Source organism: Lepidochelys kempii, chromosome 2 (assembly GCF_965140285.1).
Source record: "Lepidochelys kempii isolate rLepKem1 chromosome 2, rLepKem1.hap1, whole genome shotgun sequence".
In the NCBI taxonomy this organism is placed as follows: Eukaryota; Metazoa; Chordata; order Testudines; family Cheloniidae; genus Lepidochelys; species Lepidochelys kempii.
In genome coordinates, this window is record NC_136381.1 from 107,980,328 (window position 1) to 109,133,760 (window position 1,153,433).

General features: G+C 41.2%; 6 protein-coding genes and 1 long non-coding RNA gene across 10 annotated transcripts; 3 read left to right on the top strand and 4 right to left on the bottom strand.

Annotated features, from left to right (window-relative positions):
• Positions 1–6,397: 6,397 nt before the first annotated feature.
• CDKAL1 (CDKAL1 threonylcarbamoyladenosine tRNA methylthiotransferase) lies at positions 6,398–671,960 on the bottom strand. Of its 4 annotated transcripts, none has more exons than XM_073331895.2 (16): positions 671,836–671,959; positions 669,796–669,838; positions 652,785–652,951; positions 648,521–648,633; positions 540,308–540,392; positions 443,711–443,807; positions 433,364–433,412; positions 407,109–407,229; positions 377,029–377,132; positions 266,109–266,275; positions 212,225–212,370; positions 172,234–172,414; positions 145,095–145,157; positions 45,327–45,410; positions 40,778–40,942; positions 6,398–7,040 (listed from the first exon to the last, which is right to left on the bottom strand). In XM_073331895.2, exons 3-16 carry the CDS (start codon positions 652,949–652,951, stop codon positions 6,846–6,848), a joined length of 1,737 nt encoding a protein of 578 aa, XP_073187996.1. In that variant the 5' UTR covers positions 669,796–669,838; positions 671,836–671,959; the 3' UTR covers positions 6,398–6,845. The 4 variants fall into 4 exon arrangements, with proteins under 4 accessions (XP_073187996.1, XP_078707727.1, XP_078707728.1 ...); XM_078851601.1 differs by lacking the exon at positions 671,836–671,959 and adding an exon at positions 670,885–670,907; XM_078851602.1 differs by lacking the exon at positions 669,796–669,838 and having other exon boundaries at positions 671,836–671,960.
• On the bottom strand, positions 73,972–126,002 carry LOC144930213 (uncharacterized). Its single transcript, XM_078851604.1, has 2 exons — positions 125,441–126,002; positions 73,972–76,065 (listed from the first exon to the last, which is right to left on the bottom strand). Exon 2 carries the CDS (start codon positions 75,924–75,926, stop codon positions 74,667–74,669), a length of 1,260 nt encoding a protein of 419 aa, XP_078707730.1. The 5' UTR covers positions 75,927–76,065; positions 125,441–126,002; the 3' UTR covers positions 73,972–74,666.
• Positions 671,961–681,308: 9,348 nt separating the features above from the next.
• Positions 681,309–737,011, bottom strand: E2F3 (E2F transcription factor 3). The gene is made up of 7 exons (XM_073329450.2): positions 736,527–737,011; positions 696,405–696,516; positions 689,542–689,761; positions 688,980–689,138; positions 686,149–686,263; positions 684,367–684,502; positions 681,309–683,539 (listed from the first exon to the last, which is right to left on the bottom strand). The coding sequence occupies exons 1-7, from the start codon at positions 736,824–736,826 to the stop codon at positions 683,274–683,276; spliced, it is 1,308 nt and encodes a 435-aa protein (XP_073185551.1). The 5' UTR covers positions 736,827–737,011; the 3' UTR covers positions 681,309–683,273.
• Positions 737,012–781,425: 44,414 nt separating this feature from the next.
• Positions 781,426–873,135, top strand: MBOAT1 (membrane bound glycerophospholipid O-acyltransferase 1). Its single transcript, XM_073331898.2, has 13 exons — positions 781,426–781,942; positions 820,952–821,097; positions 821,818–821,895; positions 826,016–826,111; positions 843,967–844,022; positions 847,712–847,766; positions 849,011–849,194; positions 850,864–851,056; positions 858,596–858,699; positions 863,883–863,947; positions 865,446–865,578; positions 867,059–867,210; positions 870,977–873,135. Exons 1-13 carry the CDS (start codon positions 781,853–781,855, stop codon positions 871,110–871,112), a joined length of 1,488 nt encoding a protein of 495 aa, XP_073187999.1. The 5' UTR covers positions 781,426–781,852; the 3' UTR covers positions 871,113–873,135.
• LOC144930214 (uncharacterized) lies at positions 788,087–790,119 on the top strand. Its single transcript, XM_078851605.1, has 2 exons — positions 788,087–788,988; positions 789,578–790,119. Exons 1-2 carry the CDS (start codon positions 788,403–788,405, stop codon positions 789,730–789,732), a joined length of 741 nt encoding a protein of 246 aa, XP_078707731.1. The 5' UTR covers positions 788,087–788,402; the 3' UTR covers positions 789,733–790,119.
• A 159,368-nt stretch (positions 873,136–1,032,503) lies between the features above and the next one.
• Positions 1,032,504–1,036,372, bottom strand: ID4 (inhibitor of DNA binding 4). The gene is made up of 3 exons (XM_073331897.1): positions 1,035,633–1,036,372; positions 1,034,487–1,034,545; positions 1,032,504–1,033,926 (listed from the first exon to the last, which is right to left on the bottom strand). Exons 1-2 carry the CDS (start codon positions 1,036,059–1,036,061, stop codon positions 1,034,501–1,034,503), a joined length of 474 nt encoding a protein of 157 aa, XP_073187998.1. The 5' UTR covers positions 1,036,062–1,036,372; the 3' UTR covers positions 1,032,504–1,033,926; positions 1,034,487–1,034,500.
• On the top strand, positions 1,035,528–1,115,884 carry LOC140906939 (uncharacterized). Its single transcript, XR_012157298.2, has 4 exons — positions 1,035,528–1,036,404; positions 1,076,256–1,076,329; positions 1,111,492–1,111,659; positions 1,115,323–1,115,884. It is a non-coding gene; the product is annotated as an uncharacterized LOC140906939 (long non-coding RNA).
• Positions 1,115,885–1,153,433: the final 37,549 nt, after the last annotated feature.

Consider the following 1,153,433-nt stretch of genomic DNA (forward strand, 5'->3'; position numbering starts at 1 on the left):
CACAAGACTGACAGTAACAATATCATTTTTAGATACTTGTATGACTCTCATCATACTACTACTTGGGCACCTTATACTCTTTGATGTCACAAGTACGGTTGTGAGGTAGGGAAGTACCTATGATTCTGATTTTTCAGATAGGGAACTGAGGCACAGAGAAGCTCAGGCTCTGATCCACAAAGTCACTGGGTGAGAGAAAGTGAGAGAATGCATCACAACACCCAAGTCCCTTGGGGAATTCAGGCCTAAGACCACTCAAGGTCATATAGGACGTCTGTACCAGTGGAGGAAATTCAACCCAGATTTTCCACCTGAACCACAGGACCATCCTTCCTGTCTTATCCTTCCTCTCAAAATAAAATCATCTGGGTACTGAGTTATGGGAAGCATATATCCTAATGGCTCAGTTAAAGGAACTTTTTATGGTGGCTAATTCTCTGTGAGAGACACAGAAGTAGTGAGATTTTAGGAGGATTTGAATGAGGATTGGGGTTGTGGCTTAGTGACTGGGTATTGGGAGGGGATTCTGCATATAGGTGGAAAAAGGCACGGAAATGGGTGTTGGATAGGAAAAGAAGGGTGTGTGAGAGTTGTTTTTGGCACAAGTTTGAGTAGGTCTTTAGCTGAAGCTCAGGCATTTTCATGATTTTTCCAATGGTAAATCATTCACAGCAGTAGTACACTGCAACGTGTCCAGAACAAAAGGCCCAAAGACACTGCACAGCTTTGCCAGGAGGAGCAGTACATTACAGGCAGAAGTCAGGGACACAGCACTTTCTTTGCGGTTATGTTGCTTCAGTATTGTATGGATACCTTTAAAATTAACATGTAGTAGGTTACAATTTCCCCACTCACCAACCAGAGAGTGAGGCTGGTCCACTTACCCTAAGAAAAAAGGTTTGTTTCACTTGAATGATAAAACACTGGGGCCTGGTCTACACTACAGACATGTATCAGTATAACTATGCCACTGAGATGTGTGAAAAATCCACTCTCTAGAGCGATGTAGTTATACCGCTGCTAACCGCCCCCATGTAGATGCCCAGGAAGGTGGATTAACTACGCCAATTTGAGTCATGATTAACTACACCAATCAGCGTAGGAGCGTCTTCACTTAAGCGCTACACTGGCGCAGCTGCACCAATGCAGCATTTTAACCTGCCCTAAATCAGAAAGAATGAAATACAACGCTAAAGAAAGACAACAGTTAGCTGGTGTTTAACTAGCCCAGTTTTGCAGCGATCACTGTTGTTTTAACTATCTAACCCAAGGGCTTTTCCTGCCACTATTGAAGTCAATGGAGGCTTTGCAAGTGGGCACTAACTCCCATGAGTCTATTCCTCAGCCCAGACCTGCACTGCAGTTTTATAGGTATTCCCTAGCTTTCCCATAGACTTCTTCTGTCCTGCTCACATCAATGCCACAGCTTTACAAAAGTTTCCTCACTTTTTCCTATTCTTGAGCATGAAGTATAATTTTAATTTTTAAATTAAAAAGTTAAGTGTTTATTAATGTTTATAAATATAACAAATGCAGTTAAAATAAAACTGTTTAGAACACTTGCAAACTATCCCCTTGTCCCCTGAAATATATCACGTATTCAGAAAAAAAATTGTTTTTATATATTATATATATGTAGCAAAACAATACCCATCCTTCCAGGTCCCCAGAACTCTTCCATGTTACTACTTTATCTTTGTCTTAGTCAGTCCCTGAAATAACACTTATCATGACAAGCTATTTTAAAATATAAGCTTAGTATTAACACACATTTTCACAGACATATTTATAGACATCCTGTGTGTGGGCAGAGCAAGCCACCCTCCGTATGTATTCCAATGAACTGGAAGATTGGAGCTTTTAAACTGTCAGACCTGTGTATGGGTAAGAGAGACTCTATTTTCACTCATATCACAGTGAAAGATTAGCAGCTTGAAATCAGTTTGACAGTTTCAGTTACTCTATTGCATACCACAGGGAATTTTAATTCCAACCTGTGAAATTGTAATTGCTTCTCAAGAAGAACAGAGGGATTCTGGGTAATGGCCATAGCCAAGATCAGTGTCAGAGTTGCCAGTTGCTGCCACTTCAGATATTACTGGCTGTTATTCAAAAATCATTCCAGCTTTCCATACGGGAAGTTGAACTAGGGAGTGAAACTAAATTAACAGAAGCTGTCAGATGTTCAGAAATATGCAGGCAGCGATGTGACAGAGGTGTAGGAACTCTCCTCAAAAGGTACCTTTTCTCTTTCTCGCTTTCTTAAAAATAAGGCTTATGCAAAAAGACAATTTGTGTTTTATGCTCATTGTTAAATGAGGATGTCATCAGTAAAAGAATGCCGTTTAATGGAAGGATTAAATGTCAATCCTGCCCAAACAGCAGGAAAAAAACGTTATCAGGTTGGTGTTTAGAGCAGATTTAACATGCCCTTGCCATTCAAGTTTTGTAGTGTGATAGATTCCTCACTGAAAAGAGTTTGAAGTAGAGAGCACAAAGCTAACACAGTCATCCAAAAACAAGCACAGTTGAGGCTCCTTTTTGTTTGGGGAAAAAAGTAGGGTTGTCAATTAATCGCAGTTAACTCATAATTAATTATGATTAAAAAATTAATCGCAGTTTTAATCACACTGTTAAACAATAGAATACCAATTGAAATTTATTAAATATTTTGGATGTTTTTCTACATTTTCATATATACTGTATTCTGTGTTGTAACTGAAATCAAAGACATTATTTTTTATTACAAATATTTGCACTGTAAAAATGATGAACAAAATAAATAGTATTTTAAATGAACCTCATACAAGTACTGTCGTGAAAGTGAAACTTACAAATGTAGATTTTTTTTGTTAAACATAACTGCACTCAAAAAAAATTGTAAAACTTCAGAGCCTAAAAGTCCACTCAGTCCTACTTTTGTTCAGCCAATCACTAAGACATACAAGTTTGTTTACATTTCCAGGAGATAATGCTGCCCTCTTCTTATTTACAAGTCACTGGAAAGTGAGAATAGGCATTTGCATGGCACTTTTGTAGCCAGCATTGCAAGGTATTTACAGCCCAGCTGTGTTAAACATTTGTATGCCCCTTCATGCTTCAGCCACCATGTCATAGGACATGCTTCCGTGCTGATGATGCTCTTTAAAAAAATAATGTGTTAATTAAATTTGTGACTGAACACCTTGGGGGGAGAACTGTATGTCCCCTGCTCTGTTTTACCCACATTCTGCCATATATTTCATTATATCAGTCTTGGATGATGACCCAGCATATGTAATTCATTTCACTATAGATTTCACAACGCAAAGAAGGTACCAATGTGAAATTTCTAAAGATAGCTACAGCACTTGCCCCAGGGTTAAGAATCTGAAGTGCCTTCCAAACTCTGAGAGGGATGAGGTGTGGAGCATGCTTTCAGAAGTCTTGAAAGAGCAACACAATAATGCGGAAACTACAGAACCTGAACCACCAAAAAAGAAAATCAACTTTCTGCCAGTGGAATCTGACTCAGATAAAGAAAATGCATCAGCCCACACTGCTTTGGATTGTTATCAAGCAGAATCCGTCATCAGCATGGACGCATATCCCCTGGAATGGTGGTTGAAGCATGAAGGGACATATGAATCTCTAGTGCATCTGGCATGTAAATATCTTGGGACACCAGCTACAACAGTGTCATGAGAACACCTGTTTTTCACCTTCAGGTGACATTGTAAACAAGAAGCAGGCATTATCTCCCACAAAAGTAAACAAACTTGTTTGTCTGAGCGATTGGCTGAACAAGAAGTAGGACTGAGTGGACTTGCAGGCTCTAAAATTTTACATTGTTTTATTTTGAATGCAGGGTTTTTTGTACATAATTCTATATTTGTAAGTTCAACTTTCATGATAGAGATTGCACTACAGTACTTGTATTAGGTGAATTGTAAAATACTATTTCTTTTGGTTTTTTTTACAGACCAAATACTTGTAATCAAAAGTAAATATAAAGTAAGCATTGTACATTTTGAATTCTGTGTTGTAATTGAAATCAATATATTTCAAAATGTAGAAAACATCCAAAATATATAAATGGTATTCTATTATTAACAGTGAGATTAATCGCACGATTAATTTTTCTAATTGCACAATTAATCGAGATAATTTTTTAATCTCTTGACAGCCCTAAAAAAGAAAAGGGGTTGATTACTAACTAGCCAAAGACATACTTAAATGGTTACTGTGAATGAATATATGTGTGAGAGAGTGAGGATGCATAGGCTTTAGGGATATCTATCTATATAGATAGATATATATATTTTTGCAGTGTGCTTCATGGGGCAAAGGCTACCTTTTATTTCTGTGTTTCTACAACATCTAGGACAGCAAAAGAGGATCCTGATCTATGACTGGGGTTCCTAGATACTATGGTGATACAAATTCAGAGTAGACTCAATGTATCAGATTTCTCAAGCACTGTGATGGTGCATAGAGGGATGCTCTTTTGTTTAACTAGGTCTCAAACCATAATGATGCTGTACAATTTAAAAATTAACACCTTGAATGGCACTCAGAAGCAGCTGGGAAGCCACTGGGAGCACATAACAGATATAACGTACTCACACTGACCTGCTCCATAAAATAGAGTTGCACTAGTTGAAGTTTATCATTAATCTACAATGGTAGCCTCAAGTAGCAAACAGTTGGGATTCAGTTTGTGTTTTGCCTGAAAGCCCAGTTGAGTTCTTATTTGATTAGAATTGGTTTATCTATCCTTGATCTATACCCAAAGTTTACCAGCCACAAATCAGGCAAATAAAGAATGTTCTATAATAGAATGTGTAAGAGAAACCCCTCAAAGTCAAAAGGAAGATGGAAACATACTGATTATTTAAGGACTTCCAAATAACTTTGGAAGACTTGATTTGAGAACCACAGTATATGCAGCCATTTTCTCCTACCTTCTGCTGAGATGCATTTCTTTTTGCAAAAATTCTGAGATTATAAAAAGTTGTTGATGAAATTCTGGCTGCAACTAAGTCAATGGGGCCAGGAATCCACCCTGTTAATTTATCCACAAGCATATTAAGGATAAACAGCATGAACTATGGGTATGCATTTTTGGAAATCTGTACAAAGATAACAATTTATTTACAAGGTACTCTGGTGGAGAGCTGGAGAGAAGATATGGATACAATGGACTCTTAAAAGTGGGTAGAGGGTAGAATTTATTTGTATATCTTATTTCTACAAGATGACATTTTTCCTGATTTATTGATGATAGCAATACTCTTGCAATTTTATTGTGATTCTCATAATATCTGGTGTTTTTCTGCATGCCTCAGCTCCTGGAATCAAGTGTTTCAGTGAGAATTTCAGCTTTCATTTTTTTAAAGTAAGTTTCTAGCCCTCATAGTTGTGGAGAAAAGCCTCAAAAGGTGAACAGAGCTCGTTTCACTGAAACAAAATCTCAAAATCTGCTCAAAATTTCAAGAGGCTCAAGTCTGCAAAACAAATAACAATCCAACTTATAAAAAAACCTCTCACAATTTTAAAGCCCTTGAAATTGGCAATCTTGGATCTTGTTTGTAGTCATTACAAATTCATATTTTCTGAAGATAAGCATGTTTCTTACTGAAAGACTAATGATGGATCTTCCTGTTTAATTATCTGTAACTATTATGAATCCTCGCTTTAATTATGTTTCTTTGAAAGGTACACAACATTTTTACTCAAGTTATTATTTATTTGTACTACATTAGTATCTAGGAACTCAACCAGGACTGAGGCCCGTGTGCTAGGCACTGTACAAATACATAATCAGAGACTGTCCCTGACCCAAGGAGCTTAACCAAGATAGACAGCTTGGGTGAGGCCACAGAGAAGGGAACTGACTTGAACTAGGTCATGCAGCAGGTTCACTGGCAGAGCTGGGAATGGAGCGGAGACTTCCTGAAAACATCCAGTGCTCTATCCACTAGATAATGCTACCTCCTTGAAAAGAATAGAGTTAAAAAGAACAAACAACAATTTGTGGTGTATGTGAAATGTTATTTCCCCAATAACAAAGTATTCTCACATTACTTATATAAGGCCTGATCTAATGCCCACTGAAGAGAACGGGAAGATTCACATTGATTTAAATGGGCGTTGGGTCAGGCCTATGCTGATCCCACTAAATTTGCCTTTTACAGAAATTCATGAATTTCCCACTCAACAATAACAAACAAAAGTGTTCAAATTATTTCTGTGTAACAGTTCTTTTTTCATATATTTAGAACAAAGTGAGTATGTTCTTTAATGTTCCTAGTTAGGAGGCTGAGCTACTGATGTTTCTTTGTTGTAGGCCAAAAATTACTTTAGACATGGCTGACACACCAGCGGTGACAGATGACAAACTGCAATGGTCGAACAGTTCTACTACTGAATATTTGATTTTAATATACAAAGACAAGCATCAAGAAAAAGGTTTAAGGCAGCTTCAAATGCTCAGCATCCCAAGATCAATACTTCTTCAGAGAAAACATTCCTTAACAATTTAATGGGTTTCCTACATATGCATTTACCTGAAGCTACGTAAAAGACAAAATAAGCAAACACCTGCTTTTTCTTTAAAAAGAAAAAAAAATCTACAAGAGAAAAAGTCTGATGTGACAACCCATTTTCCTGCTCTTGATAAAATAACCACAGCATGCAAATAGGGGCAGGATGCATCTCACTTAAACTGTGGATGAAAGGAAAGGCTTAGGGTGAGTACAAATTATTGCTCAGTTTACATCTGTTTTTTAAATAGATTTCCTCTGAAGATTTTAATCAGCACTTTATTTTTGTTCACAAAAGCTTCATTCAGTTCAGTGTTCTATTTAAACACCTCCATAATAAAAAGTAACAAGAATTGCCAGTAAAGCCAGGCTGACAGACAGCATCTTCAGTCCACCTCCTTCTTGCTGCCAAGGAAGTTGCATCACCTTCCTGGAACTCAATGATGCTTTTTCTCGGATTCCAGCAGAAGGGCATGCTTTCAAATTCAAGCCATTTTCCAGCACATATCTGAACTCCTGTGGAGAAATGCAGGAATTAGATTAAGCTTGCATGCTAATTACATTTGATGATGTATATCAAGTACAAAGGAAATCTCCCCTTAGTAATAATGTCCCTTTTAAAGTCAAACAATACTTCAGTCTGTACTGCATCTTGAATTCTTCTTGTTTATCTCGTTCATTTCTCAGATATGGTGAAGAACTTGTGCTGATGCCATACCGAGTCAGTCTCTTCAGTGAAATTAATTTCCAAATCAATAAAACTGTTAACAGCACAGACAAATTGCTTGGCAACAATGTCAAAGAGAAGTTGTTTGGGAGGGTGTCTTTTTTTGTTTTGCTACCCTCCCACTCTTTGGTTCCTTCAAATGGGACTGTATAGCTAGCAATACAGGGAAACAACAACATTGCCATTTTTTCCACAGCAGGGCCCTGCAAATGTCAATCATTGTGTCTATCCCTGGTGTGCTATCTCAGTGATGTTCTGAAGTCCTCCCCCAGCACTTTCCCCCTGACCCTCACGAGGCAGCTGTGCTAAAACACTCACCTTCTTGTTCATATTGAGTCTCAAGGTCCCCTGCTAGGGCTGCTATTACCACTGTCAACGTGATTAAAAGCACCAACAGTTCTCACTAGCGGCAGGATCTATACTGTAGCATGGTTAGGCACGCTGAGTCGCCATTTCAGACTTAATTTTACCATTCAGACGTAAAGCTAACGGAAGTGTTCCTACTGCAATACATATCTAGTTCAACAGAGTTTTATGGTTAAAAATCAGTGTCTGTTTAAATGCCATCAGAATACATCAGCAAGAAGGTGTAAATGATGGAAAACAGTATAAAACAAAAAAGGTTTACTAATATGTTGTCATAACATTTAATTTTTTCATTCTGTTTATTTTGGCTTATGCTTGGTTTATGTTACATTTTTTCCTAGACTCATTTTCTTTCTTTCAAGAATTTCTTTAATAAATTGGAATGAACCACTTGGATTTTAACTTCCTGAAATCTCCCATTTTAAAATATTTTTGGAGAGTCACCTTTTGCCCCTCACTTTTTCTACCTGGGCATCATTACCTTTGCTTTCCACTTGTACTACCAAGTGCCTGTCTGAACAATCATACAGTACATTCCTAAGCAGCTGTAACAAGGTTGTGTGCATGTTTGTCCATGGCTAATGTAGCTCCTGACTCAATACAACAAATATTACCAACTGAAGGTGCCTGCCCACATCTAAGTGGGACAGCACAACCTAAATAGTTGACTTGCAGCCTGCTTCCTTTATCCACTCCAGGATTAAATACTGTTATAGTATTTGTGGAATGAAAATTATTATAACTGCTTAGATAAACAAATATCAAAGGGGCAAAATGACAGCCTCAGGTAAGTGCTTTAACATCTGAGGTGTTGTTAATTCAGAGTGCACGCAATGCTAGTTGGAGGATTACTGACCATGTAACCTGTGAAACGAAGATGACTTGCTACATGTACAGTAGGTAAAAGATTGTCAGGAAGGAAGCAGAAATAAGTCGACAAGTATATTGGGACATAGTGCTTTCCAGTTAAAGCATGAAAACTAAAGGATTCCAGGTCTGCATCACTACATTGTGAAGAATGTGTTCACTTTTCACCACAAAATATTTTATGTGTTGACGGATATTGCTCTGTACTGATAGGTAGAATAATTAAAATCTATTCCTAAGGAATCTAAAAAACTAATAATTGGCTACAGCTATTTTATTTCAAGAGTCAAAGCTACTTAACCTTTACATGCAAAATAAACTGGAAACCACAGAAAACCTATTATTAAGGTTTTTATTTATCTGAAACAAGCTACCCAGTAATATACTCGTTTTTAAGATTGGTCAAAGTTGGAGGAAAACCTCTCTTCGCCTCAGACTGCATGTGTTCAAAATTCTACCCATCTGAGGCAAATCATTTCTTTTCATGGCCACATAAAATATTAGGTGTTTTTCATACTGTCGGTTAGGTAGATTGTGAAAACAATCAAAACAATTTATGATCTGCATTGCTGTGTATGATGGCCGGCCGCAGACACATCCCTCCTATTCCCAGCCCCAACCCCCACACACTCCCAACACCACGACTTGCGAGGGGAAATCTCCCCCAATCAAAACCCAGGTTATTAGGGTCCTTTTAGGCCTGCCACTCTGGCCCTTTTATCTCGCATGGATGGATTGGAAGGGGATAAGAATCTCACTTGTATTTGACAGAACGATTCCAATAAGTCTGATTACTGAGCTCACTTACAATCCTGCATTGCACTAAGTTTATATGGTGGGATATACCATAGTGTCTTGTTTGTGAGAATCTTGATCAAACATGGATTTACTTCCAAGAAAATCTTCAAGGCACATATGTAAGATTCTGAGTTGGTCTAACTTTCACCGTACATAATCTGCATCCAGTGGAAGTATAACATTTCCTTAAATCTAGTTTGAATGGATTTTCATAAACTGCAGGAATTGCAAAAAAGTACTGTATAATGCAATCAAGTGAAACTCAATAGGAATAAAGCTAGACAAGAGCCTGTTTTTCATCTGAAAAACATTTGGATCAAATACACAGGCAACTTTATTATGCTTTTATAATCACGTAGCATATGTATAAAAAGTTGTGTGCCATAACTGAGTCTTGATATTATTTTCCAGACACAAGCAGTTCAGAATTAAAACTGTTGGTAAGCTCATAATTAATAGAAATATTGCTCCCACTAATGAGAGAGAGAAGGGGAAAAAAGTGGGAAGAAATGATCAAACACAAATGCAAAAACAGCCACTGTGAGTCCAGCATCTTGTATTTCCACTGAATTAAGTCTTTCATCTTATTTTGGCAACAGCAAAGTAAACACAAGACTTTGCTAATAAGGTATAATATAAATTATTAAACCATCTAGCATATGATCAAATGCATTTCAGATTATTTTCTGAATAATTCTGCCCTGACAACTGCCAGGAGTAATATATTTTGCATGCTCTTGTACAGCCACATTGATTGCTGTCTTTCTGATGCTCTAGTCCCTGACTGAAATACATACATCAAAACCGAAGGTTTGGCATCTGTCAGTCACAGCCTAGCTTTTTTTTGGGGGGCGGGGGGGGGGTAAGATCTCACTTCATGTTTGTCAACAAAGACCTGATAGCTACTCTTCAGCTGTGAGCTGAGGTTTTAACGGATTCCAAACATTTCTTATATGCAAATTTCTTTTATGGTTCAGGGTATTGTTAGAACTTGAAGTGTTAGCTAACTACAGTAAAAAATTATTTGACTGAATATATCTCAAGATAAATTAGACTGCTGATTTTTTTATTCCAACCATGCAGTACTATAGGGTTTCTCAAACTTTATTGCACCGCGACCCTCTTCTGACAGCCAAAATTACTACACGACCCCGGGAAGGGGGACTGAAGCCTGAGCCCAGGACCCCAGGCAAGGGGGCCAAAGCCCAAGTCCCGCTTCCCTGCGGGGCACCTAAGCTTGAGGGCTTCACCCCTGGGAAGTGGGGCTCAGACTTTGGCTTCAGCCCTGACTCCCATCAAGTCTAATGCCAGGAGTTCGCGACTCACTTTGGGGACCCAACCCACAGTTTGAGAACCACTGCTGTACTAATACACACTTGTACTACTTTGTCAAAAAATAGAGATCTTATATAATCAAGCACAACAAGCATATGTGAAAAATTAAAAGAAAAAATGTTAAAATATGCATTATGCATCATATGCTATTTGAACCACAAACACTTGTTTGTGGCGCTTATATTTTGGAAGCATTTTCATTATTTTCAAAGCAAACAATTACAAAAAGGTCCTACAGAATATATTAGAAAATCATAGCCCTGCTATCAAATTCTACTGGATAGTTATAAAAATGATAAAAAGGGTAACATTTCTTACTTGATTCTATAGATTTATAGAAGTAATTTCTATACAACCCCATTACACATTTTTATAGAGCCCCACATGTTTAATCTCTACCAAATTCTATAGGCTTTTTCCCTAAGGCCAGGTTATGATCTTAAGAGTTGAAAATAATCTGCATATAAATAAATTATCTTTTTCCAAATGTCATTACATAATCCTCACAATGCTAACAACATGTGGCATCCTTGCCATTGTGCATCTCAAGTAACATGCAGTACTATCTAGTTGGAAACAGAAAAAAAATGAATGCAAAAAAAGTAGTTTCTGTTGCAACTTTTCAGTTCCCTAACTTAAGTGTGTTTGGGGCAGCTGATGTGCCATATGTTTCCATCTGTAAAATCTCACCATCCTCTAACCTAAGAACTGACTGATTCCAGATGCCCATTCAAAGCTAGGTAAAAGTTTGCCTATTCATTACAAGAAATGGGAAGTCTTGAAAAATAACCAAAACAGCAAGGCCCTTTTGAAAGAGGAATTTCACTTTGTTTATTCTTTTCATTACGTACGTAGGAAGGGCAGGGGGAGAGAATTGGACACAGGGTAAAATATATAATTAATATATATTTGTTCTCAGTAGAAGGAACAGAGGGAGCCTCACCACGTTTTGGTAATATGCTTTGATTCTTACTCAATTCCAGAAGGAAAATAAATTAATGAAAGCATCGTACAAATAGACTGCAATCTGTAAACCTGTCTTATTATCCATAGATAACATCCAAATCACTGAATCTGACCCGGTCAACTCAGGTCATGACTACCACTAGAAGCTTGCCTGTGGACAAACACAAACAAAATGTTTATTTGATAATGAGGGGTCATGCATAGACTGATTTTAAGCTACAGTGTGTCAGTTTCTCTCAGATCTAACAGTTTCTCTGAGATTCATTGTCCATTATGAAGATCAATTTTTGTTCTGCCCTGCCCTAGCCCCACACGTCAAGACTGCAGCCACATCTTGATGCTTCTTCTTCCATAACATTTCCAAGATCTGGCCTTTTCTTTCTTTCAATATAGCTGCCACACTCCTAAGCCCTCAACTCCCATCAACCTACTCCTCTCTGAAATTGTCCATGCTGTGTGTCTGCCTCAGGCTGAATTTTTATGAATAAATGAAAAGATCTGATAAGGAGCTAAGAGAGAACTGGGACATGCTGGGTAAAGAGAGTGGGAAACTGAATAAGGAGCCCAGTAGGTAGATTGGGACTAGCAGCTGGTGGAAACAGGAATGTGGATGGGGGGGAGGGGAGTGGGTCGGAATTGGGATTGGCTGGACAAGGAGACTGGAATGGGGAGTCTGGAGGAGTAAGACTGGGCAGAGAGACTGGGACTGGAATGAGAAGCCAGAGCGGTGAACACTGGGACTGGCAAGGTAAGCAGAATGGGACTGGGATGTGGAATATGTTGGTGGGGAGCTTTGCTAGTTAGGAAATGCCAGAATTAATTTTGGACTCCTTGTATGTATGTATGCATGATATGATACAGTTTTTAATTATATGATCACATAATTTTTTTCCACATGAACTCTAACTCATTCAGTGCACAGAACGTATGGTGCTCAATTAATGAGGAGCTGTTCAATTTTTCTGTTTTGATAATGTACACACACAAGGGGGCTGAAATGAGTTTGCCCAGGCAGCCTTAACTCTGGCACTTTTATTCCTGTGCTGACCTTTATGTGATCCCCCATATTCACTTTTTCACTCAGATATTCTTTTATAGTACATATAGTTAGGATTTTAAATTCTTAGATTTTTATTTTTTCTTTACACATACCAGAGTTCACAAGGTAGGACAGACCTTAAATCTTTTCATCTCAATCCTGAACTTCCTGTGAATATAGACACTGAAACTGCAAAATCTAAAATACTAAAGCTACCTTTCTGATATCCTACTCTTCTTTGTATTATGAGAGTGCCTAGAGGCTGCAGTTTCACTTTACAAATGTAACAAAGGGTCTGTCTTCACTTCTAGATGGAGGTATAAATTCCAGCTTGAGGAGACATACCTGTCACAATTCTGATCAAGCTACTGTTAAAAATAGAGTGTAGCCATAGTGGCAAGAGTAGCAGGAGGGACTACCTGCCCCAAGTATGTACGTAGCGTCTTGGATGGGTATTTGCTTAGGGCAGCTAACCCCACTCACAGCACCATGGCTACACTATTTTTAGTGCACTGGCTCAATCACAGCTAGCATGGGTAAATCTCCTTATGCTGGAATTTGCCCCTCCAGGGTGATGTTCAGACACACCCAAAGATATGGTTCCTGCACTATAGAGTTTACTATCTAAGTGTAAGACTATAAACTAGAGATGGATAAAGCACAATCGGGAGAAGCGTAAGAAAACAGTGTGATGATATTGGTTGCCACAGAAACCAGTGCTCCCAACAAACAAACTGCCATTGTGAAAAAGCTATGTCCCATTCCTCCCAGCCTCCTGTACTGCAGAAGAATCTGCTCACAGTGGCACAGTCTATCATTATGTAGCAGTCAGTGATTAGACTTAATAAGCTCATCAAAAATGCTTTTTAGTATCAATATGTTGCTAAGACTGACACAGGTAATTCTTCCACTCTGTTGGTTGGCCACATTAGACCTTTTAAAAAATGTTCATGTGCAAACATAATCAGTTCCTGTCAAACACATATAATCTCACTGGTTCTAGGCAACATAATTCCTTGTAAAATCAGAGAAGCTGGATCAATGCGAGTCTCTTCTGTTGTTTTACAATTTAGCAGGGATTCTGGGGCTTACTCATTCAACTCATTTCTCCCACCTTTTTGAAACCCTTTGAAGAAATATTACTGAAATTAGTTAATACTGAAGCTTCTCATCAGGAGTAGAAAAGAAGAAAGTAAGAGAAAAACACAGGAGAGATACTGAAAATGATAAACATATGAGGTGTTTTTAGGGAAAAGGAATATTACAACCTCGTGACCTTGGCTGATTTAATCTTTCAGAAATTGCTATGTTTGGATTAAATATCCCTTCGTGTTATTTCATTTAAATTAAAAAGGCATCACAGTAGCCACTTCTCTTTTCACTCCACAAGGCACTTTCTGAGAAGAAGTGGTATAATCTGTTCCTTTTAGGCTATTGAGAATTATACATCTGGCCCTTCCCCCCTGTCGTCCTATGACAGAACCTCTGATTGTGTTACAGCATCCTCAGTGCCCCTTCCTGTGAGAAACATGAGGTAAATGTCTTGTTGACTGGTTCAGAAGGTTAAAGAATTCCTGACAATCAAGGCATCACTTTTACCACCTTTCCAAGGAACAGATTACAGACTTTGAAAGAATTATCAGTTTGATAGATATACATTCATAAAGATCCTTTTTGTAAAATGATCTTGCTACATGATACTACTACTACTTTGCACCTATCTGGCAATTTATATTTGAGGATTTCAAAGCATTTTACAAACAGGAATAAATTAAGTCTCACAACACCCTTGTTATCTTAAATCTAAGTAAATCAATGCACAGAAAGGTTAAGTGACTTGCCCATGATCACACAGCAAGTCAGTGTCAGAACCAGGAAGAAGACCCAGATTACCTAATTCCTAGTCCTGCGGTTTAACCACTAGACAAAGCTCCTTTCCTGGTGACCAATAATCTATACAGTAGGTGTCATACACAGGTACCCAGTTTTCCTGTATTGTGCTATGTTTTGATTTAGCATTTATGCTTCAGTAGTATCTATTTACCGTGAGTATTGTGAATGTGTCGTTAAGAGAAGATTAAGTACAAATGAATATACTTCATTTGGAAAAGGAAGCAGAAAGAGCATTGTACCGTACGGGGTGGGGAACTCTGCCAGGTCTGGTATGAAATATGGAATGACAGGGTTTAAGGCCAGAAGGGATCACCAGATCATCTAGTCTGTCCTCCTGTATATCATAGGCCACCAACGCCATCCAAAACCCAACAACTGGAATTAGACCAAAGTATTAAAGTCCTCAGGAGACTAAAGTATTGTGCGTCACAGGGACAGAACAGGAGGGACCGAGGTGCACCTCTGGAAATGGCTCATCTGCATGCTTTACCCCAGATGCTGTAAAAGTGTGTTTACAATTTTATCAGGTTCTCCATGTTTTGATTCTTGTACAATCCAATGGCTTGTCTACATGAACATTTAGTTTGCAGTAAGCTGGGATATGAATCTACCCTGCATTAACCTGCCACACTGTTCCTTACGCACCCTAACAGTTCCTTGGTGCACTTTGATCTATCCCACTTTGAAACAGAAGCAGATCAAAGCCCGTGAAGGAACTTGGTGAGCATGGTCCACAGGGACACTTAGTGTTCCACAGGTTAGTGCAGGGTAGAGTCAGACTCCAGCTGGCTGCAAAGGAGAGCAATAACCTTGTGCAATAACTGGAGTTGTCTGAGATGTGTCCCTCTATGGGTGCTCCACTTCAGATGAGCTCATGCCCCTTGCGCCTTTAATTGGAATTTTTTGGTAGTAATACCCTTTTGGCTCACACATTCTCTCTATGGTTCTTTGTGCCCTGCGCCAAGGATACATAGGGATGCACGGGTAAACCACCCTCAGTTCCTTCTCTACCATGAAGTCCTTAGAGGAAACTCTGGGCAGATGGGAAGGAGGGCAAGTAGTGGAGCACTCATAGGGGGACACATCTCGAAGAACTCAAGTTACTGAAGAAGGTGAATAATCTCTCCTTCTTCTTCTAGTACTGTCCCTATAGGTGCTCCACTTCCAGTGGCTACTAGCAGTATCCCTCACCTGGAGACGGGGGCTTCGGAGCCAAGTCCAAGACTGAAGACAATGGTGCATTTCCAATGGCAGCACCTGAACTACAAGTCTGGACTGCTACATTGTGCTTGGAAAGGTATGTATGGAAGTCTGAGTGAGAGCCTTACAAATTTCTACAATAGGAACACTCTTGAGTAATGCCACTGATGTAGATCCTGTGGAATGGGCCAACATCCTAGGAGGAGGCTGTATGTCTGCAGTGTCATACACAATATAACATAATCAGAAATCTACCTGGAAAGTCTCTGGGTGGAAATCACTGAACCTTTACACCTATCTGCAACAGTCACAAACCAGCTGGGTGATTTCCTAAGCCTTAGTTCTGTCCAAATAAAAGGCTAACATCTGCAGTCTGTAAAATGGGTTCCTCTATGGACTTATGTGGCTTTGAGGAAAAATCCAAAGATGGATAACTTGGTTGATGTGAAACTTGGACATCTTCGACAAAAATTTAGGGTATGAGCATAATGAGACATTGTCCTTTAAAAATACTGTAAATGGAGGGTCTGCCATTAGAATCCCTATTTCCCCACCCTGTGAGCAGAGGTGCTAGTTACCAAAACAATTGTCTTCTGAGATAAATTTATGAGGAAAAAGGTGGCCATTGACTCAAAAGGGGGGTGGGTGGGGACGGGACACACCATAAGGCATCTAAATAGTAAATACAAATCCTAGATAGGAGTGGGTTCCTTAACTTGGGGGAATAGGTTCCCCAATCCTCTGAGAACCCTTACAGTTGTAAGATGAAGACTTGAGAATGAAAGGCTGTTAAAACCATCAGTGAACACTGATTGAGCTTATAGACAATCCTGTTTTTTTTTAGCTCCAGGAGGTAATCAAGGACAAACAAGAGGGAAGAGTGAGCAGGTGAACATTTCTCTGGACACACCAAAGGCTTAACCTTTTCCACTTGTGAAGGAAAGTGCATCTCATGGACTCTTTCCTATTGTTCAATAATCCTGTTGTAGCTCCTTAGAACGAATAGTTGCTAGTCCTGTGAACCATCAAGGAGCCAAGTTTGAGACAAAGAATCTTCGGGTTGGAGTGAAGAGTTCAAATGGTATCTTGGCAAAGAAAATGAGGAATGAATGGAAAGCTGAATGCCTGACAAACAGCTATGTGAAACAGGTAAGGATACTATATTTGTCTGGACCACGTTGGGACTATGAATATTGTCCTGGGCTTTGTGGTGCTTGATCTTGTTTATCACTTTCAGAATCTGGGCATTGGGGGAAACACATATAAAAGGCCTCTTGTCCATGGAACAAGGAAAATGTCTTTTCAAAAGGGAAAACTCAATTCCCCCTTGAGCAAAAATGTTTGCATTTCCTGCTGGTCACAGTGGCAAAGAGGTCTACTTTTGGAATTCCCCAAATCACAAAGATTAAACTGAGAGACTGAGAATCTGATAATCCAACTTCCATTTGCTGTCCTGGGAGAAGTACCTGCTGAGTTTGCCTGCTAACCTGTTTTATATCCCTGGAAGGTAAGCTGTTGAAATATGGATGCAAGGGGCTATTCATCAGTTCCAGAGCTTTAATACTTCAGCACAAAGGGAAGGAGATGAGGCCCCTCCTTATTCGTTGATATAGAACGTGAAAGCTATGTTGTCTGTCAGGATCTTTATGCACCTGCTTCTGATTATAGGCAAAAAGAGGATACAGACATTCCTGACTGCCCTCAGCTCGAGAAAGCTGATGTGCAGGTGTGTCACCTGGGCAGACCATTTACCCTGAGAGGTGTGGGTCCTCAAATGCCCTCTCCACCCTATCAGGAATGCATCTGTAATTACAAGTGATAGAGGGAGGAGGCTGAACAAACAGAATACCCTCACATAAAATGTCTGGGTCCTTTCACTGATTGAGTGTGTCTCATACCTGATCTGGGACCGACACCAACTTGCTCAGGCAGTGGTTGTTTCGTGTATAAACAGTCCTGAGTCAGCCTTGGAAACATCCAAGGCAGAGCCTGGCATATAGTTCCACAAAGGTGCAGGTTGCCATGAGTCTAAGTAAATGAAGACAACTTACTGATGTTTGTGGGCTGATTTAAATCTCTGAGGCGAGATTTGCTAACACTGAGAATCTGTTGTAGGGAAGATAAGCCCTGTCTGATATAGCATTAATATTAACTCTATTCTTCATACCATGCTCAAAGTGGATTTCTTTAATGTTGAGCTGCAAACAGCTCGCAGAACAGAGATCTCATCATCTTTATGGCATCAAAAGCTACATTGTAAGACTGGTTGTTGAGAAGACAGTCGCTGAGTTATGAAAAAATGATTATCACCAGATGTCGAAGGTAAGCTGCTCCAGCACTTCTGAGAACACTCTTGGGGCAGGCAAAAGGCCGAACTGGAGCACTCAATACTGAAAGTGATCCTGACCTACTTAAAAAAGAAGGGACTGTTTATGAGATGAATTAATTGCAATATGAAAACAGTCATCCTGAAGGTCAAGACCCAAAAACTAATCCTCTGCTTCTAATGATGGAATTATAGCTGCAAGAGACACCATCCTGAATTTTTGTGACTTCACAAAACAGTTACGGAGTCTCAGATCTAAATCAGTCTTCACCATTCCATTGTTCTTCAGGACAAAAAAACAGCTGGAATAAAAACCCCGCCCTCTATGCTGACATGGATGTGGTTCTACAGCACCTATTGACACAAGGGAGTCAATTTCTTGCATTAAGAGGTACTCATGAGAGGGGTCCCTGAAAAGGGACAGGAAAAGGGGTGGGTGGGTATATGGGAGAGAGGTAAAATGGATAGTGTACCCCAATCTCATAACCTCCAACATCCATTTATTTGATGTGATTCTCTCCCAAGCAGATAGAAAGTGGGAGAGATGGTCTCCAAAAGGTGGAAGGTGGATAGAATGGTGTAGATGCAGTTTGTTCTTGTGGAGTTGTTCCATGCCCTCAGCCAGCCCATCTAAACTGATACTTAGATGATAAGGGCTCAGTAGTAGATGTAGAGGAAGCAGGTGGTCTCTTCTTCCGGAACCTTGACTTCTTCCCGGATGGTTAATAAGGTCTCTGGAATCCTGACAATTAAGTGGTGTGGGATTTTTGAGCCGTTTCGGATCTACTAAACTTCCATTTGTTTATAGGTGTGTAAATCCCCAGGGATCTCAACGTGGCTCTGGATCCTTAAGGGTAGGCAAGGATTCAGCAAATAGCCTGAGGCCATCAAACGGAAGGTCCTCAACCGTGTTTTGGAAACCTCCCTTAGGAATCCAGACAGCTGGGGCCAGGATGCCCTCTGCATGACCACTACTGTAGAGACAGATCAAGTGACAGTGACAGCTGCATCTAACGAGTCCTGCAGAGATGTTCTAACAGTTGACCTTTGTTAATAATAGCCTGAAACTGGTCACACTGATCAGTCAGCCGATGCTCAATAAAGGTGGTAAATTTGGCATAATTTGAGTGATTGTACGTTGCCACGACAGCTCAATAGTTCACAATCCTAAATTAAAGAGTCAAGGATTAATAGGTTTTTCTGCCGAACAGATCAAGGCATATTTGGTTCTTAACATATGGTGTGGCCTTCATATGGTGTTGTCTGCCACACTCATTCACTGCTTTCATAAACAGGGCATTCAGTGCTGGATGAGTATTGAACAAAAATTTAGGGTTCTTAGCCAGGACCTTTTACACGGTGGTGGTATTATCACAGGGGTCTGCCAGATGGATTTGGCAGGATCCAACAGGAGCTTATTAATAAGCAGGGCAACTCAGGTAGAGGGAGTGCACTGAGGATATTGAGCAACTTATGTTGCAACTCCCTGACATCTTCCAAGGGAATCTGCAATGTGTTTAATTAATTCCTGGAAATAGCTGAGGTCATCTGCCATAGTTGGTGTGGGAGACATAACTGATCCATCTGGGGAAGACGAAGAAGTATTTGTTTCAAGAGTAGCCTCTTTATCTTCCCTGGCCTTTTGCTTCTCAAAGGATTCTCGTGCCTGAGGTAGAGGAGGAGGGATAGTTTGAGTATGGGAGCATCTTTCCTGGTAGTCCCCAGAAGAAAGATTAGGAGTATGGAAAAGTTACTGCTGATATGCAGGCAAAGGATCCCAGTATAGCTACTGTGGGGGGAGGGTGGTCCAAAAGTAATCGGGGGTGCATCCACTGGTGCTCAAACCAGTTCGGTGGAACACAGGTTCATTATTGGTGTAACGCTCCCCTCTTTTCAAAAGTCTCAGGTGGGAAATCCCTTGTCTGAAGAGCAGGTGAATCTTAGATTGAGACATGTGAATTGGAAGAGAGGGAGCCCTAGAACTCTCTGAAGGTGTTGGAGAATCAAGCAGTACCAGGGAAATATCCCATCTCTGAAACTGTGCCTGTCTTGATACTGATAACCTTTTGGTAACCACTAAAATGGGAGTTTTTGATTCCTCCAAACAAGCAAGTTCTGGGAGAATCTGAACTTCTGTGTACTGGGGGGAGGTTTGAAGGACAGGGCACCATTCCATTTTTGGTATTGAGGATATAAGTCATTCTGAAAAGTCCCTTCTTGCTAAAGTAGTTGGTACTGATGTGGATGCCTGGAGAGGCATCAAGACCATATGAGAAGTGTGTCTTCCTAGTACCGAGGCCTTCTTAGTGGTTGATTTTGATGCAGATAGAACTGAAGGAGCTGTGGGTACTGTTCTCTTAGAGACGGAATGCTTCATTGATGCAGTGTCCTGCTTCTGCAGTACCAAAGGTCTTGGTACCAACGCATGCTTGTTGCTCTTTTTCTCAGATGAGCCCAGAGCTCTAGACATAGGATCGGTACCAAGAGTGTCTGGAGCCTCAACTGTATCCAGAGTGGATCGAGAGGTCTCTGCAGTGGTCTTGCTTTGTGGGGACTGAGGTCTTTTTGAGGTAGTCTCCTGCAGAGAATGGCTCCACTTTCTATGGGTCTTCTCTGGATTTGCCTTAGGTAGACCCACATGAACGTGCTAAAGTTGATGGAGGTCTGTATTTTGTTCACTCAGGTTTCAGAGTAGCAGCCATGTTAGCCTGTATTCGCAAAAAGAAAAGGAGTACTAGTGGCACCTCAGAGACTAATAAATAAATTGGTTAGTCTCTAAGGTGCCACTAGTACTCCTTTTCTTTTTGTGTTCACTCAGAGATTGATGTGCAGGGATGGGTCTTCTGGCTCGGATCTGAGGTCTGCTGGAGAGTCTCAGTTTTAATAAAGCAGGCTAATGCACATCTTGAAGCCAAGGCAGAAGAAACTGAGGGTGGTTTGCCCATGTAACCATATTTAGGCTTGGGGCATGGCACAAGGAAGTGCAGGGCTCATGTGTGGGCCAAAACTACTAAACTACTAAAAAATAAAGGGAAAGCAGCATTTTTCTTCTGCATAGTAAAGTTACAAAGCTGTATTAAGTCAGTGTTCAGCTGTAAACTTTTGAAAGAACAACCATAACGTTTTATTCAGAGTTACATTTCAGAATTACAAATAACCTCCATTTCCGAGGTGTTCATAACTCTCAGGTTCTACTTTACCAAAAATCTCCAATTAAAGGCACAAAGGGTGTGAGCCTGAAGTGGGGCACTCATCAGAACCTTACTCAAAGAAGAACTAAATGTCTATGTAGACAAGCCCTTAAAGTGCTTTTAGCATTTAAAGCCTGTTCTATATTCTCACTCAGCATCTTTATATCTTAAGATAGTTGTGAACTGGGTGGCCTTTATTCTGCCTTTGCATTAATGTATTTAATTAAAAAATGACTTACTACTGGCCACTTGTGACCTCAGTAATAATAAAAAGTTGAAGAACGTACTGAGTGCACATTCAGTAATGTTAGCTAAGGAACAGGATAGATTAAAGCTGTCATATAACCTAGTAGCATTAGAAAAAGTTGTGACAATTTCAGCTTGTTCTTAATAAAACAAATACAGTAATTGGTGAAATTCACATACTTTATTAATTTTGGGAAGAAGTACCTATGTGCACAGACTGTTGTTTTATTTACATCCTTTATACTCTCTCAGAATAACAAGATTTAGCTGGGAGGTTTATAGCTCTCACCTCTGTAATTGCAAAAACTCAGGTTTTTAATTATGCTTGGGAGAGTAGCGAGGGACTTAGTCAGTTTTCTGGTACATAGTGGGCTGACATAACTCCACTAGCAGGGATGACACACATCAATACAAATACTAAATAGCATTAATATTGCTGTTCCTGTAACCTGAACATCGGAGGCATTAGACAAAAAAAGTACATGGATTTTTCATGTTACAAAATTTCATTTTTAAGTACAGACACTTTTAGATTTGTTTACACTTCCAACTATTTTTACCAGGGCTGTTGATTAATCGCAGTTAACTCACGTGATTAACTTAAAAAAATTAATCACGATTCATCACCGTTTTAATCGTACTGTCAAAGAACAGAATACCAATTGAAATTTATTAAATATTTTGGATGTTTTTCTACATTTTCCTATATATACTGTATTCTGTTTTAATTGAAATCAAAACGGACTTTTTTATTACAAATATTTGCACTTTAAAAATGGTAAACAAGAGAAATAGTATTTTTCAATTCACCTCATACAAGTACTGTAGTGCGATCTCTTTGTCGTGAAAGTGAAACTTACAAATGTAGACTTTTTTTGTTACATAACTGCAATCAAAAACAAAACAATATAAAACTTCAGAACCTACAAGTCCACTTGGTCCTACTTCTTGTTCAGCCAATCGCTCAGACAAACAAGTTTGTTTACATTTCCAGGAGATAATGCTGCCCTCTTCTTATTTACAATGTCACCACAAAGTGAAAAGAGACATTTGCATGGCACTTTTGTAGCCAGCATTGCATGGTATTTACATGCCAGATATGCAAACATCCGTATGCTTCTTCAAGCTTTGGCCACCATTCCAGAGGACATGCTACCATGCAGATGATGCTTGTTAAAAAAATGTGTTAATTAAATTTGTGACTGAATTCCTTGGGGGAGAATTGAATGTCCCCTGCTCTGTTTTACTCGCATTCCGCCATATATTTCATCTTATAGCAGTCTCGGATGATGACCCAGCACATGTAATTCATTTTAAAAACACTTTCACCGCAGATTTGACAAAACACAAAGAAGGTACCAATGTGAGAATAGTTACAGCACTCAGCCCAAGGTTTAAGAAGCTAAAGTGCCTTCCAAAATCTGAGAGGGACGAGGTGTGGAACATGCTTTCAGAAATCTTAAAAGAGCAACACTCCAATGCAGAAACTACAGAACCCGAACCACCAAAAAGAAAGAAAGAAAATTAACCTCTGGCTGGTGGCATCTGACTCAAATAATGAAAATGAACGTGTGCCGGTCCACACTACTTTGGATTGTTATCGAGCACAGTCCATCATCAGCCTGGACGCATGTCCTCTGGAATGGTGGCTGAAGCATGAAGGGACATATGAAACTTTAGCACATCTGGCACATAAATATCTTGCAATGCCGGCTACAACAGTGCCATGAGAACGCCTGTTGTCAATTTCAGGTGACACTGTAAACAAGAAGTGGGCAGCATTATCTCCTGCAAAAGTAAACAAACTTATCTGTCTGAGCGACTGGCTGAACAAGAAGTAGGACTGAGTGGACTTGCAGATTCTAAAATTTTACATTGTTTTATTTCTGAATGCAGGTTTTTTGTATATAATTCTATATTTGTAAGTTCAACTTTCATGATAGAGATTGCACTACAGTACTTGTATTAGGTGAATTGTAAAATACTATTTCTTTTGTTTTTTTACAGTGCAAATACTTGTAATAAAAATAAATATAAAGCGAGCACTATACACTTTGTATTCTGTGTTGTAATTGAAATCAATATATTTCAAAATATAGAAAACACCCAAAAATATTTAAATAAATGGTATTCTATTATCGTTTAACAGTGCGATTAATCGCACAATTAATGTTTTTAATTGCTTGACAGCCCTAATTTTTACTAATATATATTGTATTGTAATGCAGTATAGAGCATTTGGGTAACTCCAAAAGTACTCACTACTTCAGTTTGAGGTTGACATGTGTTTACTTAAAAGCACTGATTTCTTAGAACATTTTTTGACTACAAAGTACTCAGCAAAGCTTTTTTACTCTATCTGTGAACTGTTCAAGACGATGGTTCAAGGAGGAGTTAGAGTCCGAGCTGAGTTTGTTTACACTGAGCTCATAAAGAAAGTCAAATGATATAACCTTTTATACTCCTGTTGTCTGCTGTTCACCATGTTGTCGGGTGGGTCAGTCTGATATAAGCCATTTTCACTTGGTTTCTCAGACAGAGGAGCTGCATTTTAGTTGAGCTCTCTCATGATCTAGCAAAAACACACACACAAAATCCTTTTCTCTTAGCCCGAGTGTCTATCGGACTCTGGCAGGCTACAGCCTAATAAAATAATACCCTCTGTAATTCCCTGTTACTGGAAATTGTCTGATTTTGTATTTTGACTCACAATTTATATTTACTTTTATATGGAAAAATATATTTTCCCAAGGTCATAGTTTTGTTGTTCATCAAAACTGAGGCTTAGTCCCATTTCCAGTGAACCAAAGCAAAGATGCATGAACCCACTGAACTTGGAGCTTGTCTGTTGACTTAGAATAGAATGGAATCTTAGAGAAGTCCAATATTCAAACACAGGAAAATCATGTTAATTTTGAGCCAACCCCTTCTGAAGATCAGGGCCTACAAACTCACACATCGGTTATGACATAAAAACCTGAGAACCTGTTTTGAACTGATCCCAGAAGGTATCGCAAGCTCTAACTGTGATCATTTATAAAGTGCTTTGAGATCCTTTGTGATGAAAGATCAACCATGGTACAATTATCTAAAAGACCCAGTAAGCAGATGGAGTTCCCACCCTGCTCCAGTGTATCTGCACACTTGATATGATCCAAATACACCCCCTTATTGTTAACAACCACCACCAAGAAAGTTTCAGCCTAAGTTTTCTCTGAAGCTTGACTGTTCCTAGAGTTTTCCTTCTCCAGTTCCTTCTGCTCACAGGTCACTTCAACTCCAGTTATACTCTTGGATTGGAGCTAATAGGAGCCACCTGGTCTGGCATCAGTGTGTGTCAGCAAAAATATTTCTGCATCTCTATGCAGTGTTTTAGCACCTGAAGGAGTGAATCAGGGGGAAAGAAATCCTGCCACGTGATGCATTACAGACAATTAATGAGGAAAAGTTAGGAGTAAGAGATCAAGATTGGTGTACTGCGCATTAATCTCTCTTTTCTTTTACAGTTCTCCGAAAAAAACCTCACAGGAACAGTTTGTGTTGGAAACAAAAGTAGAGAAGAGAACTGAATATGAAGTCAAATAAATCCAAATGTCAGGCCTCAGGAACACCCTTAGGTTCTCAGAGATAAAACACAAGTTTTAAAAGTAATTCTCTCGTTCTGTAATTTGAGAGAAATACTTTCAAGAGATCTCAGATTTAGGGAGAGATTGTTTGGTTTTAAGAAGGGAAACAAGTCTTTCTATAATTCTGATTCACCTGAAACAGCAATGGTTTGATCTGTTTGAATACATGATAGAGGATGCTGCATGAAAGCCTAATATTACATTATATACTTCAAGTATACATGGTTACTATATGTAAAAAAACCTCTTGATGTGAGTCCTGGTTCAGTAAGTTTGCTTCATTACTTTGGAAATGTCTAATATTAATAGATAACCAATATGTTCAATTAGGCCATATCTAATTTTTTGAATGTTCCTACTGCATTTAGGAGTATATGTCTCAGACAACAGAATTAAGTCTCTAGTTTTCAGAGAGCCACCCAAAGGATGGCATTTTGATGACATGGAAATATAAGGTACTTAATCACTCAAATTAAAGCAAATACTACTGTTGTTTAGAAATCCATCTCTATCTTCTACTGAAAAGGTTCTTTCTTTTCATCCAGCCTCCTTCTCATCCCTGGCACAACAAAAGATTTCCTGTCTAAAGCTGCTGGTAACAAAATTCAAAACCCAGACTCAGACCACCCAAACCAAAAAACTTGAAGAGGAACTTTATGCTTCTGAAATTGCATTGGTCAGGGCTGAATTCTCTGTCACTGTTCTCAATTAGGGCTAACCTTTTGGGTTAACCTGCTTTTCCATCTTGACTTACAAGGATACAATGATGTGACCGTTTGATTACTCATTATGGGATAAGGCGACCATTCAATGAATTAGTTATGAAGATACAATATAATGATAGAGAGAATGTGAAAGAAGGGATGCTGTTCTGAAAATGTCATTGTCACCGTGAAGCCCTTTGGGCTATGTAAATTAATACACCATCTGAAATAATTAGGATATGAAAGTCATTGTAAAATTAATGATGCCGTTAAAACAAAAACTAATATCCAACAATCAGATCACACTAATTATACTTTAGTTTGTACTTGGATAAGTCACCATCAAAGGGCCACAGACACAGTAAAGTATTATGGGAACATCATTCAGCATGTAAGAGCTAAATTGTTTCATCACTGTAACAAGAAAAATTATGAAGCCTAAAGTATAAAGAATCCCTATAAAACGAAGGTAATTATAATCTTAGATCTTAGAACTACTTCAATAGATTTGTCCTAGCAAAATTATATCGGATTTACAAGAATAATATACATATTAAATAAAAAGTATAAATGCAGTGTTGCATTTATAATTCTCATTGTTACCTTTCAAAAACAGGCAGCAAGAGTCCACAATGTTATAAAAATAGAGTATCAGGATCAGTTAGCAGTCTATTGATCATTTCATCAAATGACTTCAGGGTGTAATAGAATTGAGGAACACCCTAATTTGCTCCTAACATGGTTTCCTGACCTGTCTGAAATTAGACCTACTTTCAACAGTTTTAAATTAAGCTGTTTCTTAACCTCATGAACGCAATTTTCACTTGCTTTCAAAACTGGCTGCCATAGTAATAAACCCTTTCACTTCAATGGTTTTTGAAATTAATAATAAATGGAGAGGAAAAATTCTTAAAGTACTTTTTAAGGGGCAGAACTTCAACTGACCAGCAGTGTGTATAAAATACCCAGAACACCTGAATCTCCTGCTGACATTTTGTCTGTTAAGAGAGAAAGTTATGTAACCCTTTTAAAACTCTGTTTCCTTTCAAAAGGTCAATATGCTTTTTTTGTGCTGCAGTGCTTAAGTATACATGTGAAGCCATTACTAGGATCAAAGCCCTGGATGGACGAGGACAAGGTGGAAACACGATTCACATTTGTAGTTCTCATTACATATGCAGTCAACATATAGAAGTATTTTAAAAAGCGCAATACTAGTTATAAGATCTTATTTTGGAGCACCAACCAGTAGAGAGAAAGGAGAGGATATGAATGTACACTATGAGCAGCACTGTAATATAAACATCTGCTGAATGTCCTTGGTCAATCTTTGTCTTTTCCGAGAACCAATTCCCATTCTTAGGAGAGGTATACATGTCAAACCCATACTGCCTTTCTCTGGCACAGCTGGTTGGAAATAACCGACCTCCAAAAGGAGCAGTCAGAGTGAGAAAATTAGCGGCGGTTGCCTTTTTATTTTTAATGCTAAAAGCTAATTAACACTCGATGAATGTATAAAATGGAATATTTAGTGGAAAATTAGGAAAAAAAGACCTTTTACATTCTATCTAAAGAGTCTTCCAGTTAAAATTCATACTGGACAAAAAACCTAAACATCATCCTTGCATGTCAGTAGGAGAGCTGAAGAGTGTTTTGTGAAACTGATAATACACTGCTAGGTAATGTTTGATTTTGTACGTGTGAAGAAAAGGACAGGCCCCACCCTCTGGCCCCCAGTGCTGTGCTCCAGCAGGCACCAGGCAGCTATGAAATGTGAAAATACAATTGGCACTGAATTTGTGTAGGCTACAAAGCTAAAAATGAGACATACACTCAGGCAACAGAAATAAAATGCAAAATTAGAAGTGACATTTAGCCCTAACGTCTTCCCTTGAGGTGGGAAGAAAAAATGACTGGTGTGTTCATATCCTTCCATAGTCTGTAAATTGATCCACAGCTGAATCATCACCTCAAACTCATATTCTATTCCTATTAACTACACGGGCATCATAGGATTAAAATAATTACGTAATCTGAATGGATTACATGCTGACATCCAGCCAAATAACATTATCCTTCTGGAAATAAAGAGGAAACCAACCAAAATATACCCACTTTCATCTGAAACTGACTTTCCTTCAGTAAAGTTACAATCTCAGATCCTGAGGCTGCAGGGCTTCCTCTAGTGAAGCCACTAGGACAGAGGTCCCCAAACTGTGGGGCATGCCACCCCAGGGGGACACAGAGGAGGGTGCAGCTGTGGCCTGGGCTGCTGGCCCCAGCCTCGGTCCCCTTGCCCTGGTCCGTGTCCCCACCCCCCAAGCCACATCCCTGCTCCCAGCCCAGGGGAGGTGTGCAGACAGGGATTAGGTGGGGACGGGACACTGAAAAGTTTGGGGACCACTGCACTAGGAGTTCTGAATAAATAAAACATGTAGGCTCAGGGCACTACACGAGAAAGAAAAGTTCTTGCCTCGTACTTCAAAGCACAGTTCTACTCTGAAAATGATTATATAAAAATGGCCCCTTAACTATATGAACCTGCTACTACCTTTTAGTCCTATTAGCAATAGCAGGACCTGTCCAGTTCTGAGGCAGTGAGACATATTCTATTCCATCTTGTGCATGATCAAGAGAATTGTTAGCTAAATTCTGATGGCAAAAACTATTCTGCTGGTGATAAATTAGCCAGAAAGAATCCATCTTGACTTTCAGAGCCCAGATTGAGCTTTGCTGCACTTCCAATTCCAAAAAAAAAAAAAAAAACAAATAAGAAAAAGCAAAATCCAAAACACACCAACCTCATCCTCCTTTCCTCCTACCCAAGAGCAGGTAATCTATAGGTCACTGAAAATCGATATATAGAGAGCACCATGATGCCATTTTTACAAAGTCACTTTTCAGAGTAGACCCACACTTTGACATTCTGAGGCAACATATTTTTTCTAAATACCCACAGATGGCTTTGTTCCAGTATTTGGAAGACAAGAAGAAAAAAAGATTAATTAATAGGGATTTAACACTATAGAACATGACCTCTATTTATAATCAGCAGGGTGTTCAAGAGTAACACATTAAATAAAGCGGATGAATACATACAAAAGCAGTAACCAGCTGGACGCCTTGCACTGCACTAGATTGTAGTACAGAAAGAGGGAGATAGCACAAGAGCAGAAGAATGATATGTTCGACACCACTCAATGCAAACATTTTTGAATACTGTACCAATTTTTATTAAATATAATGCAACTCACTGAATAAGCATTTTATACAGCAAGAAAACAAATTTCTCTTTTATTTTTTTTTTTTAAGTTGTGCTGAAAACCATCCATTCTTGGGTAGTGAGACATGTTAAGATATTTTGCCAAATTTAAGTCTAATGCAGTAACAGTGATATATTTTTCTTGGAGTCCAAACCAGCAGTTTGTAACCTATCCAAGCTGATAAAATTAACGGATTTGAGTGCTAGTCGCAGCCAAAGAACATCAGACTTGGAGAGAAAAGGGAATGGAGAAAAGAAGTTCAGAGTCAGTAGAGATGAGTGGGAAATGAAGCTCTTCATTCATTACAGGTGAGCAGCTTTGCTCAGCTCTATAGCAATGGGATCTATCAAACTCCTCATCAGCTTTTTGGACAACCTATTCGACCATAGTCACAAGCAAACATCATTAATGTGGAGTTAAGTTTCCAATAATCTATTAAGAGAAGGTGATATTTTCTCATAAAACAAACTTTTGAAAGCCTGCATATTCCAAACAAATGTTGCGCTTTATAAAAAAAATTCTCACAACATAATGAAATATAAGCACACAGTTGGGTGACCCACAACCTTTAATGCTACATTTGTAGTACTAGCTTGTGCACAACCAGAAATTTAAAGATAATATTATGTATCCATTATAGATCCTGTGAACAGATAATTATTTGGTTTCCAGGACTACATGCCTGGCTGCTTGTCCAATTTAAAATGTTACCAATTACTGGGAACAATCAGACCAAATTAATAGACCTCAGTTTGCATCCATAAAGGACAGAAAATGAAGAACAGAAAGTTAAAAAAAACAAAACCCTCACAGGGATAAATTACCCACCCATCTTCTCTGCAAGATTATAACCCATGTTAGACTACAATCTTAAAAATCTATTTATGGTTGGTAAGATTTATACCTTTTCAACGATTTTTAAAACTAAGCTGTTTTTCCTTTCTACATATTGTTTTCCTCCACTTAGGGCTAAGGAGTATTGTGTAAAGAGAAAAGGAGTACTTGTGGCACCTTAGAGACTAACCAATTTATTTGAGCATAAACTTTCATGAGCTCATGCTCAAATAAATTGGTTAGTCTCTAAGGTGCCACAAGTACTCCTTTTCTTTTTGCGAATACAGACTAACACGGCTGTTACTCTGAAACCGGAGTATTGTGTCTGATTTGTCTTTTCTGTTTTCCTTTTATCCATCTCCCTCACCTTCCTATCCCTCTCTCCAGCTATTAGCTGAGGGGTCCTCTCCTGCCACAAAAAAAGGAAAGCAACTTAATCTACTTTATTTATTATTTTATTTATTTACTCATAAATAAACAAATCAAAGACAATATAGAAATGGATCTCCCTACCCCCTACACCACACTTTTCTGATTTATAATTTGACTGTGATGGGGTGGACTAGGCTCAAAGGCCCCCTGCTGAAGGCCTCAGGGTTCTGCCACACCCATTACAGGGAAGAAGCAGTGGAGAGATCCTGCAAGTAGGCTAGAGTGGCTGTTGGCAAAACAGCCAGTCGGGGCCCAAGAGGGCCATATAAAAGGCTGCTGAGCACTAGTTAATTGCTGCTTGGAGCAGAAAGGACTGCAGGCCTGGCTGCCTGGAAGAGCAGCAGGGCCACAGACAGTTTCCTAGCAAGGACTGTGGTAGCACTGAGGGAGCTCCTGGCTGGTTGCTGGGACGGAATAGGGACTGAGTCTGGGGAGGGCTGTAGGAAGATAGTGTCTCCAGGGAGGAAGCTCTGGGGATACAACCCCATACCAGAGCTGGACTACTTAAAGGCCAAAGCCGGGGAAGGGGCTAGAGAGAGACAGGCCCGGTGGACTATATACCCCGGAATGGGGTTGTGCTGGTTAACATACAGAGTGATTCGGCTGGAATGCTGTGTCTGACAAACCTGCCTGAGAACTACCAAAAGGGGACACCAGAACTAAAGACTGCAGACACGCCCAACCAGAAGGGGGCACTCGCGAGACGTGGGTGCCAACCCTGTTACACTGACACATATAATAGAAAGTTCTTTGCTGTAGGATTTCTTTTGGATGCACTCTCTATTTATTCAGGTAAGCTTCAGTTTTACCAGGTTCTATGTGCTCTTAGGCTTCCATCTCTCACCATGGCTATTTTCTTCCAAATCTTCCTGATCAAATTCTATCCTCAGGTCCTTCAGAGATCTATGTCTCCTACATAAGAAAATGCTGTGGTTTTTTTTTTTTTTAAATATAGCATAAAGGGGAAGCCCCTCTGCCCCCCCAATGATTTTCTACAGTAGCCCTACAGTCCTAACTTAGTTCCTTCCTTTTCTTCAAGAGAGGTCCTTATAAAATTTTATATGTTTGCCCCAGGACAGTGAAATAGGTCCACTCTGTTTCTGATAATCTTCAGTGGAGGTAGAGTTTTGTGAGCTCTATTGATTAATATAAGAGAATTCTCATCCTTTCTAAGTAAGTCTCTAAATAGGGTTTCTACAGATAATTTTAGGTTCTCCATCTCATTGTTCTCTGGGACTCCTTTGATCCTTAATTTGTTTTCTTGTTCTTTTTTCACTTTAATTCATCAATATTTAGTTCTAGGTACTGTTTCCCATTTTTAATTGTTTCAAAACTTTTCTCTGTTACAAAAATGGTATCTGACCAGATTCTATTTCAGTTTCCTGGTCAGACAGATCTTGCATGTCTCTTTCCAAGGCCTTGTGTACATTTAAAAAGGTTTGTCAGTATAGACATACTCACAGAATTATACACCCTCAATAGAGGTGCAGCTCATGGTATCAAAACAGTTCTTTTTCAAGAATAGCTCATATCAGTTCCTTAAGTGAAATATGTTATTCCAGCAAAAGGACTTTTTTGCTGGTATAACTGCATCTACACTAGGGCTTTTGCCGGCATAGCAATGTCAGTGTGATTCCCACCCGCCCCCCCAACCTACATAGCTATGCCAGTAGAACTTTTAGTATAGACCAACCCTAAGTCCTTGAAGAAAGTCTCCTCTTCAGATTTTAGAGATCTATTTATTTCATTCCTGCTTTAGTAGAGAGTGTATTTTTTCCCATCTCCATATTATTTTGCCTGTGAGGGAGCACTTTCTCCCTAAAATCAGAGACTCCCCTTTAAGCCATACTTTGTTGACTGTTCTTTTTGGCAGCCTATAAACAAGGCTTTTCTGTTTGCTGACAGCAGAGATCAGATTTGGTTAAGTTTAAGGGTCACCTTTTGCTAAGTGACTAGAAAAAACATCTCTGCTGACTGTGAGAGTGAAGCTCTTCTAGAGTTTAGAGAGACATCCTGAGGTGAAATGTCACCAGATCCCATGAAATAAACAGACAAAGACAGATTGACTGACCAACCACTGGGGAGGCTCATTCCCCCGGTTTCTCTTCTGGCTGCTGCTCACTTCTCCCAAAGATCCTTTTTTATTTTTAAAAGTCTTAACCTAGGGAACAAGCTAAGAATTATGAAATGAGAAACATTATAAATATGGAACTCTGGCAGAACTAGTTCACACAAAGGGTAATAAAACATGTGGAACAAGTTACCATGGACAGCAATTGAAACAGTGTATAAATCAGCTGACTGAAGAGATATCTAAATTTGTATCAAGAGGAAGGGGAACTGAGGCATATTAAGAAAACCAGAGTTATGATAAACCCAAAATCAGCATGCCTATACATTCAGATAGTCTTTTTCTGTAAAGAATATTTTTTCCTTTCTACCATTTTGTCATATGGTGAAAATTTCCCACCAAAGGGATCTCAGACTCAGCGGATCTGTATATGGTGATATATTCAATTATGACTGACAGCCTTGCCCCTAGCTTCTCCCCGAGACCATTAACACTGTTCTTTACTATTATAAATTCCTCAGCTTGCAGCTTAACTGTTTCACTTGTCCTCCTCGTGACACAGAGCTTGTGTAAACAAGTGGAATCATTTTTGTAGTGCATAAGTTTTAACTCCTCCTGTTTGAATTTCTAACAACAGAGCAGTTCTCTTGCAGGTTTTTGCTTTCTTACGGGTGCTCTAATTTAGTTTAATCGTTAAGTAGGAAACTTGTGCTTTCCTTTGTTTTTTTTATGCTGAAAAGCCCTCAGAGAGTTTAAGCAAGCCCACAGATCTATGACAAGATTTAACCCATACGTAATGCAATTTAATGAAGCACATGAAATGCTACTTAAAAGGTAAATAACATTCGGACCATTGTCATACAGTTATGATGCTTATTCCTGATAGTTATTTTATTTATTAAAAAGAAAAGGAGGACTTGTGGCACCTTAGAGACTAACCAATAAATTGTTACTCTGAAACCTGCCATTTTATTTATTAAGCATTGACAGTAAACTCAGTATGCACAGCAATAACATGAACAACAATTCAGCAAAGCATTTAAGGACATGGTTAAGTCAATCTCTATTTGTCACATCATTTAAGCACATGGTTATGCTTGCTTAAGTGCTCTTTTGAATAGGGATGCACATTAAGTGTTTTGCTGAATCAGGTCCTATGTACATACATGTAGGGATATCATGTCTATAGCTTTACTTCATATTTTTATCTTTTATGAAACTCAACAGGCCTAATTATTAATTGTAGAATTAAGATACACATTTGCATTATCTGCTTAAAAAAAAAAAGATTGCAAGCAATAATTCATGACAAGTTTGCTTGGAACTAGAAAATAATCAACAATTTTTTTCAAATGCCCAAAGCGTGTAGACATTTTGCTAGATTCATTAGGACAGTGATTCAGCAAAGCCCTTAAGCATATGCTTAAGTCCCATTGATTTTAACTGGATTTAGGCACTTGCTTATGGCCTTTGCTGAAATGGCACGTAATCTGGCACAATGGGATGTAAATTCCCACCATGGCTATATCCCCCACTGGCCAACTTTCTACTGCTGGAGCAGAGTTTACACCAGTCTAAACCAGGAGGAAGAATCTGGGAAGAATGGTTTCAGAGTAGCAGCCGTGTTAGTCTGTGTCGGTAAAAAGAAAAGGAGTACTTGTGGCACCTTAGAGACTAACAAATTTATTAGAGCATAAGCTTTAGTGAGAATCATAGAATCATAGAATGTCAGGGTTGGAATGTCAGGGTCATCTAGTCCAACCCCCTGCTCAAAGCAGGACCAATCCCCGACTAAATCGTCCCAGCCAGGGATTTGTCAAGCCTGACCTTAAAAACTTCTAAGGAAGGAGATTCCACCACCTCCCTAGGTAACGCATTCCAGTGTTTCACCACCCTCCTAGTGAAAAAGTTTTTCCTAATATCCAACCTAAACCTCCCCCACTGCAACTTGAGACCATTACTCCTGGTTCTGTCATCTGCTACCACTGAGAACAGGCTAGAGCCATCCTCTTTAGAACCCCCTTTCAGGTAGTTGAAAGCAGCTATCAAATCCCCCCATATTCTTCTCTTCCGCAGACTAAACAATCCCAGTTCCCTCAGCCCCTCCTCATAAGTCATGTGTTCCAGTCCCCTAATAATTTTTGTTGCCCTCCGCTGGACGTTTTCCAATTTTTCCACATCCTTCCTGTAGTGTGGGACCCAAAACTGGACACAGTACTCCAGATGAGGCCTCACCAATGTCGAATAGAGGGGAATGATCACGTCCCTCGGTCTGTTGGTAATGCAGTAAAAACAATGTGGGCTTGATTTAGCCTTCTGCAAGAAGGAGCACTTCCCAGACTTCCTTCTCACCTTGAAGAAAAGGAAGGAACTAACTTACGACCCTTGGGGCACTCCACTTGATACCGGCTGCCAAATAGACATGGAGCCATTGATTGCTACCCGTTGAGCCTGACAATCTAGCCAACTTTCTGTCCACCTTATAGCTTATGCTCTAATAAATTTGTTAGTCTATAAGGTGCCACAAGTACTCCTTTTCTTTTTTCTGGGAAGAATGTAATCATAGTTTACTTGTTTGAAACTAATCTTCCTATGAATCAATATAACTGTACACTTGTCAGTGGCTCTTACTGAAAATTCTACTTTTAAGGCAAAATTTTGGTCCAGATAAACAACAGCTGTGCAGTGCTTTAGAATATAACACATCTACTACAGTCCCTAGATCTGTTCACCTGAAGGTTGGGTTTTCTTAAGTTCAGAGCTCTTGATTCTGAGGCTCGCTTCCTCCCTTTTTCCAACAGAGCCAGAGGTGGTTGAACTTCAGGGCATTTTGCCAGGCCCATCTATTTACTCAGGCTTTTTCTAAGAGGGTGGGGTTTGATGGGGAAGGTAGCTGTGAGAAGAAGCTTTTATTATCCTTAACCAACATGTATTCAACTTATGTATACATGAGATGTACTTTTAAACGTTTTTTAAAAAAGCAACAAAAACAGCTGCGTGAAATATTCCTTCAAACTTTGTCTGCTTATGAGTTGGCAAAAATATTTACTAAATTAGGAAGATTTTATGATATCAGTAAAATCTTTATGAAAGATTGTGTGAAATTTTTGCACTACCTCTTTGAAGTTCAAGTATGGTCAACGGTGACTGGTCACAACTTACATGACACTGACTCTGGTTCCCTGATTGCCTGAGTCTCACCCATGTTTGTCAAGTGGAGCAGCAGAAGCCATTTTGGCTAATTTTGAATTGTAATTTGAGTGCTCTCTGTGAGCTAAACATGGAGAACTGCTGGAGGTTATGCAGCAGGCAGGGAATGGGCTTCTATTTCTTTTTCCAATGAGAGTAGTCCAGCTCCACTCCACACAGTTTCACAGTCATCTACACTCTGCACCATTTGAGGTTTCTCCCATCATGCAATTTATATGCAGTTTTTCTGTGTTCATGCTGGTTTGCAGCTTGCTTTACATGTAACTGTGCATTCTGAGGTTTTCAATTGTAAAAAAATTATTCTTTATCATATTGTTTGCTCTTAATGTGTACAATTTTGAAATATTCTTCTGTTTCTAGCAGAAAGAGGGAGTATTGCTTAAAACAGTAAACTCTTTCAAAACAGTACATATTTTTGGTGAGTCCACTGAAACATACACTAACACTAAATAATGCTTATGGTACACTATGGAGAACATATTTACTTTGCTGCTGTACTGTAATATCTGTAGCCATCAATCACCACTGTCATGGCCCTAAGTCAACACTCCATCCTATTCAGCAAAGCACTATGCATGTACCTAACTTTAAGGCATGTACTGAAGTCTCACTGACTTAATTGGGAGTTAAGCACATGCTTAAGTGCTTTGCTGAATAGGAATGGACATAAGCATATGCTTAAGTGCTTCACTGAGATGGGACCTATATCCTTCTTATTCACTCCTCTTGCTCCAGACTGCCTATATTTAAATTTAAATTCAGATACCTCTTCAAATGGCTGCCATTTTGAAAACCTGTTCCATCCCAACAGACAGCGAAAGGATGAGAACAGAAATTTGCAATGAGAGGACCACTGACAGAAGCAGAAGAGGGACCAGTACTGGTGACTCTGTATGTAAATCTATCTCAAATCCCCTAGGTATCTCAGCTGCTTGCATTGCCAGCTGCAAGATACAGGCTTCTAAGTACAAGAGCTTCTAGCTGTCTAAGGGACAGTTATGCTGAGTGACAGACATCTGATGGCTCATAAAAGAACCATCTGGCAGCTGGTTACCATCTTACAGCTGCCAACTCCTTGGAACCTCAAAACTGGCTCAGCCTGTTTGTATGTGGAAGGGGTTGGGCAGGCAGGAGGGAAGAGGGCTGTACGTTTGAATTTTTGTACAAGCATCATTTAAAATTTCTCCTCCATCCCACATACTGTTTATTTGTTAAAAGAAAAGGAGTACTTGTGGCACCTTAGAGACTAACCAATTTATTTGAGCATAAGCTTTCGTGAGCTACAGCTCACTTCATCGGATGCATACTGTGGAAAATACAGAAGATGTTTTTATACACACAGACCATGAAAAAATGGGTGTTCATCACTACAAAAGGTTTTCTCTCCCCCCCACCCCAGCAGTAGTTTTGTACTTTTTGTAGTGATAAACCTTTTGTACTGATAAACACCCATTTTTTCATGGTCTGTGTGTATAAAAACATCTTCTGTATTTTCCACAGTATGCATCCGATGAAGTGAGCTGTAGCTCACGAAAGCTTATGCTCAAATAAATTGGTTAGTCTCTAAGGTGCCACAAGTACTCCTTTTCATTTTGCAAATACAGACTAACACGGCTGTTACTCTGAAACCTGTTTAGCTTTTCCATAGTTACAACAAATAATCAAAATTGCATGAGTTTTGCATTTCCTCTTTCAAAAACTGGTACAGTCTAGTATTGCCAACTCACATAATTTTATTGCAACTGTAGAGACTCTGAGGTGTTTTTTAATGTGTCTGATGAACACATGATGAAAAGCTGTCCACTCATGAATTTTCTCTTATTCAATATAACGATTATCTCCTATTACTGTCAATGTGGCTAAAGCCAGCAAGATGGCTGCCAGGTCCCTACAGTGTTGCTGCATGTGAAAGTGAGGCTGTCCTTAATAAAGTGAGCTTCTACCTCCCACTCTTTTGATTGAGACTGAAGCCAGGCCACAGGCAAAATGACTGCCACTGTATGGTTCAGGAGGCAACACAGGGAATTGTGAGGAGCAGAAGAGATACTGAAAGGATGGAGAGGATGAGGGGGAGGAAGGGCAGTGGGGAGGCAGATTTGGGGGAATAGGGTAAAGTGGGACGTGGGGAGGCATGAAGAAAGGGTTGTGGCAGGGGGGTCTGGAGCAGAGGGAAGCAGAGGCAGCATGGGTGGGGTGCGAGGCCCAGTCTCAGGGGCAGAAAAGTTTGGGTGGGAAGTCTGGGAAGTACTGCTTATTGCAGAAGGCTAAACCAAGCCCACATTGTTTTTACTGTGACATTATCGCTTATATGAATATGTCTTTGCATTGAAACACTGTCAATTTTGGAATATTATAAGTACTTACAACACTTACTTTTAAAAAATATTTAATGAAGAGACATTACATAACACTGTGCTCCCCAAGAAGGCTGGTTACTGGTCAACTGCCCGTTAGCTAACACTGATTAGTTATTTCATACTTACTTGTGAATGTCATTTGTTCTTTTATTGAAGTACTACATAAACATAAGCAGAAGCATATTTCTCTTCTGCTGTTGCATACAATGTACATTTTTTCTAAGACCCCTTCCTGACATACTCATCCACACACTGTTCAGCTAAATTCAGAAAGAAGGAATTAATGTAAAGTTTTTTAATATATATATCTGTAACTCATCAACCCTAAAAAGTATTATAAGTTTCTATATGTGAGCGAGAGTCGTGATTCATTAAGTAGGTCAGTGGTTCTCAAGCTATTTGCCATCCAATCTTTCTTTTATCAAAGAAAATAAACTAGAAGGGGAGAGAATCAAAACAATAATAAGAAATGAATGGCTGTTCCTCTATCTTAGGGTCGAGGAAAGGGTAAGTGGAGTCTCTATGTCAGCAGCCAGAGAGAGGTGTCCATATCTGTGTGCATTAAAGGCTGACTTTTCAACCAGAAATTATCACAGATTTTGGCAGAAAAGTAGAGGAGAGTTGAGACAAAAGATGCACTAAAAACATGACCTGATTTAAAAAACAAAACAAAAAACCCTCATGATTTTGCGGGCCAATCTCATGATTTTGCGGGCCAATCTCATGATTTTTGATCTCTTGAGGTTGGCAATATTGCAGAGCCCTGTTTCACTTCTAGAGGCAAAATAGAACATATATTTTCCAAGATGTCTCCATTCCCCCAATCTGTTGTGTTCATACATATGAATATAACATATTATAAATGTAAAGAGCAACATACAGTCACACATACATCTCCCTGTTTTCTTTCCATAAGCCAAAGACATCAAAGATGGCTGTCATGCATTTTTTGCACAAAAATTCTGAGCTAGAATTGGTTTTCTCAAGCAGATCCGCGGGGGACAAAAAACTGTCCCTCAAAATTTTGCCAAACGCCCAACCCTAATAATAAATATTAAGAGTATCTTTTCTTCCAAGTAAAAGCAATAAAGAAAAAAACCCATCAGAGTGCTATCCTATGTATCCTAGCAGGGTATGTACCAGAATCATCTCCTGAGTATTAGAGAAACATCTGTTAGTGGGAAATGCTGAAACTAACTGCAGGAAGTATAAAATGACTGAAGCATGGTTCAAAACCGTCAGATTTAGCTTCCCACTATTGAAGATGACACAGGTAGCTACAGCTCTAGGTCATGCAGTCTTTTTTTAACATGTCCAATAAAGAAAATATAAGTAATACAACTCCTTGAACAAACTCAATCAGCCAGAAAAGTTTTGAAAGCCATTTAGTGTTTCATATCCCTGTTGTTGCCTTGCATCTGGACAGTACAGGAGCTGGTCAAATGGCAGTAGCACATCACCTGAGAACTGTGCACCTTGCCTCTGTCTCTACAGTTGTTTTGAAACCACTTGAATCATGTTGGTTCTAATAATTTTTTCTCTCTCTTTTAATATATAAACTATCAGTCAGCATTCAGTCTGCTCATTCCCATGCTACAAGCTTTTGGCAGCACATACTCAGCTTAATGACAGCTCTGGTTCTGTTCCAGTGGATTATTTTAAAAAAACATGATGAAAAAACCAGCCGTGTTTAAGTAGTTATAAAGTCCAATCAGACACTTTGAGATTTTGGCTGCTTACTCCCTTAACAGTCCTATGCCAGGCCAAAAACCAAAAACCCAACACACACACACACAATGAAGTTATTACTTATGTTTTATGATGTGTCAAACACATTACTGCATGTACAGATTTATTACACTGTTGTACTGTTTTTCCACAGCCAAACCCCTTCAAGATACCACCATTCTAACTTATGAGTATTAGTCCATAAGTGTCCATTTTAAAACAACCATCTCAAACTGTAACAATGACTGAAATGTTTTTTCTTGTTCATATTTGTCTACAATTTACTGTAAAAAGGAAAAAGCAGCAAGATGACTAAATAAATTGTCAGGTATCTTTCTTCCATACACTAAACTACTGCTACATATATTTTTGGAGCTCCGAACAATTCTGCTAGAGAAAGGACATCAAATGATGCCTAGAAATGTGATACACATTTTCATTTCACACTCCATCAGCTTTTACAACAGGAGCTCCATGACATGTAAGAGAACACTTGGCAAACTGCCATATTTGCCAAGGTATAAAATACAGGATAAAGTTACCTTTAAAAAAAGAAAAAAAGTTTTATGTTCTCTGCATGACTAAATCAGCTGTCTAGCTTTGACCATATATGTTAGAAGTATAGAATACTTCTCTCTACTGGTAAAATCTGAACCTCTGGAATGATGTACATTGAGGTATTTTAATACAGGTCTAAAATTCATGTATCCTATATTACAAATATTTTGATAAAGAAAAATACACAATTCTTTCCTAAAGTTTACTAGGTTAGAGATATACTAGACTATATAAATCACCAGTGTTGCATCTTTTCCCTGCTAATAATTTCTTTCTCCATGTTACATCCTGGAACAAGAAACAAGTTTATTATGGTCTTTACGAGCAAAAAAATAAAGCTATGGGCATTAGCAAAAACATCTTTTAAATTCAGATTTCAAGCTGTCAGAAGATTAAAACTTCATGCATACATAAAAAGGGAACTATAAATGAAAACAGAAACATAGCCTGGAATCCTTATTCTTGAACAGCTGTTGTTTTACTAGTGTAGTAAAGGAGAAAATGTCTTTTACTCACCTCTGTTATACCGGAAACCTGTCCTTTTGCTAGCGGTCTGGTGATGGATGGAGTGAACACATTGGCATCTGACACTGGCCGCCCCTTCATAAAATGTTTCCCTGCTTCATAAATGTCCACTTCTACCATTTTACCCATGAATTCAGGGTTCTTTGGCACGAGAACCTTTAAAAGAAATTGTTCAGATGGTACAGACATTTCCTGTGTTGAATGTCTTAGGACTCAAATCACCACAGATTTCATTCAGAAACCAGAGTTTTGGTGAGAGGTCAGTGTGAAACCTGAAAAACTCAAATCTCATTCACCTGCATGCTCTACCTCCTCCTAAAAGTCTCTGTTGGGTAATATCTCCCATTTGTACTCCCAAAGAGCTATTCAGCATTAAGTCTGCTCTTTTTAACTATGCTTAATTGCCTGAGTAATGCCTTTGGCACACAAAAGAGGTGGGTGTGAGGTGCAAAATTTACATCAGGAATCAGATCCAAACACCTCTGAAGGTTACTTGCTCAAGATAACTCTACTAGATGTCTCTAAATCTTTCTGTTTTCATCTCTTTATTACATGATAACCTGTTGGTTCTTCAGCTGTAAGATTTTCATGGCATAAACAATGTCCATAGGTGTTTATAGAGAGCCTCACCCTTATCTTTATTGTGGCCTCTTGGGGTACGTCTACATTTCAACATAAGCCCAGGGGTTGCACTCAGGCTCAGGCTTAACCCCCCTTCCATCTACACACAAATTGCACTAACTCAGGGCTCAGACCCAGGGTCCCAGGACCCCATGGAGATGGAGGGTCTGAGCTTGAGTCAAGCCAGGACACAGCAGTCAAGCCCTGTTGCTTTGCAGTGTAGGTGTAGCCCCACTGGACTCATGCTCTCCAAGTCTGCCAAAATAATTCCACAATCTCATGGGTCAACCTTCTTTGTCCTCTGGACAATCAAGTTTTCCCACACTGCACCATGAACAAACGGCTAGAGCAGCCACATTTTGGGAGGGTGCTAGAAAGTTTGGGCTATGGGTGGTTGGATTTGGGCCCACATAATTCAGTGTAGACTCTGGAGCCCCAGGCTGGGATCCGGGGTTCAACAACTCCTAACCTGGGTTACAAATGTGTGTAGACACTCAAGTCCTAGGTTAAGAAACCCTATGTTAAGAAACCCAGGGCCTGCTAATTTGAGTTCTACTAACCTTGGGCTTACACTGCAGTGTAGACATACCATTGGTATTATGATAGAATAAATATTAAAACCATAACAACATCCTCACTCTCTTTGTAAAGCAGATTCTTTCAATATAACCAATTATCATAAAAATATACTGAGAACACAAAAAATAATCATAAAGGCCTTTGCAGCTGAGGTGCCTGATACATAGCAAGCACATTTGAGAAGAGATGGGCATGCCCCGAGGACAGAGGCCAAAGCCACACTTTCCTGATCTTACAAAACTGCAGGATCTTATAATTTCCTGAGAATGTCACAGAACATGGACCACATACTATAAACTCTTCCAACTCTTCTGCTCAATTTATACTATTGCTGGTAAAGCAAGAGAAATGAGATCTTTCTAAATACATTGGAACAGTTTTTCTTGCTTCAAGAACAAATGATACAGCAAAGACTTTAACAACAGGGAACCTATAATTGAGCTAAAGTGTATCAGGAACAACCAGGAAGAAAAGTATATTTACTTAAGCACTTAAATCCAAATTGCTAAACACATGGCCCTAATTTCCCAAAGTGTTTTTGACAGAGAGGCCTATTTGTGATTTACTACTCTGTGTCAGCAACTCTTCTAAGGCCTGACATACTCACTACTCCAACACATTTTTGTATAATCTGTATCTAAATGGTGTCACGTAATGTGTCATTGAAAAACCAGTAACTCACTGATCATTAATATTCTTGCATAAAAGTTAGAACAGAACAATGGCCACACTGGGTCCATCTAGCCCAGTATCCTGTCTTCCAACAGGACTGTGCCAGATGCTTCAGAGGGAGTGAACAGAACAGGGCAATTTATCGAATGATCTACTCCATTGTCAAGTCCCAGCTTCTAGCATGGATTGCGTCCCTGACTATCTTGGCTAATAGCCATTGATGGATCTATCCTCCATGAACTTACCTAATTCTTTTGTGAACCCAGTTATACTTTTGGCCTTTCTACCATCCTTTGACAATGAGTTTCACAGGTTGGCTGTGTGTTGTGTGAAGAAGTACTTCCCTTTGTTAGTTTTAAACCTGCTGCCTATTAATTACATTGGGTGATCCCTGGTTCACCCAACATAATTAATGAAGGGAAAAATAATACTTATTATTCACATTCTCCACATCATTCATGATTTTATAGCCCTCTGTCATATCTCCCCTCAGTCATCTCTTCTCCAAGATGAAAAGTCCCAATCTTTTTAATCTCTCCTCATATGAAAGCTGTTCCATACCCCTAATTATTTTTGTTGTCCTTCTCTGTACTTTTCCCATTCTAATATACCTTTTTTTGAGATTGGGTGACCAGAACTGCATGCAGTATTCAAAGGGTGGGCGTACCATGGATTTATATAGTGGCATTATGATAGTTTCTGTCTTATCTGTCCTTTTCCTAATGGTGCCTAACATTGTTAGCTTTTTTTTTGACTGCCTCTGCATATTGCCCAGATGTTTTCAGACAACTATCCATGATGACTCCAAGATCTCTTTCACAAGTAGTAACAGCTAATTCAGATCCCATCATTTTGTATGCATAGTTTGGATTATGTCTTGCAATCTGCATTACCTTTGCATTTATCAACACTGAATTTCATTTCTCATTGTGTGAGCCAGTTACCCAGTTTTGAGAGATCCCTTTGTAACTCTTCGCAATCTGCTTTTGGACTTAATTATTTTGAGTAATTTAGTATTGTCTGCAAGCTTTGCCAACTCACTGTTTACCCCTTTTTCCAGATCATTTCTGGTTCCAGTACAGATTCTTGGGGAACACTGCTACTTAGCTCTCTCTACTCTGAAAACTGACCATTTATTCCTACCCTTTAACCAGTTACTTATCCACGAGAACCTTGCCTCTTATCCCATGATTCTTTTCTTTACTTAAGAGTCTTTGGTGAGACAGGGCTATCTAGCACACAGACACTCAGGGTGTGAACTGCTTGCTTGTAGGCTTGCTGTGAGCATCCCAGGCTGGGAGCTACAGCAGCAAAGCACTGTAAGGCACCCAAGGTTGCAGGTCAAGTGGTGACACAATGCTGAAAGAGATCTACCATACACTATGCAGAAAATCAGACGGGTGCTTGCAATGTTATATGGCAGTAAAAGAAAGTGCATTAAATTATGTGCAGCATACACAGTCATCACCAATAGTTTCTCTCTCATGGCAGTTGAGATACCATACTCAGGAATACTGCTTAACATTTTTTTTTTTCAAAAACTAAGTGAAACACAGACAATTGCAAGAAAACTAATTTAACCCTTATTGTCTGGGGGCAAATTATCTGCATTTAAGTAACGCTGATAATTTTGTGAGGCAGATATTGTAGTTCAGAAGGGTTGTGTTCTACGTGGAAGGATTTCATTTGCAAGCAAATACTTAAAAACAAATTGCATAAACAAACTGCATACATTTAAGATTGAAGTGCTATGAGTCTAAACATGAGAGGCAAAAGCTCCTTCTGAATCAAGATCTTTCTTGCCTTTTTTCTATTCTTTTTTAACAAAGACTCTGCCAAATTGCATTGTCCAGAAGTGCTATCTGAAAGATTACTGGAAATCATCAGTTTTTGTGTGTATCCATGTACACAAATATCCATTAGATATTTTTAAATTCATTTATGGTATTTTGACAGCTACAACACACCACAATGCAGAATCCCCATTAATGAATCTAGATTGGGGTCTCAAACTCAAACGACCACAAGGGCCACATGAGGACTAGTACATTGGCCCGAGGGCCGCACCACTGACCACCCCCCTGCCGCTGCCCCGGCCCTGCCCCCACTCCATCCCTTCCGTGAGACCCTGCCACTGCCCCGCCTCTTCCCACCCCTTTCCTGAAATCCCCACCCCAACTCTGCCCCCTCCCTGCCCCCAGGGGCTGCAGGAGAGGTGCAGGGTGCAGCACGGAACTCAGGGCAGGGGGTTGGGGTGCAGGAAGGGGCAGGGGATCAGGATGTAGCAGGGGGCTCAGGGTAGGGGTTTGGGGTGCAGCAGGGGGCTCAGAGGAGGGGGTTCGGCTGCAGGAGGGGTTTGGGGGGGCGGGTCCCTCCCTGCCCTCCCCCTGTGCCGTTCCGGGAAGCGGCCAGGACCGGGGGTGTGGAGAGGTGCACGGGCCTCTGAGTGTTGCCCTAGCCGCTCCTCCAGGTACCTCCCCTGAAGCTCCCATTGGCCTTGTGTTTGAGACCCCAATCTAGATAGTTGTACTCCTCTTGGCAGGCAGCATTTTTTCCTTTGCCTGTCTTTTGAACTGTAGCACTTTTACTGTTGGACTGGTTCAGGGATATTACCAGAAAGTAAAGAGAAAATTATTGAGATTTTAATTTTGTTTATTATTTACAGTACCTGCTCGTAGAACTGATTGTGAGCAACATAAAACTGGGAATCAAAAGATTCTTCTGTTACTAGAACTCTCTGTCTCTCGCCAACCTGGAAAATAGAAAGGTAAAGAAGTGAGTCTGAGAGTAAAACCCATAAAATACTCCTTGAAGGAGGATGCTCCAGAAACTTCCTCTTGAATTTAACAGAGTGCCTTTGGCTAATTTAGCAGCTAAAACAAGAAAATTAAATGTATTAAACTGCCTGTAAGATAATATTGACCATTTGATTACATGAAATTAACATAGTTTGAAATTGCATGGTGTAATATACGTGTTGTTCAAATGTGAATCTTCAATGCAAAAAGTCAATCCGATTTTTTCCACTCATTATGAATAGGGTTGTCAGAAATTAAAATATTTTAGACATACACCTTTGTCCATAACCCCACAAAGTCAAACAAAGCCCCAGCATCTTTCTGTATTATTTGCAATAATTTTTAAAAATGAGCTAGACACAGGCTGCTGTCAGATCCAAATTTGTAGAAATTTCATAATGACACAATGAAATAGTAATAACCATCTGTGAGTGATGAGGAACTGTGATACTGTGGAAAACCTCCAGATACAGAAGGATAAAACAAGTCCATTCACCTTTCACATTTTTCAGAATTCTTTAACCACATTTTCTACACAAGACAGTGTGTAAACAAAAATGGTTTATTCCTTTACAGCCCATCTTCCTCCTCAGCGATATCACAATGCTGTATTTGTGACATCACATTCGTTCCCATGGCAATAGGTGTAGTCATCACAGATTTTCACTCCTGGATTAAGAAGACTGACTGTGAGGAGGAAATCTTTTAACAACACAGATTCAATAACGTTCAAGGGAGTATGAACATGGGACAAAAAAGCTATAACATATTTATTATCTCCAAACATGGCCCAATATGAAGAATATCTTTTAAAAGGCACCTATCATATTTTATGACATTGCCAAAAAGTTGAGCATGGAGAGTCAAGTGTATTTAGAGATAGGCCTGAGTTATCAAGTATAGATCAAGACCTGAATTTTCTAAAAGTTCAGAGATGTTTGAATGAGTGGTTTTGGTTTGATACAGTCGTATGCTACGTTAAGAAGTTTAGATCTGGACTTTTCCCTAGCTCAGGGATATTCACATCCATGTTTTTAGCTTGGGCCAATTGTAGCTGAACATTTTATCTGAACGTAGACTGGATTTTTTCTGACTTGTTTGACAAATGCATTCTTCAAATTACAGCTTCTCAGCAAACTGAATTTGTTTATTGCTTTTATTCTTATCCCCCATTTAGAGACTCGTCAACATGTCCTAGCTTTTAAGCATTTAGTATACGTAAACAAAACTCCATTAAAGACCACCTGTCACTTAAAGAAAGAAAAATCACTTCCACCACATCTGAGACATGGCTGTTACACAGAAACTGTGAGGTCTTATGAAACAATCACTCTGAGAAAGCTAGGAAGACCCAGATGAACTGATTGCATTTACACAGTTCAAGTAGTAAGTAGTGAAGAAAAAACACACTAACCATAATGTTTGGATCTTCTTTAAAAATTAGTAGAAATAACTATGGATTAAGAGCTGGTAGAGACTAGGATAGAGAGACTCCTACAGGGAGAAAACTGTGCTTGTTTGCACACATTTTAATGTTGGAGAGTTATTTATAACACAGTTTAAGTATCTATCAATGGTTCTCAGGGAATTCTGTAATTACAAATAATGATAGAATTAAAGTTTTAGTAAAACAGATCTAATGTAACAATACTATGTCCCCAAATTTTCCATGCTATTTTTCTCTCAGTATAACAATCATCCAATTCAAATCCCCAGAGGGGTTTTGCAAGTGCATGTCTAAAGGCCACTAGAAACAACTGTCAGTATAATAAGATTATAGGGAACACTTCCCTTGAACAGAGAGCTTTCTACTTACATAAGAACTTAAGAATGGCCATACTGGATCAGATCAAAGGTCCATCTAGCCCAGTATCCTGTCTTCCGACGGCGAGCAATGCCAGGCGCCCCAGAGGGAATGAACAGAACCAGGCAATCATCAAGTGATCCATCCTGTTGCCCGTTCCCAGCTTCTGGCAAACAGAGGCTAGGGACAACATCCCTGCCCATCCTGGCTAATAGCCATTGATGGACCTATCCTCCATGAATGTATCTAGTTCTTTTTTGAACCCTGTTATAGTCTTGGCCTTCACAACATCCTCTGGCAAAGAGTTCCACAGGATGACTCTGCATTGTATGAAGAAACAGGGCTTTGGAATGGAACCCGGAGCAGCCCCGGAGCAGTGGAGCTCCAGGTTTTTGCCTGGAGCTGGAGCGGAGTTGGAGCACAGCTCCAAAGCTCTGTGAAGAAATACTTCCTTTTGTTTGTTTTAAACCTGCTGCCTATTAATTTCATTGGGTGACCCCTAATTCTTGTGTTATGAGAAGGAGTAAATAACACTTCCTTATTTACTTTCTCCACACCAGTCATGATTTTATAGACCTCTATCAAATCCCCCCTTAGTCATCTCTGAAAAGTCCCAATCTTATTAATCTCTCCTCATACAGAAACTGCTCCATACCCCGAATAATTTTTCTTGCCCTTTTCTGTACTTTTTCCAATTTGAATATATCTTTTTTTGAGATAGGGAGACCACATCTGCACACAGTATTTAAGATGTGGACGTACCATGGGTTTATATAGAGGCAATACAATATTTGCTGTCTTATTTATCTATCCCTTTCTTAATGATTCCCACATTCTGTTCGCTTTTTTGACTGCTGCTGCACATTGAGTGGATGTTTTCAGAGAACTATCCACAATGACTCCAAGATCTCTTGGTAACCACTAATTTAGATCCCATCATTTTATGTGTGTAGTTCGGATTATGGTTTCTAGTGTGTTTTACTTTGCCATTATCAACGCTGAATTTCATCTGCCATTTTGTTGCCCACTCACCCAGTTTTTGAGATCCCTTCGTAGCTCTTCGCAGTCTACTTTGCACTCAACTACCTTGAGTAGTTTCGTATCATCTGCAAATTTTGCCACCTCACTGTTTACCCCTTTCTCCAGATCATTATGAATATGTTGAATAGTACGAACAGACCCCGTGGCGGACACTACTATTTACCTCTCTCCATTCTGAAAACTGATCATTTATTCCTACCCTTTGTTTCCTATCTTTTAACCAGTTGCTGATCCATCAGAGGACCTTCCCTCTTATCCCACGACAGCTTACTTTGCTTCAGAGCCTTTGGTGAGGGACCTTGTCAAAGGCTTTCTGAAAATCTAAGTACACTATATCCACTGTATTCCCCTTGTCCACATGCTTGTTGACCCCCTCAAAGAATTCTAGTAGATTGGTGAGACATGATTTCCCTTTACAAAAACCATGTTGACTCTTCCCCAACAAATAATATTCATCTATGTGTCTGACAATTCTGTTCTTTACTATTATTTCAACCAATTTGCCCAGTACTGAAGTTAGGCTTACTGGCCTGTAATTGCCGGGATCACCTCTGGCATCCTTTTTAAAAATTGGCGTCACATTAGCTATCCTCCAGTCATTTGGTACATAAGCTGTTGTTTCCATGAAATTTCTGGCAATGAATTTTAAGATCCCAGGGGAATTCAGAATGAGTTTGCAGTACTACAGCAGGAAGTGGGCCCATGGTACATCTTTTTGCAAAGAGTGGGAGGAAGCTTCAGACCAGCACTGCTCATTTTTTGGGGGCAACACTTTGCCATTGTATGGCTCTGAAGAAGGTCAAAAATGACCAATCACTCATGTCCTGACATTGTACTGCAATGTTTACCAACATTGTAATTTACTGTCAAAATATACTGATACATCACCACAGCAACATCAACCTACTCCAACTTCAGCTGGATATTGGGAGTTCTAGTCCAATCGCTTAACGTTCTCTGTACTGTCTCACGTATGTCAGGTGGTTTAGTAAGTATTCTGCTTCCTTAGGTCCAAGACAAGACTGAGCTGGAGGAGTTCCAGCTGGAGCCATATGAATGCTGCTTCTGGGACCCTCTTATCCTACCTCGAGACAGTGGGGTGGACAGGTGCAGTGTAAAAAGGACAGCAGCAGAAGAGAAATTGGACAAGAGACTGCTGTCAAAAGATAACATATGTGAATAACATCAGCCCAAAAAAAAGCCAAAGCCTTCAGGATGGCAGCTGTTGTTTGAGTGGGCGATTTCTTGGGAATAAATGCAGAGGAATGGAGGAACTGAAAGTCATCTTTGTTGCTGTAATTAAAAATGATAAATCAACTTAAACATTAGACATTGTTAGTTGGAGGGGACAAAAGCATCACCATTCATATGTGAAAAATAATTGTAGAGAACACAAAATTTTTTCATTTAAGTAGAGAACACAATGGTTTTGGTAATTTGAAATAAGCCGTGGCTTTTTCATACATGCATTGGAGAAATATAAGTAGGCAGAGTGTAGCTAGCAAAACTGAAACTTGTCCATCATACTGCGAATACTCAGTTTTACCCCTCCTTTGAAAGAGTTAAATATGTTAAAGAGTTAAATATGTGGATAACAAGTCAGAAGTCATAATAGTCATCTTTGCTGTCTTTTCACATATGTACCCATAAATGAAAACCAGTATTTTTATTATTGTTTTTCTCCTCTTGTCTATTTTCAAAAGTATATGTGAAAGCTGACTTCTGAAGTCTAGAAAATGACTCTGCAACTTACTCAGGAACAATTCTTACCCAGTGTTTGGAACTAAATGGAAGTTTGCCCTGGAGTTTTGGCTTAGAAAGACTCCAGGAATCTTACTGGAGCAGGATTTCACTGTTTCCTGTAGACAGTTTGAAAAATAGCAAGAGCAGCAGCAGCAGACTTGCCACACATCTTGTGTGAGACAAATGCTAATTTCTCAGTTACACTGTATGCAATGAGAGTTCAACAAGCACAACTGCTCCAAGCCCTTCCTACACACAACAATTGCCAGGCAGTTTATAAATCTCGTAACAGGTAACCAAACTATTTCAATAAACTTATGTATCATTTTTGTTCATCCTACAATAAATTATGACACAATAATTTTGTAACTAAGCTTTTCCTTTTTGGAATATTATAAAATGCAATTTTTTCAGCTGACAGATTTTCTAAAACGAATAAATGGTGGGAAATGTCAAACAACTTTTCTGGCTTTAGTCAGATTAGTTTTTATCAAAGCTGCTCAGATATGTTAAATACAAGGTTCCGACCTTAAACGATGAAAACATATTTCTAGTGTCACTGCAAAAGACTGACCCCATATACCCCTTTAGACTAATTACTGCAGTGTAATGTCACCAATGAACCATTGTAATTACCCTTGGGAAAAAAAGTATGGTCCTATTCTTATTTAGTTAATGAAAATTATAACCTTTCTATTTTGATTAATCACTCACAACAGCCAGAGCATGTGATCTACGCTCTTCAGGGAATACAGTAATTTTCCTGACTGTTTATGCATTCTTCTTTTCTCAGGCTCACGGAAATCTGCACTTCTTTGGGGGTGGGGATGTTTAAACAGCCTCTCTGGGCTAAAAATAGTTTTTAGAAAGGTTTTAAGAACACCTGCATTTCTGTATGTTTTACAATGCTGTCATAAAACAAGGCCTTATAATATACTGCGAAGTACGTTATCGATAGCTGTCTCCAGTGACTTACACTGACAAAATCTTGGTAGGATTCAATCCAATTTCCGCTGAAGTCAGTGAATGTCTCTCTGTTGACTTCAGTGGAGGCTGGATCAGGCCCTTTGATCCCAAAAATTACAGAGCAATGGTTTTGACAGAGTTTAGACCCGACAGAAAAAAAGTTTCCTTTCTATATGGTATTTTGAAATACTAACAGTCAACAGAAATTCTACCGCAAGCTTTTGTTGCGCTAACCAAGTATTCTGATAAATAGATGCATGAATATTTTTAGCCCTCTTTACCAGAAAGCCTAAACTAAGGCTCCGTATACATGGGGGGCAAGGATGTATCTAAGTTACGTAACTTCAGCTATGTGAATAACGTAGCTGAAGTTGACGTACTTAGATCTACTTACCACGGTATCTTCACTGCAGTAGGTCGACTGCTGACGCTGTCCCGTCAACTCTGCCTATGCTTCTCGCTCCGGTGGAGTACCAGAGTAGACGGGAGAGTGCTTGGCGGTCGATTTATTGCATCTTCACTAGACGAGATAAATCGACCCCCGCTGGATCGATCACTCTGTAGGTGAGTGTAGACATGCTCTAATTTAAGCAACTGATAGTTTAGAATGCCCCTTCTTTTCAGTGTAAATTGTTCTAACGTCTCAATATTTAAATAATTAATAAACATTTTAATAACGATGTGCATGAAAAAGAGCATTCTTACGTCCCATCCCCTAAATCGTTTTTCAAATTACTATATCTACTTCTTAGGGGCCAAAATTATCTTTAGCCATCAGAGACCAAATTTCTCAGGAACTATAATTAAGCATTTTGTGGCAATCATTTAAGCAACTTAAATGCTCACTCTTCGCATTACAGCAGGTGGAGGGCAGTGTGACAAGAGAGAGTGCAAGTGTGTACACAAAGCTGAGGAATGAAGGCAACATGTCAAAGATTTCTTAACAATTTCTCTCCATAGAAATATGTGACCAAACATATTAAGTTCCTTTTTCCTTCAGTCCATGTTTCCCACACACTCTCTCTACTGCCGTCCTCTGTTTTCTGCAATCCAATGCTGCTTCTCCAGTTTGTACGATAGCAACATCTCCATTTATAAAGCTGGTACCAGAACCTCCAACAGAGACCATCAGTGTTTTTCCTAGGGCTTGTCAACACACAATTTTTGTACTGCTTTAACTATCCCAGTTTGAAAGTGGAATAGGTCAAGTGGTGCAATCCTCTAGCGTGGATGCACTTATATTAGTATAAAGATTATATCAGTATAAAGATGCTTTATAGCAGTATAACTAATACCATATGGGAAGGGAAATAAACTACACAAGTATAAGGCACCTTTTTATCAATATAACTGTGGGGGCTGTACAAATGTGACTATTTTGAGAAAATCACACCCCTCACCAACATAGTTACATTAGTACAAAAACTGTGTATAAATCTGACATGAACAACAAGTGTCTACTTCCTCCCTTTCAGAACTCTTATAAGATGACCTCCATCTTGCTGGAATGAGGGTGTGGGGGAGGTGTTATCAATGCTGGCCACTTCCAGATGGCAGAATGGATGGATTTCCCCGTTGCTGTTTTCTACATTATATTTATATGATAAATTACATTTGCATAACACCAAAATATTAACCCCACATAGGGCTTTGCATCTTCAGAATCATGCAAACATTAACCTGTTAATTCTAGCAACACCTCTATGATCCATTTTATAATTGAAGAAACAGACAGAGATTAAGTGAAACTTCCAAGGCTTCACAGTGAATAAGTGTTAGAATCAAGACCAGAACTCAGGAGTTTCCTAGTCCCATACATCAGGAGTGGCCAACCTGTGGCTCCGGAGCCACATGCGGCTCTTCAGAAGTTAATATGCGGCTCCTTGTATAGGCACCAATTCCGGGGCTGGAGCTACAGGCGCCAACTTTCCAATGGGCCAGGGAGTGCTCACTGCTCAACCCCTGACTCTGCAATGGGCCCTGCCCCCACTCCACTCCACCCCTTCCCGCCCCCTCCCCTGAGCCTGCTATGCCCTTGCTCCTCCCCCTCTGAGCCTCCTGCACGCCACCAAACAGCTGATCGGGAGATACAGGGAGGGAGGGGAAGGGGTTGCCAGTGGACGGGAGGTGCTGGGAGCGGGTGCACGGAGCTGATGTGGGGCTGCTGATGTATTACTGTGGCTCTTTGGCAATGTACACTGGTAAATTCTGGCTCCTTCTCAGGCTCAGGTTGGCCACCCCTGCCATACATACTCCTCCAGACCATGCTGCCTTATGTACTAAACCAACAATTTAATTATTGAGGAAAACAGACTACCAATCTTTTACACAGAGAATGAAAGCTGTATTTTGAAGCAAATTTCAAATACAGCTATTACGTGCATTTAAAGAACAAAACAGAGACACTGGACACTACTGAGCTCACCAAACTAATTAGATCATTTTGGCAGGTTAGCCCCAGCAGTGCTAAATACTGCCATTTTATGCTTTACATCAGTCAGTGATTTTTCCTTACTTACATTTTTCAGGTTGTTTGCTATTTTGATAAGAGCTTTGGGCATAGTCAAGGTACCAGCTCTCATTAGGACAAGCTAGAATCCCAAGCACAAAGCAGTCAAACTTTACCAAGCTTTCACATTTTATTTCATTGTAAATTCAAATGAACAAAACTGACATGCTTAGGATCGAAAAATAAGGCACTTTTAGACTAGCTTTATTAGACTGATCAGCCTCTAAATGTTAAATTGCAATGATTTTATTTTCTGTGATGTGTATATACACTTTACACACATGCTACACATACTATGCCTCTTACCACTACACTATTTAAGAGTTTAAAACAGGTCTATGCAACAGATGCACACAGTATAAACCTCCATCTTTCGAACCTTTGCCAGCCTGGCTTGAGGATGAGCAAGCAGGAAGGATTAGGTATAAGTTAAAGACAGACAGCTCTAATAGTATCTAATTAGCACAACAAAAGAAAGTGCCTCAGTTGGTTCAGCAGTGGGCAATGCATCTCATTAAACACAACTCAACAAGAATTATTTGGTCCCCTTATGAATACTTTTGGCACAGCTACCAGAGAGAGAGAGAGAGAGAGATGGAGCTACAGTGCGTCTGCTTTCTTGGCCCAGTACTCCAGCTTCAGGGTAAATAGCCTGCTTCTATTACTGTGCACCTGCATCTGACTGCTTCATTCTGATTTGGTCTCCTGCTGTGAAAATGTAGATTCTTCAAGCACATACAAGCCCTGCCATGCACTTCACATGAAAATTATATTCAGAGATGTCAGCAGTGACCTAAAAACGACAACCGGTCCTCAAAGTAACTGCTTCCTTTTAAATTCTGTAAATTTATGTTTTGCTCTCTTTCCTTTTCATTGCTCCTCTGTTCTAAAAGGGAATCAGAATTTTAGTTTATTTTTTTATCATTTCTGCCAAATTACATTTTCAAGTCTGATTAACCTTATAAGAAATTATCATATGAAAAAAAGTCCTCAGAGATGTGGAATTTACTCTGGTCTGTCTTGTTCCGCTCACTCTGTTGTAAGCCCGACCTGTGTGGTTAAAGGTCAGGACAGGGAGGCAGGAGATCTGGGTTCTGTTCCTAGCTCTGCCACTGACTTGCTATGGACTTTGGGTAGATTAGATATCCTCTCCACACCTCAGTTTCCACATGTGTAAAGGTGGATCATAATATTTCTACAGCTCAGAGAGTATAGTGAATACTAACTCATGAAAGTTGTTACAGAAATACGAAGTATTATGTTTAGAACATCTACTCTCTGACTCCTCAGCCATTACTTTAATGTAATTCTGATTAAAACCACTACCTAATTTCTTCATGTCATCTGACAAAAGACACCAAACTATGTACAAATCTCTGCAGAGGAAGTATACATGAAAGAAAAGGGAAGGAACTTAAGTAGGTGTTATGTGGTCCTGCATTTCTTCCCCACCTCTCTTCATGCTTGAAATTTGGATGCAAGGTTCACAAACCGAAACATCAGACATGAAAAAGGTGTGCATTGGTAAATGGGTTGCCTTTGGGGAAATGTCAGTTTTGCGATCAAAAATAAGTATAGGAAACCTTCCATTTCTGGTGATTTCCACGGACATAATATGGAGTTTTAAACAAATCCTTGTAAACTATTAGCAAATTACACCCATACTCCAACTTCACATGCATTCCAGCTGTATGGTGAACACAGATTTTATTTTGTGGGTTCTTTCAATCTTTTTTTAAAAAACCTCCGACCTCTGGTGAAATGAGCCTATCAAGCTTAGAGATATTTCAGTCTTAAAAACACTATATCCCTTTAACTTTCCCTTATTAAAATATTTTAAACTATTCACATTCATGGCTAGTATTAGTGAATGCAGTTCTTTAAGATGTGCTACATATTCTAGAGGTGATGTAAGTCCTATATGATGTGGCAGTTCCTAAAGCAACTATACTCAGTCTTCTTTTATTGAATTCTTTTGTTAACAGCTTCACAACACATAAAAAAGTTGGTAGACAAGACATTGTAGACATTTTAGCAAATTCCATGTTTTGCATCAGGAGCAAGGTTCTCCTACTGAAGCCTTGTTTATACTATGTAAATAAACCAATGTCTACAGTGAAGCCCTACAGCTGTGCCGTTGTCACGTTTCAAGTATAGACATAGCCAGCCTTAATGTAGACACAGCTTCAGTGCATCAGAGACAGGAAAACAAGCTCATTAACTTTCAGATGATGGAAAGCAGGGAAAGTGCAAAGGTCGGGGAGGCTAGATAGAATGCACAGACCACAATAATGGAGCACCTTCATTTCTATTGACTTAAGTAAAGAGGCACCAGGAACTGGTAAACAATAGTTTGATGTGATGAAAGGGTAGAAAAATTATATCTCCATTTTAGGTGAAAATTCCTACCTGCCCATGGAAAAGAGAGGAACAGAGCAAAATGGATAACATGGAAAGAAAAACTTTTTTTTAAAGGCAAAATTTGCCAAGAATCCACTTATTCAGCATATTAGAAGCTGGAAAAATACCACTAAAAATTAACATCAACTAATTTCTCCAATAAATATTTTAATGGCTTTAAAAATAGAAAATTGCAACACTGCCTGAAAGAGTTAAAATGTATAAATATTTATCAGCCCTCTTTTCAAAAGGATAAGTAGAACTGCCTTTGAATACATGAATCCAAGACTGCTAATACAAACATCAGAACATGGTCAGAGGGTGATAATGTTATTGAAGATATGGTAATATGATTTTATTTTATTTTAAAGGCAGCTTATAGATGATCAAAAATTAGACACTGGAGGGTTTGGTTTTTCCCCCCCATTTCCTCAGGTATGTTAAAACCTTAGAACAATTGATGCTTTTGGAGGCATATGGTTGAATGACAGGAATATCATCAAGGGTTTACAGGGGGACCAAAGCGAAAGATTCATAAAAGTGATAAATGTGATACGACTGCTGAATGTTTTTTTGCAATAGCACATTCAATATACCAGACCAGTGGCTATGCATTTTAACATCTTTTTTAAAACAAGCTGCCAGATTGTAGTTGTTGACTAAATAGTTATTTGCAAGTGAGCACTTCTTCATTAACATAACAGAATTATAATTCTGAACAATTCTGTTTTACCAAACAAAATATGTTAATCGTGGATTGGCTAAAGTTGAAAAAAAATGATAAATAGTATGTCACTATTTTAAAAAGAAAAACAATGCACCGTAGTACATATTTACCTAATAATTAATTGTTGGTGCTTATAAAACTCTATTTTAAGATAAAGCTGAGATACCAGCAGACCAAAACTCATACAATGTGTGCATAGTTATCATACAAATCTCATTTATGGACCGTCATCAGTCCTTAAGTATATTAAGCATTTTGCATATGTTAAACAGAATTAATTAGAACTTTGCTCACATTGTTAAACTCTCAGTATTGAATATATCAAAATGATTACTATGTACAACATTTACCCACAGTGCCTGCTTCATCGTATACCATCTTCATAGTACTCATTCCCTACCAGAAAAAAATTGTCAGTAGTTCAATAAGATCTATAAATAATTAACACAGGAAGATAATATCTGATATTAGAAGTCTTTGTAATCTAGTGGACAAAGACATAAGATCCAATGGCTGAAGGCTGAAATTATATGAATAAAAAAGAAATATTTAACAGTGAGTATAATTATCTGCTGGAACATCCCTTCAAAGGATACGGGAGATTCTTCATCATATGGAGTCTTTCAAACAAAACTAGATGTCTTTGTAAAAGATGTGCTACTTCAACCACAAGTCATTGGACTTGATTCAGGAATTAGTGAGTGAAAATTCTCTGGCCTGTGTTATGTAGGAAATCAGTCTAGCTGATCCTAGTGGTCTCATATGACCTTAATGTTTATGAAAGGTTTCAAATCCAGTATTTAAAACGTTGGATAAATAATCAACTAAACATTCTATTTGCCAGCAATATTTCAATGTTATAAATATAGATTAAAATCACAGTATCTAAACAGGTCTTTGTTTTAGCAGGGAAGAAAGTCCCAAATATTAGAAAATACATAGTAGAAGAAAAATGTCTCTTCATCTAATTATGGAATGGGGCTAATCCATTTGTAGTGTTCTGCAAGGCCATGTTGGGAGGAGCTGATTAGATTCTAGATTCGAGTGTCTCAGTTTGGTGGGCGGAAGTGGACATTTGCTGAGGGCCTTGTGTTGCTCAACATGCTCCTTTTAGCCAATAAAGGAGCAGTCCTATCTTTACGTCTCACCCAGTCACCCTCAGTCGGAAGGACGTTTGCTGTGAAACGGGGACTCATGAGTGGGCGTGGTTTATTTTTATGTCTGTGAGAGAAATACCACATACACACACCCAGAAGAAAGAAATATCATAGAAAACATTATGTCATTACATGTAACATCCATTCCATTCATGCAATGTCTTTTTGTCATTCATTTTAATTCATGTGTACTAAGAAAAAGTGCAAGATAGAATAATTAAAACACAAATGAAAACACCTCACACTCTTAAGAAATTAATTGATGTGGTATGCCTGGGAGATGATGCTGATATATTTCCAAATCTACTTTCAATATTTTTATCCTACTATATCATGTGTCAGATGCTCAAAGTCAGATATGCACACATACCAGAAGTGCATGCAAATACCTGATTTGTGCATATATATCTGGTGTTTGTATTAATTCAACCTTGAAGATTTTGCCCAATATCAGTAGTTCAGCGCTAAATAGTATTTTACTACTTGTTTAATCTTTTTCCTTTTTTCTCTCACTTTTCCTTTCTTCAGAGCCTTATTTTTCTTTTAGTTTTTGGTAAAAAATTGAGAAAAGGAAAACTTGATCAATAATAAACTGACTTTTTCCAAAGGGCAAACTCCTGAGACAGGACTATGGATCTGCTTTGTGAGCCTTCTGTGCATGGGGGAGAAGCCAATTGCTCCCATTGCTGAGTAATCAGTTCAGTACAAATCTGAAGTGTCAGTTTTACCTTATTCAGATGTTTTGATTATTAAGAAAAAAAGCTAAATTCATATTTAAGAAATGAGGTTTTTTTGGTTTCCGCTTTGACATTCAAACACTATAGCACTCTTTTGCACTGATCTCATGTACAACCAGCAAAGCTGAGTGAGAGAAATCACTTCAAAAAAAAAAAAGCTATGCTGGTGGCTAAGTAATTGTTAACAGGAATCTAATCGTTGACCTTTTTAAACCATTTGTTGTGAGGCACAAAATGGGCCACTCCAAAGTTTCCTTTGGTCATCTTATAGTTTAGCAACACAATATTAATATTCCAAAGCAATACAATTCTGGATCAGATTACCACATAATCAGGCATTTGCCAAACCCCACAAAATATATTTCTTATTTTTATATGAGTAACACAAAGTACACAATGTAATTTTTTTGGAAGAGGTGTTCTCTACTTCACTCCAAAACAATTACAGCATTGCAAGCAGGAGACAGGAAAGAAATAATAAATATGTAGCCTTTACACAGCATTTCCTGTCTGCAAATACTGTATAGTCATTAATTCCCACCATATCCCTATGAAATGGGTAAATAAAGCAAAATTGTTGTCAAAATAATTGTAAGTGTGTGAGAGAGGAGTTTCAGTTGCTCTAAAAGTCCATTTTAATTTATACTGATGTTTGTGGTGCAGGTCTGTGCTGCTGTGAGCCTACTTAGAACATTACAGTGTTTCACAAAAGGCAGCAGCAGCAGAGATCAGTAAGCCACCCCAGAAAAGCAGCATGGGGCACGCGAACAGAGGCTCTATCAAAGCTCTACTAAGAAGAGATGAGAATGAAGCCCAAAGCAGCAGGCCCTCAAGCTCCTGAGCCCTGAGGAAACTCCTGCAGATTAGATCATCTTCTGCTCTAGAGGAGGGTTCATCCATTGGATTCACTGGGATTATCAACTCCCAAATCGCGGTTCAATTGTTTTAAGGCTCTTCACCAGAACTGACTCTCTTCACTAAGGCTGAAGTGTAAGTGGCGTCTCAGCTAGTGGCATGTGATAATTCATATGAAGATGTCACCTATTTTTTGTTTACTGATTACCTTGATCAGTTTCAACTATGTAAAATCTTCAGTTGCTGCTATGTCCAGTGATAATCAGTATTTTTCACATGCAATTTTATCAGGGTTGGGCCTCCAGACAATGGTATTGAAGCTTTCTAGGCAGAGAGATTGAAAAGGATACATATGAAGGACACTAGAGTTTCACAAAATTCAAAAGCCTGTTTGGTGGCACAAAAAGACATGGTAGAAGGTGGAATTTAAGATGGAATTATGCAAATTGCCTCGGAATGACTAGACAGTTGAAAGTACCTCCCTTAACCACAGCACTAGCTTTTGAAATTAACAGCATTACACCAATCTGATAGCATTAGACCAATCTTTTACTATTTCTCTAGATTTCTAGAAATTCTAGAAATTTTCTCTAGTTCCACAAATCAGCAGAAAAAGTTAAAAAGCATCTTTTATTGTTTGTTCTTTCTAGATGAAAGCCACTAACCATAATCCAAAGGTCCTCAGATCTGAATTCCAAGCTTTTGGGATACAACTTGATAGCAAAGACATTACGTCCAGTTCCCATCACCAACAAGGGAGTGAGAGAGTGCATACAAGATTGCTAACAGAATTATACAACAAAAAGTCCTCATATTAGCTTTGTGGAGTTTTAGGGCAAATCCTAATATCAGTCACCACAGTAAAGTCAGCCGAGGTGCTTAAGGATTGGCAAACCAAAACAATGCCAGCCATAGAGATAAATCTTAAGCCTAAGTGGCCCTGATTAAAGGATGCAGTGTATTTAAAGAAACAATAATATGTGCCAAGCAAAAGTTGTTAGCCATGTGATAAATCCATTCTTTTGAATACCAAAGTTCAGTCCTTAATTTCAATTCCATCAGAAGTAATGTCACCAACTATGTGAAATTTACTGCATTTCAACAAGATGATCCAGATATGATGGTAACAAGAAAGGAGGCAGCACTGCTCCCAGAAGTTAGGCAGATTGACAGAGTAGTGCTGGGTGAATAACAGATTTTTTGACTCACCAGTAATTCTGGAGGAAAAAAATTGGTTCGACCCAAAGTGAATTGAAAAAGTCAACACAAATTTTATTTCATTCAACTTGAAACTAAACATTTCATTTCCAGGCATTTTAAATCTTAAAAAAAAACAAAAAACCAAAAACAAACAAACAAACAAAAAATGGCTAGAAGGAGAAGGTGGTCGTGGTGCTCGTGCCGGCAATGCTGCCACCCCTTCCTTCACACCTTATACCCAGTAGTCCCGCAGTTAGAAAGCTTACCGGGATGTGGGAGACTCAGGTTCAGATTCCTGCTCTGGAGCAGGGACTTCTAGCCAGGGCTCCCTCCTCCTGTGTGAGTGCCCTAATCACCAAACTGTCGGGGTAGACCTCTCTCAATCTCTCCTGTAGAAGCTCTGCCACTTTGTATGGATAATTAATTCACTGGAGCAGGAACCTGAACTTGGGTGTTCCACATGACATGTGAGTTCCCTAATTACCAGGCTATAGAGTTATTCTCTCTCACTCACTCACTCTCCATGGCCCAATGATTATTCAACTATTTTATACAAAGTGGAATAGCTTCAACAGGAAAGAATGAGACACACCCATCCCAGAATACCCTATGGCCCAGTGGTTATGGCATTCATCTATGACATGGGAGTCTCATTCCTGCTCTAATCAATATTTAATTATTCATACAAAGTAAAACAGCTTCAGAGGCCCACCCAACAAGCTAGTGGTAAGGCAAATGGAATATCCATAAAAGGCAGTGATAGGTAGAAACATGTCTCTTCTTGTTCTGCCCTCCATATCACTGCAATTTGAAGTGACTGCTGTTGCTATGTTAATATGCAATTTATTATTCAGTCACAGGATAGCATCTGTGATGGTTGGTCCTGGCAAGATGGGCTACATTCCCCTTCGTTAACTGTTACAAAATAGGCATGGCTCAGCTTCACTAGAGAAAGAGACTGAATTTGCAGAGAAGCCAGGACACAAAGCCATGTGAAAAAAACCCACTGAGTTTTAAACAAATGATGAACTTGGAGGGGAAAGTGTGCTGTTTCTTTCATACAAGGAAAGCAGCCCATTTTCAGCTGTGTCCCCCCCCCTTTTTTTTTTTTTGAGGAAGAGGATTGAGTGAGGAAGAAAAGCCAATTTAAAAGAAAAGAAAATCTACTGTGACATTCTGTACCTCAGAGTAGCACCCTGGAATCCCCATATTCACCACTGACATATAATTATGATATGTTTTGTACAAAGTATGCCCTCTGAGGTATCATTCTAAAAGTCTTGATCTGTTGAACATTAATATCCTGTTGGATTGTATGTGCTATCATTGTATGTGAAGTTATGATGTTTTGCTGTGTGTGCGTTACTGAAATATGTTGTGAGATTGGGAACACCCACAACCAGCCTTTTCAGGTACAATAATGGAGTAGCCAGACATGCTGATGGCCAATTAAAGGGGATCCACTCTCCCAGCAGCCATCCCAGAAGACATCTCAGAGAGAACATGTAGACCAGGGGTCTCAAACTCAATTTACCTTAGGGCCAGTGCCAGTTGTCAAATCCTCCCAGAGGGCCAATAATGTCACTTATGCCGCCCATAACCCACTCCCCAAAACTCCGCCCCGCACCTGCCTAAGGGTCTGGGAGGGAGTTTGGGTGGGGGAGGAGGTCTGGGGTAGGGGATTGGAGTGCGGGCTTTGGGAGGGAGTTTGGGGGCTGGGGTGTGTGTGGGGAGGGAGGGGGAGGGGGTGCAGGCTCTGAGAGGGAGTTTGAGGCAGGAGGGGGTATGTGGGGAGGGGGTGATGGTGCAGGCTCTGGGATGGGGTTAGGGGGTGCGGCACTTACCTGGGCTCCAAGGCAGGGCTCCTCTGCGCGCTGCTGCCCCCAGGCACCGGTCCCGCAGATTTTTATTGGCTGCCAGGGCACTCGGGGCGGGGCAATGTGCGGAGGCACAGCCCCGGCCCGCCCTGGGGCCACAGGGAGGGGCCAGCAGCCACTGGAGCTGCGCTGCCGGGGCCCCTGCAGGGAGTGCCCAGGGGGCGGCAGGTGGGGCCAAGGGAGACGCCCGGCCCCAAAACTGCTGGAGCCCCATGGGACACATTGGGGAGATTCACGGGCTGCAGATGGCCCACGGGCCGGGAGTTTGAGACCCCTGACGTAGACAATGGACACTGCTTGACCAATGGCGATGGACCCCCACATCACAGGCATAGATCTTTCCAGCAAGCTGGAAGAAACTATAAAAGAGGGGAAGTGACATAATCACTTGATCTCTCCCCATCCCAATGCAACACCTGGAAGAAATGTCTGGAGGACAAAGACTGAACTGGGGAGGATAGTCACAGGCTGGAAATGAGTCCCAACCTGTGTGTTGAGGATCTGTAACCTGCTTGTATCATCTGCTTGATTCAAATCCTGTTTAGTTTGTAGAACTCAGACTGCAAATTTATTTTTGTTTCTTAAGTAAGCAATTTTGATCTCTACACGTACTACTTAGAATCACTTAAAATCTCTCTTTCTGTAGTTAATACATTTGTTTTATATTTTACCTAAAGAGTGTATTTTGGTTGAAGTGCTTGAGAAATCTCAGCTCAGTTTACAAAGGCTAGCATGTGTCCTCTCCAGATTGAGGGCGAACTGGGTAATGAATTTACATTGTTCAAGCTTCTAACCAGTGTAAAACAGTATAGTTCTGGGGTTCAAGGCTGGGGGGAATTGGCTGGAGCATCTCTATTGTTGGTTCATGAGTGGCTGGCAAAGCATTCATGTAACTCAGTTGGATGTGTCCCTGCCTATGGATGTCTGTAAGTGGAGTACCTGTCAGAGCTTTGTGGCTTAGCAACAGCATCACAGTGTGAGAGCAATATGCCGGGTTGGTGGGACAGAGAGCTCAGCAGTCCCACTGTCCAGGTTGCACCCCGGGAACTCCATCACAGTAGTGCAGCAAACAGGGTCAAATGCACAGCTTGTTGTTCTGAGAGAGATTTGCACTTCACCCACTGGTGTAGATTTTAAGGGAGACTTTAAGTGTGGTGGCTGACAACAGTTAAAGAGAAGGTTACAAGTCTGTTATTTTCTATTTGCTTATTTAAGGAAAGGGAAGTAGGGACAGAAAAAGCAGAAAGATGAGTGAGAGTAATGCAGTTGCAAAGCTGGAACTGTACAGACTGCAGGTGGCAGAAAAATAGAAAGAACATCAGAGAATCTTGGAACTAAAGCATCTAGAGATAAGAGAGAAAGAGAGAGAAGCTGAAGCCCAGAAGTTAGCACATCAGCAGGCCCTATAGCTAAAAGTCCAGGAAGCTGAGGAAAAAGAGAGAGAATGAAAGCACCAGTTGGACTTGCTAGAGAAGCAGAACCAAACCCCGCCCACACCATTGATTCCCACCTCTCCAAAAATCCACAAATGGGAACAATTGTGCCGTGCATACAAAGATAGATGACGTTGCAGAATATTTCACTACTTTTGCTAGGCTGTGTGTGATTCATCAGATTCCTGATGGCAAGAGAATCCCCACTTTGGTTGCAAAGTTAACTCGTAAAGCTCTGAATATATTAAATGAAATGCCAATTCAGGATGCTTTAGATTATTGTAAATTCAAAAAAATAGTTTTGAAATAATTTCAGATTACTCCTGAAACATATTGAGTGAAATTTAGAGATCTTAAGAGGGGTGCTGGTATGAGTAATGGAGATATGTAAACAAGATGAAAGATTTGATGGGAAAGTGGGTGAGGGTTTTACCCCTGAGGAAAAAAGAGAGAGTGACTGGGAGGCTGGGGATTCACCTCCCCAAAACCATTCCTCTAATCCTCATCCCAAATCTCCTGTGAAAACAGAAGAACCCAAAAGGTGTTATCACTGTAATTCTACTGATCACCTGAGCAATAAATGTCCTGTGCTGGGAGGAAGCAGGCAGCAAATAGCCAATATTAATGCTGTTGCTGAGCACAGAAGGTCCTTGGGTGCTTGTCACTTATCATATTGATTTTGTGAGATTAGCTCTACAGAACCAGATATGGAACACAGTAGGTTTGTCAGGATTAATGGCAGGGAATACTTAGGACGGAAGGATACAGGGGCTCCTATTTCTCTGGTTAAGCAGAGCATGACCCCAGCTGCCAGCATATCACCTGGTCAAATGGCTGAAACTGTAGATGTGGACAGAACCAGATACCCTGTACCACTAGCTAGAACTCAGGTAGTGTGGGAAGATTTGGAAAGTGTTTTGACTGTGGGGAAGATTGAACACCTCCTGGCTGATATGCTTCTTGGAAATTATTTTTTCCATGTAGCTGAGGTTTTTAAGACATTTGCCCACAGCAAGAAGGAGTATTATGCTGGGACCCCTGAGGAAAAGAGTAAAGTCCTAAGAATGTGAGAGAGTCTCTTTAATTCCCCTCATGAGCGACGCTAGGGAGGGGCAGAAATGGTCATGTGCCCCTCCCCAGGCGCCTGGGTGGGCGCATTCCAGAGTGGGCGAGGAGTTACAGCTGTGCTCTGGTACATGCCTCAGGTCAGGAGGAGTACCACCTTGACTGTGCTCTGCATTTGCTTGCCCTGCCCTGGTAAGCTTCTTTCTTGCAGTGACAGGGCAAAATGGGAGGACTCAGGGGACGGAGGGAGTAGGGAGGAAGGAGGGGCTGCCGGGGACACTGGGAATGATGTGGGGGATCATGGAGGGATGTGAGGGGGCAGCATAGGCCAGCGCTGGGAGTCTGGTGGCCACAGCAAGGAAACAGCCATGTGGCTGGCTGGCTGGGCGTCTGTTTGTCTCACTCCATTGCCCTCCCACCCAGAATCCCAGGTCAGAATTAAAATACCCTGGCTTTCCTCCCTCACATGATGAATCCCTTAGGATTAATTATGGTAGGACCACAATTCCCAGGGATTTTCTGTTCATGCCTTCATGTCTGCAGACAAGTGAACTTCACCTTGCTAAGGCTCCTACTATTGGGGTTGACAAGAGCAGTTCAAGGCCAGCTGAGTTCTCTAGGCTGAGGTGTATCTGCTTGAGCTCTCTGGTTGGATGTTCAAGTGATTTGAACTGGGACTTTCCAACATGCCCAATGCCCCTTCCTTGTTTCCTTGCCCCTCTTCTGAATGGGCAAGTCTAAACTGGGAAAATAGGCAGTGTTTAAAAACATGTTTGCTAATATGCTTGAACTATCACGTTTTTCAATACAACCTATTTCCTAGTCTAGACAGGGTGGGTCAATGTCATATCCCCACATTCCATTCTTCCCTCAGGTATAGGCTTTAAAGAGGGAAATTGCTCTATTGTACAGTAAGCAGAGCTGTGGGTGTATTTTCCAGCAACGTGTCTTTTGGCTTTCATTATTCACCCTCTCTCATAGCCTTGAGAGCCTAGGCTCCTCAGAGAGCCACAAACCCCTCTCCTGTTTTTGCTGGGAGTGTGATTTGTATCTAATGCTGGAAGAGCTGTACAGCATGTTTAGCTGATGGCCTCCTTTCACGCTATGCCCTTAGCAGCACATTCGGAGGTGGCGCCTCATTTCATATGTAAAGTCTTTTGATTGAAGAAGTTTGGACAGGTCAGGTGGTTTGTTTGCATTAGCACTCTGGTTTCTGTAGGTCTACAGCATAAGCGCCCTATTCCCAGAGTAGCATTTTGGTGGTCTTGCTATGTAACGAGAGAGCCACTTCCAGCTCACATTGGAAATTCAGAAAATAGCACTGATGGCAATGTTTTCACTGCAAAGAGTTTGCCAAGAAAGGATAAGGACAAAGTGTTATTAGCTGCTCTCTCCCACCAGGTGCAAAGTACACAACAGGTGTGCAGTAATCCTGAGTGTCACCTTACTGCACCCATCCCTGCAGTGGTTGAGTGTTACATGGATACATACTTCAATATTATTTCTATAACAATACATGGATACCTAATAGGGGCTTATAAATTACAAGCTCTGAAAATACTGTATACAGAGTGGGATATTAGAAGGTGTGCTGTATTGTATAGAGTGTTGGGTTGGAAAGTATGGCATATTTTTGTGCAGTGGGGTATTGGAAGGTATGCCATATTGTTGCATGTTGAAAGCTAGGGGTATAATTAATCTGTTGTAATTCCACTGACTGCAGTGAAATTACACCAGGGGTAAAATTGGCCTAGTAGATGTAATTCTTTTTTTGTACTGCTACAAAAATATCTTATGGCTTACGTTATTCCAGAAATCCTCAGCAAACATACAGTTAGTTACTGTTTGTTCCCTGCACTTTAGTGTAACAAAAACTAAAATGAAAAGAGAAATTTAAGGCTTCAGCCATAAAGCAAGCAGGTCAAATGTATAACTGAAGTGACTGAGCAATGCAATAGGTTTCCAAAAGATGAGCTGCTAAGGTGTCTGGTGGAGAGATGCAATAGATCTGCTCTGCTCCCAAAGCCAAACAGAATGTAGCAGGTCAGTGATGACAGAGGAGGTAAACCTGGTCTAAGATGATCACACCATTATCCGTCCCTGGTATTACAGACAGAAGGGACAGCTGTCTGCTTATGCGGCAGAGAGTGAACTTGAAACAGACAAAGGAATCTCCCCAGTGGCAATGATGTTTCTGCTGCCTTCTGCATCTGCCATCTACTGCACTGGAACCCACTGCGTGGCATAAGGGAAAGCAAAGGCTTACTGGAGGCAAGGAGGAGACACAGCATGTGAGGGAAGGGGAGGAGGCAGAGCTAGGCTCTCATATACCCAGTTCTCAGCTGGCTTAAAGTCTTTGGGGGATCCTTCCACTTGGGCACAGTGGAGAATTAAGCCCAAATCTCTGAAATAGACTAGAGTAATGGATTACTGAAATAAGCATCTTGGCCTGGTATCCCCATTTATATAGCTGTTACAGGAAAACGGTCTCTTACATTTTAGCCCATGACTGGTCTTTTTAAATAGGTAATACAGAAGTAAAGATAGATCAGCTGTCTCATATAGCAGTTCAAGGGCATAAAATTCTCATTTACTTTAGTAGGGTTCAAAGCCAGCTAGATTGCAAATCAATGACACATTTTTGTGCACCATCTGAGCAAGACCTTGCTAATTTGCTTCTAAGTCCCCATTCTATTGTCCAATTTGCCCCACCATAACCTTTACATTGTGCCCCCTTACTATCAGCAGTTACTAATCACCTATTTTCCTCTGCAGCAGGGGGAAGCAGCATTGTTCCAGGTGTGGGGGGTGGTTGAGACCAGCTCCTGCTCTGCAGCTGGATGCAACTGGGAGGGAGGGAAGGAGGTGTAGTGCCTGTCAGTGAGAAAACTGTCCAGGTTGTTAGCTACCAGCATGTTGCAGCTGAACAAGGGGCAGTTCCCACTCTAGAGAGCATAGAGAAACATGTTTTAGAGGGGGCCCAGAGAAAGAAGCTGGGGAAAGAATAGTGGGAGTACATGAATGTCTCCTCACTGGTCACTTGGGAGCAGATGCCCACAACAAAGTGGCTGATTCAGCATCTGTACACACAGGCACTCAGCCTGAAACACAGGTCCAGAGAGGGAACTGTGTAACTGACCTCCTGGAGGGGAGCAGTCACACAGCTGACCTCTCGGGGATAGAGAGAGGGGTGACAGAGGGTACCCCAATCCAGGTCCCAGTTTTTCAAGACACCAGTATGGATATGCTTGTGGAAATTAACTGTCTCTCTTTAAGACAGGATGCATTCCACACTGAGGAAATGGTTGTCTGTGAAAATGCAAATGACCCAACTGGCAGAGCAGAGGGGGTCTTCCCCCAGGCTGGCAAGACACAGAAAACAGGTAAGGGAGAGCTGCTGGGAAAAGGTGCAACTGGCTGCAAATGCAATCTTAGCCCAGAGAGAACAGATCAAAACCCTGTAGGAAAAGGGGGTGGGGATGGTCCCAGTTCAGGGAGTGGGAATGGACTATCTGGATGATTCTTGCATAAAGTACAATACAAAGTACAATCAATAATATTATGCATCAGCATTTACTTTAGATTCCTCAATGGAGCCTACATTATAGTTGATGTAAATTATTACATAAAAGAGAACACATTTGAAGAGTGCCAAGGAGAACATTTAGGAGCACAGCCCTGTTAGAAGGGATAGGACACTAAACTGAGAATCAGGAGTGTTTCCCAGTTTTAGGTCTTGCCAACTCAATGATTTACTGTGACACGTTGGTAAAGCTAATTAGTATCTCAGTGCCTCAGTTTCCCCATTTGTAAAATAGGGATAATATGATACTCAAAGCTGCTAAATTCTTACCCATTTCAAAACTTTCTTTTGTTTTCATATTAAATATTTTACAGCCACGCCATGTAGTTTTTTTAATGATAGCATGAAAGAGTCACCTAAGAGTCCACAATTCAGTTTTATTTGCTTTGTATATATTAACTCTAGACTCACTTTGTGAAAAAAAGGTCGATTTTGGTGGCAAAGTGAGGCACATATATATTTCCTTTCCATTTAATTTTAATTGCATCAGTTTTATGAGACTTCATAAATATCATGACTATTTTTTACCTTGCAAAGCTGCAAGTATGATATATATGGAGATAATATATATTTTCCTGGGACATAAAAGCACTGAAAAAGCTGCACCTATATAGGAAATGCTTAGATGTCTGAATTACAGAGTTGTGAAAAGTGGCAAGTTATTTTCAGTTACAATTGTTATGTGGCATTTCAGCAGCTGATAAATATTTGTGAAGATCAACTAAGCTTCTCGAAAAAAATTAATATGGCATTACACAAACTAATCCCTTTGGACACCCAGAAACCACAGCTGTACTTCATCTATTTATTGCATAGACTTTTTGTTTCTCTGTTAGTATTCCCAGAGCAAAAAATGTACAGGTCTGTAGGAGTGTGTAAATGAATACCTTATTGGGATTTCATTATGGAAGAGGAGAGTATTGTCCTGGGACAATGGTGTGCCTCTCCTCTGCTCATATGGGCAGACTCAAAATGGATATAGCCTCTTGAGTGCAAGGAACAAAAATAATTTTTTTAAAAAAAGATTGTAGATCTTTTATTAGTGACTACAGATGTGATTGCTCAAATCTTGCTACTACAATAATTAGTTATTAGCCTCTCTGTTTTAATAATACACTCTGTTTATAAATGGTGTAATGTGTTAAAAAATAGCAGGACATCTAAGGATGTTTGTAAGAGAGTTTCTGTTTATTCAATGTCTGACACCTTAGTATCAGAAATAAATGTACTAGGCTGGTATCATATGAAAGACTATAATGTGTGAAAATATAAAGGTTAGGTGATATGACACACTTAGCAAAGCAAATTCAACAGCATAGCACAGCCATATATGGTCTTTAAACCATTTGGCATTCGTGAATATGGAGTATTTCATTTTATTTATGCTGTGGCCTAACACTTTTAAAGGAAAAATAATAGTCCCTTGAGCATTGCAGATCTTAATTAAATTGATTCAATCTGTTTAGCTCCATTGCTCCTTTCTTCCGCAGACTGAAAACCTGCCGTTCCCCCTTTTGACTCAAAAAAAAGTTCACAAAAAAACGAGAGCTTAAATAGTGTTGTGGGGATAGGTCTTTATCTAGACCACTGGACATTGTAGAGTCTAATATATATGACCACATTTCTGTACTTTGACACTGATGTGTATAAAGGAACCTTTTTACATTTTCTTAAAAAAACATTGACACCAATAATCAGTGTATTAATTATACTTAGCACATGTATAGCACTTTTCATCTCAAAGTCCTTTGCAAAGATGGGTAAAACATCATTACTGCATACCTGAAACATTTCAAATTACTGCCTTTTCTCATCTCTAAAGTTAACCTATATTTTTAGATATTACATAAGCTAAAAAAAACTTTGTTCCAAATTTACATCAAAAATGTGAATATCTATTTATCTATCTATATCAAACCACTAGAATGTTCCACAGATTTTAAGATCAGAAGGGAACATTATGATTATCTTGTCTGACCTCCTGCATAACACAGGCCATAACATTTCACCTAGGAATTCCTGCATCAGGCCCAAGCCATCATATGTCTCTTACAAAAGGCATGTCTACATGTACTTCGCTGCTGCAGTGCATCTGGTGAAGATGTTCTATGCTGACAGGAGAGAGCTCCCTGCCAACATAGTGCTGTCCACACCAGCACTTATGTCGGTGTAACTTATGTCACTTAGGGGGGTTGTTTATTCACTTCCCCTGAGCAATACAAGTCCTGCTGACATAAGCTGTAGGTAGACATAGGAATCTATGGAATCTCATCTTTATTTAAAAGGAATCTCATCTTTATTTAAAAACTTAGAGTGATGGAGAATCTGCCACATCCCTCAGTAAATTGTTTCAATGTTAATTACTCTCACTGTTAAACATTTGAATCTTCTTTCCGGTCTAAATTTGTCTAGCTTTCACTTCCAGTATTATTATCCCCATTTTATGCTGAGGCATGGGGTGGTGCAGGAGGAGGGAGAGAGGCACTGACATGCCCAAAGTTATACAATAAAGTTTATATCAGAACCAGGAATGGAACTTCTGTCTCCTGAATCCCAGACCAATCTCTTAACTACAAGACCACACTGCCTCTATCTTTTTTCCTTTAATCTGAAGCTGACAGAGAAAGATTAAACTGGATGCTCAAAGAATCCCAGAGATTCAACCAAACAGTGGCAAAGATTAGGGGAATCTATTCCCCATCCCAGTTCTTTACTTTCCTAATGCTGCTCCTCCTCTCCCCACCCAGAACGTAAGGGTCTCAGACACAATAGTGAGTGGTGTAGTATAAAAATCCACACAGACAGACAGAGATCTACACTTGCCTCATCCTGCACACTTTTTTAACATGTGAACATGCCCAGAAAGACTAATATACTAAAAGCCCATTTTGCCTCTGAAACAGCACATTTACTGAATCGCAATAAAACCAGTCCTCCTAAATGTGAGAACAGTGAACACAGATTACACATAACATTCAAAAATTAACAAATGTTGTATTAGATAAATAATAATAAAACTGCATTTCTTATTATCATCTATATTCCCATAGCACTCAGAGGCCTTAAGCGGACCAGACCCTCACTGTGCAAACATATTGTAAACAAAATTAAAGGGCACCTGCTGGGCCAGATTCTTATTTCACTACAACCTACATAAAAACCAAGTAACTCTTTGACCTCAGTGGAGTTACTGTAGTATTAAACAGGAACAATCTTGTTCATTCTTGCTAGCACTATATGTGTACAGAGGTTTGTGGAAACACTCGATTTTAATTAGAGGGACTGACCTATTTCCTTGGTTTTGCAAATTTTAGCCTTGTATTTGACCTGTGAACTCTGCTTTTACTGGATATCTGATTTCAAATTCTGGTTGCTGAGAGACAAACAAACAAGGCTGCTGAAATAACTTAGGCCTGAAAGATGCTTGAGTGAAAAAGTTATGGATAAAAGTTATCAGCTAGTAAGGAAGTTCACAAAATGTTTGGGAGATGGCACAGCTCATGTGCAAGTAGCAAGCCTAATGGAAATACCCACATTTAGAGCTGGGACTCCTCAATTCTAGCCATAGTGGGCACTGACTCACTATGTAATCTTAGGTTAGTCACTTAACATTTCTCTGCCTCTTTACTTGTCTCATAAGAGTATTGTGAAAATTAATGTTTATAAATTACTTTTAGAACCATGGAGAGAAAGAGCTTATTACCATGAGTGACCTTTCAATCCTGTAAGAAACAAAATTATTGTTTTAAACAAAAAAGCTACTTACAGTTGGAATGTAGTAAGAAATGTTTATTTTGTACTGACACTTATATTTCCATAAACAAATTCAGTAATAAATGCCTTCTTAGCATCATTTTAACTCCTCCTATTGAACAATTCCTAACCAAAACCAACTTAGCCCTGGTCTACCGGCAGGGGCGAGGGGGGTCGATGTAAGACGAGAATAGCGTAGCTGAAGTCGACGTACCTAGATCGACTTACTACGGCATCTTCAAGGCGGTGAGTCGACTGCCGCCGCTCCCCCGTCGACTCCGCTTGCGCCTCTCATGGCATTGGAGTTCCGGAGTCGATGGGAGAGCACCTGGGGATTGATTTATCGTGTCTAGACTAGACACAATAAATCGACCCCCGATATATCGATCGCTACCCGCCGATCCAGCGGGTAGTGTAGACCTACCCTTAGAGTCCAGATTTGTTAGTGAAGGACACACACTAGAAGTCAGAAATTAATTTTGCATCTATCAGCACCAAAAAGTAAATCAGCATTTTTGTCCACTGCACCGTAACACACATACTAGTATGCGAAAATAATCAACTATGATTTCTTTCCCCATTTAAATAAACAAGTAAATCGAATTTTAAAAACTATTGTTAATGCAATGTTAAGACTGAACTGAACTATCAAGCAGTTAAAATCGGAAATTTCAAAGTCAAAGTTATTCTTGCAACATTCACTCAGACAAGTTTTACTCATATAGAATTTTCTATTCCTGTTTTTCCTGTTAACTAATGGAAACCTCAATGCACGATACAATGTTCATGTATACACTAAAATAACAGACTGTACAACATGACTCAGTTAACACTGGTTGTGGGAGCTGCCTTAGATATTGGAGTTTTCTGATTTAGGGTTTCCTATTTCAACTTTAATATTGCATTAACAATATTTTTTAAAATTTCTGTATGTATATTACTTATATACAGTGTAATTGCATAAGTAATTTTACTGTCTTTTATGGGACTGATATCTCAACTATTCCACTATTTCCATAAAACCAGCTTAAACAAAGATCAAAGCGTTTCTTTATATGTACTTGTTTTCACTACCTGTAATGGTTTGAAACTGATTTCCATTCCTCATGCATTAGTTTCAGGTGGTTGAAAATAAATGATTAATTTCATTAAACCCTTTGGGAAGAAAATTAAATTAACTACAAATTCAGAACTTCATTCTTTTTCTAATGGCTAAAAAAAGGGGTATATTATAAATTTTCAGGAAGCTGACAAAAAGGAAAAAAAAAGCTTCCTGAATAAATTCTTGAGAGTTCTTTTCCTTCAAGATGATGTATTTTACACAGTAGGCATGCTGCACAAAGGAAGATGGATAACATACTCTGAAACCTAAGATTTTTGTGTAACAGCCGTGTTAGTCTGTATTTGCAAAAAGAAAAGGAGTACTTGTGGCACCTTAGAGACTAACCAATTTATTTGAGCATAAGCTTTTGTGAGCTACAGCTCACTTCATCGGATGCATACTGTGGAAAATACAGAAGACGTTTTTATACACACAAACCATGAAAAAACGGGTGATTATCACTACAAAAGGTTTTCTCTCCCCCCACCCCACTCTCCTGCTGGTAATAGCTTATGTAAAGTGATCACTCTCCTTACCATGTGTTTGATAATCAAGGTGGGCCATTTCCAGCACAAATCCAGGTTTTCTCCCCCCCCCAACAAACCCACCCTCCTGTTGGTAATAGCTTATCTAAAGTGATCACTCTCCTTACAATGTGTATGATAATCAAGGTGGGCCATTTCCAGCACAAATCCAGGGTTTAACAAGAACATCTGAGGAAAGGGGGAGGGGGGAGGAAAAAACAAGGGGAAATAGGTTACCTTGCATAATGACTTAGCCACTCCCAGTCTCTATTCAAGCCTAAGTTAATTGTATCCAATTTGCAAATGAATTCCAATTCAGCAGTCTCTCGCTGGAGTCTGGATTTGAAGTTTTTCTGTTCTAATATCGCAACTTTCATGTCTGTAATCACGTGACCAGAGAGACTGAAGTGTTCTCCGACTGGTTTATGAATGTTATAATTCTTGACATCTGATTTGTGTCCATTTATTCTTTTACGTAAAGACTGTCCAGTTTGACCAATGTACATGGCAGAGGGGCATTGCTGGCACATGATGGCATATATCACATTGGTGGATGTGCAGGTGAATGAGCCTCTGATAGTGTGGCTGATGTTATTAGGCCCTGTGATGGTGTCCCCTGAATAGATATGTGGGCACAGTTGGCAACGGGCTTTGTTGCAAGGATAGGTTCCTGGGTTAGTGGTTCTGTTGTGTGGTATGTGGTTGCTGGTGAGTATTCGCTTCAGGTTGGGGGGCTATCTGTAGGCAAGGACTGGCCTGTCTCCCAAGATTTGTGAGAGTGTTGGGTCATCCTTCAGGATAGGTTGTAGATCCTTGATAATGCGTTGGAGGGATTTTAGTTGGGGGCTGAAGGTGACGGCTAGTGGCGTTCTGTTATTTTCTTTGTTAGGCCTGTCCTGTAGTAGGTGACTTCTGGGAACTCTTCTGGCTCTGTCAATCTGTTTCTTCACTTCTGCAGGTGGGTATTGCAGTTGTAAGAATGCTTGATAGAGATCTTGTAGGTGTTTGTCTCTGTCTGAGAGGTTGGAGCAAATGCGGTTGTATAGCAGAGCTTGGCTGTAGACAATGGATCGTGTGGTGTGGTCAGGGTGAAAGCTGGAGGCATGTAGGTAGGAATAGCGGTCAGTAGGTTTCTGGTATAGGGTGGCATTTATGTGACCATCGTTTATTAGCACTGTAGTGTCCAGGAAGTGGATCTCTTGTGTGGACTGGACCAGACTGAGGTTGATGGTGGGATGGAAATTGTTGAAATCATGGTAGAATTCCTCAAGAGCTTCTTTTCCATGGGTCCAGATGATGAAGATGTCATCAATATAGCGCAAGTAGAGTAGGGGCATTAGGGGACGAGAGCTGAGGAAGCGTTGTTCTAAGTCAGCCATAAAAATGTTGGCATATTGTGGGGCCATGCGGGTACCCATAGCAGTGCCGCTGATTTGAAGGTATACATTGTCCCCAAATGTAAAATAGTTATGGGTAAGGACAAAGTCACAAAGTTCAGCTACCAGGTTAGCCGTGCCATTATCGGGGATAGTGTTCTTGACGGCTTGTAGTCCATCTTTGTGTGGAATGTTGGTGTAGAGGACTTCTACATTTATAGTGGCCAGGATGGTGTTATAAGGAAGATCACCGATGGATTGTCGTTTCCTCAGGAAGTCAGTGGTGTCTCGAAGGTAGCTGGGAGTGCTGGTAGCGTAGGGCCTGAGGAGGGAGTCTACATAGCCAGACAATCCTGCTGTCAGGGTGCCAATGCCTGAGATGATGGGGCGCCCATGATTTCCAGGTTTATGGATCTTGAGTAGTAGATAGAATATCCCAGGTCGGGATTCCAGGGGTGTGTCTGTGCGGATTTGATCTTGTGCTTTTTCAGGGAGTTTCTTGAGCAAATGCTGTAGTTTCTTTTGGTAACTCTCAGTGGGATCAGAGGGTAATGGCTTGTAGAAAGTGGTGTTGGAGAGCTGCCGAGCAGCCTCTTGTTCATATTCCGACCTATTCATGATGACAACAGCACCTCCTTTGTCAGCCTTTTTGATTATGATATCAGAGTTGTTTCTGAGGCTGTGGATGGCATTGTGTTCTGCATGGCTGAGGTTGTGGGGCAAGTGATGCTGCTTTTCCACAATTTCAGCCTGTGCACTTTACAAGAAGAGATGGAAAACACTTGTATTAAGGTCAGAAAACCCTGTCATTCATTAATTTTATACTTGACGGACCTAACATTCATGATTTTAATTTAGATTTTCTTAAGTTATCTCAAAAGAGCAGTATTATAACGAAAGGTTAATGAGCTTTATACCTAAAATAGGAAATTCTGCAGGGTGCATTGATTTGAGGAACTCTACGTCTGTAAATGCAACTGCTTTGGAATCCCACAAGAGCTCCACACATTAATGTAATGGTAATAAATCAGACATAAAAATGTGACATTTTAAAGTGATAGATTATCTCTGTATAAAAAACACCACCACATATTTCCCTGCTTTCTTGGAATTTCACTGACCACTTAAAGCTTTTAAAATGATGGTTTTCACACGCTGAGGACATTCTGCAGAAGGCAGAATGGACAATGTACACAGTTTATGATATGGACTGGAAACCTAAACATTTGGCTGTATCTCATGAAAGAAACACATGTTCAGCAGATTCATCTGATATATTCCCATAACTCTCAAATGATGGTTCTCTCAACTTACTCATGATTTCAGTCTACATTTAGTTCACTATTATGTCCTGCAAATGGAGAACTAAAATTAATCAGGATCTCATTTACCTTCTGAAGAGCACTCAAAAATCTATGATTTTAAACTAATTTATGCAAAGAGAAAAGCTCTTGTCTTTCATAAGTATACTTGCAAGCCATATAAATCTAAATGAAAGCTTTAAACCCTTAATGACCCCTCTTCCATCCAGTCTTAAATGGAATAATTAAGCAATACCTTCATGCAGCAATGATGTGTCCCCTGCTTGGTGAATAAACCTCAAAGCGTTTAATTGACCAGTAGAGCCGATTATTGCAAGAACAGTCATATGGAATAGAAGCCATCCGTATTTTGCTAGAAGTTATTTTTCCAGGTAATTAACAGTTTTTGGTAATTTAAAAAGAACTACTCACTATGAAGTGACAGACCATGGTGGGTTATAAAATCTGTAGGAGGATTCATTTGAGATGTTAATTTGGCTCTGGGAGTAATTGGACAGAAATGAGTTACCAGCTCAATTAAGATCTCAAACACAGTTCTTGCATTTTCATACAATTTGCCCAGAAATGGGGTCTCTCTCGTTGAGATGTCACTAATCTGGTATTCTCTTTTTATTTATAATTTGGTGCTAATATGGAGAAATTTGCCAGGTAAATTGGGTAGACAACATGATATCCATACAGTGGAAAACACAACAGACTATTTCAGATGCTCTTCCTGACTGAATAATATTGGTCTTAATTTACTTGAGATAGCTCTGGTAGTGTTGAGTGGTGGAATATGCTCTGATCCTATGTGAAAAGGCATCCTTTCACAGACATGTTTAAAACAACTAATGTGATAACTGCTATCGATTTGATTAAGCTTTCTCCAAATATCAAATTACACGTATTTGATGCTCGAAAAGCCTCCTTTTTACTTAAAGGGGATACCAGGTTCGCACTGCACAATGTGAAGCATACAACCACACTGGAAAAATTGCAAAAATCTTTCATATTGAGGAATGGCAGCTAATGTGGAGAAAGAATGAGGTGGTTGCTTATGAGTCCCTTATTTGTTTAAATGACAAATCGAAAACATTTATGGCACTTCATCACCATTTCTATGTCTTCTTCAGCCACAAGCATAAGCAGCAACACTCTCTAGTAACGATCTCTGGAATTTGAGTGGAATGAAGGAATCAACAGCAGCAGCATAGTTTTCCTCAATACTGTTGCATTTTCTCCAGTCTTCCTTCTCTTTTCCTTTTCTTAATTTTCCCTTTCTAGTCTCAGTATTTGGCATTTTCAGGACAACTGATTTTGTGACTTGTAGTCTTTTTCTTCATTTCAAGCTCTCCAAGGATTGGCCTGACCAGCCCTTTGGATTATATATGTCATGTGGTCATTACATATATCACAAGACAGAATACATGGTTCATGATGTATTTGCAAACCTTGGGTGAGCAGCAAAAAACACAAATGAAGGTGGAAAATGTCTTCAGCACTCAAACTATGCCAGCATCCCAGCATGCACACAACCTGTTACGCAGTTCAAAATAGTTAATTTTAAAAAATAAAGAAAAGAAGATTGGGCAATTAGGAAATGAAGAAATGAAGGCTTTGCAAAAACAGCTATAGATACATAGTCCATAACGAAATACCTGAAACATTTCAACTTGGAAAATTCAAAAGTGTAAAACAGCTAGTCGCAATGACACACTCCCTAGGATACTAAAGCACTAGCTTTCTACCTAATGATTCAATTTTTAAAACAAGTGTGATACAGCATGGCCAGTGGGCAGCAGGAGAGTGTTAGAAGGGAGCCTTATTCCTTGAAGAGGGAAGAAAGTTTGCTATAGATTAATTAAAGCACCTGAAGCCAATTAAAGCACCAGAAGCCAGTCACCTGATAAACACCCCCCCCCCCCGCTTCAAACAGACAAGTGGAGGAGTTGAAGCAGAGTAGATCGATGCTGGAACAGAGAGCAGTTTGGAGGAGTTGAAGCAGAGTGGATTGGTGTTGGAGCAGAGAACAGTTGGAGGGAAGCAGAGGAGAGTTTGGAGAAGTGCTGCAGTGGGCTAAGAAGACCAAGACCCTAGGTAAAGGGACACCTGGTTTGTGCAGAGGGAGGGCAGGAAGCCCCACAAGCTGAAGGGCAGGAGAGGGAAGTAGCTCAGGGGAAGGAACCGCTAGTTCAAGTGGTTTACCGCTATCCCTAGGGCCCCTGGGCTGGGACCCGGAGTAGAGGGTGGGCCCGGGTCCCTCCCTCTCCACTAGGACACAAGTGGGGCAGTTAATACTCCAATTCAGAAATGGTGCCCTGAACCCCCTCCAAGAAGAGAAAGCGCAAGACCCATCATGGTAGTGCTAGCAATTTGCCACACAAAATTCTAAAGAACTGTGATCCTCTCAATTATTTTCTTGGAAGTCAAACTTCAATCTGAAATAAAATAACTGAAAATTTATTGAGAGATAATTGCGAAGATTATAATATTATGGAGGCATGAGCAATAAGCAGCATACATTTAGATGAATACACCTTGCAAGGCAAATCTGATCCTTTTTTTCTCCTTTTTTTTTTTTTTTTGGACAACTTTACAATATGAAGGGAAGGCGACAGATGTAATAACTATATTTTGGAAAAGCATTTGATGGATTGTCCCTGCTCAGTCTCAGACTTCTTGTGTGACTTTGGAGAAGTCACTTAGCCTCTCTGTGTCTCAATTCCGCATCTGTAAAATGGGCCTAGATTTGGGAGTCCAGATACTTACTTAAACCAAGAAACCAACAGAAATTGGCTTCACTCAATCTTGGCATTGGAAAAAGGAGAAAATGATGATGATTTGCAATAGTATACCACAAAATCTTATTCCATGATACTTTAAGTAGACTTGGACAAGAACACTTGCTTAAACTGAAAACTGGCTGAAGGGCTGTTAAGAAAGAAAAACGATGAACTACAATATTTTGAGCTGTATGGAGGTGTCAGTTGGGAAACTGCAGGTATCAGTGTTAAAACCAGTTTTATTCAACATTTTCACACACAATCTGAAAAAGGGTGTAAACAATATGTCAAAGAAATCTCCAGATTAATTAGGAGGAGATGCAAATACTAATGAGTAAATCAGTGTAACCTTTAAAGATTAGAAATATGAACAGAAAGTAATAAAAATATGATTCACTTCCTCAAAATGCCAGGCTGATCTATATAGAAAAAAAGAATCTGAAACACAGATGCTCCCTGGGAAATCTGTAAAGCAGCAATGCTGAAGAAACCTGGTGGGTGGACAGCAGATTAGCTGCGAATTTGCAAAGTGATATAGAAAAAAGACTAACCTGATTTGGGGCTGAATTTGCAGTGGCATCACATAAAAGAATGCCACACAGCCCTGGAACCTAAACATTCCTTCTGATGTTGAGGTGTGTGGCTAATAACAATATCTTACACTTAAACAGCACGCTCAGCTCGAAGGAGTATCCCAAAGCAAATTTCACTCTCTTAAAGATGGAAAAGAATTAATTAGAACGGAACAGGGAAGTACATCTAGGAGTAATTAAATAAGTGAAAATGTAGGCTGATATTAGGAGTAGCTCCTATAGAACGAGATATTTAGCTGTAGAATTGTCTCAAAGAAAATGAAGGGAGTCCCATTATTTGGGAGGTTTAAAACTAGGCTGGGCAAAACACTAGAAAACTTATTGCACGGAACAATCCTGCATTGTCAGTGAGATGCACTGGTCTCTTCCATCAATCTAAGATTTTTCTTTTTAATTTGGAATAGAATTATACCTTTAAAGTAAAAGAGGCCCGTTAGCTGTATATTTAAAAAAATAAATAACTTTTTAATGTACAATTAATTATGAATTAAAAAGCTCTGGAGGCTTCTGGAACCTGTAGGTCTGCAAGTGCCTGGTGCCATGTGATGCTGGCAGTCATGGTTCCCAGCTTTGGCTCACTGCAGCCCCTCTTTGCCCTTAGATTCTGTGTGGGAGCTACTTCCAGCAAAGAAAAAACGGATGTTTTTATAGAGCACCTTTGATTTCAGCCCGAAGGTTACAAATTGACTTAAAAGTCCCTTTAAAAAACAAAAGAAAAAACCCCCCAGTAATTCCACAAGCTTCTCTTCTCTCTCTGTAACCTTCAACTTTAGCCACAACCAGGGTAACTGAAAGGCAGAAATCTATCTACCTGTTTTATTTATAATCCACCTATCACACTGGTATCTAGATATTTATTATTTGTTTTGTTTTCAATATGTGTTTTTCAAGGCAAAGTAACTTTTTTTTCCTGGTGCTTGAGTCCTCAAAAGAGAAGTACCGGAATCCTACAATTAGCTGGGGTGGAAGATTTTTCAAAAAGGGATTTAATGAAAATTCCCATATTTTTAGATTTCCAATGATCAGAAATACCAGAAAGGCATCCCTGCTCCCCCCAAAATATGTTGGAACAGTGTTCCACAGAGTTCTGACATGACTCAAGTGATGATTCTTTCCCACTTTTAAGATTAGATTTGGGTAAAATATTCTTCAACCAACTTTCAATCTGTTGTTACATTTTAGTGTATATTGATCAGTGTGTGCCAGAGTGCCATTGGATATGTGTGGTATCTGGCATATTTATGTGAGTGCAAGAGATCAGGACTACAGCCTGGAACTCTCTGTCAAAGAGAGAGCTTGCCAAAGAACATTTACAAATATTCACACAAGACTAATTTTGAAGGTTTATTTTGTCTTCAAAAATCTACATCAAAAACAACAAAATGCACTGGGCAAATTTCTAACATGTGCTAACTATTATGTGAGCCACTGGTGTTCAGCACTTCTTAGGACTTGACCCATCTTGTTCATCATCACAATTTTTGTTGAGCAAAACAACCTAAAAATATATTAGGTCATTATGTTAAAATAATAAGCAATAAACTTTTGGGCTTCAATAAAAAGCTGAAGATATATGAGCACATGACAGCAAGTGAGAAGGAAGGTCTTTATCTTAGTATTTCTCCTATTCTCATTTAATCAGTGCTTTGACATAAATAGGCTAGGCAGGTCCTAAGTTTGCCCTCTCCATGCAGCTCCATAGTCAGAGCTGCTTTGTATTCTATGCTATATTACGAATATACTACTGGGGCCCAGAACTATTTAAGATGTAGATTAACCAAACTGTTCCCACTTTTAAACCATATATGCATTCACTTTGTTATCCTACACAAATACTGGGATGTAGGAAAATAAATATTAAAAAGTGGAAAGAAAAAAATTGCTCTGACGGGGCCCTCTGCTGAAGGCTGTGGGGTCCTACCACACTCCACCCCAAGAAAGGAGCAGTGAAGGTGGGTCCCTCCAGGCCTGCATAGAAAGGCTGCATGGAATCAGCCAATCAGAGCACAGCAGGCTCAGTTAAAAGGAGCTGGTGGGTCTCAGCAGGTCAGTTGCTGGCTGAGACCAGAAGGGTGAGGAAGACTGTGAAACTCTCAAGGCAAGGAACCCTGGGAGAGACCCTGCTCAAGTAGGGAAGAGAGAAAACTTCAGCCGTAAGGTTACGGTGAAGCAAAGGGGGCTTCCTGGAAGTGGCCCAGGGAACAGCACTAGTAATTACTAAAGGAAACAGCACATGACTGCTATTTGTAGGGTCACCATGGGTGGGCCCGGATCCCACTACTGGAAGAGTGGTCAAAGCCCCAAGAACAAGTGTTGTTTAGAAACCCAAGAAAGGGGCTAGAATTTAAAGGGCTCAAGGACAGGGCTGAAGACCCAAGAGATGGCCAACCATTTATTCAACTTTGTTAGATGGCCCCCCCAGAAGGGGACTGAATGTGTGAGGTGACCTGGCTGGAGTGCTGGGACAGTGAGAACCGCTGAGGACAAAGTCTCTCCAGGGAGGACACCCTGGAGGCACTGCTCTATAACAGGGTAGGGATGGACTTAAAGCTAGCCCAGAAGAGGCTGAGAATTGAGCCAAGAGACACGGCTGCAGACTCCAACAAAGGCAGAGCGGTAGTCCTTGTAGGACCTGTGTTAACTCGGAAGGGGTTCATCCATTTTAGAATCTGTGTGACTTAGCCAGAGGGCTGAGCCACTGAAGACCCACCTGACGACGTTAACAGCCAACAGGGGGTATCGGGAGCAGAAAGTGAGTGGTCACACTTGAAAATACAGGTCACACTTGAAAATACAATGAAAAATGTCATGAGCCACCTCCAGTAAGAAGTCGCCTGTCTTAAGTCACAGACTTAAAGTGCTCCACAATGTACAATTTTGGTTCTACTTTAGGGGTCCCTTGAGCAGTCACTAAAGACACATTTGGCTATGTTTGTGCTTCCCATCTTAACATTCAGGAGTTGATTACTGGCCCAGATTATAAATAAATACTGTCCCTTCCATATACTGCATTTTCCATTCAGAAGATCCCAAAGCACCTAGCAAATATTGAGACTCTCAACACCTCTGTGAGGAAATTGCTATTATTCCCATTTTATTGGTGGAAAAACTGAGGTATGCCTAAAATTACAGAGGAAGTTTGCAGAAGATCCATGAATACAACCCAAATCAGCTGGCTCCCACTCATGTGCCTTAATCACAGGGACTCCTTCCACCACTTTATCAGAGGAGATATGTCACATACTGAACATATGGAACTGTAATGGCAATTTGCCATCCTTAAATAATGGCTTACTGCTGGGCCATAAGACTCAAATCAGTGTCACATGGAAACTCCTGAAAAATAAAGAAAATCTTTCCTGAGCATCTTGTAACACCAATCCTTTTAGTCTATCCAATCCCACACAAATCCAGCCCCTGTACTACAACAGTGAAAACTACCCCAGTACCTAATTGAAGCTGTAGTAAATGTTCTACCTTTAACAACAGCCTTTTGTGAGTAAATCCTGGATTGTACAAACCATAATTTAGAAAACTGGGAGTGGTAGGTGACAGAAAAAGACATCACCCAATGTTGCACATCTCTCTCTCTATTTTGTTTTTGAGTGACCAGGCCTGCAGCCAACATATAACTTTAAAGGTCAATTATAAAGGTTAATTTGAATGCCAACTGCAGCATCCTTTTCTCCAGCCTTGACAAACGCAATCATGCCCACTTCATAACCCCTCAGAATGCTGCTGCAAAGATAATTTTCTAGCTTAACTTTTCCACCATATCATCACTCTCTTTGCATCCTTCCACATAAGATACTTGTCTTCACTTTCCAGGCCCTTCATGCCCTATCTCCAGCTTACATATAATCTCTCATCAGTATTGAGAAGTTAACTCCAGTCTCTGATCGGCCCAGGATACCAGCTTCCATCACCCACTTGTAAAATTCTCAAACACGCATCTTCATGCCTCTCCCATGCTGCTCCTCACATTTGGGAAAAGCTCCCCCTAAACATCTTCCAAGTCACTTCATTGTTCTCCTTCAAATCCCTCCTTAAAACTCTCCTGTGCAGTGTTGCATCAAAAAACCATGACAACAGCTAGGCTGCTGGTGTGCTGAGATCACGGCGTATCATGATGACCTATGCTGTCTTATTTCCTTGTACACTCCATCTGTCTGTATCTGCCTGTTGTCTCTTGTCTTATACTTAGAAGGTCTTTAGTGCAGGGACCATTTTTTTGTTCTATGTTTGAACTGTGACTAACACAACAGGCTCCCGGTTCATGATTGGGGCTTCTAGGTGCTATGATAATACAAATATTAACAACAACTAAGGTTCCTCCAACTTGTGGCTGACACAGAGGGATCAATGTTATCTTCAATCTTTCCAAAATATGCCTCACCTCTAACCCCCAAAATCTGACTAGATTTGAATAGCCAGGGCTTTCTCTTTTCCATGTAATAGCTTTTTGGTGGCTTGTCTGATCCCTTTTTCCTCACTAGAATCCAACAGCAGATGGTATCAAAATTCTGCAATCCCTGAGGCTCAGAGATGGACAGACCCCACCCCCCACATCATCCTCCAAAAGTGTTAAAACATTTGAAGGCTATAATCCCCTTAAACTCAATCCCTGAAAACATCTGAAACCAACAGAAATTTGGTTCTCAGTAAACAGTGTCAAATTTTTTTTGATGTTTAGAATGGTAGAGTAAGCGTTTTCAATGTGCGTGTGTGTGGGGGGGGAGAGAGTGTGAGTGTGTTCCCCAGCAGGCAAAGATGTACAGTCATCCTGACAACAACTTGATTTGTCAGGGTCTGCAAGATTATTGGATTTGTCCCAGGTTAGATTGCTGGAAATTAATTACTACTAATGGTTTACATATAGGGCATGTGGCTCTCCAGGATAATGCGATATCCTGGATTATTATGTTCAGGCTGTATGTACATACATTCATTGTTCTTTGTTGTTCTAAATCATCTTTTAGTTGACAAGAAACTGACATGTTGGCATCAGCCATGTATTATGATTTGACAAGGTTTCTCTCCTCTACCCTCAAACTTTCTTCTATGCAATCTTAAATGCAATCTTAAAATCAGTCTGAGCCAGATGCTATTTATCATGCAACCTTTCGGCAAAGTGTTTAGTTATAACTAACACACTGCAAGGCTTTCTCTAATCACCAGGTCACAATTCAATAAAAAACACTTAATATCTGTTTTGATCGCAATGTAACAAGCCAAAAGCATGACTGCAGGGACTTGAAGTAGTCTATTAAATTAGAGCCATTTAGAGTATGAAGCAAAAAATATACAATTAACAGTACTTCAAGAAAACATCATCATAAATTAATCTATGCAAGCAGTGCTTGTCTGACTTATTAAAAGCTTCACGTTAGGCAGGATAGACACTTGCATTCATGTGCTTGATTAGTCAAAAAGGCATTTCAGGAATTGCTTTCAATTCAAAGGCCTTTTTTTTCTTAGCCCTACATTTAGTGTTTTTTCTCTAAAAGTTGCTTTTACTATAGAATGACAATAGTTATGAGCCATTTGAGATTTAAAATGTGAAAATCAAATCATCAAGCCTTAATAAAAGTCTAAAATGCTTTTGTGTGTTACATTATGTCTGCTTAATTACTGTAGGCACATAAAGAAAGCAATGTAAGATTAGCATTTTTAAGCTAGATATACACAAGTTTGTTTGTTTGTTTGTTTGTTTGAAGATCGTCTTCTCTCCAGCGTAAATATAAGATATTCATAATATCTATGTATATACACACACACACACAGATACACACAGGCTTAATTTAAAATTCTATCCAAACATATCCAGTCAGCATCTCGTTAGGCTTTTCTTTGTCTTCCAAAAGTGTCATACGCAGAATGATGAAGATTTTTCCACTGCAGATTGCTGAAGAAAACATATTTAAATTTAAAATGTGAGTTTGTTCATGCACAGACATGTAACATGGCTTTCCATTCTTGTGGAAAGGTCATGATTGTTGGTGAAAACACAACTTCTGTGTTTCCATTTCTATTTAGAAAAAGACCAGTATTGATGAGTAAAGGTAGCAATGCTGCATCTTGCTCCTCACACAAGGACTATACATTACTTAAATCTCATACTGGCACTTTATATAGGGTTGCCAACTTTTTAATCGCACAAAACCGAACACCCTAGCCCTGCCCCTTCCCTGAGGCCCTGCCCCCTGCTCACTACAAGGAGGGGATGAGGGCTCTGGGTTGGGGCCAGGGATGAGGGGTTTGGGGTGGAGGAGGGGACTCCAGGCTGAGGGGTGGGGCAGAGAGGTTCAGGGTGTGGGAGGGACTCAGGCCTGGGGCAGCGGGTTGGGGCGTGGACTTACCTCCAGCAGTTCCCGGTTAGCAGAGCAGCGGGGGGGCTAAGGCAGGCTTCCTGCCTGTCCTGACTCCATGCTGCAGTCCAGAAGTGGCCAGCAGGTCTGGCTCCTAGGTGGAGGTGCAGCAGGCAGCTCTGTGCACTGTCTGCCTCTCATCTGCAGGCACCGCCCCCGCAGGTCCCATTGGCCGCAGTCCCCAGCCAATGAGAGTGCAGAGTCGGTGCTCAGGGCAGGGGCAGCGCATGGAACCCCGTGGCTCCGCAAGGGGCTAGCCTGCCGTAGCTCCACCGACTGGACTTTTAACGGCCTGGTCGGCGGTACTGACTGGAGACTCCAGGATCCCTTTTCGACCGGGTGTTCCAATCGAAAACCGGACACCTGGTCACCCTACCTTTACATAACGTGAATTTCACCCATTGCTCTTATATGGCTCTATGCTTGCATGTCTTCGTCCTTTCAATGTGCCTTGCTTTGGCTCTCAATTACAAAATAGGCTTCCTTGCCATTTCTTCACCAGCAGCAGGCAAGACAATCTTACTGCCTGTTAATCCAGAAATATTATGTGTTCATTTGAAATACTGAAGTTCCCAAAAGCTAATTACTTAATTGATGGAGAATGGCTAGAGTAATCTTGCTTTTAAAATTGAGCAGAGAAGGTAAATCTAGCCAAAGGCTCTGTGTTGCATTAGAGACAGACACCAGAATCTTGTACATTAATCAGAACATTGATTTTTAGATATTAATAATTGAAATTCACAGGATAATCGGTGCTATAATAGGTATTTACTCTATGTAGCAATATTTGATAACCAACAAATGTTGTTAAGAGAGGAAGATAAGATACCCCCTAATGACTGTAGAAATTAAAAGCAAAAATGAATGAGTCATATTTAATTTTGGAGCCAAAATATTCATTATTATGAAATGCAATCTCATTCTATGATCTCATATCCAAGCCTTGAACTTTTTGGAGCACAAAATTAATACACCCCAGCTGTATAAAATGTGAAATATTTATTGCAAATATTGCCCATACTACCTGCCACACTGTAGTTCCACTCTGTTTCATAAATGAAAGGACTGTCACATTGCAGTAAAGGGCATAGAGACAGAACTGTTTAGAGATACCACTCTACCTCTCAGAAATAGTCCATTTAACAACCTTAATGAGCACTGCATGCCTTTTCATGACTAAACCAAGACTGACCAGGAAACTAAACATGGTTATATGACAAAACCCATCCAAATATCTATGGATATTTAGGGACAAATTTAATGAGGCTCTGAAGGTCTTCAGTTTTATTTTTACCCCAAAGCAATGTCTCTTGGTGCATGTATTATCAAACACACATATAGTTCCTTCAAAATGTAGTTCTCTCTTATTCATCTACAACTAAGTCCATATCAGTCTGACAAAGATGGCAACATATCCGAAAAACTTCTGAGTTTGGTAATTCTGCCTATATCTGTAGAACCAAGGCAATTTGATACTCTGAAGAGCTACAGACTATTGAAAAGAGGAATTTAAATAGGACCTCAGTTAAGTGAGGACAATCAGAAATTCATCAGCTTAAAGTATCTTCACAACCCAAACCAGATGCACGTGGTGTGAAAATGATATTAGAATGAATATGAAGGGGTTATAATTTTTATGTCTTGACACCTTACTATAACACAGGGCTATTTAATGAGAGAGAGATGCATATAGGTAGAGACTTGGTTTATAACTACAAGGCATGTGTACACAAAATATTTTTATTTAGGTTAGAAACTTTACAAAAAGAGATGTCAGGGTAAGCTGTGACTTAAATAAAAATATGTTTTTATTTACAGGATAAAATAAAAATGCACCAGCTCATAAACAGAGAAAAGGAAGTTACTCACCTGTGATGATTATTCTGCTGGGTCTCAGCTTCAAGCAAAAGACAAGGCAACTGGAAAGAGTGCCTAGGATTGTCCTAAAGCTGAGACCCAGCAGTGAGAATCCTATGCAGGTGGTATCTTGAGAGAAATACATTTGATTTATCTTTCAATTCCTTTTCAGTTTTAAAGATTTGTCCCTTAAAAAATACAAAAAGGAGGAACAGGAGAATAAAATAAAATTCATGCCCAAATACGTATTTTGTTCCTTAATTTTACATTCAATTTTTTCCAAAAGGTTCTCTACAGCAGTGGTTCTCAAAGTCAGTCCGCCACTTGTGCAGGGAAAGCCGCTGGTGGGCTGGACCCGTTTGTTTACCTGCCACGTCCGCAGGTTCGACCGATTGCGGCTCCCACTGGCTGCAGTTCGCCGCTCCAGGCCAATGGGGGCTGCAGGAAGGGCGGCCAGCACGTCCCGTGGCCCGTGCTGCTTCCCGCAGCCCCCATTGGCCTAGAGTGGCGAACCGCGGCCAGTGGGAGCCGCGATCGGCTAAACCTGCAGACGCGGCAGGTAAACAAACCGGCTCGACCCGTCAGGGGCTTTCCCTGAACAAGCGGTGGACCGGCTTTGAGAACCACTGCTCTACAGCATTCCTAACAGTTGAGGAAAGTTTATATTATCTAAATAAAATCACTGTGCACAAACATATGTATTGCACTGTTACCGATAGGCACATTTTAATATTTTTAGGATAATCTTAATTTTGTTCACATGCAACTGAACTTATTTTGGAACATTTTAGTAAAACGGGAAAAACATGCATTAAAACTAATTCATTCCAATGGGAAATCAAATGGTTTAAGATCCAAAAGAAGTGAACAAAAGAATGGGGAGCAAAATCCTGTTTCTAACAGAGCATCTCTGCAGTGCAGTAGCAGAAGTTACCAATGCCTGCAAGTTGTCTGGTTTGCTGCCTTAATCGCGACTGTTTGACGTTTCTCCTCTGTGTAATGCAGAGGTAGCATATCAGATCCCTGCAGATGCTGCAAGCTGAAGGCAACGGAAAGCAAAGCTTTGACATTCTGTCATGGAGATGACAGGACAAAATGGCCTGCAATAAACAACAGTTTGAGCAGGGTAATTTGATGCATTGAGTTCTTAAGCTTCTCCAGATGCTGAACTCAGCTTGGAATTTGAGATAAGGGGAGAGCATTTATTTCACTGATCAGAGTGTGGTCCTGTGAAACCAAAAAAAACGAACCTCTCTGTGCACACAGAAAAAATAATCCACCTGCTCCATAAAATGTGCTTTTCTACACCTTCCTAATCAGCAGCTCTAATGGCAATTCATGTAATAGTAAGATATCCTGAAGATTGAAATCAATGGTTCTAATCAGTTTCTACTCATGTATTGTTATGTGACTGGCCTGATAATGAAAAAATAAAATGATCTACAAATGTACTAAATGTACTTGTAACCATGTTTCTTCCTTTTACTTTCCTCTGAAGGTGAGATTATCAAAAGTGGCCTCTTAGACTGTGTGCATTTTTGAACTTTTGCAAAACCTTACATTAGTGTGTGTCAATGTGGTAGTCAGGCATCTGTCTACACAGTCATAATATCATAAACATAATTTTAAAGGGCTAATTGAGGCTGCTTTGAAAATTTGCTCCTTTAAGTAAAAAGAGAAGTACAATATACAGTTTATTGGCGTGAAGAGAGAACTCAAGGATTATCCAAGAGCTTTTCCAGTTTGCTTTCCAGAGGTAAATAACATGCTTACATTGTGTGTAAAGTATTTCCTTTCTAAAAGGCTATTTTATGATACTACAATATACTACTCCCTGTGATGGAAGCCACTGATCCCAGTGCCATGAGCACATTTTCTGGGTCCAATGAGAGGGTGAGTTGGAAGTCTCTGACTTATCCCTTGTGCTCTCCAGTGTACACTGTGTTGGCTGCTTTCAGGGATGAACCCTGGTAGCCTGGGATTTCTGTAGCCCTGGAAGCTTTTCCTAAGCTCTTGCTGTTACCCGTGTGGACTGGTCAGGACTCTCTGGTCTTGTGCATGGATGGAACAGCCCTGACTTACTCCCTACACTTTGCTAGCTGGTGTTGACTGTATCTTTCCCTGGTGATTGGTATCATAAAAGATGTTCTTTCCCTTTGTCAGTAATCTAGCACCAACAGTACCATATTCATCTTCTACAGCAACTTACATTCTAAAGAATCTCTAAGCACATTACAAGAAACTGAAATACAAACTGTGCACAAAGACAATTTTATTCTTCTCTTAAATACAGCTGCCTCTGGAATGAAATGTGTCAGATGTTCAACGTACATAGCCACGCTACAGAGAAGTTTAGGAGAGGAAGTGGAGCATACCACATCCAGTTTAAATTGACTTTAAGTAGGAAAAATGTAATTACCTAAATTTCAGTTTGGCCAGAATACCATAGCTAAGATCATTCATTCTCTTCGAGAGTATAACGCAGTCATGAACAATCACAAGCGGTCAGGACCGCTATTTTAGTTTTCACCCAAAACACAGCGCCACAATGATCTCTAACACCATGCTCTTGTTAGGTACTAGCTCAGGATTGACACAAAAGAAATAGTGTCGCCCGTGGTAGTAACACCCTGGTACTCATGAGAGACCCACCATCCAAATCCATCCAAGCCCAACCCGATGTACACTGTGAGAACTGGTGGAATCAAAACACAAACTGGTATGTGGCTGCAGGCTGGACAGAATCCATATTTTTCATGCTGTGCAGCATGATGGCAATAAAGCAAATATTAAACTATATAACTGACATTAGGGCAGTGTCATCAGAAATCCATCCACAATCTGTATTTCCAGATGTGTTAACAGTGAGTTAACATTGACAGGGAGATAGCACGCCGAGCAGTGTACTATTTGACAATACATTTTACACCTCATTTGTCAGAAAAATCTTGAGATTTCATCTACACAGGAGGAATAATTTTCTGGATACATTTCTTTCATCACCTCAGTGTAAAATTCCATGGCTGGAAAAACTACTCATAGGAAGAACATTCTAGCCAAGGCAATGTCCCATTAATACAAATTATCCAATGAGAGAGCAGATTACCTTACACTATCAGACATCTTTCCCCATTGACTTCTAGTAGATAGGAGATCTTAGTGTCCTTTTGCAGAACTATCACAGTTTTTATAGGTCTGCCCTGCTGTCTTTTGAAACATTAAAAATACCTCTCAAAGTTACTTCCAGCCAAATACACTGATGAAGTTGCCATGTTATGACTGAAACAATACAATAAGATTTTGTCTCAAGAGGTGATATTCCACTTTCATGGTCCAATGGAAATCTGCAAGATTTAGGTTAGTGCTGTCAGCCTCTGTCTGACAAACACTAAAAAAAGATTTTTGAAGATGCACAGACCATTCCCAGGTGCCAAATGCTTGCTGAATGCCGTATTTTTGTATGAAAAATTAGAAGGATGTACATCAGAGTAAGGAAATATCTCTATCTTCCACCCCTCCTTACAAAATAGCAACATAAAAACAACATATCTAAGAGTAAAGTGAGAGAGAGAGAGAGAGAGAAAGAGATGGAAAAGCCCAGTTAGACCATCTACCATGTCTCCCTACTGTGGTCCAAAGGATCACTCAGGGAGTTAGCTGACAGTTGCACAAAAAATAATTTATTTTTGCCTAAACTAGGAAATTAGACCAAAAAGTCTCCCAGCCAACCAATAAAAAAAATGTTATTACGGTTGCAAAGTCAAACACTCAAAAGTGAGGAAATGGCAAAATTGTTGTGCACAGTGACTCACTGTACATTTGCCTTTAAATCTCCGTTGCATTTGTAAAGTGGGGACAATACTACCCATCTCCTGGAGCGGTTGTGAGGCTTGGTAATGTCTATACAGTATCTCTGAACATATAAAGTGCTAAAAAATCCTATAAAAAATCAGGCCCTAGACGTCTCAGTGGAGTACCCATTCACTAGGGTATGCGTACATTTCAATCTGGGGATGTGATTCATATTCGTGTTTGCGTTAACTCACTAGAAACAGAATGTAGCTGCAGAAGAGCTAGCTGTTGGAGATAGAAGCCGCCCCAAATATTTACCCATCTGAGTCCCTACTTGGGACAGTTAGCCCATCTAGCTGCTTGCACCACTGTGGCTACATTCTATTTTTAGCACACTAGCTTGATCAAAGCTAGTGCGAGTATGTCTCCTCAGGCTCGAAATCACACCACCCAGCTTAAAGCGTAGACATACCCTGAGCCAACCAAAATCAATCAACACATACAAATTTTGGCCTTAATCTCTCAGTGCCTCAGAACCCTATATCTAAAATCAGAATATTACTACTTTCCTATCTCACAGGGGAATAGTGAAGATAAATTCCTGTTTGTAAGGTACTCAAATATTATGGAGCTAAGCAATATGGAAAAACCTATCATGAAATTAGTAATTCTGTACTCAGTACAGGATTTGGATGGTGTTTAATAAAATTAGGTATGGGGCCATATATTGAATGATGAGGACAAAAAGAAACATAGAACAGCTGCCTCATTCAGTGCTCATCCTGTACACTGAAGGCATAGTATGAGATGATGTACTTAAACACTGTATCAAATGCATATGTACAAGTAAGCAGAATTAAACTTATACAGGGAACCATAAATCTGGCATTTTCTAATTTTGGAGTGCTTGACTTTGCAACCCTAAAAACACTCTTTCAATCTAAGTTTACTCTCAGTAATAACATACATACAGCAGGGGGTCGCACACTTTTTTTCTTGCATAGGCTGGGCTCATTGTCAACCAAGTGCTCCTTGCATCCCTCCATTCCCTCTCTACAAGATCCCTGTGTGCCACCCTCCCATTCCTCTATTTCAGGGACTTGCTGAAACCCCCAACCCTCCCTAATGCCAGGGCCTCTATGCATGCCCACTAACCCCTCCCCTTCGCATAGGAGGGTCCCCCCTCTCTCCTCCCATGCCAGGGGCTCTGTGGGCTCCCCACTCCAACCGTCCCCCCACATGCCAAGGGCCCTTGGTGACCCCATTCCCCACTTTTTCCCCATGTCACCTTTCCCCTGTCTGTTGCACATGAAGGTCTCTACTCTCCCTGCTGCCATGGTTTCTGTATGCCACCATATTTTCCCCTGCCAGCGGCTTTGCGCCCCCCATGCCAAGATCTCATATCCCCCCCCATGGTTTCCATGTGCCCCTAATGCTCTCTTTCCCCCCATGCCAAGGGCTCTGTGTGCTGCCCATTCCAGGGGCTCTTTATGCACCCCCATTTCTCGCCCTGCCAGGAATTCTGTATGCGCACCCCCTCCCCCCAATTCTTCTTCCTTCAGGGTGTCATCATTTTTAACCATAGTGGGAGGATGGGCAGAACTAAAGTGAGGGATGTTGTTATGTTGGAACGTGCTAATGGCTTCCAATCAACACGTTCTTTCATCTAGAGACAGTTACAGAGTGGGTTGAAACTGCTTACTCGGCTAACAAGGTACAAGGCGCTCTGTGTGTCCCCACTGCCAATTTTCATCAACATCAATAGGGGTCTGTCCATTGGTGCCTAGAACATTCCTTGAAATTTTGGAAGCGATCAGATGCAGCATTTCAAAGTTATCACATTACTACCAAACAGAGAAATGCCATCAAGTTGAGTATAAAGCCTCACAAACTCAGCCAATTATAAAGCCTCACAAACTCAGCCAATCAACATACTACATCAATCCTGTGTGAACCTCACTTTAGCTACTTTTTTGTCTTTCACTAGATTTGTAACTACTGCCATTGTAATTACTTGTTGCTCTCCTTGGATTAATCTGTCAGTTTTACATAAATCTATCCTCCAAAGATTATGAAGCTTTTTCCACACCCAAGGAGATATTAGCCATGCTGGTCCCTGATGTGCCTCACTACTGACCTAGATAAGAATGAAAAAAAAAACCTTGCTAAGAGGTTTACACTGTTGTTTGATCTCTCTGAATAGATCTGGAGTGTCTGTGTCTCCATGGCAAATATGGATTGTGAGGAATTGCATTTCATATTGCACTAGGAAGGAGTTTTCTCCCCATTTTGTACAATGCCTAGCTAGTACAGCCACATGATAAGAAGGGGAGAGTTAATTTACCAGTACAAAGTTTAAAATATCCTCCAACAGCTCCCTGGGAGATCTGCTGTTAGCCATCATAATACAAACAATTTTTGTCTGTCTTTGCCAGGCAGCAACAAATCTCTTAATCACCTGCTGGATCTTGTATCTTTTACCTGAAATATCATATTCAACAATGTTATAAAAAAGCAGAGGAGAAAACTGTTAAGCAGTAATGGTGATTTGGGAAGCTAGGTGATACATTAACAGTAACTGATAAAAAGATAAAAGTAGTTATATTGTAAGCTATTTTAGGATTACATATTGAGACTGATTTATCGTGGGAATTTCATATTAGCACTTCTCTCTGTTGCTAGCATGAACCTCTGCACTTCTGTATTATCAACTCCTGCCCCCATGCCACAGAGCTTTTGGAAAGGAAAAGGGTTTCCAGCAAGCCTTGTCATGTTGATGCTTAAAAGGCTACTATGGGCCAGCGTGTATGGAGGGCAGGGTTCAATTCCTACTTTAGACTTTTGGTCTTTTGGCCAAGGACTAAGTAATATCCAACCACCCCACATTTGTCTTCCCTGTGGTATACAGGAAGCAGCAAAGGGAATTTCACACTGTGCCTTGCCTCTGTGACTCTTCCCAGGTGTATTAAGGGTTGTGAAGCACCTCGCCACAACCTGGCCTTACCATGAGGAAGTCTCGTCTGTGCCTGCTGCGGATCAGCTCCCTAAATGCACCAGCCTCTGGCAACAGAAGCACTACCTTCCAAAGCTCTGCAGGCCCCGCTCTCTCTGTACAGGGTAACAATAGGCATACACCAAATGCTGAGTCCTCCAAGCGTTCTCCTGGAGCGCGCAACCCCTGTTCCACTGAACCCTCACTAAACCCTCAGATCCACTATTCCCACAGGAATAATATGCCCCAGCTTGTAAGATTCCACTCAGGATCACCACTCTACGTAACACGCAGCACATATATTTGTAGTGAAAACGCGAACAAGTTTATTATCAGAGAACAGAGATTCAAGGGACAGAGTGAGAATATTGGAAACAAATGTTTACATATAAACCAAAATCATAACATGCTTTCTAGAGCTTAAACAGAGCTAACAAGGCATTTCCCTATCTCCTAGAAGACTGTTTACCCTAAAGTCAGTTTCCCAGCGTTTTCAACCAGTTTGGCTCAGATCCCTTCTCATAAGATCAAGCCTGCTGGTGGCTTGTCCTCACAGAGTGAATGAGTAATAGGGGTTCATTTGCACCCCAGATATTATTTCAAAAGTTCATTGTGTTACTCCTAAACACTGCTGTTCTGTTTTTCTGTGCAATCTCCGCAATCTATTCATTAGCATTTTGCTCAGACTGTGAACCATGCAATATTTAATTTTCACATGACCAGAGTGAAAGAAGCCTTCCCCCCAACTGCCTGAGAGACGTGAATCACCTTTCAATGACCTGCCTTAACTCATAGACCTCAAGAACGTAATTTTTGGTATATACATAACTCTTCACATATTTTCCATCCATACATCTCACAATGACTATGATGACCAGTGTGACACAAGCTCTCATTAGAGACCTGACATGACATCCTTTGGCAGACTAGAAGATAGATGTCAGACCCGGGGGATTACTGTAAACCATATATATCTTTGTGCCCTCTGCCAATTTGCATCAAGAGGTCCTTGGGGCACAGCCTTCCTGCTTCCCATGTTAAAAAAGATGGTACAAAGAAGGGGAAACACTGGCATTCCCCAGATGTTACAAGCAAGGGATGTTTGGTCCTTTTCTATCACAGAACACTGTGCTTTCTTCCTTTATCCTGAAATTAGGACAGCTCACTCTGTTATAAAATATTTAATCTATACAGCACTGTATCTTGCTAAAACCTGTTTATTTGTGCATAATATTAACATGGATTCCTTACAGCTTTGGATACAGGACTGATAATGGCAGGCGGAGGTTCACAAACCACTGTGTATCAAAATTAGCATATTATAAAGTGATGTTATCAGGTTAAAAATCATGGGTCAAATTTGATATCTAAATGGAGATGCAAAGTTTGTTGTAATTCGTTAAGCAGTGCAACTTGCGCTCATTTGACTGAACGGGTTGGGAACCAGAGTATAGATTTCCTCTCGTACTTCAAGTTTTCCCTATTGAAGTAGTAGCTTTTCCTGCCACGTCTTCATGTCTCCTCTGTGTCTAATTTACTCCCTGAAAGCCAAACCAATGCAAGTTACATTATTTACCACTTCATCACCAATTTACACCCCAAGTTTAACTGGCATTTCCATTTACCTCACTGCAGAATTTGTCCAAGAGCCTTTCAGAGGAGTTGCATTCTCTTACTGAACCCTGAATTTTAACCTTATGTTACTAAATGCCTCAACGCACATGCAGTGTACAGAGTTAAGCATGTGTGTAAATCTTTGTAGGACCAAGGTGGGATGGAATTTTCAAAAGTGCTCAGATTCATTCTACCTGCTCCCATTGAAGTCAATGGAGTTTTATCATTGATATCAATGGGAGAGCAGTTAAGCCAATGCTGAATGCTTCTGAAGATCTCAGCCTCTAGGGGAATTTCCTTATCGGATTATAATACTTTACAGTAAGAATTCTGGAAGTTTATCATTTCATATTTTTAACCTCACAAGTAATGAAAACTGCAGAATGGCTGAATTTTGCACTACTGCAGACTTTGTCAGCATGACAAAGGATCCCAGTTTTTGAATGCCTAGCATTCGAACCCTTGAATTTTTAACATAGAAGTCTCACTTAAAGATCAGGGAAGAGGAACCAAAATCAGGAATGGCTGAAAGGCATGCAAAACACTGAAAGGACAAGTCAAGTTTTTAACAGTAATATGAAACACTGGAAGCAATAGAAACAATGTACTAGTGTTCAGCTGTAAATGAACCATAGCACTCTTCATAATTAGAAACACAACTATCTGCTTCCAAATGCTTCCCTTCCAGAGATAAAAAACTGGATTTCCCATGAAACCTGCTGCTGGGGATGCACAGTTGGCAAGCAAATGCAGAAATCCTACCTCCCACTGCTGCTATAAATAAAATAGCATTAATTATGAAGTAGTGTAGATAACCGTAATGGGTATCTTAATTACAAGACTCCTGAAAGTTTGCTCCAGTCTTTCCTGAACATCTCAGATTAACCTAATTTTTCTCCCTGCAGAACCACTATACTTGAAACAAACTGACCTTCCTATTAGACTTTGTATGTAAAAGGTATGTGGGAGGGTAATTGTCACTATATCTTACTACACACAATGGCACAATTTCAAGGTTGTCCTATCAACTTTATCCTGACAGCTTTCCTATTTCCCACTACTGCCTTGCTCACTTATTCTTCACCACACAGAAATCAAAGTATAAATCCAAGTAATGAAAACAGTCAAACTGCTCATAAAATGTCACATTACTATCAGACTGCACATCATTTCCCAGATAGTATACAGTCAGTCAGAGGATTGCTGTTGAAATGATAGCAACACCAGGCAAACACGCTTCTGAAAATGAAATGCCTTATTGTTAGACTGCTTCTGTACTAAAATTTACTGATTTGTCCCTTTAATCTTATTTTGCTAGAGATGCCAATGTTACTTGGGGATAAATAAAACTTTTCAGAAAAAGGGGGGAGAAAAGGTGACTATGTGGGTGTCATTTACCAATCAACAGTTTTATTTGAGGTGGTGGTTTGGAGACATAGCAGTTTTAGACTATGCGGGAGAAATGTTCTAACAAATGTCACCGTATTTCTTCAACAGAAATCCATTCTGTCAACTTCATGGTTTGAAACAGTTTTAGGAATGTTTCAGAAAAGCAAAGGCTGAGGTAACTAACATGAACTGAATTCAAACTCCCATCTCCTTGACCCACATTGAGTTCAGAACTACAGTGATTGTTTTGTCGGATCTATAGCTTGGTGATTAACTTTTTCAGTTCAATATCCAGGAGGTTTCTAAAGAGATTTAATTGTACCAAACCTGCTCCAGAATTGTGGTTTTATATCTAACCAAAGTTTTCCAAAACTGACTTAAAAAGCTGAACCGGTGTCTCCACAAAATCACAAATGAATCAGGTGGCTAGGAAATGCACTTCAAAATCTTCCAGGATTTATTATTCCACTGTGAGCTAACTGGCAAGTATAACCTATTTTGTCTTTTTATTAGCCTAGAGAAGCAGACATCCATTTCAACAGTTCTTTAGCAGCACAGATACATGACATTGCATTCAGTGGCACTGGGGTGTGTCAACTCAAAGGTAGCAAGCTGAAAGACCACAGAGTCACATCCATTTATGCAGAACAGGATCTTTTCTTTCTCCATTAGCACATGTACAGTATATGTAAGGAACACAGTGATAGTACCACTGTGTATATACATTGTTTGCCTGCTTTATTCTATAGTTGAACATGTAAGAAAAAGTGAAACGTATGCTCATCTGAAAAAATTAAAAAGTCCAATTTTCCAGCCAACCTAAGCATTTGTGCATATGATTTGGAGATTTGCACATTAATATTTTTCAGCCATAATTTAAAGTATAGATGAAAGGAAAAACAGAAAGACTGGAGGTTCAACATACAGTTGAGTCATGAGAAAGAACAGGGGGGTGGTTGGGGCTATGGTCCCCCTATTCCCTCAGGCTTGTGAAGGTGCAAAACTGCATCTCAGTGATCACTGCTTTCACAGAATCAAAGTAGTATACGGCTGTAAGGGTCCTCTAGAGGTCATCTAGTCCTTCCCCCTATGCTGAGGCAGGATTAAATATACCTACACAGTTCAGGAGAGGTGTTTGTCTAACCTGTTCCTAAAAACCTCCAATGACAAGAATTCCAAAACCTTTGGTATCTTGCCCAGTGCTTTCTATGTAGTTTGACTGGATGCCCAACATATGCGTGCATTCCAGGAACATGGGTCTATCAGAGGGATACTTATCCATTGTTGTTTTCCTCCTTAATTGCAAATCTTAAAATATTCCTGTTTGTTACTTTATACCATAAAAAACATAGGCTATTCAATGTGACCTAGTTTACATGGCAGCAGAATCTGACTTCTGAAATTTCCTGTCTTTTGTGGGCTTTATTTCTCATCTTTAGCATTGCATTAACATTTGTCTTTTCATTTATATAAATAAAACATATGGTATTAAATAATCTTATACTGATGTACAATAACTAAACTGAACGTTACAAAAAGACACTAGCAAACATACGAATACCAACTCAGCATTCAGAGATGACACTATTACGCTATTAAGGGGTGGTAAGTTGTCCATGATTGCATGCTTTGCGGTAAGGAAAGCTAGTTAACCATAAAGAGAAAGCAACTTTAAATGCAAAATCCATTTCTGGAGGTGCATTAACCATGATTTTTATAGTAACAACAAGAATCAGATTACAGACGCATCCATGAAAGAGAAGATATATTTCCAGAATCAACTGATTTGCCAACCAAAGTTAAGGAGAACAACCCAGTATACTTCTTTATATGTAGAATACAAGAAAATAGGAGATATTTGTATTGTGTCCAGAAAGTAAGAACACAAGAATGGCCATGCTAGGTCAGACCAAAGGTCCGTCTAGTCTAGTATCTTGTCTTCCAACAGTGGCCAATGCCAGGTGCCCCAGAGGGAATTAACAGAACAGATAATCATCAAGTGATCCATCCCGTCGCCCATTCCAAGATTCTGGCAAACAGAGGCTAGGGACACCATCCCTATCCAACTTGGCTAATAGCCATTGATGGACCTATCCTCCATGAACTTACCTAGTTCTTTTTTGAACCCTATTATAATCTTGGCCTTCACAACATCCTCTGGCAAGGAGTTCCACAGGTTGACTGCGTTATATGAAAAAATACTTCTTTTTATTTGTTTTAAACCTGCTGCCTATTAATTTAATTTGGTGACCCCTAGTTCTTCTCTTATTAGAAGGAGTAAATAACACTTCCTTATTTACTTTCTCCACACCAGACATGATTTTATAGACCTCTATCATATCCCGCCGTAGTTGTCTGTTTTCTGAGCTGAAAAGTCCCAGTCTTATTAATTGCTCCTCGTATGGCAGCCGTTCCATACACCTAATAATTTTTGTTGCCCTTTTTGTTGAACCTTTTCCAAGTCCAATATATCTTTTTTGAGATGAGGCAACCACATCTGCATGCAGTATATAGAGGCAATATGATATTTTCTGTCTTATTATTTATCCCTGTCTTAATGATTCCCAACATTCTGTTAGTTTTTTTTTTCTGCCGCTGCACACTGAGTGGATGTTTTCAGAGAACTATCCGTAATGACCCCAAGATCTTTCTCTTGAGTGGTAACAGTTAATTTAGAGCCCATCATTTTATATGTATAGTTAAGATTATGATTTCCAATGTGCATTACTTTGCATTTATCAACACTGAATTTCAACTGCCATTTTGTTGCTTAGTCAAAATAAAAAGGTGCTCTATAAAAGAGATATAAATATGCGCTGTTATATTTCAGTTATTCTGTGTCCTTAATTAGAAACCCCTAAGTGCCATTGACTAATGTGGATCACTTTGGCCAGGGCACCGGGACGTCAACTCACACTGTTAATCTTCTATCCATCTTCTAAGCCAGTGGTTCTCTGAGTGTTGTCCAGAGGCCATCAATGATCTGCAAAGCCTTTCTGGTAGTCCCCAGAACAAAATCTTTTGGGAACCAAGAGTGTGTGCTTGTGGCATTGAAAGGGGAGATGGACATTAAAGGATGCTTTTCACTAAAGGCCTGATCCAAAGCCTCTGAAATCATCACAAATCCTTGCATTGACTTTAATGGGATCAGCACCTAAATGCCCTGTAGTATAAAAAATTTCAGAGCCACTGTTCTAATCAATAGAAATGGTTAAAAATTGCAATTGTGAAACACTCATCAAAATTATTTCTTCTGATTTAATTGCACTGTTGTATAATTTGACTTATTTAATGGCAACCATCCAATTTTATTTCTGAAGGTACGTTCCTTAGATAAATCTATACAACATGGACTTTAATGCTTCTTTGGCTGCTGTTTCTTCCTTCTTTTCTTTCTTTAAAAAAGCCCTTATTAATTCTGGTCTTTTCTTCTAATGAAGAGTACGTCCCATCTAGGTCACTCAAATGAGAATAAAATATATTTAAATAATTCAAGTCATAGATGATCTTCATAATCATCAATACGAAAAAGACAGAAGAGCTCTGTACAGATGTGCAGATATAGTTATATTTTACAATAGTAAATTACTTCTTTTTAGGCTTACTTTTTTCTCTCTCTCCTTCTCGTCTGCAGTGTTGACCAGCTGCTATCAAGTGCATTAGCAGAGGCTGACAAACTAATCCTATTTCTCTTTCAATCTCATTAGCATTTTAAAATCAGTAGATTTGCCCCTCTATCAGATAGCAAGAGAGGGTTTGGCTATTATGTCATGATAAATTGCAAATATACGCAAATTCTCTAGCTGACCTATTGCTGAATTCTTTACATAATAGCTGTCCAAAACACACACACACACACACACACCTCAGCGAAAGCGTGAACTTGAGACTAAGAAAATACTTGTGCTACATCTATTACAGGGATAGAAACAAGGGATTTTAAACAAAGGAAAGATTTGAATTCCACATGAAAACTGTATGACAATAGAAAAGGACTTAGCCACTCACTGAATTCTATAGAAAATAAAAGTAATAAATGCATACATGAAAATAAACGATGTGCGCATATACTGGTGACGAATATATGAAAAGTGTAAGTTAATTAACAGCCATGAGATAGTATCTTGTCAGAGGACTCAAACAAATTAAAATAGGTCTAAATCATTTAAACAGATTATAATAGAATAAAATATTAAAGCACTGATCTTAACTTAATGTTGTCAACCTGCTGAGGACCCACATTTTTTATTTCTATTACGGAAAATAAGTTTGTCCTACGTAGCATCCCTGAGATGTCTTTTACATGAAAAAACAAAAAAAAACCCTATACAATCATCTACCCCTATACTGTATTGTTTGTAACATATACAGTGTACATACTATAGCATATATATACACTCTCTCTATAGATCTGTGGTGATATTTTTATTTGAATACATGCATATATTTTATTTGACGTGTATTTCCCATATGGAAGTGATTTGTGCAGTTTGTTTGGCAGAGGGTTAATAGTGTGCTGTAATGCAGCTATCTGCAACATTTTCATTCCTCATCCTAACATGAACTGCGAACACACAATGCACATGCAATATCCAGTCTTACACATTGATCCTTAACACACCTGTACCCAATGCTATTATGCTAATTTATTATTTGAATCTGCCTTCCAATAAATGGTCTGCATTGCATTGCTGTGTATCTTATAAAATCAGCTAAAAAGCATGGGTGCACGGTTGCTGATTTTTGCATGCATGCAGTTATTTAGACTGAATATCAGAGGACAGGATCAAATCCTTCATTTTAAAGAAGATTGAAAAGAAAGAATTGAGCGAGGGTTAGGAAAAGAGGGGATGGGGAGAGAAGTAAACCAGTCCCTGCTGCACTATGCCTCAAGATGCTGTAAATTAGCCCAATTAGTTTAAGAATATTTCTCCCCCCCCCAACCAAAATAGAAAACATTTATTAACTAGTGCTTCCAACTGAGACAGAAATTGGTGTCATTTCTGTTGTACAGATGGTGTAAAACTGCAATCTGAAAATATGATTAAAAATTCAAAAGCTGAGTAACCCAAGTTCACCTTGGAAATGGCTAGTTGGATGACTCTAAGGAAGCACATTTTGGGTTAATTAGTTTGCTTTTTATCTTTCAATTAAAAAGAACCCCTCACTCCCTCTTACTGACGAAAGAGTCATTAAATTTAACAGACCTTTCTGGACGACTTATGATGAAGAATAAATTAGTTAAACATTAATATTAACAAAACTAGTATGATTTTATTAAAATAATCAGACCAGGATGCAACTGTCTTTCTAATCCTTGTAGATTTTGGAGTGTATTGAGACTATTCCGCACATGTCATTTTTCAAATACTACATATAATGTAGTTCCATTTGCTCAAAAAAGAGCATTTTGTAATGGCATGAGCCCATTGTACTGAATAATCAGATTCACTTCCACAGAATACAAGGGGCTTACTTTTCAATTCATTCTCCTCACCCTCCAGAAAAATAAGAAAACCAGCAAGGGAGAGAGTAAGGAATCTATGAAGCTAAGTATTTAACTAAAAATTGAGTAGCAAATAAGTAACATAGTAGGATTAGGACAAACTCTAGAAGACACGGGCATGGTTATACAACAAGACACACAGGAAAAATTCCTCAAGGTGGCTCCACTGAAGCTTCTGGGAGAGGATATCCTCCATAATCCCTGTGCTTCCCCAAAGATCCCATGTATCACAGCTATCTTCCTTCCAGTGAGGAGGGTTGAACGTGGCCCCCTCCAGAGTCCATCCATGGTTTTTTTTTTCAGTCATCCCATGATGTTACAAGGGATGAGTTTTTACTTCTCCTCACCTTGCCAGAACTGAAAGCACAAATTCAGCAAGACAAGTTACCCCCTACCAGCTTGGGACTCATACTCTAATCACGGCATAGCAGACTGGACATTTAAATGTGTGTATGTGCATGAGTGTGATGTCTATTGGGAGTCAGGACACCTGGGTTCTATTCCTTTGCCATAAACGCACCGTGTGACTTTGGTAAGTCATTTCAAGTCTCTGTGCTTCAGTTTCTCCAGCTGCAAACAATGGGGATACTGATGCCTGCCTATCTTTTCAAAGCACTGTGAGGTCTACAAATCAATCATATTAGAGTTAAGTATATATGTGTTGCACATGCTGAAATGTAAAATGGCATTTAAAGGTATGCCACTCCTCTTTCTTAGGTACAGTTTGTATATTTGAATGCTTTTCCTCTGTGAAAGAATGGTTAAGTTGTGACAGAAGAACTAGGGAACCATCTGAATACACTACAGAATTGAGAAGCTCGGTTAGCAAATTGAAACACTGTGACTAATGTTTTAATCTTCAAATGTAAAAAGTGTCATCAATGTTCAGTAATGAAGTTAAAAAGGAAAGATAATTAGTTGAGAACCAGGCCTTGCAAAATGTCATCTTTGTCCTATTCTGTACATAATTTTAATTCATATTTTGTTACTTTACAAAAACGTTTGTGTTAATCCTTTATTAGATCCTTGCTAAAGTATCAAAAACGGTACTAGCATAGGCACAACTTCTCACACACACGCTCTTATTGCGAGAGTAATAATGAAAAAATACATTGACATTTTACCTTATTTGTTAAAACAACAACAACAAAATACTTGCCCCAGGCAAGTGGGTGATTAGAAGCTTTATTATGGGGGCTCCAAAGGCACACTGGTTGGCACTCAGAAGAAATACGTGATATCCCTGCCTGTGTCACACCTGCAAAGGACTTCAGTCTCCAGTAGCCTCAAGTTGCCACCATCTTCTAACACCATGAATTACACTTTGAAATTTGTTCCAGAATGGTAATTTTGCCCACAGTGCGTAAGTAAAATGGCTGCTGACAATGGTTTAATACAGCTACAGTTTCAGCCTTCACCGACACATTGTAATAAAAAGATGCTTCATTCCCAAAAGGAATAAGGTCTTTTGGGGGTCTAGACTTTACAATAAACCAGGTCTTAAAACCAATCTGATCGTGTCTTTTAGTAAGACTATCTCGACATGTTCTTATAAAGAAACAAGGGAATAAATACAGGTGAAACATGAACTACTCTTTTACAACTGAGGTGAAATGACAGAAAAGTGTGTCGAGTTTCTTCCCCTGGATGCCTGAGCTCAAGGTTAATTGAGAGTTCCAGTTTCCTGTGCTGTCAACCCTATAATTTCAGAGAAACAAAGAAGTAACAATAAAAAGACAACAAAAAATCCCTATTTTTACAGAGCTATGAATTTCCCATCTTAAAGAAGTGTCCCTGCTGATGTTGCAAATAAAGAAAGCCATATTAAAGAAACCTTTACATCATACAAATGCAAACAATTATGCTAGGCATCACAGTATTACAGTGTACTTGCCTTCAGTTCAGAGAGTCTGATTCTGCTTTCTCTCACATTAGTTTCACGCTAATGGAATAAAATTGATTTTAAAAGAATTATGCTCCTGATTTACACCAAAGAAAAGATTAGATTTCCCAGAACTGTTAAGATCCCTTCCTTTGGGAACATTTTTTGAACCTGGCCTCAATGTGGCAAGCCTGACTTTGCCTGCTGCAGCATCACAGATTATTTATGAGTTTAACACAGGGGGCCCTTTGTGGTTCGAAGAAAAACAATTATTGTACAGCAGTCTCTCTCGCACCCTGACACTCACTTTTCAAAGCAAATTCTTTATGCTGTAAATCATGATTTTGCTTGTTGCCACAAAGGTCTTCTCTCAACTAGAAACATGGCTGAGTTAGTGCATTAGCAGGAAGTGCCAATTGACTTGGACTGATTAACCAATTGGTTGGTAGAGAATTTTAGCTGCCCAGACCCGCCCCTGCCCCCATTTTACACAAGGGTCAGGTTAGTTCTACATCACCAGAGTGCCAAGGAAGCATCTTTTTTAGAAGGTGTGGAATATCTGTCATGAATTTTAAAATATGATTGTATAATAATAATAAATAGCTCTACTCCTAATAGCCCAATGGTAAACAAATTGGAAAGTGCAATAACATATAGGAATGCACCAAATTTGGTGGCTCACATCATCTTTGACAGAGAAACTCGGTGGAAAACCAATGCTGGGCTCAATTGTGAGTCAACATATACATCCATACAAAGGCGTAAAGGAGTGTCAGGCACCCCTAACTCACCTGCCTGGGTTACCAAAATTATGGGACACAACATGATAGAACAGTAGCTGTCGCAGGATTGCTACTCCCCCTCCTTTGCAGGTGGGCAGGAAGTGGACAAAAGGCGGCAGGCATAGGTGGACTCTTCTATCTATCCAATATGCTAGGCAGTCCAGCTGATTCAGTACGCTAACTTGGAAAAGGGCCAGTGAACCTTGCTTCTTCCATGAAGCAGGAGAGAAGCAGGGATCAGATTCTGAGACTCTGTCCTTGTACTGCTCCTGAAGCAGTGTCCCATGCTCAGAGCAGATTGCAAGGTGCCAACATAGCCCAGTGGGATCACTGTTATTTCTTTTCTTCCTATTTTCTTTTCTCTGTCTGACAAATCCTCCATTCCTGACTTGTCACCCTTTCCCTCTTTCAGTTGTAGTATGGAAGTGATAGTGTCATACTAAGCACTTTCTATGTAGAGCTGGGTACAGTCAGCTTCATTCTACAGCATACTCTGTATAAAATGCTTCTGTGCACACCACAATGCTTCCTATTCCTTCTCTGCAGCTGGTGCCAACCTAATTAGGGTACTCCTCTCAGGGTATGTCTACACTACGGAATAAGGTCGAATTTATAGAAGTCGGGTTTTTAGAAATTGGTTTTATATATTCGAGTGTGTGTGTCCCCACAGAAAATGCTCTAAGTGCATTAACTCGGCGGAGCGCTTCCACAGTACCGAGGCTAGAGTCGACTTCCGGAGTGTTGCACTGTGGGTAGCTATCCCACAGTTCCCACAGTCTCCGCTGCCCATTGGAATTCTGGGTTGAGATCCCAATGCCTGATGGGGCTAAAACATTGTCGCGGGTGGTTCTGGGTACATATCATCAGCCCCCCGTTCCCTCCCTCCCTCCGTGAAAGCAAGGGCAGACAATTGTTTCACGCCTTTTTTCCTGAGTTACCTGTGCAGACGCCATACCACGGCAAGCATGGAGCCCGCTCAGGTAACCGTCACCGTATGTCTCCTGGGTGCTCGCAGACACGGTACTGCATTGCTACACAGTAGCAGCAACCCATTGCCTTGTGGCAGCAGACGGTACAGTACGACTGGTAGCCGTCATCGTCATGTCCGAGGTGCTCCTGGCCACGTCGGCCACGAGCGCCTGGGCAGACATGGGCACAGGGACTAAATCTGGAGTGACTTGACCAGGTCATTCTCTTAAGTCCTGCAGTCAGTCCTATTGAACCGTCTTATGGTGAGCAGGCAGGCGATACGGATTGCTAGCAGTCGTACTGTACCATCTTCTGCCGGGCAGGCAAGAGATGAGGATGGCTAGCAGTCGTACTGTACCATCTTCTGCTGAGCAGCCATGAGATGTGGATGGCATGCAGTCCTTCTGCACCGTCTGCTGCCAGCCAAAGATGTAAAAGATAGATGGAGTGGATCAAAACAAGAAATAGACCAGATTTGTTTTGTACTCATTTGCCTCCTCCCCCGTCTAGGGGACTCATTCCTCTAGGTCACACTGCAGTCACTCACAGGGAAGGTGCAGCGAGGTAAATCTAGCCATGTATCAATCAGAGGCCAGACTAACCTCCTTGTTCCAATAAGAACAATAACTTAGGTGCACCATTTCTTATTGGAACCCTCCGTGAAGTCCTGCCTGAAATACTCCTTGATGTAAAGCCACCCTCTTTATTGATTTTAGCTCCCTGAAGCCAACCCTGTAAGCCATGTCGTCAGTCGCCCCTCCCTCCGTCAGAGCAACGGCAGACAACCGTTCCGCGCCTTTTTTCTGTGTGGACGCCATACCGACGCAAGCATGGAGGCCGCTCAGCTCACTTTGGCAATTAGGAGCACATTAAACACCACACGCATTATCCAGAAGTATATGCAGCACCAGAACCTGGCAAAGCGATACCGGGCGAGGAGGCGACGTCAGCGCGGTCACATGAGTGATCAGGACATGGACACAGATTTCTCTGAAAGCATGGGCCCTGCCAATGCATGCATCATGGTGCTAATGGGGCAGGTTCATGCTGTGGAACGCCGATTCTGGGCTCGGGAAACAAGCACAGACTGGTGGGACCGCATAGTGTTGCAGGTCTGGGATGATTCCCAGTGGCTGCGAAACTTTCGCATGTGTAAGGGCACTTTCATGGAACTTTGTGACTTGCTTTCCCCTGCCCTGAAGAGCATGAATACCAAGATGAGAGCAGCCCTCACAGTTGAGAAGCGAGTGGCGATAGCCCTGTGGAAGCTTGCAATGCCAGACAGCTACCGGTCAGTTGGGAATCAATTTGGAGTGGGCAAATCTACTGTGGGGGCTGCTGTGATGCAAGTAGCTCACGCAATCAAAGATCTGCTGATATCAAGGGTAGTGGCCCTGGGAAATGTGCAGGTCATAGTGGATGGCTTTGCTGCAATGGGATTCCCTAACTGTGGTGGGGCCATAGACGGAACCCATATCCCTATCTTGGCACCGGAGCACCAAGCCGCCGAGTACATAAACCGCAAGGGGTACTTTTCAATAGTGCTGCAAGCTCTGGTGGATCACAAGGGATGTTTCACCAACATCAACGTGGGATGGCCGGGAAAGGTACATGACGCTCGCATCTTCAGGAACTCTGGTCTGTTTCAAAAGCTGCAGGAAGGGACTTTATTCCCAGACCAGAAAATAACTGTTGGGGATGTTGAAATGCCTATATGTATCCTTGGGAACCCAGCCTACCCCTTAATGCCATGGCTCATGAAGCCGTGCACAGGTAGCGTGGACAGTAGTCAGGAGCTGTTCAACTACAGGCTGAGCAAGTGCAGAATGGTGGTAGAATGTGCATTTGGATGTTTAAAGGCGCACTGGCGCAGTTTATTAACTCGCTTAGACCTCAGCAAAACCAATATTCCCACTGTTATTACTGCTTGCTGTGTGCTCCACAATATCTGTGAGAGTAAGGGGGAGATGTTTATGGTGGGGTGGGAGGATGAGGCAAATCGCCTGGCTGCTGGTTACACGCAGCCAGACACCAGGGCGGTTAGAAGAGCACAGGAGGGCGCGGTACGCATCAGAGAAGCTTTGAAAACCAGTTTCATGACTGGCCAGGCTACGGTGTGAAAGTTCTGTTTGTTTCTCCTTGATGAAACCCCCCGCCCCTTGGTTCACTCTACTTCCCTGTAAGCTAACCACCCTCCCCTCCTCCCTTCGATCACCACTTGCAGAGGCAATAAAGTCATTGTTGCTTCACATTCATGAATTCTTTATTCATTCATCACACAAATAGGGGGATGACTACCAAGGTAGCCCAGGAGGGGTGGTGGAGGAGGGAAGGAAAATGCCACACAGCACTTTAAAAGTTTACAATTTTAAAATTTATTGAATGCCAGCCTTCTTTTTTTTGGGCAATCCTCTGTGGAGGAGTGGCTGGTTGGCCGGCCGGTGGCCCCCCCACCGTGTTCTTGGGCATCTGGGTGTGGAGGCTATGGAACTTGGGGAGGAGGGCGGTTGGTTACACAGGGGCTGTAGTGGCAGTCTGTGCTCCAGCTGCCTTTGCTGCAGCTCAACCATACACTGGAGCATACTGGTTTGGTCCTCCAGCAGCCTCAGCATTGAATCCTGCCTCCTCTCATCACGCTGCCACCACATTTGAGCTTCAGCCCTGTCTTCAGCCCGCCACTTACTCTCTTCAGCCCGCCACCTCTCCTCCCGGTCATTTTGTGATTTCCTGCACTCTGACATTATTTGCCTCCACGCATTCGTCTGTGCTCTGTCAGTGTGGGAGGACAGCATGAGCTCGGAGAACATTTCATCTCGAGTGCATTTTTTTTTCTTTCTAATCTTCACTAGCCTCTGGGAAGGAGAAGATCCTGTGATCATTGAAACACATGCAGCTGGTGGAGAAAAAAAAGGGACCGCGGTATTTAAAAAGACACATTTTATAAAACAGTGGCTACACTCTTTCAGGGTAAACCTTGCTGTTAACATTACATACATAGCACATGTGCTTTCGTTACAAGGTCGCATTTTGCCTCCCCCCACCGCGTGGCTACCCCCTCAACCCTCTCCCCTCCCCGTGGCTAACAGCGGGGAACATTTCTGTTTAGCCACAGGCAAACAGCCCAGCAGGAACGGGCTCCTCTGAGTGTCCCCGGAAGAAAAGCACTCTATTTCAACCAAGTGACCATGAATTATATCTCACTCTCCTGAGGATAACACAGAGAGATAAAGAACGGATGTTGTTTGAACGCCAGGAAACATACACTGCAATGCTTTGTTGTACAATGATTCCCGAGTACGTGTTACTGGCCTGGAGTGGTAAAGTGTCCTACCATGAAGGACGCAATAAGGCTGCCCTCCCCAGAAACCTTTTGCAAAGGCTTTGGGAGTACATCCAGGAGAGCCGCGAATGCCAGGGCAAAGTAATCCTTTCACATGCTTGCTTTTAAACCATGTATAGTATTTTAAAAGGTACGCTCACCGGAGGTCCCTTCTCCGCCTGCCGGGTCCAGGAAGCAGCCTTGGGTGGGTTCAGGGGGTACTGGCTCCAGGTCCAGGGTGAGAAACAGTTCCTGGCTGTCAGGAAAACCGGTTTCTCCGCTTGCTTGCTGTGAGCTATCTACAACCTCATCATCATCATCATTTTCTTCGCCTCCAAAACCTGCTTCCGTGTTGCCTCCATCTCCATTTAAGGAGTCAAACAACACGGCTGGGGTAGTGGTGGCTGAACCCCCTAAAATGGCATGCAGCTCATCATAGAAGTGGCATGTTTGGGGCTCTGACCCGGAGCGGCCCTTCGCCTCTCTGGTTTTCTGGTAGGCTTGCCTCAGCTCCTTAAGTTTCATGTGGCACTGCTTCGGGTCCCTGTTATGGCCTCTGTCCTTCATGACCTGGAAGATTTTGACAAAGGTTTTGGCATTTCGAAAACTGGAACGGAGTTCCGATAGCACGGATTCCTTTCCCCAAACAGCGATCAGATCCCATACCTCCCGTTCGGTGCATGCTGGAGCTCTTTTGCAATTCTGGGACTCCATCATGGTCACCTCTGCTGATGAGCTCTGCATGATCACGTGAAGCTTGCCACGCTGGCCAAACAGGAAATGAGATTCAAAAGTTCGCGGTTCTTTTCCTGTCTACCTGGCCAGTGCATCTGAGTTGAGAGTTCTGTCCAGAGCGGTCACAATGGAGCACTCTGGGATAGCTCCCGGAGGCCAATACCGTCGAATTGTGTCCACAGTACCCCAAATTTGAGCCGGCAAGGCCGATTTAAGCGCTAATCCACTTGTCAGGGGTGGAGTAAGGAAATCGATTTTAAGAGCCCTTTAAATCGAAATAAAGGGCTTCATCGTGTGGATGGGTGCAGTTTTACATCGATTTAACGTTGCTAAATTCGACCTAAAGTCCTAGTGTAGACCAGGGCTCAAACTCCCAGTACTGCAGTCTGGAACTTCACTTTTGCTTTCTGCTTATTCACATTCCTGTTATCCTCCTCCCTCTCATTTCTTCCCCTTCCTAGAACTCTCCCCCATGAAGGACACTCCTTATTAGCTCTTCTCCATCTCTTTCACTGCTGCTATTTATCATACCACGGTAATGAGGGTAAGATGAAGAGAGCCTAAGGCTAAAGCTAGCAACAAGGTAAAATGTATATCAGACAGCCACAATGTAGGGTTTAGTTTCAGTATAGAGGAATATGGTCACAAACAATATGTAGCTAGTGTAGTGAGAAAAGTTCTGACAAAATATGGAATCAGACATCTCATTTGCAGGGTGGTGATATTAGCCTACAAGAGGCCATTCTGTGGCTTCTGAACTTCTGAGGGAACATAGTCGGAAGCTTACCAGGCTTGGTGAGATCACCACAGAAGTACTCTAGGCATTTGGAATCTGATTTTACTTAACATTTTTGTATACTTTTAGATACTGCTAATGTAGTGAGATTCAGAAATAATTGAAAGCTCAGCAATACTTTCACTGAAGCAGTTTTACAGATACTGAATTTTGGCTAGGGTACCACAGTTATCCCCTTTTCTCCCACACAAAAGGCACCATGGGATCGTTTAACTTTCTCTTCGTAGGTTTGTTAGGTGATAAAGACAGGCAGAAAGGATCATATCAATGGTGTCATCTCACAGCCCAAGGCATGGGTGGAACTCTACCCCTATAATTCTTTCTGGATTAAAAGGTAAGGGACTACAAGCAGAGCCATAACAACAGAACACTTTGGAGAAACATGCTCACAATGTTCTGAAACAAAAGGATGGGGACTATAGGGTTACATGCAAACTGTATAAACATAAGAACAGCGTTTCTTCTGTTTTTTTCCCACACATGTGCGGAATGAATTTTGTGATGTGCACCAAAATGGAGGTGATGTGTGACATTTCACCTCCATTTTGGTGCACAAAACAAAATTCATGTGGCGGGGTGGGGCTGAGGGGTTTGGAGTGTGGGAGGAGACTCACGGCTGGGGCAGAGGGTTGGTGTGTGTGAGGGCCCTGGCTGGGTCTGCAGCTTCTCTGGTGGGGCCAGGGATGAGGAGTTTGGGGTGCAGGCTGCCCCGGGGCTATAGCAGGGAGAGAGGACTCCCCCCAGCTCTCTCTTCCCACAGCAGCACCTGGGCTTACTCCGGGGCTGGGGCTGCAGGGTAAGTGCCTCTCCCCCAGCCACGGCAGGTCCGGGGCTGGAGAAGAGGCGTCTCTCCCTGAGCGCTGCTTAATAGGCTGCTGCGCAACCGCGCAGCTTAGAGGGAAGTTAGGAACAGTCCCTTTTTATTAAGCATTTCTCTTCTAGTCCACCAAAATCTCTCACAATCCAATATGTTTCTAGGGGGATAATGGGTGATTAGTTCTTGTTTTCCCTTAGTTAAAATTAACAACTTAGTTAAAGATGGGCCAAAGAGATCTAGAAAATATATCCTTCCTTTGTGTGGATGGTGAGAATTTGATTTTCATGAAAGTAAAGGACAGACTGAATAGGTGAGAGCCAAGGTCAAAAAGGGCTAATGCTTCAATCTACTTGGACAATACACTTCTATCCTAATGTGCTAGTCACCAATTTATTCCAGTTCAGAAACTCACAGGGGCAGTGACTGCCATTGGGTATTGAACTGTGAGGTGGTTTTGTGAGACTGATAAGTATCAGCCAGGCAGAAGGCAAAGACCACCAAATTCAACTGCATGGTGATATAGACTCAGATCCTTTAAGTGTGGAAGGAACAATATGTAGTGGAAGCTGACTTTTAAGTGGGCAAAAGGATGAATCAGATCTCCACAGAAAGTGGACTCTGTGGGATCCATACCATCACAGTTGCAGAGGAGACAGGAACTGGGGGATAGCTACTGTCCACAGTGTTATTGCCCTACAATGTGTGAGAATTTCCTCACAGGAGACAATGCTGCCTCCAAAGATAGCATAAGCTCCAATGGGTTTTCCCTCTGCACAGTGAAACCCACTGCAAGGGGCAGGAAGGCATTTCATGGGAGGTACTGATGGGAGACCATAACACCAAAGCAATTTCCTTGGGATTTCCCAATAGATCTCAGAATATTAGTGGGTTTGGTAAGTCTCTCCCTATGTGTGCTTTGCAGGGCCACTGCCCCATCCACTCCACAAATGGGACGACAGAGAGGAAAATACCACAAGTTGAAAGCTGGGAAAGTTCCTGATCCATATATAGGTCTTTCTCATGTTGGAGAGCATCTGGTCTAATATATGGACTTTAATTAAATGCAATCAATTGTACTTCTGAAAATGTATATGAATGGCCATATTGAATCAAGGTAAGTGCTCTCAGTGACATCTATATTACACAATAAAAACTGAACAATAGTACAGGTTTAAAATTAAGAAGGGGAAAAATGCATTTTAATGAGTTAAGATGTGTGGTTCTCATTTTAATTTAAAACATTCATATATCCTTTGATCTTTGCTATAAAGAACTAATAATACTAGTGCAGCAGTAAACAGAAAACCTGGATTTTAATTGAATGAAGCCTGCATTCATCCATTTCAAAAGGAAAATGTGATTGCACAGAAACACAGGCTGTGAATCATGCCGCTAAGTTAGCACCATGCCACCCAGCTGCCAGGAACCCTACGGACAGGGTTGCCAACTTTCTAATCCCACAAAACCAAACACCCTACCTCTGCACCAAGCCAACTGGAGCCACCAGAGTCCCTTTTCAACCGGGTGTTCTGGTCAAAAACCAGACACCTGGTCACCCTACCTAAGGACATATTAACATACTCATCAATCTAGCATGGCTCAGGAAATATGGTCACATAGTACACTGGCCTAGCAAAACAGAGAATTTATTTGTATACTTAAATAAGCTTAAACAAATTTGCAGCACACAGTAATGAGAATATTTTAATTTTACTTATTACTTGTAGGGCTCAGAGCTAAGTTTGCTTTTATTTAAATTGAACAGGAACAGCTTTTTGTCCCCTAAGTCTGCAAAACAAAACATCTAATAAAACTATCAAATAACCATTTCTCCCTTTTTTATGTATGGTGTTGCTGCCTAAATTTATTTCCCAAATATTTTCTTCTGGTTGTTTCATCCTGCCCTACCCTCCATTTCTTAAGCATCTGGACCACTATACCAGCTCTGGTGTACCCAAAGCTTTAAACCTTCCAATGCTTCTTTCTAGTCAGCCACAAATGCATTGGTTCATCCGTCCACTAGTAGAATGGGCAAACGAAACATTCTGAAGTTTAAAATACCGATGGTAGTATAGTATTCCATGAGCAGGATGTTAGGAAAGGACACATATATTGTCGTCCTCCTCCTCCTCAGCTACAACTGTATCTTCCTCAGAGACAACCTGGCTCATGAGGCTCAAGATTTCCTGGAATGCTGTGTCCAGTAATATGATTAAATTTCATATTGTCTTTAAAATTGTTTTGCACTTGGAAAAGCCATTTTTCAGCACTGTATAAAGTACACAGGATCACCACAATGGTCTCAGATCATTGACTTCAGTGGCATTAATCCTTCTTTACACTGGTGTTACTAAGAGTAAAATCAGGACCACTCTGTTCATACTGCACACTTTGTATAATACCAGAAAAGCAAAAGTGACTCTATTGAAGTCAATAAATCATCCCTTAGCATTTTTGATGCTATAAAGTTCTGTGTATTCATTTATTTTTAATGATAAAAAATGAATTTTTGTAGAAATGTTCTAGAATGAGAAAAAATTAAGACATTTTCAAAATTCTTCTCTGCACAAGAACCTTTCCTTTTTTTCAACAAAAGCGTATAGGATATTAGTGCTTAATGCAATTCCTGTCTGTCTGTCTGTCTCTCTCACACACACACACACACACACACACACACACACACACACACACACGTTGAGTAACTCTGTTTTAAAAGATAGTTACTGTGTATCCACAAAATGGCTTTTTAATTACAAGGTCTCACCTTGCTTATGTGACAGCCATATAATTTTACCCTGAACGCTAGTTTACTTTGGTTGCATTTTATTTCACAGGATACAAATTACTTTAGAACAACTTCCAACTTAAACACAAAAGAAAAACAAAATTAACAAGGAAGCTCGTCCATAAAAAACCTGCATTAAGAGAAAGTTAAAGGGTGTGACAAAAACCTATAAAAGTTCGGAAACTCACTGTTACAGCTCATATATTCTTTATGCTAGCCAAATCCAAGCACAATAGGAATCTCCCTTTATCTATCTTAATGCAGCATGTTGCGCTAATGTAACTGTTTTCTGTCTTTGAATGTAGCTTTGGTTGTATGTGAACATGCAAGTAGATAGTTGAGAACAAATGAAATATGTCTATGTAAGTATCTGAACTAAACAACTGGTAGAAACTATATTCATCATTAAGGCTGTCATAAAATCAAAAGCCACAATTTTGTTGTGAGAACTGCAACTTTTAATACATAGAACTTTTTACAGTTGCGGCAAATTTGAGTGGTTTTGCGATGCTGTACACATCACAATGCCACTCATTCAAATTTGGCCTGGCCACCCAATATGAGCAAGTGGCATTGCAGCCTGGTGCACAGGGTCATAATGCCACACAAATACAGCCTGGACTCCTCTCCATCATGCTTGCCTTCAAGAGCCAAGCAGGAAACATGGCACATCATCTGTGCTGCTGCCCTGCTTCGGAAAGCAGATTGTATACCTTAGACAAAAGTGCTGGAGCTTATGTGTGGCTGCACTAGACTGGTACTCCTTGTAGGGGAACCCAAAAGAGATTTTCATTCCTCATGAGGAAACAAGGTGAGGGGAAGCCTGACACTAGAACCTCTGGGGAGAGTCTGCTGAGTGCCATGCTTATGAACCACAACTTTAACACATTGTGGCCTCAATTTTTGAACCAAAAATATCAAGACTTTCTTGAAGCCTTATTCATAAAAGTATTTAATCTTTTTAGATTTAGGATTAGGCAGAAGTTACACTTTCTATTTGTTTTAGAGGGAGAAACAATGAGAAATGTTTTACAGTTGTTACATACATCACACATTCTTCTGTGTTATGTGGCAAATTGAATATTTATGTCTCTCCTCCAAATGAAGCAGACATGATGTCTGGCAGGATTTTTTTCACCCCTCACACACTGGTTTTCTTCTAAATACATCTCTTGAGTTATATCTGGTGGCACCTCCACCCTGGTATACATAAACGATGTTCACAGGGGTCACCAAACTTCTTGTTTTGAAAGGGCAATATAAACTCACTATCACTCCCCACTTGCACCCATTTTCTGGGAGAAGGGTCAGACATTAAAATAAATAAATGTTTATTGTGTGCTACTGCGACTATTCTTAAAAGCTTCCTTTTAGCCTTTAATGTAGAACCCTCTCCATTACCCCCATTGCTATTTTTCAGGTTCCATTACCCTGCACAGATAGCATTTTTCATAAATGAGCACAACTTGTAGAATATTTTCAGGGAAAAGCAATAGTACCGGTCTTTAATTGTCTTTAAGTGGGATCTAGTAGGTTTTAGAGAAGCTTCATCTCTAAAACCCTTAATGCTGTCACCAATATACTGTAGCAATAATCAAAATGAGCATTCAAGCAAATAAATTCAAAAGACTTGCTCCCTTTACTTTTCAAACCCTCTCTCCCTATGCAATTCAGGTACATAACTCTTGGTGTAGGAACTCTCTTTTTGTTCTGTCTATACAATAATAATAATTTTATGTTTCATCATTTATTGTGCAAACCAGAAAGAAACCCTTCTTCTGGCAAATCCTCAAAACAATTAACAAGAGATTTAATTCATTTAATTTTTAGATACATTTTGGCAAAATATTTGGTTAACTGGACTAAGTACTGGACATTTTAAAGATGAAACACTATCTGCAAAATGACGACAAAGAAAATATTCTGAATGGTTGACAAGGCAAAAAATGCTGTATCTTGGAAATGTGTGACATTACGAAAGCTGCCTTTGCCATGGTTACATAGGGTATCTAATTTCATGTGATCGTTTGTGTTAAGTTTTTAGTTACAGTTTGCTCTTATTCTGTGCATAAAGCCAAGCACCATATAATTGGGATTCATGATTTCACACTCTGTGCTTTCATTATGCATGCTCACTGCAAACAGCTTCAGTGTGGATATCACTTAAAGTGTTTAAAAATAATTAAATCTTTCACGTGGGGTCACTTTTTGTCAGGATACAACACAACCTAAAATTAATACTGTATGTGTTATGTTTCTGGGCTGGATAATGACTATGAATATATGAGGTTTAAAAAATGCTAAAATTGTTTAAAATGCGGGTGCATCAAGCTTTCACTGTGACATGGGCCTTTGAGTTACAATTTTTACATGCCTATTCATTAGACTCTTCAAAAACCAAAGCACTGCACAGAGCCAGCTGCTGTGCAGCTAACTTTTGTTGTAGTCCAATGTTTTATTGTGAAAGAGATGGAGTACAAGACTAATTCAGGGGCTGAGTCTACAAATAATTATATCTAAGAATAAGGAAACTGAAGATGGGAAAAGCGCATGAAGGATGGGTGGCAGCACTAGGGGAGTCCATGTTAGAGTCAGAAAAGCAAGTACTTAACTGAAACTTTATGGAAACAGAAAAATCTATTTTGTATGAATTCTTATGCACTGAGAAAAATGTAACTTAGCAGTACATTTAAGAAATTACTTTGCGGCTTCAAATCTTTCCAGACATTTTAATTTGAAATCAAAACCATAAGCTACCTGTATATACAGAACATGTCACAAAATCAGGGAGGAACAATTCAAAATAATAAATATAATAACAAATACAAGTTCATAATTATCCAATAAATAACAGATTTCATTATTTTTTCCTCAATTTTATATATATGAAGTGAAAATAACTTTAATTTTGGATACAAATAATTTCTATTGCTGAGAAAGCTATTTGTAATATTCAGATAGATCAGTACATACATATGCTGTATTTGTATCTACATAGCATGCATAGCTATAAATGTGTAATATTTATATACATACATTTAGCTGTTAGCATGTATTCATTTCCTCAGAGATCAGTAACACTAAGAGCCTGCAAAGATGCTAGTTTGACTTGGATTTCTACCAGCCTTGGCATTGCACATTAAATACTATTTTTAGTTAAAACGGAAAAAAGGGGAGAAATTATTAATTTCAAAAGAGAAGCAGCATGGCAGAGTTCAGGAGACAGATGGTGCACGTGTGTGCCACAGCAGTTGTCACTTAGTTGTTCACTGCTGAGGAAATACAGCAGAACAATGATTTTTGACTGATATATATATTTGACTTAGACACACAAATCTATGTCAGCTAATTCTTATCCACATGTCTGTACACAGTCACATAAGTCTGACATTTTTCTTTTGGAATGAGCTCCCCACTTTTTAGAAATGATTTGCCCATCATTTTTCTCTTCCAATAATTTGAAAACTTTCATTTACATCCCAATAAACATCCCACTTTTGGAAAAGAAAACTAATTGACATTTTCTTTAAAATGCTTTCTTAGAAGTAGGATTTTTGCAAGGTCACAAGAGGAGAGACTGTTCCACAAGATAAACACCCTGTACATTTATTATGAGTTTCATTCCCTTCATTGTTCCTGGGTTTCTTCATGTAACAATTTTCAGAACTACATTAGGTTCTGAGAAAGGAAAACAAATTAAAAACAGCAGATCTTTTTCTTTCTAAAGATAATTTTGCCTCAGGCAATGAATGAGAGTGGAGAGTACTCTCAATAGAAATAACTCATAAGTGTAGTAATATACTGGTGCGTCAGCTACTAGTAAAGATAAAATAGTTTTGCAGCAATAACAATGTCCTGTATTCAAATCTGAATAATTATGTTGCTTTAACAATGAAATGAAGAATTATAAAGGTTCCACAATGAAAGCCCTCCCACCCCCCATGTGATATTTTGATCATCTTCTGGATAATTTCTTTTATATCACTGGGTATATAGACCCTGTAAAATATATAGATTGTTGTAAACCAATAAAATAGCAATATATATGTTTTGCCCTCAGAGAATACACTCAATGGAGGTCCACATACAGGATAATACTTCACATTTTGTAAAGGTTTTTTTTTTTTTTTTAATGCACTTGACAAGAGAACTGACTAGCAAGCAATATTCACAATGTAGTTATTACAAAAACCTGTCTACGATGCGCATGAAATACAATGCAGGTTTTTTGTTGTTGTTGGTTTTTTATATACTTTTATAATTTGAATATTTTTAATAATTTTTATAAGTTCTTCTCTATCTCAGCTAACAACAGACCATAATCACCTTTGGAGTACGAATTAGACAAATTATGTGGATTTTTAAAAATGAATTTAAAAGAATTTGCAAAATATCTTCAGCTATCCTTCAAACAAACCGACAACAAATCAGTATCATCTTCAATTGCAATGCTAATATTAACTGCCATTTAATAAAGATGCCAGTTATTGAAATTGTGCTGAAAAGCAAGAGTCCATTAAATGATTACTCAGTCCAAGAGGAGCTCCTCTATAGGGTCCAGGTTTGTTATAGGGTAAACAAAGGCCTGGCAGAGAACAAAATAGGCATGCAGAAACAAGCAGTCCTTCAAGAATTTAGAGAGACTGGCTTCTTACAACTCCCTTAAGACAGAGGGTGATAATGAAATGTAAAAAGGATGAACCAAAAAGAGTGCTGATGTGAGGAGGAACCATACGCTATGTAGGCTACATTGCTGTAAAGTTCTGCAGAATGAATGAGGAAAGATTGGGGAAGAAAAGATAAGGGAAGAAAAAAAGATAATCGAAGACAGGATCTACCAAGATATTAAACTACTTAGTTAGACCACTTTAGTTAAAATGCAGGTACACTACTGGAACTTCTGAGTATGTAGGTCTTTTCCACTAGTGAAAATACAGATGTGAATATATTTTAACAAGGCCCACAGAAAACTTGTTGGTCTAAAACTTTTTTTTTAATGCCAAATTAGAACAAGTGAATCTACAGAATGAAGATGAGACTTGGTTGCAGCTTATTCTTCTGAACAGGAGAAGTAATGCTGTTGTAGGTAGAGAAAGTAAAAGGATTCAACCACTCCACCTATTGGTTAAAAAGCACTTTGTGTGTTTCATGGTGTATGGAAGTTCGCTATTTTATGTACCGGAAAAAAGAGGTGAATAGGGAACTGTGATACAAATACGTTTTGTATCCTGCAGGTATTAGGTTGTTTCTACTGCTATTGTCTGTTCTATGCACACCTAGTTAAACCTCTTAACAGTACAGCCTAAGTGCTGGAAATGTAATAATTACTTAATTCCTAGGAAAATGTCTTCAACATTTATATTTCTTTCTGTTATTTGTTTTAAGAGAAAATTTGTGATTGAATATTTTGGGATCCCATTATAAATTTAATTTTATTGTGCCTTTTGGAATACACAACTTTTATTCCTGTGCTATTTATTCTCAATGGTTAAAAATAAATATTGTATTATTTCTGGACACACCTAGGAGCTTGTTGACACATGAACAAAATCAAGTCTTGCTCTGTTTCATTACATTCATTATCCCTCACCTCTCCCCGCAACATCACGAGTTCAGTAAAGTCCACAAAAAACCCAGAATAAATGGAGCACAGTATTCTCTGAATAGAGGCCAACAGTATATGCTAGGTTGTATATGTACATATGTTATGGTCTCCTCTGGTTCCTATTCAGCACATACAGACTCCTAACTCTTCACACCACGCCCTCTTCCCGCATAAATAAAAGTATGGTGAAAGAGGGCGTGGTGTGAAAAGGTGGGAGTCTGTATGTACTAAAAAGGAATCAAAGGATTCCATAACATTGATTTAAGGAATATTTAGTTAAAATGGGCCAAGCCAATTGATTTAAGGAGTATTATAGTTAAAATGCTAATCAACTGCAAAGAAGTCTGAATCCAGATCCCAATCTGTGACTAATGCTTAGCACTGTAATAGAATGAGCCAAAACTGAACTTTTGAACTTTTTCAATTAGTATCCAAATTCTGTAGCTCAGACTCATCTCTAGTTATTGTGCAATGTTCTATGTTAAATTACAGAAAGGTAAAGGCTACACCATGCTTGGGTTTTTTTTCAATCAAAGGTAAAACAGAAGATCATGTGCTCATAGTTTCTTTTAAGTGTAATAAGGTATTTTCTATATATACCTTTACAAAAGATAGGAGAATCTTCTTCATCCAGTCATTATAATTGATAGTCTTCTACTTTCACGACAGACATTCAGAATAGTAGATGAACTTGATTGTCCAGGTTTTCAAAGCTCCTTCAAGTATCCCCCTTTGCAACATGAATTTAGTGCTAATGTAAGGGGACTGTTGCCCCCTTACTAACATTCAGTGGGGGTGTTTTGGTTGGCTAGCTCCCAGTACTAAAAGGGGAAGGGTCTATGGAAATCAGGACCCTGAGACTGATAGTCCCCAGGAACAATGGGGAGAGGCCAATGCTCCAGGTCAGCCTGAATGACAGGGTGGGCAGGCTAATCAGGGAGTCAGGAGGCCAGGGAGGTCCCGTCCTCCCTGTGAGCTGGAATTGCCTGGGTCAGACAGAGAGGGGCCGAGCTAAGGAGAAAGCAGGGGCCCAAGCTGAGCTGGGGAGCAGAGCTGTGTCAGATCCAGAGAGAGCAGACCCTGTCCTGGCAGCAGAGCTGCAGCTCCAAAGCCAGAGGCACAGCCCAGAGAGAGCAGACTTACCCTGGGAGGAGAGCTGCAGCAACCAGAGCCAGAGGGGCCAGAAAAGCAGCCCAGGAAGTAGGTCAGTGCTGGGAGCGGAGTCACAGAAGCGGCCTGCAGAGCAGACCTGTCCTGAGAGCAGAGCTGTAGCAGGCAGAGGTGCCAAAGAAGCAGCCCAGGGAGCTGGAGGCAGAGCAGCAGCAGCCGTGCTGAGACCAAGTGGTGGAGCTGGGGCTGGAGCAGTCTGGAGCTGGGTGCGGTGAACAGCTGGGAAGAGTGAGGGGGACCCTGGGCAGCAGGCCCAGCACAGGGAGACGCCTCAGCCAAGAGGCTCTGCAGGCCAGGCTTGGATCATAACCCTGACAGGGCGGGGACAATGCTGGGAAGAAGGGTCCTACCACTTAGAGCCTGAGAGCGTGTGGCCACCACCAGAGCAAGTGTCCAACCCACAGCATCCCTGCAGCACAGCCAGGGCCTGAGAAGAAGATGGAAGGATGAAAGCATTCAGGATCAGTCAGAGCTGGTTCACTAACCAGAACACTCAAACTGGGCATGACTTTCTGAGTGGATAGTGTTGTGGCCAAGAAGTTGTTTTTTGGCACCTACCATGGCTATTGCATACATCTGCATACAGGGGTGGGAGCAGCTATTTGCACTGAATTAAGTGAGTTTTGCTCCACAGGCATTCTAAAGTTCAACTCATACACTTAATTTAACATAGACTGTCAATGAATCATGCTCCCCTCACCCACAAACAGTATTATGACACTGAACAAAGCATGTCTTCAAAATAAGAAAATAAGGAGACCTTCAATATGTTAAATGAAGATATCATTAGAAAGTGCTTGAGGTAAACAATTAAAACAGACAAATGCAAGATTGGGGGAAGTCTTTTAACATCAATGCAGTGCTAGAAGTGGTGTTGCCGTGTGGGTTTGGTTTTTGTTGTTGTTTTGTTGTTGTGTTAATGATTAAAGCATCTGAGTTGCGTTTTGCTCCCTCAGGAACTGGTTCTTGCAATTTAATGCCAGACAACTTCCTAGTACAGCATTAATTTTGTCCCCAACTACAGTATTTAATTATAAGGAACCCATGCCAAATGTCTCAAAATAAACCTCATAAATATTTACTCTAAAGAGACACTGTCAAGGCTGGTAGAACTAAAATTAGAACAGGCGGTTTTGTTTTGGTTGGCGGGGACACGTGCATTTTGCCCCTCCTTTGTATCTACTTGTTTGTTTCCAGTCTACTTGTCTGCTATGTTCCAAAGAGGATTCTTACATACTTCAACATTTTGTCTTTTCAAAAGAAGGCAGAGTAGAAGGACAATGCAAAGATCCTCAAAATATCTACAATTCTACATAAGGGAGTGTAGTTTGAGGAAATGTATAAGAAACCGGGGCAAAAAAAATGCCTATATATACTTCCCTAGAAAAACAACAAAGAAAACTACAGAGAAATGATTGCAAATGAAGACTGCTCTGATCACTGCTGCTATCCACATCTTGGAGTGGCAACATTTAAAAGCTACAGTGAATGTCTAAACTTACAGTAGTCATTTACAAATAGTATGGGTATGCTACCTTCATTTTAGTTTACAGGGGACTCAGAAAAGCTTTCTGCTTATTTCCCTGGTCCATGTCTAGCGCTCTTGGGTGCTACAGGAATACAAAACAACAACAACAGGGAGATGGTAGGTCTTTTATGAGGGACAAAAATTTTCTCTCAAGATTGTTGGGTCAGGAGTACCACTCCTTTTTGGAAATGTTGATGTAACCTCATCCTGATATGATAAAATGGTCTCTAACACTTGGGACATGATAAACGTGCCAGGTGGCGGACAGAGACAGACTTTTTTGGACGAGCAAGGGGAGGTTGTATCTGGGATGATCAGGGATACAGATCACAGGTAACTGATATCTATTCAGATAATCTATTCTCTGTAACCAAACAAAGGAAAGCCTATCTCACTAGGCTTGGAAAAGTATTCAGATGAGGTATATCATGCAGATATTTTCTTTTGTCCTTTCTCTATTTATATAAATTTTGTTTTAAAAAGACATGAATGCAAAACTACATGCAGGTGGCCTCAGAGAGGGGAGACTCCCTCAGCCTCTAAGGAATTATTCTGGAGTAAGGAGTTTCTGAAGTCTAACCCCCAACTCATGGTCTCCAGTAGCCAGGGCATGGAAAGGGATGTCGTCTCTCATTAAGGTGTATTGAAAAGGGCTGCAGCAGGCAAGCACTGTAAAGAAGCCAAAGACCAGAGATAATGACAGGTTTCAGAGTAGCAGCCGTGTTAGTCTGTATCCGCAAAAAGAAAAGGAGTACTTGTGGCACCTTAGAGACTAATAAATTTGTTAGTCTCTAAGGTGACACAAGTACTCCTTTTCTTTTTGCAAAGACCAGAGAGGAGACCAAGTTGGAAGGGATGCAGGAGACAGCTTATTAGTATATTACAAATCCTGAACATAAATTATTTGCACTGTGTAACTTCATATGTGATGGGGCACAAACTTCCAACAATGGCTTTATGGCTACCTGCTTCATACCTCTATCCTGAAGACACATGTCTTTTAGCCCTGTAGCTATTTATAGATTGTAATGTCAAAACCACATATTTGTAAAGTTAATTTTGAGCATTACATCAGTTATTATTAGCTTTAACAAAAGCAGAGGGTTTTTTGCTTGTCTAATAATTATAATATGTGAACTGTGCTATTGTCAGACACAAACCAGAAATCCTGAACACGATGTATTGCTCACTTTTGTACATCCCTGTATATAAATCAGACTTCCATGCTTCCCAAAATGTGAGTTTACATGTAATAATTTCAAACACATTCTAGAATGCAACACAAATTGAAAATATTGTAACATCCACCGAGTGAACACTATTTCAGAAACTATTGTCTCTTAAACCATAATATTTGGCAACGAAGTGAACAGATTTACCAAGAGCAGAGGCAAGTACTTTGCTTTACAGTGCCTTCAGCAAGTTACTAAAGCAGCAGAAATAGAGATTCTAAGGCATATAAAATGTCCTGAGATTTTATTTTAAAGTTTAGTTTAGTCCAGAGTTCCTAATAGACATTTGTGACTACAAATGGAAAATTTCTTACCCATAATTTCCTTTCTGCTAGCAGTGTCTCCCACAATTCTGGACATCTGGGCTGCTTTCCTCTCTCTGCAGCTCACAGAGACGGATTAGTGTTTTGGAGCCACATGGTCTGCCATGCCCACTCTGCTCCTTCTTGCTGCCAGATGAGTTACTCCCAGGCTGTAACATTTACATAACATTATTATTAACAAATATTCCAGAGATAACAAAATAATTATGAACATTAGACCAAGGAAGACAGTCAAATGGCAATAATTCCACTTAATATCTGATCCTTGGCTCATGAGCCATCCAGGGTGGGTAGAATTGTGGGAGACGCTGACAGCAGAAAGGAAATTATTGATAAGAAATTTTCCATTCTGCAGCGAAGCGTCTCCTACAATTCTGGATGTTTGGAAAGTATCGAACAGTGAACAGATGTTGGGAGGGTTATGAAACAGAAGTTCGGTAGGAAAATAGTACCCCCTTTTTGTCAAGTGTGTATATTATTTCTGTGCCACCACCTCCAGCATCTTCCTGCCAAAGGAAGCCTCTGCAGAAGATAGAAGGCCCAATTTGCAGTGCTTAATTAAGGTGTTTGCTGTAGACCAAGTGGCCACTTTGCAAATTTCCAAAGTGGATGTACTTGCTTATTCCTCCAATGAGGCTGATAAAGATCTCATGGAGTGCACCTTGATCCTTTCTAAGACAGGAAGCTCTGATGATTTGTAGGCTTCCACGATACATCGCCTAGCAATAGAGAACTAGGAAGTTTTAAGTCCCTGGCATTTTGGGTAGAAGCACACAAATTAAGGAGCCTGATATTCTCATGAATTCTATATGCTTGATATAGATTTTCAATGTTTTTCTGACATCTAAAGTGTGCCACACCTTTTCAGATGGATGTTGTGGTTTTGGACAGAATGAAGGAAGCACAACCTCTCTTGGGAAGAATGGAAGGAAGAATTTACCTTTGGAAGAAAGGATTTTGGTGTCCTGAGCACCACCTTGCTCTTCTTGAACATGCATTAAGACTGTGGTAGAGATAAGGTTGCAAGCTTCAACATTGGCCTGGTAGATGTGACTACCACTCAGAAACAAATCTCAGTGGATAAATGAAAGGCTGACACTGAAGTCAGAGGCCCGACGGGATGGCTTGTCAAGGTCCTCAAAACTAGTAGAAGGTCCCATTTTGATCTGGCTAATTGAACTGCTCAAAGGAATCCACTACTACCTGTGGATTGTCTGCCTGGGAGCCAGAGGATCCTGCAAATCACATGCTACTAAGAACAGACACCTGACGCACAGTTATACTGGGCTGAAGGCCTCTGTCTACGTCTTCTTAGAGACAGTCCAGAATGGTTGGAATTCCAGGATTTCTGGGAATTGCATTGAGTTCTTAGCATCAGTTGCTGGACCAGATGGGGATATAAAGATGTGCATCCCTTAGATCGACTGAAGTCAAGGTGTCTCCCCAGGATAGCGGGGGATGACACCACAGAGGATAGGGTCTCCATCCAAAACTTCATTTTCTTTATCCACTTGTTGAGCCTTTTGAGGTTAAGATTGACTTGATACTCTCTGTGCCCTTCTATACAATGAAGAAGATGGAGTAGAACTCAGATAACCTTTCTTCTGAGGGAAAGTTTTCCATCACTCCTATATCCAGAAGATGAATTATTTCATTCTGGATCAGATTGTCTTTTATGGGGTCATTGGAGCTGGGTGACAGGATGAAGAATAGATGGAGTAGAGCATGCAGCTCAAGAGTATCCCTGGCTCACTATTTCCCAGACCCACTTGTCTGAGGTGAAAACCATTCCTCTAGGAAATAAGAAGCCCTTCCCCCTAGTTTCAGATCTGGGTGGAGACCTATGCAATCTTTGTCATAAAGTGGGTTAGGGGTAAGAGGAGCTGAGGTCCCTCGGGGCCCTCTCCCTGGATCTCAATTATACTCTTTTCCCTTCAGAAATCTCTTATCCCTTTGCTGGTACTGCTGGGAGAACAAGAAGTGAAAGGCGCACCTCTCTCTGAAGGCCAGTCTATATTCCCTTGAGGGCCTTTATTGGGGAAAGGAGATTTGCTGCATTGTCAGGTACCACCTTATCCAGCTTTTCTCCAAAAAGGAGGGAGTCTGTAAATTTGGGCACACATCGGACCTTCTTAGATTGAGTATCCACCTTCCAGGGTTGGAGTCGTAGGTGACACCTGGCTATAGAGCTGGAAGCCATGGCTCGGGCTCAGTGCTTCCATTGAGGCGTCAACTACAAATGCTATTGCTAGGGAGACTTTCTTCAAAAAGGGGGAGCCAAAGTCAGGGTGATCTCTGTCGTTAAGGGCGTTGAGATCTTCCAGACAGGAAAGAGTCGCTTCTGGAAAGCAGGTAGCTGTCAAGCATGCTTGAAGGGTGGCAAAGGAGGCTGTAAAAGCCCTTTTTGAGAGTGGCTTTCGTCTTTCTATCTGTGGGTTCCTTAAGGTAGACCACCCTTTCTCAGAGGATAACCATATCTCTGGTGAAGGATGCCACAACAGCATCAACCTTCAGTGTCTCAGTAATAGAGCCCTTTGGTTCTGAAAGTTATAGAGCTAAAGGTCACTCTTGTTAATATGCTTGTCCTTATCAGGCTTCTTCCATTCATCCCTAAGCACTTCCTCCAAAGAGGAGTGCAGGGGTATTGCAGCCGGAGGGGAGGATTTTGAGGGGGAAAATTTACTCAGCTTGCTTGCTTGCACCAATGCACCACCACTGTCTCCTGCTGCAGAGAATCTAGCAGCAAGCAGGGTGTGCCCAGACCATGTAGTGCCAAAACACTGATCCACCTCTGTGAGCTACAGAGAGAGGAGAGCAGCCCAGATGTCTAAAATTGTGGCGATGTTGGGCTGCAGAAAGGCAACTACTATAAAAATCTATTAGAAAGCAAAAGAAAATTAAAACAATGGGATTTAAGAATAATAAATACTGAAATACACACACATGTATACAGAAAAAATCACATATGGATCACTGTTCTCTATTGCAGGACGTGTGAATAACGGTTGTTACAATACATACACACTAAACAATTATGCCCACCCTTTCTTAGTTCAGGATATGATTAATGCAGCCTATCAGAAGCCAGATGGTGCAAAACCAGAACCATCAATCAAAATGAAAAGACCGCTGAGTGCTATCTACAATGATGTGCTCACAAATGGAAATTCTGTTCACAGATCCTAGCCCATAATATGTAAAGGAAGCCATAAACATAGCTGTACTGTCCCCAAGGAACTGGAAGACATGGTTCATGCTTTGTTAGACAAAAAGCTGGAGAAATAATATTCATTGCCGTGGGCTCTGATTGGGGAAGACTGTGCAGGGCAAACCTTATGTATGTTCAATAAAAAAAAATTAAACTGGGCTCTTTAATGATTTTAATAACGTTTTCTCTGATGACAGTATCTGTCAAACTGTCCATTTCCCATTTGATTTAATATGGAATACTGCAGTACATTTACAAAGCAGCTGCCACTGTCTCTCTGACACCTGAATTCACCTTAACAGGTTTTATGAATAACCCCAAATCTTTGATTTTATAATAACCACTTTCTGTAAGCATTCCAAGGAAAACAAGTTTGGGGTCTGCTACATACAATAATGATGGCTTATATCTGATGAGTTTTTGTAGTAAGCAAGCTTTATAATAAAAAGTAATCCTGTAAAAATAAAAGGCACTTAAATAGAATAATTTAACATACGTGAGCTTCTTAAATGATGCAGTTTGTGTGAAAATGTACAACAGCCCTTGACACATACATACACACACACTTTCGCAAAAATGCATGATGGTATGAAATAAAGGTTTTAAGGTTTTGTCAGCAGGAGTTTAGCATGGCTGAGTTATTCATGCGTGCTGACTAAAATTTCACATCACACCACAACTATTTTGCATTTTGCATATATCATATTTTATAGAAAAACTGTTTTAGAAAAATGCTTCCAAGAGTTTTAAAAACATCGTACTAATCTATTTTCCTAGCTTTCTTCCCCTGTAAAACCGGAGTAAGAGGGGGAGAAAAATTAAAACTAATACATTTAAAATATTTGAAAAGGTGACCTGAAATAGCACTTCTCTACATTAAAATGACATCTTTAAAGATCAATATCTCAGGGCCTTCACGAGATATTAGAAAATGCATGTCTGCCACTGAGAAGCTGGTAACCTCCCTTTCTCTTCTTTAAAATGATACAGTGCTTCCATTTCTAGTCCTGATGGGTCACAGAAAATATTGGATTTAAACCTGCCACAAGTCCAGAACTCCCATTGTGCACCTCACTACAGTGTAATTTTGGGAGACACAATCTACATTTAGATTGAAGAAGAATACATTTTTGGCAGACTAATATTTTAAAACTGTAAACTGTTCAGACATTTGAAATGTTAGAATAAGTCCAGGAGAGGACAGATTAGCGGGCAGAGTGCAGGCGAGGCCAACAATTGGAATACATAATATATGCTCTACATTATGTGTAGTGCGCATCACCTACACAGACACTTTATACAAACAACCACATACCTCACATGTCTTATGCATACACTATAGTAATCGTGCAGGATTAGCTGCAATCCAAAACTAGAGAAGAGATATGTAAACAAAAAATAAACATACGTAAACAAGCACTACATTTAAAAAGCAAGAGCAAATGCTTTTCAGATCTGCATTGGAAAGCAAATACACACAAACTTGTTCCCCACATTAACAGAGATTATTCTAAATTCACTTTCAGATGATAAAAATCAAGCTCCTCAAATTGCTGGTAACAGTATGATATTCATATTTTACTTTAAGGTTGTATATACTTTTAGCTACAGGGTGATACTCTCCACAGCTGGTACCTAAGGGAGTTCCCAGATTTGAGAATGAATGTCTGGCTATCAATACCACAAGCACACAATTAAGCAATAGGATACCCCAGAATGTACTACAACATGATATTACACCTGCAGTGTGTAGTGAGACACAAGACCAGAGGTTGAAGACCAAGCACCTTCAACTAATCTAAATGTGTCTATCTCTCTGAGCACATGGTGGAGCAATGCAGTATTTCTATAAATGGTCTAAAAATCCTTACAAAAACAACAACAACAAAGAAAATAATTGTAATACATTAGTCCCGTCATGCCCTGACAGTTCATGAAATAACTATAATCCTCCTCTAATAGGTGAAATCTTCTCCCCAGGCCCAGCAGAAGTAACTGGGAAGGACAGGTCCTGAAGAAAGAGAAAAGCTTGTCCTAAAGGCTATACTTCATAGACAGTTAGCCGTGGGGTGGGCTGGAGAAAAACAGAATCAGAGAAATCATGTAGCAATAAATTCTCTGGCCCTGACCAGAGCTGGGCTTCCTGTGTTGCCTCCCCCAATCCTATTCCTCAACTTCCTCTGGTAGCAAAACAGAAATTTGCTGCCCTTATGACTGATGTAAGATTTAAAATAGAAATTAATAAATTAACAAGCAGAGCAGATAATTTTGGTCTCTAAGACACAGGTTTAAACCCAGGCTAGGGTAAGACATACATAAGATATTTGAATATACAGTATTAAAATGGTGACAAATATAGTTCTGACTTCTAATGAAAGCAAGATGGAAAGACAGATTACTAATTTAGTTTCTGTAGCACATTATACCTGTCCTTTAATAGACTCTGGAATTGCTAATGTTTCATTCAAAACAGAACTGAAGTACTTTGGAACTGTTATCAGATTTATTGTTTGCAGTGTTGTTGTAGCTGTGCTGGCCCCAGGATATTAGAGAGACAAGGCGGGTGATATAATATCTTTTATTGGACCAACTTCTGTTGGTGAAACAGTTATGCTTTTGAACTTGGACCTAAAGAAGAGCTCTGTGTTAGCTCGAAAGCTTGTCTCTTTCACTACCAGAATTTGGTTCAACAAAAGATATTACCTCAACCACCTCATCTATTTTATCAGATTAAAAAACAAAGCACGGCCAGGCTTGGTCATTGCTTGAACAGAAGACTTCCCAGGAATAACAAGCCTGCTGCAGGAAGTGGTTTCAATGAGTAACATGCTTCCTTCTGAAGCAACACTGGATTAGTCATGCTGAGGCACATGAAGGGACTGTGTGGAGTTTTCATGTTTTGAATGACACGCTGACCAGTCACGATCGTTAAAGATCCCATGTTATTTTTCAGAGGCATAGGGGCATTAGCCCTGGTCAAGCTGGGTAATTGCACTCTATATATCTGAAATCCCCGTGCAGTTTTAAATCGATATAGTATTCCTAAATTCCTCTCCTGAATAGCTGCTGTGTGCTCTTGTTCAGCTGTTACCTTCCATTCCAGAGGATGCATTTCAGTGGTGGTTGAAATTAAATTAAAAAATAATGGATGGCATATGCATCTGAAAAACTGGGTTTCATCAGCTTATGTTTAAATTAAAACACATATCGGTTTTGTATCTCTTAGCAAGTGTCAATAAAATCTGTTCATCCTAGTCACAATCTGAGGCCCCAGTTCAGCAAAGAATTTAATCATGTGTTCAACTATTTTATTTATGACTTGGATGATGGAGTGTAGAGAATGTCTATACAATGTGTAGAAGACACCAAACTGGAAGGGGTTGCTAGCACTTTGGAGAATTCAATGATCCTGATAAATTGGAGAATTGGTCTGAAATCAATAAGATGAAATTTAATAAAGATAAGTTTAAAGTACAACAATTAGGTAAAATCAAATGCACAAATACAAAATAGGGAATAATTGGCTAGGCATCAGTACTGTAGAAAAGGAACTGGGGATTATAGTGGATCACAAATTGAACGAGTTAATGGTGTGATGCTGTTGAGAAAAAGACAAATGTCATTCTAGGATGTATTAACAGGGAGTGTCTGTTAACTAGTGAAGTCTCAGCTAGAGTACTGTGTCCAATTCTGAGCACCACACTTTAAGACAGATGTGAACAAATTTGAAATAGTCCAAAGGAGAGCAACAAAAATGATAAGAGGTTTAGAATACATGACCCAGAAAGAAAGGTTGAAAGAACTGAACATGTTTAGTCTAGAGAAAAGAAGGCTGAGGGAGGACATAGCATTCGACATTGGTGAGGCCTCATCTGGAGTACTGTGTCCAGTTTTGGGCCCCACACTACAAGAAGGATGTGGATAAATTGGAGAGGGTCCAGCGAAGGGCAACAAAAATGATTAGGGGTCTAGAACACATGACTTATGAGGAGAGGCTGAGGGAGCTGGGATTGTTTAGCTTGCAGAAGAGAAGAATGAGGGGGGATTTGATAGCTGCTTTCAACTACCTGAAAGGGGGTTCCAAAGAGGATGGCTCTAGACTGTTCTCAATGGCAGCAGATGACAGAACGAGGAGTAATGGTCTCAAGTTGCAGTGGGGGAGGTTTAGATTGGATATTAGGAAAAACTTTTTCACTGAGAGGGTGGTGAAACACTGGAATGCGTTACCTAGGGAGGTGGTAGAATCTCCTTCCTTAGAGGTTTTTAAGGTCAGGCTTGACAAAGCCCTGGCTGGGATGATTTAACTGGGAATTGGTCCTGCTTCGAGCAGGGGGTTGGACTAGATGACCTTCTGGGGTCCCTTCCAACCCTGATATTCTATGATTCTATGATAGCAGTCTTCAAATACGTAAAAGGTTGTTACAAAGAGGAGGGTGGTCAATTGCTCTCCATGTTCACCAAGGATAGGACAAAAATAATCAGTTTAGTTTGCAGTAAGGGAGATTTAGACTGGACAGTAGGGAAAACTTTCTAACTACAAGGACAGATAAACAATGGAACAAGTTACCACGGAAGGCTGTGGAATCCTCATCACTAGAGCTTTTAAGAAGAGGTTAGATAAACACCTGTCAGGGACAATCTAGGTGTGCATAATCCTGCTTCAGCACAGGGAGATGGACTAGATGAGGTCTCTTCCTGGCTGGACTATTCAGACTCTACATCCTCTGATTGTTTTAAAGTCTAGCATTTAAAGTCTAGCATTTGAGCTCATATTAAGATAGTGGACTAAGGGAAGCGTAGAAAAGGGTGTAATACAACTTTATTTACTGTGTAGAACAGTTTTATCTGCATTCCTTTCACAGACTAACTGAAAAAGACTAAACCAATAGTTTCTCATAATCATTATGGCTTGTTGTTGTTTTACTATATGATAATGAACACTTTCTTCTACCCTCTCCTCATGTCCGTAATGGAATATATCACATAGTGGAAGTTAAGACAAAAATGAAAATGATAAAAATGCAAACTATAAAAGTGGAAGATGTAATTAAACCCAATTTTGATTTTTTTGAAACTTGGGAAAATCTGATCAGGGCCTTCAACTAAAATATGTTTGACCCTTTTTTTTTGGATGAAGTCCTATAGCAACAGCAGCACACTGAAGAAAATTGTCAATACAGTATAAAGGTTTTTGATTTCATATGGAAAGACTTTAAATGTTTAAACAAGCCCCACAAGGTTTAATCATTTGTTAAACTATGACATCTGGTTCTCCACAGGGTTTATAATATGCTTCTGGAGCTTGAGCTAACCTACGTGGCACAAAAATTTGTCTTATTTTGCAAATACCACAGGGCCCCGCAAGACATCTTCTGTGCTGCTACTTGATATCAGCCAGGGTTTATTGAAAAAGGCCTGGTTTGCTGAAGAGCTTTGAGAGAGGTGAGGAGATCACCATTCTAGCACTCCTATTACTGAGACACAAAGTCAGAGGAAAAACACCTGTTTTTTGACGCGCACGTAAGAAAATGATAAAATGTTAAAAACAAGGAGTAAACAGGACAACTAGAAAGTTAATGGAGTATGTGGCTTCGGTGTAAGATGTAAAATGACTATGCAAAATGATTTGGCAATAAAGGAATACAAAACCCGGCTAATGTCAGTGAACTTGACATGTTATTTAACCTGCCACAAGAACACTGGGAGATTTATAGTGATTTTGTGAACAAAGTCAGCTTGCAGTCTCCAGTGAAATGGGTGGGATGGATAAAACATTAGCCTATCACATCCCACAGCTGGCTTTTAGGGTGGGTGATCTACATAAAAAGCCAGTATAAAAAAACCTTAGTGCTTGATCACACACTCACTGAAGTCAATGGCAAAGTTCCTATTGACTTTAATGTTGCAAGATCAGGGCCATTACAACCACTATTATCCCCTTGTCTTTCTGCTAGTCAATGACACGTGGCATAGAAGTTACATTTGCGCTGTTCTCTTGAGAGAGCAAGTTATTTTGTGTTGATTCCCTATACTGTGCTTCCTTTCCTCCCTTAGGTGGTGCCGTGGCCAACAGCCATGGTACTGCCACGTCAAGGCACATCAGAGCAATAATGGTCACAAAACTCAAATGGGATCAAATGTTTCTGATGGTAACAACTGAAAGGCAAGAAGATGGATGTCCCATTTGTCAACATCTTTCTGGTAACAGGCTGTCCAAATTTGAAGACAATATTTTGGAAGCAACTGCACCAAGACCTTGCTGAGGAACACTATTACTTCTGTGCTATATAAAATTATACTTGGGAATATGCAAGCAAAAGTTGCATAGGATAATTTTGCTACAGTATCACACTGCAAATTCATGTCTAATAATTTGCTTTCCACTATCACCACAAAGATCTCTTTTAGCCTTACTACATTTCAGGTTTTCCCACCCCATAAGAATGTGTGTTCTGGGTTATTTTTCCACATATTTTTCTGTATTGAACTCTTTAATGAATATTTTGCCCATTATTATTATCGTTTTTAGATTTCGCTATATTATTTCTCATGCTGTAGGGGTTGGTTTGGGGTAAGTCCCAATTTAGTAAAATCTGTGAATTATCTCTTCAAAATCATTAAGATATTTAAATAAGACATAATTAACTGTGTGGCTCACTAGACACCTTCAAAGTCAATATTTCTCTGTTACTTTATTACCTTTGGTTACCGTCTTGCCTGTTTTTAATGCATGTCTGGTGACAAGACAGTTTTTAGTAAGGTTTCATTTTTTCTGTAATGAAAATCTGTCATACTTGAACAAAATGCAACCACTTTTCACTCTGAAAACTGAGGCAGTAATCCCAGACAACTCAGTTATCAGGAGGTAGTGAAGTCTTTTTTTTTTTTCATGTTTTCTGATTAAGTGCTAACAATTGTTACAGCAAAGTCTTAAACCAAAACTTTAAACAGCAATATACTGCATATTTTAATATATTTGTATTCATCAGTGTTGCAAAACAAAAGCAACAGCAAACCAAATTTTTTCCGCATTAACTTAGGATGCAAGACATATCTGTGAGTGGATTATGTAAGTGTTCATTTATTGAAATTTCAATTACTGAATTAAGGACATTACGTGTCCTCTTCTTTCTAAGCAAGCCTTTCAATAAACAAGCAAGTCTCTCCATTGTAATATTCTGTTACCTTTTTTACTGCCTCCAAACTCTGTATGTTCCTAGAAACTGAACAGCTCTTTCTAAAACCCCAAATATTTGCCTGCTGTTTTTGGTTTCAGATGGTAAGAGAGAATGAACTTGGATACAGCTGATAGTTAAGTGAAGAAAAAGTAGCAGCTTTTCAGACCTTAAGATTTTCTTTTCCATCAAGCAGTGTTCAAGTGTGCCATTAGCACAAGACCATTCAAGTGTTTCTCTTTCAGTCTTCTTTCAAGCCTCACCACATACCACAAGTGCACAAACAGACTTATGTAACCTGCTTCAGGGCGGAGCATGAAAAACAAACAAATAAAATGAATCAATCCAGTGCCTTGTTTCTGAGGTTACAATAAGCATGTTTTCCACAAATATTTGGTCATATTTGACATATGATAAATTAAATCAAATCTGAAATGTCTTTTCAGGCATCAGTACACAGCTCTGTGCAAGCCAGTCGACAATAACCCACGTGTCTCATTTTCCAGAACACTTCAAAGCACCTGCTTTCCTGCATTAGGAAACTTGAGCTACGGCCTGACAAATTGTGGTAGCCTTCTGATATAGTACAGTGCTTGTTCTCGGAATTAATGGAAGCCAGGGACAGTGATTTTTGTTTTCAAAAGTCATCAATCCAAATCATTATCTGAGAAATCTGAAGCAAGAGAAAGTCTCTCAAAAGAAACTGCCTTTTTAAAATTCTGCCTAGAAATGCAATCTGCACATCCACATGGAAGTGGTGCTGTATATGCATACTCACAGACAAACAAACAATTAACATTGAAAAATCAATTCTCTCGTCAGAAAAAAATATTAAATGTGACAGGATCATTGCCTACTGTTTTACAGCGATTCTGAAAGGGGGCTTTTCTAACATTTAAAAAAATGTCAGGGCTAGTCTACACTGGTAATGCTAAAGTGCTGCCGCGGCTGCGCTTTAACATGCCTTGTGTGGTCGCTGCGCAGCCCTGAGAGAGAGCTCTCCCAGTGCTCTAAAAAAACCACCTCAATGAGGGACGTAGCTCCCAGCGCTAGGGCACTGTCTACACTGGCACTTTACAGCTCTGCAACTTGCTGCACTCAGGGGGGTGTTTTTTGACCCCCCCCCCGCGAGCAAGAAAGTTGTAGTCAGTGTCAGTGTAGATAAGCCCTAAGCATCTGATTTGGGGTACTCAAACTATGACTATCATTTCTTTTACAAGACAGCTCCTAGCATTCATATGTAAAACAGAGGACTCTTTAAGACTAGTAAGCTGTGAAACTCCTAACATTGTCTGTAATTAACAATGAGGGAGAAGACACAGAACCTTGGGGAATCAGGGAATGCTAGAACTGTAGCACTGCATGGATTATTGAAAGATGCAAGCCTCACTTGTTAGCTATATATAATGCTGCAACTCTATGTTCCTATTTTTCACAAGCTTCTTTCAAAAATGAAGTCTGGTGTTAATATTTTTAATTATGCCAGATGTAACATCCCCCCCCCCCAAATAAAAAGATAGATCATAGAAACAATCTTGGTACTTTGGGTCAGTTTGTAAGGAAACTATATGGAGGTTACTTTCTCAGTAAGATGCTTGTGAAAATGTTTTCTTAGATTAAGTTATTCTTTTAGTATTTAGGCATTTTCTCATGCAATCAAAGTTATACGAAAGAGTAGACAAATCAAAATTACAGGTTTCTGAACCACACATTTTAAAAAGTAGTACGATAGTATGTAGTATCATAGTATGATAGTGTGGCTCCTTTCAGGCTCAGTGGTGAGCCAGTATTGGGGCCTTGCTGGGTTGTTTCTGTTAGGAGGAGAAACTGATGATGGAGTTAGGTGTTTCTTTGGTGCAACCCTGTTTATGTATAAAGTAGTACACAAATCCTGTTTCCCTGAACACAGTAGAACCAAACAACAGGAGGCAGTTTACTTGGCTTCCTCTTAGGGCCATACTCAGTACAACTTCTCTCACTGTCTGCTGGCTTTCTGCTTCTCACTGATGCACAGACACATATCATTACCACCAATCAATGCCCCAGCCCCTGTGTGCGCAATCAGTCCCAGGGGAAACCCACATGGCCACACGGCTTAGCTTCTATTCATGCGTTGCCATGATGGGCCCTGCTTTGGGTGGTCGCTTCTATTGTTTCAACTATTACAACACAAAAAGGGTCTTAACTGGTCCCTCCATTTAGTCCAAATAAAGGGTGCTTAGTACATCCATGGAATTCTACTAGGTCTGTGTTGATAATAGCCATTTACACCTTCCGGCATAGCAATACACATCATTTTATTATAATTATTGTCATCACTATTACATGAGGCATTAAGTGTTTGCAGGATCCCAGCCATAGGAACTGATCCAGAGTCCACTGACATCAAGGGAAGTTTTCTCATTGATTTCAAGAGGTTCCGTATCAGACCCACAGATAACTAAATGAACTAATGAGAAAGGATCATGTGAGTTAAAATGGCTTAGTTATATGCCTAGCTAACTGGTCAACCATTTGGGGTATTATTAGAGACATGATTAGGTGAGATAGATTAGACAGATATCCTGTGCTACAGCATGTGTGTGTGTAAGAGGAGGTTACTTACGCATAACAGGAGGTTCTTAAAGATATGTGGCTCCATCTGTATTCCACTGAGGGGTTTATGCATGTACTCCATGTGCCTGGAGACAAGAGAATTTGAAAGTAGTGTCCTTTGATCCACGCATCATGGTTTTGTCCATGGTGATAAAGGGTGGGCAGACTGATCACCCCTCCAGTTCCTTCTCCACTGCAAATCCAATAGATCTGCAGCAGAGGGGGAAGGAGGATGAGAAGTAGAATACCAATGGAGATCACACATCTCAAAGAACCTTCAGTTAGAGGTAAGTAACTTCCTCTTTTTCTTCTTCTTCGAGTGATGGTCCCTATTATATTCCACTGAGGGTGACTAACAAGCTTTACCTAAGTTGGAGGAGAGTGCGAGGATGCAGATGGGAGAGATTAGCGGTGGAGAGCCATGCCCAAAGAGGCATCCATTGCCGAGTCATGCATTAAAGTGCAATGTGTAGCAAAGGTGTGTACTTAACTCCACATGGCCACTCTACAAATATCCTGAAGTGGTATGTCACAGAGTGAGGCCATGGTCAAAGGCTGGGCTCTCGTTGAATGTATAGCACCCCTGTGGCCTACGGAGGCTGGATAATGCACCCAGAAATCAACTTAAGAGATATGTTGTGTGGCGACTGCCTGTCCTTTAAACCGTTCAGCTATTGCGACAAACAGTCTGGGGGAATCTCCTGATCAATTTGTCCTCTGCAGGCAGAAGGCCAAGGCCCGATGGCCATAGAGAGAATGTTGCACCTTAGAGACTAACCAATTTATTTGAACATAAGCTTTCGTGAGCTACAGCTCACTTCACAGTATGCATCCGATGAAGTGAGCTGTAGCTCACGAAAGCTTATACTCAAATAAATTGGTTAGTCTCTAAGGTGCCACAAGTACTCCTTTTCTTTTTGCGAATACAGACTAACACGACTGATACTCTGAAACCTATAGAGAGAATGGAGTCGTTGCTCCTCTTCCGAGGCATGTGGCTTCGGGAAGAAAGCAGGTAAGTGAACAGATTGATTAACGTGAAACTGGGAGATGACCTTTGGCAAAAATTTGGGACGCAGGCTCATGAATACTTTATCTTTATAGAAAGTCATGGAAGGAAGGTCTGACGTCATGGCCCTGAGTTCACCAACCCTTCTCGCCAATGTGAGAGAAACAAGGAAAGCAACCTTCATGGAAAGGAGTGACATAGCATATGATACCAGCGGTTTGAAGGAAGGTTTGATTAGTACAGATAGAATCAGGTTGAGATCCCATTGGGGAGCAATGGGTTGTACAGGTGGGAAGGTTCTGATGAGGCTCTTCCAAAACCTAGCAGCCAACGAATAGGTAAAGATGGAGTATCCTTCCATCAGGGGGCGAAAGGCACTAATTGCCAGTAGGTGGGCCTTGAGAGAGCTGAGGCAAGATCCGATGCCTTTAAAGACAGGAGATAATCCAGGAGGAGGGGAATCCCCACTGCTTCTAGGGAAAGTCCATTGTGTTTTGCCCAAGCATTTCCACTTGGCTCGGAAATAGTGCCTAATGGAGTCCTTTCTGCTGCTGGAGAGGATGTTCTGCATGTCTGATGACTATGCCCATCCAAATACAAGGTTCTGAGGTGAAGCACCTGTGGATTGGGATGGATGATGTTGCTGTTGTGTTGTGTGAGGAGATCGAGGAGAGTAGGAATAGGGATTGGGGGACAGAGACATACAAAGGAGGTTGGAAAACCAAAACTGTCTGGGCTAATAGGGGGTGATCAGGATGACTGTCGTTTTGTCTCATCTGATCTTGTGATGCACTCATGGTAGGAGCAGGAGAGGAGGAAAGGTGTAATAGAGTTGGTCCGACCAGGGGAGGATAAGAGAGTCGCCCTGAGAGTGGTGTCCCAGGTGCTGCATTTTCTGTTGAATGGGGAGGCAAAGACATCTCTGGTCAGAGTTCCCCATTTGCTGAAGGTGTCCTGTAGCATGGTGTCATGGAGTTCCCACTTGTTGTCTATCACGAACTATCTGCTGACCGAATCTGCAATAACATTGTGTGTCTCTGGAAGATAAGCGCCAAATACGGTAATCTGGTAGGGGATGCACCAGTTCCAAAACTTTTGAGCACAGTCTCGTCACGCCTGTTGATGTAGCACACCAGTCATGGTATTGTCTGACATGATGAGAATATGATGGGAACAGATGAGTGGGAGAAAAGCTAGGCATGCCTTCCTTACTGCTTGGAGCTCCAAAATGTTAATTGTATTCTGGACTCCCAAGGAGTCCATGTTCCCTCTGGCATGTGTTTGGCCATGTGCGCTCCCCATCGTAGGAGGGAGGTGTTGGTGATAATAGTCTTGTTCGGGGAGGAGGGTAGGAAGGGAATCTCTATGCAGATCTGACCTGGGTCCCTCCACCAGTGGAGGGATGAGATTACCTTGGGGGGAACTGTTAGCTTGAGGTCCATGGTGTGATGATTGGGCAAGTAAACTGTCTGGAGCCACATTTCGAAGAAGCCAGGGTGAAGTCGAGCAAAGGTAGTGATGTATGTGTGCACAAGGCCATGTGGCCCCGGAGGGATAGGCAAGTCCTGGCCATGACCAAAGGATTGTTGACTACGGGAGTTATGAGTTTTGCAGACTCTGGAACCTGTCTCGTGGTAGGTAGGCTCATGCCATGATGGAGCTGATAGTGGCCCCTATAAAGTCTAGGCATTGTGTGGGGTTTAAAGATGATTTTTTTGGCATTGATACTGACTCTGAAGGAAGAAAGGAGGCTGAGCAACATGGAGGTTGAAACTTGGACCTCATGTCTGGACTGTGCCACCAGGAGCTAGTCGTCAAGATATGGGAACACAAGCACGCCATAATGCCTGATGTGGGCTGCCAAAATGGAGAAAACCTTGGTGAAAACTCTGGTGGCAACTCCAAAGGGAAGAACTCTGTATCGGAAATGTTGCGAGCCAACTGTGAACCTCAAGAAATGTCTGTGGGCTGGATGAATGTCGATGTGAAAATAGGCGTCCTGCATATCAAGAGCTGTAAACCACATGCCTTTTTCTAATGAGGGGATAATCACTCATTTCATAGGTGTGACCTATGAAACTTGGGCTTACCCTGCAACAACAAAAAAGGACACTGACTGTACCAGGTTCTGTTGTGCTGAACCTGGACACACTGTGTGTACTGGGCTCTGAAGAACATGTAAAGCTCGCCAAATTTTAGTAGTTTGACCCATCAAACTATTATCACAGCTGCATTAACATCTTTTAACAACAAGATTACTGGCTTTAAAGGACAAGTATGATTTGGGAGAAAAACATTAGAAAAGCTAAGCATTCTCTACAGATAGGAAAGACAAAGATTTCTCTCAGTACAACACTGAATCACTAAAATGCAGAGTGCAAAGGCTTCAATGGCATTTTTTTGTGTCAATACATGATTTTAAATTCAATAAAAAATGATAAGTGAGAATGGTGTAGCTGAAGAACAAAGAAAAATCCCTAATATTTAAGTTTAATTTATTTAAAGCTTTGCTTACTGTGATAGCCTTCTGAGAAACACATATCATGTTTATGAAGGTCTCAGGAGAATCTCTATCTATATCTATTTATTTCCATATATCTTATTGCAGAAATAGTAGTGCTGTAACAAGATAATGCACATAAAACAAAAAGATGACATAACAGTCAGTGTTCAGATTTAAAATCTGTAAGACCCATGCCCTATATAAACACAGGCACAAAGGCAAGTATTTCAGAAATAGGAATAAATTGCCCAGAAATGGACCTCTGTATTTCTCCACAGAGGACTATAAAAACACTTTAAAAAGTGTCTAAATGGGCCATCTTGATTATCACTACACAAGTTTTTTTTTTTCCTCCTGCTGATAATAGCTCATCTTAACTAATTAGCCTCTCACAGTTTGTATGGTAACTTCCAACTTATCTGTGTGTATACATCTTACTATATGTTCCATTCTATGCATCCGATGAAGCGGGCTGTAGCCCATGAAAGCTTATGCTCTAATAAATTTGTTAGTCTCTAAGGTGCCACAAGTACTCCTGTTCTTTTTGCAGATACAGACTAACACGGCTGCTACTCTGAAGCTTTAAAAAGAGTTTGATTAAATCTGTTTCTAGAAAAGCTATGTAAAATTGTAAATTCTGGAAGAAGGTTAAGCACATGTAAATAATAGGATCATTCACAGTGGCCTTTTAATAAACAAAGTATTTGGGGAGTCCTCCACATAAAATTATTTGATTTTTTTTACAAAATGATGCATTTTAGAAATTAATTTTTTCACTTGAAAGCTGGGAACACTTCACAAGCATCTGATTTCAGGTTTTTGATAGATTTCTCACGTCTTCAGGACGGCTGCTACAACCTGGCTCTTGGTGGTACAGTAGTTACAAGAGTCACAGGGCTGCAGGCACTGTAAGCATGAAAGTGCCACTGAATAATAATAAAGTGCCTCCTCTCCTTCTCCCTGGCATGGGGGAATCTCCTGTCTCTCTACATTCCACCTTGTTATCTGAGGAGAATGAGAGCAGAGATGGCAATTGTTTGGGAAAGATGACATGTCCCAACTGCGAATTCTCTTATTATTTTTTCTAAATGAGAACTGACTCCTCTCATCTGCAAAAGACAAGCACCCCAATTCCACTGCCTCTCCCTCTAGGGAGAAAGATAGTTAATATACAAACAGACTTTGAAATGCCTGTAAATCTTTTACAGTGCAGGAAATTGCATGAATATGTACACATTTTGAGAGGGAAAATCTCCTGGAACAGCTGTTTTAACTTTTTTCTTTATTATTGATACAGGTTCTCCATAGTGATCAAGCCTAAAAAACGGCACACATAAGACTAGGCATGCAGGATCAGAAGGAGGGACCACTTACTGCACACAGACATCTCTTGTTATATGGCTGGCTAAGGACCTGCTTGCGGACATGAACTTTTTTCAGATAAATTTCCATACAAAATCCATACAATTTGGATTAATGTGATTAAAATTAAAAACTAGGAATTTTATCAGTTGTAAATATTAGAATGAAGGGTTAAATTGGAAACGAAGTGCATGCAGCCAGAACACTTGCAGCTGGTTCTCTAGGCTCACTGCCAATGGGGAGAGAATTGCACTGGGGAAAACCTTCATAGGCAGAATTTTTAAAAAATGGGGAAGGAGGAGTTCCCCCTTACACTTACATTTCTTCTCTTGTTCCTTTTACTCTTTCAGACACACACATGCATACATGTAGCAAGAATGAAAGTGCCAAAAGAGTAAAACTTGTTAGCTTTAAAAATCACTCATCAAGCAATTCTATTACTTTTAATAATTTATTAAAGGTCCTAAAACAAAGATCAAAAGGAAATATATCTAAGCATTTATATTCAGTTCCACATCGCTTCATGACTAATTTGTAAAGGAGTGTATAAGTCTTCACAACTGAAGCCAAAATCATTTGAGGATACTTTGATATAATGCCACAAAGGATATGAACAGGAAGGCAGCAGGAATTACAAATGGCCAAGCTCCATTAAGAGTGCTAATAAAAGAATAATGGAATTTCCTTGTGTGATGAATTAAAAAAAGTGTTTAGTACAGGAGAATTTAGACAAGAAGAAGAGTATCAAAGCTTTTGGCTCTTCAGTTGCTTCTCTTTATTAGATCTTAACTGATCTATTACATTTATCTTACACTGCTCCAGCTTCAAAATGCAATATTCCCATCAGAAATCCTGTCACTAATTTCTTTTACTCATAACATTTGTCAATTGCCACCAGCCCTTAACATCTGCACTATCAGACTATCCAAGTCTCTCTACAAAAAAGACATTTTAAAGTGAAGGATGTAACTTGAAAATAATTTTAACAATTATATATCTACTGTTAATGCTTTTGAAAATTTGTCAATGCTCGAGATAATTGGTTGGTATGGAAATATCATAGTAACAAACTGCATGAAGTTATTCAGGAAAGAGTTCTCTATTTCCAACACACATTTATTTCCACACAGGGGCATAACTTACTAGTAAGAATGACAAGACAGATAGATGACTCACTAGTACTTTTTAAAAATTCCAATATTTTCCAAATTGCACAAATACTTAGCCCTTCTCAAAACAGCAACACCACAAAAGTAGATCACATATTGCTGACAAATAGTTACAAATCAGCTGTGCATGCTTAAACTCATGAATGATTGGGTGTATTTTCTTCCTTAGAATGCCCAGCAGGATTTCTGTTAACAAAGCAACCCCTCCAATCATACCTCCAGAATCAACAGGTAATCCATTAGGGTCACATATTTCAAGGCTTAATGGGCATAACAAACTAACCAATGTATTCAAGAGTAACAAGCTTTAAAAATGTATCAAATACCATGTGTTGATTTTATAAGATTCATTGTCAATCCATAAATTATATTTCTGGAAGGTCAGTCAGAGCTGTATGTTTCACAAATATCAAATCCAGAAATACAGTTTCAGGCTTAGGCATGAACAAATGTATCACTTATACATTTAACATATTACAATTAAAAGAAAGTTAAGATGCCTTAGAGACACTTCAAGAGCTTCATCATTCTCTTTCACCTTTATATTTATCACACAAGATAGTTATCTTAAATGTTTTAAATTGTTCTAAACAAAACATACTGCTAGTGTATTTTTTTTCTTACCTTAGGATCATAAGGATTGTATGAATGAAAAAGTTGGGATAGATCCTTAGTTCTTTGCTTTTTCTGCAGAATAATAATAAAAATAAATAAATGTATTAGAGAAATTAAAGAGCAAAAGAAAGGAACAGCAGATTTTAAAATGCTTTATACAAGTATACACATGTACGATCTGCAGACTTGTTAGTGGAACTGCACGTGCGAAGTATAGATTATGCATGGTAAGGATATTTAATATCACAAGGAAGAGCTAACATATTATTAAATAATCATTTTAAAGGCATTACCTTAATAAAAATAAGGCACGTGTATATACATCTGTAATATCATAGGAATCTGTGAATATCTGAGATGCATTTTAAGTTATTTAGAAGAAATCATCTATGTTTTGGAACATACCGTACTGAAAATTTGGAAAGATTTACCTATAATTCAAGCATTTTTCATAGTCTAGTCTTACAGTAGAATAGGTTTAATGGCAGTTTAAAGTTGCCTCATTTATTATTTGTATTATTCTTTTGGTGTTAACGCTGCTGTAACCCTGATTCTGGACAATTAATAAATGCTATGATATTTAATGCCCCTAACAAATTCTTCTGTAACTGAAGATATGGTGCAGAGAGAGATGGGAAGAAAACAGTCACTGTGGGCTGAATCCAACTTAGACTGAAATCAATGAAAGACTTTCCACTAAGTTTAATGGAAGTTAATCAGACCATCTGTAGGGAAAATTAAATACAACCTTTCAGCTGCATCTAACTTGACAAAATAGTGCTGACTGCAGCTGCCTTTATATTTAATATAAAAATGTGCCTCACAGAGGCTACAAATCCCATACAAGTTCCATTTTGACTACAGGAGAAAACTTGCTGCTTAGAAAAAGATGGATCGTTGTGTGCTCTAAACTTAAGTAAACCAGGGGCATCTACATGCTATGTTCTTCAACTCTTAGGTTGTATTTTGGCCTGTAGGCTGCACTTAAGTCAGACAAGTTCACCATCTAATTAGATGGATCTATTGATGTTTATAGCACTTTGGACTCTAAACAGGTGGCTGCATGACTGCAATGTTTATTTTAAGCAGCCGGAATGTAGTAGGCAATTTAGGTTATCTTTGATGATGCAACAGGAAAATCCCTAATTATTTCCCATCTTGGCACCACTTTTATTTTCTTTTAAAAGTGGAAATACAATGGCTTCATATTGCATGTGGTAATTCTAGTTTCCAGGCCAATACAATCTTATGAAGGTACCTGCAGCTAGGATAATTAGGGACACTAAAGTTATCAGACGAATAACTATTTTTCTGTGAGGTCAGTACTTCTGTTTTAGTTACCAGCACTAAAGAGTCAAGAATAATAATCTCTCCCTCTTTAAACAAGCAGGGTAAATGATGGTTTTCAGTATAAAAAAGGAGCATATGTGTAGCTGATACTGATTAGCATAAGTAATACCTAATAAGAAGAGTTGTTCTTCTGAGACTGCGAATGAGCTAATTGGTTTCTCTATCACTAAGATTAGTGATCTCTAAGATAAATTTTTCTAGTTGTAGTTTCTTCTTCCAGCTGCACAGCAATACAGTATGTCTTCACCAAAGAACAGATCTCCTTAGCATGGGATCTTTAGCATCAGGTATGCCAAAGTGTTTTTTTTCCAAATTATTAAATAAAAACATTGGCTATCTCAGGTATTTCAACTCATCAGCTCCACCAGTCTGGATTACCAGGCATTCTAAATGTCTTCCCTGTCAGTTATTCAGAGAAATATGATGATAAATTGGAAAACTATAGGTACATTATAATTTACTAAGCTCCTTAGTAAAATATTAATACATAAGTATGCAAAAAGTAAACAAACAAAAAAAAGATTAGTCAAACTTGGAAACTTCTATCAGATTTCATAGAAATATCTGGAGAAGATATAATTCTTATTTGTCCATATTCGTGACAGCTCGTCCCTCCTCTCTTCTTAGCCCGTTTTTTCTAATGCTCATGATGTTCTTTTTATTATATTATTGTAATTGCTTTAAGAAAACCAATAACATTATATGACAGAGAAGCCAGCTGCAGCCCCTTGACTCCTGGCAAACTGCCATGTGTCCCTCAGTCAGGCAAAGCATGGATGCCCTCTCTTATACCCTGTACACATTCCATCTAGCACTCTTTCATTAAAGGATATATAAGTTTCTTTCCTCACTCTCAAAACACGGACATTTTTTTTTCCTCTACGTAAAACAAAATGGTTATTACAAAGATGGTGGAGGGAGCTGTACAGTCACTAAAAGAGAGAGGCAAGGGAGGATGGCACACAGAGGTTTGGGGGTTAGAAGATGGAGGAATGAAACAAGATCCTGGTGTGTGAAAAGTGCTTGGCCTACAGAAGTATGGTGTGTGCTACCCTGTAGTGATAGCTCTTGGTTCACTGACAAAAAATTTAATTCATGCAGTTACGGTTGCTCAATGGTATCTCATGCCCTTCCAGAACATCAAGTTCAGCAAAACTCAAACGTCTGAAAAACAAGGAATAAAGAGTTAAGGTATGCCTCCCAAACTATGTCCCTGGACCACCGTCCCCTCCACTCCAGACGGGGTAATAAATAACTTAATTCTGCATTTTTGGTTTTTCAGAGGTTTACATTTGTGTCACCATAACTCTTTGTTTCCTGATTTTCAAAGTTTACGTTTAGCCATTCTTCACATTCTAGAAAGCCATTGGGCAACCTTAACTCTGCATTATCAAAGTTTTGGGGTATTTAATTTCCTTGTTTTTTTTTAAAAATGATTTCTTCACAGGCCTATTTATTAGAGCTCAGCTGTCCCACTCCACTACCTCTGACACCTGGGCAATGATTACCCTGGCCACAGAATGAACTGGCTGCATGTTAGTCCCTTTGTTGACTCTGCATCATCTCCTTGTCTCCAGTCTCTTTGCCTGTCCAGCACAGCCTGGTTCTCCCTTCCCACCTGTCCTTTCCATGGAGAGGCAGGCATCAGAATGAGATCCACAGGCTGAGGATCTGGGGAGAGAATGTAGGAACAATGCAGGGATGAGCACTGAGTCAGTGAGGGCATTTTCTGAAGGGAGGTCACAGATATAGGGGGGACATAAAAGGACAAATGGTCCAGTGGTTTGGGACTGGAACTTGAGATACTTGGTGTGACAGGTTTCAATTGGTCCACCGAGCCGCTGGGTGGCTCCTCTGCGTTCCCGCCCAGGGCCCTGACAGTGGCGGGAGGAGAGGGTCCTGCCACTGGGTCAGCGGGGAACCATCCGCGCCCCGCTGACCAAATAGACCCACCGCACTGTGGAGTTCTGCCCCTGGGCTACTTCCTAATCGGTCTCTCGAGCGGGTCCCTCTGGTCCCTCCAGCTCGTCAAGGTATTCAGCTGCTGGCAGCTCCAGCTCCCCCTCTGCATCAGGCTCACGCTGGCCTGGGTTACTGCCTGGCTCCTCCAGTTCCTCTGGGTACTCGGCAGCTGGCAGTCCTGGTAGCCCCAGTCCTTCCTTCAGGTCAGGTTTCTCCTGGTCCAGGTCCTCCCCTGGCTCGACAGCAGGGTCAAGAGGGAACAGCCAGCAGCCTGTGTCTCCCTCCCTCCCTGGTGCTGCCCTCACTGGACTAAGGGCCCTCCCTTTCTGAGGGTTGGAGTAAGCTTGGTCTGGCACTGCCCATGCAGGCTGAGAGAGTGGCTCTTTACCCTCTGGTTCGGAGGGAAGCCCCCCTGGCTCCCTACACTTGGGTTCAATCCCCTGCTCTGCAACAGATTTTCTGTGTGACCTTAAGCACAGACTGTGTGACCTTGTGCAAGACTGCCTCTCTGTGTCTCAGTTTTCCCATCTGTAAAAATGGGAATAATTGTTACTTCCCTACCCACAGAGGTGCTTTGAGAATAAATAAATTAAAGACTGTGAGGCACTCAGCTACGACAGTGATAGGGACCATATAAGTACCCGTCATTGACTGATTGATGTGGGGATTTTAGGGGGCAAAGCTGAAGCCACCCTAACATTGTCCACTGCATAGCTCTTCCTTGCACTATTCCAACACTTCCCCTCAATGCTCTGATCCTCATATTCCAACCCCCAACTGCTCAGACTCCCTTACCACTGCTCCAGCTCTTCCAATGCTCCTGCCATCACACTTGTTCTGAGTCGCCTTTCACACAGCCCTGCTGCTCCAAGCCCTCTACACATACATCCCTGCTGCTTTGGGTGTCCTTGTCCTGGATCCACCCTCTTCTGTGTCACTCTATGCCCCTGGGAAGGCCAAGAAGAGCTACCTTCGTGGGGCTGTGCAGCATGCATGTACCAGCTGGAGGCAACAAGGGACAGGAGAGTGGAGATGCTACCCAGATCTGGGTTTAGTGTACAGGAAAGGGGTTCTACACACCCAACTGCAGTATAGGAGGTTCAGAGAGGTGTGAAGTGGCCCATGCATCTCAATGAAATATTCTCAGCAGAATAAGAACACGCCAAGGAGAGGAATACAGCCTAAAACAATAGCTCTGAGAGGTGTATACTGCTCCATAGTGGTTATTCCCCCCCCCCCCCCACCGCCCCGTGTCAGTGCTTATGAGCCTGTGCTAGGCATCTAGAATTCCTGTTCTCAACTCCTCCCCACAGTCTCAGTAGCATGGCCCAGATGCACAGTGATTTAGGTACTCAGCTCCCATCTTTGGCACCTAAACCGAAAATTTATGTCCCACTGAGATTCTTAAAACTCCTGCTCAGCAGCTATTACAGGGTAAATCCAGCTTTACTCCTGTGGCTCCATCACTCTGTGGGGATGGCACATGCGCTGTTTGGTCAGGACTAGGAACTGCCAGGGGCTTGAGCATGCTCAGTGAGGACAGAATCTTCAGAGATTTTTAGCTGCTAAAATCTAAGAAGTCTCTACTGAGCATGTGCAGACAGTAATATTTTAAAGCCTCATAATTTGGCCAAATTTCGGCAGATTTCCACAGGGACAGCAAAAGGCACAATTCTAACAAAAATGCCATCCCCTTGCTACATTTTAAGACCCTGCTCCAAAGTCTGGGGGCATTAGAGCAATTCAAAAAAAAGGTTGCCAGAGTTTTGTAATATGGACAAAACAACATATTTTTTCCCTAGCCTCGTTCTTGAAAACAGCTGAACTGTTTTAGTTGAAATTCTCGCCTCCATGACTCCCACAAAATATCTGCATGACTGAGAAACCCACAATGTACATTTTTGGCCCAAACGGTGAAAGATTGGCAAAGTTATAAGCCACCAAACACAGGGTCTTATAATGAAAAGTGTTGGGCAACCATACTGATAGGCAGCTCTATCAAGCCCACCTATATATTTAAATAACCACAATTTCTCCTTGGGGAAAAGGAGAGAGAGAGAGAGAACAAACCACACATGGCAGATGCTATTCACATTGCTCAATGCACTTCTGGAAAGTGCTCAGATACTTTGGTGATGAATACAGTGTAAAAACCAGAACAAAAAAGAATATTCACAGAATACTTAATGGTCAAAATCATATTTCATCAGTGCTCAGTGGGCCTTATACACTTAAGCAGAAACATTTTCAGACAACCACAAATTCCTATAACATATATTTTTAAATGAAAGAATTAATTATATATTGCAGCTTTTAAATATTTCCCAAACATGCACTCAAGTGACTACACATTCTCTGAGATACTCAATGGCTGTTTGAATATTTTTCCTAATATATATAGCTGATGTCAGGCAGAGCTAACGCAGACTGTATTATTCAAACTAAAACTCTGGTTGTTTTTTGCTTCCCCCAAAACCAAATGAAAAACACAGCAGGCAGCTCTCAGAGATATTTCTGCAGCTTCTGAAAGTATCCATTTATTACAGAAATTAGATATGAAACTTCATTTTAATGTGGGCTTTTTTATAATTCAAAATGCAATTAGAACATATTTAACTAATATCCTCTCCCCCCTCCCTTCAAGGCATCACTGATGCTCTAGATGAAACCATATTTTTGGTTTAATCCCACTAATGCATATTTATTCAGGTTACCCCAGCAGTGTAACAGCTGTGGTAGATGAATCAGCACAGTAGGGAATAATAATACATCTCCTATGACCTGATATTATGAGGATTAAACAATACCATTGCCCAAATGCTGTTAAACAGTATAGTTTACAGCTCTCTTCAATATGTGAGTTTAAGGTAGAATTGCAATTGTTTGAGATCAAGGAGCACATTTACAACATTAATATGAAGAAATCTGTACTCTCTTTATATATCTTCTGTCATTGGATGCTATGTTATTAAAACATCTAGACACTAATTATACTATATTAAACACTGCCCTGCCTCATAAAAATCCATATTTTGAGCAGTCTTCTTCCTTCCATAAGTTCTCAAAATCTATTTTCATCAAATAAAAATACATACTAAATACAGACCTAATGCTATCTTCTATCAGAAAGACACACAAACAGTGGTGGAACAGGATATATGGCCCCCCTGGGGAACACAGAGGAAATATGTCTCCTTCTCTATGGAAGCAACAGCTCACCCTATGGAGCTTTCTGCCTCAGTGCCGTACGAAACGGTTAGCATTTTGGAGGCTCATGAGACTGCCGAGACAATCAAGCATGATGAAAGGCGGTACTCTCCACTGGGGAAGGAGTGGTTTTGGTATGCTGTGAAATTCTGATGAATCCTGGACAAATTTAATTTTAATCCTATAGTCCTTAGTCTACAGTACTCAAAGGACCAAGTTTTATGGAAATGATGAGGTAAACTCAATATGCCTTTTCAAAGTACAGATACAGCGGCATTCAGATACAATAGTGATGAGGGCCATTTTAAATCTAGGTGGAGGGGGAGTAATTCTTCACTTCTTTCTTTTACTACCAACTATAAACATCATGTTATTTGGCAGCGGCAACTGAGGTATTTTCCATTGCCCTCTTTAGCTGGGAAAAACATGCAAGCATCTGCTGTGAAATGGATTAAAACGTTGCTGCACCCTGATGTATGTACTGTAAAACTGTGTGTGCATGTGTGTGGTAGCGAAGGAGGGGTTGTTCCACACGAAGACCAAGTAGTGCAATTACCACTGCAACCTTCTCACTAAAATATCCCATGCTAGTTGAAGGAATTAGTAGCTTCCAGAAAGAATAGCAGTTTTCAACAATGATCCTACAGAACTGACATGAACTACAAAGCAACTTGAACTGTGTAATATTTTTGCAATGATGACTACAGACAGCATCGGTAGCCAGCACACAGTATGTTTAATATTAAAGGAAAGATCCTTGTGATTCCATCCAGAAATCCAAAACAATAGTGCCAAGATACAAGGAACTATTTCATCCTAATTTGTTTTACTTTTCCCCACATATTCATTTTTGAGCAGTAGTGAAACACTTTGTAATGCTTAGATCAGAAGGGATTGAAACCTGTATACTCTATCTCTTATTTACAGAAACACCACATTATTATAGAACAAAATAGATAGAGTAATAAGAAATGTACTGAAGATACTGGATAATTCTTTGAAAGCATGCCTTTATTTTTAAAGCAGTAAAATAATAATATCAGTGCTATACTATGGATGCTGGCTATATGAGTAAAATATTTGCAAAACAGATTATTAAAATTTTGAGAGAGAAATACCTATACAAATCTAAACCAACATATAGATTGTTTTAGGCCCAATTCACTGTGGATTGAAATAATATGTACACAACCACAGCAATGCTGCATTATAATAATATAAAATAATAATAATAAAATAATCAACTAATCATCCACAGGTATGTCTAATAACTCCAAAAACCCACCCTGGCTGGGTGAGAGGGAAGCCTTGCCTCACCTACTTTACAAGGCTCCTGGTTTCAGGGCCTCGGAGGAACAGTTGTCTGGGTTTTTCCGTACCTCCCCTCTCCCAGACATTAACTGTTCCCTGCTCCAACTTACTTTCGCCCAATGACATTTCATTTGGTTTTCTGGACACATGGAACTGGGTAGCTGACCTCTCAACTACTGCCTCTGGCCGTAAAGGGCCAGTACCCCATCACAGATGCCTTAGCAATGCATTTCCATACCAAAACATGTTTGGATTTCTTTACACTATAACTTTTATTCAATTTCCTGTTTATAGGGTTTATAATGCTTGTTTGGGGATAACTGCAACATTCTTTGGATGTTTTCACCCACAGTTCCTTTTAAGTACTCTCAACCTTAATTTCATTTTACATAGTTTTTTGTCTAGGAATAAATAATAATGATAAGAGTAGGTCACTCCCCATTTTGAATCCCATTACAGGTTCCCATTTGGATCACTGTATTAAAAAAATCAGTTATGGTTCAAAACAAAATTATTATTCTCTCAGCTCTACTCATAATTGGTATACTCTTACCTTAATAAGTAGTCTGTGTTCGGACGTGATGCAGTATTGCTGCTCCACCTCCTATTTTACCCTGTGTGCTCAGACCTGCAAGGGACCTTCTACAGTTCCAAACTCCAGCCTAACAACTGAGAGAGGGGAGTTTGGAGCAGCCTGAGATACACTGCAAGTTAAATTGCTCACAGGTGCTGACATTCCAAGCAAAATCACAGTATGGTAAATTGACAAAGTAACTCAGAAAGGCTTTGGAACCACTATAGCCAGGACTAGAGTTGCCAGTGTCCGGTTTTCAACCGGAACACCCAGTCAAAAAGGGACCCTAACGACTCCTCTCAGCACCGCCGACTGGGCCGTTAAAAGTCCAGTTGGTGGTGTTGCAGGGCTAAGGCAGGCTAGTCCCTACCTCTCCTTGCTCCGAGCTGCGCCCTGGAAGCGGCCAGCAAGTCCGACTCCTAGGCTCCATGCGCTGCCCCACCCCGAGCACCGGTTCCGCACTCCCATTGTTCGGAAACTGTGACCAATGGGAATGGGGGGTGAGGGGTGGGGAAGAAGGGGAATGCTGCTTGCGGGCGAGAGCAGCATGCGGAGCCTCCTAGCACCCCCTGCCTAGGAGCCGGATCTGCTGGCTGCTTCCAGGGCACAGCACGGAGCCAGGACAGGTAGGGATAACCTGCCTTAGCCCTGCTGTGCTGCTGACCAGGAGCCACCCGAGGTAAGCCCATGCCCCAACTCCCAACGCCAGCCCTAAGCCCTCCCCAAACCCAGAGCCCCCTCCTGCACCCCAAACCTCTCATCCCCGACCCCAGGCCAGAGCCCGCACCCCAAGGCCAGAGCCCTCAGCCCCCCTGCAGCCCAGAACCCCCTCCCACACCCTGAACCACTCATCCTTGGCCCCACCCTAGACCCTGCACACCCCCAGCCCAGAGCCCATACCTACTCCTGCATCCCAGTCCCTTGCCTCAACCCGCAGCCCCCTCCTGCACTCCGAATCCCTCAGCCCCATCCCCCAGCCTGGAGCCCCCTCCTGCACTCCAAACCCCTCATCCCTGGCCCCACCCCAGAGTCCGCACCCCCTCCTGCACTCCAACCCCCTGCTTCAACCCACAGCCCCCTCCTGAACTCCGAATCCCTCATCCCCACCCCCCCATCCTGGAGCACCTTCCTGCACCGCAAAACCGCCTCCCAGGTCCCACCCCAGAGCCTGCACCCCCAGCTGGAGTCCTCACCCCCTCCCGCACCGCAACTCCCTGCCCCTGCCTGGAGTCCCCTCCCACATCCTGAACCCATTTCTGGCCCCACCCTGGAGCCCACACCCACAGTTAGAGCCCTCACCCCCCCCCCCCGACACTCCAACCTTCCGCCCCAGTACAGTGAAAGTGCGTGAGGGTGGAGGAGAGCGAGCCACCGAGGGAGGGGGAATGTAGTGAGTGGTGGGCGGGACCTTAGGGAAGGGGTGGGGCATGGGGCGAGCCTACAGTATTTTTTTTTGTGATTAGGAAGTTGGCAACTCTCGCCAGGACATATTTTTAATAATTTGTACTCAGAGTCGAATGTTTATTTCTTCAAATTCTGTACTTATATTTTGCCATAAATATGCACCAAATCACCGAAACAACCAAATTACTATGGCCAGCAGATAATCTGTTGTTGTGAAGAACAGAACAAGAAATTTGATCAAAACCAATGAACTACCCTTTTTGACCCTGAATTATTCTATATGTCATCCTAGTAGAAAAGAGGTTAGAAAACTGTTCCGCCCCAGTCAGATTACAGAAGTTTTTGATAAGCTTGTAATTTATTTTTACCATGATCCTATGACTGTTCCCTGCAAGGTCTGAAAGGGCAGAAGTGATAATGCAACTAACTTTCTACACCCAATTCTGACACCACTGCAATAAATCATTTTTATCAGCATTGCTACCACCAGTGGTATTATTCCTGCCTTGCCGATCACACCTATAACGAAACAGACTAAAATTCATTTCAGCGGGTGGCTATGGTTTTTGACCTAACCTATCTACTTCTGAATTACTATGTCAAAAACAGACTTACTGTTCTGGTTTATTTATTGATATACATACATTTCATTATTCATCTTTGCTTTTCTGAGAACACGGTTTTAAAGTTTTTGTCTGATAACAAGACAGACAAACAACAATGTATAATTCGATATTTTCAGCATTACTTATTCATATATCAGACTGCATTTTTTTCAACTCACAACATAAGTATAAAGCTACATAGCTGCATGTTATGCTTCCTGTGTTCTTTCAGTGCCATACTTTTACAAACACTAATTTTTTTCTCAATAAGTTTAAGTTTACTGTTTAAACAAGGACCCATATAATGTAGTGACACCATGGGAAGGGGGTAGAGGGGGAGATAAAAAAACTCCAATGTGTCTTTAAAAAAATCACATTGATCTAATTTGAGATCACAAATACTAAAATGTATTCATGATTATGGTAACATTGGTGACTCCATAGTTAAGGTTGAGATTTGAACTTAAAACAGGGATTTAACCTCTTTATTTAAAATTACAGCATTTACTCCCCAAAATTACAGTACTTACTCTTTGAGTACAGAATTAATTTTCTGAAAATCTACAAATAAATTCATTAGTTCATGAAGCAGAATTAATTAAAAATGGGTCTGTTAAGAAATTTAGCACCCAGTATCAGATTTCCTCCCCCACACAATAATCTCAGGAACAGAACATGCTCTTCAAACCTCTCATAGGCCAGGCGTCTGATTTTCGACTGGAACACCCAGTCGAAAAGTGATCATGGCGGCTCTGATCAACACCGCTGACCAGGCTGTTAAAAGTCCGGTTGGTGGCGCAGTGGGGCTAAGGTAGGCTCCCTGCCTGCTCTGGCTCTGCGCAGCTCCCGGAAGTGACCGGCATGACCCTGTGGCCCCGAAGCACAGGGGTGATCAGGGAAGCTCTGCGCACTGCTCTTGCCCCCAGTGCTGGCTCCGCAGCTCCCATTGGCCGGGAACCACAACCAATGGGAGCTGCGGGGGTGGCACTTGCAGGCTTGGGCAGAGTCCCCTGACTCCTCCGCCTAGGGGCTGCAGGGACATGACAGCTGCTTCCGGGAGCTGTGTGGAGCCAGCGCAGGCAGGGAGCCTGCCTTAGTACTGCTGCACCGCCACCCAGGAGCCACCTGAGGTAAGTGCCACTCGGATGGAGCCCGTGCCCTGAACTGTCTGCCCCAGCCCTGCCCGCCCTCCTGCACCCTAACTCCCTCCCAGACCCTGCCCCCCTACCCCAGCCCTGAGCCCCCTCCTGAAGCTTGCACGCCACTCCTCTTCCTGCACCCCAACCTCCTATCCCAGCCCTGAGCCCCCTCCTGAACCCCAAACCCCTCATCCCTGGCCCCACCCCAGAATCCACACCCCCAGCCGGAGCCCACACCCCCTCCCACACCTCAATCTCCTACCCCAGCCCTGCACCACCTCCTGCACCATAAGTCCCTCCCACAGCCTGCACCCTTGTCCCAGCCCTAAGCCCCCTCCTGGACCCTGCACCCCACACCCCCTCCCGCACTCCAACCCTCTGCCCCAGCCCTGAGTCCCCTAACACACTCCAAACCCCTTGGCCCCAGCCTGGAGCCCCCTCCTGCACCCCAAATCCCTGGCTCCACCGCAAAGCCTGCACCCACACCCCTTCTAGGGTGACCAGACAACAAGTGTGAAAAATCGGGATGGGGGTAGGAGATAATAGGCTCCTATGTAAGACAAAGCCCCAAATATCAGGACATCTGATCATTCTACCCTCTCCAATCCCCCTGCCCCAGCCCAGTGAAAGTGAGTGAGAGTGGGGAAGAGCGAGCGACAGCGGGAAGGGGGATGGAGTGAGGGGCGGGGTCTCAGAGAAGGGGTCTTGGGGAAGGGGCAGGAAAGGGGTGTTTGGTTTTGTGCGATTATAAAGTTGGCCTAAACTCTCATAGTTAAAAACTCACTGAAGTCGGTTTTTTAATTTAAGATTAATGGTCATTTTTCCTGAAAATGTGTAATGACTCCGGGGGTTGCGGGGACAGTGGGATGAGAGGATAACCAGAGTGAGGAGCAAGAGGCAGGGGGAATTTGGAGCATTTGTGGATGGGAAAATTTAGGGAGGGAAAAGAGGCAGAGGGAATTTGAAGGACAGGAGAGAGGGGGATACTGTGGTGTACATTCCAGCTGCTCTATCATGTTCTGGCAAAACAAAGCAGTAGTAAACTCAATTTAACTGGCCCATATACTCTGGCTGTTTTGTGCTGCTCCAGAGTGGGAGCAAGTAACCAGAGTGTACTGGTGAATCTGACCATGACAGTTACAATTAAAAAAAAATGATTTAAGGTTGATACTTTATATTTTCAAATAATTAGAAATACGGTAGCACTCCCTTTAAGTTTCTTGTTTAGTTTAGTTCATGTATTAAACTTTTATTTAAAACAAAACCAAGGACTTTCTCAGACAAAAAGTATGTTAAAATGAAGTTAAGGTTGAGAATACGTATCAGTAATTTGAGTAAACTAATCAAGGATGTTGCAATTATCCCAAAACCAAGCATTACAAACACAGGAAATTCAATATTAAGGTAACATTTAAAAGAAAATCCAAATGTGTTAGGTGTAAAAATGCAGTTACAGCAGCCAAACACCCTTAACTCTGGTCTGTCACAGCCTCTTCTAACTTCCCATTTAGTCAAGACTCACCAAAATCCTGAGCACAGGCTATATTTTCACATATGTACTTTAGGATTAATAGTCTGTCTATCCATTATTCTTCATAATTTTAAGTTTCTCCTTCAACAGAAACCTTAACTCTGCCCTGTAGTGACACCATGAGAGGAAGGGAGGGGATGAAAAAAATCTAATGTCTTTAAAAATCCATTTACTCTACTCTGAATCCACAAATGCTAGCATGCTTTAAACATAATTCTGCGGATTTTGGATTAATAACTGGTAACTCATGGGTTTGATCTAGTGCAGGGATCGGCAATCTTTGACCCGCAGCACACCAGGGTAAGCCCCCTGGTGGGCCATGCCGGTTTGTTTACCTGTCTCGTCCGCAGGTTCTTCCGATCGCAGCTCTCACTGGCCGCAGTTCGCCGCTCCAGGCCAATGGGGGCTGCGGGAAGCGACGGCCAGCACGTCCCTCGGACGCTGCTTCCCGCAGTCCCCATTGGCCTGGATCGGCGAACCATGGCCAGTGGGAGCTGAGATCGGCCAAAGCTGTGGATGTGGCAGGTAAACAAACCGGCCCGGCCCGCTAGGGGGCTTACTCTCGTGGGCCGCGGGCCAAAGGTTGCTGATCCCTGATCTACTGTGACATTCCACCCCATAATGCTTTATAGAAATATGTTTATGAATGTAAATATGACATAACTAGAATATGTTTTATGCTATATATGTCATTTAACATATCTTTGCAAAGGTTATGTTCTATTGAATGTATTCATCCTGTTCGTATGCATGCATCATTTTAATATCTGAAGTTATGAGCTTGTATTTAAAGTGTTTGCTCTGTAGGAAGCACACAAAACAGATTTGGTCAACATGGTGTGAAGGGGTTATTCAAGTGATTGGGAGTACTTAGCTAATAATGAACATTGGAAGACGCCAATCCACATCTGAGCCTTCCTGGGAATGTTCAAACTAACATGTGGGCAATGGCATCGGCCTGTAGAGAACGGAGTCATGCATGGACATGTAACTTGCCCATGTGACTCCAAAACTCCATCTTGTAGCTATGATTCTACACAGGGGGAGAGAGGGGTTTCCACCCACAAGAGAGAGACTATATAAGCTCCTCCATTTTGTCTTCAGCTGGCTCAAGAGATAGCTTCTCGACCCCAAAGAGATGCCTGAAAGAAACTGGAACAAAGGAGAGTAACTACAGGGGTGTGAGTGATTGCTGGACCCAGACTAGGAGGAAGTCTAGCCTGTAAAAGAAGCTTATTGGAACACCTCTGAGGGTGAGATTTACCTGCATTTAGTTTCTTCATGTAGTAGGCTTAGACTTGTGTGTTTTTGTTTTATTTTGCTTGGTAATTTACTTTGTTCTGTCTGTCATTACTTGGAACCACTTAAATCCTACTTTTTATATTTAATAAAATAACTTTTTACTTATTAATTAACCCAGAGCAAGTATTAATTCCTGGGGGAGCAAACAGCTGTGAATATCTCTCTATCAGTTTTATAGAGGGTGAACAATTTATGAGTTTACCCTGTATAAGCTTTATACAGAGTAAAACGGATTTATTTGTGGTTTGGATCCCATTGGGAACTGGGTATCTGGGAGTTGGAGACAGGAGCACTTCTTAAGCTGTTTTCAGTTAAGCCTGCAGCTTTTGGGGAATGTGGTTCAGACCTGGGTCTGTGTTTGGAGCAAGCTAGCGTGTCTAGCACCACCAGGCAAGGTAATGAAGTCCCAAGCTGCCAGGAAAAACTGTCATAAATATAAAGGGAAGGGTAAACCCCTTTAAAATCCCTCCTGGCCAGAGGAAAAATCCTCTCACCCGTAAAGGGTTAAGAAGCTAAACGTAACCTCACTGGCACCTGACCAAAATGATCAATGAGGAGACAAGATACTTTCAAAAGCTGGGAGGAGGGAGAAAAACAAAGGGTCTGTGTCTGTCTGTATGATGCTTTTGCCGGGGACAGAACAGGAATGGAGTCTTAGAACTTAGTAAGTAATCTAGCTAGATATACGTTAGATTATGATTTCTTTAAGTGGCTGAGAAAATAGCTGTGCTGAATAGAATGAATATTCCTGTCTGTGTGTGTCTTTTTTGTGTCTTAAGGTTTTGCCTAGAGGGATTCTCTATGTTTTGAATCTAATTACCCTGTAAGGTATTCACCATCCTGATTTTACAGAGGTGATTCTTTTTTTACTCTATTAAAAGTCTTCTTGTAAGGAAAAAAGAAAAGGAGTACTTGTGGCACCTTAGAGACTAACCAATTTATTTGAGCATAAGCTTTCGTGAGCTACAGCTCACTTCATCGGATGCATACTGTGGAAAATACAGAAGATGTTTTTATACACACAAAGCATGAAAAAAAAATGGGTGTTTACCACAACAAAAGGTTTTCTCTCCCCCCACCCCACTCTCCTGCTGGTAATAGCTTATGTAAAGTGATCACTCTCCTTACAATGTGTATGATAATCAAGGTGGGCCATTTCTAGCACAAATCCAGGTTTTCTCCCCCCCCCCCCCCCCCCCGGATTTGTGCTGGAAATGGCCCACCTTGATTATCATACACATTGTAAGGAGAGTGATCACTTTACATAAGCTATTACCAGCAGGAGAGTGGAGTGGGGGGAGAGAAAACCTTTTGTAGTGATAAACACCCATTTTTTCATGGTTTGTGTGTATAAAAACATCTTCTGTATTTTCCACAGTATGCATCCGATGAAGTGAGCTGTAGCTCACGAAAGCTTATGCTCATATAAATTGGTTAGTCTCTAAGGTGCCACAAGTACTCCTTTTCTTTTTGCGAATACAGACTCACACGGCTGTTACTATAAAACTTGTAAGCAAACTGAATGCTTTTTCATTGTTCTAAGATCCAAGGGTTTGGGTCTGTGATCACCTATGCAAATTGGTGAGGATTTTTACCAAACCTTCCCCAGGAAGTGGGGTGCAAGGGTTGGGAGGTTTTTGGGGGGAAAGACGTTTCCAAACTACGTTTTTTCAGGAACCCAGATAAAGTTTGGTGGTGGCAGTGGAAGTCCAGGGGCAAAAGGGTAAAATAGTTTGTACCTTGGGGAAGTTTTAACCTAAGCTGGTAAAGATAAGCTTAGGAGGTTTTTCATGCAGGTCCCCACATCTGTACCCTAGAGTTCAGAGTGGCGAAGAAACCTTGACACGGGCTTAGAGGTAGTCCCAGCACAGCAGGTGGCAGTTCCCAAGGGGGTTTCTGTGACCCAATCCGCCACATCTAGCATGGCAATTTTTGCACTTCTTTTTGTGTAATATGCCTGGTGTACATGGGATTTTTTTTCCAAATGAATTCAATACAAAAAGCAGCTAGAATACCTCAGGCTGCTGGAAGAGGGCATTTTCTAAGCATGATGCTGTAACTGAACAGAAAACTTGTCTCATTTAGTGTTTCATTGAGTGAAAAGTATTTGACTAGTATGAGGGGTTTTTTTTGTGTGTGTCAGGAATATCGCAGATTAGCCTGACATCTGGGTAACAGATAAAGCAACTGCTCTTCAGACTACCAATCTACCATACTGGGATATATATCTGTATGGGACTATAACGAATAGTAAACTAAATATTGTTGTGTTAATTAAGCACTTATCTGCTATACAGAGTATCAAAGCCCAGGATCAATTTGGCTACAATACTCTCTTTTGCTCTCTTCATGGTGTGCTCCCAAACTGATCTGTTCAGCTGTCTGACAGTGGGCTTGGATGCTTTCTATCATCCTGAAAAGATGAAGGATTGGCACAACAGTGGTCACCATGAAGGAGAAAGAGGGTTCAAGGGGGCATAATATCACCAAATGAAGGAGGAAGGCAATAGCTAATGTCCATGTTTGCCAGGTTTCAGAGAGCCACGGAAAAATAAAAAAAGTCTTGTGCCTAAGGGATTGCCTAGTCTTGCTGCTTTATCGCAAATGATCTGCTCTATTATTCCGTCCTCTCTCTCCTCCCAGTTTTTCATCAATTCCAAATTCCACATGGATTTTTAGCATGTTGACTTGACGTGCATGTTCAGCAACCAAAACAGTGGAAGATATGAGTTCCAAAGCACCTAGTGACCCGATCAACTGTGATGGCTCTGAAGGGGGTGCACTTGGAGCTCTAAAGACAGTTCAAGTGCAGGTGGTGTCATTCAGAGCCCACATCAGGCTGTGTTAGTGTCATCTTTGTCTTCCAAAAGGAGCCCTTGAGGACGATCAGACCAGTAACATGATACGCAAATAGTATACCTTCGCTCTCTTCCATGAGACATAAAAAATAAATAAAACCAAATCCAAAAGCAAATACTGCACTTTAAAATGGATCTGTTAAGCAAAAATTAAACCTGAGTTAAATCCAAAGTTCTGCAGTGTTTAAAAAAGTACATTGCAGGAGCTATAAGAAGACTTCTGGCACTGGCAATTTCACTGTCTGGAAATAATCATCAGTTAAAATACAGGGAATATCCATTTTTACAGATACTAATCAATTATTCTTGGGATTTTTCTGCCTAAAATTTATCAAGGTTTTAACTTTTTAGAAATATATTCAAGCATCAGTGGATTTTATCCATATTATATCTAAAGGAATGACTATCAGTAACAGCATACATAGACACAGAACCAACATACTCAACCTGAATTAAAAACTCCAAATCTCTAGGCAGCCAGGTATTAAATTAGTACACCTTTACCAATTTGAGCAACATTTTTAATATTAGACCTGAGTGGAGACTTGTTTCACGGACTGTTTTGAGTTGACAGCGTATTTCAGGTTTATCATGGGAATTCCAGGAGTGCCAAATCCTCAACAAACAGGTTTTACTGTTCTGATGCACACATCTGATTTCAGAAATTACATTAAGGACAATACTTCTAAATCTTCTGTAGTTTATAACCAGTCTTCAATGTGGTGCTGAGCCTTATCAATGAACCAGTTCTAATCAGACTAATGCCTTACATCAAACATAAGACCAAGAATAATAATAATAAAAAAAAACTAATAGAGAAGATATTTATTTGCTTCATTAATTTTAGCAGTCTGAAACAGTGTCCTGTTTACTATGGCAGTTTGTTATCTGTAATTAAAATGAGTAAAAGACAGAGATGGGCCCAAATGAAACCGGTGTCTTTCTTGTGTAAGAGTGGGAGGTTTCATAATCTCAATCGAGATCTAAGTTTAACACCTGGACTCAAATCTTATTATGGTGTGAACTGAAACCCCCATATCTGAACACATTGACATACACAAGGCCATAAGTACAACCACAGTGGGATGAGAGGAACACACAACCCTCAACTTTATACTGTCTTGTTGATGTCTCCCTTAAAGCCTCAATCCAGCAAGGAGCTCATTGCATTTACTTGAAAGGGACTCCATGCAGGCACTGTGATATGTATTTGTGTATGCAGCTCATAACAAGTACAGGGCCTACTCCCTCCCCCACCCCCCATTTTATTTAAATCAGAGGGATAGAAGGTACCACAAGTATCATCTAGTCTAACCCCCGCCCAAGATGCAGGATTTGTCGTGTCTAAACCATCCGAGACAGATGGCAATCTACCCTCCTTTTAAAAACCTTCAGTGAAGGAGCTTCCACAACTCCCTTAGGCAGTCTGTTCCATTGTCCTACTCGTTTTTTCAGTTAGGTTTCCTGAGATTTAATCTAAATTTGCTGTGCTGTAGTTTGAACCCATTGCCTCTTGTCCTGCCCTCCGTAGCAAGAGAGAACAATTTTTCTCCATCTTTTTTATGGCGCCTGTTCAAGTATTTGAAGACTGCTAACTTGTCCCCCTTCAGTTTCCTCTTTTCCAAACTAAACATACCCAGTTCCTTCAGCCTTTGCTCATATGGCTTGCACTCCGTCCCTTTGATCATCTTTGTCGCTCACCTCTGGACCTTTCCAGTTTACATCCTTTCTATACACTGGTGACCAAAATTAGATACAGTCCTGCAAGCAGAGGCCTAACCCAAGCTGAGTAGAGTGGCCCCAAGCTGAGTAGAGTAGAGCATGACTGGCATGCTATGCCTGTTAATGCAATCTAATACTGCATTTGATTTTTTTGCAATAGATCGCATTGCTGACTCATGTTGAGGCTGTGATTCACCACAACTCCCAGAACCTTTTCAAAACTGCTGCTGCCAAGCCAGTTATCCCCCATTCTGTATTTGTGCATTTGGTTTTTCCTTCCTAAGTGTAGCACCTTACATTTGACTTTGTTGAATTTCAAGTTGTTGTCTCTAGCCCAGTTCTCCAATTTATTAAAATCCCTCTGAATTTTAGCTCTATCCTCCAAAGTGTAGGCAACCTCCCCCCTTCCCACAGCCTTGTGTCATCTGAAACTCTCATCAGTATGCTCTCTGGATTTCTACAACCAGGTCATTAATAAAGATGTTAAAGAACACTGGACCCAGGACAGATCCCTGTGGAACCCCACTTGAGACCTCTCTCAACTCTGACATCATTCCATTATTTACTCTTTATTTGTGGTTGTTTCACCAATTATGTATCTACTTAATAGTAGTTCCACCAAGTCTACATTTCTCCAGTTCACCTATCAGAATGTCATGTGGGACTGCGTCAAAAGTCTTGCTGAAGTCCAGGTATATTATGTCCACCGTATTCCTCCTATCCACCAAACCAGTTACCCTGTCAAAGAAGGAAATCAAGCTGGTTTGGCATGATTTGTTCTTAATAAATCCATGTTGGCTGCTAATGATTACCCCATCCTCCAGGTACTTGCAAATTGAATTCTTTATATGTTGTTCCAGTAGATTCCCAGGTATCAAAGTCAGGCTGATTGGTCTATAGTTCCCTGGCTCCTCCTTCTTCCCCTTTTTAAAAAGACGGGCCATACGTTAGCCCTTCTCCAGTCTCCTGGAGCCTATCCTGTTACCTATGAGTTTGTAAATATTATTGCCAGTAGTTTCGAGATTTATTCAGCTAATTCCTTCAGTACCCTGGGATGAACAGCATCTGGCCCCACTGATATGAATTAATTCTGATGTGTTCTTTACTTATCCCTATCTGCATCCTTTCCGTTTTATTGTCTGTAGTAACTTTGCTAGTCATCTGGTCACATGTAATTTTTTTGAGAAGACCAAAACAAAGCAGGCGTTTAACAGCTCTGCCTTCCTATCATCTTCCGTTAGCAGCTCACCTTCTCCATTGAGCAGTGGACTCACACCCTCCTCGATCTTCCTTTTTTATCTGATGTATTGGAAAAACTCCTTCTTGTTGTCTCTAACATTCCTTGCCAGCGGTAAATCATTCTCTGCCTTGGATTTCCTGATTTTGTCCCTACACGCTCGCGCTATTCCCATGTATACTTCCTTGGTGACATGCCCCTCCTTCAATTTCCTGTATGTATCACTTTTGGATCTTAGATAGCTAAAAAGCTCTTTGTGCAGCTACATTGGCCGCTTGTGGCTCTTCTTATCTTTCCTCTGCGTCAGAATAGCTTGATGTTGAGCCTCCAGTATTACATCTTTTAGGAACTGCCTGCCCCCTTCAATTCCTTTTCTAGTTGTACATCTGTCTCAGGCATAACTTTAGTTTGAAAAATATCACTATAATCTTGCAAACTGAAATGAATGAAGTTAGATAATATATATGGAATAGTAATGTAGGCCTCTTCTTATAAACTCCTGTTTGGATAACTCCTCCTTTGATCCATTTCAGTAATTTGTATACCTATCACAAAGGGGAGGGAGGTGTGGCAGAAGAGTACAACAGACCTGTAGTGGCATGTACAAAAGAATTGTCAAAGGATAAAGTTAAGTTCCTGGTTTTGTTTCTTTTTCATTCTTAAGGGACAATAATTGTGCAGCTAAAACCAATGGTTGCATCAGCAATTACGTCAGTAATGTTACATGTAGTACAGACGAGTGTTTTTGGCACTACAGGGAAGTTTAAAAATCAGCAAGAAACGAAGTTGTGTATTTTCCACAACTGTTTTATTTTGCTGTGTACTATTACTGACAGTACAGCTCACTCTAAATCTGCAACTGTACATTTTCTTTGGGAAGCTAAAACCTTTAAACCACATTTTGTGTAAAAGTAATATGAAGCCAGTAATTTTCATTCTAGTCAGTGCTCTGAAGATTGCTGCTGTAAGAACAAAGTTGAATTCAAAGGAGTACAGCGCCAGCCGGGGTTTCCCAGGTGAATTTCTACTCCGGCTTTGAACTCTGACTTGCTTTTTCAGCAGGACAGTCACAACCCACACTCTTTAGAATTCAGAGACTCACATTCTGCCTGTTGCTCTGAACTACACCACTGCAAGAATTTCACAAGATATGGCTCCAAGCCAGAGTCAAAATATTCTTCTCCCTTCCTATGCGTCTGACTCTGCGAAGTCCAGCTGCGACTGTGGAATTTAACTCATTCCACAGATTCAGCCTGAACTGAGCTCTCAGAAACTTTCAGAGCCAGACCATTCATTGCTTTCAGATAGAATAAAACTGGCTTTACAACACACCAGCTTAACTGTCTCCACAACAAACACAAGTTTTTCACTTCAGCACCTGGTCAAACAAACAAAAGTGATACGACCTGAAGCTGGTACTGGCTTTAAAATAACTACCTTTTGAAAGCTTGGGTAGAGTTCAATAACAACATTTTAACTGCAGACTGAGGTTACCCACAGGTAACTAACTTCTTTGATTTTATCACACGAGTCAGTATCTTTGGTTGCATGCTGAGCTGTGAGTACCCTGGAGTTGTTTTAATAGATTTAAAAATTAACCATAAACACTGCATAAGTAGCTTTTTGCACTGAGACAGAAGCCTTCTGCAACTCCAGTTCAGTTCTAAATGGGAATAATAGGAATGAATGCATACTTATATATGGGATTTGAGCAAAAGAACTTTAGTTATCAGCAAGTAAAATTTACTTTATCCTTTCTAAGATTTGGAGCTGGCAAATTTTACCATTAGAGAGAATATAGGTGTACAGAGCTGTATATTACAGGAATACCCCTCTATGTATTACAACAAATTCTGTTTATTTTAGTCACAAGAGGCTAGATCCACAAAGGGGACTTAAGCTCAGTACTGTAATGCTTAACTTTAGGCACCCTACCACCCAGTGGGATTCACCCCCCCAAGTTAGGTGTCCAGGCTTCCTTATACAATGCATGGGGAGAGTTAAGGGATCCATGAAAGCCAGCACACAGAAGAGGGTAGCTACCTAGGCTAATCAATAGGAAACACTGAGGAGGGAGTGGGTCACAAGCCCCACCCTTCAAAGGGATATAGGCATCTAATCCAGGCCAAAGGGAGGCGCGTATCACCACCTGGAATTCACAACCATGAATCCTTTCCTGGAGTTAGATGCCTAGTCAGGCCAGCCCTTTCCCACAAAAAAGAGAGAAGGTGGTGGTGGTTGTGAAATAGGCGGAGAGTGGGGTGTTGTTAATTTGAGATTTCCAACAATGTTTAGGCTCCACGCAGCTCAGCAGTGTCAGGACTTATGTGACTTTGAGCATGCTCACTGGCACATGCCCCACACATGAGTTTCCTGATCCAGCATCCCTTTGAGTAGAACTGCTACCTATGTTTTGAAAACATACTTTTAGGCTTACTAGTCATTTTTTTTTTGTACTGTTCTTCATAACTGAAAATTTCTTCTTCAACAGAGGATGATGAGTGATGTTTTTCTACAGAGAATTACATGAAAACCTGACATCTCAAAATGGCTGCCATCTCCTATGATTCTTAATGGAAGTGAGGCTAATAGAGCCTGAGCAAAGATGGCCATTCCCTCACCTTGTTCCCAGTGGGAATACAGATAAGATGCCCCTAAGAAGATGGTGATTACTTATGTTGTCAGCGACAAGCCCAAATTTCAGTCAGAGACCAATTTCAACGATTTATTAAAAAATTATATAGAGAATCCAAAGAAAACCTACATAGAAAATACAAGGTGCATGTGTAAAATTTCACATTGATAGACCACTAGCTTTTAGGAAAAACAGGAATTTATGCCATATTTTAAAGCCACTTTAAAATGTACCTGTAAGTATGAATTTCTACCAGGTACGTCCTCAGTATATCAACATAATGGTTTTCTTTGCCGGTTTCCAATCACAGTACATACCTGGTCAGCATAGCCAGAGACTCTTTCAGGTAAATCAGAGAGATTGCCAAAAAGGACTGAAAGTCACAGTATCAATAGGGATTTTTGTGCCATATTTTGACTAAACCTCTGGGAATAAAAGGATCATAGAATCACAGAATATCAGGGTTGGAAGGACCTCAGAAGGTCATCTAGTCCAACCCCCTGCTCAAAGCAGGACCAATCCCCGACTAAATCATCCCAGCCAGGGCGTTGTTAAGCCTGACCTTAAAAACTTCTAGGGAAGGAGATTCCACCACCTCCCTAGGTAACGCATTCCAATGTTTCACCACCCTCATAGTGAAAAAGTTTTTCCTAATATCCAACCTAAATCTCCCCCACTGCAACTTGAGACCATTACTCCTTGTTCTGTCATCTGCTACCACTGAGAACAGTCTAGAGCCATCCTCTTCGGAACCCCCTTTCAGGTAATTGAAAGCAGCTATCAAATCACTTATTCTTCTCTTCTGAAGACTAAACATCCCCAGTTCCCTCAGCCCCTCCTCATAAGTCATGTGTTCCAGTCCCCTAATCATTTTTGTTGCCCTCCGCTGGACTCTTTCCAATTTTTCCACATCCTTCTTCTAGTGTGGGGCCCAAAACTGGACACAGAGTACTCCAGATGAGGCCTCACCAATGTGGATGTGTGAAGATATACAAAAAATAATTGCCTCAGTGTTTATATGGTGCCTCGTTCTGCCTAGATCTCAGTTGGTGCTTTTTCAATAAAAATAATAAAATAAAATAACAAATAACTATTTAGCTTTTTGTTAGGGGATGTGGGAGGAGGGATCCTCTTATGGTTAAGGCACTGGACTGGGACTCGGGAGCACTGGATTCAATTTGTGGCTCTGCCTTGTGTGACACTGAGCAACTCAATCTTACAATGCTTCAGTTCTGTAAACTGGGAATAACAACACTTTCCTGCCTCACAAGTGTTTTGTGAAGAAAAATTAATGGTTGTAAGGCGATGGAGTCATTTAGATATATTTGACTTTCCAAGGATGGTAGATTTCCAACAGAATAAGGAAAAACTACAGCCTCTCTGCCTGATCAGCCTGCTCTGATCATAAAAAGTAGTGGATTAGCGTCACCTTCCCTTCTGGACACAGATCAGTGCCAGTATGGATTTCAACAATAACATATCATTTTATGTGGAAGAAAGATTCCAAGTAGAATTTATTGAATACTCTATTATGTCAAGTCCAAATGAGATTTTCCCAAGTGAGATTTTCCTCCAAAAATAACTTAGTGTTAACATTACTATGCCTACTTCATGGACTGTGCCTGGAGGAAAGGTGGTCCCCTGGAAAAGAGTGAACTTAAAGGATTTGACAGGGCAAATATGTTGCCACCATAAATACCACTTGATTAGGACCAATGAGGTTGTCTTGAAACACAATGTACAGGCTGGGAGCAGATTACAAACAGCAATTTGTCTTTCCCACTGCAGATATCTGCAATGCTAAAACTAACAGCCAACATAGTCAATATTGCGCAATAAGAGAAGGTTGGCAACTGTAACGTAATATCATAATTAGTCACTGGTTTGGTGCCCCTAGTTAAATAATGTGTCCAAAAATTCTTTATAAGAAGAAATACTGCTGAAAGAAACCTATACGCCTCATAACTAATAGCATATGAGCTTCCTGTCAAGGAATTAGCTTATGAGATTAGATCAGAGATATGATGTACCATATACAATATCTTCTTTTACTGTAATAGGTTCGTGTGTTGCTTGTTTCTATGTGAACAGACTGAAGTCAGTTCATTAACAATAAGATGACGTGCACTGTAAAAAATGGGAAAGGGGTAGGAGTACATGGTTAGATAATAGTCTCTTCTCTCAACTGAGAAAGATATGTAATTATAAGGTGCTCTGGACAAGGAATGAAAAACGAAATGCCTGTGAATTCTTGACACTGCAAGGAGGGCCATTAGCTACTATCCAGAAGCACTGTGAATATAAAAGGCAAGACATTACTATAAACTATTCCTGCTCCAGTTGATAGTTTATCCTGTATTTCCGGAACGAGATGAAAGAATATATAACTCAGAGTTGCTGAAGATTACAAAAAAGAAACAAGGTGGGAGAGAAAAAGAATACCCGTTAATTACAGTTTTTCATCAGCAATAGAACATAAACAGAAATGGCTTTTTTGAAGGTTCTAATTCCCCAAAAGAAGCAAATTATACAAAAAAGAACAAAGTGAAAATGTCACGCTTCCCTAAAATTATGTCAGCGCCCCCTAAGTTTAAATCTAGCTTTTAAAAAAATGAGTTAGTTCATATGTGATTAATATTTAGTGTCAGTATAATTGTATTTAACTACACTTCTGCAGGAAAAAAACAAGAAGCCAAATTCCTCTACTGCAGTGCAATCCACAGAGGATAATGGGGTTGTATCTGTGTGACCAAAACCAGAAATTATCCGAAATGTTGACATTTTTAACCTGCCTGGACTGTCAAAATTGCTCTGCTGTATTTTAAATATAGGCATCCACAATGACAATGTGATGGGCATTTTAGAAAGAAAAAATTCAGTCAACTGAGTGAGCTTGCTTACTTAAACTATCATACCACACCACAATAACATCTTTTGTGCCCAAATCCTCTACACTTTCCTATATAAGTTGCTCTTAAAAAAAAAAAAAGGATTAATAATGAATGACTCAAAGCTTACTTCTTTGAACAATAAAATAAAAGGAATCAAATTTAACCCAATTCTCCATTTTCATTAAAGGTATGGTATATATTGACAGTAAGTAGAGACTATATTTGCATAGGTTTTGACATTATTGAGGAAGAGATACAACAATAAATATACTGATTTCTCTTCAAAGAGTGGTGAGTCATGATGACCTCACAAAATGAAGTGTGATATATTCTTATCTGCCTACAACATTAGCTGGCTGTGATTTTATCCTGATTGGAAATGCAGTGCATACAAATGTTATTTACACTAGTACAAACACCAATAAAAAGTTTAAATGGTTTTATAAGCATCAGAATGGTATATTCTCTTGTTCAGAGATTCAGGTTAGGCAAGTATGCACATTTACACGGTTGCATATTCAAAACAGATTATTTATCAAACTAAACCTTTAAACATAATTGTCATTATTATCACTTATGACAAAAAGGGAATATAAAGTATCTATATCAATTAGAATACAGTTGATAGCCAACTACCTCATATTAAAACGTGGCTTTTATTCTCTTGGGGATTTTGAGATGAGATGGTTTGATAATTGGAAAGAGTTATATAACCACAATGGCCAAATATAGAAGATCCTGAAACCTAGAAGATTAACTATAATTACATACACAAATTTCACCAGTGACATTTACCATATAGGCTAAAGGCAGAAACTAGATTTTAAAACTGTGCAGAATCATGGAAGATATTTATGAAGTAGTAGTTAACGGAATGGAAGTAGTCACATGCAAATCTGACCTTAAAGTATATAATTCAAAGATAACTATCATTCAGTTCATACTATTTTGCATAGACTCACTTGCAATGTGTATATCACATCACTGGATTCACACAAGTCTTCAAAAATTGGAAGAAAATATGAAACGTAACTTTGTCTTTGTCTTGGTAACAAGAGACTCACCCAGAAAACACGTTAGGAAGAATATATGACTATAAAGTCAAAGTGAAAAGAACCACCTGAACCTGTTATTGATGCTATTTTACCCAATTAATAATTTGAGCAGTAATTTAAACTTCAAATCTGGCAAGGCATCCCATGTTCTAGCTAAGGTCTTAAAGGCTATCAGTTTATTGTATAGAAATATATAAAACTGCATTTTAATTATGGCATAATTCTGCTGCAAAACCATATTCTCCAATAAGCATTTCTTATGTTTTAATTCAGTACACTGCATACTGTACATTCACATTTGGCGCAACATGAAAGCCACATAAAATGAGCTATCCAGTACAATGGTTCAAGAAAATAGATCTTACCACTAGGGCTGGAACCTGACGCATTTTTGCAGCAGGAGTCCTTGGACGTGGGTAAAACTGATTAATAAAGAGGCTTGGAAACCTGTACTCTTCTACAAGTTTCATGGTGTCTTGAAAATCTTCATCTGTCTCCCCTGGAAAACCACAGATGATGTCTGTAGCAATTGTTATTCCAGGCACTCTGCAATGGAAGTGGAAAAAAATGTTAAACAGCGAACTGGTACATGAAGTCTCACCCTACATAAAAATCTCATTCCCTTGAAAATGAAAGGAATAATTACTCAGCTTGCCTTTGGCTAGAGAACTAAGATCTAACACCAGTTCTAGAAAAAGTACAGTGGGATTTTTAATGGCCATTTCTTTGACAATAAAAAACGTGGTACAGAGGTGAGAACCCAAAGAATGGAAAACAAGAGAGAAGTTGCAGTAAATATTTGACCCATAACTGAAAAAGAACAAGAATGAAAACCTCCTGGATTAATTCCTCAGGCACTTGAAACCACAGGTTACCAGCTGAGCTTGTAAATTCATTAATTGTAGTTACTCAGTCTGCAAAGTTTATAAGCTCCAGGGCTTTATTACTAGAATTAGTTAATCGCTTGCACTGCTGTAACACTGCAGAAAGGGTAGGGCAAAGATGTGGACCTGACATTCTGAAGAGTTTAGGAATTCCAGTCCAATTTGGCTTTTGTAGTTAACAAAAGCTTCCTTTAGTCAGAACCAACCCTCTAACTCATTCCTCCCTAAAATAAGTCTAATCATCCACTCTCCCCATAAAAAAGACAAAAACAAATAAATTGTTGTTTGTGGTGCTGTAGTAGCTGTGTTGGTCCTAGCATATTAGAGAGACAAGGTGTGTGAGGTAATATCTTTTATTACACAGACTTCTGTTGGTGACTGAGACAAGCTTATGAGAAATGAAGCTTTTGAGAAGAACTCTGTGCAAGCTTGAAAGTTTGTCTCTGTCACCAACAGAAGTTGGTCCAAAAAAGGTTTTATCGCACCCACTCTGTCTCACTACAAAAATTCACTATTCTAAGGCACTAGCACAAAACTACCCTTTTATTTAGCAACAGCAACTTTTCTTAACTTTTTACCTCAGCTAGATACATCTCATAATTAAGAGAAATGAATGTCCCTTCTCAAGCAGTGTTGCTAGTGGATAGAGAACTTGACCTAGGACTAGAAGATTTAGATTCTATTCCCAGCTCTGCCACTGGCCTGCTGGATGACCTTGGGCAAGTCACTTCACCTTTCTGCGCCTGGGTTTCCCCATCTGTAAAATGGAGATAAGAATGCTGATCTCCATTTGAGATCTACTCATGAAAAGTGCTATATAAGCATCAATATGGTACTTACAATACTAAGTTGTTTCTTGGCACCCCAGTACGAAACATATCGACAAACTGGAAGGAATATGACTTTTAAGGAAATGTCAGAGCTAAATAAGTATATAATAGGTTGATTTCTTTATACCAAAGCAAGGGTTGGGATGTAAAAAAACCCCAAACTCTACGTGTGTGAATGCTGTAGTGTAGAGACTGGTCCTATCTGATTCCCTCAGGCCAAGAAGAAGAAAGGATATCTGGTCCTGAGTTGAACAGTTGGTCCCTAAGCCACTCTGCAGCTCTATGGTGGCCCCCAAGCATGCAGATGCAGATCTGCTCCCTGCCCCACACTCATCTTCCTCCTTTCTGACCGCTTCCTCCCAAAATCTGGGATGGATTCCCCAGACAGGACACTGGTGGTGCTGGGTTCTCTCATTTTCCCTATCCAGGTATCTAGTAACATAGATGAACAAACAAATACCTATCATCTGAATACCATCTGTGTAATATTTAGATGTCCAAAGAGAACTATTATTTGTTCTAGGGCAATAAAAAGGGATATGCGTTTAATGAAACCACTAATGGGACTATTCTGTGTTGTCTTTCACAAGACCTTGGTTTGATTCCCTGTCTGTTCCACCATGGCATTTGCTGGTAGTAATTCAGAGACAGTGACCCTTTGACAAAAAATGTCACACACTGAATCAAGAGGCATCTCTCCAGCAAATTAAATAGCTGCACTAATGTGCCACAGAAGTAAGGGTCAGTTCAAGACAGGAAGGTCAGTTTGATCTTGTAGTTAGAACACAGAACTGGGAGTCAGGAAATCTGATTTCTAATGCCAGCTCTTCTACAGACTTCCTGTGTTACCTTTGAAAAGTCACGTAGTCTTTCTGGGTCTTCATCCACCATCTATAAAATGGGGACAACTACTTTCTGACAAGTTTGTCTGAAAGACTAAATTAATTAATGCTTGAGAGGTGACAGTATGATAATTACAGAAAAGCCAATGAATAAGAAAAAGAAAGAAAATTAATTTATATTTCTCAGACTGCTGCAAGACTTGCAGAGTGGGAGGTATAAAATGGGAAAACACGTGGTTGTTTCCCTTTCACTTAGGATGACAGGATTTTTGTTTAAATCTTGCATATGTGAGCCATGCTGCTTGCTCTCTCTTTTTCAAATGCCATTATCTTTTAGTGTAGTTAGCTGCATGGAAGTCATCTAGATACTAATGTCACAATATTCCTCCTCCTTAGGTTTAAATAAAAACATAAAAATATTTTCCTCCATTCTTTATTACATTTATGAGTTCAGAACCTAAGATTTAAGACTTAAGACATGACAAGATTTAAGACATGGCAGATTAAAAAAACCCCAACATTTATTTGACCTAACACATAAAATAGGTATTTTTTGAGAGATTTGTCCCAATAGATGGGAAGGACTTTTCTCTTGCTAAATAAAGTTAAGTGGGAACCAATAGCTGAAATGTAAGTATAATGTGAAACAATCTGCTGCTGTGGGCCAAAGAGCCTGGAGTGGCTCCCACTGGTTAACTAAGCCTGACATAAGCAGCAGGATATACAGTTCTACTTGAAATGAAGTAATGTAAACATCCACGGTAGCTAAGAACTGAATAAACATAGAGGAATTTTGCATTCTATGACACTTCCCCTGCTCATACAGCACATATTTTGAGTTATAATGGTAGGCTTACATGAGACAAAATATATTACTTCAAAATTAATATCAAATAACACCAGCTGACATTTCTCGTAACATTAATAAAAACACTCATTAAGTTTGACAAGACCACTATATGTTAGTTATTTTAGCCATTTTAATGATATTGTTGGCAGCAGTGTAAGCATTTATTGACTAAAGTACTGGTGATACCATCCTTTATCTCAGCTGGGCTGTTTCTAAGGCAACATGAATTATAAGGTTCAATCAAGCTAGATTCAGTAAAATGTGTTCTCCCCCCCCCCCGAGTGAAAAGGAAATTAAACATTTTTTAAATTCATAAACTGCACAAATGTCTGAATTCTGTTTGGTGATAAGGTGTTAATTATCTTAGTAATTAGATTTCTGCCTGGATGGGATTATGCTACACACAATGGAAAAACTAGGTTTGGGAAATGGAGTAAAGACCAGAGAGTCTATTCAGCAACAGCAATTAATTATAGCCCAATCCAATATGCCTGTCTAAAATACAACATTGCTGTGTGCTGTTTTTATATCACTTTTGACTACAAACTAAAATGTTAAGGAAAAATGTTTTTCAAAAGGGAGACAAGGTACAGTGTGTGTAAACTCCATTCAAGAGAAAATCCAATCCTGAAACAATCAAACTACCTGTGCTTCTCAAACACACACAAATACAAATAAATGGAGTTTATTCCACATACACAGAATCATTTTCATAATGACAGAGCAGAAGGGAAGAACAACAATGAGGGTATGGTTAAAAACATTTAAATTTGAAAACTAAGGTATCTTGGTGTCAGAGACTGAAACAAAGCAACGAAAGGTTCTTTACTCGGAAGTAAAGATCCGACTATGAAATAAAATATAAAATTAAGCAACAAAGATCAGTTTTTCTTCACAAATGTATCAGCCAAATAAATAAGCTGCTTTTAAAGATGAACTGTAAAGATATGGTGTTTTAAGTTACACAGAATTAAGTGCTGAATGTTACTACTAATCATTCTGTGGTAACAGGTATTTAATACATACATGAGTTTTTAGTAACGTTCTAAAAATTCTTTATAGTCTGATATCTGCTGGGTCTTTCTAGAGTCAGTAGAGATGCTCCAGAATGCATCATTGGTGAATCCAGAATACACAGTGGACTTTATGAAGGATAAAAATAATTTTTAACATATATAAGACCACTTGCAAATGTATTTATGCCCTGAATGCGACCAGCAGATTGGTTATTGGGGGTACTTGGCATATACCATTACTTCTCTGCTGTTCTCAAACCGACGAAAGACTTTCCAGTTCATTTAAAGGAAGTTTTAATCCTGACAAATTCCTCAAAAGACACAATGCAACAGTTACATCTTGCAATTATAAACCTTTAAAGCACTGCAATATTTACTCCTAAGGGAATTCTGCACCAAAAAATTTAAAATTCTGCTCATAAATATTTTAAAATTCTGCAAAATTCTACATATTTTATTTGTCAAAATAACACAATATAATCACACCAGTTTCAATGATTTTTGGTCATTTATTTCAAAATACCCTATCAGCAAGTATGTCTGTAACAATAAAGAAAACAAAAAAGATTCAGGAAATGTTTTTTGACAAATGGATTCCTTACTAGGCATATTAATACAGAACTCTGAGTAATATTTCATTTAAACTACAATACAGAACCGTTTTTCCTACACTTCTCAGAAGCAGTGAAAAGGCTTGCGGGAGTTGGGGCAATGGAGTTGCTGAGGGAGAGGGAAATAAATTGCTGGGAAGAAGCCTGGGTTGTTGGGTATGGGTGGGAAAAGTATGGAACAGGTTTTCTGGGAGGGTGGAGCGGAATTGTTAGAGAGCACCCCCCATGCAGACCCTGGCTGACCCCTAGCCTCCCCCATTCAGCCAGGTACATTTGCCCCCTGTCCCCATGTGTTCCTAACCCCCATGTGCCCTTGTACCCTCTGTCCACGTGTCCCTCCACCCAGACACCCACTTCCCCCATCCCCATATGTGTCCCTGTCCCCCTCCCCCTGTGTCTCTGTAGCCCCACTCAGCCACCCTCTCTCCCTATGTAGCTCTGCACACCCTTCCCCATCACCATGTGGCCCTGAACGTCCCTCCCCCCATTCCTCTGTGCTCCACTCCCATTCAGCCCCTGCCCTAGGCTGTCCTCCCCCATTAGCCCTTTTGAGCTCCTATCTGATCCCCCCAGCACCCCACGCTGTCTGTATCCCCATGGCTACTGACCTAGCCTGACAGGTGCTGTGAAGAAGGTAGGTTCTTTCTCTTCCCTAGCTGGCCAGGAGCTGCTGCTTTGTTCTATCACCACAATGCCTTCCAGTTGGCAAAGGGAAGAACTGCAGCAACATTTCAGCAGAAGCTTTTTTCTGTGCAAAAAATTAAAAATGTGTGGCTCATTAATTATGCACACACGCAGTACTGCAGAATTTCCCCAGGAGTAAATATTTTGGCTGTGAAGAGGGTGTACTATTATCTCTACCCACTCAGCTATGACTCAAGAAACAAAGGAAGAATAGTTATTTACAAAAGGTTTCAGAGTAGCGGCCGTGTTAGTCTGTATCTGCAAAAAGAAAAGGAGTACTTGTGGCACGTCTCCAAGGTGCTACAAGTACTCCTTTTCTTTTTATTTACAAAAGAATCTCTGCTGGATTTTTACATCGAAAATGTACTTTTACTTTTACATCGAAAATATACTTTTTATAGAAATCAGGGGAAGTTGAAGAATGGCACACTTTATCTACAGAAAAATATATTTGTGTCTATGGGAATTTGCTAATTTGGGGTTTCTGAACTAAGGGCTTGTCAACCTAAGTTACGCTACTCCAGCTATGTGAATAACGTGAATAACGTAGCTGGAGTCGATGTACCTTAGGTCAACTTACCCCGGTGTCTTCACTGCACTGCGTCAAAGGGAGATACTCTCCGGTTGACTTACCTTACTGTTCTCAGAGAGGTGGAGCGGGGTCAATCAGAGAGCATTCTGCCATCAATTTAATCTTCTCTAGACCCACTAAATCAACCCCTGCTACATCTATTGCAGCAGCGTCTATCTCCTAGTGGAGACAAGCCCTAACTATCTCCTTTCTTCCCTATAGCTAAACCTCTTCCACCTGCTCATGTAGGTTTGAAGAGGAGTTGGGGCCAGCAACATAAGCACCACCTGGGACATCCGTGTCTGCCCAAAGGGTAGAAGTTACTGTTGCTGCTTTAATGAGCCGGAGTCCAAAGACCATTATATTGATGTGGTAGCACCTCCGGTTACTGAAGAATCTGGAAGCAGTCACGATGGAGCCAAGGAGAACATCCATCTAAAGACGGGAGAGAGAAGGAGGTGGAGGGATGTTTGGGAGAGCGAGGGCAGGGAAGAAATACAAGTGTCTTATCCTTCATCTGGAAAGAAACCCTTTCAGACTGCAGGGACAGAAACAGAAATGCCTTCCACCTCCCAAAGGTGGAGGAAAGAGCTTGGGGGGAGGAGAAGGGGGGGAATAGGAACAGGGCGTGGGTAAATCCTGCAACAGGCCAATTACAATGAAATGGACTCCAAGCTCTGAGCTCCCCACTCCTGTTTGCCTGAGAGATCCAGACAACTGCTTCTGTTTGCCTTGTTGCAAGTTGCAGCCAGGATGGAGAAAAACAAAAAAGAAACTGTCTCCTAACCCCAAGTGGTGTGAAGGAAGGGCCTAATCACAAATAACTTGGGAGATAAGAACACAGGATGCGTTGCTTTCTTCTCCTTCCCATCAGCAGGTCAAAAGACTGCTGAAAGAGTAGGAGAGATGGGCTGCTTGGGCTCTCAAGCAGCAGCAGCAGAGAGAGCTCTACACTACCTACCAGTCACTGTAACAAGCCCACTGAGCATCTCTGTGGCACATTCCTTAGACCCATACTCATCCCCCCAAACCCTACTAATTCTCTTCTTTGCCTTTGTAAGGATGGGGTGTTTCCTCTATCCTTGCCAAAGATTTTGGGGGGGGGTTACTCCTTCTCCTTCTATTTTTAGGCAACAGTTTTGTTTTAGCATCCAGCAAGACTGCTCAAAGATTCTTTGGGGGTACAGAAGCTTTCCTTCCTTTTCCTTGAGGTGTTTTCTTAAGGCAGGAGCTGCTGTTAATTCTGATCAGATTCCTATTGGTGCTAAGATTCTACATGAGCACAGGATGGGTGAGTTTACCTATGAAAAGGAGGATTGAAGAAAGGACCTTTGGGGGATCTCTAAATATCACAGATTAACTTCTTTTGGCCATTTATTTTAACACTTACTGTTATCGAAGGCAAGGATTCACTTAACAAATGAATGCATCTGCACTTGAAAATCTGTAATAATTCTACATTGTTAACATTATAGTCTAAGATAAAAGCATCACAAAAAGTGGATTGGGCCTTTTGTGCTCATAACTATTGGGGTATATTTCTAACACCTCAGACAATGTGGTGAAACTGATTTCAGGGGCTGATTAGACCCTTTATTGGGAAGTTGGGTTTCCTGATGCCTGTCCAGTTCTGACACCTGTATGGTCAGCTCTGTCTTTTTCATAATTGACTGCTTAGAGAGAGGTGAATGCTTTACCTTTCTGGGAGACAACAACCAAAAAACATAGTAGGCATTTAGATGCTACAGTGAGGGGCACTATAAAAAAAATACCTAGAAAGAGATATCCAGAAGGAAGAAAGGCCCATGAGTGATTTGACTGGGAAGAAGACGGACCACATGTAACTTTAGGTTCCTGAAAAACAAACCAATTTTCACAAAAGCACAATATCTATGGTAAATCATCAGCAAATGTGTGAAATTTGTCCAGGTTCAGATTCCACACAAATCATTTCATGCAGCTTTAATTACAGCAAACATTGCCTTCAGTAAACAGTTTTCACAAAATCCACATCCAATCAAGAAATTAAATGAAGAGAAATTAGGAGATAAAATGCAATTTATTAACAGCTTCATCACCATTTCCTGTGATTCCCTGAAACTACTTTGCACAACAAAGTTGCTTCTCCATGTCCTATTCAGCACCTCATATTTAATGTGCTAAATCTACCAATGATTTAACATTCTCCAAGAGTTTTTAAACAAGATTTTTTCCAATAACAGGAAAATACTGTTTTTTTAAATCAACCCTAGAAGCAACAATATGAACAGTAACACACCTGTTCCTAACGTCAGACTATAAAGATGGTCTGGGAGTACAGATCAGTGCTCCCAATGAGGATGGGTTATAGGACTTTTTTCTGAGATGTATCGTATCAAAGTTAAATGAAAAAAGGAGAATTGCACAATGTAAAAATTCACACAGATACTTGTTGCCAGGACATAAAAATATTAAGCTTATGAAAAATAATCTTCTGAGAGTATCAGAGGGGTAGCCGTGTTAGTCTGCTTCTGTAAAAGCGGCAAAGAGTCCTGTGGCACCTTATAGACTAACAGACGTATTGGAGCATGAGCTTTCGTGGGTGAATACCCACTTCGTCGGATGCATGTAGTGGAAATTTCCAGAGGCAGGTATAAATATGCAAGCAAGAATCAGGCTAGGGATAACGAGGTTAGTTCAATCAGGGAGGATGAGGCCCTCTTCTAGCAGTTGAGGTGTGAACACCAAGGGAGGAGAAACTGCTTTTGTAGTTGGCTAGCCATTCATAGTCTTTGTTTAATCTTGAGCTGATGGTGTCAAATTTGCAAATGAACTGAAGCTCAACAGTTTCTCCTTGAAGTCTGGTCCTGAAGTTTTTTTTGTTGCAGGATGGCTACCTTTCAATCTGTTAGTATGTGTCCAGGGAGGTTGAAGTGTTCTCCTACAGGTTATTGTATATTGCCATTCCTAATGTCTGATTTGTGTCCATTTATCCTTTTACATAGGGACTGTCCAGTTTGGCCGATGTACATAGCAGAGGGGCATTGCTGGCACATGATGGTGTAGATTACATTGGTGGAGGTGCAACACTTCTTCTGAGAAATATTTTTAACCGTCAAGATTTCAATCCCATTTATGTCTTTGCGTTCTGAAATCTTCACTCTAGTAGTCTGGTAACCAGTGTGACCAGCAAACCTCCAAATGAGATTGGTATCATAGATGAAATCATTTGAAGGCATCTGCATGGCAGTTTTTGTCTTAAAGGATAATTGAGAGAAATACCATGAGTAGACGGTAGCTCTCCTTTAAAATTCTCAGTGTGTCATCAGGGTCCTCAAAGGGAAAGGTCTTGAACTTTTTCTTGGAACTTGGGGGCCTATCAGAAATCCTGGGAGCCACAAGTACCTTCTCAATATTATTACTTTTGAGAGCAAAGCGCCTGGATGTATATCCTATGACACACAAAAAGCTGCCCCAGAGGGTCTTTAGTCACTCCCACTCATTCCCAAGTGATGGCTTCAGATCAGTAATCTTGGTCTCTTGCACACTGAAGTACATTGAACCAATTCTGCAAGTCATAATCTGCCAAAATAATCCATTCATTGGCAATTGTCAGATACAGGCATTAACATTGCACACAATTTTCCAGCACTTTGGTCCAGATTTCTGGACCTCTGGTTCAGATGAGGGGATCTGAAGAACTTCCCTCCTTTGGCTACTGTGACCAAAAACCTGGTTAAAGAAAGGAATCAAACAAACAAAAAGCACCCTAAACTCCTTTTGTGTAATCTGCTATATGCTCTCAGGCTTTAATAATACAAGTTATCTCGTGCAAGTTATCAAAACTCCTTTGCAAAACTTCATAGGGGAGTGGTGCTACCTATCCTTCCTCTTCAAATTGTATGATGTCAAATAACTTGTGGTTTTTTACATAAAGAGCTGACAGCGGTATGTCCAAGACTTCAGACAGGCACTAGACCATGTTCTGAAATGCTACAGTATTATTCAAAACGTAGATATCCTCAGGGGAAGGGAAGTGGGTCTCCTCAATTATGGGTTCCTCTCCTCTTTCATCTCCAAATGTTATCTCAAGAGAAATTATTATTGGAGATTTCTTTGGTGGTGAACACAGTAGGGAGATCACTGCATTTTAAGGACTGATTCAGACTTCCTTGGTTTTGAGTACAAGCAAGTCTCATCACCAAACATGCATAAACCTGAAGACTGACTCAGTCACTCAGGCCACACAAGGAAACACCAAGCAGGTAGAGCTGTTGCACCAACATTTTTCCTACAAGTTGATGAAGCACAAACATAACCCACTTGTAGCCTGTGAACCAGATAAGTATATTTGAGTATTCTCCAGAGGAAAAAGATCTTTTAGACTGACAGGATCAGCTATGCAACTAGTTTATAAAATGAATGGAACTGACAAACACTTGGCTCAGAGAACAACAAAGATTTCTTTGGCAACCCCGACCTAAATTCTGCAGCCATTTGAGCAGCACACAGGAAAGCCAGAGGCAGCTATGTGAAAATAAGAACAGAAGGTTGAAGGAATAAATGTAAGAAAATTAATAATACAACCACAATAGCAGTCCTTTGATTATTTATTTCTATACTGAATTGCATCTAGGATCAATTCCTAGCTCTGCCACTGGACTGTGAGGTGACCTTGGGAGTCACTGTGTCTCAGTTTCCACATCTATAAAATGGGGATAATAATACTTACCTTTATGTAAGGTACTTTGAAATGTACAGATGAAAAGAGTTATACAAGGCTAAGTATTATTATTGTTGCCCTACCCCTTCAGTGTGTTTTTTGCATTGACAACATAACTAGAGGTTGACAGGAGAGACAACAGGAAGATTTTACAGCCAGGTAGGTGGTGGCTGGGGCTTTTGGTAACCAGGAAGCATGGGAGGCAAGTGGAGATAATCAGCACCTATACTCCAGAGGAAAAGGTATTAAAAAAATTAAAATTATTAAATTATTGAAAAATAAATAAGAAAAAAGAGAAAACCCCCCACAAACTTGTAAATAAATGTGACAAGAAGAGACAGAAGTTCTGTAGCTTGCAATACAGAGAGAAAAACAAGAACTGAGGGACAGCTGGTGCATGGGGTTCTTTTGTACCTTCTGTCCTAGAATATTTGAACATGTTCCAGCAAGCCCCCAAGTAGCTAAACACCTAGGAATGGATGTGGCAGTGCATGATCCACATTCAAGATTTTCTAAGGCAACACAAAATGAGACTAAATAATTGCAACACAACATTCCAAGGGCCAGTCGTGAAAATAAACAAAACTGAAGAGTAGCATCCAAATAAGGTATCTTAATTACGAAAATGATCTATATTATAAGCAATTAAACTGTTTGAAATTTAATATATTTGGCCCAAGGAATCATTCATCATACCAATCTCAATGAGGAATGCTATGTGTACCTCTTATCAAACTGTCCATCAGAACAGGCAAGTAAGAGATACACTGTCTTTAACTGAATTTTTATTAAATCTGTAACTAAAAACTAAATCTGACAAAATAAAGTGAGCACTATATCCAGTTGCAAAGTAGCTTCAGACAGTGTGACAAATTAAAGGTAACTCGGAGAGAAAAAAACAAACTATTAACTAACATTCAATAGCAAGCTAAATTAGAAATTCAATTTATGGAAACTATAATTCTTAGACCTCATTGTTTTAAACTGTGTTACATAGCCATTATTCAAATCTTCTATTTTGATTACTTTTAGCAAATTTAAATCTGCTGATGGTGTGCATATTTCCAATAAATACACCCGCATGAGATTGTAAAAGTCTACGATGGTTTCATTTACAAGTAGGCTCACCAGTGTTAACCTTCACTTGACTACTGAAACACTGAACACTAGAAGACTTTTTAATAGGTCATTTTTAAAAAAAATCTAAATAAAATATGTTTTTATATGCAGATTTTTCCTTCTTTTCACTAGCCTGACTCTTCAGAACTGATTCTCAAAACCCCACATAAGGAAGAGGGGAAGATAGTAATGACATACTATCCTATGCATTTTACAGAGGTGACTGCATTGCAATTCTCACAATATTCAGATATACACTCTTCTGTGTTTCCCTGAGTTATCGCCAGGAGTGGTGTGTTTATACGGATGGGAGAATAACTTGCAAAACCTTAAATCCTACTGTTTAATTTGGTAGTGGTTCACTGTCAAACACTTCAGACTTGAAGGGCAGCAGAAACTACGTTAATTCTACGTCTCAGAACTACAGAATCACTATATGAGTTGTATAGCGAATTATACACTTCAGTTGGTGCAGAATTCTGCCAGCTACATGTTTGATAGTGAGTCTCATAGGAAACACATTATATCTGTGCTCTGCACTAGCTTCCATCTGATTTCTGACTGCAGTTTCAAGTGCTGGTTTTGACCTTTAGAGTCATAAATAGTTTTGAAACAAGTTACCTTAGAAAGGTGACATTGAAGAAGTCTCAGAGTAGCAGCTGTGTTAGTCTGTATCCACAAAAAGAAAAGGAGGACTTGTGGCACCTTAGAGACTAACAAATTTATTTGAGCATATGCTAAGGTGCCACAAGTCCTCCTTTTCTTATTGCAGAAGTTGTGATTAGCTGAGGTGCTTGCTCTAACAGCCCTCTAAGTTTAAATGAGAAGGGTAGGCAGCTGAATATTTTCCATGAAGGGTCCGCAACTTGTTCCCAATTTGAATTTTCAGAACCTGGATTGGCTGATATTCAGATGGAGCTACAAGGCCTGATTTCCAAACCTATCTACGAAGACAAACTGATGGTGCAGACTGAGATTGGGTTGAGTAGAATTTTATTTTAATGGGGACTGGGATTGGCCATTTTGATTTGGAATCTCCTTTTTAGATATTGATCTCTAAAACAGGTGCACTTTATAATTAATGTAATTCTCTACCTGAAATTGCCATAGATAAAAGAATAACGGTATTATGTTTTAACAATTACAGCATAGGTTGTTTGATGCACATTTCCCTCCTATCAGCTGTAGTCTGAATGTTTCCTGGTCTAATTTTCATCATCAATTACCTAGAAGGAACCGTTTAGGCTTGGACTCCCACTAAACTTATTCATCTTTAAGGTACCATGCACTTCCCATACAAGTGAAACATTTTACAGAACTTCATTAGAGATTTATAACTTCAAATCATTATTGTTTTATGACTTAAAAATGAGTGACTTAAGACAAAAAGCTCAACATCCTTACACTTCATTTCTATTCAGTCTCTAATAAATACCATCTGGTGTGTACTTTAGGGATATAATACCCGTCAAAAACTCAGCCAGATTATGAGAACCAGCACCAAGTTGATCTGAAACGCGTATTTGAACAGATGTGTTTAAATTACATCTCTGTCTATCCACATGCATAAATTCAGAGCAAGTGCGTATTGATTTAAAATGCATAAAAAAGGGATTTGGAAATGCATCAAAAGTGAACAGCATCTCAACGGATCAAGGCTCACATTATTAAAGGTCATCACTAAAAATAAAGTTTGCATTTATTAAGGGTTGCACCAGGGAACAGTTCATGAGAACTGACTTAATGATTGTAGCACTAAAACAGCCATTGAAACTACACTAATTTTCTATAACCCCTCAGTATTTAACATTAAAACTGTCAAGTATGATCAGAAATAATAGGATCTCAGTTAGCAGCAGCTGTGAACAATATATGGTTTTTATGCTGATCCCAAAGACTAAGTGTCTTGGCTCTAATGTCCAACCCCTGACTCTTGCTTCAATAACAGTCATTTACTTCTTCACATTGACATCAAAGTCAGGGGAATCACATAAAAAAGGAATAATTAATACGTGTGTTTTCTATGGTGATGAAGTTCATTGATGAACTTCAAGAAGTTCTCTTGTTAATAGAATAAATATCTATTTTAACATTTAGCATTTAGTCAGGTTCAGTAGGTAACATTTAGCGGTTTGTCAGTGTTCAGTAAGACAGAAATAGAATTTTTTTTTAACCATTTGATGTGTTTGCTTTTGTTTTTGCTATGACTTATTCATTGTTAATATTTCGGGGGGACTTTCAACCAGCGAGAAAGACAAGTCTGTAATTATCTCAGTAATTATCTCTATAACTAATGCCACTGCTGTGGCCTTACTAGCAAGCAAGGGAACCCAGTGTTTTCAGAATGAATTTCTCAAGCAAATGTAAGGGACAATAGAGAAGTGTCACTGAAAGTTGAGAGTCTGTAGAAGCAATGCAAAGAATGGTCTGAAAAATATACCACAACTACACAAATTCAACAGCCATAGGGTCGTTAAAATATGCTACTTTTAAATTGCTATGCTTTGAAATTGTTTCAAATACATTTACAACAGAGAACACAGACTCACAATTACGCAAAATATGTTGACCTGTAAAAATTGCTAATCAATTTGATCAATATTAGATATCAGTAAAAACACTTGTATTACTGTTGGACATTACAGAAAAAACATGAATTACTAAATAGAAGTCTTGAGAGTCTACATTTTCTGCTCTATTGTGACACGTCAATGTGCTGAGCATCCATTTTAGTTACTCTGACTGTATTTATGCTACATTCAGGAACAGAATACTAACTGGGTCAGAACCTGTACTGAAAACTTCATAGTGTTCTGGTCAGCATCTATGAACTATGAACTCTCTAGTTAAAAGGTGATATATAAATGACATACAGCAACTGGAATTATAACTATGTCTATACATTTTCTTCAAACTGATATCAGCACTGCACTTTATCAATACAAATTGAGAAAGCTATAGTTTCCATTGAAAGTGAATGTGTAACCACAAAAAAATAAAATGAGTTAGTGCTCTGGGTGAAAAAATTGTACAAGTCCTACAGCTGACATCAACAGATGAGTAAAAACAGAAGACTCATGATCCTCTTTCCCTCCCGCACCTCCTCCACTCCATGGTTGCACCTATTAAGACAAAGTTACTGTTGTGAAAACAAAGGAAGGAGAATGTAGAACCTGAGGAAAGCCACAAATTACAGTGATAAAAACCGGATCATACTACCTTTCAACTCTTCAACATTCTTCTTAAAGCTCTACATTTAATGAAACCACAATGTTAAAAACATTATTCCGTACATAGATTCAACTGAAGTATGTGATGAGAAAGTAAGTCAAGAGGTTTATCTTCACTTTTAAACTTCTTTTTATACTAGCATAATGCAGTTTTCGCAGCTTGAATTAGGGAAGCCAGAAGGGAAACAAAACTGTATGAAAAAAAACAAGATGTGTTTTAAATAATCCTCAAGAGACAAACCTCAAGGATTTTTAAACATGCCAGATCATTATACAAGGCCACTTACTGAAATAAACTTTTTTAGTTACATGGTATGTACTCATGGTATGTACATAAAATAAAATTCATATGCATAGGTACTTTTAACTTTATCTGTAAGTGGCCAGCGTACATGAATAACCTTGGCAAACAGGTCAGGATTGAAGCACACTGACTGGGCGAAGAAGCAGTTTAATAAAATAAATAATAGTAATTATTATTATTATAGATGATGATGAAAACATGGTCAAGAGTATTTCAAAGACACTAACTTTGTAGACTTGTTTATTTGCCAAAGAGACATCATCTCAAGATGACAATGTTCAGCTAAGGCAAAAATCATAATAGAAGTCTGGCCAGTCAGATGGGAAATAATGTGTTCTGAGTGAACCACATAACTGCCTCTCCTGCCCCGTATTCCACGACTGAGGTGCTTAGCTCCCCTCTAGGCTACATAAGGGAAAAGGAGAATATGGCCCTACATCTTTAGGACAAAATGTCGCACAAGAGCATGGTGATATGCCTGAAGCACAGTTTTATGTTTTAGGGATTAAATTTTCAAACAGATCATTTCAGATTCAGTAACAAGGCTATTTCCGCATTAAGCCAAAGCCCATGAGTTTAACTTCAGTGAAACCCAATGTGTGTTTTTATTAATGATCGTGTGAACAGTAAAATGATATAAATTATGTCCCCAAAGAAAACAACGGAATAAAACTCAGATCACAGAGAGACTGAGAACTCACCTTGATAACATTCATTTAAGAAACTAAGGGGTAAATTGTCAGGAGTGAGCGTGTGCAAGGAATCTGCAATTCTGCCCGTGTGAACAATGAATGGAGTGCTTTGCTGAGTTTTCAAAGCACCTCGTTTTTAAATTCATTCATACCATTGGAGCTCTATTTATCATCAGGCCAATTTAGAAACATTACACAATAAAAATCAACCCTCAACTCCTCTGCCTTACCTTCTGCATGAATGTGTTTTTATCATAACCTAGTATTATCATAGGAATTTTTCTTGATTTTAAATTCAATTTTAAGAAGTTACAGGCACAGTAGTAATGTTTAATAGCAAGAAAATTTCATTCTTAAAATAGTGGAAGGATAAAATAGGTCATGCATACAAGCAAGAGGTAACTCAGATTAATGCATTAGGGAAGCGATGAGATTTTCAAAAGGACTCAGTGTTGGCTTAACTCTGCTCCCATTTAAATATTCAGGCCAACCCTGAGCATTTTTTGAATAATGCACCCAATTTGAGCACACAACACACTACTGACTTTGTGTTCATTGCTGCTCTTTGGTGCATTACTTACTTACAGATTAATTAAGAGTACTAAGCAGAAAAAGAAGGGAAAAGAAAGAGAAGAAAATGGCTAAGTAAAGAGTTGGAAAAAAGAACTGATCCACTTTATTTTTCTTTAGAGAGTTGTCTTCTTGATAAATACTGAGGAGATGTATATCTTATTATTTCAAATTAAAGTTCATTTTAATTATTTTTTTTATTCTCCTTATTCACATATACTGGCAGCAATATTCCACAGCCAAACTCAAACTATTTAAAGTACTGTATTCTGTGAGCTTCATTTAACCCCTCCATCTGCTTTTTGACAAATGTAATCCCTCAAAAACACTAGAAAGTTGATACTTTCATTTTTACAAACCATAAGCCTAACAATATGAGTAAAATCAGCTATCAGTAAACCCCATTTTATAGACATGCCATAAATAACTATTGCAAAAATGAAACAACTGAACAAGACACCTTTTTGTTAAAAAATAGCTATATCTAACTGAGATTTAGACCACTGTTCTGGATCGAGATTGTTAAAATTAATTGCAGAAATGAGTGCATTTTAAAAAATAGTTAATTAGTCATACTTGTTTTCAATACATATTGACATATTTACACCTAAAGAAGAGGTCAAAGTATTTTCCATGCATGCCTCCAATAGAAAACAGCACAAGGTTTGTTCTCAAGTAATTTTAAACTACAGATAGCTAAGTAGGATCACCAAACTCCCAAGATTGACTAGAGTCTACAGTTCTGGAGGCACTGGTAATGAATCATATATAAACCACTTTTTGCATACCCTTTTGGAACTTGATATAGTTTTAATAAATTAATAATAATTTATACGTAAACACTGTTTTTCATCCATTAAACTCTTAAAGTGCATCATAAAAGTGTGCAAGTATCATTAGGTTCCTGAATGTCTAAATTTAGACCCAGTTTATGCAAAAGGAACTTTCTGTTAAAATCCCAATTTCAAAAGTGGCTTAGGCCCACATCCTCAAATGTATATAAGTACTTAGCTCCCACTGATTTCAGTGGGAATTAGGCACCTAAATACTTTTGAGTCTGTCTAAGGGGACAGCGCGGGTTTGTCTATCCAAGCTGGAGATTACATCTCCTGCTTCAGTGTAGAAATACACTAAATCACTTTGGGGGGGGGGGGGGGGGGGAAACTTTGGGCTCCTAAGTCACATAGGTTTAGGTGCTTTTGAAAATTTTAATCTTAGGTCTTTAAAACTTAAAATCAATTTTGGCTAAAAGCAGAGACTGGATTTTAATAATAAAATGAACAGAATAAGAGAAATTATTTTATAACACATTTTGAATATTACAGTAATGCTTAGAGGTCCCAATCAGAGATTAGCCACCTTTGTGCTAGATGCTGTACAAACATATAGTACCAAAAGTTTGCAGTCTTGATTAATACCATGAGACAACAAATAAACAAAGATGAAGGGCAAAGTAACAGTATTCCCAGCATGTTTTCAGATCAGTTGTGTTCAGTTTAGCATGTTGGGATTGTTTCAAAATAAAAATGAATGGTTAACAAAGATCTTCTTAAGGTCAAGATGCCTGGATCATACCTTTATATATCTCATTTCATCCTGACAGATTTCAAAGCACCCTGTGAACTTAAACGTAATATAAACAAAGGAAGCATTTCCTTCATCTCTTATATGATACACCTTTGGTGAAATAAACCAACAATCATTTGAAGTAATATGAAAAAGACCCCTGCATCAAATACAATAACTGTTTCAATAATTTGCAAAATGCTTCTATTGAGGAAGGAAATAGTGAAATCAGTTACTGCAGGCACATAATATATATGCTGAAGCTACCAAGAACATAGCCAAATTCTAAAAAAACCCCACCTACTATAGACCTCCTCATTCTGCAGCAGAAAACAGTGTATTCTTAATTCTTCCCCTTCCCCACCACTAAATATGGTCACAGTATATCAGGGGGAGGGGGAAAAGAGTGTTTTGTTAGATTTCAAACTTTTCTCTCGTACCATTGTCAATACTGCTGCGAAGAATTTCAGCTCACCTCAGAGATGTGGCAATTAAAGCACGTAACCCCATTAAATATACTTACCAGTATTTGCTTTCACAGATACTGTAAGTTTCTTAAGGATATTGATCTGGAGGCCTGGCTATATTGATATGAATCCTTTCCACGAGCTACATATATACACTTTGCTGTGTGCCACCTCTTCCTCCTCGTTCTGTAATTAGTGTAATACAGCTTTTGCCACAGAAGACTTGAGGGAAATGTATAATTGCTTTAGATCCCATTAAGTCATTTTATATATACACATACAAAATGGGAAATGACTGCCTAGGAAGGAGTACTGTGGAAAGGGATCTGGAGGTCATAGCGGACCACAAGCTAAATATGAGTCAAGAGTGTAATGCTGCTGCAAAAAAAGCGAACATCTTTTTGGCATGTATTAGCAGGACTGATGTAAGCAAGATATGGTAAGTAATTCTTCTGCTCTACTACGTGCTGATTAAGCCTCAACTGGACTATTGTGTCCAGTTCTGGGCGTCACATTTCAGGAAGGATGTGGACAAATTGGAGAGAACCCATAAAAGAGTGACAAAAGTGATTAAAGGTCTAGAAAACATGACCTATGAGGGAAGATTGAAAAAACTGGGTTTGTTTAGTCTGGAAAAGAGAAGACTGAAAGGGGACATGAGAACAGTTTTCAAGTACGTAAAAGGTTGTTACAAGGAGGAGGGAGAAAAATTGTTTTTCTTAACCTAAAAATTGTTTTTCTTAATCTCTGAGGATAGAACAAGAAGCAATGGGCTTAAATTGCAGCAAGGGAGGTTTAGGTTGGACATTAGGAAAAAGTTCCTTACTATCAGGGTGGTTAAGCACTGGAATAAATTGCCTAGGGAGGTTGTAAAATCTCCATCATTGGAGATTTTTAAGAGCAGGTTAGACAAACACCTGTCAGGGATGGTCTAGATAGTACTTAGTCCTGCCATGAGTGCAGGAGACTGGAATAGATGACCTCTCAAGGTCCCTTCCAGTTCTATGATTCTATTAAATCTATGAATATATCTATCTATATATCAACCTATATATATATAAAACATGTTTTTATAAGTACTTCAATTTAGTTTAAAAAAAGCAAAAAAACCTAATGCCTCAATCCTGAAAACATTTAAGCACAAGCTCAACTTCAAAGGGATCATTCACATATATAAGTATGGGTGTAAGTGTTTGCAAAATTCTAAGTTTGTAAGCATTTTCTATTTTTATGAATTTCATTAAATATCAGGTATTGTATTATGTTATAAAATACAAACAAAAAAGTTTATATATATATAAAATGGAGAAAGCGAAGAACAGAAGAGTGATCTCAGCAAATAGAAATCGATGTAACACACATTTAAAAAAATGATTATTTCTGTAATTTGTTTTAAAATCAATGCATACTGAAGAAATCAATAATTCAGATATTGTTATAAACAATAGACCATCTACCAGAGAGGTAATAGTATAATTTTAAAAAAATTTCTTTTTCAAACTTTTAACAAAATTTAAAAATCCATCAAATCCATTCTTCAGTATTAAGTGAAGGGGGCTTTGTATGCTGATGTTCTTCAATCTTTTTTTATAGTGACATTTGGACTTTGTTATAAACATAGGACAAATGTCTGATGTAACTGTAAACTCTGCTTTTTTAAAGTATTTTGTTAGACTCTAAACATATTTAGAATTCAAATACTGGAGTAACATTTAACTATATGTTCTTGTGACTGCCTAGAATTATTATTGATAAAAAGGCCGAAATTCATAGAATTTCCCCCAACAGGGGCACTTCCATTTACTAGAAAGAAGGGTGATTCTGTGTAATAGGTCTCTTTTCTCCTGTCCCACCAGGCAATAGCCCTTATAATGTTATGGCTCAATCACTTGGTAAGTTTCTGAAACTTTAGGCACCAGTCCCAGGGGAAAGGTGAAGCAGTGCCCCTAAACAATAACGACAAATCTAAATCCAAGCCAGTGGTGAGTAAACATGGCATTCATTTCTTCCACCCTGGGATCTGTCTTATCAGTGGTCCTGAATATTGTACTGAATGTCTTGGTTTAGAAGTACAAACTGTACAATAATGCAACCTTGGTTTAGTTTTATTACTGTCTTGAAGCAAAAGGATAGTAGCATTCTCCAGCATTTTTCACCTTGTTGGGTACTATCTGAGGACTAATCTCAGTTTTTGTTGCAAGTGTGCAGTATGTAAAAAAGTATTACACTTCCTCAGGCTAGTTCATTTCCAAAAGGATTTCTATGGCATGTAGAAACTGTGTACCGTAGCTAGGACACCACAACCCCCCAACAGAGGAGCAATATTGCTATAGCTTTCAAGTTATTAAAATTGCCTCAATGTTGCTTTTCACGGGGACTCCGTAATGGAAATTGACATTTTGTTTGATAAAGACTGGATGACAATGGCCAGTGTCAGATTGAAAGTTCTGTAAAATAAATTATATTCAGTAATGCGTGGCTAGATTAAATGTCTGCCATATATTTGTTAGGAGACAGAGGCAAGCTACTTTCACAGACTTTTGAGCTTTCCTTGGCTTACACTTGTGTGTAAAATTTCAGCAGTCCTGTGAATAAAATACATCTGTGTAAAAGTTTAGTGCTATTCTTCCTAAGCAAGTGAGAGGCTGGCCCTGAAAGGAAAGAGAAAAGGAGACAGAGATAGGATGGGAGGGGTTCTGGTGCAGTGGGAGGGAGAGAGGAAGAAAGAGAAACAAAAGAAATAGTACTAGAAGTCCAGTCCTTGTAAATATGGGTAACCCATTGCAAATTACTGAATTTTGGAAATTACTGAGTAAGGGAAACAAACATAAAAAAGAATAATGTATCACTACATATCCCTTGTTCATTTTTCTAATAACTGTCATTTAGTTTAAGATATTACTCCATAATATAAAAATAAATATACTGTAACATATATTATTGTTTTGAAAGGAAATCATTACATTCATCCTTATGCTAATGTTGTCTCATATACTTCTTTTAATTTTAACATTAAGACGGCTTCCAGTGATTTCAGTCATGATGTCAAACATATTTCTGATAGGCCTAAATTATTCACTTTATTATAATGTGAATAATAACTGTGAGGGGGAAATGCCAGAGTTTTATAGGAATAAAAAGAAAATGTCTACAGATACTCTTGTAAAATGTCAAATATCAATAAATTATTTTGTAAATAGATTGATCTGTGGTGTTTTTGTGTACCAAATATGAAAAAAAGTTAGAGGAGAAGAAATGAAAAACGAGCACCTGTGATATGGAAGCTCAATTAGCAGAGTCACTAAGGAAAACATCTGTTTTATCATCAGACCAACACAAGCAGCTTATGAGTTCAGCATATAAAAGGCTTGTTTAAATGGACAAGATTAGTTCACCCTTTTGTTCAAGCAGAGAGCTGCTCATCTTATCTTAGCCAACATAATTGATTTATGGGCACACATCTATTGAGGGCTGGAATTAATTAATAAAAAGCAAATCAAGGTAGAATAATCTGATGTCAGAGTCAAAATAGAGGGATGTTAGTGCACTTGATTTAGTAACCAGCTGAGGATGTTGGTTGTAGAAAACAAAATTATCAGAAAAAAATAGTTTTAACTGAAACCTAATTATATGCTACTCGGTAATTGATCTTACATAGAACATTTTGGCTCTATCAATCAGGAAGCACAAGGCAAAAAATTGTAAATCACAGATAGCATGTAAGCCCTAAGTCTGCCTACTTCCTATCAGTTCTTTGTCTTCTGCACCAGTTGCCTTACCTGCTCTCTATTCCTTTCAATCCTATCTTCTTTCTTCTTCTTTCTAGTATCATAGAAAATGATGATAAAGCACAGATGCCAGGAAGGGTATTTGCCAGGAAGCATACGAGCTGCTTAGGTCTCCAATAGTCAATTGGTTCACTTCTAAAAAGACGGCCTAGCTAACCAGGTTCTGGCAGGCACTTCAGACTCATACCTCTGGGGACTGATGCATTTGGCTTGGGATATAGGCAGGAAACTGGGATATGGTTTCCTCACCTCTGTTTGGTAGAGTTCTGAGAAAAATTAAGCAGTATGTAAATGAGTCTTCTGGCTCTTGGATAGCCTCATCATCTCTGGTTCTCCGATTTTAGGCTGGGACTTATATCCCAAGTCCTGTAAGCTTCTTCAGCCTTGATGGTCAGAGAGAAGGGGTTTGAGAAGAGATGGTATTGAATCGTGTATTTCACAAGGGATGTTGCTGAATGCCCTTCCCGAAGTAAAATAAAAAAAACACCCCCCTCCCCCACACACATCTAAAAATGGCCACAACCACAGATACTCAAACTGGAACATCTTTATCTTGCATATACTGGAGAAAAAAGTGGCAGTGCAGTCAGTCATTCTCCCTACAACATATCCAGAACTTCCTATATACAGGCTTCAAAAAGAGCTGCAAGGTGAATTTCCTGAACTCTGCAGTATGCAGGAAAGGGACAGTCTCCTCCTTCCTTAAATTACTAAAGCAATGAGCCTTTAATTGTTTGACTGAAGAGAAAGACCTCCTAGGAGGTCTCATTATGATCTGAGATTCTCTGAGGTCCATTTGGACTCTAGCATGACTTTGTCCTTAGATCAGTGGTGCTTTTTAAAGCACACACACTGTAGCTCATATTTGTCTAGAGTAGTCAGTATGAAAATAAAATAATCTATGACAGATGAGTAAATCATGTAGTGATGGTTGGACTGTTTTAATTTTTAAAGAGTAATATAGAGAATAAGCTGCAAAATGTATCAATGAAACTGCTTATACAAATAGTTTTGGGTAAGAGTTAGACAAGTATTTGGAGGAAAAAAATTATGTGAGAGAGAGGAAGCAACCACTGAAATATTATGTGCCAAAATGATCCCTAAGGCAAGCAATTGCTATCCATTAACCTCTGAGATTACTGCAAGATTTCCTGAAGATCACTACAGACTTGTACTGATGAGAAGTGAAAGGTTAAAGTTACCCTCTGACATGTGACATACATGTCTTATCTGATGTGTATAGTCCTGCAGCTTTTTATTCTGTCCTACAAACACACACAACTCACTTAGATATACAGATCAAAGGCAGAGCAAAATGAAATCAATATCAATTAGTGCACACTAATATTCAGTTAAAGAGCAAATAAATAAAACAACAAATATTTGAATATTTAAAATTTTGTTTTTCTCTTATGCTGTAGAGTACATGAATAAAGCTGCTTTGGAGGAAGGAACAGATATGCAAGTACAGTGCTGCCAACTCTCATGATTTTATTATGAATTTCACAATATTTAATGTTTTATGTAAAGCCCAGTTGTGAGAACAAGTGATTGCATGAGAATCTCAGCTTTCTTTCATTCTTGTTAAAGTTAGTTTCTAGCCTGCATGGTTCTGGCAAAAAGTTTGACCCAAGTGTACCCTGAAGGCTCAAAGAACTTCAATTTTTTTTAATCTCTTGATTTTTAAGCCAAATTGTGATATTTTGGGGCCTGACTCATTATTTTTGTACAGTTGGGGTTGGCAATACTGTAACTGAAATCATGCAATGGGTGACAAAGCATATTTGCTCATTAGAGAATAGGGCTGCCAACTTTCTAATTGCAGAAAACTGAACACCCTTGCCCCGCCCCCTTCCCTGAGGCCCCGCCCAGGCTGTGCCCTTCTCTGAGGCCCTGACCCTGCTCCACCCCTGCTCACTCCATACCCACTCCCTCTGTCGCTTGCTCTCTCCCACCCTCGTTCATTTTCACCGGGCTGTGGCAGGTGGTTGGAGTGTGGGAGGGGGTATGGGCTCTGAGCTGGGAGTGTGAGCTCCAGGATGGGGCCAGAAACGAGGGGTTCATGGTGCAGGAGAGAGCTCCGGTCAGGGGCAGGGGGTTGGGGTGCAGGGTGTGAGAGCTCCAGCTGGGAATTCAGGCTCTGAGGTGGGGCTGGGGATGAGGGATATGGGGTGCAGGACGGGGCTCCGGGATTTGGAGTACAGGAGGGGGCTCCAGAATGGGACAGGGGGCTGGCGTGTGGGAGGGGGTACGGGTTCCAGGTTGGGGCCAGAAATGAAGGTTTCAGGGTGTAGGAGGGGCCTCCAGGCTGGGGCCAAGGGGTTCGGAGTGCAGAAGAGGTAAGGGCTCCGGGAGGTTCCCGATCAATGGGAGCTGCAAGGGCAGCACCTGTGGGCAGGGGCAGTGTGCGGAGTGCCCTGGCCATCCCTCCGCCTAAGAGCAGAGGGATATGCCAGCCACTTCCCAGGAGCTGTGTGGAGCCAGGCACAGAGCCTGCCTGCCCACCCCACTGGTGCTGCGGCCAAACAGATTTTTAGCAGCCTGGTCCGCTGTGCTGACCAGAGCCGCCAGGGTCCCTTTTCGACTGGGTGTTCCATTCAAAAACCGGACGCCTGGCAACCCTATTAGAGAACTACAACAAATCACTTTAGGTACTGGATCTACTTCATTGATTTAATATCACTCTGAAATTTGACACAATTCAATGTAGTTTATCAAGTTTTGCTGTTTGTTATGAAACAGGCCATAAATTAAACATATTGGACCAGATTTATACAAGTTGTCCTCCCTCTACTAGCTTGCAAAAAAATGCAGGCACACTTAAGATTATTTGGATGTTTAAGTTCTCAATTTGTGACCACAGGAAAGTATTTAGATCAGTGGTGGGCAACCTGCGGCCCATCAGCGTAATCCGCTGGACAGCGTAATCCGCTGGCCGCAAGACAGTTTGTTTACATTGACCGTCCACAGGCACGGCTGCCCGCATCTCCCAGTGGCCGCGGTTCACCATTCCCGGCCAATGGGAGCTGCAGAAAGTGGCGGCCAGCCCATGCTGCTTCCCGCAGCTCCCATTGGCTGGGAATGGTGAACCGCGGCCACTGGCAGCTGCGGGCAGCCATGCCTGCGGATGGTCAATGTAAACAAACGGTCTTGATGCTCGCCAGCAGATTACCCTGATGGGCCGCAGTTTGCCCACCACTGATTTATATGTTTAAACTACCTTAACTGAACCCACAAAATTGCAGGCACTGAAGGCCAGATTCAAACCACTCTCAAAATCATGTCCATAACTTAAGTTTTTTTTCCTTAAAGCATTACCCCAGAATGCCATATTTAAAAATTAAAACATCTTTCTGGTGACATTTATAACATGCAAAAACAGCAATATTTAAACTACAGTTTAATGCTGCACTTAATCTATGTGTAATTCATTTCATTATGTGTACTTTGTATTAAATAATTGTGAATAATATATTTATTTTGCCTGCTAAATTGCAGTTGGATAGACATTCCATCATCTTCACTTTGCCTTTATACATTTTATTTAGATTCCAGTTTTACTTTGCCTATATTCTGTCAGCTGGTCTAACCATCAGCAGATGATCTTAATAAATGCCATGTGAAAATAAGCCTCACAGACTCTCCCTACTCTGCAGTCATGGTTAAAGCAAGGTTGTGGCAAAACTCCCAAGCCAGAATTCTTAATGAAATATAAGTAGGTAACAGCAGAATACTGAGGTTATACTCTATTACTGAAGGAAATAGTTCAAGGAAGAAATTAAATAGGTAAGAAACTATGAGGAAGTACAGATTAATCATCTCTCTTAAAAGTGATTTTGGGGGTGCACTTATTTGCCCAGGTTTTCAATAATGAACAGTTTTAAAAATTATACCATAAAAAAGAGCAGTTTCTTCCAGTGTTATTTATTTATCTATTTGCTAGATGTCTGGTATAAGGGAAGTAGTTTCACAAATAAATAATATTGGACAGTACAATAGAAAGAGAAACAAGAATCTCAAGTAGGTACATTTCTTCACAAACAATGCCAACTGAGATGAGCAACTATGTGCTTGAAATTAACAGTAAAACTCAGATTGTATTTTCCATGGAGTCACTAACAGTTCCACCCAAACAGGTGGCTAGATAATAAATGACAGGCATGAATGGAATGAAGTAGAAGAAGTCTAATGGCTTTCAAAATAATACATGGAGTCATAGCCCAGTGTTTCTGGGTATAGGGACCAATGAAAATGGGAGAGGTATTTTAGGAGAATAGGCTAAGTGGACATAATAGTTTGCGGGCCACAGTTTATGGCTGAACTGTCTGGCCCCAGCAGTTGTGAGTATTAGGTACATGAGTCAATTTCTCTTGACAGCTTAAATCAACAAAGTGGGTGCAGTCATCCCGCCACTGCACAGAATTCCCGCCACAATCTATTGTTCAAAACAAATGAAACTGATTGCATCTGTCAAGACTCTCTTGGAAAACAGACAATCACTGAAAGTCTTTAAAGACAACAGACCCACAGCAACTAATGCTAACAAATAACTAAGATTGGGCACACACACAAGTGGCCCTGCAACACAGTTACAACCAACCAAACAGTTCATTTTTTCCCCTAAACAAGACAGCTTTGTTTATAAGCTGAAGTAGTTGTGCTGAAATTATAGTTGACAAAAATCATACAGGGGGGAGAATAAGTGGCTTACAGCATTGATATTGTGGTACACAATCTTTTACTACTAGGCCACTAATTCAAATCTGCCACAGTCCTTAGAGATTCTCCCTCCTGAATAGAGAGAAGGCTCACTAAAGGGGCAATGTCAGGATGCTTCTGACACAGACAACCCAGAAGAAAATTAACATCTCTGATTTCTGGGGTTTACTGATGAATATTTTCTCCAGATTTTCGAAGAATGGGAGGAGCTCTGGCTCCACATCCTCATGTATGTAACCAGCAAGGTATTTGGACTTTACCTTGAGATTGCACCTGAATTGCAATTTTCAGCTAAGTGAATCAAGAACAGAGTTTATATTACTCCCTCCTTCTTTATAGTATTGCTGTCTTCATTTTTAAATCAGTACAGAGATGCTGTAAATGAGGGTCATATAGTAATAGCATTTAGCCATTTTCTCCCCAACCAATGTGAGAGCTCTAAGCCTCTGATCATTAAGGCAAACAAAATATAAAGACAACAAAAAGGTTGAAAGAATTTACAACAAAGAATGTTTTAAAATACAAGAGAAAAGCAGTACAGGCATGGGGAAACATATTATTGAATCTTCTCAGACCCTGTGCAGTCACTCAAACCCTGTGCAGAAACCTTTTAAAATTGTATTCTTCTTAATATCATAAAATGTAATAAATGAAACATTCATCATTGTAAATTTAATTTCTATTACAAGATGGAGAGAACATCAACTAAAGAATAGCACACACTATTTACAACCAATATAAAATATATGTGGGTTACAAAACGAACCTCAAGGCCCTCACCCCACCGCAGGTAACCTATATTACAGTCCCCAAGTGAATATATACAGAAAATTTCCACACTAGTGATATAACTATTATGTGTCTTGTGAGTAATGATGTTTTAATTGTATGGATAATGTGAATGAGGTTTAACAACCTCTACATACTCTCCTATTATTAGTTTTTCTCTTATGTTAAATAGTTTGATTCAAGACGTTCTCTTTAAAAATGATTAGCTATAGAAATATTACATTTCTAATTTTTAAAATTATTCATTCCAATTTATTTTCCGAGGACTCTACTAATGTAAATGTGTCTTCAACTACTATTTATGCTATTTGCAAGACAACTGTTATTTTTTATTGAAAACATTATGTGAGAGAAACTATTGGTTCATACTCTGAAAAATAACATGGTTTATCTAGCTGATTTATCACCTACACAATGAAACAAATATGTTAAAAAACACGTGCGCATACATACATACAGTGGTGATCTGGAGCCGGTTCGCATCACTTCGCGCGAACCAGTTGTTAAATTTTGAAGCTGGTTTAGAACCTGTTGTTAAAGAATTCAAGGAACCAGACAGTGAGCTGTGAGGCAACTGGAAAGCTTTTGAATGCTGTAACAAGAAAACACTTAAGCACATGGTTAACTGTAGGCAATTTTTACTCACCCAGCGGCGCTCTGGGTCTTTGACGGCACTTTAGCGGCGGGTCCTCCAGAGCCGCTGAAGGAACTGGTTCTTCAGCTTTTGGCAGCTGATCACTCCGTTACATATAATCAACATATTTCCTTTTTATTAAAAATTGCTATATTCACGAGAATATTTATGTATAAACAGTGTAAGGGATATGTGACATGCCTACTGTTACTGTAAATTAATGGACGTACAAATGCAGTTAAATATTTAAATATATCAACATATATTTGGATGCACATAATAAACTTGAGAACTAAGAACTAAATGTAATCATAGCAACTATCACTTAAACAACTGTCAATATTTTAAAATCAATCTAGGATAGGAAAACTAACATCTCATTCTAACATGGATCTAAAGCTCTGCCCTGGTCAGCGGAGAAGAATGCCAACAAAACAAGTGGAAACTTACTTATAAAGAGTAGGAGGGCAATTGTTATAATTATTACTGCGTTTTAAAATACTGTATAAAATATTATTATAATGATTACTTTAAAATAACATTAAAAAGCTGAACTGCAGAAATATATAACCACTGGTATTAAATAGATATTGAAACAGCAAATATTACATGATGTTTACAACGTCTACCTCAGCCAAAAACAGCTGAAAAACACAACCCGGGGGGAGGGAGAGAACAATTTTTCTGTATTTAAGAAATTGGGAACTGGACACATCAAAATCATATAACTTATTCCCATTCTACTATCAAAACAATAGCTTTATTTGGATACGGAAGAAGGAAATTGAAGATAAGACTATCTAGTGCAGGGGTGGGCAAACGTTTTGGCCTCAGGGCCAAAACTGTATGGAGGGCCCGGTAGGGAAGGCTGTGCCTCTCCAAACAGCCTGGCGGCCCCCCCCAGCTGCCCCCTCCCACATCCTGCTCCGTGACTGCCCCCCTCAGAACCTCTGCCCCATCCAACCTCCCCGACTGCCCCTTCCTGGGACCCCCCCCCGCCCTAACCGCCCCCCAGGGGCCCCACCCGCTATCAAAATCCCCCTGCTCCTTGTCCCCTGACTGCCCCGACCCCTATCCACACCCCCGCCCCCTGAGACTTCCACGCCTATCCAACCGCCCCAGTCCCCGTCCCCTGACTGCCCCCCCCGAACCTCCTCCCCATCCAATCGCCCCTGTCCCCTGACTGCCCCCCAGGACTCCCTGCCCCTTATCCAACCCCCCTGCTCCCCCCCCCCTTACCATGCTACCCAGAGCAGCAGGACTGGCAGCCGTGCCACTAGGCCAGAGCCATCCACGCAGCCTGACAGGAGCTTACAGCCGCGCTGCCTAGAGCGCTAGTGGCATGGTAAGCTGAGGCTGCGGGGACAGCAGGGGAAGGGCCAGGGGCTAGCCTCCCGAGCTGGAAGCTCAAGGGCCGAGCAGGACGGTCCCGTGGGCCGGATGTTACCCACGGGCTGTAGTTTGCCCACCTTTGATCTAATGGAAGCTTTAAGTATAGAATTTCCAGAAACAGAAGGCACCACTCCAAACAACTTTATTAATTATGGTTGGTAAAAAGTAATCAGGTTCCATACCATGTTTAAACTAAAAGAAAGGGAAATGAGAAATACTTTTGTTCCTGAAAACACAGCACTGAAAACATGCTTTTCATTTTAGGAACCACTGAAAAAAATCTCTTGACCAAGGCCCTGTTTATAATAGGCCCTGTTTACATTGCCAACAACAGCTATCCTTTTTTGAGTTCTCCAATGTACTGTGTCCACATACAGCAGTTTGCAAAGACTGCTAGGCCTGTGGATTGTTCTATCCCTCTTACAATTCCAGGCATAACTTCCTAGAAGTGTGTGGCATGAGTGTTGCTTATTATTTGTATTACTGTAACACACAGACACTCTAGTCATGGACTTGTGGCACCTTAGAGACTAACCAATTTATTTGAGCATAAGCTTTCGTGAGCTACAGCTCACTTCATCTGATGCTGTAGCTCATGAAAGCTTATGCTCAAATAAATTGGTTAGTCTCTAAGGTGCCACAAGTACTCCTTTTCTTTTTGCGAATACAGACTAACACGGCTGCTACTCTGAAACTAGTCATGGACTGTGCAAAGCGCTGCATGAACACAGAACAAAAAGACTGTCCTGCTCCAAAGAGCTAGCTTTCATTTCTCATTTTACAGTTTCAACTGATACTCTCTGACTTTCAGGAAAATGTAATGTGGGTAGAAGAAAGTTCCCTAAAATCACAGGAATGCACAACTCTTGCATAACTGGATGGCTGTTACGCACTGCCATAGACCTGAGCTATTACACAGGCTGAAGTAGTTTTTATTCCTAAAAATCAGGAGGCTAAAGTCATCTATAGGTGGTGTGGAAATGTAGGTGGTGTGGAAAGTTAATGTGACAATTTTCTACTGTACCATTTAACCTTCAAAAGCAGTCTCAGATTGAAGGATTGTTTTAAATTAACATGACAGCATATGCCCCCACATACCATGTGATAGGCACATGAAAATAACTGGCTGGCAGGTGTGACAGTAACACTCTGGGACATAAAGAGATGGGGATAACAGCCAATACTCTTAGTGTGAAGTTGGATGTCATAACACAGCTGTAGTATGCGTACAGGGAAGAGAAAGGTAATTTTATTGGCGAGTGGACTGTTACGAAGTCATACATGAAAGCCCCTTTTCACCTGCTCAAACAGTACATGATCTGGTTTTAGAAAGATGACTCCTCAAAAAGAGAACACCATGACAGCTCCTGAGACTATCTAGATGAAGCTCACATGGGCATTCATTACACTCTTACCACATCAAGAAGCATTTCTGCCCTCACTATAATTCTTCACACTAATTATTGTTTACACTACAGTAGCACTAAGAGGCCCCAAAGTCAGATTACAGTACCTTTTCCTGAGCACTCTACAAAGAGATAGTCCCTGTTCCAAAGATGTTACAATCTAATTCAAGACAAAACTCATTAAGTGGATATAACAAACAAACAGAAGGAAAGGGAAACAAAGCATAAGGATAATAGTGATAGCATGATATGGTTACAAAGACCAGCTTTTAGAAAGAATAATTATTGAAGAACAAATACTTGTTCTATTATATTTTAATTTGCTAAACAGAATTAAAGGTGGCAGAATCTACCCCTTAAAATACCACTGTTCATAAGCTTTAGCCCCAAAGAATAATAAAGTGATGCCTCTTCTGGGCACTCTTATTTGTGAGGGGCGATATTGAAGGGTGGGGATGACAGGGTATAAATGTAAACAGTGGTGTTTTTTAAATTATTTAATTGTATTCAACATCCCTCCTTTGGTTGTAAAGAACCCCCAGTTTAGTAAGCCACTGCAACCTAACAATCTAATGAAGAGTTAGCTTTTAAGGTAATATGTTTTCTGTTATTCTTTAAGAATTTAGAGAGCAAAAACATGTCCTTCATGTTAAATCACTGCTTTAACATTAGAAGATTGTCTGCATCATACTTATTTTCACAAAGCTCATCATGTACACCTGCAGTTACTGTAGATGAGGTTGAACCAGTTACTCACTCATACTGTCATAGACAGTAATTATTTCTTCATCTACTTACATACCTAAATAGAAACAGATGGACATGATACAGATATGATGAATATCATTTAATACAGACAAGCTATAGCTAAACATTTTGGTAACAATTATATTTTGAAACACTAAAAAAGTCTGCCTTGTTAAATTTGTTAACTCCATAAAATAATGACTAAAGCAACAAATCCAGTGTAGCTTCCGCACTCAACCCAACTCCTCTCACAGCAACACATGACTCGGACCTAACAAAGGTGGGGTTTCTACCATTAATTTGTGTTTTTCTGAATCTACTCCCTATGCAGAGTCACACCACAGGGAGGCCAGAATCACACCTAACAAGCCATGCAACTATTTAGAGCAGCAGTACAAAAGTAAATTACAGTGTACATTTGTGACAGTTCCATCTTGGATTACAGAACAGGGAATGATCCATGGTCCTGCAGAGCTAAAACCCATGTCCCTACAGCTTGAGCAAAGAGAGCTCTCAAGCTGAGAGATGGACAATACCCAGTTCCCATTTCCCTTGTGCATCTCTCACACACAAGGGGACACAACCAAACTGACAAATTGACAAAGTATTCAAATGCTCATACCCTGGTTTACAAAAGGCCTTGTCCACAAAACTATTTTCAGTTCTTTTCCAAAACCTGACTGAAGTCTGTTTAAACTATCTGAAGAGAAAGAGAGAGGAAAGGATCAGTGTGGCTCTACAGAGGTAATACATTTGAAAAAACTGCAGCTACCTGTAAATATCCTCTTTTTAACTCATGAAATTTCCTCTGCAGATGTCAATTAAAGGAGCTTAGCAAGCACCAGCAATCTCCAAAAGGAGGGCAATTATTAAAAATTATTTAAAAATTGTTAAAAATTAAAAATCTACTTAAAAATAAAATCTGTAATAGCTGTTACAGTCTACGGATCAGTGATCTTTAAACTTAGCAGGACCTACAAGATACAATGTAATGAATCTTAAGAAGTCTCTTCTGTGTTTCAAAAACATTTTTTAGAAAGATATCTAAAAGACACATTTATGTGATAGGGTGTAAGGGTTGTGAGGGAGCTGTTACAATGTATTGAGTAAATACTGTAATAGGCAAAAATCCCAAAAAATAGTCCCAAAAAATCATGTTTATTTAAACTGAAAAATGTGTGTTTAGAAAAGCTCTCTGACGATTCTTTATTTAAACCTTAGCTCAGTAGTAGTATGGGAAAGTTTGTATTAACATTGCCAAGCTGGAGAAGCCTCATGTTTGTAATACCAGACTTCCTGGACGCATAAGTACAAATTGTAGCGGGATTGACTCCGACCTTCATCTTTTCAGTGAAGACTAATTGAATACCTGGCAGTTTGCTATGTGGAAATCTTTTAGATGAAACTGTTCTTTACACAATGATTAACCTGTGGAACTTATTACCATGAGATGATACTGACACCAAGAATTTAGTGAATGCCACGGAGTGCACAGGCTTGGTGCTCTGGAACTGAATGAAGTTCAAACATGACCCTGGTGCAGTGTGACAACTCCTCAGGGCACATTCTCACTAGGGCAAGCCTCATTGGCTTCAGCGCCTGCCTGGGTCTGACCTCAGAGTGTTCAGCAGCCCTGTTCACACGGTGAGCTCTGAATGGGACACCTGGGGAAGCCTTACATGCCCCCAAAGGGACCATGCACACCAACTTCGCAGTCAGCAGTGACTCTCAGCCAGCAAAGTAAAACAGAAGGGTTTATTAGTCCTTGGGATCACAGTGTAGAGCAGATCTTGTTAGCACCGAAATTAGGGGCGTTCCGCAATGTCCATCTTGGGGGGATCCAGAACCGAGAGCCTTGGGCTCTCTCCCCTCAGTCCCCAACCATGAGACTGACTCACTTCCAGCAGCCCACCCTCACTCATGCTCAGATGTCCCTCCTCCATCCTTTGTCTCTTTACTGGGCAAACATCAAACTGGTCTCCATCTTCTGCTTTGTTCTCCAACACCTCCAGCTGGCTTTTGCAGGAGATGGGCCCTGGCCATCAGTTGCTAGGATACAGGGTGTCAGGCATTGGCTGTGTCCAGGCAGCCAGATGGCAGTCACACCTGCCCTTTAGGGGTCTTTGCAACGAACACACACCATTGTCCCACCACCTAGATACTTGATAACACATAGGGAAACTGAGGCGCGCACACACTATTCAGACAAAACATTAACATTCCCACTTTGTCACAGTAGAGTTCAAGAACACTTATATGGATAATAAAAACTTACATCCCTGACAGATGTTACTCTAACTTGTTCTTTAAAATCTCCAGTGATGGGGATTCTACAATCTCCGTTGGTAATCTGTTCCAGTATGTAACTATGCCTATATATATATGTATGTACAGAAATTTATATATCTAATCATTGAAGATTAGGGTTGGAAGAGACCTCAGGAGGTCATCTAGTCCAATCCCCTGCTCAAAGCAGGAACAACACCAACTAAATCATCCCAGCCAGGGCTTTCTCAAGATGGGCCTTAGAAACCTCTAAGGATGGAGATTTCACCACCTCCCTAGGCAACCCATTCCAGTGCTTCACCACCCTCCTAGTGAAATAGTGTTTCCTAATATCCAACCTAGACCTCCCCCACTGCAACTTGAGACCATTGCTCCTTATTCTGTCATCTACCAGCATAAGAACAGCCAAGCTCCATCCTCACTGGAACCCCCCTTCAGGTAGTTGAAGGCTGCTATCAAATTCCCCCTCACTCTTCTCCTCTGCAGACTAAACAAGCCCCGTTCCCTCAATGTAACATCCACACACACACAACTAATCATGCCTCCCACTCTGCCAAAGTGCAAATGTGGAGTGTAATGTATGACTCATGCAGATAATGATGGACCCAAGTCTTTTATACAGGAAAATTAAAATGATGTGAGATCCATTAATTGAGAGTAAATAACTGTCTATAAATTCAGTTTTACATTCTTTCTGATGTAAATCATTTTCAACAATAAGATTGACAATGAATTTACATGGAACAATTAACTCAGAGGCTAAAATAAATGATGTCCCTTGACTGAGGGACAATTGAGAGGTTTGACAACAGGAGATATAAACTCTCATGCTTCAGGGCATAAGTCAATCACTAACAGATGGGGCTAAGATGATACTTCCCTTATGGCCAGGTTATTCTATTATTGTTGACTACAGCAGCAGTTCTCAACTGTGGGTCCCTGGGGCTGAAACCCCAAGCCCTGGCGCCCCTTGCCACGGGGCCCTGGAGTTTTTATAGCATGTTGAGGGGGCCTCAGAAAGAAAAAGGTTGAGAATCCCTGGACTACAGGATTTCTTACACCTTCCCCTGAGACATCTGGTACTGGCCGCTGTCAGAGGAAGTGGCTGGAGATTAAATGAATCACTGATCTAGTCAAGTTTGGCAATTTCAACTGTAAAAACCAAAACCTTGTCTGACCTCAGCAGACTTTAAAGGTATCTCTGCACCTTTTTATAAATGTAGCTAGTTTTCTTTCATATCATTGTCCCGAAGACTCTAATCACTGGGCAACTAAGATCCTCGTTTATTCTTCATAAAGTATTAGTCACCCTCTAACATTTTAATTCATTTTCCGTTATATTAATATTAATTCACTTAATTGCTTTTCACTCTGCTGCTAAAAGATATATAAGTTTTGGCTACCTTTCATAAGCAACGGAGATCGGTTCAGGTGCTCCAGCTAAGTCTCCAGATATTAATGGGGAAGTGAGGGTAGGGAGAAATAGGGCAGAAGAGGGCTGATGACAAGGTATTTTTAATGAGAGATCTTTGACTTTGAAAGTTGCTTCCTCTTGGTCTGACAGTACAAATTTGTTGTTCTTCAGAGTATATTGCAAAAGTTATCTATATTTCTAAGTTTTGAGGGCTGGGGAAGAATCAGGAGTGGATGGGAGCAGGCAATCACATTAAAATAGTGACACAATCTCACGAGAACAAAAAAAGTTAATGAGAAATATTAAATCCATCTCTGAAAAGGTTGTTCCTTTGCTCCTTCTCAAGATTTAAGGCTGGAAGTTGTCAGCTTTAACTCTGAATTTTCCTTCTTTTATCAGTCAAGTTTTTGGTTTGAAATTCTCTTAGCTTGCATAGAGAAAGTGAGAAAGAAAGAGTCATTTATCTTTTCATTAACAACATAATCTCATCACACAGGAGAAACGTATTAGGGTGTAGCACAATTAAGCTCAGTCAACAAACAAGAATTTTAAAAGAGAATCACCATTTTAAAGGTTCTTTCATGAATATATGATCATGTTGCTCGTTATTGAGTAATTGCAAAATGTGACATTCAGATCTCGAATATTCTTTAACTAAAATATATTCCAATTATTTGCTTTTATTGCTAAAAGTAAATTTCAAGGGATTAAACTGAAAGTTTTTGACATAATTAAAGCAGACTTCCTCTTTTTTTTAGAACTACAAACAATTATCCTTCAAAAGTTTAATCCTAAAGGAATCAACATATTCTCATCTTCTTTATGCTGATGTTCAATTCTGTGAAATTGAAGCCACTTACAAATAAATTCTGTTTAAAGAGTAAGTCTGATAATTCTGTATTGACAGATGATCACTTCATAGCAGATACAGTAACAGTATGTCCTCCACAGCACTCATTTTCTGGATACTGTATTAAAGAAAATGTCTGTATGCGAAGAGTTAAAGGAATGCATCTGAAAGGTATCAAGGTCGTATAAGACAGACATTTTTACAGTGCATAAACTAGGAAATATGAGTTCTTTAATCCAGTTTCTCGAGTCCATAGTATTTGTTTGTGGTTTCTTTTTATTGCAAACACTGCTGCAAAGCCTCATCCCAGGCTAACAGCAGTGTCATTCAGTTGAGTAGTTACAGACAGGACCAGATTTAGACAGATGCACGGAAGGCCTATGCCTGGTAGACCAACTTCTGGAATCACGTGATGGCACCAGAATATCAGCTTTCATTTTTGAAAAGAGTTTCTAGCATGTGAAGAAAACCTTGAAAACAAACTGTGAATAAACAATGCATGTCTGCCTGAGTCCCCAAATAGTCTGAAACAATAGCTCTGAGGGATGTGAACAGCTCCATTCATCTCAATGGAGTTTTAACACCAAAACCACTGCACTCTGGAGGACTACACCAACACCACCTCAGTAGAAGACTGTAGGTTTGGAAGGAGAAAAGTACTTCTGCATGCACCCAAGCAAATACTCCAACAGTACAGGGAGTTCCCCCTGCTGCCACTCCTGCCTCTCCAAAGGGAAGAGATGACTCATGGTGCTTCTCTTGGGTTGTGAAGAAGGTGGCCCCATGTTCCTTTCCCCTGGCTCTCTGAGAATGGAGGGTTTCCTTGGTCATTATGTGCCTAGTGCCCCAGCATGAACAGATCAGGTACCACGTGGTTCACTTTCTCTCATTCCACTCCTATCGATTTCAGAATTTCTTTCTTTCTATTTGTCTGGGTTTTTTTCATCAAGGTATCTGAGTGCTTAATGGAATATCTCAAGTATTGGAGTATCTCCTTCACTGAGTCAACCTATGGTGTTATGGGTCCAATGTCATTCTAAGAGTAAATGCTTACTTGGCAGATGCCTGATTTTATGGAGTATGTGCCATTCTGAATCTACTGGCTGGGCCCTGTGCTAGTGTTTGCAGTAAGTGGGTTCAAACTTTACAGCTGTGGTTGATCTGTTTTGTGACATGGAAGAGGGCCATCACTCCTTATACTGCTAAAATACTTCAGCACACACATAGTTAATACCAGCTATTCGAGGTATAGACTCTGGAGAAGTCTGTGGCAATGTTATGTCTCAGCAATTCTTGCTTTGAGAAATCTGTATGGGAATGTCTACATGGCAACGTCATAGCTGGCTGCTATCAGGAGAGAAAAGACTACAAATAAAGACCACATGCTCTTGAGCACAAAAGAAAAACCAAATGAGTTTAACAGATGTGCACATGTTCAAATATCCAAAATATCTGTGTCTTGCATAGCTACCTCACTCTGCTGCCAGGTGTTGCAAAGAATTTTCCACCATGCTAAATGGAGACTGTTCCCTAATAGGAACCACTAGATAATCTGTTAGATTTCTAATAAAATATTATTTTTACTGTTTTTTTTAAAGTAAGACATCAAATCAATTACTTTTTTTAAACTAAATTTACTACACAAGTAATAATAGTTTGTGGAAAATGACTTATGTCATAGACATGAGCAGCTGCTATGAATTTGGATATTAAGTAATTCACTCTCTTTTTTGTGTGCAAGGGCTGCATGATTTTAAAAAATTTTCATATGCCCCAATATGTGCCAGCTCTACTAGGTTATCTGAAATCCAGCTGCTGTTATGATAATAGCTGCCAAGTTTCAAACTACTGAAGAGAATAATGCATCAGCTTCACATCAGTTCAGATATAAATTGACATAGTTCCTAGCTAAGATATGTGCTAACATAACCTCTTAATTAAAAAAACAACAACAACGAAGGCATTACCATCGTTTGAAAAAAATCAAACTTCTCAGAACGAGTAAACATGAAGATGATGATAATAAAAAATAATGGATGCAACCTTTGCTCTTGCAAGTAACCCCATTGCAATCAATTTCCCTGAGTGCATCAGAGTATCCACTCACCTCAGTAAAGTTTGCAGGAGAAGGTCCTTCCATTTTTCAATAGTTACTCTTTGTTATGCCTCCCACCTGCCATGCAGTTTTTCGCATTTCATGCTTTATGTAGTTAAACCACGGTATTTTATAGTGATTTGGATAAGAAAAATTGACACTCTAAATTAAGTGTGTACAAAGGAGTGAAATCCCAGACCCAGGGTGTAAAGTGAAGAACCTTTACTCATTCAAAAACAAAACAACGACAAACTACACCCAAGCTAAGTCAAACACAAACTAACACACAAATACCCAGAAAGCCAAAGAAAGAAAGTGAGAAATAATTCTTTCAGATTTTTATGAGTTTTCTCAAAAAGAACAGGAGTACTTGTGGCACCTTAGAGACTAACACACTTATCAGAGCATAAGCGTTCGTGGGCTAATAAATTTGTTAGTCTCTAAGGTGCCACAAGTACTCCTGTTCTTTTTGCAGATACAGACTAACACAGATGCTTCTCTGAAACCTATGAGTTTTCTGTCATTCCACCTGGGAATATTAATTCAAAATAGGCCAAGAAGTTACAAAGTAATTGTAAGTAAGATATTTAGTGCCATATTTTGCACTTCAATCTTAGTACTTGATGTCATAAATAAAAAAACCCAACAACTAAAAAACCCCAACTTAGTTAATCAAATGCTAAACGTACTATTACTGGCTGTTAAAAATGTTTTCCTGCTTAACATAACATCATTTGTCTTTTACTTATGTAAAAAGTATGTATGACATATATGTATGACATATATTCTGTCCTTATAGGAAAAAAGTCTTTCCATAAGTCGTCCCAATTCTTTAAAGCCAACTCAGGGGACTAACATACAAAAGTAAATTTATTCCAGTTAGAGAACATAAAATACTACTTAGTAAAAAAAATGTCAATTTATGTTATCATGAGTTGGACCATCTCCAGTATGCAGATTATACGATGCCGAAAAGCCACATTAAAGTTAAAGACTTCAGCAAAGTGAACTTCAAGCAACCTATATATAGTAGTTTAGGCATAAAAATTATCTAAAATTCTATTATTTGAAAAAGATTAGGAATCTATTGACAATTTAAAAGCATGTCATGCAGAGATGGACAGTATTTATGAAACTCAGGCAAATGAGCAAACGACATCAAGAGTTTTATAGAAAACTCAGACTTTGAAAGCTTTTTCATACCTTATTTATGAGGTTGCAAGCTGCATTTTCAGCCACATGTTCTTAACATTGCAAAAAAAGAACAGTGGTATTTTCTTGAGTATTAACAGACTTACTTTTCTTTAAGGAAATCCACTACCCGTTTGAAGTCTTCCACACAGTATTCTCTTTTCATGTCCATGAGTATGCTGTCAGAAGCAGATTGGACTGGTATGTGAAGAAAAGCATATACTCTTGGATGATTGAGAATCTTTGCCATTTCCTAAAAAGTAGTCAGAAGAAAATATGTTTAGCCAATCGTTAAAACAATGTACAGAAATCCCATAAAAATCACACATGCTAATGAGGGTCAGTAATGGGGCTTCTGATGCCCAAACAAAACTCAATTTTATTGCCTATTCATGAGTCAGCAAGGACAGGAGGAGAGGTTAGCAAGGATTTTTCAGCAATAAGATGAAAAATTTAGGATTATACTTCACTTCAAATAGAATGTATCAAGAAAGTTTTGTCCTCTAACTAGTATAGTTTGGTAGAGACATGAATATAATTTAAAAGCAAACACTGGAAGCACAGAATTCTAGAACTCTGACTTAGTCTGATTAAAATCTTTAGCAGTGCTCTCAGAGAGCGCCTGTTTTGATTTTCATGAGGGAGCAATGAATAGTCTTTTTCTGTGGGAGACAAACCAGCCCACACACATTTGCATCTAAGTGCATCCTCTTTAGTTTCTATTTTGAGCATCTTTAAGATTGGCCATTTGCTAATTAAGGAAGAGCCAATGAATTGCAGACTTGCTCCTCTACTATGTAGCAGATTTCAGCCTGTAATTCAAGAGCAAGAAGAAACTGGAAATTAAAAGGTGACAGTTTTAAAAGGAAATACATTTATTGAGTACTTTGAAACACAAGGGTGGGCTTGAAGAGTGATGGAAGATGTAATGGGATGAGCAGAGGACGTGACTGTGGGGAAACAGGATGGGGGCCTGTTAGCCTCTAAGGTGCCACAAGTACTCCTCGTTCTTTTTTTAGGATGGGGGCCATGCAGGGTCATGGTTGGAATGTAATGGAGAGCATATGGGAAGATGAATGACTTAACTGCTTATTTCCTTGCTTTTTACAGCCTGCATTGGCAGAATATGCAATCTAAGTTAAAGTTTTTGGCTGCCCAAGATGATGTGCCTTAAAGGGGTCTGATTTTTAGAAAGTGCTAAGCTAACCCCCCTCACCATCCTCCAAAAACAGACATATTTAATGTGTCACAAATTGGGCACTCAAGAACTGAAATACCCCAAAACTCACTAGTTACTTTTGAGAGTAACAGCCGTGTTAGTCTGTATTTGCAAAAAGAAAAGGAGTACTTGTGGCACCTTAGAGACTAACCAATTTATTTGAGCATAAGCTTTCGTGAGCTACAGCTCACTTCATCGGATGCATACTGTGGAAACTGCAGAAGACATTATATACACAGAGACCATGAAACAATACCTCTTCCCATCCCACTCTCCTGCTGGTAATAGATTATCTAAAGTGATCACTCTCCTTACAATGTGTATGATAATCAAGTTGGGCCATTTCCAGCACAAATCCAGGTTTTCTCACCCTCTGCCCGCCCCCCCCCAACTCACTCTCCTGCTGGTAGTAGCCCATCCAAAGTGACCACTCTCTTTACAACATGTATGATAATCAAGGTGGGCCATTTCCAGCACAAATCCAGGTTCTCTCACCCCCCACCCCCCCCCTCCAAAAACCACACACACAAACTCACTCTCCTGCTGGTAAAAGCTTATCCAAAGTGACCACTCTCCTTACAATGTGTATGAAAATCAAGGTTTTTGTGGATTTGTGCTGGAAATGGCCCACCTTGATTTTCATACACATTGTAAGGAGAGTGGTCACTTTGGATGTGCTATTACCAGCAGGAAGTGAGTTTGTGGGGGGGGGGGCGGAGGGTGAGAAAACCTGGATTTGTGCTGGAAATGGCCCAACTTGATTATCATACACATTGTAAGGAGAGTGATCACTTTAGATAAGCTATTACCAGCAGGAGAGTGGGGTGGGAGGAGGTATCATGTTCTCTGTGTATATAATGTCTTCTGCAGTTTCCACAGTATGCATCCGATGAAGTGAGCTGTAGCTCACGAAAGCTTATGGTCAAATAAATTGGTTAGTCTCTAAGGCGCCACAAGTACTCCTTTTCTAGTTACTTTTGGAAATCTTGGCCTAAAAAACAGTGTATAAATGAAGGAGAGAAGTAGTTACATTCTTTGGTGAAAACATCTTGACTACCGTAACCAGACAAACCAAATTTAAAATATTACATTAGTACAAATATTAATAAATACAGAAATAATGCAATTAATGCACAACAAGGTATATACAGCTAAACCAAGCTAACAGATTAACTCAAGGTACATCAAGCGCATTCACTGATGGCAGAAAAGTGCCACATTGGACCTGTATTTTTTTGAAACATTTCTGAAAAAAAAATATAGAATCTTTTATCTAAACTTTAGATATTCAAATAACATAAAACTTGCATCCAACCCTCCCACCCCAACACACAAAGTTTTGCCAAATAAAATGACTCCCAGTTTTGCCAATCTCTCTTTACCTCTTCCCCACAAACTTTGGGGATTTCCATAAAAACATTTGCTATGAACCACCCCAGTTTTCAAAACCAAATACCTTATTTTGTCCATCACTAATAAAATTATTAGTTTTCCTTTATCAAATAAGGGAAACCAGGCAAGAGCTCCAGTATGAGTGATTAACTGAATACTGTTCCAGTATAGAATTCGTTTGCACAGCAGACTCTTCCTCTTTCGCCAGCTCTACTCCTAATTCAAAACAGTTTACTCTGAATTATCCTTCAAAACTATACTGCATTTATGATACAAGTAAGTAAGGAATAAGGAGTAAGGCAGAAATCACTAATTTGCCTCAGCATTTTTTGAAACTTTCTTAAAATGTGTCCCTGTCCAGTTTTTAAATCAACCAATCAATCCCCTCACACACAGCTAGTGACATTCGTTAGCTTTGTTTTGCTATTCTCCTATTCAGCTTCGTTTGTACAATACTTCCTTAGAAGTTTTCAAGGTCAGGCTTGACAAAGCTCTGTCTGGGATGATTTAGTTGGGGATTGGTCCTGCTTTGAGCAGGGGGTTGGACTAGATGACCTCCTGAGGTCCCTTCCAACCCTGATATTCTATGATTCTATGAATACTTGCATCTTTTTGTGCTGACCACTGAATAAAAAAAATAAATAAAAAAAAATAAGGATTTAAGCTCCCACTTATATTCTCTAGCTCTCACATATAAAAGAAACATCATTTTTCATCTAGTTGTTCTAAGGCTCAGTGTAAGGCTCTTATATTTGACTCGATTCTTCTTTGTAAATTATTTAATTGTTATTTTATATTTCCAGTGTGATACCACCCATCGACCCCAATCAAAATTCGGGCCTTACTGTGTTAAGCAATATATAGTGGTAGACTTGGTCCTTTGTGTTCCCTCTTTAATTCATCCATTTCTGAAGTTACCTTTTCTTTGCTCCCCTTCCCCTTTTTTTGGCATAGTGCTTGCTTCTCTTTGAGACACAGAGCCCAGCTTTACATCAAATGCTGTTTTTAACTTTTGAATAGCTTGAGAGGTTCTATAAAAATAAATAAATGAATAAATATTAAAAGAATAGGAGGTGTAACTTCATTTGGTAAGGTTATACTGAATACTGGACAGTATTGGAGACTACACTGCAGTGTTGCCAACTCTCATGATTTTATCACGAGTTGCTCAATATTTATTGTGTTTCTTACTGCTCCTGGAGTCCTGTGATTACATGAGAAACTCAGCTTGCTTGCTTTTTTAAAGAAAGATTCCAGCTGTCATGATTGCAGAGAAAAGTGTGAAAATGTGAGCTTCAAAGGCTCCAAAACTAGAAGACATTTTTTCTGCAATGACTACTCCAAACAAGAATAACCTAATAACTATTAACTCACAGTAACTTGCAGCAAATCAATGCAATTTGCATTTGACCTACTGCAGCGTAGTGTACCAACAGGAAACTTAACTCTGTTCATTGTAAGAGAGGAAGACTTAACATGAAATACATTCAGCAGCTATATTAAAAAAGTCCCTGGTCAAAACTGCTTGTTTCAATTAGCTTTCATGGAAACCACACAGGGGCTTCTATGATCCTTGCAATCAGAGTTGCAGATTTGTATCAGGAACACGAACATGACGTTGTTCAGTTAATAAACTCATTTTGCTCAGTTCTGTGCCAATATGTCAAAGGATTCCCAGCTTTAATTAACTGAACTGCTCCTCAACTGTCATTATGGGCCCCTGAATTTTCACAGAAAGAATCACAAGTGTAAGATCAAGAAGGCAAAAAATCCTGAGGGAATGCATGAGATGGTCACCTATGTGTTGATAAATGTCACTGACATTTTCACAGTACTGTTTTATATTTGGAAAAGACACAGGGGGGGGGTCTCAATATCAAACCAAATGTATCTTTCAAAAAGCTAATTGTGTGTGTGTGTGTGTGTGTGTGTGTCTGAGAGAGAGAGAGAGAGAGAGAGAGAGAGAGAGAGAAATGTGTGTGAGAGACAGATGTACATATTATATACACAAAGAAGGCCAGGTTCAGAGCAGGCATACAAATTGCATGTCATATGGATTCGCTATGAGGAGAGCAGACAGTGATACTATGGTGTCAGATACTGCAATCCCATGAAGTATCCTTAGTGTCCATTGTTTTAAATGAATGGTTTATGTGTAATTGTTCTACTCCATGAGAGAGGGCTACCACAGCTCCTCCAGGAACTAAAAACAGTGGATGGTGATTAAGAAAACCAGCCAGGCTGTAACCCTCTTCCTCTCCCTGCACCCCTCCTCCCACAAGAGGTACCAGTGGATTCTCTGTTCAAACTGGATTCTTCAGAGACCAACAGACAAAGAATGGACTTTTGAATAAATAGCACAAGCTTACACTGATTCGGGGTTTTCATTTTGCATCTAAGACAGATAAATTACAACCGGTGGAAAACCCAGCTGTGGGTTCTGAAAAACTAAAACCTACCAGAGCCATAGGCGGAAGCTGGGAGTGATCTCCGGTAACCTTTTAAGTGTGCGTTTAAGTTCTCTGATTGTTTTAATGTATTCTCTGTAATGCTTTTACCTTAATAAATGAATGAATGAATGAGCTGGTTTAGAAAGAGCTGTGTGGTAACTTGTAACTGCATCCATACACTGGTCATAGTGTATTGATGCAGTTACCTCTGGGGCCATCCACCACAGGGTTAACTTTCAATGTTGAAATGTTTTAAGGAGTCCTGTGCAAATTGTTTGAAATATGTTTCTTGAAAGGGTTTATTAATTCTCATAAAAATCAAAGACTTCCAGCTTTAATATCCAAAGCTCCATGGTACCTAACTAGTAAAGACAGACATGATTTCCTCAAGGTTTTGACTCCAGGTATGGAAAGTAATCTGATTTAAAAGTATTATTCCCCATGCTATTCTGTTTCACTAGCTATCAAGAAAAATGAGCTATCAGAAATGGTGATAAGATAAAAGGACTTGACTTTGATTTTGGAGTGAGTGTTGTCCCATCAAACAGCATATAGGTAAAATATTATTTGTGTCTTGCAAACAGGCATACGAGCTACATTTTTTACTGATAAGACAAACTAATGATGAGTTTTAGGTAGTGGTACCAATCTGCGTACGTGATTATCTTTCTAAAAGCTGTGCAAGTATAATGCGTTTGTATCCACTTTAAACAGAATAACGATTGCAGCCTGCAATATTAAATCACTGAATAGCCTATAGCTGAGCCAGCGAAGTCAAAATGCTAAATTCCAATTTAGGCTTTCAAACTGCTCATTAACCACTGTATATATAAGGTGAATGTCTGATTTCCTGGATCTGTTTGTCTTCTTACTGCACTACTAAATGTTTACACAGTCTCCAGAGACAGTTAGACTGTGCCCTTCCCTGTTTTTCAGTGATCTGCACAAAACTCAGTGAGACAAAAAAGAAAGCAAGAGAAGAAAAGAGATCATATCCAAAGAAAATACCAACAACACTGTTGGGCTTGCTTATACATCAGTTTCAGATGTCAAATCTTTCCTGATATTGTGACTTCCCATAACAGAAGTCATAACTCTCAACTTCAATGCATTTAAAAAACAATCGTGGACTTAACAGGTAAAAGAGAAATACTGGCCAGTCAGGCATTTCTCTGGGTATGCCTACACAGCAACTGAGAGCGTGCTTCTCAGTGCAGGTAGGCAGATATGCGCTAGCTCTGCTCATGCGGGTGTGCTAAAAATAGCAGTGTGGCTATGGATGGAGGGACTAGCTATCTGAGTACAAACCTGCCCAACCCCCTGAGTACGTACTCAAGTGTCTAGTCTGAGCCACTGCCCATGCTGGCATGGCCATACTGCTATTTTTAGAGTGCTAGCCCAAACAGAGCAAGTGCGCGTCTATCTGCACTGGGAAGCATCCTCTCAGAAGTTATGTTTACACAGCAGCTATGTCACTTGTCTTATAAGTGCCACTAGTGCTACTTCCTTAATTTGTCCATTAAGATAGGAAACCGGGAGTCTGCAGTTGTCCATAAGGAGCTGGAACAGATGCACAAAAAGAATGTTTTGTTTGATTACTTAAAAAACCTGGATGTCAGGTTTCACAGCCTATATGAGCTCACCTGTTACTTGAAATTGCTGCCTCAAAACTTCAAGATAAACAAGATTTCCCAGTCTTATCAAGTCTCATCTTTCATGTACTTAAAACTCAACCAGGTACTTTACAATACAGGCTTTATTCAAATACAGCTTTGCATTGAACAGTCATACTTAGCTAATCCTTACAGATATTCCCACAGCACACACTGAATACAAAATATTAGATTTCATCACTTATTAAAACTATTAGCTAGTAGCCCAGAGAGGATGTAAAAGGACACCATGGACTAACAGAGTTCTACTTCACAGCATCTCTACATCTGTTTCCTGTTTATATTTTCACACAGCATTTTGCATTACTAGATTTAGTTGTATATTTCTGCCAGTAGGAAAAAAAAAATATACAACTTATTTGATTCCTATCCGGACGTAGTAAAGGAACCACATTTGGAAACTTCTGTCTTTAATTATAACAGAAACAGCTGACTGCCAATTTTCCCTCTAGTGTGGCATCTACTAATAACTACTGTGACAGGGCTGGGCCAGATGGGTACAGGAGAGTGATCCTATTGGGATCCGGGCTTTGCCCGCCCACTGCTAAAGGATCCCCCCGCAGCCTAAGAGGGGGATCCACAGGACCTGGACACCAAATAAATACGGGGGACAACTAATGAAATAACAGGGACAGGAGTGTGGTCAAAGGGTCAAACGAAGGGAACCAGATGGGGACACCGAACAGAGAACCCCGGACAGCGCCCACGGCTCTTCAAAGGCGTCAAGGGAGTCAGTGGACGCCGCCCAGAAGAACTCTGCCCGGATTCATGAACGGACCGAGGATTGTAAATAGGCCCCACAGTCACAGGAGACTCCATCAGCCAACCTCCTCACTCTGGTTTTATAGACGGCCATTTTAGCTAGGGCCAGGAGGAGGCTGACCAGAAGATCCTGTAACTTTGTGGGGACGCGGATAGGGAAGGCATAAATAAGAAGGTGAGAGGAAAAGTGCAACCAAAAACGTAATAAAATATTGGTGAGGAGCCGGAATAGGGGCTGCAGCCTGGCACACTCCAAATATATGTGTGCCAGGGTTTCCCTCATGCCACAAAAGGGGCAGGTATCCGGGATAGGGTGAACCGTGCCAAGTACACGCCCGTGCTCACGGCTACGTGAAGGATCCGCCAACTGATATCCCCAGTGGGCCTCGGGACCAAAGTGGAATATAGGCTGGCCCACTGGGGCTCCTCACCCTCCAAAGGTGGTAGGAGGTCCTGCCATTTTGTATCGGGGCGGGACACGAGGGTGAGGGTGTGAAGGGTGGGGAGCATGAGCATGTATAGATATCTGGAAGCAGACCGGCTGCAGCTCGTGCAGCCGGCTCACGGTGAAGGGGTGGGGGGTCGGTTGGCTCCACGGGGCAGGAGCCCAATGAAAAGGTCCGGCAGGCCTGGGTGAAGGGTGGGTGGGGCGCGCCCTCGTCTAGGACCCGGTCGAGGTAAACCTGAGCAGCGGGCAGCAAAGCAGCCTTCACCTCCTGAAGTACGTGCTGGGGAGTATGAGGTCTGGAGAGCCCCATGCGCTGAGCGAGCGTCAGGGGATCCACCAGTCTCCCCAGTCGTAGTCCAGAAGGTCTCTGACTCTTGTGACGTCTGCCAGGACCAACCTCTGGTGCACCGAGGGGGACTCCGCCACCTGCACGCGAAGCTGGGGGTTGTGTAGCAGGGGCTCCGCGAGGAGATCTGCCCCCTTGGTGGCCGCCATGGACCTGGTCGTTGAAAGCAGTTTCCAGATCTGGAGGAGGTCCTGGTAGAAGACCGGCAGCCCGGAGAGGTCTCATGGAAGACCTCTTGGATGGAGATAAAGGAGCTGCCGGTCGTATCGGAGCCCTCGGAAGCGGCGCAGGAAGGCGTGCGCCAGTATGCTCCACACAGGACTACCTGCACCATAAAGGAGCCTCTGCAGGGCCTGTACAGACACTTCAGGCCCTGCCCTCCCTCCTCCAGGGGTAGATGGAGAACCCCCTGCAGGGACCCAGTGCAGTTCTGACCAAAAGAACTCCAGAATCGATGTCCGGAGGTTGGCCAGGAAACCCGGGGCCAGGACCAGGGTGTTGAGCCGGTACCAGAGCATGGACAGGACTAGTTGATTAAGCAACAGCGCTCTCCCTCGAAGAGAGAGACACCGGAGTAGTCCTGTCCATTTCCGGAGCTGCTCTATCACCACCCCTCTAAATTGTGCCAGTTCTCCGGCAGAGAGGGATGCGTGGCAGAAAGGTAAACGCCGAGATAGAGCAGCGGACCCACGCTGCACCGGATGGCCTGAAGCGCGGGTGGGAGGGAGCTCGCCTGCCAGCCGTCCCCGACCACCAGGCCAGAGCTCTTGACCCAGCTGACCCGGGTGGAGGAGGCTGCCAAATAGATGGCCCGGCAGGCCTCCACCCATGCCAAGTCACCCGGGTCCTGGACCACGAGGAGCACGTCATCGGCGTACGCCGACAGGACCAGCCATAGTTCAGGCTCCCGCAGCACCAACCCCGACAACCTCCTGCAGAGGAGACAGAGGAAGGGATCGATCGCCAGAGCAGACAGCTGGCCTGAGAGGAGGCACCCCTGCCGTACTCCTCGCCCGAAGCTGACCGATTCGGTCAGGATCCAGTTGAGCCTGGCCAGACACTCTGCGGAGGCGTACAGCACCTGGAGAAAACAGACAAACTGGGGTCTGAAGCCAAACACTTGCAGAGTGCTTAGGAGATACCTGTGGGTCCATCCTGTCGAACGTCTTCTCCTGATCCAAGGACAGGAGGGCAAACGACAGACCATCCCTACACCCGAGTTCCAAAAGGTCCCAGACCAGATATAGGTTGTCAAAGATGCTGCAGCCCGGGACGGTGTAGGTCTGGTCTGAGTGGACCACGTCCGCCAGCACGGACCCTAGCCACAGCGAGATTGCCTTTGCCACGACTTTGTAGTCCGTGCCGAGGAGATGGGATGCTAATTTCGTAAATCGCGGAGGTCCCTTCTTCGGCAATAAGGTGAGCACAGCTCACCTGCACGAAAGAGGGAGGACCCCGCTCTGCAAAGACTCGGCCCAGACGGCGACTAGGTCTGGGCCGAGGATGTCCCAGAACACGCAGTAGAACTCCATGGTCAGCCTGTCCATGCCCGGAGATTTATTGGTGGGCATGCGACGGAGGGCTTCCGAGAACTCGGCCAGAGTGAGAGGCAGCTCTAGCCGGTCTCGGTCGCCCGTGCTGACCATAGGGAGCTCCTTCCAGAGCACTCTGCAAGCGTTAGGATCGGTCGGATCCGGGGAGAAAGGGTTTGCGTAGAAGGCTCTCCCCTCCCACACATCTCCACTGGATCTGTGACGGGGGTGCCATCTTCTGCCAGAAAGCAGGTGACATGTTCTTGGCCCCCCTCCTTTTCTCCAGGGCACAGAAGAAGCGGGAGCCGCGATCCATCTCCCGAAGGAGACGGATGCGGGATCGAACAAAGGCACCCTGGGCCCAATGGTCCTCGAGGGCCCGGAGCTCCTCCCGCTTTTCCCAGCATGCTCTGCAGAGGGGCGGATCCTCGGGGCTGGCGGACAGACGCCTCTCCAGCTCTAAGACCTCCCATTCCAACTGCTCTATCCCCGCATCCCTCTGTCGGCTGGTGCCCCGGGTGTAGTCACGGCAGAAGAGCCGGGCGCGCACCTTCCCCAGGTCCCAGCACCGCTGCACTGAGGGAAAGACAAGCCGCTGCCCTTGCCCGGCCAGCCAGAACTCCCGGAAGGACGTCACAAAGCCCACATCCTCCAACAAGCTGTTGTTGAAATGCCAATAGGTTGGCCCTGGCCTCTCCACGCAGAGGGAAGCCGTCACGGTGGCTAAATGATGGTCAGAAAATGGGGCCGGCTGGATGCTGGAGGAGTGGGCTCGTGAAAGGTGGAAGAGTGATAAATGAATGCGGTCCAACTGGGAGTGGCACGACCCATGGGACTCCACCCGGACAAAGGTGAACGTGGAAATGTCAGCCGGGTGGTGGTCGCACCAGACGTCCACCAGGGAGTGGTGTTCGACTATCTCCTGGAGGACATCCGCGGCGGCTGGGCACTGCTCGGTCCCCGAGCGATCCCGCTCCTCGAGGGTGGTGTTAAAGTCTCCGCCCAGGACCAGGCACTCGTGAGGATCTACGGTGCTGAGGAAGGTGGACGCCTGCTGATAGAATTGCAGCCGCTCCGGGCCCGATGTTGGGGCATAGACGTTAATGAGGTTGACCACGAGCCCCTCCATACGGATCTGGAGGTGCAGCAGGCGGCCTGGCACAGACTCGGCGACCCCCAGCACCTCGGGCCGTAGGTCAGGGGAGAACAGGGTCGCCACTCCAGCCATACGAACTGTGAGATGGCTAAAGTAGACCCTGTCCCCTGAGTCCAGCTGCCAGCTGTCTTCGGCGGCCGGATCCGTATGGGTCTCCTGCAGGAAGACCACAGAGTACCCCCCTCCCGAAGGAAGGAGAGCACCTGGTACCTGCGGAGACCCATCCTACAGCCTCAGGTGTTCAATGTTGCGATGGTGAGAGGTGCCATAAGGAGGGCTGGGGGGGATCCTCGCTGGCAGGGATGCTCACGGCTCCCAACGGGCCGCGCAAAAGTCCGTGACCTACCCCGCAGGTGAGTAAGGAGTCACGGAAGAGGCGGACCCGCTGATAGGCTGCGGCGGCCTGCTTCCCAGTCCTTTTACTCTCCCCTATTGTTGCGGTTCAGTGATGAGACAGAACACAGCTTTATACAAGCAAACAGGCTGGTCAGCGGAGATGGGCTGTTCTGCCCCCTGCCTTCCACCTTCTCCTTTTATTATATTTCTCCCCCTAAGCATTACACACTGCTACACAAAGGAATGTATGACGTTGATTCATATGCTTAGTTACCATCCTCTATCTACTACAATCCTGGTTCTCAGGCCTTGAGCCCAGGCTAAAGAAACCTCCCACAGTTGCTGTCCAAACAATCAAGTTCTCAGGGTTCATATCTAGCCCTTGTCCTTGGATAGAGCAATGTGTGCATTGCTCCTAGGAAACAGTCAGGGTGTGCCCCGCCTGCTTCCAGGTGGAATAGCTAGACATTAACCCTTCACCCTATGAGGGCCCTCGCAGCCCGGAGGATTTGATGGAAATCCCGCCATTGCTGGAGAGCGAGCTGCACCTTGTTATGGTAGCCACGGAGCTCCTCAAGGAACTCCCGCAGCTCCTCTCACAGCGTGGGGGGCCGGGGTCACTAGCCCCTGGCTTTCCTCCGGAGGGACCACTGACACAGCCCTGTGGCCCACCGAGACAGGCAGGCAAGGGGGGACCCCCGACATGGTGCCCGATGGGCTGGTGCCATGCGACCCCCTTCAAACCCCAGCTCAATTGGGGGCGGCGGAGGGAAGATAGCAGCCCATGGTGAGTCGGGACAGTGAAATACAGAGGCCGCTCCCTGGGGTCTATCCTCTGGGAGTGAGGAGATGATGGCCCAAGGGGCGGGCAATGTTATCTCGGGAAGTGGAGGGGACAGGGTCGGGGTTGGCATCAGGGGCAGGGCAGGGATCTAGAGTAGGAGCAGGGCAGGGATCAGGAGCAGAATCAGCAAGAGGGGCAAAGGCAGGATCCTGTGCCCCAGTAGCTAGGCCGCTGGGAAACGGCCCCTCTCAGTAAAGCTGACGAATCTGGGGGGTGGGAAGGGGGCCCTCTGCGATGCCGGGCTCTGGCTCCATGGCCGGCGTAGTAGCCACAGCATTGAAAGGTGGACAGCCTTCAGTGGGGTCCCCGCCCGGCAAGGAGCTCAGTTGTACCACGCCCACAAGGGACATCCCATAGGGCTCGGGTACCAGCCTCATGGCACCAGCCGTCGCCTCAGTTGGCTCAGCGGCCGTCAGCAGGGTGCCACCAGCGGCCAGGCAGATGGAGGAAACCAGGGAACCCTCAGAGGCGGGAGCGGAAACAGCGGTTAGGGGGAGGGAGCATGAAGAAAGGGGGGGCCAGGGTGAGATCACTCAGATCGAGGCCCGCTGGTAGAGGGTCGTCCTCCCGCTGGGTGACCGGGGTCAGACCCACGGCCTCGATCTCCTCGTAGATGGAAGGGAGCTCTCCCTTCCACCACCCTGGAGTTCTCCCCGCCAGTGCCCGAAGTGCCGCTCACCTCGGGGCTCACAGGAGCTCCAGATGGTAACGGGGCAGGAGGGGCTCCATCGGGGGCCTTGGAGGGAAGGGACTCCAATGGAAGGGTGGTACTGCCCTCCCGTGCTGCCACGTCTTCCCCAGCTCGTACCGGGGGATGGCATGTGCCCGCAGGCAAGGCAGAGGGCTCGGCATCGGTGCCCCCCTTTCTTGTCTTCCGGGGGGCTTCCGCATCGGTGGAAAGGAGCGGAGCTCGAGCCTTCCACTTGCCCCGCTTCCCCTGGACTAGGGCCCAGCCCTCAATGGCATCATCTGGGGGCCGGCTAACAGGGGTCGGGTCGGGGGGCAGGGGTGATGGCTCAGGAACTGTGGGAGACTGCGGTGGAGTGGCATGAGGGAGGGAAGATTCCCCCTGGGGCGGGCCCTCTCCCATGCTTGGCGGTATCCCTGCCGCACTCTCCTCGTTGGGCCCCGCTGGATTGCAGGCAGCAGAGGCGAGGCTCTCCCGCTCGTTTGGGGGAGGTACCCCTTGGGCCCGAGCGGGAGCACTGGTGGACTGAGGAGGAGGAGGGGCGGCTCCGGGTGCCGGGCAGCCAGGGGCACCGGCGATGATGGGGCTGGCACCCTGCCAGGGCTCGGGGGTCCCAGATGGCCCCCCTTGCCGGGCCAGGGGGCAGTCCCTCCAGACATGCCCCATCACCTGGCAGAGGTAGCACTGGGCCTCCCCTATGGAATAATGCACCCGGTAATGGGCCCCCTGGTAGGGGACCAGGAAGGACCCCTCGAGCGCCTCTCCGTCACGCGCCGCTGGATGCAGTTGAAGCTGCACTTGCCGGCGGAACAAGAGGACGTGACGGAGGGCAGGGTCTTTGCAGCCCAACGGGAGAGGGCTGATGACAAAGATCGGTTTCCCCAGGGTGGAGAGGGCGGGTAACAGGGCGGCATTGGGAAGAAAGGAAGGGACAGAGGTCAGGTCCAGGCGGACGCCCAGGTCCTCTAGCGGCTCTAGGGGGACAAACACCCCCCCCACTGCCAGGCCCTTCTCCACCACCTCCTGGGCGGCGGCCTCCGATGCCAAGAAGAAGACGACCTTGCAATACATTTTGGAGGTTGCCACAATGGCCACGGGCCCCACCACCCTCGCCAACGCCTGCACGTACGTCTCCACGTGGGGTGAGGCGGGCACCAGGAGGCAACAGACGCTGTGCTTCCTGGTCATGGTGGGAAAGGGGCCCCGGCTGCTATAGATGGTAGCGGAGGTGGTGGGCGGAAGAGATGATGTAGTGGCAGGCGGGGGGGCTACCGCCACCTGGGCGTACACCCTGGGGACCGGGGGAAGGACACCCGCAGAGCTGGTGGAGGGAACAGCGGGGAGGGATGCCGCAGCCAGTGGTGGGGCGGCGGCAGTGGGGGCAGCCCCTGCCATGGAGGGCCTGGTCTTTTTAGCAGGGCCCTTCCCCTTCTTCTTACCTTGGCCCTTCCCGCCGGCTGGGGAGGCTCCCCCAGAATCTGAGGAGGCGAGGAACGTGGCGGCCCCGGTGGTCACCCCGGTTCCCGCCGCTGCTGGCGCCCCAACGTGGGTGGTGGCAGGTGGTTTGGCAGCGGCAGCGGAGGTAGAGGCTTGAGGGGGTGCTTGAGGTGGGGGAGGGGCTGGGGCTGCTGAAGGGGCCCTACCTGTCTCGTCCCCCGCCATCATGAGCAAGGAGGGAAGGGGAGACACCAGAAGGAGGAGGGGAAAGGGGAGGCAAGTCGACCACTCCTCCCCACTAGGCTGCAGGCAGAGGAGGATGGCGACAAAAGGGGTGGGCTGGAAGGGGAGACAAAACAGGGGCTAGGGGTCAGTCGCCGACACGGGGTGGAATTCCGGCTCCTCCAGCTGCACTAAGGGAGGGGGGGAATACAACAGCATTGGGGGTGCAGTGAAGAGGGTTTAAACTGAAATGGGGAGTGGCACAAGCACATGGGAGGGGGCATGGGCACACGGAGCAAGGGGCTAAGCGGGCTGGAGGTAGGGCAGGGAAACCAAGGGGCTAGCTTCAGAGGCTGGGGCAGGGCAAACAAACAAGGGCTGCAGAGGGAAGTGGGCGGGGCAGGCACCCAAACCAAACTAGTAAGGGGGCAAAGGACTGCAAGGGGCAAATGGGGCAGGTAGCAAGGGGCAAAGCTGTGAGGTGGGCAGTCCGGGGGGGGGGGGCGGGGGGCGGCACGTGTGCCCACATGCACTTGCACAAAGTCAGTTTGGGCTGGCTGCTGCTTCTGGCCCAAATGGTGGGAATAGAGCATGGCAAGCCAAGCAAGCAGCTGAGTCCAGAGGCAAGAGCTGAGGTAAATGGTAAACGGCCAGCGGGGGTGGTGGAGGGGGCAGCGGTGGTGGTAGTGGTGGGGGTTGGGGGGACACAGATAGATCAGGGGGCAGCTCCACGCCACACCCCCTGTGTCCCCACAAACACAGTCAAGACCCCCACCACGAGAGCACAGTTTGAAAGTTACTCAATTCCAAAGCCCCCCTCCATGGTGGTCTGCAAAGTCTTCCGGTGCTCCCGCACTGGTAGATGGTCCTCTTCTTCCCCTCCTTGGGGATTCAGCAGCTCCAGGCAGCAGACTCTGCAGCAGCACCTCCAGGAACTCCAGGAGGTGGTCCGGGTCGGCAGAAAGGACCCCTCTCAGGTGGTGGTGTCCACAGCAGCAATGGCTGGGGTTCCCCACCTCTGGGGAGTGGGGTAGCAGGGCCCCCCCAAGGGGCTGCAGTTGGAGCAGTAGCAGCACCCAAGGGTGGGGGTCCAGCAGCCGGCCAGCAACCAGGAAGCAGAGAAGGGGGTGGGGGGGGTGTCTGGCCCAGCCATGGGAGCGGCTGGAGCAGCAGTAGCAGCAGGGAGAGCCCAGGGCCTAACCGCAGCAGTATCAGCAGCAGGAACAGCAGCTCTCTCCCTCCAGGCCAGATGGCTACAGGAGAGTGATCCTATTGGGAGCCGGGAAGTGGGCGGGCGAAGCCCGTCCACCGCTAAAGGATCCCCCACCAGCCTAAGAGGGGGATCCACAGGACCTGGACACCAAATAAATACAGGGGACAACTAATGAAATAACAGGGACAGGAGTGTGGTCAAAGGGTCAAACAAAGGGAACCAGACGGGGACACCGAGCAGAGAACCCTGGACAGCACCCACGGCTCCTCAAATGTATCAAAGGAGTCAGTGGACGCCGCCCAGAGGAACTCTGCCCGGATACGTGAACGGACCGAGGATCGGAAATAGGCCCACAGTCACAGGAGACTCCTTCGGCCATAGGATGTCCTTCCATTTTTATTCAGTTCTTAACAGATGCAGCACATTAAATGGACACTGACAAAGATTTTTTTCAAGTCAGTATATTTTGTCATAGCAATTACAACACACACATTTCACTAAACTAATCACCTAAGCAGGAAATCAACCAGTCAACCTGTAATAAGAGCTTGCATATTAGAACTACATCACACAATGAAATATCAATATTCCTGCTTCTGTACAAATGCTTATATGGCAATCCATAGACTTTTTTCCTACTATCCTAGCCTGGAAACAATCAATTACTCTGGTCTTGTGTCATATGTAAGGAACACTGATATTAATAACTGCCACCTATATAGCGTCTCCTCAAACACTCAGATCTAAAGAAACACTTGCTGTTTTATTTGTCATGTTCCCATATGGACAATCTTTCAGTTTTTTCCCTTCTGACACATGTTAGATTGGGTCATATAATGAAGGGTCTCTGCTGACAGTTGCCTTTCAGATGCACATTAAAGTAGCTGGTGAACAGCAACACAAGCAGAATCTGAATGAGAATCAAGAGGCTGTGGTCTATTATTTAAGTATTGCTGCTGTAATGCAGTCTAGGAACAAATGTGATCCACTGATGCAGACACAGAAACAATGAGACATGTAGACCATAGTATGGTTAAATAGAGAGGCTACAACTTTACTAAACTTATTAACCAATAGGGACCTCCCCCCGCAATGCTATCTAGCAGGGCTGGTCTAGTTCAGAATGGAGCCGGGCACTAGTGGCCCTGGTTCTACAAATCTGAGGGCAGGTATGAGGGCAATGCCTCCTCTACACCCTCAGGCCTGCCCAAGGACCCAGGCTGGAAGCCAAAGTCCCAGCGTGTTTCCCTCCTCCATGCAGAAGGAGATGGGGGAGCCACATGCTGCATGAGACATTGAGGCATACCCCTCACCATGCAATGTCATGCTTTGGACACATGCCCAAGCAGCCTATTTGGTTACAGAGACACTTTTTAACCCCAACTGCACTGTGGCAAATGTTATTTAAACAAAAACAGACCTCCAAGATGCTACATATAAGGTGAAAAACAACACACAGTTTGTCAATTTTGCCATATGGGAAAAACTCCTTGCATGCCCCAACCAAAAGATTGCTGATCATCCTAACCCTCTTTCTCTAAAAAATAATAATAATTTGAAAAAAAAAAAAAAAAAAGAAAAAAGGAAGCCATACCTTCCCATCCCCCATAGATGCTCACTGTGTACTTTTAGTGGGAGAAGGGGGAACCAGGGGAAGCATGTGTAGCTCTGCCCAAGCTGCTTCCGGTTGAGACCTCCCGCTACCCCGGAGTAGTGTTTCCACTGCTCCTGGCCCCATCAAAGATGCACCCTGACCCTGGATAGTAAGGTGAGCATTTGTTCTTCAGCTAGCTGCATATTAAGCTTTACACCTGACTCTCTTTCTTTTCTTTTTAATTAAAAAATCTTGTCATGATCTACTCTGATTAAAAAATTAGGTTTGCTAATGTATAACAGTGATTCTCGCAACAAGCTTGTCTATACATAAGAACAGTTTCTCACTAAAGTTCTCAACTAAAAGCTACAATTGAAACTGGCTGCACTTCTTTCCACAAGCCAAAGGAGCAAATATGGTAGCTACCTGAGTTTTGGGGGGTTTTATACAAGTAACTCCCATTTGCAGATATCTTAACAAGGATTTCTGAAATACTTCAAAAATGGAAAAAATCCCATGCTCCCTCAGCCAAAAATGAAATAAGATTCACTTGCTTAAATGTTTAAGTTGGGAGGGTCCTATCATTTGAACAGGGTCTGGGATTCATTACTATAAATACAACATTCCAGTGTCAGTACTGTGTCACCTAAATCCAGCTATCTTGGGGAGACATTCAATACTGGCAACATACGACTAATTCCATTCCTGTCACATACTAAGCATCTTAAACTCTCATGGAAACCAATGGAAGTTTAGTATGCTTAAAACCACACAGGATGTGCTTATCACCTTGGAAGACATAACCCATTTTTGTTACCACTGGAGCCATGTCGCAGGGCAGAGGTATAAAACCTTTGGATGCCCTGCTAAAGACCTGACTTCCCCCTGCTTCCCCGTGGGGTGGCCAGGTACATGAGCCAAGATCCTTAGCTGAAAGCCCAGCTGCAGGCCCTAACGAGGGCAGGCTCAGTGTAATCTGCTGAGCCACGTGGAACCAGCTGGGCTGATGACTGGGAAGAAATACAAACCCTGGGAAGAGCTCAGTGGGGGCAGCTAGACAGGCAGGAGGAGAGGAGGATTGTGACTCTGTCTCTGCTGGCTGACACAAGCCTCAACGGCCAGAGGACCCAGTGAGGGGTCAGAGTGGGGACCGGTGTTGCGGGAATTGGGACTGTACAGCCACTGTAAATAAAAGAACACGGGTGAAGCACCTGCAAGGTGTCTGAGACCCTTTCTTTTGCCAGCCCAAGCATAGGGCGCAGGGACAAGGGGAAGGAAACTTGTGCCACTCTGTGACAAGCCTTCATTGCTGTGGTGAAGAGCTTTCTTTGTAAAACCTCAGAGATATATTTGCCCAGATTTATTAACTGGACCACTTTATGGTATAGTATGAATTTTGTAGCATGGCTGGAAGTAAGATAACGTGAATAGACTATATCCAGCAATCTGAATAGTCACCACACTAGGTAAGGATTCTCTGTTAAATGGCTTATCCTGATGTCTATGTCAAGCACACACACTTTTCAATTTGTTTTTCAAAATGCCCCTTTTAAACAGTAATAGTAGCTGGGTGCAGAGCATTTCATGGGAACTACTGATTGCTGCAGTCCCTCATCTGCACCTTGAATAATCAGCTACTCCCAACCTGTCATCAATCTCTATGAAATGCCTTGCGCAGAGGTTATTGCTTTGCTATAAAAATTATTAGTCTATTTCAAGCAAATCTCACTTTCATCTCTAAACACTGAAATACAGAAAAGCAATCTTCCCATATCTGAATCAATACACCTCATTTACAGAGTATATTAGAAACACAAATATAATTAACAATATAATGAAGTTTCCGAAAAGGCCATTTACTGTGACAGTACAGTGCTGCTCTAAAATAAACTAACATGTCTTTATCATATTTTACATGACCCAAAAAAGGCTTTGTGAATAAAATATATAAATATATACCATCAGAAAGACACATTTAGTAATGAATACCAAGCTTCACACCTACCTTTTCTATTAAAAAAAAAATTCTTGCCATGATCTACATCTGTTAAAAAATAGGTTGGCTAATGTATAATAGCAACTCTTGCAACAAGAAAGTCTACACACAGGAATTAAGAATGTTTAATTTAACATTAAACAGTTTCTACAGAAAAGTACTATAGTAACAAGGACTAGATGGCACAAAGAGGCTTAATACAATACCTTTTTGTCTTCAGAAACATGGATCAGGTCACAAATGAAATGAGTTTGGTAGTCCTAACCTAGTCTATACCCTACATTTCTTCACAATTATAAAACTCCAGACAGACAAGGAGGGTGAGGTAATGTCTTTTATTGGACCAATTGCTGTTGGTGAGAGAGACAAGCTTTCAAGCTTACACACACCTCTTCTTCAGGTCTAACATCCTGGGACCAACATGGCTATATCACCACTACATAAAACTCCAGAGAGTCTGGCACATTACAGCAGAATTGATGATGTCTGCTCTGAAGATGGTCAGGAATGGAACACCTCATCAGAATTCAGCCACACTAGCAGATCAGTGCCAGGACACCTCCACACTATAAGGATCTAATTTTGATTTCATATTAGTGTAAAAAAGTAACTTTCACTGCAGCAGAGCTACAGTGGAGTACATAAGTGCTGTGTCTTACTTCCATGAGCATCTCAATCCACTGAACTGACCCAAAGTTCACAAAATAAAAAACATTCTTCTAAGCTATAATGGCACAGGCTTATGTAACATAATCCATGTAACTTCAATGCTTCACTTTCCTAAATTTAATACAAAGGAACTTATTTAATGTGTCGGACTGAAGACTTTACTCATTTTTCCTCAATTCACAATATTGCAGATGTCCAAAAATCAATATTCCTGTGTAGTTTTATTGAAGTTTCTTGAATTTCCTCCTTCTCATTTTCTAAATTAAAGAATGATCACCAAAAAGCAAACCTTTTTTTAAACAAATGCCAAACTCTAATGAAGCAAGCAGTCTTACTGAAGATTATGCAGATGATGGTTGCAAAGCACAGTGAGAATGTGACAGCCCATCTATCAAAAAAAACAAAGGATTTTATGCATCTAAACCAAATAGAGGCTTTTGGAACGGCATGTATAGTGGCTGGTAGAACTTTAATTACCTTTTAGAATATAGATAACTAGGAAAGTGATATCTCATTTGGCTATTAATGAAAGTGCAAATATTAAAAGAAAAAGGGCAGTCAGTTTATCATGTTTAGAGTTGCTGTGTGTTATTGATATTCTTCTGCCCTGTGTCCTGAAGCCAACAAGTATTAAAATATGCATTTTATTTAGCACAAAACTGTATTTTCTTGGGGTGGCAAGACTTATAATAGACACCCAAAAGACTCAATTAATGCTGCCATTTTTCCCCTGCTAGTAATCGACTAATGAAATGAGCCCCATCTCAAAAGGTTTGCTGTGGGCAGATGGTATTACAAGTGATTGACAGAGGACTTGACACCGAACACAAGATTACGAGTGGATCTGTCTGCATTCAAATATGCATCACTCTCCAGCCATCTAACCAGGAGGGGAAAATAACGCATACTAGCAAATTCATCACTTAAACTGAAGTTAATATCAAGAAAAGTGCTATTTCATTCTAACGCTTTCTCTGTGGTAAGAATTTTTATTCACAGCTTTTTGAACACATCACAGAACTGCATAGTCCCTAGATTTATGAATAAAATACACCTTGTCTTCTGCCTTATAGAAAAGATGAGATTTGAAACCAATGAATTTTCTGTATAGTGTTATTTACAAATAAGAATTATGTTCTGGCATTTTAAAAAATAAATGTAAAAGCTCCTCTATCGCCACCCCAGAAATTACGTTTGTATATTATCCCTAGACATATATGTATTTAGCTCTATTAAACTGCTAGATGCTGTAACAGCAGTCAGACTTTAGGAACATCTAAAGTACTTGGCACACAACCTTCATAATTTTAATCAGCATAGTTATAATGGAGTCTTATTCTGATACATTAAACTAACTTATGTATCACTGATTGCTGCCTGTAAACCACCCATGGTACATATATCACAGTTTGAGAACTGCTGACATTGCCCCCTTTCAGAAGGCGTTTACAGTTTAGATTAGATAGACAGTACATGAGGCAAGCAGAGAAAGATCTATTTCAAAGCACTGAAGAAAAGTCACCACAACCCACAGCAATTCTGGTGGATAAACAATAATAAAACACCCAATTTCCATGGAACGTAAGGAGTGGTTTAAATGAAGAGTGATTTGTTTGGGACCCAAAGAGAAAAACTGTTTGAAGAGAAAGGGCAGCAAGAGACAAGGCATCAAATCAGAGTATACAAAGGGTGGTGCAGACACAGGATAATTGGCTAGAGAAAAGGGAGTGAGTGTGAAGGTGTATATAGAGAAGTAGGCAAACTACGGCCTGCGGGCCACATCTGGCCCACCAGCCAATTTAATCCAGCCCTCAAGCTCCTGTTGGGGATAAGAGTCTGGGGCTTCCGCTCCCACGCCCCAGCTGGGCAGCGGGGGCAGGGACCGTTCGGCGCATGCGTGCCACCGCTCCATGCAGCTCCTGAAAGCAGCAGCAAGTCCCTCTCTGGCTCCTACGTTTAGGGGCAGCCAGGGGCCTCCGTGCGCTGCCCCCGCCCCAAGTTCCACCTCCACAGCTCCCATTGGCAGGGAACTGAGGCCAATAGGAGCTGCAGGGGCGGTGCCTGCGGACGGGGCAGTGCACAGAAGCGCCTGGCCACGCCTCTGTGTAGGAGCCAGAGTGGCACATGTTGCTGCTTCCAGGAGCTGCTTGAGGTAAGCGCCACCCGGAGCTTGCAACCAAGCCCCTCCCACACCCCAACCCCTGCCCCAGCCCTGATCCCCCCCACCCTTTGAACCCTCGATCTCAGCCCAGAGCACCCCCCTGAACCCCAAACCCCTCCTCCCCAGCCCCACCCGAGAGCCTGCACCCCCATCCGAAGCCCTCATCCCAACCCCCTGGCCCCAGCCCGGAGCCACCTCCTGCACCCTGAACTTCACATTTCTGGCTCCACCCCAGAGCCCGCCCCCTCAGCCAGAGTCCTCCCCCTTCCCCTCCCCGCTGCCCCAGCCCTGATCCCCTTCCCACATCCGAACCCCTCCATCCCAGCCTGGAGCACCATCCTACACACCAAATCCCTCATCCCAATCTCCGCCTGCGAAGAGCTACAAAAGGATCTCACAAAACTGGGTGACTGGGCAACAAAATGGCAGATGTAATTTAATGTTGATAAATGCAAAATAATGCACATTGGAAAACATAATCCTAACTATACACATACAATGATGGGGTATAAATTAGCTGTTACCACTCAAGAAAGAGATCTTGGAGTCATTGTGGATAGTTCTTTGAAATCATCCACTCAGTGTGCAGCAGCAGTCAAAGAAGCGAACAAAATGTTGGGAATCATCAAGAAAGGGATAGATAATAAGACAGAAAATATCATATTGCCTCTATATAAATACATAGTACACTCACACCATGAATACTGCGTGCAGATGTGGTCACCCCATCTCAAAAAAGACATACGGGAATTGGAAAAGGTTCAGGTTCAGAAAAGGACAACAAAAATGATTAGGGGTATAGAACGGCTTCCGTATGAGGAGAGATTAATAAGACTGGGACTTTTCAGCTTGGAAAAGAGTTGACTAAGGGGGAATATGATAGAAGTCTATAAAATCATGAGTGGTATAGAGAAAGTAAATAAGGAAGTGTCATTTACTCCTCCTCATAATACAAGAACAAGGGGCCACCAAATGAAATTAATAGGTAGCAGGTTTAAAACAAACACAAGAAAGTATTTTTTCATGCAACACACTGTCAACCTCTGGAACTCCTTGCCAGAGGGTGTTATGAAGGCCAATACTATAACGGGGTTCAAAGGGGAGCTAGAGAGACTCATGGAAGATAGGTCCATCAATGGCTATTAGCCAGGAAGGGCAGGGATGGTGTCCCTAGCCTCTGTTTGCCAGAAGCTGAGATTGGGTGACAGGGAATGGATCACTTGATGATAACCTGTCTGTTCATTCCCTTTGGGGCACCTGCCATTGGCCACTGTCAGAGGACAGGATACTGAGCTTGATGGACCTTTGGTCTGACCCAGTATGGCTGTTCTTATGTTCACCCCAGAGCCTGCACCTCGAGCCAGAGCCCTCAGGCCCCCTGACCCCCCCAGCATCCAAACTCCCTGCCCCAGCCCGGAGCTCCCTCCCTCACCCTAAACTCCTCATTTCTGGCCCCACCCCAAAGCCCGCACCCCCAGCCAGAGCCCTCACCCCCTCCTGCACCCCAAGCCCAATTTTGTGAGCATTCATGGCCCACCATAAAATTTCCATACCTAGATGTGGCCCTCGAGCCAAAAAGTTTGCCCACACCTGATATAGAGTATGAAAATGAAAACAAGTGTTTGATCAGCACATCGAAGGCAAGAAATGTCATAGTTAATTTTTTAAGATGCTTATGTTTGTTTTTCCACAAGCCCAGATTCAAATACCCATTGCTATATTCTCTGATCATTTTATTTTTAAAATATTTGAGAGTTCTTTCAATTAACTGTAACCAGAAAAAAACATCAATTTAAGAAAGACAAATTTGTGATTCCTGTAAGGGACACCCACTGATTACAAAATTCATGGCACAAAAAGTTTAGAGGCTTAAGTAGTCATTTAATTAAATGTATTAAGGTTTTCATTTTTCTGGTCACATCAACAGATTTTGCTGCATTAGAAAATAACAGTTCATCTACAGAAATGACAAAAATAATACTAAAAAAAGAGTCAGTAAATGCCCTAACAGTGTTCAGTTCCTGAAATCCTGCTCCCTTTTCCATTGTTTCTGAGGAGATGTGTATTAATTCTTTAATAATGCATTTCAAAACAATCAACATCAGAGTTTATTGATGTTCAATATTGATGTTCAATATTGCACAGCGTTCAAAAATATTTAATGAACCGCAAGTAGAAAAACAATGCGAAATAAAGGAAAGTAAATTAGCAGTTGTACTGTGGTACATTGTCATGTGGTGTGTCATGGTATGTCTGGGGAAGCCATTTGTAGCATATCAGCTTCAATAAGGGTAAAGAACACAAACACTGAGCTGCCATAAAGAATTGAAGTGAAAAAGCAAGGAAATACTATTGTGACTTGTAGCACGCTTGGCATTCCCTATGCGTTCAAAGGCAACAACACCATGCAGGTGCTTCTCAATGGTTGATGTGTCTTTGGAATGTTCTGAATTAATAACAAAGAACCACAGATGGTATATAGTGGAGTTTGAAATAGACTCATTTTGACAGGTGACAAGGAACACTACTCATCTAGTCATGTGAAATTAAGCATTTAAGGGAATGGCAGGTGTGATCTGCCTTCTTTAAATACAGATTTGGAAGTACCCCTTCACACTCAAAATGTGCTGTCCTGTAAAGCTTGATAAATTGTAATGCATAACAAACATTTAACAAGTAAATAATTTCTGAACCACAAGTGAAATATTTAAGCTTATAGGACCAAATTCATGTCTATTGTAACTCCAGTGACTTTGATTAAGTTAAATCACAGACAAATTCAGTCCTTAATCTTTTAAAGTATGCAGGCATTTAGTGCATGTTTCACATTTATTTGTGGTATCAGGAAAAAGAGTAAGGAAACTTTTTTGGCTGACCGCCAGTCACCCAATACTCAACTACTGTAGTTGTGATTTTTTTTAAATGGGGTTGCTTCTGCTTCACACATCTCCTCAACCATATCTAATTATAAAATCCCATGAAACAGTCACCTATGTGAAAGAATAGAATACAGCCTTCCTTGTGGCCTACCATGTGTAATACTACATTTATTAGACAGCAGAGGATTCTCTAAGAGTTAAGCATCTGCAAGTTTTTGCTTGTGTTTTAAAATCAAGAAAATTTAACCAAAAAGATGACTCCATGGTAGTGCACCTGTCCAATACAAAAATCTTTGACTCTATGTACATATCCAATGTTACAATGAAGAAGCTATTGTTTCATAGTCTTATGAAGGATGAATTAACCGCACACCCTTACAGGAAAAAATACTCCAGCATATGAAGAATTGCTCGAAGAATTTCATCATTGCATGACATCATGAAGCTGCACTGTTCAGTGGAGTGTCTCTGTCGTTTCCACGAGGAAGCTGACACTGAAATGATCTTGCATGCCATCAATGAGAAGGGCTGTTAATCTCTGGATTTTTGCACAATACACAGATGTTCTAGTGTTCTCTGTGAGACGCCACCCAAGACTGCCTCAAGATTCTGTTTTTGTGCCTGCTGTTGGGGCACAGAATTGCTGTAAACCCCTCAGAGATGTATTACTGTCACTCAGACCGTTAAAAGCTGCTGCACTGCCAGGTTTCCATGCCCTTGCAGGGTGTCACACTACTGGAAGGTTAGCTGAAAAAACCAAATTATCGTACTGGAAGGCATTTGATTCAGGCACCAACGAGACTCTCTCTCTCTGAAGGTGCTCATAACAGCTGAGACCTAAGTTCCCTGTAAGCTGCGCAGCAGCCTATTTAGCACTGTGCAGGCACACAAAGAACCTGCCTGGGGACCTGCCGTGGCCGAAGGAGGGATGCCTTCCCCAGCTCCCACCCTGCTGCGGCCGTGACACGGGACGCCCCTTCCCCGGCCCCAACTCTCCTGCAGCCCAGGCTGGGTTGGCCCCAAGTGCGGCTGGAGTGGCCTGGACCCAGCCATGGCCAGGTCGCTCGGACCTGCTGGGGTGGTGTGGTCAGATCGGGCCCGGCTGCGGTTGGGGCGGCGCGGCCAGGCCCCAGGCGCAGCCAGAGCAGCCTGACCCCAGCTGCGGCTGGGGTGGCACGGCTGGAATGGCCCGGCCTAGTCCCAGGCCGAAGTCCTAATACCCCTGCACCCCAACCCTCTGCCCCAGCCCTGAGCCCCTCCTCCCCGGCCCCATCGCAGAGCTCTCACCTCCAGCTGGAGCCCTCACACCTCTTCACCCCAACCTTCTGTCCCAGCCCTGAGCCCCCTCCACCTCCATATTGGTGCACATAACAAAATTTATTCCACACATGGGTCTGAAAAATTAGAGGGAACACTGGCTGAGACAGTCACTGATGAGGTCATAAGTGTAATGGAGGCATTCATCTGCTGAGTTTACCATTTGAAGACCAACATTACAACACTTGCAGAGCTACACTGGTGGACATTTTCCAGGAAGCAGGCAAGTGGAGAAAAACTGCCAGTGAAAAGGGGTGCATTCATACCTACTATCAAGAGGGCAAATTATCAAGCAATGAAATGGCTCCAGGATGATCAAGAGCATCCAAAACTACCCTTCCTTATAAGGCATGAATGGGTTTTGGAGGAGGGACTGACCATACCAGTTTTGTGTGAATCCAGAATCAATCTTTCAGCTAATCAAATGCTTGTGTGCAAATATCAGATGATCATCACCCTGCAAATATTTGGCTGGCAGCCTGGTTTGTACCGAGATGTGCAAGTGTGGCACAAACGAGGATCAGTGTGACAACGTGTCTCGCAGTGATGCCCTAGACTAGAGGTTCCCAAACTGTGGGACATGCTCCCCTGGGGGGCATGAAGGAACACCAGGGGGGCTGCTGCAGGGCCAGGCCAGCCCCCATCATGAGCGGGGAGGAAGTGCCACCCAGCCCCACCCCACCCCCAGTTTTGCTACAGTCCTGCCCCCAGCCATGTCCCTGGCTCCCAGTCCTGCATCTGGCCCCATCTCCAGCCTTGGCATGGCTCCCGGCCCCATGCCAGCCCCTGGCTGTGGCCCCATTCCCAGCCCGAAGCGGAGGCTGGGGGCGAGGCTGGGAGAGGAGCTGCACCTGCCTGCCGACCCCCACCACAGCCCGGCTGGGGCTCTGCTCCCACCCCAAGCTGTGGCCCCTTTACCTCAGTCCACATTCCCCCACAGCCACAGCCCTGCTCCCGGCTTGATTCTGGGGAAGGGGGGGGGCAGACAGGGGTAAGGGGGCGCATGGCCCTCAAAAGTTTGGGGACTGCTTCCTTAGACAGAGACAACACTGATGATGACTTTGATGAATAAATATTTTCAGCCCTACTCATCAAGGCTAACTTCTCTAGGACTACCAAAGATCAATATCTTTTTTTATTTAATCAATGCACCCTTGTGTTAAAGTATAATTTTTACAGAAGTTGATTTTTAAACATCTTCTTGAATACATACACATAATTGTTCTAGGTTTGTCATGTTTGGTACCATTCTGTCTGTGAGAGAAAGGGATTTCATATGATACCCAGTTCAATTCATTGCCAATGACACTATTATCAAACTTTTCACCACTGAAAGACCTGGAGGTAGGGGAAGAAAGTCCCCCATGTCACACCACAGAGATTGACACCATGGAAATTATGATTTTGTAGATTCTTATGAATCAAATGACACCTCCCTTCCCTTTCTATCACTAACTTGCCCCCAGAATGAGATTTTACTACATTATGCTCCCAGATTAAAATGATACATTTCATTCAATGCATTCATGCCTTTGTGCAATGAGAAACATTTTCTGAGGCAGAGAGAGTCACATTCACCATACAATAATGTTTGAAGAGATTTTCTTAGGAGGGAGGGAGAGACAGGGAGAGAGTGAAACTCTCACAAGCACCCAGCTGGAAATAGATCTTTGATGGACCTTTAATCAAGATCACATCTAAACCACATTTTCGAAGCATAAAACATCCCTAAAGATGATTTTTATGATGATCTCTTTGTCAAACTGAAGAATCTATTCGCTATGCTTTAGATGTAGCACAGAAATCTCACTCTCATAGAGAGTTTGAGTATTTTTCAGGAGTTAAACTTGGGTCTTCCAAACTTGCTAAATAGCACAAAGAGGCTTAAAATCTTTCAGTGAAGGAATCAGCTGTTCGAGCTGTATAAAGCAAAGCACCACACATTGCCAGATGCTTGAGAGAACACACACTCTTTAGAACCATCACAATACTCATTAAAATGCAGTCAAATCATATTTATCCTGAGTGCCTCAATGTTTAAGTTTTAATGACCTATATGACCAACATGTTCAGTATGAATTGTGCATATTCCTAAGGGCCAGGGAAGAAAAAACCCAACCATTTATGACATGAGAGCTGTATTCATACCTTATTGTTACAGCTGTAAATAAAATCACTTATTTATGGGGGTTTAAAGTCTTATTAAGTCATTAGTTTGGATCATTCAGAGCGATAATTTTTTCCTCAGATACTATTCATGTCGACCATTAATGAAGATCTGGTCTACCTATTTAAAACATAGGTCAACATAGCTACAGTGCTCAGGCGTATGAAAAATCCACACCCTTCAGAGCCATAGCTATGTCAATCTAACTCCTGGTATAGGCAAAACTAGGTCAACAGAAAACCCCTTCTGTCATTGTAGTCCCTGTCTTCATTTCAGGCCCCGGAGCTATGCCACTGTAGCATCTGTAGCATAGACATGACCTAAACAAAGTCTCAATATCAGTTTATATGTTCCTATTTTTCTTCTTTTCAATCTCATCTCCTGCAATTCGTTTTTGCCAAAGCAGAAAACTCTTGCAGAGAAAGCTGAGTAGTGCTGCCCCTCATGGCCTGTGTGAGGGAATGAAATGCAGTACAGACCAGAAGAAAAACATGAAAGCTCTCAAGGAGCAAGATTCCAATCACTTGGCCTATGCCATTATCTATCAAACACGGATTAAAACCACTGAATGAAAAAATGACTAAGTTTTTAAAAATATATTAAAAAACTTATCTTTGCAAGTGTTTATGCACCTGGGCCTACTAATAGAGGAATTGACATAACAGCAAATTAAGATTAAAGAAACTTGATTTTTAAAATAAAGAAATAATGTGCTAGAAAATGACATTTTAACAGCATTTGACTTTTTAAAAATCCAACCTTATAATGATGCATTAGCACGTTATCAAGGAAAGCAAACTGAAGTGCAAAGTTCATAGGAGTTCATTTGGTATTACCATTAAGGATGCCACTAAATTAAACAACCACAGAAGTGGCAAAAACTGTGTTGAGGGAGCCAGTAAATACATAAAGAATTTACATGCATCAGATTTTCACAAGCTATGTTAAAATATGGCCAAAATGACAAATGAAATAAATTTGTTGCTCACAGTCTCTGACTCTAGGGAACCTTTGTCCACATCATAAAACAAATCCACAATTTTGTATGATTGATTCTCTCTGATGCTTATGAGAAACAGGTGCATCTACGAGCTGAAATAAATAAACTTGTCCAGCAACCATGTACGCATATTTGGCTCTAACCACTGTCGGATTTTTACTTTAAAGTAATATAAAATTTTTTTATTTTTTATTTTAAAGTTGAAATGATTAATGACAAGATCAGAGAAGTTTTCATCTGATCATAATTCTTCATAGAAAGCCATAGCATTTCAGGAAGTCTTCACAATTATCAACCCCCGGGCCATCTAATCAAAGAAATTAATCAAATGCATCATTATACAAGAACACAAAATGTATACAAAAGCTTGGTAGACTTTATAGCTATTTTTCTTTTAAATAATGTAGACATATCTATACAATTATAGTGCAAAAATTGTACATGCAGAGAAATGAAGTAATTATTTTTGTTAATTTTTGGAACTGAATCTTATTTGTACTCCATCAAGGACTAGATTCACAATAGGACTCAGGTGCCTAACTGCCACTTTAGGTACTTAAATCAGGTTCCAATAGGATTCACGAAGTCCCCACTTCACCCTGTAAGTGCCTAAACTCATTTGGCATCTAAATTTTTGCAGTAAAATTTCCCTAGTGCCTATGTTTCTGCCTCTGAGCATGCGCGCTGCAGCTCCATGCCGGCTGTCTGGATGACTAAGACCCACAGTGATGCACATATGGAGTGAAGATAATTGTTCCTTTGCCTAACTCACCTGAGGGCATGATCTGGAAAGCATGCTCAGATATCACCAAATGAGCCACTATAAAGAAGCTTACACAAAATTGGGGGTGGGAATGGGGAGTAGGACCTCCCTCATAACTTTTAGCCCAGCGGTTGGGTTTAACCTTAAGATGGGATGTGGAAGATCCCTGGTTCAAGGTCCCCCTCTTAAGAAGGGATCTGAACTGGGATCTGCTCCATTTCCGGTGAGTATCCTTGCCACTGGACTATGGGATATTCTGAAGTGGGGCTCCCTCAGTCTCTCCTGTTGTAGTTGTTCCACTGTGCATAAATAATTTAAAATAGTTATTGGAGTAGGGGGAATGAATTCTGGTTTCCACCTCTCAGGTGAGTATCTAACGACTGAGCTAAAAGTTACGAGGGATGTCTTTCTCTCCTTCCACCCAGTGTTTCTTGCTAAAATTCACCTAACACCAAGACAGAGTTTGCAGCTGAGGATCGCAAGTGGAGGGAGCCACCTCCCTGCAGCCCAGACTCAGGTGCCTATCTCCAAGAGGGGCGGGACTTAGCACACACTCCTCAGCTTGGCATCTCCCATTGGTTATGTTATGCATTCAGCTGCCTAGGATGCTGGCTTTTTGTGAATCCCATTTTGAGCCACCTATCTCTCCCTAGTCATTATATAGGGAACCAAGGCACCAGATTCAGGCTTTTTGTCAATCCCAGTGATTTTCTAGGCACCTAAGTTTCTCTGTGACTTCAGCCCCCAAATTTAAAGATTTAAATTTAAGATGAGGTATGCATTTTTATCTGATGAAAGCCTACATTGTAGACTGTCAATATACCCAGTGGTCTTTTATAGATGAAAGTGTTGGACAGAAGGGCAGGAAAAGATAGGAAAAGAGTTTGACAACCCTGTTTGACAATTGACTAGAATTCTTTCCCAAACCACTGAAAGACATATTGGAAAATTCTCATTCAGACGCAAACTGTAGTACTGCTACAAATGCGATTCAGTTGTCAATGGAAAGATCATCTATAAATTGGAAATTCTGTGAAATACTGAATAGGAAAATACAGCAACAACTTCAACTATTTGTTTAAAATAGAGGCACATGCATCTTTGAAAAGCACAGTCATTGGGGGCCAACTAGAGACCAACATGGCAACTTAGAGACCAATTTTCAACAGGGGACAACTCAGCCTCCAACCTGTGAGAGCACTTTTTGTAAACTATCATTGATGTAATCCTTCACTTACATTCACAGTTGATGGGTTTTGTGCATGAAGAAGTCTATTTCCTTCATGTACTGTTAACAGCACAAAGAATGTGCACATGCTGATGAAAACCAGGCCTTTACAGAACATGTCATGAATTCATGGAGAATTGGCCTTATCATGACATCATGAGGATTTTTTTCTAAGTAGAAAGGAGTATATAAAAAGAAAAGGCAGCACTATATTCCTGCAAATGAACCAGTTGTAGACATTATTTTCAAGTATAATATTACCTACAGCAGCAGAAGAAAATGTGAGAACAGGAAGATTACAGACATAAATTAAAATAATTAAAAAGGCAGAGTTGACATGCTCATGCCTGCTAAGACTGCTTCTGATTGAAAGAAGGTAAAGATGATTTCACCATTCCTCAGAGCTTTCACCATTTATCAGATCACATCAGTTTGAAAAGACTAAGGTGCCCTTTAGCTGGAATGAGTTGATTTCCAGAAACTGATAAAAATCCCTTTGGGAGCAATTCATAAGGTGTACAGAAGTGATAAAAGCAACAACCTATGTTCAAAAGTGTACACTGAAGCCTGATAATGAAAGCAAAGAAAACAACTATAAAATTGACAGAAATCTGATTTGCTATGGATAAGAATGCTGAGCGAGTTAAAATGCCAAACAGAAGAGAGAGAATTAATGACAAGCAAATATTAAGAGTTCAAAATGGAATGGAAATTACTATGAAATGTAACCAATTTGTTTGGTAAGGCTCTTAATAAAGTATGGTATTAGGAATCTATCTGGGTTAACTCTATGTCCAAAGAAAGAGAATGTTTATTAGGAAATTTCTCTACTCTGAGCGGTTTCACAGTAACAGCCGTGTTAGTCTGTATTCGCAAAAAGAAAAGGAGTACTTGTGGCACCTTAGAGACTAACCAATTTATTTGAGCATAAGCTACAGCTCACTTCATTGGATGCATACTGTGGAAAATACAGAAGATGTTTTTATACACACAAACCATGAAAAAATGGGTGTTTATCACTGCAAAAGGTTTTCCCTCCCCCCACCCCACTCTCCTGCTGGTAATAGCTTATCTAAAGTGATCACTCTCCTTACAATGTGTATGACAATCAAGGTGGCCATTTCCAGCACAAATCCAGGTTTTCTCCCCACCCTCCCCAACAAACCCACTCTCCTGTTGGTAGTAGCTTATCTAAAGTGATCACTCTCCTTACAATGTGTGTGATAATCAAGGTGGGCCATTTCCAGCACAAATCCAGACATTCTTGTTAAATCCTGGATTTGTGCTGGAAATGGCCCACCCTAATTATCACACACATTGTAAGGAGAGTGATCACTTTAGATAAGCTATTACCAGCAGGAGAGTGTGGGGTGGAGGGAGGGAAAACCTTTTGTAGTGATAAACACCCATTTTTTCATGGTTTGTGTGTATAAAAACATCTTCTGTATTTTCCACAGTATGCATCCGATGAAGTGAGCTGTAGCTTATGCTCAAATAAATTGGTTAGTCTCTAAGGTGCCACAAGTACTCCTTTTCTTTCTACTCTGAGCCTCTTTTTTTTTTTGACAGAAATTTATGAATAAATTTGACAGTTTCTGTCAAAGGTCATGTATTGAAGCATCTCTGACGAGCCAGAATGTTTATCAAAAAAGGCCCCACTCACGTCATTCTGGTTGAAGTCAGTGGAACCTCTTGGACAATATAGTGGGGGTAAAAACTATTAATCTCATTACTGTTCCACCTTTATTAACAGACTCTTTCTGTTAAACTGCCATTGTTTGTTGGAATCTTGAATGATCATTTAAGACTGAATTCTCTCCCTCTTTTTCTCTCTCGTGTATGTATATACATTTTTCTTGAAGTTAGGTGAAGCCATGACCTCAGAGGAAACAGTGATTCGATTACATTCAATTCCATTTACACCACTCACAGAAAATCTGTCAGCACTGTGCCTTTGGTATACCCATTGGCAAGACAGGAGGCGTGATGGAAAGCACAAATAAACTTCATCATATACCAAAGAAACATTAATGAAATAAGAGGGCCATGAAAAGAAATGAGGAATTGCTCTGTTTTCAGCAGACAAGAGGTACATCAAGATGTATAGTTATGGCTAACTTTGCAACCAAAATAGCCACTATGAAAAATAATACTTTTATAATGTCTTTTGCCAGAAGATCTCAACATTGTTTATATTTATTAAGCCTCAACACTCCTGTGAGGCAGGTGTTCATATCCCTATACCACACACTGGGAAAGTGAGGTATAATAAACTTACAGTACACAATTTCAAAGGTGACATCTCAATATTTGGGCAACCAACTTTTATTTGAGGAGGATAGAAACTAAAATCATTATTATTTGAAATACACACACACACACGCCTATTTTAATTCAGAAAAATTGGAAAAAATTGAATCTGGAACTACTGCTACGGCCCCTTCTGATTACCACAGCTAAAGCATTTGCTGCAAAATTGTGCACCAAAATTTACGTTTTCATAAAAAATAACCACAGACTCAAAAACCAAAACAAATAAAGTTTCTATCCTTTATGGTTTCAACATAAGACCGGAATGTGAACAGATATATTATTGTCTTCCTAAGTCTGCAGACTGACAGCCTGAAACAGTAGCTCTAAGAGATTTGAAATGAAATATTTATTTCAGTGGAATGTTAACTTGAAAATCTGATGATAACTGAAACGAGATTAAGGGCTTGTCTACAGTGCGAAATTTTCTGATAAAATTATACTGGTGTAACTCCCCATCTGCACACTCTTTTTTCAGAACAAAAGTGCCTACACAGGAAGTTACACCAGCATAACTATACCAGTATAATTATATCTGTAAATTTCCCCATGTAGACAAGACCTAACTATTTCACTCCTGATAGTGAACAATTTTAAATTTTGCTTAATTAACATTACCATGATATTCCTTATACTTAGTATTTAGATTAAGACACAATCCAGTAACACTGATTCCATATTATAAGTTATACTGGGTTTTGCCAATCCCTGAAGAGATTCAAGGACGAACTTCTAAAAACTATCAATAATTCCTTCCCCACAAAATTCACATTCAACCATACAATTTAAAGGCGCTTCTGAGTAAGGGACCCTGAAATATTGTGGAAGGGTTTGCAGAATCCTTTTATGAGGCTTCCTAAATTAAGTAACTTCATTAATTAGGTCTACATCTGCTTGCAAATATGAAATCCAGTATTACTCATACCATAGCCTACAAACAAAATGCTGTTAAAATTATTTTAAAAGAGCATTCTTGCCAGAGTCTCCCGGAATCAAGCTGCCATTTCCCAACAAAATATTCCAATACGTTTTTGTTGTGTTTGGACAGCACACCTGTGGTCACACAAAGCCAATTATTTCACTGCTATATCATGTATAATAAATAAATAAATAAAAAATAAGATTACCTATAGTAATTGCCTACAAATGTATTGCTGCAGAATTAAATACAGTTTGCTAATTTAAAGCCTTTAGTCTGTGTTGCTAAGTTGCCTGATGTTCCTGTCTGACACAGAATTAGATTATCATAACTAATTCTGTTCAACAGATTCTAACAGCAAGAAACCTAGCAACATTTCTTAGGAAATATTTTAAATAGCTAGATTCCAGTTAAGACCAAAGAACAACCTTCTGAAATAGATACTATCTGTAATGATACAGACTTCCCACCTTAAACTTCAGCACCACAAGCATAGGCCTTTACCACAAAAGCTGAAAGGAGTAACTCCATTACTGCTGTTGGCGGTAATACATTATTACCCGCTCTGTGGGGCAGTCGTCAGAAGGGAACACAACACTTAGCTAAGGTGTTACATATACAACACTCTCTGTCTGTTTTCCACGCTACTGTGATCCTAACTGCACAAACTAAGTGAGGTGTAACAGTCAACTCAATAGCATTTCTCTATTTGTCTGCAATTACTTTCGAATGCCTTATCCAATCAATTGAAACATTTCAGGGAATATTTTAGGCATCAATGGCCAGAATCCTATTGATCCTATTGATTTTGATGAAAATCAGAAAAACTGAAAGGGGAAAATGCAGGACACACGAAACTCCAGCATGCGGTCAGCCACCTCTGTAATTGTCTATAGATCAATGAACCATCTGATGGCGGCCATTAATACATTCCAGCATAACAATACCTCTTATTTTAGCTCTGCCTATCTTCCCAGTATAGTTTTAAAATGCAGACATCCTGAAGGGAAAAGAAATATGAGAATGGTGGGGGGAAAGGGGGAACCATGGAGGAAATGAGACACACACCAAGCTCCTGGCATGAGGGGAGAGATAATGAGGGGCCAGGAGATAGAATCATAGAACTGGAAGGGATCTCAAGAGGTCATCTAGTCCAGCCCCCTGCACTCAAGGCAGGACTAAGTATTATCTAGATCATCCCAGACAGGTGTTTGTCCAACCTGCTCTTAAAAATCCCCAATGATGGAGATTCCACAACCTCCCTAGGCAGTTTATTCCAGTGCTTAACCACCCTGACAGTTAGAAAGTTTTTCCTAATGTCCAACCTAAACCTCCCTTGCTGCAATTTAAGCCCATTGCTTCTTGTCCTATCCTCAGAGGTTACGAACAACAATTTTTCTCCCTCCTCCTTGTAACAACCTTTTATTACTTGAAAACTGTTATGTCCTCTCTCAGTCTTCTTTTCCAGACTAAACAAACCCAATTTTTTCAATCTTCCCTCATAGGTCATGTTTTCTAGACCGTTTATCATTTTTGTTGCTTTTCTCTGGACTTTCTGCAATTTGTCCACATCCTTCCTGAAATGTGGCGCCCAGAACTGGACACAATACTCCAGTTGAGGCCTAATCAGCACGGGGTAGAGCAGAATAATTATTTCTCGAGTCTTGCTTATAACACTCCTGCTAAAAATGCCAGAATGATGTTTACTTTTTTTGCGGCAGCATTACACTGTTGACTCATATTTAGCTTGTCATCCACTATGACCCCCAGATCCCTTTCTTCAGTACTCCTTCCTGGGTATTCATTTCCCATTTTTTATGTGTGCAACTGATTGTTCCTTCCTAAGTGGAGCACTTTGCATTTGCCGTTATTGAATTTCATCCTATTTACTTCAGACCATTTCTCTAGTTTGTCCAGATCATTTTGAATTTTAATCCTCTCCTCCAAAGCACTTGCAACCCCTCTAAGCTAGGTATCGTCCACAAACTTTATAAGTGTACTCTCTATGCCATTATCTAAATCATTGATGAAAATATTGAACAGAACTGGACCTAGAACTGATCCCTGCGGGTCCTCACTTCTTATGCCTTTCCAGCAAGACTGTGAACCACTGAAAACTACTCTCTGAGAATGATTTTCCAACCAGTTATGCACCCACCTTATAGTAGCTCCATCTAGGTTGTATTTCCCTAGTTGTTTATGAGAAGGTCATGTGAGACAGTATCAAAAGCCTTACTAAAGTCAAGATATACCACATCTACCACTTCCCCCTGAATCACAAAGCTTATTAACCTGTCAAAGAATGCTATCAGGTTGGTTTGACATGATTTGTTCTTGACAAATCCATGCTGAGTGTTATTTATCACCTTATTATCTTCTAGGTGTTTGCAAATTGATTGCTTAATTATTTGCTCCATTTTCTTTCTGGGTACAACAGTTAAGCTGACTGGTCTGTAATTTCCCGGGTTGTCCTTATTTCCCTTTTTATAGATGGTCACTATATTTGCCCTTTTCCAGTCTTCTGGAATGTCTCCCGGCTTCCATGATTTTTCAAAGATAATGGCTCAGAATTCTCCTCAGTAAGCTCCTTGAGTATTCTAGGATGCATTTCATCAGGCCCTGGTGATTTGAAGACATCTAACTTGCCTAAGTAATTTTTGACTTGTTCTTTCTCTATTTTAGACTCTGATCCTACCTCATTTTCACTGGCATACACACAACTGTTGGAATAGGTGGAAGGGAGAATGTGGGCATACAGGGAGTCCCTGGAGGGGGATGTGGGGAATGAGGGACCTTTGTATCAAGGAGAATGGTGGCATTGGGGAGACAGCACACGAAGCCCCTCCCACACAGAGGGAGAACAGGGAACATGGGGTGGGGGACAGGGCACATGGAGGCCCTGGCATTAGAGAAGAGTGGGGGTTGCAGTGAGGGTATGTCTATACGTACAACACTCCAATGGCACAGCTGCATGGATATAGCTGCACCGTTGCAGCGTGTCTGACGAAGACACTCTATGCCAATGGGAGAAAACTCTCCTGTTGGCATAAAAACCCATCTCTGCCAGCAGCAGAAGCTATGTCGGTGGGATAAGCTTTCTCACTGACATAGCGCTGCGCACACTGGCACATATGTCAGTGTAACTTATGTCACTCCGGGGAGTGGAATATTCACACTGCAAAGCAACCTAAGTTTTGCCAACATAGGCTGCAGTGTAGACATAGCCTGAGTCCCTGAAACACAGGAGATGGCACACAGGGGAGCTTATAGGAATTGAGAGATGCAAGGAGTCCCTCGTGGGTGTAATGTGCTTGGTCTAAAGAAGCAACCAAGCATGCAATCCTCTAGTTTAATTTGATGAAGATTAAAGGTAAGAGTCTAGAAACTAAAAAGAAAAGGAGGACTTGTGGCACCTTAGAGACTAACCAATTTATTAGAGCATAAGCTTTCGTGAGCTACAGCTCACTTCTTCAGATGCATCTGAAGAAGTGAGCTGTAGCTCACGAAAGCTTATGCTCTAATAAATTGGTTAGTCTCTAAGGTGCCACAAGTCCTCCTTTTCTTTTTGCGAATACAGACTAACACGGCTGTTACTCTGAAACCAGTCTAGAAACTGTATTTTATTTGGCAGTCAAACAAAGAAGCAGGATAGTTCTCTTAATATAAAAGTGTAGAGAAAACGGCTCTAGGTATACACAAGCTCTCAGTCTGGTCTCCACTTAAAGAGGTTTTCATATGGTTCTCTTACTTTTTAAAGCATAAACACATGGGTGTGTGCATGGGAAAATAGCCAGATATACATCTAAACTTGTTTTTGAAGGCCTTTATAGAAAACCTAACAAAAATAAATGTTTGAGAGCCAGAGAAATAAAACTGATCAAATTACTTGTCAAGCAAAGGTGCTCAGACTGCCAACAGGATATTTGACAAACTGTGGCTTTCACAATCCTGAATGATATTAACCAAAACTTCTTTGCATAGTGTGATTAAAAAGCATTATTTACTCAGATTAAGGTTAAAACATTGACTCAGTCAACAAAATAACATTTTTGGGTATAAATAACAGACAGTTGGAGAAATAACAAATACAGATCACAAAAGATCTGGAGAGGCCATTTACTGTATTTGCTGTTTCTGCTGCTGTAAAAGGAGGTTACTTACCTGTAACTGGAGGTTCTTTGAGATGTATGGTTCCTATCTGTATTCCACTGAGGGTTATAGACATGTGCCATACGTCCAGAGCCGGAGCTTTTGAAAGTAGTAGTATCCGTTGGTCTGCTCATGCACCCTTGCTCTGCCTCATGGTTTTGCCCGAGGCAATAAAGGACAGGACAGACCAACTGCGCCCACAGTTCTTCCTCCACCACCAACCAGAGATTCACAGCAGAGGGAAGGAGAGCAAGTTTGGAATACATATAGAGACCACACACTTGAAGAACCTCCAATTACAGGGAAGTAACCTCCTCCTCTTCAAGTGATGGCTCTTATTGTATTCCACTGAGGGTGATTAACAAGCCGTGCCTAGGTAGGAGGAGGGTGTGAGGAAGATAGAACTGTGGAATGGAAAAAAGCCACTCTCAATGAGACATCTGTAGAAGAGTCTTGCACCAAGGCATAATGGGAAATGAAGGTATGTACCAGGCTCCATGTAGCCACCTTCCATATGTCTGTATGAGGCAGGTTATGAAGCACAGTTGCAGTTGATGCTTGCGCTCTTGTGGAGTGGGCCCATATCCCATGGGGCAGAAACAGCCCTGACAACTGGTAGCATAGTGTAATGTATGTTGACACCCAACTCAAAATCCTCTGAGCGGAAATGGCTTGCCCCTTAATGTGTTCAGCTTTAGCAACCAACAGTCTAGGGGACTTTCTGAAGAGTTTCATCCTCTGCAGGTAGAAGGCCAGGGCGCTGCGGATGTCAAGGGAGTGAAGGCGCCTTTCCTCCACTGAAGTATGAGGCTTCGGAAAGAAAGAAGATAAGTGTATAGGTTGGTTGAGGTGAAAACAAGACACAACTTTAGGGAGGAACCTGGGATGCAAGCATAGGGAAACTCTGTCTTTATGAAATGTAGTAAATGGGGGTCTTCCACCATGGCCCCCAGCTTGCTAACCAGTCTTTCATAAGAGATAGCAAGAGAGAGAGAGAGAGAGAGAGAGAGAGAACTAAGCCAGAGGTTCAAAGGGTTACTTCGTCAGTGTCTTGAGGACAAGGCTGACTTCTCATTGGGCAGCAAGGGGGTGAATGAGACGGAAGGTTCAAAGGAGGCCCTTCCAAAACCTGGATGTCAATGGGTGACTAAACACAAACTGCCCCTCCACTGGAGAGTGGAAGGCACTGAGAGTGGCCATGTGGACCTTGATGTAGTTGAGAGCAAGGCCAGACATCTTTAAGGAGAGGAGGTAGTCTACAAGAAAAGCCATATCCTCAGGGGCAGGACCCTTCTGCTGGGCCCAAGAAGTGAAACGCTTCCGTTTGGCCTCATAGGATCACCTTGTGGACTCCTTCCTCCTACTTGCGAGGATGTTCTGTACTGCTAACAAACATTCCCATTCTAATGAAGATGCCCATCCAAAAACCAAGCCTGGAGTGAAGAGTCTGGGAATTGGGATGCCAGATCCACCCACTCTGTTCCGGGAGAGGTGGCAGTAGAAGTGAGAAGTGTGCTGACATGCGGTGAAAAAGGAGAAATCAGAATGGGGCTATCAGAATGACTGGCACTCTCTCCTGCCTGACCTTATGCAGGACTTGTGGCAGAAGCAGAAGCGGGGAAAGGCGTAATTGAACTGATCCTACAAGTGGAGGACTAGGGCATCGCCCTGGGAAAGGGTACAGAGCCCTCCCCAGAGCAGTACGGGGAGCATTTGCTGTTGGTGTGGCAGGTGAAGAGGTCCCTGCTTGCTTGAAAATGCTGGTGACCACAGCATCATGAAGTTCCCATTCATGGTCGTTCACAAACTTCTTGCGGAAAGGGTCTGTAATCACGTTCTGAATCCCAGGAAGGTATGCTGCAGACAACAGGATCTTGTGGACAATGCAACAATCCCCAAAGGTAAATTGCTTCTCCACAGAGTGCAGGAGATCTCATGTCCCCTTGCTTGTTGATGTAGTACATGGTGGTGGTGTTGTCCAACATGACAGAAATGGATGGATGGGAGAAACAAGTGGCTTGCTCTCCACACAGCTCGAAGCTCCAGAATGGTGATGTTCATTTGGGACTCTTGAGCAGTTGAAGTCCCTTGAGTCATGTGCTCGCCAATGTGGATCCCTCTTCCAATGATAATTGTTGTGAAGGGGGAAGATGGAAGAAATGGTATCCCATTACAGACCTGACTTGGATCTGTCCACAACTGGAGGGGAAACAGAGTAGAAAGTCCATAGAGTGTTGCATGGGTGAGTAGACCCTCTGGAGCCATAGTTGTAGGCAGCAAAAGCATAGATGTGTGAAGGCAGGCATGTAAGTGCAAGCTGCTATCCGGCCATGAAGAGAAAGGCAGGTTTTGGCTGGGACAGAATGATATCTTGCCAGATATCACCCTGGAAATTAGCTCCTGCAGGATATGCAACCTGTCCTCTGGTAGGTATGCACGAGCCGAGATTGTGTCAATGTGTGCCCCCCCCAATGAATTCTAGGGATTGAGTGGGGTCCAAAGATGATTTTTAAACGCTTACATTTACCCCTAGGAAGGAGAGGAGTGTGAGCAGCACAGAGGACAAGGCTCAAGCTTCTTTTCTTGGGATGGGACTGCCAGCAGTCAGTCATCAAGATAAGGAAATATAAGGACCCCTTGATGCCGGAGGTGGGCCGCCACTACCAAGACGACTTTGGTGAAGATTCATGGAACAGCGGTGTGTCAGAACGGAAAAACCCTGTACTGGAAGTGAAGAAGACCTGCCATGAATCTCAGAGAACATCTGAGAATTGGATGGATATCCACATAAAAGTAAGCGTCCTGCATATCCGTAAATCACATGCATCTTTCTAAGGAAGAAATGATGGCTGCACGGGTGACGATATGAAACTTCAGCTTTCGTATGAAGTAGTTCAGATGGCAGAGGTCTAGGTTTGGTCATCACCTGTCCTCCTTCTTGGGGACTAGGAAGTAGTAGAACCCTGGAGTAGAACCCTGATAGGTTGTGGGAACAGGTTCTATCACTCCCCTTTTGCAGCAAGGAGTCCATTTCAAGGGCAAGGATACTGTTGTCAAAGCAATCCCTGAGGCAGGGTCAGGATGCAGGATGAGGTAGCATTTTTAACTCCATTGTATAGTCACACAGAATGACATCCAGGACCCACTTGTCCATTGTTATTGCACTCCAGGTGGTAAGAAGAGTGCTAGGCGCCCTCAAAAGGGGGGTGGATTGGGTGAACAGTATAAGGTACGGTGGTTGACAGCTTTCCAAGTGTACTCAGAAATAACGTTTCTGTGAAGTCAGGGCATGAGATACAGAAGGTAGAGAGGATGAAGGACCTGAGGGATGGGATTGCTGGGTCCTCTACCATTTGCGAGGAGGCTCATAGTACTGCTGTTGAAAGAACTGGGGAACTTTGAATCACTGAGTCAGCAGTGGGCGGTAGAACTTGCACTTGGATGCCAGTGTGTAAATGCCCAGCGATTGGAAGGTAGCTCTAGAGTCCCTGAGGGAGTGAACCGAGTCAGACTTCTGACTGAAAACACTCATAGAAAGGAAGGTCTTCTATGGTGGCCTGGACCTCCCTTGGGAAACCTAACAAATGTAGCCAGGACTCTCTTTGCATGACAATCCTGTAGCCATTGTATGTGAAAAAGTGTCTGCTGTGTCCAACAAGGACTGTAGCAATGTCCTCACAACCAGCTTCCTTTCCTCTAGGATAGTCTGGAATCGGGCTTGATGTTGCTGGGGCAGTTTTTGTGTGTGAAATCCATTAGCTTGCTGTACATAAGGAAGTTGTATTTTGCTAACAGAGCCAAGTAATTTGAAATACAAAACTGGAGACTGGTAGAGGAAAAATGCAGCCCAGAAGGTCCAGGTGTTTGCCCTCTTTATCTGCCGGGGTGGAATGTTGGTGCTGTCAATGGGTCCATGCTGTCGCTGCCTGGATGATGAGGAATTTGGGTGGAGGATGAGAGAAGAGAAACTCAGATCCCTTTGGAGGGACGTAGTACCTCTTCCTTGTCCCTTTGGGGGCGGGGGTGCAGATGGCTGGAGTATGCCAGACAGTTTGGGCCAGTTGAAGGATGGCCTCGATAATTAGTAGGGACACTCGGGCTGGTACCAAGGCATGCAGGATATCAAGTAGTTGGTGTTGCTTATCTTGCACTTCTTCCCGTGGGATGTCGAGGGCACCAGCCACCCTACGAAGCAGACCCTAGAATTGTTGGTAGTCATCCAGAGGTGAGGAGGGAGTTGAAGACACCGTGATATCCAGGGATGACAAAGGGAAGTGCTCAGGTTCTGGTGGTAGCGTCAGAGTAGGACTAAGTGGTGCATCTTCTAAAAGTGCTAGCTGGATGACGGCTTAAGGGGAAAAATGGGAGATTCTTCATAAGCAAAGCAGGAAGGTTCTGATGGTGGATACTGCAGCCATGATCCTCAGTACGGCCACCTTGGTGGTTCTGTCGGATGCTGGGGAGGGCCCTATGGAGCAGGGTACCAATGACCCCAATGCTGTGTAAAGGGAAGATATTGCCATTGAGCCAGCAGGGCTTTGAGGTAGTCACACAGGCAGTATGACAGAGACAGGCCCTGAGCCCCATCCAAGTCCTCCAAGCCTGAGAAAAGAGGCCAGTTTGAATGGTGGTGCCTTTGGAACCGATGGTATCACAGGAGCCTCAGGGGCATGGGTGGGAACATGTTCTAAATGAGGCAAGTCTAGCGGGAGGAGGGGAGGGGGGTGTAACGCATCTTCCAAGGAGGTGACGGTACATGAAGGTGTGGGGATCTTTCCTCAGCCAAGACAAACAGTGTATGAGGCTCGGGGACTGACCAGAGTCTCCCCGGCACCAGTGGTATACCTCTTCAGTCGGAACTGAAGGCAGAACATGAGCCAGAGTGGAAAACTGTATTGGAACCGATTCCCCTGACCTCTGTGGTGCCGACCTGGAGGGAGTACAAGGTTCGATGGACAGAACAGATGGATCCAACAGTCTGTGCAGCTTCTTATAATGTTTGTGCACCTTGGAACGCACCACTTCTCCATGAACTTTTGGATGGAGCAGTATCCTTTTTGGGCCTGGAGGAAGACACACTGTCACGCTTACGTGCATTCTTCCTTCTTTCACGGGTAGGCCCTGACACAGGGTGCATAGTGCTGGTACCAGCATAACAAGACTGGGGCTCCACAGTAGGAGGCGCACTCCTAGATTGGTCAGGCTGATGGATGGGGGAGTTCCCCTGCCTGGATCTGACTGCAGCCTCACAGCAACCTCCACGAGGTGCTTCTTGAGGGGGAGAGCACAGCCTCCCTGGGTATGGGCAGGAAAGGAGAAGCAGACACTGCACCTGGATGCAACATGGGCTTCCCCCAAACAGTAAAGTCAGAATTAGTACTTGTCATTGATAGAGATCAAGCAAGGACAGGAAGTGCAGATCTTGAACTCCAGCTTCTTCGGCATAATTTAGTACCCAATCAAGGGGTTGATGAAAAGGTGTTCCGAAGTCCTTAAAATCCTAAAAACTATCATTACTAACACTAAAACTACTACAAAAATATTCACTATGTACAAGAATAAGAGTCTTTTTTTCTCAGTTTGAAGAATTGCATCGCAAGAGATGAGAGAACAGAAAAGGCTCCAACTGGGACCATGTAGCAGTGGCGAGAAAGAACTGAGGGCTCACTTGGCTGCCCCACCCTCTATCATCTTGGACCAAAACCAAGAAGCAGAGTAAGGGTGCATGCACGGACCAACTGATACTACTACTTTCTTAAGCTTTGGCTCTGGTCACATGGCATATGCATAAAACCTGCAGTGGAATACAGTAAGGACCAGGACTCGAAAAAGAATGAAGAAATCCAATGGAATTGCCCAAGTAAGAAAACTTTTTCTGACGTTTTCTACATGAAAGCAATGTCCTTGTATTAGACATCACAGGCCCTAATACATACATGTTTTCCTTTTCATTTCACAGACTGCAGATGCTCTGCTCAATAATGACAAGACTGCAAATGGGTGTGGTGTAGATGCTTTAAGCTATGGAGGTCAGCTGCTTTTGCAAATATTATTTTGTTCTTTTAAACTGTATATTATGGCTGGTTACAAAGTGAGTCAAGGTGTAATTTATGAAAAGGTCAGTAGAGACTCTTTAAAGACTAAAGGTTAACCATTGCCTAGAATGTTTTATTTTTAATTTGCTATCTTTTAGAAACATTTAGACTTATTATAAGACATAGGCAGAAGTCTGTGTAAAATGATATTTTGAAAAGAGTTGTGTTTTAACATGGCTTATGTTCTGGAGTTAAGGTTTGACTTTAAGAGAGGCTAAGAGACATGTTTTAAATGTTTCATTACAATGAAGAGAAAGAGTTTATATGCCATAAATTGGAGCCTAAATTATGGGGAGATATACAGCATGTAAGACTATTCTGAGATTCCTGCTGAAAGGCTGGAATATTCTCTAAATCAGTGGTCCCAAAACTTTTCAGAGCCATACCCCCACTTGCCCCTGTCCATGCCACCCCAGCCAGGAGCAGGGCCCCAGCTCAGGAGGGGAGAAGGGGCACATGAACAGAGGTAAGGGGGTCAAGGCTGGGGCTGCAGCTGGGGGCAGGTCTGGAGTCATAGCTATGGGCCGAGGTAGGGGGCAGGGACCAAGAGCTGGGGCGGAGCTGGGTGGTGCCCCGCCGTGGCCCCCCAACAGATTGGGGACTTCTGCCCGAAGTCATACACTTTTCTAAAATTCAATATTGCTTTTTTAGATGTTTGTATTGTAAACTTTAGTTATTGTTCATATGAATATGTCATTACAGTGGATACATATTAGGGGATATGTAGGATGCAAGATTTCTTGAAATCCTTGAGATGCTTGGAAATCCAGCAGGCAGAGAGGGTATGTCAACTTTCTTTAAATACTTTTTTTAGGTTCACTCACTAAGGTTTTATAAGGGTGTTGAGGAGTGCTTTTACCTGTTTTTACTATGTTATCCTTCAGCACAGAGCAGAGGAGATATCATGTAACCCTCTTAAATGTAAAGTCCACGAGAAAGAAGTTTATTTTACATCACATAAATACCAAATACTTAGCTGTGAACTGTTTATTAATATATGCCCTAATATTTTGCAGCTGATTTACAAAAGATGGCTGGGGTGGGCAATCTATGATGAAAAGGACAGAGGCTATTCTAAGAAGAAAACAGACCTATCCTGTAGAACAAAACTCCTTGCTGATCCCAAATATGGTGATCACTTAGATCCTGAACATGTGGGCAAGACCCACCACCCAGACACCTGGGAGAGAATTCTTAGTAGTAACACAGAGCCCTCCCCATCTAGTGTCCCATGTCCAGCCGTTAGAGATACTGATTAATAGCAGTTACAGATGAGCCATATGCCATTTTGGGCAATCTCATCACACCATCCTCTCCATAAATTTATCAAGCTCAGTCTTAAAACAAGTTAAGTTTTTTGCCCCCCACTACTCCCATCGGAAGACTGTTTCAGAACTTCACCCCTCTGATGGTTAGAAACCTTTATCTAATTTCAAGCCTAAACTTGTTGATGGCCAGTGCACATGTTCTTGGGCCAACATTGGCCCATAACTTAAACTCCTCCTCTCCCTTCTTGGTATTCATCCCTCTGATGTATCTACAGTAATCATATCTCCCTCATCAGCCTTTGTTATGTTAAGTCTCCTCTTGTAAGGTAGGTTTCTCCATTCCTCTAACCATCCGAGTAGTCTTTCTCTGTACCTATTCCAGTTTGAATTAATCTTTCTTAAACATGGGAGACCAGAATTGCACACAGTATTCCAGAAGAGGTCTCACCAGTGCCTTGTATTATGGTAATAACACTTCCTTATATCTACTGGCAATACCTTGCCTGATGCATCCTAAGATTGCATTACACTTTTTCAAAGCCACAGCACATTGGCAGCTCAGTCATTCTATGACCAACCAATACATCCAGGTCTTTCTCCTCCTCCATCAATTCAAACTGACATGTCCCCACATTATACCAAAAATTCTTCATGTTAGTCCCGAAGTGCAGGACTTTGCGTTTCTATTACTCCAGTTTTCAAGATCATCCAAATCTTCTTGTATGATATTCTGGTCCTCCCTCATATTGGCAGTATCTCCCAACTTTGTTATATCCACAAATTTTATTCGCACACTCCCACTTTTGGTGCCAAGGTCATTAATGAAAATGTTAAATAAGGTCCCAAGTCTGATCTTTGAGGAACTCCATTAATAACCTCCCTCCAGCCTGACAGTTCATTTTTTAGTATGACCCCAACTGTAGTCTCCCCTTTAACCAGTTCCTTATCCATCTTTCGATTCTCATATTACTCCCCATCTTCTCTAATTTAACTAATAATTTTCCCATGTGGAACTGTATCAAATGCCTTACTGAAATCCAGGTAGATTAGATCTATTGAATTTCCTTTGTCTAGAAAACTGGTCATCTTCTCAAAGAAAAATCAGGCTGATCTGCACAATCAACCCCCAAACCATGTTGTATTTCATCCCAATTATCATTTACCTCTATATCCTTTACTTTCGCATTCACAATTTATTCTAAGACCTTGCATAAAATTGAGGTCAAACTAATGGACCTGTAGTTTCCCTATAGTTTTTTCCTTTCTTAAATACAGGTACTATATTTACAACTCTCCCATCATAAGGTATGACCCCTGAGTTTATTGTATGAAGATCACCTGGGCCCCCTATTTGATCCATTAAGCTGTATGAGTTTGGCTCCACTTCAGATGTGGTAACTTTTACTTCCATATCCTTGTTCCCATTACCCACCATGCCACTGACCCCAAGCTCTTCATTATCCTTTTAAAAAGCTGAGCAAAGTATTCATTTAGGTTTTGGGCAATACTTCGATTATCTTTAATCTCCCCCATATCATCAATGCTTAGTTGCCCCAGTTCTTCTTTCCATGTTTTCTTTTTTATTTATATGGCTATTTTAATTTCCTTTGCAAGGTCCAACTCTGTTTGGCTTTTGGCAGTTGTCACTTTTCCCCTACACTTTGCAACTGCCAAGAAAGCTTTCTGCTTTCTCTTAATACCTTGTTTGAGATGCTTGTGCATCCAGTTTGATCTGCAACACTTCCCCATGAATTTTGCTTGGGATGCAGGCTTCAGAAACTTTAGTTAAAGCTTCAGAAACTAGTTCCAAGCCTTCCCCACATTCAGATCCTTGACTTCTTCAGTCCTGTCAACTTCTCTAACTAACATGCTTATTTTTTTAAAGTTTGCCCTTTTGAAATCAAGGATTCTAGTTGCAGAACTATTTTTGTTTATCCTTCCATTTAGTTTAAACTGAATTAGCTCATGGTCACTCGAACCGAGCTTGTCCCCTACAACCAGTTCTTCTATAAGGTCCTCACTACTCTCCAATACTAAATCTAAAATGGCTTCACCTCTTGTTGGTTTGGTGACTATTTGGTGAAGAAATCTGTCACCTATCATACCCTGGAATTTCTGTGCCCAACCATTATTATTGCATTTGTCCTCTAATCTATATCTCGGAAATCAAAGTCTCCCATAACCACATGATTCTCAGTAGTATTTATTTAATTAAAAATAAAGAGATCTCTGTCCATGTCCAAATTTGATCCTGGGGATCTGTAGCAGATCCCAAGCACTATCCCAGTGTAGCCTCTGATACCTTTCTTCCCCAAAGTGATTCTGACCCAAATAGATTCTGTTTTATCCATTCCATCACTTCTGATCTCTTTAGTCAACCTCGTCATTAATATTCAATGCTACTTCATCACCTTTACCTTTAGTTGTCTTTCCTGAATACCACACAACTTTTAATATCTGTATTCCAGTTATGACTACTATTACAGCATGTTTCTGTTATCCCTATAATATCTAGGTCCCTTACTGCACCAGTAGTTCTAGTTCCTCCATTCTGACAGGTTTTAGAGTAGCGGCCGTGTTAGTCTGTATTCGCAAAAAGAAAAGGAGTACTTGTGGCACCTTAGAGACTAACCAATTTATTTGAGCATAAGCTTTCGTGAGCTACAGCTCACTTCATCGGATGCATACTGTGGAAAGTGTAGAAGATCTTTTTATATACACACAAAGCATGAAAAAATGGGTGTTATCATACACACTGTAAGGAGAGTGATCACTTAAGATGAGCTATTACCAGCAGGAGAGCTGGGGCGAGAAAACCTTTTGTAGTGATAATCAAGGTGGGCCATTTCCAGCAGTTAACAGGAACGTCCGAGGAGCGGTGGGGTGGGGGAATAAACATGGGGAAATAGTTTTACTTTGTGTAATGACCCATCCACTCCCAGTCTCTATTCAAGCCTAAGTTAATTGTATCCAGTTTGCAAATTAATTTTTTTAATCAAGACTGGATGTTTTTCTAGTTCAAACAGAAATTAATTCAGTGATGTCCTATTCTCTACCTCTTACTGAAGATCTGCTTTCCAGTTTATTTTCTTTCAGGGATACGAGCTTTCATTTGTCCACATTGAATAAAGAATAATAATAAAATCTATCACTTCTTAGTATTTTGACTATGTAGAGTGTACACATTTACATATTCTTATTCTCAAACTAATTGGCTTGGGAAAAAACCATCTTATTTCCTAGTCAAGATAAGGCCACAGGATTAGCAGACATTCAGCTCTTTCAGCCAGTATGAATATACAATTTGGGTAATGGTAAGAATCCATCTTCAAGCACCTCCATTGACACAGCAACCAACTGGAGGTTTTTGAGTAAGGTTCTGTGTCACAAAAAAAAAAAACCACATGAAAATCCCATCACCTAATGCTAAAACAAATAAGGTCACAAAATCCACAATTTAAAATACCAAATAAAAAAAAATAATTACTGTAGGGCATTTAAAGCTTCAGCAATAAGCACATTTTTGGTGAGGTCTGAGAGTGAGTTCAAAAGACAGGGAACAAACTGACTACGGGATCTCTAACTCTGTAGCCTCAAATAATGCTTATGGATCATAAGCAATATCACATCCATGAATCTCATGAACAAAAGAAATTCACTAGCTAAACAATGCCAAGCTGTGTGATGTCTTATAAATCAATAAAGCAATTGTATAATCAATACAGTGCTTAACAGGAAGTGAACAATGTGCTACGTGGCACTGATAGATTGAGATACCAATATTAAGGTAAGTATCCTGGCAGCAGTGTTAACTGACCCATATAAACTATAGGGAATTGTATCAGGATGGACAGTAAGCTGCGTTACCTGAACTAATACCAGAAGTCACAAAAAAACCCAAGCAAAATCCCTCCAAAACACACAGTCACGAGATGCTTTACAGTAGTACTTATCAGTACTGAATCATACGGATTAGAGGTCAACGTATTTTACACAAAAGAATGCAAGCTTTAATTGAAATACAAACCAAGTGTGTGTTTTTATTTTTATTCTATCTAGGTAATTATATACCCATTATTTGTGGTAATTCAGCACATGAGAAATATATACATGGAAGGATCTCTCCATTAAAACCAATATTTTTCCTCAGAAAATGAGAGTGTGCAAGCACTTTTAATCCCTCCTTCGCCACCTGCCCGAAAGTACTAGAAAGTATGTCACAGGGAGATAGGAATTGCCATACTAGATCAGAATTGTGGTCTCGATAGTTCGGTATTCAGTCTCCAAAAGAAGTCAACTTCACATGCTTCAAAGGATGGTTCAAGAAACCTTGCATAGGTAGATGTCAGAAAATCATCCGCTTCTCCACAGGCTTAAATCTGGAAGCATGAGGTTTAATATCTCTTCCAAAAATTTGTAGTATTAACTATGATAACTCTGAATATCCTGTTATACATATAAATGTCAGATTCCTTTTTGAACCTTGCTAAGTTTTTGGTCTCAATATCTTGAGATAATAAATTCCAGTTTAATTATGTGTTTTGTGAAAAAGTACTTCCTTTCATCAGTTTTGAATTTGCCACCTTTTAATTTTTTCGCGTCCCTTGTTGTTTTTTTGGGATAGGGAGAACACAAACTACCAACCTACCTTCTTTATAGCATTCATTATTTTATATACTTTAATCATATGCCCTCTTATTCAATTTCTCTTAATATAAGATTTTTTCCATGCCCCTAATAATTTTTGTAGCCTTTCTCTGATCCAGCTGCAATTCTGCAATATCCTTTCTGAGCTGGGGTGACCAGCACTAAGGTCATACTGCTAATTTATAAAATGGCAATATATTATTTTCTGATTTTTTCTCCATCCCATTCCTTATTTATTTGAACATCTTATTTACTTTTCTGATACATTGTTTATAAGTCTTCATTGAGCTGTCCACAGTGACATTCAGGTCACCTTTCCTGATGTGATACAGTTAATTTAGAACCTGTAAAGCTTATGAGTATTTAAATGTTTCCCGCCAATCTCTTTTACTTTGCATTTATCAACATTTATTTATATATTTTATAATTACCAGCTTTGATATGTACAATTAACTGTCCTGCCAGGGATACCTAGGGTAAAGCTGACAAGTGTTCAAAGCTGCCTTAACATGCTGCCTAAAGCTGCATTTGACCTACAGTGTCCTGCTACCATTTAGTCATTTCTAGTTACATACCCATAACAGATTAGAAGTTGAATGTGCAAACCACAAGTTTTCAGTGTGCCTGATAAATGTTAAATCTGTACTCTTAGAAACTGTGCTCGTTCCAAAAACAAATATGAAATATTATAACTTTGATCTGTGTCAAGAATCAGGGGGTAGCCATGTTAGTCTGTATCCACAAAAACAACAAGGAGTCCTGGTGGCACCTTCAAGACTAACAGATTTATTTGGGCAGAAGCTTTCATGAGTGTTTTTTTACCCACAAAAGCTTATGCCCAAATAAATCTGTTAGTCTTTAAGGTGCCACCAGGACTCCTTGTTAACTTTGATCTATTTCGATCAAATATATTGCTTTTATTATTAGCTCTGATGTTCTAAATCTATGGCATGTTGACCATACCTTCTGCAAATGCAATCGACTGATTTAATAAATATGAAATACTGTAATAAAGATAAAGTAATAATATCATAAGTTATGTTAACGTACATGTTTATGGAAATATTTCATCTTGGAGGATTCTAAAGTTTTTCAGAAATCTTTTACTTTACACCCTCATTTATCCAAATGGCCAAATATCCTTCAGATAACTAGGTGTTCGGATAAACAGAAGTGCTATTCTGATCTGGGTTCTAGCTGCAAGCTGGGAGGCAGTAAAGCTTCCAGTACAGCTGGGAATGATGGCAATGTGTGTGTGTCAGCCCCTCACCTACGGACCTCGCTACCCTGTGACTGTCCTGGTCCCAGGTTGCCTGTCTCGGGCTGTGGCCGGATGTGGCCCCTCAGTGCTGACTGTGGTGTCAGTGAGATCCCTTTCCCGCTGGTCACTGGGAAGCCATGTCCCAGTCTCTATGATGGGAGTGGAACACTTATCATGTTGCTATGAATTCAACTAATACACAAGATGCACTTTGAACTTGACATAGTGTTGTAGTCATTGAGTGAGTACACAGCTCCACTGGTGTATCATGAATTTTTTGTAAATGTAGTGTACCATGAAGTTCATGTGAATGTATTGCTTGTGATTTGTAGAGCTACATGGAGGACACAATGTGGATTCAAATAATGAGGATTTTTGGATAAATGAAATTCAGATAACTGAAATATACCATACATATATCGGCACTTAAATACAGCTACCTCTGGAGAGGGTGGCAATCACCAGCATACACATAACTACACAAAAGTGACTACGGGCAGAAGGGATTTAGGCCAGAAACAACAATGCAAATCCCAGCTCCTATTAAAACTGACAACAGATCTTTGAGATGCCCAGCAAATCAGACTCATTTTAGGGTTTTATCCCACACTTGCATGGTACACATAAGAAGGATGAAACTTGTATTTCTAGAGTTTCTGTGTATTCCCAAAATGATGCTTAGACAGCTGAGGCTCCTCAGGATAGGCATTATCCTGTTTTGAGTGATACCGTAGCATCTTTACTCATTATTTTAAACTGAGTGCACTTTTATCTGTCAGTTATGTCTATCGACCTTCATGCATCAATAGTCACCATTGTTCCTAGACACAAAGCTATCCCTTTATATTCTAGTGGCAACAGCCACTTCTTGAAAGATCCTACATACTAGTATACAGTTTCTTTAGAAATCAAGGCAGTTAGGCTCACTTTCTATTCCTCAAGACTTTGAAGAGCTGACTAGGCACAATGTTAAATAAACATGGACTTCAATGCTTTAAGGAATCACAAGTGGAAATACTTCATTTATAATATTTGAGGTAGTGCCGGATGTTCACCTGCTATTTATTTTCATATATGTGTAGCTGTACCTGGGTATTGAAGAGATACAGACTGCAGAAGACTTCTAAGTCACTGCTTTTGCTCCCTTATGTTAGATTTTTCCCATCATCAATTCACAAGAGATTCAGGAAATTCATTTTGCTACCGGGTACAATTCTTTCGAGAATTCTCTCAATTCCTGCTACTTGTATATTTGTAGTTCACATCCGTTCTCCAACATATTGTCTCTGCCTTCATTGATTTATTTTGTTACAAAATGTTCTTTTCTAACTAAACCTTTAAAGTTCCCAATGGTCTCTGTGGGAACCCTGCACACTCACAGGGCAAGATTTTCACTTTTATTCTTCATCTTGATGTGTGTCACCTTAAGAACACAATGTTGAGTCTAAGAGCGATACAAGGTTTTCTGGGTGCATTTCTGAGAGGTACAAATGGGAGGAAGCTTTTGACTCATGATCCATAGTTTGCTATGACCTCTTCTACTAGCTATTGAAAGGGCTGATTATGAAAGTAAAATCCAAACATCACTACCCTCAAGTTGCTCAGGTTAGGCTCCACAATATTATCATCACACTCAAGAAGATTTGGATATTTGATTAATTGGACAGTCTCATATGACAGACAAATGGTTTAACATCTAAAGCCTAATTCTACAAATTTACTTTTTATAATCTGTGGCTACAGAAATTTACTAACAGTCTTAAATGAAACACTTATTCTACACAGGATACCACACTGACTTGATTTATCAACATCTATGTCAGTATGTAAATGATTCTCTTTTTACTTACCTCCAGATGCTCTAAAATATAGGGAGGATTTGTCATGCCAAGTCTCAGCATAGCTCCCTCAGGAATAACTTCAACCAGCTTCCACAGAAGTGTAGGAAGGTCTGTGCCAATGTCTCTGCCATAAGCCCCTGTGTCTTCACTGGTCAGCCATATCTCACAAACACCCTCTGTGAATAAAAGAAAGAGATAATTAACAAATCTGTTTTAGAGCTGTTTATTTTATCATACAGCTGCTCACCCTTTTAAATGCAGTATTTCACAAGACTATTATGCAGCCAGGCTGAGTATTCAATTGCAGAAAAAAAGAGGCTTATCCCATGGGTAGTGGTGGGTTATTAAGTTCATTTTATGAGTGCCAGTGTGCTACAACAATGCTGTAAATTATCACTGCTGTGGAGTGATTAACATTCACAACCAATGATTAATACTGTGCTGCCTCTAAAGCAACTCAATTTGGACTTTTACTGCACTCCCATCTTTGAGGCTATCTAGTTTATTAAACAGAGCAAGCAATACTGCTCAAGCAATCAGTCCACGCTAATGACCATTACTAGCAGTTAGCAGCCTGCAAAGGCCAAGGGTAGTTAAGGCTCTAACAAACCAACTGCCGAATGAGGTGATTATCATGTAACCTGCAATAACTATTACAAGCTGCATTCTTTCAATTATACTGTTAGCAAGGACATATTAAATCATTCCATTAAAAGGGTAGTCAGTGCAGGACGGCTAAATAGTAGTGTTGGAAAACCTGTTTCCTGGCAGTTAATATTCTATTTTCCATCAATCAGATCTTCGGAAGTAGTGTAGTCAATTTGTATTGTACAAAAATCTTACCCTTGAACACTGAAATCTGTTAACAACATTTTCCTGCCCAAAGGCAGTAAAGATTGTGCCACTTTTTAATAACAGTTGATTTCAGATGGGCCACTACTATAAGTCTGCCCCTGACCTCAACCTTTTCATAATGCAGAAATGAAGCTGCTGAAGAAATAAGCCAATTAAAAAGGGGGGAAATTTTCTTTTGAGTCAATGAGATGACTAGGATTAACTCAGCACAAAGTTAAGTTTCTACTACAGGAAATGAAACAAAGAAAAGAAAAAGAAGTCACATCTACAGTTCCATCCATTGGAAGCCACATGACTGGTTTCTAAGTGGCTCCAACTGGACTGGCAGAGGAAGCTCAGCCTCATAAAATTTAAATGTTTTTAATCATTTTAATTTGGAAAATACAAACAAAAACATTGGTTTAAATAATGTTAAGACTATGATGCAAACAGAAAAAAGCAAAATACTGCTCTCTAACTCACGCTATGTTGAAAGGGAGGTACAACAGTCTCTGTTGAGTGTCAAACTGAACTCCGATTGTTTAAAAAGGTTTTAGAACTATTTATTATTTAAAACGAAAACAATTTACAATATAAACCAAAAATGTTTTATTTAAAATTTTGCCCACTGGGATAGCTTCATGAGATGGACTTCTTGTTTTTGTGAGAGTCCTGGTGGAAGCAGTATTGAGATGGTTCTCTCCAGCATACTTCAGTTCAACATAAACAATGCTTTATAATGCAGGACACAGTCAAAATGATCAGACAACAATACTGAAATGTCCATTGGAACACAGTCCTCTATGCAAATATGCAGTTAGGCACTTACAAAAAATCCTGTAAAACATCCTTCAGAATAGCATCTGTACATGTTCACAGCCCACCTTTAAAAGTTTGGTATCAGATATTAAAAAGTTTGATTAATTTGCAGCTGTTTCTCCACTGCTATGTAGCCATCATCCACTAACATTCCATTACATGTACCTACATAGCACAGTCGTGTTATCATACTTTCAAGCATAACCTTATAGTCAAATGTCTCAAGAGTCTTACAGTGTGAGTGAATATATTATACACACTCACTACTGGTTTACAGAAGTTGCTAATATTTTTAGCAACATACTTCACATCAAGCAATGCTACGCTATTGCAAAGGTTTAAAAAATATGTATGGTGCAATCAATGGAAAAAATGAATAATGTAACATTAAATAAATAAATAAAAATCTTAAACGAGATACAAAAACAGGACATTAGCCATTATTTTCCAGTTGCTGGCATTCACCAAAACAATAACGTGGACACTTTAAAGTGATCAGACTGATTTTAATTTATAATTTTTCCATCCAAATTGTTCCATGTTTTTACTCTCTGAAGAGGATTGCTGGAACACTGCCTTGCTGTTGCCAGATGAATGTGAAGAAAGAATGTCTATGAATAGGAATGGAAACAACATTCAGGTGGAAAACAACAACTAGCTCTTAAAGCTGCATAGGTGGGACTATTAGCCCCCTGGTGGGCTGAAACTTCAAATTAAATCACATGAAAAGGAAGCAGCTGTAACAGTAAATCAGCAACAACAGGAATAACTGTCTTGACTGCTCTGCGATCAGGATGCTGAATAAAAGGCAATGGGTATAATCCATGCTCAGATTGCAAAAACATGTATATAATGTAGAAAAAATACTATAGGAAAACCTTCTTTTCCCAATTTCAGCCTTGCAAAAGGGATAAGCAAATCCTGAAGGCTATTATGAGTCCTAAGCCTTGAAATCTATACAACCTGGGTAAATCAACTTAAAGCTCAGGTCCTATGTCACAGCTTTGGAGTGAATACTAAAAGGATCTCTCTGTTAAAATGTTCATTCTAGCCCTCTGGACTCAGAGGCTAAGACTCTGTTTCAAGAAAGACACAGAAGTTCCTCCCAGGTCCCCCAGCTTACGGCAAACAGGGGGAGTGGAGAATATGGTCCCTTCTCATTTATTAGTTTCTTACACTTTATTTTTTTTCCACAAAAAATAAATCTTCTGTGAAAGCAACATTCCCCAGTGCTGCTCAGGATCTCTTTTTAAACACATTGCCTCATCTTGTGCATTATTTATTTTTTTCTCTTCTGAATGCTCACTTCATTAGGTCATCCATCATGCCGTTATCTGGGTAATTTTAGTGCTAGTAGAAGCAAACTGACCTCTAAGAAAGAAATGTGATCCAAAGGGCACAGAAAAAAATTCTTTGAACACATTACAGATCTTGAACTCCATTATCATTATACCCAAATAATTAAAAATCAGTCTTCGGTCACAGCTCTTTTCCCCCTTCCCCCCCTATGCCTCACCACTCGCACCTAGCACAAACATTAACCTTAACTGCTGGGTTCATAGCTCTGTGTCCTGTAAGTGGAGATGACTGAGAATGGAAAATGTATGAGGACATAGAAAGGTGAATACCAAATGAAAGATGTTTTGTCCCCAACAGAACATTTCACTATAAAAAATAGGCACTGCAGAAATGTCTGCCATAAGTTTTGACTTTGCTTTCTCTAGAGTAGTCCAAATGAACTCTGTCATAGCTAATGATGTTATTGTTATGAGCCATATCTTTCCATTTAATATATTTATTTACAGAAATCTTCTTTCCCCAATAATACAAGTTGAACTGTCTTCAGCATATTTTCCAGATCTAAAAACATCACTTTGCTTTTTGTGCTGATTGTTATATATAGCATTATCAGTTTGAAGAAATTATACCTAAGTCTCTCTCTCTCTCTCTTTATTGTGGGGTGGAATGAATGCATCTGCTCCCACTGTACTAATCTGCCTAAACTGGAAAAATTCCTGCTAATAATTTTTTTGAAATTCTTCTATTCACTCACACTATCTATTTCTTCTGTCATGTAAGGATGATATCCAATTATTAGTCTAATTAGACATAGTTAGCAAAGCTCCCCCCACCCCCCCAAAACACCATAGATTCAAACTGAAAAGATACATTCTTAAAATCAGATCTGTAAAATTGTAGCTATCAGTTAACAATACTTCAATGAATCTCACATTGATTTACACTGTTATCTGGTAAAAAAAGCGATAGAGTACCAAAAAGCACTCACTTTTCTTATCTCTCTCTTTTTAAAAGCTTTCCTGTGAGATTTTTCTAATGTGAACCATAGTGGTTTTTCCAGCAGTGTGATTCTCAGCAGGTTGTCACAGTGGGAGACCCCTAGCACTGACCTTCTCAGTAGCCCTCATACTCTTCTCAATAACTGCCTGACCTTGCTCTTCCTTTTCCAACAGAGAATTCTTTTAGCAGCTTGCAGTGCTGTCCAGACCAGAGAAATACCTCTTTCACTGTACCACAGAAATCTCAAAGACCATTTGCCAAGAAGAGGCCTGACTTAAATGTTTGTTAAAAATTGTCTGCAGACTCAAGCACAATCAATCAATCTGAAGCTGCCATTCCTGCTCACACATTTAAAATTCATCATTGGCTGAACTTCAGACTTTTTATAGCCAGATATTGACAGAAAGCCTTGTGAAATGAAATTCACTTTAAATGTGTTCATTGTTCAGGTTGATTTTACACCACATAGATTCCTTATTCTTTTCAATTATCTGAAACACCCCTCTTGACAATGCTGGGGGGGGGGGGGATCATTAGTTTACTTCCAACATACTTATTGTAGGCACTCATTCAGCCTGGAGTTCAGTGGGACTACTCATGTGTATAAGGCTATGCATGTGCTAAAGTACCTTGCTGAATCAAGACCTTAATGTAGAAAATGTAAAGACACCTCTATGCATTTCAAATTATTGCAGGCCTGCTCATAATGTATTACAGAATAGTGTCAAAGTAACAATCACAATCCATTTTTTCTATAAAACGATGAGACTTACGGTAAATAATAGCCAAACATTTTATGGCTTCTTACCAGGCCCAACAGCAGCTCTTATCTTCAACAACTGTGTGTTTTCACCTATCTGTTCTGTTGTCGAAGAGGAGCACAATGGCCTGCTCTCACCTTCTACTGGCCTATACCTCCTGGAGATGAGGGTGATCTAGATTGTATTGGGAACCTGGGGAGATATGAAGGGGTTGACTCACCGCTGCCTCCTCCTTGTGCCTAGGATGGCATGGCAGCTCTCTTCCCACTGGGAGTCTCCTGCTGACAGTCACTCCATCTCTGTGTTCTGCCTCTTCCTGCGACCTGGCCCTCTGGTCAGGTCACTCCAGGGCAGTCCATGTCTGCGAAGCCCTTTCCTCAGATGCTGAGGGCTCAAGGTCTGTTCTCTTCCCTGGTCTGCCAACAAGTGAGCTGGTCTGCTCCCCTTTTAAGCTCCTCCTCCAGCCTATACATGACTTGCAGGTGTGGCAAGATACAGCTGCTTGAGCCAAGAGGAGCTCCTCAATGCCTTGTTGTCATGTATGGGGGATGGAACTTAGGGAACTAGGGCCAGACGATTTTTTTTCTGGGAAGAAGTTGCAGGGAATAATTAGCATTCGGTGAGCTTTTCCCACTTTAAGCTAAATTTGGAAGGCATAGCTGGAGGGACACATACCAGTGCATAAGCTAGGGGTTCATGTCTTTCATAGTGTTTAACCATCCCAAAAGGACATGATCAGTGAAAAGCTTAAACAGATTTCCCATTAGGTAATATCAGAGAGACTCAACAGCCCATTTCACAGCCAGTCATTCCTTTCCTATCACAGAATATGCCCATTTCTGAAGGAATAGTTTGCCGCTCACACAGAGTATGGATTGTTACACTGTGTTTGCTTCCTGGGACAACATTATGCTTAGTCCCAGTTCAGAGGAATCAGTTTGTAAAGTGACTTTTGAATAGTCATGATTGAATAGGACAGGGTCTTTGAAAGGTGATCTTTCAACTTCTAACAAACCTTTTTGCGGGCTTTTGACTCATGAACCTTCTTGGAGTTATTGTCCTTAATTAGGTCAGTGAGGGCAGCTGCTATTTGACATGAATCATCAGTAGTAACACATGAACACCAAGAATCTTTGAACCTCTGTTTCTTTTGTGGTTGGGTAGAGCACATTTCGAGGGCCTGGATTTCATCCACGAAGGGCCACACCTGGCCCTTCCACAAAGTATATCCCTGGTAGGTGGCCTCTTCTTTTCTCATCTTACACCTTGCTGGGTATGCAGTTAGCCCAGCCATCTGCAGGGCCAAAGTTCAGTAACAGTTTGTACTAGGTGTTCTTCTCAATCTCAGCTGTCAATGACCATGACATCTACATAGGCTGCCGCATATGAGCCAAGTGGTTGAAGAACTTGATCCATGAGCTGTTGGAATCCACTGGGGCACCATGGAGGCCAAAGGACATAGTCCTAAAATGATATACGACAAGTGGTGTAGTAAAGGCAGTTTTCTCCTGTGATTCTGGCATGAGTGGACTCTGTGATACATCAGGCTTTATCCAGCTGGTCTAGTAGTTCATCCACACTGGGCAGGGGGTAAGCATCGAATTTGCTTTGACTTTGAAAGCACTAACCTTTCCAAAAACTATGCAAAACCAGATAGTACTGTTCGATTTTGGGAGCAATACAACCAGACTTCGCCAGCTGCTGCAGGATTCTTCCTGCTTCCAACATGGCATGGATCTCTTACCTCATGGCATCCTGATTTTTTTTGGGGAGTGCCTGTGGGTTCACCCAGACAAGTTGCTCAGGCTCTGTTTGAATACAGTATTGCATGAGAGGAATCTGCTTTGGCCAGAAGACAAACACCATTGAGAAGGCTTTTACTAGGCTTCTCACTTAGGCCCTCTGCTATGGGTGGAGGTTTACTTCCAGCTGTATAAGGTCTGTGTCCAGTGAGGTGGGCACTTGGGACCCCAGCTCTGGCTCATGGCGATAAATAAGCTCTCCATTCCTTCCAGGGCTTTAGAAAGTTAATATGGTAGATCTGAGTTAGCTTCCTTTTGTCAGGCTGCCTGATCTCATAGTTTACCAGAGAGACTAGGTGGACTATTTCATATGGTTCTTACCATTTAGTGAATAACTTAGACTCTGCACTCAGGAGCAGAAGTAGTACACTACTGCTTGGCTTAAATATGTGGATATGCGCACCTTTGTTCTAGGCTTGTTCCTGGGCCTTTTGAGCACCAAGGAGGTTGTACTCTGCCAAAGATTCCAAGGGTTTCAAGCCTCTCCCAGGGCTTCAGTACATACTGTACAACATTCTCAGTCTTAGGAGCCTGTTCCTCTGAGATTTCATGGACCAGGTCAAGAATCCCCCATGGCTGTCTCAAGCATAAGAGTTCAAATGGGAAGAATCCAATACATGATTCGGGAACTTCTTTAACAGCACATAACGGGAAGAATCAGCTGACTCCAGTGATAGAGGTCCTTAGCAATAAACTTTTTAACATCCTTCTCTGAATTGTTCAACCAGACCACCTGTTTGCAGATAATAGACATACACAGATTTTATTTTTAGTAGATCACACACCTCCTACAGCAGAAACAAAGCTAGTGACTTGATCAGTGAAGATCTCCTTAGGTACCCCAACTCTGGCAAAGACTTTTAGCAGTTCTGTTGCAATAGTCTTGGCATTGGGGGTGCGCAGTGGGATTGCTTTGGGATCGTGGATGGCATAATAAACTATAACTAATATATATTTATACCCAGTTGCACTTTTTTCCACCCCTGTCCTTTCAAATGGGATGCCTATTATGGGGAGTGGGACCAGAATGGCTTTTCTTACTCCTTTAGCTCCCATGAGTTGGCATTTTGGATAGGAGCAGTGGACGTCTTTAACTTCTTGATGACTCCCGAGCCAATACAAGTGATTCGGAATCCTGGCCAGGGTCTTCCTGTGACTGAGGCCTGCAGATGGAATAACATGACCTTATGCCTATGAGACCAGGGAATAAGAACTTCACCAAGTTAGTCTTTCTCCATCCAGTACAGTCACTCTGCCAGCAGCTGAAATGGGGCGGGGGGAGGAGGGGGGAGTGAGGGGGGCACTGTTCACTGTGGGTTTATTACCTTCTTTTTAACCACCTACAGTTGCTTACAGGCCTGGCTCAAGGTTTTGTATTCCCTCTAATCCTTCATGAACTCAGTCCCTCTTTAGGTTATCCCCCTCCTGTAGGGGGGGCCAACATAATTTCATTGCTAGGTGGATCTTCTGAGGGAGCTTCCCTTTGGCTGTGTTTTACCCTATAGTCAATTGCACACGTGTACTGGGATAGAATTTAACATCTATGTGAATACAATGTAGAAAAAATAATTTCCCCAGGGATCTCATGGTTAGGACCAAGTAGTCCCGGACCAGGGTCTGCCCACACCCGAAATCCACCAGGCCTGTCACCTCTACTCCGTTTATCCAAACAGGGACTGTTACTTTAGCCAGGGCTCACTTATGGGCATGGGCTTCTGCCATCCATACCTGTCCATACCCACACTCCATATAGGTGCACTCATGATACTGGTGACCTGGACAGCCACATGAACAGTAAACCACACTGCTGGCTGAGCGGGTACCAGCCCTGAGCCAAAAGTGTGAGATAGCCCTTCCCTATGTTGTTCATCTGTTCCTAACCCTTGGCTTTCCTGCAGAGGAGACTGAAGGAGTCCTAGGGGCCTTTGTCGGACTCGGGTCTAAGATGCCAGGGTTTCCCAACAGGAGCCAGTGCAGGGCCTGGTGATCTGCTTGGTCCCCTCAGAAGCTGGCCATGCAGCCATGCCATCTGATTGCCGATTCCACTCTGTGGGTTCTCCCTTGTATCAAGGGTCACCGTTGGCCTCAGGTGGTCACTTGTGTGATGCCCAAAGCTGTTTCAGCAGCCTGATAGTTTTCCATCACTGGATGGCATTGGCTAGGGACTCCGGTTGGTGTTTGAGCACCCAGTTCCTATCCCAGATGGGAGTATATGGGTAAACTGGTCCATCACAATAAGCCCAGCCATCTTGACTCCAATCCAAGTCTCCTGCTTTAACCACCTACAGCATAGGTCTCAATTTCTGGGCCTTTGCACAAGGCTGGGCTCCCCAGGGCTATTTCTCCCTCAGGAACCTCTATCAGAAGGTTTCCTCTGTGGTGTCAAGGTGGTTGAGTATAATCACTTTCACCTGGGCGTAGTCTTGGTCAGATGCTGCATCCAGCTTCCAGTATACAGCCTGTGCTGGCCCCCATCAGGTAAGGTGCCAACAGGATGTCCCACTGGTTGAGTGGCCACTTGGATGGCATTGCCACTCACTCAAATGTTACCAAGAAGGCCCCAGGGTTGTCCTCGGTGCCCATTTTTTTACGTGTCACTGGCACAAGGGAGTGAGGCACCAGGCCTGAGCCTACAGCCCCTGGAGGGGAGACACTGAGGCTGCATCAGGGTCATTACTCATTGGACCAGCCTTTGCTGCTGTCCCTGCTGTTGTGCTCTTAAGCCTCAGGCCAGCTGTTGCTGCTGGGCACCCATCTGCTGCAGGAGTTGCAGTCATCCATTTGAGAAGACGCTTTAGATCCCCCTTAGGTCTAGAGTGTTCGACCACTTGGGTCAGTCAGTCCAGGGTGAGAAGAATGCCCACATTCTCCACCGGTTATGAAGGGATTGCCTCACCACTGCTCCTCCTTGTGGCCAGGCATGGTGTGGCAGCTCTCTCACCACAGAGTGCCTCCTGTTGATATCACTCTGCCTCTGCGGTGGTCTGCCTCTTCCTGAGACCTGGCCCTCCCTTTCCCCTTCTTGGGGAGTCCGTGAATAAAAAACAACAGGCATTAATGCAAATAAACTCAGTTAATAGGAAATAGAAGGGAATGATTCCCTCTCAAGGTGTATCAGAATCTAGCCCTCCCTTCCCTCAGGGAGGGGCCACCAGGCAGCGGTCATCTGCAAAGGTCCCACCTTCAGTCAGCCCTTTCCTCAGAAATTGAGGGCTGAAGGTCTGATCTCTTCCTTGGTCTGCCAATAAGTGAGCTGCTCTACTCCCTTTTTAAGCGCCTCCTCCACCCTGTGCATGCCTCGCAGGTTTAGCAGTTCTGCCCTGTCCAATATGGGGTTTTAGATCCCATCACAGGTGCGTAGGCAGCTTCTTGAAAGAAACCTGATGCTGAAAGGGGTTATCAGGTCCTTTCTCCTGAAGAGAACCAGGAATGAGAAGACTGGTTCAGTGATTCATCCATAAAGATCCTCTACACACAGGAAAGAGCTGTGGTTGGATGGATAGCTGGGTGAACTATTGTTTTTAAACCTCAAAATGGATTGAAGAAAATTAGGGTGTTAATATAGAAGTCTCTCTGAAGCGCCACTACCAGGACCGTAATCAACAGCAGTTTAAATATCTTTTAAGCACATACACTTCTTTGAAGGTTTAGCTAGTACTACATAAAGCCCTGACTAAAGACAGTGAATTTGTAAAATTCCTAAAGAAGCTTCCTTTCATCCAGCAGTTAGTGAGGACAGCAGGAACACTAGTGTATCTAGATCAAAGGCTGGAACTTTCACTTTAGAGGTCATTATTTCTGAATGTTAATGTTGGGTTACAAGAAGTCTGGATATGTTTAAGGCTACTGTTCTCTGGTATTTATTAATTTCATTTTTAGCATTTTTTAAGATTTATGTAGCTGTCCAAAAACAGGGCTCTCTCTTTGTATATGGTGTAAAGAGTAATGTATGTTATATTACTGTAATGTAATCTCTGTAATGAGTAATCTCTCAGTAATGGTACCTTACTTCAAAGAGCACTATGTTAAAGCACACTAGGGAACCTTAAGTGTGCACCAGCAGGGTCTATACGGACCACTTAATGTGCAACGCACGACTGTGCTTTAGACTCACAACCCCATCATCCACATTACTGCTTCATGTAGATAAGCCCTTAAGCATAAGTAACCATTTCCAGTGTTGGATAAACACCAATTTAATTAAAAAAAAATCGGGGGTATTTTAATCTGTGATTATAGGTTAAAGCTGAAATTCAAAAGCCCTAGGTAGCATTTGGATAGATTAAGAGAGTCTCTAAAGGAGGACAAGTTTCTCAGAAAGATTACACGTGCATCAGAGACTTCAGAAAATGGAGAAACACTAACATTTTTCTGGTCTACAAACCTTTTTTTTAGTTCAATCATTTTCGGAACTAATGTAAGTGAAACTCACTAGAAGATTACAGAAGAAAGGTAGCAGAAAGAAAGAAGTGATTTGCCTCCTAACATAAGAACAGTGTTGGAAATGTGTAACTGAACATATAAGAATGGCACCATTTTTTAAAAAGTGACTAAAAGTACATGAATTCAGAATTTTCTTGGGTATCATTCACCCTACTAAACTAAGAATAGATTACACTGGCCCAAATCACATTCTCTGGACATCCAAGAACCATTTATTATACTGAAAGTAGAAGTCTCAACAGATGTTCAGAAATATTACTGTGGAAGATACTGACACAGACTCAGTGCAATTTGATATCCTAGAAGGATCTATTTCGCTCAATTTCTTATTAACAAAATACTCTGAAACTGTTTTGTATTTTTTTGCTGAGATGACTACTTTATATGTAGTACTTGTCCAAAGAAGTGATTTACATTTTATAGTGTGAATTAATTATTGGATATATCATCTATTTATGGTATCCAAATGTCAGATATTTTAAACTGCTCTTCAGAGGTAGGATTAATACCCTTTTACTATGGAACATGAGTTAGCACTTGCACCAGACTATTGACTACATATCTGAAAGGTTTGGACAGCATTTGTGAGTTTCCTTCACCACGCAGAAGAACCTATAGTTTGTTCTAAGGCATACTTTCCTCATAAAAAGGCATACTTTAGACTTTAACCTTAGGATTTCTTGTACAGACTGGTTTGTCTGGGTATTTACTTTAAGTGATTTTGTTATTGAAGATAAATGAAAGTCACATCACTCATTGGCTTCCTACACCTAATACTGTATTTGTCAAAATATTATTGGAACACAATACTGATATTTACATGACATTTACATTTTTATGTGAGAATTAATAATATATTTGAATTTGTGAGAGAAAGTAGTTTTTCCTCACACTTTTATGAAACAATTTTTGTACCTATTGGATTCCAGTTCAGTTTGGGAAATGGTTGTTTGGTCCAATTCCTATTTTATCTGATTCAAGACCCACAGTTATGCCACTGCATGTAACAGCATCTTTAAATTCAGAATTCAAAAACAGATTGAGAAAATTCAGATTTATCATTCACAGTTTCTGATTAACGACTATTCTGACAATTAGTCTGATTATTTCTTATATATTTTAAAAGGTCAGAGTGACAGCGTCCCACCTTTTTACTCTTTGGTAGTTTGACAAATACACCATTAATACAGGCTCCAAACAGAAACATTAATCACAGCTTCTGTCCCTTTAACTGCACCAGTAATTGCTTTTGCAAATGGCAAGGCATGCCCTTCAACTTCTGGTTCAATTTTTAATTCATCTTCCCCCAAAGTGAAAAACAAAAACTTCAGCAAATACTTTTTGTTTATTTTTTTGAAAATGAGCAACAGGAATCTTCTTATTTGAGAGGTTTCAGAGTAGCAGCCGTGTTAATCTGTATCTGCAAAAAGAAAAGGAGTACTTTTGGCATCTTAGAGACTAAAGGTGTTAGTTAGTCTCCAAGGTGCCACAAGTACTCCTTTTCTTCTTATTTGAGAGTTATCATCTTAGACAAAAAAACCTAATTCAGAAACCAGGTCATTTGAACTCATCCACTTACTTAAATACATTATGTAACTACTTTATTTTTACATTGAGTATGATAGTTACAAATGTTTCAAGATTTGGGGGAAAAAACGGTTACTTACTTTCTTGTAACTGTTGTTCGAGATGTGTTCACGTCCATTCCACATTAGGTGTGCATGCGCTGCGTGCACGAGGGTTGGAAACTTTTTCCCTTAGCGGCTCCTGTCGGGCTGGTGGGTCCCCCGAGTGACGCCACTGCGCCGTGCATATATACCCCTCCCAGCCCGACCCCCTCCAGTTCCTTCTTGCCGGCGACTCCGACAGAGGGGTAGGAGGGTGGGTGGTGGAATGGATGTGAACAACATATCTCAAAGAACAGTTACGAGAAAGTAAGTAAGCGTTTTTTCTTCTTCGAGTGCTTGTTCACGTCCATTCCACATTAGGTGAATTACAAGCTTACCTCTGGAGGAGGGTAGGAGTCACGGAACAACTGCTCGGAGGACCGCTCTGCCAGCTGCTGCGTCCTCTCTGGCCTGCTGGTTGACCATATAGTGGGTCGTGAAGGTGTGCACTGAGCACCAGGTGGCTGCTCTGCAGATCTCCTGGATCGTGACCTGTGACAGGAACTCCGTGGAAGTCGCCTGCGCCCTGGTCGAGTGGGCCATGACTGCCAGGGCCGGAACACCTGTGAGCTCATAGCACGCCTGGATGCAGCTTGTAATCCAAGACGAAATCTGCTGCGCCAACACAGGGAGGCTTTTATCCTCTCGGCTACAGCCACAAACAGCTGCACGGATTTGCAAAGGGCTTTGTGCGCTCCAAATAGAACGTCAGTGCTCGATGCACATCTAGAGTGTGCAAGCTGCAGTGACTTGGGTTTCGGGAAGAACACCGGCCGACAAATGTCCTGGTCCAAATGGAATTGGGAGACCACCTTAGGGAGGAACTTGGGGTGTGGCCGGAGCAGCACCTTGTCCTTGTGAAATACTGTATACGGTGGCTCAGAGGTGAGGGCCCTCAGTTCGGACACCCTTCTGGCTGAGGTAATGGCAACCAGAAATGCCACCTTCCAGGAAAGGTGGAGGAGAGAACAGGTAGCGAGAGGCTCGAAAGGTTTAGAAAGGAACAGGTTAAGGTTCCACGGAGGGACTGGGGGGCAGGAGTACGGGAACACCCTCTCCAACCCTTTAAGGAACCGTCCCACCATTGGGTTGGAAAACACTGAGCCCCCCAAGAACCCCAGATGGAAGGCAGAGATGGCCACCAGGTGCACTCTGAGTGAGGACAGGGCTAGCCCTTGCTGCTTGAGGTGCAAGAGGTTCTCCAGAATGGCCTGCACCAGGGCCTGGCCTGGCCGCACCTGTTGGGGTTCACACCAACACAAGAACCTTTTCCACTTGGCCATATAGGCCGCCTTGGTAGAGGGCTTTCTACTGCCAAGCAGAATCTGCTGCCCAGGAAGGCAGCACTGGCTCTCCAGGTCGTTTAGCCACAGAGCCTCCACGCCGTCAGGTGCAGTGACTGTAGGTCAGGGTGGAGAAGTCATCCGCCGTCCTGTGTAATGAGGTCCCGGTGTAGGAGCAGGACTACTGGGGCCTCCACTGACAGCTCTAGGAGAGATGTATACCAGTGCTGGCGGGCCCAGGCTGGGGCGATGAGGATCACCGCCGCCCTGTCCCTGCGCACCTTGAGCAGGACCTTGTGCATCAAGGGGAGCGAGGGGAAGGCATACATCAAGCCCCCTCTCCACGGGATCGCAAACGCATCCATGAGCGAACCCAAGCTGCGGCCCTGGAACGAGCAGAACCGCAGGTGCTGGGCGTTGGCCCTGGTGGCAAACAGATCTACCTGGGGAAACCCCCACCTGCAGAAGAGCGAGGGCACGATGTCTGCCCTGAGCGTCCACTCGTGCATGCAGTACGACCCGCTGAGGAGGGCCGCCAGCTCATTCCGCACCCCCAGGAGATTGGGACCTTTGCATAGTCCACGCAATTCACCTCGAGGCATCCTGAGGAGGAGAGCCTCATGACAGAGTGGCAAGGAATGAGCCCCGTTATATAAAACATGGCAGTAGTGTTGTCTGTCAGACCTGTCATGCTGTGACCATTCGGAGTGGCGTGAAAGGTCTGAAAGGTGAGATGAACCACCCTGAACTCCTTCACATTGATATGGAGCGACCGCTCTGCTCCGCACCACAACCCCTGCATCATGAGGTCTCCAGGTGAGCCCCCCATCCGTGGTCTGACGTGTCTGTCACCAGCGTCAGGTCCAGTAGTGGGGCGGCAAAGGGGATACCTTTACAAACCACAGGCTGGGACTGCCACCACAGCAGGGAATCCAGCACATCCCTTGGGGCTGTCACCACCAAGTCCAGGGGGTCCCTGCCTGGGTGGTACACCCGAGCGAGCCATGCCTGCAGAGTCCTGAGTCTCAGTCTGGCATGCCTGACCACGTGCGTGCATGCTGCAATGTGGCCCAGCAGCCGCAGGCAGCACCTGGCCGTTGTCTTTGGAAACTGGTGCACGGAGGCCACCGCTTTTTGGATAGCCTGGAATCGGGATACCGGAAGGCTTGCCCTGGCCTGCACCGCGTCCAGGACCGCCCCGATGAATTCCACTCTCTGCACGGGTCTGAGCGTGGACTTGGGGATGTTGACCAGGAGCCCCAGCTCGCGGAACAATCTCAGGGCCACCTCCACATGGCCCCGCACCTCCACCTCGGATCGGCCCACCAGGAGCCAGTCGTTGAGGTACAGGTACACCCGGATTCTCTGCCTCCGTAAGAAGGCCGCCACAACTGCCATGCACTTTGTGAATATCCTTGGGGCCGCGGCTATACCAAACGGGAGAACCGCAAACTGATAATGTTCTGGGCCCACGGTGAAGCGTAGGAACCACCGATGTGCTGGGAAGATGGCAAAATGGAAGTACGCGTCCTTCATGTAGAGGGCGGTGTACCAGTCCCCCAGATCCAGGGAAGGGATGATGGTGCCCAGAGAGACCATGCAGAACCAGGCCTTGACCAGGAATTTGTTGAGCCCGCACAGGTCTAAGATGGGGCGAAGGCCCCCTTTGGCCTTGGGGATGACGAAGTACTGGGAATAGAACCCCTTTCCCCTTAGGCCGTGCGGCACCGCCTCTACCCCCTCCACCCCCACCACCTCTAGCAGCGAGCGGACGTCCTTCTCTAGGAGATGCTCGTGAGAGGAGTCCCTGAAGAAGGATGGTGAAGGGGCAGGGAGGGAGGGAGGGAGGCAAACTGCAGCGAGTACCCATTCCGCACCATGCGTAAGACCCAACGATCTGACATAATGGTGGACCACTCATGGGAGAAACGGGACAGGCAGTTCAGGAAACAAAGGGACAGATCCAGTGACTGGTCTGGTACGCTGTCCTCGAGCGCACCTTCAAAAGCCTGGCTTAGTGCCCAGCTGGGGTTTGTGCTGGCCTTGGTTCTGGCCTGGTGCGTTATTGTTATTATTGTTGTTGCGTCGTCATCTGTTATCCCTGCCTCGCCTATGGTAAGGCTCATGCCTATGGTGAGGATGGTACTGGCATTGAGGGGGAGGCTGCAGCTTAAAGGGCTTCCTATGGGCCGCCGGGGTGTGCATACCCAGCGACTTGAGCGTAGCTCGCGAGTCCTTGAGGCTATGCAGCCTCGCATCTGTCTGGTCCGAGAAGATCCCGGACCCTTCGAAGAGGAGGTCCTGGAGTGTATTCTCGACCTCAGGGGGCAGGCCTGACTCCTGGAGCCATGCCGAGCGCTTCATGACCACCCCTGACGCGATTGTTCTAGCTGCTGCGTCTGCCAAATACAGGGAGGCCTGGAGAGAGGTCTTGGCTATTGCCTTGCCCTCGTCCACCAGGGCCATGAACTCATGTTGGGAACCTTGTGGAAGGCTGTCCTTAAACTTCCCCACCGCCGCCCAGGAGTTGAAATTGTGCCTGTTGAGGATGGCCTGCTGGTTTGCACTCCTCAACTGAAGGCCCCCAGATGAGTACACCTTTATGCCAAAAAGGTCCAGGCATTTCGCCTCCTTGGCCTTAGGGGCTGGGGCCTCCTGTCTATGGCGCTCCCTTTTGTTTACCGCTGAAACCACTAGAGAGCATGGACTCGGGTGGCAGAACAGGTACTCATAGCCCTTAGATGGGGCAAAGTATTTATGCTCCATTCCTTTTGCCGTTGGATCGCTGGAGGCCGGGGTCTGCCATATAGTCTCATAGTTGGACTGAATGGTCTTAATGAGCGGGAGTGCTATTCTGGATGGACCTTCGGGGCTCAAAATGTCCACCATGGTCCTCCTGCTCAACCGTCTCCTTGGCCTGCAACCCCAAATTTTGGGCGATCCTGCGCAGCAATTCCTGGTGGGCTCTATGGTCTATCGGCGGAGGACCGGACACCTCTGAACCCGCCACCGCCTCACTGGGGGAAGACGAGGAGGTTAGCTGCTGCTAGACCCACTCTGGTTTGTCCCCCTGCTCCCCATCTCCCATGGTATGGGCCTCCGGCTCAGGCCAGGACGGAAGTCCATGGGTGCTCCAGGCCTGGCGGCTGCATTGCAACTTCCATCAACAGCTGCTTTAGGCAAAAGTCTCTCTTTCCTTGTCCTTGGCTTAAACGCCTTGCAAATCCTACACCGTTCAGTTTGATGTCCGTCCCACAGGCAACGTAGACACGAGTCACAGGGGTCACTAACTGGCATAGGTTTGCGGCACGTGGCGCAAGCCTTGAAGCCGTGGCCCTGCGGCATGCCCCGCGGCCCGGGGCAGGTGCTGGAGGCCTCCAAGCACCTAATGACTAAAGTGTCCACAATATGTATGTAAACGAACTGATAACAGCTACTCTAAAGGCTAAGGGACTTCTCTTCTATGAGAGAGAGAGAGAGAGAGATTGTTCCAACGCCGCCATGGACGGTAAGAAGGAACTGGAGGGGGTCGGGCTGGCAGGGGTATATATGCACGGCGCAGTGGCGCCACTCGGGGGGGCCCGCCAGGAGCCGCTAAGGGAAAAAGTTTCCAACACTCATGCACGCAGCGCACGCACATCTCATGTGGAATGGACGTGAACAAGCACTTGAAGAAGAACTAATATTTAATATATGACTGTTTTGCAGGCCAATTGCTCTACCACCAGATTTTAAAAAAGAAAATTTGCTATTTTTGTTGAATTTATAAATATAACATTTTTATATGCTCACTTTACAGATAGCTCTACTGTTTTTAGAGCTATGCTGGCATCTGCGGCTATACTGGTGAACAAACCAAAATGTTTTGGCATGATAAATTTATCGTTTTAAGCTGTTGGTCTTAGACAGAAATAATAAAAACCAAGATATTAAATCCACTTTCATTCAAGCAGGAGAAAAACATGTTGCTAAACAGAGAAGATCAAAATCAGTAAAAACTATTTTCATGTTTCTAAGAGACTAACAATAAGGGAATGTTTAAAAAATTACACAAAGCCCTTTAAAAAGTTTGCTATATTTTCCATTTGTGTAGCAGTTCGGCCTGGGAGATCATTAAATGCCAAATGGAGCATAACAGGTTTCTGTCCCCCACAATGCAAAACCCTTGTACTTGCTTTAAAAAGAGGTCATTCTACTCCTATAGGGACCTCCGCTTCTATGGACTAATGCTAGAGCATAAACTAAATGCCCTGTCCTGCACAGTTTGGAGCTATAGTACATTATCAGAGGCGAGAAGAGAACACTACAACTAGTCACTTGCTAGCTGCAAACAGCATGATTCCTTTACTCATTATGAGTCCAGCTTCGCTCTGCTAAAACAAGAGAAGATCCAAAAGGGAACCAAGAAAGATAGGTTACACAAGTCTGCTCAGTACCAACACTGCAGCATTAAGCATCATGCTCTCAAGGAGGATTAATAACACCATATATTATAATGATGAATTGGGTTTTGTAGGCAGCCTAAAAAGACAGCAGAGAAAGATTTCAGGAAGAGTAGAGGAGACATGTGTCTGAGTTTCGTGAGTTGGTTTTGGTATCTCAAAAACTGAGGGTAGAGAAAGATGACAGGGCTCTGCTTGTTCTTTGACTATGTTGTTACAGGGTATGGGACACATATAGTCAGTAGCCCTTTTTCAAAGTCCACTCTCTTCTAACATATAGAAAATGATTCAACTCTATCATTATACTGACAAATGCCAAAATTGTCAAGTCTGGGTACCTGAATGTAGACTTCTAAATGCATATTTAGACAGCCTAAATGAAGTGGTCTGATTCTCAAAAGGTTCTGACTACCTGCAGTTCTCACTGCAGAATTCATGGGGATTCAAGTACATTTGTAAGTGCCTTGTAGACTAGAGATTATTCGTGCTGATAATGAAGCATGTGCTTACAGTTCTTTGCTAAATCGAAACCATCATTCAAGAAGCTAGTTTAATGATGATACACAGGGGACTGGATAGCTATAGGTAATGGGATATGCAGACTTAACTTTCTTTCACTGGTTTAAACCCCTTCTAGGTCAACAATGAAAGTCATTAATTTATACATAGTTCTTCCATAGTCTATATGAAATGTGTTGGTTGACATCAATCCTGTTCCTAACAAGATGATGCTACTGTCCACAAATCCTCCATTATCAATGATGCCTTGGGGGCAACGTGCGGTAGACTATGCTGTCATTGCCCTTGTTGTTCCTGTGAAGAGAGGATCTGAACCTACAAGGCTATCAATTAGGCATAATGCACGTATTGCTTATAGAGAAAAAAAAAAGAGAGAGAGAGAGACAGAACAAACAAAAATATCACGTTTTCAGCTGTGGTAAGTACGCAATTACGTCTGTTGTAAGTTAATTGCAACAGCTGCGTATATACATAACCTACAACTCATATACATACACACTCGCATATATATATATTATGTTGGCACCATTATGATTTAAGCCTAGGTGACATAAAGTCCCAATATTTCATTTGGTTTACTGCCCATAGGTTTTGTTTTTTTTGTTTAAAGTGCAAAGAACTGTCATGGGGAACAGAATTAACTTGCCAATTAAATGAATTAAAATTAAGTAAGTAGCTCTACATGGTTATTGAATTGGATCCAGCTTAGTCACAGCATATTTTTAAAGGCCTGTTTAACCGGAACCTATTACCTCCCAATATAAAACTAAGTAGAGAATTATAGAAAGAAAACTTTCTTTACCATAAAAACCCTCTGTTCCGCCCCACCCCCACCCCAACTATGGATTATTGTGGATACTACCATAACAACATTGCACACTATGGACAAAAGCAGCAGAGTTCAGATCAAGTTTTGAACACTCCTGAATTTGGATCTACACTTTTTGGGGGCCCACTTGTAACATTCAAATTCAGGGTCAGATTTGCAACATCCCCATAATGTTGATGGGATGTTTTGGTTTGGGTCCATTAGCTGTAATCCCATACTATGTTGTTTAAAATTTTAAGCACAGACATCCTTTAATAATTCATAAGGAAACAACTTCCAGAAACTGCATATCTTTTTGTAGATTTGACACCTGTTATAGGTAGCTGGTGATGTTTGCAAGGGAAGTAAAATAAAAAAAAAGGTAACTGATTACATTCATGTAACATATGTGAATTTTGTTCCAGAGCATGGAGGACAAGACAGCTGTTTAACAGCTGTCTTCAAAATCACAAGCAAATTTAAAACTAATTGAACTATCATTTATTATTTCTATTAACTACCGGTACTTACCAAATAAACATTAAAGACAGCAGCTTTAAAACTGTGAATTTAAGTGCGGGTGGTGAGAAATCCCAGGTTTATGATTTAACAATTCATAAGTGAAATTGAGTAATATATTCATTGTTCATCATGTATGCTGTCTGTTTAAAAACCAAACCATGGCCTGACAGTTCTGTTGTAGGTGAAATATCAGGTGCAATGGGTCATGTTCTGTAAAGAATTCAAGGAAGTGTTCATGGGCTGTATACACATTACAGGATACAGTGATAATTAACCAAGGTTTTGTATTGAATGTCCGTCACTGTAGAACTAATGAGTGTGAATTTAAAAAAACATGTTTTTATGGAAACTACCTGAATAATTCCTAGGATGTAACATTGTATACAAAGATTCAATCTACTGCAAATGTTTGTAGCTGAGTTAAACAATCCTCAGAATCTTGGTTTATGAGGAGAAAAACTTATACACCTTAAATATTATGGTGACAGGTTTCAGAGTGGTAGCAGTGTTAGTCTGTATCAGCAAAAAGAATGAGGAGTTGTCAAGGTTCCTCCCCCACTCTGAACTCTAGGGTACAGATGTGGGGACCTGCATGAAAAACCTCCTAAGCTTATCTTTACCAGCTTAGGTCAAAACTTCCCCAAGGTACAAAATATTACCCCCGTTATCCTTGGACTGGCCGCTACCACCACCAAACTAATACTGGTTACTGGGGAAGAGCTGTTTGGACGCGTCCTTCCCCCCAAAATACTTCCCAAAACCTTGCACCCCACTTCCTGGACAAGGTTTGGTAAAAAGCCTCACCAATTTGCCTAGGTGACTACAGACCCAGACCCTTGGATCTTAAGAACAATGAACAATCCTCCCAACACTTGCACTCCCCCTTTCCTGGGAAATGTTGGATAAAAAGCCTCACCAATTTGCACAGGTGACCACAGACCCAAACCCTTGGATCTGAGAACAATGAAAAAGCATTAAGTTTTCTTACAAGAAGACTTTTAATAAAAATAGAAGTAAATAGAAATAAAGAAATCCCCCCTGTAAAATCAGGATGGTAGATACCTTACAGGGTAATTAGATTCAAAACATAGAGAACCCCTCTAGGCAAAACCTTAAGTTACAAAAAAGATACACAGACAGAAATAGTTATTCTATTCAGCACAGTTCTTTTCTCAGCCATTTAAAGAAATCATAATCTAACACGTACCTAGCTAGATTACTTACTAAAAGGTCTAAGACTCCATTCCTGTTCTGTCCCCGGCCAAGACGACTACAGACAGACACAGACCCTTTGTTTCTCTCCCTCCTCCCAGCTTTTGAAAGTATCTTGTCTCCTCATTGGTCATTTTGGTCAGGTGCCAGCGAGGTTACCTTTAGCTTCTTAACCCTTTACAGGTGAGAGGAGCTTTCCCCTGGCCAGGAGGATTTCAAAGGGGTTTACCCTTCCCTTTATATTTATGACAGGAGTACTTGTGGCACCTTAGAGGCTAGCAAATTTATTTGGGCATAAGCTTTCTTGGGCTAAAACCCACTTCATCAGATGCATGCAGTGGAAAATACAGTAGGAAGATACACACACACACAGACAACATGAAAAAATGGGGGTTGCTATACCAACCCTAACGACACTAATCAATTAAGGTGGGCTATTATCAGCAGAAGAAAAAAAAACTTTTGTAGTGATAATCAGGATGGCCTATTTCAAACAGTTGATAAGAAGGTGTGAGTAACAGTAGGGGAAAAATTAGCAAGGGGAAATAGATTTTAGTTTTTGTAATGACCCATCCACTCCCAGTCTTTGTAATTTAATGGTGTCCAGTTTGCAAATTAATTCCAGTTCTGCAGTTTCTCGTTGGAGTCTGTTTTTGAAGTTTTCTTGTTGAAGAATTGCGACTTTTAGGTCTACAATTTAGTGTCCAGAGAGGTTGAAGTGTTCTCCGACTGATGTCTGATTTGTGTCCATTTATTCTTTTGTGTAGAGACTGTCTGGTTTGGCCAATGTACGTGGCAGCGGGGCATTGCTGGCACATCATGGCATATATCACTTTGGCAGATGTGCAAGTGAACAAGCCCCTGATGGTGTGGCTGATGTGATTAGGTCCTATGATGGTGTCCCCTGAAAAGATATGTGGGCACAGTTGGCAACGGGCTTTGTTGCAAGGATAGTTTCCTGGGTCAGTGTTTTTGTTGTATGGTTGCTGGAGAGTATTTGCTTCAGGTTGGGGGGCTGTCTGTAAGCAAGGACTGGTCTGTCTCCCAAGACATGTGAGAGTGAGGGATCATCCTTCAGGATAGGCTGTAGATCCTTGATGATGAGCTGGAGAGGTTTTAGTTGGGGACTGAAGGTGACGGCTAGTGGTGTTCTGTTACTTTCTTTGTTGGGCCTGTCCTGTAGTAGGTGACTTCTGGGTACTCCTCTGGCTCTGTCAATCTGTTTCTTCACTTCAGCAGGTGAGTACTGTAGTTTTAAGAACGCTTGATAGAGATCTTGTAGGTGTTAGTCTCTGTCTGAGGGATTGGAGCAAATGTGGTTGTATCTTACAGCTTGGCTGTAGACAATGGATCGTGTGAATTGGTCTGTATGAAAGCTGGAGGCATGCCGGTAAGTACAGCGGTCAGTAGGTTTCTGGTAAAAGGTGGCGTTTATTTGACCATTGCTTATTAGCACTGTAGTGTATACATTGTCCCCAAATCTGAAAGAGTTATGGGTGAGAACAAAGTCACAGAGTTCAGCCACCAGGTTTGCCGTGACATTGTTGGGGATACTGTTCCTGACAGTTTGTAGTTCATCTTTGTGTGGAACGTTGGTGTAGAGAGCTTCTACATCCATAGTGGCTAGGATGGTGTTTTCTGAAAGATCACCAATGGACTGTAGTTTCCTCAGGAAGTCAGTGGTGTCTCGAAGATAGCTAGGAGTGCTGGTAGCATAGGTCCTGAGGAGACAGTCTACATAGCCAGGGTGCCAATGGGGCATCCAGGATTCCGAGGTTTATAGATCTTGGGTAGCGGACAGAATACCCCTGGTCAGGGTTTTAGGGGTGTGCCTGTGGAGATTTGTTCCTGTGCTTTTTCAGGGAGTTTCTTGAGCATGGTGTAGTTTCTTTTGATAACCCTCAGTGGGATCAAAGGGTAATGGCTTGTAGAAAGTGGTGTTGGAGAGCTGCCTAGCAGTCCCTTGTTCATATTCCGACCTATTCATGATGACAACAGCACTTCCTTTGTCAGCCTTTTTGATTATGATGCCAGAGTTGTTCCTGAGGCTGTGGAGGCATTGTGTTCTGCATGGCTGAGGTTATGGGGCAAGTGATGCTGCTTTTCCACAATTTCAGCCCATGCACGTTGGCAGATGCACTCTATGTAGAAGTCCAGTCTGTTGTTTTGACCTTCAGGAGGAGTCCATGCAGAATCCTTTTTTTGTAGTGTTGGTATGAAGGTTTCTGTGGGTTAGTATGCTGTTCAGAAGTGTACTGGAAATATTCCTTGAGTCGGAGATGTCAAAAGTAGGATTCTAGGTCAACACAGAACTGTATCATGTTCGTGGGGGTGAAGAGGCAGAAGGAGAGGCCCCAAGATAGCTCAGCAGAAGAATCAGAGTATAGCTGGATAGATTAACAAAAGTTTTTTTTTCTCCTGCTAATAATAGCCCACCTTAATTGATTAGTCTCATTTGAGTTGCTACGGCAACCCCCATTTTTTCATGTTCTATGTATATATTGTGACAGGGTCGGGCCGGATGGCTACAGGAGAGTAATAGAAGGCAGATATATTAGCCCCAGGTTAAGTAGGTCCCTTTTCCCTGAGTAAGTTAACAGGGAAGGTTCCAGAAGAATCAGGAACCTTCTGGAGACAATTAAGACAGATAGGCTGATTAGAACACCTGCAGCCAATCAAGAAGCTGCTAGAATCAATTAAGGCAGGCTAATCAGGGCACCTGGGTTTAAAAAGGAGCTCACTTCAGTTTGTGGTGTGCATGTAAGGAGCTGGGAACAAGAGGCACTAGGAGCTGAGAGTGAGAACGCGGACTGTTGGAGGACTGAGGAGTACAAGCATTATCAGACACCAGGAGGGAGGTCCTATGGTGAGGATAAAGAAGGTGTTGGAAGGAGGCCATGGGGAAGTAGCCCAGGGAGTTGTAGCTATCGCATAGCTGTTCCAGAAGGCACTCTAGACAACCCGGAGTAGAAGGCAGGCCCGGGTTCCCCCCAAACCTCCCAACTCCTGGTCAGACACAGGAGGAGTTGACCTGGACTGTGGGTTCACGAAAACGGCCAAACCGAGGGCTGCCGTGAAGCTCCAAGGCAAGCAAATCCGCCAATAAGCGCAAGACCCACCAAGGTAGAGGAGGAACTTTGTCACAATATTTACTCCTCATTCTTTTAACTATTATAGTGGCTTGAAGTACATTTGTATTACTACAAGCTAGAGAAAAGGGTTAACAGATTTTAAAAGGAAGATGCTGTTTCAGAATGTGATCCATTTCCCATGGAAGTTAATGGCAAAATTCTGATTAACTCGAATGGGGCAGGACGAAGTTCTCAATACCTTTGACATTTCTTAAATATAAATGAGAGGATCATAATGACAATATAAATGACATGACACATTTGTATTTTTAAACACTTCTTTTTAAAAACCATGACTGGTTATATTGAAAGAATCTGGGTCAGGATAAACCATGGAAATGGACAAATTTGATCAAATAAAAAAAACCCAAAAAACAGATTACAGAGACTTTTTTGAGTATATAAGAATAATTAACCAGGCTCAATTTCTGATCTATTATCTGTAACTGACTTAGGAAAAAAAAATCATTATGATCTTGTTAAATGTGCTGATAACGACAAAAAGGTGAAAATAATAAAGACATAGTATGAAAAATAGCAAGGGGTTTCTATGCAGTATTTTAGTGCGCTATGAAAATGGTAAATGGCATTTAACTCAAACAGCAACATGGTATGGTACAATAATACAAACAATGCAGCATGAAAAAGTACTTGTGATAAGAGAAAGTTTCTTATCAATTCTTCTGTATGTCATAGCTGTTCTTCTCACATACTAGAAGGCAAAGTACTTTATGATAGGAGTTATGGCTCCTTCTCCCAGGAAGCAAGAAAGTAAGTGTGGCCAAGTAAAGGGATCAGCCTGCCCCCTTCACCCCAGTCAAGAAAACTGGGGGAATTCCTCTACTGATTGTTCTCATAAAGGGCCTATTAAAGCTACAACAGCATCCTTTCTCACAACTTTGAGGTGGTAAGAGCACTTAGATGCTGATGACAATATAAAAGAGGATTGGAGGGTGGGGGAGAAAGGAACTCTGTCTCCCAAATGAAGACCGAGTTTGTCTCTCAAGCCAGGAAATTCCTTATAGATAGAGAAGTAGGAGTTTATGACAGACCAAGGTAACAGGGAGAGACAATAAGAGAACATGGCATAGACCTAAAGTATAGGGGATGCTAAGTTTAGTAGATTCAACTGGACAATTGGGCCTGACAGCTGCCTGCTAAAACATCCTGGCCATATACTGCACCCAACAAGACACAGGTGTTAGGGCTTGCTGCCCTTCTCTGACTGAACAGAAAGACAATTCCCAGTCTTCTTTGCTGGAGTGGACTGGAGGGTGAGTACTGGAGTACGATCATCTCATCCCTCCTCATTCCTTTCCCTGAAACCTGATCTCTCTCCTTTTTCCTGTCCATTTGCTCATTCACGCCTTTTTTGCCTATATTTTTGTGGGGGGTTCTCTTTTTTTTTATTCATTATAGTGGCTTGCTCTCTCACCTCGTTTTGCTGACTCTCTCACTCCCCATACCTCCTCTCTGGTAGCTCCTCTCTCACTCCCACTTTCCCCATGCACAAGAAAGCTATACTCAACTGTGGGTGGAAGACATCTATTTATTCAAACAAGCTCAAGCCAAGTCCTACTGGAGACCTGAGGACAAACTTGGGCTGGTTCAAAGCCCTGTACATGTGTGCATCAGGGGGCAGAGCAGGAGCAGGGAGGAAAGACGGGTGGCTTTTGAGGAGTCTCTAGGTGCAAACATGGTGTGGCACATTTGTAGTATGTGTATGCGTGGTATGAGCAGGGAAATCAAGAATCCTGCAATTTTATCTCATTCAAATTAATCCTCTCCCTTGACCCCACACAGCATCCTGAAATATTCTGACACCCTTGGTGGTCCCACAGTCCATTTTCAGGAAACACTGGGAAAGGAGAAGACCACAGCAATCAGTATTTCCGATGACGAAAAGGAAAGTGAGTATTTGGCGGAAGAAAAGGGAGCAAGAACTGGAAATTTCAGAGGATCCTTTCAGTATTGTTTGTGTAAGAGTATGTGGGAAGGGGCTGAGGCAGAGGGTCTAATCACTGAATTTCCATGACTATCTATCTACAACATATAGGGAAAGAATAGCATGAGAAGCCAAGAGACTGGTATACTAGGAAACAGTTAAGGCAAAGGTAAGGGAACCAAAGTGAGAGGGGGACAGCAGAATCATCATATCTGAGAAAGAGAGGCAATGATTGAGTTCTTAGGTAACAGTTACCAAGAAGGTTGTTGAATAGAAGAAATGCTAGTCTAGAAACAGAACATATTCCCAGGCACCACAATTACATAAATCCTGGATATTGTTGACTAATCTGGAAAAACAGATTCAGGAAAAGATAATCCCTGAAAACCTTGTATCAGGCAACCTCCTCACTACTTTGATCACAACATCCTTGACTCAGTTATGGGCATCTTGTCCTGCATATGCAATTTGTATTAATGCTGCATCAGGCTCTAGGCTAATATGGCCTTGTAGGAAACCACTCCAGAAAAAGATTGTTAGCCTAGAAAAACAGAGATACGCTAATTTGATTTAGTCCTATACAAGTTAAAACTCCAAAAGGACAGCAGCGTGAACTATAAGGCAGCGCAAGTATTTAACTAGTAACTGTTGAGCCTTGGGTAAGTAGCTCCTCCTCCCAATCCAGGTGTAAAGAATTTGAAGGAGAACAAGACAATCGTGAAATAAACTTGTATCGTACCTTAACTAGTGGAGGAACCCTCTATAATTCCTCCTCTGAAGAACCACATCTGGTTGTTAGAATGCTCTGTAAGGAAGGAGCAAAGCACTGGAGGGTTGCCTCCAAGAAAAACAGAAAATGGGTTTCTACACTGGGTGAAGAGCCCCATTATCATACCAGTTCCCCTTGACTTCTCTTCTGCACTAACGAAGGAAGGCTACAAAGAGAGACCATGTTGTTATAAATTGGGGAAACGTTCTAAAGATGAAGAAAAAGAATATTTAACTGCTGTGATACACAGTGGAAAACAACAGAAAACAGCCCTAATGCCATGCTTAATATGCACAGTACCGACCTAAATCAAGCATAACACCTGAAATGCAAAACTTAGAGGAGATGTATCTGAAACCTAAATAACCTTAAATGGTGTAGATGATTTTGGGTAAGGCGATAACACTGGAAGGAATAAGTGGCTTTAAAGGGAAACTACAAAGCACATCTTTTGAAAATATTTTTCACCTTCAGTTTAAAGAAACACTTAAGAGAAGATGCTGAAGTCATGAAAGAAACAAACAGGTGGCATGTTGGAGGGAGAGAAAATCTCTTAAAGAAGGAGTGTTGAAGGTTTTACAATATGTTCTAAAATGATTAGAGGAACCAATGCAACTCTAAGTGGGCCTTAACTTGGCAAAAAGTCATGTAGTCTTACTAATTTCATTCTCTAATTCTAAATCATAAACATGTGTTAGTAAAATATGCTATTGGATTTTTAGTTTAAGCACACTCAGAACCAAGTTAAGGTAATCATTTCCTCCTAACTGTATTTAGAGCACTGAATGACCCATCAGCCAGCTACATCATGATCAAAATGCAATTAGATTCTGTTGAGCCCTCACAGTCCACAGGGATGTCTAAGTGAAATTATTTAAGGTTTTGAAGTGTGTTAACGTATTTTTTCCACAGACACTAATTCTCGTTCTGTATTTTAATATACCTTTTGATGAACTGTTTATGTGTTAACATAGTAATACAAATTAACTCAAAATTTAAAAGATTAACTTCTACCTAGAAATCTTCATTTAAACAAAAATCGACAGTGCAGATGCTTCATCTGTTCAACAGTGGAATTCAAACAACAATTCAATCACTGACAAAAATACCTGTTTATTCTATACAACAAAGTCAAGTCTCAAGAGCATAATATTGCTTGGAAAAATAGACCTCTTTCTTTGTTGGCTTTTTTTTTAAAATTTATTTACATGTCTTCCAATGTTACATAGGACCATCTCACTCTGTGTTGAAAATTACCATAATCTGTTTCTCATATCCATTAGTAATACTTCAACATCCAATTTGCTGTGAAAGTCAAACATGGTAGACATGAACCTTTGTATTATCATTAAAACTTATATTTTGAAAAAAACATTTAGACGATATTATGCTATTCTAATTTTATAACAGCAGTACATATGCATTACTGCAGCCACAGGGACCCCATTAAAGAAGACAGGACAAAAAGTTAACACACATGCCTTAAAACCTGCTTTTAAAAAGATATTCCCTAATGCTGAAAGATGCCTCTTCCAAACTAGCCCTTAACACTTCACATGCCACTTCCCAGCACAGAAACAGGATATCATTACCTTCTCTGTTGCTTCCTGAACTGGCAATGCTGTTTAGCCAAAAGCACCTCATGTCACTCAACAATGGCCCTGTTTTAGGAGACATGACCCAGCTGCCATGACCAGAGTAACAAACACCAATTTATAAGTGACTAGAGTGTTAGGTGGGGGGAGGGAGGGACTCCCAGCTTCTGAGGGGGTTGAGTTTATTGTGGGTGCATGCATGAAAGTGACACAGAAATATGGAATAGCAATAATGAGTCAGATCAATGGCTCATTTAGACCAGGATCCTATCTCTGTCAGTGATTTCTGTCTACCAGATGTTTCAGGGGAAGATGCAAGAAACATTATACTAGACAACAACAGAACTGGAGAAATTTCTTATTCCCACAAGCTAGTAGCTGTTTTATAATCTGAAGCATGGAGATTTTAAGAAGACACTTTAAAACATCCTAGCAAATGTACCTTGGCTCTTTGTGGGCAGGAAGGATTGTGAATTAACAAGAATTCTGTTCTTGATAAGTTCTATTGATAGAGCAGGATTTTGTTTAATTTTCTTCAATCCAAAGATTGGAGTTGGCAGGAAGACTAGAAAGACAACTCAATGGGGATCTTTCATGAAACAGAGCATCGTGTTGAAGAGCCAATAGTACGGACTGACTTTTTTTGGATTATACGTCTCCCTCAAAGCCATTATTGGTAATTTTTTTAAGAAATAATTTTTCAGAGGCTTAACTTCTGGGGCCGTTCAACATTAACAGTAATGCTGGGTTAGCATTTCTGTGGTCAATCCACTTTTTAGTGGTTTTGTAATTTAGACATGAAAATTAATTCATGGTTCAAATGTAGCATTCACAGCCCCATGAATAAACTCTTAAAATAACCTAGTTTTAAAACAATCAGTGTAGCTTTCTGAGAAGGTTTAAGCAAAAAACACTGAACTTTTAAAAAGTGTCAAAATCAGATACTTATAAACATTAGAAAAATATTCTTCAGTTTTAAAAGGGTATATGATTTGCTTGAAGGGCTGAATCTTTGCTAATAGGAATGGGTTGTTATAAGAAATTATGCACAAACCCTTTAAAATATTGTAGTGCACATATCTATATTAATTATTATGATGTGTACCACCACTAGGTAAGGAATCTAAATATAGATCTACATAGCAGACCATAATTGTACCAAATTCCTGATCAATAACACAACTGAAAAATTAAATAGTGTATGGAATCATTTGTTCAAGGCTGCAAAGGAACCAATGCATCTCAGGTACATTGTTTTTAAGTCCAAAAATTGTTTAACAATATTAGGATGGCCAGGAAGTCTAGTGGCAGAGCTTGAACTCAGGGGTGCTTAGTTAGCCCATGAAAATGGAAATGAGACAATTCTAATTAAAGATATCTTTCTCTACATATTTTTTTAACATATCTTACATCCCCTTCTCTCTTTTAACTTGTACAAGAATAAAAAAGTTCAATTATATGTTGTTTTTAACTACTTTTTCCCCCAAGGAGAAACAAATGGGATGCACTAAGTATGAACTGGATCTGATCATGCATTGTTGTGAAAATTTTTATGACCGAATGGATGAAAATACTTCCCTGGAATCTACAAACCTCTGGAATTAACTACAGCACCTCAACCCATGTACTGCATGTTTCAGTCTTGGGTGCAGGAATGAAAAAGCCTTTAAAAATATCTATTGGAACACATGAATTCAAACAGAAATTAGAAAAATGATGTAAGTGATTGTAGTATGTAAAATCACTCAGTACTAACCTGAGACTGGCACAGAAAAATATACCAAAACCTTTTAAAACCTCTTTCAAAAGAAGTGCATTTCTTTTCTAATGCTGTACAAATTATCAATAATTAATCTGAGATTACAATGAGGTTCCCCTCATATATTTAGATTTAGAAGTATTATTCCAACACCAATCTTAGTTACAGTGTATTAATAACTTGAATTAGTCACATTTTGTTCTGAAAGAGGAGAGAACTATTGAATAGACTGTAAACCTACTTGTTCATTTGTTTTTTAAACAGCATAGGATGGCCACTCACTAGGAATTGGGCTGTTAGATCCTGATAAGGTTAATTGCGTCCTCCTGTCTACATCTATATGGAATCAGATGTCTTTAACCTAATTTTTATTTAAATAAAACTTGTTTGCTTATGAAATGTATGCAATAACTATTTTAAACTACAGACCTTAGCAATTTGCTTCTTATAAATATAATTATTTATAAAACTGTATTTTAGTTTGATTATTCCTAAATCTAAATAGTATGCTGCAATAATCAATATTAATGGACAGTTACATAACTTTCTAAAACCTGTTAATATTCTTAATTACTAAGGCCCCAAACAATTCATTATGCTTGAATGCATATCTCCAGAGTACTAGTTTTTCTATAGATTCTGTGTGGGTTTGTTTCCATGCATGAGAGAATAAATATTCAGGAATATTTGATGGTCCTCATTTTATTTTCATGTCTGTTTCAATTAATTTAGCCACAACACATACTCATCCTCTCCCCCACCCCACCCCAAAACCCCCTGCCTTGTCAATAACCTTCAGCTTCATTTACAGGAGCCATCTTTTCTAGAGCTGAGAAATAATTCAGCCTCTGCTTCTCTCATGAGAGAAGCCACGCAAGCTTTTTAAATTGTGCTGAACAACTGTGCAGAGGAGTTTGGATTTGGAAAATTGCTCACTAGCAACCTCAGGAAGTTGGATTTAAATCAAAAGATTGAAAGTGAAATCCCAGTTTACTGTATCACCACAGCTCAAACAAATAATTCCTAAACTGCAGTGTGAGTGACTGAGTTGTGTAATTTTCCCAAACTCAGAAAAAAGGTTTATTCGTTAATCAGCACCACTGTATATTCATGTTCTCTCCCCCTCCCCCCCCCAAACAACTCTCTCCCCAGTATAAAGTCAGCTACACAGTGTGGAGTTAGCAGTACAGATAAAATTAAAATGCATGAAATTCATCTGTAAATACCCTGGTTTAGAAGTCTGTTAGTCAATAGTTTGAACAGCTATCCTTGAAAACCAAAATTTCTATGGTACCCCTAATGCCAGGTCTACACTACTACTCACTTCAGCATAACTTAAATTGCTCAGGGGTGTGAATAAACCACCCATCAAGCAACGTATGTTACACCAACCTAGGCACCGGTGTGGACAGTGCTTTGTCGACAGGAGAGCTCCTTCCATTGACATAGCTACTACTTCTCGCAGAGGTGGATTTATTATGCCAATGGGAGAGCTGTCTCCTCTTGGCATAGAGCGTCTTCACCAGACACACCACAGTGGTAACGCAGCATCAGTGCAGCTGTGCCAGTGTAATGCTACTAGTGTAAACTAGCTCCAGAGGATTATGTGTTTATCTGCCAGACTTGCATACAGAAACCTGATGACAGGTTGGAGCAAATGCACATTTATTTTTGCATCAAGAAATGGTTATTTTAATTCTTGTCTATTTACACAAGAACTTCTGGTGGCTTTTCAGGTGAATACTGGTGAGCAACATGAGCTTACAATGGGATGGACTGAAACTCCGATGCAAAGTAAGAGCAAAAAACCCACTCCACTCTAGTTTGGATAAACAATGTAACACTGCCCACTAAGAAAAATGAAAAATTGCTGTTGATTCAGAGAAGGAGAATTCATATTAAAGTGTTTGCCTTTTTAAAAATAGGATCCCAAAACAGAAAGGTCTGGGATGCTAGACAAAAACTGCACTGTGTCTTACCAAAGTGTCAAGTCTCAGCAAGAGCCCAGTTGCTGAAATGTTGCCAGCCACATCAGATACATATAAATGCAAGAGAATCTGTAAGAAAAGCATTATTTTATAAATATTTTTTCTTAGAATATCATCTTTATAGCTGAGCACCATCTGGCTTGGCTTACAAGATCCTCAGAAATGCTTGAGTATCTTACAGACTTTGTGCCTTACACATTGCCTAAACTTATTTGGCTGGCTGCGTGCCTTTAATTCTGGTTTGTAATTGGGAAACCAGCAATGGGATGCTGCTCTGACCTAACCTTTGCCATCCTCAACACCAATTAGTCATGGTGCTGACCATCAGCAGAGTATTTTCTGCTGTGAATATTTATTTATGGCAATAATGGAAACATTTAGGACCACCTATGTTGTCAATGTGAGAAACAGCACTGACCAGCTAGTACAGACACCTTTCTATATAGCTTAACTTAAACCTCATAATAAACAAATGATACATTTTGACATTTGAAAGGCTTTTAAGATCTTTCTTCCAATAAAGGACATAAAAGTTTCTTGCACTGCAAGCCAATTTTGTAAAAGAAAAAATTAAAAAGTTAATGCTGCAGTTTACAGAGCAAACCTAACAATATTAGTGACATTTCCTACTTTTAACACCAATCACTTCAAATGGGTTGCAGGGTGTTAATATTATTCAACCATCCAGCAAAAATACCCTGGAAGAATGTTAAAAAAAAATATATTTCAACACACAAAAAGCTCTATATATCACCAACATACTGTACAGCCTATAGAACCTATAGCAAGCCATTGGTCTTCAAAGATATCTCTCTGGCTTCAGTGGGAGTTGCAGGGAACTGAGGACTTTTTAGATGCCTAAATAAGGATTTAGGAGTCTAATTGCAGCCACCCATTTTTGAAAATCCTGGCATGAGAGCTTAAAATATGTATACTGAAAAAATGTTCAAACAGCACTTTACTTGCACAAGACTGTGCCACAGTCAAAAAGAGGAATTTCAGTCTGAATTAAATCAATGGGAAAAAATGGGAACCTTTTTATTGTAGGCAGTGCTACAACTGGGGGACTGGTTGGCTCAGGGCATTGGTAAATTGTGCCTTTGACCTCAAAATCAACAACCTGAATTCAGTGCATTATATAAATGACTATATGTACCTAAGAATGTTTTTGGTGGTCTACATAAAACCACCTGGCAGTCTGCATCAAGTTCTGAATGGACACACTTGTTGGAAGAGACACTAAAGTCTAAACGGAGGTTAAACTACTCTCTCTTCAGTTGTTGCAGAAGACTGTTGTGGCATGGTGATGCAACAGTGAGAGGAAGTTTGCACTGCTGCCATCCCACTATATCTATTCTATGGCAAAACTGCCAATTCTGGAGAATGAAGTTCTATCTGGAACCTTCTACTTAAAATTTTTAAAAACAAGATTATACTTATGCCAAAACAACAGATTTAAACTCTGTTTTTTCCTGGTACTTATGCATTTAGAATACCTGTCATAGGTACCGGTGGAACTAAAAACTAATTTCTGGCCAGCCACTACATGTCTGTGCAGGCCTATGATTGATTGATTGATTGATATATATATATTTTCATTCCTCTTTCTATCCATCACCAGTAGGATTTTCAACTGACTGATTTAGGAGCACAAGTCTCAGTGAAATTCAACAGGACTTGTGCTCTGAAGTCATTAAGGCACTTTTGAAAATCCCACCCAACATCTGTGCCACACTGAGATGAGTCAAGTCACTCTGTGCTGCACTAATATTACTTGTTGATGCTTGAATGATCAGAATAAATATACTCTGTCTCATGCTAGAAAAATCATTTAATTAGCTTTGTTCCAAATTAAAAATATTTAATAGCTACATCATCTATGGGAGATACGCTTTACAACATATCAAATACATACACATTTTAAAAACAATAATGTAAGTTTTTCAACCGATTTTCTCCATTCATAAAGAGATCGAACAGCAAACTGAATTACAAAATAGATTGACTTTACCCTGTTTCTATTTCTATTACTGAAAACACAATAGACAGATTTCTCCTTTCCATATCTGCTTGTGACCTAGGAGGAGGGCATTTGGTCATTCTGTCTTATAAAACATCCTTTAAAAACATCTGCCTTATGCATTTTTTTTTAAATCACACCACTACGTCACAGACTTAGACATTAAAAATGAAAAACTACAGTACATGATAGTTGCAGGTAGACACACTGCTCTTGACTACTTATTCCCTATGAGGTCTTTTCTCTCTTAGCTTGCTGTCTTTTTAGAACGAAATTCTGACAAGTAATCTTGGTATCACTTCACTCAGAAGGTGGGAATTAGACCACTGACAGAAAAATCTCTTTATCAACAATCCGTTCCCCACTGCAGAACGAAAACCAAATAATTAGCAGTTGCAGTACTAGATCAGTCTATGTTTCTCCCCATCCTTTTGCTCCTCCAAGAAGTCCCAATGATCTTCACGTGCTGTTGTTCCTTCCCATAACTAGTCAGCCAAAGTACTGAATTAGGCTACGTCTACACTGTGCACATTACAGCGGCACTGCTGTGCTGCGACAACAGCGTAGCTTTGAGGTACGCAGTGTAGCTGCTCTTTTTCAGCAGGAGAGGGCTCTCCTGCCAATAAAATAAAACCACCACCAATGAGGGGTGCTGCTTTTTGTTGGTAAAACTTTTGTCGGACTAAGCGACAAAAGTTTTACCAACACGAGTGCAGTGTAGACATAGCCTTTTTGTCTATTTTATATTTGGTCTATTCACTTTCATATCCACCAAATCCAACTAGAATTTTATACCAGATCAAATGAGGCCACAAAACGTGCAGCTGTCCAGTTCACTTTCTCAAAAATGGCAGTTATCACAACATTTTTAAAGTGTGTTTTTAATAGGATATGCAAAGGAAAAAAGTACAACTAGAAAGAAGATTTGCAATAATGCTGCATGCCAAATGCATCTTGAATGGAATGACTAAAATAGATAGGCAAGTATAGCATGCAATATGGAACAAAAGAAACACAGGCCAGTAATCAATTATGTATATATTTAAATACCATACAAATATTATCTTAAAATATTGTGGGTGTATATATGTAGTGCAACCCTAACAGATTTCATAGTGGTTACAGAATAAAAACTTGTCTACACTGTACTAACCAATCCTTAATAAAAAAATATCACTTCCACATTTAGGATGACTATGGGCAAAATATAAGTATAATATTGGCAAAATCTTAACCATAATTACTTCTCCTTACACCTATATGGCTTTCAGTAACACACTTCAACAGTTCATCAAGGGGAAAAAATTAAAAAAAAAATACTTATCTCACAGGTTTTCTATTTAAAAAAATGGAAAAAGCTACTTTAAAAGTCCCAAATCCTTTTGCACTTAGAAAAAAAATATCCAGTGAATTTATGATGGTAATTGGATGATAAGGAAGCATTTTACATAATCTCAGGAACTTCTGATGAAATAGTAACATATGTGGCAGGAATTCAATAAGAAGGCAGAATTTCCACCAGCTAGTAACTATTCTGCATTGTGCTAACTAGGAAAAATGGTCAATTTTTGGTTGAGTTTAGATAACACATGCGAGGTAAGCCCAAACTCAACATGACGTTTACATATTGTAGACTCAGGGTAATATTCTGTAGCTTGATTTAGCTGGTCAAGTTCTAGACGATGCTCCCTCCCTGTGCTAAAATATAACCAAATAAAATCAAGCTGAAGTGATACATTAGAAAAAAGGTTGAAAATAGGTTACGTTTATCATAAACCACCTTTCCTAGTTAAAAAAAAAAATCCTTATCAGCTCCAAAAATGACTACGCGGACTGTCAAGGACATTCATGCATTGAGATACTCAATATGGTGGCATTTATCAGAATAGAGTTGGATATCTAAAGGTATAAATGTGATAAAAAAACAAAACAAGAATGATCTATTCCACAGAATTAACTAACAAGCACAGGAGAAAAGAGGAACAATAGATGCAGGCAGCTGTGCCACCTGGAATCATGAAACAAGATGACCGTCACCTTGTCTACTTTATCCAATAAAATGAACTGCCAAAAATTCAGAAGCTTTGGTTTGCTTAAGAAAATATCCACCCAACTGGGATGATTTTAGATGAAAGAAAATAGGAACTGTATAATTATATACACTTACCTTGACAAATAGAAAGCAATCTGTGATTAGAACATTGTAATTAGTTACAAAATGCTTCCAATGGATTTAATTACCCATCAGTCTGCACGTTTCTTAATTACTTTTATCTCATTGCATCAGTAAAAATTTCTGCCTGAGGCAACTACCAGTCACTTATTTGCAGCACTTCTACATTTTATAGTTGAATATATTATAGCAACAAAGCTAGAACTGTGGTTGAAAAAGGACTTTATTCTGAACAACTTCCCTCCAAAATTTACCTTTGAGGATGAGTTTTCTGAGGCTTGATCTCAGCCCACACACATTTTTTTCAAGAATATCCAATCTGCCATTTCAAAAAATTCTCTGAGTATAAATTTTTTTTTAAATATTCAAGAACATTTTATTGATTCTTTACTGCATTCAGGCAACTGAGAAAACTGTTAACATTCAAAACTTCAGTTTTGAATTCAAAACAGAGTCCTCAGAGAGCAATGCTTGAGCTTTATAAATGTATGGGGGAAATTTCATGAAGAAATAAAGAATTTATGAATGAGTAAAAATAGTTTATGGTTCACATACAGTATGCTATTTCTCTGACTAATTTAAGTGCACATCAAGGACCAAATATTCTTCCTTGTTTCCACAAACTGGAGGTAACCGGGCTTGGGACAGTCTCTGGTTCTGGCCATATGCCAATGAAGCCACGCCTCAGATTTGCAGTAGCTGAGTCCTCTCTTAGGGAAGTATGTCCTGGTTTGGGTCAGAATATTTGGCTAGACAACAGTAGATCCACAGAGCACACTATAATCCACCCCTCTCGGCCCCCCCACCATCCATACTACTGGAGACAGAAGCCCATGGAGCACTAGGGATAAGTATTCCTCACCCTGCACAAACTCTTTGCTTTTTTACTACCCTCCATATTCCTTTCTTTTGGTGTGGAAAAGAAACTGCCCCCATTTGCTGCCTGTTGGTTTTTCTAAACCTATGTGGAATGACTGGTGGGCCAGGATATGCCCCCAAACATGGATAATCCATGTAGATGCACAACTAGGCATATACCTGTATATCTGCACATAAATCTTCATTCTGAGGACAGGCACTGGACCCAACAAATCATTTCCAACCCTAATTATCTCCTAAACACTATAGTACAGGGGAGGGCAAACCTTTTGGCCTGGGGGCCACATCTGGGTGGGGAAATTGCTTGCAGGGCCATGAATGTAGGGCTGGGGCAGGGGGTTGGGGTGTGGGAGGGAGTGTGGTGTGCAGGAAAGGGCTCAGGGCAAGGGGTTGGGGTAGAGGAGTGGTGCGGGGTGTACGAGGGAGCACAGTGCAGGGAGGGGGCTCAGGGCAGAGGATTGGGGTGCAGAGGGGTACAGGGTGCATCAGGGGGTTGGGATTCAGGAGGGGTGAAGAGTGTGGGAGTGGGTAGGGGATCAGGCGGCGTGCGGCAGGAGGTTGGGGTGCAGGCAGGGGACTCAGGGCAGGGAGTTGGTGCGGGGTGCAGGAGAGGTTTGGGCTCCGGCCCAGTCCACTTACCTGGAGCGGCTCCGGGGTGGTAGCGGCATGCACCGGGACCGGGACCAGGGCAGGCTCTCCCTGTCCTCCCGCCCTGCGGCCCCTGGAAGGGGAGGGGGGGAGGCAGAGAGCTCTGCGCACTGCCCTTGCCTGTGGGTACCTTCCCCCGAAGTTCCCCATTCCCAGCCAATGGGAATGCCACGTGGCCACATGGTGCCGGCCACTTCTGGGAGTCGTGCGGGGCCCACGGCGCCATGGGGGTGGCAATGCCGCAGGCCAGATCCAAAGCCCTGAGGGGCCAGATCCGGCCCACGGGCTGTAGTTTGCCCACCCCTGCTATAGTATCAGACCAACCGAATCTGGTAGCCCTTCTGCTGACCTCTTAGCATTTGCAATTTTGTATTGCTGTCTAGAGTGTGGAGAATTTTAAGAGAATGTATGATGTAATTAATTGAACATTCATCTAGATATTTATTTCAACATGTGCACATCTCCCACTCAGCTCTGAACCTTCTTCTGTTCAACTCCTATATTTGAAACACATTTCCTGCCCAAGTGCAGCACGACCCCACTCCTTTCTCCCTTCATGTCCCTCTTTAAAAATTCCTTCTTGAACCCTTACAGAAGTATTAAACAAAGATGAAATAGAACTTTTATTTCAAGCAAAACAAAACGAAACAGTGGAAATAACAAAATGTGCATATTAGCCTGTAGCAGAGAGAGAGAGCCTGGAACGCTGGTCCTGGTGCAAGAACTGAGGCCTGAACCAGAGGCTGTGAACCAGAGACACAGCATGTATTAAAGCAGATGCTTACAAGTTCACTGCCCAGTACATATACTTGGCAAAGTTGCTGCTAGCGTTGTTAAAACATAGCCATTTGTAAGAAGTACTAGGCACTGGGTATTTATGTAAACATACTTCAGAAGACTAGCTACACACCAATCTAGTACAAGATAAGATGGTTTAACAAAACAACAAATAGAGATGTTATGTTCAAGATATCAGGAACAAGGGGAGTTAAACAAATGTCATGAAGTGCATAAGGTGGTGCAAAAGTTGTTTATCCTCAGTTTATACATGGCAGGGTACCTTGCCTTGACGCTTTGTGTGACCGAAGGAACAGCAGAAACTTTCGTGCCACTCCTTGCCACGGGACCATTCATGTGTTAATGTACTTGTGCAAGTTGTGTGAGTCGTTAGAACTGTGCCTTGAGGGCAATAAACCGGGCTGATGCCTTTGTCACCGAACTGTGCCTATAGTCTTTCTCTGTATAGTAACTCCTCACTTAATGTTGCAGTTATGTTCCTGAAAAATGCGACTTTAAACGAAATGATGTTAAGCGAATCCAATTTCCCCATAAGAATTAATGTAAATAGAGGCGGTTAGGTTCCAGGGAAAAAAAAAATTTGCCAGACAAAAGGCATTATATACATTTTAAACAATTTTAAAGAAACAATTTAATACTACAATCATCATTGTTGAGTATGAAGCAATGGAAGGTGCCCCCGCCTTACCCCACATAGGCTCAGCCCACTGGCACTGCAGACAATGAGGCAGGCAAGGAGGCTGAAGGTGCCATAGGCTAGGAGAAGCACGTTGTGGGGCAGCAGCGGCAGCATCCACTACTGTGCAAGCACCAGGAGCAGGGGGCTCAATCCTCGACCCGCGCACTCCATCCCTTCCCCCAAGCCCCAACCCTTAACCCGCCTCTTCTCCCCCCCACATCCTCCCCCTTTACTCTGCACGCCACGTCCTCACTCCTCCCCCTCCTTCCCCTGACTCCTGCCTGCGGCAATCAGTTGGTTTGCGGCATTCAGGAGGCATAGGGGAGCTGACAGGGGGGCTGCCAGCTACGGACAAAGCAGGCAGCCAAACAATGTTATAGCGGAACATTGCACAACTTTAAACGAGTATGTTCTTTAATGGAGCAGGGACATAAGATCAAAACAACGTTAAGTGAGAGGACGTTAAGTGCGGAGTTACTGTACGTAACATCGAAGTCTGCTGAATTAGCAGGCTATGCTTTCTGCTATTGCTGATAACACCGGAGCTCCAAGAACAGAAGCACTGTGCAGCTGTAACAGCTTAAGCAGCCTTAACAGCTTAGCTGCAACAACATTCTTCAGTGTCTTCTACACTGGTGACCCCGACCACTGATTTGGTACGTGCCAAGCTGTCCACTCGTAGGGACGCAATCTGTGATGGCAGAAAATTCCAAGCTAGGGAATCCCCTAATTCCCTCCCTAAATATCTTCACAGAGTTTGATGAAATATAGATGCGCTGGGTAGCCAGAAAAGGAGGTTAATATGAAGTCAAAAAGGATAGTGGGAAAACATGGACTGGAATATGTAAAGCAATGGCAGAGGCTGAGACTTAAGAAAGTAATAAGAGTAAGAGGTATAGAGTATTGCATTAATGGCCATGGCAGTGAGGTGGCTTAGACAACGTGCCAGAAAATTGGCAGGGCAGTAGGCAATTCAGGCACACGATATGCTTGAGCAAATGAAACAAGAGAATAGGAACCTGGAAACAGCAGTAGAAAGTCTGGAAAAAAAGAGAGGTGCTGTCCCCCAGTATAAATCTTGGAAGCAATAACAGACTTTGGGTACGTTCATAGCACCTGAACTGTGGAAACAGAAATGGAAAAAGGTGGCCCTAGCAAAAATTAACAGATGGAACAAAGTAAACGAAGAATTGAAGAATTTTCATCAGATTTGCATCATTGTAATCAAGGCTAAAAGGTCCTGGATCTTCAGCACCAAATGAAATTAATAATTTGACTCTGCCAATTATGATTGCTATTCCTAGATGGACAGGGAATCCTAAAGAATTAGTACGATGTTAACCATATGGGTACAATAGAAAATGGGACCTATAAACAGCATTATCCCAGCGTGAAGATAGCAACACAAGGAGGAGATGAAAAACACAACCTGCTGTAAACAAATCAAGCATAGATGGTTCTGTGAGTGCTCAGCCAGAATGAACCTCACCAGAAGGGAGAGAGGTTGGACCCAACTAGTTATTAAAGAGAAAGTGAAGAAGGTGGTATGGCTCGGGGACACAGTGTGCGCTTTGGAATACCACAACTTTTCGGTGGAGTCACCACCATGCCAGGTTATCTTGAATGGATTTTGTACAAACCTCACCGCAGTAATTCAGATTGGGACCCATGCCCTATGGCCAAGTGTGCAGATGAAGAATGAATCAGAGGCTGTGACAGACAACACCAAATAGGAGTCACTGGTGACCAATCTCTTTGCACCCATACCTCCCTTGTCCATTAAAACCACTGATTTTGTACAATGGAAAATAGAGCAATTGGTGCCCATTGTCCAACTAATAGCCGAGCAACCAGAAATTGTGAATGACATTGTTCAGGCAGTGGAAACACTGTGGTGGGCTTTAGTAGAGCATGTTAGCTTGCATCCCCTGGTTTGCACTTTAAGCCTAATATTAATGGTGGTTCAAATAACTACCACTACTGTGGTCTTGGAAATGTGCTTCTGGATAATAAACTTGAAAAAGAAAGCGCAGAAAGACAGGAATACAATGCAAATGAAACCAACACTAATATAAAAAAGACAGACAGAATCCAAAAATGTGTGATGCAATGTATAGTAAATGCAATGAGATGTGTAATTAGGGTGACCAAATAGCAAGTGTGAAAAATCAGGATGGGGTGGGGGGTAATAGGCACCTATCTGAGAAAAATCCCCAAATATCAGGACTAATAGGGACATCTGATCACCTTATGTGTAATGTATATAAAGGGAGAAGGTTTCTGTGTTAACTTTGAAGCCATAATGTACCCTGCATTCATATCCCTTGCATTTGAGTCTGATCAACTCAGTGTAACACTGCTGTATGTAATCGGCCATTTGTATACACACATCTTCTGTTAGTACTAGTCATAATTTGGGGTCAGTGACACTGCATTCTAACTAAGGCACATTTTATTCAAAACAACTTTTTCCAGTGCCAGATTACCAATACTGAATCCTGACAGTTATATTTGATAATTGGTTCCTGTCCATTCAGTAGGTTATCTGGAAGGCAGCATATAAAAAAAACAACAACAAAATCTACAACTACTGATGTATCACAGAGCAATGCAAATCTAAAGAGCACCGCACGTGGCATGTTATGCCAGTAATGTTGACATCGCAACTCTAGTGTGTGGTCACAATGATTGAGGCCAATCCAATGGAACAGAAAAGCTAGCCACTCCTATCTCTCGCTAAGCAAAGGTTATCAGATGGTGACAACCAGCAATAAGGGCAATCTATAACATGGATGAATAGTACTGCGTAGTAATTAACTACAAAAACATTATATATGAAGGCCTCATTTGTGATGTCACTACTCCACATTTTTGTTTAACTCCTCATGTACTTAGCCCTGTGGGGCACACTGTAATAGTGCCTATCCCAGTTTTTCAAAATAAATTTAAAATGGCACTTCTCAACTAAACTCCTCAACCTAACATTCCCAGGCCCACTATATGGGACTAGGAACAACTTACTGTAGGAAACTGCCCAGAGGTAGTACAAGGGAATGCGAAACCATTGGACACATGGGGCATGAATGCATGGATGGGTAAAACAAAATGGTCAAGTAACAGTGTTTAGCCCACTGGGTCATCTTTAGTCCACGCATTATGCTTTTCTGGGATGACCAATAAAGACAGAAAAAACAGGGGAATACAGGAGAGAGACAGAGACAGAGAGAAAGAGAGAGAGAAAGCCTGAAGCGCTGTGCCAGGTGCAAGACCTGAGGCCTGAACCAGAGACTCTGAACCAAAGTTAGGGCATTTGTTAAAGCACTTGCTTACAAGTTCACTGCCCAGCACTTAAACTTGGCAAAGTTGCCGCTAGCATTGTTAAAACAGGCATACCTAAATACTAGACACTGTGTATTTATGTAAATATATTTCAGAAAGCTTGTACAGATAAACTATTTTATCTTGTACTAGATTGGGGTGTAACGGAACAATGGATAGGGATGCTGTGCTCAAGATAACAGAAACAAGGGGAAGTAACAAACAGATGTCATGAAATACATAAGATGGTGAGAAAGTTGTTTGTCTCAGTCTATAAATGCCGGGGTACCTTACTGTAACCCTTTGTGTGGCTGAGGGAACAGCAGAAACTCCAGCTGCTGACTGAGCTGCTCTTTGCCACGGGGAACTCCTATGTTAATGTACTTGTGCAAGTTGTGTGAGTTGTTAGCACTGTGCTTTGAGGGCAATAAACCTGGCTGAGTGCCTTTGTCACTGAACCATGCTTGTGGCCTCTCTCTATGGGATGATCTCTCTGAGTCTTTCTCTATGAGCAACACTGAGGTCTGCTGAATTAGCAGGCTATGCTCTCTGCTAGTGTTGATAACACCAGAGCTCCAAGAACAGAAGCACTGAGCAATTGTAACAGCTTAAGCAGCCTTAACAGCTTAGTAGCAACACCATTCTTCAGCACCCTTCTATACAGCCTTCGCTGTTTAAATACACTGTGTTTCTGCACTCTATACCCTTTGCTAAGGATGTCCGTTTAGATTGCAAGCTCTTTGGAGCAGAAGCTTTGCCTTCCTACCTCTTGAAGTGCCCATAACCTGTCGGTGATATATAAAACAATAACTAACCACTCACGCACATTACATGGCATGTAAAGCTTGAAAACACTATCACCAAATACACTTTTTGGCCAGAAAATTCAATTGCCTTCACCTAGAATAAAACACCTACCATTCATAGATTATTAAATAAGTGTAAAATGTTGTTTAAATGGAAAAAAATGACACAGTCAAGGGGATCTAAATATGCCTGAATGGGGCATGGCCCCAGCTGCGGCTGCTTCCCCTATCAGCCTAGCCTTTTGGTTCCCAGGGCTGTTTTAACCCCTTCAGGGCTGGGGCAGGCGACCACCCCGCTACAGTCCCCTCTGGAGGATAGTAACATATTTAGGTAACTACATCTTTCTCAGTAAAAAGGTCTAATTTTCCAATGACAGGCTCCACTCATGAAACGTGATTAAAAACAATAATGTTTTGCATTTAGGTATATAACACAACATCTTAATTATTTTTCCTCTTACATCAAGCACTTGAAAACATGTACATGTGTGTGTGTAAACCAAGTTGAGTATAGTCACCAGTTTTGTTGAAAATAGCTCACAACACAAGACAACAAAATGAAAAACAAGATAAACTAAGAGAAGAAGAAACAGCCATCCTCATCATGTCTCCCCATTTATGACATGGTAAACTCACGCTTCCCCGCTACCCTCCCAGCATGGTATGCTACAGCCACACAGCGGAAGTCCCAGGTCATTAGAGTGCTCCTGAATGTACACCTCTCAATTGGACAGATATCAAAGGCTTGATTTTCCACTTAGCTTTCCTAGCTAAAAAATCAATGAGTAAGGTAATCTTAATGTGCAAATCTTGTAAGTCTGCTGAATTATTAATAAGCAATACAACTGTAAATGTTTTTGTTCACCATTCTTCACTGCACTTGCGAATGATTTCAAAATGAAAGGTGCTGAAGCATGAAGATTGCAGGCAACCATTGCTTTTTGAAATCACAGTGCTGGGAATTGGTGGAATTCTTGCTTCCTTGGGTTATCAGACATTGTGAACTTTCCTTGAAAGCAGACTACAAATTCACAGGGGTCCCTAATCTTCAATCAAGAAAAAGCTTGAAATGACCCCCATCTGCCATTTTAATGTATTCTTCCCAAAGACTTCCATAAATATTTAATATTAGAAAGGCACTGTTTAAACACAATGAATAGCTTGTGAAATTAAAGTTGGCTGACGGATTACACCATATAATACATTGTAAACAATGGTGGAGAAGGCATAGGCAGAGCATTACACACTTTTCATCTGCTAGAAGGATCTGAAAGGAATTTGAGCACATGAAAGTCAGCCTCATGACACTATTAAAGATATACTTGCCTGTATGGACTTCTTGATATAGGGCATGAACACACCACGCATGCTTGTATCACATACAAACTTTTCAGTTGTAGAGAATACACACACATAATCTTTACTCTTAGGTAGTAATTTTTTTTTTTTAACAAAATAGTCAAGACCCCTGTAGGCTTCAGATAGCTACAATGATAAAGTTAGGAACAAAAAAGTTCATAGCCCAATTTTTTAAAATGGGTACCTACAGTTAGGGTCCTAAACCCATATTTAGGCACCCAATAAGTGACCCAATTTTGAAAAAGTTCTAAGTATCTCATAGAACTAAAACCATGACAGGTTCTCTGCAGGGTGTTCTAAGCGATTCTAAAGCTAGCAATGAAAAAGTTACCAAAATGAAACAAATGCATCTTATGACAATTGCATTACGCACAGAAATCTGTCATCACACCACACTATGACATTTTCTTCACATGCCAGCTCTGTGTACAGCTGCGGCTTAATGACAATGCACTTGGCTGGAGTGAAGGAAATTCCCAGATTCAAAAATAAATTACGAAGTTCATTATGAGAGTTTGTGTCCCATCTTTATGTCTTTTGGATATGTTTATTATAATTTTTCCACGAGCAAAATCCCCCCTGTTTTGAACCCTTATAAAATCTGATTAATCTAATCACAGAGGGATATATACAGCTAGATTTTCACTTTCTCATATGTTACACATTTAGGATATTTTTTTAAATGATAAGCTTTAGTACATAATACCACAACATATTTTCACATAAAAATAATAAAGTATTATTTTATACAATGGTTCATAGTTAAATACCAAGAAAACATGCTTTACATAGAGATAAAATCTCTTATTTTGACAGTATGAACGCCTCTGGCACAAAAAAGAGGCCACAAGAAATATTTGCAAACATTTCTTAATCCAAACCAGTGATTAAAAGAATAAATAGAACATAGCTATGAGAAGAGAAAAATGCTATTTATAGATGGAATTATCTGATACCAAGAAAAACGATCTTGCACATTTCTGAAGGTGACTCATAGCTCACACCAATCTACAGAGGGCAGTATTAAAATCACATAACCTGGGAAGCAGGTTCAAATTACTATTTTTGTTTTAATTTTTTAGATTTCAACATTATGTATTTGTTTTTCAAATGGGCCAAAAAGGAATTTGGAAGCCGAGCCCCTTTGAATTATGTGATGATAGAGGATCTCTGATTTGAATACCTGGATTCCAACCCATTTTCACAGTGTTGTGTATACAAAACCAGAGAAGGTCTATTGTCCAGTTCTAATTTTAAAAATCAAAACCAAAACAACTTATGTTATGAGAACGTTGATGCTCTATATATAAGCAGAGAGAAAATAATAAAAAGGCAAAAATGAAAAAAAAAAAAACAATTACATGTGGGATCCAACCCTCACAAAATCCAAGTCTTCCTAACCGCATATGGTTGCTGTCATGATCCACAAATCCTTTATTATACCCTATTTTGTAAAGAATTTTACCTCCAGTTGAAGCTCAAAATCTAGCATCTAGGAATTTTTGGAAAATCAGGCCTGAAACTTCAATAAACCCATTATTTTAATTTAATGTATTCCTCTTCTCTCCCTGCACATGTACATACACAGTTTCTGTCTAGCTGGAGTTCAGTGACTGGTATTCTTGACTACCCAATAGTTGTCTCTGTACAATGATACAAATCTAATTCAATCTTTGGAAACTGAGTGGATCACCTCGCAGATTTCACAGCTTCTGCTGGCTCAAGGTAGGTGAGGAGGATGGGGTTAAGTTTTGGGATTTGAGTCTGGATTCCCTATTCGTAACATATCCAAGATAATTCTTCCTGCAGATTTTCTAGATATATCTAAAAATAATGCTCTCTCTTGGTCAGTGATTAGTATGTGGCATACATGTCCACAAATGATATGAGATGTTAATCTAGCACATACTCTAAATTAATTTCCAGATGTTGATTCAAGACAGCAGGGGCAGTAGCAGATACCGGTTAATCAAGCAACACATCTTTATTTTATGTCATGCTGATAATCTGGGAAGAGTGTGAAGTCTGTTCCCACAACATCAGTCAGAAGATCAAGTTGGTATAGGTGGTGGAAGGGGGCAAGAAGCGTGAATGTCTGGAAGGAGACAAGAAAGTAAGGGAGAACCAGGGAACAGCAGAGAATTTGAGAGGACACAGAGTGTGGAATGAAGAGTGGAGGTCAAAGAGTAATGAAAACCATTGTGCTGGTGTTTCAGACTGGCACGTAGAGTAGTAAATCTGATTTAACTATTGACCCCTGAGAGCAAAAAGCCTCTCCCATCTCTGTTCAAAGCCATGAAGCTAGCCATAAAAATTAAGATCTTTGGACATAACTGTTCTTGATTAGTACAGACTACTTCGAGAGGTTCCATAAGCTTGGAGATTATTGCTGCGGGGGGATGGAGGGGAGGGAAGGGAGAGATTTACATTTTTAGACAACAGTGGCTTAATCTGCATTTGTAACAATTAAGGCAAGGTTCAGAAATACAGACAACTCATTTACAACTAAATTATCCAAAACAACTCAACTCACTACCTTTTTAACAAGGTTTTCTGCTTGAAGCCTTCTTTCCTGCATAAGAGTAGGAGCCTTGCTGGATTATTAATCATTTAAACCAAATGACCTGATGTAACTAAACAATCTAGCAAGCCTCACTTGATATGAACCTGCTATAACCTTTACAAAATATGCCCTTTTCCTAACTGCAGCTACACATGTCTTTTTCATATGTGAAACAAATATTTTTATGCAAGAATTGAAAATTTCTTCCTATCAAATAGCATAATTTATATGCCTTGTGTCCTTTTCAAGGCTGCTTATAAAAACAGCACAGAAAAGAATAAAAAATAAATGCCACAGAAACTCAGATTATTTTTTAAATGAGGTATATGCTGCCTTTTCCCCTTAAGCATGTTATTCTTTATATTCCTAATCACAATAGCCAAAATTATCTTTTCTGACCCTTTCACTTGTCACTATCTATATTGCTGTCATGGTAACTCTTGCTTTTTGGTACTCAGAGGCTCACGTGGTTTGGAACTGGTGATCCAACATTTCCTTTAGGGAAAAGCAATGAGTCAGCAAAAAAGAAGGTCTTAGGCTCTGCCTGTATTTTTTAAAACCAGACCCTATATCAAAATTAAAATTTTCTCCTGCACATAAAAAAAATAACGGAACTAATAAAAAAACTAATAAATTATTAATGTCCTTTTTTCCCTTGCAAGCTTCATGTATTTAAACTGCAGATTAGAAAATTAAATAATTGCCAACCCAAAATAAGTTCCCAAACAATTGACTTGTTAAACTGACATATTATGAGGTTCTCTTTTGGTGGTGAATAATTTTCTGTTTAGAAAGATATGTTCAGGACTGGATTTTGATGAGTCAAAGTTTAGCATCTTCCTGCAGAGTTACTGATGTTGGCAGGGTCAAGTTAAAGACAGGCCTCCTTGGAATCAGTGGTGCACATAAACAGAAACTGAAAGGTAGGGTGATGCCCAAAAATGAAGGGTTTTTTGTTTTGTTTTGAAAGTCAGTCTCACTGGAATTACCTGTATGACTGCTGGTATATAAGGAATCCATTGCCAGTATCTGAATAAAGAACACTATTTAGCATTTATAATCCTATAAATCTACACTGAGTACTTTAAAAACATCAATTAAACTTCAGCACCTATGAGAGATGGGAATTCTCTATTTTACATACAAGGAAACTGAGGGAGAGGTTAAGAGGATGCAGTTAGTGATGCACCTGAGATTAGAAAGTAGGTGTTTCTGATTCCTTATGTTCAGTTTAGATCACTAGACCAGCAAATTCCAAGCTTTACCAGTTCATGTACCACCTTCTTAAAAAAATGTTTGTGAAGTGAACTGATAGAATGCTAAGCTCACATACCACAGTTTGGGAATCCCTGCACTAGACATTACTTCCGACTTCTAAAAGGCTCTTGTGGCAAGGCTGTGTCAGGGAACTCTGAATCAGTACTAACACTTCAGTAAAGCTGATTCTAAATGAAAATGTTGCGGAGGTGCTAGGAAGAAAGAAGGTGAAATGCAAAGAAGAAAATAAAATTTCCTGTTGTGATTTAATTTCAACAATATAAAAAGTGAGGGAGTTTGGGGGAATGAAGTCTTTACCTCATAAAAAACTGGGAAAAAAGCATGCAATCTGGAAGCACCTTTGTGCCAAATGATAAAGATATCTGTTAAATACTGTTGGAGATATTCATTACGTACAATCTGTTCAAACCTCCCCTTTATTGTTGGTACACAAAATTATATTTCTTTGGATTTCTTTTATTCTGGTTTATGGAATAGACCTGTAAATTCTCAGTACACACAATATTCTAATGCATGCCATAAACAAATGCCATTCCTGTAAATACAATTAAATATTTAAATGTAAACTTCTTCTACCTCCCTAAGAGAAACCAAGGGATCTGTAAACATTCTAAATGGCAACTAAAATATGTTGTCTTAAGAACATAAGAATGACCATACTGGGTCAGACCAAAGGTCCATCCAGCCCAGTATCCTGTCTACCAACAGTGGCCAATGCCAGATGCCCCAGAGGGAGTGAACCTAACAGGTAATGATCAAGTGATCTCTCTCCTGCCATCCATCTCCACCCCCTGACAAACAGAGGCTAGGGACACCATTCCTTACCCATCCTGGCTAATAGCCATTAATGGACTTAACCTCCATGAATTTATCCAGTTCTCTTTTAAACCCTGTTATAGTCCTAGCCTTCACAACCTCCTCAGGCAAGGAGTTCCACAGGTTGACTGTGCGCTGAGTGAAGAAGAACTGCCTTTTATTTGTTTTAAACCTGCTGTCCATTAATTTCATTTGGTGGCCCCTAGTTCTTATATTATGGGAACAAGTAAATAACTTTTCCTTATTCACTTTCTCCACACCACTCATGATTTTATATACCTCTATCATATCCCCCCTTAATCTCCTCCTTTCCAGGCTGAAAAGCCCTAGCCTCTTTAATCTCCTCATATGGGACCCATTCCAAACCCCTCATCATTTTAGTTGCCCTTTTCTGAACCTTTTTTAATGCCCGTATATCTTTTTTGAGATGAGGGGACCACACCTGTATGCAGTATTCAAGATGTGGGCATACCATGGATTTATATAAGGGCAATAAGATACTCTCCATCTTATTCTCTATCTCTTTTTTTAATTATTCCTAACATCCCACTTGCTTTTTTGACTGCCACTGCACACTGCGTGGATGTCTTCAGAGAACTATCCACGATGACTCCAAGATCTTTCTCCTGATTAGTTGTAGCTAAATTAGCCCCCATCATATTGTATGTATAGTTGGGGTTATTTTTTCCAATGTGCATTACTTTACATTTATCCACATTAAATTTCATTTGCCATTTTGTTGCCCAATCACTTGTCTTCTGGAGAAAAACGGAATTCTGTAATCATCGTTTATCATTTGTTTGTATTTGTTGTTTTCTCAATACTATCTAGTGGTCTGGGTGTGGAGCAAGAGCCTCCCTTTCTTTCAGTCCTGTTTTTGGTTCAATGTTCTTACTTTTGGAAAGATGAGCTGGGATTTTTTATCATTATTAGCGCATCTCAATAAGCTATTTCTGGAAATATCAGTACCTGTATACGATTGACAATAATGGTAGGTAAATTCCTTGTCTTCCATTGTTTTAAACTCTATTTTGCTTACTTTTAGAATTTCTATTATTTTCATCTCATGTTTTTCTCCCTCTCATTTCTCCTAACTCAAGTTGACTAATTCTTCTCCCCTTGTGCTGTCTCACTTCTTCCTCCCAACCCCACCCCAGTCGATATCAACCTCTCCTACATCCCCCTGATACACCCATGCACATCCAATAATTTTAGCAGCTCCTCTAGATGGAGCACCACCTACAGATACTATCTGAACCATCTTTAGTCTTACATATTTTTAAATTACAATGCTTTCTCAAACATTTCAGGTATTAAAATAGATACTTCAATTGCTTCAGTAGCCGCAAGCCTGTGTCACTGAGCATAATGGGGGAGGCAGCGATAGCTCAGTGGTTTGAGCATTGGCCTGCTAAACCCAGAGTTTTGAGTTTAATCCTTGAGGGGGGCATTTAGGGATGTGGGGCAAAAATTGGGGATTGGCCCTGCTTTGAGCGGGGGGTTGGACTAGATGACCTCCTGAGATCCCTTCCAACCCTGATACTCTATGATAATGGAGGTGGGCAACCTAAATGGTATGCCTGAAGCTGGTCCAATCACTAAAGAAACCAATCAATAGGGAGTGGCTCGAGAGAGTATGTAGTCCCAGTTTCTTATAAGAAAAAATGACAAAGTTAAGGTGAAGTTTTGATGGCCTCTATAATGAATACAAGATTTTGAAGGGGTGAGAAAAGACTTTATAGTAAAGGAGTCAGTAATAGTTCTGTGCCAGTGGTCCACCAGCCCCTGGATCCCAGCTATTTTAAGCTTCCCAGAGTCTGAATATAGCCCAGTCATGGTCCCAGGTTTTGGATTCCTAGGCCCTTGGGCTCTCATAGTGCAGATAGTCGGTATAGCTCTCCTTTCTGAGAGCTGCGACCATGCAGCCCAGTGTTCAGCCCCTGGAATCAGAGCTGACTTTTTCTAACCACCCCAGTATTTCAAATACACAAGAACCCCACTGGAGGTGTGAGCTTTGTGGATTATAGTTTAACTCTCCAGAGACATGTAGTAGTATACAACACAGACACTTTGCACAGATGTCTAACACATTATTACTCTTAATTTATGTGAAATACACAAATCCATAGAAACATAATACATGCATTTTCCCACATTCCAGTTCACCCTCCCCTTGGGAGTCCTTTGGGGACTACCTGTGTTCAGGTATGCAGTGTCTCGCCTTCCATTCCCTTCCCTTCTAATCCCTTCTCCAGCCTCACCTAGCTCCTGCAGCAGCTTTTCTCATGTTAAGCTGGTCAAAAATGGCTAAAGAGAGAGCAAAAAGAGCAGCTTCTACCTTTTTTAACTTCCAGTCTCCTATGTAAGGTGCATTCCTGATCAGTCTTCATTTCTAGGCAGCATCTCCCCTGATAAATCATTTTTCCTAGTTGAGAGCTAGTCTTTTATCTAGAGCTACTACATTTCAATTATCAGAAACTTAAGTTAATGACACTCTAAAATAAAATGGAAACATGCACTAATACTGAAATCCTACTTCAGCTATAGCTAAAACACCTGAAAACTGAATCATGATTATGTTTGCAAAATTTATTCCATTCTAAGGTTGTCTACCTTGTGCCTTTGCAGTGGGCATTTTCAGCTCACTGTTTTAAGTTTTCAGTATCTGATCATTTCCTGATATTACTTTGCACTTATGTTACGGGATACTGCCAAAGATTCAAGTACAATCGGTAAAATTTTCAAGTGCCTAAGTGACTTGGGTTCTGAAGCACCTATGTGATTTTTGGTAATGGGATTTAGAAGCATCAGTAATGAAAAGATGGTTTTGAGAATGTTATTCAAAACTTACTTTTCTTAATTTTATTATATTAAACCCACAACTCCCCTTCCAAGACAAAACAGCCACTAGTTTCATAGGTCCCTTATATGCATGTTAAATACTCCCTCTGATTACTTCATTGGGAGCAGGTAACAAATACTCCTACTAGAGCACAAAGAAAAATATTTTAGAAAGAAAGTTAGAGAAATATATTTCTAAAAAATCTAGCATGTTTGTTCAAACTGTATTAAAACGATAGAGATGGGGGGTTATGTTCAGGTGGAAAAGGATATTGTAAACGGGAGAAATAAAAGTAAAACTATAATAAAAATGACTAGTCGATGTCATTTCAAATTCTATGTAGTACTAACACTGTCCTCCCTTTTAAAAAAAAATCCTAGGCCTGGTACTGTATCACAGAAGCATCAAAAAGTAGAAAAACACAAAGCCTGTCAACTATATGGTGGTCTTTCTCACAGGAATAAAGTCAGATCAATTTTACTTTGATCTCTTTTACAGAAACTGCCCAGGAAAACTTCTCCACCCTATCAAAATAATAAATTACAAGGCCACACCCTGACGCTCTGTACCTCACCCCCATGTTCATCTTTATAAAATGATTGTGTGGTATCAAATGCAAAGTTTGTCATGTTGGGTGTTATAGTGAGCATGGTTGTTTAGTGCCGTTATAGTAATTGTTACAGTAATGTTATAGTAAGGTTATAGGATATAATTTCATTTATATGGTTATGAGGCTGAAAATGTATCCTCATGGCTTAAAGCAAGCCCAGGCAAAAATTCTCCAAGAATAGAGAGGCAGTTCACAGTTCATCAGGGCATGTATGAGACAAACCCAGCCCAGCCTCACAGGAACAAAGGATGCTGGCCTAGGCAACAACAAAAGCATCTGTTAGACTCTCGAGTGAGTCACCCCTCTTCCTTTGGTCAGTTTGGAACCGCAGTGAGGTCATGCTCAGGTGATTCTGAAGGGGGGAGAGGGGCGCAAAGCCAAGAGGGAAGAAAGGACATGATAAAAGGGAGAGACATTTGCCATGCTCTTCCTCTCTCTTTGACCTACATCTATAGACACTACACCAAGTGACTGAAGTGCTGATCAAAGGGGAGAGCCTGGCTGAAGAGCAACCAGCCAGCCTGTGGTGAGAAGCATCTAAGTTTGTAAGGACATTGAAAGTGTTACGATAGGTTTAGAATGCGTTTTGCTTTTATTTCATTTAACCAAATGGGACTCGTTATGCTTTGACTTATAATCACTTAAAATCTATCTTTATAGTTAATAAATCTGTTTGTTTATCCTACCTGAAGCAGCGCGTTTGGTTGAAGTGTGTCAGAGACTCCCCTTGGGATAACACGCCTGGTACATATCAATTTCTTTGTTAAATTGATGAACTCATGTAAGCTTGCAGCGTCCAGCTGCAGGGAATAACTGGACACTGCAAGACAGAGGTTCCTAGGGTTGTGTCTGGGACCGGAGATATTGGCTAGTGCCATTCTATTGCAAGTAGCTGGGAGCAGCTTACATGCCAGAGGCTGTGCGTCAACAGCCCTGGAGTTGTGGGTTCTCACAGCACAGCAGGGTAAAGCTGGCTCCCAGAATCAAGGATTGGAGTGACCTAGCAGGTCACTGGTCTAGATAACATGAGAGGGAACGTCACACACACCACTTTCCAGGCTAGAAAATAATTTCTGGTGAAAAATGTTCACTTTCACTTTTAGAGAGTGAGAACTTTAACTTGATAAATGCCAGATCATAAACACTGCAAGACCACTATATGTAAAAACAAACCAAAAAAACAATCCCATTGCTCTGATATAATAGTGTCTGACTAAGGAAATAAACAGAAACATTGTTTTAATAATGAAACTGTTGACGCATGGCTAGAAAGGGTTAAACATCCTGCAAAATAAATAACCCTCAAAAGACATGTGGGGAGATAATGTTTGTGTTTTTACATATGTATGAGTAGGATCCACAATGTAATCAACAGTCCCTATCTATGGTGTATTCTGATAATTCAGAGGTCAAAAGAACATCCTATTATTTAAATGAATTGTAAACATAGGATGACTTTGGAGTATAACTTATGAACTATTTCTGAAAGGACTCTTTGCAACTACAAAGCTCACCATCTCTGCTATGAAACTGCACCTAAATGAATTGAACTCATGTCTGTATGTATATTAATCTTTTAACCATACTCTGTTGTTTTTTAATAAATTTTAGTTTAGTTAATAAGAATTGGCTTTAGCGTGCATTTGGGTAAGATCTGAAACGTTCATTAACCTGGGAGGCAATATGTCCGATCCTTTTTGATTGATAGAATCTTTTCTTTTATATGATGAAATAAGATTTTCAGAAATCATCATATTTGACTTAGGTACCTGTATGGAGGCCTGAGGCTGGATCACTTTAAGGGAACTGTGTTGTTTGGACTTCTGAATAACCAGTAAGGTAACAAAGAAGCTGTTTTATGCTGGTTTGGTAAATCTAAGAATTGGAATATCCACCAGCTTTTGGGGGATTATCTGCCCCATTCTTTGCAGTTCACCCTAATTGAGTGACCACAGCTGGCTGCCCACCAGGACTCCGATCACAGAAACTAAGCAATATACTAGATCTCTGTAATATCCAATTTCTAAATAATAACAAGTTTCATTTGTACATGGCTGTAGGTCTACACATTTAAATAGCATTCACTTGGTAGTGAACACTGTAGTTAAGGTTGCAAAATGATTTTATTACAATAGCTTGCATTCACTACTTCATAAACTTATGTCATGGTTATCTGTCTCATGTAGCAGGGTACTTGGCTTGGAAATGAGATGACTGAGCCCTGGGGGATAGATGTCTATAAAATCATGACTGGGAGAAAGTAAATAAGGGAGTGTTATTTACTCCTTCTCATAATGCACGAACTAGGGGTCACCAAATGAAATGAGTAGGGAGCAGGTTTAAAACAAACAACAGGAATAATTTTTTTCACACAACGCACAGACAACCTGTGGAACTCCTTGACAGAGGATTCTGTGAAGGCCAAGACTATAACAGGGTTCAAAAAAGAACTAGATAAGTTTATGGAGGATAGGTTCATCAATGGCTATTAGCCAGGATGGGCAGGAAAGGTGTCCCTAGCCTCCGTTTGTCAGAAACTGGGAATGGGTGACAGGGGATGGATCACTTTATGATTACCTGTTCTGTTCATCCTTTGGTACACCTGGCATTGGCCACTGTCGAAAGACAGGATACTAGGCTAGACAGGCCTGTGGTCTGACCCAGTATGACCATTCTTATGTTCTTGGCCATTTAGCCAAGTCTCTCTGGAATTCCAACCCTACTGGGGCCTCAATACCCTCAACATCCTAAATAGTACCCATCACCAGTAATGAAATGCATGTGGTGAACCATACTCTTCTTGCCACACCTGCGGTCTTCCTTCAGTTCCAGTCTTCACGAAGTGACATCAAACAAAATGATAACACCAACTTACCTGCAGAGGTTTGAAATTTCAATCTCTTTTCTGATTCCCCTTTGTGCTCTGTCCTGCTGTCAGGACATCAACCACAGGGCCATTTCCCTCAAGTCCTGCCCCTCCCATAGGGGTCCATCGAGAAGCTTATTCCTATTCTTCACAATGTCTGAGTCCTTCTTCAACCTCTCTGCCCAGAAAAAGATTTTTATCCTGCCTCTCTCCTGGACCTTCTCCTCAGAAAAAGACATAGGGCCTCCTTACTCTCGGGTCTCCTCTCCCTACTGCTCTGCGCTCCTTCCTTTATGGCAATCACCAAACTCCTCCCCAGCTGGGTCTGATTCTGAATTGAGCTTGACAACCTGCCCCTCCCCTACCAATATTCATCACAGCGCTGAGAGTGAGTCAAGATATTTTATCTCTGTTTTATCCCTGCCCAAAATTGTCGATTTTTTTCAGTTTGATGAAAGAAAAATCAGATGCTTCTGAATTATGAGTGAAAATGTATACAAATCCTCCATAAAATGCTGTCTGCACTTTTCTCAAAAGAAAATTCAAACTACTGAACACTTAAATTTGACATGTAAATAGACACTACTATACAGCATCTCCATGACTAAATGTTAAAAAGCAATTTATTTGCTCATGCCTGTAAGTGGCTTTTTCAGAATCACGCAGTTTTCGATGCCTGCTAAGAGACCAAACTTCCTCAGGAATTTTATGCAAATTAGGTCAATCTTGAGTTTCAGAGGCTGCTTTTCAGCTAAGCAACTACCCAGGATACAAAAACTGAGCTTGAAATTTTATGCTGACAAATAATTTCAAGAGCAAATAGTAGTAGTTGGGTATCGACATGCGAACAGGTAGCCATAAATCAAGTTACTATATGTATACCTGTACTTCACTGTGAATGCAAATATGGAAGTGCAGTTACTTCTGGGATGAAAAATTAAAAAATGGACACCACTTCTGAAAATCTGTGCCTTAATGCTATTTCTGCCATCTTAAGGATTTCTAACAGCTTATGTGCTTATGAACAAAATGTGGAAATAAACACAAATGTTATAACTTCAAAGTTTTTATAAGACCTGATACGCCTAGAACTGCACAATTAATGATTTCACACCCATGTTAGCGCTCTCTCCCACTTAAAAAAAACCTAGACAAAACAGACGTGCTTACACAGTAGGTCACTATGTTTTATTTTAGCAAAAGAATAATCTAATTCTAAGCGAAGTCAGTGAAACTGAGCAGTTACCCAGATGATAACGTTAATTAATGAAATTTCTGTATTTTAAATACACGCCCCCATTTAACATGTTCAGTATTGTGCAATTACTAAAGATATTTGGAAGCAATATTTTAAAGAATAATAAATCTTATAGAATTGACCATGTATGATAGAGACACAAAGATTTAAATAGCTATCTATTCATTTAAATGACCCTTTTAGGTCTGTATAAATAACAGAGATTAGTTTATAGAGACAATCAATGATTTCTTAAGACCATTTCTGAGCATGTAAAATTATTGTGATGCACTGGTGGTATAGAAAAAGAACAGAAACTGCAAGAAGGTAAATGTAAGATCATTCATTTCTTAAGATTTGCATTCTGAATGAATATAACATTTTGGAAAAAATTATTCAATACATACAAGAAATTTATATTCAAAACATACAAGTACACACAATTTTAATTACAACCTCTGTACTGTTTCATTATTTTATTCTAAACTAAATCAAAGTTACATATATGTCAAAGAAGTGAGAATGAATGATTTAACATTTGTATTCCCCTGATGCAACTGACCAGTCACCATCCATATGTAGCAGCAAATTAGCGATTTGCTGAGAGCACTGCATACAGGGAGGGTCCTGATAGAGCAGTACATTCTATTTAGGAAGAAATTTCCCCTATGTGTCCACTTCATGGTTTATTGGACCTTCCTCTGAAGCAGTAGCCATTGCTAGGATACTGGACTAGATGGACAACTAATCTATTCAGTATGGGAATTCCTATGTTCCGAGGCTCCACCAGGCATGACGATTAGGAAGTAGCAAGCAAGAGAAAAAAAACATGAAAAATAGTCTTTATTTGTATTATTGTAGTGTCGATGGACTGTGGTCACAGGACCCTATTCTGCAAGGTGCTTAGAAATATGCTAAGGTCATATCAAAGTTAACAATCTAGTCACAATTACTTTTTTTTTTTTTAAAGACGATCCTTACTGAAGGACATACAAAAGCAGCATTGGACGGAGAAAGCACAACAATTTTGTAGTGTTCAATAATGGAATGGATCAAAAATGGGCAGTCACTCAGAGAATCTTGTGCTAAGAAGCTCTGTGTTTCTCCATTCATTATACAGTTATACCTCTAGTGGACTGAACAATTATACTTTTAAAAGGATCTAGATGAGACAACTTGCATGCATGGAAGACAGTCAACTTAATCCACTTAGAAAACAGAGCTTTGGGATTCCTATAACATACCAACAGAACCCTCCAATTTTTTCCCTAAGCCAACAGAACTTACCACTCTGTCCACATCTAATGTCTGCAACTGTTTTTCTGACTAGTTTATTTTCCTTGGGAATGAAATTGGGGTTTGGCTTCAGAAACACGTTATTAAAAAAAGTAAGTAAAGCTGTTTGATGGAAAAAGTCTGAATTTCACTGACTCTCCATGCAGAAAAGATGGCCAAAAAGAAGATGATCTTTAAAGTCAGAAAGAAGCTGCCCCTAATAGCTGAAAGGGTGTGTCAGTGTCTGCTTTCTACATTGTATACTGTACTGAAGTTCCTTTATTCCACTAGGCACTGGAAGGGATGTGTGGGTGGGGTGGCTCTGAAAAGTTGTTGCTTTCAGGAGGAGAGATATATGGGTGAAGCTGCAGGCTAGGAAAAGATGCAGCAGGGTTTGTAGTTCCCATGGCTGAGATCAAGATCTCAGATCTCTTGTTAAAACTATATAGGAGAAAACAAGATCTCTTGTTAAAACTATATAGGAGAAAATTCCAAAATGTCCTTTGAGGACAATCACAAATAACTTTAGTTCAACCAGAAGTTATAGGCTTGATGGAAGAATCACTTGGTGAATCTATGGCCCAAGCACAAAAAAGGAAATAATAGATTAAGGTAATGGTCCCTTCTGGCTGTTAAAAAAAAATATCTATCTATTTAAAATATCTTTTAAATATCTAGTGCTTGGTTACTTTCCATTGTAAGTAACCAAGGTGATTACTACTTGCAGTTTAAGAGCTTCATATTAGCTGCAATTGCCCCTCTACTGGTAAAAGAAATGTTACAAAATAGACAATGTAGTATTAAAGACTGTATCTATCTTTACGTAACTTCATTAAATACAAAGATTAAAAAGGAAAACTGTCATAGAAAGATCTATCTAATTTACATTGTAACCACTTTTTCCTTCTATTTGCCTATATTTAGTACTATCTTAATTAACAATTAGATATTTCAAGGTACTGATTACATTACAAACTATTCTGGCTTTACTTTAGTGCTGTTATGGCAGACAATTTAGGTCAATTATAACAATTGCAGAACAACATTGCAGACTCGAAGTACTTTATTAATCACACATCATCCAGGATTAAGGTGCTCAATAATCATTTACAGTTGCCTCATATTTCTATCTTCTCTAAATGCCTATTGCATCATCCCTAAAATGTCCAGTTCCTACTGCAATCAGAACATTCTCATTTTTATTTTACAAATACATTTGTGGTTATATTTACAAATATATTACCCCACTCCATGAAACCAATTAATGTTCTTGATGTTTTAAACATTTTTTTCTTCCTCACCTATATGGTGAAACCAAAACTGCATTCATAGCCGTGGCAAATGTTTTAATAAAATGAGGTAAACGTGGATTGAAAAGCATCATCACACCAGTCTACAGGAAACCATAAAACCTGCAAAACTAAAGGTGGGTAAAGGAAGAGATCCTGAGGATTCTGAAAAAAACTAGTTGCTTCTCAAATCTATTTTGTTAAAGAGAATGGATAGTGAACAGAAGCATTATGTATTAAGTACTGTATGTACTTTTACCAATTCAGGCTTCTCTTGTCCAAGAACAGCTTCTGAACTGTATTTCTTTGAAATGAGTTCAACTGTAAACACTTGGGAAAGATTAAAAGATGTACCATTTCAAAGGTTAATGTCTTCAGAAGAGCTTTAAGATCAAAGTTGGGAGCTCTCTCTTTGTGAGTCAAAAGATTTCAATTTTAGTGTTTTGTTTTTTAAGCAAGGTAAGTAATCACATCCTGTAGTAAAAATAGTAACAGGTAAGGTAAATAGACACCTCTGCAAGATGCAATTCCTTTTGCCACATTCATCAGCCACATCTTGAAGAAGCATCTCAACTATTTCTCTCATTCTTAGACAACTACAGAGTATATATACACTCTCCCTCCCCACACCAAACTGAAAAGGCCCCAAATGGTAACAAATTACACATTGTGAGATGCAACTTACCAACACTGAAAGCAACACAATATATAACAAATACAGGACCATGGACACACAGCAAAACTTCTATACTCGTAAAATCAAGGCTCAGAAGATGATACAAGAGCAACGCTGCATTAGTTCAGTTGTCTACACTGCAGCCTATTGCTGGGCTCAAACATACACCAGGGCAAAATACCTATTATGAACTTTATAGTACACTGAAACATATAGCAGCTTAATTTAATATTGTCAAGCCATGAATCAAGCCAGTAAAATGTTCTGCCACTCAAGCTATACTAATCATCATCAAGTTATTCACAACTTATCCTTATGAAATACAGAATCTCTTTATGGTACTGCTATTCCCTGCTAAAACAAAAAGGAAACAAGTTGATTAGCTAAGTCCTTTCCAGTGGTTACAGAATTCAGCTGCAGATACAAAATTAAGCAATTCCTTTCCTTTCAATATGTGGGCTTATTTGTTTCTAGGAGACATTTGCCGCTCACTACAATAGAACTTCAATATATTGCAAACAACAAATTCCCTGTTGGCTTACATACTGCTCAGTATCCTTAGATGGTTTTAATGTTTTTAAGGTTTGGAGAAAAATAAATTTACACCTACAAATGGAATGCTTTAGATGCTAAGCCTTGTATTTACCCCCCTCCATGTGTCTCAAAAGGAGTTTTAGCATTTGCACATAGAGCTTAGTACAGTGTTCTCCTTGTAGAAGCACTGCTGACAAAGATAAAAAACAAAAAGTGCCTTCCCCTTCTCCCTAGGGGTATGCAGGATCCTGAACCATGTGCAAGTACAAATCCATTATATGGCAAGGAAGTGGGAAATGGCTGTGCTCTGCAGGTGTTCAAAAACACATTTTCAGTGAGGGAGCAGATGCTTGAAAAGAAACTATTCAAGTAAGCACATAGTACCATAATACTATGCCAGGGCATTTAACAGCTGCTTTTTCCCCTCCACTTAAATATGCAAGTTATTTTGTTATTGGAATTTCCTGCTTATTGTGCCTTCAAGTGCTTAAACATATTATACACACAGTATTGCCATATGCATTTTAAAGCAGTAAGACATGATAAACCATGAGGTAATGGTGATCAGTTCATACTTCTGGTCGCAGTAAATCATGAGGCTTCACCTAAGAACTGTTTTTATCAGCTTTGCTATTTAGACCAAATGTTTGTTTTTGTTTGTTTTTTGTTTTTGCAAGTCTAACAACTTAAAATTAATAAACACTAAATTGGATGGAATGAAAGCTGATCTTATACTATTTCTTCTTAAATATTTTTGTTATACACTGATAAAAATTTGCTTTCTCATGACCACAAGTAATACTCTGCACATACATAACACTGTTTGTTAAAGGAACATCTGTGAAGATGTTGCTTTTTAGTACTGTTAGCCCAGCAGAGCCAAAAAATCTAGACAAAGAGTTGAAATCTATTCCTTCTCAGAAGACAATTCTGTTGATGATGCACAGTTCCAATCAGTCAGACCCACTGAAAACAAGGGGGTTCCACAGGTGCTGTCTGAGACTATATCAGTTAAGCAAGAGCAGAAGATTCTGGAAGCAAAAGATCTAGAAAACTGAAGCCAAAGTGGTACTGTGTATAATATGCTTAAGTACTTGAAGGCACAATAAGCAGGTAATGCCAATAACAAAATAATTTGCATATTCATCTCTAAAAATTCAGCTGAAGTTTCTCATTAGTTTAACAATTCAATACTTTTCTCTTTTACATGGGAAAAGGACTGAAAAGTCATGTTGTGTCAATATAGTTACGTTCTAAATAGTGTATAGGAATATTCATTTGAACAGTTCTTAATTTTCTTCTGAATACTAAAAACTGTGGGGAATTGAATGTCTCAAGCAGTTGGCAATGGGGCACAGAAAGACTTAGATCTTTACGTTACTAGTTCATACCCACCCCAGGTCAGGAATAACCAGAAGTTATCCTGAGAGGACCGTCCATCTGTCCGTGTGAATTTAACTGGTGATCTCAGTCAAGCATTCACTTTATAACCAACAAGTATTCATATCACAAAATCCACCACCACAATATGCACTAACTGGGAACCTGGGCCTAGCATTGTAAATCAACAAAGCTCCAATAATTTACACTAGTTGAAGATCTGGCCCCTTGCTGTTGTTTTTAGCAGACACACCAAGAATTAAATGGGCATGGAGACTGAACTATCCTCTGACTCTTCCAAGTCAAGGAGACATATGGATAGGGAGCAGTGTAGAGAAAGCCTGCATTGCTGCTGCCAGTGGTCTATCTAATCTGCGGGTCAGAAGAGAACTCCAGTCTTCCAGGTTGTCACTCTGGAACCTTCTATGAGCACAATTTGAACATTTTTTTTAAATGTTAATGTTCATTTCCTAAGGTTTATGTCTCTTCATACATATACATTTATCATCTGTAGTTAATATTTTACTTTCTCTCTGACCAAATGGAGGACCATCTGTGACTGTGTACATGAAAACTTCTTTGAGTTAGAAAAAAAAATACAGCTTTTCTACAGAGACTTCATGTGATCTAAAAGGTGTATAAAACACACCTGCTTTTATGTTCATAAAACCCAATTTAACTTCAGACAGTTCTCTCCTTTTTAATTTGATTAACTGGATAAATGGCCAAGGGGGAAAGTTTAGCCTCTTAATTTTCCTGCTCTCATTTTTTCCAGGCCATCTCAGGATTCTGTCTCTATCATGGGCCCTGATAAAGTAAAAATCAAAGTGCTGTACTTGTTTCTTTTGTCATTGAATGTCTTAGAGCTCCCTATACATTTTTTGCTATACATTAGTTCCTCAGACCTATATTCAGTGCGCTTGCAAGGAGCTTTTCAACAAAGGGAATAGGATCTTTACCCGCCTTTTCAGCCATTAAGGCTATCATATGGATATTCTGAGATCTGATCAATCTTTTGATAAATTCCAGTCATCCTTCAACAGTGGTAAAGTTTTGATATGTCTGTACTCTAATTTCAAATGATTCAATTTTAAATTTCAGTGTAGTTGTTTGGCTGCCCAGATTTGTGACCGGATCTTCTTTTCTCATTAATTTGCAACCACACTAATCTCCATTCCACATAGTACCGCAAGTTCTCTTTTGTTTAAGTCTTGAAGGAGATCCTACATAGATAGCAAGCCTAGATTTAGGGACAATCTGCCTCTCTAAAATTCTCAGATTGTAGTCTGAGAAGTTCTATGGAGCTAGAAAGAGAAAACCCTAGTTCTTTACAATATTAATGATGCATACAATGCCCCAAATTTAATTATAAAAAAAGAAACCAAGAAGTTGGTGTACCTGAGCTGAGGTGAGCTGTGCTGTGGTACATCTGCTCTCTGCACTCAACTCTATCCTAAAACACTATTTTTATATAAACACATTGTACATAACCATTATTTATTTTTTTTAAAATAGAAAATGGGCACTTTTAAAAATAAATATTTACCAGGCCACAGTACTGGTATTACCATGGTATTTCCTATACTTAGTATGCAGTAAGGTATGTATATATTTACGTAAATTGCCCATTGCAAATGTTTATTGTTAATGCTCTTCATTTACATATAGGAAAGTATAAGGAAATCTCCTTTCATAATCAAATATTGACAGTACTGACAATACAGTGATAATAGTCCCTTTAAACAAAAATCAATGTTAACCTTATAATTCTCTGTTCTCTATCTTTTTCGACGCATTAAAATGCAGCTGCTGCACACTACAGACAGAAGTTAATGCTATATAATTTAAAAAATGTGCCGTCTGCTTATCTCGAAAGAAAACTGAAATGCAAACCATTTTTTGGTTTACTCTGAGGCAAGTATAAAATCTAGTAATCTTCCAACCTGATGACATTAGGTTTAAGGTGCACCCCAGGCATGACCCTGAAAGAAATCTTATTACAGCTTCTAGTCAAAGTCTAAAAGACTTTAATACTCCTCTTCCCTCACCCTCCAATAGGGCCTAATATGGATTACTTTTGTGAACTGTGGTCTAAAACAGCTATTAAAAGTGAAGCTGCACAAAGAGCAGCATATTTGGGACCATTCCAGGCCCACCTACAGGGTAATGCTATTCTACTTGCAACAGCTGTTTACACTTACCTGAGGTGCAGCAGGTGCAGGACAAAAGAATCAAACAACTCTGCACCTGCTGCCTCAAACTCTACTCAGGTAAATCAGTAGAAATGACCTTTCTGTGTCTGTCACCACAACAGATGTTCAGTGGAAGACCAAGATGGTCACACCCACCTGCCTTTGGCTCGGTCTTTGCCCCACTTAGTCAATCTGATTAGACAAACTGAACCGACTGACATAAAGGCAATGGGTAGGATGCAATTTGCTTGTTAAATAAAGTAGATCTGCCATGTAAAAGATGCAGTAGAACTTTATGAAAATCAGATGAAGTTTGTCAGTTAAAAGTTTGCAGATTCTTGCCACCAGAATTTTGATAATGTGCAAGTCTCATCTTAACCTGAACACTTCTGTAACTACATAACTGACAGAACTTGCACACACTTTTCATTTGTAACTGATATACAGATATTACTTAGCTTGTCTAATCCAAGGGTCCTGAAACGTCATTGCACTGTGACCTCCTTCTGACAACAAAAATTAATACATGACCCCATGAGCGGGGACAAAAGCCTGAGCACCACCGCCCCGGGTTGGGTGGCCAGTGCCCAAGCCCCAACCCCACCACTCTGGGCAAGGGGGCCAAAAATGAACTCCAAGGGCTTCAGCCCTATGTGGAGAGCATGTAATCTGAGACTTGCCACCCAGGGCTGAAGCCCTCGGTCCTGGACAGTGGGGCTCGGACTTCAGCTTTGGTCTCTGGCAGTGGAGCTCGGGCTTCGTTCCCAGGGCCCCAGCAAATCTAATGCCAGCCCTAGTGACCCACTTTGGGGTACCGACCCACAGTTTGAGAACTACTGGATCCCTTCAGTGGCTGTCCATGAAACATAGAATTTGGAACAGAATGAGGAAAGTAAGTTGCTGGAGAGTAAGTTTCTTCAGTCATAATCTGGAACAGGAAAAAGATTAAGGGACATTTCCATGTCCAAAAGGGCACAACAATGGAAGCATATCTGTCAACTCTTCAAGGAAAAATACAAATTAGGGTGATCTGTAGTATTCAAAAGGGACTGGGAAGAGGTGTTGCCGCTTCTCATTCAAAGCCAAGAACATTTGGGATTTTTTGTTTTGGTTAGAAAGACCCATGCTACTATTAATTAATATTTGAAAATTTATGTAAAGTAAAAAATGTTCCTTTGTTTTTCCTATTCCTTTCCATTTTCTCTTTCCATTTTTCACTTTGCCTTTAATAGCCTGATTCATCTCTTCTTCCATCATTTTCTACAATTTTTAAATTATTAAATTTGTTCATTTTTCCCCCCTCTAAAGAACTCTTTCTCCAAGACATTTCTCTTTTCTGATCTAGACTTTCACTATCTATTTTTGTTCCGTATTAGTAGTGGCAGTATTCTTTATTTTAGAGCCATCCAAAGGTTCTTGCTCTCCTGAGCTCACAATCTGATTTTATTCTTTCTTTTCCTCTAGTTCACACTCAAAGAGGTAGAAAAAACAAGAGCAGGAGAGAGAGTGAATACTCAACAATTAAAACTGCAGAATACGAACAGAAAACTATTTGGGGGTTGGGGGGCATGAGGAGAGGAGAGAGAGATATTTTAGGGAACATGTATTTATTTTGATTTATACACTCATTCTATAATACGGAGCGTCTATCCTTTGCTTAACACAGTTTAAAAATACAACTCTAATAGACTAACCCAAGCCCCACTTTCACCGACTTAACATATATCAAACTCAGCAGCTAAACACATATTTAAGAGCTTTATCATCTCCAACCAGCGTCTTCCCAATCTCTCACAGCTAGGGAAAACAAATGGGATTTGCAGTCTGCCCTGTAGGTCAACAAAACAGGACTTCTCAGACCAAGGGAAGGGCAGAAGTTCCAAAACATGGAGGAACATCAGAGAGAACATCCTTATTTCAGCTGCCTGCTCCCTTATACAGAGCAACATCTTGGGTGCCACAGCTTAACCCTACTTCAGCAGTATATGTAGCGGGTAGAAAGATGTTTTTTTCAGATAAGTAGATCCCAGGCCATTAAGGACTTAATAGAGGGAATAGAATTGTGTTAAGAGTAAACAAACTGGAGTCATTCCTTTCAATGACTAACATTTTATTCTGAAACATTATTCTACCTCTTTTATCTCTAAATCGATACCAGAAAAGTTTCTTGCCTATTCTGTGTCCTAGACAGTTAACCTGAGCGCATAATTATGCTAAATGGAGCTAGGAACAGATTCTCCTTTCCCCCAATCATTCTCGGAGTGAGGGAGTATCTTATTTGAAAAAAAAAAGCAAGCTACAGAACTCTTCCCAAATCCAGCAACTGTTTGAAACCTCTTATTTTAATATATGATTTTCTGAATAAAGGCTATATATCAGAAAGAAACATATGCAAAATGAGGGCATAAACACAAACAAATCAAAAGTTATTCAATACCATACCTGTAGCCTGCAGCTCTTATCAATAAATCCTTACGCTCCTGGGCACTTACAATGTTGGCCCTGTTAACATGAGACTTAATCTACCTGATACTACTTATTTTCCTCTCTCAGCTTCATTTTGGATAATTTAATACCTCATGAAGTCTAGTTTGAACCTCAAGATTCAGAATATACTCACTGAGAAGAGACAAACTCATGGAACAATAAAACTCTTGTAAAGCCCTGTGTGCATGTCTGGTTGAGATTTTTCAGGTTTACATTAAGCCAGGATGAGGATGTATCTTACTAAACTATTATATTTATACACTTTGGGCATGTTATAAGATATGAAGCCTCAACTGTTCAGGACATGTATTAATAACCTCATGAAATGTCCCTCATTCTGTCCTATTGTGATTATCTTATGGAGATCATTAGCAGGATTTTAAAAAAAAAAACGTTTTTCTTGCCAGGAAGCCTTGCATATTAAGCCTTATTTTTCCTTTCTGAGGTCTCGTCTACACATGGAAAATTAGAAACTGTAATTCTCCACCAGTAGTAGGGATAGCGACGGCTGTAATGTAGCAGACCAGAGATCAGGTGTTTTTAAACCACACTGCCATCTAAACTTTACAACCTTCTAATACTTGCAGATTTACACCCTTCCCTTAGTCATGACTTAGTCAGGCTTTGCATATATAACTTTTCCTAGGCAAGTCTAGCCCAGGAGAAGCCATATCTGGTTTATCCATACAAAAGCTGGCCAGATTTTTCTTCTCTTTCTTCAACTAATAGCAGCAGGACACAATAAGCAGGACACTGCAAAAACAACAAGCAGTCCTTGTGGCACCTTAGAGACAAAAAAAATTATTTGGACACAAGCTTTTGTGGGCTAAAACCCACTTCATCAGATTTATGGAGTGGAAAATACAGTAGAGAGGTATAAATACACAGCATATGAAAAGATGGGAGTTGCCTTACCAAGTGAGGGGTCAGTGCTAACGAGCCAGTCCAATCAATTCTCAACAGTTGACAAGAAGGGGTGGGGAAATCACTTTTATAGTTCTAGTGAGGCCAACGTAATCAAGATGGCCCATTTCAAACAGTTGACAAGAAAGTGTGAGTATCAGCAGGGGGAAATTAGTTTTTCTAGTGATCCATCCACTCCCAGTCTTTATTCAGGCCTAATTTGATGGTGTCCAGTTTGCAAATTAATTCCAGTTCTGCAGTTTCTCGTTGGAATCTGTTTTTGAAGTTTCTTTGTTGAAGACTTGCCACTTTTAGGTCTGTTATTGAGTGTCCAGGGAGACTGAAGTGTTCTCCTACTGGTTTTTGAATGTTACAATTCTTGATGTCTGATTTGTGTTCATTTACTCTTTTGCATAGAGACTGTCCGGTTTGGCCAATGTACATGGCAGAGGGGCATTGCTGGCATATATCACATTGGTAGATGTGCAGGGGAACGAGCCCCTGATGGTGTGGCTGATGTGGTTAGATCCTATTATGGTGTCCCTTGAATAGATATGCGGACAGAGTTCACACCGGGCTTTGTTGCAGGGTTTGGTTCCTGGATTAGTGTTTTTGTTGTGTGGTTGCTGGTGAATATTTGCTTCAGGTTGGGGGCTGTCTGTGAGTGAGGACTGGCCTGTCTCCCAAGGTCTGTGAGAGTGAGGGATTGTCCTTCAGGATAGGTTGTAGATCCTTGATGATGCGCTGGAGAGGTTTTAGTTGGGGGCTGTAGGTGATAGCTAGTGGCATTCTTTTGCTTTCTTTGTTGGGCCTATCCTGTAGTAGGTGACTTTTGGGTACCCTTCTGGCTCTGTCAAGCTGTTTCTTCACCTCAGCAGGTGGATATTGTAGTTTTAACAACGCTTCACAGAGATCCTGTAGGTGTTTGTCTCTGTCTGAGGGATTGGTGCAAATGAAGTTGTAACTTACAGCTTGGCTGTAGACAATATATCGTTTGATGTGGTCTGGATGAAAGCTGGAGGCACGTAGGTACGTATAGCGGCCAGTAGATTTCCTGTATAGGGTGGTGTTTATGTGACCTTTGCTTATTTCCACTGTAATGTCTAGGAAGTGGATCTCTTGTGTGGACTGCTCCAGGCTGAGTTTGATGGTGGGGTGGAAATTGTTGAAATCCTGGTGGAATTCCTCAAGGCCCTCCTTCCCATGGGTCCAGATGATGAAGATGTCATCAATGTAGCACAAGTAGAGTAGGGACTTTAGGGGATGAGAGCTGACGAAGCATTGTTCTAAGTCAGCCATAAAAATGTTGGCATACTGTGGGGCCATGCGCGTACCCACAGCAGTCCCGTTGACTTGAAGGTATAAATTGTCCCCAAATCTGAAATAGTTGTGGGTGAGGACAAAGTCACAAAGTTCAGCCACCAGGTTTGCCATGACATTCTCAAGGATACTGTTCCTGATGCCTGTAGTCCATCTTTGTGTGGAACGTTGGTGTAGAGAGCTTCTACAGCCAAAGTGGCTAGGATGGTGTTTTCTGGAAGATCATCAAAGGATTGTAGTTTCCTCAGGAATTCAGTGGTGTCTCAAAGAAAGCTGCGAGTGCTGGTAGTGTAAGTCCTGAAGAGAGAGTCTACATAGCCAGACAATCCTGCTGTCAGGGTGCCAATGCCTGAGATGATGGGGCGTCCAGGATTCCCAGGTTTATGGATCTTAGGTAGCAGATAGAATACCTCTGGTCGGAGTTCTAGGGGTGTGCCCGTGGAGATTTGTTCCTGTGCTTTTTCAGGGAGTTTCTGTAGCAGATAGAGTTTCTTTTGGTAACCCTCAGTGGGATCACAGGTAATGGCCTGTAGAATGTGGTGTCAGAGAGTTGCCTAGCAGCCTCTCATTCATATTCTGACCTTTTCATGATGACTACAGCACCTCCTTTGTCAGCCTTTTTGATTACGATGTCAGAGTTGTTTCTGAGGCTGTGGATGGCATTGTGTTCTGCATAGCTGAGTTATAGGGCAAGTGATGCTGCTTTTCCACAATTTCAGCCCGTGTACGTCAGCAGAAGCACTCTAGAAGTCCAGTCTGTTGTTTTGACCTTCAGGAGGCGTCCACGCAGAATCTTTCTTTTTGTAGCATTGGTAGGAAGGTTTCTGTAGGTTAGTGTGCTGTTCAGTGGTGTGTTGGAAATATTCCTTGAGTCAAAAGTAGGATTCTAGGTCACCGCAGAACTGTATCATGTTTGTGGGGATGGAGGGGCAGAAGGAGAAGCCCTGAGATAGGACAGACTCTTCTGCAGCGCTAAAAGCATAGCTGGATAGATTAAGAATGTACTTAAGGGTATACCAGCGTTACCAATCACTGACACATTAATAAGCCCATTCTCATAATTAATTCTATTGCTCAAAGCACTTTTGTTCTTAAAAGCTACACCTCTGCACTGTGCTTGAAGTTCAGGAAACTGTTAATGTAATTACAAAAAGAAAAGGAGTACTTGTGGCACCTTAGAGACTAACAAATTTATTTGAGCATAAGCTTTCGTGAGCTACAGCTCACTTCATCTGTAGCTCACGAAAGCTTATGCTCAAATAAATTTGTTAGTCTCTAAGGTGCCACAAGTACTCCTTTTCTTTTTGCGAATACAGACTAACACGGCTGCTACTCTGAAATGTAATTACAGTGGCTTCCATAGCACTCAGCAATCCAGCTCTGACAGTTTTAAACTAATATATTAGGAAAAGCCCCCTAGTGTGTGCAGGGAGTGAGTCAGCTTCTAAAACCAGAGCAACAGCAGTGAATACAAATGAAATGTCAATTCTTCATTTACAGATGGTGAAGGAACACCTACGGTATAGTTCAACTCTTTTGTAATATGTGAACATTTGGATTTACTTCATTAGATTGCTGAACACTATGGACCCTTTAATACTCTGTTGTAGTTAAGATATTCCTTGCCTGAATTAGCTCTGTGAAAAAGATGGTTCATCTAATAAAGACCATTGCACAAGAAAGCACTCGAAACCCCACTCATCACTAATGTCTCATCACAGCAAGTGTAAATTACTTCAGTTAATTTTCATACGTTCCCTCCAATGTCACAAAAAGCAACATGCTTTTTTTATTATTAATAATAAGGGTGCAACAAGACATACAAAAGCATTTTGGAATATTACCACTATTTTTAGGAGAGTTGTTCTATTGGAAAGGAAATACATAAAAATGTCATAATCTTAACTCAGCAGATTTGCTCCCTATGAGTACGCAGAGTCATAGCTGTCCAATTCAGTGACAAAAGCAATTTTTATTTTTTTTTTTATTTATTTTTTTTTTTACTATTTGTTAGTACAGCAGGTCCTCCGCAGCACAGCTGAGTGAATAACTACTGTAATTATTTGGTTTACTGACAGTTCTGGGGGTAAAAAATAATAAAAAAACCTACGCTGGTTTGATGGGCCTTGAATTAGATTTTTTTTTTTTAATGGTGAATACAAAAAGTGGACAACATTTTTGTTTCATGTTGAACTAAACATTTCATTCAACTTGAAATGAACAGTTTAATTTAATTTCTGGTCACTTTTAAAAGAAACAAAGGGGTAGATTCACAGAACAACTGGAGGAGTTGGTTGTGCCTCCCTAACCTTTAGCACAGTGATTAGGCCATGTATCTGAGATGTAAGAGACCAGGGTTCAGTCTCCCCCTTTACCTGATGTAGAGCAGGGATTTGAACTTGGGCCTCCCACATTGCAGAATATGCCCTAGCCACTGGGCTATGAGTACTTCAGGTGAATATCCCTCAATCTCTCCTGTTTAAGATGTTCCACTGTGTATAAATAAACAAACAGGAGCTGGGATATGAACTTGGGTCTTCCCCCTACCAGGCTACAGTCATTCTCACTCAGTTTTTGGCCCAACGACTGGTCAACTATTTTATACACCTTAGAACAGCATAAGCAGGAGAGACTGAAGAAACACACCTTAGATTACCCAATAGCCCAGTAGTTAGTGCACTCACCTGGAAGTGGGAGAGCCAAGTTCATATTCCTGCTCCAACTAATTATTTATACACAGTAGAACAGCTTCAACATAAAAGATTCAGAGAGACCCACACGAGAATAACCCATAGCCCAGTGAATAGGGCACTCTCTTCCCAAGTTCAAACCCCTGCTCCATATTAGGCAGAGAGGGCAATTAAACCTAGGCCTCCCATACCCCAGCAGAGTGCTCTAGCTACTGAGCTCAAGGATAGGGTAGTCAGCCTTCCAGGATTGGCCTGGAGTCTCCCGGAATTGGCATTGATCTCCCGGTGACTACTGAAAGCAACCCAGGAGATTTTAATAGGATATTTTAAGAAAATGACATTTTGCCATGTTGCGGGGGGGAAAAAAATCTCCTGGAATAGCTTCAGTAAGAGTTCGCAACCCTTGCTCAAGGTTATAAGGGAGACACCTCCTCTTTTTTCCACTTTGTGAATGGTACTTGAGTCAGTCCAAGAAACAAGCAGAGCACATATTGTGACAAAGTCCCTGCTCTACCTTGGTGGGTCCTGCGCTTATTGGCGGATTTGCTCGCCCTGGAGCTTCACGGCAGCCCTCAGCTTGGCCATTTTTCTGAATTCACAGTCCAGGTCGACTCCTCCTGTGTCTGACCAGGAGTTGGGAGGATTTGGGGTGAACCCGGGCCCACCCTCTACTCCGGGTTCCAACCCAGGGACCTGTGGCATGCAGCTGTCTCAAGTGCCTCCTGAAACAGCTGTGCGACAGCTACAACTCCCTGGGCTACTTCCCCATGGCCTCCTCCCAACACCTTCTTTATCCTCACCACAGGACCTTCCTCCTGGTGTCTGATAATGCTTGTACTCCTCAGTCCTCCAACAGTCCGCGTTCTCAATCTCAGCTCTTAGTGCCTCTTGTTCCCAACTCCTCACACGCACACCACAAACTGAAGTGAGCTCCTTTTTAAATCCAGGTGCCCTGATTAGTCTGCCTTAATTGATTCTAGCAGCTTCTTGATTGGCTGCAAGTGTTCTAATCAGCCTGTCTTAATTGTCTCCAAAAGGTTCCTGGTAGTTCTGGAACCTTCCCTGTTACCTTACCCAGGGATAAGGGACCTACTTAGCCTGGGGCTAATATATCTGCCTTCTATTACTCTCCTGTAGCCATCTGGCCTGACCCTGTCACAATATACATGGACTTACTGGCAAAGCAAAAAAGGGAACAAAAAAACCCAACCTAAAACAAATTTTTAAGTGTTGCTGCCCTCTTCTGGTTTAAAATCTCCCATCTTCCATACTCCATACACTAATGAATCAATTCATTAATCATTAAAGCATCATATCACACCACATAATGAAATATTCCGAACTATTAAAGGAATTTTAGCACAGTCCACACACTTTTCCAGAGGGAAAGAGACATGTATGACTTTCAGAACTATAAGAGATGTGGATTAAATCTACTGAATAATGGTGATCATTAAAAAAAGAACTGTTGATCTAGTGAGGAGAGGCAGCAGCACTGCTGCTGCAAACGTCGAACTCAAGAAAAATGCTAGAATCAAAAAGGAAGAAAGCCTGAAAAGTAAATGCTCCCCCCTAAAACTCCCAAACAGGAGGGGGATGGGAAATAAAAGGATTCTCTGCACCTTGAAGGCTTTAAACCACGATTTGAGGACTTCAGTAGCTCAGACAGAGGTTAGGGGTTTGTTACAGGAGTGGGTGGGTGAGATTCTGTGGCCTGCGCTGTGCAGGAGGTCAGACTAGACGATCATAATGGTCCCTCTGACATTAAAGACTATGATTCTATGATTCAATCTTACAATTAATTCACCAGACAGCTCTCACATCTCAGAAATGCATGTGATAAGAGAAATAATTAACAAAACATGTATCAAAAGTACTGCCTTTACTCTGAATTAAGCAAATAAACTTTTCATACCGTCAAGTGTAGAACAGAATCAGTAAGACAGGCAGGCTTAAAATCAACCTTGCCTTCCTCCGACAAAGCACCAAACATTTCAGTACTAAATCTGAAGAAGAAAGACACTGATTAGAAGTTCATGTGCTGTCCAAGGGCTCTGTTTACATGACCTACTAGCACTGACACCACTTCTCCTGCCCCCCGCCCTCACATTTTGCCTCTCGCTGATTTGGCAAGCACATCCTAATCTTTCACCTTCTATCCGTGAAGAATGAGCTTCCAACAGCAGGTTTATTCAAGAACAGATCCAGCTCCTTATTTATTTTTTACATATATGCGCATATATATACACAGTTCAGATACAAGCATGTCTGGAACTGGATTTGGTTGTTGCTGTTCTGGGGTTGGTTTCTGTTTTGTTTTGTTTTGTTTTATTTTTGGCTGGCCCTCTGAAAAGTGACTGTTAGGGTGAATGAATGATTAATTAGTCTTGGCCTTTTAAAAAGAAATTAAGTTGTGTGGGTGTTAAGGAGGGCGTGGGGGGGGTCTGGTCATTTCAGAAGCCCTACTTTCAATTTTCCTCAGAAAGCTCCTTCCTTCTAAGTAAGGCTGTCAAGCGATTAAAAAAATTAATCATGATTAATCACATGATTAATCACGCTATTAAACAGAACAATAATAGAATGCCATTTATTTAAATATTTTGGGATGTTTTCTACATTTTCAAATATTTTGATTTCAATTACAACACAAAATACAAAGTGTACAATGCTCACTTTATATTTTTATTACAAAAATATTTGTATTGTAAAAAACAAAGGAAATAGTATTTTTCAATTCACCTAATACAAATACTGTAGTGCAGTCTCTTTATCATGACAGTTGAACTTACAAATGTAGAATTATGTACAAAAAAATAACTGCATTCAAAAATAAAACAGTGTAAAACTTTAGAGCCCTGAAAGTCCACTTAGTCCTACGTCTTGTACAGCCAAATGGTCAGACAAACAAGTTTGTTTACATTTGCAAGAGATAATGCTGCCTGCTTCTTGTTTACAATGTCTTCTGAAAGTGAGAACAGGCATTCATATGGCACTATTATAGCCGGCATTGCAAAATATTTACGTGCCAGACATGCTAAAGATTCATATGTCCCTTCATGTTCAACCACCGTTCCAGAGGACATGCTGATGACAGATTCTGCTAGATAATGATCCAAAGCAGTTCATTTTCATCATCTGAGTCAGATGCCACCAGCAGAAGGCTGATTTTCCTTTTTGGTGGTTTGGGTTCTGTAGTTTCCGCATGAGTGTGTTGCGCTTTTTGCGCATGAGTGTTGAGCATGAGAGTGTTGAACTCCACTCTTCGTCCCCCTCAGATTTTGGAAGGCACTTCAGACTCTTAAACCTTGGGTCGAGTGCTGTAGCTATCTTTAGAAATTTCACATCGCTACCTTCTTTGCATTTTGTCAAATCTGCTGTGAAAGCGTTGTTAAAACGAACATGTGCTGGGTCATCATTCAAGACTGCTATAACATGATATATATGGCAGAATGTGGGTAAAACAGCAGGAAACATACAATTCTCCCCCAAGGAGTTCAGTCATAGATTTAATTAATCCATTTTTTTTTAACAAGCGTTGTCAGCATAGAAGCATGTCCTCTGGAAAGTTGGTCAAATCATGAAGAGGCATACGAATTTTTAGCATATCTGGCACTTAAATAACTTGCAATAATGCCGGCTACAAAAGTGCCATACGAAGGCCTGTTCACTTTCAGGTGACACTGTAAATAAGAAATGGGCAGCATTATCTCCTCTAAACGTAAACAAACTTATTTCTCTTAGCGATTGGCTGAACAAGAAGTAGAACTGAGTACTTGTAAGCTCTGAAGTTTTACATTGTTTTGTTTTTGAATGTAGTTATGTAACAATAAAATCTACATTTGTAAGTTGCACTTTCACAATAAAGAGATTGCACTACTTGTTATGAGGTGAATTGAAAAATACTATTTATTTTGTTTATTATTTTTACAGTGCAAATATTTGTAATCAAAAATAATAATATAAAGTGAGCACTGTATGCTTTGTATTGTGTGTTGTAATTGAAATCAATATATTTGAAAATGTAGAAAAACATCCAAAAATATTTAATAAATTTCAATTGGTATTTTATTGTTTAACAGTGCTATTCATTTTTTTGAGTTAACCATGTGAATTAACTGCAATTAATCAACAGCCCTACTTCTAAGAATTGCTTCATATGTCGCTAGCTAGGGAAAGGCTAGCAGAAAGAGTATCAGAAGCAGAAGCAAGGAGGACTAGGGTTGCCAAGCATCCAGATTTGTACTGGAATGCCTGGTCGAAAAGGGATCCTGTCAGCTCCGCTCAGCACAGCTGACCGGGCCACTAAAAGTTTGGTTGGCCGCAGTGCTAGCGGGGCAGCCAGACTCCATGCCCGGCTCCCAGGAAGCGGCTGGCATGTCCTTAGGACATGGCTCCTAGGAAACTGTTGCCAATGGGAGCTGCGGTGGTGGAGCTTGTCACGCTGGTTGCTTCCCAAGAGCTTCCTGAGGTCAGCGCCACCTGGAGCCCACACCCCAAACCACCTCCTGTGCCCCAACCGCTGGCCCCAGGTCGGAACCCCGTCCCACACCAGCCCTGATGTCCCCTCTCACACTCCAAACCTCTCATCTCCGGCCCCACACCAGAGCCCACACCCCCCTGTACTCTAACCTCCTACCCGGAGCTCCCTTCTGCATCCTGAACCCCACATTTCTGGCCCCAGTCCAGAGCCCACACCCCCAGCTCAGAGCCCATACCCCCTCCCACATCCTAACCCCCTGCCCCAGCCCGGGGCCTTCCCACACTCCAAACCTCTGAACCACACCCCCAGCTCGGAGCCCCCTCCTGAACCCCAGAGCCTACCCCCGGAGCCAGAGCCCTCAACCCCTCCCGTACCCCAATCCTCTGCCCCAGCCCAGATCCCCTTCCCACACTCCAAACCCCTCGGCCCCTTTGCACAGCCCACTCCTGCACCCCAACCCCCTCATCCCTGACCCCACCCCAGACCCTGCACCCCCAGTCAGAACCCTCAACCTCATGCACCCCAACCTCCTGCCCCAGCCCGGAGCCCCCTCCCACACTCAGAATCCCTCAGCCCCAGCCTGGATTAGAAAGTTGGCAACCTTAAGGAGAACATAAGCTCCTACCCCAAAGTTGGTGGTGTGTGTGCACCTATATAAGTGAATATGACAGAGACTGGTGAGGAACAGTGGGAACAGAGACTGTGCATAAAGAAAAGCAAGGACAACAGAAGAATCTGTATTACCTGTGAAGATATACTAGGCTCTTTTCTGAAACTACTGAGCTGCTCTCTTTCCCCCTCTCCCACAGGTAACATAAATGGAATCTCCCACTGGTGGGGCCACTGGCTCCAAAGCCACCCCATAACACCAACACTTCACTTGAAACTTTCCAAACAATAAACTCTGTTTACATTGTAACAACACAGCTAAAAACCTTCTGAACTATGCACAGAATGGACGAGTCAGGCCTTCATCATCAGAAGCTGGGCAGGACTTTGCAGATCAGATGAGACTCTCAGAAATGTGAACTGCAGATAAGACAAGGACTTATGTTGGGCTAGTGGGTTTTGTATAGCAGTAACTGTCTTCCTCAGGGAAGGTATGTCATGGCCAGGGAAGGTATGTCAAGCTCATCATCAGAAGCAAGCTCCTTACAGACCAGGACCCACTAAATCAAAGTGGCACAAGACCTTGCCAATACAACATGCCTCATTCAATGCACTAAATACTCCAATAATGACTATGTGGGTGAAACCAGTCAATCACTACGCTATCAAATGAACTCTCCCAGAAAAATGTAAAAGACAAAAACACCATATGACCAGTAGGCAAATACTTTTCAGAAAATGATCACTCCATATCTGACCTCTCAGTCCTCATGCTCAAAGGAAACCTGCACAACACCTTCAGAAGACAAGCCTGGGAGCTTAAATTCATAACTTTACTACACACTAAAAATCATAAAAAGAAAAGGAGGACTTGTGGCACCTTAGAGACTAACCAATTTATTTGAGCATGAGCTTTCGTGAGCTACAGCTCACTTCATCAGATGTTTACCGTGGAAACTGCAGCAGACTTTATATACACACAGAAATCATGAAACAATGATTTCTGTATTGTTTCATGATTTCTGTGTGTATATAAAGTCTGCTGCAGTTTCCACGGTAAACATCTGATGAAGTGAGCTGTAGCTCACGAAAGCTCATGCTCAAATAAATTGGTTAGTCTCTAAGGTGCCACAAGTCCTCCTTTTCTTTTTGCGAATACAGACTAACACGGCTGTTCCTCTGAAACTAAAAATCATGGTATTAATAAAGACATTGGATTTATGGCTTATTCCAACAATCTGTAATCCACTAACCCCCTTTTTTTGTCCTATGACTGGAGAGGTGTTAACTGACCACTTCACTTTGAATGATCTCTCACAATATTCGCTAACTAGTTATGCTAAACAATCTGGTCCACCTTATATTTAGCTGTGACACTCTGAGTACCTTTTCCAGATCAGAAGAGCTCTGTGTAAATTCAAAAGCTTGTCTCTTTCAGCACAGAAATTGGTCCAATAAAAGGTATTACCTCACCCACTTTGTCTCTCTAATATCCCAAATACTGGTAATTTATTCCTTATTCATTTATTTTCTAAATTCTCTAATGTGTATCTCTTCAAATTATCCAGTCTCCAATGGAAATTGAGACAGCATGTCTTCTTGTGTTTGTTATTTTTCTCAACACAGTTCTAGGAACTGGGTTTGTTATGTAGCTGATGCTGAAGAACTAGCAGGCAGGGATCTAAATGCATAATCACTATTATTATGCTAAGGCAAATTTCAGACAAACTATTTGACATAATATAGTGACAGGCTTGAACTACTACTTCGTTATTTAGTACATCTTGGTGCAACTCCACTGACTTCAATGGTGGTAACTCCTTTGACTGAGAGTAATTAACCACTGGAACAATGTCTCAAGGGTTGTGGTGGATTCGCCATCACCGACTATTTTTAAATCAAGACTGGATGTTTTTTCTAAAAGATCTGGTCTAGGAATTATTCTGGGGAAGTTCTATAGTTTGTGTTACGCAGGAGGGCAGACTAGATGATCACAGTGGTCCCTTCTGGCCTTGGAATCTATGAGGTTCACCAAGGATGAATTTGGCCCCAACTCACATGACAAACAGGAGTCAGAATCACAGGGGAAGGGGGTTAGGGATGGAAGTAGGGGGTTGGAGTTTGTTGGTAAATAAAGACTAAAAAGTGCACGTTATCTGCTAAATTATGGTCTGTGAGGAAAATCTGAGATGCATGAAAATGCCAAGACTGCTGGTAAAAAGGTGCATCATGAACATGAAAGCATTGCAGATATTATAAAAATATTACATTTTACAGAAATTAAATACTTCTCTTTAACCCCTTCTGAATAATTAAAAAAAAGTAGTTATCTTAATAATACCTACAAGTCACATAACATTCTCTTACTATTTGTTCAGTTTTCCCATGTATTTATTTTTTTTTTTAATGACATTGTGCACAAAAATGATAGAAGCATTCACTTGAAGTAAATTTTGTAATCGAATTAGGGTATGAACTTTTGGAATGGCCCAAGAGAAAAGAAAACCTTAAACTTGGGACAAACTCCACTCTTGCTATTGAACTCACTTTCATTCATTCTAATGTCAGTCTTGTTGCATGTAGAATGTAGCTTTTAAGGTTTATTTTAAAAGCAGGAGCAAATCAAATCTTGAACGTATACTGTTGCATAGCTTTCTGAATAATTAGTATGAGAATTAGTCATATCGACGAGTACAAAAGCATGAATGGTAGGAAAGTGAAAGGCAGATTTCTCACCACAAATACACTAACAAAAAACTGACAGGCTCCTGTTACATAGTTACTACCTTTTATCTCATACAATTGATCTCTTGCCAATGTACCTAAAAGTTTGATTGAATGAACATGCAAAGTACCTGTAGTGGTTCAGAGGACAGTAATCAAATAATCACTACACAATTGTCTAAAGCTAAATTATCTTGTTTAAACCTTTAATTCTGTTTAATCATTTATACAAGAACTCTTGTACTGTCATTGAACTTTACAGTACCATTCTTACAGCAACCTTTTCTGTACAACATACTTCATACAATATCACCCAGACATAAATTCCTGGAAGATGAAAAACCCTTTTGCCAAGACAACCTAATTTATGATCTATCTGTCCATAACGATCCATTAGGAACCACAAGTGAAATAATCTTGGAAGAGGTGTCTTACACAATATTTCGTGTTAACATTCAACCATATGGACTACAGTTTGGGAAAGAAGCAAAGCTGACTCTTATTCCTGTTTCCATAATCCCCATTTTGTCCCTCTTAAAAAATGCAAATGAATTTATTCAAAATTTAGTTTTGATTTGTAGTTCACATAATCCTTCTGAATAGCAAAAGTGACCTATAGTAATTTTGCTTATATTAATTGTTTGCTCCCATGATACACTTTAAATAGTCCTCTACCCTTAAAGGCCTAATTCTAAGCCCCGAGTACCCACAACTTCTATAGACTTCAATGGAAAGTGAAGCAGCTCAGCACCTCAAGGAGCTGAAGTCCTAAATGCTTGGAATTTTTCTTTGAAATCACCATTTTTGAGACTTTCCACAAATAAAATCAGCTATTGTCAGGAGATGCTTTCAAGGAGGACATGAATAATTATTTCCTTAAAGAAAATCTTATGACAAGATGATTTGAGACAGACACTACATAGAAGAAATATACAGAGAGCACTAAAAAGGAACAATGCGATAATATATTCCAGTTAGAAAAGCTGTTGTATTGCATCACATCAACAGCACTGTTTGGAGTTAGACCCAACTAGGAGGAGATGAGATACTGAACAGATGAAGTGCCGCTGTTCAAAGTCAATATAGTCCAGGCTTAGGGGACTCAAAAATTAATGAGAAAATGAGAAAGTGGCAGATGGTGCTGCAGTACTTCTTACTGCATATCTGCCACCTCAGACAGTTTCTATACATGCAAAGCCCCAGGGCCCCACCTGGTAGCAGTATAATTACCCTGAATGCACACTTATGTTTCATTACACCTTAGCCATTACTATGCATGCTGATTACAAGTATCAATCCCTTTCATTTTCATACACCTCTGCAGTTCTACACCATTCATCTGTGAAAACTCAGCACTCTCTTTACTTCTAAAACAAGGCCCATGCTGATAAACAGCAGTGGGCAAATTATTTCTCACTCTGCAGGGTGCCAACTGGGTTTGATAAGGATGACATAACCCCCATTTTACCAACAACAATGACACTAATAAGAACACGTAATCAACAAACCTCAGTGCTTGGTCTAGCTGTGGCAGGTGCAACTCTTTTTATGCTAAAAGTAAGCCAACATTAGCTTCCAGCAAACTATTTCTTTTATCACAATGTTAAGCAGAAGTTGGCTTCCATAAGGCAGTGCAGCTGCTGCTGCTGCTTCTACAGATGCTTTCATTAATTTTATCAAGGACACACTGAAACAAGTGCTCGTTCAGCACAATGGCTGTTTGGGAGCAGCTGGAGGCATAAAACAAAACTATCTTGAGGAGACCATAATGATTATACCAACCCAACATGTAAATTAAAATAATTAAATACCAAAAAAAAAAATAAAATAAAATACATTAAGAGTCTAACAGAACCCCTCTACAGAAGGAAAATCAAAGTTAAGAATGAAGAGGTTGTCTATTAGAAGGGTCTCGGAAAAAGGGATTATTTTAACTTCATTTCTAACTTACTGTATTGTGACTAGTTAATAGAATTCTTATGACATGTAAGATAACCTATCTTCCTAAGTCACCAATCCTTCAAACAAAGTGTGTTTAAGTTTACTCATACACAAAGTTATACTCATGCACAAGCGCTTATAAGATCAGGGTTCTACAGAGGATTTTATGAGTTATAATAACCAAGCAAGATCGGATGAACCAAAGACAAAGTTAGGTTAAAGAACCTTATTCCTTTGCCTTCTTGTTTTTATGAGGTTAAAGCAAATTCTTTACAGTGTTCTAGAAATATAAACATTTCATTTCTTTTTATGGCACCATAATTTGCATGGGACATTTTATGACATAAGCCATATTCTTTCTACCCATCTTTTAAAGAAACAAACTTCATTTTAACACTGCTCTCTAATCAGGCTTGAAAAAAACCACTTACCCACTCTTTCTTGCCCAGGAAATTTTCTCTCACAAGCACATACATCTGAGCCATTAATTTCTGCAGAGAAATGTCTAAAAGACAACCTTCCAAATAGTTATTAAGTGCAAATTGATGAACATTTGTCTTCCTGAATCTACATATTCTGCTCCACTGCCTCTGCTACTGCTCATAAATTTCCTAAACAGCAGCAGAGAGAAATTAACATTATTCTTGTCAATTTCCCTGCCCCTGTTCAGCATCCTGTGAGCAGCAGTGAATTTTACAAGACTAAAGATACTATCTTACTATTTCTGCTGGGAAACCTACAAAGAGCACAAGATGCAAGTGTTGGGGCATTCACAGAGGAACAAAAAGCACCAAGGGATTAACAACTATCTTTCGTCTCCTCACAGTAACTGGAGGATCTAAGGAATAAGGAGAAAAAGAAACTTCTTCTCTCATTCAGACGCAGACGGGTGGGAAGGGATGTAAGGGAACGCCTGGAGAAGGGGTAAAGTAGCAAATAAATCTACTCCTACTTGCTGCAGCCAGGAGGCACTGAAAGGGAAAAGAAGAGACAAAGTTCCTTCTTTCTGTTAGCACCTAAGCATACTTCATATATGAGAAACTTAGTAGACAATTTAATTATTTTCAGTAATTAGCTGAAAAATACTAAAGTGCATGTGCACACAAGAACTTTGAAATACATAAGATGTGAACTGACTAGAGGCAGATACAAAACATGGAGCCTTTGAGCATGGTCTTTCTATCAATCTAAGGAAGTGGGAGGGGCTGGGCTTGCCCTCACTGCCCCCAACTCTCATGGCACTGCCCCTGGACCTTGCTGGTATTCCTCTTCCCACCTGTCTTTTGCATTTACTTCAGACTAGGGAAAATGTAGTCCTCTGACTAGCTGATGTCTAGTTAATTTGTTTAAGCCCTGCTATAATGGAATATTTATAGCATTCAAAACTTCATTAATTCAGCAAGTGATTCATTCATTTCAATAGTACCCTGCACAGTTAAAACAGAAATACGCTGTAGTGTAATATTAAATGGTGGAAATACTACCCAAATTAGTCACAAAATGTTGCTTAACTACATTCCAATAGGATGTACAACCCATAGCTTTATTCACAGTAAGCACAGTCTCTCATATTACTTTCAATATGCAAATATTCATTGAAATCAGTACTGCAAAGATCCTGTTTATTCCATTGAGATTTTGCAAGTTAGAAAATTATACTTGCACAAAAGTCTTATACGTGATATGCTATTCTTTTGCTGAAACCATTACAGAACACTCTATCCATCCATGGTCAAATAAAAAGGCTCAGCCTAGGACTCCTGGTGTGTGGTGGAAGAAGCCAAAATGTTTGAACACTGGATTGTCCTGTTCCACAAATCAAAACTATTTATTGTGGATTAAAAACTATGCATGTTTTTAAAAAGTCTAGATCTGTGCTAGCACTTTATATGCCCACATTTAGTATGAATCTACTGAAGACACTGAAATATTAATCTGCCAAGAGCAGGATCTATTAATGCATAAACTTGAAAATTCTGAATAAGACTATAGTAAAAATGTAATTTTTTTAAAAAAGTCAAGAATAGTACTGTTTATAGTAAATATGTTAGTGCCTGATCACTTTCTCTCCATGGAAAAACCTCAGAAAGGCCACCAGAAACTCTGGATCTCAAAGGAACTGCAGGATGTCATAGCCATCTGGGCGGATCTACTGTGCATCCGCACCTGGTCTGGGACCCCTGTCTCCTACACTCCAACTCTTAGACAGCACAGCTAACGTGGGCTTCCCCTGCCCACAGTTGCCCTTGGAAACCCATATCCCATGAATGGGCAAAAAGGGAGGGTTCCACACTGCGAAAAGGGGTTGTGGAAAGTTTACCACAGTCTCAGTCTGCATTAATTTTTTTGCAGCTTCTCTGCAAGGCTTGAGGTTGGATGACACATATCTGTTCACCCCTTCCCCAGAACACATCGCAGTTGAAGATCTTAAAACCAGAGAGAGCTCTCTGATTCTACCATATAATTTCCTTAATATTAGGCCTTTTGGCTAGAGCTTGGGCAAAAACAAACAAAAATATCACACACATCTTAACAGTGCATGGAAAAGGTTATAGAAATAAAATAGCCTTTGTCATGAAAGAACAGTCAGGCTTCCTACTACAGTGACGTGGCAAGTGATTTCCTATGGGCAGCTGAATACAGCTGACAGTAATCGGAAACCAATGTTGATTATAGTTATATTGCCAGACGCCTTAAGATTTATTAAAAATTCCATGGGTGCCCATCCCAGCTTCTGGACATCATCCTATTAACGGAAATACATAATGTAGAGTGCAATATAAAGAACTCATACATACATAAATATCCATCAAATCTTCTACCCCATCTCACACCTTTCCTCAAAAAGTCTTGGAAAAACTATTGACTTTGTATCAGACACTGGTGAACCAGTAGGGGAATGAGTTCCAAAGAGGAAGTCCTCTCAAAGAGAACATCCTACCAGCAGCCTCCTATTTAGAAAGAGGATGTTCCAGTGCAAACCCCTCCCCTTATCTCAACTGCACAGCATACCACAGGGAGAGAGGCAATTTCTCAGATAACCAGGTCCCAAATAATTTAGACTTTTAAAGTTTGACACCAATAGAACACCTTGAATTCTTGAAAATTTATTGACAGGCATTGCAGATTCCACCGCAGTGATTCAATTTGTTCCCACAGTAAAACTCCATTTAATAAGAAGGCCATAATAGTCTGCATTAGCTTCTGTTTCTGAAATGACTGAAGGTATTGTTCCATGAAGAGCACATTACAGCATAACAATAATAAAATCTTGGATAACTGTGGAAGATCCACATAGGTGAGAAAAGGTAGCATACTTTAGCTGCAGAAAAAAAAACAACTCTACTCTTTTGGTTGTATCATGAAGCTACATTGATATTGTTTTTTTTCTAGTCCTCTTCCAGTTGTCACGTCCTCCTTTTCCACACTGCAATTTGACAAGAAGTAGAACTGGCAGTTTGGTTAAAAACTTTGGAGGATGTTTCAAGAATCTCTTTATTTAAATAGCTAAATGGGTTTACACATGTTAATCAAATAAATGTGTTCAATTTTACCTTTCTTTAATAATGAAATTAGCACACACTTCATTTTTGAATCGCTTAAAGAATTTAAGAGGAAACAATAACAAAACAACATATTACATTATCACTTACCTGGCACCAATAAAATGTCAATGTTAGGATTTTTTTAACTTTCATTTTCAAATTTACTGGAGTCTGATGGCAATATTTTCATCTGTGATTGGCTTTTTTTCTTTCCATGAATGGGGGAGTTAATTCTATATCTAGCTAACAATTTCTGGTTGCCGTCAAAACATTTTCTATTTTAATGTGGGCATATTTATTCAAATAACATCATACAAAAAATTAAACCAATATTTCATCCAAAATGCTTTAAAATGACATTTATGACAGTACGGCCTGAATCAAAATATATAGCAGGAAGTCCAAAATATTCTAGCCATTTGCATACAACATAGTTGGGATATTTCTATTTGCACCTCCTTTGTCATCTGCTAAATCTCAGGTTTGTGAAACTGTGAGGAAAAAATATTCCTATCCAGAATAGCATAACTGACGGATACCTGACGGAGCCTAAACAGTTTTCTCTTTTGAGTGTATCTGATATTTGACAGATATATTAGCACTTGAACATCATTTATCATGTTTATGTTTAATAGCTTTTCACTGGAACAGCTGCCTAGGATGCCAATCTTCTTTTCTTTTGCCTTTTGTAAATATTTGAAATAGCTATTCATTAACAGTTGCACATTTATTCAGCACTGTTGTACTGCTTGTGAACTGGAATTCGTTTTTATTGCCCCACTCCCAATCTTTTGGCTGAGCTGGAGAAAGCCTGCTGTTTAGGTTCAATCTGTCAAGATTCAAATTATGCTCCAGCTGAGAGCTAATCAAGGGCGTCTGACCTGGTTTGCAAATAAACTAGAAACAGAAGTGGGTTTATTTTTTTTTCTTTGGGGCGCTGGGTCTGTAAATGAAAAGCAAACTAAGACTAGGGTCATAACTACAATTAATGTAAATTAAAAGCAGACACAGCCTGCAGATGTAGATGAACTAGACCTCTTTTGGGCCATTTTTTGAGCACACTGGACCCAGACGTATTCAGTCTTTTAGGATCTGATTTATAAATCACATTTCAAATTAAAATTTTCAATTAATTTAATACAAATATATAGCATTTAAAAAAGCTTCAATTTAAGCAATCATGCCACCCTAGCACGTGCATCAGGAGCTTCAATTAACTGTACCAGGTCCTATTTGAATGGGTAGATGGAGCAAAACTAATGTTTCTGCCATATTCAACATCATTACTATGTGTCCATTTTCACATATAACCTGATTTTGAAAAAATAATCTTTGACTGGACTTGACTTCTTCAGTTCTGGAAAACTTGTACTATGAGTAACAGGAATGTATTAGGCTCTTCTAAAAGATTCTTTTCTTGGAATTTGGGAGGAGAAGCCACAGAGCTTGTAAATACATTTTAATTAAAGCTTTGATGAGCCTGCAGTATCATAATATTTTATTACAATGATCAGCTATTAGCAGTGGGCTCTTTTGCATGTGAAAGTATTTTATGATCAGCAAAACAGCACAGACTCCTTGCCCTGTAGAGAACGTGGTAGTGGCTCTATACAATATTACTGCTAATGCAGGTTTGTTTGTTTTTTAAGACATGCTATTGACTGAACTGTCCATCTTTGTATAAAACTCTGTTGATAAATGCAAGAGAACAAGGAACTAGTTTACATAACTTTTTCTCATAACCATCACTGACATTAATTCAAAAGCAGTCAACATCACTTTAGCATTATGTCTGAGACTCATTGCACAAATGCAGTTATTTAATATGTACAGACTCCTGCTGGTCTTACTGCAACAAGAAATACTGCAATAAGGGAAAAATTAATACTAAACAGGACAGCAATTTATCAAAACTCTGGGACAAAACATGTTAATTTATTTTCCCCATCAGATACATGCAGTTTAATTTGTGAATTTTCTACTACATAAAACTTGGCACCATGGCCTGACCACATAGTCTTTACCCATTCATTGCTCAGTGACTTCAGCTAAAGATTTTCCTGAATATGGAGTGCAAGATAAGGCCTCCTCTTTTTATACCAAACTGTCCAGGTAATAAACATTTAGACCTTGATCTTGCAAACATTTAAACACACGGGTATTTGCAAGATTGTGACGTTAGTCTGAAACAATCAAACATTTAAAAGAATGCTTCCACGTTATGAGGGTGCTACCAAATTCACAGCCATGAAAAATGCATCACAGACTATGAAATCTCGCTCCCCCAGTGAAATCTGGTTTTTTGTGTGCTTTTACCATATATTATACAGATTTCATGAGGGAGACCAGCGTTTTTCAAATTGGGGGTCCTGACCCAAAAGGGAGTTGCACGGGGGTTACAAGGTTATTTTAGGGGGGCCACAGTATTGCCACCCTTACTTCTGTGCTGCCTACAGAGCTGAGTGGCTGGAGAGCGATGGCTGTTGGCCAGTGCCGAGCTCTGGAGGCAGCGCCCCACCAGCAGCAGCACAGAAGTAAGGGTGGCAACACCATACCAGGCCACCCTTACTTCTCAGCTGCTGCCTTCAGAGCTGGGCAGCTGGAGAGTGGCGGCTGCTGACTGAAGACTCAGCTCTGCAGTAGCGCAGAAGTCAGGGTGGCAAGATCATACCACACCATCCTTACTTCTATGCTGCTGCGGCTGGCGGCTCTGCCTTCAGAGCTGGGCTCCCGGCCAGCAGCCGCCGCTCTCCAGCTGCCCAGCTGTGAAGGCAGCGCCACCGCCAGCAGCAGCGCAGAAGTGAGGGTAGCAGCACTGCTACCCCCTCCCCCCCGCCATTAACCTCCTAACATAACCCCCGTCCCAACTCCTTTTTGCGTCAGGACCCCTACAATTACAACACTGTGAAATTTCAGGTTTAAATAGCCAAAATACTGAAATTTACAATTTTTAAAACCTCATTACCATGAAATTGACCAACATGGACCATAAATTTAGTAGGGCCCTGCACGTTACACAAGTACCTGATAAAGGCAAGAAAGGTGCTAGAGCCTCAAATGCATCAGATGTACATCAACAGAAGAAAAATGCCATGCTACTTCAAATCACATTGTAACATGCTAAAAGTAGCACCAACTTTGCAAAAATCAACCTATGATGCCTTGTCAATAAGCCAGCCCTATGAGATGTGCTAATCACACCAATATTCTTGATATAAGGTGTTAGTGTAAGTACTTGATTTACAGCAAGTGAGGGGAATGTATGTTTATATACATATATATTATACATATTGTATATGAATAAATCCAAACACAATGTGCTGGCTGAAACAAGGCCCAGATCTTGCATAGCCAGTTATGGATTTCAGTCCAAAGCAAGAAGCATTCAGGGACTTATAGGACAGAGGGGCACCTGAGAATTGGAGATAAGGACAGGAAGAAATGCTGGTAAAGTGGGAAGGGGTGTCTCTCTTTTCCTCTTGTGGAAGGAAGGAGCAGAAGCTACCTATGGTTTGCTCACTGTTGGAAGGAGCAGGGGCAGAAGTGACAGATGTCAGAAAAAGTCACATGGAGAGCTGGCAAAGGGAAACCTGGAACGGTGCTGTGTGAACTTGTATGCTGAAACAGGTGAAAACACTGGACCATAAAGAAGAAGCATTTCCCTCCACTCCCCTGTAGCAAAGGAAGAAGAGCTGAAGGGTGCATGGGAAGATTTGGCTTTGGGGCATTTGAACTGGATGGAAATTTTGGTATACCTAGAAGGCTAAACTACCCAACCGACAACAGGGAGACTACCAGCTTTCAAGGAAGATGTCACCAGATCCTGATATCAAGACATGAGACAATGCATATAAATGATCAGGCATATAAATCAGTTTAGTATATATTAATCATGACCTGCAGTACACTCAGGAGGTGAATAATGTAACTGAGCTCACCTGATTCTAAAACTTACTTGGTCTTTTTGGTTATTTTTAACTGTCTTATAAATGAGATTTGTTAACAGATGCTTAGTGGTATTTTCACTGAAAGATGAAAAGGTCTACGTGTAGAATACAGCATGTATGAAACACTACATTTATTTCAAATCCAGGGTTGCTAGTGATAGTACCTGTCTCAGAATGGTTTGAAAACTGTTCATTTCAAGATTTTATAAAAATTGCAGTTATGGTAGGAGCAAAACAAAAGAACAGAGCTTCCAAAAATTAAAAAAAAACCTTTACAAGCAGTCTGGGAATAGTGGAAAAACTTAAGTTTCCCTAAGGCTAACAAAACCCACATAAAACAAAACTCTTGTTTTCATAAGAATTCTTTTTCCCAGAAGAAACCCCAGTTGAGAAGAAATAGTTCAAATTAAGGCATAGTGTTTTTAAATGCAGCACTCTACACACACAAAACAAACCAAGGTTAACGTGCATGGTAAAGACTTCAACCACTGGCTGTGGCATCTCTCAACTTTATGTATAACACTAGTTCAAATAACGCAAACTAAGCAAAATATATGCAACAAACAAGTGAAATGTGGAACAACTTCTCAGCCTCTGCTCCACTGAATATCCATGGCAAGGAGTATATACACAATACCTTACCACAAAACAAACAAGAGCATTTCAAACAACTTTAAAACAAAGCTCAGCTTCTGAACTGCTATTCTGGGAACACTCAAAAGCCAGCCAAACATTCTAATAGAAAGTATTAAAAATCTTCATTTGATTTGTTGCCAACTTTACACAGTGCCAAATGTTTCCCCTCTTTTCTTAATAAATCTAATTACACAGTGAATTACATTTTCAAGTTGCTACAATCCAAGTGAAGGTCAAATTGACATAAAACTTTTCATACTTCAGAAGAAATATAATGTCTCAAATGTGTACAAGGTAGGCAGGCAAAAACTGCAAGAAACTTGCTTTTTTGTACGTACAATCGTGATATTATAAACAAACATACAGACCATCTACTACGCTGTACAGTACATGGCACAATGGGGTCCGGAACTTGGCATAATAATAAACCTGATTATTATTATTAATCTTTTCTCCACAGATTTACATCTAAAAGCAAAACTGTGCCTAACTCATTTTCACTATTTTAAAGTAAACCTGAGTTAGAGTAAATACTCTTGTAAATAAGGAATTTAATAGCACTAGCTGGTGAGAAGCACACTCTGGATAGGTGTTCGAAAGATGCTTCCATCATACCTAATCTAAAACACCTCATTTTCCTCTCATGATAAACATGGCCTCTCCTTTACCAGAGGATCTTTGTGTGATGGTCTTGCCATGTACATAAATGTCTTCCAGGGGACTTGTATATGAACTACAGTTTTGCTTTCATTATTTCTATTATGACAGCATCTAGGTGCCCCAATCATGGATCAAAGCTCCATGATTGGGGCACCTAGATTATTAAGGGTTATCTGCCACTTGCATTATAAATTCCATTTTCACTGCTAACGCTAATTCGCTGCACAGTGGACTAAAACTTGACTCAGTGAGTAACGATGAAAAATACTAATAAAGGTTACATAATTGCCTTAAGCTTTAATTTATTTTCTAATATCAAGCAGTTAAAAGTACTTGACCTACTGTAAGTACAGACAAGTTGAAATATAAAACAAACAAAGGCATCCAGGAACACGTTATCACAGCTGTTTTGGAAACTTTAGATGTTTTGCTTTTACTTTGAAAAAATACTTGAAATGCTCAAATATAGTATTTACATGTTGTTTGCCCTTTCTGTGTTTCTCAGCTTGAGGAGTGACCCTGCAGCTGTTTTGGAAGCTTTATAAGATTCATTTGAACATAGATTTTTTTTTTTAAGATAATTAAAATGCTGCTGCACTGTGGCAAATTCCTTGAGAATCCCACTTTGGCCTGTGGTCTTACATTTTGCAAGTGATCACCAGGATATATCGATATATTCTATCTGGACCAGCCATGCCCCCTATGTACACTGCATGATCACATATTATTTCTTCTATAGGACCTTGCCTCATTCAGTCCACATACAGCATGTACTGTGAATGAAGCAAAATGTTGCAAGAGAAAGGATGTCTTTCTTCATGTAAGCCAATTGACTAGGACTTAGGAAAACTGTATTCTATTCCTGGCTATGCTACAGAAGACTGTTGAATTACAAAGAACAAATCTGACCACAACTTGCTTTGGGGAGGGAGGGGGAGAAATGCCAAACCCCACCCCCACCCCAAACAGCTTTCGTCAAGCAGACCTCTCTGGTCCCTTAAACTGCCAATGTTAAAAGATTAGTGGAGACTTGTCCTTAGCTCAAGCCCTCAAAACAAGGGCTCATATCCATTTTTGTAATTTTCTTTCCATAATAGTGCACTGTATCCATACATGTACAGTAATGATTCACCAAATGACACTTTATACAAAGGCACCATTACTGAACAGGTTTGACTAAGATGAAGATGAATCTGCTCTTGCTAAGAGATGTTATAGTTGCAACACTAACTTATCTGGCTAGCTGTCTTTTGAACAAAGCATATTGGTTGCAACAACAATTTGCACAAAGTTAGCACCCTATACTGAAGAAGTCAGGATTTTCAGGATACATGCATTTTATTTCACATTATGGCATGAAATGGATTTATATTTTGGAACGTACAACCAAAACATGAATCACAATCTAAAACATCCAGACAATGTAACTCCACTCAACCCTATTAGAACAATCTCTACAGAAGAGAAGTTCACATTATAAAATCCACAACAATGCATCTCTAGACTTTGACTATCCCAATTATGGGTCTGTTTCCGCTCCCACTGACTTCAATGGGAGGAGGATCAAACCTCAGGAAAACCTGGACTTTAGATTTGTAGGTACATAACCTATACTCCTCAAAATGCCTTCAAATCTCTCCTAAAATTCACCTCTGTTGTGATGCAGACAATAGCTAGGCAGTGGGTATTCTGGCCTGCTGTTTAATATACCAGATATAATAATGACACTGTTACCTTATTCTCCCTTATATAATTTCTGCCATCATATGCTTAGACTGTAAGCACTTCAGGGCCAGAACTGTCTTTTAATTGTGAGTGTGCAATGGGGTTGGCACCCACCTCTTGCAAGTGCCCCCCTTTGGTTGTGTGTGTCTGCATATTTTCAGTAAGAACTCCTAACCCTGGTATGGGGCAGTATCTCCTGGGCTTCTTCCCTGGAGACATTATCTTCTGGTGGCCCTCTCTGGGCTCAGTCCCTACTCAGTCCCCGCAGCCAGACAGGAGCTTTTTCATTGCTCTCCTGGTCCCTGCTAGCAAACTGTCTTTGGCTCAGTCCTAGCAGCCAAGCCTCTCGCTCCCCTGGTCCCTGCCCATACTGAGCTATCCATGGCCCTGCTGCTCTTCCAGCCAGGCACGCAGTCCTCTTCTCTGCAGCTCCAAGCAGCAACTAACTACTGCTTTGTTCTACAGCTTCTTTTATCAGACCTGCCTGGCGTCTGATTGCACATTCCAGCAGCCCTTCCTCGCAACCACTGTAGGCCACTTGGAGGACCACTCCAATGCTCCTTTCCTGGGATGAGTGTGGGAGAACCTTGAGGCCTCCACCAGACAGCCTTTGGGCCTAGTCCACAACATCTAGCACAATGGTACCCTGGTTAAATGTTGGAACCCTCCAAGCATTGTAATAACACAGATTAATAACAATGCCTCTCAATTGTTGCCTTTGTAGGGAGAGTATCCGATTTTACAAGCATGCATGAGGTATCATGTCCTTGCAAAATCTTAGACTTGACATGTTGCTGAGCAATATGTGGAGATCTAACAATGCCATAATGTAAATATAATTTATATAATCCATAATCTGTTAGTCTATCCTTAATTGTACCAATTGACTCTATGACCTGGTCCCACAAGCCTTGCTTGGGTGAAACTCATTTACTTCAGCAGGAATTTTACCTAGGAATGAGGGATCAAGATCTAATAGGGCAGCCAATGAGTGTTGTGTGATTAATGCAACTATATACACACAATATTACATTATCACCCCATTTTTAGCTCTTCATAATTATTTTGAATTTCTCCCTGTCAGCTGAATTTTTCTGTGCCGGTTTCTGTCTAAAGGTGTTTATTTTTAAAAATAGTTTGACCATTATAAAAAAAATCTTGCAACTTTTTTTTTAGCAGAGCTAGAAATGAAACAGCTATGTGGATAGTTGATAGCATGAGACAGAGTTATATAAATGCGAATATTGAGTAGAAGCAGGGAAGTGGAATTACCTCTGTATTAGGAATTAGTGAGACCATTACTGGAACACTGCATTCAGTTCCACAGGTACTAGAACTAAGGATGCAAGGGGTGCTGCAGCACCCCCCTGACTTGAAGTGTTTTCCATCATATACAAGGCTTACAATTTGGTTCAATGGCTCTCAGCACCCCCACCATACAAATTGTTCCAGCACTCCTTTCCAGTTCCAGTGTTCACACGTCAAAAACAATGCTGAAAAATTGGACAAGGTTTGGAAAAGAGCAACAAGAATGATTTGAGGTCTGGAAATCCTGCTTTACCACAAGACACAAAAGAAGCTTAGTTTACGTAATTTATCCAAGACAAGGGTAAAAGGTAAACTTGATCATGATCAGTAAGTGCCCACGTGAGAACATGATTTCTCATCGTGGGGAATACTTTGTTTGCCAGATTAAAGGCACAATAAGATCCAATGGCTGGACATTGAAGCTAGAGAAATTCAGACTGGAAATAAGAAACAGTTATTCACTTCCTTGTAACTGTTATTCTTCAAGATGTGTTATATAGGCCGTGCAGATGTGTGTGTGGCGCATGCACCGGTGCCAGAGAGTTTTCCCTTGCGGTAACAGTAGGAGTGGCCTCACTTATGACCTGACCTCCCTTGTGCTCCATGCTCCACCCATTTTTCAGTTCCATCGTACTGGACTGTAGATGATAGGCTCAGATGCATTGGGGAAGGAGGTTGGGTCATGTAGCAGAGATATGCAACATCTTGAAGAACAACAGTTATGAGAAGGCAAGTAACCGTCGTTTCTTCTTTGAGCAATTGCATGTATCCATTATGCTGTAGGGGACTCCCAAGCTCTTTTTGATGGAGGCCGGGCTAGGATTCTCTTCAGAAGGAGAACTTTTGCCATTCTTGTGTCTTCCCATGATGCTGTAGTAAAGTATAGTGCCTAGCAAACATATGAAACAATGACCTCGTTGCTGCTCTGTAGATGCTGAAGATAGCGGTGTTTCCCACAAATGCAGTAAAGTTAAAATGCACCATACCTGAGTGTGCTGACACCTTCTCAGAGGATGTGATACTGTTGGCAGTATGGTATATAACAATGCAGCTGAAATCTATTTGGAGAGCCATTGTGCTGGAACAGGATGACTTCTCATTCATTCCACACAGGATACAGAGAGCTGAGAAGAAACCCAATAACGCTTTGTTCTACACAGGTGAGAGGCTCAGGCCTTGGTGCGTATCTAAAGTGTAGTCTAAAATAAAGAGTTAATCCTTGTGACCATGTGGCTTTGGGAAAAAATTGCAGGTATATTGACTGAATGGGGTGGAAATCTGATACTATTTTGTAAAAAAACCTAAGGATCTGGCTCGAGCTGCACCTTGTCACTGTAGAATGTAGACCAAGGAGGATCCATTTTCAGGACCCGTAACCCCACCCTGCACCTCCTTGCAGATGTGGTGGCTACCTTCACTGAGAGGTGTAACTGAGAGCAAGAGGTTGAGGGTTCAATTTGAGGGCCAATAATTGCTGACAGAACTAAATTCAAGTCACAAGGACAGAAAAGTCTATCGAGACCCTTTAGGAACCTGGCTGTTATAGGATTAGAGAAAACAAACCTTCCACCAATACAGGGGTTAAACTGTGCACCTTAATGGAGCTGACTGCTAGACTTGACACTTTTGAGATGTAAAAGGTAGTCCATAATCTTTAGAATTGTAGACCACGCAGGAGACACACTGTTGCTAGATCAAGTCCCAATTAACTCTATTCCCAATAAACTCCCAGGACCATCCCAATGAACTCTGTCCTTTGGAGTGGCAACAAGATTGATTTTTTTGTTTTATTTTCAGGCCTAAGCAGTTGAATAGATAGAGAGTTCAATGGACACTGCTCTCCACCTAGTGACTGGAGCAACTCCATATCAATCAATTGTCCAGGTAAGGATACATGTGGACATCCCAAAGTCAAAGATAGGCTGCTACCACTGCTATACACCGAAGGATAGTATGGTGAACTGGTAATGGTCTCCTCCTCCCATGAACCTGGGCTGTCCTCAGAAATAATGTGATTCAAGCTGCAGCAGTCACAACTGGATATCAACATAGACTGAGCAAGAATTGCATAAGTCAAGAGATGTGGCATCTTATTGTGGAAAGGAAAACTCCTGAATGCTAAGACCAATGACATATTAGAAAAAACAAAGGAGGAGTACACAAAAGCAGACAAGGCAGTGAAAAGTGATGCAAAAAAGATAAACGGAGATATGTTGGAGACCTAGCAGCTGAAGCTGCTGCTATGATAGGAAACCAGAGTCGTTTACCAAGTGACTAAAACCCTGTACAGAAACTCCAAACAAGAAATGGGACAATAAAAAGTAAAGATGGAGAAATGCTCCTGTCCCCCTCTTCTCCTCTACTCCCCAATCCCTTTTTCCCATGTCTCTCTCACCCCTACTCCCTCTACAATCCAGTCCTTCACACTGTCTGGGTGTCAGCAGGGGAACCACAGAAAGCCAAAGAGGGGCTCTCTGCTCTCAGTTCTGGTGCCTGACACTACAGCAGTTGGGAGAAGCAATTGCAGTGCAAGTCTTGCTCAGCTGCTGAAGCTCTGAGATGGCGCATGCTGAGTGCAATCAGAATCTTCAGAAAATTTAGCTGCCAAACTCTATCAAGTCTCTACTGAGCATGTGCTAACAGATTTTCAGAGACCTAAAACATGGCCACAGAGGGAAAAAAGCATACTTCTGAGTTCAGGACAACTCCCCTACTAAATGTCATGTTCCTGATTCAAAGGATAGTGGCACTAGAGCTTCTCAACACAATAGTTGTAATACTTTATTTTTAAAAGACCACAAGTTGTCCCAATCTTGTTCTTGAAAATGGCTGAACCATTTTAACTGAAACTTTCACAATAAATTCAACCTGAGACAGAGACACAGCTTGGAAAATTTCAGCCTGAATAGTTAAAGTTTGGCAAAGTGCTGTTCTATGAAATTTTTAGTTAGACAAACAATTCCACACTTGCATTCAAGGAGTAACCCCACACGTACGGTCCATGAGAGGTCATGCTGTGTAGAGGACATTTTGTAGAGCAAAAGGGCATCCTTCTTGCTGCGTGACCACACACATATGGTGCCAGACAATCATCCCAGGGATACAGCTGGTCAGGAAGTCATATTCAAGGATTTCATGGGCATGCAATGCACATGGTGCATTCATAGATGGCACACCACACAACTGATAAGCAACTGAAAACAGGGACTTACAATGAAAAAGTCAGGCAACCTTGATAATAGGTAGTGCTACCAGCTCCACCTATAATGAAAAATGTCAGCAAAACTGTAAATAAACTAATCATCTCTGAACAGGTGAATCATTTCAAAACAATTCTGGGGACAGGTGAATTCCCACGTCTGCCTCCCTACTGAGGCCGTGGCTGCTTGTGAGGGCTTAGCCTAAAAATCCCATCCCAAAGAAGGGCAGAGAAGTGGTAGGCCTATCCTATCCAGGGGGTGGCGTGTGTCTCTCTCTCTCTTTCTCACTGATGGCCTGGGGCAGGGATTGCAGCCTGGCTCGCTCTGAGCTCAGCTCCAGCCCAGGCCACTGCTGCTGCTTCCTGTCTGGCCAGCAGGGAGAGAGGGGGTAGCAATGACAATGTAGCAATTACGAGCCCCAACCTTGCCCAGCCCCCAGCAGCCTTTGCAGACCCAGGGAAGACAGTAAAACTCTGGCCAGAGAGGAGCTATGAAAAATCAAGGGAATGGGGGGCAGAAATCAAACTGGGGGCTGCCGCAAAGCAAATGGCACCCCTGCAGCCACCAACTTGTTAAAAGGTCACGTCAGGCTAGGCACCCCCTGAGTGAAGGGCCAATGCAAGAGAACTTATGCTAGTTTCAGTCTTGTTTTAAAAATGGTTTAATAATTACTTTACTTATGTTTGTTTTGTTTTAGTAGAATAGCACTCTGTTGTTTGTTTGATGACAATGAAAAATGCATCCCCTAACCATTTTAAATACTTTATTTAGTGTAACTGAATAGGAGTGTGCTTCTGACTACTTTAATGGGTTTGCAATAGAGTCTTAAGTCTTTAAATATAGGAAAGTGCCCCCATATAGCTTAATAAAATCTTCCTAGAAACAAAAATTGCAACAGTATATCCCAAATTTCCCAGCAAGCATACTATTAAAGGAGATTAACAACTAGTGGATAGATAGGAAAGTAAATTTTAAGAGATGATTTAGTAGTAAAATAATTCACATAATCAAAATATAGCAGTAAAAAAAAAAGAAATGCTACATATAAGTGAAAGCCAATAAAATTAATTAAAAAAAAATGAGTGAGACTATTGCCAAATTTAAGTTTTGGTGAACTTAACTAACATCTTAATTTATAGTGCTGAATGGCTCAACCAACAGCATTAAAAGCATTAATGGTCACTTCACTACCAAACATCAGAGATGAAGCCTGGGCCTCTGGAATTTTGGCATCATTAGTAGATTAACATTTTTATGATACCACACTGTCACTATCAGATCACGTACTTTCATTGGGGTGGAAAAAATCTGAGACCTACCAGTAGTTACATAAAAGTTCTGTGAGTTAGCTATTCTGTCTGTGCGCTACATTTACAGATATATTAAGCAAAACATGAAGCAAAAGATTCACCAACAACAAAATAAAATCCAGATTTGCAAGAGTTTTTTCTATAAACTATGGGCATGTTTACACTTATCTCTGGAGCGATCAATCCAGCAGGGGTCGATTTATTGCATCTAATGAAGATGCAATAAATAGACAGCCGAGCACTCTCTCGTCGACTCCAGTACTCCACCGGAGCGAAAGGCGCAGGCGGAGTCGATGGGAGAGCATCAACAGTCAATTTACTGTAGTGAAGAACACTGCGGTAAGTAGATCTAAGTACGTTGACTTCAGCTACGTTATTCATGATCAATCCCCCCCTCAGTGTAGACCAGGCCTATGATGGGAAAGTTTCTTCTGTGAAACTCAAAGAACTATTTAGTCAGCAAATCACTGTTTCATTTCATTCATCTACCCCACACCCTAATGAAACTTTAGGAGTCCAGCAGTCATTTGATGTGATCCCTAAAGTCGACAATGTTGAAATTGGCAAAAACAATGAGGAGTCCTTGTGGCACCTTAGAGACTAACAAATTAATTTGGGCGTAAGCTTTTGTGAGCTAAAACCCACTTTATCAGACGTTTTAGCTCACCAAAGCTTATGCCCAGATAAATTTGTTAGTCTCTAAGGTGCCACAAGGACTCCTTGTTGTTTCTGCTGATACAGACTAACACGGCTACCACTCAGAATGTTAAAATTATTTTTACCAGTTTGAAATTAAATTTTCAACAATACAAGTTGGGTCTGTAACAAAGTCAGTGGAGGGAATCCAGTAATTAAGTTTTATTTCTCTCCTGTTTGGCTGTCTTCTTTTCTTTGGTGTGATACTAAGTAGAAAAATCAATTAAAAAAAAGTAGAAATCTTTTTGAAGTCTAGTGAACCCTTTTGTTTTAGTGTGTGATTTCTTTTTTGTGTCACAATATAGAGAAGTAATGAGAACTGGTATTAAACTATCAAAATAAACAGCTATGCATACTGCACAAATACATTTTAAGCTGAATCAAAATTGAATAGCACAGCTGACAAAGGAAATTCTCCCTCTGCTGATGTTAAGTGCAGACTGGAAACCGAGGAATATGTTTGAATGGAAGCCCAGTAATACAACCACAAATATGAAACAATTTGAAAAACAGATGCAAATAGAGAGTATAACTATCAAAATACTTTTAAAAGGACGAATTTCACTACCCTTCTTAGACAAATACAGCTCCAGGAAGTTAAAATCCAGAAAGAATACCCTGAGTCAGGCCAGAAGAATCATCTTGATCCAATACAGAAAGCCTCCTAATTATTTTTAGACAGTAAATGATTTAAAGTCTAAATAAAGTCATCTAAAAGTATTACAACAAAGTAGAGATATGAAAATCTCTGATTATTATATATACGAACAACTGGCTAATCTACTCTAATATGTGGGTTTAGCATACAATAAATTTAACAAGTGAAATGTTAACACCCTAATGTCACAACATCTCATGCATTTTTGGAAGCAAAATAAGAGACAAAATTCCTGACTGAAGATGGTTTTTATGGAAGACGACATGTACTGGAAAAAGCAAACAATTATAAAGTATTTGGCAAAATTATGCTGTATGAAAGAAAAACAAAACAAAAAGCTAGATATTCTCTCATTTTAGGACATCAGAAACAAGCACAGATAAGCATTCTCAGCTAAATTCTCAGCATTCTCAGATAAATCTTAAAAACAATTAAGTTTAATATTAATTTACTATGTTAATGAAAATACACCTTTTTGTTCCTTTTAAACTGACACTCTGCTTCTTTTCTGGGTTGGTGGTTCTGTGTTTTCAGACTTCAGTTGCATAGTAGCATTTATCATTTTTTCTTAAAGGCCCATTAGAAAACATTACATAGGGTCATAAAAAACTAATTTGTCATGGTGCCCCATATAGCTTTGAGAAATGACAGGGTGGGACCAAAATATTTATCTTGGCCTAAGCATTTTCTGCATTAGCAGAGGCAGCATCCAAGACTTAAACATTTTATAGGACAATCCATAGATAATTTTAACCATCTTAACAGAAGAAATTACTGTTTACTTTAGCTTTAGTTATACCAAAAGCACAAAAAAGTAAAGATGACAAGTTTTTAAAAAAATTATATTGAAGTCCAAGATCACTGGAGTGCAGCTCAAAAGCAGACTGCAACAGTATTAGAAGGGAGTATATTGTTTTCAGAATTCTGACCAGGGTGAAGATTTATCTTAGAAAAATATTGCCCCTGGATTGAAAAGACAGACAGAGGAATACAATATTCCAAGTAAAGCTGAGTGTGAACTGTATTTTTGGTTTCATAGGAAATACTGTGATTTTGAAAAAAATTCTTTTCCCTCTGCCACCTCAGTTCATTCCACTGCCAACCCAGAAGACCATGATAGGACTGAGAAAGAGGGGAAGATGGGAAGGAAGTGCGAATATGCAAAGTCATCCCAAAGAATTCCAGTGACAAGTAAGTATCCATTTCTTTGAGTCTCTATGTATTCCCACTTATGGGTACTTTGTCAAACAGTGTTGAACACCTTGGAGATGGGAACAGAGTCCTAAATGAAAAATGACTAACTCTGCTCTGCCAAATGTGGCAACGAGAAGATCCAGCAGGTAATGTTTACTGAACGTGCGCACTGACTTCCAAGTATCAGCCTTGCAGATTTCTGTAATAGGAACCAATAAAGCAAAAGACACTGATACAGCTCTAGCAGAATTAGACGCTACCACAGTTGGCTCAGAAACTTGAGGAAAAAGTCTGAGGAACACACTGTGACCCATAGGATTCTTAGCATAAGAAACAAACAGTCTAGATGACTTCCCAAAATTTTTAGTTCTACCTAAGCAGTAAGCAAGAGCTCTCCTAGTATCTCAAATATGTAACAGACTCCACTTTACTAGCATGAGGCTTGAGAAAATTAGTCTACCAGTTTTATGTCTCATTGATGGGAAGCACATGATTTTTGGAAAAAACCTGGAATTAAGTCTAAGAACCATTTTATCTTTGTGAAAATTAGTAGTGGGTCAGGCACCAGCATGTGGAAGTCACTCACCCTTCTGGCTGTGGTGATGAAGACCATTTAATAGTTAAAGAAATAAAAGTTATATAAAATAATGAACACTCTGCCATGGGTTCAAAGGCTGACCTCAAAAGCATCGATAATACCAAATTAAGGTCCCAAAATGAGACAGGCACTTTTAAAGGAGGATATATGTTAGATAACCCCTTCATATACCTTTTGACAGAGTTATATACAAATAATGATCTAACCTCAACCAAATCGTGATAAACTGAAATAGCCGTTGAGTGAATTTTTAAAGAAGAATTAGACTATCCTTCAGACTTTATGTACATTAAATGCTCCAGAATACAGAGTATAGCAGCTGTCGCTAGAGAATTAGATTTTCCTTCCATCCAAGTGATAAATCTAGTCCATTTTAATTGGTAACACTTTCTCATTCATAATTTTCTAGAACTGAACAGTACATTCTGTATCAAGGAAGAACATGATTGCTCGAGACTTGTTAAAGTCTGATGGCTGACACTGTCAGATGAAGAGACTGTGGGTCTTCTTGGAGAATCCTCCCTGGTTGCTGTGACAAATATCTAATATTGACAGTGGAAGACGCAAGTGCAATCCATCTGACAATTAATGAAGGTCTACATACCATTGCTGTCTGAGCCATGCTGGAGAAATCAAAATAAATTTTGTCCTGTCCTGCCAAATTTTCTTACCACTTTCTGAATTAATGGAAAGGGGAGGAAAGAATAAAGCAGGCCCTTTCTCCAATGGAGAAGGAAAGATCCAACAGGAATTAACAGGCCATCCCTGCTCTTGAAAAGAAGATGGGACATTTTTGTTGATTTCCATTGTAAACAGGTTTACCCAGGGTAAACACCAATGGGAAAAGATGTCTTGAGCTACTCAATCCTTCAGGAACCACTTGTGAATTTGAGAACTGTCCCAGCTGAAATAGTCTGCTAGCACATAGCTTTCCCCTGTTAAATGCAGGGCAACTGGCTAGATACTGTACAAAATATGCCAATCTCATAGTCTGATCACTTTGGCACATAACTCGAATGAGTGAGCTCCCCATTGTTTCTTCAGATAATACACAGCCGTCATGTTGTCCATTTGTTCACATAATACATAGTGGTCTAATGGTCCATTGCTACCTGAATCACACTCCCTTGTTTATGAGGGAAGAAAGATCTGGAGAGCCAGATGGATGGCTCTTAATTCTAACACACTGATGTGTAAGCTCTTTTCTTGGAAAACCTAATGATCCCAATTGTAAACTGAGCCAAATGGGCTGTGTTGGATACTTCTGACATTATCACCACCAGTGGGGTTGGGGACTGAGTAGCACACCTCAGAGAACATTCCATCTGTTTGTCCACAACTCAGCATCTGGAGATAAACATGTGAACACTGTCTTAATCGGACAAGTAATCTCATGACATCCAATCTACATTGACTGAATTCTGAGATGAGTAACAGGGTTTACATAAGTGGTAGCTCCCATCAAACCATCTATTTGGGCTATTTTTTTCCTCCCATTCCTTTCCAGCTATGAATTTGTCAGTGCTCAACTGATGCCTACAGACTTGGTGAGAGATGGCATCTGGTTTACCAGCATCACAGGGGTACTCGAATTAATGGCTGGTACATTTAGAACAAACTAAAGAAAATATATGTAGCCAACATATAGCATTTATTGCTGCATAACTGATGTTGTACTTACATTTTAAGAAGGGCTAAATAATTGACAATTAATAAAAAATTGCAGTTATGTAGATGTGATGGTCTCCCAGAGGTACCCAGGGTTGTGAGGAACCTTGTTACCACCTTCCCATAATATGAGAGAGCCTCGTCTGTACCTCTATGTATGTGTGTACACATAGCACTAGGTGTGGGAAGTGTCTCAGGGCCCGCTGCCATTTGGGCTATTATTATGTTTTGTTCAGACTGTTGATGACTTAACTGGTTCATAGTTATTACATGTTTTGACTGACCACCTACCTGCGTGTCTTGCTTCAATTTCCTTGTGTTTGGGGATTGCTTCTTCTGGAGTGCCTCAGAACATAACACACTGGCACACCATGTCCTCTTAGTCCCCACGGGCTCCGCAGTCCCTCTGCAGGCAAGCAATAGGCACACACCAACCCCCGAGCACATCCACCGGACACTCTCAGAATACTAGACCCCACTGTTGCCAAAGCAATAATATATAAAGCTTACTAGCCCACCTTAGAACACAGCTCCATTTAACACAACACTTAGATTTGATTATAAGGAAAGCAAATATTTCTTTATTTAACAAAGAATAGAGCTTAATATGATAGCAAACCAAAATATTGGAAACAAAGGGTTACATATACAACACCACCATAACACCCTTCCCATGGTCTAAACTTAACCAACAGGTTATCTTCCTCTCTAAAGAAGTTTATCTTACTCAAAGTTCTTCCCAGAGTTTTCAGCCAAGCCTTTCATGAAGCAAAACGAGCTCGGTTTACTTCCTCAGTGAAGTATCTCTTTTATCCAGTGAATCTCTTTTTCACGCCCAGGTGCATCAGGCCAGACCTTTGCTCTTCACCTGAAAACAGGATGCCCCACCTCCTGCTGTTTATCTCTTCCTGTTAGTTTTCTTTTGAATTCCCTACCAGTTCTTCATTAGCACTTGACTGGTATACTAATAAACTTCTTGACTGGTATGCTAAACTGTAACACAGACAATCTCCTATGGTTGGCTAGGGAGATAAGTGTCTCCAACCTCCTGTCTGAAGAAGTTTGTCTCAAGGCATGCCACACCTTTGAGAGACCTGCCTTTAACTACAAGGCCTTAAGAACATAACTTCCAATCCTCTTACATATTATCCACAAATATATCTGACAATGATTATGATGACCAGTGTGACACAGGCTTTCACTAGAGACATTACATACCATTCTTTGACAGACCAGTATGTAGACACCAGACCCAAGGGATCTCTTTAATCCTTATGTACTTCTGTGCCCTCTGCTAGTTAGCACAAAGTGGTCCCTGGGTCACAGTAGTCTTAGCTGAGAGTAATCCTGTGCTTCAAGTTAACTGATAGTTTGCATGAGTTGGAAATTTTTTTCATTGCATATTCAGCATTGCACATGGTTAGATGTATTATGAGAGATTTCACCATCTCCTGAAGCTCCTCAATTTGTAGTTATTGCATGAAACTAGACTTGATAGACAAATGGTCTGATATGGGATGACAAATCCTTTGTTTCCAGAAGAAATTTAGAAATATTTAAAGAATGAACTGTTTTAGAACCCCATTTTTTCCTACCTTTTCTAGCCCTGCTGCTGGTTTTTCAGAATTAGTAATTATTGTTAATTAGTATTGGACATTCACAGATTTTGCTCCTTTTACAACACCTTGCAACTGACTTCTTTAAACAAAGAGGAAATTTCAGCTCCAAAATATGGGCACAAGTTTGACAACTAACCTGTAATTCAAAGTTAGAAAACAATTTCAAACATATTAACCATTAGGAGTCAAAACATACAACATCAAAATAATACAAACTGGGTTGATCAGGAAAAAATAATGTGTATATCTATGCCAATTCCACTGCTGCTTTGTCTATTGTTTAGTATTTTGAAGCTTTTCCACTACATTAAGGGTAAGTACAAAATCCCAGGGGGAGCAACCAGAGCAGTCTAGCAAGCAGATATACTGTACAGGCAGCAACCTACTCTCCTTGGTGCAGACAGCCAGGTGTGTAGGTTGGTGCAAAAAGGACAAGACCATCCTTCTGCCTCCTTGTGTAGTGCATCAAGAGAGTAGACCCTACATTCCACAACACAGGGACTCCATATATGACAGGCCTTAGAGCACAAGGAGGAGGATCTGGGCCGTCTCAGGGTAAGGGCCTGTCACAATCTGTCCCTACATGTAACTTTTATAAGCACTTCCCATGTGGTTCACGATTAGAACTTCCCATCTCCAGTATCTATGGTTCTGTAATAATCAGTTTTCACTCTAGCATAAGAAAATGATTGGACATTAAGCTGTAGGTTAACAAAAATTGTAAGCTATACTAATTTTTCCCTTTCATATGGTTTGACTGTGTACTTATGGAAAGTCAATATATACTATTGTTGTTCTTCCACGATACTTTAGCTCCCCCATGAATAATTCCACAATATAAAAATAATGTAACTTCTCAATATGTGGCAAACAGTATATTTGATTCCATATTTCATGATTGTTTACTTAACATATGAATCCTGAAGGGTTACAATATTACATCTCTCAGAGTAACAGCCGTGTTAGTCTGTATTCGCAAAAAGAAAAGGAGGACTTGTGGCACCTTAGAGACTAACCAATTTATTAGAGCATAAGCTTTCGTGAGCTACAGCTCACTTCCTCAGATGCATATCGTGGAAACTGCAGCAGGCTTTATATATACACAGAGAATATGAAACAATACCTATTCCCACCCCACTGTCCTGCTGGTAATAGCTTATCTAAAGTGATCATCAGGTGGGCCATTTCCAGCACAAATCCAGGTTTTCTCACCCTCCACCCCCCCACACAAATTCACTCTCCTGCTGGTGATAGCCCATCCAAAGTGACAACTCTTTACACAATGTGCATGACAATCAAGCTGGGCTATTTCCTGCACAAATCCAGGTTTTCTCACATCCCCCCCACCCCCATACACACACAAACTCACTCTCCTGCTGGTAATAGCTCATCCAAACTGACCACTCTTCAAGTTAAAATCCAAGTTAAACCAGAACATCTTGGGGGGGGAGGTAGGAAAAAACAAGAGGAAACAGGCTACCTTGCATAATGACTTAGCCACTCCAAGTCTCTATTTAAGCCTAAATTAATAGTATCCAATTTGCAAATGAATTCCAATTCAGCAGTTTCTCGCTGGAGTCTGGATTTGAAGTTTTTTTGTTTTAAGATAGCGACCTTCATGTCTGTGATCGCGTGACCAGAGAGATTGAAGTGTTCTCCGACTGGTTTATGAATGTTATAATTCTTGACATCTGATTTGTGTCCATTTATTCTTTTACGTAGAGACTGTCCAGTTTGACCAATGTACATGGCAGAGGGGCATTGCTGGCACATGATGGCATATATCACATTGGTGGATGTGCAGGTGAACGAGCCTCTGATAGTGTGGCTGATGTTATTAGGCCCTGTGATGGTGTCCCCTGAATAGATATGTGGGCACAGTTGGCAACGGGCTTTGTTGCAAGGATAAGTTCCTGGGTTAGTGGTTCTGTTGTGTGGTATGTGGTTGTTGGTGAGTATTTGCTTCAGGTTGCGGGGCTGTCTGTAGGCAAGGACTGGCCTGTCTCCCAAGATTTGTGAGAGTGTTGGGTCATCCTTTAGGATAGGTTGTAGATCCTTAATAATGCGTTGGAGGGGTTTTAGTTGGGGGCTGAAGGTGACGGCTAGTGGCGTTCTGTTATTTTCTTTGTTAGGCCTGTCCTGTAGTAGGTAACTTCTGGGAACTCTTCTGGCTCTATCAATCTGTTTCTTTACTTCTGCAGGTGGGTATTGTAGTTGTAAGAAAGCTTGACAGAGATCTTGTAGGTGTTTGTCTCTGTCTGAGGGGTTGGAGCAAATGCGGTTGTATCGCAGAGCTTGGCTGTAGACGATGGATCGTGTGGTGTGGTGCAAATTGGATACTATTAATTTAGGCTTAAATAGAGACTTGGAGTGGCTAAGTCATTATGCAAGGTAGCCTGTTTCCTCTTGTTTTTTCCTACCCCCCCCCAGATGTTCTGGTTTAACTTGGATTTTAACTTGAAGAGTGGTCAGTTTGGATGAGCTATTACCAGCAGGAGAGTGAGTTTGTGTGTGTATGGGGGTGGGGGGGATGTGAGAAAACCTGGATTTGTGCAGGAAATAGCCCAGCTTGATTGTCATGCACATTGTGTAAAGAGTTGTCACTTTGGGTGGGCTATCACCAGCAGGAGAGTGAATTTGTGTGGGGGGGTGGAGGGTGAGAAAACCTGGATTTGTGCTGGAAATGGCCCACCTGATGATCACTTTAGATAAGCTATTACCAGCAGGACAGTGGGGTGGGAATAGGTATTGTTTCATATTCTCTGTGTATATATAAAGCCTGCTGCAGTTTCCACGATATGCATCTGAGGAAGTGAGCTGTAGCTCACGAAAGCTTATGCTCTAATAAATTGGTTAGTCTCTAAGGTGCCACAAGTCCTCCTTTTCTTTTTGCGAATATTACATCTCATTACTTGCTTCGTTCCCAATTCACTCTAATACTGGTAATGAAGTAATGCCAACTGTTAATACAACTCTGAGAACATGCCTGCTGTGAGCTACCTAGCACTATCCTTCAAAAAAATTCAAAACCAAATAAGAGCAAGCTTTCCATAAGAACTAAGAATGTTTTAAGGGAGCATAATCACAAGTATAATTGCTTCAATATGATATTAACATTACCCTCTTTCAATCTAACTTCTCCTACTTCTATAGTTGCATTTGCCTGACAAAATCATCCACACCAAACTGACAAAAAATCCAGATAATCTAAATAGCTAACCTCAGTAAAAGTGTGCTGTTATCTTCATTACCACATTTTTCATTTGTCACATTCACTTATTCAATGTTGTTTCAAATTAGATAAAATTTCAAAATGGATATTTGATATAGATACCACAATATTAATAATAAATAATGTCATATATATTCCTATTTAAAATGTTTATTGCATATACATTGATGAAAAGCATGTCAAACAATGGTTATTCCTGTATCATCTAAATTATTTATCAAGATTAAAACACATTATCCTGAACTGCAATTTCATACTTCATTGTTGATGAAAACTTGTAACCTTCACAAACACATACTTCCAACTGGAGACAAACAGTGTAACTGGGGATAAGGTCTCCTCCCCTTGAAAAGACTGTTTTTAATACACATGACTGAGAATATATAGTGATAGACATAAGATTGACAACACTGTTATAAATTATTCTCTCTCTTAATGTAATGAGCTATACTTGATGCTGCATGATTTATTCCACCAACTAGCACTAAAGAGATAAAAATAGCAACTGAACTTAACTCTTGCAATATCCTGTGATGGTATCCGCATTACATTAGTTAACACAACATCACTGAATGACTGCAGACTCTACAGGGGGTTCCAGAGGCAAGTGAGCTTGATGAGCCATCAATTTACTTCGCAATGATTTTTTTCAAGTAGTGATACATGAACCAATGAAGTCTGAGAACTGTTACTCTATACATTTATACCATATAGATCTATTAAAAAGGCAATTCTAAAATATGACTGGATTCCTGCCTCCAGGAATTTACAATCCAGTTCAGTCATGGGGGGGAAAAAAATCTAGCAGTTGATAGCACATGCTTCACGAAAGGGAGAAAATCTTGTAGTGAATTACTGATAGGCTTTGTGGAGGATTTGAAGGAGGAGGTTGTTTAGCTCACAAGAGCATTACATTTAATATATATAAAGAGCATTTAGAATCTTGGATAGATACTTTGTTTGGTAATGTTTCTCAGGAAGGCATTCTGTGCCAAAAATAATTCTATTCACCATATTTTTAAATTTTGCAATTTTTATTTGTCAGATAAATGTAGGGGCTCCAGCATGGCATTAGGGAGCACAAGCCACTGGCTGCACAGAGGTGAGAGATCACTGTGCAGCTCCCCCTTACCCCTGGGACACGGACTCAGTGGTGAGTCTGTACCCAACCGTAACACAATGTGTCATAAATATAAAGGGAACGGTAAACACCTTTAAAATCCCTCCTGGCCAGAGGAAAAACCTTTTCACCTGTAAAGGATTAAGAAGCTAGGATAACCTCGCTGGCACCTGACCAAAATGACCAATGAGGAGACAAGATACTTTCAAAGCTGGGGGTGGGGGTGGGGGGCAAAGGCTCTCTCTGTCTGTGTGCTGCTTTTGCCAGGAACAGAAAAGGAATGGAGTCTTAGAACTTAGTAAGTAATCTAGCTAGATATGCATTAGATTCTGTTTTGTTTAAATGGCTGATAAAATAAGCTGTGCTGAATGGGATGTATATTCCTGTTTTTGTGTCTTTTTGTAACTTAAGGTTTTGCCTAGAGGGATTCTCTCTGTTTTGAATCTGATTACTCTGTAAGGTATTTACCATCCTGATTTTACAGAGGTGATTCTTTTACTTTTTCTTCTATTAAAATTCTTCTTTTAAGAACCTGATTGCTTTTTCATCGTTCTTAAGATCCAAGGGTTTGCGTTCGTGTTCACCTATGCAAATTGGTGAGGATTTTTATCAAGCCTTCCCCAGGAAAGGGGGTGTAGAGTTTGGGAGGATTTTGGGGGGAAAGATGTTTCCAAGTGGGCTCTTTCCCTGTTATATATTTGTTAGACGCTTGGTGGTGGCAGCAATGAAGTCCAAGGGCAAAAGGTAAAATAGTTTGTACCTTGGGGAAGTTTTAACCGAAGCTGGTAAAAATAAGCTTAGGGGGTTTTCCAATAATAAATCAAAAGATGTCATTACAATTTTTCCATTTAGATTTTAAGCATATAATAGCTCCTCGTAAGAGATACTGTGGATCTTAATTGCTTCAAAATGAATCCTTAAACCCAACATCACAGTCAGAAACATCCTAGAGGAACTCCAAAAGACCCATTTTTAGAACAGCAATACATCCTAAAAACACAGCATCATAAGAACTCTAATGAGGTTTTAATTAAATTTGCTTTTACTGTAAGCATACATTCTATGGAAAATAATTGTTCTTATTACTTTACAATACATAAAGTGAAGGATTAAGAGCCTCTAAAATTACTTTTAAAACACAAGCAATTTTTATTCTGTGTCACACAAAAGGATCTGAAATCAGAAAACTTTCTTCCCTCCTATTTTTAAGAAGGGCAAAAAAAAATAAATAAAAAAAAATTCAAATCATCATCCTCAATAAACCTTGAGATGGACCTTTATATAAACAAGATAAAGGGCACGTCTACACTTACCTCCGCAGCGATCGATCCAGCGGGGGGAGGGAGGGAATCAATTTATCCCATCTAGTGAAGACGCAATAAATCGACTGCCGAGCGCTCTCCCATCGACTCCAGTACTCCACTGGAGCGAGAAGCGTAGGCGGAATCGATGGGGGAGCAGCAGCAGTCGACCTACTGCAGTGAACACACCGTGGTAAGTAGCTCTAAGCATGTCAACTTCAGCTACGCTATTTTCATAGCTGAAGTTGCGTAGCTTAGACCGACTTTGCTCACCCTGAGTGTAGACCAGGCCTAAGACCAATGAAATATTTCTGTGGAAATACTAACTCCTGAAAGTACTGGTGCATAATGTAATGAATGCAGGAATTAACTACAGCGGGCACCAGCAAGCACACTTTCAACATCTTTGTAATACAAATAATACATTAACCTACCACCAAGTCTATCTTATAAAAAGGAAATTACCTGTGGGAGTAAGATCTTGTAATCTTAAAGTTGATTTAGGTAACTTGAATAACCTTACCTTGAAAAGACTGTTTGGCTCTGTCCACTAGTTCTTCAACTGGATAACTTGCTAGGTCTCCTCTGGCATGCTTGGTTTTGCAGTAGGTACATGCATTGAGACACCTATTTAAAAGTTTAAAATACGTTAGTTTACTGTCAACAAATACCCTTCACAATACTTGAATACACACAGTTGTAGCAAAACAAAAATACAAATTTTATATGTAAAAGTGCAGAGTACTACCAGCTTAATTTAAAAAAAAAACCAAACATCTTCACACTAGTAAATCCGCCATATAAATTGGTCTAGTTTATTCTTCCTCCCTATTTTAGAGAGATAAAACCAAAGTAATTTACTCAGACTTTAAAAGCCAAAGGATTAAACCCTACAGCCAGTGGAAATTTTGTGCAAGGACTACAGATCAGAAATCAAGGTTTTTCTAAAAAGTAACAGGCTCACAAGATTTTCACATGAAAGCCCTCTTTACAGTTTGAACTTTTGGCTATATTTCCCACCATTGCTACCTCCAGGTTCAGCTCCTGGGATGGCAAGGATGATGCAAGTGCAATGCCCAGCACCTGCTGCTTCTGGCTTTTAAGCACTGTTTTATGCAGACCTGTCTACATTAGTGCTCCCGCTGTTGCTGGGTGAGCAATTTTAGTCAAAAATCCAAGTGCAGACTTATTCAGACTTCAGTGTTACCATAAAAAACAAAAATGCATAAGAATCTAAGGACTAAGCCACAAATTTCCAGCCTTTTAGTCTAGAAATTAAACATGAACTCCACAGGCAGAATTACAACTCTATGTTCTCTTAAGATATTCAAATACGCATATAAGCCTTCATAAAATTTAGAAAAGAATTTAATGTGACAGATTCTTACCATTCTCTTAAAACCATTCTGTATACTTTAAAAATCTTGAAAAAAACAGAACATTTTCCCCTCTCTTGTGTCTTACTTGGCTTAACAATATTAATGTATGAAATAGTGAGGGCAGAATCATTAAATGAGAAGAGTGTTTGATGACCAATTGGTGGATGGGAAGCATTAAAAAAAACACCCATAAGAAACTGCAAGAACTTCAGTGTGTCTAATTTATCTGACAATATATTAAAGCCAGATTAGTTCACTGCAGCATGGATAGGAGGATCATAAAATGCTCACTGCAAGCTTTTCTGGGATTAGTCTTGGCAGTGCCATGAACATCGTAAGGCAGAAAGTTAACAGCAGATTTTTTAAAAGCTGACTTACTTCCCCATAGCCATTTAGTAGGCAGAAGTAGAAAGACATAAAAAAAGATGTTACTCTTGTTCTTGGTTAAAATAAATAATGATCATTATCACAAACACAAAACCACTACTTCGATATTATAAAGCATTTGGATGCCAGAAAAATAATAGTCTGAATATGGAAATCGTTTTAAACAATAACTAATGAAATATAGTAGGGCCCAGAAGAGTTTTCTGAAGCATGTTAATAAAGATAAAGAAATTCATCAAACAACTACATGATTTCATTTATCACTTGGGCACATAAACTGTGTTGCCATCTGTCAGGATGTCTGCAACCCCATGGACTGGGAAACTAGTTGCCAGTGGCAGTTTTAAGAAAGGACCCAACAATATCATGGCTACCTGCACATGTCTTTGGTTTCCACTTATTCAGGATTGGGGCACCAACAACTGCAGCCCAACTAGGTCTAGGGACACAGGGAATTCAAGCAATTGAATGATGCCATTCAAATTGAATACAGGACTTTTATGGGATCCAGATGGAAAATCAGAGTCTGGCATTCTGAATAGCTGATTTTACTGTATCCCCAGTTTCAGGACAAAGCAACATGTCAGGTGAGGAGTGTCATGTATCTGCAAGCAAAGTAATGAAAACCAGGCACATAAGGCTGCCAGGTCTTCTGGAGGTTTACAGCTGGGTCTCAGTGGCAAGGCAATCCTGAGGTGGCATAGAAGGAGGGCCATGCTCTGAAACCAGCTGTGGCCCTGGTACACGTCTTGGCAGTCAGGGAGAAGACGCCAGACATGACTAGCTCAAAACAAAAAATTATATTGGGCTTGTGTCCTTTTTTGCTTTGTTACAATGTATAAATGAGGCCCAAAGATTCCATTCCCACGCTAAACATCTGTAGAAGGGGTGCAACCACTCTGCTTCCCCCTCCGTTGATGTCCCCCCAAATGCCGGGGGCTCTCCAACCCACCAGTGTACACCTTCCTGCAGACATCCTAAGATCCACAAGAGGTGACTATCTTAGGTGGTTTGCAGGAAAGAGAAGGAGACTTGGGGGTGCAGGAGGGATCCCCTTTCCTCACATCAAATAACATTTAAAAGTCAATGTATTGGATAAATCTAACAGCTCTGCATCCTGAAGCTAAAGTTGGGGTGGGGGTTAGAGCTAGAATAATATTTTAACTATGGTGACAACCACTTTTAATATTTGCCTGATTAACTTCAATTTTAGTGGAAAAATTCTTCTCTTTCAACTGATATTCCCTACAATTGGCACTCATTTTGAGGTCCAACTTCACAAAGGAAAGAGATTTTAGAAATCTTGTGTCTCCAGTAATGAATCAACATCCTATTTTAAGCTTGACAAAGCAGAACCATAGTAGCACTCCGATTTAAAATCTTAACTTTTAAAATCAGTTTTATCAACCAAACTTCGTTCCTGTGTGACAGAGCAAAAGTAGGTGAATGCAATAAGTATAATTTCATCTCTCTCCTCTGTTTCCGTTTTTGGCTAAAGTTAGAATACTTTTTCAAATATTTCCTTTCTTATGGATTTAAGGTGACAGTGAGGGGGAGGGAAAGCAAAATATATAATGGAAATCAATTGCCACCTGATCTATGAAGTGGCTACAAAGATAATAGACAGAGTACTTATAATAAAACTTGATTTGCATTGCACACCCCTTTGAAACAAACTGCAGCTTCAGTTGCTTGCCTCCTAAGGCTCTAATCATATTAATCAAGATTACCATTACACCTTCGGAATAGAACGCTTGGATCTCTGTGAGGACTCAGTGAAGGCCCAATTCTGATACTAGAGGGACAAATCATACTCTTGTATAAGGATCCCTAGTTGATATTCACATGCTCAGGAATTACACTGAACAATACTTTTAGACATGCCAACTTTTCCATAAAAAACAGGAACTAGAAGTAAGTATACAAAGAACTGAAATTATTTACATTTCATAAAATTACTGTTTTGAAAAAGGAAAGAGTGCCAATTTCATCACCCTTTGTGAAAACAAAAGATTTTTACAGTTGAACCTTCAGGCCCGACCCCCTTTTTTCTTTTTCTCTCTTTTTTTCTTTCTTTCTTTCTTTTTTTTTTTTTTAAAGGAGCAGACGTGAATAGGAAGAGGAATTAAATTTTAAAGTATCTGTATTGGGGGGTCCACACGCACCACTACTGAGCTATTTCTAAACTATGCCAAACTATGACTCAACTACGGTAATAAAAGATGAGGTCTCTCTCGCCTTACAATATCTTCCTAAAATTTCACAGCTTCTTTACGATAATTTTTTTTTTTCCCTGAATATGACATTAACCAGGATATTTCCATTTTTAACTCTCAAGGCAAGAAAATAAAAAGCAAATGGAATAATTCCACATAAAGGCAACCAAACAAGTGACTGGATATTAACAATAAAAAAGGTACGAAAGTGAATGGCAGCATCCAGATTATCCAGTATAACCAAATGTACCAAACTCCAAAATAAAACAAAACTACAAATAGCATACTAGGGCAAATAACTTCAATTTTTTTTTTTAGCTGTCTGCACATCAGGTCATAAATGTCCAAATAAATGAATCTCTCCCTCTCATCTTGCTGTACCATTGATGGCGATGTTAGTATGATACATATTATTGTTCATATGTTTTTATTCTGACACTTGAGCAGTCATATTTGAATGTGAAAAAGCCTTAACTTTAGTAGGAAACCTGACTAGTAGTAGGTGAAGCTCCAAAGGTTTAGGGTCTGTTTCAATCAGCATCTAATAGTTCAGACATATATGATTCATGTTTAAAATTATCCAAACTTGGGTGGGATCCCATGACACTCCCCCAACCACTCTTTCCCTAAAAGGCCTTGCTAGTATCGAATCCTTCCTGCACAACCTCTTTCCTCTACAGACTGAATGGAAGAACTAGCTTCCTCCTATCTTCAAGGGCAAGACCAATAGCCTTGATTCTCCCTCCACAACTTTGGTTTAATGGGCACAGACTCCCAACACAACCTAGAACATCTGGAAATATATCATAACAGCACCATTTTTCATGATATTTCAGAAGTCCCAGCCAGAAGATGCAAATGGGGAGGCGGGGGAGGGAGGAAGAGAGAAAGGCCACTTTACAAACATTTCACGTTAAGCCGGGTTTGGGTCTAAAAACAGAACATCTGTGTTCTGAGGAAGAGGAAAGAAAGGATCACTTTTTGCACATTTTATTGGAACCAATTCACCCATTACTAATATAGAATAAAAATATTCTTTGATATTCATGTAGTCTAGTCTATACCTTTCTTTTGGTAATCAAATTATATAGCAAAACAAAAGAAGATACACTTTTAAAATTCCATTCTGAAATACAAAAAGGGCCAATATTTACATACCATAATTTAAAATACTATTTGGAAATATATGTCTTAGCTCTCACTTGGCAAAAAGTGAATTTTAGTACGATTTTTTTCAAGCTGCAGCTGATTGAAATAGATGCAATTTTCCATTAAATATTTACAAGAAAGAATTTGGCCTAAACACTTTTCAACAGATTCAAAAACAATCAGTCCTTGAAAATGTTAATTTAAAACATACCATAAGCATCACAGAAAAATCTGTGCTTCTTTCAAGTAAGCCACCCCAGCAATGTATCTTATTAACTGAAACCCATCAGCAAAATAGCCAAGGACCTAAAATTCCTTTCTTGTTCAAATGAACCAACTTGTGAATCTCTCACCTTAAGAATGACTCTAGAGCAAACTACCAGACCTACACACCTAGTGAATGAGACTCAAAAACAATATGCTAAAGCCACAAGAGAAATTTGTGTTTATGAATTACAAACCTACTTTAAATATCTGAAGTCTACTCTTAATGCTGCTGTGTATAAATATAAGTAAAACGTAACAAAAAGATATTACATACATTGATGGAAAATTATGAAGATTAATTAGCTTAATGCAAGAGCATCAAAAATCTACTTTGGGAGAAACCTTCAAGTGACTTATGAGCCTATATCCTATTTTCAAATGTGCTTAAGTCAATGAGACACTTTGTTCATGTCCCTGCAATTTTGAAATGGAGAGATAGGGAACATAAGACTTTACCCCACTCAAGTGAATTTGTGCTTAAGTGCCCTATTTTATAAAAGGAGACTTTTCATTTTTGAAAATTAAATATTTGTCAGAAAAATATACTGAAAATGAAAGGATATCCCTTAAAGGAAGGGCCAATTAGGAATAAAACTTATGACAGCAGAGGAATAAAGACAACTCTAATCTGTGGATTTTTGCATTAGGTGAAAATAGTGGTATGTTTATACTTAAAACACTATAGCAGCACAGCTGTACTGCTGTAGTGCTTCAGTGTAGAGACATTGCCTATGCCAACAGCAGGGCTTCTCCAATCGGCATAGGTAATCTACCTCCCCAAAAGGCAACCTAGCACTGTCTACACTATGGGTTAGGTCAATATAGCTACGTTTCCCAGGAGCATGGATTTTTCACACCCGAGTGACAAACCTATATCAATATAAATTCCTCCTGTAGACCAGGCTTGAAAACAGACACATTCAAGCTGAAATCCTGGTTCCACTGAAGTTAATGGTAGGTTTGCCATTGACTTCTATGGAGCCAAGATTTCACTCTAAAATATTTAAAGTATAAAATGCATTTCATCCAAGGATCACCAAAGACCTCAAATTTTACGAACCACTTATAGTTTACAAAATGCACTTCACCCATGTCTAGCAGTGCCAACCAATATTAACAACAGAGAAAAATGAAGGAACTCTTATCTATTTGGAAGTAATATAAAAATGTCAGGTAGGCAAAACGCAATTTTTCAATTTAGTCAGAACACAAGTACTAATACTTATCTTTCTGGTATGGGATTTGTAACGATTACTTTATGTCTCAGAACTATTCCCTTGATACCACAATGGAATACTGCTACAGTACAGACTCAGAAAGCGCCATCCTTTTGACTGAATTACCAACATTACCTTCCACTTCCACTGTAAGTCTTCCTTGGAAGGAATCACCAATTCCAACCCTGAATTACTTTGCATTAACAAAGTAGTGGATTTCCAAAAAGGAAAGTACATTTGCTAGTGTCAAAACATAATATTAATTCTTCCCGGAAAAGACTTGAGCCCATTCCAATTTTTTTTGTAAAGAAATTATATTTCATTCAAATTCTAACAAAGTTATCTTAAAAAGAGATTTTCCCTTTAACCACATTACATTTGAGTAAAAATGCTAGTAATAGGTATTCTAAATAGGGAAAAATGCTACTAACTACTAATAGAAGAACTTACAGATGTTCCACAAATATAAGCTCATGTGTTTGCAGCCAGATTTCTAGGGAAGTGAAATCCCATACTCAAAACAATATAATTCTTTATAAACATTTATTACAGTAATAGGGTTAAACACGATGTATATTTGCTAAAATTACATCTCCATAAAATGCTGCATGTAGGGTGACCTGATAGCAAGTGTGAAAAATCGGGACGGGGGTGGGGGATAATAGGTGCCTATGTAAGAAAAAGCTCCAAAAAATTGGAAGTGTCCCGATAAAATCGGGACACCTGGTCACCCTAGCTGCATTGCACTTCAACAATTTTCTAATTTTTAATGAATTGAGTTAAAGTTGATTCAATGGATACCAAATTAAGCACATTGTGCAAACACACACCATGGCGCTAAATATATATATATATTTCATTTTACACATGAATGTCCTCTTACCCTTAACTTTCTGACATTTCCCAATAGGTTATTTCAATCCATTAAACAATAAGCACGACTTTTTTTCTTTATAGATTACTTTGTTTTTTAACTCTGTATTCAAAGTGTATTCCTAACATTAATGTTGCAACACCCCAATTATTTAAGTGGGAAAACGTACCTGATAAAAATAGGACTTCTCTAAAATTAGGATCTATCATATAAATATCTATTTAAGGTAAATAACCAAAATACTTCAGAAACTTCTTTGAAAAAAAGAGTTTGCAAACCATACTTCTTAAAAGAAGTATATCTCAAGTAGAGTCTCTCAATGGAATACATAACACTGAAACGTCAACATGCTTCAGAGAAATTCCACACAGTGTGGGATGCTTATGGTTCAAACATTTCTCTCAAATTGCAATGCAACTATAAGATACTATTATTGGAGTAGATAATCCATCCTTTGCCCATCACCGGGGAACAGGATGAACTTTTGAAAAGACAGCTTTCTTCTACAGAAGAGCCTAAGGGCAAGCTTTTTCCACTTGGTCATATCTCACCTATGATGAGGTGACTCTCCTATTTTATTTGGGGGTGGTTGTTTCATTGGTTTGACAGATTATAATCATACGATTCGTATTTTGTATTTTTAATGTGTGAATATTTTGTGTGAAACTCAACTCCCACACTTAAGTTGGGGGTGATTCAGGCACACATAGACCTGTAAGTGTCACAGTGGCAACTGAATAATAATGGCTCTTTGCACTTCTACTTAAATGGTCATAGAGCTCCCAAGGGAGATACAGGACATTTTAGCAACCTGGAAATTAGAATAAATACAACCATCCATTAAGAAAAAAAGTCATGGTCTAGTACTTTGAAACCAGGACCGGGTAATAGGGTCTTCCAATTTTTTAACTAGAACTCAGACAGAAGCTCCACACTCTGGCCTTGAGCAAGTCACATAACCTCTTTGTTTTAATTCATTATTTGCAAAATGGGTGTATCATCTATAACTACCTCAAAAGGCTGTGAGACAATCCGATAATGATTGTAAAGCACTTTGAATATAAAGGATCTATGTAAGTGTACTGAGTTAACCATAGAGACTAACCAATTTATTTGAGCATGAGCTTTTGTGAGCTACAGCTCACTTTGCTGTAGCTCACGAAAGCTCATGCTCAAATAAATTGGTTAGTCTCTAAGGTGCCACAAGTACTCCTTTTCTTTCACAGCTGTTACTCTGAAACCTGAGTTAACCATATAGAAGCAAAGCAGCTATGCACTATAATAGTTTGGTTAACTATACAGTAACTGCTTTTAAGGAAACTGCACCATAACATTCATTACAATATACTGTTGAAAATCAGGAAAAAGAGTATTTAAAAGAGTTAAACATAGCCATTTAAAATATCAACAAGCAGTGAGACTACATCATGAATTAACCTGTGACCACATTTTTTCTAGCTAAATACTGCTCCATACTCATTGCCCAAAATCAGTATTTTTTTTCTTCTTGTACTCCATCTAATATCCCAACACCCTGACCAACACAGCTGTGTTAGCAGAAATCCCTAGTGTAGATATAGCCATTGATCAGCTTCTGAATTTGGCCCAGCCACCACTCCAGGCATAGGCCTTTGTAAATGGAAAGGCTTTCTTTGCAGAATACCCCGAAGATTCACAAATTTGAGCTCTATTGGAAGAATGAGGGAAACCAAGGTGAAGACTAACCCTTCTTCCCCATACTGAGTTCAATCTGCCAGCAGCCATTCAAGTCTAGTGACTCCTATCATATCACATATGTACTTGACTGCTCAAGCAGTGAATAGGCAGAGATGCAGCCTCTCAGACCACTAAAAGCTTGTCTAATCGGAATATTCCATGTTTTTTCAGAGTATGCAGTGTTCAGTGCATTTCCCTGTGTATAAGGAATACATAGGGAATACTACAAATTATATTATTTACCTTTTTAAGGCAATTGAAACATGTTTAGTGCTCAACTATACATAGCTTTATAAACCCCAACTATACATAGTTTTATAAATCTGCCTTGAACACACTTTATTATGAATTTGAGCTGCAACAACATGTCAAAAGCACACAGTAAGAATTGAAGCATGTTTAAGGCTTTTGGAGGGGGGTGTTTAAGGAGGATCAGTAAGTGATATTTCTTTATTTATATAATTAAATGTTGACTTTACTGCCAACTACAATTATGTATAACTAATGATTAAACTCAAAAAGTTTTAAAATTAAACTAATGGTTTGTTTTTTAATTCATGTGTACACTGAACTAAAACAGTATTCAAGGAAATAAAACAAACTAAGAAAATGTATATTTCACCACTTTCTAAGGGAGGCAGATCTGCATTTGAGTATTTTAATAGACAAAAAGAGCCTCAGCAATCCTTTGCAAATGGCAGGGACATGAAAAGGAAAAACAATCGGTCAAACTTTTATATAAGCAATACACTTAGTACACCATGGATCAGCAAAAATTAGCAGCGACTGAACCAGCTACTGTATATAGAAAACTGTTAAAAAGTAGACCACAGCCTGTGATAAGAGCTATTGTTTTCACTTCCTGAATGGCTTTTGGGACAGAACCTTTTAGAGTGATGAAATCTCACAGGAAACATTAGGTTAGAGTCCATTCTGTAACATACAACAGGTACCAAACTCTGATTCTTGGGATAAAAGGTATTGTTTTAACACTGGTCAAAACATCCGGGCAGGGGGTGGGGGGTGTTCTTATATTTCAGCAGTGTTGAAACTCAAAAGCTTAATTTAGACACTTGAGATAGTTATCAGACACATTTCCCAAAAAAGCATTTGTAAAATGTCTGTGGGAAAATGGGCCTTAATTGTCTGCGCAAAATAATAGCGAAAGTAATTGCATAATAAAAACAGAAATGCAATATTTATCACTTGAAAAGAAGCCCTTCCCAATTATTTTGTCTATGCAAGGTTTTTTTTGCCAAAAAACTTTCCCACCACTACTACCATTGGTTAAGCTCTATCAGTAGCAATGGTGAAAAGCACTAGGATCATGTAGGAAAAGGAAACTGAAGTGTTGGCTATTAAATAACTGATCATCCTGAACTGCTCCATCTTTCTCTCGGATTTTCCTGCTCTAATGACTCCTCAACTGAGATGTCTTTTTTCCATCTTAAAAAAAAGTCTGCCTTTTGTCTTACATTCATGCAGTTCTGTCTGTGCCTCTCCTGAAGTGGCCTGTGTCTTGTTGATTGGAATAGCCTAATTGCTTCCCAGTTACTTATTAGCTTTTTATGCTTTAATTTTCTCTTTAACCAGTCAAGTCTGTGGCAAGTCTGAAACTATTCCAGGTCAATTATTGCCAATTCTCAGAGAAATTGTGGCTTGCTTGCTTCTTTTTCTCTTTTCCTTTTTATTTTTTAAAACAAATAAGAACACCATAGTTTTTATGTATTTAGAGTTATCATAGATACTATTTTTTCTTTTTAAATGACTTTTTCCCCCCCCAGAATTAGCTATAGACAGGGTCAGACATTTAAAGAAAATAAAAGAGACCACAAATGTACATTTGCTTCATGTACAAACTGGAGCATAGAAAACCAGGACAGAAAGTCCAATGGAGATTCAGGCTCTAACAGGCATTCTAGGCATCATAGTCCAGAAAATGCAGAAGATACCCTGCTCCTGAATATTAAGGAATATGAATACACAGAAAAATAGAGGTACTAATCTAAATGAAGAGTCATTGGTGGAGAAAAAGGAAAACCAAAAAGGGAGAAAAAGAGCAAGCTAAAGCAGATCAGCAGTTAGATTATTTTAGGGCCCAGCACAACTCCCACTAAGCAAATGGGAGCCTAGATAAGGTTGTTCTCAAGGATAATTACCTTTGCCATATCTAAAGTGTTTACTTTGTCATTTTAATGTTCTTTTTACATCTTTTTAACAAATATGTATTGCTTTATGTTCTTGTTCTTAAAAAAAAAAGGGGGGCAGAACAAAATCTATAGAATGGAACTACTTGATAGACAGCACTAGATTGCTTTCAGCATTAGACCACTGGGTGGAAATCCTGGCCACACTGAAGTCAATGGGGGTTTTGCCATTGATTTCAATGAAGCCAGAATTTCACGACGTCTTACAGAATGTACAAGCCAATGAGGCAAGGAATCACGTTGTTCAATAAATCAGGCAGGGCTCCTTCCCAGGGCAGGAAAAATACTTTCACAGACACCATTAACTTTCCTCTAAGGGTTTAAGACCAAGGTTACGCTGGTACTAGAACTGTGTGAAACAAACAGATTTTGGTCAGCCCATCTTGGCAGATTTGTACACCTTGAGGTTTCCTTGGAATTGTGTCTGTGAGAACCCAAACTGCAAACAGATCTCACTGAGAACCTGGCAAAATGAATAAGTTCTGTTATGAATTTCCCCTTGGTCATACTTAGATTCTCATGAACCCAAAATTCACTGCTAACCTTAGAGAAACAAACCCATGTGACACAAGCACAACTGAAGCAGGAATTAAAAAGGAGAAAAAACTGAAATCAGTGTGTCTAACAACAGAGATGTGGAGCAACTCAACTATCACACCTGTCACAGTACCAAAAGAAAAAGGCCATTATGTGGATATAAATGTATGGTTCAGTGCCTAAGGCAGATTATAAAACTTGTAGCTTTGTGTTTTGATCTCAGTGAAATGCACAGAGGCAGCGTCTATTCCATTAAATTATACATTTCTCAAAAGGTAAATGTAAGTCAGAGGATAAACATAAAAACAGTTTCATCTGATCTATATAGTTCATAAAGATTAACCCACTGTATTCCTTAAATATTTATAGTAGTACTCCTTAAATAAAAAGCAATTTTATTTCCACAGTCCATCATTACCCTCACCAATGGATTCATGACAGGAGAGTAATTCATAATTAAATAAAACATAATTAGCATCACCCCTATAGACTACTAAAGGCAAATGAAAGCAGGAGGTGGGTTAGAAAGCAGGGGAAGCTAAAAGTTTCTAAATGCAGGGGGTACAGTAACGTTGCTTATAAAAAAAATCTTTACAAGATTTTAAATGAAGTTTAAAGAAAATATAGAAAACGAAATGAAGTTTTGCTTGTGGTTTTTTGTTTCTTTCTTATAAAGAAATCTTCAAAGTTAACTTCTTTGGCCCTACACACTCTTTTAAAATCAGAATTATGGAGAAAATCAGGTCCTGCCTTCCCTGTTTTTTGCCGAAGGACTTATGAACACGCGTGAAAGCTTTCTCCATCCTTATTTGTGGGACGAACCTAAAGTGGTGGAAACCCTAAAAGACAAGTGGGTAAAAGCACAAATACACCATTCAACTGCTCTCAAATATACTTGGAGTCACAAAATGTTTACTACCCAAAACCTCAGTCCTAGCACTTGTGGATGGAAACTGTGCATATCTTTTTCTCTTCTAAAGATGTATTTTCCCCAAAACATAGAAAGCAGGTCCTAATCTGGTTGTTTATATTTCATCACTGTTTTCATAAACTGTACCAGGGATCTATTGCCTACACACCATTTCTCAGCAAGAATAGCCTTATTCTTATGCAGTTTCTTATTTGAAATTTAGTTGGCAGGTTGGAGACATTCTTTTCCATAGGAGTGAGATAAGGAAGCTTGCTATTGCTGGATTTGTTCAACTTGGTACAATAGTAATGGTAGATGTTAGCTAATAGGTTCTGAGGATCTACTGCAGACAATGCAGTAGATGCTTTCACATGTGCTCAGCTGGCCAAGTTGAAATTTAGGTCCCCTTATAAATTTCGGATTCCCTTATAAATGACAGACACAAACTAACCCAGTACAGCATTAATTACACTTGTCCTTCATGCTGACAGGATGCCCATACTAGTGTATGTTATCATTACCATTTACACCAAACACACCACAGTCATTTAAATCACCACTGAATTAGGGCCAGGAATTGCTATTATATTACTGTAATTTACATCACTAAGTTAACTTACTCAGCAATGTTGAATCATGAAGCTAGAGTTTTAGAAAGCGTTATTTATTGCATAAATTAATTCACATACAATTAAAATTTTTGCTCTGCTATTTCTTTTCTGAAACCTCTCATTTTGGCTCCTGGTTACATGTCTGAGTGCTGAAGTAAAAAAGTAATGTAAATTAAATTTACAGCATTAGGTTTTAAAAAATATTTCTCTAGAAAATTAAAGACAAAAGGCTTCTGTATGAGGAGTAATACTAAATCGATACCAACATTAAGAACAGGCATGAATATTTGTTCCCTAACTTTGGAAAGCAACAGAATAATCAAGCAAAATCTAATTTGACGAAAACGCAGCCTATATCAATGTCAAAGCCAGTTTATCCAACAAAGAAGTACTGAGAACTAGAAGAATAAAGATGACTAAACAAATCCTGTTGTAAACACTTTCCCAGCTGCAATTTTTAGTCTGATATCAGCACTAGATGCTGAGCCACAACCTACTTTCTGCCAAACAACCAAAGTTTTGAAGGAACACACTATGCTCGTGACTCACACACTTATGCAACAAAACCAAAAACCACAAAATGTTTATTTCTTAAAAACAAAACAAGACACTAAGTCTGGCACTAATCTACAATGCAAAAGTCATGTGATTGTTGGACACTTGCATATTAGCTTAAAAATAAGTTAGATAAACATGTGATGAGTGACAATTTTCATACTTGACCTTTGCTTAAATTATTCTTAATGTCCACACACATCAACAAAATGCCTAAAAAAGTGCTAGACATCAGTTTGCTTCCATTGACTTAAAAATAATTAATAAAACCAAAATTTGTGCACAGCTGTTTTAGGAAGAATAGAAACTCATGTCTTGCAGCAGGAATTCAGAAAATAGTAAGAAAAGAATGAAAGTGTCCCTTTAAATCAGATTGATGAAGTTCAGTATCAAATTACACTGGTGGAGGGCTGGGCAGGGGATTTCCAATGGGAGTAACTTAATTCCACCATTCAGGGGATCAGAGTACTGGGAGTTCAGTTCTTTTTACCTCGGGGATGAATAGATTTACAGCACTGCAAAGGAAATGCTTTCAAAAGAATGCTCAAAAGGTAACAGCATAGTGGGACATATGCAGCTTGTCATGAAAACAGGAGGGACAATATTCTTTGGGGAGCCAACGTAGTTTGGTCATAAGATCATGTGTTAGAGTCCGCCATGTCTGAATTAGGGACTGAAAAACTCCTAAATAAGGGACAGCTTGGCACAAAAATAGGCAGAAGTAATACTCAATAGGAAACAGTGGGACATATGCAGCTTGTCATGAAAACAGGAGGTTAATTAAAGAAGAAAATAAAATTGGCCCTTCTTACACAAGCGAGACAATGTAAGTGAGGAAATATTTTTATTGGACCAACATCTATTGATGAGAGAGACAAGCTTTCAAGCTGCACATAGTGTCACAGCTAAATACAAGGTCAAAGAGACAGTTTAGCATAAGTAGCTAGCACGTAGTCTAAGAGATCATTCAAGATGAAGTGGCCCATTAATTTGTAAGCACCTAGAGGATAACAGGATTATAAGGAATAGCAAGAATGGATTTGTCAAGAACACATCATCCCAACCCAATCTATTTTGATTCTTTGACAGTGTTTGGATGGGGGAAAGCAGTAGACGTGATATATCTTGATTTTGTAAGGCTTTTAATACAGTCCCCACCTGACATTCTCATAAACAAACTAGAAAAATGCAGTCTAGATTAAATTACTATAAAGTGGGTGCACAACTGGGTGAAAGACCATACTCAAATATTAGTTATCAGTGACTGGCTGCCAAACTGGGAGGACATATCTAGTGGGGTTCCACAGTGGGCTGCCCTGTCTCTGATATTATAGTTTAGTTTTAAGAAAAGATGACTGAGTGGGGGACCTGATAACAGTCTTCAAATATGTTAGGGGCTGTTATAGAGAGGACAGTGATCAATTGTTCTCCACATTCACTGAAGGTATGACAAGAAGTAATGGGCTTAATCTGCAGCAAGGGAGATTGAAGTTAGACTGTAAGGGTAGTTGAGCTCTGGAATAGGCTTCCTTTTCCCACTAACATTCTGGAGCCACCCAACCTGACTAATAACTAAGTTTCAGTTTGCTTAAAGTGCTCTTTTTTCTTTTACATAAGCTGCTTGATCAGTCTCCCATAGGTCCAGCAACATCCAAAACTAGTACATCTCGATACGTTCCACTCAGAGTAATAAAGAACAGACAGCACAGATATTCTGAAAAGAAACTAACCAACCTTCTCCCTGTGGTAAGCCGGGCATGCATTCCCAAGCTTAGAACTGATAAAAGATTAGGCAGATCACTCTCAGCTGACTGTGCAGCTAGACTGTACAAAAACTAGAAGTGTTACTACATTCATACTCTCAGAGTCCTGTGTGAGTCCCATTGCCTACTTATTTCTCAGATAAGGTTGATAAAAACATAGGTTAAGATTATTGTTAACGTGGAAACATGGTTGAAGCAGGGTTTGAGAAAACACACCTTTCTTATAGATTTTCTTTCACCCAAGGTTTAGGTATGCTTGAAGATGCGAGACTATCCATGTATGAGATGGACCCACGGTCTTCATGATAAATATAACACAAATTTATTCTGTATACATAAAATGTCTTCTCATTACAGATTCCCACCATTGGAGTATTAAGTTCCCACCATTGGAGTATTAAGTTCACAGTCATGAAGCCTTTGCTGTAGTGGTACATAGGTGTGGTGTGGAATTCACTTCTCTTCAATATCACTCCTCCTTTTAACCATCACCTTAATATTCACCCACAACAGTCAAGAGTGTTTTCTTGTTTGTTTCTTTTGGGGAGCAGTAAGACCCTTATTGGTCCCACTCTCCCCCAACACCTTTTTTCTGATATACGACAGAATTTTTTTTATTTTAAGAGTAGCTTTTTTAATCATTTAGAAAATGATTGTTATTATGCAGCACCTTGAGCAACTCAGCAGGACGATGGTATGCAAATAAAATCATGAACATTATTTAATATTCCATTACTTAAATATGAAAAGCTATCATTACAGGATTTGTATGGTAATTTAAAAATACCCACTTTTCAATTACTATATAATCCAGGCTCCATTTAAATTCTCTAATTAGGAAATATTGACCTTAGTTGTGAGTTACAGTAAGTTGCACTGGAAAGAGACCACAGGCAAAAAAACAAAAAAACAAAAACCCAATCATAGATCATTATACTTTCCACTGTAAACAACTTTTTTACATCTCTCTGCTACAACAGTGTGGTTACTGCAAGTTTTAGAATACTAACTTTTCTGATGCTACAACAAAAAATGAATGACAAGGCAAAGATTGTGTTCGTATGTACACACCTTTCAACAGAAACACACATTAGTGCATCTATATATGTATTTTTTTAAGTACTGTATTAAAATGGAGCAGATATATATAGTATATATAAATACATAAAATTAGAAAATAACAAAATACCAACAAAAGAGAAAAGAATAGGCCAAAAAGATTTTTAGCCTGTCGGCCTGTCATACATGCTAGAACTAAACATGTATATAAAAAGTATGTATTTTAATATCAAAGACCAGATCCTCAGATAGTGTAGTTACACATCAATTTACATTTGTTAAGGATCCAGCTCTAAGTGTCTATCCTGAACTATAATTAGATGTACAAACTGAGGAAATCCAGCATAAGTATGTGTACTACTTAGGGTTGCCAACTCTGACTGAAGCTATTCTGGGAGACTTCCTCTCCCCACGCCACACACACCTCCTCCCCAACCCCCGACATAACGTAATGTCATTTTCTTAAAATATACTATTAAAATCTCCCAGATAGCTTTCAGTAGTCACTGGAAGACCAATGCCAATTCCAGGAGACTCCAGGCCAATCCTGGAGAGTTGGCAACCCTTGTACTACTTGGTCGCTATGTACAGACTAAGAAAAGGAGGACTTGTGGCACCTTAGAGACTAACCAATTTATTAGAGCATAAGCTTTCGTGAGCTACAGCTCACTTCTTCAGATGCATCTGAAGAAGTGAGCTGTAGCTCACGAAAGCTTATGCTCTAATAAATTGGTTAGTCTCTAAGGTGCCACAAGTCCTCCTTTTCTTTTTGCGAATACAGACTAACACGGCTGTTACTCTGAAATATGTACAGACTGTTATATTACAGTCAAAAATATTTATGGATTTTATGTTCTAAAATCAAGTGTCTACTGTGAATTATGAGATGTATTAGTATACTGTGTATACTGTTTATCCTTAAAAATTAATTTTAACATTTAAAAGTAAGACGACTATATAGTAGGCACAAATCTCAGACACAGTACTCATCATGTAGGCATTCAATCAACTCTTTTTACAAAACATACAAATTATAACTTATGGTTCATCAGTGATCAGATGAACACAGGGATTCAATGTTTGCCAACAGCTGGTCGGAAAACTTCATTTGTCACCCAGGAAGTGAGATCCCAAATCCAGCAGAGTATAAACAATATGTAATACAAAAAAACTGTGTTATCCGGCACTTTACCAACTGGAAAGCTCTAGAAACCGGCATTTCTGATAGCCTTTAAAAATCTATTTGGCACAGGACTGGCAAACTCCCTACCTGGCTTCGCGTGGCTCCCCGGAAACAGCAACATGTCCCTACTGCTCCTAGGCAGAGGAACCACCATGGGGGCTCCGTGCGCTGGCTCTGCAGCTCCCATTGGCCGGGAACCGCGGCCAATGGGAGCTGCAGGGGCAGCGCATAGAGCTCCCTGGCTGCGCCTCCACTTAGGAGGCGGAAGGACATGTCACCACTTGCAGGGAGCCTCCCAAGGTGAGAGCCGCCCAGATCCGGCACCCCGAAACACCTCCCATGGTCTAAGCCCCTGCCCCGAGCCCCCTCCCACTCCCAAACTCCCTCCCAGAGCCCGCGCCCCCTCCCACACCCCCAACCCCCAGCCCTAAGCCCCCTCCCGCACCCAAACTCCCTCCCTCCATTGGTAACTCTTAACCAGAATTTTTGACTAACCAGCAGCCCCACACTCCCACAACATGCCGGATAACAAAGCTTTTACTGTACCACTCCAGGAATCAGTGATGTTTAAAGATTCAAAGATTTCGTTCTCATTAATAATGGCATATGTTCCAAACAGTCAATAGAATTACCTCCCCATAATTCCTCATGTTTTGCTAATCCTAAGTGAATAGCAGAGAAGGCAGCCTTCCAATTCTCTGCAAAAGCCATAGCTTCATCTGTATGGAAAAAAGAGATTATTGTCAACAATAATCTGGATTCTTCTCCAGAGGAAGCCATGCCACAGTAAGAACGAATCCAGATAATTCTCAGCCTGTTTATACTCTAAAAAAGACCAGTAGCTAAACTTCCAGGCAGTCACACCATAGCACCAGAAACCAACCTTGGCTGCTCATCAGCCATATTAAAGAGGCAGCAGCAGCTCCCCTTGACACAAAACCTTCAAATAAGATAAGCACAGTCTAACAGCAGCCTGCAGAAGACATGTTTTCCCAGCTGAGGGGACAAAGGAAGCCAAAAGTGACACCAGGCCACAGAGAGTCAGTGGCACAAACCTCAGAGGGAGAAATATTCAAAGTAAGACAAGTTTAATTGATTCTGAGTTGTTATAAAACTTTACTGAAGTTAGATTTTATGGGAGGTTTTATTTTCATCTGGCTATATGGATTTATTTTCCATCTATTTCCCCTTGTATTTATGTATATATACATAACTGGTAAATACCTTTACTGAAGGAAAGTAAAGCACAACTGGGAGACTTGAACCCATAGCAAAAGACAGGAAAGTCAAACAGTGTATAACTGTGCTCATTCTTCTGAGCTGACATGTCATTCCTGTGACGTCTATTAGTTCTGAAATAATTTCACTTTTTCCTTAAGCAGTAATGAACATTAGGCCAACAATTTGACCCCACTGTAATAACATCTGATTCCTAACCAATAGCATACTTAATTTGACAAAAAAACCTGGAGCATCTGAAAGTGCTCTTTGGGACCTTGCTATCCCTCTGTGAAGTATCATATGCTGGCAAAGGAATTAAGATTGCCCTAATAGGAACCTAAATCATTGCCAAAATCACAATAGTTATCATGCAAGACTAATGCAGTTTAATTGCATCAAATAATTCCAAAGCAATAATTATTGCTCTATAAAATCCACAAACAGCAATTCTGAGAAGGTGTGAATGGGTTACATGCTTCCCTTACATGACATCAATTTGTTTGTAAACCCCCTGATTTCTGGCACTACGCCCCTACCTCTGCTTGTGTGCTGTCTCCTGTAGAAAGCCTACAGTATCTTCTGTTCATCTGACATCAACACCAGCTGTTAGCAGTGTTGTTGTAGCCATGTTGGCCCTAGGATATTAGAGAGACATGGTTGGTGAGGTGATATCTTTTATTGGACCGGGGAAAGAGACAAGCTTTTGAGCTACTTAGAGCTCTTCTTCAGATCTAGCAATGATTAAAGGGAGTGAAATAAGTCTATTTTGATAACAAAAGGACATCCAGGAATAAAAAAGTTTTTGATTAAGGAATAAAATCATATAGTAGAATGATCTTTTTATATGCACATGTCCCCTAAGAGCTTCCAGATAGTTAAGTCCAAAGCAGACTGGGAAGAATTACAAAGGGATCTCTCAAAACTGCATGACTTTGTGGATAAATGCAAAGTAATGAACATTGGAAAACATAATCCTAACTATATACATATAATGATGGGGTCTAAATTAGCTGTTACCACTCAAGAAAGATCTTGGAGTCATTGTGGATTCTTCTCTGAAAATGTCCACTCAATGTGCAGCGGCAGTCAGAATCATTAGGAAAGGAATAAATAATGAAGACAGAACATATCATATTGCCTCTATATAAATCCATGGTACGTCCACATCTTAAATACTGTGTGCAGATCTGGTAGCCCCATCACAAAATAGCTATATAGGAATTGGAAAAGATATAGAAAAAGGCAACAAAAATGATTAGGGGTATGGAACAGCTTCCATTTAGGAGAGATTAATAAGACTGGCATTTTTCAGCTTGGAAAAGAGATGACAAAAGGGGGATATAATAGAGATCAATAAAATCAGAACTAGTGTAGAGAAAGTAAATATGGAAGTGTCATTTACTCCTACATAATGCAAGAACTAGGGGTCATTAAATGAAATTAATAGGCAGCAGGTTTAAAACAAACAAAAGGAAGTATTTCTTCACACAACGCACAGTCAACCTGTGGAACTCTTTGCCAGAGGATGTTGTGAAGGCCAAGACTAAAACAGCGTTCAAAAAAAGAACTAGATAAGTTCATGGAGGATAGGTCCATCAATGGCTATTAGCCAGGATGGGCAGTGATGCAAAACCATGCTCTAAAGCGTCCCTAGTGTCTGTTTGCCAGAATCTGGGAATGGGTGAGGGGATGAATTACTTGATGATTACCTGTGCTGTTCATTCCCTCTGAAGTACCTGGCATTGGCCACTGTTGGAAGACAGGACACTGGGCTGAAAGGACCATTGGTCTGATCCAGTATGGCCATTCTTGTGTTCTTATGTTTATGTACAAGAACCAAAAGTGTGCATTCATTTTTGTAGACAAATTAGTTGTGCTTGATTTGGAAAATTTGGGCCTGTGTCATTTTATTCCCATTGTAATATAATTTGTTTAAAAAATACCAAGAGCTAAGTAAATTAGAGAGAGAAAGAGAGATTCAGTAACCTAGGACAGGGTTTATGCCAATTCAAGATAGCTTCATTCTCTTATCAGAGAGTAATTGGCAACACAAGCAAAAATAATTCTGCAAGGAAATTGTTCTAATGGTTAATTACTGACACTGTTAAAAGCTTACAGCTTATTTCCAACCTGAATTTGTATAGCTTCAACTTCCAGCCATTGGATCATGTTAAATCTTTCTCTGCTAGACTGAAGAGACCATTATTAAATGCCTGTTCCCCAAGAAGGTATTTGTAATTAAGCTAAATAGATAGAGCTCTTTGACTTTAGCACTGTAAGGAGAGGTTGTATATTAGCAGATTCATAACAAGATTTAATCCAACCAGAAATCCACCTGGGTGGAGACTGCAGACCTTTTGGACCTAACAGCAATTGATACAAACAGTCTGAACGACCTCCTGAATGGCTTGGTTGTGTCGAGATAAAAAGCTAACAACCAACTAACATCCGAACTGTGTAAAGCAGCATCCTGCCTGGACTAATGTGGTTTCTGGAAGACTGGGAGATGGATGATTTGGCTGATGTAAAACTCAGATGACACCTTAGGTAAGAATTTAGGATATGGATGTGATGAAACCTTGTTCCCGGCAGTGTGGGGGAGGGGAGGAAATATAAATGGGAAGGCCCACAGTGATAGCCACCAAAAAGGCCATCTTCATGGATAGGTTAAGGTAGCCATCAGCTCAAAGGGAGTTCTCATAAAACATTTAAGTATTAAGTTCAGATCCCAAACAGGAATGGACTCTTTAATCTGAAGGAAAAGGTTCCTCAACCCCTGATAAACCTCACTTTCGTGGGATGAAGAAGCCACTGAGAAGCCCTTACCCGGACAATAAAAGGCCATTATAGCTGCTAAGAGGACTCTGATAGAGATCACAGATAACCCTGTCTTTTTCAATTCCAGAAGGTAGCCCAGAAAAACCAAGAGCAATAATGAGCAGCTGAAAGACGCTACTGGTCACGCCAATGGTTGAATCTCTTTCACTTTTGAAGTTATTTCACATGGAGTCTTTCGTACTGTTCAAAAGAAAGTCTCTCTTCCTTGAGGAGCCAATCTTTGAGGGACAGAATTCTTAGGTTGGGGTGAAAAGTGCAACTGACATCTTGATAGGAAATGACTAATAGATGGAAAGCCTGACAAATGACCACGTGAATCTGGTAAGGATACCAGGCCTATCTTGACCACACTGAACAATTAGTATGACCTTTGCTTTGTCTTGTTTCATCTTTTCACCACTTTTAGTATTAGAGGCATGGGAGAAAAGTGTACAGAAGTTCCCTGGAATGAGGAAAGCACCTCCCAGTAAGGGAAGGCCCAACACCCTTCTTGAACAAAACTGTCTGCATTTCTTCTTGGTGATAAAGTTCACCTCTGGAGACCCGAGGTCAGAAACATGTAATGAAGAACCCTAGAGTAATTTCCACTCACATTTTTGGGACTAGAGTCTGCTAACACCATCAGCCTTGGTGTTTTGTATGCCTGGAAGGTACAGTGCTGAAATGAGGATGTGACTGGCTACATGCTAGTTGCATAGCTTGGTTGCTTCAGCAAAAAGAGAAGGGGATCTCACTCCTTCTTGTTGATGTAAAATAAGCAAGCTATGCTGTCTGTCATGATTTTGATAGATTTGTCTCTGATTAATGGGAGAAAATGAAGACAGGCATTCCTGACTGCCCTCAACTCCAGAAGTTTGATGTACAAACAAGCTTCTTGGAAAGACCATCCGTCCCATCTGTTATGCTAATGGTTGGAGACAGCTGGACAAAGGGGACGCCTGCACAGAAGTTCTGAGGGTCCTTCCATCAATTAAGGGAGTCTCTGACTTGATGAGGGACTGACACCAATCTGGCTAGACAGTGTTTGTTCAGTGAATAAGTTGTTCCAAGCCACCCCCGGAAGCAGTAAAGGTGTAACCTTGTGTGAAGTTATTGACATGAACTGTGACCATATAGATCATTGTTGCAACCAAGGTCGTATAGTTGCACCAAATCCTGTACGAAGGAGGTCAAGTAATGTGACTATGAAAAGGTTATGATTTTGCTGGTTATGATCATGCTATCTGTATGCATGTATCATTTTTGTATTTGAAGTTATGAATATTGGCTATGTACTTGTATCTCAGTGTGTTTGATTCTAAGTAGCATCAGTGAAGCATTTGGTCAGGTTCTTGTGAAAGGACTATTCTGAGTAAGTGCCCAATCAAGAAACACTTAGCTGACAATGGACCGTGGGAGACTCCAATCCACATCTGAGGATCCTTCCTGGGAACGTTCAAGGTAGCATGTGAGCAATGGCTGCCGCCTGCAAACTGAGTCATGCATGGCCAAGTGACTTGCCCATGTGATTCCAAACTCCATTTGTCTGCTGTAATTTTCCACAGCAAGAATAAAGAGGTCCTTCCACATGGCAGAGGATATAAAAGGCCATGGAAACCCCTACATTTTGCCTTCAATCCTGCTTCTTACCTCTGGAGGAACTTTGCTACAAACTGAAGCTCTGAACAATGGACTAAATGACCCATCCAAGCTGTGGATGTACTCCAGAGACTTGACTTAAGCCAGCAGTTCATTCCATCACTGCTACAAGCATGAACCAAAAACTTTGCCATTACTGTATGTAATTCTTTCCATTTAACCAATTTTAACTCTCATCTATATTTCTTTCTTTTTATGAATAAACCTTTAGATTCTAAAGGATTGGCAACAGCACGATTTGCGGGTAAGATCTGACAGGTATATTGACCTGGGTCTGCGGCTTGGTCCTTCAGGATCAGGAGAACACTTTTTCATTTACTGGGGTATTCGTTTTCATAACCATTCATCCCCATAAGGAGTGGCGCTGGTAGTGATACTGGGAAACTGGAGTGTCTAAGGAAATTGCTTGTATGACTTCTGGTTAGCCAGTGGAGTAAAACCGAAGTCCTCTCTGTTTGGCTGGTTTGGTGTGCCTTAGTAGTAAAGGACCCCCAGCCTTGGGCTGTGACTTCCCTGCTCTAAGCAATTTGTCCTGAATTGATACTCTCAGTAGTGTCCTGCCACAGGCTGCTTTGTTACACTTTGCATGACACGTTATGAAGGTACAAGCTGCCATATGTCCCAAAAGTTGGAGACAATTTCTTGCCAAAGTCTGAGGGCTTATTTGAATTCTTGTGATAAGGTCTGACAGTGTCATGTACGTGTCCATGAGGAGACAGGCTCTGGCTGTTACTGCTTCAGGCATGCCGCCATGAATTCTATTCACTGTATGGGATCAACGTGGACTTCTTGATATTGAGCTGGAAACCTAGTCTGAGTAATAGGGTCAAGATTGTCTGTGCAGCAGAAAGAACCTCATTTTAAGACCAGCCTTTGATCAGCCAATCATTGAGGTATGGAAAGATTTATTGACTTTTGACAAAGACCTGCAGTGACTGCCAGAACATGTGAATATACTCTTCAAGCAGAGGAAAATCCAAATGAGAGTACCTAGTATTGCAAGTGGTCCTGGCCTACCAGAAACCAAAGGAATCTCTTGTGTAATGGATGAATCATGACATAAAAATGCACATCCTGAAGGCTCAGGGCCAAAAAACAATCCCCTGGATCCAACAATGGAATTATAGTTGCAAGAGTCATCATCTTGTACTTCTATACTTTCACAAAGTTGTTTTGGACTCTGACATCTAGAGTAAGTTTCCATCACCCAACTGTCTGATATAAACTGATCCCATGTCAGCTGGAAGTGAGAGAAGCAGTCCCCAAAGGGAGACAAGGTGGGTAAACTGGTGCAGCTAAAAGATCATAATGTGGGATTGATCCTGACTCTCAACCACTCTATCAAAACTGATACTTCAAAGATGCTGAACCGTGGGTCAAAGCAGATGTAGGGGCTGGTTTCTTTTTTTGAAATCTAGATTTCCTTCTAGGTGGCTCAGACGGTCTTTGGAAATCCAAGAATTTCTGCACAGTTTGAGATCTACTAAATCTATGTTTGCTTGTAGGTGTGTATATGACAAGCGATCGCAAAGTGGTCCTGGAGTCCTCCAAGGTATGCAATGACTAATCAGTCGTCAACACAAAGAGTTTGAGGAGAGTCGTTATCTCTGGATGGTCCTCCATTGAAATCTAATTACTCCAGACAAAAGACTGGCCCCTACCCAGAGGAACTGGTTTAGCAAAAGGAGAGGTCACCTAGCAATGAAGTCACCTGGTAAGACTCTGTGGTCACCTGCTTAGGCTGACCTGGAACCTGCATAACAGAGAAGACTAGAAGGTTATAAAGGGAAGAAGCCGCTCTATTTTCTCCCTCTCTTCAACCATTTTCCATCAGCTTAACATGAGGGAAGCTGCTGCAGGAGCCAGATAAACCTGGAGAGGGATATGATGACCCTCCTTCTTGAAAACAGATAGTCCCCCAAGGGCTCACAAAGGAAGGGTGAGCTAGAATAAGGGGAAATGTTGTAGGGTTAATTAGTTTTGTATAGATCTGTGTATTTCTCACATGATTAAATAAAGGTGTGTAATGTGCTAGAACTCTGAATAAAGTGTCTGTGTGAGTGAATTAAAAGTTACCATAGAAATCTAAAACTGGTTAAGATGGAAAATTATGAAATGTTGGGTGAAATAATGAAAGACTCTTACTCTCTCCTTTAGACTGTAGAACCAATATGTTTATTCTGCTTGAGAAGGACAGAACGGGACTGGAAGCACACACATGCTTAACATTTTCTTTCCAGTGAGTTTCAAGCCAGCTGATGCATATGACATACCAAGTATTACAAGTGAAACTCCACTTTGAAATTCTTCTGTCGAGTTCTGCCTCTTCATCTCCTTGATGATGGAAACAGGCTGAAGAAACAACACTACAAAACTGAAAGGAATGTTTTGGGAAACAACAAAGAGTGGTAAGAGGAATCAGATCCTTCTGCAATAAAATAAAATGGGTCTTAAAGCTATCTGGAAATACCAAGTGAGTTATTCACTTTTCATTTACGTGTTCTAGTACCACAATGATGGCAGCCATAGAAATTTCTATATGGGACAGATTAGTTTAGATTTAACTATACCTCTTTTAGCAGGTGAATGAAAAAGCATCAGTCCTCCAAATCATTTCTAATGGCAGAAGCAGAATTTTTCCAGAATCCTGCTGGGTGAGTAAGCCAGCGGATCTACAAGTCAAATAGCCTACGGCCCTAGTTACTTGGAAGAAAAGTCTAACGACTCAACCTGTTGCCCAATCGTAAGTGGCCTAATAATGAACTAGATGGAAGTGACAGAAAAAGGGACTGCATGGGATTCTTGTGGTGTCTCAGACTCGAAGGAGCCAATAACCCGGGAGGCTAATTGTAATCTTGAATAGAGAGCTGCTCCCTAGATAGTGTACCAAGAGGCATCACAAACTAGGAAACAGAAGACTAAGGAAGTAGAAACACTTCACCAGAAGGAAGAGGACCAGACCATCTTTGATCCAGTTGAATCGTTCAGAGGAAAGTCTGACTGGCCAAGTAGGTCAGAAAACAGGCACCAATATTGATTAAACCATGGAAAGGGTAAATAAGATCTTTCCCTAGATGGAAATGAAGCTGTGCTACAGAATGGGTTTCTGAACTTACTTCAAATTGATAGGCAGAGAAACCAGATCAGGAGATCATGCAGATAGTGAAATAGCTCAATGGCCCTTTTCCCAACAGACATATAAAAAGCAAATGAGGGGCTGAAATATGGTAATCACATACTACACATGTCTGAGGCCTACATAAAAACAGAGGACCAAATGAGATATGTGGATAAGGACATGGAAATCAATCTGATTCAACACAAGAAATCCCACCCCCACCCCATCCCAAGTTTGGGCATTTACACTGCAATTTTATAGCCCTGCAGTCCCATAAGCCTGTGTCAGCTGACATGGACCAGACGCAGGTGTTCTACTGCAGTGTAGAAATACCCTGGGGAACCAAGACTAAAAGCCCAAGTCCTGCTGAAATCATAGGGTCTTCATAGCTGTCCTGTTGTATATAAGAGTCTGAATAGCTAACCCTAGTGCCTCCCTGAGTGACAATTTCTGGTAAGTGATAGGAGTAGGAGTAAGTAGTACAGAAAGGAGGACTACGTTGTGTATCCCAACGACTCATGCCTCCCCACTGATTAAAGCCTGATTAAACCACATATGTTGTGAGTCATTCCTGCGCTAGGCTCCAGGCAATCCATAAACCAGGAGTTGTTCTGATGACTCTCAGGGCAGGTATATAAGCCTCAAAGGAGAAACAGCAGCTCAGTCTGCTCAACATCATTTCTCCCCTGCCTGTTAGTGGTGACAGATTCCACAAGTCTTAGCTTGCTCCAGCCTTGCTCTTGCTCCAGGCCTGTTCCCAGTCCTGCTCCAGCCTTGTTCTTACTCCAGCCTTATTTTAACCCGGCTCTGAATTCCTGATTCCGGCTCTGACCCCTGGCTCCTACCTAAAAGCCTGACTTCCACAGCTCTGACCACTAGGTCCGACCATCCCTATCATGGTTTCTGACACTTAAGACAAATTTAGATTTACTAATCTACTTCTGGACATCTTAAGAACCTGTGAAACCTCTTCTGCCCTTATTGCAGTATGCACTAAGGGTTGTTTCTGTGATCTTATTCTGGAATCTGAAAAGATCTGACCCTGGACTGGAAATATTTTCTTTGGAGTTTAAAGTTTGTTGCCAGTAGAAGCACCAAGTGTTTACACTGTAAACACAGAAATTAATAAGATCACAAGAAAGAAATAATTACGGATCCAAAGCAGCGGTGAACATGGGGGCAATCTTAGGGCTTGTAAAGGTGGAAACATTGGGCCACCGCGAAGCTATTCGTACCAAAAGCAACATTAGAAAAAGAGGTGGGGCCAGATCCAGGGCTGTGTAAGGATAAGGCAGCACCTCTTCAGAAGAAGATATGCTACTATGATAGTGTTATGGACTGACTCTCAATGGGTGGAAGCAGAAGCTGCCATCACAGATTCTCCATACTCAATGAATTCCCTACCTAATCAATTCTCTGTTATATGTACAGATCTGAAAAGGAGATACAGGGAAATTTGTGGCTGGACAGGGCATGCTGGGCTAATCTGGTAGAGCAGCCAAAGGAGTAGAGACAGGAGAGACTGGATTGCATGCACCAATGCTATAGACAGGAGTTTGGAGCCAGGTAGGGCCCTGGGCGGGGGGATGGAGGGTGGACGGGACACGAGAGAAGAAAGAGGAAAGTTAAAAATAGGAACAATTTAATTGATCATTTGAAATTGTAGCCTTCTCCAAGCTCCTTCCAATATATAGGATCACAAATGTTCACTAAAAATTGTAACTGTAACACTTCTTCCTTTCATGATGTAGCTGACACAAATTGAATTTTCAGTGAAATGTACTGTACCAATAACTAAATTTCAGCACTTTTTCCAATCCACTTTTGAACAAGTCAGATAGATCAAATAAGGTACTGATGTAAAAAAAAAATAAATCTCAAACAGCATTCTAAAGCAAGACAGCTAAAATGGACACAGTTAAAATGTAAGTGTGATAAATTGCGTCCCACACTTCATTGATTATATGGTGTTTACATTCTGAGAAACCTGCTGTGTGCAGCCATTGTGGAACTACTTTTCACCCTTGAAAATGATGACAAATATCGAGAGTCATCACCAGTACACCAGTGGTAAGACAAGTAAAAAAACCCCGAGAAAAGTAGTAACCTAAATCTTGAAAGACAGAGGTTATGACTGTGCCACCCATCATCTTCCACCCATCACCCATCTTCCACCTATTTCATACCACAATGAAATGACCTTGGTAAGTTCTGTAGCCCATATATAAACAATTTATTTATTTCTGCCTTCAAAAAAAGTCAACCTATGTCTGATTTTTATCTGCAATGATCTATTTGACTGACCATATTGTCCCAGCATGTGTAAAATAATTGTACATTTCATTTAGACTTGAGCAGTAGGATTAAGAGCTCATCTACACAGGGATATGCAGGAAAATTAATCCAAATTAACTAAAGGTGTGAATTTAAACTAGATGAAAAAAACTGCATTAAATCCCTGTGTGGACACACTCATTTAGAATCAAAGTGGCCTTAATTAGGTTTAGTTTAAGAGTAAGCTAACAATTTTTGTAAGGTTGGTAATTATCCTAAAAAATAATCTACCACTGGAAATAGCAATCCATTCTACTATCTGTAGGTCAGAGTCAGAAATCAGAACCATGAGAAAAAGGGGTTACTGGAGAACTGGTTCTACAGCCTTATCAGTTGTTGAAAATGGACTGCTATATTGCTACTAAGCATTGTGACAAATACTGACAAAACCCAAGAAATTCAATATTTCAGTTGAAATTTGGTCCTTGACTCATCCTATTATTCCTAGACAGAGTCTGTGATCAGTGCGTAGTATTTCATGGCTGTAAAGTATGTTTGCTACATTTAGGGTGACCAGATGCTAAATCCAAAATATCAGGACCGTCGCAGGGGGAGCGCCTTTTCAATGGCTACACTCACCCGGCACGTTCGGCGGCGGGAAATAAATCTTGCCACCGAAGGAAGAAGTACCCACCGCCGAAATGCCGCCGAAGCCCGTCAGCGTCTGAAGTACCCGCCACTGAAGTGCCGCCGAAGCCCGTCAGCGGGTCACCCTAGCTACATTTAATAGCTATATAGTCACAGAGATATGATACAAAAACTGTCAAAATGGAGACCTAAGTATCATTAAAGCTCACAATGGGCACTCAGATACATGCATACAATAACTTCAGACATCAATGGGAGTAATGAGAAGAGTGTATACTTGAAGGCAGATTTTGTTCCTAACAATCTTTTCCTTATATCAGATCCCTTTTTAACTTAATAAGTTACTTTTGTCAGTTTAAAATCAGGCCTCCACTCCACTGTAGCTTTTCAGAATGCACTTTTAGTTAAATATATAAAAGATGAGGAATAAACAGTAAAAAGATACAGTACTGAAAGCCCACTTAAAACAAGAACAGAGGGTTTCATTTCCATAAAATAAACCACAATCTTCTTAAATATACTTACCTCAGGGCAGAGTGGTATAAGAAACCACTAAGTAGTATAATAAAGGGAAGTTATAGAAAATAATTTTAATAAAAACACACAAGTCTTCCTGATAGAAAAGTTATTGGAATGTACACAAGCAAATGAAGATTTCTTTTTTTTTTTTTTTTTTTTAGAAAGAACACCATTTAAAATCCTTTATGGTTTACAATGTTTTTTCCCTCCTCCTCGCTACAAGATTCAAAGGAGTGCACACCAGGCCTAGACAAAAATGAAATTGAATTCCCTAGGCAGTGCTGAATATTTTATAAGTAAGTTTGGAAGATGCTTACCCGGTATTGATGGAAATGATTTCTATCAGTGGGTTCTTCCTAATTTTTGGCAAATCCAATCGAGCTCCCCCCAACCGTTTTCCATTATCTTTTTTCTGACCCAGCAGTCTCACAGAGTGACCTTCAAATGAAGCACAAAAATACAGTACATATTAAACATGAATCCCATTACTTTACTTTAATTTATTGTTTTACACATATCAAGGGTCTGCATTTAAAAAAATAAAACTGAAAAATGAAAAGAAAAAGTAATCATTTGCCCACCAACAGAGTAATGTATAAAGGGACATGAACAGTTAAAATAAATCACATTAAAAATCTAATTTACTTTTCGCAGCCTATTCAATGAAAATAGCTTCACTTTCATGTTCTCACGCACTAGCAACACATGGCAATGCTTCAGCTGTAAGCATGGCAGGGTTTTACACTATTTCTACATTTTTAAAAATATGAATAGAAATTCATTTTTAAAAATAATTAACTAAATTTTAATTAATTGTTCTTAAATTTTATTACAGTGGTTTTCAACTTTTTTTCTTTTGCAGACCCCTACAAAATTTCAAATGGAGGTGTGAACCCCTTTGGGAATCTTAGTCATAGTCAGACCACGGGCTGAAAACCACTGGCTTATTACATAACAGAACCTAAATTTGGGATCTAATTTATTATGGTTGTGTCAATTTGCACAAAAATGCTTACTAAATCTCTATTGGCAGGGTGACAATATGTTGTACGGTCTCTCAGATGAGAGCCCCCAGGTCACAGAATGAACTTCATCATAACTTACTTCCTAAGGCCAGTGGAGCACAAGGAGCGCTGTCTACAAGTGATATTTTCATGCTGCATGCAGATGTGTATCAGCTACACCACTGTCTCCACATCCCCTGTCTATGGACTTACAAAGCGCACATGCCAGCGGTTCACTCACCTTCAGAAGCAAAATATTGCAATGAAGAGCACAAACAATGTCTTTATAATAGCCAGAGGGTTGGGTGTAATACCCCAGAGTGACAAACAGGAGAATACTTAAGCACCATATCTTACAAGAATGTAAAGCAAATAAAACTCATGGCTGGATATCTGATAGAGATGGAAAGAGGCTTGGCTGGACATCTGATAGAGGTGGGAAAAGGTTACTAGTAAAAAAAATAAATAAATAAAATATTCTTCTAGGCTATTAGAATCATCTTCTTCAGTAGAAGATGGGAAAAGGTGGGAAGCTCTTCTTTGATAATGTATGATACTTGGCATGAATATATTTTTTTTTAAATATACCATTACAAATATAAAACTACCCTTAGGAGAAAAAAGAAAAGCATTAAATAAACAATGAAGTAGCAACTGAACGAAGTCCAAATTGCTTCAGTGAAATGGATTTCAAGTTCAACTCAAATAAAAAACAAGGTCCAAGCAAGTTTCCTCATTCCTACTATACCAATAGCTCCGCTTAGAAAATTAAATAATCCATCCATTAATCATGATGTCTCTTCTCAAAGGGTTTTCATCAGACATTAAGAAATTTAAGAATAATGTAGCATTCATACCGTGAATTCTTCCTATAATATGGCAACAGTAACTCACAGTCAAGCAGCTGCATTTGGCATACTATTCCTTTTCTAATTCTTAATATAAGTAAATTTTTTCAATCAAAAACTATTTAATGAAGAAGTGAGAAAGATTAGCATGATAATATAATAATTAATACTATAACAGGTATCAAAAGTTCAATGATACCTGAGAAAGGAATATTATTTTTGTACTAGCACATGACAGAAATTTCATTACATCCTGCTGTGAATTCAGTAATATGCTGCCTTTGCTAATAACATTTGCTAAATTATTCATCTCCACTATCCCATACAAATAGCAATATCTCTGTCTAATGATACAACTAGTTATTTTCCAATCCAATGGTTCATTAAGAAGTCACTAACCTACAAAATGCATTTTATATATTTTTAATAATAATGGAAGTATAGCAGTATGACATGAATAGAAATGAAACTGTGGGCAGTGTACCCCCTTTCTCTATTTCTTATAAATACTGTATCTCTGCAAAAATCTGAACTGAAGGAAAAAGTAACTTAGTGTGAACAAAGGATAGAGAGTTTACTGTTACAGTGGTTTATTTGGAATGGGTTATTTTTTCCAAGCAGAAATCAACAATAAATGGTCTTCCCAAACCATAAACACGAATTAAGACTAAAGGCAGTAAGTAGTGTAGATCATACATTTATAGCAATGTCATCAGAACAACATTCGAAAGATGGGAAATCAGGAGTTCAGTTTAAAGTAGGGCTGTCAACCAATTAAAAAAATTAATCGCGATTAGTCACATGATTAAAAAAATAATTGCAATTAATTGCACTGTTAAACGATAGAATACCATTTATTTAAATATTTTTGGATGTTTTCTACATTTTCAAATATATTGATTTCAATTACAAAACAGAATAGAAAGTGTACAGTGCTCACTTTATATTTATTTTTATTACAAATATTTGCACTGTAAAAAACAAATGAAACAGTATATTTCAATTCACCTCATACAAGTACTACAGTGCAATCTCTTTATAATGAAAGTTGAACTTACAAATGTAGAATTATGTGCAAAAAATAACTGCATTCAAAAATAAAACAATGTAAAAGTACTAGCACCTACTTCAGCCAATCGCTCAGACAAACAAGTTTGGTTACAATTTGCAGGAGTTAATGCTGCCCATGTCTTGTTTACAGTGCAACTTGGAAGTGAGAACAGCCGTTCACATGGCACTGTTGTAGCCGATATCGCAAGATATTTACATGCCAGATGTGCTAAAGATTCATATGTCTCTTCATGCTTCAACCACCATTCCAGAAGACATGTGTCCAAGCTGATGACGGGTTCTGCTCAATAACAATCCAAAGCAGAGCAGATCAACGCATGTTCATTTTCATCATCTGAGTCAGATGCCACCTGAAGAAGGTTGATTTTCTTTTTTGATGGTTCAGGTTCTGTAGTTTCTGCATCTGAGTGTTGCTCTTTTAAGACATCTGAAAGCATGCTCCATACCTCATTCCTCTCAGATTTTAAAAGGCACTTCAGATTCTTAAACCTTGGGTCGAGTGCTGTATCTATCCTTGTTTTGTTTTTGAGTGCAGTTATACAACAAATAAAAATCTACATTCGTAAGTTACACTTTCATGATAAAGAGATTGCATGCACTACAGTACTTGTATGAGGTGAACTGAAAAATGCTATTTCTTTTATTTTTACAGTGCAAATATTTGTAATAAAAACAATAATATAAAGGGAGCACTGCACACTTTGTATTCTGTGTTGTAACAGAAATCAATATATTTGAAAATGTAGAAAAACATCCAAAAATATTTAATAAATTTCAATTGGTATTCTATTGTTTAACAGTGCGATTAATCATGATTAATTTTTTTGATCGCAGTTAATTTTTTTGAGTTAATCGCATGAGTTAACTGTGATTAATCGACAGCCCTAGTTTAAACCAAAGTTCTGAAGTAAAAAAAATTATGTCACGGAAGTCTAGAAAATTCCTGTTTTAATATATAAATCCTGCCTCAGCCCCATTAGCACTATTTCCCATCTATCTTTCAGATGTGAGCCACACATCACTATGAGTATCAGAGAGAAAACTCAAGATATCTACATGTAAAGTACAACCCTGTTCACTAAGCAGGGGTTAGAACTGTGGCTCTCAATCTTTACAGGCTACTATAACCCTTTCAGGAGTCTGATTTGTCTTGTGTACCCCCCAAGTTTTACCTCACTTAAAAACTACTTGCTTACAAAATCAGACATAAAAATACAAAAGTGTCACAGCACACTATTCCCTAAATAGCTTACTTTTGCATTTTTATCATATAATTATAAAATAAATCAATTGGAATATAAATATTGTAATTACATTTCAGTGTATAGCATATAGAGCAGCATAAACAAGTAATTGTATAAAAATTTTAGTTTGCACTGACTTTGCTAGTGCTTTTTATGTAATCCATTGTAAAACTAGGCAAATATCTAAATGAGTTGATGTACTCCCTGGAAGACCTCTGTGTACCCTCAGGTGTACACATACCCCTGGTTGAGAACCACTGGGTTAGAAGACCTGACTCTCCTTTGCCTTCATGACACAGGCAAAGAGTCCACATGACCCTTCATGACACTGTCAAAGAAACAGCACTTTGATGCTTCATATATGCAAGAAGGGAGGCAACTTCTTTCATGTGACAACTTTCAGAAGTCCCCCAGCAATAAGAACAGGATAAGCAAAGGTAAAGGGACCAGTGTTAAGACTGATACTATAATTTAGTATTTACAGAATGCCTGTACTTTTGTAAAGGGAGTCCTCAGACTTACGACACAATTCATTCCTCAAAATCGCATTGTAAGTCGAAACATTGTAAATCGAAACCGCTTTTCCCATAGGAATAAATGGTATAAAGGGGGGATTGGTTCCTGAACCAAACCTTGATACACTATTTTCACCAGAATAACCCAGATTTTTCTACTAAATGCATTATAGATGACTAATGTTGCAACATCAATGTATTTTGCATTTTGTAAACAGCATTCAAATAAACATAAAAACTCCCATATACTGCTCAGAATGCCAGCAATACAGGCTCAGAAAGCCAGGGAGAACGGCACAAATGCTGAACCTCAGCCAATCACTGTTCAAGCTTTCTGACTGGCTGAGCCCAGGGCTGGGAGCCAATCAAAATAAGCGGCAACCCTACCCGGCAACTAGCTACCCTGCAGCCTTGAAGCCAATCAGAAGTGACTCCTTTCAGCTCCATAACAGTATAACGCAACAAGGAAGTGACTTCAAGCAAACTTTATGCAAATTGAGCATTGTAAGGGCGAAACAAGCATCCTAAGGGTGAAACAGGCAGTCAATTGAAAAGTGTCGTAAGTGGTGTCCGACGTAAGTTGGGCATCGTAAGTCAGAGGACTCCCTGTATTTTGAACTACAACACTCTCAATTCCTGGCACATTGAAACTTTTGTTTTTTCAACCTCAGCTATAAATTTGTGACCTTCGAACATCCCTCCCCCAATAAATACAACAAAGATAGTTTTGTTTTAAACAATAGCTTAAGAATTTGTTTACTACTTTGTTCCTATTAAGAAACCAATAGAATTTTATAAAACTGATCCCTATATCTCTTTACATAATGTAGATCTTTCCTCCCACTGTGTTTTTGTTTGTTTTTGTTATAAATCTTAAAAATAAATATTTTATCTCCCAAAAGGGTAAATTAATTGACCAATATCAGCTCCAAACTAATGTCGGGCATGATGCAGAAAACAGTAGCACAAAATCACATTTATGAACACCTTACAAAGCATCAGATTATGAAAGGGAAAAAGCTGTGATTAGGTTTCCTTCCAAGGCCCTCTGAGTAAGTTTGTCTACCTTTCTGACGCTACAGCACGGAAGCCATCGGTAATTTTGTGAATGTTTTCCTAAACCAAAACACAAGCATTTTCATATGCTTCTGCACAAAACATTTTGAATAAAATATGAGTTAATCAACCCAGCACAATAAGCAATGGTCTTCCATTTTAGCTATCAAACAAAAAATCCCCGAAAGCTTGTTCACAGCTCACGGCCTTAAATCAGACGACTAGATTCACACAAGGGTCATCTTTTTAAAACTACCCTATGACATTTGGATATAGGTTTGTTCTGTGAGCAGTATGAGAGTCCAGAACCTATCTATAGCTGTAGTAATCTCTTACACAATAATGATAGCAAGAGAGATATATTTCTATTTGCACTATCATATAAGCAGACAAAAAAACCCAACAACTGTACTTTATGCAATATTTGAAAGAAGTTTAACTAAAGATTTGGCTAAAGCTTCAGAGCAACTAGACAATTACTGAATAATCAATGCAGATTATGATGCTATTATAATACTAACCAGATCCAGTCAAGAGTTCTGCAGGGCAGAAACACTCACACCAAGTCTTAATAGGATCATGTTAGAAATAATTTAAAATCAATCAAGGTTCACTAAAGTGCACGGATGAAGGTTTCAGTCATAATTCACATTTACACACAAATTAGCAAACTCAACTCATTCCACCTGGAACAGCCACAAAGAGCCCAATGTTAGAACAAACAAAACAGGAACCAAATCTCTTTTCTGTTCACCTAAACCACAGTTTCTCAACCTTTTCAGGTTGGTAACACCTTATTCAAGGTTAATATTTTCACATTATATTATTACTATGTTATAAAAGAGTAAAAAAAAGTGTCAAGAAAAATGGCAAGCCCGCATAATTTATTTGTGAGTGTTCATTTCAAAAGACTGACAGATAATACTTGAGCTTGAAGGGGAAGGATGTGTTTGGAGTGACATTTTCTTAGCTTTAGATTGTAACAAAATTTTCAAAGCCTCGTGGCCTATCATGATCCTTCTGGGGGATGGGACTCACTGGCTGAGAAACGATAACCTAAGCCTTTAAATCACAGGAATTATATTCAAAGGGTTCAAGCTGTATTGACTAATTTTTGCCAGTTTGAGATGTTATGATGATTTTGTGTGGAGGAACTTGACTGAAGGATCATGTACATCTAAATTCAGCGTGTGAATATCAGTGCTACCAGATAAAATAGATATTAACAGTCCTACTAAGTTACAAAAACAGCCCAAAGTAGCTCCATTCTATCAGTAATTTGAGCAACCAATGAGAATCTGTAGGAGATATAAATTCATTGGAAGATGGAGCAGCTAGTCCACCATTAGTTCATTCCCTAAATCATCACACGCTATTTGTTAGACCTATAACTACTCAAAGAGTACTTCTCGTTGGGCACAATAATATTTTCAGGATTTTACCTATAAAATAGACCAAAGTTCAGCTATCTGCAGCAGCTGAAAAACACATGAATAGCTTTGAAAAGTCTTCAAAGATGCAGGAAGCCCAAAATCTTGAAAATACAAGTTCATATTGTTTTCATTTTGCTTTATTACTAGCTCTTTCTTGTGCTACTTCCACCACCTATTCTTAAAGTTTAATCACCATTTCCGCAAAGAGGATTTTATTTTCCCCCAACCGCGCTGCCAAGTCTTCCATATTTCACACAAGTGTCTCTTAACCATCTGCTTTAATCTTTCCCTGCATCTTCAAAAAGCCAACATTACACTCTAATCTCACATACTCTTGCATATATACACACTGCCTTCCACTGCCATCCCTGCCTACTAAGTGCAGAGCTTCCTTTTCTCTAATGGTAATGTTGGCCCAGAGGCACAAAGAGGCAATGAAGTTGGGGGATGTAGAGAATCTGCAAGCTGAAGACATAGGAAGAAATCTCCTCAAAGAAAAGGCTGAAGGAAGGGGTAGATAAGGAGAAAGGCAAAGTGGTAAAGAACACAAAGCTGTCATACAGGCTTAAGAAAAGTATTTGTATGTGTACGCAGGGGGTGGGAATCAGAGAAAAACTGTGCGGGTTGAATGGAAAGAAAGACAGTAGTTATGGGATATAAAGCAATTAAATAGAAAAAAGATGAAAAAAAATTAGATGGAGGAGAGAATCTAGAACAGTGAGACCAAAGAATATAGTGAAAGACAGAAGAAATTGATGTGGGGTAGAGACAAAAAAGGAAAACAACAAAACTGCTATTGAAGGTTAAGAGGTACAGAGTGAAATATGAAGTAAGGCAGAGAAATTGCATTCTGTCAGGAACAGTGCCTCCTGTCATCACAGAGAGGAATCCTGCTTCCAGAAAAGCCAGTTTGGAGTTAAGTGTCAAGAAAATGAAAGTCACTTCTTTTCCCTACTCTACTAGTAGAGTCACTTCTTTTCCCTACTCTACTAATCTAAGTAGTCTGTGTATCTCTGTCTGTGAATAAACTGAAGGATTTTCATGGTTCTGACAAAGTGCGGAGATCACCTCTCTACCACCAGCATGGGTAGAAGTACGAAAAAAGTGTCAAACTATGCTAGCTTGGAAATGCTTCTAGTTTACAGTTGTCTTTCTGAGTTGTTTTTGGTTGGGTGGCTGTGAGTGACAGCCACCTGCCTTTTCACAACCTCAGTTGGGTAAGAGACACTTGTATGAAATATGGAAGACTTGGCAGCCCTGTTTGGGGGGGAAAGAAAACCCTCTTTGAGGAAATGGTGATTAAACTTTAAGAATAGGTGGCAGAAGTAGCACAAGAAATAGCTTTATATAGAACCTTATATAAATGAACTTGAGAAGGCAATCACCTCCCTAGCCTCAGGAAAGGCTACAGGAAAAGATGGAATTGCAGCTTAAGTACTGAAACAAGGACAGATTGTGCTTAAACATCTGCACAATGTCTTGATTGCTTGCTGGAGGGAAAGAGAGGTACCACAAGACATGAAGGATACCAACATCATAACACTGCACAAAATAAAAGGAGATTGGAATGACTGTAAGAACCATAGACGAATCTCTCTCCTTAGTGTTGCTGATAATCAGTCATTCTCAAGGACTGCGAGTTCTTGCAGAACACGTATAACCACAGTCAGTATGTCTTCCATGTCAGATTAACTATCAACATGGTCTTGCACTGAGACAACTTAACGAAAAGGGCCAAGAATAAGGAAAACTTCTCTACACGGCCTTCACAGATCTTACAAAGGCTCTTGATCTGATCAGCAGAACGGGTCTTTTCCAATTGCTAGAAATAATTGGTTGCCCTCCAAAGTTCGTCAGTGTGGTTTAATCATTCCATGATGGCATGAAGACTACAATCCAATCTGATGGTTGATATCTGACAGATTTGAAATCCACTGTGGTGTCAAACGGGGATGCATTTTGGCATCAGCACTCTTCGGTATATTCTCCTCTCTGCTGCTTTGTTATGTTTTGTCACGTAGTACAGAGGATGTACATTTTTATAACAGTGGAAAACTCTTCAAGATTGCATGTCTAAGCGCAAAAAGCAAAATCAAACAAATCTCAAAACTACTGACATAAGAATTTATTTTTGCTGACGATCGTGTTCACTGCACACAGTGAAAAGGAGCATCAGTAACTTTGCAATAGCTTTATGCTAAGTTGTAATGAATTTGGACTAACCATCACTCTAAAGAAAACAGTGATTATGGCTCAACACGTTGACTGCACCAGAAGTATCAATACTAGCAACACACCAGAATTTGTGCATAAGTTGTGCAACCCACAATCAGTTGTACTGGATAATTTATCCCTAGACATGCTAAAGTCTCACATTAGGAAGGCAACCACCACATTTCGCCAACTGACCAGGCACACGTTGGACAATGAATATCAAAGTACGGATCCACCAGATGTGCATTTTGAGCATACTGCTGTATGACGGCAAGACCCGAACCACCTACAACATGCATGAGAGAAGGCTAAACACCTTCCACTCCTCCTTCCTTCGCCATATCCTAAAAATGATGTGGGAAACTGAAATTCCTGATATCGAAGTACTTTAGAAAGAAAAATTACCAAGTCTAATTACTATTCTCAAACACAGACATCTCTATTGGCTTGCTTATCTACACTGGATGGACAATGGATGCATTCCAAAGAATCTCCTGTATGGAGAACTTGGGGATGCTCCAAGGCCATTAGGTCAACCTAATTTTACAAGGATATTTACAAGAGGAATTTGAAAACTTCCATCATCAATGCTGTGAAGATACAGCTAGCAACACCAGGGAGTCAAATAGACTGAAGAGATGCAGTTGAGAGAGAGGAAACTAAGAGTGAAGAGGAATGTGCAGCAGGCCTCAAGCACCAGTAGTGCGCTGGCTTCATCTTCTGGCCCTGATCCTTACATGTGTTATCTGTGGCAAGGGCTGTCACCTGAAAATGGGACTTTGTAGCCACTTACAATGCTGAAGCATGACATATGTAACTAAACTTCTTAGGCACTTACACCATCTTTCGAAATGGACAGTTGTCTTAACATTTCTGCTCAGAAGCAATATTTATTAAAGTAACTATGTCTCTTAAATTTTTTCATTCCCAACTTACAGAACAGGAACAACAAATGGCTTGCAGTCTTGAGTGTATTTTGTTGTACCCATGCAATTCAAAAAATGTTTTCTAAAAGTATATTTTATAAATGACTATAAGGCAAAATTATATTTTGGGGGGAAGGGAGGATTCATTTGTTCCATTTATAAAAATCAACTTCTGTGCACCTATTACTCCTACCACCAATTTTGGGCGCCAATTTAAGCGAGTTTTTAGTACTCCAAATTTTTATGCTGTGCAGCTATTCTGAACCGAAGGACTATATAATTTGTTTGCATTTAATAAGCTTTCATATTATTGTTAGTTTTATTTGAAGGTAGAATGTGGGTTTTTAAATGTTAAGTTAATTTAACTCTCCCTCCCCATTAAAAAGATGTAAAAATCTATAGTGTCAATACAGTTAGAAAACTAAGAAATTACTTGACAATAATCAGGATCTTCTGGGCACATATAGGCATATTCTGTGTCAATGCAAGTAGAATTTATTAAAGTAAAGCTAAATAAAAATACTTTGGCTTTTAGTTCTGAATATGGTGAGGCTGATGATTATTACCATCTCTCCCAGGCAGGAGTTCCATAACCTAGGTCCCAGCTACCATAAAAGTGCTATCTTCTGTGCTCATGACCCTCTTACTATTGGTCAACAGTTCTACAGTTCCAGTGGAAATTAACTATCATGAGAGGTGAAGGTCATAGAGGGAAAGGTAATCTCTCAGCTAGACAGGGTTAGTTTCATGAAGGTGTCTGAATATCTGAACTAACACCCGAGTACAGAGGTAAAGGCATAAGTCTGCAAAATTTTCTTGTGTCAGTTTTCCTCTTGCACTGTTTTCCTCCATTGACGGTTGAGTTTTTCTTCCTTTCTGGTACTTCTGTCATGCCATTCAAAAATCATAATGATCTTTGTGGGTACTGAGCCAGGAGGGGGCACTTCAGTGCTAGGAAGAATACAGTAGTAATCTACAGACACCTATTTACCATTGGGACGAAGTGAAAGAGAATTAATGTCTACATAAGGCTTTCAGATGGAGGTAGGCACTAACTATTATTTTTAAGAAAAGATTAACTTCATAACATCAATTTTATTATGTTTTTGATAACTGGAAATACAAAAACAGGATATTGTTTTTTCAGCATTTAATAGTTTCATTGTTATGTTAAGTACATGGGAGTATCTGTATTTTATTTATTTATATATATACTATATTCATAATTATCTGTGGGTTTTGTGGTTATTGCATTGCTGGATGAGAGGTAACTAATGGTTAAATCCTGCAGAAACCTAAAACAATGGTTGTAGACAGAATTTAATTGCCTGTTGCTCAAATGGATAATAGAAAGAATACCCTGTATGAAGACTACCTTTGACCCCTTTGGAGAACTGCATAAACCAATCTGGTCAGGAGACCTGCTCTAAACCTCAGGAAATCTTTGGGCAGGAATTTTCAAACAAAAGGACCTTGAAACAGTTCCAAGACCAGCTACATCCTAAGGAAGAAATACACTGACTGGGGATGGTCAGATTGTCAGACAGTCAGCAGTTGCCGGGCGTAGCTTTTCTTGCCCTGCCCCAAAGTTTGGGGGGTGATTGGGTCAAGTAGAACCTGGCAAGGAAAGGCTAAGCTGAAGTAAGACCATATGCATTTAGGCTTTATTTATTTCTAACCTTCTGCATGCAATGTTTCTGTGGATAAATAAATCATACTATGATTTGAACAAGCTGTTCTCTGTCACTGCATTTAACAGCTGTTCCCAGCTCGGATTCTATATAACAGGGGCTAAAACCAGTTGGTCCTACTGGAGGTAAGATGGATGTAGAGTGACCATTTTTGTTGGATGGAAATAAGGGAAAACCACATAAAAATTAAGGGACAATGCTTTATTTTAAGGGACATTTTAGGGGAACACCATTTCCTTTAGCATATCATGTATTGTTCTCTCAAGTGTACGTTTCTACTGCCCTCAAGTATACAATGCAATCATTATGAGCTTCAATTTGATGTTTAAAATAAGGGACAAGTGGTCACATTAAGGGACAGATCAATTAAATAAATGGTCAACCTATATGGATGGTATAAGAGGTACTGTAATGTGGTGGTCCAGACAAAAGTGGAGAGGATTCCACTCAGAGAAGGGCAGGTATAGGCTTGTCACTTGAAAGAAGTGCTGACCGAGAGACAAAGAGAGGTTGCAGATACAGCTCACTTGTGAACAGTTATGCTGCTTAGTTTTCTTTAACTGGAGAATTCAAATGTGACACAGCTAGATGAAAAATGTTCCATAATTTCAACCCAGTCCCCAGGGGACACGACTGCTTTTTGCTAGCATACACTTCTTTAAATCACATCCAGACTGAAAAACAATCACCTGAAGAGTTGAAACTGGCGCAGACAAAACAATAATCTTCCACTGATAGCGGGTAGCACTGAGTGCAAATTCCTGCTCTTAATATTCTCCTTGCAATACTTCATTCTCCCCTTAAACTGCTGGAGACTCAGACTGAGGCTTGCGAGTCACAAGTGGCTCTTTAATGAAGCATGCTTCATACGTCTCTTTGTAGCACATGATATTAAAACACTGTGTGATTTAATTATTAACCAATCTAAGTTATTAACCAATCAGGATCCTTTTACTATGTTATTAACCACTTGCAGTTGATAAAATAATAAAACTTGGTCAGTCATTTTGCTGTGAGAAGAATATTCAGCCACCTGTAATGGTCTGTATTTTAAATTTTAAAAGGACAGGATGAATATTAATCAGCGCCCTTATAAATCAAGATTTATGATTACAGGAATTCCAAAACTAATGCAAGAATGAAATGATTTATGTTACGAAAACCCGTAAACTGGTTTTCTAGCTGCTCACAGAAAATCTCAGGAAAGATTATTATTATTCATATGGGCATAGCTCCGAAAAGGTCTAATCCAGAGTCGAAGTAGGGGGCACAACAGCAGGAATTGTCGCTGACTCCTTGAATTTAGTTTCAAGATATAATAAGTAAATGTAAAACAATGGGAGGGGGCATGAGTTTAACAGTAATAATAATGCTATGACCCAGGTTAAGAATGTGTACAACTTGATGGCTCTGAATCTTATAAACTTATATCATCATTTAGACAGTTCCTCATCAAGCCATAATCCCCTGTACTCCTTCTCTATACACACACTGGCCTCACTGCTTATTCATGTTTGTGTTATCTCTTTATATATACACAGATTATTTCTACAACTGTTGCACTCTCAATTTTAAAAAAGGAGTTAACAATGCTTTCCAGAAAGACAGTCCTAGAAATAATGTCAAAATAAATAAATAAAACCATCCTTCCAAATCTATCCCAGAACTATCTGAGATGAGTGAATCTTCCTATTTCTGTCTAGTGATTCCATTCTTTCTGGAAAGACTAACAAGGTAGCGTTCGACCTGAAGGCCTTTGATTTCATCATCCTTCCCATTCAACTTGTGTGTGATGCTGCTGGTGGGGACAGGGAGGTAAGGTAGGTTGTAGAAGTAGATTTAAAGAGAAAAGCTCAGGAGTCAAATTAGGTGAAGGGCTCCTCAATGTTGGGATTCATACTGGCTGCAGAGGCAGGCAGAAGGGTAGGGAAGGAAGCAAAGGAGGTAGATGGAGGGAACTGTGTCAGACGCTAGAATGATGGGAGATGTTGCACTTCTGGCCAGCTGGGTACAAAGACAGGGACAGTGATAATGTGTAAGTGCAGAACCTCTAGAACTGATCATTCTATGAAGTAAATAAGAGGAAAGAGGAGATGGTGAAAGAAGCAATATGAGAGGTTACCTTGTCTTAGGTCTCAATAGGTTCCAGCAGCAAAGCTCTTATCAGGCATTTGTACATTTCTGCTCATTCAAACAAAGTAAGAGAGGAAAGAGATACCAAAAGATGAAGATTGTGGTGAACATTTTCAGAGCTCCTAATCTGGGACTGAGAGGCAGGGGTTTTCCCATAAAAATCTATTTTACATCTGGAAATTTTAAATTGTAAACAATATGACATGATCCTGCCCTCTTCTTCATATTTGTCTCTATTTTTTATTAAGTTTACCCATGGAACAATTCCTGGATCAATTCTCCTTGAAGCAGCACCTACTGCTAGTAATTGACAAGAGGTGCTATTTCTGGCAGAATGGATTTTCCTCCATCTCTTCCCCCTCCCTCTTTTGGTTTCCATTTTTCTTTCCTGTGTTGTATCTCCTCTCCTGTGTTTTTCCTGATGTGGTCTCTCTCTTCACCCATTGTCTGCTTCACTACTCTATTTTTCTAGTCTCCTCTATCTATGTTTGTGCTCTAAGAAAAATTCCTTCCTTCATACTGCTCACTGCCCTCGCCTCCTTTTCTCTGTCCCTCTTCCTTCCTGCTCTGTGCCTCTCTAATTTCCCCTAAATTTACCTCCCCTCATGATTATTTCTCTCTGGGGGCTGGCAGAGCTCCCACCCTCTCTCTCTTCCTCTAACAGCTTCTATCCCTCCTCAAGCTGAACTTCAGTCACAAATTGCCAATTTTCTAGACAGTACACCAAATATTACATTTAACTCAGCCTGACTCCTACACTTTTTATTCTTTATTCTGGCTCTTATTCTTTCAGCATTTCTCTTAATGTGAGGCTGCTTGTCCTCAACTTTTAGTCTTGAAACATTATCAGCACTGTGAAATCAACAATGCATGCAATTATTATTTAATGTACTGGTAAAATACACACACTTATTATTTAGACAATCTTATAAGTAAAAATACTATATTTTAGCACATACAATATACACTCCACTTCTATGCTCACCTTTAGGTGAACTACTAAAATACTATCAGCGATTCATAATTAGTTAACATATGAGGTCAATTAAACAGTTGGCAAACACTAGTTAATATTTAAACTAGGAATGGATGGGCTACTTCACCAGACAGGTCAATGTGACTGAAATCTAGAGAGGTTATGTGAAGTATGAAAGGTTCAAGCCTGAAGTAATTTCCTTTACTTGTTTTCAACAATCAAGTCCAGTGACCCATTATAACACTGTATTTTGTGAAAACGTCAGACAGACACAATGTGATTCAACCTGCACTTATAGTCTCACCATGTCCCAAGAGTGGAATAAAGTGTGTATGAATACTACAGTTCTAGCCCCTACAGAAAAGAAAATATCCCCTACAAAATGATTTAACTTCAAGAGGAAATTTAAAAGTAAGCTGACGTCTAAGGAAAAAAATATCCCAACCTCTAACATCTACAATGGCTTTAAGGGTTTGAATTAGTGAAAAGTGGAAATTAAAAATTAAAAATTATGGTAAGAGTTAGCAGTTATGGCCTCTCTTTTGAGTCTACAATGTGAGTATGGCTTATTCCTTATCCCACCATTGTATATACTTTTTAAAACGTTACACAGACACACACTATTACAAAAATTAGGTTTTTACGATCATACGGAAAATGTTGACTTGAAAATAGGACCAGCACAGATACAGATATCCTGTGGCTCTCATCAGTGTGGAAGGCCTACTTTATTGGTCCACCAGCTGAAACTGATGACACCAAATGGGTTTCAAATGTCTCTAAAGGGTGAATCCTTGCAAACAGAGGCATTTCGTTCATGAAAGTATTAACATAATATGATCGTATTCTGTCCTAGATCACTTACAGTAATTCTACCCTTTTCAGTATATTATCTTCACAGATCATCTTGGAATACAGAGCTGTGAGAAATGTCTAGGAAAGAAGTTGGAGTGTCAATAATGTAAAAAGTACTCCAAGTTCAACTGCTGTGGCATAGACAGTATTCAGAGTCTTATGATCTGATATGGCTGTGGTGGAGACAAAAAGTTTTATTTCCTTCACTATTGAATCTGCATACTCTTGGAACTATTTCTGGTGCCTGGCAGACTGACAAATCTTGGTTACATCTTGCTGGAAACGAGTAACTGAGAAATTTTCTACTACTTATGGGATCAGAATAAATTCAAGTGACTGGTCTCTTCCAGGGGGAGAGGTTTTTGCTTGAGTACAAATATCATTTGATACAAGCTTTGGTGATAAAAATTACAATTCTGCAATACAAAAACCACGAGTTGCCAAAACTTAAGTGTATTCTGCTGCACAGTATCCACACAGGATAGGCGGATTCCAAGAAGCTGCAGATACAGCCATAGGGTACTAATGGAATGCTTCGGAAATGGTCCTTTACATGGTAAAGTTTCTAGAATTTATCAGACACAACAGAATAATACTATGAGAAGTAAGAAATTTTACAGTGAGTTGAAAGAGATTATAGAAGGAATTAAGGAACTCTTAAGATTTGTGATAAAAGCCGTGGTGATGTAAGAGTTGAAGGCAACACTCTCTCTTGAATGCAACTCTGTCAACATAGTTTCCTCAATAGGCTGTTGATAGGACGATAAATGTGAATTTTTTTGTCTTGTATCTTGGAGACTTGACGGGACCGAAGGTGAGCCAAAAAGTAAAGCTACATCATAGAAATGTTTGGAGTCTATTTCTAAAATATAGAAAGCTGAAGCGACCATTAGGAACACGGAAATATATTACTGTCAAGTCTGTGAAGCAAAGACCATCTTTAGGGATCTATTTCTCAAATCATTAGGATAAGTCTTCCCTCTGAGCCTTGTCTACACTACACAATTTTTTCAGCAAAAGGCAGCATCTGTCGACAAACCAGTGGAGGTGTACACACTTCAATGCTACTTTGGTGGCAACTCTCTCCTGTTTGGCTGACAAAAAAATTCAGCTTGATGAGAGGCATAGAGATTTTTGTGCAGTTACAGTGAGAAAGTGTCAGTGTAGACACTGCATTCATTATGTCGCCATAACTGGCCTCCAGGAGGTATCCCACAATGCCCACAGTGACTGCTCTGCTCACTCTTTTGAACTCTTCTGTCCTGCATCCAGCTACACAAGCACGCATCCCTCCCCTTTAAGCTCCAGGAAGTTCTGAAACTGCTCCACGTGGAGAGCTCACACAGCTCCTACCTGGACTACAGGGAAGGGTTGGACGATTGGTCTGTGGAGAGAGGAGGCTCTTGGAGAACTCACAAGGAATCACAGAATCAAAACATTAATTTGGAATCCTGCTCTCCCCAGCTCTAGAAATGCAGTGGCTGGCAGGCAGGGCAGGCTGCTGCTGGGGCGGGAAACAGCCAGGGAGGGAGGTGGGGGCTGATGTTGGGGGTGTCCCCCTTCCCCTGCCTCAAGACTGGTTGCTTCTGCTGCTGTCTGAACTTAAAGAGACAGCATGCCGACATACTCACTCTCCCCCAACACACACACACACACACACTCTCCCTGTCTCACACACTTCCCCTTTACCCCCCAAATTTCAGTTGAAAAGCATCTGGCAATCTAGTATGATGCCCATGGAATGATGGGATTGAGAAACCTACATCATGTGATGCTGTACCTGCTCCATGAGGCACTGAAAACCCTTCCCAAAGCAACATGTGGCCAGTTGCACAATGGGATAGTTACCCACAGCGCACTGCTCTCTGTGTCGATGTAAGAGTTGCTAATGTCGATGCGTTCTGCCAACACAAGGAGTATAGCGTAGACATGCAACAATGGTTTAATTAAAGCGGTGGCTGTATGTCGGCAAAACTGGTGTTGACAAAACTCTGTAGTGTAGACAATGTCTAAACCTGGACTCCCTGACTATGATTTAAACAGTGAGAAACAAGACTGAAAATAGAAGCCTCCAATCTAATAGAAAGAATTTTGACTAATTTCCACAGAAATGATCCTCTTCTGGGGATACAGTGATTGCTCTTAATTCATGTAGGTTTTGAACTCACTAATAGAGCTAGTCTCTTTCTTTCTTTTTTTTTTACTTTAATTGAAGAGGACATGATTGTGCTGATGGTCAGGGGAGACTGCTGAAATTTTATCTAGTTTATCTTTTCATATCATCTTCAGGATCCATGTATCTTATACTATTTCAGTTCAGAAGTCAAAGACAAATCTCAGAAATAACCCCTTCAGAGAGAACCTGAGCAAACATGGACTCAGTCTATGAAGAGTACTACTCTGGAAACTGGTGCTGGGACAATCTCTCTGAGAACTGTATGAAAAATATTTTCAGACTGCATAAGAATGCTGATGTTCTAGCATGTTGTCCTGGCACAGGAGCTAGCAAACAGAGCTGTAATTTCAGTGGGAATTCTGTTGGAAGAGAAAGTATTTGTATTTGGTTTTGTATTTGTATTATTTGTATGTGTAGAGGCTTGTAAGGGCTTTGTGCTGGAAGAGAAGCTGAGTCCTGATTAGGGGGCAGGGGCTTCTCTGACTATGGGTCCTATAAAGGTAACCAGCCAGGCAGGCAGCGGCGCAGGAGCCAGCAAACAGAACTGTAAACAGGGGAGTTTCAGTGGGAATTTGAAAGGGGAGTTTGTATTGTGGTACTTGTTTGAGGTTTGTTTTTGCTGTGGGTGGTGGTGTTTTGATGTGGTTTATGTTTCCGAGATTAACAGGATTTAGGTGGGGAGGCTATGACAGATACAGAGGCAGCAGTGGAAATGACTCATGTAGTGGAAGACACAATGAAGATGACTGGATGTGGAAGCTCTGGTATGTAACATGATCCTAGCGGGGGTACCTGGTAAGAGTTTTGTCTGCATGAAATACCATCTGATAGAGCTGATGGAGGAAAAGATCCGAGGTTTGGAGATGCAGGTGGAAAGTCTGGTTGAGTTTAGAAAGGGGTTCGAGCAGATTATGGAGCAAAGACATGAGGTATCTGAAGGGAAAAGCTCAGACTTGCAGACGGAAGCAGGACTGAGGAATTCTGAGGGGAGACTGGGTGAGGAAAGCGGTCAGTGGAAGCATGTGACTAAAAGAACCAGGCAGAGGAAAAGATGGGCTAGTGAAGGAGAAACAGAGCTCAAGAACAGGTTTCCAGAGTTGGAAAATGAAGAAGGGGCTCAGCAGGTAGTCACTGAAGGTGGAAGGACAAGGAAGAAAAGAGCGGCTAGTCCTATAGGAAAAGGGGAAGAGTTAATGGAGACTACACCAAATATGAGCCCCAGGAGGATACAGGATGGGTTGAAGAGGATTACAAGGGAGCATAGGAATAGAAAGAACTTGCAGCCAGAGGGAACAGCGGATAGACTGGAGAGTAGCACCGTCACCAGGAAAAGGCAGGTCTATGTGATCGGGGACTCTTTACTGAGAACAATAGACAGGCCTGTAACGAGAGCTGATCCAGAGAATAGAAGGGTGTGCTGTCTTCCAGGTGCTAAGATACGGGATGTAGACCTGAGGTTGAAAAGGATCCTAAAGGGAGCGGGAAAGAATCCCCTAATTATCCTTCATGTGAGAACAAATGATACGGCTAGATTCTCGCTGGAAAGTATTAAGGGAGACTATGCTAGGCTGGGGAAGACGCTCAAGGAAATAGAGGCTCAGGTGATCTTTAGTGGGATTCTGCCTGTTCCTAGAGAAGGGCAACAAAGGTGTGACAAGATTATGACTATCAACAGATGGCTTAGGCAGTGGTGCTATAAGGAGGGCTTTGGGATGTATGGCCATTGGGAGGCATTCATGGACAGAGGACAGTTCTCTCGGGATGGACTTCATCTGAGTAGGGAAGGAAATAGACTTCTAGGATGGAGGCTGGCACAACTGATTAAGAGAGCTTTAAACTAGGAATTTGGGAGAGATGGTTGGGAGATGTCCAGGTAATCTCCACACCGGATTTTAGCATTGAGAGGGAAGAAAAAGTAAGAAAGGATACAGCTGTGGGTAGGAGAATGTATATAAGGAGGAAGGGCAGTGTGGATACCAGTCTAATAGGTTATACTGGCTGTAGAATGACTGTGCCTAATAGGATACAGAATATGAGCGAGGCCAAACAGCAAAAATTAAGATGTTTGTACACTAATGCGAGGAGCCTAGGTAACAAAATGGAGGAACTAGAGCTACTGGTGCAGGAAGTGAAACCAGATATTATAGGGCCAACAGAAACATGGTGGAATAGTGGTCATGTCTGGACTACAGGTATTGAAGGGTATGTGCTGTTTAGGAAAGACAGAAATAAAGGTAAAGGTGGTGGAGTAGCACTGTATATCAATGATGAGGTAGAATGGAAAGAAATAAGAAGCGATGGAATGGATAAGACAGAGTCCGTCTGGGCAAAAATTACATTGGGGAAGAAAACTACTAGAGCCTCCCTTGGGATAGTGCTTGGGGTGTGCTATAGACCACCGGGATCTAATTTGGGTATGGACAGAGCCCTCTTTAATGCTTTCAATGAAGTGAATACTAATGGAAACTGCGTGATCATGGGAGACTTTAACTTCCCAGATATAGACTGGAGGACAAGTGCTAGTAATAATAATACTAGGGCTCAGATTTGCCTAGATGTGATAGCTGATGGATTCCCACATCAAGTAGCTCCTGAACCAACTAGAGGGGATGCCATTTTAGATTTGGTTTTGGTGAGAAGTGAGGACCTCATAGAAGAAATAGTTCTAGGGGACAATCTTGGTTCAAGTGATCATGAGCTAATTCAGTTCAAACTGAACTGAATGATTAACAAAAATAAATCTGCAACTAGGGTTTTTTATTTCAAAAGGGCTGACTTTCAAAAATTAAGGAAATTAGTTTAGGGAAGTAGATTGGACTGAAGAACTTGTGGATCTAAAGGCAGAGGAGGCCTGGGATTACTTTAAATCAAAGCTGCAGAAGCTAACGGAAACCTGCATCCCAAGAAAGAGGAAAAAATTCATAGGCAGGAGTTGTAGACCAAGCTGGATGAGCAAGCATCTCAGAGACATGATCAAGAAAAAACAGAAAGCATACAGGGAGTGGAAGATGGGAGGGATCAGCAAGGAAAGCTACCTTATTGAGGTCAGAACATGTAGGGATAAAGTGAGATAGGCTAAAAGTCAAGTAGAGTTGGACCTTGCAAAGGGAATTAAAACCAAAAGTAAAAGGTTTTATAGCCATATAAATAAGAAGAAAACAAAGAAAGAAGTGGGACTGCTAAACACTGAGGATGGAGTTGAGGTCAAGGATAATCTAGGCATGGCCCAATATCTAAACAAATACTTTGCCTCAGTCTTTAATAAAGCTAAAGAGGATCTTAGGGATAATGGTAGCATGACAAACGGGAATGAGGATATGGAGGTAGATATTACCATATCTGAGGTAGAAGCGAAATTCGAACAGCATAATGGGACTAAACCGAGGGGTCCAGATAATCTTCATCCAAGAATACTGAACGGGCACATGAAATTGCAAGCCTGTTAGCAAAATTTTTTAATGAATCTGTAAACTCAGGGGTTGCACCGTATGATTGGAGAATTGCTAACATAGTTCCTATTTTTAAGAAAGGGAAAAAAAGTGATCCAGGTAACTACAGGCCTGTTAGTTTGACATTTGTAGTTTGCAAGGTCTTGGAAAACTTTTTGAAGGAGAAAGTAGATAAGGACATTGAGGTCAATGGTAAATGGGACAAAATACAACATGGTTTTACAAAAGGTAGATTGTGTCAAACCAACCTGATCTCCTTCTTTGAAAAAGTAACAGATTTTTTAGACAAAGGAAACGCAGTGGATCCAATTTACCTAGATTTCAGTAAGGCGTTTGATACCGTGCCACATGGGGAATTATTAGTTAAATTGGATAAGATGGGGATCAATAGGAAAATTGAAAGGTGGATAAGGAATTGGTTAACAAGGAGACTACAGTGGGTCCTACTGAAAGGTGAACTGTCAGGCTGGAGGGAGGTTACCAGTGGAGTTCCTCAGGGATCAGCCAATCTTATTTAATCTTTTTATTACTGACCTTGGCACAAAAAGTGGAAGTGTGCTAATAAAGTCTGCGGATGATACAAAGGTGGGAGGTATTGCCAATTTAGAGAAGGACAGGGATATCATACAGGAAGATTTGGATGACCTTGTAAACTGGAGTAATAGTAAAAGGATGAAACTTAATAGTGAGAAGTATAAGGTTTAGGGATTTATGCATTTAGGGATTAATGACAAGAATTTTAGTTATAAGCTGGGGACGCATCAATTAGAAGTAATGGAGGAGGAGAAGGACCTTGGAGTATTGGTTGATCATAGGATGACTATGAGCCGCCAATGTGATATGGCCGTGAAAAAAGCTAATGCCGTCTTGGGATGCATCAGGAGAGGTATTTCCAGTAGAGATAAGGAGGTTTTAGTACAGTTACACAAGGCACTGGTGAGAACTCACTTGGAATACTGTGTGCAGTTCTGGTCTCCCATGTTTAAGAAGGATGAATTTAAACTGGAACAGGTACAGAGAAGGGATACTAGGATGATCCGAGGAATGGAAAACCTGTCTTATGAAAGGAGACTCAAGGAGCTTGGTTTGTTTAGCCTAACTAAAAGACAGTTGAGGGGAGATATGATTGCTCTCTAGAAATATATCAGAGGGATAAATACCGGAGAGGGAGAGGAATTATTTAAGCTCAGTACCAATGTGGACACAAGAACAAATGGATATAAACTGGTCATTGGGAAGTTTAGACTTGAAATTAGACGAAGGTTTCTAACCATCAGAGGAGTGAACTTTTGGAATAGCCTTCCAAGGGAAGCAGTGGGGGCAAAAGACCTATCTGGCTTTAAGATTAAACTTGATAAGTTTATGGAGGAGATGGTATGATGGGGTAACATGATTTTGGTAATTAATTCATGTTTAAATATTCATGGTAAATAGGACCAATGGCCTGTGATGGGATGTTAGATGGGGTAGGATCTGAGTTACTACAGAAAATTCTTTCCTGGGTATCTGGCTGGTGAATCTTGCCCATATGCTCAGGGTTTAGCTGATCACCATATTTGGGGTCGGGAAGGAATTTTCCTCCAGGGCAGATTGGAAGAGGCCCTGGAGGTTTTTCACCTTCCTCTGTAGCATGGGGCATGGGTCACTTGCTGGAGGATTCTCTGCTCCTTGAAGTCTTTAAACTTTAAACCTTGAAGTCTTTAAATTGATTTGAGGACTTCAATAGCTCAGACATACATGAGAGGTTTTTCGCAGGAGTGGGTGGGTGAGATTCTGTGACCTGCGTTGTGCAGGAGGTCGGACCAGATGATCATAATGGTCCCTTCTGACCTTAGTATCTATGAATCTATGTAGAGTCCTGATGCTGTGTTGTATAAGTTTATTCAATTTCGAAACCCAGAGGAAACATTATTCAAGTTTGTGGAGAAAAAAATTCCTCAGATAGAAGCAGGAGCATCCCTCATTCACTTCTGAAGGTAGAAGCTGCTCAAATGGGGTTGTTGCAGCTATAGCTATATAGTTGTGTCCAGAGCCTCTCAAGCCATCAGTATTTATAGCCTCTATGGATGGTGGGATGGGACCTACCTAGCAATGAGTTCTCTGAATTGTGAATAAACCCTAGAGAGGTTTGCCGTCCTCCCCAAAATATATTAAATGCAAATTAAAATTAAAAAAAAATCTGTTCAGCCAGGTAAATATACATTGATTTTTTTAATGAAACATTCAGGCACTCCTCCATGAATTTTCAGCAAGAGAGCACAACATCCATGAAATCTTTTCATTTTCTTTTTTAAAAAAGCCCAGCTAAATTACATCACAATAACCAAGGCTGGTACATTAATTTATGAGCAGAAATCGGACCTCACACTTTTGTTGCATTTTTTTTCAACCCCTATACTTTTCTGTATGGCTAAGGCACCAAAAGTTGTAATGGATGGCACATCAGCCTTACAAAGACATTTGAGTTACGTTTCACTTGAATTTGCTTGTATTATTTATAACTTATTAGGTATTTTAATTTTTATTAAAAGTCTAAGTTACTCTTCACCAATTATGCTTTTATTTGCTGTATTTCACTTAGCTTGGAAATGAAAATGCCCTAGTCAATTTCACCCTCTTTATACAAGTATCTAACCAGATTCACACATTCATTCTCATATATTAGCAGAATGCTCCAATGTTTGGGTTTCAAATATGCAGAGGAATATTATTCCTTTAAAATAGTTTCCCTTTGAAATGCTTTTTCTAATGACATGAAAACACTTCTATTGGTGTTAGACTTTTGCAAAAAACAGCTTTTTACATCACCTATATTTGGCATCTAAATTTACTTGACTATGTCCCTTTTAATGTCCCTTAGTTTACGTTAGATTTATGCTAAGCATTTTACTTTTACAGTTTATATTCTCCAATAACTCTTTGATAAACTCTGAACCCCACACCCTTCTGAAAGAAAACCCAGAAGGGACTGACATCATCTATTGAATTCAACAGCACAATTAATCCTTTCTATCCAATTCATAATTAGGATAAGCAGCAAGGGAACTGAGTCCCAAGGTTATGCACAGTATAATCTATAATCTGTTTCCATAATTCTCATTTTTTGAAGTTTAATTTTATATATGGACATTTTTACAAGAAGCTTCAAAACTATTTTAATGAACAACAACACTTCACAATTGCAATATCAGCAGTGAAGTAAAATTTTTAAATAAATTAGAATCAAATCATTTTTGCCATTGCCACAAATCTCCTAGCTTTCTTTCAAGCCAGACTGTTATTCAGTAACATAGTTCATAATGATCATGTTATCAAAATGCAACACTGTCATTTATGAGGATAAACATTGTAAAGCCCTTTTCTCACAGAGAAGAGACACTGATTTAAGTGATAATCTTATTCTGACTCCCTAAAAAGCAAAACTAAAAACAAAAACACACACAGAAAATCAGAGATTTGAAGCTATGTGCAGTTTACAAAAATCCTGGTGCTTCCTATCATCATTTTAAGGGTCTTATCTATACCAGCAGATGGATCATCTCATTAAGATGCAAGACACTAATTCTGGATGACACAGCAGCTAAACATCCTAACAGGTTACCAAGAGCAGCATGATGCTCCTGAGGCAATGACTGACTCATCTGATGCCAACAAGTACCAAAAGATCACCACAGAGAACTATAATGTTTCTATTTTCAGTATCGTATGAGAAAGAAAACAGGAACAAAAAAACTCCATAAAAAGCTTATTCTGTCACTCTACCCCATCATACTGGGCCCAATTCTGCCAGCCCTACTCCCAGTGGGTAGTACATTATTTCATGGGTCGTTGCACTGATTTGAGTAGTACTTTACTGTCCCAAGTCATTTTACTGACTTCAGTGGCAGTACTCACAGACTAAGGTACAGGTCAAGGTGAATGAGGCAGACAGAATCTAATCCTTTTTTTTTTTTTTTTTTTAGGGAATCTGCTTTGAAGTCTTATATTATGACAAACGTCAATTAAAGTAATAGCAAACTGTATGGTGTTTTGGTTGGGAGTACGTAAGGGGGCAGTTTTCATTTTAAAAGCAAGATGAAAGCAGTACAAGTGTCATCTTATTCAGCCACTCAAATTATAGTTTGTAGAACCTTTAAACCACACTCCATAATCTCTTAATAGAAGCAGCTTCTTTACTTAGTTTGGTTTGTGCATTTTCATGCTCTGCTCCAAAAACTTTTCATACTCAAGAACAAAAGTTAGAGACAACATCTCATGGACCAGCCACTTGTTTACATTAAAAGCACAGCCACTTAGGCTGAGCCATGTAGTTTGAATGCTTCATGGAACAGTAATTTTACAACCTGATTGGTAATGGAGACAATGTCATGTAGCCCAGAAAGAACCAGACAAATTGATTTATTAAATAATGAATGTGCACTAGTCAGACTGAGGAAACAATGCAATCTTTACAATTCTTCACTGCAAAATATTTTGTGTATATACATGAACACAGCAAGAGCGAACAACCAACATAGTTATACAAGTAGATCGTTTAGCTGCCCTGTTGAAGAAAGCTTATAGAAATGAGACGCAATATCTAAAAAAATCAGAAACTGTGAGAGTTTGATAAGATATGAAAAGATATGAAAATGAGTTTGTAACAGTAAGTAAATGATCTACACAGAGCAAGGGATCATAAACAGCACAAACACAATCCATCTATCCTATTTAGATAGGTAAAAAGGATTTTTAAAATGTGTCCACAGAATCTTCCACCTTTAAATCTAGTAACCCACAGACCTCATCATATTTTATCTTTGCAACCATTACTTTTGTGATACATACATTGCATAGTGCAGAATTACATAAACAGAAAATCCTTCATTTACTTATCTGATCAAAACAAAGACAGAATGGTGGGGAACATGTCACAGTGTGTCTACTAAATAAAGCTCACAGCATTCAGCAGAAGAGCAGTTATTTTAATTGTAAGGCTTACCTTTAATAGTTTCCTCCACAACTTCTACTACACGATCTATTTGCTGAACCTGAAAAAAGGACCAGAAGATCAATAAACTGAGCTGTTTTGATGGATCTGAAAAATTCTTGTTTTACATGCATTTCATTCAGCAGTGTGGAAGAAATTAAAATAGTTTTTGGTTATTTCCATTTAGGATAGTGTTGTGTAGTATTATTTTGTCTTGGACAGAGCACAGATGATTCTATTCACCTATACAGAAACATTTGGTTTCTATTTCCTAGCAGAAAAAATAACTTCTCTTTAGTAGGATAAAAAAGGATCCATGAGCTTCTTTTACACCATCTTTAAGGTCTGCAGAAATGTTATATGGGATACCGTGTCAGCGCTAGTAAGATAAGCTAGATCAGGCCTGGACAGTAGTTGGATAAAAAGTGCAAGAAAAGAGAAAGGCAAGAAATTCCAAAAGTTAAGATTACACTCTAAGCTAAATATAGTCTACAGAATACCCTGATTACATATTTCAAATTAGGGTTTCATAACTACACCTCTCAAAAGTCTAAAATGAATTTTAATCTTTTTTTAAATTAATTGTTTAATTGATCAAGAATTGGAAAATTCAGCTCATGAGTTAAAGGTTTTAGCAAATCCTGATTTTAAAACAGAGGGCATTAAAAAAGAAGCTTGGCTGGATTCCTAACCTAAAATAGTTGTGATCACTGCCCTTCTCTTATTGTGCAATGGGGAAATTCACTTATAAAGTTCTTAAATCCTTTAAAATCAATATATTGAGCTCAAAGAAAAAACGCAGTACATTCCACTTCCATTTTTTTGGGATATGGTCAAGAAATATATTTCTTGAAAGTATGTGTCCAGAGGATTTATGCGAGTTACTGGAACTTCAATACTACAGTGATGACAAGTGAGATACAAGGAAGGCAAGTCTGAAAGTGCATATTGCACTATGTGGCTCCAATATGAAGTACCTCTAACTGAAATTAAAGGGAGTTGCTTGGCTGGAGTCCCATGCATTTAGGAAGAAAAGGCTGTTGACTTCCAATTTTAAAATCTGTGGAACAAAACATTTTACCTAACCTAGAAAAATATATCTACACTGGAATATTCTTTAAGTTGTCACAGAAAAGAAAAGAATTTGTTAATACACAGATAAAATGATCATATGTAATTACAGCACAACTCATTCTACTATATATCTTTTTCATCATTACTATTTTAATTACTCACACATCGCCTTCTTTCCTCTACTCACTTGCATGTACAATGACAATCTCCGCACCAGAAATCAATCAATCATGTTCTGCTGTGTGACTGAGTGATTTACCTCTCCAAAGAAACCAGAAGTCCCCAGGAGACATAGAAACCAGGAGACATCTGCATAGTAAGGGACACAGTACTTCTTGATATAAGATTTCTCTCCCAGTAATATCCCATGCAGCACTTTTAGAAGGGGCCATACTCTGTTACCAATGTACAGATAAAAAAACAACAACTTTACCCTCTCCTAATTTAATCCTCAGCCATACTTCAAAATTTGAATGTATAAGATTGTTACTTACCTATATTGTAACTATTGCTCTTAGTGATGTGGGTGTAGATATGTATTCCACTGGGTGTGCATACGCCCAGGGCACAAAGCCAGAGAACTCTGCCTAGCAGCACCCACAGGGGCAGCACTCATTCCCTGTGCCTCAAAGCCCTGCATGGGGACATAACACTGCTTTTCAAGCCACTTAGCTGGTAAGCAGTAATGAAATGGATATTCCAAAGGAATTTAGCAGGCTCCAAAAGGGCTTCATTTATCTGGAGAGTTACTCTCCCTGGGGCTGATTGGCGGATATCCAGCAACTTGTGTGTGTTCTCTTGCATGTACTCGGCCTGGATCCAGAAATCTGATACAGATACCTGATGAGCCAGGTGCCAAATTTCATGTTGGCTCTGAAGAAAAGGCACTAGTGAAGAAGAGTCCAGTATTGCAGTGTCATCAGAAAAGAAAGGAGGACCAATGGAGGCAGAGGGGGAGGGGAGAGGTTAAGGTACCTGCACAAGACGGTCAGACTGGACTGGCTCAGGAAGAATAACCTTTGACTGCAAGTATAGTAGAGGGAGAAGTTATTGGTCATCTTCCCCTGGACTGAATCAAGAGCAGGAACTCCCAGACCGAGTCACACTCCAAAGAGGCCACTGGGAATAGTGGTAGGACATTGGTGGCCAGCAGGTATTAGGCAAAGGACTGCTATCTCTACTGCTAGAATGGTGATGGTGCCAGTACCAATGGTGATCCAAGGATCGAGAACGGTGCTTTGACAGTGAGAAGGAAGAGGAAGAAGTCTCCAAACAAGATCTTAAGGAGCCCTTGGAGTCATCCAGTGTGAATGGAGGAGCCACCCCCGAGGAAGCAAACAAACGGTCAGCCTCATCTGGAACCCAATACGAAGTCGTCACTGGTGCTGAGGATCAAGGAGCAGTTGAAACTGTTTAGCCTCTGAACTACAGTAGAATCAAGACTGTAAAGGCAGAGCAGGTCTGACGCCGCCAGATCACTGTTACAGGACTCAATGGACACTGCATGTTGAGAACCGCAGTCAACATTATAGAGTCCAACTGATCTGAGAACTATACTGGGGAGCAGTTAGATGAGACAGCTCCATCATGCATATCAGAGGCCTCAAAGTGCCAGTCAGCACTCCTCTGAGGTGACGAACAGGAGTCCCTCTGAGTCCTGGAATGGTCTCAGTTGGTCTTATGGGACCTTTTCCTCAGAGGACCTGAAGGAGGAGAACAATCCGTCTTTCTTCCAAGGGAAAGCCCTGAATCTTGAGCCAGGTGCCACATTTCATGTTGGCTCTGAAGAAAAGATGGATAATCTGAGGTCCCCAGTGCCAAAATGGACCTCATGGCCTGCGATAAGAGATGCTGTTTCAGCCGCTAGTCTATCATCAACTGTGTCCTCTTCTTAAACAACGTGCATATAAAGCACCTTTAATGTTCCCAACAAACATCACATGTGGGGGGTCACTATTGGGGATAGCTATACTACAAGACAGAAAGTTTAAACACTGGTGAGGGCATCATCTAGGGCAACTATCTATCCGAACTACTGTAACTAAACCTAAGGGTACTACTAAGTATGCTAACAACGAACCATTAAGAATAAATTCACAGAGAAACTGAGAAAAAACTGTGTGAAGAAAATCACTACAGAGAATGCTCCAATTCTAGCTGCAGGCAGTAAGAAGGAACTGAGGGGGTTTGGAGCAGCACTGCCCTTGAACATCCAGAGGTAGGGCAAAAGCCACAAGGCACAAGATCCATCCCTATAGGTGCTGCTAGGCAAAGTTATCTTTTTAAAGATAGATATTACGTTTGCCCTTTTCCAGTCCACTGGGACCTCATCCGTCCTCCATAAATTCTAAAAGATAACTGCTAGCAGTTCCGACATTGCTTCAGCTAGTTCCTTAAGTGCCCTAGGATGAACTCCATCAGGCCCTGCTGACTTGAATATATCTAATTTATCTAAATATTCTTTAACCTGTTTTTTCCCTGTTTTGGCTTGGAATCCCCTCTCCCTTGTTAGTAATATTAATTGTGTTGAGTATCTGGCCACCATTAACCTTTTTAGGGAAGACTGAAGCAAAAGAAGCATTAAACATCTCAGCCTTCTTGATGTCATCCATTATTAGTTCTCTTCCCCTGTTAAATAAAGGACCTACACTTTCCTTCATCTTTGTCTTGCTCCTAATGTATTTAAAGAACCTCTTTTTTATTGTCTTTTATATCCCTTGCTAGGTGAACATGGTTGGAAATGTCTATGAAATATTTTGATGTATCATTAAATACGTTAACAAGAAATTGCTCTATCATATTGCTGGTTTTGTGTGGCCTTCTAGATATAGGACAAATAGAAATGTTTATTAGAAGTGACACTTTTGAGAGTGTTGATTTCTATTTACATGCCAAATGTTCAGTCTGAACACTTCAGTGTTTGAAATACAGTCATCTTGCAGCCTGGCTTAACAGACTCAAGCATATCTACCTGAATAAGCAGTAACAGATATTTAAACCAGAGCCGATCAATTGAGCAGCACTCGTTAAGAGAGCTCTCTGCATGAAACCACTCTTCTCCACAGTGTTGAAAAGCAAATCTGCACCTATATGCTGGGCTTACAGATCTCCAACCAGATTTGCCATTTAAAATCATTCCACATAAAATTCAACCCAATTTATACCTTTCCTGAAATATATATTGGGAATTCATGTTTGTAAAGGCTTCTATCTAGGATGGTACAGAGTGTGAGCCTCACAAACATTAATGCATTCTTATAAGCCCCTGTGAGGTAAGGAAGTATTATCCTTATTTTACGGATGCCAGTGTACATATACATATTAAGATTTACTTAATAGCAACCTCTTGGTTCCAGCTAAAAGCTGCTATTATCCAGAAGCTGCCAATAAGCAGAGGTCACTGTTTTCAGGGGGAGACACACAAAAACGAGCATGTAACAATGATACATTACCCAGAACAATAGTTCTGAAACTGTTTATTAACTTTCAGTACTAAAGAAAACCAAACATGACAAACAGTAATGGATTCATATTATAGCAGCGGTTCTCAAACGTTAACAACCCAGGGACCCCCATTTTGATTTTAAAATTTTCACGGACCCCCAAGCCTCCCGCTCAGCCCCAGGTCTCACCTCCACTCCACCTCTTCCCCTGAAGTCTCACCCCCGCCCACTCCTGCCCCTCCTCTTCCATGCCTTTTTCTTGGGACATTTCAGCTTGCTGTGTGTCACAAGAAATACTGTAAAGTGGAACACAAGTTTACAAATCTGTGTAAAAATTATGTTTTTTAAAACCCCCAAAGAAAACTTATAAAGCACTTACAGTGTAAGTCTTTGTATGCTGAACAGTACTGTAATTACAGTTAGCGTCACACAAATTAAATCAGCTTGAGACTTTTACAAATAAAATAGATAAAAATAATAAAAAAAAAAGAACAAAATCTGTTCAATGTTGTCCGCTTTCCTCATTTTGCCACTTCCACTTGTAAATCCTTCTCAGTTCTGTGTGCAGGCACAAAACCATTCTCAAAGCCAACTCTGGAATATCCTGAGAAAAATGTCCACTGCACATAGCTGCTCTGTGAGGAAAAGCTCTTCAGATTTATTATCAGCTGCACTATCCTCTTGTGTCTCATAAGCCTGCTGGTACTTTACAGCCACTACTATCTTCCGAAGCTCATTTTTCATCTCCAAATGACTCTCAAACTAAACAATGGCCTCAAATTCCTCTGCAGTTAAGATTTTCAGGAACAGAAACATCATTCGGCATATGAATGCCCACCACACCATCAATTTCTGTTGATGAAAACCCTCCCTTCCCGAAGCAGTTTAGAACAGTCTGTGTGAGAACTCCTTAGCAAGATGAAGTGCATCAATCACAGGTTTGGGATTTTTTTTCGCAACATCCATATCTCCTATGGGCGGGTCAGCTTCCACAGAGGCAGTAAAGTGAGCATTAAGAGGAGCACAGTAGTGACCGTTGAAGTTTTTAATGACATCCATGCCCATTGGCTGCATAACTGAGGTTGCATTCGGATGCAAGAATTTTAACACCATGTGTGATAGCTTTACATGACCTGAATGATCTGGGCAATTGTCAATTAAAAGGCACATGGGTTGGTCTTATAGCCACAGCTCTCTAATCTAGTTCTTAAGCTACTCTTCAAACAACAAACTAGTCATTCATGCACTGGCTGAGTTTTTGTAGATCACAGACAGCTCTGTGTGGTCCTTAGGGAAACAACAAGAGCACTTGCTCTTTCTGATCACCCTGAGAGGCTGTTTCTCCAGGCCATCCATGTTTGCACAACTTCCAATTAATGGCAATGTGATACGGACCATAGATTTTTCCCCTCTCCTGCAAACCTTTCTTTCAGCATTCCAAAGCCTCTGTCAGAAAAGCACCAGTCTCATTAGCAATGAAAATGTTACATGGATGGTACTGCTCGAGAATGCTGGGTAGGATGTCTGCCCACCATTCACTGGCTGCTGAAAAGGTCAGCATCTATCTTTCTTGCCATGCTCTTTGTGCTGAATCATGTTGTACCCGGCTTTCCACTTTCTAAACCAGCCATCTGCAGAGTTAGTGTCCTTCCTAGGCTCTACCACTAGTGACTCACTTTCTTTTTCAGCACTGGCCCAAAGAGTTGAGCACCGAGACGAAGCATATGCTGAAACCAGAGCCACAGGGCTTGACCAACATCTACCTCCTTTCCTTCACGTTGGTGCTCACAGCTTCATTCTGTGCTGTTCCTGTGCTCCTATAAAGTATTATGGCTGTTCTTCTGAATGCACAAAACAACTGTGACAAAGTTCCTCCTCTGCCTTGGTGGATCCTATGCTTTCTGGCAGATTTGCTCGCCTCAGAGGTTCACAGCAGTCCTCAGTCTGGCTCCTTGTTAGTGGCACAAAGCTGCCATTCACTCAGCTAACCTCATCACTAGCCAGCATGGAGAAAGGGAGGAGAACAATCCCCTCAGTCTCTGCTGACCCACTGACTGGGTCATGGGACAGGCCAGTGACCTTCTCCTCTGGTGGGACTCAGAGTCCAGGTCAACTCTTCTTGTATCAAACAGGGAGTTGGGGGATGGAGGGGAACACGGGCCCGCCCCTACTCAGGGTTCCAGCCCAGGGCCCTGTGGATCGCAGCTGTCTACAGTGTCTCCTGTAACAGCTGCGTGACAGCTACAACTCCCTGGACTACTTCCCCATGGCCTCCTCCCAACACCTTCTTTATCCTCATCCCAGGACCTTCCTCCTGATGACACTTGTACTACTCAGTCCTCCAGCAGTACGTCTTTCCACTCTCAGCTCCTTGTGCGCCTCTCACTCCCAACTCCTCACACACACCTCGCTAACTGAAGTGAGGTCCTTTTTAAAACCAGGTGCGCTGATTAGCCTGCCTGTCCTAATTGATTCTAGTAGCTTCTTAATTGGCTCCAGGTGTCCTAATTAGCCTGCCTTAATTGGTTCCAGCAACTTCCTGATTGTTCTGGAACAACCTATTATCTTACTCAGAGAAAAGGGACCTACTTAATCTGGGGCTAATATATCTACCTTCTATCACTCTCCTGTAGCCACCTGGCCTGACCCTGTCACACAACACACTTTGAGAAAACCAACCTATTGGCTACGCTCAATTGCTTAGCAGTGGACTCATGTAGGGCCTCCAGCACCTGACCTTTATCAGCAAAAGATAGGTCCCTGCGTTTGGAAGCCATGGCACACAGTGGAAGCACTCAATTATGCATGCTCAGAGGCAGGAAATGGATTACAGGCAGGACCTTCCCTCTAAATAAAGTTGTTCTTAAGCAGCACGCCTGTTGCTAATAATCCAAATCCCATTAACACTGATATTAATGGGATGGGATTGTTTTCTGATTACTATGTTGCCAATAACCACAAACTGCTATTATCAGAATTGCTATTAATCTCGTGTGTGTGTGTATACAATATATCATCCCAAAAAAATGAATTTAAAGTCTAGTACTGTACATTCAAGGCACTGATTAAAAGAAGCTCTCAATTGCCATAGTCTTACTGGTAGTTACACAAATACTGCAACTTCCTCATTCAACCTTCGTCATACCCAGACCAACATTTTCCAAGGGAACTCTACTCTGACACACTGTCTCTCTACAAAGTTATCCCAAGAGACTTATATTTGTTAGCAAGAAACCACATTCTCAGACAACATTGCTTAAAATATAGTACAGCTTACGTAACTGATGACAAATCAAATTTCTATTACTCAACACATGGATGAGACCAGCAAAAACACCTGGTGGTAAAGCAAAGGTTTCACAACTGCTGCCTTATAACATTTACATTTTCAGAGTTGAATCAGCATGAAGTTGCCAACAAAACATTTCCAATTTCTCTGTCTCATTACAATTGCCTTTTTAAAAGAATATTTTACTATACTAGGATGCTGAGTCTCACTTTTTTTAAAACATTATCATGTCAAAATATATTGTTACTTAGTCTGCATAAATATTATACCACTTTTAATCCCCTATTTGAGGAGCCTAACACTAAATAATATTGTATACTAGCTGGAGGGAAAACCCACACTTTTCTGTGTGACCTAATTGGGGGGGAGGGAGGAAAGGGGGAACAAAAGCATAATACAGCAGAGATAAAGGGAGAATCTAACCCAGGGTTTCTCTTTTGAAGATTTATGTCTACAGAACACGAGGTTTGTGTACTTATGTCCTATGTTTATGGTACTATAACTTTCATGCACACTGCTGTTATCTTTACAATTATGATCTTTATTGTGAACATCATTTCAATGTTTCCAAGGCCAATTCCAATGATTTGAGGGCAGTGTGTTAATCTCTTTAGTAAACTTTTACTAGACATTTGTCTGTTTTAAATCCAAAATGGAAAACATTTTAATTAGTAACTAGTAATTCTGGGAGCCCAACCTAAGTTGAAGTGAAGAGGTCTGATTTTCAGAAAAGCACTTATCACCCTCTGGAAATCAGTTCCTCAGGCTGACTGCTCAAAAATGAACACAGAATATCACAAGTCCCAATCTAGGTCAGAGGATATAGGGACATTCTTTTTTTTTTTTTTTTTTTTTTTAAATCAAGTATATGCTTTCCTTACTATTCTATGTATTTTTATGTACAGATTTTTGTACATTTACTACAGGCTAGATTGGCAAAGATCACACAGCTATGCACTCCAGGGGCAGAGTAGGGACTCAGTCAGAATTCAGTCCTTGCTGCTCCCTGGCTGCATGGAGGAAGCAAGCTGTACCAAACTGGCTGCTACACTGAGGGTGACAGAGTCAAATGTTGTTTCACTCCCATCCATTTGCACAGATATGAGAACAGTGGCCCTGAAGAGGTTCTCCCCACCAAATTGTGACCCACAATGCAGCCTGCCTATAAAAGAGAGTAAGGGGGCACTTTACATCCCCTTGACCTACTGTGTAGGATTGTATGTAGATTCAGTTGAGCCCTATATATCTCTCAGTTGGGGGGGGGGGGAGGGGAATGGACTAGATGACCTCTTGAGGTCCCTTTCAACTCTAAATTTCTATGAGTGGGTGGTTGGTTAACATGTTTTGAGTATACACAGTAATATGAGGGAAGCTGTAAAACAGTTGTCTCAAATAGTGCAATAAACACAGAAACTATCTTAATGGAAAATTATAATTAAAAAGCCTACTAAAGTTGGCTACTACCTACTTCCTACTTGGCTTTGTAAGAACTCTTTCTACTCACCCAACATGACTTTAAAAAAAAAAAAGGAAGTTAAAAGATTAGTTTTGGTTTATCCTCATGATAGCTAAGTGAGGATAAGTATATTTTAATTAATACATTTAACATATTTCAATGCCAGAAGGAATCTGTAGTACTATTTGCTCTGACCTGTATAATGCAAGTCACAGAACTTCACCCTGCAATTACTGCATCGGGCCCAACAAAAGCATTTTAGAAAGACATCTAGTCTTTATTTAAAGACTTAATTGATTAAGAATCCTTTGGATTTTGTATGATCCAGAGATTATCGATTTTCATGACCATTTTTCAGTGCTGATGCAATTATACAGTATTTTTCATCCCAAAGGATATAAAAGCACTTTAAAAACTACAATACACAGGATCCTCACTGTCTACAACCAGGGTGAAGCATGCCAACTGTTTCACAGCTCACAGATGCTGATGCATTAACCCTTTCTGTTCTTGTGAGTAGAGAGTAAAATTGTCATGTTCCCCAGTCACTCTGCCCAAAGGCAAGAAGTAAAAAAAACGCAAACATGTGATGAAAAACAGGTGCTAGCTATATAATTTATACGCTATTGTCTCCTTTGCATTTCATCTTTTACAAGCTGTATTTCCATCTAACAACAACATAGAAGATTATATTTAAAATAGGGGAGTTAATCCTTGCCTTCACCTCCTGCAGGCTAAATAGGACATTGACACTAAATTCTGCAAACAGACTAAACTTCAATTACTTGCAAGAATGTATTTGACACAAAGCATCCACTGAACCATAGTGAAATGTAACTACAAAGCGAGAAAGGTTTAGAGAGGGACTGAACTGTAGGCTTCCCCAATAGAAGAAAGGAGGAAAGTCTAGCTGCTGGCATTGAAAAATTGTATGAAAAGCCTCGATTTTTTTAACACAAGATATTGCCCAAAGCTGTGGCTCATCTAGCCAACAAATTAATATAAAACTTCAGACAGCAACACTACATGACCCTTATGGGCAAAAAAATGAATATGAAAATCTTAACAGTTCTTTTCTATTTGACAAATGTTCTTACCCCTATAATGCTCAGACCTTTGAGGTAATCTTGACGAGGCTGGGCTTGTGGAACACATCCAGCTAGAACCACTTTCTTGTCGTCTTCTTGGGCTTTCCTAAAATGATTTTTTAAAAAGTGAGAATTAATTTCTGAACGTTAATCCCTTTGAATTGTAAAGTAACCACCTAGTATCTACGAGTCCTGGAATAGCATTCATCATCAATTAAGGTGAATGATTTATTTGTTCACAGAAAAGTGAACACTGCTGCAAACAGTTCCATAGTTAATGGGATAGGTTTATGTTTGAACACAGAGTAAAGAAAATCCTGACAAATTCGATATTTGAGCTGCCTTTTCCATTTACAACAATGAGAATACAACACACAGGGCAGAATTCCAAGTTTATACCTTCATCTGAGGGACAGGGCAGTGACGTTCACACTGGATAATCCTGAAAGTCCTAATATAAACTTTAGCTAAGCTTTATTTACCACAACTATGGCAGAGGGATATGTAGTTGAGGCACACATCTAAAACCTGATTCGTGACAAGTCATTTAAAACAAAAGGTACAGTCTATGTGAACAAGAACCATTAACTCACAATTTAACAGCTATTTAATGCAGCCTGAAATGATAAATTGCACCAGTCTTTAAAACTATTATTAAAACTGGATTGAACATTTTCAAGCTTGAACTGTTTACCTTTGCCAGATTAAATATTTATGTGAATATTAATTTATATTATTCCTTAGTTCAGGCACTATCTTGCCACCTAGTGGGAACCTGAAATACTAAAGATCAAATAGCTAAATCCTTTCATTCTTTTAAATAATATTTTAATTAATTCTAGATACAGCATTGAATTTTAAGCTATTCCTGAAACTTGAAAATACAGAAAGTACTGTGCACCTGCTATACCCAACTGTACTGAAAACAACAAAGTGGGATTCAAGTCCTGGTTTATAATTAGTAAACTTAATTTGATGATTTGCTAATGGTAAAATAATAATTCAAATACCCCAAACGGACAGAGAGAGAAGGAAATTCAACTTTTTATCGGGTTCTACTGGCCCAGACATCCTATGGGTTGTCTGTTCTCAGACTTATGTCCCACAATACACACAGCTGGCTCCATCACACCCTCTATGGAAATGTATGGCAAGCTGGAGCCATCCTGTAGTATGTCAGTATTTTCTTCAACAATGTACAGAGTTGTACAGTGTTTGCTATTACTTTATACCTTGGGGATAAAACTCTAGTATCATGACACCCTTTTTTGCAATGTGCTCCTTACTAAGATAACGTAGCATTTACAAAAATCACACACTGTTGGAGAAATACAGGCTTATTTGATCTCCGGAGGCTAGCTCCAGTAGGGTATTTTAGAGGAAGTGATGTTATCACAAGAGTGTAAACCGGCACACCCATTCATGAAGCTGAAAATTCCTGGCAGGTCTGGACTTCTGAACCTGCTAACGAAGAAAATTTAGGTTGACAGTCAAATGTGCTTATTACCTCCCCCTTTTCCTCCTGGCTAATTGTGAGAATTCACCTCATAATGGAAAACTGATACTTTTGTTTTATTTAGTTTGCAGGTCACTTTTAGGAACAAGCCCATTTGGCTTGTAAATGACATAGGAACTGCCATACCGAATCAGATCACTGGCCATGTAGTCAGATATCTTGCCTCAAAACAGTGCCCAGCACCAATTGTTTCACACAGGGCTAAAGATCCCCTAAATGGCCAATTATGCAGCAATTAAGAGTTTATAATGCTTATTTTTCATCTACCTAATGTAACAGTGGATGCTCTCAGTAGCCGTATACAAGTCAATTTAACTTGCAGCAGGCATCACAGGAAAGCTACAGATGTCAATCATTATGGACTCATTTCAACCTGAGAGGGGAAACAGTTGCTTTAGTTTTAGATTAATCTATATGAAAATACCATACTCTTTATTTAACAAAATCGTATGAATATGAAATGTTGTTCAAATGGTAATTAAATATATTTCTTAAAAGGGGGCTATACCCAGCAGCATGCTTGTGAAATCAGAAAGGTTTGGTCTTTCAGCTGTAAGAAAGTTTTCCATTTGCAAAACTTGAGCAGAAGCCATTTATATCCCCATATCCAAGTTAAAAACATGTCTGTTTCTTGTACTTCCTGCAAAAATGTCACATACCATCATTTGAAACTCTGCAACCCTGAAGGATAAAAATCACTACTCACATGACCTAACTGACTCAACCTAATGCCTCAAGGTAAGGCAATGAGACTTGTCTCCTGTAACCAGAGTATATATCCCTAAGCAACTCTAAATCTGGTGTAATCTACTGCTAGAAATAGATCCCATCACGACCTACTAAAGAACTGCAGTGGAAAAAGCTTTTTATTAAAGTCTTTTCATTTGGGAAAATAGTAAACAAAAATTTCCCATGACACATTAAATAGCATTTTAATGTTATTTCACAGCTTTTGCATTTTAGCAGTTCTTCTTGGAATGTAAATGGAGGAGGAAAACAGTTAGATAGAACACATTTCATTGCAAGTATATTAGCTTCATATAACTTTTTATTTAAAGATCCCTACGGACTTTTTTATACTCTGAGAATTTTTGCTTCAAAATATAATTAAGCAGTAATGCCCGCACTAAATTTTCAGTCAACCTATTTTCATTAAAAGCCATAACATATTGTCCTATCCATGAAACCCAGCACAAATGTGACCAATAATGGTATATTAAATATGTGTTTTATATTTTTCCAGGAACTGCTTGCTGAAAATATGTACCAAACCCCTACAAATGTTGTTTAATGTGCTCTGTTCTGACTAACAAAAGCCTACAAAAATTGTTCTTCAGAAACCTGGCTAGCATAGGAACAGTATTAGAAAAGCTTTTATCCTTCAGAAACATGAATGCTAATGAGAATAATACTTAATTGAATCTAAAAGTGGCATGAATAAACATCTTCTTTAGACATTCTTTATATTCTTCAATTAAATGAACCTTAACCTTAAACCTTCAACTTTAATTGCATTAGGACATATTTTCTAGAAGTGCACTCTTATCTGAAAATGATTTACAAGACATACATCTGAGTAGACATGTAATTAAGTCCAATTTTCTTTTAAAAGGGTGGAATCCTGGAAAACACTCTTCCAACTAGGGAAAAAGCAGAGTACTTCATACAATACAGTACTTTCAAGTTAAAAAATAAAGTATAAAAATCATCTGCCAAGACCAGAGATTACAATAAAAATATTTATATTTTTATTCTCCTTTTTCTTGTTGAAAACCTGAAAGAATAGCTAGCTTGGGAAACAATAAACAATTCTGTCTTAATCATACTTTGTTTATGTAACTATGAACCTGCCCAAACTGGAGCCATTGTTTTACAGTTCATTATTTTTTGCTAGGCTCCAGTAAATTCTGTCCTGAACAAGACACAAATGAAGACAGGCCTCAGCCCGATACTGTTGCAGTACCAGTGTAACAGAAAAAATGGTTACCTACCTTTTGTAACTGTTGTTCTTCAAAATGTGTTGCTCATGTCCATTCCATTCTAAGTATGCGTGTGCCCACATGCACAGTCGTTGGAGACCTTTGCCTTAGCAGTATCCATAGGGCTGGCTGTGGCGCCCCCTTGAGTGCCACGCTCATGCGTTGGTATCTCAGGCGCCACCAGCCCTGCGCCCTCTCAGTTCCTTCTTGCCAGTAACTCCAACAGAGAGGAGGGGGGCGGGTAATGGAATGGACATGAGCAACACATCTCAAAGAACAAAAGTTACAAAAGGAAGGTAACCGTTTTTTCTTCTTCAAGTGCTTGCTCACGTCGATTCCATTCTAGCTGACGCACAAGCAGTATCGTTGGAGGTGGGCTCAGAGTTCACAGTCTTGCAGCACTGCTCTGCCAAAGGCAGCGTCATCCCGCGCTTGCTGGGTGATTGCATAATGAGATGCGAACATGTGGACAGAGGACCAGGTATCAGGCCTGGATTGGCACCTGCGCCAGGAAGGCTGTCGATGATGCCTGCGCCCTAGTCGAGTGGGATGTCACAATTGCCAGCGGGGGCACCTTCACCAGTTCATAACAGTAACGGATACAGGCCGTAATCCAAGACAGAATTCTCTGGGCAGACACTGGGCAACCCTTCATCCTGTCCACGACAGCAACGAACAACTGCACTGACTTACGGAATGGCCTCATTTTATCTATGCAGAAGGCCAGAGCCCATCTGACGTCCAGGGTATGTAGCCTGCGTTCCTCATCCATTGCATGAGGTTTTGGACAGAAGACCAATAAGTATATATCTTGACCTGTATGAAACTAGGAGACGACCTTGGGCAGAAAGGCCAGGTGTGAACGCAACTGGACCTTGTCTTTGTAGAAGATTGTATAGGGCAGCTCCGCGGTGAATGCCCTGATCTCAGACACCTTGAGAGCCAAAGTTATAGCAACCAAGAAAGAAACCTTCCAAGAGAGAAGCAGGAGGGAGCATGAACCCAAGAGTTCGAAGGGAGGACCCAGGGGCCTTGCCAATACAAGATTCAGGTCTCAAAGGGGAACCGTCTCCCGGACGTCCGGGTAGAGGCACTCCAGACCTTTTAAGAACTGCGCAGTTATAGGATGGGCGAAGAGCGACCTGCCTTGAAACGGAGAGTGGAATGCCAAAATGGCCACCAGATGAATTCTTACTGAAGAAACCAACAGGCCCTGGAGCTTGAGGTGCAGCAAATAGTCTAGGATGTCCTGCAGTGGGGCCTCCTCAGCCCGAATTTGCTGATCTGAGGCCCAGCACATTAACCACTTCCACTTCACCAGGTAGGCTGCTCTGGTGGATGGCTTCCTGCTGCCCAACAAGACCTGTTGGACACCAACAGAGCACACCCATTCTTCCATACTGAGCCACACAGCAGACAAGCTGTCAGGTGCAGCGCCGCCAGGTTCGGATGCAGCAGATTGCCATGGTTCTGGGTCAGTAGGTCCGGTTGAAGAAGCAGCTGCAGCGGGGCAGCTGCCGAAAGACTGAGTAGCATGCCGAATCAGTGCTGGCAAGGCCACACTGGGACTATGAAGATGATGTTCGCTTTAAATTGCTTCACCTTTATCAGGAGCTTATGGATAAGTAGCACTGGTGCGAAGGCGCACATCAGCACTTCCAACCACGGAAATAGCAAGGCGTCTTAAGGGGATCCCTTGTCCTTTCCCTGCAGGGAACAGAACACGTGGCACTTTCTGTTCTGCCTGGACATGAACAGTCCACTTGGGGAGTTCCCCACCTGTGGAAGATTAGGCTGACCAACTCTGGATGGAGCAACCATTGATGGTGAGACAAGAAGGCTCTGCTGAGGCAACCTGCCAAGACATTCTTGGTCCCAGGTAGGTGGGAGGCCACCAGATGAATGGCATGCTGCATGCAAAAGTCCATAGTCTGAGAGCCTCCCGACAAAGGGCCGAAGACCCTGTCCCATCCTGTCTGTTGATGTAATACATTGCAGTAATATTATCAGTCAGGACCTGGGCCACCTTGCCTTTTAGGTGGGGTATAAACACTGCAGGTCAGGCGAACCGCTCTGAGCTCCCTGACATTGATATGGAGGGCTAGGTCATCCCGCAGCCATTTGCCCTGGGTGCTGAGCTCGCCCAGGTGGGCTCCCCATCGGAGGCATCAGAGACTAGGGTCAGCGACAGGGACAGGGTCACAAAGGGAACTCCTTGCAGCACCAACTGGGGATTCAGCCACCAATTCAGGGATGAAAGAACATCGTCCGGCATCCTGACCACACCGTCCAGGGTGTCTCTGTTAGGAACGTAGACGAAGGCCAGCCACACTTGTAGGGGCCGCAGGTGGAACCAAGCATGGCTGACCACATAGGTGCACGCAGCCATCTGACCCACCAGACGTCTGCAGAGATGGGCCATAGTGAGCGGGTGGTTTCTTAGATGTGAGATCAGGTCCGACTTGGCCCGAAAACACGTTTCCGAAAGGAAGACTCTGGCTCGGGTGGAGTCTAGAACGACTCCGATGAACTCTATGCCTTGGACTGGCAATAAGGTGGACTTTTCCATGTTTATTAACAGCTCCAGGTCGTGGCAGGTGGAATGTACCGGGTCAAGGCTGCTTTGCACCTGATCCGGAGACCTGCCCTTGATGAGCCAGTGGTCGAGGTCTGGAAACAGATGAACATAAGAATGGCCATGCTGGGTCAGACCAAAGGTCCATCCAGCCCAGTATCCTGTCTACCAACAGTGCCCAGTGTCAGGTGCCCCAGAGGGAGTGAACCTAACACTGATCTCTCTCCTGCCATCCATCTCCACCCTCCGACAAACAGAGGCTAGGGACACCATTCCTTACCCATCCTGCCTAATAACCATTAATGGACTTAACCTCCATGAATTTATCCAGTTTTCTGTTAAACCCTGTTATAGTCCTTGCCCTCACAACCTCCTCAGGCAAGGAGTTCCACAGGTTGACTGTGCACTGAGTGAAGAAGAACTTTCTTTTGTTTTAAACCTGCTAACCATTCATTTCATTTGGTGGCCCCTAGTTCTTATATTATGGGAACAAGTAAATAACTTTTCCTTATTCACTTATCCCCCCTTAGTCTCCTCTTTTCCAAGATGAAAAGTCCCAGCCTCTTTAATCTCTCCTCATATTGGACCCATTCCAACCCCCTAATCATTTTAGTTGCTCTTTTCTGAACCTTTTCTAATGCCAGTATATCTTTTTTGAGATGAGGACACCACATCTGTACGCAGTATTCAAGTTGTGGGCATACCATGGATTTATATAAAGGCAATAAGATATTCTCTGTTTTATTCTCTATCCCTTTTTTAATGATTCCTAACATCCCGTTTGCTTTTTTGACTGCAGCTGCACACTGCGTGGATGTCTTCAGAGAACTATCCACCGTGACTCCAAGATCTTTCTCCTGATTACTTGTAGCTAAATTAGACCCCATCATATTGTATGTATAGGTTGGGGCTATTTTTCCCAATGTGCATTACTTTACATTTATCCACATTAAATTTCATTTGCCATTTTATTGCCCAATCGCTTAGTTTTGTGAGATCTTTTTGAAGTTCTTCACAGTCTGCTTTGGTCTTAACTATCTTGAGCAGTTTAGTATCATCTGCAAACTTTGCCACCTCACTGTTTATCCCTTCCTCCAGATCATTTATGAATAGGCTGAATAGGATTGGTCCTAAGACTGACGCTTGGGGAACACCACTAGTTATCCGTCTCCATTCTGAAGATTTACCATTTATTCCTATCCTTTGTTCCCCGTCTTTTAACCAGTTCTCAATCCATGAAAGGATCTTCCCTCTTATCCCATGACAGCTTAATTTACATAAGAGCCTTTGGTGAGGGACTTTGTCAAAGGCTTTCTGGAAATCTAAGTACACTATGTCCAGTGGATCCCCCTTGTCCATATGTTTGTTGACCCCCTCAAAGAACTCTAATAGATTAGTAAAACACTATCTCCCTTTACAGAAACCATGTTGACTTTTGTGCAACAATTTATGCTCTTCTGTGTGTCTGACAATTTTATTCTTTACTATTGTTTCAACTAATTTGCCCAGTACTGACTTTAGACTTACTGGTCTGTAATTGCCAGGATCACCTCTAGAGCCCTTCTTAAATATTGGTGTTACATTAGCTATCTTCCAGACATTGGGTACAGTAGCTGATTTAAAGGACAGGTTACAAACCATAGTTAACAGTTCCAAAATTTCACATTTGAGTTCTTTCAGAACTCTTGGGTGAATGCCATCTGGTCCCCAGGTGGATACCACAAAGCCTGAGGAAAGCTGCCACTAGTTCCATGCACTTGGTGAACACCCTTGGGGCTGAAGAGAGGCCAAAGGGTAGTGCCGTGAACTGGAAGTGGTGCCCTCCCACCATGAAATGGAGGAAACTCCTGTGCCAGGAATATGGAGACATGAAAGTAAGCATCCTTTAAGTTGAGACTAATGTACCAGTCTCCTGGTTCTAGGGACGGGATAATGGAGGCCTGGAAGACCACGTGGAACTTCAACTTCTTGAGAGACTTGTTGAGGCAATGGAGGTCCAGGATGGCTCTTAGGCCCCCTTTGGATTTCGGGATTAGGAAATAACGGAAGTAGAACCCTCTTCCTCGCATGTCCTGAGGAACCATCTCCACCGACCCCGGGCACAGGAGCTTTTCGACCATCTGAACAAGGAGTTGCTCGTGAGAAGGGTCCCTGAAGAGGGACAGGAAAGAGGGGCGGTGGGAAGGAGAGGCGGCCATAAATTGCAGGGTATAGCCCCGGGATATTACATCCAGGTCCCAGTGGTCCCAGATTACCCTCAACCAAGCCAAACAGAAGGTTCACTAAAGGACAGGAAGGATCTGGGGAACTGACTAGGGCGTCGCTCTTGAGCGCACCCTCAAAATGAGCACTTCTGACCCCTAGGTGCAGGACCAGATTACGCAGGCGAGCGGGAAGAAGGGCAGCATCAGCTGAAACTAGCATCCCTTCTTCTCACAGATCCCTGACAAGGTTGCCAGGGCCTTGGCGGCAGGGGGAGGCCGGAAGGGCTTCCAAACAGACTGTGGTGTGTGTATGCCCAACGAGCGAAGGGTGGCCCTGGTATCCTTCATCCCCATGCAGTCTGGCGTCCGTCTGCTCAGAGAAGAGACCAACCCCGTCAAAAGGGAGGTCCTGAACTGAGGTTTGCATCTCCTGCAACAAGCCCGCCGTCTGGAGCCATGAGGTGTGCATCATTACCACCGCCAACTTGACTACCCGAGCTGCAGAGTCTGCCGCAACCCAGGCCATTTGTAGGGAGTGCCTGGCAGCCACGGTGCCCTCCTCCACCAGGGTGCCAAACTCCTGGGCCAACCCTTGTGAGAGAGACTCCTGGAACTTGTGGAGGGTATCCCACAAGTTAAAATTGTACCTGCCCAGTAGGGCCTGGTGGTTTGCCACCCGGAATTGCAGGCTGGCAGTCAAATCAATTTTTTTTCCAAAGAGATCCAGCCTCTTGGCCCCTCTATTCTTGGGGTGGAGGAGGAGTGTATCTGCTTGTCTTTTTCGTTGGCCACAGAGACGACCAACGAGCCAGGAGCTGGGTGGGTATACAGATAGTCGAACCCTTTGGCCAGAACAACGTACTTTTCTCTGCCCTCTTGGAAGTGGGAGGGATGGAAGAGGTGTTTGCCACAGGGATGTGGCAATCTTTAAGACCCCTTCGTGGACCGGTAGAATGACCCGGGCACGGGTGGTGGCCGAGAAAATGCGAAACAGCATGTCCGTCTGCTCGTCCATTTCCTCCACTTCCAAACCCAAATTTCCTGTCACCCTTCAGAGCACAGCCTGATGCTCCTTGAAGTCATCTGGTGGCTGGCCTTTGAGGGTCCCGTGACTGCCTCATCCGGGGACTACGATGATGACTGGGTTATTGGAGGAGGTTCCGGGGCTTCATCCACCACTGGGAAGGGAGGTTTAGGGGTGGGTGCTGCATCCTCATTCCCGACCTCCAAACAATCTGCATGAACCAAGCCTGGCGCCGCCGGTGCCACTGGTTCTACTGGCTGTTGTTCCGAGGCAGCGGCTGAACACTGTTGAGAAGGGGACATTGCCATGACAGGCATTCCCCATGCACCCCAGTAAGGCCACCGGGTTGGCCACTGGCCTTGATGCCATTGCTGCGCTGTCGAAATCGACGTGGTCTCGGGGCCCCAGTCAAGTAGGTGGGACCTGGGAGAGGGACTAAACTGGCCTTCCATACCAGAGGATTCCCCTTCCAGCGACCATGGAGGGGCCTGCGTGTGCCTGTTGATGGCTGCGTCAGGGCAGGTGACCAGAGCGCGATGAATGGTGCCGGTACCAGTGCAAAGAGTAGTAGCGCTAGGGAGACTGGAGCCTGGACAGGGAGCGTTCCCACGTGGCAGGTGATGGGGATCTGCGATGAGAGGCCAGTCGGTAAGAGGGTAAGGGGTTCTGATAATTCGGAGACTGACGCCTTTCTCTAGGCGATCCGCAGCTGGGTGGCGGGGACTGCGATCGTGGTCCCGGTGACTGGGAGTGAGCCCCAAAGGATTGGGGCTGTGGCTCTGGGGATTTGCAGCACTGAGGTGGGGAGTGCTGTCTCATTTCAGGGGATCGTCGGCGCTCAACTATTCCCTGAGGGGTCTTGGTGGCTGACTTTCCCTCTTGGGGAGCCTTTGCCGCATCCTGCTGCATCGATGGCACTGGTGGAGGCCTTTGTTCTCTCTGTGCCGGGGAGGCCTGGGCAGGTGCCGGCAGCGGCTTGGGACCTGTACTGCTCCCTTGAGTCAGTGACGGACCTTTTGAGGGGCTAAAAACCCCAACTGGTGAGGTGCACACTTGTGGCTCCGGAGTGGCCGGGCGGGCCGAAATAGGTCCCTTGCCCGAGGACCTTTGGGCTTTTTTGCCTAGTTCCTAAATCTTATTAAAAACCTTTTTTATATATACAGCTTTCACATTTACTGAAACATTCAGATCAGATAATATCTCATTAATCCAAGTAGAACTGTATGGCAAACAAAGATTTTGTAGATAGCTGAACACTGATATGAAGAAGGGCTGTCCAACTAAAGCCCAATGAAACACTTTAAAAAAAAGAGAGAGAGAGAAAGAGAGAGAAGCCTATGGAGCTTCTAGTTACTGTGGTAATGGTGACTTCCTTATCACCCAGCATATTGGGGGCCCCCATTCAGAACCTCCTGGCAGTACTCTGGAACGTAAAGAGGTGTGGGACACTGCAAAACCCACAGGATTTGGCCACGTATTGGTAATGAGAACTAGATTTATATGGGGGCTCTGGCGTGATCTGACTATACAAATGAGCATTTTGGTATGGAAGCCTGAGAACCACTGCAAAAACTGCAATCAATCACTTAAGTTTGACATTTGTATCTATACATGCTCTCCTGAATGGTGTGTTATTAAATAACAAATTGGTGCATTTAAAAACATGTGCAGCACTAAAGTAAACAATTTCTTAACCCAGACTTGAGCACCGGTTTTCAAACTGTGGGGCTCACCCCCTCCGGTGGGCGAGAACGAGGTTATCACAGGGCATGAAGACTTGAGTGGTTAAGAATTAACCATTGCCCAGCAAGCTCAGCACTGTGTCACCATCCTGCTGCCACCTAGCTCCCACAGGAACCACGCAGCCTCACCAGAACTTATTTCCACCCCCACATCTCTCCCTCACACGCCCACCCTCCTGCCCCATGGAGGAACTGGGAATCAACATGGCACTGGCAATGCTAATGTTTCCTGGACCCACAGCAATGGCCTTGCACCCAGTATGCACACATGCTTGGAAAGTGGGGGTGTAACCCCTAAGGCATTCACACAAGTTCCCACTGAGGGCAGCTGGATTCAAACAGGGCATGCAAGATTCCTCCCAGTACAAGCTGGTCACATGGTGATTTCTCCCTTTTTCCCCCTTGCAGCTCCAAACTCAGCACCACCAGGGTAACCTCTTTCCCCTGTGCTGAGTGGACATACATATGATAGGAATCTCCAAAGGGCAGAACAGCAAAAAAAAAAAGTTTGGGAACTTTTGCCCTAAAGAGTCCCATTATTATTACCAAGTATGCATGCAGAGTGTTCTAGATGCACAACAACCATGCCAAACACCTGAAATTAAAAGCAGATTGCACCAGAGAGAGGAGGAAGTTGGTAAACTACAGACTGTTCAGCATGAAGCAGGCATCTGACTTCAAAAGATCTGTTATAACGAAGTCTTGCAGTTGAAAAGGGTTAAGCTATCATGTTATCTCAATTTTACATAATGAATGAATTGGTTATTGCCACTTCTGCGCCATTGATAAGATAACAGCTTTTATCAAGTTATGAATATTCACACCAGTATCACACAAATATAGAAAAATATAAACACCACTATGAGTAAGAAAGGTTTTTTCATGCTCCATTGCTGCTGAAGAGGAGCTCATATGAACATGAAGCATGCCAAGCCACAGGGAATACAATCAGGTAGACACAAATGAAATCATAGCAAGTCAGGTTCCATGCTAAAAGGAAGCAGGGGAAGTTTGGGGAAAAGGCTATGGAACAGCCTAACAAAAAAAATGAGTCTAAGATGAGCTAAAACAATCTTTGAAAAACAGAAAAAGGCAGATGTCTCCTTTTTATAGAAAAAAGGAGTTATAAAATAGGAGTAAGAGGAATACAGCTGTTGATACAGTCAGGAAATATCTTTGTTTTCAGGAACAAGAGCTGGGAAGAGGGTTGTGGTTAAGTGAATATTACCAGGCATATGACATGTTAAAGTTGTAACCCCAGAAGACCAAGGCCAGCTCTATACTAGGAAAAGTCTGCTAAACCCTCCTAAATGTAGATTTACCAAAAAAGTGATTTTTAACAGCAAAGTTTATACCAGTTCCCTGAGCAAGATAAACTACACTGAGAAAGCACTTTTATGACATAACTGCTTCTACACTAGGGTTTTTGCGAGTATAGAAATGTCATTAAAGAAAAAAAAGTCACACTCCTTAGGCAACAAAAGGTTCTAGTGTAGACCTGGCTTAAGAACCAAAGAGAGATTCAGGTTATTAATCAGACATTGCAATACACTCTAGTTGTATCATTCTGTTAAGCCCTAGTACAGTACACATAAAACTTTAATGTCACCCCAAAAACAGACCTTAGACAAAAGTGTGAATCAACTGGAAATGTGGCATGAAGGAAACTCAGAAAAGCACTGACCAGATTTTTTAAAAACATCTGTCAAGGAAATAACTTTGCTGGCATCTACAGTCATTGGTTTGCATCACTCCCTGTACATGTCACCAGACCAGTCTGGTGAAAGTCATAGAAGGAAAGGATGCAACCATGAGGATTCCACTTTCCAGACTGACAGAAAAAGTGCTGAAGTATCTTTGTAAAAAAAGCAAACACTGCTCTGTAAAAGGGCAAAGTGTGCTAAAGAAAGACAGTTGGCCTACACCCCACATTTCCAACTGACCAGTCTGCAAAAACTAATCAGAAAGGATTCAAAGGGAAAAGATGCATCCCTGGAATGAAGAGATGAAGAATAGGACTTCTTCATCTTCAACGGGGTCCAGAATAAAAGACAAAAAACGAAAAAATCTTTAAAATCGCCTGGTTATCAAAAGAAAATTACAGATGCAAACTCAAAGTCAGATTCTGGCATGGATGAACCAGGAGGGGAAAAGGGCGCAAGAAGGCCTCACTCTTACTGTGCTCTATGGGGACAGGCCAGCCACAATTGAACTCTCTGCAACCTCCTGAGTCTAGGACTTTAAGATATGACAAACACAAGCCCCACCAACATTACGAATTGGAGCTATGTAGTACCCTGGTCAGGGAACAACTTAGTTGTATTTACACTGTACTCAGGTGTCTTTGTCAGCTGCCTTGTTCTAATTCCATTGCTTCTAAATAATTCACATACAGTTTGCTTTTAAGATACATGAAGATGGCTTATTTAAGAACACTGACCCACATCGCTGGAGTTTACAGAACTGCGTTTGAGCACCAATCTCTAGAAAAGCAGCCCCCGGATTAATACACTGCTTCCTTTGAACTTGTCTTTCAAAACATTAGCTAACATGTAAATCCTCTTGGGAAAATAAATTACATTTTATCTTCTTTACAAGAACAAGCATGTCTTTTTCCAAAATATTACAAAACAAACATGTAAACATCCATCTCATGAGACATGAAACTGAAGTCCTGAAAACATATGGTTACAGAATATCTCATGGAACATTTTGTAAGAGTAGGATTGTTAAACCTAAAGATACAACCAAGGTTTGACTCCGATAATAACATGCTCTCTTACCAAATTATCCTCGGAAGTTTCAGCTGAATATTGCACTGTTAAACAGCTGCTGAGTTCCACCTGAGGCCTGGCTAAATCTCAGCGATGGGTTAAATCTGATTGTATGTTCCTTTCCTACCTCAGAGCTTTAAGAATAATGGAGTACAAACCTTGCAACATAAAAAAATCCAGATAGGCAATTTTGCAGAATCCTGAGAGCAAACTGAAACCACTGAAACCACCATGGGCCAAAGAATCAAAATCCTGAGTTTAATCCGGTCTCTGCTGACGACTTTTGTGGCTATGGGCAAGACTGAATTCCCCAACAGCACAATGGGTACTACTTTCAGCAGGAATAAAGATTCGTCACTGCCTTTCTAGCATTTGGCTGGGTCAGGAAAGAGTGGGGTACTGCTACCCAGCTACTGCTTCTCCAATCAGATTAATATATTCAGTTTAGCTCCATTTAATGTTTTAGCCCTGAACCAGCTTTCAAAAACAGTCACATAAATTTACCAACCTGGACACAAAAATCTCGTCACTATTTTAGTGGAAAGGGTTAAATTACTGATATTGTATTTGTTCATCCAAAAAAAGATTACTCACTCTGGCTGAAGGTGAATTGACTTCTGCAGGCCTTCCTAAACAGTTTCTATAATTATTTATACTATTAGTGTGGTAGTTATGCTTAAAATATTTGTCAATTTGAAAGCCTTTACCATATAATGGGGTGTAGCAACAGAACCAGTACAACTAGTAGAAATATTTTAAGTGCAACCACTTCACACACAACCATGCAAAAAGTGTTCTGACTAGGGATCCTAATTTTTGGCCGAGAGTTATTTGAGTTAAGCTCCTTGGAAATCTACATTTATGATACATTTTCACCTTATATTCAAATAACTAGCACTTAAGGGCAAACTTTTCCCATACCTAAAATATACACGTTCATGGAAGCTCAAAAGCAGTAGAACTGCAACAATTCGACTGAACACAAGATGTAGGAAAAACTATGGAAAGGCCTTGCAAAGAGAGCATGTTCAGCTATTTTTGATAAGGACCTGTGAAAAAGTGGTTTCAAGGTTTTTGGGTTTTGTTTTTTTTTTAAAGTAGGAAATACCATGTGGGAGAGTGTGTGTTTTCATCTTGTCTGTCTTAGGGAAGCTCAACAGTTTTTGTTCATACTTTCCAGAAAAAAAAAAAATCACTTTCAGATGTAGGCCAAGCTTAGAAAGTTTCATTTGAAAGAAAATTTTTGGAAATTTGAGTGTGACAGTGGGCACTTATAACAGAAACCGTTTTACAACTTTATAGGTACACAATCAATTAGAATCTAAACTCTTGGAAGAAATACAGCTTTGTTTCAGATACTACCCCATTTTTGTTGTTTTATAATGTTTTCCTATTTTAATAATGTTTCTCTCTCCCATTAGGTATCTGAATGATCAATATAAACAGGGAAATCTGCCTAACGGATTGAGTTTACAGAGGAAAGAGTGACATTGACTATATACAAAATGACATATTTCAAACAATACCAGGTAAAACAAAAATCAGACAAGTTGATTTTTAAGATGAAGACATCATCAAATACATATATTTCTACATAATAATCTGTATATATTTTGTTGTATCCCTTTCCCCCTGTCATAGTAAGTTCCCCATCCCTCTTAGATTGTAAGAAATTTGGGAGAGGGACTGTGTCTATCTGTAGGTCTGTAAAGTACATAGCAGAATGGACCCAAATCCACTAAGGCTCTGGGTCATGCAAATACATAGCAATAACTACATTTTTTTGCCACTAACTGAGCATTATAGCCTTCCATGTTTTGTCTTATATTGTCAAGTTTCCACAAACTAATTAGATATTTCTTCCATAAGTGAGAGATCCTATTTGTGGGAATCTGAATTTACCTGAGGAAGTAGATTGTTTTATAGTATTTGAAGAATCTGTTTGGGGGATTACTTGGGTGAGAAGCCCTGCTAGAGGCTGATAGAGAGGGCCCCTACTTGTTCTGCTCTGGGTTGGATAGTCCTGTGTTTTCTTTTGCTTTTCTGCAATTTAAAATGTGTATTAACTTTGTTTTAAAATATCTTATGTTATTTGTAAGATACACTGTTCTGCTATTGAATTCCTGTGCTGAATTTTCATAATGAAATTCATTTTACAAACACTATTGCTTGCTGAAATTTCTCTAGCCTATCCAAATCAATACATACAGTTAAAATTAACTATTTTTTTAATATTAAAAGGAAATACAATCTAGTCTTCAAATACAAATCTGGAAACAAACTTGTGGATATCCACTTATTATCTGAGTTTAAATCTTTGAGGCCCTAATTCAGGACAGCACTTGAGCACATGCATGTGCTTATGTGTTGTACTGAATAGGAATACCTTTCCTAAAAATGAGATTCCCCACAAAAGTCTTTACCAATGCACCTCAGTCCTGATATGCAACACCCTACTATTCCAGTCTTGATCTTTCCTCAACACAGATTTTCATGGTTAAATGTGTGTTAGTCCAGGGAGGTCATGTCAGGGCCATATACATGTATGCACTGGATCTGTGACCAAAGCATAAATATAATCGAGTTTGGAACACGAATTGGATCTCTTTGGCAATTGGTCTACTTGCAGTCTAAATGCACCATGCAAACAAGATATGGTGAGATAACTGGTATCCATAATTTATATCTTGTTTATAAATGAGATTGGAAAAAGGTGGAATAGTTGTTAATCCTTCTCGCATTATTGTTTTCTTAAACCACATATTACAGACTTCAAAAGCACAGATGGCAAACCCTTCAGAATCTCAGTCATCTCCCACCTTCACCTGTCTCCAGCTCCTCCTGCTGGCCACATGAATGCCTTGAGCTTTTGATTTCTTATAGGCTTGCAGTATTGGGCATATTAAACTGTTGCTGATTCAGCTTTGCTAAAAGAAAAAAAAAGCTGAGAGTAACCACACCACCACCAGTGAAGTGCTTCAGGTGGTGGCAGCAGGGATCAGACATAAAAGGGAAAATTGCCAACTTCTACATTTTTCTAAAGCACTATGCCTCTTAGCACATCTGTAGCATGCTGTTCTCTCCAGAAGTTAAATATTAGTGATTGTTCACAAGACCTAAGCCTGCTCCCTGAAGTCAATGAAAGCTTTGCCACTGACTTCAATGGGAGCAGGAACAGACCCTATTTAGTCACCTCTCTATACCTATTGTCAGTTTGGTTCCCTATGTAGGTGTCAATTATTCCCCCCCCCCCCCACATACACACACCTTTAAAGTCTTATTTTGCTCCGCAAAAATATTTAAATAAAATAAGATTTCTATAGAATTATCTGCCCCCATTCTAGCTTGGATTGCTATGTATTGGGTTATATGGTCCATGCTAAAAAGTAGATATATTTATTGCTATACTGAAATTAATACAAAATTATGTTTGCATGTGTAGATGGGCTATTTAACCACATGTACCTCACTCCAAGTTGGCAAAACGAAAGCTCCTCATACTGATGAGTTAAGAAAAGTTTCATTTTGGAAGGAAAACAAATTCTGATTTAGAGTTAATGGAAGAATAAGCCAAATCACTATGTATAGCTCTCATATGTATTGTATATTTTAGTTACTTAAATCTCTATTCTACCATAGAATTGTAGGACTGGAAGGGACCTCAAGAGGTCATCTAGTCCAGTCCCCTGCACTCATGGCAGGACTAAGTATTATCTAGACCAGGGATTGGCAACCTTTGGCACGCGGCCTGTCAGGGAAATCGGCTGGCGGGCTGGGACGGTTTGTTTACCTGCAGTGTCCGCAGGTTCAGCCAATCGAAGCTCCCACTGACCGCGGTTCGCAGTTCCAGGTCAATGAGGGCTGCGAAAAGTGGCGTGGGATGTGCTGGCCACCGCTTCCCAAAGCCCCCATTGGCCTGGAATGGTGAACCGCGGCCAGTGGAAGCTGCAATCGGCCGAACCTGCGAATGCTGCAGGTAAATGTCCCAGCCCGCCACCGGATTTCCCTGACAGGCCATGTGCCAAAGGTTGCCGATCCCTGATCTAGACCGTCCCTGACAAGTTTTTGTCTAACCTGCTCTTAAAAATCTCCAGTGATAGAGATCCCATAACCTCCCTAGGCAATTTATTCCAGTGCTTAACCACCCTGACAGTTAGGAATTTTTTCCTAATGTCCAACCTAAACCACCCTTGCTGCAATTTTAGCCCATTGCCTCTTATCCTACGTCAGGTATTAGGAGAATAATTTTTTGCCCTCCTCTCTGTAGCAACTTTTTTGTGCACTTGAAAGCTGGTGTGTCCCCTCTCAACCTTCTCTTCTCCAGACTAAACAAACCTCCCCCCCCCACTTCCCAATCTTTCCTCATAGGTAATGTTTTCTAGACCTTTAATCATTTTTGTTGCTCTTCTCTGGACTTTCTGCAATTTGTCCACATCTTTCCTGAAATGAGGCGCCCAGAACTACACACAATACTCCAGCTGAGGCCTAATCAGCACAGAGTACAGCAGAAGAATTATTTCTCATGTCTTGCTTACAACACTCCTGCTAATGCATCCCAGAATGATGTTCGATTTTTTTGCAACAGTGTTAACTGTTGACTCATATTTCACTTGTGATCCGCTATGACCCCCAGATACCTTTCTGTAGTACTCCTTCCTATGCAGTCTTTTCCCATTTTGTATGCATGCAACTGTATCTTCGATCTTTCCCTTTGTTTATATCTTCTAATCTTCATACTTTCTCTTTCCTTTATGTTTTGACATCTCTCTCTCATATTTATCCTATCTCTTCTTCCCATCTTTCCTATTGTTTTGTTTATCACTTTCTGAAACTAAAAGAAATCTAGCATAAGATACATTATTGATCCAATTAATGTTGTTGTGAAATACCACATTGTCCCTGGTTTAAAGTCCAAGCAGGCTTCAAATTACCTGCATCACTGTCAACAGTTGAAATATCAAACCCTGCTAATATATAGGCTTAAAAATGAAATTATTGTTGAACAATTTAAAAAATAAATTGGTTATATACTGTACCTTTGAATTTTAGACATCCTAGAAAGGGAAGGAAGGAGAGCTAAGAAACAAACTGATATATATTTTATATTAGTTTTAAGACTAGAATATTCATGATGACTCCTCCAGAGAAACTGCATGATTCCATGTATAACACAGCAAAGAGATCTCTTCCAGCCAGGTAAGAAGATGGAGGTTTCAAAAACAGGATGTAGAATTTACAGAACGATAGATACACACACAATGCAGAGTCAATAGTGCTAAGAGATTACATGAAGTCTGCTGAGAACAAGGTTACAAGTCACAACAGACAGGTTGGCTGAAAGTTGGGGACAACCAAGACAGTCAGTTGATTGTTGGCAACTTCCAGGGCAGTTGTGGGGTTGGGATGATTGGAGTGACTGAATCAGGAAGTGATTTTACAGGCCTGGAAGGGGGCCAAAACTTTGATCACTCAAGATTTTAATTACTCAGAAATGGCTATAACTACTACGACAAAAGCCAAAGACAGGAACGTGTTCTTGGAAGTAATAAAAGATTACTCTAATAGAAGGCCCTTAAGAATATGCATAGCCAGAAGTTATCCAGGACCTAATGGAAGGACATGGGCTAAGTAAAATAAATGAGATGCAATGATCATTTTAATCAGGTAGCAGGATGAAGTTAAGAACTAAGGAAGCCACATTCATTTTTCACTTTATGAAAGCTACAGGTGAGGAAATGCAAAAGTCTAAGTTTCATAGAAATTATACAACATATAGGAAGGATACTGCATGAAGTTAGGAACAAAGAAATAAATTACATCTTAGATGTAGTAGAAACTAAAATGTAGCTGTCGTTTCCCCAGGTGAGGAATGGGTTCCTAAGCCCTCTCCTTTATTCACTGGGTAGCAGACCTCAGGCCAAATCTCAGTTCTGCTAATTTATCTTATACAGAGATGAGTGCACTTCCATTATCATCTTTGTTGTACTCTCCTGGGAGAAATTAATGGGGGGAGGAGGGCATGGTGAACTGCTATTTCAAGGGAGAAGGGAATTCTATTTTATTTAGTTCTTACACCACATCCATCATCATGGTATCTAAAAGACAATAGAAGGACAGACCTTTGATAGTAAAATATCAGAACACCTACTTCTTACCCCCTTCTGTTTGTCTTTTTTTTATTTAAAATTCCTGTCATTTTGGAGGAGGTCTCAAAGAATGGTCTTACCAGCTCCCCCACAAACCTTAAACCAGTCCTTGCTGCTGCTACAAATTGTAAAGAAAAATAGGTTTGACAAATGGAAATGATCAGACTCACCAAAAATAATTTTAATGTCAAACATCTAAATGTGAATTACAAAAAAAGTATCAAGTTGACGGATTTTTGTTATGTTTTAAAAGCATACCTTGAGAAAACACTTTTAAATTACACTGTGTAAATTATTATACAGCTTTCAAACTAGCAGGTATGTGCACTGAATATGTTTTTAGTTACTGCTAGGGTACAAAAATTTCACTCAAATTAACATTCTCTGACCACCCAAACCTCTAAGCCCTTATGAAAATATGACTCAACTCAGAAGATTATGAAGCAAAATTAACCAACCCTGCTGTTTACCTATTGCAGTGGTTCTCAACCCAGGGTATGTGTAACCCCTTGGAGTATGAAGAGTTCTTCCAGGGGGTACATCAACATATCTACATATTTGCCTAGTTTTAAAATGGGCTACATAAAAAGCACTAGCTAAGTCAGTACAAACTGAAGTTTTATACAATGACTTGTTTATACTGCTCTATATACCATACACTGAAATGTAAGTATAATATTTATATTCCAGTTGATTTATTTTATAATTGTATGGTAAAAATGAGAAAGTAAGCTATTTTTCAGTAATAGTGTGCTCTGACACTTTTGTATTTTTATATCTGATTTTGTAAGCAAGTAGTTTTTAAGGAAGGTGAAACTTGGGGTACACAAGACGAATCAGACTCCAGAAAGGGGTACAGTAGCTTCAAAATGTTGAGAGACACTTCCCTAATGCACCAGACAAATCCTCCAGCAAAACCTGTCTTATTTTACACAGCACTTTTTTAGATTAACTAAAGTAATACACAGCTCAATACTACTCATGTTTTTTAGAATATTAAAGCTTTAGAGCCACTAGTTACATGTCTAGTAGCACAAAAAATTGTAGAGAATAATCTAAATACCTAATTCTAAACAAAAGTAACCTCATTGTGTATTTTCTTTCTTTTCAAACAATCCTTTTTTGCTACATTGTCTAAAATGAAATACAAGAAAGAAATTCCCAGGAGATAGGCATGGAGAGTTGTATTTTGCTTTTCTTTGTATAGTGCATGAAAAATCCTTGACCTAGTCATTGTCACTGTGATGCTCAAGCATGCAATGGGACACAGTGCCATTAAAAAGTATGAAGCTCAAAAGTGCATTAAGCAGTATAAGATGACTTAATGCACTCACCCTGTGAAGTGGGACTGTGATCAGAGTGGCTGCATCTGCTCAAGTCACTATCCAGTTTGTGCATTACTCTGCCTTCAGTTCTGTTTTAGCATTCAGATTTATAAGACTTGGGAAAACATTCAGGGGGAAAAAAGGAACCAGCCCTAAAATCAACACCAGTATAACCATTCAAGTCCACCTCAGGTCTTATTATTTAACTAGTGCACAATTGTCATTTAACTCCCCTAATTTTAGTTCTGCCAAAACAATAACTTCTAGAGCAAGGGTTTTCCAGTTTCTTCTGTTTTTGAAACACTACACCTCTCCATACAATTTTTCTATGCTTCCTAATATTTTTACAGAGATATAATAATAAAATTAGTCAGCATATTTTAAAATATTCTTTAATTCACTTTTAGTGGGTTATCTGGTCACTCACTCCCTATGTGGTGTGTTAACAAAAGCATCTCTGATAGATAGCAGTCCAGTCTGGTCTTCACTCTACAACTTCCACTAGCAGCTTACCCTATTCCCTAATTTTTCTTACAGCTACAATTTTTGCAGGGGTGTTGTCATAAATATAAAGAGAAGGGTAAACACCTTTAAATCCCTCCTGGCCAAAGGAAAAACCCTTTCACCTGTAAAGGGTTAAGAAGCTAAGACAACCTCGCTGGCACCTGACCAAAATGACCAGTGAGGAGACAAGATACTTTCAAAGCTGGAGGGGGGGAAACAAAGGGTTCTCTCTGTCTGTGTGTTGTTTTTGCCAGGATCAGAGCAGGAATGCAGGTCAGAACTCCTGTAAAAAGTCAGTAACCAATCTAGTTAGATATGCGTTAGATTCTGTTTTGTTTAAATAGCTGATAAAATAAGTTGTGCTGAATGGAATGTATATTCCTGTTTTTGGGTCTTTTTGTAACTTAAGGTTTAGCCTAGAGGGATTCTCTATGTTTTGAATTTGATTACCCTGTAAGGTATTTACCATCCTGATTTTACAGAGGTGATTCTTTTACTTTTTCTTTAATTAACATTCTTCTTTTAAGAACCTGATTGCTTTTTCATCATTCTTAAGATCCAAGGGTTTGGGTCTGTGTTCACCTATGCAAATTGGTGAGGATTTTTATCAAGCCTTCCCCAGGAAAGGGGGTGTAGGGCTTGGGGGGATTTTGGGGGGAAAGACGTTTCCAAGTGGGCTCTTTCCCTGTTATATTTGTTAGACGCTTGGTGGTGGCAGCAATAAAGTCCAGGGAGAAAAGGTAAAATAGTTTGTATCTTGGGGAAGTTTTAACCTAAGCTGGTAAAAATAAGCTTTTCATGCAGGTCCCCACATCTGTACCCTAGAGTTCAGAGTGGGGAAGGAACCTTGACAGGTGTAAATCAAAATTTCCTATGCATTAGCTTAAGCTTACTTTTTGTTAGATCCCAAGAACACTGGTAACACCACTTCCTGTTGCTCTTAGACTTCAGTTCTGCATCCTCCTCTTGCCCCCCCCCCCTTTCTGGTATCAGATAAATACCTATCTAGTTACAATATCTATTGGTCTATAATCTGGGAAGACCAGAACTTGTCCTCTCATGAGTTTAAATTCTCCTAATTTTTCTGGTCCCTATGCAACCTGAAAGACAAGGTTGAATGGATAAAACACTGCACTGAGATTCAGGAAATCTAGGCTTGCTTCCAAGAAATGCCAGAGACTTCCCATAAGAAAAGTCCATCTAGTACTGATCTCTGAGGAACCTCACTTTAACCACTCACATTTGATGTCCCCATTGACAACCATTTTTTGAGATCTGTGTGTTAGCCAGTTCCTAATTCATGTAACACATACGTGTCTGATATTGTATACTGCTAATTATTTAATCAGAAAGTTGTGCAGTACTAAGTCAAATGCCTTGCAGAACTCTAAGTAGGTTACATCTACGCAGTTACCTTTATCAAACAAAGATGTAATCTCAAAGAATGAAATCACGTATGTTTAATTTTCTGTTTTCAATAAAAACCATGTTGACTGGCATTTGTATCCTTTAATTCTTTATCATTTGAATCCTGAATCAGCTCTCTCATTATTTTATCCAGGACTGATGTCAGGCTAACCAGACTACAATTACCCAGGTCATCCTGGTTGTCCTTTTTGAATATTGGCACAACATTAGCTCCTTTCTAGTCTTCTGGAATTTCCCCAGTATTCTAAGATTTATTAAAAATTAATCACAGCAGGCCTGCCTACTCTTTTAGGATTTTTGCATGCAAGTTATCCAGACCTGCTGATTTAAAAATGTTTACCCCTAGTAGGGTTGTTGTAGCCATGTCAGTCCCAGGACATTAAAGAGACAAGGTGGGTGAGGTAATATCTTTTATTTTATCTCTGTTGGTGAGAGAAAAAGCTTGTCTCACCATTAAAAATATACAGTACTACCTCACCCACCTTGTGTCTCTCATATCCCTAGTAGATGTTTAACATCTTCCTTGGGTGCTAATGAACTGGAAAGTACTTTGTCATTCTCATATCATATGAATACAACAACCTTATTTTCAAACACAGAACAGAAATATTTATTGAACATTTCTCCCTTTTCTGCATCATTATGCACGTTTCTCTCAAACTGAACTCCAGAACACATTTTTTCTTTCCACATATTATAGACAAGTGCTTAAGGAGTAACTCATCTTGCGGTCTAATTTGATTCATTGGTCTGTAAGACCTCCACCAGTACTCTCTCCTAGGCTTTATTATATAGCACATTAATCCATAGGCATTCAAAATCCTGAGATTCTGAATTATCAAGAACTCTAAAACAGGTAAGGGTGCCTAATGTAGAATGCTATCCCCGTGACAATCTCTATCCTTCCTTAGCAGGTTATAACCAGTGATTTTAACATTCGAGTAATGAGAACCATCTCACTAAGTTTCAGAGTAGTAGCCATGCTATCAGTAAAATCACTTGGATCAAGTTTATTTTCATCAATGAAAATTTCCAATTCTTTTTGTTTGTTACCCAGACTCCTAGCATTGGTATATAAATAATTGGGGAACGGTACTCTTCACATTCGTTATCTCACTGATCCTATTTGTTGTGACACAATACTTTTGAATTGTATTTGTCTCCTTATTGCCCTCCCCTTACACAATTAAGTTTAATGCATTCCTAGTTGCTCCAGCTAGTCTCCAGCCGAAAAGATCAGCCCCTTTCTCAGATGCAGGCTGTCCCTCCTCTCACACTGGAATGTGGTCCAACGTTTCACAAAAGCAAAACCTTCAGCTTCAGTTATGGAGCCAATGGCTCATCTCCAGTACTTTCTGCCTTTTCTCTTGCTTGTGGGACCAGAAGGAACTCCAAGAAAATCACTTGGACTTTTTTCATCTTCAGCTCCCTTCCAAAATCCCAAAAATCCTCTACAGTCTGCATAGTTGCACATAATGCCATGTCATTGCTTCTGATGTGTATCATCTCCAGAGGAGACTTGCCAGACGAATTAATAATCCTGTCCATCTTGCAGTTATGTTGTGTATTTAAAGTCCAGGGAGACGGCATACCATCCTTTTGTCCTGGCATACCATGCTGAATTCTCTGTCTACCATCTTAATATAGGCATGTACTATGCTTGGTACAATGGGGTTGCCATCTTGCCTGGGCCCTCTAGATACTATTGTAATAATAATTAATAACAAAAGACTGGAACATAGGAATCTCTTTACTGTCAAATATCCGTTGCTATTTCCTCAGCTTCATATACACAGATAACTATTCAATAGACACATTTTTATTTAAATGTGGAATTTAAAGATGCTAGAAAACACTATTCAGCTAGCAAATGGATGAACAATCCCAGTGGATCATATGGACAGTCGGTTGTGTAGAGAGGCACCTTGTTATAAAACACTTCAATTTGTCAAACAGCAGCAGAAGTTGCCCATCTATTTGGTGTGAAAATAGTCAAACCAATACGTTTACACTCCTAGTACAAGATAATTATTTCTGGGCGTAGGAGGGAAGTAACAAGATATATATTCAGTTTACTTACCTAGCTAAGTACCAAACTTCAAATCCTATGATTAGGTGGAGTTATTTCACATTTTCCACTAAATAAACAGACAGATTTATTGGAAGACTAGAGTAAAAGTTACTATAAACAGTGACTCCTCCCCACACCTGTTGGCGAAAAAGCATTGCTCAGTATTACTAACAATAAATACCAATGTTTCTTATGATGCCATGAGAACAAAACAAAAAACAAAAACAAAAATACTTGTTTGTCAAAACAGGTCATAAGGGACTAGATTAAAATTTAGTAACTATCAAATGGCTGCTCGCTTAACAAGTTATCTAATCAAACTACTTGGTTTTATTTAATTAGACCTTCTGCTACACAGTGTGACTTGAGACTCTGAGGAAAACAGTCTGACAATGTACCAAAGCATGTGTTCTTGGTAAATATTAACACAACAAAACTGACAAACTAATGAGTATTAGTTTAGTACTTCCATTTTAGTAACCCTCAGACCACGTTACAAGGCTGCATCTTTTCTCTATCATAAAGATCCGATTTGTGTCTTACAGGTGATTGAGAGAGAGACAGAAGGTTACACTTTCCCAATTATTTCTAATATATATCCAGGTAAAGGTTTTGTACAGTGGCCATCATCATACTAACAAAAAGAGCAAATTTCAATTAAGATGTTTTATGGGGAACAGAAACATTAGGTTACATCAGTCTGATGTAATTTAGGTTGCCAGGTGTCCGGTTTTTAACTGGAAAATGCAGCTGAAAAGGGGACCTGGAGGTGTCCGGCAGTTTGCCCATGGTGAGTGGGGTAAGGGGCTCCCAGCGGGCATGGTATGTTCCCCAGGAAGGAAGGATACAAGCTATCTTGCCAGCCAGCACTTCCCCGGCCACGCTCTCAGGCAGCTCTGGAGAGGGGAGGGCTTGAGCAGGAAGCAGGCTGCTGGGCAGGCAACGAAGAGGGACACAGGAGGCTGTTGTGCAGGAAGGCCGTGTCCTAGCTCTCCAGCGGTCTGGCTGGCTGCTCCCATGCAGCCGCAGCATTCTTTTGACCTGCACTCCCAGATGGCCTGCTGGAGCTGGGGTTTGCAAGTCCCTTGGGGCTGCTTATGCTGGAGTTGAGGGGGGAGAGCAGTTAGTGATGGGGGGAAGAGGCGGGACAGGCGGTGTTCAGTTTTCAGAAGTAAGAAAGCTGGCAACCCTAGTCATGTGTCAGGTATTTTTTTCAATGCCATTGCTTTTCAAATTACTTTGGCTACAATAGCAAAAATCCCATACATTTCCCCTGAAACAACTCAGAGTGAAACAGATAGCGACTCCCAAACTGGGAAGTCCCGTTATAGTCATTTATCTCTATAATATTAAACTGTAGTTTAGAGCAGTGGTTCTCAACCAGGGGTACATGTCGGTTCACTAAAAGGCAAATCTTATGAAATACAAATGCAATTTATTTTCAGCTAAAATTCAGGAATGATATAAAAACAATGTGGTACCTATTTCACTCCCTTTACCTTGAATCACTCCCTAAAGTTCTGGTTATGAAACCTAGTAGTGCTTAAAACAACAACAACATGGATGCCCAAATTTAGAAGTGTACAGAGATCTGACTTGCTCGTGAAACGCCTGGCACTCTATATAGTTATTCCCACTACTGAAAATATGGATGTGAAACACTACCCAAAAAGTCACCTATATATACAACTGTATTCTCTGAATATTGGACAGGCTATTTGAAATCTGTAAAAATTAATTATGTTCAATTCCTGATTGCTCTACTCCTTATAGAGAATAAATATTCCAGTGGTTACCAGAAATTCACGAGAATCATCTCTTTTTTTCCAAATAACCTGTCTCACATATTTATACAATTTATTTGACTATTTCAATTCAGGTTTCAAATATTAGTGAGGTAAGTTTGAAAACTCAAAATTTCAGGAATTTGTAATAGGAGTTGTGGTATAGTAACATTACAATTTATTATTAAAGAGACTAGTATATTAGTTTTCTTTTTAACTGAATACTTTGAAAGTTTAGACACTCTATGGGGTAATTTTTCACTACAGTTGATTAGATCTTAGCAGCATGATTACCATTAACAGACACTGCAAGTTTAAGTCCTCTCACTCCACAATAAAATGGATTAAAAATGCTAATCTATTGAATAGCTACAATAGACAGAAGGCATATGTCCTGACCTCCAGGCCTGACAGTCTATGGAACTGTGCTTACAAGGATTGGCTACTGGCAGTATTTGGCCCATAATGTAAAAGAGAAGGCAGGCTGGTGGGTCACTCTAGAACATATTGGACTATGAATGAACCTACAATAAACCTCCCACCTAGGAGTAAAAAACTATTTCTGTGAATTATAGATAAATGGAAGAATTAGCTACTCTTCAAATAACCTTTGTTTTCATTGCATTGTGTATATTAACGGCCCTCAGAAAAAATTTCGAAGATCAACCTTGGCTTGCTACTGGTTGGGAAAACAAAATAAAAGGGCTATTTCAGTTTCATCTATTGTGTCCAGGAAGCCAAGTCTCTTCCCTTCAACACTCTGCGATTTGATTTATTAGTCAGCTTGCAGAACTTTGTTAGCATAATTTGAAGGGACCTTGAACTCTCCTTGCAATAACTGAGGAGCCCCTGTTTTATCTATCCTTGCTTCTTCCCCCTCCTTCCCTTTAAAAGAAACTAACAGATTCATCAGTAGCCTCAGGAAAGAAAAAAGAAAACTCAGTGGGTGGGCAACATAAATCATGAAGGAGTTTGCAATTCATTTTATAAAAGACAAGAAAGGATAGTTGGTCTAAGTATCAACCATCTTTTCGCTGAAGATTGAAGTTCACAACATTGCCATCTTGAACTGGGAACACAACAATAATACTAAAACCATTCTCCCCTGCTTACAGACTTGATTCTGCAGCAATAGGGGGTTGGAACCTTTACATTTTGTTCTTATACAATGTCTTTCACCCAGTATTTCTCAGCACTTCACAAACATTAAATCTCACCACATCCAGGAGACAATTATTGTTATATCCATTTTGCGACTGGATAAACTAAGGCACAGAAAGGTTAAGTGAGTCCAGAGCTACCAGCAAGTCAGTAAAGAGGAGGGAATAGAACCCAGAAGGCCTGACTCCTAGTTCCCTAATTAACTATTTAACAATGCTCCTTTTCCTTTCAAATATCTGACCTCCACCCAACTCTAATGTTTTTACCCTCTAGAGTGCTTCCACCATCAAAACACAGAAGAGTAAATTGTTACCCTCCAGCCAACCAGTGAAACTGCTGCTCTGATAAATGATCATTTCTATAGACTATGACATATCATTCCAAAATACCTGACAGAGAGGTACTTCCAGAACTTGAATGACACCAGACAACATTTCAACTCATTTATTTGCTGTACTTGTTTCAATAAAGATGAGGTTGTTATTGAGCAAAGACTGTTAATCTACCTAATTTATTAAAACAAAATATTAAACTCAATAGCTCCCCTTTCTCAGTCATTTTCTGTGGAAAATGCACATTTAAAAATCAATTAAACATTAAAAGTCATTCTTGGCTGACATTTCCCCCCTTTTCCTCTTTCCTAGCAACTGAGACTACCATCACATTTTTCAGAGTGGGAAAAATAAGAAACGCTTATTTTCTTCTCAAATTAATAATGCTTGCTAGACTGTCTTACTGCTGGTAGAGTCATCATGCTTAAACGTCTTAAATCCCTTTAAAAATTACATTGGGAAGTAAACTTTACTTCATTTGTAGATTTTTTTATATAGGGGAGGATTTGGGATAATACAAATAGGGACATAATCTTACCTACAATATTTACGTAAGACAAACTAAAATGTTTTCCTAAGGACAATCATTGCATTGAGAAAAGTGTAGCCTATACATTTACCCAGGATATAAAATGACACCATTAATTTCCACAATCTAACAAAACTAAGGGGCAGATCCTTAGCTGTTAAAAACTGTGATAGTTCCATTAACTTCAAAGAAGCTGTAACAATTCATAACATCTGAGGATGTGTCCCTAAGAATATCAAGATTCCTACTGGAAACCACTCCCCGCAATCTCGGCAAGATTAAAGATTATCTGAGATGGCTATAAATTACAGTAATAATATAAAAATATCTTTTGACTGTCTTTCCCATTCTTAGTTTAATGTATTGAATTTCCCAAATAATATTCTAAGGGATTTTGGGGTTGGGTTTTTTTTTGGTATTTACAGATTACTTTCATGAGTTTTAACCCCCACTCCAGGAGACCAATGAGAGGCTACTGTGCACTTCTTTGAGAGAGAGAGACAGAGACAGCCGACAATCCTTTGCTCACTGAAGTATTTTTTAAAAAAGTATATTCTACACACATTAATTTAATATATAATAAAAGTTAATTAAATATAATAAGTCAAGTGTCTTATCTAATTAATTTAAAAATGCATTAGCACTATAGTATTTAGTTTTTCATATGGCACTGCTTTCTTGGCAGCTAGTTAACTAGTCACCCTCTGGTGTGAAGACCGGATATAGGGTTGTACTGTATATATTTATTTAGGCTGCTGTTTGATAATCGTATGATAATGATCTGTACAATTTTAGACTTCTGAGAAAATCAAAGTGCAACTTATGGCAAAAATATTATTTTCAAACCCCACTAAAATATTAGGGCTGTCAAGTGATTAAAAAGATTAATCATAATTAATTGCACTGTTAAACAATAACAGAATACCATTTATTTAAATATTTTGGATGTTTTCTACATTTTCAAACATATTAATTTCAATTACAACACAGAATACAAAGTATACAGTGCTCACTTTATATTTATTTTTGATTACAAGTATTTGCACTGTAAAAAACAAAAGAAATAGTATTTTTCAATTCACCTAATACAAATACTGTAGTGCAATCTCTTTATCATGAAAGTTGAACTTACAAATGTAGAATTATGTACAAAAAAACCTGCATTCAAAAATAAAACAATGTAAAATTTTAGAGCCTGCAAGTCCACTTAGTCCTACTTCTTGTTCAGCCAATCGCTCAGACAAACAAGTTTGTTTACATTTGCAAGAGATAATGCTTCCTGCTTCTTGTTTACAATGTCACCTGAAAGTGAGAACAGGCGTTCTTATGGCACTGTTGTAGCTGGCGTCACACAATATTTACGTGCTAGATGCTTTAAAGATTCATATGTCTCTTCTTGCTTCAACCACCTTTCCAGGGGACATGCGTCCACGCTGATGACAAGTTCTGCTCGATAACAATCCAAAGCAAGGCAGATTGACACGTATTCATTTTTATTAACTGAGTCAGATGCCACTGGCAGAAGGTTGATTTTCTTTTTTGGTGGTTCGGGTTCTGTAATTTCTGCATCGGAGTGTTGCTCTTTTAAGACTTCTCCACACCTTGTCCCTATCAGATTTTAGAAGGCACTTCAGATTCTTAAACCTTGGGTCGAGTTTTGTAGCTATCTTTAGAAATCTCATATTGGTATCTTCTTTGCGTTTTGTCAAATCTCCAGTGAAAGTGCTCTTAAAAATAAACTTGTGCTGGGTCATCATCTGAGACTGCTATAACATCAAGTATATGGCAGAAGGCGGTTAAAACAGAGCAGGGGACATACAATTCTCCCACGCAAAGAGTTCAGTCACAAATTTGATTTACGCATTATTTTTTTAAACAAGCATCATCAGCATGGAAGCATGTCCTCTGGAATGGTGGGTGAAGCATGAAGGGACATACAAATGTTTAGCATATCTGGCACGTAAATATCTTGCAATGCCGGCTACAAAAGTGCCATGCAAATGCCTGTTCTTACTTTGTGGTGACATTGTAAATAAGAAGAGGGCAGCATTATCTCCTGGAAATATAAACAAACTTGTTTGTTTTACCGATTGGCTGAACAAGAATTTGGACTGACTGGACTTGTAGGCTCTGAAGTTTTACATTGTTTTATTTTTGAGTGCAGTTATACAACAAAAAATAAAAATCTACATTTGTAAATTGCACTTCCACCATAAAGAGATTGCACTAAAGCACTTGTTTGAGCATAAGCTTTCATGAGCTACAGCTCACTTCATCGGATGCATTCAGTGGAAAATACAGTGAGGAGATTTATATACACACAGAACATGAGTGGGCCATCGGACATTCCTGTTAACTGCACACCCCACCCCACCCCACCCCCGACGTTCCTGTTAACTGCTGGAAATGCCCACCTTGATTATCACTACAAAAGGTTTTCTCCCTCCCCCCCACTCTCCTACTGGTAATAGCTTATCTTAAGTGATCTCTTAAGTGATCACTCTCCTTACAGTGTATGATAACACCCATTTTTTCATGTTCTGTGTGTATATAAATCTCCTCACTGTATTTTCCACTGAATCCAATGAAGTGAGCTGTAGCTCACAAAAGCTTATGCTCAAATAAATTGGTTAGTCTCTAAGATGCCACTAGTACTCCTTTTCTTTTTGCAAAAACAGACTAACATGGCTACTACTCTGAAACTAAAGCACTTGTGTGAAGTGAATTGAAAAATATCATTTTTGTTTATCATTTTTACAATGCTAATATTTATAATCAAAAATAATTTACTTTGATTTCAATTACAAAACAGAACACAATATATATGAAAATGTATAAAAACAGCCAAAATATTTAATAAATATTTAATAAAATTCTACTGTTTAACAGTGCAATTAAAACCCATTAATTGCACTTAATTTTTGTAATTGCGATTAATTTTTTTTTAGTTAATTGTGTGAGTTAAGTGCGATTAATTGACAGCCCTGTAAAATATCTAACATTGGTAGAAATTTAGGATATGGCATTTTTAAATGTTACAATACAGAATTAAAACCACAATGATAAACATTTTTAAACTAGATTTAAAATTAAGTCATAAGTAACATTATTGTAGCTTGATTTAATAGATTTACGCAGTCATAGGCTAACTAAGCAGTTGTTATGAAGTTAGCAGGAAGCACTCTCAACATGTTTAAAAATTTAATGAGTAATATCTTGGATACTTTGTTTAAAATTTATTGCTGTAAAATAGTATAGTCAGTAGATTCACAAAGATAGATATACTTCAAAATGCAATACAAAAGAGTTTGTCTTTGTGAACATGTCCGACAAAATAGGTTTTTTCATCAAGAAAGTTTGTTGCTTTCAATCCATCACATCATACAATCACCATTTGAAATAATAAAGCTAAACATCATGATGAGGAGCAATTATATGTTACCAAGTAAACACTATTCCTTCAATAATTTCTTTCATCACCTTTCAATTCATCATGTCATTCACTTCTGTACCTCCCAAGTATTGAAACCCCCCCCCCCATTCATTACCCCCGCCCCATGCACACATTCTTACAGGTACTATATCACCTCTTCCACTGGGCTATGCAAGTCCATAATGTAACAACACAAAGCATCCCAAGATGCAGAAGTAAGGGCGGCATTCCCTGATATTGTCACTCTTACTACTTCTGCACTGCTGCTAGCGATGGCGGTGCCTGGCCAGCAGCTGCCGCTCTCCAGCTGCCCAACTCTGAAAGCAGTGCTGCCATCAGCAGCAGCAGCACAGAAGTATGGGTGGCGTTGTATGGTTACTTAGTTCTGTAGGGATCTGCACTGATGCTGTGAAAGCTATGACCAGTACCAAGAGTGGGGGCGGAGTCATCACAACCTGAAACACTTTCAAGTTCGAGAACCTCTGGCCTATGACATTACTGTCAAAAGAAAGTATCTTCAACTTACCCGCTTATAACAGATGAAACATCATACAGATAAAGGTTGTGAAGTACTGCCATCACAAAGTTTATACATATTTAGAGTTAACAAAATTCTTACTCAAGATGATTCTCTTGATTTTATTTTTTTAATCAATTTGATATTTCAGCATCAGAGTGTGGAAACTCATGGGGAATGTGTTCTTTTATTTAACTGGAGTTCACAAATTTACATTTAAAATTGGGTGTTGGTTGGTACAACAGATGGACAAGCCTTACCACAAACTACTAAGCTAATATAAAATTGCATTTATCAAAGGATTTGGTTTTTTTGTGGGAGAGAGGGGAACAAAGGGGCTTGGCACACTAATAAAAAACGATAAATTTGCTAGAAACTATGCCAGAGGCAAGTGCAAATATACTTAAGTCAGTGACTGAAAGTCCCATGTTCTGAAGGCTATTTTCGCAGTTCCAAAACAAACAGCCATAATTATCCCTATAGCATATTACTAAGTTCAATTAATTTCTACATTTGTAAGTGTTAGTGCTGCACATTAAATAAGAGCAGATGTCTTCTCTTTTTCTTTTAAAAATTTACAAGGGATACACTTTTTTGAGGGACTAATCTGATTCCAGTTTGGTAAGGTAGGGCCCCCAGAAGGCTCTGCTTCACTGTCAACAGCATTTTCTGGCGCGTATGTTTGGTAAGCATATATACAAAACAACAGATGTTTTAATATGCCATGATATTGGAGAGCTGGCTACCAGAATGCATAAAATAACGTTTACTGTTGCTTTGCAAGTGTAAAAACAAGTCTGAGTATCAAAATAATAATACTTTGCATTTTATATATGATTTTTTGTCCAAGGATCACAAAATTATTTCCCTTTTGTAAGCAACATCACCCCAAGTGAGGCAGATAAGAAGTATCCCTGTTTTAGAAATCTGTAATACTGAGAAAAAAGTCTGACTTGCTGATGGTCACCCAGGCAGCAAAGCCAGAAAGAGAACCCACGCAACCTGACTCTCTGCCTATGTTCTGTTTTTGCTTTCGCAGCCTGCACCTTCATCATCTTTTCACAAAGGACGAAGTGGAGAGTTTAGCAGAAGCGTTCCCCTTATGTCCTATGGAGAATAAGCACATCTCAACACTCAAGCAAACAACCGTGGTCAAACAATAACAGAACTGCCTAGCTCAAGAACAGCTATGTCCAGACTTTCCAGGCTGGAAGGTTAACATGGGCAAACCCTCAACTTTGAAATGAGAAACTACAAATACAGAATGATCATATTAATGGATAAACCAATTCTCTTTCAAGTGCACTGTTTGATACAGTTTGGAGAATGAAGGGGAATTTTTTTCAGGAATACTATATGTATCTCAATTCTCCTGCTTGAGGTTATACTGCCTTTACATAGGTAAATAGAAAGGAGGCTATTAGGGAAAACACACAGGAAATGAAACAATGACAGAGATAAGATACATCCAGAGACAATACAAAGAGTTCTTAAGAGAACCATGAGGTGACTATTAATGAGGAAATGTCTACCTACCTGGGTCCAGCTTGGTTAACAGATTTATGTTCCCAAGGCCTGAGCTTAAGATCAGTAACACTAAACTATTAAGAGCCCCAGCTACAGTACAATGTGAAAAGAAAAGGAGTACTTGTGGCACCTTAGAGACTAACAAATTTATTTGAGCATGAGCTTTCATGAGCTACAGCTCACTTCATCAGATGCATGCGATGAAGTGAGCTGAAGCTCACGAAAGCTTATGCTCAAATAAATTGGTTAGTCTCTAAGGTGCCACAAGTACTCCTTTTCTTTTTGGGGATACAGACTCACATGGCGGCTACTCTGAAACCAGTACAATGTGAGACTCTGACAGAGATACACAGAGAATGCAGAAGTGCAGTCTGTTTCTCCCAGCCCACAGATGGAAGTAGCTAGGCTACATGGGGCTTACAAAAAACATGCAAAGAAAGAATAAAGTTTAGGTGAGACCAGATGTGTACAGACTTCTGTTTTTTAACCCTTTTCTCTGCTTGCTATGTACCTTTAGGTGAATAAACAATGCATATATTTTGCAAATGGTGTGTTGGGGTCACTTTAGTAAACTGCAGGTCACCAGCTCCTGGACAGAAGTTTTGTTGCAGGTTCCAAATATAGTTAGGCCTGTACTACTAGGGAAACAGAAGAGTTGCAACCAAGAATTCCATTCCAATGGTGTCTGAACAGTGGGGTTCCACCATTGAGAACAGGGAAGAAGGCAAGGTCTTAGGAATGCACTCAAAATATTTTCTGTCTTATTACCTATCCCTTTCTTAATGATTCCCAACATTTTGTTCACCTTTTTGACTGCCACTGCACATTGAGTGGATGTTTTCAGAGAACTATCCACAATGACTCCAAGATCTCTTTCTTCAGTGGTAACAGCTAATTTAGACCCCATCATTTTATATGTATAGTTGGGATTATGTTCACCATATAACCGTGACACACAAAAAGTGCTATCAGTCCCTGATGTTAAAGTCTGCACTTAAGTAGATGCGTCTCTCCCATCTGAATGACAGCAGATCCATCACTTTGTGCTAACAGTTAAGGATACAAAGGTAAATAATGACAAACAACCACTGGAAAGAAAACCATATTTTCCATTTGGTTAAGATTGTAATTTTCAATGAAAGATACTGGTCTTAGCCAAGATGTAGTTAAAAATAATACAATCAAGGAAATGTAGGACTGGAAGGGACCTCAAGAAGTCATCTAGTCCACACATATACCATGCTGAGGCAGGATTTAATATACCTAACCAGCCATGACAAGCAGTTGTCTAACCTGTTCTTTAAACCTCCCATCACCGGGATGACACAACCTCCCTAAGTAACCTGTTCCAATGCTTAGCTATCCTTATAGATATTAGAAAGCTTTTTCTTAATACCCAAACTAAATCTCCCTTGCTGCAAACTAAGCTGATTACTTTTTGTTCTACCATTATTGGACATGGAGAACAATTGACCACCATCCTCTTTACGACAACCTATTAAATATTTGAAGACTTTTATAGTGTCCCCTCTTTCAGCCTTTTCTTCTCTAGGCTAAACATGTCCGACTCTTTCCAACCTTTCCTCATAGATGATGTTTTCTAAACCAAGTGTTGTTCTTCTAGATGTGTCGCTCATGTCCATTCCATGAGCATGGCACTCAAGAGGGCACCACAGCCGACCCTGCGGATACTGTTAAGGCAAAAATCTCTGACAGCCATGCACGTGGACACACGCACACCTAGAATGGAATTGACATGATCAAGCACTTGAAGAAGAATCCACAGATCCTTTTCTGCAGTATTGCTGCCAACCAGTTATTTTCCATTTTGTATTTATACATTTGATTTTTCCTTTCTAAGTGTGGTACTAAAAGAAAGCAAAGAATTAAAATTATACATTACAGAATAGGTAGTGTAGCATGATTTTATCTGACTTGAATCACAATATCCATGATAGGCAGATCTTATTCAACATCAGTTACCCATTACCCTCTTCCCATAGCCTCAAAATACACCTCAAAAATGTTTAAAATCAGACAAAATGTATGAAATGATTTCTATTTTAATACTTTTGTTTAACATAGCATATAATACATTATCCACACAATAGGTCAGGAGACAATAAGAGTATCTGTCTTTTGCCTAGTATAACAGAGAAATTTTCTTAATTGGTATGGAGGAAAGCAGACAGAATTCTGGCTTAGGTTAATCATAGGGGAGCATAAAAAAGAAATACAACCATTTGATCATAAAACTAGATAGGGGGGATACTTTTTTAATGTTTCATCAGTTAAAGTACTCCAACTCCTCTCTTTCTTTCATATGCTGACATTTAAATGTCACCGTGATCTCATTCCACTCAACCAAAATAATTTCTGCCACTCCAAGCAAGAATGCAACATGTGAGCTGAGCATAAAATTAGTAGCCAGTAAATCCAGAGTTCTCATCCTGGCTCTGCCACGGATTTGGGTGATCTCAGTCAAATCCCGTTAGCCTTTTTGTGCCTCATTTTTTCCAGCTAAAAAATGGAGACAATACCTATCTATCGATCATAAATCTCAAGATTGTGCATGGAGAACATGTTATCTACGGCTGACACTTGTACAGTCTTAAGAAAATAAGGGGTGGGGGTTTGTAATTAAATGTCTAGTAAACAGCTGTTACCAAAATGATCTTCAGTGTGCTGACAGATTTGAGCCCTAACTCAACAGAGGACCCTCAAGTTAGATACAACATATAAAAATGAAAAAGTGGAAATGTTTAAAATAAGACCATATTTAAAGTTAGAAATGGAATTACTGCCCCTCTAGAATTTCATCATGCGCACACATGCCTTCAATACAACAGATTTTGTCGTCACACTTTTTTCTTCCAAAATCCTATTCTTATTTTTAAACTAAAACTTTATTTCATGCACTTTTTAAAAACACAGTGATGAGAAACATCACTGTGTTATAATCTGAATTTAGTTTTGGACTATGAAAATTTCCAGTTGAATTTATCATTTTGGTAATCTCTTCATACCATAGTTACATAGTTGGATTGCAAAGGAAAATAATAATTAATATTATTTGCTGTATACTCAGTTTTCATCCTGAGTACCACGTACTATAACTGTAAGATCCTTGGGGCAAGGCCATCTTTTTGTTCTGTGTTTTTACAGTGCCCAGCACAAAGGGGTTCCAGTCCATTACTGAGGATCCTTAGGTACTATGGTAATACAAACATACAAGAATTCCCTGTCAATCCCCTTTCAAAATAAAATTATAGCCATATATTAACTCAGTGCTCCATCTTTGAGATAAGAACATATTTTGTCATTAAAAAGGTCGTCACAACCAATGCCTCTACAGTATTTGTTGAAAATGCGTGCACAATATTAACACACAGGTCATGGATAGACTTCAGTCAGAACAACTCATTGATTGGAGACTGAGCTATAGTAAAAACAAAAAAGTCAAGCTGAGAACATACCTTGCACTTAGATATAAAATGATGCTAGCCATACCGTATTTCTATGTTCCTTTTCACTTTTTTCCTCCATTTTGAGTGAAAAAACAGACAATACGAACTATATATTTGTTAAATCAGACACAGAAAGCTAAAGAAATCACACACTTTGCCAGTTATCAATTAGCATAAACAATTAATTTTGAAAAAGTTAAAGGTGTTCCACTAGATTCACCTCTGTGACCAACAGGGGTGCAATTTGCTCCTGTACTTAACAGCTTCAATTGTACTTCATTTGCACTTAGCAGATTTCATTGTCTGACTTGAGTGGTCCTTAACACTGGCAGCCTTCTTTCAACTGATAATTTAAATGAAACCCCAAACCCTAAGGGCCTTACCTTCATTAGGGGAAATGATGCTTTTTCTTTACCTCCACCTTCTAACAGGTTAAAACTACAAATGTCTTGCTCACTAAAGGATTTTACCTTAACCTAATGCGTGGTAAAAAAACATCTTTTTTCCTACTGTGGATGCGTACTTAGTTATCATTGGAAAAAACGTGGTCTCTGGGAAAATGCTGATCAATACAAACTAGCAAACTGGCATTCTCTTAATTCCCTTTTTGTAAGTACACTTCCCTTTTCATTACCTGTGACTGCAGCTCTTCTGAGAGGGACCTAAACCTCTGTAAGCAAAAACTGGATTGTTCCCAGACTCAGCAGAACTTGAATGATCATATAAAGACAGGTTTCAGAGTAGCAGCTGTGTTAGTCTGTATTCGCAAAAAGAAAAGGAGTCCTAGTGGCACCTTAGAGACTAACCAATTTATTTGAGCATAAGCTTTCGTGAGCTACAGCTCACTTCATCGGATGCATTCAGTGGAAAATATAATCATATAAAATCATATAAAGAGTATCACACATTTTAAACTACCAAGATTTGAACTACAGACTGAAGGACACTGTCAACGTTTTAAAGCCAAACAATGAGGCCCATATTATCTTGATAGCTGTCCCACTGTGAGGATTTCAAGTGTGTGTTTTCTCCTCCAAAAGATTTGTATTGCAGCAGGGCTTTTTTCATTCCTATAGCAAGTTTACCGGGAAATACACAATATGTACTATGAAACAGTATTTCACAAGTTGTTTGTTGCAAATTTTACAGCAAATCACACAACTGGCAACTCCACCCATCTCCTGCCTTTCTCCTAAGTCCCCAACACATAATATTGATGGAATTAAAAGAGAAAATGTAACCGTAGGTAGATTTTAGGCCTACCCACTTTGAAATTGTCCCCATTTTCACCGTAACTTGGATTATTAGGGGCACAAAACGTAACCAAATGTGTATCTTGTTGTTAAACTGGCAGAAACCCACGGACTATACCTGATTTGTTTAAAGTGAAGCAGATTGCAAATGTCATATAATACAATTTGAAAATCAAGTACAGGATTACTACAAATCCCAGTATGCATCCTTCATGTTGGCCCCAATGGACTGACCGACTACTGTGAATTCGCTTCAGAATATATCATCCGTATTAAGGGAACAATTGTGCAATACTGGGCAACACTATACAACGGTGAGAGTCATCTCTGGTCCACGGGCCACAATCTGGCCATTTCTGATTTAACTATTAATTGAAGTTGGTAATTTCCCACAATCACCAATTATCCTGCTAAAACGATCACAATGGGTACAAGAGGCAGGTGCTGGATTACAGTTAGTAATCACAATACCAAACAGTATCAGAGTCCTTTTTACTTTAATTATTTAGATAAGAATACAAGCTAGACTCTGATAAAGTTAAAATGTTCAGATGTTCTATCAACATGGTAAAAGCGTTTTGTGATTATTCAAAAGATGACTTTATAAAGTGGGTTGTTTTCTTTATTCAACACCCAATAGCCAAATGTTCTGTCAATCTGTGCTAGATTAATAGTTTGCGGCTCACTCAGATGGCTCCAAATACACATGACACATGAAAAAGAACTAAAACAATGTAGTCACTTGCCAGATTGCCACTAGAACAAAAGTACAGCAGGTGGCCATCCACTGCTCCAAATTGAATCATACTGCTCAGAACATTATAGCAATCATTGTATAATGTTGTTTTTGTTTAATGTTACTCCCAATCTCCAATTTTCAAAATGAAAAGAAAATTGTTTTCAATGACAGATGAACCACTAAAGGAAACAACAATGATCTGAATAGTATTATTCAGCACCGGAAAAAATGGAGAAAAAAGCCTTTACCCCTTATCTTCTTCCTGCTTTCCTTTTCTCCTTCAATATTTATTAAGAAAACCAGTGCTTATCTGGAATAAATCCCTGGGCTCAATGAAACACCAGGTGGTATACTGGGGTGATTTTTCTAGCAACAGATGGCTCAAACTTTTCATCTGTCTGACACAGGATTGCTACTAGTGAAACAGTCTTTCAGGTATTTCTTTATATACCAACCAAAATACTTAGCAAAATCATGACACAACCACTCACCTGAGCCAGCACTTCACCTAGCAAACGCAGCAGCAGGTCGGACAGCTGCAGATTCCTGGATTATTATTTTTTAACCTCTTTTTAATTTATTTTTTTAAAATGCAAGTCTTGCAGCAGAAACTGATAGGGCCAGTGGCAGAAAACCCAACTCTTACTGTTTCAGACAGGGATGCCTAGAAATGTTAACTCTTCAGAAAATCAAGTTACTTGCATTTCAAGTTTTCAAATTGTGCGAGTCAGCATGCAGCTCCTATATTAAAATATAATATAGTATATCTACTCTTACATGTTTACTGTCACCCAACTTATCTGTCTGAAAGTGCTAACAGGCAGATTGCAGAAACATAGTTCAGAAGAATCTAAAGGACAAAAACTATACCTACATAGGAAATGGCAAAGCTTTGAAATAATGGCACACTAATTGATTGCTAGCAATAAATATAAATAGAATTCCATATCATCTTATTAACATCATTTCACTTAATGATGTTAAAATGATTTCCAAGTAACTGACTAACAATAAGCAACTATTTTAAACTGTCACTTGAAAGACCAAAAAAGGATTGGCAAGGCAGGTCCAAGATACCTGATTTTATTGGAGTCTTTAATCAGAAGGTAGAAAATTGATGCATATGTTCCTTTACCCTTCCTATCTTTATGACTTTCAAAGACACTTACCTCAATTTTCTCTCCTGTACATGTTTTAAGCAGGACCCTTGAAAATTTCAGGATTAGGAAGCTAATGCAAAATAATTACTGTTAAAGGAAAACATCCATTCAATACTACACAACACTTTCAGTTCCACTATCAAATAAATTAAAAATAAACAAACAAGTAAACTCCTCACCATTTAGCAATTAACAGGGGGAAGGGGCCAATCCAAATAAATTAGATATGAATCTGCAAAGTTTACTGGAATAGAATTCTACATTTCTACATTTAACTCATAACATGATGATTTTTCTGAGCGCTCAAACAAGAGTTCACATGCAGACCACATTTGAATTCTGCCTGATAGTAGTGATGTAGCATTATCACAAAGCCAAATAATTTCTAGCCATGGGGAAGTCTACATTTCAATCTTTGTTGTGGGGAGATGCTAGAGGTGGAGTGAAAGGTTACTGAATGAATAACAGAAAATCACTTGTCTTTATCACCCCTTGCATAGAGCGTAGCCCTGAAGATAAATCTAACACTGCAACTTCCCATCTGAATATTATATGCTATGATAGCGACCATACGCTGATGAAAAAGGAAAAGGCTGCACAGAATGGACAAGAGCGAACATTTTTGCCTCGATACCCTTCTCCCCCATCCTCCACTTTTGATTGTGGGATTATTTCTGAACCATTCCTGGTGTATTCAAACAGAAGTTTTAGGAATGATGAGAGAACAAATATCTTCTGATTTCAAGTCTTTTATTTCTTATTCATGCCACACCATCCTCCCCTCCCACCCAGCTATTAATAATACAACTTGTTCACTATTTTGTCAACTCATTTGGTAAGGGTTAGCATTGTGACACTACCAGAAACACTTTAATACCAACTCAATGTGATAGAAGAAATCTAATATGGAAATACCAAAGAATAAAAAATTCTTAATCCACAGTTTTACTGGGTGCTGATATTACTTATTTGCACTGTCAGTCTTCATGACTCTACAAGTCACAAAAATAAAGACAGACCCTGTCCTAAAGAGCTCACAATCTAGGAAACAGACACAAAGAACAAAGGATGGAAATCCAGGGGCAAAGAAAAATACTCTCCTTCCACTCCTACAAATATAATCAACTAATTTCTCCTAGGCTAATTTGGATGATCTGACACAGAAGATAAAGGGTATTAGGAACAAAAAGAAACCTAACAATGGTATTAGTCCACTACTAGATGGAAATGTGGAATTATCAATAATAATACAGAAGAGGCAGAAGTGTTAAATAAATATTTTTGTTCTGTATTTGGGGAAAAACAGATTATGTAAATACAGCTACATTTGAATGAATACATTTAGGAACAATAAAGTTGACTTAACCAAAATGCACTGAGATTATTTAATGTAATATGGTTTAAACTATAGATAGATGCTTTTTTTCAGAACATTTTGCATTTTTCAGGTATTTCCAACTTGTTTCCTTCTGTAATATTAATTTCCTTTCCACCTCCGCACCTAAACAGAACCAACAGTAGCTCAGATGGAGAATGTAGTCTTTATCATTGGTAAATATAAAGTAGGCCGCTTAACTGACTAAACCACAAAACACATATACTCACAACAAGCATTACTGAGAGGAAAGGTTGTACAATGTCAAATTATAATTTCAACTTCACACGAGGCCTGAATAAAATATTTTTTATTTCATACATATTTTATGACATTATTATGATTTATAGGAATCTTGTAGACCAATGAATGTACCAAATCTCATGTTATAACAATACTTTTGACAATAGTACACTTATAAAGTAAATCAAATAACAGAATGCCAAAAGGGTTTTGCTATTTTAAGATGGTATCACAGCTCCTCTGAGTTGCAACACATGACAAAGCCAAACCCATAGGCCATGTTTACTGTGATTCTAGAACACATTTTAGCTTCCTTTAAAAAAATTAGCTGACCTTACAATTATAATTTGGTACACACAAATTTCTGGTAATATTTTAAGTGGCAAATCATTACTTTGGTATGCACTGCAATAATCATGCTGAGTTCTTTGGTACTTATGCAAGTATCACAGAAAACACCGTAGAAATTCTGTTGTAAATTGACATTCACTAATGTTGAGAATAAGCGTAGCTTTTGGAAGACTAGTTATGTTATCGTTCTGTGGGATATACAGATAGTATATATCTCCAAATTTAGCATGTTGTGTTACCAGCTGCATTCATGATTCGAGTTGTGTGTGTATGTCTTGATGTCCGTTCTGCATTAAATTTAAAATAATGCTATAACACAACATACCATCACAACAGCCCTAAGAAAATAAGAAATTTAAAGACATAGCACTCTTGTCACATTTTATGTCTCGAATCCACAGCATTGGTGGGGAGTGGACGGGAGGCAGAATGGACACAGCACTAATGGCAAAAACTGGAAGCAGTGTTCTTAAGGACATGAGGGGTAGCACACCCAGCACCAGAGTCTTCCATAGCCTCCCACTATGTCAAATCCACTGGCCTATGTGGGTGATAAGGAACAGGATGGTTCTGCTCCCATGCACTCCTTTTGTTGTTTCTATTGGTGCTAGATTTCTCAGCTCAAGCCTCATCTTCACTGGGAAATTCCAGTATAATGAACAGGTGTTAAATATTCACTATTGACAAAAACTGTTCTGTTTAACATGGTGTCAGCTGGCAGCAGTGACTCCTATGGGTAACCACATCAGGCTTTGTAAATACTGAAGCTAAATCATCAATGCAAAAAGAGGTGATTTTACACCAAGATAACTAACCAAGATAATTAACTCGATATAAAATCCTAATGGAGACAAGGCACACATAGTTTTTACTTTAATGTAGTTCACTAAGGTCAACAATATAATTCCTCCTGGGGTTTACAAACCTCTGCCAGCTCCAACTGAGGTAAAAACTACCTGAGTCTCGTCTCCACTAGGAGTTTATATCAAATTAATTATCTATTACACCTCTTTCAGCAAAGACATAAAGTGAAAAATAAGGGATGTTTAACATTATGTTAATTCACAAATGTTCTAACACAATGTAATTTTTTAGTTTAAATAAATATTTGGAGTGCGAGGACTAGGACTCTGGCTACAGTGAGGCAGAAGGGGCAACAGGACGACTACTGCAGCCTTCTCCCACACCTGGGCAGGATAAACACAATCAAGCCTTTTATTATTCAAGGCTGGAGGACTAAAAAGGCATTAAGCAGATAAAAACAGAACATTTGTTCATTAAAAAAAAATAAAGCTTTTGAGGCATGTAAAATTTGAAAGAAACTCATTTCCAAGACCATAGCCTGAGGGGCACAGGGATATCATCTTCACCTGTTTCTGAAGTTAACTGATATTTGAGTAAGAAGAACAGGAGTACTGGTGGCACCTTAGAGACTAACAAATTTATTTGAGCATAAGCTTTTGTGAGCTACAGCCCACTTCATCAGATGCATAGAATGGAACATATAGTAACAGAAAGCATGAAAAGATGGAGTAAGAGGCTAATTAATTAAGATGAGCTATTATCAGCAGGAGAAAAAAACTTTTGTAGTGATAATCAAGATGGCCCATTTAGACAGTTGACAAGAAGGTGTGAGGATACTTATCATGGGGAAATAGATTCAATACGTGTAATGACCCAGCCACTCCTAGTCTCTATTCAAACCCAAGTTAATGATATCTAGTTTGCATATTAATTTAAGCTCAGCAGTTTCTCGTTGGAGTCTGTTTTTGAAGCTTGTCTGTTCCAAAATTGCCACCTTTAAGTCTGTTACTGGGTGGCCAGAGAGGTTGATGTGTTCTCCTACCGGTTTTTGAAAGTTATGATTCCTGATGTCAGATTTGTGTCCATTTATTCTTTTGCGTAGAGACTGTCTGGTTTGGCCAATGTACATGGCAGAGGGACATTGATGGCACACTGGGGGGGGGGGGGGGGGAGAGGGATAGCTCAGTGGTTTGAGAATTGGCCTGCTAAACCCAGGATTGTGAGTTCAATCGTTGAGGGGGACATTTAGGAATCTGGGGCAAAAATTGGGGATTGGTCCTGCTTTGAGCAGGGGGTTGGACTAGATGACCTCCTGAGGTCCCTTCCAACCCTGATAGTCTATGATGGCATATATCACATTGGTAGATGTGCAGGTGAATGAGCCCCTGATGGCATGGCTAATGTGATTAGGTCCTTCGATGGTGTCCCTAGAATAAATATGTGGACAGAGTTGGCATCGGGCTTTGTTGCAGGGATAGGTTCCTGGGTTAGTGTTTTTGTGGTTGCTGGTGAGTATTTGCTTCAGTTTGGGGGGCTGTCTGTAAGCGAGGACTGGTCTGTCTCCCAAGATCTGTGAGAGTGAGGGACCATTTTTCAGGATAGGTTGTACATCTTTGATGATGCGCTGGAGAGGTTTTAGCTGGGGGCTGAAGGTGATGGCTAGTGGCCTTCTGTTATTTTCTTTGTTGGGCTTGTCCTGTAGTAGGTGACTACTTGGTACTCTTCTGGCTCTGTCAATCTGTTTTTTCACCTCAGCAGGTGGGTATTGTAGTTTTAAGAATGCTTGATAGAGATCTTGTAGGTGTTTGTCTCTGTCTGAGGGATTGGAGCAGACGCAATTGTATCTTAGAGCTTGGCTGTAGACAATGGATCATTTGGTGTGTCCTGGATGGAAGCTGGAGGCATGTATTTGTTTTAAGAAGTCGTACGTGCATACAGAGATGTTTGTGGTGGAGCATTTTTATAAACTGAAAAATAAAATGAACTATTTGATAGTGTCTCTAATAATGTTTTATCAGGGCAGGAAAACAGAAAAGGACTGTTTGCCAATTCACCTTAACACCTTTGTTCAATTTCTTCTCTGGCTTTGCTCTGTGATTTGTGGCCCTGCTGCACTTTGGGGAGAGTGTGCATGGCTAATTATGTATGTGCTCATTCCACAGTGCAGCATGGGGCACAGCTGCAGTTTGGAAGTGTTTACAAGGAAACTGAAGTGGGAGGCCAGCTTTCATTTTTCAGCCTGAGCTCAGACTTGCCCATCAGTCAATGCATCTATATCATTAAGTGCATGTCAAATCAGATCCGCAGCTTGCCCTTAAAGAAGGAATATACAACATACATACAGTACAACTTGAGTTATTTTTAAAATTAATTTTATTACAAAAAATTGGGACAAGCAAATTTTAAAATGAAGCTGTTCTTAGGTTAGCACCTTCAAAAAAGATTTTCCTGGACTAAAGTCAAATCATAACAGGGTATGTATAATTTGATAAAACAGGCCACTGTATACCAGATGTACGAGAGCCTAATTGAGAACAGCCCTCTGTAAAGGCTTTTAAAGTATTCTGGAACCATCCTCAACACTACAATCCATTTATCTCCCAAAAGCTGCAGGAATATCCTAAACATTTGGTTAATTGGATTTCAAATGGATGAAGGGGCAATCTAATGCATTAATTCACACAGGGTTCTGACTGGCCTGCAGTTAAATAGGATTTATCCGTTTCATATTTTATCTATGTTGCAGTGTTTCCATTTTGGCCACTTAATAAAGGCCAAAACTGAGCTCTTATTTCTCTGAAATCCCTCACCTATCAGCCCCACTTTCTCCTTCACTGCAGATAACCTCACGATCCTGCCATCACTTTGACCATAATCTTGGCTTCATCTTTGACTTAGCTCTCCCTCTTAAGCCAGACCTTCAGGCTGTGTTTAAGTGTTGCCACATTTCCTGAACAGGTTTCAGAGTAGCAACCGTGTCAGTCTGTATTCGCAAAAAGAAAAGGAGTACTTGTGGCACCTTAGAGACTAACACATTTATCTGAGCATAAGCTTTCGTGAGCTACAGCTCACTTCATCGGATGAAGATCACTTCATCGGATACATTCTGCATCCGATGAAGTGAGCTGTAGCTCACGAAAGCTTATGCTCAGATAAATGTGTTAGTCTCTAAGGTGCCACAAGTCCTCCTTTTCTTATTTCCTGAACAGTATCTCCAGCAGCATTAGAGAAAGTCAGCTTGACAGTGGAGGGAAAGCAAAAGCAGTTTCAATGAGCTACTAAAGCAACATAAGCAGGGTGGATTTGGTTTAAATCAATTTGATTTAAATCACGATTTATATTACTAGTCAGGAAGATTTGATTTAATCATGGTTTTCTACATAAAAGTGCATTCTTGTTGGTTGTTATAACCTTACTACATATTCTTCACAACTCAGAGATAGGTGTAGGTTTCATTTTTAGAATGTACACGCTATACATTTTTAAACAGTGATTTATTTTGAAAACTTTTCAGGCTAGTTTTACAGCTATATCAGAAAACGAATGATTGTTTGGTTATTTCATTTACCAAAGGTAACTGAAGCAGATATTTATGAAGTCACTGGGAGGTGAACTATCTCCAATTCAACAGGTTAATCATTAATATTTGGAGGATTTTCTTGCCATGCTGTATTAGGAGGAGAACATCACCAGACAGACATTTAAACTGTTTTATTTTACTAAAACAACAATGTAATCTGGACTTCTTTTCTTCAATAGCAAACATATGATATTTTAACAAAACAAGCATATGTCCCTCGCTTCTCACATTTATCTCCAGACTTCTTCTCCATGTCCAGATCTATTCTGCCCCCAAAAATCGTCTATTCACTGAACCTTTTGGAACTTCGCACTTTTAGAGAGAGGTAAGGGATTGACTCTGTACACAAATTTGCAGAGGGACAATAGAGTTGAGGCCTGTTATTTCTCACATCTACATATTATTTATTTATTTTAAAACATTTTTGCTGTTAACAAGCATGTTCTCTCTGGAGAAACAAATCCACAGTAGGGGAACTGCAAAACGAAGCATCTCTGATGGTATCTTCTAGACTAGCACTGTGTCCCATGGGGTAGATGGATTCATTTAAATAATCTATACAGAAACCTGTGGAACCCCATAAGATTGGGTCCCTAATCCATGAACTATTGGAACTCATTTACAGAACTTTTCTTAAACATTACATGAATATATTGTCTCATACTAAAGAATTAGAATTTATAATCCCTATTCCATGATGAGATATCTTTAAGCTATAATGTATCTTAATTAAAACAATCTTTAAATATGCTTTTTCCTCAAAAAGCATTTTATAAAAAAAAATCCAATTTAAATAAAAAAATCTGATTAAAAAAAAATCATTGATTTTTATCCACCCTGAATGCATGTATTAGGAGAAGCACATATTCCTATGGTGGTAAACCAGTTGAAGGCTAAGCCTTTTCCATCTACCCCCTCTAATGGAGCCTCAAGCTGCACAGCAGAGAAAACATGCCAGGTATTCCTTGTTCTTTTCTGGGTCGTTGAGGAGTTCAGGTTTCCGACTCAAATTCAGAGACGACCTCTACTTCTTCCAAATAGGAATTAGAGAGGAACAAAGGACAGAGTGACTGGACAAACCTAGAGGCAACAAACAGGTGCCGAGAAATAGGGGGTATTATGAGGAGATCTCTAAAAAATGTTCCAAGCACTTCTTATGCAACCTCTCAGAATCCCATTTCGGATATTCCAAGGACAGGTTAGCATAGTCCTGGACTTGGGAAGGGCAGCAAGGGGCTGCATATCAGAGAATTCCCCTACACCATGGTCAAATTGGCTTCCTTCCTGCTCAGATATCAAAGCTGATTTCTAGAAGCGGCTGCCCCAGCTGTGGAGAAACGAGCTGAAAAACTGAAAGGTGTACAGCCAGACTTCTCGTTAATCAGCACAAGTCCAAGAGGCAGGAATGGAAAGAAATTGTACCTGGAGTGATGAGTGACATTTTTATGTGAAGCCCCTCCTCACCTGATTAATGTACAAACATAATTTGTTTATAGATAGAGCTGAGAATGGTAGCACTTACCCTGTTTACAGATACCTCTAAAGGTGTGCCTTGGTTTGGTAGAACTTAATCACTCTGTGAGCCTTCCAAACAGCATTAAATACATTGCATAATCACTGCCTCTATTCCATATTTATGTCACTTAAAATTAAAAAATTGTGCTTACAAAAAATAAACCCCATAGGATAGAAACACTCATGAATATGTGAAGTCTTTCTAATGCCTTTTCAAAGTAAAATGCCAAAGGGAACAACTATTTTTAAACAAGAGGCATGAGTAAGCTATTGATTGTCTTAGGGAACTTTTGGGGATTTTTTTTTTAACTTATTTAAAGGATGTGATTTTCAGAAGCAGGCATCACTGGCCTAATTATTAAAGTCAATTGTAAGAGTATCACTGACTTCAATGGAAACAGAGACAGATCTGCACTAAGTGATTTTGAATATCTTACCCAACTTATTGTTAGGTAATTCTTTCTGAGTTTTTTCCCCTAATTTGAACATAAAGACACTGTCTTCCAAATATATGCTCATTTATGAAGTTTAGAGCAATTTTGTTCTCATGTGGATCTATGGCTGTGTGCAGCCCCTGCAGTTTTCTGTTCTATCCAATGACCTCTTATAAACAGCTCAAGATCATGTAACATTGTATTTATATTTGCAAGAAATGCACACATCCACTGCTGTCAGTATATCTACAATCCAATATTTAACACAATGGAAAGAAATTTAAACTGAACTCTGTGGTATAACCTTCCCACATCCACAGAAACTGATTAGAACAAAAGCCAAAAAAATACATAATACTTCTTACACACATTCAATCCACTTCCTCCAAAAATTTCCCCTAAAGAAATACATATGAACACTGTGCTAAATAAGGGCACATTTGCCTGACCTGAAAAATCAAGCCCTTGTTATAGAGGTCCTTGGCACAAGACTGGTTAATAGATTTACATGAAATTTGTTTGCAAGCAACCTTCATTAACAGGCAAACTATATGACCCTTGATACACAAATTGTCTAAGCATTGCCCAGCACAACATAAGGTTTTAACAGACCTGACAATTCAGCAGACTTGGCTCACTTTAAATAAACTGCTTTCGAAAACTGATAAAACAAATACTATATTATTGGAATACCGCACATGTACATAATGGTTTCATTCACTAGCAATCAAAACTATAAATGGGCCTTGACTTATTCAAGTAAATGGCTAAAAGCATATTTGAGTCACTTATATTTCTCTGAGAAGAATTTAGTTTCAGAGAAGAGACTGAGTTATTTGCATTACTTATTAAAAAGCAGACTATGGAGACTATTTATAATCTGAAATCATTAACTAAGTGTACAGTGTTGGAAGCCTGAGCCTGAGAAGGAGAAAGAATTTACCAATGTACATTGCCAAAGAGCCACGGTAATACATCAGCAGCCCCCCATCAGCTCCCAGCGCCTCTCACCCACTGGCAGCCCCACCAATCAGTGCTTCCCCCTCCCTCCCTCCCTTCACCTCCCAATCACCTGTTTCGTGGCATGCACAAGGCTCAGGGGGCGGGGGGGAGGGAGAGGAGCGAGGGCATGGCAGGCTCAGGGGAGGGGGCGGGAATGGGTGGAGTGGGGGCAGGGCCTGTGGCAGAGCCAGGGGTAGAGCAGTGAGCACCCCCTGGCACATTGGAAAGTTGGCACCTGTAGCTCCAGTCCCAGAGTTGGTGCGTGTACAAGGAGCCACATATTAACTTCTGAAGAGCCACATGTGGCTCTGGAGCCACAGGTTGGCCACTCCTGCCCTATACAATAACAAGAATGCCTGGTTTATACAGGCATGGGATTATCTCATTAAATAATCTAGCAATAGCCAAACATTAAATATTAGCTAATTATCCATTCTAAGGTACAAATCTATTTTGTAGATTAAATTATTTATTATTTGTATTACCATAATGCTTAGAAGCCCTAGACAAATGGCTTATCACTCAGCAACTTAGAAACACTACAGACATGGAAAAAAACAAAGAACGGTATTTTGTCCCATGTTAAGTGAATGTGCTTGAAATGCTGGAAAAGTCAACCAAGGATGGTGGTTGGACAACAGAGTTATATGGTTTTACACAACGAGACATTGCTATGATAATAATATTTATACATTTTTTGTAATAAGCTAGCTATTTCAGGTCCCCAGTGTGCTAGAAAATATACAGACATATAGAAACACAGGGTCCCTGCACTTTGGCAAATTGACAACATAATTTGAAATAAAACACAACAAGTTGATATAAAAAAGAGGGGGGGGGGGAGGAGAACCGTAATGATAGGAACATATGGTTACATAGACTAGCTACACTACAAGTCTCTGTGTACTCCTAGGCCTGGTCTACACAAAGAAGTTGTACTAGTTTAACTAAAGATGCATTTTAAAATTTCTTTAGTTAAATTGGTGTATCTTTGTGTGTGGATGCTTCTAAATCTATTTATACCTAGTCCACGTCAGTTTAGTCCTATCCCTGTAAAATGTGCAGGTGTAAGCTAAACCGATACACTCAGTTTTAGACTAACATACTGTACTGTCCACACTGGGGTTTATACCAGTTTAACTAAACTAGTTCAACTACAATAGTATAAATAAGTATAAGGCTATGGGCTTGGGTATACTTGCATTTTATAACGCTCTAACTTGCTGGCTCAGGGGAGTGAAAAATCACCCCCCTGAGCACAGCAAGTCAGAGCACTTGAAAATGCTAGGGTAAACAGGCTTCCAGCGCTCAGAGCTAATCCCCTCGTGGAGCTGGATTACCAGGAGCACTGGGAGAGCTCTCTCCCGGTGCTCACGCACGACCACACTTGCACTTCAAAGTGCTGCTGTGGGAGCGCTCCTGCGACAGCACTTCGAAGTTTCCAGCGTAGCAATGCCCTATATGTACACTAGAAATACTGCAGCTGCGCTGCTGTAGTATAGACACTTACTACAGCAACAGACACTTCCGTTGCTGTAGTAAATCTACCTCTCCACAGCAGTAGCTAGGTCGACTGAAGAACGACACCAGGTTTTAGGTCAGTTTAACTACATTGCAGAGGGCGTGAAACTTACACCTCAAAAACTCTGTAAATGTAGACATACCCTTACACTGCTCAGGCTTCTGTAAAGCTGGAGTTCTGCAAACACTGACCATGCTCACAGGATTAACACGGCTATCACCACACATATGTTAGCAAATTAGCACCAATACTACAAGTTTAGGTTTCAAATTGTCCCTCAGCTCTACCATACTACAACAATATTTGGGTTGCCAAAATTGCTTGGGAATGTTTATTTGTTACACTGCATCAACTAGAATTTTTTAAAAGTCAAAACACGTTTATATTGACCTCAGTTTCTGATCATGCTGGTTTTTACAAGATCTGGATTGGGACTACATTTGACCAAACGATATTGTCCTATCAATATTTTTCCTCAGTAACATAGAGCACTGAACTGTACTGAGGTATGGCTGAGCGAGAGTCACATGGCTCAAAAGCATAATGAAGCACAAGGCTGTAGACCAACTAATACCACAGCCCTGGAATGTGTTACTGCACTTACAAAACTGAAATTTGTTTTTAACACAGAGAAACTGAACAGTTTTGTTTTCAAAGAGAGAATATTTCCATTAAGAATAAAAACCTGAATACTTTTAATGATTTTCTCTTTTAAAAATGTATTACTCGTTAAGATGAGATAAAATGATCATGGTAAGCTCTGGAACTTTAAGGGCTATGGCTGTTTTGTTTTGTTTTTCTTCATTCATTTTAAGCTAATCAGTAATTTAGGTATTTTGAAATATGATCTGAGGAAGTACCACACGACTAACAAATTCCAACATATATGGTGTCTGTCTTATATTTGTATGTATAGGGGATCTTAGTCAAATTACTCCCTCAGTCCTGCTTAGTTTATAGCTTACAATACTATACAATAGGTCCCTTAGTCTCTGTCGCGCTAATGTAAATGATTATACAAGGTACCTGGCAATTTGAATGTAAAATGCTATAATTCTGATTTAGTAGTGTTTTATGCCCACTTTGCAATGGTATAAGTGATGTTACAAGACACAAGTCAAGGGAGAACTGAGGCCTAAGTGTTTAGTAAGTGAACTGCCTACTGTAGTTTCCATATCGAAAAAATAAGGAAGATATTAAATGCTTTAAATCGATGACCATGTATATGCAGCTGATTGACAAAAATAAGCTTTTGTTTCTTTTCATTTCTCTTTAGCCCTGCAGAGCCAATACAGAGAATAGAGAGGGTGCTAGATTTTATTCCTTCTGGAGCATAACCAAATGGTTGGCATAATTCCAATCAGTTATACCTGCATAACCCAGCTGAAGGCAATTCGCAGTTGCACAGATGTAAAAATGTATTATTTCAAAACAATGGGGTTGCACAAGTTATAACAGGGTTAATTTGGTCACTAGACTCTATTATTAGTGATGTAGCATGAGAAAGAAAGCGCCTTCTCTTTTTCAACTGTCAGAGGAAGTTTTTAGGGATGTACTGTTCCCTACCCTTGCGATTTTACAACAAACCTCACAATATTTGGTGCTTTTCATAAAATCCCATCTTTCAGGTTACTTGAGAATGTCAGCTTTAATTTAAAAAAACCTAACGGTTATGTTTCTAAACCTCATGGTTGTGGAGAAAAGCCTGAAAAATGTCACCAGAGTAATCTAAAGGCTCAAAAATAAGAAGGTAAATAAAGAGAACTTAATTTTGTTTTTTGAAAACAAATCTCATGATTTCTAAAATAATCATGATTTTGGAGAGTGGGGCAGGACTCTTGATTTTAGAATGCTTGCTGTTTACAATATTGGGTCTAGCAATTAGAGAAAATACACTTCTGCTCATAAATGGATCATGTTCAATTTCTAATTGACACACAAACATGGAATTAATTCCACAATTCCAATTTACAATTACTTTCAGAGAAGAACTGCACTTTCAAATCTTCCTGTTATTATATGATGTTAAGTACAGCTGAGACAAATTTTCTGGATTAACTGTTTATTTGCCAAAAGGTGCAACTTCAGTAGACCCAAAACTATTTGCAATATTGCATGAATTCGCCAAACAGTTTTTGATTCCCAAACATTTTTTTAGGGCTACATTCATAAGGGAACATAGGTGACATTCACAAAATGGAGGAGGAGATGATGCCAGTGTCCCCCTTTTACCAAAAGTTCAGTGGTTAGAGCATTCACCCAGTATGTGGGAGCCCTCCGTTCCAATCCCTACTCAGTTTGGTGTGTGGCAGGGACTTGAACCGTGCGTGAGTGCTCTAACCATTGGACTATTGGGTAAAATGGAGGAGGCGTGGCACCAACATAACCTCACCTTTGTGAATGTCTGAAAACAAAACATGTTGTTCAACCCAAAACAAGTTTTTGTTTTAACAAGGAAACAAAAAAAATTAGTTCTGAGTCCATCCAAACTAAAATATTATTATATTATTGTTTGTTTGTTTAGCCAGTGAACAAAAAAAATTATTTTCACAGCTCTAATGCTACATAACATAGGTTTGATCTATGAGACAGCCTGTTTTGCCAGTATAACAACAACCAGATAGAATTAAGACAAGAACAGTCTACAAAAAACAGAATGGGCATGAAATATGTTTATTAGAAGCCAGTTTATAATATCTCGTATGTGATGTATGTAAACCAGTTTATTTCATTCTTACTTTGAATTTATTTGGGCACGTTGGCCTAACTGTGATAATCAGTTATCACCGTTACTGAATACCTAACATGACAGGTTTCAGAGTAGCAGCCATGTTAGACTGCATTCGCAAAAAGAAAAGGAGTACTTGTGGCACCTTAGAGACTAACCAATTTATTTGAGCATAAGCTTTTGTGAGCTATAGCTCACTTCATGGGATGCATTCGGTAGAAAATACAGTGGGGAGATTTATATACATAGAGAACATGAAACAATGGGTGTTACCATACACACTCTAAACAGAGTGATCACTTAAGGTGAGCTATTACATGTTTATCCCCGCCCCCACTGTTCCTCAGATGTTCTTGTCAACTGCTGGAAATGCCCCCCCCCGTCCCCCCCCCCGGCTCTCCTGCTGGTAATAGCTCACCTTTAGTGATCACTCTGGTTACAGTGTGTATGGTAACACCCATTGTTTCATGTTCTCTATGTATATAAATCTCCCCACTGTATTTTCTACCGAATGCATCCCATGAAGTGAGCTCTAGCTCACAAAAGCTTATGCTCAAATAAATTTTTTAGTCTCTAAGGTGCCACAAGTACTCCTTTTCTTTTTATGGATATCTATGACAATGTACATATTTTTGTCTTAATGGGAGAGGGACATCAGAAAATATTACCTGAGACTTAGCTGAGTATTTCACTTTATTAGGGCTGGTGTCCCTAGCCCCTGTTTCCCAGAAGCTGGGAATGGGCGACAAAGGAAGAATCACTTCATGATTACCTGTTCTGTTCATTCCCTCTGAAACACCTGGCCACTGTCAGAAGACAGGCTACTGGGCTAGTTGGACCTTTGGTCTGACACAGTATGGCCGTTCTTATGTTCTTCACTGTTGTGCAAATGTTGTTTGCTCAGTTTCCTTGGGCTCTCCCTTTGAAAGGCTGAAGATGCTACAGCTCCTTTTGAGGGTATCCTCTGTGCTGGTATAGTGACTGCCATTAACTTATCTACTCCATAGCTGCTCTACGTGACAAGGTGAGTCAATTTCTTACTACCAGTAAGAGAGCATTTTATTCAGCCTGAGCCAACTATAACCTTTAAACAGTTATTGCAGACTACTGCACTGAGGACAGAGTTTTACTCCTAACCCAGTGTTCACTCCAAATATTTTTTGTAACTTGTTCAGATTTATTCTAAAGTGAAGGAAACTGCCTACATCTATATGCAGTAGTTTTCACACTACAAACAAGTCTAAACTGTATGTGCCATAAACTCAGTCCCATTATCAGGATATACCTGTCACAGGTCAAGCCTGCCAGCTGCTGTACAACTGCTGTTATGGTTTTGTTTAGGACTGTAATTATTTGCAGCTTTGCACCTGTCTAAACTCTAAGAAAACCTCCTTTGTTTGCATGGTTTATAGACAGTTAACCCTCTCAGTTTAAGCGGCAAAGAGTCCTGTGGCACCTTATAGACTAACAGACGTATTGGAGCATAAGCTTTAGTGGGTGAATACCCATTTTGTCAGATGCATGTAGTGGGCATGCATCTGACAAAGGGGGTATTCACCCACAAAAGCTTATGCTCCAATACGTCTGTTAGTCTATAAGGTGCCACAGGACTCTCTGCCACTTTAACAGATCCAGACAGCTACCCCTCTGATACCTCTCAAGTTAAACACTAACATCAGAAAATTGGGCTGATTTTCTTTCCTTTAAATTCAGTCAGTTTTCTACGTATAAAAAATTCCAAATGAAGCAGAAACAGACTGAAATGCATTAAAAGTTGCACCTATTGTTAGTATGAGTTAAGTTTATTAAAAAGAGCCCATTTTCTTAGTTACAGCATAACTAGATTAGCTAATTCCATTAAAAAGATGTGGCAATACCATATTTGCATATTAGTCAATTTCTGAAAATAATTTAATCTTTTGCAGATTAACATTTTGAAGATTTCAGAGTATAAACAAAAGCTATCAGGACTTTTTAAGCTATTTTGTAAACTCAAAGACCTACAAAAATGAGCTACGTATGTATTCTTCAAGCACTTGAAGTTGTACCCATTATTGTGAAATATGAATTAGTCAGACTATCAACTAGTCATAACTGATCCAGTAAATAACCACTTAAAAATACAGTTTCTTGAACTTTAACTACTCCCCTCCTGAGTTATGAAATTCCACTCCAGAAGGTACAGACTAATTTCTTTAAGAAACCACTACCGTTTGGTAAACAAAGTTCATCTGGTAACTACCCCTCCATCTGCAGGAAAACACGATTCCTATGATTACCTTCCTACACCATCTGTCAAGCAGATATTTCAAAATTCACTCAGAAGAGTGCAGGTGAGAGGCAGAGAGAAAAAGGCCTGAGGTAATGTTTAAGTCCCTATACTCTACATAACATCTGCTTAAGACAGTTAGTGGTAGGCTAAACACATTTGAAATCTCTAACTCTGCCTTTAGCTCACAGGCACACCTTATACAGTTGCCCCATTAAGTCTGGAGCTCACAATACTAGACATGCCTACACCATTGGATTCACCAAGTATATATAAGGGAACTGTTATTTTCCAAAATTTCCCCTTCAGTTATTCCATTGAGCCTCAATCACTAAGAATATGATATTTACTTTTTTTTGTTTTCATCTACCAAAATAACAGAGTAGGTAGGACTTCGTACTTTAACATATATCTCAGCAACTGCATTACTATTCCCTTTCTTGCCATTTTTTAGAAGATTAAAATATTCTCAGAGTAACAGTTACATTAGGTATTATTCAGCAGCTGAACTTCTCAGCACCCTTATCTACTATTGTGGGAAAAGTTCTAGTAATTAAGAGACAGGACTCATAGACCTATTATTAAGGTTGCCTGACACTTCCCATTATAAGATCTTATTTTCAGTTGTTTATAAAAACCAGCCAACCTTCATTTATTTGTGCTGAAATTTCCCATATCAGGTATCTGCCTCAGATGGAAATCCCCCCAATTCAGTCAAACAGCTTATCAAAGAATGAGGATAGGGGAAAATAGTTTGTTTTGCCCATGTTAAAAATTATGACAACCTTTTCTTTGAGAAGCTTAGTGCATCCAAACTTTTGAAGAAGGGAAGAAGGGTCTTGAAATTTGGCAGGGCAGCGGCCTTTGTGTCAGAGATGTTCTTCTTGCAATCTCTGTGAAAATCTCCCCAAAATTTGATCAAGTTTAAGCCTTTTAAAAAATCGCAGTTCACACATACCCCAGTAGAGACTTTAGATTTAGCACCAACATTCCCCAAAGAGTCCATCCACATTGGGAATGCTCTGGCAATTGCAGCTTTGGGCAGTGCTGGGTCTGGGCACCTGAACTGAGAGTAGGAGGCCTGCTCTCTTGTGCGCTCAGTGATCCTATTGGGTCCAGGCATGATGGAGGAGGAGGAAGCTGCCTGATTTTAACAGAGAGAGACAAGAGCCAGATATTCAGGGGAAGTAGACTGGGACAAGCAGCCTGGGGGTGGCGGAGAGGCTGGGAAACTAGGACTGGAGGCTGGAAGGGAGTGGAAGAGGGAAACACTGGAAGATGAAGTGCAGGAGACACAGAGAGGGTGACTGGGAACCAGAAGTTGAGGGTGGGGAGGAGATACTGAGATTGGATGAGGATCCTGAGGGAGAGACTGGGACTGGCTAGGCAAAATGACTGGGACTGAGAACCAGTGGGACAAGAGAAGGAGGTGGTGGAAGGGGAGAGCAGTCTGATGAGGAGCTGGAGTGCAGGGGAAGAACTAAGACTGGTTGGGCAAACAGATAAGAAGGAAGGGGTTGGGTCACTGAGATTAGACAAGGAGCCTGTGACGAGAAGCCACAGGCGACCAGGGTTGGACAGGAACTGTGACTGCTGGAGAAGGAGACTGGGGCAGGGAACTAGATGCGCAAGGAAATGAGACTTGGACTGGCTAGTGAGGAGAACGGAACTGGGACAAGGAACCTGGGTGGGAAAGAGACAGGACTGGGACAAGTTGGAGAGGATGGGGAAGAACAGGATCACACTTGGAGGGAATGGACAGAAGAATCTGTGCCTACTACAGCACACTCCCTTTCAGAGCCTGAAATGGAATCCAAAATTTCTCAGTCTCACTATTTCTCTTGTATCAGCAAACATCTGTGAAACCCACTGGCCAAGTCTGCGTCTCATCCTCTCGCGCTGATCCACACCCTGCTCTTGCTATTAGTTTCTCCATTAGCTCAAGTTGAAGAGGTCTAGATAACATGCGAGGTGGAGGATCTGAAGGATGTCCATATATATGATGGTACATGATGGAATATCTATTTTTCAGTTTAAAATCTTGGAAGTGACACACAAAGAAACTATGTTAAAAGAAAATTAAGATTGAAAAGTCAAGCACTCAAAAGTTAGGAAATGCCAGAATTAAGGTTGCCTGTGCAACCTTAATTCAGCTCCTTTCTTCATAATCATTATAATACAGTCTTTAATTACATGATAATATTCTTTTTTTTCCACAGGATTCTTGCCTCAATTAGTTTTTTCTTGGTTTTTGTTTGTTTGTTTTGGGATTTTTTTTTAAAATGCATAAATTGGTATTTGGGGATTTTGTCATGGGTGAATGAACAGGATAAAAAACAATTAAACCGTAGGTGGCCTCAGAGAGCTGGCTAATAGAACAGCAGAAGCTAGTGATAAGTATGTAGCAATATCAAAGACTAGACCAACACAAAGTCAGAGCTTCAATTCCCTAGTGCAGGGGTGGCAAACCTGAGCCTGAGAAGGAGCCAGAATTTGTCAAAGAGCCACAGTAATACGTCAGCCCCTCCCCTCAGTTCCCTCCCTCCCTGTGCCTCCCATCCACCGGCAGCCCTCCCCACATCTCCCCATCAGCTGTTTCGTGGCGTGCAGGAGGAGGGGGAGGGGAAGCATGGAGTGGGGGCAGGGCCTGTAGCAGAGCCGGGGTTGAGCAATGAGTGCCCCCCGGCCCCGGGCACACTGGAAAGTTGGCACCTGTAGCTCCAAGCCCTGGAGTCGGTGCCTATACAAGGAGCTGTATATTAACTTCTGAAGAGCCGCATGTGGCTCCGGAGCCACAGGTTGGCCACCTCTGCCCTAGTGGGTCATGGTTTTAGCTCTTCCCTCCAATTTCAACTACTTTCCCAATGGTTCCCACCCCACTTTTAAGTAAAAAGCTACTTTTCCATTTTTGACAGCCAGGCTCTCTTTAAAATATATTTTAAAAAGTCAGATTCAGTGTTAAAAGAACAGGAGAACTTGTGGCACCTTAGAGACTAACCAATTTATTTGAGCATGAGCTTTCGTGAGCTACAGCTCACTTCACTGGATGCAAGATTCAGTGTTGCAACTCCTATCATTAAAATTGTTCATGGTTAACACACCACAAGCACATGTTCATGGAAAAATAAGGATATTCTGAGTATTAAACTAAACTACCTCAATTTATAATTCACCCTTTTCTGCATGGCTCCCCTTAAAAATTGCCATAAACAAACAGTAATAACAATTATAACCAACACCCTGGAGGGTTTTTTTTTATACAACCCATATCACCATAGTATCCGACTGCCTTAAAAATTACATAAAGCCAACAAGTATCTTTGGTTCTCTTCACACTTCCTAGAGGACGGAGGGAGTTAAAAAAATCTATATATATATATATATATACTGTGTTGTCTTTACTACGGGGAAGGCCCTGTCAAAAGCTACATTTTACATTTTGCGCTGATTATAAGAAGATTCATGGTGATACATTTCTCCCAGGAAGAAGCTCATCAACTACAAACCAGCTGGAGAAAAGCTTCTTTCCCTGTTTTTAAAAATCTAACCCTTCCCATACCTTTGTACCATTTCTTACAAAGTCTTCATCTCAGGGAAAGGCATAACAATCTGAGATAGCATAATCCCAGCCCACTGAGGGTTTCAATGATTAGGACCTTGATTCCAAGCAAGTATATGATACATATTGGCAGCCACTGTAATGTCCAAAGCACTAGACTGATGCATTTATAGTGATGCATTGTTTACTACATTGGCTGGCCATTATGAACCAGCTGGAGCATTTTTAAAGCTTCAACTTTTATTCCTAGACACAGTTCAGTCTGGTAGTTAAATCTGGATGTCATAAATGAATCACTGTGACCAATCCACACTTATCAGGGGAGAAAGAACAAAGAGCAGTGGGCAAGTAAAACTGCCTGGCCAACCACACATAAAGCTACCTGCATATCTAATAGCAGTGAGGAGTGCAGGAGGATCGTGAGGGTCAGTACCATCTTAACGATCGGGAGTAGATGGCCTCTTTACAGAGGGATGCTACAGTTTAATTTTTTTTTTATTGTTTTTATTACAGTAGCACCTTGAGGCTCCAAACCAAGATTAGGGCCACTTTGTGCTAACCACTGTATACATGCATAGTAAGAGAGATCCTGTCCCAAAGAGTTTACAACAAAGAAAGGGAGGGAGAAAGGACTATACCATATCAGCATAGTGTGATCAAGTGACAGCTGATATCTGTAAAATTAATCCTAGACTACGCACACAACTTGCACTGGTTTAACCTGAAACTCCCTGTGTGTACACTCTTAAATTTGTTTATACCAGGGTTATATCAAATTAGCTTAATTTGATAATTTACCTGACTGGCTACCAAACTAAACTAAACAGATATAATCTTGGTATAAACAGATTTTTTTAAAATGTCCACACAACTGTCAGCATGACGTTTAACTAAACCAATCTGTGTGAAAACACTGTAAAAACTATGTGTGTAAAGAAGGCCTTAGTTCTATTTTTTTTAATTGTTTTTTCTGTTTCCTTGTTTGTATTTGTGGTGTCCTCTTCCAGATATCAAATCCATACAGCCCACATTTAAATCCAGCCTCCTGCTCCTCACCCAGGCTCTGAACTCACTAAAACACTGGGACCATTGCAGGTGAATGATGTTTGAATTTGTTGTTAAGAATATGTAATTTTACATGTTGTGTGCTTGCTGATGCATTTAAGTCCATGATATCTCACCTTTCCCTGTAGCTTTACTAACATATTATATAGGATGGAGGAAGTCCGCATTAAGAGCTCTAGAGGCAGTTGTGGAGCCGTTCATTACAACCCTTTCGGATTAGTCTGACAGGAAAGATTTAAACCTCCTCAGTATAATTCTGCTCACTCCAAATGAGGTTTTGAAATTAGCTGAGTTTATCATGATTCCAGTTCCAAGAAGCCACTCATAGGGTTAATGTTCAAGGGACTAATGAGCCTGAGTGCCCAGCCTGAGACACCTTAAAGTGCCCTATTTCTCAGACAGTAAGTGCTCATCCATTTATAGAAATAAGGCCCCTTTCAAGGTATTTACAGGCAAAAAAAAATGGAGGCACTCAAAATCACTAGTTATTTTTTAAAATCCAAGCCAACGTGTTGGTGTGCTTAGTACTGACAGTATGTATGTAAATAATTTTGCGACAATACTTTCTGCAAAATTTTCAAAACTTTTTGTGGGATTCTAGACAAATACTTCCAACTGATCCACATAACTAACCACCAAACACAAGCTCTGAATAAGCAGAAAAGAGGTACCTGAACTATTCCTTTTATAACCGGAGAGAAAGCTAAAATTACACTAGTAATGCTTTGGTTTCTAAGTGTTCAAAAAAGCGTAAAAATGTTAGTTTACATGCTGAACATAGAAAGCAAAAGATTTTGTTCCTCCACATAAAGTGAGACTTTACAATATATGCCTCAAAGGCAAATGTGATGGGACTTGAAGGCATAACTTGTTACACTCTAATGAAAGCAACAAGTTTTGCTTGCTGGTGTCTTTGGAAAGAATGAAAAATATTACACTGTTGTTCTGAAATTACTATCAAGGCAGCAAATGAAGTTTATGATGAAAGGTAAATAGGATTATGGTGTGAGTAATGAAGAGGACAGAAAGAAGAGTGGAGTACTGAGATGAAATTTCCAATGATTCACTCACTACCCAATAAAATTACATTCCACTCCAGGAGAAACGTTCAATGACTTCTATGAGACTTGCAGGTGACTAGCCTCTTCTAAAATATTGGGACCTCATCCTGAGGAGTTCATCCTGAGAGAATTATACCTTCAGTTGCTGTAAATTGAACTGACATAGAAGAACATTCTCTTGTTTCACCTCAGAACTAGGGCGTTTTGATGTTATTGACAGTAAAGCTAATATAAAGGAGTTTCTCCATAAATGCCAAGCAGGAATCCAGTCAGATAACTTCAATGAGTGGACAGATGTCTTAGTCTTTAATTTCTAGAGGATTTATGGGTGACAGAGCTATGTAATTGGTGGACCTTTTCCCATTAGCAGTAATCCACACTATTGAAAATGTTTATTTAATTCATAAAATGAATCATAGATAGAAGGATAAGGCTTCCCTGTACACGGTAATGGAATCACTCTAGACCAATACCAAAAATGTACTGTCTGCCTGCATTTGTACTGACAAAACATTATGCATTTGTTACAATCTAACAGCTTCTAGAATATCATTCAGCAGAGAAACAGGAATGTGTAAAGAGTGGATTTCTTCCTACCTGTAAATTTCTTTATACTAGCTCAGTATAAAGAAATTTACACTGTAGGAAGAAGCTTACCCAGTTTATTGCAGGTATTTGCCAGGAGAGGGGGTGAAATAAAAAAAGGAATGAAATCTTGCAATGTTAAGGGATCAGTTGCCATGTGTTTGCAGTTGTATGTACGCATATACCAGTACACAGTTCTCACTTTATAAGCATTAGTCTAAAATCATAAAACATGGGTTCCAGACCAAGTGAAGCTAACAGAAGATTTAAGAGCCAATGCTACATTCTAATGATTCTAAACCAGTTGTTCTCAACCACGTGTATACGTATCCCTGGGGGTACGCAGAGGTTTTCCAGGGGATATGTCAACTCATCTAGATATTTGCCTAGTTTTACAACAGGCTACATAAAAAGCACTAGCAAAGTCAGTACAAACTAAAATTTCATACAGTCAATGACTTGTTTATACTCCGTTATATACGATACATTGAAATGGAAGTACAATATTTATAGTGCATTGTTTTATTTTATAATTATATGGTAAAAATGAGAAAGTAAGCAATTTTTCAGTAATAGTGTACTGTGACACTTGTATTTTTATGTCTGATTTTGTAAACAAATAGTTTTTAAGTGAGGTGAAACTTGGGTATGCAAGACAAATCAGACTCTGGAAAGGGGTACAGTAGTCTGGAAAGCTTGAGAGTCACTGTTCTAAACCACTCCAAACCTTTGCATCTGAAAGCATGAGAACTAGAGGAAGTTTTACAGCAAGCTTACAAAATTACATATAAACTACATTAACTACAACTCATTTGACTGCTCTTTTATATTCAGGATGTGCCAAAGACATTGTTCTTGGCAGGAAGCTATTCCTTCTTTGGGCCTGCTAGCACTTGCTCCTTTATAGGGGCTATAAGAAACTCAGTGCCCTGGTATTACAGATTAAGGGAACAGAATGCAGGTACAAGTGACAGATCTTTTCTTGTTCCAGTAATCTTCCTTCCTATTATTTTTGCTATTTGGAGTCACACAAGTTATTTTCTGTCCAAGTAAGTACTTGTTATGCATCTCTAAACATTGTGTCACCATCCATTCATTCCCTCAAGTAACAATCCACAAACTAATCAAGTAATCTGCATTCCTCATAGAAAATAGCCATCATAAAATGTTTGCCAGCCTGGAAGAGTGAAGAGAGACTCCACAATAAATAAACCCTTTATAGTCTACTGTGCTGAACTAAGATTCCAAAACGGTTATGTTTCTGAAGAACTGAAGCTTTGTGTAGCTTGGACGACAGCCTCCATTGATGGTCTGAACTGAAACAATGTCAGAGAGTGCTGCAGTGATTGCAAGGGATAAACATGGATTTCCTTTATAACCACAGTAAGCAAGTTTACCACATGAACAAACAAACACCCTGTTATCGTCTCTAAGAGTTAAACACCGGAAAGGTAATTCTTCAAACACATCCAGAAGCTGCTGACTGTCACATAACTGAGGCAAGAACAGAGAAAATGTGTCACTTTGAGAAAGTCTGTTTTACCTGCTGCCAGTAAACAGAATAAAATCAGGGTCCAGAAAATTTACAGACAACATTACAAAAGCAGAGAACTATAGAACCTTAACAAAAATGCAAATACAACCAGCACACCATTCCATGGGGCCTCCCTACCTCAATCTCAAACAGCTGAACTAGATGTTCAAAAACCCAGGATGATCATCACATGTTAACAAACAGCACAAAATCTGGATTATTCTGATAGCTTGCTCCTTTTGGGGGAAAGCAAGGACAGGAGGTAGCATGACATCATACTCAAATAAGGCTGCATGAAACATTTTGCGCAGATAAAACGAAGCCTCACTCTCCATCCTGCCATGTGTCAATTACTTCTGAAGTTACAAAGCAACACAATATCTTTGGCATATGATCAAGCTCATAATAGGTGCATTATCAGAAGATTTACAGCACAGACTAGAGGAAGAAAAGATAAATGGGGCAACTTGACCTATTTTCCTCTTTTCACATGGGAAGAATTCACCAAGCAGTGGACTCCAGTGGAACCTTATTACCTCAGTAATATAATTTAGAATATTAGGTAAAGTCAGTTATGGCCTGTCTATTCCATAACAAATTACTCAGAATATAGCAATTTTCTTAAATCTAACACTGTCCTTGTATTATGATTATTGCTCAGAAACCCCTTAGGAAAATTCAATCAAAGCATACAGCATCTTAACCTCAGCTTCATTCAGAGATGATGACAATGGGTATGCAAGACTTGGCTCACTTTAATTAAATGTATTTCCTCAAGTAACAGTATAAATGTTGAGGCATTTCACAAGCATTTAACTTTAAAGTTTTGGAACAAACATGTTTAACTGAGGTCTTTCTTGAAGCAGAAATTGAAACCACAAACTGGAGAACATGCAACTCGTTGCTATAAAACTAAGAACCGTTGACTTAGAAAACATGTTCAAGAGATATTTTAACACTGTATTTAATTCATGTTATGCCATAAATACTGAATACCAATATCGTTCAGTCCAAAAAGAATAAATTCCTTTCACACAAATGCATCAGTGTGCTCTTAACAGTGGAATACAGAAACAAAGCCAGTAAAAACTGAGCTGTCATTTCAATCTTTACATTACAATATAAGAATTAGCAGTATTCACAAAACAGAAATAAATTTCATGCAGGCTTCTGACATAAGACTGGCAACAGATCTTGTATGTCCACTAGAGGTCAGGAAGACCTACAGTATGTCTTATGAACCCCTAAAGATCTGCAACTAATTTATAGCAGAGCCTTCACAGTTTTATGACTGTTCAGTATTTCCGTAATAAATCCTAAACCCTTTTCCCCACCCTCATGGCAACAACATTTCTCTCCAGACAAAGTTGATATGCTACATCTCTGTCCAGGAGCTTTTTCTCCATCCCCACTCTGTCTAAGTTGAGGTTTATGAATTATCACAACACTTTTATAAAATCTAATGTTCCAAAGACCTTAATATGCAATATCAGTTGGGTTCTTCCTACTCATATTACTCAGTATTTCTGCAGTAGTGTTTCTAAATATCAGCTACTGCCTAACTACAGTGCTTTTCATAACTTTTCTACTATCCAAACTGAGACTCTACTCATCCATATTACAACTGATACAATTCTGATTATAGATTTAAAACTAACAGTAAAGCTCAAGGAGCTATTACAGTTTGAAGGCCTAATTCAATCTCACATTGGTTTAAACTACTGTAATTGCATGACTCCAGCGGAGTTACTTCTAAGTTACATACGTGGAAGTGAGATCCGAATAAGGCCTGTGGAAACAATGTATAAATATGTTTGACAATCCAGCTCCAAAGAATACAGTGTTTCCACATGCTTTAGAGGACACCCACCTCCAACCCACAGAGCTGACTATTCCCTATAAAGGCCAGATGCAGATAGAAGCAAGCACACATGCTTCTCTCTTTTCTTGGCTGCTCTAGGGCACAGCATACAAGTTCTCCTGTGAAAGAGAGTAAAAATGTATGATGGCTGTAGAGAACATTTTGCTCCACTGATCAAAACTAGAGTATGCACCTTCATCCACTGCAGACCAACACCAATCTCACCTTATCTGATCCTGCATTAATAACAGTGGAGGACAAAGGCAAGTAGCAAGATCCATTATTTAGACTGCAAGCTCTGAATGGGGCACCCAGGCAATACCACAGTGCAAATAAGTCATTATTAGTCATAGTGTACCGAGCATAAGAAATAGGGTCTAGATTTGCATAGGGTATGTGAGAAATTGATAAAAATGAATTTATTTCTGGTTCCATAGTAAAACCTGCTAACTGCCACCACAGTCTCGCCACATTTTTTTAACGTTGTAGTAAGTGGCCACTAAGTGCAGTAGGTCCAGAAAAGGCCACACAACTTTCACGTATGCACTTCAGGTATTATATACATAAAAATGAAAATAGGCTTAAACCATAACTCTCCATTTGCAATGTGAAAATTAAGCCATTTTAATTAGCACTGTACAAAGAGTCCTAACCTTGAAATGGCTTCCCTTACCAGCTGCCTTAGCTGGTTAATTGCAATGCAATTTGCACAGCTGAGCTAACATGAAGGTGGTCAAAAACCAGTCGGGCAAGTGGCCACAGAATAGGGAGAGCTAATACAGAAGAGACAGGAAATCTCACAAGGAGCAAGATTAAGGAAGGGTTCAGGTACTAAAACTCTAGCAGCAGGAGCTGGAATGAAGGCCAGCCACCCTGAAGGCCACAGACTGGTCTAGGGATTTAATTTTTCGGTGATTTATTTGTGAACTTGTACAGAGAAGTCACATGTTAAAAGTTTTAATTCAGACTTTAAATTGAACATATAACACAAAGCATTCAGCTTCTGATAAAACTATGTACTGTGTTTCCCAGAGTGAACTGGACAAAAAGTCAAAACAGTATTAAAAGACACAGAGGTGAGTTATACCCTTACCCACCTCCAAATGAGAGATTTTCTGTTTACCTTTTTGTAAAACAGGCTTCTTAGATGAGACAAAGCATGAGCTAGGATATTTTTGAATTAGCTCATGTTTTTCTTTACAAATGCTGGAAAACCTTAAGACCTATTTTCCCATGGAACAAAGCACAGGCAAAGATGAAGGGGCAAGCTGGGGCGTATCTGATTTTTATATGAGACACACATTATGGGGTCTGAGAAGGGATATTTATTAATGGACTATGAGCTGCTTCTGCAAAATATTTTGTTTTCTATATTTTAAAAGTTCTCTTTGATGGTGTACCTTTAGGAATTTAAAGAGCATCTGCATCTTCAATAATGAATTTCCCTGGAAATCACACTAATAAAACCACAATATAGCCAACAAAACCTTAGCTTCTGTTAGAAGTAAATATGTATAGCCACTGCTATTATGGTAGTGCCTAGTGGTACCAATGAAGATCAGGCCCCATTGTGCTGGGAGCTGTACAAAGATAGAGAAAAGTTTACAGTTCATCATGTTAGAAGTACTTATTAAAGCTAGTTTTGAAGGAAGACTTTAAATTTATGTACATATCTATGCTGAAGTTATTTCCACTGCTAATTGTTTCCTACTGAAGTACTCATATTTGTATTGTTTCCTTCAGGAAAATAATTGAAGTTTTCAATTAAGGGAAATCTTGGATGAAAGAATTTAAAATTGGTGACTACCTAAAAAAATGTTCTCCATCTAAACTCTTATAATCATTAAAAGAGGTTAATGTCCCCTCCACTAAAGGTCTGTTACAAGACCATCAGACAACCCATATTGTAGTATACACATGAAAGTTGATGACAAACTTGAATTACTGAATGTAATCTGCAATCTCCCAATTTTCCCTTACTTTGATACTGTGAGGTTCTAGTTTAATACATTTAAGCCCCCTCAAAAGTGTTTACTGGAAATTAAAAGTGATGAACCATCACAAAATATGCTAGCTAAATGAAGTAAAGCCTTTACTGTCTGCAAGCTAAAATGAAATTCCCCGAGTTACTATATGCTGTCGCTAACTTAAGTTTTAGTACAGTCATGACATTTTCAGAAGCAATAAAGAGGATGCTTTTTGTACGGAAGCACTCCCAAATAAACAAGGATTTTTGTTACTGGATAAATGCTCATGTTGAATATTAGTAGACTGTCTTTTGCAGTAAAACAAAAAGAAACCACTCTAGTTTATAGGGGCAGCTCACGTTGACTTCTGCATTAATCCTGCTAGAGCAAGTTTCTACATGCTTTCTTGGGCCCTCCACCTACAACAGCTCAGAGCTGCTAGGACAAAAGCCAACATATTTAATTAAGTAAATATTGAAGGCTATAAGTCACCTGTTGCCAGTGCTCAAAACACTAACCTCTTATGCTCACTCAGCTGTCTTCAAATGTCAAAACAAAGGGACTTAAGTTAACAGTGAACAGTTAACAAAGAACCATATAATATGAAAAACACTGATCCTGTAAAGATTACAAGTCTTAAAACTGAAGTAAGAACAGCCTTTTAAAAACCTCTTATTCTTTTCTTGATCTTCACATTACTGAATCACAAATCTCCCAGTATTCTAACCCTGTTCTAACACTTACATTCCTTGTACTCTTGGATTCAAAAGTAGATTTGATTATTTTGATACAATTCTGACAATCCTCAATAATTTACTTTCCCTGATTATTTCTAGTCGCTTTTACTTGCATATAGAAAGTCCAGTTGCAGTGGTCCAACGTTCCCATTGGTCTGGTTATGGCCTACATATATTAAAGTATTTTCCAGTGTCCACAAGCATAAGTATAATGTCTTAGGATGAAGGAAGGATCTATAGGTCCTATCAAGATCCCAAAGATACCACCACCTGAGTAACAGCCCTGTACTACTTTCTGCCTGCTCTATCATTTCAAATGCAGTAAATTTTAGTATCCCAAAGACTGTTCCTTCCATTTCCAGTAACCCTCAGCCACTCTGACCTCAAGTTCTTGGAAGTCATAACAACAGTTCCTTTGTTTAAACACACTTGGCCTACCTCAGCCTTTTGGTCTCTTGAATTTTCTTTTAACAGATTTTACTTAACAGTTGTATGGGTCACAATGAGTATTTGCCACCTTTTGCCAGTTTAACTTCAATAACAATCTTATAAACCCAGAGAGGCCCAAAAAATTAACAGCACTACCACCAAAATTTGTGAGCTGCCCTCCACTTGCCTCCTTTATGCAATGCCAGACGGTCACTCTACAGGAGGAGAAAAGAGGAATGGTGCTATCTACCACTTACCAAACTTGTTTGAAAGATATTACAAGTCCAGCTAGCTGACAATTGCTTAGACAAAGGCTACATAAGCAACGGTTTTCTGAACTAACAATTATCTATCCTTTCTACTCTTCAGCTCGCATGTCCAATCACAAATCAACCACGAATCAGCTGGACTTCAGGAAAGACATAATAGTGTCCTTTCCTTGATTTTTCCAAGCAACAACAGTACAAATTTTGCTGTTTACCTTAAGCTTTTTCACTCAGACAGTTACACCTACAAATGATGGAAAACTCATTCAGGACTCAATCCTCCCTTTAAATTCAATGGAAATGTCACCACTAACATCGAAGGGAGCAGGATTAAGCCCTTATAAAACAGCTTCCAATAAATGCAGCAAAATAATTCCAATCCTATCCTTACATAATCTATAAAAACAATGCAGCGTGAACCCATTGTTTGAATTTCATTTTAAGCAATAAAATAAACCTAACCTCGTTTCTTCATAGTGAGCCTTCAGTAGTGTTCTGCAGGAACCATAGTGACATCATTACACACAGTATAATCTGCCTTCTGGAAAAACACAGTCCTCAATGCTTTTATGTAATTTTTAAAGTTGATTCCTTTTATGAAAATTAATTTAAAGGTAGTGGAATATGTCTTCACAAATGGCTCTATGCCAGGAACACAGCCCCTACCTCTCTATTTGATTTTTGTGGTTAAGTGCCAAAACTGGCTACGCAAACTTTTCAGTCAGCAATCAAAGAATATAACCTTAAAAATATAACTTCATTTACTAGTAAAACAGAAGATGGGGTTTTAACATTACAATAAAATACAGTTTACCTTTTTTAAAATCAAGGTGAACATTAACCTAGAATTGTGGACTCTTTACCCAAGGTCCAGTATTCCCTTCGATGCAGAGCACAGTGGCTTGCTATTATTTTTATTTGTATCACAGTAGTGCCTAGAGGACCCAACCAAAATCACTGTTCTATTATGCAAAACACTGAGCAAACACATAATAAGAAAAAGATCTTGCTCATGAGAGCTAAAAAAGACAAGATAGGCAAAGTGGAGTGGGGTGGGGGAGTGGAGCACAAGCACAGGAAAATCATACAGCAGACGTACAATGCAGGTCATCTGGGAAGAGAACCAAGGTAATATGAGTAACATGCCTGCATGCTATCCACTGGACCACACTGCCTCTACAGCAGAAGTACTACTCAAGGTTCATGTTAGCACCAAAGGATCAGAACTTCACCCCTGATGATGACAAATTTGAATAGTTTAGCCATGTGAAAAGCACTAAAGCTGGATTATCAGACACTGCTCAAGAAAGAATGAAGGCATCAATAAACAAATCTCACTATGACAGACTGATAATGTCCCACAATATTCTGAATGAATTTTACTGAATTAAGTTAAACTTTATTGAATTAGTTTTAATACCTTTGGGGTTAGAATCATAGAATATCAGGGTTGGAAGGGACCCCAGAAGGTCATCTAGTCCAACCCCCTGCTCAAAGCAGGACCAATTCCCAGTTAAATAATCCCAGCCAGCGCTTTGTCAAGCCTGACCTTAAAAACCTCTAAGGAAGGAGATTCTACCACCTCCCTAGGTAACGCATTCCAGTGTTTCACTACCCTCTTAGTGAAAAAGTTTTTCCTAATATCCAATCTAAACCTCCCCCACTGCAACTTGAGACCATTACTCCTCGTTCTGTCATCTGCTACCATTGAGAACAGTCTAGAGCCATCCTCTTTGGAACCCCCTTTCAGGTAGTTGAAAGCAGCTATCAAATCCCCCCTCATTCTTCTCTTCTGCAGGCTAAACAATCCCAGCTCCCTCAGCCTCTCCTCATAACTCATGTGTTCCAGTCCCCTAATCATTTTTGTTGCCCTTCGCTGGACTCTCTCCAATTTATCCACATCCTTCTTGAAGTGTGGGTCCCAAAACTGGACACAGTACTCCAGATGAGGCCTCACCAATGTCGAATAGAGGGGAACGATCACGTCCCTCGATCTGCTCGCTATGCCCCTACTTATACATTGTATTAAAAATGTTCATTGTATTAAAAATGTAATTTTGTATTTGTTATAGTAGAATTGTATGCATCTTCTTTAGTAGGAAGGGGATGCAAATATAATTCCTTTGAAGCAACTCAACCCCTCCTTGTCCATTCCCCCCAGAGGTACACATATAGTAGTTCAATCTGGATTCTCCAGCGACCAATAGCCTGGTTTTCCTGATCCAGCAAAACAGACAAGTCCCTGGTTCATGGAGGGCCCCAATACTTCAGGCAGGATTGGAAGGACATGAGCTTCTGAGATCCTCTAAGACTGTGCTAGGACTGTGATGAACCTGTGACCACAAAGGAAATCCCTTTGAAGGGTACTGAAGGACGGCTTCTGCCAAAACTCATGTCAGAATTGGGAAAATGTGTGGTAAGCTTATTACCATGCATGCAGGTTCTTTTATTGGTTTTAATGTGTTTTCTGTGTATTGCTTTTACTGCAAGACTAAAATAGGCTTGAATAAAAAGAACTATGTGGTAATTTATAGTTATAGCAATTGCACCTGTTAACCATATCTAAGGGAAAGCAAGCTGGTGTCCTTGTGCTGAGATCACTACAATGATGGCAGGAAACTTTGCGCCTGGAAATACTTAGGTCAGAAGGGAAAGAGATGTGGTTTCCACACAAAAAACAATGTCTGGAGAGCTGGAAGCCTGACAGTGGGTGCCCTTGCTAGACCACTGAGGGGAAATACAAAGGTGTAGATGCCCGAAATCATGACACTATCAGGTTTTATTTAATCAACAATAAAGAGGTAAATTCCCTGAGATGGCAGTTAAAATAGACGGCTAATGGCTTTAAAGGAACTGTAGAGAGTTTGAACATTAATGGGAATGATATATTAACAAACCAAAGCAAGTCTGAGTAAATGCAGAGCTGCATTTCAGTTTAAGAAAACAGCCATAAACAACATGTCCCAGGATGTGTGGGGAGGATCGTTCTGAAAGTCGTATTACCTTTCTTAGAACTTTCTTAGAACTTGCTGTCTGTATTCTTGTATAATCACTTTTTCTTTAGAGAAACATAAGAATCTCTGTAATTGTTGATATAGTTTTTCTAGCCCTTACATGGTAGTAATCTATAAAATTATTTTAAAAATTATTTTAAAGTATTTAAAATGACATTTCTGCTGCTAGTGAGGCCCTTACAATGGCCACCTCTACCACTGGGAGCAATATCTGGGAGCTCAAAGAGAATTCCTTCCACTCTCCTTGCTCTTGCTGCCTCTCTTGGCCACTTACCAGGGATGGTTCCCCTAACCCCCACTTGATTTTTCTCCCCTTTTGGTCTTGCTTATCTGTTAGCTGTAAACAACTCTTTCACTTTCACAGACTTTTAGTTGCTTGTATATTTAGTTGATACATCTCAGGAAGTCAATCTGGGGAATAACTTTTCTTGGTTTAAGAAGGCACTAGTTTTTATCATTGTTTTATTATTTCCCCCACTGTGTCTGCCTACTGTTAGAATGGCATCAAAGTATACACAGAAAGATAGAGATGGTTCTCCTTCAGAAAAACTACTCAGAATTGGGCAAGGCCATCAGAGCAACATTAGGCTGGGAAACCCATATCCCATTCCTTAAGCCCTGGCACATTCCATGTGAGTCAGGCTGCCTGCCCACATCTTGGGGGGCCTTCCCCTCCCTCTTGTGAAGGGTGACATCTCCATGAGGCAAGTGAAGCATAAGGGGCCTGCCACAGAAGGCACTCCACATGCTTCACAGTCACACTGAGATAGCTCAAAACTGAGGCTGTCAATGAATGCTGAGAGAAAGGGCTCTGCTCTATGCCAGAAACTTAGCAACCACCTAGGGGTGCAAACAATGCTGACACAAAGTAAAGCAGCCAGTATTCCCATCATCATAGTATTTCAGCATCATTGTGCACAATTTTGTTCCAAATTTTACAAAACCATTTTCTGAGATGATTTGACTCTTAGTTTTAGGATGCTTACCATCTGGATATAGTAACAGCATGTGCCAAAACTGATCCCACCCATATTTTCTGTAATAGTTCCTCACAGGTCTCACAATAATAAAAAGGGGATAAGAAGTAAAATATATATATATATATATATGCAGGAAGAAAACAAATGTGTCCGACATTGAGAACTTTATGTAATGGTGTTTATTCAAGGGTGTGCATTACCTTCTAGTAGTAAAGATTTCTTTTAACAGCTGCAGTCATGTCTACTGTAGGAGTAAGGGTCTACATTATGGCTCTCTCTTTAGCTGATTTCTAAAGCTTAGAGGAACTGCCTGGAAGACTGAAAACCAGAGTGAGGCACAGTCCATTGCTTTCTGTAAGTCCATCAAGATCTGAGAATTGGCATTTTCTGACTTGGCTGCCTCAAAGCATATAAATAACACCTCTGGCTCCTCTGAAGGAAGATAGGGAGTTACAGAGTTAAATCTAAGAGTATGAGAGACTATTATATTTCAAATTTATTTGAGCATAAGCTTTCATGAGCTACAACTCACTTCATCGGATTTTCCACTGAATGCTCAAATAAATTTGTTAGTCTCTAAGATGCCACAAGTACTCCTTTTCTTTTTGCGAATATAGACTAACACGGCTGCTACTCTGAAACCTGTTATTATATTTCAGCATAGGATAGAACAGTGTACTAGGGCAAAAATTCCTACTCTTGCCAAAAAGTTGAAAATACAGACAGATGGAGAGTAACAAAAGGTCTAGTTTAATGGTATGTAAACCTCTCTTAACTGGCATAACAGGACAACATATGCTATTTAAAGAGACATCATCAGAGGAGGCAGAAACAACAGAAATTACTTCGGGTCTTTCTTACATATCAGGCTGATATGGACTGGTCAACACAGTAATTTATTAGGATGGGATTTCAAGTATATGTAAATGGTAAAAATATTTTTTTTCTTCTTTTTCCTCTTTATTTGAAGAGTGACATTAGGGTTGGAAAAATTACTTGAGAAGGAAAAGCACCAAGAATGTAGAATCTGCTATGTTTCACTTGTTTTCTTGTGAAAAAAGAGTGAGTCGTAATCCTTCTAAGTCACTGAAGATAGATATTAAGAGCTATTTTGTGATAATGTATATCCAGGGCTTTAACTTGCATCCTTTGTAAATACTGTAAACTAAGTGAGGATATTAACTGTTTCATCTTTATAGTTTTAGGAAACCTTTTATTTAATAAAATTTAAGTGGAAGCTTTCTTAGGCTAAGCACCACACCTCAAATCTGAAAGGTTTTACTTAAACACTGTATGATTCTAAGGTGCAGTTTAGAGACTCACCACAGCTTAACTAACCAATCTGAATTATCTTTGGACTATTATTTTTAAAGCAAGGACCCTCTAACTTCATCATAGTTACAGTCCCCTTCTTAATAGAGTCTCACTGCTTACCCTTTCCACAAGCCTTCAACTCTCAATCCCATACCATCTTTGTGGTGGCAACAATTCCTGGTGTATTTGGTACAGTTAACATTATCAAATTGGTTTATTTTTTAAAAAAAGAATTCCACTCCTCTCTCTTTCCCCCATCCCCTTTCAACTATTCTCCCATTCACACATCTGCTCTAAACTCACCTGACACATCCTCTCTGCCCAGTTTCCAGCTCTGTCCCCCTTTCCCTAGAAGTAACTCTGGCCTCTTTGGCATCTTCTGGCTCTGACTCTGCCAGCAATTCCTGGTCAACCTTCTCACTGGTCTGAGAAAAAGGAGTAGCCAGCACCATATATGACCACCAAGGTCTCCACATATGGCTAGTAAGTGCTTGGCAGAGTACAGTTTGAGAAACATTGAGGAAACCTGACTATTTTTGTTGTACTTTTTAAAATTGATTGCTATTGGAAGGATTCCATAAATAATTAAATTATGCTATTCTTCATGGGGGTTTCTGTCTTTTAACAGTTAATTCAGAAAAAATATTACTTAGTTTTCATTTATTGTAAGTTATTTTGTGAAAATGCAATTTTAAGAATGATTTAAGGGTAGCTGTTCATTATTACAGTATTTTTGTTATAGAATTTTGTAGAAAGCATTAGTATATTTCTGTCTTCATTTGGACTGAAAAGGAATAAGGATCAAATATTACACAAGTCATTCTCACTCAACAACCCAAAGTTTCAGGGTCAAAAGTTTAGAGTTACTGTGCACCAGTTATTACCGGATTGTAATTTATTTCCATTTATTTTCAAAGAAAAGTATATTTTGTATACACAATAAACTTATCTGATTTTCAGGATCTGTAAACAATGTTTGCAACACATTGATGCTCCAACAGCCTGTGTAACTAAGAAACCACCGCCTCAGCTCACAATTCAAATGTTCAGACTGAGCCATACAAGGTCAGGGGGTGGAATTGATCTCTGATGTCCTTGCATTTTGTTTTTTCTTGAAGAATCTGTCAGAAAAATCTTTAGCCATTAAATATGAGACAGGTGGCTGAAGGAAAACTTGAAAAACTCTACTGGTTAATTCAAGTTCTTCTAATGTGTCAATAGCTTGAGGAATAGAACTTTAAGACCATTGCACCACCACCAAAAGACCATTACTTCAGCAATAATGTTAGTTATTAAAAGCAGCACTCAATGTGTTCATGTTAACGATTACCATATCTAAAAACAGAGTTTAAAATCTAGTTTTAAAAGGCCCTATTCTTGTAACTCAACCTAGTGATTTTTTTCTGTTAAACATTAAACAAGAGTGCACAAGTCTGTAACATAGGCTCAAACCTCCTTTTCAAAAGGCAGTCATGTGGCACATTTAACCATGCAGTTCATCATCATCTTAATTTCAGTGTTCAGAAGATAAAAGGGAAAAAAACCACTCAACGCTTTACTTTCTTCTCTTAAAGCACTTGCATGCATTTTGCAACCTCATTTAAGCAACTTTTAACTTTTTTATATACTGGATATGGTTGTAAGAGAAGGAATAATTTAAAATAAACTAACAAACCCCAGAAACTTAATTTCTGGATGATAGTATCTTTTATTGATGAATATAGCTCTTCAGATACCCATTGAAAACAATGATATAGATAACAAATTCATTTAATCAAAATATAATAAAAACTTTGGTTTTCCTCCCCAGCATCCTTTCCTTTATATATGCAATGTAAAGACACAAATCTCCTCATACTCATCAATAGTGATCATAGCAAACCAGAGTTTCTTATTTACTTGTAAGGTAACCCGGACAATTCTAGGCACTGCCAAACAGTAGAACAGCCAAAAGATAAAACTGACCTCCATTTGGACAATTATCTATTCAGTAACAAGACTGCATACAGGATTAATAAGAAAACATGATCAAAACTCACTCTACTTTCCCTTCCACTGTCATCTGTGCTGCAGAACACATGATATTTGTTTGGTTTTGCTGGTCTCTCAATGACCTGCTTCACCTGTCATAAAAGTACTCTACATTTCACTTCAGCATGACACTAAAAGGTCCTTCTCATCTGAATTTAACATGAAGATCTACAGTCTTCATGTCCCATGAACACTTTTTCTTTGCAAAATTTTTACAAGATCAATAGAAATGTTTCTATGAAGTTTTTTGGTCCAATGGAAATTTGTTTTAAAATAAAGTTTCCCCTGCAGTATTTGCAACCCAGGCATAGCAATATTTACAACTGAGCTAGAAATCAACTACAAACCTGTGAAACTGACTAGTCTGTTCTCACTGTCCAAACAAATAGTATACAAACAGCCTAAATACCTAAAAGTATTCACCTTAGCATATTCTGTGCTATGGATAATCATAGCTATTCTGAATGGAAAACTTAGGAGCAAAACACAAATTGTTTTTTTTTTCTGGAAAGTTTGTAAGAAACATCTTTACTGCATAGTGATACATATGATAACCAAGGAAACACTCAAGTGTTTAAAAGCAGTTGATACATGTATAAGATTATACCCAAGATCTTATATCTCATTCAAAAAAAAAAAAGGATGCAATCATATTACATTATGAATTTCATTTCCAAACTAAATTTTAGCTAATTAAAGTATAAGGGCTTAGGTCTCTGCAGTCTCTTCTGACCATAAAAATGAAACTACTATATGTAAATTATATCCTACAAGCAAGACTTTTCATAGGTCAAACAATGCAAGACTCAAACAGGCTTTTCTAGTTTCAAGACTCAGGGCTTCTTAGGATATGTTCTGATCTGAACTTTGCATACAGACACATTATGAGGGTTCTTGTGAACTGGCCCAATGGTGCTCTTAAAAGATTTAGGTCAACTCCTGTATGCTGGGGAAGAGTCTCTCCCCCCCCACAAAGAATGCGGTGTGGGGTTCTACCAAAGCCTTTCTGAATTTAGGACTGCCTGTGCCTTTAATAGTGGGAGGAGGATCAAGGATTTTAACCAAGGCCTTCTAAAATAATGAAAGGGTAGAACTTGTAATGACATTGCCAGCAACTTCAGTTAAAACAAACATTTTAAGGTTGACTTCTGCTCTAAAAAATTCATCCTGCAGATTTTTCCAGCTTCAGAGCCTCCAACAGTGTTTTCGACATCTGAAGAGGAACTTTTTTCCCCTTGGGGTGGGAGGACGGGAATGAGGAGTCTAAGTACTCATTACTACAACTCATCCTTGGAGCTGTTCTATCAATGTAAACGTTCATCTCTACTCTGAACACTGAGCCTCAAGGGAATTTTGCATCCCTATGAAATATGATAAAAAGCATGCTCATGGCATTTCTCATAAAAATGCAATGGAAATAATGCTTTTGTGCTAAACTGAGCTATAACAAACAGGAACCAAGCTTTGAAAGGTTTATGCTTCCTCTTCTAACAATTCTCCACTGCTTACAATTTACTGTAAAAAAATGTAAATCAAAATATAGTTATTACACCAAACTTTTTAATAAAAGAATTGGTAATGCTACTCTAATTCCACGTGGGGCTCATTTTTTTCTTGGTGGAGCCATATAGAAATGTATACAGATGAATTGTACACATACAAAGATATTCACAATAAAGAAGGCTTTTCCCAAGTTACTTTCACTTGTAAGGAAGCTAAGCAGCAGCAGTATATTCTTATCTATTATCTCTGAACAAGTTTTTGGGTCTCAAATGCTAAACATACTTACTCTCCCTACCTCCAACTACAGTTACACAGTAGATTAATAGAATTTCTGCAGCCTGCTAAGGCTCCATAACCTCAAGACACCCCAGGGATCCAGAGCACTGAGGTTTGGCTTCCCCTCACAGCAGTGATAATGGGAAGCCGGGAGAGAGCTCTCACTAGGATCTCTGACAGTACAGAAAAGATTTATTTATTTTATGAATTTGTTGACTGGATTGTAGACTGAGTTCAGGGCACAGCTGGTGTAGTAAAAACATAAGCATTATAAATGTATATGACCGAGAGAACCATCTGATGGCTTGTTTCGATTGCTTTATATGTTCATGTGGAAGTACAGAAAAAGTGTGCATGTGTGGAAGCTGTAAGAGTCATCAGATGGCTCTCCGTCAACAATACTGTAATAATAATTTATATGCCTTACATTTTCCTATTCATATTTTAACTCATTTGCATGATTGTTAAAGGTGATCTATAAAGTATTAAAAAAATGGGTTTATGCCCTTGTTTCTTTATGATGTACAAGAGTTAAGCCATCACTTGAGTCAAGAAGTGGACAGCAGAACCGAGTCTTCATTTATGTTAGACTTTTCCATAAAATTTCCCACTGGTGCCTTCACCAGTGGTAGGAGCGCTATGAGCTCTAGGATAGTAAGGGCACAGACAGCTTCAAGCATTTTATCGAGACCTCCTCTGAGCAGGGTTGGGCACATGGTGTTTTAAAGCTTACACCAATGCTTAATAAGCATTTTTATTATTCATCACCTTCAAATAAAGTGACAGATATCTGTCTTCGGTACTTATATGTCCACCATTCCCAGTACATGAGCACTACTAGAGTCCAATATATTTATCTTCACAACACCCTTGTGAGTACAAATATACACATTTTACAGATGGGGAACTTAGGCACAGAGACAGTAAGGGTATGTCTATACTACCTGCCGGATCGACAGGCAGCGATTGATCCAGCAGGGGGTCGATTCATCACATCTAGTCTAGATGCAATAAATCGACCCCCGAGCGCTCTCCTGTTGACTCCTGTACTCCACGGGAGTGAGAGGCGCAGGCAGAGTCGACAGGGGAGCGTCAGCAGTCAACGCACCGCAGTGAAGACACCACAGTGAGTAGATCTAAGTACATAGACTTCAGCTATGTTATTCATGTAGCTGAAGTTGCGTAACTCAGGTCAATCCCCCTCCTCATGTAGACCAGGCCTAAGATCACACAGGAAGTCTGTGGTAGAATGGGGGAATTGAACCCAGGTCTCATGAGTTCCAGGCTAAACACTGGACCATCTCTTCCTCTGTATAAACATCTCAACAAAAGTTCTAAGGCTACCAAGAACATCCTTCAGCAAAACCAGGGAGTCCCAAGACTAGACACTTCTTGAATTTGTAAGGTAGAAAATCAGTACCGCATTTCCCTTTAAAAAAAAATTAGAGCTCATTTCAGAAAAAACAGCATAGACAGGGCTCTAGTCTTTTTTATATATTAACAGGAAGCAAACAAGGGCACAAATTCAGTTTTATAAAATCCTTTTTAGGTCACCTTTAAATGGCACCCTTAATTTTATGTTCTAAAGAAAATTAAGATGACTTCAGAAGATGTAAGATCACATACTCTTCTGAACATTTGTCATTCCTACATATTACATCAATATTATTGTTATTACAGACTGCTCTAAAGTGCACTAAAATAAAGAGTAATGTCTTGCAGCCAACCCAAAATAGAAGAGATAGTCTAAGCAGAAAAAAAGGAATGTAGGGTAGTCTTGCCCTACGTACTTTCTATTAGGAATGAAAAACATCCTAAACTATTCTCTGGTTTTGATTCAGAAATACAAATAACCTTCTGAAAGGACTTGCAATGAAGCATCACAGTATAACAGAAAGCTCTTCAAGAAACACAAGATTTTCAAAAGTAAAAACTTTTATGAAAAAAGAGGAAATACAAATAACATTACCGCTGATCTATCTTCCCCCAAAAAAGATGTCAAAATGACAGCCAGAAGAAAGAGTATCCAGACACTTCCCCCCTAGGATTGGCAGCAGGAAAATAACTGACATCATATACCATACGTAACACAGTTAATGTTAATTTCACGTTGCACATGCACACATTTCATCCAATTCATTTTTTCCACAAATTCCAGTCTATTTTGTGAATATAGGCACAATTTAAGTACAAATCAAGAGGATCAGAATTATCACAATACCAACCCACAACTTCAGATACATTCTGGTCACTACTCCTGAAAGACAGGGTGAGGGTAAGCTACAACGAAGACCTGCCTTTTCAAAAGTGACCAGTGATTTTCAGTGCCTCAGTTTGTCTCTGCGATCAGATAAACTCCAGTCTATAAAATGATTTGTCCCAATCTGGCAAGCTAATCCAGGCAGGAGTTACGCTTTATTAGGCCCAATCAGCAGACGGCACAAGAGACCAGGCTATAATGCAATGGTCTGTGAGGGAAAACAAATTCCATTCCCTAAAATGTCTTTCAATTATGATTAATTGAGATGTCAGATTATAGGATGAAAAAAACACTGATAGCATCAGTTGGGATGGCAGAAGAAATTCTGTACCTATTTAGATGATATTTGATGGCTCCTACAATGACATGCAGATCTTTATTCAAGATATAATGTCTGGTTTTCCAGGATAAACAGAATACAAAAAAAAGTGTCAGATATTTCCAAGTTCCCTCTTTTTAAAAAATGCAAAAAGCCTTGACAGTTGTTACAAAGACATGAGGTATTCATCAACTATCACAACCTATTTAGTACTGTCTGCCTCCAAACATGAAGTTGTTTCAGTCACGCCTACCTGAATGAACTTAAGAAAAACCAAACCACATCTGGGACATTATGGCACTTAAGCCTTGAAAGAAACTGTACCCATTTTGATCAGCATAGCAATTATAATTGACATTTTCAGAGGCATTTAATATATAAACAAACTACAAAATGCAAACATACATTTTAATTAACATTTTGCAAAGCCTTTTTTAAACATTACATTTTAAAATCCTTTCTGTCATATCCATCCTGACAAAAAAGGACATCATGGGAGACAACTGAAACCCAATGAGAGATGGTAAGGCATTTTCTACAATGCTTACCACCCAGAAATCTAGCTATTGACCCTCTTGATTTTCAAAATAGCACATGTAAAAAAGCACACAAAACTATGCTCAAGTGACTAGGCAGCACATAACAGGACACTTGTGTGAGCATTTAACCAATTTATATACAAATTATGTGAACAATTGTGCATATCTAATCTTGAAAATTATGTCATTAATATCCACATCACAAAACTTACTGCCCTGATTTTCTGATGTACTAAGCACCCACATCATCCTCTAAAATCACTGGGAATTGTAGATGCTTAGCACATCTGAAAATCAGACCACTTATTTAGGTGCCTAAAGGTAGAGTTAGAGGATTAATTTAAGACATCCACATTTGAAAATTGTGGCCAAAATCTATTTGATACTTCAGAAAGAGTTCAGTCCAACTGTAGTTGTCCAGTGAAGGAGAGTTAGAACATATAGAGTATTCAAGAGGCTGCCCTTTTGATTACATCCAACAATTGCTCCAGACTGCAGCACGGAAAGTAAACCATTACAGACTGGCAGATGGGTCCTTCACAAAGCAAAAAAGGTTATCACTTCCTTTTGTAGGACTGCAGGTCCTTCCTGGAAATGTATTACTATGCAATCTTCTACATGCTATTTGAGTAACTCTAAAATGGTCAGCTCTTTACAAGCTGAGACCTGGATGTCCAAAAGGCCATGCAAATCTATAGGCAGTTTGATTGCATTAAACTGAATGAATGCCAAAAATGTGTCAACATAATTGGCTTACTTTCTATATAATCTGATTAATGGATGTGCTAGGCAATGTTTCTTACTAAACTCTCAGAAAAGTAATCTTTCACTTGGGTCAAGAGGTTCAATAGTAACTACACTGTGAAAATGACTCCACAGAATTAAGTTTTGACATTTGAAAATATTAGTAGAGGCTGATGGTTTTCATTACTCATTTTAACACTACTGAGATAATGGTATGTGATAAAAAGTTCCTGCAGTAAGAAGAAATGCCATTTAATGAATCTTTTTCTTAACAGCGCAGAAAGAGGAAGCTTTTTGATGATTATCAGGTCTTCAGAGAATAACTAAAACTCAGCAAACTAGAACTTAATATATGACTTTTTTCCTGATAGTAAAATGATGCAATCATGGTATAATAAATTAACACAAAGAGAAAAGGAGTACTTGTGCCACCTTAGAGACTAACCAATTTATTTGAGCATAAGCTTTCGTGAGCTACAGCTCACTTCATCGGATGCAAAGCTCAAATAAATTAAATAAGCTTATGCTCAAATAAATTGGTTAGTCTCTAAGGTGGCACAAGTACTCCTTTTCTCTTTGCGAATACAGACTAACACGGCTGTTATTCTGAAACCTAAATTAACACAGTGAATCTAAATAGTAGTATACTATTCAAAGACAAACTAGGGCTTTGTCTACACTAGCACTTGTCGGCAAAACCTTTTTTGGTCAAAAAAACCTGCCAGACGTAAAAGTTTCACCTACCAAAGCGCTGAGGTGGACAGGAGGGCATCTCCTGCCCATATAGCTACCGCCGCTCGTTGCGGGTAGTTTAACTGGAAAGAGCTCTTATACCGGCACAGAACAGCTACAAAGGAGACCTTACAGTGGCACAACTGCAGCGGTACAGCTGTGCCGCTGTAAGGTCCGTAGCGTAGCCATAGCCTAAAAAATAAGTTCTAAATCTAATATCCAATTTCTAACTAAAATACTACAGATGGGGGGATTTAAATATTTTTCCTTAAAAATTATTAAAAAAAAATTATTTTAAGATTTATTTTATTAAAAATTAAGCTTAGTGAAAATATTTGAATATAAGAACATAAAAATGGCCATTCTGGGCCAGACCAATGATTCATCTAGCCAAGTATCCTGTCTTCCAACAGCAGCCAGTGCCAGATGCTTCAAAGGAAATAAACAGGGCAATCATCAAGTGATACATCCCTTGTTGTCCAGCATCCGACAGTCACGCCATGTCTACACTTACCTTTGGAGCAACCGATCCAGCGGGGGGTCTATTTATCCTGTCCAGTGAATACACGATAAAATGACCGCTGAGCACTCTCCCGTCGACTCTGGTACTCCACCGGAGCAAGAAGCATAGGCGGAGTCGACGGGGGGAGCATCAGCATTCAACCTACCGCAGTGAAGACAACGCAGTAAGTAGATCTAAGTACGTCGACTTCAGCTATGGGAGTTGTGTAACTTAGATCAATTCCCCCACCCCCCCAAGTGTAGCTCAGGCCTCAGAGGCCTAGGCTAGGGTCACCCAAAGCATGGGACTGGATCCTTGACTATCTTGGCTAATAACCATTGATGAACCTATCCTCCAGGAACTTATCTAATTCTTTTTTGAATCCAGGTATAGTTTTGGCCTTCACAACATCCCCATACAATAAGTTCTACAGCTTGACTGTGCGTTGTTTAAAGAAGTGCTTCCTTTTGTTTGCTTTCAACCTTCTGCATATTAATTTCATTGGGTGAGCCCTGGTTCTTGTGTTAAGTGAAGGAGTAAATAACACTTCCTTAATCACTTTTTCCACACCATTCATAATTTTATAGACCTCTATCATATTCCCCCCCACCCCTCCGTCATCTCTTTTCTAAACTGAATAGTCCCAGTCTTTTTAACCTCTCCTCATATGGAAGCTGTTTCATACTCCTAATAATTTTTTTTCCTTTTTCTGAATCTTTTCCATTTCTAATATGCCTTTTTTGAGATGCGACAACCAGAACTGCACATCGTATTCCAGGTGTGGGCATACCATGTATTTTATACAGTGGCATTATGATATTTTCTGTTTTATCATCTATCCTTTTCCTAATGGTTCTTATCAGTCTACTAGCTTTTTTGACTGCTGCTGCACACTGAGCAAATGTTTTCAGAGAACTATATACAATGATTCCAAGATCTCTTTCTTGAGTAGTAACAGCTCATTTAGACCTCATCATTTAGACCTCATCATATAGTTGGGATGTTTTCCAATCTGCATTACTTTGCATTTAACATTTAATTTCATCGGCCACTTTGTTGCCCAGTCATCGAGTTTTGTGAGATCCTTTTGTAACTCTTTGCAGTCTCCCTGGGACTTACCTATCTTGAGAATTTAGTATTGTCTGCAAACTTTGTCACCTCACTGTTTACCCCTTTTTCCAGATCATTTATGAATATGTTGAAGAGCACTGGTCGCAGTACAGGTCCCTGGGGGACACCATTATTTACCTCTCTCCATTCTGAAAACTGACCATTTATTCTTACCTTTTGCTTCCTGTCTTTTTAACCATTTACTGATCCATGAAAGGACCTTTCCTCTTATCCCATGATTGCTTACTCTGCATAAGAGCCTTCGGTGATGGACCTTGTCAATGGCTTTCTGAAAATCCAAGTACTCACCCTTGTCCATGTTTGTGGATCCCCTGAAAGAATTCTAAAAAATTGGTGAGGTATGGTTTCCCTTTACAAAAGTGGAATGTACAGTCATCTGTCATAAGGACTAAGCGCACTATACGTTACAATCGTCTAAATAAACTGAAGATATCACTGCAGTTCACTTTATTGAATTATTATGGCATTGACAATATTTCTTTGCAAGATTCATGGTACCTGTGCTATAGAGTACTGTAGCCTATTTGAAAAGATACTTGAATGTATTCAAATTAGCATGGGCAGAGGAGGCTGCCAAAGGTGCATCATTCCTTTCTATTTACTTCTGTTTATGTGGCAGCAATATCCCTGTGATAAATTGCACAGATATCCTACAAATATATCACCTTCTTATGACTACCTCATCAGCTCACTAATCCATCCCCACTGCACCCCTCCAGACTTACTGTACCATTCCAAATCCTTCAACAATTTCAAACATGCATCATATGTTTTACATGGCAAATACACATTTCCTTCGCCTACCCCCAAATGTGGAAATTTCCCTAAAATAATTATTGATACATTTTAAACCAATGAGTATTTTCAATTATGAGCCACAGCTTTGTGTGCACATGCACACAATCATGAGTCGAGGGGAGCACTAAAGATTGGGAATGAAGGGTATTTCACGGTGACAGAATAAATTAATGCAGCAGAATATAGGGATTATTGCCACAGAATGCTTTCCCATTGTACTGCAAGTAAACAAACTGTTTTACCTTCTCTGCAATGTCTCTATCCTCCTTTCTTGCTCCCTTTCTCCCTAACTGTCAACGTCAAGCAGATTCAGCAATTTCCTTGCAGGCTATCTCCTTACATATATTTAAAGAATTTCTTGTTGCTTGTTTTTTTTCTGTGTCTGACAATTTGCTCTTCAAATTCCATCTTGCCCCTCCTAATTTCCAGTTTACATTTTACCTGCTTTGTTTTATGCTCCTTTCTATTGACTTCTCTTGGGACGGATTTCCATCTTCCAAAGCATACTTTGTTTGGCTCAAATAACCCATTCAACCTTTCCATTTAGTCATTTTAAAAAAATTCTTGCCCTTTTCCTGTAAGCATATCTTTTGTGACTCTTATCATAGAGCTTAGTGAACTGGTCTTAATAATATGGCCTGCCAGAGAAAATCTGCAAATTAGCATCCTAGAAAAAAAACAGATACCTTTATGTAATCAGCTTGCCACTGCCATGGGTGGTTTCTATCATATTCTTTGGACATACAATCTTAGTCAGTTATCTGCTTTTGAGTCATTTCTCCTTTAACCACAAGTGGGAATGTGCTGCCACTGATTAGCATCAATGACATTCCCAATAAGCTGTATATGCAAAGACAAGACAGATGGGAGAAACTGTTGCAGAAGCCATAAAACTTGACCATGTGTGTGTATGATGAAAATTAGCAATTGTATAACCTTCAGTGTATTAGTTGAAACTCGAGCATCCAATATTCAGTTCCAAGCTGCACAATCTTTCCTGTGACAGAAGAACCTTATCAAGCAGAGTGATTGTTTCCCTGAACGTATATCATCATAGAATCATAGACTTTAAGGTCAGAAGGGACCATTATGATCGTCTATAGTCTGACCTCCTGCACAACGCAGGCCACAGAATCTCACCCACCCACTCCTGTAACAAACCCCTAACCTATGTCTGAGCTACTGAAGTCCTCAAATTGTGGTTTAAAGACTTCAAAGTGCAGAGAATCCTCCAGCAAGTGACCCGTGACCCATGCTACAGAGGAAGACGAAAAACCCCCAGGGCCTCTGCCAATCTGCCCTGGAAGAAAATTCCTTCCAGATCCCAAATATGGCGATCAGCTAAATCCTGAGCATGTGGGCACGATTCACCAGCCAGACACCCAGGAAAGAATTCTCTGGAGGAACTCAGATCCCACCTCATTTAACTTCCCATCACAGGCCATTGGGCATATCTACCGCTAACAGTAGAAGATCAATTAATTGCCAAAATTAGGCTATCCCATCATATCATCCCTTCCATAAACTTATCAAGCTTAGTCTTGAAGCCAGATATGTCTTTTGTCCCCACTGCTTCCCTTGGAAGGCTGTTCCAGAACTTCACTCCTCTAATGGTTAGAAACCTTGGTCTAATTTCAAGTCTAAACTTCCTGATGGCCAGTTTATATCCATTTCTTCTTGTGTCCACACTGGTACTGAGCTGAAATAATTCTTCTCCCTCCCTGGTATTTATCCCTCTGATATATTTATAGAGAGCAATCATATCTCCTCTCAGCCTTCTTTTGGTTAGGATAAACAAGCCAAGCTCTTTGAGTCTCCTTTCATAAGACAGGTTTTCCATTCCTGGGATCATCCTAGTAGCCCTTCTCTGTACCTGTTCCAGTTTGAATTCATCCTTCTTAAACATGGGAGAACAGAATTGCACACAATATTCCAGATGAGGTCTCACCAGTGCCTTGTATAACGATACTAACACCTCCTTATCTCGACTGGAAATACCTCGCCTGATGCATCCCAAGACCGCATTAGCTTTTTTCACGGCCATATCACACTGGCGGCTCACAGTCAACCTGTGATCGACCAAGATGCCGAGGTCCTTCTCGTCCTCTGTTACTTCCATGTGATGCATCCCCAGTTTATAACAGAAATTCTTGTTACTAATCCCTAAATGCATGACCTTGCACTTTTCACTATTAAATATCATCCTATTACTCCAGTTTAAAAGGTCATCCAGATCTTCCTGTAGGATATCCCAATCCTTCTCTGTATTGGCAATACCTTCCGGCTTTGTGTCATCCGCAAACTTTATTAGCACCTTCCCGCTTTTTGTGCCGAGGTCAGTAATAAAAAGATTAAATAAGATTGGTCCCAAAACCGATCCCTGAGGAACTCTACTAGTAACCTCCTTCCAGCCTGACAGTTCACCTTTCAGTATGACCCGTGGTAGTCTCCCCTTTAACCAGTTCCTTATTGACCTTTCAGTTTTCATATCGATCCCCATCTTTTCCGATTTAACTAATAATTCCCCATGTGACACGGTATCAAACGCCTTACTGAAATCTAGGTAAATTAGATTCATTGAATTACCTTTGTCTAAAAAATCTGTTACTTTCTCAAAGAAGGAGATCAGGTTGGTTTGACAAGATCTACCTTTTGTAAAACCATGTTGTATTTTGTCCCAATTACCACTGACCTCAATATCCTTAACTACTTTCTCCTTCAAAAATTTTTCCAAGACCTTGCATACTACAGATGTCAAACTAACAGGCCTGTAGTTACCCGGATTGCCTTTTTTCCCTTTCTTAAAAATAGGAACTATGTTAGCAATCTCCAGTCATACAGTACAACCCCTGAGTTTACAGATTCATTAAAAAATTTTGCTAACTGGCTTGCAATTTCATGTGCCCATTCCTTTAATATTCTTGGATGAAGATTATCTGGGCCCCCCGATTTAGTCCCATTAAGCTGTTCAAGTTTGGCTTCTACCTCAGATGTGGTAATATCTACCTCCATATCCTCATTCCCATTTGTCATCCTACCATTATCCCTAAGCTCCTCATTAGTCTCATTAAAGACTGAGGCAAAGTATTTGTTTAGATATTGGGCCATGCCTAGATTATCCTTGACCTCCACTCCATCCTCAGTGGTTAGCGGTCCCACTTCTTCTTTCTTTGCTTTCTTATTTATATGGTGATAGAACCTGTTACTATTCGTTTTAATTCCCTTTGCAAGGTCCAACTCTACTTGACTTTTAGCCTGTCTCACTTTATCCCTACATGTTCTGACCTCAATAAGGTAGCTTTCCTTGCTAATCCCTCCCATCTTCCACTCCCTGTATGCTTTCTGTTTTTTCTTTATCACCTCTCTGAGATGCTTGCTCATCCAGCTTGGTCTACAACTCCTGCCTATGAATTTTTTCCCCTTTCTTGTGATGCAGGCTTCCGATAGTTTCTGCACTTCAGTATCACTTTGACTTGAAGTAATTCCAGGCCTCCTCCGCCTTTAGATCCACAAGTTCTTCAGTCCAATCCACTTCCCTAACTAATTTCCTTAATTTTTTAAAGTTAGCCCTTTTGAAATCAAAAACCCTTGTCACAGATCTATTTTTGTTTATCCTTCCATTTAGTTTGAACTGAATTAGCTCATGATCGCTCGAACCAAGGTTTTCCCCTACAACCATTTCTTCTAAAAGTCCTCACAACTCACCAAAATGAAATCTAAAATGGCATCCCCTCTCATTGGTTCAGCAACTACTTGGTGAAGGAATCCATCAGCTATCGCATCTAGGAAAATCTGAGCCCTATTATTATTACTAGCACTTGTCCTCCAGTCTATATCTGGGAAGTTAAAGTTTCCCATGATCACACAATTCCCATTCGTATTTACTTCATTAAAAACGTTAAAGAGGTCTCTATCCATATCCAGATCGGATCCGAGCAGTCTACAGTACACCCCAAACACTATCCCAGGGGAGGCTCTAGTAGCTTTCTTCCCCAATGTGTTTTTTTCCCAGACAGACTCTGTCTTATCCATTCTATCACTTCTTATTTCTTTACAGTCTACCTCATCATTCATATACAATGCTACTCCACTACCTTTGCCTTTATTTCTGTCTTTCCTAAACAGCACATACCCTTCAATACCTGTAGTCCAGTCATGACTACTATTCCACCATGTTTCTGTTTTCCCTATAATATCTGGTTTCACTTCCTGCACAGTAACTCTAGTTTCTCCATTTTGTTACCTAGGCTCCTCGCATTAGTGTACAAACATCTTAATTTTTGCTGTTAGGCCTCGCTCACATTCTTTACCCAATTAAGCACAGACATTCTACTGCCAGTATCACCTATTAGACTGGTATGTACACCTTCCTCCTTGTGTCCATTCTCCTACCCACAGCTGTATCCTCTCTGACTTTGTTTTCTTCCCTCTCAATGTTAAAATCCGGCGTGGAGATTACCTGGACATCTCCCAACCATCTCTCCCAAATTCCTAGTTTAAAGCTCTCTTAATCAGTTGTGCCAGCCTCCATCCTAGAAGTCTATTTCCATCCTTACTCAGGTGAAGTCCATCCCGAGACAACAGTCCTCTGCCCATGAATGCTTCCCAATGGCCATACATCCCAAAGCCCTCCTTATAGCACCGGTGCCTGAGCCATCTGTTGAGCATCATAATCTTGTCATATCTTTGTTGCCCTTCTCTAGGAACAGCAGAATCCCACTGAAGATCACCAGAGCCTCGATTTCCTTAAACGTCTTCCCCAGCCTGGCATAGTCTCCCTTGATACGTTCCAGCGAGAATCTAGCCATATCATTTGTTCCCACAAGAAGAACAATCAGTGGATTCTTTTCTGCTCCCGTTAGGATCCTCTTCAGCCTCAGGTCCACATCCCGTATCTTAGCACCCGGCAGACAGCACACCCTTCTGTTCTCTGGATCAGCTCTTGTTTCAGGCCTGTCTAGTCTTCTCAGTAAGGAGTCCCCAGTCACGTAGACCTGCCTTTTCCTGGTCATCGTGCAATTCTCCAGTCTATCTATCCCCTGTTCCCTCTGGCTGCAAGTCCTCTCGATTCCTATTGTCCCTTGCAATCCTCTGCAACTCATCCTGTATCCTCCTGGGGCTCATAGTTGGTGTTATCTCCATTGACTCTTGCCCTCTTCATTTTGGACTAGCTGCTCTTCTCTTCTTCCTTGCCCTCTCACCTTCAGTGATCACCTGCTGTGCCCCTTCTTCATTTTCCAACTCCGCAAACCTGTTCCTGAGCTCTGTTTCTCCTTCACTAGCCCATCTTTTTCTCTGCCTGGTTCTCTTAGTCACATGCTTCCACTGTACACTTTCCTCACCCAGCAGTCTCCCCTCAGAGTTCTTTGGGATCCTGCTTCCATCTGCAAGTCTGAGCTTTTCCCTTCAGCCTCTTCATGTCTTTGCTCCATCATCCGCTGGAACCACCTTCTAAACTCAACCAGAGTTTCCACCTGCATCTCCAATCCCGGGATCTTTTCTTCCATCAGCTCTATCAGGCGGCACTTCATGCAGACGAAACTCTTTTTAGGTACCCTCTCTAGGATCATGATCACAGACTGGTCATTGTTCTGTTTGTTACTCAACTCTGAAAAAATAAAGGTCTCCGTGACCGCAACCTAGAAGCCAGAATTGTTGACATGACAGAGAAACAGCTAGTCTAAATACCCTCCCAAATTTCACTCAGTTTGCTGCTATAACATTCAGAAGACTATTTGTGAAAGATTCTAATGATTAGAAACATTAATTTCTCACCACTTCTTTATTCTCCCACCATAAGATACAAAGTAGTTCCATAAAACGATTTCTGAGATGCATCTGAGAAATATATTGAACAGCCCCATCATAATTCTGAAACATGGCTGGCTCACCCACTTTCTGTGGTGGTCACAAAACAATCCTGTAGAAGCAGAAGTTCTCCTTCCCCAGAATGAGGAAAGGTCAAGAACTGAGAAGCAGAAAGCAGAAAACAAGCTATAAGAAAAGAATGGTTCTCTGCACAGTCAACTAAGAATGACAATTTTTTAGTTTTGTTTATCAGAGGTGGGGGTGGAGCCGCTGCTACAAACAAAATCGAGCTCATTAATATAGCAAAGAAAAAACCTGAAACGACGGGAAATGTTTCTTATCGTTCATCCTTGTTAAGCCCCTCTTTCTTTCACCAGCTTATTCAGTAACACACCCGCTCAGTATCGTCAATTCTGGTACATGGTAATTGGAATAGAAAGATAGCCACAACTTAAGTGGAAAAGATCCTGTCATTGCTTTATCATAGAGTCATAGAATATCAGGGTTGGAAGGGACCTCAGGAGGTCAAGTCCAACCACCTGCTCAAAGCAGGACCGATCCCCAATTAAATCATCCCAGCCAGGGATTTGTCAAGCCTGACCTTAAAAACTTCTAAGGAAGGAGATTCCACCACCTCCCTAGGTAATGCATTCCAGTGTTTTACCACCCTCCTAGGGAAAAAGTTTTTCCTAATATCCAACCTAAATCTCCCCCACTGCAACTTGAGACCATTATTCCTTGTCCTGTCATCCGCTACCACTGAGAATAGTCTAGATCCATCCTCTTTGGAACCCCCTTTCAGGTAGCTGAAAGCAGCTATCAAATCCCCCCTCATTCTTCTCTTCCGTAGACTAAACAATCCCAGTTCCCTCAGCTTCTCCTCATAAGTCACATGTTCCAGACCCCTAATAATTTTTGTTGCCCTTCGCTGGACTCTCTCCAATTTATCCACATCCTTCTTGTAGTGTGGGGCCCAAAACTGGACACAGTACTCCAGATGAGGCCTCACCAATGTCGAATAGAGGGGAACGATCACATCCCTCGATCTGCTGGCAATGCCCCTACTTATACATCCCAAAATGCCATTGGCCTTCTTGGCTACAAGGGTACACTGTTGACTCATATCCAGCTTCTCGTCCACTGTAACCCCTACGTCCTTTTCTGCAGAACTGCTGCCTAGCCATTCGGTCCCTAGTCTGTAGCGGTGCATTGGATTCTTCCGTCCTAAGTACAGGACTCTGCACTTGTCCTTGTTGAACCTCATCAGATTTCTTTTGGCCCAATCCTCCAATTTGTCTAGGTCCCTCTGTATCCTATCCCTACCCTCCAGCATATCTACCACTCCTCCCAGTTTAGTGTCGTCTGCACACTTGCTGAGGGTGCAATCCACACCATCCTCCAGATCATTTATGAAGATACTGAACCCGGCCCCAGGACCGACCCTTGGGGCACTCCGCTTGATACTGGCTGCCAACTAGACATGGAGCCATTGATCACTACCCGTTGAGCCTAACAATCTAGCCAACTCTCTATCCACCTTATAGTCCATTCATCCAGCCCATACTTCTTTAACTTGCTGACAAGAATACCGTGGGAGACAGTGTCAAAAGCTTTGCTAAAGTCAAGGAACAACACGTCCACTGCTTTCCCTTCATCCACAGAATCAGTTATCTTTAGTTAGCTTTAGTTGGCCAACACAAGATTATTATCCAATGCACATTAACTGCCATGTTACAGATATTGCAATTACGTGCAATATCTTTAGGGACCATAATGGTTTATGTATGATTGTGTCCTACTCCATAGAGGAGGCTTACCACCGCTCCTACAAGACCTAAAAACAGTGAGGGGTGATTAAAACAAGTCACAGACTAAACAACTCTATAGAGGTACCACACCCTGGGGTGGTCTGCATATACTAGTTCAGAGTTTAACAGACAAGGAAGGGCTTTCGGTATAAAATAGTTATCTTGAACTGACAGTGCCCACTTTCTGATTCACCAAACAGACAAGATCTTCTGTCCAAAGGGACCCCAACCCTTACTGAAGTATTGAAAAGACTTTGGACTACTAGGGCCCCATAAGACTGATGGGTGACTCCTAGTATGTTTAGTGTATGTTTAAATCTATTTATTGTTTGTTTACTTAACATGTATTCTCTGTAATGCTTGTACCTTACGAATAAATGTGCTTACTTAGAAAGAGCTATGTGGCAACTTGTAATTGCTGGCAATACACTTTTCATAGCCCCCAGAGCAAAAGCAAAGCACAGGTGCTGGCCTTTAAACAGACTGGCATGCTGATGATATCACAGTGTAAGGGGGCCGTGCAGCCTTAAAACACTGCTCAGAGACAGGTGATGGCTAGAGGTCTGAAACCTGACTGGTAACTGCTGGACGGAACCACAGGGGGGAGGGATGGTGGGAAATTCAGGTATAGTTATTACCCAAAGCACACTAACCCCGGTATTCTGGAAACAGAGTTCTTCTTGGCAACACAAAAAGCTAACCTTATTGCAGTGCGCTGCATTGGCAGTCAGGAAATTAACTTCTCTGTTGGGTACAGGAGGAATCTTTTTATTTTAATTGTTCCACCTACTATGGGCAAATTTTTTCTCTTCCAGGGTACAGCACTGGGAAGCTGCTACTGCTAGCAGAGAGTTTCAATACAACTCCCTCTCTGTCTCTCCCCAAAAATGTGCCAGCTGCTTAGTAAGAATTAGGGGTCTCTTGCCAATTAGAAAAGGAGTACTTGTGGCACCTTAGAGACTAACACATTTATTTGAGCATAAGCTTTCATGAGCTACAGCTCACTTCATCATGGATGAATGAAGTGAGCTGTAGTTCACGAAAGTGTATGCTCAAATAAATTGGTTAGTCTCTAAAGTGCCACAAGTACTCCTTTTCTTTTTGCAAATACAGACTAACACGGCTGTTACTCTGAAATCTTGCCAATTAGATTTTCAACAATCATCAGCCAGCTACGAGTCACACCTAACGAATCATTCCATGAGCATCCACGTGAGTGTTTAGTAAAGGTAAGATCTATGAATAATAGAGGACAACACATTTTATTTACACTGGACACACCACAATTGTGACTGTTCAGGTTTTCCATTTATTCTTATCAAAGCTATACTTCTGCTGAACTCAAAAGCTAACAAGTCGTCTACCACAAGCCACTTTTCTGCATCACTGACAGGACATGCTATATATTGAAATAAAATGTCTTTCAGAAGAGTAGAGACACAAGGTGGGCAAGAGAATATCTTTTATTGGACCAACTTCTGTTGGTGAGAGAGACAAGTTTTGAGCTTACACAGAGCTCTTCTTCAGGTCTGGGAAACATCAGTGACAGAGCTAAATATAAGGCAGAACAAAGTGTTTAGCATAAGCAGTTAATACATATTTCAAGGAACCATTCAAGGTGAAGTGGTCTGTTAACACTTCTCCAGTCATAGGGTGGAAGGAAAAAAAGGCTGGGGGTTGGGATTTAAGTGGGTTATAGATTGGTGTAATAAACCATAAATCCAGCCCATGGTTTTAAGTATCTTGCAAAGTTAAGGCATTTAATCTCTCAGGCTTGTCTTTTGACTTTACCCTGGGACCAACACATCTACAACAATACTATATACTTTCAGAAGACTAGTTCAATGTTAACTATAGTACACTCAGGCCAGGTCTACACTACAGACCCATATAGGTATAACTACATCACTCAGGGGTGTGGATTTTTTATACTAACCTAACCCCCAGCGTAGACACTGCTGTGTCGACAGGAGAGCTTCTCCCATTTACATAGCTACAGCCTGTCGGGGAGGAGGATTAACTACACCGATGGAAGAAGTTCTCCCATCGGCTTAGGAGCATCTTCTCTAAAGCGCTACAGCAATGCAGCTTCACCAGTGCCACTGTAGCTCTGCATGTAAACACAGGCCCTCAGTTCACTCTTTTTAATAATAAATACATTTAAGCAAAGACAACCCTTACCTGCTAATAGCAATGGTGCAGAGTGAGGGCAGCTGGCTTCGGCTCAGTACAAGCCAAGCAGCAAATTTGGGAGGGCACGAGACCCCGCATATCCCGCCATGCAATACCTCTGCATGCAAGTATTACAAAAATTTATAGTTCTAAATGTTTTGCAGCACACATTTTATTTAATTAAAGGAACACGTTGATGGTCATTTTTTAAAAAATGGGGTGGAGGAAGATGGTTAGTCATTCATACCACTTTAAAAAAAAATTAATTATTTAAGAAAACACTGTAAAATCTTTCTTAGAAAAATAATATGGAAACTCCTGGATTACGCAGTAACGGGAGGGTTGTCTCCCCCAGTGAGTGCACTATTGAACATTTACAAATCCCCAAAACAGCTATTAGAAAATTACCACATTACCAATCACAAATCTATTCCAGCTGGATGAGTGCAGATCATCATTAAACTCAAACTCACATTTCTCCTCTGCTCTGCACTAGGGAGGATTTACTTTTTGATTGAAAATAGGTATCCTTTAAAACCACAGACTTTTCACTGATAAACATTACTGGGTTTCTTTGGAAAAAAAGATTGCAACTTACTTAATTGAGTTTCTGAAGTGGTCTTCAGCTGGGCTTTTTACCGTGCAACTGTTAAGAAGCCACAAGTCTGCTTCTGCGGCATTGTCTGGAGGACAGAAGAGACAGAAGGGTGCATTAAAGAATTGCAGCTCAAACTTGGAAGTGGACTGTTCTCATAAGGTTTCAATAATCAAGCCATAAATATAGTTTTGGAAATTTCATGAATATTGCTTACTCTTGCAGTCATGAACTACTGTACTATATTATATAAAAAATAAGAAGTCCCTGCCCCAAGGAGCTTACAAATCCAAGTTAAAGACAAAACACACAATGTAGGTATAAACAGAAAGACAGTGGGAGCGCAAGGAAATAATGAGACAACATTGGCTACTATGATAGGCAGTGGTTTCAATACACCGTCTAACCACTGTCAATTTTTTGGTAGGACTCACAGCAGAAGAGAGTTTAAAAGGAGGGAGTTGAAGGCAGACAATGAGGTGGTTTTACAGAAGTTTTTTTAGAAGCACTTCCCATGCATGAGGGCAGCACAAGAGAAATCAGGAAGGTATTTGTTTGAAAATGTAAACAAGTGGCTCATGGAGACTAGCATCACTGGCATGGAGGCAAGAGTTGTCATCTCAATTTTATTGTGTAACATTGCTATAAAGTAAACAACCTAGGCTTAAGCAAGCATAAATATTTACAGTAGAGAGAAAATTCAGAGTGAGTTATTTAGGAAAAACTCCACTGATTATTAGAATTGGCTACATTTTAATTATTTTATCATTAACTTCCAGCAAATTTTAGACTAAAGGTTTAAGAGCACACCCTTAGTTATGCCTATAGTTTTCAGCCCAGAGCTAAATTTCTTGGTACATTTCTTTACAGCCTTGTGATAGCTAAATACATCGTGTTGGATCATGAAGTTATCCTCCGAGGCACTCTAACATGTGGCATGAACACAGTATTTTTCCTCTGCAATTAAAATAAAGATTTTAAACAAACTTTAATTAAGGAGAATTAGCTTGTCATCTAATACAAAATTTAGCCTTCCAAAACAAATGCAGGAAATAAAAAATACTGTGCATTTCTGGGAAACTGGTTTCCAGGTTCTACCCAGTGAATGTTTTCTCTCCGCCTGGTTTTCAACTGATTGGCAAATACCACAGAATCTAAATGATATGAGGTCACTAGGAGAGTAACACTTCATTTTCTAAAAGAAACTCCTTGAGCAAGCCCAAGGGAGCATCAGAAAAGCCATTTCACATTCCCAATGCTCTGGCACTAATCAGGACTGTTTAGTGTTGTATCAGTGAGGCACAGAAAGCTTGTGTCACACTTTGGTACTAGCTTTCAGCAAATCTTGAGCCAAACTGAAGTACTGTAAAAGGATTTAAAGCAATACAAGTAATGAATGGAGCAAAATTGTTTTAAGTCAAAGTGTAGTTTTTAGATTACCTAATTTAAGTGACAGCTCACAAAAGCAAAAAAAAAAAAAAAAAAAAGCAAAAAATTAAAGCCTGCAATGATTTTAAAATGTGTCTATATATGTATATCTGTATTTACCTGTCCGTATATAAAAAGTTTCCTTCCCCTAGCTACACTTAATACAATCTCAAACTCTAAAAATATGTAGGCATCTGCAATCTTGCCTTTGCCTCTACAGAGAATTATTCCACTTTTCAGTTAACTGTCACTCATCCAACCTCAGGAAGTAGCCAAAACGCAAATAATATGTAAAATAGGAACTGTTTTTTATTTGTGTAAAATGAGTGAAAACATTCAGGAGAGGTTTTTGTTTTAATCAGTGTTATTAATAGAGGCTCCATAGTTAAGTTGTTCTGGGATGTTAAAATCCTTTTCAGGTTCAAATACAATGTATTCCAAGAAATCAAACAAATGGCCACAGGATAACCCATTCAAGCTCATCTCTAAAGGGACTGCAACAAGGGTTGGGGGTTTTGTTTGTTTGAAATCTGTGAAGGCTTAATCAAATGCCCCAGCAGCAAGCATTTACCCTGTCAATTAACAGACTGGAAACAGCACTAGGCTGAAATGCAGTCTATTACTGAAGTAAAAACATATTGGGACACCCTAACGGACCTTTCTTCAAACTCAGAATGCTTCTGGTTTACATAATATTTACATTTAGACTTGTTCTGTGAGCAACAGTTCAGTGCTCATGAGCATGCTATCCTTGCCTTAAATGTAAATATCAGTACATTTGCAATTGTATTAAGGCCAGTAACTTGAACAAACAAACAAAAACAAAAAAGGAGGAGGAAAAGAAGGACTGACTTTTGAAAGCAAGGAAAAGATGAACAAAAACTCCTGGCTCTCATCAACTGAAGAGAGCATCTGAAAAACACATAATAGCTTTTGAATACTATTCCACAGCAATTTATATTTTTCTATTTAGAAGTCGCCACAAACTTCAAGTACATTTTCAGGTCATCAGCTACAATGGCCAATAAACAGTATTTTGTTATTTAAAAATGCTTTGCCCAAATGTGTTAAAAAATTAATTCAACGTTTTTATGCAATAAAACATTGCCACAACTCTGTTTCAAAGTACTTTAAATGTGCTTACGTCTAATAGTACAAACTATGAATATAACTTATCTCCAAATGCATAACACTTTTCTCTGAACATGAGAACTATTGGGTATTATATAACAAGAGGTTGACAGAATAAATATCATGCACTTGGGGTACAAATGCACTTGGGAGACAACTGACACACACTGTCAGAAGAGAACTATTATGTAACCATATTTCATGGCAAAAAAACCCCTGAGAATTCTTTATTCAGAGGAAGGAAAGTCCAGTGGTTAGAGCATTTGCCTGGGACTTGGGAGATCAGGGTTCAAATCCCTTCTCAATCACAGAATTCCTGTATGACTGAGCAAGTGATTTAGTCTCTCTGTGCCTCAGATCCCCATCTATAAAATGGGGGATAATAATCCCTGCCCCACAGGGGTGTTGTGAGGATAAATACATTAAAAATCATGAGGCACACATAAGTCCCTAAGACAGACATTTGGACTCTGGGACTGTTATAACTTCCTAGTTGGGGTTTACAACTAACTATACAGTGAAATATTACAGTTTGTATTTTGGAAATGTGTTGGTTTGATTTGTATATTTTAAAAAATATTCAGCTTAGTTCTTATGTAGGTTTCATATTCTACCAGTACATAATCAGTGGGTAGCTCTGTGAAGAGGCGGCCAACTAATTTAGGGAAGTAAAGTTTTTGGCCTCTCCTCTCCCTACAATGCTATTTTATCTATCTTTTCTTACCCTCACTTATTTCTCGTTAATGCTCATGTTATGCAATGTGGCTACGTTATATGTACATACTAAACAAAGAGTGGAAGCCATTTCTCATCAAAACAACAACCTAGTTTAGAAATACTTTTGCCCTTGTATTTTCCCCTCATCCCTCCATCGTATTGCGCATACATATTGAAGAAATTCATTGTGTGCACACCTGTGTCAAGTTACTGAATAGCTCTTGAAATTTACCTGAAAAAATAAACTTTCAGAAATGATATTTATAAATAATATCTTCCTAGCTGGCAACTAGCCTGTAGGCTCACAGGGGAAAGGCCATCAATACAACTAGGATGACACTGGATCCCAGGACAGAGGGTGTTCCTGTAACAGTGGAAGCATACATTAGGCCTTCAAGGAATGTAGCCACTGTAGGGTGTGAAAATATAGTATGACCCTATATAGGTGGATGGTGTGCTGACAGAGCTGCTTCGGTGAACTCTAATAGCGCTTATAGAAAGCACTGTGCCTTTTAATGACAAGATACTCCAAAATATGAGAGAAACTAAGAGAGAAAGGTTCCAGACTCTATGGGAGAGAGGTTACATTGTTTCGCCTAAACAGAAAATCTTTTCCACTTGGCTGCACCAGCTGTTCTGGTAGAATCCTTTCTACTTTGTATCAGAATGTTCCACATATCTATTGAACAAGTTCTGTGTTAACTAGCCAGAATCCAGGCTCTGAGATAGCAACAGTCTGGATGGAGACTTTACCTTTTGTGCTAGGAAACTATGTTGGGACTCAGAGGTAATGTTATTGGAGGTTGAATCAAGAGTTTCATGGAGCTTCGGGTACCAGTAATGCCTAGGCCCAGCTGGTGCTATACAAATAATTTCTGCAGACTCTTATCTGATCCCCCTCAATGGTATCTGAGGGTTCACAGTGTAAGCATACAGCCACGCAGGAGATTAAGGGATAAAGAATGTGTCTAAGAACCAGGGCTCCAACACTCTGTGGAGCAAAGGGAGAGACACTTTCTTTTCTTCTCAATGGCAAGTCTATGTATGGGTGATCCTACTTGTGAAATACATTTGGAATGATAAGCATAGTTACATGAGTTATCTGCTACAGTGTTTTGCAGACCCAGACATGTAGAACTGAGTATAATTTGGTGATGGATGGACCAATTCCACAGTTGGACAGCTTCCTGGCAGAAAGGGAAGACCAGGATCTTCCTTGCCTGTTCACAAAAAACATCACACTAGTGTTGTCTGTACTATCTAAATTGTTATGCCCTCAATCACAGGGCAAAAAAAAAAAAAAAAAAAAAGTAACACAAGCCAAACGAATCACCTGCATTCTAGGACACTGCTATGAAGGTGGACAAGCCCTGATTGTGTTGTTGGTCCAGATATGTTCCCCATCTGAGGCTGGACACATCTGTTCTAATGTTTTCATGGGTAGAGGCAGAGAAAATGGAGAAGCCTTGCACACCTGATTGGGATTCTTCCACAAATGTAATGGCAATAGGAATTCTAGAGGAATTTGGGCTGTCATGTCTATGTGGTGCTTGCTTGGGCAGTAGATGGGCTTCAACCACTTTGCATACAACAAAGGGGAAGTTTGTCATGTTGAGTTATGAATGTGTAAGAGGTCATGTGGCCTACCGGTCTCGGATTGTGTGATTTTTCTTACACTACCTCCACTGGCATTTCACTACCTCATCTGCCATCCTCAGATGAAAGTCCTGAAAGGCCTTATAACAGCTGGAATGAGATGGTGTAGATGGGATCACTACTACGTCAGGTGATGATGAAGAAATGGCAGCTAAGTGTAGTTCAGTAGGCTGGTGCTGCTCTTCAGCAAAAGCCTGCATTTATAGACGTTCAGCGTGAGATAACTGGGAAGGCTGATACTGGCGAATTCTTAGGAATCTTACTGTGGAGGGTGATCTGACACTTGACAGGACAGAGGAGGAGAGTTTTCTGGCATGTTGTGCACCCCAGAATACCCAGTATCCCCAATAGTGTGAACCATAGTTAAGTGAGATATGGCCCCAGTGAGGGATACTAGATAGGAGGTCCTTCCTTATATTCCCAGTGCTTATTGTGCTAGATTTGAAACCCTAGAATCCCTATCTGGGGCAAAGTGGATGTGTGAATGGGGTTTCAGGATACACATTGGTGATCCCTCCCCATTATTATTTAAAGCAAAAGATTAGAAGAAATATTCCTCTTACATAGGAGGAGCAGACTTTGCTCCAGTCTCAGGGCAGGATATAGGGAGATCCCTTGCCTTTAGTGCAGACATACCCGGTACCATGAAGATACCGGTGGTCAGTGCCAAGAGTATCTTCACAACAGAAGATAACAGCAGCGACTCTGGGAAGGAGGATACTGATAGATTTTCCAGTAGCATGGATCACATTGATTAAAATAAGAGGAGGAGTACTTGTGGCACCTTAGAGACTAACCAGATGAAGTGAGCTGTAGCTCACGAAAGCTCATGCTCAAATAAATTGGTTAGTCTCTAAGGTGCCACAAGTACTCCTTTTCTTTTTGCGAATACAGACTAACATGGCTGTTACTCTGAAACCATTGATTAAAATGTCATTACCCAGATCAACAAGTTAGAAATCATTGGCACTGAAGTAGATTTTGAAGACTATGTTGGTATAGAAAAGTCGGTATCAGTACAGAAAACCCTGGTGCTGGTACCAAGAGCCCTGGATGTAATCCTATAGTCTTCACACTGGAGGCAGCGTGAGGCTGACCTTTAGCCAGTACCGTAGAGTGAAGTGAGGGTCTTTCTGTCACCAGAGACCTAACTCAGGACTCGTGCTATCCTTGGTTGAGGTAGAAAGAGTTGATCTTTACCTCTTTTTGTTGGTAAATCCCTCAGACAGTGATCTGCATTTATACTCTTTCAAAGAGCAGTGCTGTGTCCTACCCGGCAGCCGCCAATGAGAACTTGGGAGCAGGAACAGCTGAGGAATACTTTGTGGAAGCAGGAGCCCAGGAACTCACCACTGAGTTTACTGAGGCATTTCTGGAGGAGGACTGCTCAGATCTGGGGGGGGTCTTATTTATACAGATATCAGAAGCAGGTCTCAGATTTCCTCCAGAAAAAGTTTCAGATGAGCTTCTCACTTTTTAAGTTTGTTTAGAAAACAAACAGCAAATTGAACATTCCTCAGCAATGCAGAACAGACATCTTATATGAGTATCACTCAGGGACAGAGCCATCTCATATAAGAGGTGATACTTAAACCCTGGAGATTTTTGTTTAGACACAAGGGCTGAAAAAAACAAACAGATACAATTACCCAAACTGAAACTTAATGTAAAAACCTATACTACATTAACTAACTACAACTAAAACTACACTAAAGGGATAACCATGTCCAAAAAATGAGTTTTAGGATCACAAGTGGGCAAGAGATAGGGACACTTCTCACAGTTCCATCTCACAGCCATGGATGGTTGGCCCTGCTCTGCCCTTAATGCACTGTGGAGGATGGGTGAGGATCCTCAAGGCACAGCCCCAGTTGCTGACCCCAAAATTCCAATCTTGAGTACAAGGTGCACATGTGCATCAAGAGTGAAATACATATGGATAATCACTCAAAGAACTGGAACTTTCTTTGGCTTTTCATTCCATGCTTTCTTGCAGATTCATTACAAGACACTCAGGTCTGATGTTGATCTATCATGGATTTTTTTGGAGGGTTGAGCAGAGTAACTTGACTAGTCATGTCTCCAACACAGTGCTGCTTTAAAAGTTACATTCTCTAAGCTGGGGGGAAGAGGAAGTCAAACCTTTCCACATTTTAATTCTTTTCTTTTTTAAATAAATTCAGCCCATCAATATTTCACTGTTGACCAGATATAGGTAATCAGCTACCTAAAACCAGCCTTTTTTATGTTCTAATAGTAACAAATAACCCACCAACAATGTCAAATGAGCTTTATTTTTAAGCTCAAAAGCATAACTCAAAACCACTGATTTTTATTTTATTTATTTATTTTTGCATTGTGACATCTTTTCCATGAAAGAAAAGCTACACTGGAAGTAAACCACATCTATCACACACTTTGCAAAACAACAGAGTACAAAGAATACTAAAGGTCATGGAAACCTCTGAATACAGCTAACTTAATTGGGACATTCTGGAAAACATAAATTGAGAGTATTATGCAATGCAAAAAGGGTAACATAGTAAAAATCTGAATCATCAATATACCAACAAACAGCACAAATATAATTAAAAAAAAATTCTAACATTTGTTTATATTATTGTTCCTTTATAAACTATGAATCAGCACAACTATCTTAAGTAGCCTGCAGTAACACAGTGTCATGTGAAAATAAAGCTGCAGATATCAAATCAATTGCTTGGGCCTACAGAGGCAAACAGGCACAATATAAAAGGGTATTTTAAAAAAAGACCACCAAAATAAAACATGAATATCACTATAAAGAATCTAGAAGCAAGGACCAGCATGGGCCTGTCACTGAGAAGTAACAACTCTGCTTCACCTCTTCAAAATCCACCTCCTCTCTGCAGAGGCCTCACCCCCAGATTTGCCTACACTGTGCACTAAAAAATCCTGAAGTCAAATCTGCATGACATTTCTATAACTCTTTATACAAATCTGCATAACTAGGGCCTGCTGGAAAATAGGCATATTTTTAAGTTTCCACATTTCAGGAGGAGACTCTTCTGTGGCAATTTCCGGGGTAGTTGCCTTTCTTTCCCGGGGCACCCCCAGTCTCCCCTTCTTTTCCTCTTACTGTTCCCATCCCAAGTTTCTCCAGTTGTCCTGCTCATTTCTAATTTTCTTGCCCTGTTGAGGCTCTTCAAATTACCCTGCTTCGGTGTGTCATGCTCCAGCCCTCTCTGTCCTCCATGTATGGATCTCACCCACTCTTGGTCCCACTTCTAGCTCATTGATCCCACCCTTTACAGCTGTCACCCATTTATGGGTTCCTCCACAGCTCTCATTCCAACATCTGATCTCTCTAATTACATTTCTGCTATTCCCAGCAAACTTTCCTCCCACATTTCTGCAGACACAGACACACCCCTTGCTGTGTATCCACTTACTGGTGCCTTCAGACTAGCTCAGAGGTTCTCAAACTTCATTGCAGTGTGACCCCCTTCTGACAACAAAAATTACTACACGATCTCAGGACGGGGGATGGAAGCCTGAGCCCGCCAGAGCCCCACTGCCCTGGGTAGGTAGGCAAAAGTCCAAGCCCCAGCCCTGCTGCCCAAGGAAGGGGGCCCAAGGGCTTCAGCCCAGGGCAGGGGACCTGTCACCTGAGCCCTGCCACCCAGGGCTGAAGTCAAAGCCTGAGGCCCTCCCTCCCCGTGCCCCAGAGGTGGGGCTTGAGCTTCAGCCTAACGCCAGGCCTGGTGACCCTATTAAAACAGGGTCGCAACCACTTTGAGGTCCCGATCCACAGTTTGAGAACCGCTAGCTCATTCTTTTCTTTAACTCGCCCCTAGCATCTTCACTCTCCATAGAGTAGCTGGGCCAGGAAAAGGAGGGAGCTCTCAGCCTGCTGCCTGCCCAGCAGTCTCTTGAGGTACACTGGAACAAAACCACTTTAAAATCTCCAGCCTGCTGACAGAAGAGCCAGAGACCCAGTACATGAGACCAACGGAACAGGAAACAGAACATGGAAGTCAAGCAGCTCTACTCACCACTTTGCCTCTTCTCCCTTGTGTGTTTTTATCTCCTCCATTTGCTTCTCATAACCTCTGTAGAGATGTAGGTTATCCCTTAATTCTATCAACAAATACCACCAACATTCTGGAGGTGTTCCTAAATAATCGGGGGGGGGGGTAGAGAGGGGGAGGGGGCGGAGGGGAATGTCGTGTCCAGTATACCCAGTGTGTATTTACGTTTAGTCGATACAGAGGACATCTCTCTAGGCTGAGGCACCAGATATTTGACAGTTTGGGGTTTTCCAAATCACCCCTCTGTGTCTTTCAGAGGTGACTTTGAACTAGGCCCACATATAACTCACTTGGGAGCATATAAGGTTTTGGTACTAAGACAGTTGGTACCAAGGCAATGGGCACCTCAGAGGTAGTTGGTACCAATGTGGAAGGTACCACTACACTAACTGAGGGACTCTGTGTTGGGATCAGCATGGAAGGTGTGCAGTCCTCTAATTTAGAAGGTACCACATGCTACCTTGGAAATCAAGTACTGGGACACCAGAATGTACTCGCTCAGCCTTGTGGCACTTTGCTGTATGGGCCTGAGACAAATCACGTGACTGATGACTCTTCAGTCTCTTACTAGGTGCTTTGGATAGACACCTGCACCTGGGCTCCCACTTGGAATGGTGCTCCTTTCTGACCATCAGACATAAAGATCAACATAGTGGTGGACAAATGGAGCTTATGAGAGGATGTGATCTGGAAGCTCGAAGCAGTATCTTAGCTCACTGGGACACTGCTCGAGAACGACTGACACAATGCTAAATCTTTGGTGTAGCTCTCTTCTTGGAGTTTGAGGACTGTATCAACTTCTCTAACAAAGAGTTTTAGTCTCACTTCCTCACCCATAACTATTTCACATTTGGAGACAATGTATACCTTCAAATCAGCGGCACTGCTATGGGTACGCGCATGGCCCCACAGTATGCCAACATTTTTATGGCTGACTTAGAACAACGCTTCCTCAGTTCTCGTCCCCTAATACCCCTATTCTACTTGCGCTATATTGATGACATCTTCATCATCTGGACCCATGGAAAAGAAGCCATTGAGGAATTCCACCCCACCATCAACCTCAGCCTGGACCAGTCCACACAAGAGATCCACTTCCTGGACACTACGGTGCTAATAAGCAATGGTCACATAAACACCACCCTATACCGGAAACCTACTGACCGCTATTCCTACCTACATGCCTCCAGCTTTCACCCAGACCACACCACACGGTCCATTGTCTACAGCCAAGCTCTACGATACAACTGCATTTGCTCCAACCCCTTAGACAGAGACAAACACCTACAAGATCTCTATCAAGCGTTCTTACAAGTACAATACCCACCTGCTGAAGTGAAGAAACAGATTGACAGAGACAGAAGAGTACCCAGAAGTCACTTACTACAGGACAGGCTTAACAAAGAAAATAACAAAACTAGCCGTCACCTTCAGCCCCCAACTAAAACCTCTCCAACGCATTATCAAGGATCTACAACCTATCCTGAAGGACGACCCATCACTCTCACAAATCTTGGGAGACAGGCCAGTCCTTGCCTACAGATAGCCCCCCAACCTGAAGCAAATACTCACCAGCAACTACATACCACACAACAGAACCACTAACCCAGGAACCTATCCTTGCAACAAAGTCTGTTGCCAACTGTGCCCACATATCTATTCAGGGGACACCATCACAGGGCCTAATAACATCAGCCACACTATCAGAGGCTCGTTCACCTGCACATCTACCAATGTGATATATGCCATCATGTGCCAGCAATGCCCCTCTGCCATGTACATTGGTCAAACTGGACAGTCTCTACGTAAAAGAATAAATGGACACAAATCAGATGTCAAGAATTATAACATTCATAAACCAGTCAGAGAACACTTCAATCTCTCTGGTCATGCGATTACAGACATGAAAGTTGTGATATTATAACAGAAAAACTTCAAAACCAGACTCCAGGGAGAGACTGCTGAATTGGAATTCATTTGCAAATTGGATACAATTAACTTAGGCTTGAATAGAGACTGGGAGTGGCTAAGTCATTATGCAAGGTAACCTATTTCACCTTGTTTTTTCCTTCCTACCCCCCACTCCCCCGGACGTTCTTGTTAAACCCTGGATTTGTGCTGGAAATGGCCCACCTTGATTATCATATATATTGTAAGAGAGTGATCACTTTAGATAAGCTATTACCAGCAGGAGAGTGGGGTGGGGGGAGAGAAAACCTATTGAAGTGATAAACACCCATTTTTTCATGGTCTGTGTGCATAAAAACATCCTCACTGCATTTTCCACTTTTATGCATCCGATGAAGTGAGCTGTAGCTCACGAAAGCTTATGCTCAAATAAAATGGTTAGTCTCTAAGGTGCCACAAGTACTCCTTTTCTTTTTGCGAATACAGACTAACACGGTTGCTACTCTGAAACCCTTCACTTTCTGGGTTGCTCTTTCTACAAACAAGCAAAACAACTGTCCTGGGACATGTTCTTCTCCAAGACACAGCAGGCACAAAGGATACCCATTACTGATGGGCTCCAAACCATCACACAAGCGACAAGTTTTAAATCCCAGTGATTTAACTTCTGCCTTCACTCTAGTACCTCTGTTCAAGGAAGGTAGGGTCTAGTTTAACTGAAAATTACGTATTTTTTTTTTGCCAGAGGGCACAAAAAGAAAAACGACATTAACTACACATTCACTAATTATACTATCAAACTAATATATACAAGACTAAAATGAATTATAGTGTACAGAGTATGCAGACACTGTAGAGGTTCCTTCTTGCTGCCACAACTGGTAAGATGGAACTGACAGGCAGTTGTATCCCCTCCACCATTTATGCTTTTGGTGGTGAAGGGGCAGGGGCAGGCATGAGGGCACTTAGAGTACAGGCATTGCCCCAACAGACACTGCTAGACACAAAAATCCAATCCTGCATGTATAGGACACATGAGCACCAAGAGAGAAGAATCCACATGGACAATCACTTGAAGAACTGATGATCTAGGTTTTTTCTCATATTGCCAATTAACTAAGCTAGCCAGACCCTCAAACAGTACCCAAAGCTTTCACACCTTTTATGCCTACTAACTTTCTAAGGTCCTCTGTCACAGTGACTCTTGCTTAAATCAGGATTATTTAAAGTAAATATGAATTATATTATCGCTCATGCTTTTGGGTACAAACTGATCTCTGCAGGCATCAAGAAAGAATTCTTTCCATCACACATCATTACATAAGAGGACAGAGGCATCCGAAGGGCATAAGGTTCATCCTTGTGTGGCAGCATCAAACATTGTCTTCTCCTCTCCAGACTGAAAGTTTCAGTTGACAGAGAGGAAAGAACAGAGTATGATTTTAAAAAATCAAACACAGTTTTAGAGAGGGTGTAGTGACTTTTCTTAAATAAATGAAGTTCTGAATAGCGTTTTGTTCAGCACAGGAATTTCTTCACGGGTGACATTTGTTGGGCTTCAGATGGATTGAATTCCACACAGTATACAGCAACCACCAACTTTTTATGTAGAAAATAACCAAAATATACTTGAGGGGAAACAGCACTCTCACTTTGTACTGTGCTCCCACTACAGCTTTAAAAATTAAAAATAAAAGTAATCATGAACTCCCAGGCTGCAGTTTCTTGTAATCTTCAAACACTGCTGTCAGCTTCCACTTCAAAAGTTGTACTACACATTTTGACTATGCCAAAAGCACAGATAAACCTATGCCAAAAGTACCAACATTTGAGATTGCACATGTTCCAATACAGTCCCACTTGTCTCTAATCAGCAGCAATATGACGTTAAAAAAAAAAGGTCAACTTAACTTCATTTCTCATTGATTTTTTGTTATTCCATTCATAACAAACCACTTGATCTAAATCTAACAACAAAGCATCCTATTGCCCTCTGCAAACATTAAAAAAAAAATTGCTTCATAGAGGCTTATCAAAACAGACTATAAAACACCTGTTTATTATGCACTAAATTAGTTTCTCCCATAATCTTTTCACCCCAATTAAAATGTGAATTTGCAAAATTTCTGTGCAACTCACCATTCAATTCCTACTACTGAATTAGGAGCCCAAGCAAGTGTTTTGTGATTTTTTTTTTAAGAAAAGAAAAAGCTTTTAAAAAACACATGCTTGAGTGTGTAAGTAGGGATAAGTAATGTCACATACAGCAGCTACTGATGGATTATTAGTTGTATTTTGTAAAGTACATGCCACAAGGGCATGGATTATTATTGCCTCACTCCTTTTTATAAAGGAAAATCAAGGCTTTTTGATCCCACAATATAATAAAAATACAAAATGGCTGCTCACAAAAGATGCACACTGGGCTACTATTAAATAGAAATCTAAAATTCCTGCACTTTAAACATCACAAGAAGTTCCATTTAGTTCCCACAGAAAATAGTGTACAATTCCTTAGCTGTAAGAACACTTGCTACTAGTGTAGCTACTCGCGTAACTACATCCTGTACCTCTTCCAATCCAGTAAGAGATTGCCCTTTTTTGTACCCTATCAAATTCTTCAATATTTTTGCTGCCCAATATTACCTACAACATTACTCTAGTTAGGGCCTACCTTTGTCCTTTGTACAGTATCATAATTATCTGAGGATTTGTGATAGATTCTCTCTACAACCCAGAGTTTCAGTAACTTTCCTAACTGCTTCCAGACATAGATTCAACTGGCAATGCATCCCACTTAGCTACATATCTTTTTTCTGTACTGTATCAAATTGGAGAAATCTTCAATTATCAACTGAGGCCTATAGGATTGGGAAAGGGTTTCACTCCAGGCTGTTTCATTTTGATTGAAATGCCAACAGCCTTCTCTAACCACAGTATCCTATGTTATGTGTAGAAGGCCCGTTTGAATTTTGCCCCCACTCCTCTAGTATAATAAGCTCACTTATTTCCCCAAATTGATGGCACAACTATCCTTCCAAGCCACAGAAATGTGCCTAGGGACAATAAGCCTCATAAAAAAAAACTAACATCAAATGAAATACCTGAAAAGCATTGCCATTTTCTGCATTTATGTTTGTAAGTTTCTTAAAACAATTCCTTCAAAGTAAAATACTGGTCAAAACAAATAAGAGAAAAAAATCGGACTTATTGGACTTAGGTATGATCATCTAAGAACGGTGACAGAACTCAACCTAGGAACAGAATTGAATAAGTTTAACAGGCAGTTGCTGGAAACAGCTTTTAACATACAAAACTGCAGTGGATAGCTGAACTTACCCTAACACTCACCACTATTAAATATACAGACTTTTCACACCAAGTTATCTGCAGGAGACTTCTGAAGTTCTGATGTTTAAATTTTAAGGCTTACCACCCAGATAAGGGCATAGTCGGGTTCTGAAGACACTAAATAACAATCAATGTTTCAGCACAAGCAATCAATTGAAAGAATCACTTGAGTCACCAGCAGCTCCTGGAAAGAAATTGCTACAGTTAAGAGAAAGTAGGGTGAACATTCACCTTTATTCTTGCTTACTTTTGGTATCCAAATATCATCTACTCCCCATTTCAAGTCAAAGCACATCTCCCTCTCCCCTAGCTATATAACTTTTTCCCTTTCCTTATAGCTTACACCCTAAAAAAATCAAAGCATATTACCTGACTTGATCCCAAACACCCATGGCGCAAGAATCCCTTACTTGCCCATAAACCTAGATATTTTATAATGAACTAATACTGCACCAACCATAGCTAGAGCCCTGCGTGAATATAAAAATGTGTATCCTCATTCTATCCGAAGACATTAGAGCATTTGTAGGGCTCTACTTACTATGGCTGGACTGAGGCTCTGAGGCACCTCCCCTCCCCCCACTGGAGCTGGGTCGGGGAGAGCCGCACTGGCAGCTGTGGGGAGCCGTGGCAGACCCTCTACCTGACGTGGGCGGGAGGCCCGAGCAGCCCTGACCTGTGTCCCTGCCCCCCAGGTCTCCCGCCCAGAGAGGTGAAGGGATGCAGGGTCCCCACAGCTGCCAGCACGGCTCTCCCCAATCCAGCTCTGGCCGGGGGCAGGTCCTTGGAGCTGCAGCCTGGCCATGATAAGAGCGGGGCGGGCAGCCGTGGGGAGCGGTAGCGGACCATCCACCCGCCCAAGCAGCCCCTGGCGCATGTTCCTGCCCCCCAAAACCCATGCCCAGGGCAGGTGGAGAGGCCATGCCGTGGTTCCTTACAGCTGCCCGCCTGGCTCTTACCATCAGAGCCCTGCGAGGCTACAAAATTTTTATCCACATCCAAGCGGTTATCCGCAAAAACGTTCCAGGGATAGAAAGCGGATATCCGCAGATTTGCAGGGCTCTAACCATAGCTTTCAAGTCTCCTATCTGAAAAAGGAATGTGCCTCAAGATTTCTCACACACCTCACATGTCTTCTGTGATAGAATACACCTATGTCCTCTATTGTAATAATCTTTGGACAAAGTATGCCTTGTGAGGTATCATTTGAAAACTCAATTAGCTGGACATTATTGTCCTGGTAAAATGTGCATGGTAGCATTGTAGTACAGTTATAAGATTCCACTGTATGGAATACTAACACATGGTCCAAGTCTGGGGAGTGGCCAAACCAGTTCCTCAGAGACAAAGGGCAGGCTGATGCTTCAACCAGTTGTAAACAAGGCCAATGAACCATTACCTGCTAAAAGAACGAGGAGTACTTGTGGCACCTTAGAGACTAACAAATTTATTTGAGCATGAGCTTTAAGGTGCCACAAGTACTCCTCGTTCTTTTTGCTGATACAAACTAACACGGCTACTACTCTGAAACCCATTACCTGCTAAGTGGCCATTCTTTCGCAGTAAAAGGGGCATGAGCCAATAATCTACATATTAGCAAAGAAACAGCATGGAATTCCCTTCCACATAGACTGCCTGTTGCCTTTACTCCCAGCTGAAAATGCTTCTCAAAGGGAGGGACAGCACTATAAAAAGAAAGGGTAGACACCCCAAGACACCCCTCTTTCCCTCTCTCCCTGTCCACTGATTCACAGCACAGATAAGATGGGACAAAGGAAGCAGCCATTAAACCGAAGTCTGGCCAGTGAGAGTGTTGAGAGCATGTGGTGAGAAAAACTATGCTTTGAATTCAGCATAGTTTGTTAAGTTAGCCATTAGTTGCGTTTTATTTTTATTTTTCTTGTAACCATTTCTGATTTTTATGCTTCATTATCTGTATTCACTTAAAATCTCTCTCTGTGGTTAAATAAACTTGTTTTATTGTTTTATCTCAGTGTTTAAACTGAAGTATTTGAGAAACTCCATTTGGGATACAAAAAATGTATGCATACTATTTCCACTGATGAAATAATGGACCTATATAAATTTGTATTGTCCAGGAGAGGGCTGAGCACTATAGGACATACATTTCTGGCAAAACATTGTGAGACTGGGAGCATGTTGGGGTCACTCTGCAGTATAATTCAGGCTGGTAAGAGCCAAGGTGTGGCTTGCAGGCTGTAGTACACAGCTGATATAACCGGGAGTGACTTGCATGCTAGAGACTGTTTGTGAGCAATCCAAGCTGGAAGCCAAGGCCATTCTTACCCATATGCAAAGTACACCACTGCATGCTGCTCCAGCCCCTCCCTGCCTCTTCCCCAGGGCCCCCGCCCCCACTCCACCCCTTCCCAAAAGCCCCAACCCAGCCCACTGCCCCCGACCTGCTCCGCCTCCGCCCCTTCCTGCCCGAGAACTGCAGCAGGGCCGGGCCTGCACTCACCGGTGGAGGGAAATGCAGTGACACAGCCCCAGCCACGCCACCAGTGAGTGCTGGGGAGACAGTTCCTCCCGAACCCACCCCCACGGCCTTGGGGGGGCTGCGTAGGGCTCCAGAATAGCTAGGGACGGCCCTGCTGGAAGCTATGGAAGCAAAGCATTGTAAAGGGCACCCCAGGTTGGAGGGCAGAGGTGACATAACTACTCATTAGTCTGAACTGTACCCTGGGTATGGCACACTATCATTAGCTTGTCCATCTAGCTTTCCCTCCCTTCCCTCCTGGATTTGTCAGCATGATGCAAGATGTAGTACATGCATAGTAATTTTCACTGTGCCATACTGCATCACCATAGCAACCATTAGGAGGCAGGGTGTGGGGGAAAATGTTGATACTCTACCCGAACTTCACCCACAATACCTGGGTGTTTCTGCTAAAAATCAGCAGCAGTGAAATTAACAATGTCAATGACTGATATGTCAGACTTTGAAGTTAATACCCCAGTGAGATGAACGAACCACTTCACATATCTTAGACCTATTATTTCTGATTATTCCATCAATTTATCTTCAGAAGGTTTTCTTCCATTTGTTTTGTTGTTGTTTTGGGTCCCCCCCCAAAATGAAGACTTGCTGAGAGTAATGATACCACCAGAAAAGTGCCAATACCTCATACTCAGAGCTCAGAAATAGCCAATGGGCACCCATATGCCATTTTCTGAAGCTATTGACTTGTTCTCTATAATCTCAGTCTTCATTAATAAAAGTAAGTCTCTAGCTATCAAGGCAATGAATAAAACCTAAAAAATGTGAATCAAGTGTAACAAATGCAAAGATGAGTCTGCAAAGAGACTGGAACATGTTTGAGAGAGTGAACTGCCCCATTCATCTCAGCGACGGATTCACTCAGATGACCAGTGAGGATTTAAACTTTAATATTGTTAACATTTCATCTTTCATGTAAGAAAGGAGAGGGAAGGCCACAGATTAATGCAATTTACTGTGAGTGATGTCTCATTTTGGTATCACAAGTGGGTGATATTTGGGGGTCATTTATTTTTTTTTACCATCCATCAAGGAGCCAACTTTGGGTGTGTTCTAGCCACGCCAAAATGGAAGCCAAGTTTAAGGAGCCACGTAAAGCCAAGCAGCCACACAATTAATTGGGAATATCTGCACAATCTATTGAATGAGAATTTTGGAAATTCTCATGTGCAGAGTTTGGAAAAGTACCACCCCCTTTTCCCCCTAATCTGACCCCTATTCATATTTCCAGGAAAATTACATGCAATATGATTTCGTGCTTTCTTTTTCTCCAGGTTCTACTGTACTCAGTATAAGTTCCTTTATATTTCCTGTTTAGGGTAAGATTGAAATCCAAATATCTAAAATAATATTTTAATCCTGTATGACATTTTCCAGCTAGTACTTTACAAGTATTAATGTATTTTATCTTCAATACCCCTTCACCTCATCTTATAAATGCAGAAAGTGTGGCACAGCACTGAAGTGACTTGCCAGAGGTCACAGAGGAAGTCACTGTGTAGAGAAGCTGAGGCTCTAACTCTGGTCTCCCAACTCCCAAACTTGTTCCTTAAACACAAAGACATTCCTTAAATCCATGTGGACACAGTATTTTTGATATCATCATTTCCAAGGCCATATCAATGATATGCAATAGCTATCAAAGTTTATAATACATTTTTAGAGCACTATTGTAAATTGGCCCTTCAGGCATCTGGCCATCTCAGCAGTAATGAGAGTCAAAGTTAAACACTTCAAACATTTTCTCCAGAACAAGTGAAAAATTAACTCCAATAAGCCCCTACTAATGCACAAATGCGACTCAGAAAAATGCAGCTGTATGTCTTACAAAACCTATTGACATAATAATAGATCAGACTAAACAGCCGTCAGCCTTGATGGAGTACTTGTTAATGTGCTATAGCTGCTGATAATCCTAGAAACCTCTCCACACTTTAACAATGCCATACTCACTGAACAGCAACTGGATCTAATTCTTGATAACTAGACTTACCTGCTCGATTTGCATAAGGTTACAAAAGAAGGACTTTTCTTATTAAGAAAATCTCCTTAAAACTGCTCGTGATTCTGCTTTTGTGTGACATTTTACACATCAGAATTCTAAAAAGGCTGATCAAAAACACTCTTTAAATTGACACTATTGAGGCTGGCAGGCCCAACCTTCGAGCAAATAAATCCAGTTTGTCTGCAAACTCCATGTAATTTTATATGCACACATTTTTCTCAAAAAACCCAAACAATCAGTAACCCAGTCTTGAGCAACCATACAATCACCAGTGTACGTACAGTGTGAAGGAAAAATACAGTTTGTAAGGATGCACATTTCATTTTCATGCTTCCACAAAGTTGTAAATAAGAAGAGTTATTAAAAATTATGAAAGAGTACCCTCCTGTAATGTAATCTAAGATCATCATTTTAAGCCCCTCCTGTGTAATGCACTTGACAAGCCACACGCAAATCAGTGCTTCTGTTTTCCCAATTAACATGACCTTAGTTGGTTGTTTTTCCCATTCTTGTTTCACCTAGAAGAAAATTTAATCTGGAGAGATATAAATAATTATCATTCATTCCATACAAAAGCTCGAGGGCCTATCCACAGCAGATGGGTGCCTAAGGCCTGGTCCACGCACAAACTTGCATCGGTTTAACTGACAGTGTGATTTTATACCCATTTACTTAAACTGGAGCAATTGTGTGTGTGTGAACACTCATATCAGTTTAAACCTGGTTTAGTTTGCTGTGCAGTTAAACCAACAGAAGACAGGATTAAACCAATACAAGAATATTCACATAAAAATACATCTAAACTGGTATAAAAGCTAAACTTGTGCATAGATAAGACCTAAACTGACTGGTAGCATGAAGGAAAAACAATGTATCAAGATTCTGAAGTGTAGTATGAATTCCATGCAAATCAAAAGGAATCTCAGATTTGCTATCTACCTAACTCCCATCATAAATACATAAACCCAATTTTTTTTTTCAAATGCCTTGGTCAATATAACGAAGATACAAAAGTATTTTATGTTATACTGCAAAGTACAGCTATTCTTGATAAATTTACATTTTTTTCCATATAAGACTGTTTTGTGCCTACCAGTTAGAAGGTGATTTGCTTTCTCGCTGATTTCCATACATTCGTTTTCACAAGAGTCCGGGACAGTTTTTTATTGTAGCGTGTAATTTAAAACTATTTTATTCCAATATCTTTTTCACAATCTTTACTGCTGTAAATTCTGCCTGTATTAAGTCAGATCCAGAAGCAATTTATTGATTTCAAATGCCTTGCTTCCACTTATTCCTCCTGACATCTAATGCCCCAGGACTCTGAATTTAAACTCCATCTATCACTTTTAAGACAGCTAAAATATATAAAAACTATCTGACCCAGATATATCCAAATACTTATTAAATTGTAGCTTCCAGCTATTTATTGACTTTCACAAAACTCCTTTCATACTCTATCCATTTGTTACTATATCAGTCTTCTGCAAAGCCAGAGATACAAGCTTAAGGTACCATAACCCAATAGCCACAAGAAGCTTGGCAGTGGTTAATTCCCACCCCGCAATCTAGGGCGTTAAGCAAATTTAGTGCTTGTGAAAGTTATAGACTGAGAGCCCCGGAAATTAAAGTTTACTATTTATACTCACAATAAATACCAAAAAGCTTTAGTTATGTCTGGTCTTCAACACCCTAGGGCAAAAGTTGCTCAGTTTCCATGCCTATTTATTAACGTGAGGAGAGGTGACAGTCAATTCATGGGAAAGGGAAGAGTTAAGGTGCAAGGCCGGAGGTGGAGAAAAATGGATATGCACTACAGCCTCCCTCACCACTTTCACACACCAAATTTCTAATGCTTTTTTTAATGTTCAGAGTGGGCGATATTTCCAGAGCCTTTGTCTTGTAGTCCGACTGGGATACTCAGCAGCTCTGAGAGATAAAGCCAAGCAGACAATGTTTTCAGAAGAGTTCTCTCAATATAATACTCCAAACCGATAAGGTTTTACAAGACAAACTGACTATATTTAACACTTTCAGTAAATGCTAATAGTGGTGAACTGTTACAGTTTGATTGGGACTATCTCGAGTTTTACTAAACCATCCGGAACTTTGCAGTACCAGAAAAACTCCTAAGCTCCAATCAAAAGCAGACGGAACTCTCTGGGGAAACCAGCAGTCAGTGCTGAGCGCTCTGTCCTGGATGCTGCAAAGCTATTTAATTGTCCGGTCTCCAAAAATCCCCAGTTGCAGAGATTGACAAAAGGAGGAGGGGCACCACAGCAGAGGGAACATAGATAGAGCTCTAAAAGGAGAGGAGACACAGGTACAGGACCATCCACTTAAAATCCTTAACTGTCAAAGTGACCCCACAAATTACAGTGTCACACCAGGCCAAAAGCCTGTTGTGAGAATTGGATAGGGTTATTAGAATGTTACAATTTTAAGTTACCCAACACATAACTATTAACATTGCCACAACATTTAACAATAGTTTAGGTTCCGGCAGGGCCGGATTATGATATTCTGAGGCCTTAAACTATGTCAAGTGTAAGAGGCCCCAAACCATAAAAAAATTTATTATTTTCACAGAAAGAACATTAAATATATAAACACGAAAACTTTATATTTGCATATATACAGAGAGGAAGTTGTATAATAATCTTCATTTTCAGCAGCCTTCTCTGTAGCTTTAATAGCCTATAAATCATATGTGCACATAGTTTGAAATAACTTCCTACATACTCAGAATATTTTGATATATATGTACATCTTCCTTCACTTCTCTCAAAACCCTCTATTTATCCTATCATCAACACACACTGATATTAACTGTGAAGGTTCCCAAAACTGACGGAGGGAAATCAACACAAATTTATCCTCCTTAAGATCCACTCGACCCAAGTCCATAAGACGATCACCTGCAAACTCAATCACATGAAGCGTGGATAGCGCATAAGCAGAAAGCGATGTGCACACTACAATACACAATTGTACGTATTGTACAGATCAAAAGAAGAAAGAACACACTAATATACGAGTATGAGCTTGGCAGGATTGCTTCACGACACTGTTGTCTCCAACCTCACATTTTCCCCAATTTTGTCGGCGGTGAGATTATTTATCTATTTAAATAAGTTATGAAGGCACAGTCAGAATTTTACCTGTAGCAGCTGGCCAACAAAACGCTGACTTAGGGTATGTCTACACTACGAAATTAGGTCGAATTTACAGAAGTCGATTTTTTAGAAACCGATTTTATACAGTCAATTCTGTGTGTCCCTACTAAGCGCTTTAAGTAGGCAGAGAGTGTCCACAGTACCGAGCCTAGCGTCGACTTTCAAAGCATTGCACTGTGGGTAGCTATAACACAACTCCCACAGTCTTCGCTGCCCATTGGAATTCTGGGTTAAGCTCCCAATGCCTGATGGCGCAAAAACATTGTCGTGGGTGGTTTTGGATACACGTCGTCAGTAGCCCCTCCCTCCATGAAAGCAACGGCAGATAATCGTTTCGCGCCTTTTTTCCATGCGGGCGCCACACTGCTTTCAGCAGACGGTGCAGTAGGACTGCTAACCGTCTTCATCAAACCACTGCTACCACTGCAACTCTGCTCTCCTGATGCTATGAATTCACCTCGCAGGTCCTGTATATGACCATCATCATCCACCGCTTCCGCTGCCACTCTGCTCTCCTGGTGGTCTCACAGGGCTGCTTCCACTGCAACTCTCCTCGGATGCTCTTGTCTCGCCATACGACGGCAAGGGTGCAGCCTGCTCAGCTGTTGTGTCCTGGCAGCAGACGGTCCAGTAGGTCTGCAAAACTGGTCATCCAACCACCGCTTCCCCTGCAACTCTGCTCTCCTGCAGACGCCACGGCAAGCATGGAGCCCACTCAGATCACCACGGCAGTTATGAGCATTGTAAACACCTCGCGCTTTATCATGCAGTATATGCAGAACCAGAACCTGCAAAAGCAGGCGAGGAGGCGATGGCAGCGCGGTGAGGAGAGTGATGACGACATGACACAGACTTCTCTCAAAGCATGGGCTCCGGCAATTTGAACATCCTGGTGGCAGTGGGGCAGGCTCATGCCATGAAACGCCGATTCTGGGCCCGGGAAACAAGCACAGACTGGTGGGACTGCATAGTGTTGCGGGTCTGGGATAATTCCCAGTGGCTGCAAAACTTTCGCATGAGTAAGGGTACTTTCATTGAACTTCATGACTTGCTGTCCCCTGCCCTGAAGTGCAAGAATACCAAGATGAGATCACAGTTCACAAGCGAGTGGTGATAGCCCTCTGGAAGCTTGCAACACCAGACAGCTACCAGTCAGTCGGGAATCAATTTGGAGTGGGCAAATCTACTGTGGGGGCTGCTGTGATCCAAGTAGCCAACACAATCACTGAGCTGCTGACATCAAGGGTAGTGACTCTGGGAAACGTGCAGGTCATAGTGGATGGCTTTGCTGCAATGGGATTCCCTAACTGTGGTGGGGCAATAGATGGAACGCATATCCCTATCTTGGGTCCGTATCACCAAGGCAGTCAGTACATAAACCGAAAGGGGTACTTTTCAATGCTGCTGCAAGCACTGGTGGATCACAAGGGATGTTTCACCAACATCAATGTGGGATGGCCGGGAAAGGTACATGATGCTCATATCTTCAGGAACTCTGGTCTGTATGAACAGCTGCAGCAAGGGACTTACTTTCCAGACCAGAAAATAACTGTTGGAGATGTTGAAATGCCAATAGTTATCCTTGGGGACACAGCCTACCCCTTAATGCCATGGCTCATGAAGCCATACACAGGCACCCTGGACGGTAGTAAGGAACTGATCAACTACAGGCTGAGCAAGTGCAGAATGGTGGTAGAATGTGCATTTGGACATTTAAAAGCGCACTGGCACAGTTTACTGACTCGCTTAGACCTCAGCGAAACCAATATTCCCACTGTTATTACTGCTGGCTGTGTGCTCCACAATATCTGTGAGAGTAAGGGGGAGACGTTTATGGCGGGGTGGGAGGTTGAGGCAAATCGCCTGGCCGCTGATTACGCGCAGCCAGACATCAGAGTGGTTAGAAGAGCACAGCAGGGCGCGCTGTGCATCAGAGAAGCTTTGAAAACCAGTTTCATGGCTGACCAGGCTACAGTGCGACAGTTCTGTTTGTTTCTCCTTGATGAAAACCCGCCCCCTTGGTTCACTCTACTTCCCTGTAAGTGAACGCTCTCCCCCTCCCCCCATGGATCACCGCTTGCAGAGGCAATAAAGTCATCGTTGTTTCAAATTCATGCATTCTTTATTAATCTGTCACACAAATAGGAGGATAGCTGCCAAGGTAGCCTGGGAGGGGTGGGAAGAGGAGGGAAGCACAAGGTGGGGTGGGGGAGGAGGGAAGGACAAGCCCACACTGCACTTCAAAACTTATTGAATGCCAGCCTTCTGTTGCTTGGGCAATCCTCTGGGGTGGAGCGCTCCTCGCCCCTCCCTCCGCACGTTCTTGGGCGTCTGGGTGAGGCGGCTATGGAACTTGGGGAGGAGGGCGGTTGGTTATACAGGGGCTGCAGTGGCAGTCTGTGCCTTTCCTGCAGCTCAACCATATGCCGGAGCATATCAGTTTGATCCTCCAGTAGCCTCAGCATTGCATCCTGCCTCCTTTCATCATGCTGTCACCACCTTTCCTCTTGATTCTGCCACCTCTCCTGTAGCTCCCTCCACTTGTCCTCACGTTCATTTTGTGCTTTCCTGGACTCTGCCATTGTCTGCCTCCACACATTCTGCTGGGCTCTTTCAGTTTGGGTGCACTGCATGAGCTCAGAGAACACTTCATCGCAAGTGCGTTTTTTTCGCCTTCTTATCTGTGCGAGCCTCTGGGATAGAGATGCTAGTCGCAGCGTTGAAACATTTGCAGCTGCAGAAGGAAAAAAGGAGATTAAAATTGAAAAAGACACATTCGCCATTTAAAAGGAGGGGCTAATGTTTTTGGGTTAACGTGCAGCAAAAACCCAAGTAAACCCCCCCCCCACACACACACAACTCTCTGGGATGATCGCTTCACCCCTCCCCCCACCGCGTGGCTAACAGCGGGGATGATTTCTTTTCAGCCACAGGCAAACAGCCCAGCAGGAACGGCCACCTCTAAATGTCCCCTTAATAAAATTCCCCTATTTCAACCAGGTGACCATGAATGATATCACTCTCTTGAGGATAACACAGAGAGATAAAGAATGGATGTTGCTTGAATGCCAGCAAACACCGGGACTACATGCTGCCATGCTTTCTTATGCAATGATTCCAGACTATGTGCTACTGGCCTGCCGTGATAAAGTGTTCTACCATAGAGGACGGAATAAGGCTGCCCTCCCCAGGAAACTTTTGCAAAGGCATTGGGAGTACCTCCAGATCACCTTAATTGAGATGTCCCTGGAGGATTTCCCCTCCATCTCCAGGCAGGTTAACAGACTTTTCCAGTAGCTGTACTGGCCACAAATGCATCCCAAGTCTTCAGGGCAAATTAATAATTAAACACGCTTGCTTTTAAACTGTGTATTATATTTACAAAGGTACACTCACCAGAGGTGCCTTCTCCGCCTTCAAGGTCCGGGAGCCCGGGTTGGGAGGGTACTGTTTCCTGGCTCTCGGGAAGAACGGTTTCTTGCTTGCCTGGTGTGCACTATCTTCAACCTCCCCCTCCTCCTCATCCCCAAAATCCTCATCCCTGTTGCGTGAGACTCCCTTGCAAGAGTCCATGTACAGGTGGGGGGTAGTTATAGGGGCACCCCCTAGAATTGCATGCAGCTCATCATAGAAGCGGCATGTCTGTGGCTCTGACCCCGAGCAGGTGTTTGCCTCTTGGGTTTTTTGGTAGGCTTGCCTGAGCTCCTTAAGTTTCACGCGGCACTGCTGCGGGTCCCTGTGATAGCCTCTGTCCTTCATGCCCTTGGAGTTTTTTTCAAATATTTTGGCATTTTGTCTTTTGGAACTGAGTTCTAATAGCATGGATTCATCTCCCCCCCGTACAGCGATCAGATCCAGTACCTCCAGTTTGGTCGATGCTGGAGCTCTTTTGTGATTCTGGGACTCCATGGTCATCTCTGCTGATGAGCTCTGCGTGCTCACGCCACGGTGGCCAAAAAGAAAATGAAATTCAAAAGTTTGCGGGGCTTTTCCTGTCTACCTGGCCAGTGCATCCGAGTTGAGAGTGCTGCCCAGAGCAGTCATAATGGAGCACTGTGGGGTTGCTCCCAGAGGCCAACACCATCGAATTGCGTCCACACTAACCCAAATTCGACCCGACGATATCGATTTCAGTGCTAATCCCCTCGTTGGGGAGGAGTACTGAAATCAATTTTAAGAGCCCATTAAGTCGACAAAAATGGCTTCATTGGGTAGACGGGTGCAGGGTTAAATTAATCTAATGCTGCTAAATTCGACCTAAACTCGTAGCGTAGACCAGGGCTTAGGAAACTAATAGCAGACTTACTTGTAGAAATACTAATTTTACAAGTGCAATTATCATTTTTCTCTCAGCCCTGGTCTTGCGCTTGTCAATTATGAACAATTAGTGAAGGGTAACGGTATTTGTATAGCCAGATGTGTATATTTTTCTCAGGTTTGTACGAAAATGTCTGTATTTAGAGAGAATCTTCTTCTTCCCATATCTCCTCTATTTATCAACCGATTTTGATAAAATTTGAAATGGAGTCAGTTTTGTCTTTTTTAGAGGCCCCTCATATTGCGAGGCCCTAAACTGTAGTTTAGTTAGATTATACCTTAATCCGGCACTGGGTTCCAGTCTGTTACCAGGTGCACAGTTTCACCTGTTTTATACCACAAAGAAAGAAAATAAATCTTTAATACTTGTTTTTGTCTGGAATCCATAGCAAATCTCTTAAACGGAAGCAACTTGTTTGAAACAGTTCCCCAAATGGTACTAAATATCCTTGTCGGAAGAAAGTCAATTTTATATGGTAGCTCACAGGTATTTTTGTTAGAATATGACCGTCTTTCGTCTTTAACAAAGTTAAATGTACACAAAGAGGAAGAGAAAAAGAAGAGTCAAGGGTGAGAAACTACATCTTCAGTCTTCGATGTTTGCAGTTTAACTACTAGAAGACCACAGGCACAGCACGTGATTAGCAGTCACTCCTAAATCTCAGCATGGGAAAACATCTGACCAAAGTTGCTTTGGTTCTTCTCTCACTTAGACATATAACTCTACAAGACACCAGCTTTACTCTTTCGGATCTGGAAAAACAATCTTTCAGAATTATGGAAAAGAAGTCTCAAAAGTGTAATGGTAAGTCTTTCGAAAGCCCCAGGTGTGGTGGTGGTGGGGATGGGGACAACCACGATGGTGAAGTGGGTGAATATTTTTTGCCACGTTGCCTACTTACTCTGACTTCACCCCCATTCTGGACAATTTAAAACTTGAGCCCAGGGTAGGGAATAAGACCTCTGCACCTCAACTGAGAGTGACCCCAGGAAGGTAGAGGAGATCGGAGACTGGTGCAAACTGGAGTGATCTCAGGAAAGGGGAGGTGCAGTTTAATAGGAAACTGCAATGTGACTGTCAATTATAACATGACTGCTGCTGTATGCTTCACAGCATACAAATGGGGAGGAACTAACTGCTGCGTGCATCAAGGATACACTAGCAAAGAACCTAGTTACCTCGGAACCCTGAAATGTGCTTGGTCCTTCCTTCACCACTACTTTTAGACTTCAGTGGCAGGGGAGAACCAGCATGTCTAAGACTAAGTATTTCGGTATCAAAACAATTAAGACATTTGGAGGATAAGGCATTCTTCTGCCTCTACAATCTTAAATTGATAACAGATATGGTGACTGAATTTTGCTAATGTCACACAAGACAGCTATCACAGCAATAAGTGAATTATAGACCACTGGTTCTCAAACGTTCCTTCTCGTGGACCACTTGAAAATTGCTGAGGGTCTCAATGGACCACTTAATGATCTTTCCAAATGTTGTTTGTACCGTTAGCTAACTACTGTGAAGCGCTTTGGATAAAAGTGCTATATGAAAAAAACCTTAATAATAATTTTAAAAAATTTGTTCTACAAATAAAAGCACACAACTCATATTTTAATATCAGTAGTCTTACCTTTCTAATGCGATGGATGTGCCCTTTTTCCCCCCGCTGCAGCAGCCCCTGAACTGGTGCTGGGAAGGAGGGGGGGGGTCTCTCCCTCTCCCCCACAGCAGCAGCCCCCAGGCTGCAGCTGGGAAGAAGGGAGGGTCTCTCCCCCGCCACAGCAGCCACAGAGCTGAGGCTGGGAAGGACGGCCGTCTCTCCCTGGAAGCCACAGCCCTGGAGCGGGGGAAAGATGCCTCTTTCTCTGGCCACCACAGCCCTGCACATCCCAAAATCCCCCCATCCCCTCTTCTCACCCCACTACCCCCTCCCACCTACCCCCTATTCCCCCCAAGGCCACCACCTCACCTTACATGTGCATCTTCTCCAGGGTCCAGGCACCTAATTAGTGGTGCCACGCCTGTGTGGCACCACTGATTAGGTGGGTGGCCCTTCATTCTCTTGTGTGCGGCCACCCAGGTGCACACCTTGGAGGCAACTATCCACGGACCACTGGTGGTCCACAGACCACAGTCTGAGAACCTCTGTTATAGACCCTTTCCTACAAGCTGATCTGTCTGTATGGAACCCAAATGATTTCAATGGCTCTCTCTGTGTGAGCACAGGTCTCTCCATAGGCAGCGCATGGGCCAATGTACAGAAAAACCCTTAAAAACCATTTTAAAACACATTTAACCAATATAAGCACTCTCTCAAAAGCACGGTGGATAAAAATCAATTATTTAAAAAAAATAATTTAAAAAATCGGTTTTTAATTTAAATCATTTTTTTTTATAAAATGCTTTTTGAGGAAATATACCTATCTAAAGATAGTTTTAATTAAGATACATTATAGCTCAAAGGTATCTCATCATGGAATAGGGATTATAAATTCTAATTCTATAGTATGAGATAATATATTCATGTAATGTTTAAGAAAAGTTTTGTAAATAAATTCCAATAGTTCATGGATTAAGGACCCAATTTTATGGGGTTCCACAGGTTTCTGTATTGATTATTTAGGTTAATCTTTCTATCTACCCAATGGGACTCAGTGCTCAGACTAGAAGATACCATCAGAGATGCTTAGTTTTGCAGTTCTCAAACTGGGGATTTGTGTCTCCAAAGATAACATGCTTGTTAACAGCAAAAATGTTTTTAAATAAATAAATATATAGAGGTGAGAAATAACAGACCTCAACCCTATTGTCCCTCTGCAAATTTGTGTATACAGAGTCAATCCCTTACCTCTCTCTAAAAGTGCAAAGTTTCAAAAACTTCAATGAATAGAAGATTGTTGGGGGCAGAAGAGATCTGGACATGGAAAAGACGTCTGGAGATAAATGTGAGAGGGGAGGGACAGGCAGTAGAAACAAAAGTGAACCTCTCTGAGCATATTCCAGAAAGCTTGAGCTCTTTCTGAATATAGCCTTCATTGATTTGAGATCCACCATACCATTCTCTCACTAGAAGGGAAAACCTATAATGGCAGCAGGCCATAAAAGAGACCCAGGTGGGAATATTTTAATGAAGTTCTTCTACCTGTGGGTAAGACAGGCATGTGTGCAAAATGCAAACAGTGCAATAAAGAAATGCAAGGCCTGGTTGCCCCAATGAAACATCATCATGACAAGCGTTCCTTCTCAGGAGGAAGCTGTATTGAAGATGATGAAAGAAATATGTCTGAACATGCAAGATCTTAATGTTGGTAAACTTTTTTATTTCATGCTTCTTTCTTAAGGACTGCCTGTCTTCCTTCTGGACGATCCTTGAATTCTCATGTTTGAGCAAAAAATATAGTTGTTACTCTATGGTACTATCATTTTAGATGCAGTTGTGATAAAAAATAAATACCTGAAATAGGCAGATCTTCCTTGTACAATTTCACCTTTAAAGTAGTACTGAGTGTCAGTGAATGCAACGAGTAATACTAAAATCAGCAGTATGGTAATAATAATTAAATAACTGAACTGACTTATTTTGTTTAGGAGAATCCATCCTCAACATTCAGGATTCTGAAGACTATCTACCTTCAAGATTACCATCATTTTCTATAGTTTGAGTTATCTGCCAATGATAGTGTTTCAGTCACATGTATGTCACATAGCCACAGTTTATCACCTGTAGCAAAAAGAAAAAAAAATCATCATCATCCAGAAACAACCAAAGATAAGTTTGTAGTAAGAACCAGCAGATTACAAAAAGAGGTAAATGATGAAAAAATTGCTCAGTTTGTTTATGCAACAAACTCTCCTTTCCGTATGATTGAGAACTCACACTTCATTAACATGGTTCGGTCATTAAGACCAGGATACAGTCCACCCAACAGAGCAGATGTCACATGCAAATTGCTGGACAAAGTGTATGAAAGACAAATTGAGCAGTGTGCAAAAGGTCGAGAGGGTAAAATTGTTAACCTGAGTCTTGATGGGTGGAGCAATGTCCACAATGATCCTGTTGTATGTGCTTGTGTGACAACAGAAGAAAGGAATGTCTTCCTTACAGAAACTGTTGATACACCAGGAAATGCACACACAGAATACTCACAAGTAGCAGCAGTAAAAGCTATAACAAACTGTGAAAAAAAATTAAAATGTCTAGTACGCAGCTTCGTCACAGACAATGCTGCAAATGTATCCAAGATGAGAAAAAATTATTTAGAAGAGAGTCCCAAGCTAACAACATACGGTTGCAGTGCTCATTTGATGCACCTCCTAGCCAAAGACTTCAGCATTCCAGAAATAAAGGCTAATGTTGAAATTGCAAAATACTTCCATTACAACCACTTTGCAGCAGCCGCTCTGAAAAAAGTGGGAGGAGCCAAGCTAACTCTCCCACAAGATATGCGATGGAACTCAGTAGTGCACTATTCTGAGCACTGTATCAAGAACTGGCTTAATCTGATGACAGTTTCTTGAACAAAATCGTGAAAAAATAGATGGCACTGTCACAGCCAAAGTTCTCAACATTGGGCTTGAGAGAAATGCTGAACACATGCTGAGTACCCAGAAGCCTATTTCTGTAGCCTTGAACAAAATGCAGGGAAATGGCTGTTTTATTGCTGATGCTGTTGAAATTTGGAAGGAACTGAGTGAGATCTTAAAAAGAGAAATATGCAATGACAGAGTTAAATTACAAGCAGTAAAAAAACAAATGGGACAAGCACCACCACAAACTCATTGAGAGAACCTGGATTTGTGCAGGAAATGGCCCAAGTTGATTATCATGCACATTGTGTAGAGAGTTGTCACTTTGGATGGGCTATTACCAGCAGGAGACTGAGTTTGTGTGTGGAGGGGTGGAGGGTGAGAAAACCTGGATTTGTGCTGGAAATGGCCCAACTTGATGATCACTTTAGATAAACTATTACCAGCAGGACAGTGGGGTGGGAGGAGGTATTGTTTCATGATCTCTGTGTGTATATAAAGTCTGCTGCAGTTTCCACGGTATGCATCTGATGAAGTGAGCTGTAGCTCACAAAAGCTTATGCTCAAATAAATTGGTTAGTCTCTAAGGTGCCACAAGTACTCCTTTTCTTACTGTGTAGTAAAGAAACTTCAGGAAATAAAATCACTAGCAAAGAGGGGTTACCTCAAGGTACTTTCTAGCCAAGAAAAATGCTGCTTTCCGTTTATTTTTTTTAGTTTACCTTTAATACAGTACTGTATTGCTGCCTTTTTTTTTGGGGGGGGGGGGTCTCTGCTGCTGCCTGATTGTGTACTTCTCGTTCCAAATGAGGTGCGTGGTTGACAGGTCAGTTCGTAACTCTGAGGTTCTACTGTATGATTTACACCTGGATTTCTGTTCATTTTAGACAGGGATGATGGTGCCTTTAGGATTAAACTGAAAAAATAAGTTATTAAATTAAGTGCTAATTCAATGCTAGCACAAAGTAAGAAAATAACTAAAATCACTAGTATTTTGTGAAAAGGCTAAGCAAGAGGGTTTTAAGAGGGATTTTATGGTAGCTGTTCTGGGCCCTTTTACTAGCACTGTACTGCTGTGCAATATTCATCACAGCTCTACCAGCTTTTCCACTACTAAACATTATTTTAGGGGCTCAATGCTCAATCAAAAATTCTACTCTTGACTGAAGTTATACATTCAAACTCAAGACAGTTATTTTATGTTTTATTTAAAAGGGAAGGTCACACCACTGGATTTCCATAATTTTTAAACCGGCATTTGTCACTCAAGGAATTTTAAAAGACATATCAAACAAGGTATAATTTTTGAAAAGTAGTTCTCAGACTAAGGAACCAATTTCATACATCTGACTCACAGAGCACACCAGCAACAAATGTGAAGCTGGTCACCAACAGAGACAGTGTCTTCCAAACAAATTCAGAATTTTCATGTGACCCCTTCTCAAGTATGAAACTAAAGTGAGCAGACTTTAGTGAGTTTAACACAATGTTTTAGAGAACAGAGCACAAACAATATAGAACAGAAAGGTAAAATTTTCTCTCAAAGCATACATACCACTTCTATTACCTTCAGCCAGAGCTGCACAAATGAATTACAGGAACAACACATCTCTACACAATCTAGCATGAAGTACAACAAATGTACAAGCTGATAAAACTACATGGCTGTATGTTCAATAAATCCCTCAGAATGAATTATTCAATGAAAAACAAGCATTATTTGGTGGAATAAGCATTTAAACTGGTGGAAATTAAGTGGTTAAATCAGTTTGCCAACATATGAAAAACCTAAGTATATAATTCCCATTTCACACTAATATGGTAATTAAGAGTTTGAATATGAAGATCTTGTAAATAAAACTGAAACCCACAGAATCATTGTACCCTTCAGCTACAAATATATGTGAAATTTTCAGTCATCAGAATGGGACCATGTTATTTAAAGAGGAATTGAACATCGTATAGTTTCCGACAGCAGACACCATATTTAAGCAAAAGAAAAAACCAAGAGGATTTCCAAAAGATTCGTCATACATATATCACCACACTGGAAGTATTCACTATATATAGAGCATTTTTATATTGAAAAATCCACAATATAGGATGCAAATCTTTTTAATAACTTACAGTAATTATGTTATAAATTTTACAGTGTACTGTTCTTGTTCAGAGTGCATAAAGTTTAACAAGCAATACCAATTTCATTCTTGTTCTCTCTCTAATATAAACGCTAGCATGAACAATTTGCCTAGCTGCAAAGTACCTATCTACTGGCAACTACTGGCAGATTCTCACTGAAGTCAAATGAGATCCTTCCTCTATGCTGTTATCAATCCACAGTTTTAAATTAACAGATGGTATTGTTAAAATGGGCTCTGAAAGCAGCTAATGATTAACAGCATCATGTTTCTAAAAATGGTGTTGTCAAAAATATAAAATGCTATGCATTTTTTTAACAGATGTTAGGATGGTTTACAGACAACCATGATCACTCGAAGTAATTATTGCTTTGCAAACTAGGAATCTCAAAGGCAGGATAAACACACACAATTGTTCTACAAAGTTTTCAAGTTCCCACATTATGTGAAGCATCTGTTACCTTATGACATTATTACAGAGGGCTGATATTGTTTTAAAAAATGCAAGAAGTACTTTTATTTTCATCTTTGACCAATGTTGCAAAATATTATATTCAGTGCAATCATTAATATCCAAGAAGTCCACTCTCCTTCCGATGACTATATTTAGAGTGTATTAAGCACGTAAAGTCCACATATATCCAAGAGAACAGATGTAGTGACTAAACGTTATGAGTAGAAAAGACAGCTTAAATCCAATGCATGGACATCTGAAAACACTTCACATGCAATTGTCCTGGGATTGAGAAAGCTTTAGTAATAACATTTCTTTGCATTTCATTGCTTTAGATGTGAAACATGCAATTCATTTAAGCAAAAATTCCTCACAAGGTAAGCTTCTACATGCCTCAAATGGTAGGACTATCAGGAAAAAAAACAACAGAAAAAAACAAGTGAAAGATGAGTTCTCAAGAGACTAGACAAGAATCACACATCCTGTTTAAACAGGGAGGTCAGTTAAGAGTCATACCAGAGGGCTCTTTGCTATTTAGAACCGTTTTCCCCTGTTTAACTGAATGTCAGAGTATATTGCATTGTCCCCTTATTTACAGCCATCATCAGCTTACCGGATGAATCAAAGGGCCCTAAAGAGCACTGTCTTAATGACGAGGAGAAAAAATAGCCTAAAAATAAGCCAGATGCATTACTATCTCATCCACATTTTAGGAACTCTGAGTTTTAGTGGCTTGCGGAAGGATGGTCCAGTGGTTGGGCAATAGCCTGGGTCTCAGGTTCACTTTCCTACTCGGCAACAGATTTCGGTAGACCTTGGGCACGAAATTTAGTCTGTCAGGCACAGATATTTAAAGGCATTTAGGTGTTGCTGTGCTTGGCATTTAGGAGCCTACATATCATTTTCAAAAGGGATTTAGGCACTTACAAATCTAAATTCCATATACCATCAAAGCGATTTTGGATCCTAAGTGCCTAAAATCACTTTCACTCCTAAATCAGTTAGGCATTACAATGCCAAGTGCAGCAATGCCTAAATACCATAAAATCTGGGCCCTTATGTCTCATTTCCCTATTTGTAAAATGGAGATAACAGTACTATGCTACGTCACAAAGAGTGTTGCTGTGAGGGTAAATGCACTGAAGATACTCTGACATTCAGGTACGACAGCAGTGGGGACCATCCGTTACCCAAGATATACACAAATATTATGATTAATCGTGTTTATTATGCTAGTGCCTGGGGCCAACCAAGAACAAGACCCCATTGTGCAGACCCGGTACAAACACACAGTAGACAGCCCTGCCCTGAAGAGCTTACAACCTAAATACATCAGGCAGACAATGTGGTGGAAGGGTAGAACACACCGGTATAGTTAACTATGTGGTAGCAGCAAACATCAAGTTAGTTTAACTTTTTTGTTTTGTGTGTTTTCTTTTTTGGGGGGGGGGAGGCGGCAATGAATTAGGTGGGGATAAGATAGATGGAAGGAAAGGGGGCAGGGGGAGATCAACAGGATAAGAAGGGCAGGTGTGGAGTGAAGCTAAGGAGAAGAAACTGTGAGGGAGGGGTAAGAGGAGGAGGGTTGGATCAAACAGCCCAACAATACAGGGCAAAGAAAGTCTAAACAAACCCACAGACAGTTCTCTGGGTTTCCAAAAGACCAAAGGTCCCTGCTTTGGCTGCTTCTGCCTCTACCAGCTGGAGTCTCTGGCTGGCTTCTCTGTGTAGTTTTCCCCGAAGGCCACATAGCAAGGAGGCAGGAATTGCGGTGGAAGGTTGAGGAAGAAGGAGGCGGCGCCATTGGGGCCCTACAGCAGTGGTTTTCAACCTGTGGTCCATGGACCCCTGGAGGTCCACAGACTATGTCTAAGATTTCCAAAGGGGTCCATACCACCATTCAAACTTTTTTAGGGTCCATCCCCAGCACAATAGTCCCTGCTTCGGTGGCTTCTGGAGTCTCTGGCATGTGTTGTGTAAGATGTTAGTCTTATTATACCGTGAACAGAAACAATCCTGAGGGAGTAAGGAGGAGCGTGAAAATAACTGGTACAGTTCCTTAAAACAAAAAATACAATTACCAGGAAAAGTCTCAGTATGAAAACAACCTTTTATCAAATCTGCCACTTTACAGACCAGAAGATTCTGTCAAAGTCATCCCCCAAAACCAATTGCCTACTATAGCTTGGATTATCCAGCACATAACTATAATACCTCCAGCAATTTCCTGAAGAAATATGGAACAATGATGCCAAACTGGTGGTAAGCTTCCACACATCAGGGAGAACAAAGAAGGTAAAGCTCTAAGCCCTGTCCTTATTAAGCTGAACTAGCTTATTAACTTAAGACAGATAAGATACTTCAATACCAGAAGTTAGAGGTAAAAATACATCATCCTACCACTAGGACCTGAACTTTCTAGAATTTCCTTTCTATTGAGGAACAAAACATCACTGCCACTGGTTACAATCTTTTGATTAGAAAGACTGTACCTACAGAGAAGCATCACCTTAGAAGAGACTACCTAGCTCAGAGCCAATACAAAAAAGGTAACTAGCTGCTTGATTCTTCACAAGGCAAACACAGTTTGAAGTGAGGGTAGAACCACAAAGGAAATCATTCATTGTGGTAGACAGCATATAAAAAGTCTTTTAAAAATGTACAAAACCACAACTGGGTTAAAACAAGGGTCAATATGTACTCCTGAAAATGGTTATCTGCCTCAGCAGACAGAGGTTACAACTGCATTGCTATCCTTGCTACTACTGTGCATTTTGGAATAAATTTTAGACTAGCTGAATTACCATAATGCAGTTTGGATGATCAATGAACCATGGTATTCACCAGCTCATGAACACCAGGAACAGTTTGGCATTTACTCTAGGTAATCTAATTTTTTTTTCAAATGTTTGACATATCAGATTGTATCACATCATATAATGTTATGTCACGTAAGCTAGGGCCCTGTTAACTGCCTGGCACATCACAATTTGACTTGATGTAGCTTTTGGCCATGTAAATAGCTTCTTGAATACTGAAAGAAAGTTTGTATTTCTGCACCCACTGAAAGGGAAAAGTGATAGTGATGGGACTAGAAAAATATACTTATGACTAAAAACTGCTTTTTTAGACACAGAGTGGAACATTTCACACACTTTAGAATTAACCTATATTAAAACAAAATGAAAAAGAGGTCAAGAAAAAAGGTTTTAAATTGTTGGATTCATACCAGTTTGCATAGTGAACAAACTCCAAATCTCTCTGGGTGGACTGAGTATTCCTGGCCAGTCAGATGCTTTTACTCGTTTGTTCACAGTAACTGCTACATACGAGATACTGCATTCCTTATGGAGAAACTTATTGGCCTGACAGTCCAGTATAGAGTTCAAACACTTGCACTGTGGCAGAACACTGGCACACAGTTACAGGTAAGAGCTTCCCTGTTTCCTCAAATGACTGTTGGTATGGGCAAAAGGCACTTTCAGTTCTGTCCCATAAATCAAGTACATCCCCTGAGATAAGCTGCCATGTTACACAAACATGACTGCATTCCACTGCAGAGAGAGCCACCAGTAAAGGATTAAGGAACTAGAAACAGAATGTCAGGGAAGAAGTGATTAGTACAGGGCACCAAACATCTGTTGGTGATTGGTAATTGCTGTTTGTCCTAGATGACCAAACATCTCCAAAATAGTGTAGTATGCACATTTAAAAAACCAACTCAGTTGTTGAAAAATGGGGCAATTTTTGAATGCCTATCACTACAGAAGATATAGCCTGCTGTACCAATATTTTTACTTGGTTAATCTGTTCAGTATGTGGAACCTCAAAGATAAAATGTGCTGGAGAAACAGAACTGGGAAACATTGCTAGAAAAAGCTATTTTCTTAGGCATACATAAATTTTTTTTAAATGTTTAGCAGAGTTATTCTGTACTTAAGTCTTCACTAAAATATTTAATTAGAGACTTTGATCTTCCTTCTCTCACAGTTACCGATGTAAGCAGTACAGGTGCTACCCTATTGGGGGCCTTAAACAGGAATATTTTGCCCCCCACACACATTACATAGACTAATAATTAATGGGGGCAGCCTTAAGCTGCTCGGGCCCTAAGCAATTGCTTAGTCTTCTTATGCCTAGCACCAGCTGTGTGTGTAGGGACTGTAAAATCCACTTTTCGGAAAATCACCTTCTTCTACTTAATCCTACTTGGATTAATTAAATCAAAGAAATGGATGAAATCTGATACTAACATTGGGAAGTAGAGTGGTTTAGTCTCTTGAAGCAGATAAAGACCATATAAAGTAACCACATTTTTTGACAGCCTAAACTTGAATACTCCATGTATATCCAGAAGTGATTTGCAACACTCATAAAGTGGTGTTCAGCCACCACAAGAAATGAAAGAAGATTATTTACACACTCTTCCAGGCCAAGAATATACTAATGTACATCAGTGAAAATCTAGTTGGCCTCTTGCATGAGAAGGGCTCCGTGCATATTTGGTCTATATACTGGAGACATAATTACCTATAGTGTCCAGGTGAAGTTAGAAACCCTGTTATGGAGTTTAGGTTCCTTTTTAGCATATACTCCTGGATGTTAGGTGTTGTAGCAAGTTAATAGGAGAAGACTTCATGAAGAGCCAAAATTTGTCATACTTACTCATGTTGATAAGTACCCTAACTCCATCATTAATTTAAACATGACTACTCATGAATAAGATATCAAGTATTAGGGGGTAGCTGTGTTAGTCTGTATCCACAAAAACAACAAGGAGTCCAGTGGCACCTTAAAAACTAACAGATTTATTTGAGCATAAGCTTTCGTGGGTAAAAACCTCATTTCTTCAGATGCATGGAGATGAATAAGATATTACTCAGTGTGAGTAAGGGCCGAACGCCTGCTGAAGATAAACACTGGAGGCCAGGCAAACAATACAATATATTTGGCAATTGTGTGTTGTATACTACATGCACAAGGAATAATTCATATTCAGTGAGTCATGCTCCAGTTGTGGATGTATTCCCCCTAAATAGATGGTTTTCAATAAGGCTGTCTACTGTAGTGTTCATGGCAGAAAATAATGAAATCTAGAGCAGGCATCTACCTGCCAATGAACTCAATACTTAAAGCAATTTCTGAAGTACTGTCAGGTGTAGTAACTCACATGCAGTCTGGCAAGGACAGAAACAGGACAGAAAGCACTATAAATTTCATAAAGTTCTTGTGAAGAATCATGTCATTACATTCAAAGATTTGAGGCAAGATGCTCCCGTTTCAGGCTCCATTAGCTGCAACCTTAGAATCATAGAATATCAGAGTCGGAAGGGACCTCAGGAGGTCATCTAGTCCAACCCCCTGCTCAAACCAGGACCAATCCCCAATTAAATCATCCCAGACAGAGCTTTGTCAAGCCTGACCTTAAAAACTTCTAAGGAAGGAGATTCCACCACCTCCCTACGTAACGCATTCCAGTGTTTCAGCACCCTCCTAGTGAAAAAGTTTTTCCTAATATCCAACCTAAACCTCCCCCACTGCAACTTGAGACCATTACTCCTTGTCCTGTCCTCTTCTACCACTGAGAATAGTCTAGAACCATCCTCTCTGGAACCTCCTCTCAGGTAGTTGAAAGCAGCTATCAAATCCCCCCTCATCCTTCTCTTCTGCGGACTAAACAATCCCAGTTCCCTCAGCCTCTCCTCATAAGTCATGTGTTCCAGATTCCTAATCATTTTTGTTGCCCTTCGCTGGACTCTCTCCAATTTATCCACATCCTTCTTGTGGTGTGGGGCCCAAAACTGGACACAGTACTCCAGATGAGGCTTCACCAATGTCAAATAGAGGGGCACGATCACGTCCCTCGATCTGCTCGCTATGCCCCTACTTATACATCCCAAAATCCCATTGGCCTTCTTGGCAACAAGGGCACACTGCTGACTCATATCCAGCTTCTCGTCCACTGTCACCCCTAAGTCCTTTTCCGCAGAACTGCTGCCTAGCCATTCAGGGTCCCTAGTCTGTAGCTGTGCATTGGGTTCTTCCGTCCTAAGTGCAGGACCCTGCACTTATCCTTATTGAACCTCATCAGATTTCTTTTGGCCCAATCCTCCAATTTGTCCAGGTCCCTCTGTATCCTATCCCTGCCCTCCAGCGTATCTACCACTCCTCCCAGTTTAGTATCATCCGCAAATTTGCTGAGAGTGCAATCCACACCATCCTCCAGATCATTTATGAAGATATTGAACAAAACCGGCCCAAGGACCGACCCCTGGGGCACTCCACTTGACACCGGCTGCCAACTAGACATGGAGCCATTGATCACTACCCGTTGAGCCCGACAATCTAGCCAACTTTCTACCCACCTTATAGTGCATTAATCCAGCCCATACTTCTTTAACTTGCTGACAAGAATACTGTGGGAGACGGTGTCAAAAGCTTTGCTAAAGTCAAGAAACAATACATCCACTGCTTTCCCTTCATCCACAGAACCAGTAATCTCATCATAGAAGGAGATTAGATTAGTCAGGCATGACCTTCCCTTGGTGAATCCATGCTGACTGTTCCTGATCTACCATTCCTATATAAAATGAGTAAGAATTGTGCTACAGGCATGATGGATACACAGGTAAACTCAAGTGGCTGTGTAGCCTTTCACGCTGTTTCTCCAGCATGATTCTTTAGAGTGGTTTTCATGTTACTTTCTCTCCAATCCAACTTTTGAATCCACTATGGGACTGAGAATTTGATGGAGCCCTTAATTTAACAGAAAACAGATCTTTTCCCTCCTTACTATTTGACCAAATATATCAATAGATTGACTAATTCTGGGGCTAAAGTGTAAAATCTAGTTCAATGGTCTCCAACTTTCTTACACCCCAGATCACTTTTTGAATCCAAGGGCAACCCAGGATCTACCCCGCCCCTTCCCCGAGGCCCTGCCCCTTCCCCAAAGCCCTGCCTCACTCACTCCACCCCCCCACACACACACCCTCCCTCGCTCTCCTCCACCCTCACTCACTTTCACCGGGATGGGTCTAGGGTTGCGGGCTCTGGGCTGAGGCCGAGGGGTTTGCCGTGTGGGAGGGGGCTCTGGGCTGAGCCTGGGGCAGGAGGTTGGGGTGCAGGAGGGGGTGAGGGGTACAAGCTCTAGGATGGAGTTTGGGTGCAGGAGGGGCTCCGGGCTGGGCCAGAGTATTGGGGTGCACGAGGGGGTATAGGGTGCTGCCTCTGGGAGGGGAGTCAGGGCTGGGGCAAGGGGTTCGGGTGCAGGAGGGAGTATGGGGTACTGGCTCTGGAAGAGGGCCCCAAGCTGGGACACAGTGTTGGGGTGCAGGAGGGGGTATGGGGTGCTGGCTCTAAGAGGGGGGGTCAGGGCTGGGGTTTGAGCTGCAGGAGGGGGTTTGGGGTGCTGGCTCCAGGAGAATACTCACGGATGGGGGTTGGGGTGCGGCGTCCCGCCAGGCAGCACTTATCTCTGGCAGCTCCTGGTCGGCAGCAGGCGCAACAAGGCTAAGGGAGGCTCCCTGTGTACCCCGGCCCCACACCACTCCCGGAAGGGGCCAACACGCCCCTGCAGCCCGTCGGGCGGGCCGGGGGCACATGGCACTGCCCCTCTCTGCAAGAGCCGCCCCCGCAGCTCTCCTGGCCAATAGGAGCTGCAGGGACGGTGCTTGGAGGCCGGAGCAGCGCACAGAGGGAGACCTCTGCCCCCAGGCCTGCACTGGCCACTTCTGGGACTGGCGTGGGGCCGGGGTAGGCAGGGAGTCTGCCTTAGCAGCAGCCACACTACACTGCCAGAGATCGTGATCAACCAGGAGATCCTCTAGGATAGACCAGTCGATCGCAATCGACCGGTTGGTGACCACTGATCTAGTTGGATACAGGATAGTGGTCATCACTAAGAAGAGAAGTCAACATTTACCAAGCCACAGTATTTCATCTTCCTGCAGTGTCTTTTTCACACCTCCCAACTATCAGGAACATGGCAAGGTCAAATGGTGCTTTTTAACTTTAGAGGCAATTACTATGGCAGTGCTATTGCTTTCTTTAGATCTAGTAGCAGACATTGAAGGAAGGAGCAATGACAGGATCTAAAGGATGTAGCAAAAGATAAATCTTTCCTTTGAAATTCTTTTTGTCTACAAATAACTGAAGCATTTGAACCACTAACCAAAGACAAAAAATCTGAAAGTAAGAACAACAAGCAGGATTTTAAACTGTGGCAATGCACAAAATGTGCCATTTTATCATGTGTGAGACAATCATCTTCTTGTTTAACTTCTGCAGGAGATTATTTGGGGATTGTGAGAATTGGGAAACAATCAGTTCAAGTACTCTTTCCTCTTTAGGCACACAAACGAGGGTACAGCAAAAGAGAACAAACGGTTGAGGGGTTGGACTGGTCTTAAAGAAATCTGCAGCATATTAAAAATTAAATGAATATAAGGATTTCCTAGTACTTCTACAATTCTATCAGATGAACCTCAGAGTTACAGCCCTGTGTGGAGGACTTGAGACACACACAGGTGTTTACAGGATACCCATAAGAAGCCTACTACTCCCACTTTGGAAATGGCAATATGTCAAATCCATGTCAGATCCTGCAGAGAAAGTACAATTTTGTAGACTTTATGCAGTTAAAGATGTCATATGAAAGATGGAAGTTACTTATTTTAGACCTGTGGCCTGTCTTGTAGGCCAGACTATGAGATAATGTTACTTCAAAGTCTATTCATCCTCCTCTAACACTGCATTAATCCCTCCAAGGGGGCTCCACACTGTTCCAGCTCTGCAAGTAGAGTCATTTCTGGGCCAGCATCTCTGAGCTGGACTCTCTCCTCCCCAAATCCAAAAGGAAAGCCAACACTTGTTGCAGACTGATTTGTAATAACTTTACAGATTTCCCCCTGAATCATTTGGAATCCTCACTGAATGGGGTTCCATTGGCAGTCCCTGGCAGCACAGCTTCTACAGGAGCAATAAGCTGAGGAGCTACAGCAAGCTGATTATATATTGTGGGAAAGCAGTTAGTGCTCCATCCAGAAGCCACAGGCCTCCCCTCAAATCTTACAGGATCCATATGTTTGGTGAGGTAAGGAAAGTTAAAAACATGCAACTGTGGACAGGTTTCAGATTGTAATAAAGGCCTTTGATATCAGTATTTATAGCTACAGAACTCTGTTCCTTTCATCTTAAAACTTTACACATAAGCGTTCCTTCACATTTATGTACCAAAAGCACTAAAAGAAGAGCACAAGGTATTATGTAAGGGACAATCAGAATGCAGATCTGGGATGGCTAAAACCACCACACTGACCTGGGAACATACTTAGCTCTAAAAGAATTTCAGATCAAGATACTGCACTTCACCCACCGTCTGAAGCATTATCCCTGATCAACATCAAAGAGAATGAAGATCAGTTTGGAGCATGGAACAGAATGATACACACAATTTGTGCTTGATATCTCTAAGTCAGGGGCGCCGGAACAGAGGGGGGGGCCAAGAGGCCACGGTCATCCCACTTTTTGAAAATGGCCTTCCCACTTTTCGCCCAGCCCCTCCTCTTTCCCCCAAGGCCCCACTCCTTGGCCAGCTCGGAAGCTAGAGCCTGGCCCCAGTAAGAGCAGCCCGGGGAGCCCAGGCAGCTGTGGGGATCCACAGACCCTCCACCTCCCCACCCCGTCTCACTGATCCCCCAGACCCCTCCACATAGGACAGATGGAGGATTCGCACTCCCCACAGCTGCCAAGATGGCTCTTACCATGGACCAGCAGCAACTCTTCAGCCCCACCGCCAGGGGTGTCTGTCCTTCAAAAAAAGAAAAGGAGTACTAGTGGCACCTTAGAGACTAACCAATTTATTTGCTCAAATAAACTGGTTAGTCTCTAAGGTGCCACTAGTACTTCTTTTCTTTTTGTGAATACAGACTAACATGGCTGCTACTCTGAAACCTGTCCTTCAAAAAGACTCTGGATTTACAATTGTCCCATCCCATTACCCTAAATGTTTGCTTTCAATTACACCTGTTTAACCTGACTGCCTTCAATTGGGTTGCATGGTGTAACTCTCTGGATCTGAGCCAACAATTCTGTTGCTGTATGAAGACAAACAGAATTCGGCTCATTCTCTCAGATGTGTTAGCTCTCTCACACTAACAAGAGGGAAAATAGTGCTTATTTTAGTTACTGGAGCACTTAGTCACTTTTCAGAGCAGAATTGCAGTTTAAACACTCAGGTGGCCAGGGCTCCCACTGTCAGCTCTGTGCATGGCAGGGCTCCTGCTGTCAAGACTGCCAGGGAAGCCTAATATTGCAAAATCCACAATATTGCAAGTTAAGTAGGGACTGATAATATAGATAGCATATCTTTAGCTCCATTCTCATGGCACAGCAGCAGCTAATCTTGACCTACAGACCACCTCAGCAGAGACTAAACTGAGTCACATAAGTAGAAACTCCCATGTTGAAAAGAGATTCCCTCCACCCATAAAGTAGGTAAGTTCACCCAGGATAGGTCCATCAATTGCTATTAGACAAGATGGTCAAGGACGCAACCCCAGGCTCTGATGTGCCCCCTAAGTTTTTGACTGCCAAAAGCTGGCCCTAGACCACAGGGGAGGGATCACTCAATAATTGCCCTGTTCTGTTCAACTCTGAAGCATCTGGCACCAGCCACTGTCAGAAGACAGGATTCTGGGCTACAGGGACTATCAATCTGACCCAATATGGCCATTCTTATGTTCTAAATGGTATTTTCCAAGGGTTGGTTTTTAATTACATACACAATCTGAGTAACTCTCATGAGTAAAAAGTGAGTGTGATCTTTCTTTTCATACCCTACTGAAAAACAGAAGATTTGGGGGTTTTATTAGTTTGTTTTTGTTGTTGTTTTGGACATCTATTATGGAAGCGCTGTTCAAGATTCTACAGTTAAGGCTGAATTTTGCAGATTTGCAACCACTGTTATAGTGGAAGAATATAATATATCCTTCCCAAACGTATAGCACTTACTCTCTGGGCGCAGAAGTAGCTTTCTGAGAATTTACAAGTTAATCTGTTAATGCGTCGAACAGTCAAAATTATAAAATGGATCCCTAAAGAAATTTAGCACTTGGTTTCAGACATTTTCCTCCTGAATGATTTTAACAAAATTCAGACACTTCAAACTTACCTTATACTTAAACTCACTGAAAACCAGTGTACAGGCTACATTTGAAGACCTATTTGAGGATTAATGGTCATTTCCTCCCTATTATTCTTCCTAATGGAAAGTTTCTCCTTCAGCGGCGATTGACATAACATTCTACTACAGAGAGTTCCCTCTTTCAAAATGGCTGCTATCTCCTTCTCAGTGGGAATAAGATCCCAATTTGCCCACAGTTAGGTGGCTGCTTTGAGAAGAATGTTTATTTCCCTATAGTTCTGAATGAGACAAACTACATGTCTATTTTAAAGAAGACTGCTGGCTTCAGTTATTAGAAACAAAAAGTTGGTGGCCATTTTGAAAGCAAAACAATGCGGAGAAAAAGAAAATCAAAAATCTAGTTTCTGTCACAAACAGCTGAATGTAATCTAGAACCACAAACACTGACATACTATAATCATATTATTTACTGCATGATATCACTACAAAGCAAAGTAAAGGTTGCTTGGGTACTCTGTGTACTTTCAAACCCTAACATATTTGGATTTTTTTTTATTTAAATGTAATCTTAACTCTGAATTTCCTGGGTTTATAACACTTGTTTTTGGAACCCTGTAGTATAGTTTATCCTACATTACTGATATATACGCTCAGACTTAACACCATCTTAACAGTTTTTGTCTGTAAATATGTAACGTATGAGAGTGAGGGTACTATTGTTGGTGAAGAGGTGCTTTGCATTTAACTCTGAATATGACAAGGTCAGTTCTGGCAACAAGTGCCATAGTTCCGGTCCAGCTACTAACAAAACATTTTGCAGTCACTCTGCCCTTACTTAGCCTTAGGTGGATGTGAGGTTTTTACAACATGCTGTTAAGCCACATTGTTCTTAGCTCCATAAGTTTCTCTAATGCAGACAAGGCCTTAGTGTCCACAGAACAGTGAAGCTTTGAGTACAATAGCTTCTGAAAATGTGCAGGATTTTGTGAACTAGCCACAGAGGTAAACAATCATCTGAGTAAAGACATGAGACAATAATGAATATATGCAGCACTTTCAAAAGAAAAACATTCAGAAAGATACACTAATAAATAGTTGGGAAAGAACTGGCAAATAATTGCCAGGAATAAAGCAATCCAAACAGCCCATGGTATCCCTGGCACCAGATGGTGAAACAGAATCCCTGTAAATGGCAACAAATTAATGCACTTGGGGGGGGAAAAAAAAACACCCTCCCCAACACACACACACAACCACATCACAATGAGGCAAAACATTTCCTCCACAATGAAAAATATATAATTTGCAGAAGAAGAACTGACGGGGGAAAAGTGCATGCTCTGTGCCTCTCTTCTGCCTCTGCCACCAAGAATAAGCTTCAAAGTTGAAGTCATTTGTAGGATACAGATGTTATGTTAAATTTGGAAACATGCCCTCCACCATGCACGTGTTATGGAAAGGTCATACTGTCAGAAATATTTAATGCTTTTATTTCCTTTTTGAACGTTAAAGGTTTGTTATAATACAAGAAAAAAAAAGCTGATAATTTTTAATCTAGTTTTCTAATTGCTTTCTCACCAATCACTGATAAGGAATAAAAGGAGTTCACATGCTGAGCTTTGTATAGATAAAGCTCTTTTCACTAAAGCAAAAAAGCAAACAATGCAAATTTCTTAACTGAAAATACAGTGTGGGGTTAACAAGTGTATGAATAAATTCAATATGCAAACTGCATGTAAATATCTGTAAAAGAGCTTAATCTGGAAATACTGGCTGTCACAAAATCTTTTCAATTTGTGCACAGTGTAATCTTTTTCATATCCACAACATCTGAACTCTTGACAATAGAAAATTCTAGGTAAGCCAAGTTATAAAAATGCTTTGAAAAACACATCAAATAAAACATACAGAAGATCACATTTGTATATAGCACTGAATGTTTGCATATGAACATAAGTTTGCATGGGATGGGTCAGACAAACAATTAGAATGGGTGGTTCTTGTCAAATTTAAAAATCCTTCCACGAAAGGAGGACTATTTTCAAATAAAGAGCAAGGGTTGGGGTTTTTTCCCCTTTCTGTTCTTAATATACAAAGGTGGGCTTTTTTTAGGAAATAGTTGTCCTACTGCCCCATTTCAGTGTTCTACCTTTAGAAGAACCAATATACAGTATTCTATGTAACAAAATGAGAGAAGTATGGGGACAGTTAAGTTCTGTACAAGCTTCAAAACAGAGGTACTTTACTGCAACATTATGTAGCATTTCATAGCTACCAAGATGTCAGAAGCAGAAAGACTGAAGAATTTCTGTACTTATGAGTAAAATTTAATCTACTTCATAGGAATAATGCTGTTGCCTCCCGATGTTAAATTAATTTCAAAAATTGAGAAGGCATGTGATGGTGTTTAGGAGGAAAAAGTGTACTAAGTTTGGTGTAAAATTGCTGATCAATAAAACCTAAAACTACTAATTTAAAAATATATTTTATATAAAATCATTTAGAACAGTTTAGACATATTTAACTCAAGTGTTCTCAAAAGAAATTTTAAAGTAAAAGCATTATGCATCTTCTATTAGGCTGTCTTCTTTACACATTTCAACTTCACTTTAGTTTTCAGTCATTACTGACTTTTGTTTTGCCAAGTCGTGTCATGCATGCAGTTCTATGAACCTATAAATAACGTAGGATGCAAGCATACTGCTGTTTTTAAAATGATGACCTACTTTTAGTCCCTGGGGTAAATATCATAAAATCTAATGTAAAGTACAGCAAAGTGAAGTTTCAGTGCAGAAGCCACTATTACCCTCTGGAAAAATCCAATGGACTGTAAGGTTTTTAAACAAAAGAGAAGCTTGCTAACTGTGTGCAGTAATTGAGGTTCTTCGAGAAGTGTGTCCCTATTGGTGTTCCACTGTAGGTGTGGCAGCGCTCCTATGCTTGGGATTGGAGATCGTTGGTAGCAGTGCCCGGACTTCCCATGCACTTCTCCCCATCTCACGCTGCTGGGGGGGGAAATGACACATCTTGAAGAACATCAGTTACTGAACATGGTGAGTAATCTTCTCTTCTTCTTTGAATAGTGTCCCTATAGGTGCTCCACTGAAGGTGACTAGAGCAGTGCCTCTAGTTGGAAGGCTGGGGCTTATGAGTGATCGGTACTGAGGAGAATAGGACCACGCGTTCTAGGACAGCAGCTGATTCCGCATCGTGGGTGATTGTATGATGATGACTGAAGGTGTCTGTGGACACCCAGGTGGCTGCCTTACAAATGTCAGTATTCAGAACATTGTTTGAAAAGGCTATTGAGGTGGATAGCGAGTGGAATATGTCCAATTTCCAGGTGGAGGTCTAAGTTCCTGTCATTGTGTATGTCATTCCTATCAATGTGTATGCATTCAGAGCTCCATTTTGACAGACATTTGAATACAGCCAATCCCTTTGATCTTTTAGCAACAGAAAGGAATAAGCATGGTGACTGCCTGAATGATTTAGTTCTGTCAAGTTAAAGGATTAGTGTTTGTCTAACATCCAAGGTTTGTAGAGTGGCCTCATGTTGGCTGCCATGTGGTTTCAGGAAAAAGGAGGGAAGCTGGATAGTTTGATTTAGATGGAAAGAGGACGGTACCTTGGGTAAGAACTTTGGGTGTGGTCATAATCTTTGTAAAACATGATGTACAGGAGGGTATACTATGAAATCACCTGTTTCTCCTACCCGTCGGGTGGATGCAATCACCACGAGAAACACAAGTTTCCATGGATAGGTACATGTAGGAGCAGGTTGCCATTGGTTCAAACAAGGAGCTGGTGAGACAGTATACAACAAGGGTGAGATCCCAAGAGGGGGAGAGGGGTTTCGTACTTCAGAATAAAGGTTTTGGAGACCTTTAAGGAATCTTTTTGTCATTGGGTGGGTAAATACCGACTGAACCTTTATCTTGGAGTGGAATGCAATAATGGCAGCTAGATGTATGCGAACAGAGCTTGTGGATAGCCCAGATCTCTTGAGTTCAAGGATGTAATCCAGAAGGAGTGGTAAAGGAGCAGTAATTGATGGAACATGTTTGGTGTTGCACCAAGTTCAGAACCTTTTCCATTTTTGTAGATACATATAGAATGTTGTTGTCAATGTCTTCTATTTAAAAGAATTTCCTTTACTCCAGGGTCATCTCTGGATCCCTGAACCACGAAGGAGCCAAGCCTACAGACGGAGAAGTTCTAGATTCAGATTGAGAATCTGGCCAGATTCTTCGAAGAGGAGGTGTGGAATTGAGTGCAGGGTCATCAGTGGACAGACTGTCATGAGCAAGAGATAAGGAGATCATATCTGTTGTGGCATTTGGTGCTGTGAGGATGACTCTGGCTCGTTCCACTTGTATCTTGTGGAGTACTTTGAATATTAGGGGAAGGTGGGAAAACAGAGGAGAGGTGCATCCCACATAATGAGGAAGGCATCCCCCAGAGAGATTGGGAACCCAGACCTGCTCTTGAGCAGAATCATGGTGTTTTGGGGAGTGGCGAATAGATCTATGTCAGGGAATCCCCAGCAACTGAATTTATGTTGTAGAGTTCTTGTGAGAACCTTCTGCTCAGTGACTCTGTCACAGTGTTCAGATAGATATGTGGCAGATGTCAATGCCATGTTGGATACGCCAGTTTCACAATTTCAGAGCTTCTGTACAAAGGGATTGGGACCTCACTTCCTCATCTGTTCATGCAGAACATGCAGGCAATGTTGTCTGTCATTACTCTCATGGTCCTCTGTCTTTATTAATAGAAAGTGTCAGCAGTGTTGAGGACTGCACATAATTCTAAGAGGTTGATGTGCAACACTGATTCTCAGGGGGACCTCTTGCCAACCAATGTGCTCCCCAACCAAGTAGTGAGGTGTTGGTCGTCAGTATCGACAACGGTGTTGGTTGGAAGAAGGGGACCCCCATGCAGACATTTCAGGATTGAGTCCACCAGTCTTAACACATTCTTGATCTCAACTGGTACCAAAAGGAGTTTAGTTTGTTTAGGCTGTGTCTGTGGGGTACATACACTGTTTGTAGCCATCCCTGAAGCCAGCACAAGTATAATCTGGCATGTTTTACGACAAACGTTGCTACTGCCATATAACCAAGCAGCTGTAGACAAGACTTGGCAGAGATCTGTGGGCTGGTTCTCACAGTGGAGACAAGACTGACTATTGTGGAAAATCTGTGAGCAGGGAGAAAGGCTCTGGTCTTTATAGCATGCAGGTGGACCGCAATAAATTGCAGATTCTGTCCCGGCATCAGTACCAATTTTTGCCTGTTTATCTGGAAGTCAAGGTTTGAGAAAAAAATCTGTTTTTTTTTTATAGCTTCTAACGTGTTAGCTCCGGCAGGGGCCTTGAGGAAGCACTCATCGAGGTATGGGAATATTACAATCCCTTGTTTGTGGAGGTGTGCTGCCAACACTACAAGGATCTTGGAAAATACCCTGGGTGCTTTAGAGAAGCCAAAGGGTAGTACCTTGTATTGGGGAGGGTGTATGGTGACATGGAAGTATGTGTCTTGGAGTTCGAGGGCAGAGAACCTGTTCCACTGTTCAAGTGCTGAGATTATTGTTGATAGTGTGACCATGTTGAAGCGGTGTAGTTTGATGAATGTATTGACATTCAAGTCTAGTATAGGTCTCCACCCACCGTACTTTATTAGATAAGAAAAGAGTGGGAATAAAAACCTTTCCCTCAGTTCTACAGTTCACGGTCACAGAAGGTCATTTATTTCTTCTCGTAGAAGATGTTCGTGAGAAGGGTCCCTGAAGAGGGAGTGGGAGGGCGGTGAGTGGATGGAAGAGAAAGAAACGGATTAGAATACCTCTTGCTAACAATATCCAAGACTTATTTGTCAGACATGATTTGTCACCATGATGGGTAGAATGGGGTCAAGTGGTTGACAAACTGCTGGATTACTGAAGATGGTTGCAGCAACTGGGCCAGGTGGAGACATCTCAGGGCCTTGACCAAATTCTCAAAATTGCTGTTTGGAGGCGGATGGGTGGAGCGTGGTCCCTTGCGCTGATGTCTGTCTGCGCTTGGGAGGAGGTGTCTGTCACCTATGTTGTGTATCATAATGCTGTTGATGGGTGAAATGTGGAGGTCAAGATCTTGGGATAGGTTGATATCTACCCTGTCTTCTCTTTAAGCACTGGTGTACATATGCTGAGTGAACGCATAGAATCCTAAAGACTAGAGGGACTCATCCATGCACTCAGCGAAGAGTTTAGAGCCTTCAAACAGCGGATCTTCCACAGTGGTCTGCACCTCCCTGAGGAACCCCGAGCGGTGAAGACACGAGGTTTGTCTTATCACCTATGTTGCAATAGAGTGGGCCACTGTGTCCATGGCAACCAGAGAAGCTTGTAGCACTATATGGGCCAGAAGTTGTCCTTCTGTCACCAATGCCTGTTTATTTTCTGGCAAACTTTGGCTGAATTCCTGAAACTTGGAATAGTTCACGTGTTTCTATTTGGCTAGAAGTACCTCATAATTAGCAATACAGAACTGGAGTGTAGCTGAGGAATATGTTTTCCTCTTCCAGTCCCTGTTATAAGGAGTTGTCTTGGAATGATGTCACCACATTGCACCACACTGACTATGAGGGAGTTTGGAGTAGTGTGGGGAAAAAAGGAATGCCATGTCCTTAGTGGGGACATAGTACTTCTTGTCCACTCACTTGCAGGTAGGTGGTATTGATGCTGGGGTCTGCCAGATCTCCTTGGCATGATCGAATATGGACCCATTGATTGGGAGTGCAATCTTTGCCGATGTGGAGTCCTGCAAGATGTCAAGCAACTTGTGCTGTTGCTCTTTAACTTCCTCCAGGGGTATCTAGAGAGAACCCACAATCCTGTGGAACAGTTGTTAGAACTGTTTAAAGTCATCCGCCGATGTTGGAGGCGGTGGCATGATGGCCTCATCGGAGGAGGAGATGTGGGCTGATGGTATAACCTCTTCCTGCTTTTCTTCCTCCTGCTACTCCAGCAATTCTGGCTAACGGTTGGGACGTCTAGAGACCGATGAGGATGGAGAGTGTATTTGTCCCTGTCTCTGCTCCACAGGCAGTTTGGGAAAGTGTGCAGCCCAAGTATCCCAATAAGGCCAATATGGGGAACAGGCATGTAGGGCTGCATCCAAGGGTGCCCCTACCAATGACCTAATTCACCTCTGGTCTCTGTATCAAGGGCGATAGTATGGTTCTCTGTGTGGAGCTCTTTGGGAGGATCATGGGGCGTGACGTGTGGTGGAATACTCTTCTTCCTCGCTGGGGAAAGATGAGGCAGTCCTTGATGGTGAAGGAGAGCAGTGCATGACAAGTTGAGTCTCTGGGGGAGAGGCATGGATCGTTGGGAGGTCAGTACAGAGGAGCAGCGATTCTGAGCTGTCAGAGGTCTCTCTCAGAGCAATCAGGTCTCTCAGGTACCAGAACTCTTGTGGTACCAGTATGAGCATCATCAGTACTGGTGGTGTGTATATAGCGAGGCGGACCTAGTGGATATCGACGGTACCACTGTTACAGTGCATTCCATCGAACAGACAGTAGATAGTGCCGAGGACTTGGTCAGCGCTGATGTACTTGAAGTTGTTGAGGGAGTTAGTACCAAAATTGCAACTTTTGATCTGTCTGACTCGGCCAAGAGACTATGTGCTTACGTGTGGTCCCGTCCTCTTATGTCCTTGGACCTCTCAACAGTGCAGGTACTGGAGGTATCCAGATGGTCACAGGACCCAGGTCTCGGCCCCAAAGATGTCAAGGCTACCGACATTGCAGGGGATGTCCATTTCTAAGGTGACTCCTTGGTGGGTGAGCTCAGGGCCCAACTCTTCTTCGTGGTACACAGCGAATGGGGGTCGGCGGATTACCTTGCCAATGGTGAGCACTCCGGTGGAGAGACTCGGGTCAGAGGCTGGCTGCAAGTAGCTCTCCATCAGTAAAAGTTTTAGTCAGCTCCCAATCTTTATGAGACCATGCCTTTAATTTGAGGCAGTGGATGCACTTTTGAGATATGTTCCCCTCACCCAGGCAATAGATGCACTGTGAGTGGCCCTCACTCACTGGGATGGCCTCACAGTAGGAGAGGCACCTCAAACCCAGGGGATCCAGGCATATTCCCGGATAAAGGGAGTTTCTCAGTCGGGAAGAGTGTAGAAAAAAAACCTAAACAAATCTAAAAGTAACAGGGAGGAAAAAGAAAAAAAAGTTTTGTTTTTGTTTAGTGGGGGGAAGAAAAATGAAAGGAAACAGCTACTAAGAATAATAACAAAAACTTTGTATTACTAAGGGCAGTAAAGGCATATGCAGGGCTCTGCAAAGGATTCCATCCCAGACCAAGGGCAGTTGCGAAAGAACTGAGGGCAGCTGGACTGCACTGTACTATATCGTTGCCGCTCACAGTGAGAGACGGGGGCAAGCGCATGTGCCGTCCAATGGGTACTGCTACCAAAGATTTCCAATCCCAAGTGCAGGGACGCTACCACACTTATAGTGGGCCAACCCATAGGGACACTACTTGAAGAAGAACTGGATACTGAGCTGTGCTATAACCTATGGCTCAAAGGCTCTCTTGCATCCTGTGTCATTTTCAGTTGTATTTTAGAACTTCTATGGTCAAAAGCACTGGCATTTACACATATATAACAATCTTTTAATGCTTTTCCTTCTGTTACCGTTGCATAATGTCACCAAATAGACTGGAAGTGAGCAGAGTTTATTTTCAAGTGCGCTAAACGTGCATGCTTTTGTTTTACTTGATGTATTAATTATCGTTGTAAGAGGAGGACTTGTCAGGCACTTTTTTTTAAGTCAATATCCGGGATACAGATTCAGATATTTGTTGCACTGGAAATTTACTGATTTTTTTTAAACAGAAAAAAATTAAAAATTCCATTTAAAATCCAAGCCACCATTCCAGAGCAATCTAAAGTACAAATTACTTAATTACTGTAAAATTTTCAACATATTATTTATATTGTGGTGACACCTCAGGGGGCCCAAACAGGAAGTGAGGTCTCATTGCATTAGGTACCGTACATATACACACAATGAAAGTTGGTTCCATCCTGAACAGCTTACAATCTAAACAGCATTATCAAAAGTTATGACTGAAAGGATCTTTAATGTACTTTTAAAGTAATATTAGTACTATCAGGCCCTCTAAGGATTTCAGATTGTGTCAATCATGGAATCAGAAAAAACTGCTTCTTGGTGACTGATTTGAACAAAAGAACTGTAACTAGAGAGAGAGCAAAAGGAGCCTATTCCTACAGTATATCTAAAATGGATTCTCTGCTATTCAGCTGCAACAATTAAAACTAAGGGTTTGAAACGTCTACACAGGCAAAAACAAAACAAAACAAAAATATACAAAAATAAACAAAAACAAAACATGGCAGTGAGTCTAAAAGCCCAGTTCAACTGACTCAGGCTTCTGGGGCTCATGCTATGGAGCTAAAAATATCAGCATAGAAGTTCAGGCTCAGGCTGAAAGCCAGGCTCTGAGAGCCCCACCTCACTAGGTTTCAGAACCCGGGCTCCAGCCCAAGCCCAAATGCCTATGCTGCTAATTTTAGCTTCGCAGCATGAACTTCAGGAGCTCAAGTCGGTTGACCCGGGGTCTGAAACTCGCTGCCACGGGTCTTACTTTGCTGTGCAGACATACCCTAATAAGCGTTCCACTCTCCCAAGGTCACTGGAAAATCAGTATCAATCGAAGAGACAAGTCAGTTGATTTCCCCAACTAAAATTCCTGGAGTAGCATGCAAGCCTTGTAGAGCATTCCCCAGTAGTAAAACTAGAAACGTATTAAGAATCAGAATTAAAAACAATTTATTTGAGTTACCAATAAGATTGTTGTAGCCAAATCACAGAAATCCATTTTAGAGGTAGGAAAACTCTCACTGCTCATTCTCTTCCAGCAATCTGGACTAAAAGGCTGTAGGATTTACAGGCAGTAAGTCAGAGCCAAGACTGAAGGAAATTACAATTTAGTGAACTGCTATATTCAAACCACCTTCCAAACCCAGCATAGTTGATGATCCAAGGTAAGTTTATGCCTGTGTAAAGGAACAAGGACTCACTTGTAGGCAGCTGCCTCACAGATTCTCAGAAGACTGCAGCTTCCTTTACCTCACAAAGATGCAAAAGAACTTTGACTAATACTAGGTAAATTGGCCCATATTGGAGCTAAATCACCAATATTGCTGTGAATCATTCTAGCAATGGATGACCCTGAGGATCTGAAAATCCTCAAACAGAAGATGCTGTATTAGGAACGTTAAAAACTGCACACATTTTTGGAAAACTAAGCTAAGAAAAACAAGTTCCCATCCCTTGAGATCATAGGTAGCTCTGCATACAACAATAAATACCTGAAATAGCTATTCATAGATTCGTATCCCACTTCCATTCATTCAGCAATGAGACTGACACCACTGCTGAAGGTTTTGCCATTCAGATTAAGCATCAAATAGAAGTACCCTTCTTTTGGCATCTGGTGGCTGGCCAAATGGAAATTAGAAATCTCCTATCACTTTTTAAGGAGTGGACATAAGTTTAGTGTACGATGTAACTGTCTCCCTCAATGGTCAAATTCTAATATCCTATAGCCCAATCTTGCAACAGGAATTGAAAATTAAGACCTACCCATTCACTTATTTGGCATGCCAATGAGCTTCAAAAGGTATGCCATCCATGTGTAAGAGGTCCCATTAGAGGATCACATGTCAAAATCAAGATCCAAGACTGCATATAATTTACTGTATGCAATATGTATGCAATAGCTCCACTTTATTTGCCTCACTCCGGTACTAATTTATAAACCTGCTCTGCAAAACAGTGTACTTTGGGGAAGTCTAAAGAAAAAAGGGTGCTTTACAAAGCCAAACCATATTCTATTCTTTATATGTTTTATTAACAAGTTCTGTATCAATGTATATATCAATGTGGTTTGATACTAGAGATGTTCAGAAAAACTTCAACCGAACCATTTTCGATCAGAGAATGCAGTTCTGTGAAGATCTAAATGCTTTGTGAAATCGTGTTGATGTTGCTGAAATTTCATTTTGAAGAAAGAGGGGGGAAAAGTTCTCACAGAGTTGAACCATTCCATTTTGACATGTTCAAAACGAAACATTTTGATTCTTTTCTTTAGAAATGACTTTTTTAAAAAATGTGTATTATATTTTAAAGTCTAAACCAAAGCAAAACACTTTAATCTACCCAAAATAAATTTTACGGAGAAGTAAAGAAATTGTGTGTTTAATTCCTAAACAGAATGAAAGCAACTTTGGAAAACTCAAAATCCTCCATGAAATGGAATTTCCATTCTCCACACAGCTCTGCTGTGAGCCCTTCTAAATCATTAAAATAGAAGCAAAGTTAAACTGAAATCAGCCTAAAAAGAAAATTATGAATCATAAACCAAAATATACTATATTTGTGTGTGTGACAAAGTCATAAGGGTGGATATTTTATTCCTTAGAACAAAGTCCATTTCTCTCCCTCCAATGAAATTTTAACATCTCACAAGCTTATTGAATGTTTCATAATGAGCACAGAAAACTGGTTAAAAATATATAATGAAGATCAACTTATCTTTTCTTGTTGTGAAGCCTTTAGAACACTGTGAAGGAAACTAAACCATAAGCATTTTCTCAAGCGACAAGCATGCAAAACTGATTTCTTCGCATTGTATGAACAAAAGCTTCTGATTAGATAGAATAATCTAACATTAATTATGCTTATTTTAATAATACCATTCATGCCACAGTAAGATTGTGTTAGCGTTTCGATTACAAAGCATTTCTCAACAATGTCAACCACAAAAATTTGCTACAGCCTCAACACTAGCACACAAGGAGTAAATAAATTTAGAATAATATAGACTTTTCAAAGCTATTTTAAGAAGAATTTCTGGTTTTAAAGTATTGTTTGAATACAAAGGGCCCTACAGTAAGCATACTGGTACAGGAATTTGCCTTTTAGTTTGATAAGGTAGAGAGGCATGACTGACAATTCCAAAACTATTGTGGCCCATGTATTAAAATAATATACTGATAAACTAGAGCGAGATACTGCTAAAATGACTAAGAACAGTAAGAGGATGTAATAAATATGATTTGTAAAGACAGAATTACAAGATAAATCCCACACTACTTGGAGAGCCTGTACTAGTCCCCTTCTATTCCAAAAATACAGGTCTCTACCACTTGAGTTAGTGAACTAGCAATGTCAGCTCTCACAATTTCTGTGGGACAGACGCTAACGTATAATATTAGCTTTCTTCCAGCTTTCTGGAACTTCCACAGTGTTACAAGACTTCTTGAAAATCAATATTAATAGTCCAGCAAACACTTCATCCAGCTCTATTACAACTCTTGGAATAAATTTATCTGGACCTGCTGATTTAAAACTGTCTAATTTAGGTAGCTCCCGTTTAACAACCTTTAGAGATACTTGTGAAATGCAAAGATTTATCAACATATGATGAGACAATATCATCCCCAAACACAGAGTAGATATTTAATGTTTTTTCCCCAAACACAGAGTAGATATTTAATGAATTATTGTGCCTTTTCTGCATTATTATTGATAAGTCTACCATTTCCTTCTAGTAGTAGACCAATACCATTGTCAGGATTATTTTTGTTCCCATCATAATGACAGGTTTCAGAGTAGCAGCCGTGTTAGTCTGTATCTGCAAAAAGAAAAGGAGTACTTGTGGCTCCTTAGAGACTAACATTTATTTGAGCATAAGCTTTCGTGAGCTACAGCTCACTTCTTCGGATGCATGTAGTGGAAAATACAGTGGAGAGATTTTATATACACAGAAAACATGAAACAATGGGTGTTATCATACAGACTGTAACAAGAGTGATCAGGTAAGGTGAGCTATTACCAGCAGGAGAGCGGGGGGGGTTGAGGGGGACATTTTCTAGTGATAATCAAGGTGGGCCATTTCCAGCAGTTGACAAGAACTTGTGAGGAACAGTAGCGGGAGGGGAATAAACATGGGGAAATAGTTTTACTGTGTGTAATGCCACATCCACTCCCAGTCTTTATTCAAGCCTAAGTTAATTGTATCCAGTTTGCAAATTAATTCCAATTCAGAAGTCTCTCGTTGGAGTCTGGTTTTGAAGTTTTTTTGTCGAAGAACTGCCACTTTTAGATCTGTAACAGAGTGACCAAAGAGACTGAAGTGTTCTCCTACTGGCTTTTAATGTTATAATTCTTGACGTCTGATTTGTGTCCATTTATTCTTTTACGTAGAGACTGTCCAGTTTGGCCAATGTACACGGCTGAGGGGCACTGCTGGCACATATCACACTGGTAGATGCGCAGGTGAACGAGCCTCTGATAGTGTGGCTGATGTGATTAGGCCCTGTGATGGTGTCCTCTGAATAGATATGTGGACATAGTTGGCAGCGGGCTTTGTTGCAAGGATAGGTTTCTGGGTTAGTGGTTTTGTTGTGTGGTTGCTGGTGAGTATTTGCTTCAGGTTCGGGGGCTGGATGTAAGCAAGGACTGATCTGTCTCCCAAGATCTGTGAGAGTGATGGGTCGTCCTTCAGGATAGGTTGTAGATCCTTGATGATGCGTTGGAGAGGTTTTAGTTGGGGGCTGAAGGTGATGGCTAGTGGCCTTCTGTTATTTTCTTTGTTGGGCCTGTCCTGTAGTAGGTAACTTCTGGGTACTCTTCCGGCTCTGTCAATCTGTTTCTTCACTTCAGCAGGTGGGTACTGTAGTTGTAAGAACACTTGATAGAGATCTTGTAGGTGTCTGGCTCTGTCTGAGGGGTTGGAGCAAATGCGGCTGTATCGTACAATGGATTGTGTGGTGTGGTCTGGATGAAAGCATGTAGGTAAGCATAGCGGTCAGTAAGTTTCCGGTATAGGATGGTGTGACCATCGCTTATTAGCACTGAAGTGTCCAGGAAGTGGATCTTGCTCTTGTGTGCACTGGTCCAGGCTGAGGTTGATGATGGGATGGAAATTGTTGAAATCATGGTGGAATTCCTCAAGGGCTTCTTTTCCATGGGTCCAGATTATGAAGATGTCATCAATGTAGCGCAAGTAGAGTAGGGGCATTAGGGGACGAGAGCTGAGGAAGTGTTGTTTTAAGTCAGCCATAAAAATGTTGGCATACTGTGGAGCCATGCGAGTACCCATAGCAGTGCTGATTGAAGTGATTTGAAGGTATACATTGTCCCTAAATGTGAAATAGTTATGGGTGAGGACAAAGTCACAAAGTTCAGTCACCAGGTTTGCTGTGACATTATCGGGGATACTGTTCCTGATGGCTTGTAGTCCATCTTCATTTGTAACATTGGTGCAGAGGGCTTCTACATCCATAGTGGCTAGGATGGTGTTTTTCAGGAAGATCACCGATGGATTGTAGTTTCCTCAGAATTCAGTGGTGTCTCGAAGATAGCTGGGAGTGCTGGTAGCGTAGGACCTGAGGAGGGAGTCTATATAGCCAGACAATCCTGCTGTCAAGGTGCCAATACCTGAAATGATGGGGCGTCCTGGTCGGGGGTTCTAGGGGTGTCTGTGCAGATTTGTTCTTGTGTTTTTTCAGGGAGTTTCTTAAGCAGATGGCGTAGTTTCTTTTGGTAACCCTCAGTGGGATCACAGGGTAATGGCTTGTAGAAAGAGGTGTTGGAGAGCTCCCTAGCAGCTTCTTGTTCATATTCCAACCTATTCATGATGACGACAGCATCTCCTTTGGCAGCCTTTTTGATTATGATGTCAGAGTTGTTTCTGACGCTGTGGATGGCATTGTGTTCTGCACGGCTGAGGTTATGGGGCAAGTGATGCTGCTTTTCCACAATTTCAGCCTGTGCACATCGGCAGAAGCACTCTATGTAGAAGTCCAGTCTGTCGTTTCGACCTTCAGGAGGAGTCCACCCAGAATCCTCCTTTTTGTAGTGTTGGTAGGAAGGTCTCTGCTATTCAGAGGTGCGTTGGAAATATTCCTTGAGTCGGAGACGTCAAAAATAGGATTCTAGGTCACCACAGAACTGTATCATGTTTGTGAGAGTGGAGGGGCAGAAGAAGAGGCCCCAAGATAGGACAGATTCTTCTGCTGGGCTAAAGAGTGTAGTTGGATAGATTAAGAATATTGCTGGGTGGGTTAAGGGAACCACTGTTGTGGCCCCTTATGCATGTAGTAGTAAAGATAGTTTAGTGTCCTTTTTCTTTTGCAGAGAAGCAAAGTGTGTGTTGTAAATGGCTTGTCTAGTTTTTATAAAGTCCAGTCACGAGGAATTTTGTAGGGAAGCTTGGTTTTTATGAGAGTATCCATAAGACCTCATTCTTAATCTTTCCCTGTTTGCTGTAGAGGATATTGATCAGGTGGTTCTGAAGTTTCTTTGAATGTGTGTAGCACAAGCTGTCAGCATAGTCTGTGTGGTATGTAGATTGGAATGGATTTTTTACCTTCTGTCCTTTTGGTATGATGTTCATCTGTTTGCATTTGGAAAGGAAGATGTCTGTCTGTATCTGTATGAGTTTTTTCATGAAGTTGATAGATTTCCACTCCATACGGCTAAATTCAGTGCCTTGCATAATGACAGGTTTCAGAGTAGCAGCCGTGTTAGTCTGTATCCGCAAAAAGAAAAGAAGTACTTGTGGCTCCTTAGAGACTAACAAATTTATTTGAGCATAAGCTTTCGTGAGCTATAGCTCACTTCATCGGATACATGTAGTGGAAAATACAGTGGGGAGATTTTATGTACACAGAGAACATGAAACAATGGGTGTTACCATACAGACTGTAACAAGAGTGATCAGGTAAGGTGAGCTATCACTAGCAGGAGAGTGAGTGGGGGGAACCTTTTGTAGTAATAATCAAGGTGGGCCATTTCTAGCAGTTGACAAGAACATGTGAGGAACAGTGGGGGGGGGAGGGGAATAAACATGGGGAAATAGTTTTACTTTGTGAGATATATGCCATCATGTGCCAGCAATGCCCCTCTGCCATGTCCATTGGCCAAACTGGACAGTCTCTACGTAAAAGAATAAATGGACACAAATCAGACATCAAGAATGATAACATTCAAAAACCAGTCAGAGAACACTTCAATCTCTTTGGTCACTCAATTGCTAAAAGTGGCAATTCTTCAACAAAAAAAACTTCAAAACCAGACTCCAACGAGAGACTGCTGAATTGGAATTAATTTGCAAACTAGATACAATTAACTTAGGTTTGAATAAAGACTGGGAGTGGATGTGTCATTACACAAAGTAAAACTATGTCCCAATGTTTATTTCCTCTCCTCTCCCCCCCCACCCCACCCCCCCACTGTTCTTCACAAGTTCTTGTCAACTGCTGGAAATGGCCCACCTTGATTATCACTACAAAATATCCCCCTCCCCGCCCCCCCCCCCGGCTCTCCTGCTGGTAATAGCTCACCTTACCTGATCACTCTTGTTACAGTCTGTATGGTAACACCATTGTTTCATGTTCTCTGTGTATATAAAATCTCACCACTGTATTTTCCACTACATGCATCCAATGAAGTGAGCTGTAGCTCACGAAAGCTTATGCTCAAATAAATTTCTTAGTCTCTAAGGAGCCACAAGTATTCCTTTTCTTTTTGTTCCCAATACACTTAAAAAACTTCTTACTCTCCTTAACTCTGCTGGTCATAGATTACTCCTCGTATCCCTTTGCTTCTCTTATCAATTTCTAAAATTCCCAATTTCTAATTAATAATTATTACTATCAATCTCCGCTTTCTTCCATTTGTTATTTTTTTATTATTTTTTATAGCTGCCTTCATTCTCTCTCTAAACTGGGTCTCTTTTTTAAACTAATATGGCCTTCTTTCTCGATTGTGGGATTGCGGCTTTTGGGGACAATAGTAAGGTGTTCTTAAATTATTCCCAATTACCAATCACATTTTCCTGAATAAATTCTTCCTCACAGCTGATCTGATCAATTATTTTCAGTTTTGTGAAACTGGCCCTATTAAAGCACCAACTATATATATTACTGGTCTGGACTTTATTCTGTTTGCACAAACATTATAAATGTGATCAAGTCATGCTCACCTGTACCTAAGCTAACATTAATTTTTAGTTCTGTTACCAGTTCCTCTTTATCCATGAAGGCAAAGTCTAATAAAGAATTCCTTTGTTGACTTCAACACTTATGAGTTAAGAAATTGTTATCTATAAACTTTAGAAATTCCAAGAATGTTTTAGTATTGGCTGCATGAGACCTTCAGCATCTGTCCCTCAAATTGAAGTCTCCTATGACCATGCAGTTCGTCCCTCCCACACATTATAGATAACTGCGTAAGGAGGTGATGGTTCTCTTCCCTTGCATGATTTGGTGGTTGGTAGTAATAAACCATCTTGTGCTTTATTTGTTAGGACATTGACCCATAAGCATTCAAGATAATGTTCTTCCTTGTTATCAGTGACTCGGAAACAAGTAATGCCATTTTTGACAAAGTGCCGCTCCGCCTCCCCATATGTCCACTTGATCCCACCTAAATAGTTTGTAATTATCCATTTTAAATCCATTCCAATAGTGTAAATCATCCCACCAGAGTTCAATAATACAAACACAGATTGAATTTATGCTCATAAATTCTCTTGTTCCCCCCACTCACTCTCCTGCTAGTGATAGCTCACCTTACCAATTTCTCTTGTTTATTACCCAGGATCCTAGCATTGGTACATAGAATCATAGAATATCAGGGTCGGAAGGGACCTCAGGAGGTCATCTAGTCCAACCCCCTGCTCAAACCAGGACCAATCCCCAATTAAATCATCCCAGACAGGGCTTTGTCATGCCTGACCTTAAGAACCTCTAAGGACGGAGATTCCACCACCTCCCTAGGTAACGCATTCCAGTGTTTCAGCACCCTCCTAGTGAAAAAGTTTTTCCTAATATCCAACCTAAACCTCCCCCACTGCAACTTGAGACCATTACTCCTTGTCCTGTTCTCTTCTACCACTGAGAATAGTCTAGAACCATCCTCTCTGGAACCTCCTCTCAGGTAGTTGAAAGCAGCTATCAAATCCCCCCTCATTCTTCTCTTCTGCAGACTAAACAATCCCAGTTCCCTCAGCCTCTCCTCATAAGTCATGTGTTCCAGATCCCTAATCATTTTTGTTGCCCTTCACTGGACTCTCTCCAATTTATCCACATCCTTCTTGTAGTGTGGGGCCCAAAACTGGACACAGTACTCCAGATGAGGCCTCACCAATGTCGAATAGAGGGGGACGATCACGTCCCTCGATCTGCTCGCTATGCCCCTACTTATACATCCCAAAATCCCATTGGCCTTCTTGGCAACAAGGGCACACTGCTGACTCATATCCAGCTTCTCGTCCACTGTCACCCCTAGGTCCTTTTCCGCAGAACTGCTGCCTAGCCATTCGGTCCCTAGTCTGTAGCTGTGCATTGGGTTCTTCCGTCCTAAGTGCAGGACCCTGCACTTATCCTTATTGAACCTCATCAGATTTCTTTTGGCCCAATCCTCCAATTTGTCTAGGTCCCTCTGTATCCTATCCCTGCCCTCCAGCGTATCTACCACTCCTCCCAGTTTAGTATCATCCGCAAATTTGCTGAGAGTGCAATCCACACCATCCTCCAGATCATTTATGAAGATATTGAACAAAACCTGCCCCAGGACCGACCCCTGGGGCACTCCACTTGACACCGGCTGCCAACTAGACATGGAGCCATTGATCACTACCCGTTGAGCCCGACAATTTAGCCAACTTTCTACCCACCTCATAGTGCATTAATCCAGCCCATACTTCTTTAACTTGCTGACAAGAATACTGTGGGAGACGGTGTCAAAAGCTTTGCTAAAGTCAAGAAACAATACATCCACTGCTTTCCCTTCATCCACAGAACCAGTAATTTCATCATAGAAGGCGATTAGTTTAGTCAGGCATGACCTTCCCTTGGTGAATCCATGCCGACTGTTCCTGATCACTTTCCTCTCATGTAAGTGCTTCAGGATTGATTCTTTGAGGACATAGCAACATCAAGTTAAAAACCAAAACATTCATTTTCCTAAACCCCTTTGTGCTACATCAGAAGATATGTGCTGCTGAGAGATGACAAGTCATACTGTAGACATCTGGAGATTTATATTCCAAATATTAATTTTCCCATATCAAACTAAATCAAAAGTGTATCATAACAATTCAACCAGCTGGCTGTCAGACAGTGGTGGGCAAAAGCTCTCATTATTACTATTTTGTATTTCAGGTGTTTTAACTTTGAGGAGCAACCTCTGCTGCACACAAGATATGGACCTAACAATCCACAAGATTTGATGATGGTTGAGGGGGAAAAAGACTTGGGTAAGTCTAGGGGCTGTCGTGAAATTGAGCTATGGGGATAAAAGTTTGTCTTGTTAAAGCAATATATTATTGAGTAATTCTTGGGGTTATTAAACACAGATGTTCAATATATGTGAGCCTATATCTGGTTGGAATTAAAGAACTACATTTTAAAACCAATTAATCATTTTGATATTTAAACTGTGTTTAAAACAACAATCTAATAGAATTATTTTGTGGCAGTCTTTTCTCACTAGGGCATTGCAATTCCTTCAAACAGCCAGTAACATTAGTAATTTAAATAAATATTTATTCAACTGAAAATTAATGAGGATATTGGCTATTTATCTATAAAACAATTTGGGCTGTGGTGATGCAAGGGAGGAGAGCACCCCTCTAGCAAAAAAGCCATTAATGCCTCATTGCCAAAAGTGCAGGGGAAATTTATAATTGCTTCACAGTCCTCACAACTTTGGTTGCTTTAAACAGCACTGGCAACGTATTAGTCAAAAATATGACAGCATGTTGTTAAAAAGACATCAGTACAACATTTCCAGCAGTAGCTTATATGCTGTCATCATCTGACCACTCCTAAGAAAAGGAGTTCAAGATTTAGACAGTTCGATTGAAAAGCAAAAGTGACATCAACAAGAAAGAAAGAAAGAAAGAAAAACATCTATAACATGAGAATTGTTACTTGATTTTATAACCTTGTTCAAATGTAGTTACTCCAAGATCTTAAAGAACTATCGAGACAAGCTGCACTAAAAATGACCTCTCCAAGGCAGATTTCTTATTTAAGTAATGTAATTTTTCAAATAAGAAAGCTAATTTATGATATATTTATGAAAACCACACAATCCTTTGTGTGGAATTGCTAAAGAGACACTCCCCAGTAAGCTGCCTAAGGCATTTACTGGAAAGGAGTAAATCCTGTGGCATAATCTATTTAACGCATAATGGATAAAAACCATAGTTTCAAAAGACCTTTGTCATGAATTATAGAAAAGACATTAGCACAAGTTCCAAAATTGAAATCTCCACTCCCAAACAATATTTAGTTTATACAGAAAATGCTAGTCCTCAGTAAGATTCCAAATTCCCACCCATGAAGATGAACAACATAACATCATTTCTGAACACTTTTCCCCCATTAACTGGTATATTTTAACAGACATGTTATCAGAACTAGTATTGGAAGAAAAAAACACTAAATGTGTTTGGGAATTAAAAATACAATTTACAAAATGCAGGATTACCAACAAACATCTCAACTCAATCTTTCAAAATTCTTGCACTGCTAGGTGCTGGGGGTTCAGCTGATCAACAAGTTTTGGGGTCTGGTAAGAGTTACCCCTCACCCCAAATGAGGCAAAACTGGTGAACTGCTGTGTGGGTTTTCTCACCATCCACTCAGTGTTCAGGAAGACTGGTGCTAACAAGGGATGGGTTAAATTACAATTGTCCCAACTTTGGTAAATTCCAGTGTGGTTGGTGGGTTTAGAAGGTCCAAATGAACAAACTAAAACCCAGTGTGTTGCTTGGGCATTGTCAGTGGGCACTCATATGGCATGGGTGAGGGGGTACATGTATATTTGGAGCAGCTTGTAGTTCTCATGATTTCATCTCTCTCCTACCACCAAATGGCTTTCACTGAGGGACCTGTGGCAGGCCTGACTGTGCAGAGGGAGCACAGCCTTCACATCCACTCTCAGGTTTATTGTACATCTAGAGTCACTGGTGCCAGCTGAGAACTGGATGGGAAAAGCAGTTTGGGGTGATTTGCCCCAGTTTGGTATTAGTTGTTAAAAAGATGCAACCTCCACATTTAACCATATTAAGATGGGTGTCTCAATGCTACCTTCTGTCACTTTTTTACTTCTTGATATTTGTTATACCTTCCCCATGACTGTACTTTAAAAATTGCCCAAAACTGCTGCATTGTACATACAGATTCTCTTTTCTTGTCAACACCCATTCATGTATGCGGGATGATGTCTTCTGTGCCTCTTAGGTAAGGGACAATGTCTCCTCCATGTCTTGTACAGAACTGAGTACACTGTTTGCACTCGCATATAAGAAGCGGGATTTCCCCTATAAATTCTAAATTAAAATTAACAAGGTTGATTTCTAGGAGGAGCCTGCAAGTCAACTAGATATAGGGTGGTACGCTGAATACTCCAAAGAGATGATGAAGGGCAAGTCTACACTTACCTCCGGAACGATCAATTTATCGTGTCTAATGAAGATGCAATAAATCAACCGAGAAGCGCTCTCCCGTTGACTCCGGTACTCTACCGGAGCAAGATGCGTAGGCAGAGTCGATGGGGGAGAGCCAACAGTCGACCTACCACAGTGAAGACACCGCAGTAAGTAGATCTAAGTACGTTGACTTCAGCTAAGTTATTCATGTAGCTGAAGTTGCGTAACTTAGATCGATCCCCTGCCCCCCCCCTCCAGTGTAGATCAGGCCTAAGAGGGGAATTCATACTCAGCACATAATTGATTTTTAAAAGGCCTCTTTTTCCAGTCTAGTGTAAAAAAGTTAGACCATTACCTCTACTATGCTCTGTACAGAGGAACTCACAATCTAATCACCAGCCTATGTTGGCAACACTTTTGAAGCTGGATATGTTTATCCAGTGTCTTGTTCACACACCCCTCTCTGCATAGAACACCATAGATTTAAGACTAAAGAATATGAAACATGACTTGATGTAATTTGTTTCTGTATGTGGTAAATAGTCAAGTGATTTCAACCCATTTTAGACGTCTGCTGAATCGATTTGAAATTCTGTGGTTCCAGCAAATTGGTTTAAACACTGATCTAAGTGGAAGTAAAAGTATGCTTACATTATTTTAGCTGAAACGACATTTGATTCATGTTTTAAACTATTATGTAAGAACTGTTTAGAATTAGAGCACAAAAAGGGACATGAAACTTGTACAAACAATATATGTTAAAAGTCTGGACCACAAATATCAGTCACTATTATGAACAGTTAATATAATTCACAATATAAATAAATAATTACTAAAATATCACGCTACAGACTTTTTTGAGCTGTGGTATGTACTCTTAAGGTACACATCAACCAGTAAGTGTTCTGTATTGCATTAATACCTTAGCCAGTGATACGTAGACCTCAGTGGTTCAGGAGCCAAATTAACTATCAACATTACCCAAAAGACCCACAGTAGTGTTTTAATATTATGTGCTGCAAAGAGCCGCAGGAGACACATTAAAGAGTCCTTGTGGCTCCCGCACCTCAGTCTGAGTATCACTGCCTTAGACTATAAACTCAAGCGTAAAGCAAATTTTTCCCCACTGTACAACACTACATACATTACAGCAATTCATAAAAAGTGTTAAGAATAGCAAGTATTTTCTTAAGGCTTCAAATGTTTGTGTTTGTTTAATAACGTTTATTTACATATATACTAAATGGTTTTATAATAAACACATTGAGTTGCAGTACTAATCTTCATACCACAGAACTACAGCTGAATTTTTAAGCATGTTTTGTACTGAGGGCTGGATAGAAGGAGAGGGAATAAAAGAATCGATGTGCTTAAGTAAATCTATTAATACATTAAGTTGCTTTGGTAAGACTACTATTTAAAGTTTCCCATGATCTTGACAATTTCTGTCATTCAGTATACTATTGCGTTAGGGAATGGTTAATCACCACACCCCACCAGTTCAACTGTAATCCACTAAAGCAGATGAAACAGAACACTAATCAGTTCACAGAAGGTAAATGAAAGAGGAAATGCTTTTCTACTTTCTGTCTGAAAATACTTCAGACATTTTTTATTAAAATATTTAAAGGCAACAGTAAAGTATTCTGACAATGGGCCAGGAGACCTGAACTCAAATACTAAGCCTAGTATGCTAATGACTTTCTGCATGGCATTGGGATATCAATCTCTTCATGCCACCATGTGGTCATCCCTGAAACTAGGACAAATACCTGTATCACAGTGGCGTGAGAGAATTAAGGTTTGTTCGCTATTTTGAAAATGTAAAGCAATGTAACTGTATAGGTTTAACTAAACCTATTTAATGATTTGTAATCTTAGAAATTTTTAAAAGCACTTTAGTTTAAATCCAATAGAAACAAACAGCCCACAATTTCTGAGATACTTTCAGATAACAATTGGATCCCTCCTTTCAAATGAAAATGATAAATTGCTCTTTAATCGTTAAATTTCGTTGTAATCTTCTAGTTCAAGGCACTTTGAAGGAAAGAGGGTCTGGACTGGCATAGAAATCTCAAAAAAAGGAAAACAACAGGTAAGAAGAATGTCCTCATCTCACTTTGATTTTCTGCAGCAATCTAGATGTTTGGGATCTCTGAAAGCATCACAAAAATATATTCAAAAAGGATTAGCTTACTACAGCTCCCTGCTCTTCTGTGTCCAGTGATGCTTGTGCAAGAGATCTCGGTGAAGATATGCACTGATGCCTTGTGGCCACTTTATACATTTCCAAAGAGATCTCTGGTCTTTCTTCTCATAAAGACCCTATTCACTTGGTTGACTGGGCTTTAAATGCTATGCCAATACTAGTCAAATCTTTAGTCAAATCTTTTGAAGTTTCCTGTTTGGGCACTGCCTGACTTCAGACATGATACTGAGGACAGCCTTGACCTAGTGGTCTTTGCGCCTGAACAGGATTGGGCATAAATGACTCCAACTTTTAGGACAAAAATAAATCTTTGAGGTACAGTAAGCAGAGTGAAATTCCCTTAGGAGGCTGAAAATACCAAGGTAGTAATGGATGGGAAGCCTACCTCAGTAATTGTTTATGTTTTACCACAGCTTTCAGGCAGCTGAGCACGTGCAGACCCGCAGAAAAAAAGTGATCCACAGCACCACAGAATACTGAAATACCCTTAGCAGAACTAGCTCTCAAACCCAAATCCGAACAGGCTCAGAGGAATTCCAGAATGTTCAGAATGTGAAATCGATTAGGGGATCTATTTATCATCTGCTGCTACAATTGTCTGACCTCCCTACACTGGTACTGTATACAAGCAATGAAAATAAAGAGAAACTCGTCCATTCAACTCTTAGGGCCTGCCACATGCTTTTAAAATGCAGTGCAAACTTTAATTTTCCTTGTTCTGAAGTAAATTCTCCCTTCTCCTTACCCACAATGAATAAGTCTGAAAGAAGGTCATGATTTTCCAAATGCTATTGAAGTAAAACTCGTGTTGCACATCCTCTTCACTTCACATTTTCTGCCTTTGTACTGTCAGAGCTCTAAAGATGCTGCTTAAGTAGTCAAGGCACAGTTGATGAACTATCCAGAACATTCTAGTTTGAACTGGAAACTGATGCCCCCTTTCTCTGTATTTATACAGTTTCATTCAATTACAATTATTTTTGTTTGCATGTGTTCAGAATAAAAGCTATTCATGGAAACAATTCATCTTTATTAGTTCAAAACATATGGTGGCTGGGGATGACATCATTCAGAGATAATAGCAATAGGTGCATTTGCAATGTTATATTACCACACACGGCACACATTACAAGGTTCATATGGGGGTGCTAAAAACAATGCTAATCAAAGCACACTACAAACACCACACTTTACTGTGACTCACTAGTTAAATGGTCTTTCAAAGCCTCCCTGAACCGTTTAGCTTTCCGTTGAGCTCTTCTTACAGCCCTGTATCTGACTGCTCAAAATCAGCAGCCAGGTGTTCCACCTCTGTGCTCCACCCCAGCAAACTTTTCCCCTTTGCTTCAGTTATTATGAAGCGCACAGTAGGCAGCTATAACAGATATCTTTTTCACTAAAGTCTAATCACATGAGTAGACAGCATCAGCACCCTTTCAAACGGCCAAAGGCACTTCTGGCATTTCCATATCCCAAATAGTAATACATCAGTCTGGAAAGTAAGTCCTTGCTTACAGCTTTCTGAACAGGCCTGTGTTTTTAAAGATGTGTGTATCATGCACCTTCCCTGACCAGCCCATATTGATGTTGGTGAAATGTCCCCAGTGATCCATCAGCGCTTGCAATGCCAAAGAAAACTAGCTCTTTCTGTTGATGTACTCCTTCTCAAGGTAGTCTGGTGCCAAAACAGGAATATGCATACCATAGACTCATAGAATCATAGACTATCAGGGTTGGAAGGGACCTCAGGAGGTCATCTAGTCCAACCCCCTGCTCAAAGCAGGACCAATCCCCAATTTTTGCCCCAGATCCCTAAATGGCCCCCTCAAGGATTGAACTCACAACCCTGGGTTTAGCAGGCCAATGCTCAAACCACTGAGCTATCACCCCCCCCCATCTATCACCCCAACTCAATTCAGGAGCCCCATTGCTGCAAAACCATTCAGAGTGTCCTGCACATTGCCAAGAGTCACAGTCCTTCCAAGCAGGATGCAATTAATGGCCCTGCACTCTTGCATACAGCAACCCCCACAGTGGATTTCCCAATTCCAAATTGATTCCCAACTGATCGGTAGAAATCTGGAGTGACCAGCTTCCACACAACGATTGCCACTTGCTTCTCCACCGTGAATGCAGCTCTCATTTTTGTGTTAATGCACTGGAGGACTGGTACAATCTCTGCACACAATTGCATGAATGTGGCCTTGTACCTCCAAAAGTTCTGCAGCATTGTTCATCATTCAAACCTGCATAACGATGCAATCCCACTACTCTGTGCTCATTACTTGGGCCCAGAACTGGCGCTCCACCATCTGCAACTCCTCTGTGAACGCCACCAACAACTTTGAATTATTTTTTTCTGTGACCCTCAACAAGGCAGCCTGCAAGGATAAACTACCCAATGTGCACTGCTCTCTGAATCAACGTGAGCACTGTTAGTGAAGAAACATACCACCAACACAAGGACCGTAGCGTGGACATGCAAAAGCGATTTAATTACTGCAGTGGCTGTACGTCGAAATAACTTAGGTCGACGTAAGACTGTAGTTCAAGAAAAGGCTTTTTTTTCAGATTTGGTAGTCCTCCCATCTGTCTTGTTAAGTGTCTAAAGAACAACCACTGTGCAATCTGTTCCTTTCATGGAGTTAACATAACGGTTGCTAAGCACTTTGCCTTTTTTCAGAGATTTCACTTATTTCTGATTTGTTTCCTTTTCTTACAAAAGTAAGTCTCATTAAAACTTTTCTCCCTCTTCAACGTGAAATCATGACGTGTGTTCAGCTATGCAGTAACACTAAAGTCAGGTTTGCAAGAGAAATTCAACACCGCTCCCCCCACGTCTCCATACATAAATCTAAGTTCATATGCTCTGATTATCCTTTTTCGATTGTGCCCATATGCTTAATATATGAACTTATCGCTAAGGATAATATTTAGTATTTCAAACTTGTGTCTAGAACAATCCATTTCTCAGTGTTTTAAAAGCATAATTTCTTTTTAGTCCAAAGGCTAATAAAGTGCGTTAGAACAGCAGTTTCATTTTCAGTAACTTCATAAAGTATCATTTTAGCTCAATATATTAATGCCTGTCAAACAATGCCTATTGGCACTCACACAGAAAAATGATAAAAGACAAAAACAGCACACGATGAACCTGGGAGCTTAAATTCATAATGCTGTTAGACACTAAAACTCATGGACTCAAAGACACTGGATTTATGGCTTATCAGAACAACCTGAAACCCACTCACCCTCCTTTGTCCTACTACTGCAGAAGCGTTAACTTCCACTTCACCTTGAATGGACTCTTATGCCAAAAAGTCTGTTCCACCTTGTATTTAGCTATAACACTGTGAGTACCTTTCCTACACCTGAAGAACTACTCTGGGTAAGTCCAAAGCTTGTCTCTTTCACCAACAGAAATTAGTCCCCTAGAAACTCTTTCTTTTAAAAGGACAAGTGCCAAGAAAAAACAAAACCTGAGTTAAGCAAAGACTTCTGTGCCCAGTACCTTTCACACCCAAATTCAGTGACGACATTGAATAAAGAAATAAATTTTAACTAACTTGTTTAAAATTCCTCCTTCCTTCTCTGAAATCCAATTGATACTGTCTGGTTTATTGAAGCTGCCACAGAATGCTGCATTCTGGGATATCACAAATAACCATGTTTTATGAGAAGATGTCTGGTATGTGTGCTGTTACTTGGAGGATCACTTCTGAGAGTCAGGAAGTACCAAGCATATTTCAAAAGAGGAAAACACAATAAATAGGTCAGCTGAAATTTACTTCTTTACTGACTTGCATTTCCATCCACACACACACAATCATTCCAGCAAAGCTGAATGGAGACATGGTGCATAAAACAATTTCCTTTTTTATTTTGCAGTTCACCTTTAAGACAACTTCTATTTCTTATGATGTATTATTAACCTAAGTGTTTTAAATCAACTTTAATTTAAGCAAGGCTTTTTTAAAAACCAAAACCAAAAAACTATACACCTTCATTTTTTTAAAAGTGATTTTCCAGGGGACTTAAATTGATCAATAGTAAACTGATTTTCTTACAATGTGGTCTTCCTATTTATGAGTTTTATATGATTTAGAGCTTACTGAATCTCTTCTTCCTTCATAACCAAGATTATTCTGGTGTTCATATTCTGGTCAGTAATGTTTTAGTTAATGACTACCGATATCTATATGAGAGTCTATCACGACCATGCCTTTAAGAAATTACAAAAACATCTTGCACCAAGAAAACTTCCAAACACAATATATTTCGTGATTCAGCTTGAAAAGAGAATGAAATTGAATATGTGGAGAATGTCCCCAAATTAAGAAGTTCCAATGTTTTGTATATAGACTATTGCAAATTTCATTAAGGCATTTCAGAATCTCCTTCCCTTCCATGGAGAAAGGTGGAGGGAAAACTGAAGTGAAATGCTTTTAAACTATAGAAGTCTCAATTTGTTAAGACCTGTGCAAACTTTTTAAAAAACAAAATATGTGAAAAATTAGCTCCACCATTCACTTACCTGCCAAGACGTGCACTCAAGCTTCTGTTTCTTTTTATTTATTTATTGCCCTGAAAAGCAGTAGAAAGAAGGTAACACAGCTCCCTGCATATTCAGGACATTCAGAAATATTGCAAAAGAAAAACTTTTATTTTAGGTTGTGGCAGGCAGAAAGACTTTCAAGCTCACCATTAGTACTTCAGATGACAGAACAGATTGAAAAATCTACACTTTAAACATAAAAGTTTTCTTCTACTATTTAATGTTTTAGTATAGCAATACAGGAGAAAAGATATACCACTCAAGGTACTTTCCTCTTATAGATAAGAAACAGACCCCATTCGGTCATAATATACACATGCAATTTGCACCAAATCATACCAGAGATTATTTAAGTAGTAATTCAATTCCTATACGAAAGAAAATGGGACCAAAATACATTAAGTCCTAAATTATGAAATATACGTAGTAGACAAGGCAAGCATAATCTATGATATTTTCCATACATAATTCAGTTGCAGCTGCTTTAGCTCATGAAACCAGATTCTGTCAGAATTGTTAAGACTTCATCATTAACTAAATCACCAATTTATCCACCATATAATGCTCTACATTTACAGCTCCAGAGTATAAACTTTTCATATTTATATTTATCTTCACAATATCCCAAGTCTTCTAGCTTACCAGACATTGGTTAAAGACAATACACTAAATGGGTATTTAAAAAAAAAATTAAAAATGCATCCATTTAACAGAATAAGTAAACTATTCTTATTCTGATGCTGACAAGGTACGAGAGCTTAAATTCTCTGGGTCAATTTCTCTGCACCTGATCTAAATCCCTTCATGTCAGTGGAATTAGATCAAGGATGAACTTGTCATCGCTTCCTACACATACATACTTTGCACTATAGCAAAGGCTAGTTGTTTATATGCTAGATATCTCCTTCTGGCAATAACCATGAAAAAGCAGTACATTCCACTGTATAGCTAGAATCCTATTAACCAATTCCACTCAGACTAAAACTAATGTCATATACAGTATGCCCCTAGGTCCCAATTTCTTTCCCCCAAAAAAGGTTTTATATATATTTTTACCCTGCTAAAGCATTAAGAGATGACAAATCTCCGCCAATTACTCCAGCCCAACAGTAAGTGTATCAATCATGGAGGTCTCCAAGCAGATGGGGGGGGGGGGGGGTTGGGGGGAAAGCTCTTCATAGGGGGAAGAAAACAATCTCCATACATTTGGGGGGAAAAAACTTTTTTCAATTGAACTCCCCCCTAACAGTAACTGTCACTCTCAAACTCTTGAAAAGTTCACTCACTTGATAATTACAATACTTACATACACTTGCCAAGTTTTCTTGTCTCCCAGATACATACTGTGTATAATTAGTATTTCGACCGGGAGAATAGTAATTTTCTTGTTTCTTATCCAGCTTTCCCCAATTGATCTGTCACTTTTTCCAGGTCCTGATCTTAGTTTTTGTTTCCATGAAATACGTCAGACACACCTAGTTTTTGCTATAGTCCATTAACTGGACTGAAATCAGCTTTGTTCAAGGAGTTCTGTATGATGAAATTTGAGTTAATGTGCCCACTTCCTTCAATTTCACAAGGAAGGGCTGCACAAAAAGGATTCTATGCAAGGAAATAGCCTCAGAAAAAACAAGTCTCTTCTTCCCCCCACACCCTTCCAAAGAGTTTGAGACAGGCTACTAACTAGTGGTAGCAACAAACAGATCCACGGACAGAAAAAAAAGGCACAAACATTAAAGGCAAGTTTTAACAATTTGTGTGTCTCAGCACTACGTTCAGAGCTTCATTACTTCAGGAAACACCTGAACAAATTGATCTGCCTCTTTTTCCTCCCAATTGCCCTACTCCGCTCCACTGGGAACATCTTCTGCAATATCAGGGAGCCAATACTCCTGGGGGAATTCTGCGCCACTGTGCTTGCATAGAATTTATGTTCCCCACAGATTTCTTTGCTTCCCCTCAGAAAAATGACTTTCTGACAGGGAAGCAAAGGGAAGCTGCAAGAGCAGTCATGTACCACTCCCTAGTTGCACAGGAACAGCCGTTTCAGGAACCTGGAGCAGCCAGCAGAGAGGTAAATCACCGCAGGGCTGAGGACAGCCCAGCCAGTGGCTCCTACCCTGAGCCGGGATCAGCTGCTAATCCCAGCTGGGCTGGAGGCAGGAAAGGAAGGGACTTCCTCTTCCCCTGCAAGGAGTGGCTCGGCCTGTGTCAGACCCACCCCCAAAAACCTCCCCCAGCTGCAGGAAGCTCAGCATCCTCCCCTGCTGCCTGCCCCCATTGCTCCTCAGCTGAGTGGGGAGGGGTCACCATGCAGGGAACTGCTCTCACATCCGCCCAACCCCCTTGCATCCGGACCTCCCATATCCAGACATCCCTGCCAAGCCCCACCCTGTACATCCAGAACCCCCTTAGCTCTCAATACCTGAAACCTACCCCACTGAACCTTAACCCCTGCATCTGGTGCACCCATACCTCCGCCTCTGGACCCCCACCCCTGCACCCAGACTACCCCCCACTGAGCTCCCTGCACTCAAACTCCCACTCTGATGAGCCCCATCACCCTGCACCACCCTGACTGACCCCACCCCAAGCACATCCAGATCTCCAGGCCACTGACTGCCAACTAGCCGCAACCAGACCCCACCCCAAGCACCACTCCCCCAGCACCCAGACCCCCCTGCTGAGACTCCCACACCCAAACCCCCCCGCCCCCCTGAGCCCCAATCACTTTTACCTGGAAGCCCCAGAGTCCCATTGCCCCTGCACCTAGAACCTCCCAACGAGCCTCTGTGCAACCAGATCCCCCCACACCGAGAGCCCCCACTGAGCTGCCTGTACACAGATTGTCTCACATGGAATCCTCTCACCCCACACCTGGATCCCCCCACATACTGAGCCCATCCACACTTGGATCCTGCCTGGTTGAGCCTGCCTGACCCACACCTGGTGCGCCTAGCGCAGAGGGGAAGGGGCCCAGGGTGTTTCTGGGGCAGGCCCAGGCCTAGTGTTGTGTCAGGGTCGGGTGCAGCCTCACCACTAAGTTTGTGTCCCCGGGGTGAGGTGGCTGCAGGGTGATCTCCCACCTTTGTGCAGCCAGTAGCCTGTGCTCCCCACTGCCATGCTGGAGCCTCTGCATTTATTTATTGACAAAAAAATTGCAGAATTTTGCTGCATTTTAAAATATTGTGTGCATAATTTTTTATTTTTTGGTGCAGAATGCCCTCAGGAGTAAGCCAAAAGGAGTCACAAGTCCAGTTTTGGCCCCACTCTTATCACATACTGACAGTGCAGAGTCCATTTGAATTTGCAGTGGGGAAAATAGTCAAACCTGGCATAGAAAGTTCCTGCTTGAAAAGTCTGCCTGTGTATGGCTCACACAACCTCCTGATCCCTGTCAAAAATTTTATTGCTTCAATCTTGATCCATAGTCAAGCTAAGGATAGCTCCTGCCTCTTCCACATTCAAGTGAACTCACACTGGAGCTTATCTTTGGCATGGAAAAGAAGACTGGGGCACAATGAATGCACCATATCAATTCTTAATTACCCTTTACTGATAAAGGAGGCCACAGCATTTCAATCCTCACAACTAGTCAAAGAATCTGTAAAGAAGGTCTACTCTCACCACCTTATCTAGCAGGATTCCAGAAGGATCTGAGGGCTATTACAACTATAACCAGACCAGGATAGATGCCTTAGAGAACTATTACAATCATCATACCAGTACTTAGGTCACAAGTGATCAAGAACAATACTCTCACCCTCCCTATAATCCTCAAGCACCTTCATTTGCAGATGATCTGCACAATGAGAGGAGACCAGAAACCCACAGGCAAAGGACTGATTCCATCAACTGCATCACAATGAGTGTGTGCAATCCCTATGCCACATCTATGAAGGAGGACAAAGGATCTATAAGTAGATGAAACTCCAAAGCAGTGGAACAAATCTGAATGAGCAGCCTGATTAACCCAGATCCTATACACTACATTTCAGCCTCCCAGTGCAAGGAGCTTTCAACATTACCTCAGAAAAGATTATCACATTTTGAGTAATTCTGCTGAATCTAAAGCAGCAGTGTCAACAGTGGAATGAACGGATAGCTCACCGCTAATGTCACCAAATTTAACAATTAGAGATTCTGGATGCCCTGGAAAAGCTGAGCCCAACTACCTGTGAAATGAATCCTTACCCCTCACAGATTATTAGAAGCAGTGGAGACAGTGGGCCTTCCAACTAGTATCCAGTAACCTTCCCTTTCTGCATAAACTCAATGAAACCATGATAATCGACTAATTCCAGAAGCATGATATCCTCCAAATAAACAAAAACAAAACAAAAAGAAAAGGAGTACTCGTGGCACCTTAGAGACTAACCAATTTATTTGAGCATAAGCTTTCGTGAGCTACAGCTCACTTCATCGGATGCATACTGTGGAAAGTTTAGAAGATCTTATTATATACACACAAAGCATGAAAAAAATAAATTGGTTAGTCTCTAAGGTGCCACAAGTACTCCTTTTCTTTTTGCGAATACAGACTAACACGGCTGTTACTCTGAAAAACAAAACAGGAGTACTTGTGGCACCTTAGAGACTAACAAATTTATTAGAGCATAAGCTTTCGTGGGCTACAGCCCACTTCATCGGATGCACTGAATGGAACATATAGTAAGAATATATATACACACACACAGAAGGTGGAATTTGCCATACAAACTGTAAGAGGCTAATTAATTAAGATGAGCTATTATCAGCAGGAGAAAAAAAACTTGTAGTGATAATCAAGATGGCTCATTTAGACAGTTGACAAGAAGGTGTAAGGATACTTAACTTAAGGAAATAGATTCAATATGTGTAATGACCCAGCCACTCCAAATGTTTTAGACTTCAGTCAGAACATAAGAATGGTCATAGTGGGTCAGACCAATGGTCCTCCTAGCCCAGCATCCTGTCTTCTGACACTGGCCAGTGCTAGATGATTCAAAGGGCATGAACAGAACAGGGCAATGTTCAAATAATTCATCTCCTGTCCCAGCATCTGGCAGTCATCTAGGCAAAGACTGATTCTTCTTGGGGTGGCTAAATTCATTCTTTGAGAAATCAGAGTAGTTCTGAGCCACAGCACTTCCAGTCTTTGAGCTCTCAGTTATGGAGAAGTCTCATCACCCCTCTTGTTCAATATATGTATGAAGCATAGGCTGTCGTATCATCAATACAGTGATGCTCAGTCCTGTCTCCTCAGTGGTCCTTGTTTTCTGGTCTTCAAATGCCTATTGAAGATATGGATTTTAATAAAAAGCTAACCAACACATCCCAAATCTGCATGAAGTACTCATACTACCAAGATATTGGCCAAATAAATACCCACATAAAAGACTGATGCAAATGCTTCATGGCATTCGGTGAAAACATTTTAAAAATATGGCCAAAATAAATACAGCTTCCTCAGTCAAATGAGCTCAACCACCTATTGTCAAAATAATACACAATCTCATGGCGTTAGTAGATTCCTCTCTCTTAGATTAACAGATGACAGCAATGGCCTTAATCAATATTTAGCTGGTAAAGAGATTTTAACCATTTTTCAATACAGATCTTGCCCAATATCTCAGTCACCTCAAAAGCTGGACTATTTCCATGTGCTCTCCCTAGAGCTAAACAGGTGGCTGCTCAGACTCCAGCTAACACAGAAAGCACCAGCTGTCTCTCTTTTAGTCAAGGAAGAGAGAAGGAGGATGTATCTCAAATGTGCTCCATACCGTGCACTGGTTGCCAGTTCACTTCCAGATGAGAGTCAAGGGGCAGGAGACTAAAGCTCTAAATGATCTGCGTTCCAGTTAGCCTGGAGACATCCTACTCCCCAACCTTCACTAATGCACTCTGGAACTGGCTAATCATTCCAAGGGTGAAGCTTACAGGAATCTGAGCCAGGGTAGTGGAGACAGACCCTCAATCTGGAATTCAGTCCTGCTGAAAATACATAGCTGAGCTCAAACTTGCCATGTTCAGATATAAAACTCATGTCTTCATTCAGAAGATCACTATAATAAAAAGTTCAGGACTTCTCCCTGGGATCTAGATCAGTGGTCCTTTCAAGGGTTCCAAGACACCGGCTAGATAGGGTAGGAGGAACAGCTACAGATTTTGAAAGGAAACTTGTCTCCTTGGCAGTTTCTGTTTATGTGGGCCTACTAGTCATGCCAAATTGACCACTGGACTGATTTGGGAAAAACTGAAATATAACATCCATAAAATTATTCATTCAAATCGTATTTAATCAGCAAAAAGAGGTAAGTTTAACTGAAACAAATTTTATGTTTTAAAGCAGGGGTTTTCAAACTGGGGGTCATGACCTCTCAGGGGGTCACAAGGTTATGTGAAGAGTCACGAGCTGTCAGCCTCAACCCCAAATCCCGCTTCACCTCCAGCATTTATAATAGTGTTAAATATAAAAAAAGTGTTTTTAACTTATAAGGGGGGTTGTACTCAGAGGCTTGCTGTGTGAAAGGGGTCACCAGTACAAAAGTTTGAGAACCACTGTTTTAAAGGTTTCCACTATATGAAAAATCTATGATACTTTGTAATTCCACTGAAAGAGGGGTATATTTTCTGTGTGTAGGTGTTCAAACAATCAAGATAATTGTAGAAGTTAGTCTGAAGACCAAGTCAGGCTAATAAGCCTACTTCTTGTGTTTCAAGATAAGCTATTACCAGCAGGACAGTGGGGTGGGAGGAGGTATTGTTTCATGATTTCTGTGTGTATATAAAGTCTGCTGCAGTTTCCACGGTAAACATCTGATGAAGTGAGCTGTAGCTCACGAAAGCTCATGCTCAAATAAATTGGTTAGTCTCTAAGGTGCCACAAGTACTCCTTTTCTTTTTGCGAATACAGACTAACACGGCTGTTCCTCTGAAACCAAGTTAAATATATTACTCCTCTGCCCTGACAGACTTTGAGAAAAGGTCCCCTACTTCTCTGTGGCAGTTATCAACCCAAATCCAAATCACACTTTTTCCTCCCTAAATGGGGCCTGCCTTTTTTTGTGGTACCAGTGTTTACACAGCTTATCCCTTATCATACTGACAACACTGGGAACTGTAGCAGATGGTCCTCTCAGACAGAATTCTAACAGGCTTTATTTTTTGGTGCAAACAACTGATAAAGAGGCTGCAGCAATGATTTATTGATAGCAGAAGTTGAAAATTGACACAACACTGTTTTTTCTTACTGTTTGAACTACTTAACCTTTTAACTACTAAGCAAGTTAGATATCAAGAAAAGTAAATATGAATTATGCAGGACAAACTGCACAGTCTGTTTCAGCAGCATTCCAAATTCAAAGAGTATTGGTTAGACTGAAAATAAAGTTTTTTCAATCACAGCAAACTGCTCCCATTGAAGAAGAAAATGGGAGAAAGTCACTCCTAATCCCAGGAAAACGCTCACCTTACTGGCTTGGGAAGTGAACTTGAGAGGGTTTCTAAGGGCTAGTCTACACTGGCAATGTTAAAGCATTGCCGCGGCAGCGCTTTAATGTGGCTTGTGTAGTTGCAACACAAGAGCTCTCCCAGCGCTATAAAAAAAACCCACCTCCACAAGGGGCGTGGCTCCCAGCGCTAGGGCACTGTCTACACTGGCGCTTTACAGGGCTGAAACTTGCTGCGTTCAGGGGTGTGTTTTTTCCCCGAGCGAGAAAGTTGCAGCCCTGTAAAGTGCCAGTGCAGACAACCTCTTATAATTTACTGACACTGGACTCCTTAAACTGGATTTGGAATATGAACTGTGGGGACAGGAGCGTTTACATGGACTCTATTAAAACAATACATAGCATGCCAACCCTCAATAAAATAAAATTAAATACACTCCCAATTTCCCAATCCTAAAGACAGAAGTGTGTCTAAAAATGCACCACTGATGAGCCTTTTACTAGGATTTAAACCAGGGTTAGCTAATTCCCTCATTCTACTCCAGCTGGCCACCATTCATTTGCAAACTACAATGGTACCAAAACTTTACCAAGAAAGTGGAAGCTGACAAGAAACTAAGCCTATAATGATGCACCAGACAGACCCACAGGGCTTTTTTAATGTAGGTCATGCTTGCCAGACCATGGCAAAGACACAGTGAGTGGCATTTATTAAACAGAGAACTCTGAGTTACTATTGTGCAGAAATTGTATTCCATAGGCAGATATTAACAATTATGTATTTGTAATGACCATTATCTGGCATTTCAGAAAAAAGTACATAAAATAGTTGCAGTGAACTCAAAAATAACTATCATGAGATAAATACAATTGTTCAGCCGTTTATATGCTTCCTCTTAGTAATGTTTTTTAAAATTATACAAAAGAAAAATAATTGTTCAAATGCATAGCACATTTGATGTCCAGAACAAAGGAAAAATTGGCTAAAAATGTTAAGTTTTTGAAAAAAATATTTTTTCCAAAATATGTTAAACTATCCCATTTAAAAGACCTGAACTGTGTACATTTTTAATACTAAGCACTATTTAATACTATTTTTCAAAGCACTATACAAATATTAGCTAATTAATCCTCTCAACAACTCTGAGGCAAGCAACTATATTTGGTTTTACACAGACAAACAGAGAGCACAAAGGAAAATGGCAGTGTTGTTTGCAAGATATCCTAACCACTTCATCTAATTACAAAAATAGTACAAGCTCAATATTGCAATGAGCTTTGCATGCCTGGACCCCATGCCTAAATAGAGCCCCATAGACATAACTGATCACCACTGATTAGGGATTAAGTCACTATAACATGTAAATAAAACAACATTTACAAACTGAAAGACAGACGGCTCTATGAAGCAAATTAGAACCCAGAAAATTCAAGCCCAAGTAGATACCACTGAAAGGAAAGATCATGTAAACACAAACAAGTTAAAATTTATTTTTCAAAACAATATTTTCAGTTCATTTAACAGTGGACTTAAAATCAACATTTAAAAATGAAACTTTATAATAATTATAACAAATCACTTCAAATTCCAACTAAGTGCCTTGCCGAAGGCCACAATCGAGTCATTGGCAGAGCCAGATCTGAAAATCAGGAGAATTCTTAGCTCCTGATTTCTTGCTCCAGTCTCTAATACTCTATCATTCCAAGAATTCCTGTAGTGCATGTGTAACTAACTGCAGGACACAACATAGCGCATCAGCCCCAATTAGACAATGATGCAGTTTGAATTAAATGTAACCTATTTTCCATAAACAGATGGAAAGTTTATTTCTGTCTGATATATTAAATCGAATGTTAACATAAAATAGCTGTTTCATTTAAAAGAAATATCCTAGCAAAAGTACTATACAAGAAAAACACAGACTAACCTGCTCACAAGTATAATGCCTACTCACAAAACTTCATTAGAAGAGCTAAAACCCAAAAAGGGTCTTGGAGTCAAGCTCATGCCCCAAAATATTATTACAATTTCACAAAACTTCCATGTCTTTAATAAAGCATCAGAACATCTGAAAATTAAAAGTTAAAGGATCCAACCAGTTCTCCCTTGGATATAACCTTGTCACTCATTAACACACCACCCAATTTACACTGTCCACGTGGTTGTTTAAACTGTCCCTTGTTTTGTTCATGAATGGAACTATGCTGTTGGTTGTAGCCTGTTGATTCGAAATAGCACATTAAATCTGGAGTAAATAATATGTAGAATGATGGAGAAGAACATTTAATGAACGACTGATCTGTTCTGAAGCATGTTGTTTATATGGTGCAGTAGGTTTATGTAAATGTAGACTTTTTAAGTTTGTATTCAACTACATTATATAGCAGGGGTGGCCAAACTTACTGACCCTCTGAGCCACATACGACAATCTTCAGAAGTTTGAGCCGAGACATGCCTGCCGGAGATTGGGGTTCAGCCCCACAGGGCACACCTCCTGGGGCTCCGGGCTTCAGCTCTAAGGGGAGGTAGGTCTCGGGGCTCCAGCTGCAAAGGAGGCGCCTGCCAGGGCTTGGGGCTTCTGCCCTGCTCCTGCTGAAGCCCCAAATCCCACCAGGGACACCCCGTGGGGCTAAAGCCTTGAGACTCGGCAGGCGTGCCTGTCCCGCGGGCTGAAGTCCAAGGCCCCTATCCCGCTGAGCAAAAGCAAAGGTGACATGGGGGGAGGGGCGGGGGGAGGGATTTTTTCCCAGGGTTTGCTGGCCCTGCTTAGTCACATAGCGCTGCCAGGCCCCCTCTCCGCACGGCAGCTGCTGGAGCCAGCAAGCTAGGAGCTGCGGTCATGGGGAGAGGCAGCGGCAAACAGGTGAGACCTTCAGGGAGAGCCACGGCTTTTGCTGCTGCCTCTCCCCCACAGAGCCCCTAGCCCCACCACCCTGCCACAGGGCAGAAGCCTCAAGCTCTCCACTCCTCAGTCAAATATATATCAAAAATATGATTATGTGGCCATGTGGCTCAAAAGGGCTACTTGAGCTCAGCTCCACTTAATAAGGCTTGAATTTGCAACTGGGCTCCATGAAACTCCTTGGGTTTGGCTCCTCCTTGATCGGGAAAAAAAAATAAGTGGGGATCTGTCTAAAATGGCACCTAATCCAACTCTCTCTCTACTTTCTTACATGAGGAATGAAATAGATACCATTCGCATTTAAAACACTGTTGGTCATATGAGTTAACCCCTCATGAAGATGAACAGGAAGTTCACACATAAGAGTGCTACCATTCCAGCCTCTCTACAAACCCATTACTGCTTCAGTTTCAGTTCACATTTTTGAGAATTTCTTTTCAGCCATGAGAGAGAGAGAGACTGACTTTCATTTAAAAAAGTTGAGACTCTAGAGAAAATAGTACCTTCAGAGAAGTGGTGGTACAGTGAATAGTATCAACTATTTCCAAACCTTGTTAGTACTTAACATATTGGAAATTGGTCTTGTGAATTAAAAAAATGACATTTTACCATCTCCAGGTAATCTGCTTTTTAAGCCATGAATAAATTTCTGCAAATTTTATGGGGAAACCTTAAAATTGGATGGGCATAAAGTCAGATATGATGATAATGAGTGATGAAGGATTATGTGGAAGTGGGGAACTGACTCAGTTCCCTAATTGTTCATTTCCAGATATTCCAATATATGTTTTAAAGGTGTACTTTTTTGGTAAAGAAATTGAGATTTTTTGGTTAACTGGATGACGAACATCCACTCACCCACAGTTAACATTTTCTTTTTAACAGTTGGTCAATTTCCCAGATTTTGAATGAGCACCAAAAGTTTAAAGTAGTTTAGTGTATAAACTCCAACAGATCTTATAAAAAGATATCAAAGAAGGGTGAAGTACTACAGACTTCATCATGATGACAGCAGTTGTGGAGAAGGAAGTTTTACATAGGTTGGAAGTGGAAGTCATGAACAGTGAAGGGGAATGAAAGGAAAGGGGAGAAGCTTTAATCCACACAGAAAACTTGATTCCATTGACGTCAACAGCAAAACTTCCATTGACTTCAATATTTTTATTTGTATTACCATGCTAGTTGCTGTATAAACATAAAACAAAAGACACTCCCTGCCTCAAACAGCTTACAATCTAAATAAAAGACAACAGCCACACTGATGCAGACAGACAGATAGGGGAGCACAAGGAAACAATAAGACAGTATTGGTTGGCATCCTCAGAAGTAATCTTAGCACACTGGTGGCCTACTTGGTCAAGATTTTTGTAGGCTTAATAGCAAAGGAGGGATTTGAAGGAGGATAACATGTTAGCTTTGCTTATGTTTTTGGGAAGCTCCTCCCAAGTCTGAGTGGCAGCATGAGAGAAAGAACAAAGGTACTAGGGCCAGATTTTCACCTGAAGAGAATTTAAACATTTGAAATTTTCCAAATAAAAAACGCTGAAGTGTAATACAGATTAAAAACACTGTTTTTCCTTCCCCAGTCCCTGTATCCTTACCTCAGTTCCCTACTCCCATCCTTTTTTACCTTACCTCTCCCAACCCCTGCATCACCTCCTTCATTCCCTCTCCATGTCTTGCAGGTCTCCTGCTGTTTTCTCCCCCCATCAACCTCTACCCTCCCTACAGGCAAGTGTTTTGGAAATGGATCTTAGAATAGGAAGCTGTCTTCAATCTTAACAAAAAGACTACTATGAAAATATTTTTCTTCACAGCAGAATAGGTGCATTTTTACGCTGAGATAGCGAGATGTAAAGTCTTAAGTAGAGACAAGGCAATGTAGTTTTACCTCGATGTAGGAAAATCCCTGATGAAGGATATAAGGTTGACCTCAACTAGCTATATCAAGGTAAAAACTACATGTGCTTTGTCTCCACTAGAATTTTACGTCAAGAAAGCTAACAATGTAAAAAATGTGCCTTTTTTTCCCCCCCAATAACGACATAACCTAAAACATGACATGATAATGAAGTATTACGGTGCTCTACAGTTCTCCATAGCTTAAGTCTTCACGAATGGTAGGTACCTGATGAAATGCTACACAAACACCACAATTCGGAAAAAACAATACAAAGGTTGCAGTGGCCTCAGTCAGTAATAGGCCTCAGTATTCATAATAAAGAAGTAGAAATTGGGACTCCTAGGCTACTTTCTTTTAATGTCAACTGTTATAAATTATTTTCTGAAAAGAAAAGTGTATGCAAGCGGCCAGGTAACAGCAAAGTTGCAAGCTACAGACTCAAGCCATCAGGTAACCTATAACTCTTCCTGCATCTCCATTAAGTAGTGAGCATTGGGGTGAATTCTACATGTGTGGTTGGTTTTATTGATGAAGATCAAAACATAGCATCCTACACTCTGAGGCCCAAACACATACACAACAGGGCTTTGGCCATCCTCCAAAGCAAAGGTAATATATACATGGACCTGGCTGAAGGAATCCAGTGTTTCAAGTGAAAGGATAAACTGGTGGGGACGGAGGGGAATTAATTCCAGGCTGCTGAGCAGCAAGCAAGGTACCCTAGTGCCATCTCCCACTACAGAGACTGTACACTATGCAGCCTCAGGCACTGTGGTAAAAGGGGGGTGGGGGGAGACACTCAGACTTCTTGCAACAATTATTTGAGATGTATAAAAATGTACACACAGTGGATGCTAAATTGTCCCATGCAAAATCCATACATCCTTTAGCGACTGGACCCTCACCAAATACCGTTCACAATGAAATTTCAGAAGACTAGAAAAAAAGGATATTGCCAATTTAAATAAGTCTGGTTATCCACTAATATTGAAAACTATCTATACATATTGTAAATAAAGGATAAAAAAGCACTCGGCATTTCTATTTAAATTGCTTCTGAAGGATTACTATGAATGCACTCTCTCACTGAACTTAAAGCATTCAGGTTTTAAACATTAATTTACTTTGACTATGGGCATGTCAAAACGAAAGACTGCTGTCTGTATCCAGACATGCAGTATTTATACCAAATCTATGCATTCATTTCAGGGCAGTAGTCATTCCAACTCTACTTCAGCAGGTGGTAAAAGTAATATACTTATTAAAATGTACATGTTATAAGGTTCAATATGGGTTCTCTCTCAAAAACAGCTCTCAAACAGAGATAGCTTTGCAACCTAAATATCAGATATGCTAGAACCAACCTTTAATTGCCCTAAGCCTCCGACTAAGAACAAACTAATTTAGCAACTTTCATCATCATCTTGGAAGGACTCATAACTTTTGACTCCTAGATAGCCTTGACTGCCACCAACAATTTTCAAGGCAGCTTACCTTATCACTTCAATTGAGAAGCTCTAAGGAAGACTGCTTCTCCATTAGGGACATTACATTTCTTCAGACAATCTTTATGTATTGCCTCAAGATCATTAACAATTTCACCCAATCTCACTTTACACTATGTTTGATTGAACTTCCACATTTCAAAAAGGACTGGCTACACAAACTATTTTGTGCCTGTGCAGAATGAGGGAATTATACGTAGGGTTTTTCGGGTTTCTTCTTTTTGTTGTTCTTAACCCGCCTGACTGCCAGGAGTTAAATCAAAGGAAGGTGGCTAAGGGGAGAACGCAAAGGGAAATAAAATGGACAAATATAAGGATCCTTGTGGAAACAATGTAGAAGCTATTGACTGGGGATACCACCACCACCCGTCCAGCTCCAGATAGTCTGTCAATGAGTATTCTTCCCAGACCAAAACCTAGGATCAAAAGGGATCCTAAAGCTGTAAAATGCTGGCTTCAGGAAGGAGGACTGAGAGGGTTGTCAACAGACTGAGGCTGACACCAACAGAGGGTACGTCTTCACTACCCACCAGATCGGCGGGTAGTGATCAATCTATCGGGGATCGATTTATCACATCTTGTCTAGACGCGATAAATCGATCCCTGAATCGATGCCTGTACTCCACCTTGGCAGAAGGAGTAAGCAGAGTCGATGGGGGAGCTGCTGCGGTCAACTCACTGCCGTGAGGACGGCCAAGTAAGCCGAACTAAGATACTTCGACTTCAGCTACGCAAATAGCGTAGCTGAAGTTGCATATCTTAGTTCGACCTCCCCTGCCCCCAGTGTAGTCCAGGCCTGAGACAAACAAATGATATGTCTGCACTTAGAACTCTATAGCTGCACCACCCCTACCATCAGTGTGCCGCTCAACAGCATGGATTTTTCACACCTCAAAGTGACATATAAGCAGACTTAATTTTCTAGTGTAGACCAAGCCAAAGACACAGGAATTGCAGCAAGTTGAATGGCTCCAACAAGCCAGAGATGAGAATAAACTGGACCTACCGGAGCTAGATAAAAAAGCTTAGGTAAGGTAAAGAAATATATATATAGGACTCTGCTGTGTTAAAACATTTTCCTCAATGCTGTGTTCCCTTTGGCACTTAAATGCGACTGTTTTAAATATGCTGTTTTCAAGTCATTTTAAATCAGTTGCTGTCACAGGTCCCAGGGGAAAAAAAGGCAGATACTGTGTAAGAGTGGCTGGACCACAAGGATTCCCTCCAGAGATGCAGAAAGCCAGGTCTGTCACCTGAGAGATGGAATCAAAAGGGACAAAAAGGGGTTTAAACATACAGCTCACCAAACTGCCAGTGCCAAAATAGGATTTATTCATAATTAGAGCTCCTGACAATACACTAAACTCAAAATCTGGCCAAAAGTCTGCACCTATTATAAGAAATCAATTCAGTCCTTATTAATGGGAGAAATGTTTGGGGATTTTTTTTGAAAGAAAAAAAAGACAGAACCTTACAAATTATCGATAATAGACAGAACTCCAGTAATGATCAGTGTAGTTTTTGGATCATCAAGTGTCCATATAGTGTTATCATATTCCTTGCAAACAATGGGAGAGCACCAGAAATCAGTAATGCCCTAAAACATAAGATAGAATGCTTACTAACCATTGTTCCTCCTCCCTGCTGGTGCTAGGAGTTGTGATCAGTGGCCAGGTTTGTCGCATCCAAGTGGTTATTTGCTAGGGCTGCTGGAGTGAAGAGGAAACGGACAGCTCTCTGGAACAGAGAGGACAGCCTGTAAGAGAAACTCTTACACCACCACTCTTTGTAACAGTGGCTTCCAAGGCTGCTGTTTTGCCCTCTATTGTGACCCACAGCTGAGTTCAGCATAGCCACAGTGAAGACACTGAAGCGAAACTGTTAGCTCCTTATATGAAGAGTGACAGGATAGGGAATGGGAGGAAACAGAGTAGTGGGCCATCCTGTTACTGTCAGCGGAGAGAAGGCAATGGATCTCTTTGATATCATCCCCTTAGATGCACTGAACTCACCTAGAGAGAGCAGTGAGGCTGCAGCAAGCTCAAGAGCTATCCACAAAGAGAAGAAAGTAGAGCGACTATCTTTAAAGGCTTCTCTCCTTGCTCCAGAGTTCATCCATTCCTCTTTACTCACAAGAAGGCCCCAGCACAACCCTATGTGAACTTAAGAGACTGGCCCACCCCTCCCCCACATGCAGTCCCATCCAGTAGCAAGTACCCTAGAATTTCTGATCACTGGGGAAAGACCAAGTTGACATGGCACTTTACAATGGCCTGCAGGAAATATGACATCACCAGTGCTGTCCCCACCCTCTTGTAAGACCATCTCATCCATTTCTTCTCCATTTAAGAGCAAATCTACTAACGCATTTTCAGGGAAGATCTGCAGATGCATAAGTTATCAAAGCAAAATTAACAGTGCCATTGCATATATTAAATAATCACCACATGTTCAGCTTTCAAATTATAAATTTAAAGTAAGACTTAGAAGAAGAAGAAAAAAGACCACCAGCTGGGATCTGAATGTAAGATTCTGCATTTTCCTGCAGTGGTTGATGGTATCGCCATTCATTTGGATAGCACAAGTAAGGTAACTCCCTACTCAGCTTTAGATGTTTGTCAGGTCATCAATTCTTGCAGAAGGAACTGGTTTTGGCAAGTACAAGCAAAAGAGAAAAATATTTTTGAATATTTTGTTTTCTTTTGATTTGTGGTTTTTCTCACTCTCACTGCAACAGTAATATAAATGAAGCTTCATTTCATTACGAATGAGACAGGACAGATATTTAGTTCCCAATGCAAAGTGTGTGCGCAACAAAACTTCAACACTAAAAATTATTTAAACAAATATTTAATTTGTTAGATGAGCACCTTTTCTGAATAAAGCAGGATCTCAGCTTATTTGATAAAAAAGCACTTCAGTCCATGTTTAAATCTCTCCTTTGTGAAACTAGTGAGAAATCAGAGAGTAATACTGGTGTTTTGTCTGCACCTCATACCCACCAAAGTTTATAATAAAACTGTTTTCTCTTGTCCTCCCAAGTTCAGTGCCAAATCAATATACTTCCTGAAGTATGCAAGTGTCATTTACAGTCTGTGCAGTATATAATTTTTGGGAGAATAACAGATTTTTTCATTAAAACAAGACACAAAAAACAGGTACATATGGATTGTGACATCACTGGTACATTTAAATGCGACACTGGGCAATGACAGAGCATCCACAGTCAGACATAGAAGCACCTTAAGACCACCACCATATAACACTAACATGCTGGAGACAAGAAACAAGAGACTGGCAGCACGCCCTTTTGGCCTTCCCATAATCCTCATTGTGTTTCCTTTTAGGAAAATATGTCAGTTAGTCTGCAGGTAGCACTGACCTAAAGCTATGTCTCTCCAAATATAGGCAGCATGCTGCAACAGCAGTTGACTAGAGGATTATTGCACAGGATTAGGTACCTGGAGGAACCAGCAGCAAATTATATATATGTATGAAACCAACAAAGAACAATACTCCTGCTTTGTGGTTCTGGGTATCCAAAGATTTAAGTGTCATTCTTATTGTAGCACGTCCTGGAAAGGAAGTGTTTTCATGTGCTAAAATATAGTTGAGAGCCAGAGGGGCTTTATGGTATAGTCCATAATGAGAAGGATTCTTTACAAATGTTAAAAGGACCAGTGTTGTCAACGAACTAATTCTAAAATAACGTTTTGCCACCTTAAGACCTCCCAACAAGTCCAACTACAGGCAGCAAAGCAACACGGGTACAGACTTGAAAGGTCAGCTGATACCTGATACGCTGGTAAGCTAGCCTGATTTTAAATACATAAGACATTAATTGTATGCATTCGTTAAAAATATATCTTACATGCTCACCATTAACCACTAAAAACCCAACAATTGCAAGGCTAATTAACTTAAGGAGGACTCAAGCAAGTTCAAGAAAGCAGGGTAACAAAGAAATTTATGCTTATGGTTTTAGAAACTAAACGTCTAGTTTAGTAGTGAATATTCAATACTCTGTAGATGGTCCCTTATTTACTGCACCAAAGCGGACGATGACATAGGCAAAAAACATCAGACTGCTCTCCCTTGTTTATAATGCATTTAGGTGCCTTTGCCAAAGAAGGCACTATACTGTTTATTCCCGAAACTCCTATTCTCATGTTTAAGGGATGATTATGACAAAATTTGGGAAACAGTGTCCTAGACCACTGCTGAAGAATGAAATCAGTATATACCCTATTGCTGTACTGTGAGGATTGAGGAGAACGTTGTAGCTTGTGAAAGATACTTTATACAATTTCTACTTCAATGCAAACAGAAGAATCCCATTTTGTATCCGTGATGTTTCTGAAAATCTCTCTCTCTCTCTCTCTCTCTCTCTCTCTCATTTTAAGAATTTGTTTAGTGAAATTATGGGTTGAACCAACCTTGCTGAAAGTTTATACAAGCTATGGCCATTTTCAGCAAGAAGGAAATAGTACTGTGACTATAAAGTGACAGAGTCCAACTTGATACCAAGTACCACAGGAAATATGCTTCTGAAATTAACACTCCCTGGATGTTCGAGAGAGGCTGAACAGTTCCAGGCTTTAAGCAATAGAAAGAATTCTCCTGATAGATGGGATTCAGTCCTTGAGGTCTGAAGTAAGAGTTAAGTGACTGAACTTACTTGTTAGACGTGCTTGTTTTTAGAAAGGTAAACTGTATTAACTGCAAAATGTTAAGAAAATCTTCCAGTTTCCATTAAGATTTTAAACAAAAGGCTTATGTTTAAAACCTCCTTTTTTTGTGCATGTGTTCAGTAAGACAATGGATGTATGTTCCTTTTTCCGGTTCCCATTTCTGTGATCTCACATTTTTGTGCAGCAAACACTAATCAAATACAAACTGAAAGAAGACAGACAAGCAATACTAGATGTTGCTAGTTAGCATGAACTTTTCAGTGTTTTACGATATTTAAAAAACAAACCCAATCTCGGTCTATGAGAGCAGATAATTTAACATTTTTTCTTACTGAAGTGTTTTCTTTTTAAATATTTGCAGTACTGAAGTCCATTCTCCTCCCCTTAATGTCCTATTAGCATTATACAGGCACATTAAGGAGAATGGAAATCATTTAATCACTACTCTTTCCTGAAGCACAGGTTTTTTTCCCTCGAAAAAGAAGTTGACCCATCTACAGATTGTTCTCCTGCAGGTCTCCCACCATTTTTGTAGTTTGATGGCCAGTGTTGTAGACCAAGAATGAATAAAAACTGGCAAACCAGTCCAAAGGAAAGATGCAATTCCGGACACTAAACCATTTTCCTGTAAAACTGTACAAATCCAGATACGATGAAAAAATTAATTCTTAACTTGAATCAGCTACAGGTTATTAATGTCCTAGAAGCTGCCTTTCTGTTTCAAACACAAAGGCTGTGAAAACCTGTAAAAGCAAAAAAAAAGTGCTGCATTAAATCAATTCTTTTAAATTTTAAACTGCAGCTTGAAGACACACTAGATTGTCAAGTGTGGGGATCAGGATTTCTGGCTATATAAGCAGTAGTTATGAAAGTGTCCTGTATCCCTCACCCTATGATTTAGAGAGGTAAATAATGAGATTTTAAACAGTAAGTTTCCTTAATTTTAGTACGTAATTCACACATTTGAACCTCTTGCTTTTGCCATCAAGTGTAAAGTGACAAAGCCGAATTTAGCCCAATGTAATTCCACGCCTGATATTTATTGCTATACACCCATTTTGTGTTTCTTACTGGTAAAGATGGCAAAAGTAGTTCTTCAATACAGAGAAAGTTTTCTTTATTGTCCTCTACATCTGAGAGATACAGGTAGCAATTGTTATTTTATTTACAGTAATAGACTGAGCCCTCTTTAGAAAGAATAAATTCCCATCCACCTTCCTATATGAAAACACCCTGTACAACTGCCACTGACTTTAAGTTGCTGAAAATCAAATGCTGTGTTCAATTCTTTTTGCTCTTCATTCCAAATGGGTATTACCTGGAGCTCTAAGTAAAGAGTCAAAATTTTAAACACATGCTAGCTATCTTCCAGGAGACAGCATTTAGTTACCTTTAAGCCATTTCAATTAGTGCCTAGGTGGTGAGTCCCCTGGAGTCCAACTTCACTCATATACACACTATTACAGATATGAACAAAGCTATGCAAACAAGCAGCATTTGAATAAGGAAAACATGAACGCCTGATACACAGTTACACAAATACATGTACACATTACAGTAAGAAAGAAAATAAATTTGGCAGTAGCAGGGATCTTCCGGCAAGCAAGAAAATATATTGAACAATGCCAAAACATTCAAACACGCCCACCAAAATCAGGCATTCTGGTAACAAAAATGCATAAACTCCATCTTTGCAATACATAGTCCCTTTAGAGAGTATTTGTAAAAGTAAAAATAGCAGCAGCTGCAGCTCAACAGCTTTTTCTTCCTGTCTTGGCTGGAAGAAACCATATCCTTCAGAGACGCAAATTTCACAATGTACGTACCTGAAAATTCTGAAAATTTGCCTTGCCAAAAAACGTTAAAAGACATCAAACCATTATGGTTTGTAAAACAGAACAGTTTAGTACTTTCTACTTCTAGTACGCCAGTGAAAAACCACTAGCTAACGCTGATCATTATGAAAAAAAACGTATGCCACGCTGATTGGACAAAAAGCCCTAACTGAATCGCGTTGCTAACGTCTTAACACCAGCAAGCTTTATTTGGATATCATCTTTTTCATGAATGAACAATTATTGAGCTTGCATGTAACGCAAGGCAGCCATCATGCTCTCCGCATCTTAGTATATAGCTCCTCAAAGAAAAAAAATGCCACAACCACTGCAATTCAAGTGTTTATTTAGGCTTTAAAAATAAGGTGTCAGGGTACAAGCATGAAAACACATCGACAGGGATCAGTAACTAAGCAAGGTCATACAAATTTCTCTACTCTTGGAAGACCTTCTATATCAATCATTGGTTTGTTTTCTTGGTGACTATATTTAAACTAACAATAGTTCAGTTGTTTTTAAGAAAGCAACAATATTTTCCAGGATATTTATACAAGCGTAATGTACAGAAATGCTTCTGTTTTATTAATTGTGTGGGAAACTCAGCAGAATCTTACTTCCACATAATAGGTGTTGCCTTTGAAATTCTGAACTCAAAGAAAGCAAAAATTAGTCCCTGAGCCACAAAGCTTTGTAGTGTGATCCTTTATGTGACAAAATTAAATCTAATAAAATGTATTTTTTTAACCTTAAATGTTAATGTATTTAACCAGACTTCAGGAAAAAATCCTTTACAGTATTTTTGGTGTAAGCATAGTTAAACAGTGCCATCTTTTGGCAAGTCATAGAACTGTCCAGATACTCCTTTCAAATGAATACAAAAAATATTAAACCTGTCATGTTAAACATTAATGGCCCAATTCTGCAACTTTTACTCACTTGAGTAATCCCAATTAAGTCAATAGAACTACTGGCATGAGTAGATACTCAAAAACTAAAGATTCTACAATTGTAATCTTAAGGTTTTCATGCATAGGCTGAGTCCACACAAACTCATCTGCAGTTCTCCTACCCTTAATCTACATTGGCAATGGTGAAAGCACTAGTGTAAATCGCGCACAGCCCTTTTTACCACATCATATGACATTACTGCCTCCATCACCATAAGCATGAGTGTCAGACCAGCAGCAGCAAAACTGCTGAAAAAATTTAGGGTAGATGGGGACTAAAAGATTTAGGTCAAGAAACTGAAAGGCTGTTCTTAGTATTGCTGTCATTTATGCTTCATTAGCCCCTTGCTGAGACAGCAAGTAAAAGTCAGTAATGGCTTTCTCAGTGATGTAAATGGAGCTCCACGTAGTGCTTGTGCCAGGATTGGGACCTTAAAGCAGTTTTATGCTCGCTATTAAAAATCTGAGAAGTTTAATTGAAAATTAAATGATATTCAGATAACACAGACCAAGTAAATACATCCTCTGACCACAGGTTAGAAATATCCAAAGTTTTTTTGTACTTATAGTTATTGAAAATTGATTTACAATCCTAAGGAATTCTGTTTAGACAAATTAAAAGTTACGAATTTTGTTAAAATCAAATACCCAAGTATTTCATATCATTGCATAGGACACTAATCAAAATTATTTTATTCTTGCTAAGTTACTAGTGACTTAAATTTTAAGTAACATTTAGCCAAATTCTCTTCTTCAGGGTTCAGTGGAGCTCCATGGCCATAAAAAAGGAGAATCTGTTCCATTGTTTGCCTCTTATCCTAAACTGCTCGGACATCTGCTAGAACATTCACTAATACACCTGAGCTTGCTCATATGCAAGAACTAATGTAACAAGATGCTTTCTTTGAGCAATGAGGACTACATGGTCAAGCTAGTGTCTCTTATGCAGCAATAAAGTCACAGGACTTCTACATGGATATCATCCACCACAAACTCAAAGAAATTACGAAAAGCATGAATCATTGTATGGACTATGAAGCCAAGATGCTTTCAGTGTAAAAAAAACAACAGAGGCAAGGAACACAAACATGTAAGGAACTGATCTTTAAGTTACTACCTAGAAATAATGCACCCATACGTATGCAAAGGCAGAAAACCTGCTTCAAGAATAAGGTAAATTATATTGACTCTATTTTTTTCTAAGTAAAGAACGTGAAGCTAAGTAACATTCCTCCATAAGAGATATAACAGAAGAAACGTTTCACAAAATGGTTAATTGATTTGCCACACCTTAATAGGTTTCTAGATTGTCAGTGATTTCAGCTCAGAGGTTATCTTCAAAGAAAAATACTTCTGAAAAGACCTTGTGTAAGGCATTTGATATGTGCAACAATTTTAATTAGAAAAAAATATACCAATAATTGGAAGGACTTGTCTCTTTCATCTCCAATTTCTATGAGATACACCCAGTCCATTGCCTCAAGATTGTTCACTACATTATTTCCTCCAGTATACTCTTCAGGACCAACTTATTTTCCTCATGTCTTTCAGTGCCCAGCAAAATGGAGCCCCAGCTTGGCTGTCCTCAATTTGCTACTATTATTTTTATTAATAATAAATAACATTACTCAAGCAATGAGACTTCTGCTACTTCTACTGGAAGATAATTCCATAGAGTAACAGAAGTTGAACTATTTCACTCTCTTTTTTGTTTACTGTTTACATCCCTATTAGTTGCCATTTGACCAAGTTTAACTCCTCTAATCTTTCTTCACAAGTCAATTACCCCAGTCTCAAATGTTTTTAATGCTAATATTCCACTTTTCATCCGTGCTTCTAATATTTTACAAAAACAATTAAGCTTCCAAACAGTCAAATTGGGAAGTACTACCTCCATTTCAGAGATGGAAAAAATGGATGCACTGAGAGGTGAGATGATTTGCTCCAACAAGTCAGTGGCAGAACTGAGTATACAACTTTGAATTCTGTGTGTTCTTTTCAAGAGTTCTCATCTAAACCACATACCAGGAACCAAAACACCTCTCTGCCATAGGAGCTCCTTTTAAGAAAACACTGAAAGTTGACTAGTTGTGGGTGAACACTTTTCAAAAAGCGATCACTCTATACCTGACCTATCAGTCCTCATCAAAGGAAACCTGCACAATACTTTCAAAAGAAAAGCCTGGGAGCTTAAATTGATTACTCCGCTAGACACCAAAAATCACGGACTAAACAGAGACAGGTTTCAGAGTAGCAGCCGTGTTAGTCTGTATCCGCAAAAAGAAAAGGAGTACTTGTGGCACCTTAGAGACTAACAAATTTATTGAGCATAAGCTTAAATTTGTTAGTCTCTAAGGTGCCACAAGTACTCCTTTTTTAAGCAGAGACACTGGATTTATGGCTTATTAAAACAATCAGTAAACCCCACCCCCCCTTTCTGTCCTATGACTACAGAGGTGTTAACAGGCTACTCTACCTTGAACGGTCCCTTACAGTATGTGCGAACTACTTATTCTATACAATCTGTTCCACCTTGCATTTTGCTGTGATGCTGGAGGTTCCTTTCCCACACCTGAAGAGCTCGGAGTCGCTCAAAAGCTTGTCTCGCTCATCAACAGAAGTTGGTCCAATAAAAAATATAACCTCAGCCACCTAGTCCTTCTAATACAACTACACTGCATAGTTCTGGGTGTCATACATGTTGAAATTGGCTAGTTAAAGGTATTAGTGCACATTTAATTTAATTTTTACTACATCAATGTTGTTCAAGTTATGAACGCAAACGGTGCAACACAATTTACACATCAGCTATGCACCACAGAAGAAAAATCAATATTGTATGCTCTCCTGCATAGACAGTGTCAGTATTTATACAGCACTAAGCTCACTGTTAACACAAACATTTCCAACTCAATTTTAAACACTGTTTAACCTCAGCATGAAAGACTAAGCACAATACAGAATTAATTCAGTAGTGTAATTAAATCTAGTCTTAGTCTGTCTTGATACCTAAGTCTAAAGACTTCAAATGTGTACTGCATACAAGTATGAGAAATGGCACTTGAAAAATCCACCTATTACCCACTAGCACAGGGGTCGGGAACCTACGGCCCACAGGCTGGATCCAGTCCACTGCTTCATTTCATCCAGCCCAGGGCATGCCTCGGCACCCCCTCAGGGGCTGGAGCCGCAAGCGCTGGCTCGCCCCCCTGCAGGAGGAAGCTAGGGTCAGCTCCGGCCCCCGGAAGCGACCAGCATGTCCCTGTAGCCCCTAGGTGCAAGGGAGATCGGGAAGCTCTGGATGTGGGCAGCGCACATCATGCAGAGCCCTCTGATCCCTCCGCCTAGGGGCCAGACATGGCAGCCACTTCCAGGAACAGCGCGGAGCCAGGGCAGGCAGGGAACCTGCCTTAGCCCTGCTGGGCTGCCAACTGGGAGCCACCTGAGGTAAGCACTGCCTGGCCAGAGCCTGCACCACAACCTCCTCCCCCAGACCTTAGCCCGCTTCCGCATTCCAAACCCATTGGCCCCAGCCCAGAGCCCACTCCTGCACCCCAAACCTCTTAGCCCCAGGCTGGAGCCCCCTCCTGTGCCCCAAACCCCTCATCCTCAGCCCCACACTAGAGCCTGCACCCCCAGCTGAAGCCCTCAGCCCCTCCCACACCCTGAACATCTCCTTTCTGGCTCCACCCCAGAGCCTAGGGGAACAAGCCTCTGTGCCCCTCCCCCCTCTATGGTGCTGTGTGTATCCCGCGACTGATTTTTATTGTGGGTCAATGGCCCTTGATAGAAAAAAGGTTCCCCACCCCTGCACTAGCAGAACTACACCCAGTACACAGAGGCAGATGAGATGAATATGGAGGGGCTGCACCAGTGAGGTACAACATCCTGATGTGAAGCTCAGCCATCCCTACATCCAGAAGCTGAGAGGGGGAGTGAGCTCTGCTATTTTAACTTCCTCCTCCAAACCTCCTCTATTGGTGACATCTTCCCCCATGAATAACTCCACTTTCTGCCTCTGCTCTTCAGACCTTCCCTAGGCAGCAAGAGCAGTGTCAAGTTGATATGGTTCGTGATGGTTTAAACTACCCGCAGGGGTACAAACTGCATAAGTGAAACTGGCCACAGGTCTTATTAATTTCATCCTGCTTCTGCTTTGTTAAAGTAGGAGCAGCCAATAGCACAGGCACCGTAGGTGTATGCCAACTTAGGAAGACAATACTTTTACACTGACTTATAGGTCCAAAGTCAACTTGCAAATTCGTATTTCTATCTGAATACAGCTTACCTTCCATAGTTAATAAGTAACATCTAAAATAATTATAACTGAAAGTTAGTTAAAAAAATATTTGCCTAGATTTCCACTTTGTTTTCTTTTTGCATTTGACAGCATTGTGTTAAATAAGCTTCAAGCTTTCCGCTGTATAGTCAGTTCCTCCCTTACAAAAAAGATCCTTTTAACTGCAGGGGACAAAACTCTTATAAATAATGTAAAGGAATATTGTAAAATATTCAGGACATATCATGGTGACTGTCTCAAAAAAAAAAAAATTGACAGCGTCCCTTTATCTTTGCAACCAGAAAGACTAAAACCTCTATTTAAAAAAATGGGAAGCTTAAGTTCTGTACAAACTGACAGTTTAATATTTCTACTTTCAGTGTGGGCACGTGGATTTTTCAAACCCCAACAAAGAACACAAACAGAATTATGCAAGCCCATAAACAAGCAGCAGTATTTCAAAAGTAAATTAGGGAACAGCATGGCAAAGAACTGTAATATGTATATGTTCCATTCTGTGCATCCGATGAAGTGGGCTGTAGCCCACGAAAGCTTATGCTCTAATAAATTTGTTAGTCTCTAAGGTGCCACAAGTACTCCTGTTCTTTTTGAGGATACAGACTAACACGGCTGCTACTCTGAAACTGTAATACACATGCTTTTGCCCCTAAAGTCTGACCAATGAAGCTCAAGATCCAAAATTCCTAATAAAATCAACAGCCAAGTGATCTGTCTTCCATTAAACTGCAAGCCAAAGATCACCACTTCTCTATACACCCATGTATTTTACCAATGAACAGCAAATCAGTTTTGGCTGGATTATGTCAAAGCCTATTCATAGTCATCCAAAACAAAGTTGCTGTTTAGTTTCTCTCTGTAAGCAGATTTCAGTGCCAGAGATTTGACATACAAAACAAATGTTAGTGTCTTCCACTTAAAGCGGAAGCCTCCACTTCAGCTATAACATTTAATAATGGCTCCAAATGGTAGCATATAAATGCTAAAAACGTTCACAGATGTGCATTTTCCACGGAGGCATACCACTAGGAGGTAAGCCTCCAAACAAGCATGGACTGTATTTGAAAAGACAACTGTAATCCGTAATCCCCACTTGACAAGTTGTCTAGTCATTCACTAACCACAATATTTATGCTAGTTGGCACAAGTATCTGAAAGGAGCACTGGATTTGGGGTACTAGGAGGGAGATGGATGAAGCATCCTAAACATTCCAGCTATGTAAGTAAGGGTAAAACAGACACACACACAGGGCTTTGCTGTCAAAAAAAGCTTCACTGAAAAGAGCAAATACATTTCACACCTCTTTGGAGCAAATGCTGTTCCTATCTCTGCAGCAGTGGAAGGCTATCATAGCAGAACAAGTGGGCTTCTATTTCTGTTGTGCAGAGGTGCACTATCTATAAGCTTTCAAAATGGGCTCCTGAGCATTGCTGTCTAGCAGGGAGTTATGGAAGGACTGCAAATCCACTAGTCATTCCATCCCATGTGGGGGCAGATACAAGCAGCACAGGAGTTTATTACAGCTATGGCTGGAATAGCTGATTCAGAATGGCTCAGCTGCACTTCAGTTCCTTCCCCTCCAGCTCCAGAGTGGCTTAGTGCTCCAAGTTTGCACTAGGGCCTTGGACACTATGCACCTCTGCTCTTTCAAACAGTCTTCTGTATTCAAAAATACAACATTGTATCAGTTCCTGTTCTCTTCACATTTGCAGGATTGTGCGCAACTATATAGATTTTTTATTTAAAGGAAAATGATGGAAATGGTGCTGGTAATTCAGTAGGTGGCGGCATTCTTTCTGAATCAGCACTAAACCAAAGCTCCAATATGGGTGTATGGCAGCAGTTCTCAACCTGTGGGTCATGACTTGCTGTGGCCCAGTGCCGAAGCTGAAGCCCTGGGCAACGGGGCTCAGGCTTTGGCTTCAGCCCTGGGCGGTGGGGCTCAGGCTACAGGCCCCATGCTGGGAGCTGAAGCCCTTGGGCTTTGGCCCCCCTGCCCAGGGTGGTGGGGCTTGGGCAGGCTCAGGTCCCACCTTCTGGGGCTGTGTAGTAATTTTTGTTGTCAGAAGGGGGTTGTGGTGTAATGAAGTTTGAGAACCCCTGGTGTATGGAATTTACCTGAGTGAATCATAAAACCATGATCCTGACCATCTAACTCAAGAACCTATGCTACTTTCTACAATAAAAAGAACCTATCCAAAATACTGAGACTATTATTTCCTCTATCTAAACTCTACCTCCCTTTGCAATATTAAGATATGTCCTAAGCAACTGTGTACTGCCAAACAGCTGTTAATTTCCACCACACCAGGTAGCTGCATTTCAGCAATTTCTACAATTTTAAATATTTTACAACTATAGACACTATTAAAATGGTTAAAACACACATCTTTACACACACATCGATTTAAAAGTTTTTTAATAACTTCAAATCCATTCACTCATAATTAAAAAGACCTGGAGGGTTAGTTATAAAAGAAATATGTCCACAGCCCTGCAGGAATGTTTCAGACCAAACATTAACATATTTTCCCCTAAATCAGTAAAAATCAAGTGGGGAAGGGTTTCTAAATGGAGGAACTAAGTTTTTAACTGTCAATTTAAATTAAGCCCAAATTAATTTTGCGCAAATATGCTTTTTTTATTTGATCATCCAGAAACTCAAACACAAAAAATTTACATTGTAACTATTCTGATAACAAATATTAAAATTTTTATTCAAAAAAGAGTCAACTAATCCAATTTCAGGTGATTAAAACCTGACACTACTAAATTGTGTAGCCAAGCTGATCGAGTCTCTCACACACACACAGCATTGTACATGTGTACACACACACACACACACACACACAGAGTATTGTACAGTATTCGTTATCCAATACTGCCACCTGTTGGCTACCAGAGATACAGCACATATCCCTTTAATAATCAGGATTCAAAACCAGAAGGGACCTCCAGAGCACCTAGTCTGACCTGTTCTAGGTCACACGCCACCAACGCCGTCCAGAATCCGCACACTACACCCAACAACCAATTGCAATGTGATAAAAAACTTTACTTTGTAAATTAAGATTTCAGTTTTATAATCACTAATTGCCAACTAGGGTTGCATGAAATATCAATTTTGAAAAGTATATTTCATGTAAGTAAAAAGTATATTTCAATAAGTATATATATTTTAAATATTACCGTATTTAAATTATATTATGTGACACTACTGTACAAACACTAAGACATGTGGCTAGTGAGGAATCAAGATGTGAGCTCCACAAGCATGGGCTAGTCAGAAATGAAGGAATTAGGCAAGAACCAGGATGACAATAGAGGCCATGCCAGGAACCCATAACCTCTTCAAGAAAGTCTCTCACTCTTGAGACAGCAGACACACACAGTTTAGGAAGAGTCGGTCTTCAGAGACTGGGGAACCTTTACACAAGATGTGTGGCTTTTTATTGTTTTGTGTACTGATTGGGTTGGTTTTGCAGGGGCTGACAGAATACGTTTCCAGATTTGTATGAATATGCACTGTTGCATAGTAGTCATGGAGAATTGTCATGGAGACACACACACCATTAAATTAAGGAGTTGTTGGGTGGGAAGACAATGCCATTTGTACCTGCCCCTAAAAAAATTATAGCATTACACACTTTGCCAGGTCAACACTTGTAAATATTTGGGAACTAGACACAATTATCCACGAAGGTTTGCATAACCATTACCCCGGCCTTCATGATGCGAACACAGACCGGGTGTGTGGGCTGCATCTATAGGTTCAGTACAGTTCAAAGAGGCCAACTGTTCAAAACTCTCAATCATCTCCTGCACCTGCTACCTTGATCAGAAGCCCCTAAAACAATCACTGTACTACCATGCACAAAAGCACCCACTCTGGACTTTCCAACACCCAACTGTTTCCAATCTGTTAATGAAAAGAGTCCTTCCTGATTCAAAAGTTCTATAGCTACTGCTGCTCACCGCAGGTCTCAAGAACTCCATTGTATTAGTCTGTAACTGCATACTAAACATCGAGTGGCACTTTCTGAACTTCATCTTTAGACAGCAAATGGAACTGTTACCAAGTTATAGCACAAATTCCAGTAACGCTTCTCTATTTCTCTTGGATCACTTAAAACATTTGGTGATTGAGTTTCAGGCTCTCCAGGTGAAAACAGTCTGAGAAAATCCAGGCCTTCATTTTGAGGATATGCCTGAGCAATGTCCTGAGTTTCTCTGGGAGTTATGGGAACTGGTCTGTTTTCCCACAAGCTTTTCAAAATCACTCATAAACCACTGCTTAAGGGTGCTATGCTGGGAACTATGAGATAGGCCCAATTGCAATGGCTGATTAACATGCTCTGCATGGATAAGAGCAGAACATCACCCAGAAGATGACAGCTATCATAGACACATTTCACCTTGGCAGTTTATACTGGTGCAGTCCCACAGGTTCAATTACCAGTGACCTAACCCTTTACTGCATGCACAACTTTCAGATGAGGAAGCAAGGTGCTTAGAAAATGAACTGACCTGCGAACAATGTGTCACTTAAAAGCCATTATGCTGTAATCTGAGAATGCCAGCAGTGCCAGAATTTAGTCTGGTGCACAAGCATTAGAGTATGGAACAGACTGACTGCTACTAAAAAAAAATTAACCCCAAACAGGTGTGCATGCCTGGATTTACACGCATTACCCAACTGTCAGTGAGGATAATGTGCTTGTGAGATTTTTCAGTCCCTCAGGCCTGCTTCCAAAGTCTCAGAAACTTCAACTATGAAAGTAACATAGAACAGAGAAAGATATAGGCCCAGTTAAGATAGGCTTCAAAAGGGCAATTGTTAAGAACCAGGCAGACTCACCCATGTCCAGAGACACTTAAAGCAAGGGAATACATTCACCTGATTTAGAAAAGCAACAATTTTTTGGTCATATAACAAAAAAACTGGGAATAGGGGTATGGGGACTAGCTATGATAAAAATCCAAAGCTTGTCTAGTTCCCATTGTAAATAAGAATACGTCCCAGCTTGAGAATTGAGCAAATGATGAATTCTGCCCTGAAGGAAAGAAGCAGGATTGCCTGTAGGTAAAAGCTCACTTTGCCTGCTAGTATCAAAAACTTGGTGGTGAGGAGGCTGCAGCAGGACAAATTGTCTGAAACAGCTGTTGCCTCCTACATTACTGCAAATCAGCACCAAGGGTGGAGGGACATCAAATATATGCATCTCTGTCATTCTTATGAGGCTTTTCTCACTTCCTCTTTGTAAAATTTTACCCTCGTGATTCTTTGGAGATGAGGGATGGCAGAAATTAAGATTCCCTGCTTCTGTCATGCAAAATCAAAAACTGAAGGTGGAGTGAAGGAGCTCAGATTTCACTTCCTGGAAGATACTTTTATTCCACCGCCTCCGCAATTCCATTAAGTGGAATCATTAACACAAGGCTTCTAGAACTTTCCTCCAGGATGACAGAAAATGTCTCTAACAGTAGGGCCAAAGTGTGGTATACACTACAATTGGACAGTTGTGGAAAATTGTGAGAGTCCGTTCCTCAAATTTGCTGACATTCAGTTATACACAAGGTTAATGCAAATTCTATCAATCACCGCAGAAATAGGCACAGAACCAAACAGTTTGCGAATTCAACTTGAAAACTAGCTCTACAAATAATTACATAAAAAGTCTATGCATTAGTTCTCAGCGTTAGAGAAGTTTTAAACAATGCTTTTGAGCCCTGGCTTCCCAAAATAGTCCTGCAAATTACATCTTTATGGCTTTATGACAGATGCAGTTTGGCATTTCAAACTTCTTAAAAAAAAAAATCACTTCTGGCCTGAAACATTTCAGGCAAAAAGGAAATTCTCACCCTTCATTTTTAAAATGTTTACCACTCAGTCTACCAATATCCCAAGCATAAATAACCAGGATTTACTCTTTTCATTACAAAGTGAAAATACAGTTATTCCCCAATGGCATCAGAAAGCGGAGGCTTGATAACAAACAGCAAAATGACATGAGGGCACAAAGTCTTGTTCCTTTGAAATCTCCATCTGACTATTTCAAAGGAAACTGAGCAGAGGAGTGACCCATATTATTTAAGTTCCATTTGTCCTGTACTGGAAAGCAATCCCCCGGTATGCTTCCTATGAGCAAAGGTATTAAATGCATTGTAGTGGTTTTCCCCACTGTAGGTTCACATACCTTCACCTTCCCTTGAATTTTCAGGCTGCTAGGGATGACCGCAAAAGAATAAAATCTTTTAAAATTAAAGCCATCTGGAGCAACTACCTTTCAAATATGTATTGGCAATCGTGACTCAATTTCATGTCCACCACATAACCAGAGCCTACATGTCTAATAAATGAACTGTATCATAACCAGAGGTATTTCTGAGCCACTCAATCCTGGGGCCCACTAAGACCCCACTGCAAATACTTAGGACTTCCCCACAAAGCTATATTTTTTACCCTGAAACAAGGATGTATGTAAAACCCAAATGTTCTCTTGAAAAGTCTGTCAATTTTATTACCATACTGTGTGCCAAAAATAACCCCACAAGTTCCTTACCTCCAGATAGCTAAACATTGTCCATGATGAAACTACCGTGGTATTCCAATATGTCACTCTTAATGGGTCATGCAATTTAAAAGATTATTACAATGAATTCTATGACAATTTTTGATTTTGCTGATTTCACATATAATCCAAGAATCAACTGAGAGTTTTAAAGTCAGAGTTAAATTTCAGACACTTTTGTTTGCAGACTTTTTAATATTTGACAAAATTTTAAAACAAAAACAATATGATCAATTAGCAAATAACAGAGTGCACTCCATTACTGCATGCAGGGTAGCAGATTGCCATTTGCCCTAATTTTAGAATGACAGGACTGGTTACGTGGTTACAAAAGGACAGGTGATATATTCCACAGTACAGTACAGCATATACAGTACAGCATATAATTGCATCTTGAGAATACAGACTGTCTGACCCACATTAAAGCTCAAGGAAATTGGAAGCAAGGTATTCATTGTAGCAGGTCCTCTACTCAGGAATTTGCTCACTGGAAATACATTTGAGTCCTCAAGCAGGCAGGAGAACAATTCCATTTTGTGAAAACTTTTGAGGTTTTGAAATTTGTTTTTCTTACACACACACACACTACACACAAACCACCTTTCAAACATTTCCATGAAATGAAGTTGTCTCTAAACAGCTGTTTTCACATCTCTAGTTCTTTCTCTGGTCAGAAATGACCAGAGAGTCTACCCTGGACCCCAGAAACCTTCCCAGCTTTGTCAAAAGAGCATATTTTGAAAAAATACATTTTGTCAAAAATGTTTTGTCTAAAAATGTGCCACTTTTAGAGCACATTTAAAAACATTTTTGTCCAGATCTGCCTCTAACAGTAGGCTCTGGAATCAGCTGGCACCAATCTCCTCTGGCTAGTTAGAGCTTGGTGCTACATGAAGCATATATTGTTTGTGAGATATGTTCTTTAATCCAATCCATACAAAGTATACTAGAAAATATGATGATGGACACCTCTTACTGCCCAATATATTTGTCCAACACTCCAAAACTGCACACACTTTTCTTGGAGTCCAGATTTATGACAACAAATGAATAATGCAGGCTCTGTCTGAGCTAAATCACATTTTTGAACAATTGGATCCACTTCACATTGGCTAGATGGGAAATGCTGTACGGCCTATGTAAACAAGATTTAACTTAGTTTTGCAAAAAAGTCTCAATCTACGCAAGGTAGGGAAAACATTAGTACCTTCCTAACTAAAACTATGTTTGAATAGTCTTCACTAAGTCACTAACAGTTTCAAATCTGAGTGTGGGCAGAGACTAAAGATGAGTGGGGAAAGTTCACACATCATTTAACATCCATTAAGACCCGCTCCTACTCTATTCTATATAGGATTTTATATCACACATTACTGTAGTATTTGAGTGCCTAACCTTAGGCATAAATGCGTTAAAGTATCCAGATACATGCTGAAGCAATCACCTGGGGAACTCTCTCTATGAAAATTTAACTCATTTGCTATTATTTTGCATTGTGTCCTTCATTCTCAACTTTGACTGGTTAAGAGCTACGGTTTTAATTTCAATATGTTACAGATGTTTTCAGTTTTCTTACGTGATCTTTTCATCACTGTATTAGGCATGTTGTAATGCTTGTTTGCGGCAAAGGAGAGGAGGGCAAACAGATGAGAATGTTAAAAAGTCTTGTTCAAAGGGGAAGCAGGAGAAGGTAGGGTCTTATATCCCTTGGAATCCAGAAGATCCTGCCCCAAAGTCTACATATCACAATAGTTACCCCTCCAGAAATAAAGAGCTTGACATGGTGCCCATCAAAGTCGGTCAACTCTGCTCCAAAGTCTGACAGACAAGTCGTTAAGTGACAAAAGACATTCCCTCCAAGTCACTCCTCACCCAGGTGTTCAAATGACAGTATGCTTCCTTATGTTTAGACCAATGGTTGGGTTCTGCTTAACAAAAATAAAATAGAATAAACCAAAACACCTTACTCTACCAGAAACCACTGGAAGTAAAACAAACCCACAAGATTATCACAGAATTTGCTGTTATCTGTTAGATGTTACCCTATAATAGTTCACCTTAAGTGATCACTCTGGTTACAGTGTGATTGGTAAAACCCATTGTTTCATGTTCTCTATGTATATAAATCTCCCCACTGTATTTTCCACTCAATGCATCCGATGAAGTGAGCTGTAGCTCACCAAAGCTTATGCTCAAATAAATTTGTTCGTCTCTTAGGTGCCACAAGTACTCCTTTTCTTTTTGCGAATACCGACTAACACGGCTGCTACTCTGAAACCTATAAGCCAACCATAATGGTTATGAAGCCATTCACTTTCGTTTGATCAGAGGAAAAGTCTCTCTCTCTCTTTTCTTCTTATCAGTGATCACCATTTTTTTCCAGGGGAGGGTAATGAAACAGGACTCTCCTTTTGGGTCCTATCAATGCAGTACTTAACTTGTCAGGAGGGAGCACTATTTTATGTCACATGGTGTTCTTGCCCCTAAGGACAAGTGTGCTACTTCTGTACCATGATCAGAATCTGCCAGCACATAAAGAAAAAAAGACAGGCTTCAAATTAGTGTCCCCAATTGCAGCTGAGCACACCAAATCTTTCTTTGTCCAGTTAGATCTCAGTTGCATTCAAAATAATATGCAGTCTGCAGGTCTCCTAAAACTCAACAGGCAGTTAAAGGTTTTTAGTGTTTCTACTGTAAAATTCATCCTCAAAAAGCAGGTTTAAAAGTTCAAGTTAAAATCTGGCATATAAAATCTCAAAGTTTTTATATATATATATACACACACACACATATATATCTGAAGACTACAGACAATGAATTTGTTTATAGTTATATAAGAAAAACACAGAAGTTTACTGACATAAGATTTAGTTCAGGTTTTAACTAAAGTAGAGATTTAAAAATCCCCAAGACAGTGAGATGTAAAAATGAACTACTGAATCTGCACCAAAATCTATTTTAACTTAAGTTCAGTAATTTTTAGCAGGACTCATCACATACAAACATCAATCTGACATAACAGATCAGAACTGCCTCAAAAGATGCATGGGCCTGGACTAGATGACCTCTTGCAGTCCCTTGCTGTCCTACAATTCTCTGAGGCCCACAAATATGGTTCACATCACTGAATGGACTTCCAAATACAGTTTACTCATGCCAAACAAGCTAGCTAACATGGTGACGTGAAAGTGGGTGTAGTAAAATCTAATTTAAAAAGACTAGACTGGTTCAATCTAAATATTAAATCAGCAAAAAACCTGAAAGTAGTTTGACTGAGATCATTACCTGTAATTTTGTACCCATAAGAAGCCAACTGTCCAGCCATGTATTCTCCATCTGAATTATTATGAGAACATCCCCATGTGCGTATCCAAATTTTTTGCGCACCGGGAATAATGCTGTTGAGTGAACAGAATCAGGAAAGCAAGTTAGAGATAAAAACAAAATAAAACATGAAGTCATTTCAGGCACTCAGGAACAAAAGGTTTTGGTCCCTATACATTGGAATGTTAAATGACTCACACATGTAACCCTCCACCCAGCCTCAATGAGGTGGAGAGGGAAGAAAAGATTCAGTATTTTAATGGGGGGCAGGGAAGGTAAGAAAGAAATGATAGCTTCAAAATAGAGAGGGTATATGGAAAGAGAAGACTATATTCTGTGGCTACATGGAATCAAAAACCTAAAAACCAAACCCGATTTTTTTTTCTTAGATAGAGATTTCAATGTTCATACACAATACGAGACTGGCAGCACTAAAAATAAGTCATCTATCCATGAAATAGGTACAGCTAAATTGCAAGCTTCTCATGCTGCCTCACCTATGTGCCTTCAACTCACTCCACACAGGCTACCTATCAGACATCACTACTAATCCAGAGCCGCTACTGACCAGTGAGGTAGGGATGAAAAGCTCTGTACCCCAATCTTTCTGAGCTACAAATGTATTATTAAAAAGAAAAAAATTAATTAAAGAATTAAAAAGCTGCTACTTTGAAAAAAGTATTATTGTGGCAGATTTGTACCACTGTAGTACAGGGCATGCCAGCTTATTTGAAGATTTATAATTGGGCTAAAAAAGGTTGCTCCAGAATAAAGCCTCTTCAGAGGTACAGCCATGATACAAAAGAGCCCACTAGAAGAACAGAACAGAAATCTCAAGGCTTGGCTTACACTACCAATTTACATCTGTATAACTACAGTACACCCTGAGAGTTACGAACTGCCCGGTCAACCACACACCCGATTTGGAACCAGAAGTATGCAATCAGGCAGAAGAGAAAAAAAAATAAAAAAGCAAACAGTACAGTACTGTGTTAAACGTAAACTACTAAAAAAATAAAGGGAAAGTTTAAAAAGAGATTTTATAAGGTAAGGAAACTCTTTCTGTGCTTGTTTCATTTAAATTAAGATCCTTAATTGCAGCATTTTTCTTCCGTATAGTAAAGTTTCAGAGCTGTATTAAGTCAATGTTCAGTTGTAAATTTTTGAAAGAACCACAACGTTTTGTTCAGAGTTACAAACAACCTCCATTCCCAAGGTGTTTGTAACTCTGAAGCTCTATGTACATTGCTCAGGAAGGTGGGCTTCTCCCGTCAAAGTAGTTAACACCTCTTGGGGAGGTGGAGTACCGACACTGATGGGAGAAGGCTAGGTAGTGTCTTCAAAAAGGCTCTGCAGCTGCGCCACTGAAGTACTGTAAGTGCAGACAAGCCCTAAGAAACACTGAGGAGTCAAGAATGGCCAATGGATAAGAATCATGCCCGTTTGCAGAAAATTAGTAGGGCCTTGTCTACAAAGTTTTGTCAGAAAAAGTTATGCCGCTTCAATTAAAACCACTGTTGCGTGTCCACACTATTCTCCTTGTGTCGGCAGAGTGCATCCATACGAGCAGCTCTTGCATCGATTCAGAGAGCAGTGCACGGTGGTAGCTTTCCCACTGTGCAACTAGCTGCAGGATGCTTTGGGAAGGATTTGCAATGCCTCATGGGGCAGGTGCAGTGTCACATGATGCAGGTTTCTCAATCCCATCATTCCATGGGCTTCCTAGTAGATTGTCAACTTTTCAACTGAAGTGTGGGGAGGGAGGAAGAAGAGAGTTGTGTGTGTGGAGGGAGAGGGAGACAGCAGGCTGACCAACTTATGCTGAGGCAGGGGGAGGGGAACACCCCACACACACATCAGCCCCTGACTCTGCTCTGCACAGCAGTCTCTCCCTACACTCCTGGCAGAAGCAGCCCGCTCTGCCTGCCTATGGTTCTGTGATTCTCTCCGAGTTCTCCCACAGCCTCCTCAGCTGCCGGGAGCAGCATTCTGAGCAGCTCTGTGAGCTCTCCATGTTGAGGAATGTCAAAGCAGCACAGCCATCTGCCCCCACACTCCCGACAGCAAAAGTCTGCCTGCCCATGTTTTCCTAGTGCCGGGGAGAACAGGAGCATTCCAAGTTAATGATTTGCTCTTTGTTCCCAGAACAGAGCAGCCTGCTCAGCTGTCAGATATTTCCAGGCGCTTTGAAAGTACACGCCTGCAGGGCAGCAGAGATCAAACAGTGAGCAGAGCGGTCAGGGCAGGCATTGTGGGATACTGGTGGAAATCAGTTATGTCAACAAAACAAACAGCAGTATGTACACTGATGCCTTGTAGCTTTAACTTTTCTGCAAAATGCTTTATGCCTCTCGTCCAGGTGGTTTTATTTTGTCAGGAAAACAGCAGAGTTTTTGGCCAAAAGTAGCTCTGAAGTGTGCATACCTCAACTGTTTTGTAGGAAAAAGGCAGGTTTTCCTGACAAAACTCTGTAGTGTAGTCATGGCCTAGCATAAAAGCAAACACACATGTGTAGTCCTTAAACCTCCATGGCTAAATCCCAGACATAAAGCTCCAAAAAGGTCATCCTTTGTAGGGACGTAAATTACCAGAGTAAAAAACACTGAAAACCACACAGTAATGGCCAACAGAGAGAACTACTAAATATGGATAGCAGCAGATCCTTGATACAGCAACAAATAATATGTTCTTGATATGATGGAATCAATGTGTCTACTGTCTTTGAATGGGGCTAACTCTACAGACTTTATGATTAAAAAAATGCTCTTATGCTTCTGAAATTCAGCAGATCTCTAGTAGACTGTAAAGCATAAAGCAAAAATGATGTTTCCTGTGAATTCCAGGATTAAAAGATTAAAGACTGGTAATGGATTATTTTCTTGTTTCCTCAGTGCATTTGATAGCACTTTGCATATGTTCAGTTTCTATTGTTTATGTGGGCTTCACAGGTAGCAACAGGGAAAAGAAAAAAGAAAATGATGTACAATCACAAAAATTGGCAGTGGGACTAGAGGGCAGATCTAATATCTTGAAGTCTTTTTAGCACTTTCTAAAAACTTACGTTCAATTTCAAAATTACTTTGAAGGGATACTTTAATGCAAAGACCTACTTCTACTCCCTCTTTTTATTCTTGAAAGAAGAAGCATAGAATCATAGAATATCATAGAATATCAGGGTTGGAAGGGACCCCAGAAGGTCATCTAGTCCAACCCCCTGCTCAAAGCAGGACCAATTCCCAGTTAAATCATCCCAGCCAGGGCTTTGTCAAGCCTGACCTTAAAAACCTCTAAGGAAGGAGATTCTACCACCTCCCTAGGTAACGCATTCCAGTGTTTCACCACCCTCTTAGTGAAAAAGTTTTTCCTAATATCCAATCTAAACCTCCCCCACTGCAACTTGAGACCATTACTCCTCGTTCTGTCATCTGCTACCATTGAGAACAGTCTAGAGCCATCCTCTTTGGAACCCCCTTTCAGGTAGTTGAAAGCAGCTATCAAATCCCCCCTCATTCTTCTCTTCTGCAGGCTAAACAATCCCAGCTCCCTCAGCCTCTCCTCATAACTCATGTGTTCCAGTCCCCTAATCATTTTTGTTGCCCTTCGCTGGACTCTCTCCAATTTATCCACATCCATAGATGCATCAGCTTTCCTGTTGCAACCAACATTTTTTCTACAGAATATCAGTTTTATGTTATCTGACGCTGATACTCTTCCATGCCATTTAACAGTCAGTTATTTCCATTACTGAATAGGTAATCTGAAAGACTTAACAGTAAACTGTCACCACTTTTAACATTTTAAATTCTACTTCCCCACCCCTAAACCCCAAAAAAACACTAGAATCCAAGAGCAAGATTTTCAAGAGCTCAGCTCCCATTTACACACCCTAAATGAAAAGTCCAAATTGTCAGAACTTCTCAGTATCCAGTAACTGTCTCTGAAAATAATACAAGGTGCTGGCCAATATTGTATATCCGGTCACTTCATTCAGGCATTTCAGTGGGAGCTGCTGAGCTTTTTAGCAATTAGGTCACAATAGGGAGTACGGAGTATTTTTGAAACTCTGGCCCCAAATTATCAGCATGCTTAATAAAAGCAGCAACGTTTTTATTACAACCAAATCTGAAGACAACTTAAAAGCTATGTGGCAACGCCACATTCCATTTTTATTTTAAAAAACTGGAAGTGTGTACATACTAGGGCTTTTTTGAAAAAAAGAACTTACCTATCGCTTGGTGGATCATCATCTGCCTGAACATTTTTTTGTGAACTGCGTTTTCGCACTTTAGGAACAACATTCTTTCGTGCAAACTGTCGGTCATGTGGTTTCACATCTTGTGCTGACACAATATCCTCAATATCTTCAAGCAGTGAATCACAAGCAGCAGGCATCTTCAAGAACAGAAATATTTAAATTCAAAATCAGATTCTATTGTCAGATATTAGTGTTGATCTTGTGCACTCTTTGGAGAAAAGTCTGCTAACTTTTCTAGATACACATGCAATAGAGAAAGATATACATGACCTCACAGTGCACCTAATAATCCTCTATTGTGTAAGACCCTACACAAGCTATTGACCTGATCCTGCAAACTCTTCCTGAATGAAATAATTCCAATTAAATCAAAGGAACTATTCTCAGGTGAGACAGAATTTGAAGAATGGGACTAAGTTAACAATAAGATCCACTTGACATCTGAAAGTAGAATCAGGATCATGTATTTGTATTAGGAAAATAACCTATTATAAACAAAATGAAACTTAGTTATTTCGGACAGCAGAAAGAGTAGATGATGACTTTTACATTTTTCTTCTTCCACATATATCTAAGTTTGAAATGCCAAACTGAGGAGTTTATCATGCATATCAAAACAAAAACAATTTCCCAAAATTAACTCAAATAGATTAATTGCATCCATTTAATTGAGTTTACAACTGTAAAGATACACATGTAAAGAAAACAAAATTATCTTGGTTAAAGTACCTACCATGAATAATAAACAATCTATCAGTACCACGTCTCTTATGAGCACCAATCTCAAGAAAGTGAAAACTCAGCCTTGAGTTCTGCAAACACTTAGACCATGTCTACATTATAAAATTAGGTCAAATTTATAGAAGTCGGATTTTTAGAAAGCCTTTTTATACAGTCGATTGTGTGTGTCCCCACACAAATGCTCTAAGTGCATTTAGTTGGCAGAGTGTGTCCACAGTACCAAGGCTACAGTCGACTTCCGGAGCGTTGCACTATGGGTAGCTATCCCACAGTTCCTGTAGTCTCCGCCACCCATTTGAATTCTGGGTTGAAATCCCAATGCCTGATGGGGCAAAAACATTGCCGCAGGTGGTTCTGGGTACATATGGTCAGGCCACCCCTTCCCTCCCTCCCTCCGTGAAAGCAACAGCAGACAATCATTTCGCGCCTTTTTTCCTGGATTACCCGTGCAGACACCATACCACGGCAAGCATGGAGCCCGCTCAGCTCACCGTCACTGTATGTCTCCTGAGTGCTGGCAGACGCAGTACTGCATTGCTACACAGCAGCAGCTCATTGCCTTTTGGCAGCAGACGGTGCATTATGATCGGTAGCCATCAACTCTGTACTCCTGGGTGCTCTTTTAGCTAACCTTGGTGAGGTCGGTCAGGGGCGCCTGGGCAAACATGGGAGTGACTCAGCCAGGTCATTTCCCTTTTTAAGTTTAGTCTCATGGAGATTCAGTCCTGCCGGCAGTCCTACTGCACCATCTTCTGGCAAGCACCCAGGAGATGACAATGGCTAGCAGTAGTACTGCACCGTCTGCTGCCAGCCTAAGATGTATAAAGACAGATGATGTGGATCAAAACAAGAAATAGACCAGATTTGTTTTATATTCATTTGTATTCATTTTCTCCCCCCTCTCCTTCCCTCCATGAAATCAACGGCTTGCTAAACCCAGGGTTTTGAGTTCTATTGTTGAGGGGGCCATTCTGTTTCTCCTTGATACAAAGCCACCCCCTTTGTTGATTTTAATTCCCTGTAAGCCAACCCTGTAAACCCATGTCATCAGTCGCCCCTCCCTCTGTAAGAGCAACGGCAGACAATCGTTTTGCGCCTTTTTTCAGCACAGATGCCATCACACAGGGAACATGGAGCCCGCTCAGATCACCGCCGCAATTATGAGCACTATAAACACCGCGGGCATTATCCAGTAGGATATGCAAAACCATAACCTGCAACAAAAGCGAAACCAGGCGAGGAGGCGACTGCAGCGTGATGAGGAGAGTGATGAGGACATAGACATAGACTTCTCACAAAGTACGGGCCCCTGCAATGTGCATGTCATGGTATCAATTGGGCAGGTTCATGCCATGGAACGCCGATTTTGGGCCCAGGAAACAAGCACAGACTGGTGGAACCGCATAGTGTTGTGGGTCTGGGACAATTCCCAGTAGCTGAGAAACTTTCGCATGCATAAGGGCACTTTCATGGAATTTTGTGACTTGCTTTCCCCTGCCCTGAAGCGCAAGAATACCAAGATGAGAGCAGCCCTCACAGTTCACAAGCAAGTGGTGATAGCCCTGTGGAAGCTTGCAACACCAGACAGCTACTGGTCAGTCAGAAATCAATTTGGAGTGGGCAAATCTACTGTGGGGGCTGCTGTGATCCAAGTAGCCAACGCAATCACTGAGCTGCTAAAATCAAGGGTAGTGACTCTGGGAAATGTGCAGGTCATAGCGGCTAGCTTTGCTGCAATGGAATTCCCTAACTGTGGTGGGGCGACAGACGGAACCCATATCCCTATCTTGGCACCGGAGCACCAAGGCAGCGAGTACATAAACCGAAAGGGGTACTTTTCAATGGTGCTGCGAGCACTGGTGGATCACAAGGGACGTTTCACAGACATCAAAGTGGGACGGCCGGGAAAGATACATGACGCTCGCATCTTCAGGAACTCTGGTCTCTTTGAACACTTGCAGGAAGGGATTTACTTCCCAGACCAGAAAATAACCGTTGGGGATGTTGAAATGCCTATAGTTATCCTTGGGGTCCCAGCCTACCCCTTAATGCCATGGCTCATAAAGCCATACACAGGCAGCCTGGACAGTAGTCAGGAGCTGTTCAACTGTAGGCTAAGCAAGTGCAGAATGGTGGTAGAATGTGCATTTGGGTGTTTAAAAGCCCGCTGGAGCAGTTTACTGAGTCGTTTAGACCTCAGTGAAACCAATATTCCGATTGTTATTACTGCTTGCTGTGTGCTCCACAATATCTGTGAGAGTAAAGAGGAGACGTTTATGGCGGGGTGGGACGTTGAGGCAAATCGTCTGGCCACTGATTACAAATGCAGCCAGACACCAGGGCATTTAGAAGAGCACAGGAGGGTGCAGTGTGCATCAGAGAAGCTTTGAAAACCAGTTTCATGACTGGCCCGGCTACGGTGTGAAAGTTCCGTTGGTTTCTCCTTGATGAAACCCCGCCAGCCCCGGGTTCACTCTACTTTCCTGTAAGCTAAGTACCCTGCCCTCCCCCCTTCGATCACCACTTGCAGAAGCAATAAACCATTGTTGCTTCACATTCATGCATTCTTTATTTATTCATCACACAAACAGGGGGATAACTGCCAAGGTAGCCCGGGAGGGGTGGTGGAGGAGAGAAGCACCGGGTGGGGTGGTGGAGGAGGGAAGGACAAGGACACACAGCACTTCAAAAGTTTAAAACTTAAAACTTATTGAATGCCAGCCTTCTGTTGCTTGGACAATCCTCTGGGGTGGAGTGGCTGGGTGTCCGGAGGGCCCCCCACTGCATTCTTGGGCGTCTGGGTGAGGAGGCTATGCAACTTGGAGTGGAGGGCGGTTGGTTACACAGGGGCTGTAGCAGAGGTCTGTGGTCCTGCTGCCTCTCCTGCAGCTCAACCATACGCTGGAGCATATGAGTTTGATCCTCCAGCAGCCTGAGCATTGATTCCTGCCTTCTGTCAGCAAGCTGACGCAACCTATCATCTTCAGCCCACCACCTCTCCTCGCGTTCATATTGTGCTTTCCTGCACTCGGAGACTGTCTGCCTCCACATATTTTGCTGTGCTCGGTCAGTGTGGGAGGTCAGCATGAGGTCAGAGAACATTTCATCGCAAGTGCGTTTTTTTCGCCTTCTAATCTTCACTAGCCTCTGGGAAGGAGAAACATATGCAGCTGGTGGAGGGAAAAAAAAAAGGGAGAGTGGTAGTTAAAAAGACACATTTTATAGAACTATGGGTACACTCTTCCACGGTAAACCTTGCTGTTAACATTACACAGAACATGTGTTTTAATTACAAGGTCGCATTTTGCCTCTTATTGAGGGTATGCCAGTTTGGTGTGAGAGATCACTCATGCAGGGCCGTGCAACAGAATTCGGCTTGCAGGCAGCCATGGTAAGCCACGCTCTTTTGGCTTCTTTAACCTTCATAACATGTGGGAATGGTTTCAAACAGCAGCGCTCCCATTTCCCATACAAAGTAGCCGTTGGGTTGGCCATTTAAAATAGGTTGGCAATTTAAAAGGAGGGGTTGTGGTTTCCGGGTTAACATGCAGCAGAAACCCAACTAACCCCCCACCACACACGCACATACACACACCCAATTCTCTGGGATGATGGCTTCACCCCTCCCTCCATTGCATGGCTAAAAGCAGGGACGATTTCTGTTCAGCCACAGGCAAACAGCCCAGCAGGAACTCTGAATGTCCGCTTACTAAAACCACCCTATTTCAACCAGGTGACCATGAATGACATCACTCTCCTGAGGGTAACACAGAGAGATAAAGAACGGATGTTGTTTGAATGCCAGCAAACACCGGGACCATACGTTGCAATGCTTTGCTCTGCAATGATTCCCGACTACGTGCTACTGGCCTGGCGTGGTAAAGTGTCCTGCCATGAAGAACGGAATAAGGCTGCCCTCCCCGGAAACCTTTTGCAAAGGCTTTGGAAGTACATCCAGGAGAGCTTTATGGAGATGTTCCCTGGAGGATTTCCGCTCCATTCCCAGACACGTTAACAGACTTTTCCAGTAGCTATACTGGCCACAAATTCAAGGGCAAATCAATCATTAAATATGCTTGCTTTTAAACCATGTATAATATTTACAAAGGTACACTCATCAGAGGCTCCTTCTCCACCTTCAGGGTCCAGGAGCCCACCTTGGGTGGGTTCGGGGGGTAGTGGCTCCAGTCCAGGGTGATAAACAGATCCTGGCTGTTAGGGAAACCAGTTTCTCCGCTTCCTTGCTGTCAGCTATCTACAACCTCCTCCTCATCATCTTCCTCGCCCCCAAAACCCACTTCCGTGTTGACTCCCAGTCCTTGGATGGAGTCAAAGCACAGGGTTGGGGGTAGTGGTGACTGAAACCCCTAGAATGGCATGCAGCTCATCATAGAAGCATCATGTCTTGGGCTCTGAACTGGAGCGGCCGTTTGCCTCTCTGGTTTTTTGGTAGGCTTGCCTGAGCTCCTTAATTTTCATGCAGCACTGCTGTGGGTCCCTGTTATAGCCTCTGTCCTTCATGCCCTTGGGAGATTTTTTCAAATGTTTTGGCATTTCGTTTTTTCGAACTGAGTTCTGCCAGCACGGATTTGTCTCCCCATACAGCAATCAGATCCCGTACCCCCCGTTCGGTCCATGCTGGAGCTCTTCGGCGATTCTGGGACTGCATGGTTTCCTGCGCTGATGGGCTCTGCATGGTGACCTGTGCAGGTGAGCTCGCCATGCTGGCCAAACAGGAAATTAGACTGAAAAGTTCGCAGGCCTTTTCCTGTCTACCTGGCCAGTGCATCTGAGTTGAGAGCTCTGTCCAGAGCGGTCACTACTGAGCACTCTGGGATAGCTCCCAGAAGCCAATACCGTCGAATTGCGTCCACACTATCCCAAATTCGACCCAGCAAGACCGATTTCAGCGCTAATCCCCTCGTCGGGGGTGGAGTAAAGAAATCAATTTTAAGAGCCCTTTAAGTCGAAAAAAAGGGCTTCATCATGTGGATGGGTGCAGGGTTAAATCGAGGTAACACTGCTAAATTCGACCTAAACTCGTAGTGTAAACCAGGCCTTAGACAAATACACAGTTCCATTGGCTTCACTGGATGATTCATATATGTAAATTTAGCACTTGAGAGCTTTTTCAGGATCAAGGCCTGAGTCATGATCTGGTTATACAAGACCTCAACCTGAAGTAAGTTTGGCTTGAACAAACATACATACCAATATTCAGTTATCTTTTAAAAAAAAACTAAGGAGTAATAATCTAGTAGTGTAATAGCTTAATGTCATTTAATCTACTGAGTTAGCATAAACTGTAAGCAAACTCTACACAGTTCCTTGGAAAAAGAGAAGTCTCGTTTAATGGAAAAAACAATCCTGAACTGGCATTTATGAACCTTTATAGATAAATATGTTTTATCATCTACTAGGATAAAATTTAACAGGGTTTTTTTGTATGTAAGAGTCCAAAAGAAAACCACTAAGTCCTACTGTATGTTTAAACATAAAGTATCAGTCCAGAGAAACCCAGAGAAAAAGATGGAGTGGCATTCTTAACCCATGTTTATGATAGCGCAGGAGAAGAAAGAAAACCCGACCATGCTCACAACCAACACCAGCCCCAACTTGAAGCATCCTGGAATTTTTGTATTTAAACATTTAACTGTTACACAAATTGACGCCGTTCTATAGAACAGATTTACAGCACTGAATTTGGCATAGAATCTTTACCTTTGAAGCTTCACAACAATCTTCATTCTCCCTTTCTCTGCCTGCCCACCCATCCCCATACACATTGAGGATTATTCTTGACAAGTAAAATGTGGAAACAGTGTTCCAGCATGGTCATTATAACTCCTTTCTGAATGAGACCAGATCCATAGTAGCATTCTCCAGTAACGACCAGAATTATGCTAGTCGGACAATCCACATTTAGCAGGAAAGTACTCCACATCGATCGCAGCAGCCCCATGGTGCTCTCCCATCCTGACAAGCCAGGGAGCAAAAGAACAAGAGAAAAGGACAAACTCTTACTTCTCAAATCGCAGTGGAATGTTGAGGGACACCAACAGGTTATGGGTAGGGCCCTACCAAATTCATGGTGCATTGTGGTCAATTTCATGGTCATAAGATTTTAAAAAGAAGACATTTCAGGTATTTAAATCTAAAATTTCACGGTGTTGTAATTGTAGAGGTCCTAACCCAAAAAGGAGTCGTGGGGGAGGGTTGCGGCACTGCTACCCTTGCTCCTGCTGGCAGCGGCGCCACATTCAGAGCTGGGCAGCTGGAGAGCGGCGGCTGCTGGCCAGTCACCCAGCTCTGAAGGCAGAGCCACGACCAGCAGCAGTGCAGAAGTAATAATGGCATGATATGGTATTGCCACCCTTACTTACAGAACCGAGCCCTCAGTCAGCAGCTGCCACTCTTCAGCTGCTGTTCTCCAGCCACCCAGCTCTGAAGGCAGAGCAGAAGTAAGGGTGGCAATACCGTGGGCCCCATAAAATAACCTTGCGCCCCTCCCCCACAACTCCCTTTTGGGTCAGGACCCCTCAATTTAAGAAATACTGGTCTCCCCTGTGAAATCTGTATAGTTTAGGGTAAAAGCACACAGAAGACCAGATTTCACGGTCCGTGACGTGTTTTTCATGGCTGTGAATTTGGTAGAGCCCTAGTTATGAGTCCGCTGTCAATTTTTTCATTGCAGATCTCTATGTTCAGGAACACAAAGTTCACTCCATCCACCTGCTGAAATATGGGTTTTAACCACTGCAACTAGAAGACCCTCAAAATCGTTACCTCCTTTAAATACAAAATCTTATACTGTGCCCATCACCATATTCAAGTGCCTCTAAAAAGAAACTGTAATTTTAGTAACTGTCCATGGTTACCAGTTTCCACCTTCCAAATACATTTTATAAAGATTTTTCAATATAGTTTACAAAGACCAACCGATACAGAACATAAATGCTCCTAAATAAATCAGTCTATTGCAGAGGTCCCCAAACTGTGGGGCAGAATATTCAGGGGGGCGCAGCTGGGGCCCAGGCCAGCTCCCGCCGGGGGAGGCACCACCCAGCTCCTCTCCTGGCCCAGGGTCCCAGCTGCCAGCCCCCTTACCCTGTCCAGCGCCCCAGAGCCACGGCTCCACTCCCAGCCACAGCTCAGGGGGAATGCAGAGAGGGGTTGGGGAGGGCATGAGGTAAATAGTCTTGGGGTCACTGGTCTATTGAGTCAAAAAAGAAAAACCAACGAAAACAAACAAAACAAAAAAACCCTTAAGTCTCTGGCCATGGGAAACAAGATTTCTCCAATGCACCGTGTGGTATGCATGGTTATTTATTCCAGCAGTATAGAACTGAACAGATCAAGTACAAATTTGGACCTTATCCTGCAAGTGGTCCCACTAGAATCCATAAAACTACTCATATAAAGATTTGCAAGATCAGACCCTTGAACAGCAAGGGGTCCATGGTATCAACTCATAAACCTGCATATGATTTCTCTCCCTTTATTTCTGCTTGTTTAAGATTAAAGCCAAAAAACGTAAGGGTAAGAGTGAAAACTAACCCTTATCTTATCCCCACTGTATTTAAGTATTGCACATAAGAAATGTAAGTCAACCACATTTCAGCAATACATTCAATACTTGGGCATACCAAGTAACATCTAGTTTTCTGGCTTGAAGCTCATGTCTGATTCTTAACATATTTTTATACTACTGCGATCACATGGGCTATCAACAAGTACAAAAGGAAAATAACACATTCATCAAGAATTCTGTGAAAGAGCTCATAGTGGCGGGCAACCTAGTCTATTCAGGACAACAATACTAACACATGACATTGAAGCTGTAACTGCCAAATTAATCAAACCCTTCGGTAAATACAATTCAGACAAGCAAATTCAACACCTCAAAAAACTAGTCTATATACAAACTCAAAAGATAACTACAATTTTATAATGCCACTTATATAGGGTGACCATATTTCCCTATGCTGAATATAGGACACCTGGTAAAATTACTCGTACTCAAGCGAGTTCAACGGTAATCAATCAGAACTATGCAGTACAATCGTTCAAATTAACATCAAGTTGACTGATCCCCCTTTAGGAAGAAATACTGCATAGTTGGATTCTTTATATTTACCTTCTTATCTTTAAGACTTCAGGGTTCACACTAGGCATGTAAATACCATTTTAAAAGTTAACCGTTTAAACGATTAAAAAATATGTCATTTAAATGGTTAACCATTTAAGCATGGCTGGCATCGCCTGTATTGTTCATTGGTATTGTTCATCAATCAGGAGGTGGAGGCGTATTGTTCATCAATCAGGAGGTGGAGGCAGGTCAGATAAAATGATTTTAAAATAATACCTGGCACTTATAGTACAGTATAATTTCAATAAACTGGGATTTTCAGATAAAAGGAATTAGGTTATCTGAATCCAGAGTGCATCCCCCATGCTCCTTATGTTGGTTGGTAGCACTCACGTTTATGTGAGTGCCCGATTATCTGAAAGTTTAGGCTGTCCCCAAGACCATTTGGATAAACGGGAGTGTACTGTACTTCGTATCAGAGTACATTACAGGTGAATCCTTGCTACTGGAAGTGAGTTAGGGAATGTGTCTAATTTGTTATACCAAGGAATTGTGAATCAGTGTTTTTAGTACTACTCCTGCCTCTGCTTCTAACTCACTCTGATTTTGAGCAAGTCAGTATGGTTATGATTAAGAAAGTGACTGAGTAAAAACAATGTTGTTCTTCTTGACATCTGTTTCACTGTGTGTGTATTCAGTCATTACAAAAAAAAAAAAGTTATAACATGTTTTGTATCCTGGCTAGACTGGTAGAACCAACATAGCTATGGGACACGAAGCTGGATTCTGTATCATTTTTTATACATCAGCAGCATTACAACTGAATCTTTTATTTCTATTGATGATGCTCAAGACTAAGTACAAGGCTCTAAGATTCCAGGTTGAGTTTTCAGTGGTGTCAGAAAAAACATTTTTTTACTTTTAGACTGAGCAAATCTGATGTGGAATCATCAGGATGCAATAAATATGGAACCCCACAATGCCATTTTTCAAACGCTAACTCTGCCCTCAACATCTTCATTTTAGAGGAGAAAATACTAATGTGTGTGTGGAATTATGGAGCTTAATGTTTATAAAATACTTTGATATCCTTTGAAAGACATTTTAGAAGTGCAAAGCAGCACTCTCCATTAAAGATATAGGGAGAATGAAAAAATATTCCAACTGAAATGTGGGGTTTAAGTTGATATTCTTTTAAATTTTCTTGCCCAGATGAGGGTTTTGGTTGTGCAGGGCTAATACAGTAAGGCTGTGTCTACACTACAGCCTATGGCAGCACCCCGCGAACAACATTAAGTTATACCAACATTAGCATTCATGCGCACAGTACTACGTCAGCAGGAGAGCTTCTGCTGCAACATAGCTTATGCTGCTCATGGAGGTGGGTTTTTCTTACGTCAACAGGAGAGCTCTCTCCCATCAGCATAGATCTCTCTTTACCTGATGCACTATAGCGGCCCAAGAGACTTGTTATCCTGCTGAGTACCTATTGAGGGGATTTTGGTGTTTTAGGATGCATGCTAACCTGTCATCTGCTACTGGTGTGCAACGTTATAGGCACTAGAATCTTTGACCCTGGGAAATGTTGTTACTGATTAAATGGATGCTGAGTGTCACAGGATAAGTGTAGGGTGACCAGATGTCCTGTTTTTAAGCCCTCCTGCAACTGTCCCAACATTTCCTTAAAAACGGGCAAACTGTCCCAGATTTTCTGTCTCCCCCATCACTACTGACAGATCCCCTATAGCTGCTGGCTGGACCCCTGTTTGCCAGCCACCCGTCCACCAGCGGTGAGTTGGAGGTTCCAGTGGCCAACGATAGGGGAAGGGTGTGCAAGGCTGGTGGCAGGGTGAAGATGCAGCTGGCAGGGTCAGCCGCTCCCCTGCTGGTCTGTCAGCACGGCCCCTGCTGTGTTCCAGCTCTCAGCCAGCAGAGCCCCATCCCACTTCCAACCAACACTGGCTGCGCACTGCAAGCTGCGGTGGCTAGTGAGTGCAGGCAGGCGCCAGATGGTGGCCAGTAACATGTCGTCTATGTTGCCCACCAATCGGCCCTTTAAGCGTTCCCCCTCTTGCTGTCCTCTCCTTGCTTTGCCCCTTCACAACTCCCTGCAACCCACTGCTCTTCCATGTCCTCCCCGGCAGGGTGCATCCCATGCCCAGAGAACCAGCCCCTGGTTGGAGCACTCAGCTCACGAACAGCCCGGCCAGCAGGCTCCTTCCTGCCCCCACTGCCTCTGGCTGGGCTGGCGCCCCAGGAAAGCCCAAGACCCTCCAGCCCAGAACACTGGCCAGGAGGAGCCAAGCCCTGCCTGTGCCAAAGCCCCACACAGCACTGGCATGGGGAAGCCTCTCTGCCTCTCAGCTAAGCTCAAAAGTGGCAGGGGGTGGAAGCGATTTTCAGCCTGTTCATGTCCCAAATCTACAGGCTCCACAGCAGCTCCTGCAGCAGGGGCTTAGCACCCTTTCCACACACACCCTCGCCCCAGGGAGCAAGGGGTTGCTCCGTCCCCTAGGCACGCTCCCCTCCTGAGCCACCTCTCCAGCCGAGTTTGCTGCAGTCAGGTTTCCTGGTGACAATGTATTCTGAGGGCTTAACCCCTTCCTGCCCACACTGTAGCCAGGAAGTGGCTGGGTTTTGTCAATGGCCAGCAGCAGTCTGGAGGTGTTAGCTGCCTTTTGATACTGCAGGCAGGCAGGAACAAGCTGCTTCCAACCTGCGATGGGGTGGGGAGGAGAAGCGATGAGCTCTGTAAACACACAGGCCAGGTCATCCCTTCCACCCCCTCTTCCCCTGACACTGGAAGCAGCTCCCATCCCTTCCCTCCCACACAGTGCTGAAAGGCTGCTGCTGGCCACATTCTGGTGCAAACCCTGGCAGAAATCTGGAGAGGAGGGGCATATGACCCTTCTTTCCCCGCCAATGTCTTGCCTCAGGAAGACACAGCACCAGGAAAGGCAGGTCCGTCCTGGGGGTCCAGCCAGGCGTGGAGGACAGAGCACCAGGTAGAGAAGGTCAGATGGGTTGGGGGGGGGGGGGTGTGTGTGTGTGTGTGTGTGTGTGTGTGCGCGCGCCCCCTCCCCGGGTGAGCAACAGATGTAAAAGGTTAACCGGTAAGCAACAGTTAACCCGCCTTAACAGTTAACCCCGGGTCGGCCAGCCGGCCCCCAGCAGTCCCACGGCGGCCGGCCAACCCCAGCAGCCGATTAGCATAAAAACCCCACCTCCACGATCAGCAGAAGTTAAGTCCGTCGACTTAGCCCTATACACATGAGTGCTTATGTCAGTGTAACTTATGTTGCTCAAGGGAGAGGCTTAATCACCACCTTAAACAATGAAAGTTATGCTGACATAGGCTGTAGTGTAGACATAGCCTCATATGCTGAGCTTTCCATCTATCCTGATGCCAATTTCACTATTTTCCAAGTTACCAATGATAGATAAGACCTGAATTTCTCAGGTACAATAACTCCTCACGTAACGTTGTAGTTATCTTCTGAAAAAATGCAACTTTAAGCAAAACGATGTTAAGTGAATCCAATTTCCCCATAAGAATTAATGTAAATGGGGGGGGGGGTTAGGTTCCAGGGAAATTTTTTTCACCAGACAAAAACCTATTTTTTTATATACACACACACACTACATTTTAAACAAACAATTTAATACTGTACACAGCAATGATGACTGTGAAGCTTGGTTGAAGTGGTGAAATCAGAGGGTGGGATATTTCCCAGGGAATGATGAACTGCTAAATGATGAACTATCATTCGACTGAGCCCTCAAGGGTTAACACACTGTTGTTAATGTAGCCTCACACTCTACAAGGCAGCATGAATGGAAGGAGGGGAAACAGCATGGCAGATAGACACACACACACCTTGTGTGTGGGGGACAGAGATGTGCATTGCCCCTTTAAGTATGCTGACCCCATTCTAAGTATATTGCCTTTAAAAAAAATCAGGAAGTTGAAACAGCAGCTGTGGCCAGCAAGCTCTCTGTCCTGAGCCCTGTCCTGTCCCCACCCTGCTCTATATGGAGAAGGGGTAAGTGGGGGGCAGGAGTAGGGGGGAGAGGGACACCCTGACATTAGCCTCCTTCTTCCCCCACGCCCTTTTGTTGTATTCATCTCGCTTTGTTAACAATTGTGATTAAAATAGAGATAGAGGATGTATGTGGATGGATGCTTGGTGTGGATAACAACTGAATGATCAGGGAGGTGCCAGCCAAAGAATCCACTGTCCATCGGCTGAAGAAGGCGTCAAGTGGAAATAACCAGAGGACCCCCGGAGGGCAGACTGGAATCCACTCAACAGCCTCAAGAATGGGAGAACCAAAGAACAAGATAACATCTGGCAGCACGGAGCCATCAGGAATGTGCCATCTGCTGATTGATTCAGCAGCAGCATGATGAAGCAATTCCCATAAACTAGCATAGGAAGAAATTCCTATAGAAATGGACTCTAGAAAGTGAGAACTTTGGGGTCTGATTCTGAAAACCAACTTCCAGGAGCATCAGATGAGCAACTGACAAGGCCCTGCTCCCTCCTCATGTCCAGGCCACCTGGCCAGTGGCTTGGCATGAGCAACTCTAAGGCTGGTAACTATGATAAAAATCTTGCAGTTTGTATTCACAACAAATGTGGCATTTTACCTTTTCCCCTTTCATAAGATCCTGCTGGTTTTTATTTTATAGGTATAACAGGAGCAGCACATGGCTGTGGGGGGAGGCACAGCTGAACTGCTAGCAATTGGTAGCCTGCTGGATGGCTGCTGCACAGGGAACTTAGGGGAGCCAGGAGCTGATAGCGGCAAGTTATATCTCCACATGGTGGCTTAGCACCAGCAATATTCAGAGCCCAGGGGCAAAGCTCCACCAATATTTGGGGCCAAGTTTGGGGGGGTGTCATAAATATAAAGGGAAGGGTAAACCCCTTTGAAATCCCTCCTGGCCAGGGGAAAGCTCCTCTCACCTGTAAAGGGTTAAGAAGCTAAAGGTAACCTCGCTGGCACCTGACCAAAATGACCAATGAGGAGACAAGATACTTTCAAAAGCTGGGAGGAGGGAGAGAAACAAAGGGTCTGTATGTCTGTCTATATGCTGGTTTCTGCCAGGGATAGACCAGGAATGGAGTCTTAGAACTTTTAGTAAGTAATCTAGCTAGGTATGTGTTAGATTATGATTTCTTTAAATGGCTGAGAAAAGAATTGTGCTGAATAGAATAACTATTTCTGTCTGTGTATCTTTTTTGTAACTTAAGGTTTTGCCTAGAGGGGTTCTCTATGTTTTTGAATCTAATTACCCTGTAAGATATCTACCATCCTGATTTTACAGGGGGGATTTCTTTATTTCTATTTACTTCTATTTTTATTAAAAGTCTTCTTGTAAGAAAACTGAATGCTTTTTCATTGTTCTCAGATCCAAGGGTTTGGGTCTGTGGTCACCTATGCAAATTGGTGAGGCTTTTTATCCAACATTTCCCAGGAAAGGGGGGGTGCAAGTGTTGGGAGGATTGTTCATTGTTCTTAAAATCCAAGGGTCTGGGTCTGTAGTCACCTAGGCAAATTGGTGAGGCTTTTTACCAAACCTTGTCCAGGAAGTGGGGTGCAAGGTTTTGGGAAGTATTTTGGGGGGAAAGACGCGTCCAAACAGCTCTTCCCCAGTAACCAGTATTAGTTTGGTGGTGGCAGCGGCCAATCCAAGGACAAAGGGTGGAATATTTTGTACCTTGGGGAAGTTTTGACCTAAGCTGGTAAAGATAAGCTTAGGAGGTTTTTCATGCAGGTCCCCACATCTGTACCCTAGAGTTCAGAGTGGGGGAGGAACCTTGACAAGGGGGCAGGTTCCCCCGGCCCTCTCTTGCTGCCCCCACTCCCCTCCCCGGAGCAGAGCATCCCTGCCTCTGCCTCTTCCCTGAAGCTCTATGTTGCCTCCCGGCAGCAACTGCTGCCGCAGGGTCCTATTGCCCCCCATCTCCACTGCCTGAGGCATACTGGCTGAGCTTGCCCTTCCACCCCAGACCCTTCCCTTTTCCGGCGGGACCCTCCACCAGCAGAGGGGACCCCTCCGCCCACAGTCACCGCTCCTGCCCCATGCTGGGCAAGGAGGCAGCCCCATCCCTCACCCCCCAGTGAGGCTACAGTCAGGGGCAACAGCAGGGGAGGAGGCGCACGCAGCACCCCCCAGCACCCACCAAGGGGGAGGCAAGGGAGATTCCTGGACCTGAGAGGGGCCCTAGAAGCACATGCAGTGACAGTGGTGGGGGTGAGTGTGCTGCTGGGGGGGCAGGAAAGAGAGGCTCCTGCCCCAGAGCTCGCTACTACCGGCAGGGAAAGGGCTGGGGGGAGTCCTCCTCTCTGGCCCCTGTCCCAGAGCAGTCTGCCTGTACCCCAAATTCATCCCCAGCCCTGCCGCACCCTAGAGCCCACACCCCCAGCCAGAGCTTTTACCCCACCACCGCACCCTCAACCCTAGCCCTGAGCCCCTCTAACACCCCAAACACCTTATCCCCAGTCCCAGCCAGAGCCCTCATCCCCCTGCACTCCAACCCTCTGCCCCAGCCCTGAGCCTCTCTAACCCCCCAAACCCACCAGCCCCAGACAGAGCCCTCACCCCCACACTCCTACTCTCACCCTGAGCCCTTCCCACACCCCAAACCCCTCATTCCCAACCCCAGAGCCCTCACCCCTTACACCGCTACTCTTGCCCTGAGCCCTTCCCATCCCCAAACTCCCTCCCAGGGCCTGCACCCTGCACCCCAATCTCCTGCCCCAGCCTAGGGCCTGCACCCCAGACCTCCTCCCGCACCCAAACTCCTTCCCAGAGCCTTGGGCAGGTGGGGGATGGAGTTTGGGGGGGGGGGCGGGTTCAGAGCATCACCAAAATTTCTACAAACCTGCCACCCCTGAGCAGGGCTTCTGGTCCACCCTGGTTCCAAGCCCCCACCAGCTAGCTGCAATGGGCTGCTCTTCCTGCAAGCAGTGGACAAATCAGGTGGCTCCCAAACAACATCAGAAGGGAGCATTGCACAACTTTAAACGAGCATGTTCCCTAATTGATCAGCAACATAGCAACGAAACAACGTTAACTGGGACGACTTTAAGTGAGGAGCTACTGTACAAAATCAAACAGAAAAAACACTAACAAAAACATTTCAGATATACTGTATGCATATGCATTAAATTACAAAGAAGCTAAAATGGGGCCAGAATCTTTGTTTTTTTCCTTTGCAGGTCACCTTTAAGTCTGTGTCTCAGGAATCTTATTTACTTTTTACAAGCAGCTCAATATTCTAATATGCACTATCCATGGTTCCACACAGTAGACAAAACATTTTGTTAGTGAAGTTCAGTTTCAAGTTTGAGACCTTCCAGCTGCAACAGAAAGTTTCATCAACAATATCTCAGTCCTTTTAAAACCTAAATTATACAGGCACACATGTATATGAATATTTCAAGCTGGCAAGTCAATAAATTAATAAAAAACAAGATGGACATAATGTTAGCAGTCAACTTATACTGCTAACCTGAGAACATAACTAACCATGAATGAAACACTCCAGAAGTAAGTTATAAAAGGTAATCAATTAAGTTTATATTATTCATTTTCCCCAGTCTGAAGTTTCTTCCTCTAGCATGCAATAAAACACCACACAGGCCCAATATACACACCATACTGCAATGGTTTAATTAAACGTGTGATTTAAAAATCAAACAGGTACAAAACCCTCTGTGAACGCTCATAACTCAATTTAAGCCTGTCTTACGACGACTGTGTTAAATCAATTCCTTACCATCTTAGCTAAATCAGTATAAGCCTGGGTTAAACTGATTTAAGTATCTGTGTAGAAGTCTGCACCAATCTAACTAAATTTAAAAACAAATGTTTAAATTGATTTAGTTAAACCAGTCCACCTTGTATGAACAGAAAACCAAAAATTTATGCTAAGAGAGGGGTAAACAGGCCCTTGGAAACAATAATTGCTCCAAGACACTACTGCTCTTTTCTTAAGTAAGGTCTAGATGAAGTGAGAGAAGTTATGGAACAAAGCATTTTAAAATTAGACAAACCCTATTTTCAGGTTCATAAAATGAAAAAAATTAGATCGCTCTAAAGCAACATACTAAAACACCATGACCAGACTAAAAACATACCTTGATTTATGCAACGTGTCTTAAGTTCTCTTGAATAAAGTATCTGAAAAGTAGAAAAGGCTCTTAGAGACAAGATTCACCTAAACATACTCACAAGTCTGCCATAGATAGAATATCAGTTATTGAATTTGATTTATGTGTTCTTAAATACATAACTTAGTAACCACTTCAATTTTGGCTGTGTACTTGCACTCTGCATTTGGCACCTGAGGAACATCTTTACAGACTCCTGCAGTAAGGCAGCTATTCCAGATAAGGATAAATATTCAGTGTAAAAAGAGAAGTCTAAGGTGGCAGAAGTGTACTGATAAAAGTTTTGTTTACTAATGAGTTTTAGGGTGACCAGATGTCCCAATTTTATAGGGACAGTCCCGATTTTGGGGTCTTTTTCTTATATAGTCTCCTATTACCCCCCAACCTGTCCCGATTTTTCACACTTGCTGTCTGGTCACCCTAATGAGTTTGCACAATATGACCACTATGAGCTACATATTGACTCTAAAGTGCGTTATTTTCTTTAAGAGTGTTTAGTGTTAGTGTTTTGGAAAGGTACTAATCTCAGAGCTCTATAAATGGAAGATCCTGATTTATCCACCAGAATACAGTACATGCAGTAATAATGCAAGTTCCTGAACACTGCGCTACCATTGCAGCAAATGATTGAGAGAGACCACATCTCGGGATTAAGTCAGTACTTTTCTCTTATTGATCATTCAGTCCTTGCTGCAGAGTGCTAACAAAGTGGTGATTTTTGACATCCACATATGCCCTAGAAGGAACTGAGCTGAGACCACATAAGTATCACTGATTAGTAAATGTGAGCTTCTGTCTGTGAACTTCATGCATCCAATGAAGTGAGCTGTAGCTCACAAAAGCTTATGCTCTAATAAATTTGTTAGTCTCTAAGGTGCCACAAGTACTCCTTTTCTTTTTACGGATACAGACCAACACAGCTGCTACTCTGAAATCTGTCTGTTCAGTCACTTCTGTTCCAACACATCACAGATGATAGTATTTGCATCAGGCCTTCTCACAGATTCATCTTCATATTAAAAAAATATATATTTTAAAAGGAAAGAATAGACAAACCTTGGCATTCAAAAGATTCTGGTTTGAATGCATCATGGTGGACTGAACTAACCGATCTGGTCATCTTTCATAACACTGAAACACCATGGGAGGAAAAAACCAGACGCTGAGCTTTAGCCAACATATTCTTAGAACATGGGTCCAGCAGTGTTGCCTAATGGCTAGAACAACAGACTGGAACTCAGGAGTCTTGGGTTTAATCCCAGTAGCCTCGGGCGTACTGGGTGACCAGGCAAGTAATTTCACCTCTGTGCTCCAGGATATGCACACTGCAATCACAGAGCGCCTCTGCAGCTAGCTGGCTCAGGTATAGGCAGCAAAAAAGCCAAGACAGCACAAGCTGCAGAGCCTGCTGGAGACACTGGGTGATTCCTCGCACAGGTAGCCAGCGGTGCCACGGTACCAGGACCCCAGCCAGGCAGCTCCGCGCTCGCTCGCTTACGGAGTCCCCACAAGCCACACGAGCCCCAGGATTGCCGGGCAGGTGCCTCCTCGGTTTCTTCCATCTGTAAAATGGGGACAATGATCCTGCCCCCTCCCACACACACACGTGGAGAGCTGCGCACCAGCAGCGCCAGGCGGGAGCCGGCTACGACGTTACCGTTACTGCCAAGGGGCTGCCCACGCTGGGGGACAGAGCACAGCCGCGCGCTCCGCGCAGGGCCCCGGGCACTGCCACCCCAGGGGCTCCGCACAAGCCGCCCCCGCCTCCCGTTAACACGGGGGGCCGCCGCTCGCAGGCGGGGGAAGGTGGGGGGGATGGGCCACCACAAGGCGCCGGGGCGGGGGAGCGTTACCGCCCCGCGCTGCTCTTGAGGGGCCAGCCCGCGCCCCCCGGCAGCCCCAGAAACGCGCCTGAGGGGGCTGTGCCCCCGCGAGACCCGCTAGGGGATGGGGCTACACGCTGAATAAACGACTCCGGGAGGGGGAGGGGTGGCAGTTACGACTCACCTCCCAGCCCGCGCCCTCAGCTGGACTCCACCATGATGCCTGCCGTCCGCCCCGCCCCTTCACACGTCAAAACGTCGCAGCCGCGACGGGCTCCCAGGGCGGCCAAACTATTCCGTACCTTGGGCCCTCAGCTCCGCACAAACACACCCCCTACCAGAGCGAGGCTGGCCGCGCCCCCAGGTCTGGGCTGAGTCTTCTGAGTCCCGGGCTCCTCCCACCTCCCTCCCGCAGGGCGGAGGGAGGCGGGGCTGCCGAACGTTCCACTCGGGAGGGTGGGGCCGGGTTTGTGGGGAGATTGTTCGTTGTCCGGCGGCCCCCTAGCGGCCCAGCCGCTCCCTGACGCTGGGGCACGTGTCCCTGCTTTTCTCCGCCGCCAGGGGCTGCAACCTGCCTGCCGGCTGCGCGTGGCACCTTCGCAGGGAGTCCTGCGGCTTGGGCTCCGAGCCCACCCCGCCTCCTGGGAGGCTCGCGCTGAAAGCGCCGGAGTTAGCGCCACTCACCTTGGGCTGCTGAGGCCATAACAGGGCCCGCTTCGGGTTGCACAGGCACCTGGCCAGGGGCCCTGCCAAGGCTGCGTTTTAATGGGTGATATGCCTAACAGCTCCAGTTCACATGCGGCCTCCAGGATAAATCTGTCCAGAGTTTGCCCCAAGGCCCAGCACATGGCTTAGGTCCGGGTTGGGCAACCTTTTTGGCCCAAGGGCCACATTAGGGTGCAAAACTGTATGGAGGGCCAGGTAGGGAAGGCTGTGCACAGGTCTCCAAACAGCCTGGCCCCTGCCCCCTATTCACCGCCTCCCACCTCTGACTGTCCCCCTCAGAACCCCTGACCTATCCAACCCCCCCCCTTGTCCCCTGACCACCCCCTCCTGATACCAGATGGAAAGAACAACAACAAAGCTGATTTTTTTTTAACTTGCAGAAAAGAGAATTATAATGTATCTGAAACATCTCGAAGTGCATATATTCACAGTTTTATTTTGGAGCAGGCTGTATCTCCTTCAGGGCATTAAAAACACAGTTTTTTGTAATTGCATTATGGATGTCATGCTGATTCATTTTGCAGTGGCCTCAGAATCCCCTTTTCTAAAAATAACTGATTTTCTCCCTATAGCAAGTAAAAAAGTTGTGAAAGCCATGGGTCTACTAATAGGAGCTTTTTATCTAACAGCAGATAAAGCCTGGCAGTCTCTTCCTCCATCTATGAATATTATTACACTTAAACTAATTATACAATATTTTTATCTGAGGCCAGTCACAGGAAAATAGGATATCAATGAGAGCAAAGTAATGGGAGAGATGTGAAAAATTAGAACAGGACAAAGAGAGACAAGAGTTAACAGAATACACCATGAAGTGTTGAAGCGGTCTTTAAAAACTAATCTGTGTAGGCCAGGTTCCTGAGAGCCTGTATGTATCATGTGCATTATCTAGTATCAGACATTGAAACATTGTTGCTGTTGATTAAAATATCATATATGTTTGTGTTGAGTCTGTATGTAAAGTCTGTGGTAAACACATACACAGTGTTCAGGGATCCTGCCCATGAAACATAAAGTGATGATAGTAACTCATCAGTATGTCAGTTTTAACTGCTCCCATCTCTACCTTGCAGCAGTGAGTGGTACTAATCTCTTCTCCAATGTCCTTCCTCATAACTGATGTTGTTTAGTAGTGGTCCCTTTAGATGATGATAGATTTTAAAGCCCAGACTGACCTCCTTCATAACACAGGCCATAGAATTTCACTCAGTGATTCTTGTAGTAGGGGAACTTATTCTTCCATACTATGTGTGATCATTATCAAGCCCAATGTCTGATAAATGAAATAGAGCATGTCTTTCAATTAGTGCCTCTGCATTTGTTGAAGAGGAAGACTGAAAAGCAGAGGCGGGTCTACCAATTTTGCCGCCCCAAGCAGTCGCCACCAAATTGCTGCCACCGCAACAGCGGCGGAGCTGCCACTGAATTGCCGCTGTGCCCCGAAGAGCGGCAGAGCTTCCGCCCAAAAGCCGCCGCAGCAGGAAGAGCGGCACAGCTGCTGCAGAATTGCCGCCGTGAGGCACGGATTGCCACCCCATTCTCGGTGCCACCCCATGCACCTGCTTGGAAAGCTGGTGCCTGGAGCCGGCCCTGCTGAAAAGGCTCGAGAACTAAGGAGGAGCAACCACTGCTTGGAGAAAAGCAACAAAAAGACAAGACACAGGCCATTACGATAGTTTTATATCTCAAATGCTCCACATCGCAGCTACCAAATATTTCAACACCCAAGGGACAAGCAATGCAAACAAAATCTATCCTCATTCTCTAAGTGTAAGCAGTGGAATAGTCCCGCTCTTGTGGGGAACTTTCCTGGCTTCTGCACTACCCTGGTGAAGTGGGCTAGCGAAAGGATCTGAGTCCCACTTCCTTTACCCAGTGGCCTCCCTGCCCTTGAGGACTCCCCTTCCACTATCCTGTCTGGCAGAGTCCTCCTAACCCCAACAAGGCTGGGCCCAGGATTCCTGGGGGGCTCGACCCCCAACCCTGCTATGGTCACCTAGGACAGGGGCTAGGGAGTCCCCACTCTGGGGTACTCTCTCTGCACTGGGCACTTCTCTGACCCACTGACCATTACATACAAGTTAAAGCAAATGCAAGTTATTTAATCAACAATTAATTTTAAAAAGAATAAGGAAAAATGGGAAAGGTTAAAGGAAACACATCAACCTGCTCTGTGCAGGGAACATCACACACAGTGTCTCTGGAATGTAAGGGCAGTTCACAGTCTATTCCTTGTAAGTCCCAGGCCTTCTTCTCAGGCCCTGGCTTTGCTGCAGGGATGCTGTGGGTTGGACACTTGCTCTGGTGGTGGCCACACGCTCTCAGGCTCTAAGTGGTAGGACCCTTCTTCCCAGTATCGCCCCCGCCCTGTCGGGGTTATGATCCAAGCCTGGCCTGCAGAGCCCCTTGGCTGAGGCGTTTCCCTGTGCTGGGTCCACTGCCCAGGGTCCCCCTCGCTCTCCCCAGCTGCTCACCGCACCCAGCTCCGGACTGCTCCTGCCTCAGCTCCACCACTCGGTCTCTGCACTGCTGCTGCTGCTGCTGCTCTGCCTCCAGCTCCCTGGGCTGCTTTTTTGGCCCCTGTGGCTCTGGTTGCTGCAGCTCTGCTCCCAGGACAGGTCTGCTCTGCAGGCTGCTTCTGTGACTCTGCTCCCAGCACTGCTCCCTGCTTCCTGGGCTGCTTTTCTGGCCCCTCTGGCTCTGGTTGCTGCAGCTCTGCTCCCAGGGCAAGTCTGCTCTCTCTGGATCTGGCACAGCTCTGCTCCCCAGCTTAGCTTGGGCCCCTGCTTTCTCCTTAGCTCAGCCCCACTCTGTCTGTCTGACCCAGGCAAATCCAGCTCATACGGAGGACGGGACCTCCCTGGCCTGACTCCCTGATTAGCCTGCTCGCCCTGTCTTTCAGGATGAGCTGGAGCATTGGCCTCTCCCCATTGTTCCTGGGGACTGTCAGTCTCAGGGTCCTGATTCCCCATCAACCCTTTCCCCTTTTTAGTACTGGGAGCTAGAAAACCAAAACACTCCCACTGAATGTTAGTAAGGGGGCAACAGTCCCCTTACATAAGTTTCAGGTCTGCAGAGAATGGACATTGAATGGTTTCACAAACCAGCAGCAGGATCTCTGGAGAATGTCAGCAATCCTTCTCAGCAGCTTTTGGTACTGCCTGGCCTGCCCAGGTATAGACCATCAGTGGAACCTGCTCTTCCTCAGAGTAAGGATCGTTGGACTCAAAGGGTGGAGCCATTGGTAGCAGCTCCACATTTTGGTAGCTCAGCTGGAAGCATAGCCTTATGAATAGCATGCCGACAATGTGGGAGTGTCCCTGGCCCTACTGGAGCTTAGGATAGAGAGTGACGTGTGGACAACATATGGAAGTCTCTATCACCAAGTCTGTCGGGATCAGTGACACCGAATCCGTGTAAATTGCCAGATCCTCAAGCAGGGTGTACTGAGGTCAGGCAGGAGGAAAACTGGCTTTGGAATTGGATATGTTGGTATGGATGTAGTTGTTTTGGTGTAGTGTGGAAACCACTGGTGCAAAAGGCAATCTGCTCATACTGTCCTGACACACCTTTGCAGATGGTTTCAGAGCATTAAAAGCTCTTGGTACTGTCAGTGCTGGCCCGTGATCCCCATGAGTTCCAGATGAGCCATCTCAGGGGAACAGAGTCTCACTTGATCCCAAGGGAAGGGGGAAAGCCACCCTCTTCTTAGGAGGGTCGTTTTGCCCTCCTTCCTCTAAGGGTGTTTCTCCTTACCCTCATCATGCCTTTTTTCAGAGATATCCTTGGGTGTGCTGGAGTATTCCGTTGGTACTGGCAGGACAGTGCTTGACAGCTCCAGTTGATGAGGCAAGGAGTGGGAAGGTCTCAGGTCCAACCGAGACCTCATGTTGAGTTCCATCAGGTGCTTGCAAAGCCTGAAGTCCCAGAAAGAGCTTGCCAAAACAAGCAATCAGCTGCAGAAAGCAGTTCAAGAGAATATTGGAAGTGACCACAATTTCACTCTCCCACATCAAACTTAAGTGAGGGACATTCTTTTTTTTCCCCTATATATGTACAAATGCAGAGCTTCAAGCAACAGCTCTTCAAATTCTACAACCAAGGCAGAAGGCCTGCAATGGATGTTGTCTTCAAATTTGTTGTAAACTCTTTGATATAGCCAGGTGATTCAACACTTGCCAAGTCTTACTACGGGTAATGAAAGATGTATAAAAGAGAGTTGGGGAGATACATGTAAATTAGAGGCCTGTTTGAGATGGAAACAGAGATGATTTGAGAATGAAAATTGATATTTGAGGTACTGACTGACCCGATCACATTTCTCATATGGACTGAAGCAGGGGTTCTCAAACTGAGGGTCAGGACCTCTCAGGGGGTCACGAGGTTATTACATGGGGGGTAGTGAGCTGTCAGCGTCCACCCCAAACCCTACTTTGCCTCCAGCATTTATAATGGTGTTAAATATATTAAAAAGTGTTTTTAATTTATATGGGCACGGGGGAGGGGGTTATAGCACTCAGAGGCTTGCTGTGTGAAAGGGGTCACCAGTACAAAAGTTTGAGAGCCACTGGACTAAAGTTTATAGAGGACTGGCCATGCAGTCTGTATCTCAGCTGCGGCTATGAGAAATATCCTCTTCTCGGGTGTATTGTACACATGGTATAGGAATCACTCTGAGCCCAAGGTGCTTGAAAGAAATACTCTTTATTCAGATGCCAGTTCCAATTGCCTCTGCATAACTACACATGGGCTTCTGCAGCACCATTCCCACAGACTTCTGTCTCTGAACCTAAGGTACTTAAAGGTACAGAGCCCAGTACCACAGTACAGATGATATTCTGAGAACTAGCAGACCAGAGATCCCAAGAGCTTTGTGAAACAAGACTCTGACCCTAAATCAAAAGTGGTACAGGCACTACAGGAAATACCTGACCTCTGGCCAGGTAAGTGAATACATCCACCCCATGGCACTCACAACACAACCATGCATACTGCTATAAAGAAATCCAGATTCCTCTGGAGCAGCCATGAAGGCAAAGCAGTTGCCTCAAGTAGCCCTGATGGTACATGCAGCAATCCTTCTAACAGCTAGAGTATTGCAAGGTGAGTGAGGACTGTTGGCCCTAAGCATGTGAGACTAGAAGCTGAAGTTACAACCCATGCAACTTGGAAGAACTAATAGCATGGTTTTGAATGTTTGAAGTGTAACAGATGGCAATGCTTAAAGTAAGAGGAGCATGTTTCGTCAAAAGCTCCTGTTTTGTTTTTTATAAGAAACCACAAGATTTTTGAAAAATGCCCCCATTATGCACAGTTGCAATTGAGACGTCAGGATGTCAACCTGAAATGATTCAGGATCAGGTGGAGAGTTTTACCCCAACTTGAAGACAAAGACTATGTTTGAACCAAACTGCCAAGACCCATTTTGGCTATGACAATGTCTTGCTGCATCTCAACTGACATGCAGGCAGCTCTCCTGAACCAATGGAATCAGAGGGAACGGAGAGAAATTCCCAATTCCAGTCTAAGGAAAAGAGAGTTTGTCAATAATGTGAGTCTTGTTTGACTCTGGACTGGAGAGAATGGGCATTGTCATTGGTAATAAAGAGGCCTAGTCTGGACATGTCATCTTATAGGTGAAAATTAGCCAGTGCTGTGGCATAGCAATAGAACTAACACACCAACAATTTTGAGAACTTGGTGCTGTTTATCTCAACTTGTAAATATGGGATTCTCAATTAAGTGCTTTCCCATTGGACATTATTGTTACCTGAGTACTCAGGTTCAGGTAAGTAACTCCTGAGGGATCTGCTCCTGAAGCAGATTGTCTGCTATGCCCAAATGAAGGATGAAAGTCCAAGGTCTTCCTGGCATTGCAATAGAATAGGTTCTAGGACTAAAGCATCGGGGAGGTGGGAGGTGGAAGGGTGGAGGGGGAGAAGATCACCAAAGGGCCCACTCTGATCAGAACCAAGACCTTTGTGGCAAGACAATGTTGTACCTGGAGCAGCTGCCAAAAGTTATTTATTGTTGTTCCCTGGTAGCTCAGGGGAGGTCAATGTGCAATTGACTTCACTTCGAAAGAACAAGACTGCAGGTCTAGAGAGTCAGCATTAGCAGCTGATAGTGGAGCAGACCCTAGGCTAGACTTCAGAAACAAAGCATTAATGCCAATGTTTGGACCTTATATGATTTAAATCAATTATACACCGGGTTTTTTAAAAATTCAGGCATTAGTCTCAGATTAGAAGTCTTAGCCATCTTCAGAGCCAGTAAGTGGGGTAGCACTGAATGAATGGGTTCCAGAGATATCCCAGTGGAGTTTTGAGAATGAGTTTCCAAGGTTTCCGTGCCAAGGATGTTTCAGCACACAAGGACACCTTGGTTAAAGAACCAAGCTGAAAGGTTTGGATTCAGAACCTACTAAGGTCCTAGTAAATCTTTTGGAAAGGATTGGTTTGACAGATACGATCTAGAGTGACTCCCACAAGAGAAATGCTAGACCTTCATCTGACTCTGGGAGTAAACCATCAGTAGCTATCGCTGGAATTTCAATGAGATCATGAATTCAGGCCATTTTAGAGATGGTTTCAAATCCATCTACAAAGTTGGATCTGAATTTTGGATTAGTTCAGGTTCATCTATACTACAATAGCCATCTTGTCATAATGGTCTTTTCTGGTCTTGAAATTTTGTTAGTATACTTCCCAGAATTGGGGTGCTGCAAACAGATGGAAAAAAGCAAGTGCCTCATACATTTTTGTAGTGCCTCATAAATTTCTTAAATCTTGCTGCACAAGACACACTGAAGTGCACACTGCACACTTTCTTCAGAAGTAATTAAAGGGTATGTTTCACCAAGAAATCTGGCTTCCAGAGCATGAACAACGCTAGTCGCAATTAAGATTCTGCTTAACCAACAACCCCGCTTGAAGCAGGATTTGTCCAGGTGCTCTTCTGTCACAGGAATGGCACTTAGGGACATAAGGCAGAACCTCAATCTGAGGTCTTTTTTCCCTGTTTTGTCTCCCTCATCTAGAGCTCCAGCATGGAGTACATAGAAGGAACAGAGATCTAGGAATCCAGGGAGGAGAGAAAGAGATGATTAACAGCTTCAAGTAGGAAAGAGTATGGATGTAACTGTTAGCTGGATTACTGGCTTCTCCAAAGCGTTTTCTGAGAACTGGGAGGGAGCCTTTCATTTTGAGTGCTGATGTTCGGAAACCAGTTCCTCCTGCTTGCTGTCACTTGTGGTGCTTCTGCAAACTTTAAGGGCTAGTAGTCCTGGCCTCTCTCCGGGATAGTGTATCTCTGGACCAGAAAGGAGATTATGAGAATCAGGAGGAAAAAACATGCAAACTGCCACCATTGGTAGATATAGTATTCATAAACTGCTGCAGGCAGGGAAAGATGCTGGTACCCTAAACCCAGACACTGAAAGAATGAAAAGATTCTTCCTCCATTTCCCTGCCACTGTGGAGAAACCAGAAGGTCATTATCAGGAGTATCCAACCCTGTTCATGATTGTCAGCAATCCCTTCTGGTCAAGTAGGCAGTCTCCCCTGACAACAAGCTCAGTTTTCCATCTTTGCCCACCATGCTGGAGTCTCAGAAGGGGAAGGCAGAAGGAACAAATACCTGTTTTACACAGATAGAGACTTAGCACAGGATTCTGCCCATCAGCTGCCTGGGTGCAGCTCTAGCATCCAGACAGATCCTGCCTTGACTGGGGAGGTAAGGCAAAGATCCTGATTCTCTTCTAAGTTACCTTGTTTTTATGACAGTGTCACACCAGCGTATGTCTACACTGCAGTAAGCCTGGGGTTTGAACTCAGGCTCAAACCTAACCACCATTCTGTCTACCCACAAATCTTGCTAACCCTGGGTTTGGACCCAGGGTCCTAGAACCCCATGGGAATGGAGGGTTTGAGCCCGAGTCAAGCCAGGACCCAGGCTTCAAGCCCTATTCCTGTGCAGTGTAGAAGAAGCCCAAATGGACTTTGCTCTGGGAGTCCACCAAAAATATTTCACAATCCCGTGGGCTAACTTTCCTTCTGTTCTTTGGACAGTCAAGTTGGTGAACCATCAAGTTCTTCCCCACTACACTATGAACAGAGGGCTAGAGCTAGAGTGGCCACACTTTGGAAGGGCCCTAGGAAATCTGAGATATAGGTGATTGGACTGACGCCTGCATCATGCTCTGTGGATCCTAGACACCCAAATTGGAACTCAGGGTTCAACAATTCATAACCAGGGATACAAATGGCTGTACATGCTCAAGCCCTAGGTTAACAAACCCTGGGTCTGCTAACTCAAGTTCTACTAAGCCTGGGTTTGCATTTGTAGTGTAAACACACCCCCAATGTCTTCAGTGTAATTAATCTTGATTCAGACAGGGAGTCTTCCCATCAGTTCCTTAAGTTACCAACCTCCTAAAAAACATTTCTCCTGTGAAGCCCATAAATAGGAATTCTTAATGCTTAAAGTTAAATTAAATAAAACATTGTCATCCCACCACCCGATTTCCTAGTGTGTCACATCTTGTATGCATGCCTTTTCTTTAGACTGTAAAGGTCTGTCTTTGTTTTTCTGTCTTGTACAGCACTGAGCACGTTGTCAGCACTACACAGACAAGTAATCTATTGGAATACTGCTGGTGTTGAATGGTATAACCTGACTAATTAATAAGCAATTCTTCATAAATAGAAGAAGTTTCTCTCATTAAATAAAAGAGGGGGAAAAAACAACAACAGTAACTTCTATACCTGATGAAGGACTTCTTTAAGACAAATGATATTGATCTAAAAGTACCAAGAGTAACAAGAATTTAAAAAATATTCAAAAATAAACACCTGTATACAAATCTAAACTCTTTAAAAAATCCTTTTTATTGATTCATTACCATACAAAATTTATTCAAATTACATCCATTTAAAGTGGTAAGATCACAGCTAGAGAACAGGTCACCCTTTAATAAATCTATTTACAAAACTCATAAAAGCTTTTTTTTTTTAAACATTATTTTACAGGGTTTCTTTTTTCTCAACTAGCATACAATGCAAAGCTAATTTAGATTAGTATTTTGCCCACACACATTGGGACAAGTGTTTAATTTATACAAAACAGTATAACAAAAAGGACAATAATATAATCTATTAGTCTCAATTTTATCCTTCTCACAAAGTGCCCCCTTGTCTCTCAGAAAATGTCATGCTTACACAACTTTTACTTTCCTCTTCCACAAGACTAAAATTTAAATACTGCAATTTTATTTACAGATCCACATCATTTAACAAAAAAACTCTTAAAAAATTACGAATAAGCTAGAAAATATTCTGGCAGTGTTTACAAATTAATTCCTATTGTACAAATCTGCTACGTAACTAAAGTGTGAGTACAGAACATATATCAACTTAAATATAACCACTTAATGAACTATGCACACATTTGTACATATAAACACACACTTAACACTGTTTAACAGTTCTTAATGTGTTGCACTTTATACATTGTTATATTCTAAAGCTCAGTCATATAGTTCTTATTCTAGTACTGTTACTTTTAGTCATTTCATATGTGAGCTTTTATAGCAGCAACTCAATGGTACCAGAAAACCTGCATACATCATATGCAAACTACAATACAAAATAGTACTAATTTACTATGTGTGTCAGATAATCACGACAGTAATACAAACAAAAAAAAAGTTTATATGGGGCATCATCTACACCAACATTTAGCCCATAAAGTGGCAACATTTTAAACAAAAACAGAAGGTATATTTAAGACTTATTAGAATTCCTCTCACTTTCAAAAAATAAATATTGGTGCTTTACTATACTACCAAAGAGTTTCAAAAAATAAACTTAATTCAGTTAATGTGGTACTTACAGTTATGTAGTTCTTGCTTTGGGGAAAAAAAGCTCTGCATTGCTGGCGAGGAGAATTATAAAAGCTGGAAGCAGAGGCAGCTTACCCGCTGCTATAAATATGGTATACTGAACAAACAAAGCTTGGTATAAATTATTTTCCATAGAGAGAATAACACAGTGCATATCTAGTAGGCACTTAACACAAAGCCCCACTTAGTACCACAAAAATTTATGTATCAGGTCTAGTGTGCACACTGGGGGCAGTAAAATTGAACTGTGCATCTTTGTTTCATTTTAAAAAGAGAAACACTTTCACACACATATGTAAGCATTTTAAAAATCTGTGGTTACTATGAGAAGTGGCAGAACTGTAATCTTTGTCCATATTTGTAATATACACTATATTTAAAGTTTATTTTTTTATTAAAAACTTATAAGGACATTAGTATCTGACCTCATACTGAGACAAATACATTGCTCAAACTGAGCATTATGAGAGTAATTTAAACATTCCCAGGAAGAGTTCAAGAAACCCATTACACACTCTTGCATTACTTCCTATTTACATTTACTGCAGGTACAATCCATATTGTGAGACTCAGAAGACATGTGTTTTCCACAGAAGGCACAGCTTGAAATACAATTTAAAAAATTGCTATTTGTGACTAAACCAGTTCATTGAGCCCTTCTCCACAAGCCCACTGTACACAGTAAGCAGAGTTTGGGGGAGGGGTGAGAGAGGAACCATTTATGATCACCTGCCTGCATGATGTGCCATTTGCTGATGCACAAGGCCTGGAGCCTAAGGTTAAACAAGGCTTTGTTGCAAGAGCCTACAGTTGTGTTCATACTATTCTAGGAAGTATTTCATGAAAATGTCAGCATTGTTCAGGAGTCTGTAGTTGACTCTGTAATGCTACACTTGGGAGTAGGTAGGAGGGAGGGGACAACACAGAATCACAGCAGGATTTCTGGTTCCATTTAAAAAAAATGGTTTATATGGAAAATAATTAACAAAATATAATCAGCTGTATATAAATTCATCCACCAATGAGGGAAGCTTTTCTAAATCATAAGCATCAAAGAGATCACTGATGCCCTCTTCTTCCCCAAGGCTCAGCAGGTAATCTTCCTGAAGCAGAGGAGGCAGCAAGTTCACAAATGGCCCTTCGAAGTTAGAGGGAATTTGGTCCTCTGTTTGCTGCAAAAGGTTGGCTGGAGAAGCCAACGGAGAGAGGTTTGCCATATTTACCGAGCAGTCCCCTTGTCCTGCGTTACCAGAAGCCAGATCTGTAAGATGTGAAAATAAAAGATATTTTATCCTATTGGAAATATTATGCCTGGATAAAATAAAGTTACTCAATGCTGCAAAGAGGGTTTTTCACCGTGTTCTTTAAACACAAAGCAAATAAAAAGTGGCCCTCTTGTTCTAGATCCACCTGATTATACAAAATAAACAGCATGTCAGAAAAAAATATCACAAAGTCCAGTAACAAGTCGATCACAGCAGTTTAAGATTCACTAATCAATTTACCAAAATCATGCTGCAGAAAGTGGTATTTGTCAGCAATTATTTATATTTAAATTAAATTAAAAACACTAATTCTTCAATAGGACCCACTAAGTAAGCCTATTATTAATGTATTAAAGTCTTAGCAGGCCATACAGAATGACTGAGACCATTTCAAAGTTAAGTACGTTTAAGGCTTTCTAAATAAATATAAAATGTCATCAATGTCTGACATTGGTTATCTGCAAATGACAATAAGTGAATTTAAAATTCTGCCTCCGATTATGAGAAACATTATGTTTGTTTGCTGCTTTTTGTTGTATGTCAGCAAGTGATAATAAACTAGATATATTTTCGATATTATATATATTTATGATAAATTAGGACATATAGTTTCATACCACATGTGAATACCAAACCTGATAATAAGCAAATGACAAACAGGGGAAATACATTTTCTAATATGCAGTCTAGAAACCTTACATCTTTCTGTCTTAGACAATAAACCAACCAAAAAACCAGGCACCTGTACAGATTACTTCTTTTAGTCAAACTTTCATGTTAAACTCTGAAGATCTTGTGCATCATAACAGAAAGAGAATTTTACCTTTGGAAATTGTTTTTGAGATATTTCCGTTGTGGTCCTGATTGTATGTTTTAATAGGACTGAGGCTGTCATTCTCTTCTGGACATAGATAAACCTCAATAGGTCCTTCGGTACTAGATAAATGGATCAGCGCATTCTGCTAACAAAAAGATTTCAAATTTAAGCAAAGTTCTGTGCTAACAAGCACTATAATAGTGACCTTTCTGTCACCACTGGAGGTTGTATGATATGGTATGTTTTGGTTGCCACTGTTTGAATTCCGGTATAATGATCTGAGGCATTACATATTCCACATCAATCCCTGTGTTTACATGTCACCTCATTTTTGTAACATGGGAAAGGTTTTACTGACAAACCTTAGTTAGGAAGAGAGCATTTAAGCCTACCCACCTCTTTGTAACAAACTTAGGGCATGTCTACACTTCAAATTTAAATCGTCTCAAGTCAGATCAACCGACAGCCAAAGCAGTAACTAAATCGGCTCTTTAGGTCCACACTATGCTCCTTCTGTAGGTGGTGCACGTCCTCACCAGGAGTGCTCGCACCGACTTAAGTGGGGAATTGTTGGGCACTGACAGCCTGAGCCATCAGCCCCCGGGCGGCGCTCCGGCCATCAGCTCCTGGGCAGCAACAGGCAATATAAACAACTCAGTGTCTACACAGACACTGCGTCAACCTAACTATATCGACTTAAACGCTACACCTCTCGCAGAGGTGGAGTTATTAGGTCGGTTTAGTGGGTAACTTATATTGGCGGAAGGACATTTTAGTGTAGACACTTACAGAGTTAGATTGATGTAAGCCGCCCTATATCAACCTAACACTATAGTGTAGACCAGGCCTTAGAAGTTCACCGATTTCTGTGTTATGTTATAGGAGGTACATATAAAGGGGATTGGACACTTAATACTTTGTCCCGATAGTTATAACCTGTTGCTTTATGATAGGATGGGATTTACAGTGCAATAGTCACAGAATAGTGTGTTATGGTTTGATTTATTTAAAATGGTTCTGACTTAAAGGACATGGCAGAGATGCCTTTTCACATCTTAAAAAAGTTTTTCAGCTTGTATTTCATCTCCATATTGATCTATTCCCTTGCTCCTCTTAACAAAGCAAATGTCACTGTCTTATACCAGACTGATTCTGTAGGAACCTTCTTCTGAGATTAAAATTCCCACGCCTTGAGAAGTTAGTATTTTTCTCTTTCATTACATCAGTCTAGGATTTTTTTTTTTTTTGTGAAAATGTACCTAGTCAGTCACGCTTCCTATTACGATGAAAAACACAAATATTAATTCCACAATAGAAAAAGAATCACTTCCCTCAGGCAAGTGGAGCTGGTCAAGGCTGCAGTACATTATTAGCAAGCTGAGGGTCATTAGCACATTCAGAATCATGCACTTCGACATCCTTCTTTTAAAGTTACCTACTACACCGTTAGACAAAATGTTCCTCATGCTAATCATGTTCTGCATTCAAAAGTAGCATGAATTAGTTGAAGAGGGAGTTGGACTTGAGAGTATGAGAATCTAAGGATACAACTGCAAGAGTGCAGGAGAGGAGGAGAAATATAAGATTAGTATCTGAGTTATATAAAGGGCAGTTTCTGATTATATAGTTCTCGTCATCTTTGACAACGTCCCCAAAGTGCTCAAGACATATCAACATCATCCAATTTAAGACAAGCATTTCAGGTGCCACAGGCAAGCACAGACACACATCCTTCATTTGTAGTTAAAAAATTACATTATGCAACAAGAGACGCTACGGTGCTCTTACCTCCACTGGGTCAGGCACTTCAAGTCTGGTTTCTGGGGGTGCTTTCACAACTATAACAGTTTGGTCTTTAAGGCCATTAATTTTTCGAATATCTTGATATGTAACATAAGCTAATGTAACCAGTGTTAAGGAGTCCTTACAATCAAAGATGCAGCATATTCCCATTAAAAGAAAAAAAATGTTTCTGCAAAAAATAATTGATTCTACAAAGCTTTGCTCCCAGTTAATCTCCATATTGTTCCTCCTCACCCCTATTTTAATTTCAGTATTCTCCCCGACACTGAAAACCATTCTTTGTAGCCACTAACTTTCAGGCAAATAAGGACCAGTTGAGATTCTAAGCAAAGCATGTCAGTACTGTGTCTCGATCAAACAGCTGGGGCCACTATTGAGTGACAAAAGATATTTTCACTTGGATCTGGGTGCTGCTGTTTCCAGCTGTGTGTGTGTGTATGCACACGCACAGAAAATTTCAAATACTTGCAAACTAGTTACATAGAATTGGGAACGTCAAAAGAAATGTAAGGTAATTTGCAAATACAGACACACACACACACTCTCCCCCTTCCCCACCCCAATAATTTTAAATGTAACATTCAATCACTCATATTGTAATTTCAGTTAATTTTTTAATTTAATTTTGTTGGTAATTATTTCTCAAGGAGTTGCATCTATAATTTTCTTTTATTACTGTGACAATATATTTTGTTTTTATATCCTGCGTTTTCCAGGCAATCATCCAGGTTGATGGAAGTTATAATAAAGTGGTGCACATCATTTTGTGTGTTCCCAGGCATAAAAATGCTTAGCGCAATCTTCATCTAATCCCCCTTTGGAAAGGAGGAAAGTAAAAAGGAAATAACTTAAACAATTGATTTTACTTGTTTAAATTTAGTGCACATAAAAAGTGTCATATTTAAGCACTGGGAAATGAAGTTTGCTGTTTATATATAGAATATTACAGTGGTCAACATTAATACATTTTTCTAAGTCACCACACTGTGATATCTCAATATTACTCATTGCTCAGTATAGGAAATAACTACTGTCAGCGTACAAGTGCTTCAGGGTCTTCATTTTTGCCCGTGAAGCACCTGCCACACTCTTTGTACCGCAGAAGTGAAGTCTTATGATGACAGTTACTAATGTGTGTTACTTTTTGGTAGATCTGAACCTTAAATTATTACCACTGTGCAGCACAGCAGAACAGTACTAATCGTCCCAACTCCATACCACTAACGTATCTCAAAACTAACTTGGACTGAACACCTGTAGAAGTGAGGTGGTAGGTCAGCCATCATGCTCATTCAAATCCTTTGCCTCTCTACTGAGATTTCCAGGAAAGGCGAAGTGCATAGTGGTTTTGTATCAGATGCAAACTTAAATGAAAGCACCAAATCAGCTTTCTTTCACAATAGATTTGGACTGGAATTGAACTGGCGTCCTACAGGTGAAAGGCTATATAACACATTAAGCAATTTTCTACGCCATCTAGACCCTCTTAATACTTTCAAGAAGATCTGAAAATTCTCTTACAGTTTGGACAGTTGACAAGCAAGAATGCAATTTCCTTTGTTGGAGAAACAAAACCAACTAAGGCTGGTCTTATTCCAATAAACCTAAGGTAATAACAACACTAAGTTACTCTCCAATTCTACTGCCATCACTACGGAAGTAGAGAACCCATGCAGCCTGGACTTGAACGGTGTCCAGATACCACCTCACAGAAAAAAAATAAAAACAAACAAATCTTTTCTCTGAGATTAAGAGCAAAAAGAGAAAACCTAATAAAACAAGCTTCTCAGCCGCAGGAGCAGACAGTAACAGTAATTCTTCGTCAGTCTGCACCATGGTAGGCAACAGATTTTACAGCGACGAAGTCAGGATCAACCCTATGTTAAGCGTTTCTGTGGTTTCACATCAATATCCATTGGAAGTAATAATGAATTTAGTTTACAGTAGCACTGCTATTTTATATCATGGTACATTTCCTGACTTATCAATTCACAGATCAAATACATTCAAATGTGGATGTTTCCACAGTGGTCATGGTTAAAAAGTCACCATTGACACAGTAAACATTATAGCCTTTTTTTAAGGATAGGAAATAAGTGCAGTTTTTCATATGACGCTGATATCAAATGTTGACTTTTGAAAAATCAACTACAGTATGCAATAAAGATTTTCATCATATATCAATGGGTGAGATGTCTGGTAAAAGCCACGATACTTTTTAGGATTAACCTGTTCTTCACAGCCATATGAATACTGGAAAATATATTAATCTTCTGCAGCTTACCATTGTTATTAAAATTAGTAACTTATATTTAAAATATATCTAGTTTGGGTATTTATCCCCATAGTATCGAGAGGCTAGGAAACAATAAAGTAAGTTGCAAACAAAAGCAGATTCAGCCCTTGCCTTCCTAGAGTTTTTGCAAAAAGTGGGTTTTGATCTGGCTTCAGAATTGTAAAACAAGAGCACAATGTTTTAAAAGACATGCCTGAACTTAATTAAATGTTTTGTCTTCGCTGCACTGTAATGAAACTGCTGAACTCTTGGTCCTACTACTTTATCTAAAGATGGATATTTTGGGACCTCTTCATACATTAATATTTCTTATATGCTCCAGAAATGTTAAATGTATAATTTGATAATTGGTGTAAGTGCTTTCTTAGCTACATCTGCATTAAATCACAGTAAACTGTTACTTTTTGGAATGAATGTTCAGTGCTGTGTGTCACTTATCTCTATTTTGAAGAGTCTTCCTAACTCTTACTCTAGCAGCAGGGAGGTTAACCACCTTTGGAAATGATGGCATAAAGGATATCTCTGATTCTCTGAATCCTCTGTTAGCAACTTGAGGTCCAGGGTGCAACTTTGGATCAATTCATCCAGTTTCTTCTCTTCCTGACTGAGTTCAGTCACCTCCTTTGACAGGCCTTGACACTGTGCCAGCGTGCCCCCATCATCAGATAGACTGCAGCCCCTACAAATCCAAAGAAGGCAGGGTGTTTGTAATCATTATTACAACTCAAAACTACACTGTAGGAGGAGGGGGGCAAGGAAAAAAAGAGGCATGTCTTTAAGTTACAAGCCTTGATTACTGCAGCCTTCATCCCCTAAAGCAGCTTAAAGGATGCCAATATAAACCAAGCTTCTCAGAGAAGGCACCTTGTATTGTGGCACCATTTAATACAAGAATTTCCTTACAAGAGGCCTCTCAGATATTAAAAAACTATCTTAAATAAATAACATTAAAAGGCTTTTCTATTTTTGGAAAGTCTGTTGGACGACTGCTGGAAGCAGGAGTGTGAGACTGGAAGCAGAGACGGGAAACACTGCCACTTTATAACAGTGCAATCAGCTGGAGAAGGATGGTGAATACTCACATCCATTGAATGTTGTTTTTGGATTTCTTCTTAATGAGATGGATGCCTTCCAGTACATTGGTGATATCATAAATCCTCCGTTTCTGCACCTTGAGGACCTCTGCTGCTCTGTTCAAATCCACGACCCCATCTGGGGACTGGCTCAGCAGCTGAATGAACTTCTTTGTGAGAAGACCAAGTGATGTATCATACCGAGTCTTTTCTGAAGGAGATTTTGGAGCTTGGAGGGAAAATGAATATAAAAAAGGAAAGAAATGAGTTTGTTCGCTGCTGTTCAAATCAGTTTTCCCATTTCAGTTTTGAAACGGGCATTTGAAGCAACAAAATATGTTTTGCAGAAACTTCTTACATATTTTACTACAGAAAGCTCTTAAACTTTCGCATTAGCACAAAACCTACCATTGGATATTTATATGGTTTCACAGTGCATCTGTCCAAAGATCAAGGCACATGGACTCAATTTAAAAAAAAACACACACGTGTACTTCCCATTAGCTTAATGGATAATGCATGATGAAAGTTTAAGACTATGCAAAGTATGGCAACCTAATTTTTTTAACAGTATTTCAGTATACTTTTGTCTTGGCAGCAACACCAATTACCTACCCCAAATCAGGCTGCTAGGCAGTTTTCTTCATGGGTTGATCATCCCTCTTTTAAGGTAGCAGATAATTGCCCGTGAAACCCTTAAGTTAACCATAACTTTGGTGCTCCTCAGTAGGTGTACCAAATGACAGTTTCCCTAATTTACAGATGACTCACATGAATCAATGAGATTTACACCAAATTTACACAACAGACAGTTAATAATCATGCATCCAAGGCTGTATATTATTTCTCCTTAACCTTATAACAACTCCTTAAAACCAGTAAAGTACAGAGTTTTTCCCCAATTTGCCCTCACTACCCTCACAATGATGTGAAGGTAGTGAGGGCAAACTAGGGAAGAGTGCTGTACTTTACCGGTCTTAAACAATGAATCAGGAACTAACTTACTCTCACTGGAAAACGAGAGGGGCATATTTTCTATTGATTGACAAGTTTTGCAGTGGCATACAATCGTAACTGCAAAACAAATCTATATTTGTACAGGAACATAACAAAGTGTTTCTTCCATGAACAAATGGCGGCATCTATTCATTTCATAGATGCGTTTTCAGAGGCCAGTTTAAATATGTGGCCCAGAATAAAAAGGTGTCACTAACCTTCCATAACTGTTGTTCTTGGAGAAGTGTTGCTCATGGCCATTCCAAAATAGGTGTGTGCTCGCCCTGAGCATCGCCGCCAGAAAGTTTCTCTCCCAATGGTATCTGTCAGGTCAGCTTTTGATGCCCTCTGGGGTCATGCGCTCATAGCACCAGTACAAAGGGGCCCACTGACCTGTAGCCCCCTTAGTTCCTTCTTGTCAGTTAACTCTGACAGAGGGGCAGGCATGGGGGTGGGGTGTGTGTGTGGAATGGATCTGAACAACATATATTGAAGAACAAGTTATGGAAGGTCATTCACTTTTTTCTTCTTCGAGTGATTGCTCATGTCAATGCCTAAGTAGGTGATTCCCAAGTACACCGGACCCTCGCTAAAATGCGCATCGATAGAACGCGAATTCGGATATAACGTGGTTGCAGCCATGGATCCCAAATTTAAGTACAGTACAATTTTTTTGAGTTTTAGGTGACCTTGGTGTTCACTACCTTATCATTCATGCAAGATCATCAGAGGCAAGACACATATACCATATCACAGTCTGACGAGGAATTCGACTCTGAGGGATTTACAGAGGAGGAAGTTGGAAGAACAGACATGGAATGGATGCAGGAGCTGTCCCAGCAACTGTCCAGGCTCGGGATAACTGTTCTGCCACAAAATATTGAGTCCTGAATAAGAGGCGATGATGAAGCAGAAGAATTTTGTCCCGTTGCTGAAAGTCTAACGGATGACCAAATTCTTCAGGCAGTATGACCAAACAACATTCCAGAAGCTGAAGAATTGGCCTTTGCCGTGGAAAAAGAAGAGGAAGATGAAGTGGACGTCGTTTCCAAAGTCAACTGCGACCGTAGACGACTTAGAGACTGCTTTGAAATGGTTTGAGACGCAAGACGTTGAGCCTATAAAAAATTATGCAGCTACATAATCTTTTGCAGTTTGCTAAGTGGAAGCAGCACAGCAGTAAGAAGCAAAAGCAACTCACCGACTTTTTAAAGAAAAACTTGACTAGTTTATTATAATGTCTACTTTAAATCTCTAATAAAGCAACACTTTTTTTCTCGTTTATTGTTTCCTTCAAGTAGGAGTTTATTTTCTAAGGTTTCCTATACTTTATGGATGTGAAGGTAATTAGCGCTACAAAAATTTCTATATACATATGTATATATACAGTGTATATAAGTTTCTCTATGGCATTCCATACACGAAGACGGAAGCTCATGGCACCTGAAAGCAGACAATCAAAACAAAGCACACAAAGCATTTAACTGAATTAATTAAAAACGCTTCCATTTCAAAATGCAATTTCCACTGACGCCCGTGGTGAGTACTGTATCTTGTAGACTCGTTTTTCTCGACAGTCCCAAGATTTGATGCTATTGTTAGCCCACTATAACCTGCAAATACACAACTACATATACTTGTACTGAAATTTCGGTCACAAAAATATAATTTCATTTTAACGCGGTCCCAGCTATAACGCGGTACTTGGCATGGATCCCAAATCCCACGTTCTAGCGAGGGTCCAATAAAGTTGCATAGGTGGAGGGTTCGGAGTTCATTGGCATGCTGATTATAATACCGCTCGGTCGAAATCTGAGTCGTCTCTAGCCTGCTGGGTGATGGCGTAATGAGAGGCAAAGGTGTGGACTGACATGATCATGCTGCCGCTCTACAAATATCCTGCATTGGAACTTGAACCACAAATGCTGCTGAAGATGCTTGAGCCCTTGTAAAATGTACCATCAGGGTAAGGGGAGCAGGGACCTTCGCCAGGTTGTAGCATGTGCAGATACAGGAAGTGATTCACAAAGAAATTCTCTGGGCTGAGACTGGAAGGCAGACGGAATGAAAGGCGACAGCTGCAAAAAGCTGAGTAGATTTCCAGAATGACTTAGTCCCTTCTATGTAGAAAGCTAGTGCATGTCTGACATCCAGCGAATGGAGTCTCTGTTCCTCTCTGTGGCTTGTGGCTTTGGATAGAAGACTTGTAGGGAGACATCCTGGTTACTATGGAATTGTTAGACCCCCACTTTGGAAGGAAGGCCATATGTGGCCACAATTGAACCTTGTCCTTAGAGATGACCGTATATGGTTCTGATGAAAGGGCTCAGATCTCCATGACCCTTTGGGAAGAAGTAATGGCCACCAGGAAGGCCACCTTCCAGGATAGGTAGAGCAGGAACACTAGACCCCAGCTCATCTCTTCTGCCCATGCCCCCCTGACACACACACAAACACCAGGCCATAGCCCTGAGCCCCCACTCTCTCCTGCATCAGGAGCCTCAAGGCCCTGCAGCCGGAGCAAAGAGCCTCTTTCCCGCCTGGAGAAGCCCCAAGCGCGCCTCCACCACTTTCCTGGAGGAGCCCTGAGCCAGCCACAGCCATGCCTCCCCTCCTCTCTTCTCCCCAGACCCTAAGCCGCCTGGGAAAAGCCGCAGGGTCTCTTCCCAAAGAAGAACCTGTGCTTTTATTATGCCCCATACAGGTTTCAGAGTGGCTGAAGAGGCGGTATCTGGTACTCAGCTTCCTGGGTTCATCAGTAATCTCTCTGGACTCCCCCCGCCAAATCCTGCAACCTCCCCTGGCCTATTATACCCGCCACCCATGTTATCAGTGGTACAAACAGAGGTTCCATTAGCCTGGCCAACACCAAGTTGAGGTCCGGGGAGGGAGTGGCGGTTGTACCTGGGGGTATAATCTCTCCAAGCCCTGTTGTGCCTCGTCATGAGCAGATCTATCTGTAAAGTCCCCAACTTCTGGAAGATGCCTTTCCCGACATCTGGACGGATGACTATTGGAGAAGGATCTGCTGAGGTGATCCACTAGCTAGTTCTGCAACCCCAGGAGATAGGAAGCTTCGAGATGGATCAAGTGGGCTACTGAAAATTCCCACAAGCAAAGAGCTTCCTGGCACAGGTGAGAGGAATGTGCTCTACCCTGCTTGTTTACATAAAACATCGCTACCGCGTTGTCTGTAAGAACCAAAACACACTTGCCCTTCAGGAGGGGTTGGAATGCCTGGAAGGCGAGGCTCCCTGAGCTCCCTGATGTTGATGTGTAGTGAGAGGCCCTGAATTCTAAAGGACCCCACATGAACTCCCCAGCCCATCGCCGAAATGTCTGTGATGAGAGACATTCACAGTTGGGGGTCTCGAGAATGGGACCCCTGCACACACTGCCCATGGAACCAACCACTAAAGAAGGGAAGCGATCACTAGTGGAGGAAGTGTGATGACCATGTCTATGTGAGGTCGGCCCAGTGCATAGGCCAACCAAGCCTGAAGAAGTCAGCTGCGGCCTCACAGGTTACACCACATAGATGCATGAAGCCATATGAGCTAGGAGCTTTAGACAGTTTTTTGTCATGGTGATGGGGTGGTTTCTGAGGCTTTTATGAGCACCCCTATTGCTCAGAACTGGGCTTCCAGCTCTGGCTTGGACCCAAGTTGAGGATTGCCAGGAAGAATTCTGTCCTTTGACCAGGGGAGAGAGTAGACTTCTGGATATTTATCAACAGGTCTAAGTCCTGGAAAATTGTCTGCATTAACTTTACATTTGTCTCCATCTGGGTCTTGGTCCAACCTCCGATCAGCCAGTCGAGGTAAGGGGAGACCTGAACCTCCCTGGCTGGAATGTTTTTCTTTGGTGCCGGAGATGACATAGGGTGCTGAGGTTCCTGAGAAGCAGAAGCGACATCCGTTCTCGGTGCTGGGGGTGAAGACAGGTGCTGAGACTCTCTAAGAATCACCAGGGCACTCCAAACAGAGGCTGAAGTACTCAGTGCCACAAAGTGTGGTTTGTTAACCTAACTAATTAACTAACTGTTCTAACAAACAAAACTTAACAACTACAATAACGGTAACTATATACACCAAGTAGAAATAAAGTCCACTGAAGGAATATTTGCAAATACAAAGGACGAGGTAGTTTCAGCAACTGCCGCAGGTGGTAAGAAGGAACTGAGGGGGATGCAGCTTGGCGGGCCCCTTTATACTGGCACTATGAGCGTGCTAACCCAGGGGGCACCAGAGCTCGAGCTGACAGACACCACTGAGAGAAAAACTTTCCAGCAGCCATGCTCAGGACAAGCACACACCTACTTTGGAATTGACATGAGCAAGCACTTGAAGAACTACTAAGTAGTATTCTAAACTATTTCTAATATTTGGTGCTGCACACCCTAATTTTGTTGGTCTTGTAATCTTTGAAGATACAGAGAATACAAAACGTTTCAAACTCTTGCATCGGGGCAATAAGCCAGCCAGTAACCAAAAACGGTTAAGAAGAAGAAGATTCCCCTCTGGGCAGATTATACCACATTTGTCCATTATAGGGTTTTTTGCACGTTCTTTCAAAGCTTCTAGTACCAGCTACTCTCTGAGAAGGCTCTACACTAGAAGGATCACTGGCCTGATTCAGTATGGCAGTGTCTGTGTTCCCACATCTAATTGTAAAAGTCAGGCTGTGTCTACACTACGGACCTTATGGCAGAACAGCCGTACTGCTACAGCTCTGCTGCTGTAAGGTCTCTCCTGTAGCCGCTCTTCGCCGGCAGGAGAGAGCTCTCCTGACGGCATAATCAAATAAACCCCAATGACCGGCATTATCTATGTCTGCAGGAGACTCTCTCCTGCCAACATAGCACTGTCCACACCGGCACCTTTTTCGGTGAAACTTACATCGGTCAGGAGTGTGTTTTCTCACACCCCTGACCAACAGAAGTTTTACCAACAAAAGTGGTAGTGTAGACAAACCCTTAGTCAATCTGAAATCTAACCTAGAAGTGGGCACTAGAAGTATCCGGAAATAATTTGAAGAATATTGTGTCTTTCCTATGGAGATATATTCATCCACCCACTCACAAAAGGAGGCAATTTGTATCTAATCCCTTGGCAGATTCAGGGTCTACACAGGGACAGTAGGGAGAGCTAATCCAACTTAACTAAAGATGTGGATTTAAAGCAAATTAGATAAGCCACATTAAACCCCTTTGTGGACAGTCTCATTCAGAATTAAAGAGGCCTTCATTTGGTTTAAATGAAGCTAAACAGGTTTCATGTGGTTTAACTCAGTGGTTCTCAACCAGGGGTAGGCATACCATTGGGGGTATGCAGAGGTCTTCAAGGAAGTACATCAACTCTCTAGATATTTGCCAAGTTTTACAACAGGCTATATAAAAAACACTAGTGAAGGCAGTACAAACTAAAATTTCATATAGGCAATTACTTGTTTATACTGCTCTATATTCTATACATTGAAATAAGTACTGTACAATATTTGTATTCCAATTGATTTATTTTATAATGATACGGTAAAAATGAGAAAGTCAGCAATTCTTCAGTAACAGTGTGCTATGACATTTTTGTATTTTTATGCCTTGATTTTGTAACCCAGTAGTTTTTAAGTGAGGTGAAACTTAGGGGTATACAAGACAAATTAGACTCCTGAAAGGGGTACAATAGTCTGGAAAGGTTGAGAGCCACTGGTTTAACTAAATCTGATTTAAAGGCACACCTTTAGTTAATTTGATTAATTTTCCTGAATGTTCCTCTACAGTCAAGGCCTTTGACTGTTGGGTTTTTAGGAAAAGACATCATAAAGAAAGTCCAAAATAGCTTTAAGCCCCACACCACAGAGCATAACAAAAGTTTCCTTACTTTTTGGACTATCTGGACTTCTTGTTGCAGCTCTTCCTTTTCCTTTTGGGGTTTTTAATCCTTCAGCAAGATACTGGTGACCACTTTCTCCTAGCTCCAGCCTTCGCTTTGCCTGTTAAAAACCAAATTTTGTATTGATGGAGTGTCATAAAAATACATTGCACTTTACAGAATACTGGGGAAGTGTAGGGGACGGACAGACAGAAGAGAACTTTACACAGCAACCTATCTATCTCGGTTCTTATTCCACACTCATCACTGTGGTATGAATGTCTACTGGCACCATAAAATTATTTTAATATTTTACTTAAAGGTCACAATGATGGCTACATTTGAATAATCAAGTAGATCTTTTAATTTTAAAAGAAAACTGAGTTAGGGACATATTTCTAGGATAGTACCGAGCGAAATTTGACTTTCTTGCACTATATGTCAAAGATCTAAAAACATTTCTACCTACCATTGTATTAAGAGTCCTAGTTATAGCACACAGTGTAACATTAAGGGTGAGCTCTCAAATACACACAATGACTTACTTGTACAGCTACATTTTTAGTGAAACATTTTTTTAGGATTCTGTGTATCTTCAGAAGACAGCGCCAAGTTATATTTGTGTAAATTAGATTTTATGTGCACCATCTGACTTGGTAGCTGTGAGAAGTTCATAAATAACAATTATAAACTTCCAGCAATGCTACAATGAACATGGCACCAAGAAGTAAAATGTCCAAGCATGGGAGAAAGAAGGAAATCTGGCCATCTTGGAAGCGTCTGGCCATCATCTTGGATTATTTTTGGCTTAATCAAGAAGAGAACCATTCAGTTTAGCCTACCAAGTGAACTAGAATATATAAAAATTTATTCTGAAACCCAGGCTGGAGAAAATGGACCAGCGACAGCATCAGAAAAAGGCTGTTTGAAGACTGTCTACCCAATGTGTTCACTTATGAAGAAGTAAAGCTGTGTACAGCCTTGCAAGAAATGAGAGATGGCGGAAACTCTTACAAGACTCATCTGCTGAATTAGATAGCAATATAGAGATAGACAGACAACATAAAACATCATCATCAGTGTGAATCCTGTTCCTAGGTACCTGAACTATTAATTTTGGAAGCAATTCCATGTCATGCCATTAGCCACTGAAATTGGACCTGGGGATAGTTGATTCATTATCCTAACAATAAAAGGAGCATTAACTTGAATACACACAAATGGGAAGGTAAAACCCGTTTCTAACAAAATTTGCCTGCATATCTGTTTCCGAAAAATGGGGCTAATGCAACTAGATTTTATGATTCAGAGGACTTTATTTTATTTATTTAAAACAGACAGACAAATAATCTAACACCAAAGAACTAGTCAGATCTGCTCTGGGCCAAAGCAGGACAGCACATCGGTCTGGTATGAAGCTGTAAACAGTGAAATATTTCTTCTGTTTTTTTTTAATGTGTACATTTTATTACTGTACTGGTTTGTCTCAGAGAGCTCTAAATATATTCAATTTGTATTTACTTTTTGATAACTGACATCTTTGTGTTGGACTCCCTTTGTGAACCTAAGGCTCATTAACATTAGAGTCAAGGCACAGAGGTTCATCTTACCCCACAACACAGATCCACAATTCACAAGCTGCTCTGAGTTATATTTATCTTTGAGTTAAGAGGGTAGGGGACTAATTCACAGATCACATAACTGCAAGTGAGCTATCCTGCATTTCCTCACAAGCACAGACAAAATTATGCTGCTGCAGCCAGACATCCTGAAACAACAGCTCTCTAAAAAGTCTTAGCCCGGTCTACACTGGGGAGGGGGGAAGAGTGTCGATCTAAGTTACGCAACTTCAGCTACGTGAATAACATAGCTGAAGTTGACGTACTTAGATCGACTTACCATGGTGTCTCCACCGTGGTGAGTTGACTGCTGCCGCTGCCCCAAAAACTCTGCCTGCGCCTTTCGCGGTGCTGGAGTACAGGAGGCGAAGGAAGAGCGCTCGGGGGTCGATTTATCACGTCTAGACTAGACGCGATAAATCGATCCCCGCTGGATCGATCGCTGCCCACTGTTCCAGCAGGTAGTGAAGACATACCCTTAGTTACCTCTCTTCATCTCAATAGGGCATTAACTCTGCAATGCAAGCCTGGCCATTTAAAGTGTCGTTGTTAACAGAAACATCTCGCTAATAGACTTCAGCCTGTGTGACTGGATTGATTTGACAAAGATATTACACAGAAATGAGATAAAACTCACTTGTTTTTTAAAAATTTTGTTTCTTCATCCAAGGACTCTGGGATGGAGGGAGGCAGGCAGGGAGAGAAAGGGAGACACTTCAGGATACAGGAAAACCAGGCCACAGGGATTGTGTTAAGAGAAGAATGAAAGATCTCAGGAATATGTGGTGGGGAGAATTTTTTTTTTTTTAAAGACAACACTTTATGAAATAACGTAATTATATTATTGAATAGTTTTAAACATCAACACATGTTTTGTGTGGAATGAATTTGCTAACTAATCCTCCTCTCTCTCCTTCCCCATCCCCACAGATTTCGCAAATATTTTTGGAAAAACAATTGAGAGATTTGTAGTGGTCATAGCCACCGGGAGGGTTACATAAGCATATCTAAGAAGATATAGCAAATAGGAGCTTTCTTTAAGGACTTGCCTGTTAACACCCTACAACCTTCTCCTATGAACTTTATATGACTAAGTACCAACCATGATTATTCAAACAGCATCTTTTAGCTGCTTCCGGTAGTACTGCATGTTTGTGTTTTTCAGGAGGTGTTTGAAACAGCAGAATGGTCTTGTCAGTTTCATTAAGCCGGACTGTATGTATACAAAGGCAGAGCAGAACTATGGATCTCTGGCAATTAGTACAGATACGACTTCAGAGAGTTATTTTGGAGAACACAAAAGATTTGTATAGGATATGGAATAAGACATTTAAGAACATTTTCTGGATATTCAGAAGAGTAAAACAGCTTGGTAAATAGGTATTTTAAGAAGCAGTTTCAGCAAATCCTCTTTAGACTGTTTTAATTGGGAGCCAGACATATTACACTTCAGATGGGAAGTTATTTTTGCATATCCCATATTTGATAAAGATCCAAAAGTGGTAGAAATAGTGTGTTCTCTCAGTTTCCTCTATTGTAGTAAGTCTGTAGGCCAAGGGTTTCATTGCTCATTTCATTTGACTACTGATTTTGGATGCCTTCAATTTTGTGTCCCCAACTTGAGACACCCTAAAGGAGTCTAATTTTCAGAGGATAGGTATTCAGGATTTTCTGAAATCAAGCGCCCTTTGGAGGAATCTCAAGATTGACATTCAACAATTGAGGCAGATTAATTCAGAAGTTGCTTTTGAAAATCAGATTCTTCATATATTTTTCCAGATCAGAAACCTTGAGACAATTTTAATAATTAGTCTGACACTCCTCTCAGCTGCTCCATATAAAAAGAAATCATTTTTCTTAAGCATTTAGGGACTCCCTTCTGTTTATTTTTCTAAAAAAAAATTAAACCTATTGTGACCAAAAGCACCATTATATTCACACCCTATGCATTACTGTAATAATCTTTGTGCAAAATACGGTTTGTAAAGTATGAAAAAGCTAACACACGGATCATCAATATTCTTGTGTTGTGTATGTACGAAATGCGTATTAAGTTATGAACATGAGCTGAAATTATGACTACAATGTGTTTACCAGACAAGTCTGGGGAGCAGTTAAACCGATTTCTCAACAACAAAGGACAAGCTGGTGCCTCTAGTCAGGTGTTAAAGTTAATTGGCAATCACTAGTCAAGTGGCCAATCTTTGGCAAAAAAGAGGGGCAGAAACAGATAGATCTGCATTTTAGCAAACAACAACATGGAACCTCTTTCACCGAGAGACTCCATGCCTCCTTCTTCACAGCTGGAATTAACTTTATCAAGGAGTAACCCACCAGAAAATGCATTTAAAAGGGTGACTGGACTACAAAAGTGAGGGCCAAAAACACCCCAGTCTCTCTCTGTTTCACCTAAGACAACAAAGAAACCAGCCCTTTGACTTTGGGTGGAGATCCTGACCTGAGAATTTGGTCGTCCATGTTGCTGGGAACCTTTGGTAAGGATCGGACTTTGAACCAAGTCTAGTTTGTTAAGTTTTAGCTACAAAGTGTTTTATCCCTATTTTTCTTGTAACCATTTCTGACTTTCATACCTTATACTTGTACTCACTTAAAACCTCCTTTTTGTAATTAAATAAACTTAACTGTTTTTGTGTCTCATCTGGTTAACAGGCAAATCCTGCCATCCTTTCATGGGCATTCAAGGTCCACAGAGCACGGGAACCTCTATGGTTCCACTACAAGAAGGGACAGGCCAAGAAGAGAATGTGTACAAAACACTGGCCCCACTGTACACTATTGGACATGCTGTGGGGCAGTGCTCCCTCAAGCTGTATTGAAGGGAGTTCTGGTAAAGAAGTTACATTACTTCACAAACTACAAAGACCAGCAATACATAGCTCGCCAGAGCTACCCTTCGCTTCAGCTTTAGTGGGGCAGAGGACACACTGTTTCCGCCATCCTCCGTACAAAACTTGTATACTTGGGTTTTGTGCAAGGGACGAGAATTGTGTCCTTTGTTTTAGAAGTGAAGAAGATAATATTTGACTAATTAGAAAAAGGCAGTTTTCCTTCAAGATCATACTAAGCGCATACTCTTGCACTGTTTTTCATATAGCTTTTCCCATTTCTTTCTTACTAATTCAGTGTAGGCCAATTTTTAACTCGGAAGTTTTCCTATTGACAGAGCGTAAAAAAGCAGCCACAATTTTATCAGGTCTCAGTCAACACATCCACAGATAACAATAGAAGGTCTACCCTGGTCAGCTTCTTTAAGCAGTATTATTGAAGAGAACTCTCCCAAGAGACATGCATGCAGAGAAACCAGTATAGGATAGACCTGCTAAAAACACGGAGGGAACAGATTTTTATTTTTTAAGTCAGGCCTCTCTTTTTGAAGTAGCAGTTTCCAGCCACAGTTAGAGCCAGGTAGATTCTAATTACCTTATTAATCGATCTGCAAATAAACTAAAGACTGCTTGTTTGAAAAAAGGAATCAGCCTCTGAAAGTTGGTCAGTAAGTCTTCAGCTTTGATAGATGCTTACATAAGGTATATAGAGTGCTACTTAAGTTGTACAGGAGCCCAAAGAAACACCCTAGGAATCCTAGTGAAAGCAAGGAAGACTTGATGTAACTGCATATATTAAATCAAGGGAAATTAATTGAAGTGGTGGAGAAGAGAGTTAAAGACAGACATTTGGATCCCTGATGTCCTTGTTAAGGCGTGGTTCAAACACACAGGAGAGAAATTCAACAGATATTCATTCTACAGTACTTGCATCTCTACACTGGGGTCTATTCCCAGCTCTACCACAGATTTCCATTTGTGACACTGCACAAGTTACTTAATATTTATGCTTGTTCCCCAATCTGTAAAATGAAGATAACACAGGCATGCGGACATCCCTAAATCATTCATGCTTGCTTTGCAGGTACTTTGAGACAGTCAAATGGAAAGCACAAAGAGGTACTGCTATATTAGATATTCTTAAAATACTTTATTTTATTATTAAAATACATGAAGAAATGTTAAAGAACTGATGAAAGATGCTAGGTAAAGAAACTCCAGATGTTACTATCATCATAGTGGTCTTTTAAGGTTGGGAACAGACACGAAGAGCTGCTAGACTAAGGTTGTATCCTTTTTTTTCAAAAACAAGTAAAATGATCCCTCCCGCCCCCTGCCCCGCCATGGCTCATGGTAGTACTGAGATTTATCACACTGTGGGGTTCCTGAATGATCAGTGGAGCCCTTCCAAATCATCATCAGATCCAATCAGAAAGAAATAGGGCATTAGGGGCTGAGATTACATGGAGTTCTATCATAAAAAGATCCACCAGAATGAATTACAGGGATTTAGTTATAGTTATATTACTGCATTAATATACGTGAAAGGGCCTGTGCTGCCTCTGGCAGAGCAAGGGGAATTACCCCCCCCCCTTTTTTTTTTTAAAACAAAGCAAACAAAGTAGCAGCATCCACTGGGGACAGAAATCAAGTACAGTAATACATCTAAAGTAAAAAACAAGGAGCACTCTGAGCTGAAAGATACATTTCTAGTGCCATGCTGCAGATTATAGCCAGGCCCACAAATACCATCTATTATTAAAATTGCCTTACACTTCCATTATTAGCCCCCCTTTTCAGTTATTGATAACTTTGCCAAATTTTAGCCATTTGCTCTGAAATTTTACATGTGGGATTTCTGCCTAAGGCTGGATTGTTTTGGAAAATTTCAGCTAAAACAATTTAGCCTTTACCAAGAATTAGGCTAAGGGAAAATAGGTTTTGCCCATGTTAAATAAAAAAATTAAAAAAAAAAAGAGAGAGAGAGAGAGAGAGACGCTCTAATACCCCCATGCTTTCAAGCAGGGACATGAAATTTGGCAGGGGCGCGGCCTTTCTGTCAGGGATGTGCCTTTTGCCATCCCTCTGAAAATCCACCCAAATTTGGCCAAATTATAAACCTCTGAAAAACTGCAGTTCACATACGTTAAGTACAGACTTCAGATTTTAGCAGCTACATTCCCTCACTGAGCATGCTCCATCCCCTCACAGCTCCTGCATATACCTGTATTGCACACATACCATCCCCACAGAGCAACTGAGCACACTCCAGCCTAGGGCTACAAGGGCTCAGAAGTATTTTCCCTGTAACTGCTGCTCCAGGCTGGACATCAGAACGGAAAGCAGGGAGCTTGTCTTTCCTTTGCTTTCAGTGACTACTGGCACTCAGGCAGCATGGACAAGAAAATATAGAATCATATAGAATAGAATCATGGAGACATAGGGCTGGAAGGGACCTTGAGAGGTCATCTACAACAGCCCCTTGCACTGAGGCAGAACCAAGTATATCCAGACCATCCGTGATAGGTGTTTGTCCAACCTGTTCTTAAACACCTCCAAAGATGGGGATTCTACAACTTCCCCTGAAAGCCTATTCCAGTGCTTAATTATCCTTATACTTAGAACATTTTCCAAATGGCTAACCTTAATCCCTCTTGCTGCAAATTATTTCTTGTTCAACCTCCAGTGGACATGGAGAACAACTGATCACCATCTTCTTTATCAGGGCCCTACCCCCTGCATCTTTTCTCAAGACTACATATGACAAGTGTTTTGACCTTTCCTCATAGACCAGGTTTTCTGAACCTTTTTTCACTTTTGTTGCTCTCCTCTGGATTCTCTCCAATTTGTCCAAATCTGTCTTCCAAGTGTGGTGCTCAGAACTGGAACCATATTCCAGCAGAAGCCTTGCCAGTGCTGAGTAGAGTGGGGCAATTACTTCCTGTGTCTTACATATGACATTCTTGTTAATTCAACCCAGAATGTTATTCGCCTTTTTAGCAACTGCATCACATTACTGACTCATTTTGTGAACCATTATAACCCCCACATCCTTTTCAATAGTAGAATTGTCTAGCCAGTTATTCCCCATTTTGTAGTTGTGCACTTCCTACATGTAACACTTTAGACTTGTCTTTACTGAATTTCATCTTGTTGATTTCAGTCCAATTCTCCAATTTGCCAAGGTCATTTTTAAATCTAATCCTGTCCTCCAAAGTGGAGCAACCCCTCCCAGTTTGGTGTCATGTGCAAATTTTATAAGCATACTGTCCCTTCCATTACCCAAGTCCTTAATGAAAATATTGAATAGTAGTGAACTCAGGACAGACTCCTGCAAAACCCCACTAGATACATCCCACGAGTTTGACAGCAAATTAGTAGTCTGATGCGATCGGAAAAGGGACAAAAGCCAGATTAAGGAGAGGGAAAGGAGTAGACTAGGAGTGTGGTGAGACAGATGCAGGGAGAGATACTGGAACTTGCTGGGCAAGAAGGCTGGGAGCTGGGAGTGTAGGCTGGGAATAGGACTTGGCAAGGGAAATGGGGAGTGGAACAGAAGCTAGTTGGTTGATGGGAAGAGAAATAGAAGACAGTGATTCAACAAGAGCTATCGGGCAGTGGCAGATTTAACAGTCACCAGGGACAGCAAATGCTGACTTGGGTTCCTTCTGGTTCCCACGCACAGCCCTGCCATCTTCTCCCAGTGGCTGAAGAACAAAAAGATGGGCCCTTGGGTAGGTTTTATTTATGGGCTCCCCTGAGCGCCCCACATTCAAATAAACTCACTCCTCCCAGCCAAGCTCCAGGCCGTGGCTTTTGCTCTCTTTGGCCCAGGCCCCGCACGATTGCTGCTGTCACTAGAGCCATCACCACTGTTCCCGCCGAAGTCAGAACTGCTGTTGCGGGAGGCAGAGCAGCGAACCATCTCTGCTGCTGCCACCGAAGCTAGAGTCAGAGTTGCCAGGAAGAGTAGGGCACCGATTCATAGAATAGATCATAGAATATCAGGGTTGGAAGGGACCTCAGAAGGTCGTTTAGTCCAACCCCCTGCTCAAAGCAGGGGCAATCCCCAATTTTTGCCCCAGATCTCAAATGGCCCCCTCAAGGATTGAACTCACAACCCTGGGTTTAGCATGCCAATGCTCAAACCACTGAGCTATCCGTCCCCCTTCTCCCCTCCCACTGCCCAGGCATATTCCTGCTGCCCGCATTGGAATATGCCTGGGCAGTGGGAGGGGAGAAGTGGCCTCTGACCTAAATGGAAGCTCTGCCAATGGCTGTCTCACTCATCAGAATTCATGGCAGAACCACTGTTTTGGAGACCCCCACTTCCGGGCAAATTCAAATGTGAACAGGGGGGACCAGTGCACTGCAGCAGGCTGCAAACAATGGTGGCAGCAGCCATTGTGTGTCTGAGCAGCTCCGAGCCTGCAGGGGCCCTCCAAAGTTCATGGGCCCCTCAACTGCAGCTCCAGCTATTCCCCTGCTACTGCCATCTCCTCCCCCACTTGATTCTGGGGCCCCACCTCACTGAATCCCTGTCATCTGTTACCCCCAACCAACTGGTTTCTATTCCACTCCCCATTTCCCTTACCAAGTCCTATTCCCAGCTTACCCCTCTCCGCTCCCAGCCTCCTTGAAAGCCAGTAACTGAGTCAGTCACCATGGCAAGGGGTCCCCTCGCTGCCTCAGGGTTGATACAATTGCATAGGCTGCATGTGTCTAACATCACCCCTGGCCATCAGCCCCCATTTCTGTAGGAGTTTCAGGGGACCCACACCCACCTGTCCTGCAGTGCCTTTGCAAAATCGCACAGCATTTGAGCATGCCCAGCCCAGTGTCTGGTAGCTATGGAAGTTTCCTACCCCATCCTCCAGGGGTCATAGCCACTGGGCATGTTCCAGCACTGCTGGGGCTGCTATTGGGAAAAGTAGTTTGTTTCCATAGCCTCCTCTTGCTCTGGAACACCGAGATAGGTATCTGCCTGCTCTTCTCCCCAGCCCACCCCACTCTAGTTCTGCCTAGCTCTACTAGATTCTGCACAGGAAAAAAAAACCCAACCTTTTTACGATTACCCTCACAGCTGAAGGATAAAATTCAGCAGCACAAAAATACACTTTATTTAGGCCTATACTTCCAACTTAGTTATTCTCATACTGGAAGGTATTTGAAAATGAAAACCATAAACACAAATGCAAGTCTGGTTTTAGAAAATGAAAAGAAAAAGATTGTTATTAACAAACTATTCCAAAGATTCTAAGCAGCAGAAGCTATCATACTGTAAACTTCCTGATCAAATCCTGAAGTCTGGCATAAAGTCAAGAATTGCACCTGGGTTCAGCAAACAATGACAGACTCACACTTAAGTCAGGAAAATGATTTGTGCATACCACTAAAGTTGTACCTGTAGTAGTAGCTGATGGTATTTCAAGAGAAAGCCAGAGATGCCAAAGATGAGCTTAAAACAAAAAAAAACTCAAGGACACTATGGATGAATTTGAAAGGAGCAAAACCAAAGGCCCTCTAGATGAGCAGGTCAACAATGAAGCAGGTCAAAGCAGTCTTCCTGCTGAAGTACGTTTGAAGTTCCCATCTGATTAGTCGCTTTTCAAGATTCAGTTTTATGAGAGGGATTCCCGGAGGTATCTACTCTATTTGGTTTCCTCCATCCTAGCCAACTTAAAAATATAACTTTACAAGAGCCAAAGGAGAAAGTCCTTAAACTCATTGGAAAATAAAAAATTTTCTTTAGACTTGGTTCACGAGATTATGTCTTTTAAGATGTATTGTTTTGCAAAGGACATAGAGGTGCGGCAGTTTGCCACTTGGAGTCCAGAGCTACTTGAATTTCTTAGTGTCAAGTTCTTTTGAGGATGTTTTATTAGAAATGGAAGGTTGTGTCAACTCTTTCGCTATCATAGCAATTGAGGTGGTTAGTGCTGAATTGCAATGAACTCATTAAGACATGTCAAAAACTACATGTCTTCAACACTATCACAGTCACAGCTGAATGACCTTGCTCACCTTGCAACTGAGAAAGACAAGACAGAAAAGTTGGAGCTAGACAGCATCATAAAACAAATAAGAGGACAGAGGAAAATAAAATGGGGGGCAGAGATGCAGCGGCAGAAAAGACAGGGAACAGAGGGCTTAGAATAGAGCTTTCAGGCTAGAATAGAGCCTGTACAAAGGCAGGACCACCACTGCCACAGACAGCAAAATTGATTTAACAGACAAAAGCAGAAGTGACATATGTAAGTGGCCCAGGGTGTTTAGGAGTTCACTGGGAGGTGGGAGAGAGAAAGGAGCCTTCGCCAGAAGAAGTTAAGGTGATCCATTAGCTATACAGTTCAACCAATATGAGCAAAGCTCAATGGAAAACTGTTAAAGATATTGCGGGGCTAGTGGAGAGACAAGAGAAGACTACCAAGTTACTGCCTTTGACCTTTGAGTGGTGGCTCCATATTTTGTATTGGCCTCTGTTCCGTAGGTATGAGATAAATTTGAAATCTCACACTCCAAGCTCTTGGAAGGAAGAGGTCATTTTTATTTCAATTCCCCTACAGAAAGAGTTTCTCTCAATGGTCCATGTACAATCACAAGTTTAGGTACAGTCACAGGTACAACAAATAAATGGTACCATGCTATCCTTAATTTCAATTCTGATAATGTAAGAAAGAAGGATCATGAGAAAAGTAGAAAGTAAAATGTAATTGGCTGGGACACTTCTCAATCGTTTTCACACGAAACTCCATAAACTAAATTGTTTGTCCTGAAATATATCTATTTAGAGTCTATGCAGGAATTGCATAGGGAGAAAGGAATATTTACCAAACATTTGCTAGATACAGTTATTTTAAGCTGCAAACGGCACTTCAGTTAGGAAAAAGATCACATATTGATAATGAAGGTTTGCAGGTAGTCCAGCCATGAAAATGAGTATGAGTCAGCGTTACTTCTGGTAACCACAGAAAATGAGTGCCTTCAGAATTAAATGCCTTGTAAGACAGGGCAGATCTCTAGCCAGGCTAAAATCATTACACATTAGTCAAACTACCTGATTTGCCTGACAGTTTTAATGACAAACACTAGGCATTTAAAGATAAATATTTTGAGAGAGATACAGCTTACAAAATTGTCAAGACCTTTTGATGCATTCAGTAATATACATTCAGTAATAAGAGAAAACAAAACTGAGTGTTTCAAAGTAAAACTGTGGTCACAGACATGACTCCATAAAAATGGCTCTTCCAACAACTCCTTTGTGTACTGACCAAGCCGTTTGCTTATTTCTCACAACAATCAGTTACTTTTGATGCTGCAGAGTCACCACAGCTGTGGCGGATTGAACTGAATTCTTTTGTAGCTTGTATATAAGGAACTGTTAATTCAGGCCAAAGTTTTCAAACATGTGTGCCTAAATTAGACTCCTAATTCCATATACAGGCACCACAGGTAATTTACCAAATTAAGATACACTGGTATACATTCCACACTGAGCAGCTGCAGCCCATCTTCAGTTGCCCTCATATAGCTAAAAATCCATGCAGTTACACTGATAAAATGGCCTGATTTTCATAATTTTAACACCTGTAATTATCTTAGAAATCAGTAGTAACTAAGGTTGTACAATACCTCTGATAATGAGGCCACTTAGGCTATGTCTACACTACCACAGTAAGTCGACCTACGCTACGTGACTCCAGCTACGTGAATGACGTAGCTGGAGTCGATGTACCTTAGGTCAAGTTACTGCGGAGTCTACACCGCGGAGGATCGACAAGAGAAAATCTCCTGTCTACTTATCTTACTCTTCTCTTCGGGGGTAGAGTACAGGGGTCGACTGGAGAGCAATCTGCAGTTGATTTGGCGGGTCTTTACTAGACCCACTAAATCGATCACTGGTGGATCAATCTCAGAGCATCAATCCTGGCTGTAGTGTAGACCTGCCCGTAGGTGCCTAAATATGGAATTAGGCATCTAATTCTGGCACACAGGTTTGAAAATTTTATCCTAAATTTCAGCTAAAGAATCTTCATGGCAACGAGACATATGCCAGAAGAACCCAACAATGGCATTCGGTTCCCAAGTTGAATTTACAGAGGTGGCTATCCGAAAAAACTTTATACTTTCAAGATGAGTAAGTCTGGTATGATTATCTCCAGAACCATAGAACCTCACAATTCCATTTCATAGTCGCTAAAGTAGTGAATAAGTTAGCTTCAGATAGGACCACCTGTCAAACAGTTGTTACAATACAATACAGATTGGTCATATCTAGGAAGTTACAGTAATCATCTCTGTTGTAGATTGACAATATGCATCTCAACCTGATGTGGTAGTGTATACTTTTCACATCATAAGACAGCCTAAAAAGGAATTTTAGTTTTTTTAATATGGATGAATAGTATGCAAACTAAAATGGAAATATAGTAGTGAAGAATGTTAAAAAGATTACATTTACTTTAGACCTATAATTGGTGATTTTCTTGGATAGTTCTGTAATCTGAGGCTACTAATGTGCCCTGGATTTCCAGCATAATGCACTGCCTAGATTGCAGTACTGTCAGCTGGTATGTGCACCGTGCACCTAGAACTATCCTTTGTTTCTATTGGGGTAACTACTTTCCTGTATGGGACACTGCTGCTCGCAGGAAAGGATGGGAGCTCCAGAAACCCCCCCCTCCCCCCAATACCAGCTTCTCTCACTTCCAATTCTCCTGCCTCATGAGTAAGGCTGCGAGTTTGTCATGGAAGTCACGGATTTCATGACTTTCCGTGACTTCTGCAGCGGTCACTGCCCCCCAGCCCCACCTCCCACCCCCATCCCAGCAGCAGCAGGAGTTTAGGTGGGTGGCTCAGGGCTGGGGCACAGGAGGGGGTGAGAGCTCTGGGTGGTGCTTATCTCAGGGGGGCTCCCCGGGAGTGGCGACATCCCTCAGCTGCTAGGGGGAGGCGTGGCCAGGGGGTTCTGTGCGCTGCCGCAGTTCCCGGCCAATGGGAGCTGTGGAGCTGGCACTCAGGGAGAAGGCAGTGCGCAGAGCTGTGTGACCATGCCTCCGCCTAGGAGCTGAGGGATGTCGCCACTTCCGGGGAGGCATGGAACCGGGTAGGGAGCCTGCCAGTCCCACCAACACTCCCCACCCCTGCAAGCACCAGCACGGCTCCCTCTTCTTTTAGCTGTCTCTCTCCCTTAGTTTAACACCCATGATCATGCCAACTACTAGAGCTCAAACATTTAGGTAGCCAGAAAACTCATTGGAAGTCAACCACTTTTTGGCTTATGGGTCTTCCTGATGCCCAGGGGAGCAAGCTCTGCCCCAACATGATAGATTATATTAAGCCTTGTCTACACTTAAAACTACAGTGGCACAGCTGCACCGCTGCAGAGCTTCAGTGTAGACACAACCTATGCTGATGGAAGAGTTTCTCTCATCAGGATAGGTAATCAATGTCCCCAAGAGGTGGCAGCTAACCTGATGGAAGAGTTCTTCCATTGACCTAAAGCGGTCTACACTGGGAGTTAGATCAGCTTAACTACATCGCTCAGGGTTGTGGATTTTTCATACCCCTGACAGAGGTAGATAAACTGACCTAATTTTCTAGTGTACACCAGGCAGTAGTAACTACTAAAATGTATATTGTACCTTCTTGTATTGCAGGTGTGTAATAAACAATTAAAATATTATTAGCACTAGAATAAGAGGGACAATGTAGCTTACCAGTCTGTGGTTATGCAATAAATAAACCAAAGTACTAGTAATGCTTCAGGCCCACATATAGGACTTACCCTATGCTGCACGGGAAATGAATCATCTGAAGTCTGTTTTCTACTGCATTTTTTTCCCCACAGAATGGGTGACAATTAATTCTTACAGGAAGCCCTGGTACTCCACTATACTAAGTGTAAAGACTTCAGTTAGCACTCTGTGTTGAAATTTGAAAATTGGTTTTCAGGAAGCTGCACACAGTTCTCAACTATCTAACAGCCCAAGGTGAGAAGCAGGTGTCATCCTGGATAATCACGAAAATGGTTCAATGCTACAATTGCTATATTAGCCTAGTTCTATTGCCAATCTTGTTGACAATGAAATCATGTTTGACACCATTAAGGTGGGAGCCTTAGAGACAGAGCTTTCAGAAAGTTGATCAACACAGAATAGCAAGGCTGATAAAGAAGGGGAGACGCCACCAACCAGCACCTTGCTGAGAAACCTTGGGTTACTGGTGGGAGAGGAAAAAGCAGCACTACTCATTCTCTTTCCACTCCCCATGAACCATTGTTGAGGGCGGGGCAACAAGAATGCAGGGAGACAATTTGGGAAGGAGGAGGGAAACTGTGTGGTCAGCTGTTCCCTGAAGGCTATATCAGTATCCCAGGATTCCCTAGTGCAAAGCCAAGACCATTGGCCAGTATGAGTCTGTCTACACTGCATTGTAAACCCAGATCTGTGGGACCCGGGCTTGTGGACTCAGTTTTCCCAAGCCTATAGTTAAGCATCTACACTGCATTGTAAACATGGGCTTACAATTGCTGGACCCAGGTCTCACAACCGTGCTAACAAGTGGAAACAGAACTATGCAGACCTTCTGACTGGGGTCTACATCTTGAGCTGCATCTGCACCAGGGGTGCTGGAACAATTTTTATAGTGGGGGTTCTGAGAGCCATTGAACCAAACTATAAACTCTGTATATAATGGAAACCACTTCAAGCCAAGCGGTGGAGCAGCACCCCCACACCTGTAGTTCCAGCCCCTATGATCCACACTGAAAAATGACAAGGCTTAGACAAGAGTTTCAGTGGAACTCAGGCTCAGACCCAATGCCCCAGGTGGATCTTAGGACCTGAGCCAGACAGGTGTGTGTGTGGACAGTAGGGGGGCAGTTGGGCTCAAACCGGAGTCTGAGCTCAGGTTTACAATGTACCATAGACATAACGTATGATACAAAGCTCCTGTAGATGACTGGTAGGCAGAGCTAAGCCTAGGACGCTGTTAAATCATAAAGCATGCTGGAATTGGCTAACATTAAAGTTTTTCTTCCAACAGGTGAGCCAATATCGAAGCAATGTGTATTGTTTTTTAGCTCCCACACTGCAATTGCCAAATTACACCGCTTTAGAAAGATGGCTACCTCCAGAAGTAGTTCAGGAGTGTCAAATGTAATTAATATAAAAAATGTATCACCATGAATCAACCCTGAAACAAACATGCCCTACCCGTGAACTTTCAATTAGATGGCATGATGAAAAAAACTGGGTGCAGTTTATTTGAGTACTCTAGAGATATGTAACTATCAAAGTACGATATAGTTTAGCTTTAAATTTAACCCACCCAATTACATAAAAAGTTAACCGAATATGAAAGTGATAGTTAAACTAATTTACACATTTTATGGACGTGGTATCTATTGCCTCAATTGGCTAACAACTACTTACAATGTCTCATTTAAAAATTCATCATCAACCGATATTTCCACACTTTCATAACGGTAAACTAACTTCATAATTTTAATCTAGTTTTGCCCCAAGAAAATAATTGTATTCATGAAGTAGTCCTTTTCAAAACAGTGGTCTGTGAGTTTATTTTTACCTCTTGGACTTGTGAACTCAAAATGAATTTGTGAACGCCATCTGTTTCACTATGTGACTTCTATCTAAATGAATAGAAATTAGTACAACTCTGTTAAGAGTAGTTTTTTTAAAAAACCCATCCCACACTTGCCTACAACACTTTCTACTAGGATGGTGATCCTCTGATGCAGGGGAATTCTGTGAAGATGGTGGGAGGTCATGGAGGACTGGTTGGCCAATGATATAAACCCACAACTCCTACTGAAGTCAGTTGGTGGGTCAGGCACTCAAGTCTGAAGGCAGGAATTTGTCCCTTTGTGACTTCGCTTAACCACTTTAGCAGAACTCTCAGGAAAGATAGTCACTAGCTTGCTAGCTATTGCCTGGGGTTTAACATCGTAGAAGTCAGAAAACTTAAACAGATGGAAGTAGCAACATTTGATACTTACAAGACATATGGCCCTGTCACCTGGGTCCTTTGCACTCTTGTAGCTACACTAGGGTAAACACACTGTAGATGCACTACAATGGTGCAAGACAGGGCCTGCATCAGTACAATTTACATTGCCAGGGTAAGCCACTGTGCAACCAGTTCCATTTTGCACTGGTGCAGGGGTTTGAACCATTGTAGCAACACTGATATGGTTAACATGAGTTCAAGGTTTTTTTTAGTCTAGACAAGCCCTCAGTTGGAGGGGTTTTCTTTTTTAAGAGAAGTCACAAACTTCCAGACTCAAAGCCAAGAGTAAAAATACAATACTCTGTCAAAGCTGTGACCAGAGAATGTATTGCCTGAGGCACACTGATTGTTTGTAGGTAAGACTGTGAGTTTGTCACGGCCTTGCACTCCCAATTAGACAAGTATTTTTAAAAATTCCTTTTCTGATATCTAACTACCTGTGCAACCAGTATAGTTGTCACAAGTCAGAGCTCAAAAAGTATGTTTTTTTTTGTTTTGAGATACCACCTTCAGCTACGTCCACAAGAGCAGAAAGATGTACAGCTATTCCACAAAAGTAATAAAGATACTTTGAATCCATTTAGAGTAATAAAAAGATGATAGATTCCAAAGGACATTGGGCAATTTATCAAAAACATACAGGAAGGAGACTAGGCATAGATGAGTGATTCCCACTTCAAATACAGAGCTAGAGAAGAGGAGAGGACAGAGTGGAGGGTTGTTGAGACAATTGCTGTAGGAAAGGTTTTTTACAAGTTATAGCAGAGTTTCTAATTGGTTATTTTGCGTCAAGAAAGCCATATCATTACAACTTAGAACAAAACGAAGCAAAATTTGCACCTCCAATAACTGTACAGTTGGGTTTGCTAAGAGAGCTGTATGACTCTTGGATCATTGAGCGGATGCAATTTTAAAAATTAAAACTACTACAGTGTTACATTAAGGAAGATTTGAAACTATACAAACTTGATGGAGCTGACTCAACCATCCTAGTCCTCCTACTCAAAATCAACCCCAGGGAAACAAAAGATACATTACTGGTGCCTATGAAATGAGAAATATGATTTATATATCTTGGAGAAGCTCTTACACAAAATAAGCCTAAGAGCAGGCTTGACAATCATCAGTCTAGAAGTTAATGCTGATGGGAATAAGGGAATATAAAGTTTTTCCTCTAAAGCACATAAAACCAGAAGTAACTCTAGTGAGCAGAACCTTTGGCCCTGAAGACAGTTTTGGCTGACAGCCACATCCACCTTGTGTCATCAGTAAAACAACTATGTTGCTAACCAGCAGATTTATTCATAAGAAGATTTCTTAGACCACAAAGTTAACTTGATCTTCTAGAATGTGCTTAATCCCCTTGGGTAGTTATTTGAGAGGCTAAACACTTTTTTCCTGCTTCAAAATAAGTAATTGTTTTATGTAGCCTTACTTTACTGAGTAGTTTGGCAATAGCTGGCTTAAATCACTGTAATGACATATACAGAGCAAAGCTGTTGATGTTTTTATTCCTTTGTGATGTCACACAGAATAAATAAAACACCAAGTTTTCACCATGATGCACATTCTAAACCAATAGTCTTATTCTACCATCCAGGGCAAGTAGCTGAACTGTTTTAGGATGCTGACAAAATAAAGATAAGAATTTTGGCTCAGATGGCAAGATTTATAGTAGTCCCAGCAAAGGAAAGAGAGTAATAAGACAAGAACTAGACAAATACAACAGGACAGCTTATGAGGAAAGTGAGCAGGTGCAGGTAGACTGGAGAACTGTGTGCTACACTGGAGTATAGTCAGGCATCTTATTGACAGAGCTGTCTCAGTAACTGATGTGGATGGACGTATTCACAGGACATATCCAGAAGTGGTTGATGTCACCATAAAAGAACATACATTTTGGGGGAAAACTGGAAGTGGCCATTTTATTTCGAACCATGAAGCATACTTATAAAATTACTCCTTCTGTAAAGATGAAGCAGAACACTTACTAGATTCACATCAGAATTAGCAAGGACAACTCAGAAAATGACTCAGACCCAGAAAAATCAAATCAACCCACTTTCTATGTTCTCTAATACTTATTTCTAAACTGGGCACCGTGTCTCTTTTCTGAAATGCTAACTTGAATGGTAAGAATGTTTATTCTTTTTTTTCTTGGCAATTACGGTTGGTGCTTTGAATCCAGATCATTGCATAGGTAAGCCTGAAAATGGGCCACTCCTATCAGCCTACATTTTTCAAGGAAATGAGTCTGTCCTTTCTCCCCACCCCACCATCATGAGTTTAGGTGGACCTCCTGTATCTCACAGGCCATTACATTTCACGCAGTTACTCATGTATTGAGCCCATAAGTTGTGTTTGGCTAAAGCGTATCTTTCAGAAAGGCATCCAGTCTTGATTTGAAGACATCAAGACATGCAGAATCCATCACTTCCCTTGAGCGTGTCCCCCAGTGGTTAATCATTCTCACCACTAAAAATTGTTGCAGATGATACAAAACTACTCAAAATAGTTAAGTCCCAAATAGACTGCGAAGAACTACAAAAGCATCTCTCAAAACTGGGTGACCACTCAAGAAAGAGATCTTGGAGTCATTGTGGATAATTCTCTGAAAACATCCACTCAATGAGCAGCGGCAGTCAAAAAAGCGAACAGAATGTTGGGAATCATTAAGAAAGGGATAAATAATAAGACAGAAAATATATTGCCTCTATATAAATCCATGGTACACCCACATCTTGAATACTGCGTGCAGATAAGGTCACTCCATCTCAAAAAAGATATACTGGAATTGGAAAAGGTTCAGAAAAGGGCAACAAAAATGATTAGGGGTATGGAACGGCTGCCATATGAGGAGAGATTAATAAGTCTGGGACTTTTCAGCTTGGAAAAAAGACGACTAAGGGGGCATACGATAGAGGTCTATAAAATCATGACTGGTGTGGAGAAAGTAAATAAGGAAGTGTTATTATAACACTTGTTATAACACAAGAACTAGGGGTCACCAAAACAAATTAACAGGCAGCAGGTTTAAAACAAACAAAAGGAAGTATTTTTTCACACAACGCACAGTCCGTGCCTGTGGAACTCCTTGCCAGAAGATGTTTTGAAGACCAAGACTATAATAGGATTCAAAAAAGAACTAGATAAATTCATGGAGGATAGATCCATCAATGGCTATGAGCCAGGATGGGCAGGGATGGTGTCCCTAGCCTCCATTTGCCAGAAGCTGGGAATGGGCGACAAGGAATGTATCACTTGATGATTGCCTGTTCTGTTCATTCCCTCTGGGGCACCTGGCATTGGCCACTGTCGGAAGACAGGATACTGAGCTAGATGGACCTTTGGTCTGCCCCAGTATGGCCGTTCTTATGCCTAATTTCTAATTTGAATTTGTCTGGCTTCAGCTTCTAGCCACTGGTTCTTGTAATACCGTTCTCCGCTAAATTAAAGAGCCGTTTAGTACACAGTATTTTCTCCCTGTGAAGTTACTTATATACTGTGATCTAGTCACTTCTCAATCTTCTTTTTGCTAAACTAAACAGATTATGGTCAGAGACTCAGGGTTCAAAGTATGTTCTCCAACCCATTTCTGTGGCTCCTTTCTGCATCTTCCCCAATGTCTCAACATCCTTTTTTAAATGTTGACACCCAGAATTGCACAGAATTGAACAGTATCAGTCTCACGAATGCAATATGTTACTCTTGGGGGAATTCTGCACCACTGTGCAATGTATTTGCACAGAATTAATGTTCTGCACAGAATTTCCTCCCCCCTTCCTCCCCCCCCCAAATGGACTGCAGAGCTGCTGGCCGCAACTAGGGGACACTAGACCTGGCAGAGCCCAGCTCCCCAGCTCACAGATAGAAGACACTGGCAGGTGGAGAGAGCTGGAACATTCCCAGCAGCAGCAGTTCCTGGCACACCTTGAATGAAGCAGACAGTGTGCAGGAAACACCATACAAGCCCAGGACCCAGCATCTGGTGTTTTCTCCCTCTGGATCCCTGGGCTCTAGGGAGTAGAGGGTGCAGATGTCTGGGCTTGGGGGGTGCCCCGTGGCTGGGCTCTGGGTGGGAGGGGGTGAAGGGGGGCCCCCACAGGTAGAGTCTGGGGGGTATGCAATGCAGGTATCTGGGCTGGGGGGGCACCCCACAGCTGGGCTCTGGAGGGTAGGCAGTGTGGGTGTCTGGCCCCTCAGCTGGGCTCTGGAGGGGAGGGGGCAGAGAAACAGGAACAGCGTTATTGCAGGGGTTTCTTTAACTCTGTACTCATGGGGGAATTTTTTGTGTCTGTATTGTTACAGACATAGTGGCTGACAGGTATTTTGAGATAAATTACCACACTAATTGAAACTGGTATGATTATATAGGGTTATTTTGACAATTAAAATATGAAGAATTTTCAAATATTGTGTGCAGAATTTTTAATTTTTTGGCACAGAATTCTTCCAGGAGTAAATATGCGGAGGTAAAAATCAACTCCCCACTCCCTATTCCCCGTTTACACATTCGCGGATCCAAGCATTATCCTGTTCTGCCACAGCTTCGCCCTGGGAGCTAATGTTCAGTTGCTTGTCCACTATGACTCCTTAATCCTTCTCAGAGTCACTGCTTTCCAAGATACAATCCCCCATTTTTTAGGTATGACCTGCATTCCTTGTTTCTAGCGGTGTAGTTTTGCATTTGGCTGCCCAGTTTACCAAGCAATCCAAATCACTCTGTATGACTGCCTTATCCTGATTATTTACTGCATTGCCAACTTTCGTGTCATCCACAAATTTTATCAGCAGTGACTTTATGTTTACTTACAGATCATTGATGAAAATCTTGAATAGCCATGTGCCTACAACCCATCCCTGCAGAACACCCTGATTCAGTGATGGTGCCTACTGACAACTACTTTAAAAATGTCAGCTTCCAGTTCTGAATCTATTTAATGTATGCTCTACTGATAGTGTAGTGCTAATGTTTTATCCAGAAAGTCATGTGATATTAAGTCAAACGTCCTTGTTCTCTCACTCTCAGATATGAATCACAAAACTTTGTCCTTGAACATTTTTTGGCAAAGAACCATCCACAAACTATTTAAAAAAGAGTGAGTATCCCATACATGGTGTGTAAAAGAATGTCTATCTTCTGGCTGCCCATTGAGGCCTTGCAAACCCTATGCCACTAGAAACACTTATTTGGGAACTTCAGGACTTCACAGGGCAGCAGGAAACTCGGGATACTGGAGAGATCTCTCGATAGCAGAATGCCAGTGGAAGAGGGAAAGAGGCAATACTCAGGAAGAAGATGTGGTGGAGGGGGAAGCAGAGGGGCTTGTTAGCAAATTTCAGGTTTTACTCTTTGTAGCTAAAGTTCAGTCAAAAACAAATCAAATAAAAAAAATCACTCTGAGCAGCCATTTGCAAAGCATGCTTACCCCCTTTCTGTTTTGTGTCCTGTAATGTTACTGGAACTACCTGTATAAGCAATAAATGGCATAATAGGATTTTTCCAAAAGTGTACAGAACTCTCTCAGACAAGGGACTAGCACTTTAATGGACACCTGCCAAAGACTGAACTGGAAAAGTCTTCTATACTTTAACAGTCAGCAACTTATTCATGAATTGGCCATGAAGCTTCCTTATGGATCTTCAATAACTTACTTTGATTTGACCAAGAGGCAACTGGGCACTTTCATTATGGCCATTCAAGGTACTCCTATGCTTCCCATTGTCAAGTCTGTTTTCCTTTCACCTTCTTTGTAGGTCATGATTTCCCCATCCTCTTCTACTTCTGCAGCTGAAGTAGTGAGTTTTACACTTTGATATAAAGGCCAATCTTAACTTCAGGACTCTTCCTCCTATAGTACCTGAGTTCTGTCCCTCCAGAAAACTCCAAGAAAAAAAATCCATTATTAGGAGGTAGTACGGATACAGCTGGCAAGAGGAGAAAGGTACTCCCCCCAGAGCATATCAGTGAGAAAGGATGTATAAAGACGCCATCCTCTTCCCTTGGCAGTGGCAGCAATTGAGGGAGGGGAAGAAACAGGCCATTCAGTAAAGTCCAGTCAACTGAACACCAACGACAGCAGCAAGGGCAGGGCTTCCTAAATTGTAAAAAATAACCCTCACTAATATTTGGGCAATGGACAGAACCTCAAAGTCATTCCTGATGCCCCCAAATCTGGTTTTATTCATACCCAGTTCCAAATAATGCTGTGTTCTTACAAGTAATGTATAGGGCCTTTATACAACAGGGCTTACTATTTCTCTACTCTCCAGGTGAAGTAAATATGCAACGGACTGAAAACTAACACCCAAACTGGTCTGAAGAGGGGTTCCAGGAGCTCTTTAATACCAAGTTATGGTCATAATGAAGGATCAGTTTATGGGTTTAACTTGCTAACTGTCTACAGGGATCTAGACTCACCCTGAAATGTACCCTTGCTCTAGTATTTCCAATAAATGTTAGACACAATGCAGATAGCACAGAGTCCTCTATCCTTGTCTGGACAATACTGACAACTGAACCCTGTAAAGGATTCATCTGGCATGATCTAGAATAGATGTGCTGAACTGAAGCACAAGCAAAGACTCTATTAGTCTTACATGATGGTAATTTTATGCGCAGGCTTCCTTGCAAAATATTGTCATCCTTCTGCCCTCCCCCGCAAGGTAATTTTCAGACTTAAAGGGATTTTCATAATTGATGTGTGTAGTGGGGCTGCTGCCCCACTCCCACAGAACAGGAGTTAAAAGCAGTCCTGGAGAGGGCTGAGGCTGGGTAAAAGGGATTAAGAGCAGCCACAGGTGTCGCCAGCTCAATTAGGGCCCAGGCAGCCTTGATAAGAAGGGTTGTGGGGCCAGGAGACAAGAAGTCTCACTCTAGCCCTGGAGTGGAAAGGACTAGCTACCTGGGAGCAAGGTACCTGAGGTGGAGCAGTGCTGGGGAAGGGCAAAGGGAGCTGGGGAGCTCCAGCCTGGGAAGCCTCCAGACTGCAGGCTTTGTTTAAGGCTAAAAGGTACTGGGGCTGCAGAGGGGCAGCCCGAGGACAGGCAAAGGCAGCAGGTCCTAATCCTTTGCCAATAATGAATGAGTGGCCATTACAGACTGCAGTCTGCCCCAGTGAGCGGGGGCTAGATGATGACTGGCAGTAGCCACTGAGGCAAGATGGGTTTAGAGGGTTGGGGGTTCCCCTGGGAGGAGAGACCCAGAGTGAGGGGGTACTGCTGGGGCAGAACCCCAAGATAAAGGGCACCAGGGTCCAGGAGAGAGACACAGCCAGCAGCAGGCGAGGGTGCTCTGTATAGGCCTGCATAGGGTGCTCTGTATGCTGGAAAAGAGCTAATTCCCAGACAACCAGCAGGAGGCGCTGCACCGCTGAGTCCTTGATCCGCTACACGTTGTAATAGGAGACAATCTTATAACAGCCTAGTGTAATTAATTTATTTCACTGGCCCAGACTCCATGGTCCCATCTGAGCACTTAATACCATCTCTTGGGGGGGAGGGCAGGGCAGAAAGAGAGAGGAAAAAAAACTTGCACCAGATCGAAGTTCTACTTGTGTGAGTGCATCTATCCAATAATGGAATGAAATGACTATTAATGAATTATGAAGGACTATGAATGGTCATCGGGCCAGGGAAAAAGTGTCTTTATAGCCTGGAGGTTAAGGCACTCACAGAATGTGAGAGACCCAAGTTCAAATCACTGCTTCGATGTCTAATTTTTTTTATACATAGTGGAACAGCTTCAATGGGAGAGACAGAAATAGACTTGTCTCAAAATATCTCATAGCCCAGTGAGTAGAGCACTCTCCTGAAAGGTAGGCAACTCAAGTTCAAATCCCTTCTCCACATGGGGGGGAGGATTGAACCTGGGTTTCCCATATACCCGAGGAGTGTCCTAACCACAAGGCTAAAGTTAGGAGGCTACCGTCACCTCATTTTGTGAATGGCACTTAAGTCCCAAAAAAAAAAAAAAAAATTGGGGGGGAAAAAACAATTGGTCAAATTTATGTCAAACTCAGGAATAGTTTCAAGTTGACTAAAACTACATTTTTGGATGAATAAACTATTAGTCTGAAAAACTTCATCCAGCTCTACTAAATACTTGTTGCGGTAGGAAGAAGAAATGAATAAAATGGCTAGCTACAAGTGTTTCACCAGATCTGTACTCCAGATAAGACTTCCTTTGCAGGAAAGGATTTCCTGGAACAGAATTATGAGAGTTTCATAGGTGCTTTACGTTACAAGTGCAGAGATGCAGGCTGTTGCTGCATCGTACTTTTCTCTCATGACCCTGACCAAGATGTTTGAGGACTTTCTGAATGCAGTAGAAAGACCCCAACTGACTGAATGGTGTTAGTATATCTCAAACACGTGGGGTTCACTGTAACAAAAAACTAACAGATGGCCATGTAAGAACTAGCAAGCAATAGCACAAAAGTTGCCTGCTTGGGTTACTGAATATGAGCAGCTGCTAATGTCTAACTAGAAGTGCACAAGGACTGAAGTTGACTCACTAATTGACCCCACAATTTTTAGCTTTCATTATTTTAGATGCAGTTTGGTGCCTGTAATTAAGTGCAGGCACAACGTTTAGGTGTGATATTTATCCCTCAGATGAAATCCCTCACCACCTGAACAGAGGGATTGATCAGGTAGCTTGTACTTAAATAGGCACAGGCATGAACAGAAATTATGCCCAAAAATTATGCATGCAAAACTGTACTGACAATAACTGGAGGCCTTTTTGAAGTTTAGTTGTCAGGGCATATAACCTGAGGAGGGACTAGCTACACTACCTTAAATCAACAGGTTTGAGCAGCACTCTTGTTCTGATTTGGTGGATCCAAGACATAGCCTCATATTTGTACGTCTATTTATCCAATAATTATCTTGAAGTTTACCAACTAATCTAGCTATTTATTAATTGGATTTGAGTATTTCGGTATTTTTAATCAATATTAAATACAAGTCCTCAATATTCCTTACTGTTCCTACCCTAAATTCCAAGTTGTTCATTGTTATACATACATACGTAGCTCCTCACTGAAGCGGTAGTCACTAATAGTATCATACTATTATTACAGCCAGAGTTTTGCCTATCTCAAACCCTAACAAATGAAGGGAGTAAAGCTGATCAAATACCACCACCTTTCTTCCTTTTTGTTACTGCCTTTCCAAAGATTGACCACAATTGTGGTTAATTGCAGGAGTTAAACTTCCTACAAGTAGTGTAGTTAAGGTTCCAGATTTCCACTGTGGTTCAGCAGTATCAAAGCTATGGAAATGCATTTGGTTTATATGTGAACCACTATACTAGCTCTTTAAAGCACAAGTTCCATATTCACAAAAAGAAAAGGAGTACTTGTGGCACCTTAGAGACTAACAATTCTGATGAAGTGAGCTGTAGCTCACGAAAGCTTATGCTCAAATAAACTGGTTAGTCTCTAAGGTGCCACAAGTACTCCTTTTCTTTTTGCGAATACAGACTAACACGGCCGCTACTCTGAAAAAAGTTCCACATTGCAACTCTAAAATTATCTGATAAAAACCATCTCGCTTCCACACCTCTCTTCATGCAGAAGGATCTTAACACTGAATTTGTTATGCAACTTGCATCTCCAGATGAAAATGCTTTATGAAAGGAACTTTTAGATTCTTGAAACATTAATTCAATATTCATGAAAGTGGGAACTAAAACTTCCTCACACAACTCTGCCAGTTTATCAGCCCTCACCTACAATGACTGCCACTGCTCCTGTCCACACTGCTAATCAAACTAAACTGGGCTCTAGTTTTACAATTTGAACAAAATGGAGGCTATGAAACCTGAAATTTTTCCCTCTCAATTCAGGATTGAGGCTTATTTCCAGATGTTAAAGATCTCCAGTCTAGTGCCCTGGAATATGAAATAACTAGTGGAGAGAGATTCAAACAAGACACAGGAAGTACATAAAAAGGCAGCTCTATGGTGACTTGTGGAAGGAGAGTATTGCTGATAGAAATGGAAACACCTGAGGAAGAAATTAGGTATTGCTTCAGACCAATGGTGTTACACATTTGCACCTGTTAAGCAGCGCTGCAGTAGAGGTATGTCTACACTACCCACATCAGAGCATGGTTGTGGCAGCGCACACGTGGTTGTAGGCACACTTTATCGCCGGGGGAGAGCTCTTCCAGCAATTAAAAAAAAAACCCGAGCGAGTGGGTGTTTTTCCACACCCCTGAATGACAAAACTTTTAGCGCTGAAAGCGACAGTGTAGACATAGCTTAGGAGTCTGAGACTTGCGTCTGAACAGGGATTTCAGAAAGTCTTTAATAGCACCTCCCCTTTAAGACAGAAAGTACTTCATGGCCATTAAGCCTGTGGTATGTTGGATGCACATTAGTCCACTAATCCTTTTTAGTTGGACCATTTCTCTTGCACAGCCTCAGCCATCAACAGGCTGCCACTAGCTGGGGAAGAAATGTTTTCTTGGATCTTCACACCATGATTTGTATTTCACTCAATTACACTAAGCCTCTGATAGAGTGCACTCACCTCCCATGGGTGCCTCCAGTTGGCCAGGTACAATCCCGCACTCTTTCCTCTTCTGGGCCCCCTTGGGACATGCCTGTGTGCCTGACACCTCAACAAGATTTGCATCAGGGACCATAATGACTCTATTCCACCCTTCTAGTCCCAACCACCAAATGGTCTGCTTGGGCCCTGCAGTGGCTTTTAATTGAATTGGCTGAGCTCTGATAGACTGCACGGAAGAAGCCATTCTAGGCAGCCTGGAAGACCCACCTTCACTGCTTCTTTTCTGGGGCGAGGTGTGGTAGGACTACAGTGCCTCCGGCAAGGGGCTTCAAAGGGTCTAGTACACACCTTCACAAGGCCATTGATGCAAAGTTCAAGAAACACAGAGCTGTTAATTTTCCTCATTTCAACAAGGTACCAACACTGATGTAACAGTTCATCCCACAAGCTAGCTGAAAGTAAGTGGATACTTACTAACTGTACAGAGGTGTAGAGCCCTTCCTCTATAAATATTCTTGGAGCATCTGAAGCAATTCCTTTGCTCTCAACCGCTAGTTCTATGGCAAGCAGAATTTTGGGGCAATATCTCTAACAGGAGAACGAAGGAATGCTGAAGCCTGTGGGTTCTTCAGCAGCTGGGAAGGATGGTTGGAGACAGCAGAGGTCTGAAATAGTACAACAACAGCGGACACAACCTTGTCTGCGGATAACCTCCCCCCTTTGAGGAGGAGACAGAAAAGAGGCAAGGAGAGCTTTCAGGGAGCAGGGAGAAGTGTGAAAATAGAGTCAGCATCATCGAAGAGTTGATTAAGGAAAGCGCAAAACAGAAAACTAGACAAAGTGGCACAGAAAGATATTCTCATTCCTGCCCACCCCAATCTCCTGAGGACAAAGCAGGAGCTCTTGCTTTGCTTTGAGTTTGCCCTCCAGGGAAGAACCTGGCTTCTGATAGGGATACCCCAACTCTTTCCCCTCCCCCCGGTTTGTCATTCTTTGGGATGGCGGGGAGAGGAGGCAATGTGATCTGCCTTATACAGCTCTTTAAGAAGCTTGAAGTGCTGACACCTTTCTGTACTGGCAATTTTCCTGTCTAGAACTGAGAAAACATCCTGGAAGTCCTGCATGCAGGGCTCTCTCTAGATAAGGGAAAATGCTTATTTTAGACAGCACCACACGTGCTCCCTGTTTGTATACCACCTCACAGTGGGGAGTTCTGCTCTGAAGAGAGGTGTTGCTTTCAGAACATGGAATGATCTTGGTGTGTTTAGTTTCTGGAAAAGCATGTGCAGCTGGCATATTAAGGTTGCTCTTGCTTCCTGTACATTCAGCAATTGACTGAGGTAGATGGAATGGACCAAGAGGGAGGCTACCAGAATTAACTGCCAGTGCAGGGGTACTCAACACCTGGGGGGGTCACAACCATTCTGCCCTTCCCACATTGCTAAGTGGGACAGAGATCTTGTATGGTCAGTTTGGAAAAGGTTAAGAATCACTGACTTAGGGGATTTCCAACTAGTCTCATTATACTAGGGACTCCTCTACTGCACACCAGACACTGAAACCCCCAGATTGCATGGCCCCAAGTCAAGTGCAGTGCATGTGGGAAGAAGAGTTACCTCCTCACATTGGTGCTTATCTTCTCAGCCCTGTTGACATCAGAAACTACTCTGCATACTAATACTTTTGATGTTCACCCTTGTCACTCCCTGTAGAGCACAAGCAGGCAGGTGGAGCTACTGAAACTGAGGGAGAGGGCTGGGTAACCATGCAGGAGCGTCCCCAATACCCCGACCACCTCAGAGAGAAACTTCCTTCAGAGAATGTAAAGCCTGCACGGTTGTTAAAAGATTATTCTCATGGCCTTGGAAGGAAGGAATTATAGTCAAAGATTCTAGACGGGGAGATAGTGAAGCAACAGATTTGTTATTGGGATTGTGCCAGCCAGGAACAGAAGGGTAGCTAGAATGCCAAATGGGGACAATGTCCACGTTTAAAAAATAAAAAAGGTTAACCAGAATTAGCAATTGGAACTGGAGAGAAATTTCAGGTGAGTTTATATAAAGAGACACTAAATAAAAACATCTATATCACCACTTTTATCTTCTTTTTAATATTAAAAACTTCCCCTGCCCACTCATCATATCTTTAGAGTGTAAGCTCTTTAAAGAATACCTAGCTCATATATAGCACTTTCCATCAATCAATCTCAAAGTGCTATACAAAGCTGACAGGGAAACTGAGGCAGGGAAGTTTTGCCCAGCAGAACAGTGTTTGAACTGGAACTAGAACCCAGAACTCCAAAGACCCTGTCTGATGCTCTATCCCCTCGGCTACTTTGCATCCTTTTAGGGTGCAGATTCTCCATGTCTGCATTGCTTCAACCTAACAGGGCTCTGGTCCTGATGGGGACATTGGACATTACCATAATATAAATATGTTGCTAATGTGAGTGGGAGAAGTCTTCTACCAGAACAAAATTAGGTTCAAAGCTTGCCCTTACAAGGCAGCTCTCAATTAAGAGTATTTAAGTTTCCTAACTGAAACATCATGATTTTCTATAACACTGACCACTACTTCATCTTTCTTCACCTCCTTTCCCTGAAATGTACCTCAGCACCAGTCCGAGATGCCTACTATTGACACAACTGAGACAATGAAGATTTCTCTATGGCCCGCATGTTGATCAGTAGGCTGTAATTCGTATTGGTTCATGAAGCTATATACTTTAAAGCAGGGACTCTCACAATAAATTTTTTGGTGGCCTCTGAGTGTGGGCACCAATTCTTGCTGGTGGCCACTATGACCATTTTTCTTAAAGTACTCAATTAACTTTAGGAAAAACAAATAAATATGCACATATACATGTCCAAATCATTATAATTTATTTATGTAGGGTTTTATTGCAGACTCAATAATAAAAATAATGTGCAGTTCTCTATTCTTTACTCAACCTAAAACAGAATAGAAACACAAACAAGGTGCTTTGCACATTCTTCTTCGTTGTTGTTTCTTCTTTTGTTTTTGCTTGTTCTTTTTTTTAAAAGACTTGCTAGCTAGTAAGTCTGCTGCTGCAAAAAGTAATATTTGTATGTTTGTTAATATCACTTTTCATAGGAGAGTCAGGAAAGCTAATGGGAGGCTGTGAAAAGGGATATTAACAACTGTACAAATATCAATTTTCACAGCCGACTTACTCAGCCTTGACAAGCCAGAGGACAAATTAAGCCCTGGATGGGGAGGTGGGCAAGGATACAGTGGGGGGTCAGGGGTGGATGGATGGGGGGCGGTCGGTGACCCCAGGGCCAGAGCCTGAAACCCTGTGGCTCGGGGCCGGAGCCCACCACTGCATGACCAGAGCCTGGGGACACTGTGGGGGCCAGGGACAATGCGGGCAGGGGCTGAGCTCAGAGCCGGCATCTGCCGCCACGTTGCTAGAGTCCAGGGCTGGAGCCCAAAGTCCAACAACCAGAGCCTGCCACCCACTGCCTCAGGGGTGAAGCCTGACCTTACCACCCCTGGGAAGGTGGGGAACTCACTGGCTGCCTCCTCTTCCAGCCTTTGTGGCTCCGGGGGGGCGGGTGGTAGGGCCCAAACCCTTTTGGTGGCCCTGCGGGTGAAGCACTGCTTTGCGTGGTCACCCCCCTCCAGTCACTGCCCAAGAGACTGTGGCCGCATTTGAGAAACACTGCTTTAAAGTGCCTTTTATAGTTGTGAACCCTCAGACTTCCCCACATGGCATTCACGCCATATCCATTGTCACATAAAAAGGCATTAAACAAGGAAATGAGGGATCACACGATTATACAGTATATGTATATGGTAACTGGGTTACTTTGCATGGGTTGATAAAGACTTCCCATGGAAGATGAAGCTTTCCTCTGCTGATTTTACACCCAGACACTATTCCTGGTTTCTGATAAGCCTGATTGCCCTAGCCCTTCTGTTTTGAAGAGGCTTTTTCCCTTCAGTGTGGTAACAAGAAATAAAGTACTGCTAGTACATGACAAATATGGGTCCCATCTCTGGCATTATTTCCATATAATTCAAGTACTGTCGTTCTTTACCAGAACGACACACTTAAAAAGCAATATTATAAAGTTACAAAGCATACTATGTCCACCGTAAGCCAGGATAAAAGCCTCAACTGCAATAATCCTGATAAGAATAGTAGCGTGTTCTACCAAGACAACTTTCAGATAAAGTAGACTTTTGTTTAACATTCAGAGCTGTAACTGTAAGGTCAATTCCTGTATGTGAAAACATTAATTATGCTAAATTTGGAGCTTCAGGACAAAAATTGACTCTCTCAATGTGGGAGATCAATGCTGTCTACAACAGTGGCAAGTCAAAATAAAGCCAGTACATATGCATGCTAGTTACGATTTCATTCAAGTTACAGTAGAAAAAAAAACAATGAGGAGAATATTTGGCTGCTGGCAACACTCGAGGTATAAGTTTGCAGTGCCCCGATTAGGAAAAATAGCTTTACAACTAATAGATGTGCTAAATGATACTGACACAAAGAATGACTTCGAGCTTTGGATTCCCAAGGCACGTTTCAGAGAACTTTGCAAGGTTCTCTGGTCACTCAAGAGCCACCCCTAGAATATCTGCTCTCTCATATACAAATTTAACAGGGAACATGCCCCTGAGCAAAGAATACACTAGAACTGGCTTGTCTGGATGTAAAGGGAAGGAGTCAACAAGTAAGCAGCACCTTTTTGTTATGCTTCTTCTAAGTTTACTCAAATATTTCCTCTCCCCAACAATGGCAAAAACAATCCGCACTTTGGCCGTTTAGAACACACGCAAGGTAGAGCGATCAGAGGTTAAGTATTTTTCTGAACTTCTTGTTTAATATCTAATGCCTTGCATCCATTATGAGTCAACATGGGATGAATGTGTGTCATGAGACCACACTGTAGTGGGATGTCCCTCATAAAAAGCACTATCCTATATTTTTTACACAGCTGTCCTTTCTTCCTTCAAACATAGCTGATCAATCTATGGACAAAGCCTTAGTTGTCACCTTACCACCACGAAGCTGCAAAATTACACACCTACTTGATGAACCTGAAATACACATTAAAAAGAAAAATAATTTGCATGAAGTTCAAGTTTAGCGGCTTCATACTCCCCTTGATTGATTATATGAAGGAGCAGTATTGCCTCAGGTTGAACACATTGTAAAAAGACAGACACCTGATTATTTGTATTGTTGTAGCCCCCACAGACTAGGAAGGACCTCATTGTGCAAGGCACTGTACAAAGTTAGTCCCTGCTCTAAAGAGCTTACATTAATTGCTATTAATTTTTAACTTGAGCAAAAATAAAATTAAAAATAAAAATCAAGCTTATTGCTTACTCACTCACTCTCTATATACTTTTTTCTTATTGTCTGTTCCATTATTTTACTCTTGCAAGATGATAGTTAGGCACTCAAAGCATCAGAACTTTAAACTACTCGCTTCCAACAACCCTAAACAAAGCAGCAGCAAGCACCACCACCCCCTTTTCTAGCAATCCTCTTACTGGGACCAACATCATCAAGCAGAAAGGAAACTTGCCAATGCTAAATTAAAAATTGTTTCCTTCTGGTTGTAAACTATGCAATACATACCAGAAAAGACCTTTGAACCAATAATAAAGGTATGACAAGGAAGCAAATCCTATTGTTGCTTGCAAGAGAAACTCTTTCCTTTATAGGACATTAAGAAGGATGATGCAAAAAACGTTTTGGATACACACACACACACATATATATATCCAGTAACTCCTCAATAAGACAATGTTAAAGCTGAAAAATCAAGACTAAGATGGACCCCCTCTTACGTAATAAACCACTAATACTATTCTTACCAAGAGAAACTGTAATTCAGTTGCTGAAAATATATTGCACTTGCGTTCTACAAGATTTGAGAGAGATTCACAACATAAAGCCTTGCAACACTTTTGTGAAGAGACTATAAGACCCATTTTACAGATGTGAAAATGAAGACAGAGAGCAAGGCCCACATTTTCAAAAAATATTAGCTAATTTTGGATATCCAAATCAAGACACCAAGGGCCAAAGTATCTACTAGTCAACTGAAGTTAATGGCGTGTGGATGCATAGCATCTCTCTGAAGATCAGGCCCCAGAGGTGCGTCAAGTTGGGCACCCAGAAATTGAGACAATCAAAGCTAGTGGACACTTAAATGTATGGGCCTAAGTGACTTGTACATTGTCGTACAAAAAATCAGATTAAATCCTGGAAAGACACCTGAAGGTGCCCTGATTGAGTCCCCACCTCAGTCACTAGAGAGTTTCATATGCCCTTGTAAGTTATGAATGGTGAATACTTGTAGCTGTAAATTAGCAATAGTCTAACAAAATCAACAAAATCCACCATTGTTCACCCTACACAGAAAGATTGAAGATAAGCTGAGCATTTTTTATTCTCCAAGCTTGCTTGCCAATATGGTCCTGGTTTGAATCTGGTCCACACTGGTATTAAACAGAGTTGTTACCATCTGATGGTGCTTAGAAGCCTAAGTGAAATGAGTTGGCAGTCTCAGTCTAGTTACCAACAGACAGGTGCACCAACACCACGGCAAAAATTGTATGGGCATAGAGCATGATCTACCCTGTCACCCCAGAGGTAGTCCTTTCAGGTCAAAACTGAGGCCTGGTCTACACCTAAAACTTAGGTTAACCTAACTACATCGCTCAGGCCCACAAAAAATTTCACACCCTGTGCCAGGTAAGTAGGTTGATCTAACCCCACCATAGAGACAGCTAGGTCAACTAAAGAATTCTTCCGTCGACCTAGCGATAGCCTCTTGAGGGCATAGATTTACTACAGCGACAGAAAACCCAATTCCGTCGCATAAACACTTGCTACAGCAAAAACGGCATGGCTGCACCACCCCAGCTACACCACCGTAGTGCTTGTAGTAGCCTGAGAGATGTCTGAGAAGGCATGCAGTGCTGCCGTCTCAGTTATAACAGTTCTGGGGAAGACTTCAGTCTCCAAGACTGTCTGGCAACTTCCATGATTAATTCCTGCTCACTCACCTTTCACTTTAATGAATTTCAGAGTTGTTTTTCTGCCTCAGATTTCAGACTGCAGGATTCAGAAATGACAGCTTTCTAGTACATAGATTCATAGATATTTAGGTCAGAAGGGACCATTATGATCATCTAGTCTGACCTCCTGCACAACGCAGGCCACAGAATTTCACTCACCACTCCTCCTACATGAACTGTAAGGCAGTGCTACTCAAAGTGGTGGTCCGCGGACCACTGCCAGTCCGTGAGCTATCGGCTACCAGTCTGCGCACACATTGGAAAAAAAATTGCTGGTCCCCCACATCAGATAGCTTGAGAAGCACTGCTGTAAAGTAAGGACTTGTCTGCAGCACAGGAAAATTGACCAGCATAGCTATTTCTGCTATAGCTATGCCAGTCAATTTCCCCTTGCAGACAAGACCTAGGTAATGTGGGATGTATAAGCTGAAGAGTGTTATACTTGTGAGCATACCGTTTCCGGTTCTACGAGGGAGGAGATGCCTCTGAAGAGATGAGGGGGCTTATATGTTCACTTTTGTCACAAGCCTTCCACCCCACCATATTCTCGGGGACAAGAGGCTCCAAGGGCTTAAGTATTACTTTATCTGCCTTTCTTTGACTTACTCCAAATCTCCCCACTGTATTTTCCACTGAATGCATCCAATGAAGTGAGCTGTAGCTCACAAAAGCTTATGCTCAAATAAATTTGTTAGTCTTTAAGTACTCCTTTTCTTTTTCCATTTCACTAAGCATTTCTAAAGAGTCTATCAGCACAGTACTTCAGAACAACCAACCCCCACCCCTGCCCCATCTTTCCCAAGATTCCCCTGAGGTGGTTTAAGATCTTGGGAGCCAGACTCCTCCACCATGGGGTCTCTAACCGCCCTAAAGGGCTGAATGTCTGTCCCTGACTCAACCAGACAGATATGCAAAGTGGAATTAACCCACAGGGTTGAAAAGGGTTGATCGCTTCATGCTTTGAACCTACAAGCCAATGCAGATGTGACAAATGGAGCCCCTCACCAAAAATAGCACCCTGTGAGAAAGGCCCGGTGCTTTTTTTGCATCAGCAAATGGATTCTCAAAGAAGCATCATCTACTAGGCCCCTCAATCCCCTTTTGTTGCTTTGGTTAAAGACAAAATTATTAGGGAAACATGTTTTCAAGCTTTAATATAGTGGTAACAACAATGGATTTTTTAAAAAGGAAGCTATATTTTAACAATAGCTTTATTTTATATTTTAAGAATTTATTATTTTTATTTAAAATATTTATTTTAAAATATTTATTTATATATTTTTTAATTTAAACCCAAAAAAGCGTATGAGTGATCCCTGGAGGTTAGCAGTTCTGCAGAAGCATGCTCAACCCTGGGTACAGTGAAGAGAAAGAACGTGCCTTTTTTTGCTTGATCAGCAAGCGGGGGTCAAACAAGGAAAGGCACTGACTGGCTCTAAAGTGAACCACATCCAGTCCTCTTTGGAAAGCAACCTGGGGATAAAGGGTTCTTGAGGATGGAAGAGCAAAAGATCTGACTCTTAAATTCAGAGTCCTAGCCTGGGAGAATATCTGAAGTACTTAACTGAGTATATTCCTTTAAAAAAGTATTCAAGAAGTAGATAGACTGCTTTATTAAGTATTTCTTCATGTTAACAGTAACAGTCAAGCAGAGAAATATTAAGATGGTGATCGATTTGCATACATGGCTTCCATGGACAAAGTTTTTTGGTTTTTTTTTTGTTGTTGTTGTTTTTTTTAAATAAGAAAAAGTTACCCGTTAGTTTACTGCCAGTTCCTTTTTGTAACTTGTCCATCTTTTAGCCATTTTCTGCTATTCCTCATCTCACTATCAACCATGTATGTCCTATTTGGCCTTTTTCTTTACCTAGCATCTACTATTAAGAATAAGCAATTATCCCATTTTGTTCCAATTCCAGACACACTTTTTGAGGGTCGGAAGAGATCTGTTCTTAACTACAAGAAGGGGAAAGAAGTGGTATGTACCGAGTTTGGAAATGTAAATCCTCCGGCCCCCTTCTGAAGCATGCTGAACCAGACTCCCTAGAGTTCATGTCATCAAAAGGCCACAGGAGTCCTCTCAAAATATTCTTAAGAGGATTTAGCCCCTTTTAAAAGGGACTTACCACGTGGGTGGTGTCTCCATTTAAACATTTTCTAAGGCTAAAAAAAAAATGGCCCTCTATTTAAAGACTTCTCATTCCAATGAAAAGGCACTAAGAATTTTTGCACTATTTTCACTGGAAATATTTTGAGCATCTGTCTCTAATGGTAGTTCAGTCTTCCAGTACTGTGATTTAGATAGAAAGTAATAGAAGATGGTCTTAGACAGAATGTTAGCTGTAAGAGGGGTGCAGGACCATATGTTAAAGAATTACTTCCCCCTCACCCCATTCCCCCACCATAATCTCCCCTATTAATATAAGAGCCTTAGTTAACACCTTCTTCTGAAGGTTTAAATCTTTATGAACTTTATGGAATTAGGAATAACCACCATAAGGGTTAATTTCTGTCCTCTGACAGTCCACAGGAGTTGTGCAAATCCAGGCCTAAGGACTGATTTTCAAGTGCTGAGCAGCCATAGCTTCCACTGAATTTCTTGGCATACTGAGTGCTCAGCATCTCCAAAAGCCAGGCCCCACTACAATAGAGTGGTGCTGTAGACACTGGTATAGCTTAGATACTGTACGCCCCCAATTACTCTATAACTCAGAGCACAGGGCTCTGGTGATGGAAAGTCCATGTAACAGGGGCTGGGTTTAAGAAAGAGACACACCGGGCACAACCAACTGTGCTATTTGTTGACGGTGGTGAGTATATTGTTAACTCTTTAGGGCAAATTTATAAATGGGACTATAAGAACTCTCTAGACCAGCAGTTCTCAAACTTTAGCAACCGAGAACCCACATTTTGATTTAAAATTTTTCACAGACTCCCCAAGCCCCCAACTCCACCCCTTCCCCCAAGGCCCCACCCCACCTCTTCCCACCCCTGCTCCTCTTCCCCACTTCTTTCTGCCCCCTCTCCGAGCACGCCCCATCCCCGCTCCTCCCCCTCCCTCCCAGCGCCTCCTGCACGCCGCTGAACAGCTGTTCCCCGGCGTGCAGGAGGCGCTGGAAGGGAGGGGGAAGGAATTGATCAGTGGGGCCCACGGACCCCAGTTTGAGAAACGCTGCTCTAGACTGAAGTTTGAATACTTTTAATACTAATCAAGTATAAGTTTAATACTGGCCATGACATCATGCCCCTTTCTCCCAAAAACGTAGAAAGCCCCACAGAATTGTTCCCTTGCGATCATGCTTGTAGATATGACTGTGAGTGAATTCATTTAACAAAGTCATGCTGGAAAACAAAAGCACTGGACTGGATATCCTGTTTCCAGAGCAATCTGTACCAAACCACACGCTTAACTGGTGGGTTAAAAAGTACAGTAAGATTTACAAATATGACAACAGCAAATCAAGTTTGTTTTTTAATATAGGCTATGACTTTCATTATAATCTTTTGATGAGACTATACTGCACCTTCCTGAAACCTCCATCGCCATGTCAGCAATGAACACCTGCAACAATTGTATAAAAAGGAAGCTTATGTCCTCATTGTGGTTTGCCAGTAGCACTAAAGACAGTGACCTGAACAGCTTATTAATTAAAAAACTGCTACATTTTGACCAACACTTAAGACGGTTTCTAGGTCATTTCACAGTGCAAAGTATGAATATCTTGATGATAATGGCATTGAAACCCATATTTCCTTCAGTTTTTATTGCAAATCTCATTAAAATAAATCTAGACCACCCTCCCTGGAAATTCTAGATTCTTCACAGTGTCAGCCAGTACTCAGCACTAAGCACTTGCTCACTTACCTAAGGAATGTGTTTCTTTTAATTATAACAGTAGTCTGTACTTTTAAAATTCATAATTTAACATAGGCTGGCAACTAACTTTAATAGAAAACTCTTTTAAAAACATGGGCAAACAAGATATGGATCTGGGGGATGGAGTTTGTGCATGGGTAGTGCACAGCAGTTTAAAACACCAGTATTTCACGCCTGGAGAGCTGGGCTCAACTGTTATGTTAGCCCAAACAATTAAGCCTCATGGGCCCCCCTGTGGCATGGGGCACTGGGCAATTGCCCTGCTTGCAATGCATTTTTTATTTAAAATATTAACTATCCTAGATTAACACAGGGCACTGGGGTTATGTTGTAGTAAGTTTTGTTGTCAGGAGGAGATCACAGTGCAATGAAGTTTGAGAACTGCTGTTTCAGACCATGTGAAGAAAGGGAGTTTGGTAATCTCATCATTGAGACCCTAGTGGACATTTGCCCACATCACAATGCCAGAGCAAGGCCCAGTGCTGGAATGCCTGCAGGGTCAGGACCAGGACTATTAAAATCCCTTAGAGAAACCATGTAGCTTATTTAAATTTGCTCCACCACTGCACCTGCCCATCCATTTTATGCCTGGGTCAAGCCAGTGCAGGACAAAAGTCCTTTATATCTATGGAAACAAAGAAGACTGTTTTTCTCTCACTACAGACCCCCTCTTTATGAGGTTACCCAAACTTCTTCATCTTGGCTCCCAAACTACACCACCAGTCTTTGTTGTAACAAGCAAGTGAGGCTTGCCTCCAGGAAGTGCTCACAAGACAGTAAGGAGGGTGCAGTGTGTTTAATTATTCCAAAACATCCACCTTCCCACACTTTTAGTTGATTATGCAGAGTCCTCCAGAAATCCCCCCTCCCTCCCCCCCCGCATCTGAAATGACAGCTCCAAGTACTAGAAATGCAGGGCAAGGTCCGGCTTTCCCTCCAGAAAGGGGGTTAGGCTATGAACGAGGCAAACTGCCTCTAGAGCAGGCCAGGGGAGGGATGAAGCTGGAACTACCAAAGTAGATGAAGTGATTTAAAAATTAAATGGGCCAGGCACCCAGTGGCCTGAAGCAGGAACCTGACCAATCACTTCCAGGGGGCCATCACGAGGCGGGCAGAGGGCTGGGAGATCAGGCCCAGGCTGAGAAAGCTATTGGGGGGAGGGACTGGGGGATAAAAGAGGGGGGCTAAACTCAGGAAGAGGGCGGGGGGGAGGAGAAACCTTAATTATTCCCCCATTGTGCCCCCCCCCGGGTCACCGCAGCTCGGGGAGTGCCAGAGCCTAAGGGCAGGCGAGGACCGCCCTGGTATTGCAGGGCGGTGGGGGGATGCTTCTCCCAGGTTCCTCATTATGGGGCGGGGGAGAAGCGAGGGTTGCTCTTACTGCTGGCCCCTGCGTGCCCGGTCACTAACCTGCTGGAGGGGCATTTCCGAGCCCAGCAGCGCCCCGGGCAGCCTCCGGGAGGCGAGGAGGCCGCACGCGCGTGTGACTGGGGGGGGGGGGACACGGACAGTCCCAGGCCAGCGGCAGGAGGAGGAAGCGGGTGTCCCCCTCCCCCCACTCGGATCAGCGCCCCCTCCCTCCTGCCCGGCTCCCAGTCACAGACGCGGCCTCCGCGCACGTGTGCGAAACGTCACCGGCGAGTCCGGGGGTGAAGCGGAGACACCAGCTGGGCAGAGCCCCCCGCTCCCCCCAGACACGGGCAGGGGAGCAGCGGAGCCTGCATCTACCCAGCTCCTGGAGCAGGGGTCGCCACAGCCGCCCCCCGCTGAGGACGCCCCCAGTGAGTGGGGATGCCCCAGCGCCGCGAACTCCCTGCAGCGCCAAGCACTGGCCTCAGCGGGCTCTTTGTTGGAGCCACAGATATCAGTGGGGGTCGCTGGCCCTGCGGGTGAGAGGGGAACAGGCTGCAACCACCCCTCCCCCCGCCTTATCCTCTGCACCCGGGGCAGGGCACCACTGCCCCAGCTGCAGAGAGGAGGCACCGCCTGGAGCGGGCCCGAGTTGGCGGGGCGAGGGGGGGGAAGAGACAAAAGTTTATTGCAACACGACGTTGTCCCAGCCCTTCCTGCCCCGCGACCCCGGCTGGAGATGGGACAGCGGGGCCCTGCCCGGGGCTCAACCCGAGTGTCCCCTTCGCCCTCCCGCTGGGATGGGGGGGAATTACCGGGGGGCGGCCTCCGCCTCCTCCAAGTGCTGGCTGCAGCAGCGCCGTCCTGCCGGCGGGTCCGTGCGGGGTGCAGTACAGGGAGCCGCCAGCGGGCTGACCCCCCTCCGCAGTGAGGGCAAAGGCACCGGGAACCTGGGAGGAGGAGGACACACAGGACGCCGCCGCCGCGCCGCTGCGGATCTGGATGAAGGTGCCAGCGGCGAAGTGGGCTGGGAAGCTGGCGGGGGTCACCCGGGAGTCCATGGAAGGTGCGGGTGGCTGCGCTGCTAGGGCCGCCGGCTGGAGTCCCCTTCTCATCCTTCCCTCTGGGTCTGTCCCCGTAGCCGAGTCTCTACCTCCCTCCCCCCCGGCCTTCCCGGCTGCTTTCCTCCTCAATGCCGAGGCCCGACCCAAAATACTGGGGGCGGCGGGTGCCGGGGGGGATCCGGCTGCAGGATGCGGGGTCCCAGGGGGGGATGAAAGCGGCGGGACGGGCAGATGCGGCGGATGAAGCGGGGCCGCTCCCGCTGTGTGGGGCCGGCTGGAAAATGGCTCCAGGAAGCGGCGGCTGCTGACAATGAATGAAGGGAAGGGAGACGGGTTACGCGCCAAGGGCCTCCCGCGAAACTCGGATTTCCCGCCCGCTTTTCAAACTACATTTGCATAGCTCCGCCCCGCAGGTACGTCCCATAAGGCTGGCCCTCCCATTGGCCCGCTACTTCCTCACTCCCATCCAATGCCCAACCCTGTTGACACCCTGCCTGATTTCCATTGGCCCACTGCGGTGCGGAGTTGCCTCATTTGCATAGGGTCTATTCATTGGCTGTGGAGGCGAGGCCGGGGATTCCCCTCTGAGCCGCCGGGATGCCGGTGCGCCGTCTCGGTGACAGTGACAGCCGGCGTCTGCGCGATCTCGAAAGTGCCCGGGGGCCAGGGAGGTTCCGTTCCCGGTGTGTTCCCCTCCCGCCGCCCCAGCGCGAGCGCGGCTGCTGCGGCACAAGGGGAGACTCTGCGGTCGTACCCCGGCCAGGGGAGCGGCTCTGGTCCGGCCGGCTTAAAGGGCTGGGCGAAGGCTAAACTCAAGGAAGACTAGCAGGTGAACGCCGCATTCCTTCGGCGACCGCAGGGCGCACCTAGCAGATGAGAACGAGAAATCCTGCTAGACCCGTCCAAAGAATACAGCCGGGAATACATGAGTGCAAAGGACACAGCGGACAGTGGCACCGCAAGCATCCTTGTGGAGAATAGTGTAACTGGGTTGGAAGGGAACTGGCGCATCTGGACTCAGTGGGGTGGCGAATCTTTTACAGAGCAGTAAGAAAATCCTGTGATGGAGACATTGCTAGTAACTGTTGAGGTTTGCATTGAAAACGGACTAAAACTGCCTTGTTTCACACTGATTAAATTTGGCGTTTGAATTTAAACCTACCTGCTCTTCAGAGGCCAACTAACTTTTCTTCTTTGTGCAGTTAACTATTTAAACGTTTGAGGTTTAAAAGTAAGCCCTTTTAAAAGATTTTCCCAAACAGTAATTTTTTCCAAATCCCTGTTGCTAAAGAAACATTTCCCATTTTCTCCAAACTTCACACACCTATACTCATCTCCTAATGTCTCAGAAACAGACCACATTCTAAATTTTACACAACAACAAAAAAATATTCCTTTTATTTATCATGATCTAGTTTAACTAAAAAAAGTTGAACTATGTCCAGCAGTTATTTCCATTGTCTAATGTTAACTACTGGACCTTCTGCCCTGCCACCTCCAGGGATCCTAGCTACTGCACTTTCCATCCCCAAATCTGATTTCCCTCTATGCTTCCTGCTGAGTTAATCATCATACACAAAAACATCATGTTCCCTGGCATGTCACTCTTTAAGAACAGAAGTTCCATTCAAATAGACCTGGTGAAGTCTCTCAGAACAGGCTCACACTCTTGGCCAACCTCAGGAAATCAGATAAATTTGGAAGCTGCTAGTTTTGTTTGTCAAGTAATTTTGCCCCCATGCTTTGTCCCTATCAATAATAGGCATATACAGTGAGCAGGGGGCCTTATTTATATTGCCTTATTATTTATATTACAGTAGTGCCTGGAATCCCCAATAAGGGCCTCGTTGTAGGCATTGTATACACAAGAGTTTGTCTCCGTTGAAAGTCTAGGATTATGATGTGGTGTGATGAGCAGATTAGTTTCTTTCTCTGGTGAACCTTTGTGGCTCATCAGAATCAGGGACTGAAATTGGACTGGGTTTGCAAACCAGTACTTTTTTGGAGGCAGGAGGCTGCCATCTTGTTCTACAGAATCTCAGCTTTCACTTATGATTGTGGAGAAAACCCTGAAAATGTTAAAGAAATCTAAACTGATGAACCAATGTCAATCTAAGTCGAAGCAGAACTTGAAACAGCAACTCAGAGGTGGGAATGCCGCATTCTTCTCAGTGCCCAATAATGGGAAACTCAGATCTCTCATGATGAATTAAAGGTCAACATTATTTATTTCACTGCAGTCACAGGATGTAGTAATGAAGGAGGCTGTCAGATCTCCACATTCTATTGTAAATGGCATCATTTTGGAACCACAAAGAGATGGGCACCACTTCTTACCCCACCCCACTTACACACACCTGACCTGAGGAGCTAAAAGGCCAGATGAGAGGAGTAGAGTCTGAGGGCATTTGAGTCCCTTTATAGGGAAACTAATGTCTCAGAGCCCAGTAGGTAATTCAAGCCCTGGTAAGGGGGAGCACATCCCACACAGCCTAGTAAGGTACACCCAAGACCTCAACCAGTCAGTTTCCTCCTCTACCACAAGAGCAGGATGGGTCCGGTGATGGGTGTAAGCCCAGACAGCTTCCTCCTTGGTTTTAGCTGCTGCTGCATCTCCCTCTGCTGAAGATACATATGAAGGGGGGTGGGGTAACTCCCTTTTATGGATACCCAGCCAGCCAGTAGCTTTAAAATCCCTCTTAGTAGCTGTTGTCTAATTGCTCTACCTGTAAAGGGTTAAAAAGTCTCACTACTATGCCTAGGTAAAAGGGAAGTGAGTGGGCACCTGGCCAAAAGAGCCAATGGGAAGGCTAGAACTTTTTAAAATTGAAAAACGACTCCCCTTTTGTCTGTCTGTTGTTCTCCCAGGGAGAGGCGGACTGGGCAGAAACTATGCTGTGAGAAGCTTGGGCCAGGTATGAAACTATCATCAGTATCATACCTAGAAACTACTCATTTAAAACCCCAGATATGTAAGTAGATCAGGAAACGTCTAGGAAGACGCAATTAGGTTTATCTCTTTTATTTCTTTATAGCTTGTGGATACCTCTGTGCTAACCCCAGGTGCTTTTGTTTTGCTTGTAACCTTTAAGCTGGACCTCAAGGAAGCTATTCTTGGTGCTTAATCATTGTAGTTGCTCTTTTAAAATCTAGCAATAGCCTAAGTTCCCAGATATATTTTCTTCCTTTTTTTAAAAAAAATAAAATTTACCTTTTTTAAGAACAGAATTGGATTTTTGTGTCTTAAGAGGTTTGTGCACATGTTGTTTAATTAGCTGATGGCAACAGCTGATTTCCTTTTTTTCTTTCTCGGCTCTTACCGGGAGGAGGGGGTGAAAGGGCTTGAGGGTACCCCACAGGAAGGAATTCCCAAGGGGGCCTTCCTGGACTACCAAAGGGGTTCTACACCTGTGTGGTATCAGCATTTACCAATTCAAGGTCAGAGAAAAGTTGTAACCTTGGGAATTTAATACAAGCCTGGAGTGGCCAGTATTCATTTTTAGAATCCTTGCGGGCTCCCACCTTCTGCGCTCAAAGTGCCAGAGTGGGAAATTAGCCTTGACACACCCCATTCACCTTTTCAAGCTTTTCTCCTCAACCATGAGGACTCAAAACTATTATTTCAAATGAGATTCTGATATCAATACCTGACTCTAGGATCCAGGGCCCTAGACACAAGTCTATTGTAACTATGGTGTATCTGGACCTCAGTGAGGGACAGCCAAGCCAGGGGAGTCCAGTAATAATATGTTGAACATGTGCACAATCTGTTGCGAGTGGTATGTCATTTTACCATGTCTATTGGACAAAGCTTATTTTGTGGGTGGTGCTTGGGAAAGATCCACCGCTTTTCCACGTTCCAATTCAAACCCTGGCCAAAACAGACTCCCGGTCTGTTGGACCAGAGGTCCTTGTGCCCCAGGTTAATTTGTCAGTGGGAGATGGAACTGAAACGGTGAGATATGCTCAGAGGCTGGAATCAGAGAGAGCAACAGGGTTAGGAAGCCAGGGATGCAACATGCACAGGGATTGGACAGCAATTGTCCTCATTAACTCCCAGAGCCCCATTGCCTGGCCCATTTCCCCAGCTGCAGTACCCAGCCTGGCTCCCAGTCCCTTGCCCTATTGCACAGACGTACAAATGTAAACATTTTTCCTGTATTCAGTGAGTTAGGAGGTTGAGGGGGGGCATGGAACTAGGGAACCAAGCAAGGCAGTCACTGGGGATGTTTAACCAGCAAGGGCTAAAAGACTGGGTGAGGCAGTAGGGCTCAGATAGACAGTAGGGCTAAGCTTCAGGGGCCAGGGTGGCAGACTGGGGACCTGTTGCCACCCTCACACATCTTCCCTTCCTCTCACACAGCGCCGCTTTCCTCCACACTCTTCATTAGCTTTGCCAATGGGAATCTCAGACTGATGATGATAGAAAGCCCCATAGGAGTAGACCTCCTCTTGGGAAAGCTTCCTCTAGGAGGTTCACTAGAGGAAAGCCAGGTTCTTTCTGGCTCTACCAGCATAAGCCTCCTATCTCCTGTCATGCTTCTGTCCAGCAGAAGACTGCTTCTCACTCCTGATACTCCCAACTCATAGCTCCCTCCCTATGCCTCGCTTCACAGAGCACTGATTCCACCCATGCACCATCCCCCAACCTACTTCTCCTCCCCCCTGTATAGCCATCCTTCCCCATGTTCCCCCACCATACACCACTTGCTAACCATCCTCTGTGCACAACTCCCTGCTACTACAGGTCTCTCCACTTCTTCTACCCTCGCCCCGACTTGCTCACCAGCTCCTGGTATCCCCGGCTCTTCTACACCCTTCAGACGCTCCAAAACTACCCCAACATTTTTTTAAAAAGTAGTCAAACCAACCAACCACACTTGGTTAATGTAGCGCTCACAGTGCTCAGCTGCATTTCCTGTCAGTGCAACTATTAAAAATAAAGGAAATGACCAGTTAATCAAATACTAATTTTTTTTTTTTGCATTACAGTAGCACCTATCAAGGATCAGGGCCCAGTTGTGCTAAACACCATACAGACAGTAAAAAATTCCAATTCCCCTACCTTAAATTGGGGAGTATTTTGTGGAGCTGAACAGTCTGATTGTGTTTTGAGCATTTTAATTCGGTGGGTGGCTAGAGATACAAATTGTGGTTAATCTGCATGTTAATGTTGCCTGAACTGATGCTTTCTTTGATTATTAGTCATTTGATTGAAAGGAAATGCACTTGAGCAACCTTAACTGTTAAGTAACCAGGTTTTCATGTGGATAATGTTGAATGTTATTTGCACTACAATGAAATAGCTTTATTTCAGGGCAGATCTAAGGGGCACCTAGTTGTCAAATACCAATAGGGCCCCTCTACTTCAGCTGTTGTCACCACTGCAGCATTTTGGTCTCACACATTGCTGTTTGGGCTTCTTCCAAGAAGCTCCTGTTTCCCCACCCAAGGACAGTGATTGCATCACTGTCAATGACAGACTAGCAATAGACTCTCTAGAAAGCTGGGGAGGAAAGGTAGGCAATTTGGAGTTCCACATGGAGGGGAAAAGGAACTAAAGGGGCAGAAGGATGGAAAGGAAAACAAATAGCAGAAAACAAGGGGGGTCAGAAGGAACACGGAGAATGAAGGTCAGAAAACAGGGTAAGTATAGAACTACGATGGAGGAATAGAGAACTTGGGTACAGTGTAGGGACCAGAAGACAGGCAAAGAAATGGGAGCCTCAGAGATTGGGGAGAGAGAACTGCACTCCTAAGAGAGCAGGGAACTAGGGAATCAAGAGGGTGGGAAGGGTAGAGAACATGAGGTGGCAAAAGGAGGTGTGGGGGGAGGATTGTGAGGGTAACAGAACTAGGAGGGAAGTGACAACACATGGAGCAGATAAGTGGAGCTCCAGAAGGGGCAGAAATAATTTGGACTAGGAGAATAGAGGGAAGTGAGTTGCTGGAGCAGAGAACAAGGGAGACCAGAGTGAGGGCCCAGGAAATGGGGGTAGGTGGGGCAGACTTTGTGGGGTTAGTGTGAGGATGGGTGACAGGAGATGGATCATTTGATGATTACCTGTTCTGTTCATTCCCTCTGGGACACCTGGCATTGGTCACTGTTGGAAGAGACGATACTGGGCTAGATGGGCTGTTGATCTGACCCAGTATGGCTGTTCTTATGTATGTTGAGGAGAGAATTGGGAGCAGAAATTGAGGAATGAAGATTCCAAAGAGAGATGACAGGGGAAGGGGTGTGTGTGAAGAGAAAGTCCAGCACTAGAAGGGGAGATGTGTTTGTGGAGGTAGGGAGCAGGAGCGTCCTTATGGGCATGTATGAAGATGGCTTTAAAACCTAAGAGGAGGCATTAACAATAGTATCACCCTGCCACAGTATCAGAGGATTGGAATGGAGATGGGGGGCTTGAAAAAGGAACAGAGATCTGGGGAGCCCTGCAAAAGGGAGAAGGGAAAAGCAATGCTGGCTCTGCAGAAGAATTAAAACAGTGTTAGTAGAGGAAAGTGGGGTAAAGGGACAAACAAGAGAAAAGCATGCAAACAAAAGAAAATTGGCACATGTAGAGAGGGGCACCAGAGGCAGGGAAGAGGGAGCCCAGAGAAATTGAAAAGAGCAACAGTAAGAAGGACAAAAAGCCTAGATAAATGAAATGGAAAAAAAGAAGAGCAACACATATCAACAGAGAGGTGAAGAACAGGATTGTTTCAGGCTTCCAGTTTTACTCTATTTATTCTTTGTAAAGCACACTTGGTGTAGTAGGCATTTCAGACACATATGGAGAAAAGTTCTTGGCCCCCAGGAGCTTACCAACTAATACTTTAACTGCATGGACAGACCCTGTATATCTGCATGAAGCCCTGTTGGAAGGCTAGAGTCTGGATAGTTAAAGTGTCAACAAATGGAAAGGGTGGACACAACAAACACAAAGGGATTATGCAGTTAAACTGGACACATGGCTTCTTAGCTACAAGGTTTTTTATTAACTTATTGCTCTATAAAATGAACAAAATCAGAAGTCTGAATCAGAATGATAGGAGTGGCTGGGCAGTTAGTGGTAGAATCATGGTCAAAGAGTGAATTTGAAGAAAAGTTGGAGATTGCTAAAAACAGAGAAAAGGCTAGGCTGAGCATAAAGAGTAGACTCAAAGAAGATTCCAAGAGGCAGGCAAAGCCTGTTACACTCAGAGGTATGAATAGGTGCACTTCAATTGCACTAGAAATAAATTCAGAAAGAAAACTTAGAAAAGTGTACTATTACCTCACGAATAATAAGAACTAAGGGTACTTACCAACTATAAGAGAAAGCAGTGTATTAAGTAGCAGCTATTTGTAAAATCACCACCTTTTAGAGCTACAGGTGTTTAGTTTTACAAAATTTAAGGGGTCAGTCCCAGAGAGGCATGCTGGGAAAAAATTTCCTATAAGTGGGTAGCACTGTAATCAAGAGAGTTAGTAGGGAGTAGGTGGTTATAAAGGTAGGGGATGCTGTAGCTGGAAGGCTCTTTTTAATGCACTGGATGCCCTATCAGTGTTTGGTAAAAGTCAATGAGATATTAGTATGTAGTTAAAGGTAGTATCATGGAAACTACTAGAAAGGCTTGAGAAGGAAGATGGTGATGATAGTTTAAAATGGCAGGCCAAGAGCATAACTTTAGTGATAACAAATAGACCAGAGTAGCAAGAAATGAGATACTGTATTTAGCGTAGCAAGCATGGAGCTCAAATTTCAGCATTGCTGACTATGGGATAATCTAGTTCATTTGCCTTTAGGAAGGGCTCTTATCCTGAAATTCACCTCTGGTTGTAGTGATGTAAGTATGTAGCATTAAGAGTTGCACAAAGAAAGCCATTTGTAGTACACTGCAATTTTTATTACTCCCAGAAAACTTATGAACAATGCTGCATATTTTTGGGTATCATTTACTGGCATGTGAACTATTCAGTGAGAACTATTTTTTCAGTGGGACTACTTGTGTAAGAAGTACAGGCCAATGTAAGATTTACAGAGCGGGGCCCCTATGAAGGGAATGCCTAGAAATTAACAGTGCCTTTAGACACAAATCCTGAATTCCTTGATCAGGTTCTAGTCAGGTAAAATGCTTGTGAGCTTTGCCTGGATAAAGACCAAATAAAAACTAACTTTCTGATTTTATAGTTGAGAACTCATGTTGCCTAGTACTTGGAGAACACAGAGCTGTATATTCTATGTTTAGTGTGTACTTCAGTCATTGGGCATATTTACCTTGTAAATGCTGGAAACATCTGTTTCAGAAAGCTGTCACAACTGAAATGTCATCACTTTGCTGTCAAAAATTTTCATATTTGTAATTAGTACTTAAATGGCAATGGTGGGAAAGCTCTTAAAAGGATACAGAGAAAGGAGTGGGCCATTAAGGACGGGGAAGTATAGATGATGATGATGCATTATTGTTCAAAGAAAACTCTTTTTCCAGTGCAGGAGAAGCATTGCTATTACATGGAGCTGAATGAAGGGAGGGATGGAGGGGGAAATTAGTGGAGCTTCACTTGGTTGGCATCTCTTCTCTTCTCAGTTTGCCTGTATTGCAATCACTGATTATCCTTCTCAAGGACTGTGTAGCCTAAAGCTGTGCTTCTCAAGCTATCTGATGAGGGGGACCGGCAATTTTTTTTCCAATGTGCGCGCAGACCGGCAGCCGATAGCTCACAGACCGGCACCAGTCCGCGCACCACCACTTTGAGTAGTACTGGCCTAGAGGATGAATAGTTTTCTTCATAATACAAAGTTAGTGAGCTTAAATCCCAGTAAGGTTATAGTTCTATTAACCCTGCTATTAATGTTTTCCTGCAATATGACTATACATTCTTAACATATTTCTAAAATAAAAAAATAGAATAACTGAACCAAAACAATTCATATGTTTTGTTTGTTTTTTAAAGGGAAAAGAGAGAATAAAATGAAAGGTGGGGAGGGAACACAATCACTGAAAGATGTGATGTCTATTAAATGTCATGCTTTGAAAGGTGTTAATTGTTTCAGTGATCAACAGTTAAACGAGAGCTAACTTGGTTTTTCTCCTAAGGCTTATATACTGACACATGCAGCTCTGAATTAGGGAGCAAGTGTGCATTGTAGTGTTTCACTTGACAGTTTAAATGGCCACCTATTCTCTAATGTGGCTTATTTTATAGATTTCACATTTCTATATGGTCAAACATAGCAATCTCTAGTTCATCACTGTACTACTCGTAACTGTGATAAGAATCAACTAAGTGTATATACAAGCTTCAAAAAGGTTTACTTACTATACCTGGTTACCTCCATATATTAGTAAGCATGTTATTTGATAGATGGCCTATCAGAAAAGGGTGTGCTTTGATATGCCTACTTAAATCTGGTATATATGGTATGTTTAACAGCAACAAAACTATAGTGGCACTTGTTAGACACTAGTAAGAGAGTATATGTTGTTTTTAAAAACAAGTGTTTTATTCAGTAAGTTTGTTTTAGTTCCTGGTGGACTGAACTGGTGGTCTCTGTCCAGCAGATGTCCATATCACAAAAATCACTACCTCAAAACACCAGGGTACTAACTGGGACCCTTGTTAGCTGTCCCAGAAGATTGGGCATGGAGACTAAACTCTTGTCTTGCTCCTAGACATGCTGTCACAGTTGTAGCACATTGGCAAGAGGTGTAAGGAAGTTTGCATTGCTGGTACCAATGCTGTCCCTGCTGTATGGTTAGAGGGGTTCCATCTCTGTGTGAACTGGGTTTAATTTTCTCTAGCTGGGTAATAAGCTTCTTCTGGAAGAATTATGTTTTTGATGTTCTTTATGTAATCAGACTTGCTACGGGAGAGAGGCCAGATTTCCTTTGTTTGTTTGTGCAGGTAATAAATAAAGTCACATTTATAAATTTAATGTCATATTTATCTCTTTGAATACATGTGAGAATATGGAGCAGGCAGACCTTGTGCTCATATAATTTCATCAGCTTGCATTACTGGGCATCCTCAAACCATAGGTTTCTTTTAAACTGTTGGGACTTGAAATCATGGACAATAGGAGTTCTCTTCACTTTCATAAGCAGCTAGTTTGGGGTATAATATATATAAATTGTAGTGAAATTTATGTTAATAATGTTGAAATTGACGTACTGGCCACCACTTCCAGCAGCTCCCATTGGCCTGAAGCAGCGAACTGCGGCCACTGGGAGCCGCAATCAGCCGAACCTGCGGATGCGGCAGGTAAACAACCCGTCCCGGCCTGCCAGGGGCTTTCCCTGCACAAGCGATAGAACAAGTTTGGGAACCACTGTAGTAGAAAGTTCTTCCCACACTATTGCAGCGTATTTAGCCCTTTCCTCGATAATTGGGGAGGCAGGTATTCTTCTTATGCCAGGTTTAGATGGAACCCTGTCCAATTGTCTAAAGAAGGGTGTATGTGTGATCCAGTTGAAGGATTCAGTGTTGGGTCATATTTGTCTATCCTCTTCTCCCAAAAACTATGGGAAATGTTGTGGAGCTGTATGCAGTGGAAATGGTGGGAGGTTTCTGTAGTTTTTTGGAGATGGGAATGAAGGTTTTATGTTATTGGTTACTTCAGTTGGATTAGTGCACAACCCTTTGCCTGGCTTATACTATTCTGTTGTATAAAGTATGTACTGTAACACCAACACCATGTATCCACAAAAACAACAAGGAATCCAGTGGCACCTTAAAGACTAAGAGATTTATTTGAGCATAAGCTTTCGTGGGTAAAAACCCCACTTCTTCAGATGCATGGAGTGAAAATTACAGATGCAGACATAAATATACTGACACATGAAGAGAAGGGAGTTACCTCACAAGTGGAGAACTAGTTCTGACCGGGCCAATTCGATCAGGGTGGATGAAGTCCCAATAATAGATGAGGTGTCAATTCCAGGAGAGGCAAAACTGCTTTTGTAATGAGCCAGCCACTCCCAGTCCCTATTCAAGCCCAAATTAATGGTGTTAAATTTGCAAATGAATTTTAGTTCTGCTGTTTCTCTTTGAAGTGTGTTTATGAAGTTTTTTGTTTGTTTTTTTTCAAGCATAGCTACTTTCAAATCTGTTCTAGAATGTCCAGGGAGATTGAAGTGTTCTCCTACTGGCTTTTGTATGTTACCATTCCTGATGTCCAATTTGTGTCCATTTATTCTTTTATGTAGGGACTGTCCGGTTTGGCCAATGTACATGGCAGAGGGGTATTGCTGGCACATGATGGCATATATAACATTAGTAGACGTGCAGGTGAATGAGCCTCTGATGGTGTGGCTGATGTGGTTGGGTCCTCTGATGGTGTCGCTAGAGTAGATATGGGGACAGAGTAGGTGTCAAGGTTTGCTACAGGGATTGGTTCCTGGGTTAGTGTTTCTGTGGTATGGTGTGTATTTGCTGGTGAGTATTTGCTTCAGGTTGGGGGCTGTCTGTAAGCGAGGACTGGCCTGCCTCCCAAGGTCTGGGAGAGTGAGGGATTGTTTTCCAGGATAGGTTGTAGCACATTGATAATGTGCTGGAGAGGTTTTAGCTGGGGGCTGTACGTCATGGCCAGTGGTGTTCTGTTATTTTCCTTGTTGGGCCTGTCCTGAAGTAGGTGATTTTTGGGTACCCGCTCTGTCAATTTGTTTCCTCACTTCCCCAGGTGGGTATTGTAGTTTTAAGAATGCTTGATAAAGATTTTGTAGGTGTTTGCCTCTGTCTGAGGGATTGGAGCAAATTCGGTTGTATCTTAGGGCTTGGCTGTAGACAATGGATTGTGTGATGTGTCCTGGATGGAAGCTGGAGGCATGTAGGTAGGTTTAGCAGTCAGTATGTTTCCAGTATAGGGTGGTGTTTATGTGACCGTCACTTATTTGCACTGTAGTGTCCAGGAAGTGGATCTCTTATGTGGGCTGGTCCAGGCTGAGGTTGATGGTGGGTGGAAATTGTTGAAATCCAGGTGGAATTCTTCAAGGGCCCCCTTCCTGTGGGTCCATATGATGAAGATGTCATCAATGTAGCGCAAGTAGAGGAGGAGCTCTAGGGGACGAGAGCTGAGGAAGCATTGTGCTAACTCAGCCATAAAAATGTTGGCATACTGTGGTGCCATGTGGGTACCCATAGCCGTGCCCCTGACTTGAAGGTATAAGTTGTCTCCAAATCTGAAATGGTTGTGGGTGAGGACAAAGTCCCAAAGCTCAGCCACCAGGTGATACTGTTCCTGACAGCTTGTAGTCCATCCTCATGTGGAATATTTGTATAAGGAGCTTCTACATCCATGGTGGCCAGGATGGTGTTTTCAGGAAGATCACCAATGCATTGTAGTTTCCTCAGAAAGTCGATGGTGTCTCGAAGATAGCTAGGAGTGCTGTTAGCGTAGGGTCTGAAGAGAGAGTCCAAATAGCCAGATGATCCTGCTGTAAGAGTGCCGATGCCTGAGATGATGGGGTGTCCAGGGTTTCCAGGTTTATAGATCTTGGGTAGCAGATAGAATACCCCTGGTCGGGGCTCTGAGGGTGTGTCCGTGTAGATTTGTTCCCGTGCTGTAGCAGGGAATTTCTTGAGCAGATGGTGTAGTTTCTTTTGGTACTCCTCAGTGCGGTCAGAGGATAGTGGCCTGTAGAATGTGGTGTTGGAGAGTTGCCTGTACACTATTGCTTGAGGAGTCTGTACACTGAATCTGCTTCTCATAATGCTCTGAATGGCTTTGTATAGACTTCTTAGGCTGCTTCTGTATTTTTCAGACTTTGGCAAAATGGTTATATTTACTAATGATTGCTGGTAACCACAACCAATAGTTTTGCTCTTTGGAGGGGCGTTGAATTGCATGAGGGTATGTTGTATCACCACAATTACAATGGGTTTCCTTTTGGGCAAGGAGTTCTTAATTTCTAGTGTCTGTAGTTGAATTTTGTTGCCATTGCAGTTTCGGGAGAGGAATTGCTTGGTTTTCTATGTTTCTGGCCTCTCATAAACTTATTTTGTGTCAAGAAATTTTGTTAGGTTCATGTCTGGATCACATAAGATTTTGCATGTAAGTCTTGTTGATAGGCATTCCTACACTCTGTTTATAATCTGTGTCCACAAACTTTCATGTGGCAATGAGTTTGTAAACTGAAGTGATAGTATTTCATAGCTTTATATTCTTGCTACTTATGTCTAAATATATAAATATTATAGTGTTTTTCTTTGGTTTGATATATTTTGTTAATACCAATTTTGTAACTGTAGTCCTAGTTCTCCTGTATATGACAGCATGTCAAATCTCAAACAATAGTGTAACAGCAAGGTATATTTTTTGGGTGTACTCAGAAATACCTAAAGTACGTATAGTAATTTCAAATATTTTTTGATAACTTTCCTCAGCAAATAGGCTGGCTTCCTTAGCCCCCTATCTGCAGCCTGCTGGGGAACAGGTTTGTTTTAGGCAAGGGATAGAGAGGTTGCACTTATTTGAATGGATTGTATGCTCTTTGGGTTGGGGTTTTTATTGTGTGCATGTATAGTATGCACCAAAATGGGATCTGTAATGGGCTATACTGGCCCAGGCAGAGGGGGAAGTCTGAGAGGCCAGGCTATCCCATTCCAGAAATTCTGGAGCAGAGTAGGGCCTAGGAAATAGCAGAAGTAGATACTGGGAGAGAAGTGATCCTGGGGTAATAATTGGGGTAAGAGGAGTAAGGGAACAGGCTACTGTTTCTTTAAAGGCCTGGAACCAGAAGCCTTGTAGTGTAGGGACGAAGCTCCACTCTCTCTCAGCTGACCAGGACAAGTTCTGTAAAGGAGGGCAATGTATAATCTACCTCTTCTTCACAGTGGGGAGAGACATTAACAGGAAAAGGATTGATTGCCTCTCCCAGCCCAGGTGAGAAAGGATTGAGATGGTTTGACCTGACCTTCCAGAAGTGGAGGAAGATTGCACCCTCGCAGAGATGTCGAGAGGAAAGGACATTTCTATTAATTTTTAAAAAAAGTTTGAATTCTGTTTGGCAGTGAAAGTCTTTTTTAATCACTGGGTGAGGTTAATTTAAAGGAGCCAGCTGGGAAAAGCTGGCTTTAAAACTGTGGTCTGGTGCAGGATCCATATACCTGACTGGGATCTTCCACTGTTGTGTAATATTATTCTTAATACCCTTTTTTGGATATTTCCCCTTTCCCCTTCACAATTTCTACCCAGTAGTCTATTTTATTCAGGTATATTTACCACCTTCATCACTGTAGTATATGAGCACCTTCCAGAAAGTGCATTAAATGACTTGATGAGCATTTGTCATGTGTGATTTGTTCTTTAATACCTGAATTACTCTCCCTTTACTGAACAATAATGGACAGGTGAGTTTAAAGTTGCTGCTACCATGGTTCTATAGGTCCAGCTCCCCTGGTGCTCTTGTCTGCCCTGGGTGGACTCTGCCCCATTGGTCAGACTTTCTGAGCTTAAGGATGGATGGGAAGTAACTACAGACAACAGCTGTTGCTTACTTTCTAAGCAGAACAGTGGCCAGAAGGAAAATTGCAGGCAGCTCTGCCAAAATTTTGGAGTTGGTAAGATCTTGAGCAAGCTACTGCAACATCATGACATTAACTGAACTGCTCTACTGCATAGGCTTTCCTCTGAATTATTGACAAGTGGAGAAAATGACAAGTAATACGTTGGCTGACAAGCAGTGGCTTTGTGATACTAGGGGTAGATGATCCAAAGAAAGAGGTTTAGTTAGTGCAGAGATTTACAGAATTTTGCTGCATGGGGGAGGGGTTTGCTGTGCCCAGTAGGCGTTGCCCTGGTTCTGCAAAAGGATCTTGGGATTTGGTCCCTAGAATAACAATCAATCCTATTAAATATCCTACATAACTACACTGTTTGATTAATGTGAATTTTTATAGAAATTGGACATCACAATTATAGGAGTATTGGGCAGAACTTTGAAAAATTGTCAATGGCTTGTGATGCTTCTTTTACGTACATCAGACTTAACAGAACAGAAATTTTCCTCTTATCCTAAAGCGACTTTTAAATCCCTAAATCTCTAAACAAACAAGGTATGTTGTCTGACTTAGCCATATCTGGATATAAATGTGTTCTTGTCTTGACCCTCAAATTCACTTCTTACATCTGTTTCACTTTCAATATAACTAATCTCACTGAAAAGCAGACACTGAACATAGGTCTCATACACCTCCCCGCAAGTGACATAAGTTACACCGAACTAAGCGTCTGTGTGGACAGCTCTCCCACCAGCATAGAGCATCTGCACGAGCAGCTGGCCACTGTGCTGTAGCGTTTCTAGTGTTGACTAGTCCAGAGAGGCAAATTAACAGAAGCAGAGTCTATACCAGGGCTTAGGTAGGCTTAATTACATCATAAGAACATAAGAATGGCCATACTGGGTCAGACCAAAGGTCCATCCAGCCCAGTATCCTGTCTACGGACAGTGGCCAATGCCAGGTGCCCCAGAGGGAGTGAACCTAATGGGTAATGATCAAGTGATCTCTCTCCTGCCATCCATCTCCACCCCCTGACAAACAGAGGCTAGGGACACCATTCCTTACCCATCCTGGCTAATAGCCATTAATGGACTTAACCTCCATAAATGTATCCAGTTCTCTTTTAAACCCTGTTATAGTCGAGCCTTCACAACCTCTTCAGGCAAGGAGTTTCACAGGTTGACTGTGCACTGAGTGAAGAAGAACTTCCTTTTATTTGTTTTAAACCTGCTAACCATTCATTTCATTTGGTGGCCCCTAGTTCTTATATTATGGGAACAAGTAAATAACTTTTCCTTATTCACTTTCTCCACACCACTCATGATTTTATATACCTCTATCATATCCCCCCTTAGTCTCCTCTTTTGCAAGATGAAAAGTCCTAGCCTCTTTAATCTCTCCTCAGATGAGACCCGTTCCAAACCCCTAATCATTTTAGTTGCCCTTTTCTGAACCTTTTTTAATGCCAGTATATCTTTTTTTGAGATGAGGGGACCACATCTGTACACAGTATTCAAGATGTGGGCGTACCATGGGCTTATATAAGGGCAATAAGATAGTCTCCGTCTCATTCTCTATGCCTTTTTTAATGATTCCTAACATCCCATTTGCTTTTTAGACTGCTGCTGCACACTGCGTGGATGTCTTCAGAGAACTATCCATGATGACTCCAAGATCTTTCTCCTGATTACTTGTAGCTAAATTAGCCCCCATCATATTGTATGTATAATTGGGGTTGTTTTTTTTCAATGTGTATTACTTTACATTTATCCACATTAAATTTCATTTGCCATTTTGTTGCCCATTCGCTTAGTTTTGTGAGATCTTTTTGAAGTTCTTCAGTCTGCTTTGGTCTTAACTATATTAAGCAGTTTAGTAACATCTGAAAACTTTGCCGCCTCACTGTTTACCTCTTTCTCCAGGTCATTTATGAATAAGTTGAATAGGATTGGTCAGAAGACTGACCCTTGGGGAACACCACTAGTTACCCATCTCCATTCTGAAGATTTACCATTTATTCCTACCCTTTGTTCCCTGTCTTTTAACCAGTTCTCAATCCATGAAAGGATCTTCCCTCTTATCTCATGACAACTTAATTTACGTAATTGGTGCAGGACCTTGTCAAAGGCTTTCTGGAAATCCACATGTTTGTTGAACCCCACAAAGAACTCTAATAGATTAGTAAAACACGATCTCCCTTTACAGAAACCATGTTGACTTTTGTGCAACAATTTATGTTCTTCTATGTATATGACAATTTTATTTACTATTGTCTCAACTAATTTGCCTGGTACTGACTTTAGATTTACTGGTCTGTAATTGCCAGGATCACCTCTAGAGCCCTTCTTAAATATTGGCTTTACATTAGCTATCTTCCAGTCATTGGGTACAGTAGCTGATTTAAAGGACAGGTCACAAACCATAGTTAATTGTTCTGCAATTTCACATTTGAGTTCTTTCAGAACTCTTGGGTGAATGCCATCTGGTCCCAGTGACTTGTTACTGTTAAGTTTATCAATTAATTCCAAAACCTCCTCTAGTGACACTTCAATCTGTGACAATTCTTCAGATTTGTCACCTACAAAAGATGGCTCAGGCTTGGGAATCTCCCTAACATCCTCAGCCATGAAGACTGAAGCAAAGATTTCGTTTAGTTTCTCCGCGATGACTTTATCGTCTTTCACACACACACACAATATCAGGGTTGGAAGGGACCTCAGGAGATCATCTAGTCCAACACCCTGCTCAAAGCAGGACCAATCCCTAAATAGCCCCCTCAAGAATTGAACTCACAACCCTGGGTTTAGCAGGCCAATGTTCAAACCACTGAGCTTTGTGCTCCTTTTGTATCTCGATCGTCCAGGGGCCCCACTGGTTGTTTAGCAGGCTTCCGGCTTCTGATATACTTAAAAAACATTTTGTTATTATCTTTTGAGTTTTCGGCTCACTGTTCTTCAAACTCCTTTTTGGCTTTTCTTATTACACTTTTACATTTAATTTGGCAGTGTTTATGCTCCTTTCTATTTACCTCACTAGGATTTGACTTACACTTTTTAAAAGATGCCTTTTTATCTCTCACTGCATCTTTTACATGGTTGTTAAGCCACGGTGGCTCTTTTTTAGTTCCTTTACTGTGTTTTTTAATTTGGGGTATTCATTTAAGTTGAGCCTCTATTATGGTGTCTTTGAAAAGTGTATGCACTTTTCCATCCATGCAGCTTGCAGGGATTTCACTCTAGTCACTGTACCTTTTAATTTTTGTTTAACTAACCTCCTCATTTTTGCATAGTTCCCCTTTCTGAAATTAAATGCCACAGTGTTGAGCTGTTGAGGTGTTCTTCCCACCACAGGAATGTTAAATGTTATTATATAATGGTCACTATTTCCAAGCGGTCCTGTTATAGTTACCTCTTGGACCAGATCCTGCGCTCTACTCAGGTCTAGATCAAGAGTTGCCTCTCCCCTGGAGGGTTCCTGTATCAGCTGCTCCAAGAAGCAGTCATTTAAAGTATCGAGAAATTTTGTCTCTGCATTTCGTCCTGAGATGACATGTACCCAGTCAATATGGGAATAATTGAAATCCCCCACTATTATTGAGTTTTTTATTTTGATAGCCGCTCTAATCTCCCTTAGCATTTCATCATCACTATCACTGTCCTGGTCAGGTGGTCGATAATAGATCCCTACTGTTATATTCTTCTTTGAGCATGGAATTACTATCCATAGAGATTCTATGGAACATGTGGATTCATTTAAGATTTTTATTTCATTTGATTCTACATTTCTTTCACGTAATAGTACCACTCTTCCTCCCCCTCCCCTCCCGCACTACTTGTTCTGTCCTTCCGATATATTTTGTACCCCAGAATGATTGTGTCCCATTGATCGTCCTCCACCAGATTTCTGTGATGCCTATTATATCAATATCTTCCTTTAACATGAGGCACTCTAGTTCACCTATCTTATTATTTAGACTTCTAGCATTTGTGTACGAGCACTTTAAAAACTTGTCACTGTTTTTGTCTGCTCTTTTCTGATGTGTCAGATTATTTATGGGAATGTTTCTCGTCTGATCTGGCCCATACTTTGTCATCTTCCATCCTGTCCTCCTGACTAAAACCTAGAGAATCTCTATCAATAGACTCTCCTCTAAGAGAAGTCTCTGTCCGATCCATGTGCTCCTCTGCAGTAATCAGCTTTCCCCCATCTCTTAGTTTAAAAACTGCTCTGCAACCTTTTTAATGTTCAGTGCCAGCAGTCTGGATCCACTCTGGTTTAGGTGGAGCCCATCCTCCCTGTATAGGCTCCCCCTATCCGAAAAGTTTCCCCAGTTCCTAATAAATCTAAACCCCTCCTCTCTACACCATCGTCTCATCCATGCATTGAGACTCTGAAGCTCTGCCTGCCTACCTGGCCCTGCGTGTAGAACTGGAAGCATTTCTGAGAATGCCACCATAGAGGTCCTGAATTTCAGTCTCTTTCCTAGCAGCCTAAATTTGGCCTCCAGGACGTCTCTCCTACCCTTCCCTACGTCATTGGTACCTACATGTACTACAACCAGCGGCTCCTGCCCAGCACTACATATACGTCTATCTAGATGCCTTAAGAGATCCGCAACCTTCGCACCAGACAGGCAAGTCACCATACGGTTCTCCCGGTCATCACAAACTCAGCTATCTATGTTTCTAATGATCGAATCTCCCATTACTAACAGCTGCCTTTTCCTAATGACTGGAGTTCCCTCCCCTGGAGAGGTAACCTCAGTGCGAGAGGATACTCCAACATCATCTGGAAGGAGGATCCCAATTATGGGAAGGTTTCCCTCTGCTCCCATTGACTGCTCTCCTTCTCCGGGCCTTTCATCCTCCTTAACAGCGCAGGGGCTGTCTGACCAGAGGTGGGACACATCTACAGTGTCCTGGAAAGCCTCACCAAAATACCTTAGCTCCTCCAGTTCCACCACTCTGGCCTCCAAAGCCTGTACACGGTCTCTGAGGGCCAGGAGCTCCTTGTACCGAATGCACACATATGCCACCTGCCCACAGGGTAGGTAATCATACATGCTACACTGAGTGCAATAAACAGGATAGTCCCCCACTCTGCTGCTGGGCTTCTGACTGCATTTTCTCCTACAGTTACCTCGGTTAATGATAGGGGTTTTGTTCAAGACATTTTGATTATAGTTTAAAGGTTTTAAAGAATGGCAAGGGTACCTCGCCCGCTTCCCAACTCCCTCTCGAAACTCCCTGTTAGCGGTCCCTGGTCACAAAGCTCCCTGGTTGCTTGCTCACTGCTTTATAAAGCCCTGGCTTTCTTGATAGCCCTTCCCGCTGACTAAGGCTCAGCCAATGAACAGAGGCTTCTAGATTTCAAACCTTGTTTAGAAGCTCACAGCTTCCAACTGCTAGCCACAGCAAACGGTCCTTCAAACAAACAAACAGACAAACACAAGCTCAGCACACAGCAAGTAACCCCCAAACACATCACACAGGGTGTGACCATTTTCACAGCCTTGAGTGATGTAGTTAAGCTGACCTAACTTTGTAGTGGAGACCAACCTTTAGCTTTAAATAAAAGAAATGGTAGGAATAAGCCTGATGTTAGCAGGCAGTGAAGTGGGTGTATAATAGGTAACAAACTCTTGATTTGGATTTTCTGAGGCACGCTGGTTCCTTGTGTTCTGCTTATATAAGAACTATTTTACATGCCTTTGAAGTACATTGGAACCAGTATCAACAGATAGGGCATTTCAACAGGCTCAGGAGCTTTGGTGTACAAATGGAAAACTGCGGCTTGGAGGGAACTGGGGATGGAAACAATTTTGTCTGGCGAGAGATGAGTGTCTCTGGCTAGAGGCAATACTAGGAAGGGTGGGGTGGGAAGCGGGATCTGTGAGCGGGATAATCATATGTGCTGCACTAATCCATTTACACCTGTGTAATTTTCTCCTTTTGATTCTCATGTATTTAATAGGGCCATTGGGGAAGGCATCCTCACACTCTTTATTTTAATCTGTTTGATGCTACTGTACTCCATTTCTTTTGGAACTGAATTCCAAAAATGGATCAGCTCATGCCTCTCCTCCACTCCTCCCAAAAAAGTCTTTCAAGGGTGACAGTCTCCCAAAGCTATTTTTACTCTGTTCATGTGTTAGTAAAAGTTTATACAGCAAAACTTATCCTTAAGTGACTATACAAGGGACCAGTGCTTAACAGACATGGTCTTGTCATACAACTGGTGCAGAATTGTACACCATGGGCCAGATCCTCAACTTCTTTAAATTGGTGTAGCTCCACTAAAGTTGATTTACAGTAGCTGAGGTTCTGGCCCCTTTATGGTTGAAGCAGTTTCTTAACACAGGAAGTTTCTTAATAAAAGTGGCTTCCTGAACAGGCTTCACTCTAAATGAAACTGGGCCTTAAGAGGGAGCAGTCTGGAAATGTGAACAGCCTGCTGTTGCTTTGCCTTACCTGTCCACTAACTGATATCTTTTTTAAACGATGCCTCAGTCTCATACCCATAAACATGTGATATAAAACAAAAGTGCTTTACACCAAATATCAGTAGGTGAATGACTGGCTGGAAAGGCACTACAATCTGCAGAAATAAAACTCTTCATATATCAGAGTGAATGAATGCATTTGTAACATGTAATAAACTCAGGCTGATCACACTGTATATAAAGGCTGTATTTATACTGAGTTTATAAAGGTTTAATAAATGATCAATAGAGATTTAAAATAAATACTTAATCAACTGTTATTGGTTATTATAGAATCCAAGTTGCTTATAATTGGTTCTGTTAACCATCTATAACATCCTCTACTGATGAGCTCATAACCATTTATTACATATACTACTTGTATGTAACATAGTTACATCTATTAATCATTTATTTACCTTTTATGAGGGAGTCTCATGTATGAAGATGCAGAGAAAACATATATATGAGGTCAGACCTATGCAAAAATCTCAAATATGGTGAGATATGGGACAGACAAGATTGTTTATGACCATTGCAGGCTTGTTTTGCACTGTTCATGTTTTTCGCATAAGGTGTTAATGTACCTTGCTTCTGGTTGGTTAACAGCAACATAATAAATCTAAAACTACCTAGCTCTGTCATGGACTGTAGCTTCCCAGTTGCTTGGGTCAACCTGACAGGCTTTGAAGTTTGATTTCAGTGTATCTTTATATTGTTTTCATGGTGGCCAGTACTTTACATCTGACAATAATTAAAGATTTTGATATTGGGAATCTTGTCCCACCATTTGACCCTGCAAACAGACCAAAGCTGGCACATAGAGACCTGATCAAGTTTCCGAACGTGGCAGCAATATGTTGTTCATGTCTCACAACCACACAGAAGTGTTACAAGGATTACTGACCAACAGACATGTAGCTTAGTGCTGGTTTTGGTGCTGCTATCGTTCCATCAGCAGTGTGACAGCATTCCAAATTCAGAGCTGGCGTTGGCTATGTGAGGGGTGATCTTCTAATCCAGTGTGGCATTTTGTGACAGCATAATCCCTAACTGGCAAAACTCCTCCACAAACTTGAAGAGTTTTGTTGATCTTAATAATTGGGCAGACATGTCCAGGTTGGTATAGAAGTCAGTTTTCTTTAGGCTGTCAATCAGTTGTACATTGAATGTCAGCAATTGAGTGAGCAACCAGTGTGCAGTCTTCAGCAAATAAAAGCTCTTGAGTAAATACATCTGTGAGCACAGAAGCAATGCAGATTGAACAACTTCCCATCAGTGCAGAACTGGATAAATATGCCTGTCAATGTCATGAAATGTTGTGAGTACAGCTGGAAAAAGGGCAGAACAGAGCATGGGAGCCAGCACACAACTTTGTTTGGTGACTGAAAAGTGGGTCTGATACCTTGCCATTTTCCACTACTTGGGCCATCATCCCATCATAGATGGACCGAATGACAAAAATAAACTTTTCAGGGCATCCAAAGACTGACAAGTTTCCAGCGCCCTCACTATTTACAGAGTCAAAAGCTTTAGCTGAGTTGAACACCACATAAAGACCATGGTTTTGCTACTCCTGAAGCTGATTAGACATGATCCTCACTGCCTTAGTGCCCTGTCCAGATGAAAATCCACATTGAGACTCTGAGATGTTGGCTTCCACAAGACAGATGTCAAGTCCATTCAATATGACCACTACAAGCATTTTTGCAACAACAGAGAATAGGGAAATGCTCCAGTGTCTATCACAGTTTGCCCTATGACCCTTATATTGATGGAGGTGGACAATATTGGCATACTTAAAATCCTGTGACATCAGGTCTTGCTCCCAGATGATGTAGAAGAGCCATGTGAGGTGCCTTGCAATGTGGTAGCAAGCCTGCTTATTGATCTCTGCTAGAATGCTGTCCAGTCCAGGTACTTTCCCTGGTGATATCTGCTTGATTGCTGTTATGGTCTCTCATAAGATGGTGTTTAGTGCAAGTTCTTCTTTTAAAGGGCATTGGGGAAGAGAATTAATTGCTTCAGAAATGTTGGAAGGGTGTCTAAGAAGTGAACTGAAATGTTTGGTCCATCAGTCAAGTCTTTCTTTTTTGTCAGTTACGAGCAGATTCCTGTCCAGTGTGCATACAGTGGTTATCCTGTTGCACCTGGGGTCATAAACACATGAAGGTTAGCAGAAAAGCTTTTGGCGTCTTTGTGGTCTGCTGCCAGTTGTAATGCTGCTGCTTTCTTTTCCCACCACTGGTTTTTCATTTGCTGAAGTCTGGTCTGAATCATCTGTTTTGCTCAATGATATGCAGCCTTCCTAACTGCCAAATCCTTGTCCTCTTTGTAAGCTTGAGGCATGGCATGCAGTGAGTTTGAGAGCTGATATATTTTTGGGGTCATTCTCCTCAAACCCGTCCGTTTCCTCTCAACAAAGCAGAGAGCTTCAACAGCCATATTATTTGTTGTGTCCCAAAAATATTTCCAGGCTATCTGAACATCCACTGAGGTTTCTGTAAGTGAGGGAAATACTTCAATGAGTTTCTATTGGAATTCAGATTTTGTCGGAGTTTTCCAGGCTTTAAATATTGGGGTTTTTTTTTCTTCACTGTCTTGAGTCACCATCTATGCTGCTGGAAAGCAATACAGAAGGACACTTAACTTCTCAAAAGTCTATGGTCTGACCAGCAGTGGATGTTTCTCCTGACATGACTGAACCTGACAGTGCAGAGATCTCTTTGCCATACAATAACATAATCGATGATGTACCAGTGTTTTGAATGAGGGTGAATCCAAATCATCTTATACTTGTTGGCCTATTGAAACACTGTACTGGTGAGGACTAGATTGTATGTGGCGCATTTGGAAAGTGGTAGCAAGCTGTTAAGCTGTCATGGAGTTGGTAGTGGAAACTGTATTACATTGCCGCGTGATGCACAGTTACAACCAACCCTGGCATTGAAATCACCTAAAATGGTCAGCTTATTATATGGGACTGACCAGATGATATTCTTGAAGGTTTGATAGAAGTCCTCCTTATCCTCATCTGGATGGATCATTCAGTGCCTATGCACTGGTGACGGAAGCATAACATTGGCCTTGCTAAAGGTTGAAGAAGAGCTTAAGTCTGTCATTGGTACCCTTTGGCCATGACTCAAGTTTGTGGGAAATCAAAGAGGGCATGGCAAACCCCACACCAGGGCATCTGTGTTCATCCTCAGATTTGCTAATCCACTAAAGCAGTGATACCCAGACTGAGGCTCGAGAGCCACAAGTGGCTCTTTAATGTGTCTCCTGCGGCTCTTTGCAGCACATATTAAAACACTTTGATTTAAGTATTAACCAATCAGGATGCTTTTACTATGATCACGTGTCTCCTGCTCATGAAGAGCTGTTGTAGGGCTGTAGATAGTATTATAGTCAACAAAACAATTTACACTACTGTGGTTCTTTTGGGTAATGTTGGTTACTAATTTGGCTTCTGAACCATTGAGGTCTGAGGATCACTGCAGTAAAGTATTACTAGTACCCACTTCTTATAACTGAGACTCACCAGTAAGTCTTGTCTTACTGAATGCAGCAATATCTACATTGTATCGCACCAATACTCCACAACAGTGGTACTCAGACCTCAGGGGTTTAGGAGCCAAATTAGTGATCAACATTACCCAAAAGAGCCACAGTAGTGTAGCTGGCTATACAGTAGAACCTCAGTTATGAACAACAGAGTTACGAACTGACCAGTCAACCCCACGCCTCATTTGGAACTGGAAGTACTCCATCAGGCATCAGCAGAGACCAAAAAAAACAAAACAAATACAGTATAGTACTATGTTAATTGTAAACTACTAAAAAATAAAGGGAATGTCCCTTCCTGTCCTTGTTTCATTTAAATTAAGATGGTTAAAATCAGCATTTTTCTTCTGCATCATAAAATTTCTAAGCTGTATTAAGTCACTGTTCAGTTGTAAACTTTTGAAATAACAACCATAACCCTTTGTTCTGAGTTATGAACGTTTCAGAGTCACAAACAACCTCCATTCCAGAGGAGTTTGGAACTCTGAGGTTCTACATTAGTACTATATATTCATATTTAAACAGTATGACAGGAAATAGTTTATATATCACAGCAAATAAGTTAATAACTTAGCTTGAGTTGATAGCATAGTAAAAGCATCCTGATTGCTTAATAACTTAGATTGGTTAATAATTAAATCACAAAGTGCTTTAATATCATGTGCTGCACAGAGCCACAAGAGACCTGTTAAAGACCCACCTGCAGTTTCTGAGCCTCAGTCTGAGTATCACTGCTCTACAGAATATAGCAGTTCTATGCTCAGGTCCATTGCCTCCATTGAAGAGTGTGAGAAAATTCCAAGTTGCAAGATGTATTTGGGTCTTCCTTCTATTTAGACAGCAGACAGGCACAATGACCACTCGGAGTACCACACCTGAGAAGTATGGGTGGAGTAAGCATTTTTTATGGATTTTTTTTTCCATCCCCTTTCCCATTTGAGAAGAGGAACACTGTTCCTAGATAGGACTACTCTGACAGATATGAATATGGGATCTGCTCCAGTTGACGCTGAATGACCATTAATTCTGGGCCTCCTGTGTGCAGGATTGTGACAAAGGACTTCACCAGTATCCTCTGCCTATTCCCATCACCTCTCCAAAAAACTTGGATTAAGAGGTTGCAGAGTCAGTGTTGTGTTGCTGAATCACCTTCAATGTGCTGGATCATAGTGGGAAAGGTGTGTGCAGTCCAGTCCACTCTCTCATCCACACAAGCCAGGTACCATGCTGCTGTAGAAACTGTAATGAGTAGGGTAGCAAACACGGATTCAGGTTCAGAGTCCCTTGTTCTAGCAGATGCCATTGACCATTCATGGTTTCTCTGTCTTTAAAGAGTTACTTCTGGAATGGCAATTACGTGCCCCTGTACTCTGCAGGCTTATTTGATGGCAGCCTACCTCTGGGTTCTGGGTCACCTTCCTAGGAGCAGCACCATCTGCCTACCAGCGCATCCCCAGGTTGTGGGTAGTAGAATGCCCTTTATATCTGGAGGGCAGCTGTGCTATAAACAGGAAAACCAGACAAGTAAGCAGTCACGGACAATCTCATGGCAGCACCAACGGTGTGTGGTGGAGCAGCAAGTGGTGATGCTGACCTATAAAATATCACAGAGGCCTAAATACTAATTAACCCTTTATAAACTGTTAATAAATGTACCATTAATGTAAAGGGTGTCCATCCCAGGGTTTTAACTGTAAAATAGCTTTTTCTATATTTTGGTGGAATAATCCAGCATTTTTCAGGCTTCTGAAAACATAAACATTAAGTGGCATCTACTGGTTAGATTTTATTTAATCGGTAATAATCCAGACATACCATCTTAATTCCACTAGCAAAAAAGATAAGAAAAATAATCGGTCCCTTTTTGCTATTTCTAAAAGAAAGGGGAGTTTTTGTTTGGAGCTTTGATGCTCCCAACAGTGACATAGGAACGTGAGTACCAACCTCAAGGCAGACTGTTAAAAGCCAGGGCACAAACCTCTAATTGGTTGTGAGTTCTAAACTTAGATTTCATCAACCAACTGCATGAAGAGCAAACTCCTCAGGCACTTACCAGCCGTAACGCAGAGAGACAGTCTCCTTGGGTGGGTACTCCGGCCTGTCTTGCCACCCAGCTGAGTGCATCTCTGTGACAGATGGGGGCCTTACAGCAAGAATCACAGCAATATTCATGTAGCTCCAGTCCCTTAACCCAGGGCAAGTGCACTTTAGGTCTCACACCAAAGACAATGCTTGCAGCTAATCATATAGTAAACTATATGAAGACTTATTAAATTGGAAAAGGGAATTAGAGAATTATTTACAAGGTTAAAGCAAGCAAACAGACAAATGAATTAGTTACAGGCTTAGGTTTCAAAAGAAACTATAGGCCTTTATAATCAACAAATGCTATTTGACCTTTAGGGCTAACCCAAGCTAAGCAGCTGGGGATCTCTTACTCATGCCTGGAAACACCTTGTGCCTTCCCCTCCACATCAGAATCCAAGCAGCATAGAGATACCTAATTCCTGTTTTTAATCCCCCTCCTGCCATGTGCTTTGACCTGCAAAGTCACTGCTGGGAGGAGTCCACTTGTGTGAATCATCTTCAGAGGAAGGAAAACAGAACAACAATAAGCATCTTTAGTCCTTTTGTTGGCAATTCCTCAATCCAACTGTAGGGAGTTACCAGTTGTAAGATCTCCTCATTGCCTGCCTCCTCTTTTGGGAGTGTCATAGCAATTTCTGCAGAAGAGTAGCTCTTTGTACTACTAATTACATCCCTCTCCTGTATGGCAATTCATACAGAGGCTCACAATGCAACCACTCAAATATTACATTACAGTATGGAACACAGCTATTATAAGTAAGATTAATGCATGCAGCAACTCACAAGCATTCAAATAAGTCTAAACATTAAACACTTCCTTATAAATCTAATGCTTTTTATCTATATTAACCTGCAAGTGAGCCAGACTGATTGCAGCTACATATCCATCACTGTCCAGACATGGGGACCTTTGCATGCCTGCCAGTGTCAGATGCACTGTGTTGAAGATGCAGGTTTAAATGTTATGTACGAATCAAAATAAAGGAGTAAATAATTCTACGAGGTCCCATTCTTTTTTCTTAACTTCGTTGGCATCTGTGTTTCTTTGGATAAACAGTCTTTGCGTTGTACTGCATGTGCCAGAGTCTGTGTGAGAGCATGACATTTTATGTGGGTGAGGTAGTTTTTTCTGTAAAGCCAGGAACTACTGAGTACAGTAATTATGTCATTGTCAAGAAGGGGATTGCAGCTAAACATTCTTAGCAATTTAAGCATGGCAGAGAGATCTTATCCAAGCTACAGAACACTGCACTGTGTAAAACAAGTTAACCAAATTGTGAGGTCAGTATTTGTCAACCCCTGATGTTCAAAAAACATGAGTCAGTCCCCCCGCAAAAATCACAAGATTAAAAAAATGGTGGCTTTTGGCCTGTCTTTTTTGTTTTAAACTCTCCATGCCCATCCCTGTGTGAGAGAGACAACTAGTGCTGCTTGTGTTCCAAAATATATTGGGTAAGGTGATTTTGGCCCCTGCTGCAGGAGCTCTCACCCCACATCTCCTGTCCCCTGTCCACCAATTAATTCTGGCCCCCAGCCTCCTAATCAATCCTATCTCCCCAGGCTCCCATCAGTTCAGCTGGCCAACCTCACCTCTGTTCCTCCTGGAGCCCTTCACCCTCCCAGGGGTTCTGTTCTCCCCCCTTTTTGGCTGAGGGGGCAGCTCCAGGGCATCTTCACCCCCCTCCCACCTGCTCCCTTCACAGGCTGGGTGTTGCAAGGAGAAGTAGAGGAACTATTCCATTGCTTATATTGGGAGGAGGAGGGAACGGAGCTGCCTCGAGTTCCTGGGCTCTTTCTGGTCCCTCCTCCCCATACACTTCTTGTGAGAATGGCTTACAGTTGCTGGAAAAAGTGGACAAGACCAATGATAGGGGAAGAGCCAGGGCTGCTAAGTAGGAAAACTCAGAGTTAATGTACCTTGCGCAGCACTAATTTTTCACTGCAAGCTCTTTTACAGCCCTCCTAGGAGTCAGAGTACGCAAGGGGGCAGTGAGGCAATGACAACATGGTCACAGATCCTGTTGTGCAGTGGCTAGGGAGAGGGCTGTGGATTGCACTTTGCATCGTTGCCTGGAGTTTCTACAATTAGGATCTAGAATCCATGCCCATTGTTGTTTTTCACGTCCTGACCCCACCTGTTCCCTATTCTCCCAGTCCTCTACAGACTGGGTGGGAGAGAAGAATGTGCTAAGTCAGTAGCTAGACTGGAGCAGTAGAGTTTGCACCTGTGACGCATGACCAGAAAGGGTTAAACATCCTGCAAAATAAATGACTCAAATTCAACCCTTAAGACACGTGGGGAGATAATGTTTGTGTTTTTGTGTATTTACATCTCTTTGGGCAGTGGTTAACAATGTAATCAACAGTCCCTGTCTATGCTGTATTCTGATAATTCAAAGATCAAAAGAACATGCTAACATTTAAATGAAGTGCAAGCACAGGATATCTCTGTATTCATCTCTCGTTGAAATGTATAGCAAATCATCAGTGAATGGTGGAGAAACAGGCTATTGTCATATGTTAATTCGTAAAGCTAAGTACCAGTGATAGACTGCCTTATGTTAATCTTTGTGAATAATTAACAACAATGTTTAGGAAATAAGGGCCTACTGTTCCCGGAGAGACTCCAACTTGTCAAAGACGACCTGAAATTGTATAAAAGATCCTTGGGTCCTGATCCTTTTTATCTCAGATATGCTTAAGCTTCATCAGGGGAAGTTTGAGTCACAAGATGAGATCCCAGTTAAGCTGGTACACCCTGGATATGATATTGGACATTGGACTATAACCTATGAACTAAATTCTAAAGGAACTCTGCAACTACAAAGCTCACCATCTCTGCTATGTATCTGACCCTCAAGAACTGAACTCATGTCTGTATGTATATTGATCTTTTAATCATACTCTCTCCCTTTTCTTTTTTAACAAATTTTAACAAATTAACAAATTTCATTAATAAGAATTGGCTGTAGCATGTATTTGGGTAAGATCTGGAATATTCATTAGCCTGGGAAGTAATGTCTCCAATCCCAAAGGATTGGTAGAACCCTTTCTTTTATATGATGAAATAAGATTTTCAGAGATCTTCATCATATTTGACTTGGGTACCTGGATGGAGGCCTGAGGCTGGGTTACTTTGGGGGATTATCTGCCCCATTCTTTGCAGTTCACCCTAACTGAGTGACCTCAGCTGGCCCCCACTGCGACCCCAGTCACAGCAACCCTCTGCATGTTTCCGCACAGGAGGCAGGGCATGTCTGACCTTGTCTACATGGGAAAGTTGCACTGTTATAACCTAATGTGTCGATTTATACTGACACAGTTAAACTGGTGTAAACCCCTTTGTGAACTGTTTAGCTTAATACAACTGGGAACAGGGTGCATAGCATGTTCTGAAAACCTTTATAGTGCCTCAGGGTGGACACCCAAAATCACTAGTCACTTTGAAAATATACTTAGCCAGAGGGAGTTTTGCCCACAGTGGCACTCTCAACAGTGAGCCAGAGCAGTGATCTGTAAGGCATAGCCACAATCCAAACTATGAGCCACATTGTAAATGAAAGCCAGACCCTCTCCGATATCCCAGAAGATTGTCTCATAATAGTCAGCTGGCAAGTGCACTGTGCACTGGCCATCTGTTACTATGAAATGGGATCATCTACTTCAGAAGAAGCTGTTTTGCCTCCGGAGTGATAAAAGCAATGACCTTATATGAAGACTGCCTATTTCAGGCAAAAGATTTTTAATTGTGACATTTATTTTTGTTACCATTACATTGACTAAAATTGACAGAATTATGTCAGCCATTTGGGCAGCTTTATCATGGACAAATTTTGATCATGGAGCAAAAATTATGATGAAGAAAAGCTCTAGGACAGAAGGTCTCAAGTTCTTTCATGTTGTGGACCACAACTTTCTAGGAAGCCAGTCTCGTGGGCTACCTACCTTCTATTCACAAGTGTTCAGACCACCTCTCCTTGTATGTAGCTGCATAATATTCCTGTGTCAACTCCAGCAATTGCTTACATGGAAAAGTTATATTGGGATAGAATTTGTGTATTTTTTGACAGCTTGGTGGTGGTAAGCGTCCTGTCCTTTGTGAAAAGAGTTAAACACAGAGGGTCTGATTCTCTTCTCAAATTTTACATAGATATAACTCAATTGACATCAGTAGAATAGCTCCTGATTTACACCTGCATGAGAAGAGAATCAGGCCGCCTGTTTATTTCTGTTGTTCATTTCCCCTTCAATCTGTTCTGACTTTCTCAGCTGGAAACAAAGAGGGTCATCACTGTGTGAACAGAATGTGCTCCCCAGAACTTCCTGGGAACTTCTGCTGTAGAAAGCTCTCACTAAGATGTCCTTCGTGACTTGGCATCTTTGCAGAAAGAAACTAGATGATGGTTGGGAGGTGGCGGGGGAGGGTTGGGTGCTGAAACTCCATAGCTTGTCAGTAATAGCTATAAAAATATAAGGTCTGTGCATATATGTATGCAGGTTTTTTCCAAATAATGTGTACAGTAGACTGAAAAGCTTTGCAAAACTTTACCTCTTCTGCAAGGGTAGCACCATCTAGCTCAGCTGAAGATCATGCACTGAAAAGGAACACCCATTCTCAGAATCTACCTTAATTCCAAAGGTGGTTTAGTGAAAAATGCTATCACGGGAAGACAGAGTGTTGGAATGATTCCAGAACAAAGCTTTATTTGCTACACCTGTATTACAGTTTTGTCAGTATTTTGACAGTTCCATCCCCTTTTCTCATGCACTAGATTTCTCTAATTCCCAAAGTATGTGATAGCATTATGGCTTTAATAAAGCAATAGTTGCTGAAACATGTTAAGTTGGAGCTAATCAGCAGGCTGCATCACTACTCAACAATCCTTTTTCCGGTGATCCTATAAAATAAAGAGCAGAATAAAGAATAAAGAATGCTCACTGCATTCCTACTGACTTGGGCAGAGGGATGGTTCCTTTTGGCTAAGGTTGAGCGAACTAGTTTTTGATAAAATAAGAGTTAATTATGAGTGGACAGACTGCTTTTTTGTGAGGACCAGCAGGATAGACTAGTCACCCCTCAAATCTGATGGGGGGCCCCCTGATATGCCCTTATTCACCACTGTCAAATAATTAGGATATGTTTTGCACAAAGTATGCCTTGTGAGGTATCGTTCTAAAAGTCTTGATCTGCTAGACATTAATATCTTGTTGGAATATATGTGCTATCATCGTATATGAAGTTATGGAGTTTGGCTATGTATGTGTTACTGAAACATGTTGTGAGGTTGAAAACACCCACAAGCAGCCTTTCAGGTACAACAGTAAAAAGGCCAAACAATGTTAATGGCTTATTAAGGAGATGCACACAAGCACAAGGATTAGCCCAGGAACTGTGTACAATAGAAACCTCTCAGAGATAGCGCTACACAATGGGAACTGTTTGACCCAGGTAAGAGCAAAAGAGCTTTCCAGCAAGTCAGAAGATATAAAAGGGGGAAAATGACATCATGGGGGGACCTCACTCTTCCTACAAAAGCACACCTGGAAACACCTGAGGAATAAAGACTGAACAGGGGGAAATTGATGGTCCCAGGTTAAAGGGATTTCTGTGTATGAAAACTTGGGAAACCCAAGCTGCATAACTAAGGCTGCTTGTGCCTTAAGAATCTGCCAGCCTGTTATCACTCAGGTAGGATATGAATTAGCAAATTCTCACCCTATCTAGTATGTTAAGCTCAGTTTGCGTTTTTGTTTATTTACTAGGTAATCTGCTTTGATCTGTTTGCTATCACTTATAATCATTTAAAATCTGTACTTTTGTAGTTAATAAACTTATTTTATGTTTTAATCCAAACCAGTCTGCATTTGACAAATGTGTCTGGGGAAAATCTCAGCTTGGTTACCACAAGTGTGCATGGTCCTCTTCACATTGAGGGAGAGGCAGATCGGGTGTTAAACCCATATACTAGCCAGATTTGATGGTACTGCTCTGGGGTCTGAGGCTGGTGATTAGACAGCCTGCATGTGACTGCAGCTGGATGTGTCCCTACCAGTGTGAGTGCTGGTGAAGGTGCAAGCTTGGAGGGCTTTGCAACTTGTCACAGCAGCACAGTCTGAGAGGGAGCCCAGACCAGTGGGTCAGATGGCTCAGTGTTACCCCAGTTCCAGGTGGCACCCCAGGGGGAACCTTTCACACCCGCAATCAGCAATTCCAGCCAAACTCTGCTCTGAAGGCAGGGAGAGACGTTGACTTTGAGCTACATTTGCACTTGCCCGTATTCTGCGACTTACTGGGCCCACAGCATAAGTTAGGGAAATTTGGTGATTTCCCATGGCCCCAAGGGCCACTGCAGCGGCCAAGAATAACCAGCATGTAATGATATTCTGGCCAAACCCATTCCCCTGTACAGGGCCCCTTTGGAAAGTATTGCAGGGAAGGGCGAAGTTGTCTATACTGGCTCTACCTACGTAAGGAGAATTCCCTGGTGTGGAATTTACAGCTAGCTCTTAGCTGTTTTTATAGCTATCACATAAATACACGGCTTGGCTGTTCTTTTTCTAGCATCTTTGTTTTTACCATGTGAAATATCTTGGATCAGATCATAGATAACTGAGAAGATGAAATTATTTCTGCCTACTGTACCACATCTCAAACTATGATGCTTTCTCCTTAGATCAATGAATTACTCTGCAATGTGTTCCAAGAGATAGATCGTAAATAGTTAATAGGTAAGGTGCCAGTAGATGACATACAAGTATACATAGAGTAGTTCCTGGGTTTTGCAGGACCAATAAAACTTCTTGTTGTGCACTGCAAATGGTTTCCTTTGTGCAGCTCTTTGCATCAGCTCTTAACACTTTGGTTTAAAGCATTCGCTGCTACATGAATAACAGGCTGGTATAATGCAGGTTTAATGAATGGTGTAGCAGCTTCTAGGCTTGGAACAGATACATGACCTTGCTGTCTAGTTATTGGTGGACTATCACAAAGAGGCTCAGTCCCCAGAAAAATTAAACCAAAGAATGACATGTATTCTCTGCTAGAAGAGAAGACACAGGCAGCTCACCTATTGCTGCAGGTAGTGCTGATAACTTTTGCATTTTCTCTCAGAGCAGAAGTAGAACATACACAATGTCTTTTACAGACTCCACACTAAAGTAGAGCAAGGCATAGAGCCATACTGGGCTGGAGAGGCCCCGCCCCACACCCGCTGAAGGGCATGCTCCAGGTGCATGGACAGTTTAAAAGGGACACTGGTAGCCCAATCGGAGGGGAAAGGAGTTACAGGCTGCACCAGGAAGTGAGGCTGATGCCTGGAGCTGTAGGCAAAGCAACTGTAGCCATGGTAATGTAAGCAGTGTCAGGATGAGCTCCACCCTGACATCTGGTGGTGAGGTGTGGCAAGTTGTGGAAAAGAACTTCAGGGGCCGATCTCATTTGCATAGGCACACCCACCACGCCTAGAATGAGACCATAGCTGCCCAAATGGTCACTTTGGCTGCTGTGGGATCCCCAGTGTCTCTGTTATTGGGGCAGGAAGAATAAATTGTTATTACCCTGATTATGGGAACTGTGCTTGGAACTGTACGTGGCCTTTTGTTATGATGGAGGGATTCACCATCAACTAAGTAGCACTCGCTAGGCAAGGGTCATGGGTTCCAAAACTGTGTGAATAGAGAGAGGCTGGGGACAAGTATTAATACTTGGTGGCATGGGCCCCCTGGTGAGGGCCTTACATGCTAATTGCACTTCCTCCTCTCTCCACTGTGGAATATCAGAGCTAATTTTGATTTCATTAGAAGTCTAGTTATAGGCTGCTGAGCTCACTTTGGGCTGACAGTGCACCAGCACTGGGGCTCCCCTATTATAAGCTGAATTCACCTAAGAGCTGAAATCACTGAGTGTTGTGTTAAGTAGTGGGGGAGCCTGAAGATATATTGTGGAGCAGTTTGCGGGACAGCTGGTGAAGCAGTTCAACGCGGCGCAGTGTGTGGATGGCAGGAGCTGCTTGTGGGCCGTGGAGCTGAGTGAAGGAGTTCGTGGGGCGGCTGACGGAGCGGAGCGCAGCTGAGTGAAGGAGTTCGTGGGGCGGCTGGCGGAGCGGAGCGCAGCTAAGCGAAGGAGTTCGTGGGGCGGCTGGCGGAGCGGAGCGCAGCTGAGCGAAGGAGTTTGTGGGGCGGCTGGCGGAGTGGAGCGCCGCTATGGAGCTATGGGGCGGTCAGCTTCAGATCACGTAAGGTGCCTCTTACCCCTGTCCCATTTCCACCCAGGTTGGGAGGTAAAGCTCCGCCGATAAACTTTCGAACTCTGGGGCTGCCCTGACCAGGGACAGAGACTTTTGGGGCATTGGACTTTTGGGACTTTGGGTGATTTGGGGTTGCTGGACTCAAGAACCAAAGGGAAAAGGGCATGCCCCCAATTTGCCTGGGGTGGGTTTTTTGCTCATGGGTTGTGTTATGAATCCTGTTGGTGGTGTTTCCCCAACATAATGCCACATTGTTTCTCTCTGTTATTAAAAGACTTTTGCTACACTCAGACTATGTGCTTGCGAGAGGGGAAGTATTGCCTCTTGGAGGCGCCCAGCGGGGGTGGTATATATTGGTCCCAGGTCACTGGGTGGGGGCTCGAGCCGGTTTGCATTGTGTTATTGGAATGGAACCCCTAGATATTGAACCCGGCCCTTGTTGCTGCCAACTCTGATGGGCAGAAGGGTTACAGTAAGATTTCTCCGAGAGCAGTAATCTGTGTTCTCCCCATCTTCCTTTGGAGCCAAGAACCCATGACAGGCCCCAAAGAATGGTACATAATTCTGTGGCAGACAAAGCAGATACTACTAAGGCTGTGACCATGCCCCAAATGGAGGAGCCACAGCCTGGTAGGAAGTGACCCAAGGGAATGTAAGTTTCTTGGCATGAACCAACAAGTGGTCTAGAGACTGCAACACCCCTTTAGGGCCCCCTGGTAGGGTGACCACATGTCCTGATTTTATAGGGACAGTCCTGATATTTGGGGCTTTTTCTTACATAGGCACCTATTACTCCCCACCCGCATCCCGATTTTGCTATCTGGTCACCCTAGGTCCTGGGTTGGAACTTGGTGGAATGGGAGGGCCCGCATGCCCCTCCCCTGCTCCCTGTCCTCTCTGTCCTGCTAGAATCCTGAATGGGGAATGATGGGGGACACAGGAGAGACTAAGGCCCACCATATACAACCTGGCAGGGCCCCCTCCAGGACAGGCAGCCTGAAAAGAACTGTGAAGCGACTTCCTGACTACTAGGCCAGCTGGCTATTGGACTGACTGATTTTCTTTCAAACTTACTTCTTGAGCCAGGTGTCCTTTCCCATATAAGAGGAAGAACCATGCCATCAGGAGACTGCCAAGGACGTGTCAAGAAATGGCCAGCTAGTATGGTAACTCAGAGCAACTCCTGACAGACAGCATTAATATGAAGCTTTGAAGATGAAGGCTTCAATTTGTTTCTTGTAATATCTGTGATCTTCCTTTTGATGCTCTCTCTCTGAGATAGCAAAGTCAATTGATCCGCTCAGGATAGTGTGTAGTAGTTTCCTTTAAAACCAACATCATCATTTTACAGATCAGTCAGCTGAGGTCCTGCCTTAAATTCATTTAAAGTGCTTGTATTCTTTCCAGTAAAGCAAATGGTGTTTGTTGAACCAAAAAATCAGACTTCCACCACTCATGTATACCTGAGAAGCTTTAAATCTTTTATTTATTTATTTATTTGTATTTCCAGAGAGCTTAGGAGCCCCAGGCACGGACCAGGACCCTACTGTGCTAGGTTCTGTACAAATACAGCACAAAAAGACCCCAAAAAACTTACAATCTACGTATAAGACAAGAGACAAATGGCTACAGACAAATGAGGGAGTACAAATTAAAATGAGACCGTATTGGTCACTCTGGTACTCGGGGGGTCTCAGCATGCCAGCAGCCTACCCTTTGCCAAGCGTTTTGAAAGGCATCATGTGAAATGAGAGTTTTTTAGGAAGGACACGAAGGAGGTTAATGGGTTAGTTTTGTGGATGTTTACTAGGAGCCCCTCCCAAGTGTGAAGGGCAGCACGGAAGAAAGCACAAAGGTGCCCACTTGTTTGAAAACTTAACAAGCAGGTGATGGAGGCTGGGAATCAATATCTTAATAGTGAATGAGAGATTGGCATAGGCCGCGAAAGACCTTCAAAGAGAAGAAAAGTAACTTCTGAGTGTGATGTGATTTTTAAAAAGGGGGAGTCAGTGGAGGGATGCAAAGAGAGAGCATTGCCAAAGCAACAAGCTAGGAAAATGGTCTTTGCATCAGCATGCAAAGTGGGGGCATGGTTGCATTTATCAAGGCCGGAGTGAAGAACGCTGCAGTAAGCGAGATGTGATACAATGAGAGCCTGAACAAGAGTTTTGGCTGTGTGGATGGGTAGTAAAGGCTATATTTTAGAGAGGATATGCAGAAAGAATCTGAAAATTTTATCCATAGCTTGGATGTGAGTACCTAGACTAGAGAAGTCTGAGTCGAAGATGCCAGGTTACGGATCTGAGTGAGGGACAGGATGGTGATATTGTCTACAGTGATCAAGAAAGAAGATACGAGAGAGGGCTTGTGGGGGGAAAATAAGACTCATAGACTTTAAGGTCAGAAGAGATTATCGTGATAATCTATATTCTGAACTCCTGCACATTGCAGGCCACAGAACCTCACCTACCCACTCCTGTAATAGACACCTAACCTCTGGCTGAGTTACTTTATGGTTTAAAGACTTCAAGTTACAGAGAATCTGCCATTTACACCAGTTTAAACCTGAAAGTGACCCACGCCCCAAGCTGCAGAGGAAGGAGAATCTGCCAATTTGACCTGGGGGAAAAGTCCTTCCCGACCCCAGATATGGCTATCAGTTACACCCTGTTCTTATTTAAACTTGAAGAGTGGTCAGTTTGGATGAGCTATTACCAGCAGGAGAGTGAGTTTGTGTGTGTATGGGGGTGGGGGGGATGTGAGAAAACCTGGATTTGTGCAGGAAATAGCCCAACTTGATTGTCATGCACATTGTGTAAAGAGTTGTCACTTTGGATGGGCTATCACCAGCAGGAGAGTGAATTTGTGTGTGGGGGTGGAGGGTGAGAAAACCTGGATTTGTGCTGGAAATGGCCCACCTGATGATCACTTTAGATAAGCTATTACCAGCAGGACAGTGGGGTGGGAGGAGGTATTGTTTCATATTCTCTGTGTGTATATATAAAGCCTGCTGCAGTTTCCACGATATGCATCTGAGGAAGTGAGCTGTAGCTCACGAAAGCTTATGCTCTAATAAATTGGTTAGTCTCTAAGGTGCCACAAGTACTCCTTTTCTTTTTGCGAATACAGACTAACACGGCTGTTACTCTGAAACCTGTTCTTATTTGGTTTTCCAAAGTTTCAGTTTTCCTTTCTAAAGTTATACTATAACTCACATGACCACATATTTTAAAAAACCACCAGGATATATTTCTGCTAAATATAAACTTAGGCATTTCAATATCCTTTAGCCACTGCTATTGGTGCAAAAGGAATCAATGGAAAATAATATTGCAGAAAAACAAATAAAAATGCAACCCACTACTGAATAGCCACTAGAAATACACAAACACACATACGAACTCTATTAATGCAGTTCTTTCTTTTCATTCATTTTGAGAAAACCCTTAATAAACATTACAAAGAACAAGAGTTATTCATCTACGTGAAGATGAAAACTTGCCCTGCAAAGCTCAAATTTATTTCCTGTATGTTTTACAGTTTCACCTCTAGATGGTAGAAGAGAACAAACTCTAAGGTGCCTGTTTTCTAAAGGATGGCATAGTGGCTGGAGGAAGAATAACTTCACCTATGAAAACAATGCGAAGAGGTTGAAAGTTGTGTGTACGTCAATGGAGATGCAGTAAGAATACATTCCACTTTTCACAGGATTCATTTTTCCAGGGTGAAGGTGCCAGCATCAGTTTAGTGCACATGAGAGTAAATTAGAAATAAAAAATAACAATCTTAAAGTTTCTCTGCATTTTGCTGTCCCTCAGTGTGTTTCCCTCACCAGTTCTGAATAGCCAAGTCTGAGCAGCCTTTACTTGCCTTTGAGCTGCCTGTGGACATCCTCTCATGTCTTCACTTTCACCGTTACTGATATGTGAGCTGATCACCCTCTGTGATGACTTTTTTGGCTCTATTGCTCCTGTATCCTTTCCTTCTGAGGGACATTCAGTTAATGGGAGATGTTTTCTAAAACCCTGGCTCCTTCTCCAAAATGTCTGTTTTTAAGAACTTCAGCTCTTTGTTGCTGAAGTTTGGCTTTAATCTTCAAATCACTTCCCCCTGTGCTGCTCTCTTCAGCACCACCATCACCGCAGGCTATCTTGTCAGATTTTTTATTATCTGCTCCGTTTGATATAGAAGTAAAAAACAACCTCTAGAGCATGGGTTGGCAACCTGCATCACGCATGCCAAAGGCAGCACGTGAGCTGATTTTTAGTGGCACTCTGCTGCCAGCCAGGGTCCCGCCCACTGGCCCCGCTCAGCCTGCTGCTGGCCTGGATGGACGGAACCCCGGGCCGGCAGCAGGCTGAGTGGGGCTGGCAGCCAGGACCCCAGCTGGCAGGGGCCGGAGGACGGAACCCCAGACTGGCAGTCGGCTGAGCAGCTCAGCACGCTGCCGGTCGGGGTTCCGTCCGCTGGCCCCTGCCAGCCGGGGTCCTGGCCGCCAGCCCCACTCAGCCTGCTGCTGGTCTGGGGTTCCATCTGCCGCCCGCGCTGCTGGTCTGGGGTTCCGGCCGCTGACCCCTGCCAGCCGGGGTCCCGGCCGCTGGCACTGCTCAGCCCGCTGCCAGTGTGGGGTTCCGTCGGGGGGCCCCTGTAAATGTTAAATTTATTACTGGCATGCTAAACCTTAAATTAGTGAAGACTTGGCATGCCACTTCTCAAAGGTTGCCAACCCTTGCTTTACAGTATTATTTGTGTTACAGCAGTGTCTATGTGTAAAAACACATAGGAAGAGACTGTCCCTGCCTTGAAGAGATCACAATCTAAATAGACAAGAAAGACCAAAAAGAAGAAAGGAAGTACTATTATCCCCATTTTGCAGATGGGAAACTGAGGCATGCAGAAATTCAGTGACTTGCCAGGCTCACACAGGAAATCTTTGACAGAGTGGGGCATTGGACCCTGAGTCTCAGACCATCATTCCTCTCCTGCAAGTCTGGGAACAATTTGCATATGTTAATAGTTATTAGCATAGGATAATGATATCTAGGGGCATGGCGTTGTAGGACAATGTGGGCACATGCTGTAAAAATGACTGTGTGCCCTGAGCAGGACACCTGCAGATCACTGCCACCAGAAAGTGATTCTCATTTGCAGGCAGGCTAGTGAGGATCTGGCTACCGAATTAACATTCTACATAGGCTGTTTTAAAGGAAAATATTCAAATCTGTTGATAAATGCAAAATAGCCATATTAATCAGCAGATCTAATTTCCTGGAAACCTCAAAATAGCAAGTGGTTTTGGGAAACAGCTTCCCAGGGGATATATATTTTCTTTTTAGAGAAAAAGTGAGAGAGTATGAGGAGGAGGAAAAGTAATAATTGATGTGTTTGGCTTGTAAGTTTGGCTTATACCCAACCGAGTATACTGCTACCAAGAACATTGGCTACTGCCACAAGAAGTATTTACACTGTAACTAGACAATGCAGTACTGTGTTGAAAGGGGAACTTGCTGTTCGTTTTTGTTCTGCTGACACATTTTCAGAACCTGACATACCGCAAAGGTTCCTGGCTGACTCAGTTTCAGGCTCTGTGATGGGCTATCATTTTCTCCTCTTGAAATAATTACCAGTCATGGTAGCTGAAACTGCAGTAATGGCCTAAAAATGGTGGTATGCAATGTTCAAAATCCTGTTTTATAATGTGTGAGTGCTACCATTTACAAGTTCAGGCAAAGAACGGTGCCCTTTTTGGCTTTATTATGATGCATGAAGCAGGCTGTGTTTTTATTTGGTTTCTAAATTTTGCTTCTTTTTTAATATTAGAAATTCTGGCTCTGAAGCCCTATGGATGACTTCAGAACTTGTGGTGTGATTGTGGCTTCACAGGAAACTGAAAGTTGAGCAACTGAGAGAAGTGATTGTTAGTCTTGTGTACACTGTGTTTTTTTTTTTTTTTTTTTGCATCAGTCATCAGTGTAGTTGCACAGGCATAAATCCCAAGCATAGACAGGCTGTACCAGTGTAAAAAAGTGGATTGCACCCTGCAGTTTATCCTGGTTAAAGAATAATCTTTAATATTCTCAAATAATACTGAATTGGAATCAGGATTTAATAATACCAAATTAAAGAAATCCAAAATCACTGAGCAGAGCATAGGCTTTATAGCATGTGACTCACTCTAAAAGCATTAGGCCTTTTGTCTTCTAGGAGACTGAGTTAATTTTGCAGACTCTTTTCTTTCCCTCCCACTGAGAAAGTGATCTCCTGATCTGTAATGAAATTATGATAGTCACAAACAATACACATACAAACTACAGAAGGATTCCTTCCATGCTTATAGTATTAATTGAAATTAACAGGGTGCATGTGGTAAACATCTACTTGTGAGCTTTACTATTCTTGAAACGTATTGTAGTCTGTATTACATACAACATGGAATTATATACTTTGATACATTAACAAAATACACAGTAAAGTGAGCAAATGCAAAACTGAATGTTCAGTATGAATGATTAATATTTGATTTTAAAAGTCCATGAAAACGGTTCTTATATTCCAAATACTAAATTCTCGGGTTTGTTACAAAATGCTCATCCCAGTTCAGCCATAGCAGAGGATATCAGAAAATTGTAGAAGATGTACTAAAGAGGAAAAGTCAAGCTTGACTTGAAAGAACTTTTTATGACAAAAGACTAGTAAAACAGATCCATCTTTGTAGTCTTAAGAAAGAGAATTTTCAGCACTTTCAGATAAGTGGATCATGATTGATTTATGAAAATTACAGAGAGGTAAATTCCTTTAAAGATTTCCAGTTTTAACAAGGATAAGTTGTATTCAGCGTTGAATCACTTAGTTGTGAGTAAATCCTACTGGGACCAGTATCTGACTGTCTATCTTAACTACTTATGTGGCCCTCGATGCCGTAGTATCTGAGCACATCACAACCTTTAATGTATTTATCCTCATAACATCCCTGTGAGATAGTGAAGTGCTACTACAGTTAACAACACCTTGGGGAAGGGAGGTTGTTTGTAACTCTGAAATGTTCATAACTCTGAACAAAACATTATGGTTTTTCTTTCAAAAGTTTACAACTGAACATTGACTTAACACAGCTTTGAAACTTTGCTATGCAGAAAAAAATGCTGCTTTCCCTTTTTTTTTTCAGTAGTTTATGTTTAACACAATGTATTTATTTGCTTTTTTTGTGTGTCTCTGCTGCTGCCTGATTGTATACTTCTCGTTCCAGATGAGGTGTGTGGTTGACTGGTCAGTTTGTAACTCTGGTATTCTTAACACTGAGGTTCTACTGTATCCCTATTTTACAAATGGAGAACTGAGGCACACAGACAGTAAATGACTTGCCCAAGGTCACACAGACTTATTGAGAAAGGAATTTAGCTCAAGCCCTATATGTGCAATGCTTGCACCCTAATGACTGGATCATCCTGCCTCTCTGTCAGTTATGATCAACATTGCACCACCTAACTTGAATGTTACAAATTGTGTTTAAGTGATTAAATGTCTGAATAAAGACAAGGTTTATATATTAATGAGACTGCCTGGAAGAGTTCATTGGCCAGTCAAAGCAATGCAAAACTATGCAGCCTTCAATTACTCTCCTCATATGTCCGTAATGTGCCTACCATACTTCCGATACAATATTACTATTTTATTATGTATATAGTTATTATTACAGTTAGAGTGTGTGTGCATTGCTGTTACTTCTTGTTTTAGGGAACCAGATGGAGTGACTGCACATTTAACATGTTAACAGGACTTGCCTCAAATATGCTGTTTGAGAATTCTAAAGTGTGGCTGATACAGATTCATTTGAGATTTAGAGAGCTAACAGAACTGGAGAGTAGGCAATACTTGAGAGGAAAAGCTATGCCATTTCTTTGGGGAAATAGCTGCTGAGACCAGGCACTTAGAAGATATTTGATATATACATTGATATGTCTGACCAAGTATACTAAAGCAGTGGTTCTCAAACTTTTTTTTCCGCAGACAATTTGAAAATTGCTGAGGGTCTCGGCAGACCACTTAATGATCTTTCGAAATGTTGTCTGTACTGTTAGCTAACTATTGTAAAGCACTTTGGATAAAAGCGCTATATAAAAAAACCCTTCGTAATTAACATTTTTTGTTCTACAAATAAAAGCATACAACTCATATTTTAATATCAGTAGTCTTACCTTTCTAATGTAATGAATGTGCCTCTCTCCCCCACTGCGGCAGTCCATGAGCTGGGGCAAGGAAGGAGGGGGGTTTCTCCCTCTCTCCCCCAGTGCAGCAGCCACAGAGCTGAGGCTGGGAAGGAGGGGCATCTCTCCCCAGCAGCCGCAGCCCCGGAGCTGGGGAAAGTTGCCTCTTTCTCTGGCCGCCGCAGCCCTGCACATCCCAAATCCCCCCCCCCCCCCCCCGCAACCTCTCTTCTCGCCCTACTGCCACCTCACACCTACCCCTTATTCCCCCCAAGGCCACCACCTCACCTACATGTGCGTCTTCTCTAGGGTCCAGGCACCTAATTAGTGGAACCACTCCTGTGTGGCTCCACTAATTAGGTGGCTGGCCCTTCATTCTCTCGTGTGCGGCCACCCAGGTGTGCACCTTGGAGGGAACTATCCCTGGAGCACCTGAATGCAGCTTGCGGACCACTGGTGGTCCACGGATCACAGTTTGAGAACCTCTGTACTAAAGCTTATCTTAAGCTGAAGAGGAAACTATATTCCTTAGAAAGCTTTTACTAACTATAGGATAGTTAAGCACTAGAAAAGTTTATTGAAGAAGGGATGCTTGTGGAATCCCCATCACTGGAGGTTTTAAAGAACAGGTTAGAAAAACACGTCAGGGGTGGTGTGTATGTGTACGTGGTCCTACCTCAGCATGTGCGTGTGTACTAGATGACCTTTTGAGGGCCCTTCCAGCCCTACATTCCTATAGGCTAGATGTGCTGAAAATTGTATTTATATTCTGGGTTGAATGTGTGGATCACATGCTGTTTATCAGTACAATCTTAGTGTCATTAATAAGGTCAGGGGTAACAAGAAATAACAACAAAAATACATAATGTGTCAGCTGTTTCCCAAAAAGTAGAAGTGGCATCTGACAGTAGGTATGAATAAACACCAACAACGACTAACTTTTGCAGAAGTGGGAGATAGCTCTTCCTGGTTATTCTATCCATGCCATTCAAAAAAATGGAATCCCTTGGCATTTTTTGTACAATTTCCCATCCTGAAAGACTACTCTTCAGCCGTATATACCTAAATTGTGTGACAGTTTCTACAGGTCCCACATTCCCTAGGGATTTTTGCCAGACACAAACCTGGGCAGCTGCAAGGTGAGCATTTACCCTTCAAGAGAAAAAAAGAGAACTGTACGAACAGCATGGGACAACCTTATATGGCAGGGACACCCCCTCTCCTCCCCCAGTGTTTTATTCTTGATAAAGTTGTGATGGGCATGATTAGCCCTAGAAAATGGTTTTTGGGTTTTTTTTAATGACTCGGTGTTTCACACGGGATGCGGGGGCATTAGATGCCAGTTTCCAAGTGAAGGGCTCCCCTCGCTTCACCCCTCACCCGCTGCTCCAGGATCATTTTGCCGAGGTGCGGACCAGCTGCCCAGAGACGCCTGCCAGGCAGCCCCTGCCAGCGGGGGGGCCGGGAGTGTCTGTGCTTCCCCAGAGGCGGGCGCAGCCCCCGCAGCAGTAAGCGGGCCGGCGCAGGTGACGTTTCAGCGGGCGGAGTAACGGGCAGGAGCCCGGCGAGTGTCCCGCGCCCAGGGGCTCCGCTCGCTTCCCGCGCGCACCCAGCGGCCCCCGCGGCCCTCCGCGCGCTTCCACTGACTCCAGCTCCCGCCCGCTCCGGCCTCCGCCCAGCGCGCCGAGTGACTGGCGGCTCCGCCTATGGGCACGTCCCGGCTGGCTCCGGTGGGCGGGGTCTGGCCGCCAGCCAGCTCCCCCTCCAGCCCCGGGCGGTTGTCTTGAGGCTCCGCCTGGAGGATGCTGCTTCGGCCGCCGCCCAGTTCCCCCCGCCGAGTAGGAAGCCGGGAGCGGGCATCGCAACCAACCCGCGGCCGCCGGAGGGGCAGAGCCTAAGCGCCGCCGCCGCCGCTGCATCGGCCGGGCGCACGTGTGTGTGTGTGTGTGTGTGTGTGCGGGGCTCCGGCCGGCCCCGGCGCTGCGGTGGCTAGGAGCGGAGGGAGGCCCAGGCGGGAGGGATGCAGGATGGCAGAGGCACCCGGCGTCCCCTACCGAACCACGGGCTCCACCTTGCTGCACCCGCTCAGCCAGCTGCTGGGCATCCCGCTGGACCAGGTAAAACCGACACAGATGACGGGGATCAGGGGTGCCCCAGCAAGGGGCCGGTTGTGCCTGGGGAACGGGAGGGAGAAGACGTCGGGAGGAACTAATAACCTTCAGTATGATGCGACGGGACTGGAGATCTGGGCTAGACCAGGCTTATTTTGCAAGCTTATATGTGTATCAGTACATGTGTGTCAGACCACGCCGTACAAGAGTAATTTGCGACCTATTAGATACATTGTATGGGATATTTTACATAGGGCTCTGTATGTGAGAGAGGAGGTTTGCCACAGATCAGTTATTTCGTATGACATTTTGCAAAGGTGGTCTGTCTCGGTACCTCAAGAAACAAACCTAGGCAAGGTCAAAATGCACAGATCAGATAACTTGTAATGGACATATATGTTAAAAGACAGATAAGGTTAATTTGAAAGGGCAGCCAGAAGAGATCAGAAAGTCAAGAATCTTTGTGATTTTATTTTTAAGAAAAAAGGAAAATGGGCACAACATGTGTACAGATTGCAGAGCAGACACTACTGTTTTTCTCCACTTATGGCTTTAGATTCTGAAATTCAGTTTGTATTTTAAAAGATATTTCTTGTCCGTGCATAAAAACATACTTTTAAAACCCTGGCATAACCTGTGTAGACTTTGAGGAACTCAGGATGCTTTATTAGTTATAAATTACAACTATAATTATATGGAGGACTTGTGGCACCTTAGAGACTAACCAATTTATTTGAGCATGAGCTTTAGTCTCTAAGGTGCCACAAGTCCTCCTTTTCTTTTTGCGAATACAGACTAACACGGCTGTTCCTCTGAAAACTATAATTATATGACATCAAATGTGTTAAAGGCATTTTACAGACAGCCTGAAGACAAAGTCCTTGCGCTGAAGATTTTACAGGGTAAATAGATATGTACGAATGAAAGATGGGGATGCTGTGTAGTAGAAAGCAAAGTGAGCAAGCACTGAAGTTTGGCAGGTGTCTTGTTAGTTCCACAATTTTTGTTTATATTTAAAAATAAATTCTGTTATCTGTCTTGTTAGCACTTATTTGAGCTATGATTACTTAGGTAGCTATACATGGCTCTTCCCACTGTTCAGAGTCATAGTATTCTTTAGGGATTAATGCTGCTACAAGTAGTGATATTGAACCTAAATAAGGGAAAGTTTAACACTTTTTTGGGGGATGGTGATGGTGGTATTTGCCTCATAGTCACTTAGCAGCTGACTAACCAAAGCAGCTATTTGAATACATTTTGTGTCAGGGGACAGGGGTTGAGTGTTGTAGCTCATAAAATTGTAGCCAATTAATTCAGCTGTTGTTCCAGACTATACCTCCTTGGAAGGGAGATTAGGAAAAGGGACTTCCGTAATAATAAGGGACTGTTGATCCCCAAAATACCTGTGCTGAGATGTGTAATCAATTCTCAAAATAAAAAAAATATTAGAAAAGCATCTTACAGGAATGCAAGAGTGTTCAGAGCACTCATGCATGGCATGATATATGGGGTTGTGCTATCACATGTTCATTTGTAGGCTCATTGTGAAATTGACCTCTAAAAGGTAGAGAAAACATCGGTTGGTCTTTTCTCTTTATCATTTTTCAAGCATACACACACCTACTGCCCTTTCTACATTCTTTCAGCAATGAGGAAGTTCAGCCTGGAAGTTTGCTATATCAGCAGACTGATGTGTTCAGTAGTTGAGATTGTGCTGTGAGATAAACCAAGACAACAAAGATTTAGAGTAGGTGTTGAAATCAACAAAAACCAGGATATTAAGATTGACTTGTTCTCTTTTACTCATTCAGGAGCTATGCACCGTTTTGGCTATTGTTTTTATAAATTAATAATAAAAAAGAAATTTTCAGCCCCTGCTCCCTTCCCCCTCAACTTAAACTCCTAAGGCTATACATGCAACTTTAAATTTGTGCATGCGTACAGATAATGTGGGGGTTTTTTTACTAAAAAATAATATTTTTAAAAGATTGGTATTTCTAGTATTTAGTAACTACAGGAAAAAACAGGATTTATTGTAAATTCTACCTGTAAACCTATCTGTGAACGTATCTGCTAGTCCAGTCTGCTTACTTTAGAGGCAGGACAAAGAGTTTTTTTCTTTTTCTTCCTTTCTTATTTTTAAAGGTATTATGGGATGGAAACATTTTTAAAACAGTGTTAAAGGAACCATATACAAACAGTACGTATTGGCCGGGACGGCATACATCAGTGTACAGTACAAAGAGTATTTGACAGACTGACTGAAAAGTGAATAGCTTTCAAAAATATATTCCTCCCTTCAGTGAAGATGACATAAAGACTATATTCTCTATGGACAAAATTCACCACTTATCCCCCTCATTGCCCAAAGCCTGAATGGTCATTGTTTAGGGAACTTTATAGGGATTGTAGTGGACATAATGAAACACACATACACACGATAGGGAGTGGGGTAGCAGGTAGGGTGACCACAATTGTTGGATGGAAATAAGAGAAAAAACGCATGAAAAATAAGGGACACCACTTTATTTCACTCTATTTCTCTTAGCATATCATATACTTGTCTCTCAAGCATATACTTTAGGGCAACAGAAAAATACAATGCAGTTATCATAAGCTTCAAATGAATGTGTAAAATGGTCAGTGTCCCTTTAAATAAGGAATTGGGTGGTCACCCTATCAGCTGTAATGAGAGGGGCTCGTGACAGTTATGAAAGCCCTGTGTTATAATTCCTCCAGAATTTTTCAGAAAGATTGGGGTGATGTGCCTTCCTCTTATGAAATCTGCTTAAATATTTCTGCAAGAAGACTGATTCATGGGACTCATAAGAATACTTCTAAGATCTGATTGTTTTTTTTTTTTTTTTTTTTTGCCTTTGGAATGCACCAGCTTGTGCCAAGTGTCAAAGATTTTCAGATTTCCCTGAGGTAGGACATGCCCAGAGCTCCCCACAAGAGCTTTACACACCTAGCCTCTCTTCAAATGATATAGATTAAGCTCTGTGCAATAGTGTCAATATAGATAGGAACAAAATGCAAACACTTCCAACCTTTGTGCTAAATATAAGCTTGTTTGCCAGGTGGTGTTGCCTTCTTCCTTTGGTGGGGGAGAGGGTTTTTGTTTAAATGAAAAAATAAATATGGATTGTTCAGTTTTTAATCCCTTTTTTATGCAGAACTTGCCTCTCTGGCTAAAAGAACATAGCGTTTATTATAAATCGTGCGTATAAAGGGAAACATCTTGTAGGAATCCTTTATTAAAATATTAATGGTCCCTCCATGGCTTCTAAATCAGGCTCTTGCCTGTTATAAGGGAAATTAACCTTGTGTGTCCTCTAGTCTACATGCATCTGTGGCTATGGGTTCAGTGCAGATCTTGAAATCTGTCCACACCCATCCTGCTCCCCTAGTGCCTGTCTGGAGCTCAGCATTGCTACTAAAAAGGGCTCTGGGAGTACCCTGCATGCCTGCTGTGCATCCACCCACCAGAGCACAATGGAATTGTGATAGTTTCTTTATATTGCGGCTCTTCCCTGGCCCATCTGCCTCTGGGAGAATTTCACCCTGCGATAAATGCCAGGACCACAAGCTGAGCTGGGGATGTAAAAATCAAGCTGTATGTGTTTGTTTTCTAACTTTCACATGACTCCTAATAAAGATTCTGCAGTCTGCCCTCAGCTGGCCATTCTGTTGATGAAGCCTGAGTTAAAATAGAATCTGGCGTGTTCTTTCATAGCTGTATTGGCTCTGCTGTAACAACAATAGGGGAAAAATGTATGTAGGTAAAATAATCATCTTGAACAAGTGCGTGGAGCATATGTGTAGAGTAAGAGAATGACATTTTTACATAGTTTTTTTCCTCCTTTTTAAAAATGAAAAGATGAATCATGTTTCAAAATAATGCAGAGTTCTAAAGAGCATCTAATTAGTCAACACATCTAGAAATTAGACAGTACTAAAACTATTACTGACCAAACATTATATTAATATGAGATGCTAGCAAGGTTTGCTGGTTTACATACATAATAAAGAGTTGCCATGTCTCCACATAAATGGTATATATTCTTTTTTTACTTGTAAGTTTCCATTAGATAACATATCCTTCTATTTAACAAACCTTTCATTAATTGGAGCATGATTCTGTGGCAGTACTTCTTTAGCTGCAAGAGTACCAGATGCAAAAGAGGATAAAAATAATACAGTGTTTAGGACATCAGTAAAGCAAGCCTTGAATAGCTGATTTCTGTTTTAAAAATATTGGCTCACCACAGTATACACCTCCAGTAATATAAGGCAAAAGAACACTTCCACCTGATATGCTCAAAGTCACCAGTTCTACCACAGCCCTGCAGCGTAAATTGGAGTCAGATACAGCAAATTAAAGAGCAGACTTGGAGTAATAGAAATCTTTTAGACAATATTAAGTTATAAAAGTAGATGTGCTTAACTGCACTGTACAAGTATGTTAAATGTATGTCTGCAAGGACTTGACTGTGTATTTTTATCCATGTACAATGCTTAACCCATGTACAAATGTTACAAATACAAACAAAAGATAAATATCTTATTAGAAAAAACGAGGAGTCCTTGGACTCCTTGTTTTTGCTGATACAGACTAACATGGCTACCACTCTGAAATTAGAAAAAACGTTACCACTCAAGGCTCCTTCACAGCATAGTCTATTTGATAACCCAAATTCCCTTTTCAGCAGCCCCCTCCACCCACCATAAATGCCCATCTCAAAACCTCAGTTTAATCCTCCCTGGTGAGCGTTTTAGCATGCCCCCAACTTAGTCTGACAGTGCCTGGATTTGTTGACTTTTAGCAAAGTGAGTTACAGTGTCAAGGCCTCTTCAGAGAGAATGCACTCCCACAGCTTCCCCTCCCTTTTAAACCAGGGGCCTTTTAGCTTGAGTATCTCCATTATCTGCAATTTCTGTGATATCACAAGGGAAGCAAGATGATCTTTCAGCCAGAGTTCAAACGGTTTAGGATTTGACTGTGTCCCTTTATCTATGGCGGTGTTTCCCAAACTTGGGACGCCGCTTGTACAGGGAAAGCCCCTGGTGGGCAGGGCTGGTTTGTTTACCTGCCGCGTCCGCAGATTCTGCTGATCGTGGCTCCCACTGGCCGCGGTTTGCCGCTGCAGGCCAATGGGAGCTGCAGGAAGCAGCGCGGGCCGAGGGACATACTGGGATAACATGATTTTGGTAATTTAAATATTCATGGTAAATAGGCCTAATGGCCTGTGGTGGGATGTTAGATGGGGTGGGATCTGAGTTACCCAGGAAAGAATTTTCTGTAGTATCTGGCTGGTGAATCTTGCCCATATGCTCAGGGTTTAGCTGATCGCCATATTTGGGGTAGGGAAGGAATTTTCCTCCAGGGCAGATTGGAAGAGGCCCTGGAGGTTTTTCGCCTTCCTCTGTAGCATGGGGCACGGGTCATTTGCTGGAGGATTCTCTGCTCCTTGAAGTCTTTAAATTACGATTTGAGGACTTCAGTAGCTCCGACATAGGTGAAAGGTTTTTCGCAGGAGTGGGTGGTGAGATTCTGTGGCCTGCGTTGTGCAGGAGGTCGGACTAGATGATCATAATGGTCCCTTCTGACCTTAGTATCTATGAATGATTGATGTTTTCTATGTGTGTTATACATGGTTATTAACACACCTATTTTTTACTTGAATTCATTCACTGCAGCTGGACTTCATGTTTGTGTCTTGGCAGCAGTTTAAATGGAACATTCACTCAAATGATTACAGGCCAAGCACACTTTCATCTAAGTCTCTGAACAAAATGTATTGGGGACGTCTTACTGACAGTGATTTGAATGGCTTTTCCACTAAAACTGCTTAGGCATCAGTTGTGAGGAGGATGTGTGATAGAGATTTTCCATTTGGATAAAGTATAAATCATCCTAAACTTTGGTCTCAAATGTAATACCAAATCTTTGTGGAAGCTCAGAAAACTTCAGTTAAATCTGTAGCTATCTGTTTTCAGTTTTGCCCTATTCTTCCTGGTTCTTGCCAGGACTAGAAGAGAGTGAGCTGAATTATCATCCACAAGCCCGTTTATGTGACATTTGTAGCCCAGCTTTTGAAAAGGTCTAAGCCCTGGTCTACACTAGGACTTTAGGTCGAATTTAGCAGCGTTAAATCGATTTAAACCTGCACCCGTCCACACAATGAAGCCCTTTATTTCGACTTAAAGGGCTCTTAAAATCGATTTCCTTACTCCACCCCTGACAAGTGGATTAGTGCTTAAATCGACGTTGCCAGCTCGAATTTGGGGTACTGTGGACACAATTCGATGGTATTGGCCTCCGGGAGCTATCCCAGAGTGCTCCATTCTGACCGCTCTGGACAGCACTCTCAACTCAGATGCACTGGCCAGGTAGACAGGAAAAGAACCGCGAACTTTTGAATCTCATTTCCTGTTTGGCCAGCGTGGCAAGCTGCAGGTGACCATGCAGAGCTCATCAGCACAGGTGACCATGATGGAGTCCCAGAATCGCAAAAGAGCTCCAGCATGGACCGAACGGGAGGTACGGGATCTGATCGCTGTTTGGGGAGAGGAATCCGTGCTATCAGAACTCCGTTCCAGTTTTCGAAATGCCAAAACCTTTGTCAAAATCTCCCAGGGCATGAAGGACAGAGGCCATAACAGGGACTCGAAGCAGTGCCGCATGAAACTGAAGGAGCTGAGGCAAGCCTACCAGAAAACCAGAGAGGCGAACAGCCGCTCTGGGTCAGAGCCCCAAACATGCCGCTTCTATGATGAGCTGCATGCCATTTTAGGGGGTTCAGCCACCACTACCCCAGCCGTGTTGTTTGACTCCTTCAATGGAGATGGAGGCAATACGGAAGTAGGTTTTGGGGACGAAGAAGATGATGATGAGGAGGAGGAGGTTGTAGATAGCTCACAGCAAGCAAGCGGAGAAACCGGTTTTCCCGACAGCCAGGAACTGTTTCTCACCCTAGACCTGGAGCCAGTACCCCCCGAACCCACCCAAGGCTGCCTCCTGGACCCAGCAGGCGGAGAAGGGACCTCTGGTGAGTGTACCTTTTAAAATGCTATACATAGTTTAAAAGCAAGCATGTGAAAGGATTACTTTGCCCTGGCATTTGCGGTTCTCCTAGATGTAGTCCTAAAGCCTTTGCAAAAGGTTTCTGGGGAGGGCAGCCTTATTGCGTCCTTCATGGTAGGATACTTTACCACTCCAGGCCAGTAACATGTACTCGGGAATCACTGTAGAACAAAGCATTGCAGTGTATGTTTGCTGGCATTCAACCAAAATCCGTTCTTTATCTCTCTGTGTTATCCTCAGGAGAGTGAGATATAATTCATGGTCACCTGGTTGAAATAGAGTGCTTTTCTTCAGGGGACACTCAGAGGAGCCCATTCCTGCTGGGCTGTTTGCCTGTGGCTAAACAGAAATGTTCCCCGCTGTTAGCCACAGGGAGGGGGAAGGTTGAGGGGGTAGTCACGCGGTGGGAGGAGGCAAAATGCGACCTTGTAACGAAAGCACATGTGCTATGTATGTAATGTTAACAGCAAGGTTTACCCTGAAAGAGTGTAGCGACTGTTATATAAAATGTGTCTTTTTAAATACCGCTGTCCCTTTTTTTTTCTCTCCACCAGCTGCATGTGTTTCAATGATCACAGGATCTTCTCCTTCCCAGAGGCTAGTGAAGCTTAGAAAGAAAAAAAAAAACGCACTCGCGATGAAATGTTCTCCGAGCTCATGCTGTCCTCCCACACTGACAGAGCACAGACGAATGCGTGGAGGCAAATAATGTCAGAGTGCAGGAAAGCACAAAATGACCGGGAGGAGAGGTGGCGGGCTGAAGAGAGTAAGTGGCGGGCTGAAGACAGGGCTGAAGCTCAAATGTGGCGGCAGCGTGATGAGAGGAGGCAGGATTCAATGCTGAGGCTGCTGCAGGACCAAACCAGTATGCTCCAGTGTATGGTTGAGCTGCAGCAAAGGCAGCTGGAGCACAGACTGCCACTGCTGCCCCTCTGTAACCAACCGCCCTCCTCCCCAAGTTCCATAGCCTCCACACCCAGATGCCCAAGAACGCGGTGGAGGGGCCTCCGGCCAACCAGCCACTCCACCACAGAGGATTGCCCAAAAAAAAGAAGGCTGTCATTCAATAAATTTTAAAGTTGTAAACTTTTAAAGTGCTGTGTGGCATTTTCCTTCCCTCCTCCACCACCCCTCCTGGGATACGTTGGTAGTCATCTCCCTATTTGTGTGATGAATGAATAACGAATGCATGACTGTGAAGCAGCAATGACTTTATTGCCTCTGCAAGCAATGATTAAAGGGAGGAGGGGAGGGTGGTTAGCTTACAGGGAAGTAGAGTGAACCAAGGGGCGGGGGGTTTCATCAAGGAGAAACAAACAAACTTTCACACCGTAGCCTGGCCAGTCATGAAACTGGTTTTCAAAGCTTCTCTGATGCGTACCGCGCCCTCCTGTGCTCTTCTAACCGCCCTGGTGTCTGGCTGCGCGTAACCAGCAGCTAGGCGATTTGCCTCAGCCTCCCACCCCGCCATAAACGTCTCCCCCTTACTCTCACAGATATTGTGGAGCACACAGCAAGCAGTAATAACAGTGGGAATATTGGTTTCGCTGAGGTCTAAGCGAGTCAGTAAACTGCACCAGCGCGCCTTTAAATGTTCAAATGCACATTCTACCACCATTCTGCACTTGCTCAGCCTGTAGTTGAACAGCTCCTGACTACTGTCCAGGCTGCCTGTGTATGGCTTCATGAGCCATGGCATTAAGGGGTAGGCTGGGTCCCCAAGGATACATATAGGCATTTCAACATCCCCAACAGTTATTTTCTGGTCTGGGAATAGTCCCTTCCTGCAGCTTTTGAAACAGACCAGAGTTCCTGAAGATGCGAGCATCATGCACCTTTCCCGGCCATCCCACGTTGATGTTGGTGAAACGTCCCTTGTGATCCACCAGAGCTTGCAGCACTTTTGAAAAGTACCCCTTGCAGTTTATGTACTCGGCGGCTTGGTGCTCCGGTGCCAAGATAGGGATATGGGTTCCGTCTATAGCCCCACCACAGTTAGGGAATCCCATTGCAGCAAAGCCATCCACTATGACCTGCACATTTCCCAGGGTCACTACCCTTGATATCAGCAGATCTTTGATTGCGTGAGCTACTTGCATCACAGCAGCCCCCACAGTAGATTTGCCCACTCCAAATTGATTCCCAACTGACCGGTAGCTGTCTGGCGTTGCAAGCTTCCACAGGGCTATCGCCACTCGCTTCTCAACTGTGAGGGCTGCTCTCATCTTGGTATTCATGCGCTTCAGGGCAGGGGAAAGCAAGTCACAAAGTTCCATGAAAGTGCCCTTATGCATGCGAAAGTTTCGCAGCCACTGGGAATCGTCCCAGACCTGCAACACTATGCGGTCCCACCAGTCTGTGCTTGTTTCCCGAGCCCAGAATCGGTGTTCCACAGCATGAACCTGCCCCATTAGCACCATGATGCATGCATTGTCAGGGCCCATGCTTTCAGAGAAATCTGTGTCCATGTCCTGATCACTCACGGGACCGCGCTGACGTCGCCTCCTCGCCCGGTATCGCGTTGCCATGTTCTGGTGCTGCATATACTGCTGGATAATGCGTGTGGTGGTTAATGTGCTCCTAATTGCCAAAATGAGCTCAGCGGCCTCCATGCTTGCCTTGGTATGGCGTCCGCACAGAAAAAAGGCGCGGAACGATTGTCTGCCGTTGCTCTGACGGAGGGAGGGGCGACTGACGACACGGCTTACAGGGTTGGCTTCAGGGAGCTAAAATCAACAAAGGGTGTGCCTGTACATCAAGGAGTATTTCAGGCAGGACTGCACGGAGGGTTCCAATAAGAAATGGTGCACCTAAGTTATCGTTGTTATTGGAACAAGGAGGTTAGCCTGGCCTCTGATTGATACATGGCTAGATTTACCTCGCTGCACCTTCTCTGTGAGTGACTGCAGTGTGATCTAGACAGGGGAGGAGGCAAATGAGTACAAAACAAATCTGGTCTATTTCTTGTTCTGACCCACTCCATCTATCTTTTACATCTTTGGCTGGCAGCAGATGGTGCAGAAGGACTGCATGCCATCCACATCTCATGGCTGCTCGGCAGAAGATGGTACAGTACGACTGCTAGCCATCTTCATCTCTTGCCTGCCTGGCAGAAGATGGTACAGTACGACTGCTAGCAGTCCGTATCGCCTGCCCGCTCACCAAAAGACGGTTTAATAGGACTGCAGGACTAAAGAGAATGACCTGGTCAAGTCACTCCAAATTTAGTCCCTGCGCCCATGTCTGCCCAGGCGCTCCCAGCCGACGTGGCCAGGAGCACCTCGGACACGACGAGGATGACTACCAGTCATATTGTCATATTGCACCGATATTGCTTTCACGACTGGACGACTACCAGTCATATTGCACCGATATTGCTTTCACGGAGGGAGGGAGGGAACGGGGGCCTGACGACACGTACCCAGAACCACCCGCGACAATGTTTTAGCCCCATCAGAGTGCTCCATTGTGAGTGCTCTGGACAGCACTCTCTGATGCCTGATTGTTTGCCATTGCTCTGATGCTGGGAGGGGCGCTTACAGGGTTGGCTTCAGGGAGCTAAAATCAACAAAGGGGGTGGCTTTACATCAAGGAGTATTTCAGGCAGGACTTCACGGAGGGTTCCAATAAGAAATGGTGCACCTAAGTTATTGTCCTTATTGGAACAAGAAGGTTAGCCTGGCCTCTGATTGATACATGGCTAGATTTACCTCGCTGCACCTTCTCTGTAAGTGACTGCAGTGTGATCTAGAAGAATGAGTCCCCTAGACAGGGGAGGGGGGGAAGCAAATGAGTACAAAACAAATCTGGTCTATTTCTTGTTTTGATCCACTCCATCTATCTTTTACATCTTTGGCTGGCAGCAGACGGTGCAGAAGGACTGCATGCCATCCACATCTCATGGCTGCTCGGCAGAAGATGGCACAGTACGACTGCTAGCAGTCCGTATCGCCTGCCCGCTCACCATAAGACGGTTCAATAGGACTGACTGCAGGACTAAAGAGAATGACCTGCTCAAGTCACTCCAAATTTAGTCCCTGCGCCCATGTCTGCCCAGGTGCTCCTGATCGACCTCACAGAGGCGACCAGGAGCACCTCAGACATGACGATGACGGCTACCAGTCGTACTGTACCGTCTGCTGCCACAAGGCAAGGGGTTGCTGCTACTGTGTAGCAATGCCGTACCGCGTCTGCCAGCACCCAGGAGACATAGGGTGATGGTTACCTGAGCGGGCTCCATGCTTGCCGTGGTATGGCGTCTGCACAGGTAACTCAGGAAAAAAGGCGCGAAATGATTGTCTGCCCTTGCTTTCACGGGGGGAGGGAGGGAACGGGGGCCTGACGATATGTACCCAGAACCACCCGCGACAATGTTTTAGCCCCATCAGGCATTGGGATCTCAACCCAGAATTCCAATGGGCAGCGGAGACTGTGGGAACTGTGGGATAGCTACCCACAGTGCAACGCTCCGGAAGTCGACGCTTGCCTCGGTACTGTGGAAGCGCTCCGCCGAGTTAATGCACTTAGAGCATTTTCTGTGGGGACACACACACTCGAATATATAAAACCGATTTCTAAAAAACCGACTTCTATAAATTCGACCTAATTTCGTAGTGTAGACATACCCTAAGAGACCAGATAAGAATCAGGTCTAAGAGACCGGGTAAGAATCTTTGGTAAGTTTGTTGAAATTCAAGCTGAACTGTCCATATTCTGAGGTTCATCGGTCACTAATTTGTTTAGATTTTTCTTCCAGGCTGTGTAGCATAGAGCAGAATGAAATGAATCCTGCCTTAATACCATGGAATGGACTAGATGACCCACTAGAGATTTTTTCCTAAATGAATCTAAAATAATCTTAATTGGGATGCTGTGTATCATAACAAGGAGTAAATCGAGAAAAATGCAACAATTTATTACTGATCAAATTAACTGAGTTTAGGACTCTAGTCTTGTTGTAGGAGGGTTGTTCCCAGGATATTAGACAGACAAGGTAGATGAGGGAATATCTTTTATTGGTCCAACTTCTGTTGGGGGAAAGAGACAAGCTGAAGAAGAGCTCTGTGTAGCTTGAAAGCTTCTCTCTTTCACCAACAGAAGTTGGTCCAATAAAAATTGTCTCACCCACCTTGTGTCTTTAGAATCCTAAACAGACAAGGATTTGTGACAGAGAAGTAAGTGAGTTAGTAGATGACTTTAACCTGAAACATACAACTACATTTTGTGGCTAGAAATTAAATTTTTGTAATGGGTGCAAGTGGGAATGAGATGGCCCACACACAAATTTTAATGCTGTTTTTTTTTTAATACAGGAATAATTGTTAATGTCTGTCCTGAACTGTTACATTTCATTTAATTCTTTAATGTGCTGCACTCTGAAAATGAAAACTTGATTTGTTATTTTGAATAGCAGTAGCACTGTTAGATTTTAGGAAAAAAATCAATGATTAAAAAAAATCAGATTTTTTTAATTTAAATCGGATTTTTTTGATAAAATGCTTTTTGAGGAAAAATCCTATCTAAAGATAGTTAATATTAATGATAGTTCACCTTCCAATGACTTCATAAATACCTGCTTCACTTACATTTGGTAAATGAAATAACCAAACAATCATTCATTTTCTGATATAGCTATAAAACTAGTCTGAAAAGTTTTCAAAATAAATCACTGTTTAAAAATGTATAGTGTGTATCTTCTAAAAATGAAACCTACATCTATCTCTGAGTTGTGAAGAATATGTATTAAGGTTATAACAACCAAAAAGAATGGACTTTTATGTAGAAAACCATGATTAAATCAAGTCTTCCTGACTAGTGATTTAAATCAATTTGATTTAAATCAAATCCACCCTGTTAGATTTATTGCCTCATTGCAAGACTCACACTGAACTGGCTATAGAAAAGTTGTCTGATATTCAGTTATTTGAGGAACAGTCTGTGCTAATGTAATCTAAAGACTGTATCCTGCATGTATATTCACAGAGGGGTACAGCTAAGCATTCATGGGACAACTTTAACTTTTGATGCTATTTTAATGTAGTTAAAATGGAAGTATTGTTTAATTGTTTATATGATGCCATAGAGGTATATAACATTTTACAGGAAGAATGAAGCTATGTTCCCTGCCATGGACTGAGGTTACCACCTGAGCATTATTCCCTATGCAGGCCAATATAATCCTCTGTAATGTTGTACAGAAGACTAGAAGCCTTTAAAAATAAATGCCTATGGAAGATTCTGGGCATTTGTTGGAAAGATTTAATCATCATCAAAGAGATACAAAAAATCACCAGCTAGAAGCTCATTTCCACCAGAATCGGAGATAAAAGGTGGATTTATTTGAGCTATGTATTCTGTATGCCAACACACAGGATATGTCTATGCAATTAAAAACCCACGGCTGGCCTGTGCCAGCTGACCGGCTTGCAGGGCTGAGGCTAAGGGGCTCTTTAATTGCGGTGTAAACATTCAGGCTTGAGCTGGAGCCTGGGCTCTGGGACCCTCCCTCCTCATGGGGTCCCAGAGCCTCGGCTCTAGCCCGAGCCCAGCTGTCTACAAGCAATTAAACTGCCCCTTAGCCTCAGCCCTGTGAGCCCATCAGCTTGCAGAGGCCAGCCAAGGGTGTCTAATTGCAGTGTAGACACATTAACAGATTCCGGCATGAAGCTGTCAAGTGGAAACCCAACTGGTGTGAGGAAACAAAGGCATCTAAGAGAAACCTTAAGAAGAGCTCTTATCAGGGAGGGCATAACAGTCAATATCAACACCACAGAGGTGATGAAAACAGCAGCAAATGACAGAGAGGAATGGAAGAGACTAATTTCCACTCTGTGCACCAATATCAGTTTGAGAAGGATGTAATAATAAGGTGGTAATATTACAAACTTCTCTCTGGCTTAGAAATATGTGCCCCATCTCTACATTGTTCTCATTCAGGTGGCAATTTTGGCCTCAGAGTTCTTAGCATCTTGATATTATGCAAGTAAGTATTTCTACATCTCCTTGTTAACTGAAAACAAAGTTTTTGTCCTGATAAATTTTCCATTTGGCAGGGGACAAAATTGCAGTTGGGAAACAGCCTCTCATAAATTTTCCTACTTTGTGCACTTTCCTTTCCTTCTCATTTGTATTATATAAGATCTGGAAAAATAAACGTTAGGGATTTTGTATAGAATTTCCTGAAGTTTTCTCTCTACGTTAATCATAGTGGGACTGATTCACCAGTGCAAAGTAGCCCCAAAGCCACTCTACAGCCTACTTCAGTCTAGGGGCCTCTGTGACAAGCACAGTGCTGTCTATACCTTCCCTGCTCCCCACTCCACTTCCACAGGAGATGCCAATACTGGGGACTTGTTGGGTGCAGGAAGAGGCCTGGTTGTGGCTTTTCTATGCTCCTAATCCCCAGGTTCTGCAAGACCCGTATGGATGGGCAGCTCTCAGAATAGCATAGCCAAACTGGCTCCCACTAGTCCCAGGATAAAGGAGGTGCAAGTCTGGTCCTGCACCAGGGTCTCCACCAGTGCAGCGATGACTCTAGCCCGCCATCCTTATCTAAAACGACAAAATCAGCTGCAAGGTACAAACTTGATGTCAACAAACTAGATTTTCTTTTGGAACTGAAAGCCTATTCAATGTCTAATGTACCATATGATCTAATCGGTTTTAAAATTACTGGAAACTATTTACATGCAAAGCTTACTAGATCCCTTTCTCCTTGCCCAGCTAGTCTATCAAGCGTACTTAAATTGTAAGAGCATGCTTAACATTCTAGAAGTTCAATTATATTCTGGCACGAAAGCTGCCATTGTCCTTCAGTAACGCCTCTGACATTCATTTAGCTGTTTCTTCAGAATATTTCACTGGCTGATCTTTCACTTTACTTCTGTCAACCTGGTGGATTTCAGTCTCTCTCCTGTAAATTGTTTCACTTGGTCCACACATCTAGTGCAATTTACTGTCAATTTGCAGGGTCACTTTGAAAAATGACTACAGGGAAATCTCTTGATCAGATGTTTCCTGCCCCAGAGCAAGAGGGCATCCAGTCATGCTCTTCTAATCTATTGCTGATCTTAGTTTGAAAAATTCTGTTTCTGTAATCCTTGCTGTTGTGGCTTAGGACATTTTTAAACTGCTCTGCAATCGTATAGGTGAAGTGTGAAGCAAAAATGAAGGCACAAAAAATTGAATTTGCCACTTCTGAGCTACAAGGACAAACTCAAACTGTAAAAGAAAATTTTTTTTTTACTTTTTTCCTCACTTGAAATATGTTGTGCCCTTACTAGAGCTAGGTGGGGAAATGGTTTTCTTATCCTACAAGAATTTTCAAAATTTTAAAATATTTTTTCCATCCTAAATTGGGATGAAAATTTGAAATCTCAAGCATCTTCATGACTCAAAAATCCAAAACTTTGTTTTGTGTTGGGTCAATAGAAACGTTAGAAAATATTTTGATTTTGACCTTTAAACATTTGTTTATATTTTTTTTAGTATAAACTAACTTAAATTTCAAAATAAAAAGTAATTTCAAAGAGAAAAATATTGACATTTTGAAAATGTCAGTATAGGGTGTTTTGACAATTTCAAAACTTTGTTCATAATTTTTTTGTATCAGGAAAGTTACCTTTTCCTTACATAGTTTCAGTTTCAACTAATTGGCATTTTCCAATTAAAAAACATTTAGCTGAAAAACTAGCTCTAGTCCTTAGTTTGCTTGATTTGCTGGAGGAGCCCTGAGTTGGTTGATCAGAATGTCTATATATAGCGTGACCGTGAGCATCACCACACATTTAGGCACAAAACACAGAAACTATAAAAAGCATCGTTGCTGTTCTGAATCAGACTGTTCTCTCCAGTCTTCACTCAGTTACATCAAAGATCTGTGGGTTGTTGTGGAGGAAGACATCTTGGGGTGGGTGGAGAGAGAAACTCAGTGGCCATATTATTTCTTCCTACTTGAGGGAGGCCTGTGCGCTTATCTTTCGTTCGGCTTTCTCTCTTTTAGGGCCCATAGACATATCCTAGCTTCCAGTGGCTGGAAACTCCAGAGCAAGGGACCTCTGCTGAAAATGCTCCGCCCCTTGTTCCGAAGTTTTACTAGGGGCTTTGTGACCCATGATGCCCTTGTGTATTACAGTTCTTACGTGTTGTCAAGGTTCCTCCCCCACTCTGAACTCTAGGGTACAGATGTGGGGACCTGCATGAAAAACCTCCTAAGCTTATCTTTACCAGCTTAGGTCAAAACTTCCCCAAGGTACAAAATATTCCACCCGTTGTCCTTGGACTGGCAGCTACCACCACCAAACTAATACTGGTTACTGGGGAAGAGCTGTTTAGACGCGTCTTTCCCCCCAAAATACTTCCCAAAACCTTGCACCCCACTTCCTGGACAAGGTTTGGTAAAAAGCCTCACCAGTTTGCCTAGGTGACTACAGACCCAGACCCTTGGATCTTAAGAAAAATGAACAATCCTCCCAACACTTGCACCCCCCCCTTTCCCGGGAAATGTTGGATAAAAAGCCTCACCAATTTGCATAGGTGACCACAGACCCAAACCCTTGGATCTGAGAACAATGAAAAAGCATTCGGTTTTCTTACAAGAAGACTTTTAATAAAAATAGAAGTAAATAGAAATAAAGAAATCCCCCCTGTAAAATCAGGATGGTAGATATCTTACAGGGTAATTAGATTCAAAAACATAGAGAGCCCCTCTAGGCAAAACCTTAAGTTACAAAAAAGATACACAGACAGAAATAGTTACTCTATTCAGCACAATTCTTTTCTCAGCCATTTAAAGAAATCATAATCTAACATATACCTAGCTAGATTACTTACTAAAAGTTCTAAGACTCCATTCCTGGTCTATCCCCAGCAGAAACCAGCATATAGACAGACACACAGACCCTTTGTTTCTCTCCCTCCTCCCAGCTTTTGAAAGTATCTTGTCTCCTCATTGGTCATTTTGGTCAGGTGCCAGCGAGGTTACCTGTAGCTTCTTAACCCTTTACAGGTGAGAGGAGCTTTCCCCTGGCCAGGAGGGATTTCAAAGGGGTTTATCCTTCCCTTTATATTTATGACATGTGTGGTATGAAAAAAGAGAGAGACCTTGAACCCTAGTGCGGGCTTTAACTATAGAGTTCCATTTTAAATGTAACCCTGTCCTCCATATCTGCATTTTTCACTGAATTCCTGTGTTTAGCCCATTTTTACATCTGGGTTGCCTGAGATCTTAAACAGCTTAAAAGAATTCTTAGCGAGAGAATGAAACTTTTTACATTGAAAGCCATACGTGAAGGCTTGTAGCTTTGTGACATCATAATGGATTATTTTTCTAGTGAGTCTTTATTTTCTTCCCGGAAAACATTCTCTTGTATTCTTTGTATCCCAGACCAGACATTCAGGCCACTCTCCCTTTTTCTGAGGAGGGCTGCTGATTTCCTCTTGGGCCAGTCAAACCTGCTTTAATTGCTGGGGAGAGAGGGTTTCTGACGTGTGAAATAAAGTGCTCCTTGTCCCCTGGGAATGAGCCTCAGTAGCATTTCCAGGTCTCGGTGAAACTGAGCACTGTACTGCCTGCCAGTGTGGCAGGCTTCTTAGTGAAGGGGGTGTTTTTATATAAGTGGAAATAAAATTGCTGAAATGGAAATTGAGGAATCTGGATTAATGATCTAAGAAAACTGGTTTGGATTTGTTTCAGAGTTTGGCTTAAACACAAAATATTAAAAGTAGCTAATTCAGGCCCAGAAAGGAACTTCAACCACTGGTTGTGTACATTTTCCATGCGCTGCATGTCCGAGACCCATGATGAAAGCTCTAATCGGACCTGAGCTCTTTTTTCCATTCTCTTGTCCAAGGCTGTGTTTGGCATTGGTGTGTACATAGGATAGCAATGTGGAAGATGTAGGGAGGTATGAAAGTGGACATTTTTTAGAACCATTTTTAATACAACTTCCATGAATTGACATTCATATATATCTTTTCCACTGTATTTAAAAAAAATTTTTTTAGACAGATGTGGTTAATGATCAGTTTAAATCTTCTCAGATAACTGTACTTTTAAAGAGTAGTTCCCCTCCACCCCCCCAATATATGTGTCCCCCCATTATGGACACAAGGAGTGTTAAAGAATAGTTCAATGCTGACTTTCTTTATCTCTCACATACATACTATTTCTTATCACTAGCCTGTTGAGGCTGGTAGTAAGCATTCACACCAAGTCTGAGGAGCTGTGATTCATCGATCGGGATTATATGTTACCACCACTATTTTTCCTCCCTGCAACTCCCATTGGTACTGCAGCTTCTCACTTCATTAAATTATCTTACCTTTACATAGCACTTTTCATTCTGAAGAGTCTTTCAAAATGCTCTGCAAACTGCATTAAATGCAAAAACTGTACACTAATGTAGCACTAGGGATGAGGAAATTAAATGCAGAAAAGTCAGGTGATTTGGAAATTTGAAGGGCCTAGTCTTCAAGGGAAGCCTCCATTTTTGAGTCTTCAAGGGAAGCCTCCATTTTTGATAGCAGAGTTTTTGAACTCACAATGAATTGGGGGCACTATTATTCACCTACAACTCATTCATGCTTTTTTCTCATAATTCTCTGCTGGCTAAATTGGGACCACTGATTTGAAAATCTGGCCTAATATTCTTACAACAACATTAACTTGGCCACACTATACTCAATGTTTACTTTGTACTTTTAACAGTCTAAGCAATATATTAACATTGTCATATTCCCTACCTACACTGTTAACTTTAATAGGCTTCCAAGAGATTAAATAATTTGTGGGGTTTTTATTTAAGTGTAACCTTTTTACGCTTTTTTTCCACTGTGGGCCCTACTTCCTGCTTGCAGACCCATGATGTAGGGAAGGAAGTAGGGTTAGTAGTTCAGAAAGAAAAGGACACTTGAAAGGATCACTCAAGCAACAAGTAAATGCAAATAGCAGACAGACATAAGACAAAGGGTAAGAAGAATGGGTCCAATATAGAAGGAAACTGGTCAAGTTGAGGATTAGGCATGTCTCAATGATGATATTTTTATATCTGTTTAGCCATGCATGGTCACACATACATATGGAGTAGTTGAAAACACTTAAACACATGGAGACTATCCCCAGTTGCTTTATAACAACAACTTCGTTAGCTAATTTCTTATAGGCATCACAAAAGATGTGGGACTTCCAGAGCATTTTGGACGAGGAGAGGGTGGTGGTTTTGCTGATCAGCTCAGGAAAGACATTCCATTCTGAAGGAGCAGCTGAATTCTCCTTCATGTAGTTGGGAGTATTTGGTTGAGCAAGTCAAGATGTAATAATTAAACCAAACAGAGCTGTAACTGGTACACAAGGGTTGATTTGCATCCTCATTCTTTACATTCTGAGAGAGTTTTTTCCAGTCAGCTATGGAAACAGTATTATTATTCAGAAGGTGATATTTTTGCTAGCTGTCACTGTTTTCTTCAGAAGTGTCAGTTAAAAGATGACAATAATTGATATCCTATTTCGTATTTTTTAAATTTCATTTTTATGGCAATCAACGTAAACAAAAAGAGGAACAATTACATGGGAAACTTTTTTTTTTACTTAACCATAGCAAGAAAGATTGAATGGATTGGGATTGTTACTTTAGAAGGGGGACTAATGAAAGGGGACAGGATGAAATTATATAAAATAATGAATGGTGTAGAAAAGGTAGACCAGGAACTTCTGTTCTTCCTGTCTCATAACACAAGAATGTGGGGATATTTAATGAAATTGAAAGGTTGTGAATGCAATCATGATAAAAGGAAGTACTTTTTCCACACAACACTCCATTAGAATGTGGAACTTATTTCCACAGGATGTCACTGAGGCTAAGGACTTACCAGGATTCAAAGAGGGATAACAAGACCATCCAGTTATACTAGCTAATGCTAAAAAAAAAAAAAAAGAGTATTGGGAAGGACATAAAACTTCATATTGGTGATTAGGTTGAGACCTTAATGAAGGGCTGATTATTTCTTGCACCTTCCCCTGAAGCTTCTTGTGCTGGTCACTGTTGGAGACAGGATATTGAACCATGAGTCCGATCCAGTATGGCAGCTCTTATGTTCTTACAGTGGCTATTTCTGTGTACCTTCTAGTAAGGTCACATCCCTCACAGTAGGATGATCTTTGCCGCTTCATCTGATTTTTATATATATATTGCTTTCTGGCTGTGTGGGAGACTATTGATTGCTGATTGCAGGATGGGCGGCTCAAGTTCAAAGTTCATCTAGATCATCTAGTTCTCAGCTACTTTGTGCCATTGGAATGGCCCAGAGCAGCCAGAGTGAACTCAAAAATTTGGCTTATCATCCTGGAGCTAGAAGCAGGAACTTCTCAAATTCCTGTCTCCACCTGATGACAAAAACCTATTTTACCAGTTATATAATCAGCTCAGACTGATTTTAGGGATGGTAGGAAAAACTGAAGTAGCGGCCCAAATCTATACTTATGTTAGCCTTTCAGCAATGGCAAATTTTGTCCATGTTATTTTAGGGCTCTTTTAAAAGATTCCTATACTGTAGATCAAAACTGAATTATTCCATTAAAAGGAATTTTTGTCATAACTGGATGATGTTGGTCTAAAGCAGGAATCGGCAACCTTTGGCACGCAGCCTGTCAGGGAAATCCGCTGGCAGGCCGGGCCGGTTTGTTTACCTGCTGTGTCCGCAGGTTCGGCCGATCGCAGCTCCCACTGACCTCGGTTCGCAGTTCCAGGCCAATGAGGGCTGCAGGAAGCGGCATGGGCCGAGGGATGTGCTGGCCACTGTGTCCCACAGCCTTCATTGGCCTGGAATGGCGAACCATGGCCAGTGGGAGCTGCAATCGGCCGAACCTGCAGATGCTGCAGGTAAACAAACTGTTCTGGCCCGCTAGCGGGTTTCCCTGACAGGCCGTGTGCCAAAGGTTGCCGATCCCTGGTCTAAAGCCTTATTATACAAGGAAACACAGAGAGAATTCAAGTTGGCAACCCAAGTATTTAGAAAGGAGATGTCCCAGCTCTTCTAAAGCATATTTTTATGATTGTGGATAAGACTTCTTTGAAGGAAACATTAAAATCATTCATGCAACTTAAAGCATAACAAACTCCTCTCCCAATACTTTTTTCTCTCCAATATGTTCAAATTTGATATAGTTTGAGGAAAGAAGTGGAAAGGTACAGTTCTGAGTTTGTGATGTTGAATCCTAATACTACCTTCAACGTTTTCTCTTTCTAAAATATAGACTCAGACTGCCCTTCTCTTAGTACATATGTTGTTGGTGTGTTCATGGCAGGACAGGTTGTTTTTATTCAATGGTTAAGAGTGGTCACTTTAAAAGTACTCCTAAAACTTAAGGGTTATCTTTTACTCTTCAATAGTCATGAAATAGAAAATGAGATTGGTTCATATACAAAGGAAAAGAGAGCATAGCTTCTTCTATATCTGGATAAACGTGGCAAAGATAACGTCCCCCTTGAAAAAGTACACTACTGCACTAAAGGCAAAGACCTACACCTTTGTTTGTTTTTGATATTTTTTTACTGATATGGCAATTTTTAATTTGACAAGTACAATATTGGGGTTGTAACCTTCAAGCTATGCCATATTACAAATAAAAAGTACAGAGTATTGTTTTTAGGGAGGCAGTGTGATCTAATAGGTAGAGCACTGGACTGGGACTTGGGAGACCTGGATTCTATTCCTGGCTTGGCCACTGGCCTGCTGGCCTGCTGTGTGTTGGTTCACGTCCCGGTGCCTCAGTTTCCTTATCTGCAAAATGGGGATCATGATACTTACCGCCTTTGAGTTCTACCGATTGAAAATATTAGACAAGAGATAGGTGGTGGTGTTTTTTATTATAAATCAGTGCCTGTGCTGTATTGTGATTCAATGGATAATCAAGGTGCAAACATATTTTTAAAGTAGTCAAAGAAATGAAAAGCAAAATAATCCCTTTCCTTCAATTTTAGAGTATAAAATGTGGATTTCTAAGTTGTTTTTTTCATGCTGTTGCGCTCCAACAGCTTCTGATTATTGCCCATGATGTGTGTTTTCCTGTTTTTCTCTATGATTTTGGTTACTAAGTTTGAAACCAGAAAAGAGTGTGGATTTTTTCTTTGCCTAAACAACAACAACACCACATCTTTTTGTGTAAGATTCTACAAATAATTTAAGACAAGATTTTTCAAAAGCAACTCATAATTCTGAGATGGGCAACTTGAGATACATAAAAGAGGCCTGGCTTTCAGAAAGAGCTGAGCACCTGCCTGTGAAAGTCCGGTTATTTTTAGGTGTACCAGGTTGGGCACCCAAAAGTGGAGGAACCCTAGTCACTTCTGAAATTCTTTTCTTCTGGTTTTTTTTTTTTTTAAGCCTTTCTTTTTTTGTCCTATTTTTTTGGTAGAATGATGGATTGTAAATGTGTTTATAGTTATTAACTGAATTTAGCTCAGGAATCTTAGGCCTAGTCTACACTAGGGGCAGGGATCAGCCTAAGATACGCAACTTCAGCTGCGAGAATATCTGAAGTCGACGTATCTTAGGTCGACTTACCTCACGTCCTCATGGCACGGGGTCGACTGCCACTGCTCCCTCGTTGATTCTGCTTCTGCCTCTTGCTGCGGTGGAGTACAGGAGTTGATGGCAGAGCGATTGGGGATCGATTTATTGTGTCTACACTAGACATGATAAATTGATCCCCGATAGATCGATTGCTACCCACCAATCCGGCGGGTAGTGTAGATGTACCCTAAGATGGGCCAAGATCTAGAGTAAACTGCTGTAAAGTCTGAGTGTGCCCAGAAAAGAAAGGTATGCTGCTGGCAATGTCAGATCATGAGCAGAAATAGGAAAGAAAAAAAAACCAAACAACCCCAACCACAACAGGATATTGCAGATGTTCACATCTTCTGTAGTGGTTTCTTTTTCGCTATGGTACTAAAGGAGTTAAAAAAAAAATAGTTAAACTGGTACATAAGTAAACTCTGGTGCATAAGTAAAATATAAACAAAGATGTATCATTTTAAGTGCAGTAGCAAGATAATTTTATCCTTAAGCCAGAGGACAACAGGAAAGGGTAATATTTTAAGACCCTGGATGCTTTATCCAGCACTTCTGTAGACATTTGCTTGATGTTGGCAGTTATGACTGACATCTGATGCTGACTAATTCTGAACAGTCACCATCACATTGGAAGCATGAAACAAAGCTATGGCTGCTAGGATATGTAAGAGGCCCTTCAAAAGAGGGTTAAACTGTTGAGAGAGAAGCTTGCACTCAAGACTTGAAAAAATTAACTTGCCAATGGTGAGCAGGCAGCTTTCTTTAGTGAGTGTGAGGGTCTGCACCATCAATTTAGGGATAATTTAAGCTTCCGTTATTAAAAAAAGTTACTAGCCCTTATGTTTGCCAAGATAACCTTCCAAACGTTAACTGATGTATGACGTTTGGAGTTTGCATGCCAGACACCTCAGGTGCCTTTGCTCTTAGCTTTGCCATGTGCAGCAGAGGGAAATTAATAAGTCTGATGTTAGTTTTACTGCTGCTTTTCAGCATTTTGAAGGCCTCATTGAAACTGCCAAGGTTCACTTGTTTCCCATTGCTACTTTGGGAAGGCTCTAATCAGCAGCAAAGGTATGTACTAGAATTATGAGGGTGGAACAGAATCACAATACCCTGGCAGAAATACCAATAGCCCTTACCTTTCTTACGCCTGTGGCTGGATGGTGGCACTCCTTACTAGAATGTTATCTCTGGCCCTCTCTGGAGGCTCCTCCATACCCTTGTGTCCATATGTGCTTCTAGCTAGAAGCTTTCTCTCTGAGGCTAGAAAGGTGTTTGGTAAAATTTTAATCCCTGTTTTCAAGAATGTTCTTCTTTGTGGAATATTTCTGAATCAGCCTTTAAAATTCAATTATAAACCATTGTTTAAGAGAGTTCTCCTCCTCTGCTTCTTCCATAAACTCTGTTGGTTTGTGTCTTTGGGGGAGTAAGACTATTGAAACGGTGGAGAGAACAGGAAGGCTAGAGGTTTACCAAAGCCGCCTCATTGCAGATGCAGGAAGTTGATCATGTAGACTACACCCACCAGATCAGAACATTTTAAAACACATGACAAAGCTATCTTGGATAAGATTTTCAGAAGTGACAAGTGATTTTGGTTCCTCAATTTTTGGGTGCCCTTTTAGATACCTTAAATGGGCCTGATTTTTAGAAAGCGCAAAGTACCAGCCTCTGAAAAATCAGGCCCCTTTAAGGTATCTCAGTTTGACTACCCCAAATTGAGACACCCCAAATCACCAGTCACTTCTGAAAATCTTTGCTCTCACACTTTAGTTGAAGAAATATGCTGCAGAATGTGGCTGCTTCCCTTGCTTCTGTTAATGCTCACACACATGCAGTGTATTATAACCTTCCTTGAGTGTAGCCCTCTTGAGCCCTTTAAAATGTGTTCTAAGCAGCTAACTCTTGCAACGTTCTCCTTGATGTTTTAAGTAATTAAAAGTAATCATTTTTCTGATTGATGTACTGTGACCAAGGTTTGAAAACAACAACAGCCAAAGTCAGATTCACAAATCCATATTTACTAGCCTTACCACATCTCAGAGATTTATTTTTCATCAAATAACTTTCTTTCCAGAATGGTGTGCTTACATTTTACACAGTGACAACAGCTTCATCATTTTAGATCATTTACACAGTTTAGAGCAGGGGTGGGCAAACTTTTTGGCCCGAGGGCCACATCTCGGTATGGAAATTGTATGTCGGGCCATGAATGCTCACAAAATTGGGGTCGGGGTGCAGGAGGGGGCTGAGGGCTCTGGCTGGGCATGCAGGCTCCAGGGTGGGGCCAGAAATGAGGAGTTCAGGGTGCGTGAGGGGGCCCCGGGCTGGGACCGGGGGGCTGAGGGCTCTGGCTAAGGGTGTGGGCTCTGGGGTGGGGCTGGGGATGAGGGGTTTGGGGGAGTAGGACAGTGCTACGGGCTGGGACTGAGGGATCTGGAGTGTGGGAGGGGGGTCAGGGGCTGGGGCAGGGGTTTGGGGTTCAGGGGGGGTGGATTAGGGGTGCAGGCTCCAGGCAGTGCTTACCTCAAGCGACTCCTGGAAGCAGCGGCATGTCTCCCCTCTGGCTCCTACACGGCGGTGTGGCTAGGCAGCTCTGCTGCGTGCTGCCCTGTCCACAGGCGCCACCCCGCAGTTCCCATTGGCCACAGCTCCCAGCCAAAGGGAGCTGCAGGGGCAGCATGCGGAGCCCCCTGACTGCACCTCCGCATAGGAGCCAGAAGGGGGACATGCCGCTGCTTTCGGGAGCCATGCGGAGCAGCCCCTGACCCTGCTCCCCAGCTGGAGCACTGGAGCAAGGCAAGCCCCAGACCCTGCTCCCCAGCAGGAGCTCAAGGGCCAGATTAAAATGGCTGGCGGGCTGAATGCGGCCTTCGGGCCATAGTTTGCCCACCTCTGATTTAGAGCAACCTCTTGAATATGCTGCTTTTTCTACTGATCTCTCTGCTGTGTGCACATGTTGGCTGTTGCAGGGAGGATAATGAGTGTTGCTGTGTTGGGTATTGATGGTCGTTGGTGGTTGTTTCTTAGTTTTTTTTTTAAAGAACATTAAAGTATTTGTTATAGGAAGAAAAATTCAAATAGAATTACATTGACTTTGAAAACAGATGCAATACAGGAAAATGGGAGACAAAACTTGACTTACCAACTTAGGCCCCAGCTGAGGAATGTACTTCATGGTTAAACTTTTTAAGCATGTGAATAATCTCATTGAAATCAATAAGACTATACATATGCTTAAAATTAGGCACATTTCTGAACTGGGGCCTAATATTACTTGGAAGATTGTGCAGTCCTTACCTGTATCTCCCATTGGTGCCTGGGGAATTTAATTTGAGTCATAACTAAAGGAATGGGCCCCAACTGGGAGGGGCAAATGCATGTTGGTTGTTCACTTCTGAAAGAAAATCGAAGTGTATGCTGTATTCTTGTCCGAGTGGCATAGTCAGATATTACAAGGAAATATTTGACTTGCCGAACTCCAACTTGCTGTCCAAAATAAACCCTTAATACTGAACAAACATTGCAGATCTCTTTTGCACTACCACGTTAGTGCATTGTTACTTATAACTGTTTATAAAAGAATCTTGAGAAAATAAAAACCATAGAGGGTAATCCTCTGGAGGCTGTATTTAGATAAAAATCCTCCCAAGGACTTGTATGGCTGGCAAGAGTTCTAGGAGTTAAAGAAGCTTCAGTCTGTTTGTCTTGTGTCAAGCCCTTACCTGACAAAACCTGTCCAAGATATCTAGCTAGTGCTTGGCTGCCTGTTTCCCTTTCATTATTGAGGGCATGACTACACTACAGCCCTAAGTACAGCCACTGTGTTAATTACTGCAATAGCTGATGTCCACACTACCCTTCTTCTGTTGGTGGTGTGCGTCCTCACCAGGAGCGCTTCCACTGTCTGATGAGAGGCGGGGAGAGGGGGCTGAGAGCCAGGACTCCCTGCTGGGAGCCCAGCTGCCTTGTCTCTTCAGCTTTTGCCTCCCTACTCCCAGCTGGAACTGTGGGTCAGCTGCCCACTGGCTTCTTGCCTCCCTTAGTGGGGAGCCTCCAGGCAGCAGCCCAGCTTGAAGTGGGGAGCCTGGGGGCAGCTGGGCTCTAGCTACCTGGCTTCCTTGTCAATTTCTAGCATGGAGCCGTGAAATTGACAAGACAGCCAACAGCCCCTATAAGTAATACAGTGTCTACACAGACACTGCATTGCCCTAAGTACACTGACATATGCCCTATGCCTCTCATGGAGGTGGAGTTATGATGTCACTTACATGGACGGAACAAGACTGTAGTGTGTACACTGACATAATTGGGTTGAATCTGGATCTGTGTAGTGTAGACCAGGACTGAATGCTGCCTGGTTGCGATGGCTCCTGTGGCCGTGGTGATGGAGGAACAGGATTAAGTAAACACTTTTGAGGATTCCTATGAAGATAAAAGCCCTTTGCTTTGTTGGAGACCTTATAAGGTGTGAAGAGACCACTCAGGCACTGTATTTACCAGCCAGGTATTCACTTATAGGAAATGGCCCGGTAAATCTGTTTAATTTTATAACAAGCCAGGACCTGTGTAATCTTAAGGGTATGCCTACACTGGCAAGTTTCTGTGCCACAAGTTATACCACTTTTATTAAAACGCTGCAATTAAACCACTGTTGCGTGTCCACACTGTGCTCCTTGTGACACTGGAGCGCATCCACATTAGCAGCTCTTGCAACGACAAAGACAGCAGGGCACTGTGGTAGCTCTCCCACTGTGCCACTGGCGGCAGGATGCTTTGGGATCAGTTTGCAATGCCTCATGGGGCAGGCACAGCATCACATGATGCAGGTTTCCCAATCCCATTGTTCCATGGGCATCCTACTAGATTGCCATTTGCTTTTCAACTGAAGTGGGTAGGGGGAGAGTGTGTGACAGGAGTGTGTATGTGGGGGGGACCGTGTGTGTCCGCATGCTGTTTTCTAAGTTCAGACGGTGTCAGAAAGCAACTGAGGCGGGGAAGGGGGAAACCATGACATCAGCCCCCACCTCCCTCCCTGGGCTCTCTGCCCAATCTCTCTAAACAGCACTCAATGGCTGTCAGAAACGGTGCTTTGAAAGGGGAGGGGTGCATGTCTCTAGGGCAGCGGAGTTCAAAACAATGAGCAGAGTGGTCACTTGAGGCATTATGGGACAGCTCTGGAGGCCAATTACAGCGCAGAAAGCAATCAAGTGTCTACACTGGCAATAGAGCACTGGAGCCTCTGTGCGAATAGCCTTATGATTCTCGTCAAGGTGGGTTTTTTTTGCAGTGCTGCAACTGAGGAGTTTCTGCGCACAAAGTGGCATGGCAGTGTGTAGACGTCTGCAGTTTGAGCGCAAAAAGCTGCTTTACTGTGCAGAAACTTGCCAGTGTAGTCAAGCCCTAAGGGTCAGAGCGTCAGCTGCTGCATAAGTCTGCCTCTGACCACATGGAAAAGAACAAGGTGGCACTGTTTGTCCAGCACACGGGATTCTCTGGGGGATTTTGGAGAAGACTGAGGATGGGGCAAGGCAGAGTTGACTGCTCTTCACGTTATTATCTCTTGCGAGCCCCTAGATTTCCACCAGTTAGAGCTTGGAACAAATCTCCTCTGCATTGCTACTGAGCAGTAAGAGGGGGTTCCAGGCTGCCTTGGCGGTGCGGGGAGGGGATGAGGGGCAACAGAGCACTACACATCGGCTGCTGGCAGTGCAGCTGTCTCTTGCTTCTGAATCCCGAGGATCCACATAGCTGGGAGGCCCTGTCACACCACCCAAGCTCTGTGCCCTTTTACCTAAAGAAATTATTTACAGGGTGTATACCACAAAGTAAACCTCCCAATGTTTCTTTTGATTGCTTCCTGGTAGTAGTATTTTAATCCTTGTTAATCAGGAGGCATGGGTTGGGCTCTACTGGTAAGCAAGTATATAGATAAAAATGCTGATTCTCAGACGTATGTTGGTTACTATAATATTCTCTAAATCTTTGGCTCAGATTTGGATTTCTGTAATACAACATGGACAATTTGGTTAAAACTCAAATTTGGTACTTCAGGTTATTTAGGGAAAGGCTATCTCAGCAGGCATTGTAATTCCATTCATGCAACTCAGATGCATTTCTAGTGATGAAAGGGCTTTCATGACCTAGCTAAACTATGTTGTAAAATGAAATATTGTATAACAAGTGTTTTGTTGGTCAGGGTTGCTAGACGTGGGTGCTTATGAATTTTAAGTTAGCAAGGTGGGGAAGTGACTACCAAGAGGGTAAAATTAAAGCTTCTCCTTTTCTGGAAAGACAAGGACTGCCACTGGTGCAGTCTTTGAGCCGTTTCTAAGTAGATACATCCTCTTGAGTCGTCACTTTTTTCTTTTCCTTTTCACAATTCCAAAACCATTTCACTTCAATTTACACATCATCATTTAAGCAGGGTAAGTCTGGTCATCAGTACTTTAAAAGGAGACTGACAAAGAAAGCCAGTGGCGGTAGCGCACTTCCCTCTGATTCAGCATTGAACCAGTGTTCCAGCACCATGGTTAGGAAGGCAGGAGATGCCATCTTTCAGGTGATTTGTGAAATCAAGGTCCCAATCACTTGGGGGGGGGGTCATTAACAATCCTATAGCACTTTTTGCAAAAGTAAGGGTGTTAGTCCTGTTTTCCTGGCACAGTTCCAGTTTGGATAATTATATTTCACTTATGTTATTCCTTCAAGTATTGTTCACTTTCTATCCTGTGTTGTGGATTGGCTTGTAGTATTGCTCTTAAACATCTGCCATAAGAGGTGGCAGCATTTCAGAGACGCGTGGAATTAATATTATTTTTTTATTATTGTTATTATTTTATTTTATTTGTAAAGCACTTTTCAAGATGAAAGTTTCTATTATCAGTATAAAACATTGGCATTATTACAGTCTGGGCTACTAATGTGCTTCATAGCTAATCTCTTAAGGTGTTGTGATTAGAAAACCCCTGAATTACTGAAGTTTTCTAAGTACTCCTGGCTATCTCGGAATTCCTTTGTATCTATCATAGGAAGTTACTGGTATTATCCATTGAGAGAACTGGGTTGTGGCAGAACATCATTGCTCATAACTGAGCACTATTTAAACATCTGTGCAGTATACAGAATAGTTACAGTTCAGTATAAGAGTTGCTGAGAGCAAAATAGAGCCGTGGATCAATCAGCCGTTAAAGGTAAGCATACAGGCTTGCATGATTTCTAACCTAGAATTAAGTTACAGGTTAGATTTTTCAAGACTACTTTTCATTTAATTATTTTCCTTTCTAAATTTCCAGTGACTACAGATTTAATCTATTCCACAGCTATATCACATGTCCCACTAGTGATTATTCCTTTAATGGCTTCTTAAAGGTAATCCAGAAAGAACATCTGTTTCAACTTTAGAGTGTAAACAACAAAGATTATTTACCCTGTAAGTAGGAAATCAGCAGAATTTACTCATGAAAACAGTATCACAGTTCAATATTCTTGAGAGATGTGCATGGAGATAAGTTGTACAGCTCCTGTTAGTGCACACAGCCCTAAAATTGCCCCTCCCAGTAGCAGGGGCAGATATGGTGATTTTCCTGCTTTGGGTGGAGTTCACCCTCTCCCTGGATAGAGTTAAATCATCCCTGCCGGAGAGAATTTGTCCTTTGACTTCATAAAAATGCTTCAGAAGAGCAAAAATGTTGCCTTTGGAATGGCCCAGATTCCAGGAAGTGTCAGGTATATTTCAGAAATTCCTTTTGGGTATATTCCCAACTCTCACCCCCAATAGTAACTCCACAGACACGTGCACACACATCCAATTTCAAACATCACAATTTGGCTGTTGTTCGATGCTATCAAAATATTCTGTTTAATTTTCAGAATCAAAGTATAAACATTTTCAGCAAAGTGCACTTAATTGTATTTGTTTGCCAAGTGGCACTCTTGGTTATGTATATAATAAGCCTTATGGAGAAAACAAATGATTACACTTCCAAATCTCTTTCTTTTCCTCTGCAGAAATACACATGTCTGACTAATGGGGAAATTTCTATGGGGGCCACTTGTTAAAATGTTAACCAAACAATGCTGCCTGGAGTTTGAGTTAAGAATGAATCCCTGCAACCTTTAGTCTTATTCACTATCACTGATCCTTAATGCTTTCCTGAGCGCTGAGAACATCTGTTTGGTGGCCTATGAGAAATTACTTGCTAGATTCAATGCTGGTTCCAGTTGACAGGTATCAACATAGTACTTGGGACTAAATAGCTCCCTTGTAGGCAGGGCCAATATATATGTCTTGAAGCTTTGATTACCTGCTTGTCCTGAGGATGAAGGCATACTGGCAGCTCTGCTGCTGACTGTGCTGTACTTGCTTAGTAAGTAAAACAGATTTAGAGCCTGATCTTCAGGTCTGGCTGAATACTGCTCAGCACAGGACCTTCGGGCAAGAAGTAAAAGTGACTTATTGCCACTTTTGCATTCCTGTAATCTTGGGCCAGTTCAGAGCAGACTCCAGCCTGAAAGTTAATTGCCACTGTTTAGCTGGGACTGTTTTGGCAGCCAGAGATCACTGAAGTTCAGATTCTATCCAGACGTGCCACTATGTGCTGCCATTTTGAGTTTGGAGAGAATTATTGTCAATCTAGTCCATTCTCCTACATTTTGGCAAGTGAGGTCAGTTTTTGAGCAAGTATAAGGGGAAAGAATAATAAAGGAAAAGCAAGGTATTTTGTGGTCAGACTTGTGGGCGATTTTGCATGTGCTAGGATTATTGCAGGATCAATGGAAAGAAACTCTCTCTTTTTTTTTTTTTTTTTTTAAAGCGAGAGGTGAGTAACCCAATACAACCTGGGTGAAGCAGTGACCAGGAGTATTTTTAGTGATTTATTATAAGGGTGAAGCCAGGGAATTACCAGCTCTAAATCATCTGTGTCCTGACTCTAAATGTTCCAAGAATTTCCGAGCAAGGGAAAGTATTTTCTCTCTTCTTCTATATAGGTTTTTCTGTGGTTTCGATGATAGTTTTCAAGAGAGAGGACAACACACTATTTACTTCTCTGTGGAGCTGTCATACCTTTCTGTTGCTTTCCTCCTGTTGTAGGAATGTGATGAATCACTAAATATTCTGGTCATGGGGCCAGTTTGTCCACTACTTTGGAAAAAACTGTGCAGGGAACAGGAAACTTTGGATTCCCTCTAGCTTTGTTTCAATTTCATCATTCCATTGGGCGAGCTGGGTTTGTTTCTTGGTGGGAGAGGCAGCAGGTTCCGTTTACTACATCCTCCAATGTCCTGAGGTCTGTAGAGATCTTGGGACACCTGTCTGAGGCCAGGGTCTTTGCACATTGCTGTCTTGGACCCTCCTTTTGGCTCCCTGCCCATTGACTGCTGTCCCTAAAAGCGTCCTGCTGTGGGTGTTGAATGTAAGGGAAACACATACAGGGTAGCGCAAAAGGGGTCAGCTTTATCTTACGGAGTATCTGGGAATGATAAGGTGGGGAGTGGCCCTCTTGCATCATAGGCCCTCTCTGTTCTCAGACATGCCCACGTAGGGGCTCTGAAACCTGGGGGTCGGGGGCTGATGCCTGGAAGTGATCACTTCTCCCCCTTTTGCCGATCAGCCACATCTGCCAGATCACTGTCTCCTCTTATTAAAAATAAAGTGGGGATGACTGGGCCCTTTAAAGGTGACCTCTTTTTGGTAATGATGACCTACCTACAGTATTGTAAGTACAGGAGAATCATATAATCAATAGGAGTATGTTTAGATAATGTCATTCACAGAGTCCAGACAGTGGGCTGTTGGTCGCTTGGTTTGATTTGGTTAGGAGGTTTTCAGATGCAGTTTGGATTTCAGGGCCCTATGACAAACGCAATAAGTAATTGTTCATGAGGAAAAATAGAATGACTATAGAAAAAAAACATGAAATTTAATTCCTTTCTTCACCATCCATGCTATGTGTAGTAAGAGGAGGCCCTGAAACATAAACTCTTGTATCAGAGGCCCAGTCTGAGGCCTGAAGCCTGAACCAAAGTACTTCCAGGCAGTGTTAAGCAAAGCTGGGCTGTGAGCCAGAGGCAGGTCCCACTCACAGAAGTTGGCAAGAAAAGGTTGTTAGAAGCACGTGCACATGCACATAAGTGCTAATGAGAGGAACTTGCACCAAGACAGCATCAGAACACTCCACAGACATAACAAGCAACAGGCAGGTGCATCTTAAAGTCAAGGTCAAAAAGACAACATGATGGGTAGATTCGTTTGAACTATGATGAGTAATCTGTCCTGCAACTGTATAGAAATAGGTCCGGGAGCACACATCGTTTTCCAGCCTAGGGGGCAGTGGAGTGTCCCGCCACTGACTGAGCTGTGTCCATTGCCAGGGAGCACAAATTCGTAGTATGCCCTGTAGAGTCTACAGGGAACTATTACTGTGCTTCGTTTGACAATAAACCTGGCTCAGGTTCCTTCGTACCTTACTAGAGTCTGTGGTTTTTGGGGGTTCTCTCGGGGTCTGCTGTATTAGCTATCTGCGCAGAGCTGGGACAGCACACAGAGGGAACATGCATGCAGCCAACTGTTATCATCATCAAACAAGAGCAGAGCCCCACACCGGTAGCTACCGACAACACTATGCAGTGAGGATTCCCTTGGTCTGTCAAAGAGAAAGTAAATAAGGAAGTGTTATTTATTCCTTCTCATAGCACAAAAACTAGGGGTCACCAAATGAAATTAATAGGCAGCAGGTTTAAAACAAACAAAAGGAAGTATTTTTTCACATAATGCACAATCAACCTGTGGAACTCCTTGTCAGAGGATGTTGAGAAGACCAAGACTATAACAGGGTTCAAAAAAGAACTAGATAAATTCATGGAGGATAGGTCCATCAGTGGCTATTAACTAGGATGGGCAGGGATGGTGTCCCTAGCCTCTGTTTGCCAGAAGCTGGGAATGGGTGAAAGGGGATGGATCACTTGATGATTACCTGTTCTGTTTATTCCCTCTGGGGCACCTGGCATTGGCCACTGTCGGAAGACAGAATACTGAGCTAGATGGACCTTTGATCTGACCTAGTATGGCCGTTCTTATGTCAGCTACCTGGTTCCCCAGACTTAAGGCTTAACTTTGCAGCTACTGTTCTCTGGTTGAGGAGCTCTCAGTAGCAGTCCATCCTGTACCATTCCTTTATTAACTGCATGGTTGGAGTTGCCCCAACTTCTCTCTTTCTTCAGTGGCAGAGTGCCTTGCTGCTGCATTATATTGCTGCCTTCACCAGCTGACTGATGGACCAAGAGACAAGTTGAATAATGAAAACTGAGGGGATGGTGGTATCTTTCCAAGGCTGGCCTTGGCGGCGTACTATGTGCTCTGATGGTTCATTTATTGTATCTTATTCAGTAGAAATCGGCTTTGTAGAAAGCCAATGCATTTCTTTCATGTTGTCAAGGCTGAAGAAGTTTGAAATGAAAGGATCCGAAGGCAACATTGAATGGGCATGAGCAGTTAAAAGATGGGTTATATAATATACAAATAATTGTAGGCTTGAAACGGAAGGGATCATTTTTAAGATAAGTGAATAATTATTTTCCTAAGTCAACATTCAGAATCCCCTAATTCATTATTTCCACTGTGCTGTTAGCAACACCAACAACAGAAATGGTATGAATCAAAAGGAGGGTGGTTTTATGCTCTTCTGCCAATGTGGCAATTCCCACAGCCAGGGATTTTGGGATCAGGGAGAAGGAATGAACTTTCCTTCTTTGTGATCCAGCATTGAGTGCACACAAATTGTATCATATAAAGTTACTTTAAAGCATAGACATGTGCTCAGTTTTGAAAATTAGGGGAAATGTTTGTTCTTCATAGCAACCTTACTTAACTACCTCAAATATGTATGGTAAGCAAAAGGTCCCAAAGGAATCTGCATAATAAACTGCAGTATGCTTATTGTGTTATAACCCTCTCTCTCTCTCTCTCTCTCACTCTCTCTCTCTCTCACACACACACACACAACATATGATATGCATATGATAATTTATTATGTACTGTTGACTGTTTCTTTTCCTCTTCTCCTGAGATGTAGAATTCTCCCCTCCCTCAGAATTAGTTTCCCTGATGCAGAGAATGGACAAGATTTGGTCTGTCATGAAAACCAATTTTTCTCGACAATAAAAAGCTGCAGCTTTAAACCACACTACATGGTTAGAAATGGGAATTTTATACCACTGGGAAAAGCTTTCCAATGAGGCCAGCATTTGCATCAGGCCCTGGAAGATCCTGTGAAAAAAGACTTTAAATCTGTGACAATTTTATGTTTAGAAAAGACTTGTGGATAAATGTTTAGATTTTTTTGAGCCTTGCACAGCTGAACTTATGGGTAGTGATTTGTAGAAGTGTTGAGCACCTGCAACTCCACTGGCAGTCAGTGGGAGCTGTGAGCATTCAGGACCTCTGAAAATTAATCTTATGGTAACTAAGGCCCTGATCCTGCAATGTGAATAAAACCTTTATACCACACCATGTTGTGCATACTCGTGTAGGTACAGTAGAACATCAGAGTTTCAAACACCAGAGTTATGAACTGACCAGTAAACTACACACCTCATTTGGAACTGGAAGTAAAACAATCAGGCAGCTGTGGGGTAGGGGAGAAACAAATATAGTACAGTACTGTGTTAAAAATAAACTACTAAAAAGGGAGCGGAGGGATAAAGCAGCATTTTTCCTCTGCATAGTAAAGTTTCAAAGGTGTAATAAGTCAATGTTCAGTTGTAAACTTTTGAAAGAACAAGCATAATGTTTTGTTCAGAGTTACAAATATTTCAGAGTTACAAACAACCTCCATTCCAGAGGCATTCGTGATTCTGAGGTTCTACTGTATTAAATATATATATAAATTGCATGGGTGTTTTCTCTAATAAAATTGCAAACAATGCTTAGTGTTATGTCTTATCATGGTATAGTTAGGGGGTGAAAAACCATGGATATATTTAAGGCATCACATTACATATTGCCCAAGATGCAGAAGAAGAAAATGGTTCAAGCGTAATTTAGGCACACTCGTTTCTTGGTTGATAGAAAACCTGTAAGGAACAGATTTTAGATAATTATGCCCATTAGCACTAAACAAAATGAAACAAAAATACATAAATAAAGCATATTCTTGCTGGAGTATCTTTATCAGTTGGATAAGGATGTGGAGGAAAGGATGTTGAATGCGCATTAGCGTTTGGGTCATAGCCGGTGAGAAGAAGGAGGAGATGACCAGGGTAGGGGTGAGTGTGCCCTCAGTCAGTGAAGAGGCAGTTTATTAGCATTGTAAACCACATCCTTCTGCTTCTGTGAAACAGTTAGAAAACAGTGTTTGATCTTGAAAACCATGCCAATTTATACTGCTTTCTCATTCCCTTTAGAGTAGTACTTAGTCATTTACTTTCAAAATGACTTTCAGGGGCGCTGCTATTTCAATTTGTTCTTCTTTGATTCCCTCACTCTAACCTTCCTTTTCAGGTACTGTAAATTACTTCTAAATTGTTAGCTTTCTAAATTAGATTTCCTGCGTTAATGGCATGTTGTAACCATGGTGCTGGAGGCTACTGTTAGTTTAATTCAGGGCAAGAGGGTTAAGTGAAAATTACAGTTCCAAGATTATCACTCTCCATGTAAATTAGATCTATGGCACTGGAGTTTCTTATAAAGAAATTGCCTTTAAGCATTGAAAGTAGAATGAAAGTTAGGGCTGGAATTTGCTTTTACTTTTATCCCAGTGTAAGGAGCAACATGTAGCTGTACTGCCCCAAAAGCAGCACAGGGAGGGAATTGTGACTCTGAAGGTCTAAGGCACAACCAAGATCTTGGATCGAATGGTCAATGAAATAGTAAAGTGGGGGAAAAGTAAATACTATGTTTTTTGTTGTTGCCTTTCCTGGTGAGTTTTCCATGACTACTGCTCCCACAAAACAGGGTGTTGTTGTTTTGTCTTTTAAACAGATACGCAGGTCAAAGTCCACGTTCTCTCCCTCTCTGTCCATTGTGGGTAGGTGGGGTGGGCTTTGAGAAGCCTGCATAGCGGCTCAGCATTCCAGCCTGCCATGCAGCTTAGCTCCATCAAAGCTTACCTATGTACAGCCCCAAACGAGAGGGGTTGGGGCAGGCTTTGAGGGCAAGTACATTGCCAAGTAGGCATACCCATGTGGTCCCACATACATGGGGCACAACCTGAGCCTTTGGGCTGTAGCAGTGGCCATGGAGTGGCTATACTGCCACTTTACAGACTTGTGGAACAGATGTCCTCCTCTGCTTCCAGATCTCATTGGACCCCCGCACTGTGCTAAGCCTGACTATGTGAGGTTGGTGCTCTAAATTTAAACAGTCTGTTAATACATAATGTGACAGCAACCTGTGCTCAAGAATTGTACAATAGTTCCTGGGTTTTGTACGACCAATAAAGTCATCTTGTTGTGCACTGCAAATGGCTTTCTCTGAGATGCTCTTTACATCTGCTTTTAATGCTTGATACAGATGGGAGGAGTAATTCCCTTATTCAGACAGGCTTAAAGTATTGTCATGGTGGGAGAAAGCTCCTCTATTTACTCCTGAGTCGTAATCATATGATGCCTTTTATTGTTTAAGTGTTGACTGTATTACGAGGTTGCAAAAGACACAAGAAGAGACTGGCTCTGCTCCAAAGAGCTTGAGGCTGAAATCCTACATGTTTTGAACTTTAGAGCGGCAGCAATTTCCGTTTTATCAATACTGAAATAAATAGTTTTGTTTAATAACTGAACCAAAAAATATTTACAGACTGCTTTTACTGCAACAGGACCATGCTGAATATGAATGTGCTCTGCCATGCCAAAGACCTTAAAGATATGTCTGTACTGCAGTGTAAGCCCAGGGTTCAAACTGAGGCTCAGGACTAACCCCCCTTCTGTATACACACAAATAGTGTTAGCCCAGGGCTTGGAGCAGGATCCTGGCACCCCATGGGGGTGGAGGGTCTGAGCCTGAGTCGAGCCAGGAATTTGCAACGTAGATACAGCCCTATTGGACTCAGAGTCTGGGAGTTTGTCAAAATTATTTCACAACCACACAAGCCAACTTTCTTTGTTCTCTGGACAGTCAAGTTTCCCCACACTGTACCACAAAGAAAGGGCTAGAGTGGCCACATTTTGGGAGATGCTAGGAAGGCTGGGATATGGGTGATTGGAGATGGGCATGCATAATGAGGTGTAGATATTGGAGCCCCAGGTTGGGTCTCAGGGTTCAACAATTCCTAATCTGAAGTTACAAATGAGTGTAGATGCTCAAGCCCTAGGTTAACAAACCCAGGGTCTACTAACTTGAGTTCTACTAACCCTGGGCTTACTTTACAGTGTAGACATACCGTAAGAAACGACATCCCTGAATTATTTATTTAATATGTGACTTTCATGTGGACAATAAGTCAGACCCAGCAGTGCTTAGGCAGCCTTAGTTTAAAGGATTTCCCAATGTGATATGCTAACTTGGTCTAGATTCACAGCTTAGTACGTTGCCAAAGAGACTGAGGTGAATGTTCAAGAAAACGAGTGCAGCAAAATAAAGTAAATCTAATTTTATCTGTCTAGGTTTCCATATCCTGTCCATCACTGAGGTATCTGAGCACCTTACACATTTATTAGAAAAAACAAAAGAGCTTTATTTGTTTTAACTCTGTGGGGTTTTTGGGGGGCAACTGAGGGGAAGGGCAGTGGCAGAAGCAAGTTTTGTGTTTTGCTTTGAATTCACGGAGGCTTGTGGCTATTCTGAGAGTGAATTCCACTTGATGGCTCTGTCTCCTGCACTCACAAGCCTCTTTCTTGAGGTTGGCAGTACCCATTACCGTGGCTAATTTCTGTTTTAATTAGCAGAACTCCTTATTATGGGCCTTATTGTTTCCAGCCACTGCTCTTTGGGCATGCACCGGGAGGAGAGGCCTCAAGGAGGTTGGTGCATTATGGTGAGTGGGGGGAAGAACCAAGATTCTACCCACTTCCATCCCTGCCCATCTGTGTGGAAGGATTAAAAAACAGCCATGCAGGGGCTGCTGTTACTCCTGGATGGGACTGTTAAATGACCCACATTCTGGCCCATAGGGTTTGATCCTTTTGGCCTTAGTCAAGCAAAGCTCCCATTTCAAAGGGACTTTACTGGGAGCTTTGCCCATGAAACAAGGTCAACTCCTTTATTCTTTTTCCTCCTGGATCTACCCTGGTTTCTTGTCATAGGTGAGAAATTCTATATAGCTTTTTCCAGAGTCACAAGAGGAAGCTGTTGTGATCTCCAACAATGAAGCCTATGGCCAAGTAACATTCCAAATTTCTTTTTTTGTTTGTTTTTGTTTTAGGTCAATTTTGTAGCCTGTCAGCTGTTTGCCTTGTTCGCTGCTTTTTGGTTTCGAATTTATTTGAGCCCCAGCAATGTCAGTTCTGTTGTTCGTCATGCATTTGCCACTCTCTTTGGAATATACTTTGCTGTTTTCTGTTTTGGATGGTGAGTATTTAACTTTCAGATAAACAAATTATGCTAGCAATTATGTTTTATTTCATGTCAGTTTTCCTAGATCATTTGTGTTCAGTCCTGAGACAACTTGTGTGTTGCAGTCCTGCAAAACAACCACCACCTAACCGCCCCAAAGCCCAGAACAAACTGTAATGACTTGCAGATGTATATTTGCAGTGTTGTTGTAGCCCTGTTGGTCCCACGACATTAGAGAGACAAGGTGGGTGAGGTAATATCTGCTATTGGTCCAACTTCCGTTGGTGAGAGAGACAAGCTGAAGAAGAGCTCTATGTAGCTCAAAAGCTTGTCTCTCTCACCAACAGATGCTGGTCCAATAAAAGATATTCCCTTGTCTCTCTTGTAGATGTATGTTGTATTTATCTATGACAAGTTTACTGCAGGCATCAAAGAGACACCATCGCCTAAGAAGACATAAACATATATCTTCATTAGAGGAGATGCATCCATTGTTGAGTATTCAATTTGATTATTTTAAAAAAAGAACATTTTAGACCCAAACTGGTTGACAGGATTCTTATTCGAAGCACTGTTCTAGTCACTCTGTAAAAACTGCATTGTGGGGTGGTTCCATGTTTACCAGCTGTATTTCAAATTTAGTTAGGTTACATGGCAGAAAAGGGATTTTTTTTTCCCATCAGCCCTGCAGTCTTACTTTTAGACTATCTAAATGTTTATCTTTTTGTTTTCAAGGTACTCAATCCATATTTTTGTACTGGTGATAATGAGCTATGGCATCATGAACATTGCGAGTATTCCCAACATCCACAGGTAAAGTTACATGGGGACAAGAATTCAATTACCCTGTTCCATCCAGAGGCTGGCAGCAACCCAGAAGTTCATTTTTGTATCTTATCTGTCTGTTCTCACCATCTCCACTCAGTTGCAGCAGTTTTATGGATTTAACTAGAGTATCCACTGTATTGTCTAAATTTTGTGAATTTTTAGTTAGTGTATCACATCTGTACCAAAGAGAGGGAGGGTGTTTTGTACTTTGCCCAGTTTAGTCTCCTGCAGCTTCAGCAATTTACATGGAGACCTCTTGTCTTTAAGTTGTTGTTGGAGATTATGTCAAGCCACACTCTCTTCAGTATTGTGTCCTGGAGGATGGGTTTTAAAAAAAACCTGTTTTTAATTTTTCCCTCTTGCTGTTTGGCCTTTATGCATTTCCCATTTATCCCTGAGTTAGTTAGGCAGTCAGAATAAGATCACAGGCAGTTCAAAATCTGTGTTTTGTGAAACAAGTCAGTATTTTGGTACTGAACACAGAGCTTCCCAGAACTGCAAATACAGGAAATGCCATTGCCTTGATGACAAGAGAGCATTGAACCATCACCAGCCCAAAAGTAAAAGTTATAGACTGTCAGATTTTATTTATTCCTTATGCTAGGGTCAAAAAGAAAGGTACCTAGAGTTTCTGAAACTACCTTAGCCAGGTGTATGTTTAGTGTCTCACTGAACCTTATTGGGCAGATGGTACCTTGATCAGAATTGGCAAACTGTGTTGAAACCATAGCTGATTCTTGTACGAAGATAGGAAGCATCAGTAGAAGAGATTTACAGGGCAGTAGAGTAGTTCTCTTTGCAATATTTTGCAAAACATAATCACAGATAATGTATTGTCTCAGAGTTCTTCAAGTGATAGTTCTTTGTTAGTGTTCATCCCTTCTCTCTCTGCATGTGGAATTGCTTTTCACTTGCTGTTATTTTGAGCTCTTAGTTGAAGATATGGAGGTAGTAATGTTACCTGGAAAAGTGGTTTATGTAAGTAATCCAGAGGAACAGGTCAGCTGGCAGCCTGAGAGTTATTCCACCTTTTTGTTTTGGGTTGACTTGGGCATTGCTTAGACTGTTGGATTAATGCTCCCATTAGGTCTAGTGTTGGTTTGTAATATATATCCTCTTGTCTACTCTCTTTGTGCAAGTTTTAGAACTCACCTTCATTGGCTTAGACATACGCCCGTGGTCACTGCAGTTGTACCTGAAGACAGAATCCCTGTGCTTGCTTATAATTTGGTAGGGGCTCTCTGAGGGTTTACCTAACACATTCAGAAGGCAGAGCCAGAACTAGAACCCAGAAATCCTGATGTAGTTGATAACTAGCACTACACTGCCTGTGTGAAAAGGGACCAGAGAGAAAAGATGCTAAAATACGCTTTGTTTCTTTCTTGATCAGTACTGGTGCCTGTGTCTTGGGGAAAGAAGGGAGCAATCTATTGTTCTGGATCAGTGGACCAAGTTGTAGAAACCAAATCTACAGCTAGAAATTCAATATTTATTCATGCCTGCATAGGAGAATGAGAAGAAATTGGCATACATTCAAGTTAAAGGATTTTCCTCTCACTCTTACTGTTTAGCCAATTATTCATGATGGAAAAAATAGCATATGTTGCAGCACAAATGAAGGCAGTTTACATAATATTGTTGGCTATTGGAGTGCAGTAGTGAGTCATACTTTGAACTGCATTGGTTTGAAATTGTGATGGAACATGCTGAAAATCTTAGCAGGGCTGGGGAAGTTGGAACAGAGCCATTCCCCACTCTTAGCAATAGTTTTGTAGCTCAAACATAGCATGTTCAAATTAATTGAGGTAACGTGAAAAGTAACTTAAATGATAAATGTTATGGATTAAAATGGGCTTGAAAAATGTAGCCAACAGCGGCTGGTTTAAAGACTGAGCCTATTCATACAGTTTTAATACATTGGGTCCCCAAGCCTTGCCCCATTCCTTCAGCAATGTACAAGAATATTAATAATAGGAATATAAAAAAGTATATTTTCTCGGGCGAGAGATTTCTCATGGAGTGAGGTAAAAAGGAGACTAAGGGAAATAATGAAAGTATGAATACATGAATGAATCTAATCTACACCCTTCTTATTCCCCATTAGTCCAGTTTCTGCATAGGCTGCCTACCCCGACACAGCTGGTGTTCTGCCTTCCTCTACTGGTTTGAGCCAGGAGGGCTGTAGTGGGTCAAACCCAGGGACAGGTTTATTTTTTAAAATCAATACTCAAAACCGATAAATAAGGTCCTGCTGCCTGGCTCCTCATAAAGCCTCTTCCACATAAGGTTTCTTGCCCTGCTCATACAACAGGTGTCTCCAGCCAGGTTTTACAATTAGCTGGTGTGGAGAATCGCCTTCCAGGACTTTCATCCTAACACTGGGTCTCCTACAGGAGCCGTCCTGCTACATGCAGGTCTCTCTCCCTATTGAAGCTACTTGCTGACCTTTTATTTGAGAACCAGGTGAGCCTGCAGGCTGTCACCTGATCTCTCACCTGAAACTCATCACCTGGGTGGTAAGTAATTAGTCACTGGTGAGCCTAAATGCACCTCCCTTAAATGGACAAAGGCCTGCCCTCCCCACCCCCGCAGCTGGCCAGTTCTTTTGTCATATCATCTTCTGTTCTGTTCCCCATTCTGGTTCATCCTGACTTGGGCCTGGTGGCTACAGCCTCACACTTGCCAGTCTGCCTGCCTGGTCTTCTGCTGGTCAGTTTGTGCCACTGCTGTTTGGGTGTGAAGGCCTTGATTTCCCAATCATTAGGTTCCTGCCTGCCCCCTTGGGCTCTGTGGTCCTGGTCTCCAGCTGGCTGGTTTTGCTGATGTGGTGTTGGACCCTGAAGACCTTAGTTCTAGATCGGCTCTTAGGATCACCTGCTGTTCTCTTCTCAGTTTGGTGTTTCAGCCTCCTGGTGCTCTGCTGCTCCCTTCTGCTCTGCTGAATCTTGGTTCTGTTGGTCTTCTTCCTGCTCTTCTCTGTCTCCAGGCTCTCATTGGCAACCTACCTCTGCCAGCAGCCTCTTTCCTGTTCTGTTATGGATGGGGATAATGAGGAGAGGTAGAGGAAGTAACAGGATTTGAGTATCACCCCTCCTTGTGCTGCACCAAGGATCTGCAACACTGCACTCCTTAAACCAGTGATACTCAGACTGCGGCCCATGAGCCGCATTCCCATGTGGCCCATGATCTCTTTAACGTGTCTCCTGCATATCTTTGCAGCACATGATACCAAAACACAGTGTGATTTAATTGTTAACCAATCAGGATGCTTTTACTATGTTATTAACCAATAAGTTATGAACTTGCACTAAGCTACTAACTTATTTGCTGTAAGAATTATAGATATGGCAGACCTCTGTGGTTCGGAAGCCAAATTAGGAATCAGCAGTACCCAAAAGAGCCACAGTAGTATGAACTATTTCCCCTCTCATACTGTTTTGCTATAGTACTATTCATATTTAATGAAACAATGAATTCATGCTACTGTGACTCTTTTGGGTACTGCTGATTGCCAATCTGGCTCCTGAACCACTGAGGTCTGAGTATCACTGCCTTAAACCATTAGAATGTCAGAATACGGGGTGCCAGTAGCCATCCTGCCTAACCTAATTTTACATTCATTCAGGACACAAACCAGAGAGTGGACTTTTCAAACCCTAGTTAAAGAATACTTCCTGGGTGCAGAGCTTTGCATAACAGCCTATTTGAGCATGTAAAGCCAAAATAAATTGTCTTCCAAATGTCACTGAAAACAATGCACAGCTACTATGTACTCTTAAAGCATAATTATATTCTCTCTCTCTCCCTGGTTCCTACAGATTTGCAATATGAGAGTCTCAAGTATTTCTGGTCTGTGTGTGTGTACACAGAACAGAAAGGAGAATGGATAATCTCAGCAGTATGTTAAATGTTATCTGGCTTCAAATACTTGAATTCTAGGACATAATTTTCCAAAGTGACTAGTAATTTTGAGTGTCTCAATTTTGATTATCATTCTGATGTATAAATTTACCCTCGTTTTTTGTTTTGCCTGTATGAACTGAATGTAAAGTCTTGACTCTGCTTCGGTGGGTAACTGTTCTGTTTGTTTGTATGTTCTGTTTAGGTACTCCTTTGTGGTAGCCATGGGATACCTCACATTGTGTCACATTAGCCGAATTTACATATTTAATTATGGTATTCTCACTACAGATTTCTCTGGGTGAGTATCCAGCTCATATACTATGTCTGTTGATAAATTGTATAGTCAATTGTTTGATCACACTTTGGTTCATTATGAAATATATTCAAGAGGCAAATTAACTAGTATCACTCAGGTTTATCGATATAAGCCAATAATAATAAAGAACAGGGAAAAACTTTCAATATGATACCAGGTTCTGGGAAGCCACCTCATGTAGTATTGTTACCTTCACTTTACACAGAAGGTGTGCTTCCCAAATTTATAGTTCTAAAGCCATCTTTTTATCCCCTAACCGTTGACAAGTAAAAGGTACTGTGCACATCATCTGAAACTAGATTTAACCAATCTGCCCTCTACCTTGTTTTTTCAGTAACATGATGTACCCCTTATCTCATTGTTCTGAACGCATGCACTCCAGGTACCAAGGAGCATGAAGGAACCTCTTAGGTTTATGCCAGGGTAGAATATTCATATGTCTTGTCCTTTTCCTTTGGGAAATTTCAGTTGTGAGAATAACTCCCTACCTGTTAATATGGTAAAATACTCATATGTCCCGACCCAGACCGTTTTCCTATCTCCTTAAGCCAAAGCTTACTTCAACTAGTGCATCATCTTATGGGATACCTGACATGGGTGGACAGAATTGTAGGGAGAGTATAATACATTCAGTTGACATAACTTCCCAATACTTATATTAACACTAAGCCTACCATATATGTATTGGCTAACAATTATTATAATTTATTATTAAATTATTTTAGGACTGTAATTTAATACAATTAAAAGAATGCCACAAAGGGTTGTCTTGCAATCTTGTTTACTTAATCTTTCAAGAAGTACTTGTTCAAAGTAAATAATACATGATGTTAGAATGACTCAGTATTTCCATTAGCCAGTGAGGTGTACCTGTGTGTGTTCTTGCACAACAGCAACTTGCCAGAGGTGGGGAGGGTCTACTTATCTCCTTCTTCACCTTGAGTGGGGTTGGGGGAGTAAGTTCTAAAGTTACTCTTTGGTGGTAGAGTGGGTCTGAGGTTATCTTCCTATCTGCCAATCCCTCAGTGTCCAAGGAAGCAGCAAGCCAGGTTGGCCCAAGCTGCTTCTTCCTTAAGTTTGTCTGGTTGGGTGGGGTAGACTGTTGCTCTCTTTATTCCTTTCTTGATAGTGCAATAGACCAGTCCCGGTGAGTGGCCCCAAGCCTTCTCTTTCCTCATTCTGATTCTACTCTGGGGAGACGGTCCTTGGATTATCCCAAAGCCCTTTCTTGCCAAGCTGGGAAAACAATGTGAAAGGAGCCTTCTGGCTAGGGTGACCAGATGCTAAATACAAAATATCAGGACCGCCACAGGGGGAGCGCCTTTTCAATTGTTACACTCACCTGGCACGTTCGGCGGTGGGAAATAAATCTTGCCACCGAAGAAAGAAGTACCCACTGCCAAAGTCTGTCAGCAACTGAAGGACCTGCTGCCGAAGAGCTGGATGTGCAGGGTGAGTGTAACAATTAAAAAGGCATGCCCCCTGCCTGTCACTGCCGCCTAAGGTGGGGGGCGGGGAAAGACACGCCCCAAACAAAATATTGGGACAAATGGCATCCCAACCATACTTCGGTCAGGACGCAGGACAAACTGCTCAATATCGGGACAGTCCCGATTTTATCAGGACATCTGGTCACCCTTCATCTGCCCCTCTCCCTCTGAAAGGGAGAGAGCTTCCAGAATAGCTGTAGCTGGTTGTTTCTTCCAGCTTTAAAGGGCCAGCTACCAGCAAAGCTGTTTTATCCCATTTTTGAAAGAGTGAAACATGCATGTTTTATTATAAGTCCTTTTCTGACTGCTTTGCTTTGGCATTTATAAACTGTTCTTAGGATTATTTAGTGTTTTTTAATTCTTTCTTCCCCAATTACATATTTTTTTCCTTCTTCTTGATGCTAAGAGGATTATGCTGGTGAGTTGATTTTTGGTGTTTTTTAATACTTTATAAGAATGGCACTACTAATAATACATCATCTTCTTTTATAGCATACGTAGACTGTCAGTGCAGTAATATTATAGTTTTTACCAGAAATGGATTAGTTTGAAAAGAAAAAATCAAAGGAATGTGATAGCTCAGGAGGCTGGTAATGGGCATGGGTCCCAATCCAGCAAACCACTCAAACGTGTGCCTAACTTTGTGCACGTAAACAGTATGATTGAAGTCAGTGTGACGACTCATGTGCATTAAATTATGCACAAGCTTAAATCCTTTGCTGGACTGGGGCCACGGCGCCTCTCATTTTTTGGTTATGGGTTTGAGTTCAGCCAGTTTGTTATGAGCAAAAAACAGTACCATTTGAAGAATATTCACTGAAGGCCTGTGGGTGACACAGATGCCTTATGTGAAATGCTAGGGTCCTCTGCACTTTTCCTAGTGGAAAAATTCACAGCACAAAAATCATCAGAAAATTGGCACCAATTGCCCACCCTTATTAATAGTCTCATATGAGAGGCAAATGCTTGAATTGGCTTGGAGACTGACCCACCTTTTCACCCTGAAAGGTGGTGTTTTCCATGTGTAAATCGGGGCCTTTTGGCTGACAGATACACAATCTTGCACTTTTTACTGCATGTGCCATATTTCTGCTGTAGATAAATGGAGCACTTCATTCTCTAGGGCTGTTGGGCTAAAACATTTCATCAACACTAACTTTACTCCAAAGGAAAATTGGCATCATTTCTAGCAAACCACCCTAAAAATGAACATAATCAAATGTGAAATCTAGAAAAGCTTTATAAGCAATTTTTTTAGCAAGGAGCATCACTGAAGGCAGTGATTTATCTTCTAATGCTTAATGCTTTGCTGTGTTTTCTTTCCTCCTGGTGGTTTTATTTCAGTCCCCAAAGTTAGCAACAATGGTAGAATAGCCAATTTGTAAAAAGAAAATACATTTGACAATGGAAACTGACCTAGATGTATTCTTTTACTGTTATACCAATTCAGAACAAAGTCAGAAGTATTAAGCACTCCAAAGAGTTAGATGGAAACATTTGTTTTCCTTGGAAATATAGTAAGGAAATTCTTTTTTGGCAATGGAAGTGATGGGATGACAGTTCTGGGGACCGAAGTCCTTTGTGTATCCACAGACCAGGTACAACATGGGTAGTAGTAGAGCAAGACATGGCTCTGCCAATAAGCCTCTGTTCTGTAGTGTGAAGATAGCACTCTTTTCATTCACTACACACTCATTCATTGCTTGACTACTCTGCTTAGTATTTGTCCACTTGAAACTGGACACCCCTAACTGATTACACATAAGCTGATAAAGAACCGTGGTGGTAACTACCAATAAGCTGAAATTCAAACCAGTGAATCAGAGTTGAAAAGCTTGATATCCCATTAATATCCCATGCATTTCCCTCAGAAAGAAACATTTTTCTGAATGAAAACTTTCAACACTAAAGAATAGTTATGTAATGACGCCACCAACTGAACATATTGTTTAGATGGGGATGGGTGAAGCAAGTGGTTCTGATTTTAAGTTAGGAAGTGACTTCATTTCTGCCTAAACACGAAACAAACTGGAAACTGATTTGAGGTGTGTAAATTTCAGTTTTGTATCTTCTTCTGTGTGCTGCCCCACTTCCTGGTTTCTGTTGAAAACAGAAGTAACAAAATACAGCAAGAGAGTTAAGATATGGAGTTTCTAGTACAATAATAAAAAACTTAGACAATCTGGATAATTTTATGAGAGCCTGTCAAGGTTCCCTCCCCACTCTGAACTCAAGGGCACAGATGTGGGGACCTGCATGAAAGACCCCGTAAGCTTATTCTTACCAGCTTAGGTTAAAAACTTCCCCAAGGTACAAACTTTGCCTTTTCCTTGAACTGTATGCTGCCACCATCAAGTGTTTTAAACAAAGAACAGGGAAAGAGACCACATGGAGACGTCTTCCCCCAAAAGGGAAGAAGGAGGATCCTGGGAACTACAGGCCAGTCAGCCTCACCTCAGTCCCTGGAAAAATCATGGAGCGGGTCCTCAAGGAATCAATTCTGAAGCACTTAGAGGAGAGGTAAGTGATCAGGAACAGTCAGCATGGATTCACCAAGAGCAAGTCATGCCTGACTAATCTAATTGCCTTCTATGATGAGATAACTGGCTCTGTGGATAAAGGGAAAGCAGTGAACATGTTGTTCCTTGACTTTAGCAAAGCTTTTGACGCGGTCTCCCACAGTATTCTTGCCAGCAAGTTAAAGAAGTATGGGCTGGATGAATGGACTATAAGGTGGATAGAAAGCTGGCTAGATTGTCGGGCTCAACGGGTAGTGATCAATGGCTCCATGTCTAGTTGGCAGCTGGTATCAAGTGGAGTGCCCCAAGGGTCAGTCCTGGGGCTGGTTTTGTTCAATATCTTCATAAATGATCTGGAGGATGGTGTGTATTGCACCCTCAGCAAGTTTGCAGATGACACTAAACTGGGAGGAGAGGTAAATACGCTGCACTTAGGACGGAAGAATCCAATGCACCGCTACAGACTAGGGACCGAATGGCTCGGCAGCAATTCTGCAGAAAAGGACCTAGGAGTTACAGTGGACGAGAAGCTGGATATGAGTCAACAGTGTGCCCTTGTTGCCAAGAAGGCCAATGGCATTTTGGGATGTATAAGTAGGAGCATTGCCAGCAGATCGAGGGACGGGATCGTCCCCCTCTATTCGACAGTGGTGAGGCCTCATCTGGAGTACTGTGTCCAGTTTTGGGCTTCACACTACAAGAAGGATGTGGAAAAACTGGAAAGAGTCCAGCGGAGGGCAACAAAAATGATTAGGGGACTGGAACACATGAGTTATGAGGAGAGGCTGAGGGAACTGGGGATGTTTACTCTACGGAAGAGAAGAATGAGAGGGGATTTGATAGCTGCTTTCAACTACCTGAAAGGTGGTTCCAAAGAGGATGGCTCTAGACTGTTCTCAGTGGTAGCAGATGACAGAACAAGGAGTAATGGTCTCAAGTTGCAGTGGGGGAGATTTAGGTTGGATATTAGGAAAAACTTTTTCACTAGGAGTGTGGTGAAACGCTGGAATGTGTTACCTAGGGAGGCGGTGGAATCTCCTTCCCTAGAAGTTTTTAAGGTCAGGCTTGACAAAGCCCTGGCTGGGATGATTTAATTGGGGATTGGCCCTGCTTTGAGCAGGGGGTTGGACTAGATGACCTCCTGAGGTCCCTTCCAACCCTGATATTCTATGGTTCTATGATTCTATGAAAATATCCCCCCAAGCCCTACACCTCCTTTTCTGGGGAAGGCTTGATAAGGATCCTCACCAATTTGTACGGGTGAACACAGACCCAAACCCTTGGATCTTAAGAACAATGAAAAATCAGGTTCTTAAAAGAAGAATTTTAATTAAAGAAAAGGTAAAAGAATCACCTCTGTAAAATCAGGATGGTAGATACCTTACAGGGTACTCAGATTCAAAATATAGAGAATCCCTCTAGGCAAAACCTTAAGTTACAAAAAAACACAAAAATGGGAATATGCATTCCATCCAGCACAGCTTATTTTACCAGCCATTAAACAAAAGGAAATCTAACGCATTTCTAGCTAGATTACTTACTAACTTAACAGGAGATGTAAGGCTGCATTCCTGATCTGTTCCAGGCAAAAGCATCACACAGACAGATGAACCGTTTGTTCTGCCCCCCCCTCCAGATTTGAAAGTATCTTGTCCCCTCATTGGTCATTTTGGGTCAGATGCCAGCCAGGTTATCTTAGCTTCTTAACCCTTTACAGGTGAAAGGGGTTTGCCTTTGGCCAGGAGGGATTTTATAGCACTGTATACAGAAAAGTGGTTACCCTTCCCTTTATTTTTATGACAGAGCTTTTAATCATGTGAGGTTTTCCACACTGATGTCCAGACCAAGGAAATGAATTCACAACAAGTATCAAAATTATTAGAAATAAATCATAGCATGGGGAAATTAAGTTTCTGTTTCTCTGGTCTGGTTTTAGCAATAGTGTTGGTGTTTTATTTTGTATGATATTATTCCACAATGCCTAATCTGTGAATATCCTTTAGTTTGCAGCCACAAAGCATGAGGAGCTCTTTTTAGTCACAGTTAAACAGAACTCAAATGATCTGGGGTTTGGGAATAAATGGCTTTATTTCAAATCTTTTCCTTTAGGTTTCCTCTGTAAATGTAAGTATCATCTGTAGGCTTTATTCCCATGGAATATTGTGATTTTCTTTTAAAGTCTACCTACTTCTTCGTCCCTTTTCAATAAACTGTGTCAACATTTTGTCAACATTTTGAACAAAATAATAGATTCTGACTTTGGCTTGTGAGTATACAGTAGATTTTATTAAGATCTATTTCTGTGCACCCTTCTGCAGCCTTCTCAAACTGAGCCACATTTTTACTACTTATATGTCAGAAACGTTTGACCTTGCATGACATGGGCACCATGTTTGACAGGCTAATTTAGTCAACATTTTTGTGTCATTTATAATTAGATGTTCCCTGAAAGCTTAAAAAAATTAGCAATTTATTCCTTCGGTATTGCCACTCCTAAGTGTTCAAAAATCCTGAGTCTGACTTAGTAATCATGGGATTTTAAAAATAAGCTTTTGGTTCTTTTTATTTTGGCTCTGTTTTTTGAGCTTGGAGGATTCATGTTTTCAAACTTTTCTCTACAGTCAGTAGGACTCGGAATTTATTTAAAAAACCAAATAAACAACAAAAGCTGAGGTTCTCATATAATCACATGATTCAGGGAGCTGGGTTTAAAAAAAAATCAAATCTTGTAACACCTGAAATAAAATCCTGAGAGTTGGCAACGCTTCTTTTTAATACTTTAAATATCCAAATCATACATCTAACTTGGCAACTAATCACACACAGTGGAGGCTGACAGATATTGGACACAATGTTCTGGCATTACCTGCAAAGCTGATCTTCAAGGACACATTGAAAGAGCTCTGTATGTGTCAAGAGTGAGAGATTGCTGATCTCTGCTGTACTGTCTATTTTATTACTAAGCTTGAAATCTCAATATACCAGCATCTCCTGACTCAGCATTTCAGCTTTAAAACAGAGAACTATTTTAGGTGGGAGGAAGGTATGAAGTGTCTGTCCAGGTGCTATAGTGGACCCATATAACACAGAAGTTGCATAATGTGCTGCCGTATGCCAAGTTAGGTGTCTGGTTAGGATTTCTCATTCTGGGAACTGAGTGTCAATCTATGTGGTACCTCTCACCAGGATGTGTGAGCACCATATGGATTCGAAGGTTGGAAGCCAGAAGGGTTTAGCATATGATGTAGGTGAAGCACTTGGATTTCAGGGCACAAAGTGAAACATGCCAAGTTTCCAGTTACTCTGTATTAGCTGTAAATTTCCTAAGCTGACATCAAGATGAAGTCGGTGGCTGGGTGGGAGGGGCAGAGGGACAACGGACCTGTTCATCCTACTTTTACAGCCAGAGGAGAGATTACAGTACCAGGCACTACAGAAATATGGACATGTGCTTTCACATGTGCGTATGGGAAAGGCTGATATCCCATAAGAGCCCACAGTGACTGATTCTTTTCTTGGCTGGGACAGGATATAGGCAGATTTCTGCTTAGGGGACGTTGCAAGACAGTTTTCCGCCTTCCTGAGGAAGGTTACAGAATAGACTAGACAATTTGAGTCTGTTTGAATATTGGAGACTTTAGCTGAGCTGTTATTCTATGCCACTGTTTTCCTTCTCTAGCATCCTTAATTCCCACTCTTGCTGACATTGTATATGAAGCATATTGAACCCAGGAGGAAAATAGACTCCTACTGGTTTTTCAAAATTGGCTTTGTATGATACCTCTCATAGATAGATAGACTCAGTCCCTTGGACTGAGTCATCTATCTGCCGCCCTGACCGGGAAAACCGAGAAGTCTGCTGCTTGCCAGGGGCTAAGATTCGCGATGTGACGGAGAGACTGCCGAGACTCATCAAGCCCTCGGATCGCTATCCCTTCCTGCTTCTCCACGTGGGCACCAATGATACTGCCAAGAATGACCTTGAGCGGATCACTGCAGACTATGTGGCTCTGGGAAGAAGGATAAAGGAGTTTGAGGTGCAAGTGGTGGTCTCGTCCATCCTCTCCGTGGAAGGAAAAGGCCGGGGCAGGGACCATCGAATCATGGAAGTCAACGAATGGCTACGCAGGTGGTGTCGGAGAGAAGGCTTTGGATTCTTTGACCATGGGATGGTGTTCCATGAAGGAGGAGTGCTGGGCAGAGACGGGCTCCATCTTACGAAGAGAGGGAAGAGCATCTTTGCGAGCAGGCTGGCTAACCTAGTGAGGAGGGCTTTAAACTAGGTTCACCAGGGGAAGGAGACCAAAGCCCTGAGGTAAGTGGGAAAGCGGGATACCGGGTGGAAGCACAGGCAGGAACGTCTGGGAGGGGAGGGCTCCTGCCTCATACTGAGAATGAGGGGCGATCAGCAGGTTATCTCAAGTGCTTATATACGAATGCACAAAGCCTTGGAAACAAGCAGGGAGAACTGGAGGTCCTGGTGATGTCAAGGAATTATGACGTGATCGGAATAACAGAGACTTGGTGGGATAACTCACATGACTGGAGTACTGTCATGGATGGTTATAAACTGTTCAGGAAGGACAGGCAGGGCAGAAAAGGTGGGGGAGTAGCACTGTATGTCAGGGAGCAGTATGACTGCTCAGAGCTCCGGTACGAAACTGCAGAAAAACCTGAGTGTCTCTGGATTAAGTTTAGAAGTGTGAGCAACAAGAGTGATGTTGTGGTGGGAGTCTGCTATAGACCACCGGACCAGGGGGATGAGGTGGATGAGGCTTTCTTCCGGCAACTCGCAGAAGCTACTAGATCGCACGCCCTGATTCTCATGGGTGACTTTAATCTTCCTGATATCTGCTGGGAGAGCAATACAGCAGTGCATAGACAATCCAGGAAGTTTTTGGAAAGCATAGAGGACAATTTCCTGGTGCAAGTGCTAGAGGAGCCAACTGGGGGGGAGCTTTTCTTGACCTGCTGCTCACAAACAGGGAAGAATTAGTGGGGGAAGCAAAAGTGGACGGGAATCTGGGAGGCAGTGACCATGAGTTGGTTGAGTTCAGGATCCTGACACAGGGAAGAAAGGTAAGCAGCAGGATACGGACCCTGGACTTCAGAAAAGCAGACTTCGACTCCCTCAGGGAATGGATGGGTAGGATCCCCTGGGGGACTAACATGAAGGGGAAAGGAGTCCAGGAGAGCTGGCTGTAGTTCAAGGAATCTCTGTTGAGGTTACAGGGACAAACCATCCCGATGAGTCGAAAGAATAGTAAATATGGCAGGCGACCAGCTTGGCTTAACGGTGAAATCCTAGCGGATCTTAAACATAAAAAAAAAGCTCACAAGAAGTGGAAGGTTGGACATATGACCAGGGAAGAGTATAAAAATATTGCTCGGGCATATAGGAATGAAATCAGGAGAGCCAAATTGCACCTGGAGCTGCAGCTAGCAAGAGATGTCAAGAGTAACAAGAAGGGTTTCTTCAGGTATGTTGGCAACAAGAAGAAAGCCAAGGAAAGGGTGGGCCCCTTACTGAATGAGGGAGGCAACCTAGTGACAGAGGATGTGGAAAAAGCTAATGTGCTCAATGCTTTTTTTGCCTCTGTCTTCACTAACAAGGACAGCTCCCAGACTGCTGCGCTGGGCATCACAACATGGGGAGTAGATGGCCAACCCCCTGTGGAGAAAGAGGTGGTTAGGGACTATTTAGAAAAGCTGGACGTGCACAAATCCATGGGGCCGGACGAGTTGCATCTGAGAGTGCTAAAGGAATTGGCGGCTGTGATTGCAGAGCCATTGGCCATTATCTTTGAAAACTCGTGGCAAACAGGGGAAGTCCCAGATGACTGGAAAAAGGCTAATGTAGTGCCAATCTTTAAAAAAGGGAAGGAGGAGGATCCTGGGAACTACAGGCAAGTCAGCCTAACCTCAGTCCCCGGAAAAATCATGGAGCAGGTCCTCAGGGAATCAATCCTGAAGCACTTACATGAGAGGAAAGTGATCGGGAACAGTCAGCATGGATTCACCAAGGGAAGGTCATGCCTGACTAATCTAATCGCCTTCTATGATGAGATTACTGGTTCTGTGGATGAAGGGAAAGCAGTGGATGTATTGTTTCTTGACTTTAGCAAAGCTTTTGACATGGTCTCCCACAGTATTCTTGTCAGCAAGTTAAAGAAGTACGGGCTGGATGAATGCACTATAAGGTGGGTAGAAAATTGGCTAGATTGTCGGGCTCAACGGGTAGTGATCAATGGCTCCATGTCTAGTTGGCAGCCGGTGTCAAGTGGAGTGCCCCAGGGGTCTGTCCTGGGGCTGATTTTGTTCAATATCTTCATAAATGATCTGGAGGATGGTGTGGATTGCACTCTCAGCAAATTTGCGGATGATACTAAGCTGGGAGGAGTGGTTGATACGCTGGAGTGCAGGGATAGGATACAGAGGGACCTAGACAAATTGGAGGATTGGGCCAAAAGAAATCTGATGAAGTTCAATAAGGATAAGTGCAGGGTCCTGCACTTAGGACGGAAGAACCCAATGCACAGCTACAGACTAGGGACCGAATGGCTAGGCAGCAGTTCTGCGGAAAAGGACCTAGGGGTGACAGTGGACGAGAAGCTGGATATGAGTCAGCAGTGTGCCCTTGTTGCCAAGAAGGCCAATGGCATTTTGGGATGTATAAGTAGGGGCATAGCGAGCAGATCAAGGGACGTGATCGTTCCCCTCTATTCGACATTGGTGAGGCCTCATCTGGAGTACTGTGTCCAGTTTTGGGCCCCACATTACAAGAAGGATGTGGATAAATTGGAGAGAGTCCAGCGAAGGGCAACAAAAATGTTTAGGGGTCTGGAACACATGACTTATGAGGAGAGGCTGAGGGAACGGGGATTGTTTAGTCTGCAGAAGAGAAGAATGAGAGGGGATTTGATAGCTGCTTTCAACTACCTGAGAGGTGGTTCCAGAGAGGATGGTTCCAGACTAGTCTCAGTGGTAGAAGAGGACAGGACAAGCAGTAATGGTCTTAAGTTGCAGTGGGGGAGGTTTAGGTTGGATATTAGGAAAAACTTCTTCACTAAGAGGGTGGTGAAACACTGGAATGCATTACCTAGGGAGGTGGTAGAATCTCCTTCCTTAGAAGTTTTTAAGGTCAGGCTTGACAAAGCCCTGGCTGGGATGATTTAATTGGGGATTGGTCCTGCTTTGAGTAGGGGGTTGGACTAGATGACCTCCTGAGGTCCCTTCCAACCCTGATATTCTATGATTCTATGATATGTTGTATTTGTCTGCAGGAGTGTCATTTCTGTGAATCTTTCTGTCTTATTTAGAGTTCAAATTTGGGAAGGAAGGGAGAGAATGTTAGTTTTTTCAGATTAAATGGTATGTAAGATTTAAGAATTATACTTGGTTGCTAGATATTATGATGAGTACTCTATAAATACCTAATATAGATATAAATAATCATTCTTTTTCTCTACATTCATGTATCATAGTAGTGTTTTAATGCAGGCTGGTTTTGTGCATGACCTAATCAGTCCATCTGAATTGTTTGCATATCAGTGCTCACTGGCTTACAGCAGTACAACTCACTGGCTTACAATTTTCAAATGCAGGTGCCTATCTGCAGGCAATTAAAGGGACATCAGTTTGGCTTTGATTCTCTGGTTTAAAGTTACTTACTTAAACATTAGAATAAAACACATCAGTTTTGTCATTAGCAAGAATCATGCCTTTTAAAAGGAAAAATTGTTGCTGAACCAACATGAACAAATTGGTGGAGTTCACACATAAAATGAAAGGCTCAAACAATGGCAGTAGAATTCTGTATGATTGTAGACCTGCTTCTTCATTGCAAATCACTGCCTCTCCTAAGGAGTTTTTTTTTAAGGAGTCTGCTGCTTTGTCTGCTTAAAGCCCTGGGATTTATATATATTTGAAAGGAAGACTGCAGTTTTGCCACAAGGGGAAAAACTACCCTAAGACATAGGATGTTCAAGAAAACGTACTCCCCTCCCTATTGGAAGAGAAACTTTTCATACCGTTGAGAACTTCATAGAATAAAATTTAATAAGAGGTGTTTCAGGCCATTAGTGCTCTCCTGAAAATGAAAGAATCCCATAATGACAATCTGTTAGGTAGAGTCAGTGGCCTAGATATTTTAATGATAGTGATTATGCAAAATCTACATGATTCCTTTAGCATGATTAGATCCCAACTCTGGGTTTATTTTGCATTTTATGTGTAGGTGTTTTAATGAAATTAGCTGATACCTGAAGATAACTTCCTAGGATGTAGTTGACAGTTGTTTTTGCACATTTACTTTTTTTGGTTAAAAAAAATGCAGATAACCATACACTTATGCACATTTAAATGTGTTGTTCAGAAATGCACCAGATACTGCCACATATTATCTAAAAACAGATGTCACTTTTAAAGAAATTATCTGTCTTTTTCCTATTTTTATTTTTTGCATTTTGACTTGCTTTTACTCTGATAACATTTAACAGAGACGTGGTGGGATAATAGGCATGGCTGGAATATTGTTATAGATGGGTACAGCTTGCTCAGGAAGGACAGGCAGGGAAAAAAGGGAGGAGGTGTTGCCTTATATATCAAAAATGTATACACTTGGACTGAGGCTGAGATGGAAATAGGAGACAGACTTGTTGAAAGTCTCTGGGTAAGGATAAAAGGGGTAAAAACCAAGGATGATGTCATGGTAGGCTCTACTACAGACCACCTAACCAGGAAGAAGAGGTGAATAAGGATTTTTTTAAACAACCAACAAAATCATCCAAAGCAAAGGACTTGGTGGTGATAGGGGAATTCAACTATTCCTACATCTGCTGGGAAAATAACACAGCAGGGCACAGATTATCCAACAAGTTCTTGGAATGTATTGGAGACAATTTTTTATTTCAGAAGGTGGAGAAGTTACTAGGGGAGAAGCTGTTCTAGATTTCCTTTTGACAGATAGGGAGGAATTGGTTGAGAATTTGAAAGTGGAAGGCAACTTGGGTGAAAGTGATCATGAAATGATAGAGTTCATGATTCTAAGGAATGGTAGGAGGGAGAACAGCAAAATCAAGACAATGGATTTCAAGAGGGCAGACTATAGAAAAACTCATGGAGTTGGTAGGTAAGATTCCATGGAAAGCAAGTCTAAAGAGAAAAACAATTGAAGACAGTTGGCAGTTTTTCAGAGACACATTATTAAGGGCACAAGAGCAAAGTATCCCACTGTGTAGGAAAGATAGGAAGTATGATAAGAGACCACCCTGGCTTAACCAGGAGATCTTCAATGATCTAAAAAGAAAAATAGTCCTACAAAAAGTGGAAACTAGGTCAAATTATAAAAGATAAATATGAACAACACAGGTATGTAGGGACAAAATTAGAAAGGCCAAGGCACAAAACGAGATTAAACTAGCTAGCGACATAAAGGGTAACAAGAAAACATTCCACAATACATTAAAAGGAAGAGGAAGACCAAGGACAAGCTAGGACCGTTACTCAATAAGGGGAAAAAATAATAACAGAAAATGTGGAAATGGCAGAGGTGCTTAATGACTTCTTTGTTTCGGTTTTCACCAAGAAGGTTGATGGTGATTGGATGTCTAACATAGTGAATGCCAGTGAAAATGAGGTAGGATCAGAGGCTAATATAGGAATAAAACAAGTTAAAAATTACTTCGACAAATCAGATGTCTTCAAGTCACCAGCGCCTGATAAAATACATCCTAGAATACTCAAGGAGCTGACTGAGGAGATATCTGAGCCATTAGCAATTATCTTTGAAAAGTCATAGAAGACAGGAGAGATTCCAGAAGACTGGAAAGGGCGAATATAGTGCCAATCTATAAAAAGGGAAATGAGGACAACCCAGGGAATTACAGACCAGTCATCTTAACTTCTGTACCTGGAAAGATAATGGAGCAAATAATTAAGCAATCAATTTGCAAACATCTAGAAGATAATAAGGTGATAAGTAACAGTCAGCGTGGATTTGTCAAGTACAAATCGTGTCAAACCAACCTGATCGTTTTCTTTGACAAGGTAACAAGCCTTCTGAATAGGGGGGAAGTGGTAGACATGGTATAAATTGACTTTAGTAAAGCTTTTGATACTGTCTCGCATGACCGTCTTATAAACAAACTACGGAAATATAACCTAGATGGAGCTACTATAAGGTGGGTGCAAAACTGGTTGGAAAACCGTTCCCAGCAGCCGTGCAAGTAAGCTGGTACGCTCCAGTACACCGTACTAGCAAGCTAATTATAGCCGGTATGGCATACTGGAAAGACACAGCAGCAGCCCCACCGGAGATGAGGGCTGGGGGTTCTGCTCCTTTTCCCGCTGCCCCTCCCAGCAGGGAAAGGAGCAGAATTCCCAGCCCTGCCTCCTGCCCTTCCATGGAGCTGTGGTACACTCTGTCTGTGTACCACAGCAGCAGCCCTGCTGGAGGAGAGGGCTGTGGGGTGGGGCTGAGGCTGGGAGTTCTGCTCCTTTCCCCGCTGGGAGGGGCAGCAGTAGGGAAAGAAGCAGAATGCTGACAGCTCCTCTGGCAGCTGTACTTCCCCCTCCCCAGCCCTGTCTTTGGCGCAGCAGGAGGAGGACAGAGCCCCCCACCCCAGCTAACATGGGATGGATGTGCGGAGGGGGCGGGGAGAGCGTGGGGGCCCTGGGCTGGGGGCAGGGCGGTGAGGAGTCACATGGAGGGTCACATGGGGAGGTCATGTGCTCCCCTCCCTCCCCCAATATCAGTAAGACATAGATTTTACTTACACCACTGGTTCCCAGAGAGTAGTTATCAGTGGCTCGCAGTCATGCTGGAAGGGCATAACCAGTGGGGTCCCACATGGATCCTGTTCTGTTCAATATCTTCATCAGTGATTTAGGTAATGGCATAGAGAGTACGCTTATAAAGTTTGCGACTGATATCAAGCTAGGAGGGGTTGCAAGTGCTTTGGAGGATAGGATTAAAATTAAAAATGATCTGGACAAACTGGAGAAATGGTCTGAAGTAAATAGGTTGAAATTCAATAAGGACAAATGCAAAGTACTCCACTGAGAAGGAACAATCAGTTACACACATACAAAATCGGAAATGACTACCTAGGAAGGAGTACTGCAGAAAGGGATCTGGTGGAAGTGGACCACAAGCTAAATATGAGTCAACAGTATAAAGCTGTTGCAAAAAAAGCAAACATCATTCTGGGATGTGTAAGCAGGAGTGTTGTAAGCACGACACGAGAAGTCATTCTTCTGCTCTACTCCATGCTGATTAGGCCTCAGCTGGAGTATTGTGTCCAGTTCTGGGTGCCACATTTCAGAAAAGATGTGGACAAATTGGAGAAGATCCAGAGAAGAGTGACAAAAATGATTAAAGGTCTAGAAAACATGACCTATGAGGGAAGATTGAAAAAACTGGGTTTGTTTAGTGTGGAAAAGAGACGACTGAGAAGGGACATGATAACGGTTTTCAAGTACATAAAAGGTTGTTACAAGGAGGAGGGAGAAGAATTTTCTTCTTAACCTCTGAGGCTAGGATAAGAAGCAATGGACTTAATTTGCAGCAAGGGTGGTTTAGGTTGGACATTAGGAAAAACGTTCTGTCAGAGTGGTTAAGCACTGGAATAAATTGCCCAGGGAGGTTGTGGAAATCTCCATCATTGGAGATTTTTAAGAGCAGGTTAGACAAATGCCTGTCAGGAATGGTCTAGATCAGGGATTGGCAACCTTTGGCAAGCGGCCCATCAGGGAAATCCGCTGGCGGGCCAGGACGGTTTGTTTACCTGCTGCGTCCACAGATTCGGCCGATCGCAGCTCCCACTGGCCGCGGTTCACCGTTCCAGGCCAATGGGGGCTGTGGGAAGCAGTGTGGGCATGCTAAAGATTTCCGATCCCTGATCTAGATAATATTTAGTTCTGCAGCAGACTGGACTAGATGACCTCTCGAGGTCCCTTCGAATCTTGTCCTATGATTCTATGATTTCCACTAACTGCAGATAACTGTGCCTGCTTGTGGATTCCCTTTGGATGTCAATGTCTGATGAGGATGAGGATAAAGCATATTCTTTGTGTATAAAATTATGACAGTGATATGGATATACATTTAGGGTTTAAAATACAATTGAATTCCAGATATCTGAATCTACAGTATCTAAACCTCTCAGTCTACTGAACTGCCATCATAACTCCCTGGTCTATTGAAACCTGATTATGTGAACATAATCTTTTGAGTGGTTCAGATAATCGGAATTCTACTGTACCTTAGACACTTTTTTCAACACGATGAGTGTTTAGAAATCACAAACTTTTATATTGAGGCAACCAAAAGGCAAATAGTTAATCTTAACCATCAGGTCTGATTTTGAGTTGGGAGATTTTTGAATACTTAATTTGTAATGTAACTACCAGCACAGTCTGAAACAATACATTCCAGAATCTCTTGGAAAATTCATGGAGAAAAGTAATACTTGCTTATTTTAGCTAACGATATCACTGGAAAATAACATTTTCCCTACCTCAGGCAGAAATTGGATTGGAAGATGCAGGGACTGAGCTGAAGAAATTCAGCTGTTCCCTCTTTCATTACATCCAGTTAAATATGATGAAACATTTTAAACTAGCAAAAAGCTTTGTTTAGAGTAGTCATCTAGTTCGATGTAGGTTTTTTCTTTTCCAGAAATGTTTGTGTACTGACTGAGATATGTATGAAAGTTCTATATACCAGTCAAAATCTGGTAATAGCAATTGCCTATTAACATCAACCATAATTTATATAGCAATGGTGTCTGAAACTGTGTGGAGAGATTGCACTTTTGTAGCAAAAAGAAGCACTCTGCAATGGGGCTGGAAACTTGTCCTCTGTAACACTTGTCCTTTGTTAATACTGATTTACAATAAAACCTAGGAATGTTGTCTTAAGTCCAGACTTCTTCTGTATCATTAACACCATATATATCCATGATAAATAATGCTGTTAAAGTAATTATATATTTTCACGGTCACATACAACTTCCATGATGATTATTATTGTAATTACATTAATATGGGAAGGCAGTGTTGCCTGGTGTGTAGAGCAATGAACTGGGACTCATGAGACCTGAGTTCTGTTCTCTGTTCTGCCGCTGGCCTACTGGGTGACCCTGGGAAAGTCACATCCCCTCTGTGCCTCAGTTTCCCCATTTGGATAATGGTAATAATTATGCTTGTCTCCTTTATAAATCACTTTGAGAATTACTGATGAAAAGCTCCATATAAGAACTAGGTGGTAGTTTTATTCTGCCTAAAAATGTTTGCTAGACACAGTCCCCACTCCAAAGAGATTAAAACCAGATGAGCTGCAGCAAGGGTGATGGTATTTCATACTGAGGTATTATATATTCCAGAATGACACCCTTAGTATAGTGTACGCTGTACTGGTTGAGGTACCGTTTTTTGGATGAGACCTACAATAAGGTTCTGACTGCATTTGGTAATTCAAGGTTTCACAGCACTCTACTGTAGGGTTGTTAACTTTGCTGTTTTGGCCCAGTTTCTACCATGGATAATTATGTTCTGCCTACTTAAATTCCTCATGCAATTTTGGTGTTTATATGGCATTTTCCACTTTTTGTTCTAAACTGTTACAACAATACCTTTTGCCCCAGAGGTGGTTGCATTTCATTGACTAACTAAGTGCATTGGGATCCTTTGAGCTGAAAGACCTTATATAAGTGTAACATTATTATTATCAATCAATCAATCCAATAATCCATATAAAAATAAGAAGGAAGGATTTGCACTGTATTATGAAAAGGCATTCATCACTTTCTATATCTTTACGTTATAGCCCACTGATGATTATTACACAGAAGATCACAACTCTTGCATTCCAAGTGCACGATGGTAAGCTAACAAGCCGCCTGATATCCTAAAGGGAGTATTTCCATTCCAGTCCATTGTCTTTAGTGGAGTTACCCCAGGGATGAATTTAGTTCAGTGTGTTTTTCTCAAAGCACTGCCCTTCCTTGCTTGGAGAAACAGACAGATTTTGCTGCATTTTTCCTGATTCTAAACCTTCTTTTTATAATAAAGATGCTTTTATACCTCAGAGAAGATTACCTCCAGGTCATTGAAAATTACACTGGTTTGGAGTCCATGGGCCTAAGTCTGATCAAATTTAATATTTGTTTGACACCTGTGTAACTCCATAGACTTCCCTCAAGTTACTCTTGATTCTTGCTGATGTGAGATCAGAATCAGGCCCAATGACTTAATATGTTCAGTCCTGAATCTTTGCGAGATCAAGGCATGAGTTTAAGGACTTGTCTATACAAACAGTTAATTTGTGGCAAGTTGGGGTATGAATCTACCCTGTGCTAGCCTGCTGCAGACTAACTGTCTGCATAGACCAGAAGTCTGCTTGAGCCTAATTTTTTGGCCTGACCCTGACCCAAACTGGGCCCATGCCTACCTGGCCCAAGTCTCTTTGACACTGCTAGTGTCACTAATGGCATCATTTTCCAGAAAGATGCCTGCCTCCAGTACAATAAAAGGCTCAAATGTTGCAATTGTAATTAGTGTTTTATTATTTATTATTTATTTATTTATTTCTATAGCAGTTGCATATGTGACTAGGGTTGCCAACTTTCTGATTGCAGAAAGCCGAATACCTTTGCCTTGCTCCTGCCCTGCCCTTCCCTGAGGCCCTGCCCCGAGGCCCTTCCCTGCCCCTTCTCCAAGGCTCCCCCCACTCCCTCCTGCCTCCCTCCCTCACTCACTCTCCCTCAACCTTGCTCATTTTCACAAGACTGAGGCAAGGGGTTAGGGTGAGGGTTCTGGCTGGGGTGTGAGCTCTGGCATGGGGCTGGGGTTGAGGGGTGTGGTATGCAGAAGGGGTCTCCGGGCTGGGGATGAGGGGTTTGGGGTGCAGGAGGGTGCCCCGGGCTGGGGCAGGAGGTTGGGATGTGGGAGGGGGTGCCGGGTGCAGGCTCTGGGAGAGAGTTTGGGTGTGCGAGGGGGCTCTGGGAGAGAGTTTGGGTGTGGGAGGGGGCTCAGGGCTGGGGCAGGGAATTGGGGTGCAGGAAGGGGTGAGGGATGTGGGCTCCAGGGAGCGCTTATCTTAGGCGGCTCCTGGAAGCAGCCAGCATGTCCCTGTGGGCCCTAGGCACAGGGATAGCCAAGCGGCTCTGCGTGCTGCCTTCGCCTGCATGCCCTGCTCATGCAGCTCCCATTGGCTGCAGTTCCTGGCCAATGGGAGCTGCAGAGCCGGCACTTGGGGCGGGGACAGCACATGGAGCTTCCCTAGCCGGCCCTGCGCCTAGAGGCCGCATGGACATGCTGGTTGCTTCCGGGAGCCACACGGAGATAGGACAGGCAGGGAGCCTGCCTTAGCTCCGCTGCACTGCCTACCGGATTTTTAATGGCCTAGTCAGCCATGCTGACCAGACCCACCAGGGTCTCTTTTCGACTGGGCATTTCGTTGGAAAACCTGACGCCTGGCAACCTCACCTGGGGACTCCACGCAGAGATCTGAGCCCCACTGCGCTAAGCACTGTATAAACAAATAACACAGAGACAGTCTCTGCTTCAGGAGAGTAGTAATCTAGGATTTAGGTAATATCTAACAAGTGTAAATAGACACATGACGGGGGAGGACTTGGTAACAGCAGAGGCGGATGAATTTGAAATTAATCTTTTAAAAAGTCCTACAGATTAATTGTAGTGGTAAGTGCTTATTACCTTACAAGCTTTCATACTATTAAAAAGAACGGAGTACTTGTGGCACCTTAGAGATTAACAAATTTATTAGAGCATAAGCTTTCGTGGGCTACAGCCCAATTCGTTGGCTGCATAGAATGGAACATATAGTAAGAAGATATATACACAGAGAAGGTGGAAGTTGCCATACAAACTGTAAGAGGCTAATTAATTAAGATGAGCTATTATCAGCAGGAGAAAAAACCTTTTGTAGTGACAATCAAGATGGCCCATTTACACAGTTGACAAGAAGGTGTGAGGATACTTAACATGGGGAAGTAGATTGAATATGTGTAATGACCCAGCCACTCCCAGTCTCTATTCAAACCCAAGTTAATGGTATCTAATATGCATATTAATCCAAGCTCTGCAGTTTATCGTTGGAGTCTGTTTTTGAAGCTTTTCTGTTGCAAAATTGCCACCCTTAAGTCTTTTACTGAGTGGCCAGAGAGGTTGATGTGTTCTCCTATCGGTTTTTGAATGTTATGATTCCTGATGTCAGATTTGTGTCCATTTATTCTTTTGTGTAGAGACTGTCCGATTTGGCCAATGTACATGGCAGAGGGGCATTGCTGGCACATGATGGCATATATCACATTGGTAGATGTGCAGGTGAACGAGCCCCTGATGGCATGGCTGATGAGATTAGGTCCTATGATGGTGTCACTTGAATAAAGCTTATGCTCTAGTAAATTCGTTAGTCTCTAAGGTGCCACTAGTACTACTGTTCTTTTTGCGGATACAGACTAACACAGCTGCTACTCTGAAACCTGTCATACTATTGGAGTGGATAAAATGGATGCAGTTTCCATTTTCAAGTAGTTGTGACTTTATCTGTAGAAAATACATACAACTCCCTTCCAAAGGAAACCAATCCCTGCCCCCAACCTCTCCAAAAATAGAAGGAAAAAGAGGGTAAATATGCTGGTGCATCCATGATGGGTGTTCACTTAAATGTATCAGTGTTTGTTGTTAAATGCATGCTATGAAATATACAGGCTATACAATGTTACATAGTTAATGTTAACTTTTGCATTTGAGTGTTCAAAATAACATAATTAATGTTCTGTTAATCACACAGGGCTTTTACATAAGAAAGAGAGTTTAAGCACACTACTCAAGTGTCAAGTGTCTGTTTTACAATGGTGGGTATAGTCAGTGCCCAGGAGTTGAGTGTTTAGAGTGCAGTGCCCGGGCAGAAGGAAACTCAGTTGGAACTCTCGACTATAGTCGAGACCTGAGCAACTCCTTCTTTCCCATGCCAGCAGCCAGTTCCTCTCCCTTGGCCAGTCTTCTTGCTGTGAATTGCCCCTTTCCTCACACAGGAATAAGGAGGAAGCTTGTGGCAAAGGGGACCAGCATCTTCTGGGAACAGGGATTTCCTGGTACAGAGCTATAATAATAGTCACTGGGGATGTATGCTGGTGGATGGGTATTATGCAGCTCACTGCCTACTTGGAAAGCTGTTTCAATAGGTACAGAGAAGGTGAGATGGGGGAGAGCTCATGTTGAAGAGGAGAGAATGAGGAAGGGAGATGGATACAGAGGAGGAGGAGAGCCTTGTAGGGAGAGGGGGGAGGAACCTATCCTAAAGTACCCATTCTCAGTACTTCAGTGCAGTCTTCTGAGGATGAGCATGCTTGACTTAAAGGATGGAAAAATGAATAAAATTATTACTGTTGGTAACAATGAAACACAGGAAGGCCTGTGACTTTAAAATCTCCAAAAAGTGCCGACAGCATATAACCTCTGAGCTTGGGATAATTTTCTGCAGTTATTTTTGGAAGAGTCTAATTTGATTTTATTCTGTCATGCCTATTATTTATTCTTGCTAGGAATAGGCCGACGACCTGAGGACCTCACTGCTGAGCAAAATCGGCTTGCCGTAAAGTAAGAATTTACTTCTCCCACTCAGTGTGTCTTTAACCTCATCTAAGTAATAATGGTCTGTGGGGTTTTTAATTCCTCCCTGAGTCATTACCAGGAGTCAGATTTTCCCCAGTCATGTGTGACTTTTTTAAAAAAAATCATTGTTAATGTAGGTACTGCCTGCAATCCACCCAGTGCCAAAGGTGGATACTGTAATACTTATTAAGGTAATTCTTGTTCTGAAGTTAGCGTCCCAACCATCCACACATGAGTTCTTCATTTCCCCCTGACTGAACCATACACCAAGAGAGCCCTCGTTTCCCCAAGGCCGGGTTTAGACCCTGTTTCAGCAAAGTACTTAAGCACATGCTTAAATCCCATTAACTTTAATGGGTACCTATAGTTCAGCAACTGCTTATGTGTTTTGCTGAACCAGGTCCTTTAATAAAGCTGTGCTCTTTGGATCTTCAGGTTTTCGTCTACCTTTTCACTGTGGTCTGCTATTTTTCACATTAGAATACTTCTTCCCCCCGCCCCTCATCAATAACTACATCAAAGCACTAATCCATGTTAAAACTGCAAGGCTGAAGTTTGCCCCTGACACTTCAAATATTGCTGTTTTTTTTAAAAAAACCCTCTATCAGCAGTTTCTGGACACTGATGCATGTTTCTCCTCCAACTCTTAATCTTCCAAGTACAAACTTTGATACTACTTTGATACTGTTTACCAAAAGACAACTGATGCTGCTTATCTATTACAAGCATTCCCCCCCACCCAATCTTGTTTTAATTCCACTCTAATTGTGGAATGAAAGTTAAATCTTTTTTGAATAGGCTGAAAGTTACAGCAGTCACTAACTTTGATCCTCGAGCTTAATACATTTGAAACTTTGCTTAGAGGCAAAATAATTAGTTCCTCAGTTTTCAAGGTTTAACTGTGAGCCATTGGAAAATTTACCTAATTATTAGATGATGGAACTATGATTGTCATCTCTTGAGAAACTAAAGTTTGTAGAGAGGTTTATATAACATTTCTACAGAGACCCATTGCTTTGTGTCTCCATTTATCATTTAGTACACAGCTGGCTGTAAAAATGTAGAGTACTCATGATTGAGGTTCTGTTGTATGTAAAATTTTAAATACACTCGATAGAACTGGCTAAATAGTATGTTACACTGTGTAATTCCAAAACTTATCAAAAGTACTCATGAAACTTTTTGCTATATTTTACCTTGTTTTGTTTTGTGTGTGGATGTTTTGACAGAATAAGACCTTCCTTACTGGAGTATTTGAGCTATCTCCTCAATTTTATGAGTGTCATAGCTGGACCTTGCAGCAATTACAAGGACTATATAGCCTTCATTGAAGGGAGGCATGTGCATATGAAACTTTTAGAAGTGAACTGGAAGCAAAAGGGTTATGACAGACTTCCTGATCCTTCTCCAACTGTAAGTTGTGAAAAGCCAAGTATTTATTGCAAAGGGCTAGAGAATACTGCTTTGCATGTCTGACTCCTATAAAGGCACCTGGTTTAAAACCAAACAAGGAAAACTGCTTGGGGTATTGTGCCAGCAAATATATCTGTTTTCTGCTGTTTGTGTTGATAACAAAGCTAGGGGGGAGGGAGTTGGCATCATCCCTTTGTTCAGAAGAGTACATAGTGGCTCATTGGTTGGTGAACACCATATGTGTAAGTCTCTCCGTTCACAGTAGGAACATACTGTAGATTCTGATTATTATGAATTGTAATTCAGATTTAGACAAAAGAGAGAGAACATTTTACAAAAGAGAAAAGCTGAAAAAACTATTGTACTGTAGAGGACATGCTAGATGCAGGAATCATAATTGATTAAATACTGTAAGTTGCCCAGATGCATTTCAAGGAAACTTGGTGACTGTCTTAAGGTATCTTTGAAGCTATCTTTTAAGTCTGAAAAAGATAAATCCATTGCAAGGACTTTATCATTTTTGTTTTGTATTATTAAATATTAACTTGATACTCCCACAAGTGGCATTCATGTATTGCAGAAAAATGCATGGGCCAGATACCTCTGTTACATTGGAGTGACTCTGGATTTATACCTTTGTAACTGACTGAGAGCAGAATTTGGTTCTGCATATTCTCTTTGTAATGTGGAATATGTATGTATACAGGGCCTCATCCTGATCTCTCTCTGGTGTAATCTGCTGACAGTGTAAGTTAAGTCAGAATCAGGCCCACATTGTGTCACTTGCATAAATTATATATATATGCAGGATAGACAAATTAGTATTTTTCTTTAAAAAGTTAAGCTTTAAAATGACATTAAACATTAAAGTTTTTCTGTGTATATTCAGTGCATGTGAAAAAAAATATTTAGGAGCTAAAAGTGAGTTAGTTACATCAGTGTTTAAATAATAAATGGTATATTTTTTATGCTCCTGATATCTGGAGTCTACTCTTATGGATTCACCTGTTTGCAATATGAACGTATGAGTGAATCTGTTTACTCACGATGGATATGTGAAAGCCAGTTACAAAGCATTCACATAGCTTACACCTATAATTATGATTTCTGGAGTGCTAGGGCACTAACTACACATTTTTAAAATATATATTTGTTAGGTTAGGTGCAGGACAGTATCTGTCTAAGTCATTTTGAGAGGCACTTTCAGACACCTTGATGGATGTGATGGAAGAACCTAGATCTATAACAGTCTGATTGTACTGGAAATCAGAATATTTGGTGCTTCCAGCAGGAATCCAGTAATCAGTTCCTGTGCTTAACTGCACAGATGGGGAAACTCTCTGTTTCCCATCTTACTTCTGTGTTCTCCTCAGGGCACATCCAGCAGTTCATGTGTGGTGCTTAGGTGAAGGACCATGGCCCATTTTGGCTCTGAATAATTCTTTAATTTCTATTTGTAAGATTAATTAGGAAAATATATCAGCTGATTCATTATACAAGCTGGTCCTTGTTACAAATTAATTATGAGGAAAAAGAAGCTATTATTAGCTGTTACCAGTCTTATTGGGTCTTTAGTCAATTTATTTTTGTAAGTGGGAAGCATTATTTTGCTTTAGTCTATTCTGATAAATGATCACATCAATGTTTTATTATTCATTATGCTTTTCAGGGGGCTGTGATATACAAACTGTGTATCACATTTGTATCTCTCCTTTTGTTCTTGACACTTACCAAGACCTATCCTGTTACATACATTGTTGATAGCCAGTTTATCAATAATACATCCTTCTTGTCAAGACTTGGCTACCTGTATATCGTTATGCAAGCATCGAAGCCAAAATATTACTTTGCATGGACATTAGGTAAGGATGACTAAATGGCTTATTTTGTGTCCAGATAAATTTAATACATAAACAGTGGGGTGTATGAAATTGTCATAAAACAATTACTTTTTTTTTTTAATTTTGGGCCCAATCCTGCAATTTCCACAGCACCCCTGCATGTGAGCAGAGCCCCACTGAAACCAGTGTGGGTGCACAGTCCGTCTGTGCCCTGCTAGTTGCACAAGGAAAGAGATTTGGGGTGCTGTGGGTATATTGACTATAAATCTCAAAAGGACACTGTCAAATAGTGTAGGCCAGAAGTTTGATCTACTTTAAAACTGTTGTCAGTTGGCAGCAAATGTCCCTCCTCCCCCGTACCTGGGGGCAGATCTTCAGCTGATGTCAATTATTATAACTCCATTGAACTCAGTGAGGAGGATGTGACCTCTGGAATCTAGATGTGTAATATCATTGATGTGAGTATGGGTGTGTGTATGTAACACCTCGCCCTTACACTTGCACCGTGTTAATTGTACCTAAATTACTTTTATTGGTATTCTTAATACTTTAAGAAGAAAAGATTGTATCCTTTGTGCCCTGATTGTATTCCCTGGCCCCAGTCCTGTACTTTTGTGGGGCAGATGGGGGCTTATGGAGCCTGTGATCACCCTAGTAGTTACAAGGCCGTTGTAGATGTGAACCAGCCTATCCAAAGCTGGGAATCTCTGTCCAACCATGCTTATGGACTTGTCTGTAACTAGAAAGTTGTCCCGCTTTAATTATACTAGGGAATATGCTATGCCAGCATAAGGCGCCTTATACCAGTATAGCTGCACCCATATTACTGGTATGACTATATTGGTAAAAAAAAAAAATCACACCCCTAACTGCCAATTATACTGGTACAAAATCTGTAGTGGTCCTAGTCACATTCAGTCCCCATCTCCTGTGGATGACAATCCTACACACTTACTTGCAAGGGAGAAAGGGAAGCAGGGTGTGGGCGGAGATAAGGATGGTCAGGATTGGGTGAATTGACCCCTAACCCTGCCCTCCCCATTCACTTGGGTACAGAGCAGCCATAAGGCAGAAAAAGAGTCTGGTCCGCTATACTGAAGAGAGAGCTCTCCTGCATGGGACGAGGAGTAGCACTGTCAGCTGCTCAGGTGTAAAACTTCCTGGCTAATCAGTCTTGTAAAATTCTTCTCATCCACTCACCTGTTTATTTTTAACACAGTACTGTACTGTATTAGCTTTTTTCTTTTTCTTTTTCTTTTCTGCTGCCTGATTGTGTACTTCTAGTTCCAAATGAAGTGTGTGGTTGACCAGTCAGTTAGTAACTCTGGTGTTCGTAACTCTGACTTGTTCTACTTGTAACAGTTTTGCAAGGCTATATTCAATATATTTCTTCCAGTTTTGTCTTTATTGAGAGAAAATTCCGCAAAGAGGAAAATATCAGGTGACACTGAGAGAAGGAAATAATAGGGACAAACAATAGGTGCGAGACAGTATCTGAATACACTTACAAACCTTGAGCTACTCTAAACATACAAGGCTTTTAAGAAACTCTCTGTGTTACTTAGTAACACCTTAAGTTGTTGAATTGGAGAATATTTAATACAATTTAATTTCCAACAATTAGGGTGAGGAAGATTGATCCTGTAGGTCAGGCATTGGACTTGGACTCAGGAGGACTCTGTTCCCAGCTCTGCTTGAGACTTCTTGTATAAACTTGAGCAAGTCACTCATGATTATTCAGAAGGTTGAGACCCATTGTCTGCATGTGTTTGTGCACACCAGTTATTACTATAAATTGGGCATTTGCTTGCCCTAGTGCATATTTACAGCAATTTGTGCAGCCAAAGAATTTGTGCAGACCTTGGGCTTCAGCCTTTTAAAATCAAGCACTTATTACTGTGGCTAAGTTTCCTTATATGTAAAAGTGGGGATCATATGCCTGTCCACCTCACACCAGTGTTTGGAGGCTAAATTAAGTGAAGTGAAGCTCACTGAGATGCTCAGATGGAAAGAACTTTATAAGTGTAAAGCATCCTTACTATTTCACTACTATACTGGTTCCTCCCTCCACCCCTCCCCCCCCTTTACTCTTGGATGATGAAAATAGACCATTTGTTCTTGCTTGTTCTTTTACAACCTTATTCCAGTGCTACCCTACTGAAGTGCAAACACAGCTAGGGAGTGTTTGAAACCAAACCATATTTCCAATGATATTTTAAAAGGAAATAAAAAAACAGCTCTATTAAATTTTATGTAAACTGCCCACAGAAGAACCCCCCTCCCAATTCACGCACCTAAAATTGTTTCCTTTAACAAAACCTAAATTTTGGTTCTAACCCACAGACTACTTCCTTCTATTAAATGACATTAGCCTTTAGGGCTATTGGGCAGATCCCAGGCAGAGTAAAAGCAAAGGGGTTTTCTGACTGTTCACCAAAGAAAAGTAGCCTGTGTTGCAAAATATTACAATAATCCTCATATCCCCATGCAGCAATGCAAACACCATTATACTGAGATCACTCTCTACCAACTCTTCTAATGTATCGATAGTTAAACCTGTTCTGACCATTCTTACTGAGTGAGAATGTGAAACAAGTGTTCTTATTTTCCCCCTGAAAAATGGATACCATCTTTCTCTGCGGTTGGATAGAAACAACAGCATTGACTGGAACAACAGCTCCCAAGTGGGACTGATATCAGTCAGTGGGTTTCAGTCTTCACATCTAGTGGGCCACAGGAAGAGCACAGACAAGTCCTTTCAGTGTTGCTGCTAGGTATATATATGGAAATGAGGCAGGACACACACAAAGGAAGCATAGGATGGATAATGGTGTGGGGAGAGGGAGGGATGAAATCTTAGGAGAAGATAGGGGGATCTAAAACACTTCTGCAAGGAAAGGGAGAATCAAACATTCCCAGAAGGGAGCAGGCTAGAGAGGCCTATAGAAAAGAAAGTAGTAAATGGCTTGGATTTTAGGGTGGGGAATGTGTTTCTTAAATAATAACTTCCAAAAGTAACTTCCAAAAATAACTTCAGACTGACACTCTGTTGCCCGCACCCCCACATATACTTTTCTTTTCTTTAATCTTCTTCATTTGTGTGTCAGAGGCGATCCCTTGGCAAGCTATACTGAAATGAAAGGGTGAGAAAGACTGTGTTTGCTGAATAGAGAAGATCACCAAAAGCTTCCTTATATGTAAAAGTGGGGATCATATTCCTGTCCACCTCACACCAGTGTTTGGAGGCTGCTACACAGAGGCACAAATACCTGGACATGGAAGAGGAGCATCATGGAAGGGGCTAGAAAAGGGACTGTGAGCATTCAGACTAGAGCTGTGATAAAGTGCAGGAAAATAATAAGTGGAAGAAAATAGTTGGGATTGGTATATGTGGAATAGAAACGGCTTTGGGATAATAAATAATTCAGAGAAATAATTTATTTTAGTTGGATATAGATTTAGATTATTAGAAAACTGGAAAAATGTGGGTAGTAAACTAGAAACACATTATTAGAGAGAAAAACTGCCTTTGGATTTATGACGTGACTTAATCTTGGAGACTGCGGAAAAATCTTGTGAGTTTTGGGAAAGCATGCTCTGTCTAGTGGTGAGCGAGGCTTCTATTATCTATGTTACAGATCCAAGCAACAAAATGGCATGATTCCTCCCCACCCTTTTCAGTTAAGCTGTCTGTTGTGTGGAATAGGGCATTATATAATCATTTACTAAAACTGCCAATAAGCAGTTGCTGTTTCCAGAAAAGGACAGTCATGTTATTGTGTGAGGCACATTGCAGAATTCCTCCAGATTCATGAAAAGATAGAAAATTCAAGCATTCTGGTTGGGAGCATTAAACACTGGAACTTAGCTGTAAACTTGACTAAGACTTAAAATATGTATTATTAAAAACCATTTAGACCTGAATTCCACAATCTGATAGACGGGGTGGATCCCACATAAGCAACTAACCAAATAGGGTTAAATTCTGGCCCCACTAGAGTTAATGGCAAACCTCCCATTAGACTTCAGTAGGTCCAGGATTTTATCAGTAATTTGATGACTGAAAGGTGGCAATTCTTCTGCACTCCAGACTACTTTATGCTGCATCCAAACCACTTTTGCACTGGGGCTAACAGACCTGTTTTAATACTAAACACTGGAATGCAGGTTTTATCCACCTTTGCCTTTAATTAGGCGTTGCAGCCTGTGGAGACTAAAGGTCTCAGCATTGTGTTGGGATCAAGAAGTAGCATTGCAGTTTGAAGTGTATGTGTGGGAGATGATTCCCTATTGCATGGAGCACAGTTCTTTAAGGGGTTCCCTGGCTGCAGCGTAGAGGGCAGGATGGGGCCAGAAGATTTATGGCTATACAGATCTTCCAGTTCTTGGTCCTGTGCATACACTGGCAGCAAAGAGGCTACTTCAGCCATTGTCTACAGGCATGTCAACTCCACAGCCTGTGGAAGGACATTTGTGACCTTCCTGCGGACATACTTAACACCTAGCCAGCAACCTGGGCTGACTGTTCATCTCACGATTTGGGCCTATGGTATTGTAGCATGCAGCCGAAAGGTATTGTAGCATGTAGAAAGCCCGAACAGCAGTAGACATTAAGGCAAGAAGGGACTAAATATAAGTTTTCTTATTTAGTTCTAGCAATCTGGCACCAGCAGTGAGCACTTGTTATTGATCTAGTAGCAGACACTTTCTTGTTCAATAAAAGAAGTAAAACAACAAGCAGAGTTGTTTTTAGATTGTTAGGATCAGAAACCAAGACTTGGAAGCCTCTGTTTCCAGGAGCTTGTCAGTGAAGTGGAAGGTTAGGGGAAAGGTCCATATTTTTCTGGTTAGAATACTGCTTTTAGATTAGACTGCATCCCTGAGTTGTACTTCAGGGTTATCCCTGAATTTGTACCTAATCTCATAACACTTTGTAAGAGAGACCAAGACCAATTTTGAATCTCGAGACAGAAATGCTGACTTCATTTTATAAAAATGAAAAGCTCAGCTTTATCTTCAGTTTTCTTGATCAGGCTTGTCATTTATAATGGAACTAGGCAGAAAAATCTAGCAGTGTTTATACTTTCATTTTTTCCTTCCAATATTTATAGGCTTGGCTGTATTTAGAGACCTAAAGGTTATGAGTCCTTCCTGTCTTCTCAGTATGCACAGAGAAAGGGCTTTTGACAGAGGCAGATTAAAAGCAGGATCTTTGAAATCCAGACCCAATTATCAGAGGGGTTCCAGAGCAAGACAGAACCCTGATTTGCTCCGTGGGAAAGAATGCAGCAAGAGCTGCTGCCCATGGAATTCCACTGGGCTTCCTGAATAAGGAAGAACAATGAGTCTTCTAGGAAGAGCATAGTATGTGAAGATGGGCTGGGTGAGTGTCCAACCTGACATGAACCAGGCCTCCATTTCTGTAGGTTGTTTGTACATCTCAGTATTTGATGTGCAGAGACAGTCTGGTATTAAGTGAGGCACTGAGCTGTGAGATCAACACAGAACTTTGTATAGGGGGTGTTCAAAAGTCATCACTAAAACTTAACGTTTACCAAATCTTAATAAAAAAAACAGAAACTTGAATTTGAGACACTGCAGTAGTTCCTCCCCACAAGTATAAGGAAATGGTTGTATCTGTGATACTGCACTATGTGGCAAATACTGATACATGTTAATTAGGGATGTCGATTAATCGCAGTTAACTCACACGAGTAACTCAAAAAAAGTAATCGCAATTAAAAAAAGTAATCGCGATTAATCGCAATTTTAATCACACAGTTAAACAATAGAATACCAATTGAAATTTATTAAATATTTTGGATGTTTGTATACATTTTCAAATATATTGATTTCAATAACACAGAATTCAAAGTGTATAGTGCTCACTTTATATTATGTTTATTACAAATATTTGCACTGTAAAAATAATAAACAAAAGAAATAGTATTTTTCAGTTCACCTCATACAAGTGCTATAGTGCAATCTCTTTGTTCTGAAAGTGCAGCTTACAAATGTAGATTTTTTTTGTTACATAACTGCACTCAAAAACAAAACAATGTCAAACTTTAGAGCCGACAAGTCCACTCAGTCCTACTTTTTGTTCAGCCAGTCTCTCAGACAAACAAGTTTGTTTACATGTATAGGAGATAATGCTGCCTGATTCTTGTTTAAAATGTCACCCGAAAATGAGAACAGGCATTCACATGGCACTTTTGTAGCCAGCAGCACAAAGTATTTACATGCCAGATATGCTAAACATTCATATGCCCCTTCATGCTTTGGCCACCATTCCAGGGGACATGCTTCCATACTGATGACACTCGTTAAAAAATAATTAGTTCATTAAATTTGTGACTGAACTACTTGGGAGAGAATTGTATGTCTCCTGCTCTGTGTTTTACCCGCATTTTGCCATATATTTCATGTTAGAGCAGGCTCGGATGATGACTCAGCATGTTGTTCGTTTTAAGAACACTTTCACTGGTACCTTCTTTGCATTTTGTCACATCAGCAATGTGAGATTTCTAAAGATGGCTACAGCACTCCACCCAAGGTTTAAGAATCTAAAGTGCCTTCCAAAAGCTGAGAGGGATGAGGTGTGGAGCATGCTTTCAGAAGTCTTAAAAAAGCAACACTCTGATGCAGAAACTACGGAACCTGAACCACCAAAAAATAAAATCAACCTTCTGCTGGTGGCATCTGACTCAGATGATGACAATGAACATGCATCAGTCCACACTGCTTTAGATCTTTATTGAGCAGAACCCATTATCAGCATGGACGCATGTCTTCTGGAATGGTGGTTGAAGCATGAAGGGACATATGAATCTTTAGCACACCTGGCACATAAATATCTTGCAAAGCCGGCTACAACAGTGCCATGCAAACACCTGTTCTCACTTTCAGGTGACACTGTAAACAAGAATCGGGCAGCATTATCTCCTGCACATGTAAACAAACTTGTTTGTCTGAGCGATTGGCTGAACAAGAAGTAGGACTGAGTGGACTTGTAGGCTTTAAAGTTTGACGTTGTTTTGTTCTTGAGTGCAGTTATTTTTTGTGCATAATTCTACATTTATCATGAAAGTTGAACTTACAAAGAGATTGTACTACAGTACTTCTATTTTTCAGTTCACTTAATACTATTTCTTTTATTTTTACAGTGCAAATATAATAAAAATAAACATAAAGTGAGCACTGTACACTTTGTATTCTGTGTTGAAATTGAAATCAATATATTTGAAAATGTGGGAAACATCCAAAAACATTTAAATAAATGGTATTCTATTATTGTTTAACAGCGCGATTAATCTCGATTAATTTTTTTAATCGCTTGACAGCCCTAATTTTAATGCAACCCTGGTATGTGTATGTTTTAGTTTCATAATAATTAGAAAAACCCTTTCTATTCATTGTTCTTTACTAGATTTTTTCTCCACCCTAAGAATTTTCTTATTGTTTATTGAGCATTGTCATTGTGTTCAGTGTCTGACAGACATGTAAAAATAAATGACGCCTGCCACAGTCTAATTTGAATAGTTTGCATTGATGTTACAGCTGATGCAGTCAACAATGCAGCTGGCTATGGGTTCAGTGGTGTTGATGAGCAAGGCAATTTCCATTGGGATCTGCTATCCAACTTAAATATATGGAACATTGAGGTGAGTTAAAAGAAACAAAATCATGGTATAATTATGGAGTGATGATTATGATGTGGTTCATTAGTAACAGGGATACATTTTTCTCTGCCAAAGGTGTGTCTAGAATTAGTGATTTTGAATTTTATCTTTTGGACATATAAATTGTATTGGTCACACTTCATAGGAAGGTTACATTTGTAAATAGTTTCTAAAGAGCTAATAATGTTTTAATAAACCATTAATTATTGTAGAGTTCAGCAGGTCAATAGATTGCTTATAACAATGATTTATAACCATGATAGCATCTTCTATTTATGTGCTTGTAACAATCTGTTGTTACTATTTTTAGTATTTGTATTGCAATAGCAGGTAGAGGACGCACCTGAGATTAGGGCTCGTCTGTGCTAGGTGATGTACAAATACACTGTAAGAGACAGGGCAGGCCCCAAAGAGCATATGTTCTAAATGGAAAAGACAGACAAAGGGCAGAAGAGGAAACAGATACAGAATGGTGAGGTGACCTGCCCAAAGTCACAGAATATGTCAAGGAACGAGACAGAAATAGAATTAAGAATTACTCCTACCTCAGTTCCCTTCCATTAGACCACACTGTTTCTCAGAACATCTGTAATGTATTCTTCATGTCAGTGGCATGCTTTTAACATGCATTAGTCCCTTACAAAATATTTATAAAGGTACCCTTACCATAAAGTGTGACCAACTTATTTTCTGTTAGTTTGTCGCCTAGGATAAATATCTTCTGAGTGCTAATTGCATGAGAAAATGTCTAGGAGTCTGCAATAGGCCATTCCCAATTTCTCCTTCTACAGATTTATTTTCACAGAATAACAGGAGCTCTCCATCTACAATTCATGATTTATTATTTTAGAAGGAAAAGCAGAGGAAACCAATGAGTTAACTGCATTGTAGCTTAGTGATCTATCAAAAGACACAGTCTGGTAACTCATCTCTAAATTTTAGGGGCCCCTATAATTCTCAGTGGAAAAGTTGAGAACCATCACTATACCCTCTCCCTTTCATCTTCCCTTTTTTATGCTTGTCTTAGCCCTTGCCCAAGCTTGCATCCATCACTCTTGGAGTATTTTTCCTTGCTCCTTTTTTGCAGCACCCACAGTGGCTGCACAGCTCAAGTGTAGAAGCACTCGCAGCCAATTGCAGATGGAAGTGCACTCAGCTTCCCCCTTGCCCCCAGGACCTGAGTGGGGAATCTAAAATAGATTGAAAACAGGAATGGGAGTGCTCACTGTATCAGTCAGAGAGGAGGGGAAACTGGGGAGGAATGTCGCTAAGCAAGAGAAGCTGTGAGTTCCCCAGTACTTTAACCCATTCGCCTATCCTGTAGACCTCATGCACCCTTCCCCTCTCTGGGTCATATGGGCTATGGGGGAGGGTCTGGAGAGGGGACTCCCTTGGCAGGATAGGAGCAATGAGGCCATATCAGCCCCAGAACCTCTGTGATGCCACAGCCTCATTTCCATTTTGAACTTCCCTTTGAACTGATGCTGTCTGGTCTGGCTGTCCTTATGGAGAAGGCTCCTCTAAGAGCACAACCTGTAGGAAGAGTCCCACGGGGGGAGGCCCTGGTGGATGGAGGGAGGTCTGAAACGACGGGAGGCCACAAGGTGCAGGCTCATTTTTTTTCCCCCAGAGTGGGGCAGGCAGGGTTAAATATTAAACGGGCCCATGGGATTGTGGTTGAATAGGAAATTTTAAAAGGCTGATTTTTTTTATAAGCTGGTGACTTGGGGGTTATGGTGGGGGAGGAGATAAATGATTCAGAAGACACCTAATTGCTCTTGATGTTAGTCTAAATAAGTGTCCTCTCATTACTAGTCCTCCCTTTTGCTTCTTGCCTTTGGTTTGTAATGCTCACTTGTTGCACCTTGCCTTTAATGGGACTGTGAGCTCTTCAGGGCTGGGACAGCATTTTCCTGAATATTTGTATGTCACCTGTCACCGTGGAAACCCCCTCCTGAGAGATTCTTTTAGGTACTGTACAATACATGTCAAATAGTAAGAGCCACCTACGTGCGTAAAGCACTTCTGCATTTGAGCCGAGTGCTAAATGTGGCTGCTGCTGGCACCATTTGATCATGGCCAGGTGAAAATACACTCAGTGCAGGTAGCAGACTGTCAATTAGGAAGTGTTGTGAAGTCTTTTAGGCACAATGAAAGACTAAGTATGTGTGGAAGGCATCAAAGATTTGAGGTAACTTCATCACTGATCCCCTCTATGGTCTGCCCAAAGAATGCCCGCTCAGGCTGTAGCCAGAACCTCTCTCTGAGCAGAAGCCCACATCCATCTCCCTTCTGACCAGGGATTTAGGTTAGCAGCCCCCTTGCGGTCACTGTGATTCTCTTCAGCAGATCTGACCAAAGGTCCAGCCTCCGCACTTGATTTCTCTCCAAGGGCTATGGCCAGGGATTATATGTTGCAGATGGATCCTTCACAGCAGAGTACATTTGAGGATGAAAACATAAAAAGATCTAATACATACTAAGGGTACCTGGGGGGAGTCTGGCAGATCAGAATCCTTCCAACCCTTCAGCAGGGCGGGGTCCCCTTTGGACAAAAGGCTCGTGTCTGTTTGTTGAATCAAAAACAAGGCTCTTCTGTCAGGATAAACTCAGTCTTTTACATCAAAGGCCCTTTCTGTGTCTCTTGCCTCTGGCATTTGCCTGATCCAGTATATGTATAGGGGGTGGTATTTCTCTGGAGCTATTTCTAGTCCGAAGAACTGCAGTAATTATGCCCCAGTGTTTTTAGTTTTTGGAGGTGCTTTTGTAACCTTTCTGCATGGAGTGGAATACACTTCCTAGCTCACAATGATCCGTATAACCTTCACAAAGGTAATACAGTAGTCCCCAAAAGATACTGCTTGTGGCTGCAATATCTGTAACCGAAGGTTTGAGGAGAACCCTGCCAGGGAGCTTTCCATTTTGACAGCCAGCTTGACTGGCTGCTCTCTTGGAAACACAGAGGGGAAAAAATCAACGCTTGTCAAGTGAAAAAGGACAACATTGATAGAAGCAAGGAAATACAGTTCCTTTCTCTAGCTGGTACTATAATGCAATTAAGTTGTGTCTGTCAATTAGGGTTATTTTAATTTAACTCTTAGAACACTGATGAAGATTGCTCTAACCTCCAGTATTTTGGACTGAGGTGCAAAAGCACTCAAGTACTTTTGGGCCCCTCTCCTGCCCTACTCCAGTTCACACTTCCCTTGGGTCTCTTAGAAGACCTTGTGAGCTTTGGAAGAGCCCTTTGACCCTATACTGGCATTGGTACAAATGCTGCTGGAATAGTGTGTCCATTTCTGGTGCCCACAGTTCACGAAGGATGTTGATAAATTGGAGAGGGTTCAGAGAAGAGCCACAAGAATGATTAAAGGTTTAGAAAACATACCTTCCAGTGATAGACTCAAAGAGCTCAATGTGTTTAGTTTAACAAAACGAAGGTTAAGGGGTGACTTCATGATCTACATGGGGAACAAATATTTAACAATGGGCTCTTCAGTCTAGTAGAGAAACGTATAATAAGCTCCATGGCTGGAAATTGAAGCTAGACAAATTGAGACTGAAAATAAGGCATAATTTTTTAACGGTGAGAGTACTTAACCATTGGAACAATTTACCAGGGGCATGGTCCATCACTGACCATTTTTAAATCAAAACTGGATGTTTTTCTAAAAGATCTGTCTAGGAATTATTTTAGGGAAATTCTATGGCTTGTGTTCTACAGGAGATCAGATTTGATGATCACAATGGTCCCTTTTGGCCTTGGAATCTATGAAGCTCTGGTGCAGAAAGCCACCTCCTCATGTGATTTATGTTTGCAACTAGAAAGCAGCAGTTCCCTTGGAGAGCCCATATTGAGAACCACTTCACAGCATTTTCATTGGTGCTGTCGGATTACTTCTAAGGGAGACTTTCACTCCTTTTAGTCTGGGCTGCACTTTAGAGTGCATTCAAGCAGTGAGCAGTAAAGAGACTTCTCTGGTGCTTTTTATTAACAAAGCAAACCTTTAAGGTTTGTTCAGGATGTTAGGTTATCAACTTATTACGAAGGAAAAACTGGACTGAGAATATAGCACACATTAAAATGATCCAAAATTCACTTGGAGCGTTGTTTCTGGAGCGAGTTTCCCTTAAGGGTACACTTCTCATTACAGTAAGCCACCAGGAAACTACAGTAAATAAATAACCTCCAAGTTCTGACATGAACCTAAACGACAAAGCAAAACTGAAACGCCATGCTTAACTCAGCCAGTTTTGCTAAAGTATGGCAGCCTGTCTGGTATATTAGATCACCCATTATTTGGAGACCTCTCTGACATCTAATCACAATAAGGTGAGTTACAGTTGGACTTTTTCAGTCTTAACTCTGAATATCCTGGCTTTTCCTAATTGGTCTCTTTACCTTAAACCCATTCTAGTATGGTTTCTCTCTGTTTAATTTCCACTATATAATTTCCACTAATTTCCTGTGGTCCTCCAACCATGAGAGGGGCATAAAGGGCTTATTGAGTCAACAGATTGAAGTAGTCACTGCAGAGTGGTTATGTAACTGCTCTGTGGGCTTGCCTCCCCTTTCCCCATTGGTATCTCCCTACAGCCCGGCTGAGTTTCTCAAGGTGCACTCTGGGCTGAAGATTTGGCCCTAAGTTCATGTACTAAAAATACTTTCCATTTTTTCTTGAGAACAAGTTCATTTATCTGTCTCCCTACCCTCAAGAAGGCATTTATTTTAGAAACCTTTTGTTTTCATAGCACTCTAGGGATTTCCAGTTCACCTAATTTCCAGTCCACCTAAGGTTTAAAGATTAAAAAGCAGTTGTTTGTAAGTTGAAGAATTGGGTTGGTATGAATATCTGAAATTAGAAAACCTTTTTTGGCTTTTTCCATAATTTGAAAGATAGCCAAACACTGTTGTTTTGTTTTATAATAAAAAGTGAGATTTTTAAATTGAGTGGCAAGTGTCAGCCATGAGTAAGTTCTTATGGCTGAGTTATAAACCCCAAAACATGTTTATAATGGAAATGTTGACACACCCTTGACTGTAGCTAGCTACTACTACTAGCATACTGCATGTAAACCTCTCAGTTTAAAATCCAGGTAGAGACTGGCATTGTCCTGTACGTTCCAAAGCCAGTGTGAGATGTTAACTTTCTTCTCTCTCCTAGACTGCAACAAGTTTCAAAATGTACATTGAAAACTGGAACATTCAGACAGCTGCCTGGCTAAAGTGGTAAGAACAGTAAAACAGTCAATTGCTCATGAGACGCAGTTACTTTTAGGTGGTACTGTTGGCTAGTAATTCTAACTGGTGAATCTGATAAATGTACAACAGCCTCTCGGTCTCTTTCATTTCTCCCTGTGACTGTAAGAACTTGTGTGCTACAATGTTTTTGGTGCTCTGAAGTTCTTATTGCTACATGTTTGGAATGACCACATTTACTCAAGAGCAGCAAAGCCATGAGTGAGCTATACAGGTCTTCCTAAATAACATTTTTATAGCACCTCTCACTGTCCATATTTTGTCTTCGTTACCCATCTGTATTATTTTGCTAGGAGTTTATCATATTTTATCTCTCTCTCCCTTGCACTTGAAATTGATTTATTATTATTGGAGATAGGCCTGAATTGGGTCTAAACTCGTTCTCCAGTTGGAACTTTGGGAAATCTTGGGTCCTGATTCAAACTTCGTAGCCTCAATATAATCTGTTGCACAGGCACCAGTCACCACATACTTCAGGTGCCAATTTAGGTCTGTCTTTATAATATGCCAACTTGAGAAGCACAAAGTAAATTTTGTCCAACACTAGGGAATTTGATTTCAGACTGTCATCACTATGGCTTACTGTAAATAGTAATATTAATCCAAATTTTGTAGCTCAGTCCTGTCTCTGGTACTGTGAAAACAATGCTTTGGTATGTGAAAAGTCTGGTTCAAGTCAACTGATGTGACCTCCAAAATACAGGAGTTTATATACTGTTTGTCCTAACTGTTTTTGGTGTAAAAATATGGATCTGAAAAATCTGTTTCTATTGTTTTTCGTGAGTGAAGTAAACAATGTTTTTGGGTAAATAAACTACCATGATCATTTCTTAGGACCATTGCATTCTGAGTTAAAACTCAGATGTTGCAAGATTCTTAGGGTCCTGTTGCTGTGTTTCTGAACTACGCACACGGAACCATTCAGCTACGTCTTCCTTAGCTGCTAGTTTAAGTCAGCATAGGTCCATTGATTTACACTAGCTAAGGAACTGGCTGGCTGTGATGTAGGGTACGGGCAGCGGCTGATAATATTCTGCCTAAAGAATATTGAAATAGAAAAGGAACTGTGAGTATGTTGCTTTCAAACTCCCACCCACTCTTGAATATCAGTCAAGTTTCTCAGGATACATACAGAGTTCTAGATGGGAAAATGCTGGCATGGTAAATGAGAACCCGCCTTATGCCATATTATTTATGCTCTCTCTGATATATAGAGAGGGCATAAATAATATGGCATAAGGCGGGTTCTCATTTACCATGCCTATATATAAGTTTAAATTCCATGATGATTAATTAAATCGCAAGAGAATGCCTTACTCGTGCAAGTAATCCAGTTGACCCTCATGTAAATGAAGGTTTGCAGGACTGGGCCCCTGATACATAAAGGAGATCAGAAATGTATCTTTAAGATTCAAGGAGATCTGTATTGTTCAATCTGCTGTTTTCTGTTTGTTTCATTTCTTCCCAGTGTTTGCTATGACAGGGCTCCATGGTACCCCACAGCCTTAACATTTATCCTGTCAGCCCTGTGGCATGGTGTTTATCCTGGATATTACTTTACATTCATTACCGGAATCCTTATGACATTAGCATCCAGAGCAGTACGTAGCCTTTATTGTTCTCTTCAGAGGCTTATGTTAGATTACTGTAAAGCTTTCAGTGCTGGGTGTTTATATACCTTTGACATACTGAGCCATTTTCATCCCTGGTATAACACCGTTGACTGTACACGAGGGATGAATCCATGTAACACCTTTTTCTGTTGAGATGATCCTCACTGAAATGTTGATCTATACTGCAATAATTGTAGGTGCTTCCTATAATTACAACCAGCCATTGTTCCTATTGATTCAGCTGAGCAGGGACTGTGACGCTGAACTTGGCTACAGTCCTAGAGAGAGAGGTGAGGGGCTATGCAAAATGCTAGTGGTCAGTCATACACTTTGTGCATAGGTTCATTTGTCTCATAATTGACCTGGTCAGGTAGAAAGAGCCTCCATCTCATCTGTGTATTGTGATTATTCTGTGTAAAGTACAGACCTCATAGACTGGATTGAGCCAACAGTTGGCTGCAGGCTGTATAGGCATGTCTTTGTAGACCACACCAGTTTCTCCAGACTATGTACTTTCATTTTTTTAAAAAAGAAAAGCTTCTGACCTTTATGGTTGCAAAAAAAGAATTCTGAATGGGACCGCAGTGCATTGTTGACTAAATCTGCAGATAGATCACACAAAACAGTATGTCTGAGAACTTTGAACTGGCCCCATTTGTTGCAGAAGAATGTTAACTTTGGATCCTAATGATGACAATTTAATTTTACAGCATTACTAACTGTATCACTGCTGGTCATTCTAGTGGAAACATCCACTGTGAAGAGATTGGAGAGCACCATCACTTTTACCTATAGTCTGACGTTGGGTATATATCCATATCAGTTTGACTAAGTTCCATAAGTGAATAAAGCTGGCAATCAATAATAGTTACCATAATACTGTACCACAATAATACTTTGCACTTAATTTGACCCTTCCTTGTGAAGATGCATTCCACAGATTAAAACAAATACCCCCCCAAAAAAAATATTTAAAAAAACCCCTCCAAATAAACCAGCATCTGTAGAAATCCAAAATGCTTGCAGGCATAAGCAACTGCTAGAGAGTGTAACTCCTCTCTGTTGTACATTTTATAAGCAGTGGTCCGATTCATCCAAAAAAGAACAAAATTGCCAATAGATGCCCATTGGAGAGACAGCCTGGTCCAGTAGTTATAGAACTCAGGAGATCTGAGATCTATTCCCAGTTCTATCACTGACCAGCTTTGGGACCCTGGGCATGTCATTTGAGCATTTGTGTGCCTCCATTTCCTCTCCCACTTTTAATCTGTCCTGTCTATCCAAACCATAAATTCTTTGGAGCATAAGTATGTGGTATGTTGAGGCCTCTAGGTATCATTGTTATACAAATAATACAATATAAATAATAATGGATGAAGAGTTTTATAGATGTGAAGTGAGTCTGCGTGTGTTTACTAAGAAATCTAGGGTTGGGGGTTTTTTTAATCCTCTTCTCCCTGATTTGTAGATAAGGAACAATTACAGACATTACTTCCTGTCTTCAAAGTCGCTCAAGGTGGTCTATGACATTGTCACATGGTTTGTCACTCAACTGGCTGTCTGCTATACTGTTGCACCTTTTGTTATGCTGGCTGTTGAGCCCACGATTAAGTTATACAAGTAAGTTTCCTCCTTTTAACTCTTATACCTTAAACCTGTAGCCAGGGGGCTTTGTTTAATAAGCCAACCTGTCAAGGGAGCTGATTAGAATTTTGCCATCATTTGGAGGGAATCCAACAGGTTATTTAATAACATCAGGAGTGATTTCATCTGTATAACTTGATGAATTCATTTAACCATGCTAGAATAATTTTCCTTTTCTTTCTCAGTTTAGTTTAGGGTTTTTTTTTTAAATTCGTGTTTGACCTGACTTTCCATGCGTTGGCTGCTGCCCTGTTCAGAGCATCCCAGTACCAATTATTAACAAGACCAAAGGACGGGGTGGGTAGGAATGAAATTAACCTTATATTGGGAAATGTCTAGGTGAGAAAACAACTAACTTCCAGTTGTAAAATGCTCATGAGAAGGGATTCTGAATTGATCAGCAGGGCATAAAGATACATGGTTGATTCATTGTATATTAAAATAATTTTGTTGCTTTGCACTCTTATTTTATGTGCAGTTACTTCTGTAAGTATTTTAAAAATGAGATAAAAGGGTAGTTCTGAAGATTATGTATAGTGAAGCATAAAATGAGTTGAAAAGAGAGATTTGACTAAATTACTTTACTTTTCTTCCATTTTATGGTCAACCTTGTCTAACACAGAATAACAGTTTTTGGCTGAAAAAAGAGACATTCCATTACTTGATCATAAAAGACTGAAAACTATTAGTCAAAAGAGCAGCTGTGAGTGAGTCTGTTTGAGGGGTTTTGAATGCTGTCCTTTTTTATAAAAAAATGAAAATGTTTAGATAAGTTTTCTCCTTACTTAAACAAAACTATTAAAATGCCAACACCAATCTGAAGCTTGTATCAATGTTGGCAAGATTCATTCCTGGCTGCCATTTTAATGTCTCATTGTTCTGTCTTTAGCAACAGCAACAAATAAAAAAAGATAAGGGCTATCTCAGTGTAAAAATATTGAATGTGACAAACTCATGAACACTTATGAATTTGCTCAAAGCGCAAAATTTTGCCCTTTTTGCCACCAAAGGCCATTTGAGGTGACAAAATACCAACATCTTAACCTAAATTCCGTTAATAAATACTTGTAAAGAGATCGCAGTTACCATGCAATACATGCGAAGGAAAAACTGTCAGTTTTAGTTTAGCACAGCTCTGACCATAGATGGTACCTACACAACCTGCTGCCTATTAATTTCATTTGGTGACCCCTAGTTCTTGTGTTATGAGAAGTTGTAAACAACACTTCGTTATCTACTTTCTCTACACCAATCATGATTTTATAGACCTCAATCATATCTCCCCTTAGCCGTCTCTTTTCCAAGCTTAAAAGTCCCAGTCTGATTAATCTCTCCTCATATGGAAGCTGTTCTATACCCCTAATCATTTTTGTTGCCCTTTTCTGAACCTTTTCCAGCTCCAATATATCTTTTTTTAGATGGGGCTTCTACATCTGCACACACTATTCAAGATGTGGGCGTACCATGGATTTGTATAGAGGCAACATGATATGGAGGCACTGGGTCGCGGTGGCTCTGACCAGCATCACCAACCTGTCCGTTAAAGTCCTGTCAGCGGTGCTGCTGAGTTAAGGCAGGATAGCTCCTACCTGTTCAGACACCGTGCTGCGCCCCAGAAGTGGCCAGCGGCGGGTCCGGCTCCTAGGCGGGGGGGAGGGAAAGGGGGCACGGGGCTGTGTGTGCTGCCCCTACCCCGAGCACTGGCTCTGCACTGAGCTGAGGGGGTCGGTGCCTACGGGCGAGAGCCACACGGAGCTGCTTGCGTGCCTCCGCCTAGGGGCTGGACTTGCTGCTGGCTGCTTCTGGGGCGCAGAGCGGTCCGCAGTGCCAGGATAGGCAGGAAACCTGCCTTAGCACCCCTGCTGTGCCACTGACTGGGAGTTGCCTGAGGTAAGCCCGCACCCCAACCCGTGACCCAATCCCCTGCCCCAGCTTTGAGCCCCCCCAAACACAGAGCCCCCTCCTGAACCCCAAACCCCTCATCCCTGGCCCCACCTCAGAGTCTGCACCCAGAGCCCTGACCCGCACTCAGAGCCCAACCCCCTGCCCCAGCCCAGAGCTCCCTCCCACACCCTGAACCACTCATTCCCAGACCCAGCCCTGAGCCCCTCCCACACCCTAAACCCCTCATCCCCAGCTCTGTTGGGTCATGGGTATTAACAATTTTCTTCAGCTGGGTTGCCAGAAAAAAAGTTTGAAAACCACCGCTCTAGATCCTGCATTTGCAATCAGTCCAAGGGAAATCCCTCCGACTACACAGTTTAACCCTGTTTAAGCTTTGCCATGAAACAGATTGCCTTGGGAAATAGCTTCTATTGCCTCCAGTTATCTCACTCCATGAAGGGGCTTAATTGCTTCTTTCCTTTAGCCCTGAAGAAGGGTAATTACCCACCTATTGACTTTAATCAGGTCTGTGATTGATCCGTGGATCAAAGACAGCTGGATGGTAGCCATTAACACCTCCCAGTATAACAGTCTTTTAAATCTTGCACTCCCCACTGGATCCCCCACATGTTCAATTCATTATCCAGAGAAGCATATTATTATATTTTTAAGGTCAGGCTTGACAAAGCCCTGGCTGGGATGATTTAGCTGGAGATTGTTCCTGCTTTGAGCAGGGGGTTGGACAAGATGACCTCCTGAGGTCCCTTCCAACCCTGATATTCTATGATTCTATGATTTCTGTGTGTTTCACTGCCTGAGCATAGGAAGGTAATGTATGAATTCATGGGATTTTCAAACAAGGCGACTTGAGCTGAGTGCAAGGTGACTGTGTGCCTTTGGAGTAGGACATTGTGGACACGTCTGTGGGTTCAGGCACCTTCCAGGGATTTTAGAACTATGAGGGAAGGAACATAGCAGGGGCACTGAAAAGTTAGGCCATTCCAGGATGGTCAGGTACTGAGTGCTAAGTGGTCAGGTGCTGGACCCATGCACAGCTCCCTGGCCTTCCTCAACCCATATGCTATGGGCCCACCAAAATAGGTATCCCATTTTCCATTTTAACTAGCTGTTGACCCTGAACACTATCAGTTATAGAAGTAAATATAGGGAAGATGTCTTTACTTTATTTAACATTGTGCCATTGTCTCTCCGATCATGATGTATTTTATGATGATGATTATATTTTATTATTTTATTAATGATCAGCAAATCTAAAAAATGTTCAGAGTTTTAATTAATTTCAGATAAGCAACCAGAAGTTTGACTGGAAACTCTTCTGTCCTTCAGTTGCTGGTGCCATTTTTTCAGGCACAAGTTGTACTTGCACAAAAGGGAGGCTTTCTGAGAATGTATCCCTGTATATTCTTGAACAGTGGGAGATAAGCTGAGAAGGCCAGGGTTGGGTTTCTCAAACCATAATCATGGGTAGTACACCTCTGAGTCCATTTCACCTGAATTGTCAAAGTTTGGGGCTAGGGATTGGGAAAAGGGTTCTTGGTTTGGCCCCTTGTCTGATGTTACAATATACGGGAAAATACTGGCCCTGTTGAAATCCATGCCAAACTTCCATTGACTTCAGTGGGTTGGATGTCGCCATATTATAGTGTGACATACTGCTGTAAAATCCTTGTAAAATCCCAGGGCATAAAAGCCTGTCATGTATATGACTATCAGGTGCTTTGTTTTATGTCTAAACCTCTTGAATCAGATGGAGCTGGTTGTAGTGCTGAACTAATACAATTTGTAGCATTCATATGTTACTAACAAGCCTGTTATCTCTTTCTCTTTTCGTTGCTAGGTCAATGTACTTTCACATGCACATTCTAAGCCTCCTGCTGCTGCTGGTCCTACCAATCAAACCTCAAGACCACGCCATGAGGCAGCTTCAGAATCAAGTGACACACAGCTCTGTTAAACACAAGAAAGAAAAATGATACCTCAAAGAAAAACCACTGATATTGGGAAGTGAAGTGTCATACCAAAAACAAAAGGGAGAAAATAAAAAGATAATGGCATTGTTATTGCTTAATTTAAAACGCTTTGGAAAGGACAGACTGGAGCTTGGTGGACTGTATTCCAGATGACCCAGTAACAAAGATTTACAGGCTTGAGGAGCAGTGCTTCTGATTTTATAAATACAGGGACTATTTTTATGGCGTGTTTTTATATATTTAATTTTCTTCACATGTACAGATGTTTTTGATCTTTTACAGAAATGTACATTTGATAAACAAAAATTTTGAGATTAAGAAACTAATCATTTAAAAAAAAAACTAGCAAGAGTCAGCTCAGCAGCTTAGCAGACGGGTGTTCTAGGCTTCTGAGTCTTTGGCTTCCTATCCTGGCTATGGCCAGAGGGGCTCCGGGGTGTAGAACCACAGAACCTTGGCTCCTGAGACTGTTGGCATTGACTCCAGCGGAGGAGGAGGGCCAAAGCGCAGGGTGCAAGTGCTTCCCATGTGGTCCTGAACCAGGGACCTGCTGCCCGAGTTCAGCAGTTTGGAGACTCCTAATTGCTCTCAGTGACACCTGCTGGTGTGAGGGCAAATTAGTGACTTGGAAACCATTCAAGTAGATTTCTGTGAACATCGGCCACTGGATTGGCCAAACTAAAATATAAAAAATAAATAAATTATATATATTAAAAAAAGAAAAAATCAAAATATCCTATCCTATGATATGCAGATTGAAACTTCTCTAGCTGAGGCTACGTCTATACTACAAGTGCTCCAATGGCACAGCTACAGCACTGCAGCTAACTGCTGTAGTGTAGGTACTTGCTACAGCGACGGAAGGGGGTTTCCACTGCTGTAGTGAATACAGCCCCTTGGGAGGCAGTAGCTAGGTTGACAGAAGAATTCTGCTGTCAACATAGTGGTGTCTACAGCAGGGTTAGGTCGTCATAATTACGTCTCTCAAGGGTGTGGATTTTTCACATCCTTGAGTGACATAGCTAGGTTGACCTAAGTTTTAGGTTTAGACCAGGCCTGAGAGACAAAGATAATTGGGATGTGACTGATGTTCAGCACTACCCTGCAGCTTTGGAGTGATATGTTTTGATGTGATACTTTTATCATCAATATAATGTAGCAATAGGGAAACCTTGCAGATTTAGTGCTTTAAAACTGTCAGTCACAGATCAAAAGCTGGAGGAAGGGTTGGGAATAGATCAACTTGTTTCTCATAATATTATGTATTGGCAAGTAGGAATTTTGTTCACACAAGGATAACAATCCATTAAAAATAAAATTAAAAGAGAACTATACAAGAGAAGGATTGTGATATGATCAAGGGACTGAGAATCAGCAGCTCTGCTTCTGACTCACTGTGTGATCTTGGGCAAGTCACTTAACCTTCTTATGTTTCAGTTTCCCCTTCTGTAAAATGGGGATAATAATACTTACCTACCTCGCAGGAGTGTTGTGAGGTTCCATTAACGTTTACACAGCGCTTTAAGAGAACAGGATAAAAAGTGCTATGTAAGTTTAAAAACTAAATCTAGTCAGAGAGGACCTCTTAAAGGAACACATGAAAATGTGCACCAAATAATTCTGTAAATATTTTTAAATGTTTTCTAAGTTGGTTTTCTTAGAATCATTTAGAAATGAAGCAGTTCCCTTACATACCATTGATTTTCTTAATCTGTCTGAAGTGTAAATGAACAAAGAGTCTACCACATTTATTTTATTTTAGTTTTTGTATCAGAATAAATTCAAATTTTGCAGAATCCCTTCTTTGGGGAGAAAAATGTAAGAAACCAAAACTGAACAATGTAAACAGTTACACTTTGTTTCTTGATGGACTGATTTTGCTTTTCTCCCCTCCACCACCATCTTCCAAATCCCCAACAGCCTTTTAGCGTAGTGTCTATTTCATGGGAAAGTTTATTTGGTGATTTCTTTTGGAGAAGAGATGGATTACTAAGATTGGTCTGAATAAACGAACTGTTTTTTGTCACTGTGTGGCCTTATTAATGGGAGGGAAGTATGAAAATCTGGAGAGAATGGGCCTGTGTCTCCTGGAGCAAGGTGAAAGATCATTACAGATACGGTGGGAACTAATCACATCTCTCAGTCTCGCATTTTACAAACACAGCGAGGTTCAGATGCTGCTGCTATTGAAATCCATGCTAAAAACTCCCATTTATTTCAATGGGAGCAGGATTCATCCCTAAATTGGTTTATTTTTTGTCATTTTTTTTGTTCTGTTTTTCAGTATTACATCTGTTTATTTAAGAACTTGCTGTGACATTTCTGTGGTGTGGTGAATCTATTCCTACATAGCTAGATCAGACCCCTACAGGAATTAGGATGTTCTCCTTGCAAAGTTTCCTCGGCATTCTTCTGTCAGGGAGGGGGTGACATTTGTGGAAGTAAGAAAGGTCCTAGCTCAAAAACCAGCCAGTAAGCAGGAAGACAAGGTGAATCCTTACAGAGGCCCTGTGTCCTTGTGTGGTTTCTGGATACCCATCAGATCTTCACCTTCCTGCTTCTTGGCAGTATGACTCCAAATTTGCTGCACTGACAGGGCTGCTGCAGCTGGCCCCACCAGTGTTCCCTCTAATTTTTCCCACCCAAGTGTGGAATGAATTTTGTTATGTGTGCCAATATGGAGGTGATGTGTCCTCCATATTGGTGCACATAACAAAATTCACATGTGGGGTGGGGCTGAGGGGTTCAGAGTGTAGGAGGGGGCTGGGGCAGAGGGTTGGGTGCAGGGGGGGTGAGGGCTCCGACTGGGGGGCGGGCTCTGGGGTGGAGCTGAGGATGAGGGGTTTGGGGTTCAGTGGGGCTCCTCAGGGCTACAGTGGGGAGAGAAAGGATGCCCTCCCCACTAGTTTTCTCTCCCCACAGCAGCACCTGGGCTGTGGGGAGAGACATTTGTCCCCCAGTCAAGGCAGGTCCAGGCTGGGCTGGGTAAGGGCTGGAGGAGACATTTGTCCCCTGGCTGTGGCAGGTCTGGGGCTGGGCTGGGTTGGGGGCACCTGTCCCCTGGCCACGGCAGTTCCAGGCCGGGCTGGGGAGGGGCTTGGAGAGGGGTGCCTGTCCCTCAGCCGTGGCAGGTTTGGAGAGAGCTTAGGTGCCACAGCAAGTCTGGGACTGCAGCCCTGAGTGCCTGCACGGTGCCTAATAGGCAGCTACGCGGCCACGCAGCTTACAGGGGGTTTAGCCCAGGACCCACTAGAAAGGGAGGATGTAAGTACATAGGGCTGATCCAGGGCTGAATACGTCCACACAGCTGCTGGGAGGGTGCTCCCAGCATGGGTGGACATACATATGCTCTCTATGCTTGATCTAGCATGCTAAATATAGCAGCATGGCTGCAGGGTCACAGCCAGCCTAGGTTTACCATCGTGCCTGACCCTCCTAGGTACATACCTGGTATGAGGGTCTACCTTTTTGAAGCTTTGTGTTAATATTGAGAGATGTTTATACTAACGGGAATATAGAAGAAGTATTTTAGTAAATTACGTGTCACCTGCACTTAAGTCCTAGAAAGGCTTTGGGGCGGGATCAATGCAAACGCTTACAGAACCGGTAAAGTTTTTGGAAGCACTGGGCTTAGATCAGAGTAAACATTTCCAAACAGGTTAGTTTAACACCCCAAGTCCTTCAAAAATAAATAAGAAGTTCGACAGCTGGCCTACTGCCTGGTTTGCCTTTGATGCTCCTTGCAATGGGTTCTCTCTTCAGGGCCCTGTGTCTCTGTTCCATACTCCTTATCTCACTCAGCATTCAATGCATGCTATATACCACACATTGGGTTTTTTCAGCACTTCATGAAGCAAAAGCTGTTTAACTCTAATGCTTATCTGCTACTACTTTCTCACTGTATTCTTGCTAGTGCGTAAACCATCATTCTCCTGTCATAGTCCATCCTCAGACATTCAGCACCATGACTAAAACTTGAACCCTGGGGTTTCACTTCTACTGAAAAATATTCATGTGGGTTTGAGATTACCTCGGATATGTTTCCTGAATTAAAATTGTATTGTTCTTTTCAAAATGTTGAATTACAAGCAAGCAACCTTGCTGCATGAATTTTGTCCAAGAGCTGCAAAGCAAAAAGAATGATGTCTTGGAAATCATTTAAACAACTTTTTCTCTGCTGTGTTATTCTCTCTAGACTAGCCAGATCACTTGGCTCAGCATACCAATGTGATATGGCTAACCCAGCTGTGGATTTATAGTTCTGTAAGATCTGCCTTTTTAATACATGCTGAAAGGAACTTTTATTGGCCCTGGAAATAGCCTTATAAATACAGTGCGTTCTGTCTTCCCTAATTTCTTTTCAGGTTACGGATTTAGGATCCGATTCTCCATTGCCTTGCAAGTTTGTTGTCATTTACATCTGTGCCAAATCAATGTAAAAGGCTACCACTGGTATAAATAAGTGGAGAATTCTCATTTAGTTAGCAATTCATGCCCCATTTGCACAAGTGTAAATTACTGCATGATATGCAAGGCAGTAGAGAATCAGATCATTAATGCACAATACTGGAAAATCTGTTGAACGTAGTTATTGGCTTTGCATTGCTGGTCTCTAATTAGAAGGATGTAAATTGAGCGTGGTCTTAAAAATACTGCTGTTAAATAGGTTTATGATCTAAGTCATATTTTAGTAGCCTGTAATCACTCTTTAGGCTCAGTTTGGTGCTGGAAGCAGAAAGAGATGGATATTGCAAAGAGATCCTCAAGACAGAGACAGATGATACTTGAAGGAGAGCAAGAGAAATATGGAGCCCTGAAATGGAGACAGAGAAACTAGATCCTAGAGGATGAGCAAGTGTTCTTATTCATGAATAACTTAGATGGAGCCCAAATTCCAACTGCTATTCATCAGCACATGCTCTTCTACATAAAATCTAGCACAGAACTGGGATATGCTTAGGAGGGGGAGGGAGAAAAAAGGCTGAAACTGACATTTAAGTTCAGTAAACTGAACATTAAAAAAAATAGCCTCATGAATAAAAATCTTGTGGAACTGGCATTTCTGGAAGAAATTAACTTTTCTGAAACAATTTCCTCACTATATTAGAGGCACGAATGTACTTCATTTACCATTCAATATGCATGTTTCCTTTTTCCCCTCCCCACTTGTGTTTGCTCTCTTGTAGCATGCCAGGGCAGGAAGGCAGAATGCTGTGGGAGAAAAGTGATGCTTATTTCTCTCCTGTTCTGAGTGCTCCTTTCTGCATGTGTATGCTCCACGTACTTCAGATTTTAAAATCCTTTAAATTTCACCCTACTGATAAGTGCTTGTGAAACACAGCGACTGTCTGGGTGCTATAACTAAGAAATGGATCCATCTTCTATTTTAGAAATATCAAGTGAAATCCTGGCACCAGTTAGTCAATGGAAAAATTCCCATTAACTTCATGGGGCCAGGCACTTACCACCTTCCTGTCTATGTATCTCATATTTGTGAGCACCATTCAACATTGGCTTGATTTGCTGGTAATTTTTTGACTAACATTGAAGAGAATATTAAAGGAAATGCATTTGCTTGAGTAGTGTGGTACAGCATGTATTTAAAGCTTCCCAAAGGCAACTTGAAACAGTGCACCTCACACTTACTTACACAGGATGTTGTGAGAGCCATTCCACCCTAACACAAAGCTGTTCCTGTCTGATTTTCTCAACAGCTGTAGTTAGAGCTTTTTGTTTTCAGTTTTAACCAAAGCACCCCAATTTTAAAACAAAACAACAAGAAAAAAAAACAAATCAGAGTTTATCTAATACACCCCAGAAAAACACCAGAAATTGTTATGTGTATCTTGTCTACCTGAAACAGTAATTCGCTCTACAAGGGTGTGATTTCTAAAGTGGACTGATGTCTTCACATTAATTGGTTCAGGTAGATCCTGCTGGTGCACACAAAAGGTTTCCCAGTGCACTTTAATGTAGTGCTCTTTGAAACAGTATTAAGTTAAAGCACTTTAGGGAACATTACAACGGGATGACTCATTACTGTATATACTGCTGTAATGAGTAATGTATATAATAAATGTAATGTATATTGTCTTTACAGTATATAAAAGAGAGAGCCCTGAAAACCACCAATTTTTTTATCTCTACATAAAACTCAAAAATTGCTAAAAATAACGGGCCCAGTCATAGTCCAATAAAAATCCAGTATGTGTTTCAAATGAATTCTCAGATATATCCATCAGACAACTGCTCTCTTCCCTCCCAGAGAGGACAATGATAATATAGAGTATTTGAATTTGTTCTTGGAAAAAACTGCCTACCCATCTAATCTTGTGCTGAAATTAAATAAAGTGGAAATATGCCTGTAAGTGACCTCTGTGAATAGGGGCCTTTGTGTACAAGTGGAAACTCAAATACCCTGGCTAGTTGTTAGTGGGTGACCCCAGCAAATCAAGCAGGAATGATTTTGCAGCTATCCAACCAAGCAAATAGTGCAGTCAGAGTGGTTTTCACATATGTTTTCTATGTAAAGGATTTTTGCAATCTTTTGCTATGGGGGACAGTTAGATGTGAAAGCTACTCCAGTAATCACAAAAGGGAATATGTTCACAATCTTATCCATTGATCTAAAGGGAAGTGTGTGTTTGTCTAGTTCGGTGGTTCTCAACCCGTGGCCCGTAGGCCGCATGCGGCCCAATTAGCACACAGGTGCAGCCCAGCTGTGTGCTAAAAGCCATGGGGCCAGGTTAACGGCTGCCTGGCCGCCCTGTGCCGCGGGGTCTGGGCTGCCTGGTTTGGCAGGGTGCAGTGCGGCAGGGGTCACGAGCTGGCCCCGTGTGGTGGTGTGCGGCGGGGTCAGGGCTGCTGCCTGGCCAGCCCTGCAGGGTCCAGCAGGGTTTGGGGCTGCCCTGCTACCCAGACCCAAGTGGCTGAGTTCAGTGTCGGGACTGCTGCCTGGCCCTGCACAGTGGGGTCCAGGACCCCTCCCACCCTGGGCTCCACTCCTGGCCCCACTTTGTGGAGGGGTCTCTGGGCGGGAGGCACTGCGCATAAGGCTCTAGGGGGCGCGCTGTGGTTCTCAACCGGCGGCCTAGATAACACATTGTGGGCCACATATGCAGCCCACAATGATAAATAGGTTGAAAACCATTGGTCTAGTTTGTACAGGAAACCTGTGGTGTTGGTTATTTTCTGCTTCACTCGACTACCATTGTGGTAATGGAGTCAATGTGTTTTGAGGCACCGGGGACAGACCTGAGAATGTTTTGAGCTTGAACCAGCCATTACTGAGACGTGACAGGGAGACAGAGAGAGAGAGAGACTCAGCCTGGGCCATCTAAAATGGCCCAAATTGTGAGGGAAAGCGTCTAGTGGCATGCTTGTCCAGAAATTTTTTTGAATGTTGAATACTTTGCTACTTTGAAACACATTTATTGGGTTTTATTTAAAAGAAAAAGTTTATTTTGAGCTTAGTTCCTATCTTCCATGAGCTAATGTAGAACATCTTGCAGATTTTGCACTGGATTCAGTTTTGATCAGATAAACTAATCAGTTCTGAAGTTAGGAGATCAAGTTAACCTATTTCCCTCTACAGCTTGAATTTGCAAGGTTCATGAGGATCACTGAATTCGGAATAAAAAATGTTTGTCACCTGGTAGCTCAGAGATGAGCCCAATCTCGCAGCCCTTATCCAGGCAAAACTTCCATTGATATGCAAAAGGTATTCTGAAGGTACTGTAAGCAGTGAGGTTTACTTGATTCCATATTGTAAAATTTTAGCTTTGGTTATTCAGTTTTTTCTTTGTTCTACAGAAAAACGACAACCATCTGTGCAACTGTCTGTTATCTGATTAACAAACGATGTGAGTGGATGCTAATTAAAGATAAAAAATGGCATAGTGTGTGTGTGTCAGGTCAACAGAGGAACCTATTCACTGTTGTGCAGTATGTTCTGAGATGCCTGTTTTGAGGTTAGGTTAAACCTTGTTAAACTGATGGGCGTGAACACATTCATTTAAGACAGCTGTAAGAGACAGCGAAGGGCCGTAAACTAAAACAAGGCAAAATGCTCAGAAAATAGCACCAGGTGAGCAGAGGGTTCCATTGGGTATTCTTTTGACTCTGTGTGTGTGTGTGTGTGTGTGTGTGAGAGAGAGAGAGAGAGAGAGAGAGAGAGAAAAGCAGGAGTGCAGTGTGTATAGCGCAGACAAGACTGAGACAGGCAGAGGAACAGCCTGACCAAGCATGATGTATGACCCTGGAAGAAGCTACAGAAAGATCTTCTGATCTGATGCTGGCTAAAGAGCCTTCGGACTATAAGCAAAGAAGTTCTCCCTGCTTTGGAGAAGCAGGAGAAACCATGTTCCTTTTTAATAAAAAAGACTGCATCAAAGAAAATACCAGATTCCCTCCTCATTTTCTACTCCCAGCTGTACCAACCTACAGGGTTCTGAACTTTGACTAGCGGCTTGGTTCAAAAAGGGATAACAATAATAACTGATTTTCCTTCTTACTAACCTCCCCCCGACCCTGCCCCCATCTGACCTTTCTTGGGGATTCAGGTGTTTTGTTGCCATGTAATTTTGAAGTGACATCTTCCATTGCTGGAGATGGTATATATATTCAAGAAGATTTCTAAAATAAATCCCAAAACTGCAAAGCAACCTTCTCTTGTAGATATATGTTTATGATTTTCTCATTTAATGCACTGAAGAAAGCAGGAACAAAGTTGCAAAGGTCTATCTTCAATATATTAATATTTGTGTGTGTTTCTTCATTCACAGGGTGAACCTGTCATGCTCTTAGCACAGTGAACAGCTGTGACAGTTGATCAATTTTCTTTAATGGGGAGTCTAACCAAGTGCTTTGTTTCTTATTAAGATAGTGCAGTTTAGCTTCTTAAAGACAAAAGGCACTTGGCAGTTCACTTCCAGTGTATGTGATGGTGGGCAGTATGTTTTTCATCATTCTATAATACTTGAGCCCCATTCATTTTTCATTGCTTCACGTACCATCCTGGCATGGTTCATTTTAGAAAGCAGCACCTAACAGATAGTTCCTAGTTTAGACCTTTTAACTGACATTGCATATCCGTTGGCTGAAAGCTGAGAATATACTCCCCACTCAATGTGGGTGTGTGATTTCATTCTGCTCGTCTGTGATCCCTCATCTTCCCTGAACTCATCTATTAATGAATATGCTGAGTAAAACAGCAGCAGAAGGTACGTCAATAAACATGGTGGACTGAAAAAAAACAGCAGCATGACTCCAATTTTCACCAAATGTGTTTTGAAACTGACCTTGTCTTGCAAAGTAATTGCTTTAAGCCAACTATTTTTTTTAAAGCAACTTTTAAGTTACTTGTACGTGGTAATACTGTGAGTGAAGCAATGCAAAATGGATGAAAGTTTCAGTGAATTGATTAGGCAGTTTAAAGTGGTCTGACTTGTTTTTGCTGAATCAGTTTCAAGACAATTTCTGCCTTGTAGACATACCCTTTTGAGTCCTAGTTCACTCAATCTCAGTCAGCCAATCAGCTTTAATGCGTGAGATGAATGGTGCTGGATGAAGAGGGGAAAATTACATTAACAGTATTTAGCATATACTTATATAGCACGTCACATCTTCAATGCATGTTGCAAATATTAACTAATTAATACCACTGTCAAAGTTTGACTCAGACTCTCAATTTATCAGACCACTCTGTTTTATTAGCAAAGCTGCTCTGCTAATACATTTAGAAGTGAGCCCCCCGAGTGGGGCTTGTGTCTTTTAATTTATACAGTTTTTTGGAGAACAAGTTACAGAGAAGTTACAGACAAAAGAAGAAAAAGATTTTAGTCACCACCCTTCAAGATCCCTGAGACCAGTCACGTATCTTCAATTACCTGCCACCCTTAACAATCTCCTTTAACAGCTTCCAGTTAACTTAACTAATTGCCCTTCACACCTTCCATTCTGATGCCTGCTTCTTAGACGTGCTGGCTCTATCTTAATTGCTTCTCCACTCAAAAGCTAACTGTCCCTACGTGTGCTCCCTCAGATACTTTGTAACATGTTTTGGCATGTCCTCTCATATACAATGTATCCAGCATGTCCCCTCATACAATGTTATACTTATACAGTGTTATACTTCCATACCACTAATCTCAATAATGGTGATGGTGACATTTGCAGATGAAAAACTGCATTTTTGTATTATCCTAAATACTCAGATGTCCCCATAGCACTGTGCAACATGCTTCAAGCTGTGTCACATAGACAGCTCTTCTGATTCAGCTTCCAAAATATGCCACCTAATTGCACAGGTCTGTACTGAGGGAGTACATCTCTACTTTTTCAACTATAGCATTTGGAGTTCAAATGGTTCCTCAGAGCTACCTTAACAGTGAACTCTCAAACGGCACCCTGAAAAGCAATATCAATGTTCCAGATAGAGTAACGAGTTAATTCTATTCTGAAAATAGATAGATTAAAAAGTCTTCCATTTGCAATATCCAACAAATGAAACAAGTATACGTTGCCAGATCTGACCACCTTTCTAGATTACACTTGTTGAGTAGATCTTAGTGAGAGGTTATGACTTGGGAGTTTTTTAAACTCTATCCTGCAATTTGGCATTGGCCTTACTGATTACATTTCATGCCTGCACCTTGGATGTGGTTCTTCGTCTGGTTTTAGTTACCAGTGCACTAGGTATCACTCTTTACCTTTTCTCTCTGATTTCTTGCTTTTCGTTTTCTATAGTACATATTAAGTGGAAAAAGTCTGTTGGTGTTGGCTATGTTTGGCCTCCTGGTGCTTTTGGTTAGCAGCATGCTGTCTGACTCGTGTGCAAAAGCAGATCCGTTGTTAGCAATCGTCTGCATGCTAGTTCAGAATTCTGTTTATGTTTGCCCAAATTTTTTCTCACTCCTGGCTGTGGTGCTCGAGAATTTTTCATGCTGGAGAAATTCAAGGTGGTTGATCGGCAAACTTCCCATGCCTGCCCCTGTAGCTTACTAGCCCACTCCAGTCATTGATTTGCTGATCAGTCACCAGGTGATGACTATCTCCTAAATGGGTTTATTTTTTATTTTATTTTTTTAAACCAGAGCCTGGAAAAATTCTTCCCTCTTCCAGTCTGGGGGAATCTCCTGCAACCTTCCAATGCTACTGCTGTCTGAAATAGTATTAAGATCATAATCCCCCAATCAGGCCCACAAAACATTTCTTAAAATGTTTTAAATAGATGAAATATGAAATACCTACCATAGTCTCTGAGGACTAGTAACCTGGCATGCAGCTGCTTCTAACTAGGCAAATGGGTTGAGATAAAATAAGGGCAACCAAGTACATAAACACGTTAACTTGTGGCCTTGCTGTGATACAGAATGTAAAAGGGGCGATTTTTTATTTCTTTCCAGGGTCAAAACTACAAATTATTCTTTTATTATCTTGGCAGGACCTTCCACCTATGCTAGGGTGACTCAGTCTCCAAGGCCTACTGGGGAGAAAACCCTGAACTATCAGGGAAAAGAAACAAGATCATGGACAACCTGCTGCAAGAAATGCATAATGACTTTGGATGTAGGCCAGCCAGGCACCTTGAGTTCCACACACAACAGCTGGAGCAGGAGAGGGAGACAAAAACTGGTGGTGGACTACCTTGAGCATGACTGACAGCAACAGAAGTATCTAGCATCAGTCGATTTTCTTCTACACTATCATGTCTTGCAGCCATGGTAAGCATGGGACAGTTCTGGGGCAGGGTGGGCTATGAGTCAGTCAATGCTCTCCTGGCATGGAAGTGTGCCTGAGCAGATGTACCCTGTTCACTTAACTTCTGGGCCACTGTGGGATAAGGCGACAAGGCATGCTGACAATGTACAATTCCATTACCAGTGAGACTGCACTGATTGGCACCACTGTTAGTTTTTCTTGCACATAGCACTTTTCAGTTTTGTTGCCATTTGCACACTTCACCTCCTGGCAGCTGGGCTGCCTGTATTGGTTCTTAATACAGTACTTTTTATTACTTTGATCATTTATTTTTAACAAAGGTTGTGATTGTACACTGCACAGATGTGTGAGTGCCTGAGGAAAAAAGGAAGAGGCGTGAAATTTTATCCGAAGCTTTTAATAGGTCACCCACAACCACGTAAAAGCAATAGCAAATGGTGATGTGTACTAAAACACTACACAGCGTGCCATTTCCCCATCACAGCATGACATTTCCCCATGCGTCTCCCCCTGTAATCCAAGGATGTGGGCACGCAAGGCTTCTCTTGCTGTCCTGGACCCAGCCCCAGCTATCAGAGGTGCACTTTCTGATTGTCTGAACAAGGCCTGAAAACGAACAATGTCTTGAGCCCATTCCTGGTGAAACAGGAAAACACCGATCTCCTGAACATTCCAGCAACGTGCACGCTACCGTGCATCCCACATTTGAGGTCCATGAACCAAACTTTTTGGTCAACCAAGGCCTGCATAACAATTAAGAAGCAGTATCCTTTATGGTTGACATAGTAATGAGCTCCTTATGGTGGGCAAGCAATGGGCATGTGAATGCAATCAATGTCCCCAGCATAGTTCAGAAACACTATTCTGTCAAAACCAGCTATTATTTTGGGAACATTAGCAATGTCCACCACCGCTGGGTAAACACAGTGATAGTCACCTCACAAACCTCCACAGCACTGACAGTTGACGTGTCAATGTCAAATTGGTCAGCCTCTGAACTACAGCAGCTTCCAGATTGCAATCACAGCCTGCTTCTGGGTTGGCATGGCCTCCCTCCTCTATGTGTCCAGATGGTGAAGGGACTTCAGACAGCTCCATGAAGGTGGCCTTCCTCATGCAAAAATTCTGGTGCATCCTCTGGCCCAGCCCAGCCCAGCTCTGCATGACAGTGCAGTCCGACCATGCTGGTAGTTCTGGTGCAGGACCACAAGCACAGTCCCCATCGAGGGAATCCACAGTTTTCACAACTAGCATCACCTGTCTCCACTCTGCCGTGGCAGCATCTAGCCTGCATAATCTCCTTTCCAAGATCTGCCACTGCCACCTTCTGAGGGCCACTAGCTACCACCAAAATGCCCTCCATCAGTCTCCTATTCTGTGTCTGCATCCTGCTGCATTAACGCTGCACTTCATAATGATTGTAGGCCATTTTTAAAAAAAAAATAGTCACAGTCTCAATTTATAATAAAATCATGCATTCCAGCCCCACTTACACCTTGGCTGTCACATCACCCTAAGATTCCCTTTTTTCTTATGTTCCCTCTTTATCTTCTCTCACATCTGCTTCCTTTGTCTTCTCTTAAATTTGTACTTTCATTCAGCATCCCACATCCTATGTCAAGAGCCTTTCTTCTCCTTCTCCCATCATTAACCGCCACTTCTTTCATTCCAGCAGTGAACTCTCCCCTGACAGTGGCCAGACCCTGGGCTTTTTACTGCTGTTCTGTGTGTATTGTGATTTAGATTGTCTGGCAGTAGACATGTCATTGACATGGGAGATACTTTTTTATACTTCTAAACATGTGGCAGATTCACTAGAACTCTTGATACCTGAACTGCGTTAATGTTGTATGAATCAGGTTTATTGTCCTACTGAGTCTTTGCTCTGCAAATGTATGGAGCAGCGACATCTAGGGTGAATATGCAGAAGTTCAAGATGGAAAAGAGTAGACTGACATCGAAGCCATTTCAGCTGTCAGTGAAGGATTGGTTCCTACCATATGGTTTGCTGTATTGTGTCCTGTATAGTTTTAAGTTATGAGGACCCACTATTTCCTTTGGAAAAGTCCTTCACGGTTGGGTATATGTGCTTGTAAAGTGCAGTGCACATTTAGAGCTCCACATAAATGCTTTAATTATAAAAAATAATTACCGCACATCACACACTTTTGAAATATCCTAGATACTTAGCCGAAATTTCCCTTTCCTTAATATCATCCCATTTAGAGCTGAGCAAACAGCTGATTTTTGTGGTTTGGCGCCTCCAAAAAAAATCAGTTTGTTTAGAACTTAAACTGATTTTTACTTTTTGTTTTTTCTTGCCAGGATGACCCCCACCCCCCCTCAGATTTGTTTGGTTCAAAATGAAACATTTTGAAAAGGCCAGATCAACTGGACTTTTCCTTCAGGAACTGTTAATTTGAAAAGAAAGGTCGGAATAGTGTTTTTTTTCGCTGAAACTCTTTGCAAATCCATGAATAGCTTTGGTGCCTCCTCAATCAGGGGTGGGCAATTTTTTTGGCCCGAGAGCCAGGTCGGGGTGCAAAACTGTATGGAGGGCCGGGTAGGGAAGGCTGTGACTCCCCAAACAGCCTGGCCCCTGGCCCCTGATTTCCCCCCTCAGAATCTAACCCCCCCCCGCTCCTTGTCCCCTGACTGCCCCCTCCTGGGACCCCACCCCCTATCTAGCCTTGCCCCCACAGAACCTCTGCCCCATCCAATCACCTCCTACTCCCTGTCCCCTGACTGTCCCCCGGGATCCCCCACCCCTTATCCAAGGTCCCGGCCCCGGCCCCCTTACCACGCCACTCGGAGCAGCATGTCCGGCAGCTGCGCCGCCCAGCCAGAGCTAGAAACGCCGCCGTGCTGCCCTGCAGGAACGCGCAGCCCCACCGCCCAGAGCGCTGCCCGCGTGGCGGTGGGGGAGCGGGGACAGCGGGGGCTAGCCTCCCCGGCCAGAGCTCAGGGGCCAGGCAGGAGAGTCCCGTGAGCCGGATGGGGCCTGCAGGCCGTAGTTTGCCCACCTCTGTCCCAAATGCTATGCCTGCTCCAGGGCTGTGCCCCCTGCTGCACAGCGATCTCTAGCAGCCTAAAGGGAAAACTGAAAGTGACATGAGTGAAATTCCTGAGCTGCCTTTGTCTTATCTCAGAAGCACAATAGGCCTCCCCCAAATCATAACACTCATGAGAACTGACAGCATTGCTGGACCTCTCCTTATTAACCAAGTTATACACTCTGCATTAGTTCTTCTAATCTTTCCTTCTCACTCAGTCACTCCAGCTGCTTCCTTGGGGAAATCAGGAGGAAATATTCTTTATTGGCATCCTAGAGAAATATACCTGGTACTTCCATCTCCAATGGTTCTTTATAGCTGGAAGTAGGAAGTTGGTGGGCATCAAAGTGTGTGTGTGTAAATGCATTTGAGAGATCTCCGTGCATCTGTTCATGGTCTCTTACTCAGTTAATTTGCATTGCAAAGCTGTATCTCTTACTCTACATATTGTTGCTCATTCTTGCGCTCTCTCTCCTTTCTATGCGGAATTTTGTCGTGTACCCCTAATTCCCAGCTCTTTTGACACTTTTAAAAAATAATTATTGAGAATGAATCTCTCTGTGTTGCTAACTCTTGTGATTTTTATCACAAGTCTTGCAGTATTTTGTGTTTTTTTTTTAAAGCCTTAGATCCCGGAGTCATATGACTCCAATAGAATGTCAGCTGTCATTTAAATAAATACTAAGGTTTTAGCCCTCATGGCTGTGGAGAAAAGCTTGAAAATGTGACCTGTTAAGGTTCAAAGGCCAGAAACAAATAAACAGAGCTCCTACCTATTATTTTTAAAATCTCATGATTTTTAAAACAGTCTCATGTTTTAGTGGGGGGCCTCACTCATGAATTCTGAGTGACTGCAGCTTGGCAATACTGCTCTCTCTCTCTCTCTCTCTGTTTTCCATGTCAGTTTCCATGTTTGGGTGTACAGTGGTTTCAGAAAATTGTGGGCCAGAGTCTCAGCTTGTGTAAATCAGGGTCTCCACTGACTTCATGGTGCTGATTTACATTATCTGAGGATTTGGTCCCAAGTGTTTTTGAAAACTGGCCATTATTTGTGTTAGTTGACTCGTAGAGGCCTTACTGAGATGAGGCACCCATTGTTCTAGGCACTGTACATGCTCAGAGTAAGGGACAGTTCCTATCACCCAGAAGTTTAAGGCTTAAGACAGACTTGCCCAACGTCATGCACAAAATCTGCAGCAGAGACAGGAATGGAATGCAGGCCCAGGCCAGTACCCTAACTACCAGATCATCTCTTGTTTGACCACAGAAAGATCCATCTGCCACTATAAAAGTGACTCATGTGCAGTTCCAATATTTCCAACCCAGAGTTTTTAAAGACATGAGTCACCTCCCCCCAAAATTATGAGATTGTCTTAGAAATCCTGAAATGTAAAACACAGTAAACTTTGGGTTCTTTTTATTTGCCTTTAGGGTACATGTTTTCAAACTTTTCTTTTCAATCATAAGAGCTAGAAGCCTTTAAAAAAATCATGAGAATTGGTAACCTGTCAGTCCCCTGTTCTCTTTCGTAAATGATGGAAAGAAATGATGGGCTGCGGGGGGTGGGAGGGCTCTTCTTTCCTTTCTCCTTCATGAAAAGATATTACATTGGCATAGCAAAGCGTGGTCCAAATTGCCTAATGGATAGAAAGTAGCACTGTCTAAACCTTGCAGGAAGTGAGCTTCTGCAGTGTAGGTTGGTTTGCAGAAAGCCATGCAGTCCCAATGGCATGCTACTGGCCTGCTTCAATTAGACTTTTTGACTGATGGCCAGTTTAATGAGCCTATGTATACAAGGGTCATTCAACATGGCAATTATTCCTATAAATCTATTTGCAGCAGGATTCAAATAACCTGCACACAGCCCTTCATAAAATGACCGTCTGATTAATTAACATTAATTTACCCACTGTGTGGAACTGGATGCACCCAGTATTAAAGCCTCCATTGTAATCTACAAGCAGTGTGGAAATTGGGAGACTTTTTTGGGGGGTGTGTGTGATATTGTTTAAAGAGTCTTCCAGCTTCTCTTAGATTTTTTTCCTTCCTTTCTAGCTTTGGTCCCAGTTGATTAATGTTCCAAGGCAGCATCATATACGGGGGCAAATTCAATTAATTGAATATGAAATATTTATAACCCTGCTCTGTGTGGCTATCAGAGAAGGGTCCTTAATAGATCTTCTCATTAGCATGGACTGGTGACTCGTTTCTCTGCTTTCACGGTCATTTGGAATTAAAATCCAATTAATCTAATGTCCCAGTGAATATTATTAAATTATTTGAAAAACTGCATTCAAGAGATATGAGGTAGGGGGGCAAGGCGGCTAGGAGAAGGAGAGGGAACATATCTTGAGCTTAATTTCTTCTCTGGTAAACACGTGGTCCAGGTAGACTAATTCCCTCAGTCCCAGAACTCCGGTTGCCAATGCTTGATGTTAAAATAGTCTCAGAATGGAAAAATAATTTGCTTCCCATGGCCATAGTATAGAATTTTGTCATCTTTGTGAGGGCAAAGGAACAGCCTTGCACACGTGCGCTTTTCAGGTTGCTCCTTGGTTTTAGAAACTAACTTTAGGCTGAATTAGCGCACAAAAGGGTGGGATGGGGCCAGATGTATAATGGTATTTAGGCACTTAAAGATGCAGATCGGCACCCAGTTGGATTACGAAAGTGCATAAACAAGTTAGGTGCCTAACTCCTATTGGGACTTCAATGAGAGTTAGGCACCTAGCTCACTTAGGTGCTTTTGAAAATCCCACTTGGTGTCTATCTGCCATGAATGGATGGGGAAGTGGCCTTTACACAAGAGACGGTTCAATTCCTAGCATAGCCAAAGATTCGCTGTGTGACTTTGGGCAAATTACTTAGTCTATTATATACCTCAATTTACCATCTGTAAAATGGGGATAATATTTCTCTACCTCCCAAGGATGTAGGGAGGGTAAAATTCACTCATGATTGTGAAGCATTCAGATGCTATGGTGACAAGAGCCATTTACGTATCTAGCTAGTAACACTTGCTAAATAGCCATGTAAGTATCTAGAGAGTAACAAAAATGCTAAAAAGGTTGGAAAACCTAACCTATGAGAAAAGGTTGAAAAAACTGGGCATGCTTAGTCTTGAGAAAAGAAGACTCAGCGGGGACCCAATAACTGTCTTCAAATATGTTTAGGGCTGTTACATAGCAGATGGTGGTGATCAGTTGTTCTCCAAGTCCACTGAAGGTAGGACAACAAACGAGTGGCTTCATCTGTAGCAAATGAGATTGTTAGTTCTTGGGAAAAGCTTTCTAACTATGAGGATAGTACTGGAATAGGTTAACAAGGGAGGTTGTGGAATCCCTGTCATTCTGACGATTTCAGAAAAATTTAGACAAACACCTCTTCAGGGATTATCAAGGTTTACTTGGTCCTGCCTCAGTGTGGGGGGGCTGAATTAAATGGCCTCTCAAAGTCCCTTCCAGCCCTACATTACTGTGATTCTATAGACACTTCTGAGCCGGAAAAGCATGCTGGTATGTGCATGTCAAGCCTCCCACTTCTACTTCAAAAATTCCACGTCTAATATTTTGTCCCAATATGTAGGTTTTTTGGTTTGGTATTTTTAGTGGAATGAGGGTTACCTTGTTCCCTCAGGCACTGGTCATTTAAATTTTGTTATAAACCTTTGGCCAAAGGGGGCATAGCAATAATATAGTATCTTAGGCCAGGTCTAAACTCCAAAGTTAAATTGACCCAGTTACATTGTTCAAGGGTGTGAAAAATCCACACCCCTGAGTGACGTCGTTAAGCTGACCTAACTTCTGGTGTAGACCGCGCTAGGTCGACGGAAGAATTCTTCCATCGACCTAGCTTCTGCCTCTCAAGGAAGTGGATTAAACTATGGTAATGGGACAACCCCCTCCCGTTGTTGTCATGAGTGGCTACACTGAAGCACTACAGAAGTGCAGCTGTAGCATTTTAAGTGTAGACATAGCTTTACTATAGAGTGATAACACATTTTACTGTATATTTATATCGGACCTTTAATCCCAGACTTCAAATATATAGAAATTCCTTTGCCATCATTAGAAGGCAGCCACCTCTGGAGGGAACTATGGCATCTGTTTAACAATGCATAACAAAGTTACAGTACAATTGAAAAACAAGAAGTGAGGAATACTTATGTCTAGCTGAAACTATAGGCAGAAGAGTTGAATAGGTAGAATGTAGCTACCAGAACTACACTTTGACTAGGACCCCAGAGCTCTCCTCCTCTTGAGAAAAGTGCCATGGGATTATTAATGATCGCACAGTATCCGATCTTAGGTTTTTATTTCAGCCAAAGAATAGTGCATCCAGCAGCATGATGTTTGGGCACTGGCTGAGTCCTGACCCCGAGGGAAGAGGTCAGGTCCTCTTGCCACTGTCTTCTAGCACTTGTGTTTTCCTTGGAGGTTTTGCCATCCATAGATTGACCAGATCTGTTTCTGATTAACCCTATCTGTTGTGGTAATAAACCTCAACATGCAAAACTTAACTGCTCTGGACTTCACATAAAAACGAAGATCATGTACAAATCAGAATGTAAGTAGATTTTACACTTACTAAGGGAAATTTGCCCATCTTAGTTTTAAGTCAGCAAATCAGCTTGACCTTCCTAACCTGGTGTATATAATATAATAATGGACACTGTGACTTCAGTGGCGCTACCGTGAGAAGAAGATCCAATAATCAGACCTTGCAGAAAAAGTCTCCCTTCATTCAATGCAAATCTGGCAACTTCCAGGCCAAACAAGTTTTCCAAAGCAAAAATATATAGGGAGTGTAAAATAAATCTTTAAAATGGAAGCTGGTTACAACCTAAATTCTGGAGAAATGACAGCACTTGAAATATAGGAGGTGCCTTACAGAACATATAGAAGAGACTGATCCCAATTTACTGTTGCTCTGAGCACTGTGCAAGCATTTACCAGTACAGAATGCTTACATTCTCATTTGGGAGGACCTCATTTTTGGCCCACTGTACACTCGCATAAAGGGACAGGACAATGGTGAATGTGGCCCACGTCCTTAAGATATTGCAACCTAAATTTTGACAGTGTCAATACTTAACTTTAAGCATATGAGGAATTCAAAATCAATGGCCAATCAGTCAGATGGTTAAAGTTAACCAGATGTGAAAGCATTTGCCGTTCTGGTGTCTAAGAGAATGGAAGATTTAGCATGTGACAACACACAATAGGAGGGTAGATGAATGGAAGGACAAGGGTTATAAGATTATGTAGATGTTTTAAAGTAATTATGATTGCTTTTTGGTAAACATCCAACTTGTAAGTATTTAATGTATTTATATATATGTTATGTTACAAAAATCTTAGAAGGCACCAAAGTCTGGTCAGTTAGAAAAGCAGCATGAAGTCTCAGTGTTTTGCAACATTAGCTCATTTTTTCCATATACAGGATCAATTGTGCTGGTGGGGCAGGAGCTCCTAGCTAATCAAATGCTGCTTTATTGGCTACTCAGTTTGAGTCTGCTCTCTCTTACACCATGGTAACTTCATTGACTGATATATCGGAAATTTTGGCAACTTACCAAATTTGGTGCCAATGCCACTCTTCGTTGTTGCGCTGTATGGAACCATGAAATGGATGCCATAGCTTTCTGCACACGGCACCTTTACATTGCTAAGCAATCTGCCTGTGTAGAGACAGTACCTATTTTGTTCTCGGAGTTCCAGCCTATAACAGAAGACACACGCTTCTCTTTGCTCAGTAGTGGAGACAGTGGCCCCAGTTCTTTGCTGCATTTCAGGCCCTTTATGCTGCTGGAGTAATTGGAGCTCCCCAGCGGGGCATTCCCCAAAGATTCTTCCACCAATGTGAGGCCAGTCAGAGGGGAGATGTCGGGTGAACGCTGGGGCTGTGGCCCACAAACTCTGCATTCTGAGTATTGTAGGCTGCAGAGCAGCACACAGGTAGCTCTGGGAAGCCACCTTGTACAAGCTAGAGCAGCTTCCTAAAATTTATCCCACTTAGCTCCAGCAAATCATTTCATTACATGTAAACAAGTTAATAAAAGCAAGACAACAAGTAACAGGCACCGAGCCCAATTCTAACATACACCAGTGTAAAGCAGGACTAGAGCCACTGGATAGTGTTGCCAACTCTCACAAGTGACTGAGTTTGACCAGGGCTGGAGCCAGTCTTGGGCTGACACAAATCTCCAGTCCTCTGGGAAGTTTCAAGCCTGCCTGGGGGCAACCCCCGCTCTGCTTGGGTGCTTTGCCCATCTGTCCACCACCTCAGGTAGAGCAGCCTGTCAGAGCTGCTTCAGGAGGCTAGCAGAGGTCCCTTAGGAGCAGGCACCATTCTCACAGGACGGGAGCGGGGATCAGGAAGACCCCAGCAGCTCTGCTCCCTCCCCTCCTAAGAACAATAGGACAGCTCCTCCCCTTCCATCCCCCATCCACACCCCATCTGGGAAGGAGCAGCAGGGACCTGTCCCTGGCTTGGGAGATGGGGGTGAAGAGCTGAAGGAGCTGCAGTGAGAGCTGGGGTGGGGGCAGAATTGACATGAGTGCTGAGAGGGGCGGGGGGCAGGACTGATTTGGGAATTGGCGGAGCAGAATTAATTGCTGGGCAGGGGGATGGACGGATCTGGGTTTGGGGGACACTGAAATAATTAGTTTGAATATTGAGGTTTGGGGAGACTGGAAGCTTGGCACCGACAGGCAGCCAGAGAAAACACCTGCAGCAGGGTCCAGAATCACCTAACCCAATAAAATGAGGTGAACTGGATTTGTCTCTTTCTTTCTCACACACACTGAGGATGGGCGGAGGGAAGGGGAGGCACAAAAATCAAAAGACACACCAAAAAACCCACAATATAATCTTTTTTGTTTTAAGTCATAATTTTTGGGTGGCTGACTCGTGTGTTTTGGAATGTAGCTTCCGTAACTCTTTTATCTATCTCTTCTTTGGTAGCTGGTCTGTGCCCCTGATTTATTCTTATTCCCAAACCTTGGTTCATCCAGGTAAATGTGGTTGCTTCTCTAAGAGGGTCCCATGCTTCTCCCTACTCTACCTTTGTCTGTTATCATTTGTCTACGTCCAAACACAGATGGCGAACTCCTGAGGTCAGGGACTGTGGGCTTGATTCGCCATTGCCCTGGGCAGTATGTTATCATCTGCACCAGGACAAAGTGAGTGAAAGGGGGTGTACAAAACTACAATTCTGCTTTAGTAGCATTTTATGCTCACCTTGGTATAAATAACTACACGCGATGCAGGGCAATGGAAGATTGGGCCCTGAGTCTTTTCTATCTTTTGTGAAGTTCCTGGCACGTCAGGCTCTATATTAATGATTATAATTTCTTCTATGTTGCTGCTTTGTCTGTGAGGTTTCCTTGAGCAGTATTTTTTCCGGCAGGCACTGGCCTATCTGGAACTCAGCTGCCTAAGATCTTTCCCAGGGCTTGGGTATGCCAGCCAGCACATCAGTCCACTTTTGTTTTCATTATGCTGGCTTCCTGCGAAATTTCAAATTAATTTTAATGCCTCCCTCACTTTTAAGGCCTGTAAAAAGGTATTGATTCTGCCTACCTTGGTGAACTGGGGCCTGTTCATGAGTCCAGAATACAGCTTTGCAGATTGGCTGATGCTGTGTGGTTAACTGTTTCCTCCGTTTGCTTCCAGAGCCAGGGCTTTCAGTTGTTACTTATATAGTTTCTGAAACTATCTGCAATAAAATTCAAACCCATCTTCCCCTCCAAAACCCCAAGGGGAATCAAATGCACCACAGGCTTTTAGATTTAGCTTTACAGTGTCTCTTTCACAAAAGTCACTATCCCTAATTATGTTTATGCAGTGTCTTGAATAGGTTGGTCTTGCAGTTCAGACACTGGACTAACAAACAGACTCCAACAACAGACTGCTGAATTGGAATTAATTTGCAAACTGGACACCATTACATTAGGCTTGAATAAAAACTGGGAGTGGATGTGTCATTACATAAAGTTAAACTATTTCCCCATGTTTATTTCCCCCCCTTACTGTTCCTCACACGTTCTTGTCAATAGCTGGAAATGGCCCACCTTGATTATCACTACAAAAGGTTTTTGTTTTTTTCCCCTCTCTCCTGCTGGTAATAGCTCACCTTACCTGATCACTCTCTTTACAGTGTGTATGGTAACACCCATTGTTTCATGTTCTCTGTGTATATAAAATCTCCCCACTGTATTTTCCACTGCATGCATCCGATGAAGTGAGCTGTGGCTCATGAAAGCTTATGCTCAAATAAATTTGTTAGTCTCTAAGGTGCCACAAGTACTCCATTTCTTTTTGCGGATACAGACTAACACGGCTGCTACTCTGAAACTCAGGAGACTGGCATTTGTTCTCAGCTCTGCCACAGACTTCCTACATGACCTTGAGCAAGTCTTTCTGTGCCTTTGGACAGCTAGCATGTCTAAAATGGGGACAATAATAGTTCCCTACCTCATAGGGCTGTTATTCAGAGAAACCTGTCAATGTTTGTGAGGTACTCATGAATTAAAGATATAATTAACACGGGGGAATAAAAAACTTGATTGATTTATTAAACAGGCTGTAAGGAGTTAAATAAAGTCTTTGATTATTTCTCCCTTCCACAAGCATGACTAGTATGTCTTATTAGGAGCTGCACATGTGGATATATCCTGAAGTGTGAAAACTGCTTCTGTTGTATGCTAAGTGATAAAAAAAAAAAAAAAAATCAGTGAAATCTAGCTTAGGCTGCATTGCTGCTGACCAAGGCAGGGGGGAGGGGGCGGAGATTTCAGGAATGTGCTGATTAACCCCTTCCTTCCCTTTTTCTAGTGTTTACACTTGTAAGCCCTTTACTAATGTCTCCAGCATCTAATGGAGGCCACCATATGTAAGGTAAACTGGTCTGGAAATCATTTTTTTGGTGACAGAGTGGTGCTGAAGCCCATGGGCTTTCCTCCTCCTTAGTATGTGTATCAAAGACTCTCCCACTGCCTGGGAGGCAGGAATTCAAGGAATCAGAACAAGCTGCAGGTAGGAGGCTCAATTCACCATTGCCTTGTCCCTGGTGTCACCATTTACACCAGAGCCAAATGGATATAAAACCATAGAATCATAGAATATCAGGGTTGGAAGGGACCCCAGAAGGTCATCTAGTCCAACCCCCTGCTCAAAGCAGGACCAATTCCCAGTTAAACCATCCCAGCCAGGGCTTTGTCAAGTCTGACCTTAAAAACCTCTAAGGAAGGAGATTCTACCACCTCCCTAGGTAACGCATTCCAGTGTTTCACCACCCTCTTAGTGAAAAAGTTTTTCCTAATATCCAATCTAAACCTCCCCCACTGCAACTTGAGACCATTACTCCTCGTTCTGTCATCTGCTACCATTGAGAACAGTCTAGAGCCATCCTCTTTGGAACCCCCTTTCAGGTAGTTGAAAGCAGCTATCAAATCCCCCCTCATTCTTCTCTTCTGCAGGCTAAACAATCCCAGCTCCCTCAGCCTCTCCTCATAACTCATGTGTTCCAGTCCCCTAATCATTTTTGTTGCCCTTCGCTGGACTCTCTCCAATTTATCCACATCCTTCTTGAAGTGTGGGGCCCAAAACTGGACACAGTACTCCAGATGAGGCCTCACCAATGTCGAATAGAGGGGAACGATCACGTCCCTCGATCTGCTCGCTATGCCCCTACTTATACATCCCAAAATGCCATTGGCCTTCTTGGCAACAAGGGCACACTGCTGACTCATATCCAGCTTCTCGTCCACTGTCACCCCTAGGTCCTTTTCCGCAGAACTGCTGCCTAGCCATTCGGTCCCTAGTCTGTAGCTGTGCATTGGGTTCTTCCGTCCTAAGTGCAGGACCCTGCACTTATCCTTATTGAACCTCATCAGATTCCTTTTGGCCCAATCTTCCAATTGGTCTAGGTCCTTCTGTATCCTATCCCTCCCCTCCAGCGTATCTACCACTCCTCCCAGTTTAGTATCATCCGCAAATGACCAGAATGACAATGTTTCACAGCCACTTTGCCCAGTGTCAGTGATTACACAATGGTGAGCCAGATCTATAGAGTTCTCAGGCACCCTTCATACACTGGCTTTCCTTTCTTTCACTCCGTAAGTTTCCTCCCTCTTTCCTATGCACATTCCATAGGCAGGAAGGTGGGCTTGGGCCTGATTCTCTCCTTAGTCCCTGTGTTAGCCAGGAGCAACTCCATAGCTGTGAATGAAGTAACACCGGTGCAAGGTACAGGAGTCTCAGGGCCTGACACAGAAGTGATTGGAAAAACTTCCGAATTTCAACATTTTTGATGATGAAAAATGGGACAAGTTTTCACATCAAATATTTCCAGTAGGTCTAGCCTGGCTAATGCCTCTCAAGCATCCCTTGGGCTGGGAGTGAGTCATTAGGTTTCACTCTCCCGCAGCTGCTGAAGGAATCACCTCTGACCCATTCCCAGCACTTACCTGCTCACCTAATATACCAGAGCCTGAGATTAGGCTGAGACATGGGTCTGGTGTGTGGCCGCTGAGCCAGTAGGGCTGGCTGTGAAATGCTTTATTTTATTGGATATTTTTTTCCTCTCCTAATATCAGGCTGCAAATGAAAACACCTTTTCAACCCTCATATTATTTCCCTTATGGATGGCACCTTTAATGTGTGCTATTCATTGTTATAATGGCTGCACCTGTGTATAGCAAGAAAACTGGAACTGCAGCAGCTGTGGACTGTAATTGCAAAACATTATTTTCTGTTTCTCCCTGAAAGCTTTTTTTGTTGTTGTTGCTGAGAACGTCCGTTTATAATGATTGCAGACCTCTTTCTTTCCTCAGCGTACCCTATAACTATCTGACACCCATTTTGAAACACAGGATTGCTTCAAAGACCCACATGTGTGTGGGTGCATACACACTCACCCGCACACACAGACAGAGAGTGCACAATGACACGAAGTGTCTGGGGGATTCTTTGTGTGTGGTCAGTGGGAAGGTTAGAATTGTTCATGTTATCATCGCTGCTCTGAGCAATAGTCTTTATGCAGGTTGGCATGGCGGTGCAGCAATGATTAATTCCTTCCTTCCTTAGATAATCTGCCCCTGGGCGTCTGCAGTACTATGCATCAATTTAGCACCTCCAGGCCCGGATTAGCGCAGTGCCGATGGGGCACGAATGTGTGTGTGTGTGTGTCCATACCAGAGGCTAAACAACTCCGAAAAAGAGAGCTTTTAAAAAGTATACGTTTTATTTTCAGTCATCTCAGCTATCATTTTATATTTAATCCACTGAGTTGGTGCTAGCTGGTTGATGTTTCATGTTGTGTTTATAAATCAACGGTGAAGCTAGGAAGCTAGCATAATCAAAATGTATATTGCCACTGACTGTTCTGTTACCTACCCCGAAACACACACACGCGTGAAGCTGGATTTAGAACTCTTGTCCTACTTCTTCCAATGCAAGCCTCTGCCACTTGAACTGAAAGGGAACTAAAAGTTGTAGGAGGTATAGTATCCTCTTTGTGGGCCGGCCACCACAGAGCAACATCATTCTCTCATCCATTTACACTGCGTACATCCAGGACGTTACATCATCTACTCCAGTGGTGCAGTGTGATGTGGAGAGCTAGCAGAGTAGCTGATTTGCGGGGGTGGGAATTGAGAACCTGCTAGCTACTCTAAGAAATGTTCCCCAAGGCAACAAAAAAATTGTATTCAGTTGCATATGCAGTAGCATGCCAGCCTACACTCAGGGTTTCAACAGAGAGCGTTGCTGAATAGGTGGATGATAAAAGTAAAAGAGAGGGTCCTAGCTATACTCATTCCTCTGCCATACACGCTTTGCTCTATATTTCATAGGGCCCAACATAACCTTAATCTTCCAATCCTACATTTTGTTCCCCAACCTGAAGCTTAATCTGGATTAGGGCCATTCTGTCACCTACAGACTGGAAGGGAGGCATAATACAATATTATTTTATAGGTGCTGTGGTTCAGCGGCAGCAGCAGATGCTCAAGCTCATATATTTATTTAGGTGCTTACAGGACCCATCCCAGAAGTATCTGATCAGTTCTACTCTCACCAGTAGAAAGCACTACAAAGATATTCAAGGCTTCATAGAAAACAAGGAAAATACGGGGAAATGTAACCTAACAAAATCAGAATTGCATGTAGGAAGGAAACAAAAGATAGAAGAAACATGTCTCTCCTTGAAGGAAGGGGAAGACGTACTTATATTACTGTGAAATCTGGAACAGTTACTCTGGGCTGTAGGAAGTCTGAGATTGGAAAAAAAAATCAAACCCAGACATCTGGCCATCCTTGTCAGAGGGGATTAAATATTTTCCTAATGAAGGGCTCACGTAATTGGGTCAAAGTACTCCGTATTATACTATTACTATTATTATTTATTAGTAGGATCATTATTTTTCTAATTAATACTTTGATGCTGTCTGGGTAAAAGATATCTGTAAAATATTGATGTTGTGCAGGCATAATTAAAAAACAGGCCACAGCAAACCTGCATCTGTACTAATCAATGTAAATTGGACTGCGTGTTCCCTGATACAATTCTAGATGCTGCTGCTATGCGGGTAGTCCAGGAGGTGGCAGTACTTCCTAAAGAATTTTGAAGAGTACTAAAATTCAGAAACAAAATGACAAGATACAGTTAAAAAATAATAAAGGCAGAGCATGGGACCCCATTTTTTGTTTCTTATTCCTGTTCTGACAGATAAAATAAAGAGTTTTCATCTTTCTATTTAGCAGAATGTCAGCCCAGTAACATATTAGATATAACATGTATTTAAATGTCTTAGAGTTGCAAACTGGCAGGGAGATAAAATACAATCAATCTATTTCTTGGAGGGTGTTGTGAAATGGTATTTATAATACTTCACTTTAAGTCTAGGCTTATTTACTGGTAAATTTACTGGGGCTACTGTGTTTGTTTCTGTAAATTCCTCCAGTCACAGAGATTGTTTAGCTTCATGTAAACCTCATGGTATTTTTTGTGGAAAGGGTTGGTTTTTTGTTTTTTTTGGGTGAATTTTGGGTGCTTTTTTTGTCCTTTACTTTTTTGTTTGTGCAGTCAAGGTTAAAAAGAAAGCTTAAAGGGGGTAGAGGCATTTTAATAAGATGAAGCAAAAAAAAAGAGAACAGTGAAAATTGTCTAGATTACAAAACACATCTGAATGCTTCATTCAAGCAATACTCAAATGCCAAGGCTATATTTGAGTTCCTATTCAACAGCACTGGAAAACGTTAGTGTATCGGAATTTTTTTCTAAGATTGTTTACCTGGAAGTTTCCTGCATTTCAGTTTTTCTGTGTGTGTGTGTGTTTGTGTGTGTGAAACTTGTACGTGTGAAAGTGAAATGCTGATGGCATTAGATAATGGTATCTGGCATAATGTGAGTGGGGGCTGTGTAATCTCCTCTGCACACCTATGATGATGCCCTAATTTCTGATTAAAAGAAAAGGAGTACTTGTGGCACCTTAGAGACTAACAAATTTATTTGAGCATAAGCTTATGTGATTCTTACCTTAGTGTCAGGTCTGTTGGTAACGCAAACATGGTAAATTCTGCTCCAGAAGGTTTCTTGAGGATGACAAACATCTGTGAGAGACAAGATTGAAAGGACCTTGCCACCTAACCTACATTTAATATAGTCTCTTTTTTCTCCCTGCTGAATGTAGCCCTGAAGACTAAAGCCCTCTATTTATTCTCAAAGCCAGCATAGTAGCAATAGAAGCTCCCTCACACTGCATGGCAAATATGTGTCCTGGAGGGCACACAACTGGTGACAAGAAAGTAGTTTAGTCTTCCTGATCATTGATTCCTGGACCGCTTTGCTGAGACCACAAACAAGGATTCCAGTTCGTGTCATTGTAATGGTGGCCTAACGATACGGTTACCTGACAAGAGTCATGAACTGGACTGAGGCCACCCATTGTTTCCATACAGGTCACTGACCAGCCATCAGAAGGCAATGGCTTTTTGTCACTAGCATTGTAGGTTGAACTCATATCAGAGGTTCAGAGATGAAAGGTTCCATCCCCATATCAGTCATTACCAATCCCCTGACTCTCCAGTCTTCTCTTAGAACATTTTGTAAAATAATCTAAATTTAAATAATCAGAACAATGCTAAGAAATTCTGATTTGGGTTGAGAAACTTACTCATCTGCATTTCAGAAGCTGAATTTAGCCCCTCAACTTTTACCATGATTGCTCATGTTTCTCAGGGATATATAATATTTAAATTAAGAAAGTATTTTGTTTACCATGCAGAAGTTTGGGATTTAAAGCATTTCTTGATTGGGGGTAGCCATACTGAGCTATGGCAAAAGCAGCAGGTGTGAGCTGGCTCGGTCTCTCCATGTTATATGTTGCTCAGCAGTTTGTGTGTCCTATGAACAGTGAAGTGGGGATTGCTGATAGGAAGCGGAGACGGGGGAGTGGTTGGTTGAACAACAGCAATGATTGTTAAATCAAGCAGATTGTTTCTAGTTGATAACAGAAGAAGAACGTGGCTCTTATTTCACATTAGAATCTCCTGATTGTTATGTTGTGTCTAATGGCTGCCAAAGTCAACAATGTCAACTGCTGGTGTAGCCCTAAACTGGAGGAAACTGTCTGAGGGGATTAGTCCCATAGATACATTAAAATTGGTGGCTGTATCTTAGTCTTATTTGTCACACAATACTTATTTACTCTTGTTTATCCTGTGTTTCTGCTACACAGTGAGACAGGTTTGTATTCTGGAGAGTAGCCAGGAAATATGGGTGGGATTTGTACACACATGAAATTCATCTGTAGTTTCACATGGGGTGCGAAGGTTTTTGTATTGATGTTATTGTATGAAATATGACAGACGAATGAAGGAGCACATATTGTACTTCACTCCCATAACTTTTTTCTACACTGGAAAAAGTATATTGCAGAAAGAGAGGGCCAGATTCAGTCCTGGGTTAATTCCATTGTCCTTAGCGATGGATTCACTCTGAAATGACTTTGTATTACGTTGCCTGGAAGCCTACTTAATCCCCTGGAAATTACACAGAACAATTTTAAAAGGCAGAGGGACTACACTGGGTTCAGAATTTAATAATGGCATGGAAGTTTTCATCTCCAAGCAGAGGTCTGCAGAGGCCTGTCTGGATTCCAGCCCAACCGACCCACGCCAAAGAGGGTGAGCCATTTTCTGACCCGACCCCGATCCTTCCCCGCCAACCCTGTCAGTGCTGCCGCCTCCTCCCCCTGGGGTTGGCGTAGTGGTGGCTGTGTGCCTCACGTCCGTGGTCCATCACCCCCTGCTGCTCTGTGTGTGTGGTGCAGAGCGAGAGGCACGGTGACTCACTGACACGTGCACCCTGCAGCACAGCAAGGTGGCAGGGGCTGGCAGGAGTGGGGCAAGCGGCCACTGCCATGTCAACCACACGGGCTGGAGAAGGTAAGAAGAGTCAAAGCGAGCCCAGCCTGAGAGCATCAGGTTGTTTTCCGACCCAAAGCCTGTCAGGTTGCAAGACTCTACAATCAAGTCACTGGTCCAAAAATAGCTCAGGATGCTTATATAGTTATTACCACCTGTTGGCTGGATGTGAAATGAGTTGATAGTCTCCAGTCCGGTTTCTATTGGACAGGTGTCCATACCACCTGCTACTATAAGTGACATGCTCGTTAATCTTTAGAGAGACAAGACATTGGATGGATCATGGAAACTGAATTTTCTTCTCATCTAACCCTGATCTGCACAACAAGAAAAACAGAGCTGGACCAAAAATGGGAAAATGATTTTGTGAAAAACTTTGAAATTTTGATATTATTTCCAATTTTACAAGGTTCAAAATGGTCTATTTTTCCATTTTCTTTTGAATTTGCCACAATATTTTTCACTGAAATTTGTATCAAAATCATTTTTTAAATTTTCCATTTACTGAAAACCCAGAGTTCAGTAAGCAAAAATTTACAGTAACAATTATAGTAAAAATATAGTGGGAAAGTTTGCAAAAATTGGAAAATTTTGATAAAAATCTAAAATTTTTAATGAAAAACTTTAAATTTTTTAGAAAAAGGCAATTTTTCAACTTAAAAAACCTTCAAGTATTACAGGTAGCTTGAAAGGTCTGTACAATGTTTTTGTCTATACACAACACCCACCCAGAGTGTTTTATACATGTTGCTGATACTGGTTGATTGCAACATTGAGGATGAAATCTTTTGCTGAAGTCCAGTGGCCTCTCTCTCTCTATATATATATCTGAATCCTTACTGGGTAGTATTTATAATTTTGTATTACAGTAGCCCCAGAGATCCAGCCAAGATCAGCTCCCTGTTGTGATTGATGCTATACAGACACATAGCAAGAGACAGCCCCTGGCCTGAAGAGTTCATAAGCTATGCAGACAAGACCATCAAAAGATGGGAAGGGAAACAGAGGCCCAGAAAGGTGAAGAGATTTGTCCAAGGTCAGACATCAAGTCAGTGGCAGAGCTGGGAACAGAATCCAGGTCTCCTGAGCCCAGTCCAGTGCCCTGTTCTAGTCTAGTCACACCTGAATCTTATTGAGGAATTGCCATCACGGATCAGAACAGCTGGTCCTGCCTCCAACACTAGCCAGTCCCAGATGCAAAACCTTCTGCAATAAGCAATTCTGAAATAGCCTACCCCAGGGAAAATTTCTTCCTAACCCATTAGTTAAAGGTTGGCTTGTGCCCTGAAGCATGAGTGTTCGTATCCCTTTCATTCCCGCACTCTAATTTTTACTATTTTAACTCTTGATGTTCTTGTTCTCCAGACCTGTTTGTGCTGTCTCTGTCCAATTTAAATCATAAAGCTCCTCAGGGCAGGAACCTTGTCTTCCTATATTTGTAAATTACCATGTACCTGTATGGAACTATATCAATAATTAATAAAATAACGTGTTCTGGTCTTTACTGGACATCTCCCTTCTTCCTTTCTTCTCAGTGTGGTTCGCTCTCATTAAGTAGGCTGCAAATTTGCCTTTCACTTATTTAAAACTAAACCAAAGTCACGTTCAAACAGAGGTCAGAATGTAGAGACCTTGTTCTGAATGTGAACTTCTGCTTTCAGCAGCCCTGTTGGTTCCTGCCACTGCAGGGCCTCACATCACATGCTGGCTGTGAGGTCCAGTCTGAAGGGTCAGACTGTAAATTGTTATGAGTCAGCATAGTTCCACTGACTTCAATGGAGCTATGCTGATTTATGCCAGCTAAGGCTTTGTCCACATGGATCTCCTTTTCCAAGCTTGTATTTCTGGATCATTGTGATCTTTTAGCACTGATTATCATGGATCTTTAGAGGCTTGATCTTCAAGGTCTGCTAACAGCTCCACAGAGTGCTGGTAAATAGGATTTGTACAAGCACCTACAGAAAATCTCTTCAGAAATATGCTCCAGAAAGGTTATTGCAAGTAGTAAAGATGTGTGAGCCTGCTAGCGAGGCAGTTTCTTGAATTGCTTCAAAAGCTGGGTCACATCAAGTTACCCGGGACTTGGGTTCATAATCTTGATTGCATCATAAGTGCAAATGGCTTTTGTGGTTTCATCCTAGTACCTCCCGGTGACTTGTTCACACTTCCCTAAACCCCCCTGGCATAGTGAACAATTACTGCTCAGGAGAGTCAGTAGTATTGTGTGTAGCATTGAAAGTCAAATTGCATAGGCCTTGCCTGACCCCTACCTGGTTCTAGCCAAGTTATCTGACTGTCTAGGTAATTATATAACCCCTGTAAAATGTAGGAGCCCCCATCAGACTCCAAATTAAACCTCTATGTTTGTTGTAAAGACAAAAAGCCACTCCTCTTTTGTTCTGACTTTACTGATAAAACTGTATTTAAAACAAAATCCAACATGAACACCAGCCTAACCCTGTTCCTTGTGATTAAGGGTACTCTTCACTGCAGTTAAATGTGGGTGATCAGCACCGTGTGAGCACATGGGTTGTCCTACCTTGGGTGTGAACAGCAGTACTGCAAGGCCATAGCTAAGGGTGTCCACTCAACTGCATCTATTCTGGTGCTGCACTTACATGTGTGTGTCTCTGGGACATCTGGGGGTATAGCACTGCGGTATGGTCCTTAGCACTGCAGAACACTGAACCGCTCTACGATCCTTTCCCAGTGAATTATGGGGAAATTTATCTGTCCTGTTGGGCACGGGAGGGGAATTGTAGGAAGGCAATGGAGGACAATCAGTACACAAGTGGTTTAGCTGCACTGTAAAGTGGATGGGTCACCAGCCTAAGGGTAAGCATCACATGGGCTTTCGGCCTATTCTTCAGGCTGGGCCAGCTAAATCAGGTAATGCTCCACTGTCGTGCTTTCTAACACAGGCAGCCAACAGTGGCTTCTCCTGAGTATGCTGCAGTCTCTGTGCTTCAGGAACTCAGAATGAGACCAAGGATATAAAATTTGAACCATAGCTCTCTTTATGAGTTACATAACAAGATGGCTCCTACAGACTCTGAGCATGCAAACCCTGAGTATGTCGGCACAGTCTGTAGGAGCCACCTTGACATGTAATTAATCTAGAGAGTTGTGGTTTGAAATGTATGGCCCTGGTCTCTTTCTGAGTTCCTGAAGCACAGAGGCTGCAGCATACTAATGAGAAGACACTCTTGGCTGCTGTGTTAGACAGCAAGATGTGGTGTCAAAAGTGACCACATTATGCATGAGGCAAGTGGCAGCTGCTTTGCCAGGGGCACAATGCGTCAGTGAATGGTGCAAACTGCAACACGTGACACAGACAAGAAACTGCAGTCAACAGACCAGCCGGATCCCAGCCAAAGGAACAGAGCAGTGAGACACAGGACACCGTAAGTAGCACACACAAATGAAACCCAAAGTAAACAGTTAAACTAGAATACAGCATTAAAAGAAAAATAAATGGGAACATGGCTAAGCCACCCCCACCTTTATCTTTAGTTCGTAATTCTGCTGAGAACTGGAGATGGGAGCAATGCTTCCACATCTACATGAAAGCCTCAGGAGCAGATAAAAACAGATCACTTAAAAGTAGCCATTTTACTGTACACATTACACATGACTAATTTTAAAGAGACAGTACCACAACCACTGCACTCAGGTCTTGAGTGGACAGGAGCTGGGTTAAAGTCTACACCCGAGTAAGAGCTGAGGTTAACGCTGAAGTGAAGACATACTTTTTCTGTCTGTCTTGGTGCCCAGCTCCCTTTAGCCAAGGGCTACACGCTTCTTATAGCCAGAATGGAGTTTAATGAGCCACACCTGCCTCAAAGAACCATGCCAAAGGGTTCTAACATCTACTGACAGAGTGGAGCAATGGGAAAACCCTGCCACCCTGTTACAGTGCCCATCATCTTAGCAGTGGGTGTGAAAAGAACTTCCTGAAGGAAAGCTAAGAAAAAAAAGAGTTTGCTTTTCGTTCTGAATGCGGTAAGGTTTGACGTCGTTTTGTCTACTGCAATCACAGGCCTCCCTCGTTGACTGACAGTGGAACGGTACTGTCATGGGAAGTGAGAATCACAGAGGGAGAGGTGATCTCTCAGGTGGGTGGGGATTAATCCCATAAATGACAGAGACCTTGAACTAGTTTTTGTATTCAGTGGGGAGCTTGTGCAAAGAGTGGAGCGCTGGCATGATGTTAAGGCCTGTGTTGTTAAGAAGATGGACTGTTGTATTTTGCACTGGTTGGAACTTTTTCAGGATGTGTGGTGTCATTCTTACAAATAAGGACCTGGGAGTATAATAGATTCTTCACTTTCATGTGCACCAAATTCCCCCACAGTCTGAGCAATAAATAAAGCCTTACTTTTAATAAATTATAAGTGCTTTGTTTTGTAAGCCCCGAGGCTCCTTGTTTACTCGTTTTTTCTGAGCTACCAGTGCTGAATCAAAACTCCACCGAGACATTGACAGACCATAAAGGCATAAGTAGGTAAGGAACAGGAGAGGAAGATTACTGAGGCTGAACAAGCTTCCTTAGCAGCTCTCTAATGCTGTCCAGCTGGCCAGCGATCTGGAAGTATGTATGTGAGAACAGCACAAAGCCATTCTAATTTAATTCCTCCAGAGAGGAACCATTCCTTCTGTTACTGTGAGATCCAGAAAGCCTTCTCCTTATACTGGGTCAGCTGGAAGTGTGCAGATGTTCTCAGCTTTCGTGGTCCATGCAGGATTGTATTACTGGACATTCAAATAAGTCTCTTTGTCAAGGGACAGTTTCCCAGTGACAAGGCTGTACTTCACACAGTTACATCCCCAGTGATCTCCTCCTCTTTCCACACTTCTTGTCCTATGCTGAGCTGAATAGTGAAGATAATGATCCTCATTTATATCAGGTAAGGTCTCAACACACTCTGGAATTGTCTTCATTGGACTTTGAAGATGTATTTATTTTCATTTCTCCTACATTTGCAGGGTGGTTTGTTGCAATGGTACTGAGGTTTCTGTTTTTAGTGTACCAGAATGGAGATTTTCATTTTATCTCCTTAACCTTATTTCCCCCTTTCTTCTTCCTCTTCTCTTCATTTGTTTCTAATATTTACCCAGACACCAAGTAGAACCAGATACAGTTTATAACCTGGGATTAGTCCAGTGACTGTCAAAGATGAAAATGTATCAGCTAAGGAAGTATGCTGCAGTAGGGTTGCTTTGCAATATAACTTTTTCAAGTGTATGGGTCAAATACTAATCTCACTGGTGTTTTGCCATTTCGTCCAGCCTATTTGCATTTGGGGAGGGTATCCACCTAGGATAAAAGGCCTGCCCCTCAATCAAGGCAGGGGCCACAGAGCCCAGAAAACAACTGATTTCATAGGATAACAAATGATAAATAGGAATGCGAGTGGGGGGGTCAAAAGTTTAAAATGAGGGAATTAGATGTGGACACTGAGCAGAGCCATTTCCTCCAGTGAGGCCATGATCTGGCCCTAGGAATCCACTTGAAACAGTTGAGAAAAAGAGCCCGAAGTGGATTTCTGCATGAAATAAAATGTGTATTCTGGCTTGGCACTTTCCTGCAACGTCTGACCTGATATGTTTCAGAGTAACAGCTGTGTTAGTCTGTATTCGCAAAAAGAAAAGGAGTACTTGTGGCACCTTAGAGACTAATAAATTGGTTAGTCTCTAAGGTGCCACAAGTACTCCTTTTCTTTTTGACCTGATATGGTAAAGAATGAACAGTGCTTCAGTTCCAGCCTCCATTGAGCCTCTGCTTCAGCTTGAGATTTTCAAAGGAGCTTAAGAAAGATAGGTGCCCAGCTTTTATTGAAAGTCAATAGGAGATGCGTGTCCCGGTCCCATTTGTGGTTTTGAAAATCTCCCCCTTAAGTCTTTTCCAATACCGCCTAGCAGTGTTAGAGGCAGAAAGAAGGCAAAAAGAAAGTTTACTTCCCCTCTGTAGATCTTGGGTAAAGGACTTCTGAAAAGGCCTGATTTTCAGAGCCATTCACAGCTACAGTAATGTCAATGGAAACTGTTGGCACTCAGCATTCTCTGAGAATCTGGCCTTCTCTATTTCTGATGGTTGATGTAAGATCTGTAATAATAAGATAGGGGCACCGAAGCGATCCACTCTAAGAAAAATAATAATAAACAGGATGCCTACTGTGTCAGTATGTAAGTTTACTGAATAATTCTGAAGTGACTGCTTTGCCTTTTTTCTCCTGTTACCGTTGCTTATTCTGGATCTATTGTTCTTATGCTGTGCATGACTCAAAAAAATTCATTTATATTACACAATTTACTGTGAGTCACTGACAATATCTATTTTTGGGAAAGGGATCACTGTACAGAAGTTGTCATAAGACTGATATTTCCAAGTTTATTGCTCTCTGCATCAAGACAGATGTCTTCTCCTCTTATGTATCCCCTAGGTCCATATTTTTGTTCTGTGTTTGCACAGCATCCATCGGGGGGGGAGTCCTGATCCATGACTAAGGGCTGGTCTATACTACTGTGGTAAATCGATCTAACTTACGCAACTTCAGTTACGTGAATAATGTAACTGAATTCGAAGTAGTTAGATCCACTTACTGTGGTGGCTACGTTGCGCTGTGTTGATGGGAGTGTGTCCCCCGTCGACTTCCCTTATGCTTCTCGGGGAGGTAGAGTACACAAATGGATGGCAGAGTGCTCTCCCATCGATTTAGCGTGTCTTCACCAGACCCACTAAATCGACACTCGCTCGATTGCAGTAGTGCCGATCTGCCGGTAAGTGTAGACATGCCCAAAGGCTCCGAGGCAGTACGGTAATAGAAATAATTATAAATAATAATGCTTCCCTCTTCTGGGAAATGCAAGGAGGTGCAAAGCAGAGTAATATAGACTGAATACCCTAAAAGCTGCCAAGACTCTACTTAGTTATCATTCTGCTGCAGCTCAGGAGAGCCGTGAACAGCCACAGAGTCATTACAGTTGCCCATCTGCAGACATAGGAAGTTTATTTTTAAATATATACCAGACAAAAGGATTTTTTAATGAAAGCTGAGCTTCTGCAGAAGTTGATGGCATGAAAAAATGCCCTTGACATGTGGCTTTTTTAAGCCCCGCTTATACACCCAGAGTGCTGAGACCTCATAACATTGTGCCCACAATTTCTTATCTTTCCCCTAACTAGTTCTTCCCCTGACAAAATTGAAATAAAGGATTCCTTCACTAGAGGAAACCCCACAGTGTAAATTCCCCTTCTCAACCAAGGTAACTGCATTCTGACTTTTTTTTCCCCTTAGCGAAACAGCAACAGTATTTTCAGTCCCCAAACAAACAAACGTATATATGTGTACATGTATATAAAGAGAAGCGTCTGCCAAGCTCTTCAGCTGTTTTAGAGATGGTGTTAACATGTTTGCTTCTATAGACAGGTTTATAGACTTGTTTCCCATCAATGAGCAGCCCTGCCTGCATTAATTCTTCCCACTGAAACTAATGAGTCTGAGGATGGATCTGACTGCATGGCTTTCAAGGGAATTCATTCTGTATCTTTCATGTTAGCGATATCTGTGAAAAACAGGAAACTGTTTTCCCATCTCATTCACATAATAGATAAGATGAGAAATTAGCTGCTCAATGAGCATCCTGGGGGCTGTTCATTTTGTCACAATAAATAAGACTCTGCTGCTGCCTCGTGTGTGTGTGTATGTGTGTATATACATACACACACACAGTCTTTCCAGCTGAGAGTTGCTCTGCCTCATTGCTACAGATTCTCATGGAAAAAAAAAAGGTTTTCCCTGTGTAACTTTTTCTCTGTCAGTTTTAATTGCTAGACGATTGCAAAGCCATTTGAACTTTCCGGGGCCATATGTGGTGCTGTAGCTATGCAAGCAATCAAATACAGTAGAACCTCAGAGTTACGAACTGAACGGTCAAGCACATAGCTTGTTTGGAACCGGAAGTATGCCATCAGGCAGTAGAGACCAAAAAAAAAAAAAAAAAAAGGAGCAAATACTGTACAGTACAGTACTGTGTTAAATGTAAACTACTAAAAAAAAAGGGAAAGTTTAAAAAAAATTTGACAAAGTAAAGAAATTGTTTCTGTGCTTGTTTCATTTAAATTAAGATGGTTAAAAGCAGCATTTTTCTTCTGCATAGTAAAGTTTCAAAGCCGTATGGCATCAATGTTCATTTGTAAACTTTTGAAAAAACCACCATAACGTTTTGTTCAGAGTTACCAAACATTTCAGAGTTACGAACAACCTCCATTCCCGACATGTTCATAACTCTGAGGTTCTGTTGTAGATAGCTTTTGGACACTTACAGGTAATGGGCAGGATTTTCAAAAGTGCCTAAGTGAGTTTGGAGGACAAGTCCCATTGTCCCAAGTGCTTTTGAAAATCCCATCCAGTAAACTTTACCTCTCTGTATAGCCAGTGTCTACTGTCTGTAGCCTAGTGAAGAGATCGAGAGTTTCTTTGGGTCTGATTGTGCAAGCTTTACTCAGGTGAGTAATCCCAATTTTACTCACCTGGGTAATCCTAGTGATCTCAATGGGACTGCCAGCAAGAGTAATTGCTCCCCTACCTCAATAAGGATTGCACAACTGGCTCCTTGGTATGTGTTGGGCGCAGTACCGATTCCACTAATGGCAATGCCCAAACTCCTAGTGACTTCAGTGGGAGCAGGATTGGGCCTATTGTCGTAATTATGTGTAGCCGACTGATGGCATGTGATAAGTTAAAGCTTCTTTGATGCTTACTTTGTGACCCTCTCCTCTACCTTGCATTTCATGAAGAGCATATTGGACGCTAAAGTGAAACTGACTTCAGGGAGATTGATTCCGTTTAAAAGCTGTGGATTCATTTTAGAAGCAAACAAAACTATTCCCATGTGAATGCAGTTGAAAGAGAGGGTGCTTTTCCCCCTCAAATCTAACTTCCTAACCTTCATGCAGGCCCAGCCAGGAAAGCAGTGCGCACGCAGCTTGGGAGCCTGCCTGAAAAAAAGGAAAGTGTAGAGAAGCAGGTTTTTTTGGGGGGCAGCAGTGGGGGGGGGGTGTTTAATGTTTAGAAACCTAAAGAAAAGGAAATCAATTATGAGGCCTACCTGAACTTTATTTCCTCACCAAAAACCAAATTACTCAGCAAACTTATCGCTTGCTATTGCAGGCCTCGGTATTAAAGAAAACAATCAGGCCGGCAGGATTAATCTCTGACAGCTGCCTTATCTTTAACTTGCACCTTTGTTATTTTCTGATGAGCTTCTCTTTTTTTGCTGCCACGTTGCACCATACCTCACTGGTTCCTTTCATTTTATCATCAAGCAGGAGCGGAGGACCTTTCAGTTTATTAAAAAACCTTTATTTGTGAAGAACAAAGAGGGGGGGAAAAAGGCAAACAATGAGGTCAGACAATCTCCTTCCTGCCAGGAGTCACTCACCTGTTATTTAGACTGTTATCAGTTAGGGGAGACTTGAATCATTGAAAATCGAGGGCTGACAGGCTACTCTGTTAAAACGCACACACACACGAAACAAAACAAACTCCCAAACTCTGATTGACGCATATCAACCTCCAGACAAGGTCCTTGGCTGCCAAAGCTGCAATACTTTCACTTGTTTCTTGGGGATTTGTTTTATTCTCCCTCCATTTAGGCAGTAAGGGTCCAACACAAAAGAATACACCTTTGACAAGTTTGGTGGCACAAATGTATATATAAGCTGGAAACAGTTTGCTTTGTCATCAAGGAAGACCTCCATTATGTGTTATGCTTCCTTACTTGCTCTTTGTTATCTTTTATGTATATGGTGAAATGATTTTGAGACAGCCATTCACTTCTGCTTAGGTTGGACATGTGCCACTTTGATTAAACTAGCAGCCATAGCAGCGCGGTCAGGTATGAACACAGAGAACCACCCAGCAGCAGCAGCAGTAGTCAGTGTTATGCAGGCTGTGATTTCCCCTCCACACAGTAAATGCTTCCTGCACTTGCCTTGGTTGTTGGCTTTGCACTGGCATGGTCACAGAATTGCAGAGGTCATATGATTTCTGCTTACAAAATACTCGTATTGTATAAGTGTTTGCACCACTCCTGCCATAACAAGCCTGACTGACAACACCATCACCCCAATTTCAAACCAGTCACCCTAGAATGTCACAAACCACGTCTCACTCCAGGGCAGGGTGACCAGATAGCAAACATGAAAAACTGGGACGGGGGTGGGGAGTAATAAGCACCTATTATAAGACAAAGCCCTGAATATCGGAACCTGTCCCTATAAAATCGGGACATCTGGTCACCCTACTCCAGGGCAGAATTCATCTACAAAGTTTTGGATAAACTAGAGACAGCTTTTTGGCGATATAGAAGCTTAAATATTTATCCTGAGTTCATTTTTGAGTGATTTTTCTAATGTTGATTTGTCTCTTTATGTCTCCAAAACAGCTTTGCTGTAAAATAAAAAAAGTGCACTTCTCTCACTAGGCTTAACAAGCAGAGGTGCCTTTGAGTGTTTTTTTAAGGGGTTACCAGTTGGAAATACTGAGTCAATTGAAGTTATTTTCATGAGCATACAAAAGTGCAACCTGACTGTGTACCTAGCAAATATCTTGATCTGTGCATTATATACATTCATCAGTCTGATGCCCAGTTTACAACGTGTGCCTGAGCAGGTGGGAACTTTTCAAAGTATGCATAACCCAGATGCAGGTGGCCATGGTAAAGGAAAGGTAGGAACCTGTAGATCTGGCCTGGCAGGAGCAGCAGAGGGAATGCCATGTAGGGGAGAAGCCGTCAGATATGGGAAATGAAGAGCAAGACAGGAACATGGGAGACTTTCTGAAAAAAAGTGAGATCCATGTCTTAGTGGATTGCAAGGTCTGTTAGAGTCTCTGCATAGCTTAAAGGCCCAGCACAGTCCGCATACATCATGCAAGACCTACACGGACTAGTGCCACTGAGAAATTTTTGAATACTTAAAAACCTAAGGAAATTCTCAGACAAAAAAATGTTAACTTAGAAATAAGCTCAAAGGCTTGAGCAGTTACTTCAGCCAAAAATCTCTTCAAATAAATATAGTGGTTTTACTCAAAACCCACAAATGTTAGAAACCCTGTGAAAGCAAACATATTGATATACATACATACATGCATGTCCACACACATGGATACATCTACACGCAGATTATACTTTAGTTCTAGTGAGAATGCCTGTTGAAGCGGCATAAAGGATTATTGGTATGAGTTTGAGATGGTTACGTTACTCAGGAGTGGTGAGGCTGTCTCAAATGAATGCCAATTAAAACCTTCACACTGTTAGGTATTCTGTCTATGTCACAATATGTTACAGAGAAACTGTTTATAGAATGTTTGAAAATTATATTTTGGCTGTATCGTAAATCTCTTTGCTTATAAATCCAGGTGTCTTCGGTACCACCTGATTCTAAATGTGTGGGGATCAGAAGGTGAGAAAAACTAAAACCAATATGATTGATCCTCAGCTGCACCAAGCTTATGCCTGGCACAGCTGAGGAAGGGATGGAACATTGCCTCCAATATATTTTCTATTCCCCCAATCCTAGGAATGCCAGGGGCCAAACCAGCCCCTACATCAGAGGTGGGCAAACTTCGGCCTATGGGCTACATCTGCCCGCAGGACTGCCCGGCCTGGCTCTTGAGCTCCCACTGGGGAGGCTAGCCCCCGGCCCCTCCCCTACTGGGTCAGGGGTTCTGAGGGGGGCAGTCAGGGGGCAGGGGCCAGGCTGTTTGCGGAGGCACAGCCTTCCCCACCCAGCCCTCCAAACAGTTTTGCAATGCCGATGTGGCTCTCGGTCCAAAAAGTTTGCCCACCCCTAAGTCTTGTTCTAAATGATGATGGCTAGAGTGTTATCATAGGGACCACTGTACTGGCTGGTGCTCTGGGCCTGCGCTGCCCTAGCTATGCTCCTTCCCCACCCTTTTCATCCAAAGTGGGAACTGGGTGGTGTAAAGCCCGTTCTGCCAGCTCTACCCCGGTCTCCACACTAGAGGAAACCTCTGCTTCCTGTTTGAGGCAGCCAGGGGTGCAGGTATCACAGGCCGGGAGAGGCTAAGCTTTCCCAAACAGCCTGATGTGGCCCCGCTCACACTTCACCCCCCAGGCCCGTTCCAGCTTCCTGCTCTCCCCCCTGCCTGGGGCTAGGGCTGCCTACAGCTGGGACTTGGGGTGGCCAGGGCCAGTGCTGTGCTGCCTGCTGGGGGCGCTGGGGCCAGGTGGGCTGGGGCCTTGCTGGCCGCTGGTGGTCCGGGGCTGGGGGCACTCGGGTGGCCTGGGGGTTGGGATGGACAGGAAGTGGCCATGGGGGTGGGGCGCTCTGGGCTTCAGGAGGGGAGGGGCCTCGGGCAGAAGGGGCAGGGCCAGTGGCTAGCCTCCCCCCAATGGGAAGTTCACGCACCGCCCATGAAGGCAGCTTTAAGTCCCCATTGTGCCACTTAAGCACAAAGGACCCAGGACACTTTCCAAACATAAAAATGTCACAGCTTTAAAGTCTGATATCTCAGGTCATTCCTGGGCTAAATGCAAGTGCTAGATCCCTTTGGGAAACTGGAAATCTCTCCTGCCCAGTGATATAAAGTCCCATTTAGAGCCCTGCAAGGCTGAGATAATGAAATTTAATGCTGAGACATTTTTATGACTAGAAAAGCTGTTACTGGTCCAAAGACTGAATCTTGCCTGCGGGAAAAGTCCATGGGGATAGAGGGACAAACTTTTATTTGATGGGTAGATCTTTTTATAAAAAATGGTGATTGTTTGAGGATGCTGAGGGATTTGGAATATTAGGGTGGATTCCAGGGAAATGGGCATGTGATAATGTACATATCCCTATGTACATATCCATATGCAGTATGTTTGTTAAGCACTTTGAGAGCCTTTGGTGGTGAACGATGTTGTATAAATGCAACATATTCATTATAAGCGAAATGCCCAAAATATAAGGGATCCAAAAAAAACCCTCCTGGAATTTGGGAAAGCTTGAATTGGCTCCACTTCCAGATCTGAACAGAGAGAAGCGGAAACAATCTCTAAAAAATTCCAGGTCACATGGAAAATAAACATGAAATATTTGCAAATTTGCAAAGCCCCTCAGTGGCTTAGGAAACTTCCAAAATGTAATCCCTCTCCATATCACTATGTGTGCCAAATTCACCCAAGGTGTAGACCTCCCTGCACCAACTGACCCCCTAGCATCCCAAGTGCGATACACACAGAGGTAGGATAATACTGCTTCCACCACTGTTTCAACGATAGGTCTGCCTTGTTGTTCATTCATGCACACCTTTGTGAGTTCTAAGCAGGGAGTCAGCTCTATAACCTTTCACATGTGGGTGTCTAAACTGGACACTTAAATCCTGCATTAAATACCCATGGGTAGACATGAGAAGTGACTACTTTAAACTACACACATCTATAGCTCGGAAGATGTAACTGCCCACAAAAGGAGTGGGTGTATTTTTAACCAACTAGCCTAGGCAGAATGGTTTTTTTTTTTTTTGGTTAGTGTCCATTTAATATATATATATTAAGCTTTTAAAGAGAATTTGTCTTATTCCATATCATCTGAGATTCTTGATTTTTTTCCTAACAATCTGTCTCTCTTCTCTCTAGGTGTTTTCATTTCTTCCCCTCCTCAAGCATTATTCAGTTTGACTGCTGAGTTCAAATCCACAATGTACTAGTTGAAAAGAACCTGAGAAAATGAGCTGAGACAGCCACACAAAGGGAGGGGGAAAACCAAGATGAGAAGGAGAAAGAAAGGTAAGATAATTCAGTGACAACATGGTCTTTGGGATCTAATGCTGTTGTGGTTTGCATTGCGTTCCCATATTTTTTTAGCAACACCCTTTTTCTTCTTTAATATCTCATGCTTAGGTATCCAGGAGTGTCCAGGAGTTATTTTATTTATTGATCGGATTTAATTTAGACTATGCGCTATGTAGAATCTCTGATTGAACTAACTAAGTGTTAAAGACCCATGTTGCCCATCAAATTACATTGCCACACAAGGACAACAAAACTAAAAGAATCCCCCTCAAAAGATCCCCACTTAGACTACCGTAGTATCATACGCTAACATTTGATGCAAGAGACAAGCTTTGAAAATGCTCTGGAGGTTGATCAGAGCAGAAATATTACAAAAGCTTAGGGCCTTCCACTGTGAACTGTCAACTCAAATGCCGCAGCTGATATTAACTGTTGACCAAGGGTGTAACGATCCAGCAGAGTGGGTCTAGAATCCAGGGCTGCAGGAGCCCTGGGTCTCTGACCCTCCTTTGTCACCATCAATGGAGAAAGATGACAGAGCATCTCACTAATCCTGGATGGTCAGGTTCCACAGGAAGTCCTGTCAGTTTGGGGTCACTGATTGTCTCGCACCTGTTACTTAAGCCAAGAAGTGAGCCAGATGGGCTGTCTGAGCAACCATACAGACTACCTGTTGCTGCTGTGGTAGACCCAACTCTCTGCCTGTCTCCTGTGATTGCATCCAGTCCTGGTTCCTGTCTCACGCCTACCCTCATTCCCTATTCCTGTTCTAATCCCACTCCATGCCTAATCCTTGCCTCAGGTATGGTTCCTGCCCTATGCCTCACTCCTGACCCTTGGTTCAACTCCTGACTCCAACTCCAGTAATGAACTTTGGTTCAACTCTTGACTCGGACTTTCAGTGCTGTTTCTGGTGTCGGACCATAAGGCCAGACCACCTACATCCCAGTTTCTAACAGTTGCTTGGACCCACTTACGACCTCCTCCTGGCAGGGCTGGAATGGAGGAGGCGGGCTTGCCAGTATCTAGCAGTCCCGCCTTCCTTGGCACGAGATCTGCAGGAATAAGTTAACAGACACCAAACCAAGTGCTGTGGACACAGGTGGCTCAGCTTGCAGCTGGGGTGTGGTCCCTTCGCAATCAACTTGCTTGCTCACAGGGAAAAGTGGCTGCACTCCAGGCTCAGAGAGGACCTCCCTCTTCTGAGCAGGGTCCTGCAGTCCCCCTACCTGTACCCTTTGATGGTGATTGCCAGCAGTTTAGGGGATTTCTGAATTGGTGCTCTTTGCCTTTCTTATGCCATCCTCACATGTACCCCGGTGATGGTGAAGGTGATGAGTCTACTTACAGAGGAAGTGTTGGACTGGATTTTGCCCCTCTTGGAGCAGGACAGTCTAGTTTTGACCAACTGGGATGCCTTTTTGCTGGCATTCTCTGCTATATTTGATGACCTGTGTTGAGAGCCCCTCCCGATTGGATGCTTTCATCGACCTAGTCCTCCTCATTGATGCCTGATTATGAGAGAGAAAGGAGGAGAAGAACAGTGCGGGTCCACATGATTGTATATTAAATCAAAGCCCTACATACCAGCCCCTGAGCTGATGCAGATTGATCTCACCCATCACCTGATCCTGGAAGAAAGAGAGAGATGATGTTGCGAGAATTTGTGTTTCTATTGCTGGGCACCTGGACACACCCTTACCCCTGCTTGATCAGAAAGCCACCAGGAAACAAATGGGCCCAGGCATTGTAAGGGGAGTCAGCTTGGGTATTGCTAACTCTCCACGCCCTGCTGCTGCCTCTTGACCAGCCACCCAGATGGGACGTGAGACCCAAGGGATTTCCCCGCATCTCCAGGTTTTGAGACAGTGTGCATCTTAGATCTGGTGATGCCCATTCCCCTCAAATGGGCCCTGATTGATTCTGGGGCTGCAGACAATTTAATCATTGCCAAGGTAGTTCACACCTCATCCAACCCAGCCCAAGAGCACACCAGATCTTGTCAAAACTGTCAACACATATACATCCTGCCAGGGCGTGCCCCATTAGAGACGCTATGTTTTGCCATGATGCCCGTCTTGTGGGCCACTTTGGTGTCCTCAAGACTTTTTGCACTATTGCTCATTTTTTCTGGTGGCCCCATATGCTTGCTGAAGTCTGGGCCTATGTAGATTCCTGTACCCTTACTAAGACACCTCACGCGAAATCTCTTGAGACCCTAAAACTCCCGGATACTCTTCCTGACCCTGGAACTCATTCACTCTGGACTTCATTGTGGAGCTCCCAAGCTTTGAGGGTCACAACATAGTTCTAACAGTCATAGACCCACTTCACCCACCCATTTAAGATGGCCCACTTCATTCCCTGAAAACATCTGCCTTTGGCTGAAGTGATGCCCCAGCTACTGGTGGTTCACATTGTCCATCTCCAGAGGCTTCCAGACCAAATAATCTGTGACCCACAATTTGTGTCTCACTTCTGGGGGGAAGACACTCCACCTACTGAATGTTCATGAGTCTATCTCTACTGCATATCACTCCCTGACTGACAGGCAGTCAGAAAGGATCAGTCAAGTATTGTCCAATACTTGTGATGCTTAATTAGCTTCCATCCAGACAACTGGGTTTCCCTGTTACCATATGCTGAGTTCTTTTACAATAATGCCTCTCACATCTCCCCAGGGCAGAGACCCTTCTTTTGAAATTATGGATATTACCCCTGTTTCCACTGAGAAAGTTCAGTGTTTGCTGTGGGCCTGGTATGGTTCACTGCAAAACACCTTAGGATGAGCAGGCTTCTCAGAATTTGGACCCTCAGTTTCGCAGTCCTTTCCAAATCTACAAACAGGTCAGCCTAGTTTTATTTAAATTGCAATGTTCACAGTTCCTCCACATCCACCTACTATTCCATGCATCGCTCTTCAAGCCTTACATAGAGAATTCCTTTCCATCTCAGTCTCAACAACCCCCTCCACCAGTTGAGCTTCAGGAGCATGAAGAATATGTGGTGCAGAAAATCCTTGACTTCTGCCTATGACGAGGTTGCCTCCAGTACCTCATAGATTGGGAAGGTTGCAATCCCAAGGAACCTCTTCAAGAAACAGGGCCTGATTCACCACTACATGACTCTAGTATTATGCATTACTTCAGTGTGACTCTGTGGAGGCCCTAGGTGTCCAACACTCCCAGGGAGACAGACGAAGCAGCAGCTCCCTAATCCTGGAAGGTCAGGCCCTACAGGAATTCCTGTTGGCTTGGGCGGGGGAGGGGTCACTTGATTGCCTCTTATCTACTTTTTAAGACAGGAAGTGATGTGGGTGGGCTGTCCAAGCAACCGTGCAGACTTCCTGTTGCGGCTGCATCAGACCCTGCTCTTTGCCTGGCTCCTGTGATCACATCCAACCCTGATCCTGATTTCTGCTCTGAGTCTGACCTGTTCCTGGTTCCTGTCTCACTCTTGCCTTCATTCTGTGTTCCTGCCCTGCTCCGTGCCTATTCTTGCCTCATCTCTGGTTCCTGCCCTATGCCTCACTCCTGACATCTGACTCTGACCCTTGGCTTGATTCCCAAGTCTGGCTCTGACTTTTGGCTCTACTCCTGACTCCGGCTTGGATGCCTGGTTCCAGGCTCTTTGCTTCATTGCTGTTCCTGGCTTCTGACTGCCACTGCCCTGATCGCTAGGCCTGACCATCACTGCTCTGACCATTAGGCAATATTGCCTAATTCCTAACAAAAAGTATGCAGAGAGAAGCAATCTCTAAGGTATGGAGGACTTACATCATAAGGAGAGTTAGAAATCCAACCCAAGACTGAAACTGCACCCAGAAATCAATGGCAAACTGGTGCAGTCTATGGGCCATCTGTGTACTATGTGATCTACACGTGAAACACTGCTAAGAAAGCAGACAGCTGCATTCTGCAATTAGCTGAAGTTTCAGAGTGGTCCTCAGATACAGTGCTAAGCAGACCATATGATAATATTCAATCTGGAGCTGATAAAAGCATAGACATTGTTGATATAGTCCAAGAAGACAGGCTGTGATGTCCTCACCAAGGACAGATGAGATGAAAAAAGCACCCTTCGCCATTTTTGCTACCCGGACACCAAAAAGCAGCTGGAAATCCAACAGGACCTTTGGACTGCGTATCTTGGCAACAAAGGGCAGGGATATATCTTCAACTACAGGGGTGTCAACATAACATTTGCCATCTCAGCTGGTAGTTTTTCCTGTCCTACCATCATCTCTCTGTAAACTGGGTTGCCTCAATCAGCTACTTGTATTCCAAGCCCTGACTTCAGATAGCTACTGGGAAAGCCAAATAACTATAAAGTTTGGGTCCAATGAAACAGGAGTTGTAGAGCTGAGTATTTCAGCATTTTGATGGCAGTGCATCCCAAACAGTCATACTATCTTCCTCATTAGCATCATGTGCACTCCAATTTGCATGTGTACTCTGGATTTTTGCATGGGGCGGGGGGTTGTATCTAGAAAAGCCATAATGTAAAAAGTGGTACCTTCTTACACTTACCCAACTGTTCTGCTCCCTGGTGAGTATTCAGTCATATTGGCTTACTTTGCTGACTAAAATTCAATGTCTACTCCGCTTACTCCTAAGAACATCTAAAACCAACACAGTCCAGTGTTGGAAGTATTAGTAATAATTTGGAATTATTAATTATTATTATTAATTAATAATACAGAGTTATTACCACAATAATGATTTAACCATAAATTCCTTTATTAAGTCCAAAATCCAAATGATATTTTATACAATTGCTCTAAACTTGCGTAACAGCCTAAAGAATAAGCAGTCACTATACCCAATACCGTTTCAAAGTATTCATAAGCACATGATCAGTATTCTTACAAATAGGCCAAACCTAAGGGAAACCATCTCATCCTGGCATTCTCCAGCATGATCAGGTAGTGTCTGACAAAGAACTCTCAAATTCATGCCTCTTTTTATACCCTTCAACAAACAAATGGTATCCTAGCCAATTTCTACTATATCCAACAACTGATTTGAGACAGTTCACCCTTATGTCCAGTCTTAATTCAGATATGGTTTACGACCACCTTTATCCCCAAGCCATCTTCTTCCTGCTGACCAATAGCTTTTTCATTGCACCTAGGCTCACATAGGCCTTACTTTTAAAAATAATACTCGGATGTGGGGTGGGAAGGTCCACATTGACTCCTTCTATGATAGATTCTCTTTTCTTTTATTTCAAACCATCTGCAGTCACCCCAGTCGGTCAGAGACCTTCTTTTTAGAAACTTCCCCTTATCTCATTAGTTATTCTTTGAACCAGACATCCTCCCTGCTTCATTCCTTTTGGCCTTATAACTTATTACTTTCAAGGCCTTTCTTTCACTTGCTAGTCTTTACAGCACCTATATTTCCTTAACCAAATTTAAGATAACTCTAATTCTTTAATTTCATATTTATTCTACACCCTGGGAGACTGATTCTGTTCTGGCACAGGCATAATCCCCAGGATTGTCAATTGATTTCCAGTTGCAGAACTTTAATTGCTGATGATGCATGAACCAGAAAGAACTCAGTGTGACTTTCTGATCCCAAGCCAAGTTTGCAGGACTGGCAGTTAGAAGAATTATCATTTTACTGGTAAACTAGGCACATTCTATTTGGAGTTAATGAGAGAAAGTGACAGGGAGAGAACTCCACAAGGCCATGCTTACAGTCACTTTTTATGGTAGAATCACACTTGAAGTGTCTCTTCACTTTAATTTAGTGCCCTTGACACACACCTCACATGGTTTTGTACCTTGGTAGGCCAAATCTGTTTCCAGTGTAACTACACTGAAATAATTTCAGTGGAGGTACTCCCAAGAGTTGGCACTCTTTATCCCAGAATTCTGATAACTTGGGGACTCTGCAGCCTCATGGAATTTCAGAGAGGGACCCTCCGTCACCCATCAGTTCATCAGCATGGATCCCCCAGAATTGAAAATCATTAGAATTTCAGTTTTTCATTGCTTTGACCATGTCAGCCCTCTCTTCCCATTTTGCCAATGGCTTCTCTTTTTTCCATTGCATCAAACGTAAACCAATTGTCCTCACTTTCAAGGCCTTCACAGCCCATTGCCAGCCTACCTATCATTGTTTGTATGCTCTCAAAATGTCAGCTCCGAACTCCAGTTGGCCGGTGATGCCAGACTCCATTGCCCACTCATTAAATTGTCAAATAAGTGCCTTGTGCTTTCTCTTATACTGCTCCTCATGCTTGTGAGGAGCTCCCCATAAACATCGGCAAAACTGCCTTATCCTCCTTCAAATCCCACATTAAAACTCTTTTGATGTAATGTCTACAAAAATTTGGCATTGTCTAGGTAGCTGGTGTGCTAAGACTATTGCCTATTATGCTGACCAATATTATCTGATTATGTTCTTGTGCTACCCCATCTGTCTGAATCCCCTTGCTCTGTCTTGTCTTATACTTAAATGGTAAGCAATGTGGGGCAGGGATGGTCTTTTTATTCTGTGTTTGTACAGCACCTAGCACAATGGAGTTCTGGTCCATGACCGGGGCTCTCTTCTAGTTGCCACAGTAATACAAACAACAATAATAATAATCTGAGATAGAATTGCTAAGTTTGAAGGGGTAGCCTAAAAACTGAATGCTGCCCTTGGGCATGAAAAGACTAAGGGCCAAATCCTCTGCTGGTGTAAATAGACAAAACACCATTAAAATACTGGAAACACAGAAAATTTGACCCCCAACTCGTAACAGAAATGCCCTGTAGCTAATACCAACTACTATAAGATGGCCCTGCTTGGGGTCTAGTATTCACGTAATAGAACATTTGAGTTAGTCTCTATCAACTGCATACAAAAAATAATAGAAACACATTGTTCAGAGCTATTAACCAAATGTGTGTTTTAAAATACAGCCACATTTCCTTTTGCTTCTATAGAAGTGTTTTAAATATAAGTGCTAATTAAGTAGCCCCCAAACAATCATATTTCTCTTTTTATTTCTCTTAAGTTAAATCCATTAGTAGATTAAGTTTTGCTAGCTCTGTTCATGGATATTTGATCCTTTCAAGAAAATCAATGGGTGGCTTTTCAGTTAATTAGCATAATGTTAATAAAATGTATAATGTCGACAGGATTACCAAACCCCTCTACTTTGTCTTATTAAGTGAACAGAAAAGGTCAATAAATACTTCTGAAGCACCAGCCGAGCGGCGAGAGGTCGGATGCAGGGTTACCATTGGTTTAAAAGAGCACCTGTCTCCAGTGCTGCTATAGTCCCGGAACCAAAGTCTGTGCTAAACAGTAGTCAACAGAGCATACCCACTTCCAACGGCTTCTGCCGTTTTCCAAGGACCCGTCCTGTACAGAATATACATGCACGCTTCATGTCAGGAGCCACTGTCCTAGGTAACATGCAAGTAGTCAAGGACAAGGACTCAGCCACTCAGTGGTGCAGCAAAGATCAGGTCTAATGCAGCATCCTCCCCCCGCCACCTCCCCCTTCCTCTTCTTTCCTCTTTCTTCTTCAAATCGAACCCACCATCTGCTGTGACAAGTGTTCTCATTCACCTTTTCCCTCTTATCTGCTCTCTTGCAGGGAAGTGCTCTGGAGGCTGACAGCCTAATCTTGCTGCTGATACTGCATTTCTGTATTCATCATTCCGCCCCTCGGGCTGCTGGTGCCAACACTGCTACCACCGGTGCTGAATCCATTCTTTTATCAGGAGGAAGCGGGGGGGAATCAGGATACGTGCGCACCCAGACAAAAAAGAGAACATCAACACCGAATTGTGCTGCTACTGATGCAGAGTGAAAGAAAGGCTTTTCCGACTGCTTTTCTAAGAGAGATTTTGCGTTGCTTGCTGTTATTACTGCCTATTTCGATTTCATGATCTTGTGCTGTCACTCCGCGTGTGGCCTCTTTCACTGTCATCTTTCTGTTGCAGTCCCATTGCGGCCGGGGCTCAGGAACATTGCACAAAAAGGGCTTGGAAGTATTTTTTGATTTTGCTTTAACTTGCATCCCTATGAACACTGTAATTCAAAAGGAACTTCCAGACCCAATTTTTATCTTCTTTGCTGCTTTCCTATTTGAGACAGATAGGTGGGCGGAAAAAAGAAACCCTTTGCTGATCTTCTTCCATTGCCCATTTTCCTCAGAACTTGTGCAACTAGTGGTCATTTTTTATTAATGACATTGAAATCATTTGACTGTCTAGAGGATGAAGCTAAAACCTGTAATGGGCCATAATAAATCAAGGCAATAACCTGCAATGCAGTAGATCTTATAAATACTGTGGGTGAAGTTCTGCTCTCATTTATATCCAGGCAGCTCACACTGAACCCTTTGTGTCTGCCTGTGTATCAATGAGGATAGAATTATTTTTCTGGGCGGGACAGGGTGAAAGACAGAAGGGATATAGGGCTTCTATCCGTACTTTTTTTGTTTTGTTGTCCAGATGGGACAATTTGCACTACTTCCTTTCCATTCTTTTCTACATGATTTTAAAGGCTGTGTCTGTCCAGTATAACTGTTTGTCTGGCATGCTCTTATCCATGTCTAGCAATTGTATAGTGGGAAGGCAGAAGGAGCGTTAGTTCTACTCTCTTTTATTCTATTCTTTTCTGCTTCCTGTACCATCCTCATCACTGAAGTATCTGAGCACCTTTCAGAAGTGTCTTGAGTAAACTGATTAGTTCTCTCCCGCTTCCTGTCCCTAAGGAGAAACTGTAATTTTAAATATGATGTATGATCTGCGCACTGTTCACATTAGGGTTATATCAGAAAAAGCAAGGCTGAAGTGCGCCTTGCACTTGGCATGGAAGGTGCTGAGATTTGTGGTTCCTGTACGTGTTCATCCCACAGTCTCAGACTGGTGCTGTGAAAGCTCTGTCGCGCACGGATGAGCTTTGCCCTTGTGCTGGACAGTTACATTGTGCCTGAGGAGCAGAGCTGCCAACTGTGGTCCTTGTCCTGGAGCTTTAGATAACCTTTGCAATATGCCACACCCTTGAAGATAAGCCTGTAACCTTGAATTTTATGTGGTATCATTTGGGGTGGCCCAGCAGTCCATGTCACCCCCATTACTCAGTGCTTAGCAGTAAGTCAGACAAGCCCTTATGTAGATTTGAACAATTTGAAAGGGGAAGTAACTTTACAAGCTGTTGGATTCAGTGGATTCTCCAGATAAGAACCATAGCAATTCACGCAACAAGATATCCCTGGGGTAATCATTGGGCCTATAAGCATAAAATCAACCTACTGAATCTCTTTGCAGGGCTTAACATCAACACCAGTGACTTCCCTTGAGTTTTGCCTGTTTTTGCTTGGTCTGAGATTGTCTGTTTGTTTCACTTAACCTAGTGGAATCTTCTTGTTAGACTCCTGTGCTTTAGAGGCCCTCTTGTACTGGGAAATGAAAACTCTCTGCTGTTCACAAACTCAGATTATTTGGTTATTCAGGGCTAGTGAAGACCGTGAGGAACTCCAGAGGGACCCAACAAAGCTAAGTGAATAGGTTACACAAGAACAGATGAAATTCAGGGAATAATTTGAATTACTCATACACACAACTGGGTTTTAACCATCAGGAAAAAGACATTATGGACAGCTCAATGAAAACCTCCACTCACTCTGTGTAGTAAAAAAAAAAAAAAGGCAAACAATGTTAGGATGGATAGAAAATAGTACTGAAAATATTTTAATAGTCATACAGATCTCTGGTGTCCTCAGTGTTCAGTTCACCACATTTCAAAAAAAGATCAGAATATGAAGAGGTCCAGAGATGGGTGATGAAAATTATTAGAGGCATAGAAAAGACTTCCATATGAAGAGAGAGTGAAAAGACCAGGCCTTCTTGTTTAGAGAGGAGATGAACAACAGGGACATCAGCAGTATAAAATACAATGAATAGGTTAGACAAGGTAGATGGGGGCTCCTGTCTACTTTTTCTCATAATCCAAGGACAAGAGGATATTGAATGAAACTGAAGAGCAACCAATTGAAAACTGACCAAAGGAATACTTTTTACCCAACACATAATTCAGGTATGGAGCTAATTTCCACATGGTGTCATTGAAGGCAAAAACTCAGTAGGTTTCAAAAAAGGGTCAGACATTTATATGGCTAACAACATTCACCATTACATTTGATAGGATAAATATATATAAGGCTATAAACACTTCTACTTCAAGGCATAACCCAACCACCCACTGCCTGGGTTAGGATGAAATTTTCCAAATGGGCATGTCATTTTATAACTGTTCACTACTGTTTTCCTTGCACCTTCTTCTGAAGATGGACCACTAGTTTGATTCATCATGGCAGTTCCTATGTTTCTGTGTTCTTCAACCTCAGTGGGCTCTCGGTAAACAAACCTTTATTAAAAGGTACATGGTGCTCTGTTCTGTAAATATATGTGAAAAGTGTATCAATGTATCATTCTTATGCACTTACCATGCACTTTACTTGCTAGAGCCATATTTTGCCACTGATGTCCATGTGGCACTCCCCATTAAAATTGATAATAAAGAACTCAGCATAAAAATCAGTGGCGGGACATTATTCTGTATTTAATTTGTACTTTTTGGGACCACTTTAAAGTACCTGAAGGATGTTCCTCTATAAAATAAGTACAACATAAGTGTAATATCAAAATGCTGAGCAATACACTTTCTGGAAGTGAAGTGTATTGGAAAATATCTCCTTTTTCTTTCAGGATGAAATTATGATAAAGTACCATAGCTTCATCACTATTACTGAAAACTATAGTGTGACTAAAACAGCAGTTCTATATAATACATATTACTCTCCAGTTCATCTGTTTTGTTAGTTGCTGATGCTGGACCATGCAAAAGAAAATGGAGGGGAAGTAAGGAACGTGGCTGAGCTTTGTTTATTGTGGTTCATAAGGAAGCTAAATCAAGATCCAATACATTTATTTAAAAGTCTTTTGATCAAAGATACCTACTGTTGTAACAAGAAGTCTGTGTGTCTCACCATGTTTTGGTGGCATTTCGAGAAACACGTTGCCTTGGCATCAGTCTCCCTAATAAAACATGCTACGAATATTGTTCTGTTGTACCTCTCTCTTCCTTTTGAATACGTGGCATTAAAACTTTAATTTGTGGTTTTGGAAAAACAGCTTGGTTGGACTATTGTAATGACAATTGTAAGCCAATCTGGGGAAGTCTGAACCAAACCCTGTAGCTAATGCAGAGTTCTGCTGCTAGAATTCTGAAAGCAGGAAACAAATTCCATCACGTTTCACTATTCTTATCTATTTTGAACAGGCTGGTAAAGTGGAGGCTAACCTTTATAGATCTGGTCCCATCCAAATCCAATAAGCCCCTCCTTCTCTGAATTTAAGTTTGTCTTAACATTTATAGCGTCAGCTCTTACCAAAAATGAATGTTTACAAGCATATTTATACTGTGTATAATGGAGTCACAGCAGTAACTCCACAGCTGAGGTTGTAAGTTACTTTCTATTCTAAGCCTGTTTTTGATATTCCTTATGTCCAACTTCCTGGAAAAAACTCCTTTCTACCTGAAAATGTACAGTGTGGTTGCTAGCAAACAAGGGTAGAATTGTTTTGGAAAGGTTGAGGTTGATTAGACAAAGCATTGCATAGGACTGGACTTTGTAAAATGAAGTGCAATTCATATTTGGGAAAGGTTCCCTGCATTTTCAATCCATTTCTGAAAAATGGCTTGTTCTAGAAACCTTAAAATTGTATTGTTCTTGAATATAAGATAAAATCTGGTACAAAGGACTTCAGAAACGAGGCTACGGTGGAGATGTTAGGACTTGTATCTTATTGACATTTGATGTTAAAAATACTCAGTCAGGTCGCAGCTGAATCTATAAATTTGGCCCCAGGTCTGGCAGAGTTTAGAAGGTGAGCTGGTATACAGCTGTAGTGGTGGAAAATGTAAGCTCCATCAGCCAAACTCCTCCAGTTCAAAGATGTTCTAAACTGTACTGGCATAGAAGATGGAATCAGAGTTCCATCAACTGAATTGGTTGGGTTCACTCTATCTTCTAGTGGCAGCAGGGTGGTCATGGGATCAAGTGACCTCTTTTCTGGGTTTCACCACAACTATGTTGACCTTCTATACACTCTCAGGCATTTTTGGTATTTAGGCAAGCAATGAGTTATAAGGTGCTGTAACCTCAGATTAAAATTTTACAAGACTGGGAGTGGATTGCTTGGCCACATTTTCTGGATGATTAGATAGGAAAAGGGCTAGCAGTGTATTGGGCTGTCCAGTCCATCTGCCAGATAGGTATGAATTGTGCTTTCTCTGTGGTAACTAGAGTAACTATAAAGCAAGTTAACTTGAAGTGTATGTAAATGGTTATAGTGATAAATATATCTGATATACAGGAAACAATGCTTTTTCACATTGGGGAAAAAGTACATCAAATGTTAGGCAAATCACGAATTTTAAGAAAAAAAACTTACAGATTTCATCAAAGGGTATTGGAGATACCAACCATGAGAGCAAAGTTTGAAAGGTACAAAGTATGTCCACAGAGTATCCTGGATAGAAAAAAGCCTGGTTTGTTTATTTATTACTTATCTGAATCATAGTAGTGTGCCAATGTAGCAGAGCAAATATGGCTTAATTGTGAGTTTTGAATTTTTAGGTTATCCGTTTTGACTAAAATAGTCAGAATTGTTGACAGAAATTTGCCGGATTAATTCATTGAAAAAAAAAACCCACGAGTTATTTATCTGAGCCTTGATGTAGCAAAAAATTAAAGTTATGCAATGATTCACTGATATAGGAAGTTTCCTGTTAAGTAATTATCTTCAACGAGGGGTCTGTCAATACTATCAACTAATTGTCACTTTATATCAAGCATTATGCGTTCAGGGTACATGTATGTGTTAGATTTGTGCTCTTCCTGGCTGGTGAAGGCCAGGAGGATGTGCTTGGTCTATTTTGGGAGCTGATTGTAAGCCTCACTGTTAGGGAGGGCAAGATGCCAGCTTCTTTGAAAGCAGCAATTGTTAGACCCTTTCTCAATAAATCATTTCTTGCTGCTGACAAACTCACCAATTATCACTCTGTCTCTAATCTTCCTATTGTGGGCAGGCAACACCATCATATCTGGAGTCCTCCGGTCGCCCACAAACCCAGTCAGTCAGTTTGTTGTTTGGTCCGGGAATAGTACATAAGAACATAAGAATGGCCATACTGGGTCAGACCAAAGGTCCATCCAGCCCAGTATCCTGTCTTCCGCAAGTGGCCAATGTCAGGCGCCCCAGAAGGAATGAACAGAACAGGCAATCATCAAGTGATCCATTCCTTGTCACCCATTCCCAGCTTCTGGCAAACAGAGGCTAGGGACACCATCCCTGTCCATCCTGGCTAATAGCTATTGATGGACCTATCCTTCATGAACTTATCTAGTTCTTTTTTGAACCCTGTTATAGTATTGGTCTTCACAACATCCTCTGGCAAGGAGTTCCCCTGGTTGACTGTGCGTTGTGTGAAAAAATACTTCCTTTTTATTGGTTTTAAATCCGCTGCCTATTAATTTCATTTGGTGGCCCCTAGTTCTCATGTTATGAAAAGGAGTAAATAACACTTCCTTATTTACTCTCTCCACACCAGTCATGATTTTATAAACCTCTATCGTATCCCGCCTTAGTTGTCCCTTTTCCAAGCTGAAAAGTCCCAGTCTTATTAATCATTCCTCATATGGCAGCTGCTCCATACCCCTTATCACTTTTGTTGCCCTTTTCTGAACCTTTTCCAATTCCAATATAAAACAGCGATTTCACTGGCTGATGATCTCTTGTTGATGAAGATCCAGTGTCTATGCCGATTCATTTAGCCCTGTTGCTGTCTGTGGTACTGTTGATCAACAGGCTTTGTTGGCTATCTTTTGTCTTGAGCAGAAATGTGCAAATTTTCCAACAAAGCAGAAAAGCTAACAAATTCAGGTTTTATTATGACCCCAAACTGGGGCAAGATTCCCCAAAACATTTTCTATGAGTCACGACCCTTTTGGTGGGACTTGGTTGAGTTCTAAGTGAACCTGGTCACTAATTTGTGATTTTTGGGTAGCAATCATGAGAAACTGTGTGATTTTTGCAACATTCCAACAATAAACCAGACAAATATTGTTGGTTCTAGCTGATTTTTGCTTTGAGTTTTTGGTTCATTTTAATTAGCAAATGAAATTAATAGTGAAACTTAAGGGATACAAAACAACAGGAATTAAAAATTAAACATTTTTCAGAACCCAAGCCCTTATGTTTAGTAATACCATTAATCTGTATATTTGATGCACAGACACCCTGGTATGGGCACATTAGAAGTATAAATACATCTGAAACAATTAAATAAAATGATCTATATTTTTATATCTGTCATAGATGAAAAATCATGTATATGATGTGTGTAGTTTACCTAAGAACTGACTTGGCTTCACTAACTGTTATATCTGAGACCCAGATCCTCCCATTATTTCAATTAATTATAGTCAATTAAAATATTAATTAATCTTCAAAACACCCCCTTTAAGGAGAAAATTATCATCACCACCAGTTTATGGCTAGGGACCAGATTATTTACTGATAACTGATTATTGTCTGTTAATGGTTTACACACATCATACTCCACAGAGTGAAACAAGTTCACAAGATGTCTCGAGAAATCTAATGCTAGATTTGTGTATATATATTTTATTTTTGAAGAAATGTGTAAAATATCTTGTATCAAACCATCTTAAACATCTCCAGATGCTCACAGTCTAATAAAAGATCAATAGTAATTTACAGTCACTAAATTGCTTCGAAATCTGTAATTTTCAGACAGCAAAACACATATAATGTTTGAATTGGGGTGGAAGTTGTTAACTCCTGTCTCCTGCCAAATCAAGCTATTTGGGGAGAGCCCATGCAGCAGCCACAAACAAAGCTGTGGAAACTCAGTGTTTTGAGGGTTTGCAGAACACTAGCCACGGAAGAATTTTTTGATCCCATAAACAGCATTAACTTCACTTTTTTAGAGAGATGCAAGTGAAAGAATGAAGGCTGAGACTTGCCACTTACATTCTGCTCCCACCTCATCTTCTCTCTCACACTTTTTCTTCGGTTGTCTCGTCAGATCCAGAGTAAGTAGCCTGAGCAGAACAGAGTCTCTTCTCCATGGTAGGATTACAGTGGGTTCTGTCACCACAGCACATGGTAACCTCACCAGGTTAGAGGAAAGATTTTTCGCACTGACAGACATGTGGATAAGACAGCTTCTACCCACCAAATATCATGCAACTCATGTGACACACATCTGGCAGTGCAGTTACTCCTACAGACGTTTGCTTGGGCTGCAGGCACAATGCTGCACTCCCTCCCTCTCAGCTGCTGGGGCCTGCTGTAGTGCAGCCCTTCTTCCTTTCTCTCTGCTCCCCGAAATGGAGCCTCAGCATGTTGGGAAGAGAACAGTATGAGAGGACAGAGGAAAGGGGTAGGGGAAGAGGCAGAATAGTGAGTGGTGCAGAAGGAAGGAAGCTGCTTTTCAGCAACTCTCGTAAGCTCTTCCCTATACCCTCAGCCACTCTCCCAGCTTGTGCCAAGCTCTCCCATTGGTCCAGTATTGCTCCAGGCTCTCTGCCACCCATAGCAACCCCCCTGCCAGACTCCTTCCCCACAATAATTTCCCGCCTCAGTGGCCCATGAGTACCTCCCACAATAACCCTGGATCTCCCTGTTGTTGCAAGAATGCTCTATGTCTGTATACATGTAAATACTTAATAGAAAATTAAGGGGGCGTTCAAGAAAATACACACATTGGTTTTATGGGTTTTGTAGGACCAATTGTGCACTGCGAATGACTTCCTTTGTGCAGCTCTTTATAACAGTTCTTAACATTCTGGTTCCTCCAAAACCTTCTATGTATCTGAACTGTGTGGTGAGAAGGTTATCTCCCAAATATTGGCTCCCATGGCCCGGAAGGGGCAATTCTCTGCTCTGTTTACAGCAGATAATGTAATAGATGTAGGCTTGGCCCAGGCATAGCTGCTATGGAACCCATTTCTTCAGAGGCAGAAGACTCCAAAGCTTAGCATTAAGGTGTCACTGGATAGCCACCACGCAGCACTTAATAAGCACATGGAGAGCTAAGGCAAGTTACAGGGCCCCACTTACCCCACTAGGAGCAGGAGGATGATAATGACAAGCTAGCAGTGGAGACTGCCGTTATTAGTTGGTTTCTTCTGCATTTTGCTTGATCAGGATCTGGCCTTGTGTAAATGCCTATGGAAGGAGCGGGAACAAGCATGCAGTGATGCTTACAATCAAGAAATGTCACACTTGAACTGAATAAAAATTGGCTTCTAGAAAAGCCATGGTTCTGGCATCAATGAATTTTATGTAAAATGGCCTTTGAAAAGTTCCAAACAACGTAGCTTTCAATCAAAGCTTAGTTCTGCGTACATCAAATTTATGTCTAACCTGCTAGGGAGGCAGGAAAGTTTGCTAGGCATGAAACTGAGCGTATGCATAATGAGGTTTTCGACTGGCAGCATAACAACGGAAAGTTTGCATTATCCATATATTGTTTCCACTAATTTATGCAATGATGCCAGTAAAATGTATCAGCTATAGCCATTTAAAGTGATGGCGACTGTGTTCAATAGTTTTATTTATGAGGTAATTTTTTATGGTAATATCTTTCTAAGGACACAAACAGTTCAGATTATGCAAATTTCCTCTTAAGAATATCTCCAAATGAAAAGTGAGAATTCCAAAGACAGAACAGAGGAATTTTACCATCAGGCCCAGAGCCTGTGTGACCAAGGGTGCTACATTTGTGAGGAGCTGGCTGGAGAAGCATCTTCAGAAGCATATTCTCTACATTGCAGGGTATGAGAGCTAGAAGCAAGCTCTCTGCTGGCCACTGGAAAAATTCTTGAGACTAATGAGGGATGGATGTTTCTCTATTAGTATGCAGAATGTACAAGGGTCTGGGGTTGTTGTTTTTTTTTGACACATCAACGTATGAAAACAAATGAGTGGATGGATTTTTTTATTATTGCAAGTTTCATACAGTTTGCAGCAAAGCAAAATACAGTTTTTGTAATATACTAAATAAATAAATTGTAGCAGGAAGAGGTGCCACTTTAGTATTTCTAGAAATCTAAATAAATAAATGATTTGCACTTCCAAAGCTTGTTCCATGTAAGGATACCAGAAGATAAATTACTTTGCAAAGATCTGTCTTTTTCTATAATATCCATCTAAACAATAAACAGTAAAACTTTATCTGGATGGTAACATCCAAGTAGACTTCATAGAGGTTCTTGCTCTTCACTCTTTTCAGATTCTAGGAAACTTTGCTTATATCTTCTAAACTTTTTGTTACTAACATTATTTATGTTTTAGTGTTATTTATATTAAACATTTTGCTGTTGAAAAGTGGTCTTTTTGAAAATGAAAATGAAAAATGTCCCCCCAACTTCGTTTTTCTAGTTTTCAGTTTTTGACTGAAGTCTTAAAAAAACCTTCCTTTCTTCCATTTTTGTTTTTTCCTTTCCCTCCACCTTTTTCTAGTAGCAAAACTGAACAAAGAAAACAAGCAGAAAGAAGAAAAAACAGGACAAAGTTGAAAAAAGTAAAAAAAAAAAAAACAAAAAAAACCCACCAAAGCACAAATTTTTAAAACAATTTTCATGCAAAAAGGTTTTGAAAAGGAACAATGATTATGAGAATATTTGCAAAAAGATTGTTGCCATTTTCTGACCAGTTCTACGAATAAGAATAATTGCTTATATAAGAGCAGTCATGCTGTGGCTTCAGTTGTTGATATAATCAGTGGAAGTTCTTGTTTTAAGGTTTTAGGTGCTGGTATAATGTGGTTGTTTAGTAACTTTATGAAATGTCCTGGTAAATATGACATAAAACTCGATAGGTTCCTAGATGTAGGAACAGCAGTGATGTCTGCATATTTGATTTAATTTTAGCCCATCGGTAAGATTTAGTGCAGAGAATAGAAATCTAATCTGATTCCATCATATGCACATCCCAGATTTTGGGTATTCGTTAGTCTGCTGTAGGTGTGTGATGGCTACAGACTAAACCATCCAACAGTAAGAATTTTATTAAGCTGTAAATTATGTTCTAGGGAAGTGTGTGTTTCGCTGTATATCCTATACAGCTCAAATTACAGAAAGGATAAATTACTTGCTTGAGAAAACTGTAGATTTAGAGAAGTGCAAAGTCACCACGGATTGTGTTATTAGTAATGAAGGTTTTCTTAGCAGTAATAAACTGATCCATTGACAGTAGGGAGATTTCACTGTACATAGTGCCATGGATGTACGGATACTGCAGATGTGTATGCATGTGTATAGTTAATGTGTGATGATGTGTGTGTGATATTTTATATATATATACATATGTATATATCAGAAACCTTGTTTCCATTCTTTTGTTTGACAGACACAGATGGCAGCATTTGAATGTTCATTGCTGGTTCTGTTTGATATTTTACTAGAATATTAGCAAAATAATCAGTCATACTTATTGATTAAAACACAATGTCAAACTATAGCTTTTCCCATGTCTCCCCTCATCCTTAGGTTTAAACTTCTAGTTTACTCTGATTCTTAACAGTGTGGCTTGCTTAATTCTGGACATACTCCTTATAATTCTGTGTATTAGAAATGATCACTGTCATTCTTAGATGGATTCTTTGCAGTCTTTACTGTGACAACACTTTTTGAGCTACCTGCTACCAAGCTTATATCACCTCTTCTCCACCCACCCACTAAAAAAATGCTCTGGTGTATAGATCTTACAGTTTGCTAACCCCAAGGAAAAACCTCAGCTTCACTGTACTAATGCTACAGATATTAATTTGATATAATGGAATTCTATAGGTTTGTCAGCTGTCTAAATGATTTTTACTTTTTATTTTGCTAGAATTTTGTATAAAATTGAATCATTAAGTGTCAACCGGCAGTCTGAAATAAATTATGCTCTTAAAAATGTAGAGCAGAGCAATAACATGAATACACACACACAAAATAAAAAAGTCCTTACAAAGGCTTACATGAAATCAGGTCTGTTACAGAGGTTTTAAAAAAACCCATAGTCTTCATTTGTAAAATGGAGGTCAGGATGCCATTTAACTAAGTGTGTTGTGCATTCCATGGTCAGAGAGAAAAACATAAAAGCAATAATGTGTATCAAAAGAGGGGAGAGGGGAAATGTTTTTTCCTCCTCCCGCTTGCAACTTCCATCGAGCTACCTGAGAAGTGATATGAGAAGGGCATTTTGGAATAAAGACATTGCTCTGACAGCAAATACAAATGAAATAAAATTGGCCTAAGGCTTTGATGCCAGAACCTGACTGGAGAGCTGAGACTTGGCAATGCTCTAGTTTAATACGCCAGAGAAATAGAACTAGAATCATTTGCAATGCAGTAAGATGAAAAGATGAAAGAGGAAAGTATAACAAACCTAGAGATTAAAATAGACTTTTCAGGCTATATAAATTCTCTTTTTGCACCAAAGCTGACCCATAAACATAACACGTGAACGAAGGCTCTGTTATTAGCATTTTCTAGAAAATTTGCCTCTTAACCCTTTTCCCCTCTCTTGAAACAAAAATTTCAAATCCTGTGTGATACTATAATGGGGACTTGATCCTGGGGTGCTGAATGTGAGGGGCTGTCTTTCCTAGCTCCTGAGTGATGTCCTCTGGCTGAAACTTGTGTGTTAACGGACTCTGGAGATAACAGCAATCAGCCATGTTTGGTGTCATTCACAGTTTCAACATGTTAAACTCTCTTGGGAGGATAAGCAGGGATGAGATGGGATATTATTGTGCTGGAAGGGATTAATGGGTGCCAACCACCAGTTTTTTGATCTATAGATCATCGCAAAGATGCTGAAAGCTTTTGCTCTGCTAATCAGATGATGAGAGGCTTCAAGGAGGGAGGGATAGTTCAGTGATTTGAGCATTGGCCTGCTAAATCCAGGATTGAGAGTTCAATCCTTGAGGGGGCCATTTAGGGATTTGGGGCAAAAATTGGGGATTGGTCCTGCTTTGAGCAGGGGGTTGGACTAGATAACCTCCTGAGGTCCCTTCCAACCCTGATATTCTATGTCTCCCATTTTTCCCCTTCAGATTTACTGATTTTCCCCCAAGTCATTAGGGTTCTGCCCATTACTGCCTACAACATTCCCTGACATTTTGGAATTGATCAGATATAGTATTAAAAATTATTGCATTACAGACAGAAATTCTGCTGAGTTGAGTGCAAAGCCTTTGTAAGCTCAGCCAAGAAAAACAACATAAGGAGCTGCTAAAACACTCTCCTACACGCTCACTAAAAAACCTCTCACCTCTCCACTGCACATACATGCCCCTCCTAGTCCTAACGTTTTAAACTTAGATTGTAAACTTAGATTGACTTCAGTTGCCTTTGAGACAGGGCTTTATAACATTCCAGATCCCACAATGCTATGCAACACATGAATATAAAGGGAAAAAAAGCATGCTTTGTTTTTATAAAAGAGAGAAGTCTCCCCTAACCCATCCTCCAAATTCCTATTGATAGGAAGGAATGTTTAAATAACAAAAATATAGACAAATAATATCCTTGTTTTGTTGCAAAGTTAGCTGAGCACACTCCAGCTGTTTGCTCTTAGAAATAGGCTCTTCAGACCATTTGCTTCCAATTAGTGCATGGGAAGGTGGATTGGTTTTTTTGGTTAGGTAGCTCACTAGAACCAAATCTGCATTCCTTTCTAAAGAAAAGCCTATCTGTTTCTCTAGAGTTATAATCCTTTCTATTGCAGGACTTTGCCCGACTTTTAAAGTTCCTGCTGATATTGCCCCATAGGGATGCTGTTCAGGGGGCCCGAGTCATCTTGTGACATATTAACGTTGTCCTTTAGAAGTTTTAATATGAGCACACAGTCTCTGATTAGTTACCTGCACTTCTCTCATTTCCAGGAGGCACATTTAAAAGGCAGTACGAATGAAGCAGCACATAGGGAGCCTAAGACATGGCTCTGTTGGGTAAAACACAATTCAGGGGATTGAGTCTGGCATAAGATTTTGCCTTTAACTCATTACTTCACATCTGGCTCAGGCTAGTGATAACCAAGACTTGCTACCTTCTGATGCCTCTACAGCAGACTATGTGAAAAGAGATAGTGGTCTCAGTCCAGCTCCATGGGCAGTTATCCACATAAGAAAAACTATCCTTACACGTAGCACTAATTGTTTCAACAGAGAAGCCAGGCAATGAATGGGAGTTAAACAACCTTTTTAGCCTGTGTCACAACATTGTGGAGACATGTTAGTGGGGAAAGCTACACTTCACAAGCAATCCATGTATGGGTTATAATGTGCTGGGTTTTTTTTTAGAGTAGCCTGTTGTATAAAGTAGCTCCACTGGTCTGCATCCTACCTCTCATCCTTGATACAGGACTTTGATGGGGTGTGGAAGAAGGAAAAAATTGCAGAGCTGGTCACTGAGTTAAGAGCTCTGGCTGCTGCTTTGTGACATCTTGGGGTTCAACCCAGACCAGCAAGGAGTTTTGTCACAGCCTGCCCTGAAACTCTGGGTGCCTTAAATGCTATGCTGCTGTGACTCACAGCTGGGATACTAACAGCCAGCAGACAGGTTTCCACCACTGAGTATGGAGAATGACCCTAACAGCATCTCTCTAGTCCTGAATTTTCCCCAAACTGTCTCCCTGCAGTGTCCAGCCCTCTTCTGGAGTACTCCAAAGTTATTACATTTGCTGCTCCTTTAAAGAGATAGAAACGGCAGCTTGTTATCTTGACAGGTGTTAACAATAACTTCAATTCAGTCAAAGCACTGGGTTGGTTTAGATAAAAAGTAAGACATTTATTCAATCAAAAAGAGAGAGGGTTCATGCGAGTTAAAGTATAGGGGATAAACACAGAAAGGATTACAAACATGCAAAAGTAAAAATGTGCTTTCTAATGGCTAAGAGCTAATTTAACAAGCTACACTCTTTGTTCAAGGTAGTTTTCTCTCCAATCTTCCTTTTCCAGCAATGACTGACTAACTCTTAGTCAGGATCCCCACAGAGTCCCAGGCTCTGGTCTGCCTTGTCTCCTCAGGTGAAGGATCACTTAGGGGTTTTCTGCCTCTCTCTTTATAATCAAGCCATTGAAAAGTATCTCTCTCAAAGTTCATTGACCATGCTTCAAGAAGCAGGAAGGCTTCCTGGGGGTGCAGTTTCCTTTCCTCCTCGAGATTGCAAAGTGATCACTTTTCCCCCACTTGCTTTTCTGAGGACTTTGTTTGCCTGTCATACAAATATGCTTTTCTTTGGCACACCTTGCTCAATTTACATGAAAGACACATCCAAGCAGGCAGAACTGCATTTCTTTGTCTGGAAAAACCCTGTTTATCCACTCCCCTGACATAGCTGGTTCAAACAATTTTAGTCATAATTCCAGCACATCTGTATAATCCCTTGTGGGTTGACCGTAGATACATCATGCAAGAATACTAATTAGTTAGTAGTTTTAGTTTTCCAATGATATATTACATTGGTGAGGATAGATACCTTTTGGGTATATATTATGACAACCACGTGTTAGGTGTAGAGAGTATGTCAGGCCTGACAAGAGTTGCTGACACAGAGACCAAGGGGTCTCTGTGTCATAGGGTTATTGGATAAAAATACAGAGGATCAGCAAAGTAGTGGGGAGGAAAGGAGGTGGATGAGCTGTGCATTTTATTTCTTTGTTTTTCTTCAGAAATACCACTGACACCTCTACATAGTACAGAAAAGGGATAGGGACCTTGTTTTTTAACTGAACGTTTAGGACTCTATCCAGTCATTTGCCATGCTTTAGAAACCAACAGATCATCCTAATTAACCAGCATTAGCATCTCCAATATGTCCTTTTCCTCCTGGCTGGAGGGATTAATTTATGAGAAAAGATTTAAAAAATTAAATATAGAAAGCTTAACTAAGTGAAGACTGCAGAGGAACAAAATAAAGGTCTACAAATATGTGAAGGGTGTAAACTCCAGAGGGAGGTGAATTATTTAAGATAATACAAGGGGTTTTAACAAAGACTAATGAGATGAAATTAAGAATAGTAAAATTTAGGCTGAATATAAAAGGGAAATCTTCTTGACAGTAAGATCTATCAGGTTGTGGGAGAGTCTCCCAAGGGAAGTGATGGAAGACCCATCATTTAGTACATTTACAGCTAGGCTTGACAAAATATTAATAAATATACTGCAGGGAACAATTGGTAGGAAAAAGGACAAGATTACTTTAATAGGTATTTTCTATTTCCTAATAATTCCAGTGTTACATTTCTGTGTATTAAAATAACCCATCAACCCACACTTACATTTGCTGCATCTTTGGTTAAATGTATCCCCCAATACTTTAAGACCCTGTTCCTGTAGGGAGATTCATGTGAAGAGCCCCCCGTGCCTTTATGAAGTCCCAATAAATGTAATGAGGCTCTGCAGGTGGGATCAGCTTGCAGTATCAGGGCTTAAATTACCTTCTTTGCACAGGGTGTTCTCTCTTGCTTCAGGGTGTGGTCTTTTTATGTGTACTGAGTTATGAAATCTTCCCCTCTCCTCCCCTATTTAACATCATTTTTCCTCTTGTTATACATAAAGCTAAAGAAATCCTAGGATGACTCCTCTGTATTGAAAATGCTCCAGCATCATTTGTGCTGTCAGCATTGAACTTCACACTCACAACATTTGAATAGATTCAAGATGTGCTCACATGCATTCCTCCAAATGGATAGGGGACTGATTATTCTTTGTAGCTCACTGATAGCAGTAAGCACTGTAGCTGAATTACATTGCTTTTGAAATTGGGGCCATTATGATAAAAACAGGTTTACTGCTTTACCCAATTTCATGTTTGGAAAAGAACAAAAGAGACAATTTATATATCTGGCTGTAGAACTCCATTCCACTTAATATAAGGGGGTGTGTGTGTATAGGAGGGATTATAATACATTCTACATCTATCTGTATTTTAATATAAATTGTATTAAATAAACAAGAGCTTCAGAAGTCTATTGCTGTTACCCAGAACTACAGTTAAATATGACTTTACCCGTATTCCAAATCCTCAAAGCAGGAATTACAATAATTTTAAAAAAGGGGTCTCTGACTCTGTGGACAGATTTATTTCCATTATATTAAGAGCTCCATTTCAGTGGTTTCCAGATCCATTGTTCACATAAGCAACAGTAAATGCTTCCTGGTCAAGACTTGGGAAATGACTATATTACCCCTGCAAGCCATTCATCTGGAAGCCTGATGTGACCCACTCAATTTCTGAGGACGGCTCTACCTCTTAATGTGAGAAACACCCAGCCTTCCTGTTCAAAGAGATCTTTGAGAAGGACCAATCCCATATGAAATGAATTTAACAACTGGAGTTTGTCATTTTGCCCTTCCTTTTCTGGAAAAAAATGCTAGTGATTTCTTTTGACTTAAACTGGGCATTCAAAAAGCTGTTTTTATTAATGAATCATATTAAGCCACCAGTGAAAGGCTCCCTAACTCTGTTTAAATAACAGGCTATGATTCCTCTCCCCCCCCCCCTTCCCTTCGGCTCCACTGCTATTAATTGAGGAGTTTCTTTGTTTCTTTTCTAATGAAGCTAACAGAACACATCTGTCAGGTGCTTGTATTCTTCACCCGTCTATAGTATGTAATAGCCCAGCTGGAGGCTATAATGCTACACAATACCCCTGGCCGTTACAGCAACTATTTATTCCTGGGCTTTTCCTCAGATAGGGATTTGAAAAAAGTCTGAAATTTGGGCCTAATTGCTATTTACACAGCGATAGACACCTGTTCTAGCTGAGACCCTGGCTCATGAATCCCACACCTGAGACCTTAGGGAAAGTAGAAGGGAAAATTTCAAGCAGCTGCCAGTCCAGTTTAGACACAGTTTTTCTATGTTGCTTGTACATACAGTATACAAATTTATATCTATAGATATCTGACTATTGCCATAGCTGCTGTTTCACAGCCAAGTGTTGTTCATTCAAAGGCTAAACATATTCTTAGGGATGCATACATACATACACAGCCACGAGGAGAGAGTTTCCTGCATCTACTGCTTAAGAACAAGGCCTGGAAAGAAAGTCTGCTTGAAGACTATATAGGAGGACAATTACATTTTAACAGATAAATATTTTTCTAAATGTGTTTTGCCACGTTCTCTTTTCCCGAGCTCTATGGGTGTGGGATTGCTGGCAGCAGCTGTGCTTCCCCTTTGAGCTCATGTTGTTGAGAAGCACAATCATTCTATTTTATTTAAGCAATAAAAAATTTTTTTGTTTTTGGTCAGGGGAGTTTTTCTCACTTGCACACTCCTCAGGAGTAATAGCCTATGTTGATGGTAGCAGTGGTAACTTCATTATAATAAACCTGTGATTGGTGGGGACTCATGGAAAACCACACATGATGCTAATATAAGTTAGCAGCCTCTCCAATGCAGTTAAGAGCTCAAATTGATTAAAATGCAATTAGCCCATAAAACTCCCTGTTTATTACCTCACATGTTTGTCAAAGACCCAGAGCTAAAGAAAGAATCTCCCCCCACTTTTCTTTCTTAGTTTGTTTCTGCTTAGTGCCAAATACTCCCATTAGTTAGGTACAGGACAGAAATAAAATGTTATTGCCCTGCCATGTTATCAGAAGACAACATCCCCTACTGCTGACAGGAGAGGGAGTTGGTTTTATTTGAAACTTTTTTCTTTCCAACCAGTGGGGCCTCTGAGCTTTTTGGTAGATACCCCTGTAAAGCTGGAATGGCCTCAGTTCAGTTTGTTTTGTTGCCTTGTGATATTCTGTCATTGTGAGCCCATCAGAATGATGCTCTTGTTTGAAGGAAAGAGAGATGAGAAGAGTTTGAATAATTAACTGGAAAATCCGTTGTTGATTCATGAAATAGACATCTGAGAAAGACTAAACAGCTTAGAAAAAGGAGGGTGAGGACTGGGAAGTTTAATGGATGAAATTAAGCAGTATATAGATCTGAGAAATGCTAGCATAGGGGATACAATGAAGAGTACAGAAGCAATACATATATTTATGAGCTTTTAAAAACATATGTCAGGAAAAAAAAGATGAGTGAAGGAGTCAGTCAGGCTTTTAAGACAGTGTGGGGTGTCCAGGTTGGTGACCTATAAAGGGGACACTACTGACATGAATTCTTTGCCTCTGGGATCACAAAGGCAGACCAGAGACTGAAATTCCCCTGGGAAATGACATGCTGAAAGAACTCAGGGTCACTGCAGGATAGGTGATAATGACATTAGTGTTAATGAAGATTGGGAAGGCAACAGGCCCAGATGGACTCCATTCCAGAATTTTGAAGGCACTGCTAGTGGAAAATGCTCATTGCAAACAAAAAAGGTACATCAAAGGTGGAGAAAAGCTAAAGTTGCATCCTGATTTAAGGGAAATTCTGGGACAGTATAGGCCTTATTCTCATCCTTTCTAAAGAGTATAGTTCTAGTAGCCTTGAGTGACTAAGGACTCAGAATAATTCTGTCTGCCTGCCCTTCCCTGTCTCTGGAATACCCTTCACATTAAAGGAGACCAGTATTAAAGTACCACACATGATTCCTTTGCTACTATAGTGCTAGAAAAATTTCCTTTGACTTTAAATCAAACCTTCTGTTTATAATAATAATTATATAGGTTTTTTCACCCCAGAAGATCACAAAGTACTTTACAATTACATATTTATAAAGGATAACTGAAAAGTCACCCCCTGTGCAGTGGATGGGGCAATCATCTGATTCACAATTTGCTGTGTGGGACAAGGGGAAGTATGGCCATTGTCGCCAGGGCAGACGTCTACTCTTATGAGAACTGTCATGGGATTGTTAATGTCCATGAAGAGAAGACCTTTGGGCCCAATCTCTGTGGTTCTTCCGTGAGCATAACTCCCACTTACCATATTATGTGGTGCTTTACATTTTACTATTTTTTTAAAGCTTTTTGCCAAGGTTTCATTGTTCTGTTCAGTTTCACCTTGATTCCATTTCCTCACTAGTGTTTAGCAGTAAAATACCCTTAAAAGTATGTGGTCTATTAGTTTTTTATCCTTAATATCAGGATTACCTCACACCCCCTATGCATTAATCTCTATAAACTACTTAACTGCCCTGGCTCCATGGTATTTTATCTAAATCATTTAAAATTTTGATTTCCACTCCCTTCGTGTGTTGCAAATGTGATCAGCTTTCTCCTCATTCCTATTGTCCAAGATATATTCAAATGAGCTGCAATGAACTAGTCTTAATAGAAATCCTTGTGGCATCCCCTTGTCACCTCTTTCCATCTTGAAAGGCTGGCACTCTGTGGCTTCCATGCTCATGCTTTGGGTACTCAGTTAAATCACTCTCACATGAGAATTTTAAAAAAATTCACTTGTGTAAATTGTCATAATGTGCTATTGTAAATCAGTCTTTTGTGTGGTACTGGATCAAAAGCTTTAATGTGGTGCTGGCTAGGTAAATAATGCCCACAGCTTTCCCTGTTGAGTCTTGGTGTTATTTCCTTGACAAATTGATTAGTCTTGTTAGGCACAGTGTTTCTTTAATAAAGATATGCTGCTTATTTTGGATCAGACAGTCTCAATATGTAGTCCACTACTCCAGCTCTAATTTATATTGCCAGTATTTTCTCCATTATGGAAATCAAATTTATGGGTGTGAGGATGTTTGTTTTCTTTATCATTAATTCTGTATCTGATCTTAGGACTTTTCTTATACTCACCGCTATTTTCTTTGTTGTCTCTCTAACCCAGCTTCCTATTTACTCAAGATAGTATAGTGGTCAAAACAGCATTACTAACTTAATTTTCTTCTGCATTCTGTTAGGATAAGACCTTTGTGTCCAATATACAAACCATAACGTAGGTAGTATTTAGGGCAGCTGGTGTCAATAGTTTAAAAAAGGAGTTAGGCAAATAGTTCAAGTTCAGTGTGAGTGGATAGTTCAACTTGTGGAAAGATGGTCTATATAATAGCATATCTAATGTTTTTATTAATGATAGATGAGCTTCTTGGTTTATGGTAAAGAGGTAGCTTTCATGTTACAAAATTAGCTTTGTATGCAGATGATTGGTTTCTATTTATCAGATGGTCAGAACAAGCAGTGACAATGCATCTTGACATATTCCCCAATTTTGGTTTATTTTCAGGTTTTGTCTATACCTGGTTAAATCTGAAGCAGTGACTGTTCTTTCAGTACCAAGTCCCTAGATATATTCATTTTCTAATGTCAAACAAGGCATAAAATACTTGTGTGTGGTTCATTCAGATGTTTTGAAATGAAATAAAGACCTTTACATCGCTTCGTAATAGGTTCAAATCTAGCCTATACTGGTAATAACTGAATGTCCTATTCTGCGACGTTGGCTCCTGTTGAGAAGTACCATACTCTTTGAGTTGTCCTGGTACTTTCAATGGGACCACTCACAAAGTAAAACATAACAAAGGGTAGAAATGGTGGAACTTAGCCTTGAATATTGTGACCATCCCCTAAAAAATTTCCCATCCCTGTGTGGATATACATAAACTTATTCCTTAACACAGTCTTAACTTATTCTATATTAGAACAGTATGATATTAGTATAGTGTCATCATCAGTATAATATCTCCCTATATGCCTCCCTTACCCTTCAACTCAAACAAAAGCAGCCTGTAAGTACATTCCACAGTTTTTGCTCTACTTATTTTGCACCAGTTTCTGCCACTTTTACTCAAGCTGAATAATATCTTATCTCGCAGAATAGGCCCAGTCATTGGGATTACCCATGGATGAAGGTACTATTCAGTATGCAACAGTAATTAAATTTGGCCCTTTGTTAGTACACCTCTAGAAATTGGATAAATGGATTAAAAAGAGGTGGAGGAGACACGTATGAGGATTACATTTTAATAAGGAGATTGTCTCATGGACCTCATCCCTCCCATTCATGATTGTATCTCCCTCTGGTGATTACAAACCATCCCTGTGGCAACAACAGTAAATGCTTACATGGAAAATTAACACTAAGACAGTATTTAATGTATTTCAAGCTGTCTTTTAATGCCATTTAGCTCGTGGAACAAGGAACAGAGTAAGCAGCATGTGAACTGCCAGTCCTCCGTGGACCACAAAAAAGCTGGAACAGCTGAATTAGACTATCACAGACACTAATAGATGTTAACAACAGCGTTCATTTGGCTGATTAAGTGGACTTATAGTGGAATCCAGATGTGATCAAGAAACATCTGTGTTCTCAAAGACTAAAATAAGCCTGCACCTGATTTAGATATTGTACAGTGTTTGGCATGGTCCAGGAGTTTATTTTACATCTAGTACTTAACCTCTTTTCTCCAAGATACAAATGTCAATACTGGATTTATCCTGGTTGAATGAATGTGTCAGCGTGGAGATTAGTTACAGTGATAAAGGACTTTCAATTGCCAAAACTGAATTTCTTACACATAGATCAAAACAGTTTGAGACATAGCAAAGAAGCAAGACAGGAAGTCCTGCCAAATTTAGTCATGATCCCTCATTAAACTGATCTGAAGACCTCAGTGTGTGCAGTTTATCCAGGAGCTCCTCGATTCATCCAACAGGAAATATAGGTATGTGTATTTGTTCGTGGGGCCTGAGGAAAAGGAGAGAGATTGAATAGGCTAATACTTATCATAGCAGAGCTTTATAAAAATCTATTCCTCTTTCAATTGCCCATTTTTATAATGAAAGTTAAATTACATCTCTCAGAGTAATGTTGGTGTTGTTCCATCTTTTAATACTGTACTTTATTAACCTCAGAAACATGGGATAGTGTACCTAAAATGATTCATGAAATAGAAGTCTTTTTGCATTATTTCCACAACATTGGGAGTTCTATGCACTGCTAATTGCTAGCCATTCTGACCATTCATTCCACATCAATGCTCTGAAGATGTTGAGAGTTAAGCAAAGGACTTTTATAATAATATAAATAACGAGAGAGACTATATAAAACAGCTCTTCTACCTTCAAATGTGAGAAACCTGCTTGCTAGCAGGTGTTTTACCATCCACTGAAATGTAAGAAGGAGATTTGCAGACCTTTACAATGGCTTCTAATTTGCTCATGCAGCATATGAGACTGATTCTTCTCTTATTTATACCAGTTTTACACTGGTGTAACTCCAGGATTTTCTCTTGGTTGGCACCATTGTAAGTGAGAGGGAAATCAGGCCCTATGTCTTAGAATAATTCATATCACTTGTTCTACTGATACATATGTCATAAATGTGTAGATATTAAGGCCAGAAAGGATGATAATGATTATCTAGTCTGACCTGTATAAAACAGGGCATACAATTTCACGAAGCTTCAGAGGGGTAGCCGTGTTAGTCTGGATCTGTAAAAGCGGCAAAGAGTCCTGTGGCACCTTATAGACTAACAGATGTATTGGAGCATGAGCTTTCGTGGGTGAATACCCACTTCGTCGGATGCATGTAGTGGAAATTTCCAGAGGCAGGTATAAACATGCAAGTGAGAATCAGGGAGGTTGAAGTGTTCTCCTACAGGTTTTTGTATATTGCCATTCCTAATATCTGATTTGTGTCCATTAAACCAACATCCAAAAGGAGCTCTCCAACCTGGAGACTCTCATAAATAACCAACCTTCCATACAAATGGACTTTACTAAAATAAGACAGGAGATCTACATTACACACTTCACCTCTCTAAAAAGGAAAAAGGACTGTAAGCTGTCTAAAATCCTATCTGCCACATGAGGCCACAACAGTGGTACCCCTAACTCACCCAGCAATATTGTCAATCTATCCAGCTACACACTCAGCCCGGCAGAAGAGTCTGTCCTATCTCGGGGACTCTCTTTCTGTCCCGCCACCCCCACAAACATGATACAGTTCTGCGGTGATCTGGAAGCCTACTTTCGCCGTCTCCGACTCAAAGAATACTTTCAAGATAACACTGAACAGCACACTGATACACAGATACCCTCCCACCAACAGCACAAGAAGAAGAACTCCACATGGACTCCTCCTGAGGGTCTAAGCGACAGTCTGGACCTATACATAGAATGCTTCCGCCAACATTCACAGGCAGAAATTGTCGAAAAACAACATTGCTCACCTCATAACCTAAGTTGTGCAGAATGCAATGCCATCCACAGCCTCAGAAACAACCCTGACATTATAATCAAAGAGGCTGATAAAGGAGGTGCTGTTGTCATCATGAACAGGTCTGACTACCAAAAGGAGGCTGCCAGACAACTCTCCAATACCAAATTCTACAGGCCACTTTCCTCAGATCTCACTGAGGAATACACTAAGAAACTGCACCATCTACTCAGGACACTCCCTACACTAACACAGGAACAAATCAACATACCCTTAGAGCCCCGACTGGGGTTATTCTATCTACTACCCAAGATCAACAAACCTGGAAACCCTGGACGCCCCATCATCTTGGGCATTGGTACTCTCACTGAAGGACTGTGTGGATATGTGGACTCTCTACTCAGACCCTACGCTACCAGCACTCCCAGCTATCTCCGTGACACCACTGATTTCCTTAGAAAACTACAATGCATTGCTGATCTTCCAGAAAACACCATTCTAGCCACAATGGATGTAGAGGCTCTCTACACAAACATCCCACACACAGATGGAATACAAGCTGTCAGGAACAGTATCCCTGATGATTCCACAGCACAACTGATTGCTGAGCTCTGTAACTTTATCCTCATGCACAATTATTTCAAATTTGGTGACAATATATACCTCCAGAGCAGTAGCACTACTATGGGCACCCGTATGGCCCCACAATATGGCAACATTTTTATGGCTGACCTGGAACAACGCTTCCTCAGCTCTCTTCCACTCACAATCATTACATTGATGACATCTTCATCATCTGGACCCATGGGAAGGAAACCCTGGAAACCCTGGAAGAATTCCACCACGATTTCAACAGCTTCAACCCCACCATCAACCTCAGCCTGGACCAATCTACATGGGAGATCCATTTCCTAGACACCATGGTGCAAATAAGTGACAGTCACGTTAACACCACCCTATACCGAAAACCGCTATGCCTACCTTCATGCCTCCAGCTTCCACCCCAGACACACCACACGATCCATTGTCTACAGCCAAGCGCTGAGGTACAAGCGCATTTGCTCCAACCCCTCAGAAAGAGACCAACACCTACAAGATCTTCACCAAGCATTCTCAAAACTATGATACCCACATGAGGAAATAAGGAAACAGATCAGCAGAGCCAGACGTGTACCCAGAAGCCTCCTGCTGCAAGGCAAGCCCAAGAAAGAAACCAACGGAACTCCACTGGCCATCACATACAGTCCTCAGCTAAAACCTCTCCAATGCATCATCAGTGATCTTCAACGCATCCTGGATAACAGTCCCTCACTTTCACAGGCCTTGGGAGGCAGGCCAGTCCTTGCCCACAGACAACCTGCCAACCTGAAACATATTCTCACCAGCAACTACACACCACACCATAGTAACTCTAACTCAGGAACCAATCCATGCAACAAACCTCGATGCCAACTCTGCCCACATATCTACACCAGCGACACCATCACAGGACCTAACCAGATCAGCCACAATATCACCAGTTCATTCACCTGCACGTCCACCAATGTAATATACGCCATCATGTGCCAGCAATGCCCCTCTGCTATGTACATCGGCCAAACTGGACAGTCCCTACATGAAAGTACCTGTGTAGGTACTTACAGACTGTGATCAAGTTACAATTTAACTTTCTCTTGGGTAAACAAAATACATTGAGCTTTAGTCTCACATAAGCCATGTTTTCCAGGCCGTGGCTTATTCTTGTAACTCTTTTCTAAATCTTTCCAATTTGTCAACATCATTTTTTAAGTGTGGACACCAGAATTGGACACTATATTCCAGTATTTCAGAGTAGCAGCCGTGTTAGTCTGTATCCGCAAAAAGAACAGGAGTACTTGTGGAACCTTAGAGACTAACAAATTTATTTGAGCATAAGCTTTCGTGAGCTACACTTCATCGGATGCATAGAATGGGACATGTAGTAAGAAGTTATATACATACAAAGAATATGAAAAGGTGGAGTAAGAGGCTAATTAATTAAGATGAGCTATTATCAGCAGGAGAAAAAATACTTTTTGTAGTGATAATCAAGATGGCCCATTTAGACAGTTGACAAGAAGGTGTGAGGATACTTAACATGGGGAAATAGATTCAATATGTGTAATGACCCAGCCACTCCCAGTCTCTATTCAAACCCAAGTTAATAGTATCTAGTTTACATATTAATTCAAGCTCAGCAATTTCTCATTGTAGTCTGTTTTTGAAGCTTTCTGGTCTTGCTAATGCTGTAGACAGTGGTAATAATACCTTCCTACTTCTGCTCAGTATTCCCCTGCTTATACAGCCAAAGAGTACATTTGCTATCTCAGCTGCTGCATCACAGTGGAAGCTCATGTTCAGTTGATTATCTACCAAGTCCTTTTCCAAGTCACTACTTTCCAAAATACGGTCCACCACTCTCGATGTGTGACCTACATTCGTTTCTCCAAGACAGATTTAGCTATATTAAAACATGTTTAAGTGACCCTAGGTTACCATGCAATCCAGATTGCTCTGTCTAAATCATTTACCACTCCACCAATTTGTGTCATTTGCAAACTTTAACAGCAATGATTTTTACATTTTCTTTTAGACAGTTGATCATTTTTTGCATCATTTTAAGTGCCTTTACTGGTTTTTCACTTGTATAATTTTTTAATTTTATGTACTTTCACTAATTATCTCTAAAATTGGGAGCAAAAGTGGTGGGAAAAAAGGATCTGTACAAATGCATCTGTAATTAATATATCGTGGATGCAGCACTATTATCCTAATTATCACAACCACATTGTAACATTCACAGCTATGGCTTGCAGACACTGTATTATTACATTATGGTGAATGCAATATTCAAAGCACATATCTGCTTTCTGTTTCCTTTGACATTACATGACTTTCTGTTCACACACAGATATTTGCAAAAATTGGTGCCTAAGATACAATGGCCAAGGATGTATCAAGTAACTATGGATTTGATTTTTCAGAACTCTTGTTGCATGATCTGTGTATTGTGTATTAATTGTCTCGATTACTTAAGAATACCCTGTTAACACTCTAAAGTTTGATAGGTTCTTGTCCCAAGAATAGGCCAGCATTATTAAAATCATTGTTCAGTAGGGAACCTGATGTGCATGGCACACACATTTTACTTGAATATTTTCATATTCACAGTTTTGAAAATTCTGTCTTTCTGCAGGGAAAAATGGGTAACAACATCAAGAGCATTTTTAAAACTGTATTACCCTCCTACAGATATTAGATATAAATGGAGAAACAAATAACTATACACAGATCAAGCAACAAGTATAGGTTTCCTCACAGCATATTGCACTACCTGTAGAGTGCAGCCTAAATGGCAACTAGCAGACCCCACACCTCACAAATAAAAATATGTTAGGCACTATAGAAACTTGAATTTTCACAGGAAATCCCCACAAAAAATATTCTCTCTGTAAATTATGATAAACTGGGGAGAATAGATGGCTCCTGGGATTGGTTATAACCAGGATATTGAGCATTGCACCTCTATAGCCCCATTTCAAATCTGCAGCAACTAAACAGTTACCACCAGAGGGCCATTTTTGTGAATTGATGGTGTCAGTGCTGTTCCCCAGAGTGGACCCACCTGTCTCTTCATGGCATGCTCAGTAGAAAGGCTAAGGAATGAATGAGGGCAAAGATGGAAATACCCTCTCCTCAAGTCATTTCTTCCAGGCCTCAGTCTGAGGCGCATTGGTGTGTGACCGCAAAGGGAAATTGAAAAGGAGTACTTGTGGCACCTTAAAAGGAAATTGGTACTCCTGGCCATACCTGTTCTGGAAACAGAGCCTTTTGCTTTCTTGGGGCATCAAATGAGCATTTCCGCCAGCACTATGTTCCCTTTTCAAAAGTTATAATACAGGGAGATAATACAAAATGCTAAGAAGCTGCCTTGCTTCCTTCTTGTTCCTTGGTGCTCCAACACTTGCTTTCCAGCAATAGATTTAAATGTAAAACAGAGAATTAATGGCTAGCTCAACATCTGCTAATACTAGGTTCCTTGCATTTTTGTGATTCTTTGTTTATCTCAGTGTGTTACTTTGTTTTCCCCTTTATAATAAGGATCATTCCTTTATTTGAAAGTGTGACATAAATTTTCAGTTGCTTGAGATCTCAGAGCCTCCCACGCTTTGCCCATATGTGGCAGGAATGCACTGCCGGAAGAGGGGGGGGAAAGACAAAGTGAATGTGAAGTGTAGGATGATTGTTGTTTCAAAAAGTAGTAATTAAGAATTCGTTAGAAAAATAACAACTGAGTTTAATAAGAGCTTAACTTAACTACATGAGCTGGAGAGAGGTTCCTGGGCAGCCTCACAGAATTCAAACTGTCCAACTCTTTGTAAGACTTTCAAATGAGAACAAAACCAACACATGAAACTTCAGCTAGAGGCATTGCATTTGTTTCTATAAGACCATTTATTTTCCTTTTTAACAAAAAAGTGTTGCAAAACAGTAAAAATTAAATACAGAAATCCTGTTACAATAAAGTTATAGATCTGTCTTAAACCACTAAAAGCCAGGACAATTCTGAGTGAAGGTTGAAACCCCATTGTTGATGTAGGTCCTTTGGCCTCAGTACTGCAGCACATACAGTAATGTATGTAAAGTCACCAACTATTCAGATATCCCTAGAGTACTTAAGCTAAATAAGTTAAAGAAGTTTACATTTTTACTCTGTGTTGACTCATACCCTTCCCCCAGTCCTTCTTTCTTTTTGGCTAGTTGTAATATTTAGCCTTATGAAAGGGGGGTGGGGGAATGAGGAGAGATGTTATGTCCATTGCTAGCTACTGTAGGATTTCTTACACCTTTCTCTAAAGCAGCTGATACTGGTCACTGTCAGAGGACTAGATGGATCATTGGTCTGATATGGTATGACTAACACTATGTTCTTACGTCTAGATCTACAGAACAACTTTCACTCTTTACATGTGATATTCAAGATTTTTCAAGTAACCTTTTCCTTGTATTCTCACAGGCACAGTTTAAAATCCTTGGATATATTCCAGACTGCATTTTTGACTACAATACTAAGATATTTCACCGTGGGGGGATGCCTATTTGCTCATCAGCAAAACCAAATCCCTTCAAAGGGGACCTTATCCCTTTAGGAGAGCAGGAAACAATGGCTCCTTCTATCATTTTGAAGACTGTATAATTCAAAATGTTTTACTTTGAAATGCAGGTTTATTCCTTAAACAACTAGTGTTCAGTCAAGAGGATGCTCCTGCATTACTAGGCTACAGAGCATTTGGTTAGGTGCATAGGAATCTGAAAGCCAGTTCTTCTAGCCACCTCTACTCCCTCAATGGCACAAAGGAAGTAAAAAGCTGCCACTGGTGTGTGGCAGGATCCCCAGTGGGTGGGTGTGGGACACACCTAGATGGCTCCTACACCTTCTCCTTTCAGCTCACAGCATAGGGGGTATGACTAACTGTGATGGATATGTTGTCAGAGCACTACTAGTTGGCGAATGGCCCCTTGGAGGCCATCGCCAGATGGCGCAGATTAAAGCTGTCTCCAGGCTGTCTGATCTATGCTAGGGCCTGCATAGAATTAAGTTCAGGGAGATGCAACCAGTTCCCTTGAGCACCTCCTCAGCTGGCTGCTGTTAAGGCTGGCTACAGTTCAGAATCTGGCCTATAATCTTTTAAGAGTTGTTGTTTTTAGCAAGCATTCCTTTATCCAAACTCTACTGACACTTATAAATGCAAAGGGTGAGTTATTTTTACCAAGGTACTTTTCCCCCAATCGTCAGTATAACCTTTCCCTCTTTTTGCTATAAGAACTAACTCATCTTTCAAAGTTTCCTTCTCTCTTAAAATGAGGTCTGCAACTGTACATTTTGCTGTTTCCCAGCTGTAGAAGGAGTTGTGATGGACAGAATGTAATTTTTCCCTTGTCTTGCATATCAAATATGCTTACTCTCTTCATACTGTGGATATACTTGCAGAAGACTGACATAAAGCACACCTAAAATTCTGTTGCTGGGTGCTTTCCTTCAATGAGCTCCCTCTCACTTGACTGTTTTTATCTTTGGAGCTCTCTGATACTGCACTGAGTCTGGCAGCAATTACTGTGCGCTGCCCTGGAAGAAGCCTCCTAGCAAACTATTATTTGCAGCAATTTAGAGACAACTGAATACTATTTCTATACAGCACTGTGTAGTTAGTTGCCACTGTTTTTCACTGTTGACCTTAAACTTACAGCCTAGTTACACGGAGGCAGCAGTACCATGCAGTAATTCATAGTAAGTCTGTGAACAACAAGTGGTGGTTAACCACTTTGCTTCTACAGGACTGAGACAGTTGCTTGACTTGGTGTTATCTCAGCCATGTTGACATTTTTACTTTGGAATATCAAATTTGTGAAATCCTTGTGTGACGGGTTCCCCCCAGGGTGCTAACTGGAATTGGGGTACCATTGAGCCGTCTGACCCACCAGCCTGGGCTCCCTCTCATACTGTGCTGCCGTGACAAGCTGCAAAAAACCTCCAGCCTGCACTTTCACAAGCATTCACACAGGTAGGGACACATGTAGCTGCAATTACATGCAGGCTCTCTAATCACCAGCTTCCCAGCCTAGGACCCCAGAGCAGTACCATCCTGCCCTGGTCAAATCTGGCCAGTATATGGGTTTAATACCCGGTCTGCCTCTCCCTCAATGTGAACAGAACAATGCACACTTGTGGTAACCAAGCAGAGATTTTCCCCAAGCACTCCAGTCAAAGCTCACTGGTTTGGATTAAAACATAAAATAAGTTTATTAACTACAAAAAGATAGATTTTAAGTGATAGCAAACAGATCAAAGCAGATTACCTAGTAAATAAACAAAAATGCAAACTGAGCTTAACATACTAGATAGGTAGGATATGAATTAACAAATTCTTACCCTGAGTGATAAACAGGCAGGCTTCTTCTTAAGGCACAAGCTGCCTTTGCTGTGCAGCTTGGGTTTCCCAGGTTTTCATACACAGGCTAGAAATCCCTTTAGCCTGGGACCGTCACTTCCCCCAGTTCAGTCGTTGTTTCTCAGGTGTTTCCAGGTGTGTTGTTGTAGTGAGAGTGAGGTACCATCATGATGTCATTTCCCCCTTTTATATCTTCTTCCCACTTGCTGTGCCCTGGATCAAACAGCTCCCATTGTGTAGTGCTATATCTGAGAGGTTTCTACTGTACACAGTTTCTGGGGCAATCCTTGTGCTTGTGTGCATTTCCTCAATAAGCCATTAACATTGTTTGGCCATTTTACTGTTGTACCTGAAAGGCTGCTTGTGGGTGTTTTCAACCTCACAACATGTTTCAGTAACATATACATAGCTGAACTTCATAACTTCACAGACAATGATTAGCACATATACTCCAATGAGATATTAATGTCTAGCAGATTAAAACTTTTAGAATGATATCTCACAAGGCATACTTTGTGCAAAACATATCCTAACATATCCTTATAAGGAGGTATCCTTCCTTTGTGCCAGGGTATCACACCTTGTCAGATAAACTTTTGGCTGAATATTTAGGACATTTGCAAGTCAGTTTACTCGTAGAGAAGCCCTGGTTGGTTCTGAATGATTAGCACACTTAATCTTAGATACCAAATTGATGTACCCTACAGAGTAGAATACAGCCAAACAGTGTGGGCCACAGGTTCTCCCATCCCTGACTCTATTCCTACTCCTTTCTTTCCCATTGCTGGCAGTTACTTCAGCACATGACAAAACAGAGGGCCGTGCACCATTTGCTTCTGTGCTTTTCAGTGCTTATTTTAGATTTTAAATAAACTCTTGACACATCTCCAAATGCAGTAACTGCAAGGACAAGAAAAATCTCAGCTGCCTTGCAAACACATGGAAATAGATGATAAATAGACACGGTCTGCATGCTATTATTTGGTAATTTTTCCACCTTTTGTTAAACTAATAGGATTGGTTTTGGAATATCATTTTTTTTTATTAGGGAAATAATAATGTTTCTCCACTTAGTTATGGTGGAGATCAGATAATTCACACTGATTTTATTCTGGCTCATCACAGCCCACTTCCTGATATGTCAGCTGTTGATAATTTTCAACAACCAACCTAAAAAAAGCCTAAAAATTATCTGTTATGAAAACATGTGACAGGCCTCAGCATCCAAATAAACTCTCCTGGAGAGGACTCCTAGAGGAAGTGTTTAAAAGACCCTAATTCTTCCCACTGCTTTGAACTGAGGTTGTATGCTGTAAAAAGATCTCTGAAGTGGTGATGCACAGATCTACCTGAATGAGCTCCATTTTGTCTGACCATCTACCTCAGCTTTTGATAAGGCATCTGTCACCACAGTAACAACTGGCCATAGAAATGGTTACGGAGATACGAAAAGGGATTTGATTACCTTTTGGGCTATGGAGATAGGCTTTAGAATTCTAACTTTAAAGCTGGTTAATGCTGACCTTGGCTGATTTACAATATTCCAACACCTGTGTCCGAATCTGATGGTTTACAGGGTGTCTTCATGAGCCAGATATAGTACCACACAGCATAAGGAAAATGGAATGACGAGCCTTATGACTTCTGGACAAATGTCACCCCAACATGTCATTTGATTTCTGTCCAAAAAAGGAAATTCCTGTTTTGGAGGACCAGGCATTATATAGGGCCTATTTTTCAAATGTGGGCATGGAAGTGTTTTCTTCCTTCTTGCCTTTGCATGTGCAGAATAGATAGTACCTTGTATGCACATACATGTAACTGTTCCGTGACAGGGTGTATCTACCTTGCACCAGCCCCAAAAAGCCTGGCGCACGTCTATCTGGAGTGCGCCAGGTTGCAGCCCCTATTCCGGCTCCTCACCAATCTTTTGTTACGGTTTTGGTTGCACTTTTCTCCTCACCTTCTCATCTACGCACTCCCTGTCCGTGGCCCCACTAAGTCGCGGGACCTCCTGGTCAACCTCCTCCTGGCCCTGGCTAAAGTGGCCATCTATAAAACCAGGGTGAGGAGGTTGGCCGATGGAGTCTCCTGCGACTGCGGGGCCTATTTCCGATCCTCTGTCCGTTCACGCCTCCGAGCGGAGTTCCTCTGGGCGGCGTCCACCGACTCCCTTGACGCCTTTGAGGAGCGGTGGGCGCTGTCCGGGGTTCTCTGCTCGGTGTCCCCGTCTGGTTCCCTTCGTTTGCCCTTTGACCGCACTCCCGTCCCTGTTTTTCATTAGTTGTCCCCCGTAATTAGTTGGTTCTCCAGGCCCTGTGGATCTCCCCCCTTAGGCTGGGGGGGGATCCTTTTGTAGTGGACGAGCTCTGCCCGCCCACGTCCTGGATTCCCAATAGGACCAGCCCCCAAAAGGTTAACTGTGCTTTTCAGGCTGAGGAAGCCCCGCCCCTCCGACTCTGCTGGGCATGCTCAGCCTGGAGGTAGAGTATAAAAGGAAGCAGCCCAACTCAGTCTGGGCAGGCTGCTGAAGGGGAGTGGGGGGATGATGCAGACTGTCTCCTGGGAGCTGCTACAGGCCCCAACTACAGAGCCATGGCATGCAGAGCTCCAGATGGACTCCAGGCTGTCTGATGAGCCCAGAGAAGAGACCTCACTGGCAGGAGCTATGCCACCTGGGGACCCCAGAGATCCAAAGGCACCATGGAGCATGTCTGAGGGAGAATGGGTAGGAAGCAGCCCAGAGGACTTAGACTTTTCTTTGGTGAGTGAACTGGTGAACCAGTCAGAGTGTTTTGGGAGGCTCCCCACTGACTTGGTGATGAGCCCCCCCACAACCCCCAGGGCCTTGGGCTGACACTCGAGGAGCATGGAGGGCCTCAGTCCCCCTACCCTCGGTGCCACACACTCCTAGGTGGTGCCCTACTTCCCCAATGAGCCAATAGGCCACATGGCACCCCAGAAGCGTTGGCTCTGGCCTTTAGGCCACGCTGCCCTGAGTGGAAGATCTGCCTTTACTGACTCCAGCTATTAGGCCACGCTGTCCTGCGGGGAAGGGTGACTTTATTGACTCCAGTCACTGGACAATATCACCACATTTTATAGTAAAAGTCATCAGCATAGGACCCAACCGGCTGCGGTACCGCCTCTGCCCTTTCTTTTGACCACACATGACATGACACCCCATGATGGGCTATACCTACTGCGCACCATGTTCCCCTTGTAGTTGCAAATTAGCCACTTTTAATGGCTGTCCAAGATGGGGATGAACTGTAAGAATCACAACGAAGCTGATATTCTGACATTAATTCTCTGCCAAAGAAGCACATTCAACAGGTTTGTTCATTTTCTGCAAGTTGAGGAATGTTTTCTTGAATGAGCTGTGTGTAAGCCAGATGGTTTGCTGTAAAGCTTTGTTGTGACACAGGCTGGACTTAAGGGAAGCTTGTATTGTTGTGGGTATCTTGTCTAACTGTAAAGTGACAGCGATTTGTGGTATTCCATGTTTCTGCCAGGGTGACCTAGACTTGGCGGTCCACCCTTGAGATGAAGTGATCCTTATATAAGTACATATGTCAACACTCACAGGTTAACACACAAGCTAAGGAAAGTAGGCCAGGCAATATGGGACTGTAAAAGCTCTAGTGAAAGAAGCCAGGCAGGGAAAGCTGTGTGTGAAGTGAACAGGAGTTATGGGTACTCAGCAGCTCCAAAGTTCAGATAACTTAGACCCTAAATACAGATTTAGATGCCTAACCTTAGGCACAAATGTTTGGGACTTTGTGTGCCTCAGTCTGTTCTGCCTACTCCTCCCGGAGAATGTGACAGGAGTGCTCCAAGTGCTGGTGATCATGTGGTAGCAATATCTCTGAGTGTGAAGCTAAAGCATGTTAAGGTTGCTAATATTGTTTGCATGATTTTTCCATTCTTAAATGCCACTTTAGCAGTCCAATTCCAATAATTTACTTTCTGCAGCCACTGTGGAGCAGAAGATGGCTAGATATATAGGAAATAATAGATGGGTCTACCAAGGAATGAGGTCAACCATGAGATGTTATTTCTCTCTAACTTAGGTATTTCTAAGGAGCCTCTATAACCATGATACATAGGTGTCATTTTAGATACCATTTCACAAGGGAAAAAACCTAATATTGATAAGACAGAAGTAATGCCTCTGTTTTAATTTAGAAGCACTGTGTCCCAGGAGCTTTAACACATTGAACCTCACTGATGAAGTACATACGTACAAAATGCACCTCTTAGAAATTCAACTGCTGCTTCTTAGAAGAAGCTTTTTTCCATAATCAGTGTTAGATGATGATGCCACAGGCTTTGAAATATTGGAAGCCAGCACTGATCATGCTTACAGATAGCTGAATAATGCACTACAATGTAAACTAGGCAAACAAATCCATGCCAGTTGCCAGGGAAGGCAGAGAAAAGCTCTAATCTTCTAGAAGCAGCTGGTGGCCAAGCTGACATTGAAAGGCATTACTTTTTAAACGAAAGCCTCTGTTTGGGTGATGAAAGCTGCTGGATTCTTTCTGTTTGGATTACAAGCACTGGTTGGTAGCCTAGCCAGAGATCAAAATTGTTTAATGCTACAGAGCAGTGGCAATAGGTAGGATTCTCTTAAATAGGAAATGGATACTTGACCACAATGGGACACAGTGGGACTTGCTCAGGATGGCTGATTATTGATGGCAGCAAAGTTTATCCTGAGGTAAACACCCTGTGTTGGCTTTAAAGTCATCATTTGGTTGGTGGTACTTAGTGAACTTCTAACATTGGTTTTAGTAAGGAAAGAGGTCCATGTGTCAATGAAGTTGAATTGTGAAAACACAGCAGGATAATTTGTGAAGAAAATCCATGAAAATGACATAGCAAGTGCTGTTATCAGCATTTTAAAGCTGTTGTTTTGCCTCTGCTGACTTAAACTCTGAATCTGATATGGATCTAAGTTCATTGAACTTCCTCCATTAACGACCACAAAAATATTAAAGGGAGCAAGCAGGCATCTGCGTTGGGCTCCTTGCAGAGAGTGGCAGTCCAGGATTTAACTGGGTAATGTTTGGAACCAGAAATCATCACTCTTAGGTCTAGTCTCCCCTTCAAAGTTTTGCAGGGCTAGCTATATCCTCATAACTACACTGGTAAAACCTTCTTACTGTAGGTGCAGCTTATACACACAAAAAAGTGCTTTTGCGGTTATGTCAGGTCTCAGGCGCAAAAAAAAAAAAAAATTACACCCCTAATTAACACAGCTATGCTGGCAAAAATTATTTTGTAGCGCTGGTCCTACTGGCTGATAAGTTCAATAAAAGAAAAAAGGGGCTTCTTTCACTGTTAACAAGCAAGCATGCTGACGTGGCATCTACATGACATAAGATGTTTTAAACATGGCAGAGAAATGAGGAAGAGAATTTCTAGTAGTGTGGGTATGTGCCACTCAAAAGATTGCTGGGAGGAGGGTTGCTGAACAGCAGCAGCACATAAAATGGCTCTAATTTTGTAGAGGTTTCAACAACCCGTGGTGCCTGAGAGATGCTAGGAAGATCTGTATTTTCCCTTTTCACCCCGTGGAGTGCCCGAAAAATAAAATCCACCCCTACCAGGATAAGTAATGTAACATTATCCATTCTGCAGATGGGGATACTGAACCACCGAGAGTTTACAACTTGCTAAGAGTCACACAGTGAACCACAGACAGAGACATGGCTAGAACCCAGCTATCCAAAGGTGATGTTGGAGAACATTATATTTGGGTCTACAGTGGGCAATTAGCTACTTTATAGTCCATTGCAATAGCTGTAATATAGTGAACTTGACTTAGCCTTCTAGGCCAAGGCAGTATAACAAAATAAATAGTATCTGATGCTAATCTCAGGTCCACAGGAACATAAGTCTGAGATCAGGTTGCCCTGTAGGCATTGATGCTTATAGTTGGCTTGGTAGAGGGAACAGATGAGTGGAGGAGTGAGCAAAATGTTTAACTATCCTCATTGCCAGAAAGTTCAAAGGATATGACTTGCAGACATTAGTTGCAATGACATATTGACTAAATATATTTTGTTTTTCTGTTAAGCTCCTGTCATGGGTCTGATACACCCTGCCATCCCGCGGAGTAGGGGAAGAGGTGCGTCACAGCCCCGCAATCGAGTTTGAAGGGGTGCCCAGGGGCTTGGGGCTGTGCAGCTCAGGGGCCTTAGTCTTTAATGTGGCCCTTGATAGCAGGGCAGTGTGGCCTATTAGCCAGAATCAATACCACAGTCCTTGCTGTCAGGGCAGCGTGGTCTAATGGCCAGAGTCAATAATATAGCCCCTGCTGTCTGGGCAGTGCAGCCCAATGGCCAGAGTCAGTACTACTGGCAAGCTGGGCCACCAGCCCAGGGTGGGTGGTGGTCAGGATAGGGGGACCCAGGCCCGCCCTCTCCAGTGAGTCCCGACGCAGGGCCCTGTCGGTGGCAGGTTTGCCCACCACCAGCTCGGCAGGGGTCCAACCGAAACACGCCAAGCCTTTGTCCAGTTCTGTCACCGTTTCCCTGCAAAACCTCCCTGGGTCACTTCCTAGCCAAGGCTCTGGAGTCCTCCATCTCTGGGATTCTCTGGTCTCTCCCTTCTCCATGATGTCCCGTGCCAGTGTGTCCAGGTCCATGTCTGACTGGCTGGCCTCTCCGTCTTGGAGTGCAGGCAGTCCTCCCTCAGGAGCTGGCAATGCCTCCTTCCCCACTGGCAGTCAGTCGAGACTGAGCTGATTTGCTGGCTTTTATATCCTGCTTCCAGCTGGAGTATGCCCAACAGAGCTGGGGGGGTGTAGCCTCCTTGGCTAAGAGAGAAGGGTTTATCCCTGCTGTACCAGTGCAGGGCTACGTCACACACCCTCCCCCTTAAGATGGCATCCCGGAGCGGTGCCCCTTCTCCTCCTCCCACCCGGGAGAAGAAGTCCACATTCTCATGGGCCTTCCCTGGCCAGTGTAGCACACGGAAGGAGTAGGGCTGGAGTGATGGGTACCAACGCATGATTCGTGCATTAGTTTCCTTCATAGTATTAATCCATTGGAGGGGTGCGTGGTCAGTTACCAAAGAAAAGGGATTCCGCAAGAGGTAATATCTTAAGGTGTCAACCGCCACTTAACAGCAAGGGCCTCCTGTTCTATTCTGGAGTAGTGGGTCTCCTGGGGGAACAGCTTGCAGCTGAGGAAAAGGATGGGGTGCTCCTCCCCCTCTAAATCTTGTGACAGCACTGCTCCCATCCCTACCTCCAAAGCATCCGTCTGGAGGGTGAAGGGTTTTGTGAAGTCAGGCTGGGCCAGTACTGACTCCTGGGTCAGCCGCTCTCGGTGGACAAACTCCTCTTCAGTGGATGAACTGCTCAAGCGGCTGAGCGACACGGAATTTATCTCCACCTTAGACCTAACCAAGGGATGCCATTTTAGATTTGGTTTTGGTGAGGAGTGAGGACCTCATAGAAGAAATGGTTGTAGGGGATAGTCTTGGCTCAAGTGATCATGAGCTAATTCAGTTCAAACTGAATGGAAGGATTAACAAAAATCTGCAACTAGGGTTTTTGATTTCAAAAGGGCTGACTTTCAAAAATTAAGGAAATTAGTTAGGGAAGTGGATTGGACTGAAGAATTTATAGATCTAAAGGTAGAGGAGGCCTGGGATTATTTTAAATCAAAGCTGCAGAAGCTATCAGAAGCCTACATCCCAAGAAAGGGGAAAAAATTCATAGGCAGGAGTTGTAGACCAAGCTGGATGAGCAAGCATCTCAGAGAGGTGATAAAGCAAAAGCAGAAAGCATACAGGGAGTGGAAGAAGGGAGGGATCAGCAAGGAAAGCTACCTTATTGAGGTCAGAACATGTAGGGATAAAGTGAGACAGGCTAAAAGTCAAGTAGAGTTGGACCGTGCAAACAGAATTAAAACCAATAGTAAAAGGTTCTATAGCCATATAAATAAGAAGAAAACAAAGAAAAAGAAGTGGGACCGCTAAACACTGAGGATGGAGTGGAGGTCAAGAATAATCTAGGCATGGCCCAATATCTAAACAAATACTTTGCCTCAGTCTTTAATAAGACTAAAGAGGATCTTAGGGATAATGGTAGCATGACAAATGGGAATGAGGATATGGAGGTAGACATTACCATATTTGAGGTAGAAGCGAAACTCAATCAGCTTAATGGGACTAAATCGGGGGGCCCAAATAATCTTCATCCAAGAATATTAAAGGAATTGGCACATGAAATTGCAAGCCCATTAGCAAGAATTTTTAATGAATCTGTAAACTCAGGGGTTGTACCGTATGATTGGAGAATTGCTAACATAGTTCCTATTTTTAAGAAAGGGAGAAAAAGTGATCCAGGTAATTATAGGCCTGTTGGTTTGACATCTGTAGTGTGCAAGGTCTTGGAAAAAATCTTGAAGGAGAAGGTAGTTAAGGACATTGAAGTCAATAGTAAATGGGACAAAATACAACATGGTTTTACAAAAGGTAGACCGTGCCAAACCAACCTGATCTCCTTCTTTGAGAAAGTAACAGATTTTTTAGACAAAGGAAATGCAGTGGATCTAATTTACCTAGATTTTAGTAAGGCATTTGATACCGTGCCACATGGGGAATTATTAGTTAAATTGGATATGATAGGAAAATTGAAAGGTGGATAAGGAATTGGTTAAAGGGGAGACTACAACGGGTCCTACTGAAAGGTGAACTGTCAGGCTGGAGGGAGGTTACCACTGGAGTTCCTCAAGGATCGGTTTTGGGACCAATCTTATTTAATCTTTTTATTACTGACCTCAGCACAAAAAGTGGGAGTGTGCTAATAAAGTTTGCGGATGATACAAAGCTGGGAGGTATTGCCAATTTAGAGAAGGACAGGGATATCCTACAGGAGGATCTGGATGACCTTGTAAACTGGAGTAATAGTAATAGGATGAAATTTAATAGTGAGAAGTGTAAGGTCATGCATTTAGGGATTAATAACAAGAATTTTAGTTATAAGCTAAGGACGCATCAATTAGAAGTAACGGAGGAGGAAAAGGACCTTGGAGTATTGGTTGATCATAGGATGACTATGAGCCGCCAATGTGATATGGCCGTGAAAAAAGCTAATGCCGTCTTGGGATGCATCAGGAGAGATATTTCCAGTAGGGATAAGCAGGTGTTAGTACCGTTATACAAGGCACTGGTAAGACCTCACCTGGAATACTGTGTGCAGTTCTGGTCTCCCATGTTTAAGAAGGATGAATTCAAACTGGAACAGGTACAGAGAAGGGCTACTAGGATGATCCGAGGAATGGAAAACTTGTCTTCTGAAAGGAGACTCAAAGAGCTTGGCTTGTTTAGCATAACTAAAAGAAGGTTGAGGGGAGATATGATTGCTCTCTATAAATATATCAGAGGGATAAATACCGGAGAGGGAGAGGAATTATTTAAGCTCAGTACCAATGTGGACACAAGAACAAATGGATATAAACTGGCCACCAGGAAATTTAGACTAGAAATTAGACGAAGGTTTCTAACTATCAGAGGAGTGATGTTTTGGAATAGCCTTCCAAGGGAAGCAGTGGGGGCAAAAGATCTATCTGGCTTTAAGATTAAACTCAATAAGTTTATGGAGGAGCTGGTATGATGGGATAACATGGGTTTGGTAATTAAATATTCATGGTAAATAGGCCCAATGGCCTGTGATGGGATATTAGATGGGGTGGGATCTGAGTTACCCAGGAAAGAATTTTCTGTAGTATCTGGCTGATGAATCTTGCCCATATGCTCAGGGTTTAGCTGATCGCCATATTTGGGGTCGGGAAGGAATTTTCCTCCAAGGCAGATTGGAAGAGGCCCTGGAGGTTTTTCGCCTTCCTCTGTAGCATGCGGCACGGGTCACTTGCTGGAGGATTCTCTGCTCCTTGAAGTCTTTAAACTACGATTTGAGGACTTCAATAGCACAGATATAGGTGTGAGGTTTTTTGCAGGAGTGGTAGGTGAAATTCTGTGGCCTGCGTTGTGCAGGAGGTCGGACTAGATGGTCATAATGGTCCCTTCTGACCTAAATATCTATGAATCTGTATTGGCAGATCCCTTTGACACCAGCCTCCCAGGAGAAGACGGCCTTTCCTATACCCTTTGGCCTCTACCAATTTACCATGATACCTTTTGGCTTGCAGGGGGCTGCAGCCACCTTCCAGCGGCTCATGAACCAAATATTGAGTCCCCATAATTCATACGCCACTGCGTACGTTGACAATTTTGTCATCTATAGCGCCAGCTGGAAGGAACATCTTCAACACCTTGCCAGCGTGCTGCAAGCCCTGGGAAACACAGGCCTCACCGCAAACCTGGCCAAGTGTCACTTGGGCCAGCAAGAGGTGACTTACCTAGGCTACACCATGGGCAGGGAAAAACTATGTCTCTTAGTGGACAAGGTGCAGGCCTACCCCCACGATGAAGAGGAAAGTACCGCAATTCTTAGGTCCGGCAGGGTATTTCGGACAGTTTGTGGCCAACTTTGCCATGCTCACCATCCCACTGACGGACGGGATGGGAGCAGTGCTGCATGGGGTATGTGTCAAACCGGGAGATGGCATTCACCTTTCTGAAGTCAATGCAGAACTTGACCGATCTGTGTTTTCTCCCTCCCCAGGTGCCTGGCCCAGAATAATGAGTGGGTCACGTGTAGCAAGCCTCGTTGGAACTGCCGTGGGACTAGCAGTTGACACAGGTCTTCCTTGGTCTGTGGGTCCTGGACTAACCAGTAGAGAAGGTCCTTGCGGATCTCAAACCGGGGTCCTTGGGGAAGGTGCTGAGGTTGATCCTCCTTCCGGGTGGAGCCTGCCACCTGCTCTCAAGCCTGGCTGAGGGTGGGGTCTGCCCTTTGCTCTTCTAGGAAGTTCCATCAATGTCCAGCCATCCTTGCCTTTCCCTCATTGGGGCTTCAGTCAGGGGGCAGCCTATCTCCAGTGTTCCAGGGTTTCCCAAGGGTCCTTCTGTGGAGTTGTATGGCCTTGGAAGGCCCAGAAACCCTCTCCTCATGGGGTGTGCCCCCCTAGCTCCCGAGAGGTGTGTGCAACACTCTTGAAGGAGACCAATGAAACCCTGCCAGTCGTGCCCCAAGACCACCGGGTAGGCTAGCTTCGGGGATGCCCCAACTAGGCACTGTCCTTCCTGGTGTGCGGCCTCGACTTGCACCCAGATGGTTGGGTATGGTTTCATGTCCCCATGAATGCATTGCAGCCATATAGATGCTCCAGCCAGGTTGGTGGCCTTGACCAGGCTGGCATGGATGATTGTTTGGCTGCATCCTGAGTTCACCAGGGCCGTTGCTGGCGTCCCATCCACCCGGTCAGGAACCAAGATCTTACCCAGCTCCCTCTTCCGGGTGCAGTGATCGGCCCCCCAGACCTGCCCGTAAATGCAGTCCATGTAAGGGCACTCTTTCCAGAAGTGCCATTCCTGTCCACACTCATAACACCGGTCACAATTTCCCCCTGTGGGTGGGGTGGGCTGGGGTGTGCTCCATCCACCCAGTGGGTTGTCTCTGCCCCAGATAGGGGTTGCCCCAATTGGGTCCCTTGCACTGGACACTGCTGTGGGTGCTGGCGGCCTGGCATAGCGGTGGGTATGCTTCAGTTTTGCAAGGCCCCCCGAACAGGTGTTTGCTCTCGGTCTCCCAGGCCCCTCAATTTATGGCTCACTCACTCCACTCCCTCAGCAGCCGTGTAGTCCTCCGTCAGGGAGACGACTTTGCGAAGGGTCACCAGGCAATGCCATTACACCCATTCCTTCCCCTGGTGGGCAGGATCTGGGTAAATTGTTTCAGGGCCATGGCTTCGGCCACTTGAACCCTGGTCCGGTGTTCTGAGAGGCTCTACTAGCTTTTATATCCTGCTTCCAGCTGGAGCATGCCCAGCAGAGCTGGGGGTGCATGGCCTCCTTGGCTAAGAGAGAAGGGTTAACCCCTGCTGTATCAGTGCGGGGCTGATACACGCCGTCACAGCTCCATTTATAACTTTGAGAAGACGACTAATAAAGTCTACTGAGAACAATGGTGGTAATTTAGCGTGCTGAGACAGAAAATTTGTATCTGAGGATTTTATCCATATCAGTAACCTCTTCCAGCTACACCTTAAGCTTCATCTGGATAGTTATTTCAGTCTTGGCACACAACATCTTCGGAAGGAAGATTTCCTTTATCCCTTTTTTTGCACAATCTGTAATGCTATTCAAACACCATTTTCGCTTTATAGCTTGAATGATTGAAGGTACAAAAGATCTCTCCTACTGTAACTATTGCTCTCTAAGTTGAAGATGAACAAAGAATAGTCATCTGCTGCTCTACTCATTCTCCTTCAGAGAATTGTGGTGTGTGTGTGTGTGTATATTCTTTGCTTGGCAATTCTTGGCAGTCTATGGCTAGACTGACCCTCTTTCTTAAATGACTGAGAAGTTTGCCACCGCAGTACAAGTCATGGTTTACATTCATACAGTGAGTGTACACTATGGAATGGCAATTGTGTGTGGCTACACAAGTCACACCACTACTCTTGTGAAAAGTGCCATGGGACTCTTAATTAATATAAGAGGTCAGGCACGCAAAATTATATATCTCAATATATGTATGTCAATCTTATGTATCAGTGTGTGTGCTTTGCAATGGAAGTGAATGCACTCTGCTTTCAAGAAAAACTTGTGTTGTGGTTGTGGGCTTATCTACATTATCTGCTGGATCGCCGGGCAGTGATCGATCCAGCGGGGGTTGATTTATCACGTCTAATCTAGATGCGATAAATCGACCGCCGAGCACTCTCCTATTGACTCCGGTACTCCACCAGGGCGAGAGGCACAGGCAGAGTCAATGGGAGAGAATCAGCTGTCGACTTACTGCAGTGAAGACACCGTGGTAGATCTAAGTACGTTGACTTCAGCTATGTTATTCACATAGCTGAAGTTGCGTAACTTAGATCGATTTCCACCCCCCCACACAGTGTAGACCAGGCCAAGGTGTACTATTAAAGCTTCATAATAGCAGAACATTCAACAGCTTCTCTCTTATTTGCTTTTTCATCATTCATTTTGTACCCCTTTTTAGGGAAATTTGTGCATTTGGCCCTGAACTTTTATTTAACTAATTCTAATATAGCAGTGTATGTGGCAAACAACTACAAAAGATGCCTCTGTCATATGCCTCTGTGTCCAAAATTCATATTTGTGTAATTTCATTCTGATGACCTAAACTCTCCCTGCAGTTTCAATTTAATATGGTATTTGTCTTAATTTACTGTTAAATGGTGATGTTGCGCACTGTTAAAAAGCTGCTGCATTTCACCCAGAGGTGGATGCCTTTCAGTGATGGTCTAAGAGATTCCAGTGTAGTGTTTGTAAGGTTCTTTGGGGATCCTCCTGCATGAAAGATACTATTATAACTGTAAGATCATTATCATTATCATGAAAAACCTTCTCAAGGAAGCAATTCCACCTTCTGCTTCTGACACCTCATTTCTCTGTTGTCTCAGGAGCCTCTTTTGTATCTCCTAGGAGTGTCAGTTCACATCTTAATCTTTTTGTGTGTAATCTCATTACAGATAATCCCATTTGCTGGAGATGTCAGTACTTCTCCTCTATGTGAGGAAGGATTTCCACTCATCTCATTTTGTAACGGATCCCAGATACATTTACTGAATAAATAGACCAGCTGTAGCTGGATTCTCCCTTAGGTTGGAACTGTCTGTGCTCTACAGAAATGTCTCGGGGCGGGGGGGGGAGGCCAATTAAACTGAGTAAAATTACTCATCATTTACTTTAGGCAGAGCGGGAATTTTTGATATTTTCCCAGCTATAAAAGATCAAGATTTATACATTAATTCTAAAAATGGCTTGAAACAATTTTTCAGGACTATCCATCTGAAATCCGCTCCATTTTGTCAAGGCAGATGCAGTATTACCTTTCCTCACTGATTCCTTATCTTTTAGTAACTCTTGTCAATTAGGGAGGACATAGTCCACTCTCAGTTCATTGAGTGCACCACAATTGTCAGTCAGTGACAGGCTCAGGGGAGGCCAAGACTAAGCAAACAGAGGATAAATGATATGAGAAGGGCACAGTTTGGAGAAAAATGCGTGTCCTTATGGAACCCTATTTCCTATAACATGCTAATCCTTAAACTCTTGAGTTGGCTGTGATTGTTGATAAAATCTAAACCCTCATATCCTTAAAGAGAAGAGAAGGGGGGAAAAAAGCAGTCACTCTCATTTGACGGTTTGAAAAAAGAAAAGATGTTTGTACCACTCACTGACTGGCTAATGAATAATCAGATTTCACAGCTTGAGTGCTGGGGTGGTAATTTGGTTGCACGCCATGCTCCAAATCCATGGAATAGTGCTTCATTAATGTGAAGACTTGTATAATCAAACAATTAGCAGTCTCTCTGCTGCTAAAGCAGCTTTTCATCAGCATATATACTTGGTTGTAAGATGAGTCTCAAATTACTGGATCTGACAGCAACTAGTCTTTTACTAAATCACCGCAGCAGGAAAATGGAGTGGACGGAGCATCCATATTTTTAACCTGTCAGGCTATGTCAGCAAGAGTTTCACTCTCACCAGATCACGCTCAGTAAAGAGCACTACCAGGAAATACTGGAGATGAAAGATGAAATGAAATTTCTTTTTAAATTAATAAAGCATTGTTTTAGACCAGAAATCATTAACAACACATAGCAGCCTTAAATTACACATGAATCTGTAGAGCAAAATATTTGAAATAATTTCCTTCTTAATTTATCTCCTAGGATGTAAGTTCAGAGTTCTACTTTTCCCCCAGCCACAGGGTCCCATTGGCCACTACTCAGGATTAACGCTCAAAGGGAAAAGGAAACTCATGGAGTTTCCTCGGAATTCTTCCCTTGGGGGAAAAAACAGTGTTTCCATCCCTTGTCACATGAATTCCACTGAGATCTATGTAGATATTGTAGGATTTGTGAGAGGCCAGAGATAGCTGATCTATGCCTCTCTTCCGCTCTCCAGTTCTTCTACAAACATCAAAGCTGAGAGAGAAAACTTAGCATTGACACTAAACATGATCCTAAGCTGCAAAGTGCGCATTTAGATATAAGTATGGATTTAGAATCTCCCAAAGCTCAGGGATGTTCAGATCCAGGGTTTAGGGTCTGGCCCAACACAAGTTAAAACCAATACAAACTGCTAGGCTGGGAGGTTGCTTGACTGGAAAATGATCTGGACATTAAGAGGAAGCAATATGGGGAGGGGAATCAGATTTTTTTTTCTACTTATACCAGAATAATTCATGAAAGGCCTGAAGAGCGAGTTACACCAGTGTAAATTTAGTGCAGGAAGAATATCAAGCCCATAAATGCATCCATTCCTATAGACTCAGTGCAAATTGTCCTGCAACTATGAACACTTTTTCTTGTTAGCAAACTTGATTTCCATTTATTTATTTTGCTGCTGGCCTTTTGGGTCACTCCTGCGCTGTCATAATTTGTTCTACTGAAATCAGTTGAGTATCAGGTAATGGTTCTTTTCTTCTGCAGCATGGCAGGCATTTTAACATACATGTATCTGGAGCAACTAGCAGTATTCATGGGGTTAATATAGATATTGAGCCAGCTCCTCAGCTGGTGTGAGTCAGTGTAGCGAGGTTGAGTTACACCAGCTGAGGATCGGACCCTGTATGTTTACAATATAATTTAGCAATGGCTGATCTTATATGGAACAGAGTTGCCTGTATTTGTAATGATAGATTTTATTTGAGATGTTACATACCTTGGGAGTTTCCCATCCTATTGATCAAAAAGTAGCTCCATTTACATATTACAGACATTGTACCAATCTTGGGACCTCAACAATGTGAGATGGAGCTGAAGGGCTCAGTAGTTTGTAGGATCAGCAAATCTGCTCCTTATTATTGACTCCTTCCAGGGTATCAAAGTCTGAGGTAATGGACACACCTGATACATGTTAGAAAGAGTGTGTTGTCAAGGGCCAATCATAATTGGTTGTTGTGGAGAAGATCAAAGGAGACATGCCCCTCTAGCGATAACTATGTCAATTTAATATCAAATTGGGAGGCTTCTGCTGCAGACCTCATAATGGTTGTTTTTATTAGAAACAGAGAGCACGAGATTGGAAAAGCCCAATATCCCCTCATACTTATTACCTATTTTCAACAACAGCTGTGAGGCAGTAAAACAAGATCTTTCATGAGCCAGACGGACTCCAACAACTTCATCCACACATTTTTCTACACCTGACTCTCCAAAGGCTCTGCAGTTATTGAAACAGTTAGTTTCTTATGCTGGAAATGTCCACAGAGTTCCTAGGTTGCCTGTTGACTTGGGAATAAAACTTCATTTTTCTGTGCGTGCTATTTTTGTGTGCATGCAACACAGTATGGTGTCCCCTCTCTTTGGCAACGTGTTTTTTCACAATGAGACACATTAAGGGGAGACTTGGATAGATTGGGAAAGAGTTTTTATAATTACAAAATATATAAACAAACCTGCGTGCCTCTTAGTAATTTTTTTTCGCCTTAGTTACAAGGCCCAATTTTTCCACAGCAATAGTCTCTACACCCCACTCACCCCCAACTCCAGTGTCAAGGTTCCTTTCTCTGCTCTAAAGACTTGAAGGCCCTTTTTTCTTCTCTTGAACTTCTTACTCAACTCCCTGCATTCCCCTGTGCTTCAGCAACCTTCATTTTTTCCCTTTGGACTCTCCTCACCTCTGCAAGGCCCATCATACATCTCTCCTATATTCACGATTCCTCTGCCTTTTGTATCTACTAAGCTGTACAGGATACTCACAGAAATCTATAAAGAAACAACTGGATTGTATCTGAATTGGTTGGCTTGAGGAGGTGTGGGAAATGAGAATTCAAACAATTTTTAATGGGAAAACTAGAAATGCTCGTGATTTTTATCTGTTGTATAACCAAGACAGAATACCTAACATCACACATTGAGTTTTCATCATCATTCTACGATGCACAGAGGAAGACAAGTCCCTTAGGAGAAAGCCAATAGGCTCATGAATATGTTTGTTCACTTTCTTTGTTACAACAGTTTGGTTTTGTAGGCAGCATTTGTGAACCAAATCTTAGTGAGTCAGAGATGTCTCATGGAAAATTTTCTAATACTTTCCTTTTAGAAAGAGTTCTTAGTATTTCCTGTTTAACTGTAATTTTTAAAATTACTAAGGATGTTTTCATGATGTCATATTGTGTAGGGGTCCATTATTATTAATTTATTTCTAATACAATAGTGACTAGCAACCCCATCAAGGGTCAAGCCCTGTCTTCCTTAGCATTGTACAAGCAAGTAGTATAGAAGATGGTCCCTGCCCCAGACAGTTCACGTTCTAGGATCTATCTCCTTAATTCTCACTTGCAGTCATGATCCTTTTGTGGGAGTGCAGCCATTTCCTCAGCAACTATCATTAATATTTATATTACTGTACTGACCAGAGAGCCCCAGCAGGTTAGGCAAGTGGTGCTTAATCTTAGTAAGGCTATAACTTCATCATTATGGCAAATCCCACAGAGACATGGCCTCCTTGCAGATCGAGGGCTACTCAGATTGATCTCTGGCTAGGTCCTTAAAATATTCTGGCTAGATATTCAGTCTATGCCCATCACTGGCAATCTTATTGCACCTCAGAAACTTTTGGTGCTCATGTGATCGCCAGCCAGCTAGTGGCTTTCTTTGATACACATGGTTCGGAATTTTGTCGTCTTCCATTCTAACACTATATCCATACCAAGAAAGCTGTCTAAACCAAATAAGTGCTGATGGAGGCAGTTTCTGGGTTTGGCTTCAAATATCCTCATTTCTGATCTTGTCTTTGTCAAGGTTCCTTCCCCACTCTGAACTCTAGAATACAGATGTGGGGACCTGCATGAAAAACCCCCTAAGCTTATTTTTACCAGCTTAGGTTAAAACTTCCCCAAGGTACAAACTATTTTACCTTTTGTCCCTGGACCTTATTGCTGCCACCACCAAGCGTCTAACAAAATAACAGGGAAAGAGCCCACTTGGAAATGTCTTTTCCCCCAAAATCCCCCCAAGCCCTACACCCCCTTTCCTGAGGAAGGCTTGATAAAAATCCTCACCAATTTGCATAGGTGAACACAGACCCAAACCCTTGGATCTTAAGAACAAGGAAAAAGCAATCAGGTTCTTAAAAGAAGAATGTTAACTGAAGAAAAAGTAAAAGAATCACCTCTGTAAAATCAGGATGGTAAATACCTTACAGGGTAATCAGATTCAAAACATAGAGAATCCCTCTAGGCAAAACCTTAAGTTACAAAAAGACATAAAAACAGGAATATACATTCCATTCAGCACCACTTATTTTATCAGCCATTTAAACAAAACAGACTCTAACGCATATCTAACTAGATTGCTTATTAACCCTTTACAGGAGTTCTGAACTGCATTCCTGCTCTGGTCCCGTCAAAAGACAACACACAGAGAGAGAACCCTTTGTTTCCGCCCCTCCAGCTTTGAAAGTATCTTGTCTCCTCATTGGTCATTTTGGTCAGGTGCCAGTGAGATTGTCTTAGCTTCTTAACCCTTTACAGGTGAAAGGGTTTTTCCTCTGGCCAGGAGGGATTTAAAGGTGGTTAGCCTTCCCTTTATTTTTATGACAGTCTTGCCACCTCATATGGAGCAGCTGACAAAGACAACGAGGATCAAAAATGTCAACCTGGTGTTCTTCAGCCTTCCTCTGTACCCATGTTTCATTTCTGTACAGTAGAGTTGGGATAATTATGGTTCTACAGATCTACAGCTTTATGGCAAGTTTGATGTTGCCAGGTTCCCACAGAAGCTACTGAAGGGCTCGAACCATGGCAGCAGCTGCTGCTATACAAGTGTTCACCTCTTTCAAGCATCTTCCAGCACTGTCTATGACGCTGCCCAAATATGTCATCTTGATGGCCCTCCAAACAGGTTAATATTGAACTTGTTGTAATCTGAAGATGGAGGATGCTTGATGGTAATGTCTGATGAAAGACACATTGCATGGGTTCCTATCTCCACGGGAGTTCAGCAAGGCTGTGTTTTGGCACCAACATGAGTGTTGACTACTTCTTGTCTGCTGAACTTTGTTATCATTGGCTCATTCACCCAAACCATCACTACCGTATTGGTTTGTTTTGTCCAACTATTGCATCCTGAAACCTAGCATGTCAGGGCTATGGCAGCATACAGAGGATAAGTTGCTTAGTCAGCCAGGGGACAGTTTGTGCAGTACAGGCCCCATTACAAGTTTCTGCATAGGAGCATGTTAGAGGCAGAAGGGAGTGAGGCTGTAGTGCACTAGAGCCATGCTGGTCAGCTTTGGTAGCTCCCTCTGGAGGTGCAGCATGAAACTTAACCTATATATTTGCAATTACAAATATTATAAACAGTTAAACCATCCACATCTGCCTCTCAACAAATACAGAAAATATCTAAGAAGAATTGTAACTAAATAGTTCTTCCATGATGTCTCAGTATGTTCTTGATCCCAGCTCATTTGCGGTTCTCAACCATATCCCTGTTTCAGATTTAACTTTTCAACAGGACCACATTTCTAAACTTCATCACCCAGTTGTAATGCTGATTACAGTGATGTGCTTTCAGGTAACAGGGAACTTGCCAAACGTGGCCACAGTACATTATGGAAAGAAGGCAGGAGCCATGATAGTTGAGTTGGTACATGTTAATATATCCAGTTCTGGTAGAAGTAATCTTTCATACTGGAGAAAAAAGATGTGTGAAAATACTTCTGGGAATTATTGATGGTGGGATTTTCAAATATGCTTAGGGGATTTAGGCACTCAATTCCCATATACGTTTGATAAAAGTCAGGCATATAATTCTCTCAGACACCCTCAATCACTTATTGATCTCAAAACAAGAAGCTAAATATAGATTCAATAACAGCAACAAAGTAGCTCATATTCCTCAAAATAGCAAGAGCTGTGTAACTAAAAAAGCAAAGCTGATATATTGTACACACACTTATTTTATTTTTCAAAGTCTGATTCCTTGAGAAGTATCTACATATATTTCAAACAAAGCTGTGTGTACGCACAAAGAATGTGTTTATGTACCCACTTAATATTACACACACACATCAACATACATATATTTTTATGATAAAAAGTTCTTTTTTGCTTACAAGTTCCTCTGCTGTTTACTATCTTCTTGCTGACCTAAACCTCTTTGTCCTATGTCAGGCCACAATTCTGAATGTTTATGCACATGTTTAATATTAATCACACAATTCAATGAAACTGTTTGCATAAGTAAAGTAAACTTCAGTGGGAATGGTCATGTGAATAAAATGAAACACAAAAGTCAGTGTTTGCAGGATCAGGACCAAAATGAGGCTGTGAAAAGATTACTATGATAGCACAAGATTTCTATATGTGAAATTTATATTGTAATTTATATACACATGATTTCATAGAACAAGGCAAAATCTTAATATCTTCATATAAAGTTTAGTATTTTTTAAAAAATTTCAAATTTAATCCTGAAAGTGTTTTAATCGAAGCAAAATATTTATAAGACAAGAATGCTGTGAAATGCATTTAATACTCCTATTGGGCCAAATTTAGAATTGACATATCAGGTAAAATGACAGTTACTTTAATCTATTATATGTTGTGCTGAATCTACAATATATTGTAATGAATATTTTTAATATTTTAATATATAATGAATATCTTCATACAAAGTTATACAAAGTTTTAGATATATATAAACTTTGTATGAAGATATTCAGTTTTTACCTTGTTCTATGAAAAGCAATTTAGATTTTTTTTTGACAGAAAACGTGTGTTTTAACAAATCACTGCCGTGAGCTAATCCACATCTGAATCCAGAAAATGCTCTCGACATTATCCTTCTCTGTTCACATATATTTGAAGTAAATTACATCAAATTGTATTTGAAATACCAAACTGGCATTAATGGAAGCTTTTTTTTTGCTCCAGGCACCATTTTAAAATAGATGAGCATAAAAATGCAGTCTGCATCATTAAGTTTATATGAAACTAGTGAGAATAAAAATCACCATGTAAGTTCTAATAAGATGTGTTTTTCATTCCAGTTTAATAACCCAAGACTATATTCATCTTCCAGTATAATAAATACACTGAAGGGAAAGCATTCTTTTGTGGTTTTTAACATGTTGAGAGTTTCAGAAGATGGAATTTTCTGGGAAGCTGGGTGCAGAAAATTCTTTAATATGGCAGTGCAGAGTATTATTATCATAAATACTTAATATGCACAGCAGAAGAAAGCCTAGCTTCATTAATAATTCTTGTTTTTAGTTGGCATAAGCTAGAGGTGCTGTATCTTCTTTCATCCAATCTATGTCAATTTCCTTGATTTTAATTTAATAGATGTTAAAATTTTAAAGGTGTTGTACATTCTGCAATGGGTTTTTGTTTGTGGTTTTTCTTTAATATCCTAGCACTAATTCTTATCCACTGAGATGTTTTTAGTAACAGGCAAAAGGAAAGGGGGGGGGGGAAGTAGCAACCAGGCAAGGTAGAGTGGGCATCAATGTCAGCTTCTTTCATCTTACATTTCCTTTGGGGACCAGTTAAGATGCTGCTTTGATTAGGACCTCAGGAAATATTAAAAAGCTCTGCTGTGAATTTGAACTCCTCAAACTTGGCTCTTTTTTTTTTTTTTTTAATGCAGGGATAATTCACCTCCCACATTTCAAGCACACTGGTTCCCTCCAACCCAACCTCACATTTGTGATCACCAAGTCACTTGTCAAAACCGCCAAATCTTTGATGGCAAATGTTGTTAATGCCGTGTCTAGGAAGGAACAGCTTCTAAATGTTTGTTCTTAGCACAACTGAGGAAATAAAGAGAATGCTATAGATGGCACCAAGGTTACACTTTACAAGGCAAACACAGGTAACGTGGTATTAAAACGAAACTGATGTGACAATTGGAAAAAAAACAAAAGCAGGGGAAACCATTTTGCATTGCTACATAATGACATGGGAAAAAGAGGCTGTGGCCCTACTTTAAACTTTGGAAATAATACTATGGAGATAGTGTTAACTTGCAATATGTGTTTAAAACTACTGCAACTGTTCTTGCTAATCAGTGTAATGTTCAGCTGATTGACATTTTTTTTGCAGAAATTAAAAAAAAACTTTAAAAATGTTCTCACAAAATTTGTTGTTTTTGATTAAAAACAAAAACAAAAAACTAAAACCAAAAAAAGTCCCCCCTCCCGTTTTCCTTTGTCTTTTTCCTTTTTTCCCTTTTCCTTCTCCCTCCCCTTTTTCCAGAGAGAAGATGGAAAAAAGGGCAGGGGAATCAGGAGGTGGAAGAGAGGGGAAGGAAAAAAAAAAGAGAGAAATGGGTCAAGGGGGAATGAAAAAATCCTGAAACGTTGTTAAGGATGGGAGGAGGGGGTTGTTGGAAAAATTCAAACAAAATGAAAATTTTCCATAAAAATGCTCACTTTTTAAAAAAAGCCTTTTTTTAATTAGAAAGGAAGAAAGAAAAGAAAATGACTGAATGAAAAATTTCAACCAGTAACTATTATCTACAGATGTAGAAAATTAATTTCAACTCTTCATCATCACTTCGTCAGCCAGCTATTGGAAGTTTCAGTAAAGGATTGTTAATTTCTCAAAATAAACTCAGTAATATACTTGGTTGGAAAATCATATTTCAATCTTATCCATCTGTCATAGGGTCTTGTACTACTGCCCATCTGTCACACAAACATGAGCAGGAATCCCATGTTGAATAGATAGCCAGAATGGGATGATGGGATTCTGAGAAGTCAAATTTTCAGCAGGTTGAAGCTGCAAAAACCAACCAATCACCCTCCACATGCACGTTCACATAGTTATGGAATGAATCTGCATATGTGAATGGACACTTGGACGCTAAGAAGTATATGGAAGTGTGGGTACATGTAAACCTCAGACCTTCACTTGTTGAAACAATGTTCCACAATGTACTAGATACTGACCCACCTATCACATAGAAATAAGCAGATACTGACTGCATACTAGATTGTGCCCAACCCACACTTTAGAATGTTGAGCTATCCAAATTCCCCAACAAAAAATCTGTCTGGCACAGTCAGAATCCCTGAAGAGGATTCCCAGGCAGTGCAAACCAACATGGGAGCTGCACTACCCTTGAAGCGAGGGCAGCATACTCCCTCTCTGCACCTGTTGTACAAACCCAGCCCAGTGCCAGATACACAAACATGGATCTGCCAAAGCAAACAGAGCAGTATCCGGTGTAAGGCATGCCGATACTACACTGATGACAAATGTCTCCAAAGGAATAGTTATGCTGCCTGTAGACAATGCAGTGATACACCTATTTTTCAGTTATTCATTTCTGCAAACAGAGAACAAGCCCTAAACATGCACTTAAAGTTTAGGCCACTAATATCATAGGTGTAGTTTGACTTCTATATCTGGGGAGGCAGCTCTAGTCAGGCCAATGGGACTGTGCATGGGGGTGGGGGGCAAAATACATGCCTGCCTGAGGCTCGCAGTTGCAGTGGGCTATACTGCTCTACTTCCCCCAAACTATGCCCATGATTAATACCTACATTGCATGAGGCAATAGATTATCTGTCCATAGGGGTGCTGTTTTGCTGCACTTGTAATGCATCAATTAGGCACTAAATGATTATAAATATTTTTTGTGCTTTTTCTCATCCCTTCCTTCTGCTCAGATAGTGAGATCATACAATATGATAATAACATTATGCTTTGCTTCTTTGGTATCTTTCTTCCATGGACCTCAGTGCACTTTAGAAAGATGAGTAGGTATAATTATATATCACTGTTATTTTCATGGCAAGGACTAAAAAGTGACAAACACGCCTGTATTTTAGTAGTGTTTCTGCTGCTATGGAAGTGAGAAAGGAAGTGAGAAAAGTTCTTGTTTTAACACTAACAAACTCACTAATCAGCAAATGCAGACAAATTATACAATAGGTGAAGGTCACAAGCTCACCTGCTAAAATCTGCACTGAAAACCACAAAAGCATTTTTCTGACGCTCAGTAATGATTTCCTTATTTCCTATTAATCCCTTGTAACAATGGATTTATTTGCAGGAAATCAAGCAAATACCTTATTCTGGGAAGAGGGTATGACAATCTCGAGCCGTCTCTTAATCATACATTGACAAACGCTTGTTTAAGAGAAACAGAGCTATTAAAGGGATAAATTTCCGTGTACAAAACCGGAACCCAGGCGGAAAAACTATGTAGCTCTTTGAGGTAAATAGATGGCCAATAACGAAACAACCTTTAAAGAGAATAAACTGCCATGTACTACAAAGTACAATATATTAGAAAATTACTTGATGAAGGAATAGAGCTCTTATTCTGCATTCTTTGTGCATCTAACGCATGGAAAAGGATGTTTCTCAAAAGTCCACTACGTCTCATGTTTATTATATACATTAATTATGTGGTGTCAGCTCTTTTCATTGCTTCTAAAATATTCCTGTAAATGTTGCAAACCCTCTGCAGAGACATTTTGATTGTTTGTAACATCCTAATATGAAGAGTGGTTGAAGAATTGATTGGCAGTTGGCAAAAAATTAATGATAATGAACTCATTGCAATAGAAATGGACCAGATACCATGCCGGCTGTCGAAACTTTTCAAAGCTGGTTTCTCTCCAGTAAACATGGTCCTGCAGGCTCTGTCCATCTGCCTACAAGAAAAGAGCCTTTTACATTCTGCAGAAAATGTTGTGAAAATACCACTGAAAACTATTGATTTCATGATCACTTGTCGCTCCCAGGAGGGAAGCTGGACTATGATAAACTCAGTGGCAAAACAACAGTACCAAATCCATATTTTTTTCTTTTTGGATTTGCAGGTAGCTTGTACTCTCCAAAGCAACAAGCACTACATATGTTTATCAGACAGTAAGCTCCGCTGTCTATAGAGTGCTAAGTATTTCTGACCTGAGTGCATGTTTTTAAATAACTCTAAGCTATTGGAGTGCACCTTCAAAACTAACAAATTTATTGGAGCATAAGCTTTCGTGAGCTACAGCTCACTTCATCGGATGAGCGTATGCTCAAATAAATTTGTTAGCCTCTAAGGTACCACAAGTACTCCTTTTCTTTTTGCGAATACAGACTAACACGGCTGTTACTCTGAAATCTAAGCTATTGCTTATCCCTGTGCTTGTTGGGTCTGATTCTGATCTTACATTAGTGTAAAACTGGTGTAAGTGACATCATGGTCACTGTGTAAAGCGACTTTGCTTGTTCATATTTCCTGCTGTGGATAATCTCCTCTACTTTGAGACAGGAAAACCGTCAGAGGTCCTACAGCTCTTCTGTTGTTCAAATGTTTTGTGTAATGAAAATAGTGTGTAATAGCAAAGATACAAAGGAAAACAATATTGGGGATTTACCCAGAATACAACATATGGGGCCAGATTCTTAATGAGTGTAAATCAGGAAAGCTCAATTGACTTTAATGGAGTTAAACTGATTTACATCAGCTGAGGATCCAGCCTATTTTGTTTGTTTATGAACAAGATTTTTTTAGCTTTTTCACTGAAAATCACTTTGGGTTAGTTTGTGTCCTTACACAGCCATGAAGCGGTGGGGCGGAAGGGGGAAAAAGGCCTCCCCACTCCCTCCTCCTCTTTGTATTGCTTGTATAACATGTGCCCCAAATCCCTTCCCCAGAGCATGAGGCAGCATGGGGGTTATTGATGCAATATTACTCCCTGGAGCACACTGGCAGCAAGGGGGTATAGAGGAGCAGAAAAGGACAAGGAGTAGGTGGAGCTATTAATCAACTTCCTTGCCATGCCAACAAGAGCATGTTACACCCCAGTTGACTATTACTATGACTATTGAAATTACTTCTCCTCCCTTCCATGCCGTCTATACCCCCTGCAGCACAGGGCTGCGTGTATAATGCACAGCTAAGTTATTTGAAAGAATACGTACCAGTGCAGTAAGTGGGAGAACTCAGTAAGTGTAATACAAGTAGGACATTATTAATTCTAGAGACAAGGTGGGTGAGGTAATATCTTTTATAGGACCAACTTCTGTTGGTGAGAGAGAGAGACAAGCGTTTGAGCTTACACAGAGCTCTTCTAGAGGCCCTGAAGAAGAGCTCTGTGTCTCTTCTCAACAGAAGTTGGTCCAATAAAAGATATTATGACACCCACCTTGTCTCTCTAATATCCTGGGACCCACATGGCTACAACAACTCTGCATACATTATTCATTCTATTCAGTTACCTAGGGCATGTGAGCTGAGATACAAATATACAAGCTCACCCAGACAAGTCGCTGGCTTGGAAACATCTTCCTATTCTGGATCCTCCCTTTGTTGTTTCCTTGCTCCTCTTTTTGGCTCACAATGCTTTATTTCTATGTAGCCCTCTTTCTTTTCCCAGAGCCTTCTACCGCTCTCACTTATAGATGGTAGATATTCATGAGTTTCTTCCCTGGGCCTTGTCCTACAGGTTACTGGACCTCTCTATATGCTCCAAAGGACTATGTGATGACTTGTAGGTCTCGAATCAGGCTCCACAGGGTTTCTGGGAGGTCATCACGCTCCAATCCTCCACCCAATGGTTTACTGAACCATTAGAACCAGAACTCCTTGAAGCCCAGCTCGGATAGAAGGCTCCAATTGGTGAAACACAAGAGCTCCTGATTGGTCCACTTCTCCTCCTTAAATCAGAAGGATGAACAGGAAGTTGTCTGTATAATTGGATTCCACCTTGTTTTGGAGTTGGCCTGCTCATTCAATACTACCAGCTCTTGTCTCCTGATCCTGATTTCCTGGTTTCCTGACTTGGACTGATTCTGGAATCTGGTCTCTGTTTCTAATTTCAGCTCCTGGTTCTGAACTCTGGCTGGCATAGGGACCTGCCCTCCGGTCCCATGTTAACCATTACGCCTGTCCGCCTATGTCTCAGCCCTGATACTATCTACCTATATTCCTAGGACTCTTGCTGCTAAGGTTGCTTTCAAAGGGGATGTATGGTATAAACTGTGTATTTCTACTAAATTTTTAATCAGAGGTGGTGAAATAAAGTAATAAAATCTCATGATTTTAATAAATTAACATATGCCTGGAAAATATACAATATGTTTTGGATTTGAGTACCAAACATTTCTGTGGAAACAATTTAACATTAGGGAGAGCTGATTTCAATATAATATGTGGGGGTCAGGTCATTGAGCTGTAGATAATATGAGAGTTATATGTATACCGCCATAAAACAAATAAAAAGGAATAGGTCTTCATACACCATGTAGTCAGCCTCTGGAATTCACTGCCACAGCAGGTATTAGTTAAAGGCATTGGTTCTCCCTTTATATTGCCAGAGTGGTGTAAAGGGACCTTGGTGCAAATGAGAATCTGGCCCAAAGACTGGTTTTGGATTTTAATAAAGGCTGGGTATTATGACTAAACACTTGTAGTTACACATATTGAGGCAGGGGCAGACAATTTTTATTCTTCAGGGTGTAAGGTTGTAGCCAGGTGGGGCAGGAAGGAATACCTACCCGTGTGTATTACTTCACAAATGGCCAGGAGATGGGTGCGTGTGGGCATGCGATGCCTGTGTGAGTGTGTGTGATAGACAGTGTTAGCAGGCGAGTGGAATTTGCCTTTATCTGAAGCATCAGCTAATGAACACTGCAGGAAGCAGGTTACTACAGTTGTTGGATCAATGGTTTGATTCATCATAGCAAATTTGCTGAGCCAAATTCTTTTAAATTTACATGTGTGCAAGCAGAAGAGGAGGGACAATCTTGAGGTTAAGGCACTGGACTGAGCCTCAGGACATCCAGCTTAAGCCACACACTTCCTGGGCATGTCATTTACTCTCTCTGGACCTCAGTTTCCCATCCATAAAACAGGAATAATTCTTCCCTACCTCGTAGGTGAGGTAATGTGGATAAATTCATTCATGTCTATGAGGTGCTATCCCGGGGCAGGGCTTCTCCACCACTCCAAAATATACTCTGCCATGCCCAGTCTCTTGCAAGGAAGTTTATTTTCTTAGTAGAAGCAAGTAACCAAACAGAAAAACTCAGTCCTTGCTTTGAGGTTTCAGCACCATCCATCTCAGGGGCCTCGGGCAGCTTGCCAGTTCTGACCACCTCTGCTGCCTCCCTGAGCACCTGGCCCATTGCTCCAGGGGACACACCACAGAAGTTAGCATTCTACTCTACTCTGGCTTCCTGTCTCAATCAATCCCCTCCTGCCCACTGGCAGCACTTCATAGTCCAGCCCCCTTTAATTGGCTGCATTGGACTCACCTGCTCTTGTCCAAGGGCGCTGGGCTTAGTTTATTCACAGGGACCAGCTACCTTGTGTCAAGAACTCGGATTCCACAGCAAAGGGGACCATATAAATACCCAGATGGGTAGACTTCAGAAGGATTGAACTTGTGTAACTGAGAGAAGAATTTGGTCCCATTTTCCTAGCTAAAGCTCCATGTATCAAGATGAGATTCTACCCCATAAATCTTTATTTATGGGTTATACTATTTATTACTGCTTAACTTCCTCTTTTATTGTCAGGTATGGAAGTAGAGGAGTCTGAGTCAGTCAGAAGAAGTTGGAATGGAAAGTTCAATGTTAAGACCATTGCAATAGAACAAGAAAAAATCTATTGAGCATTATTATCCTTATTTATTTACCTTGTAGTAGATCCCAAAGACTCCAATTAGGAGTGGGCCACTCTTGTGCTGGGTGCTGTAAACACACATAGGAAGACGCAGACCCTGCTCTGAAGAGCATAGCTATCCATTGCTATTGCTTTCATTCACCTCTTCCTTCAGCACAGCACAGCAATGCGTTTGAAAAAGCACTAGCAAATTTTGTTCCTCACTTGCTTTGAAGGATGTAAAGGCAAACACCTGTGCAAAAGCTTCTCACTGTGTTTGTTTAACATTAAAAAAAAAGATAGCAGCTTCCCACACAATATAGACACTGCTCATCATAATAAGTTGTCAACCTCCTGGATCTCATGGGTATGGCCTGATACTCTTTAGCGCACGCACACACAAAAGGTATGGCCTGATACATCTTAGTGTACACACCCACACGTCACACTCCTGTCACCTTCTTGGAACTTCAGGGAAAATCCATGTGAATGAATACACACCTTGAAGTAAACAAGCTATATCAGAAAAGAGACAAGCACAAAAGAAACTTCCTGGGTGCTGCCTGTCACTGTACTCTATGCAGTGTGCTAGCTTTCTTCTTATCCTGCAGAGTGTTTACCTCACCTGTTCAAAGATACTTTCATCGCCAGTTCTCCTCCCATTTCAGATGCTAATCTCACATGGAAAATAAAATAATTGTTAACGTGGCTGCAGATGGGAGGCTTGCTAAGCGATTTTTTAACAATTAGGACGGGGTGGGGGAAGTGTTTGTGTTTCAAGGAAACTTTTCCACATGCCTGTTTTTTTTCTGGAGCCACTTGTTTTTCTGCCACCACAGTGCAGCTTAGGGTGAGTAACAAGGTTATTACTGGGGACAGAAAGGGGGAATCTCCACTGTGCAGATTCATTAAACCAGTTTCAGTCATCTCCTGTTTTTAGTATTAAAGGAATACTGAGAAAAATAGGGTAGAACACAGGGTTCTGGGAAACGGATAATCAAATGGCCTAAAGCTAGTGTTTACTTTTTTTGAATGTTTTACAGAGGCATTGCTTGAAGAGCTATTAAAAACAGAGAGAGAGAGAGGGAGCCTAATAATAGCCTTTCAGTTACAGAAATAGAGAAGCAGCATAGAGATGATCATTGAATTTGGTTTGTCTGGTCAATAATCTGCCTTTATCCTATGACTGTATTTTCCAGATTTAGGTCTTGATCTTGCTAGGTGCTGGGCACACAAAACTGCTACTGGAATCAGTGGAAGCTGAAAGTCTCCAGCACCTTGCTTCATTGGGCTCAGACTTTCTGCATGCATTTTTCTCTGGGTTTTTGCACTCAGGAGTGTTTTTGTTTTTCTCTTTCAATCTTGCTATTTGTTCATCCATTTTTGTGCAGTCTTCCTTCTATCCCCTCGGTGAAGGCAACCTGTCATTGTCACCACCTGCACCAATGACAGCAAGGTGCATATGTGGGCCATTCTAAAGCTGACATGAAGGCAGTTCTCTCGCTAACTGACCCACTGTCAGTAAGCAAGCTTTTTCCTCCCCAGAAAGATTATGGACTCAGGCTCTTTCTGCTTGTCCTCTGCCTTAGAGGTTTTTTACCCACGAAAGCTTATGCCCAAATAAATGGGTTAGACTTTAAGGTGCCACCGGACTCCTTGTTGTTTGCTTGGGGAACTGACACTGCTGGTAAACCAAGGAGGTTTATATTTTTTTTGTTGCACTTGGAGATGAAGTGTCAGCTTAATTATGGTGAATTATGGTGCCTAGAGTCTAAAATATTTGTGTAATTGTAGATAATGAACTCTAATTCCTGACTATGTTCAGAATAAATATTTATGCCCCAGAGCCCTCTCTGTTACATCCAATGGAGGAAACTTGGGGGGAATTGTCAGCACGCTGGACATTGCTTTCTGCCTAAAGTGAACAGATCTGTGCTTACCAGTCGTAGTGTTTTCTGTCATTCAGTGGTATGACAAGGCTTGACAAAATATCTTGAAACATCTGGGAAAGAGTTGAAAAGACCAGATAACCAGGCCACACTAAGGTCACTTAGCACCATAAGGCAACCTTTAAGGAGCAGCAGAGGGAATCCTGGGCTGGCATAAAACTGGCATAGCTGCCGATACAGTGTTCTTCCCTCCCCTGCACTGGACGTGTGTTGAGGTTGGCTATTGCAGGGTGTGACATGGACTGGAAGGGATAGAGCACTGTGCCGAACCTCAGCTCATGGAAAGGTCCCAAAGCCATTTTTGCGTCCACTTCTCCCGCAGCTGCACCGTGTACTGCCATGAGCAGTTTCTTTTCTTCTTCTGTTTATTCTGATAAAAATACTTCCGAATGGGTACTGTTAACTAACATCTTCTCCCTGGGGATGTATATGTGTGTGTGTGTTGGGGCTTTGGTTTGTCCACACCTTGGGTGAAATCCTGACTCTATTGAACTTAGTGGGAGTTTTGCCATGCAATTCAATGCAGCTAGGATTTCATCCCTTAAGTTTTAACAGGTCACTAAAATTGTTCCCCTCTTCAGCAATCCTGCCATAAGGGTCATCACCACCAGTGGAAGCAACAACCTTCACGGTCTCTTGTGAGTCAAGTACTGCTCCTAATGATAATAAAGAGCAATATTGCTTACACAACACCTTTAACTCCAAGAATCTCATAGAGCTTTATGGTTGTCATTAATTTAACTTCCCAACAGCCTTCTTAGACAATATACCCATTTTACAGGTGGATAAACTGGGGCAAAAAGAAGTTAATTTCTTGTCTCACAGCAAGGGAGTTCTGAAGATGGAAATAGAACCCATTTGTTCAGACTACCAGGTCTGTGTTATACTGCTGATAAACAATAATTTGGTTGGAAGGGATTTTTGCATCTGGTAAGGAAGTTGTACAGACTGATCCCAGTCACCAAAATATTTCAGACTAACCCCTAACTGCCTTACAAAGCTATTTTGACCATGTTGTTTATATTATTTCCTTCTGTAGCATCTCTCGTTGGCATTAGCTAATTAGAGAGAGCAGCCTCATTTGCTAGTTACAACATGTAAACTGTATTTTTCCAGGCAGGTGGCTCCTCATGGAAGACAATTGCAAAGCTTCATGTCAATACATGAGTCCTTTTTTATAGTCCAATATTGTCAACACAGACTAAATCCTGAAAGCAGACAGTTCATATATCATAGTCAAAGACGGTATGGAAAATACAAACATGAGAAACTTCTGAGTGCATCTCTTCCAGTGCTGGGAAACTGTCAGCGGCCCTCTTGTCCAAATACAGCATTGCATCCCTGGGAGAGAGATAAACAACTGTATTTTCTCCAAAAGAGTGCATAGCAATGTAAACTCCTGAGCCATCCATTTTAGTCTTGCTTTGACAGATGCCTTTGGACTCTGAATGAGATTGCGGTTGCTGCCTTGTTAGAATAATATTTCTGAGGTCTGAGAAGTGCGCTCAGATTTATATGCCAGTTTTCCTTTATGCCAACAGCTATGTAATGCAACAAGACTGCACAAGGCACCAGGCACTGTCTGATAAACTTTTACAAGAAGGTTGTTTTAATCCAAGAATCTTTACATTTCTTCTACTTTTGTTGCCTTCTGGCTCCCCTGCCAAACTGATGTTCTTTCATCGGAGCTTGCTCTCCAAGACACGGGTATTTGACTTTCCAAAAGGAGAGGAAGGATGGTCCTAGCTCTAGTCTAGAGTTCTGAAGAACTGGGATCAAGTCCCTGTTCTGTCACAGGCTTTCTGTGTGACCTTGGGCAAGTCACTTAGCCTCTCTGTGCCTCAGCTTCTGAGCTGTAAAATGGGGATAGAAGTACCTCTTTATCTCACAGTGCTGTTGTGAGGTTCAATACACTGAAGTCTGTGAGGTGCTTAGATACTGTAGTGATGGGAGCCCTGCAAGTACTTTAGATAATACTTAGTACTTATAGATTCTGTATGAGGATTTTCCTACATCCCCTACATTTCCTACAAACCTTCCCATGTCCGGTCCATGTAGCCAGTTTGTCTTAAATTGTGTCCAGTTCTCCATTGTTGTCAGCAGTGGACTTTATACACCAACCCAATAAAACATTTTTTGGTACCCATTCAAAAAAATGAGGGAAAATCCTAAACAAAAACATAATTAAAAAAGAGTTAAGGTTGAAATGGCATCAGCTCACTCTGCTGCTGCTCCTCCTCTGTCCCTGCACCCTCAAAAAATAACACTTTCTTTAAAAAAAATTCAGAGCTACCATAATAATAATAATAATGAATAATAAATATAGACATCAAACCTCCTGTCTGGCATAAGCCTGAGAATGCATTCCTGATGTGCCTTACAAAGGGAGCATGCGACAGTATGGCTGTGCCTAGAGGTAAGAGCCATTATATTTAAAGTGAAATGACCGGTTTCAGAGGAGCAGCCATGTTAGTCTGTATCCACAAAAAGAAAAGGAGTACTTGTGGCACCTTAGAGACTAACCAATTTATTTGAGCATAAGCTTTCGTGAGCTACAGCTCACTTCATCGGACGCATGCAGTGGAAAATACAGTGGGGAGATTTTATATACACAGAAAACATGAAACAATGGGTGTTACCATACACACTGTAACAAGAGTGATCAGGTAAAGTGAGCTATTACCAGCAGGAGAGAAAAAAAAACCTTTTGTAGTGATAATCAAGGTGGGCCGTTTCCAGCAGTTGACAAGAACGTCTGAGGAACAGTGGTGGTGGCGGAATGAACATGGGGAAATAGTTTTACTTTGTGTAATGACCCATCCACTCCCAGTCTTTATTCAAGCCTAAGTTAATTATATCCAGTTTGCAAATTAATTCCAATTCAGCAGTCTCTTGTTGGAGTCTGTTTTTGCAGTTTTTTTGTTGAAGAATTGCCACTCCTAGGTCTGTAATTGAGTGACCAAAGAGATTGAAGTGTTCTCCGACTGGTTTTTGAATGTTATACTTCTTGACGTCTGATTTGTGTCCATTTATTCTTTTACATAGAGACTGTCCAGTTTGGCCAATGTACATGGCAGAGGGGCATTGCTGGCACATGATGGCATATATCACATTGTAGATGTGCATCATCCCACCATCAACCTCAACCTGGACCAGTCCACACAAGAGATCCATTTCCTGGACACTATGGTGCTAATAAGTGATGGTCACATAAACACCACTCTATACCGGAAACCTACTGACCACTATGCTTACCTACATGCCTCCAGCTTTTATCCAGACCACACCACACGATCCATTGTCTACAGCCAAGCTCTATGATACAACTGCATTTGCTCCAGCCCCTCAGACAAACACCTACAAGATCTCTATCAAGCATTCTTACAACTACAATACCCACCTGCTGAAGTGAAGAAACAGATTGACAGAGCCAGAAGAGTACCCAGAAGTTACCTACCACAGGACAGGCCCAACAAAGAAAATAACAGAACGCCACTAGCCATCACCTTCAGCCCCCAACTAAAACCTCTCCAATGCATCATCAAGGATCTACAACCTATCCTGAAGGACGACCCATCACTCTCACAGATCTTGGGAGACAGTCCAGTCCTTGCTTACAGACAGCCCACCAACCTGAAGCAAATACTCACCAGCAACCACACACCACACAACAGAACCACTAACCCAGGAAGCTATCTTTGCAACAAAGCCCGTTGCCAACTGTGTCCGCATACCTATTCAGGGGACACCATCATAGGGCCTAATCACATCAGCCACACTATCAGAGGCTCGTTCACCTGCACATCTACCAATGTGATATATGCCATCATGTGCAAGCAATGCCCCTCTGCCATGTACATTGGTCAAACTGGACAGTCTCTACGTAAAAGAATAAATGGACACAAATCAGATGTCAAGAATTATAACATTCAAAAACCAGTCAGAGAACACTTCAATCTCTTTGGCTACTCGATTACAGACCTAAAAGTGGCAATTCTTCAACAAAAAAACTTCAGAAACAGACTCCAACGAGAGACTGCTGAATTGGAATTAATTTGCAAACTGGATACAATTAACTTAGGCTTGAATAAAGACTGGGAGTGGATGGGTCATTACACAAAGTAAAACTATTTTCCAATGTTTATTTCCCCTCCTCCTCCCCACTGTTTCTCACACATTCTTGTCAATTGCTGGAAATGGGCCACCTTGATTATCACTACAAAAGGTTCCCCTCCCGCCCCCACTGGTAATAGCTCACCTTACCTGATCACTCTTGTTACAGTGTGTATGGTAACACCCATTGTTTCATGGTCTCTGTGTATATAAAATCTCTCCACTGTATTTTCCACTGCATGCATCCGATGAAGTGAGCTGTAGCTCTTGAAAGCTTATGCTCAAATAAATGTGTTAGTCTCTAAGGTGCCACAAGTGCTCCTTTTCTTTTTAAAGTGAAATATAATTCTCAGAAAGTGAGGCCATTGATAGTACTGTAGTCCCCAATACAGGCACAGAATTTGCAAAGCAGTGGTCAAAGCTTCCCCCTACCTCTCCCACTCATAATCCACGGAGACCACCTCTGAGGACAATAGTGCCCATAGGGCCTGTCCAGCTCCCACTGAAGCCAGCGAAGTTTTCCATTGACTGCAAGGAGCTTTCAGTCAGGCCTAAAGTCTCCATGCACATACAGTTCCTGGCAGATTCATTGCTGAGATTTTCTGAGAGTACCAGTCGTGATATGGGTGCCTGTCTGCTTGGACCTGAACTAAGCTCATCAATTCATTTCCCACAGGCAAATAAACAAGTTGTTAGACGGTAATGATTTTGTATTACTGCCACCATGGTCTGAATTAGAACCATCATCCCATGAACAAGCCCAGGGAATTGCCCAGTCCCAAAGAGGGACTAGCCAACAGCAGCCACAACAAGAAAGGAAAGTTCCCATTTTAAACAATGAAGGAACATACATTACAATAAGTAGGAGCAGAGTGCCATTACATTCTCCAGCTCCATCACCTTGGTGCGTCCACTTGCCTATCCAAATGCAAGTTCTTTTATACTGTAGTTTATTGGATTAACCTCTGAAAAGCTGCTTTTAATTAGAATCTTTGGAAATCCCTTTTTGCTTGCTTCCTGGGAAGGGGCTGTGGTGTTCATTTATCATTTTTATTGTAAATAATAATAATACAAATAAAAAGAGAACATAATGCACAAGTAAAGAAATAAACTGTAGTCCAAGAGAGAAACATGCAGTTCTACAGTCACTTTGTATAATGTGTCAAGTTCTGCATGAAGGACAATTCATAATGAAATGTATATAGGACAGTGACAATTTGTGTGCATGTACTTATTTCCCCAGTAAGTAGTTCCAAAGAGATTTCCAGTTTATTTAAACATCCGGAAAAGATTTTAATATTAAACAGAAATAATATGTAATGGAATTATGCCAAAACACTGGAGGGAACTTTTGGTTCCTTTACAGAATGAGGTATGAAATGATTCATAGTTAAGGCAAGTAATAATTTACCTGTTGTATTAGGGGGAAAAAAAAAACCTAAGGAAAAATTAAGTTTGCTAGAGGGGTTAAGCCCCAGATGTGAAATGTTGCAGTCCTGAAGACTCATCAAGAATCTTGATGAAGTTCAGGAGGAAGCAGGAAGTATGCTTTATGGTGCAACAAAATAGGGCCCGGCGTCATCCTGCAAACACTTAGCTTTAAAGCACATGAGTAGTTCTGTTTACAGGCGTAACTCAGGACACTCATTACTGAAATGCCGGAGCACTTTGGAATTGTGTGGTTGTATCAAACTCTGTAATAAGGTGAACATTTTACCTCCCATCAGGTTCAGAAGTATAGATACATTTCAGACTTCCTGTATTGTATTTGGAGCCACAAAATAGTTGAAACATTCAGTGCAGAAAGTTGACATATCCATATTCCCATCAAAATGGCCCAGAGGGGCAATTATACAATGTAATTTAGAGATTTTTATTTAAATTAATATCTCCAGTGTTAACTCAGCAGCATCCACTCACTGCTAATAACCCCCTGGCCCATTAGGATCTTTTCAATCACACACTACTCCTGTTGGTTAATTTTTTTATTCTGATGTGTAGCTTTTTATTATTTTGTTCCAGAAATGGCGCACACCTTTTTCCTTTCCATCAGGAATGTTTTTCTCCTTTTATTTTAGAAACTTTCCTTTTCTTCTATGTAGCTTTGTGGAAACAGACAGCAAAGTAGATGGTTTCATCTACCAGATCCCTGGGAATAATAATAATTACCTCTTCTATATATTTTCACTTTCAAAGCATTTTACTGCAATTAACTAATGATTCCTTACAACAATCCCTATTAGGTAGGCATTGCAGGTTTTTTTTCTTGCTGCATAAAACTGTGTTTTTGCTTGGGTTCTGCTTTTCATTTTGTGTTGACTTTGCTGCAATTCTTTTCCTGAATGTGATTTCACAGTGAGGTTGTTATCCTCATTGTCACTGTTAAATATGAAATCTCAGGAGATTCTCATACAAATACATCATCTTCAGGACAACAACAAACTCTTCCTTCCTCAAAGAACATAGACTCAGAATGGGTCATTTTTAAATGGTGAACTTTTTGTTCCATGAAATATACAGAATAACAAAATGTAACAGGAGGCCCTCTAAAGGAAAAACAGAATTCATAGATCAAAAAGGTTGCTGTGTCTGACCTATGTTCATTTCCCCTGAATAATAAGTGGCTGAATTGTGTGCTTGTTTGTATAACCACCCAAACATCATCTTGATAATTAGAGTAGACTTGACAATTGATTTCTTTGGTTCTTAGATTCTGAAGTCAGATTCAACCCAGTGTAATCTACTTTAACAAACTTTGTTACTACCACGACTGGTTGAGGCTATTTGTGGGGAATGAACCTGAGGTTCTGGGGCTAAAATTGCAAGCTACTACTGCTCAAACTAACAGGCCAGTTCTGTTAGTTGATAGGCAGTGGCAGACCAATAAGCCTATTACATCGTCCAATCACTAGAGAAGGTCGAAGACCCACACGAGGTTCATATGAGTCACATCACATTTAGTCTGTGTGGCTCTTGAATCTGATTGATTAGGATACCAGTGTGGGGCTTAGTGCCTCTGCATGGTACATAAAATGCAAAGTTAAGCAGTGTGTTACTCTTCTTTGCTTGTATTCAAGGAGATTGGTGGAATGATGCTATGCTACCTGTGTAAATAATGAAAGAAATATAATTACACTGGAAGGTTCTGGATTGACAAACCTGGATCCCGAAGTCCTTTATCTACAGAATAGGCCTAGCCCAGCTAGCTGCAGTGTAACCTTCCTTGCAGAGTCCTGGCAACATGTCTCAGTCCTAGTCTGGGGGGATCCTATGTAAGGGTGGGAATGGAGCTCACTCTTCCTGCCTGTTAAATCCTTGGCCTCTCTAAGACTGCCAGTAATGGTGCCTACTGTGCTTGTGATTTTGTAATGTGGACAGATGTCCAATCTAGACAGAGCCACTTCACACAAGCCACTGGGCAGACATTTGGTGGTACAAGTTTTGGTCACTACTTTTCTAGGCTCGATTTGAAATAGTGATAAGAAAAGGACAAATTTGGTGACCCACTACCAGTTCCTTGATGCATCCCATCCTCTTGCATCAGAGTAAAAGATTTATTGCCTCCTAGGGAACATGGTCTCTTGAGACAGTCATGGGTAGGGGGTAGCTGTTATGAACAGTTAGGCCAGACACAGTAGTCGTGGATAATATCTTAAATGTATCTCTTATAACTAACCATGCTAAATGCTTTCTTAGTAACAAAACTGCAGTGAAGGTTCTACCGACAAAGGGTAACTAAGGAGAACTAGCCCTACTATGTGCATGGAGGAGCAACACAACAGGGACCCATCACTACCTTGGGATAATTGAATCATAAAATAGTTCCGCTTTATCTATACATTTGCCAGCAGAATGTTTCAACTGTGTCACCATTTACATTATTCTGAGGAAATTAGGTCAGCATTTTGCAGAGAAAATGTCACATTAAAAAAAAAAGACTTCCTTTAAAAGAACTTTTCCACCAAAGAAAGGAAAATGTCACCATATCCTTTGAACAGCAACATGCTGTTCAGCCCCACTTCCGAGCCGAAGAATGAACAGAGCTAGAGGAATACTGGGCAACATTTGCACTCACTCCTTGGAGCTGCAACACAGCTGTGTTATGGCTGTGTCATCATTACTAACGAATTAAAAGAAATGGAAACATTAACTCTGTGGAATCTTTTTAGAAGCTGGTGCTGACTAAACGATGGAACTCTAACAAAGGAAAGCTTTCAGCGAGTGTTTGGCATTTAGCGCGCAGTGCGCTCTTTCCATTAGGCTGTTGTTAGGGTTAAAATTAATCTGTATTATATAGGGAGATGCCCATTCCAAGATGATGTTTGTTGTGGAGGTAGGCACTTGCAGGTGTGTTATATCATAGGCACATCTAAGGAGTGCAGTCCAAAAATTCACAAATTGTAAAAAAAATATATAAAAACAAATGCCACTTTTAAAAACCAACCATTACGAAAAGAATGTTTAAAAAGTTGAATTCATATCATGGCAGTCACAATCCAGTTGCAGGTTCAAATCAGATATGTAGAAGGGCAACTACACAGCTTTGTTCCCTTCTGCCAACAATTTATTTTGCAGGCACAAAAATGCAAGCTGCACCCACAAGCAGGGAGGTGGGTGTTCAGCCCAACTGAAAATATACACATTATATACTCTGACCTGTGCACGGACTGGGCAGAATTTAGCACTATATGTATGAGTGCTATATGGGAGAAGAAACTTGGACCAGGAGAAAAGGAGAGGTCAATACTGGACTCTGAAGCATCCCCACACTGTTGCTGCTTTCCAGTAGCACCCACAATGTGCTCGGAATGTGCAGTTGTAGTTTCCGAAATTCCCAAATTATCTGTTACACAAAGTGAGAGAGATGACAGAAGAGTGGCTATCCCAGGTAATGCACACTGGAGGGAATAATTTGAACTATTCATTCACATTACTGGGATCAAAAATAACTGTAAACATTCAGGAAAAAGACCAGTTCATAGAAGACAGCTCAGCGCAAACCCCTGCAAAACAAAAATGGTAGTCTGTATGCACAATAATAATTAATGTTTATGCCTTCACGATGCCTCAGTGAAGTCAATAGGGCTGCCATGGGTGACTGCACAGATTTGACTGCAGGATCATCATCTGATCCTGCATTTTCCTGACTTCTGAGCATTTGATTCCTTTGTTATAATGATGCATTTATGGTCATTTTTGCATGGAATTTATATGAAGCTGGCTGACTTTCTTTCCCTCTTCATGGCTCACAAAGCTGTGGTTGATCTATGAGAATAACTACTACTACTGCTGTTCTCTGAAGATCTCCCCAGCTTCTGTGAGCTGTCAGCTGCTGCTGAACCTAGGCTTCCCGCCAAGCAGCCAATGTGCTCCTGTCTTCTCACCAGCAGGCCAGCCTTGATATTTTGTAGTTTTGACAGAACAGAATATGGTAGCCTTGGGATCACCAATGGCTTTACTGTGCTGGAAAGTAACTGGTAGCAGCAGAGGCATCAGATTCATACAGCTACCACTGAGTGTTGCTATGGGCACTGATGCAGAGGCAAAAATACAGGCTAAGCCATTGCTTGATTTTCTATTCAAGCAACTCTTGAGTACTCAAGCAATGGCCATCTGCCAGTGTTTGTAATAGAAGGTCAGTGTACACTGACATTCAGCAAATTGGTATTATATGCATTATATCTGTGCTTTATGAGTTTTTGCTCCATTTCGGAAATATGAACCTTGGATGAAATCACAACTGAAAAAAATCCAAAGAACACATGTGTACCTTCAGACAAGTGCACTGTGGTCAAAATAGATAGGTGTATTGTGGCCCCCAATAATTAACAAAATGCAAAAAGATCTGAAAATGAGGAATTGCATCTGCCTGAATAAAAGCAGGAGTGCTGAAGACTGAGCAGTTGCTTGTTTATACAGGTGGTGATGGCACAATCATTTTCAGAAACATAGCAGGCACTAGCAGATGGTACAAGGCAGGTTAAATTAGCGTTCTCAGTCCAGAACAGCAAAGATCAGGTCACAGGGGGACACCTGATAGAGGGCTTATTTTCCCCACTAGGCCAGAACAATAACTCCTATAACATACAGTGCCTGATATGTGGCACACTGGGCAAGGAAGATCAGAGGAAAGGATTTTGCCGGGGCTCACTAGCAGGGATGAAAAATCTGTGATGGCTATTGAACAGCTGGGCTCCTCGGAGGAAAGCATTTCTCTAGGACAGGGATACTCAGACCTCAGGAGTCAAATTAGTGATCAACATTACAGAAATGAGCCACAGTAGTGTGAATTTGTTGTTTCATTTACTCTCTCTCTCTCTCTCTCTCTCTCTCTCATTCTCACAGCAAAATGATTGACCAAGTAGTGTTATCTGATCCTTTACAATTGGTTGATAGCATAATTAAAGCACCCTGTTTGGTTAATAATTAAATCACATGGTGTTTTAATATCATGTGATGCAAAGAGCTGCAGGAGACACATTAAAGAGCCACTTCCGGCTCTTGAGCTGCAGTCTGAGTATCTCTGCTGTAGGAGAAACAGACAGGACAAGCTAACAGCAGTTCAGTAGTCCAAACATCATTCCATTGTGCTGTTACCTCTTAAAAAGCATGACGGAAGCCTGCATCAAAAGCTTCCATGGTACAAACGTATATCTCTTGGCTACTAGAACTATTTTAAATTAACATTAATTTAAAATCGGGCATGACTGCAGATAATCTTTTTCTAAAGGGCAAATTTTGTTTTTGTGCTCTGAGTCATAAAAAGCGGGGTTGACCTGTTCACAATCAGAACAGGACTTTGGCATATTGGTCTTTGTAGATGGCTGAAAGAAGGCTGGTAAGTGGCACAGTGAGTGTAGTAATTCACTGAAAGAGATGGCAAAGGGAAATTTGAAATGCAACAATATGACACGAGTCAAGAGTTCTCTCTTTCTCTTTCTAAACCATGATCAATTGCATATTATTTCCTTCATTAGGTTTAGGCTTCATCCCCTGTACAACAGTGACATGAATAAAAATACAGAGCAGATTCAGTCCAGTGATGATTTTTTTCATTGGCATTACATGTCTGGTAATGGCTGCATTCCACTTCCTTGCTACAGGAGGTTTTCATATATTTCACAGGCTTAGATCTTAGTCTCTTCTTCTCTAAAAGGTAATTGTTTAAGTGGATTAGTAGCTTTTCCTCAAGAGATGGTTAGAAGGTTATAAAAAAGCAACATGACTCCTTTAATACTCTCATTTTGAGCCTAGAAATATGCCCAGAGGGTTCTTAAGATCATAGACTGGTCTGATTATTGAGAAGGGGAAATAGTACACTAAATTATTCTGGCCCATACTCATTGGTCAGGCCGGTGGAAAACATTGTGGTATAGTCCTCTTCTCAACAAGCCCCACTTAAAGAGCTAGCATCTTCCTTTCATCACTTCTGCTTTGTCAGGTCCTCTTATACTTTGCATATTTATATATAGCGTGCTGTGTTTCACGTTATCATTACTTATTCTTTATAATGCAGCCTACATTTCCATGGTGTTTTGCAGAAATAAAAACCACATCATTCCTGTCTCAGAGAGCTTGCAAGCTAAATCAAGCAAACACAGGAAATAACAGATAGAGGAATAGGGATAGGAAAGGACAAGGGTTAAAACAAATGGAGAGCTGGCCTGATTCTCCACAGCATTGTGCTTCATGTAGTGATGCTGCTAGCATTTTGCACCTACTAGATTCAGGTGTAAAAGACTATGTCAATTACAAGGCAGTGAAGAATCAGACCCAGTGTCAGTCACAGCATGATATTCTAAGACAAAAAAAAAAAAGACATTAAAATAGCATTAAGATTGAGAGCATACATCAGTAATTTAAGGGTAAAAAACTAATTATCCTAAGCATTACAAACTAGGGAAATTCAGAGTTAAGGTTACACTTAAAAGAAATTACACATGTGAAGTTGTGGAGATGTACAATTAAGGTGCACAAAAAAACTTAGCGCTGTCCTGTAGTCATGCACAGCCATGATTAAAGCATTTTAGTACTTGTGATCCTGGATTAGACAAAACTGATTTTTAAAAACACAGATATTTAAAATACTCCCCCCTGCTTCATGATGTCATTACAGAAATGTAGGCCGGGGCAGTGTTGTGCAGAGCCCAGGGTCCTCGAGATGTGTTGAGAAACAAAGTATAGGCTGGGGCTGAACTGGCTGTGCACTCTGGGGAGGGATGGGAGGTGAGAAGTAGGCCAATGTAAAGCCGTGTGCACAAGGAGTAAAGTAAACAGGTAATATACGTAAAATTCAATATCACAAGTACTGAACTGAAGAGCTTAATAAATATTTTTAAAAGGCTTCATGCGGTTCTTTAATATTTAATGTTAGTAATATTTTTAATTTCAAAATTTAATTTAAGAGATCATTAGTATTTATTAAAAATTGATACAGAGGCCGTTTCTCCTTCCTAATGTCAGACATATAAAATCTAGTGTAAAAACAGTGAAATTAAAATGTCTTTAATTTATTTAAATTTAATCCATACTCATTTGTTTCTCATTCTCTATACTTATTTACAATGCTATTCAGTCTGTCCCCCCCGCCCCTCTCCCCCACATACACAACTGCACCCGTACTCATTACCTATTCCCTTCTGGCCAGGACATTCATTATTCAGCATCTCATATTTTATCTCTCCTTGTTATTTTTTTCTTTTCTGTTTCCATTTATTTCTGTCTAATTCAATGCCCCCTTTACATGTCCCTAAATCCCCCCAACCCCTGGTGTATTCCCTTCACATGCCTCTTTCCTGATCCCACATAATGTTCTGTGAAACTAAGTCTTTGAAGCACAGTGTACCAAACCAATCAGCAACATGGAATAGAAAGTGGAGGAGAAGAAAGTGAAGTTAACTAGATCTCCTGAAATGCCACCATTATTTTTCTTCCATACTTTAGTTTTGTATATTTGCTCTACTAATCTGCGGAGTGCAGAAACATATGCGAGCAAGGGAAAAAGACAGATTAGGTCAAGAAATGTGTTGATATGTCATACTAACACAAGCAAGTCCAATTCAACTGCTGATGATACTTTTCTGATTTCCCCCCTTCCATTGCCCCCTGTATTCGAGTAATTCTAGGTGTTCTTGAATGGTACAGATACATTCTCTTTTCAAAGCGACTGAAAGGATTAAAGATTTGCTTTGAGTAAGGCCAACATTTAGATGGTTCACTGAACGAGCTGAACCTTTTGGGTCTACGTACATTATGGGGGCCCAGCAAACACTAAAAGTTATATAAACCCTTATTTGGGGGGAGGGATAGCTCAGTGGTTTGAGCATTGGCCTGCTAAACCCAGGGTTGTGAGTTCAATCCTTAAGGGGGCCATTTGGGGCAAAAAACTGGGGAGTGGTCCTGCTTTGAGCAGGGGGTTGGACTAGATGACCTGCTAAGGTCCCTTCCAACCCTTATATTCTATGATTCTGTATTGACAGAACACCAGCCTTATGTAGGACAAAAGTTGAAAATGATTCCTCCTCACCTGTGTCTGAAAGGCTGGTGGTATCAACCTTGTCAGGTGTAGAGATATTATACAGAAACACAACATTTGGCTCTGTAGTTCTAACACAGAAACTGACCACAATGGGGGAAAAAACGTGGGGGAGGGTTGGTCAAAATTCTGCTTTTGAGAGAAAGGTCCTGAACCTAAAGAAAGACCATAAAATAAGCAACACAAGCTCTGTTTCTTTGCTTCCCTGCTTTTTAAATCCTGGGGCACATATACTCATATCAAGCGTGGTATAGCAATGGAACTTCACATGCCATTTTACTGTAGCTGGTACTTTTCTGCTGTGCTAAGGACCTGACATCTTCTCTCTTCTTTTTCTCCAGTCCAGTGACTGTTTTGAATCTGCCCTTTGCAAGTTTTTGTGTGGCTTTCTGGCCTGGGAGGGAACATTTTGGGCTTTCAGTCCTGCAAAACACTTGTGCCATAGCTCTCCATATTCTTCACCATGAATTAAACCCTGCTCTTCGTATGTGTTCAAATGTACAGATCCGGTACTTTCTAACTTTTATTGATTTGCATTACCAGTGCTGAATCCTGAACCCAAGGAGCTAAAAAATGTGATTAATACTGTGAGGCCACACGATACCATCAATTTTAAAGAAGAACTCTCCATGTATTTCAATAGGGAGTTCTACAGATGGTACAATGTGGCCCATGAAAATTAATCTCGTATGCTTTTAAGTTTCCTGGGCTGCAAGGGGAGGAGGGTGTATCACCCTTTTTGGTTGTTTGTGACACATTGTGTCCCACATATGGGTATTGGCACGTCGTGTGGTACTGTATGCAGTGAAACCTAACAGCATCTGCATAGCTCACTGCTTATCAGGAGTACACACTGGCAGCCATACTGAGGGGCTGCAGAAGAAAAACAAAGCAACAATAAAGGGTGCCCTTTGTAATGCATTAAAAGGGTTTAGAAATGTCTGAGCCATGCAGTTTTCAAGCACTGACACTGCCAATGACTTCTTGACTGAAAAGTAGAAAATGTGCTTACTGTGTGTATGTAGACTGAATTCTGCTGGTTCCTCCAAAGCTTGTATTTTGCTAATGGCCTTTTTAGCTATATAAACTTTATACATAGTCTCTGCATAAAGTGACCATTCCTTGAAATGAAGCAGGTTAATAATATTAGACTATCCTGGCTTGTGAACTGAGTTAAGAGTCTGTCAGTATATCTGTTATTAGGACAGAATTTTCCTTTACAATCTACTCAGCAGCTCTCTTATCTTCAGTGTGAATCGTTTCTGTGTATTCTGCACTCATTCTGCATGCTAAACTCTCACTGATGGGAGTTTAATGGAACAAACATGGGTTCTGAAATAGTGATGTTCACTGAGGATTGGAGAGGACCCAGAGTTTCACAATTTAATGTCTTGGCTATTTCCACATATGCTGCGCTGAAACTTGGTATGCAAGGTTCCGTCGGCAGGCGAAATGTGCTGTTCAAAATTTTTGTAAATATGGCTAGTCATTTTTGAGATCTTAAAAAAAAAAGTCAATTCAATCTTAGTTTATATACTACTGCCATCACTGAATTAGTTGGAGTGTTTTACAAAGTAAAAATAATCTAAGCAGAATGATTTATCTTTGATATTGCTCTCTCCTTTCCTCCCCTTAGGGGGTGTAAATTATTATGCCTTTCCCTCCCCCCCATAAATGCTAAGTGAAATGAAAAGCGGGAAAGTAAGATTGAGGGAATCAATTTTATATTTGGGCCTGTATGTGGAGAGGTTTGTGCGGAAGTCAGTTCCGTAGCTGTTGGCCAGTTGCTGTGAAAAGGTTCATTTTGATTTAGAGGCCTCCATTGTTCCTGAGCAGTGGCACTGTCAAGGAGAATCAATGTCCCAGAGAGAAAGGATGTTGTCTGGTCCCAATCCACTGAGAACCTTGAAGGGAAGGATCAAGATCTTAAACTTGACCCAGCATCCAGAAGAATGAGCACAGCAGAGGAGTGATGTGCTTTTGGTGTCCAATGGTGCTGAGGAGGTCGGCTGATCTGTTATGAACAAGTGTATTTTTCTGGCCAGGTGCTCTGGTCACCACACAGGATAGGGCACAACTTCTTTGCTAAGTGGCAGAAGGCATTTTAGTAGCTGTGCGTCTGGGAGAGTCCAGCATCCATAAAGAGCCTGCAAAGTTTGTCATACTTTCATGCATTTTTTGTCTTTTCTGAAAGTTCAAGAATTTTTAACTTTTTTTTAAAAAGACCTACATTGAACTATTACATTTGATTTAATACATTAAAACCAGAACAAATTTGAATGAATAAAAAAGTATGGATTCAAATCCAAATTTAGACTGGAGATAGTATCTATAAGGAGATAGTATGGCCGAGTGGATAAAGCACTGAACTGTGACTGAAGAAACCCGAGTTTTAGTCCTGGCTCTGTCACTAGCCTGGTGGGTGACCCTGGGCAAGTCACTACACCCCTCTGCCTCAGTTTCCTCATCTGTAACATGGGTATATCAATTCTGATAGTCTCTGTAAGCAGTTTGAAACCAGTGGATGATGAGAGCTAGGCATTATTATTAAGACTCAAGGCCTGATTCCTGTAAAATGCTGCCAGCAAAGAGAGTGAAGAACATTGATAGTATTTACATGTACCTAGCACTCATCTTGCACAAGTATACATAACTACGCAATACAGTGCAATACAGTGGAGAATCTGGCTTTCAGGGGCTAATGTGCTAATACACTGAAATATTACAGAAAGTACATTTAAAACAGGGGTCCAGATAAGGCTGGCTCTTTCAATTGGGGAATGAAATATATAGCTGGGAAAAATATCAGGAATAATAATTTTAAAAATATCTCAGGAATTAACATAACAATTAAGGAAAAACACTATTGCATTACAGGCCTAATCTAGTCCCAGCAAAGACAGTGGGATCACTGCTGTTGACTTTGATGGGTACAGGTTTTGGTCCTATTATGAGAAAAACGTGTTACTGTGTATTTATAACCCACTAATATCATTACCCAAATAAGTGAATTAGATAGTTTCAATAAGGGCTTTGGCAAAAAGTAAATTTATAAAACCCAGAACTTCTCCCAGTAGAGATTAAGTTCATATAAAATATATTCTTCAAAGACGGAGTCGTTTTATATGGGTAGAAAAGAATAGAAAGTATCTGGGGATTCAGGTGACAAATTCAATGGAGGGATTAGATGAGGCAAATTTTCTTCCTTTATTGTGAAAATTGCAAAATGAAGCTCCTATTTGGAACAGGTTGTATATTGGTTGGTTAGGCAGGCAAAGTGCATTTCATAGAAACTGGTTGCCTAGAGTGTTTTCAATATCCTCCCTATCAAAATTCCTAAAGAATTCTTTGATAAGGTGGACAAAACAATGAACCAGTTCTTTAGGGGCTTTAAATGACCAAGAGTTAAGAAAATGTTACTTAATTACCTCTGAGATGAGTGGACTTGGCTTTCCAAACTTACTGCATTATTAATAATAGCATGCTGGAACAGTGGTAAAGATAACTGTCATTGGAAACTAATGGAGGTGAGACTAGTGCATATTAATGCCCTCAGGTCTTATTCCGTGGTCTGACCTCCAGACATCTTAAAATAAAAAGAATCACAAATGCTGCTCTCAGTTATTGGTGTAAATCTGCATTAACTCAATGTAAGTCAATGGAGCTGTTCCAGATTTACAGCTATGTAACTGAGATCAGAAACTGGCCTTTACTGCCAGCCACCTCACATATTTGGAGGGTGAACAGGAAAAGGCTAGACATAAATAAACCTTTGTTTCCATATCTCTCAAATCCCCAAACCTTCAGCCCAGAAGGTTTGAAATATTGGGAGAACAAATTAATGGCAGCACATTTGATTTAGTTACATCAACTATACAAAGGAGAGGTGGTTGTTCTCTTTCCTATATGAAGGGTTTGCTGAAATCATCAAAGATTCCCTATAACTTGAATCCATACTGCCACAGAGTAGGCAGGGGAGTTGGCCTTCCAAGCCTAGGGAAGTCCTGGTAGTCTTAGGGACAGCTACACAAGGCTGAAGGTTTTGGACGGAGGCCCATAGCCTTCATACTCTTCCCAGCCCTCCTCCGAAATCATATGAGTAGTGATCATATGAGTACAGATCCCTCAGAAGCTATATTCTCATGGGTTCCCTCCCAGCCATTGCCCCAAATTTTTTGGGGAGAGGAGAGAATGAAGGGATAAATTGGAGGTTATAATTTGGAGGGTTGGTTGTAATGGTTATAATGTGGAGGAGAAGCAATGTAAGATGATGATGAAAGGGTCAATGTACATTTTTATGCACTATATCCACATGGGATTGGAGAGGATGATTCCTTGCCTTTTTCCCTTCCCTTCCCCAGCATGTACCTGGCATGCCTGTAGAAACCTGATTGTATGGTCTTGGAGCATCATGGCTTCCCCATGATCATAGAATCATAGAATGTCAGGGTTGGAAGGGACAGCAGGAGGTCATCTAGTCCAACCCCCTGCTCAAAGCAGGACCAATCCCCAATGACGAGGAAAGGGGGCTGTATTCTGTTGATCCACTGTTTCCTCCAGCCTGTACCCCCATCCAGCACTTGCTCAATCAGCAGAACCAGACAGGTACATCAGGTCCTTAATTTATAACAAAATCCAGAGAATTGTCAAGATGCTATTGTGAACAAATGGAAATTCTCCCATCTTTGTCTTAGAAAGGATGGGCAACTTTTCTGGTATGATGTATTGTGGCTATGAAGAAACTGGCTACAGAGATGGCAGACTTTAATATCTCTTTGATGTATTGACTCTGGGCTGGATTCTTCACTGCCTGGCACTTTGTGTAGTGATTTATGCCTGTTCAATGGAAGTCAATGAGTTAAATCAGGGATGAATTTGGCTTGTTGTACCAAGGTAGATGAAAAGAGACACTCCTGCCAAGCAAACCCATTGGAGACTCAAGGCGCAATCAAAGATACAGAAATACCTCCTCATTGATGAGGGCAGGCACTATCCCTGCTAGACTGTCTCTAGATCCTGTCCTCAACCAAACAGAATCACTTCTGTCTTATCTGTATTGAAAGTTACCTTTTTTTTTATCAGTCTCTATCCCAGCTAGGCAAATACAAAGTAATGACACTAGACTGTACAGATTTGTTACGAAAACAGTAATAGAGCTGCAAATCATCCACATACCAGTGAAATTGCAGCTCCCTCCAGCTCACAGTTGCCCCATGTACACAATGAATAGGAGAAGTATGAAAACAGGACCCTGCAGAAGCTTACATGTCTTGGGGTGGATATGTGTAACATGGGAGACTTATAGCTCCTATTTATTTCCTGACTTTTGTACTTTGAAAATTTTGATCATCAACTTGCATCATTAACACAGCTTTTTGTGTTGAACTTCCTCATTTAAAATGCCATAGAAAACTGTGGAAAAAAGAAGAGAACTTTGATTTCACATTGAAATAAAGGAATTCATGAGTGCACTCATGAACAAGTATTCATTTAAGGTATGGGGACATATTTGTATCTCATTCACACCTGTGTATGTTAGGAGTACTCCATTGAAGTTGGTGGAGTTACACAGAGCTGAAACTGCTCTTAGAGTGGAATCAGGCTTAGGATTGGAGATTGAAATGATCCCAAATTCAAATACATGTAATACTTCCTCTCCTAATTTTGTATGATGTGAGAGTCAAATAAACAGTGGAACTATATTCATCCCTCGTGTACCACCATTAACTTCAGTATAATTACACCAGGGTGGATTTGGCCCATTAAGGGCCTGACTCTGGTCCCATTGGAATCAATATGATTTTCATCTATTTTTGTGGTACAGGATCAGGCCCTGAGTGTATTTATTTGACTGACTGCATCGTTGCACATTCAAACAGAAGCCCTGTGTGTGCATGTCTGGAGTGCATCTCTTCAAAGCACTGGGGAATGATTAAAGGAAAGTCATGTACTACACTTGTGCAGAGCACAAGTTGTAAACACTTTCTATAATTTAATTATTTCTAAACCATTTCTTCTGATGTGTCCTATGCACCTTGTCCCCGTTCCCTGGGTTAAGTCACAGGCAAGCAGGAGGGAGATGTCTAAGCGCAAGAACAGCATCTGAAAAATATCTTAATTCATGAAATGTGCTTTTTCCATGCTTGGTTAACTCAAAATCAGCCAAACATCATTTTACAAAATGTTAAAAAAAAAATTCACTCTTGGGCTGAGAAGAAGTCTGAGAAATTTCAGCGACAAAGATAAATGTAGTAGAAAATAAATATGCAAATCTTAGAGGCACTTCTCCTAAAAGCACCTAAAAGCTTACATAGAAATGCCTTCTCAACCATGATCATAGTACAAATTATATATATTATCCGTCTCACCCTCTTCTGGGGAAAAGACCACAGGAGGACTGCCTTGCAGGCTTTCCCTCCATACACAATAAGCCATGGGACCTGCCCACAAACCTGCAAGATCCCCAGGAATTTGGATCTGTAGCAAGCCAGGACTCTCTGCGTGGATGCCCTGTGCCTTAGCACTCTAGCTCCCATCAGCCCCCGGCAGTGTGCTCCATAGGGAAATATTCTTCCAGCACTTTGCTGAACCCAGCTGCTCCCAGTGCTGCCAGGGGTCTCTGTGTGTGTGTGTTTTCAGATAAAAGATAGTACAGCTGTCCCAGGCTGTAATATCTTCTCCTCCAGAGAATCTCCCTGGGGCTAGAGGGCCAAAATGGTGCCTGATATACACCCCTGTTAGCTCCTCTCCACCTAGCCACTTATGCCCCATATTTCAGCATGGTCTCTGGACCTATTGAACAGCTTCTGTGGAGTCTGGAGGGGGAAGGACAACACTGAAAAGGTGGATGACTTGCCGTTGTGTGGCCAGAGCCCCCCTGATTCATGGATGTGGGGCAGTGGGAATGATGTCACCCTGTATCTAGATATACTGTGTAGAGAAAGATGCACATAGGTTTGTGCATGTGCACACATGCACGCACACACACAGACTATTATCGCAGAAGACGCTCACATGAATATCTATCAAAACATAGACATTGTGGGATCAATCCTGTTCCCAATAAAGTCCACAGGAATTTCATACCAACTGCAACACAGAGAGGAATCCATGGAAGTCCTTGTAAGTAAAGAGCTGAAACGGACTAAATGTGTTAAAATAAGAAAAACAAAGGTCCTTCAGTCGCATCTAAACGTAAAATGACAGAGAACAGAGGCCTGGCTCCAGTTGAAATCAATGGCAAAACTCCCATTGATTTCAGCGGGAGTGAGATCTGTTAAAGGCACTAATTTGTGGAGAAATTCTCCCCTGCACTGAGGCCTGTGAAAGGGCTATGCTCTATTGAAGTCTCACGGACGCTGAAGTGGTGTGGGAGCCTTTTGCTTCACCTCAGCACAGGTGTGAGTTTCACCCTTTGGTAGAGAACCAAACCAAAATACCATCCGTTAAGCAGCAGAGTCAAATTAAACTCTTAAAGGGTAGTCCTGCAAAAAGGACACAGTATCAGTGAAGCAAGTCCCTCTTTAATAAGCTTCTAATTAATGCTATCACAGGCATAGGGCTACATTTGCTGTACATAACGCTTTTATTTTGTCTGTAGCCTTGTACGGCTTTCTTCACTTCACGTAGGGATTCTGCATAATATGAACATAGATTATGTTTATGATCAGCTAATTTTGTGTCTGTTCTGTGGTCGCTTTCTGTTTTATTTCACCATGCAGCAGCTCCAAAAGCCCAGATGACTATCTGAAGTGCTGCAATACGTAGTGCAAGTTCTCGCTCTGGTATGAGCTCACGAAGAATACAATGAGAGCACTGTTCAGTAATCTGCTTGTACAGGCTGCCTCTCTACCTTCCCATCCCCATTCCAGGAGCCTATTAAATTAATGAGACAGAAGTCAGTGCAACAGCAGTCAACATGTTATTCGTGTATAGCACTGGTGCTGTTACAATGTGCCTGTTTTTTCTCCTGGGACATTTAATTTCCGCTTCTCAAATGAGCTGCAAAGCTGTGAAGCCTGGCAGTGTTCTTTCTAGACACTCTGTGATGCAGATAATGAGGGTACTGATAGGTGCCTAGGAGACTGTGATGGCTCTACGCACAGCTATGGTCTGATAATGCTTTATGCCACTAGTATCACAGCGGAACCACTATCATCCCTCAAGGAATGGTTCATCTTTATGTGTAATACAGCAGCTGTCACCTAAATGGCTAATGGGGAAGCAAAGTAGAACCTTAGTGCTAGTAATCTTTGTCACTTAATAATTTTAAAGGTATCAGACGTCGGTAGCTGCTGCACATTCCAATAAAAGTGTGTTTGCCGTTTTTATTTTGTTTGCTGTGGATTAAATGTAAATTGAGAAATCCATGATGCTGCTCTGTGTAAATCTAATTTAGTGTAATTTAAATAGCCAAGTAATTAAAATGTATTATAGGTATAAGATGCTGGGATGGTGGAGTGCCTGCATTTAAGAGGAAGATTTATTGGGCTCACTGCATCCACAGTGAACCTTCTACAACCACATTAGCTAACATCTGTCAGAAAATGTCGAGATGCAGGGCATAAGACCTACACTTACAGGGCATATGCCTGCATGTCTTTGATTGACAGATCAGGAATATGGAGTAACACTTGCAAATGAAGCTAGTCCATAATAAAGCACATGCCTGTGTGTACATATAGAACTAAATTACAGCTACATAATGTCTGTGTGTGTGTGTATATATATTTATACACATATCTATACCCATCCTTTCTGATTAATGTTGGTCTCCAGCCGTGGTAGAGCTGCAGCTTCCTTCAATTTATGAAGCTAAGTAATAATAATAATAAGTAATAGTTCAATTAACACACATGACATCAGTGATGACATTGCACTATTAGTGTTTCCTGGCAGATCATTTTGTTTTTGCACAACAAAATTATAAGTCATACTGTAGTAGGATAGGTCACCGAATTCTAAGGAAAAGCCAAGCTCATTTCAGTCACACCTTCAGACAGATTGTTAATTCCTTGGGGAGTTAACATGCTTATGCTGGTGAAGGTTAAGAGGAGAATGATGCTGGAACATATATGTCCAGTAATTGTCCAGGGGATGAATTACAGATCGAGATAGCCCACAATTCAATCTGCCCTTAGGGCTTCTAGCTCTGAGATGATAAATCAAGGGACATTTCTTGGAATTTGAGAAATACTATTCAAATCAACCAAAAAGAAGAATTCAAAATAGGTTACAAAACTGTATATACAGAGTCAGTGTGATATCTGCATTGTTAAAGCGACATGAATGAAGGGGAAAGCACCATAACGTTAGAGATTAGTATTATTTTAAGAGATGTAGATTTGCAGGTATAGGTTTTCAGTAAGTTGGGGCATAGTATGTAATATCATGAAACTGCTGCCAGTGATGCTGACCAATATTTTTGATTGTTTCCTTGTGTTTCCCCCCGTCTCTCTGTATCCTCCTTTTGTCTCTGGTCTTATATTTAGACTCTAATCTCTTTAGGGAAGGGACTACCTTTTTGTTGGGTGTTTGTACAGCACCTTGCACACTGACGTCCTAGACATTACCACAATCCAAACAAATAAATAAATAATAAATATAGTAAAGAGACACGAAGAGCACTGGGTAATGAATGATCAGGGAGGCACATGTTATGCAGGGTTTCTTCACGGAACTGCCAGCGGTGACCTACAACATCTGCTCTTCCAGTAATCAGCCTTTTATACAAAGGCACATAAGTGAATAGAACTGAGTGATGGCTTTGGCGTGTGAATAAATAGTAGTAGTAATAATAATAATAATAATAATGATAATAAATAAATAATAAATAAAATATTAAGGAGGATAGGGACATGATATTGGGGAAATATATACCCAGACATCCTCTTTGCAGAGCCAGGGACAGATTGGTCTGGTTTTGAAACAAGCTGATATATTACAGAACAAGTCTTCAGGACTGGATGGTACCTATCCAAGATCTCTGAATCGGTTGAGCTAGTAACAAAAATATGCACTCTTTCAATAAAACCAGCTATTATACTGGAGGCAAATGATGTAGCTATCTTTAGAAATGGTGCTGGAGTGATCCTGGGAATTGCAGATCAGTAAGACTTACCTCAGTACCAAATAAATGAATGAAGTGATAATTAAAAGTAGAATTCCTTAACATCTCTATGAATATGGTATAAAAACGAAGGAGCATGGCTTTTGCTTGTGCCTCCCTAATCTTCTAGAATTCTTTGAGTACATAAAGAAGATAGTGAGATTGATTGCAAAGATTTGGACTGTCTAGAAAGGAAATGAATGCAAGAAGATAGATAAATCCATACAATAATAAGGTAGATTGGGTGCTTTCATAAATCAAAAACAAGAGGCCATTCAATCTAATTGAAAGGCAACACGTTAAAAAAGAATACAAGGAAATACCTTTTTATACAATACATAAGCTCTTGTAAATCACTGCCACAGGTCATCACTGAGGCCAAGAATTTAGCAGGATTCATAAAAGAATCGGGATACCCAAATGAAGACAGAGAACATCCACAGTTATGTTAACTAGGATAAAAATATATTTAAAAGGGACATTCATGCTCATGGTTCAGGACATATACCAAGCACTAGCTGATAGGTTTTCAGAAGAAACTTTCTCAATAGGTAGATTATTCCACAGTTGTCCATTATGGCTTCATGCATCTCCCTCTGAAACAGTTCATAACAGCCATTGGCAGTGACAGGATATGGACTAGATGGATCACTGATCTGATCTAGTGTGCCAATTCCTATGCTCCTAGTATTATTGACTATAGGTCAAACCCTGGCCAAATGACAAAAGCCTGCCACCTCATTTGCAAATCCACGCTGAGACACCCACATTATACCCCCCCACTCGATTGACACATTGCACAGAACTGCTAGCCATGCCCCCTGCAACGCCCATGTTCCAGAGCAAGTTATAGTCTTAGGATTTTTGTGTTCCTCCCCTTTGCAAGGACTGAGTTTGAGGCCCGCAAAGAACTCCTACCTCTACTTATTACACGTGGCCACCAGCGGTAACCTAAATGATGCCCACATCCACCAAAACCAGAGCCCGCCCCCACAATGCACTCATGTAATTCCCATTAGGTGCAAGTGGGAGTGTGAACTTCCATATCCAATACCAAAAATTATCTTTGTGTGTGTTTGTGTGTGTAAGCTTAGAAATACAAACAGTTGTTGCAGTTCTCTGTCTTGTGTTATGTGTCTTCATGTGTAGGGAACACAATGGTCCCATGGACAGGGCCCTGGCCTGGGAGTCAGCAGACCATCATTCTCTTACCCTCTCTGCTTCTGACTTATGAGACCGTGGGAAAGTCACTCCACCTGTTCCTATGTTCTCCCGTCTGTAACATAGACAGAATACTGACCTTTTCTTTTTAAAACACTTGAATAAGCGGAGCTACATGAGAACTAAATATTATGTCAGATAGTGATATAACTCAGATAAAGCATTTCAATTGTAAAAATAAACTACTGAGGAATGCTTCCTCTCCAACTGCCACCCAGACATGTTATTCCATAATTAAAGCCTTGCTATTAGCATCAATAATGCTCGGTTGTTTTGGAATGCAGACATACATAACGCACAAACTCCTGATTGATTCTTTTGTCATTTAGTGTTAATTAATGTCCACTTAGTATAAAATGTGATGACATATTTTAGGTCAGTACTTCATTGTTAATATAAACTGTAAATCCTGCACTTGAACACTGAAACCTCTCCAAGGATATGATTTTCCTGCAGTATCTGTTTGACACACTGTTTGCATAAAATATAAAGCAAATATATCATTGAATGTCAGCCTTCTTTTTCATTTTTCTCAATGTATTGTGCAATACACACAGCTCTGTGACATTATAGCGCATCTGTTGCCATAATACAGTAAACGTGGTGAGAAATTGCTACATGCAATTCAATAAAGTATATTTAGCATATTTTCACTGCACCAAATATCAGCTGATCCAACTCTTATTAGTATAAATGACATAGATTAGTGTCAGGCATTTTCAACAGTGAAGAAATTACAGAAGGCTGCATGGCTCATTAGGCTCTTGTTGCATGTTAAAGAGGGCCAGACCTTATTAATAAGAGAAAAAGATAAAACTGGGAAGTAATGGCACATATACACATATATAACATCTTTTTAAAATGATTAAAGCTTCCTTTTAGAGAAAACTGGTCAATGCATTGTTCCAGGCTCTTGACTATTTCTAAAGTCATCTTAGCTCAGTTCTTGCTGCATTTATAGATTTTTATAAAAAGAATTCAAGTTAAAAAATCTGGTAATCATGCTGTACCAATAGGGCATTTTCCACTGTGAAATTTATTACATTGTTTATGTGGTTTCTTTTTCAGGCCCTGGTTCAGGAAAGCATTCCTGTTTAGCATAGTATTTAAATAGAAGTTGATTTTAGGCACATGCTTACATTCCACTGAAATCAATGGAATTTAAGCACATGCTTTAATTTGAATTTATGCTGACATGCTGTCCTGATGGATTTAAGAACCTGCTCAGTGCTTTCCTTAACTGAGGCCTTAATCATTAAGGCCCTGATCCTGCAGATACTTACATGTGTACTTAACTTAACTCACTGTGAAGCCTTGTTAACTTCAGTGTGATCTCTCACAGTGAATAAAGTTAAGCATGTAGGTAAATCCTGGGAAGACGGAGGCTTTAATCCTCCCCACTTTGACAACCTCCACCCTCAACCCAGACTAGCTGGGTCTTTGAATAAAATGGGAGAACTGGCTCATCAGCTGATTTTGTCTAAACAGAAAATTTCTTTTTAGAATTAACCCACCCTTTATCTTTTCAACCTCCAGTACTTACTCGTAGATGCCAGGCTAGTCCTCAGAAATGAGTATAGGATCAGCACTAGCTTGGCTGACATTGAATTGGGGAACCTTCTGAGCTAAAAGCGTGAGTCTCTACAGCTTGAGCGAAAGAAGCAGGTGGGCGTAACAGCTTTACGTCCTATATGGCTCAGGCACAGCGGGCACATGTAGCCTACACCAGTGGTTTTCAACCTGTGGTCCGTGGACCCATGGAGGTCTGCAGACTATGTCTAAGATTTCCAAAGGGGTCCGCAAATGAAAAAAGGTTGAAAACCACTGCCCTACATTGACCGATTACAAATAGAGAGATTCTCCCCCATTAGGAGGGGTGGGGGGGGAATGCTTTGGATTTTAAACCTAAATCAGAACTCAGTTAATAAGCTACTTCTGATGCTAGCACCACAGACGAGCGTATTGAGTTTATACATTTTTTTATTCAATATGATTAGCATTTTATTTGAGCCTGAGACATTAATCAATGAAAGCAACACCCTGTGAACAGAGTAAAATGAAAAGCAATGCTGCATTTTGATCAAATAAATAGAACGCTGTGTGGCAATAAGGGCCAAGGCAGATGCTTTGAATAATATCAAAGAACAAAAAAGTGAAGGCAAAATAAATGTTCAAGGATGATTACACACAGCTGAAAAAGTAAAGAAAGATCAAATATTGAATATTGGCTGGTTTGGGGAGCTATATATGAAATATTTTATTTCATTGTGTTTCTAATAATTTGTCCTATCTAGTTATCTATATTATGGGCAGGGAAGAAAGAAAGAAAAAAAAATAGACCCATATGGATTAGGTGGAGTTCGGAAAAAAAATCGTCTATTTAAATTAGAACCGTTAAAGCAAAGAAAATTCTGTTTGTTTTTTACAGTTCCATGTCATGCCATTTATTCTTTAAAGGACACTTCATCACTGATTGATTACTTTTTAAAGTGCTTTTTAATTTTCTTTTAATCTCTTTAGGGAACAATACCATCTTGGAAGCTTGAAAATAATAATATGCAGCTCTTATTTAGGGCTTTTCAATGACAGATTTGATAGTGCTTTACAAGGCAGTAAGTATCATTGTGCAGATGTGGAAACTGAGGCAAAGAGCATTGAAGTGATTTGTCCAGGGTCAGTCACTGGGGGAGCTAGGAACAGAACCCAGTCTCAGCACAGTGCTTTATCCACTGTGCCACACTGCCTTAAAGTATTCTCAAAATGGTATTTATGTCACTACCAACTTCATTCTTTCCTTCTTGATGACCATTAATTTTACCCTCTGTGTTTCTAACTGAACTGAAATTAACATGAATCTTTTTGTTTACTTCCTTGTTTGTCCTGCCCCTATTTTCAGCAGTGTCACCAGAACTCTGGGAATAGCTTTTATTCGTGTAGTGATTTATTAATGAGTTGCTTCTAGAGCTGCTGTAATTAGCAGGGTGAGTTCTCAACATTTATCTTGTGCAGACCCCACACAAACAGAGATTGGCTATTTGAACTTTTTCTCTGTCGCAAAGTAGTAGATTTTTATTTAGGCAGGAAATGTTCCTCCCCAGTGAAAAACCAAAGCAAACCAAACGTTGGGAGGTGGTAAAGTAGCAGTAGAAAACTCAATGCATTTTCCTTTCAGAGGGGAAGGATTAGCAACCCTGTGTGGAGGAATCAGTGGACATGACTTCCTAATCACTCAGATCCTGCAGGGAATCAGGGCAACAATGTGAGGTGGTTGCCCTCCTGCTTTGTTCTCTGCCTCAGGTCTGGGATCATAATACTTTAGGTGCCAAGTCTGTAGCTGCCCACTATCTTACCTCCAGAGATACAGAAGGGGAGACAAGTTGTGAAAACTCTAGCAGTCTCAAATGCGGATGGGATATTGTGGGCTTTGCGATACTGTCGCGTGCTGTTCAGCTCCTCCAGCTTCTATACTTTTTGGATCAATGTAGCATGATTATTACTATTATATATTTTAAACGATTGTTACAGTTATTATTTGTTAAGCATCATCAATGTGCTTAGTGCTGTACAAAGTACAAACCAAAAGTTATCCCAGCCCCCAAAAATTGATAGTTGAAGGCGCTAATCCTGCAACTTGATCTGCTGAGTGTATGGATGTGAGCAAAGGATTGGGGTCTAAAATAACATTAATGCATGTTTGCTTCCCTACATGGCTCAGAATAGAGGGAAGCAATTGGTCCTTGGACTCTAAAGGACATTTCTCATAACATTTTAACAAGTTAAGAGTGGGTACAAATTTGGAATTTAACTAATTGATGGTGTTGCCTTTAATCTTTGCAACTCTCTCTAAATCAGACTGTATTATCTAATGCATAATGCCATTTAAAACTGATGGGGAACCATTCCTGTAATATGTGGCCCTCAAATTATAGACAAGCATTTTTTATATTTCTAAATATACACAAAATACACACTGTTTCTGTTTTTCCCTAATTAACAAACATGGGAAATATTTTGCAGTACCAAACTGATATTAGTTGTATTGCTCCACGATGAAATATTGAAAACATGTTTTTAAAAAAATCTATTGTCATAAATCTCTGCATTTCCTTTTGTGTTTGATCTCATATATTTCTTAGGGTTTCTAAAATGATAAGACATGCATTAAAATATTTCTCTAATTGTTACATTTCAAGCACGTTTATCGCTGGTTGCTTAGTGTCATTACGTATCATAGTCTGAATCTACAAATCAAGTATAATTAGACTTAGAGAACTGATTGGATTTCTAATTAAGCTACATTGGAAACAACAATGCACAATCAGTAAATATTCTGACTAGGTACATTTTAAAGAGCAACTCTTGGGCTTTTTGCTGATGACTAGACACCAGTGTCATTAAATTTGTTGGTGGCAAGCAAATTTTAAAGCTAAAATAGAGGCAATTAGTAAAGATCTTGAAATATTTAATCACTTTTGTCCAATTAGTGTGCAATTAGGCAATGGTGTGGCGTGGGACAAACATTCTGCTTCAGTGTTTGGTAGAGAAGGATCCCTTTGAAATTTTGCTGTTTAGTTTATTGATATATAAAAAGGAAGTTATGGTAGTAATTTCCAATTTAAAAAAATACTGTGCAGATGGTCTGACTATATATTTAACAACGTTAAACAAAACTAAACAAGAGAAGCACGTTACCTGAAATTACACAGCTGTGATCAGTGAATAAGCTCCAGATCACATTAGATTACAGCTGTGGTTATCCTGATCACTGAAAGTGCCAGTTAGTTACATTGGAAAAATCAAAACTAGATAAGCTCACCTACCTTGAATGATATGATAACTATTTCCTTGACCCTAAGGACCATTGCTGCCTGCTATGTTTGGTTGCTTTGAATTCCTTCTGTGGAGTCTTGTGCTAGGTGTGTGGATGTGTTCAGTGTGCAAAAGCAAGTGGAGACTATAAATAAACCAGTTAAGAACCCCCAGGCTTACTTGTGGTAAGCTTTACTTGGCTCAACTATAAACTTTCTCTACGGGCCTCCATTTGGTTCTTGAAACGTCAAGATACCATTTTAGCTGGCATGGATCCAGTGGCTGATATAATGTATATAAATACTACTGTAATACTGTAGTGAGTATGAATATTAGCATTCAGTGGGAACATTGTGCACAGTACAGAGCCATATGCTAGACCCTTGGGATGGGTTTCACAGGGGAGGAAATCTCACAGAGCTAGATGGGGATGATGCCGCTACTCAGACTGTGTTTCTGACCCACACTCTCCTCCCCACAGCCTACCCTGTTTCTCCCCCTAGCACAAGATGGACCCAAAACCTGTGGAGATTCCTTTGTATCTTTTGGAGGGGGAAAGAGCAGTGGGCACAGTTGGCTGAACCTTCCCTTCTGCACAAAAGGGAGAGATCTCTGTGTGGAAGGTACCTGTCAGGTAGATCTAGGGGAGACAATCTTGGCCTTAATAATTAGAAACGTACATATTATAGCTCCCCATTGTACATGATGATGACGTCACAGAATCGTGTGTGTTCTTCATGTGACTCTATAGTCCAATTCATGAGAACCAACAGATGTCACAGAAGAATATGCAGGCTCCCACTGAATACTTGGCATGACCTTTAGCCCTTTTTTGGTCAGTTTTTTGCATCTGTCTTCAAAGTGGTTACAATCGTTATTGATAGTTGCTCTCCGTTCAGGTCTGTCCTTGGCTGTATCTTTGAAGTTATCAGTATTTACGCTGCATGAGGTGAAATTCTCTGCTTAAGGGTGTCTTTGAAGCATTTTTGTTGATCACCCAACCTGTGCTTTCAAGGTACCATCTCTTTGCAAGTGCAGGATATAGCTCTCTAAGGCCTGGTCTACATTAGGGATGGGGATCAATCTAAGTTATGCAACTTCAGCTACGTGACTAACGTAGCTGAAGTCGACATACTTAGATCTACTTACCGCGGTAAGTCGTCTTCACCGTGGTAAGTCGATGGCTGATGCTCTCCTGTTGACTCCGCCTGCGCCTCTTGCCCTGGTGGAGTACCAGAGTCGACGGGAGAGCGCTCGGAGGTCGATTTATCACATCTAGACTTGATGCGATAAATCAACCCCCGCTGGATCTATCGCTGCCTGTCAATCCAGCGGGTAATGTAGACAAGCCCTAACAGAGCACTACAATTGGCAGACTATTGCAAAAGAACAGCAGACTTGATTGCTGGAAAGCTATTTTGTCCTCCAAAAGAAGTAGACTGTGATCAGTGTTTTTCTGATAGATGAGATTTCCATTACTAGTACTTCCAAAATTTTATTAAACCAAGATGTTTTTGATAATTTTCACCTGTAACTTCTCTTCTAAAAAGAAAAGAAGTACTTGTGGCACCTTAGAGACTAACAAATTTATTTGAGCATAAGCTTTCGTGAGCTACAGCTCACTTCATCGGATGCATTCAGTGGAAACAGTGAAATTTGTTAGTCTCTAAGGTGCCACGAGTACTCCTTTTCTTTTTGCAAATACAGACTAACATGGCTGCTACTCTGAAACTTCTCTTCTAAAATATGATTTAGCTTTGTTTTCAACATTGCCAGTCACGCTGAAAACAAAAATAACTTTATACTAAAAATACCCTTCATATTAATTAGATAGATTCGATCTTGGAAATTCAATGTAGATTCTACATAAGGGCCTTGATCTTGCAATCAGATCCATGGGAGTAAAAGAGAGTTTTATGAAGAGGATAAAAGCATGTTAATAGAATGTATCTTGAATGAGCACCAGTTAATTCAAAGCAAAATACTTGTATGTAGTTTAACTGGAAGGAGAAAGGATGCAAAGACACATGCATATGTGGGCAGGGCTGGGGCAAGGAAGGAAAGATAGCAGATAATTAGAGTTATGCAAAACATTTACTTTGATCCGTGAACCTACTCAATTTTATCAAGGGTCATTATATTTCAGCTATGCCTGCAATGTGCAGGAGATCATGATGATCCCTTCTGGCCTTAAAGTCTATGAGCTATGAAATCTGCAAACACTACTTCCAACCTGACCTCCCTCCTGCTCCCTTCCACACAAGAAGCCCTGGGAACTCTTTCCGGAATGCCTGGGGGCTAGTCTACACTAGAAGCACTACATTGCCGCAGCTGCTGTAGCACGTCTGGTGACGATGCTCTATGCCGACAAGAGAGAGCTCTCTCATAGGCATAATGACTCCACCTCCGCGAGAGGTGGCAGCTATGTTGGCAGGAGAGCATCTCCCACTAACATAGCACTGGTGTGGACAGTGCTTAAGTCTCTGTAACTTGCATCGCTCAGAGGGGTGGGTTTTTTCACATCCTTGAGCGACATAAGTTAGATCAACATAAGCAGTAGTGTAGGCTGCCTTCAAGTCTTTTTGGATGGCGCAAGTCGCTGGGGAGTTAGGGAGAAGATGGATGCTGTCTTTAAAGGCTGGAATTCCGTGAACCTCAAGGTGAAATGGAAGGGCTGATTCACTTTAATCCCCTGTAAACTGAACTGCAGAGTGGTGTTTACAAGCTCCATCATGAAGTTAGCCTGGCAGGATGTGCACTGCTCTAGTATTAATCATTATTGTTATTAATAATTAATATTTATAGCATTTGTTTGTTTTATTATTACAAGAAGTTAGGAAGTGCCCATCACCATAGTATCTGGGTGCAATTTATCTATAGACTTGTGGCCCGACTTTCAGAGGTGGTAAGCATCCTCAACTTCCACTGAAATCCATGGGAGCTGAAGGTACTCAGTGCCTCTGAAAATCAGGCAATTAAGTCATAGGAGGCTAGCTTTGCAAAAAACCAGAGGCACAGTGACACAGCGTGTTGCCACACCTAACTTTTAGATGCGTAGAAAACCACTGGGATTCACAAAGCCTGAGTTCAACGTCTAGGCTCCCTATGCAATGAATGGGGAGAGAGAGGTGACTCAGAATGGGGTTCACAGAAACCAGCTAAGTGGCTCCTAGCCTAAGATAGTCAATGGGAGATGGCAAGCCAACGGATGTGCGCTAAACCTCACTCCTTCTCTTGGAGATAGGCACCTAAGTCCAGGCTGCAAGGAGGTGCCTCTCTCTGTTTGGGATTTTCAGCTACAAACAGGAGTGCTGGAACAATTTGTATGGTGGGGGTGCTGAGAGCCATTGAACTAAGCTGTAAACCCTGGATATGATGGAAACCACTTCAAGCCAGTGGGTGAAGCAGCACCCCCAGCACCTCTAGTTCCAGCACCTATGGCTACAAACCCTCTCTTGGCATTAGAAGCCGATGCTGTTTTAGCAAGGAGCTGGAAGTGGGTGGGGCAGAGGAGAAGGACCTTCCTTCAACTTTTTAGCCCAGGGTTATGGTACTCAATAGCAGGACTGGAGCCTGGTCTCCCACTTCCCAGATGAGTGCTCTAGCCACTGGCAACAGAATCTTTCTTATGCTTTTTCCCCTCACTTTGCCTCTGGCCCAGTGATTCTTTCATTATTTATCCGCAATGAAACAGCTTCAACAGGAGAGACTGAGGAAGCCTCCCATCAGAATATTGCACAGCCAGTGGTTAGGCCAGCACCTGAGATGTGGCAGCTCTGTGTTCAAATCCCTTCTGACCTCGGCGGGTGGGCAGACTTGTACTGTGGGTCTCCCACAACCCGGTTAAGTCCCCTAACCACTGGACTAAAAGTTACAATGGAGGTTGTCCTCCTTCTTCCCTCCCAAACATTTTGTTTAAGCTCACCTATAGGGGCCTGATCTGGTAGGCGAGGTCTGAGCTTGCTTACCGGATTGGACCCCACAGGCAAAATAGATGAAGGAATGCCTCTCTTCCCCTGGTTTGTGCATCACTCTGGGCCTTAGGCAACTGGATGCCAGGCCTGAGGCTGCAGTGCATATGCACAGAGGCAGAATTATAAGCACCCAGGGAACTTTTACTGCAAAAATGTAGGCACCAAGCAAGTTTAGGTGCCTACAAGGTTCGGGGGCAGCTGAGGGGAGGTTTTGAGACTCCCACTGGGGCCTGATTCTGGCCTACAGAGGCAGTTAGGCACCAAAGTCTTTCTGTGACTCTAGCTCAAGGGACATGTGTTGTGCTCCATGACCTCCTACGCCCCCCCAGGTTACTGATCAGGAGACAGCCCAGGAAACCTATTGATTCTCTAGGTGGCAGAATTTTCGATGGCACACTGGAGAAAGAGATATATCTAACAGTGAATGCCTTGTAAAAAATCACACAAGCTTATGGCAGTGCTAACCAAACATTCATGGCTGTAATTTACAGTGATCTTCAATCAGTGGAGAAATAGTTACTTTTTGCTTGATGTTACAAAATGGTGGCAATGAAAGGAACGAAGGCCCTGATTGCCCAAGGCTCTACAGCATGTGTGTAACTTTAAGCATGTGATTTCAGTGAGATAACTCATGTGCTTCTGAACCTTCCTGAATTGGAGCCTAAATCCTTCTGGCACCTGACTGTCCCTTGCTCTTCTCTTCCTCCTCCTCAGTAGCAACCTCTTCTTTTTTCTCACATAAAATTGTTAATTTTAAATAATAATAATAATAATGATTAATAATATAGAAACACTTTTGTTTAAAAAGATAGTGGCAAGCATTACACATTCCATACAAAGAAAAATCTGCTTGGTTGACAATATAAATGGAGTATGTGACCTCTCTTGACACACAGCAATCGCTTGAATGGGAGCATATACCTCAAATCAAAGCGAGTATCAGATGCATATGCAGGCCCCCAGGAACTCTATAATGGTTGGATTCTTGACAGCCTTTTTTTACATGCTGAATATATAAAAATAGATTTTACAAAATCTCATCTATGGACAGGATGACACAGGGACTGAAGTTTCACTAACTGGAGAGAGAGTGCATTATTTAAATGATCCTCCACAGCAAAAAGATAACTGCAAAGTGATATACAAGCTAACTGTACTGAGAAATAAAGAGTATTTATTCTGTTAGCTCCCAGATTCTTTTCCTTCTCTTTTAATGATCTGATTTTCTGATGGGGGCCTAGGCACCTCTCCACTGGCCAGCTGATTCTGACCAAAGCAAGGCATGTATCCCTGGGAATCTCTGCTATCCCAGGCGGAGACTCTGAAAGGAGGGAATTGGTCAGGGAAACTGAATGGTTGTAACCTGCCTTTTATCCTTTAGAATTCCACTTCCCTCAGCCCAGCTTGTCCTCCAGTATTTGCCACACACATCTTGGGACCAGCAGGGTGGGCCACACACATCTTGCATCCGGGAGGAGTAGAACAGCTGTGTCTTGAAAGAATGATGCTAATGTAGCTCTGTGATTTGGCCCCCAGACGAATGTGGTGTGATCAGGTCTCTTCCCAGGACACTGAGGGCAGTGTCTACAGTGCTGCAGTCTGGGCTGGCTCAGAGTAACATATATCTTTGTAGGGAGAGAGAGAGAGAGAGAGAGAGAGAGAAATTAAACCTCATCTCCCATAAAGCGACACACAACAACTGTCTGCTAAACCACCCAGCTGGCTCAAGACCCAGGTACTTTGAAGGGATGGTGGGAAAGAAGATTGTTTTCCTACCTTCCTTCCTTATTGTATTAGACCATGTAAATTTGTAGAAAGGGTCTGTGAAATTAATTATACTGTGAGTGCTTGGTAACCAAGGAATTGTAAATTACATTATTAAAACAGCATCAGAGAACTCACTGATCTATTATTTTTAGGGAATGAATGAAGAGACGAGTTTTACATGCATTACAGGTTTTTCTAGTCACCATAAAACAAGGAAAAGGAAAATTATGATAGTATTTTTATTTCTATATAAACTGCAATTGAAACCATATTGTATAGTTTTGTTTTATTAAATCATCATGTATTTTTGTGTATGTCAGATTATATATATAATGTATTTATATGTGTGTGTGCATATACAGTTCATGGTGGTTCAGTACATTATCTAATCTATCTATCTATCTTATTCTAGAAGATGTTTGAAGGAAAGCTGCTGTTGAGCTGCTTTTCTGCTTCATACTTTGTAAAGCAATATAAATAAATACTATGAAATATCCCCTCCCTCAATATATGTGTACATGTGTATACACAATAAGATGCATGCCTCATCAGCCTGATCACTTTGGGTATATATTGTATTCCTTACCCCTACCTTTCTCCTTTTAGATTGTAGGGTTTGTGAAGCAGCGAATGTGTGTTTTTACAATACCCTGCAAAATGGGGTCCCAGTCCTGACTGGGGATTCTGGGTGCCACTGTAATACAAATAATAATGCATAAAGGAAACCCTCTGAGGCAGCATGGTCATGACTGGGAAAACACTGATAGGCTGCTCTCCCTTGTGAGACACCTGCCCCAATGTATGCTCCTCTCCCCCAACATTCCTCCATAATACATATCCCCTTTCACACTCCTCTTACCAGACGCCCAATTGCTCATGGATTTTTCTGTAGACGAGAGCTAGTTCTCACATGTTGGTTCTCCTCTTCTGTATGCCACCACCATGAATGCTAGCCTTTTGTGTACCTCTTTACATGCACTCCCCAGTGACACATGAAGTGGTAGCCATTTTTACCCATTGCCTCCATCAGAGAGATTGCTGGATGCCTCCTAGAATCTATTCTTTTAAAGTGAAGCAGTATGTGTGGCTAGGTGTAGAGTCGTGTGATTTCCTCAACACCATTGCTGAAGAAAAGAAGTGAGCCGGGGAAACCTCCAGTGGAATTTCCCCTCCAGCTCTCCTACACTCTCTCACTGACACGAGGTAGGAAAGAATATGTTGAATCCTACTCGGGACAGGAGAAACAGCCGGTGGGAACTTTCCACCCTGAACTGCTCAAGGCAGGGCTGTATTTTCATATAGGTTTGGACAGCACCTAACACAATGGAGTCCCAAAACCAATAGGGGCTCTCTGGCAGTTACCGTAATATAAATACAGAATAAATAAGGACCATAATTCTTTCCTCTGGAGAACAGAATCAGGATAGGACCAGTCTCAGCCTGATCCTCATCACTCCACCAAAGAGATCCAACAGGGAAGGTTTTCAGGCAAAAATTTGGTTTCCCCCAACTGCCAGAGATAGTTATTCTTTCACCAGAGTAAATGGGTAATATGTAATTGAATCAAGACCTGGCAAAAACATAAAATGGGCCTGATTCTCCACTCCATTACAGCATCACAGATGGCACATTGGTACAAAAAACAGTGTTACAGAATGGAGGAACAGGTCCATTTTTTTAAGATAAACTATTTAAAAAAATAAATGGAAAAAAACAATATTTTGGAAGATTTAATGTCCAAGTAAGAACTATGTTCGTTCTAGTTAGCAATTCAAAACAATAGCTTTGCCTTTGCTGTCACTGATCAAATCCAAAAAAAGACTCTATAACCCTCTTACAAGTCAACTCCTTAGACAATTCTCCCATATATGGGTGCAGTGCATCCCTAAATTCAAAAGAGGGCAGCATTTTACTTATGCTGCTTGAAATAAAGAAGAATCCAAGCGTGTAGAAGAATGTCATGACTGAAAAATCACCAGTTATGAAATACACATATCATGTTCTGAAAGATTAAATTTAATCTACAAAGAATTTGTTCCTAGAAGTGTAGATTTACATACAAATGCTATTAATTGATCATTGATATTAGCAACTTTAACACTTCATTTTTCAAGGGAATATTTGTATAATTTCTTCTTGTTGTGCAACCATAACTCTTATTATCCTGCACACATATAAAACCGACTATGCATCCAAGTCAAGCATTGCCTTGGAATAGTCACATGAAGAAGGGACTGACTGAGGTACACAAAGTAGACATGATATTTGATAGAAATGTTAAACTGTTCTAAAGAAAAATGATCGAATCCACTTCTCCCAAATCAAGGCTCCAGTTCAACAAGGTTCTTGAATACATGCCTAAATAAAGCATGCAGTTAGTCCCATTGACTTAGATAAGCGTAAACTTAAGACACTTGCTGAATCAGGGCCAGAGTCTATTTTTGATATTTATTGGTTTCATTTTTCCTTCTCTCCTTTATGGTCCTACGAAATGTACCATTTCAATGGGAAGAAATCATATGTGCAAAAAGGGAACAAAGTACAAATACTAAATTAAAATAAAAACCTGGAATGTTTTGACACAGAGTAAGTTCTTTGTGACCAGCCATCACTTGCCTTCTATTTGTGTAGGGTTTAGATTAATATTTACTGTACCTTTTTAAAAATTGCATACTGTTTACAAAGAAATAGTAAATTAGAGAACAGGTACATTTAAAGGATGCACTGGATCATAGAAAAATTAGGGTTTACATAAGGCAAATGCATTTCACCCAGTTTACCCATTTAATTTTTAATAAAATGTTGCTCTCCAGAAAAAAATTGTTTTGTTAAGCATTGCATTTGCTTCACTCAACCAGCCAGCTTGCTTGGAACGTTAAAGAACCTTGGACGATGCAAATACCCATTTTTCTGTTCTGTTTACATCTAGCAAATAACAGATGTTGCGCTACTGAAGATGCACATCTGATGCATCTGAGAAGGGATTTCTAAAATATACACCCTAAACCAATAACAGCTTTAACACTAAACATTTACTATGGAATAGAACCAAATCAGTACATGGGGGATACTTGTGTTCTGGCAGTTCTGTTCATGAGTATAACAGTTAGGGATGTGCACAACGGTGCTTGAAATCAGGTGGGAGCAGGATTCTTGTGTCAACTCAGATGTGCGTCCATATTCGTCAAAGAATAGAGAACCTGGACAGATGGATTTGAAGCCTAAAGAACTGAAACTTCATAATCTTTAGTATATACTTGCTAGAGTATCTCTGAAGTAATCTGTGCAATTCACTGGTGGGTCCCATTGATAGATATTCCTGCTCTTCCCTTGCATGAAATTATCCACAGTGTAGTGCCTCTCTGGCTCTAGGGAGGTGCAAGTTTGAATGCCAGGGGTGAATCTAGCACAGCATCTCCAGACAAACCTGCAGGGATCTGGGGTCAATCCCTGCAAATAAACCTCAGCTTTGAGTAGCCCACACAAATGGAAGCCTGAAAGATTAATTCATTCCTAATTATAATAAACTAGTGTTTGCAAAGGCCAATAGGTCTGCGATGCTTTTTATGAAAATACTCATGATACTCATTGAAGTTAAATAGTATTTTGCTACTGAATTCAGTTGGGAACAGGGCAGAGTCCTAACTTTCCTGGCTTAGAATTTGCTACTCTTTGAGTTTCCTTGAAATAAGAGCTCAAGCACTTTTATAAATGCACTGAAGGGTTGTCTAATTGTCTGTAAAATCTTCAAGTAATTTATATTCTCTGCTGAATACTATTTTGTAACCTCTTATAGCTGTTCTCCTCAGTGAATCATAACAGATAACCCTACTGCAAAAGCCTGCTAGAGAAATATTTTCCCTTTGTCTCCCATGATGGAGGCCCACATACTTCACTAAAGGATGTGCCATACTAATCCTTTCTAAAATGATACCAAGAGGTCCTTAAAATGCAGACTCCAAAAGATTATTTCTACTGCTTCCATTCCCTGTGGTGGCATATAATTTTCTTGCTAAAAGGATATATCCCATTATAACGTTTTTTTAAATCATAGATGCATTTATTTCAACTCTAAGAGATGCTACACACTGGGAATGGATTCCAGTGAACAATACTAATATTGACTCTTTCTATGGACAACAAAGGGGTGTTTAAAAGTTACACTGTATCTTGCTGTCAAATGTAAAATATTCAATATTAACTTTATATGCATATTGAATAAGCAATTACAATAACATAACATAATATAAGCAATAACATCTCCAGTCCTTACACAGGCAAAGCTCTTGTTATACCAATGGGAGTTTGTAAAGAGCAAAGAATACAGCACTTGGTTTTGTCAGTGTAGACTATGCCTTCAGATGAGACAGATATAATAAGATATGGAAAGCACCACCAAAATGTCCATGAAGTATAAGCTTTAACACGTGCTATCATCACTATTGAAAACGAAAAACAAAGACATGGGTTTACATGTCTCTCCCATAATCTCACACACACACACACACACAGATTTGCACAAAATCACATTTATCCCATTGGCCCCTTGATTTTAATACCAAGGTGTTTGTCTGACTCTGTCAGGTTAGATATTGAGGCCATTATAAGAACTGAGGACATATGACTGGACGGGACCTAGGAGTCACCAAGTCCTAGTCCCTTCCTATCACAGGCAACTTTTATTTTGCTCTTCCTAAACTGAGGTAAATCAGGAGTGACTTAAAAAAAGTCAGTGGAGAGATATTGGTGTAAGCTGAAGGAGAATTGTGCCCTGATTGCTTAGCTTTTTGTAATTGCATGTTCAGTGAGTCTGCTTATGTCATTTTTATTGTACACATTTTCTTGGGATCTTTTCTGTAGGAGATCTAGGTAGAAAGCACGAAAACAACAAAACTGGTTTAACACATTTGCTGAATCAGACCCATTCATTGTGAAACCTTTAGTCGTCTATGACTGTTATGATAATAAACGTTGTTGAGCTCTGGTTGTTACAAGCACAGCTCTGTACTAACTGCTCTCCACCACTTTCCCATTCTCTCATGTTAGCAACACCCTACACACCTGTTCAAATAATATTACTATTGCCTTGTGTTGACACCAAGTCCACCCTTTCCTTTCATATAATAAGAGCTCGTGGGGAACTGTAAATTGAAAGCTAGTGGTAGCAGAAGATGATTGTTTACCTGTCTCTAGTTTGTTGACACAGATACTTCTAGCAAGAGTTGAACAAAGATCAGTTTGACATCCTTGTTAAGCAGGATTTGTCCCCCACCCCACCCACCAAAGTTAACCAGTTGCTATTCAACTTTGAATTGTGCAGGTGTTCCATCACACCTGTCTGAAAGAAAACAAAATACAGTTTGTCTCAATATGGATATTCCCCTAGCAGGATAAAAGACAAACTCACCCTGCAATATAGACACTAGCATTTGTTGTAATATTTCAGTGAATCCAAACAAACAGAGAATGATACCCCTGTTTATATTTAGCATTCAAGCTTAACACAGTAAAACAATTCCAAACAATCTAATTTAACAAGCATCTGATCTTGCTATCACTGAGTTAGTGGCCAAACCCCCATTGACTTCAATAGGAGCAAAATCAAGCCCTAAATGGCTCTTCTGAAGGGAAACAGAATCTTACAACTTTAAAAATGTTTATCTGTGTTATGGGCCAAATTTCCAAATGAGTGCTGTTGAAATGCACACATATTTTCCCACACATCTAAGTTAGGTGCACAAATACTAAGTGCAAACACTTCAGTTGAGGTTTGCATGCATCCATAGCAGCATGCAGACACAACTCCCAGCTTACACATGTGCATTGGGGTGTTTGAACATCTAAGTCAGGCACATATAAATGTGGGTGCATATCTGTGAATGCCTATCTGAAAAGCAAGGCTTTTTAAAGGGTCTAATCAAAATGCCTATTGAAGTCATCGAGAGCCTAACTGCACAGAAAAGTAGTTTATAGGATTCAGATTATACCATTCTATTTGTTTTACATTTCTTCTTGCTGTAGAACTATCAGAGGAGACACCATAGCTGCATGTAATATCTGACCCAGAATGAATTATAGTCATTTTAGATTAATAGATAATAATAAATAGAAGTCCAAATCCTGATATCATTACTCAGACAAAAGTTTGTGACTCAACTGGGAGTTATGCCTGAGGAAGGAATGTGACTTAGAGTCTGATCTCCATTTATCAGTGTAAATCCAAATAACTTTAATGGGGTGACACCATTTTAAATGATGAAACAGAGATCAGAATCTGGGCCTGAGCAAGGAAGGAAGGAAGGATTTTGCCCATACCTTTGGAAACTATCATTCAATCACTCCATGTTTGGATTTCCCATTTAATGGCTGGATTCATAGAATCATAGAATCATAGAATATCAGGGTTGGAAGGGACCTCAGGAGGTCATCTAGTCCAACTCCCTGCTCAAAGCAGGGCCAATCCCCAGGATTTCAAATCCCCTTGAAATCAACGGTAAGACTCTTACTGACTTCAATGGGCTTTGAAATAGTCTTTAAGCTCAGATTCTGTAAGTTATTTAGGTACTTAAGTACCACTGATTTCAATGGGAATTAGGTGCCTAAATACCTTTAGGGATTTGGGCCTAAGTCTGTAGGCATTCCAAAGCTTGAAGGAACTGCAGAATCAGGTATATTAGAAACTAATAATAATAGTAAAACTGAATGCATCCGATAAAGTGAGCTGTAGCTCACGAAAGCTTATGCTCAAATAAATTTGTTAGTCTCTAAGGTGCCACAAGTACTCCTTTTCTTTTTAGAAACTAATTGTTTCCCAGAAAACATTATTATAAGCAATTTATCCATTTCAATAATGAAAACTATGCAGGACGTAAATATTCTATTTCACTATAAAAAGAAGCTTACTATATCAGAGTCCATTATAACCAGGGTCAACTGTAATTAGAATCATTTTCTTTATATTTGACTGTGAAAAGATGTTCCTGTATTTCTGAGAAAGTGTGTACTATACTGATGCTTGCCAGTTTGGCAGAGATTTATATATTGACTATAAACATTTCCTCTGGGCTGCAACTTATATAATAAAACTGTTATCCAGGCAGGAAGTATATTTTATGAATTTTTTATTTTTTGCGTCTGTTCAGTAAATTTCATACTAAATTGTGAAAGTGCAAAACAAAATTTAAAAGTTTATCATGATCATATGTTTTGTTGTAGTCAAAAACAATTTTGTCTTTCAAAATGGAATGCTAACAGCTTATTGATGGTGAGGTTCTAGGACCTCTTGAATGGATCAGCTGAATTTTAAACAATTTGAAAATAGATATATGCATGTACAGCAACTTTTCATTGTTTTTATTCTGCTCATCTGTAGCAAATGACGAAGTCCTGAAGAGGTTAACACAAACAAGGTACACCTAGAAGTAAGACTGTTTAAACTGGGTAAGTGAGGCAGAACATTCATACAGGTAAATTACTCTGCCAGTAATGTTTAGCATTCCCATCCCTATTGTTGTAGCCATTTGTGTTTGAATGGACTTTATCTCCCTCAGCCCAGCTTTGCTTCCTTCATGATCTTGCATTGAGGTTATAGGATTGTCTTATCTATATGGGCCACTCATGTTTAAGGAACTGGAAACTGTTACATTCCCCTCACAGTTTCTTACACATTCTTCCATTTAGGTGGAACTGTTAACCACCCAATTGAAAAAGAAGGGTGTGTGGCCCCTAATGTTATTCTTTAATATCTGAAGTTGCACAGAGTCATCAACATGGAGGCCCTGTGTCTGTGCACTGATTCCTGGCCCCTCTCTGCCCAAACTAGTCCCATCCCACCATGGTTCCTGAAAGATCCAGTCCAGTGGGTTTCCCCACTAGCCCCACAGTCCCCATTGACTTCCCATCCCCATCATAAATTGGGGAAAGGAAGTGAGTTGACACTGATACCGTCATCATTTACCTTAACTACTAAAGTTACACAGGGCTGGGAAGTCTGATGCTGCCCTCATGGCCATTTCCTCAGCAAGCTTTCTACATGTGAAGCCCATCCTCCAATTAGCCCATAGGAGCTTCAGCAGGGTCAAAGGGAAAGATGATGATGTGAATATAGCACTCTGCCCTTCTGCTCCCCTGAGGCCAGGATCTGCCATATCCTCCGCTTGTGGAAGCATAGGGTTCATTCTAGCCTGTAATCCTGCATTTCTGACGTCAGCATGTTTACACAAGATGTCACAAATGCAGCTCAATGACTCTACTGCCAGTAAGTGAAGAACAGGATACACTGTCAAGAAGGAAAAAAAATTCTGAAGAAAAGAACATGAAAAGTTAAATAGGTTTATGTTAGTCTGCTTCATTTGAAAGTTTTCTCCTCTTTAACGTTTGCAGAGGAGCTCTTCCAATCTGTTGAATACATAGAGTGATATTTATTTTTAAATGATGTAAATACATATTTAGATGATAGACTGTAGACTCTCTGAATGAAGTGGTAGCCTGTTGAATAAATAATACACTTTCAAAAAGTCTAAATATGAATTTACAAGATAAAGTGTAATGGCTTCAAAGGAGCCATTGATCTATGGAGTACATAACATGCATGTTAGAAGTCATTGAAATACTTATTTACATGACATGCTGCTCACAAGGAGCCATTATGGCCTTTAAGTAAATGGTATGCAGTGTAAAAATTGTCTAAGCAAATCATTTCTTTTATCAGACATTAGTGTATCATGTCAGCTGATAAACACATACTTTTTTGAAAAAAACAAACCCAAGGCTAAAAGGAGGTGAAATCAGAAAAACATGTCAAAGGGTGTTTCCAGCCCATCAAAGGAAGGAAAATTAGGGTATGTCTACAGTGCAATTACGCACCCGTGGCTTGCCCGTGGTAGCTGACTCCAGCTCTTGTGGCTCGGCCTAAGGGGCTGTTTAACTGTGGTGTAGACATTCAGGCTTGGGCTGGAACCTGGGTTGTTGGACCCTGCGAGGTGAGAGGGTCCCACAGCTCAGGCTGCAGCCCAAGCCTGAACATCTACACTGCAATTAAACAGCCCTCTGAGCCCAAGTCAGCTGGCACAGGCCAGCCCTGGGTTTTTAATTACAATGTAAACACAGCCGCAGAGGCAAGAGTCTAGGCTCTGCTCCTGGCCTACGCTATCCTACACAATGGTTCTTCCACCATTGTTAGGACTGGTGCTAGACCACCAGTGGAAGAATTGCTAGTATTTCTCAGTGTACACAAGCCCTATGGGCCATATTTTCCCCTTTCAAGCCAAAAGTGCAAATGGGAACACCCTCATACCAGCCACCCCCGGACTTCGTAAAAGTTACGGTACACTTGTTTTTCTTCCCGCTGATGTGTTTATCCTCTCTCTGTGTTTGTTATAAGCAGAGAGTAGGGCTACAAAAACCACTGAGGGTTAAGGATCCATGCACCAATACCCTAACTGTGCCAATCGTGGCCAGCTGTAAAAAGGGGGCCCCCTCTGGATGCCATCTTCCACAGTGACCACTAGCCATAGCAGCACAGCTGGCGTGCTAACTTTGCTGCCATTGGCTGAATGGCACACTGTTGAACTCTTTGACACCTCTGATGGGGAAAGTATTAACATACAACACATAGGACCCTATCCAAAGCCCATTAAGATAAATAGGACTCCTAGCATTGACTTCAATACGCTTTGGATCAGGCCCCTAATTTTTGCGTATAGGAGCATACCACTTAGTGGAGTTCATTCCCAGGACAATGCCCCTTTCTGTATGTTCTGTTCACTGCATGACTGTTGTGGAAGGGATTTAGCTAGTTACACAGGGGAGTGGGGGACAGCATCATACAACGCAGCTTTTTCCCCCAAACTGCTTTTTATCCGGTTTTGCTCTACTCTGCACTAGATTGGGTGGGTGATGTTGGTTGGAGCGTAGGGGCTTTTGTCCTTAAATCACCCTCTTGTGCCTAGAAACTGCAGGGTCTAAGAACAGTACCATGGATCATAAACTGTATGTAACTCCTATTTGTGGTGTTGGAAGAACAGACTTCTGTATGTACTGCACAACATAAGGGCAACAGTAAGAGTTAAGTAAGAGCAGTGTTTACCACAAGTGTCAGTCTTAACTCTTCTTGCCTTTATGCATTTAGGAGAGATCTGTAACATTAATGTGTCTTGTGGTTTTATTACAATGTGGATCTGCTCAGTGTAAGATGCAAGAATAAATTAGGAAGGCATTTTATATAGACAAATACATTTGTGAATCTTTTTCAATTAAATGGACCAAACAGTGTTGGTTCACTGGTGTAAATCTAGAATATCTCCATTAATTTATATGTATATGCGTCAGGCATAAATTTAGCTCAGTGTGTCTTAAACAGGATATTTAATATTGCTTTGAGAATAATGTAGGTAATGGTGTCTGCATTCCTACAGAACAAACCATGAGATGGTATTGCAACTAAAATCACTGTTTTTATACCATTACTTTTTTTTGATACCATAAAGGTTTAGGTAAAATTTAAACACACACAACTATTCATTCATTCAAAAAGAAATAGTAAACTAATATCTTATGTTTACATAATGCTTTTCACTCTATGATCTCAAAGTACTTTTCAAATGTTTAATTAATCTAGCATTAGAACACATCTGTAAGGTAGCTAAGGAATATATTACAAGCACTTCTTCTATGACTGAAATGCCTCAACTGTTTAACACACTACACGACAATTTAGGAAGTGAAAACAAATGCCATAGCCATCTGAAATGGCAGATAATAATTAATAAACAGGATGAATTTGACTAGAACACTGCAGTAAACACTTTCATGCTTATGAAATTGGAAAGGGCTCCTTAATGACTGCAAGTGATCAGAACTTTAATATTGCACCTAATCTAAAACACACACAGTGTGACATATCTAATAATCATTGACATTCAATGGATATTATATAAGTTAAGGATAGAAAAGACCTATGCAGTCACCTCATCTGTCCCTCCTTCCAATGCATTTTCCAGCCCCTTTTCTAATGTAGTTTTAAATGGTCTCAAGCAACGGAGAAGCAGTGTCTCGTGACTTCCCTTAAGAATCCATTCTGGAATCAATTAACTGATCCTGATAATCAGCCTAAATTTTCCTAAAGTTAATTTCCTTCCATATCTGAAACTTTTGTCTCACAGCAAGATTAAATAAATAATAATATCTAAGAGTTTGTCCATTCATCCCAATGTACTTTAATGATGTGTACTTATCTTTGTAAAGACATATAAGTGGAAAACTGAAACACAGAAAATAAGTTAGACAGCAGCTTGCTCCAGAGCAGGGAACAGAACACAGTTCTCCCGATTCCTAATCTGACAGCCACTCCACTGATCAACCATAACTTTTGTCAATGAAATGGCTCCCTTTAAGGAACAATTTAGGTACTGTCTAACAATAAATCAGACATTTTGGGAAAGATTTTTTTTAATTCTATGAATATTCATTGGGGTGTGGAGCAAGTGAAACTATGTATAGGGTTAAATAAAAGTTATTTTGTAAGAAGCTAAAAGTGGTGACAAATAAACTTTGTAAGTAAAAAAACCCCAGTAGTTAGGTGTGTACTGATGTTAATAATCCATAAACAAGCTGTTAAGTTGTCCTTGTTTACAGTTTCACACATTGCATAAGAAATAAACCAAGAACAGCATCTCCTATGTGTGGAATATTTTTCCCTTTTAACATTGCATTGAAGCCTTTAAATCTGGAGCGTTAAGGACATTTATAGAACAACAAAAGATTTCTCATGGCATTTAAAAAAATTAATTTTTCTAACTGATCTAAATTGTTGCATAGCACCATTTTTTTAAAAAGCTATGGCCAAAGCCTTGTCCCATTTAATTCCATGGGAATTTGCCTTAACGTGGCACCAGAATTTGATACTGAAGAGTGCATTCTATATTGTTAAAGAGACGTAGGGGTACAGGTTCCAGCAGGAGCTCTCCCAATAAACTCTTTATTTGTGCAAACATTACAAAGTGGTTTCATATTTTTGAGGCAGCTCGTTTTGCTTTTTCCTTCCTACTACCCCGAAGTAGCAGAACAGTGTTTAACTGGCAACAAAAAATATGACTTGAAAATTAAGTCTTGTTGACTTCTGGGGAGAAAAAAAAACATACATAGTATGTCCATCTATGTAAGATAAAATAGGTGGGCACTACAAATGCCAAATTTTAACAACAAACAACAACAAAAAAATCCAACAAACAAAACAAGCCTGTCTCACAAAATGAATAGATTAAACAACTCCATGGGGCAGGTAAAGGGTTTTTTGAATTTTCCTATTTCTGTAACATGAGAAAAACAGACTTCAGTACAAAATTCTAGTATTAGTGTTTTTATTACTTACTCTCATTGCATTATTTGAAGAAAACAGCATTAAATGTTTTTACTTCAGAGAAGCATTACTTGATATTACAAGCACTTATATTTTGTTTATTAAACTAACAGTATTACAACTTCAAAGGTGGGACTATAGGAAGTTTCAGAACCTGTTTCTTGTCTCTTAAACCAGTTTTACACGTATGAAACTCCATTGATTTTAATGGATATGCAGTGGCATGTTTGCAGATAAGTGTTTGCTGTTTTTTTGGCTTGTTTGATCTTAATGCAATTATTTTAAGAAAATATTCATCTTGTTAACACATTACCACTTTAGTTGTTAGCTAGCCACCACAGCAGTTGATTTCCTCATAAATATTTAACATAATAAAAAAAGTCCCTTGGGCCCTAACACTTTTGACACTTGTATAATCTAAAACAAATCCTCCCACTTTTTAAATCAAACAGACCATGTTACACACATAGTTGGCTAACTATTTACAAAGCACCCAATTAAATTCTGCTTAATTCTCCCACTGTCTGAAAATCCCACCTCACTGATCCGTGGACTACTGATCACACAAAATGCATAACTTTCTCATAGCTTGGACATTACTTTACAGACTGTAAAACTTTATTGTACATAAGACTGCTATAAAATGAACTCATCCATTAAGCAACACGTATAAGAAAATGAAGCAATTGTATAAATTTAGAGGATTGAAGAAATAAGCAGAAGAATCACAGTACAAAGACACGTAAATCTAGTTTAATGTTCACATGTAGAATTTACACATCACAGAGATTAAACAGGATTTTAACTGTAACATAGCTGCAATGAAATGAAAGTCATTTTGTATTAGAAAAATAATCTTGATGCAGTTATCTGATTTTTGGTCTACTTAAGTTCATTTTAAGATGGATTTACATCACTGATCATAATGATTTTGCTTGTGTGCTTTTCCACAATCCCATATCAATATTCTTTGGACGAAACAGTAACTGTTCATTTGTTAATGGTTTGCCCTTTGGTTGCAAGCAGAGAACTGTTTTCACTTTTTAAAAGTAATATGCAATAAGAATGAAAGTTTGTGACAATAAGCCTTTTGTTGTTAAATGAAGTTCCACAGTAAGTTTCTTGATTTTGATGCAACAGCAGATTTTATAAAAGCTGATTAAAGACCTAAAGCATTGCCTTCAATATGAAAAAGTAGATAGAATTTGTTTTTCTAATCTCAGTAAAAAAAAAAACACTGTCTTAACACTACTTGTATATAATGCACTAAAAACCCGTGTGCCTAATTGACAAAAGTGTAGTTTCAAAATGTATAATACAATTATCAACATTTTAATCTAGATTGAAGAAAAACACGTTTGTATGGACTCAACACAAGTTTATTTGCAATTAGACATCTCATGCAATCATGCAGGACCACTAGCTATAGCTGTAACTTCCAAGTCTAAAAAGACACTGGGCAAAAACCTTAACTGTCAAGATATTTTCATATTAGCAGCTCTGTACCTGAGCTGTAAATAATGTTCTAAAGAAATATTCCCACACATTAAAAAAAACATACACACCTTTATAATATTTACAAAAAATATTTAATTAAAAATATTTTATAATTACAGTAGTCTATTAAAGCATATACTTTTCTCACTTACACTTATAGAACATCTCTATATATACACAGTATGAAATGTCACTCATTTATCTATACAATATGTAACATTCCTGCAGGGAGAAGAAAGTTCCCTGGGCCCCAATAAAATCATCTATTTTAAACAATAGATGTCAAATATATCTACAATGCTCTGGTAGATTAGTAAAGCTTCAAAATTCAGCTGCTCGGTCCCTTACAGTTATAGTTCTAAAGTTTGATTTACTCTCCATCTTCTATCCAACAGAAGAGTCACACTTTTCTGCTTAAGTTTTAAGTCTCATCCCACCAAAATAAACAAACAATTCACATCTGCTATAAAATGCACAGAAAAAAGACATGTTTAAAATGCTATGAACGTGCAAAACGGTGAAAGGTTCTCTCTCAGAAGGAAGCATGGAAACGATTCTGGGGTTGAATTATTTTTTCCTCTCATCTGATGGCTGATATTTCTTTTTCCCCCTCCCTCTCTAATGTGTTTTTCTCTGCTCCTCTGGCTCTGGGTCTGCCTGCTGCACACCTGTGGAAGAGGAATGAATAGAGGGGGTGTGTGAACCGTTTTTGCTCCAGACTGAGTGGCGCCACCAACAAAACACAAGACATGCTTGATCAACAACCCAAAACAAACCAGGTCAAACAACAACCTCAGCTCCCATGCTAGGCCAAACCAGAGGAATACACAGCTGCAAGCCCCAGTGATAAGCGCTTGACACAGGGGGTTTAAATAATAATAATAAAATAGGCTTCCAGCAAACCTTGTTTGCTCAGTCCAGACCCCATTTCTGCACTCCAGATGAGACAAAAAGGAAAGACGGTCTCAATGCTAGGAAAAGAGACTTTCTTTAGAAAAGAATGTAGGTGCACTCAGGTCAGAGAGGCACTAGTGCTTCTAGAATAATACATGATTCATGCGTTTAATGGAGAAGAAATTAACTCCTAAGGAATGCGCAAGACTCCAACCCCTTTGAAAAAAAGAGCTAGCTGAAACATTTACAGTACAAAGGGCACTGGTGTAACAATCCTACAGATGGCAGAGATGCAGCCTTTTCTCTAGATGCCCAATAATTAACTGAGACTCACCTTGAGAGTGCAGTTCAGCGGCACAGAATACTGTCCCCCTGCTTGTTAACAGCGCCAGCCTGCACAACAAAACACCAGTAAAAAAAAAAAAATAAAAATGAGTGCAAATAATTAGCTTGGCCATGATACCTGTGCTTGTGTCTGGATCACGCACACGGGCAGAGACCAGCCTAGAGAGGTGACAAGCTCCACAATGGAGAGCGCAAGCCACAAGGACTGCCAGCCTGGGCCAGCCAAGTCCTACCGCCCACAGATCAGTGCACCCCACAGCAGGTTGCTAGATTCTCAGCGTGACACCTCCTGGCTCCGACACAGGCAGGGACACCAGGGGCTGCTGAGTGTCACATTCCGAGCACACAGCTGGACCCATCACCCTGGCACCGCCGGCTGGAGAGTCACAGGTTCCTTTCTGTCCCTCAGAAGCAAACACCTTCTGCTGCTAAGGGTGGATCCTGGAGAAGAAAGATCCTTCCCGCTCCCAGCCACAGCCTTTTTTATATACAGAAGGGTTTATAAAGGGTTTCAGGGTGTGTGTATACATATATACATATACCCTCAAACAGTTAAATGTGCACACTCCCCTTAAGTGTTTAGATCAGCTATAGTACCCGTAAGTGTGTCCAGAATCATTGTACGGATTCCTGTGTGTACACACATTAGCTATACTTCCCTGACTGGCTGTAACTATACAGGAAGGGGAGATGTGTGTGCGTGTGTCTATATACACACAAGCGTACAGCTCATCATTCTAAGGGGAAGCGTGTGCCCCGGTACAAAGTGTGTGAGATGCACACACTGAATGGATCACACAACGGAAGTACGCTGAACAGCGGCTATCGGTGCATTCTTGCGGACAGATCCTGCTCGCACTAAAGTCAATGGCAAGACTCCCGCTGACTCCCGATCGGGTCTCGGGCGCCCGTAGCACGAACACACGGATACCGTCCGTGTAGCACTCACACGCCTAAAGGGAATCTCTGTCGACGCCGGAGTCCGGGGTACCCTGGCCACACACCCTTCACGGAGCGCCCAGTATGAGCCCTGCAGTCCCTAGCTGGCTGGCCAACGCTACACGTACACATCCCTGCCCAGCGTGGGCAACACGGCCAGGGCAGCGCCTCGCGTTTTCCCTGCCACGGCGCTTACCGGGTCGGTGTTGAGGGCTGTAAGCGGGGTCCGGGGGGTGGCTGCGGGACAGCTCCCTGGGTGCAGCGGGGGTGGCTGCTGTTGCTGCTGCCTGAGCAGAGCCGGGTGCGTCTCCAGAGCCAGCTGCAGGTCGAGGATGTAGTCGATGACATGCTGCAGGATCTCCACTTTGCTGACCCGCTTATTGGGCGGGATGGTGGGCACTAGCTTCCGGAGCCGGCTGTAACAGTCATTCATATCGCACTGCAGGCACAGCGACGCCGGCTCCTCGCCCGACGGGGCCCCCTTGCAGCCGTGTTCGGCCAGGCAGCGCAGAGCCAACTGCCCGCCTCCGCCGCCTCCTCCGCCGCCGCCGCCTCCCCCAGCGCCGCCGCAGCAGCCCGCCTGTGCCTTCCTGCTGGGGTGGCGGATGGGGCTGACCGCTTTCATGGTGCACAGGGAGAGGTCCCCTCGGGCACCGATGCACACCGCGTACCGCCCGCAACGCAACAAGAGCAAGAGGCAGCGCTCAGCCAACGCAGCGATCCCTTCCTAACGCAACCACGCAGGGGCAGCCCGTCTCTGGATACAATCTCCGGGCTTTGCCAGAGGGGATGCCAGACCGTGCGAAGAAAAGCCACCCGCCCAGCCTAGTCATTCACTACCCTTCCCCTTCGCTCCCACTACAGCCCAGCCGCCTCTGCTCAGCCCGGCTTGCAGCGCCGCCCTATATATATAGCACGGGGTACAGACAGGCGGGGCTCGCGCTGCCCTGGCCCGGGGAAAGGAGGAGGTAAGAGGCGCGCGGGGGAGGGGAAATGTGTGCAAAGGAGAGGGGAGAAGGGGGTGCGGAGCGCCGCGTTTTGGCCAATCACCGCCGCTTCCTCCCTCCATGGAACGCCGCTCTGGCCAATGGCGAGGACGCTCCATGCCGTCAATGCTGTGGGGTCTCGGGCTGGGGAGAGTGCTGAACCCAAGGGAGCGGAGGGAGGAGGAGGAGGAGAGAGAAGTTCCTAGGAAGGAAGAACTGCGGGAATGCGAATGGAATTCACTCTGCTGCTGAATGAGGCTGCTGAATCCTGCCATTCCCATCGGCACTCACAACTGGCTGTGCCAGCAGTAGGCATCCCCTCCTCTGATCTATCCTTGAAGCCTGCAAGGAGCAATTGGAGATTGCTAATGTCATTTTACCGTACACACTTTTTTTTTTGCTGTCTATTTATTCTTCAGACTGCTTAATCATCACCAGCAAATATTTCTACAAATAACAGAGGTGGGGATGCTGTTTGCAATTTCTAGCCTCATTCAATGTATTTTTTTAACCTTTCACTGCTTTCCTCCCCCTACACGTAGACACACAGAGTCTTTTGAGGGACCTTGATTTAAAGAAAAAAAAATCCAAATTTGAGTGCGGGGGGGAGGGGTAGAAGATCAAGAAAAGCGATTGCTATGGAACATTAAATTAGAGCACATAATTATTAAAAATTCATGGAGATGGAGTATTTAAAATTCCTCTATGACATATAATATTAATCCATTTTATGTAAAATTCATACCTGTAAATTAATTTGGTCCATTAATGCATCAGATCACGTATTAGTAAATGTATCATGTTTTAAATATGATGCTAGAAACGTCCAGAGTTCTGTACTTTGAGACAGCACATTAAAATTAACAGGCACATACTCCAGAGTCCTGCCTAGGTCATTGTGTGGTGGATTGCAGCCTTTTAATTTAATCATGCCTTGCTTAAACTTTCTATTAACTCCTCATGAGGATTCAGAACAGATGCAGGTGAACTGAACATTAGAGTAAGAAATAAAAGGCACAATCTTGCAACTCATACAAACAGTCCTTACTCCTTACCCATGTAAACTGTCTCAATTATTTCAATAGAACTATTTACTTGAGTACAGTGCTGTTTGAATGAGCAAGGGCTGCAAGACTGGTGAGTAAAATTTAATAGAAGGAAAGAAATTCATAGTTAATGGTGACTGATGATTGCATTCCCCCACCACACCTAGTCACAGAGTGATGTACAAAGGATACAGAGGGAAACAGTTAAGCCTAGAACCTTGAATGGGAGGAGAGGTTGGGTCATCTTTTCATAACAGTATAAAGAGTGCATATTTTCCACCCCCTAAAAGGTACAATATCAGTCCCCAATCCTGCAAAGACTTATGCACATTCTTAACTGTACACACTATGAGTAGTGTGTACAATGGGGCTACTTACAGGGCATAAAATTAAGCACCTGTGTAAATCTTTGTAGGACTGGGATCTAAATTAGTGAGCTAAACAGTGACCATGTCATGACAGGCATATTGTCATCAGCTATATACTCTGCTATACCTTACACTGGTTTTACACCATGAAACTCCAGGAACTTCAGTGAAGTTACTCCTGATTTTCATCAGTGTGATACATCAGGCCCTAAATTATAGTTATGCCTTGTCTATTCCCCAGACTCCTGATGAGATGGACAGACGTAAGGTTTTTCATTTTCAAAAAAAATAATCTGTAGATAGTGTTAAGTATGTAGACTAAAATCTTGCTGATCTGATCTTAATTAAAATCTCTGTGAAACTAGGTACACTATAGAATTTAATTGATCTATTTGTATAGAATCAGAGCTGATTTGATCTCACTGAAAATTTGTGGGAAATCCTAGTATGTAACCATTTCTCCTGGAGCTGATCTGATGTGAACAGATGTGTATATATATAATAAACCCCATTGGCATCATGGAAATTCCATTGAGACTGATTTGGGTCCTAAAGATTAGTCAATATTTTTGGAAATTTGCGATATCTTGATATGTTACAGATCTATTTTTTCATCAGTCTACTTCCATAACACAGGAGCCAAATGGTACTGTATGGATTTTTGTGCATTGTTGCAGACTCATCTAAAATTTATGGGAAAATGTTATGTGTTCCCATTGCTGACCTATCAATATACATTGTGAAAAAAACTTGTCCTATAAATGTTCAGGGACTTCCTCTGGTAACTCCCTCTGGTAACTCCCTATAATACTAATGATACATGATAGTCTGCTGTGCATGGATGAGCAAGCAGACACCAGTTCCCTGTCAACAATTGGCCTGCTTCTGCTCTCATTGAAGTCATTGGCAGTTTTGCCATTGACTTCAATGGGAACAGGGCTGGGTCCAATGTTTTTTCTGTTTAGATTGGATGTGCCCCAGAAGTTAATTAAATTGCTCTAGTAGTGTATTGGGAACCTCAATCTGTTAGGAATCATGCATTGAGTTGAGCATAGTGAAACTCTTTATCCATACAAGAAGAGAGGGGGCAGTAACTGCTTTTCACTCCTTAGTCCTATTAATAGCAATATTTTTCAATGTTCGAATATATAGGCGTTAACTGCTCCTGTTTTGAACCATACCAATTATGGATTTATAAAAACTCCTCTGGATATCTTAAAACGAGTGGTCCCTTCCAGGTTAGCTGGAGGAGTTCTCCTCTGTTGGCTGAGTTACTCCGTGGATTAGAGTCCCAATTCCCAGTGTTACCAACTCTGGCTGTATATTTTGTGTTTGAAGTGATCATCTTATTTGAGAATGTCTAAATTCAAGTCAGATCATTAATATTAAATATAACAGTTTCTTTTGCTTTAAATATAAAAACAAAACAAGTTAAAAATGTAAACATCATTACTGGCTAATCTTCCTTGCGTGAATGGAGCCATTTAAATCAGTGAGACTTCTCTCGTGAACAAAGCAAGTTGAATTTGGTCAAACATTTCTGAATATGTGAACATATGATTCACTCCAATAGAAAAATAAACCCTTCCATTGACAGTGTATCAGGGTCACATGGCTCTTCAGGACCTCATACAGTGTCAAGGAACAGTTACAATTCTTCCAAGAGCCGAATGAATGAGACATTTCCACTGAGATCATACTTGATTCACAGGTCTTTTGTATACAATACTATGCCGTTGAACCAACTGCTGAATTGGATTGTAACATGTTATTTAAAATATTTGCAGCATATATAAATAGGGTTGCCAACCTCCAGGATTGTCCTGGAGTCTCCAGGAATTAAAGATTAATCTTTAATTAAAGATTGTCATGTGATGAAACCTCCAATGTCCAACCAAAATTGGCAACCCTATATATAAAATATTAAAAACCCCACATTTATGCATGTAGTGTGCAGTAACCGTTAAATAATTTAAGCCATTTACATTTTTTTAAACAGAAAAAGAATTGTATAGACACACAGCGAGTATTGTCTGCACACAAGATGCTGTGGGATATAGCTTTTGAAAATTGTGCAATTCTTACTTAACAAGAATTTTAAGAAGTGGCTTAGTTAACTGCTCTATTTTTTTTTTTTGACACAGTCTCTAAACAGCTCAGTGAAATCCAGAACATTATTTAGAATTATTTTGCATAAGGCTGATAAGTGGTATAATGAGTTTTATCCTGATGTGTGCCCAATCCTGCAAGGAGCTGAGCACCTCCTGCACAAGGTATCGAGAACCTCCAGTGCAAACTGACTTCAATGGGGGACGAGGATACTCAGCATCTCACAGGACTGAACATTAAAAAAGCATTATAAATCTCTGAATGGTTTATGGTTTATCAGGATAATAGCAATTGATCCCTCAGTGGTGCTATTACTGTATATTATTGCTATCACTTAAATGGCAATAATGTTGGTTATTTAACTTCAATTAAAATATCTAGCTAGTTGTGATGTCATTTATAATAACACAATAATGTGTACTGTGCTCTCCCACCCAACCCCACAGCTAATCTCCTGCTGGCAGCAGGGGTGAGGTAAAATGAAAAAAAGGGGAAAGGGGGGAAATGAAAAAAATGATTATTGGATGATTACTCCTACATGCATATATCCACTTGGATCTCCATATTAGGTGGTAAGAATGACATGCTGCCTCCTGGACTCACAAGGTGGGATCAGTGAAGATCCTTAGAATCAGGAGGAGGGCAAAGTATCATGGTACAGTACAATTGTTCACCACTTCTGCAATTCCTAAGAGACAGGTGGAATTCATCCCTTTTCTGGATACTGCTCTGCCATCCTTGCCAGAGAGATGACTCATCCCGTGGGCTCCTCAAACTACTTCTTTGAGCAAGTTTTCTGCTTCTGGAATCTGCCAGGTTACATTAACTGGAAGGTGTTTTAAAAACATGTTCTAGGAGAGGAAAACCCTGGAACACCCTGTCTCCAGCAAGTTTCTCACCTCCAGATGCCACTTTAAATTACACTAATTAAAGTCTGCTATTCTATATATGTTTCAGGAACAAAATCATAAACATAGCCAACAAACTCACTTAATATAAGTTTGTTTTCTCCTTCCCTGTTTATGGTAATAAAAAAGCTGTTTTGCCTTTAAACAAAAAACAGATTTCCAAATCCTTCACCTCTGTTCTTTATAGCATCCTCCCCTATCTCCCACCATATGCATGAAGTTTATCACAGAATAAAGAGGGAAAAAATTGTGAGAACCCCTTGTTAGAATACTGGCAACACATACCTACTGTTTCCAACCACCCATTCCACTGGTGGCATGGATACAGACTTAAAATAATATGCTTGTTCCACTTGCCCAAGATAGAATAAAAGGACAATATAACCTTGCTTTATAACTGCTTTCATATATTGCATTATATTTCCATTTTGAAAGTACTACAACATTTCAGAGTCAACAGATTTTTTTTTTGGATGATGAGGTATTTGTTCAATTTAAAGCATCCTTCCTTATCACAAATCAGAGGTGGCAGTATACTTATATACAGTCATATACCTTGTCATGTGTTTTTCCTTCAGTTTCTGTCTTCTGCAAATAGGTACAGAATAAGTACAATAAGGGTGACCATTTCAGTGAGCAGAAAAGGTAGGGGAAGTTTCCTTCACAGCATGATATTTGGACAGTTGCTTTTTTTTTTTTTTTAAAAATAGGTGGGGCTGGCAGTAACACCTATTATTAAGGTTACCTGATACTTCCTAGTATAAGATGCTGTTTTCAGTTGCTTATAACTTCACCCAAACTACTACTATTTGGGCTGAAATTTACAATCCTGGCTGTCTGCCTCGGGTTGAATTTTGGGGGAAAATTTTGGATATACATTGAAATAACTAAAAAGGTTGATTCCTTATGAGTTGATGGGATGGAGAGGAGAAAAAATTCGTAGTGGGAGTAGAATATTTTCTTCCTCCTTCTTGTTTCTTCTCTCCTTTCCTTTTCTTCTCCCATCATTTTTTGTCCTTCCATGTGACAGAATGAGCACTAGTCTAATAATTGCACAGGAATGTCCATTTCTTTAAACAATACTATTTTGTACACATTGCCTTAAAATATTGTAGTACATGAGGCATCAACATCCTTTTTCTGAGGAAATGTACTGAAAACAAATCCTTCTAAATGTCAGATATAAAATTCCAAGGTGCATGTTTTGGGGATTCAAATTAATTGAAGAGGAGAGGAAAGGAATTTAAGAGAATAGCTGAGTATTCCTAGCAACTTCTGTAAGAATAATATGCCAAATCCTAATACAAAGTAGCAGATTGAAGTTGAAGATCCAAACTTAACTTTGATTTTAATTCTTGTAGTTTTAGACCAGTCCAATGTGCTATATCATGCTACTGGTTTTAAAACAGAACTCCACAGCAAACCTATAGGAAGATCTGCTTGTAAACTGATAACATGGTATGGCCTCATTTTATTTTCATATGTTTGTTATGGGTTTGTATTAAGATTCATTTGATCACACACTTAATTCATCCTGCAGGGAGAATCTGCAAATAGCCCTAAATTAAATAAGTACCTGGATGTGTACATATTCACCTGTATATGTTATAGCTACATCAAGTGTATCAGAATCCATTTTCCTGGGAAAGGTACAGCTTTGTCAGTAAAGGCAACTAAGTTCAAGCTGCAAAAAAACTGCAGAAATAAAAATAATACTTAGCACTTATATAGCATTTTTTAAAGCTCTCTGTTAGCATTAACTTTTTAATTAATCTGTTCTCCTTGAGTATTTTACTGTTTTCTCCAGAATCTCAGCTTTCCCCCCCCCAAAAGGAAGCTTCTACCTTTACTTGACTCTGCAGGTAGGGTCCTTGAGGCATACAGGGTGTATATTACACACCATGATTTTAATCAAGTGCACAATGTTCTTGAGCTGTTGTTATGAATTGGCTCTCAGTGCCCCTTTATGTGTGTGTTTTACCAACTCACTTTCACACATTACCAGCCTCTTCTGTTTCTCCTACAACAGTTGGTGACAAGATAACCATAGTAAATCTAAAACAAAATATATTAGTAGATTTAAAACAACAAAAAGTAAAACAAAATAGTATACAGTTATCTCCTCTTTTATCTACCTGCCAAAGGTCTGGGTTTACAGTTCTGTTTTCCTGTAGAAGAGACAGCTTGTGAAGAAATGACTGAAAGAAAGCTACAATAAAGAAATGAGTGTTGCATTGAATTGTAATAGTGGTTAGTTCTCTGGTCATTGTCCATAGTCTAGATTCAGGTCACGTGAAAGTGCTGCCTCCTGAACTCATGAGCTTCCCCCATTTGTTTAAGTTAGCTGTTGTGGAGGTCATGGTTGTACAGAGAGAGAGAGAGAGAGAGAGACTCTTTCATATAGGTACGGTCAACCTCATTGGTTGCAATGTCTGCCAATACTGTTTCATTCAAATGGTCTGTTTAATTAATCAGTGACAACAGGATTGTCAAATGAAAATCTCTGTGCAGTGCAGCAGAGGTAGAAACGTGAGTGGATTAAAATCAAGTGATGCATTATAAATTAGGAGTGGTAGAATGGGAATAATAAAGAAAGGAGAAAGTGGAGAGAACGTAGGATGATATAAGGATCAGTAAACTGAGATTCTTCATAAATTAAATGTATGTACCAGATTTACCAAATTTCACTTATTAGAAGGAACATTCAGTTATTTTAATTTAAGTGTAAGGCAGGCCTCAATGTTTTCCCTTTTGTAATGAAGGATTTTGCAATGTGTTTCAAGGACACATTTGAAATTTCCTTGTCCCATAAAAAACCCTCCCATATGCAAACTGACTCCATTTTACAACTTTGACTTTATTTTCTTATAAATGATATGTATGCAGTTAGCAAATTTAAATAATCAGCCTGCCTATGTTAGATAACTAAATATTTCAAGTTATTTGCAATACCAGTGAATATTTCCACTTCATAAGTATTTTCTAAAAATCACCCTAAAGTGTTAAATGCATTGTTGTTTCAGCAATGCCTACACTCTATTAACTTGATACTTTGAGACTTTAAAGTACTGATCCTGCTCTCAATGGAGGGTTTGGCTTCTAGGGAGAGGTTGTCTTGAGGAAGCAACACAAACCCTTAGTTGGGTAGTTGTTCTTTAAATTAATGCTACTTCTTACCTGAATATGGGTCTATGAGTAAGGACTGCTCATCTGAGTAATGGTTTGCAGAATTATGTACTAAGTCATTAGCCTGTTTCAAGCTAAACACTTCAAGTAATTGTAATTATCTTAAGAGCACTTGAGAACAGTTTTTAAACATTTTCTTATATATATTCCAAAAACAAAAAAACTTAATTTAAAAGGGATTAAGATTGGTTAGGCTTGACAGCCCTCCAAGCCAAACTCTAGAAAGCAAGGAAATACCAAGTTATAGGTCCTCTCTTAACTGTACCCCAGTGCCCACATAGTGGATTTCCATTGACAGTAACAGAGTCCACATTGCTGCAAAGAGCTTTCTTCTGCCTCCAACTGATAAGAAAACATATTATATATTAATCTCCCTCAGAGTATAAATTAGTATAGTTCATTAATAGACTATTATATATACACAATCTCAATTTAAAGTACAGAATGTTTTATTTAAAACTTGCACCTCACCTCCTCCTCCTTCTTGTCCTCTAGTGTCTTCTTTTTCGTGAACGGTCTTGCACGTGTGGTATTAGCACTCCCTGTGGTATTTGATGTTTTAGTGAGGTACATTGTCTCTCCTTTCCCTCTTTTACTGTACAGTTTCATTTTGATGTGGAGAGAGATGCACGCTTATCTCCTTGCATTGTGACAAAATATACCCCATAAAGTGGGTGTCTGTTTCTTTCTCCCTCCACTGCTAAAAGAGCCAATTGCTTCAGCTAGAGACCCATGTTGCTATAACACATTTTTTAAAAGCTCACTTATGCCACTTGAAACTTAAACTGAGGTTGCATAAACAGAGCTCACAATGGTGTAGACTCTGGTTACATCATTTATTTCCAATTATTATTGATGACCTTTCATAACTTGCTCATAGCTCTACTTTGCTCTGTCACTTGTGAGCTATGAGGTCATCAATAACTCATGAAAATAAATGTCTTATTGATACTCAACACAGTGCATATCCAATATTTTGTTACACATACACACATACTCTGCAAACCATAGGGAAAAGACTTGTGATGTTATTCCTTTTATCTTTTAAAAACGGTGACTTTTAAGTAGCAAGGTGGTGGTGGTTGTTTTCCCCCCTGAATGGCATTTCACAAAGATATCTCACTAATTTATTTATAAGGGTAAGTCTTCAGAACAAGGTAGCATTACCGTGCTGGCCTAGTAGTGCCTCTATACACAAGTACATTTATAATTGATGAAATGGTCTATAGTGTTGTGGCTAGAATAAACTTAAGGTCAAATCTCTGGGAGAACAAATCTTGCCATTATTCTTGATGAGAAATAAATACATGCAGGAACTAAAAAGTGCTGAAAAGGAATAAAATCCAATGTATAAAGGCATTTTGAACAATTCATTCCTAAATGAAAGTGCTTTTACTTAGTTTTTCTTCATTGCCTTGATCTTCCTAAAACTGTTGTTGGGGCAAGTTAATGATTGACCTTTGAGGGAACCACATACCACTCTTTGTTTCCTAGCAGTCAGGATCTTGCAGAGGCTAGAAACTTTTGAGGGAGAGAATAGGATTAAACTGCTGTCTGAAGTCCAGTGCAGGTGATGGTCAATGGGAGCTGAGAAATGAGTTTTTCAGGACATTTCTACCCTCCTTCATTAGAAGGAGTTTATTTCATTTATTGTGGTTACCTGGTGGAGATAGCTGACTGTCAATGATTGTGGTCTGATTAATTTTCTTAAGTATAGTCATTAAAAAGTGCATTATTAAAATATCAAAACACTTTTAAACCATACAAATTGAATGAACAAATCATTTAGATTTAAGTTTCAAATTGATCACTAATGAAAAAGTTCCTTCTGGTATATTCTAACTTGATTCTCACATTAAAAGAAATCATATGTACATAGTTGTTTAATTGCCATTCTCAAATTCCAAAAATGAGCAGCAAACTGGAAAGATGTAAAGACTCAGTCCTGCAAAGCCTTGCTCACATGAATGGTTTCAGGTAAGCAAGGGTTTGCAGGATTAGTTCCTCAGGACCTGATTCTACAAATACTCACATGATTAGCTTTACGTATGTGAGTAGTACCACTGGTACTACTCATGATTAAGCACATGTATAAATGTTTGCAGGATCTGAGCCTTGATTGCAAACTCTTCAAGTCTGTAACTTTGGCCTTATATATAAACAAAAGTTGCACCAGTTTAACTTAAATTAGTTTAAAAACAAAGTTAGTTAAATCAGTGTACACATAAGTGTGAACATAAGAACGGCCATACTGGGTCAGCCCAAAGGTCCATCTAGCCCAGCCCAGTATCCTGTCCCAACAGCGGCCAATGCCAGGTGCCTCAGAGGGAATGAACAGAACAGGTAATCATCAAGTGATCCATCCCCTGTCATCCATTCCCAGCTTCTGGCAAACAGAGGCTAGGAACACCATCCCTGCCCATCTGGCTAATAGCCATTGATGGACTTATCCTCTATGAACTTATCTAGTTCTTTTCTTTATCCTGTTGTAGTCTTGGCCTTCACAATATCTTCTGGCAAGGAGTTCCACAGGTTGACTGTGCATTGTGTGAAAAAATACTTCCTTTTGTGTGCACATTCTTATATTGGTTTAAAAGTGGCTTATACTTTAACTGCTATAAGCTACATTTAAATTGATTTAAGAGTGTCCACACACACAGTTGTACTGGTTTAACTAAGTCAGTTTAGGATCCCTCTTTACTTTAGGCTATGTCTACACTGCACACCTTACAATGGCTGCAGTTGTGTCGTCGTAAGGTGCACAGTTTAGCTGCTCTTTATCACCAGGAAAGAGTTCTCCTGGCGTCAAAATAAACCATCTCCAACTAGGAGCCTGGCTCCTGCTGACGAAGTGCTGTCCACACCAGTGCTTTTTGTTGTTAAAATTTTTGTCGTTCAGGGGGTATTTTTTTCACACCCCTGAGCAACAAAAGTGTAGACAAAGCCTAACACTAATCAAGTTTTGTGTGTAGGGCAGGCCTTTGTCTCTTTATTGGTTATGAAGCACCTAGCACACATTTTGCATTATGGTGCTCAGCCTAAGCCCCCTGATATTAATGAGGTGACCAGATAGCAAGTTGTTCCTTTAGGAATTTATCCCATGATAAAGAGTAAGAATTACAATAAGAATTAATGATGAAAGTTATACTAAAACAAAATAAACAGAACATTGCAAGCTACTGTGCATGTTTGCAGAATCAGCCTAAATAAATATAATCAGTGTATCATTTTGAAAACCAGATTTATCACTTCACAATTAGCATTTCTTTGTGTTTCTCCCACTTTTGCAGTGATGGATGCATCTTGTTGCTAACAGGGCTCTACACTGTGGCAATCTGAAGGAGTAAAGTTTAAAAATATTGAGATTTTAAATCTAATTTAAAAAGTGAAAAAAACCCTTTATCCCATGAGTGAAATACTTTGAAAATTGTTTTTAAATTAATAAAAAATGAAGAAGTCTGCATTCAAATGATTAAGAATTGGTAGGTTTGGAACAAAAACATCCAGCAACTGACAGATTTAAAGGGGGATAAATGGTAGTGATCACTTTAAGAAGCATATAATAAACCATGAGGAACAAATTCACCTCCATTCACCACAAATAAAATAAAACCTATAATGGGGAAAAAATAACATGGGGGAAATATGCAGTGGGAAAGAAGACAAGACAATGAACCTGGGTACAATTTAGCTACTGGATGGGGAGGGATTCCCTCCTCAACTCATAAACAGAGGTCAATGTGAGTGTAAGGGCAAATTATTATTTATTATTCTGTATTGTTTAAAATGGACTAGGTGATGTGCAAACACATTATGACTGAGTATGCACTTGTGCATAACCAGTTGTAACTACATATATTTGCATTCTACACCTATGTGATATGGTCTGATATGTGCAATTGGGGAACTGTGAAGGGGCCAAATTCTGCAGTTACGTATGTGCAGTTCCAACCTGAGGCTGTGTGGCTGTAACTGAAAACAAAATTTGGCTCAGTAATGCTTTTACATGTGCAGCTAAAAGCTTAGTACCCAATCCTGCATTTCTTTACTGAGTCAAGTAGTTCATTAAAAGAAAAAGAGTACTTGTGGAACCTTAGAGACTAACAAATTTATTTGAGCATAAACTTTCGTGAGCTACAGCATCCGATGAAGTGAGCTGTAGCTCACAAAAGCTTACGCTCAAATAAATTGGTTAATCTCTAAGGTGCCACAAGTACTCCTTTTCTTTTTGTGAATACAGACGAACACGGCTGCTACTCTACATCAGCTACATCAGCCACACTATCAGAGGCTCGTTCACCTGCACATTCACCAATGTGATATATGCCATCATGTACCAGCAATGCCCCTCTGCCATGTACATTGGTCAAACTGGACGGTCTCTACGTAAAAGAATAAATGGACACAAATCAGATGTCAAGAATTATAACATTCAAAAATCAGTCGGAGAACACTTCAATCTCTCTGGTCACGCAATCACAGACATGAAGGTCGCTATCTTACAACAAAAAAACTTCAAATCCAGACTCCAGCAAGAAACTGCTGAATTGGAATTCATTTGCAAATTGGATACTATTAATTTAGGCTTAAATAGAGACTGGGAGTGGCTAAGTCATTATGCAAGGCAGCCTATTTCCCCTTGTTTTTTCCTAACCCCGCCCCCGACGTTTTGGTTAAACTTGGATTTATGCTGGAAATGGCCCACCTTGATTATCATACACGTTGTAAGGAGAGTGGTCAGTTTGGATGAGCTATTGCCAGCAGGAGAGTGAGTTTGTGTGTGTTGAGGGGACCTGGATTTGTGCTGGAAATGGCCCACCTTGTTTTTCATACACATTGTAAGGAGAGTGGCCACTTTGGATAAGCTATTACCAGCAGGAGAGTGAGTTTGTGTGTGTGTGGTTTTTGGAAAAAAAAAAAAAGGGGGGGGGTGAGAAAACCTGGATTTGTGCTGGAAATGGCCCACCTTGATTATCATACACATTGTAAGGAGAGTGATCACTTTAGATAAGCTATTACCAGCAGGAGAGTGGGGTGGGGGGAGGTATTGGTTCATGGTCTCTGTGTATATAATGTCTTCGAAGCAGGGGCCGCGGCAGCGCGTGGGAATGCGGGACGGCTAGCGACAGCCAGAGAACGCTGCGGGACACACAGCGCCTGCGGCTTCCCCGCGCGCGGCTCACCCCTCCCACCCCTCTCAGCTCCCCAGCTGATTCATTGGCTGTGACTGCCCAGACTGGCCGGCGCCGGGCGCGTGACATCATCCATTCACACTGCGGCCCAGCTGGCGCCGCCAGGGCGGTCGCCGTGGCGACGCGGACGCCAATCTCAGCACAATGACTTCCAGCTGCACGCAGCGAGCGGCGCTGGGCCCACGGCGCAGGCGCCGACGCCGCCTTCCACGGCCGCCGCTGGCGCGCGCTTTGCCCGTGCGGAAGCTTGGGGCTGCGCGCGCTCGCTGTGGGGCCCATCCCCTAGGGTCGTGCCTGCCCTGCGCCGCAACGTGCCGGAGGGACGGTGCAAAATGAGCCCCGCCCGGGGGAAGCGCGCTCACCCAGCGGCGTCGAATGTGGTGGCCCTGGCCAGGCTAAAAGGAGCGAGTGGGGTCAAAGGCGTTTGCAGCAATAATAAATAATAATGATAACGCAAATTAACTGATCTTTGCAAAGCCTTTTGGAAATGCCGAGTGCGTTCCCGTGAAAGTGTGCTGCAGAGGGAAAAGGCCAACGCTTGAATCTCCTTGGAGTCTGAGGGTTCTCGCCAGCTTTTGGCCCCAAGCCACTGAAGAGTAGGAAGAAAACAGAGACTGAGTCTAGCTGCTCTTGTGGACGAAGCGCAAGGCAGACAATCCAGACCCTGGAACATGAATGCTGCAATAAAGCCAGCTGTGCCACTTGGATCCAACCAATTGTTGGCCCTCTCCTCCCAAAATTTCCATGGCACGAGTAGAGAACAGATGTAGCTGTTCCTGCTGCACCAAAACTTTTGGGCCTTGTTGCACCCAGGTGAATGAGGACCACAAAACCCCTGGAGTTGGCATCAGGTGACTGCAGGATCTTTACAACTTTTGGGCCCAAACTGTAAAACCTAAATAGAAACAAATGTAGCTACTTCTGCTTTACTGGAATAAAATCCCCTTTTGAAAATCTCAGTGTTTCCAACTTTCACAGTTTTATTGTCTTTTGTGATACTTAGTGTTTCTGTTGAAGCCCTAGATCGTGAACTCAAGTGATTGAGAACCACAGCTTTCATTTGAAAGTAGATAGTTTTCTAACCCTTGTGGTTGTGGAGAAAAGCTTGAAAACCTGATGTGACTGTAACCTAAGATTCAAAAATCAAGAGGCCAAATAAAAAGAATCCCTACTTGATTGTTCCTAAAAATCATGAGACTTTTAGCAAGCATAATCCTGTAATTTCTGGTGCCTGACTCGTTTTTCTTTTTTTAAAGGTTCAAGTCAGCAGTACTGTGACTTTCCCAAACCACTAGGAGCCTGTGTCAAATCAGGGTGTTTCCTTGCTCTTAATACTGTACTCAGCCAGCTCAAACTACTCTCTTCATCTAATGAATAGTAGTTACCTGTTGCCTTGCAATTTATTGATTCACACTTTATAACTGAAAACAACTACAAATAGTATTCTTTATTATGGGCAGCAATACTAAACTATGAGAACCCTATTTAAGAAAAAATAATTGCATTCCATGTGACTCAAAAAAATTAATAATAGTATTTTGCACAATTTTAAAATACTGCCATTCTGATTTTTAATAAAATTGGGAATGCAGCAAAATGTTACTTTAAAAAAATTATGGACTATTTAAATTGGATTATAATTGCTCTTTTGTGTCTTTAATTTATAACATTGAAACCAAATTGTTTAGATGGGAAAGAGCCTGTCTGTCATAGTTGGCATCTTGATATAAATAGTCTATGTATAATGATCACTGATTATCTTCTCCACATTATTTTGAGTTTGTTAAGCCCAAGGATTCAACATTTATTCAAAAGCAAACTCATGCTTACCTGTTTCAGGGTGAGGTCTGCCTGCAGGTGCTGTTGTTTACTCCTCCCTTCCTACTAAACAACTTAGTTTTCATTTAGCAGATTTCCATATGGGACACTCTCTTGCTCCCTGTGCCATTCATCACTTTTTAGCTTGCGCTTTTTTTATGTGCAACACTTGACACCTGCACTGTGCATGATCAAGCCTTTACTGTTGCTTATGCTTCAGGGGAGAGCTTCATATGGAAATCTGCTAAATGCTTAAGTGCTTTGCTGGATCAGTGCCTATGTCAGTACTTTCAAGATTAAGGCCTACAGCAGCCTGTGGTGATCTATAGCCAGGCAGCAGCAGTTGTGACTCAGTGTAATCTGGACCATTCTCCAGGAATTGAAATGATGAATATCCCGTATACAGTGTCAGGAGTCACATTTGAACTCAGCACTTCCACTGGCAGGGTCTGGTGCATAAACATGCCTATTAGGAATGTTCATGGTTTTCTTATGCTTTTTTTTCACATCCACTTAAGAAACAGTTCACATTTGCTACAACAGACTTATTCATATTATAATTATGGCAACACTAAGATAAGAAAATGTGGAAAGTGTCATATTCAGTGAGCACATTCCTTAACATAATATAGCATGGCCTATAGGATATGTTGTCTTCAAAGAGCAAGATATTGTCATTAATGTAAATATAAAAATATAGCTACATTTAAGAATGCTTAGACTTTAAAATGATTTGTTTACTGATTTGTAAACTGCTCTGTACTCATCCCAGGCATCAGTAACATCAAACAGTCACCATTATATGTTAGTGGCAGATGTCTGAGCTGGGCTCAAGATTTTCTCTCTTTATTTTTGATTTGTTTGTATCATTGGGTTTCATGTCTCATGCTTCTGATAACTGGAATGAATTCAAGCAGGTTGCCTTATCCTGATATACGTTTGTAGTTAATTTTTGTCAAGGTATCGAGGTCTTGAGTGCCAGTAAATCAAAAATTATTATTATTCTTTTATTTTGGGCTAGATTGTCACTAGCTCTACATGCCACATATAAGGGAGTAAGGCACTCCCATATTTTCATATGATGGGTTGCAGGGCAGGCTCTGCAAAGCCTCCAAATCCTCTTTTACCCCATGCAGCTGGGTGAGAGGGGGCAGAATGGGGCGTGGCCTTGGCTTTGCCACCCCTCCCCCCCCATGTGCTGGCCAACATAGCTGTTCTGGCACACCAAGTAACTTACATGTGCCAGGTAAAGACTCATCACCATTTATATCCTCTCAGGAGTAATGAGGAGATTGTTACTCTGAGCCACAATTTGCCTCTGGGGCAGTGGAGCTAGGTGCTGCCCTTGTTCAGGGCAGATCATAAAGTGCCATCTAGCCCTTTACTAGTAAGTGCCACCCAAAATATGTTTGCCCCAAATTTTGTAGGATCCACAAGGAGTTTGCTTATTGGGTTGTAGGGAAAGATATGGGTCTGCTGTACATGGGATGTGCAACCACTGTGACGAATAGAGTTTGGCACCCCATGGTCTCGGGGGGTGCTATTGTGCAGCGGATTTGAGGTAGACAGGGCAAGGGCTGGAGGATCTGCCACTATGCTGATCTTCTGGTTCTTTCTCACTCTTGGTGGGGGGTAGCTCATGGCTGAGAAGTCTTCACTAGATTTTAGTTTGGGGGTAGTGGTTGTGCAACAGCTTCAGGTTTGATCCACAATCAGGGATGGGGGGGATCTTTTCCTTATGGAGTTCCCCAGTGACTAGCATGTGAGCTTCATGATTTCAAGGTGTCTGGCCATTAGTTGTGATTAATTCAACTGCAATTCTTTTTGTCTCAAGGTATCTTGGGTTCCGCTACCCCTTGCTCTAAAGAGTGCTTCCTCTTCACTTAGGTTGTGATCTTTTAAATTTTGCCTTGTGGGACCATGAACAAAGTTTTCACAGCCACGATAGTGTGATAGTTGCACCATTGTGAAAATACAGTGCCATCGTGAGTTAAAGATGAGTCGGCCTCAAAGTTACTTAATGTCTAGTAATATAAACTTACAAGATAGACTTGTGAAAACTGTAGAGGCCAACTTTAGAACCTTAAATCCAAATGCCTTTGAACTTTGGAGGCTCATGGGGAGTTGAATGCAAGTCCCAAAATCTGAACTTTTCACTATAGCTTTGGTTTTGGGTCAGTTTTGGGATTCTGGTTCAAATGTGACTGTATTTTTGGGAGATCATTGTGAGGACAATTTGAGGCCAAAATCTCATAATAACAGCTCCTGAATCTCAGTGCTTTCTGGCCTAAAGCCTAGATCTGACTGTACCTCAAACCCTGAAACTAACCTTAAACCTAATCAGATCTGAGTCCATATCTGAATGCTAGTCCCTTGGCTCAGTGATAGTTAAAATTTGAATGTTTAGTGTTGACCCAAAAAGACTATGCAACTAGGAATACAAATCTTTCAAAGGCCTCTCTAACCTTTTCTGTTTCCTATTATATCATCAAAGTTAAACACAAGCAGGCATACACACAAATTTCACATACTTGATAGGAGAATCATAGCTGAATTTGTTCAGATAGTTGCACAGTGTCATTTTGTTTACCTCTATTTGTGTGTGGGTAAATTTTGTGTCCATGAAATGTAATGGCTTGGATGCCCTGAAAACTGAAGCCCTCTGGTTATACATAGAAAAGATATAGCAACAGCATAAGCTTTCCCATACCCACACACCTCTGTGTCTCAGTCCTGTTCAAAAGGGACTAAGACTGAAAGGGGTAATTCAGTTTCCGTGTCCATTCCGTCCTTGGCCTCTGCTGAGACTGCCAACAAGGTTGCAATTTGTGGGGCCAGATGACTTTTAAACATAAAGCTTCCACAGGATAATGTATTCACTGGTTATTTTCCTTGCATTTCTGCCATCCACCAGATCTGGCCCACCCATTCAGGGAAGGAAATAACATTCATACTGCTCCTCTATTTAAATGATCAGGGACTGGCTGACAGTGTAAGCTCAGCTAGAGTCTTTCAGTATTTTTTTTCTTCAGCAGAGCCCTGTGGCACAAGCCACTTTGGGCACAATCCTTTCCAATACAGGTACAAATAGTTGCACAAATAAGCACAAGGTAAGCAATGATTGTGTAACCAAGCCCCTTATTTGGTTGATGAATATTATGTTTTAAGTCCTTTCTCTGCAGATCTACCCATTCTCCACCCATACGCCACTCCTCTTTTACCCTGTGAACTTATTCATAAAGGAGTTGGGTGCAGGTGATGTGAGACTTAGAACCACCCAGCAATGAGGATTGCACATAGTGCTAAATTTTATATTTGCCTTAGTAGCGTTAACTCACACTTGTCCTTAAATGTGGGGCCTCGTGCACCGTTCAAGGACTTGTAGGATCAAAGCCTTCATGGGGAGCTTGTTCTTCCAGAACAAGTAGTGTTTTATTTGAATTTTATGGCCACTCCATTAAAAATTGTATTGGACCCTTTAAAATGATTTGATTGAGGGTGGTCTGCCTATGATTTCTATATTAAATCAGCAGTAATATCCCTCTGTTTTTCACATGTTGGTTATTCTTTCACATTTTAGCGGCTCTGGTTTGACATCAGTAGATTGAGAGGTATGAAAGCCTAGATAACACTTATGGCTTGTCTTTGCGGGGAGGGATAGCTCAGTGGTTTGAGCATTGGCCTGCTAAACCCAGTGTTGTGAGTTCAATCCTTGAGGGGACCATTTAGGGATCTGGGGAGTTGGGGATTAGTCCTGCCTTGGGCAGGGGGTTGGACTAGATGACCTCCTGAGATCCCTTCCAACCCTAATGTTCTGTGATTCATGTACAGCGCTACAGTGGCGCATCTGCACTGGTGCAGTGTAGTGCTTTAGTGAAGACACTCCTTCTCCCATCAGTATAGTTAATCCACCTCCACGAGAGGTGGTAGTTATGTTGATGGGAGAAGCTTTCCTATTGACATAGCGCTGTCTACATGGGGAGGACTAGGTCAGTATAACTACGTTGCTCAGGGGTGTGGATTTTTCTCTCTCCTGAGTGACATAGTTATACTGATATAGGTCTGTTGTGTAGATCTGGTCTTAGGCTCATCTATAGTGGCTGTAAGCGTGTTCATCTTTTGCTGACGAATTTGCGCTTGGTGGGAGTTTTATTAGGTCTTGTATTTTCTTGAGTTGTTTCTTAACCTATGCTCCTCCGGGTTTCACATATTCCTGTCCAGGCCAGCTTATTCATAACATTGGATTGGGTGTCCCTTTTTGCCAAGATTCTTAAGGAATTTCTTTCTGCTGAACATTTTTTCCCCATCTGATCAGGCTAGTCTTCTGAAACAACTACTACTTCTTCTTTTTTTAAATCAGAGGGTTGAATCCCATTTTCTGTAGATAGTCTTTATATTCATCCAGGGTTGGATGAATGGCAATGGCAAAACTCCTATTGAGTTGAGTGGTGAAGAATCCGGCATCAAGGCTGTGCTGTTGTTTCTCTTTCTTCAAGAAGCCCTCTTGTTACCCCCTTAGTCAAAGTGTCATATCACCTAAATTTCAGTTTGGCTTGAAATTGGAAGCCTGGTATAATTGACAAGTAATGCACATTTGTTTTCTTGGAAGATCGTAGATTAGAATTTTTATATCCAATTTCCCCCCAAAACTTTTAAACCTCAGATCTCATTTTGCTCATACATGTAAATTTTATCAGCTAACTTTTTCTAAGGAATTATGAACATGTGTTGAATATCCGTTCCTACTGTCTGTGATTGATTTATTAGATCTTAATCTATAGTTACACTTTTGTCATCTTTAACTACTCCTTTTCTATCTAAGGCTTGTGCGGGAAATAGCTGCAGTTAAGGACTTGCAAAGAGTCCTTCTAAATTCAGATTTACTCACAAGAGGATATTTACAGATTAAGTAAACTTGTTCTTTGCTTGTGTCCTGAGCCAGACCATGAGGGACTTGGACCAGGGGATATACATCTGCTACCGATCCAATGGCTCCCTTCCTGCTCTTTGAAGACTCAGTGTATTACCAAGTTGTTGGAGAGGTTTCTTGTCGAGGCACTTTTTGCAGCTGACTGCGTCTTGATGGTCCGTAGAGACAACGACCTTCAGGTCAGCACTGACAGATTTTCTGAAGCATCCCAGCTCTTTGGCCTCACCATCAATCTCGGGAAGACAGAGGTCTTGTTCCAACCAGCACCTCATTCCAATGCCCCAGTGCCAGCCATCTTCATCAAAGGTGCACAGCTGAAAAATGTGGATCAGTTCAAGTATTTGGGCAGCACCATCTTGAGTGATGGTTCCCTTGATAAAATTTCCTCCAGAATTAGTAAAGCCATTCAGGTCCTTGGCTGACTCTGAACAAAAGTCCTTAACCAACGCAACATCCATCTCTCTGCCAAATTGAAGATCTACTGTGCAGTGGTTCTAACATCTCTCCTGTATGGATCTGAGATGTGGACTCTTTATAGACGTCACATTAAACAGCTCGAGCAATTTCACATGCGCTCCCTCTGCTCAATAATGAGCATTCGCTGGCAGGGCAGAGTGACCAATACTAAGGTCCTTGAAAGAGCAAACAACCAGCATTAAGGAAATGCTACTGAGAGCACATCTTAGGTGAACTGGACATGTCATCAGAATGGAAGACCACTGTCCCCCAAAACAGATCTTGTATGGGAAGCTGAGTCAGGGCAAAAGAAAGAAGGGTCATCCATATAAGTGTTTCAAAGATAACCTGAAGAGCGGTCTCCAATGGGCTGGCATCAGTCTCCAAGAACTTGAGCAAATGGCTCAGAACAGGACTCACTGGCAGTCTCTGATAACATGTAATATATTTGAATGGGTTCGACAAAATTATCTCCAGGCTGAATGTGAAGGGCGCCACAGAGCTACATCATCAAACATAGATACAGACTTCCCAGGCTCTGTGTGGCCGACTCTATCCATCAGGGTTTGGCCTTCAGAGTCATATGTGTAGTCAGAAATGAGAACTGCGACAATATTGTCAGCGATGGACTACCAACAAACTCTCAGCCTAAGTTTTGTAGCAGACTTTTGAGAACCTGTAAGAGGGGAGAGTATTGTAAAAATAGATACTTAGTTGTGGTGGTTAGAGGAGTTTCCCATGGAGCCCTGGTTTATAGCAGCTGTCAGCAGTAGTATGAGAAAAGTTGCTAGTCTGTAATCTGACAAAACTCACATTGAAATCAATGCGAGTTTTACCTAAGAAAGCTGTGGAGATTATAGTTCCTGACTTTTATAAAGGGCTTGTTCCTAAGAAGAAATAAGCCTGCTTCTGGTCTCACACCAGTTTTACACCATTTACCTTGGAGTTATTCCTTATTTACATCTATGAATGTGAATCAGGCTTCCTGGGTGCTCAGCAATAAGCAGGATCCAGTCTAAAATGAGTAAGTCTGGAATTTGAGTAGTCACAGGTTTTCTGTTCATTTGTCAAAACATGGGATTATTAATACAAAGCTTGCATGAATACTTTCTAAATGTGCAGAATGTGCTTTCCCTTTTGTCAGTTTTCAAAGAAGTTTAAAAAAGATGGACAGACACATTTTGGTTTCTTTAAATCAGAACATGTTTTGTTTAAAAAAAAATCTATCAGAACAATTATTCTTTAATTTCCCCCCCAAATGAATTAAGGGCTTGTGAAAGATGCTGTTTTGACAGGCTTGGAGAATGAAGCCCTCTTTTTATCCACCAAATAGATACAAATGGCAATCAAAGCTTCTCCACACCACCGCACCAATCTAATGTATCACAACCCTGTCCTCAAGTCACAATTTCAAAGTTTAAACTACAATCGGAGGTGTGATTTCAGTTTGGGTAGCCATACCCACGCTGTCTTTAATCTAGCACTTCTAAGAATAGCAGTGAAGACACAGTGGCACAGACTTCAGAGTGGGCTGTACAAGCCTGCCTGGAACCCAGAACGTGTACTTGTGTTGATAGCCCATGCTTCTGCATCTTCACTGCTATTTTTAGGTGCGCTAGCTAGATTAAAGCTAGTGTTGGGTACGTGTACCTGAGCTGCAGTCACACCTTGGACTGCAATATAGACATACCGTAAGGGTAAGAGGGTATTATAGGCTACAAACCAATTCATTCTTTCTGCCGAGAATCCTAAGACAGGTCAATCGTTGTCTGTAGTGGTGATGGATATTACCTGTTTTCTAACAATTGGAGTGAGACTCCTAGCTTATTTCATATCGGCCACTGAATGGTGGTCAGATGGCAAGAACTTCAGATCGCTACTGATGTGGGTTAGAACTGAAGCAATGACCTGTCAGTGAAAGGATCAATATGAAAACACCCCGCTCTCCTTCTGCATGATGAATGTGATAGTTCTACTGCAACTCTAAATCCATAATGAACAGCAACCAACTATACATCATTTTCCCAGTTCTGTTCTTCATGTGCCTGTCATCAGCTTTGTACAGAGACTGAGTGCAATCTTGTTTAAAAACAGGAAGAAAAAAAGGAAGAAATAGCTACACGTTCATTAGAAGCAAAATCAATTATTACTTTTAAAAACTACCTGCTTTCAATTAAGTAGGAAATTATCTAACCGGTTACTTAATTTGCTCTGGCTGGTAGCCCCACAACTGCTTTATGCTGAGTGGAGCATGAAATTAAATATGCAACAACTCTCTTAATGGTTATGTTTTTAGAAACATAGGTGGAATCATAGGTATTCTGTATAGCATAAAAAAAACCTTCATAACGATAAACTGTTTTAGTGCACTGGATATCTTAAAAAAACTACCACATTTTAGATTCTTTCAATATCTGGTTTATAATAAAATGATCTTTAGTTTAACTGATGCAAATGTGCACGTGGGACTTTATATATATATTTTAAATTACTTATATAAGGGGAAGAGTGCCTCTGGTAATAGCCTGCTGATAAACCCTTTATATCGCACCATATAGAATCATGGAAGTGTGGGACTTGAAGGGACCTCAATAGGTAATCTGGTCCAGTCTTCTGTATTCAATGCAGGACTAAGTAATAACTAGAGCATTCTTGACAGGTGTCTGTCTAACCTGTTCTTAAAATCCTCCAATGATTGACATTCCACAATCCCCCTAGGCAATTTGTTCCAGTGCTTAACTACACTGATGGGAGTTTTTCTTAATGTCCAATCTCCATTTGAGAGATGGGGAAACTTAGGCACAGAAAGGCAAAGTAACTTCCCCAAGGTTACCCAGTCGTAGAGGTGGGAATAGAGCCCAGTTGTCCTGAGTCTAAGTCCTGGGCTTTATTCACTAAGCCACATGGGTATCTGATTTCAAAAAGAAGATAAGCATCTTCCTTAGCAATATTCCCAAAGATTGTTTGAATGACTTCAAGATCAGAGTTCAAAGCAGCACACTATGCAGTCACAGTTTGAGCCACTGAAGTAGTAAATGCCTCAGTGTTTGCTTCATGTCTCGACTCAATGTTCATTGCTTGCAAAATAATTTTTAAAGATTCCTCTCAAATTTGGTAGGGGTCAACTCTTCCACAAAAGTAACAGAGGACCAATAAGAGGAGCAGGCCACTGCTACAGAAGATGCATGGCTTGTAGTAGCAGCTTGCCTCTCAGCTGACCATAAAAACAGATCGGTACCTTTCAGTTGGCCATTAGCCTTCCCAGGAATCATCTGCTTTTCTTCTTTAAGGAGCCAGCATATCAAATACCCCAAAATAACAAAAACAAATTGTAACTACGTTACAAAAACTAAACTAAAACAGAGAAGGCTTGATTTTCATTTACATTAAGGTCAATTTACACAGGTCTGGCAATGAAAAGTCACCCCAAGATTCTCAAACAACCACCAGCGATACCCTTAACCAAAGCCATCTTGGCTTATACCAACCATTGGCATCAGCTCCCTTTCACCATTGTCTTCACTCAGAGTTGCTGAGAAGAACAATCACCTGCTCTCACTCAATGTCTTCCATTGAGGTTGACGACATTCTATTTGCAGCTTACCCCGACAGAACCACCGGTGCCATCTTCATTAGAGTAAAAGCTACTGGAAACACATAAAGGCGTTGGTGTAGATAGCAGGGTAAGATGAGTGTTACTGAAAAATGTTATGTGCATTCTGTTGCTATGCCTTTTAGTGTTAAAAATATCTAAATGTTATATGAGTCTGGGATCCCACTTTATTTACATAAAATATTTACACATGAAGCAAGACAATTTCACAACTTTAAAATGTATTTTCTTGTTAGATTAATCTTTTCATATGCTAACCACTTTTCAAGTAAACATTTTCATAGTCTCCTCTACATGAATATGGCTAAAAGCTTCCTTGTTATTTTATAGTTACAGCTTTTCAAATGTATCCCATTTTGACATGGTTAGGCAACCTGCCAGTTTTACCACTAAATTATAGCAGAGGAAACACTCAGAAGAATTTGATTAGTTTTCTTCTTTCTCTCTGAGTATAAGGAAGACAAATTTATATTGAAAATGGAAGTTAGATTCTGAAGAACTGCGGATATCCATATCTGTGGTGATAAAAATGTAGACACATTTTTGGAATTATAACTTATTTCTAATACTGCTTTCTATTAGTGCTGTATTTTTCATTTTTATTAACATCATCTACAGAAATGCTTGAAAAACACAAAGCTAGACAAAAGCTAAGATGTTGGGCTGTGAAGTTCAGGGAATTGGTAATGGGCAATGGAGTCTTTCCTTCACTAGTTCTATAGTGCCTTCAATCCAAGGATCTGAAATTCTTTACAAACGTTAATGAATGAAGTCGCATAAGATCCCTGTGAGGTAGGTAAGATTATTAATATTTTTACATATGGGGAAGCTGAGATATGGAGAGGTTAAGTGATCTGCACAAGGTGAAATAGCAAATCAGTGATATGAACGGGAATAGAAACTTGAGCTCCTGATCCTCAAATTTCCCTCCTATAGCTTCTAGAACAGTAGTTCTCAACCAGGGATACGTGTACTCATGTGGGTAATAGAGGTCACGGGTTACATCAACTCATCTAGAGATTTGTCTAGTTTTACAATAGGCTACATAAAAAGTCAGTACAAACTAAAATGTCATACAGACAATGACTTGTTTATACTGCTTCATATTACTATGCATTGAAATGTAAATACAATCTTTATATTCCACTTGATTTATTTTATAATTATAAATAATTATAAAAATGAGAAAGTAAGCAATTTTTCAGTAACAGTATGCTGTGACACTTTTGTATTTTTATGTTTGATTTTGTAAGCAAGTAGTTTTTAAATGAGGTGAAACTTGGGGGTATACAAGACAAATTAGACTCCTGAAAGGGGTACTGTAGTCTAGAAAGGTTGAGAGCCACTGTTCTAGAACATGATTCATCTAGGTCACCGATTTGAATTTAGTTGTTTGGTTTGGTGAATTATGGACAGTAGTGATCAAATATTGATGCTATATTAGATATTAGCTTTTTGGTAGCCTATATTCAATGAATTGATGGTCTCAGTCTATAGTCAAACACACAGATAAGTGCATCACAAAATTCACTCAATGTAAAAAAACAATAAATAGGCTATATAAAAGCAAAGTTGTTTGTATTATTGTCTCCCCACTATTCTGGGTAGTGTTTCCACCGATTTATAGGCTTTAAGGCGAGATGGGACCATTGTGATAATCTAGTCTGTCCCTGTGTACCACACAAGACAAGAAATTTCACTCAGTACTTTGTGCATCAAGCCCATACAGAGGTGCTGGAACTAGGGCTCCCACACCCCTTCGCTGGAAGTGGTTTCCATCAGATCCAGGGTTTACAGTTTGGTTCAATGGCTCGCAGCACCCCCACTATACAAATTGTTCCAGCACCCCATAGCCCATATCTCATGGTTGAGCAAGAGCTTAATTTTTAGAAGACAAGTTTAGTATAATGACCATAAGCTATACGGGACATGAACACTAAAGGGCTTGCTTGCCCTTAAATTATGTGTCCTCTCCATGTCACAATGGAGGCACAATAATTGGGTGGCGTAAAGAAGCTTGCCACTGCCTGTATTGTGTATGTTTTGTGGAAACATTTTAGTAGCTAGTGTTATCTAACACTTTAAACTTTGAGTCAAACAGCTACTTATTTTTAAATAGGAATAACAATACATATTTTCAATGTCAAAATGAATTTAAACTTTTATACACTGAAGGGTCAAGTCTCCATCTCTTATTGGCAGGGAGGAGAATGAAGTCTGTTATCTCAATTTAGGTTAAGAACGACCACACTAGGTCAGACCAGTGGTCCATCTAGCCCAATATCCTGTCTTCTGACAGTGGCCAATGCCAGGTGCTTCAGAGGGAATGAAAAGAACAGGTAATTGTCAAGTGATCCATCCCAGGTTGCCCATTCCCAGCTTCTGGCAAACAGAGTCTAGGGACACCATCCCTGCCCATCCTGGCTAATAGCCATTGATGGACCTATCCTCCATGAATGTATCTAGTTCTTTTTTGAGCCCTGTTATAGTCTTGGACTTCAGAACATCCTCTGGCAAGGAGTTCCACAGGTTGACTGTGCATTGTGTGAAGAAATACTTCACAATACAATTGGTTGATGAGTTAGTTCTGAACAATTTATAGATTGTGACATTAAAAACTGCTTTGTGTGTGAAAAACATCTTTAAAATCACAGTGTTGTCTGTTGTGCAAGATTACAAATAAGAATTAAATACAGTGTAATGAATGTGTAATATAGCCCTAAAGTACAAGATTCAGCTAGTCTGAAAAAGGTTAAATTGTTTTAGGATAGCTAATATAAGGGTTCCTCACCAGGATTCATGTGGGTGACATTTTGGAAGAGTCCGAAGCAGATGACTGAGACAGGGTTCCATGTTCATCTCTCTGTATGAAGATTTTGAAGTTTAGGGCTAGAATTTATTTACTTACCAAATCTGTTTGGAAAAAATGCTTACAAAGGCTTCAGGTGCCTGTACAAACAGTAAAACTATAAAGGATACTGTGATGGGGCACCTGCCCCACACTGTGCTCTAAGGGGTTAATAGAGCCCCCAGGAGGCTGTGCAGGAGGCAGCCTATCAGGGAAGGGCTAAGAGGAGCAGCCAATCAGGGTCAGCAGGCCCATATAAGAAGAGTTTCAGGGTAAAGCACCTTCAGTAGCTGCCTAGAGCTTGAGGAGGGAACCTCAGGCTCCTAGAAGGAGTGCTAGCACCCTGGACAGAGCAGTGCTGCTAGCAGCGACCAGAGGGGGTGCTAAAGATGGCTCTAGGTTGGCTGCAGGAATTTCCAAGCTGAGATCCTGAGGCAAGGGCAAAGACGGGGCTGTGGGGAAGTGCCCCAGGGATAGTTACTGAGAGGTTGGAGGGGTTGCAGTACATGGCTGCCATCTACAGGGTCCTTGGGCTGGGACCTAGAGTAGTAGGCAGGCCTTGATCTCTTCCCCCCACACCCTTCTTGCCATTGAGGAAGTGGCTATGCAATTGGCTGCAGTTGCCACTGAAGGAAGTGACTGGACAGTGGACTGCAGTTCCTCTGGAATGGGGGAGAACAGAGTGTGACATAGCCAGAGAGCTGTGTCATGAAGAGGATGTTGTGGTCCTGGGAGTGATGTGGGTCCTGGAGCAGAAGTGATGGCAGCGAAACACCACCAGAAGAGGCTGCACTGGCTAACAGAGCTAATCCCTGGGACAGCCAGCAGGAGGTGCCGCAGTGGTGAGTTGCACCCTATCACAGATACACACACCTTATCCCTGTCAGCAGGTTCAAGGAGTTCAGGTGGCCAGTGGAGCTGGAACTAGAGGTGCTGGGGATGTGGCAGCACCCCAACTTGAAGTGGCTTCTATCATGTACAGGGTTTACAGTTTGGTTCAACAGTTTTTTCCGTACCTCCACTATGCAAATAGTTCCAGCACCCCTGCAAGTGGCTGTTTAACTGCAGTGTAGATGTTCAGGCTTGAGCTGCAGCCTGAGCTCTGGGACCCTGCCACATCACAGGGTTTTAGAGCCCAAACTCCACTCCAAACATCTACACTGCAATTAAACAGCTCTAAGCCTGGGTGAGCCTCTTAGCCCAAGTCAGCTGGCATGGGACAGCCACAGGTTTCTAATTTCAGTGGAGATATATTCTAAGGGTCTGATCCAAAGCCTACTCATGTCAATCAGAATATTACCATTAACTTCGGTGGGCTTTGAATCAGACCCTGTCTGGGGAATAAAGTTAATGAGCAGACATTTGAGTTAAGTCATAGATTCATAGAGTCCAAGGTCAGAAGGTGCCATTGTGACCTGCATAACACAGGCCACAGAACCTCCCTAAAATAATTCCTAGAGCGATTGTTTAGAAAAACATCTAATCTTGATTTAAAAATTGTTTGTAGTTTTCAGTTGTGATGCACCAAACTTTCACATTGGGTAAATAGTACTTGTGATACACTGAGTCTTCAAACCATGTTCTTTACAGTATTTTAAAAGTTGACTATGTCTACATAGCAGTCAGTCAATAGCTAAGAAAAATATAACCCTGTCAGAAAGGAGAGAGTATGGAGGGGGTCGGTACTGTACACACAGAAATAATTATGTTTAAGCAGGACAGTAAAAATATCCACTTTTACTGCTTTTATTTATGTTATGTCATGCATCACTAGGGAAAGTGACTTGTAAGTGCCTCTTCTTTTATGTCTGCATGTTAATGTGATTTTTTGCTTCCATTGAAGTGAATAGTAAAACTCATATAGGTGTCTGTGGTGAAGGATCATGTCCTAAAGGCTGCAGTCCTACATGTAGGTAGTCCTTATTCACACATTTATTCCCACTGAGGTAAATGGGATTACTTATAGTTTGTGAGTAAGGATTTCTCACATGGGTAAGGGTTTGCTCAGGATCATAACCTAAGTGTATAACTTATTAATATGTTTAGAGAGAGTCAGGCCCTTACAGCTTTTGTGACACAGGCAGTCTTCAGTTATCCTCTAATATACTGTGTACTGAGGAGCACTGCTGTAAAAACATTACAAAATGGCATTGCATAAGAGGATAGAAAGCTACAGTAAAACTAGCCAGTCTTCTGTCCACTTTTCAAAGCACTTGTAGTTCACATTATAAAGCAGATGAACTCATAACAGATGTTAACCAAAGAAAGTTTCTCTGTAGCTAGAGCATCTTCTAAATTAATGTAGTATTCTGAGAGAACCTTGAGTTCTGTTTCCAGACTAACAGAAATACTAAGTGAAGATAAAAGTGTCTGTCTCTGTGCTGGGGTACTGGTAAAGCAGATACCCTGTAAACACGAATAGAGGACACTGATTAGCACTGTATAAGAACCTATATAGATAGGGCCCTACCAAATTCACAGTCCATTTTGGTCAATTTCATGGTCAGAGGATTTTAAAAATCGTAAATTTCATGATTTCAGCTATTTAAATCTGAAATTTAAGTGTTGTAATTGTAGGGGCCCTGACCCAAAAAGGAGGGGTGTGTGTGTAGGGGGGGGGGCACAAGGTTATTGGGTGTGTGTGTGTGCGGTACTGCTACCCTTACTGCTGTGCTGCTGCTGATGGCTGTGGTGCTACCTTCAGAGCTGAGCAGCTGGAGAGCGGCAGCTGCTGGCCGGGAGCCCAGCTCGGAAGGCAGAGCTGCCACCAGCAGCAGCACAGAAGTAAGGATGGCACGGTATGGTATTGCCCCCTTATTTCTGTGCTGGGCCCTCAGTCAGCAGCCACGACTCTCCGCTTGCCCAGCTCTGAAGGCAGCAGCACAGAAGTAAGGGTGGCGTGTATTGTATGGTGTTGCCACCCTTACTTCTGTGCTGCTGCTGGTGGGGCGCTGCCGTCAGAGCTGGGCGTCCGGCCAACAGCCACCATTCTCCAGCCACCCAGCTCTGAAGGCAGCGTAGAAGCAAGGGTGGCAATACCGTGACACCCCTACCCCCCAAATAACTGTGACCTCCCTGCAACTCCTTTTTGAGTCAGGACCCCCAGTTTGAGAAACACTGGTCTCCTCCTGTGAAATCTATATAGTATAGGGTAAAAGCACACAAGACCAGATTTCACTGGGGAGGGAGAGACTAGATTTCAGTCTGTGACACATTTTTCATGGCCGTGAATATGGTAGGGCCCTATATATAGAATAGCATTGGACCCAATCCTACTTCCATTGACTTCAATGGGAGTTTTATCACTGATTTTCATGAGGGAAAAATTAAGACCACAGGTGTCGCATAGCAAAACAACATCTGACCCAGGGCTTTAGATCTCCCTTCCACAGTATGGTAGAATGACCATGGATCTTACCATCGTCAGGGGACCACATAAGCCTTCCTTCCTGTCTGAAACTTTCCTGCATTAAGAGCAATATTGAGAATTAAACAAAAATATTACACATCCTTGCCCTGCATCCAGGGGTTGAAGGGAGAGAAGAATCCAAAGTTCAATGGCATTTGGATTACATGTTGGATTTTTGTAATACCATAAAGTGTTTAGATACCACAAGGAATAAAGAGCATGCTTTTATTATAAAGGGTTATAAATAAAGTGAACAGACTGTTTTTTTTTTCTACTCAATTTAAATACATTTACTTTTCCTTCTATAACCTTAAAGTGATGACATCTAAACAGTTTTTTCTACCGCATGAAATGCTGTATGTAAAAATATAGAACTAGGAATATTCAGCTATGCAAGGGACTTAACTGGTTGATCATCCCTCACTGTTTATTGCTTAATCATAAAGATAGAGGTGCATGGCATTTCCTGGGGATTAATAACTGGTAGGGAGGAGTTAATGGTCTGAGGTGTGGCTGAGGGCCATTAACCCCAGCTGGTCATTAATCCTCATTATAAAGCACAGAAACTCAGCTCACCAAATACAGCAAAGGACAAACCAATCCTCTAATTATCCTTTTTGCTGCTGCCTATTCTCCTTAGATCTATTGGAACCTGTACTGTAATTTTTGGATTAGGTGCTATAGTTCTCACTGAGGCAGAACTCCAATTCATGGTAGAGTTGTCTAAATTACAATTGAGTGAGAACTGTAGGACTTGGTTCTTAATGTGTAAATGGGAGCAGAAATTAAAGGAGCAGTAGTATAGGCACTGATAAGAAGCATCTAGAAAAACTGAGCATTTAGGATGTTCCATTACTGAATTAAATGAAGAGGGGGTGAGTTAAAAAAACTAAATTACTTCAAGCTCACAAAAATAAATTTACTTCCAAATAGCTAAAATTTAATCTAGTCTCCTGTGGGCTGTAATTGTTCAGTCTAATTTCAGTTGTTGAGTTTACTGTGTGTGGGTGTGTAGATGCTAGTGGTGGTGGCCTGTGATATATAAGAGGTTGAACTAGATCATCTGTTGGCCCCTTCTGGCCTTAAACTAGAATCACTCAAATTTTGTCTGTATTTCAGTACTGAATGTATTTTAAAGGTCTCTCCTGCCTCTTTTATTCTGAGATTATAAAGCATTTTCTCTCATTAGACAGTTCCAAAAGCCACTCCTGTATGGCTTGTGGTAACTGGTATATAAAGTATCTATAATTCCAAAGTCCTTTCAGTATAACAAAATTCCAAGTGTTGCAGTCATTTTTACAATTATATAGGTAAATGTTGGGAACAAGAGTTTTAAAAGTTTGATTTGATGTATGCAAGAAATGCACATCACTGTATTGCACTAGACATGTCAAATTAATGGTAAACTCATTGGGCAGATTGTGTAGGTATGACATCTTGTATAATTTTTTTTAAAGAGACTGCAGATTCTGTGCTCTTGCATAATCTTACTTTAGTAAAACTTTGAACCTACTAAGAATATTACTTTTTGTTTTAAAAAAAAAATTCTAAAGTCCTTCACTCAGGCTCAAATTCTGTTGTGTTACATCAATACAATGCCCCATTAACCCATGGGTTTGCATAGTGAAACTGTGGAGAGAAGGTAGTCTTTAGTCCTTGGTCAGGTCAAATGAAAAGCACTGAGAATCTGATTCTTGACTGCCTTACACCTTGTGTAGTCTGATGGTACCAATCAGAATAGTATTTTTTTCTACCCACTTTGCACATATGTAAATAATTACACAAGATACATGGCAGTGGAGAATCCAGTCTTGGGGGTTTGACTTGAGTATAATTGAAGGCCTAGTCAAGTCAATTGAGGTTTTGCCCTTTAATGTGAGGATTTGGCTTCCATAGTCCTCTTTACAAAACAAAACCAACAATCTCACCTCCCACCCGGATAATGAGGATGAAAACCCATTTAGTCGGTATGATATCAGTGACAGAGGGTAATAAATTTTAGCACTTTACCTCATCAAAATGGACACTCAACTATGCATAGGTGGACTACAAGTATTTTAAGAAGGGTGTTGGAAATGGGAAGGGCCTATCCCTCTTAACTAGGGAGTACTGCTCTTCCTACATGACTGGGGTTGAATGACAAGTTCACTGTGGAGTTAGGGCTCAGTCCTGCCATCTACACTCATACAGGCTTTCACAGATAGCCTTGTATAATATGTAAATAAGGATCACAGGATCAGGCCTCTGCTCTCATCTGGCTGGGACTGTTAATCACTGTTACTGCCTTTTAAAGCCTGCTTCTCACTATGGACATTACAATTTAATACGTTTTCTGTTTCTGGGTAGGGACTCTCACATTTGGATGCCTGACCTGGTCTCTTCCTCCCCACTCTTCGTTAATAAAATTTTTTAACCCCTACCTTTATTCCGTCCCCATAAATCAAGCAAACAATACCTGCTGTTTAAAAAAAAAAAACTCAAGTAAAACAAACCGACCCTCTAAGCCGTTGCTTTTAAAGTCGCACCACGCTGAGAGCCCATTTCAGTCTGCTCTGTTTCACTGCACACACATGCAAATTATTTTGCAATCTGATGAGCTGGCCTTAAACAAAGAAACCTGCCTTAAATTCTTAGGCCAATTTTGCAAGGGGTGGGGGAAAATCCCCTCATCCCCGTTAGCTTTAGAATAAGCGAACCCCAGAAAGCGGTCTGGGATCGGTCACGCCCCTACTACAAAAAGCACGGCAAGGGGGCGGGCAGGCTGCTGCTCCCGCTGATCAGGGGGAAGTTTGAGCCTCCGCTACCTAGTCACGGCCAGAGCGAGAGGCTGCAGCCCTGGGGGAACCTAGGAGGGGCCGCTGTCGCGTGCCGGCCCAGCGCGTGCGGCTCCCTGGGAGGGGCGCTGGCTGCGCGGGAAAGGTGCGTGGGCTCCGTGGTGGCTCTGGAAGGCACCGGGAAGCTGTGAAAAGCCCCGCTCCCACCTGCTTGCCCCCTGCTGATGAGATGCACCGCTCCCTCCTTGCACGGACCGGCTCAGTGGTGTGAGGTGCTGGGCACCTTGCTGCACTCCGGCAGGGCTTGAGCCCTGGGCACCAGGTACCTCTGGCAGTCCCGGCTTCCTGCCCTGTGTGACTTCTGCCCTTCTGGTGTGGGGGCTGCACCAATACAAGCCACAGCACAGGAGTAACAAGAAGATGCCCAGTCTAGCTGGGGAGCTCCCTTGGGCAGTTGCAGGGCACAGGTGACCTCAGGAGGTGAGTGTCACTGAAAGCCTTTCTCCAGCTGATTTATCCCGAATCCCAGAGACTCATCAGATGCTGCTACAAAATAAAAATGGAGAGCCCCAGATCTACCTGCCCTTACATGGGCGTGATTCTCTCATGGAGCCTGGTCAGTGCTGAGGATGCTACCTTTGAACTCAGCAGCCCTGGGTTCAATCCCCAGCTCCTCCACTAGCTTCTTCTGTTACTTGGGGAAAATCACAACCTCTCTGGCCCAGATCCTCAAAGGTTTTTAGGCATCTAACTCCTGTTGATGTAGCACCCAAGTACTTGAGGATCTGGGCTGCTGGGCCTCAGTTTCCCATCTGTAAAAATGAGGATAAGAGGCACTTCCCTACCTCGCAGGGGTGTCCTGAGGATAGATACATTAAAGACTCAGGTGTTGTCAAAATCAGGTACATATGTGTACCTAAGATAGCTAGACTTCCATTAGAGTCATAGCTGTTTTAGTGTGGAAACCTAAATACAATTTGCCTGTTTTACCAAAGATTTGACCTGAATATTGTAAATAAAAATATAAATATTAATTTATAATTCCTATCTCTTATACACTCTGAGCAAGAGGTTAATGAACAAACTTGAGACTCCAGTGTGATGGTTTCAGGTTACCCAGGACTGAGAGTCCTTTTGTTGCCCTCTCTCCGCTGTCTCCAGCAAGAGGAAGGCTTGCTGGTGCTTAACGGGGTGTGAGCTCCATGACATGACATAACCTGTTAGCCACCCAGGCACTCTCTTATGGGCTATGCCAGCCCCTACTTTTCCTTGCAAGTTAACAATCTGTGCACCCAGTCCCTGAGTCCTTGAAGCAGTGGGGGGCAACTGCGGCCCATGGGCCGCATCCGGCCTGTCAGGGTAATCTGCTGGCGGGCCGTCAGACAAGTTTGTTTATATTGACTGTCCACAGGCACGGCCGCCCACAGCTCCCATTGGCTGGGAATGGCGAACCACGGTCACTGGGAGCTGTGGGCGGCCGTGCCTGTGGACGGTCAATGTAAACAAACTGTCTGACGGCCCGCCAGCAGATTACCCTGACTGGCCGGATGCGGCCCATGGGCCGCAGGTTGCCCCACACTGCTTTGAAGCATTCCCCTGTAGTGCTCTACCCTCTATATACTGAACACTCACAGAAATACCAGGTTTGTTGTCTTCAGGGGAACAGTGCACACATGAGCCTGTGAGAGTCAACTCAGGATCAGCACCTAGCTTAATATCACAGCACTTAAATATATTTATAGTGAAAACAATAAGTTTATTATCAAAGATTGAAGATTCAAGAGATAGCAAGTAAGAATAATGGAAACAAAATGTTATATGTAAATCAAAATAATAATATGCTTTCTAGAGACTAAACTTATCTGTTAAGCTTCCTGTCTAATGAAGTTTCTCTCACCCAAAGCTTTTTGCAGTGTTGTCTTCAACCAAGGCTGGTTGTGATTCTGTTTTCATGAATGTAAACACACTGCCTGTTTACTTCCTCGATACAGGATAAGAGGGTGTCTTCTTACCCTTCTACTTATATCCTCAAAGTTCATTGTCTGCACTCAGAGAGTGTAACTCCCATCGCTTGTTTTTACTCTTTGCTCTTCCCTATTAACTTTATATCTCTCTGTTGTAAATGTGCATCCATTGTGTTAGATTGCAATGTTTAATTTACATGCTGACAGGGAGACAGGTGAATATACATCTTTTGTCTGACAGGAAACCAGTTTCTCCATCTCTGTTGAGATACAGAAACCAAGAAGTTATTTTCAGTATTCATAATCATTCCTTATATAGTATCTGTACATACATTCATAACAATACCATTGTGACCCTGGATTTCATTTAAGACCTCACATGATATTCTGTGGTGAACCAGAATGTATATACTGGAATCAGGATATTCTTGTAACCTCCTTACTATTTGGAATTAAGGAGTTCTTGGGTCACACACTGTCCTGAAAATACTTACATGACTTCAGAGAACAACTCATATGAGTAAAGTTAGGCATGTGTTTGCAGGATCAGTACATTGAAATAACTGTAGTTTACATTTCACCTAAGACCATCCAAGCATCTTAAAACTATTACTTAATTAGGCCTCAATATATTATTGTTATAGCTGAAGAAATATACTCCCATATTAACTCTATGGGAATGGTAACTTTACTGCAGGTGGGGGGTTGAGGAGTGTGATAAGGCGCACAAGAGTGTTAAAAAGTCTAGTAGCTTTTTGTGTACACAGAAGTATTTCACTGTCGGCAGTTTGGACTGCTGTGAAGCTGCTGAATGTTATTTTTACTTTAGGAACAGTTCAGCATACTTTATTGAATGTTTTGTGGTTGCCTGGCATCTTGGGGATGCTATTTTTCTGCAGGAATGCAGGCATCCTCTCTTTTCATTCTTATTATTGTGGCTATAGTGGCTTTGGAGCAATGTCTTTCATTACATTTTCAGCGCTAGCTGTCAGCAGTACTAGTCCCATTTTATATGGTCGGGTACTTAGTGAGACCCAGTTCAGAGACTCTTTTAAGCATGTTTTTGGAGTATAAGGTATCTTGTATGAGACATGTTAGAATTACAGTATATAGGTTTATTTGTAGGCAAAATCTCTGCCTTTCCCTTCATTTCCTATAACCTTTCTTGTTTCTGGTTTGTATTTATTGCAGTTTTTGTAATTCTCGGGATTAACCTTTCATAAGTGTTCTTCTGGCCATACAAACTGTTTTATGGCAAAAAAGTGAAGTTTCTGAAATATCAGTTCACATGCAAAATTTCACTAGAAACTATTACACCCACAATAATCCTACAGCCCTTAGCTTTGTATATATGGAGAATTCTCTTTTGGTTTTGGAGATCATGCCTACCAAAGGCTGTGGGGACCTTGTGACATTTTGGGAATTACACAGATCAGCAAGGGGTTCTTACCATCTACCTTATATCTTTGGGTGCCTTAATGCTATGCTATTATGTCGCACGGCCTTGACGCCAGTAGCCAGCCTACCAACATAAAGGTCTCATCCTGGCTTCCACCAAACTAGTGGAGCCTTTTATTTTATTTAAAGTGAATTTTGTAATGTCGTATTACACCACTTTGGGTTCGACTCTGGCGGCTACAGTTTCAAGCTTAACAGTGAAAGTCACCTCTGCTACTTGCTTTAGATTTAGAATCTCTAGGAACACATAAAGACCAAGGGTAGTGACCACACATACATTCACAAGTACAAGGTTTAGTCTGTTTTGTAACTTTAATAAAAGTTACCATTGAAGTTATGATTACCCAAGCAAGTTACAAATATAATTATACTTACATCCTTAACAATAGTGTTAGGGTCTGATGCGTCTCATGGATTGATCATCAATAGAAGGATGGTTTCTGCTGGAGTTTCCCATAGGGAGCTCAGTTTTCCTGCTCTGGGGGCACTCTCGTTTATAATGTGATTCTGTCTATACCTACATTCTGCGCATGTCCATAAAAATGTCAACCTTCTTTTTCCTTATTGGTCTGATGTTCCCTAGAAACTTACGGGGCCCTGATTTCTAGGCTTGTGTAAAGGTTGCGTAGGCTCTCTTTACCCTCATTAGCACTGACACGAATCCTGTATCCTTTGGTTAAGACACATGCTGGAACAGATTACCTTTTACAGAATTTTTTTATGATTTAAAATTAATCTTCCAGCTAATTTTTTAGTACCTCTTCTCCCATAATCTTAGGGAATCTGGTTATTCTTTGGTCACATACTTATGTTAGCATTTCTTAGCTCCGAGGCCTAGTATGGCTAAGCGAAAATCTTACAGGCCTCAGCCTGTAGGCCTTGTGTTTCAGCTCTGCTTACTTAGATACCTAATACATGATTATTCCCTCTACCCATTGATCAATTTTATGCTTCTAGAATCCTACAACTCCACTCTATTTAGCATACAACTATATATAAATATGGGTTGTCAATTAATTGCAGTTAACTCACGTGATTAACTCAAATTAATTGTGATTAATCAGTTTTAATTGCATTGTTAAACAATAGAATTTATTGAATTATTAAATATTGAAATTTATTAAATATTTTTCAATGTTTCTACATTTTCAAATATATTGATTTCAATTACAACTCAGAATACGAAGTGTATAGTGCTCACTTTATACTTTGATTACAAATAATGCACTGTAAAAATGATAAATAAAAGAAACAGTATTTTTAATTCACCTCATACAAGTACTGTAGTGCAGTCTCTTTGTCATGAAAGTTGAACTTTCAAATGTAGAATTATGTACAAAAAATAACTGCATTAAAAAAACAAAACAAAGTCCACTCAGTCCTATTTCTTGTTCAGCCAATTGCTCAGACAAACAAGTTTGTTTACATTTGCAGGAGATAATGCTGCCTGCTTCTTGTTCACAGTGTCACCTGAAAGTGTGAACAGGTGTTTGCATGGCATTGTTACAGCTGGCATCACAAGATATTTACATGCCAGATGTACTAAAGATTCATATGTTCCTTCATGTTTCATCCACCATTCAAGAGGTCATATGAATGTTTAGCATATCTGGCATGTACATACCTTGCAAAAGTCCCGTGAGAACGCCTGTTCTCACTTTTTGGTGACATTGTAAATAAGAAGTGGGCAGCATTGTTTCTCGTAAATGTAAACAAACTCGTTCGTCTTAGTGATTGGCTGAACAAGAAGTAGGACTGGGTGGACTTGTAGGCTCTAAAGTTTTGCATTGTTTTGTTTGGATGTCATAAATATAAAGGGAAGGGTAAACCCCTTTAAAATCCCTCCTGGTCAGAGGAAAAATCCTCTCACCTGTAAAGGGTTAAGAAGCTAAAGGTAACCTCGCTGGCACCTGACCAAAATGACCAATGAGGAGACAAGATACTTTCAAAAGCTGGGAGGAGGGAGAGAAACAAAGGGTCTGCGTCTGTCTGTATGCTGCTTTTGCCAGGGATAGAACAGGAATGGAGTCTTAGAACTTTAGTAAGTAATCTAGCTAGGTATGTGTTAGATTATGATTTCTTTAAATGCTGAGAAAAGAACTGTGCTGAATAGAATGACTATTCCTGTCTGTGTGTCTTTTTTGTGACTTAAGGTTTTGCCTAGAGGGATTCTCTATGTTTTTGAATCTAATTACCCTGTAAGGTATCTACCATCCTGATTTTACAGAGGTGATTCCTTTACTTCTATTAAAAGTCGTCTTGTAAGAAAACTGAATGCTTTTTCATTGTTTCTAAGATCCAAGGGTTTGGGTCTGTGGTCACCTATGCAAATTGGTGAGGATTTTTACCAAACCTTCCCCAGTAAGTGGGGTGCAAGGGTTGGGAGGATTTTTGGGGGAAAGACGTGTCCAAACTACTTTTCCCAGCAAACCGAGTTAAAGTTTCGTGGTGGCAGTGGAAATCCAGGGGCAAAGGATACAATTAATTTGTACCTTGGGGAAGTTTTAACCTAAGCTGGTGAAAGTAAGCTTAGGAGGTTTTCATGCAGGTCCCCACATCTGTACCCTAGAGTTCAGAGTGGAGAAGGAACCTTGACAGGAGTGTAGTTATGTAACAAAATAAAACTCTACATTTGTAAGTTGTACTTTTGTGATAAAGAGACTGCACTACAGTACTTGTATGAGGTGAATTAAAAATACTGTTTCTTTTGTTTATCATTTTTACAGTGCAAATATTTGTAAACAAAGTATAAAGTGAGCACTGTACACTTTGTATTCTGAGTTGTAATTGAAATCAATATAATTGAAAATGTAGAAAACATTGAAAAATATTTAAATGGTATTCTATTATTGTTTATCAGTGCAATTAATCATGCGATTTAATGTTTTTAATTGTGCGATTGTTTTTAATCGCTTGACCAGCCTTAATGTGTGTGTGTGTGTGTGTGTGTGTGTATGTATGTATATAAAACATAACATGTTTGTTCATTTATTGTGTGATTTTTATAATTAACTATGAACTAAAATAATTGGCTATGCTAGTTACTCTTCTTCAGGATGATCTCAACAGTCATTCCAGTCCTGAGTCTCCCCAAAACTGTCTACTCTGCATTTTTAGCTACCAGACACTCAGACTTTACTCTTCTGATTCATCACCCTAGACAGAATGAAACCTATCCCCAGTTATCAGTTGACTTTCCACACGTACTCAACACAGTTTGCACACAGAGATCTATGTGGAGGCAAAAATAAACAAAAGATCTATTTAATAGAAAAATCAGACTCAGATGAAACAGCAAAGGAAGCAAATGTATACAAGTTACATAGAAAACAAACATGAGACGCAACTTCAGGTTTTACACTTGCATATATTGAGTACAGAGGACTGGACTAGATGACCTCTCGAGGTCCCTTCCAGTCCTATGATTCTATGATAAATTCCCCTTTTTAATACAAGTTACTTACTGCCTTTGAACAGTTTCCCAATGTGCCTTCTATCATAATGGGGATTAAGCATTTTGCAGACAGCACCCTGCCTAGATGCTGGTCCTTAGTTTTTTGGGTAACAAACACAAGTCTGCTTTTAAAAAAAAATGTTTTCTTTCTCCTAGCATGATGATGCATGGTTATTCAGAATGGGGAACACTGTCTCCCTCCTTTCTTAATTTTCTAAGACTTGGTTTTTTCTTCACTTTTAATGTTTCTATTAACTTTAATGGTTCACTTTTGTTTCTTCTTGTGTTGTATAATTCTAGGTGCTTGGAGCTAGTCTGATTTGGTTGGCGAGGCAGCCCCTCCCCGCCTGACTGCTTCACTGCCCAGCTGTGAGGTAAAGATGAATGTTGCAGCACAAATCATGAGCACAGCTCTACACATACCCAAATATATTAAACTCATAACCAGTCTATCTACATATCTCCTAATTCTTTCATAAAAGACGTTACTCAACATTTTTTATACACAATAACACTGTATACAGCCACTTGATTCAATTGCTTACTTTTTGGGGTTCAGACCCCATGTTCTCACCCTGCAGTATCTTGATTGTCACAGAGGTCACTGCAAATTAAAGCAGCTCAGTGGTGCAAGGGTGGCTCCCTCCCACCTACACTTGTCTCCTGTGAAATGTTGCACAGAATCTAGCCGACATGTTCTGATGCACCAGTTAAAAGTGGATAATATGGAGTCAATGTGGTTGAAGGAGAAGGTGGATGGTGAGAAATCCATGGATACTGCTCAGCAGAGGAACCACATCCTTTTTCTTTCCACAGAAGATATGATGTTCTCCAGCATCCCTATATGTGTAAGCCATAAAAAAAATAAGTTAATCTCGCTGTAGCTTTTGCTTCAGTTATCATTCATTGACCCATATGCTGCATAGTTCATTTTCTTCATTTCATCTTTTGGCATGACCAGTCCATTGCCTCTAGCTTTTTTTATATCATTCAAGAAAGTCTTCACCTTGGTTTGATGTTTCAGAAATTTATTTATTACCCTGAGGCAGGTCTGGATTAAGGCAGGGGCTTTAGGGGCTGCAGCCCAGGGCCCCGGCTCAAGGAGGGCCCCACAAAAATAAATCACAGACAGCGATCTACAACTCCGGGCCACTAAAAGTCCTGTGGTGCAGAGGGGCACTCAGGCAGGCTGCCTGTATGCCTGGGCCCCATGCTGCTCCCAGAAGCAGCTGGCTGCTAGCATGTCTCTGCAGCCCCTGGTGGGGGGAGAACGATGGCTCCATGCTCTGCCCCACACCCAGCACCATCCTCACAGCTCCCATTGGCAAGAAACAGGCCAATGGGAGCTACCAGGGTAGCGCTAGCAGTGCACGGAGACGCACTGTCCCCCTCCCACGCAGGGGCCACAGACTTGCTAGGAGCCAGCTGCTTCTGGGAGCAGCGGGGGCTATGGCAGGCAGGCAGGCAGCCTGCCTGAGCCCTGCTGCGCCACTGGTCGGGAGCCGCCTGTAGTAAGCGCCTCCTGGCTGGAGCCTGCAATGTGTCTTTGTCTGATTAAATACTTCAGCATGATACTTCATTTTCCAGACAAGCTTAAATATTAATATAAATGTATTTCAGGGTCCTTGCAGTACATATGTTTCTACTACTACTTCTCTTCCAGTACTTCTGAGATCACTCTTCATTCCATCCAGTCAAAGGGCTTCTCAGAGTTTAGAACACTGTTTCTTGCCCTCAGTGGTGTGTTCTATTTGGCTGTCCTTCCCAGAATATGATTGATTGGATTGTTAGCTCAATGAGCGATGTACAACTGTTTTATTATAGACCAGAATAATATTTGAATGTTGTTGTTGTTACTTCTGGACTTCCAGCTGTGCATGATTCCCACCCTCATATTTGATAGGTTTGACTGGAATGGAGTTGAGAATAGAGTGTGGGTGTGGCTCACATTTCATAAGCAAGCCCTCTTCCCAACTCAGAAAAGGTTTATTTCCTGTTTGCCCCATCCAGAGTAAAAAACTAATTAAAAAACCACCACATATTAAGAGACAAGAGACTACTGAACATGATGGGCTAAAATTCACCGCAGGAATAAGCAGACATAACTCACTGAACAACTGAATTTGGTTTGTGTTGGAAGTGAACTTGGCTGGTGGTTCCTCAGTCTGTCAGGATAAGAACTGTGAAAAATACCAGTCTTCCAGAAATGCTGCAAGGAGTCCAGATGTAAATTTGTGTCATTTGCATCAGATACAAACAAATGGTGCGCCAACACCTGTATAGTTGCAAATGTTTCAGGCATAGGAGATAGAGATCAAACTATGTGAATGAGCTGTATCCACCTATAGTATGGAAGAACTCTTAGGGAAGCACTGTGGGAAATTAAATTGATTTTTTTTTTATCTAGTTGAGTGAGGGGAGCAACTAGGGTTGCTGTATGCATTGTAGCAGATAGCTTTCAGATAAGAAAAGAAGGTAGCCTGCTTGCATTACCTCCTGAGCAGGAGTTAAAGACAATTGCAGCCTTTGTAGCTCCCGTAAGTGGAAAGATTGTTCTTGCATAATGATGCTAGTCAACCCAGAAAGTGTAGCAATGAGAGCGTGCTTCTTGCATGTCTGTTTGCTCTGGCAGAATGTCGCCTAGAATTACTGGTGATGGTATGGCTTTCACCTAATCCAGCACTAGTTAATGCATTAAAAGCACACTTGAGCCCATATATAGTTCTGAGATGACAGAGCCTGCCCTCACTTCTGATTCAGCTCTCACCTACTCCAGTATAAATCCAGTAGTTACTCTTGTGTAAAACTGAGATGAGATCAAAGTTGGATCCCAAATGCTGTAAATATTATAAGACACTAATATATTTTGTTAATTAAAATTCCAGTCACTGATGATGATAAACCCACCTCATTTATAAAGCATATCATGGGACATCTAATTTGGTAATCACCATACAGTGTATCAAAGATTCAATAGACATATATATTAGAAAATATATGTAATTAAGTGACTGGTGTCAAGTCATGTATTCATATACCATTTATTAATTGGAACTTGCATCTTCAAAACATTTTAGTCAATACACGAACTTTTCTCAGCAAGATGCAAGTTAGGTGTTTGTTTTAAATTGTGAGGCAATGCTAATGTTTCTTGTGAGAAAGATAAGAAATCAATACATGCTCCTCACTTTTGAAACCTCAAAGTAAAAGATAACCATGAAAAGCAACTGATATTCTTGTACAGGTTGAAATAGATATATAAGGAGAATGCTTCCATCTGGGGCTCTTGTATCAGCTCCAACTTTGGGCTACATCTTTGTCTCCAGCATTGCCAGTTTTACATCACCAGGTATCGGGGCAGGAAGGTATGGGAAAGCATTGTGCCAGGGCAAGAAGGAACTGGGGCAATGTGATCCTGGACCAGTGGAATGGCACTATTCTATATATTCTGTATGTATCTATAATTGAGAGACATTCTCTCATAAGGGACAGTATTATGAACATGGGAATTTAGAGATGTGCCCTGAAGGCAGGGGTTGGGAGCACCACATTGCTGTGTGCAGCAGGTCACCAGAGATGCTCTCTAGTTTGTTTTGTTAAAGTTTTTATTCCTTTCACATTCACTGGTTTGTTATTTAATGAAACCCAAGGTCGTTACATATCGCATTCAGCCCCCAACCAGTCTCATGATCAGGGCAGCAGAAAGCTGGCTTAAAACCACAATTGTCTCTCTCCATAAAGCTGTGTTGAGTATAAATTCAGCACAGCTTTTTTAGTGGCTTTTGAACCATGTGACTATAGTGTAGACAACAAGAACAACTCTTCCTGTTTTAACAGTATGATTTAGTAATGTGGGCGTACCACAGGAACTTTAATTTTGTTCTAAAAGTATCACTTGTGGCTTGAGCAACATTCCACCAGAAGTGTACTAAAATCACACTACTTATCTAAAAATGTTGTTAACAGTTCCCCAGTCTGATGGTGAGCTTATAATGAAAACCAGTCTTTACAAATTGCTGCTAAAGCTGGTCAGCAAAACTAAGGAGCACTTGAAGCAACTGGGAGTTAAGTTCCTGAATATTATGCTCTTGAATTAAATCAAAGACAGTAGAAGTTATACTTCTGAGGTAGGATTGGTTTCTAGATTAATAAAGTGTGGTTCTACTCTGAAAAGTGTGTAAAATGGCACCTTGTTACTCAGTGTTTACTCAAAATTACAGTCGCTGATGTTAGTGACAAAAATAAGATTTAACTTCTCTTTACTCTTGTTAGCACCTGCAGTGCCCAACACAACACGTGACCTGAGCTGTGATTTATTTATTTATTTATTTTAAATTTCATTTTATGTACTAGCAACAGGGCTAACTGAATGAAGGCTTGGGGTCTCCCAGGACATGTGACCATGTCACCTGGTACTGGAATCCATCTTAAACCTGGAGCTTTTCCATTTAGAAGGTGGAGTGGGGACCCAGAGAGACAAAAGATTACCACCTTGTGCCAAAGTTATATAAGGGGGTGGAGCAGAACAAAGGAGGTCATGAGAAATCCCCTAGCTACCACCTGAGCTGGAACAAGGACTGTACCGGGGAAAGGATTGGGCCCAGAATAGAAAGGCATCTACTCTGTGAAAGAAGCTTATTGGAACATCTCTGAGGGTGAGATTTATCTGCAATCAGTGTCTTAATGTATTAGGATTAGACTTGTGTGTTTTGTTTCATTTTGCTTGGTAACTTACTTTTTTCTGTCTGTTATTACTTGGAACCACTTAAATCCTACTTTTTATATTTAATAAAATCACTTTTGCTTATTATTGAACCCAGAGTTAGTGACTAATACCTGGGGGAGCAAACAGCTGTCCATATCTCTCTGTCAGTGTTATAGAGGGCAGACAATTTATGAGTTTACCCTGTATAAGCTTTATATCTTTGTATCTGGGTGCTGGAGACAGGAATACCTGCTAAGTGGTTTTCAGTTAAAGCCTGCAGCTTTGGGGTGTGTGGTTTAGACCCTGGGTCTGTGTTGGAGCAGACTGGCATGTCTGGCTTGACAAGGCAGGGTTCTGGAGGCCCAAACTAGCAGAGAAAATGGGCTCAGAGGTAGTCTCAGAACATCAGGTGACAGTCCCAAGGGGGTATCTATGACTGAACCCATCACAAACGCATCCTATTACACTGATATTTTAGACCTGCAGGGTTTTCCAGAGAAAGTGGAATCAGAAAACACATTATCTAATTCAGAGATGCTAGGACACAAGGCTAATCATCTTCCAAATCATTTTATTAAGACAAGGGAGTTACTTGTATTCTTTGTTGGGAGAATAGGACCCCAGGGTATGAAAGATTGTGGTGCCTCAGGACATAGGCCTTGTTGTAAGGCCTTTCTTTTGATCCTCTTGTGTTTGTGTCTGTAGGTAACTCATGGTAATCTTTTTCTGACACTTGTATTTTGGTTTTTAATGGTCATGACATATATTATGTGAAAGGTTTATAAGTAACTGTGAGCTGAGAGAACAGATGAGTTTGTTAGCAGCTTTTTAAATGGTATAGATAACATTAATGAACGTATGACGTATCCAATTTGTCAGCGTTGGGAGGGCCACAGATTTGTAATGTATGAATGCAGTCGTACATTATTTCTGATATGCAGACTCTGAGGATCTCTAGATATTTGAATTGTTTGCTGGTGTAATTGCCGTTAGACAAGATAAGGGGATAGTATGATCAGAGGCATGTCAAGAGATGAATGTATGGAAAGTATGTCAATGTTTTTTATAAATAGCATTGTTCATAGGTCATCACCTGCACAGAGCATTTACTTTACAAAACCAGTGTTTCCTACATATAACATAAGGAATGTTTCTGTTATAACTTCAATAGATGATCACAGTTGAGGGTACAAAGTAATGAGATATTCTCAATGTTTTCCTAATATAAATCCTGCACGAGAAACTCAGAAGGCAGGTTGAACCGAATTCTAGTTTCCTGAATAAGGATAGAGATCCTTACCTGAAAATAGAAATATGAGAAGCATTATTTCTCCCACTGAGTACAATGAAGCTTTCAGATTGATGAATTTTTTTAGTGCTGATACTTAAAAGGCCCAAAATATTTCATATCACTTCAATACTGATTGAAAAAAATGGAACTTCACCCTCCCCCACCCCCAAATGTCTGTGCAGTTAGAATGTTTGTCAAGTTATCAGGGTAGAGTGGAGAGAGAGTGTGTGTGAGCTTTCTCCTGGAAGCATGTTTATGCTGCAGTTAGACTCCACAAGTGGGAATCTAAATACATGATGCAATAGGAAGCAATGTGAATATGGAATGCACTGGACTCTGGAGCCAGAGTTTTTATAATCTAATATTGTACTGAATAACTTGGAGGAAATTTCTGTCTCCAGAAATTGCTATTCCCAGATAGTCTACTCTTATGGTTTACACAGAAACTGCCCTTCCAGAGGCTTTCCAAGTAGTAATGAGTCTCCTGGCCACTTCTAGCTACCTGAAAGGAAGGAAAATGCTACGGGTGGTTGGTGGTTTCACTGATTTCCACCCCCCCCTCCAATAACAAAGCCACAATAGGCAACAAGGCCTATGTCCTGAGGCACCACAATCTGTCTGTCTCTCTCTCTCTCTCTCTCTCTCTCCCTTTCTCTCTACTGTAAACTAAAGGAGTTATTATTTCTGTGGACATAATAGTCTTTTCTGCAATTATGGCAAAGGGTCCTGTGGCACCTTATAGACTAACAGATGTATTGGAGCATAAGCTTTCGTGGGTGAATATATGACATGCATCCGACAAAGTGGGTATTCACCCATGGAAGCTTATGCTCCAATATGTCTGTTAGTCTATAAGGTGCCACAGGACCCTTGGCCACTTTTACAGATCCAGACTAACACAGCTTCCCCTCTGATATTTTTGCAATTATGTTGCCACACTTTCTCCTGCTGCTTTATTAGGTTGGTCTCACTTGTAAACACTGTATCCAGGTAGTTCAATCATCTAGGCTGGCTCTACAGGAACACATTTGACCATCTTTGAACACTATGGTGAAGAACTGAGTTAGCTGACACAATGTTGACCACAATTTTGCATTTGCGAGTTAACCCTCTCCTGACACACTGCTGGACGCAAGTTGTCCTAGGCTACACTCGCTGCCAAGTGGTTTGCAACGTCTCAGCTGATGTGATTCTTCACAACTGCGTTCAGATATGGTAAAAGTAGTGAAGACAAACCCCTACCTTAAATTTCAGATATTTTAATTATAACATAGGCATCTAATTTAGCAGCTCTTTCATATATGTTGCTAGAATTGAACTTTTTACTCGCCACTTGCTTTTCACCGTCTCCCTCATTTGTTCATTCTTAATTTTTCCTGTAAAAACTTACTAGTAAGAATGTTGTCTTTAGCCCTGGTGAACCTCCTCCTCTCTCTCCATCTATTATTTTAAAAAATAGCAAGGTAATTATCTCTATTAATAGTCTGCTTGTGCTTGACTGAAATGGTGCCTGACTCTTCTATACCACTGATTTATTCCCAAGGAGCAGTTCCAGTTGTCTAAAAAGCCAACACCTTTGGACAGGCACCATCTGGTCAAGCACTTATTAACTCCCAAGATCCTACTCACTTCTACCAATGATCAGTATAATCTCCGAGAACACAACCTAAAGGATGCTGTCAATCTTGCTAGCCATCAAAATGTATCTTCCCTAAAGAAAGATAAATTCCATGCAGTATCCCTAGAGTAGGGGTAGTCAACAGGCAGACCATGGGCCAAATCCGGACCATCAGACACTTTTGAGCGGGCCCTGAAATCTTTATTTACTTTACTTTACTTTTCTCTGTAGTCTAGACCTTGACTATACCTTGAGCAAGAAATTTGGGCCATGACATAAAATTGACTACCCCTGTCCTAGAGGATACCATAGAAAGGTAATTATGATTGTGTAAAGGTAAACATAATTAAAAACAAAGACTTAAAAATCCCCAAAGTCTGTCTAAGATCTGCCTGAGGGAGGAGGAAAGGCAAAGGTGACTTCATACCATCAGTACATCTCCCCAATTTGTGGACTTGTGGGGATGCTGCTTTGGATCCAAGCACAGATCAGAGTGGTCTCAGGGCTGCTCTAATTTTTACCTGATTACCTCTGGCTCTGGCCATAGCCCATACATGCCCCTGTGCCAAGTGCTGCAAGAAGGGTGGTATACAGCCTTTATGCTCTAAGACAGTGGTTCTCAACCAGGGGTCCACAAGCAGGTTTCAGGGGGTCCGCCAAATAGGGCAAGCATAAGGCTCATGAAGGCCTAGGGCAGAAAACTGAAGTTCCACCGCATGGATCTTAAGCCAGGGTCCCTGAGCTCTGCCACTCAGAGCTGAAGCCAAAGCCTGAGCATTGTAGCTTTGTGGGAGCTTCTGTGGCATGGGGCTCAGGCAATTGCCCTTCTTGCTACTCCCTAATGCTGGCCCTGGCTTTTATATGCAGAAAACCAGTTATTGTGACACAGGTGGGCCATGGAGTTTTTATAGCCGGTAGGGGAGGCCTCAGAAAGAAAAAGGGTGAGAACCCGTGGTCTAAGGATCCCTTCAATATTGGGGGAATTCTCAGGTGACTGGATTTGCTGGCTCTTTGCCCTTAGCACCAGCATAAAGGGGTTCTGGGACACTGAGGAATCACATCCATTGACTCTAAAAACACCATCTTAGTATACCTGTTCTGAGCCCTTGAACATCCAGTGAAGATGAATCAGGTTATTAGGAGGGTATAGCCCATAAGAACCTCTACCACTGAGGTCACATGTTCAAAAAGAAGTGTAAAAGCAGAAAACCAGATCAGAAAGAATTACTTTTCTTCTTCACTGTAATGTCATCTAGAATTGCTGTTAATTAGAAGAGTGATAAAATATCAAAATCAATGACCGCTAAAGGACTAAATTCCTCCTCTAGTACATACAAGCAACTTTTGTTGATTTCATTAAAAGTTTTTTGTTGCGTGCAGCAAAACAAGAATCAAGTCTGTCCATCTAAGTTTATATGCCATGCTCATTAATGAATGCTTCCATCACAGGGAATATTAACATATTTCGTAAAGCATGAAAAAAATAAACTCACAAATGACAGAACAGAGTCTCTGAAAACGCTCCCTCCCATAACACCTCCCCTATAAATCATTTTGGGTTTAGAGAAAGCATGTGAAATTTCAGGAAATGTTTGCAGAAAGTTGTATATAAAACTAAAAGTGGCTTTATTAATTACAGCAGTGCTACTGCAACACTACAATAACTTGTTTGATCTAATCTATCTATCCTAGATTGTTCTACCATGCTTGACATTGTGGTGTCTGAGCAAGTTTTTGCATTTATAAATTCCCAGACAAAAAAACTTAAAGTGAAACTTAATATTTTTCAGATACCATTATGCCTGGTAGAGAAACACCTTGCATTTGATTTTTTTGCAGCTATTTTAATTGTAGTGCTCATTTGTTTTAAAAGGTTAAAAAGTTAATATTAGCCAAAAATGCCGTGTTTCATCTTGATGTAATCACATCAAAACATAGGATGTGTCCACAGTTAAACCCTTCTATTGTTGTGCCATGAGGCATTACGCCTGCATGGTGCTTGTTTTCACCTCTCCACACTGGAGAGGATTCATTCCGTGCAAGGAAAAAGTGTCAGATTCAGGTGTCTGCTTTTCTTTCCTCCTCCCCACTGCTTATTTTTCAAGGGGGATTTTTGCCAAGCAATGCATGTACCAGAATTTCTGGCACTTTCTCCCACTGGAGAATTAATTGTGTAACTTGCAATCACTAGCATGGTACCCACTACGAAGACAAACTGGAAGATTGACTGCAAAACAGCTGCATGTTGGTGTGATTGCCCCCAGTACAGCACTTGAAAGCTTTCTTAATATTAAAACCTAAACACGGAATAAGTGAAAACCATGGCTGAAGTGAGTGGCAATTAGCAGTCCATCTCCTAAGAGATTCTACTATTAAGGTGTTATGTAAAAAAAGTAGGACTAAAGATTATATTCTTTTGGCCATTTTTTTTTATTACCTTGCACCTTCTGTTGTCATTTGTACCTGTGCAATGTGGGCATGAAATGCTCTCGGATCAGAATGGTAATATTTTCACATTCCTTTTGCATGTAAGCAAGACAGTGAGGGAATGTGCCTTTTATTTTGAAAGGGAAAACAGCAGTTTTATGTCATTTGCTGTACAGTACTTTTTGTCCTACCACAACACATTTATGCATGAGGTATAGTGGGCCCAGTCTTACAGGCCATACATACAGGCTAGACTTCTGTTGAAGCCAGTGAGAATTTTACTTGTGTGAGTCCTGCAGGATCATGCTACAATAAGCTTGAGAAATTCAGTTATCAACTGTTATTGGCTATAGCAGCGCCGATGGGAGCTTATTGGTTTTATTTGCCAATATATTGTCTATTTTGAATTTTCACCCTTTTGTTTTCAGGGAAGCATTTGTAGATGACTGGCATGGAAGCAAAAGAACAGCAGTGAGGTTAGAATTATATCTGGAATATTCCAAATAACCAGGGGTAAGAGTGTTTGCAATGTTGCTGTAGCCATGTCAATCCCAGGTGATATCTTTTATTGGATCAACTTCTGTTGTTGAGAAAGACAAGCTTTTGAGTTTACGCAGAGCTCTTCTTCAGAACAAAATTCAGCACACAGTAAACTTAAAATATGTCCCCCCCCCTTTTTTTTAGGATCTGTGATGTCCTCCTGTCCACAAAAGAATAATTTTCTCTCCTTCTGAGATGTACCAGTATGTTGTTGCATCATCTCCAGAACCGTGTTGGAGCATGGACACATGCTGTAGGCAAATCTGTACATTTATTTGTTGCAAAGCTCTGAGATGTAAAGGTTTAAACACTGTTTTGCTAGTTAGTATCAGCCTGCTGGTCACAGGGGAGCTAGGTCAGACTTCGAGGAGAGAATTTTGGAACAAGACACTTCCACAGAGGCTTTATTTTCATGTTTAAACCTGAGCCTGGAAGGACCAATATACTAGCAAACTGTAGGAATTCTCTTAATAGGACCTGGAAGATGTAAGATAAACTGGCCATAAGTATGTGTATTTATACTATATGGGTGTATATATAGTCCTACAAACAAAAAACATTGTTACTTTAATTGTTAAAGTACAAATCCCATCAATGGAAATCTCTGAAAATCTAGGAACTCGCCAGTTTAGGTCCCCTTCCTCTACACTTCACAGTACACATGCCACCTCTCCTTGTACTGACTAACTCCCTTCCACTACTCACAGCATGCATTCTTCCAATGGCGTCTCTTGGCAAAGATCAATTCAGTTGTGTTGTAAAAAGGGGCATAAACTTTGAATGTGTTGAATTTCAAAGTGGCTTATGTTTGAGATGTTACCACAATATGAGAGTGAAGTTTTAATTGGTGCAGAAGGGAAGCTAACAAAGTGTGAGCCAACCATGAAAAGTGAGGATTTTTGGTTTTTCCTGCATAATGTTTACAAATATTTTGCTTATTTTTCCATATTTTTTTAAATCTTCTGAATAGCTATACTGCCCAACTTGGAGTGAATCGTGTGTTTAAACGGAATGAGTTTTTTATCCTGGGTTAAGCGCAAACCTCTGTGTAATCTTAATTATGGAGTCAGTCAGTATATATACTGGTACATGCCTATACAATCCAATATGTGGCACCATATAAATCTCTGTGTGTGTGTGTAAAGGCAATCAGGCCCACAAGTCCTATCAGACTTGGGAGTCCTATAATGTTTTTACTAAACTGGTAGACTGTGAGTGGCCAATATTCATAGTGCTCATAAATTGTATCTGAAACGCTTCAATATGAAGGACAAATCTTAAGGAAAATTAAATAACACTCAAATGTTTTCCGATGGTGGGGGAGAGAGGCTAAAGAACGTGATGTCTAGTGATGGATGAATCTCCGAAGATTTGGATCAGATCAGAGTCACCCTAAAATTCAGATGATTATCTAAAACCTGAAAGATTTTTGGTTCTTTCATTCACCTACTTTCTGCTCAGTGATCCATCTTGCAACTTCTTCCACCCACACTTTATCAGCTGCCAGTATCCACACCCACTCAACAGCTAGCTCTTCCTCCATTATTCCCCCCACTAATAGGCTCCCAGCACCCTGTGCTAGCTCTCTAAACCCTGTCTCAAAGACTTCCAGCAACCTTCTAGGTTAATTCTGCTAGAATCCTTTAGCATAGGGCTCCTATGTTTCAGACCTGAAACACAGCTTTCAACTTGTTTCTTACCCAAAGAAAACAGTCTGTTAACTTGCTTGGAGTTAACTTCAGCCAATTTTTAAAGTCTTAGTTTTAGTGTCAGTGCCAGGTTTCCAGGGGCTGATCCAGAAGATGAATAAAACACACATACGTTGTTTTAGCCAACAGGTGTTGCAGCTTTTTTTAATAAAAGCAAAGCTGAATTAGACAAAATTCCTTACACTATTGTATATGTGCCAATTATGCTGACATGAACTACGTTCCCCAGTCTTCAAATAGCCTACTTTGGAAATCACCACTAAATACTTGCAGAATTGCTTTGAGTGACAATTAATTTAGAGAAGATACTGTCCTCATAGTTTCCTAGTGTTGCCATATAATTAGGCAAGATGAAAAAGAGGAGACCTATTGTGAAACACAGAAAAGGTGCTGTGCCCCTCCCTGGTCCCGTGCTGTGTAATAAATCTAGTTTAGCTTCCAGTTGTGCAGCTTCTGGCTTTCTGATCTTTTGGTACCTTTACCCAGCTGGTCCAGTTGAATTCTGACTGGGATTTTCAAGGTTTCCTCAGAAACACAGCCTGCATATATAAAGATTTCTTCCATCCCCGCTCTTCTACATTTCAGAAATCTGAATGTCATGCTCATTAATCATGTCTGCTCTACAGTACTGGACGATGAAGTTTTCAGTTTGTACAGAGTTACAAAATGGTAGGAGGCAGCACAAGCATCTTTGACTTCCCCACCCATGTGTCTCAACTCCCTTCTTTGAGGTACCCCCCGTTGAGAGAATGCTTAAATCTCTGCTCAGTCCTCCTGAGACTGCCACAGGTTCCAATAGTCCATGTTCTTATAACATGTGTGCCTTGTCCACTAGGGATTGTTCATTTCACTTATGCTACCAAATAGCCATCAGATATTGTAGTAACAGCCCAAATGCTGCATTCCTATGTCACTGCAATTGTACAGGTGTAAATGGAAGCATAATTTTGTCCAAAGACTTTCAGTAACTATTGAGCTGGGCTGAATTTGAATGACCTAAAGGTGAAAAGCTCCATATTCCATTACTAATCCTCTGAGAGATCCAATTCCCCTGATGTTTAAGGATTTATTTAAACATTCTCAAGAACACTTCTTCCATCTGTCGTCCGGATTTATGACAGTTTGTGTAACAGTTCCCAGCAGATATGGGGATTTATTAATTACAAATATCAGCTGCAGTTTTGGTAATTGCATTTCTGGTTTGAAAGGTGAGGTCTGGAGATAATCTCCCTTTTGGTAAATGGTAAACATATCAAATGCTTGTTCGTATGAGACAAAAATGCTTCTATAATTGCTGACTGTGATCTGAAATAAAATTTCAGCCATTTTATGAAATAAGTTCACTGAAGAAAAATCACTAATTCAAATTTCAGTAGGAAATGTTAACTAAATGTGTGGAGAAAAATTGCATTTCTTTGTGAATGTTGGTGACTACCTGATAGAAGTCAGTAGACTGCAATGGGTATTTCAGTTGCTCAGCACCTCTGAAAATCAGGCCACAAATTGCAAATTAGGAGCTCAGGTAGGCTCACCTTATGGAATCATAGCAATATAGGGCTGGAAGGGACCTCAAGGGGTATGTCTACACAGCAAAGAAAAATGTACAGCCGGCCTGTGCCAGCTGGCTCAGGCTTGGAGGACTTGGGCTGCAGGGCTATGTCGTTGCCGTATAGACTTCTAGGCTTAGGATGGAGTCCAGGCTCTGGGACCCTCCCACCCTGCAGAGTCCTAGAGCCCAGGCTCCAACCCGAGCCCAGAAGCCGACACAGCACTGAAACAGCCCTGCAGCCTCAGCGGGCTTTTCTTTGTGTGTAGACATACCCAAAGTCATCACGGCCAGCCCTACTGCACTGTGGCAGGAGCAAGTCAAGCTAGATCAGTAGTGGACAACCTGTGGGCCGCATGCGGCTGATCAGGGTAATCTGCTGGTGGGCCGTGAGACAGTTTGTTTACATTGACCGTCCACAGGCACGGCCAATGGAAGCTGTGGGAAGCGGTGTGGGCCACAGGGATGTGCTGGCCACCGCTTCCCACAGCTCCCATTGGCTGGGAACAGTGAACCGGAGCTGCGGGTGGCCATGGCTGCGGGTGGTCAATGTAAACAAACTGTCTCACAGCCCATCAGCAGATTACCCTGATGGGCCGCAGGTTGCGCACCACTGACCTAGATCATCCCTGACAGGTGTTTTTAAATACAGGTTGGACAAAAGCCTCCAGTGGTGAGCTTTTCACATTCTCCCTTGGAAGCATATTCCAGAACTTAACTATTTTTACAGTTAGAATTTTTTTCCTAATTTCTAACCTACATCTCCCTGGCTTCAGATTAAGCACATTACTTCTTGTCTTACCTATTTCAGTGGACATGGAGAACAATGGATCAGTCTTCTTTATAGCAGCCCTTAATGTATTTGAAGGCTGTTATCAGGTCCCCACTCAGTCTCCTTTTCCCAAGGCTAACCATGCCCGGTTTAACCTTTCCTCAGAAGTCAGATTCTCTAAACCTTTTATCATTTTTGTTTCTCTCCTCTGGACTCTCTCCAATTTGTCCACATCTTTCCTAAAATGTGGTGCCCAGATTTGAACACCATACTCCAGCTGAGGCCTAATCAGTGCTAAGTGGAGTGGGACAATTACCTTCTGTGTATTAAAGATGACACTCCTGTTAATACAGCCCAGAATGATATTAGCATTTTTTTCAGCTGCAATCACTCTGTTGATTCATATTCAATGAGTGATCCATTATTATCCCCAGATCCTTTTCCGTAGTACTCCTACCCAGCCAGTTACTCCCTATTTTGTAGCTGTGCATTTGATTTTTTTTTCCTTCCTAAGTGTAGGACTTTGCACTTGTCTTTATGAAATTTCATCTTGTTGAATTCAGACCAGTTCTCCAATTTGTCAAGTTCATTTTGAATTTTAATCCTGGCCTCCATAGCGCTTGCAACCCCCTCTCAGATTGGAATTAGCTGAAAATTTTATAAGATCACTCTCCACTCCAATAATTTTCATTAATGACTTAGATAATGAAGAGTACCGGGTCCTGGATTGACCACTGTGGGATCCCACTAGGTACATCCTCACCCAGTTTGACAGTGAACCATTGATAACTGCTCCTTGAGTACAGTCTTTCAACCAGTGTTGCACCCACTTTACAGTAATTTCATCTAGACCACATTTCCCTAGTTTGCTTATGAGAATGCCACGTGGTGCTGTGTGAAAGTCTTACTGAAATCAAGATATTGAACACATTATTATGAAAAAAAGTCAAGTGTCTAAGCTATTTCAGGAGTCAGGACATTTGCTCTTCCCAAAGCTGGTAGCAGCTTGAAGATTTTAATCTGTATGTCTAGGGAGGAAAGTATACTTTGCATTCCATAGAGTATCTCCTGGCAGCTGCAGGTTCATGATGTGTGGGAGAGGAAGGACTGATAAATTATTGTGGAACAAAGCAGTTACCCTAAATGAAAGTAAAAGTCTTATGAATGCTCCTTAACCTTTCTTCATCCAGTTTGCTTGGGTCTATATGTCTAAATCTGTACTTTGGAGTTGGAGAGAGATCATATATCTGGGATTGGGTCAGGTGAGGGAGTACCTATGAGTGGAGGAGTCTCTTCTATAAAATACACATTCAAACGTTTCAAAGTCTCTGTATTTCATCAAGTTAGTGGGGGGAGAGGGAACCTTCAGACTATTATTACAATTCTTTTAGGTTATGCAAGGTATTAAGGCTCAGAAGAAGACCCAGTGCACCTGAAAATTTCAGAAATATACTCCGGAGATACCTGTTCTGCATGAACAGGGCAATATTGTAATTTACAGATAAGCATAATGTATGTAAATCCTGGAGCCTGCAATCAAGTGTACAGAGCTTATGTAATTTACACTGGCAGAATAAACACATGCCCTGGCTGACTTGAGCTCTCCATTTGACCTCCTTGCTGAGACACTTTGGAAAAAACAAGTCCTGTGATAGTCTCAGACAACCCTGCTTGAGGGTCACTTGATCTTTCATAAACTGTCCTATTTGCCCTCTGATTAACCAAAAACTACAAAGAAGCCACAGACAAAGGTCTGCATTGATTCCCTACAAAAAGTCTTAGAGCAAAGTTAAGCTGCTCGTACATATCAGTCATTTGCAAGCAAATTACTCTTCAAAATGTTAGAATTTAAAAAAATACATCTCTTCCCACCCCCACCCCCATCAACACCTGGTAAAAAACAAAAACAAACAGAAAATGAAGTGTTAAGGTTGTACTTTTCAAACAAGACATCCAAGCTACTTTATCTCTGTCCCATAGAAATGCCCACCTACTATTCTTTGCACACAAATTATAGAAAATGTGCACCACAAAACCTGGATTTATAATTTGTTTGATACATACATATCACTAGTACTAAGAATCATGATCTGAAACCATGGAGCCACTTGACATTTTTACTCTAATAGAACGATTTGGGCCTGTTAGGGTTCTATATGGGGACATGCTTGCTCTGTGTTTGATGATGTTTGGTTAATTGACACAAATGCAAGAAGCCTGGGAAACAAGCAGGGAGAACTGGAAGTCCTGGCACAGTCAAGGAATTACGATGTGATTGGAATAACAGAGACTTGGTGGGATAACTCACATGACTGGAGTACTGTCATGCATGGATATAAACTGTTCAGGAAGGACAGGCAGGGCAGAAAAGGTGGGGGAGTTGCACTGTATGTAAGGGAGCAGAATGACTGCTCAGAGCTCAAGTATGAAACTGCAGAAAAACCTGAGAGTCTCTGGATTAAGTTTAGAAGTGTGAGCAACAAGGGTGATGTCGTGGCGGGAGTCTGCTATAGACCACCGGACCAGGGGGATGAGGTGGATGAGGCTTTCTTCCGGCAACTCACGGAAGTTACTTCCGGCAACTCACGGAAGTTAGATCGCAGGCCCTGTTTCTCATGGGAGACTTCAATCACCCTGATATCTGCTGGGAGAGCAATACGGCGGTGCACAGACAATCCAGGAAGTTTTTGGAAAGTGTAGGGGACAATTTCCTGGTGCAGGTGCTGGAGGAACCAACTAGGGGCACAGCTCTTCTTGACCGGCTGCTCACAAACCGGGAAGAATTAGTAGGGGAAGCAAAAGTGGATGGGAACCTGGGAGATGGTCGAGTTCAGGATCCTGACACAGGGAAGAAAGGAGAGCAGCAGAATATGGACTTTGGACTTCAGAAAAGCAGACTTTGATTCCCTCAGAGAACTGATAGGCAGGATTCCCTGGGAGAATAACATGAGGGAGAAAGAAGCCCAGGAGAGCTGGCTGTATTTTAAAGAATCCTTATTGAGGTTACAGGAACGAACAATCCCGATGTGTAGAAAGAATAGTAAATATGGCAGGCGACCAGCTTGGCTTAACAGTGAAATCCTTGCTGATCTTAAACACAAAAAAGAAGCTTACAAGAAGTGGAAGATTAGACAAATGACCAGGGAAGAGTATAAAAACATTGCTCGGGCATGCAGGAGTGAAATCAGGAAGGCCAAATCACACTGGAGTTGCAGCTAGCAAGAGATTTTAAGAGTAACAAGAAGGGTTTCTTCAGGTATGTTAGCAACAGAAAGAAAGTCAAGGAAAGTGTGGGCCCCTTACTGAACGAGGGAGGCAACCTAGTGACGAGGATGTGGAAAAAGCTAATGTACTCAATGCTTTTTTTGCCTCTGTCTTCACAAACAAGGTCAGCTCCCAGACCACTGCACTGGGCAGCACAGCATGGGGAGGAGGTGACCAGCCCTCTGTGGAGAAAGAAGTGGTTCGGGACTATTTAGAAAAGCTGGACGAGCACAAGTCCATAGGGCTGGATGCGCTGCATCCGAGAGTGCTAAAGGAGTTGGCGGATGTGATTGCAGAGCCATTGGCCATTATCTTTGAAAACTTATGGCAATTGGGGGAAGTCCCGGATGGCTGGAAAAAGGCCAATGTAGTGCCCATCTTTAAAAAAGGGAAGAAGGAGGATCCTGGGGACTACAGGCCAGTCAGTCTCACCTCAGTCCCTGGAAAAATCATGGAGCAGGTCCTCAAGGAATCAATGCTGAAGCACTTAGAGGAGAGGAAAGTGATCAGGAACAGTCAGCCTGGATTCACCAAGGGCAAGTCATGCCTGACTAATCTAATTGCCTTCTATACGAGATAACTGGCTCTGTGGATGAGGGGAAAGCAGTGGACGTGTTGTTCCTTGACTTCAGCAAAGCTTTTGACATGGTCTCCCACAGTGTTCTTGCCAGCAAGTTAAAGAAGTATGTGCTGGATGAATGGACTATAAGGTGGATAGAAAGTTGGCTAGATTGTCGGGCTCAATGGGTAGTGATCAATGGCTCCATGTCTAGTTGGCAGCAGGTATCAAGTGGAGTGCCCCAAGGGTCAGTCCTCGGGCCAGTTTTGTTCAATATCTTCATCAATGATCTGGAGGATGGTGTGGATTGCACCCTAAGCAAGTTTGCAGATGACACTAAACTGGGAGGAGAGGTAGATACACTGGAGGGTAGGGATAGGAAACTGAGGGACCAAGACAAATTAGAGGATTGGGCCAAAAGAAATCTGATGAGGTTCAACAAGGACAAGTGCAGAGTCCTGCACTTAGGACAGAAGAATCCCATGCACTGCTACAAACTAGGGACTGAATGGCTAGGCAGCAGTTCTTCAGAAAAGGACCAAGGGGTTACAGTGGACGAGAAGCTGGATATGAGTCAACAGTGTGCTGTTGTTTTTGGGATGTATATGTAGGGGCATTGCCAGCAGATTGAGGGATAGATCCCCTCTATTCGACAGTGGTGAGGCCTCATCTGGAGTACTGTGTCCAGTTTTGGGCCCCACACTACAAGAAGGATGTGGAAAAATTGGCAAACGTCGAGCGGAGGGCAACAAAAATGATTAGGGGATTGGAACACATGAGTTATGAGGAGAGGCTGAGGGAACTGGGATTGTTTAGTCTGTGGAAGAGAAGAATGAGGGGGGATTTGATAGCTGCTTTCAACTACCTGCAAGGGGGTTCCAAAGAGGATGGACCTAGACTGTTCTCAGCGGTAGCAGATGGCAGAACAAGGAGTAATGGTCTCAAGTTGCAGTGGGGGAGGTTTAGGTTGAATATTAGGCAAAACTTTTTCACTAGGAGGGTGTTGAAACACTGGAATGCATTACCTAGGGAGATGGTGGAATCTCCTTCCTTAGAAGTTTTTAAGGTCAGGCTTGACAAAGCCCTGGCTTGGATGATTTAGTTGGGGATTGGTCCTGCTTTGAGCAGGGGGTTGGACTAGATGACCTCCTGAGGTCCCTTCAACGCTCATATTCTATGACTCCCACATAGGATTGTAGGGCCTAATCCTATTATATGTTGAACACCTCCAATAGGAGCTTAGTGCTCTCAACACCTTGCAGGATCTAACCCTTAATAAAGGCATGATTACTTTCAGTACTCTATTTTTCGAATCAGGAATTTGTAAAATTCTTGTAGGTGTATTGTGAATGTCCCAGGGCTTAATTTGTGCCAGGGCTCAGCCCTGGCACCTCTACACTTGGCAGTTCTTAGCCCCGGCACCTCTGCGCTCACTGCATCAGTTATGAATGTAAAAAAATTGCTTGAGCACCAGAACCTCTTTTATTACAAATTAAGCACTGGCATTTCTATTAAGAAAGATACCACCACAGTATGATTAAGGCATTCTTGTTTTGGTGCTCACAAATAAAAATGAAACTGTGATTCTTATGGATAGATAAGTTAATATGTCTTCTGACTCCACCAGGCATTGTTATGGAGTCATAGCTAAGATAGTTTGGATGATTTGTTTGTGAAGTTCAGCTCTAACTTTGTTTTCCAGGTTTCTGATCTGTGGATTGGAGGGGGGGGGGTAATTTAATGATATGCATTTAAGCCACTGATATGAGCCTGTAATAATTAACTTCAAGCCAAAAAAGTTTTTTGTGGAGGGATTTCTTGTTTGTTTGTTTTTTTTAACTGTTAATTCTGTTGGAGAATCCAGTTTCTGCAAACATTAGGTCAACAAGAGGGAGACCATGATCCAGAAGACCTAAGGTGGTCTAATGGGGAGAGAATACCCCAGGGCCTGTTGATGATGAAATTCTGCTTATCACAGTTCCCACCTCCCATCTGTGAAGAGGAGTCCTGGATGCTATAGACTTCCATGGTCTGTAAAAGGAGTCCCACTCTTGCAAAATATTATAAGGTCTCAGAAGCAGGGCTCTTCTGTAAAGTTTGTGAGGTGAATAAAAGTACTGCTCTGGTCCTGTCAACTTCCAAATGTCCCAAAGATGGGGGGTGTGATCCTAAGAGCTGCAGTGAGGTGTGTGAGTCTGAGAGAGAAACTTGTCTGGCAGAAACATTGGGGGTCAGCAGAACCAAGGGTAAGAACCTCTTTGTGATTTCTGCTGCTCTTCAGGCCCCATGTATGGGGTCCCAGGGAATGAAGACTCCATTCCCTGCTCCTCTGATTCCCGCAACTGAGAGGCTTAGGAGCCTTATAACTTTCTAAGAGTCTAAGAATGCTCATCAGGGCATCCAGCCCCCTCATTAACTTTAGTAGACTCCTTGGGGACTCCTTGGGGCACCCAAGGCCTCGCATGAATCCAGATCTCCAAATGAACCAAAAGCCTCTAAACCATCCTCCAACCCATATTGTCCACTTACAAGCCAGAGCAGGCTCTCTAGGACTAACAAGCTTGATAAGAGCGGCAAAGAAAACTCTTTGCTGCTTTTACCAATCCAGACTAACAAGCTACCCCTCTGAAGCTTGATAAGGTTGTGGGGAGTTGGAGGAGGCATGGTGAGCCTCCTAAGACTTGTGTGTTAGGGGGGAGGTGATGAGCCTCATCCGGCTTATTGGTTGTCCCAGGCTTCAGTAGGTGCAGAAGAATCCCCTGATATCTCCCGCAAAAGCCTCTTGTTGGTGTTGCACTACTGGAAGATACGGTGATCAACGTGGTATAAAAATGTATGTAGCATAGAACAGAAAATTTCCAACAGTTGTGTGACATGCTATACCAAGATTGCCAGAGAGGATGATCCCCAGCAGTGTTTAACATTCAAGTCAATAGCTTCAGAAACTAGACTTTAATCAACAAAATTTTGATGCCATGTGCGACATCTTTGCTGGTGAACACCACTAGTTTTAGGATGTTATAATTCAGGAACAGCACTTCAAATCTTATCGAAAAATTCTACTTTAGCCCCAAATCTAACCTACCAATGTTGAAATACTGTGACTTTTTGTGCATAGATTTTCTTTTCTTTTCTTTTTTTTTTTAGAAGGGATGCCAGGGTGGGATGGGGTGAGGTGGGCAAACTCAGATATACTATGGAAACTTAGTGGCAAACTTAACTAGTAGAGTGTATAATAGTGCCCATAATAATGGCAGGCATGCTAGCATAGTACGCACATAAGAGCACTAAATACTGCACCAGCAGGAGACTCTGGAGATTTGTAAAGTATTTGTTTGTATTTTTCCCCATAGAAGATGGTTGTCAATAAAACATACCATTTTAATCTGCCTTTCCCAATAGTATGTTACAGGATTTTAATAAGATGCCATTCAATATGAATTCACTATTTTCTGTATGAAAAGATTTTGATTTTAAAATACACTTGAGCATTTCTTTTTCTTTCTTTCTTTCTTTTTTTTTTTGACAGGAGCTACTGTAGTATTTTGTAGCAGTGAAGCAGCTCATGCACCTGTTTCACCTTTGGGCCAGGTGCATTTGTGTGCATTATATATCAATAGACAAACAGTCCTAATCCATCAAACATTCATGGAGCCTTTGACTTACTGAAGACAAGAACACCTAATGTTCCACAGTCAGAAACCTGAATTTGTAGTTTCAGTGAGTTTGTTGTAAGAACTGGGGGAATGCTAAACAATGTTAAAAATTGCAAATAATCAATTATTTTTTTCAACGAATCAGAAAGGGCAGGATCACTGCAGTAAACTCCAAGGGCCAAATTCAGTCCTCAAATGGGCTCATGCCTGTCTCCCAAGGAACTTAACATGGATTCAGAACATGCATTCAGGGGTGTAACTTCTTCCTTAGGAAGGGTCAGTGAATTGTTAAGTAGGGATTTAGTAAATTGCTAATATACCACAATCCAGGAGAATAGCGAGAACTCCATTCAGATATTATGTTTTTACATGTAAAGAGCAAACAGATTTTAAGATCTGGCCTTTTTATATAACACAGACAGTATAATTTAATTACTGCATCAAGCCTAAAACTTCTAGTTCACTCACTAGATCATATGTTTAGAAGGGCATCCAATCTTGATTTTAAAGAATTCAAGTGACTGAGAATCCTCCGTGGCCCAGATCTTCAAAGGTGTTTAGGCACTTACCTCCAATTGACTTCAGTGGTAATTAGGAGTCTAAATACCTTTGATCTGGGCCCACATCCCTAGGTAAGCTGTTCCAACAGTTAACTACTCACTGATAAAATGTACACATTATTCTAAGTCTGCATGTGTTTCAGCTTCCAGGCTTAGTCTTCTTAATTAAATAGCCGTTTCTAATTGTATGCTTTCCATCAGTAAGAAAAACCTTTATTTTAGATTAGGAGAACACCAGAACCAGAGAGAATAAAAGCAATGTCTTCATGAGAGCACAGAATGCGTCTTTTCTGACAGTCTGCATTGAACCCAGAAAACAAAATGGCTGCTGAAATCTTCACATAGGGAAACAGCTTAGAAATTTAAAACTGCAGTACTCAGAAAATAAAGGGCATCCTAAGTTCATAACTGTATACACCACACACATTCCAAAATAGCCAGAACTACATATCCCAGTCTACACTGACCCTGACTAATGTCTAATTCTAAGAACATCATAGGCAGTTAGGTAATAGTGAACCTGCAGAGTTGTGTGAGAGATGTTTTCCATTGGTTTAACTCTTGCAAATAAGATTCCTGCTAGAAGCTCATTGCATGGTTTGTGCATCTGGCTTCTTTGCTCTGAATGTGTATAATTGCTTCAGACCAGGTGATACAAAGAGAGACTGTCTTAGCTCTTCATGGACTGGTCTCACCCTGAATCACATGTAAGTTGTGGTGAAGTGCTGACAATCAATGTTGAACAAGCACTGTGAGAGAGGTGGATTTTTCCATGTAGTGTTTTCATTCATTAGAACCAGACACAAGAATGGGTGGCCATTGGCAGCTGGAAGAGGATAGGCAGAGAGAGAAGGTGAATTACTCTCCTTTGTTTTAACCATCCTCTACCTCTGAAGCCATGCATCACAGCTACCGTCTTGTCAACTAAGGAGTTGGATGGGACTCCCTTAGACTATCAATGCTATTGTCAGATATTCTGAATGGTTCTTGATGAGAAGTGTGCAAATCTCCCCCTTTTAGGAGCTGAATCCATTGTCCTCCAGCATTCTGAGCATCCAGTTGCTCAGGGAGTGAATGACTGAAAATCAAATTGAGGATTCTTTATTGACATTGCATAGTATTATCACAAAGCTACCTGCTTAGTCCCTATATAGTAAGCTTGTTTATATTTCAAATACCCACATATCTGGTCATGTTGTTGGTATTGTACAAAAATAAGAGCAATGCTTGGGTACAAATGCACCAACAGTCATTAGCCATTCTCACATCAGTGGTTTTACAGTTTTGTCTCCCATCAGTTTAATTGCAGTGGAATTTAAATGCATTGCAGGCTGTTAAGAAGCTGAAATCTTTAGCTTTCTTCAGAAATCTATCTGCCTGAAGCTAAACTTCAAGGATGAAATCCTTGCCCAATTGAAGTCAGTAACAAAACTCCCACCGACTTTAGTGGGGACAGGATTTCAACCCAAGTCTTAATAGGCAAAAAGTCTGAAGTTGCCACAGCTCAGGAAGAAGAGGGCCTCTTTTGTAATCTTTCAGTACATGTTGATTTCAGAAAAAGATGTTATTTAACATCAGTTCTCGCTTTGACATTCTTCCATGAAAGTGAGAGGAAGATGCCACTTGCCAAATTCAAACTTTCAATGTCTGTCAGGGGATACAAGACCATCCTATTTTGAAATATGGGTAAGATTAAGCTCACAGGGCTATCTGTATTACATAGGTATTGCTTTCTGCAGCAACCACTAGCTCTGACACTATATCAGCAATCGCAATTCTAGAGCAAAAAGGCATATAGATATGTATTCTCCCTTTTTTTTTTTTTTTTGTGTGGAGGGCCTTGAAATTAATTAACTTCCAATGTGCTTTAATTACTAATAGACTGCGTCACTGGATTTAACAAAGTCAACAAGACTATCACTTTTACCTTAATTAGTCTAATTGAGAAATGTACTCATACATTTTGGCTTTTAGTAAACAGAGCAGCTTTCTAATTAAAAAATTTAAAGGACTAGTACATTCATAAGAGAAGCACAGACATATGCATGGAAAGACAGACAATAGCATAGATACAGGGTGAGCAGAGCACACCAGTGGATAGTCATAGCTGATTATGATGAAAATGAAATTAATATCTTCAGGGATTCTGAAAGGAAGTAACTTGAAAGAAAAGCATATTCATCTATGCTGCATGCAGGCTGCATAAAGGTGAGAGGAAGTTTGGTTGCCATTTGCACCTGATCCATGCTGGGCAGGATATGGGATAGAAAGTGATTTATTTTGGAATTGTTACTGCTGCTGTTAATTTGCCGAGAGATGAAATACTCGTGGCAGGCTGTGATTTGGCTCTCTCTTTCCATTCTTTCCTTCCTTCTGCAAAATGTCCTACGTTTGCCAAAAGGTAGCTACTCAAAGGTCGAGACCAAACCCCGTGTTCACTGGCCCTTCCTGTTGTCCTGCCTAACCTCGAAAGGTGGCAACTCTAAGAGTATAATAGTAAGTCAACAGCTGCTGGCCTTCCAGACAAATGCTTCCTTTTTCCTTCTTGATGTGCTGTTGTTTCATTTGCTGCTCTGTTCAGTTGCACCTGTTCAAAATCATGTGCAGGTAGGTGCATCCTCCATAGTCCTGGTATGTAGATGAAATGATTAGAATGCTATTTTTTAAATAGAAGGTTCTGACATCTTAAAGCAAAAATAGTCTAAAAATATTCAAGTCGATTGTATCCTTTTAAGCAAACTCTCAGAATAGAAAGCATCCTATTCATAATTTGGATTTTCTGTTTGGTTTTTACAAAGAGAATCTCACTAACTGTAGACTCTTGCTCTCATACACACACTCCTGTTATAACTACTTCACTCTCCCTGGGTTTGATAGGCGCTGGATTTAACAGCCATTCGGAGCTTGAATTTGTCTGTTAAAGCTACTGTGTAGGCCTTTTTGTAGACAGCAATGGTGGACCAATGAGTACAAGTAAACCATGTAAGCAACAGAGGAAGAGTTTACTTCCAGTTCTTTTTCCATTGACCCTTTGTTTGTGTGCAGTCTGAAAGAGAGATTTCTATTCCACATTTACCTTGTGTATTTCTTAGGAGTGAAATCAAACCAAAACTCTGTATCCAAACACCATATCTGAACTTTGTAGCTTTGTAATGCACAGATTCAAAACTCTGTGTTCAAACTTTCTTGAACCTGAGCATCAGTCAGGTTTGACTCTCAACTTTCCTACAATTTGAGTTTGGATTTGGTCCATTATAGCAATCTAAGTTGCAAACTCAGATCTTAAATTTGGATCTGAGGACTTGCTTTGGGTAAATATCTAGTATTTCTGTGTCTTCTGCAACCTGGTAAAGTTTCAGTAAAGCAGAATTCTTTAGAACATTGATCTGAGAGCTGGATATTGCTGGTAGGACTAGAGGTTAGGCACAGTACTTACACGTTTCTAAAAGAATAACAAAAACTAAAGAGATCGCAAGGAGGTGATGAATGCTGGAGTATTTATGTATGTATGTATGGTATACAAGCGGTGGATCATTCTGTTTGCCAAGAATTTTGGGGTTGAACGCTGTCATGGTTTGAATTGTATGACCAGTCAAGCTGAATATATATTTTAATGGATTTTGCTTATAAGTTAGAGTAGCTGATCCTGCAAACTTCTTTAAAAGCAAATAATATGAATGTGAAGAGTGACTTCATTCCCCAACATTTTTTAATGGATGGTGGATCAGTATAAGTAACATAATATTCTTCTCTTGAAACCAGATCATGTGATCTGAAGCTTGCCATTTCACTCAAGCAACAGACCTGGACTGAATTGCTCATGCATGGCTCCCCTTTCTTTGACACTTTCTCAGTGATGGCCCATATGTGTAGGTTGTGCAGCCACTTCTGAGATTAGTGAGTTGTATATAAGAGTATCAATGGGTGGCTGCATGTCAGAGAATTGTGTTCCATCCTAAAACCCCTTTTGTTGTGGAGTATTGGTAAAATGAGGAACCTGATCAACCTGTGATCCCAGGCAAGCTTTTAGTGCCTGAGAGCTCCCACCCCTTGGATTGAACACTGAAACAGATTTGGAACTTGCTGAAGTATTGTTAGCAACGTGTAATTGCCAAAATGTTCTCTGCTTCCAGATTGGAACTGATTTTCTTTTTCAACCAGATATAGCTCATTTGTGACGTACGAAGAGAAAAATGGGCAAAGACAGAAAAATGCATATAGACAAGGCAGATGTTTTAATAATAATAAATACTAAGCCTAATATTAATGGGAAACATAACTGTCAATTAAACAAGGTAAATAAAACTATTTGGAAATGGCTCTTATCTTTTTTAGTAAATAACTTTTAAAGGGAGAAACATATGTAACTTGGAAAGACTCACGTGGTTGAATTGCTTTTTGTAGTAAGAAATTGTCCAAGATTTTCAAATATGGCTGCCTAAAAAAGTGGCCTGAATTTTGTGTATTAAATACCATTGATTTCAGTGTGACTTTAATGGGAGTTGTTGGGTTCAGACATTTTTTTAAAATCAGGCTATTTATTCTGGTGCTTACACAGGGATTTAGGAGACTAATTTTAGGTACCCATCAATGAAAAATCTTGGTTCTTATTCCTTATAATATGGGCATCCTGAATCAATAAAAGATCAGAAATTAACTTGTTCTAGAGTATTAAAAATTGAAGATTGTGGCATATGTAATTCAAAACGTAATTCCCATGTCTGCAGTGAGGTCTCGTATCTGACCTATGACCTTAATATTATGAGATACAGTATTATTTATACAGGCAAACATATCATATATTAATTTATTATAGCTAATTAATAACTTCCTAGTAAATCTACAGTGTAAATAGAATTCATTAGATTCTAAAATATGACTTATTTACACTGAATGTATTTATAACTGTTCATTGGCAGGCAGCTCCACTTCCATCTACCAGTGCTTAATTGTCTTGGTAACAACAGACTATTGTAATCTTTGTATTTGGAGGCACAGGGCCATATGGTACCTTCTGCTTCTATGAGTAAAGGATAGAAGAGTCCATCAGATCCAGATGCCAAAAGGGACACCGCGCCCATTGCTGCATTGTTTTCAATGTTCCTTGACTCTGCAGAGAACCTGTGAGGTATGGGATCTGTCTGTGGACAGGAGTAGGACGGAACGGCTTGGGGAATGGATGTAGAGTCAGCACTGTCACTCCAGTGAATTACTCTTTTCTATTTATGCTGTGGAAACCCCATGCCTCAGGGTAGCTGGCTCTCAGAGGTGGGGTCAGGCCCCCAACCTGTCTGTGACAGACTTAGCTAAGGAGAACAAGCCAATCCAGAATCACCTGTGAGTAGTTAATTGCCTAGGTGGCTGGGCACCAGTTAATTAGCCAAGGAACACCTGGGCCTTATAGAGGGTTATGAGATCTCAATTGGGAGGTTCTAGAAAACAGGATGCTCCTGAGGGGAGGGACTTCTCAGGAGAGCTGATTAGGCAGCTCACCAGGAAAGAAGACACACAGAAGGAAGAGGTTCTGAAAGGGAAGGGCTAAGAGTTTCAAACCGTAGGCCTAGGGAGATGTGGAAGGACCTTACCAGACAGCAGCAGGCATGTCTGATCCCAGATGAACTATACTATCAGGAGAAAAGCTGCAGTGGTTTGACCTCTGTAGGGATCCTGAACTCCAGAGAAGGAACCCTTCCTCCAGGTGGTGGTCAGAGGGCAGTCCCAGATCAAGAACACCTCGCTGGTAAGGAGCCTGGATGGAGGAGAAGGAGATGGATGGACTCAGGTGGAGAGGATGGACTAAAGTTAACTTCTTCCTTCCCCGCCCCCAAGCTAGGATATTGGGTAGAAGGCTTGGGGTAGAAGGGGACATTGTTCACTACATAAAAGCTTCCTTGATCTCACTGAAAGCCCACTAGGGGAAACTGAGGCAGGGATGTGCACACAAGTCTGCACCAGGCTGTGAGGAGGCATATTAGCCTTGACACAAGGGGGCACTCCAGGGTAGGTGTCTGCCCTAACACCCCACTTTATGGGAGCATTCCAAGCCCAACAGCTTGTAGGGGGCCCCTGGTAGCACAAATCCTGCAAGAGTCAGACTGTCAAGGAGCCAGAAGGGGCAGAAAAGAGACAAGAGTCAGGGCAGAGGCAGAAGGCCCTAAGTAGCGGCTTTCTGATTCCACAGATCCCCAAGATGTGTGTTTTCAGTGTTGCTGGCTGTTCTGCAGAGGAGCAAACTCTGTTCTCATAGAGAACAATTCATGTAAAAAACTGAGAGGAACCAGGGGTTGCTTGTGCATGGCGTGATATGTCCCATAACTTATCTGCTTCAGTACCATAGTGATTGCATGATATAAGAACCTAAACAGAACCGGTTAGGAATTGTATTTATTTTGCTATAAAAACAGCTAAGCAATTGTAATCTATTATAAATTTGCATGATAAATTGCTGAATAATTATACTTATTAAAATGGTCCCAGAAAAACAATGATCTTTCTGATTTACTTCACTTTACCCAAGCATCAATAAGGAATTAGATGAGGTGATTTCTAAAACATCTGTGGATGAAAGCTTGGGGTGTTCTCCCTGGGTATGAAAGCAAGCAGTCCCTCTAATCCCTTATTCCATTAAATCTAATAATGAACACATGCTTGCTCAAAATCTTTTCCAAGGCATAGATGGGTGGGCTACTGAGAAAAAGATTGATGACTGGCACCTGTATCTATGAGGTGGTCAGCTCATGATACAAATTCCTTCCCCTACTTCCAGAGCAGTTGTGTGCCACTCTTCCTCTGTACAAAGACCATTTGCTTTTCATGTAGTAATGAAGAACAATGTTTTAACAGACAAAGGCGCTTCTAGTTTATTATTGTGCTGTCTGACTAGCACTAGATGCTGGGAAAAATGGTAATTCACAGTGTGAATGCTTCTTGTCTACCCATATGGGTTAGGGCTGAGCATGTACAATGTATATTGCATAAGGTACAATGGTGAACACTGTGAGAATGAGAGAAGCTCAAATTACAGCTGTTTTTGATAGCCAAGGAACTATAGTCTTTTGTGGTTAAAAAAACCCAAACAAAACCCAAAATATTGTCCTTTAAACAGTGTGTTGCTGCATTCAGTTACAATATGTTAGGTTTCAGTGTTTGCAAATTAATATACAAAATCTACAGATATACTGTTGGAACACCTGTATTCTCCTATTTTCTCTTGAAAACTGATACAAGGCACAGGTGGCTCCTCGTTAACTTATTTCATGAAAATATAAATACACTGCACAATTCTCTTGCCTTAACTATATAATTACCGAAACATGATTGTTACTGATTTAATGTAATCAACATTGTAAGGGGAATATTCTGAGCCCTTTGTGAATGGCTCTATTCTGAGGGGATTTACACCCCATGTAAATCTGATTTAAATGGGAATGTGGTGGAATGTGGCTTTCCTATTTAACCTATGCAAAAATCTATATTCTCCCACCTAGACTTCTTGCTGTGCAATGGGATACTCAGCTGGTGCACAGTGGGGGAAGGGAGCGACAGAAGTCCAATAAGGATGGAGGAAGTAGGGGAGGGAATATCTCAAACAAGCAAATTATACATTTTGATTCAATATTCTGATATTCTTATCAATGCTTTCCAGAATGTGACACTGACACAAACTGCAAACAATGTGGAAAAAGCAGCAAACATGTAGGTGTGTCTATGGTACTATGATTTTTTTGAAAGGACTACTGTTACAGCATAAATAAAAACCTAGAGGAAAAGCAACAGTGAACCATATTAACATTCAAAACCAGATTATTTTTAAAAATAATTTTAGTAGTGTAAAGGTATATTATCTTTCGGTTTTAATTTATTGAACGATAGCCAGATTTATTCAATTAAGATAATACACTTCAAGGTTAACTACCATTTGATGTTCACTTAGGCAAGCTATTGTACAGTTATGTAAATTTCATGAACAGAGCCACTACTCGAGTGTCTTAATTACAAGCAAAAAGTGTAATTTAAATATGAATAAGTGAATAGTTGTCTGTATTTCCTGTTTACATTTTCCTGTCATCTTAAAGACAAAAATTAACTAGCCATCTATGTTGCATCTTCTGTCTCTAAAAAGAAAAATAATTCTTGTATACATTTAAAAAAGGAGAAAAAATTAGAAATGTCCCAGTCTTTACAGTGATTAACAACGTGAATTTTAATGTAGCCAGACCACAATTTGTGTGTGTATATATAGAGTATTTTTGTTTTTAACTAGTTTGTGTAGTTTGCATAATTTAAAGAAAATATAATTTCTATATAAAATACTTTAGTCCTTTTAAACTTTCAGACAAGACTATTCAAGGTTTATTTTGCATGCATATATTTAGTGCTAAGAGAGAGCATGAATTTCTTTTATATATAAACAGTGGTGGTGTTATAGTGTTCAAAATAGTTTTTTCTATATTCATTTATAACCATCATAAATGAAATTTATGTAACAAAACATTTATAGCATTATTCCCTCAATTTTTAGACCAAATTCCCTACGTTCCTATCACATGTAGACAGTCTTAAATTTCCCCCCCCCCCATTGTTTTGAATTTTTGTGTGTCTAAAAATGATCTAGAAATAAATCTGTTATTAATCAGTATCAACAAGGGAGGGATGATTAGTTAATAAAAAACATGCCTCATTTCTGTGGACCAAACAGCTAATTCTGGTTCTCAGTATGTACAGAAGCTCCTGAAAGAATATTCCCATCCTTCAGTGATGTAGCTGCTGCTCTCCCCCAGGAATGAGAAGTTCACTATTCATTCTGTGCTTGCATCATCCTTTCCAACATGTTCCCACTGATACATTAAAGGAATTAATTGCTCATAATGATCTCACCATCTGTTAACAGAGGTTCATACCTACAGGCTGGTGGCATGTGGTGGTCCTATTCAGAAATCAATAGGCAATGCTGGGGGAACGCTTTCCCACATTGCCTTCCATTGCACTTTGAAAAGGGGAGGAGAGCTCAGTGTTGGCCATCTGCTCCTTGTCTTTCTGTGAGAGACCTTGATGCAGTCCAGCACAGCTCTGATCTGACTCCAATCTGATTGGAATGTGGCTGATCTGAGAGCCTCTCAAAGCTGTGAAAGTGAGTCAAAAGGAGATCCCCATTGTCCAGAATGGCTGAAAGAAAATGATCACTTTAAAATTCATAACTCCCAGGTGCCTGCCATCTATTCATGGGAAAAACTCTCTGAACTTCTCTTCATTAAAAAGAGAGGGAGTTTTGCTAAAAAGAGAGAAAAGGAAGTAGTTTGTGGGAATGTGCAGGGGATTTCAGGCTAAACAAATGAGGAATGTGGATTTTTTACTCTTAGTAAAAGACCCATGTAAGGAAAGGGAAGCATTTGTAAAAGCAGGGCCTGTGTGCTAGAGGCCCTTCCCTGGGGCACTATAGCAAAATAAAAAGGGACTTTTTTTCTCTAGGGAGTTTTTTCCCCCTCTTACCTGTTTGAATGAGGATAGGAACAGTATATGAACAAAGTCTGTTCTTACTTTCTTTGACATCCAAAACTAATTCATTCTCTCTCCTCCTTCCTTTTTCCCTATAATTTGTTTTGGTTGCCTATAACGCTGACTTGACCATGGACACATGAAACATCAATATGTGTCCTTATAGGGCACTGTGCTTTTTGGCGGGGGGGGGGGGAGGTGAAGGTGGCACATTCTTTCGGCCTGCCGTCAAAACTTTCCCCTCCTCCACATTTTATAATCTTTGGTGCCTGGCCTATCACAGATACCAGTGAGAAGCTCTTTGATTTCCCTCCCAGTTAATAAAACCTCCATATTGCCAAGCATTTCCAGATCCTTCCCCAATGCCCAAATACACTACATGCATTTCCAAAATCTGAACATCTTCACACAGGGCCTTAGAAAATTTCAAGTGGAATATGGTTGCTCCCTTTAGTCTGTCATAATTCTTGCTTAGGACTTTGAAACAGCTAAAGTAGAGACTGACTCCCAGAGAATAATGGGGTCAAAGGCCAGAAGGGACCATTGTGCTCATCTCATCTGACTCCTGAATAGAATCATAGAACTGAGGTCCCTTCCAGACCTACAAGAGGTCATCAAGCCCCTGTTCTGAGGCAGGATTAAGTAAACTTTGACTGTACCTCACAGATCCAATGATGGGGATTCCACAACCTCCTTAGAAGCCTGTTCTAGAGTCTAACTACCTTTATAGATAGATATTAGGAAAAACATTCTAACTAAAATCTAGCTTGCTGCAGATTAAGCCTGTTACTGCTTGTCCTGCTTTCAATGGATTACTGTCCACTTTGTAACAGCCCTTAACATATTTGAAGACTGTTATCAGGTTTCCCCTCAGTCTTGTCTAAAGACTAAACATGTGCAGTGTTTTTAACATTTCCTCTTAGATCAAGTTTTCAAAACCTTTTATTTTTTTTGTTGCTCTCCTCTAGACTCTCTCCAATTTGTCCACATCTTTCCTAAAGTGTGGTACCAAGAATTGGACACAGTACTCTAGCTGAGGCTTCACCAGTGATGAGTAGAGTAGGACAGTTACCTCTGTTTGTCTTTGTCCTGTTAGTACACCCCAGCATGATAGTAGTAGTTTTCACTACTGCATCACATTGTTCACTTATGTTCAGTTTGTGATCCACTATAACCCCCAGATCCTTTTCAGCAGTACTACCCCTAAGCCAGTTATTCCCATTTTGTAGTTGTACAATTGACTTTTCCTTCCTAAGTGTAGGACTTTGCTTTATTGAATTTTATCTTGTTGATTTCAGACCAGGTCTCCAATTTATTAAGGTAAATTTGAATTCTAATCCTGTCCTCTAAAGTGCTTGCAACACTGACCATCTTGGTGTTATCCATAAATTATATAGGCATACTCTCCACTGTATTACCCAAGTCATTAATGAAAATACTGAATAGTACTGAACCCGAGACTGACCCCTGAGGGACTCCACTAGACAAGTTTCCCCCAGTTTGACTGTGAACCACTGATAACTACCCTTTCACTATGGTCTTGCACCCAGGGTACAATCTGGACTGTTGAACAGCTGTGTCCCCTTAATTCTCTAGCCTGGGGTGCCTTTTACACGGTTTTGTTGTCAGAACCTCCACTCCTGGCCTGTTTCCACAGCCTTCAGCATGCAAAACTACTCCCAGGTATGTTACATTAATGCTTTGACCAATCACTTATGAATTACATACAGGGCCACATCTGCAAATTCCTAATCCCAGCCTTGTCCCCCAGAAATGTGCATCTTGTACTGATCAGTATGATTCTGAACAGTCAAGCTCATAGAAAGTTCATAATTTCAAGGAAAATCATATGCACCAGCCTTATTATCCCAAATGGAGTTTCCCACACACCTTAATCCAAATATGCTGTTTAAAATAAAAAATGTAAGTTTATTAGCTACAGAAAGATAGATTTTAAGTGGTTACAAGTAATAATGCATAAAAGCCAGGATTGGTTACAAAAGAAATATAAGATAAAACACAAGCTAATGGCTAACTTAACAAACTAACAGTACCTCTCACCTTGATTAAAGAGTTCCTAATAACCTGAAGCACAAATAATTAAGCTATCCTGGGGTAAGGGTACAAGCTTGAAACCTGGGGCACTTGGTTTCAGTTCCCTGCTCTACCACAGCCTGTCTGTGTGACCTTGGACAATTTTAATTGTTGTAAGCCTCAGTTCCTATCTGTAAAATAGGGACAGTAGCACTTCTGTATCTCATAAGAACATAAAAATGGTCATACTGGGTCAGACCAAAGGTCTGTCTAGTCCAGTATCCTGTCTTCCAACAGTGGCCAATGCCATGTAACCCGGAGGGGATGAACAGAACAGGTAATCATCAAGTGATCCATCTGCTGTCACCAATTCCCAGCTTCTGGCAACCATCCTGCCCATACTGGCTAGTAACTATTGATGGACCTATCCTCCATGAACTTATCTAGTTCTAATTTGAACCCTGTTATAGACTTGGCCTTCAAAACGTCATCTGGGAAGGAGTTCCACAGATTGATTGTGCGTTGTGTGAAAAAATACTTCCTTTTGTTTGCTTTAAACCTGCTGCCTATTAATTTCATTTGGTGACCCCTAGAAAGAGTAAATAACACTTCCTTATTTACTTTCTCCACACCAGGAATGAGTTTATAGACGTCCATCATATCCCCCGTGAGTTGTCACGTTTCCAAAATGAAAAGTCCCAGTCTTATTAATCTCTCCTCATATGGCAGCTGTTCCATACCCCTAATCATTTTTGTTGCCCTTTTCTGAAACTTTTTCAATTCCAATATATCTTTTTTGAGATGGGGCGACCACATTTGCATGCAATATTCAAGATGTGGGCATACCATAGATTTATAGGGGCAATTTATTTTTCTGTCGTCTTAGCTATCCCTTTCTGAATGATTCCTAACATTGTTTGCTCTTTTGACTGCCGCTGCACACTGCGTGGATGTTTTCAGAGAACTATTCATAATGACTCCAAGATCTCTTTCTTGAGTAGTAACAGCTAGTTTAGGCCCCATCATTTTGTACGTATAGTTGGGATTATGTTTTCCAATGTGCATTACTTTGCATTTATCAGAATTGAATTTCATCAGCCATTTTGTTGCCCAGTCACCCAGTTCTGAGAGATCTGTTTGTAGCTCTTTGCAGTCTGCCTGGGACTTAACTATCTTGAGCAAATTTGTATCATCTGCAAATTTTGCCACCTTACTGTTTACCCCTTTTCCCAGATCATTTATGAATATATTGAATAGGACTGGGCCCAGTACAGACCTCTGGGGAACCCCACTATTTACCTCTCTGCATTCTGAAAACTGACCATTTATTTCTACCCTTTGTTTCCTATCTTTTAACCAGTTACCAATCCATGAGAGGACCTACCTTCCTTATCCGATGACAGCTTAAGAGCCTTTGGTGAGGGACCTTGTCAAAGGCTTTCTGAAAATCTAAGTACACTATTTCCACTGGATCCCCTTTGTCCACATGCTTGTTGACCCCCTCAAAGAATTTTACTAGATTGGCGAGGTATGATTTCCCTTTACAAAAACCATGTTGACTCTTCCCCAAGAAATTACGTTCATCTATGTGTCTGACAACTTTGTTCTTCACTATAGTTTCAACCAGTTTGCCCAATACTGAAATCAGACTTCCCTGCCTGCAATTGCCGGGGTCATCTCTGGAGCCCTTTTAAAAAATTGGTATCACATTAGCTATCCTCCAGTCATTTGGTACAGAAGCTCATTTTAAATGATAGGTTACAGGCTACAGTTAGTAGTTCTGCAATTTCACGTTTGAGTTCCCTCAGAACTCTTGGACCTTACAGGAGTATCATGAAAATTAATCCATTAAAGATTGTGAGGTGCTCAGATACTATAGTAATGGCAATCATATAGGCACTTAACTAGATTGTAAGTTCTTTAGGGCAGGGACCATTTTTTTGGTAAAGAATCTAGCACAACAGGGTCCTGGTCCATGAGTATGGTTCATAGACTCTATGGTAATAATAAGTAGAAATGTCTGAAGAATTGGGAAAAAGAAAAGGAGTACTTGTGGCACCTTAGAGACTAACCAATTTATTTGAGCATGAGCTTTCGTGAGCTACAGCTCACTTCATCAGATGTTTACCGTGGAAACTGCAGCAGACTTTATATACACACAGAAATCATGAAACAATACCTCCTCCCACCCCACTGTCCTGCTGGTAATAGCTTATCTAAAGTGATCAACAGGTGGGCCATTTCCAGCACAAATCCAGGTTTTCTCACCCTCCACCCCCCCACACAAATTCACTCTCCTGCTGGTGCTAGCCCATCCAAAGTGACAACTCTTTACATAATCAAGTCGGGCTATTTCCTGCATAGATCAAGGTTTTCTCACATCCCCCCCACCCCCATACACACACAAACTCACTCTCCTGCTGGTAATAGCTCATCTAAACTGACCATTCTCCAGGTTTAAATCCAAGTTAAACCAGAACATCTGGGGGGGGGGGTAGGAAAAAACAAGAGGAAACAGGCTACCTTGCATAATGACTTAGCCACTCCCAGTCTCTATTTAAGCCTAAATTAATAGTATCCAATTTGCAAATGAATTCCAATTCAGCAGTTTCTCGCTGGAGTCTGGATTTGAAGTTTTTTTGTTTTAAGATAGCGACCTTCATGTCTGTGATTGCGTGACCAGAGAGATTGAAGTGTTCTCCGACTGGTTTATGAATGTTATAATTCTTGACATCTGATTTGTGTCCATTTATTCTTTTACGTAGAGACTGTCCAGTTTGACCAATGTACATGGCAGAGGGGCATTGCTGGCACATGATGGCATAGATCACATTGGTGGATGTGCAGGTGAACGAGCCTCTGATAGTGTGGCTGATGTTATTAGGCCCTGTGATGGTGTCCCCTGAATAGATATGTGGGCACAATTGGCAACGGGCTTTGTTGCAAGGATAAGTTCCTGGGTTAGTGGTTCTGTTGTGTGGTATGTGGTTGTTGGTGAGTATTTGCTTCAGGTTGCGGGGCTGTCTGTAGGCAAGGACTGGCCTGTCTCCCAAGACTTGTGAGAGTGTTGGGTCATCCTTTAGGATAGGTTGTAGATCCTTAATAATGCGTTGGAGGGGTTTTAGTTGGGGGCTGAAGGTGACGGCTAGTGGCGTTCTGTTATTTTCTTTGTTAGGCCTGTCCTGTAGTAGGTAACTTCTGGGAACTCTTCTGGCTCTATCAATCTGTTTCTTTACTTCTGCAGGTGGGTATTGTAGTTGTAAGAAAGCTTGACAGAGATCTTGTAGGTGTTTGTCTCTGTCTGAGGGGTTGGAGCAAATGCGGTTGTATCGCAGAGCTTGGCTGTAGACGATGGATCGTGTGGTGTGGTCAGGGTGAAAGCTGGAGGCATGCAGGTAGGAATAGCGGTCAGTAGGTTTACGGTATAGGGTGGTGTTTATGTGGCCATTGTTTATTAGCACTGTAGTGTCCAGGAAGTGGATCTCTTGTGTGGACTGGACCAGGCTGAGGTTGGTGGTGGGATGGAAATTGTTGAAATCATGGTGGAATTCCTCAAGGGCTTCTTTTCCATGGGTCCAGATGATGAAGATGTCATTGGGGATTTGGGGATGCTCTCACAGTATCTCACTTGAAATTTGCTAGTGCCAGTGCTGGAATGCTAGTTTTACATTAGCCTTAATGTTAAAATGGATGACTCTCAAAGACAGTGAGGTCCACAGACTGGAGGATACAGAGGAAAAATGCGAGAAACTCAGCCCTGGTCTACACTGAGTTTAGGTCAAATTTAGCAGCATTACATGGATTTAACTCTGCACTTGTCCACACAATTAAACCATTTTTGTTGACTTAATGGGCTCTTAAAATCTATTTCTGTACTCCTCCCCGACAAGGGGATTAGCGCTGAAATAGACATCACTAGGTCGATTTTGAGGTAGTGTGGATGCAATTCGATGGTATTGGACTCCAGTAGCTATCCCAGAGTGCTCCATTGTGACCGCTCTGGACAGCACTCTCAACTTGGATGCACTGACCAGGTAGACAGGAAAAGCCCTGCGAACTTTTGAATTTAATTTCCTGTTTGGCCAGCATGGCGCGCTGATCATCACAGGTGACCATGCAGATCTCATCAGCAGAGGTGACCATGCAGTCCTGGAGTCACAAAAGAGCTCCAGCATGGACTGAACAGGAGGTATGGGATCTGATCGCTGTATGGGGAGATGAATCTGTGCTATCAGAACTCCGTTCCAAAAGGCGAAATGCCAAAATATTTGAAAAAATCTCCAAGGGCTTGAAGGACAGAGGCTATAACAGGGACCTGCAGCAGTGCTGCATGAAAGTTAAGGAGCTCAGGCAAGCCTACCAAAAAACCCAAGAGGCAAATGCCCACTCGGGCTCAGAGCCCCAGACATGCCACTTTTATGATGAGCTGCATGCAATTCTAGGGGTGCCCCTACAACTACCCCACACCTGTATGTGGACTCCTGCAAGGGAGTCTCACACAATAGGGCTCCCGGACCTTGAAGGTGGAGAAGGCACCTCTGGTGAGTGTACTTTCGTAAATATAATACACGGTTTATATGCAAGCGTGTTTAAGTATTAATTTGCCCCGAAGATTTGGGATGCATTTGTGGCCAGTACAGCTACTGGAAAAGTGTGTTAACGTGTCTGGGGATGGAGCGGAAAGCCTCCTTGAAGCTCTCCTAGAGGTACTCCCAAAGCCTTTGCAAAAGGTTTCTAGGGAGGGCAGCCTTATTGCATCCTCCATGGTAGGACACTTTACCACGGCAGGCCAGTAGCATGGAGTCTGGAATCATTGCATAAGAAAGCATGGCAGCGTGTAGTCCCGGTGTCTGCTGGCATTCAAGCAACATCCATTCTTTATCTCTCTGTATTATTCTCAGGAGAGTGATATCATTCATGGTCACCTGGTTGAAATAGGAGAATTTTATTAAGGGGCCATTTAGAGGTGGCCGTTCCTGCTGGGCTGTTTGCCTGTGGCTGAAAAGAAATCATCCCTGCTGTTAGCCACACGGTGGGGGGAGGGGTGAAGCCATCATCCCAGAGAATTGGGTGTGGGGGGGGCAGGGGTTAGTTGGGTTTGTGCTGCACGTTAAAGCAAAAACATCAGTCCCTCCTTTTAAATGGCAATGTGTCTTTTTCAATTTTACTCTCCCTTTTTTTCCTCCCGCAGCTGCAAATGTTTCAACGCTGCCACTAGCATCTCCGGGCCAGAGGCTAGTGCAGATCAGAAGGTTGAAAAAAATGCATGTGCGATGAAATGTTCTCTGAGCTCATGCAGTCCACCCAAACTGAAAGAGCCCAGCAGAATGCGTGGAGGCAGAGTCCAGGAAAGCACAAAATGAACGTGAGGACAGATGGCTGGAGCAACAGGAGAGGTGGCAGCAGTGTGATGAGAGGAGGGAGGATGCAATGCTGAGGCTACTGGAGGATCAAACTGATATGCTCCGGCATATGGTTGAGGTGCAAGAAAAGCAGAGACCGCCACTGCAGCCCCTGTGTAATCAACTGCCCTCCCCAAGTTCCATAGCCTCCTCACCCAGCCACCCAAGAAGGTGGGGGGGAGGGAGAGGGCTCCAGGCACCCAACCACTCCACCCACAGGACTGCCCAAGCAACAGAAGGCTGGCATTCAATAAGTTTTGAAGTGCAATGTAGGCTTGTCCTTGCCTCCTCCCCCACCCCTTCCAGGCTACCTTGGCAGCTATCCTCCTATTTGTGTGACAAATTAATAAAGAATGCATTAATTTGAAACAACGATGACTTTATTGCCTCTGCAAGCGGTGATCCATGGGGGGAGGGGAGGGTGGTTGGCTTACAGGGAAGTAGAGTGAACCAAGGGGGCGGCTTTTCATCAAGGAGGATGAAACAGAACTGTCACTCTGTAGCCTGGTCAGCCATGAAACTGGTTTTCAAAGCTTCTCTGATGCGCAACATGCCCTGCAGTCCTCTTCTAACCGCCCTGGTGTCTGGCTGTGCATAATCAGTGGTCTGGAAGGGACCTCAGTTCTATGATTCTATTCAGGAGTCAGATGAGATGCAATTTCCCTCAACTTCCCCCCCCACCATAAACGTCCCCCCCCTTACTCTCACAAATATTGTGGAGCACACAGAAAGCAGTAATAACAATGGGAATATTGGTTTTGCTGAGGTCTGACCGAGACAGTAAACTGCACCAGCATGCTTTTAAAGGTCCAAATGCACATTCTACCACCATTCTGCACTTGCTCAGCCTATAGTTGAGCAGCTCCTGACTACTGTCCAGGGTGCCTGTGTATGGCTTCATGAGCCATGGCATTAAGGGGTAGGTTGGGACCCCAAGGATAATGATAGGCATTTCAACATCCTCAATGATTATTTTCTGGTCTGGAAAATAAGTTCCTTGCTGCAGCTGTTCATACAGATCAGAATTCCTGAAGATGCAAGCGTCGTGTATCTTTCCCGGCCATCCCACGTTGATGTTGGTGAAACGTCCCTTGTGATCCACCAGTGCTTGCAACACCATTGAAAAGTACCCCTTTCGGTTTATGTCCCCGCTGCCTTGGTGATCCGGTGCCAAGATAGGGATATGCGTTCCATCTATCGTCCCACCACAGTTAGGGAATCCCATTGCAGCAAAGTCATCCACTATGACCTACACATTTCCCAGAGTCCCTACCCTTGATAGCTGCAGCTCAGTGATTGCATTAGTCTGGTCGGTCCTGCGCTTTTCTTGGCAGGGAGCTAAAATGCCACCCTTTGCCCCTGCTCTTGGGTGCTGAGGGTCCCGCTAGTAGCCCAGGAAGGTGGTATAGGAGGGAAGCAGGGGAGGGGTCTGGGTTTGCTCCTCACTCTGAGTCCCAGCCCCTTTCAATACCTGAGGGTTTCTTACCCTTGTCCCCCTTAGGTGGGGTTACCATCGGTCCTTAGAAGCTGTGGGGAAGGGAGTCTCCCTGTCCTGCTGGGGCAGGGTCTCCCTTACTTCAGTACTCAGGTCTTCCAAATCTCTCAACACACCTCCAAGCTCCAGTCCTCTCTCCTTCCTCCTCCTCCTCCTCCTCCTCCTCCTCCTCCCCTGTCTGCCTGAAGCAGAGGGTTTTATTAGGTTCCTAACAGGGCCTTGATTGACTGCAGGTGCTCCAATTAACCTGCAGCCACCTTCCCTAGTCTACAGGGGACCATGCCTTAATTAGCCTTGAGCTTATATATTTCCCCTCTAGCAATCTCCCACTGCTCCCTGGCCCTCCTGTATCACTCCTTGGTACTGTGGATGCACTCTGCTGACTTAATGCGCTTAGTGGGGGACACACACAATTGACTGTATAAAATAGCTTTTTAAAAAAATCGACTTCTATAAATTCGACCTAATTTTGTAGTTTAGACATACCTTCGGTGACTTTGCTTTATAGGGTCCTTCAGGTTTTTTCAGTCTTGTATATGAGATTCACATTGGATTCCAGGTTTAAATGAACTCCACAGAAAACATTTTGCCCTTGTTTAGGTCAAGACCATGTACAATTTCTAAATTTCCCCACTACTCTCTATACTGGTCTCTGTGTGTGTGTGTGTGTCTCTCTCTCTCTCTCTCTCTCTCTTGCTGTTTTATGTGCTAGGAGGGGTAGTGGCCTGCCAACCTCTTCTGATGTTTCTGACAGCAGGTGGTTGTTTGCCTCCTCTCCCCCTGTTCTTTGTGGGATGTTGATTGATCTCCTTCCTCTTCCTGACATCATTGGGGAGGAGAGTGGCTGACCCTGCTCTTCCTTCTTGAGGTGTTTGAATTGGGAGGAAGTCTGAGAAGGTCAACTTGTTCACTCACCACAATCACCCCACAGATATCATAAGAGGAGTGGGCTATCACTCCTCATCATACTAGTCCAATTGGGTAGTACTGGAAATCTCAGTGAAGAAATCACACAGAAATGTAGGGCTTGAAGGGACCTCAGAACTCATTTAGTCTGTCTCCCTTGTACTGAGACAGGACCAATAAACCTAGATCATCCATGACAGGTTTTTTTATAATCTGTTCTTAAAAACCTCCAATGACAACAATTCTACAACCTTCCTTGGTAACCTGTTCCAGTGCTTAACTATTCTTTGCTATTAGAAAGTTTTTCCTCGTATCTAACTTGAATCTCGCTTGCTACAAACAAAGCTGATTACTTCTGGTCCTACTCTCAGTGGACATGGAGAACAATTGATCACCATCCTTTTCCTTTTTAATATTGGAGGATTTCATCCTGGGCCCTCCTCAGCCTTCTGTTCTCCAGATTAAACATCCTCAATTCTTTCAATCTTTCCTCATAAGTGATTTTTCCCTAAACCTATTTTTGTTGCTCTCCTGTAGACTCTCTTCAATTTGTTCCCTTTCAGTTAACTGAGGTTTCATTTGTTTTAACTTGTTTTTCTTAGCCAACTCAGCAGAAGTAAGTTCCTCAGAGGAATTTGAATACAATGAGATTTTATTTGAAAAAATTGTGAAATTCAGTTAAATCTGCCCCTTATATATTTACATGTTGATAGTGGAATTAATATCATGTGCACAACATTAATTTTAGAATTTCTGGAATTTTGAATGTCCCCATAACATTCTCTTAGGAAATTTCATACAAAAGAATTATGTTAAGTCTCTTTAAAAGAAAAGGATAAAGGGGAGGCAGGAGAGAGAAAGAAGAAAACATAAAAAGGAGTTTCACCCTCTCGGACTCCAGAAATTTTCTGGTCTGTGTAAATATCACAGAGTGGAACTCTATGGTCAGATACCACCAGACCACCCTATTCAGTTCGCCTTTTGATGTCTGCAGGAGGGAGGCTCTGTCCTGTATATATCTCGGGAAGTCCTCAGCAGAGGACTCATCTCCTGTGATCTTCAGCAGCTGTGCAAGTAACTATGAACCAGATTTAAATGTTTAAAGATGTAGACTAGGCAGCTAGTGGGACTTTCAAAAACATCTAAGCAGGTTAGGTGCCTACTTCCCTTTGTGCCATATTTTTAAAAGTGTCCACTAATCTTGAGTGCTTCCATTTTCATGTACCCAGTTGAGACAAGTAAGGCTTAATATTCAGAGGTGCTGATTGCTCACAGGTCCCACTGACTTCAGTTGTCTGAAAGGCGGGCTCTTGGCCAAAACTTTCAAAGGAGGCTGTTGGTTTTGAATGGCTCAACTTCTGAGTGCCCAGTTTTAGAGTCTTGTGGCTGATATTTTAAGGTGCTGAGTATCCACAACTCCAACGGACGTGAATGGGAATGGCAAGTACTTATCTCTGAAATTTAAGTCTAGGTTTTCTGAAGCTGAAGCACCTAAAATTAGCAGCCTATGTGAAAATTTGCACCTTTGTGTCTTCCTCATCCATGCACCTCCTAAGGCACTTCACAGCTTACAGTGTAGGCAGCAGCACTACCTAACTCTTTCACATCCTTTTATTCTTCCCTAGCTGCACGCTTCATGAGCTGTGAAAATGTGTTGCATATTCTTGGTACATGATTTTCAAAGGGTCATAACTTGGTCAAATCAAAACCAATTTTGTCTGGTACACACAGAGGTATTCCGCCATCACATTTCAATTTTCAATCTCAAGCCATTTGTCAGCTGTCATGATTCTTATCACAAGTCTCATAGTGATTTGGTGGTTTTCTTAAATCCCCAAAGCTTGGAGTCGCATGATTATTTGAGAATCTCAGCTTTCATTTTTTAATTTCTAACCTGTCAAGGTTATGGAGAAATGCTTGCAAATGCAAATCCTAAAGTCACACCAGAAGATTTATAGTAACATCCAACTTATTAAACAAAAATCTCCTGATTTTTTTTTAATCCAATCTGATTTTTTTTGGGGGGGGGCCTGATTTATGATATTTTTATTTTATGTTAATGCTTTGATTTGTCAATAGGGTGTTTTGGCTGTGAAGCTGTGTAACATGCTAGTAGTATTTGCCTTGCCTGAAATACACCACCCAGTTAGCAGATGTTGATCCTGCTGGGAGAGGGTTTGGTAGGTTATGGCAACTCCCCAGGTAACTCATTAACTCTATTAAAGATAAGGAGAGGAAGTGGTTCTTTAGGGTGTGGGCTCTGCAGTTCCGCAGGAAGACTCTAAGAACAGCTAAACTTGGGCAGAAGACTATTTTTGTTTCTTATAATAAAGCCAAACCCTAGGGAGGGGATGTGTTTGGAGTTTAATAACTGTATGTGCTGTGTTTTTAAGAGCAGGTTGAGAAAGCTGCAATCTGTTTAAAAAATAGTTGAAATAATTTTTTATAATGGGGAAAACTATTTTCTTCTTATTCAATCTGTTGAACCATTTTTTGCCCATACTTCTGGAAAAAATCAACCTGGGCCAGACATAAAATCTACAAAAATAATAATAAATAATAATTAATCCACTTGAGTGATAAAAGTTTCAAAAAGTTATAAGCAAATGAAAACATGAGGTTAGACTGTAAACATTTTTATAAACCTTAACTAGGAGACGCCACTGACATTTGTGCTCTTTACACTTTTCTATAGTATGTTGGGGCTGGGATGAGGGGCCGCTGATGCTATTGCTATTGACCCCATTCTTCTTATTTTTTGGGACAAGTGCAAAGAAATCATATTCATTCCAGACAGAATGAACTATGAAAGATTCTTAGGCCTCTGTTTATTTTTGGGCTGTATCAGTGAGGAGACTGGCAAAATACAATGATGATGCTAATTTCAATTTGAAGATTCTTCTTATTCTGTATTATGATTGTGCTAGATGTTGTTCAAACATAGGGCCAGCTTGTGACCTGCTGTACATGTCTATGCAGGGGCTGGCAACATATGTTGGGAGTAGGAGAGTGGGAGGGAGAGTAGCCTGTGTGGGACTGCTCCTTACCTTCTGGTACAGATGGGCAAGGAATGCGTGGAGATTTGTTTCCATCTTCCACAATGTGCCAACCAGCATAGCTGAGCTAGCACAGAGAAGGAAGCAATCTGTGCCAGTCATAGGTCTGGAACTGATTACATCTCTGCCCCATTCCAGAGCAAGGCTGGGAAACAAGGGATCTGAATTCTTGATTCAAAATCTGGTTCCTGGTCTTCTCTTGGGAGCTATGCACTCTGCCATACTTGGGACTGATGCCAAAGCCACAGTTGAGCTCGTGATTAGACACAGTCCCTGCCCCAAAAGCTTAGAGATGGAGAGGAAAAGTGATGGATGAAGGGTGGAGGAGAGGAATAGAACATGCAATCACCACTTAAACAGATATATAACCATCCCCAACTGGCCCCCTCCTGAACCACTGTTAGTTGGTTAGATTGTGTAGTCTTCCTGGTAGAGTTTGGTTGTTTGGGAGGATTTAGAACAAGTGACCTGCCTTGTTTCCTAGTTTATAGAGGGTATTCCATGCAGGAGGGGCAGTGTGGAAGAAAGCATGAAGACAGTTATTGGAGGAGAAGACAAACAGGATGTTGTGGGTCGGAGGGAACAAGGCTTGCAGAAGTGGTGAAGCAGAGGGAACTGTGGGAACACAAAAGCAAAATTATCCTGTCTCAATTCCTACATTGTTTTCCTTCCTAACTACATAGGGCAGTGGGCCAATGTCTGCTATGGGTTGCACATGGATATAACTGAGGGAAGAATTTGGTCCAATGATTTTGTGTATGAAGATTTATTACAAATGTACACTATATAGTTTTGTTTTGGAAACTGAAATTTCACAGAGAGGCTGCACTTAGCTGATTTCTGTGAATACTTGCCTGCAACTGTTATGATGGCTCCTCCCAATCACATGGGGTAGACTTGGCCAATCGGGGATCAAGAATAATTACTGTGTGATTTGTACTCAGTCTCTAATGATTTACATCTGTCTAGTAGAGCAAAATGTTCCAGTAAAAGGTTTACAAGCTCAGATAAGTATAAATAACAAGCTAGCTTGATATTTGTGTGTGGGTTTTCCTTAATTTAGACTGTAGCAATGAACATTTTGTATATCTCTAGAACAGACAGTGTAGCCCTGAATTTTTGTTCTATATACATATACATAATAGAACTATAGAAATTAGACATGGAAAATTACTTTGTCCAGTCCATCTTCCTGCAAATGTAGGATTGTTCTTTGCATTATCCAGACTCCCTCTTATCTTTGGCTTGCTACAGGTTCCTGAGTTGTGCAAGAACTTCAATTCTATTCCAAGTGCCTGATTCTCAGCTGTTTTGTACTTTGATTAGGCATTCTCACCTGTGCCAAATTCTGATTTAGCAGCGTTTTACAACTGCTTTGCACCAATGTAAACGATGGCCCCAATGTGCAAGGTGGTAGAAATTCTGGCTTTGACTCTAGGTGCTCTGTGAATTACGTGTTGTTTTTAAGGCAATGGGGGTATGACTGAGTCAGTAATTAAAAAAATAAGCCTTTTGATTCAGATATAAAGCTGTATACAGGTACAACATTAGCCAACTAACCCTTCAGCAAAAAGGTAAACAAACACCCCCTCACTCCCAAAGCCCCAGTGAAAAGCTAAGTTTTGCTGCATGCCTTGAAGGTCAATAAGACTGGCCAGTGTTGGCTTAATGGAGGGAGCAAGTTCCAAAGTCAAGGAGACCCTATTGAGAGAGCCCTGCCAGCAGCTTCCTTTTTCTTGAACTGATGATACTCCAGCTTGAGTTCTTTCTCTGACCTCAGCTGCAGTAGTATATTACAAGTATAGAGCAAAGCATATTGGGGATGGTTCTATATAAAACATAGCTTTCACATCAACTCACTTTGGGAGATCTGGCAAGAGGCAGTCCTGAGGTGATATAGCAGGATATGTGCCAGTTTTTGCCTATGGGTTACTGTGGTATTTATATGAATTTATGGTTACTGCACTATTTACATGCACTTGTTAGTGTGATGGCCTAGGGTAATTTTGTGACAAGAGGAGTCTTCTTAAAATGCGTGTATGTTTGTTTATGCTTCATTTATATCTATTAAAGAAAATCAGTGGCAGATTTAGAACTATATCTTCCAAATTTGCTTTTGTTCTATAACCGGTTTCCACAGACCCTCATTTGAGCAATGAACATTTCTCTTTATTAGGTTTTCTTAGGAAACTTTATTTTCTTACAATTTCCCCTTTGCAGATTAATATATTCCTGTTAGAATAATATATTCTTGTTAACTCTATACTGGTTAATTATTGTGTCTTGGTTCTGTGCCTCTGAACTGAACAGTGACCTATATTTCTGCTATCAAAAAGTGTTCTGTAAGAATAATTTTCAAACTGATTTTCTTGGGCCTTCCTCTTTTAGACTACAGATAAAAATGCAATTTATTGGGATGGGGGGAGAGGCTCAAATGTGTATCAATTAAATTTAGTTTTGCATTTCTTGCATTATGAAAGACAATGAGGAAATAATAATCAGTGTCTTATGTGGTACTCGAGTTAACATTTGCACCAGTCAGATTTTCAATTAGCACTGCCTTAGAAACCGTTCTCCAGCTTTTGTCAATGTGGTGTAGAAGAAGAAGAGCAAATAGATTGGAAATGCCCTGTGTCTCAAGCTCCTGGGAAAATGTAACAGGTGTTACAGCTCAGCTGGGTATGAGCTTTATGAAAAAAGCCCACTCAGACTTTACCCATAGAATTCCCCTTTCTTACTAGAGCTTCAAGTAGGAAGAAACTAATGACTTCATTACCATCTCAATTCTGGGAAATGCTTGGTCCAGACCTGAATCATTAAAGGAAAGGTATAGCACTCTGTGTGACCTTACAAGATCAAAATGTTATTTAGAGCAATTCCATTAGTCAAGGCTATAAACCTGAAAGAACACACCCCTTTTGCGCCAGTTCTTAGGTCATAAAATGGGGATGGGGAGGAGAGAGAGAAGAAAAAACATATTCTGAACTCATTGTGCTGCACGATTTCCTCTGCTTTCTTTGAAAACCCTCCACTTCCAGCACTTCTTCCCTTCACTCTGTGTTGTGACATATTTAGTGGCTCTCGTTGTTTTCACTCTTCCAGGGAACTATAATTGGGGGGATGATGCTGGAGCCAAGAATGATGTCAAATTTTCAAGCGGTACAAGATAAAATAAATCTCTTCACTATTGTAGTAATTAGCAGCAACTCTTTTTATTATTAGATAATTACATCTGTTAATAATCAAAAATGGGGAAAAACTTAACCTATGAGAGACTGGCTCCTGGTTCGTTTATCGTTCCATCTATTGCTGCTTTTGTAACTGTAAGCAAAGAGACCTTCATTAGTGAAAATGTGTTTTCAGCAGCTGTCTCTCAAATCAATACAGGTATGTCTTTAAATGGCATTAACAGAGGAGTCCCTCCACTGAATCATTCTATTGTACTTAAAAAATATAGTCTTTAGACTTTTTTATGGGCATATTCAAGAATACATGTAAAATGTATTTCTTAAACTATAGTTAAAGCACATCTGTTACAGTAAAATATAACAATCATACAGTCAAATGAAATAATATTTAAAAAAACGGCAAAATTATGCCTCCTGTCAGGTATGGATATGTTAAGGAGGGGAAGGAAGTACAATACAGTGGTTCCTTTGGAAGCATTATGGCCTAAAGGGGCAATGCACCCACCCGATTGACTACTGCTCCTGCCTGGGTGGAGGTTGTATAAAGATGCATACACACACGTTTTGTGAGCAACTTTGCCTGATTTGTGGGCATTGGGACAATTATGTACCTGATTCAGGTGTAGGAAATTAATGCATGCACCTTTTTTGTGCAATTTTTTGAAAATTTGGATCTGTGACTTTTAAAAGGCACAATGACTCCCACAGGTGCTGGGGACAGCATGGTGGGAAGCAGAATTTTGTCATCCCCCTGGAAAAGGTGTGCTCTTGACAGTACGAGGTAGCTCAGCTATGCTGTGCGTGACATGGCTCTTCTCCCAGACACATCTCCTCTGGGGCTGTTAGAGAGACAGGCAGTGCAACAGCCCTGAAGCCCATTTATGGCTGCCTCCTGCATTTTTGTGCAGAAGGGAGAGGCTCTTTGCGCAATGTGTTTTTTTGCAAGTGCCACTATTACAACGTCATAGCCATACTGTACTGTAGCTTTAAAACAAAACAAATGGTACTTTTCTGTCGCTACACTAGTGTTATTCTTTTTGCTATAGCTTAATACAAATATTGCTAAATAAAACATGGATTTATTTATCTTTCATAGTGTTAGTAAAGAGACTCTCTTGTGTGTCCCCTCCCCAGTTACAATCCTATGGAGAATTCCCTGTTTCCTTCAAAATCATATGGACCTCCTCCTTTCCCATTTGCAGTTGCGTAACTTTCATTGTCATCCAAAGTAACAACTCTGCCTTCATGGAGAATGTGCTGTTCTTTGATACATAGGGTAAGAGCTGTACCTGTAAGGGCTGGAGCAAGCTGAGCCTCCTTCTCTCTGTTGAAGATCTTTGTGATCCTTCTCAGGCTCCAGTCCTAACCTGTCTTCCTTCCAAGCAGGGCTGAATTAGGCCATGTGGGGCCCTAGATGCACCATAGTTGGGAAGCAGCAGTTTAGGACCCTTTCTCAGGAGCAACATGGGGCAGCATCATCATTAGGGCCCCACCCAATACTTAACTTAGCAGCTATGGTGTATCTGAATAGGTGGGTCAAGTATGCTAGCATATCTGGTCCTCTGCTGAAGACCCGATTGCAGCAAACCTTGGAGTAAACACATACATAGATGCATGGACAGTTCCCACCTTTCAGTGCTGTGGTTTCAGGCTGTCTGTGGACCCAGGCTGACATCTCTGCTTTGGTTACATTTAGGTCACATTTTCTAGGTTTTGTTTGCAACCATGATGGCAGACACTCTCTTTAATGAAAGCTGAGATTCTGATGTAATTGCCTGACTCCATGAGCTGGAGCCCTAAACATGGTGCTTATGCCTTAACAGGCTCTGTTTATAGGTTCTTGTCTCTAAACACATTGTATTTATGGAATCGCTTGTGTTACTAATAGGGCTGTCAAACGATTAAAAAAGTAATCATTATTAATTGTGCAATTAAAAAAATTAATAGCTATTAATCGCGCTGTTAAACAATAATAGAGTATCATTTATTTAAATATTTGTGGATGTTTTCTACATTTTCAAATACATTGATTTCAATTACAATACAGAATACAAAGTGTACAGTGCTCACTTTATATTATTATTTTTATTACAAATATTTACACCGTAAAAAACAAAAGAAATAGTATTTTTCAATTCACCTAATAAAAGTACTGTAGTGCAATCTTTGTCATGAAAGTTGAATTTACAAATGTAGAATTATGTACAAAAATAACTGCACTCGAAAATAAAACAATGTAAAACTTTAGAGCCTACAAGTCCACTCAGTCCTATTTCTTGTTCAGCCAGTCGCTCAGACAAACAAGTTTGTTTACATTTGCAGGAGATAATGCTGCCTACTTCTTGTTTACAATGTCACCTGAAAGTGAGAGCAGGCATTCTCATGGCACTCTTGTAGCCGGCACTGCAAGGCATTTGTGCCAGATATGCTAAACATTTGTATGTCCCTTCATGCTTCGGCCATCAATCCAGAGGACATGCGTCCATGCTGATGACCCTCATTAAAAAAAATGTGTTAATTAAATTTGTGTGTAAATTCCTTGGGGGAGAATTGTATATCTTCTGCTCTGTTTTACCTGCATTCTGCCATATATTTCATGTTATAGCAGTCTCAGATGATATTGTTCATTTTAAGAACACTTTCAGAGCAGATTTGACAAAACACAAAGAAGGTGCCAATGTGAGATTTCTAAAAATAGCTACAGCACTCGACCCAAGGTTTAAGAATCTGAAGTGCCTTCCAAAATCTGAGAGGGATGAGGTGTGAAGCATGCTTTCAGAAATCTTAAAAGAACAACACTCTGATGCGGAAACTACAAAGCCTGAACCACCAAAATAGAAAATCAACCTTCTGCTGGTGGCATCTGACTCAGATGATGACAATGAACATGCGTTAGTCCGTACTGCTTTGGATTGTTATCACGAACAACCCGTCATCAGCATGGATGCATGTCCTCTGGAATGGTGATTGAAGCATGAAGGGACATATGAATCTTTAGCGCATCTGACATGTAAATATCTTGCAACACTGGCTACAACAGTGCAATGGGAACACCTGTTCTCACTTTCCAGTGACACTGTAAACAAGAATCGGGCAGCATTATCTCCTGCACATGTAAACAAACTTGTTTGTCTGAGCAATTGGCTGAACAAGAAGTAGGACTGAGTGGACTTGTAGGTGCTAAAGTTTTGTTTTTAAGTGCAGTTATGTAACAAAAAAATCTACATTGTAAGTTGCACTTTCATGATAAAGAGATTGCACTACAGAACTTGTAGGAGGTGAATTGCAAAATGCTGTTTCTTTTATCATTTTTACAGTGTAAATGTTGGTAATAAAAAAATAGTGAGTAGTGTACATTTTGTATTTGGTGCTGTAATTGAAATCAGTATTTTTGAAAATGTAGAAAAACATTCAAAATATTTAATAAATTTAAATCGGTATTCTATTGTTTAACAGTGTGATTAAAACCGATTAATCACAATAAAGTTTTCTAATTGTGATTTAGTTTTTTTGAGTTAATCGCATGAGTTAACTGCGATTAATCAACAGCCCTAGTTACTAATATGCCAACCACATGTTGTTGTATGATCTTCAATGAACTGTGAGGAAAGGAGTCTGGAAAATCTTCTGTCTGCCTGAAACCTTCTGGCATGTCAACTTTCAAGCTGAGAGCTTTCTGTTGTAACATGTATACTCCCACCAGCTCTACTGTCAATCAATGAGGCTAAGAGGTCTTGTCATTTTTAAAAAATGTTTCTGTGCTCTTGCTGGTTACTTTTGTCTATTTATGAATAACATGAATTCTGAGGTTTCTGTGTGCCCTAGTTTATAAATGAGAGGGTTCAAAAAAAGAGTTAAGACTCTCAGTTTGAAAATCTGGGGAAAGTGATTTTTGTTTGTTTATTAAAAAGGAAGTAGCTTAACAAGTACATAACATTTCCACCCAAATGTACCCTTCAGAAAATTCAAATATGTGAAGATTTACCATTTCCAGTACTTGTCTTGATTATTGTTTGGAAAAAAACGTTCTAGAAAATTGCAAAGCTTCCATTAAGGGGAAAATGCTGGTGCACCCTTAATTATGGAGCCACTCTTGGCACCTCCATGTGACATTGTGCATATATATATATAGTAGCTTTCATACAGGCATTTCTGGGACTTTCCAAACAGGAATCAGTTAACCCTCTCAGTGCTACTATATGGTACGTGTTGGGACAATTTTACAGATAGTTAATTGGTGCACAAAGAAATTAAAACCCAATACTCTGATTTTTCTGAAATAGTGAACACACAATGCCCATAACTTCTGTCACATTGCCTATGGAAATATATTTTGAAATGTAGTGGCTTGAAATTATACACTATATTAAAGAGGCCAGTTTTCAAGGTTGAAATCCTGTTCCATTGACTTCAGTGAAGATTTGGCTATTGATTTCAATGGAGATAGGGTTTCACCCTAAATGCTTATCCACTATGTAACATTCAATAAAGCATGTAATACACATTGTACAGTACTAGGTTTTTAGCTACTATGAACATGGTATCAAGGACATAAATAGAAGAGAAAAACAGAATGGAAACAGCAGTAGTTGTACTGAATAGGATTTGGCTGATTCATTTCACTATTTTAAAAAATAATATCCATGCGGTAATGGCTTGTTGTTTTCATTGATGTACTAGAGGGGGCACTTGGGGAAAGCCTTGTCAAAACTTTACCTCCAAATTGAATAACACATTGAAATGATTTCCCTGCCTCCAACTATGTTCATCTCCTCTCTTTAAACTGCTTAATCATCCCTGCCAGAGATGACTCACCTGGGGCTCATAAAATATTTCTAAAGAGCAAACTTTTCTTCCGATGGAGTGCAACAGATTGTTTGAAAATTAACTGCCATTTGGTGCAATTTCCCTAGGGAGAAAAGCCATAAATAGGCCTAAGATTTTTACCTCTCACTCCTCCAAGCACTTTGAATGGCACAGGTTTGAACACTGCTTCACAATCAATGATCGCTGTATTGTCTCTGTTCAAGGCTAAAGTAACCAACAGAGCAGTTGAAATGTTTGCTTCTTCAAAGGTGCTGCTTCTCTCCTTGGTTTGAGTATGAGAGAGTGGCAATACAAATGAATACATTGATCACTCTCTCAGCCCTTCTCCTCTCTGCAGCTCATACATCCCTAATACATAAGAGTTAGTGCTAGGCCAATGGCACATTTTTCTTCTTGTTGTTCTGGGAGTCCCTTTTTAAAATACGGGCAGCATGACAGTAGGTATTTTGCTGCTCCATGATCTTCCTTTGGCTTCCTGGTATGTGTGCATGAAAGCCTAGAGCGGTCACTGCTTTAGGGGTATTTTTATTTTTATTTTAGGTATTTTTTCATATTCTCTGTGTGAGCTATTACCAGCAGGATAGTGAGTTTGTGTGTGTGGTTTTTGGGAGGGGGGTGAGGGGGTGAGAGAACCTGGATTTGTGCAGGAAATGGCCCAACTTTATTATCATGCACATTGTGTAAAGAGTTGTCACTTTGGATGGGCTATCACCAGCAGGAGAGTGAATTTGTGTGGGGGGGTGGAGGGTGAGAAAACCTGGATTTGTGCTGGAAATGGCCCACCTGATGATCACTTTAGATAAGCTATTACCAGCAGGACAGTGGGGTGGGAGGAGGTATTTTTTCATATTCTCTGTGTGTATATAAAGTCTGCTGCAGTTTCCACGGCATGCATCTGATGAAGTGAGCTGTAGCTCACGAAAGCTCATGCTCAAATAAATTGGTTAGTCTCTAAGGTGCCACAAGTACTCCTTTTCTTTTTGTGAATACAGACTAACACGGCTGTTACTCTGAAACCTGCTTTAGGGGTGGTTGGTTGATGTGCAGGTTTTGTTGAGGAAATTCTCAATACTTTAAACATATTATACATGGAAGTTTAAAGCCAATACTTTTTTCTGTGCCTCTCCGGGTGGAGTATTCCTGTTTGGCATGAAGTTCTACAATGTAAAAAGAAAAAACAAACAATAGTGTTTGTTTTTAATTAAGAAATGCAAATCGAAAAAACAGGTGGAGCTGGTCTGAAACACAGACATTTTTTCCAAACGTAAGAAGAAATATTTCTTTAGAGGAGGTTGGTGTTTGAATTTACCATTTTCCCTTCATCTGGTGGTGCTGGCTGTTTGCATTTCCTGACACCAGAAGTTCATTCTATTTAATAACCAACTTCCTATTGCATTAGCAAATTTCCATCTGGTTGGAAAGGTACGTGGTTGCATTACTACTTGTCTTCACAGCTATGATGCAAACTGTAATTTGCTTATAGCCTCATAAATATGGCTAATGCAATGATATACATATATCACTGCAGCAAGGTTTTGCTTTGTGCAGCATACATCTACATTTGTGAATGTAGTGTGGATAGAGAGAGGAGGGAAACATAGGAAACAGCAACTGTCCTGTAAAACCTATGTTCTCCCCAGATTTTACCAATGGTTCATATGGAAAATCTAGAGGAAACCGCAACTAGAGTTCCTTTTGTAAATGAATGGACAGATACTGAATGTGTGTGTGTGTGTGTGTGTGTGTGTGAGAGAGAGAGAGAGAGAGATCATTCCTAAAACTCAGAACTTGGCAAAGAGTGAGATTTCTGGAGAGGATGCCCTTCTCTGGAAGGCTAGAACACGTATTGGGTGGGATGATGAATGTCTCCCTAAAATATTTCTACTTAACAAATTATAAACTGGAAAACTTCTGGGCCTAGAATTAAAGTTAATTGTATTTTCCTACTTACCAGGTTTGTTGACTGCTCCGAAGAGATGGCTACTTTATGCGGTGATATCTGCTTGTGCATTTTTATCATATCTACTGCCCAGCTAATGAAACTGACCATAACAATCTGATTTGAGGGCTACCAAATGGCTAGTGTTTGAGATAATGGGTGAAATATGAAACAAATGGGGCCAGGTTTTTACTCCTATTAAATTTTCATCTAGAGGCCTCAGCAAGATCAATCAACCTTAGGTACTTTATCTCCATTTCCATAGTATCTGATCTCCTTGCAATCTTTTAGTGCATTTATTCTCACATCCTTGTGAGGTAGGGAAGCGCTATTATCCTCATTTTACAAATAGCCTCTCTGTGCCTCAGTGCCCTAAGAAAGATGCTTACAGTCACACATGAAGTCTGTGACAGACAGGGAATGAAGCCCGGTCTCTCAAATCTCAGACTAGCTCCCTAATCACTGCACCATCCTTCCTCAGAATCCTGTTATGCGGAGTGTGTAATGAGAAACAGTCCCAAAGAGCTTACAGCCCACAAATACAAGGAGTAGAAGGGGAAACAGAGGCAAAGTGACTTGCCCAAGGACAAACAGGGCAGCAGCAGAGTCAAGAATAGAATCCTAGGTTTCGTGACATCCAGTACAGCATCCTGTCCCCTGGACCATGCTGCCTTTTCTCTGAAGGATTTTATGGTAAATACACCATAATGAAAGATATTATATTGCTTATGCACATACTGTGCTTCCCTCTTCAAAGTAAAGAAACGGATATTTTCCTTTTGGACCCACATTATGTATGTGGCAAATCAGACCAGGTTATATAATACCACATGACATGAGCCTGAGCCCTCAATCATACAAACACAATTTGTGGCTTCTCTATGTACATTTTTAGGTGCATAAATACTTTTTAAAAACCTGGCCCTATGTCAGGCACTTTTGAAAGTTTTATGCTATGTGTGTAAAGTTAGGACCCTAAATCCACACTCAAAGGCAGTGAGTACATGCCTTTGTACATGCCACTAACTCCAGTGGGAGCTGGGGTTGCTCAGCATCTCTGAAAATCAGTAGATTTTTATTTAGATACATAGATATGTATTTAGGAGCCTAATTTTAGACACCCATATTTGAAACTTTTGGCTACAATTTGCCTGTTTTTAAGCTAGTTTTCACAAAAGTGCTTATCTCTGCACGCTAATGAGATACTGTACAAGATATTGAGTTACAACTATTAATGATACAAATGACTATATGGGTGAGTGAGTGATGCCAGATAAAGCCTATTTAGATGGCCTTAGTCCCATGTGTTGGAAGCAGCAAGACACACTGCAATAAGTTGGTATCAGAAACTGGATATATTCTTTAACTCACTGTTAACAAGCAGACATATCAAGGAAGTAACCATGTAGCATAAAGGCAAGCATCTCCTCATGAAAGGAGAAAGGCCTGTTCTCTAATGAGTGGAACTATACCCAAAGTGTTTCTCTCTGTCTCTCCCAGAGAAGGACATTTCTCCTGATGGATATGACTTTCCTTATAGTGTTGATAGGAAAATAGAGCACTTTGAGTTGTGTGAGAGATTAGACAAGCTTGAGTCATGCTGTAATTCCAACTTTTTGCAATATTCTGTATGTTTGGTGCCTGTCTATGATGTCGTGTTCATCAAAGCATGTTTGTGCTTAACTATCTCTTATTTCATGGTGTTTCTGTAAAGCTACCATAATGACGTCTTTAGATTAAGATAAACCAAACTGGGCATTTGTTAGGTTTGTAAGCAGCTGGCTAATGCATCAGGGGAAAACTGATCTCAGGCCTTAAAGGAAACAGAGGATGGAGTAGGCGACTCCCAAAGTAACAACATCAATGGCATTGAGGAGACTGGGTCTTCATCTAAAGCAAGTACCGTGGGGAGCTGGTGGGAAGCTGGCGGTCACAAAGAGGGCTGTATGTGACAGAGACACTCCTTTATTGCATGAGCTACTGTAGAGGCTTGTGTTTTTGGGACTGATGGTCCTTGCAGTTTGGCTTGCGATCACGTTTTCTCAATGGACATAGCCATGGATCCATTACACTATGTCCAGTGAAGTAACACTGAGCTGTATTTGGTTCAGAAGTTAAATCATTTCCCTTTTGTCAAAAAGTAGACACAGGCACCAAGTAAAATAAAAGGCTTTATTAGTAACCAAATGGACAGCTAACCAGCAGCACCTCACCCTACAGCTGGCAGAAACAATATTATACAGTTAGGGTCAGAACTAGAGAACAATGACAAGAAGTGAGTTCTTAAGAAGAAGGGGTTAACAATAGCTCATGGTTTAACCCTGTATTAACCAAATAAAATCTTCTCTAGTGAAAGCATGAGTAGACTTATAAATGCATTATTCAGTCAAAAGTTACAAATGGAAAATGTCTATTAAGTCATGCAGTCCATCTCTTTGGAAAACTTACTCTCTTGAAGGTCTTCATAGGAAATTGAATCAACCCTAGAGAAGGTAAGCTCTCATACTCTGGGTGAGACTCATTCCCTAAGACCAACAAGCCAGCTACAGTAAGACTTTGGGTTCTCAAATCCTTTGAACTCTAAAATCCAGCTGTGTCTAAATTGGATCTTGACAGCTGCAAGTAAAGCACATGACCGTTCCCACCTATTATGATTGGATTCCCCCCCCCCCTTTGGTGATAGTTTCACAAAGCTTGAGTGAGACCAAGAGAGATCATTTTACAATCCTGTCATATCCAGAATTCTTTGAGAATCCCATAGGCAATGAGCAAATGATAAAAGCACCAGTAATGTGGAAATTTTGACACTATCTGGTATTCTGTATTTGTATAATCTTAAAGTGTGCATAATCTGAGACATAATATGATATACATACTTTGAGGGTAATATCATTTATCATGCACATGAGAATCAAAGGTTAAATGCAATTTTCAGTGAAGCAAAGACCTTGATACTGGAGTATAATGTGTTCAGTAGAGATTGTTGGAAAGGATTATTTCCCAGCAAAAAAGGGCTCAGATCATGTAATTCCCTATATTCTGCATATAAATACGGAGAATCTGTATGTCAATTAGATTTGGTCAGAAACCTTCATTTTTTGCTTTGTTACCGTGTGTGTGTGTGGGGGGGGGGGGGGGGGGGGGTTGGGGGGAACAGAGTTTTATGAAAAGTAATGAATTTGACTCAGGTCCCAATGCAAATAGCTAAATTTTGTACTTGGGCTACTACCCCAGCTCCAATTGTGTCCCCCCGTCAAAAAATCCCCCCCCCCCGCAAAATAAACACAGCTAAGCAGGATCCAGGTACCTTCTTGTCACTGTAGGTAACATTCTCCCCTATGTAGAGAGCCAGCCCATTTCTGTGCATCACTTAAGTCCCACTTAAAACTTCCCATTAGAGTTCAAGTGGGATTTAAGTGGTCTGTAGATCCTTGCACAGGGATGACTTTCACTCTGTATGTCCAGACCCAGAGATGATGATGATTAATACAAATCAATCTGTTTGATCCTCTGGATTTCCTGGTGTATTAATGGAGTATTTGTGGCTATTGGGGTTTCCAGCAGCCTCAGGGAATTTTCTCAGAGGCCTTCTGGCCAATGTCTCTCTTGCTTTATATTTATACTGCCAAGCAGTGGAGTATGAGGAAAATTTAAAACTGGAGTAAAATAGGAAAATAAAAATCCTCTCCTACAGAAGGTGATAGTAATTTTATTAAAATTATTCTCGAACCTTTATATTTAATTGAAAATAAAAAGGGAAATTGATTAAAGAAAATGAGTACCCTGAGATTCTAGTAACACCATAAACTGCTCATCTGGTTTATGATGAGCTAGAAACCCTCACTGGAATTACTTCCTGGTAACTTAGTTACTTGTATTAATTTTGGCTGTGAGGAAATGTGTTGTGATGCCTTTCTTTAGTAACTCAAAAACATAGCACCAAATTCTCCCCTGGCATAACTCCAATGACTTCAGTCAGCAGAGAAATTTGGCCCATATTATGAGGAAGGTTGTCAGTTTTGTGTTTTCTCCAGTTACATTCTTAGCATAATAATTTGAAATATTTTTTCCCTGAACTCAGCTTTGTCTTTAGATGAGTGTACCTGAGAAATCAGTAGACCCCAGTCATAAATGAACTGATCCTCATGCAGAGTTGGTTGAAAAATGGGAATTTTGGAAGGGGGGATATTTGTCCCTGTTTTTGCTGTTGAAAACTTTTGTGCAAATGTGAATGAAAATTTTCTCCCTCATTTTGTGTATTAAAAAAGAGAGAGAGAGAGAGAGAGAATTTTGGAAATGATCAACTTGATTCAACCTCATGTTTCCATAACTCAGAGATAAACATCCCGTTTCCCAGGAGCATATGGATGGGCATGAATGCTCCTTCTTGTGTGTGTACGTACACACACACGCATATGTGTGTACCCACACACCTCTTCAGCTTCAGAACAGCCAAGGAAGACATCTTAACTTGCCATTTCAAGTGTGCAGTCTCTGAAGAAATCAGGCTTTGAACTCTAGAATATCCTGAGAGAAAAATACAACAAAACATAGATGCATCTTGCATTGCTCAATTGGCCCACAGTTTTATTTACATCTCCACTCCCTCTCTCTCATCCCCTGCTCTCTTACATCTTGGAACACAGTCTTCCCTCCCCTATAGGAAGTCCCATTCATTCATGTTTTGAAGGAATTTCTTAATTCTCTTTCAGCAAGATTACCGCCATCCATGCCCCTTTTCCTCTTTTTCTGCCTTTGCCAGAGAGAGAGAGAGAGAGAGAGAGAGAGAAGCAGAGCCTGCCCAGATGGTTAAGGACCAAAAGGAAGGAACATTTTCTCATGCTTTTAAAAAGAGCACTTTCTTTCCTGCCTAATATTTAGCTCCTTCAAATGCAAATGGAGAGGTTTCGCTCCAAGGTTAGCATAACAATTATGGGAAAGCTTTAAATCTGAAGCATTTGTTTACATGATGAAAGGAGTCCACAGTCCAAAAGCTCTGAGGCCAGGGCTTTTCAGGAGCTATTTTCTAAGTAGTGAACTGCAAGTCAATTTTAGAACACAAAGAAAACCAATTTATATCACCGTGTAAGCTAATTTTGGAGGGAGTTGTACACTATAAATGATGTGGGGTTTTTTAAGTGTTACTGAAATAAAGTAGTGATTTTTTTCCCCCATTGCATCTTGATGTTTAATGAGACTCCTGAACTCTTTGATTTTCCTGATCATTCAGCAAGGCCTTTATAGCTAGGGACAGACAAAGACAATGTAGCTCTAGTATTACGTGTGTGGATTTTTCTCCAAACTCGGTATGAGTGTGTCAGGAGGGAACCCCCCCAAATCAGCAGAATTCCCAAAAGAAGTATTTTTTTCTGTCTTGTTTTTTCTGGTTTACTTGCTTCTCCGTCCATGTCTCTCTCTCTCTCTCTCTCTCTCTCTCTCAGAGAAAATAAATTCATTGAAGTGCATTTTGTGCTGGTGAAACACGTTAGAGTGATAGGCCTGGAGATAGAAATATTTCATTTCAGTCTTAGAACTGGTCCAGCATGGACAGCAGCTGTGCATGTTTCTCCAGTACTGTTCTGCCAATGCGTCTCAACCTTGAAGCCAAATGAACACTGTGCGTTACATAGTACCATTTAGCACCTAAGTGCTTTTGAAAATCTCCCCTGCAAAGTGATAAGGGATTTAGATGCGCAATTCCCATTGACTTAAATCACTTAGGCAAATTTGAAAATCTTGCCCTTTGTCATACATATAGCAACAATGAAATGCAGCCACTTCTGGGATAGAAAACAGTAGCTACCATTCAGTGTGCATTGTAATATGGGTGGTGTAATTTTGGCCAAGGATAACCAGGCAAAACCTATTCTTATGAAAAGTGCCATGGGATTTCAACAACAGAAACCAGACAGGGCCTCTGTGTTTTTTTTTTGTTTGTTTGTTTTTTTTTAGATTTTGTCTTGCTTAGTATTAATTTATCAGAATGAAAAAAGGCAGTGGTTTGAATCACTAGTTTCAGGGAATCTAGGTATTCCAAACTTATGCTCAGGACACTAGGACATCCCCTTAAACTATCACTGTAATAAGATACAAGAAGCTTTAAAATGTTTATTTATTAATTAGAGACTGCTTATGCTCATAGGAAATTCTACATGCTGTTCTTCATGCCACAAACCAGAGGATGGGAGTCCCACACTTATTAGCTTACAGTTCCTAAATTATCAGGAGAGTAGCAAATATCTCAGATATCCAGATAATAACTGAAATGATATTTGACTACTGTGCAGTCCTCATCCTGAATGATGATTTGACTTGCCCACTCTGATGGAAGTAGACACATGTTGAATAAGTCAACCCCTGACTACCAGAAGTTATTAATACAATGTGTTCCTAAACTGTATTCAACTACCTGAAAGAGGGGTCCAAAGAGGATGGATCTAGACTGTTCTCAGTGGTAGCAGATGATAGAACAAGGAGTAATGGTCTCAAGTTGCAGTGGGGGAGGTTTAGGTTGGATATTAGGAAAAAATTTTTCACTAGGAGGGTGGTGAAGCACTGGAATGGGTTACCTAGGGAGGTGGTGGAATCTCCTTCCTTAGAAGTTTTTAAAGTCAGGCTTGACAAAGCCCTGGATGGGATGATTTAGTTGGGGATTGGTCCTGCTTTGAGCAGGGGTTTGGACTAGATGACCTCCTGAGGTCCCTTCCATCCCTGATATTCTATGATTCTTTGATTCACTTTTTTATTAAGAACATAGGTTTGACCCAGAATGGCCATTCTTATGATTCATTGAGCCCAGTATCCTCTCTTCTGACAGTGGCCGGTGCCAGATGCATCAGAGAGAATAAACAGAACAGGGCAATTATTGAGTAATCCATTCTGTCGCCCAGTCCCGGCTTCTGGCAGTCACAGATTATGGGACATCCAGAGCATGGGGTTGCATTCCTGACAGTCTTGGATAACAGCCATTGATGGCCTAATCTCCATGAGCGAATCTAATTTTTTTTGAACCGTTATACTTCTGGCCTTCACAACATCCTCAGACAACCAGTTCCATGGGTTGACAGTGTATTGTGTGAAGGAGTACTTCCTTATGTTTGTTTTAAACCTGCTTCCTATTAATTTCATAGGGTGACTTCTGGTTATTGGGGTAACACTTCCTTATTCACTTTCTCCACATCATTCATAATTTTCTAGATCTCTATTACAGTGGCTCTCAACCTTTCCAGACTGTACTTCTTTCAGGAGTCTGAATTGTCTTGTGTACCCCCAAGATACACCTCACTTAAACTACTTGCTTAGAAAATCAGATGTAAAAATACAAAAGCGTCACAGCATACTATTAGTGAAAAATTGCTTACTTTCTCATTTTTACCATATAATTATAAAATAAATTAATTGGAATATAAACATTTTACTTACATTTCAGTATATAGAGCAGTATAAACAAGTCATTGTATGTATGAAATGTTAGTTTGTACTGACTTTGCTAGTGCTTTTTATGTAGCCTGTTGTAAAACTAAGCAAATATCTAGATGAGTTGATGTACCCCCCAGGAAGACTTCTGTGTACCCCTAGGGTTATGCATACCCCTTGTTGAGAGCCACTGCTCTAGCATAGCTCCCTGCTCCCCCCCCCCCCCGCCCCAGTCATCTTTTTCTAAGATGAAAAGAACCAGTCTTCTTACTTTCTCCTTGTATGGAAGCCATACCCCTAATAATTTGTGTTGCCTTTCTCTGTACCTTTTCCAATTCTAATATATCCTTATTGAGATTGGATGACCAGAACTGCACACAGTATTCAAGGTGTGGGTGTACTATTGATTTATATAGTGGCATTATGATATTTTTCTGTCTTATTATCTATCACTTTCCTAATGGTTCCTAACCATTGTTTTGACTTCCACTGTATATGAAGCAGTGTTTTCAGAGAACTATGCTCTATGATTCCAAGATCTTTCTTGAGTGGTAACACCTATTTTAGACCCCCACCGTTTTATATATACAATTGGGATTAAGTTTTCCAATGTGCATTACTGTGCATTTATCAACATTGAATTTCATCTGCCATTTTATCACCCAGTTTTGTGAGATTCCTCTGTAACTCTTTGCAGTCTGCTTTGGACTTAACTATTTTGAGCAATTTAGTATTTTCTGAAAACTTTGCCATTTCACTGTTTGCCCGCTTTTCTAGATAATTTATGATTGAACAGCTCTGGTCCCAGTACAGATCTTTGGGAGACCCCACTATTTCCTCTCTCCATTGTGAAAACTGACCATTTTATTCCTACTTTTTGTTTTCTATCTTTTTAACCAGTTCATGATCCATGACAAAATCTCTTATCCCATGACTGTTTAAGCAAAGTAAGAATCTTTGTTGGGGGACATTGTCAAAGGCTTTCTGAAAGTCCAAGTACACTATATTAACTGGATCACCCTTGTTCATATGCTTGTTGACACCCTCAAAGAATTCTAATATAATGGTGAGGCACGATTTCCCTTTACAAAAGCCATGTTGACTGTTCCCCAAAGTATTGTGTTCATCTGTATGTCTGATAATTCTATTCTTTACTAGAGTTTCAACCAATTTACCTTGTAATGAAGTTAGGCTTACCAGCTTGTAACTGCCAGGATCACCTCTGGAACCTTTTTTAGAAATCTGCATTACAATAGCTCTCCTCCAGTTATCTGATACAGAGGCTGATTTAAGTGATAAGTTACATACCACAGTTAGAAGTTCTGCAATTTCACATTTGAGTTCCTTCAGAAGTCTTGGGTGAACATCTAGTGATTTATTACTGTTTAATTAATCTATTTGTTCCCAAACCTCCTCTATTGACACCTCAATCTGGGACAATTCCTCACATTTGTCTCCTAAAAAGGATGGCTCAAGGGTGGGACACTTTCTCACATCCTCTACAGTGAAGACAGGTGCAAAGAATTCATTTAGCTCCTGTGCAACAACCTTGTCTTCCTTAAGTGCTCCTTTAGTTGTCCTGTGGCTCCATTGATTGTTTGGCAGGCTTCCTGCTTCTGATGTCCATATATATTTAATATATTGCTGTTTTGTATCTTCTGCTAGTTGCTTTTCAGATTCTTTTTTTGGCGTGCCTAATTATACTTTTACACTTGACTTGTCAGAGTTCATGGTCCTTTCCATTTTCCTCAGTAGGATTTGACTTCAGATTTTTAAGGATGCCTCTTTGCCTCTAATGGCCTCTTTTACTCTGCTGTTTAGCCTTGGTGGCATTTTTTTTGCATAAGTTGCTTTTAAAATAAACAATATACAAAGTAATGCAACACTTAGAAGCTACAGTACATTAATAAAAGATGGATTCATTTAGTAGCCATAGAAGACCAGGGAAACAGCATGTAATGAACAGTGAAATAATAAAATGGGAAAATTGTTAGCAAACCTGTTCCAGTTTACACCTGTTAACTACTGACAAGCTTAGAGAAATCACTAGGGGCCAGATTTTGCCTTGGTATAAACAGGTGCAATTCCCGTTGATTTTAGTGTGAGTTGTCCTTGGATGAGCCCAGGGCTGAATTTGTTGATGTTTATTCATTTATCCACTGTCTGTAGTCATTGTAATGAATCTGTCAATCATCCCAATTAAGTAGATGTGTCATTTATCAGGGGAGTGGCTATTTGGATTTTTCTATACAGTATCCGTACATATGAAACCTGCAGCTGTATTCCTACGGCACTTTAATTTGAATGAATTCAGCAACTGGATGTGATAGGTACCTGGCACGTAATTGTATAAATGCATTTGCTGGGTGTTTGTCAATTGGCAATGAAAGGGACAACAGTAGTAGCATTTATGTTGTTATGATTAGGCTTTGCTGTTAACAACCCATTAAAATGACTGTGGGAAGTTCATTCCATTCTTAGTGCTTTTGTTTCAGTACTTGAGAATAAGAAGGAATGGACATAATTTCTCTTAAGTGCAAGTCCCAAGCCTGCACAGTAAATCAAAACATTGAAAAACTCAACAGTAAAATCTGCAGGAAGATCCTAAATCAATGGATTTCATGGAGTTTTCTATGCTGATAGATTTCTCCAAAGCTGCAACTGACTGCTTTGGTACAAATAAATGTTAAATTCTCCAGTTTGTTGTAGTGTAATGATTAGTAAAGTCACACCTGCAATTCTGATTACTATGATTATAAATAAAGGTGTAGGCCAATTTTTAAAAGGATGAACAAGTGCCTATATTTAGGCATGTAAATAAATGGCTTGATTTTTTTTTTCAAAATCACTCAGCACTTCTGAAAATCAAGCCACTTATTTAGATGCCTAAACAAAGGTTTAGGAGAATAAATTTAAGATCATATTTTTAAAAAGTCTGGTCTGTTATTACTCCATCTACCCCCAGAGTTAGTTACTTTGGGATAATTCTTTGTGTACAGTAAACAGGCTTCACTCCTGAGGTAAGATTAAATTAATACATTCAGTCATTGACGTCCTAAAGCAGTTGTAATCTCGTTTTCTTCTTCACACATGAATTTTTTGGGGAGGTGATTGGATGAAGCATTCTCATGTCTGAGTAGTGATTGCAGTTTCATGGAGCATTAAGTTGACTGGGAGGTTGGAGAGGTACATCCCCTTGTCAGGTAATAGGGGCAGGCAGTAGTATGCAAATAGAAGCAGCTGGGAGATGATGTATGCCAGCGAATAATGGGAGGACTGAGACAATGGAGGGGTAGAGTATGATGGCTGGATCACTGGTGCCTGTCTGGTGCAGGGTTGAGGCAGGTTGGGATGCGAAGTTAGATTAGGATGTGTAATTGGGCTGAATCCTGAGTACAGAATGTGTGTGGTGCATTGGCTTGAAGGGGTTAACTGTAGCTTTCCTCTTTGTTTTTGACTTGGGTTATAAAGGAGCTACTTCCAGATGTGTCTTGAATAGCTTGTTGTTGAATTTGTTGTGATGAGCATGTCCAGAAGTCCTTCAGAAACATTCTAACATGTTCCTCGTTTTTTTGTTTTTTTGTTTTTTTGTTTTTTTTTAAAGACCTGGAGAAAATTGCAAGGAATTATTTTAACACACCTTACTTTTTTTTTTCTTGTTAAAAAAAAACCTTTCCCCCTTTGTTTTTTCTCTCTCTTCTTCTCAGACACGTGTGTGTGTGTGTGTGTGCGTGTGTGTGTGTGTGTGTGTATCTATATCTATATATATCCCTTTTTGATCTGAGTGGCTAGTCAAAATACAGGGCCATGGGGATGTTCCAGCTGGAACCAGAAGTTGATGGAGTCTGGTATTTTCTTTGATGCACTTTTGTTTATTTACAAAGGATGTACAAAGTCCTGTGTCTCTGAACACAGAAGGAAGGCCCAAGAACAAAAGGAGCAGTTATAGTTTACAGCCTCCAAGCCTCCCCAGTGAATACCAGCTCTAAGAGCTCACTCTAGGTTTTTGCAAGGTCACATTGTGCTCATAAGCTATTGCTAGCCTTTCCTGCCCTTTTCTTCCTCCCTTCCCCACATCTCCCCAGCTCTTGGTCAAAGTACCCACTCGAACCCTCCATCCCCTGGATGCTAGTTTCCAGACAGCTCTATTAGGCTTTTAGATTCATAGATTCATAGATATTTAGGTTAGAAGGGACCATTATGATCATCTAGTCCGACCTCCTGTGCAACGCAGGCCACAGAATTTCACCCACCACTCCTGCAAAAAACCTCACACCTATATCTGTGCTATTGGAGTCCTCAAATCGTAGTTTAAAGACTTCAAGGAGCAGAGAATCCTCCAGCAAGTGACCCATGCCCCATGCTACAGAGGAAGGCGAAAAACCTCCAGGGCCTCTTCCAATCTGCCCTGGAGGAAAATTCCTTCCCAACCCAAAATATGGTGATCAGCTAAACCCTGAACATATGGGCAAGATTCATCAGCCAGATACTACAGAAAATTCTTTCCTGGGTAACTCAGATCCCACCACATCTAATATCCCATCACAGGCCATTGGGCCTATTTACCATGAATGTTTAATTACCAAAACCATGTTATCCCATCATACCATCTCCTCCATAAACTTATCGAGTTTAATCTTAAAGCCAGATAGATCTTTTGCCCCCACTGCTTTTCTTGGAAGGCTACTCCAAAAGTTCACTCCTCTGATGGTTAGAAACCTTCGTCTAATTTCAAGTCTAAATTTCCTGGTGGCCAGTTTATATCCATTTGTTCTTGTGTCCACATTGGTACTGAGCTTAAATAATTCCTCTCCCTCTCGGGTATTTATCCCTCTGATATATTATAGAGAGCAATCATATCTCCTCTCAACCTTCTTTTAGTTAGGCTAAACAAGCCAAGCTTTTAAGTCTCCTTTCAGAAGACAAGATTTCCATTCTTCGGATCATCCTAGTAGCCCTTCTCTGTACCTGTTCCAGTTTGAATTCATCCTTTTTAAACATGGGAGACCAGAGCTGCACACAGTATTCCAGGTGAGGTCTCACCAGTGCCTTGTATAACGGTACTAACAGCTGCTTATCCCTACTGGAAATACCTCTCCTGATGCATCCCAAGACAGCATTAGCTTTTTTCACGGCCATATCACATTGGCAGCTCATAGTCATCCTATGATCAACCAATACTCCAAGGTCCTTTTCCTCCTCCGTTACTTCTAATTGATGCGTCCTTAGCTTATAACTAAAATTCTTGTTATTAATCCCTAAATGCATGACCTTACACTTCTCACTATTAAATTTCATCCTATTACTATTACTCCAGTTTACAAGGCCATCCAGATCCTCCTGTAGGATATCCCTGTCCTTCTCTAAATTGGCAATACCTCCCAGCTTTGTATCATCCGCAAACTTTATTAGCACACTCCCACTTTTTGTGCTGAGGTAGTAATAAAAAGATTAAATAAGATTGGTCCCAAAACCGATCCTTGAGGAACTCCACTGGTAACCTCCCTCCAGCCTGACAGTTCACCTTTCAGTATGACCCGTTGTAGTCTCCCCTTTAACCAATTCCTTATCCACCTTTCAATTTTCCTATTGATCCCCATCATATCCAATTTAACTAATAATTCCCCATGTGGCACGGTATCAAACGCCTTACTAAAATCTAGGTAAATTAGATCCACTGCGTTTCCTTTGTCTAAAAAATCTGTTACTTTCTCAAAGAAGGAGATCAGGTTGGTTTGGCACGGTCTACCTTTTGTAAAACCATGTTGTATTTTGTCCCATTTACCATTGACTTCAATGTCCTTAACTACCTTCTCCTTCAAGATTTTTTCCAAGACCTTGCATACTACAGATGTCAAACCAACAGGCCTATAATTACCCGGATCACTTTTTTTCCCTTTCTTAAAAATAGGAACTATGTTAGAAATTCTCCAATCATACGGTACAACCCCTGAGTTTACAGATTCATTAAAAATTCTTGCTAATGAGCTTGCAATTTCATGTGCCAAATCCTTTAATATTCTTGGATGAAGATTATCTGGGCCCCCCGATTTAGTCCCATTAAGCTGTTTGAGTTTCGCTTTTACCTCAAATATGGTAATGTCTACCTCCATATCCTCATTCCCATTTGTCATGCTACCATTATCCCTAAGATCCTCTTGAGTCTTATTAAAGACTGAGGCAAAGTATTTGTTTAGATATTGGGCCATGCCTAGATTATCCTTGACCCCCACTCCATCCTCAGTGTTTAGCGGTCCCACTGCTTCTTTCTTGTTTTCTTCTTATTTATATGGCTATAGAACCTTTTACTATTGGTTTTAATTCTCTTTGCAAGGTCCAACTCTACTTGACTTTTAGCCTGTCTCACTTTATCCCTACATGTTCTGACCTCAATAAGGTAGCTTTCCTTGCTGATCCCTCCCTTCCACTCCCTGTATGCTTTCTGCTTTTCTCATGTGTGGGCCCTTAAGTTTGTCTTACAACTTTCTTAAATGGGGGTGGGGTGGGGGGGAGGCTTATTCACACATCAGTTTGAACAAGATTTTAACTCAGCCCATAACGAGGTTTCATCTAGCTCCTCATAATAATGTTCTGTGTCCTTTCTGCTGTCTGGTATCAGTGCCCTACTCCATGCAGTGAAGAACTAAAATTCTAGTCATCTTGACAACTGAGATCATTAGAGTCAGTCAAGGCACCACGTTTTGTTCTTTTCTGTCCGGGATGAGTATTTTGTGGCACAGCTCACTTTCCATCATTTCTTGATTTAAGAAAATAACATTTTGCACTTTTATTGGGCTTTACATATAATAATTAATTGAGCCTCACGATATGCCTCTGTGGGATGTAAATACAATGAGTGGGATCAATGAGGCATTTGTCAAGCTGGAGTTGCTCAAGTGTGGGTACCACCCTCAAGGCAGATGGTTAAGCAGCAGGGCACCAAACCGGTTGTGAATTCTATACTTAAGTTTACACTTGATACTTAGTTGGTGAAATCTGTGTGCTATAACAACCTAACCCTGGAGTCACAGACAGTCCCTTTGGGTACTCTGATCTCTCTTTCCTCCTATGCAAGCTTGCCTTTATGATAGATGGTCTCTTACGCTTAAAAAAAAAAATCACAATAATATTCAGGTTACTCCCAGGCCCAAAGGACCAGTCACTTGCCTCAGGTAGATTGCACTTCAGATCTTACACCAAAGACACTTGTAGCCAATCCCATAATAAACTTTCTAAAGATGTATTAATTGAAAAGGAAATGAATTGTTTACAAGGTTAAACCAGGTAAACATACACATTCAAATGAGTTAGAATTGGGTTCCAAAAGGTGGTAGAAGCTTCTATAATAAGCAACCTCTATATATCTTTTAAGGGTAACTCAGGCCAAGCACTGCGGACCTTGTGCTTAGTAATCTTTGCCCTCAGAGTCCAAGCAACACAAAGTTTCTTCCTGTCAGGAATTTTTATTCCCTTCCCCCAGCGTTGAAGCTGACAGGATGAGTCCCAATGCATGTTGCCTCTTTGTGGGTGTCGGGGAGCAATCAAAGTCTTTTGTCCTTTGATGTTCCACAGTAGTTTGTCTGGTGTCTATGGACCTTCTTTTGATGGGCAGGAGATGACCCGTCCTGTGGCAAACTAATATTTCACACTTGGTAATGCATCTCTCCTGACTGGTGGCTTACAGTTACAGAGCAAACACTTAAATATTACCTTGTAACATGGGATACAGATATTATAAGTGAGATTAATGCATTCAGCAACTTACAAGCATTTCATAGTCTAAACATTTTCATAAACCTACTACCTATTTTAACAATACTAACACACAAGTGAGCCAGTCTGGTTTCCAGCTATGCATTTGTCAGTGTTCAGTTGAAGGCCATGGCATGACCTGGCACCTGGTATGCCAGCATCACATTATTCACTTGCCTAACAGGGCCGGTTTAACCCATAGGCTGATAAGGCTATAGCCTTAGGCCCTCCTACTTTTAGGCTCTACTTTAGGCCCTTATTTTTAGGCATTCCTATTTTTAGGCCCTACTGTAGGCCCTCCATTCCATATTGGACATTGCTTTGTACAAATTAATCCATCAAGACTGTTAATTCAATTTATGGTGGTTGTGATTTTTGTCTTTGTGGGCTACGTAAGCATTTGTAGGCCCAAGCAATATTGAACTTTGTACACAGTAGGCCCACACTGGACAATAGAAACCATTCTGAAGAAAGGAGGATGGCAGAAATTGAAGGAGGCCAAAGAAAGATGGCAAAGACAAGATGTAGTGCAGTCTAAGCTTGCAAAGTGCTCAAAGTGACCTTTCCACTTCTGTAAACCAAATGAGTTTTGGAACTGTTCTTCAACAAATGCGGGATAGTTTTGATGAGTATGAAATTCAGGGGACTGCAAGGACTGATAACTATAAGTCAGCCAAACGCCACAAAAGACAGAATACATGCAATGATGCAACTGCCCACTCATTCGGTGACAAGGAACCTTTCAAAGCTAATACTTTCATCATAATCATCAACAAACTGAAGAGTTCATTAGCACATCGGATTGAGGCTTACGAAAACATGGACAAAACCTTTAGTAGGCAAAAAAATTGTCAGTACAACATTTCAAGTTCCAAAGTCAGTGAAGGTATCAAACGTCTGTGTCAAAAGTACCCAGACAATCTCGCAGTAGATTTTACTAAAGAATTTCTTCCATTTGTTGAATTCATATCAATCTGATACAGAGAGAAAAGATGATGAAAGCAAATCTATTTGGATGTACTGAGTTATCACTGAATCCAATGTGATAGAATGTTTCCCAAATATTGAAACTGCATTAGAGCTGTATTTGTCACTATTGATCACTAACTGTAGTGGAGAACGTTCCTGCTCTCTTCTAACAAGGGTCAAAAATGTCCTCTGATCCACCATGACTCAAGAGCATCTCAAAGCTTTGTCCCTCTTGAGCACTGAGAATGAAATTGTCAGGTCTTTGAATTACCATGACATCAGTCATGACTTTGCCACAGCTAAAACTAGGAAAAAAAAAGAATTGAGTGTAGTGAGAGTAGAATAAACTTGTTAATTTTATATAAATAAATATGTATGTATATAAATGTTTGACTTCATAATTTCCCCCCCCCCCCATTAGCCTTAGGCCCCTCATAACCTTAATTTGGCCCTGTTGCCTAAGGTCACTCATTGAATAAAGCCTGGTCTATACACAGTGCTTGTACTCATGGACGGCGGATATCGTAGACAAGGGGAGGCTGTGCCTCCCCAACAGCCTACTGTTGCCCCGCCCCCAGGCCAGTGTGCCTCCTGCAGGGACTTGGGGCCGCCAGGGCGGCTGGTGCTGAGTCGCACTGCCTGCCCTGCGCTCCAGGACTAGCCGCCTGAGCACCAGGACTGGGGGCTGCCGGAGCCCTGGGGCTAGGGGGGCGCGGTGACCATGCTGCCTTGCTACATGGCCACCTGACCCCCCGGGGCTGGGGGCCGCCTGGAGCCCTGGGCCCGGGGGCATGGCGTCCATGCTGCCCACACACCCAGAGCTTTCATTTATCACACTCAGCCTGCAAAGCACAGTTAATCCTTTTGAGGCTGGTGTGGGGTAGGGATACCCCATCACACTCCCCACACTCAGAACTCCTGCTGATGAGCCCCACTCCCCCTGCACCTGGACCACCCTGACGAGCCACCCGGATCCCTACTGCATCAAACCCCAACCAGCTGCACCTGGATCCCCACCCCACTAAGCCTCACTCACCCAGCATCTGGGCCCCCCACACCCAGACCCCCCTGTCAAGCTCTATTCTCCCCCCTCCCAATGAGCCCAACCACCTTCACCTGGACCTCCCTGCAGAGTCCCATTACCATTGCACCCAGAACCCCACAACAAGCCCCTGTGCATCTGGATCCCCCACTGAGCTGCCCGCACCCAGATTGCTCTACAAAGAATTCTCTCAACCCACACCTGGACCCTCTCCCCAAGCCCCTCCATACTTGGATCCCACCTTGCTGAGCTTGCCTGCCCACACCTGGTGCACCTGGCACAGAGGGGCCGGGCCCTGGGTGTTTCTGGGGCAGGGCTGGTTCTTGTGCTGTGTCAGGGTTGGGTGCAGCCTCACCGCTGAGTCTGTGTCACAGGGACTGTAGGGGGGGGTGGAGCTGCACAGTGATTTCTTACCTCTGTGCTCCCCAAGGCTATGCTGGAGCTTCCACATTTATTTGACCAATATAATTTGCAAAATTTTTCAGAATTTTAAAATATAGTGCGCAGAATTTTTTGGGGGGCGGCCCCAGAATTTCTGTTTGTTTGTTTGTTTGTTTTGGCACAGAATGCCCTCAGGAGTAAATAGCCTATTGCACCACATCTTGTTTAATTCCACAGATTGCTAAACAGGATTTAATGTTATTAAAGGGTCTCTGGCACTACTACTACTGAGCAGCCATGGCGGGGGGACCCAGCCAATGGCAGTATGACTCCAGGAGGAGCTATGTTACTACGGGGAGTGGAGTCAGTGGAGGGAGGAGTTGTCCACAAAGATGACTGCTGCCTCAGTGGATATGGTATTGAGGAAAGGGGGATTTCCTCAAGGTGGGACAGGGGCCTCAAACTCCCAACTGCTTAAGGATTCTTGGGAGGAGACTCTGCAAGGAGAACCAGATGGTGTTTCCTTGGGGTCCCACTTCTGTGGGTTCCTCTGTGGAGGGGGCAGTCTGGCTCCCAGTTTTCACCACAGGGCTTTATTCTGAGCATAGTTTGGACCCTGCAGTGCTCTGTCTGCAAATCAGAAAATTCCTCCAGTCAGGAAATAAAGAAGCAACACACTATTTTAGAAAAACATATTGCCCCTTAATAATGTGTTACCAATGACATCCATGTATTCAGATGCCAGTGTAGCATCTGCCATTTAACTTGGCTTTGGATAACTTACAGGCAATCAGTCAAAAAGTCATGTTTCTCTTTTATGTAATTCACTTGTTGTTCCCTGTACCATTTGCTAGTGTGGCATTATTCATACGCAAATATAGCAAAGTGGGAGTTTGATATTTGCATAGAAGAAATATGCCCATTTATAGCAAGGAAAAAAATAACTAGCTGATAAGTGTTTATCTCTAACACTGAAAATTGTTGTACACTTTTATTTGTGGCACGGCAAAGTGTTTTTATTAGATTTTGTTTCTTTTATTAAAAGTGTGACAAATAAGAATTTGGTGTAATGATCAGCAGCAATCCAATAAAAAAACCTCATTTGTAGTCTAAGGGAAGTGGGTACAAAAAAAGTGCTGAGTTGGAGTAAAATGTGTTTTTTTTGTTGTTGTATGTGGTAAAACAAAAGGGAAGGTGAGTGTGTGGGAGCTTTAAACAATTTTTTAAGATCACTAAGGGCCAGATTCTGCCAACCTTATTCACAGTCAGTAATATGTTACTCTGCAAATACCAAGTATTTATCAAGTACCATTGATTTCAGTTGGACGACTCAAGGAGTAAGGTACAACTTGTGCAAGAGTATCACGATCTGGCCCTACAACTGTATTATGATATATAGGTAAAAAAAATCCTATTTAATCTTGCATCTCTGTGGCCTCTCAAGGTCCATTCCAGCCCTACATTTCAATGACATAAAAGATATAGAGTAAAATTGTCAAAAGTACCTAAGTTCTAATTAAAAAGTCTAAATGTGTCTTTGCACTTAAACCGCTGTTGTGGCACAGCGGCAGTGCTTCAGTGGAGATGCTGCCTGTGCCATGGGGAGGGGTTCTCCTACCCATGTAGATAATAGATACTATCGACCCGTGTAGATACTACCTCCTCGAGAGGCAGTAGCTAGGTTGATGGAAAGAGCATGGTCTACAATGGGAGTTAGGTCGGCCTAGCTATGTCTCTCAGGGGTGTTGATTTTTCACACTCCTGAGAGATGTAGCTAGGCTGATGTAAGTTCCCAGTGTAGATCAGCCCTTAGGTGCTTAAGAGCCTAAAGGCTGGTCTACACTGAAAAGTTACATTGGCATAGCTGCTTTTGTCAGGGGTGTGAAAAATCCACATCCCCCGAGACACACAGCTATGCCGACCTAACGCCCAGTGTAGACAGTGCTATGTCAATGGAAGAATTCTTCTGTTGATCTAGCTACTGCCTCTCCAGGAGGTGGGGATTCACTACAGGGACAGGAGAGCCCCTCCCATCGCTGGAGAGAGTGTTGACACTGAAGCACTGCAGCTTTGCTGGTGTAGCATTTTATGTGTAGTCATGGCCTGAATCTCACTGAAAGACAATGGAACTTAGGCTCCTAGGTCCAGGTATTCAAAGATATTTAGGCTCCTAACTTCACTGAAATCAGTGTAAATACTTTAAGGATCTGGGCCCTAAATCACTTTTGAAGAGGGGACTTGGGCTCCTAAGACAAGTCATTTAGGTGTTTTTCAAAATTTTACATAAACTATGTATCTGCTGTTCATGTTCTTATCTTCTATGTGATATAATATTTACATAATTGATTCCACTGAAGTATTAACTGGCTAATCAAATGTAAGCATATTTGCAGGTGATAATATATATAATGCTTTTTCATTTTTTATGAGAGCCCACTGTTTTCTTGTTGCTGCTGAGTTCAAATACTTCCGCCTAAGCTCTTCATGCAAGACCCATCTTCGTTATTTGTTTGTACAGTGCCAAAGACAATGGGACCTTGTCCCTGATTGGGGTCCCTGAGTGCTACTGCAATGCAAATAACTAATAATAATACCTAAGTGTCTGTGATCCTCCTTTAGGTACTTACAGTGACTGCAATGAGATCCCAACCCCTCTAGTCTCATCTTCTCTCAAGGCAAGTTCTTAATCCTGTTATAAGACCCCCTATACCTGGGATCAATTTAGCATTTCTTTTCTGGACCTTCTCCAGCATTTGTAGATTGTAATGGCTCCTTAGGAGCAATGATGGTTTGTCACATCAATGATCTCTAAGTTAAGGGTCTGTAACTGTATGCATTGACTCACTAGACAGAGACATTATAGCCTATCATGTAAATGACTCATGGGCTATAAGGGTATACATTTCATTATGATCTTTTTATTCTGTCAGATTACTTTTAGAAAAAACAGAGGAAGCTAGTGCACACAAAACGTATCTTTAAAGTAATGCTTAGTGTCTGACTTTAAATTGGCCAAACCAAGGACAAACTTATTTAATGTTTTTTTGCCCTAACCTACCCCGTTGTGCCTTTGATTGCAGCAGACCACAGAAAGTTACCTACTACAGGACAGGCCTAACAAAGAAAATAACAGAACGCCACTAGCCGTCACCTTCAGCCCCCAACTAAAACCCCTCCAACGCATTATTAAGGATCTACAACCTATCCTAAAGGATGACCCAACACTCTCACAAATCTTGGGAGACAGGCCAGTCCTTGCCTACAGACAGCCCCGCAACCTGAAGCAAATACTCACCAACAACCACATACCACACAACAGAACCACTAACCCAGGAACTTATCCTTGCAACAAAGCCCGTTGCCAACTGTGCCCACATATCTATTCAGGGGACACCATCACAGGGCCTAATAACATCAGCCACACTATCAGAGGCTCGTTCACCTGCACATCCACCAATATGATATATGCCATCATGTGCCAGCAATGCCCCTCTGCCATTTACATTGGTCAAACTGGACAGTCTCTACGTAAAGGAATAAATGGACACAAATCGAATGTCAAGAATTATAACATTCATAAACCAGTCAGAGAACACTTCAATCTCTCTGGTCACACAATCACAGACATGAAGGTCGCTATCTTAAAACAAAAAAACTTCAAATCCAGACTCCAGCGAGAAACTGCTGAATTGGAATTCATTTGCAAATTGGATACTATTAATTTAGGCTTAAATAGAGACTGGGAGTGGCTAAGTCATTATGCAAGGTAGCCTATTTCCCCTTGTTTTTTCCTACCCCCCCCCGCCCCAGATGTTCTGGTTTAACTTGGATTTAAACTTGGAGAGTGGTCAGTTTGGATGAGCTATTACCAGCAGGAGAGTGAGTTCGTGTGTGTATGGGGGTGGGAGGGTGAGAGAACCTGGATTTGTGCAGGAAATGGCCCAACTTGATTATCATGCACATTGTGTAAAGAGTTGTCACTTTGGATGGGCTATCACCAGCAGGAGAGTGAATTTGTGTGTGGGGGGGTGGAGGGTGAGAAAACCTGGATTTGTGCTGGAAATGGCCCAACTTGATGATCACTTTAGATAAGCTATTGCCAGCAGGACAGTGGGGTGGGAGGAGGTATTGTTTCATATTCTCTGTGTGTATATAAAGTCTGCTGCAGTTTCCACGGTATGCATCCGATGAAGTGAGCTGTAGCTCACGAAAGCTCATGCTCAAATAAATTGGTTAGTCTCTAAGGTGCCACAAGTACTCCTTTTCTTTTTGCGAATACAGACTAACATGGCTGTTACTCTGAAACCTGTCAGAAAGTACAGTGTGGTTTTTATTACCCTGGTGGTGCATTCTAGGGTGTGGTGCAAGGCTGGTGTGAAAGATGAATGTGGGTTTAAGTGAGCCCCTTCATATTACTTTAACACAGGTTTTTTGTGTTAATTCTATAACAGTAAAATCAAGAGAGTGCTGGCATTCAGTATCAGCTAGTACCAGCTCAGTTCACCTCCTGACCATAATGAATGTAAAATGCTGGTAGTAATAGATTGAAATTTAAGAAAACCCGTCATCTTGGCATGTGATAGATTTGCAATCACATTTTGATTCTTAGAGTGCTGCTTGATTGGAGATTAATGTGTGGGTGGATTGACCTTTCTTGCAAGAGCTGTTGTTTTTGCACTAAACGTGTGAAAAACAAATTTCAAATAGATGGCTTATTGCACTTTTCTTGCAATTCATATTTATTACCCCTTTAGGTTTTCAGTAGCAAAAGCCCTGATGAGTTTAATAAGTGCCATTATTCCTTTGCTTTTCTTGTATGTGGGTGGATTTTGCTACCAACAGCAAGGTCAACTTCTTCTCATTCCCTGTGCCATCACAGAACATGACATTTCTTGATGGTTTTGTTTTAGGATTGATAATTTGTACTTT

What these genes read in the sequence shown, in the direction of transcription:
- CDKAL1 (XM_078851602.1), bottom strand. Translation starts at nt 652,951, where the DNA reads ATGCCTGCTGCTTGTGATTCACTGCTTGAAGATATTGAGGATATTGTG. An exon ending in CACTTCAGAAACTCAATTAA is followed by an intron (nt 443,808 to 540,307) that starts GTAAGTTGCAAT and finishes AAATCATTTTAG; the next exon opens with GAAAGCCCAAGAAGACGACA. An exon ending in GTGGATTTCCTTAAAGAAAA is followed by an intron (nt 172,415 to 212,224) that starts GTAAGTCTGTTA and finishes CTTCCATTGCAG; the next exon opens with AGTGCCTGGAATAACAATTG.
- LOC144930214 (XM_078851605.1), top strand. Translation starts at nt 788,403, where the DNA reads ATGCAGAGCTCATCAGCACAGGTGACCATGATGGAGTCCCAGAATCGC. An exon ending in AGGCGGAGAAGGGACCTCTG is followed by an intron (nt 788,989 to 789,577) that starts GTGAGTGTACCT and finishes TCTCTCCACCAG; the next exon opens with CTGCATGTGTTTCAATGATC.
- MBOAT1 (XM_073331898.2), top strand. Translation starts at nt 781,853, where the DNA reads ATGGCAGAGGCACCCGGCGTCCCCTACCGAACCACGGGCTCCACCTTG. An exon ending in TGCATTCCAAGTGCACGATG is followed by an intron (nt 844,023 to 847,711) that starts GTAAGCTAACAA and finishes TATTCTTGCTAG; the next exon opens with GAATAGGCCGACGACCTGAG. An exon ending in TGACATTAGCATCCAGAGCA is followed by an intron (nt 865,579 to 867,058) that starts GTACGTAGCCTT and finishes CCTGATTTGTAG; the next exon opens with ATAAGGAACAATTACAGACA.
- LOC144930213 (XM_078851604.1), bottom strand. Translation starts at nt 75,926, where the DNA reads ATGAATAGGTCGGAATATGAACAAGAGGCTGCTCGGCAGCTCTCCAAC.
- E2F3 (XM_073329450.2), bottom strand. Translation starts at nt 736,826, where the DNA reads ATGAGAAGGGGACTCCAGCCGGCGGCCCTAGCAGCGCAGCCACCCGCA. An exon ending in AAGTCCAGATAGTCCAAAAA is followed by an intron (nt 689,762 to 696,404) that starts GTAAGGAAACTT and finishes TTTCCCTCCAAG; the next exon opens with CTCCAAAATCTCCTTCAGAA. An exon ending in CTCAAAAACAATTTCCAAAG is followed by an intron (nt 683,540 to 684,366) that starts GTAAAATTCTCT and finishes CACATCTTACAG; the next exon opens with ATCTGGCTTCTGGTAACGCA.
- ID4 (XM_073331897.1), bottom strand. Translation starts at nt 1,036,061, where the DNA reads ATGAAAGCGGTCAGCCCCATCCGCCACCCCAGCAGGAAGGCACAGGCG. An exon ending in CAGCCCTCAACACCGACCCG is followed by an intron (nt 1,034,546 to 1,035,632) that starts GTAAGCGCCGTG and finishes TTTGTTGTGCAG; the next exon opens with GCTGGCGCTGTTAACAAGCA.